At 38.6% G+C, this 1,015,180-nt stretch overlaps 2 protein-coding genes, 3 long non-coding RNA genes and 1 other non-coding gene across 55 annotated transcripts; 3 read left to right on the top strand and 3 right to left on the bottom strand.

Annotated features, from left to right (window-relative positions):
- Positions 1-43,615: 43,615 nt before the first annotated feature.
- On the bottom strand, positions 43,616-54,652 carry LOC146403603 (uncharacterized). The gene is made up of 3 exons (XM_085024913.1): positions 54,525-54,652; positions 53,225-54,433; positions 43,616-47,912 (listed from the first exon to the last, which is right to left on the bottom strand). Exons 1-2 carry the CDS (start codon positions 54,650-54,652, stop codon positions 53,578-53,580), a joined length of 984 nt encoding a protein of 327 aa, XP_084881039.1. The 3' UTR covers positions 43,616-47,912; positions 53,225-53,577.
- TMTC2 (transmembrane O-mannosyltransferase targeting cadherins 2) lies at positions 54,433-1,003,944 on the top strand. Of its 50 annotated transcripts, XR_014804568.1 has the most exons (21): positions 54,433-55,140; positions 216,514-217,084; positions 257,246-258,074; positions 281,177-281,291; positions 309,022-309,107; positions 310,214-310,398; positions 311,982-312,060; positions 331,733-331,854; positions 365,326-365,407; positions 381,984-382,098; positions 393,693-393,756; positions 504,219-504,325; positions 661,342-661,448; positions 689,414-689,521; positions 744,924-745,008; positions 828,424-828,546; positions 846,119-846,239; positions 846,313-846,464; positions 847,054-847,140; positions 888,045-888,201; positions 888,857-889,739. XR_014804568.1 is itself a non-coding variant. In XM_021093031.2 (12 exons), exons 1-12 carry the CDS (start codon positions 55,058-55,060, stop codon positions 442,165-442,167), a joined length of 2,511 nt encoding a protein of 836 aa, XP_020948690.2. In that variant the 5' UTR covers positions 54,433-55,057; the 3' UTR covers positions 442,168-444,692. The 50 variants fall into 50 exon arrangements, 1 of the variants encoding a protein (XP_020948690.2); XR_014804567.1 differs by lacking the exons at positions 846,119-846,239; positions 846,313-846,464; positions 847,054-847,140 and adding exons at positions 506,342-506,452; positions 661,763-661,891 and having other exon boundaries at positions 888,857-889,407; XR_014804549.1 differs by lacking the exons at positions 846,119-846,239; positions 846,313-846,464; positions 847,054-847,140; positions 888,045-888,201; positions 888,857-889,739 and adding exons at positions 656,419-656,509; positions 661,763-661,891; positions 896,520-898,023.
- On the bottom strand, positions 146,580-154,810 carry LOC146403602 (uncharacterized). The gene is made up of 3 exons (XR_014804587.1): positions 148,760-154,810; positions 148,287-148,447; positions 146,580-146,722 (listed from the first exon to the last, which is right to left on the bottom strand). It is a non-coding gene; the product is annotated as an uncharacterized LOC146403602 (long non-coding RNA).
- LOC146403601 (U6 spliceosomal RNA) lies at positions 360,815-360,918 on the top strand. The gene has a single exon (XR_014804722.1). It is a non-coding gene; the product is annotated as a U6 spliceosomal RNA (small nuclear RNA).
- LOC146403600 (uncharacterized) lies at positions 476,600-483,953 on the top strand. Its single transcript, XR_014804586.1, has 2 exons — positions 476,600-478,191; positions 478,234-483,953. It is a non-coding gene; the product is annotated as an uncharacterized LOC146403600 (long non-coding RNA).
- Positions 691,201-696,028, bottom strand: LOC146403599 (uncharacterized). The gene is made up of 2 exons (XR_014804585.1): positions 695,578-696,028; positions 691,201-695,525 (listed from the first exon to the last, which is right to left on the bottom strand). It is a non-coding gene; the product is annotated as an uncharacterized LOC146403599 (long non-coding RNA).
- Positions 1,003,945-1,015,180: the final 11,236 nt, after the last annotated feature.

The raw sequence follows: 1,015,180 nt of genomic DNA, 5'->3' as shown, positions 1-1,015,180 counted from the left end.
TTTTCAAAAATGATGAGGAAACACAATTTTTACCCCCAAAATGAAATCATTATAAAACAAGGATAGGAGATCCCGTCAAGGCTCAGTGGTTAACAAATCCAATTAGGAACCATGAGGTTGTGGGTTCGATCCCCGGCCTCGCTCAGTGGGTTAAGGAGCCAGTGTTGCCGTGAGCTATGGTGTAGGTCACAGACGCAGCTCAGATCCCACGTTGCTGTGGCTCTGGTGTAGCCCGGTGGCTATAGCTCCGATTAGACCCCTAGCCTGGGAACCTCCATATGCCGTGGGTACGGCCCTAGAAAAGACAATAAATAAATAAATAAGACAAGGATCATAAATACAGTATTGCTGACACAAGAGAATAAGAGAGGTAAGGGATGAATACATAAAAAGAGAATCAGCAGCAGATTTTAAATCAGAATTAAATACTTAATTCAGACTATTACTACTAGAAACTTTTTAAGATTGCTATAGACTATTCCCAACATTTGTATCTTATGATAGTTTCCTTATAGAAATTAATACTCAAGGTGCTTTAAGAGAATTCCATACACTGAAGCAATTTACCAACATGGGAGAAAATGATCCACCCAGGGTTGGTATGGATTTAAACATGTTTAAGTTTGACGAAGTACTTGCCTTGCCTTGAGAGGGCTCTTGTTGATGACTAGACATAGTCTACCCAGTGTGCTGGGGTGTATCTCTTATTTTGAACAGGCCATAATTTTTGAGACACTACTTACCTTCACAGGTTACAGGAAGAAGTGGAACAGAAATAACTATAGGGTGTATATAACCTGCAAGTCTTCCTCAGACAAACCTCAGATGTGCAGAATTTTCATTAGAATCACATGCGATAACTGATGGCCAGGTGGTCCTTGATCACGATTTCTATAACATTCTGGGTTTCCAGAAACTCAGCCAATTACTGTGGTCTCCATCCTGCGAGGACCCATTCTCAGCATAACACCTGAGGGATTTCTCTATTGATAAACCAAACATCACCATTGGCAAATCAAACCCCTTGGTTTTAGGTAAGAGGAAGAAATAAAAATATTTCTTCCGCTCTCTCCCTAGGGGGTTACTGCTTTCTCTCTAGGGTATCCACTAATTTATAGAAAGAACCCACAAATCTGATTTTCCTAGGGCTATAATATAGAGCTCCAGCAGTAGTTGGGTAGACAGCCATTATACTAAGTTTCCCTTCTCCCTTCTTTCACAGACATAGTTACCAAGGTAACCTTTTTTTCCTTTCCTTCTCCAGAATGTCAAGGGCAATCTGAAGATCAAATTCCCTTATACTGAAAACTTCTGTTAAAACACGCGCGCACACACACACGAAATAATATTTGATGAATGAACATCCCCATAACAAAGAGTGTAAACTTTCTTCATACTCATTTGTATGAAGTTTTAGCTGCTTGTAAAAAAGAGACCGGGTTTGACATGAAATCTCAGTCCTTGAAACCTACGGGCTCAAGGCAAGTATCAGAAACTTGCCAGAAACTGGTTTTTTCAAAGGCGGGCTTTGTTAATGTCTCACTGTAGCCCATCTCCCAGGCTGCTGCATATATGAATCAGCTCCCCGTCCTTACAAACGTCAGAGGAGGGAAGTGCCCAGTGGGGAAGAATGGCACTGGCTCCAAGACGTAGCATTCCAGAGCTCTAAAGTGTGCTTGAGACTTCAGTTAAAGGTTCCTACCCGCAGGTGGATTTCTTCCAAGTGTTACCCTTTGGGCCCTTGCTCTTTCATGATCCAGGAAAACGACCCACCATCTACAGGGCTTTGTTTTCCGGGTGTGTTGTGAGACGATGGAATAATGAAGAGCAAACTCAGCTGGTGCCAAGAGCTCTGTCACACAAGCCTGGCATCTGGGAGTCTGGTGTTTTTACTCATAGCAGCTGTGTGAGTTTGGAAAGACATTCCAGTTTGCAGATCCATTAACCCCTGCTTAGGGCCACATTTCAGTATGAACATTTTTTAAGGGATAAATAAGTGTTGAATCCTGTTGAACCCAAGCCCAGACTGTGCTAAAAGAGAATTGCACTAAATAATCTTCGCTATCTCAAAGACTCATGTGCTTCGAAGCTCACATTTTGAGAGGTGTTGGCAGTTATCTCGATAATGTAGTTAGAGTGGCTTTTGAATGCTGTGTTTTGTTCTTGTGACATGTTTGGAGAAGATATTTAAATAGCGCCTTCACTTAGGATGTGCCTGATCATTACATGAATAACTAGTTTTCTAGATCCTGTGAGCTATGATACGAAGAATGTACCTCATTAATTCATTCAACAAGGTATTTGCTGAGCACCTACCAAGCTGAGCACATGATGAGGCACCTTGGACTGGGCAGTAGACAAATCAAAGTCCCTACTGTCCTGTCATTGCTCTCAAACCAGAAGTGCCCCTTCTACAGTTGTTACAATCATGGGTGTACGAAAAAATAGAAACTGGGACTCTTAAAATATTACTTAAGTCCTTGAATTCCTTGGACGCAGTCTACGAGTCCAGCCAGCCTACCATTCCAGACTACTATCCCAGTCTTCCAGTCAATCTGGGAATTTCGTTAGAAAAAGTAAATTGCTCATGTTTAAAAAACTCTTAGATTTTCACACTCACTCCTCCTTACCTTTGGAATATTGTCACTCCTGCCTCTAATTTTCAAGAGCTACTCATCCATCAAGGGTCTGCTCCGAACTCCCCACTCTGTGCCCACCATCCAGACTCCTGAAGCTAAAATGCGTTCTTCTTCCCCTGAGGCCTTGGAGCATCTTCTCTGGATATGGTCTAGTGACATTACACACGACCTATCACCCTTCCCTCCTTCCTATCCTCCCAAACATCCAACAGACACCACATACACATGATCACTGAGACTCAGTGGGTCCAAAGAATTCAAGGACTTAAGGAGTGTTTTAAGAGTCCCATTTCTTTTGGTAGACATAATCTGTAGATTGCAGCCTAGTTCCTAGACTACCTAATTATTCTAATAATTTTAATTAGATTGACATTTTGTGCCATGGTTAGAGCAAGGTTTGGGGCCATCAATGACCTGTGCTTTCCCACTATCAGTCAGGATGAATCAGGGAAGCAGAGCCCACATCAGGTTGTTTGAAAGTGGTTGTTGGAAGAGTTAAAAAGTCTGCAGGGCATAGTGAGGCAATCCTGAAAACAGCAACAGCAGGAAGTCCAAGGAAGGAGGTAGGATTAACCAAACCTAAGAGTCAGTGCCTCCTCATGAGAACTAGACCTCGACAGAGGCTGTCCAGCAGGAGCTTGTACTGCTGAAGGGGTAGCTGTCTGGTGGGAGTGGAAAATATGGAGCAGGGGCATGTATTGCTGGAGAAGCTACTGAAGTAGAGAAGTCAGGGGAAAAAATACCCTGACTGCTTTGTCCCACAGTCCAGTCTCCGGCCAGGGCCGCCCACTGGTAGAGAGTAGCCAGAAGCAGCCAGAAAGGGAATCTGAGAAATAAGGATCCATTATCTGCAATACAGAGCAAGGCAAAGGAAGGCTGGGTGATGGTTTTGCGAAGTTAGATCATTAGCACAGCCTGCTCAAACTCTTACTGCGTATGCCATCTTCAGCCGATAGCTAATTGTTTAGTTTATCAAGAGTTTATCTTCAATTAGAAACCCAATTTGGTTATAAGATCTTAGAACACAGACCATTTTTGAGCTATTGGTGAGCTAGTCTCACAAATCATGCAATATAGGGTGGGTTATTTCTACTATTCCTCCCTCTTTTCCTTTCTAAAATATTTTTAAAAAACTCTGATTGGAGTATAGGACACTGACAATGTTGTGTTTCAGGTGTACAGCAAAGTAAATCATATATATATATATATATCTCCTTCCTTTTTTAGACACTTTTCCCACATAGGTTATTATAGAATATTGAGTAGAGTTCCCTGCGCTGTACAACAGGTCCTCATTAGTTATCTACGTTATATAGAGCAGTGTGTATACGTTAATCCCGAGCTTCTGATCTATCCCTTCCCCCACGTTTCCCCTTTAGTAACCACAAATTCGATTTCAAGATCTGCGGGTCTCTTTCTATTCTGTAGATAAATCATTTGTATCATTTTAAAAATTACATTCTGCGTATAAATGATATCGTATGATATTTGTCTTTCTCTGCTCCATCTTTTTCAAGGTTTTCTGCAATTTGATTTTCTCTCTTCTAGGTGTCTTCTTGTCTTGAGTTACTTGCTGTGGCCGTGCATACAAGTCTTACTGTGGTCAGACATCAAAGTTTGCGTTTTCTTCTCCTTTCCCTGTCAAACTTCATCTGAGGGCACTTGATAAGCTACCATACAGAAAAACATAAATAGCTAAGTGTTGGTAGTAAGCCTTCTTGGGAGTTCCCATCATGGCTCAGCAGTAACAAACCTGACTAGCATCCATGAGGACATGGGTTTGATCCCTGGCCTTGCTCAGTGGATCAAGGTTCCAGCATGGCTGTGAGCTGTGGTGCAGGTCACTGATGTGGCTTGGATCCTGCTTTACTGTGGCTGTGGTGTGGGCCAGCAGGGGAAAAAAAAGCCTTCTAGATTGCCTTCAATGATGCACACCTGCTGGAGTTCACACTCTTCTGTGCATTTGCTTTGAATCAGAGTTGAAAGCGGAAGTGATTGTGTGTCACTTCCAGGGTTAAGTCATAAATGGTAATGCAACCTCATCTTGACCTCTTGGATTACTTGCTTAGTGGATGCCAACTGTCATACTGTCAGGCACTCCAACAGCCTCATGGCCCAAATGGAGAGGGGCTGAGGCCAACAGCCTGTACCAACTTTCCAGCACTGCGTTAAATCACCTTGAGTAAATTCTCCAGCCGGGTCATGCTTTCGGATGACTGAATAAGCACCAGCAGAAATCTGATTGTAACCCTGAGAAGTCACATGTGAGAAATACCAAGCTGGGTCCTTCCCAAATTTCTAGTCCTGAGATTTTATAAGTATAATAATGTTTAGGGATAATTTGTTCTGCGGCGTTAGATGGCTGGTGACTTTGTTGCTATTTTCTTGATAGTTCTTCAAAGATAAGTTTGTAAAATTGATGCCTTAATAATGCTGCTATTCCCCCATCTCACAGTACATTGCAAGTTGCACTCTGAATTTCTCCCAAACAAATTGTATTCTTCCTTATAATAAACTTGGGAGTTAGGTGTGGAAATTTTGAAAATTAACTTTATCTTGTATTTGAGGGAGCTGCCACTCAGAGCTTTAAAACTTGCCCAAGTTTCCTCAGCTGGTTTGTAACAAGTCCTGAAACCAAACCTGTCTTCCAATCCTCCTATTGCACATTTCTGAGGATTTTCAGCGCTACAGCAAGGCGAATATAGACACTTGGGGTTGGGGCTGTCTGATGATCCTACAAGTTTCGCATGTGTGGACCTGCATGGTTCACCTTTGCAAGAATCGAGAGAGACAGTACAACGTGCTGCCATGGAGCTGACCTATGGTGGCCAGCTAGGTAGGAGTGAGCTCTGGCTGTCACTACACACAACAGCTCTTGTTCACTCTCCTGTCTGCTAATACCTTCCAGCCCCCCAAATCTAGGCATCTCGAAAATCTAGTTGCAGCTTTTCTTTTCCAAGGATTTGGTTAAGATTATAGACATATGTGCGTGGAACGTCCAGGCTCTGTGCTACAATGTGTTTCTCATTTGTGATTTTACTGAAGACTTCTAATATCTAGACGAGTCCCATAGGCTCCAAGACACTTAACACCAAGGCCTGTTTGATAAAGAAGACATTCTTTTTCTCTGACAGGCCTCAGTAAATGCACACACCAAGATTTTTTGCTGGTTATTCATTTGTTTCATAAACATGAAGATTCGCAGTCCCTGCAATACATTTAGTTTCACTCTCCTACCTTAAGTAACTAAGGTCATGATTTGTTCCATTGGGGCACTTCGGTCAAAAGCGCATTTGCCACTCGGTTGTGAAGTCCAGTACGAAAGACACAATTATACTCTACTGTCTGTTCTCCCAATATCCGAATGTTTTTATTTATAGGAAATCAGATTTGAATAAATATCAAGGATAGCATTTAGGGAGAAAAGTCATGAAAGGATAGCTTGAAAGAATTACTTTTGAAAGAACAAGGCTTGGCTCAATCCCTTGGGAATGTCAGTCTCACTTCTTTGCCTAGAACAGTGACCAGTCACCTTGCCCACTCTTGGAGTCCCCTGGGGAAGCCAGTGTCAATCCTTGATCTGGGTCTTACCTCAAATCAATTGAATTTCTTCAGAGTCTTTGGGATGGAGCTCAAGCATGGGTATATTTAAGCAGTTGTCTAGTTATTTCCAGTATATAACCAGGGTAGAGGGCACTAGCCATGTGTATGGTCTGGGGGTGGACTGAAGACAACAGAGACTTCCCATTTTCCTGCCAACCAGCTTGCCTTCTCATGACTGTCTGCCTTGGTAGCAAGAGGCCCCAGAGTTGGAAATACCCAGGTCGGCCTCCTGGGTGTGCTTTATGCCTGGCCCAGTACTGGGTGAGAGACCAGAGGTTTATGGCTTCTACCTTTTGCCCCGACAAAGCTTGATCTTGAGGACCTGAAATAAACAGACTTCGAGATAGTTCTCCAGCAAAGATGTGCTGATTTAGCCTCAGCACAAATTTGCAATTTGGAGTCTCCGACCATAGTCAGCCACATGCAATTCCCCCCCATCCCAAGGGCAAGAGAAGGAGAAAACTTTTATAGGAGGGAAAGGGAAGGTGAGGGACTGTAGCAAAGAGTCCATGGCAAAAAAAATTAAAAATAAAATAAAATAAAAAATAAATTAAAAAAAAAGAGAGTCCATGGCTTTCCATTGGCTGAGCTCTTGCTGGGAAAGAAGTCTTTCTTCTTCTTGTTGGGGGTGCTATCCTCACAGGCTATAAGAGCTAGCACTTTGGGTCTCCCGACTGTATTTAATTGAAGTTTCTATGTATTATTATTATTTTTTTACAGTCCTAAATTTTAAGGACACTGTACAAATTTTACAGGCTCTCGTCGCCTTCATTTACCCCCAGCTGAGTGGATAAAGTTACTGATATCTTACGTAACCAGCTGAGGGCAGTGGCAATACCAGCTCTGGCCTGTTAGTTGTAGCCCCATTTTTGAAGTAATTGTGTTTAATGCTGCCCTTGTTTTAATAACAGGCAAGATACTATTATAAATGAGGTTCAGTGTTGCTTTAAAATGACTCCCACGTGCATGCTCTTGCCTCATCCTACTCACTTAATCCTGGCAGACACTTCTGTGCCTGTATGGGTCACTTATAGAAACTCCACATTCTCCTAAGATTTCCTGTCCAGTGAGAAAGGCTTTAGGGTCCTTTTCCTCATCATCACATGTGTTATCAATGGGTTCACAGATGGGTCGTCATCCCCTGTGACTTTAAACTCTAAATGGACTGATCTGTTTTTCATAACTCTTTGTATTTGAATGACTATATAGTAATCTGCCCCTAATGGATGTTTAACAGGTGCATAAAATAAATGCATGCAAATGTCCTCTGCCTAATTTCCCCTTGTAGATGGGCAGTTTTTCTCCATTAGGAAAGGGAAAGCCTGGTTACAGAACAGCAAGACCGTGGAACAGATCCTTTTCTGCATTGTGTCATTTTCCAGAATTTAGGAGAAATAACAGTATAAATCCTCGAACATTAAAATTATATTAGCTTCACCTTCTAAATAAGCCAAGGCATGAGAATGATAGAACCTTAAATGCAGCTGCCTTGGGAGTGCTATATTTAAAAGGTGGACAGAAGTAGTTAACCTCAGCTTGTATGTCAGATTCCTTGGGCTAATATCTTTTCATGGCTATACTCATTTTGTTTTCTGACTCATGGACGCTGGAGACATAGTAAAATTAGAAATCTAAATTGTAAATGTATTTAAATATGTCTGCTTCCTCTAACACATTAAATCTTTTGAGATTCAAATCCAGGCACATGTTTTAGGATAGTCAGGATAAACAAAAGTACAACTAGGGATCAAGTGCGATTTCTTATCTTATTCATAGTTTCCCTTTAACACATTAAATTGAACATCTCAGCAAATAATTATCCATTGCTTTATTTGCCATGCCCACTCCAATCTCACTCTATCTGTTTAACAAACATAATAGAAAATTGATTTTTCTCTTTTTTATGAAAAAAAAAAAGGATCAATAGAGATTAAGTACAGGCTAAAAAGATTGAATAACGGGATTTGACTCAGAAGAAACACTAGCTACTGAGAGAAGGAGAGTTACACAGAGAGTGGTATAGTCTGATAATGGTATCCCCCAGCCCCTCATAGCTTGGTAATAATGATATTCTTACTTAAATTCTCAACTAGAAGAAAATAACAAATGAAAAACAACTATATGCTTATGCATTATGGTTAATGGAATTATTTCTGTGTTCCTGTTTATGGCAAGCTCCTTTTTTTCCTGATACTAATCCTTTTATTCCAAATTCCTACAGAGAAATACACATGCACATGGACACACACACACACACAAACATACACACATATATATATTTCTTTGCACATCAAAAATTGGTGGAAAGAGGGCATGGTTTTAAGACTCATTGTTCTATGAAAAAGCTTTTTAACATAATCAGTGGACTTTCTCATGCCTGGTTAAATATCATGCGGTCGTTTCTGTTTTAAAGAGAGAATCACACATGCCCCATTTTAAAATTCTGTTTCACTTAGTTACACAAATTTATTGAGCAGTTTATTGAGGGATTGGAGAAAGTAATATCGCCCCTCCTCCCGTAAATTCTATAGAGAAAGACAATAGCAAGTAATCAAATTTATAAGTGAGAAAAAAATTATAAACGAGATAACATCACATGGTGGTAGGAACCACGACTAAAATAAAAGCAGGGAGTGATGGACGGGAGATGCTATTTTAGATAAGGGGGGGGGAGGAAAGTCCTTCTCAAGAAGGAGACATTGGGCTGAAACTAGATAGTTGCGAAGGAACTGGCCTGGCCAAACGGCAGAAGCAGCTTGCTTGCTTTCGAGCATGGGAACAGCAAAGGTAAGGGCCAGCAGGGGGCTGGCCGGTTTGCCACAGTCTTTCTGAATTCCCCTCCGAATTGGAAGAGAAACGACTGCTGCAGTCATCAAAGCATGACTCACCTACTAGGTCCGTCAGTACCCATCCTGAGAACAGTGATGATTTGCATCTAATTGGCCACTTCAATTTTCCTACCCTTCCATTCAGCAGACAATTTGAAATTGTGTGTCCCGCAAAATCTCCCTGACAAATGTAGGGTATAGATGAGGGGACGTTTCTGAATTTTCATGCAAGTCATTCATGGCCCAAATCACAATCTTTTTTTTTTTTCCCCTAATAAAATAATATAATCATTTCACTGCACTGGCTGAGGGCCTTTCAGGACTCGGTTCATCCTACAATTGCCCATTTCAACAAGATTTGGCGGTCCACCTTTTGCAAACACCCATTTTGTCAGGAAAACGGTGCCAAATCCACGGCATCAAACAACACAGCCATGACAGTCATGGACAGGGGACCATACCCCAAACCACTGCTAATAGGTTCTTGGTGTTGCTGTTAGAATTTTTCTTAAGAAAGATCACTTTCCAACATGAAAGCCAGAGAGCATACCTCATTAACAAGAATGAGAGACTCGTTTGTTTTTAGTTCAAAGTGACAAGAGAATGCCTTTCAAGAAGGGAGGAAATGCTGATGACATTGTAGGCAAAGCTGTCTCCACAGGAAAAGGGAAAACAAGGAAGAAGGAAGAATTAAAAATTTTAAGGCAGTTTCTGCGATTAACTCCTTATTGTTTGCACTCCTTCGACAGTGTTATGAATGTAAAAAATTATACTGTAGTCTTATTTCATCATAAGTGTGTTGTGACACATAAATAATGAAAAGTGTTAGTGAGCCATTTCCTAAAACATGAGAGCATCTGTATTTATACCTCCGTGATTCTGAATGGTTCAATGAATGGAAAGGCTTGAAGCGGCACCTGTAAAGCTATAGATGTATTACTTTCGAGGGCACATTCTTACTTGGTGCAATGAATAGCAAAGTTCTTCCATGCAGAGGTTATACAAAGGTCCGCAGCTGAGGAGTGTTTGCCATTAAGAGCACTGATGATGTGAAAAGTATCATAGAGCGCTTATAAAAATGCAATATTCTGAAATGCCTACAATATCTCCTTTAAAATCTTTAAACAAATTTGGTTTTGCATTTGGATACTTGTAGGGTCATATAAAAATAAACTCCAGTGCCCATATTTCATAATTCTGAATCTCACCAATGTGAAAATGTCAAACACCACCAATAGATTGAGTGGTCATATTTCCAGAACTAGAATTAGGACAAGTATGACTCTAGGTCATAAATATTGGAATTTTGAGGACTTTAAAAATAACTTCTAAGGGTTATAGGTCTGGCGATTAATCAAAACTATTCAGCAACCCCAGGACATGCAACAGACCAAAAGCAGTTGAGGGTGGAGGGGCTGACCCTCCACACAGTCAAAGTTTGAGTATAACTTACAACTGGTCCTTTGCATCTGATGTCCCCACCAGCCAAGGATGAAACCAACCAGACTGAGTAGCCGTGTGGTATTTTCCTTTTTCTTTTCTTTTCTTTTTGTGGCTGCAGGTGCACCATATGGAAGTTCTCACGCCAGGGATTGAATTGGAGCTGCCACTGAGGTCTACACCACAGCCAGGGCAACATTGGATCTGAGCTGCACCTGAGACCCACGCTGGAGTTTGCAGCAATGCTGGATCCTTAACCCACTGAAGGAGGCGAGGGATCAAGCCCGCATCCTCATGGATGCTGTGTTGGGTTCTTAACCTGCTGAGCCACAATGGGAATTCCAGTGTGGCATTTTCCATTGAAGAACATGTGGGTACGAGAGGGTCTGTGCAGTTCAAATCCCTATTATTCAAGAGTCAACTGTATTTTAGTTTTTAGGACTTTGACCTTCACAGTCAAATTTTCATCCTGGTTGACCTACCCTTTCACAAATTTATACTTTTCGATATTCTGATCCCACTCACTAACCTTCAACTCCTTCACTTGGTAAATTCCTCTTCATTCTTTAAGTTCCAGGTTAAATAGCAACAACTTTTATGTGTTAAAATTAGCCTGTGTCTGTTGAATGGCTACTAAGTGTCAAGTATCAGGCTTAACACTTTCCAAACATTATCTCATTTCTTATTTACAATAAATCTGTCGTATATGCCCTATAAGAAAATTCAATAAATTGTTTAATGCAAGTCCTCTCAAACTATCTGTGGTGAAGGACCATTTTATTTGTATTTCCAGCTCACCCTTGACCAAAACTCTATAAAGTATAATAAAAGTAAACCAAAACACACAATGAAAAAAGCTATAAAAATACAACCCCCAATTTATGTCTTATTAAGTTGGACAGACATACATTTTCTCCATCACTCTGCTCTAAAAGTTGCAGAATCGAGGTTTCTGGGCTTTCTCCGCGCTGACAGAGAACACGCTTCTTGGAACGGCCCTGAGGCATAGACATCAGAGCAGCACACGGTGCAGCGGTGTTGGAAAGGAGAGATCAAGATTCTTTTGACTCCAACGTTCTGTTCTGAACGCCCAAGCAACAGGACTTCCTTCCACACCTCAGAAATATGGGCCAAACTGCCCATCTGGGCAAAAGCCGCCGAGAGAAATGCTTTTCTCAGACATCACTGCACACGAAGGCTTATCTCATTTCCTGCCCCCATGCTGACCTTTCTCTGTGTGGAGGTCACTGGAAATGTTCATTAAGGAATTATTAAGGAAACCCACCCACAAGGGTGTGGTCCTATAACTCAAAAAAAAAAAAAAAAATAGAGCACGGTCCTGTAGCCGAGTTCTCCAATCTTAGATAAGCCACAAATGAAGCATCAAGATCTTCTATCGGAGCATCCTCTGGAGTCAGCTGTCTGCCGCTGCGTGTTCCACGCCCCCCGTGACCTCACTCACAGGTTTCCTGGAAACAGTTGCCTGAAGCCGATCACCCACACCTCTCTGAACCTCGGCCTCATCCATCGCCCGGGGGAGGTGTTAAAAATGAACACGTCTCCCAGGGACAGCCAAATCCACAGAGGCCAGGTGCTGCTAAAAGGTCCCCAGTGGATGTTTCCAAACAGAATAAATGGCTTAGATCTCAAACAACTGCCTTCAAGTAATGTCTTCAGGATACCGCGAGGGATCTGGTTTTCAAAATTTCATCACTCAAAAGCCTCTGCGGTGTGTGGGTCTTTTCCCCCAAAACGAATGGGTGATTTACCTCAAAGGCAGATACAAGGGCTCATAATTTAGAAGAGAGAAATGTGTGATGCTGTTTACTTTTTTTTTCTTGATCTCATGAACAGTTAACAGTAGTCCTGTTTCAGCCAGAGTCATATTAATTCAGAATGTAATACATACAGACTGTTTATTTCAGACTCTAACAACTTGCTTCCTTCCTTTGAAACAGCCAAAACCTAAGGTCAACACTGAAGTAAATCTCTCATACATTGAAATGCATGGTGGGGGAGTCACTGTAATTTAACACGACTGAATACGAGCACAGGTAGCAGAAACGGAAGGTGAATAGACGCACCTAATTTGATGTGAGTTGCCTAATCTGGCGATGCACTGGCCCTGAGCACAGGCACTGACTACTGCACCAACCTGCACAATCCACCTCTGGACACGGAGACCGACACTTCAAAGAGAAGACCAACGCGGGGCGGCAACCTCCCCAGGGATGACGTGTTTATAAACCGTGGTGGAAGAAGTCAGCTTCAGAAAGACCTATGCTGGCCGCAAATGATGCTCTTGGTGGTCTCTAGACCTGGGTAATATTTAAACATGAGATGCCAGGAGTTCCCATCACGGCTCAGGGGTGAACGAATCCAACTAGGAACCATGAGATTGCAGGTTCGATCCCTGGCCTTGCTCCATGGGTTAAGGATCCGGCGTTGCCATGAGCTGTGGTGTAGGTTGCAGACGTGGCGTAGGCCTGCGGCTACAGCGCCAATTCGGCCCCTAGCCTCGGAACCTCCATATGCTGTGGGAGTGGCCCTAGGAATGGCAAAAAGACAAAAAAAAAAAAAAGAGAGATACCATGTTCACTTACAGAGACCACCAACATAATAATTTTGAATGTTCTAGTATGTTCTCCATTATTGTTATTGTAATTGTGTACATGTTCTGCCAGCTGAGAGGGGTTCTGGACGTGGCACCCTGGCATATCGAAATTTTTAGATGAACAAGTTTGAGCAAACAGGAGAAGCAGGAAGGTCAGTGTGAGCTTTGTCGCTACTTCTCCCCTGAAACAGGTCATGAGCGGGTCTTCCAGGTGAGAGAGGGGCTCTTCCTATATCCTTGGAGGAAGGCAGCATCCTTAGCTCCAAAACAAAGGGACTCTGAGAAGAATCTGAACAAACATGCCCTTACTAAGCATCTCCAATTTTCTATACTTTCTTCAAGCTCTAAGCTATCATATCCCTCGATGACTGCCCTCTTTTAATCAAACCTAGCAGAAGCACACCTGCCTAACTGTTTTGGTGGGTCTTCGTTGCCTGTGAAGTCCCCTGTGTCCCATAAAACATACAATTATTTTATACTCTTCTCCTGTTAATCTGTCTTTGTCAGTTTAATTCGCACACCCAGCCAGAGACCTTGAGTAAGTTGAAGAAATGTTTCCTTTCCTACACCTGATTATACCCAAGATCTTTGTCTAAGCTTGGCTTTGCCTTTTTTGTCTTCAGATAAGTACCCCGTGAGACCTAAATAATTCCCTCTATCTACTATGAAGTCATCTCTCAGTGACCTGGGGTGTATTTTCCAAATTGAGGATTCTATACGCTTTTCTTTTTATTTTCTCCTTGTGTCCTTTCCCAGCCCAATAATTAATTGATAGTTTCAAAGAGCCAGTGGAAAGTGGGGGGAAAACTGAAATCAATTCTACTGCTTATTAGAAATTCTCATAAAGTTACAATGGAAACCAATAGCTAAAATGAGATTTTTCTCTGCACTGCCTCTCTGTCATTAGCATAGAGTTAAGAGTTATCTGAACACTGATAAGCCAGCCAGTAATTTAGAATTGTCCTGAGGCCATTTTCAATTTTCTGGTTCCTTTCCTTGTAAGTAATTTTCTTCTCTATAGATGCACTTATTTAGCTCGCATTTATCTCACATTTACTCCTCTTTCGGGAAAGTGGATCTTCAGTCTTGTGTAGCAACGATTTTCAGTGTTTCTTTTAAGGTTTTTATCAAGACCTTAAAAAAAACTTACATCTTATCTTGTATTACTTTTTAGTTGTAAATAACAGATCTCATTTTGGGCTAGTTAAGGTACAAAGCTTGACTTTTTGAAAAGATACTTAGGTATCTCTCAAAATAAAAATAACTAAAACAAGATGGCCCCAGTATGACTGGGAGATAAAAATAAAGACTCTCCTGTAACTTCTCTCTCTCTCTCTTTATTTGTATTTTTTGTTTGTTTGTTTGTTTTTTTGCTTTTAGCTGAATGTTGGCCTTGTGTTTTCAGACTTTCTCGCTGGAGAAGGAACATGGCTGCAGTGACTTTGGGGTTACACACTTTTTAGATTCCGTGACCACAGAGGAAAGGGAAATTTCTCCATAGGACATATTGGGGTAATCTGAGGAGGGTGACTTTCTGGTTTAGGCTGATGCAGCATCGCATTCCCAGCCTTGTTACTAGGCTGATGTTATTGTGGCAGTTTCTTTGTATGCATATTAGTGTTTTTTTTTTTAAATACTCCTTTTTTAAAATTCATGAAGAAGCTTTATTTATTTGTTTTTCTTCCAGTTTTATTGAGATATAACTGACACACAGCACTGTATAAATTTAAGGGGTGCAGCACAATGATTTGACTTACATCATAGAACAGTCATCACAAGTTTAGTGAACATCCATCTTTTCACATAGAGATGAAATGAAAGAGGAAAAACATGTTTTCCTTGTGATGAGAACTCAAGGTCGATGCTCTTAACAACCTTCATATATAGTATATGCAGCAGTATTAACCACATTTATCCTGTTGAACATCCTGAATGCCGATTCATTTTATGACTGGAGTTTTTCATCTGCGACCCCCCATCTCTGGCAACCACAAATCTGATCGTTGTTTTCCCTATGTGTTGATTGGTTGGTTGGTGTTTGAAGAGTAATTGACTTACATCCCTGTGTTAATTCATGTTACACAACTTAGTGATTTGGTCCTTCTATGCAACTCAAAACGTTTGCCATGATAAGTCTAACTTCAATATTTTGCCATACAAAATTCTTCATAGTTATTCACTCTGTTCCCCACACTGTACCTTTCATAACTGTGACTCATTATTTGGCAACTGGAATTTCGTACCTCCAACCTCCCGCACCTGTTTCTCTCCTCCCCTGTCCCCTCTAGCAGCTACCTGTTTGTTCTCTGTGAGTGTGTTTCTGCTTAGTTATACTGGTTCATTTTTTTTTAGATCCCACATCTAAGTCATAATGTACAGTATTAGTCCTCTGTCTGACCTAATTTCATTTAGCATAATACCTTCTAGATCTATCCATCTATCCAAATGGTAAGATTTCATTCTTTTTTTTAATGACTTACATTCCATTTTATTTATATATATATATGTGTATATATATATATTAAACCTGTTCATCTATTGATGGGCACGTGGGTTACATCCATATCTTGCTTATTATACATAATCAGTGAATATTGGGGTATGCATTTTTTTCTAATTATGTTTTTGTTTTCTTTGCATCAATATCCAAGGGTGAAATTTCTGGATCCTGTGGTATTCTATTTTTAATTTTTTGAGAAACTTCCATACTATTAGCCACAGTGGCTGCACCAATTCACATTCCCACTAACAGTGAAGAGGGTTCTTTCTTCTCTACATCCTTGCAAACATTTGTGATTTGTTGTCACTTTGAATAACACCATTCTAACAGGTGTGAAGTGATATCTCATTGTGATTTTGATTTGCACTTCTCTGATGATTAGTGCTGTTGAGCAACATTTTGTGTGCCTATTGGCCATTTGTATGTCTTCTTTGGAAAAATGTATATTCGGATCCTCTATCCACTTTTTAAATTGGTTTTTCTTTTTTGATGTTGAGTTGTATGAGGTCTTTATATGTTTTTGATATTAACCTCTTATTAGTTATATTGTTCACAAATATCTTCTTCCACTCAGAAGGTGGCCTTTTTGTTTTGTTGATAGTTTCCATCACTGTGCAAAAGCTTTTTAGTTTGATGGGGTCCCATTAGTTTATTTTTGTTTTGTTGCTCTTGACTAAAGAGACATTTCCAAAAAAGATATTAAGGCAGATGTCAGGGAGTGCTTCCTATACTTTCTTCTAGAAGTTTTATGGTTTCATGTCTTACGTTTAAGTCTTTACTAGATTTTGAATTTACTTTTGTGCATAGTGTGAGAAAGTAATCCAGTTTGATGCTTTTTCAGTTAGCTGTCCAGCTTTCCCAACCCCATTTATTGAAGAAGCTGTCTTTTCTGCATTGCTTATTCTTGCTTCCTTTGTCATTGACCACATAAGCATGGGCTCATGTCTGGACTCTCTATTCTGTTCCATTGATTTTTGTGTGTGTGCCAATACCGTAGTGTTTTGATTACTATAGCTTTGCAGTATAGCATGAAATCAGCAATCAATATATCTCCGGTTTTTTGTTCTTTCTCAATATTGTTTTGGCTATTCAGAGCCTTTTGTGTGTTCAAACATATTTTATAATTATTTGTTCTAGTTCTGTTTAAAAGAAAATTGCCATTGGCATTTTGATAGAGATTACATTGAATCTGTAGATTGCCTTGTGGATTATGGCCATTTAAACAATGTTAATTCTTTCAGTCTATGGACATTGTATATCTTTCCATCTGTTTGTACCATTTTCATTATCTTTCATAAGTGTCTTATAGTTTTCCAAGTGCAGGTCTTTTACCTCCTAGTTAGATTTATACATACATATTTTATTGTATTTGATGCAATTATAAATGGGTTTGCTTTCTTAATATTCTGATAGTTCATTGTTAGTGTATAAAAAGGCAACATATATCTGTTTATTAATTTTATATCCTACAGCTTACTGAATTCATTGATGAGCTCTAGTGGTTTATTGGTGGCATCTTGAGAATTCTATATGTAGCGTCACGTCATCTGTAAACAGTGAGAGGTTTTTTTAAATTTTTTATTATTTCCCCAATACAACTTTTTTTTCTACTGTACAGCTTGGTGACCCAGTTTTACTTCTTTCTTTCCATTTATATTCCTTTCATTTCTTTTTCTTGTCTTATTGCTATGACTAGGACTTCCAACATTATGTTAAGTAATAGTGCCAACAGGGGGCATCTTTGTCTTCTTTTGAACTTTAAAGAAAATGTTTTTAGCTTTTCACTATTGAGCATAATGTTAGCTGTGGCTTTGTCATATATGACCTTCATTATATTGAGGCTCATTACCTCTATACCCACTTGTTGAAACTTTTTAATCACAAAAAATGTTGAATGTTGTCAAAAAGCTTTTTATGGAGTTCCCGTCGTGGTGCAGTGGTTGGTGAATCCGACTAGGAACCATGGGGTTGCAGGTTCAGTCCCTGCCCTTGCTCAGTGGGTTAACGATCCGGCGTTGCCGTGAGCTGTGATGTGGGTTTGCGGACGTGGCTCGGATCCCGCGTTGCTGTGGCTCTGGCGTAGGCCGGTGGCTACAGCTCCAATTAGACCCCTAGCCTGGGAACCTCCATATGCTGTTGGAGCGGCCCAAGAAGTAGCGAAAAGACAAAAAAAAAAAAAAAAAAAAAAAAAAGCTTTTTATGTGTTTATTAAGATGATCATATGATTTGCATTCTTCTGTTTATTAATATGTATATTACATTGATTGATTAATGGTTATTAAACTTTCCTTGCATCCATGGGACAGATCTCGCTTGATACATAGTATGTTGTCCTTTTAATGTATCATTGAATTTGGTTTGCTAATATATTGTTGAGGGTTTTTGTATTTCTGTTTATCAGTGATATTGGCCCATAATTTGTGTGTGTGTGTGTGTGTTATCTTTGTCTCAGGCTGATGCTGGCCTTGTAGAATGAGTGCAAAAGTATTCCTTCCTCTGCAATTTTTTGGAATTCTTAGCGAAGGATCAGTAATAACTCTTCTCTAAATGTTTGGTAGAATTTACATGTGAAGCCATATAGTCCTGGACTTTGAGGACTTTTGGGAATTGTTTTATTACTGATTTGATTTCATTAATGGTAACGGGTCTGTTTATATTTTCTATTTCTTTCTAGCTCAGTCTTGGGAGATTGTACATTTCTAGGAGTTTGTCCATTTCTTCTATATTGTCCATCTTATTTGTGTATAATTGTTCATAGTAATCTCTTATAATCGTTTGTATTTCTGTGGTGTTGCTTATAACTTCTCCCTTATCACTTCTGATTTTATTCATTTATCTTGATGATTCTGGCTAAGGGTTTATCAATTTCAGGTTTTTTTGTTGTTGTTTTTTGTTTTTGTTTTGTTTGGTTTGTTTTTTTTTTTTTTTTTTTTTGTCTTTTCCAGGGCTGCACCCATGGCATATGGAGGTTCCCAGGTTAGGGGTCCAATTGGAGTCACAGCAATGTGGGATCTGAGCCACATCTGTGACCTACACCACAGCTCACAGCAACACCGAATCCTTAACCCACAGAGTAAGGCCAAGGATCAAACCCACAACCTCATGGTTCCTCATAGTCAGATTCATTAACCATTGAGCCACAGTGGGAACTCCATCAATTTTGTTTACCTTGTAAAAGAACCAGCTCTTAGTTTCATTAATTTTTTCTCATTTTTTTAAATTTCAATTTTATTTATTTCTGCTCTAGTCTTTGTAATTACTTTCCTTCTACTGACTGGGTTTTGTCTTTTCTTTTTCTAGTTCTTTTAGTTTTAAGTTTAGATTGTTTATTTGAGATTTTTCTTCTTTTCTGAGGTGGGCTTATATTGCTATAGACTTCCTTCTTAGAACTTCTTTTGTTGAATCCCAAAGATTTTTAATCATGTGTTTTCATTTTCATTTATCACTACATATTTATTGATTTCCTCTTTGATTTCTTCAGTGATCTATTGGTTGTTTAGTAGCATATTGTTAGGCCTCCATGTGTTTATGTTTTTTGAATTTGTTTTCTTATAGTTGATTTCTGGTCTTATAGCATTGTGGTTGAAAAAGTTGCTTGGTAGGATTTTAATGTTTTTAAATTTACTAAAGCTTGTTTTGTGGCCTAGTGTGTGAGCTATCCTGAGAATGTTCCATGTGCATTTGAAAAAAAAAAAAAGTGTGCATTCTACTGCTTTGGGATGGAATTTTATATGTGGTCTAATAGGGTCTAATATGTCATTTAAGGCCAGTGTTTCTTTATTGATTTTCTGTCATTCTGTCTGGATGATCCGTCCATTGATATGAGTGGGCTATTCAAGTCCTCTACTGTTTTTGTGTTATTATTGTGTTATTATTTTTCTCTCAGTTTATCAATATTAATCTCTTTTCTCCCACAAACCAAATAATGATAATTTTAACTATGGCAATAATTTCATATGATATAATGAAGTAATATATTAGATCTAACTAATGGAAAACTTATTGTGTGTTATTTCTATGATAAATGACATGTAATAACCACTTTTAATTCTCAAGTGACTATGAGATTGGCCTCATGAGATGGAAGTAACAATTTTCCACTAATAATGGATAGTTAAACCATGGCTTTACTACTGAAACTTAATCATTGTTGATGTCTCAGACCTGAACAAATGATCAGATGATTTTTTATATATAGACAGTGCCAGGGTTTTTTGGCTTTTGTTTCATGATTTGTGCCAGGTTTTTAGCTTTTATTACATTATATGTCTACATTGGCGAAGACCTGGCTAGTCACCAAATCTAATCTCTCCTCTTTGTGGACTCACATGCAGCTAGACTACATTTCTAAGTATTCTTGTACACTGAAGCTAAGTGATTAAGTTTTAATACATGGTAAGAAATATGTGTGTCTTCTAGACCCTACCCAAAAACCTTCCCCATGTGCATGTTGCTCCAAGCTCTTTCCTCTTCTGCCGGTTGTATGGACACAGTGACAAGGCTTAGGAAAAGGGGGGCCAGAGAAGGATAGAGCCCCAAGGAGAGTTACACTGGCTACTTGAGCAGCTTCCATGGACTGTAACACGAGATTTCAAAATCTATTTGGTACCACAGGCTACTCTACTCTAACTAATTGAGCATATTAGAGACTTTACTTTGTATTTTATAATTAATTTAATAAAAATATGCATGTTTTTTCTTGTCACTAGCAATAAATAAGTAATAATACAGACTTAATTAATTAAAAGAAATAGGATTGTTTCTGGCTGACTGACTGATTTAGAGCAGTTGTCCTCCACAAGCAGGGAAAAATCTTTTTAACAGACTTAGCTGTTGTTCAGCCAGCTAGGCTTTTAGAGAAACTTTCTGCTCTAGAAATGAAGATATTCCTTTATGTAGCAGCCTATCATTTCATAAGCATCAATTCTTACCCTTAAAATATGTTTTGGGAAGGAGCTCAGTCATATTTTAAATTTCTTCTCAAGAGCCGTATTATTAGCCCCCATTTCACAAATGAGTACACTGCATTCATTTTCCATTTGTGCTGTAAAAAAAAAAAAAAAAAAAAAAAAAAATTGACCCACGTTCAGTGGCTTTAAAAGAGCAGAAATGTATGATTTTACAGTTCTGTAGGTCATCTGTCTGCTATGGGTTTCACTGGACCAAATCAAGGTATCTACAGGCCAGCATTCCTTTCTAAAGGCTCCAGGAGAGACTCTGTTTTCTTTTCTTTTCCAGCTTCTAGAGGCTGCTCACACTCCTTGTCTCATCCATCTCCTCCTCCATTTTCAGAGCCAGTAATAGCAGCTTTGGGATCCTTCTTGCACAGAACCACTCTGCCTTCCTTTCCTGCCCTCTTCTACTTTTAAGAAAACTTGTGATTACATTGGGCCTTCATTGAGAATCCAGGATAATCTCCCTATTTTGGTGTCAACTGGTTAGCAAATTTAATTCCATCGACAAACTTAATTACCCTTTTCCATGTCACCTAACATATTCGCAGGTTCCAAGGAATTGGACTTGGATGTCTTTGGGGAGCTATTACTCTGCCTACCACCGCCGAAACAGAGGCTTATGAATGTCAAGTTGGCACTATCAGTGTTTAGATTCATTCCATGACCCTATTTGTATCTTTGCTACCTATCCTGTCACTTTTTATTGCTGATTTAATTCATTCTTCTATCTCTTTTCACTATGATAAATCTGGGTTGGTGAAGAATTCATTCTTTTAAAAGGATTTGAATTTTTACTATAGTCTTCCTGTGTAGCTAACCTACCTTTGTGACCCAGATTTGATTAGTACACAGATACTGTCAACACATTCCTCTAAGCTTGCAGAATTTTGACATTTGAAGTGCCTCTTTCTTGCAGTAAAAGAAAGGTCTCCATTCCTAAGAGGGGTACTTTTCTCCACACAACAAAAATAGAAAATATGTGCCTGTGTCCATACTGAGTCCCAGACCCACTCTCTGTTCTGGTCTCTCATGCATTGTTTGCACAAGAGGCTGGCCCCTATGGACTACAAATCCCAGGTCTGCTTACATCTGGCTTATGAATGGATTCAACCAATGGGAGATAAGGATGGAAAGAGAGAAGAGCTTAGAGATTTTTACCCTGCACCTTTCCTGCTTTGGCATTATGTCTACATAGGGCTGATTCCACATTCCTCTTCAACCATGACTTCCCCTGGGAGGTCCCTGGTCCATAGCTCCACCTCTCCCCTTTGATGCTAAGGGTAGTAACGTCTCCCAGTGATACTGGTCTCTGGAGCGTCACCTCCCTTGTTTGTTTCCTTCATTTGCCCATCTATACTCTATGAGAAAAGTTCCAACAAGTCTCTCCATTTGAATCCAGTCCTGTTTGCTCCTGGAACTCTGACTCAATAGCCCCAGGCAAATTTTTTAAAGAGTATTTTTATCTTTTATTAAAGTTAAGACAAATTGATCTTCAGATCAATGGAGCTGAAAGTTCTGCTTTAATGATAATATAAAAATGACCATGAGGAAAGGAAAGGAGGTAATCAGTAGGATTTCTCTGCATGCTCTCTCTCTGTGTGTTTTGGCTCTCACCCTCATATTGTATCATTTTCTCATAGAAATCAGAGCTACCAATATGTTCATTATTCAATATTCAGTTGGAATAAAACAGTGGTTTTATTACACTGATGGAATGTTGGAGTTTACAGCTACGTAGGAGGATGTGGAGGGAGACAGTCCTCAAATAATCACAGAAATATAAACAGACAAACCGTCTTACCTGTTATAAGAGAAACAGAGGGCACCGTGAGCATGGAGGTAGGGGTGCTACTGACCTTGGAAGGGGGTCAGTGGAAGCTTCCACATGAAATGATGTATGTGCTGAGGTTTGAAGGAAGGGAGCAGGGGCTCAGTGAAGTGGGAATAGGGAGAGCATGCAGTGTGGTTAGATGGAAGTCTTAAGCCAAGCACAAAATGGACAGAGGCCCCAAGGAGACATAGAACTTCACGGTTTTTTTATTTTTATTTTTTTGATCTTTTTGTCTTTGTAGGGCCACACCCATGGCATATGGAGGTTCCCAGCCTAGGGGTCCAATCAGAGCTGTAGCTGCCAGCCTACGCCAGAGCCACAGCAGTGCAGGATCCGAGCCACATCTGTGACCTACCACACAATTCATGGCAACGCCAGATCCCTAACCCACTGAGTGAGGCCAAGGATTGAACCTGCCTCCTGATGGATAGTAGTTGGGTTTGGTAACTTCTGAGCCACAACGGGAGCTCCTAAAGCTTTCAAATGGAGTTTGCTTTGCAGTGGATTTTAATTTTGAGATGTCATGGGCTTTTGAGAATCTGATGAAACAGTAGACTCTTGACTCAGAAGAAAGTGAATATGCCCACATTTGAAATTTTGTGATCAAATTCTTGAGTCTCAGGGTTCCCCTGAAGTCCATCATCCAGCCATAAATTCTCTAGAGATAGAAGATTAAGTCCTCTTGCTCTAAAGGAACATAGAATGAGTGCTTTGCTATTTTTGCCTTAAATTTTAATGATACAACAGACCGCTTTGATTTTGGATACATTAGGCATATTTTCTTAAGGAGTTGAATTCCTGGTATTTTACATATGTTTTGTTTCAAACTCATGACTTGTAATGATTACTTATTTTGATAATTTTCATGACATCGAGCTTCTCCAAAAAATGACAAAATGGAAAATCAAAGTAGTTTTAAAGGAGAAAAAAAACAAACCTGGATTTCACAAAAACTCTCTCTAGAGAATAACTTCCAACCTGATAAATTTTCCCTTTGGCAACCAAATTACTTGTTCCTTATGCACAAACGTATTTATTTGATTTTTTCCTTATTCTTTATCCCCAGAGGAGTGCACTGAAACTAAGCTGAACACAAAGTATGAGAAATCTTTTCTAAACCTTTATCTAAAACACAGCAGACTATAAACATCGTAATATAAAACATGCAAAATTAATGTCTCTGCTTTTCCAATAATTTTTTAATACCAACAGTTCTTCCTTTTGTCCTTACTGAGACAGCAAATCCACTGGTTTTAATTGTCATTCTTAGTTTTTGACATCCCATTTCATAGCATTATATTGAATGTATGTTGGCTCTCCAGCTGCACTGTTGCTATAGATATAGAAGATTCTTCAAGATATGCATGTAGTCAGAAATGCTTTATTATTCAGGGTCAGACCTATTCTGGCCACTGGTCCCAGGCCCCTGAATAAAGGGAAATTCTATCACCATGACCTATGCCTGGTGCACAGTAGGCTCTCAGTACGTAATTGCTGCCACTGATAAAGCTAAGGGTGACTTTGTGTTGGTAGGAAATCTAACTCAGAATCACAGCAATAACCCTGCTCTCTCACAGTGGGAAGGGGAGCATTCTGAGAAGCATCGGGTTGGTGAGACTGGCAAGCTTTGTAAGAATACTTCCTTAGAGAGATAGCCTTGTGTATGAAATGGAAATGAAGACCGCAGGATTTCCCAGGCTCACCCTGTGCAAAAGGGAGGGGAGGGGCTCTCAGATCTGGCCAGCAGAGAGCTCGGGAGAACAGCAAGGGGGAGAGAGAGTCATGGGGCCAAAGAGAAAGCACAGCAAGCTGAATGTCATGCTCTTGACCACAGGCAAAGAATGTGGCAGTGTTTAATTTTCCCGCCTAAATATGATAACCCAAATGGAAGGACAGGTAGAAGACTGCTAAATCGCTCCACAAGTTCAATTTTGCTTAAAGGCGTGCTTGGGGAATAATATAAGAAGAGTATAAACAATATTGTTTCATTTTTTGGAAGGGATTTTGAGTCTTCAAGACAAGTGCAGCATTCATGCAAATGCCTGTGGTAAGAATCAAACACAGAGCCTGCAGTGTTCTCCTGTGTGGTTAGCTTTGAGGGTTATGGCAAGGTGGTCCCCCAAATTTGAATACAGGAGAATTTGGGGACCAACACATGGTAGATTAAAGCAGAGATATGCAAAGTCACCTAAAGAGATCTACTACTTCAAGGAACAGGTGGCATTTGAGGGAGAAGGATGGGGGCAGATACCTGCAAGAAATGGTGACCTTATTTTTAACAACTTTGGGGGGGCTAAGACCACAGAAATTAATTTTCTCCACATTCTGAAGGCTAGAAGTTCAAAATCCAGGTGTTAGCAGGACCGGTTCATAAAATCTGCTCTATGCCTTTCTCCTGGCTCTGGAGGGTTGCCGGCAAACCCTGGCTGACAGCTCCGTGATCCCAGTATCTCCTTCTGTCATCACGTGGCCGTCTTGCTTCTGCGCATGGCCTCTCTCTCACCTGTCTCTCTGTTTCTTTTCTCCTATGAAGACACCAGTTATTTCAGGTAAGGAGCCCACCCTACTTTACGATGATCTTATATTAACTATTACATCTGCAATGACTCTCTTTCCAAACAAGGTCACATTCTGAGGTGTGACACGAAAACATATACAACTTGATGGGAGGGGGGTAGGCACTATTCAATCCAATGTACCTTCTCTGACTCTCAATTTAAAATAGGCTCTAGTGTATATACATACATATATAGCTGTATTTATAAACATACTCCTAGGTCAGTTATTATTGGCCAGTGATGAGCAAGGCACTTCCTAAGACCGCATTTCATTGGTTGTGCTCAGTCCTGGGCACATCATCCATGAGAGAGAATGTGACTGAACCAGGATGCGAGGGGTTATGAAGATTTTACGAATAGCACGACATGAGTAGTAACCCACGTTGCTCCACTGTAGAAGAGAAGGTTTGGGAAGCCATCACATCCCCGTGCAGAAGGGCTCTCCCTTCAGAGGACAGGTAGTAAGGAAGATTGGATTGTAAGTTACACAGATCAAAAGTATGTTCTCTCGGAGTTCCCCTCATGGCGCAGCAGAAATGAATCCGACGAGGAACCAGGAGGTTGCAGGTTCGATCCCTGGTCTTGCTCAGTGGGTTAAGGATCTGGCGTGGCTGTGAGCTGTGGCGTAGGTCGCAGACGCATCTCAGATCCCACGTTGCTGTGGCTGTGGTGTAGGCTGACAGTTATAGCTCCAATTTGACCCCTAGACTGGGAACCTCCATATACCTCGGGTGCGGCCCTAAAAAAGCAAAATAAAGAAAGAAAGAAAGTATGTTCTCCTATATGTGATTAGCATGGTCCTGCCTTTTGGTGGGGGTGGGTTTTTTTTTTTTTCTCCTTTTACATTATACCAGATTCAGCTTCCGTCTCTCAAAGGACAGGAGACTTGAAAGTATTTATTGGCTTTAAATACTAACATAACTACAAAAAGACTAGGTTAGGCTATGAAGCCCCTGAGTAGACTTAGGAGTATAGAAAAAGAGGGGTAAAAAAAAGAAAAGAAAAAGAAGTATAGACAGAGAGAGAACCCTATGTTCACAATGGCTAAAATTTGTTAAGTACTCTTGGTTATCACAGCCAGTCCATTATTTAAGTACCAAATTGTTCCTATTTTATGGGTGAAAAGACAGAGGCTTAGTGCAGTTAAATAACTTGCCCAGTCCACATGGTGAAGCCTGAGTTCTAATCCAGAGAGTTTGCCTTTGGGGCCCATTAGCAGGGCCTTCTGGACAAGGAGAAAATCTTTCTGACTTCAGGTGTTCTGTTCTTCATGCCTATCTGTGGTTGGGGGAAGAGAGGTGCACCTGGCAATCTCATCTTGGTGCTGCCAGCATATATTCCACTCATCATTCCCTCGCCTCCCAGTTTTGCCAACTTTATTATTTTCAATTTTTAAAATTCTATTGTACTTTAAAATTTTCAAAAGCTTCACATACCTTATTTCATATAATTCCATAATAACTCTTTTTTTCCTCCTGTGCCTACCTTACCCCCTTGCCTCTCCCCGCTGGTAATCACTAGTTTGTTCTCTATGTCTGTGAGTTTGCTTCTTTTTTTTTTTTCCACTCGTGTATTTCTTAGATTCCACATATAAGTGATATCATACAGTATTTGTCTTTCTCTGTATGACTTATTTCACTTAGCATAATGCCCTCTAAATCCATCCATGTTGCCACAAACGGCAAAGTCTCATTCTTTTTTACGGCTGAACATTGTCTCCCCAAGTATATATCACATCTTCTTTATCCATTCATCTGTCAGTGGATGCTTTGGCTGCTTTCATATCTTGCCTATTGTGAATAATGCTGCTACCAATATTGGCATGCATGTATCTTTTTGAATTAGTGTCGTGGTGTTTCGTTTTGTTTTGTTGATATATACCTAGGAGTAAGATTGCTGGGTCAAATGGTAGTTCCATTTCTACTCATCATTTTTTATTTACTAATTTGACAAATACTATTGAAAACAGTGTAAATCATTGGGATACGCAATCATGAATAAAAACAGACACAGTACTTTCCATCATGGAGCTGAGAGATATAAAATGGCAGTGGTGACAGATGTTGCGAGGAAGGTAAATGAGGCCAGAAGAGGCTAGACCAGAGCAATTTCTTCAGGTCGGTGAGGCCAGCGAAGCATTCCTTGAGGATGCTCTGTTTGAGCCAAGATCTGAAAGACGTGCAGCAGTGACTCCATGAAGAAGGGATGGGTACACCAGCGTGCTAGAGAAGAGGAGCACTATGTGTTGTGCTGCTGGGCTCGAGGAAGTACAGCGCATATGAGACCCTGAAACACGAGGGTGGCCAGAGCTGTGGGGGTGGGGCAGGGGGGGAAGATGACGTCGGAGAGGGGCACAGAGACCAGGCAGGCCCTCACCCGGATTAGGGAGATTTGTATTATTTATCCCAATAGCAGTGGAAATCATTGCTGGAGGGGGATGTGGTGGTGATACATTTTTAAAATAAACCATTATAGTTATTGCATCGAGGATGAATTGGAGAGTGGAAGTGTGGAGATCAGTTGGAGGCTGCTGTCATTGGCCAGGTGAGGGTAATTGGGAAACACTTCTGTGGGTGGCAGTGGATTGAAGTGCAGAGGTCGATGAGTTTTTTGCTTTTGTTTTTAGAAGTCAGCATCAGCAGGACTCTGAAAAGAATCAGCTATGAGGGGTGCTCAGGGAAGGGATCTTGCCAAGGATGACTCCTAAGACTGCCTGTGCTGCCAGATAAATGCAATGCCATTCGCTGAGGCAGAATACTAGGGTAAATGGCTTTGAGGGGGAACGTCATGAGTTGTTTGGGGGCTGTGCTTATTTTGAGATGCCTTGGAGGCCATCAAGTGGAAATATCCAGCAGGCAGTCAGATAGGGGAGGTAGAACTCAGGGGAGAGGTTGAGGTCAGGAGATACACATTTGTGAGTCATCTGCCTCAATTCCATGATGTAAGTTCTGTGTGCAGGTGAGACAGCCCGGGAAACAGATATAGCATGAGAAGAGGGCCAAGGTGGACAGCGGGAGAATGTTCAGCATTTATTCCAACCCCACATCCCTGGTTCCTGCCTTCCAAAGAAGCTTCAGAGTCAAGGTGAGATGACTCCAGGGAGAGAGAGCCCTCATCCTGGGGAGATCAAGTGTCCCTGCTCCCATGCTAGCCCTTCTGCAAAATAAATTTCCATGTTTTGCTGAGACATAGATGCTCATGTACAGGTGCATATGAAGAGAGAATGTGCAGATCAAGCAAATGAGACCATTCTATCTGCATTTGGAAGCAGTAAAGTGGAACTTTGCTGCTGGCTCACTTGCATGCCTCTTGGATACGGCAAGTCAGCCTCTTAGAACCCACAGGATGGAGTCCCAGAACGTTGTCACTCTCAGAGGGACACATCTGGCCAAGCTCTCCCTGCTATAGACCTCACTTTTGGCCCCCATAATATTTAGTTATCTTCACATCCCAACTTTCAGTCTCTATGGATCCCCAAGCAAGATCCTGCTCTCTAGAGATGCTGCTGAGACCTAGACCTTGAGGAAGGCGGAAATGCTTGGGAAAAACCATTATGTGACGCTCTAGGGAAGCAACACGAAGTATGAATGAGTGATTGCCTGGCAGTAAAGACCCAGTTTAAGGTAGAGATGTGAATTTGTAGAAAACCTGGGCTGCTCTATTACGTGACGTTCTTCCTCAAAAGCAAGAAGGCAAGTGATCATTTCTCACTGTGTTTCTCTAGATGTTCTTTTTAAGAGAAGAGCAGTTCATAGTCAGACACATCGAAGGGATCCCTGTCAAAAGAATCATTGTTTCCAGGAGGGAAGACAATGGGCACATCTCTTGTATTTTGCTTTATCCTTTTATTGCCAAAGGTATGTTGTTTAAAAAGGCTCTTTCCTAATTTTGGTCTTTAGTAAATGAATGTATGTTCACCTCTCCATAATTATGTCCCCATTTGACATATTTTGCTTTTAGACCCCTTGTTTTGCCATCACGTAATCAAATTATGTCTTACAAATAAAAGTATAAATAGAAACAAACGTAGGCAAGTTACTTAACCTCTTTGTACTTCAATGTTCTCAGCTCTCAGACAAGGACAATAATATTTACAGACTAGGGAAAACAATTTTCTCCCGATTTTCTCTCTCTCCTCACATTTTTGCCTCAAAATAGAAGCTTCTCCCTCTCAGAGGTTGGATTCAAGCTTTCTGCTCTTCCTCCCACTTTTCTCATTAGCTTTTCCCCATGGGATAAAGAGCAAATACCTATGGCCTTTCTCTCTCTGCCTCTCTGTTTTGGTTAGAATAAGGCTAGCTGCAATAACAAACAACCCTTAATGTGTATTGTGACTCAATTTTAATAAAGTTTTATTTCTCTTTCTGTAGCAGTCCCAGGTTGCAAGGGGTTCGGGGGATGCATTTCCAACATATTGTGATTCAGAGGCTAAGGATCCTTTCATCTGTGGTTCTACTGTCCCCTAGCCTTGTAGTTGTCTGCATCCCACTGAAAGAAAGGGAAAGACAGGAAGGAGGGCCAAAACACCTTCTTAGAAGCCTTGGTTCAAAAGGGCACACCCCAGAGATTTGGGTAAAAATCCAATCATCACTGGGGTTTTCGGCCTTTTGGCTTCTTTGTGCTTAATGGGGTTTGTGGCAGGTTAATTATTCTCCAGGATGCTTTGGAAGCCCAGATTCACGAAGTGCGGGTCCAGAGAGCTACATCTACGTTGATGTATGAAGAGCTCTCTACTGGCTTCAGTGCTAAGTTCTCCAGTTCAACTTCACAACGTGCTGATTAAGTGCGCTCTCCTGAAGCCACAGCTTCAGGATTCAAATACTGGTCTGATACATCCTGTACATCCCTGTTTCATTCCTTTGTAAAGTGTCCCCCCCCCCCTCCTTCATTTCTCCTGTAAAATGGGGGTAAAAACAGAGCGTACCTCAAAGCATTATTAGGAGATTAGTTTAATTAGTCACTGCAAAGCTCTTAATAAATGCTCAATAAAAACGAGTAATTTTTATCACTAGTGAGAAAAAGGTCTTGTCTCTCTGTGACTGCTGTCTATAATTTCCAAATTGGATTAAGCGCAAAAGGAATAGAACCACATCATTGATCATCTAACTTTTCCCCCCCTGGTCTTTTTAGGGCCGCACCCGTGGCATATGGAGGGTCCCGGGCTAGGGGTCGAATCGGAGCTACAGCTGCCCGCCTATGCCACAGCCACAGCAACGCCAGATCTGACCCGCTTTTGAAACCTACACCACAGCTCACGGCAACGCCGGATCCTTAACCCACTGAGCAAGGCCAGGGATCATATCCGCAACTTCATGGTTCCTAGTCGGATTCATTTCCACTGCACCACAACGGCAACTCGGATCATCTAACATTTTTTAAAAATTTATTGGCGGATAGTTGATATACAATGTTGCATTAGCTGTAGGCTTACAGCAAAGTGAATGAGTTATACAAGCACATAAATCCATTCTTTTTTGATCATCTAACACTTACCTTCAAGTATACCTGGGACTGGGCCTGGTATATGCTAGACATGATAAAAACAGAAAATATCACAGATTTTCTAGTTTTCATCCTCAATTTGGAGCCTTGAGTTTTTGTTTGTGTTTTGAGTCATAACACACACTGTCATACTATTCCCATTTGTAGTCTGTAAGTTGCACTATCAGACTCTTAGATTTGTAAATGTAAATTTAATGTGCATAGATTCTCCACAGATGGCTCTTTGCTTGGTTTCTGTTTATTTCTTAATTGATGTTCACCTCTGCTTGTAGATTCTCTCTGGTGTCTTTAGTAGCCTGAAATCACTAAACCTGATTTTTTTTTTATTGAAATATAGTTGATTGACAATGTTGTATTAGTTTCTGATATACAGTAAAGTTATTCATATGTGTATATATATATATTCATTTTCATATTCTTTTGCATTACAGTTTATGATTGCCTCTTGAATTAATTTCCCTGTACTATATAATAGGATCTTGTTGTTGATCCACTCTGTAGGTAATAGATTGCGTCTGTGAATATGGCTTTTAAAGCTCTTCTTACTCTGCTAAGGATGAACACTACTTAAATCTTCCAGGGAAGCTATTACTTTTTTCTGTGTGAACCCTTCTGATGTTCCAAAGTTCCTAATCTCCCCCTACTTAGAATCAGATTCCTATTATTCTATACACAGCTTCTCTATTGCTGATTTCCTGGGAATCGTTCCGTCAGCCCATTGCTAACTAATTGCCACCAAACATTGATCCCCTTGGATGTGTAACCTGTGGAGCTATCATGTTCTAGAACGATCTAAGTGTCTTAGCTTTGGACAGTGCTTCCAACTTCACAAAGTAGTTTATCATCTCTGAAGTCATTTAATAGTCAAATAAACTCTGTGAGCAAGTACTTCAATTTCTGGATAAGCACACGAGGGATCTAAGAGGCTAAGCAACTTCATCAAAATCATGAGCTTTGCCGGAGCTAAGGCAGCAAATGTGAGAGTTCTAATCCCATGTTAGACAGTTTTTTCCATTTCAATGCACTCCCTTTGAAATTGGTAAACATGCAGTTTCAGGTTTCAGCTCTGCTATTTTATCTTTTCTGCCCCGTCGTTTCTTTAACTCTCAGATGGTCTCTCAAGATTTCTGTGAGGTTGGCCCCAGCAAGCATTCAGTCACTGCATTAAAAGAAAGAGAAAGAAAACAGAAGTGGGACAGTCTAAGTCCTCAGAGAGAGCAATCCAGAGAGAGAAACATCAATTATGAGATTTGTGTTTTGTTCTTTCTATTTTCTATCCCTTCTCACCATTTGAGAAGTGATTCAGGGTCTCTGGGCTCCCTTGACTTAAGAGGAGTTTCGGGGAGCATGGCTAAAACAAAAGCATCTGGCGACAGCTCCTCCTTCCTGTCTAAGAAGCTGTTGCTAAGATTAAAGTCTTATGGGATTAGCAGGGATTCTCAGCAATTTTCAGCCCCCTCCCTTGTAGTACCTAAAGGAAGTGACAAAATCTTTAAAAAAAATGTTTTTAAAAAGCACTGTAGATTCTGGAAGTCTGAACATGTGACTCTGAGATGTGGGCATCAATGAGATTCTTAGGTTCCAAGCAGAGCAGAAAGGCTACCAGACTTCAAGGGCTCCTAGGGCTTAGGCGATGAGAATTACCTGCAGGTTGAACATGAAGGGCTTTCCTTCCATTTCAGTCAGAAACATGGGCCACGTGATCCTCTGGGAGGAAAGCAAGCAGTTGGCCACCAAATGGTTGTGTTTTAATCTCCAAACAGCTCAGTGCCCTGGGACTCCCGTCGGGTCTATTCTTCGTCTGAGTTAGTTACATAATGCAGTGTTTCTTACATGCCTCACGTGGAGGACTAAGAATCACCCACCAAAATAACATTAGAGGGAGAAGGAAGCGTGATTTATGCCTAATGGGATGGACCATCGGAAGAGGAGAGAGAGAGGTCTGAGGGCTGCCCCTGAGAGCAGAAAGAACGCCAAAATACGACTGAAACGTAAGAGGAGTGAGCACTTAAATGCCAAAGGGCAAAAGTCATACATTTCCATTAATCCTTTTAATTCTCCTGAGCGGGGTGAGGCCACCATAACTTCTGCATAATAGTCACCCAGCGGCCAACTATGGACCAAGTGCCTATGTTCGTAGAGGCTTGGCTTAAGCAGTGCCCTCCATGGCAAACTACCAGAGAGGCAATGCTAGCCACCTCACTGTTGCCTCCCTTGACGAGAGGACCCATGCTGCCTCATACTCATCTTTATACCCCTAGCATCGTGTCAGTGGAAAGCACTCACATTTCCCTGAGCACATGATGGGCTGAATTATCTAATGAATGCCACTTCATACGAGATCATTGGGACATCTGCAGATACTTCATTGCATGTTAAACGGTGGTCCAGTTACGTCCACCAAGATTTGTGTAACAGAACTAAAATGAGCCGAACCTCCCAATAGCATTTTCCGTCTGTGATAATTTTACCTTTCTGATGTTGTATCTTACTCATTCTAATTGGTGAGTTGTCTGCTAATTGCCTACTAATCCCAATTTGGAGAATATGGATTAACACTTTTTAAAATGTTTTTGTAATGATTTTTACTTTTTTCCATTTGTAATGATTTTTTTCCATTATAGTTGATTTACAGTGTTCTGTCAATGTCTACTGTACAACAAAGTGACCCAGTCATATATATATATTTATATATAATATATATGTACATATTCTTTTTCTCACATTATCCTCCATTCATGTTCCATCACAAGTGACTAGATACAGTTCCCTGTGCTACACGGCAGGGCTCATTGCTTATCCCCTCCAAATGTGATAGTTTGCATCTACTAACCCCAAACTCCCAGTCCATCCTACTCCCTCCCCCTCCGCCTTGGCAACCACACTCTCATACTGAGTGAAGTACGTCGGAAAGAGAAAGACAAATATCACACGATATCACTTGTATCTGGAATCTAATATGCAGCACAAATGAACACTTCCACAGAAAAGAAACTCATGGACGTGGAGAACAGACTTGCAGATTAACATTTATTTTCTTTAAAACAGTCAGCAGGACATGGACCACATAATCACTCTCCATCTGTCTCTTGAGGATCACATACAAAATAACAAATGTCCTTCAAGCCGTAGTTCTTTTATGTGCATCTGGCGGTGGAGAAAAGGAATGCATTGCCCTCTGGTTTGTGGTTCTATTTTAGTAACTGAAAAAAATAAAAATAGGAAGACTGTGTATAAATAAGTAACTGTAGCATATTTATCTCCACTGTTGCTACTCATCACTTTCTAATAGTTAATGATTTAACACATGCTATTAAGTTGGACTTTATCATACATGCCAAGTTTTTTTTTTTTTTTTTTTTTTTAGAAAAAAAAATCAATGCTTAAAGTGGTACGTTATTTTAAACTGCCTCATGTAGAGATAAATGCAGGGAAAAGGTGCAATAATTGAGTCCAGCAAGCACTTGCTTATGCAACCCCGGGGTGCCAGCACTATTTTGGGAATTTGCCTTTATCCACAATAAGAGAAGCAAATTTCTGTGTTCTTTTTTCAGTCTTGTTGGATATGTGTGGCGCTCTGAATTTTTATAAAAATCTTTATGCTCAGTGTAGAAGGTCAAAAAACGTGCATACTTAAATGTGGTCAGAACATGTTTCTTATTTGTTCTCTGTCTGGAAATGGAAAACTAGACAAGTCATTTTCTTATTTAAAGAAAAAACATAAAGATTATATTATCATCAAAATACCTATTAGGAAACAAAATTTTTGGTATTCGTAAAGTCAGAAACTCTGTATTCTGTAAACCAGCATCATGCTAACAAGAAGGTGTTTAAGGTACAGCTCTCATGGTGCAGCATCAGTCATTGCGTAATTATTGAAAAAAGCCAGTCTGATTATTCTGATGAAAAACGTCTATGAGATCTTGAAGTCTCCAAATAAGTATAACCAAGGTATCTCTTGAAAGTGGATAAACCAGTTGTGGTCACGTGAAGGAATATATTCAAAGAAGTGAAGAGCAGTTGGAAATACCTCCAGATCATTGTTTTACGTATTTATTTATTTATTCGGCAAATCCTTGACTTCTCCACGGACATTGTAGAGGCCAGTCCCTGCTCTCTTGATCACAGCGTCTCACACATCAGGTGCAACTGTTTTAACAGACACATCCACACACCCCTGCCTGACAGGAAGTGCCTTAGGACGGTGAATGTAATTGAAGTGGCAGAATTTAGAGAGACAGCACGCCACTGACCAACTGGGAATGGGGCCAGAATATTGCAGGTAGCACTTCTTTTTAGAGAAGTCACCAGCTCCTCAACTGGAATCCTCTTTGAGGCAGCCCCCTGTCTCTCTGCATGATGATTCATCATGGTTTAAGATATCACGATGTATGAATGCTATCTTCTGAAAACGAATGTTTTGCATACAGCCATTTCCTAAGTGAGAAAACCAGATGTACCCAGGATACGCAGGGAAAGATAAGTGACAAAACAGATAAAATCGTTGGCTTATAATATGGTGAAAGATTAAATAAAATATTTTTATTTGACACATTAAAATATGTTAAAACAGATCACTTGGTAATGGAACACCCTACAACCCCCCTCCAGTGATGCGCATTCACGGAGCAGGTGTGATGCAGGGGACTGGAGCGCGGAGGGAATGAAGCTGTCTTTCAACGTTTTTACCTCAAGGGAAATCTTACAGAACGGACGGCAGAGAAGGATACTGAGCCAACAGATGACAAGAGGACTTGCTCCGTTCGCTGGAAAAGCGGATGATAAGAAACAGATTTCAGCTCTTCCTTAAGTGTTCTCTCTCCTGGACAACAAAGCTGCCAAGAAATGAGGCTGCACAGATTATGACACACACACAAGCCCTGCACCTGCATCATATCCTGACACGTCACAGTATGTCTTTGATTCAAGTACAGGAGACCTACCCATGAAGCAGAATCATCTTTTCACGCAAAATACTGTGTTCTGGACAAGAATCGAGCCAAACAAATGCATGTTCCTGTGGCATTCTTTAGAAAGCAGTTCAAAAGACCTCTTAACCTCCGTAATCAGAGGTTCATATAAACACTCCTCTCAAAAGGAAGATCCCACTTCACCTCCACCAAGAAAAATAGACAAAACCAACAACCAAAGCTGTGAGAAATGAAGGGCAAATCTCTGTTACTTTATTTTAAGTAATGTTATTTTTCAATTCTCATGATATAAAATGGAATGCAGACCTGCCTCTGAAATTTGCAGAGCCCAAAGCAGGAGTATAAATGGAGTACGAGCACATACGCTCTACCTTTTAAGTTAAGCAAACAGTTTTTCCACTGTGACAAATAGACTTTCACAACAACGAAACTGGAAAATATGTGTAAAGTTACGCTTTTGCACATGACTGAAATGTGGCAAAATATCAGAGCTGAATGAATGTAATAATTATTGCTCATATGGGAGGTTCAGTTGATAGGCTAATGAGGTCTTGATAAGCCACAAAATAAACAACCATAATATACACATTTACTGTATGTATTCTATAAATTGATTTTCCTGCATTCATGTTTCATCTCACAAACTTGTGTTTTTGAAATCAAGATTTTTACATAATTTTTCTGATAAAAGTAATGATGTGAAGAACTAAATATGTAATTATGTTCAAAGTGTATGAAATTTGAATGTACTGTCATCAGAATCATACATTTATGCTGGAGTTCCCATTGCGGCTCAGTGGTAATGAGCCCAACTAGCATCCATGAGGATGTGCGCTAGATCTCTGGTTTCGCTCAGTGGGTTAAGGATCTGGCGTTGCCATGAGCCCTGGTGTAGGTCCCAGACACAGCTTGGGTCCTGTGTTGCTGTGGCTGTAGCTAGGCTGGCAGTTGTGGCTCCAGTTGGACCCCTAGCCTTCCATATGCTGCAGGTGCGGCCCTAACAAGAAAAAATATATATACGTAAATTTATGTACATATATATGTCAATTTATGTGAAAAAATAAATTACTTTGTTTTAGTAAATTATATTTCTTCTAAAATATTCATAGGGTTAAAATACAATCTGTAATTAGTAAATAAATATTTTAAATCAAAATTATTTAAAGAAATCTCTTGCCATACTTTTATCAAAAGAAACCAATTAATAATCCTGCCATCCAAGGTCCATGTGGTTACTCAAGTAAAGAATCAGTATCACAATTTATTACTAGACTTCAGCTATAAATTTATAATAAATGCATTTTTAAGATACTTCACAACATTCTTTAGCTGACATGTGCAATCTTTGAGAATATCATACTAAATTTGTGAAAACGGACAAAATGACGAAAGGAACTGTATAAAGCAGCGAGGTATACTGGGACCTAAGCAGCCCAACAAGACTGAGGGAGGTGAAAAAGCTATTACTATGAAACAAAAAACCTCCCCAGCTGTTGGGGACTCAGGGACACAAGCGGACTCCTTTGTCCAACATGTAGAGTCAGAAGATGTTTAATGAACTTGGGCTTGATTCCAGCAGGTATGGCTCTCGAAGGAGACTCAGTCTGCTGAGTGGGAATACAGCCAAGGGAGTCCATAGGCATCAGCCTGTGCTAGGAGTCAAGAGGCGGATGGAACTGGAACCCTGGCTTCACATGATATATAGCAGAACCTCCTTGAGTAATGGGAGGGTCCGGGTAACGGAGCTCAAGCCCCCATCAACAAGCCCGTCAAACCTAGGCAAGATGTTAGGGCTGCAGCCAAGCAGGCTTGGTTATGGGGAAATTCTACATCCATCTGGGTTTTGAAATGATGAGAGAAAGCCAAAACAGATGTCTGGATATATACACAGAGTCAACCAACACAACCAGGGTGTGGGGAAAAGCATGGATGGGGTAGGCAAACGGCGGGGATGAAACGGGAAGCATGTGGTCCCCTCCCACTGCTGACGGCGCAGATGTATTTTCGGCCATAGTTTCTGGTTTTGGTTGAGGATGAATCTGAATAGAAAGGACATTTGTGATTATCATTGAGCAGAGCTCAAGATGACATGGGCTGAATAATTTTAAAATAGTGCCACGGGGTGGAATAGTGTTTTTAAAAGTGCATATGTGAGATCGTTGGGAAAATTATTTATTTGGGTTTTCATCTGTAGGTTGATATATTGATAAAGTTTAACTCTGATGACATTTTGACCTGATGTTTATGGGTAAGTTTCATATTAAAATGTTATGTAAGTTTTCATCAATTTACTTTAAGTGGATTTGTATTATAAAATCAACTGTGTAAAGTCTTTATTTTATATCTTAAGACTCTTTAAACTGCTTTTATTTTATTTTATTTTATTTTATTTTATTCCCTTTGAGTCAATCTGGGGCCTCGTGATTCTGCAATTCCCTTAACCTGGATAGTTTTTTGACAATGTTGACTGGCTGAAATTGTGTACTGCAGTTTAGTACCAAGTATAAAAACATATCCCTGTTATGAAACTAAGCTGATCCATGGGTCAGCTCTGTCTGCGAACATGAAAATTTCTGAACACAAGATCTTGAAGGAAAGACGAGGCATATTCTTTCAAGTCCTGAAAAGTAATTCTAGATGGCTTTATATTCTAAAGATGGCTTTCAATGCTGTCGGTAGTACTGAGGCTGCATGAGATTTCAAAGAAAAGAGCTTTGGACTTGAGACTTGGATTTCAAGGGTCTGGCAAGGAAGTGGAGTATTTGCTTGTTCTTACTGACTTTTACATTCCAGAGTCTTTTTCTTCCTATGATATGAGAAGCACAATCAAGGAGCAAAGTAGCCACTTAGGGGGCCTGCACTTTAATAATAGCGACAATTAGTTGATCATAGGAAGTGGGAACTATTTTTATTGGTGTTTTTCCTAAAAAGGTCCAATCTTAAATAATATGGTAGCTCCACTGACTGATCTGAGGTAGGAAACAGCCTCTCCTAAAAAAATCGCTTTTGTGGAAGACTTCTTTTGCTAATATTCAGGCAAGCACTTTGATTTTAGCTCTAGTTTCATATGATTTCCTGGTTACATGCTTTAGAAAAATAGCCAGTAAATCAGTCTTCCTTTAAGTACATAATCTATTTTGCTGAAAATATTCTACCGACACTCAGCTTATCAAAATAAGTGTCGGTATTACCAAGATATGCTGTAATGTGTATTTGAAGAATATATTTAGTGGTCTAACTTTAAAAAACATACAGGAGTTCCCGTCATGGCTCAGTGGAAAAGATTCTGATTAGGAACCATGAGACTGCAGGTTCAATCCCTGGCCTCACTCAGTGGAAAAGATTCTGATTAGGAACCATGAGATTGCAGGTTCGATCCCTGGCCTCGTTCAGTGGAAAAGATTCTGATTAGGAACCACGAGATTGCAGGTTCGATCCCTGGCCTCGCTCAGTGGGGAAAGGGTCCCTCGTTGCCGAGAGCTGTGGTGTAGGTCGCAGGCGCTGCTCAGATCCCGCGTTCCTCTGGCTGTGGTGTAGGCCGGCGGCTACAGCTCTGATTAGACCCCTAGCCTGGGAACCTCCATATGCCATGGGTGCTGCCCTAAAAAGCAAAAGACAAAAACAAAACAAAACAAAACAACAACAAAAACAAAAACCCCAAAAACATACACAAATGAATAGTAATTCTTAATTCCAATAATATCTGACAATATGAAAGGTGATTAAAAGAGGTGCTCTGCAAATATCCATTTTCACTTAAAGTTGATTTCCCAACATCGCACTTTTTTTTAAGTGGTAAAAAAAATAATAACATGAAATTTACCCTCCTAACTACCTTTTTGAGTGTGCAGTGCAGCATTGTTAACTCGATGCACCTTGCAGGAGGGCAGATTTTTAGCACGTTGTTTTCACCTTTCCCGACCGAAACTCTACACCATTGAAAAGGACCTCCCTGTCGCCCCCTCCCCTCAGCCCCCTGGCAACCACTCCCAGCAGGTTTAATGAATGGTCCTTTAATGTTGTTATTATTATTATTATTTTGCTTTTTTTAGGGCCACACCCAGGGCATATGGAAGTTCCCAGGCTAGGGGTCAATTGGAGCTACAGGTGCTCATAGCCACAGCAACTTGGGGTCCACGCCACGTCTACACCACGCCACACCACAGCTGACCACAATGCCGGATCCCCAACCCACTGAGCAAGGCCAGGGATTGAACCCTCATCCTTATGGATCCTAGGCAGGTTCATTACTGCTGAGCCACGACAGGGACTCCTGATCCTTTGTTTAATAATATACATTTCTAGAATTTTTCAATATATCTTTACATATCATTAAGAATTTTTTGTTTGTTTGTTTTGAGTTACTTTTACTGAGTAATTATTTCCAGAAGTTTTGAGCACTTTCCAAGGATAGACAGCCACTGTTTACTTGTTATCTGGTGTTTCTGTTATAAAAAATACTTTCAAGAGATAATTTTAGTAAGATGAAGAGATGGGAAATGTAATTAGTACATCTTTGTGTATACATTGTATTCTGTAATCTCTACATCTGGCCTCAAGATAAAAGGCTTATATTTTCTCTATCTACAAAATAGTTTAAGAAGGTATTTCTTCTTTTTTTTTGTCTTTTTGCCTTTTCTTGAGCTGCTCCTGCGGCATATGGAGGTTCCCAGGCTAGGGGTCGAATCGGAGCTGTAGTCGCCAGTCTACACCAGAGCCACAGCAACGCGGGATCCAAACCACATCTGCAACCTACACCACAGCTCACGGCAACGCCAGATCCTTAACCCACTGAGCAAGGCCAGGGATCGAACCCGCAACCTCATGGTTCCTAGTCTGAGTCGTGAACCACTGAGCCGTGGCGGGAACTCCAAGAAGGTATTTCTTGATGTCTCTCTGTGCAGTGGCATATCCCTTGCTTGGCTCTCAATACTAGATTGGGATATAAAACTTCCAATGAAGTTAGTCCATTCTCTGCCCGAATTTTGGCTTCCTTAAAAATTTTTCTCTCCTAGTTTTTTTTTTTTTGGGGGGGGGGAGATATAAATGACATATACACACAGAGCACTGTGTAAGTTTAAGGTGTACAACATAATGATTTGTCTTACGTGAATGATGAGATGATTATCACAAGTTTAGTCAACATCCATCATCGCATATAGATACCAAATTAAAGAAATAGAAAAAAAATTTCCTTGTGATGAGAGCTCTTAGGATTTACTCTCCTAACAACTTTCATAGATAATACAGAGCAGTGTTAATTATAGTTATCGTGTTGCCCATTAAATCCTTACTACTCATTTATTCTATAACTGAAAATTTGTACCTTTTGAACTGCCTGCATCCAGTTCCTCCTCTGATAGCCAGAAATCTGATCTATTCTGTGAGTTATTTGTTTTTGAAGTATAATTTATCTGTGTTAGTTCCTGTTACATAACAGAGTGATTCAATATTGCCCTGTATTTCAAAATGATCACCACAGTAAGTCTAGTTATTGTCTGTCACTGTACAAAGATATTACAAGATTCTTGATTATATTCTCTGCACTCTGCATTTCATACCCATGACTCATTTATTTTGCAGCTGAAATTTTGTACCTCTTAATCTCCATCACCTATTTCTCTCTTCTTCCCACCCCTCTCCCCTCTGGTAACTAACTGCCTGTTTGTTCTCTGAATCTATTCCTCCGTGTCTGCTTTATTACGTTTGTTCATTTGTTTTGTTTTTTGGTTTCACACATAAGTGAAATCATACTGTATTTGTCTTTCTCTGCCTGACTCATTTCACTTAGCTTAATACCCTCTAGGTCCATTCGTATTGTTGCAAATGGCAAGATTTTATTCTTTTGATGGCTGAGTAATATTCCCTCATGTATAATATATTAATACATAATACATTGCTATATATATGTATCACATCTTCTTTATCCATTCATATATTGACAGGCACTTAAGTTGCTTCCATAACTTGGCTAATGTAAATAATGCTTCAGGGAACATCGTGGTGCATATATCTTTTCTAATTAGTGGGTTTTTTTGTTTGTTTGTTGCTGTTTTGTTTTGTTTTAGCTGAACCCATGGCATGTGGAAGTTCCTGGGTGAGGGCTTGAACCCATGACACAGTTGTGACCTGTGCCACAGCTGTAGCAACACCAGGTCCTTAACCCACTGTGCCATAAGAGAACTTCTCTAATAAATGTTTTTGTTTTCTTTGGATAAATATCCAGGAATGGAATTGCTGGATGGTATGGTGGTTCTATTTTTAGTTCTTGAGGAATTTCCTTAGTGTCTTCCATAGTGGCTGGACCAATTCACATTCCCACCAACAATGCAAAGGTTTTTTCTTCACATCCTCCTTGCCAGCACTGGTTATTTGTTGTCTCTTTGATAATGCCGTTCTGACAGGTGTGAGGTGATAGCTCACTGTGTTTTGGTTTGCATCTCCCTGATGATTAGTGATGCTGAAAGTGCCTGTTGGCCCCCTGTGTATATTCTCTGGAAAAAATGTCTGCTCTGATCCTCTGCCCCTTTTTAACTGAGTTGTTTGGATATTTTGGTGTTGAGTTGTATGGGTTCTTTGTGCTTTTTGGATATCAGCTGCTTATTGGATATATCATTTGCAAGGATAAATCTTAGCTTCTCAGTGTATTATCTGCAGGAATTCACTCTCACTCGTATTTCCATTTTTTATACTCCATATTCTTCATATCCCACCAAAAGTCCAATAGCTATTTGGACTTGCCTTCATTTCTGTTTATGCAAAACCTGCACGTGGTTGCGTTTGCATGGCCCATGAGTCTGACTCCTTGGATTCCCTTATTTGACAAAAATCTCAGCAGAGCGAAGAAGACACTTTGAAGTCTTCACAAACATTGTCCTGCATCATCTTACAAAGGGCTTAAAGAAAGAGAGAGTCTGAGTCACTTCCTTCTGAGGATGGTTCCCAGTATTGCTAAAGAGATGGGCATTGTTTAAGATTCTAAATAAAATAAAGGCTTTTGGAAGAAGACAGAAATTGTTTAGAATCCTGGGTGGTCATTTAGTAGTTGTGCCATCTAGCCCAAGTTACTTACTATCTTTGACCTTCAGTTTTGTCCTTTGTGAAAAGACCATAATCATGCCCAACTGGTCAGCCATGGTGAGAACTGCTACATAGTATATGACAATGGCTGGCGTGGTGCCTATAGGTAGTAGATGCTCCACGGATATAAATACTTTTTTTCCTCTGTTCCTACCTCAGAAACCCTATTTAATTTGGGTAAGAGAGACAGTAGCGGGACGGGGAGCAGGCATTAGGAAACACAGTGTATTCCAAACAAGGTGGAGGCATCCATGAGGGCAATCCCAGTGCTCCAATGGAATTAGCACCTGTACCCAGAGCCAGATTAAAAGATGGGCCAGCCAGGCAGATGCCCACTACTCTGAGCCATTAAGGATACAAAGATCACAACGGAAGTAAATGGGAAATATGGGGCATATTTGACCCCTTTTGTAACTGGCAAGCTAGAAAGATGGTCAATCCCTTGAAATGCCACTCAAAAATCCCTCAGATCAGTATCCGTCTATCTCCACCAGGTATTTTTGTGGCCTGCTTCTATAAGGAGGGGGCCTGATGCAGTAGCCCCGAGACTGAGACCTGTATTTCCTCTCAGCTGAAAGGTTAAAACTGACTACAGAACCTGACAGGTGCTGTTTGCTGAGAACCAGTGATTTCCAACTCAAGTTTAAACCCAGTAAGATGTTTCCAAAGAACTGGTTCTGGAACCTCACAAAAGTACAACTGATGATAGAACAGGAACTACAGAAAAAAAGGGAAATGGTTTGCTGGCATGAATGCATGAGAGGGGGCAGGGGAGGGAAGAGTGGATTTAAACACTAGTTACAAGTTTGTTTAAAAAAACCAAACTTGTAACTGTATCCTTCCAATCACTTAGCTCTTGCGGATGGGATGCTGGTGAGGAGTGCCAGCCAGTGACAGCCCAGAGGTGCGTGATAATCCCAGCGAGGTTAAAGTGCTGCTTCACTTTCAAAGCATAGAATTCTTTTTTTTTTTTTTATTTTGGACGTAAAGATAGTAAAGTATGTTGAGCCAGTGTTTAATGGATATTGATTAGGAGTGGTACCTGCATATCTTCACTATACCCTGCCCATTTTACTAACTGGTATGCAGGCCATAAATGTTAATCTACGTCTCATTCAGAGAAACACACTCAGGAAACATAACAATTACATTTACGTACCACATGCACATAATGACACACATAATGCACATAATGACATACATAAATTTACGTAATAAATAAAGTGAGAAGGGGAAGAAAACAAGAGCCCAATTATAAGAGCTTATAATAGCAAGTGGAAATACAGTTAAAAATGCAATTAAAGAGAAGTAGGAACAACGTTGAAAAAGAAGAGTTGTCAGAAGTACACCGTCCACCTTCAAGACTTGTAAAGATTCTGTAATCAAAACAGTTTGACATTGGTATCAAAGTAGACAAGAGGATCAATGGACAAACAGACCTACGTATCTGTCAATTAAGAAAGGCACAAAGGCAATTTAGTGAGGAAAACAGACTTTTTAACAAACTGTGCTGGTACAACTGGATATCCAAGGGTCCAAAGCCACCACAACAAACACAGTTAAACCTACCTCATCTCACATAAAGACTAGTCAAAAGGGATCATTAATCTAACTCTAAAACCCCAAAGTACAATACTTCTAGAGAGAAAAACAGGAATTAATCTTTATGACCTCAAATTAGGAAAATATTTCCTGGATCCAACACCCAAAACAAGACCAAAAAAAAAAAAAAAGAGATAAATTCAATTCAATCAAAATTAATAATTTCGGCTCTTTGAAAGACATAATTAAGAGAATGAAAAGATGATGAGCCACAGGCTGAGAAAATGTTGCAAATTACTTATATTTATGTATTTATAAGGACATATTTTGAATAAAGAACTCTCAAAATCCAATAAGAAGAAAGGAAACAATGTAATTTGTCTTACTGGACAAAAAAAGGGGGGGGGCAGAGAGATTTGAAATATATACATAAAAAAAAGGCAGAGAGATTTGAAGCCCTGCTCACATGAAGGAGTCCTTGTGAGAAGGAAGGGGGCAGCCTCTAAAAGCTGATAGAGCCAAGGAAATGGGGGCCTCAGTTTTACAATTGCAAAGAATTGAAGAATGAGTTTGGAAGTGGGCTCCTCTCCAGCAACCTCAGATGAGAGCCCAGCTGTCTAAACCCCTTAATTCTCTACAAGTGAGACCTTGAACTGAGAACCCAAATGGAGCAGTGCTGGACTTCTGCCTGTAAAACTGCGAGCTAATACATTTGTGTTGCTTAAGCAGCTAACAACAATAAAGAAGAAGAGGAAGAAAGAGAAGGAGGAGGAGAAGAGGAGGAGGAGGAAAAAATAACTTGAACAGACATATCCCCAAAGATGTATGGGTTGAAAGATAAATCTGACTAGGAACTATGAGGTTTTGGGTTTGATCCCTGGCCTCGCTCAGTGGGCTAAAGATCCTGCTTGCTGTGCCTGTGGTGTAGGCCAGTAGCTGTAGCTCCAGTTAGACCCCTAGCCTGGGAACCTCCATATACCATGGGTGTGGCCCTAAAAAAAAAAAAGCATATGAAAAGATGCTCAGCATCATTCGTATTAGGGAAATGCCAATTAAAACTATAATGAGATACTCCTGCTCACTTGGTTGCCTAAAATTGAACAGACTGATCCTATGGAGTGTTGGCAAGGTGTAGAGTAAATGGAACTCTTCCAAGCAGCTTATGAGGATGAAAACTCTTATAACTACCTTGGGAAAAGTCTGGAAGTTTCTTAAAATATTAAATACTACCTATCAAATGACTCAACCATCCCACTGCTAGGTATCTACCTGAGAGACATGAAAGCTTATGTCCAAAAAAAAGCTTCTCATAAGTGCTCATTGCAGCTTTGCTTGTAGACCCCAAACTGGAAAGAAGTCAGATGTTCATCAACAGGTCTATGGATAAACCAACTGTGGCATAACCATACAAATAGAATATTCCTTGGAGATAAAAAGAACACCCAAAACCATGGAAGAATTTCAAAATAAGTACACTTCATCAAAGAAGGCAGGCCTCAACCCTGAAAATGTATGTAGTGTTATTTCCATTTACGTAAAATTCTAAAAAAATCACAGTCCATCTATACTGATAGGAAACAGATTAGTAGTTGCCTGCATCCCGTGTTTGCAGTGTACATCAACAGAGACACTTGGCCAAAATTATCGGAGGTCGTGGACCATGACCTTCCAGCTGAGCACTGGCATGTGATGTGATAACTTCAGGGAGTAGGTGTTGTAGAGGAACGAGAGGCTCTGGATCCACTGGTGCTTAGTTTGGAATTGATGAATTCAATGGCTTTATCATTTGTCCATTTCTGTCCAAGGACTGACTCTCTGGAACTGACTGCCAAGAAAATAAATGTCTAGCTTCAAATCTACCCGTGCAGACAACCTGTTTTCTTATTAGTTTGTATATTTCAGGGCAAGATCTTCACACGTGAGAAGGTGACTGTTGTTTTGGGCATTGAAATTGAAATCATTTTTGCAGAAGCAAAATATGCAAAAATGAAAGAATAGATTGAAAAGGGGAAAAAAGTAAAGAGCATTTGGAAAGAAAAATACAGGATGGTATTATACATGTAAAGATGTTTGGCCATAAATATGCCATTCATTTGTAAATACTAAATAAAGTATTTATTAGCATGATACTTATTCAAATGGGCAAAGTAGTTAAATCTGTTGCGTAAGTTTTAAATGCATTGGCATTTATTATTATTATTGCTTTTTTTGGGAGGGGGCATACCTGTGGCAAATGGAAGTTCCCAGGCTAGGGGTTGAATTGGAGCTACAGCTGCTGGCCTATGCCACAGTCACAGCAGGGTCTGAGCCACGGCTGCTACCTACACCACAGCTCACAGCAATGCCAGATCCTTAACCCATTGAGAGAGGCCAGGGATAGAGCCGGCATCTTCATGGATGCCAGTTGGGTTTGTAACCTTCTGAGACACAACGGGAACTTCCCGTTCATTTATTATTAGATGTCTAGGCCAAACTGCAAATAGACCTTCTAGTCACTTCATAGGAATAATTAGTGGCTTAAACATGCTTTTTGAGGTGCAAATTTCTAGGGGGGTTGTGTTTTGAACATAATGATTTTGTCACTTTTATAAATGCTCGATTCGTTTTTCCAAATTTTAGTTTACATGAATATTTCATTATTTTGTTGGTGTTTGGCTTAGGCTCATCTCAGTTTTTTCTCATAGATGGTGTGGATTATGTTAGGGAAAATGTATATGCATGTTTGAATGCATTTATTCTTAAAAATACATGGTGTGAGTATATTTTATGGGGGAGGGTTATAGGTTAGAGTGTAGTCTTTGCAGGTGTCTATATCAGATTTGGGGAAAATCAGGCAAAATTTAAGTAGGCAAAGAAAGACTCCCACAGTATTTATCCTGCATCTCCTGAGGGACTGCAGTAAAGGAAGTATATGAATTTAATCAAAGCACGTTGGCTGGAGCCAGGAATTCCTTTTCCTGAAGTAGATTCTTTGGGGATGTGCCCTTTTATCTATTTGTTTGTTTTAAAATTAAAAAAAATTTTTTTTTGGTTGCACCCACAGCCTATGGAAGTTCCCAGGCCAGGAATCAAGTCCAAGCCGCAGCTGCGGTTGTGGCAACACCAGATTCTTAACCTACTGCACCGAGCTGGGGATTGAATTTGTGCCTCCAGCAACAATCCGAGCCGCTGCAATCAGATCCTTAACCCACTGTGCAGACACTCCCAGGATATGGCTTTTACATGGAAAGAAACATTACCAAATTCAGGTTTGGCTGCTTGCTGCTCAAAAGCCAATAATCAAGGAGTTCCCGTTGTGGCTCAGCTGAAAGGACCCTGACTAGTATCAATGAGGACGCAGGTTCGATCCCTGGCCTCGCTCAGTGGGATAAGGATCTGGTGTTGCCCTGAGCTTTGGCGTAGGACACAGACTTGACTCAGATCCCGAGTTGCTGTGACTGTGGTGTAGGCCGGTGACTACAGCTCCAATTTGAGCCCTTGCCTGGGAACCTCCATATGTCATGGGTGAGGGCTTAAAAAAATACAAAAACAAAACAAAAACAAAACAAACCAATAATCAAGAGGCGAGTGGCAATGAGAAGGAAAGCTGCTTCAATCAGAAAAGCTGGCAATCTGGGGAGAAGATGGCTCCCTGTCCAGAGACCACTTCTGAAGATTCAGCTCAGCTCTGACAGTTTTTAAAGGGGAAAAAAGTTGACGGAAGACTCCCAGGGAATCGTCAGGGCAGGAGGCTGGGTTCTGCATCTTGCTCCGTTGCCTGCAGGGTGGCAGACTCTCTCCTCAGAGGTTATCTTGCCTGTGTGCTCTGCCTACAGGATTGCTGAGGGGCCTGTTGAGGGTACAGAGCTAGTCATTCTTTAATTCTGTGATTCTTCCTTCTTCTTTTAATCTAGGAAAAGAATCAGCAGGTCAGGCAAGGCATGGGTGCATCCAGGAGAGCATAAGTCAGGAGTTAGGTTAAATTGCCTGGCTCATTCCTATAATTAGGTGTCTTCAAGGTTAGAGGGGAACAGAAACCAGCAAACAGGAAAGAGAGAAAAGAGCTGCTTTCCGAAGGAGCAGTAAGACTCTACAGGTAGTGGTTAACCTAGACTTTGGGGGTTAAAAGACATGGATTCAGATGTCAGGCCCAACATTTAGAGGCTGTAAGACTACTGACAATTTCCTAAGTGTCTCTGAGCCCCCTTTCCTCATCTGTAAAATATGGGAGTAATAGGACCGTCTCCCAGGGGTATCGAGACGATTAAATAGGATCATGCACATAGATTGTGCTCCCTAAAATGCCCAATATCTAAAAAGTGTTCAAGAGCTAGTAGCTATTTCAGAAATAAAAGCGGGTCACAGGTGGTGTGGTGCAGATCTGAGCAGGAGGTTCTGATCCAAAGCTGTGACCACAGGTGGAATAAGCGCCTGGCTTTTAGGTGAACTCATGGTGTTGTCTAATGTAGTAACCAGTAGCCAAGGTCCTGATTTAAATTTAAATGAATGAAACAACACCTAAAATTCAGCCGTATTTTAAGTGCGCAGGAGACACACGTAGCTGATGGCTCCCACATGGGGGAGCATAGGTGTAAGGCCACCTTTGCAGAAAGTTCCAGGGGACAATGCTGGCATCCGAGGGGACAATGCTGACATCTGAGGGGACAATGCTGGCATCCGAGGGGACAGTGCTGGCATCCGAGGGGACAATGCTGGCATCTGAGGGTCCACGCTGGGCTAACATCAACATGAACAACTAGTAAACTGACTTCAGGTGCACATCAGAACTCACCCTCTTTCTATGGTTTATCTTTTATTTTACAGAATCTGAGGCACAGCAAAACTCTGCTGCTCCAAATTCTGTGCCATTTTCAAGAGGTTAGGATACTTTGGATCACCGTTTAGACCAGCGCAGGTGAAAGCATTTAGAGAGAGTCTATGAAGGAGCTTGTCCTTGCTTTTCTTGATTGAGTTTCTGAATTCTATCCTTAGCCTCAACATCTCTGCAATCATCCATATCTGGTTATTAACACGTTATTTCTACCCTCCTCCTCCTCCTCCGCCCCCACATCCTCTGCCTTGGAAGTTGGGAGATGGAGAGATTCTTAAAGAGGTTTTTGTTTTAGTAGCGGCTGGTACTTAACAGCCCTGGGTTTGGGACAGAGGTGACAGGATCCCTTTGCATGGCTGCATTGTCCTGATTATATTCCTAATGGATCACAGGTTTGGGGATACAATGATGTTAGATTTGCAGTGTTTACAGGGCAGCATTTTAAGGTACCGGGAAGCATCTAAAGGTGACATGTGTAGCCAGTGCCGTTACTGTCATTCGTTAACCCAGCAGCCTGGGCGCCTCTTTCAGCTCCCTGACCCACGTTTCTTCCACACTCTGCTGTTTTTCTCCTGCGGGGTTACTTCCTGAGCAAAGCCCAGAGCTTATGAGTCCCCCAGCCGAGACCTCCCTTAACAGGCAGCTTCACCTGCTGGGCTGGTGTTTTTCTGCTTCCTAGTCAATCTGGTAAGATTTTGAGCAGGAGGTTCCTGGGTACCTTTTCACAGAACATCTGGGAGATGGTAATTCCGTTGGCCTGGTACAGTTTGAAAACTGAGGGTGCAAGGAAGAGGTGCAAATCTTCTGTTCATAAATAACCCAATCTGTGGGCACTTTAAAAGGCATTCTAGGCAGCAGGAGAATTTATGTGCCCCATTTCACCCTTGGCACACTTTCCAAATGAATCGTTCAAAGAGAAGTTATATTAGGACAACTAGAAATGACAACCAAGACCAGATGTGGATTTTTAGTTAATATTTATGCAACACCCAAAGGGAAGATGGTATTGCACAATAAACTAAAAATATCGTAGGCAAATACGGAAAGCTTTACCCTGAGGAACTGGCACTGCGAAGGTATGAATTATCCGACAAAGGGTTGGGAATGCAGAACAAATGCGGGGGAGGTCGGGCAACGATAAAAAATAATTCACGGAGGAAGTGGCGAGGTAGCAGATGTGCAGGATCTACGTGGGGAAAATAAGGGCTTCGCCCTTTTTTGGCCAGTCTTGTGTCTAAGGTGGAAAACGCAAGCCAAACAGCCTAATTTTCTTCATCGGTGGAGAGCAGCAGTCGCTTTAAATAGAACGTACGTCTATATTCAGAGCCCAGGCGGCCAGCTCACCGTGGGGAGGACACCGTAGTAAATTACAAGGCAGTGGCTTCAGATTTGAAAAGATGTCCAGGCGCAGTGATGACATCTTTACATCTTCAGTCTGATCCCCTCTGCCCCCACTCCCAAGTGGTTCCAGGAAGGTGGAAAACACGGGCAGGGCTGCTTCTCAGCCCGTGGAGAGCCGTCTGGAAGAGACCAGGGCTTCATGCCCTGGAAGACTGTTGAGGCCCGTGTTAAATTATAGTAGGAAAATGTGTTAAAAGCAACTAGATTTCTCAAACCCAGCTGGATTTTCAGCCTTCCATTCATCAGGGATGGCAAGACGTGCCACTTTGTGGCATTTCTCACAGTCTCCCGGGCTTCTAATTCAGAGGAGGTGGGGGTGAGGAGAAAGGGAGGGGGTGGGGGAAGAACTTGAGAAAATGGTTCTTTAAAACGGTTGGAGCCTTGAAAATGGAGGTAGCTCTGGAAAATGCTTACAAGCTTTTAGCTGGCTGAACCCCAACCTCTCGAATACTTTTATGCCTCTGAGTCCTCTTAATTATGGAAGAGAGCTGTCTGTGACTCCCACGACCACTGCTTTCCTGCAGAGTCCATGCATTCTTAAGAAGTTTTGACTTGCTTCCTCGCTCTCTTTGGTTAATTTTTCACTACCTTTATTTCATTTTTTTTATTATTTTCTTTTTAAGGCCACATGTGTGGCATATGGAAATTCTCGGGTCAGGGGTGGAATCAGAGCTATGGCTGCCAGCCTAAGCCACAGCCACAGCAATGTGGGATCCTTAACCCACTGAGCGAGGCCAGGGGTCAAACCTGTATTCTCATGGATGCTGGTCGGGTTCATTACTGCTGAGCCACAGTGGGAACTCTCTCTTCACTATCCTTAACATCGACAAATCACTTTATCCTAGTCATTGGTGATGAAACTTTATGGATTTTCAGTTGTTACACAATTTCTGCTGAGCACAATTATTCGTTCAGTCCCTGTCAACTTTTTTTTCCTTCTACCTGTGTCGGGAGCCATGTTTCTACCATCTTTTCTTAGCCTCTTTGCTTCTACTTTCTATGCTGAAATCTTCATCTTGTCCTGCTTTACTTTACCCCATCTTCCTGCTTGAAAAACAGTCTCAGTGCTGGTGAATGACTTAAGCTTAAGAACAAAGACCTAAAGGCACACGTTATTCATAGGGTCAGCTGAGGACAGAATGCGTCAGTTGATCTAGGCACACCGCACCTGTGCAGACTGGCACGCCGTTGGCACAGCATGATATGTCCTCTTATTCTTAAGAGGAAGAGGAACCTCGTGGCCCCAGGGGGTTTATGAGTGGTTGTTAGCAGGGTTTGCATCAGCAAGGAGAACGAGGTGCAAACCTAGGCACGCAGGGTTGCTGAAGATAGGCATGCCTTTTGCAGAAGCACAATGGTGAGCCCCTAGATGCCAAGCATAGGAAGCCCAACTTCCTCAAATGCTAATGATTGTTAAATGCCTAAAGGTCAGAATAAAAGCTTAGCCATCTACCAGCTATGTGATTTTTAAAATAATAAAAAAATTATATCTTGCACCTACAGCCCCCTCCTCACTTGACATAATCCTAAGGTGCACAGTCAAAGCAGAGTGGTTTCTTGAGGCCACCCTCTTGGTCCCTGAGACCTTGGGTCCCCCAGTTTCCACCTTTGATTGAGATAAATGTCTTTACATCTTGTTTTATGTTAACTTTTTTCTTGAGTTTCTCAGCACCCATTCTTCAGCCCTCACCTGCTGAGCTGGTCTCAGCATACCTGTCCAGATGTTTACAGGTGTGGGGTATCATATGGAAAACCATCCTGATAAGTTCCCCACCCTCTTGGAGCTGCTATTCTGGTGGTGATGGTAGATTCTAAGGCAGACTATTAGGAAAATAATGCGGCCTGATGGGCTAGAGATTGCTGGGAAGGGAGGCTCCTTTATAAAGTGTGGGCTGGGGAAGTTTTCTAGGTGATGGCATTTGAACTAAGGTATGAATGCTGAGAAGGAGCTGGAGAAGGTAGGGTGAGAAAGCATTTTGTGCAGGGGTGGGGGTGGGTGGGGTGGGGGAGTGTAAATTCTGGAGGAGCAGATGTCTGTCTTGCTGGAGAACAGTGAGATGGGAGAGAGGCAGTCAGGGCCAAAGGAAGGGTGGCCGTGTAAGGATTTGAGTATAGTCAAATTATTTGATAATAATCGAGGTATAACAGGATGGCACTGAACATTTTTTAGCAGGGATATTGTAGGGTTTCTAAAGAATCTGTCTAAGACCTTAAGTTATGACTGGGGAAGGGTGGAAATTGCAAGAGAAGCCTAGAAACCCCTTAGAGGGCTTCCGCTTTAGTCCACACAGGAGACAGGAGTAGCTTGGACTCAGATTGGAGCAGTGTGGATGAGATGGGTTAGTTTTGGAGGTAAACATCTAGGTTTTAGTTAACAACCTAAAGGGTAAGGTGAAGTTGAAGATAATAATAAAAATAGCAGCACCTAACGCTTCTGTTGCCATGAGGACCCTTCTGGGTGCTTTACGTATGTTAGCTACTTTCATCCTCGTAATAACAGCATGCGTAGATAGGTATTGTCAGCATCCCTGTTTTATAGGTGAGAAAACTGAGGTGCAAAAAGGTTAAGTGACTGGCAGCAGAGTGGGGACTCAAAGTCAGGAACGGGATTCTAGAGAGGGTCCCTTCCTCCAGTGTCTTAGGATCCAGGATCAAGATGTAAGTGCAGTGGAGGGAAACGGGAACTTGGGCTGGTTGACAGGATTTTAAAAACGTTTTTGACAGTGAGCAGAGGTTATGCAGTTTAAAAAAGCCAAAGATCAGCCCTGCCTTTAATGATACAATTTCTTCGTATGTGCGTTTCTGTTTGTTTTTCCCAGGGCACAAAACTGGGCCACAGTGCAATGGTACAATAAATATTCATCATTTCATCTGCACACATAGATGTCCTTGTGAAACCAGGACAAGGTGGAGCTTTGTTTTGCAGACACCCAGATCACGGGATTTGCTTTTCAGCCACTGCCACACATCCAGGGGACTCAATTTCTTACCGCCGATTTGGAGAGTTTGCTAGTTACGGGCTGCCTCTGGAGCAGTGACAGCTGTGTTTTGGGGGAGTCGGCGCCCTCGCAGGTCTGTTTTCCATGCATCGCGGGTTCCAGGCAGCAGGGGGCGCTGCAGTAGTGTTCATCGTGGTCCAAGGGATCCACAGGTCCAGCCAGAAGGCGGCCGCGCCGGGAGGTGTGGCAGGCAGCCCACGGTCCTCTTTGGTCTTGCAACTTTAGGACCCAGGGCCCGTTCCACACAGACCATTCTTCTACTCATTTCATCATGCTGGACGCCTTCCATCTAGTCCTGAGTCCAGGCGGCAAGGAAAGGGCATTAAGTTCCCACCTTCTCGGGTTCAAGGAGAGCGCAGTACGGGGCTGCAGAGGCGTTTCTTCTCTGTGTTCTCGGGGTTAACCTGACAATCCCCTCGAAACCGCAGGAAGCCCTCGCAACTGTGGGGTGCGTTTTGCGTGTGCGCGCGAGTCTGTCTTTCCTCTCTGGGGGTCCTTTCTTTTCCACCTGCCTGCGGGAACAATTCCCTCCCCAGACGTCTTTCCGTTGACCTTCGGGACAACGGTAGGCTCGGAGGTGAAATTTCTCGCTCCTGAGATGCCCTCCAGCTCTCCGCCCCCACCCCCACCCCATTTCGGCTCCCGCACAGTGAGGGTGTGTTGGTGGCAACCGAGGTTAGAGCACTCGCCAAACCTGTTCTTCCTCTCCCGGGCTCCAGAAGTCTCCCCGGCGGACCGGACTTACGCCTGGCAGAGCTTGGCACACACAGAGCTGGGGTTGAGATTCGGCGGGTGCCAGGCGCCGCCAGGCAGCGGCAGGGCGAGCGAGCGACGGCGTCCTCCTCGGTCTCTCGTCTGCTCTGGCGCCCCCGCCCAGGGCGCCCTCCAGCTGCCGCTCGGCGTTGTTTGCCAGCGGTTGCCCTTGGGTCCCCGGGGCTGCCCAGAGTGAAATCTAAGGTGAACGCCACAAGGGGAGGGCGGGCGATGGGGAGGAGGAGCCTCCGGCCGCGGCGGGGGTGGGGCGGGGGAGGTGGGAGGAGCCTCCAGCCCAGGGGGTGATGTGGGCGGAACCCTGTGGGCGGAGCTGGGTGGAGACCGCGGCTGAACGAACCCGGGATGGAGGGTTGGCCACGCAGGCGCGGGGGGCAGCGCCGAGAACCCCACGCGGGAGCTTCGGGAGTCTCCAGCCACCCCTTCTCACTTCACTGGAGAAGGGGCTGCGGCCGGGAGGGACCTATTAAAGAGTGAATGAGCTGCAGCCGCCGTGGCGGCCAGAGTCTGCCCAAGCGGCCCCGGAGCTGTGCGCCCGGGAGGCGGCGAGGGGAGGCGGTTCGCCTTGTCCCTCCCACCCGCCCTTCTCGCGCTCTCTTCCTCCAGCAGGTCCCAGAGCCCGGCTCGGTCCGGTCCCTCTGCCCCCATCCCGCACTCTTCCACCTCCTCCGAGACCCAGTCCTCACCTAGGGCGCCCCGCACGGCCATGGGTTAGGGCGGGGGCGCGAGCCGCGCAAAGGACCAGCCCTGTGCATCCGCCGGGGGGCGCGGAGCCCGAACGCCGCTCGCCGCTCGCCGGCGCCAGGCATGGGGAGCGCGGCGTGAGCCCGCACCCGGGGAAGACGGAGGAGCTGCGGAGACGGGCGCGAGGAGGAGGAGGAGCAGGAGAGCGGTGGATCGGAAGGACCCGAGGGAGGAAGGGAGGGACTGCAAGCGAGGGAAAAGTGAAGCTGGGAGGAGAAGGCGGCGGAAGGTGGGGATTGATGCTTCTGTTTTTTGTTGCCGCTGCTGCCCTCGCGCTGGGAGCCGAGCCGGAGGGAAGGCAGTGGAGAGATGATTGCAGAGTTGGTGAGCAGCGCTCTGGGGCTCGCCTTGTATCTCAACACCCTGAGTGCGGATTTCTGCTATGATGACAGGTAAGGGGGTGAGAGCGACTCCGCGGAGGCTCTGAAGCTGCCCGCTTGAAGGCTCGGAGTGGGTTTTGGAGGAACTAGTGCAGCACCTGAAGGTTTGGGAGACGCGTAAACACCCACACCTCCAGCAAACCCTGGGGACGCGGGCGCCCTGGGCGGGCTCAGGGAGTTTGGGTTCCTAGGTTGCCGCACGGGAGGTTCCTCTCCCGTGCTTCCCGGCTGGTGGCAGGCGCTTAAGTTTCTTAGCGGAAATCGCAGCAATTGGGGAAACTGTTTAATGAACTATTTAAAAAAAAATTCGTAGATGTTCCTTGGTGCAACAAAAGCACCTTGAGCGATTTTACGTCCGTCCTGGAAGGAAGCTGTTTCCCGCCCCCTAATAGATCTTCACTGTAACGTTTCCTTTTATTGATGGGACGCTTTTATTTACCGAGGTTAAAACACGCTTGACAGTTGCCAAAATAGTGGAGAGCTCGCCCTCTGCTTCAACTTTCCCTTTTGACGTAGGGTGTACTTTACTTTGAGCCAGGATACTGCTGCTGCTCGTCTCTCCGGCTCCCCTGCCTCCCTCACCAATCGATGGAGTAGCCCTTGCTAAAAGCCTGGGCTTTCATTTCTGCTGGGGAGTTTTACACGAGACCTTAGCGATTCTTTTGTGCTAATTGGGGAAGAAGACGCCCCTAGAGACTCCAGTTGTCTTCTGCATTTGGGTTAGTTTGGGTGGCTAATGAGACCTGAACTGTGTTGTCAGAGAAACTGAATCGATTTCTGGAAAATGTCAACCGTGGTGCTCCTGCCTCTACCTATTTAAACGTTGTTAGTGTTTAGACACTGACGAAAAGCTCCAAGAGCCATTAGGGAAAATTCCGATTTGTGCCTTTCCGGTGACTTAAGCTGATTATAATTAAAACAGATGCATAATTAAAATATATTAGGGAGAACAGCATGCCTGGCTAAACTTATTAACCGTCCTGGGGTGTTTCATGCTTCATTGAAATTAAACCATCCAAAAAGTGAGCACAGATTTACTTTGACAGCTTTTCAGCAGCCTCTCTGGGCGACGGAAAGTGAATGGATCCCCAGGGTCAGGGCAAGGCAGTGAGTGAACTTAAGCAAATCGGTTGATGGTGAGGGGAGATGAAGGCAGACTCTTCTCCTGCTGGTGATCACCCACAGTCTGTATCCCCTGATGGGCTCACTCTCCAGCTAAAAGCGTGTCCGTGGATGTATGCCTTAAGTCAGCGGGGCTTGCTGTACTCCCACACGTCTGGGAGGAAATCCCCTGATAGTAGGGCAAGAACATCCAGCACATCCTTCTTCGTGCATTTTATGTAGTGTCTGTCAGAGACCAGCTGATAGGATAGCCACCGTTCTACATAAACTCTTCCTCAACTTTTAAGCAGTGTCCAGATTTCAGCAGTTACGTTACAGGCTGAGAAATAAATGGTCTGTATGTAAGTGTGGCGAGCTGCTTCTGTTTCCTCCAATTTTGTGTAACTGTGCACCTGCTATTCCTAGGGCATTGGCAGAAAAAGCTCTTGCTTCCAAAGATGGGTGACTATTCACTAAAGTGAACTTGGGGAAGATTCTGGGCAGTTACTGCCTCTGTTGGAGACAGTGTGAAGAGTAAGCCTTTAAACCAATAATTTAGAGCTTATAAAAAAGTAACTTACTGTAGTATTGGAACTATGGTAGAAGCATTCCTGGGGTAGCACTTCTTTGTTGCTGTCCAGTTCTTTAAAAGGCACATGTCAGAAGAAACTCTCCTAAAGATTAAAGCTGGAACCAAACTGTATTTGCATGTACTTTTTTTTATAGTCTTAAAACTTATTTACTTTAATCATCATGCAGAATTGTTGGTGGTGTAACTCGGGCCAAGTGGTGTGAGTGTAATAAGTTAGTTGTGCTTTGATGGTTGGCAGTTATTATAAGTTTTTTTATCTGCTGTATAGATTGAATGGAGTGTCAGAATGCCTGACTTGTATGCCTAGATATGTGGGATGAATTTAATATGATGATGTTCCCATATCATCTCCTTGATAGCATGCTCGATATATGATATACAGACAACATATATGGGTAGGATTTTGAAGGCCTGTGCATAGAAATTATACCTCGCCATAACTTGAAAAGTGTATTTTACTCTACTTTTCTTAGCAGAATTGCACATACAATTACATACTCTTGTGAGTATGGAATCTTATCAAACTTGATTTTCAGGCATCCCCAAAATTGTGAAATGGGTATTCATAGGAGCATGGAGCCTATTTGCTGTCTGCACAGCATGTTTAGGTGATTGTGTCAAGGTACACTGGAAATTGTGACGTTCAGATAAGACTTGCTGTCTCACCGTTTGGAATTCTCTAGAGTGAGAAGGGAGAAAAGAGCTGGGGAGTCGGGTGGAAACTGGATGATGCTGATAATGTGTTTATTTCTGCCACTCCATTTCAAAGCACCCAGACTCAAGTGTAAAAGTGTGATTAAACTACATCTGTGGATTCTGCTCCCCCCACTCCCCTGTCCAGGAGCTTTGGTGAAATATGCTTCTAGAAGGAGAAGACAGGGCTGGAAGTGAAAGAGCAACTCAGGGAAGGAGATGGTTCTTACGCTTGACTTGCTTAACTAAATCAAGACTGCACTTTAGCTGGAGAATCTGGCATTTACTCTAAGAGGGCTTTCTCTTGCTTTAGCTTAAACATTATTGCTGTGGTACTTCTCCAAGTTATCATTTCTTTTAAATATAGTGATCAAGTTGACTTTATAAACTATATATGTAATTACTTTCAGTGTTTGATGTTGCTTGGTTGAGATTAAATGGTAATGCGAAACTTTCTTACAGCAAAATCCATTTCCCTATGGTAAAACATGATATTTTACAAGTGTTTCTGTGCTCAACTTAAGAATATGGCTATGATGTGATGAAGCAAACACTAGAAGAGTAGAATTCACCATATCTAATGCAAAAGCATATAGGGTTTCAGCTTCTTCCTCTTTCCCCTTGCCTTCAGTCCAGTAATGACTGAATTGAATCTTAAACTGTGGTTAGAGTAACATTGGAATTATAAATATGTAGCTTGTGGCAAATTTTAAGTCATGTTGCATGAGACTTCCTGAAGGACCATCTAATTTTCTGGAGAGATTTGGTGTTGAGGTCAGTGGAAAAAACTTGCTGACCCCAGATTCTCTGCCCTCTATCATACTTGTTGAGGATAATAACATTGCATCATTGTCCCTTCATCCTCTTTAAATGTCCTGTTAGGCTTTGCTGAGTCAGTTTACTTCAGAGCAACAAAAGTAAACACAAACTGTTGTTTCATAGTCTGATTCAATCTCGTCCATATCATCTAATAGATCGCATGCTCTTTATGACAGATAACAGAGAAGGAGATAATGCAATGAGTGCATCTTTTTTATGCTTGTGTGAGTAAAATTAGGCCTTGGTTAAAAAGAAAAAAAAGACAATTTGAGTTTTTGAAATTTGGAAGTGGACTGGTGGCTGCTTTGAAAATTGTTTTCCTGACTGCCCGTTTTGCAGTTATTAAATCCAATCATAATCAGTATTAACATAGCGTTAGTTAGGTGTCTTAGTTAGTGGTATGCAGTAATTATGTGAAACTTGGAGAAGCAAGGCCACAGCAGAAATCTCTGCTCTTGAAATCAAAACCACTCCAAGCTCTTGTTAATAACGCTTCTAACTTAGTTACTTGTTTAGGTATGAATGTAAATCTCAGTTTTTATAGAGACACTCGTTGAGATTTTTTCCCCCTGAAAGTCATAAAGATTTTGATTAACAGTGTTTGAAATGAAGGACTAGAGGAGTTAAGGCATGTTGACAAGTTTTTTTAAAAAGACTTTTTTTTTTTTTTTTTTTTTAAAGGTATTGAAAGTACCTTTTACTTGGTCTTTTCTTCTTGTCGTTCTGAGTTTTTGACCTGGCGTATGATTCCCTCGTGGTATGATCAGTCCCTCTAACTTCTCTCTGAAAAGTTCTCTCTGATAGACTTGGACCAATCTGGGATTGTTATCTTAAAATTCTAGTATGTTCCACCACTGAAGCCATGTCTGGTGTTTAGTAAAAGCCTGTTTAGGAAGAATTATGTTAAAATCAAAGCAAATAAGGGAGAGGTTTGCTCTGCATTAAAGTTTGTCTTGTCAGGTCTTTGTTGGAAGAAGCCAGTGTATCGAAGAGCAGTCGTTTACTCTGCGTCCTTTCCCAGTTGATCATGCACTGAAAAAAAGGCCAGTGGATACAGTTGATAGTTTGCGAAATATTTCAGAGGGCATTTTATTTTCTAGCCAAGTTTTGATGGTGTAATCCAAGCTATGCGGAGCAGGTTCATTTTGCTCTTTGAACAAGTACTTCTCTTAGCGGTAAATGGAAATTAAAATTAGATGAAGCTGTGTGGACCACTTTGCCTTCACCCCCATGGAGCCTGTCACATGGGATTTATCCTAGCAAATGACCCAAATACACGCACTGAGCGGACGTGTACAAATGCCATAGGGAAAATTGCTTGCCAGCCATCTGTCTCTTAGTTGTTTTCTCAGATAAGTATGCTGCATTTGAGGGAAGGAAAGCTGAGTTATTGCATATTATTAATTTCCGTCATCTCATCAACTGCACTTAGTTTTTCAGAGCTTATGTGCCCCTACAGTCACACTGAATCCCCTGCTGCTGTACTTCTGAAATAGAGACAGCATTTTGGACTCCAGCATTTCGGAGCAGTTTGTCTTCCTAATCTCTTTGTTGCTGTTCGGTGCCCTAAAAGCACTTGTTTAAAATGCCCTTAATGGTGCAGCTGTTTATCATAGGCGAGGGGTGTATTTTCGCTAACACAGGCACCTTCATAAAATTGAGAAAGGACAAAGTTTACCCTTAGGGGACTCTGATAAATCTGTGGCTGACACACCTCCCTTGTTATAACTTCATTAATTCTCACCCACCATGCTTTTAACACAGTGACATTCATCTTTTAGAGTTTGATTCTCTCTTAGAAGCCAAGTTATATGAGCTTGGGCTACTTACGTTAATGGTTTCACAAAAGTGACAAGTGTGGCAGCCTCACTGGAAAGGACCAGCCCTGGGGTCCTGAGTCTAAGTTCTTCCCTCCTCTGCATAGCTGTCCTCATTGAGAGCCTCGTTGAAAAAAAGTGGAGAGGCCTGTCCCTGGGAGCTACATACCTTCCTTTTTCCGTGGGATGAAAAAGGCATACGCTTTAGAATAATTACAGGGGTAATTATGCACCACTCTAGAGGTTTCTGTGAGGATTTGATTCGTATGGGCTTTTGAGGAGTAAGGACCACCTTCATTCATTCACTGATCGTGAATTCCTGACATAGGCTTCCTGTCAATTTGGTGCATCACACAAACAGCAGCTCTTCACCCTTGGCAGTAAGTAGCACCGCCTGTCTGTCCCTTCCCGCCTGGACTTTACCAAGCCCTTGAAAGTGTTTGAGTCTGGGCGTCTGATGACAGACTTAGAAAAATACGGAGTTTGCCCTGCGGCAGAATTTCACTTAACATTAACTCTTGTTTATTTTGATTGATACTCGTGCTTTAAAATGTGGATTGGGATTTTCTTGGCTTCTTTCCCGTAACATCTCTGCAGAGGATCCATGGCGGATAGTTTGAAGTGGACTTATTCTTTTTTTTTGTCTTTTTAGGGCAGCACCCATGGCATATGGAGGTTCCCAGGCTAGGGGTCCAATGAGAGCTACAGCTTCGGGCCTACGCCACAGCCACAGCAATGCCAGATCCGAGGCACGTCTGCAGCCTGCCACAGCTCACGGCAATGCCAGATCCTTAACCCACTGAGTGGGACCAGGCATCGAACCCGCATCCTCATGGTTCCTAGTCAGATTCGTTTCCGCTGTGCCCCGACGGGAACTCATGGGCTTATTCTTGGTCTGATGTTTATTAGCACTTTTTTCCTACCTGTGGGAGCTTTAGAATACCTTTCCCAAATGGCTCCTTCCTGATTGTCCAGGTCAGTTGTTGCCTTGGAAGTCTGCAGCAGCTGAACTCTCTGAGCTAACTAGATTCGCCTGGACTGGTCATAGGGTTTGAAGACTTTTGCCTCAGAGATTATTTTGGCTGTATTTTCTAGGCAGTTAATTCCAGCAAGATGCAGCACTATCAAATTTCTATTGATCTCTTTTCCTCCTCTGACAGTTTGGCTCTGCAGCTACATTTGTCAGTTTCTCTGGTGTTCAGGGTTTCTTAGAATGGAAAGCACAGATGTTTGTTTCCGTCTCTTAGAAACTTTTGGGGATTACGGTTTTGGGTTCAGCTGTGACCCTTTTTCTTTACAGGTAAATGGGAAAGAATTGAGTAAGCCAATCTACTCAGGAGAAATTGGGAGGAAGTGGCAACACTGACATGATTTGTTTTCAGGATTCTACCTTCAAAGTTGCTATCATGGTTTTCGAGTAATTTCTTTTATTTCAGGGCATTTCAGAAGACACGGTTCATTTTGAGCACCTGGAAATGATTGTTTTAAAGATGAGATGGAGAGAGATTTTTGACTTGCTGATGTCGACCGTGTTAATTTGGAAGAGATTAGAATTGACCATTCTGACTCCACCCTTGGATTCCATTTTATTGTGGAAATAAATGAAATTACATGTACATTGACTTATTTCAAGGCTGTACACATGCCACATTGCTTGGGGGCAGTGCTACTGTATCCGTGTTAAATGTACCTTAGTATGTGGCGGAGGAGATGCTATTTGCTTATGATAATTTTGTGTGAGCTTCTGTTTCTTGATTTCTATGCTGGGCGTTTGTGATATCAGAGTGAGGCGGTGTGGAGAGTGTGGCACAGCATGTAGTTATGGTCAAGGAGGCTGCCTAAATTACGTGATCTGTCAAATGAAACACACATGAGTGCTCTTGGAATAGCAGCTGCGTGGTAGAGGTTGTGGCCGAATGAAATGTTTCTGTCCCTTTGCCTTTAATGAGAACCCTTTATTTCTGTAGGATTTGTTATAATAAATGTGGAATGATTCCTCTGGAGCCTCACGTGTAGAAAAAAAAAAAAAAAAGCAAGTTCGCTCTGGGCTTCTGATTATGGTGTAATTAGGCAAAACCATATAAAAGTATGGCCATGGGGTAAAGGAATTGACTGATAGGCGAAACTGAAAAATTCGCAAGTTTTGGTGATGAAAGGGCGTTTTTTCCGCATTGTTATTCCAGAGATGATCGAGTTCCTTAAAAGTAGAAAAAATTCAACTGTCCTAGCCTAGACATTCTCACTTGGCATCATTTCGGGGTATTTTAACTTCAAAGGATGTGTTATTTGCTGAAGAGGGGCGGCGGGGGCCCAGTGTGGCTCTTGACATTCTGAACGGAGCCCAGGACGGCGCCGAGGTTCTTGCAACAGCCGTGTTTCCAGGTTGTTGAAAAATCCAGTGGGGAGAATGGCAACCCCTAGAACCCTGCATGCCTGGAATTCTTTGGGTATTCATTTTAAATGCAGTTCACAAGTTTGCTTTTTACAAAATAAGGTTTTTTTTTTTAATTTTTTAAGAAAGAGGAATAAAGCTAGGGAAATTTTTACAGCTGGGTCTTATTAAGTGTTGTGTTCTTTTTTCAGTTGCTTACAAATATGCGATAGAGACGGAAAGGGTATAGACCATAGCCTTGCGTTTTGTTTTTGCTTTAATCTCTCAGTGGGGGTGTATGTCCATATTTAGGCTATTATTATCAAGCGTGTTATTCTTGAACATCTATTATGAATCCAAAATTATTGAACAGCAGATCAGTGCAAAGCACTTGGGGAAAAGTAAACATCTTGTTTTTGTTTGTTTCCAATTTGTTTCACGTCTCCCCTGCCTCTTTTATAGTATAGGTATCTCTTGGACTAAAAACGAGAGTCAGAGAGGTGGGTTTGATCCCTGGCCTTGCTCCGTGGGTTAAGGATCTGGCGTTGCTGTGAGCTGTGGCGTAGGCTGCAGATGTGGCTCAGATGTCGCGTGGCTGTGGCTGTGGCATCAGCTGGCAGGTGCAGCTCTGATTCAACCCATTCACCATACAGAAGTTAGCCAGGGACTTCCATATGTGGTGGGTACAGCCCTAAAAAAAAAAAAAAAAAAAAAGACTCCATATCAGTAGTCTTAACTCTTTACAGGGTATGTTGAGGTGACATTCCTGCAAATTGTGTCCTCCAGAGGGGGTGCCTTAGGTGGTGACTGTGGGGATGGCTTTCTCGGGGCTTGACTACAGTTTGAAGGGGACACGGCATTGCAGAGCCACTTGGGAGAAGAGGTTCTTGGAGTAGGGCTCGCAGCTGTGATAGTCGCCTGGGAACCATTCTCATTGTTTATCAACTGTCTTTTATCTGCTTCTGCCCCCCTTGCTTCAGGTTTTTAAGGGTATTGTAAACACGGAACCTGCCGTCTTGGGTTGTAAAGCATGTCTTAAGGGAGAAACACGTGGGTCCACATATTTGGTCGAATGCCCTCCTTTTAGAATCGGGATGCCCCTCTCCTCTTCCAAATAATCACCTGCAAGACTGCGCTCCCAAAGCAATTGAAAAGAGCTCATTTGACAAAGCAAGCGGCTGATGACAAATTTTCCGACTCCAAATGTTCAGGAGAAAAGTTCTCCGATGATGAAGAAGTTTAATCAGGCAAAAGGACATTTTTATTTGCAGAAATAGGCCCTTTAGAGGGAGGCAATTATTTATAGCTAATGTGAAAAACTGGTATACCTGAATTCATTTGGTAAACTGCATTTAAAATAGGAAGGTTGTTGTTATTCCACTGAACAAAAAATGGTGCTGAGTGGTGTCACTGAATTTATATTAAAGCAGGAAGGGTTTACGCGTTAACCCACTCTTGCAGGGCTATGTACTGACTCAACCAAAGAAAATGAATTCGAGATCTGAACAAAAATCCCTTGTAAAGATACCCGTGCCCAGCCTGAAATGAACAACGGTACTTTGCCACAGGTGTCTCTTCTTCTATTGTCGACATCCTGTTAACATGCTCTCTTTAGGTTTGCTTCCTCCGCCTCTATATTTTTAAGAGTCTTTGTACTTTTTCTTTTAAAAACAGGGGTGCTTTTGCTTTCATTCCATGTTAAACAGAAAGTGAAATTGCACGGTTGTAAGACCTTTTGTATGTCATCAACATGAAATAAACCACTTCTGTGAGAAAGTTTTTAGCAGCTCCTTTGAAATGCAGTCCCCATCGGACACTGAGGATGCCTGCGGCAGCCCCGGGACCTTTAGACCTGGTCCCCTCGTAACTACTCCCCCCCCCCCCACCTTTATCCCTTCTCATGGACAATTACCTTTTTAAAAAGCCTTCAAAATGCACTTTTTTCTTTTTCTTTTTGGCTTCTTTAGGGCCTCAACCACAGCATATGGAAGTTCCCAGGGTAGGGGGTCAAATCCCAGCTGCAGCTGCCAGTCTACACGACAGCCACAGCCACGCGAGATCCGAGCCGGGCCTTCCGTCTGTGCCACAGCTCCCAGCAACACTGCATCCCCTACCCACTGAGCTGGGCCAGGGATCCAACCTGAACCATCGTGGAGACCGGTTGGATTCGTTTCCGCTGTGCCGCAACAAGAACTTCTACCAAAAATGCGATTTGAATTCTCAGTTTCTCTGAGTCAGATGAATTTCTTTCTACCTCTCCTAAAGGGACACTTTCTGAGCTGGACCTCTTGTTGGGTCTCTTTTCAGCTCTCTGTTGTATGTGTATATATATATGTGTATAAATATATATATATTTATTTCTAGCTCAGTGGTTCCCAAACTTCAGTTTACCTACACATCACCTGAGCTTGTTGAGATGCAGCTTCTGCCCGGACTGGGTCTAATAAGCCTCCCGTTTCTGTCATTGCCAGTTGTAATAGTGCTGCAGGTTCATGGAACGTACACTTAGTAGCTCAGTGTGTTTTACAGACCTTTGGAAAAGACTGCCTAAATTTCTAGATTAAAAAAGATTTAGGATAATCTTTCATATCTCAGAAGCATATGACTTTAGCCATTTTATTTAATCTCTCCCTGTTTTGTTTTCATACTTGTTCAATCATGACATCTTTAAATGGATCCTAAGCGTTTAAAATAATGTGTATACTTTGGAAAGGTAGAGAGCCTGCTAAAATCTGGGAGATGATCTCTATTGAAATAATCTGTCACCATCTTGTCTTGCAATATCATCTTCTCTGTAACATCACTGTGGAGACAGGTGTTGAAATCTGATTTTGACAAATGAATTGATAGGTGGTTGCCTTAGGCTTCTGACTTGAGTAGATACTGATGCCTAGACTGAGTCTGTAGTGAGTGACTTTGGTAGGATGGAAGAGGATGTTACACAGGGAACTGTGGACGTCCCAGTAAGGGACCCTAAGATAGGGAAACCTGTGGAGGGTTGGGAGATGCCTGTAAGGTGGTAAGTGCTCAAGAAAGGCCCCTGGATGAGGCAGGCTTGGAGTTCCCATCATGGCTCAGTGGTGAACGAATCCAACTAGGAACCATGAGGTGGTGGGTTCGATCCCTGGCCTTGCTCAGTGGGTTAAGGATCTGGCGTTGCTGTGTCTGTGGCGTAGGCCGGCGGCTGTAGCTCTAATTAGACCCCTAGGCTGGGAACCTTCATTTGCCACAAGTGTGGCCTTAGAAAAGAACAGAAAAAAAAAAAAAAAAGAATGAGGCAGCCTTGCTTGCCTGGTGGAGGCCTTAGATATGCCTCAGGTCATTGATTGGGGGATGGGGTGAGGCCTGCTTTCAGGTTCAGATCTAGGGCAGGAGTTGAAGGACCGCGGTTGTGCTGATTTGAAGAAGCACCGTGACACTCCTAGTGTGACCTTATAGAGTCAGATACTCTCTAACTGGATACCGAGGAGGAGCTACTGCTCTAAGCAAGAGGAAGAGGTGGTCTTTTCCCACCCCACGCCCCTTGGATGATAAAACTGTAGCCCAGCTAATCCTGGGGGCAGAGCCTCCGAGAGCTTGCCTCTCTCACAAGCGTCCTATTAATAAATCTATTTCTTGCCTGTCACTTTGTGTCTTGCTGAATTCCATCTGTGCGAAGGCATAAAAAACCTCGGTAAGTCCAGACACCGGGTGCGTGGTTCTAATTTAAAAACTGTGGGTTCAAGCCCAAAACTGGGTTCTGGCTGGGTGCAGGGCGTTAGTGCTGTCAGTGTCACCCTGATGAGTCTGTACTTTTGTTGAGCAGTGCCTTGTGAGGTCACTTGGCTTACACTGCACAACGACTGTAGACTTGAGGCAGGCGGCAACATACAGGGGTTTAGGCAGCCGAGAGTAGGAAAGATCCACATTTATTAATGGTATCCGGACACGGGGTGATGCCACAGAGTGAAGGCGTATCTACATGGTGTTACACATGCTTGGGCCCTTATGATTTTTTTTTTTTTTTTTAACCTAATACACTAAACCTTAGCCTTTGGGCACTTTGGGGGATTTCTGTATAGGTACCCATCTGAAGTTTGACATTCCTATTTGGTAGAAATCTTTTTAAAGAACTTATTCTCAAGTGAGTTATAATTGCGTCTTGATGTTGAAAATGCTGTCGCCTATTCTGTAGACAGTGTTGTGAATGACGATGGGGCCAGGATAAAAGAGTAGAGTTTTACTAAAAACTGCAAAGACCTGCTGTACAGCAGAGCGTGGCCTCTTCAGTACTGCGTGATAACCTCCATGGGAAAAGAACTCGAAAAGGAATGGACGTGTGCACAGGTACACCTGATTTGCTTTGGTGTCCCCCTAACACAATTCTGTAAGTCAACTTCAGTAAAATTTATTCAAAAAAAAAAAAAAAAAGAGTAGCAATTTAGTCCTGGCCTTAAAACTTTATTAACTAGTGTTTGAGGTACTACGCTCCTAAAACTTGGTCTTACAATTCGTCAGAAAATGCAGATGCTGATAACAGCTGCTGACCCCAGAGTGAGGACCCACTGAAACAGTCTGAAGGATGTTTTCTGTGTGTTTTACGAGCGGCATGATGGCCCTTGGGAGGAGCGGGTGTTGGACCAGAGGGGGGACGACTGGGTTGTCCTCGTTTGTCCCCGCTCCCTCGCTTCTCCCCTGGGAACAGGGCTGTGCTCTCCTCCAGGTCCTGGCTCACTTTTTCACTTGGAGTCAGTAGTTGACACCGCGCCTGCTGTGCCAGCCTCTCTTGCCATCCCTGTGCCCCATCACCGCCTCTGATCTCTGGCCACCCTCATGTCCCCACAGAAGCGAGGTTTGCTCTTCTCTTTTCTGTTGCTTTTCCTATGTTTCTGGTCTCTGTGCGTGAAGGCTTATTTTGAGTAGACGTTCCTTCTGCTCAGGGTAAAAGGACCAATTACAGGGCATCCAGCGTGAATCGTCTTTGGTCCTCTGGTTCTGCTTGGCAGGGCGTGTGGCTACTGGCTTCTCATGATCTCTCTCTTCAGCGTAACGTTTGCTTTTTGGAGCATGTTCAGGTGGAGAGTGGCCCCGGCAGCCTGGTGATTAGGAAGGATATGTGTCCTTCACGGGCGTGTTTGTGTTAATCCGTGGTGTATTGAGAATTTGCACGCAGCATGCTCAGGACATGCACTAGATGGGGACGTGTAATGGCTAAACCTGGTGATACATTTTTTAACGAATTAGAAAATGTTTCTTTCATTTAGACCTTTCCAAGCAACAGGGTGGCCAAGTGTAAAAAGACCACAAGAATTTTGGAATCAGATTACTTAGGGATCTAATCGCAGAACTATTACTTGCTAATTGCGTAATTTTGATTTCATTACGAAAACTTTTGGCGTCTGTTCCCTGTTCTGTAGACTGAGGGTAGTAATACCTGCTTGAGAGAATTGTTGGGATAATTTAATGTTTTATAAAGGGTTTGGTACAGTGGTGTCTAGAATACTTATTAAGTATTTCTCTTGATTAATAAATTATTAACTCTAGAGCTGATAGTTTGAGATTACTATATAATAACATCTAAAAATATTGTAGGGTATTTAGGGATTTTTTTTTTCTTTAAAGCCAATCTTTAGGAGTTCCCGTGGTGGCTCAGTGGTTAACGAATCCGACTAGGAACCATGAGGTTGCGGCTTTGATCCCTAGCCTTGCTCAGTGGGTTAAGGATCCAGCGTGGCTGTGAGCTGTGGTGCAGGTTGCAGACACAGCTCGGATCCCGCGTTGCTGTGGTTCTGGTGTAGGCTGGTGGCTACAGGTCCGATTCAACCCCTAGCCTGGGAACCTCCATATGCCATGGGAGCGGCCCAAGAAATGGCAAAAAGACAAAATAAGTAAATACATAAATAAGTAAATAAATAAAGCCAATATTTAAAATTTAAACTTCTTTAGTGCAGAGTTGGTGGCATAGGGGTGAGCATAGCTGCCTTCCAAAATTTAAGTTTATTTCTAGTAACATTTCACTTGGTATTTCAGATGGATCGAGTGTTTTTTGAAAGGGTTCATTGAACTATATTAAATAACTACTAATTAAAAAATTTAATTTTCATCTTGGGTTATAAGTTTGGAGAAATGACGTTGAAATGTAACCATTTTATACATGCATATGTATGCACACACACACACACACACATTTTGCCCATAAAATGTCTGTGGTATATACGCAATTAAAAGTACACACAAAACCCAGAACTTGGATGTCTTCCACGTGTGTCAGCACAAGTGACTTTCTTCTTTAGACTAGATGATCCTGTGTGTAGAAGTGTATAGAAATTATGATTTCTGAGCATCTGATGAGAATCGTTCCACTCCGTGATGTGTATCTTATATTTTTAAGGAAAATCGTTACTTAAGATATTTCTTATTAGTTTTAATATGGAAAAATCTTAATGAAAATACGGAGTTGGTTTTCAGTTATCTTGTGAAATATTATGTTGATTTAAGAGTTAACCCAAACCCCGGGAATGCTTTTCCCATGTCTTTAATTTATAGTGAGTAAAGGTGAATGGAAAACCTCTGTTTGGGGATGCTTCCCTTGGTTCTGGGAAGCTTGTTATCTTTCACTACCTTGCTCCCTCACCAGGACCTGCAGTTCACATTAATTTATTTATGGGTAGTTCTGCATTTAGGAATATCGATCTCAGAGTTCCCATTGCGGCTCAGAGGATTAAGAACCCAACATAGTGCCTGTGAGGATGTGGGTTCGATCCCTGGCCTCGCTCAGTGAGTGAAGGATCCGGCTGTTGCTGCAAGGTGCAGCATAGGTTGCAGATGTGGCTTGGATCCACTGTTGCTGTGGTGGTGGCAGAGGCCTCAGCTGTGGCTCCCATTCGACCCCAATAATAAATTTATTATTTAATTTATTAAATGCCACAGGTGCAGCTGTGCAAAGAGAAAGCGAACAAACAAACAGCATCTCTCTCTCTTTCTTGAGTAAAACAGATCTTTCCGACGGGCGTGTGCACACTGCACACATGGAATGACAGGCCGAGGGGGACCTGCTGTGTAGCACAGGGGACTCTACCCGCTAGTCTGTAATCATCTCTCACGGGAAAAGAATCTGAGGAAGAGCAGATATGAGTATACCTGTACCTGAATCACTTTGTCGTACAGCAGGCGTGATCACAATATGGTAAATGAACGTCACTTCGATAACATTTTAAAAAAACGAAAAAAACCTTTCCGATGTTGACGTAACATGTGACACTTACATTCCTTGCTTTGCCTCCCCCCGCCCCCAGCAAAAGACATCCTCTCCCCTCCGGGTCCGCGTAAGCTCGGCGCGTGGATGGCGTGTGGACCGTTTCCCACACTGATAACAGTTTTCTTTGAAAGTCAGGGCAGGGCTCTAAGGAATGATTCCCCAGCGTCCCTTTCAGCCTAAAACAAGAGCACCATTTTAGGATTTAGGGTTTGGGTTCAGCTGCCTAAGAAATACCCTTGAAACTGGCTATCTGGGGGCCACTGCTAATGTTTTCAGTGAAACACTGGCTCTTTTTTTGCGACACATACAGTGGAAAATGAGGCACATTAATAGAGCAAACCATATCGTCAAAGATGGCTTTATCTCTGCCATAATCATCATTTTATGTCTTACGTGTTACCTTCTTCGCAGTTGGAAGGTTTCCTCTGTTCCCATTGATAACTAAATGCTCGCAGCAAGTGACAAGCCCCTAAAAAGGAGAGCGCTTTCAGTTCTCGTTGGCCAGCAGCCTAGTTTTCTCCAGCGCACATCTGTTCCTTGGAACATTTTTAGAATATTCAGGTGAACATTCACCCAGTACTTTAATAAACCAGATTCTGTTACTGACGGGTTAAAAAAAAATCCATCCGTCATCCTGTTTTAATTTATTAAAGGGAAACGACAAATGGTTTCTGCAGCATGGCTCTCCCCTCTCCAGGATTAATTTCAATTGGTACAAGACACCCGGCATTCAGGACCTTCTTAAACATAGAGTTTTAGGAGGGAAGAAAAGAGTGCCCGCTGGATTTTTCCAGGGCGAGGGGTTGGATGGGAAGGACAAGGGGTCTGGTATGAAGGACAAGGTCAAGTATGACGTCCTTGTGGGTGAACTTTGGTAACATTGACAGAAGTTGACTTCAAGAGGGATTTTGCCTCTTTCCTGCTTCTGATACAGTGCTTCCCTTTTATGGTGTCAGAAAGGATCCGTAGGGAGAAATTGGCATGAGCTCTCTTGGTGAGGGGAAGACAGAGGCCCTGCCCTGGAAGATGGGCCGTGTGGATGGGAGCCTTTGTGGCCTGAAACTAGAGCAGCCAATGACTGTCAGCTTCTTGAGGTGGAATCAAGACAGATGGTTAGCATGGCCATCGGAATTCATCTGTGTTTGTGAAAAGCAGATCTTTGGGGCTTTACCAAATGCTGGGACATATCTTGATTGCCTGCTGAACTTTGGGTGTCTTTTATGAAGTAGCTTGTTTGCATTTTTTTTAAAGGCAGTTATCATCATAAATACTCATATGTTCATCTTTGTATACTTCGAATTTGAATCCTGAGAATTTCTTATTTGGGGGAGGGGTTTGGGTTTATTTTTCAAACTAATGCCTGAAAGAATTAGTAAATTTAGTGTCAAATTGGACAGTTTATTGGTAGGCCACAAACCTTGTCGGTATAAGGTAGACCATAAATGGTATTAAAATTGTTTCTGATACTAAGAATACTCTTAAGTTTAAATTTTCACTTTTATTTCTTTTTGTGTCATAGTTATTTATGAAAACTGGTTGAAAATGAAGTTCAAAGATTTCCTGTAAAACATAAGATATGGTAGGAATGTTATTTACTTTAAACTTTTTCTCTAAGCCCGAATAAAAACTTAAACACAAACCAGAACTTAGCCTGAATGTTTTTTCTTTAAGCGTCATTGGGGATCTTTATAAAAATAGAGTAAATGCTTTGCATGCAGCTTACCTACTGCGTTTGAAGAAAATCTTTTGTGTCTGTCTGTAAGCTATTTGTGTGTTCAGAAAGAGTTTACCAGAATAGACTGAAATTTGTAGAAAGAGGCCACAGTGATACTGTAGCTATAACTTTATTGGAAACTCGAATGTATTCCCTCGCAGTCTTGAGTAAATGAAAGCTAATGAATGATTTCTTTTGTGAAATACTGGTTTTCCTTCCCTTAGAGGAGATTCTTTGTATCTTAAGGATTTTTTTTTTTTCCTCAAGAAAATCGCATCCCTTGCTGCTGACTTCTGTTCTGTATCAGCCTTGGTTTGAGAAAAAGGAGGAGATGAATCGAAATTAAGAAAGTGATGAAAATGAAAAGGCTGTAATTTCCTTATACACATGTCAACCGAAAGATTTAAGGATATTCAGTAATAAGCTTGTAAATTGTTTTGTGTATTCTGAGCCCTTACCTCAGAGACCTGAGACAGCTGCTGCGATGGAGAAGCGATGGAAAGAAAGAAAAAGTAAGGGTCTGTTTAGCCTGATTTCTGTGAATTAGAGTATGAAAATATGCTAATTCTATTCAGGGCTTGGGAGAAAGATTTGAATGTGGTTTATTTTAAATTCAGGAAATCCGCTTGAATAGACATTGGCCCTTGATTTAAAAGTGTTAAGTCATTCTTATCTAGGAGGGTGCTGTCTCCCAAGAAAGCATCTGTGTGGGATGCATTCAGCTCCTGTCATCCCTGTATTCCTTTTGCAAACATTGGTGACTGCTTAGCTGTGTCAGGAACCATGTGCCCTGGTGGGGACACCAGCCCAGAGGAAGACGCAGTCTGTAATCTCCGGGATCTCAGACTCTTGTGGGGAGACCAAGCCAACAGTTTCTCTCACGGGGAGACATGCTTATGATGCTAAGGGTGTAGCGAAGAGGGGGCGCCTGACCCAGGCGGGATGGGAGGGCGCCGGAGGCCCTTGAGAGAACGGACTCCTGACTCCTGAAGGTCACATAAGAACTCATTGGGTAGCGAGGACAGAGAGGGAGGGTTATTTGGAAAAAAAAGCATGCTTGGGAAGAAAAAGACAGGGTGTCCAAGGAGCAGGGCGTAGAGCTAGGACCTGGGGGAGGGGGGGGGGAGAGACGACAGGCAAGGGGGGTGGGAGGGGCCTTGTGTTCTGTGATGAGGTTTGGAGAACTGTCACAAGGCTCATGAAATCCAAAGCAGAGGGACTGGAAGGGTGTCTGTGGCCGGATTGTATGGGCGGCTTCGTGTTCTGGGTGGTGGTGAGGGTTACAGCACGGGAGGGACAGCGGGGCAGGGGACATTCGAGGGCATTAACCAGGGAAAAGGCTGAAAGATGGTGGCCCGCCCTTGCTGCTGAGCTGAGTGTGGAGGGTGGGAGGAGAGAGACTTTTCTCCGGCTTCTGTCGCGAACAGGTGGGTGAAACAGGAAGCGCACCCACCCGCAGGGAAGTGGGCAGGAAAGCTGGTGGAGGGATGGCTGTGCCTGCTTGCCTCAGCGACGGAGGGGAGTGGGGAGCTGGCAGAGCGTGGCTCTGGCAGGGGTGCTTGGGCGTTTGATGTGCCTGCCTGGCTGCGTTGAATTGCTGCCAGATCGGGATAGTCACTGGGCCTTGACTGCGGCGAGCATGTCGCTGCTGATTTTTATAAAAAGAGCTCTTCGTTTGGAGTCCTGAAAGCCCAGTTCAGGAAAGGAACCACCTCTCGCTTGTCTGAACCTAGGAGCCCCAGTGAGGCCACGAGGGCTTCGTTTTTCTCTCCATCCCTTGGTCTGGCCACCTGGGTCCTTGTGGCCAGGATGCCCTCCCTCTCGGCTGTCCCAGAAACGCTCCAGGGGGCCCTTTGGTGATCTTGACTCAGGTTACACGCTCAGACGTGATGCTGCTGGCCTGGCATTGGAGGGGAAAGGAGGCAGCCTTGCCTGTCCCGCACCATTCCCCATGCAGGGCAAGAGGACAGGAAAGAGGGACTCTTAGGACGGGAGAAGAGGGGGAGACCACAGGTGTCCATGAAACCCGTGGTGTCCACTTCCGGTCTCTTAATACCCTTGACCATTTGTGTAGTGCTCTTTGGTGCCAACGCAATCGTAAATGCAATCTCAGAAGTCATGTCTCGTTATGAGGTGGCCACACGTAAAAGGTGCACATTTGTTTGGAGGGGTGTGTGTGTGTGTGTGTGTGTGTGTGTATTTTGGATTATCATCTAAGTTGAGAGTAGGCTGTACAGCCTGTGGGGCCACATCCACCCTGTAGCCTGTTTTTTCATCCGGCCACATCACATCCGTTTGTGTCCGTGTCCTCTGCAGCTGCCTGCTCTCTCAGTGGCAGAGTTGCGTCCTTCCAGTGGGGACCTGGGGGCTCGCAAAGCCTCAACTGGTTTCTCTGTGGCCTTTAACTGAACAAAGTTTGCCACCCCCTGAGCCACACGGAAACACATACGTTTAAAACTCTTCCAGTGCTGATCTCTTACTGGTCCCTGAGAGCACATCTGGGCATTCTCAGGGGTTCTCTGACATTTGATGGAAAACACGGGTCGAAGATACACGTGTTCGGAGTTGCAACTCAAGGTCCGACTTGCAGATGTAACAGTTTACTGACTTCCTTTTCTCCTGGATGATGCTACAGGGAGCCCTCGCCAGTGGTTTCCTTAGAACTTGGCAAACACGTGGTCTTTTTGTCTAGAAAAGCAGTGAGTGACTAGAAGGCATGGACACCGCACCCCTGCAAGCATTTTTGGGGGTCGTATCTGGTCTCTGGATCCTGAGCGCCTGGGGGGAACAGTGGGTTTTCGGTGCAAAAGCACGTCTTTGTGGGCCTCCCGTCCCTGCCCCACGGCCCCGCGGGAAGCGCCTGCTGCTGCTTCTCCAAGTGGCCGCCTCCGGGATGCTCTTTGAGCTGTTTGTGACCCTGGCCCCCCTGCCTCTGTAGCCACAAGCCTGTGTTTCCCAGCAGTTGTTGCCCAGCTGTCTGCTGCTTTGTTGCGCTGTTTCAGGCTCTGCTTCGTCGCGCTCTCCAAGTGCTTTCTTGACCCCCCCCTGGGTCTGGGCCTGGCTTTAGCTCAGCCCTAAGCAGCTGCTTGGTATTCTTCTGGTATCCATTTATTTGGGGGTTGGCCCAGGGCCCTGATGTTCTGTGATGGAGGTTTTTGACACCTGCAAAGTGACTCTGCATCACTGCTTGGGTGTTGACAACCTCATATGGATGCTTTTTTGTTCTTTGGGCTCCCCAGGAGGCACCCTTGATAAAATGTGCTCAGTAATGCGCTTCTGTGATAGGAGGTTTCTTCTTGCTGGCGAGGAAAAAGGCTGGATGCTTCGGCTTTGAGCTGGATTGCCATCCTCCGTGTCTTTCGGAGTTTCCACTTGTCCGATGATTGTGGTTTGGATGTGGTTGTCCTCGGGTGGAAAAACTTGGTGTCAGCACCCGGATTGCCTCCTGCAGGGTTATGTCTGATTCTTATATTTTTCAGGAATGTGGTTAACTTGTGGGACCAGGAGTGTGTACGTTGTACAAAATAGTCATACCTGGCTTTTCAAAATTTGTACACCAAAGGTTGGTGTGCAGATTTAAAATAATACGTGGATGACTGCTTGATGACTGGAAAATGCTGCCTTTTGATAGTAGTTTCAGTAGGGAATTTTAATTATAACTAATTATGTCCACATCTGAAAATAAACTTTGGGCACCTGGTAAATAAATGGAATATCTTTTGGCCAACATCTCCCGGTTCTGCTTAAAAATAATATCAGAAAACCCTGCTAATTTGATTTGCAATAAGGACATATTAAAGATTTTCAATTCCTAAGCCAGGTAGTAAACAGTTTCTATGAAAGCAGATGTTTAGGGAGAAAGGTTTTGACTTGGAGCTAGTGAAATCAATTTAAAAAATTAAGCTAGAAGAGACATATTAAATCAAACATATATTGTAATATTTATTTACAGGGTATCATAATATTCTGAGTTTGGGCAAGTCCAATCCTAATGTTAAATTTTATGGGGAGACATGAAATATATATGCATGTATACACAGTTCTCTACTTGCCACAAGCCAAAGAAGAAACAATCAATTTACAAACAACACAGAGGAAGTAAATTTGTTGGCAGCCGTTTGAGGCCTGTTGTAATTCTGTACTTTTTTTCACTCTGCAGTTGGTGAATTGCTGAGGTTGCTCTGAGCCAAAGATACGGTGATATGTGAACGTGTCCAGGCAGCCCTTACATTATGTAAGGCTTGGGGGTATTTTGCTATCAGTGAAATACTTTTTGGGAGTAAGAGGAAAATGTGTACTGTTGAAATCACATCCGTAAAATCAGTGTTCCTGTCGAAGTTACCCTCCCCACTCGCATTGCAGACGGAAAGGCTTGGCTTGGCCCTGTGTGATCAGTGGAGACCTAGGTCCCCTCTGGCAGGGGTTCGGGTCGATTCCAGACATCTTACTGGATCCGCGCTATTCACATTGACGGTTTTGCGCTATCGTCAAGGAGCACGTGGCTTCCAACTTGGAGGCCCTGTTTCCTCCCACCACCAAGTTCAAAGTACATTCCACTCTCCCGTTGGGTTGCTCCTCGTTTGATCCAGCTTCTTTTGCTTGGGTGTTTGCTTTTGCAAGGATGCTTCTTTCTCTTCTGGGCGGCCCAGGATTTCTGTCGCATGTCCTTTCCAGCTCATCTATGGTGTACCTAAATCAAGATTTGAACAAATCAGGATCATTCTGGACAGAATACATGAATCATGCACGAAAAAAGAGCCGTGTTTAGAAGTTGTGTGTTTGGATTCTCCAGGGGAATAAGACATGGAGAAAATGGGCTAAAGGTTTCTGTTAATAAGGAGAAGAAGAATCAAGTGTGATGGGTGATCGACTGAGGGGAGGCCTTGAGGTTATTCTTCGCTGTTTGACCCCCTGGCAGCGTTACAGCGGGCACGTCAGGGACTTGTCTGAACCTGGGTTTGCTCATCTCTGAAGAGGATGGTCATTCCTGATCTCACAGGACTGTTATGAGCATGAAATCCAGTTCGGCTTCATACACTCTATTTTCCATGTAATCCATCAGGCAGTAAATTGGTGGAATGGCCTGCGGATGGTGCATCGTGGGTTCGTGGAGGAAATGTCAGGTTGTTAGGATATGACAAAACCCTCAGATCTGCGGCTGCAGAGTGTGGCTGGCGTGTGTCCTCGGCGTGGATGGTGGTAGATGGAGACAAGCAAGCTGTCCCGGGGGATGCTCCTTGGCCTGGCGCATCCTGGGGGCAAGAAGAGGTGGTCTGGCTTGATGTCGTGGGGTTCAAAGATGGACCGATGAGTGACACTTCTGTCGTAGTGGTCTGAGGATAGACGCAAGGTCCAGGGAGATGGTGCTGTAACTCCTGGCTCCACATCTTCTGGGGCCGTGAGTCCTTTTGAGAAGAAAGTAAGCTCTGATTTTGCGAGGTGGGTGGAAAGTGGCATCGTACTGGCAGGGGCGAAGCTTTAGAGCGTGAAGCGATATGGGATAGAAATGGTATTTGGAAAAACTTCATAAATGTATTTAGGCATGGGAGTTCCCTGGTAGCTCAGTGGATTAAAGATCTGGCGTTGTCACTGCTGCGGCTTAGGTTACTGCTGTGGTATGATTTTAATCCTTGGCTCAGGAACTTCTGTATGCTGTGAGTATGGCAAAAAAAAAAAAAAAAAAAAAAAAAAAAAAAAATTAGGTATGAAGTAGATTTTATATATATATATATATATATTTTTTTTTTTTTTTAACCTGTGCCTGAGGCCTGCAGACATTCTGGAGCTAGGGATCGAACCTGTACCACAGCAGCAACCTGAGCCACAACAGTGACAACACGGGATCCTTAACCTGCTGAGCCACCAGGCACCTTCTATTATATCTTTCTAATAACTGAAGTGTGTGTAAAATATCATAGCAAGTTCTTTGCATATTTCATCTCAGTTAATCCTCTCAACGCACTAAAGCAGTTGTTATGAACATGGGAACAGACTCTGAAGACACTTGCCTGAAGTCATTGGCTATTAAATGTGGTGAATCAGACTGGAAACCACATATAGTCTGTCTCTGGAGCCCAGGCTCCTGACCTTCTCTATGAAAGCGTCAGAATACATGAGTCCAGGAGATCTGGAGTTGAATCCTGTTTCTTCCCACTAACTGTGTGAGATGGGACAATTTACTCAAAGGAGTATTTATTTTGTTATTACCCCATAATACAATGGACAGAGGGACAGAGAGGTGAATTTGAGTGAATTTTCCTTTTCTTCCCACTAACTGTGTGAGATGGGAGAATTTACTCAAAGGAGTATTTACAGCAGCCTTTCTGTGCGTGTGTATCATAGTTCTCTTTGTTCATCTGATGGAAAACCTATGGCTAGCATCCTGAAAATTGGATTAAGCGCATATAACAAAACATATAGAAGCCAGAAAATTGAAATACGTTTATCAAAATACTAAAACCTTAAGTTAGGAAGTTCCCACCATGGCACAGCAGGTTCAGGATCTGGCATTGTCTCTGTGGCAGTGAGGGTTCAACCCCCAGTCTGGCACGGGGGGGGGGGTAAGGATTTGGCATTGCTGCAGCTGTGGCATAGGTTGCAGCTTTGGCTCAGATGTAGTCCTTGGCCTAGGAACTTCCATATGCCACGGGTGCAGCTGAAAAAGAAAAAAATAAATAAATCAACAAAACCTTAAGTTATTGTGTCGTTAAATATATCTTTCTCTGTTAATCCATTTAATAACACAGCTGAGCCATGGATCCATTGATTGACATGATGTCAAAGGCATGATGAGTGTAAGTGAGTTTCTGAGAAATTTTCAACTGTACTGTGATAGAAAAACATCTGTGATTCCTCCTGGTGATGAAGTCACTGCCATGGTTTGTAAAAAGCAGTGCTGTTTTTTTAGGACTAGTGAATGCTAAGATGCACTTTTTTTTCCATCCAAGTTCCTGGACTCCTTAAGTTCTCTCTGTGCATTGCAAGATGAGAACCCCTGGTAGGGCAGGAAGACATTTACTGAGATGCTATGACGGAACATTGCAGAAAATAAAGCTCACCAGGAGAATAGAGGGCTCTAAGATTTCTTGGGCTTTCCCCTTTGAAACCCGAAGAGGTTGTGTGGAGGCAGTAGCTTGAAGCCTGGGTGTGAGACATGGAAATTCGTAATGAGAATCCACCATCCACTTCCCGTTAAAACCCCAAAGCTTGTAGTTATCCGCTAAAGGGTCACGTAGGCTAACAGAATGTCGTGATTTTGTTTTGTTTTGGATTTTGATCAGTAATTATATAAATTCAGGGGATTTAGCCCTAAGTAGCTTATATTGGTCAGAAAATCTGTTCGCCTTGACTTTTATTAATAAAACAGAGCAATGCCTTGTGAAAAGACAGGCACAGCAGCTCTTGGAAAGCCAGGCCTTGGAATGAGTGTGGGTGGAGAAAATACTGGAAACTGCTGATGTGGATAATCTCTAATACCTCTTTTAACTCTGATTCTTTCACCCACATGTCCTGATATTTATGGCGTATTGAAATAAGTCGAGTTTTCCGTGGATTCTGATGAAAGAAAAGGAAAAAAAACGAAAACAGATGGAGAACCTGAAAAGTAACTCTTGGTTGATTGACAGGGAATGTGGAGCCTGCTTTAGAAAGGAAATGAAATGTTGTCTCCGGCAGATGGAAGTGTGTAAATTTCCCTTCCACTTCGGAGCTCGCATCACGGGGAGCGGTCGTGTTTCCGAATCGGAAGAACAGAAGGAAAAACTCTACAAGTGTCCTCACAGGTGGTGGGGAAAGAGAGGGTTCGCCTTGTTTCAAGGCTCGCGCCCCGAAGAAGAGGCTCCGCTCGGAGATGCGGGCCCTGCCCTTCTTCCTCCGTCTGCCCTGGCGTCATTGTCCTCAGGGCGGGCCCTTCACCTTTATCATCCATTCTCCCTCCTGCCTTCCTGTCCTCTCTCTCCTTCCTCTCCTGTTTCCTCTCTCTGCTTCTCCTCCCTCCCGCATGCACCCCCCTCTCTCCTCCATACGTGCCCCGATCCCGCTCTCCGTCAAGGTCAAGTGATGCTGAACTCGGGCTCCAGAAGAGACACTGCATGGAGCTGATGGCACTGGGAGAGCTTCTTTTTGGGTGTGAACCTCATTCTGCTTTGCACAGAGAAGGCACCTCCAAATTCATGCTTGGTGATTCAGTGTCATGACAAAGTGACACTGGAGCTGAGATGTGGGGTAGGCACATGGCAGTCTGGGGCAGGGTGTGTGTGTGTGTGAGTGAATTGTCTACTTTCCTTGAAGCTCACATATTGAGAAAACTGCAGGTTGTTCAGAATGACCAGTGCCAAGCGTGTATTCACGAGACTGGCCCGAGACAGAAACCCAGAAGGGTGTAGAAGTCAGTTTGGGGTGGGCCTTGGGTGTCTGCTAAGGAGCTAAGCTGAAAGCTAGGGAGGCCCTCGCAGGAGAGAGAGGAAAAATCAGACTTGCATGTTAAGAGAGAATCTGGGCCACACGTCGGATGGATTGGGGGAAAACCCAATCCGATGAAGGCCAAGGGAACAGGTAGGCAGCTTTTGCACTAAAAGAGGGGGAAAAAAATTGAGAGCTGCACCTGCAGCTGCGGGAATGAAGAGAAAGAGGCAAATTCAAGAGAGTACAGAGGATTTTAGAACTCGCTGACTGGATGTGACTGTGGGTAAGACAGAGTTTAAGAATTTGTGGAAGTCTTTGATAAGTGACTGGGTATTCAGTGTTCTCTGTCTGAAGGGACCTAGGAGGAGAGCAGTTTTGAGGGGAGAGTGTGTTTTTGGACATGTTGAATTTGAGCCTCTGCTAACATCGAAACTATTGGGGTTACAAGCAAACCGTGGCAGGGTATTAACCATCCGTGTATGGTGCCCTTGGCCTGTGCCAGCCAGGGTTCTAGGCACTTTGCATGGATGATCTCATTTATTCCTTGGAATAGCTCCGTGAGGGGCTGGTACGATTATTATGAGGAAAAGGAGGCAGAGCAACGTTGTGACGTTACATGTTTAGAAAGTGGTAGAATATCGCATGATTCCATTTATGTAAAATGCCCAGAAAAGGCAGATTTCTATAGAAAAGAGAAAATAGATGAGTGGTTTCCTGAGCGTGGGAATGGGATGAGTGCAGATGAACCCCAGGGATCTTCAGGTTGTGAAAATATTCTGACACTGATTTATCCGGATGCCTGCACCTCTCCGTGAATTTACCAAAACATCCCTGACGTGCACCCTTGCAACGGTTGCATGTTATGATATAAAGGAAAACTCAGCGAGGGTGTAAAAGAAGTGTTTGGAGGTGGGATTATTACAGGTATTTTATTTTAGCGGTTGTTTCACTGCGTTGTAATAGAAAAGCTCTCTTACAGGTACCCAGGCATGTCAAGAGTGCTTCAGAGCGGTGCCTTGCAAATTGGACCCGTGCATTAAAAAAAGGGTGTTATTGGGTTTTCTTTTTATGCCAGTCTTTCAGCTGTTGCCGGCTTACTGTCTGTGAAGCTGGCTCCCGCTGCCTCTTGTAACGTGGGGTTCCTGATCCCCTTTGCGCAGAGGTGCAAGAGGGCGCTCTGATTCCTCCGTCACTTTCCTCTGTATTCAGGAATTGCGTTGGGACTAGGAATTTTTTTTTTTAAGATAATTAAAGCGTTATTAGAGCTGGCATTCTAAAAGGAGCTATCCAAAGTGACTCAGTGGGACTTTGTTTTCTCTCAGAAAAAGGGAGGATCTTTTTAGGGCTGCTCCTCTGTTTATTGGTCTTTATAGAAAGTTCTTCTGTTATGACAGCCCATGAGCAGGGTTCCTTGTGACCCCATTAGCGATGATACCTCTAGAAACTAGATAATGACCACAGAAGCAATTACTTCCTCCTCTCCTCCACCCTCCTCCTCCCAAATCTTGTCACATTGTCAGCCGAGTTTTATCTTCGTCCATATGAAATAATGTAAACTAAGTTATTCAACATTATGTAAAATTTAACAGAAGAGGCGTTAAAAGATGTTTTGATTCTTTTTATTTGGAAAACAGTGTTTAAATCATTTTTTCCTCTTCTTTTTGGTCAAAGGAATCCAATTTTTTTTTTTTTTTTTTTTTTTTTTTTTTTTTTTTTTTTTTGGCTGTGCCCACAGCATGTGAAAATTCCTGGTCCAGGGATAGAACTTTCACCACAGCAGCAACCCAGGTCTCACTACCGTGACAACGCCAGATCCTTAACTTACTGAACCACGCCAAATGAACTCCACATTAATCCAATTTTGAATGCTGCGGTCTTTTCTGGCAAATCTTTGACAAATTTGGTACATCTTTGGGCAAAATGTCACCTTTTTTTTTTTTTGCTGCACCCTTGGCACGTGGTAGTTCCCAGGTTGGGGAGAGACAATGCTGGGTCCTTAACCTGTTGTGCCATAGCAGGTACTCTGAAAATGCCAACTTTTTACTACATTTTATTATATAATATGTAAACTTTGTGTTCTAAGGAGCAAGCTTTTGCTTCTAATCATCTGCTCTCATTTGTGCCATCAGAGAATAGCACACATTGTTGGTGGTAGAATTAAAACTGATAACGCTGCTGTTATCAGAATCAGTGGACACTTGTCAAGAGCTGGTGGTGCCTTCGTATTTGGATCATTTTGAATATTTGGTAGATTGTTTCTGTGAGTGCCAGTTAAATGGGGAGGTAGGCACTTGTCAGAGCCTGGATGTATCGCCAAATCTAAGTAGTGTGTCTGTAGGGTGAGCACATTGGTGCCACATGTCACATCATTCATGAAATAGAAAATGATGAGGCTTATACATAAAGCCAAGGCTTAGGTCTTGAACTACCTACGAGCTTTGCCGCTGCTTCTGTACAAGCATTACTCTTTACACGCTTTGTTGAGAGACAGGGAAGGGAACGTATGTATAGAGAAGCTATTATGTATCTGGTCTTGCAACACAAATATCTTCATGTTCAAAGCATCACTCATCTGAGGGCGGAAGGTAAAAGTGTGCTTTGGAATGTTGGGCTGTTTGTTTCCATAAGGAATTTATCACCTCGACCCTGGTATGCCTGAAAGTTGAGGTCCTTTAAATAATTCTGTGATAAAATTCTTCACCACATCATGAACCTGCTCCCAAGACAAATTTATTATCTGCTGCTTTTAAGAGGAATAGATGAAGGGCATTTTTTATTTCGTGTACTTTAAGAGGCTTATTTGAAACACCTAAATCGAAAACCTAAAAAATCAGCTGTTAACAAAAAAAGGAAACAATTGGAAAATACAAAGCAGGAAATGAACTACGCAAAATACAATCTCCAAGGGACCTCTGCTAATTATCCAGAGGGCATTGGTTCAGGAAATGATTTAGCACTGACAATATCATCAAGCATTTGGTAAATTTTTGAAGTTGTAAACTAGTATTTTGTTTATTCTGAATTGTATTACAAAAAATAGAGAGCAAAGGAAAACAGAACAAAGTGAAGCAAAAAAACAGTTGGTAGCCAACATCTAAAAATTAGGACATTTTACTCCCTGGTTCATATTCACAGCTTTCTTAATTTAAAAAAATATTAGACAGAATTAGACAACAGTGGGCTTATATTCCTGCATGGAACCAATTAGCAGGAGCAAAAGAGTGGCTGCCCCCTTATTACCGGTTTTATAGATGAGACAATTTCAGATACACTGTTAGGCAGTATCCCCAAGGAGACAAAACTGCTTGTTGTGGAGTTCAGTTTCAAACTTCAGCTAATCCAATTAACAACCAAAAAAAAGCTTCTCCTCTTTCTTGTTGTAGAGTATTGTGGAGGTTGCAGAACAAAATGGAAATATTCCCTACACGTGGAAATGCTTTAAATCTATGAAATATGAACTTTACCAGTATATCCCAACAGTAAACCTGTAAATCCAGCCTTAATTTGCAGGCTTCAGAACAGGAAAGTCTGTGCATAATTTACCCATGGTCACAAGTCTACTAAGTGACTGTGCTGGATTCAAACCCTGGTCCGCTGGACACTGGTGCTGGAGTTCTTGGAATGCCATGAAGGTCAAGAGTTGGCCAACAGTCTGAATATTCAGCCTGAACTCAGAAAGTGTATAATTCTTTTTTGTGTTTTCTCTTGCTTTTTACAGCCACACCTGAGGTATATGGACGTTCCCAGCCTAGAGGGCAAATTGGAGGTGCAGCTGCAGCAACGCAGGATCGGAACTCACTTACACCGGGAGCTTGCTGCAACGCTGGATCCTTAACCCACTGAGCAAGGTCAGGAATCAAACCTGCATCCTCAGGGAGACCATGTCGGATTCCTAACCCATTGAGCCACAGCGGGAACTCCAAGAAAATGCGTAATTCGTAAGTGTACAGTGAACCACGGGGCAGTGCCATTTTGTCTGTCAAGAGTGGTCAAAGCCAGCAATGTCATGTGGTTCAGGGAACACTTCTAAAGTATTTTTGAAATGTTTTTATGTTTATAGAGATTTAATCTTTCGTAGGAAAATGGAAATAGGAAGTTTGGGACCATTTTATTAAGATCCAAATAGGGACTTCCCTGATAGCTCAGTGGGTTAGTATCTGATGCCATTACTGCTATGGCTCAAGTCATTGCTCTGGCATCGGTTCGATCCCTGACCTGGGAGCTTTTACATGCAGTGGGCTTGCCCCCCCCCCCAAAAAAAAGAAGTTGTGGATCCAAATAAACATAGAGGTCTAGGATTTAGATCTGCAAGTATCACATTTATACTTCTTATGGGTTCTGGAAAGCTTAACCTGTTGATTATAAGTAAGAAATAGTTCTTTTCTAACTTAGCATATATATTCAGAATATTGAGGGCTTACTGCATTTGGAGTAATGTGAACCTTCACTACATTTCAATTATATTTGAAATAAGCCTGAATCATGAAATGCAGTAACAAGATACATAAGCAAAGACTGAAAATAAAGAAACTATTGACTTACGAAGTTTTAATAGCTATCTCTCTATTTTATAGGTAGAAGACTTTCAGGAAATATATTTAAAGAATGTATGAAACTGTCATGTAACACAGGTGCAACAACATTGGGTGAATACTTTTTCCCTCTTTTATGCCTAAATTACTCATGTTGTAATTTCCTTTGGGTGTGATAGAGAGAATGTGCTTCTGTCTCCTTGAATCATGATTTCATAATGTGGGAGAAAGAACGCAGCTTTGGTATCCGGTGCCCCCGGGTCTGTGTTCTGGATCCACAGTGTTTCTGTGTGACTGTGGCAAGTTACGCATATTCTCTTAGACTCTCATTTAACTGCAGAATGAAAAGGACACTATCTGATGTTAAAGTTTGAGATGAAGTCTATGAGGTTCTTGGCAAGTAATGCATGCTACGTAAACGGTAGATTTTATTATTATTTTTGTTGTTTATTGAAAGATTTTCTAAATAAAATAGTTATGATTAAATTGATTTGAAGTTTGGTGATGAGTTCAGCTGATCTCTAAAACTTCATACTTTCTGTATTTTCCTTTTTGTCTTGTTTTTTTTTTTAAAAAAAAACAGGGACTAATAGCTTTATTGAAGTATACTTCATGTGTCATACAGTTCACCCATTTAAACTGTTCCAATTCAGTGGCTTTTTCATTTACATATATTAATAAAAAAAGTATATATTTAAGGTGTACAATATGATGACTTGATATCCATATACGTAGTGAAAAAATTGCTCTAGTCCAGGCCTACTAACATATCTCCTCAGTTACCGTTTTTCCTGTGATGTGTGCACTTGAAATCTGCTCCTTTAGCATCTATCCAGTGTTCAGTACAGTATTAAGTACAGTCATCATGCCTGTACGTTTGGTATCTATGCTTCTTTGTCCTACTTTTTTTTTTTTTTGTCTTTTTGCCTTTTCTAGGGCCCTTCCCGTGGCATGTGGGGGTTCCCAGGCTAGGGGCCTAATCGGAGCTGTAGCTGCCAGCCTTCACCACAGCCATAGCCACGCCAGACCCTTAACCCACTGAGCAAGGCCAGGGATCGAACCCGAGACCTCATGGTTCCTAGTCGGATTCATTAACCACTGAGCCACGACGGGAACTCCCTGTCCTACTTTTAACTGCAGCTTTGTTCCCTTTTCCCAGCAACACCCCATTTTCTCCATCCCAAAGCCCTCTGGCTACCACCATTCTACTTCTGTTTCTGTGGTTCGCTGTTTTTCCTTTTTTTTGGCTGTACCTGTGGCATGTGGAAATTTCCGGGCCAGCAATAGAACCTGTGCTGCAGTTGCAGCTTGTGTCACAGCTGTGGCAACACTGGATCCTTTAACCTGCTGCACCACCAAGAAACTTCTGATTTTTTAATTTTTACATTCCATGTAAAAGCAAGATTATACCATATCTGTCTCTCTCTAGCTTGTTTCATTTAGCCTCATGTTCTCAAGGTCCATCCATGCTATTGCAAAAGGTAGAGTTTCTTCCTTTCTCATGGCTGAATAATATTTTATCTAGATAGATATTTTTTTCTTTATCCGTTCATCTGTTGGAGAGCATTTAGGTTGTTTCTGTATCTCGGCTACTGTGAATAAAGCTGTAAGGAACGGGAGTGCAGATATCTCTTTGATATCTTGGTTTTATATTTCTTGGGTATATACCCAGAAGTGGGGTTTTAATATGTTAGCGGATCTGTGCACCTGTCACCATAATGATTAGAACATTTGAATAATCATTTCAAAAAAGAAACTCTGTATCCTTTAGCTCTTATCCCCTCTACCCTCAGCTGTTGCCAGTTCGGGACTAGTTACATAAATGAAATTATATAATATGTCATTTTTTTGTGACGAGCTTCTTCCACTTAGCAAAATGTTTTCAAGGTTTATCTTTTCGTAGCAGGTGCTAATGCTTCATTCCTTAAGGCCAACTCATCCTTTCAGTGTATGGATTCCATTGCACGTGTCTGCCAAATTGGTTCAGCCATACATCGACTGATGGACGTTTGGGTTGTTTCCACTCTTTGGTTACCGTGAAGGGTGCTGCTATGAATACCCCTTTACAGGTTTTTGTTTGATTACCTATTTTCAGTTCTTTGGGGTGTATTCCCAGGAGTGGACTTGCTGGTAGTACAATAACTCTGTGTTTAACCAGTTGAGAAACTGCTCCACTGCTTGCCTAAGTGGTTGCACGGTTTTGCATTCCTGCCCGCGGTCTCTGTGTTCCATTTTCTCCAATCCTAGTCAATTACTTGCTACTATCTGTCTTTTTCATGCCTGTCATGCTGGTGAGTGTAAAATGATTATCTTGTGGGTTTGACTTGCATTTTCTCGATGACTAGTGCTGTTGAGCGTCTTTTCATATGTCTCATCATTTAATTATGACTTGCGAATATGGCAGATATGTAATTTTTGTCTTCCTTATCGTGTCCAACTCCTCATGGTTGAGGTAGAGGTTGGAGAAGGAGGAAAGATTTACTTGGATCTAACAAGCTCAGCCAGGGATAATTTAATAAATGTTTCTTACCTCTGCTAGATTTTAGCTTGTAAGTAGATCAGGAAGGGAAAGCAAGAATAGGGCTAATTGCTCATCAGGAGAGGAGTTACAAATATAAGTGGTTCTGATACGCATTTAAATTAGATTACATTTAATGAGAGGTTTTCTAAATGGAGTTAATTTGAAAGGACACACAAGTCATTGGGTTTAATCTGTGTACCTTCCAGTAAAATCACTAAAACCCCCCCTCCCCTCTCCAGTTTCTGGTAAATAAAAATTACTCTTCAGAGGAGCATTTTCCTTGCTCGTTTCCCATGCTTTCTGGGAGTGGCAGCTTCTGGGTGGGTGCACTAGTACCTGCCACCCAGTGAGGCAAAGAGCTCACGCTTGCCCAGTTTCATCTGAACCAGAAAACATGGGCGTTTGGACAAAGGAGCAAGGAAAGTTTCAAACAAAAAGATTTCAACTTGCTCTCACCCTCATAATAGCTTACATTGTGTTTTTGGTGTCTTTTTTTCTTTGCTGAATTGCACAAATTCTATTTTGGTAGTCTTAGTATTAGCATTAAAAAAAATTGAGAAATAAGCCCCCTTTTTTGTAGTTTCCTCCCGAACAGGGACTGTGCCTGCAGTTACGCAGTGAACCTATTGTCAAAAAAAGACTCTCTGCATCCAACAGTTGACTATGAGTAATTTCTAAAAATAGTGACGAGGGCAACTGATCGATTTTAGCAAACTCCTTGAAAAACATTCCAAGTTAATTTTGGTGAGAGAAGACAGAAATAGAGATTAAAGTATGCGAGCTATTTAAACATTAATGGAAAAGTCAATGCCTTGCTCTGACTAAATTTCTGAATTTTCTGTGATGACCATTTATGTAGGATGTACTATATATATATGTGTGTGTGTATATGTGTGTGTGTGTATATATATATATATATATATGTATTTTTTTTTTTTTTGGTCTTTTTGACTTTTTCTAGGGCCACTTCCCATGGCACATGGAAGTTCCCAGGCTAGGGGTCCAATCGGAGCTGTAGCCGCCGGCCTACACCAGAGTCACAGCAACTCAGGATCCAAGCCGCGTCTGCGACCTACACCACAGCTCACAGTAACGCCGGATCCTTAACCTACTGAACAAGGCCAGGGATCGAACCCACAACCTCATGTTTCTCAGTCGGATTCATTAACCACTGAGCCACGACGGGAACTCCTGGATGTAATATCTTTTCAAAGAGCTTTCCCATCCACTTGTGTTTGTTGTGTTTGACTCCTTGTGAGAACTGGGTGGTATACACAGGACAAGGCCTTTTATCCTTGCTTTGGAGATGAGGAAGTTGAGGTTCAAGATGGTGATGAGCTCCCACATCTGTCTTCTGGCTCTCAGTGGAGCAAGGATTTGAATTTAGATCCTCTGACCTCATCAGCGCTTTTTTTCCACCCATTTTGTGGCTGTTCTCACTTTTGCTGCGTTGCCTCTGGAAGAACTATAAGGTTTTTTTCTTTGTGTATTTTGCAAATTGTTCACCAGCTCTCCCACTTGTGCCATTACAAAGACTCTCCTAATGAATTATGCATCAGCATTGGACTTAGAAAATCAAAGGACTTGGATTTAAGTGATAGTCTTACATGGAAACGTATGACTTCTTACCTGCTTTCGTGTTCCCCTAAAATTGTTTGTGAAAGAATGATTTAAATACTAATGGGAAACCTCACATAATGTTGGCACCTCAAGAATATGTGACTAACTAAGCTGTGGCATAGAAATGGTTTCAAGAAAAATTAACGTTAGTGACGTTAAAAAAGTTATATTCTAGTTCTTTCTCTCTGATGTCATTGAGTGTCAGTAAAGAAACAAAGCAGATTTTGACCAGAAACCTTCACTTTCTGCCTCTTGTTATAAGCATTCAGATTTGACGTGCCCTATCTAGCTCATCTGTTAGGCTATAGATTTTTCTTGGCAAGTGTTTGTTCATTGTACCTTCGTCATGCCTAACACAGAGCCAGACACGTCGCGGGCACCCACTAAATCCATGCTGAATGAATGAATTGGGAATCAGTTGTTTATCATCTGTTGTGGGTGAACTACACAGCCATAGAACCGAAGAGGAATTTATGACTATAAAAATTATTAGACCTCAAGTCTTATAATTTGGTACAAGAGGGGCTTTGAAGCTGAGACTCACTGGTGCAGTTAACCTCCTCAGAAGCAGCAATCTGCTCCTAAGGACAAAGCTTGAGGCATGGAGGTTTCCATTTGTTTCAGCTTAGGAACTCTCACTGCCGTTTCCTGCTCCCTATTAGCTGTGGTTGTGCAAGGCCTTTGAGACCTGGGATCTAATAGGGGCTTTTCTGCACCATCAGACCACAGCGTGGGCTGGAGCACCTTACCCAGCATCCCGGGACTCCTGAAGACAAACTGGCCTGCTCAGGGCCCTGGCAAGCAGAGAGTGGGCTTTCTTGTAGGTAACCACTCGAGTGCTAGCTTTTGTCACATACAGCCCTGGATATAGACTCTGGGTTTGTTGTGAGAATTTATTGTTCTTGGAGTTCCCCACGTGGCTCAGCAGTTAATGAACCCGACTAGGATCCATGAGGATGTGGGATGGATCCCTGGCTTTGCTCAGTGGGTTAAAGATCTGGCGTGGCCATGAGCTGTGGTGTAGGTCTCAGGTGCGGCTCGTGTCTGTCCCGCATTGCTGTGGCTCTGGCGTAGGCTGGGAACTTCCCATGTGCCACGGGTGTGGCCCTAATAAGCAAAAAAAAATTGTTGCTGCTGTGGCTTGCGTTCGATCTCTGGCCTGGGAACTTCCACATGCTGAGAGTGTGACCAAAAAAGAAAAAAAAAAAAATATATATATATATATAAAGAATCTGTCCTTACCTTAATGAGGACTGAAGGGAGGTTGACTGTTTGGTCCAAGCCTCTCATCTGTCAGTCTGGAGCAGGAGGACCATAACAATTATGCTGCTTATTAGACTTGACGGAGATAAAATTGTTGGATGGAGTCTTGGAAAGAGACGGATAATCCGTTGTCAGGCTTATATTCCACCATAAATCCTTTGGAGGTAAACTGGTGCGACTCTCTGAGAACACATGGCCGTTATTGAGTGATGTTATTGTCTCACATTTTGCTGCTTGCAGATAGCAGTATCCTTTTGCACTTCCCTAGGAAAAATATTGAGTGACTTTGTGACCTTGGTGATTTTCATGCGTGTACAAAAAACACCTCTTTGTTCTCGGTCTTGAGACATGATCCATGCAAACTGTAGAGCCTCGGGAAAGGCAAAGTAATTATAAACTAATTGCCTCCCATTTTTGAGAGCTCTTCCTATTAATTATCCAAAATTTCACAGTGTTCTTTTCCAGGGATAGATGAGCAGAAAGGGAAGTGATAAAGTAGATACAGAGCAAGGGGCCTTTTTCTTTAAAAAAAACAAACAAAAAGACCTAAATAAAATCTCTCTTTTAAAAGCCATCAGTAGAAAATATTTTTGGAATATATCCAGGTTTGGAAGTGGAGTTAGAGGGGAGTATTTTTTCAGAAGACCTTGCTAGTCTATGTATTCAGACTAAGTTTTCTTTTGGCTAGTTGCATCTCTAGACTTTTTTTTAAAATTTTCTGTCAGCTTCTAATACCTGGAGGTGTTTTCATTAAGTGCACATTTATTTGTTCTGAATATAAATTTTCTTTTGAACAGGTGGCTTTAGAAAATTAAAACTGTGATTGCATTTTTGGGACACGTGGTTCACAGGATTCGTCAAGAAAAATCGTTCTGGGTCTCTTGGCTCTTGAGGGGAAGTGGTTCTCAGTTGTTAACAGCACACAGATTGAGATTAAAAACGCAGGGAAAGGAATTCCTGTTGTGGCTCAGCAGGTTAAGAACCTGACTGGTAGCCATGAGGTTGCAGGTTCGATCCCTGCCCTTGTTCAGTGGGTTAAGGATCCGGCATTGCTGTGCGCTGCAGCGTAGGTCACAGAGGTGACTGCGGTCCCACAGTTGCTGTGGCTGAGGTGTAGGCCGGCAGTGGCAGCTCCGACTCGGCCCCTGGCCTGGGAACTCCCATGTGTCACAGATGCGGCCCTAAAAGAAAAGAAGAAGAATGGAAGGAAAAAACAAACAGGAGAGGCCATAGATGACTGAATAGTGTGTGTGAAGCATCCCTGGCAGATGGTGATAATGAATGGTAATGCTACTGCGATTTTTTCTAGCAAAAAAGCATTCTTTGGCTTTTTCATACGTGCTGGGGATGGGCCTAGCACTTTCAGTAGACTTCCTCTTGGGCCCGGCTGGACGATTCTGTTGTTACCGGTATTATACAGACAAGGACACTGAAGTCCCTGGATGTCATGTAATTTGCCCAAGGTCACGTAGCCAGGAGAGTTGCAAAGGCAGGGTTTGGGCTCAAGTAGTATCCTTTAAACCATTTCTGTCACCTTTGAATTGCTCTGCATCCTTAGGAAGAGTCCTTTTTCTCGACTGATAAGCAGTTTGAGATCTGTTGAGAAATACGGATGTTTTCTTTGTTTGCCTTCTAATTCTGATCTTTTGCATTGGCTTTCTTAAAATAATAAAAAAGAATACTCGTGGCATTTGTTTTATTTTTTTTCCCCAATCATAACGCTCATTGTAAAAGAAAATTAGAGGATTTCAACTGTAATTCTTCCACCTCAAGCCTATCCTCATTCTTCACCCTTTGTTGTATTATTTTAATCCTTTCCAGGTGTGTATCGATTTATTTCTTCTACTGAGACTGAACAACACTGCTCTTTGCATTCTGTTGCGCCATCGAATTTTCCAATTTGTTTTTCTTTTATTGGTGTGAATGAACCCTCTCCAGAGATGCCTGTCTCATTCTCAACACAGGGGATACGCAACTTGAGAAACCTAATTTTAATTCAAGCCTTTACCCAGAAATCTGAGGAGTGGGGGGAAGACCACTGCATAACTTAGCTCCACTTGAAAGCACATCCGTGGCAGGATATTCCGACGACTTAAAATAAAAAAAAAAGCAGCAGCAGAAGAAAGACAGAAAAAACAAAATGGCAGAATGGAATATTCAATTGCCACACAAGTTGTAGCTACCCAGCACTTTCTTGTCTCTTTATTTCGGTGTCTCCCTTGTCTTGAGGTAGAGTTTTGCGAGCCTCAATCAAGAATGTAGAATACCTCACATAACGCCAGAGCCACAGCTAAGGATATGGGCTTTGTTTTCTTCTTGACTCTTGGTGGTACCGGGCAGGTGCCAGCCCTGGGAACACACCCATTGGAATAGCTGGAAATACCAGGCTTTCGGGTCCCCTCACGGCTCCCCGCCTCCCTTCGCTCACTGGAGAGCCTGGTTCTCTGCTGGCCTCTGGCTGTGAGGAGTTTGGTCCCTTTAAGTCCTATTCGGTTTTTCAGTTGTGACCCCTGGAGCCTGTTAAGCAGGAGGCACATTCTTCCTTAAGTCTGGTTTCGAGATTATTTAACTTCCTTAATTTTTATAAGAAGTTTTTTTTTTTTTTTTTATGAAAGTAATCCTTCCAATTTGAAAAGTCCAAGATATTGTAAGACATGTAATGAAAAACAGACCTTGCCTCACCCCCTCCCTCCCTCAGCCTGTGTTTCCCCGCGAGCATCCGCATGCGGGTCTCTGAGCTGTTCTCCTGGGTGAGCATCCGTGCAGTGGAAGAAGGAGACGGGGGTCCCCCAAACCACGTATCCGTTATGTGCCCCCGGAAAGACGTGGTGCTGGGTGCCCAGCCCACGACTCTGCCCGTTTTGAACAACACTGACTGTAGCAAAGTCAGGTTTTCTGCTCGGCAGGACATGTTCTTGACTCTTGCCATTTCTCTTCAACCCCTGCCACCTGCAGAGATGGACAGCGTGACATCTTGTTTTGTACAGTTTTATGTCTCTCACATCCGTATTCTTCAGTGAAGCCATTAGTTTAAGAGTGAGCTGATTGCGAGTTCCTGCTATCACGCAGCGGGGTAGGAACCTGATGCAGTGGCTGGGATCCCTGCAGAGGCATGGGTTCGATCCCTGGCCTGGTACAGGGGGTTAAAGGATCCAGGGTTGTTGCAGCTGCAGCTTGGGTTCAATCCCTAGCCTGGGAATTTCCATAAGCCAACGGGGGTGGCCATGAAAAAATTTTGAAAACTGATCTGGTTATGAGAGAAAAGAAGTGGAGCCATTCTGAAAGGAAGCTGTGGCCATAGGTTGGAGTCCTTTCCTCATCATAGCCACCCTCTCCCTTAGAATTCTAACGGGCACCCTTGCAGAGTGAGATCTGCTTGGAAATCATGGGATAAAATCTCCTAGGGTGGTAAAGTGAAGAAGGGCAGCCTGCAGATACCTCTTGCCTCTCCAAGGGTAGAAGTTTTCCTGGTTAATGTGTTTGCACCTGGAAAGCTGTTGCACACAGAGTAGCGAGGCAGCTATTTCTAGTAGCTTGTGCAGACGCCGACATCTTCAGAAACGTAATTATTTTAAGTGCATCTGTAGCAATGTAAGGTGCACATGTGTTTGTTATTACAGTTGGTGCAGTTAGAGTCAAGTGCCAGAGTTACCAGTGTTTATATATTCAACAGATGAAAAAAAAAATCTAGCCCATATTGGCTGCTGCCTTTACAAATGGGCATTGTTTCCGTGTTTGCAAAGCACAGGACTTGGTAGTTGTCACCACTTAAATTTGCTGTGTAATGTGTAGCACAGAAGATTGTGCTGGGCAATCGAACGGTTATCGTTGCACGGAGCACACGTGACTTTGTAGGTTGCCAACGTGGGGCTCCAGCATGTCTGGCTCTGTGGTGGTAAGACTTGGCATGCAGGCGTTCAGGGTTTTTTCTCATCTTTTAAAGAAAGAAAATTACATGTTAGCGGGTACAGTAATATTTTCAGTAAGGAGAAATAACATGCTGTCAGGACATAATTTGTGAGGCGTATTTAGTAGGTCGTATACAAATTTTACAACAGTGGGGATTTTGGGCTAACAATTTTATAGCTGTTTGCTCTTGACACCATGGTAGGTATCAGATGCCTCTATGGAAATATGTGGTACACATATTCATTTTTTACTTATCGATTTGTTGAACGTTGCAGGCTTGCGCTCTAAAGAATAGGCTTTATTTTTGGCAACGCCAAGAGAAAGAACAAGTGCGGGATTTAGCACAAGTCATGTCTTAGCCATACAGCTCAGGTATGGTGCGTGTACGGTCATGAGACTGCTGTGTATTCAGGAGCTTGTAAGCCAAGTAAGTGTTTAGCTGGCAAGGTTCTGTTTTCTAAGGACTGGTGTGTGTAATCAATGACTTAAATGGCTCGGCTGTAGTTCTGGGTCATGCGAACATATGCAAAAACAGCACAGAGCCGACTCCTGATTCATAGGAAGTTTATCTAATTTGTGAGTCTGGAGGGCTTTCTCTTACTCCTTGCTCCTTGCCTCTCCCCCTTCCCCTCTTATTTTCCTGTCAACTAGGAGATAAAGCTTAGAAGAAGTTTGGATAGGAGAACAATGGAAATTTCTTTGGTAGCGATGGTGGCTGGTGTTTTTGGAAGCTAGGAATTGTTTTGTTTTGTTTTGTGGGTGTTAGATTTTAGCATTCATTTTTTATGTATTTGAAGATTATTCAGCCTTCTTTTCCAAAGGCAATTTTAAGTTGATGCTGGCTGTGTCATACTGGTTATGGAAGTTTGAAATTCTCTATTATGCTTTGCAGTTGATGATTATATAGAGTCTTGTCAGAGTAAATGTCTCAGTGCGGCTTTTAAAAATATTTATTCTGGCTGCTGTTTTTATTGAAGGACAGCTATAACCTCTTGGCGTTTTGGTTTTCTCTCTCTCTTTTTTTTTCTTTTTTTTTTTTTTTTTTTTTTTTCTTTTCTTTTTACAGCTGCACATGCAGCATGTGGAAGTTCCTGGGTTGCAGCTGTGGCCTACCCCACAGTCACGGCAACACCAGATCTGACCTGTGTCCCAGCTTGCCGGATCCTTAACCCACTGGGTGATGCAGGGAGTCAAACCCGTGTCCTCATGGAGTTTTTAACTCCCTGAGCCACAATGAGAGCTCGCATTTTGGTTCTCTTGAACAATTCAACATGGTAGTTGTACCAGACAGATGAGGTCCAATGTAGGTTTCCAGCTGTGTGAAAACATGTTTTATCCGTATTTCTGTAGGTCACACAATTAGATAATTTTACAGTTCTAATTTGGAACATTCCAGCACATACCTAAAACACTGTTAGCTGGAGCTTAGGATATGATAAAACATAGATTCCTCTTGGGTGCCATCCAAATAGGGCTAATTGCCCTCAGAGGACTTTGTAAGGGAATTTCAAAGCGTGCGTATTCAGACCAGCAATGTTGTGAGATGTTAGTGGGCTGTATGTACATAATTATAACAATGAAAGGCTTTGACTAATATATTAAAAAAACCTTAAGACTTTTTAATATTTCTCTCTCTCTCTCTCTCTTTTTTATTTTTTTTTGTATTTTAGGGCCTCACCCACCGCATATGGGGGTTCTCAGGCTACGGCTGGAAGTGGAGCTGTAGCTGCCAGCCTCTATCACAGCAACGTGGGGCCCATGTCGCGTCTGTGACCTGCACCACCGCTCACCCCAGTACCAGATCCTTAACCCACTGAGCAAGGCCAGGGATTGAACCTGCGTCCTCATGGTTGCCTGTCAGATTTGTTTCTGCTGAGCCATGATGGGAACTCCAAAACTTTTTTTGATTTTAGTTTTTCCTAGCATTTTTAAAATTTTCTTCATGAGACTTGCCATGGGTGAAGCGGTTTCCCTAGTCATCACATTTACGTAACACAGTTCAGAAAGCAAGGTGAATAACAGAAACATGGTTGAGAAAGAGAGAATACTGGAAAATATTTATTTTAAGCCTGCTGAATTATAGTGAACTCATTCCTGTAGGGTCAGGGCAGCATATGCGTTTAACGATTCCAAAAATCATCACACATTTTACTGCTGTTTTAATTCAATAAGCATATATGGACTGCAGTTCACCCCTAGGTATAAGTCCAGAAAAAATCATCAAAGCACTTATTAGAAAAGATACATGCAGTGTTCATAGGAGCTTTTTTACAATTGCCAAGATATGGGAGCAACCTAAATGTCTCTCAACAGATGAATGGATAAATATGTGCTATATACTGGTACACACACACAATGGAATACTGCTCAGCCATAAAAATGAATGAAATTTTGCCATTTGAAACAACATGGATGGACTTGGAGAGCATTATGCTAAGTGTACGAAGTCAGAAAAAGGTAAATACTGTACGATATCATTTATATGCAGAATCTAAAAAATATAACAAGCTAGTAAATATAACAAAAAAGAAGCAGACTCACAGATACAGAGCACAAACTAGTGGTTACGTGTTGTGGGAGGAGAGGTACAAACTGGGTATACGTTAGACTACAACTTAGGATGTATTTGCAACATGGGAGATACAGCCAATATTTTGTAATAGCTGTAAATGGAGCATAACCTTTAAAAATTATATAAAAATAAATGAGATTTCACACATTAAAAAGTGGAACATATATTGAGTTTCTACTGTGTTACTAGGTATCATGATAAATTTTTTTAAAAAAATTTCCATAAGCACAACGTTTATTTTATTCATTTAAAAATTAAAGCCTTTGTAAGTACACCTTTAGCAGACCCTGGATCACTCTCCTGTGTCCAAAACAGCACTCCAGGAAGAGGTGTCCAGCCCAGATAACTGAAATAAGTACCCAGTGTGCCTGCCAGCTCCCTTGTTGTGCAGAATTTAGGGTTATAGATGCAAATCAACATTAAGCAGCTAATTCAGTGATTTGAGTTTTTCTCTTGTGTGTGTCTATGGGTTTACCTTCCTAAGAACTGCTTATGGGCAGTCTAAGTGATTAGTTTTACTTTTTTTTTTTCCTATAAATTACATACCTTTGAATATACCTCTCTTAGAAAATAGGAATTTATTTTAAATTGAAGTAAAGTTGATGGATAGTATTATATTAGTTTCAGGTGTACAACGTGGTATTTACGCTATGAGATGATGCCCGCAGTGTGTCTGGTGACTGTCTGTCCCCATGCAAAGCCATGACGGTGTTACTGACCGTAGTCCTTATGCTGTGTCTCACACCCCCAGGACGTGCCTCACACCCCCAGGACTTACGTACTTGTTCACTGGCTGTCTACACCTTTAATCCCCTTTACTTCTTTCACTTCCCCCACCCTCCTCTCCTCTCTGGCAACCACAGCTTGCTCTCTGTATCTATGAGTCTTTTTGTTTTGTTTGATTGATGTTTTTTAGATTCCATAAATGAGACATCATATAGTATTTGTCTTTCTCTGACTTATTTCACTTGGCAAAATACCCTCTGGATTCATCCATGTTGAAAATGGCTGAGTAATATTCCACTGTTTCTGTGTGTGTGTGTGAGTTTGTGTGTGTGTGTGTGTGTAAAACATCATCGTCATTCATCTATCTGTGGACACGTAGGTGGCTTCCATATTTTGGCTGTTGCAAATAAGGCTGCGGTGGACATGGGGTGTGCATATATCTTTTTGAATTAGTGGTTTTTTTTTTTTGGTCAGGGAAAAATACTCAGAAGTGGCATTGTTGGATCCTATGATCGTTCTATTTTTATAGTGGCTGTGTCAATTTACACTCTCCCCAGCAGTGCACGATGAGAAGGGAAGCGTAGTTTCGCAGGAAGTTTTTGCGGAGATTCTGATTTGGGGTGTTACACTGATGGTAGCAAAGAACCTGGAAGGCAGGGCCGTTGGAGTAGAGAGGAGTCAGGAACTTGGAGACCTTAGGGGTCTTTTCTCCGTCTCCTCTGTGGGGACACCGTGCAAAAGCCACTTTGGTTCTAAACTGATGCAGTTCTTCCTAGATTATAAAATGAAGCTGAGATTACGTCCAAGTAAATAGCCCTGAGTTTATATAGTTGCAGAACTGGTCTCTGAAATGTTTGTTCTTCATTTGCATGACGGGGTAGAGAATGGCAGTTAAGCTGCAGTACTGATTGACGGCTCAGGCTAGACGGAAGTTGCTTGCTTCCCACCATTGCTTGCAATCCCTTACATCTTTCTGAGACATTTGTGTGTGAATGCGTTCAGCTCATCGGCATCAACTGTGTGCCTCCGATGGGTCCGGCCTTGGGTGAGTCACACCGGAGCGTGTGGGTTAATCCCGAGGCCTTGATAATAAGGAGCTCAGATGAACACATAATCGTCATGCTTTATGGTATTATGATGATGTTAGGCAGAGGTTGAAGTATAGGTCTTTTTATTGCTCTGTAAACAGTAAGTATAAGTTGGAGCAGGTCTGGCTGTGTTCTTTGCTCAGGGTCTAACAAGGGCAACGCCTAGGAATCTGTTGGGCTTTTCTCTGAAGGCTCTGGGAAGGATCTGCCTCCAGGCTCATTCAAGTTATTGTCTACGTCCTGTGTCTTGTGGTTGTGGGTCCGAGGTTCCCGTTTCCTGGCTGGCTGTCCCCTGGGACAGTGCTCTTCAGAGCCATCAGTGGTGTGTTAAGTCCTTGTGTTTGGAATCTCAGAGTGCTCTTGTGTCACCAGCCAGAGACAACTCTTTGCTTTGAAGTGAGGGCTCTTGTGATGGTTACTAGTCAAACTCATACCATCACCCTTTTGCTGTGATCATAGCGGTGATACAGGGGGAAAGATTGTGCAGGTCATATCTTTTTTTCTCTTTTTGGAGGAGTGGGTATTTGCATTGTACTTTATTTTTATTCAAGTATAGTTGATTTATAATATTTCTTTAAGTTTTGTTGTGAAGGTCACCTTGATATGCGGCCGACCACTCTCCTTACTGGAAACAGAAGAGGACACCAAAATCCACCTAGAGACGTTGAAGAAAGGCTGCTTGGGGTTTATGATTGTTGCGCCGGAGGGACATGTACGTGGGTTAAAGTCCAGGTCTCTGCTTATTGGCTTGGTCATTATCATCCAACAAATATTGACTGAGGGCCTCTGTTAGGAGCAAGTCACTGTCAGAGACTCCTTTGCCTCACTCATGAAATGGGAAGAGTCATGTCTACCGGAAGGGTTCTTGTGAGAATTAGAGGTAATATAAATAAAGGACCTGACAAAGAGAGGTGCTCAGAAATGCAGCCATCAAGAGAGTATATTGGAAAGAGTCTGAGATTTGTTGCAGGTGGCAAGGACATATTGACATAGGTTAATTCACACATTTTAGCCTTTATTTCATAGGTACTTGTCGAATAATAAACAGCAGGCTGAGACGAGGAGGAAGTGAGGGAGATACTTGCCTCTAGCACAAAATTTTAGGAGGAAGGATTAGTGCCAAAAACTCAGGAATAAGATAAATTATATACTAATGTAATATTTGAAAAATCAAATTAATGCCCCTAATCTATAATGAACTAAATATCAAAATAAAGGCAGAATCAGTAACCACTTGTGCTGAGTCAAGTTTTGGTCTGAGGCAAAAGAAAACGTCAGTAATACTGTTAGGGAACCAAACCCAGGTCCAGGAGCCCACATCTGGTAAAGCCAACCTGTTGACACCAGGTTGTGTAAAGGGAAGTGCAGCATTTATTGTAAGAGAGCCAACAGGGAGTGTGGGCAGCTAATTCTCAAAAGACCTGAACTCCCTGGTGGATTTCAGGCAGGAAAACATTTTTAAAGGCAAGGTGAGCGAGGGGTGTCACAGGGTGTGTAATCAGCTTCTGTGCAGTTCTCTGGTTGGTGGAAGCGGGGGCTGTAACACAATGGTTTCGCAGGGGTTAACATTACCAATTCTTAGGCTCCAGTGCATCTAGGGGCTACGTGCACCTGGTCATCATATAGGTAACTTCTTCCACTTGGTAAGGCTTTCAAGTATCTGTAAAGCAACTCAGGAGTGTGTATCAGACACTGTTGCATGTGTACTTCAGGGAGGAACTTAAGATTCTGTGATTGCCGGAAGCCGGAAGCCGATTTACTATTTAAATTGTTACCAGTTCTCCCAGCTTAACTGTTACTTTTGTCACTGCCCATTCACATCCTTTCTGCCATTAATTAAAGAGCCAGGCATTTGTGACTCACAGGAGGCCTGGGAGACTATAGCTTTTCTACAAATAAGATGCAGGCAGAGGACATGGAGGGGTTGGGTTGGGGATCTGTCCTGGGAAGACCCCATTGAATCCTGACTGGCTACAGTACTGATCCTGTGTTTATTGAAACGTATTTTTGCATGAAATTGATTTTTTTTAAATATTGTATTTTTTTTTATCTTGATTACTGAGTTTTCAATTTTGCCCCTGAGGTGAAAGGCTTTCATACGTAACTCTAGACCAGGGTCTGCTCACCCTTTTCTTTTCCATTGAGGTACCTTGGAAGTGAGCAGTAGAGTATAAACAGTAAGTAAATCCTACTAAAAATTTAGTCAAAGTGCAACTTCATTTTGAATATTGTTTTGACGACATTTAAATACTATTTTAAGTTGGCATTCTCCTCGCCAGTTCCTCCATATCCTCATTTATTAAAATATTGTCAACAGTTGTCAGGGTGAGGAACTTATCTTTTTACAAAAATGTCTTATGCCTAAAGAACAGAATTTCTTTTTGTGCTGGAGTCACTCTGCATATCTTCTGGTATCAATAAAGTACCATTGGCATATTCATATAGTACAAAGTACCCGTTTTGACTTCTTTGTTTAGCTTCTCTTTGATTTCAGTAGCTTTATAATTGTTATTCGTTCCAGCTCTTGCATTCTATTATGGGTGCTTTCCAGTAATGTAAAGGTGAGGGCAACTGCACCGTGATGTCAGCATGACTTTTTCATTTCGGATCTTTAGTCCATTGTGTTTTCCTGCCCCAGCCTTGTCTGAAACGGCTAACATCTCCTATGGTCTGGGCATTATTCCCAAGATGGATATTTAGTCCCGTGATTGCTCTATTTATTGCGAGGACTTTAACACTTCTGAGAAGTACAAACCAAGATTGCCACTTGCTATTTTGAATGTATTCCAAACAATAGGTGTTACCTAAGAATAGATCGTTGGAAAAGGAACATATTGGTTGCTTCTGGCTAATCCCACCTGAAAGGAAGTCTTTAACTTCAGTGAATGTATGTCCCATTATACAGTTTTTAAGATATAGTAGGAAGGCTTAGTCATCTCCCTTTTACCTTACAGATGAACAAATACTCCACTTTTTTTACGCTAATGAGACATTTTAAAATCATATGAAATGTAAGCAACTGCAGATTAGTTAGAATTTCAGCCATTAAAAATAAAATGTCTAATGGGAAGTAACATTGATTGATCCATTTAGAAATTGTGCTGAATGGTTATACGCATTGAATTACTTTCAACGGAATAGTCTTAACGTGGTTTTTTTTTTTTTAATTTTTTTTTAAATGTCAGGTCTGACTGACACTACCGGGAGAGTTAATAATTAAAATGGTTGTGTGCAACTCTCTTTGGAAATGAACTTGAATTTACACTCAAAGCGTCCACACTGGGAAACTAGGCAGTTCTGTTTACTGCTTTAAAGCAACCACTCTGTGGGAAACTTTTAAAAATAGCCACATGATTAATATATTTATTTAAAATGGCAGGCAACTCTGCCTACCCCAGGAAGGGAGCAGGAAATAGGTGCCACTGTAAGCAACATAAGAGGCTTGTTTCTAGGTTTTGTTTATACACATATTGTAAGTAGCTCAGGAAATAAAAATGGATACATAGTCAGACATTAAAGATTACAAAAACACAGATCTTTTCAACTACAGATTTTATTGTTTGTAAAGAAATTTGAGGTTGATTTAGATCTGTAAGGCTCAAGCCTCCTGAGAGTAAGCCACAGCCACCCTATGGAGCTTTTTGTGTCATTTTAAAGAGGGAATATTTACTCCAAATACCAATGCCCAGAGGGAGACAATTCCCTGATGACCTTCAAAAGATCACTTTCAAAAGAAAGCTTTTTAGGCAGTGATGTGGAATAATAAATATATGTTGGGAGAAGGGAAGAAAGTCCATTGGTGTGGAAAGCAAGCTTTCAATTCTCACCTCTCCCAAGAGTAATTTACAGGAGACATTGAATTGCTCTGGCGTTTTTCTTTTTGCCTCCCTTAGAAATTTCAACTTAAATGAAATAGTGTAAGTCATTGGATCTCGTGTAATTAAGTTTTCTTCTTTTCTCCCCCTTTGCAAATTTACAAAGGACAAGTGGCAGAAATGACTGTGTTCCCTTAAATTAATACGCTAGGGACAGACCTGTATTATCTTCAGTGGATAAACAGGAGTGTCTTCTTTATTTGTAATGCCACGTCTTTCCCAGTGGCAAGTTGTTGGAGGAGCTGATTTTTATTCTGTGGTTTTAGCTGCTTTGTCAGACTTCTATCTTTCGGTTAGTTTATGAAGGTCTTTCTTGTGATTTTGATTGAGTAAAGTGATCTATTGCCTTTTGACTTTTATGATCACATTCTGAGTGACAGAGGCATTTGCATTCCAAGGGAATGCACTAAGAATTGTTAATACTTATTTTTTTCCTCTTATATCGATGTTATCAGTGGGTTGGGCTGTTGTGTTCATTTTGGTTTCATAATGTTTTTCAAATTTTAATGCTGTGTGCATTTTATTTAAGACCTGGGAATATTTTCCTCTGACTTACTTGGAATAAATTGTCTATTGACCTAGTAGGAGAGCTCAAGAGTTGAATATGCTTTCATTTATATGGAGTGAGAATTCCAGACCATTTACCACCAAATATTTAAACATTTTGAGGCTATCGTAGCAGAGCAGAACCAACTATTATTGTGAGTTATTTTTATGTCAGTGGTAGCTCTTTTTCTTTCTTTCTCTTTGGCCAGGCCTGCAGCATGTGGAAGTTCCTGGGCCAGGGATAGAACCCACAGCAGCCATCAGGGACGCTGCAGTGACAGTGCCAAATCCTTAACCTGCCATGCCACCAGGGAACTCCAGTGGTAGCTGTTTTGATCAGTGATGAAAAAAAATGAGTGAAATGAGCCTGCTCTTTAATTAGAAATGCTGCATGGGAAGTTGCTTGATAAATGCTTGTTGTATGAATGAATATGGAAGTGATTGTGAGAATCACAGTGGCCCGTGTCTTAAACAGCGTCACGTATGTGTTGGACACTTGAGTAAGACACATCTCTGCTCTGTGAGTGCTCAGATTCCCCACCCTCTTTGTAGGTAGGTGTGGCCAAATGACTGAGTTCCAGCCAATCAGCTGTGAGTAGAAGAGATGTGTGCAACTCCCATAGGCATCATTCCCTTCCTCTTTCCTGCTGGCTGGGATGGAGGGCCAAGATGGGTCAAAAGTAGCTCTATTCTATTTTACGAGTAGAATAGAGCAGGGCAACAAGATCAGGCTCTTTCTGGATCCCATGTTATCAGGGACCTGTCATTCGTGGCACTGGACTATGTATTTCTGTAGACAGAATGAAATTCCATCTTATTTGTGTCACTGTTATTTTGTAATTTCAGTTTAGTTTTGTTCAACTTCATGCTTTGTTACATCTAATGAGACAAAATTTTTAATCATGGGTTAGGAAGCCAGGTAGGCTAAGTGAGTGGAATAATGGATGAAAGGGCCATCTGTTAGGAATAGCTGGGGTGTAATTAAGGCATAAGTCCAGGGTTGTCTATCTTTATGTGGATGGGAGATGCTTGTTAGGAATCCAGGAAAACTGACTCAGGAAAACAGAGAGGTGTATTGGAGAGAGGACCAGAGTTAGCTTTACAATGCATCGTACAATCAGTATTGTTGCTTAGGGTGCATTGAACCCTTAAACTCTGAGAGTGTGATTGATACAAAGATGCAGTGGCACATGGATGGCCAGTTGCCTTGTAAACCATGTCCTGGGTAATTAGTACACTGAACATGTCCAAGTCATGGGAGAGAATCATAATGCAAATTTAAACTGTGCTTCCTGCCATCCATTTGAAATCTATTCGGGGGGAAGTTATCAATCAAAATTCTAGCAAGTCCTCTGACTTGTCTGCTGCCAGAGAGCCTTAATAGCACCTTTAAATTGTAATGATAGTCTCATTTGGGGAATAAATCCTCTGCCTCTGCTGGACTTTGCTGTAGAAGGGAGTGTGCATGCTGGAAAGGGGGAGCAGTATGCTGGGCCTTCATTCACTGAATTCGGCTCCTTCTAGCCTGGGGATACAGCAGGTAACAAAACTGGAGAGCAACTCCTTGGAACATGCTTCTTGCTTCCTGTTTCTTCTCCTGTCTTTTGTCAGATTCTTCTGAAATATAAAAATAGTGTGAAGGGTCCACAGGCAAGTTCATTTTTGTGTGTTTCGGATTCACACTGGCTTTGCATATTCAAGACCTAGCTGATACTCAGAGCAGACGCATTTTCTCATGGGTGTGCCTCTGAATCCACCAGAGCCTTTCTTGCTGGGACCCGCTGACCATAGCTCCTCTGGAGTGTTCTGTGTTTTCCTCTGATTGACACTTTCCCTTCAGTTCTTGTTTTTTGTTTGTTGGTTGCTTGGTTGTTTTTTTTTGTTTGTTTGTTTGTTTTGTTTTGTTTTGTCTTTTTAGGGCCACAGCCGTAGCATATGGAAGTTCCCAGGCTCGGATGGAATTGGAGCTGTAGCTGCTCGCCTACACCACAGGCACAGTGTCTGTACCACAGATCTGAGCCGTGTCTCCAACCTACACCACAGCTCATGGCAACGCTGGATCCTTAATCCACTGAGCAAGGCCAGGGATCGAACCCGCATCCTCACGGTTACTTGTCGGGCTCAGTACTGCTGAACCACCACAGGAGCCCCTCAGTTCTTATTTTTTGATGGTAGAGTCACTGTGTCTATTGGTGACTCTACCATGTGGCCTTCTTGGGAAGAATTCAGAACAGCTCCAAGCTGGCCCTTCCTTCTGCCAGACCCGCTGCTCATCCATGGGGAACCCTCGCCCATCTTCGACCTCCCCTTGCAAAGAGAAGCCATCAGGTGCTTCCCAGATACAGAATTGTCATGCTGCCCCAGGCCACCTGATGCTTCTCGGGTTAGGGACACCAGTAAATGGTGACTTCCAGCCCTGGGACAACACAGCAAGCTTGGAACATGTCCTTGATGTTTCTCTTTCTCAAGGGGAAGGAAGTAGCTCTCCACCCCCCAACCCCCTTTCTTACCCAACACTTTTGTGTCACTCCATCAGCCGGGGGTCACATACGTCTGTGGTGCCTGCTTTGAAATTTGCATTTCGGTTGATACCTCTGTGTGTATCTGATATTTATCATCTGAGGCTTTGACTAAACTCTGATTTTAATACCCAGTTACATGTGCTTTTGAAAAGCTGTTTATTTGTATTTACTCTCAAGAGGGCTTGCCGTTAGTATTGATTTTTTTTTTTTTTTTTTTTAATTTCAATGCATGGCCAACTCAGTCTTGGTCCAAAAGTGCAGAGTGCAGAGAAAGGGAAAGCTTTTTTATTACTCTGTTAACAGATCTGGCTTCTCTTGCTTCCTGGATAGTAGTGGAAGGGAAGCACTCCATAATCAGGTAGAAGAAACTCGTTCCTACGCAATTAAATCGTACCTTTAGGTAAAATGGGAGACTCAAGGGTTTGCCGTCCTCTCTGCTCCCGTTCAAGAAGTCAGGCAGGAATATGGGAGAGAAAGAGGGACACTGGGTCGAGGGGGAGATGGGGGGCCTTAGGCTGGTAGGGAGCCCTCGGAATCCTCATCTATTCATGTGATTAGAACAAGGGATTGCTAAGATGTGAGCAGCTCTGTCTTTTTATTCAGAGAATTGAGACTCATCTCTTTGTCTGGATCCCAGTACTGTTCTTCTAGTTTATATATATTTCTTAGCATTTGCATTTCCTTTCCTGAGTCCCATAAATTCTGGGTCCATCCTAGGTCATTCTAGGTCATTCTAGGTGGTGGCCATTCTAGGTCATCACGAACCTAGTGTGACCAAAGATGACTGTCATTCCCCCAAGTGTCATCCCTTCTAAAGTGCATCCCTTCCCCGCTGGGTGCAGGACCACTGTCCTTGACTTTCGTGTACTCTTTTGTGTTCGGCATCCTTAGGGCCCAACTCCTTCAAGATAAGCAGAAGCAGGCTTTCACTTATTTCCTTCTGGAGACGTGCCCTATGTCCTGCCATCTTCCTTCGTGTCTTAAGCCTAAATGACACAGGGATGTCTTTTAAAAATATTGTGGTATCTATAATATTTATGTTACAAGCCATCACCGTGTGGTAGATTGGAACAGGAAGGAAGCAGGTAATCCAAAATGAGAAGTCAGTTTAGTACCAGCTGTCTTCTAAAGCAGATGACTTTCCCCTCCATCCTGCACACTCTCCATTTCCTAGATCCAGTCCTTTTTTTATTAGTGCCCCTTCGTCCTCCATATCCAGATCACGCGGTCGCCTTCCCTCTGGTATTTATCCACTTCAGTGTATTGCGATTGCTTCATATTATAGACAGTTTCCCTTCTGTAACCACTTTGGTTCTGTCTATACCTTTTCACCATCTTTATTATGAAATTTCTCTTGCAGCTTCTGACAGTTGCTGGGTGGTGTTCGGCTGGTCCCTTGTTTACTGAGCCTTGGTTTTTACCCCTTGGTAAATAAGGATCGTAACCCCTGCTTTATACAGTTATTGGAGGATTAAATGAAAAAACGGTTATATAGCCTTTTGCACTGCACTGGCTAAGGACAGTCAGGCACTCGTTAAATTTTATTATTCGTTTTTATATTTCCCAGCACAAGCCTTCTCTTTTTGCCGGAGTGGTGGTGGTAGCCTCTTAAGACATTCCCTGTCCCATTTTGATGTTCAGAATTCATTGCAAGTCTTGTTTGTTTTGCTGGTACCTTTTTGTTAGAATTATTTCCCAGTAATCTGCCTTTTCTTTTAAGCACCTTAACACTATAGAAAACACAACTCTCGGGAGTTCCCTGGTAGCTTAGTGGGTTAAGGATCCAGCGTTTTCACTGCTGTGGCACGGGTTGGATCCCTTAGTGCAATGTATTGTGATTTATGTGTTTAATTATATATTGCATTTTGCTGTACAGCAGAAATTGGCACAACACAGTAAATCAATTACACTTTAAATTTTTTTTTTTGGTCTTTTTGTCTTTTTAGGGCTGCACCCTCAGCATGTGGAGGTTCCCAGGCTAGGGGTCTAATTAGAGGTATAGCCACAGCAATGCCAGATCCAAGCTGCGTCTGCGACCTGCTCCACAGCTCACAGCAACGCCGGATCCTTAACCTGCTGAGCGAGGCCAGGGATCGAACCCGCAACCTCATGGTTCCTAGTCGGATTCGTTCACTGCTCAGCCATGATGGGAACTCCCATAATCTTCTTTATGGAATATCTATGAAAAGTAGTTAGCGTTTGTGTACTTGAGATAAATATTAGCAAATATTATGACAACCTTGTGAAATTTGAACTTTTAGTCCTCGCAGCAAAGGGAGTCAGAGTTAAGTACTGGTTCACTTTGAAATGCTTTTGTTTGCCAATAACAGGAAACCCGCCTCTGGAGACTTGAAACAAATAAGGGTTTATTTCTCTCAAGTAACAAGAAGGTGGGAGGCCAGCAGTCTGGGGCTGCTCCACACCACACACCAGGACCTGCCTCTCTCCTCCACCCTCCTTGGCCTTTTGCTTTGGGATCTCATGCACCTCGCTTCCTACCTGCGTGATGGTTGTTGCCCTTTGAGAGTCAGGTGCATGTTCTGGGCAGAGAGAAGTGGAGGAAGCAAAGTGTAGGAAGGGGCACATCCGCCAAGGCTTTCAGGTAGTTTTTACTTATAGAGACAACATAAACTGGGCACTTCCCGTCGTGGCGCAGTGGTTAACGAATCTGACTGGGAACGGTGAGGTTGTAGGTTCGATCCCTGGCCTCGCTCAGTGGGTTAAGGATCCAGTGTTGCCGTGAGCTGTGGTGTAGACTGCAGACACGGCTTGGATCCTGCGTTGCTGTGGCTCTGGTGTAGGCCGGTGGCTACAGCTCCTATTAGACCCCTAGCCTGGGAACCTCCGTATGCCGCGGAAGTGACCCTAGAAATGGCAAAAAGACAAAAAAAAAAAAAAAAAAAGGCAACAGAAACTGTTATGGAGCTTTTGCCTGCAAACCTCGCTTGCATCTCCTTGCATAGAATAGTGCCACATGGTGACTGAGCCTGCTCTGGAGGGTGGCTGGGAGCAGGGGGCTGCTGGGGCTTAGGGCAGACCCTGACAGTAGCCCACCTAAATATTAAGCAGCAGCTTGAATAGTGGCCTTCCCAAATGAAGCTCCACTTGAAAGTGCCCTGTACTAGATATCTCTCAGAAAAGATAACTTTTCAGGCTAAAATAACTACTAATTTAACTTTCTGAAGGGACCTTTACATTTTTTTTTTGATGGGGGGGGTAGTTTTCCTGCTTATTGATTTTCCTTTTGTTCTCAAAGACTGTCTCCAAATGTTATTACCATCTCAGGTTGGGATGGGAGAAATACTCAAAATATAAATCTGGTTTTATTGCTGGGAGGAAAAAAAAAAAACAGCATAAAGTTATCAGTGAGCATCTTGAAAGACACAGTAGGGATTTATTTTCCCTGCTGTTCGTGTGTGTGCCCTTTAATTTTCTCATTCCTCAAGCAGAGCTCAGGCAACCCCGAATGAAAGCAGTATGTTCCGTGCAGCACCCGACGATGAAATCTTACCTGGCTGCTCTAGAGATGGACAGATAACAGTTGTTGCAGAAAACCCTTTGTGGTACCTGAAAAGCTGGCTGTCACCAAGAAGGCTCTCACTCCCCTGGGTTACAAGATAAAGTTAAATGAGATCAGCTGAGGTCCTTTGCAGGTAGTAACCCCTTTCATAGTATTGGATATGTGGTGACTGCACAGAAATCGCATGTCCTAAGTGACGTTTCATTATCCACGGGAGCCTCTTGTAAATACCACCGCGTTGTGATGTATGTTTAGCTCGTTTCCTGTCCTTTTAAAGCTGCACTTCAAGAGCTCAAAATGCTTATTACCAGTAAACATTGTGCATTAGCACACAAGAGCCCAGTGAAGACACCACTTAGCCTTTGGTAATGGACAAATAGGTGAGCGTGGAAGATGGGAATTAATTATCTTTATGCAGATGTCCCATCGGCCTGCAAAAGAACAGGATTGTTTATGCTTGGGAAAAAAATATCATTTCATTTTTATGAAGGTGCAAGGCAGGCAAATAGCTGCTCACGTACGAGCTATTTGAATTGATGTTAATTCAGGGCCTTGTTCTGTGCATCGAGGAATATACACCTCCCTGCTTTTTTAAATTCAAGAAACACCACACAAGGCTCCAGCCTTCTGAATTAGGACCTGTGGCTGGATGATTTGTTTCTTTTGTTCTGCTCTTTGCACGGGCAGTGTCTTTGCTTGTGGGCACCATTGAAGGTGCTGATCTCAGATTGCAATGCTTGTGGCCTTGGCTGGAGAGAGCATCCTTTGCCTGTCTTGCTGTGCTACTGAAAGCAGTGTGGTGTATGTGTAAACATTTTTATTTAAGAGGTCTTTTATATTAAAAGTTTCTTCAAGTGATACGAAGAGCTTTTGTAGCTGTTAGAAAAAAGAGGAGACACTGGAGTTTTTGAAATCACTAAGAGCTGTAATGTGCATTTAAAAAATTCTGTTTCCTCACTTGCTTAGTTGTTTGGCTTATGGTTCATATCTGGCATTTTTGTATTGAAATGACTAAGACGGTCAACATTTTATCCATCTGCCTAATAAAGTACCTGCTTTGAGGTGGGCCCATCACAGTTGTATTGCATCTCCAGGGCCAGGGCTCGATTAATGGCAGCATTTGGCACCATGTGTGCTTTTGTCTAGTGGGTAGCGTTGTGTTGAATTGAGCAGATATGTATGTTAGCACTTATATGTATAAAGGAGGTACACAAATGACTGTGGCTTCCAGGTTTGTGAAGACACACACACACACACACACACACACACACCCCCACACACACCCACACAACCAGGTTGTAGGTGGAATTTGAACGATGGCTCCCCTAAGTTCCCACCCCTAGGCGAATCCATCCGACATGAATCCAGGCACTGCTGCGAAGGGATTTTGCAGATATAATTCAAGTCCCAAATCAGTTGACCTTAAGATACTGAGATTGTCCAGATGGGTCTGACCCTACAAGGTGAGTCCTTTTAAAAGCAGAGAGTTTGCCCTGGTGGTGGCCGAGGGGGGAGTCAGAGAGATTCAAAGCTTGAGAGGGCATCTCCTCCCCTGGCCATGTGAAGGGCCATGTGAGAAGAGAGGTGGATGCCTCTAGAGGTTGAGAACAGCTCCCTGCGGACGGCCAGCAAGGAACTGGTCAGTCTTAGAACAGCCAAGAAGCAGCATTTGTCTAACAACCTGAAGCAGCACAGAAGCGAAGTGTTGCCTCGAACCTCCAGTTGAGGCCAATGCAGCTACCACCTTGAGACTCTGTAAGCAGAGAGCCTAGCTGGATCATGCTAAGTGGCTGACCGACAGAGTTGTGAGCTAATACAGGGGTCCTGTGGCAAGCCTCTGCATTTGATCATTTATTATGCGAGGACAGGAAACCAATACGCACACGCAGAGATACAGGGTGGTCCTTCCCTGGATGCCAGGAGATGTTACAGATAGTGAGTTTGTTTCAGTTTTCAGGATGTCCAAAAAAAAGTCGGATAACAGTATCAGCGTTTAAGATTTACCGTAGGTATTCTGATTGTACACATGAGAAAACAGAGTCCAGACAAGTTATGATTTTGTCCAAGGTTTTCGAGCCGGCTAATGGCCGAGCTGGGATGGGATCTCATATCCTAATTACAGATTCAATGCTGTTTCCATTGTATCTCACTGCGGTGCATAATGATTTCTAGCTTTAAAATGGAACCAAAGCGGAAAGCCAGATAATGGCAATTACTCTGTCATAATGCCAAGTGTAAGGAAGGAAGGGGATAGGACAAAAGGGTAATTTCAGGAAGAGATTATTATTTTTTTCCCTAAAGAGTCTAAAGCAGGGAATAAAAGGTGGTGTGCATGCTGTGACTGATTCGTAAGCTGGCATAAACACTTGGACGCATCCAGGAGCGTGCCGTCCCTTTCCGAGTTGACCCATGGCTGAGTTCTCCCAGGGGGTCCGCTGGGTTTTGATGTCTTTACTGGAACAACTTTTTTGGCTGTGAACACACTGAGCATTTTTTTTGGAGCATCTGCGGTGATAGCAGCTCTTTTACCCTTGAGGATTTATTTGATGCTGTTTCCAAAAACTTTTGTAAGGTTCCAATATGACAAATTGGACTTGGTCATCAGGCTGAAAAATCTAATAAAAGTCAGTCTAGGTAATAGGTAAGAAAATTGGTTTGGATCATGTGAAAAGAAAATACTGCTGTCATGTATGCACTTTCCTATTTGTTTCTTACATCTGACTGGCCCCAGTTTGAAGGAAAGTTTAGAAGTCAGTTTGGAACAATGAAGAAAGCCCCTGTTGCTTCTGGTACGTCTTTAAACAGAACACGTGCTTTGGAGAGTGTGGAATCCTGACTTGACAGGTTTTCGTTGCAGGATCCTAGGAGAGTTACCTTCTGCACATCCTGATGTCTGGATGTGTGAAATGGAGATGAATAGCACAAACTCTATGCCTGTGCCACAGGAGCTGCTCAATGAATGAACAAAATGATCAGGTTAAATATTAGGTGTGTAAAGTGCTTACCTGTAAACCTGAATATTATACACAGTTTCTTTTTCAAAATGTTCCTCGTAGTGGTACTTAGACTGCATGTTCAGGTTTGATGAGTCAGAGTAGCTTCTTGCTTTGGTCAAACCCAAGAAATAACATTCCCCAGTGGATTCCATTTTTTGCTGATTTCGTACCTAATCTAGATAGGTCCTTTTTGGTGGCGGCCTGGGCTCTGTCTGCTCTCCATTGGAGCTGGAGTAGGCCAGTCTCTGTTTTCGTAACCATGCCTTCCCCCTTTTCGAGGGGACCTACGTGACTGTGAAATCATCCTGGCTTCTCTTCGGTGTGCCAAACTCGTTTTAAAACATTGTGCTGTGTTGACCATGCTATAGTGTGTCAGTTTCAGAGGTACGCTATTCTGATTTGATGTGTTGGTAGGTCAATATCCTGGCCAATGGCCCATTAGCTAGCACCGTACGTAACTAGTGCTTCTTCTGGTGCTGGGGACATTTACGGTCTCCCAGATGCTTGCACCTCGGCCTTGCTCCCACGTGAGACACTGGTATTCATTCATTTGTATGGCGAGAAAATAAAGTCTCTGTTGTCCTCATCCGCCCACATTCTCGTGACAGAGATGAAGAGCCGTTCTCATCACCATCCACCTGCTCAGTCCTTCTCGCCTGAGTCTAAAAGTGTGGGCACAGCTCCACCCTGTGCACATGATGCTTTTTTGGGTGTAGCTGCTGAATTCCTGACTCTGAGGCCCAGCCTCAGTGCAGGGAACTCAGTGTCTCTGTTTCTTCGGGCCCATTCTGATGCTTGTGTGATGCTCCATCATACACTTACTTTTGTCTTCGTCCCTTTAATCACATTTGGTTCAAGTTAGGAAGGGCCTCCTCAGTGTGGAACTGGTGAAGTTCTAAAGGTCAAAGTCAATTAAATTTTTTTTTTTTTTTGGCTGCACCTGTGGCATGTGGAAGTTCCTGGGCCAGGGATTGAACCTGCACCACAGCAGCGACCCAAGCCACTACACTGACACCGCCGGATCCTTAACCCACTGCACAAGAGAGAACGCCTAAAATCATTTTTTAAACCAAGAATGATTGATGTTAAATACGTTTCGTAACCCTGACCCAGTCCAGCAGGAGTCCCTTAGACACTGCGAGCGTGATCGGGAGGAAGGGATGAGATGGCCCCTGATGTCTCTTCCTCATGTTTTGAGGGGTGACCTGACACAGCGTGGGGTTTACCATTTCTTCAAGGACTAAAAGCCCTTCCTGGCAACTGTCACTCATTCTCCCTCCCACCACCCTCCGTGAATAGAAATTACACCAGAAGTAATCACAATGTCAATTATTTTATAACAATAGTTGATATGGATAGAGTTTATTTTTTTATTTTTTTTTTTTTTTAAAGAAAAAAACCGCAGGCTAGGTGCTTGATAGGAATTAGCGCATTTAATTTTCACAACAATCCTGGGAGAGAAGTCTAGCTATCACCCGTCCTGTGGGATAATGGTGACGACTATCAGTCCTGGGACTTTATAGCTCTTGTCTTTTGAGTGGCTGCTTGTTTCTGACACCACACACAGTGCTTTGTGTTATTTTTCTAGCTCCTCACCACAGCCTTCTGAGCTTAATGTTCCCACCAGTGTAGACGCTCTCTGAGGTCAATGGCTGTTTTCTCCTTCTGGGCTGAATCCCGGGAGAGCAGCCGAGACAGGGCCTCCTGCCTGTTGGATCCCAGCAGGTAGTTCCTGCGTGAACACATTGTTGATTTTTGGATGAGGAACCGCAGAGACGTTAAATGACTGGACCAGGGTCAAGCGGTGAAGCTGGGATTTGCACTCAGGCAAGTAATGCTCCAGAGCCGGTGATTCTTACCCAAAGCTCCAGAAGGGGTTTTGGTTGTTATTAACCAGTTTTAATAACAACCATGTTAAATTCTGAGGCACACTGTTGTATAATTCCGGGTTTTGGAAATAAAAAGTAGTACAAAATTGGTTATAAACTGTTCATAAATTTATTTTGAAACTGCCATAAATCTCTTCTTAATGGAAAAGCTATAGGTTGAGAAGAGCCAACTAATCTTTTTTTTTTTTTTTGTCTTTTTGCCATTTCTTTGGCTGCTCCTGCGGCATATGGAGGTTCCCAGGCTAGGGGTCCAATCGGAGCTGTAGCCACCGGCCTACGCCAGAGCCACAGCAACGCAGGATCCGAGCTGCGTCTGCAACCTACACCACAGCTCACGGCAACGCCAGATCCTTAACCCACTGAGCAAGGCCAGGGATCGAACCCGCAACCTCATGGTTCCTAGTCAGATTCACTAACCACTGAGCCACGATGGGAACTCCTTTTTTTTTTTTTTTTTTTTTTGAGCCAACTAATCTTAAAGAAATGATGAAGAATGGGAGTATTGCTTATTTATGGGAAAATAGGAATGAACAGAAATATGTAGTGAATATATATGAATATATGAAGATTCTGTGATGCACTCAATAGCTGTTGTCTGCTTCAAGAAGGAAAAACAAATTATAGTTTCAGCAAATTTGCTAGTGTTTATTATTTTAAAATAATATGAATCATTATTAAAATAATAAGGATTTTCAATCCATATTAAAATATGGATTTGCAAAAGGTTTTTATTTTAGCTCCTACTATTAGCATTTCCTAATGCTTTTTTACCCTTTTTAAAAACATACTTGGAATTATGAACACTTACATTGTGTGGAGTGTGAAAGATTTTTTTCGATATTTATATATTTAGGGTGTTTCCAACTAAACAGTTTCATGTTAAAGGGGTGAACAGAATTCCAAGGTATTTCACAAAAGATGGCTCCCACTTCCACTGCCTCCAGAATACTGTAAGCATATACTTTATTCTAACCAATATTATTGGCTTTTGGTTTTCAAAATTATTGCAGTTTTTTTCGGGCATAAAATAACATTCCATTTTAACGTGGAGTCTGTATTTTTGGTGAAGTAAAATATTTTTCACGATGGGCATTAACTAGATAGAGTCCCCCGTGCCCTTTTTTTCATTTACTGTGAGTTCTTGCCCTCCCACCTGTTTTTTTTTTTTTTAAATTTGCGAACTGCATGTAAGAATGTCATGGCTGGGATTGTCCTGAGATACTAAGAGGTGAGCTGTTTGTTTTTTTCAAGCATAAACAACTGGGGAGGAGCTTGCTGCACTTTCGGTATGTTTTTTACTTACAGAATTCATAAAGACCAACCACCCTCCAGAAAATTAATTTTGCATCAGGGGCATACATGTCTCCATAACCTCATGTCCTTTAGTTGACATGAGTAAGCATCTAGGATGCAGAACGTTAGAGAAAATAAGCATTGCAATAGGGCGTCGCTTGAAATAGGATCACTGAACTTTATAAATAATAATCTAAAACTTCGGGGTGGGTTTAGTGATGTAGCAAGGTATATCCTTCCATCGTCTCTCTTTGAAAAGAGTATATGAAGATAAAGTTGATGTACAGCATTCCGTCAATGTCAATGTCAACGGTGCAGCAACGTGACCCCGACGACATACACCTTCTTCTCCTCGCATTCTCTTTCATTCTCTTCCATCGTGTTCTGTCCCAAGTGATTGGATACAGTTCCCTGTTCTCTCTGGCGGGACCGCCTTGCTTGTCCATATGCTCAATGTTATTCTTGGCATCTACGAACCCCAAGCTCCCTGTCCATCCCCTTCTCCCCCACTCCGCCTTGGCAACCACTCTTCTGTTCTCCATGTCTGTGGTCTCTTCTGTCTTTAGTCCTGCCTGTCACCTCTTGAGCCCACACCTTAGGGCCAGGTACCTGTTGGCTCCTGGCTGTTTTATCCCCATAAAAAGCATTCAGGCAGATATGAGATACACAGCTGGTCCCGTAAGCTGCTGATCTTCTCAATGCATCACTCTTGCCCTCCTACCCTCAGGAGCCAAGTGACGCCATGGATTAACAGTGCATAAAGTTTTTTTTTTTTTTTAAAAAAAAGCAAAATGTACCCGGAGGACATCAGTGATTGTGCAGTCTTGATATGCTCATGTTAGTGTGTGCACTGAAAGCAAAATGGTGTTTTTATTTTTAATGAAGGAAGAGCTTTTGTAAAAGCAAATAGACCAACATGTGTGAACATTCTTTAAATGATTTCCTCATTTGTGGCTTTACTGAGTGCAGGGTCAACGTTTAAAAGTAAGGACGATGTTATTATTACAAGTGTTTACGACTAGTTTTATGTCTTGGCCACTGTCTTATGTATTGAGGGACTTAGTCATTGTAACTCGGAGAACACCAACTAGGAACATTGTTGTGTACTTCTGTTTGCTGAATTGTAAAGGATCGGTACAAAAGAAAACTTCAAAAGCTCGTTTCTTTAAAGGAAGGTTTGAAAACTTTACACGTAACTTCTGAAATTTGGGTCTCTCATGTGAGACAGCCAAAGGCATAAGAAATTCTCTGGGAGACTCGGTTGATTAATGTGCAAAACTGTTGAAAGTTTCAAAGGTCTTCTCAAATGTATTCTTAGTTTTTTTGATGCCAAAGTTAATTGATTTCAAATGTCAGTCTCTGTCTTATGTCAATGAAAGTGGTTGACCCTCCTAGGAAAATACAGGTAAAAATAAGTTGTACTGTATTAATTAGAAAAGCTTGATGGAGTTTGAGCCATCAGTGAGCAGATTCTCTAGGGAGTTTTAGTAGGACATGTTTTGCCAGGCATTGGGACATTCTGGAATCCCACAGTTACATCTGTGAAAGGGACAAATGGAGATGTCACCAGAATCGGGAGATGGGAGTCCACCTGTTTTTCCAGGAGATGCCCCAAGGAAATGACATCTGCTCATGTTTCTGTTATTCTGCCTTTTGTTTATCAGAAGTAAATTGAGAGGAGATTGAGAAATTCAGGCATTTCTTAGGCAGTAACAATCAAGAGTCATTGCATTGTTTTCAGTGCTTCTCTTTTTTAGTGACTTTTGGAAATGAGTATTCTGTTACTGATTTTTCTCACCAGTAGTTCAATTCACTGAGTTAAGAACACTGTTACAAAACAAAAACTAAAACCCATGGGGTGTTGGGCTTAAGAAGTTTGTATTGTAAGAAGTGGAGAGTCCTCAATTGAAACAATAGATGGGCTTTGCTAATTTCTTTGTCGAACAGAACTTTGTAAATAAAGTATTTGGATTGTACTAGAGGCGCTTTTTACCAAGTCGCTCCGCGGAGACAGTTTGTGCAATTTGGGAATGTGAAAAAAGTGCTCCTCAGTGTATGTGGCCTGGAAATGGGGTTTTCTTTGATTTTCTCAGAGTGCAGTACATTTGTACTCATCTCCTTGTGAACAGGCATGTTTGAGGATGGGTTACATGAGCTAAAAAAGCATCTCAGAGAAAAGTCACGCGAGGCATAATTATTTTCCATGTGCTGTCTGTGTGCAGCTTTCACAAATCAAAGCTTCCTGGAAATTGAGATTACAATCAGAGTTCATCTGTGTACTATTGTATTTGGAGGGACTGCCAACATTCCAACTTGCAGTCAACGTTGAGGGAAAAATTCTTCAGATTCATCAATGTCGTAAGCAAATGTAATTTATATTCTGATTATGGAGGCGGCATTGGGCAGGTGAGTGGAGCTGCTTAGTACCTCTGTTCTTGTTCTTTTAAGGTATGGATGGAGCAGTCATTTTTTTGTGTGTGTGGTTGGTATCTGCTGTTTTTGCTTCTCCATCAATGGTTTCCCTTTTCTTCTCCTTATAGCATCTGGAATTTCTTTTGGGAAACTCTCCCCCTATATTCTGTATAGTACAGAGGGGCTATCTGCACCCCTCCACTTGCTCTGATGGACAAAGTATGAATCTCCTGCCCACAGGGACTGCTTAATGGCTAAGAAATGAATATTGATCAAGTGAGACTCAGTTCTTGGGCTTTTCCTTGGAATTCTTGGAAAGGAGACTTTAACCTTTTCCCCTGGAGTTTCTTAACATGTAATAAGCAAGATAGCCTGGTGTTGGTGGGAGCGTCCATCATTCCAGAGGGAAAGACAGAGCTTTAGTTATAAATACAGAATCCTGGAGTTCCCGTGGTGGCTCAGCGGAAGCGAATCTGACTAGCATCCGTGAGGATGCAGGTTCCATCCCTGGGCTCGCTCAGTGGGTTAAGGACCTGTCATTGCCCTGAGCTGTGGTGTAGGCCGGCAGCTACAGTTCTGATTTGACCCCTAACCTGGGAACCTCCATGTGCTGGGGGTGTAGCCCTAAAAAAAAAGACAGGAAAAAAAAAAAAAAAAAGGAAATACAGAATCCTGACAGCCAGTCTGAATATCTTATCAGTTATGTGAGCCCATGACTTCTTTTCTTTTCTTTTTCTTTTTGCTTTTTAGGGCTGCACCCATAGCGTAAGGAAGTTCCCAGGCTAGGGCTCACATCAGAGCTACACCTGCTGGCACAACCACAGCCACAACAACCAGCAACACCAGATCGCGACCATATACCATAGCTCACAGCAACGCCAGATCCTTGAGCCACTGAGCGAGGCCCGGGATCTAACCTGCATCCTCATGGTTACCAGTCAGGTTCATTAACCACTGAGCCAGAGAGGGAACTCCCTTGTCTGTCTGTCTGTCTGTCTTTCTTTTCCCTGTAAACCACTTTGAGTTGGGTTTCTGTCACTTGTAACTGAAATAGACCTAACTGATACACTCTCATTAATTTCATGTCCAGTCCACCTTCATCCTCCAAACTAACTCAGTGTGTGTTCTGTGAGCTGAAAGAAAAACAGAACCTAAAAGCTGCAAGTTATATTTTACTTGGGACTTTACTGAGAACTATAGCCTGGGAGGCAGCCTGTCAGCACTGAGGGACTGATCCAAAGAGGTGAGGGGGGAGCCGGGATATAGAGGAGTTTTTGCTGCAAAACAAACAAACAAAATACGTATCATTGAACATCAGAAGATTATTGCTAATCACAAAAAAATAGACATCTCAAGTGAATGATGCTAGTGCTTTTCTATATGCCAGAGTCTAGGCTCACTGAAATGATTCCTCGGATACGCATCGCAACTGCCTAGGGCTAGTCTCCTGTTTTTCTCCATCCTGAATTTCCCGCTGGGGGCACCGATTGCTTTTTTTCTTTTTTTAATCAGGATTTTAATTTTTCTTTAAAAATAATTTTTTTTTTTTGGTCTTTTTGCCTTTTCTGTGGCCTCACCATATGGAGGTTCCCAGGCTAGGGGTCTAATCGGAGCTGTAGCCACCGGCCGATGCCACAGCCACAGCAACGCCAGATCCGAGCCAAGTCTGCGACCTGCACCTCAGCTCAGGGCAACGCCGGATCCTTAACCCACTGAGCAAGGCCAGGGATTGAACCTGAAACCTCATGGTTCCTAGTCGGATTTGTTAACCACTGAGCCACAACGGAAACTCCAAAAATAGAATGTTTTTTAAATTACAATACAAAACATACATAACTGCTAAAGGTAAAATGGCATAAAGGAAAAAAAAAACCTCTTACCTCCCTGTTCATAGGATCCATGCTCTAGTTTTGGAGACAGTTTCAGTAGCTCATAAAATGAGTGGAGGAAGCGTTTCCTCTTTTTCTATTCTTCAAGTTAAGTTATGTAGGAATAGAATTACCTTTTCTTTGAATATGCGGTAAAATTATATCCAGAACTATATAGTCGTGGCTTTATCAGTTCCTTATGTTTTCTTTGGGTTTTCTTTTTTTCTTTTTCTTCTAACTTCTTCGGCTGGATGCTTAGTGTATTTCCTTTGTTTACTAATAAAAGTATGTAAGATGATAAAAATTTAACAACCCAGCCCCATGAGGCCCCTCCCATCTGTAGTGCTTTTCAGTTTTCCTGTGCAGGGTCATCAGAATGTTTAGGTATATGAAACACTTTCTTTTTTTCTTTCTCTTTTTAAAGGATACCCACGATCACAGGGAGGTTCCCAGGCTAGGGGTCGAATCAGAACTGCAGCTGCCAGCCTACACCACAGCCACAGAAACACCTGATCCAAGCCATGTCTAAGACCTACACCACAGGTCACGGCAACGCTGAGCAAGGCCAGGGATTGAACCCAAGTCCTCATGGGTGCTCGACAGATTCATTTCCACTGAGCCACCATGGGAACTCCATGAAACGCTTTCAAGGACAGATAAGTCCTTGATTAGCAAAGAGGCCAGCTTATTAGTCTGTGTCAAAGCGTTAGGAGAAAGCCTGCATTTTCTTTAAAAAAGAGGAGGTTGGGTGTGCTTGGGAGGATTTCACCTTCCTGCTGGGGCTGAGCTGCCTTGGCAGGTGTTACTGCTTCCAGATTTGGTCACAGCATGGGACAAAGGAATATACAGACCTCCTTCCTGCCTTTGAATAATTAGCATCAGCGTAGTATCCTGAGTAGCGATGGGATCAAAACAAACAGATAGAGAAGCTGGAGCAGTTTGTCTTTGGGGACTTACTGAGCAATGATCACTAATTCCGTTGAGTGTGGAGGCATTGGTGGATTTTGACAACAGTTTCCTTTGGCCTAAGAGCAGTTCCTTTTTTTGGAGGGAATCTGCCGCAGAGTGGAAGTGATGGCCCTACTGCTTTGTACACACAGATGGGCGGCTACCAATCCAAGTATCCCACTGTTCCAAGAGGATGCACGCCAATGGCTCTAACTGAGCCCTTTGCCTCCAGGGCCTTTTTCTTCCTGTGAAGAAAATTTGAATCATTGTGTGATCCGAAATAATAAAAATATTGCCCTTTTCGAAGCTTTATTTTTATTTTACTTAAAACCTCTTCTGTTTTTTTAGTACCTGTTCTTTTTCTAAAATGAAACCCTGATTTGCAGAGCTAAAAAGAAAATGCATGACAGACTCCACGGAGCCTCAGTTTGGGGATGGCTCACAGTATCTAGGCGCCCTTAACTTTATTTAACACAGACATGTTCCTGCAAAGTTGAAAATAAGTCGACCCCATTGTCCACATAGTAAGAACTTGCAGCTTCAGTAATTTTTCTGGGGGTCTATTAGGAATCAACTGTGAGCCTTCTCTCATGATTTTTGGAACGTGCTTAGCAGTAGTTGTCCCCGAGTATCGACTGGGGATAGGTTCTAGTATCCCTGGATGCTCAAGTCCTGTGTATAAGATGATGTAGTATTTGCATATAACCTATACACATCTTCCCAGATACTATACTTTAAATCATCTGTAGATGCTTATAACACCTAGTAGGATGTAAATCCCACATCAGTATTTGCCAGTGCGGGGCAAAAATCGAGATTTGCTTTTTGGAACTTTTTGGAATTAAATCTTTTCAATCTACAGTTGGTTGAATCCACAGATGCAGAACCTGCGGATATGGAGGGCTGATTGCATTCCTCTATTATTAGTTATGATGTGCTTTGTTCATTTTGTTCTCAGTCGAAATAAACGGTTGCTTCATTTGTATAATTGCCTTCTCTGGCAATTTGCTCATGAATAAGAACTTCTGTAAAATATTAACATTTGATTAAATGTGCTTGAATATTTACAGAGTTTTTCATATAAATTGCCTCCATATGAAGCAATGTTGCATGTAAAGCAATGTTGAGGGGCCAGTGGTTTATTAAAGTTTTCATCAGGCAGTTCATTCAAGAGCAATTTGAGGCTTCACATAGGTTAGGAAATGTAATTAATGCTTAGGAATCCAACTCATACAGTGCTTATTATTATCGTTCCTGCAGGTATGCGGTTGCTCTCAAAACCAAGAAAATATTTGCTAATGATGTGTCACATGACTTCTTGTTCATGGATTCCTCTCTCCTCAGTCCTACTGGCATCTCTCCTCTTTGTCATCAAGTTGTTAAGTCTTTTGCTACCTTCTGGGAACATCTCAGAATCACATGTGATGCAAAGTGCACACTTAAATTGCACATTCTGCAAAGAATATAATCCATGAAGTCAATGGAAATGGCTCAGTAAGATCTGACTTAACACTAAACCTGTAGACACGTGGGAGGTTGGCTTAGGCACTTACCAGATGGGATAATGACAGAAGAGGCTTCTCCAGAGAGGATGATTGAAACATCAAAGAAGTAGAGTCCTGAGAGTCTAGAAGATCAAAATTCTGCACTGTTTTGGCAGAAGTGGAGGTTTTAAGATTTCCCTGTAATGTGAAGTAAGACTTGTATGATACTGTGGTCATTTTTTTAAAAAATACAAATTTTAGTAGGGAAGCAACAAGGATATACAGTATAGCACAGGAAATTATACTCATTATCTTGAAATAATGCATAATGGAGTGTAATTTGGAAAAATACTGAATCACTATGTTGTACACCTGAAACTAACATGATATTGTAAATCAACTCTAGGTCAATAAAAAATACAAATTATGCATGATTTTATAGTTATAAAAGAATATACTAACATATAAATATTTAAGGACTTCTTCTAAACCTCTTCTGCTTTCACCAAGAAAGAAACATCTTCCAGAATTTTGTGTTGGTTATTCTGCTATTTTTTTATTTTCATTATTATTATTTCCCCACCGTACAGCATAGTGACCCAGTAACACATACATTCATGCATTCTTTTTTCTCACATTATCATGCTCCATCATAAGTGACTAGACATAGTTCCCAGTGCTACCCAGCAGGATCTCATTGCTAATCCACTCCAAAGGCGATAGTTTGCATCCATTAACCCCAAGCTCCCAATCTGTCCCACTCCCTCCTCCACCCCATCCATGATTTTCTTTTCTGTGGAAGGTTTCATTTGTGCCTTATGTTAGATTCCTGATATAAGTGATATCATATGGTATTTGTCTTTCTCTTTCTGAGTTACTTCCCTCAGGATGAGAGTCTAGTTCCATTCATGTTGCTGGAAAGGGCATTATTTTGTTCTTTTTTATGGCTGAGTAGTATTCCAGTATATATATATATATATATATATACACCACATCTTCCTCATCCAATTGTCGGCTGATGGACATTTGGGTTGTTTCCATGTCTTGGCTATTGTGAATAGAGCTGCAGTGAACATATGGGTGCATGTGTCTTTTTCAAGGAAAGTTTTGTCTGGATATATGCCCAAGAGTGGGATTGCTGAGTCATATGGTAGTTCTATATGTAGTTTTCTAAGGCACCTCCATACTGTTCTCCATAGTGGTGGTACCAGCTTACATTCCCACCAACAGGGCAGGAGGGTTCCCTTTTCTCCACACCCCCTCCAGCATTTGTTATTTGTGGACTTATGAATGATGGCGATTCTGACTGCTGTGAGGTGGTATCTCGTGGTTGTTTTGATTTGCATTTCTCTGATAATCAGGGATGTTGAGCATTGTTTCAAGTGCTTGTTGGCCATCTGTTTATCTTCCTTGGAGAAATGTCTATTCAGGTCTTTCGCCCATTTTTCGATTGGGTTGTTGGCTTTTTTGCTGTTGAGTTGTAGAAGTTGCTTGTATATTTTAGAGATTAAGCCCTTGTCAGTTGGATTATTTGAAACTATTTTCTCCCATTCTGAAAGTTGTCTTTGTGTTTTTTTTTTTGGTTTCCTTTGTTGTGCATATCTTGTCAGTTTGGTTGGGTCCCATTGGTTTATTTTTGCCTTTATTTCTGTTTCTTTGGGAGACTGACCTAAGAAAACATTTGTAAGGTGGATGTCAGAGAATGTTTTGCTTATGTTCTCTTCCAGGAGTTTGATGATGTCTTGTCTTATATTTAAACCTTTCAGCTATTTTGAGTTTATTTTTGTGCCTGGTGTGAGGGTGTGTTCTAGCTTCATTGACTTACATGCAGCTGTGCAGGTTTCGCAGCAATTCTTGCTGAAAAGACTGTCTTTTTCCCATTTTATGTTCTTGCCTCCTTTGTCAAAGATTAATTGACCACAGGTGTCTGGGTTTATTTCTGGGTTCTCTATTCTGTTCCATTGGTCTGTCTGTCTGTTTTGGTACCGGTACCACACTATCTTGATGACTATGGCTTTGTAATATTGCCTGAAGTCTGGGAGAGTTATGCCTCCTGTTTGGTTTTTGTTCCTCAGAACTGCTTTGGCAACTCTGGGTCTTTTGTTGTTCCATATAAATTTTTGGATTGTTTGTTCTAATTCTGTGAAAAATGTCATGGGTAATTTGATAGGGATTGCATCGAATCTGTAGATTGCTTTGGGTAGTATGGCCATTTTTACAATATTAATTTTTCCAACCCAGGAGCATGGAATATCTTTCCATTTCTTTACATCTTCTTTAATTTCTTTGTTTGCTTTTGTTTTTGTTTTTTTCTGTCTTTTTGCCTTTTTGAGGGCTGCTTCCCACGGCACATGGAGGTTCCCAGGCTAGGAGTCCAATCGGAGCTGTAGTCACTGGCCTACGCCAGAGCCACAGCAGCGTGGGATCCGAGCCGTGTCTGCAGCCTGCACCACAGCTCACGGCAATGCCAGATCCTTAACCCACTGAGCAAGGCCAGGGATCAAACCCGCAACCCCATGATTCCCAGTCGGATTCGTTAACCACTGAGCCATGACGGGAACTCCAATTTCTTTGATTCATGTTTTATAGTTCTCAGCATATAAGTCCTGCTATTTTTAAATGTAGTTTTTTGATTTTTTTTCTCTTTAGGGCCATACCTGCCACATATGGAAGTTCCCAGGCTAGGGGTTGAATTGGAGCTGCAGCTGCAGGCCTATGCCACAGCCACAGCAATTTGGGATCTGAGCCATGTCTCCGACTTATACACCACAGTTCATGGCAACACTGGACCCTTAACCCACTAAGTGAGGTCAGAGATTGAACCCACATCCTTATGGATACTGTGTCTGGTTCTTTATCTGCTAAGCCACAACAGGAACCCCTAAAAGCAGTTTCCGCATATATGTATGTAGCTCTTTATTTACCTTTGTCTGCTTTTGAGCTTTAGCAAGATGTTATTGGTTCTGTAATGCCCTTTGTCATTTGCTTTTAAAAAACTCCTGATGTTACAACGTTTAAAAAACCTCATCCTTGTTGTGATATGTAACTCCCTTACTGACTGATACTACTGTATAATATTTTACAGTATTACTGATAGCACCAAGTGTTGGTAACGGATCTGTGGGACCACTTATAAATTAAATGTATGAGTTTAAATGGTAGAAACCTGAAAACCTGTTTAGCATTAACTTGTTCAGCTGCTCGTATAGTTTCCTGCCTAGACACAGATCCTAGATCTAAGATGATAAATTGGAATTATAAATTTTATAAATTACCCATGACTGTGTTTACTCTCTAAGTGTAGTATAGAAGATTAGCTATGTGGCCTTTAGCTAATCCTGCGAAGAAGAAGGTAAAGCTGTGGAGTAATTCTTTCCTATTTGAGCACCAGTTTAAAATCAAAGCATATTTATTATCCATTATAGTAAAAATAGATTTGAACAGTAATAAGGAGCACTGAAGATTAAAGGAGGTTGAGTTAGTGCAGCAGCATTTGATGTAACTATAGATCCAGTAGGGCTTCCATCTCTTACACGTTTCCCGTGAACTTGATCTGAGAAGTGCAAACTCTCAGGTATCATTGTAGGAGGCAGAGAAGCCATAAGGGAAGATTCTGGATTGGGTGGCAAGAATTTGAACTGATACAAATGTTCCCCTCTCGAGCCTCTTCTGATATTAACCTCTTACCATTCATTTCATCATTGTTGAAATAGGGGTGATAATAATTAGACTTGCTTCCCTGGCTCTGTGCCAATTAAGTGAAATAGAATATGGGAAAATTCCTTTAATAATGCAGTGTTGTGTCAACTGTTGGATATGGTTGTTACTGTTACTGTTGTTTGAAGACCCTGCTTTAGGGGACCAATCCACATCACATCTTTTTTTTTTTTTTTTTTTTTTTTTGGTCTTTTTAAGGCCGCACCTGCGGCATATGGAGGTTCCCAAACTAGGGGACAAATTGAAGCTACGGCTGCTGGCCTACACCATGGGCACAGCCACGCAGGATCTGAGCTGCTTCTGTGACCTACACCACAGCTCATGGCAATGCTGGATCCTTAATCCACTGAGTGAGACCAGGGGTCGAACCTGCATCTTCATGGACACTGGTCAGATTCGTTTTTGCTGAGCCGCAACGGGCACTCCCCAGATCACATCTTTTGAGCATTTATATCGAGAGACGGTGTCTCAGTGGCATGGTGGATATTGAAACAGGTTTGTTCAAAGAATGCCTTGAACCCTGCTTAATACCTCATCTTGGTTTTATTTTGTTACATACAATGAGCAAAAAGCCGTCCTAAGATTTGAAAGTAACTTTTTCTTCTCCTTCAAATGGCTTGTTTAAAACTTAGCTTAAAAGACAGATAAGCTTCTATTGTAAACTGTGAATGCTTCTTTTGCTCTTTGTTGGAAAAAAAATCCCAAGAACGATACAAACCCGCTTTTATGGGATGAGAAGACACTGTAGCGTTGACGTCTTGATCCTGTGTGTCAGGGGCTCTCTGACGTGATTCATGGATAAACACTGAGTGCTAGCCCGAGCACTGGCAAAATTCCAGTGCTTGATTGATTTGTTATGAACTTTGATAATAATAATAAATCTTGCTCTAGGAAAAGCCATAAATGTAAAAAGTTTGAAAAACCTGGCAAATTTTTCAAGCTCTGGTAACACATAGAAGCCATGCCCTTTAATAGATGACAGCTCAAAAACGAGTTTGTAAACTCTAAATAACTTGTAAACAAAGGTAATGCTTGGATGAATTAATGACCGTGGGTTAGCAACCTGGACGTTGGTGGGTAAAGTGATTTGAGTGAATATAAGGGTGTTTGAACCTTTGGTGTTCCTCTAAGCTAATTGCAAGCAGTTGTATTTGAAGAGATTTTGGGGTCCCTCAATGACGTAGTTTTTAGAGAAGTGGATATAAAGTAACCAACTGGTGAATGATGATGCCACCGGCTTATTTCTTGTGTTTTGTCCTTCTAATTTCTTCATTATTCACATCGTTCCATGACTTCCGTCCAAAGTCAGGTCTCAGGATTAGAAAAACATATTAAGTATGTAAATTAGGGAGATGACTAATTTATATAAAGAAGATAACTGAGTTTTCTAAAATTTAAAATACGTAGCCGGCATTTTTAGGAGCTGTCATTTAGTTGAGTCTCTACACAGAGATTTGTAGCATCTTCCAAGCAAGATTTATGACAGTCATTTGGCCTTATCTTTCCATTTGCAGCCCGTGCAAAACAACCACACGAATTCAAATTTTCATATTTTCTTTTCTTTCTTTTTCTTTTCTTTTCTTTTCTTTTTGTCTTTTTAAGGCTGCACCCATGGCATATGAAGCTTCCCAGGCTAGGGGTCGAATTAGAGCTGTAGCTGCTGGCCTACACCACAGCCACAGCAACACAGGATCCCAGCCACGTCTGTGACCTACACCACAGCTCACAGCAACGCCGGATCCCTAACCCGCTGAGCAAGGCCAGGGATCGAACCCCCATCCTCGTGGATACTAGTTGGATTCGTTTTTGCTGTGCCTTAACGGGAATGTCTTCTCAGGTTTTCATTCACTGACTATATTTTCTTAGCTTTAGAAGAGTATTAAATCTACTAGAAATATTCCTCACCGGGCGTTAGCCTGCCCTTTGCCCAAGGTTTCTTTGGAGGGCCTTCTATAGCAGAATGGCAGTTCGAAGTTCCCGGTGCCCTTGTAGAAAGGGGCATCTTAGCCTGTGGACACAGTGCAGAAAACCGTTGAGGAGCTTGGGGTTTTGTCTTGGGAAGATGAGTTCCCTTTTTAAGCAGCAGTGTGACCTTGATCAAGCGTAGTCATGTCTCTGCGTCTTCCATTTGTCGCCTCTGACAGAACGGATTGTATTTTTTGCTGTACTGTTTATTTATTATTTATTAGTAATATCAAAGTTCATAACAAATCAATCAAGTACTGGACTTTTGCCAGTGCTTGAGCTACAACTCAGTGTTGACACATGAAGGTGTATAAAGGACGTGCCGATAGAAAGCGCGGACCCGGCTGCCTGGCCTGTCGTGACACTTGGTAATGGTTCATGGTTTGCTGTTGCCACTTGGTAATGGTTCATGGTTTGCTGATCCGGTGGTAGAAGCTGCAGAGCAGTGAGGGCTGGGAGAAGAATGGTGCTGGTTCAAGTAGAGGTGGCTCAGCAGGGAGACACCTGCGGTCCCCATATGATGACTTTCCCTGTGACCTTGCTATCTGTACGGGATCTCAGAAGGCTGCCTTGTCTCCCACTGCCTCCTCGAAGTTTCTGTTTTGGCCGAGATCTGAATCTCCTTACACATCGCCTCCTACTTGTGGTGTCTCTTTTCTACCCCCAGGACCCTGCTTTGCTCAAGGGATCTGGCTCCCAGAGCCCTGCTGCTGTTAGGGCGGGGCACCCAGACTTAAAGAAAGGTTTGCTCTAAGCCAGAGGGTTTACCGGACAATGCAGCAGCCACTTAAAATGACCCTTAGAAATTTTAGTCTTTAAAAGCCCTTCAGCGATCAGTGCTCTGGGAGATGTTCACGATGGCTTCTTTGTCCTCTTTGCTCAGGGACGGCTCATCTGCTGCATTGCTGGCCGTCTTCTCTCTCCTCTTCTCACTCCTTCTCCTTCTCCCACATGCTTGGGCTACTGCTGCCGAGCTAAGCGTTTTGTCCAGAAGCATCCTGGGCAGAGAACAGCAAATCCTCTTTGCTGTTTAATTGTGGTTCCTCTAAGGAGGAATCAAGTGCAGGAACGAAGTCAAAACAATGGAACCAGTGATCAGTCATAACAGCAGCCATACTCCCCAAAGGTTATCTTGCTGAGAGGAATGCCGTGGCCACCTACCCTCTTTATTTTCTTTGATAAGACTTGAGAGATTGAGTATAAGAGATGCAAAAGAAAGAATCAGTAACGAGCCCAGAATTTCTCGACTGGGAGACGAGAAGAATGCTCTGGCCTGCAGTGCAAACGGTTAACTGGTAGAGGAAACTGACGTGGTGCCATAGGCTGTCATCATCTGAATATTCGGGAACTCTCCGAGATATTTGACATTTTCATCAGGCTAGATTTAGAATGTGTAATTATCTTTGTAAGACTTTGGCTAAAAATGCAGCGACGGAAGGGCAGATAGCAGCAAATCCTATTTGCTGTTTAATTGTGGTTCCTCTAAGGAGGAAACCAAGTGCAGGATCTAAGTCAAAACAATGGAACCAGTGATCAGTCACCCGGCAGATGTTTGTCCGTTCTTCTCGGCTTAGATAAGGATCATCACAGGAGGAGGCACTGAATCAGGACCGTCTCTTTTCTTTAGGGTGTTGTTTATTTGTTGAAAAACAGGAAGCTGGGAGTAGTCAAGGGGTTGGGATTCTTCCCAGCCATGGGAATGTGTCGTCAGAGATCAGAGTACACATTGCTCTGGATGTTCCAGGAAGCCTGTAGTGCAAAGCGTGCAGCCTGGAGGCGGGAGGAGGAAGCCAGCTAACATCGGAAGCCTCCGCATCCCTGTGATGTTGGGCATGGGTGGAAGGCTGGGGCGCTTTCTGCATGGGCACTGAAAGCCCAGACGCAGAAACTTCTAAGCCATCACGAAGCAGCAAGAGGCTTTTACCTCCACAGCTGTCCCAGAGTCCTAGGCCAGCAGAGCCTGTGCCAGGACCTGAAGCTCTTTCAGCTTGGCTTGCAGTGCCAGCATCCAAAGTAAGCCTCCCTGCAAAGAATCCCGACTGGCGAGACCTAAATGATGTTGCGATCCACTGAGTTCTTGAGCATCTGGAAATGTTTTCAATTAAACGTCTTGTTCGATGATCTCTTTTTTTGAGTATTTTTTTTTTTAATAAGCAGATTCTTTCTGACTTTTCTTTTTTCTTTTTTTTGGACAAATTCCTCTTGAGCCCCAGTGATATGACCAGGAGGAGAAAATGGTGAGTTTAATGACAGGGCACCCCTTTTAGGAAGCTAACAGTCTACCTGAAAGAAGGAAGAAGGGGAGAATGTCCAACATCCTCCCTTTCGTAAACTGAATTTTAATGCATATTTATTGAGTGAATAATCAAATGCTGTGACAAAGAAAGGTACTGTGAGCATATCGGCAAAGTGTCCTTGGGCTTTTATGTTCCTTTACTGATGTTTCACTGGGTTTTGAGAGAGAGCAGAGGCAAGTATGTTTTCACTTTGCGGTCTTTGTGGGCTTTTTTTTAAATTAAAGAATTTCTTGGAGTATAGTTGATTTATCTGTAAGTTTCTGGTGTTACCGCAAAGTGAATCAGTTATACGTATAGACACATCCCTTCTTTTTCAGGTTCTTTTCCCGTATAGGTTATTACTGAACATGGAGCAGGTTTCCCTGTGCCACACAGTAGGTCCTTGTTCGTTGTCTAATACATTGTCGTGTGGATATGCTAATCCCAAACTCCTAATTTATGCTTCCTGCCCACGTTTCCCCTTTGGTAACCATACATTTGATTTCACAATCTGTGAGTCTTTTTCTCTTTTGTAAGTAAACGCATTTGTATCATTTCAAAAATTAGATTCATATGTGAGTGAGATCACATGATATCACTTATCATATGGTATATATGTCTTTCTCTGACTCACTTCATAGTATGATAATCTTTAGCTCCTTCCACATTGCTGCAAATGGCATTATTTAGTTCTGTTTTATGGCTGAGTAGTATCCCACTGTAGAAATATGTAGGTATATTTGTATATGGGTACATATATATCTCACTTCTTTATTTATTCATCTGTCCATGGACATTTAGGTTGCTCCCATGTCTTGGCTTTTGTAAATAATGCTGCAATGAGCATTTGAGAGCATGTATCTTTTTGAATTATGGTTTTCTTCAAATATATGCCCAGAAATGGGACTGCTAAATCATGCGGTAGCTCTGTTTTTAGTTTTTTAAGGAACCTCCATATTATTCTTTACAGGGGTCACTTTGCTGTCTGTAACATCTTGCGTTAAAATACACACACACACACACACACACACACACACACGCACACCCCTATTCTGTAAAAATATGTTTATAATTTTGCTTGGAGTTCCCTTTGTGGCTCTTGGTTAACGAACCCAACTAGGATCCATGAGGATGCAGGTTCGATCCCTGGCCTCGCTCACTGGGTTACGGATCCGGTGGTTGCAGACACGGCTTGGATCCTGCGTGCTGTGGCTGTGGTGTAGGCCGGCAGCTAGAGCTCTGATGTGCCCCCTAGCCTGGGAACTTCCATATGCCATGGATGCAGCCCTAAAATAGCAAAACAAAAACCAAACACACAAACACGTACAACAATAATTTTCCTATAATTAAATTAATATTGCACCTGACACTAAAACCAACTTAGGTACAGGGTGTTAATAAATTGCTAGAGTCTATATGCAAGTAGTTTATTTTTTGTTTGTTTTCATGAGTGAGGTTGGACTCTGGTTCTTTTTCTAAGCTGTATATGTCAGGATTCTGCTGGCATCGTAAAGTCATTTGGGAAGTTTTTATGTTCTCTGAAACATTTTATATGACATGACTATGTGTCCCTAGAGTTTGTGTGAATTTATTTATGAACCCCTCCTGCCTTGGTGCTCTTTAGAAGAATATATTTCATTGACAACTTTTTATTGCTTTTATGGTTATTGATCTGTTCAGTTTTATTTTTCTTCTTTAATCATTTAAAACTTTTTCTGGAGCATAATTTATGTCTTTAGAGTGTTTAAAATCTATTAGGATAAAATGGTGAATCATGTTTTTTTTATAATTTGGAACACCTTGTTGTATTTTTGCTCGTGTGCCCTTATTAATATTTTATTTTATTTATCTTTAACAGACATGACTTCTGGGTACAAATTATTTTCTCACATTCTCAAAGAGTTGTCCTCAGACCACAGGTGTCAGAGCCACTGGGGTGCTAGTTTAAAGTGGACAGTCCTGTGCAGTCGGGTCTATATGTTTTTAATAATTTCTCCAGGATTTGTCAGTGCAGTAGATTTTGAGAGATACTGGTCTAGAAGATTCTCTCCTTCATGTACTTTTGCTTTACAGCATTTGCTCATGGATATCAATGTTTTCTCTATTTTAATCAGTTTCTCACTTGAGTTTTCTGTCTGTTCAGTTTTTGGTTCTTGTTTATATTTCTCATTTGTGTAGCTGAATGCCTGTTTACCCTTTTCTGCTTTATGGTGCTTAGAAATGAAAACTCTTTGTTATTACTTTGCCTCTCATTACTACTTGGCAACAAAGCATATGTGTTCATTTTATCATTATTTTTTAATGTTCCCTGTTTTTATTTTCTGTTTTTATTGTTTAATAAAGTACTACTTAGGAGTTTCTGCTGTTGTGCAGTGGGTTAAAGAATTGGTGTTGTCTCTCCGGTGGCTCATGTGGCTGCTTAGGTACAGGTTCGATCCCTGGCACAGGAACTTCCATGTGCCATGGGTGCAGCAAAGAAAAAAAAGTACTGTTGAATTTACAAATTTTTAATTTTAATTTATACTTTTTAAAGTTGATTTACAGCTTCAATTCCTTGTGTTAAAGGAAAGGCTTCCTTTTACAAACGTACTGAATTTTTTCTGTCATAATGCAGGATTGGGTTTAAGAGTCCTCCATGATAATCAAAAGTAAACTTTTCATAGCAAATACATTTTATACTTTTTTAGCAAATATACTTTTTAAACAAATGTCTTTGTTTAAGCAACCTTATCACTTACAATATTCAGATTTTCTGTATATCCATTTCTTCCTCCTGTGTAAATGGGCAAAGAATGAGGGCTCTTAACATGTCCTATCCTGTTATGTTTCTACATTCATTTTCCTTTATTATATATATTTTACGACTTTTTTTTTTTTTTTTTACTATCTGAAACGTCTCTACTTTGCACATTTTCCATTTACAACTTAGGGGTAATGCCTACGGCGCAGATTTTCGTGATGCTCAAACGTCCTATGCAGACAGTCTGGCCAGAGTCCTTGCATTTGTGCCGCAGAACTGACCACCTGTGTCACATCTCCCCTCCCTCCCATCTTTCCCAGCCTGTACACACACACCCCTCTTTATCTTTCTGTGTGCATGCGTGTCTTTGCTTGTATTTTATCTTTGCATGCTAAGAAGCCTGTCTTTAAATACAGGTGCCTAGTTCCTTGACGGAAGTATTTGTACCTTTTTCTCTCATGTAGTTTGATGCTCTTGATGGATTTGTTTTTTTTAAGTTATTTGCAAGGACTGCATCTTTTTCCGTTCCGGTAATACCTACCTTGTTTTTAAGGAACATGCACATCTGTTTTCTATTCATTGTTAACATAAAAAAGATACAGTGGTGTCCTTTTTTAAGACGGACAGTGTTTACTCAGATGGACTGCTTTTTACCTCTCTTCTCCCTCGCTTTCTTTTTGGCGTATTATTTTTCTTTTTATGTTTTCATGTCTTTTTATTTTGTCTTTAAATATGTTTGTGTCTCTGCGTTCTCCTTTATGACGGCATTTGCCATAGCTATTTATTTTTTTCATCTTTCTCTTGGCTTTGTATGTGATGAATGCCCATTTATATACAAATATATAAGGGCCTTTGCATCTCTGTTACTTTTTTTTTTTTTCCGGTCACGAATGAACATCTCGAGTTATGCTGTTGGTTCCTTGTCTTCTGGGAAAGTTTGAAGCCAGCTTGATCTTTTCCTCCTTTGTAGTTGTAAAATTTTTTCTGTCGTGATACTTGAAGGACTCTCTTTAAGATTCTTATGCCTCGGAGGTGAATTAGGATACAGCTAGACTTTGGTCAGTTTTCATTCATTTTGCTGATACCAATCATTCCCTTGTCCTGAGTCCTTCAGTTTTGTTATCAGCCTCTGGAAGTTTCTTTCTCACACATCTTTGATATTGCCTTCCTTTTCTTTGGTCTCTTCCTTCCGAGGTTACCCATAAGTTGGTTTCTCTTCTTTCTCAGCCCTGCCCTGCTGTCCCGTCTTCTTCATCTGGTTTTTCTGTGTCTTTTCCTTGGCATGGCTGAAGTTGCTTTTCGACTGATTGCTTCTGCTGTTTACTTTATCTATGAGGATTTGCATTCTGCCGTTGAATTTTCAATTTCAGTAAAACTGTTCCCCAAAGAAACCCAACCACCTGTACATCCTGCTGCTTTCCCAGCAGTTCCTTGACCAATGCTCCCTCTACTCTCTCAGCCTGGCTCCTGGAGACCAAGGTTTCTCCAGCTGTATGGAGCATACAACTGTGCCTTTAAGCATTTGTTTCCCGAAGGAATTCTGTTTCACAAATAGGTTTTTCTGCATGGTTTATGTTTTAAAGTTACTCTGTGCATATTTTTTCCTGCTACCTTGTCTTTGTTCCCAACTACAGTTTATCTGGCTGACCTGCCTGATTTCCACCGGGCTCCTCCTCTCCGAACTTGTGCTGGGGAGCTATGGGGGAAGGTTCTAGACGTTAAAGGAGAGGCAGAGAAGACGGTGGCGTTCTACAGAGTCCAGGGGAAGCGTGTTGGGTCTGATTCTCTCCCTCTGCCATTTGATTGTGTCTGTAGCGTCAGAAGTCTGCTTTTTTTCTGGACATTTAGTGCAACATTTGACTGTGGCTCGGTCTAACCCCCTTTCTGGTCCTTTACCTCTTTATAGAAGGGACGAGCCCTGGGACTAATGTGTTTGGCTGTGTGACTAGTGGGCCTTCCGGCACAGCTGCTGTGAGTTACGCTAAGCTGTGGGTGCCCCCATCTCCCAGGGCCTGTCCACACTTCCAGGTCCCAACCCTGCAAAGTAAGATGCGTGCGTGGGGTTCTGCCAAACACGCTTTGTTTCCTTCCTACAGCATTGGGTGGTTTTTCTGGTAGCGTGGCCAGTTTTGTTTGTTTGTTTGTTTGTTTGTTTTTGCTTTAACGTCTCCTTAATTAGGTCCTGTGTCCAGGAGACCATCCTCCAAGTTTCTGACGTCTTGAGCGGGGTGCTTCCTCCGTTTATAGTTTGAATATAGGGGTTCTGCAGTTGTATATTTATTGGTCATGACTGTTGAGGTTCCGAGAGCCTAAACTGGAATTGGTTTGACTAGAGTCAGAGCCAATTGTGAGAGAGAACAGGTGCAGAGGACACTCTGCTCAACGACCGATACAGCTGTTTAGAACTTGGCATAGATGGTGGTGGCTGGAAGTACCACTCCTTTTTCCTTCAGAAGGCTTCCACCCCCAGCCACGACAAGCAGCACGGGCAGTCAGAGACCTCCTCCAGGGACGGAATCTGCCTGGCTGCTGTATGTCCTGGAGAACATCCAGATTTTACAATCTCTGCAGGCAGGTGGATCCCAGAGGGGGCCACGGAGGGACCAAGCCAGCCATGCCCAGCTCTGTCCACAGCTCACCCATCCGTCAAGTCTGCATGTTTCTGAGGCGGACCAGTTGAGGGGCCGCAAGAGTCTGGTGGTGTTCCTCTAATAGCAGCATGAGATGCAGAGGTTAAGTGCCGCCGCTAAACAGTGATGATGATAACGGAGAAGTTCCATGTGTTCAAGCCATCATCTTCCCTAGATGTTTTTGGAGCGTGAATGTGAGAAGTGATGTAAGCGTCCTTATTTTTTCATGGACCATTTGAGTTTTGTTTTCTTTTAATATAGTCCATTCGAAATCCGAAGAACCCCTGTGCCTATATTCTGACTTTTTATTGAAAAGTATATGTTATCCCAAGTATAAAATTCTACTGCCAGAGCTTAATTTTGTGTGTGGATGTGAATCCCATTAGAATTTAAGTATTCTTGAGTAATTTATTCTTACGCCCTTCATAAAATGCCCAAGTGCAAGTCAGGTTGTGACTTCTACTGGAGTTTGCCTAGGAAATAATAAACCTTCCAGTCTGTGAAATTTAGTGTCCCATTTAATACATTATGACTGTAGTAAATGGGTAGGCAATTAAATCTCTTAAACATATGCATGTGATGAATGGATTTGCTTCTCCTAGCTCTTGGCCCATTGTTTATAAGGGTGTCTGAAAGATTTAGGATTTCAGATTTTCAGATACCTATTATTTTTTTACTCTGTTATTGGATGTTGGAAGAACTGAGGGCTCTATTTTAGTTCAGCAGGATTTTTCTGTCTGTTCAAGGCTTCAAGAACTTTGTCCCAGGCAGGAGAGCCTACAAAAGAGGATGCGTTCATCTTGAAAGCAGGGTAAATAAGCACAACCACTCACCTTTACAATAGCTACCCTTGAGCCTTCCCTTGAGATAATTTTTTCATTTGTACAAGAAAAGCCAAGAGGGAGAGTGATTTGCCCCAAGGGGCTCAGTCAGAATGAGCCCATCAACTCTTCTAATCGCTCTGCCCTACTTTAGGTCTAACCTTCTTGGTTATCTAAAATTGCCATATTATTTGTTGTTTGTTATCTGTCTACTCTATCAAAACCTAAATTGTCCTGTTCACCAAAGTATTCCTGACTGGATCTACAGTAAAGAGTTTGTTGAATGCAAGAAAAAGAATTTGCCTAGAGCCTTTCCCTTAGGGCAAAGATCAGAAATCTATGGGCTGCAGGATCTTGCCGGAGGACATTTGTTTGCTGCATTCACTACCTTTTTTTGTTTTCTTTTGTGGTTTGTTTTCCTCCCTTTTAATTAAGTCCAGCATGTATAATTTTGGTTTCAAATAAACACCCGAGTTTCTGGGTTCCCTTGAAAACTTGAAAGAGCTGTCAATCCTGGTTTCCCCTCACCATGGGGCCTCACCAGCAGGACTTGGGTGATGGCTGTCACATATTAGACAGGACACCTTTCTTTTTTCCTAAAACTGCTTGGCCACTGAAGACGGAGGAGTTCAGTACCCTTGCTTTCAGACCAGTCCTTAATTTCATTATAAGTAAGAACAGATGCAGTGCCTCTGACAATAGTACAGATTGTATTGACATGGGTCAGACAAATAATTGAGTAGGACAGAGAGGTGATACATACGTAACTGATGAACAATAGAAAGTAATAAGCACTGTTTTAGTGGAATGCCATCATACTACATTTAATGTGCCTGCATTGAAATCTCTAGGGTGGTGGCAGAAGAGTGAGGCTGGAAGGGAAGAAGGTAGTTGAAGAAAAAAGTTAGGTGAGCAAGAAAGGGGAGCACGAGAGGATAAGGCAGGAAGAGTGCAGGTGCATGGGTTCCCCTGTACTGAAATCACATTTGCCCCAGAGTGAGTATCATTCCCACCGCTGGTCTTATTTACATCGCGCTTCTGCTACCGTCAGTGGATATTCAGATGCAACCATTTCTTACATCATGACCCTTAAATGTACATCTGGTACTGCATTTGGTGTTTAACGGAACAATCAGGAATGTGTTTCCAACGTGGTAGATAAACCGGCTAGACTTGACTCCGCAATTAGTGGTCTACTTTATAAAGGATTCTTAAGGGTCATCTTAATTAAACTAAGTTTTTGCCTTATCTGCTGACCCAACCCCATGCAACTTCTTTCCGTATATTTAAATTGGCCGTGGCATCCTAGAGGAAAGAGGCCTACCTTCTAGGCTGTAGGATCTGGAGGTATTTCGTAGAGGAGATGGCCTTAGAGTGGAGATTCGAAGCCACTAGGCAAACGTGCCAAGCAGAAGTCAGTCATGTTACCTAAGGAATTTTGTCCTTACTTGCTCTGGTCACATTGCCAGGGGTCCGTAAACTCTCTTGACCAGTGGTTTGTATAGGGCAGAAGTCTCCATTTCTGGAGAAAGTTCTCCTGACCATTCTCCTGTCTGCGCAGGGTAGGCATAGGAAGTAGTTCACATCACGGCAGGAGGTAGAGAGTTTTGACTTCTAAGAGCTCCTGCCATGGCTCAGCGGAAACAACTCTGTCATCTACGAGGATGCAGGTTTGATTCCCTGGCCTCGCTCAGCGGGTTAAGGGGATCCGGTGTTGCCGTGAGCAGTGGTGTAGGTCGCAGACCCAGCTCAGATCCCTCATCGCTGTGGCTGTGGTGCAGGCCAGAAACTACAGCTCCAATTTGACCACTGGCCAGGGGAACCTCCATATGCTGCGGGTGTGGCCCTAAGGAGCCAAAAAAAAAAAAAAAAAAAAAAAAAAGACTTCTGTTAACGTTAGTTAGTTAGAGTATTTTCTGCCCCAATCTCCCAGCCTCAGGTAAATTTAATTCTTTTTTTTTCCCCCTGGAATCAAGAGCTAAGCCAAACAATGCAAGTTCCCCAAGAAATTCTGGAATTTTCTTCAAGTCCTCTACTGGGTCCTTGTTTTCATTAATGATCTCTGAAATTACTCAGCTGTTGAACGTGGTGTTGGAAAGGCGAGGCTAGAGACTCTGTCTTTTCTGGGTGTAATAGAAAGAGGCAGGATAAATACTGATCCCTTTAGGAAACTGTCCTTGTGTTTCTTTATTGACAAAGGTTTGGAAGAAGGTGGGTTTTTTTGTTGCTGTTGTTGAGTTTTAAATGTGGTTTGGAATTTGAGGTATACGGCATTCATAGTTTTCCTTCATATAGTGTATATGCCACGTGGGTTTCTTGATGGGAAAAGTGACTCCAAGTGAAACTGTGATGTACGACTTTGCTGTTTGCAAACTTTCTCGCACACTCCTCTCCTCACTCGCAGTTATTCCTGAGTTAGTTATATCGGTTGTCACCAGGGACTACCAGCTTCTATGTCTTTTTGTCACTTTTAGAGTCTTGTTTCAAATTACACACAGTCAAAAGCCTGTCAGTGATTTGTTATGGCTCGACCTAACCTTCTTTTGATTGTATGGCCGTTTGTGATAAAATATCTGTTGATTTGTGATAAATAATTAATATCGTTCGGACTGTTGGAGTTTCCTAGGCAGCGGCATATGTGCTGAGAAGGAAAGAAAATTGTTCTAACGTGTAATTTTTCTGCAGTCAAATGAGGAGGGATGTTTCTTGAGCCAGAATGTTAATGCTTGGACCCAGAAGTGGCCCCCTGGAGACCTTTCTTTTTCTTTTTCCATTTTCTTAAAGCAGATGTCACCTTTGCTTCTACCCAGGCAATTTCAGAGATGAGAATTCCAGAAAAGATTTTTCTGTATCAGAATGAAATGAGCCATCCCTCGTTGAGGTAGCAGTATGTAAATGTATATATATATATATATTTTTTTTTTATGTGTAAGAACTGGACATTTTTAAGCATTGCTATTGCCCTGCCAATGGTTAGGGGGACGAGTTTTTTCATCCAGGCTGTCTTTACCTTCTTCCTCTCTTATTGGATTGAGAAATGAAGAACAATGCAGAGACACGAGGAGAACTGATTTTGTCATCAGTGTATAGATTGATGCCGCCGTTAAAAAAATTAAAAGCCGAAATCACAGCCACCTCAGAGTGATGGAAGTTGCCTTTTCTCTCCTGTAAAAACTCCCACTGAGGGCGGATAGAAGTCCTTCCACCCATCCTCCGCCCTGGGCTTCCAGCTCTTTCCTTCGGTGGCTGCCAAGCCCCAGGTCCGTGCCTTCACTCCAGGCAGTTCTGGGGTGGGGGGGGGGGACCACTTTCCTGCAGAGGCAGGACCTGGACCTTGTCCTCGTCACGTTTCCTGGGTCCCCTTTGCTAGAATCAGATCACAGGAACTGCGCCAGCTACCAGGAAGGCCGAGACAGGGCCCCCGAGCCTTCATGCCCCCGGTCCGGACTGGGGGTTCTGCTGTGAAGCACTGAGGGGGGAATTACGCCGGGCGCAGCGTGGTGCACCTGCCACAAACCCACACCTTGAGTTCTGTTCACCGTTCGCATCAATGGCGCATGGTTGCCATTGGGAAGGCTGGCACCACAGTGCCATGGGTGAGCAGGGTTTTATTTTAGGGTCGATTTGGGTCCTAATAAAAATATCACTTTCACCACAAGGAAAATATGACAGCAGACTGGCTGCTTTTTCGGGCCTGCATGAAATAAATAGAAACGGGATTCCCATGCTCAGGAGCCATGGCTGAGGGCCTGTGGGACGAAACCAAGGGACAGGTGCAAATGAGGGGAAAGTTAAGGGGGGGACGCGTCAAGGGATTTAGAGCTGATCTGAGGTCTCATGCAGGACGTGGCGTTTTGGGTAACGAACAATGGCCCCTGCACTTTTTCACAAACTCACAAAGAAAAGTATTTTTACTGGAGCATGAAAATGTTCTTGAGGCCAGCCTTCGTCGCTAGTAGCAGAAAGTGAAGTGAGAATAATTTACAGTAATGTCCCAGTGTCATGTCTCAGATGCATCCTAAAAAGTGTTGTCTAACCCTGTGACACTGTTTTATTTTCAGTAATCTGGGTATAATTTAAAATCATACCTTCATTCAGATACAAGGATTGTATCTGGTAATATATGGACAATACCTTATAAATTGTAAACTACTATATAAATCTTCATCATTCTTATTCCCATCCCTTATTTTTTGGTCAAATTTGTTAGTGTCTTTTCATTATTTTAGGTACCATTGTCTTGTTGCCCTGATATATTCTAGGTAGTTTAAAAGTAGAGGTGATATCTTCCAATGTTTCACTAGCCCACAGCCATGCTTAGAGAGCTCTGATGGGGACATTATTAAATATGAACATTCTGGAGTTCCCATTGTGGCTTAGCAGAAAAGAATCTGAGGTTGCATGTTTGATCCCTGCCCTCGCTCAGTGGGTTAAGGATCTGGCGTTGCCATGAGCTGTGGTGTAGGTTGCTGACGTGGCTCAGATCCTGTGTTGCTGTGGCTCTGGTGTAGGCCGGCAGCTGTAGCTTTAGTTAGACCCATAGTCTGAGAACTTCCATGTGCCATGCGTGCAGCCCTAAAAAGCAAAAATAAATAAATAAACATTCTAGGTATGTCTAAAGTCTTCTCTCTTCTTTAGTTTCTTCTTTCTGAAGAAGTCTGAAATAAGACTTGCTAAGTACTAAATCGGAGATTTCCTTTAAGTGTGGTGGCCAGTCATTTAGGAATTCTTGCACAGCCTGATACACAGGTGGCTCTCCAGGCAAACAGTGTGACTGAGGAGATTCCAGAGAACCTGAGCGAAGGCAGAGAAGCTGATGTCATGGCTCTGTGCACAGTGCAAGGAAGTTGGAAATGGGCACCGTTCTGGCAGATGGTATTGGTAGCGGTGGTTGCTGAGGTGGGAAAGGCTGACATACACCAGATGCTGATGGGCTTATGGTAACCCTGCCAGTGGGGAGAGGCTAAAGGATTTAGGCAGGGCGTGTCAAATATCAGATAGAATCTGTTAAATAGAATGTTCTAATGTCATCACTCGTAGAAGAGCAAATAAGAATATTTCATGTGATAAGCCTTTCAGATGTAACTCACATTTATTATAATTTAGAAATATTAAGATTCAGCGTATAGCTGCCAGAATAAGCTTATGATTAATATCCCTGTTATTCAGAAAGTGTATACTAGCAAGTATAGGTTGTATTGTGATAAAGAATAGTGAAGATATGGGAGTTCCCGTTGTGGCATATTGGCTTACGAACCTGACTAGTAGCCATGAGGATGTGGGTTTGATCCCTGGCCTTGCTCAGTGGGTTAAAGGATCCAGTGTTGCTGTGAGCTGTAGTGTGGGTCGCAAACACAGCTCGGATCAGATCTGGTGTGGCTGTGGCCGTGGCTGCGGTGTAGGCAGCAGCAGCTCTGATTCACCTCCTAGCCTGGGAGCTTTCATATGCCACAGGTGTGGCCCTAAAAAGGAAAAAAAAAAAAAAAAAAAGAATAGCAAAGATGTGATAATAGATGGAATGTTTTAGCGATTAAACAAAATAGCCATATTCTTAGGATGTAATATGTTATAGATGTAGAATTAATGGAGGCTCATCGATTAGATTTCTGCAGAGTAAGGGTTGTTCCTTCAAAGATGGATGTTTTCTGAGTTCCTGTACCATTTGTTTGTAAATATTTAATTACAGGAAAGATTATTTTGACTAATTATCTGCTCTCAGTCTTTCTGTTTCCTTTTAGCCATCCACACCCACTGTTAAGATTTTTGATGAACTGAGCAGAGCACAATATAAGCGTTTGCCAATATCGCTCCTTGAAACCTTTAAGTATTTAATGCAAAATCATTGCTGACTTGTCTGCCTTGGATCATCTTAGAGTAATATCTTGCTCTTTTTCATTAACCATATGGTTTTAACTGATCATTCTAACATCTAAGAAAAATAGGTTTCTCTCTCTTCCAAGAGCAGTAAAGTGACTTTATTTCAACTTTTCCCTTTTGTGAGAAATACAGAACGGATGGCTTGAGATAAATTTCCTAAAACATCAGGTTTGATGGCAATCACCACCTCTTTTATTGATTGTTTATGTAATGCAGATATTATTGAACACATGATATAAGTTCTATGTACTGTACTGATACTTTGGGATTTTGATGCCAGAAAAATGTTCCCGGAATCAGGGTTCTTGTTCACGCAGCCGAAGAATGAACTTTGCAGACACATGGGCAGCAAGCAGACAAAGTCTTTGTTACAGGAAAGCCAGTAGCTCCAGGACTGCTGGGAAGGAGGAGAAGAGCCCCCCCCCCCCCGACTCTCTATTGTCCTGCAGGGGTTTTTATCCCTTAAAGGTGGGGAGGATGCCAACATGAGGTCCAGAAAGACGTGTTTTCCTCCCATTGGCCTTGCCCAATTACCGAATATCAGTCCTTGTCCAAAAGGGGTCTTAGGGGTGGAAATATCCCGTTAAGTCTCATGGTTTTTCTTTGCCCCTTTCTTCCTGTAAACTGAGTCACAGGGGGTTAGGAATTACTGTCCATCTGGGTGTAGGTACCCTCTCTATAGTAAACAAGGCCTGTGGGGATGTTACTGGCTGGAGCCCTTAAGCCCAAAATGTTCATCAATCGCCATATCAAAGACGGCATCGCAGCCCATGTTCCTGCACCAGCTACCTGAGTTATTATTCTGCCTCAGTATGAATATACGGAGCACAAGCAGAAGTTCACAAAGGTTAGTGAACGGATTTCCTAACAGTCAAAGGGAATGACCACGAATGATTAGGAAATATGTTTTTTAAAAAAAGTCTCTTAGAATTATAAACCCCAAAATAGTGTGTTCCCCAGGAGAAATTTGAGCTAACGTTTTCAGTTGTGCGGTAAAAATGCATTTGTGTTCTCAGAAGTAAATCCTTAGAATGCACGGGACACAAAATGTACTTACGTATTTGAATAAAAATGTTCTATTGGAGTTCCCATCATGGCTCAGTGGTTTACGAATCCAACTAGGAACCATGAGGTTGTGGGTTTGATCCCTGGCCTTGCTCAGTGGGTTAAGGATCTGGCATTTCTGTGAGCTATGTGTGAAGGTTGCAGATGCAGCTTGGATCTGATGTGGCTGTGGCTGTGGCATAGGGCAGAGGCTACAGCTCCAATTCGACCCATAGCCTGGGAGCTTCCATATGCCACAGGTGCGGTCCTACAAAAGCCAAAAATAAAATTTACCATATTTGAAAAAAAAAATCTTCTACTGTATTTTTTTATTGCTGATTTTTCAACATATCAGGGTTTTTTGTTTTTGTTTTTATAGGGCAGACGTTATGGGCTTTCTGGCTACAAACACTTGTTCTTAAGTCGCTGTCTAGCTGGAGGTCAAGTTTCTTAATAGGGTTATGTCTCTCATTTGTCTTTGTTACAAAAACAACTTTCTATTTTAGAAAGTAGAGCTAGAATAATAAATGAATAATGAATGTTACATTTTGAGCTTGCTAAACTTCTGTTTCTTTTTGAGTTATCTTCGAAAAAATTTTGCCTTTGCAATTATATTTTCTGACCTTCAACAACCTGATTGCCGATATAAAGTCTCTTCTCAATCAGCGTAGCCTACATCTTTTTTCCAGGTTGCCTATGAACAAAAGTGGGATTAAAAAAATAAAATCAAAACAGGGCGAGGGATTATGGTAGATGATGAGATCAAAGTTCATAGGGTTCCAAATGCTGCAAATATCTCTCTCCAGTTTTCCAAATGAAATTTCTGCAGTTATCTTACAGTGATTTGAAAAAAGAAGGGTTTTATTCCTTGAAGAATGACAACACCAAGAGTCCTACTGTACATTCTGAAAAAGGGGTTCTTTGTCACATTTGAATGGCGTATGTGTGCCGAGTTTGTTCTTTATTATTTTTTTCAACGGAAAAAAAAATCAACAAGTTGGCATTTGGTTGTACAGACTTCTTCTTTGTGGTGGAAATACTGGGATGTTGTGGGAGAAAACCGCTGCCCATCTTGGCGCAGATGCTAATTGTATTCTGTAATTCTTCTTGTTGCCACTGCGATGTTCTTAGCTGCGTTTTATTTGTTCTTTCTCCCAGACTGAAGTGACTGCTAATTACATATCGTGCTGCAGCGAAGAAGTGGGCCATTTGGTATTCTTTTCTTTTGTTTTCTGTCTTTTATTCTTCCCTTTCTTTTTCTTCTTCTTTTTTTCATTTTTTTTTTTTTTTTTTTTTGTAGGAGACGAGTGAAAGGCTGATTGGGGGTTTTCTTCCTACAGTTCAGGCCCGACATCTCTGGGCTGCTTCCCTAATTTGCATGAGTACCTTGGGCATTGTCTTGTGGGACTGGGGTAGCTTGACCTCTTCTTTAGTTTGGTGACCCTTGTCATCTTGCTGTTCTTTCCTGGGGCCTGTTTAATGCTAATTAGTGCCTCGGACCAGTTGCTGTTTACAACTGTGTGCTTTAGAAAGCAGAGCTCTTTCCAAAGACCACACTGGTGGTCTTAAAACTCGACTAGTAGGATTGAAGACACCCCCCACCCCCACCCCTCCAGGAGAAAAGCCTCTTAACATTTCTATTTGTGTAGAAATTTGTAGCAATCGCATCACCAACATAAATAAACAATGAAGAACTGAAATTTTTTTTTTTTTTTTTTTTTTTTTTTTTATTGACATGTAGTTGACCTACAATGTTGTGTCAATTTAGAACTGAATTTTTGGCCTCAGTGCTTCTTAATGATGGACAGATGCTACTTCTTAGGAAACTGCTTTAATCCTTAATTCTGTCCTAAAACAATTGATGATTTCAGCCCTGCATTAACATTGTGGACTACTGTGAACACTGGTTAAAAGTATAAGAGTGCTAAAAGAGAGAGGGCAGATCCAGTGACCTTGGGTTTAGGAAATATGTCCAATATGGTCATCTATTGTTTGATGAAACTCATGGGACATAAAGAAAAAATTCCGTGGACCTCATTCTTGGTATGTGTTTGACCTTGGTAAATATAGGCCCAAGAATTTATTACTGGCTTTATTTGAAAGACACTGAATCTGCATTTCAGCTGAGAGTTCTGCAGCCTTTCTGGTGATTGGCTGGCAGAAAGATTAGGAATGTGTCACAGCCTTCTTTGACCAACACTGCCTTCTGCCATTACTGGACATGCTAAGTGGAGCCCGTGCCAGTCAAAGACTTCTCCCACCCTCCCTTCGGGAGGCTGGTTACAAAGCCACATTTTTTAAAACAGAACCTCTGTTTCAGTGTTTGGTGACATCGCTGAAGCACACTGTCTCTGGGAAGAGGAGACACTGGAAAGAAATCTGGGTCCTGTGGCCATTGATATTCTTTATCCCTTCTAGACAAACTCTAACGTAGGTGGCTCTTTAAAGAGAATTAAAGGCTTGTGAGATATATAACCAGTTAGGTGCTTTTCAGTAGCCTCTTTGTTTTTAATTTTGATAATGTTCTTAGGGTTTTTAAAAAAATGTAATTAAAGTATAGCTAATGTATAATATATATACCACATCTTTTATTATTCATCAGTCGGTGGACACTTAGGTTCTTTCCATGTCTTAGCTACTATGGATAGTGCTTCAGTGAACATTGGGGTGCATGTATCTTTTCAAATTATAGTTTTCTCTGGATAGATGCTCTGGACAGTGGTTGTACTAATTTGCACTCCCACCAACAGTGTTAGGCACTGTGTTTTTTTTGTAGACTCTTTGATGATGGCCTTTCCGACCCATGTGAGATGGTACTTTATTGTAGTTTTGATTTGCATTTCTTTAATAATTAGCAATGTGGAGCATCTTTTTATGTACCTTTTGGCCATCTGTATGTCTTCTTTGGAAAAATGTCTATTTAGATGTTCTGCCCGTTTTTTGGAGGGATAATGTGACATATTTATTGAAGTGAAATTAACAAAAATTATTGAAAGTCCCTTTTTGTACAGAAAGAGAATGTGGAGTTTAAGGTGGGGCAATGCCTCCATTCGTTCTTTCATAGGCATAATGAATCTCATGTTGACAGAATACTTGGCTTGAGAGACTTGTTTATGCAGTTTCTTTTACAATAACAATTGGGTACATTTAGAATTTTTGGTGAGACATTCCTCAATTAAGGGCAAATGAGATTGGATGCTAAATGGATTTGAGTAACTTCCTCAGCTGAGGGGAAGCTTGATAGGTACTGACAAGTAAGGCAGGTCACGTAAATAAAAGTCCTTAGATGATTCATGGCATGAGAAGATAAACCTGTTTTCTGGTTTGGGGCAGATTTTTGGCTTTTAAGTATTTTTGATAGCTCTACAAAAAAGGTGAATGTATGAGTGAGAGAGAGACAGAGAGGCAGAGGGACGGACAGACGCTCTCAGTGGTCCTCGGGCCGAGTTAAAGATTCTTTGTCCCCTCTTATCCCTCAGCTTTGTCTTCCTCGCAAGCAGGTGGATGGAGGCAGATCTTCTTTTTCGTTGGCCTTGACCTGACCCTAGGGTGTGTGTAGTGCAGCGAGTAGAATTCTGTGGAATTCTGATTGTGCATTTTCCGTAGTGGGTCATGATTTTTCTCTCTACGTAAATTCACATTCTTCTCAGTGAAGGACTGACGCTCCTGATTTTGAAGCTGGCTGGAAGGATGGTTATGTTGCTGTGACAACGTGGAGGAGCAGGGCTCCCTACCCAGTTGTCTTTTCCGGAAGAGTATGTATTCCTCGTTGTTCCCAGCACTGGAAGCATCCTCAAGGGAGTGGTTTTTGTCCAGGGACCCAAACCTCTGGTGAAGAAGTAGAGGAGCAGGCTGGGGACGAGGGTCGCATCAACCTCAGGTGGTCCCTCCCAGTTCTTAGTTTCCTCAGCTGTTAAAAACTGGGTTGGCACCCCAGCTACCTGCTCTGTCGCAGGGTTGTGAGGCGTCGGAATGAGATAAAGTTTCTAACAGGCCTCTGCAAGCTTTGGAATGGGATATACAAGGATGAGGAGAATTCTGACTACAGCCTTTTTTTTTTTTTTTTTTTTTTGGCTTTTGCCATTTCTTGGGCTGCTCCTGTGACATATGGAGGTTCCCAGGCTAGGGGTCGAATTGGAGCTGGAGCCACTGGCCTACACCACAGCCACAGCAATGCAGGATCTGAGCCACGTCTGCAACCTACCGCACAGCTCACGGCCACGCTGGATCCTTAACCCACTGAGCAAGGCCAGGGATCGAACCCTCAACTTCATGGTTCCTAGTTGGATTCGTTAACCACTGCGCCGCGACGGGAATTCCTGATTACAGCCATTTTTGACATTAATTGCCATCAGTATATATAGAGGAATATATAGAGGAGGTCTGCCTGTAGGCTCGTAATTAGTCTTCCCTTATTTTGACCAATTTGGCCTATTATTCCAGTAAAAATATTGGCGGCACATGTACACTATAAATATTTGGAAAATAACGTATATACATATAATGCCACTGGAATAAGTTTTGTATGTGACAAGTTACAAAAATGGAAGCCAAAATAAAGAGAGACGAATAGAAACCTCAGTGTATTTCTCCCGCACCCCAGGTGATTATGTGGTACCGACTTTCTTCCTTGGGAGCGTGAAATCCGCTTTCGAAGGCATTGGTGAGGGCATCGTGCCTGGGGGGTGGACTGTGCCGTGGAGAACGTGCATATTTAGAAAGTGACGGTGACCTGGTGTTCCAGCAGCACGTGGATCCCCTAGGCAGAGCTGGGTGTTGGGTCTGATGTATCGCTGTGTTCCTGTGGCTTGCAAAAATGGATGTTTCCTCCTCGCCTGCCAGAAATTAATAGAAGGCCACAACTTGATCACGCGCCCTGGTGTCTGGCTTTGCCACCAGTGGCCTAGCTGAATGGTGGAAGCAGCACTCTAGCTTTTTCTTTCTCAGATGTCTTAGGGCCACGTGCCTTCTTTCTCCTTCCAGCTCTCGGCCAAGGCTGACTTCCTCTTGGCTTCCCTCTGGAAGTTCGGAGGGGTGGAATTAGGATTGTGTAGGGTCATTCCAGGCTTCACTAGTTGGTTTTTGGTCTCTAATTTTTCCAGCAAATATTCGACTCCAGTCAACAGCAGATGAATTTCCTGGCGAACATCAGCTTTATTAGAGAATTCTGCCCCGAAGCTTCCTGAGTGTCACCCGTGTGTGTGTGTGTGTTTTGTCCCAGTCACATTAGATTTTTCAGGGAATAAGCTAGGTTATCATTTTCTGTGATACGAGGAAGTGGTTGAAGGCTGTTCCCTGGCACAGAAGGGACGATGACGCCTACCTTTCTTGTGGTTTTGGTTTCTCTGAAACAGAATATGTAGCAAGGGGAGGGTACATCAAGATAGAGGTCCGTGGGAAAGGACTCAGTTTTACTTTGCAAACTCTCCTTCGGGCCTGAAGGCAAAAACTTGAGACAGGAAAGATATAGGAAAGAAACTTCATTTTGCTTTGATTTTGATCAGAATTGGGAAACACAGTTGGAAAAGGGATTTCTCTCTCCTGTGCTTAATCCGGAGCCCCCTTCTTTCTCTTGGTATCAGCTCTTTCAATTTCTTTTTTTTTTCCCCAGTTTTCAATCTGAAACAAAAAAGCAGCAAAACAAAGCAAATCAGAGCATGTCCTCCTGCACCAGGTGTGAGAATTTTACTTTTTCGTTCCTTTCTATCATGTGACTATTAGTGGGTCTCCTGGTAGTAAGGCTCTTGATTTTCAAACAGGAAAAAACGTTAAAAAAAACAAAACGTTTTGGCTAAGAGGTTTTCCTTCCCTCCACGTGTTCAAATTCGATGAAACATATTGTGAAGGAAAGACTCTCTCCAGTATTTTGAAATGTTACTGCTTCTATTTATTATTACTGCTTCTATTTATTACTACTTCTATTTATTTATTAATCCTTTTATTAAGAAAACCTATTGAGTTTGTCCTTGTCAGTATAATTTCCGGCATGATTTGAAGCATTTGTTTTTTCTTTCTTTCTTTTTTTTTTTTTTTTTTTTTTTTGCTTCTTAGGGCCATACCCGCAGCATATGGAGGTTCCCAGGCTAGGGGTTGAATCGGAGCTGTAGCCACCGGCCTACGTCAGAGCCACAGCAACACGGGATCCGAGCCGCGTCTGCAACCTACACCACAGCTCACAGCCACGCTGGATCCTTAACCCACTGAGCAAGGTCAGGGATCGAACCCACAACCTTGTGGTTCCTAGTCGGATTTGTTTCCACTGTACCGCGACAGGAACTCCTAAAGCGTTCGTTTCTTAAAGAAGCATAAGGAATGTAACTTTTCTCTTAAGGGTGTAAGATCTCTGTGTTATTTTGCGTGGATCCTACCTAAGGATCTGCTGTTGTTTCTTGACTGTTCCTCCCTTGTCTTTGGATGCCCTTCCTTCCCTCATCTGCCACGGCCTGAACCTGTTCCTTGGAACTCAGGGAAGGTCCTGGTGGCTGAATGAGGCCCATTTCCTACCTAAGAACAAGACGTGGGGGACACAGAAGGGCTTTTGTGCCCAGGAGCCCCACAGGGTCCTGCTCGGTTACAGTTTCTGTAGATATTTGATCACACTCTGATCGGTGGAAGACCGAGTAGGAGTTTATGTTCTATTTAAGATTTAAGCAAATAGTACAATTTTGAAAGACAAGATGGCTTTTGTTTTGTATCCTCTTTGATTTTTTAGATTTTTTTTTTTTCCCCAAGTTTTGGTCACTGCAGAGATAGGTGTTTCTAAATTTTTTTCCCTGTAGAACAGTATAGAAAAGTAAGCTGCCCTGGTAACCTGATTGTTTTGCTGATGTCTTTTTCTGATTTCCTTGTGTTCTGTCTGCTGATGTTTCCTTTCCATTAAGAAGCTGTAGATCCAATCATTCTGTATGTATCCATATCCATGTGTGCAAAGTGTTAGAAAAAAGGCAAATAAGCATCTAAACTTGCATCTTCCTTCTTCAAAGGAATTACAGTCTGGTTGAGAAATTATCACATATATACCTGGAAAGGTAATTCGCTCCCCCACCCCAATTTTAATGACAATATAAGGCAATAATGGAAAGCTATCACAAAGTATAGTGCATTAGATATTGCCCAGTGACTTGGAGTGGCTCTCACAGTTCAGAAGTGGGGATTATTTATTGTTTTTATTTTATAGTGATTTTTGTCTTTTCCGTTATAGTTGGTTTACAGCGTCGTGTCAGTTTTCCACTGTACAACAAGGCGACCCGGTCACACATACATCTATTCTTTTTTTTCACGTTATCATGCTCCACCGTAAGTGAGTAGACAGAGTTCCCAGGGCTGCACAGCAGGATCTCATTGCTCATCCATTCCAAAGGCAAGAGTCTGCATCTATGAACCCCAAGCTCCCAGTCCACCCCACCCCCTCTCCCTCCCCCTTGGCAACCACAAGTCTGGTCTGCAATTCCATGATTATTTTCTTTCCTTTATTGTCATCATTTTATTCATGTTGACCCTGAGATCGATGGTACTGGATTAATTTCTCCCAATTTGTACTTTGAGGGTTATTTTCACCAGTGGATATTTCTGATGGGGAAATCGATTTTTGGCTAAGTATTTTTTTGGTGGGGGTGGGAGGGGCCGAAATAAGCCTCTGCTGGTTTTTTTTTTTTTGAAGTGGCACCAGTGATGAGTGTTGAAATGTGGACTTTGCGGACTCTTATTTATTGGGGATTCCTGGATTAGAATATTGCTTGCTACGGCTCTACTTTTAGTCTCCAGCACTGACCAAGCCTGGAATCTTTGAATAAAATATCTCAAGCCCCTGACAGCTCTTCCCGAGAGATTTTCCTCACTCTCTGTAAGGGCCTCGGAGAGGGAAGAACCCTCTTGGTGATATTACCAAGAACATTTTTACTCTTCAGTTATGCCATAGTTGATGTATGTCTATAGCGTTTTAAAATGCATTCCTCATGCATGCGTATTTCTCTTTCTTTTTTTTTTAATTTTTGGTCTCTCCTGTGGCATGTGGAGGTTCCTGGGCCAGGGATCAAACCCATACCACAACAGTGATGCTAGATCCTTAACCCACTGAGCCTCCAGGGAACTCTTCATGCATTCCTCTTTTCTTATGATCAGCTGGAGAAGATGAAAAGAGTTCCGTTTGTTGTACTTGTCTTTATCTTACTGTGGAAGCTTACATGACAATGCAGTTTATGTTTAACTGATGCTTTTCTGTTTGTTCAGGGATCTTCATCAGGCTGAGTCTTTCTAACACATGCTAAGTTTTGGTTGGGTGGTGGTCTTTCCATGTAATGATTGTACCCAGTGAAAACTGGTAAAAATCTTTCTCCTATTTATATTTTCACTATCTACTAGGCGAAGCCTTTTTATTGTTTTCTACTTCTGTTTTTGTTTTTTTTTCCCCCCTCCCAGAGTTAATTTTAGATGGTCTGGATAGGATGGGATGGCTAAGGGAAATTATTTACGAAATGTCATTGGACTTATTTTCTGAATTGAATTTCCGCTCTGTGTATAAATAGATTGTTTGCTCTTTAACTCCTTCTGCACTGGAAACGAGATACTATTAAGAAATTGTTTATAATGATGTTTCAGTTTTACTCTTAAAGGTCGAATAATGCCAAACCGATCTATATGTAAATGAATTTATATTTTTCCTTGTAATGTTAGTATTAGCTAAGCCATCTGAGACTGGTGTTTGCCAGATTTGCTTCCTAAAGTCTTTGTCTTTCACGGTTACTTTTTAACAAGTTTGACTGAAATAGGGTTGATTTACAGTGTTGTATTTGTATTGTAATTTCTGCGGGAGAGCAGAGTGATTCAGTTCATCCATCCATATACGTATTATTTTTCATATTCTTTTCCCTTATGGTTTATCACAGGATATCGAATACAGTTCACTGTGCTGTACAGTATGGCTTTGTTTTTTATCCTGCAGTTATCAGTGACCTAACTTACTTTATCATATGGGCATAGATGTGTGTGTATATAATTCTCTTGACTGAGGAAAAACAGATATTGAACGTTAAATGTCCTTAGACCAACAGTGGGCTCACCTTTTCTTTTCTCACTCCATCCTGATAAAACACACATCCTATTTCCAGAGGGTAATATGCGTTTTCCCCAAATGACATTTTGCTGGGAGATAGGAATAGATTTTCCAGTGTCCCAGAAGTGTTCCAAGGATTTCTTTGCAGAAAGTCTGTCTTGGGTTTTCCTTAAAAAAAAAAAGCCTGATCTGCTTCTATATTTTAAATATGACTTGATAAAAATTCTATTATTATAGTATTATATAACATTTTAGAAACATTTTGGGTAAAGCGATTTTTATTTTGGGAAACAGTTTGTTATAGCAATATTATTCAGGTACGAGATGACATGACAGGACTTTTTCTGACCTTCTATATATGTTTTGGAAAACTAAGTATTTTTCCACAAATTAAATGGAAATATTCAAAATTCTTACGTCATGACAGGTACCGGTAGCTACTTGCAAAGTTGAGGTTAGATGGTGCATATTTGTTGAGGACACAATTCTCATGGTTACATGTTTTGTTTTTGGTTTTTCTTCTTTTTTAAACCTGTTTATTTGGTGTAATATTAAGAAAATTTTGCCAAATCCAATGACTTCAAGCTGTGCCCAGTGTTCTCTTCTAAGAGTTATAGTTGTAGGTCTTATATTTAGGCCATGGGTTCATTTTGGTCTTTTTGTTGGTTAGTTCGTTTCTCTTTCTTTCCTTTTTTGGCCACACCTGTGGCATATGGAAGTTCCCAGGCCAGGGATAGAATCTGAGCCACAGCTGCGACCTACACCACAGCTGTGACACTGCTGGACCCTTAATGTGCTGTGCCACAGCAGGAACGCCCTCATTTTTTTTTTTTTTTAATTTTTGTGGATGGTATTACGTGAGAGTCCAATTTCATTCTTTTCTTTTTTTATTTAGCGGTGGCGTGTAGTGGCTTGATATGGTATCTCAGTTCCCAGACCAGGGATCGAACCCGGGCCACAGTGGTGAGAGCACCAAATCCTGACCATGAGACCACTGGGGAACTCCTTACCTGCTTTGTTGTCAGTAGCAAGGTTTGGTTGACTAGGAACTGCAGGAATGTGCATGGGGGGTTGCTTGGATGGGAAACCGGCAATGCCAGGCTGGCAAATGTGTCCCCTCTTCTCTTTGCAGCCTTCCCCTAACTCCTCCTACCTGTAGTTCCCCCTCTTCCCTGCTCCGATGTGTTTTGCACACATCTTTTTCCCTTTTTGCAGTTTGTTTGGTTGCAACCTTCCTCGAAAAGTTACTAGCTTAGTTTGCTTTCCTTTCTGTCCCTCGCAGCTCTCTCTTTTCATGGTCAAGAACTAATATCCCTGTCTTTTCCAGCTGGCCCTTTAGTGACTCTGGCAAAATGTGTATTATAATTATGTTTTAACATCTTACACTGCACGCACCATAAACACGGAACTGCTCTTGTGTTCTTGGCCGGTTCTGTGTCTCCTCTTTCTAGAATTCTGACGTTCTAACACCCTGCTGCTTTTCCCCTCCCTTCACTTTCAGGACCAAGGTACTCTGAACTGACTTTTAAAGGCAAACCTGTTTCCTGTTTCTCTCTGTCACCAGATGTTCCAGACGCACCGAGGGATGCTCCTTTAAGGTGATAAAGCATTTCCTTGTGCCAAACGGCTTCCTAAAATCTCTGGATGCATTCCTTGTGTCTTTTGGAAACCAGCCGCTGACATGAGAGATAAACAAAGTGAAACCCTTTGTTTAATCTTCTGAGTGGCAGGTGTAGGAAGTGGGGCTTTGCCAAGCTCTCAAGAGCAACCAAAACAGTGGGGGAAAAGTATTTCATCCTGTGGGCTCTAAGGATGCCTATGCTGAAACCCAGAAGTTGTGAATGAGAAGGAAAGATCCAGTAGGTTTAAATGTACTCTGATGGTCAAGAAACATTTGAAATAAGAAATAAACAGACACATGGACATATGGACTCTGTAAATAAATATTATTATGGTGTATTAATGGCATTAGCAACGTGAACAGGGAACAGGTTCATTCAATAAAGTAGGTCTTTCCATCCAGTTTCGACAGTATTGCCTTGAAGTGAAGCCGTGGCTGATTTAAAATTAGGTGGAAATATTGACAGAGTCAGGCTCTCTGCTAAGGTATGCAAACACCTCTGATTCTTGATCACCCCTGAAGAAACAGCCTTGATGAAAGAAGCTGGGGCATCGAACGAGATGTGAGCCGTTCCGACTGTGGAAAGAATTCTGACTGATGAGCATTTGATTCATCTGCCCTTCTGTGGTGGAAACGGCGAGTCTTGTGTGAGATCATGACCAGAATATGTCAAATAGAAGCGGTGGTGAGAGGTTGTGCTCTCAGCTTGCTTCCCGTGTTGTGTTGTCTGTGGTTTTCACGTTGAACCTGTGGGGTAGGCGAGGCAAGTGTGATTAATATTATCCTTCACTTTGCAGGGGAGGAAACTGCTCAGAAAAATGGGCCAACTGCCCAGGTCGTGCTGTCACTCAGGGCCAGAGCATCCGCCGTTCTCCTGCCAAACCTGGGGCTCTGTCACGGTCGCAGAGGGCTGGGTGGCGCTGGTAGGAATTGGCGTTCTCTCCGGCTGTAGTTTTCTCTTCTTGTTTGAAAAACTCAGGATTTGAATTTTCAGGAACGTCAAGAGTTTGTTTGGCTTTGGCTTCCAATCATCTGCTACCACTTTTGTCCCCCCGTCTTGTGAATGCTCTTTAATAGAAGGGGATGCTGACTCTGCTGAGGAGAAGTGAATTACTGGTCCAGATTCAATGTGTTTGAAAACATTTCTTCTTTTCCTTAACTTTCCTGCCTTTCTTCCTTCTTTCTTGATACTTTGGAACAAATTTTAGTAATTTCTGGGTTGCAGTAGTGCCACTTAGCCCCTGTTTAGAAGAGCTGGGTACCTGAGCTCATCCATAGCACTAGAATGACATGGGTAGGGGTTGGCATCTCCTCTGGCCTTCTGTGTTATAGGACCAGACAGACGCTCCTCCAGGATGGTATCTGTAAATCCAGCCCAAAAAGCAAATAACTTTTGGTGTCCTTTGATCTGCCCTGGGGAGGGAAGCCTCCTCAAGAGTATATGGCGTGGGAGTTCTCTGGTGGCTCAGTGGGTTAAAGATCTGGCATTTGTCACTGCTATGGCATGGGTTACTGCTATGGCACAGGTTCAATCCCTGGCCCAGGAACTTCCACATGCCACGGACATGGCAAAAAAAAATAAAAAAAAATAAAAATAAAAAAAAAAAAGAATATATGCTTTAAGCTTGAATAATAGAGTACTTCTCTTTCCCAGATTGAGCGATATTCAGTGAAAGAAGCTACTACATTATTCGATTTTTCTGATTAGAAAGCACTTTCAGGAGGAGACATATGCCTCTACTGTAGAGAGAAGCCTCAGTCCTAGAAAAGTTATCCCGCAATGGATTTACCAAACCTTCTCTCCGAAGTTAGTATTTATCAGGAAGAAAAGCTTTATATTCCTTTTTTTTCAGCCCGAGGAACATCCACTCATGTTAGTAGTGTGTCTGATTCTTATTTCTGAGAGCAGTGCCCGTCTTCAGTTAACCATGAGCTTTGGAACTTATGCTAGAAAATGTGTCTCATCTTGACTCTTTCTCCATGATTCCCACTTTATTTAGGCACTTCGATAAAGTCTGTCCCAGAGTTCCCATCGTGGCTTAGCGGAACCAAGTCTGACTAGCATCCATGAGGATGCAGGTTCCATCCCTGGCCTCACTCAGTGGGTTAAGGATCCGGCGTTGCCATGAGCTGTGGTGTAGGTTGCAGACACGACTCGGATCTGGTGTTGCTGTGACTGTGGTATAGGCCAGTGGTTACAGCTCCAGTTCAACCCCCTAGCCGGGGGACCTCCATCTGCTGCAGGTGCAGCCCTAGAAAAAGACCAAAAAAAAAAAAAAATAGTCTGTTCCCTTACTGCGTAATTCCAAATCTTGAGCATTTTAACTTTCCATGATGCGAGGTGTTTCATTTTCCTAATTAATGAAGTGGTAGGTCATGTGTGTCCTTAACTCCAAACCCTTTTGCTGTTAAATCCCCGTCAAGTTTTCATTGTTTTTCACTTTTGGGCATTGTGATAATTTCTTGTCTCTTCTTTGCTACTAGTTTTACATAAAATTCATATAAATATGTGTGTGTGTGTGTTTAAATATAAATATAAATCAACCAATCCCATGGCTGTCTTACTTAAAAACCTCTGATGATTCTCCAGATCAGTGGTTCCTAAATTACGGTCCCAAGACCAGCAGCATCAGCATCTGTGGGAACTGGTTAGAAATGTAAATTCTCAGACCCCACCCTAGACCAAGAGCATCCAAAATCTGTGTTTTATGAAGCCTTCGAGGGATTCTAGAAGTGATACACCCTGCAGTTTGGGAGCTACTGCTGTCGTAATGGGGCAAGGTCTGCCATTCTTCACAGGCATGTAGGGGCCTTGGAGAGGCTTAGGCCTCGGTGTGCCAGCTACTGCTCCAGTCTGTCCTCATCACCCACCTGCTTCAGAGGGCACTGTTCCAGACTTTCAGAACATGACGCAGGCTTCCGTGCCCTGTACTAAGCGCTTCCAATTCCATCAAGAGTGTTTTTCCTTACCCCTCTCCCTCGAGGCTTGGTGAATGCCCACAGATGCCAGGTGCAGTGAAAGAGGTATGAACAGACATGGTGTCAGATCCGTCTCCTCTCAGAGCCTTCCTGGTGGCTAGTAGGTTCAAGATCTGGCATTGTCACTGCAGCTGTTGGGTTCGCTCCTGTGGAGTGGGTTCGATCCTTGACCTGGGAACTTCCGTATGTTGCAAGTGAGGCCGAAAAGAGCCAAACCTCTCTACTGTCACTTACCAGCTGTGTGCCCACTTTTAGCCTGGCGTTTCTTATCTGAAAGTAGGGACCATGATACACTCAGCATCACTGTGAAGCCTGAACGACATGTTCTCTATAGCGTACTGATCCATCTTCTGTCGGAGTTCAGCGTTATCATTTTTCTTGAGGGGAAATCCACACGATGTGAAATTAACCATTCGAGAGTGTGCAGTTCAGGAGTTCCAGTCGTGGCTCAGTGATTAACGAATCCGACTAGGAACCATGAGGTTGCAGGATCGATCCCTGGCCTCGCTCAGGGGGTTAAGGATCTGGCATTGCCGTGAGCTGTGCTGTAGGCTGCAGACGCGGCTTGGATCCCGAGTTGCTGTGGCTCTGGTGTAGGCTGGGGGCTACAGCTCCGATTCGACCCCTAGCCTGGGAACCTCCATGTGCCGCGGGAGTGGCCCCAGAAGTGGCAAAAAGACAAAAAAAAAGAAAGAAAGAAAGTGTACAGTTCCGTAGCATTGAGTTCATTCATATTGTTGAGCAAACCGTACCCTCTGTCTATCCTCAAAACGTTTTAACGCCCCCAGGTGACCTGTACCCGTTAAACAGACACTCCCTCCTCCCCTCAGTGTCACTTTTACGTGTTCTTTTCACATGGTAGCTGGCACGTCAGGAGATCGGTATTACCGTGTTCCCGTCTTTGGCTTTCTAAGGATACAGGGCGCTTGCCATGTAGTCTGAGTACAATTTATTTTTTAATGATGGCAGATTCAAATGTGCCGAGTATCCGAATCAGACCGTAAAGTGCGGTCTGTGTTTATCAGGTGAAGTTAGTGTATGCTCTTCAGTCCTCGTAATTCCTTTGTGATTTCCAGACGTGCTTCTCTTTGCTTTGGCGGGGCGTCTTTTGACGGAATGGGTACCCACATCCGTAGTGTACACAGGCCATCTCAGTGCTTAGTTATAGGGTGGCTGTATGGGTTAATTATTCTGGATGCTTCCACGGTGTGCTCCCTCCCGGGATTTACACAGACCTGACTATCGGTATGTAAAGGACAAAACATTATTTTCTTTTTTGGGGACGCTTCTCTTTCACCTTCTAGGTCTTGGATTCTTAGGCTCTCAAAATAATCCTTCACATCGGTAATAAAAGACGTTGTGTTTTGTGTCCTGCTTTCATTTACGTGTCTCACTGATCTTTATCCCAGGATAATAAAGTGGTTGACTCAGTCTTTTAATTTTTTTTAAAAAAATTAAAACTCCTCTCTAGTTCTAAATTTAGGCAGAGATTTACTTTGAAAAGAATAACTTCTGAAAGCCGTGATTCAGTGAATGTTGATGGCGATTTCCAATGAAATGATTCAAATTCAGTTTACCCTTAATATTTTATATGCAGAGGACATGCTTTCATTCTAAAGGACCAAACGAGTGTGACTCTTGCAAAGGACACCTGATTCCCCTTTAAAAGTATTCATCATCGTAAGTTTTCATTGTAATTAAGAGCATGAGAATTTGGGTTTTTATAGGCCTTCTTCTCTCGCCCATTAGAAATGACTTAGGCAGCGGTGATAGGCTTGTGGGAGTGGGGTGGGAGGCTTTCTAGTTAGAACACTGGAGCTCATTAGCATCTTTCAACCCCTAATGCTGTTTTGTTTCAGATAGATTTATTACACTGTTTTTCTTCCCCATTCATTGCCGTGTGTGAAGGTTCCATTGGAACCAACAAAAGAGATATATAACCCCTGAACCAATTAGCATAGCTTACCACCTTCTTAATAGGCTTATCTACTGTATATGAGACTTGGGAAAAGGACTTAACTGTTATGCTTCCTTGATCTCTAGGGAACTTTTCCAGCGTCAGCTGCCTTGTCCCCACAATGTCAACTTCACGTGTTTGATTTTCAGCTTGCTGATAGAAAACCTTCTTTACAATTTGAGGGCTCCAGGGTGCCTCGTCACTCACTTGCAGCTATTCCCCTATTTGCACAGGATCTGTCTGTGTCTGAGAAGAGGGCACAGGGGCCTCAGTCCTGGGGCAGCTCTCTGCCCCCCAGCTGGCGCGTGGGACAGGGCACAGCCCTGCAATTTGTTCAGCTAGTGCTGCCTCCTGGGGCGCGCGCCTTCCCTCCAGCTCCTCCCTCTGGCCTTTGTCCTCTCTCTTTTGACTGCTTGTCATTGAGCTTTGGTTCCCCCTTTGTTCTTGAAAGGTATAAATGATGCACGTTTCCCCCTTTCCATTGCATCTACTCACACACAGAAGGGGTTTCTGTTGGGGAAAATAAATGGAGGTATTTTGTTAGTGACATTTCAGGGAACAGGCCAAGCCCTGTCCCACTTACCTAGAGAATGCGGATTCCACAGGCCTGGGGAGGACTCTCCCCCCCTGTGAATTTAGCTGTTTCACGTTTTCAGGAAAAGCATCTTACGGCTTTATTTGGTGTTATGTCAGAAGAGTTTCTTGTCTTCCTGCTTTGTTATACAGGCTCCTCTTATAAACATCTGAAAATGATACTGCAGTTACCATAGGATATGATCTTCCAGTTTGAGAAGGTGAATTTAGCCACCTCTTGACAGTGCATTTGCTAAGAGGTTAGAGCCGGAAGGCCACAGGCTTCCCTCAGTTACTCTGGTTGACGTTAGACATGCTGCCGACTTACTCTGTTAGTTTCTCCATCTGCAAAAAAATAAAAAGACAGGACTCCTGTCCTTATGGGATCGTTGTGAATGTTCACAGAAGGCTACTGGTAGCAGTCTCTGCCTTGTAGTGAGCACTCCAGAAAAGGTAGCAACGGTGGAGTGGGGATAAGACTCTTTTGAAAAAATAAAGAAGCCTAGGATCCTAAGAAATGTTAGGCAAAATGGAATCATTCGTAAGAGACTCTTGAACTGGAAGGAGGTTGAGAAAAGTACATGGTCAGGCAGTCTGTTCATTCCATCAGTTCTCTCTTTTCTAGAAAATGCACCGATACCTTGATATCCAGGTCTCATATTCGACCTTGGGCTTGTGTCTGCAGTGTCGAGGTTGGGCTGCCTTATATGAATGTTGGTTTCTGTAGGTTTACAGTTGGAGAGCTTGATTAAATGGTTTCTCCTTCTGCTTTCCCCTCTTAGGTTGTAGGTACAGGTTGTTGTGTGACTGGTGCTTTTGGCCTTTCAGAAGTAAGAAGATGTGCTAGAATACCAGCGCATTCTGAACACCAGAAACCGAAAGCACTGCCAGCCACAGAGAAGGCACCTAGTGTATCTGAGATGAGCACGAGAGGCCTGTGTGAGCCTTTCGAGTTGGCGGGTTTTAATAGGATGGGTTTGAGAGGGCGGTTTGTGGGGAGGGGAGGGCGTTTGTAGCCAAGGTGACCTGGCCAGATTCTCTGCCAGTATTTCTCTGAAAGCATTGAACACTCCAGAGGGGTAATGGTTACTAAACAGAGCTGGTTACTAAGGTATCTTGAAACAAGGCTGAAGAATGATTTTATTTGCTATGAAAAAAAAGAAGTTTTATAATAGACGGATACACCAGCCACAGGAGCTGGTGGTAAGTTGAACTCTTTGGCTTCTGGTTTTACTAATGAAAAAATTTCAGGGAAAGCTAGTGGGGTTTTTCTCTAACACATAAAATGGCCAATTCTTTCTGGTCCTTTACATGTGTTTTAGCCTCTTTTATCTTCTAATGGAAAAAATTAATAAAATTAACATCAGCCTCTTTCGGCAGTTTAGTTGATCTAAGAATAACTTTGTTGAGGTGGTTGGTTTAGAGAAAAAATATACATATTCTGCAGAGTACCTTTAGTAAAGAACTTAGTGTGAGATAACGTTAAATTTAACACGTCTTTCTGAAGGGAGGCGTCATTCTATACATCCTGAAAAACAGTATGTTACGAAGCGATGCTTGTCATCTGTGCAGCCCCTGGAAAGGAGACTTTACAAAAGCAGTGGCACAGAATTTCATGAGTCTACGTTTAGTTTAGTTGATGAGGCAAACTTAAATCCGTTGTTGTTTTTTTCAGTCATTTAGGAGGCAGACTTAATTTTCAGGACAGAAAAGTCGCCAGTCTGTTGGGGCTTAATTTGGCGTCTACATTGAACCATGATTTAGTCTCCATTCTTTATCTTTCTTTGCTAGACACCTGTTAGTGTAGCCTATGTGGATCATCCAGCAGGGTTTGCAAAAGATGACCATTTCATGAGTTAGCACCAAGGGGATGGCGCATGCAGGGGTTCGCTGAAATCTGCCAGTCCTCTGGAGCCATTGCATGTCTCAGGCAATCATTGTGGGCTCTTGGTGTGTGGCACAGGGATGTAATGCAGGCCCACAGACCTGGGCTTGCATCCTGTGCCTCCTCGTAGCCTTGTGACCTTGGGGAATGTGATTCCTCTCTGAGAACCTCCGTGTTCTTATTTGTTAGCTGTCCATCATAGTAGCTGGCACAAATAAATCACTGCGGGAAAAGAAAAAGTTCCCTCTCTTTCTCCTGTATTCGCTGGTATATTTGAAAGCACTTTGTATAATATTTAGTATCTAGCCTAATAGATGTAGGTATACACGTGTTCATTGAATTGAGCTCGTCTGTCTCTCTCCTTTTTCTTCTTAGAATCGTACTTGCGGCAAATGCAAGTTCGTAGGCTGGGGGTCAAATCCGAGAATCAGAGCTGCAGCTGCCTGCCTGTGCCACAGCCCCGGCAACACCAGATCGGAGCCACATCTGCAGCAATACTGGATCCTTAACCCACTGAGCAAGGCCAGGGATTGCATCTGCATCCCCAAGGATACGAGTCAGGTTCTTAACGGCTGAGCCACCATGGGAACTCCCTGCCTTTCCCGCGTCTCTTACCTTTTCCTCTCAGCACTGCCTCCCTCCCTCCTGTCCTCGACACGCTTAATAGAACTCCATCCCCGTATGAACTGAGAATCTGCCTTCCATTAGGCCCTCAGAGCTTTTGTTACCAGAAAGAGCAAAACAGCTTTGGAGTCACAGGACACGTGCCCTGTGGTCCTCTACTCTGCGCTGTGCTTGAGGTTTCCCTGGCCGACCTCAGGATGCCTCCTCCTCCTGCTGGTGATGCGGCCGGGTCTGGGGGTGCCCAGCTCCTCCAAGGCCTGTTGCCTCCCGAAGGACCACCTAGATCGCCTTTCGCGTTTCCTCCGAAGACCTTATCAGAGGTTGTGCGTGTCCTCCTCAGCAGCCTCTTGGACTAAATCTTGGTTGAAACTTCTGCCCAAGCCCCCTTTCTTTCCAGGCTAGTTCGGTGAAGAAGCGGAGTGACCTAAAAAATCCAGAACAAGTTATCTTGGGAGCCTGGGATGTAAGTGCAGGCTCTTCCACTTGCCAGCTGCTGGTTATGACCTTGGGCAGAGGCTCCTCAGCCTCTCTAAAGCTCCGTTTCCTCACCTGTGAAATGGGCACATCCAAGTTCCGACCTCCTAATTCTGTGAAATTCTATCTACATCATCATAGGATAGGATATAATCAGATCAAACTAAAAGTTCGCTGTAATGACAATTATTGTTTAAGTCTTATTATTAAAAGGCTAAATGCGGGTTCGTGCTATGATTTACATTAACAGGGTACCTGAAACTGACATGTTTCGTTGCCTTCCAAACTCAAACTATTTATATGATACTGTCCGTATGTTATATTGTTTTTTTATCTTCCCTGCCTTGTTTTCTGGGTTACGCATTGCCATTTTTCATAACATTATGAGTGTTCGGAAAGTGATTTTGGAGTTATTTATACCTTTGGAAAATAATTTGATGAAATACTATTTCCTGTAAAGCCTAAGTGCTCCTGTGAGGTTATGTGCTTGCTCCTAATTATAATTTCAGTAGAAAGAGTGGCGACTGTCTTCTCATTTGCTGTTTTATTCATGAAGGCAACCCTTATGCTTCTACACTATAATGACTGAGACAGTCCATCTTAGGTCCTTCAGAGAAATAGGCCTCCTTGTTAAAGTGACTAGGCTGGCCGAGTACCCACAAAAGTGACTGTGGCACACGGCTCGGTGGGCATTCAGGAACCACCAGCTGGCTTCTTCTAGTGCCCTAAGGTATGTTGCTTGCTGTGTGAAATAAGGTCTAGGGAGACAAAAAAAAAAGAGTCATGCCAAAAGCTTATGAAAAAACATACCCCAGTACCTCTATTTTCTACTTCTGTGAATTTCATGGTAAATCTCCTTTCTAAGGTAATAGGCTCCAGTGCATCAGCCCTTGAATTATCTCAACAGTGGTTTGCTGGCTTATTCATATATGTAGTTCATGTTTTTGTGTTTTGAAGGGCTTTATCTAGACAGAACCAGGACAATATTAAGTCATTTTAGGCTCAGGGGGAAGATTGGATCATGCGATTTATTTAAAATACTGTGATGCTTGTAATTCCTAGGTACTCTGGATTTGTCTAAATTTTTGTTTGCCAAGAAGTTTTTTTAAGAGTACTTCTTCTTAATATAACTAGTATAAGTGATGGAAAGTTTTGCTGCTTAGAATGCTTGTGACTAGTGAACAGCAAGGGTAAAGAAAATGTACATTGGAAACACATCCAAACAGATGATATTTGCAGGCAAAATTTTGCTTTCAAGAGCAATGATCTCTGGTTGATGCATTCTGAAAAGCCCACATAGCATTTGTAACTCGAGCAAAAAAATACATTTTTCTTTCCCTTTTCAACACGAAGTCACTCCCTTCTGCCAGCCTGTGCATCATTCTAGCAGATATTGGAGCATATGAAATATTTCCCTGGGAGAATGACTACCCGATAATTAAGTCATCTGTAGTAACTATCTATAATTTATATCATTTATAAATAACTTACTTAGACTTATTACACTCTTGATGACACTGATGAGAAATATACTCCGTGGTGGCAAATGCACTCAGTCCTGCCAGCCAGAGAGTGGGTTGGTGCAAACCAAGGGTGCAAAGCCTGCCTTGATCAGGGATCGTTTGCCTCTTTCACTTCTGACCCGCCTGCTGCAGAAGGGAGCGTGTGCCCTGCCATTTCCCAGAGGTGAGCTTAATATACTAAGAGGTGTTTCCTGGGGATACTTGCAGAGGCAGAATAACAATGGGGTCTCTCTCCTGCCCCTGTGGCCACATGTCTTACATTTTTGGAAAGAGGGAGTGTGTTAGTTTCTTAGGGCCCCCATAATGGTACCACAAGCTGGGTGATTCAGAAAAAAGATATTCAGTGCCTCCCAGTTCTGGAGCGAGGAGTCTGAATTCAGGGTATCAGCAGGGTTGGTGTCTTCTGAGGGCTGTGAGGGAAGGATGTGTTCCCTGCCTCTCCCCTCGCTTCTGGTGATGGGCCAGCAGTTTCTGGCATTCCTTGGCTTGTGGGAACAGCCCTCTGATCTCTGTCTTCATCTTCATACACGGCTTTCCGTGAGTGTCCATCTATGTCCACTTTGTCCATTTGTATAAAAGCCCCAGTCCCAGTGGATTAGGGCCCCCCAATGACCTCATTTAACTTGGTTACCTCTCTAAAGACCTACCTTCAGACTAGGTCCCATTCTGAGGCACGAGGCGTTAAAAACCCAACATGTCTTTTGTGGGAGAACACATGGCAGCCCCTAACAGGGTTCCTGCTGACCAACACCCTCAGAGTCGCTTACTGGGGTGTTGTGTCACCAAGGAGCATGAAGAGGCATCACAGCGAAGCTTCAGCCAGCACAGGAGCCTTCAGTTGGGTTTGTTTTATTGTCGCGAGTCGCAGGTCAAGACAAGTTCTCTGGCCTTTTATGAGACACACGTAGGAGTAAGTAATATGATAGTAGTGATTACTAAGGTAAATACATACAAACGAATAGAAACCAATATATATGATATTATATATACAGTAAAATATAATATAATGTAATATAATATAATATAATATAATATAATATAATATAATATAATATATAATGTTGAGAGGTATGAAGCAGAGGGGTAAAGAATTTAACCTGGCAACTATGAGCTGTGTGTGACCCTGGGCAAGCTGTTAACCTCTCTAGCTTCAATTGCTTCGTCTGTAAACGAAAAGTAGTTATAATGTCATCCTCACCAATGAAATCACATAATACTCTTAAACTAGGTGCTGTGCCTGGTCCTAGAACACACAAAGGATAGTTAATCAGAAGGTAAACAAGGAGTTCCCGTCGTGGCTCATTGGAAATGAATCTAACTAGGAACCATGAGGTTGTGGGTTCGATCCCTGGCCTCGCTCAGTGGGTTAAGGATCTGGCGTTGCCGTGAGCTGTGTTGTGGGTTGCAGACGCGGCTCGCATCCCATGTTGCTGTGGCTGTGGTGTAGGCCGGCGGCTACAGCTCCGATTTGACCCCTCGCCTGGGAACCTCCATATGCCACAGGAAGTGGCCCTAGAAAAGGCAAAAAGACAAAAAAAAAAAAAAAAAAAAAAAAAGGGCAAACAAAAAGGCCTGCCACCTCCGAGGATTCTGGGCAGCAGGCATTTCCCAGAGTGAGGAAGCATCTGGCTCTTTACCTCTCAGAGCCCCTCACCTGTGTTTCCAGCGCCGATTGGGCCACAGTTCCTGCTCCCTCAGCTGTGTGTCTGGCCCCTTCATCTCAGCACTTGGCACCCACCTGGACATCAGGCATTTTTCTTCTCTTTCAAGTCACTTCATCTGTTGTGTTTTCATAACTCATATTTTTGTCGTGAAAGCAGATTATTGGGGGGAAGGGGGAGACACGTATAAACTTCCGTGTTTACTTGAGCTTCTAAAATAGCCAGTGCTCTTTAACACCCTCCCCCAGTTTTAGCTGTTTTGGTGTTCCCACACTTGAGGCCTTAGACATGTATGATGTGTGCTCATTGATGAAATGATAAAACCATCATGTCTGCACTTTGTGCAGGCGGAGGGAGAAAACAGGGTTTGTGCTTGTTGATTTTGGATTGGTAGAATCGAATGCTATGCAAACACATTTTTCCTGTTAGCATTTACTGGGAAATATGGAATGTGTTTGTGTGTGGCTTAGAGCTGTCCCTGTTGGTTGTAGATCATTTTTAAACAACAAAGAGGGGGTTAAATCAGAAACACACGTTGGCATGCTTCAGAAGGCATATTCATGGAAGTGCTGGGTACCAGGCTGTATTTTTGTAAATTGTATGTATTTTTGTATACACTGCATGTAGTTTTTACACCTTTTTAAGAGGAGCGAGGGTTTTGAACCACTTTCAGAATATTTGATCATTTTTAAGGCTCCATGTGCGGGGGGGACATGAGTACAGCTTCCGCTGTAATATGGGACATAAGGCAGTAGGCTGAAGACCCTTGAAGAAGAAGAGCTGATTCCCATTTGGGGTAACCAAAAAAACTCGTAAAAGTTTCCTTCCGTAAAGGATGAAACTGATTTTGTGGGTTTGGTGAATAAAGTTTGGCAATGATTTGGAAAGGCAGAATGAGAATGGGTTTTTGAAGGTTAGAATGGGCAGCAAAGGGTCTGAGACCCTGTAGTGTGGAAATCAGAAGCAACCCCTTTAAGGAGGTTCTACAGTAGGAAGGCTCGTTTGAGAGTGTGGGACACTTAAGAAGTTGGTCTGATGATGGGAAGAATCCTGAAGGAACTTCTGTAGTATTCCTGTTTGATAGTCATGAAGGCCTGAATGTTGTCGAAGGAATCTGATGCTTAGAGAGAATGACAGGAGGTGTGAAATATGGTAAAAGTATCATCAGCAGGATTTCATGCAGGTTAGGATGTGAGAGGGAATGACAGTTGGCCTCCAGGGTATCTGGCAAGACTGGGTACCATTAGCAAATGTAAAAAAGACAGGAAAAAAGATGTGCCTTTTGAATATGGTGAGTTTGAATGACCAGTATGGCATGACATCCAAATAGATACACCTTGCAGGACCATTGGAAACAGGAAAGAGACTCTCTTGGTGAAACATTGGACTCATTCCCACTGACAAGATAGGACAGTTGAGTTCTGTGGGGTGGATACATTGAAGAAAACAATATAGTGAAAAGCTTTCTGGTTTGAAGGAGGCGGTGTGAAGCAGAAGAGAAGAGAGAGCAGAAAGAGGAGTACAGCTTAAGGCAATAGGAAAGGAGAAGGTTTTAGAAGAAAGTCAGTCGCCACCAGTATTAAATGTTTTTGTGGGATTAAGGAGATTGGCCACCTTTCAGAAATCAGGAAGGTGGGCCCATATCAAGGTATATGGAGGTAAGGAATCTGTAAATGTTGAAAAACAGTAACAACAAAACCCACAAAACTGCTTTTATTGACTTTTCCCCCCTAAAATATTCTAGAATTTCTTTGGTTGAAAAATCTCGGATGTGTTATTTTTGTTACTTGGAACCTATGTTTCTGAAAGATAATCTTGATGTTTATAATTAAAGACTGTAATTTCTTTGCCTCTGAGAAAGTTATGAAGCCATGACGATGAAATTTTGTTTCAATAACAAAAGGCAGGTTTTGCCTGGGACTTAATAAGTGCTTAAATAAGTATTTGTTTAATACTTTTTGTCCTGCCTTATCCCTTCATGAATATCAAAGGACTTTTGACAAAATAAGGACTCATTTGATGTGTGATGATCAAGCAATATCAATTTAAAGTCTCTATTTTTCAGAAAGAGTAAGTTATTCCAATAATGGATAATGCAATAAGACTTGGTTTTCCCAGAAATTTCTTTAAGTGGAACTTGGTTTTCATGAAAAATTCTGCATTTGAAGACACTGAAAGTTGGCACCCTTCAGAACTGTGGACGTGTAACAGGTTGACCAGATCTCCAACTTGACAAGGGACCCAGGTTAAACACAGCAAATGGCCCTTGTGTATATTTGGTTTCTCAGTATTTTATAAAGCTCTTGTCTTTTACTGCTGTCATCGATGATGCTCTATGAAATGAAAACAAATTGATTCATCAACCCTTTACTGAGGGGCTGTCTTGTGCTACTTCTTGGATTATAGAGATGAATCATATGGTTCTTATCCTTGAGGTATTGGTGGTTTCCTGAGGGAGACGGAGAAATAAACTGATGCCTGATATTCTCATCATGTGATGTGACTAAAGTCCTGTGTGGACAAGGCAAGGGCAGGGAAGAGCCAGAAGAAGTGGAACGTCTTTCATTTTGTGCCGTTGTGTTAAATACTGTCAGATAGCAGCAACCGAAGTGGTTCACACATGATAAAGGATTCAGAAAATTCTGTTTCCTTTATTCTTTCTCTCAACAGCATTTTTTAAAAGGTAAGAAGAAGTGATTCAATTAGTCCTACATGTAACACTTAAAAAGTAAATCAGGCAGTTAGGCGTTATGCCTGTGGTTTTCCATGGCAACTAGAGTGAAATTCCTCTTTACCTTGCCCACCAGGGTCAAGTAAATATTCAAATGATAGCATTTGGCATTCCTATTTATTTGATCCTTGGTATTTAGCATTCCTATTTATTAGATTTCCCTGGGAGAGAAGACTATAGAATGGTGATGAGTACACACCCTTCTTAAATCCTTGGAGGGTGTGCATGTTTTATCTTCTGTCCTTGACTTGATGACACGTAGCCCAGAACGATTTTCGTTCAAAACAGACTCTTAACATGTGTGACCGATTGAGAAGTTGTTTGAAGCAAACAGGAATGAGAGGGTAAAGAATTAATAGAAATAGTCTAGTATATAAATGTGCTGCCTCATTCAACACAGGATTTTTACACCTATGAAATGTACAAAGATGTGATTGTGCTCATTGCCCAGTGATTTTTCTCTCTAGAAAAGGTTTCATCCAGGGTTGCTTTAATTAGGTTGTTTCCACAGTGCATCGAAGTGATGGTTTCCAGGCCACTAGCTCTTTGATGGAAGACTGAGGGCCAGAGAAGCTTTCACCAGAGGGTGAGGAGTACGCGTCTCCATCGAATTGTTCATCTGGAGCAAGAAGGGAGGGTAACTCGTTCCCCTTGGCTCATTGCCGCTTGTTGGGAAAGTGTTCTTTCCTTTCCGAATCCTGTGTGAGCCCTACCTCGATGAGATAAAGTAGATGCAGTGCAGTCTAAGCTTCACCCATGACATACGACCTCAGTATATACTCAGATGCCCTAGAAGCGTAATCTGAGACAATGCCTGTTTCTGTGACTCCACGTAAATGATAGTCCATAAATCTGTTCTTGGCCCTTAGACAAATTATGTATGACCTCGGAATGTGTGGCCACATTGAAGGGGGTATAGGGAGCAACAGCATATGAGGCAAAATCCGCCTTCCCTGGAATAACCTACAAAATACCCCGGCTAATTAATGTATTCTAGGACGTCATAAATAGACCACTGACAGATGACTGGGATGATAGGTGTCGGGGTCACTTTCATACATGTATTTAAATTGAGAGTTAGAAAAAAAATAATAAATAAATAGAGATTTGGGCTACAAAGGAATTGTCCAAATTTATGTGAATATATAAATGAGAACCATGTAAAATAAGACAGAGGATTAGAAGCAGATGTATCCCGTTTATATTTGCAGCTATCTGAAAGTGAGGCCCATTCTTAACTTATGATAGGCTCTAAGAAATTCAAGTTTGGAGTTCCCGTCGTGGCGCAGTGGTTAACGAATCCGACTAGGAACCATGAGGTTGCGGGTTCGATCCCTGCCCTTGCTCAGTGGGTCAAAGTTCCGGTGTTGCCGTGAGCTGTGGTGTAGGTCACAGACGCGGCTCGGATCCTGCGTTGCTGTGGCTCTGGCGTAGGCTGGCAGCTACAGCTCCGATTCGACCCCTAGCCTGGGAACCTCCATATGCTGCAGGAGCGGCCCAAGAAATGGCAAAAAGACAAAAAAAAAAAAAAAAAAAAAAAAAAAGAAATTCAAGTTTTATTTGGTACTGTTTAATAAAGATTCGGATACATTTTAATTGGATGTAGAAATTGACATTTCAATCTTTAAAAAACAGATTGTGGCTTCTTCTCTGGGGATTAAAAAGCCATAGACACTATTATAGATTGAACTAAAACTCTATTTAAATTCCACATACCTCAGAGACGATTAAATGACCTAAACAACATGAAACTTTTTGAAATGCTTTAGAAAAAGAAGTGGATGGTAATATAATAAGGGTATGTGTATCCTTTAAATTTTTTTTTTCAGAATTTCTGATAATGCTTGCTTGAAAAATAGTTGGCGGTATAATTTTATTTCTGTATATAAGTTAATTACAATAAAATGACTTTTATTTGTACATTGCTTTGTAGCGTTAAGAGCTCTTTTATAATTATAATCTTACTTAATCTCTAAAATCCCTAGATGAGGAAGTATTGTGGTTGATTCGTAGGTAAGGAAACTGAACTAGAAGATCAGATATGCCAGTTGTCAAGCATTATACACATGACTCTTTTCATTTGTTGATTTCTTGTTTGGATACTTGCTGATCACCGTCTATATGCCAGGAGGTCCTCCGTGAGTACAGAGGCAAAGCTTGTACTGAGTCTTTTATCTAGTCGGGTGTTCTATTCTGCAATTTGCTGCGTCTCACAAAATTATAATTTAAGTAATTCCTTCTTGTCCATTTTGTTCAGCTATTATAACAAACCTTTTTACTAAGCAGAGTTACTAATTCTTATAATTTATTTTGTAATAGATATATTTTTTTCTTTTCTGTTAACTTTTTTGTGTGTAGGTTTTCTGCAATAAACTCTTTTCACATGTAAATTTGTTTTGTTTGTTTTTGCCTTTTTAAATTTTTTATTTTATTTTATTTTAGGGCTGCCCTGGAGGCATATGGGGTCGAATCAGAGCTGCAGCTGCAGCCATAGCAACGCCATATCTGAGCCACATCTACAACCTATACCACAGCTCATGGCAATGCCAGATCCTTAACCCACTGAGCAAGGCCAGGGATCGAACCTGCATCCCCACGGATACTAGTCAGATTGGTTTCCACTGAGTCATGATGGGAATTCCCCAAATGTGAATTTGTATAACTTGTATTTGTATAGAGATTACACTCCAACTTTATGTAATCTCTACCTGCGTTTGGTATTACCCACCACTTTCAAGATGTGTGTGTTTGAATTGGTTTTTTTTTTGGCCACGCTTGTGGCACATGAAAGCTCCTGGGCCAGGGATTGAACCTGAGCCAGGGCAGCAATCCAAGCCCTTGGAGGGACAACTCCAGACACCTAACACGGTGCACCACAAGAGAATGCCATGCTTTTTCACTCTGTTTAATCTATCACTCACTGATTTATTTTAATGAAGTAAAAAAAAAAAAAAAAAAAAAAAAGCATTTCAATTGACTTTCTATCCTGAGTGAAGAGAAAATGATTGATTTAAATTATTTATTTATAAATCTGCCAGTATTTAGAAATAGTAAATGGAAGCCTCCATGGTGAGAAGTAAAGGGCATTAACAGCTAGTCACCAGTAATATATAGTAGCATAGGTGATATACCTTGAGAGAAAATTCCAAATCCAGTTCAATAAATTTTTCTTGACTATCTACTCACTACCATGCTCAGTACTTTATGAGCTAAACAGAAAGAGAAAAATTATTTTGGAAGCTTGAAATTTAATTTTTTAAATTGCAGTGGTAAAAGTTTATGTGTATTTTTTCTAAAAGAGAACCATTTATAACATGACAAGTATTCTTTAATATTAAATCCTCGCTATAGGTGAAATTATTGAGTGTGTTCTGTCAGGTTTATTTGAGGTTTTCTATAGGATGCTCTCCTAAATGCATGGCTTAGCGTTTAGGAGAATGTTGATACCGTAATTTTTCTTCCTCAGTGGCTACCACATCCTACTGACTGAAACACACCAGAAATAAACTCACTTTTTGTAGTTGTCTTAGATAAGCTGTCCTTGGATCGTCTTTCAAATGCATCTTTTAGTAACAGTGAGTGTATGGAGAAAATTGATTCACAAATCCCTAAGTTTCTGGGAATTATGAAAAAAAGAGTCCATAGGAAATAAGGAATGACTTTAAAATGATGGCTGAACTGGAAATCTGCATATACGACAACTTGCCCCGTTAATGGAAAGTGTCAGCAGACTTAACTAATTCTTTTGAGTGAAAGGGGCTTGTAGAAAGACATCAGACCGATTTGAAGTGTGCATGGAGCTAAACATCAAGCAGTTCTATTAACTTAATCTATGGGCTGTTTTTCTGTATCACATGGAATAGCTTTGTCAAAGACAGTTATGATAAAATTTTGGAGGCTGTCTTTTATATGTGATACAAGGTTGTCTCTAGGCTAATTGAAATCAGTGAGCACATTAGATTATAAAACCTTGACTGGCTTGGTATCCCTCCCTTTTTTCCCTTTCTTTTATTCTTCCTTTTCTCTTTTATAAATATCTTATGAACCTGTTTTTAAAAATTGAGAATGAGGTGTTTTTTTTAATGCAAGAAATGTGACTGATCTAAAACATAAATTTTTTAGGATTAAAAGCAAATTTTAAGGAAGAGAGAAATCACTTATAACTCTATCCCTAGAATAACAATTTTTATTGTTGATTATTAGATTTAACTGGCATATATAATTTACTTGATTGCAACCACATTGTACACCCAGTTTTATTATTCTGTGGAAAGTCTTGAACAAACAGGCCAGTCCATTCTTTTATTCCATAACCTCTCTGTAATAATGTTTACTATTATCTTTTCCTTGAAATGTGTGAGAAATCAACTATATAGTACTTAGGATAATTTATATATTTAAAAACTTTCTAGCATCTCTGGCAGATGCTGTCTAGTTTCTGCTTGGATGCTCATATTTACAGAGGACTCATGACTCCGTAATAATAGGGTGATGTATTCCTGGGTATCTTTAATAGTTGTTCGATTTTTATTGAGTCAAAGGATTCTTTCCATTACCTTTTTCCTTATTAGCCTATCCTTGTGAAGCCACACAGAAGTCAGCTATTTCCTTTTACATGTAGTAATCTTTCAATAAGTTGAAGGCAATGGTCCTATCTTCACTTTAGCTTTTCCCTTTCCGTTTAAACATCCCATTTTCTTTGCTCGAAAGTTTCTTATTTGGCTTTATTTTTAAGTCCTTAGCCATTCTGGTCCCCTTTCTCTTGACATATTCCATTTAATCAGTACCAAATGTAATATGTGGCCCTATTCTGAACACTACAATGAAATTACTACTTCCCTTGATCGATCAACTTTTTTCTTTTTTTTCTTTTTTCCTTTTTCAGTTTTGTAAGCTTTGCTGGCAGCTGGGGTTATACTGTGGGGCTTGGTAAATATTTTTCCTACCTGACCTACTCTTAAGCTATGTTTCCTTCTGTTGTCTTTTTTATGTGTGGTTATGTTTTTACCATAATTTTGAGATGTAGTTTTAAGTCTGCCTGATGGATTTCATATCTATAGATTCACTATGTATGATTTCAGCAAATATTTATTTAACTCTTATGTGCCAGATATTCTAACAGGTGCTAGTAGATCATCATGATCAAGCTGTCCTACCAACTCTGTATCCCCTGATGTCACGTGGCACTGATTCTACCATCAGGGGGCATGGGGAATGATGGAGAGAATGATGGTGATGAGGCTGATTAGCAGTTATGACAAGCTATCAGGTGCTGGTACATTTAGCTCACATAACTGTCCTTAAAATACAGGTATTATTGTTATTATTCCCATTTTACAGATGAAGAGACTATGGTTTATGGAGGTAAAGTAATTTGTGGATGGTCAGCTAGTAGTTGGCAGAGCTAGCTTTAGAATCCAGATGACTGGCATGCAAAATGTATTGTGTTAACCACTCTTCTATAACTCCTTGATTCTGTCTCAGCCATTCTTGCTTTTCGGTGTGAATGACAAAGGCTTCTTGGAGGAAGTTTGCTTTTTAAAGAGGTTGTTTCTAGCATAGAAACTATCACCGGGTGAGCTGCTACAGTGGAAGGGTCCAAAGTATTTAGAGAAATCCTATTTGTCTAGTTTGGTTCTCTTGTGACATGTTGAGGACTAGGAAAGAGAGAGTGGAGTCAGATTGCTGAGGACTCTCCATGTCAAGCGCAAATAAGTCTTTTATTTATAAGTAATGGGAAATTGTAGATGGTTTTTACACCGGGATGTTCCAGTATCATCTCGTGCCTTAGCAATATAGTCATTTATTTTTTTCAGCTTTTTAGGGCAACTTTCGCGGCATATGGAGGCTCCCAGACTAGGTCGAATCGGAGTTTTAGCTGCTGGCCTACGCCACAGCCACAGCAATGCAGGATCCGAGCCATGTCTGCAACCTACACCACAGCTCACAGCAATGCCAGATCCCAACCCACTGAGCGAGGCCAGGGATTGAACCTGCGTCCTCATGGATGCTAGTCAGATTCATTAACCACTGAGCCATGATGGGAACTCTTTAGCAATATATTCTTGATGTAGCCTTTAGGGAGGATTAGAAAGGAAGCTTAGAGAAAACAATCAGATGAGAAACAAATTAGAGGCTATTTCAGTAATCAAACTAAGAAGTGGTGAGAGCCGGAATTACCAGTTATTATTGAAAGGAACAGAGGTAAAGAATAGGTACGAAAGACAGAACATTGTTTGAACTGTTTGATTTTGAAACCAAATGAATATTGGAGTAAGCAAGACGTGAAAACGAAGATGCTGATCGCAGAAGTAACGATATGTGGTTGAGGAACTGTTTTTTTTAAGCAGATGAGGAGTAGTTGACCTTTGAAAACATTGAGTTCGAAGTACTGCAGGGAAATCCAGATGGGAAGATCTAATAGGCAAGTTGAGAATCAGTGATATGGAAGAAGAGATAAAAGTGGAGCTGTTGTTAACCACAAAAATTCAACCGAATAAATTTAATGATCCAATTGGCTTTATTCAGCAGTTCCTGAATTGGGCAGCATCCCATCTAGCAGGTAGCACGATGCTCCAAGGAGCTAGCTATACAAGAGAAGGTTTTAGAGACAGAAGACAGAAGGAGGTGGAAAAAGGAAGTTTCTAACAAAAAGTGGATTGTTTCAGGTCAGGTCAGTTTCCCTTGTTTCAAGGGCTAGGGTCTGTCATGCCACTTACCTCATTAGTGCTGATCACTTAATTACAGATTGACTGGTGAAAAACGGTTGCAGGGAGTTCCTGTTGTGGTGCAGTGGTTAACGAATCCAACTAGGAACCACGGGGTTGCAGGTTTGATCCCTGGCCTTGCTCAGTGAGTTGGGGATCTGGCAGATGTGGCTTAGATCCTGCGTTGCTGTGGCATGGCGTAGGCCAGCCTCTACAGCTCTGATTAAGACCCCTAGCCTGGAAACTTCTATATGCCGTGGGTGTGGCCCTAGAAAAAGGCAAAAAGGCAAAAAGACAAGAAAAAAAAAAAGGGTTGCATTTCTGGCAGAAACTGAAACTATAATTAGATTACGTGTTGTCTTGGTTTATTGACCTGGGACTCAGCACAAGTGACTCCATTTTGGGCCTCTTATTTGTTTCTTTGTTTCTTTTTCTTTTCTCTTTTTTCCAAGGGTGGGTGGAGGAGTTACCCCTGGAGCACATGGAAGCTCCTGGGCCAGGGACGGACCTTGAGCCACAGCAGCAACCCAAGCTACTACATTGACAACACCAGATCCTTAACCTACTGTGCCGCAAGGAAACTCCATTTTTTTTTTCTTTTTTGAAATATGTAAACCACCTCTAGGTTAAAGGGGTAGCATGTGAAACAGTGTGTGAGGGCATGAGGGAGGGAGGGGACATTGCATGTCATGTCAAGTTTAGGTCAACTCCTAAACTTGAGTTGACCAGTGGGACCTTCCGAAATTAGTCTGTGACAGATAACAGCTTGGCCATTTTCTTAAGGACTTTGTATGTAATTTCAATTTAAGCTCTTCTTTCATGCATTTCCTGAATTTTATGCTTCATTCCATGAGTGGGTCAACCCCAAATACTTCATTCCAAAGACAGATGCTAATTCCATGATCTTTGCCAGAGTTTCAGATTTTACTTGAAACGTAACAACCAGATCCTGGCCTTATTTTCATTTCTTTCATCACTGGGCATAAATTCGTCATTGTTATTTTTCTGAGCCCTTCACTTTTGTAATCTGTAAATTCTGCTATCTTTTCGGATCCCATGTTCCTAATGTTGCTTTTCTAGTTAGCCTTTTGTAGCCTGCTGTCCTGTGTGTGCTTCCCCATCAGGGAGGCTGCATCTGCTGATTTCACTGAGCTTACTGTGAAGCATTGTAGTTTATGCATATGGCGAAATGTAGCTTGATTTATATTATTTGGTAATGACTTCTTTGGGATTTCCCGTGTGGTCTTCAGAGCCTTAGAAACCCATGGCCTGACATGCCTCTGGCAGCCAATCAAACTTACACTGATTAGTGGTTAGTGTATTGGAAACTATTTAAAACTTTCCTCTTTCCAATGCCGTGTTTTTACTTTTATAGTTTTAAAAGAAACAAATAAGAATTCCCTCAAGGCTTGATCTGACCTCACATTTCACATTGGAGGAGCAAGTGTAGCTCCTCTGACATTTAGGGTCAAGAATTGAATTATCTATCATCCTTGCATTTTAAAGGGGTCATAACTGTCAATCCCCATTGTGGGAAACCTGGCTTTCGAGCTGTATTGATGTTGGCACATGTTCTGTTACAGTTAAATACATTGTTGCTTACTCTATGCCAGGAAGAATCAGGGGTGAAAGTTTGGAGGTTACAGCATGTAATTCATCGCACAGTGAAGGTGTGACCCAGCAAATTTGAAGAGCCCAGTATGCTTCAGAGGGACATGTTGAATCATGCTGAGATTTAATCCTGTGCATCCCCAGGAGAGAATAATGGGCTCCATTAACTTCCATTATACACAGGATGTTTCTTCTCCGGTGCAGGGCTTGATGTTGCACTGGGAGTGGCTTAATTTGAGCAAGAGTTTTCTGCCCTTTACTTCCTTCAGGATTCTGAGACTATATTAACTTCGTCTCTCTCCCTTCAAAAAGCAGGTGGTACTTCTCTTTGCATCTCCATTACTGAACATAATACTTGATAGAGTAACATGTATTCATAATTGTATATAAGTATATGAGTGAAAAAGTCTTGTTTGAAAAGAAGCCTGCCCATTTAAAAAATGTTGTTGGGGGAGTTCCCATGGTGGTTCAGCAGTAATGAACCCACCTGGTATCCGTGAGGATGCAGGTTTGATCCCTGTGGGTTAAGGATCCAGCGTTCCTGTGAGCTGTAGTTTAGGTCACAGCTGTGGCTTGGATCTGGCGTGGCTGCGGCTGGAGCATGGGCCAGCACCTGCTGCTCCAACTTGACCCCTAGCCTGGGAACTTCCATACGCTGTGGGTGCAGCCCTAAAAAGATTTTTAAAAATGTTAAGTTGAATGTGCTAGTTATTCTTTCTCTAATCTTTCATTTTAGAAACGAACATGGAAATTTTCCACGGAGAGAACATTTTAGTTGCTCTAAAATGTGTAAACCTTAGGACATTAAGAAAACCTAAATCATTCCAAAATGACCAATGATAGCAGCAGCTCAAATTCTTTTAATGGGATTAGGGAATTTACTTGTGAAGACTGTGTTTAAAATCAAAAGGCATTCATTGAAATGAATTGTTTAAACCCATATAAATAATTGTCACAAGTCTTCTCTCTGAGGAAGCCTTGGTGACTCCATTTTGTTCCTGCTTCGTCGGAGACACCCTCCTCCACCCCCAGCTCCTTCTCCCCCTTCTCCCAGTAACAGTTGGTTTCAAATTAGCCAACCGGGAAGAATGTGCGCCCGGACCTGACCGATGGGAAGGGGGCAGATGTGCCACCTGCATTAGGGATGAATGGTGGGTTCTTCCTTCTTCGCGCGGGCTTTTTTTGAGTGCTTGTGTCCTGCTGCAGAAGTAAAGAGCCTTGTTGAGATTTCCTCGTGTTCATGTGTGTGACTTTCTGACACTGACCATCCGAGCCAGGGTCACTTTCCCCAGCAACACTCCATCCGCATCACCCTGGAATCAGGGGCTCCTTGAGTATTAATGAATTAATGCTCATTCATTCCTTGAGGGCCACAGAGTCGTGAAGAGACCACCAGGAAATCTCCAAAAAGACGCCTCATTAGATGGTGACTTGATGATGGTTTTAAAATGTCGTGGCCCCTGAGACTTGGTGTGAATTTGTTATAAGTGAGAATGTGTGTCCAGTAAAAGAGTTTTTCATCTTCCTGCATGTGTGTGAGGGTGGCTCCATTACCTCTGGGCCGCCAGGAATCTGTGGTTTTTATTTCAAGTAGCAGTAGACTGAGGATAAGACGTGTTAAAAAATGATGAAAGACTGTTTCGGGGATACAGACATTTCATGAAATGGATAGTTTCCTTTCATCGAGCTGCAGAATGTGATAGGAAATAGGTCGCTTTTATGGGATAAAGAGTCAACTACGAGAAGAGAAACATAGGAAATATCTGATTGGCTCACGACACCAAGTCCACCTGGTTTGGGGTGAGAAGGCCCAGAGTTGGCCTGGTGTTTGGGTTCTGGTGTGAGTATACTGAATTTCTGGTAAAGTGGAGCATTCGTAGGAACATGAACGTTAGCAAAGTTTGGGTCTGCGGACTTGGCATTCTGGGGAAAGTGGCTCCATCCTGGGCCTAGAGATGTATTTCTGCAGACGAGGGGACTGTTTTGGCCTTTTGTTGTGTTGAGGAATGGAAAAGGCAGGCTTGCAAGGTAGCAGTTTCCAAGTACTGGAAATATTAAGTAGAGATGGGAAAAATTAGAAGTGCAATTTTCTCTTGGAAGGAAGATTGGGTAAGATTTGTCTAGGCAAGTAACACGCTTCTGCTTATTCGACTCCACACTCTAGAACTAGTTTAGGTGGAATTGCTGAAAGAGAGCACAGGATATGAACATAGGAACACAAGTGAAAAGAACCAAGACTTTTTCTTTCTTCTGGGAAAGTCAATGTTGTGCATTCTACCTGGTGTCTAAGGGAAAGTCCTTTCCCCAGACCTGTTGTGTGTTTATTTCAGTGGTATGTGCTATTCTTTGGGGACCTGAACCTCTAGTTCAGTAAGTCCACACAATACCCTTTGGCCTATGTCATGTAGTAATTCTTGAGTGTGAGTTTCCGTGTGTAAATTGCCAAAAGGCCATCAGTGCTGTTAAAATCTATTGCCCTTGGCAAAGGGAAGAAGAATCACTGTGTGTGCGTGTGTGTGTGTGTGTGAGTGGTTACTACACTTACTTGAGTCAAGTTCTTCACCCTTCTTCGTTAGGTCCTTTGTGTCTTTGGTCATTAAATTGTCTTTCCTCAGTGAGGATGCACAGAGTGAGACCATAAAGGAAGGAATTGGCACTTAAGTTCCTCCACCGTAAGGACTCCCTTATTTCCAGATGAAGCCCAGTTGATTGGATGCCCTCGATGTCTCTCAGTGGCCTTTCGCCTTTCTGCAGCGGAGAAGATAGAAGTGAGTCCAAAATTTTCCATTATCGCAAAGGCCAAGGTCCGCATCCGGGAGCCACTGGCTTGTGCCGCAGGCCGGAGGCTGCCAGGGAGAAAAATGCAGAGAGGCAAAAGGCCACGGATTCTGGAGTTCAAAAAGGCTGATCCATTCAGGCTCCTCTGGTAGGAGGAGTGTCCATGTTACAGAAGTGTCAGTGTCTTCCCGGCAGGCTGAAGCTTGGTGGCACATGCCAGCCATTGCTGGGTGTGTAGGTGACCTTTTTGATAATAGAACAATTTAGGCCTCTAATTTCTACCTTCTCTGCCTTTGGTAACATTCTCTGTATTTTATCAGGCCGTGTATTTGACTTCTGTGTACACCTTGAAGAGGAAATAAATTGGAGCTGTGATTTCAAGATGGAAGTAAAGTTGCTGATTTTTCCCTTGTGTCTCATTGTTCAGCACTTGCATCTCCTCTTTTCTTCTGAAGATAATTTAGCATTTCTCAGACACAGAGTCTTAACTTCTGGCCTTCCCAGAACGAAATTTTAATTTTTGTTTTCCTTTATTCTAGTAATTGCCATAAAATTGCTGCCTGGCTCTTTTTTTTATTTTTTTTATTTTAAGTTAATCAGTGAAGGAAAGTAGACCTCCAAATACTTCCAGATGATGGATATTATAAAAAAGTAATTTCTTTTGTCCTTGTTCATGTTGTGGTTTTTTCTCCTCCGTGTAAGTTTTCCATAGTAAATCTTTACAAAATTAAAGCTCTTTCTCATTTACGGGAGGTCTGAAAAAAATGATGATGGCTTAACTTTGATGCTTCCATTCTTTGCAGACATATCGCAGAATTTTGGCTCACTCTCCCCATGTGCTTGGCCACAGGCTGTCCACCTGTGATCCAAAGAAAGGTGAATTGCAGGATCTTTAGGCCACTGGCCACAGTGAGGGTGGATGGGTGTGGAGAATTCCTGTTTATTTCATGTGTAAGTGTATCAAGAGAAAGGCATCTCCTGGTTTGAATGCCAACATTTTTAGGCTTCTTCGAACTCTGTAATGCTTCTTATGGCAGTGCGCCCTAAGAGCGGCTTAACAAATACGCCATGACGTGAGTGTTCTAGCATGTTCAGCCATCATTCAGTTATGCGCTCATGTTCAGCCTGTTAGAATTTTATGATGACAGGGGCTTGCCCTAAAAAGAGATGTGTTTTGAACCACATGCACTGCACACTAATTGAATTGAATAGGAAAATAGAAAGTGGATCATTTGATGGCTAAATGCGTAGCCGTAGACTTCATCTCGGATTTGAAATAGTTGCAGTGGATAAGCTGTCTTACTACTGTCATACAGTTTTATTATTTTCAATTATGCTGTATAAAGAAAATTATGGACCAAATTCATAGGAAGTGTAAAGCTCTAACTTTTTCTAAATCATACCTAAGAATTAGTTTAGTGGGCATCCTGTCATGTTTAAGCAGTGTTTCACATAGTTTTAAGGATTACTTTTGTTTCACTCTGAAGGTGAGGAAAATGCTAGAATTACAGCATTTCAATAGGACTTAGAGATGGTCCCCTCGCCCCTATTTGAACACTTTCTTTGAAAGGAAGATTACTACTTTAGGACATAATTTTTTTCAATTCTTGAACAGTTCTAATTATTAAGAATTTTTATTTCAATTCAAAGTTAATTTTCTTATTACTTTCAACATTAATTTTCTTTATATGGTGGCTCTTTGATCAGATTTCTCTCTCATTTTCTAACCATTTTATAACGTGGTTCATAGATCCTTCAGTCTTCTGGTATTCTTTTAGAATGTCTCCAGTTTATCACGGTTCCCTTTTGTTTTCTTGTATTTATTAAATGAACTGATTAAAAAGTGGTTATATAAGTGTGCATGTATACTTATTTATTTACTCATCTTTCACTTATACTCTTCTTGGGATGTAAAAAACACTGGTAAACTTAGTTTATTGTTTTATTGTTTCTTCTTAAAAGTGGTATTTTTTTTTTTTTAGTTCTTCTTTTGTCCTTATAGTAACATTATTGGCTTTTGAGATATTTTTAGTTTTTATTCTTTTTCCTCTTTAGTATTTGAATTTTTCCTTTATCACTTTCCATATGATTGATATACTGTTCTTAGTAGTGGCTAAAATTTAAGCAGTTTTATTCCCTTCCTTGAGGCTTTCTGAATTGAATTTAGCAGAGGATATAGAAGATGAAATTTATCCTGCTTAGCGCCTTTCAGAAAAGTAGGTATCACAACCCCTTTTAGATATTCATATCTTTGTTTACTAATTCTCTCAGTAAATTTTTTTCTCACTTTTTTTTTCTTCCAGTTTTATTGAGGTATAGTTGACATATAGCACTGTGTAAGTTTAAGGTATACAGCATAGTGATTTAATTTACAGACATCATAACGTTTCCATAAGTTTAGTGAGTATCCATCACTTCCTATAGACAAAATTCAAGAAATAGAAAAAATGTTTTTCCTTATGCTGAGAACTCTTCAGATTTACTCAATGTCATAGATACCGTGGAGCAGTGCTAGTTATATTTAGCATGTTGGATATTTGACCTCTCGTACTATTTATCACATAAGTGCAAGTTTGTACCTTTTGACAACTTTCATCCAGTTCTCTTCCCCATCATTCCTTGCCTCTGAAACCACAAGTCTGAGCTCTTTTCCTATGAGTTTGATATTTGGATCATCTCTGATTATGATGGTTCCTTTTGAAATGTAGTATTCAGAACTAGACACTGCTGGGAATTCCCGTTGTCGTGCCGTGGAAATGGATCAGACTGTGAGAGCCAGGGTTCAACCCCTGGCGAGCTCAGATGGTTAAAGGATCCGGCCTTGCTGTGAACTGTGGTGTACATCACAGACACGGCTGGGATCCTGCATTGCTGTGGCTGTAGTGTAGCTGGCAGCTGCAGCTCTGATTCACCCTCTAGCCTGGGCACTTCCATATGGTGCAGGTGCAGCCCTTTAAAAAAAAGAAAAAAAAAAAAGAACTGAAAACTGCTGATGATCTCATATTACTTACTGAGATATGTTATTTTTATACTATATATTCAAATTACGTGTATTACTGTGTATTATGTATACCTATATGTTTTTATGAATTCACCTCGTATTTGTATTATTTTTATAAACTGATAATATAGCTTCTTAATAACCTGTGAATAATTATCACTTTTCTTTGTCTGCTATTGTCCTTGATTTAGGTTTTATATTCAGGGACCTTAAATAGCATTTTGCTTGTTTTGATCCCTTTTACCAGCCTGTTGAAAATGTTTTGGATCCTGACAGCAGATGGGAGAGTGAGTGGCTCCTTAACTTTTGTTCCTTACTCTCTCACCCTAGTCATGGCCTTAATCTCCGCCTCCCTTCACCATTGTATTTTCCTGGAACTAAAAGACTCATGACCGGAACTGAAAACATTGTTTTAATTAAATCAGTTTGTTGTAATAGTTACTGTTGATATAGTAATAACTCTCTTTAAAAGATTGTGAAGGAAGGTATTAGCCTTATTTTGCAGGCAATGAAAAGGAGGCTTAGAAAGATTAAGTAACTTCATTGGCACATTCATTTAATCAATAATATATTCATTCAACAAGTCATTTCCCGGGTACCCCTTATGTGATAGGAACATGGAAGTTTTCAAAAAGATAAGATGCGACCTCCACCTTGCACCTCTTTCAGGGTGCTAAAATTTTCATTGGAAGTATAGGTAATACAATGGAATGTTATTCAGTGCGAAAAAGAGATGAGCTGTTGAGCCATGAAAAGATATGAAAAAATCTTAAATGCATATTCCTAAGTGAAAGAATGTAATCTGAAAAAGCTATACAATTCCAAGAATATCCTGGAAAAGCAAAACTATGGAGATCATGAAAAGATCAGTGGTTGCCAAGGGTTTGGGAGGAGGAAGGGCTGAAGAAACATACCACAAAGCATTTTTAGGACAGTGAGACTATTCCATATACTGTAATGCTGGGTGCATGGGATTTTACGTTTGTCGAAACCCACAGATTGTTTAACATCGAGACTGGAACCTTGACATGCACTGGGGACTTTAGGTGATAATGATGTGTCCGTGTACATTCGTCGATTGTAGCAAATATACCACTCTGATTCAGGATGGTGAGGGAGGCTGTGCGTGTGTGTGGCAGGGGTGAGTGGGGGGCAGCAGGTATGTGCAAACAGTGTACTTTTTGCTAAGTTGACCTGTGGATTTGAAATGACTCTTAAAAAATAGCCTCTATTTTTCCCTTTTGGTAGGGGAGGGTCTACCGGGATTATGAAGGATTTATGAAGCACCAAATTAAAACTCATTTGCACCCCTAACAAGATATGCTTTGAGTGTACAGATCTACCTAATTAGCCTGTGATACCAAGTAAAATGTTCCCGGGTAATTTTGTCATTTCCAGTGACCATCTTCCAATTCCCAGTAGCAAATGGAGCATTTGACGGTGTCACTGAAAGTGGGTGATTCTGTGCTGAAATAGTTTTGTTCAGATGCTTGTGAGTTTCTTACTGAGGTGTCCCTGTTTTGCTCTTAGTACAACGAGCACATTACAGTATGTGCTGTTTTCATTTTCTACGCGGTGGTCTCGTCATAACCAAACAACTTGGCTTTGAAAACCAACAGATCCGGGGAGCCATCCACAGTCTGGAGGCAGTGGTGGGAGAAAACATTAGAAAAAAAACAAAAAAGAGAGAGTGACGGGGGCATCCAAAAAGGCTTATGTGAGAGGATTTTAAAAGAAAGCCTAGAGGTTCCAACTTTGATTTCAGTGATCCTTTACGGAAATGAAATTAATCCGTAAGGGTTCCTTTTCTGACACATTGTTGTTTTGGGGAAATGACATATTCCAGAAACTAATTATCTTATTAATGTAACATTGGCATTTTATACTCTGAAACATTAGCAAATTGGTAAGAAATGCTTATAAAATATATTCCCTACTTACCTGCATAATGGAAGTATGTTGGATTTATCCTTTCACGTGACTCAATATTATCAATGCGAGCACTGAGTATTGTTTTTTGTTTAATATGTAGACACATCCAGGCATTCGTTATAGGCATAGGAAACATTTTTGCTGCACAAAATGGCTGTAGACTGTTTGATTTCGGTATTACAATTTTTTTTTTAAGAATTTTTTCCTTCGTAATTACGCTGCCAGCTGTTACTTCTTGCATTTTGCGTGAGTACTATACCAGGCTTTCCACATTTCCTGATTTGATAGAACCAGTTTGCTGTGGAATGAAAAATAAAAGAATTTCGTTAGTATTACTAAGGGTGAGTGGTTAACCATTAGAACAGATATTTTCCTTGGATCAAAGAGGGGTAGGTGAAAATCTACGGTGAGGCAGCAGAGGTATTTTAGGATTTTGACCCTTGGGTGTTCTAATGTGGGCCTTCCTTGGTTGTCTCCCCCGGAGGCCCCACATCGCCCTGCTCCAAGAAGGGGAAGGGGTGCTTCTTCTTTCACTCTGATGAGCTTCGTCCTGAGGAGCTTCTTGTGCCAAGGAAGACGGGGAGGCGGTTTTTATCTTTGCCCACGTTCTGGTCTTGAGTCTCTTCCGGCATTTCCGGTTTTGTCCCTCTCCTCTGTCTTTCTCTTTCCCCGTCCTTCTCCCAAAAAAGGAGAGTGAGGAAGAGTCCTGGGTAAATATGAAGTCCTAGTCTAGGGGCTGGTTGTTATTCTGTGTCCTGCATAACAGATATTCGGTCTGGATCTCATAATTTGTATTGCAGAGACGTGACCTTTAAAGAGAGCATACATAATAACTAGGCAGTAGGTGGAGTTCATTCGCAGAGCCCAAGACTTTTTGCCAGTGAGGTTTGGTGGGCACACTAGGGCAGAGTATGCCCTTGATACACTGCAAGTGTACAGTATTCATTATAATAATTTGGCTCAAGATTGCTCTGTAACTCCTCTATGAAGTCAAAGTGTCTAGCGCGTAGCAAGCACTCACGAATGTGTGAATGAAAAGAAGGGAAATGCTTGTTAGGTGTTGGGGTGAAAATCAGCTTGTATCCCATATCTTTGTGTGTATGCAGGAAAGGAGTGCTGCCAGTATTTTACATGATGACAAATATAGCATGGATGATAAAGAAATTAATAAGAATTGCATGCCTGTAACACCGCAGTGAAGCTAAATGGCCGGAGGAATCACTATTCCCTGGGATGCTCGAAATGAAGGACATTAGATCCTGTGATTTGTGGTCATTGACCTTTGCATTTGCATTTTACGTTTTCTAGCTGCCTGAGAGGGAAGCTCATTATGGGTGAGATTATTTTCAAGAAATAAGTTATTCAAAAATAGTTCAGAAGCCGGTGTGCATGTTTCATTATGCTTTAGCCCTTCCTTTGACAGAAAAGGTACGGAAATATGAACAAAAAATTTTTTCTTAAATTAATTCAAAGTTATCTGAAGTAATTGTATTTGAAAAAAAATGATTTATTAACAGCAGCAGCAATGGAAGGTATTTATAATGGGAAGAGACAGCTGGGAATGTAAAGTAAGTTGTCTTTTTCCTGCTGAACTTGAATGGGGAGCATGCCAGGCAGTCAGAGGTGTAGAGATTTGCAGCCAGTACAGGACCAAGACACCCAAGGCTGCTGTTTTTTAAGTAATTTCCATTTCGCAGTAGAACTCTTTTCAGTTCTTCGCTGCTAGTTTCTTTTGTCACCAGTGCTTCCTTTTCTGGTTTTTTTTTATGCATTTTATAGATAATTGCTTCCTTTTCTAACCCCTTCTCTTCCCAAGAGTCTATCTCTTCAACCTGGTGGGATGAAAAGAAAAGCCTATTATATGTTTTAAAAACCATCACCACCACAACAAAAGAACTCTCCCAAATAGGTGTGTGAGTGTTTACACATGCTATGTCAAAATAATTATTCAAATAATCTGGGTACCCAGAGACAGACTTAAGTTTAAGCAAGGGAAGTGTCCCTATAATAAGAAATAGTGTTTATTCTGAGGTTTTACACTGAACTTTCCCTACGGTATCTTCTGCTGGTTCACTCTGTAATTAAAAACAAAACAAAAACCCCCACCGTGTTGCTAGAGTTAACCAAGTCTCTTCAATATGCGTGAGAGTCTACACATAGATAGAAAATAACGAATTTTACATTTTGCCACAGGTTCAGAAATCTTATTTCAGATGGATGGTCGAAGTTGAGCCGAAGCAGTAGAGAATCATGCTTTGGGCACCCTTATGATACCAACTGATCTCCAAACTTCATCAAAAAAAAAAAAAAAAAAAAAGTTTACGTCCAGTCATTAATCTGTCCTGAAATATAATTTGGATGCCTTTTCATCCAGTGAAGGAAATTGGTAAATGAGTACATGCTTCATGGTGGTTTGAGCTTTGATTACAGTCCTGCATCGCTTGTACCCACTGTGAGGCAGTCCTCCTTGTTAGGAAGGTGGTAGATTACGAGGGTCAGTGTGAGGGAAGCATCTTGGGAGCGCACTGGCGGGGTTGCTGCTCTCGGACGTTAGAACCTTGGAAGACCATGCGAATGTTATCTCAGGAATGGCTTTGCTGAATATGTACTCCCCTGCTTTTTAACTTTGTGCTACGCTTTATCCTTTCACTCCACATGTCTGAAGATTTTTTTCTCGCTCCCTGCTAAGTTTTAGAGCCCAAAGTATAATTTCAATGGTCTGCTTAAAAAAGATATTTTAAATTTGGCATTCCATTGCAATCATGTGCTCACATAAAAGGACTCGCAGAGGTGGAGAGCCTCAATCATGTGCACATGTAATTATACAGCAGCATTTGCTTCAAATCATGGCACATCTTCGGTGGGAGTAGAAAGTATTTCTTAATTACTGGATAGACGGATTTTTAACTCTAGTCGAATGTAAACGGCCTTCCTGATGAGCTATTTGAAATTCTCTCTTACTGGACCCTACAACAAGCACTTCTGTTTCCTGAGCATCGGAGGATCTTTTTGGTGAACAAACCCGTAAGAAATTTTCAAGCTTAAAGTCTGAAACCCCATCTGTATTCGTGACATATTGATGCCCCCAACTGGGCCTCTTTTTCTCTGAAAATTTACTTACTAGATCAGCATATTTCATTTTAAATCTCCAGGATCCGTTGTAGGGCTGGAGAAGAGTTTAGGGCTCCCTAGTTCTCTTACTGTACGGATGCAAAGATTGGCGGGTGATGGTGCCAAGTGATTTGTGTAAAGTAATTCTTAAAATTGCTGACATTGTGACTTGAACCCAGCACTAGGTAATTTTACTGTGGTGGCATTTTAGTATAACTAGGTCTATTAATACAAATACATGGTCCAGAGGAATCTTAGTAGTAAGACGTAAAGCATCAAAGACATTGGAAGTTCCCAAATCATGATATCTTAAATAGGGAACGTAGTAAGTAAGCTGTTTGTTTTTGTAGAGAGTTAAAATCCTTAAAAGGTGTAACACCTTCTTCTTTTCTCTCTTCTGTAGGGAGGCAGGCAAGAGGAAGGGGAGTCTCATTAACGCATCACCTACCCTCTGTCAAGCAGTTGAGGAAAATGGGGCCCAAGGATTTGAGGAAATGGCCCAAATTCACTCAGTTAGGAAGGGACCAAGCTAGGATAGGTCTCATGCTTGCTGGCATTCAAACTTGTATTCCTCTTGGCAGCAAATGATACTGCTTTTAAATATAAGAGGGAAAAATATATGCAAGTTTTGCAAAGTTTGGAGATGTGATGTTTGACTAACCCAGGTTAAATTTTGTCCTTTTGTATAATGCAGAAGAGCTCAGAGATCCAGAGTGTTATGAGAAGGTAAGGAAGATTCTTACGAAGGCAAGATCACCTCGTAACCATGACCTCACTTGGCATGGTGCAAGGGTGAGCATTTCAATGCTTTCCTTTTTTGTAGGACCTGGACATACTATAGCGGGAAATCATCATTTTAAAGCAGGCACATATTGAAGCATTTACTATGAATGATAGACCTTACTAAGTTGTTTAGAGGGAAAAAAGGCAACATCAGGACGGGCTTTTTTTCCCTGTCTTTAAAATGTTTGCAATTGAATTGACATGCACTGTTAGTGCCCATAAAACCCTTGGACCATACATGGAGTGCCCACACAATTGTTTAATTAGCTCATGCACATCATGATGACAGGTGTTTCAACCTAGGGCAAAAAAAAAAAAAATTAGGTGTTGAGATAAAACAATCAAGAGACTGAAATTCAGAAAGTTGCTCTTTTCAGGGGCCGTCATTTGGTAAATGATGCACTGCTTAATATAGTGATAAAAATGCGTGTGGAAGTGTTATCATGTATTGAAAAGTGGTGGTTTTCTCAGTAATGTTCAGGGAAAAAAAAGTGGGAAAAGTAATCAAACCTTGTTACAGAACCAAATTATGGTCATGTGAGTATTTTGGTGAGTAAAGTGTTCAGGGTGCAGCCCAGAGGTGTTCTTATTGTGACAATGATGTTTTTCGGGTGGTATCAGGATTGTCCACGTAAGGCAGTATGTCTTAAACACTTAATTTCCTGGCTGTACTGTGGTTTCATCCACCGTCTTCAGTTTTTGTTGTTTTGTTTTGTTTACAATTGAGAAACCAGAGACACGATTCAGATAGATTTACAGGATCTTCACATAAATCCACAGTCAGAACCAAACTGACTTCCTGGTGTCTGAGTTATCTTCATGGTAATATTGCAGAAACATGGGGTGCTGGAAGTCAAAGCCAGCTCAAAAGCAGTTGTCTTGATCCCTTATTTATATAAAGAGAAGACCTTTTCCTGAATTGCTTGTAAGTAGCAAATCAGGATTATTTGTTTGAATTTGTTTACTGGGTTTTATTTGTTTGAATTTTGTTTTCTGGGTGATGTTTTTGTTTTTATTTAAAAGAGAATTTATGCCAAGTTTTTGGTTTTTGTGAATATTTAAAAAAATATTTTGCCAGTGAAGAGATCATTGACTTTAAGCAAAGAGGCATCAAAGCAATTCTAGCTCAGTGATAGAAATTAGTACCAATAAACATGCCATTAGCTAATTTTGGCAAATAGCACCTCTGATCCATATTAGTTTAATACATAGACAATCTTACCTTCCCTTTCAGAAATTACTGACACTTTATATATGGTTGTCATTATTATTTCATTATTCAACCTCTTAAACCTTAAAATTATATGAGTTTGTATTTGTAAAGGTAGAACAGTGCCTGGCACAAACCAGAGCTATAAAAATCTTTATTAAATAAATAAGTAATTCTGGATGTTAACTAGTCTTATTGTGATCATTTTACAATATATACAAATACTTAATCATTATATTATACACCTGAAACTAATATAATGTCTGTCAACTGTCTCTAAATAAATCAGTAAAAAGTATTAAGTATATAGGAGATGGTGAGACAATCTATACTTTCCAATTCTTTAGGGAGAGGAGATGGGAGGAAAAAAGTTTGAATCCTAATAATCTGAATTGCCAAGTTGGAAAAGTGTAATTTATAAATATTAAATGGGTGCTCTTTTATAATGTATGTAGATACCCTTTATTCTGCCATAATTCATTTAAACTCAATTTATGTCATTTGCAAGCAGAATAAAATTAGGTATCAGTGGAAATAGAGACTGTGCACATGTCAGAGCAGAATCATTACAGAGCTTTCAGGTCTGTGCATGAGCGTATTTGTAAGAGTTATTTAACAATGATGATTGTCATAATATTAATTCATGTGTCTGAGGAAGAGAGGACCAGGGTGTGTCCTGCAGTATTTGGACTCAGTGGAGATGCCAGGCTTACATGTGCATTTAAGATTGTCTCCAACTTGGCATTTGGTATCATTGGAGATTTCTTTATTCAGCCAGCATTCAGACACACAGCCGAGAGAGTGTCTGCTGTGTCAAAACCTAGGACAATTCCCCTTGCAGTCTATTTTACTGGTTCTGAGAAGTTATTGGCACACCTAACATGTTTCAGGTACTCTTCCAGGATCTAGGAACATGCTGGTATACAAACAAAGCATAATCTCTGTCCTTACAGCCCTTTCGGTCTGGTGGACGAGAGAATCAGGAAGGAAATTATTTTCATTGTGATGGGTGTTTTAAAGGTAAGACAAGGAGACCTTATCTATTAAGAAGTGTTGGGAGGGTTTCTGAAATCGACTTTGAAGGATGAAAAGGAGTTTGCAAAGTAAAGGTGGATGGTGTTAAGATGGAGAAAAAGCTTTAGAGGGTCTTTAGAAAGATACTTAGGGTGTTCAGAGCTCTGTAAGAGAAGCGATAAAATCTGATGCGGCCGCAAGGTTTGATATCAAGGGGGAACTGGCCTCAGATGTAGCTTGAAAGGTGAGCAGAAGCCTTGTAATCCTGAACTGTGTAGACAATGTTACAGGTTTTCTTATTTGTCCCAAGAGCAAGAGGTTGCATTGAAAAAATATTTTAAAGCGTAGAGTTCACCGATAAGGTTTGCAGATTTGCTGCAAAAGCAGCCTGACAGGTGTCGTCCCCACCCCACCAAGGGGAATCTTTTTGGTTTCTAAATGTTGAATGCAAGATTAGAAGATTTGAAAGAGCATTTTCACAAACTAAACCGTATTACCTCAAACTGAATTTTGTTGTGTTTTTATAATTGCACCTTTGTGTTTCTGCCCAGCACAGTAGCTTTAAAGTGTTTATCGATCGAGACTTTCCTTAGTCAATATAAATGTCTGCAGTGTAGGCGAACTAGTTGTTTAGGGCCCTAGTGATGCACATTGTGTCTTGTCCTTTAGGGTTGAGAATAGCTTTTTGGCGATACTGACACTAATTTATAAAATAGCGGGAGATAATGTGAGTAGAACATCAGATAACAGTGGTGTTTCCTAGAGATCAGTATCTCCAGTAGCTTTTTTTTCTTACCATGCCCTAATAGTACATGCAAGGTACGTATTTTGTGTCTTCAGGTTTTTTTTCCCCCCTATTTAGTGCACAAGTGAAAAGTGAAACAATAGCCTTGAGTTTTACGTGTTAAAAAACATGTCAAACAAACAAAACAACTAGAAACAGTCTGAATGTCTGTTTCAGGACTCGTCATTTATTGAAATACTCTATAGGGAGTTCCCGTCGTGGTGCAGTGGTTAACGAATCCAACTAGGAACCATGAGGTTGCGGGTTCGATCCCTGGCCTTGCTCTGTGGGTTGATGATCCGGCGTTGCCCTGAGCTGTGGTGTAGGTTGCAGAGCGGCTTGGATCCCGCGTTGCTGTGGCTCTGGCGTAGGATGGTGGCTACAGCTCCGATTCGACCCCTAGCCTGGGAACCTCCATATGCCGCGGGAGCGGCCCAAGAAATAGCAAAAAGACAAAAAAAAAAAAAAAAAAAAAAAAAAAAAAAAAAGAAGTACTCTATAGTAGTGCCAGTGAACAAGTAGTGCAAATGTGGGTAAATCTAAGAAACCTGTTGGGTGAAAATGTAAATTGCAGAATGAAACCTTTGATGTAGTTCAATAAGTTTCAAATATGCACTGAACAATACCAAATATTTTACATGGAAAATATTAAATGGTAAAAATATAAAAATACAGGCTGAAGAATCGTATCTACTTTGAGATGGTGGTAACTTCTGAAAGGGAAGGTAAAAGGTAGACCCTAATTATACCTTTTGTTTCTAAAAGAAAAGCCTAGTTGAAATAACTAGTATGAAAATGGAATATTTGTCAGCTCTGGTGGCGAGAGATATATATGAGATATCAAATAAATACGGTTCTGGTCACTTGCTTTGCTCTTGGTGGCAAATAGCAGCTACTGAAAGTGGCTTAACCTGTAATAAGGTTATTTCCTCTTTGTTTGTTGAGAAGTCTGGAGGAAGGTGGGCTCAGGGTTGGCTTGCTGACTTAACCATGATACCAAGGACTCGTAGTCTGTTCATCCTTATTGGTCAGCAGTTTCTCTCCTCATTGTAAGGTGGCCGCAGCCCCATACATCATGTTCTCATAGGAAGTCACCAAGCTGGGAAGGGGAAGGGGTGAGGCATGCTTTTCTCCCTTATCAAGGAGAAAATATTTCTCAGAAGGGTTCATTATGTCTCCTTGAGTAGAGCCTGGGTCTGGTCCTTCATAGTGCAGGGTCTGGTAGTTTGGAGGCATTTAATTCATGTTTGTTGAATGGATGGATCTTTAGTAAGGGACAGTGGGATTGTCACAGTCCTGTGAGGTTTGGGTTTGTATGTGATCTTTTTTTTTTTTTTTTTTTTTTTTTTTAGATTTTTATTTTTTTCGTTGTAGTTGACTTACAGTGTTCTGTCAATTTCCACTGTACAGCCAAGTAACCCAGTCATTATATGTTTGTGTGTGTGTGTGAGTATTCTTTTTCTACATTATCCTCCATCAAGTTCCATCACAAGTGACTAAATATAATTCCCTGTGCTATACAGCAGGATCTTATTGCTTATCCACTCCAAATGCAATAGTTTGCATCTGTTAATCCCAGACTCCCAGTCCATCCCACTCTCTCCCCCTCTCCCCCTCGACAACCACAAGTCTGTTCTCCCAAGTCTATGAGTTTCTTTTCTATGGAAAGGTTCATTTGTGCCATATATTAGATTCTAGATATAAGCGATATCATATGGTATTTTCTTTCTCTTTCTGACTTACTTCTCTCAGTATGAGAGTCTCTAGTTCCAACCATGTTGCTGCAAATGGCGTTATTTTATTCTTTTTTTATGCCGAGTAGTGTCCCATTGTGTATATATACCACATCTTCTCAATTCATTCATCCGTTGATGGACATTTTTGTTGTTTCCGTGTCTTGGCTACTGTGAACAGTGCTGCAATGGACATGTGGGTGCATCTGTCTTTACTAATGAATGTTTTGTCCAGACATAAGCCCAAGAGTGGGATTGCTGGGTCATATGGCAGTTCTATATTTACTTTTCTGAGATACTTCCGTTACTGTTTTCCATAGTGGTTGTACCAATTTACATTCCCACCAACAGTGTAGAAGTGTCCTTTCTTCTCCACACCCTCTCCAGCATTTGTTATTTGTTGACTTTTAAATGATGGCCATTCTGACAGGTGTGAGGTGGTACCTCATTGTAGTTTTGATTGGCGTGCATGGATCTTTATCCTCAGGCCAGAGTTTTTATCGATGGTACTTTTACTGAAATGCTCAGTTTAGAAATTCTAGGAGTTGACTTTTTTTTTTATTGTTATAACAGTTTTTTTTAATTTTTTTATTACTCAGTGAATTTTATTACATTTATAGCTGTGCAATGATTGTCACAATAAAATTTTATAGCATTTCCATCCCAAACCCCCAGCTCATCCTCCCACCCCCCAAACCGTCTCATTTGCAAACCGTAAGTTTTTCAAAGTCTGTGAGTCAGTATCTCTTCTGCAGAGAAGTTCATTGTGTCCTTTTTTTCAGATTCCACATGTAAGTGATAGCATTTGATGTTGGTGTCTCACTGTCTGACTAACTTCACTTAGCATGATAATTTCTGGGCCCATCCATGTTGCTGCAAATGCCGTTATTTCTTTCCTTTTAATGGCTGAGTAATATGTTCAACGTCACTCATTATTAGAGAAATGCAAATCAAACTACTGTGAGGCACCACCATACACTGGCCAGAATGGCCATCATCAAAAAGTCTACAAATAAGTGCTGGAGAGGGTGTGGAGAAAAAGGAACCCTATGACACTGTTGGTGGGATTGTAAATTGGTGCAACCACTGTGGAAAACACTATGGAGATTCCTCAGAAATTTACAAATAGAACTACCATTTGATCCAGCAATCCCACTCCTGGGCATCTATCCTGAGAAAACCATGACTCAGAAAGATACATGTACCCCAGTGTTCACTGCAGCACTATATTCAATAACCAAGACATGGAAACAACCTAAATGCCCATCGATAGAGGAGTGGATAACGATGTGGTCCATATACACATGGACTATTACAACAGTTTTATTCAAGCCCCTTTGTGTTCTGGTGGTGAGACCAGGCTGAGATGGTCATTACACTGCGATGCAATGAGAAATTTAGCCATTGAACCAACCCTGCTTGGCAACCCAAATTAATAATTTATAGCACTGGAAAAAAAAAAAAAAGAGCAAAGAATAAAACTTAAGTTTCCTTCAGTACTTTTCTATTTTTAAATCTTGTTAACAAATCACAGTAACTTCAGTCCCAAAGCAAAATGGGCATTCAAGGACACGGGGTCAGCCCCTGTGGACAGGACCCCGGAACAGGGAAGGCCTGGGGATGACAACTAGAGGCTAATTCCTGAGAAGTAAAGCCACTGTGTTGGAGTTCCCATTGTGGCTCAGCGGAAACGAATCCATGAGGATACAGGTTTGATCCCTGGCCTTGCTCAGTGGGTTAAGGATCTGGCATTGCCATGAACTGTGGTGTAGGTCGCAGACATGGCTCAGATCCTGCGTTGCTATGGCTGTGGCCTAGGCTGGCAGCTGTAGCTCCAGTTGGACCCGCCCGTAGACTGAGAACCCCCATATGCTGCAGGCATGGCCCTAAAAAGACAAAAAACAAAACAAAACATTGTGTATGTCAATTTCCACTTTACCTAGCCTTAAAAGCTCTGGTGGGGAGGAAAATCCCAAAGAAAGCTTTTCTGTCAATTAAAGAAAACCTATTGCCCCTAGAGAGTTAAAATTCTTCTTCTTTTTTTTTTTTTTTTTTTTTTTTGGTCTTTTTAGGGCTGCACCTGTGGCATATGGAGGTTGCCAGGCTAGAGGTCTAAATGAAACTGTTGCTGCCGGCCTATACCAGAGCCACAGCAAGTCCAGATCCGAGCCGCGTCTGGGACCTACACCACAGCTCCTGGCAAGGCGAGATCCTTAACCCACTGAGTGAGGCCAGGGATCGAACCGGCAAACTAATGATTCCTAGTCGCATTCATTTCTGCTGCGCCACGACGGGAAATCTGAACGTTAAACTTCTTTTCTTAACCCGCTGGAAGGTACAGATACGGTCTCAGACTAAATCTGTGTGTGTGTGTGAGCATGTGTCTGAGTGTAAGCATGAGTGTGTGTATGTGTGGGCCTGTATGTGTGTGTTCAGGGTGGGTAGTGAGGGAAATTAGAGCAGAGAGATTACAAATTCATCTCTCTTCTTTGCTACAACTGGGTACCAAGGGCAGGTAGCTGTTACAGCAAAAGGCAAAAGCTTCCAAGGCGGAGCTATCATAAGGCTTTCAACCTGCAGAGGCTGAGAGCGACATGGGTGGAAGCTGCAGCAAAGAGCAGTAATGGGCTTATTTATTTACTTTTTTAAAAATGAACCTAAAGGCAGCTGAGAGTTCATTGATCTCAAACCCATTTTTCTCCTCGATGAGCAAGTCTGTGTTCAAATATGTTGTGATGGTACAGACCCCAGAACCCCTTGTCCTTGCTTTCTGCTCCACTGCGTGCTGTGGGCCCCTTCCTGTCTCTTTTTCTGTAATTAGCCCTCCGAATCTCCTTAAGGATGGTATTAAGGAGTTTTGGTGAGGCTGAAAGTCGTGTTACGAAAAATTTTGAGATGTACAGAAGTTCTCTTTGCAGCTCTCACTGTTACTGTGCCATGACTAAAATTGTCCTCACGGTTCAATACTGTCTTTGTAATCGATGGGGAGCAGGATTGTATAGAATATTTTATCTCGTAAATACCCAACCATCACCATTGTCTCAGGCTGGATAACCAGGTTAATAACCACTTCTTCTCATGGAATCAAAACATTCCTGGTGTTTTGAACGAGGAATGTTGTCTTTATTTTTTTGTCCTGGTCATCTGGCCAAATTCATTTCCAGTGCGAGGCTAAAAAGAAAAAAAAAAAAAAAAATCCTGAAATGTGACTTCCCAAGCCGAGGTGTCACATAGCAAAATTTCTTTCCAAACTCGCTTCATCATTCCCCCCTTTTCATCATGGCCAGACCTGACTTACATTTTATTTGAGATACAGTTGCTGTTTTTAATTATGTGTGCAATTCCTTTGTAAGTGGAGCTTGTACTACAAATTTTCAGGCTGAATAAATAATATACTATGTGTTCTGTTTCAAAAGTTGTTTTATCGCCTATGGTATTTTAGTAAGTGGCTTAAAGTATTTCCATGTTTTGTCCTGAATGATAATTTGTCTTACATTATCACCTGGGATATATCTTCTCTAGTCCTAACACCATTTTTTTGCAAAGTGGTGGTGAAGTTTTCTTAAACTCTTATTAACTTATGTCTTAGCAAAAACAAACAGACAAACAAAATATATCTATCTACTGAAAGGCACAAGTCTTCACTACAAACAAATTGCATGCCCCTGGCAGCTACTAATTCAAAGCAGCTTTTGCATCCTATAAGAAAGTTTTAAAACTCTCTGAATTATAGATTTAACTTAATTTGTCCTCCAAATAAATGAAATAACTGTTTTAAAAGAAGGAAAGAGGAATGGCGGACAGAGGAGAAGGAATAGATCTGTCTTAGGAAGCCAGTGTTTTAGTTTCAGATTTGCAGTCCCCGTTCCCTGCTGCTTCCACCCCCGGTGGAAATTGAATGTCACGTTTGGGTCACGGACAAGGACGGCGCTGTCCAAGACATTAAATGCTCTCCAGGGTCTATCCGAGATGGGTTCACTCTAGCACAAAATTCAGTCTACTTGTAGTTAAACCCGACTGCTTTTTCTGTCTCTCTGTCTCTCTCTCTTTTTTTTATGGCCGCGCCCATGGCATATGGAAGTTCCTGGGCCAGGGACTGAATCCGAGCCACAGCTGGACCCTGTGCCACCCTGGCTGCTTTCTCTTAGTGGGTGGTTTCCTCCTTCCTTTTTGTCTTTCCCAAAATATCAATAAACTTGATGGAGTAGAACATACCACGCTGCCATATTTTCTAAAGTGTTTTTTAATGACAAAGTTGTTTATTTTTCGAGGTAGCAAGGTGGAAAATATTTTGTTTCCACCCCAGCGTAATAAACCAGTGACACCAGCTGGGCAAACATTTATCAACTAAAGTAGGTGCTAAAGCTGGGTGAGATGCCCCAACTGAATCTTGATCGTGTGTTAAGAGCCTTGTTTTAGTTTATGGCAGATATTTTCAGAATTACTAGTGAGGCTACAAAGCAGTGTCAACTAAAGTCAGTCAACTGAAAACTTCTCTCTTTTAAAATGTAGGTAGTCTGCGTTCTGACACGTCTCTGCTCTTTGTGGAGGGTCTTTCTCGAGCTAGTGGTGGAAGAAAAGCAGTTAGACACATCTTATTTCCTCAAAATGTTTCTTTCTTCTTGCCGTTGTTTCACGCTCACTAAATGTATGGTATATTGCCAAAGAAATCTGTAAGGAGAAAATGGAAACCCCAGGCAAATATGCCAGAGATACAGCTGTTCATCTGCTGGCTAACTGGAATATTGACAAGGTCGATAATGCATTCAAGACTTTGGAGCTCAACCTTCAGAGAAGTTAATGGCTCTGTCTTGACACTTAAGGCTGTTGTCCATTGTATCAATAATTGGTTTCCAAAAGGTGAGGAAATACAGCCAAGGAAGCAGGAAGCCTGGGAAATGTTTTTTCCACTGTCCACTCCTCAGCCTGACAAACACATCAGCAATACCACGACGGTACCAAAATATGATCGCTACCCACCAGGCCTCTTAAAATTGCTTTCCAAGGCTTAGAGATACGGTGGTTGGGTGGTGGCGGGGGAGGGGTTCCAGGTTAGAAAAGTCCATTCACTTTGATGGCTGAGAAGTTACACCAGTGTGCGGGGGACATGTGCTTCTGATTTTAGGGGGTATTCACCAAAACATTTGATTTTAATATTTATTTTAAAGGTTTCTTATTAAAAATGCGATTAGCACGGCAGATAGTCCATGGATATCACGGTTCAGAGCAAGGTAAAATACAATAAGGAAAACAAAAGAGAGGTGGTTTAAAGGAGGATATTAAGTAAATTAGTGGTACAATTAGTACGTATGTGTGACAGAAATCATGAAGGTTCTGTATACACGACTTAATGAGTGAGAAACACTGGCTTACGCGTGACTGTTCTAGAAGTGGTGTCCTTCTAAAGAGAAGATAAGGCTTCACTGAATCCCAAGATGTGGAGTGTTCCTGAAACATGCTTAGTGGAGCCCTCATCTCATATTCTATCAAGTCCATCTCGCCTGAGCTGGTGTGTTCCGTCACTAAATGTATCTAACCATTCTTCTTTCCACAATTTTTCTTTCTTTTCTTTTCTTTCCTTCCTTCCTTCCTTCCTTCCTTCCTTCCTTCTTTCTTTCTTTCTTTCTTTTTTCTTTCTTTCTTTCTTTCTTTCCTCATAATAAGTATAGATCAAGTCTAAATTCTTTGGTGTGATGATAATTTGAAGAAATTTATTCTCTGTCTTCTTAGTTACATTTTACTTGGATAAAAAGCCTGTTTTCTTCAAATTTCCCCATGATGGTTCCAAGATCCATGTCTTTATTTGCTTCTTTGAATACTTTCTGGCTTTAAGGTCTCTTCCCAAATGGTTTCTTAGTGTTAGGTGACTTGGATAATTTACTGCATCTTTCTGAAAATGAGGCCATTAGTTTAAATTTTAAAACATCCTAAATGTAGATGCTGAATTTCAATTCTTCTGTTATCAAGTCTCTTACAAAAACTAATTATAAGTATCTATCATCAGTATTATTTTTGTTGCCAGTATGTATAATAACAACAATCCACAGTGAAACTGAACTCCTTCTGGAGTTGGGACTTGAACCCGGCCTTGAACCCACCATCCCTGATTTGGAGGCGACTCGAACCCACTGTCTTTTAGTTGAAACTGCTCACCTGCTGTCAGGACTCACCGAAGCTCAGGTTCTTTTGTCTCATCACAGAAAGAATTCAGTGTGAGGCAACGTGACAGGCAAAGAATGAGTTTGTTAGGGTAGGAACCTTGTGAGAGGTGTAAGCCAGCGGCAAGGAGCTCAGCCTCAGAACAACAAAGACTGCATTTTTATAATCAAAGAAAAAGGAGGAGAGAACGCCTTCTTCCTCTTTTGGGGATAGACGTTCGTTCCTCCTTTGTATCTCCGTGGTCCAGTTAGGACCGTCCTGGAGCTATTTAAAGCATACATATATGTTAGAAAAAGTGTGGGCATATGTACCAAATATGGTAATTCATCTCAGCTTTCAGTGTAATGTCCCTTTTCATCTTATTTCTTTCCTCTGTCTTGGCTACATGTGGAAATATTGCTCCTCAAGGACCATTAACCCCTAACTTCACGTAAAAAGATTCAGACCCCGTGTCTATTGTCTTGTGTTTTGACTCTCAGGGTGTGTAGCTTGAGAGTCTGGTGCTTGGATGGGCCTGGTCTTCCTTCGTGGTAGTGGACACTGTTGCTGGGTGACTGGATTTTTGTTCCTTAAGGGGTTATTGTCTTGCAAATCTCCCCAACTCCCGTAAAATTCCCTCTTTGTCTTTAAGCCCCTAGTCCTGGTGGGATTTCTACACTAACTTTTTAATTATCCTGCTCTACTTCTATCTGTAGTAACAGGGAGAATAACTAACTGTAATACACACTTATACTAAGGTGTTTTGAGTTTATTTTATCCTCACTGTAGATACTGTAGCTTTTACTTCTGTATTATATTATTTTTATCGCTATCTGAGTTTGCACTTGATTTTTTTTCTTCTCTCCTTTGGTAGCCACATCCCACCTACTCATTGTTTTCCTTTTTTTCTAAAATCATCAAGTGTTTTCCATGCAGATGTGGCCGACTCACATCTTCCCATCCTGTAGCTCCTACCTCTGAGCCCAATCTTCTTAGGTCTAGGATCTAATCCTTATGCCTATTAAATTGAACTTTCTTTACTTGAGGTGGTCGTTGCGTTCTATCAGGATCTGTTTGGATATTGCTCACCGTTGACCTAATCATTCCTCTGCATCACATGGTATCAACACCTTCTTTAAAAAAATTAGACATTATTTCCCATCTAACTTTGTTTTCCTAATTGGGAATGTGATACATACTCAGTGTGGCCATCTTTGGCCAGATAAATCGGTTCTGTTGGGACACTAGTATTTAGCCAGTTCTCACTGCTTTAGCAATTGCACCTGGTACTTAACTCTTGCCTCCTGCCCCTCTGAGGCTTTCCTTGTCCTTGACCGTCCTTTGCCCTCACAGGAGAGCACCTTGACCTCCCCGGGGGACCAGCTCCCTAAGGTTTAGTGTTGAACATGGCAGGTGCCCTAGAAAACCCTGTCCCAACACGACCCATTCTCTATTAGTTGCTAATATTTTGAATATCATCCCTGAGTATAACATATGTCATATGTGAAATCCAGAGCCATGAACTGATCACTTACCTTAATTACAAGGTCTCACACTCTAGATTATATTTGAGGCCCAGGAGGGAATTTAGAGGTAGGTTTTTTTTTTTTTTTTTTTTTGTCTTTTTGTCTTTTTTTAGGGCCGCACCCATGGCATATGGAATTTTCCAGGCTGGGAGTCTAATCAGAGCTGTAGCTGCCAGCCTACGCCAGAGCCACAGCAACATGGGACCCATATGCTGTGGGTGTGGCCCTAAAAAGACAAAAAAAGGGAGTTCCTGTCGTGCTCAGTGGTTAGCGAATCCGACTAGGAAACATGAGGTTGCGGGTTCGGTTCCTGGCCTTGCTCAGTGGGTTAAGGATCCGGCATTGCCGTGAGCTGTGGTGTAGGTTGCAGACGCGACTTGGATACTGCGTTGCTGTGGCTGTGGTGTAGGCCAGTGGCTACAGCTCCAGTTCAACCCCTAGCCTGGAAACCTCCATATGCCACAGGAGCAGCCCAAGAAAAGGCAAAAAGACAAAAAAAAAAAAAAAAAAAAAAAAAAAAGACAAAAAGAAATTTAAATGAGAGGTTTTTCTGTGTTAACTGGGTGGGCCTGGTACAATCACAAGCGTTCATGCAATGGAAAGAGGGAGGCAGGAGAGTCAGAGTCAGAGAATCGAGGATGGAGGCAGAGGTTGTGTGATGGAATTAATTGCTGGCTTCAAAGATGGAGAAAGAGCCCATGAGTCAAGGAGTGGCTTCTATCAGCAGGAAATCTGTCCTGCTGATGTGCTGATGTCAGTCCAGTGAAAGTCCTTCTGGATTTAAGGCTCTGGAGCTGAAAGATGATAGTTTGTGATCTTGGCCCTCCGAGCATGTGGTCATGATAGCAAAGTAATAATCACCTCACCTTACGTTACAGCAATGGCAGGAAAATAACACAGGCGCTGATATCTCTAGTTGAGGTTGTACTTCACCCCTTTTTCTTTGGCCAACAGTTAAGATGATCAAGCTTCAGATCTTAGAGTGATAGGTGCAAACCAGAAGACAGAAGAAGCAAAACTGGTTTTGACGTGCCTCCCTCCCTCCGTCATTGTTGAGGTGGGAAGTCTTGGCCTTACGTGTGGTTGCTGTTCTCGCTCATCCATCTGTCTATTCAAAATTTTCTTCTGCTACGCTGCTATCATTTTTTCCCCCTTATCCCTCTTCTGATTACTTAGTTTCTAATCTGTATAAATATACATTTGTCAAAAAGGACAAAAAATAAGACTATGTGAGGTTAAAAATAAAACTCCAGTTTCACAAAAACTCTTGATGACTATTCCTGAAATCCCCACCACCGGCCCCCCAACACCCCACTGAGATGCGATTGGGACACATGTTGTCTTCTTATCTTAACAGCAGCTTTTATTCTTAATGTGAGTTATACTTGGAAGCTGGCTTGCCTTGGGGTAAACCATCTACAGAGGTCTATTTGATGGAAAATAAGTACTAAAGCCGAAGCTCAGGAAATAGGATGGATTTAAAAATTAAATGACTCGATTCAAGAAATGTACAATGGTGACTTCTCAGTAGAGTTTAAAAATGTAATTAATTTTCATCAGAGTTCAACTCTGGAAGTGGAAAAACTATAAAGAATAGTTTGGCATTATTTTAATAGTATGTTTTTGAAGTTGTTATTTAAAGACTGGCAGGCTTTTTGGTCAATAGAAAAGTCGATAAATGCAGAGCACTCTATGGTGAAATCCCTTCTGTTCCAGACAGCTTTCCAGTATGTTGTGCTAATTTAGCTTCATATAGATCTTTTAGGCAGTGCTGTTCATTGCAAAAGAAATGACGTGGGCCAAAGGGAACTGACTAAAACACAGTTGTGCTGCTTTATTATACATTGTTTTTCTTTGAGAATAACCCAAATCAATTAATTTTTTTTTTTTGTCTCTGTGTGTGTGCGTGTGTGTTTATTAATTGCAAATGAAATGGGGGCAAGGGCCTCCCCAGGGCAGACATTTCATAGCTGGAGATATTGACGTAGCAGAAGCAGCACTAGAATGCCAGTCCAAAGCTCTGATTTTTTCCTAATCCTGCTCCTTACTCACTTTGTGATATTGGATGAGAGTCTTTATTTCTTTCACTAAAAAGATGGGCCAAGCATTTGTGACATTACACGATGCATATAAAAATATGCTGAAAACCAGGAAGTTCTGGATGTACATTAAACAGTGGTGGTTCTTATAATAAATCTCATCCTCATTCTTCTTACTTCCTTTAGCCATTTTGGGCGTTTGGAGAGAAGCACAGTCTACGGCTGGTGTGACCAGTGTTGACTTGATTGTGGTGACGGTGTTGGTGTTATGGTGTCCGCATGCCTCTGGCAGCCATGGCTTGATTTTTCTGTAGTTGCATTACTCTTCTAATACCATTTTCACCCTCAAAACTACTGATGTGCCGTAATCAGTGTAACAACAGTGTTGGTCCCAGAGTAGTTGCTTGTGAGCATCATGTAGATATGGAAACTCTTGTTTGAACGTTAGGCTTTTGCTCGAGTGCACTTCCCACCATGATGATTTTCAGCATGTGGAGCCCATTAAGCCATGTTGGAGCTGGATTCACAGTTTAATGTGTTAACACTGCATCTGTTTCTACCCTGATGCTAACACCTGGATCAGTTTAGAACTTATGTAGAAGTTTAAGATGTGGTCTAGTTAATTTCTGAAACAACTATTGATCTTTCTACGTGTGAACCCCATGGTCTTTCACATTCCAGAGGAATTCGCTCCCATTTGAACATGCTGATACCTGTGTGTGCATTCAGAATAGGAAATAAAAAACACATGCCGTCCCCTCTAGGTGCTTTATTTTCACTTAAATTCAGAGGGGTGACAATGATGAGATTATTCTCTTTTTTTGCCCTTTTGAGGGGAGATGGCTGGGAAGATGCCTTGATGCTGTGCTCCTCTAACCTGTATCAGATGTTCATTAGAATGAATAGTTGATGGATGATTTTTCCTTTCTGCTTTGTCAAAATGCATGCATAACATTCATGATGCCATGAGTATGGCATTGATTCCTCTTGAGAGCCCTGAAGTGGACAGGGATTAAAAATGTAAGAAAGGTGGTTCTGTTACTGAGACGGCATGCCTTATCTCTGTGGCTGGCTAAAAGCAGAGTGCCAGTTCACTGGAGCTCTGAAAAATGACTTTTCCCGATGACCTACTGCCTTTTAAAGACCACAGAATTTGGAGTTCCTTTTTAAAGTGGTGAATGCCCTTGGAGAGTGGTAGTACAGATAGAGCCCCATTAGAAATACTGAACTTCCCTCTCGGTTGTCCTCGGAAGAGAAACCATTGGAAGGCAGGACCAGTAGGGCATTGGAATGCCTATTCTGTTACCCTCCCCAAGGCAACTTGTAGCATTAGTTTTTCCGCCACAGCATTAGAAGTTCCTGGGCCAGGGATGGAACCCATACCACAGCAGTGACCCAAAGCGTCATAGCGACAATGCTGATCCTTAACCTGCTATGCCACAGAATAATGTTAGTTTTCAATGTGAAAATCCATCTGCTATGGGTGGAGTGACTGCGATAGAGCATGTGACATCGTCTTTTATTTATTTATTTTTTTTAACAAGGGGATCACATTTCTGATCTTATACTTTTCTAGATTGTATTCCAGGCCATCTCCAAGTATGGCCTATTTACTGCCACCTGCATAGGGTGGGCTTATGGGAAGAATATAAAGAGGACTTTTGCAACTACTATGTTGACTTTGACTTTTTGTTAGCAAAGATAAAGATAGATAGATACGGATGTATACAGACACACACACACATATATACACTTGTATAATTTTAAGGGTTTATATATGTGTGTGTGTGTGTGTGTGTATACACACACATATTGTCCTGCTTTTTAGAAGTTGCTGTCTTTGAAAATGTGATGATGTATGTGTGTGCGTGGATTAGAAATGCCTGGAGTAATCCTTTTCCTACTTTGTTCAAGGAAAAAATAGGCTTTGGGAAGCTAAAAGAAGACAGTTTGCAAATCATATTATGGTTTTATTAGAACTGATCATTTATCACAAAGAAATACCCAAGCTGAGCTTCTTTGATGATATGCAGCCGCTGTCCATCTGATGAGGCTGCTTCCCAGAATATCCTCATTAGGCTGTGCGCTGTGACATAAGTTGTGTGCCGTTTTTTCTTTCTGTCATGCTTCTGGATCCTCTCGCCTAACCTCGCCGTCACCCATTCTCCAGGATGAGTTAGACTGCTGTGAACATAATTGTTCTGCTCTTAGACTGGCTCATGGGCTTCATTTAGGATGAATACAGGCATGATTTCATGTGGGTGCAGTGGGGGAGAGAGGCGCAAAGATGCTAAGAATATGCCAAGAAAAGGTAAAGGATACCAGTAACCCGATGCCCAACCGAGGCTGTGCTGTGCGGTCCAGGGAGACAAGGGAGGTGCTTCATTTGTCAGGAGTTAACCTCCTCAGGTTAATCGTTATTTTATCTTCACCAGGACGAGCAGTTTATAGATGAAATCATTGAATCATGCCGTTGGTATGTTCAAGAGGAAGCATTTGAATCGAGATTTGGCTAACTCTGAAGCGTACGCGTGTGTGCGTTTTACCTGTAGCATGGATTTTTGGAGTTGCTACAGATAAAAGGTCTAGGTGGTTTTTTTTTGTTTGTTTGTTTGTTTTTTAACAGATTGGAGTCAAAAATGAGGTCTGTTACGCTCAGATTCCTCTGATTAAATGCTATCTTCTATTCCTACACTTAGGTTCTGCTTGTTCATTTCATGACTTGTGCATTTATTTAATCAGCGTGGTTACTTGTCTGTTGAAAAAAACTCCTTTTATTTGGCAATGGACAAGGTGATAGAAATTATGTGTAGGGAAGGTGGTGTTGGTCAAGACTGAATAAAAATGGTCTGTTTTTGGGATTTCCAGTCTTATGGAGGATTTGGCAGTTTTAGATACAGAGGGCTAAAACAGACCGTTCTCATATCCAACTGTTCCAAGTTTGAGGATTTGGGGGGTCAGCAAAAGGCTAGAATATACCATGCTTAAAATTCTTAAAGGGACATGTGGGCGTTTCATAATGTGTCAATAACCTGAGATCTGAGAACGCTGGTAGTTTTCATGATTCAGCCTAAGTGCCTACCATGTGGTTTATGTAAAGGGCGACAGAGCAAAAAGTGTCAGGGCTTCCTGAAGTTTTATTTTTTGATTTTTCAAGTTTCGTCAATGAATTGGACATCTCTATTGGGAAGTACTCTATTCTGGAATGCTGATACATTTTAATGGTGGCATTAGTATCTCTTTCTCTCCTCATTCTGGGATGAAATATCTCTGGCCTTCCATGTCGACTTAAAGACTTGCGGTGGTTTGTGGACCAAATGTTGAGGCCGTTGGTATAGGCTCATCTGTGTTAGTTTTCAATTAGAGTGCTTTCCCCTTTGCCTATCTGTTTTTCATCAGGGCTCATATATTCTTGGGTCCAAAAAGCCTCTCTGATTTAGCTGTGAGGCTGATTTTATTGTGGGGATATCTGTGTATCCTGTCATCACAGACAGCCCTGGTGAAACTTCCCCTCGTGTGTGTGTGTGTGTGTGTGTGTGTATGTGCGCGCGCTCAGTATGTTTAAAGTCTGATCTTTCTCAGATGTATATGTGTGTATATAACTATTTTATAGCTGAAAAGGGATGCAGGCAGCAACATTTCTGCCAGAATATGTTTTCTATTATATTCTGTACTATGAAATTATAGGTTCGTTTTTGGCTTTCGTAAAGCTCCCTTTTTCACCCATCACTGGAGGACAACTAACACCTTCCTTTGACTCACGTTTTCCAAGACGCCTTAGTGCTCAAAGAGGACTTTGTTTTTGAAATGCAGAAATTAAAAGAATATGGCACCAAAGCATTTTTTATAGCTTTATTGAGTCTTGAGGGCAGATATATGGATTCCAGACGAAATGCAATAATAGACGAGGATTTTACTTTCAAATCGTCTTACAGACACTTCTTGGGGGAGATTTATTGCCCGTGGGCAGGAACAGAGCTGCTCCAAAGGTGAAACGGTAAGTAGTTTGGAAGGCAGTGTTCGGGGTTCTTCTCGGCCTCTCTGTAAGGATGTGCTCTTCTTAAAGACCTTAACCCATTCCCGCTTAGTTTCTGCTTTTACAGCAGTGCTGTGAGGATAAAATAAGATCCTGTGTGTGTGTGTGTGTGTGTGTGTGTGTGTGTGTGTCTGTGCTTTGTAAGCTTTGTGATCCCCATGCAAATATGAAGTAGCACTCGTGTTTTATTACGTGTCTTTTAGTGTTAATGCTCCATGGACATGCTCACAAACCCTTTTCCCCATCCCTGGTAAAGACTGTAGACAGATCCTGGCAGAACTGAGAATCAGATACCTCTTAAAATACGACGTATATGCACAAAGCAGTTCAACCCCTGTCCTCAAAAAGGAGAGCACCAGCCATCGTACTGGACAAATGCAGCTTTTGGGGGCCATCCGGTTTCCCCGGATCTCTGAAGGATAAAAGGAGAGCGTGTGCAATTGTAGGGGACAGGCGCTGTGGTAGATGGGGTGTATTGGTTTGTTAGAACAGCCGTAGCAGAATAGCGCCCGTGAGGTGGCTTGAGCCCCAGAAATGTATTTGCTTACGGCTCTGCAGGGTGAAAGTCCCAGGTCAAGTGTGTGTGGGTTTGGTTTCCCCGGAGGCCCCCTGGGCTTGTGGGCGGCCGCCTTCTTATTGGTCTGCACATGGTCCTTTCTCTGTGCGCACGTGCCTCTCACGTTGCTCTGTGTCTGAATTTACTCTTCTTCCGAGGGCACCAGTTAGCTGACATCAGGGCCCAGCCGAGAGGCCTCATGTTAACTTAACGACGAGGAACTGAGATGTGGATGCCAGGGTGGGTGGCTCTGATCTGTACCGATCCAGTTGTCCCAGGCCGGTCTCCTAACCTCCCTCTCTCTCTCTCGTCCACATCGGCTTCCTCATGGGGGGTGACAAGGATGCACAGGGGTTGTGAACGTGAACACACACGGAAAGATGTCAAGTCGTGATGCGCGTGCAAGGTGGGATTGGAACCTGAGGACGTGTAGGGATCCATCAGCAACATGTGGAAAATTTTAAGTAGAAAAGACAAAGGATCATTGCAAATGTTTGGCGAGAAGAAGTTTCTTGGCTAGGCTCTTTGGCTGAAGGAGAGGTGCGGATAAAGAAAGGTGATTTGGTTAAGACTTAATTCAGAGAGGACAGGAGTTCGGCTTAGAGATAAGCCAAACATCTGGATGATGTAGCTCCCCCCGCCTCCCCACCCCTCGCCTCTTTTCTTCATGCCTATTCGTCTCTTGGTTTAAAACAATTTCCCCCACCTTCCACGGTCTGGCAGTACTTAGTGGCTTCTCAAGCGGTGGTTACAGCCGGAAGGCCCTCTTTCTGCTTATCTTAAGTGAAGATTTTATGACCCCTCCTCAAGTTTTTTTTTTTTTTTTAATAATACTTGAGTAGTTGGGAAAACTTCCATGTATTTTAGCATATCGGTTCTAAAATTGCTACAGCACATTTATATGTGAAGGCAATTTTTTTTTTTTTTTTTGGTCTTTTCAGAACCGTACCTGAGGCATATGGACATTCCCAGGCTAGGGATCGCATTGGAGGTGTAGCTGCCGGCCTATGTTACAGCCACAGCAACTCAGGATCCAAGCTGCGTCTGCGACCTACACCACAGCTCATAGCACCTCTGATCCTTAACCCACTGAGGCCAGAGATCGAACCCACATCCTCATGGATCCTAGATAGGTTCGTTACCGTTGAGCCACAGCAGGAACTCCCAAAGGCAAGTATTTTAACTGAAAAGGTATATTTTCAGCTTGCCACGCCTCCCTTTTTAGAAGGCATTTGGATAATAATCAAGTCCCGAAGCGCAAAAATACATCATCTTTTATTCTGTAAAAGCACCTAAAACAAGACCATGCACAAAATAGGTGTTCTCGGAATCTCACGTGTGTTCTCTTTCTTGAATTCTGGTGTCTGATAGAGCCCAGTCATTTTTGAAAGCTTTGAACTTTCAAACTTTGAATTATATACCTATCATCTGACACTCATTTCTTCTCTTTAAAAAGTCAAATATTTGTAATATTTTTAAATTAAAAAAAAATTATAAGGAACCAGCCATCCTTTAAAACATCCATCGTGACGGGAACGTAGTATGAACTGTAAGAAAACCAAAAATTGTTCGTCATCTTTTTATAGAACTATGAATGTATGAAAACCTCCCAAACCGACTGAAATTCATGCAATACATTAAGGAGTGTGCTAAAGTGGTTCGTATACTTGGAGTCAACTTTAGAGAGCAAAAAAGTTTCATGATACCTCTTCTAGTGGCTACTAAGTTCAAGTCTGGAAAACTAGAAATAGAGATATATTCATTCATTAAGCTTTTACAGTGAGACTACCTCAATTTAGAGCAGTGGGAAGGAGGTGAGTGGTAAGTATGATATTTTATGTTAGGGAGGCATGATATGGAAATAGTGTCCCAATAATTGTGTGGAAAATATTAACTTGTTTTTCATCATGTAAATTGCCAGGCAATGAAAAAATTTTCAAGTTGTTATAAAGCTAATATTAAGGTAGAGGATTATTTTAATCAGGAAATGAAATGCTTGAAGTGTGGTTTTTGTGATAATCGTATGCTATGGATTTTTGCTTTAATCTTGCAAATGTTTTTCATATTAGTACTTTTTAAAAAATGTTTAGGTAGGCATTCCTGCTGTGCTGCATTGGGATTGGCAGTGTCTTGGGATTTTGGTTTGATCCCTGGCCCAGCACAGTGCGTTAAGCATCCGGCATTGCTGCAGCTTCAGCTTAGGTTGCAACGACGGCGCAGATCTGATCCCTGGCCTGGGATACCATAGGCCACGGGGTGGCCAAAAAAGAAAAAAAAAAAATTTTTTTTTTTTCTTTTTTAGGTAACTGGAATTTTATTTTTAAATCATCAGTTTTCTTTTAAATGGATGATTAATTTGTTTTCAGGGTTATTTAAAGTTTTTGTCTTGCTTATTTCCTGTAGAAACTCTGAAAAGGGCAGCACTGATTTATTTGGGAAGCTAAAGATATTTATGTAGCCAAGATTCATCCTTTTCATTGTCTCCCACCAAGACGAGAGTTTCTGGGCAAACTCTGTACTTGGGAAACTCTGAGAATGAATCAGAATCTCCACCAGCTCTGGGGCTTCGTTCAGCTGCAGCTGGGACCACATTTAATCAGAAGCTTACTTTCCTTGTTTTTGGGGGGAGCTGGAGAGGGTAGCTGTGTCAGATATGGCTCGTCAAACTCCTTCATTGCCTATAGGCAAAACTCCTACAGGGATGGAATAGGGGGTCCACCAAGAATATTCCTTTAGTTATAAGGCTGAGCATTCTTAGACCTAGGCCCTATTTCTTGGATGTCTGACAGCAGGCTCTTTGTTATTCCTGCAGCCTATTTTCATTCAGCGTCTTGTCAGCGACAATTTGAATTTTTTCAAAAGTGCCAGTTGCTTAGGAAGGGAAATCGCCCTCTCTGCCAAGGAAGGGGTTTACCGTCTAGTAGGGGGAGAACGAGATGTAAATAAGCGGGCATTCCCGTTGTGGCTCGGTGGAAACGGACCTAGTAACCATGAGGACAGGGGTTTGATCCCTGGCCCCACTCATGGGGTCAAGGATCTGGCATTGCTGTGAGCTGTGGGATAGGTCACAGATGAGGCTTGGGTCTGGTGTGCTGTGGCTCTAGGCTGGCAGCTGCAGCTCTGATTCGACCCCTAGCTGGAGGACTTCCGTATGCTGTGGGTGTGGCCCTAAATACACACACACACACACACACACAAATGGAAACAAGCAAGTGTGGGAATGTTTTATGTGTGTAGTGATCAATTCATGCCTAAAGCATGGTGTCTTCCATTTCTGTGGGGACCTAGAAAGCTAACACTGCCCCCACCAGGGCCGCACCCTACACCTGAATTTACGTGCCCCGCCTGAAATTCCTCTCGGAATCCAAAATACATTGCTTATCCCCATACTAGACAGGCTCTAGGATGTTGCAGTATTTATCTCTTTTCCCTGCCCTGGTAGCTAAGTATCTGCTTATTAGCTTCCTACATCTAATTGCGTATCCCTAAAGAGGGGCTCTAATGAAGGGATTATAGGTTAAGTGGCAAGTGTGTGCCATAGTCATTTGGGTAAGCCAGTTAACCTGATGATTTTTCTCAGTTAATTATCACTGAATGAGCAGAGCCTCGTGTGCACAGTGAGTGAACTACTTAGAGATGAAAGTGATAATGCCCTATATGCTGAAAACAGTGATTTTTCTGAAAGGTGAGTGCAGCTTATCAATACCAATCACATAATTAGAATTCGATTCCTCAAATAGACATTGAATGCCTGCTCTGTGCAAAGCTCCAAAAGATAAATAAGATGCTTTTCCATGTCTTTGGAGTTCCTAGTGTGTTGGGGAGATAAAGCAAGTTCTAATAAAGGCAGTAGCTGAATCAGACCTGAATTCACTGGGGACTTGATGTCAAGACACATGTCTCTCCATCCTAAGAAGGACAGTCAGACAAGACAGAGTAATGCCGCTGCACCTTCACTCCAGCCAAACCAAACTGTTGTATATTTTTAGATCCCACGCTCACCACCTTCTCTCCTGCCTCATGGTCTTTGAAAATACTGACCTCCCGTCGGGCCACATTCTATCTAGTTCCCGTCCTCCTCCCTTTAACTCCTCTGTGAATGTGGACACCCTTTGCTGAGTCTTTGCCTCTCCTCCTAGTCCGTTTCTCAAAGGCAGTGCATCTGTTTTGCTTACCATTCCATGTGCAGTGCCCTTGACGGAGTCTAGCCCATCACTGAATGAAAGAATGAATACATGAGTGAGCGAATACTTTTCTTAAGACAGAATCAGTCCGTTTTGTTGAGCTGTGATTTTCAACAGGGGATAGAAGAGGGAATATTAAAGTCACCTCTGCCCCAATTTCACTGCCTCTATGTCCTCCTCCTCCTTGTGACATGTCTTCCACACATCATGACACTTAAAATCCCTGATGATTGTAGTAAGAAGCCAGTGCTATGAATGGGAATATCCAAGCTCGATGTCCAAATCGAGCATATTTGCAATGATAACTAGGAAAGACTTCAGGGAGGCGGGCCTCACAAACCAGCTTTGGTGATTGAAGCATATTGGGACCGATAGAATGGGTTGAAGAACTGCAGCCCAGGCAGAGGACGGGACAAAACGGTTCCAGCAAAGGCCTAGAATCTGGGAAGTTTAGTTGGCATTAGGATGCATATGGAGACGTAATGGGAGATTGGCCTGGAAGCCAAGATGGGAATGGCTGTGCCTGGTGGCCTGGCAGGGTGTTTATTGTGGGAAGCAGTAGGGCATGATGTGAGACTCTTGAGAAGCAGAGTGATGGTAGTTCTGTTTCGGGAAGTGTCTCTATCCACAGCCTATGTCGTGGATCACCAGGGCACTGAAAGCAGACAGGATGAAGATTTAATTCAGTTTCGCCGATACGTATTCTGCGCCCAATATGAATTGGGCACTGGGAGAAAATATATCCTTTCTGTATGTCCAGCAGTAGAGGTAGGAAGTGATGGAAGCCCAGTTGAGGGCAGGAAAAGAGGGGAGTGGAGGTGGATTTAAGGGAGACTCGTCACTTGGGTTTTTTCCTCTGAGGTCCTGACCAGCTTAAAATATCCTCAGCTAATTTAAAAGGAGATACGGAGCAAAGAGAGAGCGCGCGGCCCTCCCGTACAACCACGATGTCAGTGGTGGAAGAAGGATAGTACTTAATGAGGGCCTTGTATGAAAAACCACATGGTTAGTGAGGAAAATTCTTTGAATTCAGTCTAACTAAGTCTAAGGACAACTAACAATATGCCTTGATAATTACACATTGCAATTTTACATCCACTCTTGGTTGCAGGTGGTCAAACTCAGGCAAGAGTAAAGGGCATTTATTGGCTCATTTAGTAGTGTTAGCTTCAGGTATGATGGGATCCAGCTGCACTAGGAACTGCCTCTTTGTGTCCTTGATCTGGATGTGTGTGTGTTGTCTTCCTGCCTAGGCTCTATCTTCAGCTCTTGAATAGCTCTAGGATTTCATCTTATTCTTAAAGAAGATGTCCTATCTCAGTAGATTTTTTGCGCTGTATTGACTTGGCTGACAGCTAAGTCAGTCCTTGTGGCAGGAAATGAGGATGGGGACGGATAGGCACTAACTGACCCAATCTTCTGACGACCTTTCATCAAGAGGTGAGGACCACCACCCCACTCCACGACACGGACTGAGAGTGGGTGTGGCCTGTTCGTGAAAGGAAAAGCAAGATAATATCAGCTAGAAGAAGGGCCTGGAAAAGCCAATCCATGACCCTACGCTACCTAATTTTCAAACATTTTAAGCGAACGTTGCCTCATTTGATTTTCAGCATCACAGTTTGTGAGAAATGTTGTTATCTGCCCCCCATAGATAGAGAAGCTATGCTTCAGAGGTGAAGGGGCCAAAGGTAACACACCTGTTGTTGGCGGAGGGACCAGGACGTCACCATTCAGGTGTGGCTGTCACCTGGGCAAGTGGACATGTGGGCTGGCGAGCAGCGCCCAGGCTGGAGGTGTCGCTGGAGAAAGGGTCTCTTGAGATGATGACCCGGCGTGGACGGTAGAGCAGGAGGGTCATGGGACGGAGCCAGGAGAGAGCCGTCCCCATCTGGGAGAAGGATCTGGAGGAGATGCTGGCCGAGGCCGTCGGAAAGAGGTCGTCGGAGGGAGAGGAGGGGAATGAGAAGGGCACTGCGTTAAAGACCAAAGCGAAGACTTCCTAAAGGTTTATTACTTTGTGCTGAGAGTGTCATTAAAACTTAAAGGAATTTTAGGTGAAAAACTCATAGCCTAGATTTCAGAGGCTGTAAACAGGGAGAAAGAGCATGTGTCTGCGGTGACTGGTGTCGAGGGCAATGGTAGTTATAATGATCCCCGCAGATAATGTGTGACGTCTGTCACACATAACACGCGCCTTTTGCTCACTAACTCATGTACTCCTCAGAAGGATCCTCGAAAGCAAGGATCGCTCGTAGCCTGATTTTGCAGATGAGGAAACTGAGGTATGGAGAGCTGGAGCCGCGCTCTCATAGCCTGGGCTCTGGTCCGGTTGGCTCCAGAAATGAGTTTCTTACCCACCACGTTTCACTGCCCTTCCTGGGCATCGGGCGCATGCTCTGCTGGCAGGTTGACAAAGGCCATTCTTTCTTCCTTCTGCTGCAGGACCAATGTCAATCCATCACGTTAAAGGATTTTTTTTTTGTTTTTTATTTTTATTTTTTGCTTTTTTAATGTAAAGTTTGGCCTTTCCTCACTTTTCAGTAGAACAATTTGAAAGCACTGGGGAAGAGGGTGCCCTTTGATGTTTGCAGAATCTCAGCATCCTTCGTGCCCTGAAGGACCCGTGGTCATCATTCATGTGGGCGCTGGTGACTGAAAAGGTCAGGGGACAGAAAAAAGAGCAGCCAGAGAAACACACACAAGGACAGTGGGGACGGCAGTGTTGTGTCGTTCATCAGCTTTGCAATCGCGTTGGCCTTTTTGAAAAGAAAAATCATAGGGCAGCCAAAACAAAGAGCCACACGCGAACAGAACTGAAACCAGGCGAGGCCCTCCCTCGAGACGTGAGAGACAGGGTATCTCCGCTTCCAAAGACAGTCTCGGTCCTGTGTTCCCCGGAGAATTCGGCCTCCAGTTGTTTCTCTTTCACATCTGCTGCTTCCCTGTTCTGCACCTTTCCTGGAGTGGAAACTGTCTGAATTCCTTCTTGTCTTTCTGAATGTTCATTTCCAGCTCACAGAAGAAACATCAGAGATTACATCAGCATGCAATTTTGTGTTGCGTTAAGCTGTTTCATTAGCTGAGAAATCACTGGCTTCCCTCTTTCCATTTTTGGGCTCGTGCGAAGGAAATGCAAAGAGATGAGACTGTTCTGTTTGGTGTTCACCTGGTACCTTGACTTCTTCTTTTGCTGGCTGATGATTCAGGTTCCATTAAATCCCTTTTGGTTCGTATCTTTCTTAATATAATGTGAGGGATGCGTACTGGAGCCCTTATCACTGACTTGCATGTGTGACCTGAGTTATACACTAAAGCCCGGGACAATTTAGTCTCGCTTCGTGTTCTTTTGTTTTAACATTCATTGCGTAAATAAAAAATCTGCCTGATCAGATAACGCCCATCAGAGAATTTTATCAGACCGAAGTGGCCCTTAGTGGAGTTTGTTTTGAACAGGGGTGAGGTGTTCCTTTGCTCTTTCGCTTTTGTTTTATTAAGTCTGTTTGTCGTTTCAGTTTTTTTCGACAAATGCAGATTTACGGCTGTGCCTCATCCGAGGTTTTTGTCACAGTGAAATTATGACATTGGTTAGTTTCGTTCTTGGTTTTGAAGTTCTTACTTTGTGAGAGGTAGACGTAGAGTATATTTTGTTGGCTGCTACGGGTTACTGGATTCATTGCTATGGGTGTAAGGAACTCTGGCAGCTTTTGACAGATTTTTAAGAGCAGGTTTTTTTTCCTTTCCCTCCAAAAATCTTTACAGAGTGAGTTGTGGAGCTGAACTAATAGCATGTAAAAACCTGGTTTAGGGGACATGCTTTTCTCCATCCTGTGTAGATCTGCGGCTGAAAGGGTGAAGTCCTGACCCAAACAGCATGTGCTTTCCAGCCGTTCTTGCTAAATTAGCAAAGCCTTATCCCAGAATCCTTTGCTGTGGGGCTTTCTGTTGCCCTGATTTTGGTAACATGGATGTTTCTGCATTGATATTAGAGAAACGCACCTCAATGTCTAGGTTAATGTTTAGGAGAGGCCAGTTGGCTTTTCCTTCTCAATGGCTTGAAATCAGCTTTCTCTGACAACGCTGTTTGGCAGTTTGGCAGTTTTTCATATTTCTTTAAAATTTTAATTATAAGCCATCAAGTCTTGAGCAATTACTTCTGGGTTAGTCTCTTGATGAATGTCATAACAGGGTGTTTTAATTTAATGGATCCAGAATAACATCTGTTTCTAATATTTTAAAAGCCAATTTATATGGAAATTCATTTATATACAGTAAATACACGGAGACTTGTAAAAAATCAAAATCAAAATAGAAAATCAAACCACTGTGATACAGGAGGTCTTCTGTTAACAAAAGATTTCACTAACGAGTAGACGCAGCTTGCACGAGCTAACACCCCACATACTGCAGGTTAAACAAGATAGCAATTTTTTTTCTCATAAACTCACACAGTTAGCTCAGGGCTGGTATGGTCAGCCGTGACAGGGACTCAATTTCCTTCAGTCTTATTGCTCTGCTGGACAGGACTTATATTCCTAAGGACACCTTACAGGTCAAGGCGCCTGCTGGAACTCCAGCTATGACACCTGCTCCAGCAGGAAGTGGGCAGGGGTGGAGGCAGGAATCCCTTTTAAGGGTATTTTCTAGAAGTCGTGTATAGCACTCAGCCACTGTTCCTACCTGGCCAATTATTAGTCACATGAGCATATTTAGCAGCAGGGAAAGATAGGAAATAACATTTTTTTCCAGATGACTATGTACTCAGCTAAAACCTGAAGATCTCTGAGTACGGGAAAAAGAGAGTATAGGCATTGGTTGAGAACTGTTGTCGTCCTGAGTATTTTTTAAGACATGATTTTAACAGATTTTGTTTTTTTTCTTGAGCATCCGGAAAAGTCAGCTACTTTTCATAGGTAAATAATATACGTAGAAGAACTAGCACAGTATTTGACAGAGTAGATAATCAGCTACCGTTCATGTAGGTTGGTGTGTTTTTACTCTCACCCCCAAGTATAAGTAATTTCAGAGGTGTGGATGAAGCTGCATGTAATTTGGGACTTTTCCTAAATCATAACACTGTCTTTGTAGAGTAACAGCAGTAGCTGCTAAGAGGCCCAGACGTCTTTGTACTGGATCTCCAGAACACGCATGTGCCTGGAAACCTTTGCTCTTTGCTTTCCTGCGTAGAAGAGAAGTGCACAGTTACATGTGTTAGAAAGGTGGAATGTTGGGTCCTATTCTCTTTAAATTTATTTCTAGTAGGATGGCTAGTTCTTGCTCTCAGTGTATCATCTGCACCCTTATCACCAGGGACTTTGCTTCTTAAAAATGCAAATTCTCACACCTCCTGTCTCCCTGGCCTCTGAAATCTGCAGTACTAGGGCCACGAGGGCCGTTGTTTGGTAGCTGCTTTATTAAAGCTTTAACCCCTGATAGAAACTGCATTTCTTCCTCAACGATATTTGCCCTCAACAACGAAGAAAACTTTTGAGGAAAAGAAACGGAGCCCTAATGGAGGTGCTACTGAGCACACGGGGGAAGGCCTGGCTTCAGTCTGTATGCAGCGCCTTCTCTAAGACTTTGGTGGCATTAATCTCATCTACCTGGAATCCCATCGTAGAGCCATGTGGTGACAAAGCAAGGGCATGATAAAGCTGGGAAGGAAGGTGCTATTTTAGCCGCACGGTTTAGCAACACGTATTTTTTTTTTTTCCTTTCTGTATTTTACATTTGCTTTCTTTTTTAACATTTCGTCTTCTAGCCGTGCCATCAAGACAAATCAGGACCTTCTCCCTGAAACGCCGTGGACCCACATTTTCTACAATGATTTTTGGGGGACCCTTCTAACCCACAGTGGCAGCCACAAGTCCTACAGGCCACTCTGCACTCTTTCTTTCCGCCTGAACCATGCCATCGGAGGCTTGAACCCCTGGAGCTACCATCTCGTCAATGTCCTACTGCACGCGGCCGTCACGGGTCTCTTCACCAGCTTCTCCAAGGCTCTCCTGGGGGATGGATGCTGGACCTTCCTGGCTGGCTTGATGTTTGCCTCGCACCCCATCCACACGGAGGCGGTGGCGGGCATCGTGGGCCGGGCCGACGTGGGGGCCAGTCTCTTCTTTCTCCTCTCCTTGCTCTGCTACATGAAGCACTGCTCCACGAGAGGCTCCTCGGCCAGGACCTGGGGCTGGTTCCTGGGGACCGGACTGTGTGCGGGATGCAGCATGTTGTGGAAGGAGCAGGGATTGACGGTCCTGGCGGTGTCGGCCGTGTATGACGTCTTTGTGTTTCACAGGCTGAAGGTGAGAGACGTCTTCCCCACCATTTACAAGGTAAGTGATCGTGGGTGCTCGAGGGTGTCTGCGTCCTCTCCTTGCTTCTTCCCTTTGCCCTGTTGAGAAGGCAAGTGCGTTCCCTTCAAAGAGAATTTCCACTAAGTTCCCCTCTGGTCTCCACGAGGTGGAAGGGACCTCTGCGGCCTTTCCCTGGTAACCTGGGGTTCAGTCTCGGATTTGTACATCTCGGGTTTCTTAACTCATTTTCATGATTTCCAAGGGGGTGGAGAGACAGTTCTGCCTTGTAAAGAAAAGGCACTTTGCTGTTTATTCATCGGTACTCCTTTTCGATGTCGGCCCCGATTCCCCATAATCCAATACATTGCCTCTAATACGTCTTAGAAAAAAATAACACCGCTGATACCAGAGCTAGGTTAACTCTAGAAAGAGGAAGTCCTCTGCCTTTTGCTAATAGTACTTTTCCTGAGCTGACTTTGGAAAACAGCCGTCTCTGCTGTGCGCTGGGAACTCACATTCTTACCCAGTGAGTCATATTCACCTTTTCCTCGTGGGGGGGGGGTGTCTAATAATAGAAAAGCCCAAACAGAAAGTGGTTAGTAAGGGCTTTGCCCCCAGGCCAATTCAGACCTCTGCCTCAGGGCTTCGGGGTTGTTCTTCTGTGTTCCCGCAGGGGTTTCGGATGCAGTGTTGTTTCAAGGTCACGGGAGCACTTTCGCATGCCCTGTGCTTCAGAGGACAGGGCAGTTTTCCGCTGGTGTGTTGGGGGAGGCTCGGGGGACAGATTCGTCTTGAGAACCAAGCTCCTTCCCATTGGCCCATCCTCCCTCGCGCCGAACACTTGCCCTGACTTGAAGTAGAAAGACTCAGCTTGGCCAGTGGTTGCAAACCTCAGCCGTGACTGAGGCCAGCTCTGCTATCCTTCTGGACACCGTTAAGCAAGGAATTAAACTTTTGGATACTCCCCCTGAGAAAGCTGTCAGGTGTTCTAGCTTTTACCACGTTTTTCCCTCTCAGTCCTTAATTTTACTTAAAACGGAATTAGGAAGAAAATGACATTTAAAAAATGGAGGGAAATGGAAGCATTTATGTATTCTTAAATAACTTTTTTTTTTTTAATTTTGGAGGCAGAATACTTACTGCTGTACTTCTCTTCTGCAGAAAAGCATAACCTTTTCAGTTAGAGCTCAAGGATCAAGCGCTTGAGGAAGCTCTTCTGTGATTTCAGTTAAATGCTGAAACTTTAAATGAAAACCCATGTTAGAGTTTGATGGTTTGAAAACAGCATATGGTTTGCAAGTCAGACTCTTAATTTCAAATCCGCTTTAATTATTCTTTCAAGGAATTTAAGGAGAATAATCTTTTTCTTGGGAGTTCCTGTCATGGCTCAGCGCTAACAAACGCAACTAGGATCCATGAAGATACCGGTTTGATCCCTGGCCTCAGTCACTGGGTTAAGGATCCGGTGTTGCTGTAAGCTGTGGTGTAGGTTGTAGACGTGGCTTGGATCCTGCCTGGCTGTGACTGTGGTGTGGGCTGGCAGCTGCAGCTCCAACTTGACCCCTAGCTTGGGAACTTCCCTATGCTGTGGGTGTGGCCCTAAAAAGAAAAAGAAACTTTTTTTTTTTTTTTTTTTAATTTTATGACCACATCCATAGCATTTGGAAGTTCTCAGGCCAGGGAGTGCCTTTGAGCCACAGCTGTGACTTATGCTGCAGCTGTGTCAGTACCGTATGGGTTAAAGACCCACTGAGCTGGGCTGGACTAGGGATCGAACCCACACCTCCACAGCGACCCAAGCTGCCGCAGTCGAATTCTTAACCCACAGCGCCATGTCTGTAACTCCAGGAAATGATTTTGCTATGTCAATTGAGGACGTGCTTTTAGGATCTTTGAAGTTCTTATCTGAGAAACCTTCAGTTTTCTAAGCATGTTTTTGAGGATAAAGTTGCAGACAGCTCCTTTTTCTAAATATATCTCATGCAATATTTGGGACACACTTATAATAGAAAAACTATTCTTTGTTCATTCGAAATTAAAATATAACTGGGCATCCCATATGTTATTTAGCAACCTTACTCATGTTGCTGCTGCTTCAGAAAATAAGTCCCACTGGTGTGGGGGAGGAGAACTCTTCTTCCATCTACGTTCCTTGGCTGGTCTAATAATCAAATCCCCACGACACTGATTACCAGGAGAAAACCAAGTTGAATTAGGTATATATGAGACCCCCACAAAGGCAGGAGAAGCTCCCTACCCATCAGGCAACTGAGGTTCATGAGGCCACGAACGATGGCACATTCACAGTGCCATTAGAGTGTGGGCTCTGGACCCTCAGAGAAGAGGAAGATGCAGCACAGGAAGACGGGCCGCAATGTTTGTCGTTCACCAGACATTTGCCAGGGCAGGCTGAAGAGTCTTCCTTGTGTTAAAAAAGGAAAAAGAAAATGTTATCTTTGAAAAGCTCTCTTCCTAGTACAGGCTTCCCATCTAAATTCTTTTTGGCACTTAAAGGGGAGGTAAAAACCTCTTCTTGAATCCATTGGGCTGTCTTTGTCTTCAGCTCCATGGACTCCACCTGCCAAAGTGGCACATTCTGGGGCCGTCTGCCCTGAGCCCCGTCTCGTAAAGGAATTCCTGAGAGTAGGGAATGGGAGGTCCCCACACACTATGGAAAAAGGCAATACTTTGAATGTTCAGGGTCTTGAGAAGTTTTCCAGTGGAAACTTGCCCAGGCTGTGGCAACCACAGCTTGCAGGCAAGGGGAGCCATCACGACAGCAAAACCCTTCATCGGATCGTTGCTGCCTCAACTCTTTCTTTCATCCTTAGGTGTGAGGCCAGTGGGCTTAGTGAGGACATGGGCAGGAACAGATGGCATAGCTTTGTGAGGAACCTGGAGACGGGCTCTGCCAGACCTCTTATTTCCAGCTCAGGGGTGGGGACCCAGAGGCGGGAAGGTCACCCAGAAAATGGTGGGATCACTAGAACTCGAACACGTACTTGTGACTGAGTCCTGATCTCTCTGCTACACCGTGGAGGCGTGGAGATGACGAGAGAAAGGGGTGGGATGACTCCACAGTGGAGACGAAAATAATAAGGAATTGAGTCTTAACTGGCACGGGCGGAGCATCCTTGGTCTCGTTCAGTGACCTTTTCTTCACGCGGAAACAGTTGGTTCATTTCTCCCCTAGAGATGCTGGGAAGAGGATGCGAAACCACGGGGTGTTCGTTGTGAACTGGAACCCAATATCTGGAAGGCCCTAATGTGTATTAATTGAAGGGAAAGAAGAAATAGCACTGGAAATTGTGATTCTTTTTTTCCTTTCTTTTCTTTTTGTCTTTTTTAGAGCCTCACCGGGGGCACGTGGAGGTTCCCAGGCTAGGGGTCCAATTAGAGCTGTAGCCACCAGCCTATGTCAGAGCCACAGTAAAGATCCCAGCCGCGTCTGCAACCTACACCACAGCTCATGGCAACGCCGGATCCTTAACCCACGGAGCGAGACCAGGGATCGAACCGCAACCTCATGGATCCTGGTCGGGTTTGTTAACCACTGAGCCACGGTAGGAACTCCTGGAAATTGTAATTCTTTATCTTAAGAAAGACCAAAAGGTAAACTTCTGGTAGCTTTTAAACATGTGGTGGTTTAAAAGCATATGAATTAAGAATCAACTAAAGCTGAAGCATGAATATTTAAGCACAAATTTTCATTAAGAATTTCATGGCTGTGGGGCTTATAAACATTGGCATAGATTGCATATGGAAGTTATAGAAAAATTCCATATTCTGTCTTTAAAATATATAGATTTTTATGCCTGGGGTGAGTTAGAGGAGACTGAAAAAAGTAGATTAAAAGATTTTTTTCAACTTTAAAAGAATAAGCATCTTAAATATCTTACTTATTAACTCTGCTTCATAGTTATCATAGTTTGCCAGATGAAGTAAACTTCCCTCTTCTATTAAAACATAACGTATATAAACAGAAAAATCCAGTGCACAAGTGTTTAACTCTATTATGCAAAGTAGAAAACCAGCCAAATACTCAAAAATCTAAAAACGGTGGTCCTCCTAAAGCTGGAAATTATTAAAAACAGAGAGACCAAGGCTCTCCGTTTCTATAGTTTTGTCTGTAATGTGTTTCTTTTCTTTCTTTATTTTTAGGGCCGTACCTACGGCATACGGAAGTTCCAGGCTAGCAGTCGAATTGGAGCTGCAGCTGCTGGCCTATGTCACAGCCACAGCAACGCCAGATCCAAGCTGCATCTGCAACCTCCACTGCAGCTTGGGGCAATGCCCGGTCATTAACCCACTGAATGAGGCCAGGGATCAAACCTGCCTCCTCATGGATGCTAGTTGGGTTCTTAACTTCCCTAGTTATGTTTTTCTCGTAGCAGCCCCACTCAGCTTCTCTCTTCACATTTCTTTAGAAATATCAGAGGTTTCGGTTCTGTACCTCTTAGCAGATCCTGGCCCCATCTCAAATGGATACCAGGGCCAGGCAGAAGGGTCTGTGCTAGACTAGAGATTATGCCTTCCACATAGTCTTCTCTCTACTCCATTATTGCAGTATGAAAATACAGGTTTCAGTTTGGTAGAGGTTAAGGTTTTTCTAAGACATTTTGAGTTTTCTATGATATCTCTGATTATTTCATATTGGTTACTAATTTAAAAAAAATGGGAGTTCCCTTGTGGCTCAGTGGGTTAAGGACCTGGTGGTGGTGTTGCTGTGACCCTGGTTACAGTTGTGGTATGAGTTTGATCCCTGATCTGGAAACTTCTGCATGCCACACGAGCACCCCCCCAAAAAAAAATCCCTCAGAACCCCCAAACAAATAGACCCTTGGGCCAGACAAAATCCTTGGAATGGCTAAATTTGGGCAGAACTCTGGCTGCCCATTTTTGACTTCTAAGGTTCATGCAGATGATGTCCATGTCCATATGACATGTGAGAATCTTGTAGTTCTGCAAAGGAAATGCAAAAATTTTATTTTTCTTTGATGAAGTGTGTGGAAAATAGTACGTACCCCAAATGTCATAGATATTTTATTTAGTATTTAATAACCACACACAGTGTTTATATCTGCCAGGGACTGTTGTGAGTATGCCAAAAATATTAAGACATTTAACTTGTGTCATAAATGCTCATCAAGGGAGTAATATGACATAAAATAATATGGTTGAGTATGAAATGTAGTAATATAGTTTTCAGTAGTTAGATTTGCAAGACAACAGTAAATGTGAAATCTTTGAAAGTGGGTATGAACAAATTTGGAGTTCATAAGTATTTAAAAAAAATTCTTGTTCTTCACTTCAGCATCAATTTAATGTGTTCCCTGCGCTTTTCTTGGCATCTAGTGCACCATTTGACACGTAGTAGGTCCTTCCTAAACTGCTGAATTCACACGTGTTTACGATGAACTTTTCAAATGATGTTCCTTCACCAGTAAAGTGAAATTCTATCCTCTCCCTTTCCACAGAGAGGTTTACTTTCCTGATTTGTTGGGGTCTGGAAGGTGGGTTAGCAGGGACTGGAAGAAATGCACATCAGGAACATGCTGAAAAGTAAATTTTCTTGACCTCTCACCAAATGATTATTTTAGCCTTTCTTAGCTGATTTTCACGTACGTAGTTTTATGCTGTCAAAACATAAGGGCAAGGGGAACCCCTGAAACACGCTTAAGCTAGCCTTGCAAATAAATGGTGGACTTTTATCTGCCCACAAAATATTTTACAAGTCTCCTATGACCCCAGGAGGTATATGGGTAATAAAATCAGTAAAGGCAACGTTTTTCTTACTCACCCAACATCAGTCACTGCTTGCCTAGTGGCCATTTTCTGTGCTTATTTAACATCTGTTAACTGTTTTAATGTGGAAACATCTTTTTCCCCCTTTTATTAGCCTCATAATCACTTAATTCAGTTACAGGTGGAAAAAAATTAGAAAGAAAGGAAATCAGAAAGGGAGTCTAACAGTGCTAATTTAAGTCCAAGATAATTTGGAAAAATAAAGCCCTTTTAGTTTGATCTTGGGAGGCTTTCTCTACAGGTGACTACATTTATTTTGCTGTGGGTGCTTCCAAGATGCGTATTATCTGGATGGCCTCCTTCAGATAAAATTTCGCATCTCTCGTTCATGTGAATAAGATGGAGAGGCTGTGTTTGAATGTAGAGTGACAAAGAGAGGGAACTGGGAGGCATCGCCGCGTCCGAAAACAAGGCATCTCTGAATAGGACTAACGTTGTTTCAACTGAGCGGGATGTGGTTGATGGAGGGGCCGTGGTGAAACGGAGTTTGCCCTTTCTTGGGTCTTACGGAAGCCGGGTTCCACATTTTTTGGGATGTCGTGATCGGACCCACGCTAAGCAACGGTCCCACATTTCCAAACGATTTACGGGGCGTATCTTGAGACCGTTTTCCTAGGATGGGGGCTTGTGCTCCGTCGAAGGTTTTGGGTTTGTCACCGTTGGAACACGGAAGATGTTAACCGTGGTTCTGTACGTCGCTCCCCACGTGCAAAAGAGTGAGAACATAGCCTGCAGGTGTTTGCACATGGAATCCACATGTGCTTTTGTGCTTGATCCGCTGCTCCGGATGGCATTGCCGGCATCTGTTATCGTTTCTGGCTTCGTCCCTTTTCTTGCTTAAGATGTGACCCTTGTATCCATGGCACTGCGTGAAATGGGATCTGTTTGCTGTTTCTGGGGGTCTTCTATCAGTATCCGGCCACTCTACTTCAAGTCGCACTCCGGCCTTCTGATGATTGTCCTTCCCTCGGCTTGCCTGACGCTTGCCTTTGAGGGAAGTCCAGACAGAGCCAGATCCTCCGATTCCGATTCTGATCGCAGCATTTCCTCGCATTATTGAAACGGGAGGGCTGACGGTCATGCACTTACAAATGAATTTGGATTTCCTCCCAGTCAACTTGTAGCATTTAATATTCATGACCTGTAGTACTTTAGAACTTTGAACAGCTGCCAACACCACTAACCAGATAATACCACAAATAAAGTCAAGGCTCAGAAATATTTTACAATTCAAAAAGTCAAAGATTAATAGGATATTTTCTTCCTGCAGGTTGGCTTCCTTGCTCAGCTGATTTAAGAGGATTCTGTATTCTAGTCGCAGTTGAGGTTCAAGTTGAGTCATTTAAATTTGGAGCGCTGACAACCTTTGCAAGGTTCTGGAATGCCAACTTTAGAGTGTTCGTACCTGGGCCAGAGATCCATTCTCTTTGTGCAAAAGGCACAGCAGTAGGCAGGGTGGAGATTTAAAGCTGTCCTTAAGGGCAATCGAGAGTAGTAGGAAGCGGAGAATAGTGCGGGTGAGTACAGGAGTGAAATGTAAATGGGAAAGCAGCGAGAGCTTGAAGGGGAGGCGCAGGGAGCAGAGGGCAGTTGAGAAGGAAGGGGAGGTTACTTTCAGCTGAGGGGGTCTGAAAGCACTTTCCGGAGCAGCAGTGTTGGAGCAGGGCCCTGAAGGGTTCTCTGGATACAGGTATTTATTATTGGAGAGGTGAGGTGATGTGGCGACTTCAGCAGGAGCTTTGCAGGGTGAATCTCAGAGGAAGCCACGGAGGGCCACTGAGCCGACTTTTTGGCAGGTAAAGAGAGAGCACGTGCGTTGATAGAGGGAAAGGAGTCAGGAAAGGTAGTTTGAGGACAGCTCTTGGGTCTGATGACGGAGCGGCCTTTTAAGGTGTGTTGTGAGCTCAACAATGTTGGGAACTGATGCCTGGCTTTCCAGCATCCTTGCATTTGGACTGGTCCATGAGAGAAGCCCAGGAATGTATAGGCCAGCTCTCTCGCTTCTTGGAGAACTTTGTTTTCTGTTCTTCCTGTAAACCCGAGACATGGTCCCTCGGGTGATGAAATTGGTGGAGTTTCTCACTCAGTGAGTGTGTCTCCTGTCCGTGTTTATCTCGTTCTTGAGCAGTTAAAAACAAAGCAGTTATTTTCTGAAGACTAATATTATTTCACTTTTTACTCGGGAATATTGGCAAATTATTATACACTCCTGATGAGAACAGGGAATCCTTAAGGGCTGTCTCTTGTGTCCATTCCTGCAGCGTTGCTGAATGTGGACAAATACAAAATCCCTCTTTGTTTTGTACTCTTTCCTACAGGAAGACAGAAAAATTTTCTCAAAGGGCCTTTTTTTAGGGTACAGAATAAAATATTCCATCAGCACTGAATTTCAACCAGTTAACTCAGTCCACCGTCGGTGGTGGAAATGACACGCAAATTAGACCTTGTGGTGAATAAATAATAAGGCTCATTGAAATCGTCTCTGCTCTTCTCATAACACTGTCTGGGATGCGTGTTACATCACTCGGCTCAGTTTTCTATAAGCTGCGGCCTCGGAGGAATTGAATTGACTGACAGCGATCTCATGATTATGAGGTTACTCATATTCAAGTGGGTTCCGTCAATTTCACAGAAAATGATGTGGTTTGCACAAATTTGAAATCCATTGTCATTTCCTAGAAGTCAGCTTCCTGTCTTAAATGCCTGGAACAATGGACATGCCAATTTAGGGCTGCTTTCTGAAATGAAATTTAAGCTCTAGAAAACCCGATTCCCACAGTGCACTAGAGATTCCTTAAAAGGCACGGGTAGGTGGGACACGGGGTGGATACAAGTGCCTGTGAACTCAAATACATTGATAATTAAGGTGTATATGATATGTGATACGATGGTGGCATGATGCGACAAACTGTATCTTTTACATCCAGTTTCCTACCGATTGATCACAGGATTCCTTTCGGCAACAAGGAAAACACGAAATCAAGAGGGAAGAACAGCACTTTGCCATCCAGAAGTCGGGGATTTGGTGCCAGGAAGGTCGACATGCCCTTGCTCTCAGGGTTTGCCTTTACAACTCTGCAGCACCCAGATGGCTCCTGTATGCTCTGTTGCTCTGATTATAACTCTTGCATCAAGTGAAATAGCATGAATTCAGAATTTAATACATGTTTCCTCCGTAATTATGGCCTTGATTAGTGAAGTCGGTGCTTCTGTTCCAAAGGACACGTTCTTTCTTTTTCCACATGTTTATTCATTTCGTTTCAAGAAATCAAACACAAAGACCATAATCCTGCTCTTTGGTATGATCGGGGAATTTTGCAGTGCCTACATTGGGGTATGTGGTTGTCCTTTGGCTTGTAATTAATGTTAGATTCAAAGAAAACAGCAGGGACAACAAGAGGAAAAGGAAGGACACTTCAAAACAAACAAAGGACTGTTAGTTTTTAGCATGTAAAGAAATGGAAACTAGATCTTGAGTTCCCATTCATATATTGCTAAGGATAACCGCATACCAAGTACATTTTATAGTCCTTGATTTATGCAACATCAGTTGTGACCGTTTAAAAATAAATAAATTTTATGTGTTTAAAAGCCCCAGAGAAGGGAAAAAAACCTTACTATGTTAATTTTGTGAATTTCGAGTTCTTAGACCTGTTGGCAGTACCAACCCAGTCCTTTGAGGGCATTCTATTAGTTTTCACTGTGTGAGAGCCTGAGTCTCCTCCCCTCTAAGGTTGGGTGTCTGTGTGTGATATTCTATCAGAATGAACTGCAGGACTGCATGTCTGTGTAATGTAGTTGGATTATTCCAAGGTTATGCGTGAATGACTTGAGTATAATTCCTTAACTTTTATGAATCGGAAATCTCCAAATTACATAGAATTGTTTCTCCTAATTTGAAGATGCAGGAAGCACCTGCCAGTTTACGTGTTTCATCGAGTGACGTTTCTGTCTTAAGACCTCGTGACATGGTGTGATTAAAAAGTTAAATTTATCTCATACGATATAAAAGCAAGTGGTGTTTACTTTGAAGAACCACTTGGTGATGGATTGATCTTCTTATGCACGGCCCTAAGACTGGAGCCTGCAGCTTTAGATTGAAATGATGTGACTTTGGATAAACTACTAAATGCCTTGAACATCAGTTACAGGGTCTATAAAACAGAAATGTCGTATTTGCCTGGAAAAGCTCCTGTCAGAAATGAACATCGTGCGTGTATGCTCTTCAGCCGAGTTCCTTTGCTGTCGTAGAAGTCACCACGAGCCTCAGCATTTTACTGCACGTCTGCAGCACTTCAGGAGCGGAGACCTTTCTGTCCGCTGTTTTACAGAACGTGCCGTTGGCTTAGCTGCGGCTTTCCTAATGGCATGTAGGGTGAAATGTCTCCTGTTCACCAGTCGTGACAACTCAAAGAATACGAAGAAAAAGACCTTTTTCAGGGATACTTTTTCTGAGCAACACGATTGAATCATTTATCTGTTGTTTCATTGAAAAACAAATGCGTGTACTCATGCCGTAATTTTTCTCCATTGATGATATCTTGCCATCATCTCATGCTTTGATAGCCTGATATTTTCCCCTTTGGGCTCAGGATGGTGCTGTTGCCTGTGTGTCTGAAAGTGGGGGGTGGGGGGTGGGAGGTGGGACAAGCCTGTTTCCTATATATTTCCTTTCAGTAAGGTGTATAGTAAGAAATATTCGTTCGGTAGCTGCAATAGCTGGCAGCATTCAGGTCTCATTCTTTGGAGAAAAAGGAAGCCCTGTTATCACCTAAAGGGGAACCTCCATCTCTTCCCTCCTCCTCTGCTTCTTCAGGCTGGCAGGCAATATTGCTGCAGCTGATTCCAGAATCTCATAACAAACCTTCTCAGAGAAACCTTGGGACTGGTTTTTGTTGTTGTTACTGCTGTTGTTCCACCGTTTAATTTCCCTACCTCCTAAAAAGAGCAGAGAAGGCAAAAAGTTTTGTTTTTGAAGCAATGCTTTTTTTCTGGCTGCCTTTTTTTTTTTGGTCTTTTTAGGGCCATACCTGCAGCATATGGAGCTTCCCAGACTAGGGGTCGAATCAGAGCTGTAGCCACCAGCCTATGCCACAGCCACTTGGGATCCGAGCCACGTCTGCTACCTACTATAACACAGTTCATGGCAATGCTGGATCCTTAACCCACTCACTGAGTGAGGCCAGGGATCAAACCTGTGTTCTCATGGTTACTAGTCAGATTCGTTTACTCTGAGCCACGATGGGAAGTCCCCAAAATTTTATAAAATATTTTAAGATGGCTTAATAACACTCAGATCAAATTACTTTTACAGAAACTTAAATCCTGGTAACTTGGCCCTGCTGAGAAAGATCTAAGGGTAAAATTGGTCTTGATTTCAGAAAATCCAATATTTAAAAATTGTCTTAGTTGACAGGTGATACCAGGAGTGGGTAGAGGATGGTGGCTATTTAAAGACTGGGGTTCAACATAGGTTTCCTTTAATATTTTAAACTAGAATGATCATGAGCTTCTCATGGGGAAACTGTTTGAAACCAGAGATTGTAGCCTAAAACTGGAAGTTATTAAATAAGAATATTTTTCTCTGCTTAATTTTTAGTTTGTTTTTGAGGCGTTGAGGGGGACCTGGTGTAGAGGTAGCAGCAAAGAAACTATTTTTTTTTAAATCCCTGCTGTGATTTTGATGAGGAGCTAGGTTTGGAGGTCACTGATGTACACTGAGAATCTGATACCCCACACAATATTATTAAATACTGTAAGATTTTCGTAAAAGGACAAGATTTTTGTGGCTAGAGGGGGACATGAGGAATTGTCTGTTTATCCACTTGCTGCTTCACCTCTTGTCACAGAATTTGGGGCCCACAGAAATTAGTCACAGGATTAGTTGAGAAGAGAGTTGACCCTGTACCTCTTCCTCCAGGTCCAGTGCTTCTATCCCTGTACCGATTGCATCCCTGCCTTTAATTTATAAAAAAAACCTGTTACCGTGGGAATAATTTTTTGTTTGCCACTTAAGGCTAGAGACTTGTGATGAGCCTCCCTGTACCATCCCTCAAGTGCTTCGTTAATTAAAACTCTGACCATCTCATTTCACCCAACCAGCTTCTTTCTCTTGTGCTATGTCGATAATTCCAGGGTACCTTTTTCCTTTCTTTTTTTTTTTTTTTTTTTTTTTTTTTGTAATTTTCTGTTCTGATTTGACCTGCTTGTCTGTTTTTTTTGTTTGTGTTTTTTTTTTTTTTTTGCTTTTTCTTTTTTTTTTTTAAATTTTATGGGCATGTAGTTGACTGACAGTGTTGTGTTAGTTTCAGGTGTACAGCAAGGTGAATCAGTTAGACATGTACATATATCCATTCTTTTTCAGATTCTTTTCCAATATGGGTTATTACATAGTATTGAGGAGATTTCCCTGTGCTATACAGTAGGCCCTTGTTACTTATCAATTTTATATATGCTGGTGTTTACATTAATCCCAAACTGCTAATCTGTTCCTCCCCCTAACACTTCCCCTTTGGTAACCATCAGTTTGATTTAGAAATCTTTGAGTCCATTTCTGTTTTGTGAATAAGTATCATTTTTATTAGATTCCACATATTAGTGATATCATATGATATTTGTCTCTCCCTTACTTTTTAGTACAGTAATTTCTAGATCCATTCATGTTGCTGCAAATAGCGTTATTTCTTTTTTATGTCTGAGTAATATTCCATTGTATATATGTACCATATCTTCTGTATCCATTCCTCCATAGCTTCCATGTGTTGGCCGTTGTAACTAGTGCTGCGACACGTGTGTTCTTTTTCCCTGAATGATGGCTTTCTCTGGATATATACTGGGGAACCTTTTGAAATGGAGTGGTTGATTTTTATTTTGTTGTTGTTTCCCTCTCAGGCCCCTCTTTTTCCTATTCCTGCTTCCCCAAAGTAGCTTCATTTAAGGGCTCACGTATTTGCCTGTTGCCATTCTTGGGCTCCAGCTTGATTTAAGCCCTGATTCAAATGGAACATTTTCTTTTGGAGCTGCTAGAAGCTTATCACAGAGGGACAAAAATCACGCTGTATTTTTCATCTTAATTTGGTTAATTTCCTTTAACAGTATTAGTGTTTTATAGTAGTATACCAGCATTACAGTGGGTTCTCTTTGATGATGCTGAGCCTGGATTGGTCTAGAAGTAGAGCAGTAAAAATCCTGGAGCAGCTCTTCTTTGATACCTTCTTCCTACTCTCGATGACACCACTGCACACACTGGGGGGCAAGAAAAGTTTGAGGCATTAGCAGTAGACGAGTCAGCTGGGTGTATAGTCATTAGCCCTGGTACCTGCAAATCCAGGAATGTGGCATTTGCCACCTGTGTTTTAGAGATGTCTAAAATTTCTTCTGACCATACAATATGATGTTAGCTGATTATTGTTGGGTGGCTCTTCGAATAGGTGACAGCCCTAATGTCAAAAGTGAGGCTGGTTCCAAAACTGATGGTACTTCCCAGGTAAAATTGCCAGGAAGGAGGTAATGCAGAGGTGCCCATTGAAAAACGGGCAGGCCGAGTGAGAAAAAGAGCTGAACTTAAGCTGTCAAAGCAGCAGCCTAAAGTTGCTGGTTCTTGGACAGGATAATTTGTAGTCTGTGATTCTCTTGCATTCTCCAGTATAATCTGCTCCAAGGCTGTGCGACTTGCATTTTGTTTAAAGAGGAAGCGAAATACCCCATTTGAAGTCATTAACTTTCATTTGCATATACGCAGAGCTGGTGGTAATAGTGACAACAACTGCCATTTATCAAGGCCTCTTCTCTGCTACTAGCAAAGTGTCTTCTGTGCGTTACTTTGTTTGATTCTATGAAAGTAGATATTAACCTTATTTACAGATAAGGAAATGGAGGGTTATAGAAGTGAAATAATTTGCCTGTGGAGCAGGGATTTCCAAAGCTCATGTCTTTCCATTATACTGTTTTTGTACAAGTTTGGTTGAAATGGAAGATCCAAATAAATTGATGAAAGCATCAAACGTTCTCTCATATTAACTGACTTTGGGACCAAATCTGTTTTTGTTTTTGTTTTTGTTTTTTGTCTTTTTGCCATTTCTTGAGCCGCTCCCACAGCATATGGAGGTTCCCAGGCTAGGGGTCAAATCGGAGCTGTGTAGCCGCCAGCCTACACCACAGCCACAGCAACGCGGGATCCGAGCCGCGTCTGCAACCTACACCCCAGCTCACGGCAACGCCGGATCCTCAACCCACTGAGCAAGGCCAGGGATCGAACCCGCAACGTCATGGTTCCTAGTTGGATCTGTTAACCACTGAGCCACGATGGGAACTCCTGGGACCAAATCTGTTTACCTGCAAATAACTTTTAGTGCAAATAATCTGCATTTCTACATACAATAACTAGTTCTCTGGCTGCTGAAAATACAAAGATAGATACTGTATTATCCCGGTCTTTAGAAAGTATAAGACATATATATGTACATTAATTATATCACTCTGTCTTAAGTACTAATACATTTCATATAAAGTGCACGCATGTCTGACAAATTAATTTAGCCTGGTCAGGGAAGAGTCTTGAGTGCCACAGAAGCAGTGGCATCTAAATAGCTCAGCTTATCCAAGATTTTGTTTTAACTTCTTTTTAGAATTTAAAACCATTTCATGCTTGTGCATTTAATTTGCATTCAGAGTCAACTTCAGTTTTTTTTTCTCCCTCAATGCCTGTCATATAACAAGAAGTTTGCTAGCTGCTTTATTATTTTTTTCATTTTTTGAAAAATAAGTACCTAGTGTCTTCTAGGTATGAGGCACGCTTCTAGCCATCAAGGACGAAATTGTGAAGAAAACCAGACAAAACTTCCACTCTCTTGACATTTTCTTTTCTAGTTGAACTGTCCCAGTAACCTTCTGGGATTCGTAGTTGTACCCATTTGATGAGACCTGGAGTGGATTTTGCTGAGTTGGTCAACATGCCATGAAGCTGGATTTCAAAGCTAGATCCTGTGATCATTTCCAGCGAGGATCAGCTGCGTTCCCTCCAGGAGCTATTGTGTGAAAAGTACGTGGATGTGAAGTGGGTTTTGAAACCTCCGTGAGGCCAAAGACCAGATACTGTTTGTTTGTGTGTTTGTTTGTTTTTGCATCTTCCTGTCCCGGAAGAGAAATAGGCGCTGAGATACTGGTGTTACTGAGGCCAAAGACCAGATACTGTTTGTTTGTGTGTTTGTTTGTTTTTGCATCTTCCTGTCCTGGAAGAGAAATAGGCGCTGAGATACTGGTGTTCCGGCCTTGGTCATCTCCATCACATCATACTGGCTTGCAAGGGCATGGCATGTTCACCATGACCTTGTCACACCCTGAATAGATTCAAAGAGGCCTTATACATAAATCCTTTGAGGTTGGACTAGATTAGATTTGCTTCTAATGCTCCTTACCACTTCCTTAACCCACTGAGCGATGTGTTCGATGTGTTCGTGCTACAGAGGTTGCTTCGTAGTTCAGATAAAAACCTTTTCCTGTGTGTTTTATTAAAAATGGAAAGAGCTTAGAATAACTAGCAAAGTTGTGAGCCAGTGAGTGCCCATGTGTCTTAGTGGGTCCTACCTTCCACAGGATGTCAGATCTAGTTGGATGTGGATTGTAAAGAGGGTTTGTGGAAACTGAGCTTTTCTCTATTTATATAGTAAAGTGCTCTAGTTTTCCTGATTCAAAATCCATAACCTTTGAGGCCAGATGTAATTCTGATTTAAAAAAAAAGAAAGTATCCAGAGGTAACAGGGTGCATAAATTCTGAATTGTGTAAGCCCCTAACATGGCAAAGTGAGAACCTTTTAGGGTTTCTGAAGGGAGATATCTGAATATTTATAGCAAGTGGAAGAAAGACCATGTATAGACTCATGTCACTTCAGGTCAGACTTTTTTGTATTTTTAACAGTTTTACTGAGATGTAATTCACATATCATAAAATCATTCCATTTTAATGTGTACAGTTTATGTATTGATTTTGAGTGTGTTCACATTTTTTCAGCTATCACCGTAATTTCAACTCCATATCTTGAAATTAAGGATAAGGGAGTTTGGACCTATAGTTAGTGTTTTTCTTTTTTTTTTTTTTTTTTTTTATTTAGTGTTTTTCAAAGATATAAGTTTGTTGTTGCTGTTGTTGTTTTCACCTTTTTTTTTTTTTTTTTTTTCTTTTAGGGCCACACCTATAGCATATGGAAGTTGCCAGGCAGGGGGTCGAATCAGAGCTACAGCTGCTAGCCTACACCACAGCCACAGCAATGTGGGATCCAGGGTGCCTCTGCGACCTACACCACAGCTTGTGGCAACGCCGGATCCTTAACCCTCTGAGCGAGGCCAGGGATCGAACCTGCATCCTTATGGATACTAGCTGGGTTCTTAACTGGCTGAGCCACAACAGAATTTCCTTCACTTCCCTCCCCTCACCCCCTTTTCAAGCTTAACAAGATCTATAGAGAAAAGTCCTGACCTCAATGCATGTGGTTTAGTAAACCTGGCTAAAGCCTTGCTGAGCTTCCTGCATGATTTCCCTGGTGTCTTTAATATGCTTGCCTGTCTTATTTACTCTGTATCAAATTGGTAATGGAGTTTGGGTAATCAGGGTATCTTCTTTGGGGTTATGTTTGAGTCAGCATGCTTGGATCCATATTTTTGTTAAAACTGTGATAAATTATAGGCCCCTACCTCAATACAGTTTTCTGCAGTAAGAATCTAATGTCACTATTTGACTGCTTTCTTGGCTGTGTGTTCGGTACATGCAGCCCTCAGTTCTGGAATGAATTACACTGGCCTACGGTGTAAATAGCAGTCGAGTCCTTCTTAGTCTTTTGCATGTACTTGCCTCTCGGTGTGTATTACACAGGTCTTACACATGCAGAAGTAGCTGTGTTGTATTTATATATTACTGAGTTGTTTTTAACTGGGACCAGGGGTTTTTTTCAAAATGTAAAGATGCTTGTAAAATCTAGGATACACCCAATTTCCATTCCCATACTGTTTTGAAAAAAGGAGCCTTTTTTTTTTTTTTTTTCTGTCTTTTTGCCATTTCTTGGGCCGCTCCCGTGGCATATGGAGGTTCCCAGGCTAGGAGTCCAATCAGAGCTGTAGCCACCGGCCTACGCCAGAGCCGCAGCAACGCGGGATCTGAGCCGCGTCTGCAACCCATACCACAGCTCACAGCAACACCAGATCCTTAACCCACTGAGCAAGGCCAGGGATCAAACCCACATCCTCATGGATCCTAGTCGGATTTGTTAACCACTGCGCCACAACAGGAACTCCAAAATAGAGCCGATTTTTAGACAAACTAAACATATTTAAAGATGGAACAGAATTTGGAGTATTTCCTTTTTTTTTTCATTTATTTTTTATTGTATAGTATAGTTGACTTACAATGTTGTGATAATTTCTGCTGTACAACAAAGTGATTCAGTTATGCCTGGGGTTCTTTATGCCTTTAAAGAAATGGCCATCCTAAAATATGTCCCAGCTTATTTCCTAGAGGTAGATTTACTTTTGAGCATTTTTAACAGAGGTAATAACATAAAGTTAATCGTGGGAGAATGATTCCATAAAAATTTAATATGCCATTAAGACATTTGCTGCTCTCCATCAGATTTGGATAAAGGTTGTTTGAAGCTACACCTTTGCATCCAGCTGGTGGCTTTTTTCTAAGTTAATTACACGAGAGCCTCTGAAAAATGTTAGACATTTGAGAGAAGTTGTGATTTCAGATAAAGGGAACACACTGTGAAAAGTATGGCCATGTGACATAATGACATAAATCCTGCAGTTCTAATCAGGAGGCTTGGGTTCTCACAGTTTCTGCCGCTACCTAGTTGTATAATTGTGGGCAAGTCATTTAACCTCTTCAGGGGTTATTTTCCTAATGTAGGAATTTCTGGGGACACTTCAGGAGCCAAATTATATCATACTATTTTAAATCATAATTAAACAAAATAATTTTACTGCAGATCTTTTTTTTTTTTTGGTAAATTCATAAGTTTCCTTGTCTTTGAGATAATCTGATTGGAAAGATGGAATTATTCTGCAGGTAGAAGTTCTTCATTCTTTCCCAGAACAGAAAAATATACCCCTAAATGCTTATAATAATGTTTCTCGGGGACCAAGTAATTATTGCATCGTGAAGTGGGCTCTGTGTTCTCTTTTACCGCTCAGAGGAATCTATTTGTATTACACTATCTTCATATCTCCCTTTTATCACGATGGTTTGAAGTTATCTTTTTCATTATCTTCTCAACTCAAATAGAGTTAACACTTGACTTTGAGAAATGGATTCTCCCTAGTCCATCATACTTTCTATATCTTAATTCCCTACTCTAGTCTATGTAATTGTTTCCTTATGTCATTTCATATGAACTGTGCTATCATTTTAGGCATATAATTCGAAATTGGTTTTCATCCTTTTTTTCCATGCAAGAAAAATAGCATATTTAGCTGAAACACCAAATTGAATGTGCCATTCTCTATAGGGAATTAAAAAAGAAAAAAAAATAGCATTGGCGAGTGTCAAACAGTGGTCTGGACCTGTATCCTCTATCTCAGAGGTCAAAAAACATTCAGTATCAACGGCTGGGTAGGAAATGTTTTCTGTTTGGCTGTCCAACTCTGCAGGATCACTGAAACAAGTTCTAGTAAAACGTTATCTGAAAGACAGGCGGGCACTAGGTTTGGCTCATAGCCTGTAGTTTGCTGACTCCACCTACTCTATCTCCTTAATTCACTGAATTAGGTCCTACAGACTCTCCAAAGAGCCTGTGGTGGGACAATGTCTCTCCATTAGTATCAGTCGTCTAGTTTCGTACACGTTTCATGCATTTTTACAAAGGGTGTTCACACGCATTTTTATTTTTATTTTTATCTGGATCTTTAATGCCTCTGTCAAGAGGAGATCCATCTTCGTCTTATACAATTAAGTAAATCTGGAGGGGCAGGATGCTCCCGAGATAACTCGGAGAACCCGAGAGCTCGACTCTCTTCCTGCCCTGTGTTTGATCAGAGTACCGTGAATTCCCTGAGCAGGGATTGGCAGTCCCACTTTGTGTTAGTAGGCTCTCCTTTACCCTAAATTTTGCAAGTAAAGTCAAGTCCAAATTTAGCACCATGACTAGTCTCTGGATGCCGAACTCATTCAAAACAATCATACAAAGTAAACTTTGGTAATAACTCCCCCCCAAAGGAAGCCCAAGTAAGTAGAAGGTGGTTTCCAAGAATAACCATCTCTCAAAGTTCATAGCAGCTGTAAAAACATCTTCAGTAGAAATTTAGCTTGTAATATCAGGGTACGTGAATTTTTATCCCCCCCCCTTTTTTGGAAATTATTTAGAAAGATATATTGAGGGTATTTATTTATTGCTCTTATTACAAGGGCCACACACTTTTATGGTGAAGGGGAGCTGTCACTGGAAAAAATTTGAGATATAAATACTAGCTTAATAACACTTTTTTTTTCTTGGCTATAGTTGTCATTTGGTGGTATTGGAGTGATGGTTTGTGTCTTGTTGTGTTTACCTCCTGAGTAGATATGAAGCTGTTAGCTTTGGCAGTGAATTTTTTTTTTTTTTTTTTTTTTAATATCTTGGCAGTCAGTGCGTTGGTGGTTGTGCCGTAGTTCCGTTGTGAGGTAGTGGTGAGTTTGACAATGTTATTTTTATTGTGTTAAAGCTCTCATCCTGTCTCTTTGAAAATTGGCCACTTCCTTTTGTCTGAATGAGGAGCACTTGGGGCCGTGGAATATCATTAGAATTATCAGTTGAGAATTTTAAAAGTCCAAGCTAACTAAATTTGGATAACAAAATCTGTAGCGATCCATGTGAATTTGGCCTCTATTTTCCTTTCTTTCAAACTCATCAAGCCACAATCTCCACTTGTGAATATCCTGTAAATTATTTTAATAAGTATTGTTTAATTTTTCCTTGTTCTTTTTTTTTCTTTTTAGGGCCACACCTGTGGCATATGGAGGTTCCCAGGCTAGGGGTCTAATTGAAGCTGCAGCTGCCAGTCTACACCACAGCTCACAGCAACACAGGATCCGAGCCGCACCTGCCACCTACACTACAGCTCACAGCAATGTGGGATCCTTAAGCCCCTGAGCAAGGCCAGGGATCAAACCTGCATCCTCACGGATGCTAGACAGATTAGTTAACCACTGAGCCACGGCGGGAACTCCTAATTTTTCTTTTTGAGTGCAACTTTACATTTGGCCCTTTTCAAAGTTATTTCAGATTGTTGTCAATGATTTGTAATATTTTCTTCCCTGTCTTAATGAGGCAGCTGGTTTGCATGAGGAAATAAATAAATAAAGCCTGCTGCTTTAATAGTATCCTGGTCTGTGAATTCTGATTTTACCTTTTTGTGTCTCAGTACATCTCAAATCTAGGGTTTTTTGAAGATTAAATGAGTTTATATGGAGAAATCTCTGAATGTCTAGCACACAATAAGAGTTCCACTAATGTAAGCAGTTTTTGTTTTTATCTATTTTAAGATAATCACTCTTCTCCTCAAATTAGCTAATTTTAAAATATGTGCCAGAAAAGTCCTGTTAGTGTTTGAATATATTTTTAGAAGTCAGATTGTATTAGAGAATTGCAGTAGATGTGAGTATTCTCTTAGAGTTGTCTAATGTTGCAAAGATATTAGTCCATTTTTATATTTATCAAGTGGTAAATTTTGTTACTCACTACGTATGACACGAAACTGGGAAGTGACTGAATTTTGGGGAGGGATGTTTAGAAACGAAATTAAAAGTAGCTTCCTTCCTGGGACCATCGTCTCCTGTCACTGGGAAGCGTGCAGTTCCATAGTAGTTTGTCACATCCCACAATAGCATCCTTTGGAGGAACTGACGTTGCTGTTTCCAGAGTACCCGTTCCCCGTAGCTGTGATGTCTTCCTTTTGTCCAGGGTTATACTGTTCGCAGACCTTCCCAACACCTCACTTCACTTCCTGAAGACATCAGAAAGTGAAGTGGGCATTAGGGATCTACCTTTAGAGCTGATGATGCTCAGAGGTTGTATTTACTTTGATTACTGTCATCTTGTTCAGGTTAACTTAAAAGCCTGATGATTAAACGTCTTGTCTTCCTGACTCCTTTTCTCTGTTCCTCCCTCTCCTTTCTTCTTTTCTTTCTTAAGACTATATATTCTTCTCTTATTCTTCATTGATTAAAAGGAGCCCTGAGGATGGAGTTCCTGTTTTGGCTCAGTGGAAATGAACCTGTATCCATGAGGATGCGAGTTCGATCCCTGGCTTTGCTCAGTGGGTTAAGGATCCACGTTGCTGTGAGCTGTGGTGTCGGTCGCAGGTGTGGCTCCGATCCCACATTGCTGTGGCTGTGCTGTAGACCGGAAGCTGCAGCTTCGATGCGACCCCTAGCCTGGGAACTTCCCTATGCAGCACCTGTGGCCCTAAAAAGCAAATAAAAAAGAAAAGAAAAGAAAAAAAAAAGAGTCAAGCTTCAAGCTTCAGGTGTATTTAAAAACCATTTGAAGTTTTTTTCTACAGTCCGGAGGACAGGTCTTATTAGCTACAGAGACTTATAAATGCTTTAACGTTGTTCTAACTCTGAAGTTAATCTAGTGCTCACCAGAAAGAATAAGTGACTCATTAAAGAAAGTATGGACAGTGACACAAAATGTGTCAGTTAAAGAAATGAGGAGCCACATTATCTCCATGTAGACCTCAAAAAATCATCCTCTTATCTTCATGTAGACCTCAAAAAATCCACCTCTTATCACCAGGTAGACCTCAAAAAATCCACCTCTTATCGCCACGTAGACTTCAAAAAATCCACCTCTTATCACCATGTAGACTTCAAAAAATCCACCTCTCTCTATTGTCTTTTATCGGTAAATAGACTAGAGGGCATCTATGTCCTTTAGGTACGTAGAATTATATGTTGGATGATTTGATCACTATATCAAGATTCTGGTGTATCTAAAAGTGCCCTCGTGTCTGTCCTCTGGGTTCCTTCTAGATGGTGGTCTTGCTTCCTTGTGCTTTTGTTCACTCGGTTAGCCATCTGCTCAGTCACTCACGTGCCCATTCACCCCTCTACTATTGAGTGTCTGGCCTGTGCGGGTGCTGGTGCAGGTGCAGTGTTTTCATTGAAGAAAACAGAGATGTCTTCTTGGAGCTTGTATTCCTGTGGGAGGACGGAGCCTTATTTCTGAGAAGGGTGATAATCATTAAGATTATATGTGCTCCGTATCATTTGGGCCTTAACAAAGGGAGACGTGACCTTTATGGTATATGATATAATTTGTATCACATGGGAAAGGCTGGAAAGCTTTGAGAAAGCAGGGATTGAGGTAGCCTGGAGAAACTGGAGGTGTCTTGTGGAGGAAATGGAATTTAAGCTGGAGGTGATGAGAACGTGGAAGCTAAGTGGCAACATGAGGTAGGTGGATGTAAATTTGTTTTACATGTGGAATGATGAGACTGATACCTCCTGGCGAATTTTAAAATTGTGAACAAACAGAAAAAAAGAGATCATGATTACTTAGGGAATTTTGAAGTTTATGCAACGAAGATGGACCAAATTTTGGACAGCGTTGACCACGAGGCCAAAGACACTAGAATCTAATTATTCTTGAATGATTATAGATTCCTATTGAAGAGTCGTGCTTAAAAAAGAGGAGCAGAGGGATCAAGTAGCATGCCACGAACACAAAGGCAAGTGAGATTCCTGGTTCTGACTGCCACCAAAGAGCTCTTTGTCCTTGAGGAACACATTTAAACTCAATGGACATCCGTTTCCTCACTGCACAAATAAACACAGCGAAGATAATCTCACAGTTCCGGAGAATATGGATTTCTTTTTTTAAATCAACATCATAAACAAATCATATTTTCTATATATGTGTGTATGTATCACCCACACATATATTCATTTTGCTATAGTCTTCGGTTTATCATAGAATATTGCTAATTGCTCATTGACAGTTCCCCGTGCTCTGTAGTAGGACCTTGTGGTTTAACCCCTCCTATACGTGATAGCTTACCTCTAACCCCAACCTCCCACTGCATCCCTCCCCCAGCCCCCTCCGCCTTGGCAACTGTAAGTCTATTCTCTATGCCTGTGAGTCTATTTCTGCTTTGTAGATAAGGTCATTTGTGTCATATATTAGATTCCACATATAAGTGATGTATGAGATTTGACTGTGTCTGACTTACCTCACTTAGTCTGATAATCTCTAGGTCCAGCTATATTGCTCCAGATAATGTTATTTCATTCCATTTTATGGCTGAGTGGTATTCCACTGTATATCTATACCATGTCTTATTTTGCCTTCAAATATAAATTTTTGATCTCTAGATCTCTTCTCGCCTTTACCCATCCATTTCTTTATGAGGCCTTTTCTGTGGAAGCTAATGACTTTTTATGTCAAATATCCCTTGGAGGTTGGAGAGGGTGAGAAAGATTGAGGAACTTGGCTGGTGAGGAATCGGAAATGGTGGTTGCAAAGTGGGCACTCTGTGGTTGAGGGTGGGGTAGGGCATAGGACCCTGGACTTTTAAAGGACATAACTCTGGAGTCTTAGTTCTTCTACCCCTTAGCTCTGAGCTTCTGGGCAACATATTTCATCCCTCTGAGTTCCACCTGGCCTTTTGTAAAACACAAATTCATGTAGTTTACAAACAAGGTTTTAGAAAAAATTACTTGAGATGATATACGTAAAAACATTCTGTCAAATGTTTAGTAAACCTTCGTAATTAGTCTACGCCTCCTAATAAATGATTTCCCCTGCATTCCATAGTGAAATAGAACGTCAGAATGGAGTGTTGTTTTTAGGCACTGCTGTCTTCACTAGATGCCGGGTCCTCATCTGGAAGGTATCAAGTGACTTAGCAGCTGTTTGAATTCATTAGGCAGTTACACACAATTCTCTCTTTCCTCAGCATATCTGGTCTCTCTTGGAAAAATTGAATGGAGCTTAATTTGTACTCACTTGAGCGTATCACTTGGATGACCTGCATTTGTCTAGACTGTTGAAGGAACAAGATAGGTGGGTTGATTTGAGATATGGTACAGACTGTAACCAAAATGAATTTATTACAAAATATGATCCTCACTGTACAGCTTCTGATGTGTTTAGTTGAGGAGCTGTGATGGAACTTATTCAAGAGTGGAATTTCCTGATAGTACTTAAAAAGGAATGTTTGAGTTGCCGAGGCTAAATAAAGACTCAAGCGCATCCTGTAATTTTTGTTATTTTTCTGGTTATCAAAATGTATAGCACAGTGTTAGGATTTTCCATCTTGGAGTCTGCCTTACCCCCGGCACAGGTTGCATGACTTTTCATGAGTTTGCTACACTTCTACGCGTTGCTGGTGCTCATTGCTGTATTGAAGGTGCCTAATCGGCTCCATTGTGAGGGGATGGGAATAAGGCGTGTGGTTGAACAGGGGTAGCTTCAGCATGGAGCACAAAGCCAGAGCATCCCAGGCAGGTATTTGAACCAATCCCTTCCTCTTCCCCTTTGCTTTACCCAGACTTAGCGCCAGTCACACACCTGGAAAAAAAAGTTCTTGCTTGTCTCCTAGCAGGGTTCTTAGGGCCAGGAGTCAGTCAAAATGATTGGCAGTTTCGACAGGGAGCATCCACTAAAGCACAACTGTTAAAGCAGACGGAATTCCCATAAGAGGAATGCTTTTTGGACCTAATCCAATGATAATAATCTATCAAAACAAATTGTCTGATCTTATGAGTTAACTTAAAAAGAGAAGTGGATGCAGGGTGAATTGCAGAATGTTTGCACGTGTTAAGTTCAGTTTATTTAATTTTGAATAATTAGGGAATGGCAATGATTAGTGCTAATTGGAGCTGTGTCGGGCTGAAAGAATTAACCACATACATTTTGAGGACTCGTGAGAGATTTTGCAGTAAATCTTACTTAACCCTAGGATTTTTAAAAAATTGGTATTGCTAAAAATCAAACATCTACGTCTCCATAAAAAAAGAGAAGATTTTAACCCAGTCTGAAAAGATTTGAAATATAGTACTTTAATGATGGCTACAAAGGCTGGGCATGCTTAAAAAGAAAGATTAATGGGGAGAGTTTTAATGGCCCTCAAAATAGGTATTTAATAAATGCAGGATTTTTTTTTTTTTTGGTCTTTTTGTCTTTTCAGGGCCACACCCATGGCATGTGGAGGTTCCCAGGCTAAGGGTCTAATTGGAGCTGTAGCCGCTGGCCTACGCCACAGCCACAGCAACGCCAGATCGGAGGCATGTCTGCAACCTACACCATAGCTCACGGCAACGCTGGATCCTTAACCCACTGAGCCAGTCCAGGGATCGAACCCTCAACCTCGTGGTTCCTAATTGGATTCATTTCTGCTGCTCTGTGATGGGAACTCCAGGATTTTTTTAAACTAATTTGAAGTAAGATCAGACTTTGGGGTTGTATTGAAATCTCATTCAAGTGGAGGAAAAACACTGCAGTAGCTGCATGGGTTTCACGGCTGTCAAGTTCCTTTCTGTTTTAAAATCTTGAGACGTAGACCCTGAATTTTCTGAACACTCCAGTTGACATTGATAATCTTTAAAAGTTAGTATATGGTTAAAATTTAATTTCAAATCTCCCATTAAAAGAGGGGAAAAGAGAAATCAGGTAGATATTATTTACACAAAGATTTCCTCTGTTTAGATGGGTCGCCTCTACCAATAGGCTCCCCAAACTGCATTTGGCCAAGTTGCTTCTGGCAAGAAGACACCCTTGGAGAAGCCAGCAGAACAGAACCTGAACTGAAAAAACTTTTCACTGTTTTTGTCTGTTGCCAAACATCTGGCTCCTGGCCACTTGGCAGCTCTGTCAGTCATTTCTGTATCTGCCTAACATGAAACATGCAACTAGCTTATTATTGATAAAGTAAGTATAATTTGAGGGTCACTGTTTTGAGGATTAATTTCAGTTAATAAAGGTCTGCATTTAAAACTGCTTATTTGATGGTACAAATATCTCTCTTGGAAACACTACCTCATCTGTTTATAATAAAGATTGCTTATTATTTAATAATAAAATAAAAATGGGAGGGATTCCCATTGTGGCCCAGCGAGTTAAGGACCCGACGCGGTTTCTGCGAGAATGTGGGTTTGGTCCTGGCCTCGCTCAGTGGGATGAGAATCCGGCATTCCTGCGAACCGTGGCTGTGGTATAGGTTGCAGATGTGGGTTGGTTCCAGAGGTGCCATAGCTGCAGCTCCAGTTGAACCCCTAGCCTGAGAACTTCCATGTGCTGCAGGTGTGGCCTTAAAAACAAGAAGGAAAAAAAATAGCACTGCTATTTGTAATAGGTTTGCTGTTTACTTTTCGGAAGGATTTCACTTTCAGAGTAATAAGATGCCTAGATGTGAGGCATGACTCTTCAGGAGAACTCAAATTATATTTTGCACCTTTTTCCACATCACCCATCCCTAGATTCCATTTTTGTTTTTAAGGTATTTCCCAATAACTAGCCTTAGGTCACTGCTGGTGTCACTACTTTGCTGCTCTTTCCATCTCTTCCTATATTGAAAAGAGCAAAGCCAAGAATTCACCCAAAAAAAGATTGGGAAGTAGAGCTGTATTTTTCTGCAATGGATTGTAGTAACCATAACTTCCCTTCCTATCCTGACACAACTGCAAATTGGACATGGGTGTTTGTTGGTTCTGTTTTCATTTGGGTTGGGGTAAAGGAGAGGACAGTGATGGCCCCTGCTCTGCTCACTTAGTAAACCCAGAATGTTCTATTTAGGTGTCCTTATGAAGGATTCCAGTTCTGTTTAATTCTGCTCTGATAACTAATAATGCCTAAGCATGTGCCAGAGTGTTGTCTGGGAATTTCTGAATAGTTGTAATCACCAGATATTGAGAGAAGAATTTTAAAAATTGATGCATATTTTTCCAAGTGAACATTTTCTTTCAGAAACTCTAATTACTCTGACTCCGTTTCCCAATCAAAGAAAGCAAGTGTTATTTTGTACATCAGTGGGCGAAATCCACATGAGAAGTGCATCCATAAAGGGCTACATTTTTATCTTTGCGAAAAAGTAAATAATCACGTATCCATTTTGATGTGAATTTACTATTTATGTTTAGCAAAAGACAGTGTCATTATAGAAAGGGAACACGTTTTTATATAAAGACCCTAAGCATTAAGATTATGCCTATTAACGAACACCTACCTAAAAGCTATGTCTATTTTATTTATATATCAAAAATCTTCTTTTGCTTATTGGTATCTTTTGCATCTTCCTAGGAAAACTCCCACACTCATTAAATAGCTGTCTATTATATTATCTTTGAGAGAAGACTGCTGTATCTGGGCCTCCCCACTGAGTGAAGTCTCATTATAATTTGTCTCTTTATGTTTCCATAATGCTGGGCTCACATGCTTAACTCATTAATGAGACTGGAACGCATCTCATAATGGCTGGTTTGTGGCGCTAAAGCCACACAGAGTTAAAAGAATGTTGCAGTTGAATCCATTGGCGCAGGAAATGCATTTGCAAAGCAGTTGCCCACTTGAGGAGAAATGGACAGAAAAGAGTTCCTTTTCCAAATGCAATTAATTTTGAGCCTTTTATTTGGATTTCTCCCTCTGCTAGGTGTAATCTTCAAGTACGGGGAAAGGGTTGAATCCAAACCAAACGTGTTTTCGATAGTCAAAGAGAAGTGTCCTCTTTTGTTGAAAGCATTTTTTGTTTCTTAGGTCACAAAGGATATTTTCTTCACATATTTTCTTCATAAAGGCTGGATTGTTTCATGCCTAACCTGATTTGACCATAGCTCACTGCCTAGTGGGAAGGGTTATGAACCTCCTATTTTAAGCTAAACAAGATTACTATGAAGGCTGGCATTCAGGGGCTAGCTTTTAGTGTAATGGGTTAGGGGCTGGGGCACACCCCTTGCAGTTGCACTAATTGAACTCCTTGGGTACTTCAGTTTCTAATAGTGAGCTCTAGAAGCAGCTTGCCGGGGGTACGCAAGGAATTGCGAACTGCTTGATTTCCCCATGTTAGCTTAATGAGGAAGAAGGGGTTACCATGCCAGCAAAAACACCATCGCAGTGGCTTTAGGATTGTTCTTCCCCTGATAGTTGCTTCTTCTTTGGGGGTTTCTGGTAAACGAACCAGAAGCTGTGGAGTGTCAGACAAAACTCAAACAGAAGTTGAAGTCAATCTCTCACCTCCCATAATCCACATGAGCAACCGTGGTCCTTTAAGCTGTATGTTACTTCATTCTTTTGTTCTGTCCTTGTGATTTTGAAGACCTGTAAAATGTTAATGGGCACTTAGCTTGCTGTTAATTTTCAGTCGTCAATATTTCTGGGCCCACAGCTCACAGATATTGATCTGTCAGAGCCATCTATTTCATTTCGTTTCATTTCATTTCTAGCAGCTTTAATTCTGGTAAACAACCATTCTTTAAAATAGATTTTGTTTTGTAGAACACTTTTAGGTTTTTAGAAAAATTGAGTAGAACAGAGGTCCCGTATAGTCCACAGCCAGTTTTGTCTATTGCTGACAGCTCACATTAATCTAGTATATATGTTTCAGTTAACTACCTGATGCTGATCCACGAGTATCCAAGTTCATAGTTTTTTCGCATTTCCTTCACTGCTACCGAATGCCCTTTTTCTGTTCCAGGATGCCATCTAGGGTGCACATGATGTGTATTTGTCATGTCTCCTTAGGCTTCTCGTGGTTATGATGGTTTTTTAAACTTGGCGTTGGATAACCTTGACACTTGTGAGGACTCCTAGACAGATACTTTGTAAACTTGTCTCCATTGGAACTGGCTTGATGTTTTCCTCGTGATTGGACTGGGCTTATGGGTTTTGAGAGGAAGAACACAGATGAAGTTATCACTTGATACCAGGGATGAAGGTATCACGTGCATCAACATGACTTATCACTGTTTGAGCCGGCCTTCATCCGTTGGCTGAGAGAGTGTTTTTCAGGTTTCTCCATGGTAAAGTTATTCCCTTCTGCTTTCCTTTTTTAAAATATTTTATTATGTCATTTGTTTATCAGTGTGGATATATGGCTATTTGATACTTTGTGTTATAACTCAGTACTACCTTATTTATTTTATTTTATTTTTTTATTTTATAATGGGTTTTATTTTTTCCAGTATAGCTGGTTTACAGTGTTCTGTCAATTTTCTACTATACAGCATGGTGACCCAGTCACACATACATGTATACAATCTTTTTTCTCACATTATCCTGCTCCATCATAAGTGACTGCATATAGTTTATTTGATTGTTCAAATTATTCTAGCTTTGTAAGCAGGCTTCTATGTCCTTGTGATACTTTGCCATATCCCCTGTGTGTGTGTGTGTGTGTGTGTGTGTGTGTAGGCTGAGCACTTTCTTACTTTCTAGCAAAGATGCTCCAGGCTCATCGTGAATATTTCCTGCTTCAGTCCTAAAATCAGTCCAGTTTTCCATGGAACCTTGGTTTTTTTAATTGGAAAGTGGTATTAGAAATCAAGATGTAAATACAGGTAACCCCTTTTACGGAATAAATAAACCAACATTTTAAGTAAAATTAGGAAGATTTGCTTTCAAGTATGCTTAAATGAAAGAAAAATAGATGGAAGTCTTAGGTTTCTTCTCTTTACGTCACATTTTTAAAATACTCTAAATAAAACGTCCATTTTTACTCATGTTAGCTAGTATCACATGTATGAAGAGATATTATGAGGAATTCAAATAGGCTAATAGTTGTGATTATACTTGAAATAGGAAAAAAACAAAAATGAGTTGTCTCCAGTGACTTTTTATTACCAAATCAACCCAAATAAGTTTGATTTTAGACTTTGGACAAATTATGTGTTATTCATTATATCAGCTACATGAAATATGTCAGTACTCTCCCTTGATGGAAACCGTGTTTGGTAATTTATAATCTGGTCTTAAAAAATCTACAATTTTTCATCAGTGTATTTCAGTCCACAACTGATGTTGTTAAGCTGCTGAATATTTATCTGGATATATGTAAATACTTTCTGATAGACAGCTTAACTTAGAAAGTATTATGGTATATTTTACAGTCAGCTTGAATAAATGAAAAATTCCTTATCTAAAGTGTTAAGTATCTCACTAGCACACTTTTTAAAAAATTACTTAATGAATTTTGTTACATCTATAGTTGTACAACAATCATCACAATCAAATTTTAGGGCATTTCCATCCCCAAACCCTCAGTGCCTCCCTGCACCCCCCAACCTGTCTCCTTTGGAAACCCTAAGTTTTTCAAAGTCCATGAGTCAGTATCTGTTCTGCAAAGAAGTTCATTGTGTCCTTTTTTAGATTCCATACGTAAGTGACAGCATTTGATGTTTGTGTCTCATTGGCTGACTAACTTCACTTAGCACGATAATTTCTGGGTCCATCCATGTTGCTGCAGATGCCATTATTTCTGTCCTTTTAATGGCTGAGTAATATTCCATTGTGTATATGTACCATATCTTCTTGATCCACTCCTCTGTCGATGGACATTTAGGGTGTTTCCATGTCTTGGCTGCTGTGTATAGTAGCACACTTTTTCCCCCTGAATCTTTAAGTTCTTTCCTCATGTTGACTGAATATGACCATCCACTGAACCTCTTTCTAGGTTTTAAAGTACAGACATTAAAATTCCTTTGGTTGTTAGTTGGTCCAGAAAAAAGATTCTAATGTTGTGTAGAGGGTAATGATTAATAAGGAGAGTTATTTTTCCTTTGAAAGGAAACAAAAACCCTGACAACATTGATTATGGCAAAACTTTATCACGTGACTATGTTCTAGAAAAACATGTCTCAATATACTTTTAACCATGCACACATAATCAGAGAACTCTGCTTTTATATTCCTGTTTTGGGGTGAGTCTCCAGTGCGAACTTTTCAGAAAGGAGGACAATGAGGAGAAATCTGACGCTATTGATAGAAGAGAAGCCTATGACTTCAGTGATGAGTGGTGGACACAAATGGAGGATGCTTGATTTTGTTATGTCTGGATGGCCTTTTTTCTCAGTTATTCCTATAACTTTCAGATGCTGATTTTTATCTCCGTTATTATTACAACTTTACTGTCATTGCCAAGGGCTTAATTTGGAATTAAATGAGCCTTATGCTTAAGTAATTTGTTTTCATTAGTTTGCCAAAAAGTGAGTCTCCTGATGGTTTTAATGCTCTCAAGCGGAATGTTTACATTTTTCTTTCACTGAGTCTAAAATAATCCCCTTCAGTTTCCTTGATGTCTTACAAAATCTGAGATCAGGAGACAGTATTGAGGTTGCCATGATGAATGGCAGCTCTCCTTGAATAATAGCGGGGAGAGCTGTTGTAGTTAATTTTTGCTTTTCTCTTTAATCCAAGACTCACCAGAGAAGAAAATCTTTACAGGACTTTTACTAAGAGAGCTCCCCGAATTAATATGGCAGGGTCTTCTCCTCAGCTTTGCCTTCATATTTCAGGTGATGAGTGGGAAAGATTGTGATGTTTTATGATAAATTTCTCATTGTTTGCTTATTAAGCTGTAGCTACATTCTTTTATTCCGTTTTTGTAATCCCAAGACTAGAGATAAAATTGCCAACCATGAGCTCTGTATTCATGAGTTGGTTTCCATCCCATGATTTCCTATGTTTGACAATTCCAGAAAAAATCCCTCTAAAATTTTGTGATTAAAAGTATATAATTTTTTGGAGTTTTCTTGTGGTGCAGTGAATTTGGGATCTGCATTGTCACTGCGGTGGCTTATGGTCCTGCTGTAGCAAGGGTTCCTGGTCCAGGAACTTCCATGTGCTGTGGAAGTGGTCAGAAAAAAAGAAAGAAATGTGTAATTTAAAAAAAATAAAATGGAGATTAGAGCTGATTTCCCTTTTTTGAATTAAGGTATAAGTTTTAAAAAAGGGAACATATTTGAACTTTTGGAGAAATTAGACTTTATTAAAGCAGATTTATATCATCTTGTAAATAAAAAAGTTAATTAAACCATGACAGAACCCTGTCCTTTCAATAATTGACATAAAAGGTGACTGATAAGAATTTTTGGGGGGGATGCAGTGATTTTCCCATCTCTACTTTTAGAATGAAGTTGTAGTCCAGAAATTGACATAAAGGGTGACTGATAAGAGTTTTGGGGGGATGCAGTGATTTTCCCATCTCTACTTTTAGAATGAAGTTGTAGTCCAGAAAATGTTTCCCCAGAACTGGATACAGACAAAATTGTAACGCTATAAAGGTGACAAGGCCACGCTTCTGTGTAAGATGACAGCAGAGCTGTTTTTCAGTGGCCTTGGAGTTGTGCAATATTGTTTAATTTATGAGCCTTCATAAGGGATTGGGAGTGAGGATTCATCATGACAATATTCACAGTGTGTAAGATGGTAAATATAAACAGACTTTTGGTTTGAAGGTCAGAGTTAGTTTAAGAATAACTTGTTTAGGGAGTTCCCAGTGTGGCTCATGGGTTAAGAACCTGCATAGTCTCCATGAGGATGTGGGTTCATTCCTTGGCTGCTCTCACTGGGTTAAGGAGCCAGTGCTGCTGCAAGCTGTGGCATAGGGCACAGATGTGGCTCAGATCTGGTATTGCCATGGCTGTGGCACAGGCACCAGCTGTAGGCTCTGATTCAACCCCTAGCCTGGGAATGCCCATATGTCACAGGTGCAGCTGTAGAAAAAAATTTATTTGAACACCTACAAACCTCAGAGTGTGTGTTAACTTCTCTGGATCCAAAGATGTGTCATTACTTTACTCCAGATATAAAAGGGGTAATATTTTCATAATTTTGTTTCTCAAGTAGGGTGCATTATAAAATTAAGATTTTGTAGCAAGATTAAGGTGAGGTTTACAAAATAATTATAGGCAGATTGAATGGGGACATGGAAACTTATGTTTAATTAAGAAACTTAATTATAAAATAATAGCTATAGTAAATACTAAATATAGAAGATTAATAGAAACGGACACATCGGATACTTAAGTGCTTATAACCAGAAAAAAAATTTTTTTTTTTTGCCTTTTAAGGGCCGCACCTGAGACACATGCAAGTTCCCAGGTTATGGATTGAATCAGAGCTGCTGGCCTACTCAGAGCCACAGCCACAGCAACAAGGGAACCGAGTGATGTCTGCAACCTACACCACAGCTCACAGCAATGCCAGTTCCCTGACCCACTGAGCAAGACCAGGGATCGAACCCGCATTCTCATTAATACAAGTTGGATTCATTTCTCCTGCACCACAGCGGGAACTCCCTGTAACCAGAATTTAGATTTGTTAACATTATGTGTATATCTAAAAAATTTTTTTTTTAAACCCAAGAAATAGAAGTTTAGACATGTTAGATTGTTAAACCTTTTCAGTTTTTACAGTGCCCTTGGGGGTGAGGGGTCTGTGAATAAATAGTAACTACTCAGAAGTTTCAAGCCACCTGTCTCTTATCCATCAATCCATCTTCCTGCCCTGTCCCACCCCAGAGATTTCATCATCAAATGTTTAGTGCAATTATTTCTAGAGTTCCCATCGTGGCACAGTGGTGAACAAATCTGACTAGGAACCATGAGGTTGCAGGTTTGATCCCTGGCCTTGCTCAGCAGGTTAAGGATCCGGCATTGCCTTGAGCTGTGGTGTTGGCCGCAGATGCGGCTCAGATCCTGAGTTGCTGTGGCTGTGGTGTAGGCCAGCTACAAGCTCTGATTAGACCCCTAGCCTGGGAACCTCCATATGCCTCGGGAGCAGCCCTAGAAAAGGCATAAATAAATAAATTAATTAATTAAATAAACAAAAAACTTTAGGAGGTATTTTTTCCTGAATGGCCAATATTTTGCAAAATAATTTTTCACTAGTCATGTTACTATTTAATAATTTGATTTATCTTGCTATATAACATTTTTCATGTTGATATACATGTATGCATATATATATTATCTGTATATATTATATAGAGTTTATATGAGTTATATGATTTTCCTTTTTTTTTTTTGATTTTCCTTTTTTTTTACTTACAGATTAGATCGTCTGGTCACTCCTTGATTTATTTTCATATTGCTCTATTGAAATTTTTAGCTGTTTCCTTATTTTTGCTTTTGTAAACAATACTGCATTGGATGATATTGTATTTAGATCTAAAAGAGGTTTTGTTAGAGAGTATGTAACTACATCCATTTTACCAAATATTAGGCTATTCAAATTATTAATTTTCCTAAATATTTCCAAATTTCCCACCCAAACTGTACAATTTATATTTTCCAATGTACAGTAGTTTTCTTATCAACCCAATTTCACTGACTTCTATATCTAATTCTTTTTCACGTAGAGTCATTTGAAATACATTCTTTTCACTTGGACTTTCATTTTTATTAATGAATGAGATTGAGTGTCTTTTCAAACACTTCTTGTCCTTTCTCTGAATTTCATGTCTGTACTTTAAAATCTGTATTTCTTTAGGATTATTTACCCTTTGTGGTTGTTACGTAGAAGACTCATTTTTTTTTTTTTTTTCTGGGAAGAAACCCTCCCTCTTATATCTATTGTAACAAGACTTGAATATTTCAACTCCAAAGTCTGCTTATTCCAAAGATCTCAATTCCTTTGTAGCCTGACCTTTATGTCGTTCATTTATTATGCTAAGAATTCAGTTTGTCCCAGAGCCTGAAAGAAAGCATTATTCCTATTTCATTACTGTGTATCCATTTAGAGTGAGGAAAATATGCCGTAAGCTCTGTGAAACGAGACCCAGAGGCCAACAGGATTTTTAGCACCAATCATAAGACTTTGACTCGTGCGAATCCGCCATGACCCTCAACCTTTGCTACGTTAGACTCTCCAATGGAAACGTCGGTCAGACCAGGGCATCCTTATTTTTGAAAGCTCACAATTGATAACTACTAGTTCTTTAGATTTGAACACTATCATTTAAGATGCTAAAAAGGAGAATCCTCTCCTTCCAAAGTGTTTTTCTAGGCAGCATAGAACACACAAAGCTCCGAGCAGACATAGGCTCTCACTTCTTCTTACAGGTGTGTGTCTAGGACACAGTACAAGAGTGTCTGCCACGTAAAACAGCAGATGATCTGTTGAATGAACTGATGTATGTTTTTGCTCTTTAATTGCTATCTTTTTCCAGTGCTTCCAGTCAAAGTTATACTCAGATCAAGTTTAAATTCCCCAGATTTTTGGAATGTCATCTTTGTGTGGTTTTTACTAGTTTTGACTTTCAAGTCTATGGTGGCAATTCATCAGAACTCCAATGCTTTATCTTGAAAACACTTGTGTTAAATCAATTTGCTGCACCAAGCCAAGAACCAAAAATACAGAAATACTGAGGCTACTCGTATGGCCATTGGGCTCCTAGTTGTAGCTCAGTAAAAATTTGTTAATTTCCTATAATCCACACATCAGAGCCTAGGGACTAAAATTAATAAATAAAACCTTTCCAATACCTTTTTTTTTTAACACCTTATTTTTTAAAGTCATCTCCACAGGAATAGTGAATGTGAAATAAGAGGAGATCTTGGGTTTTATCAGGATCTCATTTTTATAGGTGATAATTTTGAACTAAATCTATGAGGGGGCATTAAAGAGATTTGAAAGTTGCGATTTCACACCTTGGCTACTGCTTTTTTATACAGGAGCCCATCGGAAGGCCTTAGTAACTCTTCTGCTTTAAGCATTTTAACATCCATTTTATTTTACCTGTCAGCTCAGTTTTCCTTTAATAATGTCATTTATTTAGCACTGGCAGAATTTACCATTAAGGTAGAATTAGTGTATGAGAGTGTATCTTTAGTGTCTGTTTCTTCAGAACCTTAGTGTCTCTTGATCGTAGTTATTTTATCAGTTGTTTATATTGGAGACTGTATATGAAAATGTTTGAAAATGTTTGAAAAGTGCTTCATAAATTAATGCTGGCATTTATTATAATGCTTTTACATTTTCAGCATTTTCTCAGCACTTAGCCTTCTGTAATATTTATTGTTGAATAGTTCTCATTACATCTGTACTTTGGAGCTCAGTGTATTTAAATATTCTTCCAGCATGATTAAAACTAGAATCATTTGATCGTATCTTTAATCTTAATGTTTGATTTTGATGACAGCTGATTAAAATTTAATATGATGATGCTTTTATTAAAAATTAATGAATAAAATAGTTTTGCCTTCTGACATGTCTATTTTAGGAATAATATAGAATTATGTAATCATTAAGGCTGACTTCTTCTGGAGTTTCACGACCAGCAAAGAAAGCAATTCCATTTCCTCTCCCCGTGGTTCTCTTAACTCCTTGTTTCTCTTGCCTGATTACAGCTGTTTTTCTAATTTATGCCCTCTTCCTTCCTCTCCTCCTCTCTGCTTCCCCCACCAGAAGATACTGTAATAGAATGGCCCTAGTTACACTTAGAACAGTTAGTAAACACTTTCATGACAAAATGGACCTTTGGTGCAAATTCATAATTGAATTGATTTCCAGGATCTGCCTTCTTTGCAATACCTTGATGCTTCACCTCATTTGTTTTTGTCACAGGATGATGTTTCTCTTATGTAATCTCAAACACTAACTTAGGTGATTGATCCCGCAAGTTACTACAACTTTTAATGTATGATTTTTGTGGGGTTTTTTGTTGTTGTTGTTGTTGTTCTACAGTCAAGAAATTGTAGGACTTTTGCTGGGTAGAATTTCAGAGGAGCAAAGAAATAGTTTGCAAAAGTTACACTTTGATGATAATGAATCTTCAAACGTTGCATTTTGCTAGGACACCTGAAATTTAAAGATTGGTGATGCATGAACACGTTCCTTCCCCCCGACCATTAAAAATTCCACATAGCATTACGAGAGTGGATTTTGAGCGGAAAACTACCACACACGTTTTTAAAACACGGAGGCAGTTACTGCTGTGAATTTAGTGTTACTGTGATCTGATATTAATGAACAATTTCTCTTGGGAGCGTGTTTTTGAGTTTGAAGTACCTAAGAGGTCTGTGAGGGTGGAGATGAAGGGAAGTCGGGGTGGTGTCATTAGTATTTACTAATAATTATACGAATCATGACCCTTGCTGAGATGATTAGGTTCAGAGCAGAGATAGAGCAGATAATCCAGAATGAGATCTGTGGTTTCCAGAAATTAGTAGAGGTGGGATGAATGAGAGAGGGTCAGAGGAGCAGAGCCCAATGGAAGTTTAATGCAGCCATTGTTTTAATAGAAGTTACGTTGCTTTGCAGACTAGGGTTCTTTTCTATTCTTTTCTTTTCTTTCTTCTGAGGCATAATTGATGTTTAGCACTAAAATTAGTTTTAGATATACTGCATAATGATTTGATATGCATTTATATTATATTACAAAATGAATACCACATTAAGGTTAGTTAATATCCATCACCACAAACACAAACAGTGCTGTTTTTTTTTCCTGTAATAACATTTAAGATCTGCTCTCAGCAACTTTCAAACTTGCAGCACAATATTGTTAACTACAGTCACCAAGCTGTGCATTTTATCCCCAGGACGCATTTATCTTAAAACTGAGCCTTTATACCTTTTCACCACATTTATCCCATTACCCATTTTGTCCATCCCTCCAACTTCTGCTTCTGGCAACCACTAGTCTGTTCTCTTTATCTCTGAGTTCAGTGGCTGTTTTCATTTTTTTGTTTGTTTTATTTTGTTTTTTCAAGGTTCCGCCTATACGGGAGATCCTACAGTGTTTGTCCTTCTCTGTCTTAATTGTTTCACTTAGTGTCTTGCTTTCAGGTTCCATCTGTGTTGTTGCAAATGGCAGGATTTTCTTTTTTATGGTTGAATAATATTCCAGCATACACACATAGCACATTTTCTTTATCCACTCATCCGTCTCTTGATGGACACTTAGGTTGTTTCTATGTCTCGGCTCTTGTAAAGCTGCCGTGAACAGTGAACATGGGGGTGCAGGTGTCTTTCAAGTTAGTGACTTTGTTTTCTTTGACCAATGCCCAGAAGTAGAACTATGGGGTCTACGGTAGTTCTATTATTAGGTTTTCGAGGAACCTCCGCACTGCTTCCCATCGTACTCCACAATTTATATTCTCACCAACAGTGCCAAAGGGGTCCTTTTTCCTTCCCTTTCTTGCCAACATTTGCCATGACTTGTCTTTTTCGTGAGAGCCATCCTGACAGGTGTGAGGCGATTTCTCATTATGGTTTGGATTTGCATTTCCCTGAGGATTCTGATGCTGTGTACTTGTTCACATACCTGTTGGCCATCTGTCTAGCTTCTCTGGAAAAATGCCTGTTCAGCTCTTCTGCTCATTTTTTGAATAGATTGTTGTTGTTGTTGTTTTATTAAGTTGTATGAGTTCTTTATATATTTTGTATATTAACCCTTTACCAGATACATGACTTACAAATATTTTGTTAGTTTCCTTTGCTGTGCAGAAGCTTTTTAGTTTGATGTAGTTCCAGTTTTTATGTTTACTTTTGTTGCCTACTATGGATGATTTTTGAAACTAAGTGCTTGTCATGTTCTTTGTATGGTTCTAAGCACCTTTCTGAATGTGTTTGAGGAAGACCGTTCTCTATGGTGCCAGAATGTGCGGTGCAGTAAGAGGCCACCTTTCCAGTGAGTCGTTAAAGATGGAATGTGGTGTCCATCCTTCCCCCTCCCCCACTGCCTCTTCAGGACTTAAATTAATTGAGGTCCCTAAATTCTTACTCGGGTTGAAAGAGTTTGCCAGAAATTTCTCATTAACAGGGATGCCCTTTGGCCTTCCTCTCACAGTTTTCTGTCTTTCTCCTAAAATAATGAAGTCCATTATTTAAGTCGTTTTATTTAAAAAAAAATTATCATTGATAGGAAAATATGAGGATTCATGAGCGCTGTTATTAAAGGTTTACTGTCACTGAGGATGCAGAGTCGCAGAGGAAATCCTGTTTTATAAGTTCTGCAAGGGGGCCATTGTAGACATCCTCTATCCAAAAGTAGGTTGTTGCTGTGAAAGCTTTGTGAGTTGACATGGCATAAAGCAAAGAAGCCGTTACCTTAGGACACATGCTGCTAACGGATGCACAAAATAAATGCAGATAAAGTGCAGATGCTCACACACAGTTTAAAGCTGTGGCGACTTGATGCCTAGTGTTGCTGCCGATGAAGGCGCTTGGCGGTGCCACTCTCCCTGCTTGGGCTTCACCCTGCCTCTGCAGATGGCTCCCTGCAAAAGCAAATGCGGATCCTGTTTTCAGTTTTCATCTATTTTTGTAGAAGTGAAAATCCTCTTTGCTTTTTGTTGTTGTTTTTGCTGAGGAAAAGTACTAATTTAGGTCTTTGGTAAAATCAAGGTGGCGTAAAGTGAACTTTGGAAAAGCAGGGGATACCTGTAGCCAAATGCTATTTCCCCTTTGAGCCACCGAGCATTTTTTAGCAGACCTGCTCTTTGTGTTCCCCAGAATCTAAACTATAAAGTGAAGGAAGACATTTATTAGATGTCTACACCATCCCATATACAGTGCTAAGTACTCCCACACTGTGGTCCCATTTTCACCTGACACCAGTGCTGCGGGGGACGTGTAAACCCGTTTTGCAGAGGTTAGGAAGTGGAAGCTTTGGGTACTGGTATTTTAGAGAGGAGCATGAAAAAATGTTACTCATCAAAATTTATGTAGGGGAGTTCCTGTTGGGGCTTTTCCAACATAGCGTCCTTGAGGATGTGGGTTCCTTCCCTGGTCTAGCTCAGGTGGTTAAAGATCCCGTGTTGCCCTGGCAGGTTGAGGGGTGGGTGGAAGATGTGGCTTGGATCTGGCGTCGCTGTGGCTGTGGCATAGGCCGGCAGCAGCGGCTTCAACTCCACCCCTAGCTTAGGAACTTCCCTTAGCTGCGGGGTGGCCCGAAAAAAAGACAAGAAAAAAAAGACAAGGAAAAAGTTATGTATGGAGTAGGATTCCATAGTCAATCTTTTTAAGCTTAAAACATCCGTAAGGGAGTTCCCGTCGTGGCGCAGTGGTTAACGAATCCGACTAGGAACCATGAGGTTGCGGGTTCGATCCCTGCCCTTGCTCAGTGGGTTAACGATCCGGCATTGCCGTGAGCTGTGGTGTAGGTTGCAGACGCGGCTCAGATCCTGCGTTGCTGTGGCTCTGGCGTAGGCCGGTGGCTGCAGTTCCGATTGGACCCCTAGCCTGGGAACCTCCATATGCCGCGGGAGGGGCCCTAGAAATAGCAAAAAGACAAAACAAAACAAAACAAAAAAAAACAAAAAAACATCCGTAAGCATGTTGAAAGGAGATGGAAATGACGTCGTGTACTTGGCACAGAATGCTGTGTTTTGAATGCTCCATGTAAAGATATTTTTCATCTCGCGATGTTAAGTGTTCCCATGCTGTATCGATGATGATCTTAATTTTTTCCCCCCCTCTCTTTTGGTTTCAGAGGAAGAACTTGTCTCTTTTTCTCAGCATTAGTTTGTTAACGTTTTGGGGCACCTCCCTTTTGGGTGCCCGTTTATACTGGATGGGAAACAAACCACCAAGCTTCTCCAACTCTGACAACCCCGCCGCCGATTCGGATAGCCTCTTGGCTCGCACCCTCACCTTCTTGTACCTGCCAACCAAGAACCTTTGGCTGTTGCTCTGCCCGGACACTCTCAGTTTTGATTGGTCCATGGATGCCGTGCCTCTGCTCAAGACGGTCTGTGATTGGAGAAACCTCCACACGGTGGCCTTCTATGCTGGACTCCTCCTCCTCGCCTACTACGGTTTGAAGAGCCCAAGAGGAGACCGAGAATGCAATGGGAAATTTGCAGCAAATGGCAAGCAGAATGCAAATGGACATAGCTGCCTTTCGGATGCGGAGTACCGGAACTCAGAGATTAAGCCCAGCTTTGCATCCAAAGTAGAAAATGGCATTAAAAATACTGCATCACAGAGAACCCAGCTTCCTTCTACCGAGAACATTGTTGTTCTGTCTTTGTCTTTGCTAATAATACCTTTTGTTCCTGCCACGAACCTGTTTTTCTATGTTGGCTTTGTCATTGCAGAGCGAGTATTGTATATTCCTAGTATGGGCTTCTGCCTCCTCATTACCGTGGGTGCCAGAGCCCTTTATGTCAAAGTCCAAAAGCGGTTTCTCAAGAGCTTGATTTTTTATGCCACAGCTACGTTAATTGTTTTCTATGGACTCAAGACGGCAATCAGGAACGGAGACTGGCAGAATGAGGAAATGCTGTATAGGTCAGGGATAAAAGTAAACCCAGCCAAAGGTAATATTTTCTTTTATGCTTTTGCCGGGACAGTTTACTCTTTCTGCCTTTTTGTGTCTTTCCTTCTTGCCTTAAAACACTGTGTTTGGATCTCCTAACCCCAAACTCCCAGTAGATGCACACTTAATGCATTTGGAGTGAATAAGCAATGAGGTCCTGCTGTGTGGCACAGGGAACTACATCCAATCACTTGCGATGGAGCACGATGGAAGATACTATGAGCAAAAGAATGTGTGTGTGTGCGTGTGTGTGTATATATATGTATAACTGGGTCACTTTGCATTACAGCTGAAATTGACAGAACTTTGTAAATCAACTATAATATAAAAAAACAAACAGAAAAACAGTGTTTAGCAAGAAGAGGTTCTTTGATGCAATACTTATATCTTTTTATTTTATTTTTGTAAGAGAGGAGCAGTCCAACCATTTTAGAGACATCAAAATTCCACATTTGGAATAGGGAAGTGTTTTCCTGTGGTCCTGATTACATTTGTCCAGAGGCATTAGAGCTCCCTCCTGTTGTATAAAAATATTGACTCTCTTAAGAATTTAGCAAAAGGTTTGGTTTCCATTTTAGTATAGTGATATATTCATCATCTCTTTTCATCATGTCATAATAGAAGTCAGGTTATCCCGCTTAAGCATCCTTCAGCACTTCTGTTTTCCAAGAGTTGCTTGAGGAAACACCACGAGACGTACCCTGACATCTGCAGAAGATGTGCCAGAGGCAAGGCTACCTCTGACTCTTGGCATTGTGTCTGTAGGTGTCAGTGTGTGCTCGTGCAAGTGTGAGTCACCCTGAGCTTTGCAGAGTTGCAGTCATCTGTATTTGCCAAGCGGTTAGCACATTCTTCTTTGAGAGTCCTGAAGTCACTGAGGGAAATAAACCTTTCACTCCACAGTGAGAATATTGAGCATATTTTTCATTATCACTTTGGATTGAGAAAATTGTTTTAGCAAATCCCAGAATCTATTGCTAGAGTAGAAAGTAGCCTTGAAACCATAAATGAGTCGTCAAACGCTGTTCACAGCGATTTTTTTTCTGGTTTAGGCAATGGAATGATGGTAGAAGCTAGAGAACAGTTGAATGAAAGTAAGTGTACATTTTAAGTACAGAAATATATCATAGTAATAGTGCCAGAGTCTTGGTCTTCATAAGCTACTTTAGTGACTTATCTTTCAAATTATGGCTGCTTGCATAGCATTTGAACTGGGCTTTTTCTACGTTTCCCCACATTCAAATACTGAATGTGTGAAACTCTTCCTAATGAATGGAATGGCCTGTGATATATATCAAAATGTGTAGCCAAAGATCTAGATGCCCCAGAAACAGCTCTGGCATCCCTCTCTGACTACCAATGAAGACAAGTGTTCAGTGAGCAACTACACATTTCTTTAAGCCAAGGGACTAATTGTTGGTACTTATTATGCTGAATAGATTGTAGAGATTTTAATGGGAATAGAAACATTAAAATTGAGCTAGTACATAGTATACCAGTTCCTCAATTCTCATGGAAAAATTTTTACCATACAATTTTTGTAGGTCGTGAGTACTGAACAGTTTATTGCATATGCCTGAACCCACATCTTCCTGTAAAATTATTGCAATCAGTTCTCACAGAATGCTCTTCAGTGGTTTTCCTTTACTGCTGTGTGTAGGTATATAAAGCAAGGCCCTGTTGCCAGGTTCTTTTCCTGCTGTTTACAAGAGGTACATGGTAAGGAATTAAAAGAAAAACTCCAGCATCCTAATTTTATAGCGGGGTTGTTCTAAAGATTTACTATGCATTGGTTAAGTTGCAGGTTACACTGCAGTGACAAAGAGCCAAAGTAACCGTGGCTTAAAGAAGATAGAAGCTTTATTCTTTCGTGTAATATCTGAGCATGTGCAGTCCAGCGCTGATAAGATGGCGCCATGGGCTTTCTGGAACCCGGCTCCTTTGCTTTTGTTCCCTTGCCATCTTAGTGGTGTCACCCTCTCCAAGCGGTCCAAGATGCCTCTTTATCACATCAGCACTTCAGCTAACAGGAAGAGGGAGAGAAAGGGTCCATGGTGGGTGTACCCATGCTCCCTAAGAGCGTATCACAGGCACTGCCACACCACACTTCCTCCCAGACAATCGGCCACACCTAGCCGCAAGGAAGGCTGGGAAACTTTATCTTTATTCTGAGAAGCCTAGAACCGAGCCAACTTTTATTGCTCTAGAGGAAGGGGAGGGGAGATACTGAGATGCTAGCATAAGGAGCAGTCTCTGTCCCAGTGTAGGCAAAAGCATCTTGTAAACTCCTAGATATTCTCCAGCATTAGCTACCATACTGTTGACAGTTAAGATTCTGATTTTGCTGAAGTTCTTTTGGTGACATGGTGAAGCTGATTGATCCTTTCCGCATTCATCCATTCACTCAGGGAAACAATTATTAAGCATGTCTTTTGTTTCTGATGTATTTCCCTATCTACTTCCTAATATTTAAGAAGTGCTATAGTATTTAGGTACTCCAAATACTGTTAGTTAAGTGGACACACAGCTGACCAGCAGCACACGTCCTTTATGACGTGAAAAATCGAATTCCTGACCAACCCTTCCCCAACCTGCACCCCAGCCAGCTGCGTTACTTACAGCATTTACCATGTCAGTTGATGGCAACTCCATTTTCTCAAAAGCGCTAACTAACGCTTGGGAGTCTTCCATGCTTTGCCCTTTTTCTTTTCACCCTCCATCATTTCATCAAGCAAATCCTCTGTCTTCAAAAGGACACGCAGGACATGACCTTTTACCACCTCCACTGGTACCATCATGGACCAAGCCGCCATCATCCTTCAGCAGATTTTAAGCAAGTCTCTAAGGCGATCTCCGTGCTTCTGTTTTCTTGCCTTTTAGCATGTCTTTTAATGTTTTGTTGAGCGTCAAACGTGATGTATCAGGTAAGAGGAACTTAGATAAACAGGCTTAATGTGCGTTTTAAGGTTAATCTGGCTCTGCGTGGGGTATAGGTTCAACATTTGCTGTAGCTGGCGGTGCCAGAGGCTCATTTTTCCCTGGTGTCTTGCCAGTTTCTTGGGTCTTAAGTGTGAGAACCTGGTGGGGTCTTTGGAGGTAAAACCCACCCAAGGGAAGAGGTCTCTGACTATGATCCCCAGGAGTTTCTCACTCTCTCTTAAGCTCTTCCACATTCAGCTCCCGGCAGCTCTCCTCAAAATTGCCAGGGACTTGTTCCTGTCAGGTTCTGTTCCAGGTCATCTTATCTCTGTGTGACTGGATTTTCCTGTCTCTTCAGATTTCAGAGTGAAGGTTTGCCCTGTGCCTTCCATTCACTGATGCTTCCAAGATAAGTCTTTGCTCCCCGAGGGAGTCTCCCCTCTGTCTTCTCCACCTGCTTTGGTCCAGTGTTGCATTATCATGAAGGTGCTTCATGGAAAATGTCTACCTTTACAAAACTGCAGCGATTCCTCTGCTTCGGCCTTTCCTAGTGTTCCCTCCTCTTTCCGTGATTTGTTTCTCCCCTCACACTGAGGATCCTTTGGCATACTATATTTTCCACGTTTTCATGTTTCCTGGATGAGTGTGTTATCAGTGTGCACTAAAATGTATGGCACAAGAAGCCAGGGAGTTGTCCATTTGTTTAGTGACTACGACAGTGCCTGGTAGAAAGTATTCGGTAATGAACCCATTGGTGGAAAAATGTCAGTCATAATCCTTCTCCTTAAAGAGTTTATAGAATCTGCTTAGAGATAAGATGTACGTGCAGTAAAGGAAGTGCAAGTGCACACCAGGCTGTTGATACACCAGGGCCTGAGGAGTTTTCAGTGATAGCAGAGAGAGCGTTGAGAGTGTTGTGCCCTCCATGACTGCCTTCTATGACTTGTACTTCCGTGTGGATACAAGGCAGAACTTTTAAAATCCAGATTTCTTATTTTTTTTTATTTACATGCTAATGATATAGTTCTGGCTACAGTTCCTTCCTTAGTAATTAGGAGATTGGTAGTCATCTTCCTTAAGGTAGATTTTTCTTAGTCTGTAATGTTATTTGATCCTAGAAAAAAGATTAAAAACCCTTGGGAGTTCCTGTTGTGGTATAGTGGAAACAAACCCAACTAGTATCCATGAGGACATGGGTTGATCCCTGGCCCCATTCAGTGGGTTAAGGATCCAGCGTTGCCTTGAGCTGTGGTGTAGGTCGCAAACGTGGCTTCGATCTGGCATTGCTGTGGGTGTGGCGGAGGCTGGAAGCTGTAGTTTCAATTTGACCTCTAGCCTGGGAACTTCCATGTGCAGCAAGTGCGGCTCTGAAAAAATAAAAATGAAAACCTTTTAAAGCTAGACTTTCTGAGATTACAGTTATTCTATTAAGTTCGTTTTTCCCTCCTCTTTGGGAAGCCTTTGCAAATTTTGGAGTACTTTAACAGAATATGATTTTAAGCCACATGAAGCACTATGCATGAAAGCTGCTGCCTTTAGGAACGGGTCCTGCAGACAGCTGCCAGTCATTAACTGATTGGATGCAAATGATGAAGGGTAGATCCTGTCACAGTGACTGTGTTGCTAATTTATAGATTAAATATAGGTAACGGAAGGAGAAATGATTGCTGATTTGGACTACATAAACCGAAAGTCCTATCTCAGCATGTGGTTGATAACGTCAGGAAAATACTAGACATAGTTGGTTGCTATAGTTTGCTAATTTCACAATGACTCTTCGTGTTGATAATGTCAGGAAAATAATAGACATAGTTGATTACTATAGTTTGCTAATTTCATAATGACTCTTCGTGTTTTTGTGCTTAAGAAGGAGGAAATTTTCTCTAATGATCGCTTTAATGAGCAAGCCACATAAGAGTTGAAAGGGATTTTTTTTTTTTAAGTGTGTGTTTAAAAAATACCATGTTCTGTAGAACTATATTGATTAGTATTTGCTTGCAAAATGCTTTTCTTAATTCATTACAAAGTGGTTAAATGTATGATCACTTTTCTTCTTGGCCTCTAGCCTCATCTAAATACCCATGTGTCTTTGGCTCTTGGAGAATTTGGCATCATTGACTTCTGCCGCTGTGGCTTTCAAGGTGTGCAACACAATTTTGACTGTCTTTTTCTCATTTTCCACAGCTCTCTTTTGTGTGGTTTTGCCTCCTCCCAAAATTGATTTATTCTTCAAGTTTCTGTCCAAAGACTGCCTTCATTTTCCTTTCTTTATAGAGTCTAGAGCTCTGCCTGGTTTATAGGACAGGGTCGATTCATGTGTCCTTGAATTTCTAAGTTATTTTCTCCGTGACTTTATGTCTACATGGAATTTCTCTCCACCTGGATGATTTGTCTGCATCTCAAGCTCATCACCAGTCTTCCCTACAACCACCTACTCACTGATTTCCTTATTAGTTAAGGTCAAAGGCATAGACTAACAAAGTTATAGATAAACAGATCGGTGAGCACATATACATAAAAAAGAATGATAACATGTAGGCAAGATATCTGGTTTACTAAAAGGCATTTACTCTTTTTTTCAAGTTATACATTAACGATCAACTCAGCTCTTTAGAAGGGTAGGTGTATTAACTATCAGTTTGCTTTAGAGAGTATATGACTGTGACTTTTAATCGTTTGGAAATAGTTTCTTAAAATAATTAGGAACAGTTAGGCAGGGTTTGTCCTAGGAAGATTTCCCAAGGTAATGTTTATTTTAAAGTCTGTTTCTAATGTCTGTGTGAATGGGTAGATATAAAGGTGTATGTGTGGTGATGCTCATGTTTGAAACTCCAAAGGCGATTACTGACACCTTCCATCTTCAGCCCCTCCTTATGCAAACGACAAGTATTGCCCGTTTAGATACAGAACAGCAGACAGTAAGTAGTTCTTTCAGCCATGCAACGTTTGAGAGTTTTTCTTTTTTCCTGGATTTCTGGACAATTGATAGTTCTATTTTAACTTCACGTGGTTGCAGCGTTCAAGAAACAGCTATGTTGAAGGCATATCATTTGATGCAGGAAACAATTCAACATTTCAGTGAAATTTAAACCTCAGTCATGTGAAACTTGACTAATTCCTTGTGGATTTTATGGTCTGAATTTTTGATCACATCTCATTGACTGTATTCTTTAACTATGGGGTATTGCAATTAACCAGCTAGCTTTGAAATTGTGTAATAAATTTTATTGTATTTCTTAGATAATTTGTCATGTTACTTCTGAAGCAAGATGAAAACATTTCAAAAGAGAGTCATATTTATATAAAAAATACAATTTAGCAGTTGAGTCAGGAAGGAAAACCAGGCTAATGTTTTATAAGACTGGCTGGCCTGAGTTAAAAAGCTGTAAAACACAGATTTTTTTTTTTTTTTTGCTTATGGAGGTTACCAGGCTAGGGGTCCAATCAAGCTATAGCTGCCAGCCTACACCACAGCCACAGCAACATCAGATCCAAGCTGTGTCTGCGACCTCCACCACAGCTCTCGGCAACACTGGATCCTTAACCCACTGAGCAAGGACAAGGATCAAACCCACAACCTCGTGGTTCCAAGTCGGATTCGTTTCCACTGTGCCACCATGGGAACTCCCAGATTTTGTTTTTAACAGAGAAATGTGATAGGAGATATTGAGCTAAAAGGCCCCCCAAAAAGGCTGATGGAGAGAAAAATTAAACAAAGTGGAATCTGGCTTCTCTACGGTAAAGAAATTCTGTGCTTCTCTCAGTTTGTCTCTTCTCTTTTGAGTAGAAAAAATATGTATAAAAGAATGGGGCTGACAAGAATAAAACGAGTATGTTTCATTGGCTCAACCAACAGTTAAAGAAGTCAATATGCTGAATTGTCAAGGTCCCTGTTAAACATTTGATTCTTGTGAAAATCCACTGTTTAGTTTCTCAGTTGAGACAGAATAAGTCACAGTAGTTCAAAAGCAGGTGGTTTCCTTGCCTCTAAGAATGGAGTGAAACATAAATCTTTTCTTCATGTCCAGCTCTAACACCTACAAGTACAGTTGTGTAGGAAAAAATACCGGCCCGTAACAGACTCAGTGAAAATGATTCTGTGGTGTGTTACGGATGAAGCAGGTGACTGACTTGCTAGCTTATCTTTGAGATTATCCATAACAAAGCTTTGAGAATGTTTATGAGTTTTGAAAACCCTCAAACCTCAAATTAGTATTGCCTTAGGTTGAATGTATTTACCAGTTGTTCTATTCCAAAGGAACTGGAACTCACCTATCAGTAAAATAAGTATGAAGGTATATTATTCTGATTTCCCTATTAGTTTTTATATTTGATTCTTAAAATTCTCTAACATTTATTTGGCTGTCTTTTATTAAATACATGTGAAATATATCATTCATTGAGAAATATATACACACATATCATATATACTGCATAAAGAAAGCTATTAAAAGAAAGACCCATTTCACAGATTAAGGAACAGCTCTTACCAGTATCACGGATGCCCCCTTCACGTCTCTCCTTATTTCACAGCTTTGTTTCTTTCATTTGGGTTCTTATTTCTTACTGAAACCCCCATTACACTATCAAACCAAAGTGATGGCAGCAAGATTTTTGTTTCATTCTTGTTGAAATAGGAATGTTTTAAATGTTTCACCATTAATTATGCATATTTTATAGATTTTTCAGTAGACAGCTTTTATCAGTAGAGTTTTCTTATTTCTCATTTAAGATCTATTTTTTGGAATTAATACCGATAATGATTTAATACTGATAATAATAGGGCCCTCCCCCATTAAACCTTTTATGTTAGTGATTTATATTCATGGATTTTCTAATGTTGAACCTCCTTAGAATTCCTGGAATTAAGCCCAAGAATTACTTATAATGTATTTTCATATTTATATTCTAAATTTGGTTTTCACCCATGTTCCTGAGTGAGAGGGACCTGTCCTTTGAGGGGCCTTGATTTGTGTGGCTTCTTCCATTTGTCGTAGCTCAAATCCTAAACCCTGGTAGCTTCGTTTTGCAGCTATGTGCGGGGCGAATGCCACCTTCGGAACTGTGTAACCTTGTGCATCCCTGCTTTTGAGCAGTTTCTAGGCTTGGGATTCCCCTTCCTTTCCCACCAATTAATACATGCATTAACGAATATTTGTACTTTCCACCCAGCATTTTATGTGCCTGGGATGAGGAGGAAGTCTCTGGACCTTGAGTGTCATCCTCCTGCCAGAAAGAGGAACCTCAGCTATATCCTTAAACCTGACGTCTATGAAGGAATCGGTTAGCTCTGTCAGAAGGTATCTTTGAGAATAGAGTTGTTTGTTTAAGACGTAGCTGATGGTTTTGAAATTTAAAATTTTCCTTCAACCAAAGAGAACCGCACTGCTGAAGTAAGCTAAAACGTATGTTAGGGACTGTCTTAGGCAAAGTCGCCTTACAGGTATGTGGCTCTCATAAAATACACAAGGGTGAGAATGTGTTTGTTTTCTGCTGTAATATAAACTTACAGATAACGTCACAGAGCATCTTTTCAAGACGACAAACACGTTTTTTAGTGTTGCCTTATTACGCAGGCACACCTATTGCTGGTGACTGTGGAAGTCGAGGGAAGTTCCAGTGAAGTCTCAAGGGGTTATGGAAAAATCTGAGATGCTCTGAGTCGTATAATTATTGGAAAAGACTTGGCTATAGAGGACTGTTTCTATGTAGCTATGGGAAGGTAGCTAAAACAAAATGTCAGCTCTATTTTTATGCATATGGGTATAAATTAGAAATCTCATTCTTTTAGCTTTTATGCGTATGAGTGTTAAATTTGTTTGTAATTTAACAATATGAATCTTATCATCCAGAGGGATCTAGCAGGAACATATATATGTGTTTATTAAAAAATTAAGGATCGAGGCGTTCCCGTCGTGGCTCAGTGGTTAGCGAATCCAACTAGGAACCATGAGGTTGAGGGTTCGATCCTTGGCCTTGCTCAGTGGGTTAAGGATCCGACGTTGCCATGAGCTGTGGTGTAGATCACAGACATGACTTGGATCTGGCACTGCTGTGGCTGTGGTGTAGGCCGGCGGCTATAGCTCCCATTAGACCCCTAGCCTGGGAACCTCCATGTGCCACGGGTGCGGCCCTAAGAATACAAAAAAAAAAAAAAAAAAAAAAAAAAAAAAAATTAAGGATCGAAACTGAAAATTTTTATTTTTTTTTTGTTTGTTTGTTTTTGTTTTTTGGGGGGGCCTAGATTCCCATGCTAGGGGTCAAATCAGAGCTGTAGCTGCCGGCCTACAGCACAGCCACAGCAACGCTAGATCCTAGCTACATCTGCCGCCTACACCACAGCTCATGGCAACACCAGATTCTTAACCCACTGAGAGAGGCCAGGGATCGAACCTGTGTCCTCATGGATGCTAGTCAGTTTTGTTTCCACTGAGCCATGACGGCAACTCAGAAAGTTTTGATTTAAAAATGGTAATGCTTAACAAGTAAGAAACCACAATCTGATTTGATTAAATAATAAAGAGAAACAAACATACACACACACACACACAAATCCCTTCTTGAGGGCAGACTATAATAGAGGCTTTATGGTACCTTGTATTTAGGGTTCTAAATCCCAATAATGCCAGCTGCCACTCTGAACATGTGTTCAGTCATCTTAAAACAGCATAATTCGATTCCTTCGTGTAAAACACCATGGGATCTTATTAAAATATCAACATTTTTATCTTTGGGGGAGTTGTGTAGGCGTACATTTTAATTAGGGGAGCTTTCTCTCTAGTTATTTTAAGTTTAGAAAGAAGGAACTGGATTAGATACGAGATACAATAGCTGAGAGTCAGATTTTGACAGGAACAGATAACTGAGCTATCAATGAACTTTATTCCTTAAAATGCAGTTCTTTGCCTGGATGGCAGAGGAAACTTGCAATCTTACTATGTTTGGGGCTTGGTGTTTTACAACTGGGATTTTGTATAATAAAGAAGTGTGATCAACATTTTTTTTTTTTCTCTTCCTCTCTTCTCTTTCCTTAGGAGAAGAGGAAATTTCTCAAGTTAAATATCAAAAGAGTACCAGCAGAGACTCGATCAGAGATATTTTGCAATAATGTCTGTTTTTACTTTATAAGTTGGCTTAGTCTCTTCGGGTTTTACAGATAAGCTTTGGTGGTTTGCAGTCCTGGTGTAGAATAGCTCATTTCTCTCCTCAGTCTGTTTTCAAGTAGTCTGAGTATTTTCCAAGGATGGCTTCAAGTCATGTTCATGCTAGTGGTTAAAACTGAATGGTCTTGTCCAGATTCATGTGAGTGTTGAAAAACAGCTTTAAAGTGGAGATGAGTTTCTGGGCTTCCGTAAAAAAACATGAGCCTGTTAATTACTGATAGTGTACAAATCCATGTGTTGTGCATTTTTCTAATCTCCAATCACAATGATATATTTGAGATTATGTGTGCTCCTGGATTTCTCTTATTAGGACGTAATGGTACAGGATTGAAAGAATCTCTTTTGTTCTTACACCTGAGGACAATGGCTTTTTTTTTTTTTTTTTTTTTTACTGTTTAAGAAACTGTATTTTTATTTATTTATTTATTTATTTTACTGTTTAAGAAACTGTATTTTTATTTATTTATTTACTGTTTAAGAAACTGTATTTTTATTTTATTTCATTTTTTTTAATAATTTTTTTTTTATTTTCCCACTGTACAGCAAGGGGGTCAGGTTATCCTTACATGTATACATTACAATTACATTTTTCCTCCAAGGACAATGATTTTGAGACAGTTTTTTTGCGTGGGTGACACAGTCACTCAAGTTCTTGGTGTGCCATGCCTTTGTTCTCCGTGGTGTGATTCTGGAAGAAAGAGGCTTCTGTGGTCCTTTGCTTGGGGGCCTGCGTGCTTTAGTTATGGCTGTTGGTTCTCAGCTCCCTTTTAAATGAAGCCTGCCGTAGGTATTTACTTCTGAGGTTTTAAGTTAAAAGTGTAGGCTGGAAGAAGTATATCCTAACCCCAATCCTGATGATTTCATAGGAAAATACAGCTTCTCTATGGGTTTTCATCAGCCTGAAATGTAAATTATTGGAATGTCCACATAATTTAGGCCACATGGGTGGAATATATGGATAATGCTTCTACAACCACATATCTCGTCATAACTTCTAGCTGGTAATCTTCATTAATCACTAATATGTGTCCTGTGGTTGTGGCTGGTATAAAAGATGCCTTCATGGCCCCTGAGAATTTTCTGTGGGGATCCAATCTAGTTAAGATTAGAGCTTTAGGAAAATGGGCCAGCCCTTCTCTTTCTTCTGATGCTCAACCGATGAGACGATGTTATTTTAGGTAGTTGACCTTCTGGCTCTTCCTTTTCTTTTACCCCTCTGTGTGCTAGCTTCCGGTCACCATTTGGAAGCATGTTTTTCTGAGGTGTGTGTTTTAAGATGGTTAAATGAGTCACGGCCCTCTTTCTTCCAGTACTCTGTGTTTCGAGTGACGTCAGAATGCCTCATCCAAATGCACAGCCTTTGAAGAACCCTCATCTAGCGGTTCTGCAGCAACAAAAAAGCTGAACCTCCCTCTTTTTTTTCTCTTGCACATTGTTGGCTGAATGTACAAAAGGAAATACATTCAAATGACAGTTGCCTAAGATTTGTGCATGTAGCAAAGGTAATTGATATTTTTAGAAATTTATTGCAGTCATTTAGTAGTTGATTTTTCCTTTCTTCTCAGTAATATTTGTGATTTTGTTACTTACATAAATATTTTATTCTTGACATTTGTATTTTTCCTGATCATTTCTTACTCTGGAAAGTGCCCTTTCCTCCAGGTCTTAACTCACTTTTCCAACGTTTAACACGAGCTCCGAAGTTGAAAGTGACTGTCCAAAATTAATATATCGAAGTTAATGTAGGGTGTAAAAGGTGTTCTGATGTACTGCATTTCTGATGCACTACATTTTTATCTTAGGAGCAGATTTTTTAAAAGTAAAATGTAATCTTTATGATTTTTGTATTTTTCTTGTCTTAAAAGTGGCTTCGATAGTATTTCATGTTGCTTTGAGCTTTCTTTTTCTTGGCCTGGATTGTCTTGGAAATGAACTTCTCAATAGCATGCCCATGGGCACTGAATAGAGCAGAGGTACCCTAAAAGTGAATACCTAACCATTTATGCTGTTTATGGATGATAATCTATTAGTGACATATTACTCCTTTTCCATAATACTATACTTTGCGGAGAGTTCTACCTCTGTTATCTTGTTTAATCATCGCAGTGCGGCTGGAGTTTCACTTGGGCAAGCTTTGTTACACCTATTTTACAAATGAGAAACTAAGAGAGAGGCAAAGGCTTAGGGAGAAAAGACCATTACGGTAAGGAGGGCAGACTCTGCGGCGAGGTAGGTACGGGGCTGATCCTCGCCCAGGCCTTGGATACCGGTTCGCACAGCCTCTCTGAGCCTCTAGGGGCTCATCTGTGCAGTGAGTGTAGCAGTACCGCCGTGGGGGATGGGGGACCGACTGGGGGTCGCCTCCCCTTGCCCAGGATTTGGTCTGTAGTACATGTTGCCTTCCTTTTGCTAATGAGAAATAAAGAGTCTGGTAATTTACTTCATGCACCCAGATCTAAGTGGCGATAGAACTAGATCTAAAAGCTTAGCTTTGGGGTGTTTTGTTTTATGCTTCCACATCGCATTTCGTTTTAGTTGACCTATAGTGGGAAGCTAACCTGGGGCTGTTAGATGGTGGGGACCCACTTAAAGGGTGACAAGAGTCACTATGAGATAAAGTAGATTATGAGACCAGATTATAAAACAGCCAAAGAGGGAATTTTGTTTTTAAATCCCCCCCCGCCCCTGGAGTTGTTTAGAATACTGGAACTCTTTCCTTTTCTCAGAGTTCTTCACCATTGAGAACTGAGCCATGCGCAAATCCAGCCAAATGTGACAGAGACAAGCCATTAGAGATTCTCTGGGACACTTCTATTTCTGTTAGGAAATCCCAAACAACTCAACTTCTCTTTATAATTTGCAGTCAATCAGTGGTCCTGGCTGAATGACTTCATGGGCTAAGAGGTTGGCTAATACAGGGAATTTCTGATGAGTCTTTCCTGCATCAGTATGTGTGTCTTTTATATCAACAGGGTCACTATTTGTGGTGTATGCCAATTCTGTGTTCACCAAGTGTTTTATATGGACTGCTTTCACCAGTGTTAACAGGCAGAGAAGGTCTGTTGGTAAGATTTGAGGAGCGCCTCAAAGCTCAGGTACTTCTGAATTCTTCCCCCTCATCCAGTCCTTTTGTTGTAAACACAATTGTATTTACTATCTTCATATATAATACTGTGCATATTGCTCTTAGAAAGGGACATGGAGCTGATTTTTTTGTTTTGTTTTGATGGAGAGGCCATGGGAAAAATTCTCAGCACTGATGGGAAATGAATGAGTGAAGGCAGGCACGGGTAAGACCCAGCTTGGTGAACAGTGTGTGGTTCTAATAACAGACCCTGAACTACGGATGTGGGACTGCTCATGGCCAAAGTCAGAATATAGTAGAGAGTGCAGATGATAAAATGCTAGGGCATAACCCTAAGTAGGTTAAAACAGCAGCAACAACAAAACGGCACTGAATTGTATATGTGGAGATTGCAATTATATAATTGACAATTGTTATAGTGACTAACAATGGTGTCAAGATAATATTAACATATTATTGCAATACTAAATTTTATTTTTTGTTGTTTTTAATACTTTTTTCCCTTATTAGGAATAAATTTATTTTCAGGTCCATCTGAGTAACCAAAGGTAGGAAAACAAGAGATATAGTCGTATATTATAAAATTGCTATAATTAAGATAACAGAAAAGCATATAGTATATGTAGTCTGGTATCACACAAATCATAATTCTTAAATTATGTCTACTTTTTCCACTTAACATTTTAACGAGGCAATTTTTTTTTAATCCATTCAACATTATGTCCTTTTCTGTCCTAATCCAAGGTATAATTACTTCAGTAAAAATAAATTCTTGTAGGCTTATAAGGGCTCTTAGTTCCCTGGAGTCATATGAAGTGACTATCATATAATTCCTAAGAAGCCCTGGCTACAAATGTTGACCCCCTTACAATCTCTATTAATAGAGGGAGTGGAATGCATTCTGGACGAAAAGACAAATACAAACAAAAAGCCCATTGACACTTATCTCAAGTTTCATGCAGTTAAGTAGCTCTTTTTCCCCTCCCTCTGCTTCCTTTTTTCCCTCTTCGTTGAGGTTAGAAAGTTTAACCTCATTATCCTTTATATTTTCAAATGACAGTTCTCTAACTTAACATCTTTGGAACACATCTGAAGTCCAAGTGTCCTCTGGTGATGAAAAGCAAGGGCTTTGGAACCAAACAGACACAACGTTTCGCTCCACTGGCTTTGAAGTGTCCCTTTCTCGGAGGCACAGTGTCTTCATCCAGTACCAACTGGACGATAGCCTTTGTTAGGTGGATTAAAAGGGTTCAGATAAACATAACACGTAGCCCCCAAATAGGTCTATAATCTGAAGAAAAACAAATCTTATCAGATACACTAGGCACTCCTGAATTTATCTTCTTTTGCAGCCAGTCTGGTTTCGAGAACTGGCAAGATTTCAACATATAACCCTTTTTGGGTGGTAGCGTTCTGATTTCAAACAAGCAACTCGGGAGGAAGCAAGATTTAGGGTTTATCACCTTATTTAAAGCAATGAAATGTCTCATTTTTGCCAAATCTTTACATAGAACTTGATACAGGGAACCAAGGCATATGTTACAAGTTCGGAGGCACAGATAAATGAGAGCTGAAGGCGGAAGTCAAAGATGAGAGGTCTTGCTGACTGTGGTGGCTGTGTTCTCAGTGCACCAGTGAAACGAAGGCTGGCTTGATAACCCTGAGGCATAATTACTTGCCTGCATATTAAGTAGTTAAGATTTTAATATCAATATTAAGAGATTCATTCATCCTGTTAGCTAATTTTTCAAAGAGCAATGCAGGCCCTAATCATAAGAAAGTTATTGCAACTTTTTTATAGTAAGTGAATATAAATATCTTCAAACTTTTAGTATAAAGTAAACAATATTCTTTACATGCCTGCTTAAATCACCCTGCATTGATTTCGAAAGATAGGTCAAGAGCTATGAAATTGCAGTGGTTACTTGAGAGTACATATGCATTTCTAGGCTTAGAACTACTGCATTTGAATGAGGGCTTTGAACGAATTTTGGAGAGAATCATTGTTGTATATCACTTGTAACATTTCTCGAAGGAGTTCACCTTCAGTTTTCTCTTTAGAAGCACTTTTGCAGAATGGGAAAATTTAATTGTTTTTCTGCCTTTCAAAGAACATAAAATAAACGGTGGCAGATTGTGGACTAAGTACAAGGGGAGCTTTCTTTGCGAATTAAGGTCAAGTTTCTTCGTAAGTGGATACCTTTTAGATGCAGTTAAATATCCATGTGAAGGGCCTTTGGGATATGAGCTATTCTTGCATCTTTGCTTCCTGGTTTGTTTGTTTTTTTAATGAGAAATTTTGTTTCTTCTTGAAAATAAAATAACTTTACAGATGAGATTTCCTAAAGCTTATCTGGTGATATCCAGACATATCTGTTTACTTCTCCTTCAATTGAATCAGCATATATGCCTAGTCCTATGAAATAGGTCATGTACTTGGTAAACAAGGCTCTTTGAATAACTCTGTTCCATGGAAGACATCTTCAGGGCATTTACGAATTCTTGATAAATGTACCTAAATCCCCAGTGTCTTTGAGCAACAACCATTTGTCTACATAGGTAGAGTGTATTCTGTTTCCATTGCATTAACTAGAAAATGTGACATTGAAAATTACATTCCCAAAGACAGGTACAACACAGTACATTTTTGGCATTTATGTTTCTGTGGTATGGAAAATGCATTATGAAATATGGGTACCAGATAGCTTTAGTTTGTTGTTTCTAGAATATTTTGCTCCTAGCACTTCTGAGGGGATGATTCATTTGGATAATTTGTTTTGTTTTCATATTACACTCTAGTCCCTCAATTAAATATGTGAAAATATTGGGTACTGTAATATGTTATTCTGCTTTGTATTCGGACTCCGTATTGAGAGGGAGATTCTGACGCCTTCAGACAGATCTGGTTCTTCCGTGTCATTAGCTTGGCAATTTGGGGAGTTAGCTTGTTTTCTCATCAATCAAAGAGGTATAGTGATGTACCTGAAAGGTTATTATTTGTTTAAATAAATTCCGAACACTGGCAAGCATCAAATAAACTTTAAATAAATGAAAGTACTATTTTTAAAAAAAACCTTTTTTTTGGCTTCCCTATGGCCTGTGGAGTTCCCTGGCTACTATCAGAGCTGAGCCTCTGTTATGACCTGTGCCACTGTGCCGGGCCGGGGATCGAACCTGAGTCCTTGCACTGCAGGGATGCTGCTGATCCTGTCGTGCTGCGCTGCAGTGGGAACTCCCTATTATGACTTTGATTATCATAATATGCATATATGTTTATTCCTTCTCCACGGTCCCTTCTCCCTTCACCCTTTCTTCTCTTTTTCTCCGTCAAGGCTCATAGGGCTGCAAGCTAAGCCAATGAGTTGGAACAGTAGTCCCGCAACTAGACCCGCTTCTTACAACATTCATTTAGTCAAACAACAGCGGTAAAATGAGTTTTCTGAATATTTTGAAGCACTGTTGGGAAAAGCTCTCAAAAATTACATTGAGATTTTAAAATAAATTAATTACATGTTTTTAAACTGCAAATAAGTGCTTTATTATCTCCATAGTTTTATGTGTGCATTGGATTTATCTGGGCACAGTGTATTAAAACACAGACTTTAAAAAAAGAGATTTTTTTTTTTTTAGGCTTCATTACAATTTCTTGGAGGAATTTCAGGGATTTTATCCCAATAAAACTACTTTTAAAAGATCACTACATGAAATGAATGCATCAATAAAATATATGGGCTTAAAAATGTAAAAAATGTAAATGACATTAAATATTACTGAAAACACAAGATCTTTCAGTTCGTTGCTCCAAAGTATAATTACCAAGTGAAAATTTGAGGAAAATCTCAAACATCTGTTTCAAATTGTCTTAGTACAAGAAAAAGTTCAGTGAATGTTAAAACCCTTTATTCCTTAAGTAGGGTATAGGATAACCCCATCTCTGTTTTAAAGGAATGTAAAGTGTGACTTCAGTTTTCCTTTTTCCATACCCCCCAACTCAGTTGCAGAAGTTAGATTAACTGTAATCCTTGGTTTGTGACCAGTTTTCAGCATGATCCCTACAAATTTCCTTTTATTCATGTATTTATTCCCTTTTGCCTCTGTTCCTGACTTCATTTTTCCCTTCGCACTATAGGTAACTGCTCTAATGTACTTGACTTGTGTCCCTAGATTTAGGATATACCCTTGTAAAATACATAGCGACATTTTGAGTGGGAATGAGTTTTTAATATTTATAACTGGCGTGACACAGAATGTGTTAGGTATTTTGAATCTTTGTAGGCTTTTCAAGGTCCAGTCGTGTTACCGTATTTCCATGGAGTTTATTTTTTCTCACTGCTGAACAGTAATCCATAAAGTTTATGTCTCACATGATATGCCCATGATGGGTCAGTTGAGTACTTCTTAGTCTCAGCCAAAACTAAGAGGCTTGCATTAAACGTCCTTGTATGTGTTCTCCTAGATGAGAACTTCTCTCAGTGGCATTGTTGGTCAGGGGTTACTCATGTGGAGTCAATGGCATTTGTCGAATTGACAGAGGACTGACAGGTGGCATGACACAGCGGCTTCCCCAGGCTACACTGCCCCCCACAATGCACAGCGCCCTCCTCTCCATTCCCACCAGGACTTGGCGTTATCCAGTTTTCTATGTTTTGCCAATCTCGAATATTGTTATGATTTTCATTTCTCTATTACTGAGGAATTTGAATATCAGTGAGAGTCATTTAATTTATTACGGTATTTATTTGGGGTTCCTTTTTTGTGCATTCGTATTGACAGCCCTTGCCCATTTTCTCCCCCAGTGTTTGATTTCTTACTTTCTTGTTGCTTTGTTCAGAGTTTTTTGTATTTCTCAGTATCGTCCCTTGTTTGTGTACGTATTTGAAAGAGCGTCTGGTGTATTGTTGTGTGTTTAACTTTGTCACAGTGTCCTTCAGTAAATAGAAGTCCTTCATTTTGAGATACTCAAATTCATAATTTTTTTACCTTTTTGAGTTGTATTTGGAAGTCTTTCTAAGAAGTCTCTTTCCCTTCCACAAACAGAATCTATATATTCTTCTGTTAGTTTTACTGGTTTTTTTACCTTCTTTTTTTTTTTTTTTTTTTAATAGCAGCATGTGGAAGTTCCTGGGCCAGGGGTTGAATTGGAGCTGCAGCTGCAGGCCCGCAGCACAGCCACAGCCACACCAGCTCCGAGCCACTGTTGTGACGCCTGCCGCAGCTTGCAGCACGAGCCACCGTTGTGATGCCTGCCAAAGCTTGCAGCAGTGCTGGATCCTTGACCTACTGAGCGAGGCCAGAGATTGAATCCATATCCTCACAGACACTACGTCAGGTTCTTAACCCACTGAGCCACGACGGGAACTCTACCTTTCCATTTTCACATTTATCTTTTAAAACTCTCTGGCGTGTACCTTTGTATAAGGTGAATATGCTATAAAAGCCTAATTTCATTTTTCTCTTCTATTGTGGTTATTAGAATACATTTTTAAGTTTGTTAATAAATGATGCTAAATGTTGATTGGTCTTACATAGAATTTATAGATTAATTTTGGGAGAATTGACGTCTTTATAGTGTTAAATTGTCCTATCCATGAGCCTTGAAATATTCCTCCATATTTTTCAAGTTTTGATGTGGATACTTTGAATTCATTAGACCAGCTAAGTATAAAAATTGATCTAATATAAAGCAGTTGACTTGGTCAATATGCTCACATTTGTCAAGTCATAGGAAAAAAGAACCTAAGCTACACTGATTAATTCTATAGATTAACTGTATAGATTTGAAATAATCACATTAGCCCTTTTAATATGCACTTTTTATATTTCATTTTAATGTATTTTCCTTTAAACTATCATGTGTCTGTAAAAGCTAAATTTTAACTGGTTTCTCAAGTCAGCATTTTTCCTGCTTTTTGTTTATCAATGAACACGTTTTGTGAAAAGATTTCTATTTAGTTGACTACTTTAGAAAGTTTTAGGTTATATTCTATAGGCTACCTTTCTATTTTTAGACGTAATCTCTATGTTAGCATTGATGCAAAAACCAGTCATACTTAAGTTTAAAAGTAGGGAATAGTAACAACAATTTTACACCAAAAAAAAAAAAAAAAGATGCAAAAATTTTAGGCTTCGTTTTATCAGTTCTTACTTAAAAGCTTAAACTCTATTTTGGTAAACACAGTGCTGAAGAGCAATTATCTTAGGAAGGAGGGATTTGGAAAATAATTATAGGAGTGTCCATTGTGGCTCAGTGGAAACGAATCTGACTAGCATCCATGAGGACGCAAGTTCCATCCCTGGCCTCGCTCAGTGGGTTAAGGATCTGGCGATGCTGTGAGCTCTGGTGTAGATCACAGATGTGGCTTGGATCCCGCGTTGCTGTGGCTGTGGTGTAGACTGGAAGCTACAGCTCTGATTCAGCCCCTGGCCTGGGAACCTCCATATGCTGCAGGTGTGGCCCTAAAAAGGCAATAATCATATTCATATTCATATTCATGTTTGAATATGATAAGAGCACTTCCATCATCACCTTTCAGCCAGAGGCCGGCAGGAACACACCGGTAGTAAAGAAGGTGGCTTAATGACTCCCTGAACTGAGGGAATACTGTGCTATGGGGGTCCTGGGAAATCTCTTGATGTGTCCTGTCACTGGATTTGGATTTTGTTGGGGCTATTTGAGAGGGAGTTTAGGGAAATTGGGGAGTCCTCTAAATAGGATGCTGGGACAATTCTATGCCTGGATAAAGAAGTCATTCATTTAGCAAGAGAGTGGGAGGTTTGGTATTTTGATGGTCATACGGGGGCCTTTATCTTTTTTTGTATTTAGTAAAATTATCTTGCTTTTTCTCATCTGTCATGGTCTCAAAATAACTTTGTCTCATCTTTCCTTTCTTTCCCCCTTCCCTTCCTGGCCTCCTCCTCCTCTTATCCATAAGCCATTAAAATTATTTTTAAAACTATGTGCTTAATTTGGGACTTTTTCTTTTTGCAGTCACCCAGGACAATGACTTAATCATAAGGATATGAGAGGTTTCTGTTTGGACAAAAACCAAGAAACTTAGTATCACATTGTGGCTTTGCCACATCACTTTGCTGATGATTTTTCATTGCTCAATCGTAGTCTCACTTGTAATTTCTAAATTGTAATCTTACTTGGAAATACGCCATGTCTTTTGTTGCCTTTCCCTGTGAAAGTCACCTTGGATTCTTCTTACCTGCTTCCTTACCTGAAATCGCCAATCTTTGCAAGGCTTGCTCCTTGTCCTCGGTTTTTAGAGACCACACCCATTTCCCTACTTCTAGGACACCCCTGTATAAATCAGCCTCGTCCCTTCCATCTTTCTTTGTTCTTTATTTTTTGTAGCACTTATCACCTGAGGTCAACTCATTTATTCTACTGTGTGGCCCTCCTGTCCCCCCTCCACTTGACTCCCCATTTCAAACTAAGCTCCCCATGGGTGAGACCTCCTGTGTACGTACAGTTCTAAGTGCCAGCCCCCAGTAACATTCCTGGCACAAAATAGGTGCTTAACACATACCTGTTTAATAAACAGATACATTTATGAACAAACAAATGAAAAACTAACCAAACGAGTAAACATATATTCTAGACATGTGTCTACTGGCTGTTAACAAGAGAAACACACGTGAATTGTTTAATTGAGATATAAGTACCTGGAAAAGTGTCAAACCATTTATCTGGAAAGATGCTTTGATATTCAAAGTAATTTCTTGCCATAATGTTTTTCGGCGTTTGTGTTCTAAGACTATGGGTTAGATAGGATAGCATTTCAGTGATGTTTTCCTGATGTTTATTTTAATATTTGAATGCATTTCTCTGGAGTGATTCCAGTGTAAATGTATTTTCATTTGCTTATGCCACAGTGAAAGCAGAACTTTGGGAGGGTGAGGTGGGTTGAAAAACAGCCTGGCTATTCGACGATTCTACTGAACCCTGCTTTATTAATTCAGTGGTTGTTTGGGGGATTAATACAAAATACATATGGTGTTTTGCCTATTTATAGATGATCATAATATATTTTGTTTTATGTTTTTCCTACTTTGTATTTTTTAAACTAACTTTTATCTTTCAGTTTAAGGATTCAGTTTTCTGTTGACTCCTAATGCCAAGGCCTAACTCCTAGTGTGTGAATGTTGCAGTTTTCTATTGATTCCTAATGCCAAGGCCTGATTCTAGTGTGTGAGTGTTGGTTTGCAATGAAAGATGAAATGTGGTATGAAAATGCTGGGTGGAGCCTGGAAAAAGTTTGGAAGCAGCCAGCTCCAGATGGAAGTGCCTGCTTTAAGACTCCTGCATCACCTTGGCAAGTTCTTTACTGTCTCGGAGTCTGTCTTCTTATCCACCCAGCGTGGCTGTTATGTACCGGACTGTGCTGAGAGCTCTGTGAGACAGTACTTTTCTAGGGTGCAGTGCGGTATCTGGCCTGAAGAGGGGCTGCAGAATCTTAAGGACCTGTTTTTCTCCTCTTTCCACCAGAGGAAAAGCAGATATCTGAAGGATTATTATTCTTTTTGATAATATTAAAGGCATAAAGTGTATTATATTTAATACTGTTTCTCTAAGCAATGTTTAATATTATAAAATGCAAAAAGCATCGATTACAATGATATTAATGATAAGAGCAAATATTTATTGAGTGTTTGCTACATGGCAGGCACTGATTTATACCCCCTATGTACAGACAACAGTGCCAGAAACCTGTGAACTCAAGCATCCCCAAGGTAACTTTAAGACTACTCATTTGAAAAGGCAGCATTTTTTAAACTCCAAGGAAGCAGTTATTTCATCTGATTATCTGAGCACGTCCTAATTACCATACTGCTGTCTCCAGGCAGCCATTACCCCGCATTATGGCTCCCTCTACAAACTCATTTAACCCTCCTCGCAAACCCCAGGAGATACTGTTTCCCCCCACTTTACAGATGAGTAAAGGAAGGCACTCTGGTAAATTACAGGGCACAGAGGCAAACTTGGCATTGAAAGATTTTACACTTCTTCATGCATTAAAAATTGGTGTCTTGAAACCTTTTTCATTCTTCATATACACCTAGTAATTACCCCAATAAATAGATAGTGACACACGTGAGTCTTCTTCTCAGCCTCACCGTCTAGTTGGGCAGGGCTCATTTCCTTGTGGGAAGGAAAGAAGATGAGAGAAACACCCAAGTTTGAGGGATACGTCTGCTGGAGAGCCATGCTTTCAGGGGCGAGTGTTGGTGGGTGTCTTTTACTCTTTCCAATGTTGCGAAATCATGCTTATTTGGAGTGAAATATGAGGCATACAGAAAATACAGATTTTTAAAATGGGATTGTGTGTGAAAATGCTGTTGCCAATTGTCCCACATAAGAATGTATTAGCAGAGAACATTATACCTGAGTAAACCGTATATCCGTAACTGTTTTAGGAAGCATAGTGCTTTACTGATATGTTCTAAAGACTCTGAAGCCTCTTCATAGATTTGATGTTACTTAATCTTCCTTTTCACTCCCCCAATTCTTCTATATCATGTATCAGTCCTTTCATATATGAATGAAATCTTTGTCTATTGTAAGATGACTTCTTACAGTTTCTGACCTAGTAAGTCTATGATATTTCAGTCCATGAAGATCCCTACGGAAAACTGAGAGAGCAGGAAGTCTTTACCGGCGCTCTGGAGGAAACACGGCCGTTGGCCTTATGATGAATTGCATGTGGGTGTCAGCTTTGAGATGCAGTTATTATTTGGGGAGGCTCTCATTGTGTTTAATCCCCTCGCTTGATGAAATGTTGGCATATAAAGGAGATGCATTTTCTTTCTTAAAAATGTTTTAGGAGGTTTTCTTTTTCTCCCTGGGGTACTTCCTGATGGCCTGATGTTATGTCATGTGTTATTGGAAGGACACTCAGCCTAAATAGTGCTTCTCTCTCTCTTTGGCAGCGTGGGGTAACCTTGGAAATGTTTTGAAGAGTCAGAGCAAAATTTCCGAAGCTGAAAGCGCCTATAGAAACGCGTTGTACTATCGAAGCAACATGGCTGACATGCTTTACAATTTGTGAGTATGCATTTTGCTTCCTCTGGTTTGGTTCACCTTTGAAACACGTGGCGAGAGGGACTGTTGCTTTAACTGCTGCAGATGGAGATGATGCTAGCTGTTTTTCTGCAATAGTCTTTTCATGAATCGTGCCTCCAAGATTAGTGCATGGGTGGCATTTGTGATCTCTGTTTTGTGCCATGTCATTGATATTCATGTGTATTGATAAAATATAGCTGTATTTTTTTGAAGTACTGTGCCATATCACATAAACATTAGTCTAAAGACTTTTAGTTTTATTCTTTTTCTTAAATGGAGTTCCATTTGAATAGAGTTAAATGGGGTTTTTTAATGGAGTTCCCATTGTGGCTCAGTGGGCTAAGAATCCAACATGGGGTCAGTGAGTTAAGGATCCTACTGTTGCTGTGGCTGTGGTGTAGACCTGATACCGCAGCTCTGATTCAACCCCTAGCCCAGGAACTTCCATGTACCTCAGGTGCAGCTGCAGACGGAAAAATAAATAAATAAATTTGCACCGCTAATACTTGGTTGAGGAGTTCCTGCCGGCTCAGCCAGTTAAGGACCCAGCATGATTGGTTGCTGCTGTGGCGCGGGTTGGATCCCTGGCCCGAGAGCCTCTGCATGTTGCAGGCACCACCAAAAAAAAAAAAGAAGAAGAAAAAGAAAAAGAAAGGGAAAAACTTAGTTGGCATCATAAAGTAAGGCTGCTAAGTATGATACACTATATAGTTGGTATCTTAATTATTAATAATGATAAATTTTATCCTCTGTTAAAAAATTGCTGGTGTCAGAGTATATACAGGACATGTACTAAACCTGCGAGTTATCAAATATGGTAATTTTTCTTCTCTCCCCGTCCCTCCTTCCAAGGTTGCGATGATGAGGTTGAGGTAACGGGATAATTGAGAAATCCTGTGTATATTGGGTTAGAAAAAGCTCTGAGGGGGGAATCGGTTCTGTTCTTTGAATGGAAAGCCCCCCGAGGTACAGGTAGATGCGAGTGGATAAATAAAAGTTCATCTAAAATCCCTTTTCTGCCTCTTATATTTATAACATTCTTTTGTTTATAAGGGAAACTTAGTCTAAACTTGCTTAAACACAAAAGAGAATTTCTTCACCCTTCTCACTGAAAGTTCCTAAGATTGACTAGATGAAGGCACAATTAGATCCAGAGGTATTTTGGTTTTTTTGTTTTTGGTCTTTTTGCCTTTTCTAGGGCTGCTCCCGTGGCATGTGGAGGTTCCCAGGCTAAGGGTTGAATGGCAGCAGCAGTTGCCAGCCTACACCACAGCCACAGCAACGCCAGATCTGAGCCACGTCTGCAACCTACACCACAGCTCACGACAACGCCGGATCCTTAACCCACTGAGCAAGGCCAGGGATCGAACCCGAAACTTCATGGTTCCTAGTCGGATTCGTTAACTGCTGAGCCATGATGGGAACTCCTAGATCCAGAGTTTTTATTATTTTTTGGGTACTTGTCTCCATTTCGTGCTTTAGGTTTCCTCTGGGTTCACTCTATTCTCTGGGGCTCTTTCTGGGTTGATGATTTTTGCACCTGTATGCATACAGACTCTTGACAATCTCTGAAGGAGTTGTCTTGGTGTCTCTGTTAACCCTGGAGAAACATCTCTGATTGACCTTTCCGGGACCATACATCCTCTTTTAAATGAAACTTTGGGCTCTGTAGCCTGGACTGTAAGAGACCTCATTGGTAGTGCCTCCAGAGTTGGAAAGGAAGGGAGGAGAACCACTTTCCAGGAATAAGGGATCAGGCATTGTAAGATGCCTACTGCTTGTGTTTCATGACTGCTCTGAATATTACAGTATCAAACTAATTTTTCAACTTAATTTTTAATATGTATTTGTGTTCTCGTTACATCTAAATCTTTTGTACTGCCTAAATCTAAAAGCTCAGATATAAAAATAAATAAAAAAGGAACATCAGAAAATCCAGATTAAGAAGATGTGGTATATATACACAATGGAATACTACCCAGCCATAAAAAGAACAAAGTAGTGCCATTTGCAGCAACATGGATGGAACTAGAGACTCTCATACTAAGGGAAGTAAGTCAGAAAGAGAAAGACAAATGCCATGTGGTATCACTTATACCTGGACTCTAATATGGCACAAACGAACCTATCAATAGAAAAAAAACAAACTCATGGGTTTGGAGAAGAGACTTGTGGTTGCCAAGGGGTACAGGGGAAGGGGTAGGATGGACTGGGAGTTTGGGGTTAAAAGATGGAAACTGTTGCATTTGGAGTGGATAAGCAATGAGATCCTGCTGTACAGCACAGAGAACTATTATCCAGTCACTTGCGATGGAGCAGGATGGAGGATAATATGAGAAAAAGAATGTATTTATGTATGTGTGACTGGGTTACTTTGCTGTACAGTAGAAATGGACAGAACATGCTAAACCAACTATAATGGAAAAAATTAAAATCATTAAAAAAGAAAAGTCTAGATTTTTAAGGGAAGGCAGACAGGATGAGCTTGGTTTAACTTCCTCTTTGTCCATTTACCTTGTCTTTAACCTCCTAGACTTTAACCCTGGGTTCCCCGTCCCGTGGTCTCTTGTCTAAATTAGGTCGGCGTATGTTTTGCATTGACAGGGCAGAGTGTTCAGTTTTCTCTTTTTAACCTGGAATGTCTTCAGATGGAGCACCCCCTCTCCAGGTGACACAACCCCTGATATTCATGCTCAGCTGAGTTTTTAGTGCTTCACCATATGTATTCCATCTTTTTTCCTGAAATAATTTGAGATTGCCTCTTTCTCTTGATTGGATATATGCAGAGACTTCCACAAAGACTTTCCCTCCATTATTTATCTTCATCTAAATAGTGTGATGTTACTGTATTACTGATTCATACTATTTTTATTTCATGAGAGAGAACCTTAGCAGTTTGATAAATGTACACATTCTTTTTTTTTTTTTTTTTTTTTTGCCTCTGAAAGTAATATTGTCAGAGGGACCGCTTGCTTTGCAATATGGGATGCCACTTTGCTTCTGCTGTCTATTCTTCATACACTTTCCGGGGAGAAAGTAAGCTGAACAACCAGTATCTCTTTGAACCTGTTTTTCTTTCTCTTATCTGTAGCCACTGATTGAAAAGTTACTTATGTTCTAGTGATGCTTGTTAAGCAAGGGTTGAAAGAAAAAGAAAATGTGTCTATCCAGGCTTATTCTCTGCTGAGAAGAGAGATTTATTCAATTAAACAAATAATCTTTTCGTGTGATTTAAAAGCTGTACCTCGTAACTTCCACTGTGGATATGTATATAAACTATGAAACCATATAGATAAACCTCCTTAAACCCTAATGGAAAATGCTTGCTGGAGAGGTGGTTGTTAATACGATCAGGTTTTTTTTACTCCCTTTGTAAGAAAAGGGATATGGCATGAATGCCATGTATAGTTCCAGGTTATTCAATAGAATATTGAATATTTCATTAGGCATTAGATTTCAGAAAGCAGGTAATAAATTTAATGTGCCTTAATCAATTCTTGATTATCTTACATAACAAAAGGGATTATTTCTGCAGAGAATAGAGATTATGCCACCACAAGTTAGTTGTCATTTCTGTTCTGTAGGAATCTAATCATCTCATCTGAGAAGCTAGGAAAGGAGCAATAAAATAAACTAATACATTTAAGGGAAGTAGAAAGAAAACCGTTAATAAAGTAAAATACAGAGAAACAATGGGGAAGAATGAGTAAATATGAGAGTTTGTTCTTTAAAAAAGCAGCAATTTCTGTCAAGGGTCATGAATGAAATGGAAAATTTCAAATATACAATGTTGCAAATGAGACTGGGGCTGCAACCAGAGAGATATAAGGAAGCTTAAAATAACAAAGTGTTAATTATAGATATGAAAATCTTCCTAATATGAATACTTTTCCGGCGGCAGTGTAAGTGATGTAACAGTAACTCAGGAAAAAGTCAGCAGTCTGAATCCAAAACCTTGGAAAAATTTGAAAGCCGTATTAAAGAGTTTTTCTCCTCAAAGAACCAAGTTAAGGCATTTCCTAAGTTCTACCAAGTCTTAATCAAGTGGCGTTGCTTGCTACTGGTTGCACCTGTTTTTATGAAGCTCAGTAAAACGGATAGCAGAAGGTCTGTTTTTAACATAAAAACCAAAAGAGAATAATGCCAAAAACAACAACAGCAAAACTGAAAAAACAAAACAAAAAGCAAACATCAAGAGCAAATGACAGAATTGCAACAGGCCAATTAGATTTATGAGTATAAATGTAGGCATATCTTAAAATTAATATAGTGGATGCAGCAGCGTATTACAGATTAAAACACCAGTAAGAGAGGGGATTTATTCTAAGGTTACGATGGAGTATTCACTACCACAGTTCAGTACCCTTCAGGTTAAAAGGTCAGAAGAGGAAAAAATTGTTATCATCTCTAGAAATGTCTTCAGAGAAAAAGACTTACAAATAAACCAGGAATAAATAAATACTGTAAAGATTATCTCTCTTGGAGGTCCCGTCATGGCCCAATGGCTAACAAACCCGGCTAGTGTCCATGAGGATGCGGGTTCGATCTCTGGCCTCACTCAGTGGGTTAAGGATCAGGACGTTTCTGTGCACCGTGGTGTAGGTTGCAGATGTGGCTCGGATCCCAAGTTGTGGTGGCCGTGGCACAGGCCGGCAGCTACCTCTCTGATTTGACCCCTGGCCTAGGAACCTCCATATGCCACCAGGGTGGGCTTCAAAACACAAAAAACAAAATAAAATAAAATAAAAATAAAAATAAAGATGATCAATCTAAAGTTAATGGCAATGCCGTATTTAATATTGAAGTATGGTGGTCATCGCCACTGATCGCATCTTGAAGTAGTGGCAGTTTTTTATGGGTCAGTGTGTCTCGCATGCCTGTGGGGGTTCTAACTATATTTGTTGATTTTGTAAATGAATTATGAAATTTGTATCAGAACAGAGGAAATGCCTCTCATGACTGTAAGTGATAAGATTAGTAGTGGGCATTAGATAGCCGCATGCTTTGAATTGGGTGAGTATATTTTGGTCATCGCCACTAAACATTTCTGGGTTGTGAGCACATTCTTTTTTTTTTTTTTTTTTTTGTCTTTTTAGGGTTGCACCCACGGCATGTGGAGGTTCACAGGCTAGGGTTCGAATTGGAGCTGTAGCTACTGGGCTACACCATAGCCACAGCAACACGGGATCCAAACTATGTCTGCAAACTACACCACAGCTCATGGCAATGCCAGATCCTTAACCCACTGAGCGAGGCCAGGGATGGAACCTGCATCCTCGTGGGTGCTAGTCAGGTTCATTTCCGCTGCGCCACGACAGGAACTCCTAAGAGCATGTTCTTGAATTAGACGTCTAGAATTGTGTTTTCTTAAAGTTTCAGAAACAAACGCATTGACGTCAGGGTTGGTTCCTATATTAGTTTCCTGGGGTTGCCATAACAAAGCACCACAAATTAGGTGGCTTAAAATAAAAGAAATTCTGGAGATGAGCAGTTCAAAATCAAGGCGTCCACAGGGCATGCGCCCTCTAATACCTGTAGGGGAGTCCTTCCTTCCTTTCCTCTTTCCTGTGGTTTGAGGCGTTCTTTGGAGTTCCTTGGCGTGAAGGTGTGTGACACCAATGTCAGCCTTTGTCATTAGAGGGTGATCTCCCTGTGTGACTTTGTCTTTCCTGTGACATCTTTTTATAAGGCTATCACTCAGATTAGGGGCCTACCCTTGTCATCATATTACATCCACAGTGACCTTTTTTCCAAATTACGCCAGAATCTAAGGTATTGAGGGTTACAACGTCAACATATCTTTTTTTTTTTTTTTTTTTTTTTGAGAAATACAATTCAATTAAAACAGCCACCTCCTGGGAGCTTCCGTTTACAAAACAGAGAGCCAGATAGTGGTTTTTAATGGAGAAGTGGGGTTGAGTTAAAGACTCCTTTATGAAGCTAAATTTTTACATAGAATTTTAGCAGATTGTGTATCTCATGATGCCAAGAACTGTCTTAGGAGGAAGTAACTGAGGAGGATAGAGCAGTGGGGTGCAGAGCTGTCACCTTAGATCTAGTTCTCATGAGAAATACATTTGTTCAGGGCCAAGCTTCGAGGACCCTCGAGAGGTTGGAATAATCAGAGATGACAGGGGTGGGATGAAAGGGGTGGGACCACCTGATAAGGGGGCCGAGTCATTCCTTGAAGCCCCATTGACAACAAGGCATGAGAAGCCTATGGAAGTGAGTTCTGTAGAAATGAGGGGGAAAGTACCCCTTGACCACATGGCTTGAGTTCAGGACAGGGTTTCCTGCCAACTTCCATGGGGGGGGGGGTGTAAGGGATGGCGGGAGGTGTTCAGAGGACACCAGGTAGGCAGACTGGACTCCCTTCATAGAGAACTTAGGAGAGGCTATTATCCAGGAGGGCCAGGATGGGCTCGCCATGTCTGATTTCAAGTGAGCTGGACTAAGAGACTTGGGTGAAATTCCACTGGCTTGGGCTCAGAGCTCTGGATGCAGAACTCATCTGGCCCTTCGGTGATTGCTGGTTTGAGGTAAGACAGCTTTCAGGTGCATACCCACCTGCTCCCAGGGCAAGAGCAAGGCCGAACATTTTCTATCCTCATGACATACTTTCATTTAGTCTTAGTCGATGGTTTTACCACTTAATTTATATACCAATACGATTGTGTAGTAAAGCACTGAAGCAAAACTAAAGACTATGGAGCAAAGAATGAAAGTTATTATATGCCTTACACATCTTTTCCCTTCTCTAGTATATATCTTTTCATTTGTTTTCACAAGCATTTGTATATGTGGTTATAACATGTAGCTATGCAAGCATACTTTTCACTTTCCCCCCTTCATGTGTGAATCAGCCATGAGATTTTATTTGTGTGTGTGTGTGTGTACAGATGTCACAATTTTCACGACTCTCCCTGCTTTGGTGAACGTGAAACTGTTTCAGTTGGGGCTGTTACACAGACAGCACTAAACAATGTCCAGTGGGATGTTTTCAAAACTATGCTGCTTCGTTCTTTGTGTCCCTAATGACCAGTGGAATTTACTGTGTTTATTGGCTCTTTGTAATTTTCCAAGAAAATCATTGTTCATAGTTCTTGCCTAATTCTATAATGGGTGACATTTTTCTTGTTGATTTGTAGGGTTTAAAGTGAAAATGTGCCTCTTCCAATATCTGTTCTGCTAGTATGTTCTTTTCGTTTTTGCTTATATTTTTACTTTTCTTATGGTAATCTTTATGGTACATAACTTGAATTTTTACCTAGAAAAAAAAATCTACAGGCCCTTTCCTTTAAAGTTTCTGTATTTTATGTCTCTATGAAGACCATCATAGGTTGATATTTAAAAAGTTATTGTAGATTTTCCCATCATGGTTCAGTGGTGAATGAACCCGACTAGTATCCATGAGGACGTGGGTTCGATCCCTGGCCTCGCTCAGTAGGTTAAGGATCTGGCATTGCCATGAGCTGTGGTGTAGGTGGCAGATGCGGCTTGGATCTGGCGTTGCTGTGGCTGTGGTGTAGGCCAGCAGCTATAGCGCTGATTTGACCCCTCGCCTGGGAACTTCCAAATGCTGCAGGTGCAGCCCTAAAAAGACCAAAAAAAAAAAAAAAAAAAAGCGTGATTCCAAGTTTTTGTTGTTGCTCTTTCATATATCTTATTTTTAGTTGAAAGTTCTTTCTTGGAGTTTTCCCAAATAGGTTACATTCTTACTCACTGGGAGGCCTCTCCACATACTGCTTGCTTTGTCTGCACCATTCTCTACCGTCTCCTCCTCTTAGGACTTCTTTATACCCCACTCCCCATCCTTTTCGCCTGGCCTGAGAGTGGTACATACCTATACACTTCCTGGGAGGATTTCCTTATCCCTTTGCCGTTTCAGAGTCGGAACATAGATGCCCTGCCCAAATGTCACCATAGCAACTAATACTTGGCTCTTTGTAGTGTGGATCATATTTACATTTGTGATACCATGTTCCCCTTAATTGCAGTGTCGTCTTGTTAAGGCTGCGTTATTTAGGTCCCATCCTATCTCCAGTACCAAGCACAGGGCCACACACATGAGCTTTAAATCATGTCTATCCTAATTAATAAGCTCATAAGTGAGTTAAACTATGGATGTGCTGAATCATAAGCTGAGGAGTGAATTAATAAACGATTAAATGAGCTGATGAATGGATATACTAAGGAATGAAAATAAGTCAACGAATTTCAAGTTTGCTGAACAACAATCCCGTCCTGCTATTACAACTAGCCAGTCCATTACTTTCCCAGCTCATGTGACTGGCCATGTTCATATATTCGACTCTTCATGCTGATTGATGCCACAGCTTTTTCCATTATATGTGTCTACGAAGCTGTCCCCAAAAAATGTAAGTGTGGCAAACTTCCCTCACGGGGAGCGTGGTAATTTTATCCGTACTGATGTGGGATAAGGATTCTGGAATATATCATCTGGTGTCAAGACTGAGTGCTTTCTGGAGTTCCCGTCGTGGCGCAGTGGTTAACGAATCCGACTAGGAACCATGAGGTTGCGGGTTCGATCCCTGCCCTTGCTCAGTGGGTTAACGATCCGGCGTTGCCGTGAGCTGTGGTGTAGGTTGCAGACGCGGCTCGGATCCCGCGTTGCTGTGGCTCTGGCGTAGGCCGGTGGCTACAGCTCCGATTCAACCCCTAGCCTGGGAACCTCCATATGCGGCGGGAGCGGCCCAAGAAATAGCAACAACAACAAACAACAACAACAAACAAACAAAAAAAAGACAAACAAACAAACAAAAAAAAGACTGAGTGCTTTCTCTTTTCCTTTCTCCCACCAACCCTGAAATATTTTCTTTATTGCAAACATATTGAAAACAAACTGTTTTTCAGAATTAGTAAGAGAAAATAATGGATATATTACATAACTAGGTCACCAGCCAAGGGATGTTTCAACACAACAAGTTCTGATATTTTCATTTGTTAATAAGAAAGAAATTACTCAATCTTGAAGCATATACTTCTATTCTGATTTATTAAAACCGTGATAATGTTTCAAGGTTCTTGCAATAGTTATAGTACCTTTAAAATCCTACCTGATACAACAGATTTGGGTTTATAGAAACACATTATTTAAATTTGTCTTGTAGTAATTTTCAGTTCTCATTTGTAGACTTACTGTAATATTCACCATCTCTACGGGACGAATAAATCAACTAATGATTTAAAGTAAAGCCTTTATTGAGAATATTTTCAAAAGTAAAAATTAGTGATTATTTGAAACTAGGGCAACCTGAACCTGCCCAATGATTTCATCTACCATTTATATGCATTTGTGCGTGTAAATTCTTGAGTATATTCTAGCCTTAAATTATCCATTCTTGAGTTTTGGCCCTGATATACTACACGTAAAAGATTTGGCCAAGTCTATCTTGTCAAGACGCCAGAAGAGATTAAGGCAAGAAAATTAATATCTGATGACCTGGGCGTCTGCAGGATGGTGAAGAGGAAGCCAGAAAGGATTTACTGGAGAAGCTAAATTATAGTACATCCAGGTCGGTTACAAAAGAAGAGGGCGCACGATGAAAGATTTTTATTGTGTGTTCTAGAGTGTAAAGCGTCATATGCGATTCTTAGTTCAAATTACAGATTGTATGTAACTTCAAAGCTCATTTTACCACATTCGAAATATTGGGTAAATTTTTGCAAGTGGTCTGAGGGAGGAAGGAATCAGTTCAAGTGCCTAGGGCGTTGGATCCCAGTGGATCTGCTTACGTAACCAAAACACACAGAGGATGCAAAAGTTCCATGGTGCTAGTAGTATTTGCATGGGATTTCCACCGCTGTATTGCCGCAGATGCTGGAAAGCCTCGGGTTCTAGTCACGTCTACATGGGAACCGTAAGTTTGTTTGGTAGGCACGTCTATCCATGTGTTAACAACACTGCGTTTGTAAGAGCACTGGGGTAAAGAGTATTGGGTGACTGAATTTACAATGACATTAGTCTAAGACAGGCTGATGTTATGGAATCTCTTGGCTGAAGCTCTTCTTACTTCGGAACGTACTAGAATAAGCACTATTGGCATTTCCCTCTGTAAATCCCCACTTACAGACCTTCCTTCTCAGTCACACCACTGGTCTTCTATGCACTTTTACATTTTGTACTCAGTTGTTCAGTTAATATAGTAGATAGGTGACCTCTTCAAACCTGCTATGACCAATAATTGTTTGGTTAATACTGTTTTAGGAGTTCCCACTGCAGCTCAGCGGTTAACGAATCTGACTAGCATCCATGAGGACACAGGTTTGATCCCTGGCCTTGCTCACTGGGTCAAGGATCTGGCATTGCCGTGAGCTATGGTGTAGGTTGCAGATGTGGCTCAGATCCTGCGTTGCTGTGGCTGTGGTGTAGGCTAGCAGCTACAGTTCTGATTTGATCTCTAGCCTGTGAACCTCCATATGCCACAGGTGTGACCCTAAAAAGCAAAAAAAAAAAAAAAAAAGAAAAAGAAAAGAGAGAAAAATACTGGTTATATTTTTGAGTACATCCATAGGTATGATCACATTTGCCAACTTGTGTATTGGGAATAAGCACCATTAATTCGGTCCGCAAACATTAGTGCCTTCAGAGTGATAGGCGTTACATCAGATGATGGGAATCAGTTGACGAAGAGGGTATAGTTTCTGCCCTCGAGTAGCGTGAGGTTTGGATTTAAACATATGTTAAGTAATAAAGTAACATTTCTTTTAAGAGAGAGGCTGATATTAATTATGAGAAGGCAGATAGAGACTTTGCTCAGCCTGGAGAAAAATAAAGAATAATAAAGAGAACAGTAAGAGGAGTCACACTAGAAAGACAAATGAACAAGGTGGCTTGGGGAAAAAATTGTACTGTTTTGGCGCCGTAAGTTTCAGATGGCTCTTGAGCATTCTCTAGGCCAATAGAATGTGTGTCCTGCTCATGGGAGCATTCCGAGGTAGAGAGTGTAGATATTAGAGCAATTATCTAAGTCTGTAGTTGAAATCGAGTATAAATGTTGTGTATGTGTGGGGTGTGTGTGTGTGTGCTCGTGATACGTACAAGGATCAATGAAAGAAGGACCCTGAATGGAATCCTGAGAGATACCTATATGGAGGAACTTAGCAGAGAAAGTGAACCAAGAAATGTGCTGAAGGAGAAGGACAGAAGCCTGAGGTCTTTGCTGCTCTCGAGGCTGACGGGTGGGACAGTGACTGGGAGAAGATGATTAAAGGTCACGTACTTACAGAGAAGTTAAGTATTTCTATGAGGCTTATGTCCCAATGGGGGGAAAAGAATAGCAGCATCAATCATGGGTCTAGGAACTTTGAAATGTTATTGACGTCTCTAGAATATAGTGGAGAATAACATTTTGCCATCACAAAGCTACAGATGAACTAGAGAATAATTTTATCCTAGGAAATGCGTGGACACAGTGACCAAAGGAGACTAGAAACTCCTCGGGGGTTAGGGGTGCACATGACTTTGGTCTTTGTTGCCAGCACATAGTGAAGTCCTTGACACCTCCTTGGTACTAACAAAAGCTCTTGGATAGAACTGAATTAAACCACTTACGATTTCACCCTCATTTCTTTGATAACGATGGAAACTGCACAGTGTGGTATTGGTATCTAGGATTGCTTCCTGGAATTAACTGTTAAACCTTGCCCTCCCCACTGCAACCCAAAGGAAAATTGAGGGAAATCAGAATCCTTTTAAAAATTGGAGGCTGGCAAGAGGAAGAAAGAGATTCTATCCTTCCTCTGCTTGTTTGTATTATAGGTTTTCTATTACAAACGTAGTTTTAAAGTGGCACTGTGTGGTCATCCTTTTCCACGTAGAAACAGTCATTCAAAATTAACTGTGTAGACAGAGTTAAACCATTTTCCACATTGGAAAGATGATGAAAGACATTTTTCTGAAATCTCTTTAAAATGGCCTTTAATTTTAGAGTCATTTTTATCCAGAGCACTATAGGTAAATTTGAAGGCATGTGTTAGAAAGCCCATGATAGAGGTTTAACAGAAGTTCATAATTGCATTCTGTCGTAATGCCTTTTGTTTGCTTTAACTTTAAAAGTTGCTCAAATGGCCAGAAGCGTTTTTGTTGTTGTTGTTTCTAAAATTATGTTCATATGGAAAGTGCAAGCTGATATGCTGCTGAATTCCAAATAAATTAATTTCAGTTTACTCAGAAGCAGGTTTTATATTATGAAAAAAAAAAAGTGTCTTTTTTCCTCTGCTCCTGAAGAAAAATGAACAGACATAAATGTGTTGTCTGCGTAGTTCAGTCACTCCTCTGCAGATTTCCAATGACTATGACTTAAGAATTATTTCCCAGACACACCAGGAAATACAGCAATGCTGCCTTCCATTTGATTTACTTTTTCTCTTATATAAAACCTAACTGATTTTGCCTTTATGTTGGAGAAGTTGCTTAATATGTTGAAGCTGATTAAAGTGTAATTAAAGTTTGAGGGAGGCCATCTGGATATTGAGATGCTGATGCATTTTAAAAATTAATATCTTGTCATCTGCTTATTTGGCTCTTATATGTTATTCATGTAAATAATATATTAAATTATTACAATGGCTAAGTTATATCTCATATCACTCCTTCCGATGCTTTGCTCCAAAGAATTGTGTGAGGCCTCGCAGCTGCTCTGTTTAAACTGAAGCCCTTCCGCTGCTCTCACACGCCTGCTCCCCTTTTCTTCTTAGTTTTTGGCTACACTAGCCGCTTGTGGAAGGAAGTTCTGGAGCCAGAACTCAAACCCCCGCCCGGGCTGTAACCTGAGCCCCAGCATGGACAGCGCGGGGTCCTAACCCGGTTGGGCCACAAGGGAACTCGTTGTTTTCCTTAATTGCTTTGTTCGCATTACCTTTGTCCCTTTCTAGTGAACCTTATAATTTCCTGTTTAACTGTATATAGTGGTATTAAAATAAATGCACATGTATAGCTTATTTTGTATACTGCTAACCTGTAAGCTCCCTAAGGATGGGTGTGTGTGTAGATCCTTAGAGCCTCGCATTGTGCTGAGCTCAGAGTCCAAGCCTGATAACTATTGGTTGGGTACACATTTATCCACGCTGTCCTTGATTGACGTGCATCCGTTTTCCCTAAATTCCATGTGTGTGACGAGTGTGTCATGGATGATTTCAGAGACCTGCCTTCCTGCTTTTTCTCTCTTCCTTCTTCCCCGTTTACCTCTGTGGAGTCAAGAAAGATAGAAGCCCTTTTTCTGTACTCTTCCATTGCTTTCAGTTGTGGCGCCTCTGCATTGACTCTGCCCCAGGAACCCTTGTTGTTGGAGATAAATAGATGGGATTGGGTGAAAGGTAAGAGGGAAGAGTGGCTTCACGCTGCCGTTCTGATAATAAGGAGAAGGATGTGACAAAATGCTTCCCAGTCATCTGGAGAAGAATAATCAGATCCAACCTGGTCATTATAACCACATCTTATCATCAGATTCAGAAACTGACAGGCAGGCATTTTTTTAGAGAATAGAAATTCCAGTTTAGGGGAATAATCTGAGCTGTCCTGAAGTCTGAAGGAAGTATAATCTGTTTTTGTTTTTGTTTTTGTTTTTTTAACTGCACCTGTGGCATTTGGAAGTTCCCAGGCCAGGGATCGAACCTGTACCACAGCAGTGAACTGAGCTGCTGCAGTGACAACTACCAGGTCCTTAACCCACTGAGCCACAAGGGAACTCCGGGAAATCCAATATTTAACACCATCTCTATTCTATGAATAGTCTTTGTTTTGTTGGTTTTAAGGAGTGTGTGTGTGTGTGTGTGTGTGTGTGTGTGTGTGTGTGTGTGTATCCCCTATATCTTTGTTTATAGTATAAATCTTTAGGGAAAAAAAGCTCTAAATCTTTAAAGACAAGATTTAGGGGTGGGTGCCAAGCTGGGATGAGTATTCAGTTTGAAAAAGGGTGTGGAACCTTCATCACAAGCAACAAGTGATATCAAGATGAACAAGCTGGCCAGGTTCTAAATTGAGTCATGGGAAGCATGCAGGGGTGAGAAGATTCTGTTTGGCAAGGCCAGTACCTTTGTAAAATGTGAAGATGGGGTGAACAGAAAAGATAAGAAAACAAAAAGCAAGGGATGCTGCAAGTATTCACCAGTTTTCCCTTCACTGAGCGCCTCCATCCCCAACCTTCCTTCATTCCATTCTCCTCTTTTGCAGCCCCTCCAGCTCCTGTCCCTTGTCACCAGACACTAATTTGCTTCCTCTCCCCACTGCTAGAACCTGTAAATGGTGACTCCTCCCTCTCCACCCTTGAGTTGGGCAAAGGGGCATCGCTTCGCAGCACCAAAATTAAACCTGCCAGGAACATGGTTATAAATGGTGTTTTCTTTCCATTCTTCTAGTACTTCAGGGTAAGCCTGTGAGTGAATTGTTTCAAGGCTGTAAAATCTATGCTAGGCCAAAAGAGATAGGCTCAGACTTTTAATTTTTGGAACACCTCTTGCTTGTTCTTAGGTTAGGAACTGCCGGTATGACCTAACACCTATTCCTGCTGGTCTGTGAGATACACGATGCCTTTTCCCCTTTCATAATTTATTGCTTCAACAGCAGACTTTTGATAGAGCCCCGCTGTGAAGGGACAAGGAAAAACACCCACTTTGTTGAACATTTATGTTTAAAGTGAGTCCATTGCACTAAATCACTGTGTGCCCATGGGGACAGCCTTAACCCAAATTATAACCGTATCTATAATGGAATCAGGCCCTGAAGCTTTTTTTTTTTTTTTGTAATTTTTTTTTTTAGTGTGTTGATTCACAAATGTTCTTTCTTTTTTTGTTTTTCCTGGCGCCTGAACAAACTACTGGAAGTTAGATTTCCTTGCTGTGGACTTGCACAGGGCATCATACTAGATCATGGTACCCTGGTGTTACATGAAGAAAGGACAATTTTGTTTCTGCTTTTTAAATTCTCTCTCTTTTCTGCTAGTCACTGTATCTCTGTAATGGCACTTGCAAAGTATATGTTGAATGAATGAACAACTCAAGAGTCTACTTTTGCTGAGCAGGTCAGGCTTTGGCCCACACCTGTATCCCAGCTTGGGGTTCCTCCATAATGATTGTACACCGTCCAGCTGATAAATGTTCCTCCTTCAAAATATGACACAATAATTAGTCATCCATATGGCACTGCCTTTGTAAATAGCAAAAAATAAACAGCAGGTCTGTTTAAAGCAAATAGGTTTCAAGTTCAGTCATGGGTGGTTAATACCTTAAACTTGGGTTGGGTACATTTTAGTTCTTGATATGTTTTAAATCACAAGATGCTGTGAAAGGAAGAGGAAATATTTGAAAGAGATTTGACTCTGATCCCAGCAAATATGTATAGACCCACCTGAATAGTATTTGTTGGCATGGGAAAGACAGGAGTGGGAAAGAGAGAAAATTTTTGTTTTTTTTTTAAAATTAACTCTCTGCAACCTCTGCACCATGGAGGCAGCTTTGTGAAACACTAAAGAGCATGGGTTTTGGCATTAAATAGGCTGGGGTTCAAATCTCCTATTTATTGGTCCTCCGCTTGGTCACGTTTCTTAACCATATTCTGTTTTTGTTTTTTAGGGCAACCTGCGGCGTATGGAGGTTCCCAGGCCAGGGGTCCGATCGGAGCTGTAGCCACTGGCCTACACCACAGCTACAGCAACGTGGGATCCGAGCCGCATCTGCGACCTACACCACAGCTCATGGCAACGCTGGCTCCTTAACCCACTGAGCAAGCCCAGGGACCGAACCAGCATCCTCCTGGATGCTAGTTGGGCTCGTTAACTGCTGAGCCATGACGGGAACTCCTTAACCAGTATTCTTTATCTGAAAAATTGTGTTCTGTTATCACCTAGTATTGTAGCAGGACTAAATAAAAAGCCTGGACAGTTGATATAACTTTATCTAAAAGCTAAAGAGTTTGTTGATTTTTTTCTGCTTCAAACTGTTCACAGCTATGCTTTAGTGACGGTATTGCTTACCCTTGCTGGTAAACCTCTCCATTGAGAGATGTGGGTTCTGAGCACAAGAATAACTCAAGAAAAGTAACTCCTTTATGAGTCGTAGTCATCAGAGTCGCCAGAGAAACAGATCCAGTGGTATACATATACAGTAAAGAGATTTAGTATAAGGCTCTGATGCATGCAGTTGTGAAGGTTGAGAGGTCCCACGATTTGCCCTCTGCCAGCTGGAGAGGAAGGTGGGGTGGTTCAAATGTCTGGTTTAAATGCCTGGTTTAAACCCCAGTCTGGGTCTTTAAGCCTGACAGCCAGGTGGTCTGAGGGCAGATCAGTGTCCCAGCTCAAGCAGAGAGAAAGAAATCTCCCGATTCTCTTTTTTGTTCTCTTCAAGCCCTCAACAGATTGGATGAGGCCCACCCACAATGGGAGAGGCAGGTTGCTGTACTCCATCTGCTGAATACAATGCTCCTCGTCCTGAAACATCCTCACCGACACACTCAGAAATGATGTTTCACCAGTACTCTGGGCACCCTACGACCCAGTGCAGTCAACACCTCAGATTAGCTGTCAGACCAGGTGTACTGGCTATGAGGCATTTCTTGGCGAGGTTGATTGGCATGGGAGGCTGTCGTTGATCCACCTTCGAAGCAAATCCCAGATGTTTATATACTGGAGTGGTTATGTAATAACATAGAAAGCTGGAAGAGAAATTCGGTGGTAAAAAATGAAGAGCGCTGGGTATATGAGCAGGAGAGAGACGGCAGTTGCTAATCTTTAAACCAAGAACAGGCACATATTCCCAAAGGAACAACATGGGGTCTTGCAAGACGGTATGATTTGAGGCCTGGCAGCTCTGAATTTGAGTCTTATCTTTAGCCTTTCCAATCCTGTTATCCTGGGCAAGTTGTTTAACTTCTCTCTGTGATGTTTTCATGTCTCTAAAGTGAAAAGACGCATAGTATTTGAAATTGCTTATTTTAAGGGTGAGAGGAAATAATATGGAAAACACTCTCATAAAGCCATCTACTCTTCACTCTCCTTCTTCCTATGAAGCACTGTTTTCCAGCTCGGAGAATATATTCACACCTCTTATTAATGTATGACGTGTAGAGGGAAATAGAACCTTAATTATATATTCAGAAGACAGGTATTAAATGAATTATACATGTATTCATGTACAATGTAGTCTGTGAATCCCAGATCTACCAATAATTAGCTGTGTGTGTGAGTAACCATTCTGATTTGGGGGCTCCTTTATAGGTATATTGAGAGAATCACACAAGATAATAATTGTGAAGCATTTTGTTCAGGACTTGTTACAGAGTGGAAATGGACTTACATAGGATAAAGGCTTATTTAGATGTCATAGTCCAAGTTCTAACTCTTAACTTTGTAATAAATGCGGTATTTAACTGTCTTCACCTGTTTTTCAGACATGGCACTAGAGTAAGAGTACATTTCACTTTCTTTAGACCCTAAGCAAAACCTAATTTTAAAATTAAAAATTAAAAAGGTATAACTTGTTTATTTTTCCTCCTCATATTTACTGATAAAGTTTTTAGTATTGCCTTGGAAATATAAAAACAATTTTTTGATTGGCTCCTCATATTTACTGATAAAGTTTTTTTTGGTATTGCCTTGGAAATATAAAAACAATTTTTTGATTGGCTCCTCATATTCACTGATAAAGTTTTTTTTGGTATTGCCTTTGAAATATAAAAACAATTTTTGATTGGCTCCTCATATTTACTGATAAAGTTTTTAGTATTGCCTTTGAAATATAAAAACAATTTTTTGATTGGGTGCCCCATATTTGATAGGTTAAGAAAAAAATCATCTTTCGTGAAATAAGGTGTCATTATTGTATTCTATTCTGTTGTCAGAGTCTAAAAAAAATTCAATTTAGAACATATAGGCCTGTGTCAAAAGAAAGATACCAGGGAGCAGACTTAACGTGTCAGTTCTGTGACACTCAGAAGTGACACCCAAGGAAACAGTTTTCCGCTTTGGGGAGAATCGTGTAGAATAGAGCAGAATCATAAGCACATGTCTGTCTAGCTCCTGTCACATGGTTGCTGTTGTTGTCTCCATCACTCTTTCCGCTCTTCCTCATGCAGTAAAAGTACAAGACGGGCAAACAACGTACTCATTACCTTTCCTGGTAGAATTTAACCTTTTCAAGAAGTGACATTTTTATGTTGCTCATGGTACATACAGTGTATGATAACCATGTGTAACAACTTAGCAGTACTTTAAAGTAAGCATCCGATTAAATTATGATTTTTGTAGCACACATATTACTATTCTAATAAATTGAAGCATGTGTTTTAAGAAAAAAGCTGGAGTTCCTGTCGTGGCGCAGTGGTTAACGAATCTAACTAGGAACCATGAGGTTGCGGGTTCGGTCCCTGGCCTTGCTCAGTGGGTTAACGATCCGGCGTTGCCGGGAGCTGTGGTGTAGGTTGCAGACGCGGCTCGGATCCCGCGTTGCTGTGGCTCTGGCGTAGGCCGGTGGCTACAGCTCTGATTCGACCCCTAGCCTGGGAACCTCCATATGCCACGGGAGCGGTCCAAGAAATAGCAACAACAACAACAACAACAAAAGACAAAAAGACAAAAAAAAAAAAAAAAGAAAAAAGCTAATTATTTACTTTCTCTCTTCCATTCTTAGTGCTTTTCTACCCAAAACGTTCTTTATAAAAATGGTATTCTCCCTATTCAATTGTAATAGTTTAATTTTTTTAAAAAAGGAGAGAAGAAAAGTCGAGTTTATGATTTGAGGGAAAAAAAAAAACAAAAACGTGAGTAGGAGTTCCTGTTGTGGCTCAGTTGTTAACGAAAACGACTTAGAACCATGAGGTTGAGGGTTCGATCCCTGGCCTTGCTCAGTGGATTAAGGATCCGGCGTTGCCTTTGCCGTGAGCTGTGGTGTAGGTTGCAGACGTGGCTCGGATCCCATGCGTTGCTGTGGCTGTGGTGTAGGCAGGCAGCTTCAGCTCCGATTCGATCCCTAGCCTGGGAACCTCCATATGCCAAGGGTGCGGCCCTAGAAAAGGCAAAAAGACCAAAAAAAAAAATGTGAGTAGAGGAAATTCTTTCGCTTGGTCTTCAAATACAAAGTCTACTATCTGAGAGTGACCTGAAAGCAACAGAAGTGCCATGTGAGACCAGAATATTTATGTAACTTTTTCTGGAATCTCCTGTGGAGCTCAAATTCAATCACTTTTATCTCACAGAATCTGTTTTCTGAGATGAAAACCCTACCTAATTCTATTTCACTTGATAATTCCTGTGAGTTTCCTTCTTCCCAGTTATTTGGGGATTGAGAGGATTAATTAAAATACTTTTATAAAAAAATGGTACTAACGTCATTACTCTTTTGGGCAAAGAGTGATAACTCTGACCATGCTGATGTCTAGGCATTTAATTTAAGAGTTCCAATTTCATGCATCTATTACACTCTTAAATTATATAAGTTTAATTGAATATTTTAATTGCAAATTTCATACTCGGCAATTGCCTCATCTGGTTATCGCTCAAAACCAGACATCTCATATGTTGTATTCATTCAAATATAATTAAAAGAAGTTTTGCTTAAAATTCTCTGTAAGAGCCATACTTGCTATTACATATTTTATGGTCTTATGTAGTTTTTAAAAAGTGAACAAAAGGAAACAAAACAAAACAATGCATGTGCTTTTTTATCCGTAGGGAAGCGGTTGGTTGGTAAGTGATAAGAAATCGGAAATACCATTAGTTTAAACTAGTTAAAATTGTACTCTCTGCCCAGAAAAGGCCAGAGGTGTGCAGTCTCGGGGTCATAGGAAAATCTCATAAAGGGCTCAGTTACCTGGACCCCTTTCATTGTGCTCTGTGGTGTCCTCAGAACAGACCGTCCACTTGCAAGTAGAAGGCCAGAGGAACAGGTACGGGAACCTTGCTCCCTCCTCTTTATGGACTTTGCTGAGAGATGCTTGTGCCTCTCTGCATTCATCTCATTGGACGGGAATTTGGTCACATGACCAAGACTACAGTCCTGATTGACCACGATGCTTTTTAAATATTCAGTGGCTGGTGCATATCCGGTACTTAATGCCTGAGCTCTTGCAGCACTCTGAACCTTGGCATTGCTGCAATGGAGTCATCTGGCACTCACTCACTCACTTTAGGTACAGTTGCTGTTTTTGAAAAGGACTTTGAGTTCCATTCCATTTACTGCTGGTGCAGTCACTTGAGCATTTTGCCTGGTATCTGTTTGATCAAGCAATATTGGATGGCATTTATTATGAATTTGACATGCTATTAATTATCACTTCTGTTTGATAATGGAGATTAACAATTTATTTTTCTAAATATTTTTTTATAAAGATAGCCTCAAACTAAGCATAAATCTTGAAAAACCAGAAGAAATACAACTGTAATGCCATTTCACAATTAAATTATATAAAATCCCATCATTAGAGTCATTAGCTAAATTAGCAAATTCGATGAGGACGTTTAGATTAATGCAAAGTTCAGATATGATGCCAAGCCAATGATAATTAATTTCAGCCGGGAAGTTTCAAAGGCATAACTACCTTAGGAAAAAATTAAACATCTAAAACATATAATATTTTATCACTGAAGAAAGAAATATTAGTTTCCAAGTATCTACATGTATGAAAGGATATCAAACCAAATAAAATTCAGGGAAAAGAAGTCTCGATTTAAAATGAACACTATGTTTTTGTTAGTAATTGGGCCTTAGGGATTATAAATTATTTTGTGAACCATTGCCTGTAAACATTGAGCTCTCTGATTTATTTTGATGACTGAGAATTTTTGCCCGGGGAATAGCCAAACTACTTATTACTGAAACATTCTCCATAATATCTTAATTTTAAGGTGTCTTAGTTTTTCAGTTTTCAGGAGCCTTCCTACATGGATTGTCATTTAATTTTCGTGAAGCCTATCATTATTGCTGTTGGTAGATTAAAATGCCATCCTCTGTCACTTTCAATTTTCATGTGTGTGGTGGCTTGATCTGTCTGGAACTCTGGTCCCTGTTTGCTTGTTCCCTTCTCTCGGAGCCTCACCTGACCTGTGATCATGGACAGGTGTCCTTTCTGTGGCCCCAGAACCTTCATGCTTCATTACACTGTGTCCTGAAAGTTGGCTTATCTGTCTTCACCATGAGATAGCTTGTTGCAAAAATATTTGTCTTTTTTTTGGTGTGTCTTTTTGCCTTTTCTAGGGCCGCTTCCTGTGGCATATGGAGGTTCCTAGGCTAGGGGTTGAATTGGAGGTGTAGCTGCCGGCCTATGCCAGAGCCACAGCAACGCAGGATCCGAGCTGCATCTGTGACCTACACCACAGCTCACGGCAACGCCAGATCCTTAACCCACTGAGCGAGGCCAGGAACCGAACCCGCAACCTCAAGGTTCCTAGTCGGATTCGTTAACCACTGCGCCACGACGGGAACTCCCCTGTTTGGTGATCTTATTCTCAGTGTTTAGTAATTGTAGGTGTGCCACAATTTATGCCTTAATGAACTTAAAAAAAAAAAAAAAAAAGGTACTGTCCTTTAGTCTCACGCTAGTTTTAAAGGTGCAGGACTTTGAGTAAACCACGTCCTGCTTTCTTCGTGTTCTGCATAAGCATCTGCTTGGTTACTGCATTACGTGTTCTGGAAAAGCACATGTTTCTTCTGCTGATGCGCTTTATTAATACCAGCTTTTAAATATGGCAGATTTCAACCACGTGCAAACACCTTCATTTGAACCTGAGGCCCAAGAGAGCTGAACTTGAAAGTGTGTGTGTTTTGACGGTTGTGTTGCGAGGGAAACCTTCTGCAGGGAGCCGCTGCCGTTTTGTTTAGCTGCACTGACGGGATGGGGAAGGGCATGCTTTTAAAGAAAATTCAGAGGAGTTCCCGGCGTGGCGCAGTGGTTCACGAATCCGACTAGGAACCGTGAGGTGGCGGGTTCGATCCCTGGCCTCGCTCAGGGGGTGAAGGATCCGGCGTGGCTGTGAGCAGTGGTGTAGACTGGTGGCTACAGCTCCGATCGGACCCCTAGCCCCTATGCTGCAGGAGTGGCCCAAGAAAAGGCAAAAAGACAAAAAAAAAAAAAAAATTTAGAAAATTTAGTTTTTTGCCTCTTGAAATGAAACGTCAGTCAAAATCATGATAGATTAGATTTTTACAGGAAAAACAATGTGTTCCCTGTAGTTCGCCTTTTGACCTCTGTCTTCTTTACACAGTTCGTAGTTGATAAGGATCTGAGGACCTCAGGTTCTCAAGTAATGTGTCTCGGTTCGACCATGGGAAACGGAGAGTGTGAGGTCCTCACCTCAGCTTTGTTGACCTTTGGGGCTGTGTACGCCTTTGCTTTGGGGGGGGGTCTTGTTTCTTCTACCATGTTTCTGCATTTGATGACACACCTGACCGCCACCCACTAGCTGCCAAGAGCCTCCACCCAGTCGTGACAACCCCAGAGATCTCCAAACCCTGCCCAGTGTCCCCGAGGAGACAGAGTCACCCCTGCTTGAGAATCACCGTCCTTAAAAAAAAAGAAAACTGTTCCCTTTCTGTCTCCGTCAGTATGTAGAACCAGCTGAGCTTTATAAAGCTATTTACACTTCATGTTTGCCTGTAACTCTGTCCAGTCCACTGTAACCATGGGTTTGACTGGTTTCCATTTCTCAAGTGTCTAGAGTAAGGTGATTTTTTACAAAATGTGGTGTTTTAGACAAAGACAGGGTTGTTGGGGAGACTGGGGTCACGATGGGTCTCCAGAAAAAGAAATTCCACACGCTCAGGGGTAATTTCTGGAACAGGATCAAAATCAAGTTTTTTTAAAAAGCTGAAAATATTTAAGGGTGGGCATGTTTTTTGTTTTTTTTTTCCTGGAAGTCAAGTGGTCTTTTGGAATTGAAGTGTTAGAGTGGATAGTGCTTTGTATATCCAGATGTGTTTTCTTCCTTTGACTGTGACAAATATTTATTCTTTCTGCCTCCCCAATTTGTATTCTTCCCTAGTTGCTTGCTTAATTTCAGTGATTTGGGTTCCGAAAGATAAATCAGTGGGGGAGAACTATGAGACGGAAAATATTTCAGTCTATTAAAATGCACTATAATATACCCACCAACCCAGAGATTTGTAAATATCAGCCCACCGCTTATTGGCTAGAAGTCAGTGACATTTTTTTTTTTTTTTCAATTTCTCCTCCCCAACAAAACACTTTCACGTCACATTAATATATAACTCGGGTCCATTTGCTTAATTGTACATGCGCTTCACATGATACGAATAAAATGATTTATTAGATCCTGGCTTGAGGATAGATTAAAATGTGTGTGTGTGTTTTTAATATAGTCAGAAACCAGAAGATTTTGTTGACATCATCAGCATATAAACTATGTCATCAATTTTGAAGGCTGCAGAAAAGCCTTGATCTGAGGGCTCTGCTAAAATACAGATCCTCCTTTAGAACTGGACTGTTGGGCTTGGCTCTTAGCACACTTCTTGTTAGTTGCGTGTCCTTTGGTGTGTTGCTAAACTGTATCTTGCCCCAGGTTCATCATCTAGGTGATGGGGCTAGTAAGAGGAATCTACCTCCTAAGATGAATGATGCGTAATCATTAAGTTAACCTGTGTAAATATAAAGTAACATATGTAACTGTAACCTTGCAAGTGCCCAGTAAATTTAGCTGCTGTTGTTGTCATTGTTGTTATTACTGCTGTTATTATTACCCCGCAACGGTTACAACGTGGAGTTTCTAGCTTTCTTTCAAATCTTCAGTAGAATGAAGAATGGGTTCTCTAAATGTGGAAAACAGCAGTAACAGAGGCTTCTTGTGACAGTGTTGGAAGTGACCCAAGTTCATCCTGAGTTGCCAAAATGGCATTTTGATTGCCTTTCAGAGCATCAGTTCAAGTTTATACAAAATCTGGAGTGTTTTAGAGCAAAAAGAAACATAACCTAGTATGCACACATCTAGAATTATCCTCTCTCTTTCCTATTCTTTTTTCTTTTAGCAAGAGGCTGGGGTTTAGGATCAAAGAAACCGTGTTTCCAGTCCTGGCTTTGCCTTCTTATTAACCATAAGACCTAGAGCTAGTTGATAGATTCTCCGTAGACCTCTCTTTCTTCCTGTGGAACATGGGGCTGATGATAACTCCTGGCTAACTGCTGCTTCCTTGCAAGCCTCTGCCAGTGTCACTTGGACTCTGTGAACATTCCCTTGTCCATTCCTGAGCAGGCGTGATGGGTGTTCCTCTCTCTTATCACAGTAATTTTCACCACACCATTTATTTTCTCATTTGGCTCCCTCAATAGATTGTGCAGCCACAGTCAAGCGCATCGTGCATCTGTCTTGCTCACATTTGCAGCATGCATACTAGGACATAGCTGATGCTCAGTTAAATCCTTAGCAGTGAGAAACCAGTCACAGCAGCCAGCCGTCCAACGTGGGCTCATTCCGTTGCTAACTTGATTCAGATGCAGAGGATAATGCGAACTCAAAGAGCGCTTGTGATGTAATCCTGGGGGCTTGGCTATCAACCGCTCTGTGTGACTCGAAGGGGGCAGGCTGGACAGGACTGTCTAGGTGTGATTATCATGCTGTATTTTATGAGTTGGAAAATGACAGGACTGTCATCCGTCAGTACTGGGGAGCCCATGAGACTGAATACGTCACGTTCAAGGTTCATGGGCTTAGGCTCCTTGTCAAAGTGCTCATGTCCTCATGGTCTTTCTGTCCCGCCGAACAGGGTCTTTGCCCTTTAGAAATGTAATCATGCAGAGACGAATTCGTGGGTGATGGCAATTATTTAGGTGGCAGGAAAGATAAAAAGGTCTCTGCCAGAGCCACAAAAGGAAACCTTGAGGGGCCAGAGTAAGGCGTCTCGGCAAATAAGACTTGGTGGGCTTTGGAGACTTTTTTCACCCTGGGATTGTGGGGTAAATGAAAAGGGAAGAGTGATGACCAGGTTTCTGATTTTCGCAGTGGACATGAATGATGGTGCTGATGGCTGAGGAAAGGTTTTTTTTTTTTCCCCTTGTTTTTTAAATCTATTTCATTAATCTGTTTATTTAATTTTGAGTGGCAGAGACTGCTTTCAGCTTGGGGGTGTGTTGATTTTGAAATTCCGGCGAGCACCCGCAGGTTGACGTGGCTCAGTAAGTTGTCGGATTTTCAAAAGACCTGGATGGCAGAGAGAGATCCCTGTTTTAGAACTGAGAACATGAGCTGCCTGTATGCTTGTTGTCATGCGGAGACGGTATTTATCAAGAAAAAGAGAAAAAGACAAAGTCCTGTGAAGTAGCAACTTCTTTTAAAGGAATGTATGAATAAAAGATACACTTTTTTTCATTCTCTGAAGGATGGCTTCTTCCCTGGGTTTCAAAAATTGTATTAGGGAAATAACAATAAGCAAAAAAAGAAAGAAAAGAAAAGAAAAAAGAAACCTAGGGAAGACTGTTTTCTCAAAAGCCAAGGAAATGCAGAGTTTCAGAAAGGAAAATGGGTTCATTAGTCGCAAGTGCTACAGTTGAGTAGGTGGTTCATATAATCGTGCCAGTTTTGGGGTTTGATAGTTAGTGGAAATTTATTTTGACATTTCAGTGGAATTCTGGGAAAGAGCCTAAACTGGATTTAGGGGTAAATAGGATTTGAGTCTTTGAACATAATACACCACCAACCCTTCTGACTTTGGACAAAAGAAATCTGACTCAGAAGGGAAGAATGATGGGAAGAAGCAGTTAAGAGGTGGATGCAGGATTGATAAGGCGGTGGGGTTTTATCTTCCTGTCTATGCAAAGAGGCACACAAACCGTTTCGAAGTCTTAAGGAAAAGGAGATTGCAAGGGGAGAAAAGATTGAAGATACTGGAGAAAGAGGGGCTCATAGAAGGATTTTAATTCCTGATGGAATTAAAGTAGAAAGACGCTGATTAAGTGGCTTTCTCCTCTGATGACATTGGCTCTGTGCTGAAGAAGAAGCACCTCTTTATCAAAACCTCAAAGGAAAGTGGTAAAGACCATTAAAGTTGTGCATAATTGGGGGTTCCCCTTACGGCTCAGGGGAAGCAAATCTGACCAGGATCCATGAGGATGCAGGTTCAATCCCTGGCCTCACTCAGAGGGTTAAGGATCCAGCGTTGCCATGAGCTGTGGTGTAGGTCACAGGTATGGCTTGGATCCAGCGTGGCTGTGGCCGTGGTGTAGGCCGGCAGCTGCAACTCTCATTTGATCCCTAGTCCGGGAGCCTCCATAGGCCGAGGATATGGCCCTAAAAAGACCAAAAAAAAAAAAGTTGTACATCATTTCTGGAATGAGATAATATATATGAGCTTATTTAACTGGAAAGCATTTTGCCAGTATTATTTTTATAAAGACTATTAGTCCTTTTTGGGAAGTAAGTTATCAGTTTTACCTGCTTTGAAAGGCAATGAACATGTTTGCAGACGCGGCACAAATACTGTGGGAAGCTCTGTTCTTTGTTCCAGGCAGCTGAACAAAGGTAGCTGCAAAGCCTATCCATTTCATAATCAAATTGTTGCTCGAAATTTTGTATAGAAATATATACATGTCTGTGTATATGTACGTGTTAGCGTGTGTAGGTATAGTTTCATCTATTCAAATGGCTTTTTGAACACAGAAATAATGAGGTGAATATATGCTCATGACAAAAATGAGCCAACTTTAATTTCGAAATGATTTACTGCATTAGTTTTCAATCGTGCCCATTAAGTAAGCCGAGGATTGTAAAATGTGCTACAGAATGATAGGTTTTTATCCGTCGGCTTCTCGTTTGGCAAACCTTGTTTGGTGTTACCAGCCTTCCAAGGGCCTCAGGAGCTGGCAAGTGGAATCTGCAGTCTGCGGTTGATGACAGCAGTTACTCAGGTCCAAGGAAGGTGCCAAAGTCTCTAAGACACTCACTGATGGCAGGGAGCAGAGATGGCCCGGAATGCCCCCATGAGAGCTTTTAGACCTTGGTTCAGTTCCTTGACCCTGTATTTTCGTAGACGTGACTATAATGGCTTCTGCTTTAGGTCCCAAGGGCAGGGCCTGGGACTGCCGGAGGAATCCCTGTGGCCATGCGCTGCTGAGGGAGCCTCCTAAGGAGGCCCGTGGAGTCTGAGGTCTGTGGACAAAAGCTGGTCCCACAATAGTCAGTGCACTGAGATTTGCCCAGTGCTTGAAATGCAAGCTTATTTGATTAAATCCAAATAATAAGGTCATAACAAGGTCGAGCATCTTCGGTCTTTGTTCCTTGCTGGCCTCTGATTAAATTCTGACTCTATCGACCCAGGTTACTTACTTGCTGCTTTTCAAGTAGTCGCGGGCCAGTATTTCCCAAGCAATACGGCTCATGTTTAAATGTATATATATCAGGTCCTTAGACAAGTTACCTTTCTGCAGTGATACAAAAACCTGCATGCTCCAAGGAGGAATCCAGGCGGTTTTAAATTCTAGCGGGAGAGAAAAGACTGCTGGAAAGGGAAAAGTTCAGTGGCAGGTAAAGGGCTTTTTGCAAAAGACTTCCTCAAACTTTCTAATGCAGTGTCAATGCAACCGGTACCGCTCTGGTATTTTCTCTCCTGAGGAATCATTTCCTTCTACTTAGAAGTTATTTTTCTAGTACCAGGTCATTTTTATGGCCCTGTTAACCATTTCTGTTTTTGAAATATAAAATGAAAATTTGTGGTTTTAGTAATACCGTCCTATCTCCAAATGTCTGTTTTCCTCATACAGAGGGTTACTTCTCCAAGAGAACAGCAGGTTTGCAGAAGCCCTTCATTATTATAAATTGGCGATCGGGAGCAGGCCTACCCTGGCTTGTAAGTAACGCGCAGATCCTTTTAAAATATTTTTTCTTCCTTCCTCCCTCCCTCCCTCTCCCCCCCTTCCCTCTCTCTCCCGTTCTCTCTCTTTCTCTTTTTCTCCCTTTCTCTTTTTCTTTCTTTCTTTCTCTTTCTTTCTTTCTTTCTTTCTTTCTTTCTTTCTTTCTTTCTTTCTTTCTTTCTTTTTTTCTTTCTCTTTCTGTCTCCCTTCCTTCCTTCCTTCCTTCCTTTCCTTCCTTCCTCCCTCCCTCTTTCTCTTTCTTTCTTTCCTTCCTTCCTTCCTTCCTTCCTTCCTTTCCTTCCTTCCTCCCTCCCTCTTTCTTTCTTTCTTTCTTTCTTTCTTTCTTTCTTTCTTTCTTTTCTTTCTTTCCTTCTTTCTTCCTTCCTTCCTTCCTTTCCTTCCTTCCTCCCTCCCTCTTTCTTTCTTTCTTTCTTTTCTTTCTTCCTTCCTTCCTTCCTTCCTTCCTTCCTTCCTTTCCTTCTTTCCTTCCTCCCTCTTTCTTTCTTTCCTTCTTCCTTTCTTTCTTTCTTTCCTTCCTTCCTTCCTTCTTTCTTTCCTTCCTTCCGTCCTTCCTTCCATCCATCCATCCTTCCTTCCTTCCTTCTTTCTTTCTTTCCTTCCTTCCGTCCTTCCTTCCTTCCTTCCTTCCTTCCTTCGCTCCTTTCTCTTTCTCCATGAAAATGGTGACCAACAGCCTCACAGATTTACAAACACGGTACTTCTTTTTCTGAACACTTGCGAATCCGATTTTGAGCCTTTAACAGTGACAACTCTCAGTGTTAATGTTTTGTTGTCTCTTTATCATTGTCATATGCAAGATAAATATAACTTTTACTCATCGAGATTGTAAGTTCAAAATATTCTGAGCTCCTAGAAGGCAGAGACAATGACATCTGCTTTTCAGTGACACATGTGCTTCTTACCATAATGATTCTTTTGTGTATTTGTTCCCTTGGTGTGTTTTTTTTTTTTTTTTTCTTCCCTTGGTTTTCTTTTAAAATCAGCAACAGTGCAAAGAAACTAAACTGCGGTAAAGATGACTGTGTTGATTTCACAGTGACCCCCGTCTTCTCACATTCCTGTTTCCACTTCCTCCCCTCAGCTGCGTATTTAAACACCGGTATTATTCTGATGAACCAAGGAAAGACAGAAGAAGCCCGCCGCACGTTCCTCAAGTGCTCCGAGATCCCCGACGAAAATCTCAAGGACCCTCATGCCCACAAGAGCTCGGTCACCAGCTGTCTCTACAACCTGGGGAAGCTCTATCACGAGCAGGGACATTACGAGGTCAGGCCAGAGCCCTGCTGCCCCATCCCTTCCCCTGGTTCTGATCCAGCGTCCGTGTTTTCTCTCTGTGATCCCACTGCCAGGACACGGGCCATTTGAGAAGCTAATAAGTGGTTCTATTAAAAGAGTTTTACGGCGACATTCTTTTGGGGAAAAAAAAAAAATCTGTGCTCAAACAAAACAAGAGATGTCTTCACTGTGATTTACTCAGAGTAATTATGACTCCTCATGAGAGGGAAATAATATGCCTTGCTTCTCAAGCGTATTTGCTTACTACCTCTGTGATTTTATGATTCAAGACACACTATTACTGTTATCTCTAGTCAATGTTTCTGTTGTGTTTTGTTATTGGGGTTTTTTTTTTGTTTATTTGTTTGTTTTTAGGGCCGCACCTATGGCATATGGAGGTTCCCAGGCTAGGGGTCACATCGGAGCTACAGCTGCCAGCCTATTCCACAGCCATAGGAAAGCCAGATCTGAACCATGTCTGCAACCTACACCACAGCTCATGGCAATGCCAGATCCTTAACCCACTGAGCGAGACCAGGGATCGAACCTGCATCCTCATGGAGACTAGTTGGATTCATTTCCACTGCACCACAATGGGGACTCCCTCTATTCATTATTTGATGTTTAAAAAAAAAATACATTATCATACTCTGTGTATTAAGTGTTTGGATGTCAGCCCTACCCATTTTTAAAACTCTTTTTAAAAACAATAACAAAATGAAAATTAATTGTATTGCTTGCTGAACTGGGAGAGGGGAAAGTGATGGAGACAGGATCTTGTGTAGAAAGTTGGGAGGTGTGCCCAGTGCTGGCTTCCCTGTCTCTCACATGAGACCTGTCCGCACGGATTGCTTCTCTTCTGTTCAGTATTGCTTCCCCCACCCCCGGCTCAAACCACACCCCCACATGTTCTTCCATGATATATTAGGAGTGCGATATGAGGGTAAATATACAACTTTAAAAATAATTGCATTTCATGATCTCGGCAGGCTTCAGCAGCTACCGGGTTGGTTCGTTGATATACTGTTTAGATCCTGCTTGATTGCCTGACTTGAAGTAACTAAGTCTTTTAGATGGCTGTGGATGACTTCTAAATATGACCTTTTCCTAGTTATTTTTATTGCAACATCTATGTGAACTGAAAAATGTATATTAAAAGAACATAATAAGAACATTTATTTTAAAAGAGCAGAAGGAGTTCCTGCACTGGCACAATGGGTTAAGATCCAGCGTTGCTGCGGCTAAGGCATGGGTAGCAGCTATGGCTTGGACTTGATCCCTGGCCTGGGAACTTCTATATGCTGTGGGTGTGGCCAAAAAAAGAAAAAAATGTGTATATTGGAACATTCTACGCCTTGTTAAAGTAATTTTTTAGATGACCTTCTTCACTGACTGGGTGGAATATTTTTATTCATGAAATTGATATACTGTGATAGCAAAGGACAGGTCAGTTATTTTCCTCTAAAGTGCCATTTAGAAAGAGCAGTGGCAGATTTTACTTTTGGAAGGATGTTGTCATTTTATTTTCAGTGAATAGCCCTGTGCTTTATCTGTTTTTCTGTTTCTTAAATTAGGATGCCCTTAGTGTGTACAAGGAGGCAATCCAGAAAATGCCAAGGCAGTTTGCCCCACAGAGCTTGTACAACATGATGGGTAAGTAAACAGTAATTTTTTTTTTTTAATTTTAATTTTTTTTTTTTGTCTTTTTTTGCTATTTCTTGGGCCGCTCCCGCGGCACATGGAGGTTCCCAGGCTAGGGGTCAAATCGGAGCTGTAGCCACCGGCCTACGCCAGAGCCACAGCAACACGGGATCCGAGCTGCGTCTGCAACCTACACCACAGCTCCCGGCAACGCCGGATCGTTAACCCACTGAGCAAGGGCAGGGACCGAACCTGCAACCTCATGGTTCCTAGTTAGATTCGTTAACCACTGCGCCACGACGGGAACTCCTTTTTTTAATTTTTTTTGAAAAACAGTAATGTTTTAATTGATATTTCAGGGACCTGTGCAGACGCACAAACCTGTGCTTCCGTTAAGCGGGATTCTAATAATTGTTATTCCTTAGGGAATAGCCCAATTGGGCGTCCCATTCAAATTCTCCCGAAGCATGCTTATTCTACAAAGAACACATACAAGTGTTAATAGAGTGATTTTCAACCGATTGGCCAGATCCCAGATTTGCCGAAAGGAGATCATAAACCCAAGTGGACATTAAGTGTTAGCTGGACTTGAGAGATGGAAAATGATGAATTAAAGTATATGTACATTTTAATGAATTTATCAAACTTGTGACAATTTTTGATCATTTTATTTTCCTAATCGTAATAGTCTCAGAAACAAACACCTATAATATAGATATTTATAATTTCGGTGCTTATAAAAGTTGGGAATAACCGGGCCAGCCTGCATGGTTGTCATTGACAAGGGCTTGGATCTCAAGAGATTGTCTTCCGAGTATCACTTTCAAGTAAAAACAATACTGTGAAGAGTATACATACTCTACGGCAGTTATCACTCTTCCGACATTGAATAGTTAGCTTAATTCTCTTATTAGTCAGAAAGTATGTAAGCTAGGGCATGGATTTTTCTAGGTACAAGAGGTCAGGAACTAAAATTTCTAATAAAGTAAACTGCCTGTTGCCTGGAATTAATTCCTTACTACTTTATAGTGAATTGTTACCACAGCTGTTTATCATGGGCACATCTGAAAACTGCCTATTCGGTATGTGACTCTTGAAGAGCATCCTTCAAATTTAAGACGTCCCGCTGATTAACCTTGCTGCTCCCAGATAAAGGAGAGGAGAGGAACGATTGCTTTTGTACTCAAATATTTCTTTTTCTCTAAAGCACAAATTACAAACTCAGATTTTCCCTTTTCATTACACATAGTTAAGTCGTTTAATATTTTAGGCCTCTCTCATGCGTATAAACTAAATGTGACTATCTCATCTCTAGGATTATTTTCTGCTTCTGTACTCTGTGATTTGAGAAATTTCATAGTAGCTGTATGGCTTTTGAGTACACATAAAAAATTCCAAATTCTCCCAAACTCAAACCTATATGCCTGGCAAGGACATTCACTTTCTCTTTTTCTAAATGAGAACATTTTAAAATAGCTTAGAGCTAGAACAAGGCACAGGTCAGTAAATACAAAAAAAAAAAAAAAAAAAGTTGTTTAGAAGAGGTTAATATATTCATTCCTTGTCTCTGGGAGTCTGTCTCCAGTAAGCCTGGGCAGCAGTAGGGTGATTTAATGCTTGTATTAAAGAGGGCCCTGAAGTGTTTTTAGTTGCTGATTCTTTTTCTCATTGCTGTAATTACTAAAAGTTAAAATCCAGCTTTCTTAAAAAAAAATGTACTTTTACCCTTACGCTTATGAATTAAAACAGCATCTTTCACTCTCTAATGTTGTGCCATCAATCTCTCCACCCAGGTGAAATTCACACGTCTTAGAAAGTGTGTTCCTGGAGTCTGTAGATTTATCAGTTGAATTAGCTTTGCTCTGTTAGTGCTGGATGGTTATTCATGTCAAAATGGATTTTGCAAGAATTGTGTTCTCTAGTTTTATCTAAGGAGGCACAGTGGTTTTAGTTTATAGGTTTATTTTTAATACTGACGCTTGGGAGGGACTTTTTCCCCAATTTTCCTCAATTATCCTCAATGATCCAATAGGATTTCTTCCTTTAAATTAGGGAAGGACTCGGATCCCGGTAACAGATTGTACATGGCATCTTTATTGTTAATAGAAAGTGTGGTATTCACTAGAGTTAATGATTTCACAACCTTCATTCAATTGTTTTATGTAAATACCTTTGATTGAAAAGTCAGCTGGTACCTTGGGATCTGTGTCTCATATGGCTACACAGATGCTGAGCACACCCAGGCAGCAAAAGATAAGTGTGTCCCGGGGGTTATTGCTTAGTCCCTTTGTCTTATTTTCCATTATAGCAGGAGGGAGCTGCTTTGCCCCGACTCTGCAAAGCCCTCAACCAATTTGCGAGGGGAGACTCCCAATATAATTTAAAATTCCAGGCTTCTTCCGTAACTATGGTGGCTGTCTTCTGCTTAATTTTTATGTGAAGGGCTGTCCGCTGACTAGGTTTTGTCGTTTCAGTTGTTCCCGAAACTATAATTTTCTCTGAGAGTGAGTTCACCTTCTAATCAAATGGGTGAAATCCTCTGAGTGTTTGCTTTAACTTCTAATACATTTTGATTAGCCTCCCTTTGACAAGGAAAAAAATGGCCCCGGAGATAAGCTGCCCTATCAGTTCATCAGTTTCATTAGTCTGTCAGCATGTGCTGATTATCCTATCAAGTTTATCAACAGCCTTGAATGTGTTTTCTCATTCTCACATTTGCATATTATTGGTGCCCTTTAGGGACCAGTGATGGATTATAGTGTCTGACTAGATGTCGCCTGCAAGTACTCATTTTTCTCAAAGCTCATTCATTTACCCCTTCAAGATCACTCCCCCCCAAGCACTAGCGTGTATATATGCAAACGTTTTTTTCAAGCCTTTTTCCCCCTTTACTAGGAAGTTAGGAGGAATGAAGGAATATGTGTGAAAAAATACAATTGTATTTGAATATGATTAGTTTAATAATTTAATTCATTGCAACGACTTAAAAAACAAAGCTCCAGTCCTTTGCACCTGCCTTTCCTTTGAACATTTTATGAAGAAATCGTATTACTCTGTGCTTTCTGACAATAGTCGACTTATCTTAAACATCAAATTAGTCTATTGTCCCCCTTTGTGGATTAATAAAAAATAACAAGTTTAATTAATTTGCTTGCCTACTTAGATATTTCTATATTTTATCATAAGACTATTGGTTTTCATTGTGGTGGTTTGTAAGGAGACTTAAAAAACTGTTTAAAAATATGTTCTCATTATTCTCATTGATTTCATAGGATCAGGATGAGTGAGTAATACTTGAGGCGTCTCATTCCATCTAAAATTAATTAAATGACAAAGCTATATGAATATTTAAAAAGCTACTAAACAGTATTTTATAACTGCTATTTAATACAGATGAAAATTTCACCTAGGTAGCAGTTATAACTAGCACGTTATGAGAATACCTGAAATAGTAAGAGACCACTAATAAAATAATGGTTAACATTGCTCCTAGCCAGTTGTGTGACTTCATGCCTGTGGGCCCCAGTTTCCTCTTGATAGAATGGACTGCATTAAGTGGAGATTCAGGAGCGTGTGCAGCAGCCAGCCCAGGTTCACATTATGGCCTTGACACTTACTGTCTGAGCAAGCTGGGCAAACCACTTACCTGATGCCTCAGTTTCCCCCTCCATAAGGTGTCTGTCATGGTAGCGTCAATTTGAGGATTGATCGAGATGATGAAGGTAAAAGCACATGGGACTAAATTCCTAACCTAGAAAATGTTGCATAATATTACTTTCCATTGTACTCATGGTCATTTCTGAGGGCTTTCAACTCCAGAAGTCACTGAATGCATTCTCTTGACAGTTCTTTTGATATTTACCAGTGCAAGTATGATTTCTCTATAGATAGGATTTTTGACATAGTGATGGCCTTGTAGGTAGTGACCTTCCACAGGGACTCTGTTTATTTACTTCTGTCCTGTCTAGAATTGCTGTCTTTTTCTCGCAAAGTCCATTTCCTCTGTCTCTCAACAACCACAGTCAAACTCCTTCTTTTATCGTCAACTATGTTAAGCAGAAGTGAAACAGCCTACTCAGTTAATGCCCAATTAACTTAATTTCATTAATAGAATATTCCCTCTCCATTGAAATTGTTATATTTAGGTCAGCGTTTCTTCTCCTTTTCTTGCCATGACATTTTTCCCCCAGATGTAGTCATAATTATTCTTTGTTCTGACACCCACTGTAGGCCTTTATTGAATCTTAATTTCTCTTTTTGTCTTCATAAATTGCAAGTGATTTTTAGACGCATAGAATGTTAGAGATGGAGGATTTATATCTTTAAAATCCTCCTAACATTATCTTTTATATTACAAGCTAAAATTAACACCAAGAGTTAGGCTGATCTGTTTTGGATTACACAGCTTGTGTTAGAACCAGAAATGTGGTTTCCTGAGTTAAATGCAAATGCTTTTTCTATTTAGCCCTTCTGTGTTGCCCAAACTGGCACATTCTTTACTGTCAATATAGCATATCTTTACCCATGTAAAAACCAGCAGTAGCTATATCTGTGTAGATAAAGATGTGTAGATATATAGGTATAGGTATCCTTCCTTATCGAAATATATAGTAAACACCTCTTCATCTTAAAAGAATAAAATATCTACAGAATTGTAGTATCATCACAGATACATGAAATATGTAAGATATTAATTTTTTTTAGTTTAGGATAATCTTTAACCAGCCTATTTTTTTCTTCTTTCTCTGTAAATGTTTATTTTTCTTTTTATGTATATATAAGCTTTGCTTTTAAATAATTCCAAGAACCCATGAGAAACCAAATTAGACTGTAATTTTCAATGTTATCAGTTTGAGCCCTTCCAATCCCCAAGGTCATTTTAGGTCTATTTGCTATTTAAAATAAAATCATTTGGTTTTCTCAATGCAAAGTAATTGTTAGGTTTAATTATACAAGCAATTTAGGCCATTTCATCTTGGTAATATATCTTGAGAAGAAAAGGACATGATGTATTCATGGAGTAATTGAGTCTAGAGTTATTGCATTTTGTTGCAGTCTGCAAACACTCTGTTTAGAATAGCCTCTGTATGCAAAAGGAAAATTATTTTTTGGTCACACAACTTGGGTGGTGGGTAGAGAGGTGATGGTGGGATGAAATGGAAATAGACCATATGGTTTCAGCTCTTCTAGAGGCTTTCTAGATATTTCACCCTTGGTTCTAGAGCTCTTAATATCGTTCCTTAATAAGTCAATGTCTGTCAATGAAATGGATAATTGTATTACTCCAGCCTCAAGAATATTTTGTTTATAGCTCTGTAGCCTGTGTTGTGTTGACCGTACCAAATCAACCAAAATTAGCAAAAAAAAAAAAACTCAAGCTTTTTTTCCCCCAATGTGACACTAGTATCAAAATTTGCATATGTATTCATAGGTTTTTGTTCTTTAAGAAAATATGTCTGCGTTGGGTACTATGCTTTTATCTTAGGGAGAGATTACGTTCTCCTTGCAGGGAGATTCCATAATGACCATTACTATTTATTACCTTTTTTGCTTTTGTTTGGATCTAACCATTTTGCTTCTCTTATTTCTGATGATTCTTAGATTTTTTTTTTTACACACATTCCTGTTACTAATAAAATCCAAGATTATTATTGGAAAATATATTTTTCCTTCATCAGCCCTGCAACTAACAGGTCTTTTACTTACATAGGTTTAAAATTGAAAAGATGCTTTCTCCTCACATTCTCTCATAAAAGAGAAGAAATCGTTTGACTTAATTTTCAGTTTTATGAAAACAGATCTTTGATTATGAGAGGTTTTTCCAATGTCATTGAGCTCGTTAGGGAGAATGACAAAAGAACCAATGAATAGGAAACATAGTGAATTGATTAGAGTCATTTTTAGGGTAAAATGAATTATTAGAGCCGTTGTTTTTACAGTTTGTAGTTTTGAGAAAGAAACTTGTGGAATGAAAAGGTTATGTCAGAAATGGCTACCAATGATCTTTAGATTCCTTACTCTTATTTAGGTAAGAACTGGCAAAGAAGATGGCAAATGCACATCCTGAAAACATAATGTAAAAATTTTCACTTGTAAATTCATCCTAACTCTACTTAAAGGGTGTACATTCTGTGCTGAGTTCAGCTAGCAGATTGGCTGTAATAGAAGTCTGTTTTTCCCTCGGCTTTCTGTATGGCTGGTTTTTTAGCGGACTCATTTCTTTTTGTTGGATTACTCTTGTGGATATACTTGCATGTGTGTGTGTGTTTACCTCACATTGTTCCAGAAGATATTTAGAATAGAAATATTCAGAGTAAATTTTTAACAGGACACTTCACATGCTTAATCTTTTCTTCTATGACTGGTGGCTTTTAAGTGGATTGCTCAAGGCATTTAGCATGCCGACTGTGAAAAAGATGGTTTTTAAGTGTGTGAGATTTGAACTTCACATCTTTCAAGTGTGGAAGCATTAACACTCTGGTAGTGTTAAGCTTTTTATACCACCTGCTTCCCCTATTTTGAGTTCTGGTGATTTTTCTATGATTGCTTCCATTGGCACTCTTGAAAATCAGCAGTTCAGCCCTTCAAATACGGTGACTGTATAACTGGATCAACCACTGATCTGTGTACCTCCAGAAAGAATATTAACTTCTAATTTTTAAGATAAATCTATTGTCCTTTCATTTTTCCATTGTCAGAAAGGTCACGACAGGGAGAAAGGATAAGATAGTGCCAAGAGATTTTAGAAATTCACTTTGTAAGATGCTGGAGCCAATAAGATAAGGAAATCATGTGGGTTTGGCTGTGTACCTCCAAAGAGAAAAGTATATAAAATGTTTATGTAAAATTTGCACCCAAAATTTCATTTCTCAGTATAAAACTGCAGTGGTTTATGTTTTTTTTTTTTTTTTCTTTTTACCACTCACGTTTGATGTACATTCTCCAGTATGTCCTATGGTTACAGACATTAATTTTCTAGGCATTAGTCTATACACTACAAAGGCCAGCCTCCAGTTCAGCTGCATTAAATAGGTAATATATTTTGTTTAAAGTTTCAATTAAAGCCTGGGCCAGAAGATATATGGTCCCTGTGGGGAGTTTGAACACTTTCATGCCAGTTCTAGGGTTGCTTAAGGATCATGCTTAGGTCTCGATGTCACTTGCTTTCCTGGAAATACGATATGGGACAGTTGATTATATTTCACTACTATTAAAACCACACAAGCCCACCTGTTACATTAATTCATACTTTTGCCAGTTTAGTGGTAAAGGAAAAGATTGAAGCTTAAAAACTTTATTTTTAAGTTGAGTTACAAGGAAGCGAATATACTCAGATTAATACCTAATTATATCCTTATTCTCTGATTCCCAAATAGTTTCAACATGTTCTGCTTGAAAAAAAATATGTTTTCTGAGGCTTCAGTAGAAATAAATGAGGAACAAAATGTACATTTTACTCCTGTATTGGACACTATCCATGGAGGGAATCTTCGACTCAGTAGTAAATATAGGTTGGATTATTGTTAGAAAATTTAAGTGATGTGACTTTATACTCAAAAAATTAAGTTTCCAAATCTAGAATTCTTAACTGATGCCAACTTTGACAACATTGAGAGGAAACGGACAAGATCACGAGGAAGAAGAAAATCTTGTATGAAGGATATAATTTCCTGTTTTTCCTAACAGGTAGGGAAACATTTTCTACATGAAAATTTCATTTAACTCCTTGATGAACTGTTCCTTAGCTGTGATTTTATTTACATTGATAGAAGCAATTGTCATATCCAAATTTAGTACAGCATTAAAATAGAACATGCAGAGTGCTCCAGATTGCAAGTCTTTTTTTTTTGCCAACATATAAATTATGAGCCTGAGGTTTTATGAGCTGTTGTAGAAACTTATTTTAAATTTCTGATTTATCTTACTGATTAACGTTAATATAAACATTTATAGTGTAAAATAAATTATTCAGGAGTTCCCGTTGTAGCTCAGTGGTTAACGAATCCGACTAGGAACCAAGAGGTTGCGGGTTTGGTCCCTGCCCTTGCTCAGTGGGTTAATGATCCGGCGTTGCCGTGAGCTGCGGTGTAGGTTGCAGACGCGGCTCGGATCCTGCGTTGCTGTGGCTCTGGCGTAGGCCGGTGGCTACGGCTCCGATTCGACCCCTAGCCTGGGAACCTCCATATGCCGTGGGAGCGGCCCAAGAAATAGCAAAAAGACAAAAATAAATAAATAAATTATTCATTGTGTATCATAAAGACATATTGCTCAATCCAGAAATTCATATGAAGTGTATTCCTAAGACAATGTATAGAAAACACAAAATGCTTTTATTATACACCTGTGCTGTTTTCCTGCAAATATTTATATCCTATTTCTCTAAATTCTGTTATGTTCATTCATTCTTTCCAAGCTAGTACATTTACTCATTGTTTTTTCTTTCCTCTAGCGTAAACTTCAGACTTTTCTAAGCACAATTTAGGACTTGCATATTCTTCTAGTATTCCCTAAATATTTCACTTATATTAAACCATTTTATTTATTACATTCTAGTTCTTTGAGGACAGTACAGTATTTTAGGAGAAAATCATCACCTCCAACACACACACACACACACACACACACACACACACACAGTCTCACTTTCTCTTCTTTGGAAAATTCAGAATCTTATGGGGTTGGCTCCAACATTTGTTGATTGATTATTTTTAATGATTAGTTTCCTTGAAAACATAAAGGAAATTGATTATCCTGGAGACTTTTAGGATCTCTAGTTACAAGCAGAGAATATTGACACAGGCTCCTGGCTGTTTTCCAAGTTCAATTTTGATGGTACATCAATATCGCCAGTATATAATAGTAGATATTAGGAATCTTTTTAACTTTCACTGAAATTTAACTGCTTTTTTCAAGATTAGTGTTTTTACTTAATGAAACACATATTCAGTTTTTTATTTTTCCTCTGCATTTCTTCTCTCTGCTTTAAAACTGCCTTTCTGGCTTCGAGTTTGATGCTCTAGGGCTTGCTGTAGGGTTACATACTGAACCTTTCCACAACTCTCCATGTAAAATTTGGATTATATTTTATTTATTACCAGTCACTCTACCCCAAAGGAAGGAGTTAAAATTGTTAGGTCTGTTGTCAGATACTAAGGAGCTGCTTTAATTTCTGTAATTATTTTAATCTTCTCTTTGTCTTTTCCTGCTTCCTACAGTAGGTCTTAAGTATTTCCAATAATAACTAATGTGTCTAAGGCAACTGGACTGTGTTTTTTTCTTATGGTTTTTAGGGCCGCACTCATGGCATATGGAGGTTCCTAGGCTAAGAGTCGAATCTGAGCTACAGTGGCCAACCTACACCACAGCAATGCGGGATCCAAGCCGCGCCTGCAACCTACACCACAGCTCACGGCAATGCTGGATCCTCAGCCCACTGAGCAAGAACAGGGATCAAACCCACAACCTTATGGTTCCTAGTCAGATTCGTTTCCACTGTGCCACGATGGAAACTCATGGACTGTGTTAATTTTATAAGGATAAGATAAAGCTGAGGAAAGATTAGGATGGAAATACAAAAGAATAACCAAATTTGACAGCCAATAGTTATAGAAAGTTTATGACATAAATAAATAAATAAAGCTGACTCCCTAATGTTTCTGTGTTAAAGCTAACACTGTGTAAAAAGTGAGAATGAAAGAAGTTAAATTCTTGACATAATAGGATCTTGATGTTATGTGGTTCTTTTCTATAGATGCTGGAGGAGTTCCAGTCATAGCTCAGTGGTTAACGAATCTGAGTAGGAACCATGAGACTGTGGGTTCGATTCCTGGCCTCGCTCAGTGGGTTAAGGATCTGCAGTTGCCGTGAGCTGTTGTGTAGGTTGCAGACGTGGCTTGGATCCCATGCATTGCTGTGGCTGTGGTGTAGGCCGGTGGCTATAGCTCTGATTATCCCCCTAGCAGGTGCAGCCCTAGAAAAGACAAAATAATAATGATAATAATGTAGAAGCTAGAAAATAGAGTCACTTGAAAATTTTTCTTCAGTGACATACTTGGTAAAAATGTAACATCTAAATTCAAGTTGATATATAGTGTGGTCAGTTATTTATCAGATATTTATTAAGACTCTTTGGAGCCAGAGACTTCTGAATTTAGGTTGAAGAACAAATAAAGATATGAAGGGTTTTGTGTCCGGCTATACATATCTAATAATCTAGTTTAAGATCAGAAGGTCATAATTGCCGAGGTAGGTTCTATAGGTACGTTACAAAGATGGGGGTGGGTATGAGTTTGAGTAAATGAAAAAATAACTATTAACCTTAAATAGCAAAATTCTATTTTATAAAAATTCCCTTCTTAATTTGACATATGGATTATAATTTGATAGCAGTAAACATCTCTCAAAACTAATGTGTTAAAAATTTTGCGGAGTTCCCACCATGGCTCAGTGGTAATGAATCCTACTAGGATCCAAGAGGATACAGGTTTGATCACTGGCTTCCCTCAGTGGGTTAAGAATCTGGTGTTGCCATGAGCTGTGGTGTAGGTCACATACTTGACTGCATCCTGGGTTGCTGTGCTGTGGTGTAGACCGGCAGCTACAGCTCTAATTCGACCCTTAGCCTGGGAACTTCCATATGCCGCTGGTTTGGCCCTAAAAAGCAAAAAACAAGACAAAACAAAAATTTCACAAAATGATTCTAAAGTTTATGTGGTAGATTTAACAGGAAAAGAGAGCCAAGAAGGCTTAGAGAATAGTGGGTGAGACTTTCTCTATTTGATATTAAAATATTAGAAGAAGCTACAGCGCTTAGAGCCGTGTTATCTTGACCTAAGAAACAAAAACCAGATTAGTGCAGCAGAATGGATACCCTAGAAACAGATAAAATTTTACTTTTTTTTTTTTTTGTAGCTAATAAATGTGGAATTAAATATTGATGAGGGAAGGGAGTTTTTATAAAAGTTGACCTGTGACAATTGATTGAATATTTGAAAAGAATAAAATTAGATACTTGCCTCACACCATATTGCTAAATGTATTTCATATAGAATAAATAGGTAATTTTAATAATGAAACTATGTAATTCAAAGAGAATATATGTCTCTATAACAGAAAAGAATTTTTTTTTGCATGAAAGAGTGATAAATCTCCACAGGAAAAGTCAACTTGATTAGCACATATAAAGTTTAAAATATTCTGAAACCAAAAACTATTTTAATTTTTTTTGGTTTATCTTAAGGGAAAGATGAATGTCTTACTTGAAAAATGGCTTTAAGACCTACAATTGAAAGCCTATTGATGGTTAAAGTTTTGCGAAAAAAAATTTGTGAAAATGTATGCATTTTTCTTCAAGAATTCCACTGCTACTTATGTGTTCTAAGATAAAAAGAGATTTTTTTTTAAAAAAAGGTAATTACAAAAAAAGAATGATAGTTGCTCAAATAGCTAAAGTACCTGCATTAAAAATTGAGAGGAAAATTTGAGTATACAAAAAATTGAATATTGACCTTGAATGAGAACATTGAATTTTGGGGAAAATATGATATTTTTATTTAATATAGTAAGACAATAGAAGCAATCTAAATATTTAAAACTAGCAAAACATTTTACTTATAAAGTAATTGATTTTTTTTTCAACATGTAAAATAATTTCTGGTAAAACAACACAATTTTAACAATCACTACCTCTGAGAATGAAATTTATTTGATTTAATGAAAAATTTCAGACTGTCTCTAATGAATAGATGTAATGTTTGTAATTAGGTACCAAATATATAAATAAATATAATGCTTTGTTTTGTTTTTTGGTCTTTTGTCTTTTTTTTTAGGGCCGCATCCAAGGCCTATGGAGGTTCCCAGGCTAGGGGTCTAATCAGAGCTATAGCTGCCGGCCTACACCACAGCCTCAGCAACACCAGATCCAAGCTGTGTCTTCGACCTACACCACAGCTCATGGCAACGCCGGATCCTTAACCCACTGAGTGAGGTCAGGGATTGAACCTGCAACCTCAAGGTTCCTAGTCAGGTTTGTTTCCTCTGTGCCGGGATGGGAACTCCTCAATATAATGTTTTTTAAAGGAATAATCAGGACTTAATCTAGATTTAGTCAATCTTGAATTGAGTCATCTAGAAAATCCACGTATATGACAGTTCCTTTTTAAACTAAGATGTGACTGGTTTGACTGTGTGAATCACTGAACAGTGGTGAATCTCTAAATGATTACATAATTTAAGAGATTCAGGAGTTATTTACTCTTAGCCTCTCATAGTGTACATGATAAAGCTAAGGCCCTGTCAAATAACAGACTTGTCTGTAGCCACACAACTATTTAATGGAAAAGTAAGAATTAGAAACCCAACCATCAAATTACTGCTTTGGTGTATAATTTCTAATTCAGTGCTGTATCGTAATTATAAATTTTCAAAAGATAGTTGAGACAAACCACATTAATCAGTTAATTAAAATGCATTTATTTCTTTTTAAAATTTTGTGACAAGATTAGTTCCTAAGGAGAGAATTAAAAGTAATATATGAAACAGAAATAATCATAGCAACGATGGGGAAAGTGCTCATTAAAGGAAAACTGACCAGCACAGAAAAACACTAGGTATAAAAACCATCCAAACAAGCCTGATATCTTAAATGAAAAGTGAGCAATTCTTAAAAGTGGAATGATTCCCTTAGAGACCAGCCAATTCCTCCGAGTTGGAAAGCTGAGAAATTAGGCAGATTACCATAGAATGCCTGACTTTCAGGCAAAGTGTACAGGCAAAGTGTGCTGGTGTCACAGTATTTTACTAACATCAAAACTTTTGTAACTCCTCAATTTATAGTTAAGTATGTGTAATTCAATGTTGTTCACACCTTTTTCACTAATGTTTCATTGTTCACTGTGATTTTGCTCATAGACCCTTAATATCTGTTTCGTATTTACTTGATGTTTTTCTTCATTCTAAAACATGCTATCTATGAAATCACATTTTTAAACACACACATCAAGTAAAATTTACAATACTAAAATTTTAAAAAGGCTTTGTGTTATTTTAGCACATCTAAAGATCAAACTTTGGAAAATACTGAGAGGTAATATTTCTTTGTCACAAGAGTGTGAGAACCATGAAGGCAGGAGTTAATGATATCTCATTAATCTGTAGGTTGATCACCATATGCATTGTCCATGTTAGGTAACCTGAATTAATATGCAAAGTGTGTACTGAAGAATTAAAAGAAGACAGATTTAACAATTACTGTAAAAGTTGAGTTAGGGGTGATTCCTTTTGGTAAATTGGGTCAATTTTTTTTTTTTAAGTAGAGAATTTGGAATTTGGAGAAATTGCATGAAGCTGGTCAAAAGATACAAACTTCCGTTTATAAGATAAATAGTAGCCATGTAAGCTACAACATGATAACTGTGTTTAACACTGCTGTGTGATACACCTGCTTAGAGAGTAGATCCTTCAAGGTCTCAAAACAGGGAGAAAAATTGTTATTTTGTTTCTATGCGACATGATGGATGTTAACTAACCTGACTGTGGTAATCACTGCACAATACGTATAAGTCAAGTCTTTATGCTGTACCTCTTAAACTTTTGCAGTGCTGTTTGTCACTTCTAACTAAATAAAACTGAAAAAAATCAAGAATCTGACCTTCATCTTAACATAGAAATATATTATTTTGAGCGAGGGTGGAAGAAACAAAAGGTAACACTCGCAGATACGGGCAATACGTCACACTGCATGCTCTATTCTTTATCTGTAAGCTGGAGCTGTCCAGTAACTTGAAACATGAGAATCAGTGCGATATGGACTCTGAAGTCATCAATAATCCAGCCTTCTTTCCTTTAAGGAGTTAGCCTTTGCTTGGGTTATTTAGACTCACGGCTTTTTAAGGAAGAAGAGTGACTTTATTTGTTCTACATCTGAAACTGGTTTGTAGTTGCCTGAAGCCGACCTGGAGACATTCAAATCTCTTTTGTCTGTGAGTGAATCGGAAATAAATCTGGGTGATGAACCTGATCATGACATCATCACACAGCAAATCTTGGAATTCTTACGAAAGTGCTTCTATTATGTCATGTTTTTTGTAGGATGAGAAGGAAAAATAGTCATCATTGTTTCTTTCCTCTTGAGTACGGGAAATATTTTTTGCTCTTCTTGTGAGTGAGGAAGAATTACAGTACCAGAGAAGATGACCTAACCCTCTTCCCTCCACCCTGTCCCAGTCAGGTATCCCCATTCCCTTCAATAATGAGTTTACTGAGCTTTCTTTTCCTGGGGCCATTTCCTTTATGGAGTTTTTATGATTTTAATATTTTAATCAAGCTTGAAGGATTACATGTATACCATTCTCTCCTAATACTGAATCCACTGATGGCATTTTATTTTACCCTTCCTCTAATTATTTTTTATAGTATTTGGACGGAATGGGATAGTAAAAAGGAAGAAAACTCTAATCTGAGTTCAGAATCTGTCATTTGCCTGTTTTTTTTTTTGTTTGTTTGTTTTTTGTTTTTTTATCTTTATCTTTTTAGGTCCACACCCGCAGCATATGGAGGTTCCCAGGCTAGGGGTGACATCTGAGCTGTCGCTGCCAGCCTACATCACAACCACAGCAAGGCCAGATCCAACATGTGTCTGTGACCTACACCACAGCTCTTGGCAACACCGGATCCTTAAACCCACTGATCAAGGCCAGGGATTGAACCTGTGACCTCATGGATGCTAGTCTGATTCATTTCCGCTGAGCCACGACAAGAACTCCCATTTGCCTTTTTTTGAACACTGAGCAAGTTGGTTAAGCTGAGTGACCCACAGTCACTTCATTTGTAAAAACAGACCAATACTAATTACAATGTAGAGATAATGTAGAAGTATAAAGATAATATATTTAATACTTTAGTAGGTATTCAATAAGTAGTGGACTCTATATGGTAGGCAACTTGATGCAGTGGCAAAAACATAGGCTTTTGAGCCACTTAAACCTGTTAGGCTAGGATTATTTTTTTTTTATTATTTTTTTTCCACTCTACAGCACAGGGACCAAGTTACAGATACATGTATACATAATTTTTCCTCCTATTTTCATGTTGCAGTGTAAATATCTAGACATTGCTCTCAGTGCTACATAGCCCGATCTCATTGCAAATCCATTCCAAGAGCAAGAGTTTGCATCCATTAACCCCAAGCTCCTGAGCCCTCCCACTCCCTTCCCCTCCCCCTCCCCCAAGGCAACCACAAATCTATTCTCTAAGTCCATGATTTTCTTTTCTGTGGAAAGCTTCATTTGTGCCTTATATTAGATTCCTGATATAAGTGACATCATATGGTATATTTCTTTCTCTTTCTGACTCATTTCACTCAGTATGAGAGTCTCTAGTTCTATCCGTGTTGCTGCAAATGGCATTATGTCATTCTTTTTTATGGCTGAGTAGTATTCTATTGTGTATATACACCACATCTTCCTAATCCAATCATCTGTCAATGGACATATGGGTTGTTTCCATGTCTCGGCTATTGTGAATAGAGCTGCAATGAACATGCAGGTGCATGTGTCTTTTTTAAGGAAAGTTTTGTCCAGTTATGTGCCCAGGAGTGGGATTGCTGGGTCATATGGTAGTTCTATGTATAGATTTCTAAGGTACCTCCATACTGTTCTCCATAGTGGCTGTACCAGCTTACATTCCCACCAACAGTGCAGGAGGGTTCCCTTTTCTCCACACCCCCTCCAGCACTTGTTATTTGTGGCCTTGTTAATGATGTAAGGTGGTATCTCATGGTAGTTTTGATGTGCACTTCTCTAATAATCAGCAATGTTGAGCTTTTATCCATGTGCTTATTGGCCATCTGTTTATCTTCCTTGGAGAAAAGTCTTTTCAGGTCTTTTGCCCATTTTTCCATTGGGTGGTTGGCTTTTTGGCTGTTGAGTTGTATAAGTTGCTGGTATATTCTAGAGATTAAGCTCTTGTCAGTTGTATCATTCAAAACTATTTTCTCCCATTCTGTAAGTTGTCTTTTTGTTTTCTTTTTGGTTTCCTTTGCTGTGCAAAAGCTTGTCAGTTTGATGAGGTCCCATGGGTTTATTTTTGTTTTTATTTCTGTTTCTTTGGGAGACTGACCTGAGAAACCATTTGTAAGGTGGATGTCAGAGAATGTTTTGCCTGTGTCCTCTTCCAGGATTTGTTGGTGTCTTATATTTAAGTCTTTAAGCCATTTTGAGTTTATTTTTATGCATGGTGTGAGGGTGTGTTCTAGTTTCACTGATAGGCTAGGATTATTAACTGCAAGTCACTTATTCCTAAGCTTTTCTCCTCATGCATAAAATGAGTATTCTAACTGCTAGTATGAATTAGAAGGGAGAAATATGAAGCTTCTACTTTGGCAGGGCCAAAGCAAGTACTTGTTCTTGTATTGTTTGCTGCCTAAACTTTCTTCAGTTGCCTTTTAAACACATTTCAATTCATCTATGATCATTTTCTTGCATTTTTGGTTTTGCATCTTGATTTTATTAGCACTTCTATAGGCTGTTTTTGTGTTAAGGTTAACCTTACAACTAGAACACACATTATATCTACATATTCCCTCTAAAAAATTGAGCAACGTATGTAGCAGAAACATTTTTAAAGGTCAGCCATGGATTATTACTGGTCTTCTTTTTTCCTTTAATTCAATAGATAAGCCCCAGGCAAAGTGAAATGAACTTGATGGCCAGTGTTTCCCAAACTCGAAAACACTTTTCTGTGAGTGAGACAGTATAATTTTCACCTGAGCTGGAGACTTGGAAAGTTTGCGACTGTTCACTAACGACAGGTTAGCGGTGTGCTAAGGTTAGGTTGTCCAGGATCTGAATGGCAGTTTTACCACTTTGCACATTTCTAATTGTGTCTGGTTGATGTAGCCATGCCCCTTCTCAGTTGTCTCATCTGTCAAATCCAGGTAATTAAGGATGTTCCCTAATAAAAAAATATGAGATGCATATATTAAGCAATTAATATAGAGATTGGAAATAATGTATCATCTTGCAAACATAATTTAAAAAGTTGGTACAGGTTGAATGAGGGTGATGTGTTAAGACTCCTTGTGGGAGTAAAGGAGAAAATATTCTTTGTGCCCAAAGGTATAGAAATTGAGTGGGTGCAAGTAAGTCAGACATTTGCTCCCTGTAGCTTGCCATCCTAATGCGTAATAAATATTCAATAAATGTGATTGTCATCACTGTTATTACCGAGGTGTAATGAAGTTTTTGGAAGTCGTAATGAATAGTATCTAAGTAGGCGAGTTATTTCCGTTTTTCGTATACTTGCCAAGATGCATTATTGCATTATATTTCTTATTTATAGCTCTTTGATATTTCCCCATCTCACAAGTTTTATAAAGTAATAAGTTGTTTATGAGTTCTTACTGAACAAAATGGGCCAACCTACGTAGTTAGCAAATTCATAATATCTCATTTCTTTTTTTAATTAATGTAAAATTTTTATTTTAGTTGATTTACAGTGCTGTGCCAATTTCAAAATGAGTTTTAATAAAGATGGATTTCTGACTTGGAAGAAAAATACTGCACTTTCTGAAATGATTTTCAGACATCAACCCCTTACATATAAGGATGTGAATCTCAAAAGCACTGTGGAATTAAGGTTCTCCTGCACTCTCTTTCTGTACAGATAACCTCCTGGGACCATTCTACGAATTAGTGGAATTTTTTTATATAAATGAAAAGTAGGAGCCATATTAAATGCAGTGATTGCAGAACTCCTTTTCTGGCTGCACCCGTAACATGTGGAAGTTCCCAGGCCAGGGACTGAACCTGCACCACTGCAGCAATCTAAGCCGCTGCAGTGACAGCACTAGGTCTTTAATGCTGCACCACAATGGAACTCCCCTGCAGCACTTCTAAGAAGTGATCTATGAGCACTTGAAGACCCAAAGTAGAATTTCAGATTATTTCCAAACAGAATCTTTAATGCAGACCCATCTTTCAGCTCTAACTCTGAACTTAATCCATGTGTTTTTTTTTTTGCTGGCTTTAGAATCCATTTAGAGATAGTTGATTTGGTTTATCATTAATTGCTTTAAATTTTTTAATATCAGGGATTCTGCGTTCTTTCTGTTATATAAATCATGTGTGGTATTGTTTTAGTATGAGGAAACTGTTCACTTTCCCTAATGAAAATACTCTTTGCTTTATCTGGAAATATTTATTAGTTCAACATGGCAAAAAGAAAATTGTCTGACAGTGTTTCACTTATTATAAGGTATTATAATAAAAACAATGTAATTATTACAGAAACCAAAAAAAAAAATTTAAGTCCATGCCTAATCCCACTTCTCTAAGAACTGTGAATATTTTGTGCATCTTATTCTAGTCTTTGGTCTTTGCTTCAGGTATTTCTTGCATCTCACCCTGAGCATTTGATTAAATCTAACCAAATTCTTAAATGCAAACATGTTTTAAGCTTTAGGAAAAACATTTTTTTCAAGCTATCAATTTTTATGATAATATAATCTCAGGACTGGCCTCAGAACTAGAAATACCTAGACGTGTTTGAGTGACACGTTCATTTTTGTGCATGTTACATATTACTTGTCACCAATGTTTTTTACCAAGCACCCACGCAGAAGGCACTCAAAAGGTCAGGAGACACAAATCAGTTCAATTCATCAAACATATTTGTATTGACAGCACTGTGCTAATGCGAAGAGAATTTGATTAAAAGGAAGCTAGCTCTTCCTTTGAAACAAAGATGTATGATGATTGTGGCTAATACATTCAGGAAAAGCCTCGTATTACTCCTCTAAATGGAAAAAGCCATCATAACTATTATTTCAGCTATAAAAGCCTGCTTGAAAAATAGTGCAGGTTACTAGTCTGTTGCCTGGTCTCAGAAACTGAGTAGCTTCTACATTGCAGTATTTATTATAACTACAATGTTTCACTTAAATACACAAATTATCTTAAAATATGGTTATCCTATTAGGTGAATATTCCTCTATACTATAAGCATGTAACAGAGGAGGCAACTGATATACTTTTGGTTTTATTTCCAATTTTCATTCTTTTGCTTGGCTGTTCATGAAATGCTATTTGGTCAGTAAAATTTGCATAAGTTGAAGCTAATGGCTAATGGCTGAAAGGCCTTAGACTAACTTTGCACATGGTGATGGGTGAGTTAAATAACTGTCCTATATCTACTGGATTTTCCAACTGAAACTGATAAATTGTAGTTACTTATTAAAATATAAGCGCTAATAATTCCTGAAAAGAACTCACATCTGGCTCCAATGCTTAATCCCAGATATTTTTAATTTCATCCTTTTATCTGACTTTCTCAGTGTTAGGGATATACAATCCCTACTATTAAACATTTAAAGCAATTGATGATAAACCATATTCGACTCTCGCTGTCCACCTCAGAGGGTAGAAGCTTAAACTTTTTTTGTCTATGTCCTGCATGATACTCTTCAATTAGCAGTTCTTCGAGAGATAATTGAGTTTCCAAAACACAAGTTTTCTCATCTGTGAAGTGGAAAATGATGATGGCTTTTGGGGAAGCAAAGGAAACAGTGAATGCGGGTACATGCGCAGAATCTGGAAATGCATGGAGGGTGGACGTGACGATGTGAGGCTGTGGGAACTGTTCCTGCAAAGCTGTGTCCTCAGATGGATTTTCGCAATTCTCTCGCCAGGCGAAGCGTACATGCGACTAAGCAAGCTCCCCGAGGCTGAGCACTGGTACATGGAGTCGCTGAGATCCAAGACGGACCACATCCCTGCTCATCTCACCTACGGAAAACTGCTGGCACTCACAGTGAGTGATTAGCTTCCCCCCCCGCCTTGAATGTGACGTGTATCCTTGACGTAACTTAAGTGAAAGGTGTAAGTGGAGAACCCCAAAGGCATGATTGTGTGGGGCACTTGTCAAGTAACAATACGTCTATAAAGACCATGTTCTGGAAGCCAGTGTTAACCCCAGATTGGCCGTAATGTGGAATTAAGTCTGAGTCTTTCCAAATAGCCAGCTCTAGATGAGGCAGGGCGTGTGTGTCCATCGTACCACCTAGAATCTTCTACGAAATGGAAATCATTCTGTAAGAGGGGGAGAGCCGTCCTTTGGCCACCATCCATGTGACAGGCTCTTCTGGCCATAGTTCTGTGAAAGCAGTGTTAGTTTGAAGCATAAGAAATTACTGATACTCTACCATTGTGACTTATAAAAGTTGTAATATTATGTTTTTCAAAGAGGTAGTGCTGTTTTTATTCTACAAACTAGGGAATTGGTCAAAATATTTAAGTAACTTTTCCTGAGCTCACCCAGCCAATAAATGATACAATTAGCCTTCAATCCTAATCTGAATCTATTATCTGTGTTATTTTAGTTATATCCCTTAAACTTTCTCCAATATTAATAAAAGCAAATGAATGCTAACAAAGCATAGAGCAAAGGGTCAGGAAAGTGATTCCTAAATGAATTCATGGAAAGGTATCTTATAATTGTTTAAAAGGAAGAATAGTTTTGTTTCCCACAGAAAATGATAGGCTAAACACTTAAAAGTTTTATGTATCCATTTTAACATGCCACTAAAAGCTATTAAATAGATTATATGGGTCGACTATGTGAGCAGAAAATATCTCACTTAAAAACAGCTAGATATGCTTAATAAAATATAACAGAAATGCTGCTAATATGTACCTGAGCTCAAACAGTAGTGAGAGAATTTCCCTGGGGGTGGAAAAGAAGCAATAACTAAACAGCAGAACAGTAAACAGACCGCTGATCCCGAAGCTGGTTTGGGGTAGATTATCAGTTGTAACAACCTGTGGGAAGGGTTTGTGGTTTGTTTGTTTGTTTTCGTTCTTGCTAGAATAAAAGACAAAACTTTGGCCCAACAGAAGGCCAGGAATTAGATGTCTGAATAAGGCAGGAAAGTTCATATCAACAGTGAAAGAATAATGTAGAAAAATTCACATACTGGTTCAAGAGGGCAGCATGAAGCTTTGCCTTTCTCAGCGTGGAATCTGAAATCTTTGCAGAGAAGTTGGCACCATCGCCCTCTCTTTACCAGGCTTTGGGTTTTGAATTTACTTTACTTGAATGATCAGGGAATTCCTAGGGCAAGAAATTGGTCAGTCCCCTAAAAACTCTTCCTGAAGACGTGACGGAGCATGTCCTTTGAAAGAACACGGTTAAATCTAGAAGGAGTTACTGAGTGAGATGCGCGAAGAATGGGGAACAAAGAAATGGTGATTATGTAGGTAATTTACTGAATAAAATATGAAGAAGGAATAACCTCACGAGAACAATCATAATGGAAGGGGAAGTGAAATTTAAGTGGATTTTTGGAAGTCAGAAAGTCGAAAGAGGTGTTACAACTCCTCGGTCAAAGGAGAGCAAACCACCATCTGAAGGGACTTTGGAACAGAATCGCAATGTGAAGAAATCGGGGGATTCAAGACTTCGAGGCACCTGGCATGGAAGACGATGAGCTGAGAAGTGTGAACAGTTCTGATCTACGTACGGGACAGTCAGGCCTCTCCCCAGGTGCCCAGTGCTAGCAAGCAGGCACTCCCTTCCAGGTCAGGGGAAAGGAGGCTCACAGGGGTGGAGCACTGGAATAAGAGAGCTCCATGACTGGGGGCAGAGGGGAGCTGGGGCACCATCACACGTGGGATGCAGGGGGTGCTGAAGAGAGTTCTGACTGAGTGTCCTCCAGGAGAATACTCAGACTGTGAATGCCGCTCCCCAAACACCACGGGCAGAACACAGCAATGTAGTGTTTATACCGCCTCAGCAACACACCCTCTCCCCTCCTCCCGTAGACATGGTGGAATTCTCATCGGGAGAAACTGTATCACTGTAGCAAAAAGATTTTCATAGACTACATTTGGAGGTCCCTAGAAATGACTAGCTTCTCAACATACAAAAGTGAACCTTTCCAGGCTAGAAAGTACATTTATGCCTAAGGAATTCAATCTGCTTTAATGAACTCCCCTTTTAAATAACAGTGGATGACCAAGGATCTACAGTCATGTGGGGACAGCCTCAAATATACAAGACTGGAACTGGAATAAATGATTAGCAGAAAGACTGGAGGAAAGAGGAAGGGAAAAAAAAAAAAAAAAAACAGATGACCTTAGAGATTTGTTCACATAGCATTTTGTAGCAATTAAAAAATGATGGGAAAACAGTTTTCATTTGAAGGATGGGAGAATAAAGGTGAGGAAACGTTTTTCATACACAAACCAAAAGATGAAACGAAACTGATGAAAGAAGGAATGAGAGAAATTTATATGGAGGCTCAACAGAGAAGGAACAGAGAAGGGCAAAGAATGTTACTCACTTGGAGGTTAAAAGTTGCTATTTTTAGCCATTTATAGTGTCCTAATATGTCTCGTTTCATCAGTTAGAAAAAATTGTTTTATCTTAGGAAAACCCTTTCCATTTCTTATTCTGATTGGATGCTAACTCACATAGCTTCATGTGAGAACAGAGTTCATATAAACCTCTTGCCTCTACTGACTTTGACAGGTTATTAGGGAATTCCATTGGAAACATGTTTAGTAAATTGATCAGAAAGGTCTATAAAAGTTTCAGATTTATCACCCCCCAAAAAAAGTCATTTTGAAAAGAAAAAGAAGTTGAATGTTGAAATATACCTAGACTATGACATGACTTCAGATGGAAAAACCACATGTCCTTTCTCCCCCCCTTTCTTTTTTTCAAGCCTAAATCTTTTAAGTTTCCTGTACCAAAAATATGATTTTACAGGCTGCTTTATTTTTTAGAAGGCATTTTTAAAAACAAGATTTAGCAGTTTCAATTTACTGAAACATATGGAAGGGGAGGAAAGACACAAGTATTACAATCCAGATTTTAATTCCCCCTCACCAACAGAACTTTTATAGTTTCCGACTTGCTGATTAGCTGAAATACAAACCCTATTATGGAATGGCTTGAAATCACAGTGCCAAAAACCCCACAACCATACTTAACAGTTTTTTTGAATTATGAGATTTGGCAAGTTTCTGATCCCAGTGGATTGCCTTTTGTCTAATTCTGGGTTTCTCGGCCTGGTAATATGCTATTGACTTCAGATGGAATTGGTGAGGTAGAAAATGCCACACATTGTGACTTGAATGCTTTAAATATAAAGTATTATAAAATGGAATTGGCTGTTCCTCTCAAGAGAAGAGAAGAGAAATGGAATGGTATTTTTACTATTGCATCAAAACTGACCAAAGGTAAAATATTTAAAACTGACATGCAGCTAAATGAGACTGAGAGGGTAGAGTAAGATTTCCATACAAAGAATTGTATTTTTGTAAGACATGACAGGCAAAAAATAATAATTATTGATGCTTTTACTATAGCCAGTGAAACAATTCACTCCGAACCACCTTTTTTGAACAAATTTTTCTTTAAGAATTTGTAGTATTGCTAATATTTAGAAAAGTTCAAAGAGATTTAGAGTTTCTCAGAATGCTTTGACAAATCCCATAGATCAAATCCTTTTTCATTCCTCTGACAAAAATGTCCCTTTCCTCTCTCTGCCTCATCAAATTTTATTTCCTGGTGTGATGTCTTGCCTGAGTCTTTCAAGCATTAGTTTTCGCTTGCTCTGCACTTCCATGGCACTGGTTTCAGTGTCTCTGTAATAGGACTTCTCAGATCAAATGGCAGATATGAATCTATGTCTTCTGACCCTAGACGTTGTGCAGAGACTAAGTCGTTATTTCTCTTCTCATCCCTTCGGTACATGGCATTTCACTGTCTCGGTAACTATCCCCAGGCCATCATTGTGCATCTCCCTTTTGAAGTTATATAAGGGCTGGGCAAGTCTTTTTTTCCAGTTTTATTGAGATATAACTGACAGCACTCTGTAAGTTTAAGGTAGAGGGTACCAGACTTTTTAAATATTTTTGTTTCCCTGGCCTAATTCTCGTTTCCTCATTAGCCTCTTCATTTTGCCAACACATGTACGGAGATTTATTAATCCATGCGAGGCTTTGCTCTAACTCCCAGTTATATGTACGAAATAAATGAATGAGAGAGGCATGACTATCGAGTGGACACAGTGTCACATTCCAAGGTCCTGAAAGAGGAGTGGGTACAGGAAGGGCGTACATCTCCTGAGTGCCTGTGATGGACAGGTGTTTGTTCACGAAGCTCTGTCATGAGTACTTTCCTCTTTTTATCGAGGAGGAAACTGAGCTTCAAGGATTTGAGGAGTATCCCCAAGAACAACAAACGGTAGAACTGGATACACCTTCAAGGATTTCTGAATTAAGCCTCATTTGTTTTCACTCTATGGTACATAATTTTTTGTGGCGTTTTCCTCCACTTTTATACCTGATTAAATATTGTAAAGGGAAGCTAGCATGCCTCCCTCCTCATTTTTTATAATTTATTTTTAGGCATTATGTCTAAATATTAGTTTGGTGTGAATGGGTTAAGCACATTTTTATTATTAGGCATTGTAGGTTATGAACTTAAGATTTCTGGTTTCTGGTTGGGGTCCATTACAAACCCAAATGCAAATGTTCCAGGGAACCCTAGGGAGTAGTTAGTTCTGCTTAAGGGTCACTGGTAGCCTCCGCGTTTAAATGTAGTTGGATCTGGGTGACATCTCTTTAGAATATATGGAGCTTTCATACCAGTGGCATGTCCAGTTAAAATACTGAACACAAGCTCTCTTTAAAATTGTGATTTATTCCTTGTTTGAACTTGGTTACCGAGGGCGAATGCCGTGAATTTAAAATTGGGCTGCGTTAGGAGAGAACGGAAGGAGTCACATTTCCATTATTGCAGCGTTTCAGACGGTTGTACAGTTGTTTCGAAACCTGTGTGTGTTCTCTGGTTGTGTGCACATCCTTACCTTGATTTTTTATTCTCTGCTTGGCTCTCCTTTCTTTTGGTCCTGTTCAGCTGATTTAAGCCAACTATTTTGCCATTTTTGTGAGCTAGTAAAATTAATATGGACTTAAATTGTAGTAAAAGCAACTTGGCTGTGAGCTTCTTTTCCAGATTTAGGTTAGTAAGAGAGAAGGAAGGATATGGGAGACTCTGACAGTAATTCTTGATACGGCAAACCTTTATTTTGGCTACTGAATGGAAGCACGGAGCCAGATTTCTGTGTCTAGCCAAAGTTAATTGGGCTACATAAAACTCCAGTTGTGAAAGTACTTGGAGTTCCATGGAAAAGTTCCATACCCCAGGCTGAAACGGTGTGCGTGTAGTCTCTCTGGACATGCAGGGCTGTGTGTTTCCTTGGGCCTTGGGTAATAATTACTGCTATTTAGAGTTGAGATTATGTCTCCGTTTGGTCTTCTTGAAAGTTCTTCCCACTGTACGTGTTGACTACTCTTGAGGTCCCTTTGTTTTATTTTCGTCACTGAACAGCTATGTTTCGAGCAGAGGCATGAAGGAGCAAAAACATGTCCCTGCACCTCTGGCTGAATGACCATGATGGACATTCGCTATAGAAGGTGCAAAAGTGATGTGGTGCAAAGAGAAAATGTGTATCACTTATGTCATGCGATTGAAATACGGAATGAAATATCGAAGAAAATTCAATACAGTATTCACCTAAGCATTTTATATGAAGTTGCCTCATCTAAACATTGTAGTATTTTTACTCTGAAGCATAATGAATCTGATAGTTCATTGTCTTAGAAATTGTCTCCTCACTTCAAGATGTGCATTTTGCAGAGTTCCCACTGTGGCTCAGTGGGTTAAGGACCCGACATGGTGTCTGTGAGGATGCAGGTTCAATCTTCTCAGTGGGTTAAGGATCCAGTGTTGCAACAAGTTGCAGCATAGGTCGCAGATGCCACTCAGATCCCATATTGCTGTGGTTGTCGTGTAGGTGGGTAGCAGCAGCTCTGATTCGCCCCCTAGCCTGGAAACTTCCATATGCTGCAGGAGCAGCCATTAAAATAAATAAATGCATTCTGCTCTATATAGAATCAATCGTTTAAAAAAAATTAAGGTACAATTGTAGAACGAATCTTAAAATTGCTATACTTGTTACTGCTAAGTGACTCAGGCAGGAATCTAAATATCTCCAAAGTATCCCAGATTTTATGCTGCTTTTGTATGTCAGTTACTTAAAGTCATTTTAGAGATATTTTCTTTTGCCAGATATACTCAGGAATAATAAAATCAAAATACTCAAATTCTCAGTTACTAAAGGTCACATAAAGTAATTCTAGCTGCTTTATATCTACTTATATGTGATGCTATGTTTGGAAAGAAATGCTAGCTTTTTATTTGGGAATAAGTAAGATCATACGGCTCTGAAACTAACTTAACATTTCATTGTTATTTTGTTGGTTTCTGTATTTGGTCTGTAGTTAACACTTAGCGCAATTTTAAAAGCTTCAGAAATCCCCCAGGGAGTTCCCTTCGTGGCTCAGTGGTTAACGAATCTGACTAGTATCGGTGAGCACACAGGTTCAATCCCTGGCCTTGCTCAGTGGGTTGAGGATCTGATGTTGCTTTGAGCTGTGGGGTAGGTCACAGATGTGGCTCAGATCTCATGTTGCTGTGGCTCTGGCGTAGGCCAGCAGCTGTAGCTTCGAAAAGCACCCCTAAACTGGGAACTTCCATACGCTCTAGGTGCACCCCCCCAAAAAAAAAAATCCCCCAAGACTCTGCTATCCTATGTTATTGGAGGAATGTTGATGGAGAAGTGATTGTGTCCCTTAAAAGTAGCTTGACTTTCTTGAAGGACTCAAACTGCAATCGTTTATAAAAACCCGTATTTGACATACATTTTCCGCATCTGAGCCTTGTGCCATGTTCTGTAATAAACAGTCGTGCTACCTGGACCGGTGGGGTCTTGCTTTGGCCTCAGGCAGCCCTCGGTGCCTTCCACGGAGGAGAATCCTAACCGTCATCCGCAGCAGCTTCCGCGGGGGGCACCCTGCTTAAGCCTGGCGGAAATGGCTTTGTTTCAGAAAGGACCGTTATGTAGGCACCTTCAGCTTATTTTCTTTTTAATTTTTGGGATAGGCATGGGACCCCACACCTGTGTTTACCTTTAAAAAAGGTAGCACGGATTGCCTGTTTTCAAAGGCAATTCCTCTCCTGCCAAGTGCTCGGACCAACACTTCACCAAAAAAGGTTGCCTTTCTTTCCCTGATGCGTTTGGTTATAGATATAGATGTAAGTATACATTCACACACACACACACACACACACACACACACACACACACACACACACACACACACACTCACACACACGGGCTTGTATAGAAAGGAAGCCATATCTGTTCAGAGACTTAAGAGTTTTCGTTTTTGCAATCTTATAAATAGGTTCAAGACCAACCTAGCCATGAAGCTGTTCCCAAACCCATAGCATTTTGGTTAGTTCCCCTTATATTTATCCACGTGGCATTTGAGGCTGTGAACCTCAGCATCCTGAGGCATGAAGTCCACCCAATTGTAGATTGCGTCATTAGTTTTTTCTTAAAATTAAAGTTCTTCCAAACAACAGTAAATTCTGAGTTCAACATTTTTTTTTTTTCTTCCAAGTCCTGCGCTTCTAGGACCATTTGAACTCCTCATTCATTTCTGGACACAAGTCCTTATCTGTTGTTTTCCTGTCTCACAAAGAATGAAATAGTGCACATAGGGTGGCCCCTTCCCCTGCCTCTTCAGCAATCACAACAATCACAGTACTGCCTAGATTAGCTCTTTATCACGCAGTGACCGAGGCTTTTTTGAAAATGCTATTCTAATAACTCCTCCCATAATCCCGGAATCTGGGTACTTACTCTACAGATGCGGAAGCTGGAGTTCACGGAGTTTCAGACCTGTGTCCAAAGCCTATTGCATCACACTTGGTTTTTCTGAAAGCTGTACTATTTACATCGCTCTCTAACCTTTTGTTTCTTGTGATAAAACTTGTATATATGGTGCCTTATATGCATAAAGGCCTAACTTCAAAATGCATAAAAATTTTATTTATGTATTTATTTATTTATTTTTACGGCTGCACCTGCGCCGTATGGAAATTCTTTGGCCAGAGGTCAAACTGGAGCTGCCACTGAGGCCTACACCACAGCCACGGCAACACGGGCTGGATCTGAGCCCATCCGAGACCTACACCTCAGCTTGTGGCAAAGCCAGATCCTTAACCCACTAAGCAATGCTAGGGATCAAACCCACATCTTCACAGGAACCACATTATGTCCTTAACCTACCCAGCCACAACGAGAACTTCCAAAATTTATTTTTAAAGAATATCTTCGTTCAGTTTTGAGATTTTCTTACAATACAGTTCTGAAATGAGAAAACAACCTTTGTATGTATCATTAAATTTAAAAAAAAATAGTGTAAGTAGTTCTAAAAAGGATTTAGATAGCTACATATTTGAAGTAACAAGGAAGTAGTAATAGTGAAGTGACAAGTAGAATTTGTAACGTGGATATGGCACAGATGGCATACCTAGTGGGGTATATAGTTTCCTTCGTATTTTGAATTTTGAAGGATACGTGATACTCCCAACTGAAGGAGAGGTGAGTGGCCGCTGACCTTTACCTGCTTAACTTTTAACCGGGAGACACTGAGTTGAAGCAGAGCACCTGAGCACATCCCTGCCTGCAAATTTATTTCAAAAGTCTTAAAATTGCAGGGCAAGTTTATTATTGAGTTATAATTGTTGCTATTCGTCAAAAGTGACAGGATGGAAGACGTTCTTGAACCTCTCCTATAACTCAGTGTGCCTTGTTTTTTGTTTTTGTTTTTGTCTTTTTGCCTTTTCCAGGGCCACTCCTGCAGCATATGGAGGTTCCCAGGCGAGGGGTCCAATCAGAGCTGGAGCTGCTGCCGGCCTACCCAGAGCCACAGCAACGTGGGATCTGAGCCGCGTCTGCCACCTACACCACAGCTCACAGCAACGCCGGATCCTTCACCCACTGAGCAAGGGCAGGGATCGAACCCGCAACCTCATGCTCCCTAGTCGGATTCTTTAACCACTGCGCCGTGACGGGAACACCTCAGTGTGCCTTGTAATCATGATACTTTCCGTGGAAGGTGGCAACACGTGGGAGGATTCACCCTTAAATAGAGCCCTTTGGTCCGTTTGATATTAGGGACGTTAGTCACGTGGCTTTGGGTTTAAGATGGGCACTGGCCATTGAATCATGTTTTATAATGTCCCGTAATGAAGAAATAGGTAGAAGAGCTGATAGATATAATAGTCCTTCTGGGAAGTGTTTGCCCCCTGAGAAAAGGAACTTGAAGACACTGTCTAGTGTAAAGTTTGCTCTGTTTCTCCTTTGGGGGATGGAACAATAGCTAGAAGAAGAATGGAATTTCCATCTGCTTGAATCAGAAGTTTGCTCACTTTAAGCAGAAAATTACTCATCAGGAGACTTTAGATTTAAGATATCTTTGCATATCTTAAAGGGATTACCTCAGCAGGGATACAGGATGGAGTTGAAATCTATTGCCTCCGCTCAATAGATTTTTTTCTGAAGGTGCCTATTTTCCGTCTTCCACACAGGATGCACATGCTCCCCAAGTGGCAGTTTCTTTCCCCACCCTGTTTCCACTTTGCTAATTAGTGACCAGAGACAAATTATCTTTTGTTTTCCAGTTCCTGAAGTAGAAATAGTGTTTGGTCCTTGCAGTCTTTAACACCTTTTCCTGACATACCTGTGCTTAGGCTGATACTTGGTTCTCCAGTGAGTGTCCGTCAGAGGAAGAGTCCTGGAGACTTTGTCTGAGACTCTTCCTTTGCCTGGAATACGCTCACCGTCCCATTTAGCAGTCGGAGTCATAATAAGTTTTTTGAAAAGTGTTATCTTACGAATTTGTTGTTGTTACAAATATTTCAAGCATATAGCAAAAAAGACAATATTGTGAGAGATCCCCATGCATTCTTAACTCAAAACAAAAGGTAAGATTTTGTGGCATTTGCATTAGACACTTGAGAAATGAATGTGTTAATAAACCCTTTCTTTTACAATAGTTTTAGATTGAGAGTGACTGCAAAGTTAATACAGAGAGTTCCTACACATGCATTAGTGGGGTACAGTTGTCATGCTTAATGAGGCAATATGGATATGTTGTTATTAAATAGAGTCTTTATTTTATTCAGGAATCTTCTGGCTTTCCCTTTTGTCCTTCTGTTGTTCCAGAATCCCATCTCAGACTCTGGGAGCCTGTTTAAGACAGCACATTCCGTTTAGTTGTCTTTTCTCGTTAGGCTCCTCTAGGCTATGACAGTTGCTCAGGCTCCACGTGCTTTGATGACCTTGACAATTTTGAGGAGTACTTGTCATGTATTTTGTAGAATAATCCTCCGATGGTGTTTGGGCAGTGTCTTGTCACGATGAGACGAAGGTTAAGGGTTTGGAGGAGATAAATTGCCCTGCTCATCTCGTCATATCACGATAATAGATTATCAATGTGACGGATCACCACTTATGCTACCTTTGATAACCTGGCTTGTGATGGTTCTGGTCATATTTCTCCTTTGTGTACAAAGCTTCTCTTTCCCCTGCCTTTTATATTGACGTCTTCGCATCATTACCTGGAACCTACACTTGAGGAATGGGAAGTTATGCCACCTCTCCTTTGGGACAATTTTCTCCATCATTGCGATTCTTCTGTATGGGAGCTTTATCTCTTCTCCCCAGTTATTTATTCAAAATCGTATGCATATGCGTTTGGACTCAGGGATATTTCATTTATACACTGGGTTATAACACATACTACTTTTGTGCTCAAAGTGGTTCCTATTGCCCAGTTTCAAACAGCGGGGGTTCTTGCATAGGCTTCTTGGTCCCTTTAACACTCCTCCATCAGTGTGTGTGTGTGTGTGTGTGTGTGTGTGTGTGTGTGTGTGTGTGTGTGTGTGTGTTTCCTTTGGGCACTTTCTTATTTTTTGTCACTGTAACACCCTCCAAGCTCACCGTACATATTTCCTGCCCAAGTTCTAGAATCAAACATTTTCCAAGGAACCGTGGCTCTTTTTATTGAAAATTGATTTGAAATCAAGATCCGGGTATGCTGTTTGCTACCAGGTTGCTGTTGTTTTACTTTCTCTCAGATGCCTGAAAGGCGATACATGTCTCCTAGGGGACAGGGAAAGGAGATATATGGCTGCATACTAACCAATGTATGTACACATAGCTGCAATATATATTCTGTTTGTAACTTCCTGTATATTAAATTAAATATCAGTTCATACTGATGTCTCCAACGCTAATCCATTCTCATATGTATCTTTTTGGCCTCCTCCCCTTGTTTATCAGTAACTTCTGATTCCAACAGAGAAACCTGGCTTCTACCATCTGCCGCACATTTTCTTAGTTGTTCATGTTCCAGTATTCATGTATAGGGTTGTTGTTTTCATTTGATTCTTTTATTTCTGTTTTTATTTTGTTCACACCTGTGGCACGTGGAAGTTCCCAAGCCAGGGATCAAATCTGAGACACAGCTGTGACCGGAGCCACTGCAGAGACAGCACCAGATCCTTAAACCACTGCACCACAGCAGGAACTCTGTTCGTGTATAGTTTTAGAATTGTATCCCAAGGGAAGAAGCGTCATCAACTAGAGGCCTATTCTTATGTCTAGTTTAATTTTCCGTCTGTCTTGCAGACTCCACTCATCTCCAAACTTAAATAGGTCATCACCTCACTCCCCGCCCCATTCAGTGAGCTCGTTTCACTCATTTGTAATATATTGTGGTACCTCTGTCACATTATGGATTACATCCTTGTATCCCCCGGCCCCCCAAATGTCCCTCTTTATCTGTAATACTTTTCCTTGCTCGGAAGTCTTCTTTGTCTGAAATTAGTATTCCAGCTTTCTTTTGATGAGTGTTAGCGTGATTTATCTATATGCATCCCTTTGCTTTACATATCAGAGTCTTTATATTTAAAGTGGATTTCTTGTAGACAACAGGTAGTTGGGCCTTTTATTATTATTATTATTATTCAGTCTAACATTCTCTACCTTTTAATTGGTATATTAGACTATTTATATTTAGAGTGATTATTGATATATTTGATTTAATGTCAGCCAGGATTGTATATGTTTTCTATTTGCTGCCAGAGTTTATTTCATTTTTTTCCAATCCTATATTTTTACTGTAATAAAAAAAAGTAACATAAGATTTTCCATCATAACCATTGCCAAGTAAGCAATAGAATAGTGTTAACTATGTGTACATTGTTGTGTGACGTATCTCCAGAACTTTTTCATCTTGCAAAACTGAAACTCTATACCCATTGAACAATAGCTCCTCTATCCTTCTCCTTTCAGTCCTTGGCAGCCACTATTCTATCTTCTCTTCTAAGAGTTTGACTGCTTTGTATAGTTACTTTAGGTACTTTTCCTGTTGGTGAAATGACTCAACATTTGTCTTTTGTAACTGGTTTATTTCACTTAGCATAATGTCCCCAAGATTCATCCATGTTATAGCACATAACAGAATTCCCTTCTTTTGAGGGCTGTATAATATTCCATTGTTCTACATACCACATTTTCCTTATTCATTCATTCATTATGAATGAATGGGCATTTAGGTTACTTCTACCTCTTAGCTATTGTGAATAATACTGCAATGAACATGGGTGTACAAATAGCACTTCAAGATCCTGTTTTCAGTTCTTTCAGATACATACCCCAAAGTGAGATTGCTGATCATGTGGTGTTCTATTTTTAATTTTGGGGGGAACTATTTTCCATGACACTATAGCATTTTACATTCCCACCAAGAGTATACAAGGGTTCCCCTTTCTCCATATCCTCACCAACACTTTTTATTTTCTATTGTCAGGTTTTTTTGTTTGTTTTTTTGTTGTTGTTTTTGTCTTTTTTTTTTTTTTTTTTTTTTTTTTTTTTTTTTTTTTTTAGGGCTGCACCTACTGCATGTGGAGGTTCCCAGTCTAGGGGTCGAATCAGAGCTATTGCTGCCGGCCTATGCCACAGCCACAGCAACGCTAGTTCCGAGCCGCGTCTGCAACCTACACCACAGCTCACAGCAATGCCAGATCCTTAACCCCCAGGAATCGCACCTGCAACCTCATGGCTCCTAGTCAGGTTTGTTTCTACTGTGCACGACGAGAACTCCTTGCTTTGTTTTTAATAGTAGCCATACAACAGATGTGAGGTGATATATCTTTATGATTTCAACTTCCATTTCTGCAGTAATCAGTGTTATTGAACATCTTTCCATATGCTTCTTAGATATTTGTATATCCTCTTCAGAGAAATATCTATTCAAGGTATTTAATCATTTAAAAAATCTGATTATTGTTCTGTTGATGTTTTATAGTTCTTTTATATATTCTTTTTTTTTCTAATTTTTTTACTATGGTTGATTTACAATGTCCTGCCAATTTCTGCTGCACAGCAAAGCAATCCAGTTATACATATACACATATTCTGTTTCTCAAAATATTCTCCATCATGTTCTATTACAACTGATTGTGTACAGTTTCCTGTGCTGTAGATCAGGACCTCATCACTTATCCACTCCAAATGCAATAGTTTGCAATTACTAATCCCAAACTCCCATTAGACCCCACTCCCTCCCCATCCCCCCTGACAACCACAAGTCTGTTCTCTATGTCCATGAGTTTGTTTCTATTCTGTAGATAAGTTCATTTTTGTATACACTAGATTCCAGATATAAGTGATGTCACATGGTGTTGCCTTTCTCTTTCTGACTTACGTCACTTAGCATGAGAGTCTCTAGTTCCATCCATGTTACTGCAATGGCATCATTTGGTTTTTTTATGACTAAGTAGTATTCCACTGAGTATACGTAGCAGATATTCTTTTTTATTTATAGCTATCTTTTTATTTATTTATTTTGTTGTTGTTATTTCCCCAACACAATTTACCCAACTCTTTGTCAGATAATATGGTTTGCAGACATATTTGACCCTTGAACAGTTCAGCTCTGAACTTTGGGGATCCTCTTATACACAGATACTGTTTAACTGTATTACAGTACTACATGGTCTGTGGTTGGTTGAATCTGCAGTTATGGAGGTACCTTGGATACAGAGGGAAGACCGTAAATTACATGCAGATTACCCCTGAGTTGAGTTGTTCAAACTCACCTGAAGTTTCTTCCATTCCATAAACTGCCTTTTCATTTTGTTAATTTTTTACCTTGTTGTACAGAAGGTTTAAGTTTGATGTAGTTCCATTTGTCTATTTTTACTTTTGTTGCCTGTTCTTTTGGGGTCATATCCAAGAAATTATTGTGAAATCCACTGTCATAAAGTGTTTCCCTTTTGTTTTGTTCTAGGGGTTTTATAGTTTGAGAATGTACGGTTAGTCTTTAATGCATTTTGAGTTTTGTTTGTTTGGATTTCTGTTTTTTTCTGGTGTGATATAAAGGTTCCACTTCATTGTTGTCACAAGGATATCCAGTTTTCCCAGCACCATTTGTTGAAGAGGCTATCCTTTCCCCATTGCATAGCCTTGATAATATACATAAAGGTTTATTTCTAAGCTCTCAAATTTGTTTCATTGGTCTATATGTCTGTTTTTAATGCCAGTACCACACTGTTTTGATTATTAATTATATAATTAATTATAATAGTAATAAACATTAATATGTTTTAAAATCAAGAAGTATGATGCTTCCAGCTTTGTTTTTTCTTTTTTTTTTCTCAAAATTATTTTGATTATTTGAGGTTCTTTTAGATTTTGTATGAATTTTAGGAAGTTTTTTAAAATTTCTGCAGAAAATGCCATTTGGATTTTGGTCAGAATTGCATTGAATCTGTAGACTGCATTGGATGGTTATGGACATTTTAACACTATTATCTTCCCCTTCATGAACATGGAATATCTTTTCACATGTGTCTTCTTCAATTTGTTTCATCATGTTTCTAAATTTTTCAGTGTCCAAGGCCTTCACATCCTAGATTAAATTTATTCTAAGCAATTTTTTAATCTTGTTGTAAATGGGACTTTTTTCAAAAAATTTGCTTTTCAGATTATGGATTGTTACTATAGAGAAAAGCATTGTTTTTTGTGTGGTGACTTTATATCCTTCAATTTAGCTGAATTTGTTTATTCTCACAGTTTTTTGTTGGATTCTTTGCATTTTCTACATATTATATCATGTCTGCAAACAAGGTTGGTATTCCTTCCAACTGGATGCCTTTTATTTATTTTTCTTGCCTAATTGCTCTGGTGAAGACTTCCAGGACTATGTTAAATAAAAGTGATGAGTCTTCTTCCTGATCTTAGAGGAAAACTTTCAGGTTTTAACTTTGGGGAATGATATGAGCTATGGGTTTTTCATATACAGCTTTTATTTCTTATGTTGATGTATTTCCTTCTATTACTAGTTTCTTGAGTGTTTTTATCATGAAAGGGTATTGAATTTTGTTGAATTTTCTGCATCAATTGAGATGATCATATGAATTCCCTCAGTGTTCGTTTGTCCAAAAAGTCTATATTTCGACTTCACTTTCTAAGGGTAATTTTGCTGGATATAAAATTCTATTTTTATAATTTATTTATTTTTTTCCTCTCAAAATTTTGAATGTTTTACTCTACTCTCTTCTTTCTTACTGGTTTCTGATAAGTCTAGTGTAGTTCTTAACCTTGTTTCTCCATAGATAAGATATTTTCCCCCCTTCTGACTTTGGTTTCTTTCAGTTTGGCTATATTATGCCAAGGCTTATTATTTTTGGAATTTATCTGCCCAAGTATTCTCTGAGTTTTCTGAATCTATGGCTCAATAATAATTTTGGAAAGTTTCCCATCATTATTACTTTATTTTAATTAAAAAAAAATTTTTTTTTTCTTTTTAGGGCCACCCTCGCAGCACATGGAGGTTCCCAGGCTAGGGGCCTAAACAGAGCTACAGCTGCCTGCCTATGCCACAGCCACAGCAACACAGGATCCAAGCCACATCTGTGACCTACACCACAGCTCACAGCAATGCCAGATCCTTAACCCACTGAACAAGGCCAGAGATCGAATCCACAACCTCATGGTTCCTAGTTGGATTTGTTTCCACTGCGCCACAATGGGAATGCCTCATTATTACTTAAAATATTTCTTCTGCTCTCTTCTCCTTTTTCCCCTTTTGATCATCTAGTTACTCACATGTTAAATATTTTGAAACTTTCCCGCAGTTCCTGCATGTTCTGTACATTTCATTCACTTTCTCCTTACGTTTCAGTTTAGGAAGTTTGTATTGACCTGTCTTCAAACTCATTGATTTTTTTTTTTCCCTTGGTCATGCTGAGTCTTCTGATGATCCCATCAAATGCATTCCTCATTTCTGTTATAATTTCTAGCAATTTCTTTTAATGCCTTCTTAGAACTTCCCTCCGCTTACATTACATATTTGTACTTGCATGTTGTCTACTTTTTCTGTTAGAGGCCTTAACCTATAAATCATTGTTATTTTAAGGTCTCTTTCTGAGAATTCCAACATCTGTTTCATATTTCAACATTTTAGTATGGTTCTGATGCTAACTTTGTCTTTTTGGACGGTGCTTCTCTTCCCTTTTGTTATGCCTTGTACTTTTTTGTTGGATGTTGATTATGTTGAATTCGTAGTAGGAATTTAAATTATTGGTCCTCTAATATGAGGATGTACGTTAATCCGGCTGGGAGTTCAGCATTGTTTGGTGTTTGTTGTCGCTGTTGGTGCTAGTGGCTTCGAATTTCTCTAGTGTCCTTGTTTTTGTATCCTCTCTTGGTGTTAATCTTTCCTTAATGCTCTTTCTCAGAGAGACTGTGTGTCTTGGTGGTGTTTCAGGTGTGCTTCAGTAGTCCCATGCTAGAGCCCTGTTTTGATGTTAAGGTGTGGTGGAGGGGAATGTTCTGTAATTTTTCAATTACATCTTAGACTTGATTCAGCCTGTGTCTCTGTCCCATGACCTTCACAAGGTTTTCTGCTTGTATATCTACTCCCCCTTACCCCCTGAGGTCCTCCCTAGAGGAGGACACCTCTAGCCCTTTGGCGACAGCTCTGGGAAAAGGCTCTCATAGTCTTTCACCTTGGAGAGTAAGGCCTTTGTTGCGGAGACACCGCTGGGTATATTCCACAAGGACTACTCTGCTTCCACCGCCCCTACCAGGATAGGATCTTTTGGCTCTTCCCTGTGAGACCTGGCTGGGTTCTTGGAAGTAAAGACCATGAGACAGTGGACTCTACCCCCACCCCCTCCACCACCACCAAAGACGGTGGCCTTCGGGAGTTTCTCACTCTCAACCCAGTTCACAGTCAGCCTCCAGCGGGTTATCAAAATTACCACTCCGAGTGTGCCTACTGGTTCATGGCTCCATGGGCTTCTGCAGCAGATAGGCAGTTCTTGACTAGGACTCTCTCTCTGTTCTCTTTCTTCAGCTCAGTCTGTGTCGAAATATATTGGGACTTGCAAGTGCGCGTGGGATGTGTTATATATTTTTGTTTTCCTGTGGCTGGCTCAGAGCGTACTGTATTGCATGTCGTTAATGCTCAGTAGTTATTTTCTTAGCATTTGAAAGGTACAGAAACAGATATTTAGAAAAATATATTTGATCTCATGGCTTTCTCCCCTTCCTTATTAGCATGCCATCACCTTAGAGAGGTTGCGTCTGTATGAACACTGGCTTAAGAATGCATGGCTTGTTCTACCACTTATTAGCTCAGATCTGGGTCACATTATTTCACGTCTCCGTATCTCATTCTACGTGGTGCATAGTGAAGGCAAACTTATTTCCTTCTTGATGGGGTCCAGAAGTTAAGTGAGTGTAAATGTAAAAATATTTAGAACATTCTTGCCTGGTATGTGTGTTGTAAGGACTCAAAAAATAAATGTTAGCCATTAACGGTAAGAACAATATCATGATTCTTATTCAGTAAAATCTTTATGTCCTTGGGAGGCATTGTTTATTATTTGCCCATAGCCTTCTCCTTAAACCTCATCTGCCATTATGCCCCATTAAATTAAACTTCTAATGGCTCCCTAAGTATGTTAAGAAAGAATGTTATTCATTCTTTGTCTTTCCCAAGCATGCTGCTGCCTTGACCTAGAATATCTTCTTCTTGCCTCTCCACTTGGCAAAGCCTGACCCATCCATTCAGTCTCATCTTTAACACTTCACTTCATAAAATAGTGACTGCTTCTTCCAGGCAGCCTTAGTGCCTCTCTTCCACGGTTCTTATTGCATGTGAGTATCTGTGATATCTGAATACCAATATACTATTACTTTGTGGGGTTGTTTGTTTGTTTGTTTGTTTTAGGTTGTGAGCGTGGAGACCCTGTCTCCTCATTACTGTGACTAGCTTGGTGCTTAATACATAGTTATTCAACATATGTATATTGAATATATGTAAGATTGGCCCGATTCGCATAAAAGTTTTCTGTCAGGACATAGCACTGACACATCACTACCCCTCCCCACCGGCTTAATTTTTCTGTTATCTGTGCTCTCATGAAAGTAGCTACATCATCTTCCATTACTATTAAGCTGGTTTTTTCATATCTGTCTTCCTCACCAGTTTGAGAGCAGCTCAGTCTTACTCATTTTTTTCAGGTGCCAAGAAGGGCTTGTATGGCAATAACTATTTGTTAAACAAACTATTTCAGTGTTGCAAGATGGAAGGAGGGAGTGAGAAAAAGGAACAGTAAAATGTGAAAGAATAAATGGCAAAGGAGTTTATGCAAGTAATTAGGAGAAAACATGTTTTAGGTAGTGTCAAGTAAATCAAAAATATGAGAACTTAACTTGTTGTTCTGTTGGTTAAAAATGTCAAATTCCCATCAAAAAGGAAGTGAAGGAGTTTCCATCATGGCTCGGTTTACAAACCGAACTAGCATTCATGAGGACATGGGTTTGATCCCTGGCCTCGCTCAGTGGGTTAAGGATCTGGCATTGCTGTGAGCTGTGGTGTAGGTCACAGATGCGGCTCGGATCCCATGTTGTTGTAGCTGTGGCGTCGGCCGGCAGCTACAGCTCCAATTCAGCCGTAGCCTGGGAACCTCCATATGCCGCAGGTGCAGCCCTAAAAAGAGAGCAAAAGGGGGGGATGGGGATTGAAGAGTAAATTTAAAGGGTCAAATATTTGGATAACAACATGTCAGAGTGTTCCATTTCTTTCTTCTTTTTGTCTCAGTAAAAACGATATGGTTTAATCCTACGAATAGAGAAATCCTGTTTCTTTTTGAAAGATAGAAATGAACAAACACAAAATTGAATATATTTCCTTAACTTTTTTCCATTTATTAATATAGCATGTTATGATCTTCTGGTTGCCTGTTTTGCTCTGATAGCTTTAGAGTGTAATCTCAGGACAGCCCATAATATAAATCATTCCTTTCAGAGGGAATTTGTATAATTTCATAAATAGTGATAGTGATGATAATGAATATGTATTCTTCGAACAGATACAATAAAATACATATAATCCTTTTTTTAACTATTCAAGTGTGATGTATGGCAGTCAAGAATAACATTATTTTTTATACAAACTATCATAATAGCTGTACATTTTAGCGAAAATCAGATTGATACATAAATCCGATGGGATGGAGAGCAATATGAAATATTTTCTATGAGGACTTATTAGGTTGAATTTATACAGGTAATGATTGTAAAAAGAAGCAGGCTTTCCTTTTCATGGTCTTGCTACAGATTTGCTGAACTTCTTTTGTGATGTTAGAAAGTATTAACTTTAAATCAGGGAGTTCCCTGGTGGTCTCGTGGTTAGGACTCAGCGCTTTTGCCACTCACTGCAGCCCAAGTTCAGTCCCTGGTCTGGGAGCTGAGATGCCTTATCAAGTGCCTGAATGCTGTGGCAAAACGAAACAAAGCAAAACAAACAAAAAAAAAAAACCCACAAATCTTTCAATGAACATACTATCACTTACTCATTTATTTTTTTAGAATGATTTTTTTTTTCATTTATAGCTGGTTTACTTTTGTAAATTTCTGTACACCACGGTGACTCAGTTACACATACATGTATAGATTCTTTTTTCTCACATTATCCTGCTCCATCATAAGTGACTAGACATAGTTCCCAGTGCTACACAGCAGGATCTCAATGTGAAACAAATATTGAAATAACTACCATAGTAAAGGACATTTAAGAAATCTTTTCACTCGGAGGAATTTTTCTTTTCAAAATGACATTGAGAATATCCAAATACTGAAATGAATGGATTAGCGTTACTCTTGTAAGCCACCCAAATCTAAAAGTCACTATCCCAGAAAGAATGAATATGTCCTGCTGTATAAAATCTTCTTAAAGATAATACGATTTATCTTAAATGACCCTCACTTAGGCACTTAGCTTATTTTCTTCCTGCTTGTCTAACTTCATTTGATCATTAATCTAGTAAACCTAGCAAACCCAAAACTGCCTTTCCTACTGTTTCTTATTTATTCTTTAGTACGAAAGCTATCAGGGGAAACTAATATCTTCTCTGTTTTCTATATGTCATTTTATTTTTCCCTTCACTGCCTCTTCAGCACTTCTTGTTTCATTATGATGTTTTATAAAATGAGATTTAAAATATTAATATGGTAATCTGTAGCCATTTACTTTGTTAAAGAAGTTTTGAACAAAATTGTATTTTGATTAACTCAAGTTTTACTTCTAGGAAATACCAGGTATCTGGATATTGCAATAGTGAAGAGTCAGCTGATACTCTCCTTTCTTCTTATTCTAAGACTAGTAATAGCTTGAACCATGCTAACTGCTTTGACCTGAGCTTGCCAAATCATGCCAGTTTCAAAGCAAAAATGGACCTTTTGGAAAATACCTATTTCTGAATAAGGGGAAATATAGTCTTAAACTATCACTAGGATTTGTATGGGTTTTCCAGTTTGATTGGAAGGGGTCAAGAGTACCTTTCACTGTAACTTCAGTTTTGAGCTTTGTTATTCTCCATTTTCTCTTTTCTTCCTATACTCTGAATTCAAAGACGCATTTCACCTATGATACTCTAAGACATTCCAAACAAAAGAGACAATTTGGTTGATAGCTAAGTATTTTGGCTCAAAGATTTTTTTGGGGGGGGGAGGGGAGCCAAACCTGCGGCTGTGGAAGTTCCCAGACTAAGGGTTGAATCAGAGCTGCAGCTGCCAGCCTACACCACAGCTACAGCAACACGGGATGATGCAGGCTGCATCGGCGACCTACACCACAGCTCATGGCAACACTGTATCCTCAACCCATTGAGCAAGGCCAGGGATCGAACCCACATCCTCATGGATACTAGTTGGATTTGTAACCTGCTGAGTCACAATGGGAACTCTGAATCGTAAAGTTCTTGATGGTGGGTGCGTTGCAATACTGCCACTTAAAATACATGAAAAATAATCATCTCCTTCCATGACCTACCTTTGGGTAAATGAATTTAGGGGTAAAAGCTCTAGTTGGGAAGAGAACTAATTTTTTCTTTGAGTATTCACAGTATGTTGCTGTGCATCTTTTTCAACTAGATTTCACTCCATTTAGTCCTTTTAAGATATTGCACAGTAGCTACTGCTGTTCCTATTACATAAACATCTAACAGCTACATTTGTTGAGCACTTGTTGTGTACCAGGCAGTGCTGTGAGAGCTTTAAGTGTCATGTCTCGTTATAAACTTTGTCAGAAGGTACCCTCATATCCCTGTAAGGTGCTGAATTTCTGGAGACATTAAACGACTTGCCCATTTGCCTGGCTGTTTCAGGGATTGGCTTTGAGGAGATGATCAAATTCAGACCTATCTGATGCCTTTCCTCTGGGCAGTGCTTCTCTTTTTATAACATATCTGTGCTTATTTTAAAATCAGAAGTGCTTTAAATGATTTAGTACTTTCATAGCTTATATTTCCCCCCTCGACTCCAAAGTACTCTGTCTGTGTGTTGCATGCCGTGGCACCGTAGACCCTGATGTCGGAGTGTGTTGCCTTAGGAGAACTTGAGCAGCTCCATGTGTTCCATCCAAAGGCTCCTCTGTGTGTATAGCAGTCGTGTAGAGTGTTGTCAAGTTGATGGCACAGCCCTTCTGCATCCCTCTGCATAGCTGTGGTAAAAATGCTCTTAGGCTTGAGAGTGTCAACTCAGCCCTTCTTGAATCTCATAGATAAACATAGACACCTTGGATCTCAGGTGTCAATTACACTGCAGCATGTGACCAAGCAATTTGAGAGGTGAATGTTTAATGAGTCCTTTGCAGCCTTCATGGCACATTTTTCCTACCAAGGTCAGAAGGGTCGAGGATGTTGACAGTGATAATTTAGCCCTGAGCTGAACTACTATTAAATTGTCTATCGAGAGGCGGAAAATTTCAGACTTTCCATTTTCCATCTCCATGTCACCTCTGTACTCGAGTTTTTCCCATTAGTGACCCACATTTCCTGGTGATACTACACATTTTCTCTTACTGTAAGAAAGAGAATGTTATTCTGTAATAATGCCAGTCCCCTTGTGGGTATGCTTCTCCTGAAGCACACCACACTGTTAGGACTTTGGAAGGATCCAGCGCAGTGATGTGCTTGTCATATGCATCTATACATACAAACTCCTTCTGCTGGTGATGTGCCAGTCTCTGATCATTTTCTGTGTGTGTGTGTGTGTTGTGTGTTGTGTGTGTGTCTGTGTGGATTTTCCCTCTTTGCCTGGATGAAAAAATTTCTGTAATCTTATCTGTACTATCTCTGCTCACTTCACACTCTAGAAATTAAAGTGAACGAGAGTTGCTCACTAAACAGTTCTGTTTGCAATAGAGTTTTCTTTCTTTGTTGAGTCACAGAAAACTATTACTCATGGAAGGTGGCTCAGGAACCATCAGACTGATAGAAAGTAGAAATTCGGTAACTTGAGTTGTTAAATAACATTATTTTCTCAAAAAATACGGTTTGAGTTGGTTGGTATCAGATTAACCTTTGTAAGCTGCAGGTCTTTTTTATGACATTAAAACAAGGAAAATGTTTTCCATTAGACAGATTTTCAGAATAATTTTTTTTGAATTGAGATGATCTAAAGAGAACTTTTCAGTCACCAGCTCTTGGACTGAGCAGAAAATCAGTTGTCCTGATGCTTGTTCAACTTTCCCTCCACCTGGGAGCCCGCTGAAGTCTGCCACCTCCTTGTTGAGACCTCTGCTCATTCACTCAGGCAGAGGCGATGCCTTCGTCTCTGTGTTCTCCTTATAAACCATGCATATGTTTACGAAGAGCCCTTTTCAGTATGATCTTGCAATTGGTGAGAGGCTACTTCCAGAGTCACCAGGATATTATTTGGTCTGTAAGAGCAGGAGTCATTTCGTTATCCAGTGCCTGACAGGATGCTCGACGTTGGGGAAATGCTCTCTGCATACATGATGCTCAATGGATAAAGGGGAGGGTGCGTGAGCGTGTGGGTGGACCTACTCCATAAAGTTCATCTTCAAAGACCACGCCGACGCCTGGTGGTAAATTTCTGGACCACGTTGATAGTGGAACACCACCAACTGTGAAGCCAGACTGTCTCTGTTTGAACCCCAGCTCTGCCAACTCAAGCTTCTGAACCTTGGGCCAGGTACTTAACCTCTCTGTCCCTCAGTGTCTTGTTTTGTAAAATGGCTAACAATGGTATCTCAGGTGTCGTATCAGGATTGAATGTGACAGTACCCAGAAAGGCTTGGAACAGCACCTGGCACACAGTCAGCTGCTCTTTCCATGTTTCTGTTCTTATCATATAACCCATAAAGAGAAAGCAAAATTGCAGTGTGCCAGGAAAACACACGCCTAGAAAAATCTGTTTGGGGAAGCACAGATGAATGGAAACTTAATGATGCCTGACAAGGATGCCAGGGCTGTGAAAGGATGTCTTTGTTTATGCCTTCGTCGTTAGGAGCATGGTGGGGACAGAAAGCTGAGGTCACAGCAAGACCACACTGATGCTTCTAATGGAGCTTCCTGGTCTCTTCTGCTGGGACACCACCATGTCATAAAACCATTGTTGAACTCATCTGATTTCAGTGAATACTTGGGAGAGGGAACAAGGTGACTGTACAATATTTGTCCGAACCGGTAAGGGGCTGCTGTTATTTTTACACTGGAACAGTGGACATAGAGTAGTTTCAGGCAAATCAGAGTTACTTTCAAGAGTTTACTTACAAAACCAGAAGCATGGTGTATGTACACTTTCAACAGATGTGAGGTCCGGTGCGTATAAAAACTGCTAGGATATTCTACCTATAATGGGCATCTTTACCTTGAAAGTCTTTTCAGAGAAAGATAAATGGATTATTTTTTTCCAACTTCATTTAACTTGATTGGTTAGTACACTAAATGCCAGCTGATTTTAGGTCTCAGCTGCAATCCCTCATCTCCGTGTCCACTGGCCGGATGTGGGGACAAGGGCCAATTCCTTTTCTCTGTTATGGATTGGAGAGCAGTGGAAGCAGAGGAAGATGACATGAATTAAGAGCTTAATTTTTCTTTGATCTGTTAACCAAAGATGACTTCCCTGAATGGAATTCCATTTTTTTTAAACAGAGAATCATTACCAGCAGAGTTCACTTAACCCAACGCCTTTGACTGACAACGAGAAGCATGAAGCCTTTTCACTGTAGTGGCTTTTTCTTTGTTTGCTCCCTTTCTTGGAGTCAGAATCAGACTAGAACGCTGGTTTCTGTGCCTGACGCTCGTGCTTTATTCTGTATCCTCGTTCAGTCATCAAAGAATTTTGCATCAAAATAAATTCAATAACCTTCTATATCCTTCACTGCTGAAGATTTCTACCAAAAAAAAATAAAAAATAAAAGTATACAGTTGAGGACTTATTTACATCTGGCTTTATCCTCTTGGAGAGCATTTGGATTTGAGAGCCAGTGGCACCTTGCCAGTGACAAATGGAGTCAGAGAGACACCTCCCCGTCCTCCGCTACCTTTTATGGTGTCCAGGGATTGCTTGTTCTCCTGGGGGACCCAGCTGCAAAGCAGCTGTTGCTGAGGCTCCTGCTTCTCCACTCTCACAGCCCAGCTTTCCGAACCCTTCCCATGGGCTTTCAACTTCTGCAGCACGAGTGTCAGCTCTGAGCTCTGCGAGCCAAGGCCGCCTCTGTGGGGACCAATCAGCACAGCCGTTTTCCATACTCTTGCTAAACAGTTTGGGCTGGAGTGATCCAGCGAAGTCTCAGGACAAACAAGAAGCACCCGCTGCACCAACAGCCCAGCGGAACAGTGGGAGCTGTTGCTGAGAGCTGGGATTTCGGGGGCTTTCCAATGCCCTTAATTCCCTCAATGGAGATCCACGCCAACCCCTTTGTCCCTTGAAAGTAAAGTTTCCCATTAGAAACGACTCGCTATGAACTTATGGTGCCATCTTATGGACCACAGAATGCTGATAAAAATTGTGGTTTCTTGGCGTTCCTGTCGTGGCGCAGCGGAAACGAATCCAACGAGGAACCATGAGGTTGCGGGTTCGATCCCTGGCCTTGCTCAGTGGGCTCGGATCCCACGTCCGTGTGGCTGTAGTGTAGCCTGGAGGCTGCAGCTCTGATTAGACCCCTAGCCTGGGAACCTCCATATGCCACGGGTGTGGCCCTAGGAAAGGCAAAGAGACAAAAAATAAAAATAAAATAAAAAAACTGTGGTTTCTCTCTTTCCCCTTGCGTGGGAGGTGTTGACAGGCACAGGGATGTCATTCTGGGGATCGCTCGGGCATCTACCCCCTGAAACCTGTGCCCTCTGCCACTGAGGCAGCAGCACTTTCCAATGAGACTGTGCATGTATGAAGTTCTGAATGTTTGCTTTTCCACGGTACGCAACATTTTTATGCGTTTTTGACTCTCTACTTTGTATCTGGCCCTTGGCTAAGGGTTGGCTAAACGATTCTCCTAAAAAGTGGTTTACAATTAGACGACAACAGGTGGTAATGAGAGTGTCACAACAAAAAGCAGGCATCAAGTGCTGTTAGAGCCCCCAGGAGGAAGGACTGGGGCAAAGAATCCCGGACAGGTGTCACTGGGCCATGGCCGTCATTGGAAAGTCAACTGAGGCTTCTGGAAATAGAGTTTGTGTTATTTTCTCTTTTAAGTTTCAGTTAAACTGAGGGAAAACAAACAAACAAACAAACTAGGTGTTAATTTTTATGCTCAGTTGTGATTTATGTGTTAATTTTCTTTGTTCTTTTTCAAAACACTCCTTCTGTGTGTTCTGCCCCCTGCTGCTGCCACAGTCCCGCCCCTTCTCCTCCGAGCCTGATGTATTGACCCAGAGCAGCCAGTTCCTCACCCTCACTCCTTCTGGCGTTGACACCTAGCATGACGTAGAAATCCACCTCCCTGCATTTACCTGTGATTCTGAATTTACCTGCGTCACGAAATCCCCTGGATGTTTTTCAGCAGTTGACATCAATGGACTGATATCTTGGTGCAATACTCTTTTTGAAATACTATTTTCCCTTCCCTTAGACCTTTTGCTTGAGTCTGAGGACTAAGCCACATCACATCTTAGATATTCAGAGGTCTCCAAGACACCTCCATCTCAGCATCTCTCAGAACAGAGCTGGTGACCTTCCTCCCGTCACCTGGCCTTTTTCTTTCCTCGACAGGCTCTGTCTCCGTTTCAGAATCGGAAACCCAGAGGCCCTCTTGTGACCTCCTTTCCCTGGGCACAGGCCCTCTCTCCCCCTCCAGCCTGTCAGCCTGCCTGGGTTACCTCCCACCAGTCCCCTAATCTTCTCTCCTTATCAACCCCATCACTCTCTTTGAAAAGCCTGGATTAATCTGCCTGCCTCCCTTCTGTTCCCATTACAGCTTTATCTACTCTCCCCTCAGAGTGGTATTTATAAAGCAGATAGGGACACATTCCTTCCCGGAACCTGTGAGCCCAGTAAACTCCACCCTCCTGACCTTTTCATGTGGCGTCCCGCCCTCCTCTGTCTCCTTCACCCTGGGCTCAAGCAGAGGTTTTTGCCACAGAGGTTTTTGCCTTTGCTGTGTCTCTGCTTGTTGTATCTCCTTTAACTTAATCAATTATGTGCAACTTTCAGGTGTTCAGAGCAAGCAGTGGTTCCTTTGGAAACCTTTCCTGATTACAGCAGTTGGTTCTAAGTGAAATTCACAGCCCTTCTTCTTAATATATTCATAACAGCTTTTGGACTCTTCACAAGGGCAGGGGTTTTGCTCTTATTCATTATTTTCATCCTAGCGTTTACGACGGTGCCCAGTAAATATTTGTTGAAATAAGGAAATCAGTGAATAAACGGAATTGCTAAAAGTTCATTGTTTTTATTGCAAACAGGTATTTTTCCAATTGGTTTGTGAGTCAAAAATAAATTCCGGAGTTCCCGTCGTGGCGCAGTGGTTAACGAATCCGACTAGGAACCATGAGGTTGCAGGTTCGATCCCTGCCCTTGCTTAGTGGGTTAACGATCCGGCGTTGGCGTGAGCTGTGGTGTAGGCTGCAGACGCAGCTCGGATCCCGAGTTGCTGTGGCTCTGGCGTAGGCTGGTGGCTACAGCTCCGATTCGACCCCTAGCATGGGAACGTCCACATGCCGCGGGAGCGGCCCAAAGAAATAGCAAAAAGACAAAAAAAAAAAAAAATTCCATGTATTCTACAGTTGAAAAATAGCCAATTTTGATTTTTTAATTATGTACATAATTTTAAAGTAAAATTTTAGGATACCTTTATCTGCAATTTAATTTTAAACTGGATGCAAACAAAATGTATACCTCCTTCATACAACGTCTTCAGACATTTTAATAAAATATCTGAATATTTTTCTTATAAATCGATATCATGGATGGTGAAGAGTTATGGTAAGATGCTGGTTTTTAACTTTGAGTTTAGTGTAGCAGGGCAATGTAACAGCCTAAGAAATTTGCCCAGATGGAGCTTAAGTGTGGTTGTATCCTATCAAATTAATTATCTCCCACTGAAATGTTATTACAGCCTGTGTGGATGACCTCTTTAAGCTTGAAGGGAAAACATACAAGTGAACAGATGTAGAAAGGAAGTAAAAACTTGTTATATAACAGGAAATAACCTTCAGTTATTATATTTTAGAAATTATTTATATTTATTCCTTAAAACCCAACTTTACTCATGATGTCAAAGCAGTGTAGAAAGCAACATATCATTTAATTTTTTATTAGTCCGTTATTCAAAATATTTATGAGACAAGCTACTTATTTTAAATAGTTACTTAAAATCTATTTTCCTCCTTTATTGAAAATATGATTGAAATAAAGGAGGTGTTTTGGGTTTGTTTCTGGGGTTTTGTTGTTGTTGTTTGGTTTGGTTTTGCTTTCCTCTTGGCATGCTTGCAACTTCTCTTTTCTTCTCAGGGAAGGTACCAGATAACGGGTGTTCTTTTTCCTTGCCACTGCTTTGTCTGTGGTATCCTCTCTGGCCAGTCTTTCTGAATGGGTCCTTCATACATTCATGCTCTAGCCTCTCAGTCAAATAGAACTTGGCTGTTCCACAGCACATGCACCTGCCTCCCAAGCCTTGCTCCCACAAAATCTCCCCCATGTGAATAAATGATACCTGCGTTCACTTAGGTGCCACAAGCCAACGCTGTGGCGTCATCCTTGACTCCCCTTTCTGTGTTACCCCCACCTCCAAGCCGCCAGTCCCCTCTCCTCAAGATGTTCCAGACCTGACCACATGGGACCATTTTCGCTGCTTTCACCCTCGTCTTAAGCATGGGGTATTCGTTTCTGTGTCCTCTGTAGTCATTTTTGTACCCCCAATCTAAAGGGTTTTTTGTAATAAAAAAATATATATGAGATCACATTGTACCTCTATGTAAACTCCTCCATGGGGTTCCTTCCTAGTCAGAAGAAATCACAGGGCTTGTCTCAGCATCACAGACATTAAAATTGAAATGACACAGAGAGGATTAGCATGGCCCCCATGCAGAATGACACACATTTGCGACGTGTTCCATATTTTGTGCAGCTTCAAGCGGGCTCTTCAACCCTGTACTGGGTAACACCACGGAAACGACTGAGTCAGAGCAACATGCGGCACCCAGTATTGAACCTGTGATTTTTACTACCAAAAAAACTAAATGAATTCCAGACTCCTTCCAGTATTTGCTATGCCTCATCCATCCCGGTTCCTCCTGTCTCTCACTGTCATTTCCTGTGACTCTTTGTGGAAATCACCCCACGGCCGCCTATTAGTTTTCTGACTAGGCTCGAACACGCCAAACATGCCCGATGGTTGCGTGGTTCACCCACGCCCTCTCCTTGGGTCACTTCTCCAGTGTCCCCTGAGGTCTTTCTTCTTCACTTTAGCATGAAACGTAAAATGCATATGAATGAGTGAAAATTTTTAAAAAATGAGTTAACATTACAGACCAGGGGAAAAAAAAATTAAGGGAGAACATAGGAGCAGGGGTTAAGGCACATAAGGAAATTGGCCTGATAAGGTACAGGAATTGATCCAAGAAGATTTGAGCCAGACTGTGGACTGTTTTGAAACTTACACTGATGGTTAAATAAAACGAGTAGAAACAAGGAGGCATTGAGATATTTTCAAGCAAGGGCAGAAGACAATTCCATTTAAGGATTATGCTGATGAAATGAAGTTCACTGAGTCAGGAAACGTGAAATTCAAGATGTGAGTTGGAAGGGCCTTTTATTTGGGGGTGGGGGGAATACTGGCAATGGGAGACATTGTGTAGGAAAATTGAGAAATTTTTGACCATGATGAAAAATTCTGCGAAGCATTTTTGACATTTGGTTATTAGGACCCAGCGCGTGGCATTCAAGTTGGAGGAAGAATTTTTTTTTTTTCTTTTTTTGAGGAAATAGAAGGTAGAAAATCAAAGACTGTCAGGGCTGTCTATGCTAGGTCTGAAGCCAGTTCATTCCATTTGGTGTATGGTTTTCTTTTTACTTTTTTCAAGTTTAATATAATTTGATATTTATTGTATTTCGGAGTATGCTTGATTTACAGTGTTGTGTGAGCTAGTTTAAGGTTGATAGCAAAGGGATGTGTGTATATGTATATCCACTGACTTGTGATTTTCTCAGCCATCCCTCCAAACTGGTATTATGTTTGTGTTTTCTAATTGAGGAAAAAGGGACTCAGGGATGTTACAAGAGATACTCAGAGTCGCACAGTTAAGTAAGTACAGGCAGCAAGGCTCAGCAAACACAGGCTAGTCCTTCTCTAGGCTGGTTCTCTCCACGAGAACTGGAGACATAGATTGTTAGCCCTCAGAGCTCTGCGACTGACGCCCTTGCTTACTGGGTTATTTGTTGGCTCTGTGCCTCTGCAGCTAAGCCTTGCCGGCGGGCACTCTGTGCTGTTCATGGGTGTGTGGTTATATCACCAGCACCTAGAACAGCACGAGGCAAACCAGAGCGTCTCCAACTCCCATCTCCCTCCCTTGCCTCAGCTGACCGCAGGCTCTTTCTCTTGTTGTCTCTGAACCACCCCCCGTCCAAACATCCCAGCCAGTGCACAGAATGAGTAACGGGCTTGATGTGAGGAGCTGGGATAAGCAGTGGCTCCCCCATAAGGCGCGCTTCTAGAAAATGCTGATAGAATCCAAAAGACACCACGAAAAACCTGCTGAGAAATGATTGCTTTTTTCCCACACTTTCCCAACCGCCATCCCTCTCTAACCATAATAACAAAAAGAATAAACTTGATGAACCATCACGTGACCTCCCAACCCCCCTTCCTAGGGACCCAGTCGTGTGTGTGTGTGTGTGTGTGTGTGTTTCGTTGACTCCTAACTTTATGAACTCTTGTGAGAATTTTATTTCCTTCATAATTTGGCACTTGACTCAATAGTGGTTAAAATAGAATGATGGAATAGATGATTTGATACTTCTCCCGAAAAAGGAATGTTCTGGCCTCCAGTGAGTTTGTTTTGCATCTAGGAGGTGGTGGGAGGCACTGTCTTTAATGACCTGGCTCGTGGGAGTAACTGGGACCGCTGTCCTTTGAGTTGTGATGCACTTTTTAAAGCTGCGTGCTGTCTCTCTGCCAGCGGACAACACGCAAGAATTTGACTACCTTGCTTAGCATGACATTGATAAATGAGCCACTTTCTTCTCTTCTATCCTTAAAACTGAAGCAGAAGAAAGTTCACAGACCCTTTTATGTTTTTGCATATAACGTCTGTATCGCCTCTTTACCCATCATAGTTTTCATTTTGTATCCTTCCTTTATTATCATCTTCTGAAAGTTTGTGTATTATTTTCCAGGGATGGATGATGTAAAGGCTGACCACGCTTGGAGGCTGTGTGTATAATGAAATATATTCTTTGTCATTCAGAACGCTGCCTTCTCTTGCAAACTCTGTATGCATATGCATGTTTATATCTATACCTAAAATAATAGTCAACTCCTATTGTACACTGAGAATGTGGCTATTCCTGTAATGACTACGTTGTGTGTATCCTTTCAGAGTATTCAGTAATATTACGAAATAGGCTTTCTTATCCTCTTATTTAAAAAAATAGACTTTATTTTAAGAGCAGTTTCAGGCTTACAGAAAAAGTAAGGAGAAAATACAGAACTGGCGTACGTTCTTCTACCCTCCTACACAGTTTTCCTGGTTGTATCAACGTGGACTTCTGTTATACATGTCACAGTTGATGAACCAACACATTATTATTAATTAAAGGCCATAGTCTACCTTAAGGTTCCCTCTTTGTGTTACATAGTCTATGGGTTTTGAAAAATGTGTAAGGACATGTATCTGCCGTTATAGTGTCATACAGAATAGTTTCACTGCCCTAAAAAATCCTCTGTTCTCCACCTGTCCTTTTTTTGTAATGGAGAACATTATAGCCAAAAGAGGAAATTATTTCCCAAGAGTCTCTTAGCTACATAAGTGTAAGAGCTGTTCTGCTTCCCTGAATCTGTGCTCTTCACTCATACGTTAGGCTGCCTGATACGTCTCACTTACCTAATCATTTAGGGAATCCTAACCGGGTAAGATTCTTGCTAATTCTTGCTTAACTTCATGAAAGTGTGATATGTGTAACAAGTATTTTGCCTGCGCTTCCCTTTGAAATTAAAATGCTACGAGAAGTATTGCAGGGGCTTTTAAATTTTTAATTATTGGAGAGATGACGAGCCTTGCGAATTAAAGAGCAGTTATTGACTGGAGAAGCATTAGCAAAATGTAAGAGGAAGTGAGGAGGTCTGATCTTTTGCTTATCACTGGCTGCTGGGATAACGGGTGAATAAAGGATACAGCAACAGGGGGCATTTTTAAAATGAATGATAAACAAAAAGGAGAGGCCATATGAAGAAATGAGTCAACTTGCATGAAATGTAGCATATTAGGTTAATCATACCCCTTTGTCTTTGGAAGATTTGTCTTCATCGCAGTGGTTTAAAAAATTATGTGTGAAGGGGAGAAAAAAAAACTCCTGAAGTTCACGTGGTAGGTGGTATATACATTAGAAGGAACAAGCAGATAAGATTGTTTCTCTTGACACTAGACCCAAGATTTGGACACTCCCCTGTGTCTTGCTCCCTCCCTTCTTCATTCTCACCTCTCAGGACCAGAAGGAACTGTTACAGGAAATTTCTTCTTCTGGCCGTTCTCCTACCCACCCCTTTTTGTTTACTCTGTAAGCAGTTTTGATTCAGAAGCTGTAAACACAGCAGAGCATGTATAATTTTAGACTTGGCCTGGATTATGACATTGTTTCATGAAAAACCAATTTATTGCATATAAGTGTTACCCCCTGCTTTTGGATTATTTTCTTCAGAGTATGACGGTAATATTTATAGCTAAGAAGAAGATCTCGCTTTAGATTAAATCCTGGTCTGGGAGTATTGTTGGTCTGAATGCAAGCATCAGGGATAAGCAGTAGTAGCTTGAGAGTCAGCAAAGTGTGACTCGGTTTCTTCCTATATAAAGTGATTGTTAAGACAAAGTCATCTCCAAAGCTGAAATGGTGATCATTCTTTACAAGAAAGAAGGAACGAATGAAGAAGAACCAAATCGAAGGGAGAAAATAAAATAGAAAATGAAGCTGTGTTTCCCATCATTCCTAAAAACTCTCTCATCCTTTTGGTTTCTGTGAAACCATTTTTTTTTTTTTTCTCCAGCTTTTTCTCTGGCTCTCCTGGTCTCTTCTCTTTAACATCTTTGATGAACTTAATCTCATCGTCTCTTCTCCTAATCTTGACGTTTCCCAGGATTCTGACTTCTCTCTCCATCTGTTCTCCTTGATCATCCTCATTTAGATAAAAACGGAACACCTTTTTTGGGTGACAATTAGCACGCAGACATTAGCCTACTTCCTTTGGGCCCAGGAGGGGAGGAATTCCCTCGTGATCTGATCCGCTGCTGAATCATCCGTTTTCTCTGTTTTTCAAGGGTCGTAAGAGTGAGGCTGAAAAGTTCTTCTTGAAGGCTATTGAGCTGGATCCCACCAAAGGAAACTGTTACATGCATTATGGTGAGTGGTTGACAGTTTTTTTTCCGTGTCTCCCACATTTACGATGAATGTTGATGTGAAATGTAGGTGGTGCTGGCAAAGAACATTATGAGAGGGCGTTGACTTTGCAGGTGAAGCCTCATGCTAGAGTCTGGCCGCCTTGTTCAAAGCTGTCACATTAACAAGGTCTGTACATCCTGTTTCCCTTTGGTGCTTTTCATAGGACTTCAGCGGGGAAAGGCATTTTCAGGTTGTTGTGTGTTTTGTTTTGTTTTTTCAAGCTCACTTTGGAATTTAAATGAAGTCTCATCAAGAAATCATTTTGCTCCTTGTCTGATGCATGGTATATAATTAAAATATTAGCTCTCTCTTCAGTGCAAATGATAACGTATCATTCTGAATGTATCATTTTGAAGTTTCAAGAAGGCTTACTTTTTGGCCTCAAAATCTTGCTTTCTGAGAGATATGGATATACCCTGGCCTCTAAATGCCTGAGATTGGGGTCAAGGATGAAAACTCTAAGGGCTGTGTCTCACTTGGTTCACTGGATTTATCCCTGCTTTATCTTAGCCAGTCTGGAATGAGCTTGTATAACAGCCTGTCACTCTCCACACTATCCTAAGTAGTGAGTCATTGTGTTCAGTGAGATGAGGTATGTAGCTGGTTTGGTAATAGGTAAGATGTACTAATTTCTCCCATAGTTGCATTTGGAATGACTTTCAAGGAGCCAAAAAGCATTTACTTTTGCTGATCCCTTGGAAAATTTAAAAAAAAAAAAATTTTTTTTAACCATCCTTGGCTTTGACATGTTAGTTATTATCAAGCAGTAAACTTGAAGACTGGTGGAAATAAAAAATCTTGAGGAAATAAAGTTGAAATTCCTTCTTCCATTTTCCAACTGGTAAACATAAATGGGTGACGGGCTCTCCGTGTGGAAAATGAAAATAATGGAATAGAGGATACACTCAAGCAACCACCAGTCCATTTACGGGTGTACATTGAGTGTGTATGTTTATAAACCTAGGGTTGTGATATCTTTCCAGCGTAACATAGAATGTAATTTCACACAACTTGTTGCATAACCACTCCTGACTGTGTTTCACAATGCAGTTTTACTGCCGTGTTGAGACAGAAGTCAACTAATTTAAGTTTGCTGCAGAATGTACTTTATTTTTTCCGGTTTTCATATATGAATAATTTTAAATTAGGATTTTTCTCACGCATGCTCTTTTGGGTACCCCTACTGAGCTAAAGCAGTTCTCTGACTACCTTCTCTGAGCACTAAAGAACCTCTTGTCATTTTACAAAAGAGAAATTTTTTTCTCCTATCTTGCTGTTTACGTTGCCCATACCTCCCACTAATTCTACTTCCTACCTCTTCTAAGCTTTTCCCATCATTTTATGATATGCTCTGGACTTTTCTCATTCAACTCCTTTAAACTTCATCATTACTGCATTTGAAATGCCATTGAAAAAAATCACTATTTATTAATTTTGAGTTAGCCCCCTTATTATTCTGATTTGTCGATCTTTACCCACTGCTCTCTTTTTATTTATCATTATTTTTTATATTATAACAGACTCCTGAAAAATTGTTTTTCCAGTGCTCGTCATAGGGAGTATTTCTCCTTTGAGGACTTTTTGGATTTCGTTTTAACAGAAAGGGCGACAAAGTCTTTGCTGTGTATGTTATTTGGAAAACAGTGATAGATGTTCTGTAAATGCATGTGTAAAATTGATTCTTCCTGCTACTCTGGGGTTGTTTAAACTTTTTGGCCTACATCCATTATTAGAAGTACATTTAGTTCCTAAAGGAGGAGTGGCAGCATAACTCAATATACTTTTATGAAATAGTTTCAATATTTTCTCTCCACTCTGGATTAGGGAATGGTGAGGACTCAAGATGAGGCAGCAAAAAGGAGCAGTCAAGGAAAAATAATCTACAAACAGACAGGAAACCCGTGACCAGGTGCTTGATAGTCCTGTCTGCTTGTGTTCAGGTTATTAAAAAATGTACATTTAAAGGAATATTATTGCTTTTTATTTGGGGGAAATCTGCTTCCAGCAATTAAAATTTAGAACTGAAAGTTCTTCTAAAATGATCTACTATAACCTCTGTTGCACAAGTAAGTAGACTGAAACCTAGAGAAATGAAGTTGATTTGCCCCAGTCGGTTGTAAGTAACTAAATTTTGGATCCCTCGATAACTATCATTGTTTTTTTTAATATGTTTTCATTTCTTTTCACAACATTGTCGATAGACAAGGAGATATGTTGATCAGCCATCCCTTCTGTGCACAGCTTTAAAATGTCCAATTCATATACGTCATGACTTAGCTTGAAGTTCTTAGGGACAGGTGTTTCTTAATTTTAATATGTATAAGATGTGTCTAATAGATGCAAAGCACTGTTCTATTTTCAGAGAGTGAGTCCTGCTAGCTAGGTAGGATATAAACAGGATGATGTCATTTCTAGCAGGTGATGTGGTGAACAGTGGGTCCTCCATGAAACCAAATGGTCAGGTAAAGCATCTTTGAGGAGATGACATCTGAAATCTGTAAGCTTATGCCCATCTCTTTGAAGAGCCAGATGAGTGCTCTTCAGAGAAAAGAAACCAGAAGTTCGGAGGTCACGGGCAAGCCCAAGCCTGTGGTCACAGCAGAGAAAGAAGTGACCCTTACAGGAAAGTGGGGGGTGAGACCCGAGAGGAGGCAGAACCCCTGGGACTTTGTAACCACGTAGGGAGTTTGCGTTTTATTTTCAGGGCAGGGGAGGGGACCACGTGGACAAGACAGGACTAGAGAAAGGTCCGAGGAGAGCCAGGGGAACTCTCTTGCTATCTGACAGGCAGAACTGACGGTGGCTTGGACTGGGGAGTTTTGTAGGAATGTGATTCTTTATGTTGAACTTGTACACTTTTTCTTAGAAGAGTCTAAGATAATAGAGAGGAGCTGTTTTCCGTATTTACCTCATCGTTATCCAGCACATCGCCCCATCTCAAAATGTACAGTAAATGTTGAGTCAGTTTAGTATACTCTCCATTTTAGAACTGGATGGAGCTCCCAACATTGATTCAGAGTTTTTTCATTAGAATTTTATTACTTCTTGTCCAAGAAAATGCATACCAAGATTTTTTTTTTTTTTTTTTTTTTTTTAGTCTTTTTGCCATTTCTTGGGCCACTCCTGTGGCATATGGAGGTTCCCAGGCTAGGGGTCCAATCAGAGCTGGAGCCACCAGCCCAGACCAGAGCCACAGCAACGCAGGATCTGAGGCACGTCTGCAACCTACACCACAGCTCATGGCAACGCCGGATCCCTAACCCACTGAGCAAAGCCAGGGATCGAACCCGCAACTTCATGGTTCCTAGTCGGATTCGTTAACCACTGAGCCACGACGGGAACTCCATACCACGATTCTTATATCAGTTTGTCCCTAACTTGCTGGTTATGGATATTCTTAGGGTGTTTATACCCATGGACTGAATGAATAATAGCACTCCCTCAGCTTAAAAATAAATGTTTAAGTGAAATTTTAATGTTAAATGAATGTTTATGTAATGTCAATGAAATGTAAATGAAATGTTAAATGTTGTTTTGAACCCTTTATTTTTTTTTTAAATGCTTTTGCAAATGCCAATGAAAACGCCAGAGTAGATGAATTTTATTCTGTCGGATATTCACTCTGCTGGGTGATTATGTGCTTTTTATTTGCTTGTTAATGATACAAGTGACTTGTAATATGCCATCCAGTTGGGACTAGACAGAGGAAATTATAGGAATCTATATTGGCTGCAGTGTCAATTAGGAGGCAGTATTTAAAAGTACTATTACTTATTTGTATTTTGAATCCACCAGTTTTATATCTTCGGAGAAGGGATTTCATTAGTGATTGCTTTTTTTTTTTCCCCCCTCAAATTGGCTTGTAAGAGAGAAAGCAAGGCAGGTTTATAAAACTGGTTTAATAAATTGGTTATTTATTCGACCAGCTCCGATTCGACCCCTAGCCTGGGAACCTCCATATGCCACAGGAGTGGCCCAAGAAATGGCAAAAAGACCAAAAAAAAAAAAAAAAAAAAATCTTGGTATGCATTTTCTTGGACAAGAAAATGGCCTCTGTGATACCTATAGTCTCTGGAATTAAGATTCCTCTTCTGTCAAGTGGAAGGATTGATGTGGGCTTCCAAAATGTCCCAATACTCACATTTCATGTTGTTGCTACTATACACTTAATTTCTCACTGGTCTTTCATCCAAAACTTTAAGGAATGTATAAAAGATAGGTTTCAAACTATGCTATCAGTAATACTACACTGTTGTATCATATCAAGCTGATAGTGTATTAACATGCCTATATAAAACAAAACATAAGGAGTTCTTTAGAATTTAGTTTACAAATGTCAAAGGTGAGCATTTAGTGCCTTGATATCTCATGCGGGCCTGTAATTGCATAGGATTCTCCCTGAATTTCCCTTGGGCTCCAGTAGAAAGCTTCTGCCAAAAGAATGAAAGTCAAAACAAGACTATTCATGGTAGTAAATTTGATGTAGACTGAAACAAACCAGTATAATTTGTTAATAAGATACCTATGATGTATCAGTCTGGGGCAGATGGGAAGTCATCAGATATTATGCACCAAAGCATAAAAAGTTAAAAGAGAGCCGATTGTGAGAAACGCTATTGAGACAGTTCTTTCTGCCTCTTCACCATGTGTTTCTGAAAAGGCCTTTAGCCTGTTTTCTTCGTTATTGACACTCTCTCCGAGTGACGGTGTTCAGTTCTAAGAATTCAGCTACACAGTGATGAGTCCTGATCTTCTTCCTCCAGCTGAGTCTTTCGCAAGCACCCCTCGAGATGTAGGGACATTGGAACAAAGAAGATGGACTCTGTAGACACAAACTGGTGAGGGAGGCACAAAGTATAAAAATAATGATTCAGTTGCAATTATGATTAGTTCTAAAAAGGAGCCACGGTATCAACTAGAGGGCCTTGACCGGGGTGGCTGGAGTCCGAGAGAGCTATGTGTGGTACGTGGAGGCTATATCTGAAACATAAAGAGGAGTTCGCCAGACAAAACTGTAGAAATAAGGGGATGCACTGAGCACATTAAAGCAGAGAAGGTGCTTGAGGCAGAAGGTATAGCATGTGTCTGGGGAATAGCTCAAGAACAGAACCAGGATCATAGCTAGATGCTAGAGGAGACACCTTCTGGCTCCAGAGAAGGAGGAACATCTAAATTATGAGCTGTCAGGTTATGAAATGAGTGCCCATCAAAGATTTTTCAAGTGTGAGTTTATAAGGATAGTAGGGAAAATTCAAGCATTGGGAATGGTGAGAGGGCTGGTCCAGGCAACCATGAAATCATTTCTAACACTGAGGATCAGCCATTCCATCACGCTTCCTCTTGGGCCCACAGAGAAGGGTGCACTTTTTAAAAAAACTATAATTATCTGAATTATTTTGGGGTGGGATGACTATCCACAAGTGTAGACTCCTGAAAATGCTTCACTACTCTTAGCAAACGCTTTATGATCTTACCCATTGTTTTCTGACCCTGGTCTTTTTTTGGTCATTATCAAACCCCTATGACGTAGGAATGGATTCCAATTACATTTGTTTAAGATAATGAAAAATTCAGAATTTTCAAGCGACTCTCCTGATCAGAATTTTCAGCATATGTCTGTAGTGGGAGAAGAACATGAAAATCCTATCTTTCAAGTTTTAAGGCAAAACTTTCTACCATTAATATTGTAGGCTGTTTTTCTGCAGGAAGATGTGTATATATATATATATATATATATATATATAAAACTTCATTTTAAAAAGTAGGTACTAGAGGAAACTTAAAATATTGGGTTTGATTTATTATCAATGAACGCTAAAAGAAGCAGTTTGAAGAAAATGTAATAGATGGAATTGATGAGAGGCCTGTGGTTACTTTTATTATCCATAATTAGAATAGAATATGGCAATGAACTGAGGTTAGTATGTTGTAACATTTCATTTTTAGTCACCAGAAATTATAAGACTATTTTAAAAATTAAATAATGAGCTAAATAATGGTATTTTCTGGATTAAAAATGAAAGTACATTTTTAGCCTTTGCAAAAGTTGCACTGAGATTACAGTTATGTGTAATGTTTAACACCCTAACATTTTATTAAAATATCAGTGTTTTTGTCTGTCTTTATTGCTCCGAGGACAGCCCAGGCAGGTCACAGGTATATAATTAGAATAGGATTTTTCTAAATGTTGTTCCAGACTATTTCATGTATTACCTATGATTTTTGTTTTAAATTGTGCTTAATAATTTAAACTTCATACCTATGTGCATTTTATGTAAGAGACTCTCCAGAGACTTTTAAAATTAAAACTTTCCCATGAGTAAAATTGGAAGAAACAGGGAAGGGATTATCTCAGCTTAAAAGCCACAAATAAAGGAGAAATTCAATGATTAACATGGGCCCAAAAAGGAATACAGTTAAAGGAAAAACAGTACAGTGATAGGAAATCATTTCCTTAAAAGCAGATAATTAAAGATTAGGCTACTTAAGACATGAGAAACTCTGTAAGACTGCAAAGAAAATAGAATACAAAGACCACAGGATATGAACAAACAATTCTCAGAAGAGGAAATGTAGCAAGTTTTAAAAGATGTATTTCATTAGCAATCAAAGAAATTCAAGTAACAATGAATTCCTTTCAGCAGCTGTAGCACTTATTCTCAGTAATTCCTGGTAATATAGCTTAAGAAAATATGACTTTTTTCTGTATTTAAGATTATTAAGAACGACAGTAACTGGAGCACATCATTGATGTTTATCCGAAGCAAAACTAGGAAAGCACCTAAATGCCTGAAAAAGGAAAGTAATTAAATAAATTAGGGTTATTCCTCTTGATGAAATATTATAAATCAAATTAAATTTATAGAGAAGAGTAATAACAGAGGCAACTATCTGTGTTACTGTAGATGAAGAATTACTAAAGCAAACAAAATAACGACATCGTTAAAAAAGCAAAGTAAAACAAGCAGACTGTTAAGGATGGATATTTTAGCTTTTTGGATTTTTGCAGGCAATTTTTGGGGTGTTTAACAAACAGGCTTAATGTTTTCTATTTTGTTTTCTTTAATGAGCATGTGAGTTTTAGAAGGAATAAATAACACAATGGGAAAGAACAAGTATCTTAATCAATAGTTTTGTCTGTAGAAAAGATGGGGAAATTATTATAGTCACCAAATAATTATGCAAAAATTATTTAACAGAACTCAACATGTAAAATTGAAGACATTAAAACAATTAAGAAAGGAATAAAAAGCAGGGAAAAGCATCTTGCCCCAATTGTCCAATAAATACCATATTTCCATGATGAATGCATCAACTATGTGAAAGTACAAACATTTGCTAAGGGCTTTTATGTCCTGAGAAATTCACATGTATCGTCTCATTTGATCCCCGCAAAAACACAGGGATGAGGTTACCTGACCGTCTCCGTTTCACAGGGAGGAAGGTGAGGTCACCAAGCTGTAAAGCGTTACCCAGGATTTCAGTGCCGCTTCGCAGAGAGGCAGCCTTTGAACCACAACACTCCTGACTGCTGTGTGGCACTGTCATCACCCCTCGTGTCAGCATAAGAAATGAACACAGATATTTTACATCCATGGATTCTTAAGACATAAAAGACTTGAAAGCAAGAGGGAGAAATCTTTGTGGAATTCATGCAGACATTCTGTTCTTGGTACTTTCTGATTTTTCATTTGAGAAAGAAATAGGTAAGAATTGTGTATATATATAAAATTTATTACTTTGGAGTCACTCCTTATTGGCCTTTTAAATGTCATTTCCAGTCATCTTTTATATAAAGTAATACAAAATATTACTTAAAATATAAATAAACACTTCAAATAAAATTTATATAAAATATAAACACTATATACAATTTCACGTTTCACAGTGAAACTAAAAATCTTAATATATAAATAAATATGGATGTATAATTCCTACACAGGGTAAACTTGTGTCTTATAAACATTTTCCATAAAATACATTTAAAAACCAACTCACTGTGGTGATAGCCATCAGATGTCATGCAGCCTGGCACACTGTCACACAGTTGGCCACTTGTTAGTTGTGCAGATGTCTTAACCTCTCAGTGCTCCCATTTCCCCATGTGGAAAATGCTCGCAACCCCCTGCTTCTGAGATTCCAAAGTGACACCAGGGCTGACTTCATTTACAATTTCATAAAACAAATAGCCTGTAGTAAATGCTCAGGAAATTGTAACAGTGGCTGATTATTCTTTTAGAACTATAATGGAAGCATGCTAATATCCTGCAGAATGAATTAACGGTAGAGAAAAGTTGTTGAATAAGGTATATAAATACAGAACAGAAATCTAAGGAAGAGGAGGCAGAATAAAGACCTAGGAGTTACAAACAAGAAGAAACCCTTGCCTATCAACATGCAAACAGAAAGATCAGGGAGAAAGGGAAAGACTGCTTGTAAAAAGGAGGATTAGAAATCACAAGTAATTGTCTAGAGGGAAAGAAGGAGAAGGGAGGAAGGAGAAAGACAAGTACCGTTTTGCCAGGATGAGCCATTTTGATTTAGCGATGTAATGCCCTTGGAAATTCTCCTTTGCTTTCTGCCTCTGCTGAATTAGAACAGTTGTTCTCAGAGTTCCTATACCCTCCCATGAACTTCTCCATCCCCCGTGGATGTATCGTGAGTACTTTCGAAAAGCCTGTGGAGATGGCATGGAGCTCAAAGAGACCAGTCTGAGCTCTGCTTAGAAAGAGGATGTAGACTCTCTGACCACGTTTTCCGTTCGGTTGCCACCCTCTGTAACGTAGAGGCAGATTCCGAGGGATTTCCCTGTCTGTGTTTGAGTCCTCTGTCCGCCTCATCTCCTTCCCTAACAGCTCAGCTCCGTTGTCTCTGGTTGTACGATGTCCCAGAACAAAACGAGGCTGCTTACCTCTGCCTTCGATTAGGCTGCACCCCACTCTCATGATGCCTTTCTCTGCATCTCTAGGTGATGCAACTCAGCTTGTTTGAAGTCTTAGCATGACATATTCTCCTTGATGAAGCTATTGAATCCCCGTTGAGTCTGTATGTTGCTTAAACCTTTAATGGGATTGGGTGCCCCAACCCAGTGCTCCTTTTCTGGCTCCTCCCCTCTCTCCAATCTCTTCAGCCCCTCCCTACTCTCCCCTCTCTTCCTCCTTGCCACCCCCCCCATTCCCACTCCCCATCCGACCATCTTCAGACTTCCTCAGTAGTTTTGTAGTATCTCAGAATCCTCCTGGAAAGAGTTAGGCGGAAAATAAATGGAATAAAGCAAGGCTAGCCTCCCTGCCTCCTTTCTGGGTGAGCACAGAACCCCAGTGTGCTGCTCCCCTAATGTCCTTTATACTGGACAACTTTCAGGCCACCTGTCCAATTCAGGGCAAGTTCTTGGTCTCACGCTCGCTTAGAGACAGATCCAGAGCCTTCCAGCCTCAAAGTGGATCATCCGCATTGATCTCCGGGGCTTCCTTTTCCCCAGTTCACCAGCCGACCCGTTTTCTTGACCAGTAACTGTGGTGCATTTATCCCACTGAGTCTGTCTCCGTAAACCAGAGCTTTCATTAACTCTGGCTGCCAACACTCACAAACCTAAAGCAAGAAAACTAATAGAAAGACAGGAGAGAGAGATGGGTTTGAAGAGAGAGAGCATACCTCGCTCAGACATTCAGGAAGCTTCCTTCCAGAGAAGCAAATGAGAAGATTCCCCTCTGTAATTTTATTTCTCCCAGGCATAATAAGCACACATTAACAAGTAGCAGAATTTCTTCAGTAGCTCTTCTAAATCTGGACCCTTGGATTGTCACCTACCTTATCTTACCAGGCATGTGGTATCACCCTCACCCCCAATTGAAGAAGCATCTCAAGAAGGGCCCCCTCAGCACCGCTCGACCCAGTCTTCTTGCTGCCGTTAAATGCCACCAAAACCAGTCCACCCAATTCTTCCACTGTGGCGTGTCCCTGTTCCAGTCACCTGATTTTTTGGGAAAAGCCCTCACGTATAGATAATTACTTCTGAATAGGAGTAACGTTCTCTTTCCTGATCTGGCTTCTGATTATATGACTGTAATTACTTTGTAAAAATTCAGATGATACACTTACTTGGGCCCTTTAAGTATATTTAAATTTAATTATAAGTTGGGCAAAACCAAACGGTTCACCTCCAGAAGTGATGCATTTAGCTTGTGATACCTTGCACAGCTCATTTTTCAAATTTATATCTACTTGATGGTTAAACTTCTCTCCATAATCGCTTATTTCCTCAGCTAGATGGGAGCTGTTCCAAGGATAAACGATGCATTTATCTTCTTATCCCTCATGGCAGATGTCAACAGATTTTATGTATACAAGGCACAATATATATCTTGGGTTGCATTAACCTATAATTTCTTCCTTAATCAAACTATTGAATTTATTCCGTAGTCTGATGGAATATAATTTTAGCCACCTTACGTACTTTGACCTCCTGTGGAGTTCAGATATCTTTGAAGTTGTACTTGACATCTGGATTATTTGTTGTATTCCAAGGGAAATTCAGTAAGGCCCTGTGTTGCTTACGTCCAAGAGGTACATCCGTAGAGACTTCATTTTGAGTGGCACCCTTGGGAAATGTGCAGTGCCCAGCATGTGTGACCGTTCACTGCAGCCCTGCCTAAAATCACTGTGAGGTGAGAGGATATGAATTGGCAAGTGGCTGGTGCGCTGGGCTGACTAGGGTCTAACTTGCTCTGGAAGATGAAGCAGCCGCATAGGAAGATGATTAGTTCTTTCCATCCTGTCATGGAACACATATTTATTAAATCTCTGCCAAGTGGCAGGAAGAGAGTGAGCCACAGTGCTGTCTGAGGGAAGAGCATTCCAGATGAAGGGAATGACAAGAGTCTGACGCCAGGGTCTTTGTTCCTTCAGTGTGTTCGAGGAATAGCAAGAGGCTAGTACAGACATAGTGACCAAGAGAGAGAGAGTAGTTGGAGACAAAGAAGACGAGGTCAGAGAATTCGTGTGGGGATTGACGGAGAATTCCATGCTGGTCACACCAGGCAGTTGACAGGCAGACGAGTGCAATGACTTTCACGTTCCCCGGGTCCACTGGAGAGTAATGGCATCTTACAGGGTCTCTTTGATTTGCTGCTTTGAGTATATCCTGCAGAACCAAAGGCAGAAGCACGAAGATCAGTTAGGAAGTTACTGCTATAATCCAGGGGGAGATGATGGCTTGAGCCAGGGTGGTATGAGTGGAAGGAAGACAATTCTGATAATTGATCACCCGGGGTCCTCTCCCAAGGGCAACTATTTTAATGCAAAGGCTATCTATGTTCTAGCTATTGTTTTATCAATAAGATTTTCCTTTGTCTTTGACGATTGTTTAAAGCTATGTGTGAATGATTTTTTTCTAAAGAGAACTGGATCATCATGACACTTATTACAGATTGTTTCAGCTCCTTAATTTAGTTGCATTGATCATAAGAGTGAATTTTTCATCGTAGTTAGGAAGTGACAGTCCCAACTAATCAGGAGAGTTTATATGCAGAACTTCTACAAAGCAGTATTTGAGCCCACAGCTTAAGGCCAGATTACAATTTTATGGATTTCTACCTTCCAGTAGAGCTTTTTAAATCCAGGCATTAATGAAAGGCTGATCTTCACAGGCTTGTCATATTGATATGCTGGTAAAAATCTACCAAGTAGTTTCAGTCATTCAGTGAGAGAATTGTCCAGAGAAGAAGGGCTGTATACCTCTAATGCTGAAGCATTTGAATCCAGAAGAGTCGACTGCTTTTTCTTCTTTCCCATTTTTGCCTGTAGGGAAACTTACATTCTTTGTATCTGGACCTCTAGAGAATTACTCTTTTTATATCCTCTTCAGCTTTTCCCTATTCAAATGTCTTTGTTTTTTCTTTATAACTTCTCATCTTGTTTTTTTTTTTTTTTTCCCTCCCTTTGATTAGAGACAATGAAATGAAGATGATGATAATTAACTTGGGTAAGACAAATTACAAACCAAAGAAACAATTCTCAAGTGTGCTAGCACAATACACCGAGGAGAACAAAATGTATTTTACTTGAATGTTTTTGGTTTCTTTATTTGAAATTCTATTTAATTATCAAACACAAAGAAGGTGTTTGTGTACCATAGGTGACAGAGAAAGGACTTCTCGGAGTTCTAGTCTGCAAATGAGGGATAAAACTCTTCAGTTTCCTTACTTGGAGCTTAAGAAAGTTAAACCGATATGTAGTGAATATATCTGATTCATACACATGTGTATTTCTAGCCATTCTGGTCATTATGCCTGTAATATAAGGAAGGGCATGTCACAGGCAGCTGATTCCCGGAAGAGCTCAGTGTAACTGGTATTTAATCCCAGACACAGAGTCCAGAGTATGGATGCAAAACATTTATTTTCTTGTTCCCAGAAGACAACTGATTCTCCAGTCGTGGGTGCTGGACTGGCCGCATCAGCTTCCAGGGGGAACTTTAAACATGCAGATCACAGGCTCCACCCCAGACCTAGTGTGTCTAAAAACTCCAGGTTTGTCAAGAGTGTGTCAAATCCCCTAGATGATTCTGATGTGCAGTAAAGCATGAGAACCACTGGGAAAGGCAAGCTTTCCGGTCTTAGGGAATCCACCAGAGTGGATGGATTCCTCAGACTGCTTGACCTCATCAGATTTCCTTACTTTCCTTTTCTAATGCCCATCAATCCCTGTAGTGTCCTGGCTCCATCCTGTCTCCAAGCCCCAGTAGCAGCTCCTACCCACCGAGCTTCAGGATCTGGCATCTGGCTCGTCTCCGTGGGTGCAACTATAGACCTGCACATGTTTCAGGGAAGAACAATCCTGTCTCACCTGCTAGTATCGTGCACTTCTAACCATTGTTCGGTGCCTTGTTTTATAAAACAGTTCACTTCCCGGTAGTGATCACGGCAAGAGGGCTGAGATGCACAGCCTGTCTGTCATGTGCGCTGCAGTGGGACAGCCGTATTGGGACACTTCTCACATAATCCCCCTTCTTCCAGCACGATTAATAGCCCTATTCCCTTTTACTGTTTTAAGGGCTGTGGTTTAGGTGGTACATTATATCACAGTGAATTTAAATCATAACTAGTTCTAACCCTACTGGAAAGAGATCACAGAAGGATTCGCCCAGAAAGAAATGCTGTAGGGCATAGAAAGAGAAGATGTCCCATTACAATTAGGTAGGCGAGACAGGCCTGGAGATGGGGGTGGAACAAGGCAGAGAAACCTACAGGCTGAAAGTCCAGGACAAGTAAGAATGTGAAGCAGCAGGTCATGCTAGGGAAGCAGAAGCAGCTCACCGTCCGAGCCCCTGTCTGGTGGGAGAAAAACAGAGGAAGCTGGCGGAAGAGGAGTGTTTTGAGGTAAAATCTTTCAGGAAAAAGGGCAAGTTTTGTATCTTACTGTTCCTCTGGTAACATCAGTTTAGGGTCTTTGTTTTGAATTTAGGCTCCTTGGATAATTATTTGTTTAAAAGAAACCTGGTATGTCTTTTTTTCCTTATTTCTGTTGGTTCTATATATTTGAAATGCTTCTTGCTCTGTGGGCTCTATTTCAAACAAACCATCATTGCATAACAGAGCGGAATTATAACTGGCTTTCACATTTGGTTTGGATTTTCACATTCACTTCTTAAAAAAGATACCAAATGATTCACACTCCGTAACATTTTCTGCTTTTATCAGGAAGATCACTAACACTGGACTATTGAGATAGATGGCCTGTTGAGAGCAGAATGTAGGGAATTACGCAAATACTTTACTAATATGTGGGGTTCTGGTTTTTCTGAATGCCAGCATGATGAATGAATTCTATGTTATAAGCCGATCACATGGGAATTTTTTTCTGTCACCCTTTACGATACTAAAAATTACGTGTTTCATGTAGTTTGGGGATCTTGGAAGCTGCTGCAAAGTACGTTCTATGGCAAAGCTTACCGAAGCTGTAAGGAAATGCTTTTAACTATTTGACAAACTGGGTATTTGAGTGTGTACCACTAGTTAATCTTCCTCCTTTTGTCGTGGTTGTCGTTGTGTCCAGCAGTAACAGAATCTGAAAGGCTTTGCCCTGGACCTTGCAGGTCTGTGTCCTCTGGTGGCATCAGGTATCACTGTCACACAGACGTCTTGTCACTGTCCCTCTCTCTTTCTGTGTGTGCAGTCTGGATTTCATTCCTTCCTTTAACGAGAGCTTGTGTGTGTATATCTACATATCTCCTTTGCCCTCTGCCATCTGGAATAATGAATTTTAAGAAAATACCCTTCATTATTCCATTGATCATTGCATTTTTCTAACTATAAATACAGAATACATTTCAGAATGAATTGCTATTTGGAAAGGAAAAAAAAGAACAATTAATAAATGACTGCATTATCCTTGGTTTAACTGTCACATCATTCATATATTTATTAATGCGTTTAATTCAGTAAATGTGCCTTGAAGACAGGGAGCAATACATGTTGTGTTTTAATTTTCTTTAATGTATGAAAGGATAACTAACTGAGAAATTGATGTGCCCTCGTATCCTTTCCTGAGATGTATGCAAGGAGATGCTTATTCTGAAGTATGCGCCACAGATGATGCAACTTTTGTTCTACTCTTTTAAAACCTCATGTACCTTTTTTTTTCTTTTTCTTTTTTTTCTTTTTTTGGTCATGTCCATGGCATGTGGAGGTTCTCAGGCCAGGATTCAAACCCATGCCACAGCAGTGACAATGCCAGATCCCAGATCCTTTACCTGCTCGGCCACCAGGGAACTTTGTGAAAAACCTCATATACTTTAAATTGAATCTCCTATCACCACGTTTATAGAGTTAGCATCTATGTGAATTTCATCAGTAATGCATTTTTCTATGTATAAACATAACTATTTACAACTCTGTTTTCTTCGTTTTTGACCCAACAATTTTGTTTGTTTGGGGAGATAAGAAAAGGACCAAATGTTTGGTGACAAACTAAGAAAGTACATGGAAAAGTTTTTAGAGAAACAACTGAAGGATCTCCAACTTCTGGCCTGAAAACTTTTCTCTTTTCATTTTAAAAAGTAGGATTAAAATCCTAGGCCTGGCTTTACTCACCACGCCTTACCCACTGAAGTTTAGAAATGCTTACGAACAAGTGGTGGCTGTGGTTTATTCTAAATCCTTGAAACAGAAAGTTTCCCCTGTATTTTTTAAGTCCCTTTAGGTCAAAAGACAGTCCGTACTATGTATTAGGGAGACGGTAAACAGGAGACTCTTCTCACCGCTCAGGGTGGGGATGGGGGTGGAGGAGGGGCCTGAGCATTTTTTAGGTTTTTCTGTTTCTCTGTGTGCCTTAGGACTTGCAAATCATTTTTATTACTTCATCCATATTGTTAAAGACTTGAACTTTCAGCAAACAGGAATCCCAAAGCACAAATAAGGAACTGATAGAAAACAACTCTCTAAGCCTGTCAGTTGCATGGGTGGTTCTGCATATCTGTCATCCCTTAATTTGGTTTTCACTTGATTATCTGATCAGATAAGGCTTAACAAACATTACTTCTGCTGCTAATAAATCCCTAGCTATAAAAAAAATGCAGGCTGTTCTCTCTGTTTACAGCCTTAAAACTGGATCCAAATTTTGTTATTTTCTGTGCCTTTACAATATGATTCTAGGATAACATCAGATAACAGTTCCTAAGATACACGTTTTAAAGATTTGTGTGGTTCTATCTGCATTAATTCCAACCTTGCAAAGCCGACCCGAAAGCAATCTCAAAAATCTGAAGTTGTTAATATTTCTTCTGTATTTATTAGTCTAATTAAGTTAACGCTAAACTAACTTTTCTATGTTCTTTTGAAAATTTTAGCATTACTTACATATAAGACATAAGTGTATCTCAATATGTGTAGCCCTGTTTGTGCTTATGCATCAGAGACAAAAGCTGTTTTAAAGGACCAATAATTTAAATCAACTCAGTTCCTTTGTAATATTTCTTTTGTTTCTACAAAGCAACTATCGTCTTAGGATCTCAGAGGGTTATAGCCAGTAATTAAATTTTATACTAGTGATACAGCATCATGATTACAGTGACATTTAGGTGAAACAGCTACTGTTTAAACCAGTTGGTTGGTAGCTTAATAAAATATTTTGTACCCGAGCTGAGGATTTAGCAGAACTAATATAGCGTCTTAATCCTGCAACACTTTGACCCTCAGAAAATAATCATCTTCTCAGTAGTCTTTTTTTAATATATTTTTTTTACATTTTAAAAACATTTTTACGTCTGTAATAGATCTTCAAATTTGTTTCTTTCTTGCTTCAATAGTCTATGGAGGATTTTTAAGAAAAAAATAATTGTTAATGTACCAGATGAGGTGTGTTGAGATATCCTGCACTTAAGGGAAAGGCCCATAAAATATGACACCAGTGAGCACATAACTGCACGGCGCATATACATCTTCGCTTCCTTCTTCCCTTTTTTCCCTATAGCAGCTTTTGTTGTTTCGCAAGATTATTATTCTCCGTGTTGAAGAGCACTTGTTTTCATACTTGGCAGGTCAGTTTCTTCTGGAAGAAGCTCGCCTCATCGAAGCAGCCGAGATGGCCAAAAAGGCAGCTGAACTGGACAGCACGGAGTTTGACGTGGTCTTCAATGCTGCCCACATGCTCAGGTTAGTTTTTGCTGTGTGCCTTGGGAGACCAGCACTGTAGCGTTAACTGTATTAAATGAATATGATGTAATTAAATCAGTTATACTAATTCCCCTTATTTTACCATCTTATTCCACATTCTGAAGGTGAATTAGGCTCTTTAGCCATGATAAGATCAGTCAGGACTATTTAATTCATTACAGTTGAAATGCATAGTGTGTGGGGTGTATGAGTGTTTAGGGCTCTCTGAAAATTGTTAAGGCCCTTTCTCCCTTCCCTTCAAAAATGATCATCCATAACATACAAAAGAAAATTGGAAAATTAAAATTAATAACTATCTAATGAAATGTCTCCAAAACAAATGTTATGACAATTAGTCAACTGCCTCTCAATATTTGCATTTTTATTCTAATTATCATGTAGATACATTTTATTGTGCTTTTTAGTAGAGGATTATCAAATGCAAATATACCGAAGGCCTATCAAGTTCTCACACTGGCCCTATAATTAGCACTGTTGTTATGTTTTTAGACCTTTAGTCCATCTGTTTTCAGAAAGATTAATTTGAAGACTAACTAAACAATTAAAAGGTAGATTAATTTTTTGTGCGACTATGGAGTAAAAGTGCATTAAAGGAGGATTTTTTAAGACACTCAGGTAACTTACATAGTTGTTTAAAAGGCATTATTTGTTCTATTAGCTGTATGTTTGCCCCTTCTCACACACTCTTACCTGATTTAATTCTGTTAAATCTCTGCTTAAATGCTTCACTAGGTGACGTTCACACTATGCATGGGCTCTGAGCTTGGCTTCTAGACACAAGTTTCCGCTTACATGGGTTACTTTACATGGAAAGCAAGATAACAGAGGGATTGGTGCACATTTGGAAGGTTTTAGAAAGTGGACTTTTTCTTTTCTTGTCTTGTCTTGTCTTTTCTTGTCTTGTCTTGTCTTTTCTTGTCTTGTCTTGTCTTTTTGCCATTTCTTGGGCCGCTCCCGCGGCATATGGAGGTTCCCAGGCTAGGGGTTGAATCGGAGCTGTAGCCGCCGGCCTACGCCAGAGCCCCAGCAACGCGGGATCCGAGCCGCTTCTGCAACCTACACCACAGCTCACGGCAACACCGGATCCTTAACCCAGTGAGCAAGGGCAGGGACCGAACCCGCAACCTCATGGTTCCTAGTCAGATTCGTTAACCACTGCGCCACGACGGGAACTCCTAGAACATGGACTTTTGAGAAGAGTAGAACATTATGTTTTTTTATCCTGATTTGCATAGAGTTAAGAAATAATACAGAGAGATTCCTGTACCATTTATTCAGTTATCCCAATGGTGATACCATGTACAACTCCCATACAGTATCAGGCAGTATTTTGACACTAGTGGCATCCGCTGGTTTTATTGGGTTTCCCCAGTTTTACGTGTGTGTGTCTGTGTGTATTTAGTTTTATGCGCTTTTATCACACATATAGGTTTATGTATTCATCACTCTGGTCAAAATACAGGCAGTTTCCCTCACCACAAGCATCCCTTGCATTGTCCTTGCATAACCATGTGCTCTCACCTACCCCTTTCCCAGGGAACAATAGTTAAAGCAAGTTTTATAAGCTACCTTTGGGTTTATAATTTGAGTTTATTGCTGTAACTGTATCTTAGTGGTTTCCTTCTTGGCTTTTAATAAGTTTTAAAAAAATTCAAAGTCTGTTTGAGAGGAAAGAGGATGTTGCGAGGTTTGTTTAATACCTTCACCCTACATTAGTGCTTAGGGTTCCTAAAACGGATACCTGCAAAGAAAAATCAGGATTCAGTGGACTATCAGTATATGTTTAAAATGAACTACAGTCAGTTGATAGTTTGCAGAAACTTTCACTGGGAAAATAATTTTTAAAAGACACTTTAATTTGCATGACAAGGTTAGCTGCTATGATGGGAAGAGGACTTTTTTGTTTTTCCTGAATAAAACACTATGCTTTTAGTCACAATAAACCATTTCCAAGGATGCGAACACACAAGATTCTGCAAGCTAATTCATCTTAATCATAACGATAATAGGTACTTTCATCAGCAAGGTGTTTTGCTGCATATTAAATCAGTATCTGAAATTCAAGGTCTACCCATGCAAACTTGTTAATAGAACATTACCAAAAAAAAAGTCCTTGTTAAATATATGGCTTATAACTTTTCCTTGGTTATTATCCTAGTGCTGGAAACCACTGGAACGTTTTTGTTATATATTGGTGATATGGAAATCTTTACAATTTTGTTTGTTTTTTTTTTTTCAGGGCTGCACGTGCAGCATATGGAAGTTCCTAGACTAGGGGTCGAATCAAAGCTGCAGCAGCCAGCCTCCACCACAGCTACAGCAATGCTAGATCCGAGCTGCATCTGTGACCTACACCACAGCTCAAGGCAATGCTGGAACCTTAGCCCACTGAGCCAGGCCAGAGATCGAACCTGCCTCCTCATGGATACTGTCGGGTTCATTACCCCTGAGCCACAGCAGGAACTCCTAGGATTTATTTTTCAGATCTTTAACTTTCTGCAAAATCTCTAAGTTGCCTTCAGTCAGTACCTTCCTAAATTGACGGCAAGTGTGACCACGGCAGCCTGGCCAAATCCTCTTCCCTTTGGTGGTAGTCCCTATGCATTTGATACTTATTTTTTCAGCACTGTCAAATTCAGGCATTTCTTGAAGGTTTACTGTGCAGGATGAACACCAGCCTCTTTCCTAATTAATTAGGACTTTGTTTGCTGAAAAGAAGAAGAAAGGATACTGGTTTTCCAACCCCCTGAATGGTTAGCCATCAAGATTTGGCTTCCTCCGTGTTAGAGCGAACATTTCCCCTGGGGATGCCGCATTGTTCTGAATTGCATTCGATATGAATTTTTTTTTCTTCAAGAGCTCTGTTCTTTTGTAAGATATTTAGGAAACAAAATTGGCAAAGTTTGGTGGTCCTTTGGATGTGAGGGAAAGGACAGCTGTCTTCCTCTTTGTGTCTAGTTTAGCTGGGTTAATATTTGACTTAATACCCAAAGCAGCAATTTCGAAAATTTCATAGTTTAAGGTAAGATATGGTTTGAAGCACTCATTTAACTTCCCATTCCTTGGCTAGTTCCCCATGCATGGAACCCAAAGAATCTATTAATAAGGAAAAAATTGCTCCTCAGAAAAGTGGAAAAGAAAAAGGAAAAAGTCATTCCATCTAGAAGAGACCAGATGGGAAGAGCCCATCAAGGGGCAAAATGCTTTATGTCAAGAGGCTTGAGATGTAGACATTCCGAACAGACCCATTTTAATTCTCCGTGTGGGTAAAGATCTCTTTCTGTAAAATTAGAACATTTCTCTTCCATGTTGTCCCTGTCAAGGTGATTCACAAGAACATTATGTGTTGTGGAAGTATTAACGCCATGTACCCAATATATCTGGCCTTCTGCCTTCCAGAAACATTATAGGGTTGCACTTTCCTGCCTTCATGGGTCTCATGGGGTTGTTGGACGTGTGAATCTGATGTATATCACTTTTAAGCCAACATTGTAGGAGGCGGTGCTTTTCCCTTTCTCTGACTTGAAAATTGTGCAAATAGATCCTGAAGTAAGCACAGGGAGGCAAAGCTCCCTTCTCACTTGGATTGGATAAGTCGAGTGAGTATGAAATAAATTTTGTCTTAATTCACTCAGATGTAGGATATTTATGATTACAATGTAACCTAACCTATCCTAACTGATACAGAATATATCCATGAAAATAAAATAGATAGTTGGAAAGCGGACCTGTATAACAGCAGAAAAGGTTACTAAGCAATTGATAGGATCCTTGACTTCATGACTGCAATAGAGGCAATGGAAAGTTGATAGATTCATAGTTTAAATAGATGTTAGAGATATTTTCCCAGAACTTAATGGAAAATACTGAAGACATGAAAATGAGGACTGAAAAGATAAAGGGTTGGGGGGTAGACTGAGAATAGTATATATACACTAATAATTATATATATATTTCTATAGTTATATAGAGTACACAACTGTGTGTACATGGCTGTACATGCCTGTATAGTATATATGTAGTCTTTATGCAAGATGTGATATATACTTTTGTCTGTGTATATATAAATATATGTATATAATTATATGCTGTATATATTGTATATAGTTATGTATGGCACATACATACATAATTTAATGTTTTGTTAATGTTAATATAAATAGAAAATTTATGAAGGAGAACATAGAGCAGATAAATAGCTATCAACAAATAGAGAACATTTCCAAGATAGGACAAAAGTCTTTAATAATTATATTGAAAGCAAAATTAGTGAAAATAGATCTACTCCTAAACTTGTCTTGTATGGGTCACATTTTTTAGCTGCAAACTAAATAGTCCATTCTTGTCAGTTTAAGCAGAAACAGGATTTACTGAGAATATTTTATAGCACACAGACTTGAGAGTGCTCTACACAGCCAGAAATAATCCCCAACCTGCAATTTTCCTTGGGGCTCAGCAGCTCGTACAGTCCAGTCACTGTCGCCTATGAGGAACCACGTAGAGCAAGCACCACATTCAGTAGAAGATGCTGCTTCTGGGCTCAGCTTCCTCCCCATCTGCTCACCTCTGACTTTGAGTCCCTTGAGGTTGCATCTGATTGGTGGAAACTGAGTCATGTGCTGATACTTTGGCTGGAAGAAAGTTGGAAGGTGAGGGAGTTCCTGGCCTCTGCCTTGTTGGGAAAGACAGAATCCACATTGTAGCTAATTATCAAATATATTTCCAGGAAGGGTGATCACAGATGTTGAAGGCCTTACATAATGTGAATGTTGACTACATGTGCTGACATTTTTAGTACTTCAAATAAAATGGAAAAAGTCCTAGATGTTTCCAGATGAGAGCCCTAAAAAAAGCAGATTGGTTATCATCAAAGGAAAATATCAAAGGAATTTAAAATACTCAAACTCAGTAGAGTTATGTCTACAGAGTTGTGAGAGGAAATATTGAATCAATTATTCTGTTAGAAGCATTTTGTATGAATGGATTTATTCAATGTTCTCCCAGAACTCGAAACTAGAACGTGCAGAAAGATATTTGACACCTGAGAGGAAGTCTGGAGGCACTGAAAACAAACGTAATCACAACATCCAAGGACTGTGGTATAAAGTGTTTTTTGTTTTTGTTTTTAATCCACTTACAGGGTAATGAAGGAACAGAAAAGTAGTTTTGCAAACATCTCTTTTCTGCCTGGCACCATATTTTTCGTTTTAATTGTCACTCTCTTAATTATAATTGACATATATGAAATAGACATTAACATTCCCATTGTATAGATGAAGACACTGAGGCTCAAAGAGAGTCAATATTTCCCACAGTTGGTAAGGCTGGGATTTAAGTTTAATGTGTTCTGGCCCAAGTACAATGCTGTTGTCACATTGTCTCCCTCACAGCTTTATAGCTGGTTGATTACCCAGAAGATGTGATTCTTGAATTTATTGACAGAAAAAGGGTTTATAGGGAGCACCAAGTTAGAAAATGTGTAAATCCTGAATCGCAATGTGCTTCCAATATTATTAAATCATCCCTTTGTGGTAATAGGAGAGAGAACGTCAAGTTTGTACTCACAAAGGGTTATTAAGCTTTTAGAAATACCGCCACGGTGTATTGTCTGGCACAGGACGTTCTGCTGAGATAAGCATGCAGTTACCCTTTTCTCCAGGCCTAAGGCAGTAAGGAAAGCAAAACCGCCCTGAACCAACTAGTTCCCATTGCTTCTCTAATTTCTAGAGAGGAGAGTGAATGTATGAGAAAGAATTGTCTTTCGATTTTCATTCTCAAATAATTTCACTGGCAGTGACATACAATTGAAGTTCTCAAGTGCTGAAGGAACAAAATCAGATTATTCACTCAGAGCAGATTGCGAATGTACACACACGCAGAGAAGTACATATATTGGATGTTGGAGAGGTGTGTGTGTGTGTGTGTGGGTGTGTGTGTGTGTGTGTTCGTGTGTATATATACCAAGGCCTCCCAGGTTTTGTGCTTTCTTCTTGAACACTACCCAGATGATCAAAGACCACATGAAAATTTACCAGGTTTTCCATGTATACATTGTACTTGACTGCCAACTTTTGGACGAGAGGGTCTCATTTCAACTAGGTTGTCCTGGGTGGGAGGGACTTTAAAGCAAAGGGGTGAGCAGATGAGATTGAAGGTAGGCATTTTCCTACCCGTGCTTCTCTGACATTAACGTACCTGCGACTCACCTGGGGGTCTTGTGCAATCGCGTGTTGCAATTTAGTATTTTAATGTGAGTGGTGCCTGTGGTTTTGCCCTTAGAGGGTCCCACGTGATGCTTATTATGTTGGTTCCCGAACAACTTCCACAAGCAAGTTCTAGCTTGCCTCTCCTCCTGTCATCTCTCTCAACCAAGCATGAGCGCAAGAGGTAATTTACAATATAGGAATGTTGTAGCTGACGTGGCCAATGCGTATTTCTTCCCTTGTCACTTTTCCAGTGCATTTCCTTATGTGATCTTTCTAGATATAGGCTTAACCTGTCCTTAGCAGCCTTAAAAGATTTGAAGCCATGAAGGAATGGGCTTAAACTCTTAAAGGGCATCAAGCTCCTTCTAACTTCAAGGAATCTTTTTGTAAAGCTGTACCATCACCATAGTCCTTTCCTCTGTTTTTGCTACATTTCCACTCTGCCTCTCCACCCGTTATGTTTGGTACCAAGGCAGATGTCTATAGGTCAGAAGCCGTTTTTGATGTCTTGACTGAGAAGTTTTCATTTAAGAAGACCTGATCATAAACAATGCATTCTAGCAATTTCATTACAGAGTTTTTTCTTCTTCCATTATTTTTACATATGGGTGACTCTGGTTTTGCTATTTTAAGATTTTTCCGTGCATTTTTATGTCCTTGTCTGTTTAGTTCTACTTCTCTTCCTTCTGTACATTCTATCGACTAGAATTAAGATTTAGCTCTGCGTTGAGTAACTTAAGACTAAAGTGTAAATTTAGCAAGTGGGAATTAATCCAGGAAATCTCAGCTGCTGTTTCACTCTGCTTTCAGGATACAGGAACAAACATCTCCCGAGTTTAAAAAAAAGTTTGTAAGTCATCCTTGAAAATAATCACCCAGAGTTCAATAAAATATTCTTTTGTATGGGTCAGTTATTATCCATATTAAACAATATTAATTCAAAATTGACAGCTCACAACTTTGCCATTGTAAAGAGTGTCTTCTAAATGCTACCTAAGTTTTTATTTTTTATATTTTCAGGGAAGTAATTTTAAATTTGCCAACCTTTAATTTTATAATTCTTATAGAATACATAAAAATGTAGATAACTATAAATAATTCTTTTAATCAGATTCTCCTTAAATATCTTACAGGGTATATTAAGTTCTTGTTTCATAACATAATTGACTCCCAAATTTCTTTTATATATCATTTCTTATAAGAGTATTGGGACCTAAGCCCATGTTCCAAAAGATACTTTTGTCTTAAAAAATAATGCCAGAGAGAGGAATTAGCTGTATGAAATATATTTCTATATTCGTAAGAGATGTAAGTTGTGTAGTCCCATGTGCAAAAATGGAATTCTCTAGTAATCAAATGATGACATTTGTTTGTGACTTTTGTTATTTGTATTCACTTTGAGCCTGCATTTTCACTGATGGCACAAAAGCTCAATCTAAAGACTTTAAAAATATAATCAGCCCAATCCAGTTATTTCTTTAGAATTCAAGGTTTACTTTATAGCCTAGTTTAAAATACCATCTAGCCTTTTCTACTTCCTTATCTTTCCTGGCCCCGAGAGGCCACAGAGAGTGTGTACAGGCCAAGGGCTCTGCATATATGATGGGCAGGGGGTAATGATAAGAAAGGAGCCTCCATTTGCATTTCCAGTTGATGTCTGTTGTTGACGTGGTGATTCAACCTTTATTCTCTAGATATGGGACATAGCATTGACGCAGGGTGACACTTTAGAGTAGTGGCCCATCTGGACCCAGCGTGATTTTCTAATAAGAGTACTTTTCCTTGCTCATCCTGCCATTCCTGGCTTCTGTAAGGAGTATCGAGACCAGACGCAAGGTTGTCTGCATGTGACCCTGGGTGGCAGCGCTCTTGTCAGAGACAGCTCCTTTCCCTGTTACCCACCTCCTGAGTCTTCAACTCAGACATGTGGAAATCTTACGGGTCTCCTTTCTGTCTAATTGTGATCACCTTCCACCAAAAATGGGAACTCATGAATGTAAGAAAGTACTTTCTAAGCACTGCTCTTGTGTTTTTCACTCCCTGTTTCTTTGCCTTTCCCCTGAGTTATTTCCCCTTTCTGTCTTCTTCAAAGCGGGTGAGGTATGTAGGGCAAAATGCAATAGCACATTTCACTGTTCCTGAAACTATCTTTGGGTCTGCTGGGAGGGAGAAATTCATTTCTATCAGTCTGGGAATCGGAGTTGGACAGGAAGTAAGACTTGTCATTGCAAATGTTCTCTGTATTCTCTTTTGTGCAAATCTCCTTTCTTACATTTAAATCATGTCTTTTAAACATAAGAAGAAGAAAACATGTCTCATTCCTTTCTTAGGATTTGCTGTAGGAATTGTGTGGTCAACTGCCACAAAACAACGTATCACCTGTCATTCTGCTAAATCTGATGCTTGCAAAGATACCAGCATGATCCCGTTGTTGAGCTATTTCTTTTAGTGCCCCTGATTCTTAGCTCAACCTCCTCCCAGCTCTATTACCTTTGGGAAGCTATCACCTTCTCTAAGCCTCCCTTTCATCGTCCTTGAAATGTGGTTAACAACAGACATTGACTCAGGTATTTAAATGGAGTAATCCATGAAATTTTAGAAGTGATACATAGAAAATGTACTGTCCCAGCAAAGAAATAATGAACAAAAACAAAAAATATGGTTATTCAGGAAAAGTATATTGTATCAGCTTCTTTTAATAGTTTGATCCTCATAGTCCTGGGAGCCTGAGTGTTATAATCAATCTCTCCCAATCCAGTCGTTGAGATTCTAGACAATAGTTAATAGAATCCCCTAAGGAACTAGCATAATATTGCTAATTTCCTCAGTTTTCAAATGTTTATCAGTGATTCAGTCATTTTTACAGCGAAGATTTATTAAGCATTCCCACGGTGCTTCTTGCAGAAAGGAGAAGGCAGTACAGCTTACACCACAGAGGAGACACTGGACAGCTCCTCCTGACTTCTCTGTTTGTCAAGAGTAAAACTGGGGTATAAATGAAGATTCAGTGGGTAGAGCTGACATACTCGTCTTCCTACAACTTTCCATGTGTTTCCAGAAATGCCTGCTGACTAGGAGTCAATAAAAACTGTTCAATATTAGAAGCAAAGTCTGAGCGTCAAAATTAATTTTCACAATGTTATGACAAATCTAATAAATTCTACTATCTGTATTTTTAAAATTTCACTGGAATATCATCAGTTCTACTTCTGGCTTAAGAAACGAAGTCTCCTAAACTACCTATTTCCTTTGGGGATTAAAAGACCGACAACAGTGAAGACTTGAAAAACTAATAACCTTTTTAGAGGGAAAAACTTTTTTTAAGTGCATTGATTATTCTTTGAAAGGCATTTTACCTAGTGCATTCCTTAGTTTCTCTTTTGATCCTTATCTACCTCATGAATTTGAATGTCCATAAAGATGAATATTAATGGTAGCTATACTTCCCATGTTAGATATCTCTATTGATTGATCTTGCTTCAAAGTAACTTACTTCTTTGTAGTATTAAGTTACTCTAATTTCCTACCTCCATGCCTTTTTATTTTCCTCTGGAGAAAACCCTTCCAGGGCATGACCTAATGAATTCTGGTTCAGATTTCCAAATGAATGTAAACCAAAGTGATTCTGTAATTTGGTGGAGGGAACCTTCATTAAATACCCTAGCGAGAGAATTTTTACTATTTCATACCAGACTAAAGTACTTTTCTTGACATATTGAAATGGAACTTCAACATTTACGAGAATATAAATTGCAGCCACACGTTGTAATATGTCCTGAGTCCAGGAGAGCCTTAAGTCAAGGGTTTTTACTTTCTCTGTAACCCCATTAAAAATAGCAGTGGTTTTCATTATTTTTCCTTTAAAAATTAGAAAAATATGTCCTACTCTCCAGAGAGATGTTATCTTCACTTATTCGCATAATTTATATGGTTGCATGGCCTATGTCTTCATAGTTTTTATTTGGTTTGACCAATGTGAAAATTCAATTTTGTAGGTATGGCTAGTCTGCCCTCTCTTTTAAAGAGAGGGGTGGTTTTCTAATTGAGAAAGTTGATTTCTGTTTCTCCTTTTCATTCCTGACCCCTTTGCAGTCTTTTTGTCTCAAAAGCTTCTTCACTTCACAGTTTCAAGAGAACACTCCATTTTGACTGCAAGATCCCAACATTAACCACTGTTTTTCACGTTGTAGTTGTGCTCTGCAGTCCTCTTCCAGTGGCATTTCTTCTCTACCCCACAAATATGATCATCAGATTACCCCTCAATTTGCAAGAGTTTTCTAGCTCTTATTATCTACCATCGTGGTGGGTTTTCTGAAACCAGTGGCATGATTGAAAAAACACAGCATGTTTTGATGGCTGGTTGGCTGCACTTCCTCAAAATTTGGACATTTGATTTCTTCTGTTAACCAGTTGGCCAGACCAAGAAGTTTGCCGTGAATTGCAAGAATAGACAATGCACAAACTTATAAAGTTCCCTGCGCATCCCATTTGTATAAGTCAACTATGCTGCTCGTGGTATTTGATGGTCATTAAGAAAAACTGGCTGTAGCCAGCTATTTGAAGGCTGTGGGAACTTGAGTTTATTATAGACAGAAGACATAGCTTAAATCAGCAGGAAATAAGGTAGCCCCAGAGTCTTCCTGTAAAGAAGCAGGATATCCAATAACAGTTCTTTACAGGAAAAGACAGACTAAGCATAGACCTGTTGCTTCTACCATTGTGAGCAAATTCTAGTCATCTTTCGGTCATTTGCTTAAGAATGAAGTTTCTAAGCAAGAATATCCCATTACCTGAGGCTACATCGTTTGCCTGTCCTGATGGCCGGAGAGCAAATAGAGGGAGAGGCTAGCCTCTTTTTATTTTTTTCTTTTTCAGACTACAGGTAATGGAAGGTTCCTCTCCTGAATTGGAAAGAAAGCAACTTTCTAGATGGATAGAATTTGTTTTTTAAAAACCTGTAAATGTTTACTATTTTCATAAAACAAAACCAACTGAGTAGTAATCGTGACACTTTATTTTTGACATCATATTGATGCAGGAGAATCCCAATCCCATAACATATTATCCGGATTAGCTTGGAAAAGGAAAATAACGTTTCTCATTCCTAATGTGTCAAGTGAAAATAGTAATACCTGCTGAACAGCATTAAGGGGAGATGTCATTTAAAGGCAGTGACAAGTACATTTCGGGCATTCAGTTTTATGTGATTTTTTTCTTTGCTTCATCAGCTTATTATTTGGCATGATTATAATTTTTTAAATGTTAATGTCATTTTACTGCAAAATTATTCTGTTCACCTATCTACAATTTTAAAATAAATGACAGTTTTATTTATTTATTTATGTATTTATTTATTGTCTTTAACAGACAGGCTAGCCTCAATGAAGCAGCTGAGAAGTATTATGATCTGGCAGCCAGGCTGAGGCCTAATGTAAGTACCTTCCGAATGGGAAGCATTGCTCAAAAGGATGGACTCACAGCATGAGGCTCTCCTCATGACATAGGCATAGAAGGCTGTGATACTGGGTTTTTTCGACACACAGGCTTTTGATGCTGGGCTTTTTCTTTCTGATCACTTATTTTGGTTTGGGGTTTTTGTTTTGGTTTGGTTTTTAGGGTGATACCCTGCGGCACATGGAAGTTCCCCGGCTAGGGGTCAAATGGGAGCTGCAGCTGCCAGCCTACACCACAGCCACAGGAACACAGGATCCAAGCTGCCTCTGTGACCCACACCACAGCTCATGGCAATGCCGAATCCTTAAGCCACTGAGCGGGGCCAGGGATCGAATCCACGTCCTCATGGAGACTCGTTGGGCTCCAGCCTCCACCACAGGAACTTCCTGATCACTTATTTCGAATGGGCAACCCCTTGGCTGATTCACCAATACAACCTACTGGTTTCAGGCTCCTTTCTTTTTCCAGAGGTACAAATTACTGGTTACTACCCTGTGTAAAGCCCATCAGTGTTCATCATTTGAACATAGGCTTTAGCGTGATTAAATCATTTGTATTTGGATGATCTTTAAAGCGAGTTCTGTGAAAGAATGTTTGCTGTGGTCTTACGTACCTATGAACCAGCTAACATCTCGAGTATTTTTGGATTCTTGCATGTAGTCAACCCTCAAGCTGTGTGCCTCTTTCCTTTTCTGCAATCCTCATTCCTAATATTTGTGCTTTCCAGCCTTATCCAATATGTTTTTATTAGAAGTTTTCCCTGGGTAGTCACACTTCCATAAAGTAAGATGGATATAAATTAGATCATTACTATTGAAATAGGGTAACCATTTATGAGAGAGTAAGAATCGGGTTTGTGTCGGTCTTCGAAGCACGTTTTATTCACGGTACATCACGGAATTCCAGGGCGTTGCTTTTATTCCTCATCCACACTGCTCTGCATCACTCTCCTACACTAAAATCTCTACCCTGCTCTCTAGATTTACACCGTCTATTGAGAAATGTAATTTTGAAACAGTAATGAAAGTGCGCATGTGACGTGACTGCAAATAATGGAATCAGTTCCATTTCTGTGCAGCAAGTCACCCATTGGGCAAAGGTCTGCAGAGCGCCTGCTTTGTGATAGGATGCAGAGATTTCACACCCAAAAGACCACACAGTGTAGCAGAGAAAACTTATCATCAACTAATTGAAATACAGTGTGGCAGTTCCTCTGCAGGGGTATGTACTGTCCTGGGCAGCACGAGAGGAGGATTAATGCTTCCTGAAAGCAACCTACACAAGAAGTAGCTTTTTTTTTTTTTTTTTTTTCCATGAGACTCAACCACATGTAACCTTAGCCCTGACTCTGAATGTCCCCAGTTTCATTAATTATGAGGTAAGGATTTACGAATCAGTGAGCTGTTTGCGACAGAAGAAAATAATGTAACACTTGTAAGAACAATAACCACTAAAATGTGTTAAACACTTGTTAGTGTCCAGCTTAGCACTTCGTGTGCATTCTTCTACTTTCCTCACAACAACCCGCAGATACTCCTGTGATTCCCCATTCTGGTGAAATTGAGAGATCCGAGTAACTTGCCCCTTTCACAGCTGGTGAATGGAATCACATTGTAATGCAGGCGGATGTGTCCATAAGAGAAAGCTTGATGGAACACAATACAGTTCTGTCTTAGAATATGCAAGCCGGAAGTCGGGGGGTGGGGGGGATAATAATAGTCCCTTCGTTTATTTAATCATTAAATATTTAGTGAGCACCTAGTAAGTGCCAGGCACTCTTCCAGGCACTGGATACACAGCAGTGAACAGAACTGACAAGAGTCGCTGCTCCTTAGGAGCGTACAATCTGGTGATGAAGAGATGGACGAGAAAGAGACAGATAACGCATCCATTATGCCTGTCGGCGACCAGCGCTTTGGAGAAAAATGGAGCAAGAAAAGGGAATTAGGACAATGGGGGGGGGGTGTATACAGGAGGCACAGCCTTGTAAATGCCCAAGTTGGGCATCTTTGTGAAGCTTTCCAAGAAAAAGGTTAAATTTGTGACCTTAAACTTATTATTATAAGTTCATTGAAGACAGGAGTCAGGATTTTCTGTCTGGCTTGCTTCCTTCCTTCCTTCCTTGCTTCCTCCCTCTGTTTGTTTTCTCTGTTTCTTTCTTTCTTTGTTTCTTTTACTCTCTTTCTCCCTTCCTTCTTCCTTCCCTTCTTTGTCCCATCACATTGATTAAAATAATGATACAGTGCTTTTCATATATGTAATAAATGATGATAAATTCAACTTTTACTCATTGAGAAGTGGTCCCTTGGATATCACTTTCATTTTGTTAAGTGGCTGATCATGGTTTTCTTCAGCATGTTGTAATGGGTTAATGAGAAGAAAAGCTATCTGAACTGCTGACCTGACCTAAAAAATGAAAAAGACAACGAGGCACCACAAGATTTAAACCTGACTTATGAGAATATTTATTTTAAGTGACTGGCCAAATCATAAAATCAATATTTAATCTCCAATTTGAAGCCACTTTTCTCGAAGCCCCAAAAAGTTTCTTCATAAACATGCTGCAGATTGCTTTTGAAAAATACATTTATTCAAATGATACATCCCTTATCTGGTAACAATAAATTAAGTATTTTATGGATTTAGATAGAATATGAAGTTTATATTTGACAGTAAGTATATGTTATAATTGATGGATCAACAGATTTGTCCTTTTCCTAATCTGTTGTATAAATTTTGCCTATTTATGCACAGATTATTTCCTGCACATAATCTTGCTAACTAAGACGCCACCAAGGCCATAATATTGCAATACAAACCTTGACAATAAGAGAAGTTTCTATTCTGATCTGAAGAGACCTATTTAACCAATAGTCCCATGTCATGATTTATTAGCAGTTAGCATGTGACCTAAATTAAAACATCCGTCTGACATTTATCTTGCTCACAGCTGTTTGATCCCTTTGTCATAAAAACATTGTATGTTATTTCTGTACTTTAAGTTAATAAATTTCAGTTACCTGTTTATATGAGAACATAAAAAACAGACCTCAACTCTTATTCCCTGTTTATTTAGTGTTACTATCATTTCTTCTTTTCTCGTCTGCATGGTAATCTCATCTTACTCTTATTTATCATAAAGCATTTTCTTCTCTTGTTTCGTTTCGGCTACAGCAATCAGTAGCTGTGTGTGGATGCTTCAGCTGGGTTCATGTCAGAGCATGACTATGCAAAGTAAAATTTTGATTGCCACTCTCTACTACCTCTAGTTAGCATCATGTTGAGAAGACTGTTGATTATCTGTAGGATGGATTGCTCTCTTAATAATTAATATCTATTCAGAATTCCCGTTGTGGTGCAGCAGGTTAAGAACCTAACATAGCGTCCATGAGGATGCAAGTTCAATCCCTGGGTTAAGGATCCGGCGTTGCCGCAAGCTGTGACATAGGTTGCAGATGTGGCTCAGATCCAGCGTTGCCTCGGTGGTAGCGTAGGCCTCAGCTGCAGCTCCAATTCGACCCCTAGCCCAGGAACATATGACATGTGTGCCAATGTAAAAAGAAAAAATAATAATAATACCTATTCCATTTCTTTAGTATGTTCCATGATGCATTGCTTTATTTTTTCTATTCTACAAAAGCCATGTTTTTCTGTACAATTTATTTTAAATGTATTAATTGAGTTTTTGGATTTTTTCATATACAAAGAATCCTGGTAACCAAACGGTAAAATGATGAAAGAAATTTAAAGTGACAGGCATGTATGATTTTAAATTTTAGATTCTGATATTACCTCTTCCTATCAGATTATTCAATACGTTGTCATTTACCAATGGGCACATTAAGAGCAATATGTTTATGGCAAAAAATGATACCCTTTAAGTTTTTATTTACTCAAAAAATTAAACCTCATATTATATTAAAACATATTTTCGTGATGGGCAAACTCTTTACCAAAATTGCCCTTTAAAATTTTTAAGCATTCAGTTTTCCATTTTTATAAATAAAATCGATCTTCCTGTGGAGGTTACTTTAAAAAGAAAACACTTTCTCTGTCTTTCCTCCCGCTGATGCACATCAGAAACTGCTGACTCTTAAGGACTAGCGGGAAACGTAAAGTGAAACTGTTTTGTTCATCCTCTGGGAAGTAAGCCAAATTCTGCATTAATTTATGGCTTGTTTGGTTTTTTTTAATTGAAATGTGAAGAATGGCGAATTTGCCTAGTACAAAGTCACCCAGATCTATTTGGCGTTTCGCAAACCCCAGAGTTGGAAGCAGGTCATTCCCAATGATGAAGTCTATATATTTTGTATTTTTCTGCTTGTAATTGTTTTGGGGTCTGAAGTCATTCAACTTACTTTTTATTAAGTTCTAACATTGTGTAAAACTCTACGCCAAGGGCAGTAGGCTTTCAAAGTTGAGAAAAATTAACCCTGACCCTGGGAGATGCATGACCGAATGGGAGGAAAGAGGGGAGGGAGAACCCAGGCGTCCAAATCCTCGAATTTCAGGGCAGTAAATGATCTGTGGGATTAGTGCTTTGAGCTGGAAACATGCACAAGAGAGAAAAAAATTACTTTAAGCTGGACTGATCCTTAAAACGTTGAGTCGGATCTGGCAAACTTAGAGGCTCTTGAATGACTGGATGTTTATAGGTGAAGCTTTTAACAGGAGGAGGAGGAGGAGAAAAGAGAATTCTGGCAGGTTAGGGGCAGATGCAGCAACAAGGACGTGGCCTCAGAAAGCATGAAGTCTGCCCAAGGAACAATAAGTGGATGTGGTTAATGTTGCCAGGGGTGGGGGGCAGAGGGGAAGAGCAGTGGGAGACAGAACTGGAAAATACAATAAAACCAGATGAAAGGCAATGAATATCACACTGAGAATGATCATTTGTGTTCCAGGATTGTATTAAGCAGGATGACGTAAGGAAAGGGGTGATTTAGGGTGCCCACTTATATGATGCGATGAAGATGCGATGGGAAAGTGGCGATGAAAGATGCAGACCAATAAAAGTTCATTGAAATAGTATCGGCACAACGCATGATAGTTCCTAAAGTACAGAAACACCGCGGAATGGAGAAGAATGGGTAGAAGAAGTAAGCAAGTTGTTTGATAAGATGTGAGTAGGAGGGCGTTCCCATTGTGGCTCAGTGGGCCACAAACCCAGCTCATATCCGTGAAGATGCAGGTTTGATCCCTGGCCCCACTCAGTGGATTAAGGATCCTGCGTTGCTGTGAGCTGTGGTGGAGGCCAGCAGCTGCAGCTCTGATTCATCCCTAGCCTGGAAACTTGCATATGCCACAGGTGTGGCCCTACGAAAGAAAGGAAAAAAAAAAGATATGAGTAGGAACATTCATTGACCTAATGAATGTTCCAAAATTTTGTATTCAGATAAATTGGGGGAAAAAACAACAGAAATACCCTAGACAGAAATAGGACAGAAGAGTATGATTACTTCAGGAAGGAAGTGTTATATTTGGACCGGGCAGATTCTAAATAAGAGGCAGGGTCTTCTAAGTTGCGGTGGGACATTCCTGAAGGGTGGGTGGGTGGGATAAAGGCCACCATTAAACATAGGGTGGGGGAGTCCCGGACAGGAGATGGTGTGAGAGGAGAGGATGAGGTCACCAAGATGATGGGAGAGGAGAAGAGAGCTCATGTCACAGCCCCAGCATCCCTGCACTTGGCATATAGGCTAAGGAAGGCCTAAGACAACAACAGGATGTAGGAATCAACAGTGGCGAGCCGTTGCCCTGGGTGACGGTGTAGGTAGCAGGCGGGGCTCCCATCTGCTGTGGCTGTGGCTCTGGTGTAGGCTGGCAGCTACAGCTTCGATTTGACCCTTCGCCTGGGAACTTCCATATGCCATGGGTACTGCCCTAAAATGGGGAAAAAAAAAAAAATTGCTGAGCAGTTTCAACAGCTGCTAACCAGTAGAGAAAAACAAGGGCTGAGAACATCCTTTGACTTCAGGGGATGAGGTGGCATCGGCGACCTTCACAAGTTCACTTGCATGCAAGGAATGTGGGAAGAAGTTTTTACGGGGTTAAGGAAACAGAGACTTGGGAGCAGAGTGTAAAATGCTGTCTTTAAATCAGTGTGGAGATAAATGAAGGAAGGCACTGTAGGAAAATATATATATATAAATAAATGATAAAAAAGGCAATACCAAAAAAATATTAGCTATGTATTAAATGTTAAAGAAGGGTGCATGTGTGTACACCTGTGCTTGTGTGTATGTATTTAAATGTGAGATTGAAATGTGTCCACGTAGAGGGGAGAGCAAAGAAGATATTGAAGATGATAAGGGATTATTTCTTCCCCAGGCACGAAGAAGAAAACGTAGACTATGTGAATAATAAGGAGGAAAAAAAAAGGAAATTAGAAATGGAGCTTAAGTAGTACTTCATTCATAATTATTTGGCTATCTACTGATCCTGTGGCAAAAAAAAAAAAAAAAAAAGGCAGAATTTAAAGTCAAAGGCTTGTGGATAGCTGGATGTGCTGGGCCACCCCTTAATAATGTTTGATGTAGGCCTGTAGTTTTTATACATGACAAATAAGTGCCAGTGGTGGTCCATTGTTGTGGAGATACTGGCACTAAACCCTTGTTACTTGGGGTTCATTCTCAGTTCTGAGATCACTGGTAGATTCCTTCTAGTTTTGATTCGTTCTCTGCCTTTTACAGTAGGTGTAGTCACCCTTTCTAATAGGTTAATCTTTAATGAATGTTTTCCAGGGTACCTTCATTATGTATGAATTAAAGGGGGATGTGTTCCAAGGATCAAGCTGTCCCGTAGAAATTACATCCATGCATTATACCTTTCCCGGGCACTTAGGACATGAGATATTTCAGAGCGTTATTATAAAATCAAAGCTGATGTTATCCATTTGAGCTCTTTAGCAATGATTACATGTCAAAAGATCAAATGAGAAATACGGGCTTCAAAGAAATAAGCTTACAGTAAGAGAGTGCCGCTGTGTTAGGAGCTAGAACATAGATGCTACAGTCTATAACTTTGAATTTGGACTACCCTTTTTACTGTAAATATGGTAGTGGGGTGGGGTTGGGTGCGGTGGGCTGGGGAGAGACGGCGATGCAGTAGAAACAACCAGAGTAGGATCTGGGGGAGAAAGGCTAAGAATTACCTTCTGATAAAAGAGACAGAAAATGTTCTGAGTTGCAAGATTTTGGGGGTTTTGTTTTTGTTTTTGTTTTTGTTTTTTCTGATGGGAAAGATATTCCCCAACACTAATTAGAACAAGAGACCATGAAATGAAGTTAAACAGGACAGATTCAGATTTGACCATATAAGGGATGGGGAGCAGGGGGAATTACTGAGCTTACCATCTCACTGGGGGAAAAAATGGCAGGGTTAATAATAATATGTCTGGGAAGCAGTTAAACCGCATTTCTGCTTGTAAATGGAGGAAAAACCATATGGCCTTTTCCAAAACTTTCCACAAGCTTCTGTGCTGAGGGAAGATCATGTACCATGTGTCTCTTGCCTTCCAGACCTTCATAATATATGGATCCCCGAATCACCAGATTGACTTATGAGTAGAATGCGTTTTAATATTGTACATATATTTCCCACTCTCACTCGTCATTTCAGTTTGAAATACATAGTATGTATTTTAGAGTCAGAAATGGAGTCAGTTGGCCAACCCAGAATAAAGAGGTTTCCATCACGAGAGAAATTGCCTTTGGTTTTCCCCCTGTATTTTTCTTGGTTTTATGAAAAGGGCCCAGAGATAGCATTGAAAGAAAGACAGTTGTTTATTCACACAGAGAGAAGTTAAGTCAACAAACCTCATTCTCCTTCAGATCATAAATAGGCTTAAACCTATTAATAGTATGTCCATTTATGCACAGGGCTGTAGAAATCAAATATCTAATCCCTCTCATCAAATTTCCGCCAGATAGATGTCCACTTCCCTGGGAGCTTTGGTTATGCCAGGATCAGTTTCAGCTGCATCACACCCAGATCTGTCTTCACACTCCTTTCTATTGGAGATCTTCTTTCCAAATTATGTAAATATCGCTTTACTTCCACCAAGTTACAGAGTCTTGTTTTCGGTGTATTCCTCGTTCTCTGCTTCCATTGTCATTGCTTTGTGTTATACTTCTGTTTCAAACATGTTGGATAAACCAGAAAAATACATTTCTGCAGTGGTTACTGGTTTTCCTTGGTCTGTCGTCTTGGATAACTCTTCATGCTTCGAAGACAAAGATGGCTCGTACAATCAGTCCACTTGGTTACTCAGCGTTGGTGTGGGCTAGGTGTCTCCTGATGGGATCAGCTCTTTGGGCTGAGCTCAGCGGAATGTATAGTGTTTCCATCCTTGGAGCACATGGTCATTCATCACAGTCCACACGCAGTCGTTGCTGAGCGCTGCGTTTTGAAAACGTGTCTACGCCTTGTGCGTGCCTTAGATTCACAACCAGAAAAGGACGAGGCGGGTGTGAGGCACGAGCAGGAACTTGCGTGGCTCTTGGCTGTGGAGGAAATCAGCTTGACTCCTTGAGGGTGGAGGAAGCTAAAAACCTTTGGGAAATTCTGCTTAATTTTGATCTCTGATTTCCAAGCATGTTTATTTTTACTCACATTTCTTTGGGGGGGTATCCTTTGCATGGATTTATAGCTATCATTGTTTGAATGGTGGGACCACACACTAAAATGCCTTTAGCCCCTTCTCTAGAGAAATGGGATTCCTGCTTTTTTGGGTTTTCTTTTCTTTCTTCTTCTTCTTTTTCTTTTTTTTAACGTAGCTAATCTAACCACACTGCTTAATGCTCCTACCTGGGGGTACCAACGAGAATTATTTCAATGCTTTTAAAAATAGTAAGATTTTATTCAAGTCTATTATGCTGAGTGCTGTAACTGTGGACATAGAGAGAGCTCAGCCTGGAAACAGCGGAGGCAGCTGGGAGTGGTCAGTGGAGGAGGGTGACTGGCAAGAGACCTCAAGGGTGGGGGGATTCTTTGAAAACCCATTGAGCAGAATCCTGTGGAAGGTGAGCCAGTATGATTCAATATCAAGGGTGTGGGGGGATTGTCACTAAAGTGGCTCAGCAGAATTCTTGCTACAGGTGAGCTAGGCAGGCCTTTAAAAAGGCCCAATGATGAGGCCGAGTCAAAAAGAAGGCTTAGGATTATCAGATATGTGCTACTATATATAAAACAGATACACAGCAACCTTAGTATAGCGTAGGTAACTATACTAAATATCTTATAATAGTCTATAATGGAAATAAATCTGAAAAACTACACACACACACACATATATATACACACTCAAACATGTGTATGTGTATGTATAACTGAACCACTTTGCTGTACACTTGAAACCAATACAACATTGTAAATTCATGATACTTTAATAAAAATGAAATAAAAAGAGGACTCAGAGAAGTCTGCCTCTTTTGGTCAAGGAAGAGTTTATGTCATCCTGGATGACATTGTTTTTCCAGACTGAGTTGTTAGAATGCTAAAACTTCTTATCACTAGATAACGGCAAAGTCAAGAGTTTTTCTTTATCAACTTGAAAAGAATGTGCTTAAATATATAACTGCGATTATCTTTGCTGACAAACCCTGGAAGAGAGCTGAAGAGAAGGACATATTTAAGAGGGGGGAAAAATTGTATGCAGCAAAAAGTTTCAGTCTGTCATATAATCAACTTTGATTTCCTTGGATATCAAGTGCCAACAAATGGCCAATGTACTCCGGTATTCAGAGTTTCATCAGTTATCCTAAAAACTGCATTGTGGTTACATTAAAAAATAAAACGGTAGAGAACTCAGTTTTTTAGGAAGAGGACATTTCAGTGAGACTAACTCCCATTATTCCTATGTGGTTTTCATCCCCGTTTTTATGCTGTTGCTGTGTTCACTTTCTTCAAGTGTGAGCGCTACTGAAAGCACTCCCAGAAATGCAGCTGTACAGTGTATTTATTGTGACAGAGTATGACGTCTTAGGCCATGTTGCCTTTTTGAAGAGTAAATAGCAGCTCATTGGACTGGGTGGCTGCCACGCTGCCAGCTCTGACCCTCATTCCCGGGAGCGCGGCTCACGGGGCCGTCTGTGTCTTTGGTCTTCGCTGAGGACGGCTCTTAACGGTGAGCCCAGAGCATCATGTCGCTTTGTGTCCTTTGTAGCTGTTTAACGACAGAAAGGAGATTTGAACCGTGTGTGCCAGAATCCATCCATCAGACAGAACTAAGGACCAGCTCTGTCCCAGAAAGACGTTCATGCCACTGAGAAGACATCTGAGATGGTCTTTGTCTTAAAGCAGTGGTTCTCAACCTTCTTTTCCTCACTGATCCCTTAAGGAGAATACATTTAATTTAAGAGTCTCCCCAGCAATAGAAATTAAAGTGTGAGGAGCAAGATAGCATCAGGGAGGGTGGAGGCTTGAAGAACTACAATTTTTTTGTTTGTTTGTTTGTTTGTTTTGTTTTTTTGTGTGTATGTGCTTTTTAGGGCCACACCTGCAGCACATGGAGGTTCCCAGGCTAGGCGTCAAATTGGAGCTATAGCCACTGGCCTACACCACAGCCACAGCCACTCGGGATCTGAGCCTAGTCTGTGACCTACACCACAGCTCATGGCAACAGCAGATACATGACCCCCTGAGCGAGGCCAGGACTTGAACCCGCGTCCTCATGGGTACTAATTTCCATCGGGCCACAACGGGAACTCCAAAGCACAGATCTTTGTGTCTGTCACCTAAGACTTTTTTCATACTTCCAGGAGCCCGTTTTCCTCCTCTTGGGTCCTCAAGGACCCATTGGTGGGATCCGCTGGGAGAGATGAGGTGAGGAGAGAGGACAGCTAATGAAAGCCCCATGTGCCTCTGGTCCCAGCTGCCTCACCTGTCAAATGGTCTGGGATGGCTCCTTCCCCAGGGTGTTACGTGAGGATTAAATTAGATGATATTTCCATATAATACATGTGATGGCTAAATTATATAAAAATTAAATTTTTGTGTAATAAAATGCAGTCTCCATTAAAAAAAAAAAAGAGTAAATAGCAACCGGAAGAGGGCAAGTATGGTGCCATTAAAAATTTCATGACAGGGCTTTGCAGTGACCAATCACGGAAGTGGTTTCATGTTAAAAGTACCTCCCCCAGTTTAGGAATGCTGAATGTTAAAGAAAGAAAGAAATCTGAAAATATTTGTTAGAATAATTTACCAAATAATTTCTATATAGTTACAGTACCTCTGACAATTTATAACTAAAGAAATAATTACTTAAAGTACATGTTGAACTATTCAGCTGTGTTTTTGCAAGTAGGATATGAGATAGCTCAGCAAGACAATAGAGAACACTACTGCTGCTGCTCTCAGCCCCTTTTTTTCTTATCCCTCAATCTCAGTTACTCTGTCCTTGTCTGCTTCAGTGTTTAATCATATAAAAGACAGCTGCATCTTCCCCATGGAATCTGTACTTGAACTACAGTTTATTTTTTGATTCCACCTCAAATTTTCACTAATTATTTATTTATGAATACTAATAAAAGCTACTGAAACAAATAGAAATCCTCAATACATATTAATTTAGTTTTCCTGGGAAACAAATTATTTTTCTTTACATATATAGTGCATTTTTCACCATCACTACAGAAAACCAGTAGTGGTTTTCCCTTTTCTTAACAAGGTTCAACTGTCTTTTTCCCCAAAGAGTCGTATGTTTATTAAAAGTTTTTAATCATCGCTTCTATCTGTTTCAACTGCCTGTGCTTTTCTTTGTAATTACATGTATGCTATCATGTGTATCTATCAGCAAACCAAATCTCCTCTGATAAACAGATCATAATATGCACTGGTACTTCATCAGTGATTAGATGCATTATTAAAATGATACTGGAAATTGTGGAAAAACTGTGTTTCAAAAAGTATCAATATGAAAATAGTGAAAGACCGAAGGATTTTAAAACTGTATTTCACGTAGAGAAAAGACTTGTTGCCGAGGGAAAGGGGGAGGGAGTGGGATGGACTGGAAATTCGGGGTTAGGAGATGCAAGGTATTACATTTAGAATGGACAAGCGACAACGTCCTACCGTACAGCACAGGGAACTATGTCCACTCTCCTGGGACAGACCATGATGGAAGATAATATCAGAAAGGGAATGTAATATATCTGCCTGACTGGGTCACTTTATCTATACAGGGTCACTATATATACTGGGTCACTTTAATATACAGCAGACATTGACACAACGTTGTATTTTTTAATTTAAAAATGAAAAAATTGTATTTCTGTAGGTCACTCTATGTAAAACCACAAGCCCCAGGTACATGGGTATCTGCATTTATTTATGGATTGTCTTATGGGAAAAGAGATTCTGAGGTAGAATTTATAATTTCTCACTTACATTTAGTTACTTTTCTCCACATTATAGATTTTCTTTTTGGTATGTTTTTCTTAGGCTGGCACTGAGAGCAATAGATTTCATAGGTCTGGAAGATGGGATTCTTTTGCTGCTCAAGGAAGATTATATGCTTTGATTAGGCATGGAAATCTTTGCTGGATATGTGCACCTAGGCTTATGTTTCCTTTCCTTGAGTAATATAACTTGATTATTTTGTTTTCCAGTATGCAGATTGACCCAGGGACTCCTAAGCATTTCCTGCTTGTAGGGAACTTGTATGGTGAACAGCTCGTGAATTATAAGCGCCGTGGTACCGTGTCATTGCTTGAAACCCATCACTTGCACTTGAATTTTTATAAACTGTGGTCTCCGCGTTTGGAAGTTAGGAACCTGTTTCACACACCTAACTTAGTGACGTGAAAAAAGAGAGCATTCATCTAAATGGAAATAATAATATTGAGTGGGTTAAAAGTTGATAAACAATTATTATAGGTCCATTATTTCTGCTTGTGCCTATTATGAATTATTATCCAAAAATGTCTTCATAACTTGTATAAGAATAAGTATAATATTGAGACCAGAAAAACAGCTTTTTTAAAAAAATTAAGACATGTCAGCTTGACAACATGGGCACTAGGTAAAAATTTTAATTTAAATTGGGATTGGCATATGCACCCTGTGGTATACAGAATGATTGGCCAACAGGGACCTGCTGTATCGCACAGGGACCTCTACCCAGTATTCTGTGACGGTCTATCTGGGAAAAGAATCTGAAAAAGAAGGGATGTGTGTCCATGTGTGACTGAGTCACTCTGTGGTGCAGCAGAAGTGATCACAACATTGTAAATCAACTATACCCCAATAAACTTTTTAAAAAATTTAAAAAAGTTAAGTTCTACCCCACTTTTACAGATGGGGAAACTCAGACAGGGTTGTCTTCTGGTTTCTCACAGCTAGTGGTAGAGCCGGGATAGAAATCCAAGCAGTCTGGTGTCAGAACGTATGCTCTTAACTCCCTGTGTCTTCTAGAAGATTTGCCACCCGAAATTCAATAATCATCACAAATAAAACCTCAGAAGAGACAGTTGGTTACAATGTGGTGATTCAAACTGTCTAAAATATGTGTAAGTTAATCATTGTGTGGGGAAAGCTGTTTAGCAAAATGGACAAATTCTTGAAGTTAATTCACAGACCCTTGAATGTATCCCTGTAGCCACCCCACCCCACATGGTTTATGGACCCTCGATGAAGAAACACTGGAAAAGTAAAAAGGCACAGACTTAAAAGCTGAGAAGCCGAGTGCCTGTTATATGTCAGTTTCTAAAATAGGTCCTGGGGTTGTAATGAGAAAAAAGGATGTTGTGATTCCTGAGTGGTTTATATATTTTATGAATCTTAAAAGTTTGCATCTTCCACAGCGTATACAACAATGCATGCATTCAATCATCTCCTGTGTTGTGTCTTTAAAGAATATTTAGGGACTTCAAGAAATATAGCAAAGAAATTCCTATTTTGTATTGCTTGAAAGGTATTGATTACTTTGCCCTGGACTCACTCATACAACTACAGTAAATGTGCTTCTTTTTTTCTCATAAAGGTAATTTATTTCCTTTTTTTTCTAACCTGAAGAAAGCAAAGTTATTTAGTGAAAGGTTTGCTTTAGGATTTGGAAAACCAGATGCCTTGGACAGTAGGTTCTCACTGACCTGGCAGTTTCTTTGTGAAGTTTTGGTATTTAGTGAAGTTGTGTTCTGTAAATGAAAGAACACATTGGTAAAATGATATGGGTGTACCATATCAGATTTTATTTTATTTCTACTGTATGTTTATTATGGTCTAGAGATATATTTGAGAAAGAGTTCATATAGTAAGGTCATTGTGATTTCAGGTCTAGCACAAACATGTTTAAATACACAGGAATCTAAAATTCTCCTATATGAAGAGACTTGTGGCTGCCTAATGGGAGGGGGAGGGAGTGGGAGGGATCGGGAGCTTGGGCTTATCAGACACAACTTAGAATAGATTTACAAGGAGATCCTGCTGAATAGCATTGAGAACTTTGTCTAGATACTCATGTTGCAACAGAACAAAGGGTGGGGGAAAAACTGTAATTGTAACGTGTACATGTAAGGATAACCTAACCCCCTTGCTGTACAGTGGGAAAATAAAAAAATTATTAAAAAAAAAAATCCTAAAAAAAAAAATAAAATAAAATATTCTTTAAGATTTCCAAAAAAATAAAAGTAAATAAATAAATGAAATTCTCCTATATATAAATAAAGCCATATTAACATTCTCCTGTAAAAAGTTCCTTGAAAAAGAGGGGGGAAAAAACCCCCAAAAACCCAAAAAACTCTAGGAACTGTTGTGGTTCAGTGAGTTAAGCACCCAACATAGTTAACCCGTGAGGATGTGGGTTCCATCCCTGGCCTTGTTCAGTGGGTTAAACATCTGGCATCGTCTCAAGCGGTGGCATCAGTTGCAGATGGGATGTTTGGGATTTCTCTTGCGGTGGTGTAGGATGGCAGCTGCAGCTCCAATCAACCCCAAGCCTGGGAACTTCCATATACCACAGGCATGGAGGTTAAAAAAAAAGGAAAAAAAAAAAAAAACCGCTTAGAAATATGCTAAATTGATTGTAGGTATTTCATCTGAAGTTTTATTAATGGAAAATTATAGCAAAAAGCTTTTATTGAATAATTCAGAATTGACCTTGTAGTCCTTCATATTACTTTATCCAATCCTAGTACTTCTCACACATCTACATGAAAGTTGCTGGAAATGGTGAACATATTTATATGGAAGGAACTGTAGCATAAAATATATGACTCAATTCTTATTCAAACTCGGTTTGAGTTTTCAGCTCTGCTTTAATGGAAATGTATTGCCTCCTCAAACATGAGCATGCAACAGCACTTAAAGTGTGCTAGAACATGCTAGGCTCTGGGAATAACCAAAGTTCTGCCAGGTGGGTGTTGGCAGTCGCCTCAAAACAATTCAGGATCCCTAGTAACGGTAGGAATGGTGATGATACACACCTCTTTTTTTTTTTTTTTTTTTTTTTTTTGCTTTTTAGGTCCACACCTGCAGCATAGGGACGTTCCCAGGCTGGAGCTGATGCAGAGCTACAGCTGCTGGCCTACACCACAGCTCACCGCAACACCGGATCTCCAAGCCACTTAGCGAGGCCCAGAATTGAACCTGCATCCTCATGGATACTAATCAGGTTCATTTCCACTGCACCACAGTGGGAACTCCCATAACTAAATTTTGGCAGTCAAGGGGAATAGGTTATGAGTACCTATTTTGAACTACATGTTTTCATAAAATTAGAATATAATGCCAACCGACCATTGATAGGGTGTAGATTAGGTACGGTGTAGCACCTTCAACTATATGTCACGTTTTTATTTTCACATATGTTCAGGAGGCTATATCCATCCTGTCCCACCTGATCTAGCTATATATGCTGTTTTTCCAAAAGTGTACATATTAATCATGAATGTATGTTTTGTGTACCTTAATAGCATTAAAAATTGTAATTGTTTAGAGATAAACCCTATCCCACTCAGGATACGGCAACAGTGAAAAAAAGTTCCCTACTTCCAGCATGCTGTATCAGATTTGGGTTTTGCCTTCCAAATGTATAGAAAGATGTATAGCACATAAGATTTGCCTCTTTACTGGGCATTGCTAAAAATAGCATTCTTGCATGACTTTACTGGTTTCAGAAGAGCAGTCTGTGCAGTGAACTCCCAGTGGAATCATGCCATTTTCACAAACCCTGGTAGGCAGTATGGCTTAGCTGTTTAGGGTCTGGAATCAAATGGCTTGGGTGTATTAAACTGGGCTCCACCTGCCTGTGGCTCTGAAATCTTGGGTGTGTTGCTTACCTCCCTAAGCTTCATGTGCTCGCTCGGTAAATGGAGGTGATAACTGCCCCCTCAGAGGGTTTGTTGTGGGTATTAAACGGTGCACACAGAGCAGTTTAGACTACTCTTTGATCCACAGCTCGTGCGAATTGTTTACATTGCAGGAGTTTGTCCATATATTCTTCACACAGAGAATAAGTTTTAAAGACGTCGGTTCCATTTGCCAGGTCACAGAAACAACCAACAAATCGGGGTTGCGGGTCTCAGCCTCAAGCATGCTCCTTCCTCTGGGCGTTTATAATCAGATGCCCTCTTTCCTCCACCTGCGATGCTTTTCCCCCACAGAGCAGCATGGCTGAGCTCTGGCCATCTCTTAAATATCTGCTCAAGTAGCAGCTTATGTCACTAACCTTTCCAATCCTGCTCCTTAGGAAACGCTCAGGTACCACCTTCCTCCCCTTCCGCTGTTATCCTAGCCTGCTAGTCTTTTATCCTTGGTCTTATCACCCTCTACAGCCTGTGTCTTTTCTTACGAATTTGCATCATCTGCCTCTCTTCTCCTTCGTGTGAGCCCTAGGATGGCAAGGACGTTATTTTTCTGTGCGTCGCTTTTCCCAGTACACACAGTGGTGCCTGGAAGACCGGAGGTGCTCGGTCAATATTGTGAAAGGGAGTCACTGGATGCTTCTGTCCTCGCAGGCTGTGCTGGCTCCCTGTCCTTTCAGAGTGTGGCCATCTTACAGCACTGAGTGTGCTTCTGGTGTTTCAAACATGTTGCCTGCACATGTCTTCTCCCCAGTAAAACTCAGCCTCTCAATGCAAGCCAACCGCAACGCGGGCTGCTCGGCACCCAGCTCGGCGATCTTGTACGATGCTGGAAATAAGACCAAGTGCCATGAGCCTGGCTGCCAAGAACACACTGAGAGGCTGTACTGTCGTTTACTTCAAGAGCCATCTGAGTGGCTTTTTAAGAGATGTTGAAGAATAATGTTTACTTTTCTGTGTGTGTGTGTCTTTTTTCTATTTCTTTGGGCCGCTCCCGCGGCATATGGAGGTTCCCAGGCTAGGGGTCCAGTCGGAGCTGTAGCCACAAGCCTACGCCAGAGCCACAGCAACGCGGGATCTGAGCCGCATCTGCAACCTACACCACAGCTCACGGCAACGCCGGATCCTCAACCCACTGTGCAGGGGCAGGGACCGAACCTACAACCTCACGGTTCCTAGTCGGATTCGTTAACCACTGCGCCACGACGGGAACTCCGAATAATGTTTACTTTTAACACTCACTGAATGTAGAACCTTGAAATCTTCTTTCCCTTCCCCTGACTTGGCAGCCCTCCTGGCCCCTTTGGGTCTCTCTACCAGAGTCTCAGGAGGCAGCGATTACAATGAACCCTGTCACCTTTGAAATGAGTTCATACTCGCAGGAAATTCAGAATCACTCAGATCATTGGGTCTCTTGCTAAGTGTTGGTACATTCAGATTCTGAGACTCAGCCCATGGTAAGGTGACAACAAATCTAATCACGTAAATAGACATAACCTTTGAACCAGCTGCTACAGACCTGTGTAATCCAAATAAAAGCACATTTATTATTACCGAAGAAAATCAGGATAACCCCTAAACTGTTTTGTTTACCCCGACGGCAGGCCTGCTCTGGAGGCCTCGTTTTACTCTGGAAAATGCAAACTGAATAATAAGGGAGAAGCTGATTTTATAAATCTGTTATTCAGACTTTATTGAAAATGGCCAATGTTTTTTTTAAAAATTAGTCCCTAACAGACATATCTCCCTCAATTTACCCTGTATAAGATTCCCTTTAAAAAAAAAAAAAAAAAAAAAAACGACAAATATTTCAACGCTAAAAATAGGAAGGGTTTAAAAAAAAAAAAGAAAGAAAGAAAAGTGTGTTAAAAAAAAAAGTAGAATAATATGCTACAAAGTTTTCCTTTTGGGAAAAAAAGTCAATTTTATGAAGGAAAAAAAAACTTTTGTGGTTTTTTTCCCTATGTTATTGTGTATGGATGGCCTATTTTGATATTTGGAGACACAGTAGGAGGATGACACCGTTGAAAGGGGAAAGGTTCCACAGGCCTGTGGTGTCCCCACACGGAGAGGGCAGAGACCTAATAGGAGAAGCCACAGTCCTGTGAGTCCGGGGTTTCTGTCATGCACCATTTTCATAAGCATGAGCAAAAGGCCGTAGCCTCCAAAAGAGAAAGTGCCCATATTTTAAGAAACCTGACTATGGTTGAGAAATAATTTTAAAGACAGAAATAACAAATTGGCTCAACTAGTCTGTGTGTTTTCCAGGGAGGGGTTTTTTTTTTTTCTTTTTCTTTCCAGACTCTTCCGGCATCACTGACTATCGCAGTCCTGCGCCTTTTTGAGCGAGGACGCGAGGGCCAGAGTGGGGACTGCCCTCCCTGGTCAGGACTTGGTGGTGATCTGTTTTTAATGGGGTCATGGAGTCAACACTTCCTCCCTGGAAAAGAGCACTCCACGGGCCCTCCGCAATTGGTCTTGGCTATGTCTTCTTTCATGAGTTCCATCGGTTGAGGAAAACTAAACAAAGGGAGGGAAGCCAAGGAATGGGTTGCACATTCTTTGGAAGTATGCCTTTGAGAAAAGCTCTTGGTAGAGTCAATATTTGCCCTCCTCCTCTCAACAGGTAGGTTTTACCAAGCTTTATCCTTTATCTACCCTACTTTTCTTGTCGCCATTTTATTTGCCTCAAGAACAGGGCACGGCTGTGTGTACGTGTGTATGTATTTCTGTGTGTATTTAATGGCGGTCCATACACCGTTTTCACTGGCTACACTTTCGCATCCCAGATTTCTCTTTGGGACTTCGTTTGTTGTTTGAAACCCTATGCATCAAACAATAGGAAGATGGTAATGAGTATTACTTGAATGGAGAGGGATATTCCTTATGCCTTGAAAATATTGTCCTCTGTTTTGATCAGAAATAGAGTGGCATGAAAAATAGAACTCGCAGAATGAAATGAACACTTTAGAAATGAACCATCTGTTTGAGCCCAAGTGAAAAAAGATGCTGTAAGGCCTCTTTTAACATGGCATTCCTGAACTGTTGCTAGAAACAATAAGGTAAATTTACTATCCAATTATAACTGATAAGAAAGTCAGCTTTGACATTCATTAAATAAGCCCAGGATGCTGCATTCATTCTTGGGTTCTATTGTAAGTTATCTATGGTGCTCTTACAATCAATGCTAATAAATTTTCTACCGCAGCAAAGGCAATAGGGTTATAGCTCTGTTGTTTACTACTGAGTTTTCCCCTCCTGCCATTGACCTTTGAGCCTGAAGGTTATTTTCTGAGAATAAAAATAGTGGTCTTGGCTTGGGTTATGCAGACGTTCTCAGCCCTAGCTGCATTAAAATCACCTGGGGAGCTTTTGCAACACACTGAGCCCTGGGCCTCGCCAGACACTCTGATTTTAATCGGTCAAAGAGAGAGCCCATCATCCTAGTTTTTAAAGCTCCCCAGTTGATTCTAATGTGCCATGAGGTCTGTCTGGATCCATAGTTTCAAGACTAGCATTCTGTTCCTGATTGGTTTTGCTTCCATCCAGCTGAGCCATTTACTCTGTGACCTTGACTGTGTTACTTAACCTCTCTGCCTTTGAGTTTCCTCTTCTGTCAAAAGGGGCATTAGTAGTACTTAAATCATAAAGTCGTCTTGAGGAGCCAAGGCATTTATAGATTTTAAGCATTTAAAACAGTGCCCGGAATATCATCAGTGTACACCAAAGGTTGTCATCTCATTTTTTAAAATCAAAGTGATATAATGAGTTTTTGGATTGTTTCTGTGTGCTTCCTATCACGGGTTCTTCTGAAACACCTGCTCATTGGTGCTTTCGTTTTATTGTAAAATGGAGGGAAACTTTTACTTTTATTCTGGTTCAGCCACTTAAATGTATTGCCTTGTACAAATTGACTCAAATTCCCCACTTTATCTTTGGCACAGAGTTGGTGTGAGAATTAATTGAGGAGTTCCCGTCGTGGCGCAGTGGTTAACGAATCCGACTAGGAACCATGAGGTGGCGGGTTCGATCCCTGCCCTTGCTCAGTGGGTTAACGATCCGGCGTTGCCGTGAGCTGTGGTGTAGGTTGCAGACGCGGCTCGGATCCCGTGTTGCTGTGGCCCTGGCGTAGGCCGGTGGCTACAGCTCCGATTCAACCCCTAGCCTGGGAACCTCCATATGCCGCGGGAGCGGCCCAAGAAATAGCAACAATAACAACAACAACAACAACAACAAAAAGACAATAGACAAAAGACAAAAAAAAAAAAAAAAAAAAAAAAAAAAAAAAAAAAAAGAATTAATTGAGAAACTTGAAGGGCACATCATAAGCATTCAGTGAATGTGATTATGATTATTGGATTATTGTTTTTATTAACTTTATGGGACTCTTGCTATTATTAGCTGGGGTGTCTCAGAAGATAATTAATTCGCGGTATGGCAGATTCATTTTTGTATTTTTTTATGTGCTTTTAGCCAAACCAAGTAATCACTTGGGCACAATAGGCACTCTGACACTAAATCAAACAAATAGCAATAGCTTGCTCTCTGGCCAGCGGGATGCCTCTGTAAGAAGTACGGGAACCAAAACCTAAGCCATAACATCTTTAAATTTTAAATCCTTAAAATCTTTACAGGCTCATCGTGAGAATCTCAGTTTGAAGTATCGCATGGTGGTGAGCAAAGGAAGCTCCTTTCAACTCCAAGCACTGACCAACCCTCCCCTCCCAGGTCATGACCTTTCCCTAGGCAGTGCTGACTCTTGGGGGTTTTCAGTGATGCATCATGATTTGATAAAGGCAGAATAAGGGGTTGGCTTGATAATAAAAAAAACAAAAAGGCAGATTTTCATGTTATTTTTTGTGCTCCTGTGCCTATGCTTTCGGCTTCCTACATGTTGCAGAATTCAGTGCATGTACCGCAGGATTATAGTCAACATGGCTCATGGGCTTGGGTTTGAGGGGTGATTGAGGCCAGGAAGAGAAAAAGCACCTTCCTGTCCCCCTGTTCAGTATTTTTAATACCTTCATTTCCGTACCAAGTTCTTCCTTGGTACGTGGATAGATGACACATAGTCATAATATACTATAAGATTATTATCATGGGTTAGGCGTTTTAAGTGTGGCCTTAAAATATCTAATTTTCAGAAGCAGTAGAAGGGAAAGGTTAGATGTAGATATATTTTCCTAGATTAAGTCCATGTCTTGAAAAAAAAAAAATTACTTAAATCCTTGTGTTGAGTGAAGGAGAAAAGAATGAAACCAATTACAGTTGGAGAAATCAAATGAACTATAATCACTACAGTACTTATTCAAACAGCATATCCTGCTATGAGTGTCACATCCATGCCCTTTAGCGAGAAAACTCATTTGCTGCAATTTAATATTGAAGGTTCTGTTTCCATTGTTATGCATTAAAAGTCACGCAGCTGACATATCACAAGAATCTGCAAAAAGTTAACCTCTTTGGATAAGATGGTGTTCTGACTCAGCTTTTATCTCTGAATTCCCAGAGAATGGTGCCATCACCTGCCCGGGCATTGAGCAAGAGACATAGACATTCTGCCCTTTGGCTGGGCATTCCATCTCATTTCCCAGACCTGTCTTCCCGTGTCCATCTCTGGCCATGCTACCTTTGGACAGGCCCTTAGGAGGAGCCCACCACTGCATGAGTTGTCTGCTTCCTACTTAGATTTTTTCCTGGCTTGCTGCCAAGTGATATTTCTAAAATGTAAATCTGTTCCTATGACTCTCCTGAATGAGGTTCATACTCATCAGCTTCCACCTACCCCCAAGGCTTCAAGAGTTCCTCTCTGCTCTACTCCACTGAAAGGTTGGCAGATCAACAAATACATCTGGTCATGTCACATGTGACCCAGATGCCCCAAAACCTCACAATAATGTAAGTGCCAAATAAAGTCTCATTTCCTTTCATATGTAGATTTCAAGGACTGAACTTCACTTTTCGTATAATTTTGGGGTTTCCCCCAGGGAATGGCTGCATGTTCTACAGAAGTGTCGGGGTGGCTTCCTCGTCACCACGATAAGCCTTCCTCTGTCCAAACCCACTTTGTTCTGAGGCCAGCACATCACTTGGTCCCCCCTTCCCTGCTCTTCTCCCAGAATGCTTTGCCCCAGCGTCCCTTTCTAAACTCCCTTCTGCACAGGTGAGGCTAGTATTTCGCTGTAAACATTTTACGATGCAGGCGTATAACTGAAGGTCGTTTTAAAGAAGAGTAAAACTTCCCTAACGTATGACCATCATTTTGTCAAATTCTGCCCTATTGATGAACATTTCATTGGCTTCTTTCTTCTCTCCCTCCCTAAATGCTGTGATAAACAGTGCTCCAGTGCTTCTTTTAGGTATTTCCTTCAATATTTTGACTTTACTTCCCTAAGATGAACTCCTAAAGGTATGATCACTGAGTCAAAAAGGCGAACATTTTGAGTGTTAATAATAGCTACACTGCCAGCTTATGTTCCCAAAAAGGCACAGCACTTCACATTCCTACCAGCACAGTGGCCAGATTGGAATAATGTCCATCTTTTATAATTATCATCAATCTGAGGACAGAAAATTGCTGTCCTGTTTCAGGTTGCATCTTTCTGACGACTGTTGCAGTAACACAACTTGTCGTATGTCTTATATATTAATCCCTTTTTTAAGCAGCTTCTGGGAGACTTGGCTATAACAAATCTTTTTGCCCATTTTTCCATTAGGTTTTCTTCTTATCAAGATGTCTGTCTTTCCTACTGTTACCTGTGAGTTTGCAGACACACACATAGAGGAAGGAGGGTGAAAGGATATATGTGAGAGAATGAGTGCCAGCGCATGTATTTTGGTCTGGGTGGAAAGGAGGAAGTGATGGACCGTCTTTGGAAAGCTGTATCGGGTTCCCCAGGGAGCCAGACTTCTCATCCTGAAGCATCCCTAACTGGCCTAATCCCTTCAGGGCTGCCACTAGGTTTTTGAGCTATGATCTTGCTTTCTCCCAAAGGGTATACTGTTGTCGTCTTCTCACCTGCACAGAGGCCGGGTCCACCTGCTCCCAGCCTCCAGGAGGGTCGCAGGGTAGCCTCGTTCGGTTCTGTTGTTCTGTCATCCCACTGGCATGAGCCTCTTCTGCTAATCTTCAGCTGATTAAAGGCAGCAGTCTGTTCTCATGTGTTGGAGAACAAAGGAAAGGTGAGCATAAGGATTTCCTTTTATACAAGCTACCCCCATCATTCTGCTCCCATTTCATTGGTGAGAACTTCATTACATGACCGCGCCCAGCCGTAAAAGGAAGTGGGGAATATTATATCCAACTGGCAGCCCCGTACCCAGGAAGAAGGCAAAACGAGATTGTACTGGGGGAGCAGTCAGCAGTCTTCCCATATTATTTATATTGTTTTCATCATTTACTCTTGCCTTTCTAAATATACATTTCTATTTATAATAGGTTGTTTCGCATGGTTCCAGTAAATAAAAATAGTGCCCATGTTCCTGCTATCACAATGATTAAAATAGACCTTTTATCATGGGTCCCCTCTCAGGTATCTCTTTCTATCAAATTGTATTTACTACAACTATAAAGAGACAAGCAAAGCTTGAATGTGCCTTGTATTGAGAAATAGACAAGTGGCAAAGCTAAATAAAAGTGTCACGTTCTCCCCCACTTGTAGTTATGCAAACAGCTATTGGCACCCTGGTTTGGAATTGAATGGTGGTAACGGGGAATGTTTTTAAGACAGGACGCGCTCAGTACTGAAGTATTGTTATGCTTCAGAAATCCACACACTGTTTTCTGGGAGGTATACAGGAACTCCGTTGCCTATTCAGGTCACTGTGTGTGTGCACAGGTTCCTTTATCAGAGTGGAATAGCTCAACAAGATAACGAGTAATGCAACATTCGAGAAGAAAATCCTTACAAACGTAAGATGCGTAGTTAAATTTCTTGTGATCAAGTCTGTAGGTGATCTTTTACGTATTTTTATATTTTTTTTGCCCTGACTGAACTTAATCAAAAAAGAAGGAAAGAAAAGAAAAAAGTAAAACACAACCCTCCAGACATCTCCAGACTTTTCCTTTTTCTTTGTGTTTGAGAGTTGAAACTGCCAAGTTCAGTGAAGGAAACAGGACCTCCAGTGAATTCCCAAATACATGATATAAAACAGGGAAGAAAAGGCAGTAAAATATGTTTTATAACTCTTGCTTCAGATGATTTTCCGTGTATGAAATAAGTTGTTAGCTTGTCGTTGGGTTTGTTTTTGTGAGTGTGTGGAAGGTATCAGGGATTGCAGCTGGTGAGTAGGCTTACACCTGCTGAATCTCTGCCGAGGCACCTCTTCTCCTGAAAAAGGAAGAGAGAAATTGAGGTCTTGGATGTGAACAGGGCACTAATTAGCTCCCTTAAACTAGGGCAGTAGTAAGCAGGAGAAGAAGAGGAGCCTATTTGAGAAATATTTAGGAGATCAAATGGGTAGCATTTGATGATTACTTAACAGGAACAAGGGAGCAAGGAAAAGAGAGCAGTTTGTAGCTCGGGCGGTCGAGTTGATTCTGCCACTTGTTATGCCAACAGGGAGTCTTGAAGGGTGAGGATTCTGATTGGCAAGACAACACATGGACATGGACTGCTACATGTCCTTTTTGCGTAATAGGAAACTGATTATTGGCCTGAAAATTAGGGGAGCGGCCAGGGCTAGAGATACATATTTTCAAGTTATTTTAAAAACCCGAGGAGTTTTTGGAGTCCATGGAAAGATATCAGGAGGTTTTCGTGATTCCCAAACTTGACCTATCAGTGCCAGTTAGAAGTGAGGTTTACAACAGTGACTAAGAAAAAATTCTCGAAGAGGTGGGATGATTGTGGGGGTGTGTGTCTGTGAGTGAGTGTCTGTGTCTGCATGCACATGTACGTTTAAGCTAGAGCCTAGAGTGTTGGCTGATGGATTTGATTTAAGGTGTGAGAGAGGAATGTCCACAAGACTCCACGATGTTTGGCTTGAGCAACCTGCAGGAGGAGAGAGGTGCCGTGTCCTGAGACGGGCAGCCTCCTCAAGGAGCAGGTGTACTGAGTGAGGAAGTGAATGAGTGAAAAAAACAGAGAACGAATGAGTTTCCGTAGAAGATACAGCTGTATAACTTTATCACAGTGACTTAACTAATGATAATGTGTTTCTCAGCCTTACTAGACCATAGTAATGAACAAACTAATTTACATTTAGCAGCTTCTCATTTGCATGTATGTGGCGTATTATAAAGTAATTGGCCCTGCAAGTAGGTTAAATATGCCTTCAGGAAAGCCTCTCCACAAAATTAATATGCTAACCAAGCTCTTTCTTCTTAGATATTAGAAATAGAAATTTACCCTCAGACGAGGAAGACAGCTCTAGATCTGAAGTCAGGACAGATGATTTCTTTCTGTTATAAAAATTTGACGAGTTCCCGTTGTGGTTCAGTGGGTTAGGGACCACCTTGCCTCTGTGAGGATGTGGGTTAAATCCATGGCCTTGTGGTTCAGTGGGTTAAGGATCAAGCGTTGCAGCAAGCCGTGGCCTAGGCCACGGATGCAGCTCGGATCCAGAGTTGCTGTGGCCATGGTGTAGGCCAGCCCCTGCAGCTCCAGTTTGACCTCTGGCCCAGGAACTTCCATATGCCACAGGTGGGACCATAAAAAGAAAAAAAAGAAAAAAATAGCATCATGAGCATGTATGTGATTAATGGGGAAGCCTTGTCCATGTCACAGATGCGTCCCTTTGAGCTCAGCACAAACCACGTGACGTTTATTCAGTTCAGTTTACAGGTACTTTACGGATGTGTCCAGCGTGCCATCTGTGCATCTGGGAGAGTTTACGGTTTGGGGAATGAAAGAGTGTGGTTAGGAAGAGTATGTCTTCTGCCGTGTTCAGGACGTTAACCACACCCACACCAAGGACACATGGTGTTTCCAGCAGGAGGAGCTACCAGCGAAAGGCAGCCTGGGGGGGCCCTTCATTCACGGAGCTCTCAGATGACCTCTGCCCGATGTGGCCTTGAGGCGTCCTGCCGTCACCCCTCTCCGTGCTCTCCCCTTTGCCCTCCGAGCACCCAGCCTGTTTTTCCATCAGGGTCTTAGATGTGCCCGGCTTAGACTCAGTGCAGGAATTTGAACTTCCACCTGTGCCTCCCTCGGCTGTGACTTTCCCTTCATTCATCTGCTCTCCGCTTGGCCATTGTCACCTGGGGAAGCCTCCTCTGAACTGCATGTGCTCTGTGCACTTCGCTTCCTATTTCGAGGTCACGTCACAGTTGATCTTCAGGTCGGTGTGGGATGGTTTGCTGTTTCCTTCCCTCACTAGCAGGCTTCACAAGGGCCGAGTCTCCGTAAGTTTAGTCAGCATTGCGTTTATTAGACCACCACGGTGTCCTTCTGTGGGCGCTGCTGAATGAATGTATGAAAGTAAGTGGTCTGCCTGATCGAACTAGTGACAGCTCCCACTTTTCAATTCAGGCCACTAGTCATCAAAAGGGAAATCAGGGGGAGATGAGTTTCAGTTTGCTTGTGTGTCGTGGAAAAGATACATAACGAAGCTATGTACAGCAGATTATTTTGGGGGAATCATTCTTATCAAACACACACACACGCCCTCACACATGCAAACACAAGTGGTAGCTGAGTCTATAAGATAGAAATAAATCCTTGTGAAACTATGCCTAATCCCTCTAACTGTTTCTCCAGGCTTTCTCCTTCCCCTGGGCTTAGAACTTTCTAGCTGTTTGCACATAGTATTACCACAGGGCACTTGAAGCCCACCATTTATTCTTTCATTTACCAAATATTTATGGAGTATTTATTCATAGTTGGCACTGTTCCAGGCCTTAAGAACAAACAGAAAACAAGGTAAATAAAATCCCTTCTATTTACAAAAAGGATTTTTATTCTGGTTGTAGAAAGGACATAAAAACATGAAATATTATTTAATGATGCATGTTATGAAAAACATAAAGGGTCAGCCATAAGAAAGTAAGACATAATTGGCAGGACACCTCCTGCAGTTTGAATAATCACGGTATAACGTCTCTAAGAAGTGAGATGTAATCGGGGACTGAAATGGGAATGAGCTCGTCATGTGAAAAAAGCAAACCGGAACAGCTTGGGTAAAGGCCTGAAGACAAGATGGGAAGAGGCTTGGAGCAGAAGGAAAGGCCATGTGCAGGGAGCCTCTGAGAGGCGGGGAAGGGACGAGAGCTGAGATTGCAGAGATAAGTAAGGGTAGGCAAGGATGATTTGGTTTTATTTGAAATACAGAAGAGAATCTACTGGGTACCTTAAGTGGGAATAACAAAAGTAATTTTATTTAATGTTATGAAGATGCCTGGGGTTGCTGTTTGGAGAATGAACGATAGAGACGAGCTGGAGGCAGAGAGACCGCTCATCAGCCACGGCAGGAGTCTGTGCTGTAGACGGTGATGGTCTGGTCCCTGGGAGAGATGGGAAATGGACGTATTGGCAATAGCTGCCTCCGTCCTTCCATCCCAGCACGTCTCTTGCTCATGGATGTTTCACATTAGTTACTACATTCATCCTCACTCAAGCAGCCCAGCTAGTAATTTCCGACTGACTTTCACCTTTCTTTCCTTTTTCCCTCACCCTCCACCAAGAGGTCAGCAAATCCTATCAGGTAACAATCAACATGGCTTTGCTGTAACCTCTCTTCATCTCTCCCGTCGCTGCCTTAACATAGGGTTCCATAATTCCTGGCATGAAATCGCTCTGCCTCAAGTCTCAGGTCCCTTTACGGTGATCATCCGATGAAGCATTTCTTTAAACACATTTCTTTCAATTTATGAATATTCTCTTTCACATCTCATTGCTGATTAAAAAAAAAAAAACCTTTCCCATGTTTTTTTTTTTTTTTTTGGCAGAGACAAAATCATTTTTGTAACACAAATTTGATCAGAAGCCAGAGATGTAAAAGATGAGTTTGCTTTAGTGAGATTGCCCCCACCTAACACATATGACGTAGTACCACGAGGCTACTTTTACTACCCCCCAGTCTCCCAGCATCACCGCCATCCAGGAACTCAGCATGCTCGGAAATTTCGTGTGCTTTCCGCTTTTATTCTTTGAAATTTTTCTCCTGCCCGTATATCCTGTCCTGATCTTCTCCCTAACCCTAACCCTAATCCTTGAAAGTCAGTATCAAATGCCATCTTTGTGTGTTGCAGTGTTTCTCATAGCAGAGGAAGTAAAAACAACCTGCATGCCCACTGAGACTTGTTGGGTAGGTTAGGGTATGTTATACCCCTTCAAAAAAGAAACACTTTTTGGAAGATAGGTGACTTACAAAGTTGTGTGAGTTTCAGGTGTACAGCAAAATAAATCAGTTGTACATGATTTTTCAGATTCTTTTCCATGTAGGTTTTTACACGACATTGGAGAGTTTACCCTGTGCTATATAGTAGGTCCTTGTTACCTATCTATTTTCTATATAGTAGTGTGTATATGTCTATCCCAATCTCCTAATTTATTCCTCCTTCCCCCACCACATTTCCCCTTTGATAATTGTAAATTTGGTTTCAGACTTCTGAGTCTGTTTCTGTTTCATAAGTTCTTTTGTAACATTTTTATTAGATTTGTCATATGAGTGATCTCATGTGATAATTGTCTTTTCTCTGACTTATTTTACTTACTATGATAATTTCCACCCATGTTGCTGCAAATGGCATTGCATGCTTTTTATGGCTGAGTAATATTCCATTGTATGTATGTACCATAGCTTCTTTATCCATTCCTCTGTTGATGGATATTTGGGTTGTTCCCATGTCTTGGCTATTGTACGCAGTGCTACAATGAACATTGGGGTACATGTATCTTTTCAAATTATGGTTTTTTCTGGATATGTGCTAAGGATTATTGTTATACACTTTTAAGGAATTTTAGAATAAATTAGAATATGTCATATCTTTTTAATGAATATGCTATGCTAAGAGAGAGAAATCTATTTCTATTGCTGAGAGAGAGTGATTTTTCTCCATAATCATCAGATTCTCTTAATGCCAGCATCCTTCTATACAGGTCCAATCTTTTTTTCAGGTTTTCCTACTTTGCAGAAACAATGAAGTATGATGTATCTTCCTTCCCCAACTGTTTCCCAGAGAGCTTCTAATTTCTTGATTAAAAGCTTAATTTTGTTCTTTTTTTTTTTTTTTTTTTTTTACACTGGAGGTGTTATTCTTCAGCATTTATGGTAAAGATTTATAACAGTAATGAAAATTTCCAAACTAAATAGAAACAACCCCATAGGCAGCAAGATGAGTTCAATTTAATTTTTTTTCTCTAATAAAATTCTTACTCTGCACAACATCCGTGCACTGTCCTCACTCTGGATTTTAAATGTACACTTGTGATTTAGAGCCGAAATTTAACCATATGCTGTTTGGAATTTCCTTGTGCTACTATTAATATATTTTACTTTTTCCCTCAAGTCTAAATTCCGCCATCATTAGGAAGGAAAAAGAAATCTATCTGTGTATATGCTCTATGCACAGATATTTATGTCTCATCAGGTGCCTCTTGAGAATAAGCCATATTGAGAGGTTCTCCAAGGCTGCTTCTTCAACTGAAAAATTTACAAAACAGAAAAGAAGAAAAACGCTGATTTTTCTTCCAGTTTGGGGTTACCTTACCCTTACAAATCATGGATTTTCACCCTTGATCTAGTTTTTCCTACCGAGGTGGTATCATCTGGAATTTTTCACATTACCACTGAAATATTACAGCTTTGCTTTTAGTAACATGCTGTAAAATAAGATCTAACATTTCTATAGGGTTTTATAAATTTGCAAATGGTTTGCATACCTACTTTACTATTCCTTGCAATACCTAATAAGGAAAACAACAGCTATTTTTGCAGCTTTCTTTGTTTCATTTAGGAAACCAACTGGGCAATGTTGGGTAATTTTTCCAAAGCTATATAGGTAGGAAATGCTAAAGTTAAAATTTAGGTCTTCCTACTATTAATTAAAACTGTTCCCACTTTCCATTTTGGAGATAAGAGAGAGAGAGAGAGAGACACAGAGAGTTTTGATATGTTTGTCTTGAAACATTACCTTCTCATTGGAGAGTAAATATATCAACACCTTTATATTTATAATCTCAGGTCTTTTTGTTATTTTCAGTAAGAGTGATCTGTCAGAACAAAATATGATTATATAGATCCAACAGCTCAGGGAAAACCCCCACTGTAATTCTTCTTAATCTAGATAATGTATGTGGGCTTTTCTGTATTTTACTTATCTGAAACATTTTTTTTCCCCACCGACAAATTCTAACACAAATGGCTGCCATTAAAATCATCTTTTCACTTCTAATAACTAATAAGCATTTAAGTAAGTATTACAAAACCTCTAGAACCTTCTTCCAAAAAGTAAGCGTGGCACAACCAACACATCCTAAATGCTTCTAATTGATGAACGATTATTTTCTTGTTGAATTGTTTTGCAAATTAAAATTATGTTTTATAATCTTAGTTTTCCTCGCACTTTGAGGGCTAACTAAAAACAATATTGATCACACTTTTAATCAGTCTTCAGTCAATAGAACTAAATGTATAAATTAAGTAAATTAAAATAACAGGCATTTATAAAGCATGATTGCTAGTGACATGATTTTGCACTCAAAGATTGGAGTTCCCGTCGTGGCGCAGTGGTTAACGAATCCGACTAGGAACCATGAGGTTGCGGGTTCGATCCCGATCCCTGCCCTTGCTCAGTGGGTTAACGATCCGGCGTTGCCCGGCGTTGCCCGTGAGCTGTGGTGTAGGTTGCAGACGCGGCTCGGATCCCGCGTTGCTGTGGCTCCAGCGTAGGCCGGTGGCTACAGCTCCGATTGGACCCCTAGCCTGAGAACCTCCATATGCCGCAGGAGCGGCCCAAAGAAATAGAAAAAAGACAAAAAAAAAAAAAAAGATAAAGCTTCAATACAATATTTGGTGTGATTAAATACTCTTATGCATCAGTGTTTTGCTTTTAAATAAGCATAATAACTTTTTGGTGTGTGTGTCTTTTAGGGCCACACCCGTGGCATGTTCCCAGGCTAGGGGCCTACACACAGCTCACAGCAATGCTGGATCCTTAACCCACTGAGTAAGGCCAGGGATCAAACCTGTGTCCTCATGGATACTAGTCAGATTCATTTCCACTGAGCCACAACAGGAACTCCTTAAATAAGCATTATAACTTTAAATAACCCTACTGTTTGTGAGCAGTAGGTCAATTATAAAAATATAAATTTTGTGTTTCTTCACAAAATTTATCTATAAATCAAATAGATAATGATTTATTTTCAGTTCTAAGAGTACATTAACCAATGAATAAAGACTAAATTAAGAATAATTTCATTGACCCCCAAATACTTTTGAATGTGTTTCATAAAAATCACAGAAAATTAAAGTTGGTGCACATAGATTCTCAACATCTGTCCATATGTCTGTCACTCATTTTTTCCACCTTCCAGTTAGCCTTATGCCTTTAAATTATAGTTATAGATAATGCCAACACAGTCTATCCAAATGGTTGTGACAAGCATTGTGAATCACTGCCAATGTTTACCAAAATGAAAACAGTCACTGTATCACCATCATAATAAGCTGGGATAGTAGAGTGGATAGAGAAGTGGAAATAAATTAGAGAGAATTGAGTTTGGGACCAGCAGTATTGATTACTACCTGTGTTACTTTGAACAACTTAATTCTTAGGATCCAGATCTCTCTGGTCAACCGCACGGAACGAGTGAGATCATGTAAGTGTAAGCATGGCCCCTATAATATAAATAATGGAAGACAGACTTTCAGACACATGAAGACACTAAGATTAGAAAAGATCTAGGGGCTTTGTAAACAATGCCTGTTGAACAAATAATTGCACTGGAAATGAAAATGATTTGTCATGTTTAAGGTTAACAGTGGGCTAATTCTATTTTCATTAGGGAAATTGTGTGTAGAAAGTAGGTGTCAAATTCATATTATAAAGATAACTCAAAATACTGCAGTTACCGTAAAATGTGTATGTGAGTAGCTTACATATTGACATTAGCTCCTTGCAACTGGGTGGACCTTTGCCATTTGCAGCCCTTGAGGTTACAGATATTCCTATAAGTGAGTCTACACCCAAGCTTGATTTTGGAGAGACAGGAAGAAAAGTAGGTACCTAAGTCCTTCATCCATCCTGTGAACATCAATCCTGGTAACATGGAAAGTATGCCGTATTTTACTCTTGCTATAAGTGAAACAAGGAACAAAATGTATTTGGTCACTAGTCTTAATTTTCTGCTTAATGATGAAGGGAGATAGTAGTTGAAGGAAAGCAAATTCCTTTCTTCGCTTTTTGTAGGGCTGAATTGAGGCTTCATCTTGGCAAGAAGTGGAACTGCTCTGTTGACAACGTGATACCAAACTGAAATATAGAGAAAGGGTCATGTCACAATGCAAATCAGTCCGTGTTCTTGATAGGAAAAGCACTACATCCTTCTGATAAATAAATTGTGGGTAGCGTAGTGGTTCTCAATGGTAAGCTAAACAAAGTGGAGCACTGCCAAGAGTGGATTCCAGAAGGATGTCAAAGTGTTTCATTAGCTGTCTGTACGCTTTTATTTGTTTCTGTTGCTTATCTGTGTTTGCCATGTCCTCCCTTCCCTTGAGTTTGAAAACATTTTGAAAGCAAGATCCACTTTCCTTTTAACTCCTCCCATGACTTAGAATTCTCTTCTACACAAGACGCAGGCTCCGTCACTGCAACTCTTCATTAATATGCCACCTTCAGATTTTAAAGCCAGATCTTAAAACTGTTGACATGCCATGACTTTTATCATCACAAAGACTTCAACTGTGGTCCGTACAGAAGGGCACAGAAATTCTCTCTCCTGGGAGAAGATAGAATCTATGGCTTGAGTCACCTGTGGAAGTAGGGTTCTTCTTGCTTCAAGTCCAATAGCAGCCCTGCCTTCCTGCTAATGAGCCTGTGCCATGTACCAGATTTTTCCCATCAGCATTTAAACACGATGTTATGTCTCCCCAGTGAAAAACAAAAAGCCTCTGAAGCCCTTTTCTTCCTCTAACTACCACTGCATGTCCCTCCTTCCCTTTGCAGCAAAACTTCCCACTTTCATTTGGACCCACTCCAAACAAGCTCTTTCCCCAGTGATGTCACCAAAACTGCTCTTGTCAAAGTTACTGGAACAACATACAACATCATTAAATCCATTTGTTCTTGGTTCTATTTACTTGTCCCCTTAGTCACATTTGACCCAGGTCATTACTCATTCCTCCGGGAAACACTTTCTTCGCTTGATTACCAGCACACACCCCCTCTGCTCCCTCCTAACTCTGGTCCCTCGTATCTGTCATCCCCTTGGCTGGTTCCTTCCCCACCGCCCAGTCTCTTAACCTTGAAATGCGTCTCTTTTGTTGAATTTCTTCATTCTTTGCATACTCACTCTGTGGGAGACTCCGTCTTCTCTCATGGCTTTCAATGGCCCCGATCCACGGACGACTCCTACACTTGTAGCTCAGGCTGGCATCTCCTCTTTGGACTCCAGACTAATCTGCCTAATGTCTACTTAGGACCTCCACATGCAGGGACCCCTCAAACTACCAGTCCAGAACGGAGCTCCCAGTCTTCTTCCCATACCTTCTTCTCACATGGTCCTTCCCATTGCTTTATTACGTCATTTCATTTTCAGGTTGCATAAGCCAACTTCTGCTGCAGCTGTCCTTGTCAAAGACAAGACCAACGTCACCACTGACCCAAAACACTGAACTTGACTCCTTCCTTAGTCTCCTTTCAATCCAACATTCAAAGCATAAGTCAGATTATTATTTCACTATATAATATGCCATGTATTTTACTTATTTTGCGTGTATGTCTTGCACGTAGAATATAAATTCCATGAGGCCTGGGATTGCTGTTTTGTATGCTGTTCAACCCCCAACATGGCTTGTCACTAATCAAATGAACGAATAAGTCGATGAACAAATTACATTTAAAAAGAAAGTAAAGAGGAGTTCCCTGGTGGCTCAATGGTTTAAGAATCCAGTGTTGTTCAGGTTATTGCTATCGTGAAGGTCTGATCCCAGTTCTGGGAACTTCTGCATGCTACAGGTGCAGCCAAAAAAAAAAAAAAAGAAAGTGAAGAAGATTGGCTATAATGGGTGAGATCTCTGAAGAACTCAAATTTATTTTAGAAATGATAACGATAGAAATACAGGAGAGATACTTTAACTTTTCACAGCTTACTAACATCGCCTTCCGTGACTTTCTTTTTGAAATTTTAATTATTACTTTATCATTACAGATTTTCTTTTTATATTCCCTAAACCCCATTTATTTGGTGAGAGGTACTTCGATGCACTGTTCTTGAGATGACCATGCTTCCTGACCTCCTATGGTTCTCTAGGTTCTGGAATTAAATAGATGTACAGATGTGCCACTTGCCTTCCTGCTTCTCTGCTGGAGGCTGTCTTTTCACATAGCCACTGAGCTTCCAGGACTTAATTTTCCAAGAATATTGCCTTTTATCATTACCACTTAATTTCTACTTCTCTTGACTGAAACGAAGAAGTTACCAAAGTTCTTAAACTTCTGTTTTGACCGCAGTAAATAAAAGTGTTAAATTATAGGCATTAGATCATAGCTTAATTTCTATGGGCCATTCCAAGATACTGAAATTAGATTTAGTTATTATATGTAATGGACATTAAGCATTTATGAGACAAATGGCCTTTAATTTAATTAGATAGTGAAGTATTCATAAGATACTTTGTTTTAAGAATAGCTAGTATGTAATAGCAGGAAAGAATCTTGCCTCTAATTTCTTGCATGAAAGAGTTGAGAAGATGCTCCTTTCTTGCACTTCTAGAAAAGTTTTTTTTTTGTTTTGCTTGTTCAGATACATAGGTAGAGGTGATATGTAGCCAAGTTTTTTCTGTAGTCAAACATTAAATCACTACTCAAGGTTGTTGCATTATCAATACAAAATTTGTTCTTTGAGTAGGTAAATGAATATTACTTTGTGATTTGGTAAACATATTTGACATATATCACATAATCATTATGGTTTCCTAACTCAGTATTGATGATGAGTCTAAAATAAATCAAAGTTGGCATATGAGAATTAACCACTGGAATGAATAATCGATTTTGTTCTACCTTTCTTTTCCACTCCTATCTGAGTATGGGTGAATAAGAATTCAGTAAATACATTTGGGATTAGCAGGTGCTTGGACTCTTGGGTTATGCGATTGCTTTATGTTTTAAAAATTGTCTTGGCGTATAGTTGATTTACAACATTGTGTTCATTTCAGATACACAGCAAAGTGCATCACCACACACACACACACACACACACACACACACACACACACGTGATTGTTTCTCCATACAGGTTATCGCAGAACAGTGAGCAGACGTCCCTGAGCCCTGCAGTAGATCCCTGCCATCTGTTCCACACACAGCAGTGTGTGTGTGTCAATCCCAACTCGCCCTCTACCCCGCCCCTCCCACCCCCTATTTCCCATTTGGTAACCATAAGCTTGATTTCAAAATCTGTGAGTCTATTTCTGTTTTATAAATAAGTTCATTGATAGTATTTTAAAAATTAGATTCCACATATAAGTGATGGCATATGATATTTGTCTACTTTCTCCACTTAGTGTGATAATCTTTAGCTCTATCCATGTTGCTGCAGATGGCATTATTTTGTTCTTGTTTTATGGCTGAGTAATAGTCTCAGATAGACAGACAGACAGACAGACAGACCACATCTTCTTTATCCATTCCTCTCCTGATGGACATTTAGGATGCTTCCATGTCTTGGCTTTTGTAAATAGTGCTGCAGTGAACATTGAGGTGCATGTATCTTTTCCAGTTATGATTTTGTCTGGTTACATACCCAGGAGTGGGATTGCTGGATCATATGGTAGCTCTATATTTAGTTTTTAAAGGAGCCTCCAGACTGTTTTCCATGTAGTTGCACCAGCTTACATTCCCATCAACAGTGGAGGAGGGGTCCCTTTTCTCTACACGCTCTCCAGCATCTATTGTTTGTACACTTTTTGATGATGGCCTTTCTGCCCAGTGTGAAGTGATACCTCACTGTAGTTTTGATTTGCATTTCTCTAATAACTAGTGATGCTGAGCATCTTTCATGGTGATTGCTTTGTTGCTGACTTATTAATTGCTTAGTTACTTGCTTGCTTTATATTAACAGGATAAACCAAGGAAAGGAGGTAAGAAAGTAAGTGTGCAGTATTTTCAAAAACGCAGTTGCTCCGAGAAGCGATAAGACATTGGCAGAGTAGGTCAAGCAATACAAAATCTGACAATTTTGGAAGCTGTCACGCAAGAAAATGTTCCCAAGCCAGTCTTCGATACATTGCTATCATGTGCTGACTGAATAGGCTTTAAGTTAGGAGGTGCAGTCTGAATGTGATGATTTCAGATGTGACCATTTCAGAAATAAAGGCAGAGTCTGTGATTGAATATAGAGATCTTGAGGGTGAGATGTGAGCTTAGACTATGTGAGTAGCACAAGTTCTGCCTCTCAGCCTCCCCTGATTTGCCCTGAGTGTAGATACACACAAGCTTTGTTTATTTTTACATTTTCAGCAGGTGGGACACTTTGGCAAGTGTAATGGCTTGGAGTACAGCCTGGCTTCACCTTGATTGGTGTGTCCCGATGGAATATTTTCTTAAATGATGTGTGAAGACCTTGCATCATTATTTTTCCAAGCATGTATCAACAAAGTCTTGGCCTTGTGAAAGTGCAAATAGAATGCCATGCAGCAGACGGTGTGTTTACATTTTATTTTTAGACCCTGGAAAGATTTATACTTTCTGGAGGAATTGCTTTGCTCCTGCTTGTTACGTTTGATCTGGTCATCCTAACTCAGCATCTGCAAAACTTTCCACTTGCTGTGTGCATGAAGCCTGTGGCGAATTCTCCTAGGGAAATGTATTTTTTCCTGTCCCTTCTGCGAGTGGACAGTTGCTGGCTCCTCATGTCTTGTTGAAATGTGGTTGTTCCGAATGACACTGTCGCCCTTGCATTAATCCTGCTTGTTCACTCCGGGATCCCCATCTGTTTCGCGAGAGGGAAAAAGTCTCACACATCTTTAGAGTGAGGGCCTAAGCTAAATTTCACTTTAATCCACTGTGTTGAGGTCCCGACATGCTCATTTCCATAATAAAAAACATTTCAATTAGTCCTATTCAGGAACAAATCTGTCATTTCCACAATGTGCAAACTAGGATCTCTCAGTTGACTTCCCCCAGATCAAAGTAATTTATTAACCAAAAAAAAAAAAAAGTAGAAGTCACTTAGATAAGTGGTATACATAAGTCAAAAGTAATTTTCTAAATCTGATTGTCATGGCATCTGTCAAGTCTTTCTTCCAGTATAATTTTGATTCTATCAGTGTGGTAGGTCCATACCTTTTCCTGTTTTGTTTTGCTTTTGTTTTTTGCCTTTTTAGGGCCATACCAATGGCATATGGAGGTTCCCAGGCTAGGGGTCGAATTAGAGCTGTAGGCACAGTAATGCCAGATCTGAGCTGCGTCTGTGACCACAGCTCACGGCAATGCTAGATCCTTAACCCACTGAGTGAGGCCAGGGATCAAACCTGCATTCTCGTGGATGCTAGTCAGATTTGTTTCCATCGAAACACAACAGGAGCTCCTGTATTTTTTTTTTTTAATCAGATCAATTTGCATAGCAAAAAAAAAAAAAAAAAGATTTAGCTGTCTGCTTCTATCTTCCATGAGGGGTGAGCTCTTAACTATTGTAAGTGCAAATCTCAGCTTCCAACATACCTCTGCAAATGCATTTTAATAACACCATGAGTATTCCAGGGACGTGTTTCCACTCCTTGGAATGAGCAGTCATTGTATTAGATGTATTCAAGCTCATGCTTCACACATGAGCATTTGGATGTGGCCTGTACAGCTGGAGACCCTTCTGTGTAGTGTGACAAGGACTGAGAAGGCATTCCCTGTGGTCCTCCCTCCCCTTGCTGCTAAAAAGAAAGGAATAAAGTGCAGAGTGAATGACTAGAAACAGGCAAGGAGTTTGGTTCAAAGAAAAGGGGACGAAGATTCCATGGGCTTCTGTAGCAGCTCTTCGGGAAGGGAAGACGGCGCTCGTGTTTGGAAGCGACAGAGTTTGCCTGGTGTGCAGAGCTTTCCCCCAACGTCTTTCTTTCAGTGTTTTCACCCTTCAGCACATTCTTCGTATTTGCCTTTTTCTCATCCGTGTGCACTTTAAGTCATCGTTCATTTCCTCGCATGGGTGCAAACTTATACTTGGGTTTCCTTCAACTGTTTGCATGCTTCTGGCAAATCCAGATAAACAGAGTATTGATTGCCTTTTATAAAAGCTATAAGGGAACCTTAGGTGGCCTGGGACCCAGGTTTTCCATTTGAATCATGTGAGAGACTTCCTGTGAAAGGAAGGACACAGGGACAACCTATCTTGGACGTAAGATCATCAGTGTATAATTATGCAGAAAAAGAATTTCTGAGGTCCTATTTTTAATTGAGGACCTGCGCTTAAAAGTCTGTTAGAAAGCTCCCCATCTTGCAAAGGACGGTGTTGCAGTCACTGTTTGCTACGCCCCTGACCGCAGCTGTTGGCCTTTGGATGGCCGGAGAAATAAATAGGCCTCCCCATTGGGGCAGTCACACCCATCATGGAAGTTAAATGAACATTCTTAGAACACCCACTGGGATGGGACAGATGTCGGCGAGAAGGGCTGAGCGCTCGGGAGAAAATGTGTCACTGACAAATTGAAACTATTCCCTTAATATAGCGGTATGTCTTGCTTGTCACCTATATCTGTTTTGTTTTATTCAAAGCTATTTCAAAAACACAAATACTGTGTTGAAAGTGAGAATCAGAATGAATCATTTCTATTATCTGTCAGAATCCGCCTTGCCACTGCTAGATTTCCTGTGTTGTTTTCCTTGCTGGATGTACAGTTGAGTAAATCTTTTTGCAGAGATGCTTTATTCAAAATATGACTGTAGTCAAAATATGACTGCAAAGAAATACTCGCTCTGAATTGAGAGCATTTGCATTGCTTGTTGGGAGGTGGGGTTTACCACTAACTTTTGTGGAAGATCTTTTAGCTTGTGCCTCACTATTTCACTCCTTAATAACTTTTTTTTTTTTTTTCCCGTTTTGGTTTGGTCTCAGAAGGGTTAATGTCACAGCTGTCACTACTGACATATGAATCTCCACACTAATTGAAATGCAGACCCTGCTCTGGGGGGGGGGGGGGGGCTTCTCTCCACTGCTGGCTCTGCTCTCAGCAGTTTGCTTAACGCACTTTTAAAAAGTAACAAACTGATTTTGATGTGAACCATTAATTTCAAAAGTTTATGTATCATTCTCATTTGGGAAGAATAAAAAACTTGAAGCCACCTGATAATTCCTCTTTCGCAGTAGCCTCACAGCCATAAGAAAGTAATCTCCTTTTACTCCATAGCTCAGTCTTCACATCTCCCTTGTAGACACGTCTGATTGGTTTTTGGTGAAGAAGAGTTTGTATCCATGCGTTGGACTATAAACTCCTTGAGGCTGGTAAAGCCTTCTTCTTTGCAATACCCTGTAGTTCTTCAAGCAGTGCACAGATATCACCTTCACCTACCTCAGAAGTTTCAGGAGCATAAATGATGTCATAGAATGTACCCCTCCTAATAGTTTGTGATAAATGCCAGGAATGTAATTAAAGCCAGCTAAAGCGAGATATAGACTCTCTCTCTATATATATATACGTAGAGCCCTTTTTCACCGCTCATATAGAGTATCTGGCAGCCACCATGACATATAGTAAGTGCTTAATAAATGTTTATTAAATTACATTGAGATTGGGCTAGAATTCTCTCTCCTAGGTCACCTCTTTCTGCTAAGCCATACCAATTTTTCTTCTTTCAGAAAGCATTCCCTGAGAGTGTCTTTCATATCCCAGAGCCTAGCACTGGCACTATATAAACAGTTGAAATAAATTCACTGTCTTAGCCTCCAGCACAGAAGACAGACACAACAAGTAGATATAATCCATAGCGGTAAGGATTGCAATTCATGTATGTAGACCGTCCCCACGGGAACATAGTCAAGTCAGCTATGAATAAGCGATTGTTAAGTTCATTTTTGAAATGAGCAGAAGTTTGTCAAAAAGAGAGTTGAAGAAGAGCTTTGTCAGAGGAGCCGTTTGTAAGGAATGGATGCTCAGAATAGCACGTGGCTCATGCAGAATGGAAATAGAGGGCTCACGTGGGTGCTAAGTTGTAAAGGGCTTCATAGCACAGGGCTGAAGAGTCTGCGTGCTTTGCTGAAGGCACAGACTGACCCTCCAGAACCCCAGTGTGTTTAAGAAAGACAGTCGACACAACGAGGGCACGGAAGGTGGTGCCCAGGGGAGGCCAATGGAATTTAGGAATGGGATGGGATGCTGAGCCAGGCAGTGCCAGTCGAAATGAGAGGTGGGAAAGAGAGCAAGAGCAGGAAACGTATTGCTCCCTTTAAATGTTCTTGTTGCCCCTGAGAAAAGGAACTAAGACGCAGCCAGAGAGCAAGGAGTCTGGGTAGAGAGAGAGATGCAGGCCATAACCAACAGTCTCTTCCGCACGTTCGCCAGCTAGGAGCGGCCACCGTCTCCCACAGATCATGGGCCAGGAGCCCCACACCTACTGTGACACGTTTCCGTGGTTCCTGCTGCCCCCTCGCTGTCCAGATTTCTGTCATCCCTCTCTCACTGCAGTGAAAGGGAATCCATATCAAGAATTTCCCATTTTGAGTGGAACAGATTTTTCACTTCAGAAACAGTACTTCCCTGGTTGTTCGTTTTGAGAAAGTGACTTTGAGCAGGAACGATCCGGGCCAGACCGTGCTATTTATGAGCAGGTTTCAAGTGGGAGCTCTAAGTAAGGACCTTTCAAATGTCACTTTGTGGTTGACATCCCTTGCACAGCGTATTCCGTCCAAATGCTCACGAACAGGTAGACCACTGAAGAGGAAATGCAAAAAGCAGTCAACTCAAAAGATTATCAGCCTCTCTAGTAATCAGGAGAAAAAAAAAATGAAGCACAGAATAAGATTCTCTTTTACAGCTTTCAATGTGTAAAACTTAAGAAGCCAGACAATACTGAGTGTTATTAAGGATAGGAAATAGATTGACCTCAGTTACATGTGGATGCTGATGCGTGTTGATACAACCTCACTGAAGAGCAATTTGATAACATCTGGCAAAGTTGAAAATCCCCTGCGTCCGGCAATTCCACTCTTGGAAGCTCTCCCATAAGTATATGTGGAGCTATTCACAAGAATATTAATGGCAACCTCTTTTAAAGAGTTATATGCCCATCCTTCAAAAAATGGGTGGTCATTCAATGGAATTCATGTGAAAGAACTAAATCCTCAGTAAAGATGAATCTGAAAAACAAAACGATGAGCAAAACTTTTAGGGTCCAGGTGAGTGGTGTCCTATGATGGATCATAACAAATTTGTAATATTAAAACTTATGCATGTATAAGATCATACATGTGCTGTGGGTACCCAGAAAATAAAGGCGTAAAACAAGCATTGGAATAATAAATCCCAACTTTAAGATAGTGATTTTCTTGAGAGAAAGGGGCTGAGTTCAGGAACGGGACAGTGAGCGATACTTGGGGGCTTCAGTTATCTTGACAAAGTCTTATTTGTTAGGCAGGCATACAGTTTTTGTTACATTCTCTGAATCTTTGTATTCCTAAGACATTTACAATAAAGAGAAAACCCTGCATAAGGCTTTTCTTGTGTGTTCATTCATTTAGTATATCGCCCATCAATCTTTTTGGCTATCCGTTCATTTATTATTCTTTTTTGTCAAAATAATTTTATTTGAATAATCTCAGAAAATTGATTGTGGGTTAAACCAAGTTGGGAGAAAAGAACAGTATAATCAAAAGAGAGATTTAAGGGAGATGCGGGGGTGAAGTTGCCAAGACTAAACAATTGAATGAGTGTGTGTGTGTGTGTGTGTGTGTGTGTGTGTGTGTGAAGGAAGGCAAGGAATCAAGGGTAATGTATTTAGATTTCTAGCCTGGCCTTGAACCTTGAAGCAGCCAGTGGGACAACAGAAGACGTGCCACTGGAACTGAGTGCGACACGTTGCCTAATTTTGTCTCAATCTGTGTTACACTTTTTCCCGTGAGCCTGATAGTCTTACAATCTTTAATTCAGTAATTGTTGACCAAATAGTTGCCGTGTGCCAGGCACCATAAGTATAAAGAGCTCTCAGTTTATGCATACGTACTCTTTTTTATGAGGGTGTTTCTTAAAGCTATCTGCCACTCATCTTTAACCGTCATGGCACAGTTACGGCTCCCGTAGATTACATTGGGTAAGCAATTTCAGTTGAAGGGCAGCCTTCATTACGTTATTGGGTAGCCCCTTGAAAAAAAGTGAGAATCCATTAGAAACTTTAGACCGTGAAAACTCATTTAGGGGACGTTAAAGGTGGCTGTCCTGAAATAGCGTGTTAATTGAATAATGGATGGGTCAGGGTAACATTCTTTCTTAAAAGTTATTTAGTTCTTTTAGTATTTATTGATTGATTTATTTACTCATTTATTGGTGACATGTGGAAGCTCCTGGGCCAGGGATTGAACAGCAGCGACCCGAGCCACAGCAATAATTCCGGATCCTTAACCCACTGAGCCACCAGGGAACTCCTTAAGTTATTTAGTTCTCACAACAGTACCTGTATAACCGTATGGATAATTTCGGCAGCACTTTGCATCATAAAAGGGGGGGGGACCGCAGGACCAATGGGGCACAGGGAGGCCAGTTACTGTGTGGGTTTTCACTGCCAGAGCATTCCCAGCAAATCCTTAGTTTCCTTTTTCTGGACCTCACCCAAGTCCTCTGCCAAAGGTCTGTGTTTTAGTCCTGTTCCTGGTAGACACATGAATTCCCAGTCCTAAATCCCTTTATTTCTCACTGCTCTTCCACCATAGATCTCCTTGCAAGACTAAGTAATAGGCAAAGGCTGGGGAGATAGTTTTGTTTTCTGATCCTGTGTGATCAGGCTGCCCTAAATCCAGCTGGATTCCCTGGGAGCCTCAAGAGCAGTGGATTAGAATCAGACCTTCATAATCTTGCCTTTGCTCTACCCCACCCCAGTACACATCCATTGCTTTAATTTTGCTTATTTCCTCCCAATGTTGGAGACATAAACCAAAGACCACAGCAAAGTAACAAGAAAGGCCTCATTCCGCAGAGACTTGGAAAAGACGTCATTTGTTGCCTTGGTGTAGCTGCTAGTCAGCCCCTTTGATGTAGCGCCTCTGATTCTTCAGGGAAACAAGGACGGTCTGGTTCTCCTTTTTTTCTAGTCTGTGAAGTCGGAGGCAGTGTCCTTTACGGGCGAGGCGCCGCAAGCCCCGTGTTACATGGTTGCAAGCTGCTTGGCTGCCTTTGTTAATATGCTGAAAATTTCCTCGGCTGTCTTTAATAGAAAAAGGATGTGTGTGAGGCAAGACCTCGGCAGCTGTGGCTGGGTTCTTGTTCCCCACACATGAGTCACAGCGGGCAGAGGCCATCGCATCAGGATGTAACCAAGCAGCCAGTTACCTGGTTGTCTTGCATTTCAGTTCCATGGTGAGGTAGTCTTCAGGTCTGTTTAGAAAGCTTATGCGCTCCAGTTTGGTGATGAAAAGGCTTTTCATTTCCTCCCTTTCTCTCGAACAGTATTTAGTCATTTACTGCTTCTGTGAATAAAGTTTCTTTTGCACACTGACTGCCTTCAGTAATTGCATTGCCAAGAGAAGAATTCTCCTTTCTGGAAGGACAGACGTGTGGCCTGACATACTGTGTTCTATAGGATCTTCATCCTCTCAGGAATTTGATCCTTGTTCTGTAGGAAACTCCATCTCAAAGACTGTGAATTAGATAATCTAGAACCTGGAAATGACTTCCAGAACAGTGCTTCTCAAATATTAATAAGCATGCAGAGCACCCGGGGCGATCTTGTTAAAATTTCGATTCTGATGCATTAGGCGGCCCCTGAAATTCTGCAGTTCTGTCAAGCTCCCCAGCGATGCCCATGCTAGGCCTTACAATTTTTGTAGCAAGGCTGGAAGCCTGAAGGCATTCAGCCCAGTGCACATCCACTAAGCTGTGGAGGGCAGATAGAACAGGCTTAAAAGATAAAACTTTTGGAGTTCCCGTCATGGCTCAGTGGTTGATAAGTCCGACTAGGAACCATGAGGTTGTGGGTTCGATCCCTGGCCTCGCTCAGTGGGTTAAGGATCTGGCGGTGCCGTGAGCTGTGGTGCAGACGCAGCTCAGATCTGGTGTAGGGTGGCGGTGGCGGCCGCTCTGAATGGACCCCTAGCCTGGGAACCTCCATATGCCGTAGGTGTGGCCCAAAAAAGACCAACAAAAGATAAAATTTTTGTCTTTGCAGAGAGAAAACAACCACATAAGAAGAAAGTCATCTGTATCTAACTTCATTTACAAACTTTTAACAACTAACATGAAGTTTTTTTATCAAAATAACAATATTATCAAAGCAGTTACCCAAGACAATGAGGCTCTTTACTTAATGTCACCTTTGAGCACATTGCTTTGTAAATGTCATCGGTTTCTTTTTACTCAAAGAAGCAGCTCTAGTGATGTTTTAAGCCTTACATAATGTATATCCTTAGGTTTTGAAAATTTAAGCTTTTTTACTGAAAATAAACACATTTAAACCAAAATGTTTCTTCTGAACATAGACATCTACAGCTATTTAAAAATACTGAATGATCTTAAGTCTACACATTTTTAGCTGACTTGGATTTTTACCCTCGGGACACAATTGATGAGCATAGGTGAGCTTTCAAGAGATTGGTTTTCCCACACGAACTTTAACGGCCACTTTTGATTGTCTTTGTTTGATGAGTAACATGCATTAGGATAATGCAAAATTCGAATTGTTCCCCCAAAATCATTATAATTAGCACACAGAACTCATTTTGATAACAGATTTAACTTATTAGAATAATATGAACTGTTGTTTCATCCCTTGATAGCAGAAACGTGACCTCAAAGCTTTCCAGGAAAGAACGACCCCAGGCGACAATGTAGTAACAATGGCAAAACCTATTTTTGTCGCTTGGTATGCACTTCTCCACTTGTTGTCACAGCTGTCTTTTCCAGGTTTAACCTAAGAAAGCCTGCAAACCTAGTATAGGCAGGACCTGTTCACAAATCCTCAGCCTTTGGACCCAGTGGTCATTTAAGCTTCTTGGCGTAGACAAGATTCTGCTTTGTGTGTTTGCGATGATGAGGAGACAGAAGAGGGAAAAGACAATCTCCTTCCATCCTGATTTCATCTCATCTACAGCCCTCTGAAGAAAGAATGGTTATGATCCCATTTCCAGCAGAAACTGAGGTCTCAGGGCTCCCTCACCTTGCCCAAGTACAGACCGGCCTTTGGGACCTCGGCGGCGTGACTGGCAGCCTTGAGTGTTTTTAATAATCCCCTTGGGTTGCAATTACACTTCGGTGCAGACACTGATAATAAAGCGATTCAAGAAATAACCACTACCCTACAGAGCCATCTGGTTTCTCTCAGCCCCATCCCTGGGCTTCTATTTCTGGTTCAAAAGGAATGATCTCCAGCCGGGTTCCTTCCTCCCTTCCCACTCACGGCAGCAGAAAGTCTGAACATTTTATCTACTTTGCATCTCCAGTAAGTCAGGCTGTGAACACACCTCGCCATCACTTTAGTAGCTGTTTATTGACAGTCATGCTGGGCTCCGGGAGGGGACATAATTCAGAAGAGATGTGTCCCAGCATCAAGAAACTCAGTATAATACTGAGTGGTATGACAACCAAGTTCTCTTAGGAAGACGGAGTAGGTGGTGTTATTTTGGGTTTCCAATGGAGAGCTGTTCACTGCACATGTAATTTAGAGCTATGTTTATTTAGATTCGTGTTTAAAATTAGAAACTGACCATCTGTATTTTTCTTGATAAGTATGGAGTCATCCTGACCAAAAGGTTTTTGAAGGTCAGGAATGGCTTATATTTGCAACATTATTTTTGGAAAAGAAGAAAAGATGTGGAAAAGATGGAAAATAATGCCCAGCCGTTGAGGACTTCAGAAAACGTGTGTGTCCATGCAGAGACATATTATGCAGCCACTGAAATAAAAATTATAACGTATGTATAACAACAAAAAAAAATCACAAACACGCTAGGCCTCCAGCAAAGTGAGACAAGAAAAAGTGAACTTGACATTTGCAGAGTGTTTACTATGTGCATATACTATGCTACATTTATTTTCTCCCTTCATCTACAAGATGCAAAAAAGTCGATGCTATTTCAGTACTTCATAAATGAAAGAATTGAGACACAGATAGATGAGAGAACCTCACCGAAGTCACAGCTGGTGGTTGGGCACAAAGGCCAATCCAGATCTCTTCAAACCCAAATCTGATCATCTTTTTCCAGTTGATTTACTCAGAGTTATTCAACCCTCCCCCAGCATTGTTTTTGATTTAGAAATAATCGTTTTTATAGTAAAGAGTGGAGTCATCTGAATTCAACTGAAAAAATGTTTGCATAGTGAAAACACCAGATCATAAAAGTGGTTGAATTATTTTAGGCTGTATTATAGAGTTGCCAGGACAATTAATGGGTGACACCATCTGTAACATGAAAACATAGGCTTAGCATAAACAACTTCAGTTTTATCTGATGTTTGAAATATGCATCTATGTAACTGCCAAAATATTAGCTGCTCTTTGTTAGCCAAAAAGTTTCAGGGACAAGACAAGAGCAGAACAGCACTTTTTCATAGATAAGGAGCAAAGTGTTTTTCCCTTTGGGAAAGCCTCATTGTTGTTAACCAATGTTTGAGAATTTTGGGCTGGAAACCCTGGTGTTATACTAGTGCCACACAACTTACACTCTTTTTTTTTTTCATTACCTTTCACGTGATACCTTTGTATTGCAATTGTCACACCTTAACAGAAAATTCTGAGAATTGTTTAACTACTTTTAAAGCCAGGAGTATAAAACCTCTCTTATAAAAGGTACATTTTTCTGTACTGTATTTTATCTATTTTGATCTCATTTTACTTTGCTGTATTTATTGTAAACATTGACCATTAGAAGTTTACAAGCTGTTTGACTTAAAAAATAAGGATTCCATCTCATTAAACTACTTGGGTTAAATTTGGAAAAGACTGTAGTAGTGATTGCATTTGAACTTTTTTCAGGGTTTTTCACCTGAAAACACAGGTAGAATTTTACAAGGTAGGAATTACCTTGAGGTGCAGTGGGTTAGGGATCTGGCATTGTCATGGCAACCACGTGGCTCGGGTTCCAGCCCTAGCCCAGGAACCTCTGCATGCTGTGGGCGTGATCAGAAATATTTTACCGTGTATGTTTGGTAATGTTTGCAGAAATGGCATGGACTAACACTAAGGAGAAAAAACGAAAACTGTGTAGACCTAAGTTTGTCTCCTTTGCCCACTTCCTTTTTTATTTCTTGACGTTGAGTTGGGAAAAATTCAATTTCTCCATCTCAAGTTGTCTTTAGCTTTTTTCTCAAGAAAGTAGTCTGACTCGGCTACTCGGTCTTCATATGTAACCTACGCTTTCTCATTAAAGGAAAAAAACTCTTTCTCTAACCGCCTGCCCTCTTTAAAGCACAAAGTGCACAGCGGCTCTTAGAAAATTCTTTTTCCTTCCCGATTATATTGATCTCTTTGTATAAATGGCTAAATTGCCCCCCACCCCCCGACAAAATGCCTCCAGACATAAGGGAATCATTTCCGTATGTGGATGAAAATGTTTGTCTTCCATGAAGGAACGCTTGCAATGGCCTCTTAATTGTTTTCCTCCCTCTTCTGGTTCCAGTATCCGGCGGCTCTGATGAATCTGGGAGCCATCCTGCACCTCAACGGCAGGCTCCAAAGGGCCGAGGCCAACTACCTGCGGGCCCTGCAGCTCAAGCCAGATGACGTCATCACGCAGTCCAACCTCCGCAAACTCTGGAACATCATGGAAAAGCAAGGCTTAAAGACCTCCAAGACCTGACACGGGAGGGCAGCCCCTACCTCGTCCTCTTCCATATCCTAAAGCTGGCTTCACGGACGCACAGAATTTCCCCGCGGTGCTGTGACAAGAGCTAGTTTGGACTTCACGGCCCAGGGCAGAGATCACTGAGGTTGCTGCCCCTTCTGGAAGTACCCACTTTGCTTTTGGCACAGCCACTAACACCAAAAAAGGGGAATGTTGGAAACCTCCTATAGGACATAATTGTCACCCATAGAACCGTAAACCAGAGCACTTAAAACAGCATCTTTTAGCATCTGAAATGGGGGGGGGGGCTCAGTTGCAAATGTTGTTCATTTTTGAAAGGTAACTTCGAAATTGTACTGTTCCTGAAACACTGTGAGAGGAAGACAGAGTGCCTGTGCAGCCACCGTGCACTGTCAAGGTCACGTGTTCATGGGGAGTGATTGAAAAGGGGGGTGGATCCTGGGAAGCCGCCGGTTGTCCTGACGCTGCTGTCTTCCCTCTTTGGGACAGCCTGCCTATCATTTTCTAAAACTTAGAGAACTTTTTTTTTTTTAATCGTGTGTCAGGATCTGTCAGAGTCTACCTTTGTTTCTGGACTAGTGCCCATAAGGTTTTATGATTCAGCTGTCATGGTCCTTTGGGGCATTCCTTTGCTTTTCATGTGCTGAAAAGGGTGAGCAGGTGCAAAGCAAGCCACGTTTCTCACTGGTGTTGTAGGAGGGGCTGGGGAGGCCTTATGTGTGTCAGGCAGGCATTTTTTACTCTGATGTCACCAACATGCTCCACCCCCCCAAAAAAAACAAAAATGCCTAGGAGAATCCATTGTATTAATTCTTGGGCTTTTGAAATTGCCTTTTGAAATGGCTGTTCCTGGTTACTGCTCATACTTATATAGGGAGTAAATCAAAAGGAAGCTTAAGAAAAAAAAAAAAAAAGCATTCTAGTTCCAATAACTAAACAGCATCCATTTGACAAAAGGGAAGATGCTTTCGTGCCTCCCAGATGTTGCTTGCTGGTTTAAAAATCAAGTCTTTGCAAGGGAGTGTATAATGATGGTTGCCAGTGATATTCTATTTGATTTGGTATGAAATACTAGTCACTTTCTAATAGGTACCTAAATGGCAGCGCTGATAAGATTTGAGGAATTATTTTTAATCACACTCTGTTCTTCTCAAAAGATGTAAAAATGACTCGTCATCTGCAGTAGACTGTAGCATTAGCCACGTGTTCTAGGGCTCCTGCCAAGTGCTTTTCACCGTTGAAAACTATTTTTCACTAGCAAATTCGGCATTTTATTTCATTACCTATTAGTAACCACTTCAATGATGATTTCACCAGTAGAAGACTATAAATGAAGTAGAGAGAAACATTTACTGAACATTTTTTTGACTTTCAGTCAAATGTTGCTACTAAAAATTAACTTTGTAAAAATGATAGTCCACTCTCAACTTCCTAGAGAAAGTAGCTACACAGTACCCTAAGTATTTATTTATTTATTATTCTACCATAGCAGAATAACAAAACTTGATTCATTACCAGTTCTTTGCAACTTAAAACTAGCTTTTTCTCCTGTCCTTCCACACTGTCTATATCGTCAGCATCCCCATTTAAGGGAAGCTGGACCTGCAAACACATCATATTATGTTTTCTTCGTATTTTATGTTTTGCTTCATATCTGAATACGGTGAGATAAAGAATTTAACGTAGCTTTTCTATGGCATTAGTGTTTGGGCGAGAAGGACAACATAGAGAAAGATTTGTTGATGGCATTAAAAGAAGGTCCTCTTAATATGTGTATTATTTTGTAAACATTTTACTGAAGGGCCACAAGTTAAAGTATAACTAAATCACTGTGTTTTCAGAATGGTGTTTAATGTTTCATAGCAACAGACCCGTGGTCAAACCAAAAACGTGGGTTGGAGTATATTTTTCATCTTCTAGGACCTTGGCAGTTGCAAAAAAAGTGGGGGTGGGGGGATTTAATATAAGGATATAGAGATGAATTCAATGTTTAACATTTTTATTTATTTAAATAGTTATTGACCTATGATGACTTCCTAGTCTTAACCTTGTGTCTTTATTGTTATCATTCTTCCTTTCAAACACTTGGTTCTTGATAGAGTCACTGATTGCACAGAAGCGCTTCATGTTGACCCAGTTCCCAAGTAGCATTAATAATTGGGCCTGTGTCATAAAATGCATGGATCATTAATAACTAAATGTCCCCGACACCTTTCACGACAGGGCTGGGCTTAGTAAGTGACCACGTGGGGGGGGTGGGGGGGAGGGCTGGGGGGAGGGCTCCATAGAACATGGTAAAAAAAAAAGAAGTCTCTGCTCAGGGATTTATGGTGGATTATTGCAGACAGTGCTAAAAATATAGAGCACAAGACAAGTTTACTAAATTAAAATTTTATTTTTTGAGAAACTGTTATTTGTATAAATTATCAAGATTTGTAGGCTTTCCTTTTGTAGAAATAATTGTTTTATGTGCCAGAGAATTCTGATTTTGTTTTCAACAATAAAGCATTGATAACAAATGTGTCATAAGCCTTTTAAAGTCTCCTACAGCAACAACACTTGCACTGTCTTGAGTTTTTAACAGACATGGGAGAAAGTTGGGGATTGCCAGGAACTTCCCAAAAGCCATTTTAGATATATTAACTTCATAGAGTCCCAAAGCTCTTTGTTGGTGGGTTTGTCTTGTGACCTAATCAAGTTTTCTCGTGACTTTGGAACTTTCTCCTCTGATCCATGATTTTCTTGCTAAAGAGAAGTTCGTCTCGTCACTCTTTGGAAGTAGACAAATAAAGCACTTGCACCAAGAGTCATTCTAAGAAGTTGGAGGAACGTTTGGGGAACTTTAGGAGTAGACCTTCATGGAAATTTCAAATGACCAGGAGACTTCAAATTCCAGCAGTGCTCCCGAGGGGGACTACATCGCCAATCTCTATGAAATAACTGTAAAGGCCAGTGTGCGGCCATGTGGCCGATGAAATGAGAGCCGATTCAAAGTCCTCTCTGATTGCGCCCTGCAGGAGAACCACCCAAAATGACACAGCGAGAAGGCTGAAGTCCTGGCACGCCTGTGTCTTTCTCTACCGCAAAACCAAGCACACGGAGTTAGCCCGACACTGCCACTTCAGCTTGCTCTCTCCTTACAGCCTGTGGCATTTCCAATGCTTAAGCCACCTGTTCTAGCAATTTCTTCATTAGACTGAATCGAGTTTTATGAAGTCAGAAGCAAATTGTATAGTATTGAAAATAATATTTAAGTTAAGAGAGAAATCATATTCCAAAGGTACGTACAGATGCATTGCAATGATCACAATTCTTCAATTATCCACAGAAACCCAGTTTTCCCCTTGTAATAGAGTAACCAAGCCGCAGATGAATTTCCTTTCTTTGCGCTGAAAACCTATATTATGTGAAAACTGCCATTACCAAGGTGAAAATATCAAATGAAAAGTCATTGGTGTCCAGTTCTCTCAACTTTTCAGAAAGCGATTTTGAAAACTATCAGGTTGAGCATGAGCAAGCAATGGACGTGATCTTCATTTATAGTCTGTTTTATTTCCTTCTGCTCGAGAACCACGTACCAGGTTAGAAAAACAAGTCCAAAGAGAAATACATGGTCCCTGCCTTTACTGGTTTCAGAGAATAGTGCCTCAATCCAAAATAAAATTACATGTTGATTTTAAAATAGAATCAACGATGCAATCACTTCCTATTATAAAAGTTCTTAATAACCAACATTTCTAGAGCCTTTTGTGTAACTGCCGCCAACTGGTTCTGGGAACTTGGTTAACACTTTTGGGGGCCTTATGTTCCTCGCATGAAAGCCATTGGGTTTGGTTACATATTCACTGAAGTCTTGTTTGGCTCTCACAGTCAAAATTGCTAAGATGTTATTCATGCATTGTCTTAGTTTGGGCTGCAGAACTCGGTGTCGTACAGTTGCAGGGTCTGGACGTGTAAGACGTGGCTGCCAGCGTGATCGGATGAGGACCCTCTCCGGGTTGCAAACTTCTTGGGCATCCTCACGTGGTGGAAAGGGTGAGAGAGCTCTCTGAAGCTTCTTTTTATCAAGGCATTCGTTCCATTTATGAGGGCCCTTGCCTCATGACCGAATCACCTCCTAATACCATCACCTGTGCCAATGGGTTTTCAACGCATGAGTTTTGGTGGCATGGAAGCATTCAGACCGTAGCAACCTCCTTCCTTCTTCATGATCATCTGCAGGGAGAGAGGTTAAAAATGTGATTGTGGAAGAGAGACTAGCTAGAGAAACACCACCGTGGGTGAAGAAACCCCGTCTCTGGACTCAGGTTCACGGCCTGTGTGCTCACGTGACAGGATGTGAGCACAGGACTGCGTGGGGACAGGCTTGCTGCTTGCTGTCTTTGGGACAGGGACAGGTTATTTCACACCTTTGAGCCCTGGTTTCCTTAACTGTAAACTGGAACATGTCCACAGGGTGTCTGCCTTAAAATAAAATATTAATCCTTTTAGAAAGGAATTAGGAAATATATTATCATGTTGTTATATAATAATAATTTAGCACAACAATCAAATTCTCTGTCAGTGTTCACCTTATATGCTATATTTTATGTTCCACTCAACAAAAACTCAAGGTTTCCTTAGCTGGACTCCGGAATGTATTGTATGCATGTCTTCTTGGCAGAATGGAGTTGTGATTTCCTCCAAGAACAGAACTAGAGGAGCAGGGTCTGCTAAATATGGCCATTTTCACCACACGCCATGGGAAGTGAGGAATTGGCCCTGCTTGGGCCACTTAGTAACACTTTTGTATCGCTCACCAATAAAACAAAACAAAATAAAAACGTTGTCATCTTTTTTGAACATGGTAAGTCTGATGATATCGGCAACGCTTATTATAACTGGTACAAATTAGGATCATTATGGATTAAACCTTAGCCACAAAGTGTCTCCATTTGACCTTCAATCTCTACCTTTTCGAGAAAGCCATGGTGGGAAGAGAACGGATAGACACGTGGGGAGTGGACCGTTAATTGCCATTAGCAATGATTTAAGTTCTGGTTGTAGAGGAGGAGAATTGATTAGGACAGTTTGAGACTGTCCTTTTTGATTGCTTCGTAACCTGCCGAGACTGAACCACTCACTGCACTGGTAGAAGGGGTGGAATGGAGTTTAACAAATAAGAGACTGGATAACACAACCACAGGAAAGGCTGGGAAAATCTTCAATTTGATGTCTAGACTGGCGCTAGACATCTATTCTGATCTGAAATATATTTAACTTCTCTCGTACTTTCTTGGGATTTGACAAGAATATCCCTCATTCAAGACAAAGCGATCAGCCATTCTCCAGTCAGATGGAGAGAATAGACTTCTGTATTTCAGTGAGCGCTCAAGACTCCTCGAAATCCTTTTTCTAATAATTTTCTATCGTGTCTCTTTCTATCCCAGAAGACTCGAAATAACTCCTCCGAGAACTTTAAATTAGTAACATCATTGAGTGGCTAGAAACTCTAGTGAAAGTTAACTATATATATATATATATATATTGAGAGAGAAGTCAAGCAATTCCACTTCTTTACAAAAATATTAAAAATGTCAAAAAAAATTAAATGCCTTTTCTTCAGCTGGTCACTCCTCTCAAATAGTGTAAAAGATCATTTAATACCAGAAACTCAGAATTGGTGGGGGAGGACCAGGGCAAGTATACAAGAGGAGTGGAAACAAATGATTACCTTTGATTTTAAGGTAGACCCTTTTTCGAATGAATCTCGTTTAGCAAGTAATGTCCATATCGACTCTAGCAGTCATTGGCTTTTTAATTTTGCAGACATCAGCGTATTATATTACATAAAGCCAATTAATAATCTCAAGAGGTTTTCATCCTGAATTCTTTTCTGTGTTATTTTAAATGTCATTCTGTGTAATGTCGGGGTCTTTTACTTTTCCTTTGCAATAGACTATTACTCTGGCAGTGTGCCTTTGCCTATGGTTTATGATGGTGGCTCTTTGGGAAATTTCTCTGGCATTATCATGTTTCGAAGTATCTTTTTAGATACCTGCCCTGTACCACCAAAGAGTTAGCTGTCACTACATGTGTCTTTTAAACTTTAATGGAGTGAGTTTGCACCATGTGATATAGAAGAGCACATTAGTATTGGGTTTTCTTTTATCCCATTAGGTCTATTCTCCCAAATGCTTTGCTGACTGTATTTATTTATAAAATATGAACATACCGGAAAAACATACCTCTTTCTATAAAGTGAGTCGGAATTTTATCTGTTAGTTTTTTTCTCACTCCTATTTATCAAACCAATTTTATCTGAACTTTATTCACTCCAAAATCTTGCTCTGTGAATGATGCTGAAGATAAGTTAGTCTCCTGCTATTTCTCAAGTGGCCACAAAGTGGTATGCGTAGAAATCATAGCAGCAACGTCAGGGAGCAGGAGAGACTAGATTTGACCTCAGCACTTTCAAATGAAGAAGCTATAGTTTAGAGCAGTCCAACGACATAGCAAAGCTTACACAGTCAACAGTGGATCCAGTGGAGCTGGTAAAATATTGAATCCCAGCTGCAGGTTACATCCTGTGTGGCCCAATGCCAACCATCCGGAGTTTGTGAAATCTCTCTACTTTGGAGGAGAGAGTAGATAGACACCAAGCTCATGGAAGGTTTGATCGTGGAGTCTAAATAGATTGCACATACGGGAGATATTACTACCTGAAACTCCTGTGTCACGAAATTCACTTCGGGTCCTCGATTTAAGACATGAACTCTTCATTTTAGGGTGAATTTATGAGCCTTGCCTAACTAAACACAGCTGGTGTAAGTAAAAGTGGTGCAGAGAAGCATTAGGGTCGGTGAAACCATTTCCAAAGACACGTTCCCGTCATCTGATGATACGGCTCGGTGATTTCCGACCTGGCCACGGCCTGTGTGATCTGTGTGATCCAAAGTTTATTCGTGACGACAGCAGGTTCAATGTGCAAGATTTCAGTAGATATCAACCAAATTGGATGTGATCTTTCATGATGAAATTAGCTTTTTATCTTTTATTGTACCCGAGGCTATTCTATGTAAACATTTTGGAGCATACTAGCTCGAGGGAAGCTTTTTATAGAGAATCCTTGTGCCATATGAATGGCGTGTCATTTTCTCATTGCAATGGTAAGTACATGTGCTACAAGTCTTTAGTTCTCACCGGCCAATCTGTGAGATTCCCTTTCACCGACCTTGTCCACCTTCTCGTGTTATACAGAAGCACATGCTCGCACACACAGGCCACGCACACGCTCACTCGCTATGTGGCTGGAAAGTCTACACCTAAACCAGAATTCGAACCTAAGTGTCTGCACATTTGATCCTCCAGGAGAGGACGTGGTTATGCAGACTGAGACTGACTTTGAAATGTTTTGAGTAGCAGAGGACATAAAGTGAGATCAGAGCTTTTGTCCTCGGACGAGTGATTTAAATCCAGACGAGTAAGAGTCAGGAGATGAGGGCTGGCATTTCATAACCTTGAACATCTCTTCCCACCCTCCTCTGGGCCTGTCACAATCAAGCCCAAGCCCTCCTTTATCTGGAGCATGTTCCTGTCCTCATTCTGGAAAAGAAATACCGCTCTGATAGAAGATATGACAAGTGGAGATTTGTACGTCTCCACTTCCAGGATAAGAGACATTGCCAAAATGACCTTGAAATATCTTAGTTTTGAATGTATTTCATCTCAGAGACATTAGCCAACTGATTAAGCAACACAACTTGTTTAACACGGGAAGCAACACACCCAATAATTCTGAGCACCGCTGAAAATGTGGGGACTGGAACACCCCAGTTGTATCCCCTCTGTCTTTGGTTCTTTGGCTTTAGCTCTCCAGATGATGTTGTATCCCATCCTTGGCGTTCACCTGCCTCCTTGAAACTGCAGGGCAGTGGAGTCCTTCCCGTAGATAGAATTTTGAATGAGAAGAGTGCATGATTTCATTCTTACAAGATTTTGTTCCCTTGTAATTATCTTTTTTGCATGCAGAGCATTTTAAAGTTTTCAAAAGCCTTCATATATTTTTATACTTCGCTCTTGAAAACAATTTGGCAATGTAGACAGGAGAATCGTAATTATCCTCAAATCCAAATTCTAGATGAGGACTCAGGAGCTGAGAATGGCCATATGACTCGCCCAAGATCATGCTCAGTACAAAAACAAGTCTTCTTCTAATCTTATGACTTTAATCTAAATCCTGGGCAGGCGTGGATGGGTACGGACACAGTCAATGTACCAGGGGAGTCCTGCATCTGTTTCTTATTTCCTTGGTCTCTGAGGATCCGCTGCGATTGAGGAGTGTTTCCGTTTGAAAGACTTTCACTGAAAACTGGAGACTATTTCTGGTTAAATGCCTCTGGGTGAGAGGATAGAAGTAGGGGGAGAGGATTACTCACTTATAAAAAATAATTCTGCTTTTGTCCATCCGCTGTGTTATTTTTCTTTGCCTGTCAATACGTGGGGTTTGGCCTTAATTGCTACTAATTAAAATGTCATACCTCTTGAAGCTTTCTCCTGCAATGCAGGTGTCAACTGAGCTCAGCCTGTTTGGCTTCCCATCTTCTGTGGGATGTTTGGTGCTATTCCCTAGCTTTGAGCATGTGTGCCTCTCACATCCTGAGGCTTTGAGCCTCTGCTTCCACTGTTCTCTCTTGGCTTTTTCTTCTCACTGCTCTGATGTTCAGAACAGACTCTTTTCTAATTCTCCCTAAAACCATTTGCAGTTGTGTGTGTGGCCAGTTTTAAAGGTTTTACTGGCAGATCGGTTTTAATCAAATAGCTAAAAGTGGAATATTGAACATTCTTGTTCGCCATGGTTCTCAAGGCTCCCCTGGCAAGTCGAATGTCTCTCTGGTTTTCTCTCTCCATGGATTTTTTTGCCCCCTTTTCAGGTAGTCCTCTGTCTTGCGCTCACCCCAGTCTCAAAACTCGTGACATCTGCTTGGGCAAAGGCCCCCGGGTGTCCTCTTCCTCTCAAGAAAGCTGATGATCCATATTTTTCCTAAAACATGTTTTGAAAACTGGCAACTTACAGGCTGAGTTTAGTCTCCACATATATATATTTTTTTAATTGGGAACACATATTTAGGAATCTAGAGTTTAAAAAAAAAAATGGGTTTCTGGCTTTCCTTGAAATACAGAATTATCTGGCACCTGGAGGCCATACCTCTGTGGCAGGGCTGCTCCATTCAGATAGGACTTTTCTCTCCTCTGTATAACTGTCCCCACCACTTCTGCTTTGGCCTGGCTGCTTACGGCATTCAAGTTCAAGTCTCTAGCCCTTGATCAAAGACAAGCTTAATAAGTGGCTCTGACATCTGCTGCTAGTATTTTTTTCCTCCCTTGCATGATCTTATAAATATGTATTGGAAATATTCAAAGTGGATGATGTATCTAGAATTTTTTAAATTTTTGAAAATTTCTTTAGGGCAAAATTTTTTCTTATCGTTTTTAAAATTGAGTTGTGTCTACTCTTTGGATGTTACAAATAGTGCTGCTCTGAACATGTATGTAAAAGCGCTAATGTGAACACGTTTCCAATTCTTGTGAATAGATACATAGAAGTAGAACAGTGGGGGTCATAGGATCATTATACATTTAGTTTTTCAAGCAACTGCCAAGCTGTCTTCACAGCAGTTGCTGTTTTACGGTCCCACCAGCCGTGTATGAGCGTTCCAGTTTCTCCGTATCCACACCAACCCTTGATACTTTCTTTTCTACTCTTTTCCCTTTTATTATAGTAAGCCTAGTGGTCTCTCATTGTGGTATTCATTTGTGTTTTCCTGGTGCCTACTATTATATCATTTTTAAAATTTTTAATCTTAGTAGCAATAAAGTTTGCAAATGAATTGGGGTAATGCTTGGCAATATCATGGGGTAATGCTTGGCAATATCATGAATTTTCTTTTCTCTCAATTAGCTTTAATGTTATTAACTAATTCAGAGAATGCCTGGCTTATAAAACTTAACTCTTTGTCAGGGTTTGACTTTGCAATTCCTCATGCCAGAAAGAAAGACCCCCTCCATACGCGTCATATGGCCTCAGAACCGTGATTTTTCAAACCCTTTATCTTGCAATCTTATCCATTCAACTACATTTATACAAATAGTTTTAAATGCCTCCTACTGCAGAAATTAATTTTGATGGATGGCGACCCCATCTCAAACCTACAAGGAGTATGCTGCTCAGGGAACCAAAAAAATGAGACAAATGTTTAAGAACATGCATATTCTGTTTCACCATTTCAGTTTAACTGGAAATAATAAATGAACACCAACAAAATAGTCGGTATGCAAGAATTTTGCTCTTGAATTTGGCATATTCATTGGGATTTTTAAAATATTAATAATAAATAGGAACTTTTGAATCCATAAATACCTGATATATGGAATTTGTAAAGTGATTAAGTTGGTTTACTTCATCATATTCTATACAGAAGTCTATGCCAAACCCTATTAAAAATTTCATCGGTTTAAGAATTTCTTATCTAAAAGGTCTGTTTGCCCTCTCTCTCTCCCTAATTGTCTTCAATAGAGTGAACTTGATTCATGGGCTGTTTCATTTGTCAGAATAAAGCTAGCACTTTCCTTTTCCCAGCAATGCTAGCAAATTGCTTGATTCATATCAAAAAGCTCTCATTCACACATAACCTTTGAATAAACAAGTTGTGATACTGTTGGCAACATGCTAAGAGATATTCCTGTAAGTAGGCTATAAAGGAAATTGCCGTTGTAATTAAATATATAAAGGGAGAGCCTATTTTTTGCTTGCTACAAATCCTTTTTTCTCTCTTAAGTGGAGAATGTATAATGAGATTGGGCGAAAGCAGAACACGGAATATCTTTTTCTATGCTGGGGTACAATCTGTATTTCCGTCACTACTGGAAGCCAGGAGGAAAACTGTGAAACATTTATGAAACCTAAATAGAGTTTGTAATTCATAATTTTTAGAATTAGTTCTCTTTCCTCTTCAAGTAAGGCAATAGGGAGCCATCGATCCCATGCTGATTGAAAAAGTGACCCCTCTCCAAAAAACTTTCCTAGTATTAATTACTTAAAAATCAGAGTCTGGATAATGGCTGCTTTCACTGAGCGGAGCAAAAGCCTTTATGAATAAGACAGAATTCTGATTTAAAGTGGAGAAAAGAGAAGGGAACTAAAATATATCTTCATCATATACTAAATACTTTATAGATGTCCTGTTTCATATAGAAGATTAAGCCTGCACTTTATAGCTGCCTTGTGAATTGCCTATCCAGTAGCCATTTCTCCCTTAGAATCAACTCTTAGAACACCACCTTTGCCATAGGTTTTTGCCCAGATCCAGTTGATAGGTTGATTGGTCCAAGCCAGAGGTCAGCAAATGTTGGTCTCCTGTGCCAAATCAGGCCCACCATCTGTTTCTATACAGCCTGTGAACTTAGACTGTTTTGTACGTGTGAAAATGGTTGAAAAAAATCAAAAGAATAATATTTCATAGTATGTGAGAGTTATGTCACATCTCCACGTCCATAAATAAAGTGCTGTTGGATTATAGCAGCACTCAGTTGTTTCTGGATTGTCTATGGTGGCTACCCTGGCAGGATTGAGTGATTACAGCAGAGACTGTATGGCCCGCAAAGCCTAAAATATTTACTATCGGGCCTGTTACAGAAAAAGTTTGCCGACCCCTCGTCTAAGCGAATTGTGATAGTCCTGTCTCCTGCTTTTCCAGGCTCCAGTCCAGCTGGCAGTGCCCATGTGACAATGAAATGCAAGTAGAGGTCTGCTAGGGGGAATTCTGGAAAGGCTTTCCTTTCAACAACAACAACAACAACAACAACAACAACAACAACAAAAAACGGCTGGCATCTTAACACCCCCTTCAGTTCTTGAATAGGAAAATGCAATTGGAGGTGAGAGGAGCCATCTTGCAACCAAGGGGGGGTGAATATGCAAGTCAAAGCCAACACCTTAGAGGAGAGGCAAGGACCTGAGCACCTGGTAAAATTGTGAAGCTGCTGAACCAAGGCCAGTGCCTGCTTATTGCCAGACTTCCTGTTATGTGAGAAAATTAGCCCCGTCTGTAAGGCAGTCTTCACTGGGCATTCAGTTGCTAGCTGGCAAATGCCTTCCTTACTGATAACCCTCTTTCTTTCCTTTAGGCCTAGAACCTGTTTGGTCTCAGTTGTACAAGAAGAGTTGTGAGGGCCAGGGAGCCCTTCCTGGCATTTGTTCAATCTGCAGTCAGTAGGTAGCCGCCTAATCTCCCCGGTAAAGGCGCTCTTGAGTTTGCTCTTCCTAACCACCAGTTTCCCCGGCAGCGTTACCCTGATATTTTGGGAAGTGGCTAGAGAACAGTCTGTTTCCCATTGTTCCAACAAATAGCTCACAGCGCAAGGCCGTCTACATTGGTGGTGGCGGTGGTGGTGGTGGCAGTGGAGGCATCCCCCCCAGTCCCCCAGGTTAGATGTTCCATCCTCTGCGCTCCCATAATGTTCAGGTTAGAATGGCGTCCCACCCATGACCCCGTATCGTGTACGGTATGTCAGTTACTCAGCTCTAAATGCCTTAAGGACACCATCATGTCTTCTTCTGCTCTGTCACCCTAGCCTCTAACACGGAGCTTCATGCGTTAGAGGTGATGGAGGGTGGATGGAAGGAAAGCAGGCAGCAGGGTTGTCAGATAAAAGAATGTACTGTGCAATACAGCGAATGCATTCTTTAATTTATCAGATGTTTATGGAGTATTATATGCCTCCTTCTGGCTGATGGAGGTGAAGTGATGGATAAAATCAGCATCATTATAAAACCAAGCAAGTACTGAATACTTCCCAAATACCAGATGTTATGCTAAGCACGTTGCAAGTATTGATGTATTTAATCTTAACAATAATCTAAGTGAAAATTCTGAGGAACAGAGAGGTTAAGTAACTTGCTTCCAATCTCACAGTTAAAAGTGATTAAGTTAGACCCCCTCATATCCAGGGGGTCTAGTTCCAGGATACCACTTATTTACTTGCTGCTGTACCGTCAAGCTGCTTTTCTGATGCGTGAGTGTAGGGAGTACAGTGTAAAGAAAACTACTGTCCTCAATTATGAGATTCCAAAGCAAAATAACATGAGACACAGTTTTCATGATGCAGAGCTAGGTCCAGCCCACTGAGTTTCCAATCCTGGCTGCAGCATGGACTTGCGTATATTTTATGCCTCAGTGCCTTGGTTTCCTTATTAGTAAACTGGGATTGTAGTAATATCTAACTCACAGTTTTGTTGTAGGGAACACATGAATGTATGCGTGTAAGGTACTTAAAAACAGTGCCTGGCATTGTGTGAGTATAAAATAAGGGTTGGATGTTATTGCTGCTGTAGTGGATAGTTTTGTAATTATTACTCTGTAATCATAATAACAATAGCTATTACTATTATAATACCCTCAAGGGACATGTAGTCAGACCATAAATGATCTCATAAATAATTGTATAGTGACAAGTAGTGATTAAGTGTTGAGCAGGTATATTAGAGTTCTCCAGAGAAATAGAACAAGAATGAATAGGCTATGTTGGCTCATGAGAAGAACTGGCTCAGAAGATTATGGAAGCTGAGAAGTCCCAGGATCTGTTGGAGACACAGGGGAGCTGATGGTATAGTTTCAGTCCAAGTCTGTGTTCAAGTTCAAGAGCCAGGAGTGTGAAAGGTGTAAGTTCCAGTCTGAGTCCAAGGCCAAGACCAAGACCAAAGGCAGGCGAAGACTTATGTCCCAGCTCAAAGGCAGGCCAAGAAAGCAAATTCCCCCTTACTCAGCCTTTTGTTCCATTCAGACACTCAATGGATTGGATGAAGTTCACACATATTGGGGAGCGCATTCTGTTTTACTTGGTCTGCAATTGAGATGTTAATGTCATGCAGAAACACTCTCACAGACACACAAAAAATAATGTTTCACCAAATATCCGAATACTCCATAGCCCTTTCAAGCTAACACATAATATTAACCACCACAGGTCCACCCCGTGTCAACTTGCAAGTTGACAACTTCCCATCTCCATCACCATACTTAATCGCCAAATAAAGACAAGAACAAGAATTCTACCAAACATGATGCAGTTATCCTGTGACCCACTGCAAATATAATAAGACCCCTTTCTTCCAGAAGAGAGTGAAAGTCCTTGAGTGATAACTCTTCTTGATATCCTATAACTTAAGTACTATTATGTATTAAATTAACGGTACTCAGATACTGTGTATAAAGTCAATGTGTTGTATGTTAAATGGCAAGGGAGTAAGAGAGGAAAAAATATTTGCTTCATACACACACACACATATGCACACACACATTTGTAACAAAATTAGGAGGAAATACTCCTGACAGTTACAGTTCTTGTTTTTATAACTGGTCGCATCTTGTAGCTGATATTTATACCTACCTTCTTCTACTGCCCATTCTGTATACCCTTTGCCTTCAGCAAGTATCTCAATTGGTAATTCTTTCCCTGGTGGACTGACCCAAATCGTCATTCCTAAGGCTTCTCAACTATTAGCTGTGCTAACTGGATTGGATTATTGAAGTTTTCCATTGGACTTAATCACAGGGCATGGAAATACCAAGACAGGCCCTACAGGATCTCTTTCCTATATGCCAGACACATGCTTTCTTATCTCCATTATGGAAGAATAGTCAAATTTCCCTTGCTAGTCAGGGTCAATCACCCAGCCAATACCGTAACTCTCTTCTTTGCCTGTTGATTCGGAAGTCTGAGGAATATAAAGCAGATGGTGGGGGGCAGTCTTAACTCCAGTTCGCTGGAGTTGGTGTTGTGTCTCCTGGTAAGAGCATTCATCCCTCTGGATAAGACCTCTAGGCTGGTAGAACATAAGGTCAAAGGAATAGAAACCCAAAATTTTGCCAGTGGGTCACTCGAGGTAGTAATGAGTAGTGAATTTCTCATTTTTCACCACTTAATTCCTGTACTCATGAATCCTGGCTCTTGGAGAGACAACACCATATATGAGATGCTAATATTCTGAACATAAACAGCCTTCTGAAGAACCTAGCTCCAGTCCTGCAAGGTATTGCCATCTAGCTGTCACTGCAACTAAGTCTTCAAACCAGCTGCTTCTGGATGACCAGTGAATCCCCTGAGCACAGGCCCACTGCCAAACTTCATTTGCTGAGAATTGCTTTCCTTGGTAAGAAGCAATGCAAAGCATGTCAGTAGATAAGGCAGATTTGTAAGTTCGTGGATGGTTGTTTTGGCAGAAACATTGTATGGAAAGCAAATCCATATCCAACCTAAGTGTTTCTTCCAATAAGAAAATATTGCCCCTCTTAGGATGCAGGCCATCCAGTGTAATCACCTGTCACCAGCTGATCACCCTGGGGAGTGGTGCCATCTGGGGGGCCCAGCATTGGTTTTTGTGGTTTACAGACTGGGGATTCAGCAGGGCTGCAGCCGGGTTGGCCTTGGTGAGTGGAAATCCATGTTGCTGGCCCCATGCATAACTTTTATCTTTGCCACCCTAGCCACTTGGTTCATGAGCCCATTAGGTAATGATAGGAGTGAATGGAGAAAGGGATTGATGGGTATCCATAAAAAAGATAATTTTTTCCACTTAATTATCAAAATGCTCCTTTGCTATGTTACCTTTTCCTTTAGTGAGCATTCACATGGGACACAAATATCCTTTTTTGCATACTCAAAGAGGCCTATCCAGAGTGCCTTGTCATCAGTTTTTCCCACATTTACTTGTCATCAAGTTTCCAGTCATGTTCCTTCCTGACCATCCAGCCAAACCATTGGCCGTAGTCCATGAATTGGTGTCTAACTGCACGTCTGACCAATTCTCTTTCTAAGCAAAGCGAATATGCAGGTGTACAGCCTGAAATGCAGCCCACTGGGGGAAGTTCCCTTCACCCATGTCCTTCAGAGACGCCCCAGGGTGGGGGCTGCGGTAGTGCAGCTGTCCAGGTCTGGGAGGTGCCTGCATATTGTGCAGAACCACCTGTAAGCTAGGCTTCTCTTCCTCTGTCACCTGATTCCAGGGAACTCCCTGTGAGGCCGTGGATTCAGCCTGGGAGAGAGAAGCATTGGAGCAGGAGTGGGCACCAAGGACATTTGGGAAGTAGGAGGAACCATTTAATATTCTCCCACTTCCTCTCCCCATATATTCAAGATGATTCCTGGTGCTGTGTGTTCAAGAGGTTAGCTCTGTCTACTTCACCCGCGTCAAAGTTACTGCTCATATGAGGTCTTTTTTTCCCTTTGTGGCCACATTCTTTACCTGACCTCCTGGGTTTTTAAAAATTGTGTTTTGCATCGTGTTAATGTTTATTGCATGAGACCATGTGACAGTAGAGAGACATGGATAAAACCATCCCCGCCTTGGGCAAATGTATCCGACAAATGGGGAAGAACAGTCTTGGCTTGCACAGTTCTCCATCAAGCAGAGGGCAGGATTTGGAGGCCTGGGGGCTAGGCCCAGAACAAGGAGCGGAATGGATCCTGGAGCAGGAAGGTCTAGTGGTGTGCTTCAGCGAAGGCCTGGGAAAGCTGGGAAGACCCAAACCCAGAGATTCACCCTTACTCAGCCATCAAGTCCAAGCCCTGGAGGCAGCCTCAAAGGGAAGCCTAAAGAGCCCTAATTAAGGAGTTCCCGTCATGGCTAAGTGGTTAACAAACTTGACTAGGATACACGAGGTTGCGGGTTCCATCCCTGACCTCGCTCAGTGGGCTAAGGATCTGGCGTTGTCATGAGCTGTGGCATAGGTTGCAGACGTGGCTCAGATCTGGCATTGCTATGCCTGTGGCATAGGCTGGTGGCCACACCTCCGATTCGACTCCTATCCTGGGAACCTCCACATGCTGCTGGTGCCGTCCTAAAAAAAAATAAAAATAAAAATAAAGAAGTCTTTCAAAAAAGAGCCCTAAATGAGAACCTGGATTCAGCCAAGCGGTGGGTAAAAATGCCAGAGCAAATCAAGGGGGTTCATACAATTGCTGTAAAAATTCCCACCGCTTCTTGTGCGCGTCACCTGGCTATACTTCCCTAGGATGTGCAGTGAACCAGGATGTTTTAACATGAAGAGCGAGGCGAGACACAGGGGAGAGAGGACAAGACGCATCATCCGCTATTCACAACATCATTCTTCTTAGTGCCCTAAACTACTTCATTGGACTGCGCATTTTTTATTTTTCCATAGAACTCTTTGTGCTGTCATTCAGTTGTTCTTCACCTACCCCATAAAGAATGGAGGAGATTCAAACGTTCCCATGTAATGAAAAGAAACAATACAATGGAACTAGAGGTGCATAGTTATGGGGGAAAATGAATACACATGGAAACTGAGACAAAGTAAAAAAAAATAGGAAATCGTGTTTGTGCTTAATTCCTCACTATGAAATGAAAATCTTCAAAAAAAAAAAAAAAAGCGTGACAGACGCCATCTGAATATCTTTTTTTTTTTTTCTTTGTAGGGCCACACCCACGGCATATGGAGGTTCCCTGGCTAGGGTCGCAGCAAAGCCACAGCCACAGCAATGCAGGAGCCAAGCCACATCTGCGACCTAAACCACAGCTCACAGCAACCATGGATCTTTAACCCACTGAGCAAGGCCAGGGATTGAACCTGCATCCTCATGGATACTAGTCAGGTTCGTTAACCAGTGAGCCACGATGGGAACGCCTCCTAATATCTTAATAAGGTCAAATTGAAGAGTGAATTGGGCCTTCAGCAGCCAAGATGTGTCATTCCAGCTCTGTAACCCTCTTCAAACCCAGTTAGGAGCCTTTGGGCTCAGCTTCCTCCCGCATAAAACAACATTTAACTTTTTGCTGATGAAAAGAGCCAGAAACTGCAATCTCTGGGTCTGCTGCTTGACCTTGGAAAATTTATTAAACTTTTCAGATCCTCAGTTTTTTCACCTATTAGATGGAGCTCATGTGGAATTTAGACAATATATATGATGCATTTAGTGGAATATGCCATGACACTTGAAAATTTTCTCTCACAGTAGCCGTTTAAAAACAAGGTATCTTGAGTTCCTGTTGTGGTGCAGTGGTTAATGAATCCGACTAGGAACCATGAGGTTGTGGGTTCGGTCCCTGCCCTTGCTCAGTGGGTTAAGGATCCAGCGGTGCTGTGAGCAGGTTGCAGACGCGGCTCGGATCCCGCGTTGCTGTGGCTGTGGTGTAGGCCGGTGGCTATAGCTCCTATTAGACCCCTAGCCTGGGAACCTCCATAAGCTGTGGGAGCGGCCCCAGAAAAGCCAAAAAGAAAAAATCAAATCAAATCAAATAAAGTGAGTCACACAAATTAAAAAACAAACAAACAAACAAGGTATCAAGGTGCGTGATCTTGGAGGTCTCATGTACAAAAAAACCTCAAATTCTTCGAGTGGATTCTTTATCGTATGAAATTTTAATAACCATAACTCTTTTATCAGTGTTTGCTAGAAGAATTTATCTTTGAATCATACAACCAGTTGTATTTTTGGCATAATCACAAGGGGACTCAAGCAAAGTAAATGCAAACTGACAGCAAAACTGCCCATAAAAGTTTGTAATTCCTTATAAATGAATGGGCTGCAGATGAAAAGCTTTGCCTTCGTTTCAAGGGAAACCAAGCTTGAGACAAAACCTTATAAACCAAGACAGTGCGGTGTAGAGAAGCAGCACCAAAGGGCTCCCTAGAGCTTTGTCCCATCATGTGCTTTGCAAAATACGCTAATAATCCTAACAAAGAACTAACGGGAACCTACCTTGGATCCCAAGAAATTAAGACAAAAGGGTACATTTTCCGACGAATGTCATTGAAATGTACAGGAAGAAAACAGAGCTCTTTTGCTAGGGGAGCCGCTGGTTTTGAGGGGATGGGCGGAGGCCCCCTGGTTCACAGAAGGACGCATTTGCAGTGAATGGTCCTGAGAGCTTCTTGGATGCTGCCGAAAGATGGGAAAAGGACTTGGCGATGGAAGAAAGACAGCACATAACACATAGAACGACCTCCTACGTGGTCAAAACCGTGTCGGACGCTTCCCTTTGATTTCTCAACCCTCGCACTATCCCGAAAGGGGAGTTCAGCTCTTTCTAATATTAGTAGCAGAAAACCAGGATTCTGTAAATGACACGGCTTGAGTAACTGCCCGAGATTCAGCTGCCGATAGATAAGCAGATAAACCATAATTCGGAAAGGGGTTGTCTGACTCTAAACCTTCGGCTCTTGCCCCTCGGCTGGGCTGAGGGGCGGTGTCTCTAGGGAAGCCAGCTGTAAACCTATTCCAGCTGGGCTGGACCGCTATTCATCACCACCGCAGGAGTTGCCATCGCCCTGATTGGGATACAAAGCATGTAGCTGACCAAGCACAGGGCGGAATGCACAGCTGTTCCTTTATCTCCTTGGAGGTTGCAGAGGAGGGAAGCAGCAGGGGTGGAAACAGTCCGAGGCAGGGCCCAGGGATGCCCTGTGGATGGCACTTTTACCACCCCTTTCTCTGCTTCTCTGCAGAGAGGGCAGAGGTTACCGTCAACAGCCCTGCAAAAAAATATCTTGACACAAACGGTGTTTTTATCATTCACAGAGAGCGTCCATGTATATACGGAATGTACACACATGATTTTATATATATTTATATATTATTTCTATACAAATTATCAACGTATGTGTATATACCATATGCAAATCTATAAACTAATATGTATATATTTTTCACGCCCGGTAGCTTACGTACTCATTATTCTCTTCTTCTTCATGCCGTGATTTGTGATTCGGAAGAGGATATGAAAACAGAAGGCTCTGAAGTGCAAAGTGCTAGCAAAAGTGCGAGCACGTGGCAGACACAAATACAAGCCCAGGCATCCCACCTACTTTCTGTCAACGTCTCAACACTCACGATAGGATAGATGTCTGTCTGTTTTATTATAATTTGCCAGTTTCACAGGGGAATGGCAAAGCTGGCTTCCTCTCTGAAATTAAGGTCCTTGACTTCCTCAGAAGAAACTTCTCTCTATAAAACATAATGGCACAGTAACGCGCTCCCCTGACCACGTCAAGCATCTAGGCGTACCCTCCAGTATTACCCCCTCCCCAGGCTCCCGCTGCCTTTTGCTTCCTGTGGTGTGCAAAGGAAAGATCAACAGGAACAGTAGGAGGCTGGGAGAGCAGAGGAAATAGAAGTTCAAAAGGGTCGAATGATATATCAGACCAAGTCTTTATAATGGTGAAATTTTGGTTTAGAAATCCTACCTTTTTGGAAGATACCCAGGGCGGGAGGAAGGACTCTGTTATTTAGAGACAGACTGGGAATTCTGAACAATCTCTGCTTTTTCAGCTTCTTGTCTTTGAAAGTGTGTGATCCAAAATAGTTCTTGGCGAATTGACTATCCATTGAACAAAACACATAGCTGGGAATTCCTGTCGTGGCTCAGTGGAAACGAATCTGATTGGCACCCCTGAAGACACAGGTTCGATCCCTGGCCTCACTTGGTGGGTCAGGGGGTCTGATGTTGCCATGAGCTATGGTGTAGTTTGCAGATGTGGCTCGCATCCTGTGTTGCTGTGGCTGTGGCCGAGGCCAGTGGCTACAGCTCTGATTTGACCCCTATCCTGGGAACCTCCATATGCCTCAGGTACAGTCTTAAAAAGACAAAATATAAAAGACCAAAAAAAAAAAAAAAAAGAAAAAAAAAAGGCATAGCTAACATTCTGAGTAGGTTGGAGATTATGAGAATTTTTTAGGTGAAGCCTCTGTGTTTCGTGCTAATTAGGTTTGATCACCAATATCTCGAGAGCAGTGCGCAGTATTCATGGGAGGTGGAATTAGCTTGTACCAGAAATAATTTCTGTCCACCTTGTGTTTGCTGACAACAGAAACTGTGCTGGGCAAACATAATAGGAAAATCCCTCTGGGGACTCCGGATGACTCATGCAGCAAGATGTGGGATTTGGCCATAATAATGTATTCATCTTCATTTCTTTCTTGAAGAACATCAAGCCTAAAACAAACAGGACACCCACCCCATTCATCTTAGTCACAATTCTAGAAGTGGAGAAAAGAAAACATCTCTGGCAGTGATTCTGAACTAGTACTGAAACTGAAACACGGCTTGATCTCAAATTACTTCTCTTCTATCATCTGGGGAAATGACATAACCGTATTTAACTCCTCTGAGAAGAATTGTTCAGTTCCAACCATCTGCTAAATTAAGCAGCAGTGATTATAATGAACATTTACAACAGACCTGATGCAAAAGGGGGTAATAACTTCATGCACAAAACAAAGTCCTGGGGAGGCTACTGCCATCAGCTGAAGATCACAACGAGGGGAACAGATGTTTCAGTGTCCTGGAACTCTAGGGCCAGTCAAGGTCAAAGTGCAGCAACACATGTCCTTCAAGACTTTATGTCATTTTAGGAAAAATGGTCACCAAACTCTGTCCACATTCTGCTTTTCCAGATTTTTCTTTTACTGTGTCTCAGCATATCACTCGTTTTTCTTTTTCCTCATGGTAACCTAGGTTGTGTTTCTTGCTTGTTTATTGTTGCTCTCTCTGTGCTGGTGCAAAAATCTTTAGCATGCCTTCTGACAAATGGGAGACGATGCAAACAATTTTAAAAACCTGATCTCCTAAGTACCAGTAACCCTGAAAGAAGTGTTAGGAATGAGTCTGGCAGCTTTCTTCTTTGGTTTTTGAATGTCTGTTCAATGTCCCTGAAATTATCTGGCAGTGTTTATCTATGTGTAAGGGTCCACATTTTCCATGAAACGCGTTGCCTCAAACTAGTACTACTGAGGTAAAGTAATACTTGTAATAATAATAATAAGGTTTTGGACCTTGCCTGCCCTAGAATGTTGCCTATGTCTCTTCAACCGGGGCACCTATTTTCATAGCACAGGATCACATTATTATCAGGGACGCCTTGTCAAAAAAGAAAAAAAATGTATATTTACAAGTAGCTTCAAGGTCACAGAAAATTAAATGCCGTAGAATGGAGTTCCCATCGTGGCGCAGCTGTTAACCAACCCAACCAGGATCCATGAGGATGCGTGTTCGATCCCTGGCCTTGCTCTGTAGGTTAAGGATCCGGCGTTGCCATGAGCTGTGGTGTAGGTCACAGATGTGGCTCAGATCCCTAGTTGCTGTGACTGTGGTGTAGGCCCGAGGCTACAGCTCCGATTGGACCCCTGGCCTGGGAACCTCCATATGCCACAGGTGTGGCCCTAGAAATGGCAAAAAGACAAAAACAAATAAATAAATCAGTAAAAGAAAATGCCTTAGAAGTTGTTTTCCCTCCAAATGCCGACAAAGCTAATATGGTAGAAGCGCTGAGGCATCTGGGAGAGAACTAATCCATGTTTTAGATTTTCAAAGGCGAAGTTCTAATGATGTTGCCGCCCCACAAACAGAATATGAAAGCCCGAGAAAAAGTGACCTGTCTGTCCTTCCCCACGCACCCGGCCCCTGCCACGTCTTCACTCGTGAAACGCCTTCCCTGCCCTTTACAGTCTGTGGAACAAAGTCTGCAAATGGACTAAAACACTGATGATTGTACTTGTATTTAGAGATGTGATTGACAAGGCAGATCCCAGTGAAACTACAAATAGTTTCCTCCGCTCTGATGACAGGCTCACATGGTAATTTACTAGAATTGAAAATTGTAAGATTACATAATGCAAATAACATTCAGTTTCGGAATCCTAGTGAGGTTAATCAGGACAGAGGCCCTAAAGGACCTTTCTTTCTTTTATATCATCACTACGTGAAATGGAGTGGAGTCAAGTGACGCTTTTAACAAGGCTTCCTTCTTCTTTCTGTAATTACCATGTATCTTCATGTCATCTTGCAGGGATATTGGGGTGATTCATTTCAAATAATATTGAACTCTATGGGACACGAAGACCTATGAGAAGGTGTTTGCCCATCACCCATCCTTTTCCCATCCATCCATCCGTCCATCTGGTCATCCCCTGGGCATTAATTCCCTGGGCACTTGTTTCTTAAATCGCTACCACATTCCAGGCAGATAGTGAGCAAGAAAGATATAATTTCTTCCCTCGTGTGACTTGTATTCAAAATAGAAGTGATGGAATATTGAAAAGAATGATTGCTCAGATACTTTAACTGTGTCAAGTTCAGCAAAGAGGCCACGATTTCCCTTGGCTGTCACTGTCAGGGGCGTGGGGTGCTAGGCACACGGCTCCCTAGCCTTCCCCAAGGCTCTTGTGCCCCAAGAGTGACTCTGAGGCAGAAGTCTCCAGACCCAAGAGACCACATCGGCTGGTCCAGCATGTAGTTCTGTGGTAACCAGGAAGGACAGATGCCAGAGTTTAGGTGGCCAGGAATGGCAAGAAGAGGGCAGTGCCCAGTGAAAATGCTGGCAATGTGCCAAAGCTACACGGACGACCATTATTTTTGTGGAAAGATGTAGTAGGCTTCACGAGACCATTCTGCTTGCTTAAACGACAGGTGACAAGGGTTGTTACTTTCACTTTCTGTGAGGGGATTTCGAGAAGACGGGGTTGCCTGTCAGCTGGAGAGGAGGCAATAGGTGAGATGCTGATGCTGGATCGCCTTCACCTCCACTGCAGCCACCTGGGGTTTTTTCGCCTTTTCCCTGGGGCACTGCCAGGACCTGCTTGTAGGACCACAGACTTCTATTCCTTCTGTGAGTTCTCTCCCTGCCTCTCCTGCCCTGTGGTTGCCAAGGCTGCTCTGGAAGACAGCAGTACATTGGCAAGTAAACAGGCATTTACAATGGACTTCAATGTTTATAGACTAAAATGTGCCTTTCTACCTCAGCTGTCCCAATAGTTGGGCTAAGCAGAACGAGCTCTTCAATTTTGAGGCAGTGTTTGCATTGTCTTGAAGAAGAACCAGGTTCATAGCCAAGTGGATTTTCTGGAAATGAATGCATTCAATGAATTATTTATCAAGACTCTTGGGAATATAAATGCTGCCTTGACAATAACTTTGGCTTTTGAGTGAATTATGGGTTCTACAGTACTGGCCCCAAGGAATGTCTTAGGAGGTCAGAGAAGTAATATGTTTCATAACAGCTCTGGGGTAGGAGCAGAAGGTGTGAGATTTGATGGATTTAAAGAGCTGCTTCTTCAGATGGCTTATATTTTCATTATCTAGGCCACATTTATATTCAAACATGGAATTTTGGCCATGAAATAATTAATAGAATAACTAAAACAACTAGCTAAAATATGGGGATGCCGTCAATTCAGGGATTTTTGGATCAGGTAGACAAAATAACCCCTTTTTAAAAAATAATTTTTTGAAGGGAAAGGTATTTCTATATGTTTTATTCAGCTCCGTACATATTCATGGCATAAATAAAGTATTTTCTTAGGATGTAGATAAGTCATGGCAACTGAAAACTTATAAAAGTTAAAAAGAGCTGTTTTTATTAAAAGCCAAAGATTGTTGGCAAAACTTAAATGCTCTTTGCCTTAGATCTGCCCTTATTTAAAGATCTAACACACTTCACATTTCTGTATTTTAGGTGACACTCATAGCATATACCTAGGATTTCCAGCTCTGCCACGTTGCATAGAATTATGAAATGATTTCATTTATGTAGTCTACATTTTGGGATCCAGTGACAAAATAGTCAAGTGTTGGCATGATAGGACAGCAATGAGAGTAATCATTCTTTATTTCTCTGAGTCTGCCTCTACCCGTTCTGTGATAAATTGTTACCTTCTCACAAGGGATTATAAAGTGTCGAGAGCTCCTAAGATATTCTTCCACACTGGTTACTTCTCTGATTTTCCCGGTGACCTCACCTGTCTCTCAAAAGTCTAGTGTTTGATTCCAGATCGGGCTGGTCTTGCTTGTGGCTCAGATCTGTGTGTGGCCCGTTCTTGTTCCACCTTGCGCCAGCGATCACACCAAATATGAGAAGTAGACTTAGGAGTTCCTGTCGTGGCTCGGTGGTTAGCGAATCTGACTAGTAACCAAGACGTTGCAGGTTTGATTCCAGCCTCGCCCAGTGGGTCAAGGATCCAGCATTGCTGCGAGCTGTGGTGTAGGTTGCAGATGCGGCTCAGATCCCAAGTTGCTGTGGCTCTGGTGTAGGCCGGCAGCTACAGCTCCAGTTCTACCCCTAGACTGGGAATCTCCACATGCCTTGGGAATGGCCCTAGAAAAAGGCAAAAGAGACGAAGAAAAAAAAAAAAAAAGGGGGGAAGTAGACTTAACATCAGTCTGAACCATGTGTATTTATTATGGGCCACAAGTTCTTGCTGCTTTATGCTCTCTGTATCTCACGGATCTGTGGCAGTGTGATTCCTGTTTTATTATTATTTCTTTTAAATATCATTCTCTTGCCCTAGATTTCCATACTTCTACTGAGGGTTGGGAGCGGACCTGGAGCATCCAGCACATTCTTCCTAGCACTGTCACAAATGCTTCTCTGACACTTTCATTCTCCAGGGACTCTTAATTGAACACCTATGTTCTCGATGTTGTGCCAGGTGCTGGAAATAGAGTTCTGGATGCGACAGACACAGCTTCTGTCCTAAGGGTCCCTTAGGGTCTAAGGAGGGCAATAGATGCAAACAGTAAGTCAGTCAGTAAATTATGGTCTAAAGACATAATTGAAGACGTAATTACAGTTGGAAAGGAAGTGCAAAACTAGGAAGTAAAGACTATAATGAGGGGAAATTAAATGCCCTGAGAGGGTCTGCAGAGACTTCGTGAAGATGTAATGTCTAGGCTGAGATCTGAGAGCTGAGAAGGAATTAAATAAGTGACCGTGGGCGAAACTAGAGGAAAGGCAATGGCATCTTGAGCAGAGGGGAGTGTGTGAAAACCCCGCATTCTCAGAAAGCAACTGGTCTTTGAAGAAGTCAGTTAAGAGCAATGTGCTTTCTTTAATGAGGCTGGAAAGACCAATGAAAACCAGATCAAGGCAGGCCTTGTAAGTCACAGTAAAAGGTTTGGATTTTTATTCTAAAATAATTAAAACAAACAAACAAACACTGAAAGCTTGACATTGTGTAATATTCTAAAAGTACAAAATAATTTTAAAAAGTAATACATTAGATGCCTCTATAGGCATGATCAAGTCTGTGTTTACATTTGCTTCACAGGTTTGGAAGAACCAAACCCACATGCCTTCTTCCTCCCTCCCTCCCTTTCTTTCCAGATAACCTTTATCCTAAAGGTGGAACATATCACCCCATGCATTGATGCAGTATCTAGTGAATCGCAAAAAATGCAATCCCCATGACCATGCAATTTCCCTCTAGGTATCTATTTAAAAGAGACCTCACACATATGCACAAGAGACGTTTTCAAGAAACTTAATCACAGCATCATTCGTTGCAATGAAAACATGGAGTAACAGAATAGTTCTCAGCAGAGAGATGAATAAGAAAGCCTGCTTTAGTCAGACAATGGAACCCTATTCATCAGTTGGGGAAAAAAATGCCTTGGAGCTTACGAATTCTTGAGAATAACATTTAAAAAATAAGATGTTGGGAGTTCCCGTCGTGGCGCAGTGGTTAACGAATCCGACTAGGAACCATGAGGTTGCGGGTTCGGTCCCTGCCCTTGCTCAGTGGGTTAACGATCCGGTGTTGCCGTGAGCTATGGTATAGGTGTAGGTTGCAGACATGGCTCAGATCCCGCATTGCTGTGGCTCTGGTGTAGGCCCGCGGCTACAGCTCCGATTCGACCCCTAGCCTGGGAATCTCCATATGCTGCGGGAGCGGCCCAAGAAATAGCAAAAAAAAAAGACAAAAAAAAAAAAAAAAAAAAGATGTTTAGTTAAAAATGCTAGTTCCAGAGGAATATCTAATATATAGTGCATGTATAAAAATTTAAGTACATTAATAAAACACTATTATTTTTAGAAGCAAATACATGTAGTGAAACTTTAAAAAAAAATTTAGACTTCTGGGCAGTGTACAGTAGAAATTACATTTTAAAAGCTCACTCTGGGAGTTCCCGTTGTGGCTCAGTGGTTAAGGAATCCGACTAGGAACCATGAGATTGCCAGTTCCATCCCTGGCCTTGCTCAATGGGTTAAGGATCCGGCGTTGCCGTGAGCTGTGGGGTGGGTTGCAGATGCGGCTCGGATCCAGCATTGCTGTGGCTCTGGCATAGGCCAGTAGCTACAGCTCCGATTCGACCCCTAGCCTGGGAACCTCCATATGCCGCGGGAGCGGCCCAAGAAATGGCAAAAAGACAGAAAAAAAAAAAAAAAAATAAATAAATAAATAAATAAAAGCTCAGTCTGCCCACATTTCTGAGAATGAAATCACAAGGGTAGTCCAATTAAGAAGCTATTAGAGTAGAGCAGTTGAACAATAATTGAAACTGGGGCAAAAGCAGACCGATTCTAGAGCTCTTTAGAAAGGAGAATTTTTTTGGGCCATGTGTTTGGCTCTGAGGCTGCCAAGGCTGAAAGGAGTCAAGTGAGTCTCAAGTTCCTGGCTGGATTAACGTGGTCGCTTGTGCTTCTCTTTATTGACATGAGCAATAACAATTGTGTTGACAGCTCCGGGAAGGGGTGGAGGTAATAAATCCAGTGTTTGAAAAATAAATGTGGGTTGCTTTCTGCAGCTAGAGACTTTAGCGATAGATGGGAAATGGGTCTGGTATTCAACAGCCAATTCCAAGATGGGGGTGAAACTCGGGAGTCCTCAGCCAGGACTGCGGGAGGACACTCACTTTGTCAGCGTAGGTGGACTTGATTAGATAATACACACAGGATGAGGGGAAAAGACATCCTAGGACTGAACCCTGACGGCCATTAACATGAAGTGCTGTCAGTGGAGGCGGAGGGGAAGAGGGCTTAGAAATACGGGACGGGAAAGTGGTGGGGCAAAGAACCTGGGGTCAAGAAAGCCAAGCAAGCAAGTTCTTTTCAGAAAAAGGGAACAGCTCTCCGTTTTGATTGCTGATAATACTTCAAGCAAGAGAAGGGATGAAAAGTATCTGTTGGATTTTGCTCTACAGAAGTCACTGATGGAGGTCTCGTGGTGGCTCAGTGGTAACGAACCTGACTAGTATCCATGAGGATAGGGTTCAATCCCTGGCCTCGCTCAGTGGGTTAAGGATCCAGCTTCGCCGGGAGCTGTGGTGTAGGTGGCAGACACGGCTCAGATCTGGCGTTGCTGTGGCTGTGGTGTAGGCCGACAGTTGTAGCTCCGATTTCACACCTAGCCTGGGAACCTCCGTATGTCACACGTGCAGCCCTAAAAAAAGAAAGAAGAAGTCACTGGTAATGTAAAAGTGGGCTCGATCAGAAGGGAGGTGCGGCTGAAAGCCATTGGGATGGATTAAGAAGTAAACAGAGGCGAGAAAATGGAAATAAGCAAGAGGTGGGAACACCTTGTCTGAGCAGCTTGTCTGGGAAGGACAGGGTAACCACGAATAAGAATTGGGGGTTAGCAAGCTAAGGTAAGAGGAACAACTGCTTAGCTTTTGTTCATTTGCTCCTTTAAGATGAGGCAAATCTGAAGGTCTTTAAAGGCTGCCAGGGAAGATTTGGTAAAGATGGAGAGACCAAAGATACAGGAAAAAAAGAAGAAAACCAGCGGGTGAGTGGCCCCCAAAAGGTGAAATGCAGCACATTCTGCAACAATTTATTGTGGAGTTGATTATAAAGGAAGAGGAAGAAGGATGCCATTTCTATGGAAATGGACGTAAAGCATAAAAAAAAGGACTGTGGTCGTCAGCAGGTTTACTTACCTGAGCAGCGGTGACCTGTGGGTTTTGGTACCTGACGGCTTCTTTGGTTTTTCTGAGTTGGGAGGGAAATAATTGGTGGGGAGAAAGGGTGAGGGTGGGACCGAGAGGCTCCAGGAGAGCAGCGTTTGTGACAGCTGTCGTGGAGGGTTGGGAGGAACTCTGGACAGGGAAGCAGCATAGGCTTCCTGTCACCTTGTAGTTCCAGATGGAGGTTGGAAACTGTGAATTCATGGTGGTGCTAATATGCTTGGCCCGTTCTTGTGTATGCACACTCCATCCCCTTTGGATTAATTCTTCCACAAGAGGCTACTCATTTCTTCCTACAGACAGCCTCCCCTTCCAGATGTGCAAATCGTCTGAATTTGCTGTCGCTGTAAAGCATAGGTCGGTGTGGGGAGAGCCAGGGTTCTTTTCTGCAACTATGCCCAGCATATTTGCAAGAACTCTGTCCAGTGGCGATATTCGAGGGCTTCGCTCTCTCTAAGTGTGTCACAAGTCCTCATGGATTTCCAAACTGACCGTGTTTTTAAGCCCTGGAGGAAGACTTGGATATTTTAAAAGCTCTTCATAAATGACAGAGTGAGACTAAAGTGTTCCATTTCTCAGGAACAATTTATATCATCTGTGACATAGGTTTTTATCAACTCTGGGCTGGAAACCCAGGAGCTGCGGTGCGCCTCTTAACCGTGTTTATGCTGTGCAGATTTTCATTTTTGTCATTTAGGCATCGTCTTCCTCCGGGAAAATGTCATGGGTATTCAGAAGTCTAGGAACACTGCAGAATATTCTCCTATGGTGACTGTGGTCTGATTGAGTCAGCAGCATCTTGACACACATTTGCTTTTCCATAGATTCCAAAGAACCAGTGTTTTCTTTTTTTCAAGTGACTTCATCTTCCATCATAAATGCCTCTACGCTAAGGCCTGGTGAGAGAATTCCTTGGAAACCAAAAAACATTTAGTCATTTCATGTGTATGTGGGTGTTTTTCTCTTTAATTTATGAAGTTCTTTGAGCGAGTAAATTAAAAAGTGGTGTGTTAGTATTCCCCATTTTGTTATTTTCAAGGCAAATTTATTTCATAAGCAAGTCTATAATTTAAACAGTGTCTGTGATCTTCTATGAAACTTTAATTATATCTATACCATGCAAACGGGTTGAGCCATTTTTACATGATTTTGATCAGAAGGATATGGAACAGTAGAATGATCACTCGTTGTAGAGGAAGAACACTTGGGTTCCATTTCTAACTCTGGCACCAACAAACATAATCCTGAGTAACTCTGTCTGAACTCCAGTTTACAGTTTCCCGACCTAGGAAAAGAGGAGTTTTATTAGGTGACTTAAAAAATATTTTCCAGATCTTAATCTCGATTTTAGGAGTTGACACAGCTGTTTGGCAGCACACAAAAAAAGTCTAAACATTTGTAACGTTTTAATTCTCATATGGTACAATTACAGATGTGCACGTTCAAGCCTGAGGTTTAAGCTCACAGTATTCATTCATTTATGAATCCTTTTTTTTTTTTTTTCCTTTGCTTTTTAGGTCCACACCTGTGGCATATGGAGGTTCCTAGGCTAGGGGTCGAATTGCAGCTGCAGCTGCTGGCCTATACCACAGCCACAGCAACGCAGAAACCGAGCCATATCAGCGACCTACACCACAGCTCATGGCAACGCCAGATCCTTAGCCCACTGGGCAAGGCCTAGGATCGAACCCATGTCCTCATGGATCCTAGTCAGGTTCGTTAACCACTGAGCCGAGAAGGGAACTCCTATACATACTTTTATTAAACAGTGAACCTCAGAAATTTGGGGAATAGCGATGAATATGAAATATACCAATTTTTAGACGGTTCATACTGTAGCAAGGTGGATAGTTATGTGGGCAGACTACCGGAATAAATATGGTACGTGATCTTCTGATACTGTCTGCATCTCAGCCTTCTCTTCTTAGCATGTCTCATCTCCTGTGTAGTGTCTTCGCCTGCCTATTTTCCAGCACTTCAGACTTCACCCATCTCGTGTTGATCGATGGATCCCACCATCTGCTCTCAAAACCTCCTCCTCTTAATGTTTGTAAAGGACACCACCATTCGCCAGCTTGTTCAAGTAGAAATCTAGGAGTTTTGCCTGATTTCGGCCTCTTCTTCATTATCTCTGTATCTAATCCATCAGCAAACACTGATCAACATATGTTCAGAGCTTTCCATGCCCTTGGCTACCACTCTAGTTTAAGCCACTGCCATACCTTGTCTGGACTGCTATAAGAACCTCCTTACTGCTCTCCTTACTTCCATTCTTGTCCATTCTTGTTCCATTCTCCCATTCTTAGCTAAATTATTCCCTAAAGCAGTCAAGAGCAATGGATTAAAAATATAAATTCAATCATGGCACCTACATTCTTGGAGCCTCCGTTGGGTTCCTCTTGTATCTCAAACTAAATCAAATTGGTAGGATCTGGCCCTCCTGACACCTCCAGTTTCGTCATGGTGCGTCACCCCTTGGCCGTAAAACTTGGTCACACTGGGTCGAGCTCTGAATCTTAAGGTTTCCGTTCACAGATCTTCATCTTGGAGATGAGGTCTCACCAAGAGATTGCTCATCCTCACTTCTTTTCCTATTTCATTACCATCTGCTCTTATTTTTCACAGCACTTACATTTAATTTGATTATATTTTCATTTCCGTATTTATTGTTTAACTTGCCCACCAAATGACATCTTCATTTGGATAAGAAATTTTCAGTTCACTTAACATGTAGCATGGTCCTTATGTATAGCTCATGAAATAGTATGTGAAAAGAATCAGTCCATTATAATGACTTTTTCTGTTCTGCAACCTGAAAATATCGAGGAAATGGAAACAAAAGGCAATACTTGACATTTCTTATCAATGATGGGTCCAACAATTAGCAATTGTGCAAAGATTGGCATGATTGAAAAATAATTTGAAATTTGTAGTATTATCACATTCTTCATTTTTCAAAACAACACATCTGTAAAGAAGCATAAATAGGGAAATTCCTAATTGAACTAAGTCTTACTCTATTTAACTACTTATTCAGATATCAAGTTGTGAAAAAGTTTTAATTAGTAATGTGTTTGATGACTAATAATTTTTCACACCATTCAACTTTACTCTTGTACTCTTAGCAAAACAAACAGTAATAATGTTTTTCCTTCTGATTACTTTCTCACTCCTAAAAGCCCAAGTACTAATGTGCTGATAAATTGCCATCAATTTTTATGTGAAATAATTTACTTACTTTTTGGTCTTTCCTATTACATTGTGATATTATTTATTTTTACTTAAGATCTAATATCACATCATGATGATAAATCCTACGTTTATAAATAATTAATAAATAGAAAGGAGATAAAAATAATAAAGTATTTTTCATTTATGTAGCCATTGGAAATTAATAAAAACTTGTGAATGATTCAAATTAAGTTATTTAAGAAATATGGCTATGGATAGTTCAAATTTTGTGATAAAGTGTTTATATTCTATAGTAGATAATACAGTCGATACTTAGACTCTATTAATAGGAGCTGCCTCTTTTTGTGTGTGTTATTCTCATTTCTTGGAATATGCATAGTTCTCCTTTGAAGACCCACTGTATCTCTAGAGTTTATAGTATATGAGTCTGTCACGCAGTAGGTGCCTAATAAAATTTTATTGACTTGAGTGGAATATTTCTCCAAAGGATTAAGTCCCACCATGACTATACTCTATGCCATATAAATTATCGAAACAGATCTGAATTCTATTTTGTATTATAAAAATACGACTAACATTTTTAGATATTTACAGTTAAATTTTATTTAGTTTTGGATAGTTAACACATGCACATAATATTAGGTCAAAGTACAAAAGAATATAGAGTAAAAAAAGCTATAAGAGTCCTTTACGAGAGTACTTTATCAGGTCTATATTACAAATACTTGTTTGTTAAATACTTAGTCATATTCATATTTTATATAATGAATTCATGAATGCATTCAACCATTTATTAACAACCACACAGGGTATTTCAATAAGCTGAGTTCTTTGTGATTCGAAAAGATTTTAAAGCTATACTGCTTGTCCTTGGAGAGCTTGCATTTTCAAATGTCAGAAGGGCATAAAGACCATGTCATTGCTTTTATTGGGAATTCTGTCCCTACCTCTGGGTTTCCTTTTTAAACTGAGATTAGATAGATAGACTGAAATATATACATATCTATAACCTGTATCTATACCTATAACAAAATAAATAGTAAAGTAATAGGAATTATTTTTTTATTGTTATTTCCACAATACAATTTTTTTTCCTATGGTACAGCATGGTGACCCAGTTACACATACATGTATACATTCTTTTTTCTCCCACTATCATTCTCTGTCATAAGTGGCTAGGCATAGTTCTCAGTGCTACAAAGCAGGACTAAATTATTTGTTAATGTTTTAACATTATAGGAGTTTATTGTGTAAATGTTGAAGAGAAAACATAAAAAATAGGAAAAAATATTCCTCTCCTATGCTTTTTGGGAAGTGCAACCAATGTTAATAATCTCGACACACTCTTTTTAGTCTTTTTTCTAGGCATATTTTAATGTTACGGTCATACCATAACATAAGGTTTTGTCATTTCCATTAATGTGTTATGAATATTATCAGTGCTTTTTAATAATTATAAAATATTCTATATATACTTACATCTTATTTTACTGTTATTCCATGTGGAAACATCTGGATTATTTCTACTCTGTATTAATATAAACCACACCATGACTAATATTTTGTGGTACATATCTTTGTCTGCAGTTTTTCCCCATTGGGTAAAATGACTGGACCTCACGGAGACATTTTTTATGCATTTTCAGATGTGTTGAAATAGCATTTAAAATATTCAACAACTCTTAATTACAGCTAAATTTACTATGAATACGCCAGCATATTTTCTCATAACTCCCTTTGGTTGGAATTATTATTGCTCATCCTTTAAAACCCAAGCATTGAAGAGCTCAAGTATTGCAGCCCAGGCCATGTAGATAGTTTATGCTGTCCAGGGTTTGTTTTTTTTTTTTTTTTTTTTTTTTTTTTGTCTTTTTGCCTTTTCTAGGGCTGCTCTCACAGCATATGGAGGTTCCCAGGCTAGGGGTCGAATCGGAGCTGTAGCCACCGGCCTACGCCAGAGCCACAGCAACGCAGGATCTGAGCCGCGTCTGCAACCTACACCACAGCTCACGGCAACGCCGGATCCTTAACCCACTGAGCAAGGGCAGGGACCGAACCCGCAACCTCATGGTTCCTAGTCAGATTCGTTAACCACTGCCGCCACAACGGGAACTCCCAGGGTTTGTTTTTTGTTTGTTTGTTTGTTTGTTTTTTTAACTGAATGAAATATTCTTCAAATTCCTGAATGCTTTTCAATTTTCAAAACTTTCAGACATATGATTTCATTTAATCCAATAATAACCCTTTTTCTCTCCCTCCCCCCTTCCCTCTCCCCACTGGTAACCACTAGTTTGTTCTCTAAATCTGTGAGCCTGCTTCTTTTTTGTTTTATTCACTAGTTTATTGTATTTTTTTAGATTCCACATACAAGAGATATATACTGTAGTTGTCTTTCTCTATCTGATTTATTTCACTTAGCATAATGCCCTCCAAGTCCATCCATGGTGCTGCATGTGGCATAATCTCATTCTTTTTTATGGCTTCATACTATTCCTGTGTGTGTGTGTGTGTGTGTGTGTGTGTGTGTGTGTGTGTGTGTGTATCACTTCTTTATCCATTCACCTGTTAATGAATGCTTAGATTGCTTCCACATATCTTAGCAATTGTTGATAATGCTTCTATGGACATGGGGGTGCATGTATTTTTTCGAATGAGTGTTTGGGTTTTTTTGGATTGACATTGGTGGATCGTACAGTAGTTCAGTTTTTAGTTTTTTGAGAAACCTCCATGCGCTTCTCCACAGTGGCTGCACCAATTGACATTCCTACCAATAGTCCAGGAAGTAGAAGCAGGTTTAAGTGGAGATTTTTCTGACTCTAAGGATATACAATCTGAATTGTTTTGCTTGGCTACGATGTAAAGTATCATTGATCAGGTGACCTGAAAAATGGAAATTTATCTTCTTGGGCTGGAAGCCTAAGGTTGAGGTGTTGACAGATGGCTGCCTTCTCACTGTGTCCTTACATGGTCTGTCCTCTGTGCATGCATGTCTGTGCTCTAATCTCTTCTTCTTAGAAGGACTAGTCATACTGAATTAAAGCCCATCCAACAGTACCTTATCTTAACTTGATCACCTCTTCAAAGGCCCTTTTCTAACCACAGTCATATTCTGAGGTACTGGGGTCAGAACTTCGGTATATGAATTTTGAGGTATGCATTTCAGTTCATGACACTATCCTATAATAAATACGTGTTTCCGAAAGGGATAATCTCCCTTACAGCCAATTGTAAAATGTCATTTCCTTTATGATGTATGATAAAGTATTTTTTAATTAAAAAACCTTTTGTTTTTAATATTTCTTGAACTTATAGATAAAACAATTTTACATAAAACAATAGCAACAAAGAGAAGTATAGCAGAAAGGAAGAAACAAAATTATTATTATCCATAGATGATATGACTATACCACTAGAACTACACCGCATCCAAAATTACCTGGAAAGCTCTTCAAATTTTGAGGGATTCTTTAAGAACTTGGATATAAAATAACTATTCAAAACAAGTAACTTTTCTATTATTAAATAAAAAAATGTCTTTCTAGCAACAGTAATTTCACTGTAGAAAACTTTATTATGAAATATACATATGAGACTGAACATAACCTGTACACATAAAATATAACAAAAAACAGACAGATGTACAGTCCACATCAGTTAAGAAATGGAAAAAGCACAGTTCCCCAAACATCTGTGTCCTTTCGAGCTCCAAGATGTAATCACTATTCTGATGTATTTGTCACTCCTTTCTTTTTTTAAAAAAATAGTTTTCACATGTCTGTGTATATCACTAAGCTATATATTTTGATTTTGATTTTATTAGTGCTTTATAGAAGTGTGTTAAGTCTATGCATGCTCTTCTGTGGGAAGTTTCCTCATTTGACATGTTTTTGAGATTTATCTATATTGTTTTGTATAGTTGGACTATATTCCTTTTTATTGCAGTCTGGTATTCCATGATATAAAAACACTGTAGTTTATTTATCCATTTTCTTGTCTAAGGCTATTCAGAGTTGCCACTTTTTATGTTCTAAATAACTCTTCTATCAAGATTTGTGTCCCTTAGGATACATATTCAAGAGTATTCTAGGCCAGTGGCTTTTAAAGGATACATGTTCAAGAGTATTCTAGGCCAGTGGCTTTTAAGTTGTTTTGACTCCAACCCTTGGGAAATAATTCATTTTATATTACAGTGCAGTACACATACAAACACTCACATATGCAGGTGCACATATGATGAAAACAACATTTTTACAAAATAATATTACGTGTAGTGCTCCCTGATATTTTCTATTCTATTCTGTATTTTTAAATGCTGATTGTAGACAAAAAATTTGATTTTATGGTGCCCAAATATGCTATTTCAAAGTAGTAAAGAATAATATGGAATTTTACTCTATGTTAATAATATGGAATGCTTCACACTACTCGCCAGAAGAAGGATGGCTTTAAAATTCTTCTAATATGGTAAAAACTTCCCTTAAATCCATTTTAATCATATCTATTCCTTTCTCAAAGTGCTTCTTAATCTGATAGGTGTTAATCATCCAGCCCCCTCCTCTCTAATCAGTTTTCCTGTGTCTTTCTCATCATTTCTAGAGTCGACCCACCAATATTCCTGCCCTTTCAAAATATCTGTGTGTATCTCTACTCTTTTATTGTGCAGAAAAATTTAGCCTTAGGATCCATTCACTTTGAAACAGGAGGTTTTACATAATACAATTTCCAAGATATAAGTATGTATCCATTAATAAATCCTGAAATCAAACTAGTGGGTAAAACCAGTGTTTTTCATTGGAATACAGCAGATCAGAATATAAGTAGGTTAGATGTTTGCTACAATTGTGTGTATGTGTGTGTATGCACACGTGCACTACGTTGCAATAATATATATTCATTATTTTAGGTATGTAACAAAATATTTTTTTCCATCATATTCTCCTTAATAAATAAAACAGAACAAAACAACAACAAAAAACCAAAACAACGTCTTAATTTTCTTTACACTGAATTGCACTATGTGCTCTGACAGCCTCTCCCCACTTTATCATCGAAACCCTTGGGGGTGTTTTTATATGGTGCAAACTGACCCTGGGCCTCAGACAAGCTCATCGGTGTTGGAATTGCATGGGGTCTGAGTTTCATAACTGCCAGCTTCAGCCCTTAGCTCCCCCTACGTCTTTAATAGGGATCAGATGGAATTTTTCAGAGTTACTTGATGGCAATGAAATCCAGCAGGATTTCCATCTCCCGAGAGTTGAGTTAACACAGGGTTACTTCGTCAACTTGTCCTGTCAGCCCCGTGGTCTAGTTCTGAGGGACGTGTGCTTGGGGGACCACGATGAACTTGCTTGCCTCATACTTCCCCACGTTGGAGGCAGCCTCGAGGGCCCAGCCTGGCTCCGAGGAGTCTTGGGATTGGGGTGAGAAAGCGTCCCTCCTTCCTTGGGGTCTCAGTGGTCCAGAAGCCCACCTCGGATCGCCAAGGCAGGACTACACCACCTCGCTGCTCTGGTGCTTCTTGTGATTTTCTTGTTCCTTCAGGGTACACACCTTCTGCTGTCTGTCTGTTCGTCCTGATTTGGTTTCACTGATCTCTAAGATCTGGACAGGCTCTGGGCATCCTAAGCTTTTCCAGTCCCCATGCCAGGGTGCTGATATGTGGTTGATTCTGCCTCTATCCGGGCATCTTCAGTTCCTTCAAGTGCACTCCACCTAACCTTCCAAAGCTCGCTACCAGAATCTTTTGATTCTCTATAAACACTCAGAGCAAATCTCTCCCTCATGATTACATATGCTTATAAATACAAGAATCCACACATCTCCCCATCTTTTCTTAAGCTCCTTTGAATGAAGTGAAATGGTCGTCTGTAGTCACGGAGCTTTGGGGCATTGAGTTCTCATATAATTACAGTGCAGTCCTGGCATCCTCTAAACTCCTAGGTCGTCTCTGTTATTTGTCTCGCTGGGAGGCTCAGTATGGTACACAGAGGCATGCTCTAATCATGACTGGCAAGGCAACATACCATGTATGCATGTATTTTCAGATGTCAGTGTTTTAGGTGTGTAACATTCTAAGTATAATACGTTACATTCCTAAAATAAATTTTTGTCTGAGCCCCTGTGTTTCTAGTTAGTCTGTGCCAGATAATATCTCCAGAGATTTCAATGATAAAAATGGCTCAATTATTCTGCACAATGAAAGATAACAGACACCAGCAAAGAAGGTTTTAAAATGGCAAAGAGGCTGGTGGGTCAGTGTTTTAAAAACTTCAGAATATACACTGTAGCCTCCAACCATTCCTCTTTCCAAGAGGAATTTCACTTTGGAGCAGGTGAAGCATAGCAAGCTCTGACACTTCTGCCTCAGACCTAGTAGTATGTTAGAGCCTGCACCTATTGACTCAAGAGAGCTGTTTGTGTGCATTTATTTCTAGCCCTGCCTTGAGTGACGTCATGTCATGGACAATGTCAGTGTTCAAATTGGCCCGGGTGGGAGTACTTACACCACGGAAATTGGCAGATGTATAAGACTATAGATATAGATCTAGATCTAGATATAGATATGGCTTTTTAAAACATTTACCAGCACACATCTATTTATACCTGATTTTTATTTGATTTTCTTTTCCAGGAAGCAGTATAAATAATATAATTTATATTATCATATTATCTCATATATGGAGAATTGGGGTTAAACTGTAATTTTCAATCTAGAATTTCACATGGATTCCCCTGGATTAATTTATTAGAGTAAGATTTTATAACATTGGATCCCTCTGCCTTTTCAGTGGAAATGGCTGGTTCTGAATACTTGCTTAACTCTCTCACCTGCGAAAAGCTAAAAGTGCGACTGAGGAGTTTTCCACACTCTTATTCCACATTTGATGTGATCTGTTATCACACCTCTTGTCGGTTCAATATCTACTGACTTGCCTCTCACAGTCATTATAGGAATGCAATGTTGCCTCAATTCTGAGTTGATAATTCAAACTGAGTTGCAGCTGGACATGTGTTTTAGGGCAAATATTCTAGATAGAAACCATCAAGGGTGGATCTGAATGTAACTGGACTCCCTTGGAAATCTCTGCTGTGGCCTTGAGCTGCCCTGAGACCAACTCGTACATCCAAGGAAACCATCCAGGTGAGAACGCGACTGTAAATTCATATAGTACGCACGTATACCTCCTAAACCCTGTAAGCGCTGGGAAGTGATGTAGACCTATATTAAAATATTTTTTTAAATTTTTAATTAAAAAAGGAGAAAAATGGTTTTGAGATTAGATCATTGGTTCTCATGAGAGAGTGATGTGGCTCCCTAGAAGCCAGGTAGCCATGACCAGAGACATTTTCTGGTGTCCCAATTAAGGGAAGAGTGCTGGGAGTTCCCGTTGTGGTGCAGTGGTTAATGAATCCGACTAGGAACCATGAAGTTGCAGGTTTGATCCCTGGCCTTGCTCGGTGGGTTAAGGATCTGGTGCTGCAGACACAGCTCGGATCCCACATTGCTGTGACTCTAGTGTAGGCCAACGGCTACAGCTCCGATTCGACCCCTAGCCTGGGAACCTCCATATGCTGTGAGAGCAGCCCTAGAAAAGGCAAAAAGACAAAAAAAATAAAATAAAATAAAAGGGAAGAGTGCTGTTGCCTGCAGAGTCTAGCACTGCCTGCTAAACTCAGTAGAATGCAAGGGAATGTCCCCACAATGTCAATATGCTCAAACCAAGAAACCCTGGTTTGGGTGGATAGGGGTCTTACACAATCTGTCACCTTATGAAACTTCCTATGAGATTCATTTTAATTACTTCTACTCGCCATCTTTGGCAGCTGTCACCAATCTTCAGGCTGCCCATCCCTTCCTCTCCTAAGCCACACTTAATTTTCTTATTTGGAATAATTTAGCGATGGCTTAGTCCTCTTATTTCCTCCTGTCTCCCCTGCATTCTCCAGAATTATCTTATTTGCCACTCAGCAGGGCAAAAGAGGTTCCTTAAGATCTATTCGCCTTGGAGAGAGTTAAGGCAAAGAGGTAGGGAAAGCTATAAATAATAAGTGAGGTTTTCTTTTCTCACACTTGGAAGAGCTAAGTTAACCTTAGAATGCATGGGTAATATCTCTCTTTATATTTATTTTTTTCTGTTTAAGTTTTTCACGCTTTCCACTTTGTTCTTTATTCAGGTAATTAAAAGGTAGTAACTCAGCAGGTGGATTTTTCCCAGCTGTCAGAAGTCCTGCTAAAATATGGTTTAGAACACCTTGAATCAAAAGGGACCTGACAATTAAAGTGTTTTTTTAAAAAATCGCACAATGAATGTGCTTCTTTGGAAAGTTTATTTTCCATCCATTACTATACTTTGAAGTAGAATTACTAATTGTTATTCAACTATATTTCATTACAGTTAACTGGCTTCCAACATTTGAAAATGATTTACTCCCACTACTTACAGAAGCTGCTAATAGTAGCCCCTAAATCGTAGTCTTGACAGGAGAGCTCCATGTTCTTTCCTGATTACATTGTTTTTGCAGCTCCAAATTTAACAAGGTGATTATATTCCATGAATTTTTGTACTTTGTGAAATTTTTTAGGACATGATGATGCTGAAAGGATCCCAGTTTTTAAATTGGAACCTTAAATTTTCCTCCCACCTCAAAGATAGTCCCAAATTTTACCGTTCCAAAAGAAACAGGCCCAAATGGTCTCCGGGAAAATTCATGCAGAGTTTTACAAGGGCTTTTATGTATGACCACATGAGTGGATAGAGAAGCACTTCAAAGATAAACTTGCTTCCTCTTAGACAGTGACGTCTGAAACTCATGGAAATCAAATGCCTGGTTACATACACCCAAATCACTGGAAACATTTGGCATCTTCCAAGGAAAAACAAGAGAGCGGGGACTGGAAACGGGGGCAGTTACCCTCCTTTGTTAGTAGGAACTAGTGAATCAGATTAAGCCATGGTTCTGCTACTGTGTAATCTGTCGGCAAATCATAACACTTTTTGGAACGTCTGTAAAATGGGAACGCAGTGTCCGCCATGACTCCGTCACCACGCTGTGTGGATGATTCAGGGAACTCATGACTCTCTTAATAAATATTTACTTAAATCCTAGGATGTAATGGACTCTCCAGTAGATGAAACAGATGTAGTGATGAGAAAGGAAGTCAAGGTCTTAGTTGTTTTGTTGCTTTCACTATTAAGCACTTTGGCATTGAAAGAGCAGTGTGTACTGTAGCATCTGCAGCCCCCAAGAGCTTTTTAAAAGTCCCAAATCTCAGGCCCTCTGAATCAGCGTCTGTATTTTAACAAGACCCTCAGGTGATTCACATGTATGTTAAAGTTTGATAAACATTGGTCTAGCCGATATTATGAAAATTAATTCTAAGCTTAGGAAAGTGATATGCAAATATTTTTAAAAGGCCAATTACTCCCAAAACTAAGCAAAGAGAGATACAAATTATATTTAAACTTGCAAAGGAGTATGTGCACCTGTGCTTAAGTCCAATACTTTGTGTTGAAATTATTGGTAAAAGATAAATTGTAATTATTATTTATATTATTATTAGACATCTTTATTTTAGCACTAAAGGAGTTCAAGAAAATAAATAAGATTTCTGGGGGAAACTATCCACTGACGCTCATGTGTAAGAAAACAAGAGGGAAGAAACTCTTGATTCGAATCATTTGAACTATGGAATCATCCTTACATTATCCTTGGAAAACAGTATATCATAGTACTTGCTCTTTGTGAAATCGTAAGCAAAAAACATAACTGGAAAAAATGTTTTTCCTTTTGGGAAAGAAAGTATAGTTAAAGCAGAGAATAAGAAACAAACAGATGGGTAAAAAAAAAATAACAGAGATAACTTGAGACAAGTAATGAGTCTGAAAAGGAAAGAGTAAGTTAGAAAGTATATAGTGTGTCTCCTGTGGCTACTGAGACATCGAAAAGACAAGTATATTTCAAGGCTTGATATTCAGAACAGCCACAAACTCCTGTCGGTAATTTAGCAGAGACATTATGTCAAGGACAAAATCCACACACACAAACTCATACTCATCCAAATTGCATGCAGTTGCTTATGACAAGTCCTTGTTGGCATCCTCTTATCATGGCAAACATCCCCGGTATTTCTAAACAGTGTCATGAAGGAAGAAAACAGAAAAAAGTCCTGAGCCCAGGGCACAGATCTTCTGTAGGGGAAAAAAAAGAAAAAAGAAAAAAAAAAAGAAAAAAATTGAACAAGAAACTATTGTCCATGTGCAAAAATGTTTATAAACTGTATAGACACTACACATATAAAATATATACTCTCAAGCATTATTTCCTAAAAGGTAAATAGATAGATAGATGATAGATGATAGATTAGATGATAGATAGATAGATGATAGATAAAGATGACTTTTCTGTTTACAGAGCAGTTAGCTGCAGTTTAAGGACTGAGAAGATTCCAGAATTAACCCTCCTATTATTGATTTGAAGCTTGCTAAAAGAACGCAGTACAGGAACACAGCCAAAATATTGTGCCACAGTGTAGGATCAATCATTTGCGAAATTCTGCTACTCAGGCAGTACACTGTTCATCTATGGCGTGCTTAACAGCAGAAGAGAACTGCATCCAGCTTGTCCCTCCTTGGGAAGTATTTCCCATGTGATACCCATAGAGCTTCAGGTCATCTAGTCACCAAATATTAATTGGGCCACTAATATGTACCGGTTGTGGTGAGGGGGGTAAATTTGCAATCAAATTGAATATATGAAAATGATAGTAGCAGCTGAATTAATGTTAACCTTCCACTTAGAAGCCAACCCCAGACTTATCTTAGTTCCTACACCTGGCCTCTGTAATAACCCCGTCAAAAATGTTATTGCCTAGATGTCACTAATGGAGAGAACATTGCATGACCGAGTGTTGTGTATACAGCACTTGTATAGAGTGTGGAGATGAGAGCAAACTCAAATAGAAGAGGCAACAAATGATTTAATAATATTGATGTTCAAACATTTTTTTAAGATTTTTATATTTTCTATCATAGTTGATTTTTGATTTACAATGTTCTGTCCATTTCTGCTGCACAGCAAAGTGACCCAGTCATACATACATACATATATATATATACACACACACACATATCATATATATACAATATATGTGCATATATATGTGTATATATATAGATGCATTCTTTTTCTCACATTATCCTCCATCATGTTCCATCACAAGTGACTATAGTTTACAGTGCTATACCGCAGGATCTCATTGCTTATCCACTCCAAATGCAATAGTTTGCATCTACTAACCCAAACTCCAAGTCCATCCCACTCCCTCCCCTTCCCCCTTGAAAACCACAAGTCTGTTCTCCAAATCCATGAGTTTGTTTCTTTCTTGTAGGTAGGTTCATTTGTGTCATATTAAATTCCAGGTATAAGTGATATCATATGGTATTTGTCTTTCTCTTCCTGACTTACTTCACTTAGTATGGAAGTCTCTAGTTCTATCCATGTTGCTGCAAATGGCATTACTTTGTTCTTTTTATGGCTAAGTGGTATTCCATTATATATAAATACCATATCTTTTTAATCCATTCATCTGTCATTGGACATTTAGGTTGTTTCCATGTCTTTGCTTTTGTGAATAGTGCTGCAATGAACATAAGAGTGCATGTATCTTTTTCAAGGAAAATTTTGTCCAGTATATGCCCAGGAGTGGGATTCCTGGGTCATATGGTAGTTCTATATTTAGTTTTCTGAGGTACCGCCATACTGTCTTCCATAGTGGTTGTACCACCAACATTGTAGGGGGGTTCCCTTTTCTCCACACTCTCTCCAGCATTTGTTGTTTGTTGACTTGTTAATGATGGTCATTCTGACCAGTATGAGGTCGTACCTCACTGTAGTTTTGATTTGCATTTCTCTAATAATTAGTGATGTTGAGCATTTTTTCATGTGCCTGTTGGCCACCTGTATATCTTCTTCGGAGAAATGTCTATTCAGGTCTTTTGGCCATTTTTCAATTGGGTTGTTGGTTTTTTTTGCTGTTGAGTTGTATAAGTTGTTTGTATATTTTAGAGATTAAGCCCTTGTTGGTTTTATCATTTAAAACTATTTTCTCCCATTCTGTAGGTTGTCTTCTTTTTTTTTTTAATGGTTTTCTTTGTTGTGCAAAAGCTTGTAAGTTTGATTCAGTCCCACTGGTTTATAATTTATTTATTTATTTATTTTTGGCTTTTTGGGCCACACTCTCAGCATGTGGAGGTTCCCATGCTAGGGGGCGAATCGGAGCTACAGCTTGCTGGGCTACACCACAGCCACAGCAATGCTAGATCCGAGTCGCATCAGCAACCTACACCACATCTGACGGCAACACTGGATCCTTAACCCACTGGGTAAGGCCAGGGATGGAACCCTCAACCTCGTGGTTCCTAGTCAGATTCGTTAACCATTGTGCCACGACGGGAACTCCCCCTTTGGTTTATTTTTGACCTTCAAGCGTTTTGAGGTAACAACAGTCATTACCATTAATTCCTAGAGTGATGCAAACTGCAAACTAGTTGCCTCACTGGCCCCGGAAAAAAAATTGACAAAAATAATTAAAAACACAAGTAGCATAGTGCTGGACATTTATTCATTCAATTTTTTTTTTCTATTTTAGGGCAGCATATATAGCATATGGAAGTTCCCAGGCTAGGGGTTGAATAAGAGCTACGGTTGCCAGCCTACACCACAGCTTATGGCCACACTGGTTACATAACCCACTGAGCAAGGCCAGGACTTGAATCCGCCTCTTCATGGATACTAGTCAGGTTCATCACTACTGAGCCACAGTGGAACCTATTTATTCATATTCTACATGTTTATTGAGCACATGTCATAGGACATAACCGTTCTAGCCTCTAGAGGTGGAGTAATTAACAAGAAAATTTGGTCCCGGTCTTCTTGTATCTTACCAACTAGTGAGGAGGGTAGATCAAGCAATTTTACTTAAGATGAGGCTCCAGGGTTCCAGAAATATATATAGGGCTACCCTTGTAAGAGTGTGGTGTAAAGGAAAACTTTCTTTAAAGAAGTGATAGTAAGCTTTGGAAAGAAAAGTAAAATTACATTTTATTTGTATTTAAAAAACTTTTCTGGCCTTGACTATAGCACACTGAAGTTCCCAGGCCAGAGATCAAACCTGTACCCCAGCCAGATTCTAAACCACGAGGCCATCAAGGAACTCCAGAAAATTTAAAACTATCAGTTCTGATCATCAGTTTGAAAAGTCTGATTGGAAAAAAGTCAAAAACAAAAACCAATTCTGGAACATCCAGAATTTTTTAAAATTGATTTATATTAGAAATAAAATGTAGAGACACACAGGAAACAGGAGATAGATCTGAACAAATTAGAGAAAATACCACCAAAAGATTTTATGGAGAGAGATGTTCTACCACACGACTGAAGATTCAGGAGAAGATAAAAGAAGTTACAAGAGGAGCTGTAGGTAAAGGGATAAATGGCTGAAAAATTTCCAAAGATGATGAAAGACACCGAATCCCAAATTCAGGCACTCCCCACCCCTCAAATTTCAAATAGGATAAATAAAACAAATCCATGTCTAGAACCAAGATAGTGAAAACATAGTATACCAGAGGCCAAAAACCAATCCTAAAAACAGGGAGAAAGAGAGATTACTTATAAGGGAACTACAATTAGACTGACAGGTAATTTCTTAATAACAACAAAGTGTGTCTTAGTAATGTAATCAATAAAGCCAGACACATGGTCTTCAAAATGTTAAAAGTTTCTTTGAGGAATTCTCTTTGCAGCGAATTTTTTTTTTCCAAGAAGGAAGATGAAATATAGGTGTTTTTGGAGTAAGAAACTTTTGTTTATAAGAGATCCTTACTAAAGGAATATCTGTAAGAATGTATGTCAAGAATAAGGAAGCTAATCTCAGAAGAAACACTGATAGGCAAAGAGGATTGGTGAGCAAAGAAAATGATTAAGCATGTGAGAAAATCTAAACAAATATTGTACAAAACAATAATTAGGGCACTTCATATTAAAGATCACATATCCTAAGATAACTAATATTATACATTAGAGATTTCTTTTTTTTTTTTTTTTAATTTTCCCACTGTACAGCAAGGGGGTGAGGTTATCCTTAGATGTATATATTGCAGTTACAGTTTTTTCCCCCACCCTTTCTTCTATTGCAACATGAGTATCTAGACAAAGTTCTCAATGCTATTCAGCAGGATCTCCTTGTAAATCTATTCTAGGTTGTGTCTGATAAGCCCAAGCTCCCGATCCCTCCCACTCCCTCCTCCTCCCATCAGGCAACCACAAGTCTCTTCTCCAAGTCCATGATTTTCTTTTCTGAGGAGATGTTCATTTGTGCTGGATATTAGATTCCAGTTATAAGTGATATCATATGGTATTTGTCTTTGTCTTTCTGGCTCATTTCACTCAGGATGAGATTCTCTAGTTCCATCCATGTTGCTGCAAATGGCATTATGTCATCCTTTTTTATGGCTGAGTAGTATTCCATTGTGTATATATACCACCTCTTCTGAATCCAATCATCTGTTGATGGACATGTGGGTTGTTTCCATGTCCTGGCTATTGTGAATAGTGCTGCAATGAACATGCGGGTGCATGTGTAGAGATTTCTTTTTTCTTTTGTCTTTTTTTTAGGGCGACACCCACAGCATCTGCATGTTCTCAGGCTAGGTGTCTGATTGGAGCTGTAGCCTCTGGCCTACGCCTTCATATGCATCGCCCCAGCAATGTCAGATCCAAGCCGGTCTGCAAACTACACCACAGCTCAGAGCAATGCTGGATCCTCAACCTACTGAGTGAGGCCAGGGATTGAACCCGCATCCTCACGGACGCTAGTCAGATTCGTTTCCGCTGAGCCACTTAGGGAACGCCCATTAGAGATTCCCAACGAGAGAAACTTGTGAACATGAACACGAGGAGACATTTACAGAAACGCTCAAAATAGCCTTTTGAATAATAAAATTTACACATAAGTGCTCTGAAAAAATATCAAGTAGAGGTAAAAAGAAAAAGAGTGACTTGGGGGTAGGTATTACTATTGTGGAAAGGGCTGCTTTATTTTAGGAGAAAACAGAAGCTCCTTCTGAAGAGGTAGCCCTTAGATGGTTTTAAATCTGAAAACTCAGGACTCTGAGCTTATAGTGATGCATAAGTTGCAAACTGTAAGTTTCAACAATCACCCAGTATTTCTCCTTTTTAACAACTTTAGTAGTGGATAGCAGGAGATTGGGGGGAAAAAAAGACATATTAGTCTAAATAACGGATATGGAAAATGGGACTGACAGTTGGGAATCTTGCGTTCTAGAGTAGACAAGGTATTTAATTTCTTCTGTCTTCAACTTTCTCTTTTATGAAAGACAGAGTTGGATTTGATGGTGGCTAAGATTCCTTCTAGTTCCAGAAGTTTAGGATGAAAGGAGGGCCAACTGGGGGCAGTTTTTTTTTGGGTTTTTGGTTTGTTTGTGTAAGAAAGTATCAGAGTAAATGAAATATGTATATGTATTTATAAAATTTTTTAACTAGCTTGTGGACATCTGACAATTGCTAATACCACCAGAAAATAACAATATGCCCGTTCAGATATAAAGCAATTTTTTTCTTAATACAGTAGAATTTTCATTGAAATATATTATATACTCAAATCACTGGTTCAGATATACGGTTTTCATATGCATAAGGGTTGAGATTCATTACTTGGTGGTTTTGTTAAATAAATTTTCATATTTACAATGATGTGGTCATTTGATGCAGCCATGTATTAATTTTCTCTTAAATTAGGATCTTCTTAAGGATAAAACAAAGATAACTTAGCTTCCCTCCAAATTTGGCAGTAGTTTCTCAAACTCTCACAAACCTATGGTTTTAGTACTGAATTCTGCTAAGAGGGGAAAATGAAGACAGTCTGTTTTTATTTGTAGCTTGATTGCAATGCCTTGTTTTTAGATAGAAACCGAGAGGGCTCTTTCTCCATAATTTCATAGCCAGTTTGTCTCATATAATCGCCAAAGGCAGCTTGGGTCAACTTGAAATTTACTGATTATAAGAATCATGCAGGATTCTTTGCTTCCTGTCTTCTTTGAACATTTTTGTGAGCTTGAATCTCACTTCTTAAATGTCCTGCCTTTACTGATTGTCAGTACATCACATTCAGTTAGAAAAAGTACCGAATCACCTGTAATCACCGTTTTCCTCTCTTCCCTCCTTCGTTAAACTAAGCGATGAAACCATTTGTCTCTATTATCATTTTGCCATATTGAAAAACATATTTGAAGTTGAACTTTTTAAGGAAAAGTACTTGAAACAAACACATTCTATCAAATCTCATCAGAATGTGGCTTTAAAAAATATGACTTTCTCTGTGGCTAGGGACCACTTCAAGGCTATAAATCAACACACTATATTTTATCATTTTAAATTTCAAAACTTTTTTTTCTTTTATTTAAATATGTACTTACTGTTTTCCTCTGTCTGAAGTCAATATATACTTTGTTTAAATATAGAAGTTGAACTATATTTAAGTATGACTTCAGTTACGGGAGTTAGGGTAAAAAGAAAGACCAAGCCTTGGCTACAAGTAATTAACACCCTACATTTTGGGGAAGTGAAAATGGATGATCAGGTTGAGGCTGCTGAATATATAAAAGCAAAAGTGAAGAGCTTATCTATTACTATGTTAATTAAGGAGAGTAAGATTAATATTTAATACAATAATTTTTTAAATACAATATATGTATTTAAGCCAATTCTATGTGTCAGTGAAAGATAATATGCTTCTTGTTCTGAAAGGTTGTGGGTCCCCATAGTATTTTCAAAGTGTGTTGCACTGGATATTTGTCCTCTATGACGCTCTGATGAAAGCAGGGTTTCTTGGAGTTCTCCCTGTGGGGCAGCAGGTTAAGGATCTGACTGCAGTGGCTCAGGTTGCTGCAGAGGCATGGGTTCAATCCCTGGCCTGGCACGGGGTTTGTTTAAGGATCTGGCTTTGTTGCAGCTATGTTGTAGGTCACAGCTGTGGCTTGGATTCAATCCCTGGCCCTGGAACTTCCATGTGCCATGGTTGAGGCAAAAGAAAAAGAAAAAACAAAACAAAACCCAAATCCCAAAAACAGGGTTTCTTTGTCAAGTATTTTTCATATATGAAAGACTGAAAATTTCTGCTAAAGAAAAATCTGTTTAATTTTGTTTACCTGATGGTTTCTTGCCATACTTGTCCCTGGATCTCTTTTTATTGAGTAATTTTTTTTTTTTTTCATGCTATGTCTCCTACTATTCTATGGGAAGAGAGTTTGAGAAGCACACTTTGGAGAAAATTTGAGTGGTAATAGGACAAATTGCTTATTTCTGTTTATAAAAATGGTAATGAGGAGTTCTCTTCATGGCTCAGTGGTTAACAAACCCGACTGGGATCCATGAGGATGTGGGTTTGATCCCTGGCCTTGCTCAGTGGGTTAAGGATCTGGCATTGCCGTGAGCTGTGGTGTAGGTCATAGATGTGGCTTGGATCTGGCATTGCTGTGGCTCTGGTGTAGGCCGGCAGCTGTAGCTCCGATTAGACCTCTAGGCTGGGAACCTCCATATGCACTGGGTATGGCCCTAAAATAGCAAATAAATAAATAAATAACAACAATAATGAATAATATAATCAGTAACAACACTTGACAGTTATGAAGCATTTAGGTAGGTATCAGATGCTTCTCTAAATTCTTAATGATTATGACACTTCTGTTTTTAAAACTGAGGAAATTAGACCTCAGGGCAGGAAGTCACTTGCCAAAGACTAGACAACTGCAAGAATGGACTGTAAACTTGAACCTGAGCAGGCTGGATCCAGAGTCCACATGTATCACACCTGCGTCTGAACCCCTAACTCTCAAAGCATCCGTTTACTTCCTTGATAAGAGAGAGATATAAAAAGAAATGCATCTCAATCTCCTCTTCTGTGTGTAAAACTCCACATTTGTCAGAGGAAAGCAGAAAAATAACATTTCAGCATAATTTACTGATAGCGTTTATGTACTGCCTTTTATTTATTTATTTATTTATTTATTTATTTATTTATTTATTTATTTATTTTTGTCTTTTGTCTTTTTGTTGTTGTTGTTGCTATTTCTTGGGCCGCTCCCGCGGCATATGGAGGTTCCCAGGCTAGGGGTTGAATCGGAGCCATAGCCACCGGCCTACGCCAGAGCCACAGCAACGCGGGATCCGAGCCGCGTCTGCAACCTACACCACAGCTCATGGCAACGCCGGATCGTTAACCCACTGAGCAAGGGCAGGGACCGAACCCGCAACCTCATGGTTCCTAGTCGGATTCGTTAACCACTGCGCCACTACAGGAACTCCCGCCTTTTATTTAAAATAACAAAAATGTATCTTTCCTATAGAGCTGCACTTAAAACCTGAAGTAATTGACTTCTTAGGAGCCTTTCATATTTACTGATGTTAACCTAAGGCTGTTTTGTATTCATTTTACATGTTTGGACCAATACACACAGTGTAATTCTCAATTAAACGTGTTAAACAAACTACAGTTTTATAAAATCTAGAGTTTTATTTTCAAAGAGGTAATTCTGCATCAAACAGTTAAGATTTCTTCCAATTATGAGATTCTGTGATTAATTAAGCTGACGATGAAATCCAGTCTGAATTTAAACACTCATCATGAACAGATTAAGGGTAAGTACAAAAGATACATTGTGGAAAATGTAATATTTACTCTTAAAATCATCTTAGAAGCAAATAAAACAACTGTAGCTATCTTTTATTAAGTATCTCTGAAGAAAAAGGAATTATACTAGATGCATAAGTTTTTCAATATTTCTTTGAAATGAGTATCAATATTTATAAGTATTAATGAGAAACTTAGGTTCAGAGAAATTAAATTAATTGCTCACAGTCATAGAATTATTGAGTTACAAAGCCAGAATTCCAAACTCAGAATCCTTTGATTCCAAATCCTGGTCTCTCCCATGTATCACTTCCATGTCAAACCAAATATTTCAAGAGCATAACATGGTACTTTAATCAAAAATATAGGGGCTTAAAGCATAAATATCTATTTTTATATTTTGATGCTTATTTTATTTCATACAGCTATAATATTTTATTGTTATGTAGTGGATTTAGTTATACATTTTTTAAAGCAAGTGATAATTGTCAGATTTTTATATTTTCTGTAAAATGTAACACAGTTCTCTGAAAAGGGTTTGCCTGCTTGATATCACCCACCTTGGGTACCAGAAATCTGACTGCAGTAGCCAGATAAAATCTATCTTGTAGAATAGCTATAGTAGAATTTGTAGCAAAGTTTTTATAGATAATGACTTAGCTGTAACTCAATGAAAAAAATGAAATTCAGAAACAATTTGCTAGAAGGCCTACCTGAGCTAAGAATATACCACAATTATAAGTTAGACATAAAGTACGATGCTTTTATAAACATCCTATTATGCTGTACTGAGAAGATGAGGAGACTCCTAGGTCACTGGGACAAAGAGAAAGACGATTCACATAATTTCGTGTTAGGACTCCACTATCTCTAATCAATGGCTTCTAATTTACAACTCCCTTCAATTGTCTCCTTTATAATAAAACTCTAAAACAGCCTGTCCAATTTAATTTTATTTACATGACATTGCCCTTTGGATCTTTCGCTGGGTTCTTACACTCAACGTCTTCAAAAGTGACATCGCTCATATCTCTCTTCTTTCATGAGTCCCTGATTTAGCACATCGGGATCTACCCAGTTGCTCAAGTTGGAAACTTGGGCATCAGGCTCAATTCCGCATTCTTCCCAATGCTCTGCCACCAATCTTTTCTTTCTATCCTCTAAATAGCCTTCTAATCAGCCTATCCCAATTCCCACCTCCTGAGTCTAAGCTAACACATCTCTTTCCTGGATGTTGGCTGCTTCCTAACTAGGCTCATTCTGTCACCCATGTAATCCTTTCTTCGCACTGTAGCTAGAGAGATCTTTTTAAAGTACCATTTTTATCCTCTTCCTCCTGTGCTTAAAACTCTTCAAACATCTTCACATTGCACCAAGGTTATGTCCAAATTTTAAAACATGGCCTGTAGAGCTCTGTAGAACGTGCTATCTACATCATCTTGAAACACTTTCAGTCTTCTGCCTGTTCTGTTGCAGCCTTTTTGTTCTCCTATTGCTCTTGCTCTTTCCCATATTCTCTTGCCCAAGGTCAATATGAGAGTCTGTGTCTCTTTTACATAAAAGTTCAAGTAGAATTTCCAGGGATATGTCGGCCAGGACTCATGATTCTTCTATCTTGATATTCCACCTTGCATGGTCTCAGGTTCATTGTCCATAGCGGCAACCCTTACATAGAAGCAGGATGGAAAAAAGGACAGAAGAGGCAAAGGGTCCGTTTCTCTCTGTCTTAATATTTCTAGAAGCTGCCCTGGAGGTTATCTATAACTTTTGTTAGAATTTGAGTGGATGGCCATACCTGGATGCAAGGAAGGCTGGGAAATGTAGTCTTTATTTTGAGTGTACGAGTCCAACTAAAAATTAAGATTAAATAATTTTCTTTAAAGGTCCTTTCTCCTTCTCCATGTTGTTGTATCTGAATCTGTCACCTGGAATCGATGCAATAATCTTACTGCTTCAGAAGGAAGAGAAAGATGGATATGGCGATACAACAGAAGCATTAGCCAGGGATACCCTGGCCTTCTCTTCCCCTCTGTCACCTCTGTCAAGCCACCCCCTTTGCCTGGCAATTTTTATTTACCTTTTCTGTCTCGATCTGAAGCTATTTCCTTAAGGAATCTTTCCCTGAATGCCACCCACCCACACACATTGTACACTTTCTTCCACTACCTAATTTGGGTTCCAATCCTTGTTTTTTGTTGTTGTTGGTGGTGGTGCTTTTCAGGGCCTCACCTGTGGTATATGGAAGTTCCTCCTTTTCCCAAAACCCCTAGAACTACTAATTGTATTTATTTATTTATTTATGCTATGTCCTTGGTTTTGCCTTTTCCAGAATGTCCTATAGTTGAAATCATATAGCATATAGCCTTTTCAGGTTGGCTTATTTCACTTAGTGATATGCACATAAAGTTTCTCCATGTCTTTTCATGGCTTAATAGCTTGTTTCTTTTCAACACTGAAGAATATTACATTGTCCACAGATACTGGGGTCTATTTATTCATCACCTACTGAAGGGCATCTCGGTTGCTTTCCAAGGCTTGGCAAATTATGAATAAAGCTGTTTGCCTCTATGTATCATCTTTGATGCAGTTTCTGCTAATCTTTGGCCCATTTTTAATGCAGAATATTTATTTTCTCAGTCTTCTTTAGGAATTCCTTATATATATATTTTGCACAACAGTCCTTTATCAGATGTCTTTTACAAACATATTTTCCCAGTCTGTGACTTATCTAATCTTTCTCTTGACAGTCTTTTGTCGAGCAGACATTTTTAATTGTAATGAAGTCCAGCTTATCAATTACTTCTTTCACTGATCCTGTCTTTAGTTTTGCCCTGAAAGTCATTGCCATGCTCAAGGTCATCTAGATTTTCTCCTACATCATGCTGCTAGGGGTCTAATGGTTTTCTGTTTTTCATTAGGTCACTGACCCATTTGCAGTTAACTTTTGTGAGGTGTAGAAGGTCTGGGTCTATGTTCATTTTTTTGCAGGTGGATGTCCAGTTTTCCTAGCCCCATTTGTTGAAGAGACTATCTTTGCTCCATCATCAGGTCAGCAGTCAGTTGACTATATGTGAGTCCATTTCTGAGATTTCGATTCTGTTCCATTGATTTGTCTATCCTTTCATCATACCACATGGTCTTGATGACTGTAGATTTATAGAAGTGCTGAAGTCAAGCAATGTCAGTCCTTGAATTTATTCTTCTCCTTTCATGTCGTGTTGGCTATTTAGATCTTTTACCTCTTACGTAAAGTTTAGAATCAGTTTGTTGACATCCACAAAATAACTTACTGAGATTTTGATGGATATCGTGTTGAATTTACAGATCAAGTTGGGAAGAACTGCTATCTTAATACTGAGCTTCCTATACATGACCATGAATATGTCTCCATTTACTTAATTCAGCATTTTTTAGTAGAGTTCAATTATTTTTCACATATAATCTTGTATATATTTTGTTAGATCTGATAGTATTTTTAAAATTTTAGTCATTCAATTATTTCCAAATTTTAAAAACTACCTTTCCAGCTAGAGTCTTAGCTGCATGAGATCAAACCAATGACTGCATTTATTATTTACTACTATATCTCTAGTGACACCTAAGAAATACTTATTAAATAAATAAAATAACGAATGCCATATGTGCTGAGCTATATCGTGTGCCGAATACTAGCATTTTCTCCCCAACATCCATTCTACCCCAAATGAGCAGTCTAGCCACATGGTATTAAATTACTCCTTGCTAGTGATTTTTTCCAAAAAGAATATATGGCCATTCTGTCCCATGAAATGTTGGAAGTATTGGAGGGCTCTAGGGAAAATATTTCTTACTCTTAGAAGAAACTTCTTTGTAAGCATGTTGCTGGATCTGGATCCAGCGCCTGGAAATTATGTAGCCACCTTACTATAAGCCCTAGCATGAAGAAAACACAAAGGATGGACGTACAGAAAGACTGAGAAAAAATATATACCTAGTGGATCCTGCACTGTTTCTTTTGGTTCTCTCCTGCACAGCAAAGCATTGAAGCCCTGGGCATTAGAGATGCAAGCCAACTCTCTGGTCAGGAGTATTGCATTGGGATTGAAGTGGGGCCCTCAGAACCTAAGGGAACCCCCATAAAGTGACAGTGTCACATGTTGAGAGCTACAGCTCTTGTTGGGATGCTTTAAGAGGGCATCATCCAGTCCACCAGGACAAACACACTGCTGCGTGGGTTGACTTGGAGACCGTAATCCAGGAGAACAGAGTTGCCCGGAACCCGGAACGGAAGTGTGCAGCAGATTTATTAAAGTGAAAGCACTCTCTCAGAGAGAGAGAGCGGGCCACCCTAGGAGTGGGGTCTGGCACTGCCCTACGATTGGATTCTCTTTATTTGCCAGCCTGATTTCTCCTGCCCTGGCCCTCTGTGTGTGCCCAAGGGCTGAGTGTTGATTGGTTTCTGTATGGGGCATATTTGATTTGCTGATAGGTCTCAGGCCTTGGATACCTCATTTGCATGGGGGACAGGTTATAGTAAATTCCTCGAGAGTCCCCTGATGCTCCGCCTCTGAAGGGGCGAGGCGTGACCCCCCCCCCCATATCTTTCATAGCGGGGAGTAGAAGGAGTAGGCCTGGGTGATCAAGGTGGGGGAAGGGGCGTTACAGTGCGATGGGGTGGGGTGGTGATAAGGCTCTGGTAATTCTCATCTTTGCCAGAAGCTTTGGGTTTACTCTCCTTGAAGGGGACTTGAAGCCTAACAATCCGCGAAAAATGTCATTGTGCTGTTGAGTCCAAGCGACCCGGACTCTGGTTCTCCTCTGGATTCCGCCTATGTGAGGTAATCAATGTCCTAGATGTTTAAGCTAATTTTAATCTCTAGATTATCAGAAAAATTTGCAGTCTTCTTTTTCGAGCTCGACTTAAGCTAAAAGCAGATGTCCCCCGTTGGATAGAGGTAGATCCTGACACTTCGTTGTTAACATGAAATGTTATATTCTTCTTATATCCACTCCCGAGAGGGCGCTATGTGCTTTAATTTCACCCTAGGTCATCTTTGTATGTATCTTACTGGACTACTAGGTAATTACGTAGGTATTTTTGTTTATCCAAATGTGATGTTCATATTTTTAAAAATCCAAGATATAATACTCATCACCACTTTAAATCACTGAAGCATAAAATAATGACCTCGAATTGAACCTTCATTAAAAAAAAAATCCTTATAAACATCTCCTAACATAGCCTTATCTTTTCTACTTTGAATTATCAAATTCCTCTGTACACACACACACACAAACACACACAGCCCACTCTAATCTCTCTCTTTCATAAACACTTTTAAACTCCAACAATTATCTTTGTGCTGCCTGCTTAAATTTGAAATGAAGGGAATTTGAACTGTTAAGTGGATTAAAAGGTTAATTGCCTAATCTTGGTTTCTTTCCTGAAAAGACTACTTTGACCTATACAAGTTTCCTGTCTGGAAGTTAGAAATCTTTTGAAATATGCTTAAATGAATTGGTCTTATCTCAAAGGTTAACTACTTTTACGTAACAATTCTAATGTTAGTTTCTTGGAAACTGATATTCTTCTGTCTCTTCATGCTGTTACATTGGGAAACTGATTTCTAAACAGTTTCTATTAAATATTTTTAGAAAATATTTTCGAAAATGTCATAAACATTGAATAAACTTTATTTCCTTCTTTTCAAGATGCTTTCAGTCTAAAAAGAAAATGTCAAAAATTAGAGCTATTTTGGAAATTAATCTAATTTCTATTTTTATTAAATATCTGGGATAACAAAGTGGCCCTTCAAAGGTTTTAGAAAAATATTTCGTTTGCAATATCTTGCATAACAAAAGATTTTGAAGTATCCCAATATAGTTCTCCAAAAAAGCTGGTGAAAAATTGCAATTATTTGCAGCATGCCATTAACATTTAAGCATCTCACATTCAGGAATGGGAATTTGAAACATTTCATGTCTTAAATTTCCCCAGTGTATCATTAGCTTGAATTTTCACACTTTACTTACGTGATTAAAAAAGAGCAGTATTGATTTTATTGAGCTAGTTCCTTGTATTTCATCCTAAATGATCATACATTCATTTCTACACATTTGATATCTTTGACTTAGATTCAGGGATATTTAAAATATACTGTTTCTTAGTGATATTAAAATGCTGCACTGAAGAAGTGGCATTTAAGAACTTGGCTCTTGATTCCACTCCAAGATAATTTTTAAGAACTTAGAAAAGTAGAGAAACACCTGGGGCAGGGCTGTCATAGTTAACATCCTCTTTTCATGAAGTTATTTTTCTTTCTTTTTACCAATTGGGAAGACAAAGTCCCTAGTTAAGGCATTTTAATTCTTCTTTTCTTTCTAAAATAATCATCTTCCTTTAGAAAGAGACCTAAGTCAGTGTTTAGACATTTCCACAAAGGAAAAAATCATGGAAAGAAAAGCCCTAACGGCATTGTCCTGTCTGAAAGGGAAGAAGAAAGCTAAAGGGATAGGGCCTGAAGGCATTAAGGCAGGGAAAAGGGAAACATGAAGAATCCGAGAATAAATAACACAAGGAAAATGCCTGCTTTTCTGAGGCAGGGAGTTTGCTAGGCCAGGGTAGTGATCACCAGCAGACGAAGTACTGATTAAAGAGCAGGAGCAAAGGAAGTTGACTGATGTCGGCTGGGAACAGTCATCTCCTCATGAGAACATGCATACGGCTTGTCTCTAAAGGCCAAGAAACCAACACATGACCTGGCTGGCATGGAGCACAGAGCAGAGTGGGTCAATACATCACGACAAGTCTAGGTAGAGAAGGGCTTCATTTCCGGGGTCTGTGGTTTTCTAAAAAATTATGAGATATATACAAAGACATACAAAAGAATATATTAAGGGTACAAAGCAATGTTTCTCAAACTGAGTTATGTGTTAGAATCACTTGGGAAGCGTTTGAACCCAAACACCTCAGGATAAATAAATCTGTGGCAAGGCATCAGTTTTTGTTTTTTTGTAATTGGTTTTTTAAGCTCTTTAGATGAGTCCAAACCGCAGCCTGGATTGAGAGCCACTAGCAAAAAGAATGATAAGATGAATACTCATATACCCATCATAAGCTTAAGAAATACAATGTTACCAATTTCTTTGAAAGCCTCTGTGTTTCTCTAACAGAATTACTGCCCCTCCTCTGCTTACCCCAAATCTACAGAAATACCCATATCCTACATTTTGTGTCAACCATCCCTTACTTTCCTATCCTGTATCTCTAAATATTTTAACCTTTAGCCTTCATCTTAGACCTTTTTTTAAAAAATGGAGTATATAAATATACTCTTCTAAATACAGTGTTTCACTGAATTGCATTTCCGAGATGAATCTGTTTGATGCAGGTAGTCACTATTCATTCATCTTCATTGTTGAATAGTATTGTGCTGAATGAACATAAACCACTTTACTGTAATATTTTATAGTATCTTAATATCTTCTGTAAATCTGGCCTGCACTTTTTCTCATCAATCGATCACAGGGAAATTTTATTTTATTTTATTTTATTATTTTGTTATGTAATGTTTTTTAATTTTTTTCATTATAGCTGGTTTACAGTGTTCTTATATGTGGAAGCTCATATATGGCACAAATGAACCTTTCCACAGAAAAGCAAATCATGGACTTGGAGAATAGACTTGTGGTTGCCAAGGGGGAGGGAGAGGGAGCAGAATGGATTGGGAATTTGGGGCTAATAGATGCAGACTATTGCCTTTGGAATGCATAAGGAAATTTTAAAAGGTTGTAAGTGTTGATTAGGGCAGGAGGAGTAATCAGCAAAATTAGGTGCTATAGGCATATGAGCCATCTGTTCATTCAAAAACTTAACCTGTGTCTCTGAAGACCCGCTTAAGCTTGATGTCTTTTACATCATTTGCCCTTGCTGCTTTGCATGACTGAACGACAACTTGGTAGAGCAATTAAAAAACAGTCCATGACATGTTTCAAGGTCTTTGATTCTCTCTGGTCAGATAGCCTTTTCCAGAGTAGCAATCAGAAGGGAATATGGTTTTATTGCTATTGCTTGGGGGTTTGAAATATGATCCTCCTCTTTGGGCTGCCTAAAGGCTCTGCACAGTGCCCTCTTTGCCCCAGATAGTTCAAATATCATTGGACTTGCTAAACACATTTCACTGTGGTCAGATTTAATGTAGAGTCTTCTTTTGCTTTAAGCCCCATAACTCTTAGACTTATAGTTACTTGTTTGATGGATCAGAGCAGAACACTCAAATATGACTTTTGCCTTCAAAATCCCCAAATGCCTACAAGGCATTATGACTCTTCTTCAGTGCCAAGTGGAGCTGGGTACAACAATTTTTCTTTGAAGGGGAATTCCTAGCACTCTCTAGATCACTGAATCCTAGGAAACTTCGCTGAGATGCTAGAGCTCAGAAAAACTGTAGGGTTTATTTCCTTTGGGTACTAATCATCTCTTAAGCCTCCTGCTCAGCAGAACCAATTGGCATGATGACAGCAACATAGTGAACCAGCGTGGGATGAGAAAGTGAACAAGATCGCTATGGGCTGATTATGGTAGAGAATACGAACGTTGAAATAGCTTGGAGGCAATGCAGTGAAGATGCACTATGCCCACATGTGGGGTAGGCACCTTTGGATGTCTTCCCCCACACACTGCTAACTGGCAGCCCATGCTGGATATCCCAGGAATTCTCTTCTTATAAGTTTTCTTTTGCACCTTTTACTGAGAAATCTTGACATCAAGCTGATTTTAAAGAAGAAAATCTTAAAGGAATCTGTTACTTGTCACAACACATATATTGAAAGGGATATTCATTGTTGAGAAGCAACAAATGGAAAACTGACACAGTAGGCATTAAATAGATGGAAAGCCTTAGTTGGTGTTAGCCATCCACCACACTGCTGTTAGCACAGTGGACTGTCATGAGATAGCAGTGGTGGCAAGGGTGAGGTTCACATGACTCCCGGTCACCCAGGTGCCACTGTTGAATATTTTCCCTGCTAACAAAAGATCAGTGTTGTACCTCAGTATGTCCCATCCCTCAAGGAAACCAGAGAGTTAACTGGTAGGAAATTGAGTACACCAAATCCCTTACATCTTGGAAGTCAGTGATTAGCTTTGATAGTGATTTGTCTGGAGTTGATGTGTATTCCACACACGTTCTTACTTAACTTGCATATGGAAAGACTTAGCCAGCATCCTTCTAAAAAGGTTTATCGTTGTTTGTATGAGATTAACATGCCTCATACAAAAAGAACCCCTCTAAAGCAAAGGAGTAGTAGCAACGAGCTTGAGATGCCTTGAGATCCCCTGGTACCATCACCTACCAAACCACCCAGAAACTTCTGGTCCGATAGAGCGATGGAATGGATTGTAAAGGTGCAACTTAAGGGCTGCTTTGGAGATGGCACTCTGAAGGGATAGGGCCCCATCCTTCAGGACACAGCAACCATGAATAAGTGCTCTGTCCTGGGTAGTTAGAATACAAGGAACCAAAACCAGGAACTGGAAATAGGAGTGGCCTCACCTACCATCACTCTCGATGATGCATTTGGGGATTTTATAGTTACTGAATCCCCAACTCTAAGTTTACAGAGAGCTTGGTTGCCAAGGAAGAAATGCTTTCATCAGGGAACACAGATTCCTATGAAATTTTCTTGCATAGTTTCCACCCAATCACTTTGGATTCCTCATTCCAAGAGATCAGCAGGCAAGAAAAAGAGTCACTGTATTGGCAAGAGTAATTGACAGGGGTAATTCTCATCCTTAGAAGATAGGACGTCAAAAAGAAAATATTTAGCACCCACATGATCCAGGTGTGCATCCTTTGTCATTTTTTCCTTATCCAGTTTTGATGGTGAGTGGATAAGGGCAGCTGTCTTGCCTAGAGAAAGGCTTGGTAAACAGATGCTCAGAATAAATACTTGTTACCCCACACAAAAAATACCTGAACCAATAGATATGCTACACAAGGGTGAATCTGGAATGGTTGGCAGAGAGGCAGTGCATGGGAGTTATATATCCAAGAACTGTTATAGTCATGAGGGCTGTAATAGAGCCACTAACTTTGTCCTTGCAAATTTACACAAGAAAGGAGATAAACCAGAATTCCGGAGGCTTTGTTTCCAGGTGGGTGAACTTATGTAAAGCAGGTACATCCAAGTGCACAAAGTGTGGGCTACTGGGGAGACTGGGGAATCAGCCTAAAGTGATTCCAGATGCCTCAAGCACTCCCCCAGCCATTAGGAATGTGGACTGCTGACAATTTACAGCTGAGGCCCCGCCTGGCATGGCCAGTGGCCGGAGAGCTGCTTTGCCCAAGTTTACGGCTCCTTCCCAGACGCAACTACATTTAGTGACAGGTTAACCTGGAGGTAAAAATGCCCAGCTTCCTTGCCTCAATTTGGGACATCTCTGAAGGGCCATTCCAGTTCTAGAATTTCTATAGGATTGATTAAGTCCTCTCTCACAATTACATTTGGTTCAATTTCTCCCTCTGCTCAATCATGCTTTGCTCCCTAACAATGTTTTTCTGGAGGGCTCTCGTTAATCTCCTGAATGAAAATCTTTCCATCAAAGTCTTTTCTCTGGAGCACTTGAACAAAGGCAATATCTCACAGTCTTTTGCATTTTTATATGTGTAAACATTCTCATTTCTTTTTTCTTTCCTTTCTTTCTTTTTTCCTTCCAGTTTTTTAAAATCTAATTTCAGGTTCACTGAAAAAACTAGAATCTAAGTCTAGTTCACTGTTTTCAGCTGCAGTCTGCTGTTCATCTCACCTATTGAATTCTTAGCTTCAGATATTTTCTTTTTTTTTTTTTATTTGCAGAATGTTCATTTGATTCTCTTTTACAGATTTTAATCCTCTTTTAAATTCTCCACACTTTGATCTCCTTTGCCTCTCTTTTTCTTTGCTGTTTTTAACATTAAACCCAGGTTTTTGAAAGTCCTTATTTGATAACTCCAGTATCTGATCCATCTCATCTCACCTTTTGTCATGAGAGTTGGTCATATTTTCTTGTCTCCACACTTCTGGTAAGATCCTACTGCATGTTGGACATTGTGCTGTAATTCTCAAAGCTCTACTCTTTTTTTTTTTTTTTTGCTTTTAACTCAATGAATTGTATTATATTTTTACAGTTGGACAGTGATCATCACAGCCCAATTTTACAGCATTCCCAAGGCTCTACATTTTATCTGTGTTGGTAAATAGAGTGAGGATTGGAGCACCCAAATCCAATAAGACCTTAATTAAAGGTGGAGCCAGGTTTCTGTTATGGTCAACTCAACCCAGTTGAGCAAACCCAGCCTACATCTGCATTAACCCTCCTATCGTTTCCTGTGCTCCCCCTCCACCAGCACAGGGTTTTGATTTTAAGTTGCTAAATCTCTGTTCCTCCAGTGTAGAAGACTGCGGAAAATTCAGTGATGGCCTTCAGAGACCCCAGCCAGCTCAGCTCTCCAGTTTTCCAGCTTGCATTTCTTCAAAATACAGCCAATTCCTTGAAGGTAAGACAGGCAGTATATTTCTGTTAGGTCACTTCCAAAAGACTTCTGGAGATTTCACATTTGGCCTAGTTCCTTCGCTTTCTGTAGAGCACCAAGACTTAGCCAGTGTTCTGTGAGGAGAAACAGTTGTGAGTTTGAAAACTTGCAGGTTTCCACTTTGTCACAATAGTTTTGCAGAATCATTAAAATTTGGTTAGTGCTTTCTGTAGCCTGGACTCTGACTGCTCAAGCCAGATCCTCCACATGCACCCAGAATCAGAAAATGCCTGCAGGGGAAAGAAAGACGAAAATCTTTGCTCACAAAAAAGAAGTTTTTCCCCTTCCTGGAATTTTACTTTTCTTGCTTCTGAAGTTCTCTGATGCTTTACAAATGTGATATTTATAATTTATCTGGTTTTGTCCAGCTTTGCATCAAAAGTGCTTTCCTATCCTGACCTGTTCTAAAATAGAACCCCCTTTGTCATTTGTTTTTACCCCAATCCATTATACAACGTTGATATTATTGTTCGGTGAAATCAAGCTTTCAATGATTTATTTGTATGTTTACTATTTACTGTCTCTCACAAGTCATTTTTACAACTTAGCTTTTCTTCTGGGGTCAATTTCTTTCTACTTGGAAGAACATTCCTCAGAAGTTCCTTTAATGAGCATTTGTTGGTAGCAATACTCTTAGTAAATGTTTGCATAAAAATGTCTTTAATCACCCTAGTTCTTGAAGTATGGTTCAGTTGGATATATGTTGAACATTATTTTCTCTCTTGAAAATTTAATCCAACTCTCTCTTGCCTTCTATTGTTGAGAAATACATTGTTGATCTAAATGTAAGTCTTTGTAGTGGTTTTGTTTTTCTGTCGGGCTTTTAATATCTTCTTTTTATATTTGGTGTTTTTCAGTTTTTTTGGATGGATCTGACTGTAGATTTGTTTATTGTTTTATTGTGCTTAGGATGTATTTTGCTTCCTGAATCTGGAATAGGAATCTTTTATCAATTCTGGAAATTTTTATTACGTCTGAATATTCCTTCTCCCTCTTTCTCTATGGGACTTCTACCTTCTAGAAATCCAATAAAATGTTCATTATATTGCCTCATTGCATCTTCTAAATCTTTTACTCTCATCTGTATTTTCATCTTTCCCCCCATTTCTTAAGGGATAATTTCTTCTGACATACCCATCAGCTTACTTGTTCTCTGTTTAACTATGTCTACTCTGCTGTTAATTCAAAGAGATTTAAATCCTCTATAGAGTTTCTCTTTGATTCTATTTCTCATTACTAGGGCCAACTTTTATAAACTTACTTTAGAACACTTGACTACCCTACAATTTCTTAACCTTTCTTTTGCATTTTACGTTTTTTTTCTGTGCTACCTTCTAAATACCATATTCCTATCTTTCAATTCATTTATTGTCTCCTCAGAATTTAATTAATGTCTAATTTGGAGTTTCTAAATTCAATTGTTGCACTTTTATTTCTAGAAATTACATTAGATTCTTTCCAAATCTGCATGGTAAATTTAGAAATTCTGACTGTTTAATTATAATTTTAATAAAGTACTTTATTAATAGAAACATTTCTACTATCCCTGTGAGAATTCTAGTGTTTGTAGCTTTTACATTTCTAAACTCACAGTGGTTTGTCTCCTTGTGTGTTTGATTATTTTTACTTGTAGTATAATTCTGGAATTTTGTCTTGGAGACGATCTGATCCTAGATTTAAAGTCTGTGTGCAGAGGGAAATTTCTCATTTCATCTGCAGTGTTCCTGGGGGTTTTAACAATTTGAGGCCACTGTAAACTAATTTTGTGCTTGGACTTTTTTCCACTGTATCAGTGAGTATTAATTTCAGCATTGTATGCTATTTAGGGCAGGTATTCCAGTTCTTTCTATGGAGTAACTTTTTTTCTGGTTCAATCATCTTAATAATAAAAATTATTAGGCTAAATGTGGTTAAAGATAAACGCTCAAATTTCAAAGGCTTAAGAGAAGGAGGGTTTATTTTCCACGATTTTTAACTTAGCTGTGTGGAATACATGGTCTTCAGAGAGCCACGTTTGGAGGAGGACATCATTTCTGCTCACGTCCTCCCGGCCGGATACTGTCACACAGTCTCCCCAACACTGCAAGGGAGGTTAGTAAATGGGCATCCCTTTTTGCCCAGGAAAAGGAAGTATTATGATCAAGATATAACATTGTTTCTGTCACATCCAGCAAGGGTGACAGCCTTTCTGATGTCTAGCATTATACAGAGGTCTTCATTCTGACTTCCCAACTTGAAGGGGACCTAAACTTTTTTTTTTTTTTTTTTTTTTTTTAAATACTCCCTTAACTCAGGCTTTTGGTCAGTTAAAATCACATCCTTAGGAATGCCATTTTCAGTGGTTCAGGGCTTTATGGGTTTATATGTTGTTAATAATTCTGGCTTCAGAAAATTTCCCTTATTTTTCAGCCAGCTCATCAATGAAATTTTAAAGTTTTTGTTTCCTTGTTTTTGTTTTCATTTTTTTAAAAGAGCATTCTGTGCTCTATTCGAAGGTGTCTGTACCAGAAGGATTTCTTAGGATAGCTAGTCTGACATATTGCTGAAAAATGGAAGTCAGCTTCAGTCTGTTTGAGAGATTATTCTGTTCCCAACTGATAGCCAAACACTGATTTCTCACGTGGAAGAAGAAAATGGGTGATTTCCTCATTTTGAAAGCATCTGAAAATTAGGGCTGCCAGTTGGCTGCTTCCTAGTCATACATGACTGTCTTATTTTATATTTTATGTGAGAATCCAAGTTGTTCCCAGACCAAATTATTTAATTTGTTTCCAATGGGCTGCCATTATCAAGCTTTCATTTAGACTAGTACTAGGTAATCTTTCTCATTATTTTCCTTTCAAGGTGTCCTTCAGAGACTTTCAATTTGTGGGGAAGAAAAACTGATTTGCTAACAGAAAGTATAATTGACCCTTGAACAACAGATGTTTGAACTTCATGGGACCCCTTACATGCTGATTTTTTTTCCATTGTAAAGACTATAGTGCTACAGGACCCAAGATTTGTTCAATACAAAGATACAGAGCAACTGTGAATACTGAGGGTTGACTATAAATTATATAAGATTTTTTATTGTTTAGAGGATCAGAAATCCCTAGCCCCCACATTATTCAAGGGTCAGCTATAATTCATAATCACCCACATTCCAGTTACAACTAAGTAATATAAATGACATCAAATTGAATTTATATTTAGAGTATTAGTATTTCCTTTTTAATAAAAATGTAAGTAAATTTCCCTTAAGGTAAAAACAGACTGGGAGTTCCCATCATGCTGCAGCAGAAAAGAACCTGACTAGGAACCATGAGGTTGCAGGTTCGATCTCTGGCCTCACTCAGTGGGTTAAGGATCCAGCATTGCCTTGAGCTGTGGTGTAGGTTGCAGATGTAGCTCAGATCTGGATTTGCTGTGGCTGTGGTGTAGGCTGGAAGCTGTAGCTCTGATTCTACCCCCAGCCTGGGAATCTCCATATGCTGTGGGTGTGGCCATAAAAAGCAAACAAAACAAAACACAGCACAAAAAACACTTAAGTCTTTAGATGAATGATCCAATCCAAGATTACTTTATTGTGAGTTGTTGTAGTTATAGATCATGAACCAATTTAAATATAATGTTTACTTGTAAAAAATTACTTTGTATTTTCTTCACAAAAAAGATTATGATGGCATAATTGATTTTATTTAACTCAGTGGTTTTTAATCAGGGCTATATATTTTCATACAGGGTTAAACAAATTTCTATTGCAAAAAATGGTTTAAAATTAGTATTGAAAAATTTTGCAAACTTCAATAAGTGGCAACATCAGAAGAGCTTGATTTAGGACTTTAGGTCAAAATTAACTCTCATTCAGTGTCTTGATAAAGTCCCTTGTTTTTGTTATTATAATATTTCCAAGAAAATTTCTTTTTTTTTCTTTTCTTTCTTTTTTAAATTTATTTTAATTTTTTAATAGGTATTTCCCCAATACAATTTTTATTTCTACGGTACAGCACAGTGACCCAGTTACACATACATGTATACATTCTTTTTTCGCACATTACGTGTTCCATCATAAGTGAACACGTGACTGTGACTGTGGTGTAGGCTGGAAGCTGTAGCTCTGATTCTACCTACCCCCAGCCTGGGAATCTCCATATGCCGTGGGTGTGGCCATAAAAAGCAAAAAAACAAAACAAAACAAAAACCGCTTAAGTCTTTAGGTGAGTGATCTAGTCCAAGAGTTCCAAGTGCTACACAGCAGGATCTCATTGCTAATCCATTCTGAAGGCGGTAGTTTGTATCTATTAACACCAAGCTCTCAATCCCTCCCACTCCCTCTCCCTCCCCCTTGGCAACCAGAAGTCTCTTCTCCAAGTCTGTGGAACCAAGAGAATTTCAATAAAAAAAATGCTTTTACCCCAATTTTCTTTTTCTGTTTTTATTAAACTGACTTTGAGAACTCCAGCATTAGTGGTTGCTCAACAGTAGAATCAGTACCGTATAAGGCAGACTTAAAACTTTCCCAAACTCTTTTTCTCAAATTTTATCTTTGAGATTTTCAAATGAACAGAGTGATTTTCCTTGTAACAATTGTTTTTCTGTATTGCTTCCTTAAAATGTTTTACTTCCAATTAGTAAGAAGAGTTGATTTTTTTTAGCTTAATTGGTTTGAGCTTACCTTGTTGCAGTCTCAAATTGTCATCACGACATGTGACATGTCGGTATCATTACCAATTCAGTGCTAGAAGATAATTATTACCTTTTAAATGTTTTCATTCTTGAAACTTTCCTGTTTTTAACAGGTAATATTCCCTGTTTCACTCATTTCTTCCCATGATAGTATAGATTGTTGTGTTGCATGGAGAAGACGCTGCAGTTTCTAAATAGTACCTTTAAATGCAATAAAAAAGAGAACATGTATTAGTTAAAAAAAAAATTGACTGACTAAATTTGAGAATCTAATTTATTTTGTTCAATGATTCATTCATCTAGCAGCAACCCCCCTAGTAAACAGACAGGTGCTCCAAAGAGTTTTCCAAAATGGAAGGCTTTTCTAGATAGCAAGACAATAATTTAAAAAAAAAATTGTTTCAGGCTGGGTCACCTTTTCTCAGAGGGAAGGGCAGGGAGTCTTATCATGCAGATTACCTCACTAGTGCTGAACAGGAAATTCCAGACTGATTGGTTTAAAATTCCATTCCTGGGAGAGGCTGAAACTGCTGTGTGGGTTAGTTATTAAGTCTAGGCGAAGTCTGGCAGAAGTGACTCCATTTGGGGCTTGTTGTTTGTTTTTAAAGTGGGATTTGCGTTGAAAAAGAAATCCTGTTCTGTGGCTGTTGCTCAGATTTCCTCTCAAACATCATTTTCGTTTATGCACAATTGCAGCATGGTTTCCAGCCTTCGTATATAAGTCATGGTGTGACAAAGGTGAAGGACTGCCTGCTAACACAACATAAATTGGAAATAGGTGGATATAGGAGAAGAGCATCAATTTGGGCAGCAGAGGCAGAGGAAGATAGACAATTTAAGGAAAGGATGACAACATTTGAATTGGAGAAAGATAGGTGATTTAAGGAAAGGATGACAGCATTTGAATTGGAGAAAGATCCATGGAGGCTACAGGACTTGAAATAGTCACTCTTGTTTTTTCTTCTCTATGTCAAACCCAGAGCTTCTTCTCTTACAGGTGCCTTTTTTCTTTTGTAATAGGACCATTTACTAGGTTAGGTTGAAAAGGGAAATTTTTACGCATACATCTAACACCTGGAAAAACACATCCTATAATTCAAGTAGGTAGGTTTTCACATCTTAAGAGAAATCCTGTCAGTGGATCTCATGGGGATTCTTTCACCAGTGAAATTTCTATGTACCTAATATTTTAGAGATACTTGGGTCTTCTTGGAATTTACGCATTGATCTCAAGTTAAGAATCTCTCCCTAATATGTTATAATAGTTCAGTATCAATTGAATCAAATTTCAAAGTTTTATGAAAGAAAACAGAGACTACAATGAGAGTGAATGATTCAGCCACTTGACTAGTTTCTACTATGTTTTCTGTGTATTTCTGTAGCTTCGTATTTTTTTTTTTTTTTTTTTTTTTGCTATTCAGATTTGAAGTATTATAAACTCTACTCCATGTGTAACATAGCTTTGATGAAATAAAGTATTCAGGTAACCAGGTAGATTAGTGAGATCACTGAGAATACTAAGTTGGTTGTTAAGAAGGGTTGTTAGTTTGTCATGTCCCTCTGCATTATTTCTCTTGATTCTTGCCCACATGCCTCAAAGATTTGGAGATGTGGGCAGTTTGGCAGGGGACTTTTCTGGCTGGGAAGTGCATCAGCAGTGCCAGGAAAGAGCCAGTTGTCTCATGGCCTAGGGATGGAGGCAGGCAGGCTCTCTAGGCAGGAGCATTCAGTGTAGAATGGGAGTGGCTCTGGGTCAAAGGGAATTCCTCTCAAACCAACAGCACCTTAGGTCGAAAGTTACTTTTAATGAGCCCTTCTGGTTGGGGTCCATCTCTCCCAGTGAAAAACATTCCCACTGATTGCCTTGGAGATCACAACCAACTTTGAATCAAGTTCATAGCAATGTACAGCAAATTTTATTTATACTCTCACAGAGAGAGTGGGCCATCCTGGAGTGGGGACTGGCTCTGTGTATAGCTGGATCTTTCCTTATACCCCATACAGTGGACATATTCAGGGACCTGAATTCTCCCATCCCAGGCTCACTAATTTTTTTCTGTCCCAGCCCCCCTGCATCGTGCATAAGGGCTGAGTGTTGTTTGATCTCTGTATGGAGCCACACTGTGATCCTCTGATTGATTTCATGGGGAGTGTGTTATAGGGAAGTGCTCTCCAAAAAGCATGGCTCATTTGAATAGAGCAGTGCTCTCCAAGGAGCATGCCTCTAGTATCTGTGTGTGTCCTTATTGTCTGGTCATAGGCCTCCTGTTTTTGGTCATGATGAATGGCCTGTTCTGGGTACCCGTGTATGATTCCCTAGCCTTTCCTACCTAACCAGTTGTTAGGGAGAGAGCTAAGAGAAGGTGGCTGAAGAAGTTTCCAGAGATTCAGCGTAAACAACTTTTGATGAGAACTGTGTTGATTAGTCTGCTCAGACTGCCACAGCAAAATACCACCAACTGGATGGCTTTAAAAAAGTATCCTCTCACAGTTTAGGAAGCTAGACGTCCAAGACCAAGGTCCCAGCTGCCTCACTTTTTGGCGAGGATGTTTTCCTGGCTTGCAGACAGCCTCCTTGTCACTATATCCCCAAATGGCCTTTCCTGGATGTGCTCATGGTGTCCCTTCTTATAAAGACATTGTTCCTATCGGAGCAAGACCCGCACATTACATCATTTAACCTTCGTTGCTTCCTTAGAGGCTCCATTTCTAAATGTAGCCACACTGACCACTAGGACTTCAACATATGCATTTGGGGAGGGGGGAGGAAGTCCATTAATTTCATAACACTGGGCATCTCACTGTAAGCTATAAACCAAGAAGGAGTAGTCAAACGTGTTTCTCAAATCCAGTTTCTTAGCCACCTGTGTTCAACTCATCTACCAAATCCAGGGGTTCTACTCACATATTTACTGAAATAACTTCTAGGATTTGGACAAAAATACCAGTTTTAAATAAGACAAGGTGATTAATTTATATACCAAATATTGAGAATCATAACTTTAAAAACTTAAAAAGAGTTGATACCAGAGGCAATTGGAAGCTTCCTTCAGAGAGAGTATTTTATTGAGCACTTACTAACTTCTGTGTATAAATGCAAGTGTTGACAAGGAAGAATTTTTTTTTTCCCTTCTAAGAATTAAGTTTACATGAGATGAATTAACAGGAGAAAAAAATTAATGATATCTATACAAGGGAGAGACCCAGGAAAACTGAAGAACCCCTAAAAAGACAAAAGAGGATGGGAGGGCCTGGTGTGGCTCAGCAGGTAAGAACCCAACACAGTGTCTGTGAGGATGCAGATTTGATCCCTATACTTGCTCACTGGGTTAAGGATCCAGTGTTGCTGCAAACTGTGGTGTAGGTCACAGATGCAGCTCAGATCCCATGTTACTGTCGTTGTGGAGTAGGCCGGCCACTGCAGCTCTGATTCTAACCTTAGCCTAGGAACTTCCATATGCTACAGGTATGGCCATTAAAAAAGAGAAAAATTAAATGAAGAGGCCATTGGGGGCAGTGGTTTGGGACTTCAAAGGGAAGAATCACATTTATATGGAAAAACAAATTTTTGGTAAATAATTGTTTGTTGGGCCATGAAGAGACAATAGTGGACTTTGGTCCTAAATCACGTTGAGTTTCACCACCACACCTAGCTCGTACTCTTGGCAAATCTGGTGTTAGCTTTCATCTGGAATAGGACCTTTATCCAATGAGGTAGTTAAGACAGATGTAACGAGAACAATTTACTGAGTCATCTTTTATGTATTTATTTTTGAAAATTTATTTTTATCTAAATTTTTAAAAACTGAGGTATCATGGACTTACAATATGATATTAGTTTCAGGTGTAAAACAGTGATTTGATCATTTTATAGATTACATACCATAAAAAGTTATAATATTCACTCTATTCCCTTTGATGAACATTACATCCTATGAAGTATTTACTTTATAACTAGTGGTTTGTACCTCTTAATCCCTTTCACAGTTATACCCATCCCCTAAACTAATCCCCTTTGGCAACCAGCAGTTCATTCTGTGTATTTCTATTTTCATTTGTTTCAAAGTATTTTTCAATTTTTTGATTTCTTTGTTAATTCATTTGTTTTTTAGTAGCATGTGGTTTAGTTTCAATGTGTTTGTGTTTTTTTCCCTCTTTATTCCTTTAATTGATCCCTAATTTTATGCTATCAGTTCACTAAAGATGCTTGATATGGTTTCAAACTTCTAAATTTATTGAGACTTGTTTTGTGATTTAGTATGTGATCTATCCTGGAAAATGTTCAATGTTCACTTGAAAAGAATATATATAGGAGTTCCCATCATGGATCAGTGGTAGCAGATCTGACTAGTATCCATGAGGACACAGGCTTAATCCCTGGACTTGTTCAGTGGGTTAAGGATCTGGCGTTGCCATGAGCTCTTGTGTGGGTTGCAAATGTGGCTCAGATCAGGTGTTGCTGTGGCTATGGAATAGGCTAGCATCTACAGCTTCAATTCAACCCCTAGCCTGGGAACCTCCATATGCTGCAGTTGTGGCCCTAAAAAGACACACACAGAAAAGAATATATATTGGGGATGGAATATTCTGTAGGTATCTATAAAGTTCATTTGCTCTAATGTGTCATTTAAGGCCAACGTTTCCTTATTGATTTTTCTGTCTGGATAATTTATCCATCAGTATAACAGGGGTATTAATGTCTCCTACTATTATTACATTACTGTCAATTTCTCACTTTATATTTGTTAATATTTGCTTTGTATATTTAAGTTCTCCTGTGTTAGGTGTTCATTTTCCTGGTGGCAGTCCCAGGCCTCGGATGGCTAGTGTAGGTCTCAAAGCAAAGGGTTTCTTCCTTATGGCGGATCTCCAAGCTTTTCTCCTTCTTAATGTGTCTTTTTTTTCCCTTTATATCCTTAATTGTAGAAGAGCTGTTTTGCTGGTCTTCATGTTGGTCTCAGAGTTGTTCTATATGTAGCTGTAGTTTTGGTATATTTCTGACGAGGTGAACTCAAATTCTTCCTACTCTACCATGTTGAGTCTGCCACTCCCAAATCTTCTATTTATTAAAAATAATCAGCCTAAATCATTCTTTATGCCAAGGAGACACATATTGGGGTAGCAAATTTTGCTACCCTACAGTTTCACCTCTGAAATTTCTTAGAGAAATTCAGAAGCTGAATTGGTAGATTGTTCCACCATATTGGGTCAGTAACTTAGTCCTCACAAAAGTCAGTCAAGTTAAATTCATTTCAGGAGATGCTGACGCAGTTGGGCTCTCAAAGTTAGGTCTGTAATATACAATCAGATTTTTAATAATATGCATTTCTATGGAGGTGAAAGGACAACAATAGTTAATAATTGGAATAAATTATCAACCCAGTCTCTGAATCCTGAGAGTTGCCAGTTGAAAAGATTTCTAGATGTCAGGCTTGAAACATTTTCAGATGGAGTGAGGGCAGTCAGTGACAGTCTAACAGATTTTCCTGGGTTTTGAGTGTCTCTGATGATGTCATTGATTGTTTGGGTAAACTTTCTGAGTGGCTTACATAGCAACATGCACAAATGTTGTCTAAACATGGACTTTTGTGGTGATCTCTCAAGTTTACATCAAATCATTCAGCTTCCGTTTGCAGGGCTTCAGGAAAAGGATAGCTTTTAATTTCAATCATTCTGAGTAAAATGTGGGAGAAAAATTTGAAACGGTAGTTTGGAGAGTCCTAGCCAAATATTTGAAGAAACTAGAAGAATTCATGATCCAGTCCAGTTTACAGATGGAAAAACAAAATCTCAAAGATGATTTACAGAAGTAGAATCTAATATCCACAATTGCGTATTATAGTTTCCACTGAAAGATACTTTTCTTCTCTCTAAAATCACCATTATTTTTACCAAAGATAGCCAAATTAATGCTAATTCAATTGTAAAATAAGCCTAGTTCAATAAACTTGCCCTTATTATTTACATAATTCCCATAAGAATAGTGATTGATCATATGGGCTCCCTTAAAAGTGCCTTGCTGGAATGTTCATGAGGAATCTTCAGACTGAACTTTTTAAAGCCTCTTAAGGCTAGGAAACCAAGTCAGTAACTTGACAGCACAATCATCTGTAATACCTATGGATCTGAGTGAATGCTTCTCTTTTGAGGTCACCCAAATCTCCTAAGGTTCCTGTACTTGCCAGGAAGTGTCCTTCCTTAATCATCTGGTAAGGTGCTTACACCTTCTAAGCAATATACTAGGCTGTTTTTCCAAGGAACTTTCTGGCTTCATAAAGTCAAACTTAGTTCCATAAATCCATGTTGTCCTATGTGATTCAATGCACTTTCTCAAATATGATATTGCAGTCAAAGCTTTGGTAATATAACCAATGGTTCCAATGGTGTCTTGTTACAAGGAGAACAGATTCTCAGTGAATTTATGTAAAAAAACTATATTGCCATGAATATAAGAATATGAAGAGTTGCCAAATTCTGCAGGGATCAGGTAGGGAAGAAAAGATAAATATTTCAGTTTTGCTTACAAATGTATGATTTACCAAACTGCTGTGACTTATATTTAGCATAAAGGGAAAGCTTTCTTTATATGTGGAAAACAAAGATTAAAAAGCATTAATATTTCTGAAAACATGTCATGAAAATTACAATCATATTCATCATTTCATCCAGCTCTATGTAATTAGTTCTTGCTGATCTTGGTCTTTTGTTAACAGGTTTATGAGGCCATCAGTTTTTCCAATAGAGCTCTATTTTCTTTCCAAGTTCGGTAGTATAATGTGAAAGTTATCATAAATCTGTATTTGTCAAAAATGCTTGATGAATCTTCTTGAAGATGATGCATTTTTGCAAAAGTGTCAAAACCACAATTGTCTACAAATGCAGAAAGACCTGAAATGGCACAGTAAAGATCCAATTCGTTATAATTTGCTTGACAAGGAAATTTGTTCATTTTTGTGACACATAGTATTCTAAAATAAGTGAATTATAACTGATAGGATTTTACCAGGACATTATCAGAATTTAGGAATTTCATGTAATTTCTAGAACATGTATAACTTTTACCAGTCAATATAGCCTAAGAAGGTTTATCATTGTTGATTTGACATTTCTCATGTAATTTAGTACATCAAATTGGCCTCTTTCATAAGGAGTGAAACAAATCTTTTGAGCTGTTCTTGGGTCCCTATTAAAAAATCCCTAAATTATTTCCAGGTTGGTAAGACTTCATTTAGAACTTGGTTTTGAGGAGTTTGTCAAAAATTTCAAAAAATTTTAAAACACTTATTCAAACAAGATGAAACATCACTGAAAAATAATTTAATAATCCATTTAAACAAAGGGACAAAGTGTAATACTAGTAAAAAGCCTTAAATCTTAATATTAACAGGCTTAATCCAAGTAATCAAAGACCAGATACAAACAACCCAGGAAATTAGTTTGATAAAGCATAAAATTCCTGATTTTAGGCAGACTATCCAAAGGTAAAATAAACAAAATAAAAAAACAAACTTTTACTATTTATTTTCTGAGTAGACTTTTATCTTTTTAGCCAAGAGAAAGTCAAATTCTAATTTTGAACCAGCTTACTTTGATATTAAAACTCATTTACTTAATTTAATTTCAACCTTAGCCAATTTCATCATGTATAAAAACTCTTTTCTCTGTGTCCTTTCCTATAAACCTTCAAGTTTCTAAGTCTATTTTAGGTTATCCTTTGTTCTTAATTTTTTCCCCGTTCTTGAAATAACCACCTTGGTCTAGGACAAAATCATTTTCATTTCCTTCTACAAAAATGCCTCTCTCGTCCTCATATTTTTCTTACCCCCAAATAATTTTACTCTCTTTATATACAGATATAGTAGGGGTGTGGAAAAAGAGAATAGGGAGCTTGACACTAGTGAACCATCTTGCTGCCACCGTCCATCCTGGTGAACCTAAGGTGACCCTCATGAGGGCTCTGAGAAAAGCAAAGTCATCAGGACTTGAGAAACTCGGGGCCCAGATTGTCCTTGGGATATTCAAAAATTGCTAGATTGTACTTGAGGTTAATCACTGAAGTAACAATGTAAGACATTCTGCACAGCTATACATCTTTCTGTATCCTAGTGACTAAAAGTTCATGGAGCATGTTAGGTAAGCAAGCACTGTAAGTGTATCTCCCCCTTTCTGCTGGGGTCCATGATTGGGAAGCAATTCCCCAAGGACCCACAGGTGTGACAAAGCTCTTCTCCATCTTCCTCGAGTGTCCTCTGAGGCGATTTCTGGGAATTCTGCAACAATAGGTATTCCTTACTGTTTCTAGTGATTTACTTATTCACACATATTTTAGATTTCTTAACCCTTAAAACACTTCATTTCTAGTGAAAACTAATAGGTGAACAATTATGAACTATCTTTTAAATTTGCATTCTGTGGGCTGGCAGACTTATAAAGACTTCTGAGAAATAGGTGCTTTTTCATAGAAAATTTCTTAATGTGGCATAAAACATGCTTATTAATAGACCCAAATATCTTCAATTCCTCTTGTTGCTGAAACTTGGCCTCTTTCCACCAATGCTGAATAGAAACACAGAGGCAGTGTTTTGGGTGAAAGAGGAAAAAATAGATTTTCTTGCTTTGCCAGGTAAAGGAGGCTACAGCAGGCTAATGCCTTCAAGACTCTGCCCTCCATTGGGAAGCATTTGGGGGACTTTAATAATAAAAAAAAAAAAAAAAGAAAAAAACAGGTTTTCAGATAGGACTCAAGACTGGGGCCAACAGGCATTCTTCTTTCTTTGGGGGAATCTTAGTCATCAAAACTGAGGTCGGGAAATCACGGTATGATCACGAGAGTGGTATTGTGAGTTATTGCCTCGAATAACAGTACTTGTGAAAAGGGCAGATGGATCAGAGATTAGAACAAACTGGGAAAATTCCTGGAAAACATCTTGTGCTAATAATCTTTAACCCGCAGGCCGTTGTGCTCAGGGTGCTTTATCTTTAGTTTACAGCTGATTAGGTTTAGGGTATAATTAAGCCAGGGAGAAGCACAAGGAAGGACTCTAAGCTGTTTAATTTTAAAGTATTTGTTTTGAAAAGAAGCATAAGGAATATAACTTTTCTCTTAGGTACATAAGATGCCTACATCATTGCATGTATCCCTTGAGAGGGAACCAGGATCCTGCCCCAAGGCTCTACTGTTGTTTCTTGACTGTTCCTCCCTTGTCTTTGCATCTCTTTCCTTCCCTGGTCAACAACTGTTGAACCTGTCCCTTGGAACTCAGGGAAGGACATGGAGGCTGAATGAGGCCCATTTCCTAAAAAATACTTGACTTTTAGCAGACCTAGGTAGAATAAAAAGCCTTAGGCCCTGTCAACTTAAAAAAAAAAAAGTATGACCTGAAAATTGAGAGGTAGGTTTTATTTGGGGCAGTATTAGGACTTAAGCCAGGAAGACAGCATCTCAGGGAGCCCTGAGAAACCTCTCCAAGGAGGTAAAGGGGGAGCTAGGATATACAGGAGTTTTTGCAACAGAGGGCAGGTGGCAGGAACAAAAGAGGTCTGGGCTCACTGAAACCATTCCTTTGATCTGCGCCGCAGCAGTCCAGAGCCAGTATCCTGAGTTTTTACAGCCCTCAGGGCTCACAGGCTCACCCTTGGGGGTGGTTGCTGAAGCTGGCTGCACTTGCAGATGACTGCGACTTCAGTTGTCTTGTCCACTTAACGACAGCCCCGGCAGTGGTATTTCAGAGCTATCCCAAAGAGGAAAGAGGCACTATCAGGATATATGTGATAAAGGTGAGGGGGGAGGTCCCTGTAGCCGTGCACACTTTTCACAGTTTTGCTGCTGGTCTCGTGAAGGTTAGTAGCCACAAACATTGGTCATCATGAAGGATTTTACTGTTTTTCTAGATATTTGAGGAGACGTAAGAATTGGTGCATAAGATCGTCTCCTAAAAATATCTATACTAAGACCTGTTCTATCAGTTTGTCCAGTGCACAGAGGGCTTCATTCCTGATCTCCACCCTGAGCTCTGCTCACAGGTGCTGCAGGTCAGCAGCTACAGTGGCTCATGATTAAATCCATGTGGAGGCAGATGGCAAATGGTGGCAGGTGCCAGACTCCACTTCACAGCTATAACTGAGCTAGTGCCCTGGGGGCTCCTAGGCACACAAGACTTTCTGTGTCCTCCTTTTCTTGTTTATAGGGAATAAGCCTCAGCCTTCATGACTTTCCCTGAGTTCCAAAGTATAGTTGCTAATCAGGGAAAGGAGGGGATATAGAGACCAGGGAGGAGCAGTGCAGCCTTGGGACAGGGTCCTGGGTCCTCCTCAAGGAATATGCATAATAATATCTTTGAGCTTTTCTGTAGATCTAAGACCCCCAATAAATAGAAGACCTACTTGATGAAGCATTCTTCATTCCACAAAGGAGGACCACTAGAACCAGTCCTGGGGACACGAAACACCAGCTTTGAAAGGACAATGCAAGCTTGTCTCTACACTGATCCTTTTCTACAGCTCTGATCTTTATTCTACTCCCCAAACTATAAAACCACCTCCTAACTCGTTTCAAAGAGGGTGCAGTCTCTAAGGCATTAGCCTGCTCTGGTCCCCTTTGCCTGGCAAAACAATAAAGCTATTTTTGTCTCCTTTACCCAAAACTCCATCTCTGTGTTTCAATATAGCACCAGCAGACAGAGGCTGAATTTTGGCAACACAGCCCCCAATGAGGGGTCAATCCAAGGGACTCTGGTTCTTTTGTTGATCTTTAACTCGATTAATCAGCCTAACTGCTACCCCAAGCAATGATCAAGTTTCTTACTGTAATTTTGACCTTCTGGATTTTTAAATTTCTCCAAACTAGGGCAAAAAGAGTGGACTTTTTTGGTACCTTTTAGTGTTAGGGGGCCAGCAGGGTGTCCTTTTTGCCCACCCAACCTCCAGTAGCACTGTATTAAAACTTTTGTTTCAACACCATCAGTGTCTGTTTTATCTATCCCATTTCTTATTAACCATTTAAAATTTTTCACTCTGTTTGGGTGAATCCCAAGAATCTTCCCATTTTGATTTCTTTCTTTCCCCCACATCTTTGAGTATTAACTGTATTTACCTTATTTCTTAATAAGCTTTTTTAAAATTTCCACCTTGTTGGGAAGTGTCCTTGGGTTTCTCCTTGGCCTCTTCTCATTCTTTTGTTAATTAACTAATGATTTTATTAGCATCTGTAAGATCCAAGCGGAAGCTGAGACACAAATTTGATGAGACATCCTGAACTGTTTTTTGTTTTGTTTTTTAATCAAGAGGGTTCTTAAGGCCAGATGTTTTACTTCTTTGTTTCCACTTTTTAATTTGGTCTTTGCATAGGTACAAAGAAAACAGCTGTTTGCAGAGAGCTCTCTATACGTTTACTCATTTAGAAGTTTTTCCAGTTTAAAGGATTCACTGGTCATTGATGAGTGGATTCTTAATAGTGACTCAAACTGATAAACCTTTTAATGGCTTAATAATGGTCACAAACATTATCTCCCAAGGAGAGTGCAAAAAGATGCAGCCCTCACATAGGCCAGAAAGTCCAACTCCCAAGAGTCTTCTAAGAAAGTAAAGGCCCGTGTTGCCCATATGTACTCAGAAAGCAACAGAGCTTGAGCTGACAAAGAACCCTTATGAACTGGGACTCCTTCTGACAGACTCCCCTGAGAGCTGGCATGGCTACACAATCAAACACCACTTGCTTTGTCACCTGCTTCTGACCAGCCATTGATTCCACTGATCACCAAATGCACATCAGTACACACACCTTCCAGATGGTAGAGACCGGACAGAATAATCTCACTGGTGACAAAGTCAAGTTTTCAGGATATAGAACAAGACAAAATATATGGAAGAGATAAAGAAAAATAGTGACAATCCCTGAGAAGAAAAGGAACAATAAAGCCATGAGTTACTTTATTAAACTTAGCAGAGTTGCTAAGTCCAAGGAACTAACTCCACAAATATTTTCTCCTGCTGATCTAATTTTAGAAAAAGAAAAAAAAAGGGGTCTTACCACTTTCTGACAGAACCTACAGGCAGAGATCAGGAGACAGACATGGGAAGAATTCTTACCTTCTGTCAGCTTTCGCCATTTGCCCCAGGATCTTCTAGCTACAGCAGCCTCAGGGAGAACAATGTCCAGCCTGTGAAGTTGAATCCTGCTGACTGTACCAACTGTTGAAAAAGGAGAAAGTTTCCTCTGCTTCTTTAAATCCTTACGGCTGATATCAGAATTAAATTGACATGAGATGGGTTAACAAGAAAAAATAAAAAAAGATTAAAAACATGTATACACGAGAGAGACTCAGGACGACTGAGTAACTTGCCGAGGCTAAAACCTTCACCTTAATTACCACCTTCAGATAAAGGCCAAGGAGGATGTTGTGGGTGGTGGCCTGGGACTTCAAAAGGGAGGAATAAAATTCACATGGAGGCGAAAAAGCAAATGTCCTGTAAACAAATGTTTGCGGGGCCCTGCAGAGACAATAGGAGATAGAGTGAACTCTGCTGTCTAGACCCCACCATACTTAGCCTATGTTCTTGGCAGATACTCTGATAATAACTCCATTCTGAGAAGAGGTCTTTCATGTCGATTCTTTTAGTCAGTTAAGAAGGAGGTAACATGAAAAACTTCCTGAGTTTTCTGTTTCTTAAAAATCATCAACCTAAATCACTTCGTATTTTGGGGTGGTAAATTTTGCTCCCATACACAAGCTTAATAAGTACTCTTTTTAATAAATACTTTTTTTCCACTCAAACAACCAGAATGGCATTTTTAGCCTTTGATAGTTGGCAATGGTGTCTAGCAACAAAGTTAGTTTGATCAAGAATTTTGTTATTTGGACCTATTTTAAGACAAAAAAACCCAAACAAACCAAAAAACAAAAAGCTTGTTCTTTGGTGTTGTAATTGGCACAAATTCCAAAGGAGTGATTTATTAGAATTTAGTAAAAATTAAAAAAAAAAGAAGGTAACAGGCTTTCTTATTTTGTAAAAGAATACCAATGCATGATTAAAAGACAAAACTTTCCTTTGAATTGTAAATATCTATCTCAAATTGCCATATCTTCATGTGGGGAAGATGAAGGAGAAACCTGTCTTTTATTTGGTGGATTGATTATTGCTCTGTTGGATGTCCAGGGGCAAAAATCAAGCTGAAGAAACAAGTTGCTATTTGCAAAGTGTTAAAACAACAGCCAGATTGTTTCTCCTTCACTTACTGTGCACAGTATGGGCTGGCACTGCTGCGGTAGCTTAGAAATCTCAAATGCTGTCAGGAAAAACAAACTCAGCCCTCCAGATAGCATAAAGGGGTGAAAAACAAGCGAGGAGGAAGACCAAAAATTTATCTGCAGTTAACAAAAGAATGATCTATTTGCTAACAGAGTAGTAGAAACTGCTCAGAGAGGAGTGATGGATCTCAGGAAATGCCCTTCTCCAATTTTGCCATCTTTGTTCCTGAATATAGCATAAATGTTGATTGAATTCGCACTGAATTCTTTTAAGATGTAAAACTTCTTTTATGACCCCAAAGCCTATAGAGCCAGCATAATGATATTGACTTAAAGAGTTCATATATTACATAGATGTTTATTGAAAGAGTGTCTTAGGAAATTTTGTTCAGTTAAAACTGAGCGGTGGAAAAGAGAATGAAAAAAAATTATCTTTGGTTAAACTAAACTAGTTTCAAGCTATTTATCTGGAGTATGTGCAAGGCAAACAGGATGGTCATTAGTCTTTCTCTCTCTCTTTATCCCTCTTTCTTCCTCCCTTCATAAGAAATACTAAATTTGGGGAAATTTCCTTTTAGAGTCATTGTTATATCAATCACCAGTACATATAGACAATTGTTAGCATAAACAGAAGTTTAAAATTGCTAATGATACTCTGGTGGCCACAGTGAAGGAAAAACTATTAATTTACCGAAAAATGGAGCCAGTTAGCCAGTTTTACCAAGAATGTGTGTTGTTTGACTGAAATGACTAAATGACCAGCTCTATTTTTCTGTTGTTTGGTTTTCAGCATTTCTTTATTGTCTTTTCTTATTCATTATAGGTCAGATTTTTATCATGATCATTCTCATAGCATTTTTAGGGAGGTGAGTTGGTGGCAAGAATATTCTCTTCCTCCAAGAGTGCTTGAAACTGATTTTCGCCTCTAGTGCTTTAGCATGTTATGTTGTTTAACTTAATAACTTGAGATGGGAAAGAGATTACCATTAAGACACATTAACTACTGTGAACTAGAGTTAGGCACTTGCCACCTGCTTTTACATGGAGTAAATCATGAGCCACTACACCTGCCAACCTGCAGCCCTCTCTGAGCCCTGAGCAGAACTCAGGGTGGAGACCGGGGGTGAGGCCCTCTGTGCTCTGGGAAAACTGGAAGATCAGGTCTTCAGATAGATGTTTTAGGAGATGATGTTATGTGCCCAATTCTTGCATCTTCTCATATCTAGAAAAGCACTAAAGTACTTAATGGATTCACATGATGAATACTTATAGAGACATTTCTTGATAATTGACCCTTTTGCTAAATAATTCCTCAGAAAGGAGAAGGTACCATGTTTAAAAGTTTTAGCCACAGGATGACAAAACTGGACTGTGGGATAATTGTTTATATTTAAATACCATTTAGACACTTAGAAATGGTGCTTGCGAACTCATAAAAGATGATGGAAAACGATGAAATGATTGTAAAGTTAATGAACTGGATAACAATGCAAGTTCACATGCCAATCCTGCTTGTGTTACTGCACGTATAAGATTCTAAACTTAAGGACATCGTAAAATTCATACAGATAGATTTCTATAAATAAATGCACGCCCTTCAACCCTTTTCAACTATTAAATCAATCAGGTAGCAATAAAGGGAGCCAGACCAGAGAAGGGAAGTAACTCCAATTATTTTATTATTTTAACATGTAAACTTTCTTCATTGTCTTAGCACAACTGTCTTGAGACCTGAGGTCATCAAATGTTTTTGTGTGTTCATGTTTAGTAGACTATTCCTGATTATACTTTTCATTAGTAAGTAGATGCTCAAAAAATAATTTTTGAAATAATGAGTGAATGAATGAAGCTTTCATAACCATCTAATGATAAAAATGTATACATAAGACTATCGATGTCTGATATGTATTGCATTTATTACGTATATTACCTTATATATTATATGTATGTATTTGCTAGTCTAGTAATTTGAATTGACTTTATTTGCATCTCTTTACTCACTTATATTCCTGTCATTTATAGGCACAAAATATTCCTGTCATTTATAGGCACAAAATATATGATGTACTTTTCCTCTTAAGGACTTAAATGCTCATTCTGTTCCACACTTTCCTCTACCAAGGCTCATTCCTCCATTGGTCATGTTTCCCCCTTCTCTTTCTATTGCTCCCATGCACGTTTTACCTCTTCACAGAATGCTTCTGACATCCCTTCTCCTCCTTGCCTTAGTTTCCTTTGTCCATTGAAGACACTTGGCCTATAGTTGTTTAAACTAAATGCTGCCCATTGTCCCGCATGCCTATTTTTTTTTTAGATTTACTATATTTTTAGATTAATTAAGCATTCTTTAAATATTTTTTTGAATAATTATGGAGAGATTATCATTCTTCCATCTCTCTGTAAAAACCATCCATTATTCCAGGCTAATGGTGTCCAGATCTCTCTCCTACTTTTTAAAGGTGGCTCTTTTCTAACTTCAATTATCGCCCATATACTTCAAGAATTGTTGCTACTTATATTAATTTCTCTTTTCATCCCTTCCCCTGGTTCAATATGCATGTTGCTGCCCCTCCTGATGCCTTCAGATTTTGTTATTCCATTTCCAACCATGTAAGCTATATTCTTTTACTCAGTACATGATCAGACCATAGCTTTTCATACAATCTGAAATCCCACAACTTCTAAAATTCCAAACTTCTCCGATCTCTTCCATAATTAAATCTTCCACATACTTCACCAGAATCCTACCTTTCTTATTTCATTATATCCAATCTCATTCTTAGAAACTATCTTGTTCTTTAGAACGCTCATCACTAATAAGAATCATTTGTTTGTTTGCTTAATAACTGCATTTCTCTCTCGAGAATGGAAACTCTTGGAGGATAGAAGTTTCTTCTTGTTTGAAAGAAATGCCTAATTTTTATAACAGTGCACAATGTAGAGTGGGCTTTAGATAGTATCTGTTGAATGGAGGAGCAAATAAAGTGATTCTAGTGAATCAGGGAGTTTTTTTTTTTTTTTTCCTTAGAACATTATTGTATATCAGATTAATCATGTCTTTCAACCATATATACAAGATTGTTTTAAACAATCTCAAGAGCATGCACATTTTGGGATGAATGTTTCCTTTAGAGTAAGTTTACAAATATGAACTGTAGTAAATTAGGCACATGATCTTTTATAATTGAGTGACACTCGTGTAACCCAGTCAACTTATTTTGACCGGTCTCTGTGGGAAGACTGCAAACATTAAAGAACCAAAAAAACAACACACTTAGTTCCTTGTAAACTGAAGTATGATTTGGAATGTGAATTATATGTGTTACAGAAAACTTGGGAACAAAGCCTAGATAAATAATACATGAAACTTCTTTGACACTTTACCCAGAAACAAGAGTGCACTCTAGTGCATTTTAGTTGGGGTCATCTAAATAAGTTGCTTTGTTTCTTTCCTTTTGCATATTAGGATATAATTTGACTCAAGAAAAAAAACGCATAATTCCCATTGTAAAATGAGAATGAAGCAATGATACGAGCCTTATATCAGTGTTATTACTTATTTACAAACAGTTATGTAGAATGTAATTGAGAGGAATGACATTATATTAATCTCTTTGTCCCTTCAAAAGCAAAACACTGTATCTAACATTTGGCAGGAAGTAGTGCTTATCAAATGATCAATCAGATTGATTAGGCTCTTGAGAGCTGGTATTTAATATGAATTTTTACTCATTTCTCAAAATTAGTTTTTGCTTTTTGTTTGTTCTTTGTCATCACTAAACTCACTTGTTCTGTGATAAATTATTATGTAATTATGATTAAATAATGTAGAGCTATAAATTCATAATCTGATAGGAAGAACATCTTGAAACCAGAATTTTAGGGCTAGATGGGTCATTAGAGATCATCCAGTCCAATGATTTTATTTTACAAATGGACAAAAATGTCCCTGAGAGGTAAGTTGACTTGCTTGGGGTTTTACAACTTTTTAAATTGGATTAGAATCTGGGTCACTCAGTGCTGGACTGTTTCCACTTTATTAGATTGTTGTGCTCTATAAAGCACATTCAAAGAGTAGTAAACCTATGTTGTGCAACATTCTTTATGGCAGTGATTCCAAACCTTGTTGATAACACACTCTAATGAGCAATTTTAAGAAAAATCTTCATATATCTAAAATTGTTTACATTAATAAATTATCAAAGTACCTTATATACATTTTTCCTAATAGAAATTTAAAGGCTATAAAGAGTTATATAACATTTTAAAATAATTTCATTCATTTTTATTAGAGGTACAAACCTCCTTTTCTGTTTTCATCTAATATTATTATTAATGACATTGCAGATAACACATTATATTTTAATATGCTTTATTTTTGAAAATCTTGGTTTAAATGTAATTTGGTCAGGTGATTTAAGCGTCAGGTTTTGAATTCAGTTTATTTTTCATTTTTGGTTTTAGTGGCTGTCACTGAAGTAGGATATTATTCATTTATTTATTTTTGTGTTTTTAGGGCCACATCCATGGCCCATGGAAGTTCCCAGGCTAAGGGTCTAATCAGAGCTGCAGATGCCAGCCTAGGTCACAGCCACAGCAAGGCCAGGTCCAAGCCACATCTGCAGCTCATGGCAATGCCAGATCCTTAACCCACTTAGTGAGGCCAGGGATGGAACCCGCGGTCTCATGGGTACGAGTCAGATTCACTGAGCCACAATGGGCAATCCCTGACGTAGAATATTTAAATGGAAGAAATACAGGATGTAAACTTGCATTTATAAGATGAAAAAGTTTTTGGATCTAAACTACAACATTGTGCCTATACTTAGTAACACTACATTATATAATTGAAAGTTGATTAGATGATAAATTTGTTTTCACTGTACACATGCACATGCAAAATAGTAATTACGTGAGGTGATGGAGGTGTTAACTAACCCTAATGTGGTAATCATTTCACAGTATATACATATACCAAATCATCATATCATTCATTTTAAACTTATGCAATAATATAGGCCAAATATATCTCAAAGCTCAAAAAAATTAAAAACACATAAAAATGGAAGAAATAATTCATGGCTACAGCTAATATAACATGATATTTACTTTAAACTGCATTCACTAATTATGCAAAGATGTGTTGATTGAATTCATCTTATAAATCCTAATCTCCTCTAGAAATCAACAATTTATTCTTGCAAACAAAATCTAGATTTTGAACAAACGGTGTAAACATTTAAAACTGTTTCTTGGAAAGATTGACTACAGACATAAGCTTTTCTTTTTAAATGTTGATATGTCCACATATTTGCAGCAACTGCCCATCAGGACAGATACTTGGCAATTTTTTTTTTTTCTCCAAAATGTTCTCTTCATAACATGAAGTTATTTGGGAAACCAAAGGCGGTGTTACTCATTGTTAAACTCACAAACACTCTATAAAAATATTCATTATGAATAATATATGAATTCACACTTCAAAACCCTTCTAGATAATTTCAGCTTTTGTGGCAGCTTCTTGTCTGATCTGATTAAATTATCATTATTTATCTTTCAATGTGGTTGATGAGGGGGCTCGTACTAGTGATTAGAAGAAGGATTCATTCTGCGATTCTCTATGGCTCAGTTTTACCTCTTCCTCATATCATCAATCCATGTTTTTTCACAAAAATATTCTGGAATTACATAGGCATTTAGTGAGGATTGGTTTCCTTTAAACTGGATAATGTAATACACAAATCTCCCTCTTTGTTACTTGTCCACTGAAATATGATACTATCTGTTGAAAGCAAAAAAAAAGAAAAAAAAAAGCCAGAGAGACAGCTATGTCACACTCTCCTTTGTGGAACTTCTACTCTTTCTTTGTGGTGGCAATCCTATGTGACATGAAATTTCCTGAATTACATATCTGATGTAGACTGAGTGGGACATCAATATGAAATCATGTGAATAGTTAAATACTGGAAAATGTTGGTTTTTATCCTTTGTTAATTAAAAATATAAGTAGAGATTCTAATATTTTCTCCTGTCACTCTAATAGATAATTTTGCATGCACAGGTGGGTGCCTTCACCCCCTCTTTACAGATAATTATCTTTTGTGGGACTGCTTACCTGGCTTTCCTAATCTCAAAAGTGGAATCAAGACTGTAACAGTCTTGCCAGTTGCAGCAACATGGATGCAACTAAGGTGGCCATAATTTAAAAAAAAAGAAAGAAAGGATATTACAAGTATTGGTGAGAATGTAGAGAATTTGGAACTGCCATACATTGCTAGTAGGAATATGAAATAGTGCAGTCCTTTGGGAAAACAGTTTGGCAAATCCTCAGAGAGTTAAGCATAGAGTTGTCATTTGACTTGGCAGTTCTCTAAGAGAATTGCCAACGATAGCCAAAAAATGTCATCAACCCAAATGATGAACCAATGAATGAATAAAGATAAGGTGATACATCTGTTGACAGTTGACCTTAAACAATGCAGAAGATTGATCTGCATATCACTTATAGTTGGTCCTCCACATCTGAGATTCCTCTGCATCCACAGATGCAACCAGCGATGGGCCATGTACACTATAACCTTTACTGCTGACACATGTCTGCATATAAATGGACTCACACCGTTCAACTCCATGTTGTTCATTAGTTGGCTGTCGTGGAATACTATTCAGCAATTAAAAAAATACTGATATATTCAACAACAAGATAAGCCTAGAGAATTGATGAAAACTATCACTTCTCTCTCTCTCTCTCTCTCTCTCTCTCTCTCTCTCTCTCTCTCACACACACACACACACACACACACACATACAGATACACAGAGTTTACCGCACATTTCTGGGTATTTAAAAGCCTTCTAAAACAATTCATAAAACCCTAAGGCTCACTGACCCCCAAGCTAAGAATCCCTGGTTGGCAAGATGATGAATGAAATGATTTGATTAAAAGTAATTCGGGAACCTATCTTTATAGCAGCTACAACATTTGAATGATAGTAACAACCAAAACAGCTACAAAAATAGGAAGAACAAAAGTTGACACATTGATAATTCATTATATTTTGGCTATCGTACCTTACAAGCACTTTCTCATCTAATGGCCCCTATATTTTACAGATGTCAGCTGCAGAGCACATACTTGTTTTTGTCATAGCTGCAAAGTGATGGTAATGTAATTCGCCTTACCCCACAAGTTAATTGTAAGATACACAACGTGAACGAGGCTTAGAGCATAAGTGAGGAGCTCTTGGTATCAATTCAAACCAATTCGGCTCTCAGTTAGCTTATATGACTTTGAGTAGTTGTCAAGCTTCTGAATATCAATTACTTTATAAAATGAGAACACTGTTAGGATAGATTATTCTTTTAATTTCCTTGCAATCAATTATATGTTGTTCCAATTTAAATTTGGATTTGTGTAATATAAAAATACATGATATCTAAAGTAAGGCATTATTATACAAATATGTTGTTTCCAAACCAAATGAACAGCTTTTTTAGAGGCTATTTTATGGGGGGATACTAAAAATATCACACCTGCATGGGCTCCAAAGGTCAGGACCTATTTGGCATTAGAGATAGTAAGCACTTAAGATAAGAAAGGAGCTGCTTTGTGGATCTAGTTAATTCTTCCCCAACAAATGTTTTCCCCAAGGTAGGAAACAATTAGTGCTAACCATTTGCTTAAGCACCAGAGGGACTCTGCAAGAGCATTAGCTTGAGAGAGTTTCAAAGGAAGCTCAAGTGGCTTTTGAATATATTTATAGACTAAAAGCAAACTTTAAATGGGGCGACTCCCATAAAATCTTGTTTGCTTAGTGAAAATTTGCTTCGACTGAGGCTTGTGTACCCGCCTTCGATCTGAAAGTTTCCTAAGTCCCATGTTGGGGTAGAGACAAAGTATCCAGGTGGAAAATTGGGTCCTCTCTATGGACCCAACTGGAGAAAAAGGAAAGTAGGATTAATGCTTTAAGAAGAAAATCTCTCCAAACTAAATTTATTTCCTCTGACAACTGGACAAAAGTGCTCTGGAGATCAAGTTGGACCCAATCAGGCATTTCACTACTGAGACAGCAGTTACAGGATTATAGATGGAGAGAGATGCAGTCATTAAGAAAGAAAGAAATTTGTCCAAAGAAAATATAAATGAGAACATGGGGAAGAATTTAAAGAGCTGAAGGAAAAAGAGGAAGAGAGATCAGAGACCTTGGTAGTTGTTCCTTAGGAAACCAAGGGTATCTTACATAGAGTTGAAGGAGTAGTCTAATATTATAGAAAAATTTAAGTAGAAGATGTTATGAACATAGTTGTTTTTGTTTTGTTTGTTAAAAAAAAAAAAGGTTTCTGCTTGTAATGTATTCTTGTTTTTGAAAGAAAACAACTTAAATGGAAGACCTCCTCCCTTTGCTTGATAAACTACTACTTCGAGTATTTCTTCTAGATCCAATTTCAGCTTCCCTTTCTCCCTACTTTTCCCTCTCCAGCTCCTGTAGGATTGACTACTGTCCCTTTGTGCTTCTATTATATGTAGATATTTCAACACTCTGTGTATATTTCTGGTATACCATATATCACATTGTATTCGCCATCACTTGTTTACCTAAAGTTTCTGCTAACAGAATCTGAGCACTTTGAGAGAGAATCATGCTTATTTTACTAGCACCTAGCCTGTACGTTACATTCAGCCAGTTGATCAAATGGTTTAATGAAAATTTATTAACCACAGTCTTTACATTTTAGGAACTACATTATGATTATTATTATTTGGCTGCACCCGTGGCATGTGGAAATTCCCAGGCCAGGGATCAAACCCAAGCCACAGCAGGGACAATGCCAAAGCTGTAACTGCTAGGCCGCCTGCGGACTCCTAGGAACCATGTTATTTAAAGTGACTCTGATGCAATTTTTGTTATTTCTTCAAAAAATATCTGTATGTTAATTACGAGGCTCTCAAAGCTGCAGGCCGTCTAGAATTTCATCTTTTTTGGAGGCTGATGTGGCTGCTCTGTTCTTCAAAGAGGCGGCAGAAGCTTCTATAGTCCAGAGAATAGGATGTCAAAAAGAAAGAAAGTATTTATTTCAGAATTTTGAAAAATATGAGTCACCCAAAGTAAAGAGACTTAGCAGAGTTTCAGCAGGATTAGGATGAGGATAGGCTATGAGGACAGAAGGCTATCACACAGATTTTACCTTGGGAAGACCTTAATGCTGCTGGAGCCATGTGAGTCTTAAAAGTAGGTCACCAACTGTCCTTCCCATTCTCAGTTCTCTTTGCCTGTCTTGTGCATTAAGGCCTGTGGAGATGGAAGGAAAATTTATAAATAGTCAGAGAAAGACTGTGGTTGACTTAGGTCACTGTGGTCCTCGTAGATCAGAAATAATAAAGTCAAACCATAGGAGGATAGAGGAGAATTTTTCCTTGAAAGCTTTAGTGAAAGAGAGAGGGCAGGGAGCAGAATGGTTGGGTCAAGAAAAATGATATTCTTACTCATAACTGAGAAAATATTTTCAAGTTTGAAAGTCCCATAAAGAGACCCAGTGAAAAGTGAGCAGGGAGATAATCAAAACTGAAGCTGTAGGTTATAAACTACTCTGTGAAACTGAAACCACACAAGTCAGATTGGGATTGAACCCATGGGCTGGGACTCGAACCCAGTCAAAACTCAGATTGGGACTTGAACCCACTGTTTTTTAATTAAAATCACATTCCTCATCTCGGGATTTACTGAAGTTCAGGTTTGCCTCAATGAAGAAGGAATTCAGTGAGAGGCAAAGTGATAGGCAAGGTTTCTGAGAGAGATAGATGAAGTGTGGGCCATCTCAAACAGTGAGAGGCCCCGAAATACAGGGTGGTGAGTATTTATGGGCTGGGTAATTTCATAGGCTAGTGAGTAGAAGGATTATTCCAACTATTTCAGGGAAGGGACAGGGATTTCCAGGAATTGGGCCACTGCCCCCTTTTTGGCCATTTATGCTTGGCCTTAGAACTGTCATCGTGCCCATGGGTGTGTCAGTTAGCATGCTAGTGTATTATAGTGAGTGTATAACCTTGGACCTAGTTGGTTCTAACCAGTTTTTGCTGTGCCCTCAATGGCTGTGTCATTTTTTAAAAAGGTTATGCCCTGTCCCTTTCCTATTGTTTCAAAACTATTATGAAATCCAAGATAGAAAATAAAAGAACTTTGGAACTCAATTTTTTCAGCAAAAATATTATGTATCTTCCTTGTAAGATGAAATATTCTTTTGTGGTAAGACCTATGTCAGTGCTATCAACTTCCTCGGTAGTCTGTATGACTTTCACTTGTTCATTCCTCCATTGATCTTATATTTTGAAAGGGAATTGCTGGTTTAATTACAGTTACTAATAATCATTTCTCATTGTATATTATAATAACAGATAATTACCAATCAGAGCTTCTCATGAGCAGGAAATAAGCAATACTGTATCAATTTATTAGGAATTTAGCTGAAACCAAAAAAGGAAAAGTAAATTCTGGTTAGCTTGTGCGTTATGATCTTAGATAAGCACATACTAAACTTTTAAATATTACTGAAAATAGATTATATAGGAGAGCAAAATTTGTGACCCCAAAATCTATCTTTTTGACAAGAGGATTAATTTAGTCTGATTCATTTTAAGAAACAGAAGACTCAGGAAGTTTTTCTTGCTGTTTCCCCCATAACTGCTTAAAAATAATTTTGGTAATAGACCTATCCCAGAATAGAGCTATAAAGGAGGTCTCTCCAAAGAGTATGAATTATGTGTGTGGAGATCAGAATACATTCTGTCCCATTTTCTCTGCATGGCCCCAAAATTATTTGTTTACCAAATATTTGCTTTTCCATCACCCTGTGAATTACCTTCCTCCTTTTTAAAGTCCCAAACCATTGCCCTGCCTGACATCCTCTTTTTTCTGTAGCCAAAGAGGGCCTTTAGAATGAAGGTCTTGCCATTTTAGTGACTTATGCAGTTTTCCTGGGTCTCTTTCATGTGTACACGATTGATTTTGATTTTTCCCCTGTAATGTATTTCATGTCAAACTACATCATAGACCGGACAGAACTTAAAAAGCTGGAGGATATTTTTTTTTCTCTATGACACTTAAAATAGGCATTGCTTCTTTTGCGGGGTTTATCAATAATGGCACTATTGGTGTTCCTGGCCTGATAATTATTTGTTATAGAGGGCTGTCCTGTGCAAGGTGGGATATTAAGCAGCATCGCGGGGCTCTACTCAGGAGATGTCAGTAGCGCCCTCTAGCCGTGGCAATGAAAAATAACCCCAGGCATTGCCACATATCCCTAGGGCGCAAAATTATCCCCAGTTGAGATTGGGTACAAGAGAGGTCTGTGGTCCTGGTTTGAGAACCACTCACCTAAAGGGATCAAGTAGCTAGAAACACAAATAGCACATCACACCAAGTAATGCATCTAAAGGAGAAATAGAGAAGATCGCCAGAGGGAACTATCCACTGTCTTTCACAGAAGGTCAACCTGGCTGTTAAAGACAACTGCAAAGCTGGGCTGTCACTTTTCTGGTATGCTCTGCACAGAATCAACTGAAGTAAATTCAAAGTAAGACCACAAGCATTCGAAAGGAAGGGGGATGCCTCTTTGAGAGCCTCCAAACTGATCATGTAATTCAGAAAGAAGCGATTATAAAGCAAAAAGTAGGAGGCTGTGGTGTCATCACTTCAGTTTGTTTCTAATGAATAGGAAGTGCTGTCCCTCTCAGTCTTGCAAGTTCAGAGGACTGATACGAGTTCACAAGCTTTACAGTCTTGTTAGGAACAAACTTCCAATTACCTGATGTGCTCTCCATCTGTGGAAGAAACCAAAAAAACTTTTACAATAACATGTGCTGGGAGTTTTCTTTCATTCTGTCACTATATTTGAGGGTTGGATTCGAATCAAAATCTTTCCTCTCACATGGTTCAGTTACACAATATAGGTATTGTTTACCAATTTTTAAGTCTGGCTGCAATTACAATGACTGGGCAGACTTAATTGTGGTGGTCAATGCCCAATTTTATTTTTTGCTACAGTTTTCTGCAGATTTAAAAGTTGAGGCTTGGTCTAAGAAAAGCTATAAATTAAAACTGAATTTGAAATTTTATCATAAATGCTATCATTCTATCACCTGAAGAGTGGATTACTGGGGAGTCTGGCCCCAGTTGGCTTTGAACATGGAGCACCCCATCTGTCACCATTGGGAAAACTGACTTAAATACCACATTACTTGGGACAGAGTAATTAGAAGTAACTAATTGGACTATGTGATTAAGCCATTAGTTTTTATGCTACATTGAGGGAAGCTGGTATTTTCTAAGAAGAATGAACTCAAGTTTCTGACACCATAAATTTCATATACAAAAATGAGGCAGAGAAGAATGTGGTTAGCTTGGCCCCACTAATGTCTTTTTTACTTAATAAAGGGAGAGGGCATTCTAGTGTTTTACTGGCTGAGTAGTTTACCATTAATGCTACTACTATAAAACACCATTACTACTGTTACTGCTACCACTATAATTAGTACTAGTAAGAAGAACAGCAGCAGCTTCCATCAATTTAGAAGCATCTACTCTATGCTAGTGCTTGACATTGAAAATTATTATTTCATATTTTGGAGATTAGGCCGTTTGTTGCATTGTTTGCAAACATTTTCTCCCATTCGATGAGTTGGCTATCCTTTTTAAAAATAGTTTCTTTTGCTGTGCAAATGTTTGTGAGTTTAACTAGTGTCTCAGTTTATTTTTGTCTTTATTCTCATTATTCTACGAGGTGGATCAAACAAGGTGTTTTGTGATTTATATAAAAGAGTGCTCTGATTATGTTTTCCTCTAGGAGTTTTATAGTATCTGGCCTTATATTTAGGACTTTAATCCACTTTGAGTTTATTTTTGGGTATGGTATTAGAGAATGTTCTAATTTCATTCTTTAAATGTAGCTGTTCAGTTTTCCCAGCACCATTTATTGCAGAAATTATCTTTCTTCCACTGTGTGTTCTTGCCTCCTTTGTCATAGATTAATTGAACATAGGTGCTTGGGTTAATTTCTGGGCTTTCTATCCTGTTCATTGATCTGTATTTCCATTTTTGTGCCAGTGCCGTATTGTTTTGATAACTGTAGCTTTGTAATATTGTCTGAAGTCAGGGAGCTTGAATCCTCCATTTCTGTTTTTCTTTTTCAATATTGCATTTTCTATTCAGGATCTCTTGTGTTTCCATACAAATTTTTAAAATATTCTCTTCTATTTCTGTGAAAAATGTCCTTGGTAGTTTGCTAGGGATTCCATTGAATCTGTAGATCACTTGGGTGGTATAGTCATTTTGACAATATTCATTTTTCCAATCGAAGATCATGGTATATCTTTCCATCTGTTTGTGTTATCTTTTATTTCTTAAATCAGGATCTTATAGTTTTCAGAGTATAGGTCTTTTGTCTCTTTAGGTAGGTTTATTCTTAGGTATTTTATTCTTTTTTGATGCAATTATAAATGGGATATCTGATTTCTCTTACTGATTATTCATTGTTAGTGTATAGAAATCCAATTGATTTCTGTGTATTAATTTTGTATTCTGCAACTTTGCCAAATTCAGTAATGTGTTCTAACAGTTTTCTGGTCTGTCTTTAGGACTTTCTAGGTATAGTATCATGTCACCTGTAAATAGTGATAGTTTTACTTCTTCTTTGCCAATTTGGATTCCTATTATTTCTTTATTTTTGCTGATTGCCATGGCTAGAACTTCCAAAACTGTTGAATAGTAGTGGTGAAAGTGGGTGTCATTGTCTTATTCTTGATCTTATTTGAAATGTTTTCAGTTTTTCACCATGAGAATGATGTTAGCTGTGAGCTTGTCATATATGGTCTTTATTATGTTGAGGTAGTTTCCCTCTATGCCCTCTCTCTGGAGAGTTTTTATCAGAAACAGGTGTTGGATTGTATCAAAAGCTTTTTGTGCATGTATTAAGATGATCATATGGTTTTTATTTTTCAGTTTGTTGATGTGGTGTATCACATTGATTGATTTGTGGATATTGAAAAATCTTTTCATCCCTGGGATAAATCCCACTTGATCTTGGTGTATGATCCTTTAAATATATATTTGTATTCAGTTTGCTAAAATTTTGCTGAGGATTTTTTACATCTATGTTCATCAATGATATTGGCCTATAATTTTCTTTGTTTGTGGTATCTGTGTCTGGTTTTGGTATCAGGGAGATTGTGGCCTCATACAATGAGCTTGAGACTGTTCCTTCTGCTATTTTTTGGAAGATTTTCAGAAGAATAGGTGCGTTTTCTGGTAGTGTCTGGGATTTTCTAGGTATAATATCAAGTCATCTGCAAACAGTGATAGTTTTACTTCTTTTTCAATTTGGATTCCTTTTATTTCCATTTCTTCTCTGATTGCCATGGCTAGGACTTTCAAAACTATGTTGAATAACATTGGTGAAAGTGGACAGGCTTGTCTTGTTTCTGATCTTAGCAGAAATGCTTTCAGTTTTTCACCATTTAGACAACTCATACAACTCAACAATAATAATAATAAAAAAAACCCAATTGAAAAATGGACAGAAGACCTGAATAGATATTTTTCCAAAGAAGACAAATGGATGGCGAACATGCACATGAAAAATGCTCTACTCACTAATCATTAGAGAAATGCAAATCAAAACTACCTAAACATCCATCAACAGATAAATGGATTAAGAATATGTGGTATGTATATACAATGGGTAACTACTTAGCCATAAAGAGGAACAGAATAATTCTATTTGCAGCAACATGGATGCAACTAGAGATTCTCATGGTAAATGAAGTCAGAAAGAAAAAGACAAATACCATATGATATCAGTTATATGTGGAATCTACAATTTGGCACAAATGAACCTATCTATAAAACGTAAACAGATTCATAGACATAAAGAACAGACTTGTGGTTGCCAGCGGGGAGGAAGGAAGAAGTAGTTAGATGGGGAGTTTGGGGTTGGTAGGTCAAACTATTACATTTAGAATGGATAAGAAATGAGTTCCTACTATATAGCAGAGGGCTCTATGTCCAGGCTCTTGGGATAGACCATAATGGAAGATACCATGGGAGAAACATGTATATATATGTATGACTAGGTCACTGTGCTGTATAGCAGAAATTGATTCAACACTGTAAATCAATTATATCCTAATAAAATAATTTAATAAAATACAAATAAAATAATTACCTCACATCCTCCCAACAAACTGTAAACTACTACTATCTTCAAGCTATGGAGGGAGAAATTGAATTCTGGTGAAAATTACTTTCTTCTTGAGATAGAGTCTGAATTGACAAGGTCTGATTAGTTCCAAACCCCATGGTTTTTGTTCTTTTTGTTTGCTTAAATACGGACTTTATGATCAAGTCCCCCTGGTGAAGACAAGGGAGGAGGCAAGAAGAATGGCAAAGAACTAGTCTGCCCTCCTGGCATCTCACAGAGTATCAGGAATCTTCTGCTCTCCATTCCTTCTGTCCAGGTAACTGTTTTGATTGAGGCGTTATTTTCTTTCCCTTACTTGTCTCTACTTGTCATATGCCCTTTGTCCTAAGCCCATCCATTCTGGGCAATGAGATCACACACATAATTCAACTTTGTGATGTTTTATTTAGGTTTGAGAGACCAACTCTTTGCAATCTGTTGTTCAGCTCCTGTTTATACTTAAAGACTGATATTACTTAATACATTACTGAGAAATATTGGGACTTTGTGTTCCATTCAGTTCTAAAAATGAAATTTGGAGTCCCAATGTAAAATGAAAATCATCCTTAACCTCAGTAGGTGAAAATTTCTATTTTTAAAAATAATCTTTTCCCTATAACAGCTTGGTGAGGGGGAAAAAATCATTTTAGAAGAGAATGTGAATCTTAAGTACCCCTTTTCTAATAAATGTAATCTTCTCTAAAGCAGAAAGATTATCTAAATGATAAAATCCAATTGGTACATGATTTTGGTGGAATTAGTCAAGTATAAAATCTTTTGAGATAACTGGCAATAACTCTTTGTGCTTTTTGGTACCTTGAATATACATATGCATGATCATTCTCTGACAGTTTTAAGCCAAGACCAGTTAATAATCATTTAAATTTTCAAACTCATATTTTCTTGTATCTATTTTTGTAATAGTCAATATTTCTTATTATGATAAGTGTACAACCCTGCATACACATGTACGCTTTTATATTTATTTTACTTGATTTTTGTCCTTGATAAACATAAAAGATACCACATAAATGTGGAAGGAAGAAAACACCAATAAACCATCATTTAACCATGTCGAGAAGATGGCCCTAGCTCGGTGCTGTGAACACCAGTGACTCGGTTCCTGCTCTCACGGGGCACAGGTTGGCAGAGCAGCATATGTGTGTATTTCTTCATTTGTGATTTTTCCCCTCTCTCCTTCCTGGTTTATTTATGCTTCTGGGAGTCTCTGAAAGCGCAGAGGCCTCAGAGTCAGCCTGAAATAAATTTAGCTGGTTCTGAGCTTGCTCTGAACCTCAGTTTTCCCATTTGTAAAATGGAGTGACCGTACCTTCTCTACCAGGCAGTTGTCAGATAACAGGAAATACTGTGTGTAAAGAGCACAGCATAGCGCCAGAGAGGCACTTAATATTAGCTGTTATAACGCCATCTCTGCTTCTTTCTAGCTTCTACCTCCCTGCCATTGCCTTGTGCAGCTGTAGTCTACGAAGTCTTAAGACTGTGGATTGTAGGACTATAGATCCTAGCACTGATGTCCAGGGATTCTGGATTAGGAAACAGTGGCGTGGCTCCAAGATCAGGCACAGGGAGAACAGAGGATTGCATACCTAGGGAATGAGGGTCCTCAGTACTATGGGGCACTTAGATGTACCACTTGGTGGACATGTAGTTTTCAATCGATGTTTTAAAGATAGCAGCGTGCCTTATTTTAATGCATTCTGCTTTATTGCACTTCACAGATGCTACATATTTTTTAAACAACTTGAAGGTTTTTGGGCAACGCTGCATCAAGGGAGGGTATCTGCCTCAGTTTTCCAATAGCATTTGCTCAGTTCATGTCTCTGTATGACATTTTGGTGATTCTTGCAACATTGTAAATTTTAAAATCATATTTGTTACAGTGATCTGGGATCAGTGATCTTTGATGTTATTTTTGTAATTGTTTGGTGTCACCACAAACTATGCTATATGAGTTGACACATGTGTGTGTTCCATCTGCTCCACCAGCCAGCCTTCCTAGTCTTTTTTCCTCTCCTCAGGCTTTCCTATTCCCTGAAACAAAACAATATTGAAATTAGCCCAATTAATAACTCTACAATGGCTTATAAGTGTTCAAGTGAAAAGCAGAGTCACACATTTCTCACTTTAAATCAAAAATTAGAAATGATGAAACGTAATGAAGAAGGCATGTTGAAAGCTGAGGTAGGCCAAAAGCTAGCCCTCTTGCGCCAAATAGCCAACTTGCGAATGCAAAGGAGAAGTTCTTGAAGGAAATTAAAAGCGCTATTCCAGTGAACACGCAAATGAAAAGAGAGTGATACAGCATTGTTGTTTATTTAGTTTTTTAATTTTTAAAATTTTATATATATTTTTAATTTTTTGTCTTTTTAGGGCTGCGCCAGTGGCATATGGAGGTTCCCAGGCTAGGGGTCAAATCAGAGCTGTAGCCACTGACCTATGCCACAGCCACTGCAGTGCAGGATCTGAGCCACATCTGCAACCTACACCACAGCTCATGGCAGTGCCAGATCCTTAACCCACTGAGTGAGGCCAGGCTTAGAACCTGCATCCTCATGGATGCTAGTCAGATTCCTTTCAACTGAGCCAAGGTGGAAACTCCAGAAACAGCAGTATTCTTGATATGGAGAAAATTTTAATGATGTGGACAGAAGAGCAAACCAACCTCAGTATTCCCTTAAGCCAAAGCCTAATCCCAAGCAAGGCCCAACTCTGTTCAATTCCATGAAGGCTGAGAGGGGTGAGAAAGCTGTGAGAAGTTAGCAGAGGTTGGTTCATGAAGTTTAAGAAGCCCTTTCTGTAACATCAGTGTTTAAGGTGAAGCAGCAAGTACTGATGTAAAAGCTACAGCAATTTATGAAGAAGATGTAGCTAAGATAATTCATGAAGGTGGCTACACGAAACAGCACATTTTCAGTATAAATAAAAACAGCCTTCTATTGGGAGAAAATGCCTTCTAGCCTATCATAGCTAGAGAGGAGAAGTCAATGCCTGGTTTCAAAGTTCCAAGGGGCAGGCTGATTCTCTGATTGGGAGCTAATGCAGCTGGTGACTTTAAGTTGAAGCCAGTTCTTATCTATCATCCCCTGAATCCTAAGGCTTTTAAGAATTTTGCTACATCTGTGCTCTCGAAATGGGACAATAAAATCTGAATGACAACAATCTGTTTGTAGCATGGTTGACTAAATATTTTGAGACCTACTATTCAGAAAAAAAAGATTTCTTCCAAATATTACTGCTCATTGACAATGCACATGGTCACGTAAGAGCTCTGATGGAGATGCACAATGAGATTCATGTTATATTTATGCCACACTCTGCAGCCCATGGATCAAGGAATAATTCTGACTTTCAAGTCTTGTTACTTAGGAAATACATTTTGTAAGGCTACAGCTTTATAGATAGTGATTCTCCCAATGGATTTTGCGTAGAAAATTGAAAACCTTCTGGAAAGTGTTCACTGTTCTAGATGCCATTAAGAATATTTATAATGTATGGAAAGAGGTCAGATGTCAACATTAACAGGAATTTTTTTTTAAAAAAGTTGATTCTAACCCCCAGGAATGACTGAAGGTTACAAGACCTAAGTGGAGGAAGTAACTGAAGATGTGATGGAAATAGCACTACAATTTGATGTGGAGCCTGAGAATATGATTGAATTGCTGCAACCTCATGATAAAACTTGAACAGATGGAGAGATGCTTTTAATAGATGAACAAAGAAAATGGTTTCTTGAGATGCAATCAACTCCTAGTAAAAATACTGTTAAGATTATTGAAATGACAGCAAAGGATTTAGAAAATTACATCGACTTCGTTCATAAAGAAGCAGCAGGGTTTGAGAGGATTGACTCCAATTTTGAAAGACGTTCTCCTATGTGTAAAATGCTATCAAACAGCGCTGCATGCTACAGATAAGTCGTTTGTTAAAGGAAGCGTCAATAAGTGTGTCAAAAGGCATTGCTGTCATAATTTAAGAAATTGCCACAGTCACCCCAGCCTTCAGCCCCCACCACTCTGATCAGTCAATGGGCATGAAAATCAAGGCCAGACCCTTCACTAGCAAAAGGATTAGGAATCACTGAAGATGCAGATGATGGCCAGCATTTTTTAGCAGTAAAGTATTTTTTAGTTATGTGCCTTCTTAGGATAATGCAATTACACACTTAATAGACTACAGTATAGTGTAAACATAACTTGTTTAAGTACTGGGAAACTAAGTAACTCATGTGACTCACTATGTTATGATATTTGCTTTATCATGGTAGTCTGGAGCCAAACCCACAATTTTTCTGAGGTATGCCTGCATTAATAAGTGGAAGTCATTATTAAGCAAAAGCATATGTAGCTAGTGATAAAGAAGAACCACTAATGAAAAAGAATTGGAAAAAAATCATCACGTGTAAATACCTAACACAAGTAGAACCAAAAGCTTTTCCCCAAAATTAGTTTTCTGGGTGTTGTGGTAGACAGCAGAAGACCATACATATTTGGTACATAGATTATGCTCAATATGTATTTACTAAACAAGCAACTGAACAGCAACAACAAAAAGCAGAATAAATAACGCTGCCCTTGATTAAAATTGTGAAAGCCCCTCTAGAACTAGTGCTTTATAACAAGTAGGGATTCTGATGACATTTTTGAATTTTTCTTGATATTGGTGAAGATTAGAAGTGTGTACTAATTCTGTTTAAGTTAAACCTTTTGGAAGACACTTGGTGGTTTTTTTCAGAGGTCTCAATCCAAGAGTTCAAAGCAGTAACTTTTCTGTAGAGAAAGAATTTAACTACCTTAATTAATTTTCAGAGACATATCGTACCAGATACCATATTCCAATCTACAGTGGCCGTGTTAATACTTGTATGAACTGAAAGGATTTCTTTCTATCAATACCCAGTCGTTGTTGTTTGGCAACATTAATCAGAAAAATGTGTTGCCTTGTAAAAACAAGCATTATCCACTGGTTTAGGAAGTTCTCCAGACATGATTAATTCATCAAAAGCTTTTAAAAATGTTACGTTGCTTTGTCATTCAATTTGTGACATAAATTTTCATGTCGAAATTTATTCTGGTTAAAAGTAATTTTCTCATGAAAGATAAATGAGAAATGGCCAATGGTTTCACATCCCCCATTCTCTGATCTCACTTAAGTTCAGATAATGTTGAATTAAGTGGGATAATATTTAGAAAATACAAAGCGTTTGAGCAAACACATATAAAACTAGAGACTTCTGGGGAATCTGCAGAGCATGTAGTCTAAACTGGCATTTCAGGAAGTAGAAAATTGAAGAGGAAGAGTCAATGTTTGGCTGAAGGTTGTTCGCTCTGATTGGCAAACCACTGTTTTTTTTTTTCCTACGAAATCATGTTTTATCCTGAGGGTAACTTTTCTTTCAGATAAACAAATTTATTTATACATGTTCTTAGCCTTGAGGTTGTCATATTTGTTTCTTTTTCAATTTAGTATATTTACTTTCTCCTAATTAATTAGTTGGTCTGCCTGTTTTTCCATGACTTATGAACCTCCTTACAAGAAATGTTTTAAAGAAGAAATGGAGAAATAGAGATAGGTATCAAATGTTGGCTTTTCTCCCAAAAAACTACCAATTTATTGACTCTTAGCAGTGAACAATGCTTTATTCCACCCCTAATCACTGTTACTTAGAACTTCCTCTGTTTTTCCTTGAAATGAAGTATAAAACTAATGCAGTGACAAGACAGCATTGGGTTTACGTCTCTGTGGGTGTACATTTATCTTTAAAATTCTCCCAATATTTCTTCTATACCTGAGGTTTCTTGCTTTTCTTAATGGCTATTGAATAGAAATATAAACAGTATTTTCCTATTGATTGATCAATATAAATATCTGTATTATCTTTCCATATGCAGACCCCTCCTTTAGAGAAACAGCAGGGCAAAAATATAGTAGATAAAATGACATGTGTCTAATAGCAGATGAAGTCATACAGCGGGAAATTGGGTGATAAACATTAGTAGATCCTACCTTACTTAGATAAAATTCAGCCTCCTTGTCTGTCTGCAGTGCCTGATAATTTTGTTCACAATGATAATAGATGGAAATTCAGTTTATTTTTGTTAGAAAAAAGTCACTTCTTTAACTGATGTTGTTTATGGCAAATTGCAGGAAAGCCAATAAAAAATAACAGAGAAACATTAAATTGTTCCTTGTCTTTATCACAAACAATAAAATCCCATAGCAGTAATATTTCTCTTATTCCTTACCACTGCATCTAGAGTGGTACTATTTTGACATTTTGTTTTTATTTTTATTTTTGTCGCTTTACCTTTTCTAGGGCCGCTAGAACTAGTAGAATATCTTTTTGTTTTGTTTTGTCTTCTGTCTTTTTGCCTTTTCTAGGGCCGCTCCTGTGGCATATGGAGGTTCCTAGGCTAGGGGTCGAATTGGAGCTGTAGCATCCAGTCTACACCAGAGCCACAGCAACGCGGGATCCGAGCCACATCTGTGACCTACACCACAGCTCACGGCAATGCTGGATCCTTAACCCACTGAGAGAGGTCAGGGATCGAACCTGCAACCTCATGGTTCCTAGTCGGATTCGTTAACCACTGCGCCACAACAGGAACTCCTGACATTTATTTTTTATTTTTTACTTCTATTGTTGGAAATACATTCTTCCTTTTTAAAAAGAAGTCTTTGTAATTAGTATTTGCCATTGGAACATGCTTGGCTTCAGTGTCTTCATCTAAAAAATTACAGAGTTGATATTTAGACATTTTTAAAGTCTTCCAGTACTAAAAGTCTGGTGCTATTATTTAGTCACGCAACGTGAAATAGTTCCTCCTTGTTGAAACAGATGTATATTTGTTCAGAAGTGATCACAAGTCCTACCCACAATGTACCTATTTCTTCATTCAAATTTTAGGCAATGCATACTTCTTGCCTAATAATTTGCATGTACTGGTGTAAATAAAATACAGATAAACCATTGTCCCCAGGCTACATGTGACCTGCCCCCTATTTTCGTAAATAATGCTTTTTTAGGACATAACCACATCGTGTTGGTTGCCTCAGTCTGGGGCTGCTTTCACACTACAGTGCAGTGTTGACATGTTGTAAAAGAGCCCATTGTCCACAAACCCCAAAATATTTACTATTTTACCTTTTACAGAAAAAGTTTGCAAAACAAAAATATGCTTTTATGTATGTACTCATGTTGTTGAATCTGGTGAGTATTTTTATTGATTGCACTCTAAGAATTTTTCCTGTTGCTGTTGTTCTTGGGGGGGGGGTGTATTTGGTCTTTCTGACAGTACATTGCACCTTTGTTTTGTTCATTTTTCAATATATTGTTCTGTTCCATGCTACTGTTTCAATTGATACTACATTACGTAAACAGCTGGTAACTTGTCATTTCACTTAAATGCCAGTAAAGTACAATAGTTCTATGCTATTTAAAGGTGACAGAAATAGCTTTAATAGAACCTATAGTTTTGTCTGTGAAAACACTGCCAATGGACTGAAGAGCCATTTCCAAGTTCTATGTCACTGTAGTAAGTTGTATTAGGATATTTCCTTTTTCTGACAATCGGAATATGCAGATTACAGCTTGTCATATATTAAGTTTGATATTTATAGTAGTGTTGATAGATTGAAAAGTAAATTCTTATTTGATAAAATTTTCAGACTACTCTTTTCTCTGTAAAATGACCTGTTCCTTTAAGGGTCATTTTCAGTTTTCTCTGTGATTTCGTGATTTCGTTCTGCCATATATTGTGGTGGAGAGAGGGGCGGATGAGGGAAAAAGAGAAAATTGCAGAAGCCGTAACAGTCAGAGGCACGTGAGCAAAGGGCGTTGCTTTAGTTAACATTTAGGTCTAATAGTTGCTTGAGCTTCACAGGTCACCCTCATCTCCTCAGGAAATTAGACTTCATACGATTTTTTTCAGTTGACTCTATTATATGAGAGGATGATTAATGAAGATGACATTTACCCTGATTGTTGTGCTCTTTAGAAAGATAGTTTCCATGAAAAGCTCGCATTTCCAGACTCCAGATGCAGATGGCGTTCTTTGGAGAAGAAATACGGTTGAACTCTGTTTCACTAACCACATTTCCAGGTACAGATGCCTATCATGGCTCTTCTTGTCAGACTCATCAGCAGAGAGAACATTTTCTTTGAAGTACGGTACTCATCAATTTCTGAGCACTGAATTACATGACCTTTCTCTCTCTCTCTCTTTTAAGTTCATTGAAGATGCTAACATTCTGCCTTAAACCAAATTGTTTAAAAATACTGCAGGAAACTTCTGTTGGAAAAGCTTCAGCATTTCCAATTGTGGCTTAAATTGGGGATTCAGGACGTGAATGTCTAAAAGCAGACAGGGTTTGCATCCCATAAATTTACCTTCTGGGTCTTACAAGCAGGAAGCCTACCGAACTGCTCTCATCGCTCAGGGCCTCCAATGTCCTTGTCCTTTGGAAGTGGCATTCAGCCATTTTTGCTCATCAGCATCAAACATCAAAAACCTTGGACCTGGAGATCCTGCTGTGGCACGGTGGGCTAAGAATTCGACTGCAGCAGCCCAGGCTCCTGCGGAGGCGTGGGTTCGATCCTTGCCCTGGCTCAGGGGGTTAAAGGATTTGGCATGGCCACAGCTGCTACTCCCATTCAATCCCTTGCCAAGGGTGTGGCTATAAAGTTTATGTATTTATTTACTTACTTACTTATTTGTCATCTTTTTAGGGCCTCACCCACAGCATATGGAATTTCCCAGGCTAGGGGTCGAATGGGAGTTGTAGTTACTGGTCTACACCACAGCCACAGCAGTGTGGGTTCCAAGCCACATCTGCGAACTACACCATAGCTCACACCACCACCAGATCCTTAACCCACTGAATGAGGCCAGGGATAGTTCCCAAGTCCTCATGGTTACTAGTCAGTTTTGTTAACTGCTGAGCCATGACAGGAACTCTGTGCCTATAAAATTTAATAAATAAAGGGACCCCCCAAAAGAAAAAACCTTAGCTCTGTTCTGGAGTTATTGGACACTAAATGGGCTGGAAATAGTGCAAATCTAATTGCTATCTAATTTCGTAGCTACAAAAGGCAACACTGATTTTGCACCAGGGGTCAAGGTAGTCCAGAAAAGGGGAAACTTCTCTGAATTTCTTCCTTGGAGAAGTAGATACTCTGGTTGCTGAGGCTGGAATAGATTTATTTGTTACTTAGTTATTGTTTCTCATACACATCAGCCACTATATTTGTTCTCATGGAGCTCAGAGTCTAAGTGAGCCCCTGAGCCATTGCCTGAGCTCCCATGCAGGTAGGACAGATCCCCAGGGCTGACTTGAAGACATAGACTATGACAGCCAGTGGAATCTAAAAGATAGCTTTGAGGGAACAAATCTGAAGCTGAGATTTAAGGCATCATTTCAAAAGGTCAAGGCAGAATCTAGGTATGAGCTTACAAATCCATACAAGAATTATTGGGCAGACATGAGACCCTTTAGATTGGATGCTAGGACAGCTGATATGGGCTGGGCGGGGGTTACTCAAACCTGAGCTGTCTAGGCAGAACTCACCTTCTTACTAATGAAGAATAATCCTGGGAAAGATTTTCTGAAGTAAACTGCAGGCTCAATTGTAGAAAACTTTAAGGAAACAATTTTATTACTTTTAAGTAAGTCATACTGTAGCATCTCAATTTAGGACATAAAAGTTATTGCCCAAGAGTGACCCCTTAGGAATGGCTTTAAAATAGATGCCATGGATTTGTAATTAGAACATAATGTGTTTTCATACTCTTTATTGCTTCTAACATACTTTAAAATAGTTTTTGCCTATTCAGGTAAAATGTTTTCCTTGCAGTTGAATTTAGGCTGTTGCTTAGTTAAGCCTTTTTCTGCTTTGTGGAAAATCAACTCTCTTTTAATGTGACAATTACATGGTCACAAAGCTCAGATTACTAGAGTCCAAATGAACTTTTCTTAGGAACATTTGTTTGTCACTCTACAGGAGGAGAAATGACAACTTTTTCTTTTCCATTCGACTCATTATTAGTTACATCCAGTACTTTATCTCATTGAATGAAAAATTGTAAATCAGCAAGAATCCGGGCACCCAAGTAAATTTGGGAAAATCCTACTCAGTGTTGTTGGTCTGCTGAGAATATGAAGGGATTCAAAGGAAAGACCTGCCTCCTTAAGCAGATGAATATGCTTTTTCTCTAATACAGTTTAGAATTTCTAGAACCTTAATAAATTTTGATTACAAAAGAATGTTGCCAGACACAATTAAGGTTTTTTTTTTAATCCCTTAAATTTTTCAGTTAATTGATGATGTACCTCACAGTTAAAGCTATTTGGGAAATAAGAAAACAGAGCCTTTAAGATTCTCTGACATTCTCAGACTTCAGAGGCATCTACTCTTTTGGATCTATCTATCTTATTTCAATCATAAGTCTGATTAAGGTTTCCCTTCTAACTCTAGTAAAGTAATATGCTTCTACTCACCTCTTCTTTTGGCCTTTTTATTTTTTAAATTTTTTGTTTTTTTAGAGCTGCAACTGTGGCATACGGAGGTTCCCAGACTAGGGGTTGAATTGAAGCTGTAGCTGCTGGTCTACACCGTAGCCACAGCAACACCAGATCTGAGCTGGTCTGCGAACTATACCGCAGCTCATGGCAATGCCAGATCCTTAACCCATGGGGCGAGGCCAGGGATCAAACCTGCAACCTCATGGATCCTAGTCAGATTTGTTTCCACTGAGCCACACTGGGAACTCCCTTTCGGCCTTTTGAAAAGCACTTTTGCTTGGCAACTTTATCTGTTTATAGTTCCTTTCCTTGTTTCTGATGTGACATGAAGCATTACTATTTACCCCAAGCTCTTCAATCCTTCCTCGAGGCGTCACTGTCAAAAAGATGACCTTTTGGTCTTGATTGAATAGAATGGGCTTGCTCAAATCTTCTCCACACCATACATTTACCAGTTTTTACTCCTCTTAGTCCTAAGAGAATGATCTTTTCATCCATTCCCGTCTCTTCTGTGGCTTCGACCCATTATTGACTCCTTTCCATCACATCTTCTTCATATTGACTCCTTCTCTTTAGATTCTGACCATAGCTGATTCTCTCATAGAACACAAAATTACCCAAAATAAATTAAAAAAATACCCTTGACATTCATTTATTCACAGGTTTGCTTTCCTTCTACTTCCCTCTTAAAAAGATCAGATTCGCCATTGCTGTTGCCTTACTCATTTCTCAGTGTACACTAGTCTGAATGAACATACCTTTCTGTTGGCATTGCCCTCCACGGGCAGCCACTCTGCTCTGGTAACAGCATCTAATGATATTTTCTTAAAATGTTTCCTTTTGGGATGTACAGAATTTATACTGACAACTTCTCTCAGGCAACTGCGACCTCTTTTTCTCATAGTAGTTTATTCTCAGCATCCTGGACATACTATTTTGAATCTACTCTTAGCAGTTGGTATTTCCCAGGTTTTGACTTCATTCTTCATTTCATTTTGCTTTCTAATTTCACCGCACTCATTAGTAACTCAGTGTATCACATCAGTAGCAAGCCCTCCTAATTCTACGTCTATCTTCTTTTCTTTCCATTCTTACTATCAAATCTTTAGTTGAGTTTCTCATTGCCATAAAAAACACATTTGAGTTCCTTAGCCTGTCACAAAGCTGTTCAAATCCTATTTCTAACTGACCTTTTCAGTATATTCTCCTGATGCTTTCCCCTCCATTCTTGCTGTTCAGGTCATATATCACCTCCTGCATAATAATTGAAGGAATAAAATGTTGAAAAGCTTACTCCTTTTATGTTTTTGATAATTTTGTTCCTTTTGCTTGCAGTGCCTGTCAGTCCTTCTCAGCGTGGTATTACTGCACTCACTTATAAATTCCAGTACAAGTGTCCTCTTCTTTGTGAAAATGTTCCGCTTTTCTTTTGCTCAGGCAGAAATAGTCATACCTCTCCCTGTCTCAGATGTGCCTATTTTGCTTTTAGGTAACCAAAACATAGTTCCCTCAGCTTTAATGAAGAGATTTATGGGGAAAAAAGGCAAAATGTTCTTCATATACAGTAACCATTTGTATCAGTGATCTATTGCATCATAACAAATTAGCCACAAATTAAAACAATGCAAATTTATTATATCACAATTTCTGTGAGAACAGAAACCTGGGCATGGCTTAGCTGAGTCTTCTATTTCATGGCTTCTCAAAGGCTGCAATTAAGATGTCAGCTCAGGATTTGCATGTTTATCTAAATCCTTGAATAGGGAAGAAGTCACTTCTAAATTCAGTTTCGTCTCTCAGTTCCCTGAGGGCTATTGTACTGAGGGCCTCAGTTCTTGCTGGTTATTGGGTGAAAGGTACCCTTAGTTTGTTGCTGTGCAGCCTACTGCAACATGGCAGCTTGCTTCATTAAAGCCAGCAAGAGAGAGTCTGATAGAAAGGTAGAAATTACAATTTTTTTTTAACTTAAGCATGGAAATGCCAGCCTGTTATCCTTGCTATTCTATTGGTTAGAAGAAAGTCACTAGTATGGTGCTAGAGAATGTTCTAATTTCATTCTTTTGCATGAAGCTGTCTGATTTTCCCAGCGTCACTTATTGAAGAGACTGTCTTTTCTTAATTGTATATTTTTGCCTCTTTGTTGTGGATTAGTTGACCATAGGTGCTTGGGTTTATTTCTGGGCTTTCCATCCTGTTCCATTGATCTATAGTTCTGGTTTTGTGCCAGTATCATACTGTTTTGATTATTGCAGCTTTATAGTATAGCCTGAAGTCAGAGAACCTGATTCCTCCAGTTCTACTTTTCTTTCTCAGGATTGCTTTGGCTTTTGGTGGTCTTTGGTGTTTCCAAACAGATTTTAAAATTTTTTGCTTCAGTTCTGTGAAAAATGCCCTTGGTAATTTGATAGGGATTGCATTGCATTTGTAGATTGCCTAGGGTAGTTGAGTCATTTTGACAATATTGAGTCTTCCAATTGAATATCATGGTGTATCTTTCCTTCTGTTTGTGTCATATTTGATTTCTTTCATCAGTGTCTTCAGTTTTCAGACTGCAGGTCTTTTGTCTCTTTAGGTAGGTTTATTCCAAGGTATTTCATTATTTTCGATGTGATTGTAAATGGGATGTTTTCCCTAATTTCTCTTTCTAATCTTTCATTGTTAGTATATAGAAATGCGATCAATTTCTGTGTATTAATTTTGTTTTATGCAACTTTATCATATTCATTGATGAGCTCCTAACAGTTTTCTTGTTGTCTCTTTTAGGATTTTCTAGGTACAGTATCATGTCATCTGCAAACAGTGGTAGTTTTACTTCTTCCTTTCCAACTTGGATTCCTGTTATTTCTTTACCTTTGCTGATTGTCATGGCTAAGACTTTGAAAACTATCTTGAATAGAAGTGGTGAGAGTGGACATACTTCTTTTTTTCCTGATCTTAGCAGTAGTTCTTTCATCTTTTCACTTTTAAGAATGATGTTAGCTGTGGGTTTGTCATATATGGCCTTTATTATGTTGAGGTAGGTTCCCTTTATGCCTACTTACTGGAGGGTTTTAATCAGAAAGTGGTGTTTGTTTTCATCAAAACCTTGTTCTGAATTATTGAGAGAGATCATATGGTTTTTATTCTTCAGTTTGTTAATGTGGTATATTAATACTGATTGATTTGTGGATATTGAAAAATCCTTGCATCTATGGGATAAATCTGACTTGATCATGGTATTTGATCCTTTTAATGTACTGCTGGGTTCAGTTTGCTAGATCTAATAGACATTTCTCCAAAGAAGACATAGAGATGGCCAAAAATCACATGAAAAGATGCTCAGCATCGCTAATTATTGGAGAAATGCAAATCAAAACTACTCTGAGGTACTACCTTACACAAGCCAGAATGGCCATCATCAAAAAGTTTACAAATAATAAATGCTAGAGAGGGTTTGAGGAAAAAGGTACCCTCTTACATTGTTGGTGGGAACATATATTGGTGCAAAAATTGTAGAAACAATATGGAGGTTCCTCAAAAAACTAAAAATGGAACTACCATACAATCCGGAAATTCCTGGGTATCTATCCAGAGAAAACCATAATTCAAAAAGATACATGCACCCCAATATTCACTGCAGCACTGTTTACAATAGCTAAGACATGGAAGCAACCTAAACGTACATCAACAGAGAAATGGACAAAGATCTGGTACACATATACAATGAATTAGTACTCATCCATAAAAAAAATGAAATAATGCCATTTGCAGCAACATGGATGGACCTAGAAACTATCATAAAAGTGAAGTTAGTCAGACAGTGAAAAAATCATATGATATCACCTATATGTGGACTCTAAAGAGAAGAATACAAATGAACTTACTTGTAGAATAGAGACAGACTCACAGACTTTGGAAAAACTTACAGTGTCCAGAGGGGACAGGTGGGGGTTGGGAGGGATGAACAGGGGATTTGGGATTGGCCTGTGTACACAGAGGTATGTGGAATGACTGGGCATGAGGACCTGCTATATAGCACAGAGAACTCACAGAAGTATTTTGTGATAATGTATTTGTAAAAGAATCTGGGAGAGTTTGGATCTGTGTATATGTATGACCGGGTCACTTTGTTGTAGAGCAGAAATTATCACAGCCTTGTAAATTAACTACACTTCAATAAAACTTAAAAAAAAGACAAAAAAAAAAAGAGAAAAAAAGAAAGCAAGTCACTAGGTTCAGTCAACATTCAAAAGAAGGGATTATACTTGTATGTGAGCACAGCAGATGAAGATCATTTAGTACTGTTTTAGAAGTCTGTCTACCATAGACCACCTACCATTCAACTCTCACAGCAATCCTATAAAGTCTATTGCAATAGTATCACCTCTGTTTGTCACAGAAGCTCAGCCATGAGAGGTGAAGTAACTTGCTTATTGTCACCCAGCTAATAAGGGAGAGAACTCAGATTCAAACCAAGGTGCTCCGCCTCAAGAATCCTTGTGTTTAATCACTACGTACTCCCAGGAACGGAAGAAACCACTGTAACTCTGGGAATGGTAGCAGCAACTCTGGGGAAATAGCACTCATGAAATACTCATTTCCAGTACTTCACTAATAATATTACTCAGCTTCCAACTTTCTGTCTTTATTTCACTCAGTCCCTGTTTTTGTGAGAAAGACCCTCTCTGCTTGCTAGCCACTGAGCAGCTTCCTCTAGATCTGGTCTCTGCCTTTTATATAATAATCATAGCTAAGAAAAGTACAACGAAGCTTCAGGATTTCTAGCAGAAGGGAATTTCACAGACTAGCTGAATGTGGAGTGAAAAGATAGGTCTTTTGGGTTATGCGCTTAGAGCAGAATTTATGAAATCACACTGTATAACAGTGAGTTGCTAATACTCATGTCTTCCAATGCTATTTGCACATAGGACTGACCACATCTCATTTATCTCTTGATTCCTAAATGTCCAGTACTATGAAATTCAGCTGTACTGAAATTTTCCAGGTAGGTTGATTTTCTTTACACATGCCTTTGATCCTTATGGGACCAAGAATCTTAAGAGTGAGGTGATCTGAACAGTCAGAGCAACAGTGCTACTATTGTCTTTGACAAGAACTGCAAATAAACGAAAGCATGATTTTCTTCTAGGGCCTTTCATTATATAATTTTATATAATTTGTTTTTCTAGGGCCACGCTAGCAGCGTATGGAGGTTCCCAGGCTAGGGGTTGAACCAGAGCCATAGCTGCTAGCCTGCACCACAGTCACAGCAACGTGGGATCCGAGCTGGGTTTGCAACCTACAGCACAGCTCATGGCAACACCAGATCCTTAACTCACTGAGGAAGGCCAAGGATCGAACCTGCATCCTCATGGATGCAGTGTCCTCTGAGCCATGATGGGAACTCTCAGTGTTCTTGTCTTTGATATATACTTGTGTTACTGAAACTTAATGCAGAGTTTAATCACATTCTGTGACACTGACAAGTGCTCAGAATGGAAAGTAATAGAACCAGTGTACTAATGGCATCTTGCTCTGTTTTTCCAATTTGTGGTATTGTCCCTCGAGCACCTTTGTATTTGAAATGTTTGCATAGTCTACAGCCTGTCTCCTCCTTGAAGCCTGCAGTGGCCTTTCAACATACGTTTATAAAATGTGTTTTATATATGAGCCAAAGTGATGGATATTGATGGCACTATGGATATGGCAGTGTCTGCTCCCCGGGAACTCTGTCCATTGGGAAAGGCATCTTGGTAAATAGATATAAAACTCTCAATAAATATATGGTATATTTATGGGAGAGATAATCAGAAATAATCTCTCTTCCCTTGAAGGTTTACAGTATTGGCTTGTATTACTTATAGAAATATTTGCTTTAAATTACTTGCTTAATTGTTTTTTTTTTTTTTTTAATATTTGCCTCATTTCTTGTACTAAGTAAATTCGTAAAGGAGCATGCAACTGAATAAGACTCTTTCCTTCAAATCTCAGCTTAAGGTTTTTTTTTCCAGTAAGTTTTCTCCAAGTTCTCCCTGCATATGCCTCGTGTCTCCAAAAGATCTGGCTCTATCTTCATCTGCTTCTATAGACTATAAATACTTTATTTTATTGATCCCAAATTGACATGTAGCATTATATCAGTTTCAGGTGTACAACACAAGGATTCTTTATTTGTGTATATTTAAAAACGATCACCACAATAAGTCTAGTGAATATCTGTCACCATATGTAGTTATATTTTTTTTCTTGCAGTGAGAACATTTAAGATTTATTCTCCTAGTGCCTTTCAAATATACAGTATAGCAGAATTAACTATCGTTACCGTGCTGTAAGTTACATCCACATGACCTGTTTATTTTATACCTGGAAGTCTGTGCCCCCCTCTCAGCCCTTTTGCCCATTTTCCAGCCCCTGCTTCTGGACCACTAAGCTATTCTCTGTATCTATGAACTTAGTAATTTTAAAAATTCCACATATGAATGAGGTCATGTAGTGTCTGTCTTTGTCTGTCTGACTTGATCTCACTTTTAGCGTAAAAAGACCATCCATCCACACTGTTGAGCATTACAAGGCTTTTATTCTTTTTTTTGGCTGAGTGATGTTCCTGTGTATGTGTGTGTGTGTGAGCATTTTGTGTGTATTTTCTTTATCCATTCATCTATTGATGGATACACTTAGGTTACTCTGTACGTGGGCTATTGAAAATAACTGTGACGTGAACATTGGGGTGCATATATCTTGTCTAATTCATGATTTTCTTTTCTTCCTATAAGTACCCAGCCATGGAAGCGCTGGATCCTATCAGTTCTATTTTTAATTTCTTGAAGGACCTCCATACTCTTTTCCATAGGGGCTGCACCAGTGTAAAGCTCCACCCAGACTGCAAGCATTCTCTTTTCTCTGCATCCTCACCAGAATTTGTTATGGCTTATCTTTTTGATGATGGCCATTCTAACAGGTGTGAGGTCATATCTCATTGTGGCTTTGATTTGTAGTTCCCTGGTGGTTAGTGTTGCTGAGCATCGTTTCATGTTCCTATGGGCCGTCTGTATATCTTCCTTGGGAAAATGTCTGTTCAGATTCTCTGACCATTTTTAAAGCAGATGATCTTCTCACTGTTGGTAGTGCAAGTTCTTTGTGTATTTTTGATATTAGCCCCTTATAAGATACATGATTTGAAAATATTTGCTCTCATTCCATAGATTGGCTTTGTATTTTATTGATGAGGACTATAAATTCTTTACGAAAAAATTATGTTTCTTATATCTTTTCTCTTAAGCTTTCTGGTGCTGTCGTTCTTGGCTGCTGAAAATGTGAGCCTTAGACTGGCCACACTGGCATCACCTCCAAGTTTTTTTGGAAAATAGGATCTTAAGGCCCACCTTAGGCTTATTGAATCAGAATATTAATTTTATCATTATCTTCAGGTGAGGGCACGCACATAAAATTTAACAAAGTGCTGGGGGATATAGCGTATCATGGCACAAGGTTTTAAAAATGTAGTTAAAGGGTCATCAGTATCAGAATCATTGCATTTGGGTCAGGATGATGGTTTGGTGATGGTGGTGGTGGTCGTGATTGATGGTGGTTAGTGAGCTTGTAAAAATTTGTGTTCCTTGGTCTCATTTCAGAATTTGCCAAAAATGACATTACTCATGTTTCTGTGTTTTTAACAAGTTCGTCAAGTGATTCTTATCCTTATAGAAGTCTGGAGAGATACTGGGTGAAGCACCCAAACTTTGAAGCCAGATTCTCTGAGTCTCCTTCTTTAAACTATGGGACAATGATAGGAGCAATCTCTCTGACTTTTAGAGCCGCTAGAACTGTTGCATGAGATCACATGTGTACAGTGCTTAGCACTTTGCTTGGTGCCTAGTAATCACATGGTGAGGTTAGCTGCTAATAGCTGGGACACATATTTGGTGTTCAATAAATGCCTAACTACCTCATGAAGTTGCTGGCAATGGTAGCTGCACAATAAATATTATTTTCACCTCTTTTATTTTTTCTTGTTTACTCCTTTATCCAAAATACATTTTATGATTTTTTCCCCTCAGTTTCTTCTCTGAGACTTTGCTTTTATGTATTCCCTGTGTTATCCTTTGTAGTGCTCAGTATAAACACGTTTCTTGGATAAATTTGGTAACATGATACATTTGCTGACTTGAGTCATAAGAGATCTCAGGGAGCAGCAGGGCAAAGAAAGACAGTATCGTGACCCTGAGAGAAGAAGTGTGCGGGAGACAATATGGAAATAGTGGAGAAACATGGTTTTCTAGCCAGGTTGAAGAGGTAGCCACAAATCAATAGGCTCTCAGTCAAGGTAAAGTGGACTCAGCATTTTCACAGTTACCTAGCCATGGAAACTAACAGTCTGGTCTGATGTTAAAATCTAATTTCTGTGCTTCTACGTAGATTTTTTCTAAAGTGTTTCAAAGGTCATGTAATTTAGGCCTCCAAACTTTTGTATCACTGAATGGTTAATTTTTATAAAAGTCAAGGTTTCCTGAACTTCCCACTGTGGTTCAGTGGTAATGAACCTGATTGGTATCTATGAGTATGCAGGTTCAATTCCTGGCCTCGCTCAGTGGGTTAAGGATCCAGCATTGCCATGAGCTGTGGTGTGGGTCACAGATGTGGCTCTAATCTGGCATTGCTGTGGCTGTGGTATAGGCTGTAGGCTGGCAGCTACAGCTCTGTTTGGACCCCTAGCCTGGGAATTTTCATATGCAATGGGTATGGCCCTAAAGAGACCAAAAAAAAAAAAAAAAAAAAAAAAAAGTCAAGGCTTCCAGATGGAAAGAAGTTGTGTGCCTCAGAGAAAGAAAAATGCAAGGTATTTTTTGGTAGAATTGGAAAGCAATTTTACTAGAGTAGAAGGTTCGAAGTTAGGAGTAGATTGATTTAAAATGTCAGTTTGTATCATGTCTTTATCTAAAACATTTCAATAGGTTAATCCTGCCTTTGAAAGAAAAATCTGAACTCTCCTCATTCCCAACAAGGTCTTCTGGTTGGGCTCCTTCCTACATCTCCGACCTCATGTCTTCATATCAATTCCCTAGTTCCTGCTCCAGCTAGGTCTCCTTCCCAAGCCTTGAGTACAAAATGTGGAAATCACTCAGTAAATACTTATTAAATTAACTTACTGGATGCATGAGTGCACGATGAATGGATGAATGGACAGTGTGTTAAATGAATGGAGAGTGTTTTGCTTTAATTTTCCTTAAACTTAATCTATGTCTACAGAATTGAATTTGAATAAAATTAAAAACAAAAACATGTGCCAGTGTAAATAGTGATATTGATAGAGTTGGAAAGCTTTGTCTATAAGACCGTGTCATTTTCCCTATGGAACCAAGTTCCTCTTGCATGAATCTGAGCTTCAGTTTCTCATTCTATAAAAATAAATCAACTTTATTTAATCAGTTTCCTTCCCAAAGAAACATTTGTTTATGTCAGTTATTCCTCATTATTTTAGATTGAAACTCAGCTAATTTTCATGTGTATCTAAATCTATACCTAACCACATTTTTTTCAATTGGATTTTTTTTTTTAATTTGTGTAAAAGGGGAAAATAAACCTTTTTTTCCTAACTAAATTCATGGACGATTTGAATAGACAATTGAAAAGTTATTTTACTCTTCTTTCATTATTTTTTTTTTAATTCGCCACTTTACTTTGGCAACCTCAAAATGTTTAAACATGGAGATTTAAGCTGCAAAAAAAAAAAAAAAAAAAGAAAAAGTCTGAGTTTAACTTTGAATAAATTCAGAAATATCAGTGAGGTATTTATTTTTTTAGCACAAGCAGATACTTTATCAGAGCTGAATCTTTTTGACTCATCTATCTTTTCTTCTTATCTTATAAATTAATCCTTCTAGTAGATGACTTGGCTTGGGAACAAGATAAATAAAAATCTTTTTGCTTGTTGGATCAGCTCTTTTATAGACAGATGATAATGTGAACACAACAGGACATGCTTTGCTGAAGTTTAACCTAATTGTGGTGAGTCTTCAGAACTTTATACCAAAGGCAGCTCACCCACGGCAAGGGTATTTTTACCCACAGAAAACTGTATCTACAGAAAATGTTCTTATGTCACCAAGAACTTTTTGTGCTGCTGTCCTACAGTTGGACACCACAAATACAAATTAGTGAGACTCTGTGAACCAGATGTTCTTACTCTGCGGTAATATTTAGTGGTCTGTGGATGAGTGTTTGAGAATCCTAGAAACCTCTGAAACTGTACACTAAACTTTGGCATAATTAGAATATGCATTTTCTTGGAAGGGAGTCTATAATTATTACCAAATCCTCCGATAGCTTCAATATCTCTATAATTGCTTCTGCGTCAAATGTGGTTTATTTCACTGTATCCCACACTAGGCTCTAACCATGATGAAACACAAATCTTGTTCACTGTTAAAACCCCGGTGCCAAGCTCAGTGCACAGTACTGCAAAGGGCACTCGATGTTGATGAATAAGTAAATAATGAATGTATGGCCGAGAGAACAAATAAACGGACTGTATCATCGGTCGCTAGCCTCTAGTGTCTTACTCTCATGGGGTGGCCCTTCTCTTCCGTTTTTCCTTGGTTTGGGGAGTGATTATCTTCAAATTGCTCTTGCAATAAGTGTTCCATGCCAGAGCATGGAACAGGGTGTTTATACTCCTAACATTTCTATAACAGAGCTGAGATAAGAATAATTTTTAGCATATTGTAGTCTAAACCATTTAAATTCTTGTTCTTATGAGAATTAGCAAAGTTGATAAAGTTTTCCAATGATATCTTCCCTCCAAAATTGTTGTTATTGGAGTTCCCGACGCTGCGCAGTGGTTAACGAATCCGACTAGGAACCATGAGGTTGCAGTTTCGATCCCTGCCCTTGCTCAGTGGGTTAAGGATCCGGCGTTGCCGTGAGCTGTGGTGTAGGTCACAGATGTGGCTCAGATCCCGCGTTGCTGTGGCTGTGGTGTAGGCCGGTGGCTACAGCTCCAATTCGACCCCTAGCCTGGGAACCTCCATATGCCGCGGGAGCGGCCCTAGAAAAGGCAAAACAAAAAACCAAAAAAACAAAAATTGTTGTTATATTTTTTAGCATATAACCCATCATTAAATTAATATCTTTTTTTACCATATAACCCATCATTAAATTGATATCTGATTTGTTGTTTATTGGGTCAGTTTAAGTAGTTTACACGTGGGCTAATATTCAGACTTCTGGGATGTGGTTCTCTATGATGCACTTGTAAACCGTATGATGAAAACATGTAGAGTTTAATTGTAGCAAAATATTCCTGACTTTTTCATTATTTGACTGATACTCCACAAACTTAACGAGGACTTGATAAGGGGACTAACTGGGAACCAAAGTGCATGCTTGTGTTTATCTCTATATTCAACTCAATAAATATCTGTAAAACAAGATTTGATACCAAACTGTTTGCCAGTTCAACAAAAACTTTGTAAGCCTGATGAGAGAAGGATACGTGCATGCAAGGAAAGGAAAGCATTTTGGAGTGAATCCTTCTTATTAGAATCAGGTTCATATCCCGTCTTAGAGGCATTTCAGTGGTACATCAGTTTCTTTATGGTGAAGTTGGTAACACCAATTTTTGTTTTGCCCCATTGCACTCGGCTAAAAAGATGAATCAGTCTCAGGAGCGTGCCCTGGTAAAGTACAGACACTAGGGCAACAGAGCTACATCTGCCATGTAGCTTGCCACTGATGTACTTAGGGAGGAAAAAGCAGAAATACAGATACACATTATTTACCAAGAAAGGAAGGAACCTGTGCTAAAGGATTAGATATATCCTCTCAAGCTATTTTTGGATCAGATTCAATGATGACCTTCAGCCACAGAAGATACTTTTTTCCTTTTAAAACCGCTGATGTAAGTCATGTTGGTACAGCAATTCCATTGTGTTTCCATTTATTTAAAATAACACACAAAGATATATCAACCAAGGTTGTTAAAATATGTTAAAACACCTTTCGTGAGCATAATGCCATTTCCCCCATTTGTTTCCGTTTTCCTTTCTATCAAGAGGCAATGAAACTAGAAATCTCAATCTTTGTTTTTGGAGAAAATGAGGGCTTTGAATATAGAAACCACCCTCCTAAAATTTAATATACATTAGTGGGTATGTTTTTCTTATTGTGTTGTGTGTTTTTACTTTTTTTGAAAGGAATTGTGGTGATATATGCTGATCCTTGTCATAATATGTTGGTTTAAAATCTCAATGTGAATATAAAAACTAGGTAAAAAGGGTAAGAAGATGAGGAAACTCAAAAGCGGCTCTGCTGGAGTATACAGAGTTAAAACACTGGCCCAGTACCCATGACAAAGGAGTTCACTTCAAAGGAAAATTATACTGATACACTTTACCAGCTTTGTGAGTATGAATCAACTTTGTTTTAAACTTTTCTGGAGCTCCCTGGTGGCCTCGCAGTTAAAGGATTTGGCATTGTCACTGCGGTGGCTGGGTAACTGCTATAACGCAGGTTCTCTCCCTGGCCCAGGAACTTCTGCATGCCGTGGGCATGGCCCCCAAAATAAAATAAAATTAGTATTTCAGATAGACAGGGAATTTTAGCTCAGGGAGGACTCCTAGCCCTAAACAAAAGCTTCCCTTAAATTTATGAAAGAGCAAATGTGGATCAGGAGGTGCAGTAGATAGTATTATTTTACAGGCAAGGTCACATACCTCATCAGGAACTGAACTAGAATCCTGAATTCTTGTGTGTGTGTGTCTTTTGTGTCTTTTCAGGGCTGCATCTGTGGCATATGGAAGCGCTCAGGCTAGGGGTTGAATCGGAGCTACAGCTGCTGACCTACACCACAGCCACAGAAACACAGGATCCGAGCTTCGTTTGCGACCTACACCACAGCTCATGGTAAAGCTGGATCCTTAACCCATCACAGGGATCGAACACTTGTCCTCATGCATCCTAGTCGGGTTCATTAACCAGTGAGCCACAGTGGGAATTCCCTAAAATCCTGAGTTCTTACCTCCATATATTTACCACAGTGCACTACTCTTTGTAAAAATTCTCTTCTATCTCTTTATGCCTGTGGCAAAATACAAGAAGGGGATCCTTAGGAAAGTCTTCCCCAATACAGTTGATGGTATTAGTTATCTATCATGCATAACATAGTATAATAAAACTTAGACATAATAAATATTTGTTGTGGTAGCTACATTTTTGTGGGTTGGGGTTCTGGGTGCAACCTCGTTGGGTCTTCCAAGTCAGAGGATGCCACGGGCTGCAATTTCAGTGTCAGTCAGGGGCACAGTCCTCTCAAGACTCACCTGGGGGAGGTTCGACTTGCAAGCTCACTCACACGGTTTCCAGCAGAATGGAGTTCCTCAGAGCCTGTTGCGCAGAGGCTACCTCATTCTCTGCCATATGTCCGTTCCTTGCCTTGCCACACAGCTGCTCACAACTTACTTTATCAAAGTGAGCAAGCAACAGGAGCCACAGAAAGAGTGCAAGCAAGAGAGAAGTCACTGTCTTTTACACCTAATTTTGCTGTATTCTCTCTTTATTAGAGGCAAGTCAGTAGATCCAGCACACCCATCAGGGTGTGAACACCAGGAGAAAGGGATCCCTGGGGCCATTTTTGGTGCTGCCGCCACATTGACCAAATTCCATTGCTCCATCCTCTTAGAGATCAGTGTTACTCTCTTTGTAGGACTTCAGTAATGGATTGGAGTACCAAATGAATGGAAAGATGGATTCAGGGAGAGACATGAGGGCTCTTGTTCCTATTGTCTTCATTTGTGTAATTTCTCATTGAGGTTCTCGCCTCCCTTGACTATGCATTCCATGAAGACAAATGCCTTGTCCTGCTAGTCCCTGCCCCCTTCCTCTCCCCCAACACAGATGCTATTATATCTCCAGAAAATTTGAGAGTTAATAGCACTCTTAGGAATATAATATTTTATGAATAAATGATTGGAATGTCCCCAGAAAGTATTAACCTTGAATACAGATCTCTGTTGGAGGCAGAAATCTGTATTAAATCAAAAGCCAAGATAAATAAAGGAAGTTCTACAGCCTGTTAGAGTTCTTTGGTGCCCTATTTCTTTACACACTGCACACCCCATCTAGCATCTATTCATATACCAAACATCACTATAAGTATGAAATTTATGCTTAAAGAACAAGCAGACTCAGGAGCCAAGATGGATTGTTATTTAATCACTCATTCACACACTAATCAATCAGTGCAGAGATTTTGAGGACATCATATGTTTTGAGGCTTAGTCAATGCTTTATATGGTCTGCAGTGAAGTACAAAATGTTCCCTAATGTAAAAGAACTTATTATCTAATCAGTGAATTAAGACTAGTATATTAAAAGGTAATTAATGTCATATATATATTTCAAATGTCAAATGCATAAAAGGAAAAAAAGGAGATGAAAGATGGAAGAGAATTTTTACTTGAACTCACCAAAGAAGGCTTTGTAGAGCTTCTGATAGTTCATCTGTATCTTCAGAGATGGTGAGGATTTAGATGGTTAAGGAAGGCAGGGGGCAACAGCCTTTTTTGTTCTTTAATTATTTTTAAAAAATTAAACAAAATTTTTTTTGTCTTTTTGCTATTTCTTGGGCTGCTCCTACAGCATATGGAGGTTCCCAGACTAGGGGTCGAATCGGAGCTGTAGCCACCGGCCTACGCCAGAGCCACAGCAACGCAGGATCCAAGCCGTGTCTGAAACCTACACCACAGCTCAGGGCAATGCCAGATCCTCAACCCACTGAGCAAGGGCAGGGACTGAACCCTCAACCTCATGGTTCCTAGTCGGATTCGTTAACCACTGCGCCACGACGGGAACTCCAACAAATTTTTATTGTTGCACCTGTGGCATATGGAAGTTCCCAGGCTAGGTGTTAAATCGGAGTTGCGGCTGCCAACCTACACCACAGCCACACCGGATCTAAGCCAAATCTGCAAACTATGCCTCAGCTTATGGCAACACTAGACCCGTGGAACTGAATCCTTATGGATACTATGTCAGTTCTTAACCTGCTGAGCCACAGTAGGAACTCTGCAGGAGCCTCTTTTGGAGAGAATACTATGGACAGCAAAGGGGCTGACATGTGAAACCTTGATAAGTTTTAGAGGAATAATAAGAAAAAATAATGCTTAGAGGAGATATAATAGCATTAAGTTTCTTCTTATTGGTTTTATTTAGAGAGGCAGAAACTTAATGGTTGTAATCATTTGTTCGTTTGTTTATTTTTTTGAAAACTTTTAATTCTGTCCTTTCTCTAAGATGCAGGGGATAATAAGGTCAGCCTTACATAAATTTTCCTAGAAGTCTCTAGAGCTCTAGTGTGTTTCTGAATTAAGACGATATTAAATTATTCTCTGTATCACCCCACTCAAGAGCTTTTGATTCAAAACTATTTTTTTCTTCTTTTCCTCAGATTTCAGTTATTTGAGAAAGCAGATTACAAAAAATTCAGACTGAGGTATAAATGACTGAAAATCCTAAAACTCTTTTGAAGTATTTAAATTAAAAAAAAAAAAACACACTCCAGGAAAGGGGTTATGCCATTTATTACCTTGAGAAAATGAAAGTTGACTTTGTATTCTGCAGGTCAGTAAGGAAGTCAGAGTGCCAGTGTGCACACACCTACCTCTTTCAGATTTTTATTTAGTTTCCTCAAAGGGACCTCACTGCAATTTCTACGCAGTCCACGGATCATACCAGCTCCTTTCATTTGAAACCAGCCCTGCTTCCTTTGCTGCAACTTTTCTGGGCCCCTGTCCTGACCCAGAGCCAGGACTGGACTGGCTTGTTTGTTAATGAATTGGGGAACGGTGTGTTGGAGTGATATTAGTCTGGCGGGACACACACACACACACACACACACACACACACACACACACACGATGACTTAAACAACGGGATTATTTTCCTTAGAATTCTGAGAACTGAAAGTCCAAGATCAAGTTACCAGCAGGATTGGTTTCACCTGAGGGCTTTCTCCTTTGCTTGCGGACAGGTCCCTTCTCTCCGTGTCCTCAAGTGGCCTTTCTTCCGTTTGTTTGCGTTCTTCGTATCTCTTCATCTTCTTCTGCGGATACCAGTTGTATTGGAGTAGGGTCCCACCCTTATGACTGCATTTAACCTTCAGTACTTCTTTAAAGGCCCCATCTTCAAACACAAGTCACATTGAGAGTTGGGGTTTCGACATATAAATTTGGGGAAGACATAATTCAGTCCATAATAGATGGATCCTTTTCACTAGGTAACTTCATAAGGAGAGATCTTACGGTTATTGTGTGTGCAGCCTAAAGAAGTACAGAATCAAGGCCCAAGTTTTTTGGCTGAATAAACACTTATTGAACACTCTGGGCCTTAGTGTTCAAAGGCAGGGAAGGCACTGTTACAGGCCTTGCTTCCTCCGTCTCGCAGATGAAACACAAGGTGTGATGGTTTGTTGTATGTGACGATCTGGCTGGGTCACAGCGTTTAGATGTTTGGCCAGACTTGAATCTGGCTGTTTCCGGGAGGGTGGCTATTCAAATTAGTGGAACCTGAGTAAAGCAGACTGCCCTCCATAATGGGCACAGGTCTCATTCATTTCACTGAAGGTCTTAATAGAAGAAAGATTGACATCTCACGCAAGTAGGAATTCTTCCGGCAGACAGCCTTCAGGCTTGACCAAAACACGGGCTCCTATCCAGGTCTCCAGCCTGCTGGCCAGTCTGGCACCTTTTGTACGTGCAGCCTTTATTAGCTGTATGAGCCAGTTCCTTAAAGCAAATCTCTCTTTCTGTCTGTCTCTGTCTCTCCCTCCACACACATGCACATGCGCGCACCCCCCCACCCCCTGCCCCGTTCATTCTCCTTCTCTAGAAATCCCTGAATAATACACCGGGTCCCTTTTCATAGCAGAGTGGACTCTGTCCTTCAGTCACCTGCCCTCCCCCCTGGAGGTTTCGCTTGTCCCGAGTGGGTCTCCTTTGAGATGTCGGAGCGGGGGCCAAGAGCTAGAATGTCAGTTGAATTGAACGCCGTTCAAACCACTAGCCAGAATGAGCGCGTGTGGCTTGGTTTTCATACTGTGTGGTTTGATTTTTTTGGTCAGGGATTTACATTTTTACCAAGAGCAGAATAAACAGATGATCAAACCGTCTTCTTTCTGATCTCATGGGGCTGGATGTAGGGCAGAGACTTCTCTGTGTGAGAGGCTGAGGAGATTTGCACACAGGGTCCTTGCAGCCCCACTGGAAGGGGGCTGGTATGGAGTAGCGTGCAGGGCTGGGCTGGGACTACATCCTAGGCCATGTGTGATTTTGTTTCTAGAAGTAGCAGGACGCTCTCCATCTCCAGAGAACCTTTTTCGGTAACTTGCTGGCTCATAAGGCTTCTCACCTTGCGTGAAGCAAATCAGTGAGGAGCATTAGTAACTCCTTAGTGGCATCTTGGGACACTAAAATTCAAGGAAGAAGGTGGTCTGCCATGTTTCATGCCACAGTCCTTGGTGAGAATGTCACTGCATAAGCTAACTCTCGTGTGCTCGTTCTTCGAATTCACTTCTGGGGTCCAAAAGGTTTTCCTTTTGCTCTGTGCCCAATCTCATTGTTATAAAGTGTGCAATATAAATAGGGAAAAAAGCTTCATAATCAGTATATAAATGGATGTTCTATTTTTTCATTCCTGCAACGGCAAAGTCAACCACTGGAGAACTGTGTTGACTTGAAGCAAAAATGAAAAGGGAGTTTTACAGCTCCTATTATGGTGATAATTATTTCTCTACTTGATTTGCATCTTGTACCACAGGCTCCAGGGTAATTGAAGAAATGATAAGCCCTACCTAGGGAGTGTTTAAAGGGTACAAGAGACAAAAGGCCATATTTTTATTCCTTACTCCCTTAAATGAAATATGTAAACATTATCCACCAAAATGTTCCCTTTCACTTCATCAAAATCATGACAAACATATTGCATTTTAGGATTTTAGCATTTTTAATGTATTTTTTATTACTCAGTGAATTTTATTACATTTATACTTGTACAACGACCATCACAACCAAATTTTATAGCATTTCCATCCCAAACCCCCAGCACATTCCCCCACCCCTCAACCTGTCTCATTTGGAAACCCTAAGTTTTTCAAGTCTGTGAGTCAATATCTATTCTGTAAAGAAGTTCATTGTGTCCATTTTTCATATTCCACATTTTAGTGATAGCATTTGATTTTGGTGTCTCACTGTCTGACTGACTTTACTTAACATGATAATTTCTAAGTTCATCCATGTTGCCAAAAATGCTGGTATTTCATTCCTCTTAATGGCTGAGTAATATTCCCTTGTGTATGTGTACCACATCTTCTTGATCCACTCCTCTGTCGATGGGCATTTAGGTTGTTTCCATGTCTTGGCTATTGCAAATAGTGCTGCAATGAACATGGGAGTACATGTGTCTTTTCGAGTCATGGTTTTCTCTGGATAGATGCCCAGGAGTAGGATTCTGGATCAAATGGTAATTCTATTTTTAGTTTTCTGAGGAGTCTCCATACTGTTTTCTAAAGTGGTTGCACCAATTCACAATCCCACCAACAGTGTGATAGGGTTCCCTCTTTTCCACACCCTCTCTAGCACTTGTTTGTAGACTTTTTGATGATGGCCATTCTGGCTGGTGTAAGGTGGTAGTACCTCATAGTGGTTTTGATTTGCATTTCTGGAATAATGAGTGATGTTGAACATCTTTTCATGTGTTTTTTGGCCATCTGTATGTCTTCTTTGGAGAATTGTCTATTTAGATCTTCTGCCCTTTTTTGATGGAGCTGTTCCCCCCCCCCCTTTGGTATTGAGCTGCAGAAAGTGCTTATAAATTTTGGAGATTAATCCCTTGTTAATTGATTCATTTGCAAAGATTTTCTTCCATTCTGTGGGTTGTCTTTTTGTTTTGCTTAGGGTAAGATTTTAGCATTTTATCCACCTTCTCTAGGAGGGTTGCCTTCAAAAATTTTTGAAAAGGCCTATTTTTTTTCCTTCTTGTATCCCTGAATTCTAGCTCTTGAGATCATCGTACCCAATCCTCATTTAGCTTATGAGAAAACTGATTCAGGGAGGATGGATGACTTGCTATTTATCAGTAGCTGTTTTATTTTGTTGTGTGTACGTGTATATTGGTGACTGAGATAAGGCTGTACACTTCCAGCACGATGTAGAGATGCCAGACACAGAAGCACAGTAGTATTCGCCATGCTTCCTATGACTTTCCCTCAAACTTTGCAGGCTACACATCTGCTAAAGTAAATAAAAAGTAATTGGTAGAGCCTAGTGTTGGAGATGACTACCATTCTAACTGAACTGAGGATGCAATTGAATCAAACCCAGTGGCTGGAAGGGGCATTAGAGAATATAAAGGCTGTAGTGTGCTTTTCCTTTCTTAGTGTTCTTTTGTTACTGAGGGAGTAAAAATGGTTCCAGAGCCTCCATCCTGTCTGTTCAAACTGTTATGCATGGAAATAAGAGCAGGGATTTTGGTGTCAGAACTGTTTTAATTCTCTCTCTTCTATTTTCTTTCTATATAACTTTGAAGAGGTATATCAGCTTTTGATAGAATTGCAACTACCTTACAGCAGAGATTAAATGGGGCAATGCCTATAAAGTTCTTCTAAAGATAGCTTCTCTTATCTTGTGATTACTATTGTCAACAACTATTATTATTGATTATTATCAACTTTTCTCATTTGATCTCTTTTCACATAAATTTCCATCCCCCCCATTTTTTTTGTAAAGCCTTAAATGTAGGCTTGAAGAGGGAACTGCTATGGTCAATGAAAGAGCCTGGGCATGCAGTATAGTCCAGGGATCAAAATCAGTGTTCATGAAAGAAAATGATCTCTGGTTACTTTTCCTTAGATAAATAAAAACAATAGAACCAAAAATAATGGAAGCTACTAATTATAAACTGCTTATGCTGTGCAGTATTCACTAGTAAGTGTTTTGCACATATTAGCTCTTTCAGGCATCATTTTAAATAGTATAATTTTTTTTAATTAACCCAACTTTTTGGACAAAGGCACTGAGGCTCAGAGAATTAGATAAACTGTTCGGCATGAATTCACTGGCTAATTTCCGAGTTTGGATTCAGTTAGGCCTGTTCTCAATGCTTTAAATATCCTTAATTATTATCATGTAGAATTCTACAATAGAAAGACAAGTTTGGAAGCTTATAAAGCTTAAATCATGACATAGCCAACGGCATAAAAACCACAACTTTCTATAAGTTTTGTCCATAGAACTTCTACTATTGATTTACTGGTACATTATATGTAGCATACATACAGCCAACAAAATTTTGTGTACAAAACATTTAAAATCTATCACAAACAGAAAAGAAAATGACAGCAATCAGGAGTTCCTGTTGGGCTCAGCAGTAATGAACTCAACTAGTGTCCCTGAGGATGCAGGTTCGATACCTGGCCTCGCTTAGTGGGTAAAGGATCCGGCTTTGCTGTGAGCTGTGGTGTAGGTCACAGATGCAGCTCAGATCTGGCATTGCTGTAGCTGTGAAGCTACAGCTCCAATTCAACCCCTAGCTTGGGAACAACAACAACAAAAAAGACAGCAGTCTGGAAACAGCTTAAAAATAAGCAAAAGATATTACAATAATTAGAGTTACTTCTGGCTACAAGTGCCAGAAAGTTTCAAAATAGTAAACAGATATTTATTCATTTTTCTCACATAAAGCAGTGACATGGAAATTAGTGAAGGGTATCAAGTACTTCAAAAGCTGGTGGTGATTCTACTGTCATTAGGAGTCTCTGGTCCCTTTAAGAGGTTGCTTTGCCATCCTCTATGTGTGACTCTCTGCTGTCCGAGATCACCAATTCCTACTCCAGGGGTCATATCCGTATTTAAACCTATAGGAAGGGGAAAAGGAGAAGAGATAAGCAAGCTCCCTTACTTTATGGACATCTGCTAGAAATTGTGCATGATATTCCTGTTTCCATATTCTTGGCCAGAACCTTGATCCTTGACACACCATATGCCTAACTACAAAAAGAGAGTTTTTTCTAGAGAGGTCAGCTATTGGGTGTTGCCTAGTGGACATAAAGAGATAAACAGAACTTCACCCAAGAGAAATCACAAAAGGACAACACATTTTAAAAGATGCGCCATCTCGTCACATTAGGAATTATAATTGAAAATAAGTAGACATCTTATTTCACACACATTATATGGCAAAACACTTAAAAATCTGGCGTTCATGTGGATATGCAGCAATATAAATTCTTATTACACTGCTTATGAAAGGGTGTAAGTCGGCAAAATCAACTGGTAAGCCATTTGGCAATATTTATAATAGCTAAAGGTGTACATATTCTTCAACCAAGCATTCCCATTTTTATTTATATTACCTAAAGATATCATGGTGTGTACACAAGAAAGCCTGCCTAAGAATGCCATTGCAATATGCACCATATGCATTATATATTTATATACATATAAATATATCTAATTCATTCTCCCTATAATGAAATTTAGATTATTTGTACTTATTTATACTTAATCTCTCTACATAGAGACTATACTAGTCTCTCTCTGTTTCTCTCTATGTATACATGTTATATGTGTGATGTGTTTATATAAAGAGCTGTGTATATACCTATGTTATATATATTTGATATATATATATAGAGAGAGAGACCTGTATATATGTCTGTATATGTATGTGTGTGTATGTGTGTTTGGAGAAAGACAGACAGACACTCGTATAGTCTCTGTTTAGACTAAGTAGGAATAAGTAGAAATAATCTAAATTTCATTTTCAGGAGAGTAAATAAATGTATTGTGGTATATTCATCAAATAGAATATATATGTTATTGAAAATAAATTAACTAGAGCTCCATATACCTATGAATATACCTCTCAACACTGAATGGAAAAAGGAGTTGTACAAGGATATATATATATATATATATATATATATATATATATATAATATAATTTATATCAGATTTCAAAAGATACAATAATAATAGCAATTGTTTACATACACATCACAGATATAATACAATTATTTAAAAAATGCATGAGAATGACAAATAACAAATGTAAGCTAGAGGTTGCCGCCACCCAGAAAAGCAGGGGCATGGGTTGAGAAAGAAGACGGAGTAACTTTAATTTTACTTGTAATGTTTTATTTCCCAAGCTTAGTGGTGGGGAGGATAAGACTTCATTTTATTTTCCTTCTCTTAGTTGTGACTGAACCATTGTATAATATTAAAAAGAGTTTAGGAGTTCCCGCTGTGGCACAGCAGAAACGAATCCAACTAGGAACCATGAGGTTGTGGGTTTGATCCCTGGCCTCGCTCAGTGGGTTAAGGATCCAGCATTGCCGTGAGCTCTGATGTAGGTCGCAGACATGGCTCAGATCCCGCATTGCTGTGGCTGTGGTGCAGGCTGCCAGCTACAGCTCTGATTCTACCCCTTGCCTGGGAACCTCTACATGCTGCAAGTGTGGCCTTAAAAAAACAAACGAAAAGAGTTTAAAAGAGGGTAACTTCAGGACAATCATTAGGGGGATGAGAGATGTGGGAAGGAGAGGAAAGGAATGACTAACAACCAGACGCAGAAAAAACTGTGGGGTTATGAAGAGGTGAGTTTGGGAAGAAGAGAAATAGGTCCCTTTTTTTGTTTGAGAGCCATAGATTCTTGCTTCTGCTTGTGCTTCAAATACTCAGTAAAGGGATGATTGTAACAGCTAATGCCCTTTAGGAGAATTTTAATACACAGCATTCATAAGGCAATATCCTGTAGTTAATACTTTGGTACCGCTGTGATAGCTGCTCTCCCTTCTTGGGGAGGGGGATTAGTTTTAAATGTGTAGGGTTGTTTCGTTGTTAAATTGAAGCAGGGAGGGGGAAGCACTGTCATTTAGAAGGTAAGGACCAAGGAAACTCTATGTATTATAGTTCTGCACAAAATGCAAAAACCTCCTCAGAGGTGGGGAAGGGGTGGTAGCAGTGGAGGTAGAGACACGGGTAGAACTACCTTTCATTTGATAGGAGATGTGTATGTGTGTCTGTGTGCCTGTGTGTGAATCACAAGGATTTTATCACCTCAGAACTTTGCAATCTATCAGAATGACAGAAATATAAAGGAAAAACTCCATAAACTCAAGGAAATTATTATACTTCCTTCTACACCAAAGATGTGTACAACTAAATTTTGTAGACTGATTTCACATCGAGTTTGTTCACTCTAACGTCTTGGTTTATCCCCAAAGCTTGTAGTTTCTGGAGGTAATTTTCATTCCTCCTTGTTCAAAAGAAAACAACAACAACAACAACAACAAAAAAATCAAAGAAGACTATACACATAAGCCATAGATTTATTGAAACCATGTAGCTCTGATTTTATTAACCCCTTAATGATGCTTTAAATTTTCTGCCATGCTAGCTTTTTATGTAACAAATGATCTTGTAGTACCAACATTTAGAACAAGTGTTTAAAAACTCCTTTTTGGAATAAACAAGGGATAATTTGATTTGGAAACTTTATCTCCTAAGTGTCACCTGGAAGTGAGATCTGTAAATGGTTGAAGAGTCTATTACTGATGCTAGAAAACTTTAAATCTGTGGAAAGAGCCATTTACATTCACTGTGGCTGCCACCATAGTGGCTGATTCTTAAATTATTTATGCAAAGAAGCAAATTGTTTTCTTCTTTATCTAAAATTATGCCAGTTGCATGCTTAACAAAACTAAATTTTTCACTGAAAATTCAGCATTCTTTTTCAAGCTCGTGTTTTTTATCTTGTCACTGGCTGTTGACACTGAGGAAGATGAATCATGATCACACAACACAATGCTTTACCCAGACTTTGGAGAGAGTAATAACAAGAAGCTGTAATAGCAGACTCCGTAAGCAAACTCTTACAGGTTTATACGTAGTTGGTAGGCTATTAATGTTTCTTGAAGTTATACTGCTGAATAAACAAGTTTGGGGCATGATTATTTTTGCTCGGCAGAATATATTCACAGTTAAAAAAATTGGAGGTTAAAAGACTGTCATCCAAAATCTGTTTGCTATAAAACTAATGAACTTTATGTGCCAACGAAAACTCAGACATATCAGAGTTGGGATTTGGTTTGCTAAGGAAATGGAAAGGAACATAGTCCAAGTGGTTTATAGGCAACATAAAATTGTAGAAAATTAGAATTATTTTGGACATTTATCACCTGCCCAAAGCAAACCAGTACATTGAAAACTCATATTTGCTAGGTATTATGCTCTGGGCTTTTTATATAAACTGTCTCATTTATTGTTAGAACCCATCCTTGTGGTAGGCATCATTGTCCAGAATCAGGCAGAAGTGGTAACTCAAAAATAGACCACAATTAATTGATCAAATGGATCTCTGACATTTTATTCTTGTGCAGCGGACCTCTGATATCTTGAGCTTGAGAAAATTTCATTTCTGTGGTTTTCTGCAGTACAAGAAAAGTTTAATACCTCTTATTTATTATTTATTTATTTATTTGGTATTTCTTAATATCATTAATAGGATATTAATTGGCCCCAATGAGTACTTTCTTTGGACACTCCTACTGGATGTGTGGTTTGCTCTTTACTGTCAACTGTATGATCTCTTTACAATGTAACTTTGTCTAAACTCACACCAGGAAACAAAGTTCTCTTGAGAAAACATAAACCAGATTTAGTGCATATGATTGAGCAGACCCTGCTTCGATTTCCCCTCTTGTTCTCTTCCTAGGCCAGTACCAAACTGGTTTTATTTCAGTGGCTTTCAAGTACGGATATTGCATTAAATTAATACGAACTTGGGGGAGAACTGGCTTTTTTACCAGAGACCTTCTCCTCCAAGAACCTATTTCCAATTGTTCATGTTGTATCTCATTCTTCAGTACAATTTTATAGATTGTTTTTAACTCTTGTAAGTTGGATATGTAACATCATTTTCCATTTCTAACTAGCTATCACCATTAGAAATATATTTTGTTAAGGTATATAGCATCCTTTTTATTATTAAATGTAGTGGAGTTGCTAGAGACCCATGAATATAGAAGAAGCTTTTATTGAGGGAACTAATCTAAGGTATGAGATATAAATGAAAGAATATATTTTAATAAGGAGGTTTTTGGTCAAGAGTGGTGCATATTTTCAAGAAGTGAAAGAAGTTGAGGACTTAGAAAATAGGAATAGGATTAGACATCCAGAGCGAAGTTTCCATATTGTGTCAGTTGCACATTAAAGACTTAATTGCTGTAAAGCACAGCAATATCCTGGGATAGATCATAAATACAAAAAATACAAAAAAGAACTTATATATGTGTATAAATCACTTTACTGTACAGCAGAAATTGGCACAATATTGTAAATTAACTAGAACAAATTAAAGAACAAATCATTTATTTTTCAATAAAAAATAATTCCGCAATAGAAAAAAAAGAGGTATTTTAAAAAACTCTGTAAGAAGTCTTACTAATGTGGAATGTGAAGATACAGAATGGCCCCTGGAGAGTGAACCATATCGAATTTAGGGTTTTCTTTTGGTGACATGTTTGTAGGCAGAAGGGTATGAAGAGAGAGTCTTGAAGGTAGGGATGAGAGGGAATCATTGGGGGAACAAATGCTTGAAAGGCAAATTTTTGGCACAATTTCTGTAATTAGGCTTTCTAGGTATAAAATAATTTATACTAGGTAGATCACAAAATACCACTCTTTGAGTCTTTTTTTAGGGCCTCACCCATGGCATATGGAAGTTCCCTGTTCTAGGCTAGGGGTCAAACAAGAGCACAACTGCTGGCCCACACCAGAGCCACAGCAATGCCAGAATCAAGCCATATCTGAGACTTCACCACAGCTCACGGCAACGCCCGATCCTTAACCCACTAAGCAAGGCCAGATATGGAAACTGTGTCCTCATGGATACTAGTTGGGTTCGTTACCACTGAGCCACAAAGGGAACTCCGCAATACCACTCTCTTACTGGTCCACCCTATGAGTGCTCTGACCTCAGTTTTAAACTTGATTCTTCCAGTTGGAAAATGTATCAGTCCATAGGTATCTTAGAGTCTTATAGTAGTTCATTGATTTTCTCGACATCATCGAGATTGATTTCAATGGTATTTTTCAAGAAAAAATACTCATGCAAGTAATTATTTCTCATATACAGGATGCCAAATAATACTTGGGTCCTCTTTGCATTTTCTAGTAAGTTCTTTTCATGGGGGATTTCACTTCAACCTTAGACCATCATGCTCACTTAGATGGGGCCCCCCACGTGCCAGGAAGTGTCCTGGTGCATGCATACGTACAATCTCATTTAAATTTCACAGCAGCACTGTGAGAAAGATGATATTGCTCTCCTCGTTGGATAGATGGGGAAACTGAAACACAGAAAAGTCAAGTCCCATGGCCCAGGGTTTCATAGCTAGTAAGTAGCTGAGCAGGTATCTGAATTGCTGAAGTCTGGATCCAGCCAATCTGCTTTTAACCAATACAATTATTGTCTCATGTTAACTTCTAAAATGTAGCAAAATGTAAAAGGTAAATCTAAAATGTAAAAGTGGATGGAACTAGAGACTCTAATACTGAGCGAAATAAGTTGAAAGGGAAAGGCAAATACCATATGATATCACTTATAACTGGAATCTAATATATAGCACAAATGAACCTTTCCACAGAAAAGAAAATCATGGACTTGGAGAATAGACTTGTGGCTTCCCTGGGGGGAGAGGGAGGGATCAGGAGCTTGGGGTTAAGGGATGCAAACGATTGCTCTTGGAATGGATTTACAGTAAGATCCTGCTGTGCAGCATTGAGAACTATGTCTAGATACTTACATCGCAACACGACAATGGGAGGAAAAATTATGTATACACATACGTGTAACCTGGTCCCCATGCTGTACAGTGGAAAAAAAAAGAATATGCATATGGTAAAATGGGGTAAACATATTTAGAATTCTAGGGGTAGATTGGAATTTTGTTCACTAAATACAGACTTAGTGCACCAATAGCTCTCCAGTTCATGTTTTTCTTGAAGAAAACCTGTTGATTGGAATGGTTGGCCTCACAGAGTATGATGTATTTTGACCAATGGAAAACTTATATTTACGTAGCCAAAACTCATCACAACGTTATAGCACTACAGTGTGTGGTCACTGAATAGGATGTTTCCGTATTCCAGTTTTTCTTCCTGTAAAGTTCTCCCTCTGTCGTGTCCCCGTCCTGTCCCAGCCCTTCTGAACACAGGGATGTTGATGCAACTTTCTCCAGCCAGTGGATTATGATGAAAATGACCTGTGTAAATTCCAGGCAGAAGCTTTAAGGGCCTGTGTGGAGTTTTCCATGTTTTGTTTCTCTCTGCCAAAGATCATCAATATTCTAGATAGAGACCTGAGTCCTGGAAAGAGACAACACAGAGCGGAGCCTAAAGAGTCTTTGATAAATACATAGCTCGGGTGATAAATAACCTATGGTGTCATCACTCACTGAGATGTGGGTCACTCGTTATCTAACTGATTCTAGCTGATTCTGACTAATAAAGAGTTATAATTTATTCATGTAATTGTTTCATATTAACATTACTTTTACGTTGTTACTGAGAGTTTTTCTGACAAGACTCTGACTTAGGTGATACAGTTTCTGAGTATATTGCAGGTTTTGTTCAGATCATTAAAGAGATTTTAAACCTACGACCAATATTGCTATGGCTGCACCCATGGTGTATGGAAATTGTCGGGCCTGGGATTGAATCCAAGCTGCAGCTGAGACTTACACTGTAGCTGTGGCAATGCTGGATCCTTTAACCCACTGTGCCAGGCCAGGGATCAAACTCATGCCTCCACAGTGACCAGAGCTGCTGCAGTCAGATTCTTAACCCACAGCACCACAGTGGGAACTCCTAGTGTCTTATATTCTTACTTTACAAAAAAGATTTTATACTGATCTACTTCATTTCCACATTTCCAGGATGAACTAATGTCTGAAGTGGTTATGATAAAGGGAAAAATACGTGTACATTTTAAGTTGATGTTTTGCAAATGACGGTATGAAGTAGTTTATTGCTTCTATTAAGAACTCAGGAGTTCCCGTCGTGGCGCAGTGGTTAACGAATCCGACTAGGAACCATGAGGTTGCTGGTTCAATCCCTGGCCTCGCTCAGTGGGTTAGGGATCCAGCGTTGCTGTGAGCTGTGGTGTAGGATGGCGGCTACAGCTCCGATTGGACCCCTAGCCTGGGAATCTCCACATGCCGCGGGAGCGGCCCAAGAAATAGCAAAACAAAAAAAGAAAAAAAAAAAAAAAAAAAAAAGAACTCACAGTGGCTCTACCAGAGTAGAAAGTGAAACTGGCATGTTGTTTATAGTTTATCTCAGTAAAGGCAAATTTTTTTTTTTTTTTTACCTTTTTTAGGTGGCATATGGAGGTTCCCAGGCTAGGGGTCTAATCAGAGCGGTAGCCACTGGTCTACACCAGAGCCATCGCAACGAGGGATCCGAGCTGCATCTGCGACCTACACCACAGCTCATGGCAACACCGGATCCTTAACCCACTGAGCAAGGCCAGGGATCGAACCCACAACCTCATGGTTCCTAGTCAGATTCGTTAACCACTGAGCCACGATGCGAACTCCAAGGCAATTTTTATACACTGCACAGCTCTTGACAAGAAAGCTAGAATTATCTCTGACATATGCGATGAGTTTTTCATTACATATTTTACATAAATTTATAAATATTTTAATAAAATACTTCAATATTGTAAGGCAAAAACCTAAATCTCATTAGTTAACTTTAATAAAGAAGCACTTTTAATCTGAATACTCATTATTATCCTCTGCAAACCAAAGAAGTTTAAAATAGTGATTGCTGCCCATTTAAAAGTGGAAGTTGGGACTAACATTTGTAGCCAGTTTTTATACGTTTATGGTGATGAATATTGCTCTTGCATATGATCCTCCCAGGTTCAAATGCTACGTTGATAATTTGTTTTTGATTGCTTTCTTCGTGGATTATTAATAACCTCACTCATTTGGGAATGTTCATATTTTATAACCCAGTGTAACAATATCATCTATAATGTTAAATTAGGAAAATGTTTGGATAAGATCTTATAAACATTTATGATACTCTTTTTTGATATATTCATGAGACAAAAACAATTTGTTAGCAAGCCTGCAAATGTTAAGAAAAGTTCTTAAGGATTAAAAATTAAAAATGTTTAATTCTAAATTCTTCTAGTTGCTATGTGACTATAAAATAAGCACTAACACATTGTTATTTTTTATATTTCTTTAAGAGACTTCTATAAGAAGTCTTTCTCTTCTTCTATAAGAAACTTCTATATATCCTGCTCATAGCATTTTAAACAGATGCTTAAAAAATTAAAATTGGTATTTTCTGTATGAAGCATCATATATACGAAAGTTTTCACCTATGCGCAAAGTGATTTACTGAGCCATGATCATTTTCATAAAGTAAATTAATGTATATGTGATGGGCATATGTAATAAATTGTGAGTATCATTTTTATTAGGACATTCCAAGTCATCTTTTTGTAGTTAGAGCTACCAATAAAATATTCATTGTGTATATCTGTTTCTTTCTTCCTACATACCCGCCACACACAATATTATAAGGAAAAAACTCTTCAGCTTTTAGCAAGTTGTTATTGGATGCTATTTTTTTTTACTTTATTTATTCATCAACCTATGTAACTATTTGTTCAAATATTAATTCATTTATTCATTCAATATATTTATTAAACATAGGCATTTGCTCTAAAATTTCTAAATTTTACTTGTTTTTATTTCACTAATTTTTAGGTTAAACATTTTTGTTCTTTCTGTATCTGTTCATATCTTTATCATATCTATTTTGTCTGTATCATTTTCTAAATCATTTGTACATATGAATTATAATAATTGGACTTATTAAGATAACATACTGAATTTTGATATATTTATTCTGTGTTGGGATTGGGCAAATCAGAGCTTCCTATGGGTGATTGGTTGGGGGAAATCAAAGTGAGTAAAATTTGGGGTTTTTTTGCAGAGAAAAACAAAACCTCAACATATATAGCATGAATTCACTTGTTATATGGCAGTTTCTTTGTCAGATCTTATAACTAAACTTTCATTTCTCAATTTAATCTAGTATTAAGATCTTTCACTAAAAAATATTTTAAAACTACATTCATATATGTAATAGTTCCCCAAAGACATTATATGTATATTGAGCTTTCTGCTCCAGATCTTCCTACAGATTTTGGTTTGAAATTGATGCTTTGTGAGTCCCTGAGAGCTTTTACTGACAATTTGTCTGCTATCAAGGTCATTCATTGCAGGTCACTCCCCCCACCTTTTTTGGCAGGTTTGTTATATATCACTTATTTTATAATTAATGCTTATAGAATGGATTCTTCTTTCAATAGGCAGTAAATTCAAGACATGCTTCTACTCTGAACATAATAGACAGGCTTATTAAGATGACTGAAAATATCCATAAAAAATTCAACTTTTAAACATCATTGAGGTATCTCAAATTTTCTAGGAGACAGGGCAAGAAAGGACTGAAAGAATCATAGAATTTAAAAGTTATGATTAATTGAAATTCTCCTAAGAGTCAGCAGGCCTGGGTGTCATTTATCACACTGATTCGGTATGAGGGATGTGAGACTTCAAGGTTAGGCAAGGTGAGGTGGGAATTTCAAGGGAGCAATGCTTTTTTTTATTCTCTTCTGAATGGAGGCTGACAACCCATAATAGTTGAAAGAAAAGAAAGCCAGACTTTAAAGATGCTATACTCTACTATACAAAAGCCTGTCTGTGGTTCATTACTTTTATATTCTTATCATTTTATTAAACTGCCTTTGAACCTTTATAGGAAGAAAAACGAGAACATTAGGGGAAAAAATGACTTTATCTTAAGGTCATAGTGCTTTGATAAAAGGATACATGCAAATATTTTTAATTAGACTGCCAGGCCATTTATCAAATTGAAAAGAAGATTGATGTGGTTGTTGGTGTTTTGGTTGGTCAAGGCATAACACAGCTCTCTCCGCTTGTATTTGGAGGTACCTGAGAAACAGATGTAGGAACTGTAGCTTGAAATTATATTTGGGAAAATGTGGCAGAGCTTTTATGAAAGAAGCCCTGCTATTACTTTGTGTGTGAATGTAACCTGCCAACAAAGGCATGGGCATCAATAAAAAGCCGTGGACGTCCCATCTGGGCACCTGACTGTAAAGTTTAGAGCAAGGAAAAGCCATGATGATGTGCTTTGTGCAGACAGCTTCCTCTCAGGAAGAGAAGGGAGGTGAAGGAGCACGCTGAGCTCCTTCTGAACCTGCAAAGCAGATGAGGTCTCTTCCTCCCTGCAGAAAAGTGAGCAGAAGGTAGGGCTTTAGGCCAGGAATTTTCTCCAGCAAAATCCCTCCACATGGAAACCTGGGGAGTGAAGAATGCACGTGTACCTTTAATATTTTAAAACGGCAAACTCATGAACCATTAAATCATGTGTTATACTGTTAGGTAATTAATGTCACAAGGAAGATTATTGATTTCTACCACAATAGATCTATAATTAACTTCCTTCGGTTAATGTAAAATGTGCAGCAATGTTTCAAAATAGATTTTTCGAGCTGATTTCTCTGTTTATTTTGGGGGAGAGAATAAAATGTTTTCTTTCATAATTCTAATGTAGAGGAAAAATAGACCAAAAGAGAAAATCTAAACATTTTGGGTGCTATAATTCTACCAAATACTAGTTTAAGTCTTACCATTAGACTTTATTTCCAAAGCAGCTGGACTAATCTTTGGCTGCTGTGTGTGGAATAAATGGCAGAGGAGTAGGGCCAGATGGGGAAGAGCAAGGATGTTCTGGAAGATGGGGTTCCCTGCTGCTCTAGTTCCCTTTTAGAAGAGACCCTGAAGCGAGTGGTTGGCTGAAGGCCTTAGTTGTGACCGTCATGCAGGCTCTGCCTCAGTTTTACGTGAGGTCACGCTCTTCCTGGGTTGACTCCACCCCATCAACTGCACAAGGTGGTGGTACAAGGGCCTAGGCATTGCTGCTCAGTGTGGACACCTCTACTGGGCCACCTGTGCTTTAGAGCCTCCTGTTGGGCTGGTGAAGCCTTGAGTATATCGTCAGGTAGGCAGGTCCAAGGACAACCTTTGCCGCAGGCACTTTCTGCATGTCTGATTCCCTTGCAGAGTCCACTTGCTGGAGAACCCAAACTGCAGCAGATCGGAGAAGGGAGATCCTGAAGAGGCTATTGCAACTGAGGCAAGAGGTTGTGGTCTTTTTCACGGGGTTAGTGGACGAAGAGATCTGGAGAAAAAGACCGTGGCTATATTTTGAAGGTGCAAGAGTAATTGTTAATAGGTTGATGGTGGAGTGTGATGGGAAGGTTGGAAACAAGACTGATTTCAAGTTTCTGCCTTGAAAAGTTAGGAACATGGAGTTGATTCTCCACAACACTGAAAAAAAATATCAAAAGCGCTAGTATGGTGTGCAGATGGTAATTCAACCCAGATAATAGGAATCAATAGCATTCTCCAGAAACAATCCTTTCAGTCCTGTTGCTATGGGGTAGGATATTTGTATGTTGGAGTTCATGTACTAAGGGGAGTGTTAGTATAAGGGCAATTTGATGAGAAGGAAATCTGAGAGAAGGAAAGTTGTAGGAGCAAATTCTATGAGTCGGCAAGAAGGGATGTAAATATACTGTATAAATAGACTTTGGCCTTAGGTAGGAGCAGGGATAGTTCATCCATTGTGAAGGACAAAGGCTAATTATTTCCATGCAGATAAGTTTTAGTTTTGGTGCTAGGAGAATGAGGAATTTTTTGTCTAATTCTTTCTGTTTTCCAGTGAAACATGAAGCTAGGCTTTCACTGAAAGTGAGAAAGGAGTAAAAAAGAAGAAACACAAGGTGTAAAATGCTGGTTTGTGTGTGTGTGTTTGTTTGTGTGTGTGTGTGTGTGTGTGTGTGTTGTGGATGAGAGAATTAAATGACTAAGAAAATCTGAAAGGATTGCTTGGGAGTGGTAAGATCCTGATTGATATTTCATGCCATAAAAATAAAGTAAGGGCCCAAAAAATAATAATAATAATAAAATTGAGGCCAGTCGGCAGGTCTTCTCATATGTTTTTCTGATAGCCAGTTCAGCTACTTACTTATGCATATAGATAAAATAAGTGAAGAATTACATTTATCAAGTTTGAGGTTTTGCCAGAGGAGTGTTACGCAGGAGACAAGGATAAGAGAATAGAAGTTCTTTGGAAGTTTATTGGTTAAGTGAGGAAGTGAGGGAGCTGGTGGACAGTGACAAGTGTGTAAGTCACTGGTTCAGAGCTCCCGGTGTTGCCAAATAATTGATGGAAATGGGAGTCTTAAAAGAGTGTACTGGACTTGAAAGGCAGTAGCAGTAAGTCTGTGGAAGACCACACAAGCTCCCCTTATAAAGTCAAAGGTAAATTCAAGGGTCATTAGAAACTATTTCTTTTTTTTTTCTGCTATATAGCACGGGTACCAAGTTACACTTATATGCATACATTTTTTCCACCCTTTTTTCTGTTGTGATATAAGTATCTAGACATAGTTCTCAATGCTACTCAGCAGAATCTCATTGTAAATCCATTCCAAGTTGCATCTGTTAACCCCAAGCTCCCGATCCCTCCCACTCCCTCCCTCTCTCCCTGGGCAGCCACAAGTCTATTCTCCAAGTCCATGATTTTCTTTTCTGTGGAAATGTCCATTTGTGCTGTATGTTAGATTCCAGTTATAAGTGATATCAAGTGGTATTTGTCTTTGTTTTTCTGACTTATTTCACTCAGTATGAGAGTCTGTAATTCCATCCATGTTGCTGTAAATGGCATTATATTTTTCTTTTTTATGGCTGAGTAGTATTCCATTGTGTATATATACCACATCTTCCTGCAGTTATTTAATATCAATAAATAGAAATTCTACTGGTATCAATTATTGTAAGTTCTAATGTGGTGAAGTCATAGGAATCCTTCTTTGTATGTTCAAAATATGAAGTGATGCTACTACATAAATATTTGGTGCTCACTGGTGCTGATAGTGTTACAGGCAAAGCCATCATTTGTCTATTTTGGTGCATACGATTTACTAGAAGGGGGCTGGAGATAAGACAGGACAAAAATAAAGGTTCATTATTACTATTTACTGCCTTTGGTAATCTAACAAGGTCATTTATAGGTTCTCAGTTCATCAAAACCAGCGTAATTAAAGATTACAGAAAGTGTGTCAAGACTCAGAGTTAGCAGTATTTATGTTCTCGTAGGTAGATGACTGGTGCTATTTGAGCATAATTATCAAAATTTTGGCGTATTCTTCCTAATGCTTTTAGTCATCTTCTGAACATGTACCAATTTGCAAGGTTTTGTTCAGTTTGTTTTATCAAATTGTGTTCCTAACTTGCACTTACATAATGATGCCCCTGTAGGAAGAATTTTCGGTAGTGTTTAGAATAAATAACTATAATTTAGTGCACAGGGAGAATGTTCTCAAAGGTTAAATAATTCATTTCAAGATTCACATGGGATGTAACAGAAATAAAAACTCTGTTTTGGTTCCTTATTTTACTTGCTCTTCCTTATTCCTATTTTCCCTTTGTGATTAATTTTTCTCTAGGGAAAAGTTGAAATTTGATTTACTAATATGAATGATCAGGATACCATTAGAAATCTAAACTTAAGAAATAAAATGTATGGTTCTGTTTGATTCTAGACAATGCTTTTAACATCAGTACATAGCTGAGAAACCCTGTAATGTGGAATTATTTCTGTCTCACTAATCATATAAGGTGGTTTTGCAATTATTTTTTATGAAAAGGTTCACATACACAAATCCCGATTATTTTATAATGCACTTCCATTTACATTTCACTCGGCTTCAAAAATTGTCAGCTCATGGCCATTTCTTTCTTCTATGTCATGATCAGATTTGCACTTCTTAAAAGTCACTTTTTAGTGGTAGTAACTCTGTTAGAAATGATTATTTGAAATAGAGTAAGAAACCATTTAGATTAGCGAATGTGTTAATCCAGGTAATAACTTGAAATTTAAGTAAAGGAGGGATGGGATTTAAAAAATACCTATTGAAAATAGATAGTAACTGCCTAATCTGGTCATTGGTTGAATGAATCGTATCTAAAATATTCTGATAAGGGAGATGTTTGTGTCATTTAATACTTTTCTTGTCCAGTTTAAACATTACCAATATGCTGCTAAACAATCTTGTAGTGCTGTAAAACTCTCCTTTGCAGCCATGAAAATCATGATTATATATTTATGTAATTTTCTGATTAAAATGTATTCAGATTAAAATTTCAATAAAATTTCTTGTTTTTTTTTTTTTGAGAAAGTAGAAATGTAGGCATGTACCTGATATAAAATAGAGTCTTAATAAATGTGCTTTTGGAAACAAATAAATACATTGCCCCCCCAAAAAGTTTAAAAGCAGTTATTTTCAATCTTTTTTGCTAACATCTCACCTATTTCTACAAACTGTTTGGGTATATTTATTGTAAGAATACATTAGAAGATTTTATTGCTCAATTATTCCTCAACAAAGCTTAAGAAAAAAGAATGCAATAGGATAAGACTGTGCAAGTTCAAATGATAAATTCAAGAGGGAGAAGCCCAACAATAAAAAGAAGGAAGCAAATAGATAACTCTTTGCCTTGGTTGGTTTAGTTACACTCCTGTGACAAGTCAGAGGGTTGGACTGACTCTATTATTCTACCATCCTGAAAGTGAAAGAAACTGTTTTAATTAAGTGCGGTATATTTATAGCAGTACTCTGTGACTCCGGAGGTTGAACAGTTAGCTCCCACGAAGAAAAGAGAAACATGCCTTTGATTTTTATCATTTGTATTGGAGTCCATACTGGCATTTTGAATACAGCACGCCCTGAAAAGGGACACCTCTCCTCCTCTCAACTTCTCCACTTGCAACAACATCAGGGAGGGAGAGTGAGACCCTGTGCTTTGATCATCAAAGTGTAGCATCTGCACAGAGTGAGCGCTTCCAGGAAGGGAGGTGACACTTACAAAACACCTTAGGAGAGAGAAAGTGCAAATTTATCTTTTTCACGTTGGACGTTTCTTTTTTCATCCTTTAGTTTTTTGATTAAAGTACAGTTGATTTACAATGTCGTGCCAATTAATGCCCACTGTAAGAAAAACTCTCTCTCCCTACCCTCCCCTGTTCCCACCTCAACACTGAAAAAATGTAGAACCTCTGGTAACAGGTGTAGTCACCAAATGGCCAGAAATTGGAGTGCCACCCTTTTTATACAAATCTGATTCGTATTCTTCGAACAGCAATCGACCTTATTGGTTCTCTTCTGCATGACAGCAAATAGAGCCCTAAAGTGAGACTATTGCTATTTATTATTTTAAAAAGCGTAACATCTTCTGGAAACTGTTTTCCTTTTAATGAAGTGAGTCATTAGGGCAGAGAAGCATCTCTTACTTGTCTTATGACAAGTGTACATGGTTAATTGATTTCCTCATGTGACATACGTACGTAGTATACTTTTGAAATCATGTTTTTCTTCAAACTGTGGGCAACAATTTATGTTAGACTTTAAAGTATCATGTTACGTTCTCCTTTTAAATTTAAATTGTGTTGTTTTCTGTTTTTGGGGGTTTTATTTTGTTTTTTTGCCTTTTCTAGGGCCGCGCCTGCGGCATATGGAGGTTCCCAGGCTAGGGGTCTAATCAGAGCTGTACCCACCGGCCTCCGCCAAAGCCACAGCAGTGTGGGATCTGAGCCACATCTGGGACCTACACCACAGCTCACAGCAACAGCTGATCCTTAACCCACTGAGCGACGCCAGGGATCAAATCTGCAACCTCATGGTTCCTAGTTGGATTCGTTAACCACTGAGCCGTGAGGGGAACTCCTAAATTGTGTTGAGTTTATGAGTCCCTTTACTCATGGACATGCTGCTCCCTCTGAATTGATTGTTTTGTATACTTTTTGGCATCTAGAGAAAAGCAAATCGGATAAATCATGGAAGGGATCTTTTTAAAATGGCAAAATCCCATCCAACGCAAAATCCGTCTCCAATTCCAATAAATTAGCAAAACATTAAGATTTCCTCTGTCCTTAAAAACTTTTCAAAAGTCATTAGAGTAGTGGCCATATTGCAGTGTGAGCCTTCAGTTATATTGCAAACATTAACAAAAATAGACATATGATGACAGCCTTTCTGTTTGGTTAAATATACTATTTTAATTAAGAAATCGGAGCTCCAGAAGAGATACGAGCATGTATTCATTCATTTCATTATTTGATTCAGTGTGTTTATTGTCAATAACATTCTACCTTGTGCTAAAACTTAAAGTATGGATAAGATGCATTCATACTTTATATCATTCATGTGCCATAATTAAGTCTAAAATATAATTGATTGTCATGGGACCCAAGGATTTGATTTGTTTGGTGGCTTAGAATTCCAAAAAAAAAGGAAACTAAATGACTTCAGGAAGCACTATGTCAATAAAGTTTCTGCAGTAATATGCTCAAAGTGATACGAGCACGCTACTTAAAAAGATTCCGTGAGAGTCCCTTACTCTGCTGTTCAGCAGCTGTCTTAGCACATGGCCTTTCTGTATGTACTTTCTTTGGGCAATAGTTTCATTAACTACAAGAGTGACTGACGCTCAATAAACATGTGTTAAAGGACTGAATGAAGCAGTAAATTACTATTGTCAAAACCGTAAATACTCATCAGAAAACTTTTCATCAGGCAGCATTTGTATTTTGGATGGATAGTGTGTCTTGGCCCAAATTAAAGAGCCAGCTGACAGGCTACTAATCAAACTCATAAATACACCTTTCTACTTTAAAATTCAAAATTTTTGATGTAGTGTCAGGAATACAACATGATCTATGACATTAAATGATATTAGCCACTGAATTTTAATAGTTATGTGGTCTTTTCTTATGCGTTTCTTTTGGTTGTATAATTATGTATGTGTTAGCAGTAAGGCATTTATAAGTATCCGTGATTGTTAAATATTCATCTCCTAGAAAGAATGAGAAAACAAACCTGCCTAGACTCACTCTTGGAGGCCGTAGAAAATTGCAAAGGGCGAAGAGTGACATTTATTGTGAGTACATGATGCACCGGCCAACTGTTAGAGGTGCAAGGAGCATAGAGAAACTCAATAGGTGAGTCTACTCTTTACATCATGTACTTCTGCTTCCTGAAAATAAAAAAAAGCTGGAGAATTCATTTTTTGCTTCTTAGTTTTCAGAGGCTTCGTAGACTGAAGAGAGCCGCAGAGAGTGTTTTTCCTTATTGTTTGATTATGATCAGAAATATCAACTTGGAAAAGGAGATTAAAAATGTGACTTACTCTTACATTTAGAATGGATAAGCAATGAGGTCCTACTGTACAACACAGGGAACTATAACCAATCTTTTGGGATAGAACATGATGGAAGATAGTATGAGAATAAGAATGTGTGTATATATGTGTGTGTGTGTGTGTGACTGAGAAAAGGAATATGCATATGCACACATATACACATGTATGAATGACTGGGTCACTATGCAGTATGGCAGAAATTGACACAACATTGTAAATCAACTATATTCTAATAAAGTGTAGCTTATAGTCAAAACTGTGCCAGCCTAAAATACAGTAATCCAAAGGGTATTTTTTTTTCTTTGTCTTTTTGTCTTTTTAGGGCCGCACCTGTGGCATATGGAGGTTCCCAGGCTAGGAGTCTAATCAGGGCTGTTGCTGTTGGCCTATGCCAGAGCCACACACAGCAACACGGAATCCGAGACGCGTCTGTGATCTACACCTCAGCTCACGGCAGCACTGGATCCTTAACCCACTGAGCAAGGCCTGCAACCTCATGCTTCCTAGTCGGATTTGTCTCCTCTGCACCATGACAGGAACTCCAACCAAAGGGTATTTTTGATCACCAGATAGAAGCCTACTTTAATTGTAGGCACTTGTATTCAGCAGTGTGGACAGCAAAGCCCTCGGCCTTGTGGGATGATATTCTTTTCTACTTGAGGACAAACAGAAGAGTAGAAAGAATACTGGGACAGTATTTTGGAATTGTAGTGCCTGCTCAGATACGAATTAGCTTTCTGAAACTGGCAGACATTTTGCCTTTGCCTCAGTGTCCCTAAAATATAATGAAGTTGCACTCTGTATTTCAAAATAATTTCAAGCTTAAAGAAAAGTTCTGCGAGCACTGCTGAAAACACCCCTAAAATGGTTCTTTATAAGGCAGTTTCACCCCCTGTTACAATAAGGTCTTTTTGAGCAAAAGGACACAATTCAGGATCACATGTTGAATGTGGCTGTCTTACCTAAACTGTTTCTCATTTTTTCTTTGACCTTCATGACCTTAAGATATTTGGAGATGACAGGCCAGTTATTTTGTGGAATTTGGCATTGTCTGGTGTTTACTTTCATTCAAGTTATGTTATCAATGTCATAGTCGTGATTCAGTGCTTTTTTTTTTTTTACTGCAAGACATCAGAAGGCTCTTTGGGTAGCTTTGTCCCATCCCTGGTAACCTCAGCCTTGGTCACTTGAGTAAGATGATGTCTTCTAGGTTTCTCCACTCTAAAGCTCTTCTTTTTGTCTTTTATAATTAGTATATATTTTGTGGCGAGATTCTTAACATGACATAAATATCCCACTCGTCATTCAGTTTTTATTCACTGGTTTTCTTGATGTTTTTTGTCTGAATTATTACGATTATGGTTGACAAATGATTATTTTCAAATTTCATTATTTCTTCTGTCTTCATTAATTGTCATTTTACTGTATGAACGATTTTGCTTGCTATCTACGTATATGTTCATTTCCGTGTGGCCCTTACAGATTCCTGTTTAATTCAGTGGAGTGTAATTTGCTACTATCCCTAAGTCTTTTGATATGAAATTGTTCCAGATTATGCCAGTGGAGACAAGCTAGCTTCGGTGTCTGACATGGTTCCATCATTCTTTGTGCGTTTCCATAATTTCTGGCACAACCTTTTCCAGGTTTAGTCTGTAATTTCCTTGCCTTGGCTCTGGAATTAGTTCTTTTAAGCCCTAGTAGGTTTTGGTGATGTGTGCGCTGATTGCTATGGTGGCATCACTGTTTCCAGATCCTCTCACTCTCAAGAGCTAGTGCATATATCCTCATATAGCATCTGGATTTCCCTCTTTGCATATTTACAACTTCTTTCTCTTTCAGTGGGAGAGCTCCATATGTTTGTGTATTTGTTCAGTTTCCCAATCCCAGCAGGCAGCTCTCCCACTTGGAAGTTTCCATTGCCTCCACACCCACCAGGCTTTTCGCCTTCCTTCGTTGGGACTGGCTAATTGCTCTTTATCTGAATGACTGAGGGAGGAAGAAAGAAGACAGTTTCAAACAGGGAAAACAGTGGCTACATAGATTATTTTAAAATTAGGGTAAATATATGATACTTTATTATGGTAATATGGTGATATAATATAAAATAATTGATTTTACAATAAAATGCAGAATGTATTTTGAGTTTCCATATGTGTACCTTCCACTGGTTTGTCCCTTAAAAATGTAACATTCTTCTCCAATGGCCATAGTAGTGCCTCTGGACTTCACATTTGCTGTTTACATTGTCTTTCAATCTCTGAAGGGGAAAGGAGTGAATACATGGATTTTTTTATTTCATTTGGCTAACTCCTGAGAAATATGCTGTCCAAATTTTTGAAAAAGAGCATTTTTAATTAAAACAATATGAGTAAATTAAAAATAAACTCTCTAAGGACAAAAGAATCCAGAAACTTCCAATGGTTTGTGAGGCTTTGAAAGAAGTTAAAAATGGAAATGCCCTGACATTCTTATTTTGAAAGGTTGAGCTTAAAAATAAAACTGAGAAACACAAACCTTGATTAGACATTGGACCATAACATTACAAAAATAAATAGGCTGAGAACAGATACTTCTGAAAAAGAGAGAGCAGTGCTGAGAGTGAAGCAAGATTCTCCCAAAGAAAAAGTAATGAGTAGAGGATAACTGTATTTCAGTAGGTATTTATGGTGAGATAGTACTCTGGGGGAATGGAAAGGCATATTTAGTGAGTGTTCTAACTAATCATAGAACCACAACTTGAAAAACTTAACTGCTTTGATTTTTCTCAGCTATTATTCATTCCAGCAATCTTTCTAACACCTGGAAACACACATTTTTTTACTTATATGGGCATTTTTTTCCCTGTAGATTTTCCTTGGCCATTCCTCAGTCTTCAAATTCTGGTTCTTCTTTCCTTAAACCTAGTTTTAAAATACATGGTGAGCTTCTCCAGCTGTTTCCAGGACCTCTGCTCCTGGTTTTCCCCTCGGCCATCATGAAGACGGATCACAGTCTTGCCTGCGCACTAGCTGGTGGATATCAAGTTGCCTGAATGAGAAAAGGGATTTAGTCATCAAACAGCTGTTTTTGAGCACCTACTATGTGCAACGATCCCATTTGACATCACTGCCTCATAAAACATACTTGCAGTCATGGAAAAGATTAGAAAATATGTAATACCTATCACATCTCAGAATTCTCCTTATTGGTTTGGCTATTTTAATCAGATTCTTAGTAACAGAAATAAATTCAGCTTAATTTAGAAGAGCAAGAATCCTTGCAAAAATCAGTGGAAAGTCTAGAAAACTCATTTGAGGAAATCAGCAGGAATAAGGGTGGCTCAGCAGCAGGATAAACAGCCAGAATCTGGGTAGACTGAATCTGCATAATATGTAGCTGATACAGAGAGAACCGAATTATGTAGGGAGTTAATAGTGTGGTTTTAAGCACTGAGAGTAACAGTCTCAATTTGCTTGGCATAATTGTGGTTTCAACACTGAAAGCCCCATATCCGAGGTAACTCTTTAGTCCTTAGGGTGGATGGTCACCCCTTCAGTAACATTTGGCTGAACGTCTATCCTTGTATGAGAAGGAGGTTTAAATATTTCAGTTAAAATCACAGAAAAGTATGCTTCATAATCAATATATAAAACCCTGAAATGGGGGGAGCTTCTATTAAAATAGCAATTTAGCAGATGCTTTAACCTGTCACTGTAGTTAACCTTATTGATTCATAATTCTGTGCAGCCACAATTAAATTTATGTAAAAGTTTCTCCACGTATTTCTTGATTCATATCAAACTCCCCATTCACCGAACAGTCTTCACTGGAATCTTCCTTTTGCTATAACTATTTGTTAACTCACAATATAGACATTACACTGCCTCTAATTTGCTGGTTAATGCCTTCTGACATTTAATTCTCACAACAGTTTTTGAGGTTCTGTGGTGTCAACATTTTGCAGATGAAACAATTGACTCTGAGATGTTTAGCTACTTGCTCTTGTTCACAAATCTAGTGAGCAGCAGGCCAAAAATTGAATGCATATTTATTGACTCCAGAGTACACTCTTTATCAAAATTGTCTCCTACTGGTCACTGACATTTTTTTCAACTGTATTATCACATCAGGAAGATAATAATACCCTGGAGGGGAGGTCATATTTGCTGCAAGAACTGTGTATTGAGTAGAGCCGCCATTCTCAAGCCTACAGAGCTTTTAAAAGTGTTTAAAGTAGATTTTTCCCTGCAGAAATTCTGATTTATCTCATTTGGTGTGGACCCTGATCATTTAATATGTTTTTTAAAAACCTACACCAGCTGATTTTTATGTATAGCCATACTTGAGATACCACTTCTATAACGTTTTAACCCGTATTTTCTAACCATGGGGCTGTGAACCACAGAGGTCAAGAAGCGGATCCTAGGGAAGTCAAGGTAGGCTTGAGCATCATATAGGTATCTGGATAAATTTGTGAGATGTAATTTTGATATTTAAGCTAAACCAAGATATACATAGACCAGTGTATACATAAGCTTAGATAAACTGCTGGCCCAAAGCCACATGGACAGGCAAAATCAAGCTTATTAAGTTTCTCATCTCGATAGATAGATAGATTTGAAATGCTTTAGTCAAAAAAAGATGTTAACTTGAACATTTTAGGCTCAAATTACAGTTTAAGCATATATGAATTATGGAAGATTTAAATATCACTGAACAAACAGCATTTGGTTACATCAAGGTTTTTCTGAAAAATAATCATCTTTCTTTTTGTATCAACACCAGACTGTATTTATTTCAACTGTTTTCACATCCATTCCCTTCGTCATCTACTGTTGAAATAAAAATGCACCAAACCATTGAAGCAAAGCAGCTTATCAACAAACTACCATGTTGCTCCCATAAATTAGATATCCTCCCCAAGTGAAATTGTGTTGTATCTCATAACAATCAAGCATAGTGAAAACCACATCCTTAACTTCAGTTTCCAAAGATCCAATTCCAGTTTTGAACTTTTCCCAGGTAAGAGAAAAGTAAATACAAGGAGAGCATTCCAAGTCTAGACAGCTGAGAACTGGGAGAGAATCAAAATTCCAGGCAGATAAGCAGATGATATATAGTCACTGAAATATAAAGAAAGATAAATAGCTAGAAAGGAAGCAAACATCACTTGAAGATTTGTCATAACTGGGTACCCTCTCTCCTAGGACGAGAACATTTCTGGAATCCTCTTAAGGCAGGACCTGTTTCTTAATTTAGCTGGTTTGGTTGTCAGGTTGAGTACTTGAATGTTGTGGTCTGAGAGGTAGTAGCAGGGAAGTGATTTTTGACAGCGTAATGGATGACCCCAAACCCTTTTTGATCAAATGACTTCGAAGTTAAAAATAGGGCCATTATATTCTTTTGAAACACTTAACCAACTTACACTAAATTATCTGAATAACTGTTAATGTATCCTAGCTTTTAATGGTCAAAAGAAAAAGCACATTGAATTTTTGAATGTTTTCCTTCTAGATTTTAAATAACCACATTGTACTCCGTGTTGAAAATACTCTCTAGAATAGGAGTGTATATAGTACTTTTTAGGAAAAACACAAACTCAGTGTGAGAGCAGATGTGGTACTTCAGAATAGCACCAACAGGATAATAGAGTTATTAAACTGGCCCCAAACACCAGCACATACATTAAAAAAAAAAAAAATTGACAGGAAAACGTATCTCTTGGGAATGTAGGCTAGACCATCTGTCAAAGGGAGAATTGAAACCATATTTCCATTAGAGGTGGTCATTGATCATTTGGTGAAGATTTCTGTAGACAAATTGCATAGACTATGTCATCTTCCAGTATCTTATCTTACATGTACAGACCCTAGACGTTTTTCATGGAGAGGCAATTTGGTGTTCAGAATTTGAGCGAGATTGTTAAAAACATGATTCCAGGAAAGGCACTCTGTAGACATCAGTTGGATAAAAAGTAGTTGGAACAAATAGATATCGGCTGTACGTTGGATCTGGGAACCAGTAAATCAGCGATTGAGCTCTCTAAGGCTACAGCCCAGAAGTAGCTTAGATTTTTAAAAATTTTAGAATTTTATTTATTTATTTGGTAGATAAGGGGAAAAGAAAAGAATCCTGTAAATGAATTAACTTGAAAATTGATGAATAAAGAAATCCGTATTTTTTGTGATGGGGATTCTGAGAGATAAGTATTGCTATATTAATAAAAATACTTTGAGTTGTCTAATTGCTTTTTTTTAGCTATAAGCATGCTTACAGGTAGTATTTTACAACATTATTATCCTTGAACACTGATAGTAAGTGACAGAAACAAAAATATATCCCTTCTCAGAAAATAGAATTACCTGGTAATTTCTACAGTAAGTTCAGGGTGATTGGGGAGAAAAAAATGACAGAAATCCTAGCATTGCCTGCATGTTAAATCTCCCATGTATATAGTATTCAAATCTACCTTACATTATATCTACCATAGTGTCTTCATGGTATTAACATCTTAAGTTTGTATACAGGCCAAATAAGGAATGATATTTATGTTCATCATTATTTATACATGTTACTATTTAATTTTCCCCATGGATAAATTTTATTGTCTCCCTAAGAAGATGCAAACTCCCTGAAGATGTGGATGGTATGATCTACTTCTATACAATCTCTGCATCTTTAACAGAGTGTTACACATCTAGTCAGTGTACACACTTATTTGTTAATGATCTGTCGTGTGCAAGAGGAGAATATGTGTGAAAGAGCTTAAGGGAATTTTAAGTACTCTATAAATATAAATTAGTAAACTAATTTTTGGCTCATCCCATTCATTTACCTCTTTTGCTATATATCAAATACCTCTGAGTCAGTAAAGTAAAGAGGCTGTGCCATTCTTTGGGGGCAGTACCCAAACATTTTTATTTCTTTCTCTTGCTATCAGTGTTTACAGACAACACAAAGCATTTAACAAATGTCAGTTTTTATTTGTCTTGACTAGCTGTCTCGGAAAATATTTACACAGCATTTAATGTCTGTATCCCACTGTCAGTGGACGTGTAGCACAACACATAAGAAAAACAACTTTTTACCTGAGAACGCTGTAACTTGCTAACCGCATTGATTCTCACTGAGAATGGACATGAGTCTGTTCTTTTGTGGGCCTTCAGCTTGTAAATTTATGTTATCCATGTCTTTATGTGCAGGAGCAGACAGGGATGTCTGTATTGATTTAAGTACGAGCTAAAGATTGGGAGTGGGATGAGGTCAGAAGAGGAGAAAAAGGGGCAGTTACAGCATCTCGCTGTGATTGCTGACCAGGTGCCCTCTTCTTCTGTCTGTCTTTCTGGTTTGTGACAGACAGGGCTTTAACTGCATTACAAATGATTTTTGTCTTTCCTCTAATTTTTTAAAAAATTGTATTCAATTGTTATTTCCCCAATGCATTTTTTTCTACTGTACAGCATGATGACCCAGTTACATGTACATGTACACATTCTATTTTCTCTCATTATCATGCGCCATCATAAGTAACCAGACATAGTTCCCAGTGCTACACAGCAGGATCTCATTGCTAATTCATTCCAAAGGCAATAGTCTGCATCTATTTAGCCCAAGCTCCCAATCCATTCCACTCCCTTCCCCTCCTTCTTGGCAATCACAAGTCTATTCTCCAAGTCCATGATTTTCTTTTCTGTGGAAAGGTTGATTTGTGCCATATATTAGATTCCAGATATAAGTGATATCACATGGTATTTGTCTTTCTCTTTCTGACTTACTTCACTTAGTATGAGAGTCTCTAGTTCCATCCATGTTGCTGCAAATGGTATTATTTCGTTCTTTTTTTATGGCTGAGTAGTATTCCATTGTGTATATACACTACTTCTTCCTCATTCAATCATCTGTTGAGGGACATTTGGGTTGTTTCCATGTCTTGGCTATTGTGAATAGTGCTGCAATGAATATGCGGGTGCATGTGTCTTTTTCAAGGAAAGTCTTGTCTGGATATATGTCCAAGAGTGGAATTACATGGTAGTTCTATGTATAGTTTTCTAAGGTACCTCCATACTGTTCTCCATAGTGGTTGTACAGCTTACATTCCCACCAACAGTGCAGGAGGGTTTCCTTTTCTCCACACCCCTCCAGCATTAGTTATTTATGGACTTATTAATGGTGGCCATTCTGACTGGTACCAAGGAGGTAAAAGACATATGCTGAGAACTATAAAACCTTAATCAAGGAATTAAAGAAGATGTAAAGACATGGAAAGATATTCCATGCTCCTGGGTTGGAAAAATTAATATGTTAAAAATGGCCATACCACCCAAAGCAATCTTCAGATTCAGTGCAATCTCTGTCAAATTACCCATGACATTTTTCACAGAACTAGAACAAACAATCCAAAAATTTACAAGGAACCACAAAAGACCCAGAATTGCCAAAGCAATCCTGAGGAACAAAAACCAATCAGGAGGTATAACTCTCCCAGACTTCAGGCAGTATTACAAAGCCACAGTCATCAAGATAGTGTAGTACTGGTACCAAAACAGGCAGACAGAACAATGGAACAGAATAGAGAACCCAGAAATAAACCCCGACACCTATGGTCAATTAATCTTTGACAAAGGAGGCAAGAACAGAAAATGGGAAAAAGTCTTTTCAGCAAGTATTGCTGGGAAACCTGGACAGCTACATGCAAATCAATGAAACTAGAACACACCTTCACACCATGCACAAAACTAAACTCAAAATGGCTTCAAGCATTACCAATGTTTTAAATCTTTGCTATATTAAGAAGAATCTTGGAGGTAAGTGTTTCCCACTTGACTTTCTTTGATCAGTTTTGCTGCATATATTCACCGTGTCTTCCTGCCTTGGCAAGTCCCAGTGTATTGGCTCAGGAAAGAAGAGAAGGAAAATGCATTTGGGGTCAAATACAGTGGTAGTTTAGAAACACTTGCCCACTCATTACTTTGACCTGGAGTGTCAGTGTAGGAGGTTTCAAATTATTCAAATATTTTAACTTATGCAGTTATTTTCACAAGTCCTATAATATGGGCTGTTTCCTTATTTCATTCTACATAACTTTTTAGTCACCCGCATACACATGAAGAACATGAATTTTCAATGTTTATATTTCACCAAGTATGAAAATCTAGATAATCACACTGTCAAGAACTCTTGTTACTGGCATTTTCTATTTAATTGTCAAGTAGGTCTCTTCTTCTTCATGTTTGAGAATTTATGAAATGGGCATGCTGACCTTAAAAAATTGAAAAAAAAAAAAGACTCCAATATGTATCCACTTTTCCTACATCTACTTCAGCACAATCTAACTTTAAAAATTCCTTCTAGCTCATTAACTCCTATTTCTTAACTCCTATCACTGACTTTTAAATAAAAATCTTATTTTCTAGCACATATTTCTAACATACAATAATGCCAGTATATCAAGCTTAATGTCTGTTTTAAGCTCAAGGATATGTTTTACATGGAGATCCTTTTTTCAGTCTTTGCTGAGAAGAACATCCTTATAGATTTAATGAAATCTGACTCAAAGAATAGACTCTCCCTGATGATTAGTTAGCAGCTAAGGTGAGTGAGAGTCTATCTGCAGGAAATGTAATATAAATTTCATTTACACATTCATCTAGCTGCTAAAACTATAAAGAATTATTCCAAGATAAAAACTAAGGATTCGAAATTTTTCAGGAATAACCTAACTGAAGAGAATCACTCAGTTATTCAAAAACAATATCATCCTATTTATATTTTAGAGCTCTCCTGAGTATAGTTAGTTGTAAAGAAGGAAGCCTTCAGGAAACAAAGAATTGTTATTATTCCCATTATAGAAATGCCAAACTAAAGATATAGTCCACAGTCCATCTAAACAGCATTTTGCTGAATGAACAAAGATGAGGCTGTCTCGGTATTTCTCTTTGGGAAAAGTCCTTCCCACTGCTTCGGCAAACATACCACATTTTGAAAGGCTAGATCCTGAGGATAGAATAAAGCAATAAAACATGAATGGGAAGAGCCTTTTTCTCATGCTCTTATTAACATCCATCAAATATTGAGTCTTTTTTTAATACTACTTTCAAACGGACTTCTTCCCATCAGACAAGATTGCTTATGACTTCATTCGCAAAAACAGGCTTTTGGTTTCCCCTCAATAAATGGCAGTGCATCTTTTTTTGCCAACCCATCCAACAGGTCAGTCATTTTACATCTGATATGAAATGCGTTTCCAGTCAGTGAATTCGTTTATGGGGATAAGGCAAGAGAAGAAAGTTTAAAGTAGACGGGACTAACGATATTTAATCCACTGTGTATGTTGGGCCATCCCAATGGAATAAGACACAGCTATTTCCCTTTCTAAGCCTTCCTTCATCATTTCGAATGGAGCCATGAAGTATGTTTATTATGAACTTTTGAACTGTCTGAACTTATTCTATCCACTGAAATATTGCCTTGAAAATGCTTTTTTCATCTAGTGACATGACAGCTAAAGTTGTTGTGTTCTGTATCATTCAGCTGGAAGGTATTACCCTGAGAATTACATTTACTAGCATTAGCTGGGGTTTCCTGAAAATGGTAAGCTTCTTGGTGAATAATTAATATTGGCAGAGTCATTATAAGCCTCTGTAGATAGACTCTATCGTTCTCAACTGGAGTACATCCCAAGTACAAAGCAGCTTTGATTTAATTCATTGTCCATTCCAGATTTGTTTTTCTTTTACTAGCCTGCCCTCCACTCTATGCAAGACATCATATAAATAAAATTACTGTTTCTGGCTTGGATCATCACTAGACTTGAGTTAGTGGTTGCATGAAAGGATAATTTAAACAACAGGCAGGACCACTGCCTTATATAGAAGACAGGAAGGCGCTCTATCCATGGCCATCGTTGGCAGCAATGCTATGTCCAATTAGAATGAATCATATTCACGTTATATGCAAAATATATCGTAGTAGGGTAAACGAAGAATTTGCTGTTACAGAGTCCAGAATGAAAGACAGCTTAGCTTCAAAGGTTATTAGCCTGTCCTGTGGCTTTCTGTGGGCTACAATTAAAAAAATCCTCAGGAATTATCTGCCAAGTCCTTAAAATTATTCAGACAAGTAGGCACCACAGTCTGCTTCTGTAAGTCATTACCAGGTCTGCCAGCCTTTAGAGTCAGTGAGGTCTGCTTGCTATTTAACCCAGCCATGAAAATAGTCTCTGGCCCAAGTACAGTGGCCCCAGAACAAGATAGGCAGTGGATCTTATGTTTAAAATGGGATGAGAATAAAAAAAAAATTGTTTTTTTCTTTCTCTTCTTTCCAGAACTTTTACTTTTGATTTCCTTGGTAATAAGCCTTTTTGAAAAGTCATAGCCTATTAAACTGGTGAGGCAGTTTCTTATTACAGTGTGGAACATTGGCTGGCCCTGACTGTGCCCCAAATCAAAATATATTCCCTGAAGAAGAGCACAGAGTGATGAACAGCCAGCTTGCAACCGAAACCCCCATCCTATCCTCCAGATACGCAAAATAATGATAATTTACATCTACTGCCAGCTTACTATGTATTAGGCATGGTTTAAGACCCTCCCATGTCTTAAATCCTGGCAATATCCTATAAGAGATTATTCTTCCAATTTGACAAGCCAGAGTGTGAGGCTCTGAGGTCAGTAACTTGCCTACATCACCCACTAGTCAGTGGCAGAATTTGGGTCTGAACTCAGGCATTTTGGAATCAAAAATCTGTTTTTAGCCTTAACAAAGTAAATACTATTTTATATTTAAGAGTTTATGTTTTTCCAAGCTTTGGGAGTGAAAAACTGAGATAAGAAGCACAGAGTCAAGTGTAGAGGGTTGTGGTAAATATTAGGAATTTGTGAAGGAAGATAATTGTCTACATTTCTGTTGGAATTATTCAATATGGTAGGAAGCCACTTGTCCTGCAGAGACAGGAGAATTCTAAAGAGTATTTTTGGCAAACTGTAGCTTGCCGTTTTTTGTTTTTTTTTTTAACTGTCACAATTCCTGGGCTATATAATTGATTGAAATGGGCTATTCCAAGGTACAGTTTTAAATACTATGATGAAACTCTTTGTGGTTTCAAGGAGGAATATCTCAACAGGGAGTGACTCATTCCTGATTCCTGATTTAGTAATCCCTCTACTCCCTAATCCCATCAGTGGGTTGTTTTACAATGTCTTCAAATAATGTCTCCAAAAGTTTGCCTATATGTTTCTCAAGTCAGCAGTCTTTACTTAATTTCCACAAAACGTGATTTCCAAACTTCTCCACTCTCTTCAAACTCCTGACCCCCGCCTTTAGTTTTGGAGATGGCTGTATACCCTATTTTAAGGAGAACATGATAAGGTAAAATAGCAATTTTTCTTCCCCACCACTTAAATGCAAAACACACCCGTCTTCTTCTATGTCACTCTGCTTTTCTACAACTAACACTTCCACTGTTTTCCTGGGAACCATGTGCCTTGGGGTCTTCCCTCTCTTTTTCGTTTCTTTCCTGTACTTCTTTTCCTTTGCATCAACCTGTAAATAGGACTGTTTCTTATTATGAAACTAAACAAACTAAGTGAAATAAAATATCCTTTGACCTACTCTCACATCCCTAATTCCCTCTTTGTATGAAAGAATTGTCAACTTATGGTTTAAAAAACTATGTGTTTACTGGTTTATTCTACTTGCTTTCTTGGCTTACTAACCTCTGAATGCATTTCTCTTTTAATGGCACCTGATTTCTGTCCCCCCGTGTTCCATGAATATTTCTCTTGTCAAAGTCACCTCATTCATTTTTAGAAAATGCAGCAGGTATTTATCATTTGCCTTTTGGCATCATATCCTAGTACGGAGTATGCCCTTCTCCAAGAAGCCCATCAATAGGCTCTGTGCTTCCATGACTGCACACTGGCTTGTTTCTTTCTTACTTCTTTGCTCTTACCCAGTTTCCTTACATGTTCTTCTTCCACTTGGTAATGCAATTTTTATGCTTCATTCTCTTCTCTCTTGAGGGAAAATTCCCCTGAAAGATTGCATTCCACCTCAAGATGCTAATTCCCCAACTCCATGCTAATGATTTCCAAATAAATAATTTCAACCAGATACTTCTCATCTGTATCAGATCTACTCATCCAGCTTCCTGTGGGATACTACAGGTAGTTATTCTGACTTTTCAAATTAACATACAACGAAATAAACTCGTAGTTATTCTCTGAAGCTCTCTCTTCTTTCTATGTTTTCCTTCCCAGTCAGTGGCAAACTCTTTGCTCAGTTGCCCCATCATCAGCTTTGATGCCATTCTTGACTTCCCTCTTTTTCATCCCTCACATCCATTCAATCTCTGTGTCCTGTCTATTTACTTCCTACAAATCTCTCAGCCCTGTCAGCCTTCCCCCATAGTTGCAATTCAAACAAAGGCTACTATCTATCATCTTTCACCTGGATTCAGTGAAACAGTATCTTCACTTGTTTTTCAATCTTTAATATTGTACCATCCCATTCTCTGCATCTTTCCATGCTGTTGATGAACATTCTTCAGTGGGAACCCATTGTACTTACACTAAAGTTAATGTATTAGCAGATTTTCCTGATCAAGCCCTTGCTCAGTTCTCCAGCTTTGTCTTGTGAAAGACTGAAGTGCTCTCAATTTCTCAAAGGCATCATGTTTCTTTGAACTCTGGGCTTTTCAACCATTGTTTTCTTGAACAGTCATTTCTCCAACCGTCTCTAGATTTACTTTGCAAATTCTTTGGATAAATTTTTGCTTGCGAAACTTTGCCTTAATTATTAAATCTGGATTAAGCATTGTTGCTATGGGTTTTCCATAGCATCCAAGCCTTCCCTCATCAGAGTTTTTTCTTCCCCTTAACATTGTTTATTTATAGTTATGCCATTTTAAATTACAAGCTAAATGAAGGCAGGAGACCAATTTTTTTTTTGTTGTTTTAAATTTAAGAACTTATATAGTTTCAGGCAGTCTGTACTTAACATTTACTTGTTGAACACACAACTAATAAAAGCAACTCTGTCTTTGATCTCCCGTGTTAATTTATATTTTGAATTCATTTAGTGATAATTTGCAATATGATATGTGGATTTGCACTGCAGTCATTTGAAAGTCCCCTTGATGTCCCACCATAATTCGTATGATCCTGTGATTCTAAAGTTTAAATCTCACCAGGTTGAGACAGAAATCTTTCAGAAGTCATTTAATTTGGGGTTTGGGGGCTCTCTGAAATATGTGTCTGGATCTCTGGGAGAAAGACTCTAAGACAGATGGGCTGCTAGCGATTCACTTTTTCTCTCAAGAGGAAAAAGAAAGGAGTCAGGCGACCTTGTCTAATTGTTTTGTCAGCTGGTCCTCTGGGTAAACAAACTAAAATAGTTGCTTTGGAAGAAGAAAGCTTATATCTGAGATGCCTTTTGCAGGCTATCTCTGGCAAAGAATTATCTGTAGGAGAATAGAACCCAGGATCTAGGAGGCAGGGCTCCCTGGAGAATGCCATGTAAACCCTTAACTTCTCTGAGGTATAAAATGAAGATGTGTTGTAATCGAAACACCTCAAGTTGTTTAAAGAGTCCAAGAAACTCATCTAGAGACCAAAGCTGTTCAGGGGCAAAACAAACAAAAACAAACAAACAAAACAAAAACCACACAGCTGATATAGCAAGGGAAGATCTGAGGAATTTCTTTGAGTGTCCTAAAGCTCTCACTGCTGCTTACCAGTGATCCTAGGTGGATTCAGCACTTCTTCAGACTAATTTAACAGTTTTCTGTTAATATTTACAATAAATACATGATACAGCTGGATTCATGGGTCTTCTCTCCCTTTAAATTCTTTTAGGCATAACACTTTAAAACACTTCAGTTTTCCGACTTGATTATAACATATTTGAAAGAAAATTCAAGGTAGCTTTCCAACCTACTGCTCACCTTCCCCAACAGGTTGTGCATTTTAAGCAGATATAAATTGTGTTTATAAGTTTTATTTTAAAAAACATGCATCCTTTTTCAGAGAACAATGCTAAGGACATTGGGTCATTGTTGGGCCAAGTATGAGAGTTGGATAATTTCACTGGGTACTTTAATTGGATATCTCTGTGAATAAAGACTCCATCACACATTGCACTTGGCCTTGCAGTATCAAAAAGCGAAGTATCCATTTGTTACAAATAGACTGTGGTGACATTAGCTGTTCTGGGAGTTCCTGGAAATGTGGTTATTCTATCTACCTTTTAAGGTGAACAATTGATATTTACTGCCTCAGAGGCTCTGACGAGTGGATGGAGGAAGGAATGGGAGAGGGGGAGCAGGAGCAAGTTATGAGAACAAGATGTATTGCCATGTTTGCAGCAAAGGCAGACTGAACGCAATGAGTCTCAGAAGATAGCATATAAATCAGGATATTCTGACATAATAATATAAGAGAGGTCTTTAAATGGAACTGATTTCATAGTCTTGGTGAGTCATAAAAAGTCTATTTGAAAAACTGCAATAATAATTAGACATCTGCCAAGTTTTCAGTGTTGACATTTGCTGGAGGACTAAAAACTTTTTTAAGACATTTTCTCAGCTAATCACAAAAGGTTTTTTTTATCAGAGTATTCTAGGTGAACCCTTTATTCAAAAAATATGAACACTGAGAAGGAAGAGGAAGTGCGACACAGCTCCCTCTCAGAATTTCTGCTCAGTTTTCTGCTTCAGTTTTCTGCCAGGAGAGATAAAAATGAAGTCATAATTTTAAAATAGCCAAATCGTTATCAGCACTTTCTTATATTCCTATGACAGATTCTAAAATTTTGCTTTGTTTTTTATTTTGTTTGTCTTTTTTGTCTTTTCAGAGCCGCACCCAGGGCATATGGAGGTGCCTAGGCTAGGGGTCTAATCGGAGCTGTTGCTGCCGGCCTACACCACAGCCACAGCAACACGGGTCTGAGCCACATCTGCAAGCTACCCCACAGCTCACAGCAACGCCAGATCCTTAACCCACTGAGACCAGGGATCAAACCCGCAGCCTCATGGTTCCTCATCGGATTCGTTAACTACTGCGCCACTGCGCCACGACGGGAACTCCTAAAATTTTGCTTGGTAATAGTCAAGTTGGAATTGAATCTCACAGAAATAACTTCGACGAAATTAGCAAGCAAGAGTGGAAAGAAATATACTTGTTCGGTTCAACACAACGCAGAAATATTTACTCCAAAGACCTGAAGTCTTGAAAAGTGTAAAAATTCCATTTTTGCCATCCGATCAGCAGAATTTTTTCACACATTATTCTTTTAAAAATGAATAGATTGGACTTTTCTGAATTGTACTCAAGGAAAGATCTCATGAATGGGACTCCTGTGAGGGAATTTTTTTTTTTTTCTTCCCACTCACAAGCAATTACCATTTTATTTTAGCAGCATGTTTTGATTTGTACTTATGTGTGTATACAGCATATTCAGAGATGGGGAAATATATGCCTTATGGTAGTTGAAGAAAAGCCTGTGAATTTGAGAACATTTCTTTACCTCCACCCAAAATGCTGGAGAGGTAAGTGTGTACGGCGAGCTGTTCTGGACTGTAAGCAAATCTTGAAATGCATCTGGAGCCCCGAATAGCTGGTGAAGTCCACCCTCTTTCTTTCCATGACTTTAGTCTAAAAGATGTGAGGCACGTAGTTCTCTCAAAGTTAAGCCCAAGCAGATAATAAAATGAGTGGAGAGGGCCAGGGAGCAGACAAAAATTCGGCTCCAAACAGTTTCTGAAGACTTTTCTCAGCTGTGCTGGTGGTGGACATGAAGGCGGGCAGGCCCAGGGGGTAGAACCGTCTGTTTCAAGGGCATTTGAAAATCAACTTTGATATGTGACATTTTTCAATTTTAAGTGTGGGCCGGACACATCATGAGTATATGTTATTTGTGGCCCAATATCTTCCAGCTTCCATGTCTAATACAGGAAGTCTATATTCTATGTCCCTACCAAGCTAATAAAACCTGAAATGTATAAATCAAAACTTAATTAGCTTATTTTGAAGTAATATCTTCACTGAATTGTATTTAATATTGTGTATTCAGTTTCCATTGACATTTGATACATCAAACAAGATTATGAAGAATATCCCTGAATATGCTACAAAATTTGTCAGTAAATGTGGTCTATTAGGTGTTAAATGCCACTTGTGTAAGGATTCATGAGGCAATTGTTTTCGAAGTTAGCGCCAGTGGGAGATAATGAGCACTACCTAATAATACTCTCTTTGAAGAATAAGCAAACAAACAAGGAAGTGCACAGAAACCAATTTCCATTATGGTAATTACATGAATTCAGGAGAGTGAGCATCTTATCTTTCTCAGTGTATAGAATTTTGGATTTCCTCTTTTCTCTTAAAAGCTGTATGTCTGTGTATGTACATGTGCGTATAGAGTTATGCATCTTTGTATATATACATATCGTGTATATATATTTATATATATAATTTATACGAGCGTGTGTGTGTGTTCATGTGTTTTATTTTAAGTGACTCAAACCATTCTTTGGAAAGCAGAATGGAATTTTAAGTAGAAGTTTTAAAAAATTGGTTTGGAATCTTTCTCTTAGTGTGTCTGTGAAATATTGATACTTTTATCAAAATCTTAAGACATCTGAATAAGAACCTAAATTACAAAAAATTTGGAAAGCAGCCAAATTGTTCTTTAAATGCCCTTCCTTTTCTTAACTAATCTATTCTAATTTATCAAGAGATAATAATGATTTAATATTATCCCTCTAGAAAAGGCTTATATTTTAATAAGTGTATTTATTTTACAACTTGAAGGAATATGAAATAGAGGTAGCAGTTTACAGCATTAGAGAAAATACATGAAGTATTTATAGACATATAAACACTGGTTTGACTTTGTGTTGTTACCCACATATATTTAGATAGATCAGCATAGGTTTAGGGAAGCTATATTTATTGTTGGAGATAACTACGCTGGGTAATTTTAGCCAGAAAATAAATCTCCCGAGGAAATTTGAAAATTTTAAGATTGTATTTGCTTTAAAAGGAGCCTTTTCTGTTTATTTAAATTCACCAGGTAGGAGTTCCCGCTGTGGTGCTGTGGGTTAAGAAGCTGATGGCAGCTTCTCCAGTTGCTGCTGAGGTGCAGGTTTGATCCCCAGCCCAGTGTGGTGAAATGAGTTCAAAGAAACATCAGTGCTGCAGCTCTGTAACAGGTTGCAGCTGTGGCTTGGATTCAGTCTCTGGCCTGGAATGTCCATGTACGGTGGTGGGTGTGGCCATAGAAAAGGAAGTAAGGGAGGGAGGAAGCAAAGGAGGAGAAAGGAACATTAATCAGGTAGAATTTTTTAGCAGGATCATATTTTGGGGGGGTTGATTTCATGCATGATTCCAGGGGGGCTTAAATGTTGTGTTTGGGGACAGCTGCCACATCCTTCTCATCTTCATATCCTTTGTACCCTAAAGACGATAGCAGCTTTGTTGTCTTCTTTCTATAAAGGTTATTGAACTCTATTAAATACACATTATTAAATAATTTCAAAAACATAGTGGCATAAGAAAAATTTTTGTGCATTACTCTAGTTTTTTGTGTTAAGCCCAACATAATTTTTATTGATAGACTTTCATGCCATGTTAGAAACAAAGTTTCTGAATGGTCATTGAGTAATTGCCCCCCCTTTTTTTACATTTTGATCATAAACAATGGAATTATATAAATACTGCGCTAAATTTTTATATTTAACATGACCGATGAAGTTTTAATTACTGAGATGTCCATAAATGTAATGAGAAAGCTATAAATTGATCTTGAAAAATATTAAGAAATAGCACATTTCCACACTTGGATCCAAATGCATACACTTAAAGTGCTTTTTATGTATTTTACTTATTTTTGCACATGTTTCCGTTGGAATCACACTGATCCTCTAACTTCTCAGTGATTCCAGAAGGCATATTTTCTTTCAATGATTCAGAGAAAATGCTTTCCCTAGTAATGCTAATGTAGCATGGTAAGATAGGGCTTTTTCTGTTTGTTTAAAATAATCTTTGTATTTTCCATCTAAGGTCTTATCCTTGACCTGAGTCAATAAAGGATTAAAAGATGGACTTGCCAGCCTCCCTCCCTAGTCCCTTCCCCCAGTTCTTGATCTTCTTAAATATGTTCCTGGGAAAAAAGCTCAGTAGCCCTAAGTTTGCATTACTTTTTAGAAAGTTAAAGTACATTATTTTTTTAGCTTTCCAAATGGCTTCAAATTTGTGTATTTCTGGGGAGTTTTTAGAGAGTGTATTAATGAATTCATCCCAAATGCTACTTGTAGGGCTACTGTTGAACCTCTTCTTACAATAATCTGCATTGTTCTTTTATCAGTTCATCTTTCTGTTGAGCCCTTTACTTATCTTCACACATTATTTGAAGAATATTGCACTTTCCGTTCTCTTTTTAATTCCATGTTTCTCGGCCAATTCTCGTCTAGGCTTCTGACATGTAACAAGGAACTACAGAATTGTGCAGACTAATAGCTTATGAATGACTACTATTTTCTCTTCATTCAGTTTAAAGAATATTTCTGTGGTAAAAATATGCTACTATTGTCAGAATATAATAACATATTGCCTGGGGGAAGGGAACCAAATGCACGATTTATCATTAATATCTAGGGATAATTGCCGGTTAAGTTGCGGTGGATCAAGAGTGTCCATTTTATTGTTTACGTAGAATTCTGCCTGTACAGGTCTGCTGTCTTTGTATTCAAAATGTTCACATTTCTAGGTGGTAGAGCAAAAGCGTCCGATTGTTCACTGAGGATCCATATTTTCATTTCAGCTTTACAATTATTTATATACCATCTTTGAAATCTTAAAGAAGTCACTGGCCACCACAAGTTTTTTCTTCCTTATCCATGGCAATCTTCCTTCGCAGATAGAACAGGAGATTCAAATGAGGTGATAGATGGCAAATTATTTTATAGTCTAAAACGTTGTATATAAGTATCAGGGCTTTTGCCGCTGTCGTTAATTGTTATGTATTTGACTTTCTAAACATTGTGTGAGATAATCAAGACAAATTCATTCATTTATTCAACAAATAAATTATTCACCCACAATGTTTTCAGTAGTGCTCATTCAATAGTGATTAAATTTGTCAGGAGCTTCTGCCTTCCTTGAACACCTATCCTAGTGCTAGAAATAGATATCATCTGATTAAACCAAACCTAAGTAAAGATAATTTTAATCACCTATATATGTAATGGTGGGAATAAAACAGGGTGATGTGTTCAAGATTGCTCAAGCTATGAATTCAGAATGTTCACTATGAAGAGTGGACATAAATTGAGATGTAAGTGATAAACAGAAACCAGTTACTTGAAGAACTGGAATAAGAACCATTCAACAAAGGGAGGGCCTCGAGTGATCAAGGAATTTTCAAAAAGTCCTGCGGAGCTAAACATTGTGAGCTGGGGAGGATGGAAGGAAATCTTCATGGCACCCCCAGCTCCCAAACCATCTTCAGCATCCCTGCAATGCACTCCCACTATAGCTCCTATTTTCTTCTGTAGTATCACACGTGACTGTAATTACTTGTTTAGTTGTCTGCTATTCTCATTTAACTCTGAGCTGAGCTGGGAGAAAGCCAGGGATATTTTCTCTTACTCATTATTGTCTCCCCAGCACCCAAGTGGATGCAAAATTATTTGGTGAAAATGGAAAGAAACAATTATGTGATCAGCCAATAAAATACTGTTAACATCAGCAAGGTTTATCATCTTCGGAATATTTAGTCCAGTATTTCCACTGTTTCTTCCCACCTTCACTAGGATGAAACGATGTCTGTCCTAAAGGTCTGACAAGTGTCTTCTGTTTCCTAACTTAATATAGACTGCTGAGGATGAAAAAACATTTGTTAGAGAAATGCTTGAAATAAAAGTAAAGGCCTGTACGCTTAGGGTGACACCTTGGAGAACTTCTGGGGGATAAAATAAGAGATTCATAGGATTTGTGTGAATTGACAATTATTATTAAGATTGGGTTTCTTTCATATGATATATGAATTAATTTACACAGCATCACTTTGAGGCATTTTAAGAATAAAAGCAGAGTGGTGGAGTTACTCATTTGAAAGCATAGAGCTGCCAGTTGCCTACGTAAGTTTCACACCTAGGTTTGCTAACTTGAGTACTATTTTCACCCCACTTTACCTACACTGTCCTTTGTATTTGCTTAACAGAATATGCTACCATCAAAAGGCCACATGTTTTGTGTCTTTTTGTTTAATGTCACAGATACGTAGATGTTGATTTATTCGTTTGCACCCTCTTGCTGGTTTCCCTGATTAGTTTTTAAGATGCGTGTGAAAGATGACTAGGTCCAGAGAACTTGGGAGAATTCTAGCCATAATGTAAACAAGCTTTAGTGGAGCTTAACCCTATCTTGTTTGTCTTACTAACATCAAATTCTCATTAGAGAAAATAGGGAAGACCAAAAATTTTAAGTGCGCATAAATGGAGACAAATGTTGACTTCTATAATTCTCCGAACAAATAGGACGTGGTGCTGAGTTTTTGAAAGAAATGTGGAAAGAGATATGTTACTAATTTGCTTTATTTTCTGGTTGCTACCAGGCCATCAGTTTAATGTTAATCCTTTAACAATGCACCATAAAAAGAATTATTTATATAATAAATTTATTGTTTTTAAACAATCGCCCCTCAATTGCTTTTTTGTGTGCATTCATTATAACAAATTTGAATAAGTCAGAGGTGCAACAATGAAAAATAAGTTTTTCTTGTTTCATCAACTATGGCTATTTAATTACATGGTTTTCATTTCTGCATTGTCTTTATTTATAGAAAATTCTTTCTCTGTGTAGTCAACTGGAAGAAGGAAATTTGAAAGTCTTGAAATTTGGAAAACATTGATATGGAATTAAAACTATGAAATATGATTAATATAAATTTATTTAATTGCACTTTAGAAACCAAAGTAAAAAGACATACATAGTAGCTAATAATAATGATACATATGAAATATTTTTAACAAAACATTTAAATTAACTACTACCTTTTTGGATATAGTGATTATCAAAGTAATTATAAAATAATAACAAATATGATCTTTCAAGTTTTTAGAGAAATGTACTGTAATGTTATATATAAAACATATAACAATTTGTAGTTATTGGAATTATTTTAGAGAACAAAATTACTATCAAATAACTGTGATTATAATACTATATAAAATATTTTTCTAAAAAGTTCTTCTAAAAATGCTTTCAACCCAAACCTACAAATCGCAAATAATAAGAAAGGAGGAAAGATGAAAGTCTTAAGCATCTTGCACTTGAGACAGAGAAATTATACAGTAAACATCAAAGAGACTGAAGCATACTAACTGGGAATTTTCCAATTCATAATTGCTGATTGTACTTCAAGATACATCTACAAAGTCTTTCTTCTAATTTAAGTTATAGTCACAATTATAAGCTATCTTCTTGATGATTTTGTTTAATGTTAACTACAGGAGGGGGAAAGAAAGAATGACGGGAGATTTTTCCTAACATCAAGAAAAACGTGTGCAGTAAAAGTCAGCACAGATCTTTAACTTCCTTTGCAACTAAGTGCACAGATTTTCTCCTGGTTCTGTCACAAGATGTGGATATTCTAAGTGGTATGTTCTCTATCTGATAAACAGAGATCTGTGTTTTTTTCTCATTTAGGACAGTTTAGATGAGATAGATTTATTTCTTGACCTTAGAAATCTCACCATCCAAGTTGCTGAGCTTAGCTCTCTTAAGGCTTCTTAACTGGACCCTGTTCTTGGACTTAACAGCCTTATAACTGTTAATGTTCTTATAACTATAACTGTTAATGTTCTGTTCCATTTTTTCCCTTGTCTCTGTGTCCTTGTCTTACATAAAATCACAGTTACTAGACAGAGAACTCTCTGCTAGTATTGGACCTGCAGGTCTTAAATGACTTACTGACCAAATGCACCTGGGAGGGTTAATTTTATGTGTCAACTTGTCTCCACTAAGGGATGCCCAGGTAGCTGGTGAAAGATTGTGGTGCCTCTAAGGATATTTCCCTAACAGATTTGGAATCAGTAGACTGAAAAAAGCATTGGCATCAGTAAACTGAATAAAGTATCACAATCAGTAAAGTAAATAAAGAAGGTTGCTCTCCCTGATGCAGGTAGGCATCATCCAACCCAATGAAGGCTCCAATAGAACAAAAAGATAGAGAGGCGATTTTGCCCTCCGTTTGAGCTGGAACATCCATCTTCACCTACCTTTGGACGCCAGCATTCTTGGATCTCTGGCCTTTGGGTGTGGATTGGGACTTTCCCTGTTGGCTCATGCGGCTCTCAGACCTTTGGACATGAACTGAATGACACCACCAGCTTTCCCGGTTTTTCTAGCTTGCAGACTTCAGATCCTGTGACTTCTCAGACTCTATTACTGTGTGAGCCAATTTATAGAACAAATCTCCCATTGCATGTATTCATATCTCTATGTTTATATTTATAGCTACATCTATGTAACTATCTATGTATGGATGTCCTATCTAAAGATACATCCTGTGCATCTATCCTCGCCTGTCTATGTACCTGTAGATGGATGGGTAGATGGATCCCAAGGGTTCTGATTCTCCAGAGAACTCTGACTAATAGAGCCCCCATATCTAATCCTTCCACGGAGGAAGCGAGGCAGAGGAGGCGATGTGCTGGCAAATGTTCAACACCTGTCCCTCTAAAAATCAGTGTCCTGATCTGTAGGATTTGCCAGCTTCTTTGTTGTAAATCCTCTCAGCATAGTGAATTTCCAACATCATTTAATGAAGAATTGGGGAGCGATATACAGTGGTCCTTCATTATATATCTATTTCTCTGCCATAGATGTAATAGATGTAAATAAATTCAAGACCATAGAAGATAGTAAAATGTATCAAAGTAGAGAGTGGCTATATATGCATATTTATTACCTTTATTTTTTAAATTTTGCCTGAGCCCACCCACACACAGAAGTTCCCGGGCCAGGACTGAAACTGTCACAGCAGCAACTTGAGCCCCTGCAGTGACAATACTGGATCTTTAACTTGCTGTGCCACAGGTAAATCCTTCTTACCTTTATTTTAAATACAATGGATTTAACTGTGAGTTTATATTTTTAAATTTTTAATAAGTGTTTTGTTAAACACCAGCTGGCACAATTCCTAAAATCTTATCTAACCACTCTCATAAACTGCTACAGACTGACTCCAGCATACACCTAGGAGAAGACCAAATGGCAGAGATTTTGTCAGGGAGGTTGTTGCCTCAATCTAGACTTAGACCAATGAGGTCTTGGACTGCCATGGTGACTGACACGTGGAAGTGGAGGGAAGCTCAGGAGATGATGCAAGAGAGGACCAAGAAATCATTCAAGAGAAGGGTGGTCTCTGAGAGAAAGCAAATTTCAAGACTTGGTGAAGTGTAATCCAATGCAGAAAGGAAATTTGGAATTTGGAGCAAAGTTGGAAGGTCTGTTTGGTTTGGATCAAAGTACTGTTAAATTCCTGAGTTTGATAGAATGATAACATAAAATTGAAGATAGTGGCTTAAGGAGTGAGTCACGGGTAATCATTTAACCACATTGGGAGTCAAGACTATGACAGGGAAGTTAGTGACTATAAATCTGACTTTCAGAGTAATGCATACATTTAGATTTGAATTTAAGGAAAAAGAAGAAACCAATATAGAAAGTGATCTTAAGGTACCGTTTTCATAGAGTGGTGCAACTTGCTGTGATTTGAATCTAATTTTTCATTAAGGACTCAAAAGAGAAAAATCATTGCTAAAACAAGCTCTTTTGAATGTGATGTTTTATCATTTGAAGATGCAATAACTAATAGGATTTTCTTATTAAAATGGACAAAATTAATGCCCAGAGAGATTGGAAAAGCTGGGCCAGTGAGCACACTTTTTTCCTCTTCTTCTTTTTCCTTTATACTTTAAAAATATTACTTTAGGCTCACCATGTTAAGGTGGGCTCAATTAAATTTGCTGACTGTTCATTTAAAACGTGTTCAGTATTACACTATTTCTTAAGAGAGTCCTGATATTTTAGCTGGTTTTGAGATTTAAAAGAATTAAAAAAAGAACTCAGAGCAGCAGAGTCATTTATTGGCCAGCACTTCAAAAGAAAAATGCAATTTCTTTTGATACCCTATTGTTGAAGAGCCCTGGAGACCTGGTATGTTGTGAGGTCGGCTGTCTTCTTTCAAAGACTGATGCTCCACATCTCCCATGATTGAGCAAGAAAGTGACAGCAGGCCTCTTGTAAATTTACAGGTCAAAAGAAGCTCAGTGGTGCAAATTACATTACTTTGAAGTCTACATCCATTGCTGATCCCTTTGAAAATCTAATTTTACTCAATAAATCCCTGCCACCATACAAATATTATTTTCAAGGAAAAGATGGCATGGCTTTCCATAGTGGAAAGGGGAAAATAAAGTAAGTTTGTGCTAACTTTGTTGGGACCCCTGAATAATTTATACCCAAATGAGTATATATGTATAAAGGGGGACACAGAACAGAGCAAGAAACTGTATACATTTAGAGAGTCCACTCGAATGCTGGATAGGATTCTTTACTTAGCATTTAATATCAGGAAATTACTGATTGAGTTTTTTGTTTTTTCGTTTGGATGGTTTTTAAGGATGCGCCTGTGGCACATGGAAGTTCCCAGGTTAGGGGTCAAATTGGAACTGCAGCTGCCAGACCCCACAGCAGTATGGGATCCTAGCCACATCTGTGACCTATACCATAGCTTGCAGCGACACTGGATCCTTAACCCACTGAACAAAGCCAGGGATCGAACCCTCATCCTCATGGATACTAGTCACGTTCTTAACCTGCTGACTCACAGTGGAAACTCCTGATTGAGATTTTTGTGTAAAAACAGATTCTATCTTTTCCTTTATGCAATAATTTTCTTTTTAAAATTAATTTTACTGCAGTATAGTTGATTTATAATGTGTTAATTTCTGCTGTATAGCAAAGTGACTCAATCATATATATATATACACATATCCATTCCCATATAGTTATCATAGAACACTGAGTAGACTTCTCTCTGCTATACAGCAGGTTCCTGTTGATCATGCATTTTCCCACAAGTGTGTCTTTGCTATTCCCAACCCCCCAGTAGGATCTCATTTTGTTTCCTTTTCTTCTTTTTTAAAGTTTTATTGAAGTATAGTTGATTTGCAGCGATAGTTTCTGCTGTCCAACAAAGTGATTCAGCTGTACATGTACACACATCCATTCTTTTTCAGATTCTTTTCCCACATAGGCCACCATAGAATGCTGGGTCGAGTTTCCTGTGCTATACTATATTCTTAACCTAACCTGCCCAACATTCCTGTTGTGTCCCCCGCTGCTGCTTGCAAGAACTACCAGTAGGGACTTCTGAGAGTATAGTCTACAAACTCTTGACCTCTCCCTCTCCACATCAGAAGTCAACATAGCTAATCTATATATAGATAGATCAATTATATATACATACATACATATACATACATACACACACACACACACACACACATATGTATGAACTACACTGTACCACTTTTAAATGATAATGATTGCAACAGAGCAGGTCCCCATTGACCAACTGTATTGCAATAATTTTCATTTAAAAGTTGTGCAGTACAGTTTTAACGTTTGTGTGTTTATATGTATACATACATTTAATGTGCATATATATGCACATTTTTATATGTATACATACATTTAATGTGCACACATGTATTAGTAGTAAGTGTGATGAAAAGGAAGGACCGTTATATACGTTGACTTCTGACATGGTGCGGGAGAAGTGAAGAGTTTCAAGCTATACTCTCAAAAGTCCCAACTGGTAGTTCTTGCAAGTGGCAGGAGGGGACACAGCAGGAACATCGGGTAGCTTAGGGAATATGGTAGGCAGCTTCTGAGGTGTATCCCCATACGTCTACCTTCTGATTTTCCTGTCCATGTACAGTCCCCTTACCTTGACTATGGCTGAACCTCATGACTTGTTGAGGAGTAGAATATGGCAAAAACAAAGAGATGTCACTTTAGAGACTAGGTTACAAAAAGATCCTGTCTCTGTATTATTTGCCCTTTCTTCTTATTCTCTCATTTACTTCCTCTGACATTGCCAATTGCTTCATATGAGCTGCCTTATGGAGAGGTTCATATGACAAGAATCTGAGGGTGGCCTCTGACTAACCTTGAAGTGAGCCTGGAAGCAGATCCTCTCTTTGTCAAGTCTTAAGATGACCTGTACCCTGGTTGACACCTGATGGCAGCCTGTGAGAGACCCTGAGCCAAAAGACTCACCTAAATTGCACCCAGATAACTTACACAAAGAAATTGAAAAGTACTATTTTTTTTTTTTTAGCTACTAAAGTTTGGTATAATTTGTTGCATATAAGAGATAGCTAAAACTGAGCATCACTTTTTATTTCTGTTGCATGCTTCCCATACTTACACAGTCACTTTATAATTATATGTTGAATCAAATTAAGTCCACAGAATGATTCTGTCAATCAAAGTAAAGATGGGAAGTAGATGACATCTCAATGAGTTTAACCAAGAACAATATAATCAAGGACTACTTAGGCAAGGGTGGGAAAAATTATGAGGACCAACAAGAGAAACACTAAGACACTAACCTTAGAGGGGAGCCTTTAACACCACAGACCTAAAGGATTCAGAAGAGAGAATGGTGTTATTGGAATCCAGAAAAGGACTGGGGCTGTAGAAAACTGGCCGTCTTCCAGGAGCTCCAGCCTTAGAGAGAAGCTGCTGCTAGAACCACAGAAAATCTCTGAGAGAAAAGGCAAGGGAATCAGTACATTGACTTTTTCCCTCCTGCCTTTAGCTCGTCTTTCTCCATCTCCCACTGACCAAGCCTAAGCAGAAGCCAGTGGACAAGCACCCCTAGGGGATCTAGTCCTAAGATCATTCTCTCAGGACACAGACCAGGATAGAGAAGGGTGCCTTGTGGACCTCCAGGGGGTGTGAAGAGAGACCAAACTGCACAAGGGATACTCAGGTTGGAGATTTGCTACAACCTAACAATAGGAAAATGGTGATTGGTAAAGAGTTGGCAGAGTGTATTTGAGGGAAGGTGGATGCTACTTTTACAGAAAATATTATCACTTCTTTATCCTGGGCACAAACTATGCTACTGTTCCTATGCCTATTTACAGTTAGTTATGCCAAATTACAGAGATCTGGCAATGGAAACTGAGTAAACTCAGACGCTTCCAGATCTGGCCCATATAAACCTTGTAAATACTTTGTTTTCTACTGCCCTTTCTACTTCTTGCTGTGTTGAATGATGCCCCGGAAGAATATTTTCAAATTGAACTATAGACAATGGTAGACTTCTTAAAATCATAGATCCCTGAATGACTATATGGAACAGAGCTCTCAACCAGACTACTCAGAATGATTAAGAAAGCATGGAATAGATGGTTATTTTTAGAGACATTATATTTTTGAGGCTTTTCCCCCTCTTTTAACCTAGCTTATCTTTACTAATGTGAGGAGAAAGGATAGATTTCCCTCCAGGTAAGATTGTCTCTACACCAGTAGTTACTCAGTATTAGCTAAAGTTTGAGTCAAGATCTTTCAGTTTAAAATGAGCAAACAAAGAGAATACCCAGCATGGCTGATTATATTTTTCAAAAATACCTTAAACATTTTGTACAATCTTATTAGCTCATCTTAAAATTTACCTTTAACACCTCCTTTTACATATAAGGTCTTTGATGTTCCCTCTTCTAAAGTCTGGAGAGTTCGTGACTATAATACAAATGATAGTATGTGATTCCCAAGCCTCGATTAAAAAAGGCAAAACAGTTTCTTCTTGGTTCTCTTGAGATACTCACTCTCGAAAGCCCGTCACCAAGATGTAAGGAAACAGGCTGAGAGGACTGCTCAGCTGACAATATGGGCTATTTCACATTGAAAAAAAAAGAGGAAGATTCAAAAGACAAAGCCAAAAGCCCAGCAGGTAGGCCAGGAACTTAGAGGGAAGAGTCAAGGGCTACAAAGAGCACCTCGCAGGCATTAGGAATTAGTTTAATCAAGAAATGTTCTGGATTTCAAAATAACTAAAGGGAAATGCTTGTGTCTTGTATTTTCACCCCTTTTAAATAGGAGTGTCTATAGCACTTATCTTATGAATGTCCCACCACTGCGTGTTGGGTATGTGCAGGACAGATCACTTTAGTTCAGTTTTTCAGATTGACAGAAATGGAACAAAAGAAGTTGTATCTAAGTAATCACATTTAAAAAGCCCCATATGTACTTGGACCTGATTTAGATAATAAGACCCTTAACTTGAGGTTCATGATTTGTAGATTTGAGGATTTTAGAGAGAATCAAGAGAACATTTTCCACTTGAATATATGAATTTAGGGGTGCAGTGGGCAGACAGTGGGAAATTGAATTTCTCAAAACTGGTTTCAAACATATTTCCCTTCCAGATGTTCTTAAAATGTGTCCTTAATACTCCTGCCCCATTGAGAAGTAGGGGACCTATGTTCTCTCCCCATTGGATTTGGGTGTACTTTGATTAAAACAGAAGTCACATACATGTCACTTCTGAATCTAGGTTATAAATGGAAGGAAAGTATAGTCCTCCTGGGATTGATGCTTTTAGAATTCAAACAAAATTGCCCTAGCCAGGGTTGGAGCCTTCTGCCCTCATTTCCTATTAGATATATGAGTTAACAAGCCCTCAGAAGATTTCAGCTTCCAAACATTATGTTACCTCTAGCCTTTGAGTTTTCATAGCTAAAGCACTGGATATTGTGTGTATAGGTGGGGGAGGGGGAAGAAATAAAAAAGAAAAAACCTCTCTTGGCTCTGCCTTATCTGAATGCCTGACCAATAGAATTTGTGAGCACAATATAATGGTTATTTATCCCACTAAGTCTGAGGAGGTTTATTTTGCATCTGTAGTAGCTAAAATACCCTGTTGCCATCATTCATAGACCAATAGCTCAATTCTATAAAAGACCAACTTCTTAGGTATCCAAAAGTAAAGACCTTAGAAATTTCAGCAACTTCCCAATCCTTTGGTCACTCTTAGCCATCTGTCTGCTAATGCTGGATGGCTGGATGGCTAATTACCAGGACCATCATCTCAATTACTTTACTCTTACCTCTTCTTTATTTTGTTTTATTTTTTATTTTTTTGCCTTTTTGCCATTTCTTGTGCCACTCTCTCGGCATATGGAGGTTCCCAGGCTAGGGGTCAAATCGGAGCCATAGCTGCCAGCCTACGCCAGAGCCACAGCAACACAGGATCCGAGCCATGTCTGCAACCTACACCACAGCTCACGGCAACGCCGGATCCTTAACCCACTGAGCAAGGCCAGAGATCGAACCCACAACCGCATGATTCCTAGTCGGATTCGTTAATCACTGAGCCACGACGGGAACTCTCTCTTACCTTTTCTTTAATCAATTAATTTCGTATGATTGCTTGACTTTCACAAGTATGGTGACCTTGAGTATAAAAGGTAAGTTGTGCAGCCTTGATGAAGTCCACATACCTAGAGCTTTAAAGATACCAGCCATATCCCCATACCATTACTAATCATATCTGTATGTATGTTTATATGTATGTATTTATTTATGTGTTTGAGAAAGAGAGACTCCGTTAAGGAGTGGAAGACACAGAGATGGATACATGTAATTAAAAAAATGATGAGGAACCAGAAGAGGTGCATTTTTAGTTTGCAGCTCTACCCTGAAGATATTCATAGGTACATAGAAACAGTACAGAGGTAATATAAATAGATGGGAGTGGTAAATTAAACATCTTTTTAATGATCTCCCCAACTGTGAGGCTTGTTGTGTAGCATTCTACTTGGAAAAAAACCTAGGATTCACTCCAGACAAGAAATCAACTTGTAAAAATAATGCTCTGTCTTTGAGAGCCTCTGAACAGCCTCTCCATGCAAAACTCACTGAACTATCACAGCCTCCATCGGCATAGCAGTGCTGAGGGAGGTCAAGAGGAGCCAGGGGCTCCATGTGATTGGGTTACTGCCTGCTGTCCCAGAGTAAAAGAGAGATTTTTGTAACTCTCAGAAATGCACTGGAAACTTACATTAAATTAGCTGTATAAATTACGAGTCATATCCTATTTTTCTGTTTGTTCTGTGACAGTGTTAAAAGCCATAAGATTTTTCTCTAGGTAGTAAATAAAAATAAAGAATTATGAGTGCCATTTCAAGAAGAGACTTCACTATGTTATCATTTTCCTGTGTCCTGAACAATTTATGGTTTGTATTTGCTCCTCTTTGTAGAAGAGGAGCCTTCCCTTCTTTCCTTAAGGATGCCCTCCGTTGGTTAGAACACCTGTGCCTTTTCTTGCTTTGCAGTGAGCTGTGTGAATTTCAAGGGGATGATGATATATGGGGCAAAGCCCAGTTAGATAATATTGTCTCAAGGACAAAGCTGAAGTTGCTAATTCAAAACCTGCACCGAGTATGTGTTCTCAATTACGATTCTCTGAACCAAGGGATAGGCTTTAGTCTTAGTTTTGTTTGATGCATAGGTAACCAGACATAAGAAGCTCATTTGTGTCTGTTGTACCGGGATTCAGACTTTTTCCCTTCTAGTCATTGTGCAATGGCTGAACATAATAAGCTATGCCTCATTTCATCTTCTTCTCTAGTGGGAGATCCTGCTTGAGTTGACACTGATTTAATTTACAGTATTTAAAAGGTATGTTCAAATTGTACCTGAGGGAACTCTTGCAAGAATGCTGAAGGAATGTTCCAGGCAAGTATCTCATGCTCAAGGAAGACAGAGGCAAGGTGCTCAAGCTTGCTCAGGGCACAGAGAGGGAACGACAAGGAGATGTTATCCGCTGGGACTCTTTCAGTCTCAAATATTAGAAACTCGTTTTCAGCTACTGCTCATCTCTCAGCTAGACTCGGTTGTATGCTGGCATTGACTAGTACCAGCATGTGAGAGCTAATTGTTACATTCTTAGGAATTTAGTGATCTGGTTGCCGAACTATTGGCAGCTTGGAATTGGCCATGTTTGGAGGTTTTATACCTTGGAAGTTGCCAAACATACAAATACTTTTTTCATCCTTCCATAGCAGGTTGCTAAACCTTTACTGGGATACCCGTGGTTAGATTTGACTCGCTTGCCAATTTAATTACCACCACAATGGTCATGATGATGACTTTAAAAAATCATTTTATTATTCCACAGTTTCGAAATATCTAATGACTTCTGGTTTTATTTTTATTGTAGTGTTGCCTTGTGTTGTCTGAGCTGGAACTGTGTCCCCCTGAAGTACTTTATCTATATAGTTTTGGGCTAGCATGGGCCACAAAAGAAGGTAGAAATGAAGCAGAAGCTGTTTTATGCTCAGGAGGTCAGTGTAGAGACAGGTGCTGCTGCCACAGCCTGCTGTGTTTATCCTTGTGGTATCTAACTCATCCTTGCTCATCCTTATGAAATCCAGTTGATCCTTTTACACCATAACTTTATGCCTGTTTTTTCTTCTCAAATAGTTGATATAATGACTTCAAACTCAAAGCCAGAAAAAGAAGTAGCATTGTGACAAACTGTTTAATTAGCTCGCATAATTGCATTAAGATTCCTTTTATTTTGTTATTCCTAGTGGTTCTGTTGCTGAGTCCGAGCTCATTCTGTTCCTCACAGGACAGTCCAATAAGTTGGGAGATGAGTTGTTTGGTCAAAGAATCATAGTTGAGTCTACTGGGGCAGGAAGACTTCAGCTAACATCTACATCTTAGAAGTTAGGAGGAACGTGTGCTTAATAGCTAAGAGTGACATCTTTACATCCAAATTTGGATCTATATTTTCTCTACCATGTACAGATTCTGTGACCTTAACTATTAAGTTATTTATACCCTCTATGTTTTTGTTTCCCCATCTGGACTTTAGGACTAATAAAAATACCTACATCATAGGTTTACTGTAAAGATTAAATAGATGAAAACATTTCAAGCCTCATAATAGTGCCTAACACACAATGGGCAGTCATTTTAAAGTCTGGATTAATATGCATATCTTTTTCTCCAATCAAAATACAAGTTTCTGAAGGCAGATGTTATGTATTGTCTGTGTTCTCCATACCTAACCTAGTTTTGTTTCTGTATTAACCAGGAAGATGATTATGAAAATTATATGTTTTAAAATCAACTATACTGGCTTCAGAATATAATCACTATATCATAGTTTATGATTAATTATTATACCAACAAATATTTTCACATACATCATGAAGGAACATTCTGTGCATTTGATGAAATGGTAAAGATTTTATACTATAAAATATTATTTTCTGGTATCTAAATAATAACCCTTTTCCCAAATTTTAAACATTTTAATGATTATCATTAAAAAAAGATTGATAATACCCATATCAAATTCAGAAGGTATAAAATTTCTTATAGTGAAACATCAACTTTACTCTTGTACTGGTTTCTCTGTTTTAATTTCCTTCTTCTGACTGTTCAACCGAAGTTATCTTCTGGAGGTAATCTGTGCCACACAGGAATATAAATGCAATGACAGCAAGACACAGGCTCTTGCTTTCCTAATGCAAACAGTGACCAATTGACTTAGAAGTACAACCATGAGTCGCTCATCTCATTGATGGCTCCTTAAAAGGAGGAACGTCCAAGTAAATGTATCTGGGGCTTTGCTCTGCCATAAACCATGGAAAATTAAAAACTGAAATTACCAACAAGAGCAAAAGACCAAATAGCTGTTCAACATTAAATCCATCTGCTTTCTATGTCAGCTTTTCATCTAAAGTATAGAGAATTTTTACAAGCTCTCAAAGGAACTAAGAAACCTGAGGTTTATCCACTCAGAATATTAATAATTATGCAATATCATTTGAATATTTATTTGCAATATAAATTATATGTTAAATGGAAATAATTTATATTAAAATTAAAGATAATTTTGTTAGGTTAAGTTTTTCTGTGAGACCTTCTATATATTGTGATGCGGTAACTTTATCACACCATCTGAACTGTTTTCCATATAAACCTATATTTCATAAATTTATTTTTTATTGAAAAATTATTCTTCTGACTAGAAAATTTAAATTCCCGTTTTTTAATAGATATGTGAATATGTAACAGGAATATACATGAGTGATACAACAAATGTACAGACTCCTGTTACACATTTTTAAAAACATCAATTTAGTGAATGCATTATCTGAGATGTTACTTTACTTGATGTTCAGTTGCTTGGCTTTTTTTTCATTAATCAATGAATTTATTACATTTATAGTGGTACAATGATCATCACAATACAATTTTATAGGATTTCAACCCCACAACCCCAGAGCATCCTTCCACACTGCAACCTGTCTCATTTGGAGACCCTAAGTTTTTCAAAGTCTGTGAGTCATTATCTGTTCTGCAAAGAAGTTCATTGTGTCATTTTTTCAGATTCCACATGTCAGTGAAAGCATTTGATGTTGATGTCTCATTGTCTGACTGACTTCACTCAGCATGATAATTTCTAGGTCCATCCATGTTGCTAAAAATGCCAGTATTTCATTCCTTTTAATGGCTGAGTAATATTTCCTTGTGTATATGTACCACATCTTCTTGATCCACTCCTCTGTCAATGGACATGTAGGTTGTTTCCATGTCTTGGCTCTTGAAAATAGTGCTGCAATGAACAATGGAGTATATGTATCTTTGCGAGTCATGGTTTTCTCTGGATAGATGCCCAGGAGTGGGATTGCTGGATCAAATGGTTGTTCTGTTTTTAGTTTTCTGAGGAATCTCCATACTGTTTTCCACAGTGGTTGCACCAATATACAATCCCACCAACAAGGTAATAGGGTTCCTTTTTCTCCACACCCTCTCCAGCACTTGTTTGTAGACTTTTGGATGATGGCCATTCTGACTGGTGTAAGGTGGTACCTCATGGTGGTTTTGATTTGCATTTCTCCAATGATGAGTGATATTGAACATCTTTTCATGTGTTTTTTGGCCATCTGTATGTCTTCTTTGGAGAACTGTCTGTTTAGATCTTCTGCCCATTTTTTGATGGGATTTTTTTTTTTTTTTTGGTATTGAGCTGTAGGAGGTGTTTATAAATTTTGGAGATTAATCCCTTGTCAGTTGATTCATTTGCAAAGACTTTCTCCCATTCTCTGGGTTGTCTTTTCATTTTGTTTAGGGTTCACTTTTAATTAAGTCCCATTTGTTTATTTTTGTTTTTACTGTTAGTACTCTAAGAGGTGGATCTGAGAAGATGTTGCTGTCATTTATGTCGCAGAATATTTGGTCTATGTTTTCCTCTAAGAGTTTTATAATATCTGGTCTTATATCTAGGTCTTTAATCCATTTCGAGTTTATTTTGGTGCATGGTGTTAGAGAGTGTTCTAATTTCATTCTTTTACATGTGACTGTCCAGTTTTCCCAGCACCACTTATTGAAGGGGCTGTCTTTTCTCCATTGTATATTCTTGCCTCCTTTATGATAGATTAGTCAGCTGTAGCTGCATGGATGTGATTCTGGGCTTTCTATCCTGTTCCACTAATCTATATTTCTGTCTTTGTGCCAGTACCATATGGTTTTGATGGCTGTTGCTTTGTAATATAGTCTTAGGTCAGGGAACCTGATTCCTCCAGCTCTGTTTTTCTTTTTCAGGCTGTCTTTGGCTATTCTGAGTATTTTGCACTTCCTAACAAACTTTAAAATATTTTGTTCGAGTTCTGTGAAAAATGTCCTTGGTACTTTGATAGGGATAGCATTGAATCTATAGATTGCCTAGGGTAGTATAGTCATTTTGATGATATTGACTCTTCCAATCCAAGAGCACGGTATGTCTTTCCATCTGTTTGTGTCATCTTTGATTTCTTTCATCAGTGCCTTATAGTTTTCAGAGTACAGATGAATTCTCAGAATCAGTTAGGTACTGTCTCTTTAGGTAGGTTTACTCCTAGGTATTTTATTCTTTTTGATGTGATGGTAAACAGGATTGCTTCCCTAATTTCTCTTTCTGATATTTCATTGTTAGTATATAGAAATGCAGTCGATTTCTGTGTATTAATTTTGTATCCTGCAACTTTGCCAAATTCATGGATGAGCTCTAAGAGTTTTCTGGGGTTTTTTTGATATAGGAGATTATACATATGTGAGATCGTTTTAAGTTGCTGGTCTCTTAATTTCAAGTGCATCTCCAGTGTCCTGCATTTGTACTCTCCTCTTCTCACAGTTTCTGATTTGTGTGGCATGATTGTGTGTGGATGATTTCGTATCTTTGCTGTGTATATACCTATACTGGTGAGCCTTGTCATTTGTGGCATTTTGTTTCTGGTTGCAGCCTTTTCTGCCTAGAGAAGTTCCTTCAGTATTTGTTGTCAAGCTGGTTTAGTGTTGCTGAATTCTCTTAACTTTTGCTTATCTGTGAAGCTTTTGGTTTCTTCTTCAAATCTGAATGAGAGCCTTGCTGGGTAAAGCAATCTTGGTTGGAGGTTTTTTCCTGTCATCACGTTAAGTATATCATGCCACTCCTTTATGGCCAGCAGAGTTTCTGCTGAAAAAAATCTGCCAATAACCTTATCAGGGTTCCCTTGTATGTGATTTGTTTCTCTCCCCTAATTGATTTCAGTATTTTCTCTTTGTCTTTAGTCTTGGTCAGTTTGATTAATGTGTGTCTCAGAGTATTCCTCCTTGGGTTTCTTTTATGTGGTACTCATTGAGCTTCCTGGATTTGAGTGAGTGGTTCCTTTCCCATGTTGGGGAAGATTTCGGCTATTATCTTTTGGAATATTTTTTCTGTCCCCTTCTCTCTCTCTACTCCTTCTGGCACCCCTATAATATGGATGTTGGTGCATTTAACATTGTCCCAGAGTTCTCTGAGACTCTCTTTATTTGTTTTCAATCTTTTTTCTCTTTTCTCTTCCACATCTGTGATTTCCACTAATCTGTCCTCCACCTTGCTTATTTGTTCTTCTGCCTCCTGTATTCTGCTGTTGGCTGGTTCCAATTAATATTTTATTGCAGTTATTGTATTTGCATATCTTCTTGCTTAAGTTTTATATCTTGTATCTCTTTACTCAGTGTTTCCTATAAGTTATCCATCTTTGCCTCCAGTTTATTTCCAATGTCTTGCATCATCTTCAGCATCAACAGTCTAAAGTCCCTTTCCTGGAGGCTGAGGATCTCCTGATCACTTAGCTGTTTTTCCAGGGTTTTTTTCTTTCTCCCTTATCTGAGTTATAGTTCTCTGTCTTTTCATTTTTATAGGTTTTTTGTGTGGTGACCTTTTCACAGATAATAGAATTGTATCTTGCATTACTCTGGCATCTGCTCCCCCTTGAGGCTGAAGTTGGTACAGGGGTTTGCTGTAGGCTTCCTGATGGGAGGGACTGATGCCTGCCCACTGGTAGGTGGAGCTGATTCCTAGCCCTCTGGTGTGTGTGGCTTTGTCTCTGGTTGAGATTAGAGGTGGCTTTGTGCCTGGGGGGTCTTTAGGCAGCCTGTTTACTGATGGTCACGGCTGTGATCCCACCTGAATTGTTGTTTGGCCTGGGGCTTCTTAGCACTGATGGGTGGGGCCAGATTTTCCCAAAATGGCCACCTCCAGAGAAATGCACGTTGATGACGATTCCCAAGAGCTTTGCTTCCAATGTCCTTCCCCCACAACAAGCCACATTCACCCCTGTTTTCCCAGGAGGTCCTCCAAGAACTGAAGCTTGGTCCAACCCAGATTCCCATGGAGACCCTGCTTTGCCCTGGGACCCAGTGAATGCTAAAGTCTATGTGCACCTTCCAAGAATGGGGTCTCTGCTTCCCCAGTCCCATGGAGCTCCTGTGCACAAACCTCACCAGCCTTCAATGCCAGATGCTCTCAGGGCTCTTTCTCCCAGTGACAGATTCCCACATGTTGGTGTTTGATGTGGGGCTCAGAACTCTCACTCCTGTAGGTGAGTCTCTGTGATACAGATACTTTTCCATCTGTAGGGCTTACCACCTGGGATGTGTGGGGTTGCTTATATTGTGTAATTGCCCCTACTTCCTCTTGATGTGGCCTCTTGTTCTTCTGGAGTAGGATATCCTTTCTAAGTTTCTGGTCCATTTGGTTGAAAATTGCTCAGCATTTGGTTGTAAATGCTGTTGTTTTTAGGAGAGAAGTTGAGCTCCAGTTTCTCGGCTTTTAAAATTCAGTATATCCATATTCATAATGTGACTCAAAAATCATCTAGCTATATGATTTTGGACAAGTCATCTAATTCCTGGAGATAGTCATGGTTCACCTTTACTGAATGTCTGTTATTTGCCTCTCTGTTCCAAGTGCTTCACATGTATTAAGTTTTTCTCTTTTGCCAAATGAGGAATTTGAGGCATAGAGAAATTAGTAATTGCTTAGCAGTATAGAGTTAGAAAATTATGAAACCAGGATCACTTTTCAGATTGTTGGCCTCAATAGCCTGTGGACTTAACAACTGCATTATATTGCCTCCTCGTAGTCATACAGCATACCTCTCAGAGTGAGTATAAAGATTTTTTAATTATAGTTGATTTACAATGTTCTGTTAATTTATGCTGTACAGCAAAGTAACCCAGTTGAGTATAAGAATTTTAAATGAGATAATGCACAGGGTAAACCCATTAGATAATACTTGTTTACTCCTTTTAAAATTTTTAATTATAAAATTCACATAAAATACAATCTGTCATCTAATTATTTTTAAATTTTTTTCAGAGGTAAAAATAGCCTTTTATCTTTATTATTTTTATTTTTGATTTTATTTTTCACTTTTTAAAAAGTTTTTTAATTAATATATAGCTGATTTACAATGCTGTGCTAATTTCTGCTGCACAAAAGAGTGACTCATTTATACATATATTTACATTCTTTTTTATATTCTTTTCCATATGGTCTCTCCAAGGAGATAGGATATAGTTCTGTGCTATAAGGTAGGACCTTGCTGTTCATCTCTTCCTTTTTTTCTTTTAATTTTTTATAGTTGATTTACAATATTCTGTCATTTTCTGCTATACAGCAGAGTGACCCTGTTGTACATATATATACATTCTTTTTCTCATACTATTTTCCATCATGTTCCACCACAAGTGATTGTATAGAGTTTTCTGTGCTATAGAAAAGGACCTCATTGCTTATCCATTCCAAATGCAATATTTTGCATCTATTAATCCCAAACTCCCAGTCTATCCCACTCTCTTTCCTCCCCTCTTGGCAACCACAAGTCTGTTCTCTATCTTCATGAGTTTGTTTCTGTGCTATAGATAGTTTCATTTGTTCCATATTTTAGATTTCACATATAAGTGATATCATATGGTATTTGTCTTTCTCTTTCTGACTTACTTAATTTAGTATGAAAGTTTCTAGTTCCACCCCTGTTGCTGCAAATGGCATCATTTCATTCTTTTTCTATGGCTGAGTAGTATACCATTGTGCGTGTGTGTGTGTATAAATATATATATATATAAAACTCCTCTTTGTCCATTCATCTGTTGATGGAGATTTAGGTTGTTTCCATGTTTTGGCTATTGTTAATTGTGCTGCAAAGAACATAGGGGTGCATGTATCTTTTTGAATGCAAGTTTTGTCTGGATAGATGCCCAGGAGTGGGATTGCTGGATCATGTGGTAGTTTTATATTTATCTTTCTGAGGTACCTTCATACTGTTTTCCATAGTGATTATACCAATTTACATTCCCACCAACAGTGTAGGAGGGTATCCTTTTCTCCACACCCTCTCCAGCATTTTTTTGTAGACTTACTAATGATAGCCATTCTAACCTATGTGAGATGATACCTCACTGTAATTTTGATTTGCATTTCTCTAATTATTAGTGATGTTAAGACATAATTGGCCACCCTTATGTCTTCTTTGGAGAAATGTCTATGTAGGTCTTTTGTGTATTTTTCAATTGGGTTGTTTGTTTCTCCACTGTTGAGTTGTATGAGTTAAACCTAGACACCTAGGATCAATTAACCTTCAACAAAGGAGGCAAGAATATAAAATTGGGAAAAGAAAATCTCTTCATCCAGTGGTGCTGGTAAAATTGGACAGCTGCATGTAAATCAATGAAACTGGAACACACCTTCACATCATGCACAAAATAAGCTGTAAATGGCTTAAATACTTAAATATAAGACATGACACCATAAATCTCCCAGAAGAGAACACAGGCAAAACACCCTTTGACATCCACCATACAAATGTTTTCTTAGGTCAGTCTCCCAAGGCAATAGAAATGAAAATAAAAATAAACAAATGGAACCTCATCAAACTTACAAGTTTTGCAAGTTGTAAAACCATTTAAAAAAAAAGACAGCCCTCAGAATAGGAGAAAATAGTTGCAATTGCAACTGACAAGGGCTTAATCATCCTTTCTAAATGTAATAGTTTGCATCTACTTACCTCAAACTCCCAGTCCATCCCACTCCCTCCCCCTCCCCCTTGTCAACCACAAGTCTGTTCTCGATATCCATGAGTTCTGTTTCTGTTCTAGATACATTTATTTGTGCCATATTTTAGATTACACATATAAGTAATATCATATGGTATTTGTCGTTCTCTTTCTGACTTACTTCACTTAGCACCAGAATTTCTAGTTGCATGCATGTTGTTGCTAATGGCATTATTTCATTCTTTTTTGTGGCTGAGTAGTATTCCATTTTACACATGTACCTTCTCTTCTTAATCCATTCATCTGTTGATGGACATTTAGGTTGTTTCTGTGTCTTGGCTATTGTGAATGTTGCTGCTATGAACATAATCATTTTTAAATGTACAGTTTAGGGGTATTAAGTACATACACATTGTTACGCAGTCATCATCACCATCCATTTCTAGAACTTTTTCATCTTCTAAAACTTAAATTATACCCATTTAACAGTAACTCTCCATTCCCCTCTCATTTCAGCCCCTGGAAACCATTATTATACTTTCTGTTCCTATTAATTTAACTACTCTAGATACCTCATACATGTGGAATCATATAGTATTGACCTTTTTATGACTGGCTTATTTTATTTAGCATGATTCCCCCAGGGTTCATCAATACCGTGGCATGGGTCAGAATTTATTTCTTCTTATAGCTGAATAATATATTTTATGTATATACTACACTTTTTAAATCCATTTGTCCATCCAGGAAATATTGGGTTCTTCCTCATTTTGCCTGTTGTAAATAATGTTGCTATAAATAAGGGCATACAACCATCTCTTCAAGATCCTGGAATTTCTGGATTATATGGTAATTTAATTTTTAAGGAACCACCATACTGTTTTCCACAGTGGCTAAATCATTTAACAGTTCTACCATCAATGAATAAGCATCCCAATTTCTCCATATGCTCATCAGTATTATAATTTTATGTTTCTTTTTAAATAGTATATATCCTAATGGGTATGAAGTTCTGTCTTATTGCAGTTTTGATTTGCATTTCTCTAGTGATTAGTGATATCAAACATCTTTTCATAAACTTTTTGTCAGCTCCCGTATCTTCTTTGGAGAAATGGTTATTTAAGCCCTTTCCCAATTTTTTAATTGGGTTATTTTTTGTTGTTGTTGAGTTATAGGAATTCTTTATATGTCATGGATATAAACCCTTATCACACATACAATGTGCAAATATCTTCTCCCATTACGTGGCTTACTTTCTCATTCTTTTGTGTCCTTTGATGCATGGAAGTTTAAAATGTTGATGTAGTCCAATTTATGTATTTTTGTTTCTTTTGCTTTTGGTGTCCTATCCAAGAAATTACTGTCAGATTCAGTGTTATGATTTTTTTCCCTTATGCTTTTTTAAAAATTGTTTTATAGGCTTAGCTCTTACATTTAGGTTTTTCATCCATTTGAGCTATATTTTACTTTTATTTAAAGTAAAAGTCCAACCTCATTTTTTTGCATGTAGATAACTAGTTCTTTCACATTAGTTCTTCAAAGACTGTCCTTTCCTTACTGAATGATCTTAGCATACTTGTTGAAAATCATCTCTCTCTCTGTCTCTCTCTCTCTCTCTCTCTCTCTCTCTCTCTCTCTCTCTCTATATATATATATATATATATATATATATATATATACACACATTTTTTTGAAAATGTATTTCTGGGCTCCTTATTCTCTTCTGTTGGTCTATATGTCTGTCTTTATGCTAGTATCACAATATTTTAATGACTTAAGTTTTGTAATAACTTTTGAAATCAGTAAGTGTGAGACTTTCTTTTGTTCTTTTTCAGTATTGTTTTGGCTATTCAGGATCCCTTTTAAATCCATACAAGTTTTTGGATTGAGTTTTCTATTTCTCCTAACTATGCTGCAGAGATTAAATAGGGATTGTTTTAAATCTGTTATTCACTTTGTGTAATATTGATATCAAGAATTTTGTCTTCCAATCCGTGAGCATGGATATCTTCCCAGTTCTTTAAATTCTCTCAGTGATGTTTTGTAGTTTTCAGTATACAAGTCTTTCACCTCCTTGGTTAATTTTGTTCCCAACTATTTTATTATTTTCGATGCTATTGTAAATGTATCTTCTTAATTTCTTTTTCTAATGGTTCACTCTTAGTGTATACAAATGGAATTAATTTTTGTATGTTGATTTTGTATCATTCAACTTTGTTGAATTTTTTATTAATAGTTCACAACTTTTCTTATTTTTATGCAAAATCAAAATTTAATATTTTTTCTAATTTTATGTAAGATTTCTTAAAATTGTTATTGTAATAATATTTAAACAATCATCACTGTAAATATATCTTTCACTACATCTTTAGGATAAATTTGTAGAAGTGAAGTTGTTTGAGCACATTGACTATAGTCAGAACTCCACACATGTCTAGGATTGGTTCTAGTACCTCCTCAGATACCAGCCTCTGTTGATGCTCAAGTCCCTTAAACAAAGTGGCTAATAGGGTTAGCCCTCCACATCTCCAGAGTCCACATCCATTGATACAAAAGGCCAATTGTACTGCCAAATAAATTTTCAAAAAGGTTAATTAATAAATTCTTAGAAAAATGTAAAACCACAACTTTCATACAGATACAAAATGAATACATGTTAAGTAAATTATTTTATTTATAAAAAGTGAGAGAACCAGGCAAATGCTATAACTACTTCAAAAATAATGTCAAAATAACACAAATTTGAAATTCCCATCTTGGCTGGGTGGTAACAAACCCAACTAGTATCCAGGAGGACTCAAGTTCAATCCCTGGCCTCGCTCAGTGGGTTAAGGATCATGTGTTGCTGTGAGCTGTGGTGTAGGTTGTAGATACAGCTCGGATCCTGCATTACTGTGGCTGTGGCGTAGACTAGCATCTACAGCTCTGATGCGACCCCTAGCCTGGGAACTTCCATATGCTGGGGGTGCGGCCCTAAAAAGACAAAAACAAAACAAACAAACAAAACCCAGCTGCAGTCATCAAAACAGCGTGGTACTGGTATCAAAACAGATACACAGACCAATGGAACAGAATAGAGAACCCAGAAATCAACCCTGACACCTATGGTCAATTAATCTTTGACAAGGGAGGCAAGAACATAAAATGGGAAAAAGAAAGTCTATTCAGCAAGCATTGCTGGGAAACTTGGACAGCTGCATGCAAAGCAATGAAATTAGAGCACGCCCTCACAAAATGCACAAAAATAAAATCAAAATGGCTGAAAGACTTAAATATAAGGCAGGACACCATCAAACTCCTAGAAGAAAACATAGGCAAAACACTCTCTGACATCAACATCATGAATATTTTCTCAGGTCAGTCTTCCAAAGCAATAGAAATAAGAGCAAAAATAAACCCATGGGACCTAATCAAACTGACAAGCTTTTGCACAGCAAAGGAAACCAAAAAGAAAACAAAAAGACAACTTACAGAATGGGAGAAAATAGTTTCAAATGATGCAACCGACAAGGGCTTAATCTCTAGGATATATAAGCAGCTTATACAACTCAACAGCAAGAAAGCCAATCAATCAATGGAAAAATGGGCAAAAGACCTGAATAGACTGTTCTCCAAGGAAGATGTACAGATGGCCAACAAACACATGAAAAAATGCTCAACATCGCTGATTATAAGAGAAATGCAAATCAAAACTACCACGAGATACCACCTCACACCAGTCAGAATGGCCATCATTTATAAGTCCACAAATAACAAATGTTGGAGGGAGTGTGGAGAAAAGGGAACCCTCCTGCACTGTTGGTGGAAATGTAAACTGGTAGAGCCACTGTGGAGAACAGTTTGGAGATACCTTAGAAATCTATACATAGAACTTCCATATGACCCCGCAATCCCACTCTTGGGCATCTATCCGGACAAAACTCTCCTTAAAAGAGACACATGCACCCGCATGTTCACTGCAGCACTATTCACAATAGCCAGGACATGGAAACAACCCAAATGTCCATCAACAGATGATTGGATTCGGAAGAGGTGGTATATATACACAATGGAATACTATTCAGCCATAAAAAGGAATGACATAATGCCATTTGCAGCAACTTGGATGGAACTAGAGAATCTCATCCTGAGTGAAATGAGCCAGAAAGACAAAGACAAATACCATATGATATCACTTATAACTGGAATCTAATATCCAGCACAAATGAACATCTCCTCAGAAAAGAAAATCATGGACTTGGAGAAGAGACTTGTGGCTGCCTGATGGGAGGGGGAGGGAGTGGGAGGGATCGGGAGCTTGGGCTTATCAGACACAACTTAGAATAGATTTACAAGGAGATCCTGCTGAGCAGCATTGAGAAGTATGTCTAGACACTCATACTGCAACAGAACAAAGGGTGGGGGGAAAATGTATACATGTAAGGATAACTTGATCCCCTGCTGTACAGTGGGAAAATAAAAAAATAAAAAACCCACACAAGTTTCTATGGAGTAAATAAATGCCTAACTGAATATCAAATTAAGACATGGGTTTTTCCACAGAGGGAGTTAAGGCAATTAAAATCTCTAGCAGACAGGATAGCATTTATATATCTATATTAGTTATCTACAACTTATAAAGAGTTGCAAAATAACTTCAAGACAACACATGGGGCTAGAAAATTGTAATCCATCAGACTGTGCTATAGCAGACATGGTTTTCCACTGAAATACAAAATTTTTTCTTTAATGTTCTACCAATTTATGCTTCCAATAGCAGTTTGTGTCAGGTCCTGACTCACATTCTTCTCCTGGTGTTAAATATTATCATTTAAAAAATCTGCTATATTAATAGTAGAAAATGTGTTATGTAATTATTGATTTAATTTCCATTTATTTGATGACTTATCTAGTATTTCCACTGAGATTTCTGTCATCCCACTTCTCTTCAGAAGTTACCACAGCCAATAAACCCAATAAACCCAATACCCAATAAACCCAAATACCTTTCATCTGATTCTTTTACTACGTTTTAATGGGAGCAATTAATGATTTTCATAGGAAAGAACCTTAAAATAGAAATTAAATTCTGAAACTGCTATTTCATAGCTCTTGTATCTTACTTTCTAAAGGAAAGATAATAAAAGACACAGGTTTAAAAGGGAGTATTTTTGAACAGTATGAAAAAGATTCGTTTACTTAAATGGCTGAGAATTTTTGAAAAATAAAATTAAATATTAGAAATCATAAATATAAAATATTTATTTACAACCAGTGTTTTAAAAAAAACTGTATAATACCAATTTGATTATCCTTGGTATGTATTCTCTCTTGATAATTAGGATCAATTTCCCTTTCAGATTCTACTTGATCCTGGAAAGTGTGCTCTCTGCAGAGTAAGGCAAAGAACATTGAATGTTTAATGAAGGAAAATCTTTCTAAACCCATTGTTAAGAAATGGCTGTAACAAAAGCTGCTTTTAGTACTGTGTACTCCTATTACTCTATTACATATTCTAAGTTTGTTAAAAGAGACGCGCCTTCTCTGGAATTTTAATCTTTTCTCTGCTATTTTAAAATTGTGTGACCTTTGGCTGACGTCATGGACCTTTCTCTTTATTAGTACAAATGATTGCTTTATTTCTATGCAGGACTCTTTGAGAATCAAATTAGTCAATGTATATGAAAGCATATACAGAAATGGTGCTTTAAAGAGATATGAGAAAGATTTTGACTTTTCTCAGTTTTTTTTTTTTAATTCACCTCTTTTATTTTCCCTATATGGTAGCCTATCTGGCCTGCCTTTCTCTCCCCAATGCCATTCAAGCAGTAATGAGGGAATGATGGCTTTCTCTTCACTGCTGTCATATAGGAACACTAAAGAACAAACAAAGAATTAAATTCTTGACTTTTGATCCCATCAGCGGATACTGGAATGATCTAGGAAATACCTCGTGCCAAGAGGCCTTGATATTCAATTTCATAGGGATGCCACAAACTGCTGGGAGAAGATATGGTTGTCACCCTGACTTTAATTTCAAAATTTTTATTTTAAACTTCCAGCACCAAACCCTAGAGAACCCAAAGCTTAGAGCAGACTCCATAAACTGTAGAGTGGGAAACACTTTGAGGATACAAATCCTCCCTTTTCCATTAAAAAGTAGTAAAAGAATCAGAGGAAAGGTATTTGGGTTGATTGGTTTAGGAAAGCATCTAGTGACCTATTGGATGTGGTAAATTCTGAAGAGAAGTGGGATGACAGAAATTTCAGTGGAAATACTAGCTAAGTTATGGGAACAAATTCTTTAGCACACAGACTTGTCTGGCTGCACTTGGTGTAACCTGGTCATGAGGATGTATTGATGAGATGGCCAGAATCCAGCAGGTGTGAGAGCAGCATCCCAGAGCGCACTCCATGGCTCTACCTGGGGGGGTGGGATGCCTGGATAGAAGTTCACCATGTGCTGGTTCCTGATGACTGGATCTTATGGGCTACAGCAAATGTAAATATCTTCAGTTGGGGCAGATGACTTAGCCCAACACCTAAGTTGACAAAGGTCAACTCAGCAGAGGCCAGAAATGGCAGAAAACCATCCTGGGCTAAATGTAGAGATGGTGCATGTACAAAAGGACAATAGCCAAACCATATATAAAAATGGAAATCTGACCCACTATCCCCGAGGCATCCAATTCTGGATGCCAGACATCCTCTGTAGCAATCAGACCCCAAAGGTTAAGACTTGGGTAAACTGGCTCATTGCATTAAGGACCTGACATTGTCTTTGTGAGGATACAAGTTTGGATGTGAGGATACAAGTGCCTTGGTGTAGGTCACAGATTGGCTTGGATCCGGTGTTGCTTTGGCTGTGGCATAGGCCACAGCTGCAGCTCAGATTCAATCCCTGACCCAGGAACTTCTGTATGACACAGGTGTGGCCAAAAAAAGAGGAAAAAAAGAAGACTTGGGTAAATAACTCCCAGCTTTCCTAGTTTTTGCACCCCAGTGTATCCTAATTAATCATATTGGATGCCCTGCTTCTAGTTAGCTCAACTCCACTTTCCCTGTGCCAGCACTGCCCAATCACAGCACACCTGGAACCTCCCTGCTTCCTTCTGTGAAATGTTGCAATTTCCTATCTGTCGTGGAGTGATGACGGCTGACTCCCCGCCAAATGTGAGTGATGATGGCTGACCCCCTTACTCTAGCAAGCCCTGAATAAATAGACGTTGCTTGCTCTTGTTGGGATGGTCTTCATTGATTTCCACTATGTACGTGCCTGCCCCCTCTTAATGCATGAAACTATATATAGACTTGTTCTAAACCTAGATGTCACCTAGTGAAAAGTCAAGAAGCAGCAGCAGTGGGGGCATCTTAAGTTGACTAAAAATTAATTTTGAAAAACTGAGTTTTAAACAAAATTAGACTGATATTTCTTTTCTTTTTTCTTTTTTTTGGCTTTTTAGGGCCTCACCAGTGGCATATGGAGGTTCATAGGCTAGGGGCTGGATCAGAGCTGTAGCCACTGGCCACAGCCACAGCCACCCCAGATCCAAGCCATGTTTGCAACCTACACCAAAGCTCACAGTAGACTGGTATTTCTTCGCATTTGTAATACATTTTTTAAAACCAGGCATCAGTGGAGATTAGGAGATAAGACACGTTTAGATGAAAAGAAATAGATTTTATATATTTTGAGGAAAGTTTCGGTGGTATAAAATGTAGTATGCTGCTAGAGTTCCTGCTGTGGTACAATGGGTTCAATGGATCTCTGTTGTGCTGGGATGCAGCTTCGATTCCCTGCCCTGGCACAGTGGGTTAGGATCTGAGTGGCATAGGTTGCAACTGTGGATCAGATCTGATCTGAATTGGATTCCTGATATGGGAACTCCATATGCTATCAGTTGGTCAAAAAAAAAAAGTAGTATGCTGCAGAAAATGCTCTGTTGGACATTATTGCCTTTCTCATTTATTTATACTAAACCATGAGATATAGCATCCATTCTTCATTCATTCATCAAAATTTTACTATTTTCTGGGTACCATTGATACAAAGAAGAACATAGATATCAGGTGATCCAGCATCCCTGGTGGGGACACGGGTAGGATCACTAACACACATGTAATACAGGGATGAACATGATGGTATATGCTAATAGTATTATTTATGTCAGCAGTTGCTTACCCCAGACCTCAGAGCTGTTAGAAGACATGCGAAAGTCCCCCTGTTCAAAGGGACCACAGTAGCTCTGCCCTTAAATTTCCAGGCAGCTCCACTATTTAAAGCTTTTAGAAAACCAACATTTTTTTCAAGAAACTATCTCAGTAGGTACCAGTGCCACAGAATATATGATATTTTTGGTTACAAATATCTAATCAGAATAACAGCACTTGAGTTGTCAGTCAATTGAACTTGCAGTCTTTTTGGCAGTGAATTTAAGATGAAAAGCAATTTAAGGAGTTATATTATTTCCCTACTGTATTTAATCAAAGGTAGCAGTCTACAATAATTGGGAAACAGAGATGTAATTTACATAAAAGCTACATGCTTTTTTTAAAAAAGCAGATGTTTTTAATGTGCAATTTATTTCCTATACAGCAGTGAGAAATTTAAATTTAAGATTTGGAGATTATACTTCTTCTTACCCCTAACTCAATTGCATTTCACAGGTGCTTTGAATTGCCTTTCTCTTAAAACACTTTTATTTTTTTCTTGACTCCCTCTGTGTCTTTCCCGATGACGTCATTTTTTAGGATGGAAAATTCTGAAAAGATAGGAGATGGCAATATAAGTATCACATCAAGTAGGAATTTGAGAAACAATGGTTAAAATAATATAAAACTCTGGAAGTTCCTGTCATGGCTCCGTGGAAACGAACCTGACTAGTATCCTTCAGGACGCAGGTTCAATCCCTGGCCTTGCACAGTGGGTTAAGGATCCAGCGTTGCCATGAACTGTGGTATAGGTTGCAGTTGCAGCTTAGATGCAGCATTGCTGTGGCTGTGGTATAGCTCAGGTTTGACGCCTAGCCTGGGAACCTCCATATGCTGTGGGTGAGGTCCTAAAAAAAAATACAAACAAAATTTATAAAACTCTGTATGTTTAAATGTATTTCAGCTGTTTGGGCATGTAATATATACCAAGCACTATGCCAGATCCTGAGAGAGGATAAGTTTGGATGACGCAGCCCCTATTCCCAAGGAGGTCATAGAGGTAGAGGAGAGAAAAAAGTTCATTGCTTTTACTTATATCTTTCTTAATTTCTTTTAAAGTTTTGCACATATTTCATTAGATTTTTAAGTTCTTTGTGACTTTCAATGCTATTGTAAAAAGTTATCATTCAGAGTTCCCGTCATGGCGCAGCAGAAATGATCCAACTAGGAACCAGGAGGTTGCGGGTTTGATCCCTGGGCTCGCTCAGTGGGTCAGGGATCTGGCGTTGCCATGAGCTGTGGAGTGGGTTGCAGATGCGGCTTGGATCCTGTGTTTCTGTGGCTGTGGTGTAGGCTAGCAGCTGTAGTTCCGATTCAACCCATAGCCTGGGAACTTCCAATGCTATGGGTGTGGCCCTAAAAAGCAAAAACAAAACAAAATAAAAAAACCACCTTTATTATTAATTATATAGAGTCTTTTGAAATATAGTAGATTTCTATAGATTCTTTTGCATCATGTTATCTGTGAATAATGACATTTTATTTCTTTCTGATCCTGTCTTTTATTTCTTTTATGGTCCTATTACACTGGTTAGGAATTTAATATCAAATGAAACTGATAGTGGCTGACATCTTTACTCTCAAGGGAACGTTTGCAATATTTTACCTTTGAGCATAAGTTTCTCATAGTTGTTTTTTTCTTTTTGTGGGCACTGTTTATGCTATAAGAACAATTGTTCTTTTCCCAAGCTTGGAACAGTCTAGATATTTTCAGTAGAAAGGACTCTAATAGTGTTCTTACAAAACACTATACTTAAGTAATACTGTGTGCTGCAAAACTGCTGAAGGTATTGGAGGCTAACACTGAAGGTATTAATTTCCAGAACACACTGCAGTGTCTCTGATACAGGCATCAGGATGCTGATGCTACACCACCATAAACCACTCCCTAGCACTTCCTACCTTATTTATAGGGGAACCTGCAGCAAGATGACGGTTTCTGCCTCAGTTTTGCCTTTCTGTAAATGTTCCCTGAGTACTTCTAATTGGCAGAAGCAAATCTACATTGAAATCCCAGGCTGTAAGTAGAGGTAAAAATGCCAGATTCTGCAGCATAGAAAACAAGTAGAGGGAAGGGAAATGTCCCATTGACTAATGGACAATAGCTAGCACAGTCTATTCCTTGGACTTTCCAGTGTTCATCCCCCATACCTCTTTATCTACTCAAAATCTTCCAGAGGGAAAAAAGCAATAATTAAGTGCTCTTGACTAGCACGATGTAGCTTTCCTTTGTACAAAGGAAGATACTTTCACCTTTTCCTACACAGAGCACACCAGTCATTGAATCTGAGGAATGGCCATTATCCTTGTAGTTTGTTTCCTTAACTTGGTATATTTAATAAAAGTAAATTATAAATTTAAATAGCATCAGAATAACTAAGACAACGTACGTGCATGTGGAAGAACATGTCATATGAGTGAAAATGTAGATAGTTAACTTCCATCCTCATTTTTTAACTAGTCATGAGGCCATAGTTGGTTTCTATAACTTTCTCACTCCAGGCACTCTTTGTTAGCTAATAACTTAGATACTTGGGTTATTTTTTTTGGTGTCGAAACACATGTCTTCATTCCTTAGGGATTTGAGTGTTTGAGATCTGTATTGCATTGCCATAGTTTCGTGTTAATATTTAATACCTGTCATGGCAAGTTCAGGAAGTGTCAGACAGAAACTGCCCTTCCTTCACCCCTCATTTGTGGCAATAATATGATTTCTTTAAGATATTCAGAACCGAATTCACCAGACACTAAAGTCATGTCCTTTTTCTGGTCGTGGATTTATTGGCATGTGGATCCAAAAACGACCTGGTAACACTCTCAAATTCCAGTTCTGTGGAATAACTGTTCTGTCTCCAGGAGGAAGTTAGGTTTCTAAAACCTAAGAAGTAACCAGCCAGAGTCCTGTGGATAGGAAGCAAAATTGTTTACTAGCCTTATTGAGTACAATAGTGAGAAGTAGAATTGTTTTATCTCTTAATTCAAAGTTCCACATATTCTTGTTATTTCAGTAACTCCATCGTAAGTTGATAACTGACTCAGAGAAAATTTCATCATGTAGGAAAACATCCAGCCACATAAGGTGATATCTCCCAGTTGCTATAACTGAGTCATCAAGACCTTGAACTCCAGCTGCTTTAGAGTATTGAGGTATACGCTAACACCAGGGCATTCATTAGACTACGGGAATAGTTGTGCTGTCTAATAAGTCCCAAAGTCAGATGCAGTATTCTGTAGAATACCATAAAGATGAGTAAGGGATTATAAAGTTCTCAGTTGTTGATAGTTGCAAAAGCATGACAGGTCTGCTAGGTTGGAATATTTCTGTTTCAATAAGGACAAATTTCTAAGTTTCCTGTTTTTCCCAAGCCTGGACTATATCAGCTCTGCCATAATACCTAGGGTACTTTCTGATCATTAGGTCCAGTGAGCATGATATTATCAATTTGGCCAATCAGCAAGATGATAATGGCGTCTGTAAACCAAATTATGACAGAGTTTAAGAGAGTAGATATAGTCCTGAGATAAGACAGTAGAAACGAAGTGTGGTCCTTTCCAGGTTAAAGTAAACTGATTCTGAGAGTCTTCATTATTGAGATAGGGAATTTAAAAGTTGTTTTCTGATTGTAGCTGTAAACCAGGTTCCAAAGGATGTTTTGATTGAAGAGAGTATACCTGGAATCGTGGCACCTGAAACTGGAGTCACTAAATAGTTAAGATTGTGAAAATTGATTGTAATTCTCAAAGACCCATTCATCCTCAGATAGGACAAACAAGTGAGTTTAAGAAGGATATGCTAGAAATCATTTGCGTCTTCGAAGTCATTCTTAGTGACACTCTGATTTCCATTGAAGATCCTATATGTGTGTATGTGTGTGCATATACACACATTTTTACATACACACATTTTTGTAGGAAGGATGTTTCTCTGGACTCAAATGTGGCTCTTTCTGATTTTATGATCATGTCGGCCTCAGTCTCATGGATCAGAGAATCAATATGGTAGATGCTCCAACTGCTGAGCAAAGCTATCCCAACCTTACCACCAGGTATTGGGAAAAACTATGGGGTAGTTTTTCAAAATAAGTTAATGTCTTACTGATTATGAAGATAAATTAGTTTCAAAAGTGCATCAATCATCTGACCCACGTAAGTTGCAACCCATGAGTGCCTCATTATTTGTGGTGGAGTTTCCACATTCTCTTTTTCCAATGCTGGACTCGCTTGTATTTAAGGGCAATGTGCAATAATCTGTAAAAAAGATTTGGATAAAGGGCTGTGTTTCTTCATTGTGTGAAATCAAACAAGGCCTTCTTTTCTTTTCCTTTTTTTTTTTTTTCCTTGTCCTTTTAGGACCACACCCTCGGCATATGGAGGTTCCCAGGCTAGGGGTGAAATCAGAGCTGTAGCCGCAGGCCTACACCACAGCCACAGCAACCGCAGGATCCAAGCCGCATCTGCAACCTGCACCACAGCTCACGGCAACACCGGATCCTTAACCCTCTGAGCGAGGCCAGGGATTGAACCTGCGTCCTCATGGATACTAGTCAGGTTCGTTAACCACTGAGCCACGATGGGAACTCCAGGCCGTATTTTGTTAAACTTAGTCTTTTTGTCTTTGCGTCTATTTGTTCAGATCATAGAGTCCTCCCCTCCCCTTCCTATTTCAGTCTTAGGAATTCTGTTTTGGTTTCCCATTATTGCACGACACATTGCCACCAACTTATCCAGTTAAAACTACTCATGTCTATTATCTTACTGTTTCCATAGGTTAGGGCTTCAGCCAAGGTTTATTTCTGTATGCTACTCAGGGACTCACAGGGCTGCCATAAAGGTGTCATCAGGCTGCACTCTCATCTCCAGGCTCAGCTGGGACAGAATTCACTTGCAAACTCATTCAAATTGTTGGAAGAATTCACTTCCTTGTAGCTGTATGATTGAGGGTCCCAGATTTTTTATTTCTGCCTATCAGCTGGAGGTGCCCTTCATTCCTAGAGGAATCCTGCAGTTTCTTGACTCACAGACGTCTCCAACCTGACCATTTACTTCATCAAAGACCACATAGAAAGCCCATATCCTCTCTTCTGGCAAGATATAGTGTTTATAATATGAAAGTGACTGACCAAAACCTTAGCAATATAATGTATAAACACCAAAACAACATCTATTACCTTTGCTGTGTTGTGTCAGTTGGATGCAAGTCATAGATGCCATCCGTACTCAAGGGGAAAATATTATATGAAGATATGAACACCAGGAGGTGGAAATCATTAGGGTTACCTCTGGGTCTGTCTAACACAGATCTCATGTCGAATTAGCCATCACCAAAATTAGTGCAGGTCCCATCTATTTCATGATTGCTCCGTAAAGACAGAATGGACCCCCTCTCAGTTAATAGGTAGGATGTTGAGTATGATGACAGGAAGTTCTCTTCTGCACAGGACAGCTGACTCTGCTGTTCTCAAGCATTGTGGTGCTTCCCTCACCTGTTGTCTCTCGGTGCTTTGATAAGGGAAGTGTCTAAGCCGTCTAGGGATACATGACCAGATCTTAGGTGGTAAATCCATGTAAATAATCCCGTCTTACCAAGTCTTTGAATTCTTCCATCTACCTTTTACCAAAGAAGTTCTAGAACCTCAATTTTTTTAAAAAAAAATTTATTGGAATATAGATGACTTACAAAGCTGTGTTAATTTCAGGCATACAGCAAAGTAAATCAGTTATACGTATGCATATACCCATCTGTGTTCAGATTCTTTCCCCCTGTAGGTTACCACACAGTACTGAGTAAATTTTCCTGTGCTACATAGCAAGTTCCCATTACCCATCTATTCTACACATAGTCGTGTGTATAAACCAATCCCAATGACCTAATTTATCCCTCCCCCATTTCCCATTTGGTAAATATCAGTTTGGTTTTGAAATCTTTGAGTCTGTTTCTATTTTGTAAATTCTATAAGGTCATAATCTGTTAGATTCCATGTGTTAAAAGATCTTTGTATTTTTCTCTTTTTTTAATTCAATTAGTATGAGAATTTCTAGGTCTATCCATGTTACTGCAAATGGCATTATTTTATCTTTTTTATGAATAACATTCCATTGTATAAATGTGCCACATCTTTATCTAATCTTCCATTGATGGATTTTAGGTTGCTTCCATAGTGCTGCAGTGAACATTGGGTTGCATGTATTTTTTTGAATCACAGTTTCCTCTGGATAGGTGCCCAGGAGTGGGATTGCTAGAACATAGGGTAGTTTTTTATTTAGTTTTTTAAGGAACCTCCATACAGTTCTCCACAGTGGTTGCACCAGCTTACATTCCCACCAACAGTGTAGGAAGATTCCCTTTCATCCACACCCTTCCAGCACTTATTGTTTATAGACTTTTCGATGGTAGCCATTATGACTGATATGAGGTAATACCTCATGCAGTTTTTGCATTTCTCTAATAATTGGTAATGCTGAGCAACTTTTTATGTGCTTTTTCGCCATCTGTCTGTTTTCTTTAGAGAAATGTCTGTTTAGATCTTCTGACCATATTTTTAATTGGGTTGCTCGTATATATATATATATATATATATATATATATATATATATATATATAAAGCAGTATGAAATTGTATATTTTGGTTTGTTGCTTCATTTGCAAAGATTTTTTTCCCATTCTCTGCAAAAGCTTCACTGTGCAAAAGCTTTTAAGTTTAATTGGGTACCATTTGTTTATTTTTGTTTGTATATTCATTACTCTAGGAGGTGGATAAAAAAAAGATAGTGTTGCGATTTTTGTTAAAGGATGTTCTGCCTATGTTTTCCTATAGGAGTTTTATAGTGTTTGGTCTACCATTTAGGTCTTTAATCTATCTTGAGTTTATTTCCCATTTGGTATAGAACCTCAATTATTAAGTTTAGGCCATAGTTGTGTTCAAGTTTCATGCAGTCAACTGAACAAATATCGGCAGTATGCTCAGCTGCTGTAGCTAACACATTCAATGCAGAATTCCTAATAAGTACAACTATAGAAAACCTTGTCCAGATCTAAATTTATGTTCTACATTCCCTGGACTAGAATCTTTTGAATCTACTTCCACATATTTTATCCAAGCTTCTACTGATGAATATTAGTAAAATAAAATATACCTCTTTTGGTTTATAAATTTTGGGACAAAATTTGGCTCTAGGCTGAGCCAAGTACTCTAATAGTTGCATAGTAAATATATGTTACATATACATATACACACATATACATATACACACATATATAATATATAATAGCAGTATTTGTCGACAGTGACATTGTGTAACAGAGAGGGAGTGAGGCCAGTGAATTGACAAAACCCAAGTAAGTGAAGTTTTCTTTTGCTAAAGAGCTCAGTGAAGTTCTGAGAAGAGGAATAAGTATGCAGTGTTTTCCTTATTTTTCAGGCATGGGAATCTGTTTTTCCCTGACCAATTTATAAAACTTTGGAAATAACAAAGTAGTGAAAAGAGAAGAACTTTAGGTGGAATTAGACCCATAATTTAGTCTTGCTAAATATCCGGTTTGGGATAAGTCACTTTACATCACTGTGCTTTGTTGTTTTTTTTTTTTGTCGAGAAATTGAAGAGTGCAGATACATGGATTCAAAGTGTCTACTCACTCAAAGACACATAATTAGAATGTTTCTTAAAGCAGTCACAAAATTATTCATGAGACTTTTTGATTTTAATCTATAGAAAGACTTTTTTTCAGTTAAATATTTTAATAAGAAGTGAAGAAAGATAGAAAATCTGATAATTTTGTTAAGTTTTGTAATATATGTAAGAGACAGGAAAACCTTTCCACATTTGGGGATAATTCAATTACAAACAACTGAGGGCAAGCAAAAATCCAAACCCTATTTTTTTCTCAAGCCTTTCTTGGCTTAATATTTGACCTGTTTATACTCTTATACAATTTAATCCATATGGTAGAATCAAATACTTAAAATCAGTAAAATGATTTGTAAGAACTGTTTGAAGTCCTAAAGCTCTTTGAGTACTCTTTAATCAGTTAAAATGTCCTTTCCATTAGCTGCTGAAGAGTGTGTTTCTGTCAAAATTAAATCAACATATTTCCAGTCACTTGGCTTAGGAAATAAGATTCTGAAGTGATTAGGAGTAGTCTCTTATAAGTTACTTTCTTTCCCTTGCTTGTTAACCAGAGTAGGCATTTCTTTTTATAAACTGCTCAGTGAAACTAGCAGTAAAACCCTTCTCTGATTAATCTAGAACGAGAGAGTCTCCAGCTTGTTAAAGCACATAGAGAGTGCTGACATAATAGACTACCACTAAAGATAAGAAAGGTGAGCGCTAAAGAACGTAGATGAGATTTCAGGTCACATAGATAGTGTGTCAGGAAGGTAAAACTTGAATCTAAGTCTTTTTACCGTGGTTGTGTAAATGCTACCTATGACAAATAATTTCCTGGCTATTAAAATATCCTTCTTTTCTCTAGGACTTCTTTTTCATGTTTAATTGAATACGAGAGATTTCAACACGGAATTTTTCTTACGTTTATTTGTATTTTAAGCTAAGTGCCATGGTAGTGTTTAATAAGAGCTTTTCACTTTTTACATCAGCTTAAGTCATGCGTTCGCACATTTTTACGCACAAATCCAGTGTCTGGAGTAGCCTCCTTCCAGTCACTTAAACTTTGCATTGTCTACATATGTGATGACAGGAATGGTGAAGACATGTTTACTATACCTGATGAAATCCTGGATTCTTATTACAACTTTGGTTCATATTTGGTATGACCCAAGGGAAAAGAATGATGAGCGCCCTGAGTTTTGACAAAGCTTGACCTCTTCTGTGAAGCACAATCGTGGAAATGAAAAGGCTTGCCAAGTAGGAGTGGTTGTTGCCAACTCCCTGATGTTTATAAAACACCTATCACAGAGCTAGGATTAATTCAGGAAAGGAAACTACTCTAACTGATTCCATTAACATAGACAAAAAGTAGACTGAAGACGTTGCTTAACCTCCAAAGGAGGACCTTGCAGCTTTAGGATGTTCTTATAAAATTTTTCTTTAAGTAACTCCATATTTGGTTCTACTCATAATACATTCTTTTTTTGTAACGTCTTTGTAAATGAGCAAATTCAACCTAAGAGGCATACAATGGTTTGCATTTGATCCAGTCTGTTCAACAAACAAGCCATTTGATAGGGAACCAAACATTTTAAGAGATATGCTTTCTGATTTTATTGGGAGTCAGAATTGGATGATCCAGAGGAAGCATAACTCTATAAAGATCCTTCCTTGAAACTGCCTTTTCTCATCTAGTGAGAGGAGGTGTCAGCCCAGGGCAAATGTAATTTTGTGAGTATTAGGACCAAGAATAGAACATGGGTAGTTGTATTTTCCATTTATCTTTGGGACTGAATTTGGGCAGAAAAACATGCGGCACCTAGTTGAGAATATGCACTTACCCAAGCCACACTGTTTTCTTAAGTCTGCTGTGTCATTTTCAAAAGTGATAGTTTAAGTAACCTAAAGTATAATTTCGAAAGTCTAAACACAATCTAAGGTATTTGTTAGACTGCAGATTCTTGAAATATGTGACCTGTCTATTTAATCAGAATCTATGGAGTCCAAACCCTAGAATTTGCATATGTAAAAAGGACTCTTGGTTTTATTGAACAGATTTTTCTTGACTTATGATGGGGTTATATATTTATTGCTAAACCCATTTTAGGTTGAAAATATCATAAGCCCTAAGGCATTTAATACACCTAACTTACAGAACATCAGAGCTTAGCCTAGCCCACCTTAAATGTACTCGAAACACTTATATTAGCCTATAGTTGGGCAAAATTATCTAACACAAAACTCATGTAATAATGAAGTATTGGCCATTTATTGAATACTCTACTGGAAGTAAAAAACGGAATGGTTGTGTAGGTACAGAATGGTGGTAAATGTGTCTATTTTTGACCATCCTGATCACATGGCTGATGGGAGGCTATACCTCACTGCCTCTGTCCAGCATCATGGGGGAGTAAGTACCACATTTTGCAAGCATGGGAAAAGACTGAAATTCCGAATTCAAGTACAATATTCACTGAATTATTGCATATTGATTTTGCAGCACCCTAAAGCTGGAAATCATAAGTTGAACCATCATAAATCAAGGACTATCTGCACTTAGTAAAATTTGTGAACAAAGCCTATTCTGGCATGCTTTTCAGAAGAGCTTTTCAAAACCTGACCCCCTTGCTGTACAGTGGGAAAATAAAAAAAATTATAAAAAAAAAACAACAAAAAAAACCAAAAGTCCCTCCCTTTCTTTAAGAAATTACTACTTTTCTTAGATCATATATTTCTCCTAAATATATTCTCCTTCTAGACTGTGGTCATTTTGGCCTCAAGGAAAAGTAATTCCCACATCTCGCCTGATGTGTTGAATAGTGATAATGCTATTGATGACGACTATGAATACTCCATGTAAAAATCTTCCTGACATTATTTTCCTTCTTTTCTGGAATTTTTATCCATAGAAAGGCAGTGATAAAGATGAAATATGACAATTTGACCAACCAACAGTGCTTTTTAAAAATTTATTTCAAATAAAAATAAATATTAGAATCACCATCATAGTAACAGTTTATAAGACAACACCTTTTAATATTAGATTTAGAACTAGTTTGTTTTTCAATAGGTTTTTAGCTTTTTTTTAAAATTAAGGTAGAAAAACTCCACAAGATTAAAACTTGAGTCTAAAGTTTGCACTGCTCTTTGGATGAATGCACCTCTGTTGAGGAGTATGCTACTTATGAGAAAGAAAACATTATATTTGAATTTTGGCAAATTAATGTGAATTCCAGTATGTTCAAGCTTAACTACAGATAGCTTGGATTTTTTTGAGATTAAACTTTGTTTCTATCTGCAGATTCTGAGAACTTTCTCTGAGCTAAGAGACTCAGATAAAGAAAGCTAGAGAGAGGGGATGGGGAGAAACAAAGACATATACTGTGTGGCTTGAGTATGCAATACTAAAGTGTTAATAAGAAGACATTTGTCTCAGGACTGGTGGGCGAGGATTCATCCTAAAGTAAATTCTGCAAGTTTTGATTCTCCGCTCTTCATACCAGATCTGATAGCAAAAACTATCTTTTTAACTGTCATCACCAATTGGCTGTGGAACCAAAATAAATGGAACTGCCGGATCATTGTTCATTATATCCCAAAATAGCATAGCTTCATTACCAGGGGTACAGCATAAAAATACAGAGTTCTAGGGCATTCCAATTGTGGCACGGTACAAATGAATCCAACTCGTATCCATGAGGATATGGGTTCAAGCCCTGGCCTTGCTCAGTGGGTTAAGAATCTGGTGTTGCCGTGAGCTGTGGTGTAGGTCACAGATGTGGCTTGGATCCTGCGATGCTGTGGCTGCGGCATAGGTCAGCAGTTTAAGCTCCAATTCAACCCCTACCCTGGTAACTTCCATATGCTGTACCTGTGGCCCTTAAAAAAAAAAAAAGAAGCACCCCCCCCCCACAAAAAAAAACCTACAGATGTCTAGATTGCTCCCCTTCGGATTCTAATTCACCTTGTCCATGATGGGACTTTAGGAAATTAGGATTTTTTTTTCAATTGTGTAACTTTGGAAAATACTGTCCTAGTCTTTTATTCTTTGTCAAAATTGCCTTTTTTTTAAAGTAAGGTTATTCTTTAGAATTAACTAATTCTTATAATTCTTATTTCAGCTTTTTCTACTTGAGGTTACTGAGCTAGTTTGCTGTCAGGTGAAAATCAGGAGGTCTTGTTCTATTTCTGTTTCTGCCCCTTAATATAAATTAAGGAAAATCATAGAGTTGACTTCCATTTCCTTAATTTTATTCTTCAAATATTGCTTTATTGTTGCTTAGGTGCTGGACATGTATCAAAGGAAGGAATTAAGGAAAATGACCTCTTAGGTCTTTTTAGGTCTAAGATTATATTATAAAACTTTTTTTTTCTAGACTCAATTCTTAGACATAATGATTTTCAGCTTGTCTCTTAAATTGGCCCTTTATTCCATAACGTACTCTTGGCTTTGGACGTATGATTTATTTCATTGATCTTACGTCTAAATAGTGCAGTAACCTTAAGTAGAGATGCAGTTTACCTTTTGCATTATAAACTCTTTGTGTATCACAAAGTCCCTGGCTAGCTACAACAGTTTTAAGAAACCAACATTTTGACAAAATGTTCTTTAGTGGCTAGAGGGATTCTCAGGTATAATCCAGTTTCTGCCAGTGAGAGAATAAAGAGTAAAATGTGGGGTCACAGAATTTTACAGCCCAGTCTTTGAAGGACAGCCTTTGGAGTCACAAAATTTTATAGCCCAGTCTTGGTGTACATTTTCATCATTTAAAGTAAAGCACAATTTAAAACTGTGGCACAATGGGAGAGGCCATGTCTCTGGAGTACTGGGATGCAGGTTTGATCACTGCCCCCGCACAGTGGGTTAAGGATCAGCAGGTTGCTGCAGCTGTAGAGCTGTGGTATGGTGTAGCTCACAAGTATGGTTTGGATTAGATCTCTGGCCTGGGAACTCCATATGCTGTGGGGTGGCCAAAAAAGAAAAAAAAAAAGGCGACTTGGTCTTAAGATTTGGCCATCTTGGAAGTGACAATAAAGGAATCATCAACATACCACATCTTCAAAAGTTTGCTTCGTTAAGCAGCAATCCTCTGATGTGTTTATCAGCAAGAAAATAAAATGCTTTTTGATTCTCGAGTTTGATTTCTTATTCTACAATCTTCCTGATTCAACCTACCCTAGGATATATTATGAGTGTCTTCTCTGTGCCAGAAGAGCTGGGGCAGGAGAGAGAAAAGCACAGATGTCGTCCACCTCAAATCCACCATTCTGGTGGGGAAATCAGGCGATACATTAAAAACTCAGGAAATTATATAGCAAATTATAGGGTATACAGTGCGTTAAAGATAAACAAAAGAGGAGGTAGGGGTGCTTGGAGGTAGTTAGGTGAAGGACTAGTGGCCTTGGATGGTCTCACCAAAACAAACAAACAAACAAACACACAAAAAAACAACTCCCCTCAGCAAAGATTTGAAGAAGTTGAGGGTTTGCGCTCCAGGGATACCTGTGGCAAGAATGTCCCAGGTGGAGGGAAGAACAGGTGCAAAGTCCTGGGGTGGGAGTGTACTTGGCAAGTTCTTAGAACCTCTAGGATTGCAGTGGGACTGCAAGAGCCAAAGCAAGGGGCGTGTTTAGGATACAAGGTCACAGAACTGATGGGGCCAGATCATGCAGGATATTGTAGGGTATGTGTGATTTTGATATTTACTGTGAGGGACCTGGAAACCCACTGGAGGGTCTGGTGCAGCTCTGAGTGAAGCTCGCTAGTCAGGTAACAAGGTGGCCAGGCCGAGCCTATTTCCTCGTTCTCCAGTGCTGCTTTGCCCCAGTCTCTGTTCCCCATGACCCTGATGTGCCTTTGGGTAAAATGCGAAGCTGGCTAATGACACACCTTAGCAGAATAGTTTTAGTCATGTCATAATGATGAAGTCATGTGACTGTGGTGAAACTGGTGGCATTAATAAATCAGAGATTTTCATTTGCATAAGCAACCAGTAATGCACTATACACATAGGTATGTTTATACACCTTTGAATCTATTTTTATTTTAATGGATCTATTAGGTTGCCACAAATAAAGATGTACATTTTTGTACTTATATTTTGGTTGTGTTTGGTTGAATTTGGGATGAGGAAATGAGAGGATAAAACAAAGAAATGAAAACCTCCAAGATTTATATTTAAAATAAAAATGCTTGCATTGTATAATGTTTTAAATGTTAGATATCTAAATATTTTAGTAACTATTAGGTTCGGTTTTGAAAGTTGTTTAAACATAATATGTTAATGATAGGTAGGTAATTCAATCAGATTGATTTAGAGAATTTTTCATCTTAAATGCTAGTAAAAATTTAAGAAGATATTTCATGACATCCATGGGATTCAAACTAAAAATAAAAAATTAACATTCATATACAATTGAAGTTTTTTCTTTTATTTGAAAAATACTTGAACCACTACTTTCTTCAATTCTTAATAAGCATTTGCAAAGGCATATTAAATCTAACATAAGCTACTGGATATATTTTAAAATCTGTTGAGCAATAAAACTTTAATGTATTTTCCAACATGAAAAGCTAATCTTATTTCTATATAAAATTTAATACCAAGGATTTTTAGATTGCACAAAATGGAATCATTTCATTACCCAGTTTCTTTCATTTTTTAGGAAAATCTTATGTAGGTTTGAATAATGGCTTGTTTAATTAAGAAAAAACTTTTTTTGTAAAAACATGTCTTTATTTATGAGCCATTGTATGTACTAAAACATATAATAAGGTATATGATACTATTTTTAAATGAAAGCAACATCCAGGGAAACTTAGAAAGTTTATAGGCTTCATTTACATTGTTTAGTTTTACGGAATATTTTTTCTTTCATCTTTTTTTCCCTATTGACATTAACCCCTCTTGTTTTCAGCTTAATCTCTTTCATCCATTTGTATACCAAAACTAAATATAGGGCGTATAAATTAGTATAGCCTATCAGTAAAGTAAACTGATTAAACTATATGTACCAAGAGATTGTCATTTTCAAGGAGTACATCTTGTTGCACAAATATTGTTTGATTCCACCATATGTTGTTTTAAATGCAAAGCACATTTTCCTGTCTGATATTTCCTAATCATACTACAACAAAGTCAAATGCTTCCAATTTTTATAGACTTCAGAGAATGTTGTTCAGAAACACACAGTAATTTATTTTTACATTATTTTGCAGTATAGCAAGATTACCTCACCATTGTTAACAGATGTTTTTGTCTCCACAACAGTTTGCTGTTGTGTCATCAAACACAAAAATGCAGAGAACTGTAATAAGAAATGCATATTGTTTTCTCTTATACCATTTATCACAATCAATATAGTATTAGAGCAATGCTAATATGCCATGGTCCTTTGAGGCCGAGAGTGTTTGTAGTGTAGCAGTGCTGCTCTGAGCTGGTGCCAGGACACATTCATGGAAACACTTAACGATAATACTGCTTCAGTAGAGGCAGTAATGGTATAAACAGGGCAAAGGAAATACCAGGATTGCAACAGATGCAATTGATTATATGCCTTGGGGAATATTCCACTCATTTATTTTAAGTCCTGTCCGTGTAAGTCAAAAGACTGTGATGTCAGGAAGACAAATCACAGACATCGTAATGTGCTATGACAGTGCTCCTGCTCTCCTGACACAGAGGATCAGCCTTTGGACACGAGCAGCTGTCTTGCACCGCTCTTGCACTGTCAATGGTGGAAAATAATCTGACTTAAGCACCTGAATCACTGTGAGCTGGGATACATACGGCGTGCTCCCGAAGTAAAAGGTGATATGACTGCTTTAGGTAACGGTAACTTATGTATTTGAACTCAGCCTTAAATCGCTCATGAAAAAAACCTTAATAATTTTCAGTAATAGCCATAGTTGTATCTACACCAGAGCCACCAATTTTAGCCACCCAAATAGTCAACTATGGAAAATAACTCTAGCATCAGCATTTCAAGAGATGTATTCTCCCGAAAAAAAATGTTTTCTATAGGGGAGAAGTTGCTTTGTGAAGGCCAAGTGTCTTTTCCTTACTCTTTTCAAGTCCATTGAGTGTTTCTGGAGTGAAAAAAATCCTCTTCTTTTGTCAGATGGCGCCAGACTCAGAAAGCTCTGAAACACTTCTCTAATATGATACAGGGGCAGCACAGAAATTAGGGAACACAACATTTCCTTTTATCTCTTACTGTCCAAAGATCCATCCTACCTTGGGTTCACCTTGAAAGTAAGAAAATGACCAAGCAGTTCTTTGAAAGTTGGGACTTCAAGGGAATTTCTGAGCATTTTAATAGATGGAGGAATTGAAAGTCTTATAATTAATGCTAATGGGTGGCCTCACTCCTATGAAATTACACATTACATGCACATTAATTACAATTAGCATTCCTTCACTGAATAGCAAAGGAAATCATAATGATTTGTTACTTATTCTTCAATGCTGTCACATGGTCTTTTGTAAAGAATGGGCTTAACTTGCTCAGCAGATAATAAAGAGATGCTAAATGTCAGTATTATGACTCCTTTCAAAAGATAGTTCATAAATAAGCAAGTAGTGTGTGATTTAGCTTCAACTCTGCTCCTTTAAAAAAAAATAAATATGGCAATTTAAATTGTGACTTTGAAAAGAAACCTATTGTTTTCTATAAAGTGGAAAATACAATGCCTTCATACTTTTATTATTACCCTTATATTACATTTGATCAAAAAACACAGCATAAGCTCTCATTCACTCATGCAACCATTTGGGAATTATGGAGATAAAGATTTGGAATTTTTCATATGTGTTACAAATAATCTTCTCATGGGCAACACTATTGATATTTACATTACATTTTTGTAAGTTATGAGTCATCGTCTATAAATCCAGATGGGCAAGAAGTGTCATACACAGATGCGTGTGCTCATATAAACATATGATTAAGTTGAACTTGGAACGTATAGGAAGTAAAGTAGCAGTCAGTTGACTGTTGGGGGCACCTCCTCTTGTTGGTGTTACGCGAAAACCTGGCAAACAGAGGTAGGTGGTCCTCTAGCTTTCAGTTTATCCGTAACTGCTGATACACTGTTGTGGGAATTTGGGGGTAATCATCTCAGGGGCGTGTTGCTTTTGTTTTCAACGTGGGGACAGGTCTCTTTTCCAAGTCTGTAATTCCACGTGGAAGGTCCAGCTTCCCCAAAGGCAACCCCCGGTTGGAAATCCTGCCACATCGTAGGATGCGGCCAGGGACAGTAAATGTGTCCCCAACAATCTCAGGATCCAGTGACTTCCATGACCCTTAGTTGTGAAGACTCAGCATTTTCCCTTGTACTTTTGCTTTTTGTTTGTTCCTAACCTTGTCAAAAATATTCTTCCTCTTTCTCCTATCATTACCCTCTCATCCTTGAAATTTAATTTTCAAAATGCAAAAGCCGAGAAGGGCATCTGCAGGCAATTGATGCTTTAAGCCTGGTAACCACAAGCGTCTTTTGAGATAAAGGGACAAAAAGATCTGGATACTTTATGGGAATATGGGCTTGGAAAAATTCAGTGAGGATAGGATACAAATTAATAGCTCAATAAATCACCTTGCCCCGTTGCTTGAAAATTCCAGGAGTTTTGACTGTATCAGTACCCATAGTTTGGTTTGGGACTATAAATTCAAAGGAAGAAATAGAACACACATGAAGGGGATAATTTCTGATCCAGGAGTTTTGCGTCTGATTCACAGAAAAACTTCAGCAAGCCAGGTGAACCACATCAGAGATGCTGGTTGTATTATTTCTAGTAGGTACATATGTCTAAGTGAGTTGTACCTTTCAATAATACTGATTTTATCAGCCAGTTAATGGTGATGAATCCACATGTTATGAAATCTAGGTAGTCCTCCATCCACCTTGCATTGTACTCAGACAGCTGTTAAAAAAATTCCTCCTTTGAAACAAATTTAGTTTCACAAAGCACGTAAAGATTAGTTGCCAGCTTGCTCTTACCTGACTTATACCGCCATTCACCCTTGTGGCACAATGTTCATAACACATTTTCACTTCTTAAAATAAAAATATTCAAAGCACAAGATTGAGGCTAGACATTGGGGATTAGAAAAAATGACTGCCTGAGAGTTCTGTCAGTTCAGTGGAGTTGTGCTCAGTGGCAGTGATCGCTAACTGGGTGAGGCTTGTTATGTCCCAAGATGGTTTTAAGGGCTTTATAGGTATTAACTATTTCAGTCTTTCCCCAACTCACAATGAGGCTGCTACGTTATTATTCACACTGCACAGGTAAGAGAACTGAGGTGGAGACTCTCAGTGACTGTCCAAGTTCACCGAGCAGAGAGGAAGTTAATTGGGATGTGAGCTGAGCAGCTTGATTGCTGAATCATTCATCTTACCCACGCCATTCAACAGCATCCTTTCTTAGGGTGGAAAGAGGATACCATCCCCTTTATCCCCATCTTTCCTCAACCCAGCTCATAGAAAATGTGTACATAAACTTCTGTTTCAAAAAAACCTAAATTGGTAAGTTTATGCTTACCAAGGAAAACAGCATGTGAAAACATTTACAAGTAATTTCCGTCTGGTGCTTCAATATTCTATACATCTGCTAGCTAATATGTAATTATATTACGTAAAATTAAGATCGTAAGTAAGCACAATATTGAGGTCCACTTTTTCATTTAACTTGATATCATGAATTTTCTACCTGCAAAATCCTTCAAGTATCAGCTTGTGTTGTAACATGATTTATATGAAGTCTGAGATCGTTTCCATCTTTTCACAATTCTAGCTAAAAATAGTAAAAAACAGTCTTACATTCTTCTGATCGTTATCCTGAAACACACGTTCTAAAGGGAATCTATGGAATAAAATCATATAAACACTTATAAAATTTCAAAATACTTTGCCAGATGGTCTCCCAAGGTAGTCTTACTGTATAGGCCCACCGATAGCACACGGTGACCTTTGCAACCTGAGTTCTGCAGCACTAGGTAACTCATTCCCATGTCTTTGTTCCTAGTCAGGGAAAAACGGTTATAGGGTTGTTTTAATTTATCCTGTGAATGTCTATTTTTCTTGACATAGGAGGTAAACATATTTTTCTTATATGTATCCAAGTACAATTTCCATAGTGAGAATAAACAACCTTTGGCTCTTCCATATGTTAGAAATATTTTTTCCTAGATTGTTGTTTGTATTTATTTGACTTAACATGATTTTTAAATAGAAGTTTAAAAATATTGTTTAAAAATATCAAAATTTGCCTTTGTGGTTTCTTTCTTTATTTTCATGTTGAGAGTACTTACCATTATTTTAATACTGGAGAAATAATTAACTTACTATCTTCTCTAGTTATTTTTGGTTTGATCATTTATGTTTTCATGGCGTAGTTGACCTAGAACTTACTCTGGCAAAATTAATACTGAACTAATTTGTTTATAGTGATATCTCAGTAATATTGAACTTTCTCATCATCAGTTTATCAATGATTTCTTTTGTTTCTAAGTTTTCTTTGTTTCGGTTATATGAAGTCCATAATTTCTTTTAAATTTTATTTTAAGATATGATGTATCTTGGATGCTGTTTTGATGAAGTCTATGGGTTTCCCCAGTTTTTATTTTATTCTAAAATATAAGGAAGATATGAGTGATTACGTATACTTGGCCAGCTTATTGAAATCCCTGATGAATGTTATTAGCCTTTTTACTCTGCTTTTGTATGTTGTATAAGCTCAAGGTTATATAAAAAAATGATCACAACCATCTAAAAAACCAATTGTATCTTCTTTCTAATCATTGTATATCATTGTTTAGTTTTATACCAGATATAGCGCATATATATATATATATATCTTACATAGTGCTAAAACAGGTATTATTTTCTTGTTTTTTTTTTAAATTTTGATTCACTTTTAAACAGAATATTGGCTTCTATTGAGCTAATTTACTCAAAAATATTTATTAAGCGCCTAATATGGGGCCAGTACCCTTGGAGATCCTACAGGTAAAGGGAGCAAATAGGATATATAAGTAGATTTATCAAGTTAGTCAATGATAAATGTTGGTAAAAATGGAGTGAGATGTTTGGGTGGATTGATTTTAGATACAGGAGAGTCAGGGAAGAACTCACTAAAAAAATAGTTTTTGACCGAAGACCTTAAGGATGTGAAGAAGTAAGTTCTGGGCAAAGATTACTCCTGGAAGAGGAAACAGAACGTAGCAGTCCTGAGACAGGAGTTTGTCTGGTCTATTTAAAGACGAATGTATCGTCAAAGATCCGAGGCTAATGAGGCACCAGACCATTTAGTCTTAGACTTTGTAATAAACACTTTGTTTTTTGAATGAGGCAGGGAGTCGTTAAGAAGGGTTTCTTCAGAGAACTTGACTAATAAGAGGTTTTGTTTTTTTTTTAATTAGGAAGAGTTATTGAATCAACTTTAAAGTGAAAGATTTTATTAAGAAAATTTGCACAAAAGGGTCAAGCATTTTCTACATCTATCTTAGAGTAAAAGCAAAAATGAAGTTCAATCTTTAAGTAGGCTATTTCACCACAACAAAGGGCATTGCACTTTAGGGAAAACAACAGTATATTCACCTTAGGGATTATTATGAGATTTAGATGAAATAGCATGTAAAATATTCAGCTGATTATTTGGCAAACTGATAGCAAACATCTGAACACTTTACTGTAACATTATTAAAGTTATTTAAATATGTTGTTATGCAGCAAGAGTACTGACATAAGAATATATACAATATACGTAATAAACAAATTTGACTGTAATAATGAAATTAAACTTTAGCAATCATGTCATACATACTATTCCTTTAAATTTCCAGTCATAGAATTTTAGGATTTTTCTATATAAATTTACTTCGGTCTCACAGAAAACCTGACTATGCTTGGGTATAGATCCTAGGTACTTTTTTTTTTTTTCAATAAAAATTTTAAGAGCAATTTTAGGTTCACAGCAAAATTTATGAAAAAGTAGAAAGATTTCCTTTATACCACCTACCCCTGCACATACATAGCCTCCCCCATTTATCAGCATCCCTCGCCAGAATGATATATTTGTTATAACTGATGAACCTACAATGACACATTATTACCATTCAAAGTCCATAGCTTACATTAGGATTCATTCTTAGTTGTGTATTACCTTGTATGTGTTTGGACAAATGTGATGACATGTATCCATCATTACAGTGTCATAGAGAGTTAATTTAACTGCCGCCTAAATCCTCTGTTTTCCACCTCTTCATCCTTCCTCCTTCCTTAACCCCTGGCAATCACCAATCTCTTGACTGTGTCCACAGCGTTGCCTTTTCCGGAATGTCATGTAGTTGAAATCACACAGTGTGTATGTATCCTTCTCACATTGATTTCCTTCACTTAGTAAAATATGCATTTAAATTTCCTCCATGTCTTTTCATGGCTTGATAGCTCAGCTTTTTTGCTTCTTTTTTTTTTTTCCTTTTACTTAGCATTAAGTAATACTTCATTATCTGGATGGACCACGGTTTATTTTGCTGTCCACCTGCTGAAGAACATCTTGGTTGCTTCCAGGTTTGAGTAGTTACCAATAAGGCTGCTGTAAACATGTGTGTGCAGGTTTTTGTGTGGACGTAAGTTTCCAACTCTTTGGGTAAATACCAAGAAGCACTATGGCTGGACAGTGTGGTTAAGAGTGTTATTTTTGAAAGAAACTGATAAACTGTCTTTCAAAATATTTGTGTATTTCGCAGGCCCACCAGCAATGAGTGCGCGTTTCAGGTGCTCCACGTCCTCTCCAGCGTTTGGTGGTGTCAGTGTTCTGGAGTTTCACTCTTCTAATAGGTGTGTGGGGATCTCTCACTGTTGTTTAAACTGGGTTTTTCCTTGGTGGCATATGATGTAGAACATTTTTCCATGTGCTTATCTACCATCTGTCTTTCTTCTCTGGCAAGATGTCTCTTAAGGTCTTTGGCTAAATTTTCAACCAGTTGTTTTTCTTATTGCTGAGTTTTAAGAGTTCTTTGTATATTGTGATCTTTTGCTAGTACCTTCTCACAGTTTGTGGCTTGCTTTTTCATTCTCTTGAAAGTATCCTTCACAGGAGTTTCCGTCCTGGCTCAGTGGTTAACGAATCTGACTAGGAACCATGGGGTTGTGGGTTCGATCCCTGGCCACGCTCAGTGGGTTAAGGATTTGGCGTTGCTGTGAGCTGTGGTGTAGGTCACAGATGTGGCTCGGATCCTGTGTCGCTGGGGCTGTGGTGTAGGTCAGCAGCTACAGCTCCAATTAGACCCCTAGCCTGGGAGCCTCCATATGCTGCAGGTGCGGCTCTAGAAAAGACAAAAAAAGACAAAAAAAAAAAAAAAAGTATCCTTCACAAAGCAGAATTTTTTTAATCGTAATGAAATCTTTCTTTCATGGGTTATGCCTTTAGTGTTGTATCTTAAAGTCATTGCTGATCCCAAGTTCATCCATATTTTCTTTTATGTTATGTTGCAGGAGTCTTATAATTTTGCTTTTTTTTTTTTTTTTTTGTTAGAGCTGTACTTGCAGCATATCGAAATTCCTGGGTTAGGGGTTGAATCAGAGCTGCAGCTGCTGGCCTATGCCACAGCCACAGCAGTGCTGGATCCAAGCCACATCTGTGACACTTGCTGCAGCTTGCGGCAATGGGATCCTTAAGCCACTGAGTGAGGCTGGGGATCAAACCCACGTCCTCATGGACATTTTATTGGGTTTTTAACCTGCTAGGCCACAATGGGAACCCCTATAATTTTGCTTTTTACATTTAGGTCTATCATCCATTTTGAATTAATTTTTGTGAAGGATGTAAGGCTTGTATCTACATTTATTGTTTTGCATATGGATATCCAGTCAGCCAGTACCATTTACTGAGAAGACTGTCTTATCTTTTCTTCATTGTATCATCTTTGCTCCTTTGTCAAAAAGTAGTTGACTATATTTATGAGGTCTATTTCTGGATTCTCTATTTTATTCCATTATCTATTTGTTGCCTTTTTTTTTTTTTTTTTTTTTTTTGGTCTTTTTTGGCTGCATTCTTGGCACATGTTCTCAGGCTAAGGGTCAAATTGGAGCTGTAGCTGCTGGCCTAAGCCAGAGCCATAGCAGGATCCAAGCTGCATCTGTGACCTACACCATAGCTCATGGCAATGCCAGATACTTACCCCCCTGAGTGAGAGCAGGGATCGGACCTGCATCCTCATGGATACTAGTCAGGTTCATTACCACTGAGCCATGACAGGAACGCCCTCTTTTTTTTTTTTTTTTTTTTTTTTTTTTTTTTTTTTTTTTGCCAATACCGCACTTCCCTGATTACTGTAGTTTTATATAAGTCTTGAAGTCGGACACTGCCAGAAGTCCAGCTTAGTTCTTCTTCTTCAATATTGTTCTCGCCACTCTGTGTAATTCTAGGTACTTTTAAATACTAGCATGTGGGTAGGGAATCTAGTCTTTAGCACTAAAAAATGTACATGATAAAACAGAGATATACTACCTCGTTGTTTTTGAAATATGCCCTTACCTCGTAAAGTATGGATCAAGGAAGAGAATATAGAAAGCTTTTCTGTTTTGAACAGATGGAATTATGCCAAATTTTTTGTGTCTCCTAGAGATGAGAAGAAAGGAAAGATAATAATAAATGCGTGTGTGTGTGTGTGTGTGTGTGTGTGTGTGTGTGAGAGAAGGTGTAAAATCATCTGGGCATTAAATAATCTCTGCCTTTATTGTATGCCAATGCAAATGCATAGGCTACACTGCAACCAACTTAACAGAGAAACACTTCCGGATTAGTTGGGATAAATAATCTGTAATACTCACTTCTAAAATATTACATTGGCAGTTTCCTTTTGTATAACATTCTACTTAGTGGTGCCAAAGTCATCCGGGATCATTGGTTTGAAAAGATGGCTGTTCATTTTCTGAGGTTCTTCCTTTGACCTGGCTTTGATTTTAAAGTCCATTACCTTTCAGACATTCTGACTGAGTTACCTACTTTCTCAAACAAAAAACAAACAAAAAAAAGTAAGAGATGTTTGGGGTTTTTTTAGCATTTATGGAACATAAAATATGATAAGGGCTATCTGCATTATCTGCTCTCTAACTGGAAGGGCTTATGCTGAAAGATAGTTTAAGCTGAAAGTGACTAGAGGGCTTTGTTTCTTATTCTCTTATCTTATCACAGATAAGAAATATCTTTAGTTATGCAGGTGTCCAGCAGTTTCTCACAGTGTTCCCACAAAGGAAAAAGATCTGAGATAAATAATGGTCTCCCTGTTAAGTCTAAAAGGATAAAGAAATAGTTTTTTTCCAGCTGCAAAAATATTAAGGAGGAAATAAAGGATCATCAGAAACAAAAGAACATTCAATAAAATTGTATTTATTTAAATACTCAAGCATTTCAAATACTAATTTGATGTGCTCTTGTTAATTCAAGGTGACCAGCTCCATATATGAAAATGGAGCTCTTATAACGTGGTCACCGAGCTGTGCTTTAATATTAATGGAAGTTGGCGTCTTGTGAAATTCTTTTGCTCTTTGCTTTTTGAATAGTTTGAGGTTATTTCCTTAGGACCATTTAAAGTTGTGGACTTAAAAGTGTGTAAACCATTTTATTTACAATTCAATCCTATCAACTAAAAAACTTTCTATGATACATGTTCACTGACTGCATTTTTCCCTTTTCACTTTATTTACCAAGGAGCTAAAATAGAAAAGTGAAGCTCAGTTTTATGTACCTTGTCATGGATTATATTTTGGAATTCTTTTTAAATCTTGATTCTAACAGTTTTTTTGGTTTTGATTCTTTATTTCTGTTTTCTTGTGTGTTAGGTGTCCCAAATTTATGTATGTAAGCAAAGGTTGTACATAAGCAAATTGATGAATAAATGTGTGCCAGAATTTTCTAACTTCTTTAGAAACTTTTCAAAATGTTTGGTGCTCTTACTCAGTCAATCATCTAGCACATAAAATTGAACTCACTGGAGACAGACTAACAATTAGTCAGGATTCTGAACAAAACATTACATTAGAGTAGTTTATCTGTCAAGTCAAAGCTGAAGTGTATCAACACTTCAAAATCGGCTCACAAAGCAGTTATAATTTGATATAACCACTCATTTGAAAAGTTTTTTTTAGAATTACATTTCCCAGTAAGCTGGTGTATGATAAGGAACATAATAATGATTTCCCACAAATTGATGCTTGCAGGTGTAAAACACAACCTCTGAATTTTTGATAATAAAAGAATACCTTTATAAATGGTTTTTCATATTATTTGAACATCAAAACTTGTACATATTTTAATAATTTCCAAAAAACCACTATTTTCCCTTATAAAACTGAACTCTTTACATGATCTTTGAAGAACTTTATCGGAGTAATATGTCCAGTTTAAAATCATACGTTTTAGGAAATGAGAAAAAAGAGCTAGAGAGCATTTAATATAACTGGAGGGGTGCGGAAATTGTTTTTAGGGTAACAATCTAAAGAAGTTGTCATTATTGATTCTGGAAGGATAAATCAAAATAACTGCCTTTGAATTTAAAAAAAAGCTCTTTATAAGGTGACATCCTCTTCCCTACATGTTCTGTATCTACGTGGGTGTGGACTGATGAAAAAAAATGGATTTTATTTGTTGTAAAGGAAGAATTCACACATAGGGAAAATGTCTTTGCTGGTACAGTGGATCAAATACTAAGAGAGGTTACCAAGGGTTGTTAGGTTGCTATGAATTCTTTTTTTTTTTCCCCTGTCTTATGTCTTTTTTGGGCTGCACCCATGGCAAATGGAGGTTCCCAGGCTAGGGGTCTAATTGGAGCTGCAGCTGCCAGCCTACACCACAGCCACAGCAACATCAGATACAAGCTGTGTCTGAGACCTACACCACAGGTCACGGACAGCAACGCCAGATCCTTGACCCACTGAGCGAGGCCAAGGATCAAACTCACGTCCTCATGGATGCTAGTCAGGTTTGTTAATCACTGAGCCATGATGGGAACTCTGATTGCTGTGAATTCTTAATCCCCAGGGAATCACTAAATCTTTATAAACAACTATGCAATTCAAATGAGTTAGTGGTGCTTGGTGCTGAATCTTTGGAAGAGATGAAAGTTGTGCTGTTTTTCTAATTTATGGTTCAGTGATTTTATTGAACCAGATAGAGCATCTCAAATAGATACAGTTACTGCTCCCTAAATGAGGCACAGAGACAGACAGTGTTTCTAAAAATTTTATTTATTACACAATCATCTGATATATTTTTTAAAAATTATATTTGCCTTCCTATGGGCTCCTATACCATGCCGCACACACATCTATTGACGTATTTAATACGTTACATTGGGTTCTATATTTCTTTCACAAGACAGTAATTTTTTGAAGTTAAGATCATGGTGAAAATTATTTGCATTCATAGAACTTAGCACAGTGTTGAACTTGAGGCCTGCAATTAAATGTGGTAGGTGAAAGGAAAAGAGGAAGAAGGCAAATAGGGAGGAAGAAATTTCTGGCTCAGGTCCTAAAAAGCTGATCCTGTAATTTTGGCTTGTAGCCATAAGGTGGCGGACGTGTGCCACCATGAAGAAATCCATTTGTTTCCTTTGATTCACTCACTTACGTTATACACTATTAGGAGATTTTCTTTTCTTTTCCTCCAGGGCCATGATCTTTTGGGAGTTTTGATGACTAGAGAAGATAGTGAATAATCTGAAAAACACCTCATATCATATATATTTGTCAACTGAACACCTGAAATTTTAGCAAGGTAAAAGCATATTGATGCCGAAATGGAATATTATCTGACAAATTTTCTTACTCTCAGAGCTCTAATTTGAAGTTAATCTAATAAAGTATTCCAATTTAGCTGAAAATATTTCTGTACTTTCAGCATGTCTCTGCTTTAAAATTTATGCATATTTTCTTTTGGTGGGAGGCAGAAAAAAGCCCATTTTTTAAAAAACTAGCTGCATTCATTGTGGTCCTGTAAGATATCACTTCATGTATATTATTTATTTTTTCTCTTGCTTTTAAATTTATAATATATATAAAAAATTAAAAATTAAAAATTAATTTTTAAAGGTGAGGAAAAGTAACCAAATACTTAAAGAATTTGCACAATGTTCTGCATAAATTTATGGGAAGAACCAGGGCTTGGAGCATAGTGCGTGGTTTTCATAGCTTTGGGCCCACCCATTCGAATTTACCCATGTAAGATATTTTTAAAATTCTTATTTGTTGATACCACAGATTTCATTTCTCTTTCAATTCACAGTCAATGTTGAAATGATCCAGCTGAGGATGTATCTATCAGAATTCTTATCACAATGTATTGCAATCATTCACTTACTTATCTGCTTAATAAAAAAGATTGAATTTTCCAAGGGCAAAGTTCAGTCTTCTGTCTTTCTATTCCCAGTTCCTGGTAAAGAGTATAATAAGTAGAAAACACTCCATATACATGTTAAATAATTTAGCAAATAAAGGTTCTTTTATCAAAGCCTAGGTGTTTTTCCTCCTGACCCTCCCTCCATCCAAAGATTCAGAAATACTTTTCTTAAAGTGGTAATATATTTGCAGCAGATAAAGGTGGTTCCAAAGCTCACTTTCTCCTGTAACTTCATCTGTGTTTAGGTGTCAGGATGCTGTGTGTTTCAGGGGAGAGGGAATCAGGCAAGGTAATTCAGTCCTCTTGTCAGTGGTTGAGTCAGGAGTATGTAAGCCATACAGTGCAAAACAAGGGAAAGTCTGAACGGACTTTACTGCGAGAGTTTTTCTTGCCTTTAAAAAGCAAAGTAAGGAAAAGGTTTGTGTGCTGCTGCTGCTGCATGTTTCAGTGTGAGGATATGATTGTCCGGATCTGCCTCTGTCATTTTAAAGACAAAAACCAAAATAAAGAGAATGGCAGGAAAGACAGGTGGGAGAACTTTACAGTTTATCTTTCTGAAGTAATAGCTTGTGAGAGCTCCTAATCCCTTCTAGCCAGATAGATGATTCAATCAGAGCATTACCTTATCTACCATGCGTTCACCGCAGTTTATTATAAATTTTCCTGTACAATCAAATGTGGGCACAAGAGAGACAGGGAACTTTCCTCCCCTTCACTGGCAAATAGCCAGAAACTTCTGCAACAGTTAGGGAAGGATCAGATGCCACTCCTTGGAGCAGATTTTTCAGTTGTTCCATTCAGGTCCAGAAGAAGCTTTAAAGAATTACTCACTACCTATGTTAGGACAAGAGAGTGGCACACAATCTCCGGTGTACTGGTAAAAATGTAATGACTGGTTTCCCTAAAACAAAACAGTGCATATTGATGAATTTATTATAAATTCTGCAGATATCAAAGATGTATAGCAAACAGTTTACAAATAGTGATAAAGTATATGATCCTCTTTACTGTGACTTGTGTAGCCAATTGATTCCCACATAACACACCATTTAGTTTTTGTCAAACTTGTGTGTCCACAGGCAAGCTAGAGTTGCAACAGATGAATGATTGTCATTCCAACATGACTTTTGGTCGATATTTTCATTTGCATTACGAATAAGACAAAATGAGGCTACAAAGACATATGTTGGCATTTCACTCAATTGCTAGTGACATGACCAACATCTTTGCTGAGTCAGATAATGGTTTTCAAATACTAGAAGAATATTTTCTCAATATTGTGTGCTGTTCACAATGGAACAGATACAGCCATGAAGTTTACTCTGCAATGTTAACATTTTCTCCATCCCTTAAGTCTGGACAATTAATAAAGCAATCAATCAAGACTTGGTTTTTAGGGTTTCCCAATTACTCTGGTGAAAATATTCTTGCAATGGCTGACTTTAAGCCACTGACATGATGACAAAGAGCCAGAATTGGGAAGAGGTGTTTAGAGCATACTATATTTTTCTGACATAAATAATATCAGAAGCAAAGATAATTGTAAGATATATTAAAACAATTAGGAAGTGACAAGGTTTCAACATTTAATACATATAAAATTTACTGAATTGTTAATTTATGATTTAATTTTTAACAATAGCTTCTAACAACCAGCTTGCAAAATTCCTGGAAATTAAATGATCATTCCTTGTGAGCTGGTATGGGCCAGCTCAAACACACTGCTGCACCATATGTTTCATCACAGAAATAAGCGATTCATTTTCCTGGTTCAGTTTAGCTAGATTTGAGTAACAAATTACTTAGACCCTCCTGTTGCTATCAGATGTATTTGTTTTTTAGGCAAGTAATGCTACTGGCAGACTATTTTTTCCCTTTCAAGAGTTAATGCCAGTATACACCAGATAAAGTAGTTGAGAATCAAAATCTAATTAACTGTTCATGAGTACCACAATTCCAAATTTACCCCTAAAATTTAGCTATTATGACTTCTATGATAAGTAACGATTGAAGTCCCTTTCAAAGAATATATGTCAATCAAGTCCTGGTAATTGGGCATTTGTTATTTTGAGGGTTAAAATTTGAAAATTATTTTTGTGCGATTATGAAATAAATATAGGACTGACTTTAATTATGTTATTGTAAGCCCAAAACATCATATAAATTTTTTGTTTGCAGATCAAGTCTGGCCTTTTTGTTAAATCTGATGAATATATCAGGTGATTTTATTTTTATTCAGTCCAGATAAACGTAGTGACAAATATAGCCTTGACTTTTCAGATTTATTTAAATCATACAGGAACAAAATTAAGGGGTTGGAAAGTGATATCAACAGTTTTACAATACTGTTCTATAATTTGTCCTCTTCCAGTCTAGATTCAGAAATAACATTCTGTTATACTCCTATTCCTGTAGAGAATTCCTGATATTTATAAAACATTCCTTATTGGGGATGTTTTCTCAAAGTCTTGATTGCATGCACCATTTCATTTGTTTTGTTTCAAAATAAATCAATGGAAAGAAAAGAAACTACAGAAATAATCTTTCCCTCTTTAAATTTCATATTAAATAAAGGATGATTTATTTTTGAACCTGAACAACCAGCTGGTATAAAAGAAAGGATACATAAATTTGGCATTAGATGAAACAATATCTAATTCTGTTCCAAGCTTTTGAAAAACACATGGGAATTAAGTGTCATTGAAACTGAACCCTCTCTTATCTCAGTAGGGTCAGGAAACAGAAAAATAAATCTTTTTCCATTGCTCTAGACTAGGATCTAGCTGAATTTTGCCCACTCTGACTTACTGACTTGTGTTTACAGATATATTACAGTTGAATGCATGAGCAACTACCTATATGGGTTTTAAATAGGAGAAGAAATAATTTGGCTATACTGCCACAGAATGTGTTCCAATCGTTATAGACATAATACTATTATTCTTGGTCAATTTGACAAAAGTATCTAGGCAGGTTAAGAACAACCTCATCTATTAATTAATTATTCACAAAATTGAGAAAAATGGGGCTTATTATTCTGACCTCTATATTTAAACTCAGCTTTTCATTTTTTTGGTATTCGCAAAGACTTAACTTGGGAAATTATTTTTAATGTTAATTTTTACACATATTTTCTTTACTTTGTCTTCATAAATATTTACAACAAATCTCTGTTACTAAGATTTTTTTTCTGCTTCTGTATCTCCACTAAAATCCTTGTGAAATAGATATTTTATCAGTAATAATTTATAAATATCTCAATTTGAGAAATTTTTGAATACAAGCACAATTCAAAAGTTGTATTTTTCAGTATTTCTACTGGTTATTAACACTTAATGAACATGCTGATTTTTTTCCAGAAAATGTATTAATTTTAAAGCCCTTTTCCCCTAAATGATTCCTTTAGAATGTGTTTTGATGAAGAGAATATACATCACAGGCCTATTTCATTTGTCAAACCTATGATGTATTATGTGCATATAAATTTTGATACTTTCCAAGGCATTTAAAAAGAAAATTTTATTTGCCAATACTGATTATTTGCCACATAATATGACAATGGAATCTGGTATACTGGAAAATCCTTCAAGTGCCCAGCATAAAGGAGAAAGACATTTGTAGGAAAAAATTATGGAAAGTTTTTTTTTTTTTCTCTTACAGATAAGTTAATACAAAATAAGCCAAAAGCAGACCTGATGGCTTAGGGAAACACTCCAAGATATTAGGTTACAGAACCTGCCAAGCTGCCTTTCTCCTTTCCTCTCATTAAAAAGCCAGAAGACCATAAAAATTGCCAGATTTTATTTAACCCCTTTTTTTGGGTCTTTTCAAAATAACAGCTGTCAATTTCTCCTCTCACTCTGCAGCAGAGTCGTAATGATGAAGAACAGAGATATGGAATCTGTGATGATTAATTTTGCGTGTCAACCTGACTGAGCTAAGGGATGCCCAGATTGCGGGTGAAACAGCGTTTCTGGATATGCCTACGAGGGCGTTTCTAGGAGAGATTCACATTTGAATCAGTAGACTTGGTAAAGAAGAGCCACCCTCACCAGTGTGGGTGGGCATCTCAGTTTGTTGAGGGCCCAAATAGAACAAAAAGGGGGAGAAAGGGTGAATTATTTGTTTCTCTTCTTAAGCTGGGACACCTGTCTTCTCTTACTCTTGGACAGTGGAGCTCTTGGTTTTTGGCCATCAGACTCTGGTACTTTCACTGGAGCCCTTTTTGTTCTCAAGCCTTCAGTCTTGGACCAGGAGTTATACCATCAGCTCGCCTCGTTCTCAGGCCTTCTGATTCAAACTGAATTACATTATCCACTCACCTGGTTCTCTGTCTCTCAGAGAGCAGTTGGAACCCCTTAGCCTCCATAACCATGTGAGCCTGTTCCTATAGTAAATCTCTCCTCAGAGATCGCCACATATCCTATTGGTTCTGTTTCTCTGGAGATCCTGATGAATGCAGATACAGACGGCCTGATTTCACATGTTTACATGTTTGTTTAGGTTTATATATTTGTAATTGCTATACATTTATATAGTGATTACTAGGCGCCAGGCAATGTATTAAGCACATTTACAAACATTAACTCATTTGGTCCTTGCAGAACAGAGTCAGTATTGAAAGCTCGACAGTTTATCTCAGAGCCTGTGCCCTCAACATATTTTCAGGTCTAAGATGTTGGGCAGGTGCTGAAATTTCTGTAAAATGCAGTTAAAAATGGTATCTTTCTAATATGTTTTTGAAGAACAAACAAGTTACTGTATGTTAAGCACATAGAGCAGTGCCTGGCCCTTCGTAAGTAGTAAGTGTCAGCATTTCATCATTCCTACCTGACACCCCCCCCCCCACTCTTCCACTCTTCCTCCATTCTGCATCAGAATGGTGACCTGATTACTCTTTGGCTTTTATTTTTTAGGAGCTGCGCTAGCAGCAGCATATGGAAGTTCCCAGGCTGGGGATCCAATCAGAGCTGCACCTGCCAGCTTATGCCACAGCCACAGCAATGTGGAATCTGAGCCACATCTGCAACCTGCACTGTAGGTCATGGCAACACCGGATCCTTAACCCACTGAGGGAGGCCAGGGATTGAACCCACGTCCTCATGAATACTAGGTGGGTTCATTACTGCTGAGCTACGACGGGAACTCTGTCTCTCTCTCACTATTATCAACATTTCTCTTTCTTTTCTGTACATGTTTTTTGTTTTTGTCTTTTCTAAGACCTATTGGCTCTCAAAGTGAAACATTCAGACTCCCTGAGCAAGAGAGACTCCCTGATTTCATGGATCAACGTCAATCTATGTAAGATTGCTAGCTTTAGAGTCAGTTTCTGAGTAATCTATATAGACTGCGAGCTTTTTAGTCTGATACCTAACCCTGGCCACATGATCTGGGGTGAGGATGGCAGAGTCATTAAACACCTTTTCTTGAGATAGGAACAAATGCTTAATATATTCCACTGTTATTGACTATGGAGATATGATGGATGCTACATTTTTATGCCAGACTTAAATTCCTTTCATTACAAATATGCTTTATTCATCAATTTAACTAATTGTGTAGCTTGTTTGAGATCTGGCCAAAGCATGCTCAGCCAGTAACCCTCTGATCTACCTCAATATGTAATTTCCTCATTTTTCCAGACTGCTTTGGCTTATGCACAAGGAAGCAAGCCTGATATCATTTTAGATTAGATTACTGGTTTTTTTAATTGAATAATTTTGTTTATTTGTATTAGGAATGTAGAAAGAAACTTCTTACACTGTTCAAATATTATTTTTCATTTGCATGCATGAGCCATGTTACCTAAACTAATATGAGAGTTTATAAGTAGAGCAGAGCCTTTTCTGAGACAAAGCTGTCATTCAGAGTTAGGAGTGGGTGATAACATGGTAGGAACAATAGTCTCCAGGCTTTTGTTTGGATGCATTGATTTGAGACAGAGAAAGAAAACATGAAGATGGAGACTGAGGTAGGGGGTATTTTCTGTGACAACTCCGAGGTCTGGGTGAGAGACTCATTAAAGCAACGATTTCAAGCAGAAACTGAAGATGCTTTTATAAGGGATTCTCTGAGGCGGAGACACAAACTGTATGGGCTTGATGGGCAGGTAATGAGAGAGAAAACAGCTTCAAAAAATTGAATGTTCTCCTCATCTGTAGACAACAGGGCAGTCTTGGCCCAGGAACGGTGAAAATTCACTCGGTTCCATACTTGTCACCTTTTTCTTTGGAATCTCTGGGGAGAAATGGGAGACATAGCCATAGTTATTCCAGCATATAGCAGTGGTGGGAGCTGTGGGGAGTCAGCATCTTCAAGGGGTGGACATTAATGAAGAGATTTATGTAGTACACGCAAGGTGCTCAAACATAATGTCTGGAATAAATGCTGAACTGAGCAAAGTAGTGTCCGTGAACACATCTGAGTTACCCCAAGAATGGGGAGGTGCAATAATATAGGGATGGGACTGCAGATCAGAGACTAGATGGGGGGCAGAAACATAAAATTGAATTTGAGTTATGATTTTTTATGTGACTTATGTTGAATCCAAAATGTGGTTGAACCTGAGAAAAATATTAGTTACATATTGATGTCAAACAAGGTATTTCTTAATCAGGGTATTTCCTTCACTGAGAAAAATGTAATTGTACAAAAGGGAGAGATTATAAACTCAAAAAGAGGGCATAAATGGAAACAATGAAATAAATTAGGCAGCTGGGGAATATGTAAGGCAACTATTTAATTTTAATTACATAGAAGGCCCCTGTTGGATTTTTCTTTCCTCAATATTGAATGGATTTATAAATCATATAATCAACTTTTCAAGCTTCCTTTTGATATTTTTTGTTTATAATATACAGAGTAAAAAGTTAATCCATATATTTAACCTTTATTAAATACCTAAATATCTGGTTAAAAAAAAAGTTAAACCAAGTGTAAGCTTTTGTATCATAAGGATTATTATTGACACTTTTTTGCATGTTTTGACTTAGATCCCTTGCAGTATAGAAAAAAAGAAACAATATTTGATGCGTGCCTCCACTTCTGGTATGCTCCGAGAGTCACTCTACTTGTTTCATTTAATGAGTTAAGATGTCCAAGACTTATTCTCATTCTCCCTGTAGCTATGACTCTTGGAATTTTAGAATAATACAAATTAAGCAGAGACTAGGTGGGTGGAGGCAAGTTTGATTTGATGACCATAATACACTGACAATGATGCTGATGATGAAGCCATATTTTGTACAGTGCCCCATAGAAGTTAGAGTGTCTTGATGTTTTTCAGTTTCCTCTCAGTTCCTCTTCTTTCTATAATAGCCACTAGAGTCACCAGAAAGGGTGAAGGTAAAGGAAACATTTTAGGAATTTATTTCAAATTTCACATTGTATCTTAATCAGTTTGAGATCTTTTCTTTTCCAGGGGCCTTGTTCATTTTTTTCATTTTCCAAACATTATGTGACTTGGTATCCTATGCCCTATGCCATGCCCCTATAATATGAAACACATGGAAAAATCATTCTTTACCTCTTTTGATAACTTATGGCTTTATCCCTACAATATGTAAGCCAGACAGACCACAGTTTGGAGATAAGGTAACAGTTCTGGGAGCTTTAAACAAATTACAGTGTCCTAGGCACAACCTAGATCACCTGAGATTAGGAAGTTAGCTAGTCTAAAGTTAGTCTGAGATCAATGAGCCACAAGTTAGAGACCCACTCAGCTATGGAACCATGCTCTTCTGGAGTCCTTGAAGGTACCACTTTGATTCTTGGTTTATCTCTGATTCTATAGCTGACCAACTCTTCTTCTGATTCAGGCAGACTGTGTTTAGATATGGTAATAGACTCTCTGACTTGTAAGTTATTCAGAATTCTTAAGATGACTTGGTATATATATATATGTCCTGATTTTATCATGAATTGATTTATAGACTTATTTTAAGATGGACATCTTGTTTTCTTTTGGGATAGTTGTTGGGGGGAGACAGGGTGTATTTATTTCATCACTTGTAGAAAAATATAGAATGATAATAACAAAGGTACAATAACACAGGCATTATTTTCAAGTAACTAATATTAACATAGTACCTAGAACATTTTAGGCTCTCATGAAATTTTAATTCCTTTACCTCTTTGCTGTAGAATTGGTTGAATAGACTTTAGGAAGAAACAAATATGCCTGATATTTATCTCCATAAAATAATCTTTGTACATTACCATAAAAATACTTGACATTTGCAATATCACAGGGAAATATTAGGTTTTCCTAGACTTTCAAAAATTGTCTAGTTTGTGCAAACAGGGCAGAGAATTTGAGTCAGGTTACTTATGAGCTCTTTAGCAGGCCATCCTCGAAGACTTGGACCTGCAGAAACAGCTCTGCTACCTGGGAGGGTGACTCTGCAGATACTAGTCTCCATCGCAGAAGGGAAACTGGGATCCATTTTCTCACTAATGAGGGCTTTCGTATCCTGTCATTGTTCTCCTGACTTTCAGGATTTTAATTTTCTTTTCATTCTCTTGGATAATGTAGTCTAATAGAAAGTTTTATTAATAAATTGGGGAATTAGGTAGAAAAAAGTAAGATATTGAATTGTTTGAAAATTCTCTAAAGTTTATGGAAAATCTCCTACACAGTTTAGACAGTTCAAAAGCTATTGACGCTTTCCATTCAATTTTCAAAACTTCTACACAGGGGGTATTTTTATTTTTCTATTTAATAGACTTCATAGTTTATCTTCAAAGAAGGTTGGCTTTGAGGCACTTTATGCTGCTGCTTTGGAAGAATCCTTTTATATGTGTTGACTTTGATGTTTAATTATTACAAAACAATCAAATACGATTAAATTGTGTTGATGATTTCTTGAATTGTTTATCTGCTACTTTCATTACAGTTCATTTTAGTCCAATTATCATATATCCATATTTAGTTATGCTTTTTTATGCTGTTACTGTTATGAATGAGGTATATTTTATCACTTAATTGGAAAAGATGTAGGGTGCTTTTAATGTCTTTTAAAATTCTTAATTTTAATTAGTCAAATATATGAAGAATGCAAGAGTTATGCTAGTCAGGTTAATTTTAATGCTGTCAATTATCAGAGAACTCATTTCATCCTAGGTTAAATAACATTTCTTTTAGCTGAAAAACCCAAAGCTATTCTCATTTTGAGCAAGGCTTGATCTGGTGTCTAGTGATGTCACTGAGGAGCACATTTCTTTCTGTCACTCTGTCTTTCGTGGATTCAAATTCATTGTAAGATTGTCTCCAAGATGGCTATCAGCTACTCCTGGGGCTACACGATTCCGTAAGCATGTCCATCAGCATTCTCTGTGATTGCTTAAGAATCACTATGAATGTCCAATTTAGGTCACATGTCTCATCTAAGTCAATCGTCATGTATTTAGATATGAAATACACTGATTGGTTTGCATAGATTGCAAGATATACCCTGGTTCCAATGATGGAATCAGCTTCTGGGGAACCTGATTGTTCATGGAATTAGTGATCCATTGCTCTATTTCAAAATACATCAAAACTTAGTGTCTTGAAACAACAACATTTATAATTTCACGATTTCTATGAGTCAGGAATATGGGCTTGTCTTAGCTGGGTTCTCTATTTCAGGACCTCTCACAAGCTGGAATCCAGGTGTCATCAGGGACTGTGGTCATCTCAGAGCTCAACTAGGAAAATATATGCTTCCAAGCTGTATGGCTGTTGGCAGAAGTCAGTTCCTTGTGCGTTATTGTTTGGAAGGACTCAGATGCTTGCTAGCCATTGGCTGCAGGCATCTCTCAGCTCCTCACACATGGGCCTCTCTAACACGACAGCTTGTTTCATTGAAGCTGCAAATCAAGAAGGCAATAAAGGATGCTAGCAAGAAGGCAGTCATAGGATTTTTACAACCTAATAACAGAAGTGTCATGCTAACACTTTGGTCATGTTCTCTTTATTAGAAGCAAGTTACTAGGACTAGCACATATGCACAGGGAGAACATACCCAAAGCCATGAATATCAAGAGGCAGGGATCATTGCTAACCATGTCAGAAGCTGCATCCCATACTCCCTAAGTTCACTATGTTTAGATCTTAGCTCTTTTACAGATGATCAACAAATAATTTTTGCATTCTATCCACTCATGGACTCAGTTGTGTATACTTGAATAAAAATCTCAGTTATATGATTCTTTTTAAAGTAAAAATATTTATGTCTTTTCTGTCAGGCATTGCATTTTTTAAACAGATCTATTTCAACAAGAAGAAAAAGTAACCATCAAATTACAGAAGGTAATAGTCTTGGAAAATGGATTTTATTTAGTTCAGTAGTGTCTAAATTTTAAATTGCTAATTGTAAGTAACTAGAGGCCTTTTAACTTATATCTCAGGCAATATCCTAAAAAATGGACATGTTATTTTAATCACTTTAGTGCATCCAAATTATAGTAAAATAAATGATTGATCTGTGAAGGAAAGTAACCCTGACAGCTCTGTCATCTTTGATCTGAAGCCCATTCTGGCAATAGAGGTAAAAAAAGATTTCTTCCTTAGTGTCTGCTTATTACCAGTAGTTGAAGTTTAAAGTCTGCCTCTCTCTTAAAGGAGCGAAGTGGAATATTTGAATTATATAAACCTCCAGCCCGTATCAAAGGAAATACTGTAATGATTTTATAAATAAATAAAACCATGTGTTGATTCTGGCTTTCTGAGTCACCGTGTTCTCTGACTTTTCCTGGGACTGATTTTCAGTGAGGATACTGAGGTATATGAACCACTCAAATTATAGACAAAACAACTCACTCTTGTAGTAGAGTTCAGAACCACTCTGTTGGAGGTTTAGAAATGGCTTCTTAGAGATACAGCTGAGGATGAAGCCATTGACCTGAATGTTATCAGCTCTAACACCAGTTTTAGCTCTGATTTCCACTGTGACCTCTTTGCTTATACATTTTCTCATTGATAAGAGGAAGATGCTAAAGCATCAATCTCTGCCTCCTCCCAAAGCCTGACTTAAACTCTTCTGAATCAAATATAAGTGTTTCATATGAATTATTATCCCATTCCCTTTAATGCAGTACTGAGATTCACTGGTACCTTCCCCCACCCCAGTTTAAGTGCTACCTGAATTTGATGCATTGATATTAAGTTTTTATGTAGATGAAAATTTCAACATCAAAATTGCTTGTTACTTTTAGTAATATTTACTAAATATTTATTTATTTATTTATTTTTGTCTTTTATCTTTTTAGGGCCACACCCAAGGCATATGGAGGTTCCCAGGCTCGGGGTCGAATTGGAGCTACTGCTGCTGGTCTACGCCACAGCCACAGCAACGCCAGACCCGAGCCATGTCTGTGACCTACACCACAGCTCACGGCAACACCAAATCCTCAACCTACTGAGCGAGGCCAGGGATGGAGCCAGCAACCTCATGGTTCCTCGTCAGATTTGTTTCCGCTGTGCCAAGATGGGAACTCCTTACTAAACATTTAATTATGTATCATTGTTTTTCAAATTCAGTATATTGACTTATAGTCCAGTGATGAAGGAAAAAAATTAAGAAATAAAGGGAATTCAAAGAAGTTAGTCTTAGGTTTATGAGAAGGATAGAAATAAGGACTCATAGGAGGGAAATTTTTTATGCTTAGAGCTGTGAAGGAAGGCTTCAAAACACAAGTCACATTTGATGCACAACTCGAAAGGTAGTAAAATGATGGATTTTAAAATGTGGAGATTATGGGTCAGAACCCATTCCTTAAGAGGGAAGAAGAGGAGGAAAATATGGATGGCAGAAATGTATAAGCAGGGTACACAACCAACCATCTCCATTTGACTTGCTGTGCACAGAAGGTGTATACAAGAAAGTCCTAAATGTTTGGTTTTTTTTTTTGTTTGTTTGTTTGTTTGTTTGTTTTTTTATAAGGCACTTCTTGCCTATATCACACCCACTCCAATGCCTTGTTTCAGTACCTTTTTTATTTTATTTTTTTTCTTTTTCGGCCACCCAGTGGCATATGGAGCTCCTGGGCCGGGGATCAGATCCGAGCCGCAGTTGTGGCAATGCTGGATCCTTAACCCACTGTGCCAGGTCGGGGATTGAACCTGCAACTCAGCGCTCCCAAGAGGCCACTGATCCCACTGTGCCGCCGCAGGAACTCCAGTCCTAAATGTTGAAGTTACTAAGTGGGCTTGGGATCAGATTCCGGAGAAATCTAAAGGCAAGATGCAGGAGTTTCCATGATATTTTGTTAGATGAGGAGAGTTATTATGGGTTCTGAGTGACACAGCTAAAAGGGGAGAGGCAGAGTTAAGAAGCTGGTGTCATGGCCATAAGTGGGCTACTGTACTAGGTATGATTTTCCATACACACAGCTGCTCAGTTTAAAAAATGGAATGACTGGCCCTGAAAATAACTTCCAGCCTTAAGTAGCTGACCTCATTTGAAATTATTTTCTCATTAAATTTGTGTCTAAGAGGTCAATGTCAGCTTTCAAGCTATAGTTTTTCCTTTTGGGAAAACTCAGTTTTTTGAAACAAAAATTATTTTTTTTGTTGGTTTTATATATCTTCCTTATTCTTGCTATAGGACTTTTTTGTTGTTCAAATAAGATCTCTTGTTCTTTCAGCCAAAGAAGATTTTCTTTTCTTTATTTCCTCCAATCAGGCAGTAAATTTATAATCCTGTGTTTGTGACATCGTGTCTGTTTCCATGGGAATGGACGTCATGGAGCATATTTAGCCCTGTGGACTTGATCCAGCTAAAAATATTTGCAAGCGTCTGAAATGTGAGGCAGTATAAACCATGGATGTTGGCTCTGCCTTGGTGTTGATGTCTTCATTGAAAATGTCAGCTGTCTATGAAAGTCAGAAAGCAATTAAAATGGCACAGAAGGGGACAACCCTGCAGAGGTGGCTTCACTGCCACCTGAACTATGTTGTTTGAAGGATGTTTAGGAAGGTTTGTGTGTTACTGACCACAACCAAGTGAGAAGATCCTTCAAGATCTCTGTTTAATAAGAATGATTTTAACTGAAGTGAAAAAAAAGAAGTAAAGAATACTAGCACGGAGAAGATGTAGCATTTACCTTCTATTAAGAAACTATTGCCTTTAAATTCTTGTTCAAGTACACGCAAAACTACATAGAGACAGGGTTGCCCTGTTGACCAAGAATAACATTCTCTAACATGTAGTGCTAGTTTGACAGCCAAATTAACTCCTACAAACTAATTTTTTGGTGTTATGGAATATTTACCTGATATACAAAACTTTGAACAAGAATTGTATTTTGATACTTTTATATTTACTTCAGTAATTATCCTCAAGACTATCACTGGTGATTTTTTAATTAGTTTTTCCCAGATTTATTGAGATAGAAGTGGCATACAACATTGAGGAGGGTGAAGGTGTGTAATGTGATAACCTGATAAACTTTTTGAGAAGTGGTAACCACAGTAGTGTTGGTTAGCACCTCCATCACCTTACATAAGGTGTAAGGTGTCATTTGGCTTTTTTGTGGGAAGGACATTTAAGACCTATTCTTTTAGTAATTTTCAAGCATATAATACAGTATTTTTTAGCTATCGTCACCATGCTGTACCTTAGATTCCCCAGAATATATTCATATTCTTCTTATAACTGGAAGTTTTCACCCTTTGACTCATGTCTCCTCATTTCCTCTACTCTCAGTCCCTGGCACTTACCATTCTATTCTCTATGAGTTTGTTTTTCTCAGATTTCACATATAATATTAGTCTTTCCTCTGTCTTCTTTCTCCCATTATGCCTTTTAAATTATGTCATTTGTTTCTTTTCATGTGCAAAAACTTTTAAATTTGATAAGTTCCCATTTGTTGGCTTTTGTTCTGTTGCTTGAGCTTTTGGTATCATATCCAAAACTATAGCCAAGATCTATATCAAGAAAATTTTCCCTACATTTTCTCTAGGAGTTTTATGGATATGGGTTTTATGTTTAAGTCTTTAATCCATTTTGAGTTAATTTTTGCGGATGATGTTAATTAAGATTAGAGTCCAATTCATTCTCTGGGTGAGATTATCCATTTCCCCAGGAAAATTTATTGTAGAGATATCCCTTCCCCTTTGAGTATTCTTGGCTCCTTTGTCAAAATAAGTTGACCGTATATGGGAGAATTTTTTTTTTTTGGACTATTGATTCTGTTCCATTGATTTGTGTTTCTATTTTTATAATAGTGTTATGTTGTTTTGATTATTACAGCTTTGTGGTATAGTTTGAAATTTAGGGATTATGATGCCTCAACCTTTGTTCTTTTTCAGGATTGCTTTGGCTTTGGGGGGTCTTTTTGGTTCTATATCAATTTTAGGATTATTTTTTTCTGTTTCTGTGGAAAAACATCATTAGGATTTTAATAAAGATTGCATTGAATCTCTATATAGCTTTGGGTGGTATAGATATTTTAGAAATACTAGTTTTTCTGATCCTGATTTTTTACATCCTTGGTTAAATGTATTCCTTAAGTATTTTATTATTTTTTAATGCTATTGTGAGTGGGATTTTTATTTTTTTTCATATATTTTGTTGTTAATGTATACAAATGAAATTTATTTCTGTATGTTGCTCTTGTATCCTGCAACTTTACTGAATTTGTTGATTAATTATAACAGTTTTTTTGGTGGAGTCTTTAGGATTTTCTATACTTAAAGTTAATCATAAGCAAACAGATACATTTAATTTTTGCTTTATTCATTTAGTTGTGTTTTATTTCTATTTCCTGCCTAGTTGCTCTGGCTAGGACTTGTAGTATTATGTTAAATGGTAGTGGTGAGAATTGGCACTCTTGTCTTGCTCCCATTCTTATAGGAGGCATCTTAAACCTTTCATCATTAAGTATGGTGTTAGTTGTGGACTTGTCTTATATGGCTTTTATAATGTTGAGGTACCAAATTTATTGAGAATTATTTTTTTTTTGGCTTTTTTGTCTTTTTAAGGCCACACCCACGGCCTATGGATGTTCCCAGGCTAGGGGCTAATCGGAGCTGTAGCCACCGGCCTACGCCACAGCCACAGCAATGTGGGATCCGAGCTGCATCTGCAGCCTACACCACAGCTCACAGCAATGCTGGATCCTTAACCCACTGATGGTGGCCAGGGATCAAACCCACAACCTCATGGTTCCTGGTCAGATTCGTTAACCACTGAGCCATAATGGGAACTCTGAGAATTCTTAATCAACAAAGGATATAGAATTTTTTTCAAATACTTTTCTGCATCTTTTGAGACAATAATATGATTTTAATTTTTGTTTCTGTTAATGTGGTACATCACATTTATTCATATTTGTATGTTGAACTATCCTTATATCCCAGGAATGAATCCTCCTTGGTCATGGTATATGACCCTTTTAATGTGCTGTTGAATTTGCTTGGCTAATATTTTGTTGAAATTTTTACATCTATAATCATTAAGCATTTTAACTTGTAGTTCTTCTCTTATAGTGTCCTTATCTGTCTTTGGTATCAGGGTAATGCTGGCCTTGTAAAATCAGTTGAGAAGTATTCCCTCCTCATCTATTTTTTGGAAGCATTTGAGAAGGATTAGCCTTATTTTTTAACTGTTTGGTAGAATTCACCAAGAGAACCATTTAGTCCTGGAGCTTTCTTTGTTGGAAGATATTTGATTATAGATTCAATCTTCGTGCTTGTTCATGGTCTTTTTGGATTTTATATTTCTTCATGGTTCAGTCTTGGTAGGTTGTTTGTTTCTAGGAATTTATTCATTTCTTCTAGGATATTCAATTTGCTGCCTCTTAATTTTTCATTATAGCCTCTTATGATCCTTTGTGTTTCTTTGGCATATCATAATGTCATTTCCTTCATTTCTTATTTTATTTGAGCCTTCTTTTTTTTCTCAGTAATGATTTCTAGCTAAATTTTGTCAAATTGGTTTATCTTTTAAAAAATCAGGGTGTTCACCCTGTAGCACAATGGTTTAAGAATCCAACTGCAGTTCTCAGGTACTATAGAGGCACAGACTTGATCCCCAGCCCACTGCACTGGGTTAAAGGATACAGCATTGCTGTAGCTGCAGTACAGGTCACAGCCGCAGCTCAGATTCAATCCTAGGTCTGGGAATTTCCATGTGCCACAGGTGCAGTCATTTAAAAACATCAGCTCTTAGTCATTTAAAAACATCATCACTAATCTATTGTTTTTCTGTTCTCAATTTCATGTATTTCTGATCTGATACAACTTTGGGCATAGTTCTTAATTTTCTAGTTCCTTGAGGTACAGTTAGGTTGCTTGTTTTAAAATCTTTTTTTTTCTTTTTTTTGTCTTAATGAAGACAATTTTCCCTGAAAACTGTCCTCTTAAAACTGCTGTTACAGCAACACATAAGTTTTGATATGCTTTGTTTTCATTTTTGTTTTTTTCAAGTTATTTAAAATGTTTCCTTTGATTCTTCTTTGACCCAACAAACTAGTTGTTTAGAAGTGCATATTTAATTTCCACATATTTGTGAATTTCCAGATTCCTCCTCTTATTAATTTCTAGATTCATACTATTGTGATCAGAAATTATACATAGTATGATTTCAGTCTTCTTAAACCACAAAACTAAGACTTGTTTTGTGACCTATCATATGATCTATCCTGTAGGATGTTCAGTGTGCACTGGAGAAGAATGTACATTCTGCTATAGGATGGAATGCTCTGCTATAGGATGGAATGCTGAATGCTATTAGGTTCATTTGATCTAAAATATTGTTCCAGTCCAATATTTCTTTATTGATTTTTTTGTCTGTATGATATATCCATTATTGAAAGTGGGATGTAGTAAACTCTACCATTGTTTATTTCTCCCTTCATATCTGTTAATATTTGCTTAATATTTGTGGGTATTTGATATTTGCTGCATATATATTTATAATTGTTATATTCTCTTGGTAAACTGATGTTATATTCTCTTGGTAAGCTGATTATATAATGACCTTCTTTGTTTCTTATTACAGCTTTTGGCTTAAAGACAATTTTATCTGATGTAACTATAGCTACCATGCTGTCTTTTCATCTCCACTTGCATGGCATGTTTTTTGTTTTTGTTTTTTTGTTTTTTAACCTCTGTTCACTTTGAATCCTATGTGTATCTTTAAAGCTAAAGTGAGTCTTGCAGGCAGGACATATTTGGATTCTTTAAAAAATTTCATCAAGCCACTCTTTGTTTTTTGATTGGATAACTTAACCATATACATCTGGAGTAATTTTGTTAAGTAAAAACTTACTAATGTAATCTCAGTGTTTTCTTGCTGTTTTGTAGTTCCTTTGTTCCTTTCTTGCTGCTTTCCTTTGTGAATTGATGATTTTCTGTAGTAATACACTTAGATTCCTTTCTCTTTACCTTTTGTGTATCTATTTTAGGTTTTTGCCTTGTGGTTACCATGAGGCTTACATAAAACATTTCATAATTATAATAGTCTTTTGATTTTGATAACCACTTAATTTTGCATGCAAGTGTTTATCCTTTTAGTTTTCCATCATATAGTTTTAATGTCACAATCTATTTTTATATTGTGTATTTATTAACAAATTATTGTAACCATAGTTATTTTTAATACTTTTGTCCTTGAGCTTTTATACTAGAGAATATGTGTTTAATATACCACTATGTTACACTATTAGAGTATTCTAAATGTGACTATATGCTCACTAGCTGTCTGTCAAATTTTGCTGTCATTGCTATTGGGAGTGAGCACAAGGAACTGACTACAGGATGGGGGTATATGTAGGTAAGATGTATAGAGTACTGAGGTTACCCATTGGTTGGTTGAGGGATCCATGGGTGAATCATCCCCAGTGGCTCATGGGCAGGCTTCTTGATAGAGTCTGTAGGTTTTAAAGTAGGCTCCATGCCACTTTAAAACCTTCTGAAAGTCCTGTCTGCTGCTCTTAGCCTCTTCTCACTCCCCAGTTATTTAAGTCATGGATGAAGTGAGAGAAAAATGGCCTTCTTTGGCAGCACCCTGTACAGCAGAGGAAACCAGGTACTCACACACTTTTACTTTTCTCTGCAGAAGAAATCACCAGGCTGAAAAATTCTCTCTTGGCATTGAGCAGTACCATCTTGGTGGAGGGGATAATACAGATAAAGTCAAAATGTTCCTCTTACCCACTCTAATATATCCAAACTTGAATTTTTTTTTTTAATTCCTCTAATGGTTCCTGGAATTTGATCCACTGGAAATCTGTACTTCCACAAAAGCTCTTTTGTCTGTGAGTGGTGGTCTAACACAGTGTTTGTCAAGGGCTCCTAGACTGTGGCTAAGAAGGGCTGGAGACAGTTCATGAGACACTGTGGGGTCCACAGCTAGGACTGAGGGTGGTATACCTGTTACCCAGTGCATGGATGGGCAAGATTGCTTCTGGGTTCTATGCCATATGGTGCTGAATCCTATAGCTCTCACAAAGGTACTTTTGTCTGCAGATGGATGCTGAATTATTGTTGGGTAAGGGATACAATGAGGTATGTTTTATTTGGACATGTTGCTATCAATCCAGGGAGCTGTATGATTCTGGATTTTTAAAAAGAGATGTGAAAAGATCATTTAAGGACGGTTGCAACTTTACCATGAAATGAAGAACTGTTTCATCTGTTAGCACTTAATCAGTGAATATCTGTGATTCACTGTTTCGCATAGATTTTCCTTGTTTTCTTGTAGTTATATCTTGAATTGGCTCTGGAAAATATCCTGCTCATCTAGTCAGTCATGTTCTTTGAGTAAGATTGTGTCCATCCTCAGATCCTATTGAGGGCTCTCAATGGTTAATCCAGACATATTACCTAATGATTGCTTTATGGATAGTATGACATTTTGACAAATATTCACACTGTCATACTCACATGCAAGGATTCCTCTCCATACCAATGATGTTCACTGTGGTCACATGACATATTTTCGCCAGTGCCAATGGAATGTGAAGAGTGATGGTCTATGCCACATCCAAGAAATCACTTTAAATGTGATTTTCCTTTCTGTCAGAGAATGTGTATATCAGTCAGGACTCGAAAGAATATAAAACTATGAGTTTTATAGGATGAAGTACTTATTTTAAGAATTAGAACTTACATATGGAAAGACATGCGGAAGTTGAAGTTATAGGCAAATATTTTGAGTATCAGAGAAGTCATTAATGAATCTCAGAAGTTAAGCACATCCAGCCACAGAAGGGGAGGTTGTGGTGAGGTCTTTTTCCATATGCATCCACAATCAAACCTTTACTGGTGTGTGTGAAACCACTATTGGTCAACAAGATAACATTAAACAATGACAATTAAATGCAGAACAAAATGAGCAAGGCTAAATTACCCAGTCTATTTAGAATGATTTTCTGTATTGAATCCATGAACTATACTTCCTCATCTATTTATCATGGTATGATACTGTGACGTTCTTCGGAGAGTAATGGCCACTGTTTTACTTCTGACTTCAGACATAAAGCAAAATCTTCTTAAACTCTAATATGAAGCTTTAGAGGGAAATAGGTTCTAGAAAACAGTTCTCAGCTTAACAGATGCATAGTACACGACATTGCAATGGGTATTTCCCATCTTGGGACTACTCCTTCAACCTGGATCAGAATAAAGAATACATGGCATGGGACAACAGCTGAAACAGAGCTTTAGCCCAACCATCAGCTCTTATATAATACAAACAAAAAAGTATTTGTACTAAGCCACTGAGATGTTGGAATTGTTTGTGATTATAGTACACTTAATTCATAGGGAAACTGATACTGGAGTGAGGGGCCGCCGAATCCCAAAGCCAAAAATATGTATCATTTATTTTGTTGTCGGTTAGGGAGAAAACAAATCTGGAAAAAATAGCAACCTGTGTTTTCAATATTTCATAAAATGCACAATGGATAACTTAGAGAACAAATAATGACATAATAAAATTGTCCTGGCCACTCCACAAATGCAAGGGAAAAAACAGACATAAAGAGACGTAAAGGTTAGAATGGAAGAATTGAAACTCTATATGAATAGACAACATGTATGTAGAATATCACAAGGCATTTCCAAATATTACTGGAATTAAGTCAATTTAGCAAACCCACAGGATGGGTCAGTTAAAAAAATAGTATTTTTCAATACTGCAATTAAAATAGAAAGTCAAATAAAAATAGAGAAAAAATTCTAATAAAATTAAAAGATATAAAATTATATGGTTATCAACCAATGGAAAAATTGGCGAAAGACCTGAATAGACTGTTCTCCAAGGAAGATATACAGATGGCCAGCAAACACATGAAAAAATGCTCAACATAGCTGATTATAAGAGAAATGCAAATCAAAACTACCATGAGATACCACCTCACACCAGTCAGAATGGCCATCATTCATAAGTCCACAAATAACAAGTGCTGGAGGGGCTGTGGAGAAAAGGGAACCCTCCTGCACTGCTGGTGGGAATGTAAACTGGTACAGCCACTATGGAGAACAGTTTGGAGATACCTTAGAAATCTATACATAGAACTTCCATGTGACCCCACAATCCCACTCTTGGGCATCTATCCGGACAAAACTCTCCTTAAAAGAGACACATGCACCCGCGTGTTCATTGCAGCACTATTCACAATAGCCAGGACATGGAAACAACCCAAATGTCCATCGACAGATGATTGGATTCAGAAGAGGTGGTATATATACACAATGGAATACTACTCAGCCATAAAAAGGAATGACATAATGCCATTTGCAGCAACTTGGATGGAACTAGAGAATCTCATCCTGAGTGAAATGAGCCAGAAAGACAAAGACAAATACCATATGATATCACTTATAACTGGAATCTAATATCCAGCACAAATGAACATCTCCTCAGAAAAGAAAATCATGGACTTGGAGAAGAGACTTGTGGCTGCCTGATGGGAGGGGGAGGGAGTGGGAGGCATCGGGAGCTTGGGCTTATCAGACACAACTTAGAATAGATTTACAAGGAGATCCGCTGAGCAGCATTGAGAACTATGTCTAGATACTCATATTGCAACAGAACAAAGGGTGGGGGGTAAAAAAAATGTATGCATGTAAGGATAACTTGATCCCCTTGCTGTACAGTGGGAAAAAATAAATTAAAAATAAATTAAAAAATTAATTAATGGTCAAAAATAAAAATAAATAAATAAAATTATAAGGTTAAACAGATGTTCCAGACCTGTGAACTGAAAACTACTAAACATTGTTGTGAGAAATGAAAAACAGCACACATAAATGAAAGGAGGCCAAATTCATAGACTGGAAATCTCAACATTATCAATTCACCTGAAGAGTCAAAGGAATAACAATGAATAATCCAGCAGAAAATTTTGTCTTTTTGGTAGAAATTTGAATAATAATTTTAAATTTACATGAAAATGCTGATGACCTAGAAGAGCTAAAATAATTTTTACCAAAAAAAAAAAAATGAAGTAGTTTTCTGCTTGATAAATAAATTGGTGGGATAGGAGAGACTCCAGATGTAGGCCACATATGCTATATTAGCTGATTTTCAATAATGTTACCAGGTTAGGTCTTTGTGAGATATGATAATTTTCAATAAGTGGTGCTAAGACAATTGGATATCTGCATTTAAGAAAAAAAACAATATTTTACACAGAGTACATCACTGTGAGTTATAGACATAAATGTAAAAAAAGAAAAAATGTCTACAAAAATGGTAGAGATTCTTGATAACCTTGGGGCAAGCATATTTCTTTAGTTGCATAAAGCAATAAACATTCAAAGAAATGATAAATTACGCTTTGACAAAATTAAACGTCTATTCTTCAAAAACACTGTTCTACTTATAGTATTCTCTTTATGTTGTTTATAATATAGATTGTATTATATCTATTATTTGTATAGCCAAAACTTAAAACAGTATAAAATTTATTCCGCAAAAGAATTTCTAAACAAGTTGTATGACATTCATACAGTGGAATGCCGCTCAGCAGCAATAAGGGGTGAACAATTGAAACAACATAGTGATATGCAACAACATGGATAAACCTTTAAAACACACTTCAGGGCAGAAGCTAGACCCAAAGCACACATACTGTATGATGAGGGTTGGCAAAATTTCTCTGTAAAGATCGGAAATACTGTAGTTTTTCAGAGCCATGTGGTCTCTATCACAACTACTCAGCTCTGCCACTGTGGCATGAAATCAGTGACAGAGAAGATGCATGAGTTTGTTTACATGGAGTTCTAAAACAGATCAAACATCTATAATGATAGAATTCAAAATAGAAGTAGCCTAAGATACAGGTAGGATGGCAAAGTCATTGCTAAGGAGCAGGAGGGAATTTTCTGGTGTGAAGTAAATGTTCTATATTTTTATTGGAGTGGTGGTTATGCAGAGCTTACATTTGTCAAAACTTAAGAACTCATTTTATGTAGAAATAAGAGCATCTGCACAGGTGTGGAGACAAGAAATGACAAGGAGAGTGCAATTTTAATGTTCTTAGGTTTAATTTCAGACTTCTGGTTTATTTAGGGCTGTAGGTGGTTGTTAAATTAGGACTCATTCCCAGGCAAGGATGGAATCTCAACAGGACTTGCAAAAGAAGAAGGAGGGTAATCCAAAACATGTTTTATAATCCTTACTTCCTCACCTACACCAAGTATATTAAAGAGTTGGCATAGAAATGTCAAAATTTGGGAGGGATTACTATGCGAAGAGTCACTAGAGTTCTGTTGACCCCTTCCCGGGACTTGAAGAGGCCATTTCCTTCTTATGTAAGCCTAGAAGGCCTTCAAGGAGACAAACTGAAGAGTTTCACCTGTGCCTTCAGTTGGCTGAATGAATATGGTTTCACATCTGCCCCTGAGAAAATTAAGAGGCAAGAAACCGTGGCCTGTGGCTCAGGACTGACACTCATAATAGAGACAGAATAGCTTTTGGAATACACTTCCAGGCCAAGAATGATCCATTTTCCAGGAAAAAAAAAATATGCTTTGGTTCAAGAGGAATGAGGTGACCCCCAAATAAAATCGTTTTTATAGAGTTTCTTGAACAAAGGACATTCGACCATAGGATGAAGAGCCTTGGCTAAGGCAACTGCTAGTGAGAGTCCCCAGCAATGGAAGTGCTCTGAAAAACCCATAAGGAAGTTCCTGTAAAATGGATAATGTCTTTGTATTGGCAAGCCTAAGGGTAACCAATACCAAATTATGTCTGTGCCAGTCCTTTTCCCCTTTGCTCCTTTCTTGTCCTTTGCTCCTCTTTCTTCCCATTTCAATTCTGAAGACCTAGACACAGCCCATGGGGTGTGGAAGCAAAAAGAAGACTCTCAGATGGAAAAAAAAAAGAAGAAACTGAATGACATCACCTTTTCCATTGTGGCATCTGGCCTGAAAGCAGCCCCATTTTGAAAATTCGAGATATTTAGGCTGCAGACATTTTAAAAAAATTATTGCATATATGAATTTGTGAGTCTCTTGCAAAAACTTTGCCCATTTCCAAGGATCTCTGGCTTCTTTGAAGAATCTGGATTTTAGTTTAACCCAAAGGGTTGACTTTCTAGTCATTTCTTAAATAACCCAGAATGCTTTAAGTGCTCTTGCCTCTTCAGCCTTATCTCCTACTCTACCCTGTCATTTCTTGGATAGATTAGAATCATTTAACCCCTCCTATAGCTCTAGTCTTCTCTCTTGCTCTTCTGTTAAATGCACCTTCAGATCACATTAGCATTTCTTTGCTCTTCCCTGGATTCATCTTTTACTTTTTTTTTTTTTTTGACCTTTTGTCATTACTTTTAAGGCCCTGGTGATGTACTTTCCTCCCATCTCTACCTTATGAGACCCGACCCATCTTTCAAATGTTACTTCCTTTATAAATGATTTTCTCACTCAGAATTTCTCTCTCTCCTACAACATATTATGGCTTATAGTATTTAACATGTTATCTGTGATAGTATAACTATTTTGGCATTGCTTTTTTTATTTATAATCAACAAACTAACATATGCATGGTCTGTCTTAAAAATTCCAACAATGAAATAGTAAAAACTATAAATCTACCTTCACGTGGTTACTCACTCTCTTCCCTGTTTCCACTCTACAGTGTAATATTTTGGAAACTTTTATGTTGTTTCTGTAGGTTCCATATTTGTTAAATAGTCCCACATAGTTACACGGTTCATAGGATTAATTGAGATAATCTATAGAAAATACTTAACAGCACCTGGCAAATAGTGATTACTCAATATGAGTTATCTTCTTTATTATGCTTACATTATTGTTAACATCCTTTCAGATTTTTCCTATGCACATTGTATTTCCTTTTGAAAATGGCAGTACACAGACAGCCTATATATTTCATAGGCATATTTCCCATCCCATGTCGAAGGTTCTTATACTTTTTTTTTTCCTGTTTAAATATTTCTGAAGAGATTTAGCATAAATCTGCTATGTCAAAAGTTTTAAATGTTTGAGATTTTGATACTACTTTGAAACATTACCTTACTGTATCTTATTTCACCATACTTCTACCAGCATTGGGTACTGGTTTGTTTTTTTTGGGGGGGGATCAATTGGATGCAAAAATGATAACCCCTTATTATTTCAATTTACAATTCTTTGATTATTGGCAAGGCTAAGGATCTTCAAATATATTGGGTTTCTGTATATTTCCTTTTCTGTTAATTGCTTTTCTACTTAATTTCCCCAATTTTAAATAGGGTTGTGGTCTTTTCCTTGTGTCTGGAGTACTGCCCCACATTATCTAATATGGTTATGCATTGGCATACTCTTATTAAATTTTATAAAAAAATCTCCTTTGGATTTTTAAATTTCTATTTTTATTTTTGGTCTTTTTAGGGCTGCACCCATGGCATATGGAGGTTCCCAGGCTAGGTGTCAAATCCAAGCTTCAGCTGCTGGCCTATGCCACAGCCACAACAATGTAGGGATCCAAGCCATGTCTGTGACCTACAACATAGCTCATGGTAATGCCAGATCCTTAACCCACTGAGTGAGGCCAGGGATCAAACCTGTGTCCTCATGGATGCTAGTCACATTCACCAACTGCTGAGCCACAACCAGATTTTTTTTTATAATTATATACATAAAATGAGGAGAATTAACTTTTTTTATAATATTTTCTTGCTATCCAGATTCAGAGATTCTGAATTACTCAAATCTATTACTTAATACAATGCCATTGAATATTGTCTGGTATTCATGTTTACTTTAAATTGTGAAGTGATATATGTCCTAACATATGCATTTGTGTGTGTGTGTGTGTGTGTGTGCATACACATGTGTGTGAGAGAGAGGGTGTGTGCGTATTACTTCTAATTGGGAAAGTTCAGTTATTTGAGCTGTCCTCTTCTTTTGTTCGAAGGGGAAGACAATGAGAAGATAATTAAATTTTAAGTGCTGGGAACAATGATGTTTTAGGGTTCATAGCTTTCCCTCCAAAACAAGAATGAGGGGGAATATAAATTTGGTATGTATGACTGTGAGAGAACTTTATTGGTATAACAGTTTTAACTTTGGCATGATCTTAAAAAAATATATGGTTATTCCTTAGGCATCTGCATGATTTGTTATACTAGCAAGGCTCAGTGCATCAATATGGCTGTGTACTGTAGAAATGTAAAATTCTAAAATCTCATTTTTTATTTCCATTGTTTATGTCTGTAACAAACTTACGATTAAATTGAATAAATGTGATAATGTTCTGTATATAAAAACTACTTCAACTAACTCTGCCACATTAGGAAAGCACAAATATCATTTTAGTGACAACTGCACAATTTGAAGTCTCCTCTAAGTTTTAATGCCTACTTGGGGAAGCAATTATAATGGTAATAGTTAGCTGTTTCTTACCTTTTTTGTAGAAGGTGAATGGTCTAATCTCAGGATATGACATAAATGACTTTGAATTGACAACAGGAGGAATCTTACCAATAAAAGAGCGATTCTCATTGAGGGGCTACTGACAAAAGCGCTTGAAAATATACTCTTTAGAAGCACAAGTTTTCTTTGATTAATTTTATTGGGATCCCTATAAACCAAACAACTAGAACAGAAGGGTAAATCTTTGCGTTTAAATTCACAATTTGGGTATGTTTCTTAACTGTCCCTTCTTTTTCAGATCACCAGCTTTAATAAAGCTCGCATAGTTTCAGTACGGAAAATTTCATAAATAAATAGAAGCTACATCATACTAACCTAGAGTCTGGAATGATTTAAAATATTTCCTTTGATATGATTCCCAAATTCTACATAAAAGTAAAGTAATAACACAGAAATAAAGCATAAAGTGGCATGTCTAGAACTTTTATAACTAGCGTGACTTTAAGCAAAATGAGTAAGAGAACAAAGATTTAATGACTTGGTTTTTCTCTCTTTTTTTCTTTTGGAAAGGCTGGTGTTCTATGGGGAAACTAGAACAATCCACAGTGCAAAATAAAATTTGGGGGAGTATGGAAATTGATTTTTTCATCGTAAAGATTCATAGGTACTCTGAGATGGATTTTTTTTTAAATTTTTATTTATTTGTCAAAGCAGTTTAGAAAGAGTTAGCTAGGCCTGTGCTAAAAAAAAAAAAAGCATAGAAGAGGAACAATTCTGAATATAATAATAATAACAATAAATATTATTAAATGAAATATAAAGTATATTCTTCAGCTGAATGTGAAGCTGCAGGAAAATATTGTTACAAGCTGTGATAGAACAAAACTTTGTCAAATAACTTTCTTTCCCTGGGTGTAAAAGTTATTTCATTTTAATGGAACAGATTGCGTATTTGAGGAGGAGGAGCTGGCAATTGGTAGTCCCAAAGAGAGTGAAATAAAAAATCAAATTGATTTTGTGTTATAAGGTATTATTGATTTTTATTTTTGTAATAAGTTTATCTTCTTATATGTCTTTTTGGGGGGGGGTCATTTCTAACAAAATTTTGTTGTTTTGGCATGTGTAAACCTAAGGATTTATTTACCCCTTGGAATGATCAAATTAAAATTTTTGGGTAGTGCTCTTTTCTCAAGAAGCCATTTTCTCAATCAGTTATTTCTGTTGCTTCGAAAACACTACCTATATAAGTATCTTTTAAACTTGAGCATAAATCAGAATCATCTGGAGAGCTTGTTATACCACAGAAGGCAGGGACTCTACCCCAGCAGTAAGTGATTTAGTAGTTGAGGGGCGAGCCCAGAGATTTGCATATTTAACAGTTCTCAGGTGATTCTGGTGGAGTAGCTTTGTGAACCATTGGTTTATCTACCTTATTTGAATTCCAGTGTCTGCTTTCCCCTCCTCTTCAAACCTGAAGGTGCCTGGTTCTGAAGCTAGAGGTTTGAAATTTCTTCATGTTTTTCATCTTCAGGACCAAGAAAAGCTAAGCAGGCGGTGTATGATAATCCAGTCTTCAGGAAGTCAGCATTAAGCCGACCATATTTCTAAGCTTGGCTGTGCTCGTGCTCCCCTTCTCAAGGTAACTTTAATATTCTTAATTTCTCTCAAATGTTCTGGGTTTTTTCCTTTACGGTCTTTTTAATGTTCATATTTTGTTCCAAGTAATAGCCTCCTAATATATCGTGCCTCCATTCTCTTCTAAGAGATTTTGTGTTTTACCCAGATAATTTTCCACAACACTGCTTTGCCTAAACCACTCCTCCCTGAGTGATTAAGTGAAATAGACGGATGTTTAAAAATGCTAACGCATCCTTTATATCGCCGTTAAACTGAAAATCCTGCGATTGCTCCCAGTGCCTGGACATATTTCCCAGCTATTGGTGTATAAGCTAGGAAGGTGATATATTTTCCCAGAGTGAACCCACTCCTTTACTGTCTCTTGGGTCTTGTTGTGATTGTTGCTCAGATTGTCTCCCCCATCCCCATGTCCATGTCAAGGAATTTAGATGATTTACTTGTTGATATGGGAACTAAGATTTGGAAATGTAGGTTAAAAACAAACCTACTTTGCCTTTGCATAATTCCCTCCTTCTCTAAAGAGGCTGGGTTTTTGTTCTTTTCTGGACATATTTCTAAATCATTGTATACCATCTTCCTGCTGCATGAGGTGCACTCTTGAATTTCATTCCTTAATTTAACCAAGTTCTGTCCTTTCTTTAAACTACTGCACAATCCTCTACCCTGTCGTCCCTGTAGAGTTTTTCCTTAGCTTCTCCAAGCTCCCAAATTGCCTCCCTCGACAGCTCTTTTGTGCTCTTTTCATGTACTCCTTTAGGACTTAGCCTCTTAAATGTTTCATTCAGTTCTCTATATCCAGTCAATTAAAACTTTGCACCATGTAAGAGCTTCTGTGGCTATAAGTGGCACTGGGGTGTTTTTACAAATAGTGTTTGGTAATGTTTTTTAAAATATTCTGTAAAAATATAACAGCAATGCTTTGGCATCCTATTGAAACACAAAATGCGAAGCAAAATTTCGGGCTTTTGTGTTTGGAGTTCTGAGTTGATGCTGTGGTACTTTTGAAAAAGGAGGAGACTAAGAGAATAGCCTGTGCCAATTTGCGTGTGTGTGTCCAGAAGATTGGGTTCATGTTGATGCAGTTTGATTACCCTGGTATCTGGATACCAAGCTGGTGGTAAGGGACACAAGCCTGATGTATTAAACAAACTTGGTCATGATTTTCTCTGGCTAATTTTACAGGCATTACAAGTCATGAACATACCCTTTGAAATTTCTTGTAATGCAGTGAATAGTTTTATCTAATATGTGCCTATGGTTTCTTATTTTATCTCATGACTTTGGGTTGGGGAACTACTGACTATATTATTTTAAATAGCTATGTATCAGTTTTATTACTTACATTCTTAAATATTCACGTATCATTAGAACACTAAAAAAACCCTCATATTTAGTTAAAAGTTACTCATGAGTTTATATAAGATCTTAGTGAAATCTGCTTTTCATCCTCAGTTTTTTCAGTCTTTTATGTTTCTTTCAAGGGTCGAGTTCTCTATTAGTATTTTTCACTACAAAATTCCTCTTTCAATTTTTTTTTTTGAGTGGTAAGAATGAGTTGGTTAAGTATGGATGATTATTTTACTCCCTTTGCCTCATTAACATGGAATGAGAATCAGGAGGAGAACCCAATGAGAAACATGTTGGGAAGAGCCCTAATAGCATATATTGGGAGCCATCTGTGTTGGTAGAAGGTTGAACTAATTTGATTCATTAAATCAGTTGGTGAATAAGGAAGCAAATTTCAGAAAGGGTTGGTTTATGTAGTTTTTCTTCATAGTTAAACTTAAGTACAAGGCCACAAAAGTTCAATTGCTATGAATGTAGCACATTCAGGAATATAAGAATGACTGCATTTAGGGATTTTCTTTGTCAAGAGGAATAAGAGAATCAGTTGTTAGCTCTCCCCTCCTTCCCTCCTCCCACATTCAGCATTGGGTGCCATTTTGGCACTAAACCATTATGATCCGTCTCAATTACTGGCCTGATTCTCATTTTCTCCAAATCTTGAATATTGTAAAGGAGTATGTGTCATTCTTAATTGGAGCTCTTAGTCCCAAAAGGAAAGAAGAAAATGATAAGAATAGTATTGCCAAATTTACCTCACAACTTAGTGTTTTAGAATCTCCTCTAAGTCCGTGTAAGCTGGGAATATCTCACCAGTAAGAAACTCTACAATATTGCATTTCCTTAGCTAATAAATAGAAATATGTAGAGGTTTTATCATTCCATTGTTTCATATGTGTGAATATCTAAGTAGGCTTACAGGTCATTGTTACTTTTTTAATCAGTGTGTTCCTTAAGCACAGCCTACCCCATTCACTATGGCTATAACTTCTTGATAAAACTTGGTAGACACTCTATAAAAAGAGTACCCAACACATGGCCAATATTCATGGACTTAATTTTTATGAAGCATCTTTTATGCAATTCTGGCATCTTCAAGCTCAGCTTACTAGATTTGCTGATACTTGCAAGGATGTATTTGTTCAAGTTCAAACAAGGTTGCAGTTACTCATTTTTCACAAACCCTTTCTAAGTAATTCCCTACCCAAGCCTTCTTGGTGTTTACAATAGGCTGCAGTCTTCCTTGCATGAAAAAAATATAGGGCATGGGAAAAACCAGAGGAAAACTCTGAAAAAGTATAGGGAAGGGGGAAAAGGGTGGGTTATAGGGTTACAAGACTATTTATTTAAAAGAGAGTAAATTGATGATTGACCCGGCATAAGGTTTGGCTTAGTAGCTTAATCATGGGGATGCATTTTCCAAGCCTTAATGAATCCTATTTCTTGCTTGGATCCATAGTTCTTTTACCTTCTACACTTTGTCTCTTTTCCCTCTGTATTTGTCTGCCCAAGCTGTGATAAAATGTTGTAGACTGGCTGGTGTGGAAAAACAAAAACAAAAACGTATGCTTACTTTCTCATGGTTTTGAGAGATAGAAGTTTATGATAAAGCTTGTGTCTCCCTTGGTTTCTGGTGAAGCTTTCTTCCTGACTTGGAGAGGGCCAGCATCTTTTGTGTCCTATATGGCCCTTGCTTGATGTGTCTGCATGGATATAGAGAGAAAGATCTCTGGTGTCTCTACTTACAAGGACACTAATCCTGTTAGATCAGGGCCCCACCTTTATAACTTCATTTAACTTTAATTATCTTCCTAAAGATACAATTTCTAAATACAGATACATTGTAGGTTAGGGCTTCACCAGGTAAATATTGGGGGGAACAAAACCTTCAGTCTATATGCCCTTTTATTTCCCTTCCTCACATAATAGGTCTGTCATTTCATGCTTTGTGACTACCTAACTTCCCTTTGTGGCTTCATGTAGTATATTGCTTTCTTCCTTCTGGTTTTTCGATAGTGAATTCTACCAGGCTGCATCTCACATTGTAAATGTAGGGGTGCTGCTTAAGATGATACCTGCAACACCGTTAATATTCTTAGGAGCCTACTCTCACTTCTTAAAGAATCTCTTTTGTTTTTCCTAGTCTCTATTTTATTGTGCTTGGAGAGAAAACTTTCTATGGGTGTGGTTTAAAAAAAAAAAAAGATGGGTACTTCTCCTCCCTAAGATGTCTTGGTCTTAATCCCAAGAACCCGTGAATATATTATGTTACATGGCAGTAGGGAATTAAATTACAGACAAAACCAAGGTTTTTTTTTTTTTATCCAGCTTTTTTATCCAGTAAAATTAGATTATTCTGAATTTTTTGGCTAGGACCACTGTAATCAAAAGATCCCTTTAAAGTGTTAGAGGGAGGCAGAAGAGAAGTTTAGAATCCCAGATGTGAAGATGTTCTAATGCTGAACCTGAAGGTGGTTGAAGGCGTCACAGAAGGGTAGGCAACCTCCAGAAGCTAAAAAAAGGGCAAGGAAATTGATTGTCTTCAATGCCTCCAAAAGAACACAGCCCTGTTGAGACACTGGTTCTAGCCCAGTGAAGCCCATTTCAGACTTTAAACCTTAATCCCTTACTTAAATGGGATTATAAGTAAGTTTGTTGTCACTTTTTTTTACACAAACAGAAGGAAGTGAACACATCGGGAAGCCCAGAAAGCCGATAATAGATATGGTTGCTAAATGATCAAGTCCCTGGCTTACTATGAATCTGGATGGGAGCAGCTTCTTAATCTCTAATTGCTTAACACAGAACTTCCCCCAAACACCTGTCTCTTGAGAGCCATATCCCGTCATAGAAGGTAACCAGTGTTATTGTCAAGTCTTAATCCTGGTTGTCGGCTATCTCTAGTGGCCAGTAGAATCTCCTTTATGCTTCCCAGAAGCACCTGGCTGTTTGGTGTAATACATGCCATACCTGGAATGCTTGGTTTAGTTGAGAATTTCTCATGTATGGTTCTGGGATCATCCTCATGAGGATAACTTGGAATACTACCCAAAAGTTGCTGAATCAGTGTCTCTGGGGTTGGGACTCTAGAGTCAACATATTTAATGTTCAAATGACGTGAATATCTGCTAATGTTTGAGGTCAGTTATTCTAACTTAAAACAGTAATTATGAGAATAGTTTTCACAAACCTCTGAGATGGAAAAGACTTTCACAAATAAAATAATTCTATGTGTAGCTGTACCTAGAAATGAAATGTTTATTTCTGATTTCCAAATGATTGTAAAACTAGTAACCATATGTCTCTGAGAAACTCTGTCAAGCTTATATCTTTTTACAATAACTTAAAACATTACATGCCCAAAGCAGTTTGCCTTTTTGGCATTTTTAGGAAAGCCGACAGTTTTCACATTTGCCTTGAAGTTCTTGTACTTTCATTCTTTGCTTGTTTCATATTATGTCATTACTATACTACTTCCTACTACTCCAGAGTATAGGCTCTGAAGTATAATGTGAATCTCAATATCCACTGCCTATTTTTATAAATAAAGTTTTATTGAAATAGAGCTATGGTGAGTCATTTATGTACTGCCTTTGGTTGCTTTATTGCTATAACCACAGAACTGAATAGTTGTGACAGGGACTTTATGCCTACAAATTCTAAAATATTTCCTATCTGGCCTTTTCACAGAAAGTTTGCCAAATCCTGCCTTAGCCTGTTAGTAATTCAGCTTTTTGAATTTTATTAGCTAATTTTTTTTGTACCCAAAAGTATGATATGTTTTGTTTTCTTGGCTATAAAGGATGACAGTATTTTATATTTAAAAATTCTAGGATTTTAAGGTAGTTCCACAAAATAAACTTTAAATCAGAGCAGAGAATTTTGAGCTCTGCCATTTACTAGCTGTTTGGCATTCAAAGTCTCTGAACATCATTTCTCTCATCTGTGGCTCATTAAACGTGTTCAGGCATATAAAACGTTTAGTACATTACCTTTGCACGTGACTTTTGTGACCTTGTTAAATTATCATTTTTAATGTAAAGCCCAGGGGTCTTGGATGGTGAGCTTCGGTTTAACAGAAGATCCCAAGGGAATTGAGATAGGTTTATTAACTCCCAGGGGAGGTGCATAGCATAACTCAGGGGGCTGTGCAGGGAGGTCAAGGCGTGATGGAGACAGAAAGATGGTGGGACCTGGGGCACATGCCTTTATTAAGGTCCATGGCTGGAATGCTTTGGGGTTCCTAGACTAAGTCCAGATAATCAGTTCAAACCAAAAAGAGTAGAGATTTGACAAGCTTCTTGAGTGCCTTATTTAAGGCGCACAAAAGGGAGGCTCTGGGATGTGGGGAAACTGCTTATTGCCACTGATGGAGTCATATTAAAAATTTACTTTTACTTGTGGCTCTTCAGGGAGGGGCTAGTGTCAATTCAAGACCCCTGCAGGCTACTTGGCCACAAAAAATGGAGCTGAGGTAGCAAGATTATGGAGAAGCTTAGGTAAACCCTCAACTTTTACTTGCCTTATTTGTAATGATTTGTTGTGTGATAATGAAAATGAGGTGTATAACAAATGTGACAAGCCTATTTTAAGATGATAGTTTTCTTTATACTTACTTTGGTTTCATTTTTATGCAATGTATTTGCTTCATCACAGACATACTAAGAGCTTAGGCCCTGATGTCAGTTCTACTAGATGGCTTCAAACTTAAACAAATTGGTGACTTCTTTCAAGCCTTAATTATAGGATGGAGATCTTCTAGAGTGGAGATCTTCTAGAATATTCCTAACAGGGTTTCATGGTTTTTTTTTTTTTTTTCATGAAAAATTGATAGTGCTTAGCACAGTACTGAATAATTGGAAGTTAATATGTAACCAATAATTACTGTTTTTTTCTGGGAGTTCTCATCATGGCACATCGGAAACAAATCTGACTAGTATCCATCAGGATGCAGGTGCAATCCCTGGCTTCGCTCAGTGGGTTGGGGATCCAGTGTGGCCAAGAGCTGTGGTATAGGTCGCAGACCTGGCTCAGGACTGGGTTGCTGTGGCTGTGGTGTAGACTAACAACTATAGCTCCAATTTGACCCCTAGCCTGGGAACTTCCATATGCTGTGGGTACAGCCCTAAAAAGAAAAAAAAAAAAAAGAAGAAGAAGAAAAAGTTACTGTTTTTTCTAACCATTATAAGAACTTTTTATTAAACAAATATTTATTGAAGGTTTATTATTGGTGAGACTGAACTATTGGTCAGAAAATGTGTGTCTTGGGAATAGCACAATGAACAAGATGCAGTCTTTATTTTCAATGAGCTCACAATGTAGTAAGGCAAGTGTGTGTGTAATTAGTCGCCCTGTGTTGCGACAAGTGCTATGCATAATAAAGGCATCTGAGAATCACAGTTGAGGTCCAATGCATGGAATTTAATTCTGCTTGTTTTGGAGATAGTCAAAGGAGATTTCCAGAGATGAACTGGCTCCAAAACTTGAATTGCAAGTAAAAGTCTAGCAGTAGTTGGATATTTAGGAAAGGAACAGTTTCATTTGTGGCAATAGTATATCCAAAGCTTAGAAAGAGAGCAACATCCTAAAATCAAGAAAATGCAAGGCCTTTAGGTTGGATGTAGGGTAAGTGACAACTGGGGAGACTTGGGAATTGAAGCTGGGTATGGGAGGTGAGGCCAGCTCAGGGAAAACGTCTCAAAATTTGCTCACAAGAGTTTAGATTTTATACTGTACATGATGAGCTATATTGGAAGGTCTTAAAGTTTGGTTGTTGAATTTTACATTAAAGTGTTCTGAACAAGAGTTTCAGAATTGCGTTTTTGAGTTGTTCATGGTAATAACAACTGCCGCAACAGGAGCCTGAAATTTACAATCTAGTTTCTAAATAAGCATTATTTCCCTATTTGAAAGGGAGGTTCAGATAAGTCAAAGGTCCATTGTAATACAAATAAGTGAAAGAGTAAGAATGCATAATTAGTTTATTTTCAACTTGTCGTTTCAACTTCACATTCTCCTATAAGAATACTCTGTCCGCAGTTTGTAGGATATGAAAGAGATGAGATGGGGATGCATGGGGATGAGTAGGACTGTGAAGACACTGTTTGACATCACGAGAAAGAACAAAGGCATCTCCTCCCGCCCCCCTCGTGGTTTGTTTGTTTTTTTCTTGTCCTCTGCTTCCTTCCTGGAAGAGTCAGTTCCGCATCCAAAGAGATGGAGCCAGGACGGAGGAATGTGGTGATACATGACGAATCCAGAGCTGAAGCACTCCATGGAGATGCGAGGTCACAGGCCTGGAGAAAAAGGACAGGGAGCCACATGGGGCTGCTGAGAGGTAGCAACGGGAGGGTACAGTTCATGTGTTGGAAGACGGGTTACATGAAACAAATAAGTAAGTTGAGAAACTGTGTACACTGAGTCCAGTTTCTCTGACCTGGAAGATAGAACATAATCATGGGTGTGAGGAAGACATGAATAAACTCTGTTGTTAGATGGTGTGAGGCCTCAGGGTCAACTCCGACGATGAATGTGTATCACATATGAACTATTACATAGATACATAGATGCAACACACATTTTTCCTAGTTCTGAGGATGCTTGGGAACGAGGATGCCTCAGGAGCAATGAGTGCCCCACGTACCCAGGATTTCCTTTCTAAATATCATCCTCTCTCAAACGAAAAATGGCTGGCTACAGATTGGGGCAGAGAAGGTCCAAGATAAACCTTAAAATAATCCTATTCAATAAAAATAAGTCCTCAAAAATAATGAAGATGTTATAAAAGGATAAAATAACCAGTTTGAAGGAACTCCCAGTGGATATAGGGGGACTTGTGTATAAAAATAATGATAATAATTAATTATTGATTTAATATAAAATATATTATTGTTAATATATGTTAATAGGAAAGCAAGTAGGTAAATGGCAGAGGAATGGAAATCTGTTCCTCAGAGTTCTAATAAATGTTGGAAATAGAGAATCACCATTTGATAGCCATCAGATGAGGTTGGTTCAGTTGACAGTTGTCCATGAATGCTAAGGCTGGTAGGTAGAATTTGAGGAACTGGCTATTGATGTAATCTTGGAATGTCTCTTCAGGTGGAGAGAGCCATTAGACACCACCAAGACCACGCCATCTACATGGATATCACTAGTGTTTGGACAGGTTGACAGTGTACATTCCTCGATAGGTTGCGCCATAAAGAAGGCAGCATCATTTCTGTGGTTTTCCTGCCAAGAATGCATAGTCCAAATCTGGTCATGTTGACTCTTTAGATGGCCCCAGACTAGAAAACATCCTACAAAATATAAGATCTGTTCTCTTCAAAACTATAGGAACATGAAAAACTGAGAAGGACTCAATACTTCTTCTAAATGAGGGAGTCTATAATACACAATTATAAGCATATTTCTAAGATATTAGACTGGAAAGGAAAGAGACATTGTGAGCTGTTTTGTCTACTTCTGGGGAAAAGCATACCCCATAATGTAGTGGCATAGAGTAATAGATATATCTCATGGTTTTCTGAGGTAAGGAATTTTCGGCCACGCTTACCTGAATAATTCTTCTGGGCAAAGTGTTATTGAATATTGTCAGGCGAGTAGAAATGGAGGGTCCAGTACAGCCTCAATCACATTTCTGGAGATTTGGCAGGGATGGTTGGAAGATTGTGCTCAGTGAGGTTTTACACAGGGACTGTTTACCTGTGGCCACTCAATAGTAGTCTTGGACACAGATTTTTATGTGGCAGCTCAGGACACGAGGCATAGTATTGGTAAGCAGTCATTAATGTAAGCCCTTATTCAAGGGTAGAGGGATTAAACAATGCATTTTGTGTGTGTGTGTGTGTGTGTGTGTGTGTGTGTGTGTGTGTGTGTGTATTCCTATGACATATGGAAGTTCCCAAGCTAAGGGTTGAATAGGAGCTGTAGCCACTGGCCTACACCACAGCCACAGCAACTCCAGCTCTGAGCCACATCTGCATGGCCATGCTGGATTCTTAACCCACTGAGCAAGGCCAGAGATCAAACACATGTCCTCATGGATGCTAGTTGGGTTCGTTACCGCTAGCCATGACAGGAACTCCAAACACATCTTGATAGGAGAAATAACAGGATTTTTTCAGTCATCTTTGATCCACCATAGTGGACAGAAAGCAGGTTTGGGATGGGGTCTTGAGAGAGTGGTGATGTTATCAATGTTAAATAACTGATAGTAGTTTATGTAGGGATCCGTTCTAGTTTATGTAGGGATACGTTCTAGTTTTAAAGAAATAAACACTGGAGTGTTTGAAGTATTTAAGGATAATGGGCTATTACATCTTTTACTTAATCTCAGTAAGTTCTGAAAAGGACTTTGATACATATATGTGTATATTCATAGGCATATATACACATTGTCTACGTGTATATACATATATGAAAATATATGAGGGGGACACAGTGGGGAAGTATGTAAAATGTTAACAATTGAGTATTCTAGTTGAAGAGGATATAGGAGTTTTGGCTACCTTTCTATATGTTTAAAATAATTTCAAAATATAAAACAAATTTAAGCAAGGGGGAAATGATGAGAGTCTAAAGTAAGGCAGCTACAATGAACATTAAGAGAAGAGGAGGAACTGATGATAAATAAGATTTTAATGGCCAAATGGATGTTGGATTGAGAGAGATGGGTTGCTTGGAACACTGTCATAAGCACAGAAGTTCCATTGGCTGCTCATTTACAGAGAGAAGCAAACAAGCAAAGCTTGCCAATAATGCTTTGCTCTAACATTCTGCTTTGTCCTTTAATGATCAACCTGGAAAACAAACGATCAGCCAAGTTTAATTTTACAAAGCGTTGAGACCATTTAAACAGTCAGATTTACTTAAAATGTATAATGGATTCCTTCATTTAGAACAAAATCTGTGGCTCTTTTTTATTTGATGGAAAAATTCTTCTGCATAAGCATATTCCAAATGGATGAATAGACTAAGTGTGAGTAATGTGGTTTAGTTTGTGCAGAGTACACACTTTCAAAAGAGAAGAAATTCTTTCATAATAAATGTGTATCTTAAAGTGCATTTTAGGATTAAAAAATCTTATTTATTACATAAATGCAGTATAGAATGAGTGTGTGGAAGATTCCATATGACCTATTTGAATGTCAAAAACAAAAAATAGAAAGCATAAGGTTTAGAGCCAGGAACTTGAGGACAATTTCAAATATGTGAATAAATAAAACCATTTTTAAGGTATGATATGTGGTATAAATCTTCCCTCACAGTGTTTTGAAGCCTTAAATAACCCAATCGTTTTCAGTATTTCTGCTCAGGATATAATGTTGACATGTACTGAATGGGGTTCTGACATTTTGCTGGAACTTGATAAGAAGAGAGCTCTTGCTGTGTGGATAGGAAACACTAGTTCATAAAAAAAAATGAGAAATCAGAAGTCAAATATTTTTTAAGGGAAGTTCTTAGCAGCTTCATTAACTGTAGTCATTTCTACTCTGAACTTGTCACATGACAGATGTGTAACTTTATTTTCACAGGTCAAAAAATAGGAATTCATCATTTAATTTTCCTGAGTCAGGAGAGTTGTACACAACAAAAACAACAAAAAATGGCAAATTTTTTCTAAATGGGAATTATAATGTGACGTCATTTCAGCTGCTTCATAAAGCACCTAACCTACATCCCACGGCAACAGTAAATTGAGCTAGTGATATAACATGCTTCTCCGGTATGTGTGTGCCCACGTGTGCACTCCAGTCTGCATAGTGGCAGACAAAAATAGATGTATAGACAAGATGGGAATGGACTGAAGGTGAAGAAAGGTAACTTTGAGGATTAGAAAATCTCTCCAGAGAGTTTAGTTCTGAGTTCATCTTACTTTGCATAGGTATGTGTGCCTATGTATATTTTTGTTAAAACCCTAAGATTTCTCATATCAATATTAGTATTTGGTTTCTTAATTGATGGAGTTACCTAGTAAGCTCTTAAATATAGAATATTAGATAATCATGTCTGTATTAGTTAGCCATCACGGTATACCAAATCACCTCAAAAGCGAGCAGCTTAACACAGCAAACACTTATGTCTCCCAGTTTCTCGAGTCAGGAATCTCCTCACAGCCTAGCTGCGTGCCTTTGACTCCGAGTGTCTCGCATGCTTGCAGTGGAAGGGATGGACTGGGGCTACAGATGCTCGAGTAGGGGACATGCACGCTCACTCACACGGCAGTTGTCAGGCCTCAGGTCTGACCGGTTGTTGGTAGGAGACCTCAGTTTTTTGCTGTGGAGTCTTCTGTATGGAGTTAGTAACAACATGGCAGTTGGTTTCCTTTCAGAGTGAGGTTTAGGTGTGTGAGAGGGAGCAACAGGGACCCAAATCCAAGTTTTTTGGTAATCTAATCTTAGAATTGACATCGAATCACTTTTGCAGTATTATTTGTTAGAAGTAGGTCCCTCGGACCAGTAGTCACTGAAAAAGTTGACGGTACGCAAGGACACGAATACCAGGAGGTGAGAATCACTGGGAACCAACCACCATAATGGTAAAAGTTCTGTCACTCCTGTATCATGTTTTGTTTTTTTTTTTCCCTGTACAACTTTTTACTATTCTCTGGCCTATTGCCAAACTAGGCCAGCAACTTTCCTTCCTGCTTCTCTTCTCTTCTCTCTTTTTTTTTTTCCAAGCTTTTCCTATTCCCACAATTTGCTTTAAATCAGTAGTCAACAAACTGAGAATTCTGGAGAGGTGTATACCCAGTTTCTACATCAACTTCTTTCTGTTCTTTTCCCTAAAATCATTCACCTTAGATATTCCTGGGCTCGTAATGGCACTTTCTCTTTACAAAAAAAGAAATAATAAGATTGTAAAATAATCTCAATCCTCTGACCACCCATTTTGTTGCTTCTTAATCTTGCTCCTATATGTAAAATCCTCTGGAGTACCAACAAATGGGAAGTATCTTTTAATGGTTGATCAAAGCATCCTAAAGCCTGAATACTTGCCCATTTTTCCTTTGCTTGTGTTGATTTCTTTTTCAAAATGAAGTATGATTTTTACAAATCGGATGTTTTGGTCTTTTGAAATACTCCAAATTCAGATAACACGGTTGTGTACAGCCTTGAACATAAGGGCAGCTCTCTTCTTAGTAATTTGTCTCCTTACCCTCACCTTCGCTCACATTCACACCATTTTTAAAAATGCTTGTTTTTTTCACGAGGGAAGAGTTCTTGGGAACAAAAATTACTAACAGCTAAAAGTGGCAATTTTAAGTACTTAAAAACATAAACAGTTCTTCTCAGCTCTTCCAGACCCTCTTCTCTGGATTGTGTAACTGGTTGGAAATAAACAGCCACAAAATGCTGAAGCAGAATAGGTTCGCTTTTTAAAAAAAGCAGCACCAAAGTGTTTTCTGGGGTTAGAGAAATGACCCAGTTACATTGGAGCTACAAAAACGATCCAGGTATGTTGGGTACGTTTCACAGATAAAACTTAGATAAATTATTTCTTCAAGACTTTTATTTTAAAAAGGTAGCAAAAACTGATCTTTATCAAATCATACGGGATATGTCCCAAAGTCAAATTTCACCTTATTTCTTTCTATAAAATGCTTAATATTTTATACTTTAACAAATGTCTCTATCAAAAAAATTTGTAGCTGCTAGACACAACATTCACATTATGCTTTTTTCTTTGCTTAAAGACAGAATAATGTAGAAAAGTTGAACCTACTAGACATACACAGAACATTTCGCAGGACAGCAAAGGAGTGCATGTTCTTAAGCGCACGTGGAACTTTCTCTAGGCTAGATGACCTATTAGCTCACACACACACAAAAGTCTTAACAAAGTTAGGATTTTAAGGTTGAAGACTGAAATCATATCAAGTGTCTTTTCTGACCACAGTGCAGTGAAACTAGATATCAATAGCCAAAGGAAAGTGGAAATTTCACAAATATGTGAAAATTTAACTCACCTTTGAACAACCATTGTGTTAAAGAAGACACACAGAAAAGAAATGAGAAAATAACATGAGGGAAACTAAATGAAAATACAATAAAAAAATAAAGAAAAAGTTGAGGAAAGTGTTTGATAAATGCCTCCTTAAAAAAATACCTTAATCAAGCAACCTAATGTTATACCCCAAGGAACTTGAAAAAAAAAAACAAAACAAAAACAAAAACTAAATCTAAACTTATCAGGAGGAAGGAAATAAGGAAATAAATATGAGAGCAAAATTAAACAAATAGAAAAGTTAGGAAAAATAAGTTAGATTTTCAAAATGAAACAAATTGACAAATCACTAGCTAAATCATCAAAATATCATAGATGACCACTATGAACAATTAGATGGCACAAATTAGGTCTCCTAGAAGAAATGGATAGAATTCCTAGAAATATACAACCTACAAAGATTAAGTCATCAAGAAATAGAAAGTACGAATAGACTTAAAAATAGGTGGTATAGCGAATAAATCATATATCAAGTCCTCCCAACAAAGAATAGCCTAGGGCTATATGGCTTCACTGGTGAATTCTATCAAACATTTAAAAGAAGAATTGATGCCAATCTTCAAATTCTTCCAAAAAACTGTTCCAAACTCTTTTTATAAGGCCAACATTACCCTAATATCAAGCCAGACAAAGATAGCCCGAGAAAGTAACAGGCCCATTTCCCTGAGGAACATGGATGTAAAAATTCATCACACACCATGACCATGTGGAATTTACCCCTGGGATGCAAAATTGTTTCAATATATAAAAATCTATTAATATAGTATACCATTCTAACAAAATAAGGAACTAGGTCAAATTTCAGTAGATGTAGAAAAAGCATTTGACAAAATTTAACTCTTTTCATGATAAAAATTCTCAAACCAGGAATAGAAGGATATTACCTCAACATAATGAAGACTATATATGAAAACTTGACTGCTTATGTTAAACTCAGTGGTGAAAATCTAAGACACTCTGTTTTAAAATCAGAAACAAGACAAGAATGCCTACTCTCATCCCTTCTATTCAACACAGGATTAGAAGTCATAGCTGGAGCAACTAGACAAGAAAGAGAAAAGGCATCCAAATTGGAAAGGAATAAATAAAATAATCTCTGTTTGCCAATGACATGCTCTTAAATATAGAAAGCTCTAAAAACTCCTTAAAAAAGAAACCATTAGCACTAATAACAAAAGTTGCAGGACACAAAATCAACATACACAACGCAGTTGCAATTCTCTACACTAACATTGAACTATTTGAAAAGGATGTTAGGAAAATAATACCATTTTTACTAGCACCAAAAAGACTAAAATTCTAAGGAATAAACTTAACCAGGGAGATGACATTTACATTTATCTATATATAACATTGATGAAAGAAATTGAAGACAAAAATGGAAAGACGTCCTGTGCTTATGAATTGGAAGATTTAATATTTTAAAAATGTCCACTACTCAAAGTGATCTATGAATTTAATGCTGCCTCTATCAAAATTCCAATGACATTTTTTTGAAGATGAGCAATTCAGAGATTTACATAGAACCAGAAAAGATCATAAATAGACGAATCAATCTTAAAGAAGAACAAAGCCGGAAGCATCCTGCTGCCTGATTTTAAACTATATTACACAGCTATAGTAATCAAAACAGTGTAACACTGTATGAGACATATGGATAAAAGAGGTAGAATGGAGCTCAGAAATAAAGCATATAAAGTCAACTCATCTTCAACAAGAGTTCCAAGAAACAATGGAAGAAGGGATATCTCATCGATGAACAGCAAAACTGGAAAATAATATGCAAAAGAATGAAATTGGGCTCTTATAGCATATACAACTCAAAATGGATCAAAGACTTGAATGTAAGACTATAAAACTTCTAAAAGAAAATATAGTGGAAAAGCTTCCATATTTTGGTGTTGAGAATTATTTCATGGTTATGACACCTAAAGCACAGGCTACAAAAACAAAGATAGGCAATCAGGACCATATTAAATTAAAATGTTTCTTTACATCCAAGGAAACAGCAGCATAAAAAGGCAACTTATGGAATGGAAGAAAATATTCTCAACCATATATAGGGGTTAATATCCAACATATACAAAGAAATCTGACAATAGGGAAAAATTTAACAAATAATTAAAAATTGTCCTATGGATCTGACTATACGTTTCTCCAGAGAAAACATACAGATATCCTAAAGGTATGTGAAAAAAAAATGCTCAATGTCACTAGTCATCAGGGAAATGCAAATTCTTACCGCAACGAGATATCTCCTCATCCCTGTTAGGATGGCTATTACAAAAAAAAGTGTGTTGATGAAGATGTGGAAAAACTGCAGCACATGTACACTGTTAGTGGCAATTCAAAACAGTGTCGCTGCTATAGAAAACAGTATAGATCCTCACTAAAGTAAAAATAGAATTTTCACATGGAACTGGAAATCCTACCTCTAGGTATTTATCCAAAAGAATTGAAATCAGAATCCCTAAAAAGATACTGGTACTGCCATGTTCATTGCAGCACTGTTCACACTAGCCAAGAGGTAGAATCGACCTAGATGTACATAAACAGATTAATGGATAAAGAAAATGTGGTATGTGCATTAATGGAATATCATTTTGCCTTAAAGAAGGAATTCCAACTTATGGTACAACATTGGTGATCCTTGAACATTACACTAAGTGAAATAAGTCATAGAAAAACAAATACCTCAAAATTCCATCTATATGAGATAGACATAATAGTCAAATTGATAAAACCCAAGAGTGAAATGGTGGTTTCCAGGGGCTGAGAAAAGGGGGAAATGAGTTACTTATCAAGGGGCATAAAGTTACAGTTAAGCAAGATAAATTCTAGAGCTCTATGTACAACATAGCATGCATGGTTAAAACTAATGCATTGTACACAACTTTGAGACAGTAGACCTCATCTTGTGTTATTACCACAATAAAATAAAATGAAAACTAGAAAATTACAATCATTATGTAGAATGAAATTGATAATAATTTGTTCTTGGCTCTTATTTAATCACCCATAAAAGCTGAATTCGGAAGTTCCCATTGTTGCCCAGTGGTAACAAGCTTGACTAGTGTCCATAAGGATGCAGGTTTGATCCCTGGACTTGGCTCAGTGTGTTGAGAATCCAGTGTTGTGATGAGCTGTGGTGTAAGCCACGGATGCAGCTCCGATCCTTCATTGCTGTGGCTGTGGCATAGTCTGACAGCTGTAGCTATGATTCACCCCCTAGCCAGGGATCTTCCATATGCTGCACGTGTGGCCCTAAAAAGAAAGGGGAAAAAATGCTTAACTCAAAGTTTGAGGAGTATACGCATGTGGAAACAATTGTCTACCCCAAAGGAATTCCTCAGCTTATAAATAACTTTTAATATTATCTACTCATTGTGTTGATTTATTGTAAAATAATAAGAAACCACACACTAATATATTAGTTTTCTAAACTGTAAAAATAAATTAACTCTATTAGATTTGTAACACCACTTTGATATAATGCCTTTTAGTAATATATTTTACCTAGCTGACTGCCTCTAATTATTTTGGTGCATTTCATAAAATTCATTAAACTAGAACTGAAAAATAAAGTTAGCATATTTTTTCTGACATTAAGATATGACCGATTTTACAATTTGGACAGCTTTTGCCAACTAGATTATACAGTAAATATTTTTTTAAGTGAACTAAATATGAAGAGGAAAGGTTTTGATTAAAGTATAGTTGAGTTGTATTGAACATAAGACATACAACGTCTGTTACTCTCTCCGTTGTAAGTTTATCAGGGGTAAGTTGGATTTATCATGTTGCTATATTAAATGCTTAGTGTGTTATCGAGTACAGATTTTATTCTGTGGTGGATTTGTAATTTGATGCATTGTGGTTGGAGAACATAAAATGCATTGTGTCGATTCTTTTAAATTTATTGAGGCGTGTTTTCTGGTCTAGCATATGATCTATCCTGGAGAATGTTCCTTGTTTTCTTGAAGAATGTGTACTCTCACATCTTTAGGTAGAGCGTTCTATAAATGTCTGTTAGAACTAGTTTATTTACACTGTTCAGGTTTTCACTTATTTCTTGTCTATTCTTGTAAAATATTGAAAATGAGGGCTAGTGAGATGTTTATTGTTGAATTATCCATTTCTCACATCAGTTATATTTGTTTTTGCTTTATATTTTGTGACTCCATTGTTAGGTGCATGTTTGTAACAGCATATTTTCCTGGTAGACTGATACTATGATCAGTATAAAATGTTCTTCTTTGAATATAACAATTTTTATCTTAATGGCTATTTTGCCTGACATTAACAAATAGAACCTCATTTGCTATTTATTTTCTGCATGTCTTCTGTCTTTTCACCTCTCTCAATTCCTGCTTTTGTTTGTGTTAAATAGATATTTTCTGGTGTGTCTTTGAAATATACAAGGGATTTATTTCTCTCTCTCTTTTTGGTTTCTTGTTGCCTTGGGAGAGATAGTTAGCATATTAATCTAGTTTGGATTAATACTAATTTATTTTCAATAATTCAGAAAAACTTAGCTCTTACTCCTTATTTCATTGTTCAGTTCAAATGAATTGCATCATTAAAATTTAGAAATTCATCAAAAATTTTAGAACTATTTATTTAGGCAGTTATCTATTAAAATACAGAGAAAGATATAATCAAAATATATTTATACTGATTGTCATAATGTCTATGCTTTTCCTTTTACTAGTACTCAATCTCTTTGGATTTGACTTACTTTCAAATGTCCTTTTGTTTCTGCATGAAGGCCTTCCTTTAATGCTTCTTATCGGGCCCATTTGCTAGCATGAGTACTCATTTTTCTGAGAGTGTATTAATTTCTGCTTCATTTTTGAAGAATTTAGCTGTATATGGAATTATTGATTCACAGTTTTTCTTCCAAAACTACTATCCCATTGTCCCCTTGGTTGAATGGTTTCTGATGAAAAGTAAGCAGTTAATCTTATTGAGGATAACTTGTGTCTGATAAATCATTATTCTCTTGCCGATTTCAAGACTCTCCATTGGTCTTTGATTTTGCCAGTATGCATACGATGTGTCTATGTGTGCTTCTCTTTTATTTTGTTGGTTTTATTGAATGAGTAGACTAAGTTTATGAAGTCTTTAACTATTCTTTCTTCAAATATTTTTTCTACTTTTTTTGCCTTCTGTGGTTCTCACCAGGTGTATGTTGGTTTACTTGGTGGTATTTTATAAGATTTACTTGATGGCATCTTACAAGATGGTGAGGCTCTGTATATTTTTCTTCGTTATTCTTTGATTCTGTTCCTCAGACTAAAAAATCTAAATTGACCTCTGAAATTTCAAAGATTCTGTTTCTTACAAATTGAAGTCTTTTGTTGAGCCTCTTCAGTGAACTTTTAGTTATTGTACTTGCTACTCCAGAATTTCTATTTTGTCTTTTTAGTAACTTATATAACTATTTATTGATATTAATAGTCTCTGTTTGATAAGACATCATGACCTTATTTTCCTTTAATTCTTTAGATATTTGTTAAAAAATTTATCCAGGAGTTCCCGTCGTGGCGCAGTGGTTGATGAATCCGACTAGGAACCATGAGGTTGCGGGTTTGGTCCCTGCCCTTGCTCAGTGGGTTGACGATCCGGCGTTGCCGTGAGCTGTGGTGTAGGTTGCAGATGCGGCTCGGATCCCGCGTTGCTGTGGCTCTGGCGTAGGCTGGTGGCTACAGCTCCGATTCAACCCCTAGCCTGGGAACCTCCATATGCCGCGGGAGCGGCCCAAGAAATAGCAACAACAACAACAACAAAAGACAAAAAGACAAAAGACAAAAAAAAAAAATTTATCCATGATAATAATAGCCGATAATAGTCACTGTCTACTAATTCCAATATTGGTCCTTCCCTCTGGGGCTACTTCCCCTTACCCCTGTGCATGTGGCATACTTTCCTTTTTGTTTGCATGTCCCATATGTTTTGGTTGAAACTGGGCATTTTTGTTTTTTGTTTCTTATTTTATTTTACTTAATTTTTTAAAATTTTAATTTTTTTTCCCACTCTACAGCATGGGGACCAAGTTACATTTGCATGTATACATTTTTTTCCCACCCTTTGTTCTGTTGCAATATAAGTATCTAGACATAGTTCTCAATGCTTTATTTATTATTTGTTTATTCATTTATTTTTTAATTTTAATTTTCTTTTCAAAACTGGGCATTTTTGAAATGCATCAACTCTGGTATGCAATTTCTCCACTCTCTAACAGTTGTTGTTGTTGTTGTTTTTCTTATAGCTGTTCATTGTTAAGTAACATTCCTAGACTAGTTCTGTAGCTTCTGTATTCCTTATGGTATGTGTACATTGAGTTTTATACTAGGGTTTTGCTTTTAAGTTCTAGTTTTTATTTTAAGCCTGCTTTCTAAACACCTAGGTCATTATAATCTAACAGTCTGTCAATGATCAGTCAGATTTCCTCAAATGCCTTATTTGTATGTTTTCCACTCTTTGCCAAGGAGATCTCTGTAAATTTTACCTCAAACTTCTCACATTTTACAGGACAACCTTAGCTTTTCACAATGGTTGTATAGGTTTCAATGTCAACTAATAAGTGAGCAGTCAGTGCCTTCTTCATTCCTTGGTCTCTAGTGGACATGTGTATATCCTTTTGAAACTCCAGAAAAGGTCTTGGATATTTCCAAAGTTCCGTAGTTGTGTAGTTCTCCAGGATTTCCTTTAAAATTCCCAGCAAGATTCCTTTTGCCCCATCTGAAGTAGCAGCCTTAGGGAGCTAGGTAGTTACCAGGAGTTCTGTAATAGCCTGAAGGTTGCCTTACCTCTTCCTATGAATGGATGAATGAGTGAATGGTATGAATGAAATTGCCACTATCTACTTAGAATTATCTGTGCTACTTTTTCTGTCTATGAGAGTTGGTAATTAATAGTTTATATGTTCCTTTCACATACATTAAGTTCATGGAATACTAACGCTGTCATTGAAGCAATTCAATACCAAGACTGCTAAGTACTATTCTCAGGGACTTGACAGATGAATGAAGAATAAAATTTATTCAAGAACAGTTAAGTATGTAGGATATATTCAGCACAGTGGTTGTCAAAAATGTATAAATTACACACACACACATATATATATGTATATAAAATTTAGTGAACATTGTTTTTATTGTATTATTTTAATATTAATTGACTCCAAATTAGTCTTCATTCATCTATCCCACAACCTTATAATCAGTAATGAATAGATAAGGAATGGACAGAATTGATAGGAAATGTCAATGCTTTAACTTATAATTACTGCTCTTAGGAAGGTTGACATTTAGAGTCATGAATTATTTTATTCACTATGCTTAAAGGTATAACTTTAGAGATCTATAGTGTTCTTCTAGAATATAAGCTCCATTGTGCAGAGACTTGTCGGTCTTTTTCACCAGTGCCTCCAATATGTTCTAGCAGAGTTGGTGCTTGATGTATGTTTCATCCAATAAATGAATTCTGTATTAAAGCTGTATGTCTTAAGCAGAATCAGTGATCATTTTTTCCCCTCAAATAAGAACTTCTAAAATACAGAGTAAATCAGAATAATATAGACCTCTGCTGAAGACCTCCTTCTAAGAATACTTGTCACAACTTATTGTGAATCAGTTCTTTCTTTTCCTGCCTATACTTTGCAGTGGTTATTAATCTTTTTTTAATATAAAGACCATTTTGAGATTTCAGTGATATATATGAAATGTATCCTGAGTGGAAAGAGGAATACATTTCTTTATCCATATATCATCACAATTTTTATAGTGATTTTTATTATCCTTCATAGCTGGTTTACAGTGTTCTGTCAATTTTCTACTGTATAGCAAAGTGACCCAGTCACGCACACACATATATACATTTTTCCCCCATTATACTTTTTTTTACTGTTATTTCCCACAACACACTTTTTTTCCCCACTGTATGGGGACCCAGTTACACATACATGTACACATAATTTTTTCTCCCATTGCTGTGCTCCGGTGTAAATATCTAGACGTAGTTCTCAATGCTACACAGCAGGCTCTCTTTGCTAATCCACTCCAAAAGCAATACTTTGCATCCATTAACCCCAAGCTCCCAAACCACCCCACTCCCTCCCCCTCCTCCCAGGCAACCACAAGTCTGTTCTGCAAATCCATGATTTTCTTTTCTGTGGGAAGTTTCATTTGTGCTGTATATTAGATACCAGATGTGAATGATATCATATGATAATTGTCTTTCTCTTTCTGACTTACTTCACTCGGTATGAGAGTCTCTAGTGCTGCAAATGGCATTATTTCATTCTTTTTATGGCTGAGTATTATTCCATTGTGTATATATACCACATCTTCCTAATCTCAATCATCTAGCAATGGACATTTGGGTTGTTTCCATGTCTTGGCTATTGTGAATAGTGCTGCAACGAATATGCAGGTGCATGTGTCTTTTTCAAGGAAAGTTTTGTCCAGATAAATGCCCAAGAGTGGGATTGCTGGGTCATATGGTAGTTCTATATTTACTTTTCTGAGGTTCCTGTTTTCCATAGTGGTTGTGCCAATTTACATTCCTACCAACAGTGGAGAAGGGTTCCCTTTACTCCACACCCTTTCCAGCATTTGTTATTTATAGACTTATTAATGACAGCCATCCTGACTGGTGTGAGTGTGGTACCTCATGGTAGTTTTAATTTGCATTTCTCTAATAATCAATCATGTTGAGCATTTTTTCACGTACTTGTTGGCCATTGATATCTTCTTTGGAGAAATATCCATTTAGGTCTTTTGCCCATTTTTCCGTGGAGTTGTTGGCTTTTTTGCTGTTGAGTTGTATAAGTTGTTTGTATATTTTAGATATTAAGCCCTTGTCAGTTGCATTGCTTGAAACTAACTTCTCCCATTCTGTAAGTTCTTTTTTTTTTTTTTATGGTTTCTTTTGCTGTGCAAAAGCTTGTCAGTTTGATTAGGTTCCATTTGTTTATTTTTGCTTTTATTTCTGTTGTCTTGGGAGACTTGACCTGAGAAAACATTTGTAAGGTTGATATCAAAGACACACAATCTTTTTTAGTTTTGTTTTGTTTTTTGTCTTTTCTAGAGCCACACCCATGGTGTGTGGAGGTTCCTAGGCTAGGGGTCTAATTGGAGCTGTAGCTACCGGCCTACACCACAGCCACAGCAACGCCCGATCCAAGCCATGTCTGCAACCTATACCACAGTTCACAGCAATGCTGGATCCTTAACCCACAATCTTTTTTAATAGTTTTTTTTGATGAGGGGTGAGGGCACTAGCTCAATAATCCATTGAGACAGTACAGTTGACCCTTGAACTGTATGGGTTTGAACTGTAAGGGTTCACTTTTACACAGTTCTTTTTTCAAGACTAAATATGGTAGTCCTACACAATCCGTGGTTGGTTGAATCCATGGATATGGAACCACAGGTATGGAGGAACTACATATATGGAGGACTGAATATAGATTATATGTGGATTTTTGACTGTGCAAAGGGTTGGTGCACTTAACTACCTCATTTTTCAAAGGTCAAACTTTTGCTATAGTAATAGAAGTTGCAAAATCATTAAAAGAAGCCAGACCTGGGAGTTCCCTGGTGGTTCAGTGGTTAGGACTCAGCACTTTCACCACTGCAGTCCAGGTTCAATCTCTGGTCTGGGAACTGAGATCCCATACTAAGACCAAGAAAAAATAAATGAAAAACAAAACAAAAAACAACAAAGCCCATCTCTTGGTCACATTTATGTTCAGCACTTAAAAATGTGTCACAGCTCTTGTTTGTGTGCCTTTTCACTCTGGGATTCAGTATGAAAGGGCAGTCTTCTTTCTATGACATGCTGCGCATGTGGTAGATTGAAAATAGCGTATACTTGCAAATACTATAGATCATATTCATTTCTTGACAGAAGCAAGTCATGTGGGCAAGTTTTATTTTGTTAATAGAAGAGGGAAGTACAATTTTCCCATGAGAAGGGATCCCACTAGGTGCACAGCAAGTCTGATTTTGGCAATCCTCAGAAAGGGAGGGGGAGCAATAGCAGAGATTATGGCAAAGCCTCTCTATGGTCCCAGAGTAGAAACTAAACTATTGTTTTCCCTTTATGTATTATTCAGGGTTCTGCAGAGAAACAGAACCAGTAGGGTGTGTGTAGGAGAGTTTGCTCCTGTGTGTTTGTTTTAAGGAACTGACTCTTGTTATTATACAGGCGGGCATGTCCAAAATCTACTATTCAAGTTCAAAGGTCATAAGGCTGAAGGCCTAAGGAAGAGGGTTGATTGCAATTCAGGTTCAAAGGCCATTTACTGGCAGAATTTTCTCTTTCTAGGGGGGAGATGTCAATCTTTTTGTTCTATTCAGGTCTTCAACCGATTGGATGATGCCAACCCATATTATGGAGGGCAATCTGCTTTATTCAAAATCCACTGATTTAAATGATAATCTCATTTAAACACATGCTTACATAAATATCCAGAATAATAGTTGACCATATAGCTGGGCGCCATGGCCCAAACAAGTTGACATATAAAATTCGGTATCATACTATACATGGAGTTATCCTAGCACAAAATTATATTGAGCATAAATCCCTCTTCCCAAAAGATTTTTTGAATATTCCTATCAGTTGTGACATGATGTTTTGTACTGGAAGAGAATCGAAATATATGAGATAGTCCTTTCTTTTTCATACAGGAAGAGCCTCTAGTGTTTTGTTTCTTGCTACATTCCTGGTACTTAGAACAGTTCTTTGTGACATAGAACATGCTTATAAAAATTTGGTTAATGAATAAAAATTAAGAAAATTGTATGGAATAGTCCAAGAAGACAGGGAACTATAAAAGAAGCTAGGCTATATTAAGTGCCCAAATCAAAAGTGAACCATATTTTTAAGGAGAGCTAAAAAAATACTATTATATAGAGTTGGAGAGACTAGTAATACTGGAGATATCCTGAGTGACATTTAGTTAGAAGTTGAATCAGGTAAAGAAGAGAAGCGAGGGAATATTAAGTGCTATGTGCTTAAGAAAGCAGGTACAAGGGTACTCACTATGGTGCTATTGACAAGTATTTTCAAATGACTAAATGCCCAACAATAAGAGACTGCATAAAACTGTGAAATATCCATTTTATGGATTATGATGTAAGAGTTGAAAAAGGTAGCATAATAGATATCTAAGGCATTGTAACACTTGCTCTTATTTTCTTAAACCTATCTATACAACTACACTATGTATTTTCTATGGGTGAATATATGGGTGTAAAAGCACAAAAATACAGAAGAGTATCTATGTAAAAATGGTTACATCTGAGGAGTGGAACTGACAATGATGTGAAGGGGATTTTAGCTTTTTATGTTAACATTTCAGATTTTTGTAAGAATTATATATTGTATAATTAAAAGGATACTTATGCAGAGGAAAACTGGTCACTGGAAAAGTTAAAAAAATAATATTAAAGTAGTATGACCCTTATAAAAAGAGGATAAGAAAACGAATTTAAATATCTCAGGCAGTTATTAGAGGCAGTCTTTATTATCACTTCGTATTGAGTGATGTTAAAAAAATGCCATGTGAAAGGACAATTAAGGAATCAAAACTGAAGAAATCAAAACAAATGTCACATAGCAGAAAGGATTGGAAGGAAAGAAATGGTAAATTATTGGCAAATTCAAATGTGAATTTCTCTGTTCTAATTGGGCAGAGTTATTGGCTAGTGCAGTCAAGGTGGCTTGGAAAGAGGAATGGTATTTGAGACTATTCATGCTAAGTCAAGGAACTACAGATGGCCTTTTATTGGCACGTATAATTGAAAAATCACACAAAGAGATTTAATTATGAGAGGAAAAAGAGATATTCATTCTATCGTCTGGCAGGTTTTGACCTTGAAAGAACGGCTATGACTCATGAAACAACTTCAACTCTTGCGAATATGCTAAGTGCAATGTTTTAAATATACAGTATGTTATTCTTAAGCGTAATGTAAGTTAGTAATAGTATGTTCAAAGCTACCAGATGAAAAACACCTATAGTAAAATCTAGTTTCCTAGAAGAGTTAAGCATTTATTACATGGCATATATAATATAATGAAATAAAATGCCATAGCTCCCCCTTCCCTTTGATTGCTGTTTTTAATGGAGAGTGTTATACTCACGTGATTTAAGCAGGAGACTAGAGAGGTAATCAGGGTATTTTAATGGAATCACAAAATCTCAGAATCACAAAAGCGATTTAACGTACTTTGCTGCTCCTTTGCCCTCTCTCATTCCCAGTTTCTCAATCTCCTAGGACACTTTAAATTTATCTGCACTATCTACTTGAATACCTCTAGTCTTGGGGAATTCATTCTCAGTAGTGATAGTTCTATCTTTGAGTCCTGTCTTTGAATAATATATGTTGACATGAGCATTTGATTTAGTTAGTTCTCTCATGCCTTAGCTTTGACTGAGGAAATTATGGGGTGATTTTACTTTTCTTCCTTGGAATGTCTTTTTATAAGGTTTATGTGAATAATATATAACATAGTGATATATAAATATAATATTGCTCTCTATTGACATTTTCAACGTAAATAATTCTCTAGGACTAGGTGTGTTTTTTCTAGTGTAAAGTTTGGAGCAAATATAGCAGTAGAATGGCTGATAAAAGGTAAAAATTCTGAAAACATAAATAAATATGACCTTCTGGGAGGAAGTAAACCTGGTTTTTGTAAAAGAAAATCATGCTTGACTACTATAGGTCTTGGAGTGGGTAACTACAATAAGGAATTAATGAGGCTAGGGAATATGTGTTATTTAGACTTCATTTAGATTTTGGCAAAGTTCCCCATCAAAGACTATTTCCTAAGAATGTGAATTGCGGTGAAATTGAGGTGGGTCCATGGGAGCGTTGTTCAGTCATGGATAAAGAATTAGCTTAGTGACAGAAACAAGGATGAATAGGAAATTCCCTACAAGGGTAAGAATAAATGGTAGAGTCCTCCTCCGATGCTGCTGGACCCATATTTACTTAACCTAATCTAGGAAAAGGGCAAAGGGCAAGCTGCAGATACGCCCAATCTTCATTTGTTCTGGACTTGCTCTGCATAACAGAATGCCCTTTAGGTGGGTATACAGCTGCAGAGAGAGCTCCTGAGGCAGGGCTATAGAGAGATGTTTTGTACGGATTTGCATATGTGCAGGGTTAAGAGAAAACAAGATGAATTCTGCATATATTGACAAGAGAGTGGGCCACAAATGTATGTTCTGATGTAGGAATGGGGTTGAAACTCCTCCTTGTAGAAACCAAGACATTCTTCTATAATCAATGTGGTCAGCATAACTATGGGCAACTGAGAGAGGATAATAGAAAGAAAAGAAGAGGTGTCTAGAGTCATCTCTAATAAACTCACTGCTGTAATTAGCATAGGTAGAGAGAGTATGTTGAGTAGCAATTTTATCCAGACTGCTTATGGGGCTGGAAACTAGAGATATTAAAGATTTGATCTTTCGTGTTTTTATGTCGCAAAGGAAAAACATGTCTTTTACTAAACTTCCCTTAGTACAGGTGTTAGAGACATAAGGAGAACCGTTTTAAAAAATTACTTGGAGGAGTTCCCATCATGGCTCAGTGGTTAACGAATTCAACTAGGAAATGTGAGGTTGCGGGTTCAATCCCTGGCCTTGCTGAGTGGGTTAAGAATCCGGTGTTGCCATGAGCTGTGGTGTAAGTGGAAGATGCGACTTGGATCTTGAGTTGCTGTGGCTGTGGTGTAGGAGGCCTACAGCTCTGATGAGATCCCTAGCCTGGGAACCTTTATATGCTGTGGGTGCAGCCCTAGAAAAGACAAAAAAAAAATTTCTTGGAGGGAGTTCCCATTGTAGAGCAGCAGAAGCGAATCCCAACTAGAAACCATGAGGTTGCAGGTTTGATCCCTGGCCTTGCTCAGTGGGTTAAGGATCCAGCGTTGCCATGAGCTGTGGTGCAGGTTGTGGACGCGGCTTGGATCTGGCATTGCTATGGCTGTGGCCTAGGCCAGCAGCTGTAGCTCTGATTAGACCCCTGGCCCCTGGCCTGGGAACCTCCATATACTGTGGGTGTGGCCCTAAAAAGACCAAAAAAAAAAAAAAAAAAATTTAAAAACCTACTTGGAAGCTGCCAAGAGAGGAAGCCTGGTAAGTTTCTAAATTAAAACAAGGAGTTTTGCAGTAGCCTCCATGTGAGAAAATTATGGGAATTTCATGTATGTTACCACCTGCGTATAATATCAGACTTTCAGGGTGAGAAGATATTAGCCTGACCTCATTTTGCATTCAGAAAAATTAATGTTATGCTTTTAAAGCTTCAGCTGACTGTTGGTGTAGAAGAGTATAGTCGTGGAGTTCCCACTCTGGCACCAAATCTAACAGTATAAAGGGCATGGTTTACCTGAAGGCTATTAGATGTTTGCACTAGGCAGGTTTGAAGATATAACAAGAACAGAATCTACTGGATGAGGAAAGGGTTTAAGGTCTAGGAAATGAGGGGCATTTACAGTATAATTCTCCTGTGAAGAGTTCAGTATTTTCTTTTTTTTTTATTTTCCCACTGTACAGCAAGGGGGTCAGGTTATCCTTACATGTATACATTGCAATTACAGTTTTTCCCCCACCCTTTCTTCTGTTGCAACATGAGTATCTAGACATAGTTCTCAATGCTATTCAGCAGGATCTCCTTGTAAATCTATCCTAGGTTGTGTCTGATGAGCCCAAGCTCCCGATCCCTCCCACTCCCTCCCAGAGTTCAGTATTTTCGAACACCTTTCCTTTGGACCAAGGCAAACTAGAGTATCAAGTCTACCACTTTGCCCTTTTTAAGGACTGTGTAGTAGTTTTGTGGCAGGGGTGAAAAATGTGTCCTGCTCTATCCTAACCCCTCAGAAGCAGAAGCAGAAGCACCGTATTGGTGATCACTATCTGTGTTGGTTGAGGCTCCATACTGTGGCCAATAAATAAATGAAGACCCTAAGGTAGAAGTGAATTATGTTTGCCACATATGCCAGTGATGGATGACACTTTTAAAAGCAGGGGAAAAGCTGATATTTGAATTTAAAATAGCACTCATTTATTTATTATTCAAATACTTACTGAATGCTTATTATATACCAGACATTGTTCTAGGCCCAGGGGATTCAGTGTGAACAACACAGACAGGAGCCTTCCTTTAGCAACTTAAGTTACAGTGCTGTCGAAATAGCTCAATAGTATTTGCAAAAATGGGTGTTTTCAAAACATCTTTTTAAGAGTGATCTTCAAGGAAGGTGCAGAAAACAGGATAAAGTTTTCTCCTGGGTCAGTCAGAAGTTTCCTGGGACGCACAAGACCCAGTGTTATGTTATACCTGGGAAACAGAAAATAAATTTCACTGAGGATTTACTGACTAGGAGAACAACAAATGTATGTACATGACTCAGTGCATTTTAATGGTTTATGTACCGAGGTAGAAACATACCCAGAATGTAATGGGGCACAAAAGCAGATGACTTTACAGAACAGGTTGGATTTTTATAAAGTTGTTTCATAGAAAGGATGACACTTGAACTGCAAATATGAACAAAGAGAAAAGGAAGCAGTGAAAATAAAGTACAAAAAATGAAACAAGTAGCATATTACCTTCTCTTACTTTGGCACCTATACTACTCTTCTTTGACTTTTGTTGTCATTCTCTGCGCTATAGCTAGAGCACATTTCTTCCCCAAATGCAAATATGATGATGTGGATGGCTTCCTTTAGCTTTAGGATAAAGCCCCAATTGCTTATGATGCTTTCAGAGACCCATAAGGTTATGTGAAGTATGCAGTTTAAGGTATTTATGTATCTATATTGTACATCATAGACTTTACCCCAACTCTTGAGTAAAGTCTTTACTCAGTCTCTAGGTGGAGAAATGCTAATTCATGACATATAACTATATAGTAGTCACATAAAGTGAAAACTCCAAGTAAAAATTTTCCCCAAAACCTAAACAATGGGGCAGATTTACATTTTAAGCTTTAATTATCCAGATAATTACTTCCGTTTGCCACTTCATTCTGGAAACTTTTATGCACAGCATTGGTTTGATTTTTTTGTTAATTTACTTGCCATTTTTTCCACTTGGTTGGATTCCATTCCCTAAATTAGACTGGCCACTAAATGTTCCCCTCCAATTATCATTCTGAATGGGGCATTAAATGTTTTCTTGACCTGATACTGTTCATTCTATGGGTATAGCTTTTTTTAAAAGATTTTTAAGGCAGTTTATCTGATCATTGCATACTTCTTGATGGGTTTTGTTAGATAAACACAAGATTTATTTTCTTAAGGCAGTTTTCTAGTCTGTTTTCCTTTTATGAGATCAGTAACATTCCTGTATATTTTTGCATACATCTTGAGATTTTTCTTACTGTTTAGGATTAGTCCATGTTTGGAAACTTGTGACCTCTGACTCTGTTACCATTTTGGAAAGAATTGTTCAAATCCTTCAACCACAAGGGCAGACTATCCAAGAAAAAGAAAACATACACAAGCTGTAAGAAAAATAAGTCCCCAATCGACTCTTTTTTTTTGCCACAGTTACTAAAACGCCTGAGCATCTACCTTAATGTGAACTCTACTGAAGAAAAATAGCTCACGTAAAGGTATATCTTTATGAGAGACTTTGTGATATGACCATTAAAATCATTCACAGTTGGAAAGAATCTTATATTTTAAAATCAGTATTTAAGTGTGTGTGTGTAGTTTACTAAATATTAGAGAAAACAACATGTTCTAAATATACCTGTAAATATAGGGATTTTTTTATTCATTGCTCATTAGAGGGAAAATTTAGACTCATGCATGCACAGTGCCCTTTGAAATTACTGAGAGCTTTACCTAAGCATCTCAGGATAGAATATTTCATTAAATTTGCATTATTTATAAGTCAAGGATTTAAATTATATGGAATGATCTTTATGTAAGCCGAACCATTGCTACATCGCCCTTTGGTATATACATATTAATTTTACCCTCCCCCATCTCTCCATTTGTTAATATAGGTTTAAGTAACTTTTTGGTAGGAAGCACCAAAATTGTATTGAATTACTAAAAACTAGTGAATTACTGAAAAATAGTGTTTAATTCATTTTATGCCAGGAACTATCATAGCAGGGTTGGGCTTTATAAGTTCTGAAAAGAAAGCATAATTTTACCCTGTTTATTCTTTTTCTTTGCTATTTATGTCTCCTCTTAATTAATACACAACTTAAAAATACTTAGCTCTCTTACACTGATATGTCTTTGAACAGGTATGTAATGAATATTTTTACCTTAAAACAGAGAAGAGTCACAAGATGTTGCATGGAATTTCGAATACAAGTCTTTTTCTTCTGTGTTAGCTTTCTGTGCTACATAAGTTATTACAAATATGGTGACTTAGGATCACACACATTCATTATCTTATAATTGCTGTGGGTCAGCAGCTTGGGCTTGGCTTAGCTGGTTCTCATTTGGAGGATCTACTGAGAAAGAACCAGCTTCCCAGTTCCTTTAGGTTGTTGGCAAAATGCATTTCCTTGTGACCATAAGATTCATGTTAACTTTTTTTTTTTTTTTTCAAAACCAGTGATAGAGACAGAGAAGGGAGCTTCTGAGTGAGTTGACTAGCAAGACTGAATTTAAATAATAACAGACATGACTTTCCATCCCCTTTCCTATATAGGGTAACACAATCACGCAAGTGACATTCCATCCCATTTACCGTATTCTGTCGGTTAGAAGCAAATCATACTCAAGCGAAAGAACTAGGCATGGAATCATGGGGACCTCATTAAAATCTGTCCTCCACAACACTTCAATTATATATCAACTATATCACAGTAAGAAAAATTAAAATATTTTATACCGATGCATTGACATCTTTCCTCATTTCTGCTTCAGTTTGTCAAAATAGTATGATCTATACACCATTAATTTCTGAGTAGGGAAATAGTAAATTATATTAGATCTTACTCCTTCTTCTATAGGTGATTGATTTCACCTTGACTGAGGCTAGAAAAAAATAGTACTTCCATGTTTTGTTGCTTCTATTATTTTATTTTTAAATATAATCTTATTATAAATTCAAATATATGTTTATGGTAGAATATTTAAACAGTACAGATGAGTATAAAATAAAAAAATAGGCCATTAAATATAGAAATCATGAAAGTAAGCACTATTCATTATTTCAGCAATTTTCTATACAAGTCTACATAAATATATACATATATTTTTAAATTTTTAAAGTGGTACTATGGTATACTTTTGTTTCTAGAAGTTTATTATATCCTGTGTATATGTCTATCTACATAAATATTTATAGCTGTATCTTATTATCTTTAATAGCTGTTTAGATCTGCATTTAAGTATGTGTCATAATTGTCATAGTTAAAATTCTCTACAGAGATAATTTTTTCCATTTGTGTGCTAAAATACTATGTTTTATTGGGCTTATTTTGGTTGTAAAATATTATAAAGACCCGATTAAAATTGGCTTAAACAAAAAGGAAATTTATTTTCCATAAAAGCTCAAAAAAAAAAATAAGAAATACAACTGACTTTGAGTTTGACTGGCTCCACAGCCTCAGTTAATGTCATCTGTAACTGGTTTTCTCCAACTTTCAGCTTACCTCCCCTCTGGCTTGATCCTCTCATTAGACTGGCTCTCCTCTCAAGATGGCAGAATGGCTGCCAACAGCTCCATGCTCAGAGCCTTGTCCCAGGAAACCAGCAGAAAAGAAACAATGTCTTCTGTTTGCTTAAGCAACAGTGTTAGGAATTACTCTCTTTGGGTCTTAATTCATTACTAAGTCTTTCTCTTGATCACTTGCTGGGTTCGTGGAAAGTAATTCTCATTCAATTTTGGATCACATGCTGCTTATAGAATACCAACCTTACTGAAAGAAAAAACAAAACAAAACTAAGATGGTAGCTGGAACAGGGAAAATGCTTACAAGTTCCTTGTGTACATATTTTGTAAAATTGTGTATTTTTCTATTTGCTAAGTAAATTATTAGAAGTACAAATGCTGGGTAAATGAATATATGCCTCTTAACTTTTCCTGGCTATTTCCAAATTTTCCTCCACAATGAATACCACAGTTTATACTTCAGCCAGTAATGCACACTTGTGCCCACTGCAGGTTTCATCATAATTAATAACCCTTTTCAACCAAATATGTGACACATTGGGATTGCATTGTTGTTTTAACAGGTATTTAATAATGACCATGAGCAAGCAAGGTGTTTTTTCCCTATTTATCATGTATATTTCCTTCACTGTGACTTCCCCCATATATGGTTTTCTAATTGTGCCAGAGCAAATGACATAATGGAAGTGCTAAAAATAAACTTAAATATATCCAAACTTTATTTAATATGAAGATACCTCTACCCATGCAAGGGTGAGATTATAGCTTGGTAATCAGATGAGACAGAGGGGCAATAGGAAGGAAGCAAGTTATTTCCAGGGTATTTTATTTAAAAAAATGACATCTAACTCCTATGACTATATTACTTTATCAAATAAGGAAAACTAAGGATTAAAATGGAGCATGTGGTGTTACAGCCTGAACAGAACTGATGAGTCACTAAGAGGCTTGATGTAAGCTTTTCAGGGCATAGCAAGGGGTGAATATAGCAAATGTTTTCAGAAGCTCAGAGGAAGACAGGTCAAGCAGTGGACAAAAAGCTGAGGGTTCAGGCCCTTTTGAAGACTGGAAACCGTGAGACCTATTTTAGGATAGGAGATGGTCAAAAAACTTCAAAGTAAATACAGAAGAAAACAAAGAGTAAAAAAAAAAAAACCCTTGTGATCTAAAGCCTAAAACATTGTTTTGCAGAGTTCAAGCATACAGAGGTCAGGAGAAGTGTTGCGATTTCGACAGTAACAACATAGAATTTTGCCCAAGTTTTGCAGGCCTTTAAACTATAATATTGGGGTCTATGAAAGATCAGATGTGGTCTAAAAGCCTACAATGAAAGCCCCTGATGCTATAGAAAATGAAGAAGCCTCCTATTAAAAGATAAGGTTTTTTAAAGACAAAAATGGGGAATAAAGAGAAAATGATGTGCAAATGGATCTGGTGACTCATGGCTAAAATATTTAAGTTGAGTAAGTGAATTTAGGATTAAAAACAAGAGCACAGTTATATAATACATTATATAATTCTTTACGCATGTGTGTGTGATCATCAGTGAACAATTAATACACAGTTAAAGCAATCACACATTTTCCCCCATGGTCTAAGGAGAAACAAATCCATATATATCTTATGTGAGTTTTTAAACCCATTCAAAAATAATTTCTTGATTCAATAATTGTTTATTGCATATCTGTGTGCTGGATATTGCATTTGTCACTGAGTTTACAATGACATAAAAAGCATATACACATACCCTGCTTAATAGAGTTCTTAGCCCTCTAGAGGACACTGACTAAACTAAAGCAAAATCAAACAAACCCCAAAATGAGGAATTTCAAATTGTGAAACCCTATGAAAAAAATTAACGCAAATTGAACATTGATGCCACAGTACCAGAGCCAGTTCTCTGTGCAAATTCATTAATCTAGTTAGTAATCTACAAGGTGGGTACTATTGTTATTTGCGCTCTAAAAATGAGGAAACAGAGGTCCCACGAAGGTGAACTGAGTTGGCCAGTGTTCTTGAGCAGGAAAAGTTAAAGCTGTGATGTGAGCTCAGGGAGAGCCTTTGGTTCTTCATGTTGTAGCTTATCTGACCAGAGAATGTTGGAAGGGACCCATGACATGGACACAGTGGTTAGGAAAGCTCTCATTGATAAAGTGACATTTAAATAGAAACTTGGAAGGATGTGACAGAGTCAAACATGTTTGGAACGTAGAGAACAACAGCATTTTGAGGTATGAAAAATAGGAACCATGTCCCTAAGTAAGGAGGAAAAGTAACATCTTCTAGGAGATGAAGTTATGCTAATGGTAATTAAGACGATACATAAAATTGGAGACATAGTCAAGAGTCAGACCTTTCAAAGACTGGTAGGAAGTACAATGGGAACATGTTCAAGGATTTTGCAAAGAGGCCTGACCTGATCTGGTTCATGTTTGTTTGTTTATTTTGTATTTTTAGGGCTGCACCTTTGGCATATGGAGGTTCCCAGGCTAGGGGTTGAATCGGAGCTGTAGATGCCAGCCTGCCGCACAGCTCACGGCAACAGCAAATCCTTAACCCACTGAGTAAAGCCAGGATCGAACCTGTGTCCTCACGGATGCCAGTCAGATTTGTTTCCTCTGAGCCAATGGGAACCCCTGGGTCATGTTTAATAGGCTGCTGTGTAACAGCAGGATGGAGGAAGAACACAGGAAAAGCAGACACACCAGTGAGAAGGCTGTTCTAGTAGCCCCTGGAAGGGGTTTCAACAAAGGTGGTAGATTAGCTGAAGAAAAGCAGACATAATCAACATATATTTTTGAAGCATAAATCATGGGATGTGCTGATAGACTGAATGTGATTGGTAAGGAAAAGGAAGGAATTTAGCATTACTTCTAGTTTTCTGGTATTATCACATATGTGACATCACTTTCAGAAATTCAGACATGATGGTAATCTATATGCTTAGAAAAAACTGGGAGAGAACAATTTGCAGAAGAGTTACGTTTGGGACTTAATGCCCTATGGAATACTTAGTTAAATATACTATATAGAAAGTTGGATATAAGTGTCTGGAGTTAAGAAGTTTTAGTAATAGATGCAGTTTTAGATGTGTCAGTGAAAGGACAGTGTTTAAAAAACTGTGGGAACTGGTAGAAGGCTCAATACCAAATACAGAGAAACTCAATACCAAATACAGAGAAACTCAACTCCTAGAAGATGTTACTTTTCCTCCCTACATGATAGAGAAAGAATAACCAGTAAAGTAGAGCCCCCTCTTAAAATAATAAGAAAATATAACACAGAAAAGAAAAGACTGTTTCAAGGAGTAGGAGCAGACAGTTCTGAGACATCAAATACGTTGAGAACACAATCCATACATGTTCTTGATACTTAAGCAGCATCTATCTTATAGTGACCCTTTCTGTCCATAAATTGTAAACCAATAAGCACCAAATTAGGGCAGGTCCTTGAGTTCATATGCTTTGATTTGTTTAAGAGCCAGGTGATTGTCATCTGATATGTTTCATTTCTTCCTCCTGTAATTCACTGTAATGTTTCCCTCCCCCCAAAGTCAACACAAAAGCAAAAACACAAAACTGTGAATCATTTGTGATCAATGTAAGCTAATGCTATCAAACTATCTGTCAGTGACTAATGAGTCCAAGAGAGCAAATATTTGGGACACTTTTAAGAAATGGTCAAGGAATTGGCATAGAGACTGAGGACTCAGGTTCAAGAATGATACTGATGGAATCAAACAAAAAACAGCCAGCACTTTCTGAGCTAATTGTTTAGAGCTAGATTTTTGCTCCAGCTGCTATAAATTGAAAGATGGATGATGTGAGAATTTGTAATTTGTAATTTAAAACTTCATGAACCATGAAACTTTTGGAGGCTTTGGTCAGTCAGTTCATTTACTAGAAATGATGAGACCACCGTAATCCATAAACTGTCTTTTTTTTTCCCCACCACTATGGCAATGAAACAGAAGGGAAAAATATGCAAATTGCTCATTTATGGTTTTTTTTTTTTTAATTTTGCTTTCCTAAATTACTTCTAAGCTTGCTGAGTCGGATTTCTGTAACATCTTTAATTATGATGAAGTCGTGGCTTAAAAAAAGAAAAGTTGTTTAGTTGGAACTTCATAACTGGCAATGAAACATTTAACCAAAGTGCCAGCTCTTAAGTTTGTTATATGTTGTTTTTTGTTTGGTCTATGGGAACAGCATCATGGAGACGTGCAGAATTTGATATTGGGATCTTAAAATGTCAGTACAGAGATTTGTAGAATCCAAATAAAGTCAAGCGTTATATAAAACAGCTACAATTGTTAAACATGAACAAAATGCTGAATGTATTTAAGTAATATAATACATCGTAATATAATAAATCAGGAAATAGTAGAACAGCAATGGATTATAAATAATCTCTTTTAATGAGAGAGATTATTGATTTGTGATGCAAAATCAGCCATTTATGAAGTATCTAGTTATTGAATGAAGAGATTTCATGTCTGTCAAGTGAGGAAAACCAAAGAGAAATTCTTTTGAAAAACCAGGAATTGACTAGCACAATGACACATGTGGCCTTCAAACATTTTCGGTAATGAATTTTTTATAGCAGCCTCACAAATATTAATGAAGAATTAGTACTCCAGAAAATGTTCTCGCACTACTATTTGAAATAATTGATTTTTAATAAATTATCATACATAAAAAATAAGGACTAAGATTCTGGGAAGAAATGATTAGTCGATAAACCCTATTGTTTCAGTAGGGGCTGTAGTAAAATTGAAGAAAGAACTGCTTCTGCTTCAGATTTCTGATTCAAAATTTGCCTTCCAAAGGTGAACCAAAATAAGGTTCCAAGGCTGTGGATGAAAATTACATTTTGATCTTTTTGTTCAATCTTTTGAGATTAAAGATGCTATAAATTCCCTGTAATTCCTCCTATTTAAGCAGAATGCTTTTTTTCATTCCAAGATGATTCATACCGTGCTGATTTTTGAAACTTTAATCCTATTTCCAAGGAGAGTCACAATATCCTGATGCCTTGGTCTAATTTGCTGCAGATGATTAAGGCACAATTCAAGGCTCAGAGGAACTTGGGGGATTCTTTTCCTCCCTCTTCTCTCCCTCCCCGCCTTCTTTTAAACAGAGTATATAGAACCTACAGCTGACATCAGAATTATCTTGAGAAGATATTTTGGTACTTCTAATTACATATTGTTATAAAGGCAGATTTGATTTTTTAAAAAAGAAATTAAGTTTAAGACGCGCATGAATTGCCTTAGAGGACTGATAAGAGTTGTGTTTATCCTTGTTTTTTATTTATTTTTTAAGGTCTTTAATTAACATTCTTTCTCTAAAAGATAAACTTGTCTCTTTGACGTCTGATATTTCTTAAATATATTTCCTCTGCCAGTACCCTCCTAAGTTGCTGATATGGGGAGCATTCACAAGAGGTGATCTTGTAGTGACCAAAGTATGAAACTGGGGGGATCATCTTCTCCTCTTGGCAAAAGGCTTTTGCTTCAGAGCTTAAGCTCTGTTCCGGAAGTCATTGGATTGTAAAGATAAATACAGATACAGTCAAGAGTAACAGTATTTCAAATTTATATCTAGTAAGGGTTTGTAATCTAAGTGTTTTTTTTTTTTTTTTTTTTTTTTTAGAAAATGCACGTGAAAATTACATGTATTCAAAGCTTCTTTTAAGAACTAGTTTTTTCATTTTTAAAATTTTATTGAAGTATAATTGTTTTACGATGTTGTGATAATTTCTGTTGTACAGCAAAATGACTCATTTATGCATGTATATATATATCCGTTGATTTTCAGATTGTTTTCCCACGTAGGTTATTATCACACAATACTGGGTAGGGTTCTCTGTGCTATACAGCAGGTCCCCTTTGGCCAGTTGTTCCGCATTCCTCAGTGTGCATATGCCAATCCCAAACCCCGAGTCCATCCCTCCCCCCAACACCGGTCCCCTTTGGTTTATGTGAGCCCATAAGTTTCTTCCTGTGAGTCAGTTCTGTTCTACAAATAAATTCATTTGTATCCCGTTTTTTTAGATTGTGTATATAAGTGATATCATAGGATATTGTCTTATTCTGTCTGACTTCCTTCACTTAGTGTGATAATCTCTAGGTCCATCCATATTGCTGCAAGTGGCATTATTTCACTCTTTTTTATGGTTGGGTAATACTCTGTTTTATATGTATATACTATATCTTCTTTATTCATTCCTCTGTTGATGGTCATTCAGGTTTCTTGCATGTCTTGACGCTTGTAAATAGTGCTGCAATGAACACTGGGGTGTATGTACCGGTTTGAATGAGGGTTCAAGAATTAGTTATTTCCTGCTCCTTTTTGTGTCTCATAGGAAAGTTTACCATGATTCTGAGTTTGTTAATAAGTGATACATCTTAAATATGTTCGATTCCTTCACTTCATACTGAATTTTTGATCTATTTTTTATTTTTTTGTACTATCTCAATGGTTCATTTTATTCCCCTAATTTATTCATCTTTTAGTTTACGTGAGCCCTTGTACAGTGAGAATATAAAGCTGCCTTGTCATTTACTTCACCTTTAGGGTCATCATAAAATTAAATAACAACTTATATGTATATAAATATGACCCAGGTACATGTAAAAAAAACCTTAACATTATGAGTTACAATAAACAGATGACACAATTTTATCTTAATGAAAATTAAGAGCTTTTAAATATGCTTATTTTACACTCTATTTAGAAAAGACAGAAAATGATCCCTGGTTGTCCATAATTCAAAACCAGTAATTAAGAATAATTTAAAGCACACTTGACTTGAAAAACATCATGAATGTAGAGCATGGTAAATTATTTGGGATATAAAGATCTTCTGAAATACATGGGTTTAATAGTTTCAAATTCATGTTTATTTTAATCCAAAGTGCCATTAAGTATAATTTTATAATAAAAACAAAATTATTGTAAAATACACAAACACATTTACTCTCAAGATTTAATGCCTAATAATTGGCACAAATATATATTTATAATTTGGCAAAATGAAATTATATACTAGGTATATTTCTAATGCTGATTTTTTTAATGGATTCTGAGGTAATTACCTTGAAAAAGATACTTGTTTGTAAAACAGTGATTATTTTTAAGTAACTTGGATAGAAGCCAAAATGAATTTTAAAATCCTATAGATAATAATAAAGATTTTAAATTATGTAAAACCTTGTTCTTTTAAAAGACCCACAACCAAAACAAACTATTTGTGCATTTGGTTAATCAAATATAAAAGGAATGAAAAACCTTAGGAATGAGAAGAAAAACATAACTCCCAAACATAGAAGAGATGAAAAGAATTAGAAGAGGCTACTACAGACAAATCTGTTTTATCACCTAAAGGAAATGGATGATTGCCCAGCAAATAAAAAAGGGTTTAAATTATCCAAGAAGATGTAGAACACTTCAGTAAATAAATTAACTTGGAAGATAATGGAAAAGTGACTCAGGATCAACCACCAAAATGACGAAGCAGGGAGTTTCCTGGTGGCCTACTGGGTTAAGGCTCCAGTGTTTTCCCTTCTGTGGCTCGGGTTGGATCCCTGGCCCAATTAACTTCCACATGCCATGGGTGCAGCCAATAATAACAATAATAATAACTATTACTATTATTATTATTATAACTAAGAAGTTTCACTGCTGAGTTTTACCTGACATTAAATGATAAAAAAAAAAAGTTGAGTTACATGTATACGTTTATGAAATAAAAGTCAACCAATAAAATAAAATAAAATTAACTGTCAGAATTTCTTAAGCTGTAGTTTGCCATCAAAACAGAATTGTATTATAGACTATAACTTGTGAAAGGCAAAGTCACTTGTAAGTAAAGATAATGACATTTCTGAAGGGAGAAAATATATTGCTGATTTTTTTTCTGTGCAAAAAACAAACCTCTGGCCTAAAAATTATGAATTATATGAATATCTTCGTAGTGCATTTTGATTTGCAAATGAAGGCAAAAAAGCCTTCATTTTCTTTTGGAGGCTGTGTCGTTATGAAATAAGTATAAGGAAAATATTAAGTGAATTAAGAAAGCAAGCAATAAATTCATTTTATTTACTATTAAGATATTTACATGATGTGTAATGGTTTGATTCTGCCTCCTGAGAACTAACAGTATTATAATTTAGACAAAATAAATTTTTCCAACACTTTGTACATTTTTTTCTTCATAATTTTATCATCCAGTTGAGAAGATTACTCCAACTGGCATTTGATTAGGATAAAGTACTGGATAACTCCCCAGATTTAATATTTTCTCAGTAGCGGTAATACTTTCATTTTTGCATTTCTATGAAATTTACTGTAATACTTTTATATCTTAATAGCTAATTATTTTAAAATAGCATTGCATGCCAGCATTGATATAAGAACTTCTTTACCTATATTAATTCATTAAATTCTTACAGAGTTGTATGAATTGTTGCCTTTTTAACAGATAAGGAAATCAAAGACAAAAAAGTGAAATAATTTGCTAGTAAATGACAAAACTGGAATTAACACCCAGACAGCTCTGGGCCTTAGTCTTATACCATCACTTGTCAAAAGGATGATGAAATTGCATAAATTATTTAAATATACACTTCTCTGAAATATGGTCATAGCATTTGTATTAAGACGTTGATTGAAAAAAGAATACCCATTGACAACTTCAGGTGTTTGACTTATAAAAGTCAGAATTCTGTTTTTTTTTTTTTTTTTTCAAGGAATTTAAAGCATTAGATTATAATGTTAAAAAGTGGGAATCTGAACAAGAGACATATGGTTTGAATGTACAAAAAAGTCAAGGGCTGCTTATAGACCCATATTTTAGGACTCTGTAAGAATGATAAAAAGTTCTAAAAGTTTTCAAGCCAACAGATTAATTAAATTCAGATCTCTAGTCACTGAACATTTGAATACAGCCTTTTTAACAATGCCATTTTTAAGTTGGGTTGCTGCATAAAAATAAGACTTTTTACACATTTCAACTAGATCTTTTTTCCTTCTAAGGTTTTAAATCTCTTTCCATCCATCTCTCAGCCACAGATCATCTTACAGATGAATTCTAGTATATCATAAGAAACAATGAATAATAATTGTCATCATCCTTTTGCTGTAATTACAGAGTATGTTTCCTCTGAATGTGTGTGTGTGTATATGAGAGAGAGATGTATAGCATAATAAAAAAGTAAGTATCTAAAGGAAAAATAAATTAGCTATGACTTACAAAAAAGTCTTCATATTTTATAAAACAAGTAGAAAAACAATAATCCACAGCAGAATTCCTGTTAAAGTCACAAGTATTATTTAAGGAAGAAGCTTGAGGTACTCTTCCAAAGTGGCAGCTATGGTTAGTTGATTTGGAATTTTCTGTGACAATCCTAAAAGGGGCTAAGGTGATAGAATAGGAACAAAGAAATTGAATGTCACATCATTGAAAGCTAAGAGAGCACTATGACACCCCACCACCCAGGTGGGAAGGGCAAGTGTCACTTGGGACAGGGATGGCCATTATCAAGTGTGAAGTAGCTGCAATATTACCCCTGTTTTCTTTCTTGCAAATAACTGGTCTGTTACAATCACATGTAACTGTTGCAGGGAGGAAGTTGAGAGTGCCTTTGAAGAGAATTAAGAAAATACATTCTTTTCCTCATTGGGGAGGAAGTGAAAAACAGTCAGAGGACAGATTCAAAGTAAGTTTAAAATTTATCAGAATGAATAAATTAGGATAAACAGATTGGAAAAAAAGCATAAACTTTAATGATTCTCAGGAAAGGGCATGAGGAAAAAGGATTCTTAGTTCTCCCATTACAGATGGGACATAGACATCTTTAATTTCTTTTTTTAATTTTTATTTTTTATTACATTTTCTTTTTTTTTCCCCACTGTACAGCATGGGGACCCAGTTACACATACATGTATACATAATTTTTTCTCCCATTGTTGTGTTGCATTGTAGACATCTTTATATATATATATATATATATTTTTTTTTTTTTTTTTTTTTATTTTCCCACTGTACAGCAAGGGGGTCAGGTTATCCTTACATGTATACATTACAATTACAGTTTTTCCCCCACCCTTTCTTCTGTTGCAACATGAGTATCTAGACATAGTTCTCAATGCTATTCAGCAGAATCTCCTTGTAAATCTATTCTAAGTTGTGTCTGATAAGCCCAAGCTCCCGATCCCTCCCACTCCCTCCCCCTCCCATCAGGCAGCCACAAGTCTCTTCTCCAAGTCCATGATTTTCTTTTCTGAGGAGATGTTCATTTGTGCTGGATATTAGATTCCAGTTATAAGTGATATCATATGGTATTTGTCTTTGTCTTTCTGGCTCATTTCACTCAGGATGAGATTCTCTAGTTCCATCCATGTTGCTGCAAATGGCATTATGTCATTCTTTTTTATGGCTGAGTAGTATTCCATTGTGTATATATACCACCTCTTCCGAATCCAATCATCTGTCGATGGACATTTGGGTTGTTTCCATGTCCTGGCTATTGTGAATAGTGCTGCAATGAACATGCGGGTGCATGTGTAGACATCTTTTTAATGAAAGAATATGTGTTCTATTTTACACTTGAAGGAGAAGAATGATTTTATAGGAGTAGGCTGACTTGGGAACATTGGTGTGAAATTACACGTTATAACTTTCTCTTTTAACCACAATTTTATATTTGTTTAAAATATCATACCCATGGAGTGCTAGTTGTGGCACAGCAGAAACGAATCTGACTCTTGTCCATGAGGACGCAGTTTCAATACCTGGCCTCGCTCAATGGATTAAGGATCCAGCATTGGTGTGAGTTGTGGTGGCAGATGCAGCTCAGATCTGGCATTGCTGTGGCTGTGGTGTAGGCCACTGGCTACAGATATGATTCAACACCTAGCCTGGAAACCTCTATATGCCATGGGTGTGGCTCCTAAAATAAAATAAAATTAAATATCATACCCAAACAGACTGATCTGGTGATGTTCAGTCTGAACTGATTATCTGTACACTTTACAGCTTTAAAATCAGTTTGCAATATCTGAGTACCCATACTGACAATTAGAACTTAAAAGTGTTAGACAGGTGATCTGGCCTCTCCCCCCGCCACCCCTTGCATTCACCTAGTACCTTCCTCCCGCTGGACGTTTTTTTCCAAGCTCGTTTGCCACAGCACTTCTGATGGGTTGCCATCCCATGGATACGTTCTTCAACTGTACCTTCTACATGGAAACCTCAAATCCTACCTCCTTGGGGAGACCTGCCCTGACCAGCCAATCTAAATAGAGCTGCATTCTGCCTACCTAGTCATCTGGGCCCTCTCCATTACATAACTCTGTTTTATCACCATCTGAAATTACCTTAATATTTAACTTGCTAATTGCTTATCTCTCAGTGCTAGCCTAAAGTCTCCTTCATGGCACAGGACTCTAAACTGTGCTGGTCAGGGCGGTATCTCCAGCACCTGAAATTGTGACATGTAAAAAAATTTGTGAAATGAATATATAAATCAAGGTATATGTTATTCAACAAAGGGAATATAAATTTTTTTTTTTTGGTCTTTTCTAGGGCCACTCCTGCAGCATGTGGAGGTTCCCAGGCTAGGGGTCTGATCAGAGCTGCAGCCACCGGCCTACACCACAGACCCAGCAACGCAGGATCCGAGCCGCGTCTGCAACCTACACCACAGCTCACGGCAACGCCGGATCCTTAACCCACTGAGTGAGGCCAGGGATCGAACCTGCAACCTCATGGTTCCTAGTCAGATTCATTAACCACTGCGCCACGATGGGAACTCTGAATATAAATTTATAACTGTGTGTATAGAAAGTAACATATATGTAAAGGCAAATGTAAATTGTATGCTTACATAATATAAAAATATCATTACAATCATATTTATACCATGACTTGCTTCAAAATTTCTTCAAAACTGTTTTAAAAGTATGTAGTAGTTGGATTACATATGTTTATCATAATTTTCAAATTAGAGAAGTGTGGAATAATATTTAATGTCTTTCTGCCCCCCCCCCCAAATGTCTATGCCCTAATCACTGCAGCCTGTGAGTGTCATGTTTCATGTAAAAAGGGACTTTTGAAAATGTAAGGTGTAATTAAGGTTATGAACCTTAAAGTTGGAAAATAATTCTGGATTATGTGGGTGTGCCTGCCTTAATCACATGAGCCTTAAAATCAGATAATTTTCTCTTAAGAGCTCTCGGTAATCATTTTAGTGCCTTACATCTCTGATGTCATTAACATGGCCCTTGTATGGCTATGGTCACAGTAAAGTATAGAAATTCCTGCTCTCTGGGAAGTAGGATGATGGAAGTAGGAAGTAGGAGGATCTGGAAAATATAACTTGTATTCCTATACATAATGCCAAGGGGCATATACCCTCTTTATAGGTTTGTTGAGGGTAACGACTGAGGCAGTACATGAACCTTTAGCCAAAAAAGTAAAATCTCAGTTAACTATTAAAATAAAAGCATGAGTTCCCACTGTGGCTCAGCAGGTTAAGAACCCAACTAGCAACCATAAGATGTGGGTTTGATCCCTGGCCCCTCTCAGTGCATTAAGGATCCGGCATTGCTGCAAGCTGCAGTGGCTTGGATCTGACATTGCTGTGACTGTGGTGTAGGCTAGCAGCTGCAGCTCCAATTTGACCCCTAGCCTGGGAACCTCCATATGCTACAAGTGTGGCCCTAAAAAGGAAAAAAAAAAAAAAAAAAAAGCAGAAATCTTCTCTGGCTGGAGTCAGAGGTATGTGCTAGAATAGAAGGCAAGAAAAATACTGCAGAAGGGGAAGTAAAATTCCTAGTGAGAAGGATTCAATGCACCACTGCTGGTTTTGAGATAGAGGGGACCAAATGCAAGGACCAGGGAGAGGCCCCTGGGGATAAAGACAGCACATAGCTGCTAGTAAGCCAGGAAACAGAGACCTTTTTCCTAAAAAAGTGCAAGGAACAGAAATCTGCCAACAAACGAAAAGAACTTTGAAGTGCCCCTAGTAATCTGCTTCTATAACGGACCACAATCTTGCCAACATTTTGATTTGGTTCTTATGAGACCTGGACAAGAAGAACCATCTGAGCCATACTGTACCAGACTTCTGACTTGGGGGAACTGTGAGATAATAAACGGATGTTTTTTAAGTTGCTGTGTTGATGATAATTTGCTATGGCCACAGAGAACTAGTACAATGTTTAGTGATAATAATCATAAGAATGGCAAGTGGCATGGCATTCTTCCTGTGTATGAGAAACTTTGCTAAAGATTTCAGGCATTTGCTAAGCATTTCATTTAATTTTTATAATAATTCACGAGATCGTGTACTTGACCCATTTTAATAAGTCGTTTTACTCCCAAACTCTTGACATAGAGAAGCACCCTCTTTACTCCCACGGAGGAGGGCCTTTGGCAATGATGTTAGTGTTTTACGACCTCATTGCTTTGGCCTAAAGTGGACAAACGGTGAATCCTTGGCCTAAGATGTGTCGAATGGATTCTATCCCCTTAAGTTGGAAATTGCAGTTGAGAAATGTTACTTTCTTGAACATGGTGTGAAATATCAAACTGTGGAGTGGCATTTACATGTAAAGATGGAATAGGGAAGATATACAGAAATAAGAGATATTTTCAAAGTGGCCCATTAGATTTTTAGGTGACTTTTCCTGATGATTTTAGGTATTTTCAAGGTGACCTCTTAGATTTTAGATGACTTTTCCTTTTCTACTGCTTCTTAAAACCCAGCTATTTTCCTGAACTACCACTTTGTTATAGAAAGTTTATTCACTTAGCTTAGTCTAGTTTCAGTTGAGTTTTGCTACTCTCAAACAAAAGAATGTTAATGAAAGCAGGTAATGGTACTGCTTTGTTTTGTTTTTGTTTTGTTTTGTTTTTTTTCATTTAAAGAGATGTTGGGTTCATTTGTGTAGGCTGACTGAATGTAACAGATACCTTGAGGTTCAAAGACAAGGCACTCAAGGCAAAGATAAAGTGATGGCCTTGGTCTGAGGAAGACTCTTCTCCTTGTGGTGATTCAAGGAACCAGGCTTGTTCCAGTGTTTCACCACCCTCTTTATTGTCATCTGAATCTATATGTCAGTCTGTATTGAAAAAGGAGGATGGAGGTTGAGTACTGGCATCTCAAAATCCTTAGCCCTAAAGGAGCGTCTGTTGCATTTCTGTTCATGTTCGATTGGCAACAACTGGTCAGATAGCCACAATTAACTGCCAGGACTGTTGATAGATGTAGTCTAGCCAGGAACCGAGAAGTGAGGGTCATTGTGGTGGTCAGCTGGCAGCCCCTGCCAGCAGATGTTCAGTCACTTGTTCAATATCATACGACTGATGCTGGCAGATGTGGGGACTGGAATACATCTCTGGCTCAGGAAGTCTCGATTCCAACCAATTTTCTCTGCTTCATTTTTGTTTTACCAGATGGCTTCCATTTGTTTAATTAGTTGATTTAAAATTCTACTCAACCTGTTAGCTAACCAGCTCACATGTTCTATCTTTGAAAATTTACTTTTAATTTAGATAATATCAGAGAAAAGAAACTTAGTATACTCACAGAGAGTCGGTGAGAAATTGCAAAAGAACAGCTGAGCCCTCAATTAGGCTACTCACTGCAAAGCTCAGACATATGACCACCTGCTAGACTATTAATGACAAATGGTAGCCAAAAAGTTTGAAACCCTGTAACCTTTCATGAGTGTTTCTGAGAATTTAATACCATGAAGTCATTTGTTTTCAACTTCATTAGCACAAGACAATTGGTCGTTGGTAATCAACTTAATTTGAAGTAATTGACTTAAAATACAAACACTCTAAATATAGTCTAGCATTCTTGATTCTCTTCTGCTATTTTTGAAGACTTCCTTAGTGATGTATTGGTGGAATATCCAAGATCCAGGTCTGGCACTGATCCTGCAGGTATGGGTCTTGGGTTGAGCATATAGCGAGAATAGATTTGGCAATGTGGATAGCCTATTAAAAAATGGAAGTTTTCTTTCAGACACAGACATTCTGTTAGGGGTAGGTCAGGTGGATCCCACAATCTACAAGCCACTCATGTTTATACTTCAGGTAAAATAACTGACAACGTGGTTCCAAGTTGAAGAAGTGGATTATGAAGAAAATGATCATAGGTAATCTAGGTTAGGTGTGTTGGACCTGGTGTTTTCCGCTCACTCCGCCACTAGTGCACAATTCTGCACTCAGTAATGATACTCTGGTAGATTTCAACTGGCTGAGGTAGGAGTAGTTATAGAAATTGGTATGTGCTATGAGTAATGATGTGATTATGGAGGCTAAGTTCCATAGTCTGTCCTCTGCTAGCTGGAGGCCTGTGAAAGTTTGTGGTGCAGTTCTAGTCAAGACGCAAAGGCCCGAGACCAGGAGGGCCAAGTCTACAGACAGACGATGATGATGTCCCAGTTCAAACAGGGAGCACGTTCACCCTTCTCCTGTTTCTTGTCCTCTTCAGGACCTCCGTGAATTGGAGGGTGCCCAGCCAGATTGGTGAGGGTGTCCTTTATTCAGCTGACCAATTCAAATGCTAATCTCTTCTGGAAACATCCTGACAGACACACCCAGAAACTATATTTTATCAGGTATCTGAGATTCCTTGGCCCAGTTGTCACATAAAATTAATTACTCCTGTATATCACTGGCAATACCTATAATCCAGGTAGACTAACAGAAATCACCTGAGAAGGTTTCCTTCACATGATACTGTTACTGCTCTGGGTCAGGTTCAGAAGCAGACTTTCTGAAATTGGAGGAGGGGCCTTACAAAAGCAAGTAACTCTCAGTTAGCAGGCTACTAGAATGAGAACTGACAGTGAGTATGGATGGCATTAGCAATTTTCATATAACAACTGGATAAGGATGTTTTGAACCCCAGAGGCAGAATGGAGAGCCACAGTGTAGGTGGCTGACAGAAGGTAATATATATGGGTGGTCTCTACAGATATCCCAGAGCTTGTGTTAATCCATTATCCCAGGGGAATGATGATTTGATACTAAATTCTACTTTATGTAAAACTTAGAAAACAAGGGGAGAAGTAAATATACCTGCAATAGTGGCATGAAATGAAAGCCTTGTCCCAAGTACAGAGTTAGCAGGAAAACCTTTGAGCTGAGTAAGCACCATCTCCATTAATTTTGGGGGGCTGTTCCATGATACACAGAAATAACCTTGCCATGAGTGAGATAAAAGCTGTCAGTCCTGGAATTCCCATCGTGGCACAGTGGTTAACAAATCCAACTAGGAACCATGAGGATGTGGGTCCGATCCCTGGCCTTATTCAGAGGGTTAAGGATCCAGCATTGCCGTGAGCTGTGGTATAGGTTGCAGACACGGCTCGGATCCCGTGTTGCTGTGTCTGTGGTATAGGCCGGCAGCTACAGCTCCAATTGGACCCCTAGCCTGGGAACCTCCATGTGCCCCGGGAGCGGCCCAAGAAAATGGCAAAAAAAAAAAAAAAAAAAAAAAAAAAAGCTGTCAGTTCTGTCTGTTTTGGTCTATTTTGCTATCTTCTTAGTTGATTTACACATCTGCTCACCTTTCATTGCAGAAAGTCCTAGTTGAATCCTGAATTACTTCATAGGAATAACAGTACCTCTAAGCTAGAATTAAATACATCTCCCCTGCTTCTTTAGCACTAGATGCATAGAGGAATAATGCATAGGGATAGAGATCAACTTGACATACTTCTCGTGATAGGAACAATGACCAACTGTGAATAGGATCTATGGGATGTTGAAACCGTCATTAAAACTGTTTAAACCCATTAGACATGGGTTCTTTAGGAAGGCTGTACCAAAAAAGTAGTTTCTGTGCAATTTACTATCTACCTTGTGTGCTAGCCTGAAATAAAGTTTGTTGGACGCCAGTCTGGGGTCCAGTAAAAAGTGACCTAATGCATCTTGTAAAAAGGAGAGAGCCTCAAGAGTTCCCATTGTGGCACAGAGGAAACAACTAGTATCCATGAAAATGTGGGTTCAATCCCTGGACTCTCTCAGCGGGTTGGAGGTTTGGTGTTGCTATGAGCTGTGGTGTAGGTCATAGATGTGGCTCAGATCCCAAGTTGCTGTGACTGTGGTGAAGACCTGTGGCTAACAGCTCCAATTCGACCCCTAGCCTGGGAACTTCCATATACTGTGGGTGTGTCCTTGAAAATGCAAAAGAAAAAAAAAAATAGGAGAGAGCCTCAAGACAGGTATTTTGGAGGAATCAGAAAACACTTTGTCCTACTGATAAATGCATCTCAGCATCAGGATGCCTATTTCCTCATTTACTGGAAGAAACTGTAATCAAAAGCTGGAATCGTTCTCAGGAAATCCTAGCCCAGCATCAGGTCAGGGACCTTTTGAACTGTGATCCAACCTATTTTACTGAGGTGTACTTGAGTGCTAGGTCAAGGCCAAACACATCAAGAAACAAGTAAGTCGGTGACTGTGGAAGAATTCTTAAATGCCTTCAGATGGGCTTTTTGGTGAGTAGGGAGCTGGAGGGCAGTTCCAGCTAATTTCTTCACTACTTCCCAGAATGCTAAGGGGAAAAAATACAACTTTATAACCTGAAACATCTATGGAATCTGGATAAGGATTCAGATGTTTTCTGGATCAGTTCCAGGTTCAAGCTTTTCCTTGTAAGTTGCTCTAAGCGTAATTAGAGTATGATTGCTCCCACTCTCCCCATGTCTTTGTTTAGTTATTAAAGCTGATCAAGGAAGGGAAGGAAGCAGAAGCTGAAGGCAAGCTAAGAGAGAGTAAAGATATATTCCCTGGAAGGGCATGTGGGAATGACATTGGCCAAGATCTAAAGTTACTAGTGCCAATGAGACTATATCAAAACATACATAAGTTTCAGTGGTAGCAGTGCATGTCATCAGATAGCCCAGGGGAGATGCTTGAGGCATACCACCTTGATGAGTTATCACAGACACAGTGCAAGCAGTATCACAACTGGGGAGAAACTGCGGTCTCAGAGAACAGTATTAGTTCTTTCAAAAACATTAGAGACATCTCCAGATTAGACTTTGGTTTTATTTTGCTTTGCTTTCTTTCTTTTTCTCTCTTTATGCTGAGATCCTGGAATCCATCCATATCTAAGTAACAGTAACATTTAATTGGAATTTCCTTAGCGGATAACAGCAGCCTTCAGCAGGTAGATACTGCCACACTTATATGTCCAGACTTGGAAAAAGTTCAGATGTGTAGACACTTCCTGATTGCAATGAATTCCAACATTATTTCCTAAGTGCTTGTTCAACTCTGTCAACAGCAAGAAGCTATCCAATGACTGGATGTCCTTTCTTTCCACATTGTGTGTATTAATGCAAGAGAGCAGAACAGATAAACTGGTCATTATCTCCTCATTCACTCTGTTCATGGGTGGTATCTCAAGTGCTCTGTATATAAAAGCTTAAAAACTGATTTCAGAAGCCTCTTCAGTATGTTCAGGGTGGAAGGGAAAATCTATGGAAGAAACTCCAAGCCAGAAGAAAAGGCTTGTCTTTCCTTGGGGAAATATAGGATAGAGGTGAATAAACTTACGAAATTTGGGGAGAAACCGGGATATTGCATTGTCTGAAACCAAGAAGGTGTAGAAACACATTGAAAATTTTCAATTTAGCTGTGAAATCTCCATTGGTAGTAAAACAGGAAAAAGAATCAGGCAAAACAGAGTTGCATTAAAATGAATGAACACATCATACCCAGCATATGGAAGTTCCTGGGACCTAGGGGTTGAATTGGAGCTGCAACTGCCTGCCTACACCATGGCTGTAACAACACCAGATTCAAGCAGCACACATCCACAACCTACACCACACCTCGTGACAATACTGGATCCTTAACCCACTGAGCGAGGCCAGGGATCAAATCTGAATCCTCACGGACACTGCATTGGGTTCCTAACCCACTGAGCTGCAACAGGAAGCCCATGCTTTGAACTCTTTACTTGGAAATCAGTAGCCAGTGATGGATTTAAATGGATTTCAGCAGCTACCCAATGGCTAATGAGTACTAGCAAGCAAACAAAAATCTCTACTACCACTGCCAGCAGGGCTTCATCATATTTATTAATCTAAATTTTATTTTTAATATTGAGGTATGAATTTTTGAAGTTTTATTTAAGTAACACGTATTCGGTAGGATACCAAAACAGAGCAAACCTGTTATGAGTGCTAGCTTCCTTAGGGTATATAGATTTATGATGTCTAGATTTAGTTATAGATTATTCCATACTTCCATGAAATTTAGAGTTGATGGTATCTAAACGCACGAAAATATATATCATCATGACTTGAACTCCACCCACGAATTACAGATAGTTCAAACATTTGTGGGGTGGTTAGTGGCTACTAAGGGAGCTTTGAGGATTATAACATATTTCACAATTATGAAAAGAAAGGAATTACTGTAGTCAAGCCCTGCTGAACTTTTTGAGACTTGGGAATGGATGGAAGAAGATACTTAAAAGCATTTAAAGTATGGAAAAATTGGTGTTACTGTTATGACTCAGTAAGTTGAGAACCCAATATCGTGTCCTTGAGGATGTGGGTTTGATCCCTGGCCTTGCCCTGTGGGTTGAGGATCCAGCATTGCCACAGTTTTGGTGTAGGTCGCAGATGTGGCTTGGATCCAGCATTGCTGTGACTGTGGCATAGGCCAGCAGCTGTAGCTCAGATTTGACCCCTAGCCTGGGAACTTACATAGCTTCTGCCCAGAGAAGATTAATGATTCCCTAGAAATAATAAAAGATTCAATGGTTGCATAAAAATTTAAGCACAAACATACATATAAAACAGATAATAAGGAACATATATTTCTTGTTTCAGTATTCAGTTTCTTGACCTGAAGGGAACGGTAAGATAGTACAGGGAGGTGGGTTAAAAACAAGACCTCTGGGATCGTACAGATTGAATTTGTATATTGGTACTGTTATCCCTTTACCCCTTTGTGCCCCAGTTTCTTTTCAAGTGAATAATGAAGAAATTGTACCTGAGAAAGTTCCTGTGAGGATTAGCATGCTTCCTAGCTCTTATACATGCTAGTTTTATTTTAAAGAAAGAATTCATATTACACTTTGATCAGTGGTTGGTCCTCTTACTGCTTTCTAGTTAAAATCATGTTTCAAAATTCTGATATTTAAAAATGTCTCTCAAACTTATAGTTGTCCCTTCAGGAGCCAAATTATATTTCTCAATAAGCATTATTTATTGATTTACCAATTTTTTAATGATTTTTATTTTTTTCATTATAGCTGGTTACAGTATTATGTCAATTTTCTTCTGTGCAGCAAGGTGACACAGTCACACATACATATATTCATTCTTTTTCTCACATTATCCTCCATCATGCTCCATCACAAGTGACTAGATATAGTTCCAGTGCTATACAGCAGGATCTCATTTCTTATCCATTCCAAAGGCAATAGTTTGCATCTATTAACCCGAGATTCCCAGTCCATCCCACTCCCTCTCCCTCTCCCTTGGCAACCACAAGTCTGTTTTCCAAGTACATGGTTTTCTTTTCTGTGGAAAGGTTCAATTGTACCATGTATTATATTCCAGGTATGTGATATCATATGGTATTCATCTTTCTGTTTCTGACTTACTTCACTTAATACAAGTGTCTGTAGTTCCATCCATGTTGCTGCAAATGGCATTATTTTACACCACATCTTCTTAATCCAGTCATCTGTTGATGGACATATAGGTTGTGTATATACACCACATCTTCTTAATCCAATCATCTGTTTATGGACATATAGGTTGTTTCCATGACTTGGCTATTGTGAATAGTGCTGCAATGAACATGCGGGTGCACGTATCTTTTTCAAGTTAAGTTTTATGCAGATATATGCCTAAGAGTGGGATTGCTGGGTCATATGGTAGTATTTAGTTTTCTGAGGTACCTCCATACTGTTTTCCATAGTGGTTTTACCAATTTACATTCCTACCAACAGTGTAGGAGTGTTCCCTTTTCTCCACACCCTCTCCAGCATTTATTATTTGTGGACTTATTAATGATGGCAATTCTGACTGGCGTGAGGTGGTACCTGATAGTAGTTTTGACTGGTGTGATGTGGTACCTCATAGTAGTTTTGATTTGTGTTTCTCTAATAATTAGTGATGTTGGACACAATGTTTAAAGTCTAATTTGCATTGGTTATCTTTTGTTTTCTTTGAAAGACTTTCTTCCCTCCAATACGTTTTATAAAATATGGACTTCCTGTTCTTTACGTGTTAACTACAGAAACAATTTCTCTTTGGTGACTCATTATCTATTATAGAAGGATAAAGGGAAAACTTTTACTTTTGTTCCATTTGTCAAGGAAAAGATGCTTGTTTTGAGACTCAGAGCAGAATATGTATCTCTTATGGAGCAACATCAGTATACTTTCAAGGGTACCAGTTTGAATGTTCCCTGCTTGGAATGTTATAGTTTTAAGTATACAGTTGTCCCTCAGTATCCAAGGGGGATTTGTTCCAGGACCACCCTCAGATATTAAAATCCAGGGATACTCAAGTGCCTTATATAAAAAGATGCATTTGCATTAAGCTATACTCATCTTCCCACATACTTTAAATGATGATTAGGTTGCTTATGATACCTAGCACAATGTAAATGCTATGTAGATAGTCATAGGTACCTGGCTAATTCAAATTTTGATTTTTTTTTAAACTTCCTGGATTTTTCTGAGTATTCACATTCTGTGTTTGGTTGCATCCACATATGTGAAACCCATGGATAGAGAGGGCTGACTGTATTAAGATTGCTATTAGGTGTATTGTCCTATGAACACCAAGAAACACCAAGGTTTCAATTAGTTAAGATCTTAGTAACAGTCTACATAGTAGGCATTCAAAGTAAAATGCTCCAGGATAAAAGAAGGGAATATAAGTGAATGAAGTCAGCAAAAAACATTATTTTTCCTCTTTACTGTAAGAAAAAAAAAGTGTGACTATGATGGTAGATGGCAATTTATACTCACTGAACAAATTGGAACAGCTACTTTAGGACTGGCCAGCAAAACCTCCTTAGTTGGAAAAGTAATGAAATTGTTTCTTGGAAGAAAATGTGACTAGCATTGCCAGACTTTCATTGTTTTCAGAATGAGGCAAACAAGCAAAAGCAAAAAAAGAATATTTGTCTTTGTCTAACTTATTTCACTAAGTGTAATACTCCCTAGATCCACCCACATTGTTGCAAATGGCAGAATTTCTCCCTTTTTTATGACTGAGTAATATTCCACTGTATGTATACCACATCTTCTTCACCTACTCATCTATTAAGGAGCACTATGAATACATATGCGATGGCTTGAAGTTGCAGATCTCTTAATTTCAAATGTACTTTAAAAACCCAAATATTTTATGTGCTTATTGATATTTTGTCCACTTATTCTATCATTTAATGAGAGGTGGTAATTGATGTCTTTAACTCTAATTCAGATTTTTTTTTTCTCCTTGCTGTTTTAGTTTTTGCTTCATGCATTTCAAAGCTCTGTTATTGGGTGCATAAATATTTAACATTGTTATGTTATTTTGATGAATTGACTCCTTTATCATTATGAAATGACTTTCCTTTCCCTGGTGATATTCTTAGCTCCGATCTACTTGACTGTTAACACTGCAAGTGCATTAAGATGCTACCTGGATTATTTTTATCATGTTATATCTTTATCCATTCTCAAACCTGTTACTCATATGTGTTTTTATATTAAAAGAGGATTTCTCACAGTCTGAGCTTGCTCTTTTATTCAGTTTGACACTTTGTTTTATTTAAAAGTGTTTGAACCAAATACATTAATATGATAATATTATGGTTATTTTTAATAACATTTTTAGTTAACCCACAAAATCCAAAATATTGTCTGTTTAAAATGTAATCTATATTAGAATCATGAATAAGGTAGGTTTGATTTTCCTTCATAATTACCTTCAAAGTCCAGTATTTCATAGATGTATTACATGTAATTGGGAAACTAATTTAATCAAGTATAACAGATTTTATATAATTTTTAAGAGAAGTTTCAGAAAATCAAGTTGCCCAAACCCACTAAAAAACTTCTAACTCAGTCACGTATTATGTTTTAAAATTTATTTTAATTTTTAAATAAAAACTGTCCATATTTAAGGTTTACAACATGATAATTTGATGTCTAAATACATTCATATAGGGAAATTATCACCGCAGTCAAACTAATTAACATATCTTTTCCTCACATAGTTACATGTAGTTGTGTATATGTAATGAGAATACCTGAAATCATCTCTCAGCAGATTTCCATTATGCAGCACAGTATTATTAACTAGTTATGATGTTGTGTTTTAGGTATCTAGAATTCTTCATCCTACGTGACTGAAAAATTTGCACACTTGACCAACATCCCTCCACTTCCCCCACCTCCTTATTCCTTGTAAGTACCATTCTCTTTGCTTCTACATATTTGGCTTTTTTAGATTTTACACATGAGTGTGATCCTGCTTTTATTTTTCTCTGTATGAATTATTTCACTTAAGATAATGTCTTTCAGATTCATTCATGTTTTTGCAAATAGCAGGATTGTCTTTTGTGAGTTTGAATATACATACCATGATTTTGTATTCATTCATCTATCAGCAGATACTTAGGTTGATTCTATATCTTGGCTTTTGTGAAGAATGCTGCACTGAATATGGGAATGACTCTTCAAGAGAGATTGCTTCACTATACAGTCATTCTACTTTTAGCTTATTGAAGAAACTCTATACTATTTTTCATAATGTCTATACCAATCTACCTACCCAACAAGAGTGCACAATAGTTCCATATTCAACAACACTTGAATTCTTTTTAATAGGCATTCTGACGGGCATGAGGTTATCTTAGCTCATTGTGTTTTTGATTTGCTTTTCTCAGATGACTAGTGACATTGAACATTTTTGTCATATACCTGCTGGCCATTTGTCTTCTTCAGAGAAATGTGTTTTCAGATCCTTTGCTCATTTTTAAAATCAAATTTGTTGTTTTTTTGTTTTTGTTTTTGTTTGTTTGTTTGTTTGCTACTGAGTTGCATGTGTTCTTTATATATTTTAGATTATTAATCCCTTAGCAGCTAAATTAATGGCAAATATTTTCTCCCATATTGTATGTTGCTTTTTCACTCTGTTGAGTATATTCTTTGCTGTGCAAAAGCTTTTTAGTTTGATATAGTCCCATTTGTTTGTTTTTGCTTTTTTTGCCTGTTCTTTTTATGTCATATTTTAAAAATTACTGCCAAAGACAATGTCTAAGAGATTTTTTCTCTATTTTTTATGGATTTTTAAAGCTTCAGGTCCTATGTTTAAGTCTTTAATTTATTTTGAATTGATTCTTGATGAGGATTTAACATAAGGATCTGTGTTTATTCTTTTGCATGTGGTTATCCAGTTTTCCCAGCAATATTTAAAGTGACTCTCCTTTCTCCATTGTGTATTCTTGACACCCTTGTCAGAAATTAGTTGAATGAATATGCGTGGCTTTATTTCTGGGCTCTCCATTCTGTTCCATTTGTTTATATGCCTCTATCAAGGCCGGTAACATATTATTTTGATTACTATTGTTTGTAATCTAACTTGAAATCAAGAATTTGATGCCTCAAGATTACTTTGACCAAGCGTCTTTTGTGGTTTTATACATATTTTAGAATTAAAAAAAAAATCTGTGAAAATGCCATTGGAACTTTTATAGGAATTGTGTTGTACTCTGAATCACTTTGGGTGATATACACGTTTTAATAATATCAATTTTTCCAATCCATGAACATGAAATATCTTTCCATTTATTTGTATCTTTTTTCAATTTTTTTCACCAGTGTTTTATAGTTCTCAGTGTAGATTTTCACTTCTTTTGTTGAATTTGTTCTTTTTGATAATACCATAAAGTGTGATAGTTTCTTGATTTCATTTTTGGATAATCATTGTTGGTGTAGAAAATGCAATTAATTTTTGCATGTTGATTTTATATTCTGTAACTTAATTAGTTTGTTTATTCTAAGAGCCTTTTTTGTGTGTGGCATCTTTAGATTTTTCTACACATAGAATCATGTCATTTGCAAACAGAGAATCTGCTTTTTTTCTGAATTGGACGCCTTCTATTTCTTTTTTCTTCCTTTCTTTTTTTTTTTTTTTTTTTTTTTGGCTGCACCCATGGCACAGGGAAGTTCCCAGGCCAGGGATCAAAACCACACCTCAGCAGCAAGCTGAGCTGCCACAGAGACAAAGCCAGATCTGCCTTAACCGGTTGTGCTATAGCAGGAACTCATTTTTCTTATATGACTGCTCTTGTTAGGACTTTGAGTAGTCTGTTGAAGAAAGGTGGCAGGACTAGGCATCCTTGCCTTATACCAGGTGTTAGAGGAAAAGCCCCGTTTGTTCCCCACTGGTTCTGCACTGGTTGTGATTTTAGCTGCGAGGTTTTCATAACATGGTCTTTACTGTGACGTTTCCTTCATCCTTACTCTTTGGGAATTTTTACTCATGAATGGATGCTGAACTTTATCAGATTCTTTCTCCTGTATCTAAGGAAAGGTTAATGTGGTTTTTATTTTTCATTCTGTTAATAGGTTGTATCACATTGATTGATTTTGTCTATGTTAGCCTAACCTTGAGTCCCAGGGGTAAATCCCAATTGCGAATAATCTTTGTAATGTAAAATCTTTCTGATGTGTTGTTGAATTCAGTTTGTTACTATCTTGCTGAGAATTTTTGCATCTGTGTTCATCAGAGACATTACCTTGTAATTTTCTTTTCTTGTGGTGTCTGTCTGGCTTGGGTCTCAGGGTAAAGCTGGCTTCATACAGTGAGTTGGAAATATTCCCTCTATTTCTTGTTTATCTCTCACTGCTTTAAAGCTTTTTCTGTCTTTATTTTTCAAAAGTATGGTTATAATGTGTTTAGTGTGGATTTATTTTGGTTTATCCTGCTTGGGATTTGTTCAGGTTTTTGAATCTGTAGACCCACATTTTTTTTTTTTTTTTTTGGCCAAATGTACAAAGTTTTGTCATTATTTTTGAATATTTTTCTAAGCCTTCCTACTCTTACTCTTTTTGTTAACCTGATATCACAAATGTAGGATCTCTTCTTTGAATTCCACAGGTCCGTAATGTTCTGTATCTATATTATTTCTGCTGTTGCTCATGTTGGATAATTTCTATTCTATCTTCAAAATCACTGATTCTTTATCCTCTCTATTCTTTTGTTAATCTCCCCCACTGAGTTTTTGTTTTTGTGTTTTCCACTTCTAAACTATTTACTTTTTTAACATCTACTTTTCTTCTCTTTTTTGCTGACATTTTTTTATTGGTAAATTTCTATTTTTTTATTTGCTCCTAAGCATGTTTTCGTTTGGTCACTGAAGCATTTGTATGATGGCTGTTTTAAATCTTTTTTAGATAATTCTAAATTATCCGTCATTGGTTTTGGCATCTATTGATTTGTGTTTTGTTTGTTTGTTTTTAATTCAAGTGGAAATTTCACTGCTTTTTGGTATGACAAATGATTTTCAATTGAAATCTGAATGTTTTGTATCTAATGAGTATCTGGATCTCATTTAAATTCTGCATTTTAGTTCACTTTCTCTATCCTCACTTCAGCAGGCAAGAGGGCATCACCTCATTATACAAGGTAAGACCAAAGTGAAGGTTCCCCACACAACCTCTTGACACAAAGGGAAATGTTTCCTAATTTTTACTGCTGGGAAGTTGGAGTTCTAGTTCCCCTCTGGGCCCCCATTGATATCACCCTGTCTAGAGAGAGGAGTTTCTTATTACTGCTCCTCTGGTGGTTTTCACTGATACCACTTGGGGTGGAAGTTTTACCCTTTCTAGATGTTAAAAAAAAAATCCTGGCTTCCTATTTGGGTCCTCTGACACCACTCTGACAGTGGTAGGGGGACTGCCATGACTCATTACATCCCAGCTAGGTTAGAGGTCTAAACTGCACTCTGCCTTTCCTGAGGTTAATGATATGCAACCACAGGTTGTTTTGGTTTTTGTTTTTTGGGGTTGGGGGAGCTTTTTTTTTTGGTATTTTAGTCCTGTTTGGCTGGAATAAAGCAATTATTGTTTAAAACTTTTCTGTCTTACTAGGCTGTCCCTTTTCTCTGTTTTATCGTTAGAACACACAGGCTTCCCTTGAAGCTATGGGTGAGTGTATGCAGGTGTGTTTGTAAGCACATTTAAGTATCTTTGTCACTTGATGTCCAATGTCTTTAAAATCAGGGCTTTCTATATTTTGGCTGATTTTTATATGGTTTTGGGCTGGAGGGTAATTCCAGTCCTTGATTGTCTATATTAGCCAGAAACATAAATCCCATCTTACTTTTTTTTTTTTTCTTTTTTGTCTTTTTGCCATTTCTCCATGGTATATGGAGGTTCCCAGGCTAGGGGTCCAACTGGAGCTGTAGCCACCGGCCTACACCAGAGCCACAGCAACGCGGGATCCCAGCCGTGTCTGCAACCTATACCACAGCTCACGGCAATGCCGGATCCTTAACCCACTGAGCAAGGCCAGGGATCGAACCCACAACCTCATGGTTCCTAGTCAGATTCGTCAACCACTGTGCTACGACAGGAACTCCAAATCCCATCTTACTTTTAAAAAGACAATTTTCTATACAAATGTCTTTTCTGTGCATTGCTGGCTTCTGTAGCTCTAAGTTTGTGATGTTATAAGGTAAAACGAAGGCCCAGGGAATTTTATTCCTTGGCTATTTCCCTAGCCAGTCTGACTTTTCTCTACCTTCTAAGTCCTTTTATATTTGTTTATTTTATAAGTATTCAGTTTTTAGTTGTACTTAGCAAAGGAATAAAGAAAAGTACTTCTGCTATTTTTTTTCTGGAGGAAGAAATCCATTTTTTTTTTCTTTTAGGTAAATTTACAAAATGAAAAAAAAAAGTGTGTGTTTACCAACATACTATTTCTAGTGCTCCTCAGATATTGTTGAGATAGAGACCTTGTGAATTTCACTTTGTCGGATGTTGGTATTTTTTATACTCATAAAAGTATTCTTGAGCTGTGTACTGGCATAAAGTTGAGTTACTTGTAAAATCGATATGTTTAGATTTTGCTTCTAAGATTTATTAGGTAAAACTAGAGCAGTGTTTAATCTTTGGCTAATTATGTATTTTCCACACCTCGTTTCTGACTTATCTCTGAGATCACATTGTCCCATGTCACTTGACGTCAAATGTGAAAATACTGTTCCCTATATTTTGCTTGTTTTTCATACAGTTTTAGACAGGAGGATAAATTAAAGCCCCGAAATTCCAAATTGGCCAGAAGGATAAATCCCACCTTATTTAAAATGCAAATATTCTTTCTCCTTAACCTGACACTTTGTGGGGCAGTGACTATTTTTTTATAAATTGTCTTGCATATAGTTTAGACAAATTATTAGCATTTTTTTGTTGAATCTGAATATGGGAAATATTTATTGGCCATTCCACAGAATAATTTTTAAATAATGCTGTATCAAAATGTTAAAGTTCTACATCTAAATGTTGGTTCTTTATTGTTAACCTTCCCTCTTGCTAAGATGGTTTTATATTACTTGAATATAAACATGTTTTCAGAGTTTATTATGCTCAAAGTAGAAAATACGATGCAGAATTTCAAAAATAATGAAGAAACTGTTTTCAACGATCCTTAAGGCAATTACATATCTGTCATCCCTCATAAATCTTTGAGAATTCACCCTTATGTGCCTTTTTCAAGTTTATTTTTAGCCTTTTTTTTTTTTGGTAAAAAATAAGAATGTGGCTTTATCCTGTAAGCTTGTAACATTTGATTATTAGGATTTAAGTTTGAGATTTATCCCTATTACTTTTCTAAGTATGACAGTTCTTTATTTTTTCTCTTCCTTTTTTTCCTTCCTTCCTCCCTTCTTTTCCTTTTTCTTCCCCTTAATTCCCCCCACTACTAATTTGTAGGGTCTCTTTGAATGCACATATTCTATAATTCTCAGAAATCTGAAAAACTTGTTTTAAAACTAACAGTTTATTTATCATGATCCTGAAAATAGGACTTAAAATTTGTTAACTTCCAGAAAATTAACACTGGAAAAATAGTTTTTTTCTCCCAAATTAAACATGCCTTCTTTGTAACATAAATCAGAGTATATGCAATTTCACATTTTAGTTTTAAAACAATTTTGTAACATATTCTTAGCACACCCTTATGATATGGGTCGTTGACTATTTCACTTTTAAAGGTGAGGAAACTAAGGCTTAAAGAAGTTCGGGCAAGTTTGGCTCTAGCTCAAAAATTCATCCTTAGCTGCCTGCTGAATAATACTATTTCTGGTTTAGGCAAGTAGTTATAAAACCAAGGATTCAACTGGCTTTTCTTTCAAAGATAAGTATGGGCAGGATGGACAGAATTAAATAATTGGTTGAGAAGTAAAAGTAGAAGGAAGAGGTGGAGGAAAATCACAGAACTACTGACACACACTCTCTTTCTTCCCGAAGAAAATTTCTGAAAGGAGATGCATATTCATGAGAGATGGAGCAACATGGGAAAGGCTATTCATTGGTTGACCTTCTATGTTATTATCCAAACTTGAGCACTTTTGATAGTGAAAGGGATGTGATTAATATTTATTCTTGCATACATTATGATTCTCTCAGTTAACTCAAAGTGTACAGTGACCACTAACAACAACCAGAAAGGGTTTGATCTTAGTGAATAAAAGAGGTAGAATTTGGTGTCACTAAGAGGTTTCGCTCATCATCTTTCAAAGGGGATTCCTCTGTTGTTAGGAGATTTAGGTTTAAATAATGTGGGGTAGCCAAGATGAAATTCCTCCTTTTAATAAAAAAACAATTATAGAGCACTTATCACTGGGAAGTCAGTGGAAAGACATGGGTTAATTGCTACAGTGTGCTCCAGTTATAAGAAGACCAAAGAGTGATCAAGGATTTTTTAAATTATGGGGGCAATGATGACATATGAGGTGCTGATCAAATTATTTCATAAATCATTCATGAGAAAAGCTATATTTGCCTCCTGATTTTCACTGCTTGACTTTATGTGTCAATCACATTAATTGGAAATTTGTCAGGTTCTTTTCTCTCTCTTTTCACCTTATATACAATCTCTTTTAGGGGAGAAGAAAATCTACTTCCTGTGAATGTCACAGCAGTTAATGAGTGAGTTAATGAGTGAATGTCAAAAGAATTAATGGCAGCCAATATTATGCTATAAGGGTAGAACAACGGGTAATTAGTCAATGCTATAACCATTATTTTTCCTCTTTTAGAAAGTTACTCCCAGGTTAGAGATTGGTCATGTTCAAATATATGGTATTTTCCAGTGTCTCCTAATTGCTATATCACCATTCATAAGGAATCCTTAGCCCTTTCAAATGTTTGTTTTTAAATGGAATTTGTAAAACACCACCCTAAAGACAGGAATGGAAGCAATATCCTTATATATTTTAAATATAAATCCAGACCAAGTTCAATGTACAACCACTTTACTCCACTTTATCATAAAAATATATAGATGTACTTGAAGGTATTATTCTGCATCAAATAGTGTGGAATTATGTTTACAAAAAAAAAAAGGATGATGAATCAAGCTTTTCTGAAGACAGCCAATCTGAAACTTTTAAACCTCAAACATCTGCTTTTTCTTAATAATAGGGTTTGGTAATTGATTAGCCAGATAATCACCTCAACTCTCTGTTTAGTTTAGAACTATTTTTATGAAGCCTCAATGTTGAAGAATCTGTACGCTTCACTTAAAACTAGAACACACTGAACAATGTATTAAAGTACTAATCAAGATCATGGGCACCGTTACACTCACTTTTGTCAAATATAAAAAGACCTTAAAAATGTTTCAACTGTTGGAATCATCAGTCAGGTTTCCCCCAATTTTTTCTTTTTTTTTATTACTCAATGAATTTATTACATCTATAGTTGTACAATGATCATCACAATCCTATTTTATAGGATTTCCATCCCACAACCCCAGCGCATCCCCCACTCCCCAAATTGTCTCCTTTGGAAACAATAAGTTTTTCAAAGTCTGTGAGTCAATATCTGTTCTGCAAAGAAGTTCATTGTGTCCTTTTTTCAGATTCCACATGTCAGTGAAAGCATTTGATGTTGATGTCTCATTGTCTGACTGACTTCACTCAGCATGATAATTTCCAAGTCCATCCATGTTGGTAAAAGTGCTGGTATTTCATTCCTTTTAATGGCTGAGTAATACCACATCTTCTGGATCCACTCCTCTGTCGATGGGCATTTAGGTTGATTCCATGTCTTGGCTATTGCAAGAGTGCTGCAGTGAGCACTGGAGTACATGTGTCTTTTTGAGTCACAGTTTTCTCTGAATAGATGCCTGGGAGTGGGATTGCTGGATCAAATGGTAGTTCTATTTTTAGTTTTCTAAGGAATCTCCATACTGTTTTCCACAGTGGTTGGAACAGGGTTCCTTTTCCTCCACACCCTCTCCAGCACTAATTGTTCATGGGCTTTTTGATGATGGCCATTCTGGCTGGTGTAAGGTGGTACCTCATAGTGGTTTTGATTTGCATTTCTCTAATAACGAGTGATGTTGAACATACTTTCATGTGTTTTTTGGCCATTCATATGTCTTCTTAGGAGAACTGTCTGTTGAGATTGTCTGCCCATTTTTTGATGGAGTTGTTGTTTTTTTTGGTAAAGAGCAGTAGGAGGTGTTTATAAATTTTGGAGATTAATCCCTTGTCAGTCAATTCATTTGCAAAGATTTTTTTCCCATTCTGTTGATTTGTTTAGGGTTTCTTTTGCTGCACTGAAACTTTTAAGTTTAATTAAGTCCCATTTGTTTATTTTTGTTTTTACTGTCATTACTCTAAGAGGTGGATCTGAGAAGATGTTGCTGTCGTTTATGTCAGAGAGTGTTTGGCCTATGTTTTCCTCTAAAAGTTTTATAGTATCTAGTCTTATATCTAAGTCTTTAATACATTTTGATTTTATTTTTGTGTATGTGTTAGGAAGTGTTCTAATTTCATTCTTTTCCATGTGGCTGTCCAGTTTTCCCAGCACCATTTATTGAACAGGCTCTCTTTTCTCCAGGTATATTCTTGCCTCCTTTGTCATAGATTAGTTGGCTGTAGGTGCATGGGTTTAATTCTGGGCTTTCTATCCTGTTCCCCTGATCTATATTTCTGTCTTTGTGCCAGTACCATATGGTTTTGAGGATTGTTGCTTTGTAGTATAGTCTGAGGTCAGGGAGCCCGATTCCTCCAGCTCCATTTTTCTTTTTCAGGATGTCTTTGGCTATTCTGGGTCTTTTGTGCTTCCAAACAAACTTTAAAATATTTTGTTTGAGTTCTGTGAAAAATGTCCTTGGTAATTTGTTAGGGATAGCATTGAATCTGTAGATTGGCTTGGGTAGTATAGTCATTTTGATAATATTAACTCTTCCAATCCAAGAGTATGGTATGTCTTTCCATCTCTTTGTGTCATCTTTGATTCCTTTCATCAGTGTCTTATAGTTTTCAGAGTACAGGTCTTTGGTCTCTTTAGGTAGGTTTACTCCTAGGTATTTTATTCTTTTGGATGTGATGGTAAATGGGATTGCTTCCCTAATTTCTCTTTCTGATCTTTCATTGTTAGTGTATAGAAATGCTGATGATTTCTGTGTATTAATTTTGTATCCTGCGACTTTGCCAAATTCATGGATTTTCTCTAACAGTTTTATGGTAGAGTCTTTAGGATTCTCTAGGTATAGTATCATGTCATCTGCAAATAGTAATAGTTGTACTTCTTCCTTTCCAATTTGGATTCCTTTTATTTCTTTTACTTTTCTGATTGCTGTGGCTAGGACTTCCAAAACTGTTGAACAGCAGTGATGAGAACAGACATCCTCGTCTTGTTCCTGATCTCAGCAGGGATTCTTTCAGATTTTCACCATTGAGAATGATGTTCACTGTGGGTTTGTCATATATGGCCTTTATTATGTTGAGGTAATTTCCTTCTATGCCCACTTTCTGAAGGGTTTTTCTCAGAAATTGGTATTGGATTTTGTCAAAGGCCTTTTCTGCATCTATTGAGAGGATCACGTGGTTTTTATTCTTCAGTTTGTTAATGGGGTGTATAACACTGATGGATTTGTGGATATTGAAGAACCCTTGCATCCCTGGGATAAATCCCACTGGATCATGAGGTAAAATCCTTTTAATGGATCATTGGATTCAGTTTACTAGTATTTTGTTGAGGATTTTTCATCTCTGTTCATTAGTGAAATTGGCCTGTAATTTTCTTTTTTTGTGGTGTCTTTGTCTGGTTTTGGTATCAGGGTGATGGTGACCTCATAGAATGAGTTTGGGAGTGTCCCTTCCTCTGCAATTTTTTGAAAGAGTTTCAGAAGGAGAAGTGTTAGTTCTTCTCTAAATGTTTGATAGAATTCGCCTGTGAAGCCATCTGGTCCTAGACTTTTGTTTTTTTTTTGTTTGTTTGTTTGGTTTTTTTTTTTTTTTTTTGTCTTTTTGCCATTGTTTGAGCCGCTCCCACAGCATATGGAGGTTCCAAAGCTAGGGGTCTAATCAGAGCTGTAGCTGCCAGCCTATGCCAGAGCCACAGCAATGTGGGATCCAAGCTGCGTCTGCAACCTACACCACAGCTCACAGCAATGCTGGATCGTTAACCCACTAAGCAAGGGCAGGGATCGAACCCACAACCTCAGGGTTCCTAGTCAGATTCATTAACCACTGGGCCATGACGGGAACTCCTGGTTTTAAGTTTTTTAATCACAGTTTCAATTTCAGTACTTGTGATTAGTCTGTTCATCTTTTCTATTTCATCTTGGTTTAGTCTTGGAAGACTGTACTTTTCTAAGAATTTGTCCATTTCTTCTAGGTTTTCTGTTGTATTGGCATATAGTTGCATATAGTAGTATCATACGATCCTTTTTATTTCTGTGATGTTTGTTGTTACTTCTTTTTCGTTTCTAATTTTATTGATTTGAGTCCTCTTTTTTTTTTTTTTTGATAAGTCTGGCTAAGGTTTATCAATTTTGTTGATCTTTTCAAAGAACCAGCTTTTTGTTTCATTGATCTTTTCTATGGTTATCTTCATTTCTATTCATTTCTGTTTCATTGCTTTCTGCTCTGATCTTTATGATTTCTTTCCTTCTACCAACTTTAGGTCTTATCTGTTCTTCTCTCTCTAGATGCTTTAGATGTAAAATTAGCTTGTTTTTTTGAGCTTTTTCTTGTTTCCTGAGGTGGGCTTGTATTGCTATAGACTTTCCTCTTAGAATGGCTTTTGCTGCATCCCATTGCTTTTGGAGTGTCATATCTTTGTTGTCATTTGCTTCTAGGTATCTTTTAATTTCCTCTTTGATTTCTTCTGTGATCCATTGGTTGTTTAGTAACATGTTGTTTAGTCTCCATGTGTTTGTGCTTTTTGCATTTTTTTGTTGTTGTTGTTGATTTCCAGTTGTATAGTGTTGTGGTCGGAAAAGATGCTTGATATGGTTTCAATTTTCTTAAAGTTACCAAGGTTTGATTTGTAGCCCAGGATGCGATCAATCTTAAAGAATGTCCCATGTGCACTTGAGAAGAATGTGTATTCTGTTGCTTTTGGATAGAATGTCCTATAAGTCCATCTCGTCTAATGCTTCATTCAGGGCCTCTGTTTCCTTACTGATTTTCTGTCTGGATGATCTGGCCATTGCTGTAAATGGGGTATTAAAGTCCCCCGCTACTATTGTGTTATTGTCAATTTCTCCTATTAAGGTTGTTAGCAGTTGCCTTATATACTGTGGTGAACCTATATTGAGTGCATAGATATTTAAAAGTGTTATTTCTTCTTCTTGGATTGATCCTTTGGTCATTATGTGGTGTGCTTCCTTGTCTCTTAAAATATTCTTCATTTTAAAGTCTATTTTGCCTGTTATGAGTATTGCTACTCCAGCTTTCTTTTGATTCCCATTTGCATGGAATATTTTCTTCCATCCTCTCACTTTCAATTTGTATGTGTCCCTAGAAGTGAAATTGTTCTCTTGAAGACAGCATATATATGGGTCTTGTTTTTGTATCCATTCAGCCAGTCTATGTCTTTTGGTTGGGGCGTTTTAGTCCATTAACATTTAAGGTAGTTACTGATACGTATGTTCTTATTGCCATTTTATTACTTGCTTTGGATTTGTTTTTGTTATTTTTTTTTCTTCCCTCCTTCTCTTGTTCTATCCTCTTGTGCTTTGATGACTATCAATAGCATTGTATTTGAGTTGTTTTTTTTTTTGTTTGGGTATCAATGGTATATTTTTGGTTTGCAGTTATTCCGAAGTTTTGATATGAGTCTATATATATACGAGATTGTTTTAAGCTGTTGGTCTCTTAATTGCAAGTGCATCTCCAGTGTCCTGCATTTGTACTCTCCTCCTCCCACAATTTCTGATTTTGGTGGCATAATTGTGCATGGATGATTTGGTGTCTTTACTGTGTATATACCTTTACTGGTGAACCTTGTCATTTGTGGCATTTTTGTTTCATGTTGCAGCCTTTTCTTTTCTGCCTAGAGATATTCCTTTAATATTTGTGCTAAAGCTAGTTTAGTGTTGTTGAATTCCCTTAGGTTTTGCTTCTCCGTGAAGCTTTTGATTTCTCATTCAAATCTGAGTGAGAGCCTTGCTGGGTAAAGTAATCTTGGGTGGAGGGTTTTTTCCTTTCATCACATAAAGTATATCATGCCACTCCCTTCTGGCCAGCAGAGTTTCTGCTAAAAATCTGCCGATAATCTTATCGGGGTTCCCGTGTATGTTATTTGTTTCTTTTCCCTAGCTGCTTTCAAGATTTTCTCTTTGTCTTTAATTTTGGTCAGTTTGATTAATACGTGTCTCAGGGTGTTCCTCCTTGGGTTTCTTTTATATGATCCTCATTGCACTTCCTGGATTTGAGTGAGTGGTTCCTTTCCCATGTTAGGGAAGATTTCAGCTATTATTTCTTGGAATATTTTTTATGTCCCCTTCTCTCTCTCTCTTCTGCTTCTGGCACCCCTATAATAAGGATGTTGGTGTGTTTCACATTGTCCCAGAGTTCTCTGAGACTCTCTTCATTTGTTTTCAATCTTTTTTCTCTTTTCTCTTCCACATCCGTAATTTCCACTAATCTGTCCTCCACCTTGCTTATTTGTTCTTCTGCCTCTTGTATTCTGCTGTTAGCTACTTCTAGTGAATTTTTTATTTCAGTTATTGTATTTTGCATCTCTTCTTGTTTAAGTTTTATATCTTGTATCTCTTTGGTCAGTGTTTCCTGTAAGTTATCCATCTTTGCCTCCAGTTTATTTCCAATGTCTTGCATTATCTTTAGCATCAACAGTCTAAAGTCTTTTTCCTGGAGGCTGAGGATCTCCTGATCTCTTAGCTTATTTTCTGGGGTTTTTTCTTTCTCCTTCATCTGAGTTATAGTTCTCTGTCTTCTCATTTTTATAGGTTTTTGGTGTGGTGACCCTTTTAGAGATAATAGAGTTGTAGCCTCTCTTACTCTGGCATCTGCCCCCCCCCCCTTGAGGCTGAAGTTGGTACAGGGGTTTGCTGTAGGCTTCCTGATGGGAGGGGCTGATGCCTGCCCGCTGGTAGGTAGAGCTGATTCCTATACCTCTGGTGTGTGTGGCTTTGTCTCTGGTTGAGATTAGAGGTGGCTTTGTGCCTGGGGAGTCTTTAGGCAGCCTGTTTACTGATAGGTGGGTCTGTGATCTTACCTGGACTGTTGTTTGACCTGGGGCTTCTCAGTGCTGATGGGCGGGGCCAGATCTTCCCAAAATGGCCACCTCTAGAGCAAGTCATGCTGATGAAGTTTCCTAAGAGCTTTGCTTCCAATGTCCTTCCCCCACAAGAAGCCATATTCACCCCTGCTTTCCCAGGAGGTCCTCCAAGAATTGCAGTCAGGTTTGACCCACATTCCCATGGAGACTTAGCTTTGCCCTGGGACCCATGTGAAAGTGTGTGTGCACCTTTTAAGAATGTGGTCTCTGCTTCCCCTAGTCCCATGGAGCTCCTGCACACAAGCCCCACTGGCCTTCAATGGCAGATGCTCTGGGGGCTCTTTCTCACAGTGCCAGATTCCCACACTTGGGAGTTTGATTAGGGGCTCAGAACTCTCACTCCTGTAGGTGTGTCTCTGTAATACAGTTACTTTCCAGTCTGTGGGGCTTCCTATCCTGGAGATAAGGGTTGTTTATATTGTGTAATCACCTCTGCTACCTCTTGATATGGCCTCCTCTTTGTTTTCTGGAGTAGGATATCTTTTTGAAAGTTTTTGTTCCATTTGGTTGATGATTGCTCAGTATTTGGTTGTAAATTTTGTTGTTTTTAGGAGAGAAGTTGAGCTCCAGTCCTTTATTCCACCATCTTAATTCCCCCCAAAATTTTGGTTATTAAGCACTTATGCATGTATGTACATGTGTACACACACACACATACACACACATAGAGCTTGAAGTAGCAGATAGATGAAAAGCCTTTAGGAAAAAAGTTTTAAATACTCCAAGGAGCTATTGTTGTAAATAAAGCTAATTCTTGTTTCCAGAATATCAAATAGGCAAAGACTTAGGGGGAAAATGGAAATAAGCTTTAAAAAAAGCACTTTGGATGAATTATGTTTGAAGTAGCATTATATTTTTCTCATTAACTATAATCTTATTTTCTTTGTGTTTCAAATTCTTTAAGTTTTAGGTACCCCAAACTACTATAAACCTGCATGACATTTCCATAACAGTTGTCTATTTTTATCTAAAAATTCACCTCAAGGAGTTCACGTTGTGGCTCAGCAGGTTAAGAACATGACAAACTGTCCATGAGGATGTGTGGGTTCAATTCCTGGCCTTGCTCAGTGGGCTAAGGATCCAACATTGTCAGAAGCTGCAGCGTAGGTCACAGATATGGCTCAGATCCAGTTCTGCTATGGCTGTGGCATAGGCCTGAAGTTGTGGCTCCAATTCGATTAGAACCCTAGCCCAGGCATTTCCATATGCTGCAGGTACAGCTGTTAAAATATTCACCTCAAATTTTATGTTTTAAAAGAGTGTTGACCTATTATTTCTTCCTATTACTTGGGATGAATTAGTTTCCTCTCTTGGTTTTCCTCTAAGCTCAATAATAAGGCCATGTTCAGCTGAGGGTCGACTGGGCTACAAGGTACAGTATGTCCTACCTCAGAGTCTGGTAGTTGGTACTGCCTGAAAACTGGGGCACCTCAGTTCTTCTCCATAAAGCCTCTAATCCAGTAAAGTAGATGGTCCTTCTTCAAAGCATGGTAGTTTTAAAATTCCAGAATAGCAAAAGCAATAGCTTACAAAGTGTCTTAAAAATCTAGTCTTGGAAATCATAGAATGTCACTTCTGCTGCATTTTTTTTTTTTTTTTTTTTTTTGGCAAAAGTAAGCCACAAGGCTAGTAAAAATGTCAAGTTGGAAAATAGACTCTACCTCTTGTTTGAAGGAACTGCAAAGAATTTGTGGTGCTATTTAAGATATCCAATATGGTACATTTAGATAGGTATAACCCACAGGTTAAAATTCTTTGAGGTCTTCGGTAATTTTGAAAGGTATCAGGCATCCTGAGGACAAAAAGTAAGGGAATTTTTACCCTAGATCCAGTGACACAAAATACACAGATACTAGTTCTAGCCATTGCTAGGCTAAGATATCTCTAGACAGGTTTAGAACTGATACTGTTTACATAATATGTTCAGGAGTATTTATGTATAACCTACATTTTAATTTTATAGGCAATCTGTTTATCATTTTTATTGGTAATAGTTTATGTAAATAAAGCTGGGCATTTATATCGTGATCGTATTGTTTTGATTGCCGGCGTCCTCCATCTATTGTGCAAAGTAACTCCATCTTGGAAGAAACTTACTCCAAACAGAAAATCAGATCCAACAGGTTTATCTCTGTATTGTAATACCAAGGTTGTTGGGGTAGAAAAATGTTACATAGAACACGGTGCTTTTCATTTGGATTTTTCATAGTTCAGCTGCTCAGAGACTGATTTTTAGATCTTAGAGGTTAAGAAGAGGCTTTAAGTAAAAGCTGAAAGAAATTTTCCATAACATTTTAGTAAATATTTAGAAGCATGGTGCAGAACCCGAGATAGAGGGACAAAGGTAGATGGGGAAATAAACGCTGTCGCTTATTGGGTGATCTGGAACAATTTACTCAATGACTTTAGTCTCAGCGTTTAATTTTTAAGTAATGAACATTAGATGAGATGACCTGGCAGAGTGCCTATCACATCGTAAGCACTGAAGTAGGAATACCTCTTACTAAGTATTGCTTTAGGATTTGTCACAGGGTGTAACACTAATGGGCATTCTCTAATTTTTTCTTTTCGACCCAGCACCAGAACAGATGGTACCTGATAGGTTTGGTACTGCCTATGGGGAGTCATAGGTGCATCTAAGGGTAATTGATAATAGAACTGGCTTTGATGATCAGTGGACTTAAAGGCATATAAAGGACATAATGGTGCCTAGAACAGGTTAATAGGGTCGAGTGAGAATGGTACTACCTGAAGGCTTTACAGTGTTGGCAGAGAAATTCTGGGTATAAAGTTCCAAAATTGGTTCAAGAGATGACCTCATCTCTCTCTTGAGGATTCATAATTCTCCAGAGTGTGAGCTTGAGGGGACTAGGGAACTGCACCATTGCATATGGAGGGAGCAAACAATGAACAGAGCTTATTACTGGTAATGAATCCCCATATTAATTCTTGAGCTTGTGTGGCTTGAGGCAAGAGTTAAGTAATTGGTACATGATTGGTCATGATGCACTTAAAATTGTCTTCTTAATTAAACTTTGAGAAAGAGTTATCTTATAGATGTAAGTTTCTGAAATGAAGATATGCAGAGAAAACATCAAAATAGACTTAGGTTCTATAAATGTTCCAGCACATCACAACTTTGTACTCACAAAATTGAGATGCCCAGAGTCCCTCTATTCAGAAATATTGAACTGTGGAAAGTTTTGCTTGTTTCATTGACTGGAAGGCAAGTTTCTTCACTTTCACTCAGCCCAGCTAATACAGAAAATCACAATATTGCCACAGAGTAATGATTTCAAGTACAATTGCTTCTCCTAGGTGGTAGTCTCTGGAGAAAACCATGAAAGTAGATTACTTGTAAAAGCACCATTCTAAATGTACACCTTGGTGAAATAAATGTGTGTCACTAGTAAAAGATAATTTCTGTCATTTAGTTTTCCTTTCATTGAGTTATAGCTTCGAGTTATCTATATACCACACATGTAATCCTTTACACCGATACTCTACAGATGCATATGCCAACACAATCCAGAATATCAAAATAATTAGTGGCACTATTATTAACAAAAATAATAACTGTAAGTATATTGTTTTGAAAATAATGTTTAAGCAGGACTAGCAGAATTCTTTCAAAGTGAATACAGATTGTGACCATTTAAGTTTTGAACAATCACAGCAAATTCTGAGTCATGATTTTCATGTTAAGGCAAGCCCTTGTTTTTTTGAAGATATTTAAAGGTATTTTGTTTCTTAATTTCAGAATAATCCTTTTAGGAGTTCCCGTCGTGGCTCAGCGGTTAACAAACTTGACTGGCATCCATGAGGTCTCAGGTTCTATACCTGGCCTCACTCAGTAGGTTCAGGATGTGGCTTTGTCATGAACTGCAGTGTAGTTCGCAGATGCAACTCGGATTGCACGTTGCTGTGGCTGTGGCATAGGCTGGCGGCTAGAGCTCAGATTGGACCCCTGGTCTGGGAACCTCCATATGCCACAGGTGTGGCCCTAAAAAGAGAGAAAGACACACGCACACACACAACCCCAAAAGGAAAAAAAAAAAACAATGCTTTTAGAAAAAAACTATGAATCTTCTTTCCCAGTAAAAAGGGAGACTTAGAGAAATAACTTGATCATGTTCACATGTTTATATATATGTAAAACTCTGTTTAATATAACACTATTATTTATATATATATATATTAATTTATCTATGGCTACACCTGCAGCATATGGAAGTTCTCAGGAGGTCAGAGATTTAATTTGATCTGCAGCTGCAACCTATGCCTCAGCTACAGCAATGCCAGACTCATTGTGCCTGGCTGGGTGGAACCCACACCTCTGCACCTGCCCAGCCACTGCAGTTACAATGTTTTATTTTAAATTTGTAGGCAATTTGTTTTACATTTTTATTTGTGAATAATTAATGTAAATAATGCTGGTCATTTATGTTGTAACTGCATTGTTTTGATTGCCATCATCTCTCCCTCTATTGAGCAGAGTAACTCCATCCTAATTTTAACTTGGGGTCTAAATATCATATTTTCCATGGTACTTGCTCCCTGGTGATGGCAATGGTTTGAGAGGTGGCCATTAATCCAAGCCCAGCCACTCATGTCTCTTCACTGAGGTAGTTCCTACTTTTGATGGAAGAAGAGCTTTTTCAGTTCTATCACCAAGCTGTGAAAATTTGAGCCCAGTAGTTGTTGATGCCGTGCCCCTGATTGGCAGAAAAATGTATCTTAAGAGCAAAAGAGAATTAAGCTGAGACATCCCTGATGGTTCCAAGACAGGAGGCCTGCAAAATTGTTCCAGGCCTCCTGTCTTGCCAAGAATCTAATATTGCTGACATCACAACCAAGTCATTTACATGCTACATACAATTTTACTTTGATATATACAAAAATTTAAAATATAAGTGTTTGAAATTCTCGATCTTTCCAGCATTGTTTGAGGAATGATCCCTATGCCAATGGTTTGTCATCTTTTTTCATGTATTCAAGTCAACTGTATAAATACTCTAGACCTTCTATTCAGACACCAAAGTGGGTTTGGTGATGTAGTTTAAGCTAAAGGGAAGACCACTGTTAAAGGATCATCCTAGGGCACAGACTGAATCATATCATTCTCTTCCACTAGAAAATGATTATAGCGGACACAGCCCCCGTATGAGGTGTATAAGGACATCATGACACTAATTTTGGAAGAAAACATCAGGACTAGGTGCTGGGAATTTGAGGAAGTCAATGAGTGGAAATAAATTGAAGCTGATGTATATGTGCAGATCTCAGACTTGAAAAATCAGGGCAAAACACGTCTTATTCTCTGTATATTTTCAGGCCTGGGTTTTTTTTTTACCGTATTTTCCAAAGACAGTCTACTGATACTTTGCTTTATCTTCTTTGAAGAAAGAACTGAGTGATTTAACTTTGGTGGTTGAGTCACTTGACTCTTTTGAATTTTTCAATAGAATTAAAATCCAAAATTTTTAAATTTTAAAAATCAAGATTTTAAAAACTACTTTGCCATTGGTGATTTCACTATAGCATTTATGACTATAAGAATAGGTAACACCTTTGCATCACATTGTATGATTTTATTGCATAAAGTAATTTTATTACATGATTTTCGACTGATTTAACCTTTTCGTAAGTCATGAAATTACCTCATCTCCAATTTTCCTGTTTTAAAAGTGAGTACAGTGATTAGTTGAGACACAGGGATTTAGAACAACACATTTAAAAGAAAATGAGAATTCTGATATACAGCCACATGTTCTACAAATACTCTGAGTGCTATTTATGGAGGTTGATAAATCCATGATTAGAAACACCTGTGATAGTATGGTGGCCTCTTATTTGATTTTGATATTAAGAACTGAGGGGTAAACCATGCATCAAAAAGAATTACTGTATAGTATGATGTTCTCCTATCCCAATTTTGTGTTGTTATTGCTAACAGTATGTTAAAGCGATAAACGTGCTATGTGTAGATGCCTCTTTTTTTTCTCTCCTAGTAAATGTTGTAGTTTTAGAGAGATCAGGATCTACTCTTCTAAAAATCTCTCACTAATTCACACATTCACTCATTCATTTGTTAATGCTTTCATTTATTCCTTTTTTTCCAAGAGATATTTATTTAGTTCCTTTATGTATCAACTCCTGGGCTGGTCTCTAAATCAGTGCTTTAGATTCTGCATCTGAATAAAATATACATATATGTGCATGTATTAACATATATGCACTGCTAACTGGTGCTCAGGTAAATCTACAATACAGTTATTTTGAAATTTTTAAATTGTTCTTAACTGAACATAAGAATGAAAAATGACTTCTGTAAAAGACCATTTTCTTTATCCTTAGGATCAGAGAAAATCCTTTTTTTGCCTTTAAATATCACAAATTGTTTCAGCATGCTAACATTTTTATGAAATTCACGGTTAAGTGCAAGGCGAAAAACCCTATAGGAAGATAGAGTTTTGTTACCTTGGAATCTATAATTTATAATCAGTTTTTCTTGTAAGTGAATGTTCTACATATCTTTAGCAATATACTATTTTGTGGCCCTTTACATATGATGAGTACAAAAGATTCTGTATCAGAATAGGTGGAAAATTGTACATGAGAACACCCCGTTCCACCGAGTTACATATGTCAACCCAATACAAGTTGAAGTTGACCACTAAACCTGAGGATTCATATAAAATTATGATCACACACACTTGGTTGGTACCAGATGTGTAGGTATTCAAAGGGTTCTGACTCAGGGAAAATAAAAGATAATAAAATGATTTTTAGCACATGTACATCAGAGAGCATTCTAAGTTAATGTTTCTGAAGTTAACCCTCTCTGGGTGACCAGAGGCTGTGGGGAATCACGTTAGCAGCAAAGTGAAGCAATTTACCTACATTATGATAAATCAACATTTTAGCAATTGTTCTTTATTTTCATAATAGCTTCTAAATGGAGCCACTTACTTGTGTCAATGGCCAAGGCCTTCAGAGTAGCAAAGAAGGATTACAGCTTCCTGGGATAATTTTCAGAGTTCAACTTTTATATCAATACAACAAATTGAACTGAATCTGTTGACAAGTTAAGAAGAATGATGGCTTTGGGGAATGTCAGATTTGTTGTGGAGTAGGAATATGCCTGTGATTTTCTCTGCCTTAGAGGGCTTCAGTGATCCAGAATAAAAGCCATTAAACCTGCAACAGTCAGGCAGCCAAAGTTACTCACATAAAAACACAATACTTTGCTGGATGTTGAGAAAAAGTGACTCACATTTTTTCCTATTAAGTTGATAATGAAAAACTGGAAACATAGTACGTTTTTCTTTTGTTAAAAATATTTATAGGTAAACTGGCTTTACCTATACATGTCATTTTTGTTCCCTTTATTAAAAATAGCTTAGTTACTCTTTTACCTTGATGAAAATAGAGTTTAGTCAATTATTTAAATGGTTAAGTAATTCTTTTGATAAATACTCCCTGACAGCTTATTATGTGTAAGGCACAGTGTTATATTCTGGGGAGGGGTGCAGATAGGTTGGTAAGCTTGGATCTTGCCTTAAGGAGAGATTTATTTTCTTGGTGAATTAACCAATATCACCTCATCTCTGAAAATATACTGATTTATGTCTGGGATGTACTATTTGCCCTCAGTGACTCTTAAATATACATGCCCTTTTTGCTCTTGCTAATTGAATTATATGCTTACTAAAAATCAGTTATATATGTTCCAAAATTAGCTGTATTTGCTTTAGTATTATGGTAATTGAATTTAGAATTACATTGTGTTTTAGGTCCCAAAGATTGCTCTCAACTCGGGTGATTTGCTAGGACACAGTATACGTTGTAATCAGAGCCCAGATTTATTCCAGGGAAGGAGACAAAGCAGAGTTAGCAAATAGAAAAAGTGTATGCTGCAGAGGTCGGAGGAGCCCAGGCACAAATTTCCGAGTCCTTTCCCAGTGGAATCACACAGGATACACCTAATTCCTCTAGCAACTAGCTGTGGCAACCTATGTAAAGTGTTGTCTGCCAGGGAAGCCCACACGAGCATAGGAGTCTAGGGTATTTGAGTCAGTCACAGAGGCATCCTCTGCTTAGCACACATCAAAATTCCAGACTCTCAGAAGGAGAGCAGGGCTTCCCCATAAACTATATTGTTTGTACAAACAGTTTAGGGGCAGAGAGCCACTTTTCCTATTTCGAGACAACTTTATACCAATGTAGAGAACTGTTTCTCTGTCAAGTTTCCTAACACCAGTCAGGGGCCAATTTTGTAAACAGAGCTTTCCAAGGAGAACAGTCTCAGGCTATTGCCAGAACTTGGCCTCTTCTCTCTGGTGCCGAATAGAAATGCAGAGACAGAGTTTTGGGCAAAGGAGAAAACATAGCTTTATTACTTTGCCAGGCAAAGGAGGATCACAGTAGGCTAATGCCTCAAAGACTCTGCCTACCTTAGGAGGGATTGGGAGGTGGTTTTATAGTTTGGGGAAATGGGGTTGCAGATAAGGATCAGAGTAGAGGCAAGTTTGTGTTGTTTTCAAAGCTGGTGTTCAGCGGTCTGGTGGTCTTCTTTCTGGAATAAAGAATGCTTTATTAACATCTTGCATTTGTTGGGGGTTTAGTTCTATGGAATAACTCAAAGATATTGTTACTCCTTGAGGAGCGACCAGGACCCTGCCCCAGAGCTGCACTGTTGTTTCCAGAAGGCTCCTCTCTGGTCTCTGCATCCCCTCCCTTCCCTGATTAGCAACTCTTTGAACCTGCCCTTGGGAACTCAGGGAAGGTCATGAAAGCTGACGTTTATTGCCTAAAAACAAGGAATGGGGGACACAGAAAGGCTTGTGTGCCCAGGAGCCCACGGGGCCCTGCTTGGTTTCAAGGCCAGCTGTGTTGTCTTTGCTGCATATTCCTATGGCAATGAAATATGAGTGCAGAGAAAGAGAGATGAAGAGATAGTGTGTCTGTGAAAGCTAAGCTCAATATTTTGAAGTGATTTAATAAAGGAAAATTTTTTAAAAATTGCAGTTGAATTGGATAAATGCTAGATCACTGTTTATTCAACTTCAATGTTTACAAGGCTCACTTGGAGATTTTTTTTTAAAGTGTGGATTCATATGAAATTAATTCTGATAAAGATCATGAGATTCTGTACTTCTAAGGAGTTCCAACGTAGGATGCTGAAGATGCTGGCTTATACTTTGAACAGCAAGATTCTGAAAAGACTAAAACAAAGAAATAAAATAATGTTCAAGGGTTTTACCTTGAGATTTATGTACAGGTATCTTTAAGTTGCTGCTCAATATTCACTAAAATTGAGATCAGTATGCAAAACATTATGAGCATGGTTAGGAGAGAGCATTATGCAAAAATCTAATCAACAGATCCACACTCAAAGGTCTTGGCCCTACATTGAAATATTCATGGATGTACAATTATGTATTTTAATTTTAATATAAAATATGTGCATCTCATTGTTAACAATTCCTCATTTTTATAGACTTTTTGAATTATTTAACTGATTTCTGAACAGTTGTATTGAATAGCAGGGCTTCTAGGGAATGACATAGAGATAAAAACTCATAGACAAAAAGATATAAAGACAGAAGATGGAGAAATTATTCCAGTTGATACAGTTCCAGTTTCCTTGGTCCCCTGCCTCTCCGTAGCAAAGCACTGAAACAGCAGGTGTTTCACAAATTTATTAAAGTGAAAGTACATTTCCAGAGAGGGAGAGAGTGCTCACAGGCACACAGATTAAAAAGAGGGCCCAGCTCCCTCGGCAATAGTCTTTATAGGCCACAATGCGGACCTGAGTGAGGACTCAGTTTGGTCTTCTGATTGGTCTTGGACAGGACACCTTATTTGCACGGGGAACAGGTTATGGTAGAGGCTGGGTGGGGAATGGGAGATACTCCTCTAGCAGGAAGTGAGCAGCCCAGCCTGGTCAGGGTGGGGGAAGGGGCATTACAGTGAGACATGGTCAGAGGCTTTTAGGTTTATTCTCCTTGAAGGGGACTTGAAGCGAATAGCGCAACTACAAATGTTCTTTGTAAAGCATGTGGCCTTTAACCTGGGAGGCCTGGAAAGATAAGTAGATGTTGATAAGCAATGTCAGAAGTAATGAGAAATGATGACAGGATCTTTTCTTAGAGAATTAGGATTTATGGAATAATGTAGTTAAGTCTTGAAGGTAGATTGATTGGTTCCAGATTGTAGAGTTTGGATAGACAGAATCAAAGTATGAATTAATAACAAAAATGATGACTCACTATGAAAACCCTCCAAAGACTTTTCCTAACACAAAGTTTGAAATCCCAAATCTTGATAAGGCCATTAATAGATGACCTACCTGATCTGGATGCTGGATACCTCTCTTGATAGCCACCCTGGCCTTCTTTATATTCTTGAATACGTCAAACATATTACCACTATAAGGCTTTTGTATCTGCTATCATCTCTGTCTGGTAGAGTCTTTTCTCAAATATTCTCTTGGCTTTCTCTCTCCCTGTTTGATTTTTACTTTGTTCAATTCTCCTTGGTCAAAGGAGTCATCTTAGATAGATAGCCCCATCTAAAATAGCACCTACCCATCACAGTCTATCCCCTAATTCTGCCTTAGCTTTTCTGCATAGCAATAATAGTAACCTGAAATTATTTTTACATTTGTGTTTTGTCTATAACTGCCACTGAAATGTTACCTGAGTTTACTGAAATACCTCTGGAGCCTAGAATAGTGAATGAAAGATAATAGGCACTCAATAAATATTAGATGAATCAACAAGTATCAAATGTATTAGGTATTGAGTTTTTTCTTATGTCAGAGCTGATTTAATGTGATATGATAAAAAGTCCTATGAAATAGATGGTTTTAGTTATGGAAGCATCCCCCCAGACCTAGGATAATTCTTGATGTACAATAGGTGTTCAATAAATATTAGATGAAAGTATAGGATTCCTAACTTGTTATGCATTGAATTTTTCATTCCCCTGTCATAGCTAATTTTACGCAATAAAATGTGGCCATGTGTTCCAGAGGCTTATAAATATCTCCAGTGATATGCTCAGGCTTTGTATCTCGGGTTGTTGAACTGTTTCTTGGAGTGCTGCGTAGTCCAACAGGAAGATGTGAAAGATACTGGATGTGCTTAAAAGTAAGAAGGTAAAATCAGGGAATAAAGAGGGAGGTTACATTTAAGAGACCCATGTGAAGAATAAATATGAATTTTGAGTGTTTGTGTGGTATGTATACCTATAGACACCCTATTTATATCACTCTTAAAACATTAACATATGTACCAGATATTCCCTTGGGCAGCCTTTAGATTCCCTAGGTATTGGTTTTAGGTAGCATCATAAAAGCCCATAATTGCTGTTAGAAAGAGGCACTTCAGGTTGAAGAGATAAATTAAAAATCTAAAGATACTGCAGTTGATGCACCTGTGGGTAGCAGAAGATGGCTAATAAGCTTCCTTTGGCCTCTAGCTTGCGTGGGGGATGATCTGATGTGAAGATGAATGCTCTTTCACTTTAATTCTGGGCTCAATTACGTAATTTACTTTGGCCTATAGAATGAGGCAGAAGGTGTGCGTCTCCAAGCCCAGGCCTCAAGAAGCCGTAGCTATGTCCACTTGCCCTCCTTAGCTGTGCTACTGAACTAAAGAGAACAGGTTAGACACACCTACTAATCCCAGGAGGAGACTGAGAGGCACGCAGAGCAAAGCAAACCCCAGATGTATGAATGAATAAGCAGCCAGATTCAATACAGCGCAGCTGAATTTCACAGATGTGAGAAATACACATTTACTGTTTTAAGTCATTGAGATCTGGGTGATCGATTATGCTGCAAAAGCCAGTTGATACAGGCAGCATACCAACCGAGTATTTCTCTTTGTGTTGACTCTCTTCTTCCCTTCATATTTACTGTACTTTGTCTGTTTCTTCAGCATTATTTACACAACTTCCTTCACAAGTTCGATTTTACATTCATACCACAACCGCCTTAAATTTGGCTATTTTCTACGTTTCAAGCCTTAATTTCCCCTTTTGCCTCTTTCTTATGCTATTTTAAAAAATGCAAAGAGGATATATCATAAAAAAGTGTTACATTCTAAAAAAAATAAAATCAAAGGAATTCTCAAATAAACCAAAAATAATGTTGTTCTACGGTGCTCTTTTAAAATTTTTAATACACTATTATCAGTTGCATTGTGTTCCCTAAAATCTATTTGTTGACATCTTCATCTCTAGGATCTCAGAACATGAATTTATTTGGAAATAGGGTCATTGCAGATATAATTAATTACATTGAATAAGGTTATCCTGGAGTAGGAAGGACCCCCACCCAATAGGACTGAAGTCCTTCTGAAAAGGGGAAATTTGGATACAGACGTGCGCACAGGGAGAACACCATGCGAGGACTGGAGTGATGCCACCCCACACCCAGGAATTCCCATAAGCTACAAGGGAGGCCTGGAGCCCATTCCTCCCTACATCCTCAGAGGGCTCATGGCCGTCCTGATGCCTTAATTTTGTCTCCGGTTTTCAGAGCTGTGAAATAATCAATTTCCATTGTTCTAAGACACCCAGCTTGTTACAGCACTCTAGTAACGTAACATATTTGCTACTATGCATATTCATCTTTAGGAAAGACGTATACGACATTCCAACTTGATTTCACCAGTTCCTGCCCCCCTCACACGTGTTCTCTTATTACTGTCTTAGGAGAAGTGTTAAACAGAACTCAAGGTTCAGCAAATAGTGACTGGAAACACAGATCTCTTTTTCCAAGGCTTCCTAGCGAATATTGGCTTGATAATATATGAATTTCCTGTGACAATATTTGGGGGGTAGCTGATGCAACACATGATTCTAAAATTAAGATTAAAGAGTGGGTAGTTGTGAAGTGTTCTTCCAAAACCCTTTCAGTCCTATGTATGTGTCATTCTTCTACCTTTTATAAAAATATAGCATTATTCACATTCAGTGCCTTTAACACATAAATCAAAAGTCCAAAATCTTTCACATAGTTGTTTTTTTTTTTTTCTCACGGCACTCTCAGAAAAGGAAATCATCTTTTACTTGAGCAAAATTTCCCAACATCATTTCCCATTGATGCTTTGGTCCATGTCACTTATTAGGAACAAGAAAATAGATGTGACACTTGGCCTCTCCATAAAGGGAGAATTTTGTTAGCTTTACCACTGCTGGGCTGGAAATGAATTTTAGAGGAAAAGTGGGATAGAATCCCCTGCAGTGCATTTTCTGTAACTTTTACTCTCTATCATCAAACATGAAACCTACACTGATAGATCACCCAGAATGTGTATTGTCCTTTGTGTTTAATAGCATCCAACATCAGTATGACCAACAACTGACAATCGTTTTAAGTTTCTAAACAGAAAATGTTGATATAACACTAATATATTCTTCTTGAGCAAGCAGTGTTTGAAGCTGGTGGTAAATTACGATGCTTGCTATTCAGTTGTCCATGAGACTGTGATTCTCAAGGGCTTAGGCAGCTTCTTACACATCTCATATATCCTTGTAGCCCCACTACAGAGGGAATGAATTCAATGATAGCTTTCAAAGCTTGTTTCAAGGTCTTGCATATTTTTATTTTGAGGATTTCACATGTGTTATTTAGGAAGAATAATGTCTGAAGGCAAGGTGAAATAATTTTAAAAGTATGTAAAGTAAGTTGGTAGCACAGTCTTAGGGAAAGATAAATGGATTCCAAATTAGGAATCCAATCTTGACCCTGGGTTACTCTGAACATCTTACCTAATCTCTGAGGCTTGGTTTCTTATGTATAAAAGAAGAGGATTGGACAAGATAATTTCCAGCTGTAAAATGGTACGGCTTGAGCCTAAGTAGAGCCTGTGGTTAAGTCTGAGGGGTGTCTGAATATAGCTAGTGAAGAGGTCACCCAGGCCCACCTAGGATATTTCATGGGCTGATTAGGAGGAATATGGTGCGTCCTTTATGGAGAATATAGGACCTTAGGGGGAAAATAGTCAGTGGTCAGGGCGCTGTCTGGTTCTCAGCTCAGTGGAATGAACTGGTGTTAAATGCTCCATGAGTGGCACAGAAGGCAGAACTTGGAAAACGGTGACTTCAGAAAGGGTTGCAATATTTCTTTCATCCTTAGAAGACATTCGTCATCACAAGCACTATCAAAAACGAGTTTTCACAGAAAACAGCGTGAAAGGATGTACCACATTAAATCTACATATCGATGCCGTAGACATCCTGATTTCAGAGTCGTAAAATATGGAGGAATCTTGTGACTTAGACTGAAAGAAACGAGGCTTTTGAGATATGGAGCCCAGGCTGGGCCATATCACTATTTAAAATTGTAGAAGTGTCAAGTAGATATCATCTCTGTCATATTTAAATGCCATGATAACCAGTACCTTTTATATCTTTTCCATAGTTCGATCTTTAGTGCCTGGAGCAGTGCTTGGCACATAGAAGACACTCAACATGGCTTCTTTAATTGAATAAATCAATTCATGACGAAAATGTCTGCCACTTATTTGGAGGGAACAGAGTCCCCATTTTACATGGAAAACAGTATAGCACCTGAACAGTACTGACTGAAGGGAACCCAGTACTGCTTTGGCAGCTTCAGGGTTTAGCTTTGGGGAATTAATGTCCTAAGCAAGAAGGCTGTCATTGTAAATGGCATCTGTAACTTTCCAACAGTGTGCAGCTTCCACCTCAAACAGTTTTATAGGAAGACAAAAGCAACATTGTTTATGAGCCCATGGAAGTCACCACCATATATAACCAGACACCACAGTAGGAAGCTGGAATTCCTGCAGCGGGCAACTAAATAGAGCAAGCCAGTAATATTTGGTTTATGACTCTGAATGTGATTTCCCTGGGGAAATCTAGGTTAAAATTCAACTATTTCATTTATTCAGCATTTATTGAGTATGTACAATAACTTGCTAAGTACTAAGAATGCAAAACAAGCAAGACATAATATCTGTTTATTCTGTTTCACTTGCTCCTTCCAAAAGCTCACCGTTTTGAGGGAAGGCAAATTATTTTTATAATACTTAAAATCAATATGTTAAATACATTACAAACAATGTTTTATAGAACCATAGAAAGGGAAGGGCTTTATCTCATATGTTTTAGGAAACAAAAGGCAAAGAAAAATCGGCCAACTTGTTTCTTAAAAAATGTTTATTACCTTCCAAAAGTTGTCTGACTCCACAATATATAAGAAAACTGACTAGAGAAGTTGAAGATCTCTAGGGAAAGCATGGTATTGCTATTACATGTAACTGTAAACAAAGTCAGTTTTTTTAATTGACAAGAGAAATATGTGGACATAATTATAAAAAGAACCTGAAACTTCAGAGGCAAACACTCTTCAGCAGAGGCACATGAGCCAAAGCTTCTGTGCAATCATCAAAAGCAAGGCGGGCATATTGATCATAGATCCGGGCAAAGCTTTCATTCAAAAAGATACATGCCGTATGCTCATTTCAGCACTATTCGCAATAGCCAAGACATGGAAACAACCTAAATGTCCATCAACAGATGAATGGATTCAGCAGATGTGGTGCATATACACAATGGAATACTACTCAGTCAAAAAAAGAACAAAATAATGCCATTTGCAGCAGCATGAATACAACTAGAGATTTTCATACTAAGTGAAGTAAATCAGAAAGAGAAAGGCAAATAGTTTATGATATCACTTATATGTGGAACCTAAAATATGGAGCAGATGAACCTAACTACAGAACAGAAATAGACTCACATACGTAGAGAAGAGACTTGTGGTTGCTCAGGGGGAAGGAGGCAGGGAGTAGGATGGACTGGGAGTTTGGAATTAGTAAATGCAAATTATTACATTTGGAATGGATAAGGAATGAGGTCCTACTGTATATCACAGGGAACTATCCAATCACTTGTGGTAGAACATGATGGAATATGAGGAAAAGAAGGTACATATGTGCATGACTGGGTCACTTTACTGTACCACAGAAATTGACAGAACATTGTAAATCAACTGTAATAAATTTTTTTAGAAGAATACAAAAAAGGGGAAATAATTGTTAAAAAAAATAAAAAGAACTGCTACAATATGTGAAGGATCCCATAGGTGCACAGTTACTGAGAACCAACCTGCTATGGGTAAGAAAAAAAATAGAAATTTGAGTGGACAAGGTACATGCAAATGTTAATCACTTCCACTAATAATTACTTCATTTTGGTAGAAAAATACTGCAGACTTGCTTTAAGGAACTATTGAATTTTAAAAGAAAAAATACTTTATGCCTGTTTCCTAAATGTGGTAGAAAGGGCAATACTCTATATCCCTTTAGTTGATAGGATTTAGAGGTTGTTTCGGGTTCTAAAATCACTTACTTCCATCTGCGCTGAGTAAAGGAAAGAGATGTCAAAACAGATAAATCATGATGAGCTTAAATGTTGAGAATGGTGATGGGGTGAATGAAGGACAACATAATGGACTAAACTCTGGAAAATTTCTATATGATGAGAGTGCTCATTATGGAAAGCCATTAAATGGCACAGCAATCACTTATAATAGGTGTCTCTACCTGGGAAAACCTGAAACCAGCCAACAGTCATGTTGAAGAAGAATGAAATACAGAGAATGATCTGCTATTCTGTGTAGTCCTCCTGCCCTGTTGTCATATTTCTCCCGTAGAGTACAGCGTTAACTAGCAGATTTCTTTGCATAAGGTTAAATTTTCAGTAATACAAGTAATCATCTCTTAAAATTTCTACAAATTGTAATAAATACTCATTTTACTGTCAAAGGTGAAAGGAGAGGAAATAGGACAGGGAAGAGAAGAAACCTACTGCTCTATCTCACAACTTTCATCTCTCTAATTTGGAAACTTTCTGCGCAGATATATTAAAATGTTGTGACTATATAAGCATGTTTTGTGCATCCTGCCCTCCTATGTCCAAATATGTAATTAAGTAAAGTTTACCCCAAGGATCAGCCTAGCCATATTCTTTGGTTCTCTCTCTCATACACGATTGGATATGCTCAACCCTCTCTATTTGTAAACTAGTTGAAGGGTTGGCTTCATAATTTGTGTAGTCCAATGCAAAATTAAAAAGGAGAACCTGTATTTAAAAAGGAGGAGGGCATACCTTTAAACATAGCAGAACATTAAACTTTTTAAACTTTTCTTCTACAGTTTCTCTCTTGACTTGCCATTGTGTTTTGTATTGGTTAGTTAATGTCATTATAAGTAAAAAAGATTAGATTTTTAATTATTAGCATGACTTTCACTGCTCATAATTATATTACAGAATGCTTGCTTATAATGCAAATGTAAGAACATTTAACTTGTATGTAGGACCACTAAACGAATGCAATCCATATTTCATAGAAATAGAAATGTTGCACAAAATTCGTTCTCAATATTTTGGTAAGCATATATTCTACCAACATACTACTTTTAGCTCTCTGGTGAGTAAGCAAGTAAAAAGATTCTTTAGGTTGCTCTATATTTCTTTCTTTTCTTTTCTTTCTTTCTTTTTTTTTTTTTTTTTTTTTTTTTTTGGTCTTTTTAGGCCTGCACCTGCAACACATGGAGGTTTCCAGGATATAGGTTGCATTGGAGCCATAGCCACAGCAATGTCGGAACTGAGCCACATCTGCAACCTACACCACCACCATGCACTGAACCTGCATCCTCATGGATGCCAGTCAGATTCGTTTCTGCTGAGCTATGATAGGAACTCCTCCCTTTTTTTTCTTTGTCATCATTTTCAGTGTAAATGTTTACCTAGTAAAAGGAAATTATGCAAATGTAAATGGATATGGCAGTATTTCTTGGTTGTTGATGTTTTTTAGAACATCATTGCCTTCTGTCTCTATTTGAAGCAAGTTCTGGTTCCAACAGTAAGTGTAAACTCTTGGGGCTGACATGATCTCATATTCAGTTGTAAATATGACACAGGTATCTTGTGCTAATTTTGCCTCATGGAACTCCCATTCATTGTATGTCCCTCAGAATTCTGTGCTCAGGGAGTATTGCAAATGCTGCATAGAACAGTGTGACCAGGAACAGTGATGGGCATGCGCATTATGCATATCTTTTCTGATAACATGCATGCTCCATCGTCCCATCAGTCTTCATTAGCAGAACACAAGTTCAAAGATAAAATTACTGGGAATCTGAAGGCAACAACAGGGCATTAAACCAAGTCCCTTAGAACTCCTTGTTATTGCCCTGATCTCTCCCTCCGAAGCCAGCCCTGACTCAGTGTGTATATTATTTTGACCCAAGCCTCTGTTTTTATCTTGAGCCCACATCAGTCATACCTTGTCTTAATTGTTATTATAATGTATATAATCTTAACATTGTATTGTGTATATCTTTAAGGAAGAGGGTGGATATGCAGCCATTGTTCTCTGAATCGTATACCGTATAATAAAATTCAATCACATGTTAATACTGTCCAATACTTATAACTATTGGAGTTGTAAATAACTCCACTGACTCGTTCAATAAGATGTAAGCTTCAGAATAACGATCACAAGGGACTGCAGCCCACCTGATAAGTGTACCAGCTATGCCCAACCTGTCCAACAGGTGAACTTTAGGGCATAGGAAAAGTCCCAGTGTGGGTAACAGGATGTGTTCTGTCTTTGACTATTTGAACGGAGCCAGCTTTCACACATTTGCCGCAGGGACCTTATGGGTACCCACCTCTCTCTCTAGCTGAACCACGTTTTCTGCTATCTTTTTGTTGTTGTTCATGTTGTCCTGGTTCTTTTCTATCCCAGTATTTTCTTTTCTCTTGCAGCTGTTATTTGTGTCCATCTCTCCTTCTTTTATGATCATAAAGACTTTCTATTGCCGGTTACGATGGCCCTTATTCGTTGAGGCTCTAAATGATCTGTTTGCATGTTCCAGCAGATTTTCAAGAGAGTATGGTGAGAATATGATTTAACTATATGTCTGGAGAGGCTGAAGAAATGGAGTTAAGTGATATCAAGCATTGAGGATAATAAAAACAGTGAGATGAGGAATCACCATGAAGTTGGTGATCAGAATCTGTAACATCAAAGACTTGGTTAAGAGAAAGACAAGATGCTATGCCCAAAAGAGGAAAATAAGTTTGAGATTACAGAGCTTGTAGTGAAGACGAGGTTGAAGATGTATGACAATGTGGGTGGGTTGGCTGGCCTGGATTGAAAGGTTAAGGCTAAGGAGAATAAAGAACTTTTATTGTGTTTGATTATTAGAGCATAGAGAATGCTTGTCTGAGGTTTGAATAATCACTGCAAGGTTCTTTAAATCTTGAAATGTTTTTCTTCAGGCATTCGAAAGGTAATTTTGTGCTTAAAAGCCACCCCATTAAGGGAGCTATTATCTTACCTTCTCAATGCCCTAATCACTCATAAATTGAATTAAAAGCACTGGATGCCAGATTTTCTGTTGGATTAATCATAATTATCCAGCAAATAGTTTTCAGAAATCATTAGGCTGCAAAAATAGTATTTGGTTCGTACAGTTTTCTTTAATCTCATCCACATTTATCAATCAGCTGTGCCCCCTCCTGACCCCCTTTTGTATTTTAGAGCAACTGTGTATAATTAGACGATGGAACAAGGGCATCATGCAGCATCCTCTGTGCCCGTGTCTCAATGTCATCATCGGAACGGTTTGAAAGTGTAAAATAGTCACTCAAATCCTGTTCAAATTTTAAGGTTTTAAAAAAGTTTTCATTTTCTTGGTTGTTCTAATAAATAAGTTCTTTTTCATATGGGCTTTCTCTAGAAATTTTCTACAGAGACTAATCAGAAAGTAAATACTATGAATGGAGTAGCTTGTCTTACTGGTCTGGCGCTATTTCATTAGCAACACTAATTTCTTTGGCGGATTCTTTTTTTCCCCTGAAGGATCAACTCAAAAAATAAAGATGTTTGCCAGATATATTTTAGAAGTTAATATACAATTTTATTCTAGTGAGTTCCATAGAAAATGCATATTCTTACAAGTTAGATTCACTACATACTGAATGGAGGAATGTTATTTTAAACAGCAGCGCTATATCTGTGGCACTAACAATTTTATTCTATGGGCATATTTAAGAAGTGACATTAAAACTGTTTTCAAAATTTTAATCTTTTATATTTTTAGTACCTTAAAGACAATATATGTCCCCTTAAACTATTTCATTTCAACTTTGCAACAACCCTAAAATATAGATATTGTTTTCAATCCTAGAAGAATGAACTGCTTATAGTGAAATAACTTCATTTAAAATAGTTTTTTAGTTTTTAAGTTTTATTGAAGTATAGTTGATTTACAATGTTGTGATAATTTTTTTTTTTGCTATACAACAAAGTGATTCAGTTATGCATATACACACATCGATTCTTTTTCAGATTCTTTCCCCAAATAGATTATCACAGAATATTGTGTATAGTTTCCCTGTGCTATAAGCAGGTCCCCACTGGCCAGTCATTCCATATACCACACACAGTGTGCATATGCCAGTTACAAACCGCCAGTCGATCCTTTCCTGCCACCTGTCCACTTGGTAACCATAAGTTTGTTTTCAAAGTTTGTGAATCTGTTTCTGTTCTGAAAACATGTTCATTTGTAAATAGCTTAAAACAGACTGAAATATTTTATTCATTAAATTAATTTGTGTGGAAGGGGTACTATACTGTGGATATAAATTTAGGATTTAGCAGGATTGAGATGTTGTAAAATCATGAGACAGGAGAAGCCCAAAAATTACATCCAGGAGAATTCCAAAATTTAGAATTTGAGGCGATAAGGAGAATCCAGCAGAGTACACTTTTAAAGACTCTCAATGAAATAAGAGTTGAACCCAGAGGGCTCACTCAAGGGACTGCTGTGAGGAGACTGTGATCAACTGTGTCAAACGCTGCTGCCAAGACAGATATGAAAATGACCCATAGAACAGCCAGAACACTGAGCCACAGTGGAGAGAACTCCAACCTTGTCAACTCCTGTTTCAGTGGAAGAGCAAAGACGAAAGCCGTACTGAATTCAAGAGGGAGTAAGAGAAGAGCAGAGATTATAAAAGCCTTTAAATTAGTCTTTGCTAAAAGGGGATCACAGATACTGAATATTGTCTGTAGGAATATGAACATCACAGGAGGGCCTTTGTTTCACGTTGAGAGGGGAGATGTTTCAGAATGTTTATCTGACGGAAATGATTCCAGACAGAGGGATTCATTTATGATTGAGAGAGGGGATGAGTAGGATGAGGATGGGGAAGCAAAATGTAATGATGTGTCATAGGTACTCATGTTTGTAGAATCTAGTGGTCCCCTTGGTTTCCTGGGCTCATCCCTGAGATGATGGAAGTGACGTCACATGGGCAAGTGTGTTCCGGAAAGCAGAAACGGCACAATTCCCAGTAGACTATATGCAGTAGACCGCAATCGTATTCCAAAGTGACATTGACATTTTGCCACACAGATAAGCATGAGGAAGCAGGACTACCTGGTGTGTGTGTACTTTTTTTTTTTTTTTTTTTTTGCTTTTTTTTAGGGCCGCACTCACGGCGTGTGGAGGTTCAGATCCGAGCCACAGCTGCAACTTACACCACAGCTCATGGCAATGCCGGATCCTTAACCCACTGAGCGAGGCCAGGGGTGAAACCTGCAACCACGTGGCTCCTAGTCGGATTTGTTTCTGCTGAGCAATGACAGGAACTCCTCCTACCTGGTATATTTCAAGTCATCTGTGTCTGCAGCCCTCTATCTTCTAGACCTTTCCTGAGTGACAGTGGAGCTCAGGAGTCTTTGTGGGCAGGTGTGTTCTTTGCCTAGAAGTGAGGTAATATATTTTCTTATTATTCTAAGACAACTGATGTAGAAACTGGGTATACACCTTATCCTTTCCTTCTCTTAGAATGCAACTAGTCCCTTGAAGGCAATTAAAGCAGGAAAAAAAACACAAAGAGTTAAATTCTATTTACCCATCCTGGCTGAATATTTATACTTTGCCCTATTTTTATGCTGTCCATGTACAACAGGAGGTTCTAGATGCTTTGCTGGGTGACCGATAGAATATTCTCAAGCCAGATGAACCGTAATGTACCTAAATATATTTAGTATCATCTGAAACATCATTAGCCATCCAGGTATAATGACGAAGAAGAGGAAGAATGGGGAGAAGATAAAAGAGGAGGAATGGAGGACAAGGAAGAGGAAAAAGGAAGAGGAGGTAGAGAGGAAGGAAAGGGGAATAAAGGGAGGAAATGTCCAAAGCTCAGCAAAACCTCTTGTCCTCCAAGGAGCCTCTGGTAAGGAACCAGAGGGAACACTTAGAGCACATATATTGAGACTGCGACATCTATAGAAAAGGAGAAACTCACTTTTCCCTTGCTCAGGTTTTCTTCTCTTCAAGGAGCACCAGGGCTTGTATGAGGGAGGGTCTGGTGAACCCCCGATCAAAGCTACTGACAGAGGTTAAATGCCTTAGGTCAGAGAGTAATCTTGTCCAGAAGGAGCAAGACTCTGCTTACAAGATAGGATAGGTAGTAATTCCAGGCTTCCCCATCTGAAAACATTTTAGGCGGGATAGCCTATTAGGCTGTGATTTCATGCAGCTGGCGTGTCACATTTGGGCAGGCAGGCTTGGCAAGGGAAGGGAAGGGACGTTCTGTGTTTATATCAGAAACCAGGTGTACAAAAGAGGAGTATTCTTTTCGTTTTGGTTTTGTTTATGAGGAGGATAGAATATGGCTTTGCAACCAAGAAATTAGAACAGTGGGGGATGGAGTTAGCGACACTAGGAAGTGAGGGTCAAAAGGCTTAGTGCCAGAATGAAGATGCCTAGGAAAGGAGAAGGAAGAGGACACTAGCCTAGTGAAGCTGAGGAAGGGTGGATAAGCACGGTGACAGTGACACCAGCTGACGTAATGAAAGCTTATGATGTGGGTTTGCGTGTGTTATTGTGATCTTTGCAAAAACTGAATGAGGAAGATACTGTGATTCCTGTTGTGTAGAGAAAATGATCAGGGTTGAGAGAGGCTGAGTATTTTGTGTAAGGTTAAATTGCTCTTGACAGCTCTGGCCCTCAGGTGATTGTCTAATTCCAAATCTGTGATCTGAATCACCACTTTCCACACTGGAAGGCAGGAAAACCGTGAGAGCGTGAACATAAATAGCAAAATGACTAACTCCGGTGTGGGGGGAGGGTAAGAGAGGATGAGAAGAGGGACCGAGTTGATTGTTTTTATTGCCATAGTGATTCATGGACCTTTTGCAGATGACTGACTTCATATCACATATAAGGTTTCTTTGAGTACGTGTCTGCAAGTATTCTTTATGCATACAAAATAGCCAGTAATCCTTCCAAGAAAGCTTGAGCTATAAATCTAAAAATTCTTCAACTAAACCTATTCTTATTTCTCTAAACATAAATTAGTGGCCTGCCACAGCTGACATCTGTAGAAAATCACTGGGACAAACTGTCTCTTCCTCATTATGATTTGGTAGTATTTGTAACTTTTCATAACACATTGGGGAAATATGTCTTCCACATGGCATATTTTTCCTTTTTCCTTTGATGCTTATTTTTATAGCAGATTGTTTTGCTCTTCACCTAACCCATTGTTCTCTTCCTTCGTTTTTTCTTCCAAATAAACACTACTGCTTTTCTGAAGTAGTATTTTCAAATCTAAAATTAACTTCCCATGTGCCTTGGGACACCTTTTAAAAATGTACCTCCTTTAAGATATTTTCTTTGGATGCATGTGTCGTCAGTTTCTATTTATCTTTCTCTCACTAAGATGGACAGAAGAATTTGTGTTGATCGTAGTCAAATGTTTAGGTGATTTAAAATAAAACAAAACAAAAATAATACAGAAGCATCTGGAAAAGTTGGATTAGCGAAAAGGATAATAGCCTGGGTAAACTATTATGAGATAAAAGCATACTTTCTCCTAGTAAAATTTCTGTGGAATCACACAGAATGAAAAACAGGATGCAGTTCACCCTTGAACAAAGTGGGTGTTAGGGACGCTGACCCTCCCCACAGTCAGGTGAAAATCTGAGTAGAACTTGTACTTGGCCTTCCTCATGCATGGTCTTTGCACTTCTGTGGTTCCACCCGATGGAGTCAACCAACTGTGGACCATGTGGAACTGCAGTATTCACTATTGAAAAAATTCACTTCTAAGTGGACTCACATAGTTTTATAACCCAGGTTCAAGGGTCAACGGTATTTCTTTTGAAATTTTGAAGTATAGCAGAGCCACCTTTGAAAACATAATTTGAAAATAATGCCAAAAATAGGCTTCAAATCATTCATTTAGCCTCAACTTTTTTTTTAATCAGCACCACAATTGTGATGTTTTATTGTCATTTTAAAAGCAGAGTAAATCATTGCAGTGACCTCATTTCTAATTGTATGCAAAAATAATAAGTGATATTTTACCCTCCACTGCTGCCTAGTAGAACCTCATGTCCTTAAACACTTCGATACGTTTTACCATTTTGTGAGCTGTGTCCTGCTAGTTATTCATCGTGCAGTGCTTCCTGAGAACAGTGAACATTTATTTCTACTTTACTGTTATTTACCTACTCATTGGCTAGAATATCTGAAAGGTAAGTAGGTATTCAGAATATGTATAGGATGAATTAATGAATGTGAGGCATTATTTGAGAAAATTATACACATAAATACAGTAGCTCTGAGGGCAAATAAATATAAGATAAAAACCCTCAAGCTGCGGGCTTGAAATATATGCTTATGTTTCTCACAGAAGTTTATAGCTTAACAGGAAATGAAGTTTCTGGTATGAATTACCTTGTGTTTACTTTACAATACAAAGCCTCACTAAATCTTCTAAAAGATGTATTTAAAACATTTGATTCAGGACCAATATTTTATGATACTTTCAGTTTGAAGATAGTTTATGAAATTAAGGTTGAGATTTCTAATTGCATGTATTTCTACTTCTAATAATCACCATTTAAAAATAATTTTAATGCAGCATTTCTGGGAGTTCTCTTGCATTCACAGAAATTGAACTATCTGTCCTTCTAGTTCTTTCTGCACATTTATTATTATTATTTGAAGAAATGTCAAGTTTTATCTACATATTCCTGTGATTAATCCATGATAGTTATTGTAATTTATTTTGTGTCTTGTTTAATAAATATAAACAAGTATGCTTAAGAAACACACTTCAGGAGTTCCCGTGGTGGCTCAGCAGTTAATGAACCTGACCAGGATCCATGGGGATGCAGGTTCAATCCCTGGCCTTGCTCAGTGGGTTAGGGATCCTGCGTTGCCATGAGCAGTGGTATAGGTTGCAGACGCAGCTTGGATCTGGTGTTGCTGTGGCTGTGGCATAGGCTGGCAGCTGTAGCTCTGATTCAACCCCTAGCCTGGGAACCTCCATGTATGGTGAGTGCGGCCCTAAAAAGCAAAGAGAGAAAGAGAGAAAGAAAGAGAAAGAAAGAAACACACTTCATGATGTAATCAAGACATCACATAATGAATTATCTCTGTCTTCTACCATCCCTCTAGGCTTTTTCCAGTGCACTAAACTTCTCTTCCTCTGAAAGAAAACTCCATTAAATCTATGAGTTTTCTGCCTAGACCTTAGTCCCTCTCAATTGCATATAGTCTCAACTCAGAAATTATAGTGTTCAATACCTGTTATTAATAACTTAATTTTCATGCGTTAAATCTTTTCTCCTTCTACCATTACACCCCCTCTAGTTGAGGGGTCTATTTCAGACTGGAAATTAGTGGGGAAAAGGGAAGAGGGATGGACAGTGAGATGAGGTTTCACCTCCTTCTAACAACTGCTTTTCGATCTCAGCAAGGGAGAGGAAGGTTTGGTCAAGGTTTGGTCCAGGGCGAGAACAAGAATAGCTTTCAGTTGGTGTGGTCTTGTAATAAGCCATGTTTGGCCCTGTGGCTTGCAAGATGGGACATGTGTTTGGGTTCCTCCAAGGCTGGTTCTTAGTCCCTCTTTTCTGTGGAGGAATTATCTCTATTAAAAAGGATCCTTAGATGACTTCTTCAGCCCTTGAGTATCTGCTGCTACAACTCTGGCCTCTTTCTCCAGACACCGTTGGTGCCTCCAAACAGCCTTACAGGGAAGGACCCGAGGTGGAGCCCTGCCACTCTTTTCCTGGTATGGACTTCACTGGTCTTCAGGAAATGCTTTTTGTGGATGGCATGGCCAACTGCTACTCTGAAGTGCACGTTGATCCTTCCACTGTTGTACTCTCCTGGCTTCATCATCTACGCCAAGAGAGAACAGATCTCTCATTGGCAGCAGCCAGATCCAATTTATAGTTGAGATCTCTCAGACTTGATCCAAGTGCCAGCCCTCTCTTTATCCAACAATCTCGGCATAGTTTGAAAGAAATTTTCCTAGGTACAAAAGTTGAAGCCCCATCTGCTCTTATTATGCTCTGGGTAAAAAATAGGACCACACTTTTCAGCAGCCCTCCGTTTTTCTGTCTTTAATAAATATCTTTCATCTGCTTCAGGGCTCCCAAGGACCATGGAACTGGTTCCCTCGTATTCCTATTCTACATTCCCTTTGGGTGGGAGGTAAGGTGAGTCTGACCCATAGTCATTATTAGCCTCAAGTGAAACAGAGACAGGACTAGGTACATTCTAACATCCTATTGCACAAATCTTTGAAGATAAGAGGAATGACACACAACTAGGTTGAACCTTATAAAAGTGCTGACGCTGGATTATTTTGATTTATACAAACAGTAATTTCATCAATTGAATATACTATTTTAAATGTGCTGTTGCATAATTTATTAAATAGCAAGGGTCTATCATTCCTTATTTGAAATCTTTGGGCTCACATGGGTTTCAGAGAATTCATAGGATTTTCCGATTTTCGATTTAGATTTTTTAATGTCATTCAAATCTATATATTATGTATCTTCCCTGTAGGTCTGGATTATGAAGCTCTCTGATTTATGTATTGGGAGTATTTTTGGTTATGGAAAAATCTGCTTTATATAGAATGACTACTGTGGTTTCAGGTTCAGAATTTGCATTTCCTAGAGAAATTTAGGACACCTGGTGAGAAGTCTGGGAAATCTGTGAACTGTAGGTAGGGGATACACCATATTCTGCCCAAGGTGTCTTTAAAATTCAACAATATGACACCACCATAAGACCTCCATCATGACTTCATTTTACGCTGCCTTGATAGCTGATTCCACCCTTTAATATATAAACACACTGGTTCATAAAATCATAATAAATTGAATACATTATACTTTTGAGGCTTAGTATTGAAGATAAAATGAAACAAGCAGGGATAGTTCATATTTCTCAATTTGCCCTTCATTCATTTGCTGCTAGGAATTTGATCAACATACAATAGTTCAAAGTAGTTGAATTTTCAGCTATTATACCTCGGTTTTGCTATGGTTTCTTCTTTTCCTATCCTAGTTTAGACTATCAAATTTTCTGTAAGAGCACACACAGAAAATATATTAAGTCATGAGTGATAAGAATATTTTGCTAAGTATTTTCTACCTACATGTGATACTTAAGGCTTTGATTTTAGAAAATGACCCCAAGAGTTCTCTTGTGATGCAGTCCATTAAGGATCCAGCATTGTCACTGCAGAGGCTCAGGTCACTGCTGCATGGCGTGGGTTCGATCCCTGACTCTGGAACTTCCACATGTCCTCGGCATTGCCAAAAAAAAAGAAAAGAGAAAAAAGAAAATGACCCCTACCTCTATCTAAAATAAGAAGTGGCCTCACAGTGACAGGCCACTTAAGTGTGATATAATGGATTCATGGGATTTGAATGGCAGTTCTTTGTTAAGTGTATATAATCAGCTGCTGCTCACAGGCTTATGACTCCTCCTTCTAGGTGTGCTGAAACAAAAACATCCATTCAACAACGTATCATTCCACTTGACATTTGCAGTATCTCACTTACCCTGCTTTCTTTATGCTTTCTGTAAATGGAAACTGTATAAACTTTGAGAATTGTTTAATATAAGAGCAGGTATGATACGAACAAAAGAAAACTGTCATCGAGCATTCACTAAGCCATGTCCACGTGTCTGCCGCTATTAGTTACGCCACCTCAGGCAAATCTCACTTCAAGTCTTTGTGCCTTTTTTTTCCTGAAAATGGAGCTAACTGAAAGCAATAGGAATGACTTACATTTGTATGGTATTTTGATTCTAAGAAGTCTATTCAGTAAACCTCATTTGATTCTCATAATACCCCTATAAAAAAATAGCTCAGATAGAAGTATCCATATTTGACAGATAAAGAAGCTGATATGCAAATAGGTGAGGTATCTTGCCTAAGCCACCAAGCCCACCTGAATAGTCCTTTCAATAATTTGTCATTTCTGAATTTGTATATATAATCTAGATTTTAGACTCCAAATACATTTGCTTCCCCCTCACATCACCCCTCTCCAGCTATATCAGGTTTTTTTTTTCCAAACTTCAGTCAAATAGCATTGCAAATTAGTGCTTTTTGTCTGTATTCCAAGTATTCTATCTTAAATATATTTGACTCCCTTTTAACCTAAATAAATTTATATAAAGTAAAATTATATATAGTTTTTTTGCAAATGGATAATCAGTAGCATTTACCATATATGGGAAGTGTCTGTAGAACACACACATAAAACAAAACAAGACTAAATAAATGTCATTAAATTCTGGTATAAAGATCTCAGCCCACGGTTTGCTGTTAAGGGAGATAAAGAGGTTGAAGACATACTGACATCAAACTGAGAACTTTCCCTACTGTAATCAAATGCTTTGAAAAAGGACAATTTTCTTCCTGTGTGATTCAGTGTTCATTAAGGCCATGCCTGTATGCCACCTGGAATCAGTTGGTGTGCCACCACTGGGTGTTTGTCCTGCAATGCGGAGAACACTGTACTGTGCCTCACCTGGCATGACCTCCTCTTCAGGTTAGAGTAATTTCATATAAGACATTTGAAAGCACTTCAACAATATTAGCAGTGGTTGCCATTTGGTGTTGGATACTGTGCTATGACATTTAATATGTTCGATTGCCATATAATACCTACAATCTTGTGATGTAGGTATTAGAATCCATATTATAGTCCTGAAGAAACTAAAGCTAAAGAGATTTATTTATTAGGGGTTAAATACTTAGTAAATGGAAGAAGGGCTGGGGACTGAACTCTGGTTTGGATAATTCTAGAGAGTGTGCATGTGAACATAATGCCATGTATGCAATTCACAATGAATATTCCATGAAAACTAATAAACATACTGTGCTGTTTCCATGTTGGTTTTTTATCACTTATGCATTAGGAAAGCTACATGAATTTCTTTAATCTTTTCTAATTTTGTTCTATAAATTACAACACTGTATTTCTTTTATGTAGTTTTTCAGTGATACACACACACATAGGAAAGTGCTCCAATCATAAACATACACAGGTGGAAAGAATTTTACTAACTGAACACAGAATTGAGAAGGACTCAGATCAAGAAACAGGCGATCAGTAGCACCCTAGAAACTTCCTCCCAGCTCCCTCTAGTTCCTACCTTCCATGTGAGTAACTCATATGTTGACCTAGAAGTAACTCAGATGTTGACATCTCAGGCTAGTTTTGCCTGTTTTTAATTTCATAACAGAATCATGCATTAGATAATATAGTTCTCTTTAGTCCTGGCTTCCTTCCCTCGACAGAACATTTGTGAAATTCACCTTGCCGTGCAGGTAGTGTTTGCCCATTTTACTGTTGGTGGACATTTGGCTAGTTTGCAGTTTTTTACCCACCACCAATACTATTGCTCTGAATATTCTTGTACTTATCTCTTGTGATAATAGGCATGCATTTCTTTTCTGGTGAATATCCAGGGGTTCTATTGTGGGGTCAAAGGAGATGCATTTACTCTACAATTTAAGGGAAACATTGCTTTATTTCATCTTCTTGTCCTCTGCCAACCAACAATAATTTGTCCTTCGGAACTATATTCTCGGCTCCTTTTGGAGAAAGATCAATCATCAGTATGTAGTCATTTTAATGCAATATTTCAAGTTTTCCTACTCTAGAAGTAGAAGGAGTCTTCAGAGGCTTCTTTTTTCTTTTGTTTTGTTTTGGCCATGTCCATGGCATGTGAAAGTCCCTGGGCCAGGGATCAAACCTGCACCACAGCAGTGATCCAAGCCACTGCAGTGACAATGCTGGATCCTTAACCTGCTGTCCCATAGGATAATTCCTTTAAGGATTCTCTTACTAGGACATAACTAGAATTCTCCTTTCTCTAGGAAAAATATGGAGGTCTATAGTCTAATCTTATTCAATCAAATTCTTCCTTTTCTTTTCTATTTTATTTATATATTTATTTTGGTGGGGTGAGGGGTATGGATTTGAAACTGGGGCAAAGTGATTCAAAACAGAACAAATAATTGGCATTTGACCCTAATAGCAGCAGTGGTGACTTGGAAAGTCTGGTAAGATTTGTGCTTGCCTGTTCCTTGTCAGTTTCAAGCCTGGTTGTTTACCTTCCCCTAATATTGTGAGCTCTTATACCTTCTCCTAACACAGTCCTTTTTTGTTTTGTTTTGTTTTTTTTCATTAGAATGACCATGGTGGTTTCTGTTGCTTGCAAACCAAAGAAATCTGTGTCACATATAAGCTCATATACTGCACATTAGTAACAACTTTTACTGTGCTATAAATAATATTCCACTTTTGCATGTTGAGTGTGATGGATTTCAGAATAAACTTGGCAGCTACATACAGATGAAAACATCCATAAACAATATGTACTTAAGATTTCTGGACCTAGTGGAAATGCTTCCTACAAATGAGGCCTAGGGAAAAATGTTAAAGATTACAGCCCTATTTCTAAGCCACATGGGAGAAGTGGGTAATCAAAGAGAGGGAATTTGGTGGTACAGGAAATTTTGTCTTCCCTGGGTTAGGTTTACTGACTGTAATCATAATTATGTTATTTCTAATGTTATATTTCAGATTAGGTGAATTAAATGGTACTGTTTACAGGATCTTTTTTTTTTTTTAATTAGGAGTGATAGAAAAGATAAATAAGGGTCATTTGTCATGAATTTAACAGCTTGGGAAACATTTCTTCCAAGTATGCTGAGACATATTTTACATGTCCAAATGATATTATATTTGCTTCAGGATTTGCTATTGTGTATTTCACTTAGTTCGTAAATTTTAACCTGTCAGCTAAAATTTGGGGTTGACTCTTATTTCCATTTCAACTGCATGCAAAGAGGCATTGTGAGACTGATGATTTTATGTTACAGCTGTTTGTAAACTTGAGCTTCTTTGGAGTGTGCACTTTTGGAGTTGGGTAAAGGTTGCTTCAATTCGTAAGTGTTGAATATCCGATATCAGGACTAAACTAAAAGGGAACTTCAGATCACATTTCCACAGATTATATAAGCAGAGATGGTGGCCGCTGGAGACATCTTAGCCTCGGCGGTTTCTCGGCTGAACCATCATGCCATCAACTGTCACCATTCTCCTGCCCTGAGTTTCCCGATCCATCTCCGCTCACAAAGGAAATGGTTTAGTTGAGAAATCCCGGGGAGACATTTTTAGAAAAGTTTTGTCCTGGGGCTGTTATCCTAGCCCTGGAGTTCTGGGCCAGGAGGATAAATCAAAGTTTGGCTATAGAAGGTAACTTAGACAACTGCTGAAAACATAGCACTGGAGAGACAGACCGCTCAAGTCCAAATTCTGATATCATTTATTAGCTGTGTGTTCTTAAGCAACTTACTTAGCCCATTACAATTCAGTTCCCGGTCAGTAAAATGGGGACTAGAGTAGCATCTGCTATGCTGTGATAGATTAAGTGAGAAAATATCTGTATAACACTCAATAGGAGTTACACTGACTTTTAATCATTATTACAGGTTCCTCCCTTGTAGTCTAGAGAGGCCTCAAATATGGACTATGGATTACAAAATGTGGAACCTCAAAAATCAGACAAGATCTTCTTGGTTATTCTTTCATAAAGCCAGTTAAACAATCTTTAATACACTTATCACAATGTTTATTTTTTTTTGTCTCTTTGCCATTTCTTGGGCTGCTCCCGCAGCATATGGAGGTTCCCAGGCTCGGGGTCTAATCGGAGCTGTAGCCATTGGCCTACGCCAGAACCACAGCAATGCCAGATCTGAGTTGTGTCTGTGACCTACACCACAGCTCATGGCAATGGCAGATCCTTTACCCACTGAGCAAGGCCAGGGATTGAACCTGCAACCTCACGGTTCCTAATCGGATTTGTTAACCACTGAGCCATGACGGGAACTCCACTTATCACAATATTTATAATGCTGTGAGGATTGTTTTGATGTCTGTTCCCTAAGATTTAAGTTTTATTAGGGCAAAGATTATGTGTGTTTTTTTTAAATTACTGTATTCTTAATACTTAGGCAAATACCTGGAATATATCAAGGGCCAAGTAAACATTTAATACATCTATACCTCCCATAGATGTATTAAAAGGCCATGGAAATGAAAGAAGATTCATTCTCTTGCATATCAGACTCTAATTTTTTTCACCTTGTATCCTCAGTGCCTATAACTGATCCTTAAATCATGCGATTGAGTGAATATTAAATTTAATGATAAGAAACTGCAAATATGCAGCCCCTGCCCTACAAAAATGACAGTTTCATCTAACTCAATGTAATATTTGTTGAAGAGATTAGTAAATAAATATTTCAATCCTAGAGTAATTCTCCTTTAAGGCTTTAATTTTAAAGACATATTTATGTGTATTTGTGTATCTTAATTGTGGATCACAAGCAATTGGGATCTATACCATAAACATTACAGACTGCCATCCCATTCTTGTCATCTTAAAATTTCTAGTACTAAATATTGAAACTTGAAATTAAAAAAAATTTTTTTACTATAGTTGATTTACCATGTTCTGTCAATTTCTGTTATACAGCAAAGTGACCCAGTCATATATACATATACAGCAGGATCTCATTGCTTATCCACTCTAAATGCAATAGCTTGCATCTACCAACCCCAAACCCCCAGTCCATCCCACTCCCTCCCCCTCCTCTTTGCAACCACACATCTGTTCTCCATGTTCATGAGTTTGTTTCTTGTGTATAAATAGGTTCATTTGTGACATGAATTAGATTCCGGGCATGTGGTATCATATGTTATTTGTCTTTCTCTTTCTGACTTACTTCACTTAGCATGAGAGTCTCTTGTTCCATCCATGTTGCTGTAAATGGCATTACTTTGTTCTTTTTTACGGTTGAGTAGTATTCCACTGTGTATATATACCACATCTTCTTAATCCATTCATCTGTCAGTGAACATTTAGGTTGTTTCCATACCTTGGCTATTGTGAATAGTGCTGCAATGAACATAGGAGTGCATGAAAGTTTTGTCCAGATATATGCCCTGGAGTGGTGTTGCTGGGTCATATGGTAGTTGTATGTTTAGTTTTCTGAGGTGTTTCCCTACTGTTTTCCATAGTAGTTGTACAAATTTACATTCCCACCAATAGTGTAGGAGGGTACCCTTTTCTCCACACCCTTTCCAGAATTTGTTATTTTTTGACTTGTTAATTACGGTAATTCTGACCAATGTGAGATGGTACCTCATTACAGTTTTGATTTGTATTTCTCTAATAATTAGTGCTGTTGAGCATTTTTTCCTGTGCTGCTTGGCCATCTGTATATCTTCTTTGGAGAAATATCTATTCAGGTCTTCTTCCCATTTTCAGTTGAATTATTAGGTTTTTTTTTGCTGCTGAGTTGCATAAGTTGTTTGTATATTTTAGAGATTAAGCCCTCGTCCATTGCATCATTTGAAACAAACTTCGTATTTTAGATAAAGCCTTCTCAATTCTTCAGACATTTACCAAATATGGGAACTACTAATTTAAAATGAAGCCTCCTTAAAGTGGTCTTCTTAAAGAGAATTTACCTCTATTATTATTTTACTTCAGGTTAAAATATTTGGTAACAGATCATCTAACTCATGGAGATTTGCATAGCAATGCCTGAAGAGTTTTGTTTTGTTTTGTTTCTTTGTAGATTTAGGATTTTGTTGAAGGTGACAAAAAGATTTGTTGGCAATGACTGAACACATTAAGAAATGAGAACAAAGCATTTCTACTCAGATATCATGATAAACAACTGTGCATCTCTAAACTAAGTTTCTGATATCAACTTCTAGTGGCCTCTCAGCTGAAAAGTGCTTTATAATTTTGTCTTTTTAGAGCTGTACCCATAGCATATGGTGGAAGTTCCTAGGCTAGAGGTCAAATCGGAGCTGTAGCTGCTGGCCTGCACCACAGCCACAGCAACACTGTGGTTACACCAGATTACACCACATTTCCCTGCAGCACTGGATCCTTAACCCACTGAGCAGGGCCATGGATCAAACATGCATCCTCATAGTTACTATTTGGGCTCATTATCGCTGAACCACAATGGGAACTCCTGAAAAGTACTTTATAATTATTAACCTTGGAACTAATGGACTGGTCCCTCTTCTGGTATGGTTGAGTTTATTCTTCGCAGTCCTACCTCTTTCCTCATCTAATTCTCACAACTAGAATTTTCTGGGCTAGGATATCTGCTTTTGAATTTGATCTACTATTAATAATCCTATTTAAATTTTGTATTATTCCTTTTTTTTTTTTTTGTCTTTTTAGTGCCGCACCCATGGCATGTGGAGGTTCCCAGGTTAGGGTCCAATCAGAGCTGTAGCTGCTGGCCTACACCAGAGCCATGGCCATGTGGCATCCGAGCCGTGTCTGTGACCTACACCACAGCTCATGGCAACACTAGATCCTTAACCCACTGAGCGAGGTCAGGGATCGAACCAGCAACCTCATGGTTCCTGTCGGATTCGTTTCCGCTGCACCATGATGGGAAGGCCTTTGCATTATTCTTACGTGGTTGTTGAAAGCACATTAGTAAAGTAAATTATTTGTGATTTGTATGGAAGGCTTTGTGTCTTTCCTATCAATATGTATGTCACAAAGGCTGGGAGCTTGTTTTTTAAAATGCTTACATTTATATGTATTTTTTAATTAATGGCAATGGCTGTGGCTTCCTGGATATATATCTGTCTCTCTCCTTAACATGAATATGCATGTCTGGGTTCTTTCTTCTCACTAACAGACAACTTTATTTCTTTATACTTTGGCCATGGTGAGTGAGAAGAAACACTTGTTCAGCTGGAATTCAGAATCAGGTTCTCTGATTCTAAATTCCAATTTTATTTTTTGGAATTGCATACATATTCCAAGCTTATTAAGAACAGCCAAGTACATTTAAAATAGGTGCCAGGCAAAAGAGTTCTTATTAAACGCCAAGTAAAGTGTCTGGTTTGTGTTTTAATACTAATGTTTGGGAGGTAATCATGGAAGTCTGGTGAACATTTAGCAATTTTCGAAGAACTTTGTTCCAGCTAGGTCGTATGTGAAGACCTGGTCTATTCTAAAATCTTTCTAGGCAGTTATCTCCATAACTTAGTCTTGTGTTGAACTATTATTATCAAAACATTTCACTATATGACTAAGTATCTTGCGCTACTCCTTAATCCTAGATCTCGCTCTGTCTACTTTGGGAACAATTATTCATGATTCTCTGATGTATTAAGAAATCTTTCTAATGTCTCAAACTCCTATTCAAGATCTTTGCTCTGAGTCCTTCCTAACCCTCGTTTATGTAATTTAAAGAGCTTCACTTTCCACCCGCACTGCTATTCTACTGTAAAACACCTCTGTAACTCATTAGCTTTAATGGCTAAATCACACACCATTGATTTATATTTATTTAGCATGTTAATCTGCATGACCCTCAGTACTTCAGTTTCATTTTGGGGAGACTTATGACACACTGTGCTTAATTATGTGCTTGAACATTGTACTTGATACTCATTCAATTTCATTTCTGCCATCTACGTGTATCTTGTTTGCTAATTCAATTAAAGAAAAAAAATGCCCACCTCTTCACACTATAATTTACCTTTTTGTGAAGGTATTAAATCTTAGTGTAAAATATATGGTGAATTTTATTTTTGCTTTTCTCTCTTAACACTTAGGTTACTTTTTGACCCTCAAATTTATAAATATGCAAACAGTTTTAAAATTTAGAGACAAGCATCAGTGAGTCGTGTATACATCAAGTGGATATGCTAGTTTTAAAAAAAATTTTCCAGTAATATGCTCACTTAAACATGAAAAAAATGGGTCCATTTATTACCCCCTTATTACCTTGTTCTGACTGAATGTCTCAAATCTATTCAGTGAGATAGTGTTGTCAAACTTTAGTAAGAGTGTCAATAGAAACATATTTTGCAAGACTGCATCTTTAATAAACTACACCTATTCTATTTGTTTTACTTCTAGCTTAGACTTTAACTGAAGCCACGTAACATGATTTAACTGCTCATACTAGATTTTAGGAACTAGTTAGTTGCTTGAGAATAACTGCTCTCTCACAAAATGATTTTGAAAAAGAAAATGAAGTCCATTTTAATAGAAAAATCTTCTTGATTTTAATCACATGAATTATTCACTATATTCAATTAAGAGCATTAGAGACATGTAGAAGAATAAAATATATATAAAAGAGAAAAGAATTCTCTAAAAATAAAATTACATGAAGAAACAAATTAATGTAGATGCTGACATTAGTTTGAATTTAGTTATTATCCTCTCTCTCTGACTGAATTTTCCAAAGAGCATCAATTAAATTATGCTAAGTATGTCATATTAACTTATCAGAATAAATACACAAACTTGTAATGAAACATATAAACATAACCAGAAATATTGTGACAGACAGATAAAGTTGCTGGATTTAAGATGCACAAAGATCTGGCAAATGGCAGGTAGTAATTTTTGATTTTCAAGTAAATATTCAGGAGATGAAGGAAAGTAGGGAAGTCCTAGGAGGGTAACTGAATAAAGAGAAGTTGGCAAATCTGTGAAGTCTAGGGATGTAAGCAGAAATCAGAATCTGAGGATCAGACATTCAGGACCTAATATCAGAACCAAGTAACACTGGCAAGTTCTAATCCTCACAATCCTGATTGTTTTCAAACCTTGCCTACCGGATATGTTCAACAAAATAATTTATAGTGAGAAGAAAGTCAATTTCCTGAAATATTTTGCCTTTTGTTAAGTCGGGGACAAAGTAGTCAGGACTTTCTGAAATTTATGTGTAGTAACACCCGACACCTTTTTGAGAACATGTTGGGGACCAGATGCTGTACGTAGGTACCTTACATGCATTATATCCCTTAATCCTTTTTTATATCATGGGAATTCTCTCTGTTATTCAGATGAAGAAACAGATGCCCAGAGAGGTTAAATCATTTGTTTAAAGTCACAAAACTAATAATGAAATCTGGATTTGATGTCAGGCAGTTTGATTCAAAACTATAATGAAGTACTATTCTAGAACAAGGGCAGGTGAGGCCCTGGGTGAATGTGATTATATATGAATGGGATTCATCATTTTTGAACATCATGTTAAAGTAGTGAGACTAAAACTCAACAGCTCCTATACAGTTAATAATAAAAATACTAAACATTCTACTTAACTCAAGCCATCAAGGATGCACTATTTATGAAACATGAAAATAGGCATTAGAATATTCAACAAAATGAGAAGTTTTAATTGCTGAATTTTGTCTTAGGTTTATCGAAATTTATTGGTTTTATCATCATTTGTTCATTCAACACAATTATTTTGCTCTCACTCTGTACCAAGTATTACATAGGGACAGAGGGATTAGCAATTAGAGGAACAATGCATTACTAATATCTTGCTAGAAAGTCCATTGGTAGAGACAGTCAATAAAAAAGCAAATACATAAGTATATACCATTCTACTTGGAAATAAGCAAATGAAGAAAAATAAGGCAGATTAAAAGTAGAGAATGAAAAGGAAGGGTGATTTTAGAAGGGATGTTCATGAAAGCATTGTCTGGGGAGGTCAACTTGACAAAAGACCTGAATAAAGTGAAGGAACAAGTCTTCTCAAAGTACGGAGGACAGGATTTAAGGAAGAGGAAATAATATAAATATGTTGAGTTCAGAGGACAGGGAAGGAGCATTAGGAGATGAGCTTAAAGAGGCAGGTAAGAGGATGATTATGGAGCAGCTACTAGATCATGATGTAAGGTGTCCATGTGAACCAGATGCGAAGCCATTGGTGGTTTTATGAGAAATGTCATGTTTCTAAAAAATTCAAATCACTCCGGCTCCTATGGAGAATAATGCTTTAGAATAAGGTGCTAACAGGAGGGGTAAAAAAGTGAAGGACTCAGGTTCAGATATATTCTAAAGGCTGAGCACAACGTAATTGTTCATCATTTAGGATTTGGATTTGGAACGTTAAAAAGAATAGTCCAGAGTTTTTGGCCAGAGCAACTGGTGGCACCAGGTCTGAAGGGATAGAAACAGTCCAACTCCTATTTTAGACACATTGGATATGAGACGTCTCTGAAAGAGCCAAGTGAAGAAGATAGATTTGACAGTTGGATGAATAGTCAAGGAGATAGTGAGAATGTTCTAAGGTGAGGACGTAGTTTTAAGAGTTAGCAAATTATAGCCATGTGTCCAGAGCCCTAAAACTGGATGGCACTACGTAGGGAGTGAGAATGGAAAGAGAAAGCAGACACACATTGAGTTCTAGGTCATTCTGGTACTTGGTCGTCAGGAAGAAGACAACAAGGCAGAAAATGAGTCTGAACAGAAGTAATAAAATCAAAACTTGGATTGTGTAGTGTCTTGGAATTGAAGAGAAGAACATGTTTCAGGAAGGGAATGTCTAGTCAAATTCTGCTGAGATTAAGTAAAATTAAAAACCAACTATAGACCACATACCCATAGAATTTACCAGCAAGAAGATTATTATTATCCTTGCGTAAACCAATTTCAAAGGAATGATTGTGATCAAAGCCCTGAGAGATCAAATGGAGGCAGCAAACACAAATAAAACCTTTGAGGAATTTTGCCAAGATGCAAGCAGAGAATTTAAATAGTAACTAAATGGCGCATCGGGTATAGTTTTCTCTTTTCTTTAGTGAATGTTATTATAGAATGTTAGTATGTAAATAGAACCAATCTAATAATCTGAGAAAAAATAAACTTATGTTTGAAAGAGAAGTGGTAACTGAAGGAACAATGTCTTTGAGATGGAGAGAAGATTGAAATGCACATAAATGAATGGATTGACCTTAAGTTGATACAGAGACTTTTCATCTATTGTAAGAGAATGAAACTTGAGCATTCATAGATAAACACAGGCATGACAGCAGATGAGGTGAGAAGAGTAGAACTGCTGTTTTTGTTGCTTCAGTTGCTCAGTGAAAAATGAGTGTAGTTATCATCTGAGAGTGAGGAGGAGGTGTCAGTGCCGGAAATTCGAGGAGAGGCAAGACAGTATGAAATAAACTTCTTTGTGAATGGGAGAGTGGACTCTCCGGGGACGTGTAATAGAATCCGTAGAAAGATGGATGTGCAATTCACATGTCATTTGACCTACTGAGGAATGGAAAAAAGTGAAGCTTGTTTGTGAGATAGTGTTTGCATACTCCAAAAATCATAATAAAATTTATACTCTTTTGTAAATGGCTCTTTATTGGGATATTCTGTATTAATATGATTTTAAAAAAATCTAGTCAGTAACTCAATTCTGAATAATTTTTACTGAAATAAGAAAGGCTTAGAGAATTAATGTACCAAGTCGTCTTTATGTACAGGACCCCACAAAATGTAAATGCACATGAAGTCAATGAAGTACGAGATGATATAACAAGTTTCTCTAATTTTGAGACAGTGGTTTAGTCAATATCTTATCAGTGCATAATGATTCTTAGAATTGATTTGATTTCTCCTGCTCAATTTTACCTTAGTGATCTTTATAAATTAGCCTTTGGCCTTGCATATAGCTTTTATGCATTTATAAGGTCCAAAAGCTGTACATTTAAAAAAAAAATTGTAATTCAATTTTCACTCTAAAATACATTTTCATATATGGAAATACTAAATCATTGATGAAATATTAAGTTACAGGCGTTTGAAGAAAAGTTTATGGTGGTATCACTTATTTTACCTACATTTGTGTATGCACATGAGCATATAATTGGTATGTTTTACAGAAACTAAATTCATTGAACTTGATTATTTTGGAAAAAGACTCTGAACATTCCCTCAATACTAAACAAAATAGTTTAATATCAGATGTAAATGCACATTTATTGTAATTTCCTAAAAGGCATGTACTTTCACCAAAATAATTTTAAATATTTAAGAATCATAAAAAATTTTTAGCACTAATTTGTTCTTGTGATTTAAAGCATATTTTTATACAAATGACATATCTGATTTTTTTTTCTTGGTCTTTTTAGAGCCACACAAAGGGCATTTGGAAGTTTCCAGGCAAGGGGTTGAATTGGAGCTGTAGCTGCTGGCCTACACTACAGCAATGCCAGATCCAAGCCGCATGTGCAACCAACACCGCAGCTCACAGCAATACCAGATCCTTAATCACTGAGGGAGGCCAGGGATTGAACATGCATCCTCACAGATAGCAACTGGGTTCGTTACCACTGAGCCACAGTGGGAACTCCATATCAGATATTTTTATATGACTGCTTTCCTAGCAATCATATGATTGAATATAGTTTATCAAGTAAGCAAATCTTAACATTGTCAACCAGTACTTTGTGAATCCCTTTTGACTTCAAAAATAAATTATAAGATGATTTCTTGATTATATATATATATTTAATATAAACACACACATATATGCACAAATATTTCTGATATTATCAATTGTAGTCTCACATACATGGAAATGTGAACCCCCAAATAGGAAATATATGCAGAATCTGGTTGAAAAGTATTAGTTGTAGAAGCCTAGGTTTCCTTTCTATGACAGTTTTCGCATCCTTTTTGATCCTAATTTGGTTGTATTATCTGCTATTGCTTGCTTCTCCGAGCTTCTTAGTATTAATGGGTTAGGTGTTCGAATCACAGAATGTTAACAGTTGAAGGACAAATAGAATCTACTTTTCAGAGGAGGAAACTGTAGCCCAGATTGAGTGAGAATTATTCAAGGACCACAGAACTAGCAAAGGGCAGATTCTGAACTTGAGTTTTCCGACGTCAAAGCTTTTACCCTTTTCATGTTGAGCTGGAGTGGGCCTCGAAGGATGGGAAGGGGTCCCTGAAGGAGCCTGCTCCAAAGAAAGTTCGTCTAGGTGAGGAAAGCCAGAGTGTTGTAACATACTCGCTGCAAGGAAGAAAACAAAATAAAATGCATTGTCACTTGAAGTTTGGAGCGAAAAAAAATATGGATAACTTTAAAAGAACATCATATAAGACTGCTAGTACATCAATCCATAGTGTTTATTTTGAGAAGTTGGTGACATTTAGAAATAAGTGAGGGTTCCAGCCACTTTCAGTAGGTGGTCAGCTTGACATTTCTATATAATGACTCTCCGAGCTCATAAAAGTTGTCTATTCCTGCTGGTTCCATTTTCATTTTATCCTTTATGTTCATTTAATGTAACAATTTAGTAAATCAGAGTATATAGGCAAATGTTGGAAGTCAAGTGTTTACATACACTGAAATTTTTTAAGCCTGGATTACATTTTATATAACAGATGGGAGAAGTTTGAGTAATTTCACTGGAATTCTGTAGCCTTAGTTTAAAAAAAAATTTATATTTTGTGACATTTAAATATTCAGTGTATGTCTAATAAAACAAATCATCTCTCTAAGTAAGCTCCACAATTATTATCAAAACAGATTCATGTGGTTTGGCAACTAGCAAATAACATGGACATCTGTTACTGGGGAAATAAATTAAACCAAAATAAATTGAACCATAGTGAATGTTGCTATAATTTGGTAATTGATTGATATCCTAAACTACAAATTTGGTTTAGCTGGGCCTCTGTAATATGTCCTATTTAAAGCATGTCACACTACCCACAGACCTGTTTCAAAGATTCTCCAAATTTCTCAAACCCCAAAACACAAATCCACCATTCTCCCAATACTATCTTCTCATAAATTGTCTAGTCTCATATTTATGTGAATACTGTTGGAGTCTAGTTAGCTCCCTCCTTTTTCTTATTTGTTCCTTGCTGTTTTAATTCCCCTTGATTCCCTTCCACCTCTGAAGAAGCACTCCTACTTCCCCTATGTGACTTGGCATATAGCTTTGCTCTGATTACATTGTCCCTCCTAAGATCTTTTTTTATCAAACTCCTTCTTTTGTAAAAGTGGGATAGACTTCAACACTGCTCCTGTTTGAGGGCAGGGGGGACCCTGGTACTGGCTCTGCTTATCCTCATCCAAGTCCAGGGGCATGCAAAGATTTGTCCTTCCCTCAACCTTCAAGTGACTCTCTGGTTTTCCAGGACCTTATCCTATTTGGAGAGCATGTGAATGTCTTAGGGCATTAAATGTCAGCTTGCTCATTGGGAATACTTGTGGTGCGAATCTACCTTGCCAAAGATGGGTAGGTATCTGCAGAGGCTACTTTCCCCTTCCCACCTGAGTTATAAAGGACTGCTTACATAGCTCCTCAGCACAGGCAATGGCCCCCTCTTACTGGGGCTGGTGTAGACAGTACTTGCTCTTGGAGGAAGTGGAAATTTCCTAACAAGAATAGTCTACTTAGGCTGCAGAAGCTTTCCCTGCTTCTGCCTTTTGGGTTTTTCTGACTTTTCAGCCAGAACTAACACTATCAAAGGATGATTATAAAATATTGCTCTCCAGCTACCTTTTAAAATTATGTTTATGAATAAAGTTAATGCTATGTTCCTTCAGAGCTTTTTGGTCCTTGATCCTTATCCTGTTTTTCCTTCTTGACTATCTCTCCTTTTGTAAATCAAAAGCATGTCCATCAATGAAATGAGTTGCACAAGGCGATTTGAAAGGCAAAGATGTCTACTGCGTTTTCCTTTTCTTTTTAATCCTAATTCTCTCTAAAGTACTTGTAGTTGATTGGAAGAAAGTCATGCACAAGAATTTGTGTAAGGGAAAAGCAAGTTAAACTATTTTAAAATTCTATGTATCTAAAATTGCATGTGTACCATTTTTATTGAAATCTTTATTTTTTCATGCTCTCAATGTTCCTTCTGAAATGCCCCAACAACAACAATGATGATGACAAAGAAAAGTCCTTAAACTTTTTAATCAATAAAAGTATCAACCTATTTCATTCCTTTCCTATTTCCAGCCTGCTTCTCTATTCCAAATATCTTGAAAAGTAAAGTCTTATTTCTGGCTTAGTCTTCTGTTCTCTTACATACAACTGCATGTTCCTAGAAAACTCCCTTTTTGTTTCTTACTGTAGATATTTTAAGTAGATGATGATTTAAATAGTACCAACATGATAATGTGTTTGACTTTTTTTTTTTTTCAAATTATTCTACTGACATTCCTGCAAGGTAACATTCACCTCCAAATCCATCCATACTGAAGTGTTTTCTATGCAAATGATGTATTTCTCCTTCTAGTCAAGGTTAATTTCTATACTTATCCTCTGGTTCCCATGACCAGTAGCCTTTCCTATCCATCTCCAAGACATTCCTGCATCAATTGATTCCTTTTTGTTCTTACATCTTCAAGGTCTCTGCCCCTCTCTACCAGCTCAATAGTTTTGTCTCCTCTTCTGTTTGTTTAGTTTGACCCCTAAGTAATATTGTCCCCCAAATTCCTCCTTTCATCTCTTTTTTAATCTTGTTTTTTTCAGTTTGTTTATGGGCTTACATTTAGGAGTTCCGTCGTGGCTCAGCGGTTAATGAATCTGACTAGCATCCATGAGGACGCAGGTTTGATCCCTGGCCTTGCTTAGTGGGTTAAGGATCTGGCATTGCCGTGAGCTGTGGTGGAGGTTGAAGATGCGGCTTGGATCCAGCATTGCAGTGGCTGTGGTGTAGGCTGGCAGCTAGAGCTCTGATTAGACCCCTAGCCTGGGAACCTCTATATGCTGCGGGTAGATGCGGTCCTAGAAAAAGACAAAAGACAAAACAACATCAACAACAAAAAACCGTAACATTTTAATGACCTTATGCATAGATGATCACCCTCAAATCTAAGTCTAAAGTGACACTGTTTAGTATGATTTTACTACTTTAGCGGTAATATTAAAGCAGTAGTGATACTAAAGTAGCTTAAAATGTTACGAAGAGATCAAAAAGAAAGTACCACAAAACCCACACATTTTATTTGCTCCCTTGGAGCAAAACAATTTGCTAGATGAGGCAGTCAGTAAAACAGTATTTTAATTTTGCATTTATGTTTTTGTATCGCTAGTTTGAAAATAAAGCATGCATTAATGCTGGACTTCAGTCTGACTTAGAAATACGTTATGTTACATAGTTTTTGAGTTTCACTTAAGCACAGCATGGAAGTTTTTTATTAACATTTACTTGCTGTGAATGAGTTAGACCTTTCTAAATATTAAAGCGCAAGTGATTTCTCTGAAATACTATTTTTAGGATAGCACTTGAATTTGCGCTATTTTTTGACCTTCTCTTTCTTTTTATACAATGCTAAATATCTTGTTAGATTTATAAAACTTTTCTTACGTGTAGAACCATTTTAACGAACTTCATTAGCATTTCCGAATCAGGCACCGGCATAGGAAAAAATCGAGCTTCATCTCTTTTCTCTTCTCCCAAGAAGAAATAAATTGTATCCTTCCTACTATTAAAGAAGTGTTGTCTTTTTCAAGCAATGAGTAAAGCGGACATATTTCTGATTTCCATAATGCTATCCATAGCCTAAATTAATTATGATTTTAGCAGTATCACAACTATTACGTTAATCCTTTCATTAGGTAAAGATACTGAAATTAATGGAGATAAACAGATAAGACGGGACACACTTCAGTGGAATTTAAAGGCACATGGAGAGGGATGTAAAATAGAAAGACGAGAGAATCCAAGTTAATGCTTGGCTTTGTCAAGTCTACCACCTTGCCCAAAGTCACACATTAGGGATGTAAAATTAAAAGACGAGAGAATCCGAGTTAATGCTCGGCTTTGTCAAGTCTACCATCTTGCCCAAAGTCACACATTAAAAAAATCTCCATTTACTTCTCTTAAAATTAGCAATAATGTTTGGTAAGTATTTCAAGAAAGAATAATTTCTAACCAGTATGAAGTAGGTTAAGGTATTATGGAACATCGTATCTTTAGACTAGACTCAGCTTGCTTAATTTCCTCTAAGGAAAGGAAAAGTTACTCAAAGTCGTATCTCTAGACATGTAAGACGTTAGTTAATGTCAAGAGTTTTACCACACAGAGCCAACAATTTTCTCAATAGAATTACACATTATGCTATGTGCTCTTCAAAAAAGGAGGGATGGTAAGAATCAAACTGTTTCAGAGTTCATATTTCTTAGTCTTCTTAATTCCTAGCAGTGTTTACTTAGAATCTATAGTTTACTTTGCTTTGTTTCCCCACGTATTATTCCTAGAAGGAACACACAAAGCCATAAGCATAAATGAAATTATAAAACTGTATTTACACTTGGGGGAAGTGGAGAGGTAAAATCAAAACAATGAAATAAACAATGACGTCGCATGAAGACACTGGTCCTGCTGCAGAAGACAGCATTCATTTCTCAAAGAACCAACAAAAGAACATGTGGCAGGACGTGAATGGCAGGAACATTGAGACAGTTCGGGTAAATCAACTGAAAGTTTGAATGCTTCAAAGTGCATGTTTTAAATGTAGCCATTTCTTAAAAAAAAAAAAAAAATCAGAATTCTTTTTGGGAGTTCCATTGTGGCTCAGTGGAAATGAACCCTTCTAGTATTCATGAGGATGCGGGTTTGATTTCTGGCCTCAGTGGGCTAAGGATTCGGTGTTGCTGTGAGCTCTTCGCTCTGTGACTTTCCCTCCATCATACCTCACCCAGTATAATGCCTGCAGACTAGCCACAGGCTTATTGGAATCCGGTTAAGGGGAAGTTGAGTAAACCAATGTGCTTTGGGTTGAGCAGGATATAGCTGAATGGTTCATGGTACCTTTGGTGTCCAGTCAAATAATAGCTAGCTATGCCAGTGAGCTGTTGCTGAATAGCTTTCAGGAATGTTTTTTTCACTTTTAAAAATTGTATTGAAGTATAGTAGATTTTTACAATGTTCTGATATTTTCTGCTGTACAACAAAGTGATTCAGTTACACATGGACACACACCCATCAGGAATACTGCTGCCCAGGATACCAATCTACCAGGGCAAACTGGCAGGGCTAGAGATGATACCGTGAACTCATTCTACGTCTCTCAGTGTCAAAAAATGTTATAGTAGAGGAAATACAAAATTTGAAATGTGTAATGGCAAAAGTTAGTTTGTAAAAATACCTAATCATAGAACATATATATTACATGGAGAGATTTTGCGCCTTGTGTCTTGTTAAACCTATCAACATTTTAATCCATTCCCTAATATTTATAGAAATAGTACAAAATAATTTTCCTAGAAAGCTGAAATTTATTTATTTATTTATTTTTGTCCTTTTGCCATTTCTTGGGCCACTCCCACAGCATATGGAGGTTCCCAGGCTAGGGGTCTAATTGGATCTGTAGCCACCGGCCTACACCAGAGCCACAGCAACGCAGGGTCCGAGCCACATCTGCGACCTACACCACAGCTCACGGCAACGCCAGATCCTTAACCTGCTGAGCAAGGCCAGGGATCAAACCCGTAACCTCATGGTTCCTAGTCGGATTTGTTAAGCACTGAGCCACGACAGGAACTCCAAGCTGAATTTTAATTTTATTTTTCAGTATAGTTCTCCAAATTATATCACCTTAATCCCTCAATTTATATCTCCAATCCCTCTTTAAGTACCACCCAAGCAGTCATTTATACCTTAGTTCATTGGTTCTCAATGTTCACAATACATTAAGGCCACCTAGGGAGTTTAAAAAAAAAATTCAAGGCCCAGGTAATATCTCAGACCAATTAAAACATAATCCCTGGGGGTAAGAACAATACAACAGTACTTTTTAAAGGTTAATCCAACATGCAGGGAGATCGAGAAACAAATGTTTTTGGATTTGGGGTGAAAATAGAGAATGGTTCCCTGAGGGGGAAAAAAGCACTCAGGGGAAAATAAGACCAAAAAAACCCCAAAATTGTAGAGAACTGAAGGAGCTGTAAGATGAGACCTTGCTTTGAAATAGCTAGTGCAGTGAATGAGGGCAGAAAGGTGAATTCTGGCCCTGTCATTTTATTAGTTGCATGAGCTCAGAGAAGCCATTCAATTCTGTGCAATCTCAAGATCCTTCCTTATAACAAGGGTGTGGTAGGTACCCTCTGGCTGTCATGAAGCTAGAGACAACAAATGTAAAATAACCGCTGATTAAAATTAACAGTATCATGATTATTCATTTTAAAGACAGAGCACATAGTGGTTGCTTCAAGGGGTTGTAACAGTTAATGGCATACAACTGTGTAACACTCTCTAGGGTGGAATTCTCTGAGCTCTCTGAGGGGCTGACCACTTCTGCCTTCTTCATTGCTAGAATCACAGCTCCCAATAAATAGCCTGATACAGACCATAACTTAAAAATATGATTCAATGGCAGACAGAGAAAAACACATACTGCATGATATCACATATATGTGGAATCTTATAAACAATTGAGTGAATATGAAAAAAAGAAACAGACTCACAGATAGAACAAACTAGTGATTACCAGTACGGAGAGGGAAGGAGGGAGGGGAAGGAGAAAGTTGTAGAGGATTAAGAGGCACACACTAGTATATATAAAATAAATAAGCTACAAGGGTATGTGGTATAAGAACACAGAGGATATAGCCAATATTTTTATAATAACTATAGATAGAATATCTTTAAAAATTGCAAATCACTGTGTTGTACATCAGAAACTTATATAACATTGTGCATCAACTGTACCCCAATAAAAAAGAATCACAAAACACTAAATGCATGTGTAAATTTACATGTCGTGTAACTTAATCTCATTGGTCTAAAAGAGAAGAATGACTCCAGGTTATGGGTTGTTTTTTTGTTTTTGTATGTGCTCACCTACAATCTCTTACTTGAATAGAAAATTAGTAACAATAATAGTTTACTGTATGTTAGGTACTGTTACAAGGACTTTATAAAGTTCGTACTTATAATCCCACAAATTAGGTATTATCATTATTTCCATTTTCCAGATAAGAAAGACAAAGAATAGAAAGGTTAAGGCGTAGGTCTGAGTCACGCAGCTAGAACAGCTGTTGAGTTGGGATCTGAATTTATGTAAATAGACTTGAGAAAAACTGTCTTGTTAATCTTCCTGCTGCAATCATCACTTTGCTGGTGTGAAAACAGCCATTGCTATGAACTACTTGATGTCCTTGAAACAACTGTTAGTTTCTTTTTGTCAATGTTCCAAACAAGTTATCCTCTAGGCTTCTTGGGAACTAGTCATAATTCTGAGGGGAAAGAATACATTGTGTAAAAGAGATTTAATCATCATATTTACTTTGGTTGGAAAAACAATTTTTACTTTGTGACAATGATGTTATTAATTTTTATTGGGCTTAGACAAAAACACATGGACTCAAATCAATACAGCTATTATTGCTGTTAATTTCACATATTCCGGTGGAAGCAATGATAAAATGTAAAATCTTCCTCCTTAGTTTTATTTCACAGTTCATCAGGGAATTAACTGTCTGATTGTTTTATTTCACAGTTCACCCAGAGAGTTAACAGTCATATTTAAGAGTCATTATATTGGAACGTTAGGTTTTACTTATTTTTAAAAAAATAATTATTAAAGTATTCACTAAAGAAAAGCATACAGAGTTTGATCTTCTCCTAAACAGTAGTTCATGGGAAGGTGTATACCATGGATTATGCAATTCCATTTTCTTTAAAACTCTTTAGAAGATAAAAATCAGGTCAAGATAAAACTCTGTACAACCACAGAACTCAAGAAAATATCAGATGTATTTCTAACCTTTAATTTATGAGAAAAACCTTTTCCAAATCTGAAGTTATTTTCAGATGAATAATTATAAAGGTTGATTGCCTTTTACATTGCAGGTATTCTCTTTTTGTTACTCTATTTGTAATAATTTTTAACTGGGATATAAGTCTATTTTAGTGTTATTAGTTTTGGGTTGTATGGATATAGGCAAATAAAACGATTATAGAATTGCAAAAGCATTTTCATGTATTTCAGCAGAACACAATTGGAGTTCCAGGAAAATGCTAAGGAAATAGTTGCTCATTCCTAATAATATAAATATGTTTAAGATGGATGGATGGTTTTGGTGAAGGGCCACTGGCCTATGTAAGATTTGGAGGAATAAAATGGCAATCTCCTTCCAACAGCAGATGTTTCTCTACTAATAGTGAAACAAAACATTTCCCTTGGAAACATCTGTCAGAGTAATATCTCTATAATTGAAATGAACATTGAGGATATTAGAATATGCCAATTAAAAACCCACTCATTAACTCAAAAATGCTATTACAAAGATAGACTTTGTGGTAAATTTCAACTATAAATCTCGGTTAATGATATCTACCATGAAATGTGTAGAGTTTGCATCACACTGTATGCACAAAGCTACTTTTATGTGATATTTAATTTGAAATGCTGAATATATCTGTTTATGGATTCTGTTTGTGTGCCTTGCCAAGCAACATGGCTAGTCTCTTGTTTCACATAGTTTTGATTTAATCCAACAATAAGCTACATCATGTATGAAGAAAGTGTGGGAGAAGTATTTGATACTGGGCAAAGCAGGATTTAAAATTCAGTCCTATGTAGGTCTAACATGAGGCTAGATCTCCACAGAGGCTCAAACTAGAAGAAATTAAATTTTATTTCCCCAAACCCCTGAAGTTTTCCTAGAAGTCACATTAAATGATGGACAAAACTAAAGAAAGGAATTTGGGTCTCTTCAACCAGTTCAGTGTGTTGACCTCATCCATCCTATTGGCAGAAAGAGTTAATATGATTTATATTTACAAAGATGAGTTTAATCTCATATACTTAGGAATTAGATCTACTCCTTCCCCCAAAGTACCAAAGCATTCTAAGACGTTGTTTACTCTTTGGCTTTTTCATGGGCACAGTTTTTCAAAATACCCATCTATCGCCAAGTTTTCATGGTCACTTTTATTCTGCTGCTTAGGTTTACATCACAATTCTTCACCTCTTAGCAAATGTGGCAGAGATTCTGTGTGTTTATCTTTTACTCCTAAGCACACACGTAGACTATATTTTCTAGCCTCCTTATAATTTTATACAGTGGAGTGTGGACAAGAGTGATTAATGCATGTCACTTCACATCCCAGCTTCCAAAAATCATTCATGCCCCATACTTGACTTTCCTAATTTTTATTTGCCAAGTGGATGGAGATACTGGATATGGTCTGAGCAACAAGATATAAAGTGCCTGCCCCCTGAAAAATCTGAAGGGGTTGCCAGCAAAACTATCCACACTTATTATTAAGAAGTTGCTAAGATTTTCAGATTTGTTATTACAGCAACTAGCAGTATTTTTTTTTTAAGCACACTCTTAGGATAATTACAGATTATCTGCTCAGTACAAATGATCTGTTTAATGTAATGTCATTTAAATGTTTTTTTTTTTTTTTTTTTTTTTTTTTTTTTTGTCTTTTGAGGGCCACAGCCATGGCACATGGAAGTTCCCAGGCTAGGGGTCAAATCGGAGCTGTAGCTGCTGGCCTATGCCACAGCCACAGCAACGCCGGGTCCTTAACCCACTGAACGAGGCCAGGGATCGAACCCACGTCCTCATGGACGCTAGTCAGGTTCATTAACCCCTGAGCCATGACAGGAACTCCCATTTAAAAGACTAACGTCTTAAAACAGAATCTTAATATTCCCCTTAAAGCAGTTCTTTGCAACATTTCTGTTTTTCTCTTAACATCATAATTCTATGAGTTAGTTGTCAAAAAAGAAAATATGATACAATCTCTCTGGTTTGGGATTTTGGTGAGACAGAGAACAGCGGCATTTCAAAATCTGACCACAGGAGAATTAACTCTTCTACAGATACTGGATACATTCAGTTGTTAAATTTTAGTAGATATGATTTGGCAGCAAAATCAAAGTCCTTACAGCATATTTATACTATATCACTTTAGAACTTGAAAAGGCAGCTAGCTAAGGCTGTAGCAGGCTCCTCTATATTCCAGCATAATATAGTTTGAAATCTTTGAGATTTTTATATTAGTTCATGCTCATCAGAATTCATTAGAATAATTTATTAGCATCATCATGAAAACTATCCAAATGCTCATTTCCTGAGTTGAAGGCAGTGATCACTCATCTGGTTACCACTGGGTAGTAAGATATGTAAGAAAAACCTCTCATCACATATGAGTCATGCCGTCTCCGCACATGCAGATGATATACGTAATTCTTTCTCTGTCTCTTGAAAATTATCAAAGGAATAGCTCCAGACAAGCTTATTACAAAGGCCTGGTAAGTTTCTACCACTGTGGCAGGACTGGCAGCTGGGCTACAGTCGTTAGAATGCCAAATCCCAGACATGGCATGATTAAATCCAGTGTCTAATCATTTTGTTATAGTAAATTCACAAAGCAGTCTGATTACAGCATGCCCCGTCTTCATAGTGGCACACGTGTTACACATTTGCTATGAAATTACGAGTGTGAATTTGTAACCAAAATGTATTATTTACAAAAGAATTTTTTCCTCTTCAATTTGTTTTTAAAAACTGATTTACATACTCCATTAGTCCTGTTGGTAAAAACCAGGATGTTAATTGGAATTTTCACGATTTTACTATTAGTTTTTTGCTTTCTTATTTAGCAGTAATTTTATGTTTTCTGGGGTTTTCTTCATGGTTACTGTAAATTTTTTCTATCTTAGATACAAAAACCAGCTGTTTAAAATTATAACGTTCAAAGAACATTTAGGACAAATATTCATTAATTAATTTTCTCAAATACAAACATTAGAGTTGTTGAATGTGGATATATTAACAAGTTTACAAAAATAGATTTTGGGGCTTTAGGCTATAATAGAAGAAATATTTAGAGTTACAAGCTATTGTAATATCTTGGCAAAGGAGTTATATAGAAACATTTTAAGAAAGTATATTAAATCAAATCACTTTATTTGTTTCTGCATACTGCATCAGTGTGCAATAGAACACCATTTATTAAACTCTCTTGACAATATGTAATACATTAAATAGGTCATTAAAGTTTGGCTATGGATCTACTATGTTTTCTAGTGTTTTGTTATGAATAATGGTATATTTGCTATAAATACTCTCTTCTAGCCCTTTTCTACATAAAAACCATACATCTAAAATTTGACTCTTTTTCCCTTGAGGAAACTTTCTTTCTCTCTTTTACCTTTGTATTAAAATGTTACCCGTGTTGGGTGATTGGTAGAAAATCTCTGTAAATTTTTGGAGTTCACCGAGAGATGATTGGGAAAGAAAATCTGGGATCCTGTTGATCCAGCAGTTTATCAAGCTCGCCAAACACATGTTTGTGAACATAGTTACACGTGCGAACACATGCCGACAAATATTTCTGAGTGCTTACTCAAATCCTATCATTTAGTTTCTCTCAGTGAACATCCATTTTGATAGCAAAAAAAGTTCAGTATCTCCCTGATTCCCTGCAAAATCTTTCCCTCCTTTCCTCTGGATTGTGTTGTCTTCAGAACTATCCTCTCTTTTAAATCATGAACTCCTCCCAGTTTTGCTCACCAGTCTTGTCTTTTCCCTAAGCGCCAGCAGGATATATCCAAGTGTACTTGTCATCTCTGCTTGAACAAACTCAGCATGCCAAAATTAACCTCAATGTCCCCCTCCAAGCCTCCAGCTGCAAACTGGTTCCCATCTCAATAAAAGGCCCTCTCAGGTATGCAGTATTCAAACACCTGGAATGCATCCCTGTATCCTTGTTCGATCACATGTCATGTCCAATCCATTCATAAATTCTATTGATTTCACCTTTAAGGGTCATCCATTCTTTTTATCTCATCTGCTGCCACTCTCATCCAAATTAATAAGATTTCTAAGTTGTCTTGCCTGTTTTCTTGTCTTGCCCCACTTATAGCCTATTCACACAGCAGCTGAGTAAATTATGCCAATTCTCCCACTGAAAAATTCCAATGAGTTCACATAATATTTGGAGGAAAATATGATTTCCTGGTGACATCCTCAAAGCCCTACATGGTTCAACCTTTCCCTCCACCAGAGTGAACCATTTGAATAAACATCAGGAAAGGAACTCCAGATACAGCCCTAGCTTTTTCACTGTCTCTCTCATAATTAACTCTACTGACTTGTTTCTAGCTCACTCCTCTGACCTAGACTAATTAGCTTTTGTATGTGAAGAGTTACTTTGCTAAACATCATCTGCAGCAGAAATTCTTAAACTTTGACATGCATCAGAATCACCTGGAGAGCTTATTAAAACAGAAATGGCAGGACCTCAACCCCAGAGTTTCTAATTTAGTAGGTCTAGGGTTTGGCTAGAAATTTTGCACTCCTAACTATCCCTCAAGTATTATTGATTTCTGCTAGTCTGGGGACCACACTTTGAGAATTACTTCTCTCTAGAATGTCTGGATGATGGTCATCTCCTTTTGTTGTGGCTATCTTCCAGAGGGACATTGGGAAACTGGAGCAGAAGTTTCCTACAGAACAGGTTAAGGAGTGGGTACGCGCGGCCCTCTTAGCTGTGTATACTAGCTGTTGTTGTCCATGCATGTGGGTTGGAAAATGAATTTTCCAGATTCAAAACAAGGTGAAGAAAAGACAAGTGTATTGAGGCAAGAGACACTTTAAAACAGTGGGCCAACTTCCTGATAATCAGGGAGAGCTGATCCCAAGTGCATGGTCATGTCTGTTTTTATATCCCAGAGACAAAGAAGAGAAAGCAGAAGTCTTACCATACACCTGTTGGGCTGCTGATTGGTTGGGGAAGGATGGATTCTTCCAATACACTTGCTGGTTGGCTGGGGAAAGACAGGGCCTTCTGATACACTTGCTGGTTGATTGGGGGTGTGTGTTGCCCCTACAGGGGTGGGGTGAGGAGTGGGAAACACACGTTTCCCAGTAAAGGGCAAGAAGGAGCAGTCCAGGTTGCTCAAAGAGGTGGGGTGATATTACAATGAGATGGGCAGGGTGATGATAAGGATCTGGTAATTCTTTCCTTGGCCAGAGGCTTTGAGTTCTATCTCCTTGGAAAGGCCTTGAAATCCTGTACTAGGTGGACTAGTGAGCAGCTGTCAGAGAAATTGTCCTAAAGAGTTTTCTAGGAGTATTTCAAACTTAAAATCTGACCGAATGAGAAAGCAGAGGCAGGAGTAAAAGAGGCATAGATGGTGATAAATATGAAAATAGATGAGAGAGAAGGACAGGAAGGAGGAAGAAAAGGAGGAAGAAGGGGCAGGGGTTTGGAATAATTGAAATGTTGACATATGTAGAGATTCTGAAAGTGTACAGAATGCCTAAAATGCCTGAAGGAACCAGCTGAAACTTATTTGGAAAAGGTGTTTATAGTAAATTTCTCTATGGTCTTTATGGATTCAGGTTTAGAGAGAATTACAGTTGATCTTTGAACAATGACAGCATTAGGCGTGCTGACCCCCCACCTCATTTGCCGTCGAAAATCCATACATGCGTAACTTTTCAGTGGCCCTCTGTGTCTGTGATTCTGCCTTTGCTGATTCAACCAACCTTGGATCAGGTAGTACTGTAGAATGTATTTAGTGAAAAATTGGCAAACAAGTGGACCCGCACAGTTCAAACCTGTGTTGTTCAAGTGTCAACTGTATTGAGGGCATGAGAGGGACTAAAGAAACAGACACAAAGGAGAAATCTTCTATCTCCATTGCTTTATAGGCCTTTGTATAATAGACAGATTCTTATAACCAAAATCTGTATTAGTTCTCTGGGTTTGTCTTAATAAAGTGCCATTAACTTGGTGGCTAAAACAACAGAAATCTATTCTATTATTGTTCTAGAGGCTAGAAGCTCCAGTTCATCATGGGTTCAAGGATATGCTCTCTGAAGGCTCTAGGGGTGGCTCCTATATTGATGGCTCCTAGTTTCTAGGTTGCCTGCATTCTTTGGCACCGTCAATTTGCAGTCACATCATCTGGATCTCCACCTCTACCCTATATTATCCATTTTTCATGCCCCCACCCCCCTTGTCTTCTATTGGTGTTAAATCAAAAAGCAAACTATTTTGGTAAACTTTCTTAGGTGGAGAAGGACCTAGCTGGATCTCCCTTTTCTTTTGGCTGTGCCCCTCCTCCCCCAAAGACTTGCTCTTAACAAATAATCATTTGTGATTTATTTGTTAATATCCTTATGTTGTCTCTTGTATCTGCTCTCTGTTCTTCATTCCTTCATTAATCTAAAAGTGGAGGATTTCAATTCTCTGTTACAGTTCTTTACTAAAGCAAAAGTCTCAACTTTTAACTAATAAACTAGTGGACTTTCATGGGAATGTGTAAGCTCATCCCATCCCAGTGATTAAAAGAAACAGTCAAAAATTTATGTATATTTAATGCTTGCTCCATATTTGTTAGGGTATTAAGTGTTTTAAATGTTAACAACCTGACTTAATTTGTCTTTCTGAAATAGTGCCTCCCCGACCCCAGCTTTTTCATTCTAATCCCAGGGTGGTAACAGCAGCATTGAAGGATGAGAAAATCAGTTCATTAGTCAACAAATGCAATGGGCAAGATATCATTCAAATACAATTCTGCATCTGTAGATACTTTTCTTTTCTTTTTCTTCCCTTTTGCTTTTTAGGGCCGCACCTATGGCATATGCAAGTTACCAGGCTGGGGTTGAATTGGAGCTGCAGCTGCCGGTTTACATCATAGCTACAGCAATGCCGGATCCAAGCCGTGTCTGCAGCCTACACCTCAGCTCACGGCCACACCAGATCCTTAACCCACTGAACATGGCCAGGGATCAAACCCGCATCCTCATGGATCCTGGCTGGGTTTGTTAACTGCTGAGCCACGAAGGGGGCTCCCTCCAGATAGTTTTCATTCTCTAAATAACACAGTAGAGGTGGTTGTCTACTTTTCTTTATTGCCTGCCTTGTTTATGACTTTTATTTGCATTCTCTTTATGTTTTCTAACTCATTAAATAATGAATGAGAGGAATATTTTAGAATTTTTATTTTGCCAAAAATATGACTTAATTTATAAATTTTGACTATGCATATGTATAACTGTGTGTTAAGACATATCACCTATAGAAATTTCTGAGTTTAATGAAATTATATTGGGCAAAAGAGTCATTTTTAATATGAGGCTTTTATCATTATAGTAATAAAATCATTTGTAATATAGGCTATTTTAAATGATTCCTGGTTTCTGTCAAATGTCATTGATTTTTTTTATTTGATGAAAATATTTTCAATTTTGCAGAAGTTTTTGCAGCTAGAGCCATTTGAACGCCATACCCTGCCTCTCATATGTCAAAGCTCTTTATAGCTGTATATAGTATGACAGGTTTATTGGAGAGTCTGAGCTTTGTGAGGTACATACTTTAAAAGGATTTATATTTTTCTCTATAATCATTGCTCCTATCTGTGTGATGCCAAATCTTCCTTCCCTTCTAGGTAGCGGATCTCTTAATGATGTCTTGGGCAGATTCTATAGTTTTCTCTAAGTTATTAAAAAGTCTACTCTAGTTTATAACTCAAATCTCGTATCCTCTCCCCATCACAATCTATGCCTGGTTTGGGGCCAAAGGTCTTGGAGTAGGGAGGAAGTGTTGTCTACGCTCTCATTTCCTTCCTATTACTGAAAGTCAAAGGGAGGTTTAGGGTAGGTCTCTTTAGGATATCTCAACACCTTCTCTCTAGCTGCTCTAAAAAGATGTAGAGTTAAGGGACAAAAGTCCCTTTACTGTCAACTACCTTACTTCCCTGGTTAAGGCTGATAGGTCATCAAAATCCTGGATGACAGATGTCTAACTCTTGGCTGTTTCTCCTGAAACATGTGGATAAGTTCCTTGGAGATCCCGTTAGGAACATGCCTCATTTGTTATTATTTATATTCACTTGGGGAGTTCCTGTTGTGGTGCAACAGAAATGAATCTGACTAGTAACCATGAGGTTGTGGGTTCGATCCCTGGCTTCCTTCAGGGGGTTAAGGATCTGGCATTGCCATGAGCTGTGGTGTAGGTCTCAGACTCTGCTTGGATCCTGTGTTGCTATGGCTGTGGTGTAGGCTGGCAGCTGTGGTTATGATTCAACCCCTAGCCTGGGAATTTCCATATGCTGTGGGTGCAGCCCTAAAATCATATAAATAAAGAAACGAACAAACAAATAAATAAATTCACTTAACACTTAAATAGCTGTTACTCTGTCTTATACACTGTTCTTCATGGTTTACAAATATTGAGTCATTTAACTATCTGGAGAAACTGAACCACAGTGAAACTGAGTAACTTGTGCAGGAGCACATGTTTAGTAATTGGCTAACTTGGGATTTGAACCTTGGCAGTCTGGCTCCATTGCTCTTAACGACTATGTTAGACTGCCTTCATGTGGTTGTGCCTGACTTAAGGAAACAGTTTGTAGGAAATTGGTAATAATGGTCTGGGGCCAAAGGTTTTCTATAACTTCATAGGTTTTGGAGTAGTTGATGCGTATTTTTTTATTTTTGCATTATGAGTATAGATGAGATCTCTGAAGGGGAGGACCCAACTGGGGAAAACAATAGTATCTAAACACATGAAAGCCTCAAGGAAGAAGAGGTTAAAGAACCGGGGCAATCGGAAGATTTAATGTCTACAGTAAAGCCAATAGCTGGATGTCATTCCAACATCACTCTAAGTGGCTGTTTCTTATTCATCCAGAGAAGAGGCTAAACACTTGCATGGGAGGATGTTGGAAAAGGATAATATCTTGCTTTGTCTAATCCTGAGCAAAACAAAAGTCTTGGAGTTAAAGGAAAAAACAAAAACAAAAAACTACCTCCATAGAACATTGTTTATGGAAAGTAAGTCAAAGAAGTATTTCTCTCAGACTCAAGAAGTTTAATCAACTAATATAACTAGGAAAAAATATATATACTGAGGAAATGTCTTGGGAATTTATTTTTCTTCTCATCACTTTTTCAGTAAAATGATAGTATTTTTTTTTTTTTTAATGTATTGGCATCCTAAACAAGTAACTGTTTGCCTGGCCTGAGTCTACACTGAAACCTGAAATCCCTGAAGCCAAAGATTGGAGGGTTTCAGATGAAAATGAACAGCTGCAAAATGTTCAATATGTCCAGTGGATTAGGAAATTAGGTTCTGTAATTAGGTCATTCTGGTTTTACAAAAGCAAATTAGGGTCATTCATTTCACAGCTGAACCATAGGCCTATGTTAAAATTTGACATTTCAATATTTGATCTTTTGAATTTTTTAATAATGTATGATATAAAATGCAGTTCCAAATTTACTTGTATATTGATGGGTTAGCCAGTTTTCCCAAAAATTTTCCTAATTTGTGATCCAAACATGTTCATATATAAAAATATCATGAGGAGTTCCCGTCATGGCTCAGTGGTTAATGAATCTGACTAGGAAACATGAGGATGCGGGTTTGATCCCTGGCCTTGCTCAGTGGGTTAAGGATCTGGCATTGCCGTGAGCTGTGGTGTAGGTCGCAGACGTGGCTCGGATCCCGTGTTGCTGTGGCTCTGGTGTGGGCTGGTGGCTGCAGCTCCGATTGGACCCCTAGCCTGGGAACCTCCATATGCCGCAGGAGCAGCCCAAGAAATGGCAAAAAGACAAAAAAAAAAAAGATAAAAATATCAGGTATATGTGTGTATTTCTATGTTTTCTTCTACTTCTATATGGTTAATGTACTATCTTGTTTAAATTATGAAAATTTTATGTTATATTCTATCTTAGTGGATTAATGGCCTTCATTGACCTTTATTTATTTTTTATTTTTTAATTTTTTGTCTTTTTGCCTTTCCTAGTGCCACTCCCAAAGCATGTGGAGGTCCCCAGGCTAGGGGTCCAATCGGAACTGTAGACGCCCGCCTATGCCACAGCCACAGCAACGTGGGATCTGAGTTGCGTCTGCAATCTACACCACAGCTCACAGCAATGCCGGATCCTTAACCCACTGAGCAAGGCCAGGGATTGAACCTGCAACCTCATGGTTCCTAGTCAGAATCGTTAACCACTGAGCCACGACGGGAACTCCTATTGACCTTTTTTAAAATAAATTTCCTGGTTATTCATATTTATTTTTCATCTAAGATTTAGAATAACCTGTTTAGTTAGAAAAATTTTTTTAATTGACATCATGTTATCTTATAACCTGAGTTTTCTTCCTTCATAAGTGTTTTAAAATTTCTAGTCGAAGATCTTATTTATTTATTTCTAGTTAAGTTTATTTGTAGATATCATATTTTTTTTATACCCTTTTAAGTGGGGTCTTCTGTTACAGCTTTATTATGTCATTTTTACTAATTGCTGCTGGTAGTTGTTAATTTAATTGCTGATATTTTTACATACATAACAAAAATAATTGTCCAATATAGTTCAAACTATCGTATTTAAATAGCACTTTATGCGTATTGAGGTTTTATGTAATACTATGCTAAGTGGAATGAGTTCTTATAGAATAATTGTTGATTCTCTCCCATTTTATAGCTATTTAATTGTATCATCTGTAAATCGTAAGGCCACCTTATTTCCAAATTTTACGTCACCAGTTTTTTTGTGTGTGTCAAAATATTTTGGCCAGTAATTTAAGTATAATATTATGCTAATGTAATGATGGGCAGCCTTATCTTGTCTCTGACTTTGCTAGGGAAAATTTCCAGTGGTTTTCCATTAAGCTTTTTGAGCTAAGATAAACATATTTTGTCATTTTAACATGCCTATAGGAGTTCTCTTGTGATACAGTGAGTTAAGTATCCAGTGTTGTCACTGCATGGGCTTGGGTCGCCACTGTGGCATGGGTTTGATCCCTGGCCCAGGAACTTCCACATGCCACAGGCATGGCCAAAAAAACAAAGTATATAAATTATTATTTTATATTATAAATACCTATGGATAGTATGACATTTCTCCTTAGGCTTATTAATATGTTAAATTATATTAATAGTTTATAATTTTGAACAATCCTTATGTCTGGAATAAAATTTTCTTGGAAATGACATATTGCTAATATGATGATACACTAAATTCTGTTAGAAAATATTTTATAATTAATATCTCATAATTCATAAATGATATTGAACTTAGTATTTTTATGCAGTATTTGACAGGTTTTGGTACCTGTGTTATGCTTGCTTTGAAAACAAAGAATTTAGCTATTTGTTTTATTTTTTTTTAATCTATGGTGGAGAAGGGTTTAAATAACTTTGAGATGATCTATTTGTTAAGAATTTTATAAATTTTTCAGGTAAAATCATCTATGCCTAGGCTTTTACAGGGAGATTTCATTTTATCAACATTATTTCTTTTGTGGGAATTGACATATTTAAGATTTGATTGCAAATGCAGTTTCTGTTTTTCTAGAAAAATTTTCGTTTTACACAGGTTTTCTAATCTATTAATGAGAAAGATTTTTGTGGTTTTTTCCTACTTTTCTCACTTTAATTTGATGTTTTTAAATTTTAGGGATTTGTTCTCCAACTTTTTTTTCTTTTCCTTTTTTATGATTTTAGTTTTTCCATTACAGTTGGTTGACAGTGTTGTGCCAGTTTCTGCTGTACAGCAAGCAAAGTGACCCAGTCACACATACATACACACATACATTGTTTTTCTCACATTACCCCAAACTTTTCTTCATGACTTGGTCAGTAGTTTGTTGACTAGTTATTTTGAAAATTAGTTTTGAATTTTGTTGTTTGTGTTTTTTTCAGGAATTAAAATAATTCCTGTTTTTAATCATTAAAAATTACCCCCTACATTTTTCTTTTGTTTATGATGTTTTCTAACATTTTGATTCAGGTAGTTTCTTTTAACTATTTTTATTGACATAAAATTTCGGTTACGAATTACCTTAACATGGTGTTAGTTATATTCTTTTGGTTTCAATATAGAATGTCTTGATTTAAATATTTTCTAGATTTTATAATATTTTGATTGATCTGCTTCTTTCATGGAAGATTGTTTAGGAATTTTTTAATTTTGATTTGGTGGAGTATTTTGGTTTTCTGATTTTGATGTTAAAAATTTTTAGTTTCCTTTTACATTTGTCAGATAATGATACCAGTACAATATTTATATTTTGGGATCTATGGAGCTTTTTTGTAGTGGAGATTCAGGTCATATTTATTGTTTTATGAGAATGTAGGGAGTATCTTTCTATGTATAAAGCTCAATAGATGTCAGTGAGCTCTGCCACATTCATTCTATTTGTTAGCTCTTCTATCTTTACTTTTGATTATCATTCCAACTGGTATTATTTATCCATTTACCTGTCTACACTAAATAAATGAATTGTTGGAGTTCCCTTAGTGATTCAGCGGAAACAAATCCAACTAGTTCGATCCATGAGGATGTGGGTTCAATCCCTGGCTTTTCTCAGCGGATTGGGGATCTGGCGTTGCTGTGAGCTGCAGTGTAGGACACAGTCGCGGCTCGGATCTCACTGTTGCTCTGGCAGCCGCATAGGCTGGCCACTGCAGTTCTGATTGGACTCCTAGCCTGGGATCTTCTATGTGCAATGGGTGTGGCCCTAAAAAAAAAAACAAAAAAAACAGTAGTTTCCTCATACTAATCATTTTCTAATATCCCTTTTGTTCCATAGTTTTGCTTTCTGGTATTGACTTTTTCAAATGGACTATTTGCTTTTTTGCTATTGAGTTGCAGGAGTTCTTTTTTTTAATTTAATTTTTATTTTATATTGGAGTACACTTGTTACAATGTGTGTTAGTTTCTAGTGTGCAGCAAAATGACTCAGTTACACATATACATACAGTCTCTTTTTTAGATTGTTTCCCATATAGGTTACTATAGAGTATTGAATAGAGTTCCCTGTGCTATACAGTAAGTCTTCGTTAGTTATCTATTTTATGTATAGAGGTGTGTATATATTAATTCCAAACTCCTAATTTATCCCTTCCTCAATCTTTTCCCTTTGGTAACCATTAAGTTTGTTTTTGAATTCTTTGAGTCTCTGTTTTATAAAAAATTTCATTTCTAATATTTTTTGGTATTTCACATGTGATATCATATGCTATTTGTTTTTGTCTTATTTAGTTCACTTCGTATGATAATCTGTAGGTATATCCCTGTTGTGGCAAATGACATGATTTCATTCTTTCTATAGTTGAGTAATACTCCATAGCACATAAGTACCGCATCTTCTTTATCCATTCTTCTGTCAATGGAGATTTTGGTTGCTAGCGTGTATGAGTTCTTTATATAGTTTTGGTGTCAATCCATTATCAGAGAGATGGCTTGCAAATATTTTCCCCCATTTCATGGGTTGCCTTTTCATTTTGTTGATTTTTTCTTTAGTTAAGCAGAAGCTCCTCAGTTTGATATACTTCTACTTAGTTATTTTAGCTTTTATTGTCTATGCTTTTTTTAATCTAAGAAATCATTTGTAAGATTGATGTCAAGGATTTTCCCCTATGATTTCTTCTAAGATTTTTACGGTTTCATGTCTTATGGTCAAGTCTTTAATCTATATTGAGTTAATTTTTGTCAGTAGTTTATGGTAGGAGTCCAGTTTCATTCTTTTGTGTGTGAATATTTCCCCAACACTGTTTATTGATGAGACTATCTCTATTCATTGTTTTCTTGGTATCCCTGTCAAAAATTAGTTGACTGTATATGTGTAGGTTTAGTTCTCGGCTCTCCAATCTGTTCCACTTGTCTATTTGCCTGTTTTTAAGCCAATACTACGCTATTTTGAATACTACAGATTTGTTTTATAGTTCGAAATCAGGAAGTATAGTACTTTAAGCTTTGTTCTTTTTTCTTAAGATTGCTTTGGCTATTCAAGGTCTTTTGTAGTTCCATACAAGGTCTTATGTAGTTCCATAATTTTAAGGTTATTTGTTCTAATTCTATAGGGAAATGCCATTGGAATTTTGATAGGGATTGCAGTGACTCTAGATTGCTTTGAATAGTATAGAAATTTTAGTGATATTAATTTTTCCAATTCAAGTGCACAGTGTACCTTTACATTTGTGTTTTCCCTAATTTCTTTATCAATATCACATGGTTTTCAGTGTACAAGTAATTCACTTCCTTGGTTAATTTATTCTGAAGTGTTGTATTGTTTTTGATATAATTATAAATGAGATTTCTCTCATAATTCCTCTTTTAGACAGTTCACTGTATATAGAAAGGCATTTTTGTATGTTTTATATTCTGCAACTTTATTAATTTTTTATTATTTAAAAATTTTTTTGATTGAATATTTAGTTTTGTATATGTAATATTACATTATCTACAAGGAGAGTGTTTTACTTTCTTTTCGATTGGATAGATGTTTTTAATTTCTTTATTTTTTTTTTTTTTTGTCTTTTGTCTTTTGTCTTTACAGGGCTGCACACACAGCATATGGAGGTTCTCAAGTGAGGGGTCTAACTGGAGCTGTTGCTGCCAGCCTATGCCAGAGCCACAGCAATGCCAGATCTGAGCCATGTAAGCAACCACACCACAGCTCATAGCAATGCCAGATCCTTAACCCACTGAGCACGGCCAGGGATCAAACCCGCAACCTCATGGTTCCTAGTCAGATTTGTTTCTGCTGTGCCACAGTGGGAACGCCTTAATTTCTTTTTTTATGCCTTACTAGGGATAGATTTCAGTACTATGCTTATTTAAGTGCTGAGGGCAAGCACCTTATCTTGTTACTGATCTCAAGGAAAGGCTTCTAGCTTTCAGCGTTGAGTATAATATTAGCTGTAGTCTGTTATTGAGGCACATTCCTCTATAGGTGACTTTTTGAGAGTTTTTATTATTAAAGAATGTTGAATTTTATTGTTTTAAAATATTGATGGATATGGTCATATGAATTTTGATTGTTCTGTTAATGTGGTATATAACATTTAATGATTTGCATGTGTTGAACCCCTTACATCCAAGGCATATATCCCCTTTGATCGTGGTATATGATTCTTTTAAGATGACCTTGAATTCAACTTAGTAGCATTTTGTTAACAGTTTTTGTATCTCTTCATCAGAGTTATTGGCCTGTCATATTATTTCCTTGTAGTTTCCTTGTCTGTTTTGCGTATCAGTGTAAGATGACCCTACAAAATTAGTTTGCAAGTGTTTCTCTTCTATTTCTTGGAAGAATTTGAGGTGGAGTGATATTGATGCTTTAGTAAATGCTTGGTAGAATTCATGGTGAAGCCATATGGTCCTCAACTTTTGATTTTTGTTTGCTGGGAGACTTTGATAACTGATTCAGTCTCCTTACTAGTAACTGGTTTGTTCAGATCTTTCTTCCCCCATGATTCAGTTTCATAGTTTGTATATTTCTAGGATTTTATCCATTTCTTCCAGTTGTGCAAAATGCTGGAATATAATTGGTCTTAGCAGTCTCTTAGATCCTTTGTATATCTGTGGTGTCAGTTATAATGTCTTTTCTTTCTAACTTTGAGTTCTTTCTCTTTTATTCTTTGTGAATCTAGCTAAAGCTTTGCCAATTTTATCTTTTTTAAAAAAAGCTCTAGTTTCATTGATCTTTTCTGTTGTCTTTAGTCTCTATTTCATTTATTTTCACTTTGTTTTTTATTTTCTTCCTCCTACTAACTCTAGCCTTAGTTTTTTCTTCATTTTCTAGTTCCTTGAGGTGTTCCTTTAAATTAGATTATTTGAGATCTTTCTTGTTTCTTACTGCAGGTATTTATTGCTGTAAATTTCCATTTAGAATTGCTTTTACTGTGTTTCATAAGTTTTGATATGTTGTACTGTATTTTCATTTGTTCAGGATATTTTTATCCTTTGGATTTCTTCTTTGAGTGTTGGTTATTCAGTTGCATTTTGCTTAATCTCCATATATTTGTGAATTTCTCAGTCCTCTTATAATAGATTTCTATTTTATATCACTGTGATTGAAAATGATGCTTGATGTGATTTTAATCCTTTTCAATTTATTATGACTTTTGGGGGGGGGGCAATGTATGTATTTTTTCCTGAAAAAAGTTCCATATGCACTTGAGAAGAATGTGTATTCTGTTTTTTTTTTTTGGATACATTACTTTTTAGATGTCTGGTAATCCATCTTGTCTAATATGTAGTCTATGTCCACCACTTTCTTATTGTTATTCTGGCTGCCTGAATGATTATCTACTGATTAAGTGGGAATATTAAAGTCTTCTACTATTACTATATTGATGTATATTTATCCTGTAGGGCCGATAAGATTTGCTTTGAATATTTAGGTGCTTATATGCTGGGTACATAAATATTTACAAATATTATAGTGAAGTTTTTGCAGCTCCATCTACTGAGATCAACAGCAGCAAAGACGGTGGGCTCTTGCATGGTCAAGACTGAGGAGGTTCTGTGGCTTACATAAATGGCTTGTGCTATGGAGATCCTCAGAAGTTAAGGCTCCTACTGTCCTCATATTTTCCTTTTTTGCCCTTAATAAGAAATTATAACTGAAGGGTTCCTTCTCAGTGGCAGATCTGACACACTGGCATTCAGAGCAGCGGGGGGGAGGGGCAGAGATAGGGCACATGCAGAACTATAAGAGCTTCTTGGTTCTGAAGCACAGATGCACTGATGCCAGTGTCTGAAGTGAAAGAATATACCTGTCTGTGGAAGTGGGTACTGAGTCTGTGGGGCTCACAGCAGGGATTTAGGCCTGGGAGGAGGACACAGTTGCAGTGTGGGTTCTGGGATAACAGGATTCAGCAGTGACTTTGGTCTAATGGGTAGAAGGCAAGAGCAGTATATCCTGAGGATTGTGGACCACAGTCTCAACTCCGGCCTTAGTGCACAGGACACAGAGGAAGAGCAGTGCAGTTCTGGTAAGGACATGTCAAAGCCAACAATTAGAATCGTGGGACTAGGGCAAAGGGCTCCAGCAGTACAGCCTGGTGATGACAGGTCAAAGCCCTGGCTTAAGATCTGAGGGAGGGGTGCAGAGAAACACAAGTTTAGTCCTGGTAATGGCCAAAGTCACAGCTGAGACGTGGGGGCTAGGTGGAGAGCATCAGTCATGGTCTCGTAGATGATGAGGCACTATGACATCCTGATATTGAGAGCAGGGCATGGCAGCAACAAGGGCACCTGCAGGCAGCTGTCCCTACAGAGACAGCCCTAGCCTTGGGAGAAGACAAACCAGAGGGGAATCTGAGCAGCGCTGTCAGCTGGTTTAAGTGTTGCTGAAGACTGTGGGTTAGACTTGCTGGGGCTCACTTGCTCTCCTTTTCCCTAAGGAGTAAACTCCCTTTTCTGGGTTTTTGAGCTTTACAGAATTACTGGTGCTGCCACTTTGCAGTCCATAGTTTTCTTAGAGCTATTTTCATCTTTTTGTAGTTTATTTTTAAAATTGTTTTTGTGGAGGAGATGAATGTTGGAACCTCTTAGTCCTCCATGTTGCTTGATTTTGACTCTGTTTTATAACTCCAAACCCGTTTTGTTTGTTTTAAATAACATCATAAAAGACTGTACTTCTTTGCTTTATAATCTCTGAATCACTTAGTTTTATAGGTTTTCTTTTCACAAGTTGAGATTTTTCTTTTTTTAATCTCCAACCTGAAATCCCAGTTCTTCTCTCCCCTCCATCTGTACACGGACTCATGTCTCCCTCACTTCTCCCTCATCTCCCTCTGATTTTAAAGAGCTCAGATGAGCTCATTTACCTTTTTAAGGCAAATATATTTGCATTCGTTTTGTCCTACTTTTAAAAAACCTATTTTTTCCATTTTAAGGTTTTTATAAAGTGTTAATGATATTTTATCATCCAAGGGTTATAAAATTGGTTGGTAGATTAAAAAGACATTTATTTATTTATCCAGTGAACATTTACTGAATAGACACATTGTTCCCAGTATCATTACTGAACAAATGTAGAACTCCTATTCAGTGGAGCTAACTTTTTCTCTGAAGAACTAACATTAGACCAATTTGATAAGTAAAATATATAGTTAGCCAGTGGCTGATACTTGGTATGGAACAAAAATAGTGCATAAGAGAAAACCATGGAGACTCTGAATGTGTTAGTAGTTTGAATTTTAAATAGAGGGTATCCAGTTAGACCTCGTTGAATAAATGGCATCTGAGCAAACATCTGAATAATAGCTATTTGGATATGAGAGAAAGTATATTCTCAAGAGAAGGGTTCCAATAAAGTCAATTACTCTTCTGACAACTGAGGAAAGAGGATGAGGATGGGTAAAAATACACAAAGAAGTTTGAGGTAGAATATTCACACCTAGTTTTGCTAGAGAAACAGTATATGAACACATCAAATTTAGGATGGGTTGAAAACATATGGGAGTTGACAAAACAAAAGAGTCATCGTGGGAAAGAAAATGGCCACAAACTATGGATGAGCAAGACCTGTGCCCAGGAACAATTTGGGCCAAAAAGAGAATGGATGTTACTTAAGTAGAGTCATTCAACACAATTACATGATTTTTTTCTGAAATGCTTTTTGGAATGGCTGCAGCTGAGAATGGGACTGTCATTTGTTCCTTATATACTATATGCTAGTCTTTTGTAGACTGCTTTATAATATCTCAACACTAAGCAGAAATGATGAATTTTACACAAGGTAACTTAGACTCAAATAGGATAGACTATCTTATGTCAGAATGTTAGTAAACCTCTGAGCCATTATTAGAACAGAGTATTGCTCAGAAAAACAAACAAACCAAACAACAAAACAAAACAAAATCCCCAAACAAACTACACTGTGGTTGACTTTAGGTGAAGTTTTTATTTTATAAAGTGAAAATGTCAGAAAGCCATGCTGATGAAAAGTGATAATTTATACAGACGAGGCACAGAGGCAAGTGGGCAAAAGGGGCAGGCAATAGGGTACAAGCAAGAGGTTGAAAGTCATGATGAAAGAGAAACAAGACAAACTGCTTCTTTACACAAGAGATTTTGGTTGTTTTTATCATTAGAGTTTCAAATTTTATAGCGGTTAAGAACAATATATGTTTGTGAAATGATATGAGATGTTTAGGACCATGTAGCCATTTATTTTGGATTGTAGTATGAAAAAACTCATAGTTGTCATGAAATGTATTTATGGGTAATTATTCATTCTTCACTCTTTACCCATATATTTTCTAAGGTACAGCGTTAATTCATTTGTGGATTTTTTAAGACATATTACACTTGCAGATGGAAATGCTTTTAAAATTATTCATAGCAAACATTATCTCTGTGCTGCTTTCTCATGTGTTGCTATGTTGTAAATGCCATGAAAGATCTCTTGCCATGTCTATAAAGCATTTTATATGGAATTTTAAAAGTAATGCCAAATATGAGTGATACAATTGGAAAGAACTGAAGATTGTGGGAGTTTAGTATTTTGCAGTAGAAATGTGATAATATTCTAATCACTCTTTTATGAAAGCAATTTTTATTGAGATTACAAACCTGGTATCATTTGATCCACAATATTAATGACTCATCCTTGAATTTTTAGATCATTATCAGTAACTACACATATCATTTATGCAGTACAGTGCTGTTCAGTTTTCACTGCTAGATTTTTAATATTTTTATGTCAATTGAGTGGCATATCCCATTGAGATGCTTCAACAACTATCTAGACACAATATAAGTTTGATAAATAGAAATTATCTTAAATCATTTGCAATAAAATTGAACAGCTGACCTAAGGGCTTGGGTTAAGAGAGGCAAGTGAATGTATTGTATGGCATCATTTTTTATTTCTTGGGTTTGATTTTTCTCTGTGAGGTGTAATGAAATAGATTAATGGGCCCAATGCCATTACTGATTAAATGGATTTGATTTGGACCTGCAATAGGAAAGTCACAGTAGCAGTCAGCTTAGATTTAAAGCTTTGAAAGAAAAATGAAGGAAGGTTTTCAGAGAGGAAGGGAAGGACTAGGCAGTAATACAGAGGAAGACTTGTTTAAATTCAAATGGTCCATTTGATTAATGAGAGGATCATGCTGCTACATGTTGTTGATAAGCTGGCATATATAAAGTAGGTACTATTAAATTATGAAAACACCTCACATTTGGACAATTTTTTTCTTCATGTATATTTTGAATACTCACTATGTGTCAGACATTACCAAGTACTGTCATGGGTTGAATTGTAGCCCCTCCAAAAGATATACTGAAGTCAAAATCCATGGTAACTATGGAATGTGGACCTATTTAAAATAAGGTTTTTTGCATATAATCAAGTTAAGATAAGGTCATTAGGATGGGCCCTAATAGGACTAATGTTGGTCTAAAAAGAGAGAAATTTGGGCAAAGACCCAAAAAGAAGGGCATCCATGTGAAGAGAGAAACAGACAAGGAGAAAGCCATGTGGAAAAAAGAGGCAGAGATTGGAGCAATTCAGTTGCAAGCTTAGCAATGTTACGGATCAATGGCCACCACCAGAAACTAGGAGGCAAGGATTTCTCCCTTACAGGATTCAGAGGAAGCATTGCCCTGCTGACACCTTAATTTTGGCCTTCTTGTCACAAGAATGTTTGAGAGAGAAATTTATGTTCTTTTAAGCCATCCAATTTGCAGTACTTTGTTACAGCAGCCCCAGGAAACTAATATATACTTATGCATTTTAACGTTAGAACACATGTTATACATATTTTATAGGCCCTGGAGAAAGCTAAATGGTTTGATTAATTTATGAAGTAAACTGATAATATGGCATTCAGATACAATCACCACTAGTGATAAATACGAGACTCAGACACAATAAATACATTTAGGGTCTTGAAATATTGCTAAACAAAATAGACACATACCAAAAGCATTTCAATGTAAATAAGAATTTTTCTAGTTCATGACGTACTACAGAAATGATGCCATGATAATTTCTAGTGAAGAAGAGACTATATTGACCATTTCTTTGGCCATAGATGCTCCATGGGGGAAGCCGCAACTGAGCTGAGTTTAGGATACCTCGGATTTTAGCATACAAACCTGGAGCGAAGAATCTGAGGAGGGAACCATGAGAACAACCACACAGGCAAAAAGCACAGGTGACTGCACTATTAAACACCCATGCTATCCCATCTAGTCTAAATTTGTTTGGCAGTGGCAGGTGTACTAGGCAAAGTTTTAACACTGAAACCACGGTTTTCTACTCCTTTCTCATGGGTTCAGCCTCTAAGGCAGCAGGGTATCTTCAGGGAAGAAATGAAAAAAATAGAACAAAAGAAAAAAAAATGAGTCAGCTTCTTCATCTCAGAATGTCTATTTACCTACAGTGGTGACAATGTTTTAAAAAGACTGGACTTTTAATTGCAAGAAATTTGTGCTTGAGGTGAAAACGTATGTTATTCTTTCACTGCTAGAGGCTTCCATTCAAATATGAAGAGCAAGCTCCTGTTGGAATTTGAGCCAAGAATTGATATCTCGGTAGGAAAGTGAGGCTTAGACTGATTAGCTTATGGGAAGCTAAGTCTCAAAGGAATGTGACTAGACCTTAGAAACAATGTTTCTCTGGGAAGTGCCCATCCCCTGATTTTTGGACCAAGCTCCAGAGAGTGGAGGAGATGAAATAACCCCTAGATATGAGGAGAGAAGACTAATTACTTGGCTTCCCACATTATAGAAAGCAGCAAATCTTATGGAAAAACACACTTGTTTAAATGGTACCTAGGATTAGAGAGGCACTGACTGAAGGAAATTCTTAGTCACATCAGTACAATGTCACCCAGCAAAGTCATGAACTCCCAGCGTAGTGTGGGAAGATAACCAGTGTTCCTGAGCAACCAGTCTCTCAGATTGAGAATTGTTGGAAGGATCAAAGTCCCAGAAGAGGACTTATGCTGGGGACAAAGAGGGTGTGGATTATATAGTCTGACAATTCAAACGGTGGTATGGAGCCATGAACTGGGTCAGTGGAGACAAAAGAGAAGTGTAGGGCAGAGGAGTGTAAACAACATTCCCATGAGATCAGAGAAGCCAGGAACTGGCATGAGGGCCAGATGCCTCGCTTCTAATGCCAGGGTGATAGAGAGCTCCGCCCTAGATGAGTCAATGAGAAAATGAGGCGGACCACGCCTGCGTGTTGGTGTGTGCTTGGTGATGATGGTCGTGTGTGTGCGGGAGGTGGATTTCCAAGAAAGACGCGCCTTTAATACAAAAGTAATTTAAATACGATGAATTGTGATATTTAAACATTTTTGATATCCATGGAGGTGGGAACCCAATAACAGTAATTACAGTTATAAACAAATTTATATATTTATACATCTGATTTTGTGGAAGTTTAACTGCATACTTGATGTCTACTATGAAAGAAATTGACACAGAAGGTACAATAAATGAAAATATGTCCAATGTCCTATTTTAAGTCAGAGGTGACTGTGGATAAATATTCATAGTTGTTTAATTACCGTGTTAGTGCCAGATTGAGGCTAAATACTTTCATAGTAATCTTTTCTTAAAAGCTTCAGGCAACTTTATGATTATTGGTCAGATGAAAGGAACTGCACTCATTAATATTTAATAATCTGTCTGACATGATATATCAGAGTTGATAATAGAACTTGTGTTGGTCTGAGAACCAAGTTCATCACGTCCTGCTTTATTTAGTCAGAGCATATTCCATATTATTCAAACTAAATTCTCTATGTGAAAATGGCTATAGTTAGAGGAGAGTTGTTATTTTGCGTTACCTTCATTGGGGTGTTTACTGGTTTTCTATTTTGGTCACTGTGATTACATATATTTCTCCTTAGTCTGTCTTTGCTTGACCTTAGGCTTTTTCTCTTTGCCTATAAATTAGTCTAAAGCATTAGGCTCAAGAACAATGGAACCCTATGCAAGTCTCACCATTATTTTCATCATACAGCTCAGCAGGATGGGGCTGAAGAACAGGTGCTGTGGAACTTAAGGAAAAATAGTTAACATAAAACAAGACACAGAGACATTTATCTTAAGTAAAGGTGGGAGCCGGGGGACTCAAGGTCTCAGGGACCAAGAGCCCACCTCAAGAATCCACACTGCTTTTATTGTGCTCTTTAGATGAGATCAAGTGAGAAGTGGCTATGGGTGGATGATACAGGGTTTGTTACTATTATAGAAGTTCTTTTACTATTTAAAAAGCCACTTAGGTGGTAAAGGGTTAAGCTCTTACTCTGATCTCTAGGCACATAACAGTTAAGTCATTTATGCCTTTAGGTCTTTGTTCTTAAGCTTAAGTCATTTACCAGTACTGTGAAACATGTCTTGCAACAGGCAGAAAGAGCTCTCTGACAGAAGTTAAAACGTATGTTTGCCTATAGCATTTTATTGAAGCAATGCAGTTTTTTTTTCATTATAGCTGATTTACAATGTTGTGACAATTTCTTCTGTACACCAAAGTTACTCAGTCATATATATATATATATATATACATTTTAAAAAATATTTTCCATCATAGTCTATCCCAGGAGATTGGATATAGCTTCCTGTTTATTGTTTATCCACACTAAATATAATAGTTACATCTATTAACTCCAAACTCCCAGTCCATCCCACTCCCTCCCCCTTCTCCCTTGGCAACCACAAGTCTGTTTTCTATGTCTGTGAGTCTGTTTGTTTTTTAGATAAGTTTATTTGTCCCATACTTGAGATTCCACATGTAAGTGATAAAAGGCATTTGTTTTTCTCTTTCTGACTTATTTATATACTAGAGTACAAGAATCTCTAGTTGCATCTAGCTATAAGGCATTTGTTTTTCTCTTTCTGACTTACTTCATTCATATATTAGAATATAAGAATTTCTAGTTGCATGCCATGTTGCTGCAAATGGTATTATTTTGTTCTTTTTTTATGGCTGATTAGCATTCCATTGTGTATATGTACCACCTCTTCCTAATTCGTTTATCTGTTGAAGGATATTTAGGTTGCTTCTGTGTCTTGGCTATTTTGAATAGTGGTGCTCTGAACATAAGGGTGCATGTATCTTTTTGAATTATAGTTTTGTTCATATATATACCCAGGAGTGGGTGTGCTAGATCAGATGGTAGTTCTATATTTAGTTTTATGTGGAACCTCCATACTGTTTTCTCTAGTGGTTGTACCAATATACATTCCCACCAACGGTGAAGGAGGGGGTTCCCTTGTCTCCACACCCTATCCAGCATCTGTTATTTGTTGACTTGCTAATGATGGACATTCTGACCAGTGTGAGGCAATGCCTCATTGTAGTTTTGTTGATTTGTATTTTTCTAACAGTTGGTGAGGTTGAGCATCTTTTCATGTGCCTACTGGCCATCCATCCATGTGTCTTCTTTGGAAGAACGTCTAGGTATTCTGCCAATTTTTCAATTGGGTAATCTGGTTTGTTGTTGTTGAGTTGTACTAATTGTTTGTATATTTTGGCATTTAAGCCCTTGTTGGCTGCAATGTTTACAACTATTTTTTCCCATTTTCTGTAGGCTGTCTTTTCGTTTTGTTTATGGTTTCCTTTGCTATGCAAAACTTGTAGATTTGATTAGGTCAAATTTGTTTATTTTTGTTTTTATTTCTCTTGCCTTGGGAGACTGACCTAATAAAATATTTGTGTGGTTTATATCAGAGAATGTTTTGCTTATGTTCTCTTCTAGGAGTTTTATGGTATTATGTCTTAGGTTTAAGACTTTGAGCCATTTTGAGTTTATTTTTTGTGCATGGTATGAGAGTGTGTTCTAGTTTCACTGATTTATATGCAGCTGTCTAATTTTTCCAGCACTACTTTCTAAAGGAAATGTATTTTGCCTATTTTATACTCTTGCCTCCTGTATTGAAGATTAATTGACCATAGGTGACTGGGTTTATTTCTGGGCTCTATATTCGGTTCAATTGATCCATATGTCTGTTTTTTGTGACAATACCACACTGTTTTGATTACTGTAGCTCTATAATATTGTTTGAAGTCTGGAAGAGTCATGCTTCCTGCTTTCTTTTTTTCCCCCTTCAGGTTGCTTTAACAATTATGGGTCTTTTATGGTTCCATATAAATTTGGGGATTATTTGTTCTAGTATTATGAAAAATATCACACATAATGTGTTAGGGATTGCATTAAATCTGTAGATGAAGCAATCTGGTTCTTAGCTATACTCCAGTACCCAAATTTAGAGAACACATTGTCTCTGAAATGGAATTTGGTTCTGCCTATAAAAATCAATCCATTTTGGCTGCTGAGATTTATGTCAAAATTTGGCCAATTCAGGAAAACAAACAAAAGCTTTCAATGATTCTGGCAAAATCATAGATTATTTTGAGTTAAAAACAATGAACTTTCTTAATATGAGTAATTATGTGATTAGCTTAAATAAAACCCTTTAGCATTAATGTAAAAAATGGCTGAAATATCACATTCCCTAAACCATGTTTCGAATGAGTTCTTATCATTTCTTGAATATAGACACAGTTATATGTATCTATGGCATATTTCGACTATAGTTTCCAAATTCAATAGATGTGTGAGTAAAATTCAAAATATAATAAGAAACTGTAGCATTTTCTTGGGAGAAAAACACAAGATAAGTAATGACTAGCTAATGTTTAATGTTTAATTTAACTAGTTAATTACTAATAATAATATTGTTGCTATCTATGTTTTATTTTAAACAGTTTTTGTCCCTGCTTAGTATAGAACACTTTTGTAGTGGCTTATATGATTTTTTTTCTATTAAGATATACAAAATATGTGGTGGTAATTGCATAGTATAAGTTGAAAAAAAAGTACCCACAAAAGGCTAAGTCTAGCTTGCTCTGCTCATCACACCTGAAACATTGATTTGAACGCACTTTTTAAAACTTTTTTGTACCTAATTTTTCAGTCACAGTATTTCCTTTCCTCAGGTTCTACATTTAATGAATAAATATGTGGAATACATTTTTTCACATTTATATAGTCTTAGATCATATCTATTAGAATAATTCTTAAATTTTTAAACTCCTACAAAGTTATTCTTTTAAAACATTCATTTTTCCACTTAAGGTGAATATTAAAATCCAGACTTGCCTTTCAGTATTAATTCTTAAACCAGTAGGTTTTTCAAATCTTCAGGAAAGTAATTTTAATATACTTTACATGTATAAATGAAATCACACTCAAAACTCTATTCCCTCTTAAAGTCTTTAAACATTATCTAATCTTCATTCTTAGGGTTGGAATTCTGCTAGGTCTCTTGCTGGGTAAGTGGCCACAACAGGCATAGTTCCAAGGAATTTTGGTAGTTACAGGAGAGTGATATTTAATGTCAGATATGAAAAGTGAGTATATAGCAACCAGTAGTATGTGAAGCAAGTGATAAGGAATCACGTTGACCAGAAGGATTAAGAACTCAATGGAAGAGTAAGGGAAAACACCAGAACTTGACCATGAACAAGAAAAAGAGGTCAAGACTATTGGAGGATTCTGACTTTGAAGCAAAGATCTATGTCAACCAGGTAATACGGAGCTTTGGAATAGAAAAGATATTTGGAGAAAAAGAATCTCTGAAACGTTATATTGCCTTTTTTCTACAGTTATAATTACAATTCTTTTAAAACGTTAGTGTTACTAGTTTGGCTTTATGGGTCAAGATTCTGTTTTCTCAAATTAAAACTTTGGAACTGCATTTTTCCTTTGCAAAATTTTCTAGAGTTACAAAAGACAGTTATAAAATAGTAACGGAGAAGTATTTACTGCTTCACATAGGTTATCGTGAGTTGGCTTGATTAGTCTATACCCAACTATTTGAAATGAACTGAGTCAGAAAATTAGCGCATGGTTAGTAACCAGTTTGTTTTTTTGTTTGGAGAGAGAAAAATCCTCTAAGAGTCATGTATAAGTTATTTTTTGTAATTTGTAAAGCCAATAATTCTGATTCCCAAGAATTGACCTTAACATACAGAATGACAGATTGTTAAAATTGATTCAGTAGAAATTAGAAGATATGCACTGAACTGCTGATTCCAATTAAGATTTTATAACAAACCAAGCCAATGTATTTTTTGTTTTTTGTTTTTCAGGGCCACACCTGCAGCATATGTAAGTTCCCAGGCTAAGGATCCAGTTGAAGCTGCAGGTGCTGGCCTATGCCACAGCCACAGCAAAGCAGGATTTGAACTAAATCTGTGACCTACACCACAGCTCACAGCAATGCTAGATATTTAACCCACTGAGTGAAGCCAGGAATTGTACCCACATCTTCATGGATACTGACTGGGACACTAATCACACTAATATTTTTAGTGACCTCAATATATACCATATTTTGGGCTTTCATATATACTTAATTAACAGCCGAATATTCTATGTAAGCACACTAGAAAATTCCATAATAGAATTTCTCTTAAAAGTGAAAACTAGATTTTTAATTGAAAATATATTTATTTACGTGAATAACCAAAGCTATTTTATTAACTGTTAATAAAAGTAAATACACAATTAAGACATATTCCGATTCCCATAAAATACAATTTGCATCTCATCAGAAAATGTTTACTACTGGTAGTTATGACAGTTCATTTCTTCAGCAAACAGTAAATAATGGAACGTAAGCATACAGCTACCCTAGAAAGATACTTTTACTTCATTTATGAATAAGAAGGGTGCTTTCAGATCTCAGATGCAATATGGTGAAACTTATTCTTTGTTACATCCATTTACCTCATTATTCAGTATTTACTGAGTAGGATTAGGAATAGGAACCATGATGACCTATTGGTATCATGAAAGCAAACAACAGCAGGCCTTTGATTCGAAGGAGCTCTTGACATAGTAGGCTATCATGATCACTGCATTAACAGCTGTCGGACTACCTCCACATTAACAGCTAACATTTGAGTGTTAAATACTTTACATGTATTAACTCATTTGTTCCTTATAAAAATTCAAAAAGGTGACACTTTAAATATGATCTTAATTTTACCCCCCAGAAAACTGAGTGACAGAGAGAGTAAAACGTGAGCTTAAAGACACACAGCTACTGCCCGAGCTGTTATCTGAACCCAGGCAGTCTACTGCAGTACCTGTGCTCTAACCCACTCCATGAGCAAGAAAAATGCACAGACTGCTATTGGAGCATAGAGAAAATTCCTATCAATTGTATTCAAGAAAATTACAAGGGGGGGTTTAAATGTAGTTTTAAAAAAGAGTTGGGAAGAGCTCTCTGAACAGTGAGAACTGCCTGCATGATTGCGTGAGGGAAAAAGTTCACGTATTTGAGAAAGACAAGAAGGTGAGTGGGTTTGATGAGAAGAGTTCCTGTGAGGGGAAATTCAGGAAATAGAGCTAGGATTTTAGGGCAAATATCAGGACAGGAGGGACCTCGGAGGACATTCATAGAAATTTAACTTTGTTCTGGAAGCTGGGGGAAACCGTTGAAACATTTCATACTGCATATGAAGGCAGCAGGATCCTCACACCTGCCTTTTAGAAAGTTCATCCTGGAAACAGTTTGGAAGAGAACTGAAGAGTGGGTAGTTAGGATAAAAACTTGAACAAAACCCCAAGCATAAGTATGAATACGGGAAGGATAAGGAGACAAAGAGAAAGGATATCTCGTCGGATTTTAGTATTTAAAATGGCTATCATTTAATAACCACTTTATAGTAATCTCTAATCCTAAGAGGCTCTATGAGACAAGTTTTATTAGTGATATTTTATAGTGAAGTAATAAGGGCTTAGACAGGTTAGGTAGCTTACTCAGTGTTCATAGGTAGTCACTGATAGATTTGGGACTCCTATCTACGGCGTACATTCTTTCTGGTCTAACATGCTGCTTGCTTGCCATGAAAGTCTTTAAGTACAAACCTTTTCAGATGTCGAAGCAAACAGTAGAATACTAAAACAGAAGTGTGGATCTAGATTTTAAATACTCATGTTTATGACATGGTTATGAATTGTGGTATTTCACCAAAATGTGGAGCAAGAAAATCCCAAAAGGATTTTCTTAAAAGAGATATTTAGGATTGCTGCATTCATTTATTATCTCTTACTCCTCAAACCCTGATCTGGCATCAGTCATCACATCTCTACCAAAGCAGTTATTGATAAAATCATATTCCTGTCTCTAAATCCAAAGAGTTTTAATGCCCTTCTTAATCCACTTCTCAGTAACATTCAGCTCTCTTTTCCACTTTCTTGCATTGCAACATTCTCATCATTAGAATTCATTGCAATAGTGTCTTTCACTTTTGTCCTCCCTCCCTGTGTTCCTTGTCAGACTCATTACTTTAGGTCATTAAATATTGAAGTTGCTTAAGCTTAGTAGTAGAATCTCTGCTATTCTCATCTCTTATGTTCATTCACTTTTATGACTTCAATTCCTATTAGCTGCACAGAGATAACAGATGCACTTACCCAGGCCCCTTCTCTGATATCCTTTCTTGGCAAACTCAGAAGCACCTCAGATATAGGATATAAAACATAATGAACGCATAATATTCTGCCTCAGTTCTATCTCTTTCTAGCTTTCTTGATCTCTGTGAATGGCGCTGCGATCTTACTTTTACAAGCAAATAAAAGCAGTCATCTTGAACACTGCACTTTTCCTCATCTTCCGTATCTAAAGCATCACCAAGCCCTGTCAGTCACGTTTCCTAAATGTTTCCCAGCTTACTTTTCTTTTTTTCATGTGTATGACCAACACAACATTCCCTTCTGTATACACTGAAATTATGGGATTCTCAGTTGCCTGCAAACTAATTTCCCCAAACTTCTCTAAACCTTCCTTTAATCCACTCTTCATACTGCATTGCTGAGTGATCTGTCAAAATGCATTTCCTATTGTGTTCTCCCTCTGCTTAATAGCCTTTAATGATACAGGCTGCTTTCAGGATAAAGGATAGGACTCTTACTACGGCCTTCAGGAACACATGTCAGGCAATTTCTACCCTCCTATTGTGTCAGTCTTCCTCTGCTTCCTCTCACCCAGTCCCTCTGGCCTTCTTTCCACTATTCATACTCACTATTCACATATATTGCTCCTTTGGGTTTGAACACGTCTATTCCCATTCTTAACTAGGTATTTTCTAGTCATCCTACAAATTTGAGTTCATATATCAAATCTCTCTACTAAGGGCCTCAGAACCTAAATGGAAGGTCAAAAGATGTTCTTTGGCTCTTTTCATTGTTCAACTGATTAATTTAAAATAAAATGCCAGTGTATTAGATTTATGAAACACAGATTTACAGATTAAGTTTTCTTGAACACATTGTCTTTTAAAGATAGAAGAAAAAGGTTTTCTGCATTTTTTTTTTAACGAACACAAAGGTATGTGGGGTGAGAGTTTTTGTGTAAGATAGTGCATACATAACATTTTATGGGTTAAATCAGTGGCAGAAAAATATCAGAAGGCAAAGGCAGTAGAGATGAGAGCGAAGATATTTAGGGAGGATATATTTACATGTGAGGGACTTAAAAAGATCAACTAGGGCAACCAGGGAGGAAGAAGATACAAAGAGAAAATATGTTGAAGCAATGACGGGGACAATTCACTCCCATCCCAGCCAATTTAAAATAAAACATTCCAAGACTTTTGGACTAGATACACTATTTATTCCAAGTGTATTTAATCTTGATTATGTGGGAGAGCCTTTCTAGGCAATGGTTCGTTCTTGCCCTACCCTGTGACTTTGAATTGCCTAGCTAGCTTCAAGGGAATGGCATAAACTCTCTCCCATTCTTTTTATTAATTTAAATTTCCCCTATGGTTTTTATAAGCAAAAATGCTTTTCTTTGTCCGGCCAAAAATTTTTAGAAACAATAAACAGAACCAGACATCTCTTTCAAAACTCAGACAGAAAGAAAATAAACTCTTTTTGGCTGAGAACTTTTTTTTTCGGAGTGTAAGAGGGAATAAACCATGAGTACGGGATGCTTCCTGCCCCACGCAGAAAGAGATCGAAATATCAGAGATAAGTGTTTCATTCAAATGTCAACTCAGTTTTTATAATTCATGTTATCTAAATTGCATGGGTACTTTCCTGAGGAACCTTTGTTTGCGTCCCAATTAAAATAATTTTATTAATACAGCCCAAACTCAGACCTAACAACAATAGATTCTCGGTCACTAACAGATAAGCACATTTGAATTGTAATCAGAGTCTAACACCATGAACTTTGCAAGGCTCTCTCACTGATAACCCAACTGGGTTTCCTTCCAACTATGGAGAAAGTAGCTTTTGCGTTAAGAGGGCCCATATAAGGTATGCGAGACGCCAACGTGAAGCATAATCCATGTTGCTGGAGGTATCTGTTTATTTTTAGAAAACAAAACTGTATACTTATGGAAACAGACATATTACAAAGCAAAATGAAAATCCACATGCATTTTAAGACCAAATGTTGACTTGAAAAAAGTTTGATATTTGTGGTGGGTCCTGGGTTTACCTTCTAACACTCCTTTCATGTCTCAATGTCATGATAGAAAAGTTTAAGAAGCCATGAATAGGCAATGTCCAAGGTTTCTGTAAAGTTTAATATACAATTTTAAATTTTTTATTCAATTATAGTTGATGTACAATGTTTCTTCAATTTCCGTCAAAGCAGAAATTTGGTCACAGCCAAGTGACCAGATCACACAGTATATGCATCATTTAAATATTTTTAATAGAAAAATACAAAGGTAAGGGTAAATATGGCTGTGGTAATGCATACTTTCTTAATTCATGACTCCTTCCTGATACATCCACTGAGTGCCATCTCTTTCTCTTGAAAATACATATTCACATTTTGGTTCCCAAATGGCATGGCATACTGAAAGAATGCAAGATGAGATCCGATAGTTGTGGCTCCAGATCTTCATACCATTAATTAACATCTAGACTTGTTTCTTTGTCTATTAAATGGGGATCAAAATCCTGTATTTCACCTTGCGAGAACAGATGCTAAGTGAGTACAATGTAAAGCAAATGACTGTTGCTGCACAGAAGGTGTGGCCATCGTCATAAATACACATTATCTCTTTTAAGGAGATTAGAGTTGGCTGTAACTTCTTCCGCTTGGTATCCTTAGGACATAATAAAATGGTTTATGTTCAACACAGTTCTTAAATTCCATTGTCTCTACTAAGCCATTTGTTTTATTCCACTTTGCAGTGAAGATTTCTTATATAATACATACCCTTAACTTGATATGATATTCATGGGAAGAAAAGTTATGCTTTAATTGTCTTTATGTGTCCTTGTGCTTAATTAGCACACTGTTTTGTCATCCTGGGTACATGATAATTTATTGAATTTCTCTCTTCAACAGCTCTGTCTCCAATTCTCCCATTTTGGTTAATGATGGTTTTGTGACAAAAAAATCATTAACAAAAATGGAAAAAAAATTACAAGTGGAGCTGTTTGAAGAGAGAGATTCAACAATAATTCATCATTTTCCTAGGTTGATCAAAAAACAGTATGCTAAGTTGATCAAAAAACAGTATGCTAAGTATGAGAACACATTGAAAACAATTAAGGCATAACTCTTATTTCTCACCCTCTCATCCAAAATTCAGTCCAAATTTAAGCTGCATCAATTTATTTCTTAGGTCTTTCCATTTCTACTTATGCTCTCCTTTCTCCAATTTGTCACCATCCTCAGGTCTTAATATTTAATCTTTTGGTTTTAAATACAATTTGTGTGCTTCTGACTCCCAAATACACATCTGCAATAAAAGCCTCACCCCGAACTCCAGATTTAAACAAACCCAACTGCCTGTACAACTTTTATACTTGGGGGTCTAATACGTATCTCAGTTCATGACAATGGAATCCATAGCATTTATAATTATCAGACAATCTAGATAGACAGTGTAACTATTTTATTCACTTATTATTTGTATTCCTCTACTGAAACATAACTATCATGAGGTAGAGATGTCATATGTTTTATTCTTTCCTTATTGCAAAAGAACTGTTTCTGTCACAGTGTTTCACACATATGAATGAAGCAAGAAAAGAATCAATCAGTGATTTGTATACATTTTAAAAATCAATTAAATACTACTAGTTCCCCAGGACACAGAGTGTGAAATGAAGACTAATGGTTAGGAAGTTTATTGGAGATTACTCTCAAGGTAAACTCCCATGAGTCAAGGGAAGAAAGCAGCATTAGGTCAGGGCAGAAGTCAGCCTGTGATTCCAAGAAAAGCTCTGCAGCTGAGTTGGCAGTGTGGAGTGGTCCATAACTGGCGTATAGACAGGGGAAATGTTTATAACCCACTGCAAGCAAGTTCTCTTCATAGAGGTGGCACTTTTCCGACAAAAGTAATGTCTGCCGAAGTCTCAGTTACTTGCCCAGCATCAAGACAACCATAGCTTTCAGTGCTGAGAGGCCCCCGAGTCTCCACTGTGCTATTATTGTCAAGGTCAGATGATACAAATACATTATTAAAGTGTTTCAAAAGTATAAGAAGAAATTATAGGGACCTATGTGATTAAGTATATTTAGTTCACTAAGACAAGTGTTTCAACAGTATAAGAAGAAATTATAGGACCTATGTGATTAAGTATATTTAGTTCACTAAGACATTACAGAAGTAAAGATCCTCATAGAAGATAAACAAGTAGACGAGAACCTGAAAATATTCGGAATTTCAAAGGCAGATCAATGAGCAGTTTTTCAAAGCAGAGGACAGTTCATGTGCAAATTAAAGAGAGCTATCAAATCAATAACAAGCTACTGGCTGTGGAGCATTTTCAACCATTCTCTTGCACATGAATTCCACCCATACCCTGCTGCTCACATCCTATTCGTTTGAATTATATGTCATTATTCCAAGAATCTCATGGTGTTAGGGGCTAAGAATCCCATGGCTTTAGGGGCTAGTTGTTTTCAGTATACTTCTCAAGGCTGCCTTTTCTGATAATTTACAGAGAAAACGTCTTTCACTGTTTTAGAAGACTATGAATTGCCTCCCTTTAGCACTGCCTGCTCTTTTTCCTTAATACCCAAAGTTCACTGGCAAGAGCAGCAATGTGCCAAGATCAACATACGTGCTTTCCTTTCTTTCACTTAGGTATAGTCATATGACTGTTTGGGTCAATGAAGTATCTTAGAGGTTTTGAAAAAACGTTTTCCTTTTCTCACATTGAAAGCGCCCCTTTCTCTTTTTCCCGTGTAGAATGTGGGTAGGAAACAGAGGGACAGTGCCATCCTAGAACCATCAAGTAGAAAGTGTGAGCATGAAAGCCAGCACATGGATCGATTCACAACAGAAATATAGAAACAAGCCAGGTTCCTGAAGGTGATGTTAAACCACTGCAAAACCTCTAGAGGGATTGCCTCTAGATTTTTGTTATGTGAGAAAAATTAGCCTTTTTAAAATGTTACTGGGTATTCTGTGATTTGTTGCTAACCACATTCTTTTTTAATGTTTCTTTTTTTGAAGTATCATTGGTTTACAGGGTTCTGTATATGGTGTAGAGCAAAGTGATTCAGCTACACAGCTCCATTCTTTTGAAGATTCTCTTCCCATATCAATTATTGCAGAACTTTGAGTAGAATTCCCTGTGCTATACAATAGGTCCTCATTATCTATTTTACACAGAGGAGTGCAAATATGTTAATCCCAAACTCCCAATTTATCCCTTCCCCCAAACCTTTCCCCTTTGGTAACCATAAATCTGTTTTTGAAGTCTGTGAATCTGTTTCTGATTTGTTTATCATGTGTATCCTTCAGTTCATTTTGGAGTATGTTGAGCTTCTTGGATATTTATATTCATATCCTTTGTCGCATTTGCTAAGTTTTCAGCCATTCTTTCTTTTTTTATATTTATAATGATTTCTATTTTTTCCATTATAGCTGGTTTACAGTGTTCTGTCAATTTTCTACTATACAGCAAAGTGACCCAGTCACACATACATGTATACATTTTTTTTCTCACATTATCATGCTCCATCACAAGTGACCAGACGTAGTTCCCAGAGCTAAAGAGTAGGATCCAACTGCTTATCCATTCCAAAGGCAATAGTTTGCATCTATTAATTTCTTCAAAAATCCTCTCTGCCATGTTTTCTTTCTCTTTTCCTTCTGGGGCTCTCATGATAAATATGTGGTCTGCTTAATGGTATCCCACAGGTCCCTCCCTTACTGTTTACTTTCTGTTCCTCAGACAATACTTTCCATTATTCCATGAGTTTTTTTTTTTTTGCTGTCTGCTCCAATTTGCATTTGACTCTGTCTAGTGTAGTTTTTATTTCAGTTACTGTACTTTTCAGCTCCAACATTTCTTTTTGGTTCCCTTTTAGGTTTTACATCTCTCTGTGGATGCTTCCATCTTGTTCACGTGTAATTTTCTTGACTTTCTCCATGTCAAGCATGGAGCATGTTAAAGATAATTGTTGTGAAGTCTTTGACTAGTATATCTGCCATTCGGTCATTTTCATGGATAGTTTTGTTGATTTTTTTTTCCTTTGATTGGCCGTGTGTGTGTGTGTGTGTGTTGTTTTCTTTTGTTTTTGCAAGCCTTGTGATTTTTTTTGTTGTTGGACACTGAACATTTGAAATTAATATGATGCAGAGTTCCCATTGTGGCATAGTAGAAACAAATCTGGCTAGTAACCATGAGGTTGTGGGTTTGATCCCTGGCCTCACTCAGTGGGTTAAGGACCCAGCATTGCTGTGAGCTATGGTGTAGTTTACAGATGATACTCAGATCCCGTGTTGCTGTGGCTGTGGTCTAAGCCAGCAACTGCAGCTCTGTTTTGACCCCTAGACTGGGAACCTTCATATGCCATGGATGCAGCTCTAAAAAGCAAAAAAAAAAAAAAAAAAGCAAAAGAAATTAATATGATGGTGACTTTGGAAGTAAGATTCTCTTCTTTCCTAGGCATGAACAATCACTTTCTAATATTCTTGGTATAGCAATTGTTTTTGAATGTCCATGTTTTAATGTCCAGCTTCTGAAAGAAGGAAAAAGGATGCTGTAACTCTAAACCCCCTGGAAGTCACTTTAGCTGGAGGAACAGGGGCTTGCATCAATAGGGGGAGGTGCAACAATGGTACTAATCAACTCTTTTCCTGCACCTCTGTGGTTGGAGCAGGGATTCCCCGACATTTGAAGAAGAAAGTTCATTTTATTGCCCATCCTGGCTCTAGTAAGCTGTGTACAGCTCCTCCAATAACATGGTGCAAAGCTCCCTGCCATGTGACTGGGGTTGGGGGATAGATAGCTGCTACTTTGCTAAGAGCTGCCATTGATCAAAATCAATTGCATTGTACCAACCAAATATTCCCCTGGAAGTTGTAAGCCTTAAAAAGCCTCTGGAGTTTCAAATAATTTACATTATATAGATTCTGATAGTGGAATTGTCTAGATGTGGAGACAGATTCTTGGTGCCACTATTCTGCCATCATCCCAGAATCCTCTTCTGGTTATATTTCATTGACTTTGATGGTGATTCTTAGTTGGTAAGACTCATTTAAAACTAGCTTCTGAGTACCTGAAAATTCATTAATAGAATCGTTTGGTTCCTGTGGTTGCAGTTTTCAGCCATGTCTCTCATATTACATAATATTTTTTTCATTATTAAATGATCTTCTTTTAAGACCCATGGACATTACAGATTAGGCCATCTACTATTCTCGCTAAGACTTGATTCTTAACTGTTTATAAACCATGGTTGTAAAACTTGGAAACCGGATTGTGGCTTTACTCACATAAATACAGAGGGATTTATTAACCACAAATAACACTACCTTGAAACCCTGTATCACTGGGGATATCTTCTTATTAAAACAATGGTAGAAAGAAAGCTAAATCATTGCAAACTAATGCAAAACAAATACATGTGCCTCTATCTGAACTATCTCAGTTTAGAAAGGAATGAAAATACTTAAGATTGGAAGATTTTTAAGAGCTGGTTATTTTTAGTGTTTTTCCATGGATATGTACTTGGTACTGGCATTTAGGCAAGAGAGTGTTGCAATGCAAAGGATAATCCTATTTATGATAATATATTTGACATGTCACTCCAACCCCCCAAATGTCAAATATTCCCTCTGTTGCTGTGACAATCAAAAGAGTCTCCCGCATTTCCAGTCACCTCCCTTGGTTGAGGACCACTATTTGTAATGGAAGAGAATGACTGTTAGGGTAAAAAAGCTTTATTCTGGAAAAAGTTAAGTTTCCATTTGGGAGGAATTGAGGAATATAGAAAGAATAGCTAAATAGGTTTTAAAGCCAATAGATCTTATGTTAAAAAAATAAGAGATATATTCTAGGCAGTACCTGTTGTGACACAGTGGAAATGAATCCAACTAGTAACCATGAGGATGCAGGTTCCATCCCTGGCCTTGCTCAGTGGGTCAGGGATCTGGCGTTGCTGTGAGCTGTGGTATAAGTCAGAGATGTGGCTTGGACCCTGCATTGCTGTGGCTGTGGTATAGGCCTCCGCTACAGCTCTGATTAGACCTCTAGCCTGGGAACTTCCATATGCCATGAAAGTGGCCCTAAAAAGCAAAAAAAAAGAGAGATATTCTTTAAGAAATATACCTAGATGTATTCTAAAAATAATGCTAGAAGTACATTTTTCTTTTTTTGAGATTCATTTTTTTGCAGTGCTTCATTTTTATTAATGTACAATTAATTCACAATATTGTATTAGTTTCAGGTATACAACATGGTGATTGAACATTTTTATAGATTATACTCCATTTAAAGTTATTATAAAATATTGGCTGTAGCCCCTGTGATGTACAAGATATCTTTGTACCTCATCTATTTTATACAAAGTAATTTGTACCTCTTAAGCCCCTACCACTGTCTTGTACCTCCTCTCTGGTTGCTACTAATTTATTCTCTATATCTGTGAGCCTGTTTCTTTTTTGTTCCATTCAATCTTTGGCTTTATTTTTCAGATTCCACACTTAAGTGATAGCATTCAGTGTTTGTCTTTCTCTGTCTGACTTGTTTTCACTAAGTATAATTCTCCCCAGGTCCATCTATGTTGTTGTAAATGGCAAAATTTCCTCCTTTTTTGCAAATAAGTAGTGAATACACATCTTGTTTATCCATTCTTCTGCTGTAGACACAGGTTGCTTCCACATCTTGGCTTTGTAAATAATACTGTTATGAACACTGGGGTGCATGTACCTTTTTCTATGAGTATTTTCGTTTTCTTCAGATATATACCCAGGAATAGAATGGCTGGATCATCTAGTGATTCCAATTTTAGCCTTTTGAGGAAACTCCTTACTGTTTTCCATGGTGTTTGCACCAATTTACATTCTCACCAATAGTACACAAGTGTTCCCTTTTCTCCACATCTTCTCCCACATTTGTTATTTGTGGTCTTTTTGATGATAGTTTCACTGGTGTGAAGTGATATCTCACTGTGGTTTTGATTTGCATTTTTCTGATGGTTAGAAATGATCAGCATCTTTTCATGTGTCTGTTGGCCATTTGTATGTCTTTTTGGAAAAAATATCAATTGTTTCTGCCTATCTTTTAATTGGGTTTCTGCTTTTCTGCTATTAAGTTGCATGAACTGTGTATACATTTTGAAAGTAAATTTTAATGATTGCTCAGCTAGGGAAGTCGATGATAATTCAAAGATATCCAACAAAATAAGGGAGATCTCATGGGAAGCCCCTGGAATAAATAACATAAAGAAAACCAAGATCCCCCCCAAACTGACATTTACTGTGTTCAGTGGCAGGTAGAAGATTCTTAAGAAGCCAATTGAAGAACCACTATTTGAAGATTAGGACAACTATGGAATACGAATATATAAAATTTGGATAACTTAAAAAAAATACTGAAAGCATTATGGGGTAAGTTTCAAAGTGACTTGCTTATTGAAATTCAGAAGTTGCTCTTACCCTGAGGAAGTTTTTTTTTTTCAAGAAATTTGTAGAATTAGAAGTCTAAGAGCAGTTATACGACCATTATATAAAACTAAAGGGGAAACAAGCAAGACCACAATAAGAAGAAATAAATCCTGGGATATATTTTGGAATAGGAAAAGTTCCTCTTGATGGAAAAACTGCCTAGGAGAGGTAAGATATTTTTGAACTATGAGTCAAAGTTCATGGCCAGGCCAGGTGTTAGTCTTATAATACATTAGAAATGAAACACAGACATGGTAACTAAAATGCAAAGTGAACCCTTAATGGCTCATTATCCATTCTTGGGGTATAATAAGTTGTGACCTGTATTCTTCTTTGTACTTCTGACCTGGCTGTTTATTCAGAGCAGCTTAAATTTACCATTAAACTTTGTGCCCATAATATTAAATTCTGGGAAGTTAGAAAAGATTTAAAATGAATTCCATGCAAAGAAATAAATGTCTGGACCAGTATGTGGGTAGCTGGTCAATTCCCTTTACAGTGGAACTTCTAGGAGGCCCTCCAATGAACCATAAACTATATAATATGATGTAAGGATCAATAATTGAAATGGATATACAGAAAAAATATATCTTGCCTCTCCATCATATATTGGCTCAATTTGTCTGTACAAAAGCCAAATGGGACTTTGGAGACTTATAATCAATTTTAGGGAGGGTAGTCATATATCCCAGTTTGGGACTGTCTTGTCTTACGCCTGTTTCCATGTGACTTTAAAACAGCCATGTTTTACTCGTAGAAGGACCCCTCTTTGGAGGACAAGCCATACAGTTATCACACAGTTACAGAAGACTTAAAGCAAATTCCAAATCTAATTGCTTCCATGGTAGGTGGAGATTGAAATGGGAAATTTTTATTAATGGGAACGTCCTTGGGAAAAGAACTTAGGTTTAGCGAATAAATCTTGGTCTATACACATGAAAGATATGGCAGTGCACAACGGCATTTGGGAGCAATTTATACAGTTGATGTGGCTGTTACGCTCTACATTTCCTGGTGCATGTAAGGAAATTTTAATAGATGTATGAAGAAGGCCATCAAAGATAAAGCAAGTGATAGAATTACTGTGTTAATGTCCACGTCAGAGGAAAAGGTCAGGATATAAACAGACTGTCTTAATAATGTAAAGATGGTTATTTCAAAGTAAATAAGGAAAGAAAAAGTAATACTTGGGAAGTAACTCCCTCTTGGAAGGAAAAGGACAGATCAGGACAAGGCCAGGTTAATTAGGTTACTACTTAGGCCAACAGTGAAATACTGACAGTGTTTCTGTTTTCACTGGATTCTGCCAGGAATTTAAACACAGTGTGGTGAAATATCTCTGCCTTAATATGTAAGTTGTATATAATACCCACTAGGACTGAATAGTCCATCACACAATAATGGAAGGAAGCTTTCTTGGGCAACTATATCTGCTTTTCAGAAGCAAAACATCCCTCAGATGGAATAGGCATCGGATCTTACTCCTCTAGGTCCAGAAGATGGTAGGCTGGCCTTTGGACTATGGTTGCTTCTTTCAGTTTTATTAGTAGCAATATTGATATTTTGGCCTCCTTTATCCTCTGAGTTAGATCTGAGTTTAAGAAGGGAAAATGGGTGTAATTATTATACCTTATCAAATTCTAATATTTTTTTAATATACTGGTCTCTAGAATATTTTCATTTTAGCCACAATGCCTAGTTTAGATCCTGAAACACAATAATGTTTTCCAATGTTTGTTGGAAAAACACATGTAGAGTAATACATTTTAATTTAACTAAATTATTTTAATCCTTATAATAGCTTGGTAACTGAAGAATGAAAAGACCTGTTTTAACAAAAGGACAAACTGTCGCTCAAGAAGTTAAATGACTGAGAATCAAACTGATATTTGTTCCCAAATTTTATCTATCTTCCCTTTAATGAAGGGAAAACTGGATAATTATCTTGTTCAATAACCTGGCAATGGCATAGTAACTGTAGATAAACTTAACAGACAGGTGGAGGGGTGCTTTGGAAAGCCTTAAATGCCAGATTAAGAAGTTGGAAATTATGCTGCTAAATTATTGAGAGCTACTGAAAAATTTTGTGGAGAATCATGTTATTTTAGTTGTAGAGATATACAGTAAGTTAGAAGGTAGTAGAGGAAAACTTACAGACGATTAGGGAGGCCTGTGCATTAGGTTGTAGCAGCCTGAATCAGGTTCGTCATAATAGAAGTGGAAAATGACAGGAGTCTTAGAATATTTAATTTTTAATTAGGAAATTTAAAGAATTATCAATGTATTATTAATATTAGTTTAGATTTAATTATACTTCTGTTACCCCAAAAGCCCATCTAAGTAATTATACAGTCTCAGATTATTCATAATACCTAGCAGATACCAAAAAGCGATTCATTACTCACAGTAAATCTGTGAGTGAAACAATGGAGTGATGCTATTTCTCAAAGGTAAACTATGTTCTCCCATTTTATGTGATTCCAAGGTGATAGTTTAATAGCAATTTAAAATTTAAATTGTCAACCATTAATCTTCTATCTCCCTGAGGTGCCACTTTGATTTTGCTATTCCTCTGCTGGAAAGCTTTCCATGGTCCCTATTATTTTCCAGAATCCATAATTTGTTTTAATGGTGGCTTAACCACACTTTAATCCTTATCAATTCTCCTATATAAAATCTGTATAATTGAGAAAAAAGCATAAAGAATCAACATATCTTAAACTAGATTCAAATTTTATAATCCTATTTTTGTAGCTTTGCTTATAGGATTTCCATTTTCAGTCCCAGCTCTGGAATGAATCTGTTCAGGTTTAAAGCTGTGTGACCTTGGGCAAGTACCATTACTTCCTGCACCTGTATTTTGATTTCTCCTCCTCCATATCCCCCACTCACTTTCAAAGATGACGCAAATAGATGGAAAGATATACAATACTCTTGGATTAAAAGAATCAATGTCAAAATGACTAAAGTACCCAAGGAAATCTACAGATAATTCAATCCCTATTGAGCTACCAATAAAATTCTTCACAAAATTAGAATAAAACATTTTACAATTTGTATAGAAACACAACAGACCTCAAATAGCCAAAGCAATTTTGAAAAAGAGAAACAGAACTGGAGGAATCAGCCTCCCTGATTCCAATCTATATTACAAAGCTACAGTAATCAAAACAGTATGGTACTGGCACTAAAACAGAAATACAGAGCAATGGAACAGGGAAGAAAGATGAGATATAAACACCCACACCTATGGTCAACGTCTATGACAAAGAAGGCAAGAACATACAGTGGAGGAAATATAGTCTCTTCAATAAGTGGTGCTGGGAAAACTGGACAGCTACATGTAAAACAATGAAATTAGAACATTCTTTAAAACATACACAAAAATAAATTCAAAATGGAATAAGGACCTAAACAGCAATAACATCTAACTTGATCCACCTGCTAGAATAATGAAAATAAAGAAATGGGACCTACTGAACTTAAAAACTTTTGAACAGAAGAGGAAATCATAAAAAAAAACCTAAAAAATGAACCATGGAGTGTGAGAAAAATCTTTGCAAATGAAGTGACTCTCAAGGGACTAATCTCCAAAATATATGAAGATCTTATGCAGCTTTAAATTAAAAAACAAAACAAAACAAAAAACAATAAAAAAATAGACAATCTAAAAAGATATTTCTTCAAAAAAAAAAAAGAGGGCCAAAAAACAAATGAAACACCTCACTAATTATTAGAGAAATAAAATCAAAAGTACAATGAGCCAACACCACACAACAGTTAGAATGGTCATCATCAAAAAGTCTACAAACAACAAATGTCAGAGAGGGTGTGGAGAAATGCTTGAGAGGGTATAAAGAAATGAGAACCCTCCTATACTGCTGGTGGGACTCTAAATTGGTGCAACCACTATGCAGAATAAAACTAAATACAGAACTTAAAAAGTAAATATAGAACTACCCTCTGATCCTGCAATCTTGCTCCTGGGTATACATCTGGAGAAAGTCATAATTTGTAAAGTTACATATTCCAATATTCATTGTGGCATTATTTCAATAGACAAGACATGGAAGCAACCTAATTGTCCATTGACAGAGTTATAGATAAAGAAGATATATAGTACAATGGAATATTACCAAGCCATAAAAAAGAATAAAATCATGCCATTTGCAGTAGCATGGAAGGACCTAGATATTATCACACTGAGTGAAGTACATCAGACAAAGAAAGACAAATATCATATGAGATCACTTATATGTGGAATCTAAAAAAATGATATAAAACAACTTATTAAACAAAAACAGATTTCAAAACCAATCTTATGGTTACTACAGGTGAAACTGTGAGGGGGTAAGTAAGGGGAGGGTGGGAGTAATATATACACACTACTGTACAAAATAGATGATTAATGAGAACCGATCGTATAGCATAGGAAAATCTCCTTAATCATTTATAATAATCTGTATGGGCAAAAAGAATGGATATATTTGTATGTATGACTGATTCACTATGCTGTATACCTGAAACTAATACAATATTGTAAGTCAACTATAATCCAAGGAAATTAAATTTAGATAAAATCAGATACCATAATCAAGTGGAATTATTCCAAGATGTGGGGATGATTCAACATCCAAAATATCAACATGATATTCCACATCTGAAGGATAAAAATCATGATTTCCTAAGTAGATGCAGAGAAAAAGCATTTGACAAAATTCAACATTCATTTTTGATAAAAATTTTCAGCAAAGTGGGTATGGAGGGAACTTACTTCAACATAATAAAAGTTATATATGACAAGCCCACAGCTAACATCACCCTCAGTGGTGAAAAGCTAAAATCTTTTCCTCTAAAATCAGAAACAGGACAAGGCTGCCCCCTCTGTCCACTTTGAATCAACATACTTAGAAGTTCTAGCTAGAGAAATGAGGCAAGAAAAAAAAGGCAACAAAATTTAAAAGAAGTAAAACTGCCCCTATTTGTAGATGACACATTATATACAGAGATTCTAGCCAAAAAAAAAAAAGTATTAGAAAATCAATTCAGTGAAGTTCAAGTAAAAAGTCACTAGACAAAAAATATTTTGCATATCTATACACTAATAATATCAGAAAGAGAAATCACATTTACAATTGCATCACAAAGAAGGTAAATTTAGGAACAGATTTAACCAAATAGGCAACCTGGACATTGAAAACTATAAGACAGTGAAAAAAATGAAGACACATGTAAATAGAAATTTAGTCTGGGCTTATGGATTAAAAGAATTAATACTGTTAAAATGTCCATACTACCTAAAGCAATCTATACAGTTAACAGCAATTCCTATCAAAATTCCAATGACATAAAAATATTAGATAGTATGTCCTAATTTGTAGGTAAATATTAGTATTTGTTTTTATATTGCTAGTGGTATTTAATGCTTCCTACATATTTATTTGGACCTAATATTCTGATGGCATCCTCTTCTCATTTCAGAGAGGCCCTAATTAAGATACATTAACTGCTTTGAATGGTGCCTGTCATGTTGTCAGTACCCATTACAGAGACGTTTATTAGTATCAGTTGTTGTAACACAATTCTTTCTCCCCTATTTCTTCTCTTGCTGATAATTTTATTCTTCTCTTCCACCTTTACCCTCTTTCTTCTTATTATTATTAAATTAAGTAAATAATGGATTAAAATATACTCTTTTATAGCTTTAAACCATATCAAGAGAATTTTAAAACTAGGCAATATTATTTTACTTTATATATAATATATAATGTTTATATAATTATACATTATACTAAATATATCATTTTTGTATCGTGATAACTACTGCTGTATAAGCTATAATTTTGTCACTGAAGGGCTTGTAATTGCATAAGTTGATGAGGTATGCCATGAAGGTATGCCAATGTTTTTTTAACATGGAATTTTGTTCTATTATTTATTCTACTCTTTACAATGTATTATCTTTTTCTGTTTGTATGTTTTGTTTGACAATATGTGAAGAAATATCTTTTTTTCTATGTGTTAGAAGTATGGCCTTTGTGTACTTTTAGCTGTTATATTTTGAATTTGGTTTCACAGAAAATAAATATTTATGGTAGTAATATTTTAGCAATAAGCTACATATAATTTTTATCTGGATTTCTCTTTTGTAGGCAATCAGTATTTCTCGTCTGTCATTTCAGTAAAAATAAAAATGCATAATTATCTTAGACAGGTTTTTTGAAACAAAAGTATACCATATTGGAGTTTGTTCAGTCTCACTGCATAGTAGTATTTCATTGTGTGACTAGGCCATAACTTATCCATTCTTTTGTTTATAAGAAAATCAGTAGGCTTTAATTTAAAGCTGGTATCAGGTACATAAAAATTTAGCATTTAATATCCTGAGAGAAAATTCCTTTATCATTTTAAAACATCCTCTCTGTTCAAGTAAATATACTATAGCTAGTATGGTAGCAGCTATTATTAAGAAAATTTACAGAAGTCCATGCTAGTGAATAGACACTAAGGTAACTCCCAATAATTCCTGCTTACTGCTATTCATGATCTTGTATAATCTCCTCCCTTCACGTGCAATCAATGAAACATACCAAAGATGTTGGGGTGTCCCTACTGTCAATATAATATGCGTGAAATCCACATCACTAGCCAATGTGTTAGAGAGGCCCCCTTGCTGGCTTGAAGAAGCAAGCTACCATGAAGTAGAGGCCATGTTAGAATTCCCATGTCCAAGGAAACACAGATAGCCTCTTTGTGCAAGAGCATTCTCCAGTAAGAAACTGAGACCTTGGTCATGCAAACACTTGAAATAAATATTGCCAATGGCCTGAATGAGTTCTGGACCACATATTTCCACATTTGACACTGATGAAATTCCGTTCTAGCCTAAATGTGGATTATAGTATCCTGAGACCCTGAAGCCCCAGTTAAACTGTGCCCAGACTTACAGACACTGCGGATAATGAATGCATGTTGTTTCCAGCCACTAAATTTGTGGCAATTTGTTTTGTAGCAATAACTATCTGACACATTCGCCATGCCCACCATTATCCCTCAGGATTTTACAGGGCTTACACTAGTAAATTAGGAGGACTGTAATAGGGACAAGCATCCATGCATACTTTAGTGACACTTTGAAGGGTGATAAAATTAATCTCTGCCATTACACTTGAGATATAATATCACAGTTGACCCTTAAATGTAGCTATGAACTATGTAGTCCACTTATATGTGCATTTTTTTCAATAGTGAATATTATAGCACAACCCAGTCCATGGTTAGTTGAATTGGTCAATGAAGAGAAACTGAGGATATGAACAGCCAACTGTAAATTTTGTGCAGATTAACCTTTGTGCTATGTAAAGGTCAATGCTGCTTCTTACTATCTGGCAAGGAAAATGTGTGCGTTTTAGGACTTTTTGTCATGACAGCTCTTAATCCACATTCAGGATATTGAGAAAGTTCACAAGTGATATAGTCAACAAAATGAAAAGTCAACCTATTGAATAGGAGAAAGTATTTGCAAACCCTGTATCTGATAAGGAGTTAATACCCAAAGAACTGAAACAAGTTAATAGCAACAACAGCAACAACAAAAATCTAAAAAAAATGGGCAGAAGATCTGAATAGATATTCTTCCAAAGAAGAAATAAAAATGGCCAACAGGTACGTAGAAAGATATGCAATATCACCAATCCTCAGAGATTCAAACAAAACCACAATGAGCTATTACCTCATACCTGTTAGAATGGCCATTATCAAAGACAAGAAATAACAGGTATTGGTAAGAAAGTGGAGAAAGGGAAACCTCTGTGCACTGTTGGTGGGAATTTAAATTGGTGCCTCCACTATGGAAAACAATATGGAGATACTTGAAAAATAAAAATAGAACTAATGCATGACCCAGCAATTACTCTGCTGGGTATTTATACAAAAAAAAAAATGAAAAGATGAACTAAAAATATATGTATACACCCTCACGATTTCTTTTTTTTCCACCCTCACGATCTCGCACTATTATATATAGTAGCCAAGATAGAGAAATAACCAAAGTTTCTATTCATTTATCCACTGATAAATGTGTGATAAATATGTATAAATATATATATACACACACACACGCAATGAAATACTATTCAGCCGTAAAAAGGAAATCTTGCCAGTTATCACAACATGGATAGATCTTGAGGGTGTTATACCAAGTGAAATCAGTCAGACAAAAAACAGAAAAATATCTCATGATCTCACTTACATATGGAATATAAAAAAAAAAAAAAACCTGAACTCATAGATACGGAGGTTGGCAGCATGGGGGTTGAGTAAAATGGGGGAAGGGGGTCAAATGATATAAATTTCCAGCTATGAAATAAATAAATAAATCATGGAGCTGTAATGTATAGCATTGGTGACTATAGATGATTCTCAAACAACGCTGGGGTTAGAGGTGCTGAAATCCCATACAGGTGAAAATCCACATACAACTTAGAGTCAGCTCTTCATATCTGTGGCTCTCCATTTTTGATTCAACCAACCGCAGATGGCAGAGTATTGTACGATTTACTACTGAGGAAAAAACATGGATACGTGGACCTGTGCAGTTCAAAACTACGTTGTTCAAGAGTGAACTGAAGCTAATAATACTGCATATTGAATGCTGCTAAGAGAATAGATCTTAAAAGTCCTCATCAGAAGAAAAAAAATTTAACCATATATGTGGCTAGATGTCAGCTAGAGTTACTGTGGGGACCATTTTGCAGTTTTTCCAATATTAAATCCTTATGTTGTATGCCTAAAACTAATATAATGGTTTACTACCAATAATATCTCATTAATACAAAATTTTTGAAAAACTGAAAAATTAGAGGTTATCAGTGGGGGAGATCAAGATAGCACAACAGGAAACCATGGAATTCACCTCTTTCCAGGAATACATCAAGAATACATCTATAGGAGTTCCCATCATGCCTCAGCAGTAGTAAACCCGACTAGTATCCATGAAGACCTGGGTTTGATCCCTGACCTCACTCAGTGGGTTAAGGATCTAATGTTACCATGAGCTGTGGTGTAGGTCACAGATGTGACTCGAATTCTGCACTGCTGTGGCTGTGGTGTAGGCCAGTGTCTACAGCTCCAATTAAACCCGGTAGCCTGGGAACCTCCATATGTGGCAGGTGAGGCCCTAAAAAAAAAAAAAAGAAAGAAAGAAAAAAATACATCTACAAATGGAACAACCCTCATAGGACATCTACTGAACACTGGCAAAAGAATTCCAAGAATTCAAACATATGAAAGGACAAGAGGGATCTCCAGGTAACAAGGCAGTGTGATAAAGGGAAAAAAAAAAAAAAGAAAGGCAGAAGAGTTGTGGACCTGCACCTGAGGGAGGGACCTGAAGGAGAGGAGACCAACTTGGGCAGGAGAGGAGCTTTGGAGGCTCACAGGAAAGCACAACAGCTGGTCTGTGGTAGGCAAGACAGACAGAGACACATACAGATGGTCTGTGCAACCGCCCTGCATGCCCAAACTTGAGATGTGTGTCTGCTAATATGGGTGGGGGCTGAGTGTTGGAGTGTGGGGCCTGGAGAACAGAACTGGGGAGGGGCCAGCTACCTGTGTGAGACAGACTGGAGGTATGGGAGGGCAGAGTCTTGCAAACGGGAATATTTGGAGAGGGGGCCTGGGCTGCCACAGATGCTGTGGAATGACAGGGGCAGGGCCACTCTTGCAGCCTCCTTCCCCACACAGGCTCCTGCATCTGTGGGCTCTAGAGGAGGCAGCCACCTGAGTTGGACTGCTTCCCTTATCAAAACCCTGCCCCTCCCATCTGGAAAGGCATGTGGACATTCCCAATTGCAGCCCCATCTCACCTCCCCACCCACACTGATCACTGCCTGCCCCCCCATGCACCTGCTGCTTTGGGAGCAGTCACCAGTGGATTGCTCACATATAGAGGTGGGACTGTAATTACAACTGAGCCCCTGGGGCCCTGCAAGTAAGGAGGAAGAGCTGAAACCCCCCCTTCCAGCTGCATGAACTACAGATTATATCTCCTCTGCCAGCCTTTTAAATTTAGTGCTTGTGGAATGTCTGAATGAATAAGTGCTCCCACAGTTGAAAGGGTCTGGCATTAGCAGTTATGGCCTTTGTGTGTATGTACACTCAGGGTTGGACAAGCCCAAAGTCTGAGTAGCCTCCATAGCTCCCACAGTGGGCCTAGGTGCAGAAATGCTGCAGCCCTGGTTCCTGAACTTTTGAATATGTGCTGGTGGCCAGGTGAAACAATGCTGGAGAGATACCAGGGAAATTACTGACATACCCATAGTTAAGGTAGGGCTGAGAGCAGTGCCAACAAGTGTACTTTGTGAATCTACAAAGTAGGTTCAAACCTACAGAACACACTCACAGGTGAACACCTCCAGCAGAGGTATACTCAGTGGCTCCACTCCCAGTGGGAGTGCTGCAATTCTTCCTATCTTGTACAGACATATAGTTCAGAAACAGATCAGACATATGGCTCAGCAACAGATCTGGGGGCTTCTATGCAACAACTAGGGAGCAGAGCTTGCCCCTTACAGGGCAGTGACAATCACAGAGCAAATAGGAGGCCCCTCTCAATATCCAGTGCAGGCTCTGGTCACAACATCAGTCCAATCTGTCAAGGGGAGAATAGACAGCACACACTGAAGAAAGAAGTGGTAAGCATACAAATGGGAAAACTCACAAGTAAAGCCAAACAGTCAATAAAGGTAGGAAATCATCCATACATAAACATAATATCAAAGTCAGCAATCATGAGAAGAGGAGAGTACAAGTAGTTTCAAATATATTTTCAACATGCTCTAAGAGACTGGAAATTTAAAATAAATTTATATATATGTGTGTGTGTGTGTGTGTGTATAATGCTATATCAAAACCTTGTGGGAACCATAAACCAACAAACTACAATAGACACACTCATAAAAATAAAAAGCAATCCAAATATAGCTAAAGATAACAAGCAAATCACTAGAGAACAAAATGGGAAGGGAAGAAAAAAATTCTGACAATAATAAGACCAAGCAATTAAGAAAATTTCAAGTACATATATATCAATAATAACCTTGAATGTAAAGGCACTAAATGCTCTAACCAAAAGACAGAGACCAGCTGAATGCATACAAAAGCAGGACCTATATATAGGTTGTATACAAGAGATGCATTTCAGATCTAGACACACACAGACTGAAAAATGAGGGGATGGAAGAAGATATTTCATGCAAATAGAAATCAAAAGAAAGATGGAGTAGCAATACTCCTATCAGAAAAAATAGGCCTTAAAATAAAGACTGTCACAAGACACAAGGAAGAACACCACCTAATAATCAAGAGATCAATCCAAGAAAAATATATAACAATTGCAAATATATATGCACTCAACACAGGAGCACCAAAATATATTAGGCAAGTGCTAACAGACATAAATGGAGAAATTGTCAGTAACACAATAATGATGGGGGACTTTAAACCCTATCTACATCAATAGACCATCCAAATAGAAAATCAGTAAAGAAACACAGGTCTTCAATAACACATTAGACCAGATGGACTTGACATTTACAGAATGTTTTACCTGAAAGCAGCAGGACACACATTCTCCTCAAGTGCACATGGAACAAAGATCTAATGCAGCTTTAGATCAAAGAACAACCCAATCAAAAAATGGTCAGAAGATCTAAATGTGTATTTCTCCAAAAACAGACAGATGGCCAAAAAGCACATGAAAAGATGCTCAACATCGTTAATTTTTAGAGAAATGCAAATCAAAACAGGTATTGCTTCTCTCCAGGAAGAATGGCCATCATCATAAAGTCTGCTGACAATAAATGCTGGACAGGCTGTGGAGAAAACAGAATTACCATATGATCCTGCAATCCCACTCCTTGTAATATATCCAGAGAAAACCGTAATTTGAAAAGATATATGCACTCCAACATTCATTGCAGCACTATTTACAAGAGCCAAGACATGGAAGCAACCTAAATCTCCATTAGTAAGGGAATGGATAAAGAAGATGTGATGCATATATACAATGGATTATTACTCAGTTATAAAAAAGGAATGAAATAATGCATTTGCAGCAAAATGGATCGACCTAGAAACGATCATACTAAGTTAAGTATGTCAGTCAGAAAGTCAGATATCAGGACATGACTAATATGTGGAATTTAAAAAAATTCATATAAAAGAAATTATTCATAGAACAGAAATAGACTCAAAGATTTGGAAACCAAATTTATGGCTACCAAAGCTAAAATACTTGGGAAAGAAATAAATCAGGAATTTGGGATTAACATATACACACTATTATATTTAAAATAGATAACTAACAAGGACCTACTGTATAGCATGGTAGATTATTAACTCAATAATCTGTAATAACCTATATGGAAAAGAATCTGGAAAGGAATGGATATATGTACAACTGGGTTCACTTTGTTTTACACCTGAAACTAACAAAACACTGTAAGTCAACTATATTCAAATAAAGTTAAAAAAATAATCAAATAAAAAAATAGAAAAAAAATTTTCGAAATATTGCCAATTGTTAAGCTGTTGGTATCTTAAAATTGGCCTTGATGGGAGGATTTACACCATATAAATTTGCAAACATTAAAAATTAGGAGTTTTCTTTCTAGGTTAGAGAGCTAGCCTACAAGTACACCACTATCCATTCTCTTCTAGATAATTAACCAACTAACTAATTAACTAAATAAATAAAAGTCTGCTTATTTCTTGCAAGCAGTAGCCAATGAATGATCTAATTATTCTCTTTTCCACAGAGACAGTTACTCTGGTAAACTGCCAAAGTAACTTTGTGGAAATGTGAAAATAATCAGTACTATTAAAACTTGAGGGTGACACAAATAGATGGAAAGACATTCCATGCTCTTGGATTGGCAGAGTCAATATTATCAAAATGACTATACTGTCCAAGGCCATCTGCAGATTCAGTGCAATCCCTATCAAATTACAAAGGACATATTTTTCATAAACCTGGAACAAAATATTTTAATTTTGTTTGGAAGCACAAAAGACCCTGAATAGCCAAAGCCATCCTGAGAAAGAAAAATGGAGCTGGAGGAATCAGGATCCCTGACTTCAGACTATACTACAAAGCTACAGTAATCAAAACCATAAGGTACTGGCACAAAGACAGAAATAGAGATCAGTGGAACAGCATAGAAAGCTCAGAATTAAACCCACACACCTACAGTCAACTAATTTATCATAAAGGAGGCAAGAATATACAATGGAGAAAAGACAGTCCCTATGATAAGTGGTGCTGGGAAAACTGGACAGCTGCATGTAAAAGAATGAAATTAGAACACTTCCTAACACCATACACAAAAATAAATTCCAAGTGGATTAAAGACCTAATATAAGACCAGATACTATAAAACTCTTAGAGGAAAACATAGGCCAAACACTGTGACATAAACCATGGCAATATCTTCTCAGCACCACTTCCTATAGTAGTGACAATAAAAATAAAAGAAACAAGTGGGACCTAATTAAAATTAAAAGTTTCTGCACAGAAAAGGAAACCCTGAACTAAATGAAAAGACAACCCACAGAATGGGAGATAATATTTGCAAATGAAGTGACTGACAAGGGTTTGATCTCCAAAATTTATAAACACCTTCTGTGCTCCATACCCAAAAAAACAAACAATCCCATCAAAAAATGGGCCAAAGATCTCAACAGATGATTCTCCAAAGAAGACATATAGATGGCAAAAAAAACATGAAAAGATGTTCAACATCACTCATCATTAGAGAAATGCAAATCAAAACCACTATGAGGTACCACCCTTATACCAGCCAGAATGGTCAGCATCAAAAAGTCTATAAACACTATGTGCTGGAGAGGGTGTGGAGAAAAAGGAACCCTAATACACTGTTGGGGGGATTGTAAATTGGTGCAACCACTGTGGAAAACAGTATGGAGATTCCTCAGAAAACTAAAAATAGAACTACCATTTGATCCAGCAATCCCACTGCTGGGCATCTGTCTAGAGAAAACCATGACTCAAAAAGATACGCATATTCCAATGTTCATTGCAGCACTATTTTCAATAGCCAAGACATGGAATCAACCTAAATGCCCATCAACAGAGGAGTGGATAAAGAAGATGTGGTGCATCTCCAATGGAATATTACTCGGCCATTAAAAGGAAAGAAATTATGGTATTTGCAGCAACATGGATGGACCTAGAAATTATCATGTTAAGTGAAGTTAGACAGTGAAACACCAACATCATATGCTATCATTTACATGTGGAACCTAAAAAAAGGACACGATGAACTTCTTTGCAAAATAGATACTGATTCACAGACTTTTAAAAACTCATGGTTTCCAAAAGAGACAGTTTGGGGGGGTGGAGGGATGCGCTGGGATGGAAATGCTATAAAATTTGGTTGTGATGATCATTGTACAACTACGGATGTAATAAAATTCACTGAGTAATAAAAAATTTTTTAAATTTAAAAAATAGCATTTCAGTAGGTCAGGGCTTGGCTAACTGGCCTGCAGCCTTCCATTTTTCCTGTAAATAAAGTTTTATTGGCACAGGGCCACACCCATTTAAAAATAAAAGAGGAGGCGGAGCAAGATAGCAGGGGCGTAAGAGGTTGGGTTCACCTTCTGGCACAAACACATCAAAAAAACACATCTACATGTAAAGCGACTTGCAATGAACATCCACTGAATGCTGGCAGAAGAACTTAAACCTCCAAAAAGGACAAGAAATTCTTGACATAACTGGATAAAGCGAAAGAAAAAAAAAAAGAGAGAGAGAGAAAAGAAATCAAGATAGGACTAGCATTCTTGAGAGGGAGCCATGAAGGAGAAAAGGAACCCGCATCCTGGGAAGCCTCCTAACTGATGGAAAGATCAGCCGAGTCAGCAGGACCTCAAAGTCGCTGAGAAAAGCGCAGCAGCTGGACTGAGAACAGCAAAGCAGAGTGAGAGCCACCGAGATCATCTGAACCACTGGCCACTGCCCCGGACACCACAGCCTGAGATGCTTGGGCGGGGACTGGGTGCTGAGACATAGGCTCCTGAGGTCAGTCCCAGGGAGAGGACTGTTGCTGGGTGTGTGGGGACAGCCTGAGGGGCTAGGGAGCAGTGAGCCACTGGAAGGGGAGCGGTATGCCATGGGCTGGGGAGGGGAACACCACTGCAGAGGAAACCCAGGAGAAGGTCTGGACCCTCAGGAGAGGCAAGGCGCTGTTGTTGGGGGGAGAAGAGGAGGGGCAGCCACCATAGGAAATTCCCTGCACCAGAGAGTGCTCATCCTCGGGGGCTCTCAGAGGGCAGAGCAGCTCTGGTGCAGGCTATGGGCAGAGAGAAGTCTCTTGCTCGTTTAGGGGAGATTGGGCGCTTCTTATGCAGGCTACCAGTGGCCAGGCACCTCTTGTGTTGGCTAAGGGCATCAGGGGGCTAAGTGCCATGTGGTGCCTCTTGCATGATCTACACGTGGCAGGGACAGACTGCTGTGGTCATCTCAGAGGCCAGAGGTAGGCATGGCTTGCCACCCCAGGGGGCCTGTGAGTTGGCTCCACCTGCAAACCCAGTCACCTCAGGGGTTGGCCAGAAAGAAAAAAAGAGGGCACTGCAATCAAGCACCATACGCTGTTGCTCTCACTCCCCCAGGAACACACCTGCCCTGCAGTTGCCACTGCCAAACACTCTGGGTGGTGCCCAGACACTTGGTCACTGTCCCTTCCCAAGACCCTACAACTAGGAGCATCGTGGGCTAAGTGGGACAGGGTGCTTCTTGCATGGTCTGCAGGTGGTGGAGGCAAACCACTGCAGTTATCCCTGATTCCAGGTGGGCATAGCCTGCCACCACTGGGGATACCTGAACAAAAATCACTTGCAGCCCCAACCACCTCAGAGGGCACCACAGAGAAGGGCATTGTAACGGAACACCACCTGTTGATGCTCTCACTCCCCTGGGAGCACACCCTCCCAGCTGCTGCCACTGCCGAACAGTCTGGGCAGTGCCCAGATGCTTGATCACTGTGCCTTCCCAGGAACCTGCAACTAGAAGCAGCTTGTGCCACACCTCCTGTGTGGGCTAAGCAGAACAAGGTGCTTCTGGCATGGTCTACAGGAGGTAAGGTCAAACCACCGTAGTTATCTCTGGCTCCAGAGGTGGGAGTGGCTCGCCACCACTAGGGGGTCTGTGACCATGCATCTCAAGGGCACCACAGAGGACGGCACTGTGACTGCCACCTGTTGGGGCTCTGGCACCCCCGGAAACACACCCGACCTGCTGCTGCCAATGCAGTACCCACATGCCCGATCTCTGTCACTTCCCAGGATCCTGCAACTAGGAGTGGCCTTTACAACATATGTGGGCTAAGTGGGATGGCTTGCTTCATGCAAAGTCTACAGGTGGGGGGGCAAACCACCACAGTCATCACTGACTCTAGAGATGGTCATGGCCTCTTCCCAATAGGGGTCCCCGAACAGGCACCACCTGCGGTTCCAATCACCTCAGAGGAGGGCATTGCAATCAAACACTAGCTGTTGCTGCTCTCATTCCCCTGGGAACTCACGCACCCTGCTGCTGCTACTGCCAAATGCTCTGGTCACCTTGTAGATCTGCCTAGAGCTCATTACCACTTCCCAGGGCCCTGCAACTAGAAGTAGTCTGTGCCACCTTCCTGCAGGTCCTTGCTGCTGTTGAGAGCCCAATGATCAGGCACTGACTACTGGCCCTACCCACTGCCTCCTTCTCTCTGAAAACACACTTAGACTGCTGGAGATAACAGCCTGCTCACATTGAAGAAAGAGACAGCAAATATTCAAACTCCCACACCAAAAATAAATAGTAACCCCCCCCCAAATACAAAGGGGCACTCTTGCATAGAAGTAGCCTTACAAGACTACAGTTTGGCCTCCCCAAACTCACAGAAAAAGAAAAACACAAGCAAGATGAAGAAGCTCAGAAACCATTCCCAGGTAAAGGAACAGGAGAGTTCACCTAAAGCTCTCAACAATGAAACAGACCTCTGCATCTGATAGACATTGAGTTCAAAAGGGAGAGAGTGAAAATACTGAAGGAATTAAGAGAGGATATGAATACTAATGCAGATTCCTTTAGAAAGGAACTAGAAAATATAAGTAGGAGCCAAGAAAAACTAGAAAATTCATTTGCAGAGATACAAACTGAACTAAAGGCAATAAAGACCAGAATAAATAATGCAGAACAAATTAGTGATGTGGAAGATAGAATAATGGAAATCACCCAATCAGGACAGCAGACAGAAAACCAAATGAAAAAACGGGAAAGCAAAATAAGAGACCTGTGGGATAATATAAAGCGGGCCAATCTGCGCATAATAGGAATTCCAGAAGGAAAAGAAAAGGGGATTGAAAATATATTTGAAGACATTATGGCTGAAAACTTTCCAAATCTAAAGGATACTGATATCAAGATACAGGAAGCACAGAGGGCCCCAAACAAACAAGTTGAACCCAAAGAGGCCCACACCAAGACATATTATAATAAAAATGGCAAAAATTAAAGAGAGGATTCTAAAAGCAAGAGAAAAGCAAAGCATTAATTATAAAGGAACCCCCAGAAGGCTATCAGCTGATTTCTCTGCAGAAACACTACAGGCCAGAAGGGAGTGGCAAGATATATTTAAAGGGCTGAAAGGAAAAAATGTGCAACCTAGAATACTCTATCCAGGAAGAATATCATTTAAAATAGAGGGGAAATAAAAATTTTTTCCAACAAACAAAAGCTAAAAGAGTACAGCAATACTAAACCCATTCTAAAAGAAATACTGAAAGGGCTTCTCTAAATTTAAAAAAAAAAGAAAAAGAAAAAGAAAAAAAGAAGAATTAGGTTGGAGGAAACCACAATTGGAAAGCAGTCACTTAAATCAGCCAGCATACAGATCTAAACATGAAGATGTTGGGGGGGAAAAAAAAAGACATTAAAATCGTACATTGTGGAGAAGGAAAGTAAGAAAATATAGGTTCTTTTTTTTATTTTAATGATGTGTTTGAGCATATATAATATCAGGTTAAAGCAAGCAGATATAGGAAGGAGTTAACATACTTAAAAAACAGGGCAACCACAAATCAAAACTGAACATTCACAAAAAATGAAAAATACTCAAGCAAAAAAAATTTAAAAAAGACTCCTCAAGAGAATCCAACCACCCCTCCAACGGACTGGCTCCCAGATTGAAAACTGAGATAGCAGTAACAATTAGGGGATTTCATTATTTTCCACTGTAGTCAACTGTATCATCTTTCTGTTCCTATGTTCTTGATTTTTTTTTTGGTATTTTTTTCCAAATTAAGACATGCTTTTAAAAAGGTGCAGGATAGTACTAAGCTCTGTTGTTTGTCCTTTACTCAGATTCGCCAATTGTTCATATTTTGCTCTCATTGCATTTTTGTCTTTCTCTTTCTATGTGTGTGAAAAAAATTTTCTTGATTTTTGAGAGTAAGTTGCAAATAAAATAGTTACGTTAAACTGGGTGTGTTAAATATTTATTTCTTAAGAACAAGAATATTCTCTTAATAACCACTGCACAACTATCAAAATAAAAATTGACAGTAATATATAATTCTGCTATTTAATTCAGAAACCATATTCTGATTTTGTGTCTAGAATTGGTCTCAATCAGTTTTTCACAGCTGTTAAATTTCCCATCCCAGGACTGAGGCAAGAACACTCCCTGCATTTGGATATATTTTCTCCTTAGGCTCCATTTCTCTGAAAGTTTCTCAGGCTTTTGTGAATTAGACTTTCATGAAAAGTGGGTGGCAAGTATTTTGTGGACTATCCCTCAATTTGGATTTTTCTGATATTTCCTCATGATCGGACATAGATTAGGTATTTGAGACATGAATACACAGAAGAGAGACTCTTTCTCATGACATTACATCAGGAAATGGATGTTATCAATTTGCTCCAATATTGGTAATAATACATCTGTTCATGCTGTCACTACGGCATCTGCTTATGAGAGTTTCTTAGCTATACAGTTCCATTTCGCCACTTTGTTCTTAAGTAATGTCGGAAAAAATGCAACTATATATGCAATTATTCTATCCTTCATGTAACTTTTACCCTCTTAAGTATCCACTGATGATTTTCTTACAGCATCAACTTTTTCTGTTTTTTTTTTTTTTTTTATGGGCCATTGTTTCCTTTTTTTTTTTTTTTTTTTTTTTTGTCATTTTAGGGCCATACCCACAGCACATGGAGTTTCCCAGGCTAGGGGTTGATTTGGAGCTGTTGCAGACAGCCTATGCCAGAGCCACAGCAACACCAAATCTGAGCCGCGTCTACAACCTACACCACTGCTCACGGCAACACCGGATCCTTAACCCACTGAGCGAGGCTAGGGATCGAACCTGAAACCTCATGGTTCCTAGTCAGATTCTTTTCCACGTGCCACAACAGGAACTCCAGGCCATTGTTTCTTGAATGAGTTAAAATCTATTGCTATCATTATTTATTTTTTGACGTTCCACAAGTGACCAATATGAGCCGCTCAAAATAATCCCTGTGTCCTTTTGATATGTCCTATCATTCTTAGAGCATTTTATTTTCTAGCATAAAAAAAAAGTTCTGGTTTCATGTACCTTTCCTTCCTCAGCCCTAAAATCAGTCTTTTTTTCTAGGGGGCCTAAGTTCCTTTTAGTGGAGAATTATGTTTACAAACAAATATTCGACCTCTAGATTCTCACTGTTATTGATGTATAATTGCTTATAGACCTTCTCAAGAGACTAAGCAAGAACAAAAATATTATGCATCCCTCTTCCCCAGGCATAGTATTTCCATAGTGAATCCATGCTGAGACTTCCCCCAGTTATTGCTCTAGAAACAAGGAAAGGTAAGGTTGTGAGAAGACCAAGTATCATCTTTTAAGGTGCCTGCATCATTTGAGGACTTTGCATATTCTTAGTTTAGAACAAATCAGTTTCTTTGTTGCAGAAAACGCTGAAATTTGTTCATAATGATATAGAGGATTTAAAATTATCATTTTTTTCTCTCTGGGAAGAAGAGGCTCTAAAAATTTCCTACAAGTATTTGAGATCATAATTTCACAATTACTAGAAATGACAAAAGTGACTGGAAATTGTCCTATTTCACAAATTACGAAGACAAAAATTTTATTTGTCTAAGATCTTAGGAATATGAATGGTGGGATCCAAAGCAGATTACCTTGCTTGGTTTAACCATTATTTCTGTGGTATATTTTCCCTTGATAGCAGCCATTGTACATTATAGTGAATGCATGACTGTTTCAGTAAAACATTACTTTGTATTCTTTGTACATAAGCTTTTCTGCTCCAAATATTAGGTGCTTGATTGTAAAGTCACATATCCTAATTTTCACTGGAATGTGAGGTCTGCATGACACACATCATCTGGTTACAAAAGGAAAATGCAGTTGGCACGTAGGTTGCTGGTTCACAGCTGCATTGATATACATATATTATGAACGCGGAGAAGTTTTATTTTGGGGTCACTTTGGTCTCCTACATGTTTGCTGCTTTCAGCATGCACTGATTTTAATATCATCAGGCAATTTTCTACCTCCTCTACCGAAAAAGCAATGGCAATATATTTGTAGTGAAACCTCCAGAAACAGGTTTATTCTCACAACCACATATTCTCTTTCTATGGTTCCTCTATAAATCTTTGTTTTTCTTGCTTATCTAGAGCTCTCTGACACCATGCTTCAGTGACTTCTTTAGCTTTCTTCCTACTTGGTAACATTTTTGCTAGTGGCTCTCCAAGGACCAGGAGAGCATCTGGGAATCTAACCGGTCCATGGAGCAACACAAACTTTGCTTTATACCTTTTTTCTAGTAAAGATTTCTAGTAGAGAGTTAATTGACCCAGAAATATCAGACCTGGATTTTATATTTTCAAAATAAAGTGTGTGTGTGTGTGTGTGTGTGTGTGTGTGTGTGTAAGATTAAATAATTTTAACATGATTTATTGTTTTTATGTTTATATAACTTCAATGTCATATAACATTTCTAGTTCCAAGGATAACGATTTGATCATCTACATACAGCAACACAGAATATGCTGTTTAGGTTGGGGTCAGTGTATACACTGAGTTAAGCTTATAAAGAATCTGATTTTACCCACATTATGTACAATTACTTCACCCCAACTTTGCGTGTTAGAGATGTAATAGTTATCACAGAATGATAAATGGGACATTTCTTATGCTTTCTTCATAGATGGTAGGGCCCCAGCTGAAAACAGGGGCATTCTAAAGAGACCAACAAACTATAGGAGACATAATTACTTTTTAGGGTTTGTTAAGAGGCCACACAATGAGCCCTGCCACACTCAACCATTCACCGAACACTATCCCCTCCCCCTCATTCTGACAGTTCTTTGCCAGTTGCAGAGAAAAGGAGGAATGAAAGTATAACCATATTCCCGCTCCTACTTCAAATTTTTATGCCTTGGGAATATACTGTGTTACCGAGGATGGAAAACAGGATAAAGTGTGTGTATGTATGTGTGTGTGTAAATTAGAAACATGTTCTTTTACCACTAAATCCTTCAGTTTGCAGGCCTCAAGAATAGAAACCTTTTTTTTACGTAATCATTGAATAGTTATCAAGATCAGGATATTTAACATGTTATTCATTTATGGCATAATAAGATCTTCCTGGAAAGATTCACTTTTCCTATACTGAGATCAGTCTTTCTTCCAAGGGCCCTGTTTCTCTTCACTGGGAAATGACTCTCGGAAACCAAGATCTAGATTCTGGATGCACTCACTGTTACTCACTGTGCCATGGTTTTATATCCTCTCAGTGGACAAAGCTGAGGAGTATTTACCAACAATGTTCTCCTTGACTTCTCTTATTTTTTATGCATTTACTTAATTGCTCAAATCTATGTAATATACAAAAAGTAATTTGATAATTTATAACCTATGCTATTGTGAAAAACAAACTTAACTAATGAAAATTGTTTGTAGTTCCTTTTTTTTTTTTTTTGTCTTTCTGCTATTTCTTTGGGCTGCACCCGCGGCATATGGAGGTTCCCAGGCTAGGGGTCCAATCGGAGCTGTAGCCACCGGCCTACGCCATAGCCACAGCAACGTGGGATCCGAGCCGCGTCTGCAACCTACACCACAGCTCACGGCAACGCCGAATCCTTAACCCACTGAGCAAGGGCAGGGACCGAACCCGCAACCTCATGGTTCCTAGACGGATTCGTTAACCACTGCACCACGACGGGAACTCCCTGTAGTTACTTTTTATGATAAAATTTACATATAGTGATATGTTCCAATTTTTAATGTACATTTTTTTAAAAATTTTGACAAGTGCATACACCTATGTAATCCACATCTCTGTCAAGACATAGAAGATTTCCATAGCCCATAAAGTTCCCTCCATATCCTTCCCAGTTAAAGAAAAATAAATATTAGAATTTTTATTTTATTAAAATTTTAATTTTAATGCATTTTAATAACTAGAATGCCTGAACAATCATGAGATTTTTCAAAGATAAAATTTAGACGTAAGAAACTATTTTTTCATTTATTTGCTAGCACATGAGAAAAATAATTGGAAAATATTTTATGTACTACATTACTGAAGAATATGCCATTACACACATTTTGCCTTCAATAACTGTATTCTCTTTACAGATGAAACTACTGAGAATGCGATAGAATCTAAGCTTATCCCAGTTTAGAGAGTTGCTCTGTACTATCAATAGGATTAAATATTATATATTTCCACATACAACTTTAAAATTGTTTTTATAGCCTTCTTAACCAGAGGTCTAGTTAAACTTCAGTCCTAACAAACAAAACAATTCAGGTCATCAGTTCGACCTCATGATTTTCTAACAGAGTCTCTAATAAGATCTCATTCATTTTCTCACTAACATATCACTGGACACAGAGAATAAGATAAATACTTGCAGCACAATCAGCCATGACTAACAGATAACAAGAAAATCTGAAAGCAACTGGATATACATTACAAGCAGATTATATTTATTAAATATAAAATATGCCTGTGCATAAAATATTACTATAACATTGATAAGATGAAACTTGGGTTTGCTTAATGAAATAGAATATGGTTTATTACCAATTCTTCACTCTCTCTCTATAATAGAATTAATTGATGCATGTTCCTATTTGACTTTGCAGTAGGTGGCTCTCACTAGAATGGGCAAAGCAACTTTTCCAGCCCCATTTATTTTGAACCTGGCCATGTAATATGCCTTGGCCGCTGACAAGTGGACACGTGACACTGTGCCATTTCCAAACCAAGGTCTTAGGAACTACACTGTTTCAACTTCTTCCTCTTGCACTTCTACAGTCACCATGGGGAAGATATGTCTTAGGCACAAGGATGGTGGGAGACACATGGAACAGACCTCAAGTAGCACTACCCACCTGACCAACAGACCAAGGAGCAAGTGAAGTAAATTTCCCTCTAAGCCACTGAGATACTGAGGTTGTTTCATAGCACAGACAGACAAATATACAGATATTGTCTGGAAATAAGGCATGTGGTAGGAAACCAATATCTGACTTAAGAACACAAACTATTTCTTCCTATCCCTCAACAACTGTTTGGTGAGGATGGTGCACCCTCTGCAGTTATTTTCAGCTCTCATAGCAATTACTGCTTCATGGTGCAGCCTCTTCCAACTAAAAATAAGAAAAGAAAAGAAAAGAAAAAAGAAAAGAAAAGAAAGGAAAAGAAGAGAAAAGAAGAGAAAGGAAAGGAAAGGAAAAGAAAAGAAAAGACAAAAACTTCTTGGTTTGAACTGGCAACTTCTAAGTGGTAGGCTGGACCACTGAGTAGATTCACTTGTATATGTAAAAAAGAACCATCATACAAATGAAGGCTTAGATCAAGAAAATTTTCTTCACTCTTTCTGTTGGCAAACATTGAGTCTTGACTGATGAATAGTAAGGAGAAATATAACACAAAACAACATAAAACCCACTAGCAAAAGTGCTTTTGGAGGACAATGTATGAGAAAAGATGTTGAAACAAAAAAGTAAGCCAAAAGGAAAATAAAATCCTCAGAATGTAGCTACTGCTAAGTAGAAAAGAGTTCCTATTTGATGACCCCCATAGTGTAAACAAATACAGAAAAAATAAAGAAGAAATTCCAAAGAGGAAAGGGGATAACAAAAGAAATAATGTTATCAAACTGGATAAAAAGGCAACAAAAAGATACCTCTATCTACATACCTATTAAAATAAAAATTAGAGTAAATAACATTTAATGCTATGAGGATTTTTTTTCCTTTTATGGCCACACTTGTGGCATATGTAAGTTCACATATGGGATTGAATAGGAGCTGGAGCTGCTGGTCTATGCAACAGCCATGGCCATACTGGATCCAAGCTGCATCTGTGCCCTACACTGCAGCCTGTAGCCACGCCGGATCCTGAACCCACTGAGTGAACTCACAACCTCACAGACACTATGTTGAGTCCTTAAACACAGAGCCACAACAGGAACTCTTATGATGCTATTTTTGAAAGTAGGTGCCACAATTTAAAGTTTTCATATAGGAATTACCGTTGTGTCGCAGTGGAAATGAAACCGACTAGGAACCATGAGGTTGCAGGTTCGATCCCGGCCCTCACTCAGTGGGTTAAGGATCTGGCATTGCCATGAGCTGTGACATAGGCTGGCAGCTGTAGCTCTGATCTGACCCCTAGTCTGGGAACCTCCATGTGCCATGGGTGCAAAAAAAAATTGAAGTTTTCATATAATGGAGTATTTGGTTTCCAATTTTTGAAATTATAAGTAAGGATTTTCTTTAAAGAATGTTAACATTTTTACTTTAGATAATTATTTTATTCTTTATGAAGTTAAAAATATGTTGGATGCTTTTAGATGGCTATAACCTCTTATAACTGGAAAATAGTAATAGCATCCTTGAAGCTTTTTCATCTAATTATAAATAAGTTTTTAATGAACAAAGTATTTTTATTCTGAATATAATTTAGATTATATTCCAGAAACTGGATATTTTGGCCAGTGATTCTAGTTTAGAGATGCTATTTGACTTCAAAAAGTTTATGGTGTTCCTTATAACATCCTGCCTCCCTCTCGGATACTGATAAATTACTCTCTGCACTGTTCCACTAATTTCTATTCCCATAAACAATGCAAATTTGCCACGCTTTAGCCAGTACAAAAAGTTTCAACTGTTTAAACTTCAGGAATATGGTAGCATTATTATTACTTCTTTTAAGGGCCTCACCCACGGCATATGGAGGTTCCCAGGCTAGGGGTCGAATCAGAGCTACAGCTGCCGGCCTATGCCACAGCCACAAATGTGCGATTCGAGCCAGGTATGTGCCTTATACCATGGCTCACAGCAATGATGGATCCTTAACGACTGAGCAGGCCAGGGATTGAACCTGCATCCTCGTGGATTCTAGTTGAGTTCATTAATCGCGGAGCCATGATGGGAACATTGATAGCATTATAGTAATGCAGGGAGCCTTTCTCGAACTCCTGAGAATGAAAATACCTTACACCAAGGTTCATGATTATTATTTTTGAATATTAAATTTGAATATTTTTCTGTAATTGCAACTTATAATAAATAGCATTGTCAGTTATGGTAAATATGCTCAAATATAATTTGCCATCTAATTTTTCAGAGTTTTGATCACAGCCATCTAGCAGCTCTCCAATGAACTTGAAGTTGTCTTTTGTTTTCAACATTAAAATCTGATATCCATATACCGAGATTTTAAAAGATATTTTGCTGTTTTGTTCTTATAAATTATGCATACAGGGCATGGCTGTCTAGTCATGAATTACATGTGAATTTTACTTCATTTTTTCTGCTTTTTACATGAAGAAAAATAAATTATAACCTTAGTCTCTAAAGAGAGCAGAAATAAATGTTCTATTTCCTTAAAGAGTAAACTTAGTAATTTCCATTGATTTTCTTTTTTTGTTGTAAGCAATCCTATTATTTATTTGAGGAAAATAATGTTTTCCATTTGAAATAAGATTTGCTTTTGTTTTTTTAAAAAATACACTGGCAAATTAAGGAAAGTCTCAAATATCATCCTATATATGAGGTGTGGGCCTTTTATTTAGCTAGTTCTATTTTTTATACAGAGAATTATTTTGTGATTGATATTTTAGAGCTAATCAATTCCTTCTTACTTTGCGTACATTTGTACTTTTCAGTTATTTTTATTTATACCCTATTTTAAAAATTATTTTCAAAATTTATTTCAAATTCAATGACAATATACATGTCTCCCCAAAACATGCTTAGAATCTTTGCCTATAATGACCTTCTAGTTTTTCCTCTTTTAACAGAGTTTTCCTGAAATCTGGGGCTCTTCTCTTTCTTAGACACACAATTTTTTAGAGCTCAATAGAGCATGAGAAGAGTGTGCAATTTTAATAACATTTCATTTTATCTTCTTATAGATCAAGGTTAGCAGGTTTTTTTTTTTTTCTCTGTAAAGGTGCAAATAACGGATACTTTTAGCTTTGCTGGCCAGGGAGACTGTCACAATTGCTAGTTCTGCTGTTGTAAAAGAAAAGCAGTCGTATTCAATATGTAAATAAATGCGTTACTGTGTACCAGCAAAACTTTATCTATAAAAAAGGGCATGATTAGGATTTGGCCCATGAGCTGTAGTTTTCTAACCCCTGTTGTAGATAATTAATTTTCTCCTTGGTAAAGAACTGAGGAAACACATTATATAAGAGGATAATACCATGCTCTAATAATTGCAGTATTTGGTGACTTCAAGTGACTATAGCCACAATTCTTGCCCTCAAGACATATACAATATTGTTAGACAATTTTTGCAGAAAATAAAAATATGCAGTGTATTCAACCTTATCAATATGAAAAATAATATAGTTCAATTTGATCTCAGGCAGACTAGAGTTTTTTATAAAGCTAATTGGGTTCTGAAAGAGGTAAGAAAACTTCTTCATTTAGATATAGGGAGTAGGGATATGGGAGAGAAGTTATATGATAAATAGCTAAATGCACTGCTATAGACACTATTTTTCCCCTTCTCCATAAGAAGCAAGCTGAAGGTAAAAAGGTAAAGAACAGAAAGAAACTTAGTGTAAGCCTCCAACCTGCTGATCCTAGTTAGCTAATAAAGAAACATAAACACACTAAGTCTCTGAATAGAGATAGCCAGACTGGGTATCCATGTCTTATTCCTGATCTGAGAGATGCTTTTAATTTTTCACCATCGAGGATGATGTTAGCTGTGGGCTTTAAGCCGTTTTTTATATGAGATACATAATACAAAGAAATATAATGATGATGATGATAATGAGGATGAGGGGAAAATAAAATATTATTCAACCTTAATAAGGAAGTGAATCCTGCCATTTGCACCAAAATGGATGAACCTAGAGGACATTATGCTAAGTGAAATGATCAGACGAAGACACCATAATTTTAGTTATATGTAGCATCTAAAATAATCCAGTTTCTAGAAGCAGAGAATAGAATGATAGTTGCGAGGGGCTGAGGGGAAGAGGGTAGGACGTGTCAGTGGGTACAAAGTTTCAGTTATGCAAGATACATAGTTTCTGGAGAGCCACTATAAAGCACTGTGCCTATGCTAATAACAGAAATAGTGTAGTAGCAACATGGATGCAACTAGAGATTGTCATACTAAATGAGGCAGGCCAGAAAAAGAAAGACAAGTAACATATGATATCACTTTTATGTGGAATCCAACATACAACACCAAGGAATCTATGAAACAGAAACAGATCCACTGACTTGTGAGGAGAACAGACTTGTGGCTGCCCAGGCGAAGGGGATGGGGGAGGCTTGGAGTGGGAGACTGGGGTTGGCAGGTGTCAGCTACTATACACGGACAGAATAAACAACAACGTCCCACTGTACAGCACAGAGAACTCTATTCATTGTCCACGATGGAAAAGAGCATTTTTTAAAAACTGTGTATGTGTGTGTGTGTGTGTGTGTGTATACACACACATATATAATACATATATACATACAAATATATAAATTGTCACTCTGCTGTACAGCACAAATGAACACATTGTAAATCAACTATACTTCAATAAAAATAAATTAATAATAATAATACTGTATTGTACATTTGAAATCTTCTAAGAGGACAGATCTCATGTGAAGTATTCTTACCACACAGAAACAATGATGATGATGATAAAGGGAGGAGGAAAAATTTTTGGCAGGTGATAGATATGTTTATGGCCTTGACGGTGGTGATGATTTCATATACAATCCAAACTCACTGAGTTGCAGACATTAAATATATAGTTTTTACCTGGCAATTATACCTCAATAGTTAAGAACCCCTCTCATTTGGATTTGAGTAATAAGCACAAAGATTCAACATGTTATCTATTTCTACATGATAAAGAAAAAAGAGGCAGATCATAAATTACAGGTCACTGAAAAAAGACGGGAGTGGTGTTCCAGAAAGAGATGGCATTTTCAGAAAGAAATAATATCCTACATTCTTAAAAATATTGAGAACAAGATATCCCTCAATTCCATAAAATACTGCTCAGAGAAGAGTTAATCAAGTAGTAGAAGGACCTCAAAAGTGATGAGAGAGCAGAGCTCATCAAACTCTAGATTTACAACTTTGTCATTAGAGAAATCAGTGTACACAAGAAGTAAAGAGAAAAAGGTTACCTGCAAAGTCAGTTATGGATGACAGACTTGGGCAAGACAGCACAAAAGAAGATTTAAAAGATCTACAGAAATTCTCGATTAAATAACTATGAAATACACAGAAGTTCTGACACAAACATCACTGTGTTCCTGAAAAAAAAGTACTAACAGCATGGGAATAATATTTAAATTAAGAAATAGTTGTCTTGCATGAAAGAGGGCCTTCAACTGTTGTCTAAATTGAAGACAGAGCTTAGTCAGTGATAAACTGATAAAGAACAAAAAAACTTCAAAGCATACCCTGGTGAAGTTACTAAAATTCAAGTACAAAGGAAGATTTTTTTTTTAAGTCTTTTTGTCTTTTTTTGGGGGGGGGGGCGCACCTGCAGCATATGGAGGTTCCCAAGCTAGGGGTCCAATTGGAGCTATAGCTGCTGGCCAACACCAGAGGCACACAGGATTGGAGCCACATCTGTGACCTACACCACAGCTCACAACAACCCTTAACCCACTGCGCGAGGCCAGGGATCGAACCTGCATCCTCATGGATGCTAGCGGGGTTCACTAACCACTGAGCCATGATGGGAACTCCAAAAGAAGGACTCTTATAGGTATTTAGCTACATAAAAGGACTCTGATATAGGAAGAAAAAATATTGTGGCTATAGCCTTCACAAGCAATGAAAAGTGCCAGGAAATTATTTAAAATATCTGCTACAGAAGTAGTTTTCAATGTGAGGTCTGAGCTCCTTAGAGGCCTCTAAAAACTTTTTCTAAGTTCAAAACTAATTTCGCAAAAATACTATGATAGCATTTCCTCTTTTATCTTTCATTTTCTATGAATGTATAATGGAGTTTTCTAGAGATTGTATGTGTATACTGCAAGAGATAGGAGAAGCAGATATGAGATTGCAATGATTTTCTATTAAACTGAACATTTAAGAGATTTGCAAGAAGGTAAAACAATATGGTTGAAAAAGATGCTTGATGTGATTTCAGTCCCAGGTTTATTAAGACTTGGTTTGTAGTCTAACATACTGGGAGCAGTAGTCTAACACAATTGCAGTCTAACATTTATCTGAGAGAATGTTCCATGTACACTTGAGAGGGTTTTTTTTAGATGAATAACCTTGAGCTGTACATCTCAACTTTCTAAACGGGTCGTAAAGTAAGCAGTGTGCTTTGATTTTATAATTCCCAACACCACGTTTTCTGTGGCTCTACAACGGGTTCCCTTTCTCTGCAACACTATCAGAATTTCCCCTCCTCTTTTGCACCTCATTCTTCTAGAGCCTTCTAAGTGAGGGCTTCAACAAATTCATTTCCTCTTTTAGTTATGCTGCCATTTCAAATTAGAAGTACTGCAGAGATACATGCTCATGCCTCCCCCATATTATAATCTAAAATATGGACAAGAATAGTTAAAAAACTGGAGGACATATTCTGGACATTTTTAGTATATTTACTATATGTCAAGTATTCTGCTAGATACTAGGAATATAAACTAAGAGCGAGCAAAAACATAACATAAAAGAAAAAAGCACCTAACAGAGTAAGCTAAGATAAATGTTATTAGAAGCATATGTAGAAATAAGTGAAGCTTATCATTGGGAGTTTATGAGATTTCTCAGAGGACCAAAGCATGAAAGAACATGTTCGGATTTCTAACAATAATAAGAGAGCTTATTTTATCCTAAGGAAGAGAAATATTACAATTATTTTTTCAATATCTACCTTCTCCAAATAGGGATTTTTAAATACATGTCTTGGGAGTTCCCACTGTGGCTTAGCGGTAACGGAACTGACCAGTATCCATGAGGACACAGGTTCAGATCCCTGTCCTCGCTCAGTGGGTTAAGGATCCTGCATTGCCGTGAGCTGTGGTGCAGGTCACAGATGCAGCTTGGATCTGGACTTGCTGCAGCGGTTGCTTGGGCCAGCAGCTGTAGCTCTGATTGGCCCCCTAGCCTGGGAATGTACATATGTTGTGGGTGTGGCCCTAAAATAAATAAATAAATAAATTAATTAATTAAATGTCTAATATTCCAACCAAATAAACAGCCTGGTGATTAATTCCACTAGCACATGAACTATCCAAAGAATATTAGAAAAAGTAGAGCAAAACATGAGCCTCAAGAATAGCTCAATTATCTCTTCATGTTTCAGAGTCAACTTACTCTTACAGATCTAATGTTTCTGTTCCTGAGCAAGTGTTCCTGACGTTTCCTCAACTTGAATTCTCTCTTCTGCTCACTTTGTTAGAATTGACTCCAGAGTCATCTTTTCTTAATCCTCACAAACTGCTTTTTATTTTTAAATATCCCTCCCTCCTCTTATGTATATTCTCACCATGCGTTTTAAAGACAGAATAGCTAGGCTCAAATGACAGAGTTGTCAGTTGTGTGCTAGGGAAATATGGGCAAGAGTCTTCATTATTCTAAACACTCATGCTTTAGAAACACACTCCACGTGAATTTGCAGCACAGTGCACAGTACACAGTAGAGGCAAGAGTAGCCAAATCAATCAGAGATATGCAGTCTCCTCTCTCGCCCTAGGGCAAGGTGGAGAATGTTCTCTGCCTTCACAGCCCTCTCAGTCATGTGCAAGCTAACATGGGGTTGAGGGCAACGCTTGCCAGATTTTCTGGGTTCCCAACTGAAAGCCATGGGGAGAAATGCCGTCTGATTCTGCTCGCCCATGTATTCTTCCAACAATTTTTATATTACATCTGGACCTCAACTCTTGAAACTTGAGTCACAAATTTGATGCTACGAACATACACTCTGATTTTGCCATTAAAAGACTCGGGTTTAAAAAAAAAAATGGTGGTCTCAAACTGGAACAGAAGAGAGAAGGCTATCAGGTAAAACTTCACAATCTCTCTCTTTCTCAAAAGGTCATTTTCTCTCCTGAAATTTTCTTTAACTTAGATTTTTAGTAGACTCCTCCCACATTAGACACAAGTTCCATTTTAGAGTTGTTTTCAGAGAACTTTTAAACACCTTGTCACCTCCCAGAAGAAAAGCAAACTACATAGTTTGTGAGAAACATAACCTTGTATATGGTAATTTATTCAAATGCTAATTTTATTTGTGGAAGATTTTCATGTACACTGGAACCATACAATCCAGCAAATAAAAGTAAAAATTGTTTTCAATATCACATGGATTTGACCATGGGAGATGAAAATAAAATCAGCAGAAGTTTTATTAATTATTGGTGCCTAAGATGATATATGCTTCCTTTGGCTTGAAACGAGGTCGGGAAATTTGCCTTGAGACATTATCAAGTGACTTTCTGAATAAGTTATAAAAAAAAAGTGTTATTTTTCTATCAGCTTCATTTTATAATTCTATAAAAATCTATCAAGTTTTACTCATGATATTTTTAAACTTATTTAATAGTCCCAATACTATTCTATGTTAATTCCATAGTTTTACTAGCCATTGAACTTGCACTCAGAGGAGTATAATTTCCAGGGGCATATTTCATGATACCTCGTAAGTTATTTTATTATTTCAGTCTTACTTTATTGGCCTTTTTAATATATTGACTGTTTTATACTATGAGGTTCACAGCAGATCCTAAGTCCTTGAAAAGACCTTGTATTTATATTTACACTGCCTAAAACATTTTAAAGCTCTTGTAGTTCAAATGACAATGTGAAATTTCCAAGATTATTTGAGGAGGTAACTGATATTACTGCAGTGGAGAACAGTATTTGCAAACAGACATTATAGTACATTAAAACGTTACTTTAAAATTATTGTAGCACCAAATCCACAATGACTAATCTACGTTTCCAAATCAACAAAGCTCTAAAATCTAAAGGACTTTTAGTTTTTAAGTTTTAGGACTTCCCATGTGGCTCACAGCATAACTACTTGGCGTTGCTTTTTAAAATTTTTTTTTAAATTAAAAAAGATTTTTTTGTTGTTACTTTGACGCCAAAACTCTGTGAACAGCTAAATCTGACACAAATGGAAGTGAGGCTATTTATAATTTTTATTTACCCCACTTTTTCTGAATATCCACATGGTTTGCTATAGATATATTTACTAATGTGGTTAAAGAGTATTACCCTAGACTTTGCTGAGTATTACACAGTAAGTGGTATACATCTCATAATAATTTTTTAAAAGGTACAGTATAATATATGTAAAAAATAATACACAGGTGTATCAGTTTCTCAGGGCTGTCATAACAAAATACTATAGACTGAGCGGCTTTACAGCCTAAGTTTATTTTCCCACAGTTCTATAAGCTAGAAGGCCAAGCTCATGGTGTTGGCAGGTTTGGTTTTTCAGAGGCCTCTGTCCTTGACTTACAGGTGGTCGCCTTCTCGCTGTGGTCTGGTGTCTGACCCAATCTCCTCTTCTTAGAATAACATCAGATTGGATTAGTGCCCAACCTAGGGGCCTAATTTTAATTTAATTACTTCTTTAAAGGATTTACCTCCAGATACTTTCACATTCTGAGGCACTATGGATTATGGTTTCAATCTATAAATTTAGAATGGACCTTTCTCAGCCATTGTAGAGTTTGGTAAACTTTTCACATACACACACAGCACAAACACACACACAACTGCAGCACCACTCAAGGCCCTCTTGTGCTCCCTTTTGGTCACTACCCTTGCACTACCAAGGGGAATCTGTGCTGACTTCTGTTTGCATAGATTTAGTATTTTCCTCTTGCATTTTATATCAGTGGAATTATATATCTTGTGCTTTACATATTTAGCTTCTTTCAATTTAGCTTCATCCATAATGACCTGTATAGGTTAAGATAATTCATTCAAATTGAATAGCAATAAATTATGTTGACAAGTCAATTTATCTATTTTATTACTAGTGGGCATTTGGGGAGTTTCCAGTTTTGAGTTATTACGAATAACAAAGCTATGAACTTTCTTTCATCCGTCTTTCAGTGAGCACTGTCAAGTCGCAGGCTTGTTGGTCATAAGGTATGCTTATATTAAGCTTTAGCAAATCTAACATCTTGTATTTCAAAGTTGCCAGAGCAATTGGAACTACCATTTGGACAACTTCATGTATGTAACTTCTGTTCCATCAAGGCAGATACTGTAATTTAGAATCGATATAAGAAATCAAAGATAGTAAGGAAAAGCACTGGAGAGGAATGGGAGCCTCCAAATATTTATTATTTTAAGGTATGACACAGCCATCAGATAAGCATGCCAAGTAATATTGTACTAAGAAGTCAAGGATGAAAATGAACATGGCTTTGTGTCATAACCATTTTTCTTAACTGGAAGAATAAGAAATACTGATTTTAAATATCAGAGATCAGAAATAGAACTAGGAACTTCCTCATATTAGACCATGTAACAAATTACTAAGGAAAGTTCTGAAGCAATCTTTTTTCCAGGATGCAGTGACTTTAAAAATTACATTATAAAAGATTGTGATGACCCCTTATGAACTCAAATATCTTACTATCCTCTAGTCATGAAAATGAGTGTGCCTGTCACATCCCCATTTGCTCTCAATCCATCTCCTGAACTTCTCCCAATTCCTAATTCGCACTGATGGGCACTGAATCTTTCAAATTACCTTTCTAAAGACCAAGGGTATTCTAGTTGGTTTCAGCCAGTGGAAATAAAATAAGGAGTCTGGCAGATTCAAGGAAGGAAAATAACCAGCACTTTCTGCTTCTACTTCATATTTTCTAGCTCTTCTCAGCCAGCTTCTATCATAGTTCCAATTTCTACCGGTTGCACCTGACTCTGGTCACACCCTCCTCCCTTTGGTTTCTCCAAATCTAAAGTGATGCTCGTCTCCTGATGTTGGTAATTTTTGGTTGCCTTGCTAGTCCCTTGTTTGGCTTTCCAGCACTCTCATTTATTTGCAATTAATTATCTCTTTTGAACTACCTAGGCTGGGCTGTTTTGCTAATCAAACCCTTAGTAATACAGATTTAGTACCAGGAATAGTTCTACAAAAGAGGTTTTCAATATGGGATTCTGGGATTGGATTGTTCTCCTTTCCGAGCTTGATCACAGAAGAGCTTTTTTCGTACAGGAAAATGTGATGCTACTATCCATGGCTTGCAAATGCATTGAGATTATCTATATTATTGCACCTTAACACTTTTATTTATTTAAGACGAAATTCCAGTTTAGGAAAAGAGCTTTGTGATTTCAAGTATTTGCTGGCTGCTTCTAACAATCGTGAAGACCTTTAAACAAAGGCAAAGATGAGCTCATATTTTTAAACGTTTGTCTCAAAGCAGAGAAGGAGACAGTTATCATTATAACCTTAAATAAGTTGTTTTGTTGTTGTTGTTTTGTCGTTTTGTATTTTTTTGTAGCTATAAGGTAGGCATGACTCAAAGTCTGATGCACAGTCTAATTAAGATGATTGTAGAATTAAAATGGAACTCAAATGCTCCTCATGCAGTATTTTTATGTTAGGATTTTGGCATTGCCTTGGAAGGAGTGGAACCCCAAGACTGGGATGAGGAAAACTGAGAAGACAAAAGAATCTTTAAAAAGTTAAACTGTCAGAGTTCCCGTCATGGTTCAGTGGTTAACAAATCCGACTAGGAACCATGAGGTTGTGGGTTCAGTTCCTGGCCTTGCTCAGCGGGTTAAGGATCCGGCGTTGCGGTGAGCTGTGGTGCAGGTCACAGACGCAACTCGGATCCCACGTTGCTGTGGCTCTGGCGCAGGCCGGCGGCTACAGCTCCTATTCGACCCCTAGCCTGGGACCCTCCATATGCTGTGGGAGCAGCCCAAGAAAATGGCAAACAGACCAAAAAAAAAAGTTAAACTGTCAAATTTTGCTGATCTTTGCTCACTAACAGACGTACCCTTGCTCTGCTGTCTGAGAAGAACAGATTTCCCTTTCTTAAAACTCTGTAACACGTTCATCTGATATATTGTGCGTGTAAGAAAATATCTATCATGCTCAATTATTCCACCTTTTGTTGCCCAAAGTCTAGCAATTAGAAGAATGTTGGAAGAAATGTTGCTGAATGAATGACTCTGACAACTTTTCCTAGATTAGATATCAAAATGCATACATTTGGTTCAGATTTGCGGAACTGAAATGATTCATCACAGATTTGCAGAATGTATATAGAAGAAAAGCCAACTATTTCCTTGCTGAAGACACAAATTAATCTAAGAATGTGGTTTTTAAAGCTAATTAAGCACTTTACACAACAAATTTAGTTTTTTCCTTGATGTTTTACAAAAAATCTGTGCACATTTTAGGAAATTATATTTTCCTTCTGAAAGTTGAGATCATTGTTATAACCTTGGTTATATTTGTCCTACTAACTTTAATTACAATTTAGAAGAGGGAGATAAGGAAACGGGTTGAAGCATCTTTATAATGGCCCATATGATCAATGACCTTTAAGGTCTCATTTTCTGTAACGGTTCACTTTTTATATTCTGGCTGGTTCTGCTTCTATATGTCTATATTATGGTGAGAGGCACATGATTTATCTATAAATCCTGTACCCACAGAATTAATTACGTCTCTAAAATCTGTGAGGTTAGGAATTGTGGAGCTGTTTATAGTTTCTGTTTTATTTAGCATATTCCTCCAGTGTTCCATCATTATGGAACAGAGTAGGAACAAACTTTCTCATCTCAAAGTTAGGCAGGAATGTATGATGTACATGGATGATGAAAAGTCAGCAGATGCCCTCAGGAGCATCAGCCCTGGGAGGTGATTGTCAACTATCTTTTTCTCTATTGGAGTAAACAAAGATGTATAAAAAAAAATCTCTAAACCTGAACAAAATAGAGCACAGCCTTCTGTTACATATCATACCATGTTTTTGTTTAGTTTTTTTGTTTTTGTTTTTGGGTTTGTTTTTTTATTTTTTGTCTTTTTAGGGCCACACCCACAGCATATGGAAGCCCCCAGGCTAGGGGTGCAATTGGAGCTGCAGCTGCCGGACTGTACCACAGCCACAGCAACGCCAGATCTAAGCCGAATCTATGACCTACACCACAGCTGACAGTAACGGGGGATCCTTAACCCACTGAGCAAGACCAAAGATCAAACCCACATGCTCATTACTGCTGAGCCACATCAGTAATTCCTATATCATAGTTTTAAGCCTCTGAGATTTTATTTATTTTTAAATTAAAATATAGTGGATTTTCAATGTTGTATAGCCCTTTAGATTTTAGAGTTGTTAACTAGACATTAATTTTTTTGTTGATGTGATTTCTGAGAATGGGGAGTTTTTTAAATCTACTGTCTTACCCACTATAATAGTTTTCAATCCTGTTTTAACCATGGCATTTTTCTTCAAATAAAATTGCAAGCCAGATAAAAACACTTGAAACTGAGCTATTCGGGTGAAGGAGCTAAAGGGCTTGTTTGCTCAGAATTCACTGCTCTACCCATTCCCATGAGCTGAGCTGTCCAGGGACAATTTGTGGCTCCACCAAGACTCAGTTGAGCACAATTTTAAAAATTCACTTCGTTATCAGGAGATTCTGGTTTAATCCAAACTAATAATTGATGATACATATACTTTTATTCTTAATATTTCAAAAATATCTCCAGAATTCTATTTTATTACACATAAGAAAGACATACATGCTACAGCAATCATTCCTAAATCCTACCCCATGTTAATTGTGTAATAAGATTTGGAATGAAGGGTGAAAAATATTTGGTTTGATTTTATGTCTATGTGGGTGTGTACGTGTGCTTAAGAAATGCTATAGAACAGTAAAAATATATAATGAAATGGTACCTTTATGGTTTCTGATCAAATGGATTTTCTGAATCATAAAGCACTGTGAGAATATAAAGTGTTATTATTTTAATTAGGATAATGCATTTAGAGAAAACAAATGCAAGCACAATTTTTTTTAGATGATGGATTGTGAGCTCTTAGTTCTAATCCGGGAAAAGGAAAGCAAATTATTAAGCTTTTTTTCCCCTTAATGTGCATGAAAAGACTAATAAAAGTTGGGCACCCTTATAAACTGTAGGGAACTAACACAAAACATAAGCTTATCCTACTGTGAAATTATTGAGAGGCCCCATCTGCAATATTCCTTAGTGTGATTGCTAGTGAAATCAAAGATAAACTGGAGATAGAAAAAGCTCAGGAGGATGTAATTTAAATGGCCAAGATAATGGAATGCCTCCATGAAACACCAGAAGATTAGACCTCTTCAGTCTGAGAAAATGAATGTGAAGAGAGTAGTGGTTAAAATGAATAAACTAGTTTCTGAGGCCCATTCTACCTCAAGGCAGTCTTGAAGGAAATGAGAAATAATAATGGTAGGTAATTTTATTGAATACTGAAAAACTGCCAGACTCCGTTCCGAGGACTTTATACGTAAGGCTTGTTTACTTAATCCTCCAAACAACTGTATGAGAAGAGATTTTATTCTCTCTGCTTTGTAGATGAGGAAACTGAAGGCAGCCTAGTTAACATACAACATCATGCTTAAAAACTGAGCTAGCATCTGCTTTCTTATAATGCCAAATTATAGATAATCTAAGGTATGTAGATAGATAATTATCAAGATTATCAATGATTGATTATAAATTATTATCAAGGATGGTTTAAAATATGGATTCCTGGCCCCTCTCAAGCTACTTTAGTCTATCTGGGGTGAAGCCTAGAAATATGCATTTTTAAAACATCACAGGTACTAATCCAAGTGTATCCATGACCCATACTTCGAAAAATATCACATTTCTAGATAAATACTTTCTCAAAATCCATTCAATAAATAGATGTATGACCTTGGCTGAATTATTTAACCTCTTTAAAATCTTACTTTTCTAATCCACAGAAGACACATAATAATAGGAATATAATTATTTAATATATAATATCTTTAACTTTTAAAATGATTAACAAATTACACATTAAAAGTGCTAATTATGAGATAATCAATACATATTAGTTCTTATTTTTAAGCAAAGATATCTATGGCTGCTGAACGGCCATAACTGTTCTACCATGTAAAATTGCTCCTGCTTCTTACATCTGTAAAATTTTAAGTACCATAAATATTTTAGCTTCTCCGTACAAATACACTAAATTTATTGTGTCTCCACCCTCTATTTGAGTACTCTCCTGTTTGTTGTTGTTGTTTTTGTTTTATTTTATTTACCCTTTTTCTCCTGTGTAAAACTTCCCTTGACTGTTCCAGTTCACAATGATCACCAGCCAGATACCATTTAGGAAATTCTTGTTATATTAGTCAACATCTGAGTCTTGAATTCCCTAACTATTACTATCCAAGATTTATAGGAGAGTCAAACAAAGTGCTTGAAGAAGAGGCAGAAACTTCTGGAACCAGAAACATAATGAAATTCTATCTATGAAGCTCAACTGAGTTCAGTTCGCCTCTTTGACTCACTCAGAACTATCATCTCTACAACTCACCAGGCTCTATGATTTTCTATTGCTGAACAACTTTCATGTGAATTTATAGGGACGATTTATATACATTATTTTTAGTCATCAAAACTGTCACCTAAGTTAAATGCATGTACTCCCTAAAGCCCTGCCATCAAAAAAAATAGTAGTTGGAAGATATGATATTTTGAAGTCAAGTATATTTGATGACAAAGTCCACATTTTTTTTCATACTCATTCAATCATTAATCACTTAATTATTTGACTGCTTCACAAATAGCTCAGAATATAGTCATGGAACCAGGCTTCACAAATAGCTCAGAATATAGTCATGGACAGAGAAGAAAATCCCTGCCCTTATAGAGCAAACATTTTTTAAAATGTGGCCTCTCATTTCTTTGGCGTCATGGTGAACTCCTTGAGGGCAGCGGCCAAGTGACAGACCAACAGAGCCCAGCTGCAAGATTTCTCAAACAGAGCTGCCTAAAGCATATTTATTGACGTAGTAATCTTGTAGTTGATTAACGCAAAGTATAGGAACACACCACTTATTAGGCCAAATTAGTAAGTAATTAGCTTTACTCTATGCCAGAGCTTCAGAATAATCTCCTCTTCAAAACGGTGCCAAAGCAAGGCAGAATAAGTACTGCCCCACTTCCACGATAGCTTTCTATACTATTAAGGAAAGCATTTATCCCACTGCTTTACAATTATTTATTTGTCTTTATTTTTTAAATTGGAACTTAAGGTTTTGAAGGTTAGGTTCAGTTTTTTTTAAATTTATATCCATAGCAAGACACATCTGGCAAATAGCAGAAAGTCAACACAGTTCTGCTGAAATAAGGGGAAATATCACAACTAGTAATCTTATAAACGAATGGCATGTTCAAAAGGAAGAAACATACAAAAGCACATATATGAGTCAGTTTAAGTTGATCAACTCATACAACTAGGATGACAATTTCTTCCAAGACAGGAGTATAGTTGGAGGGTTTAAGTTTAAACTTCAACTCTATTTACTCCGCATTTGCTTTGAAACAAATCTAACTTCTCAAAATCTAAATTGTATTATCTATCAAACTTATATGAGATTAAATAGTTACAGACCATTTTAAAACTGAGACAATACATATGTTGTTACAGATATGTCACTGTATGTGAAAGTAACGGGATATAATAATAACTTCTCTCAGATTATCAATATACTCTTATAAAAAAGTAGCATTCCTTAGTGATTGAAATCAAATTCCAACTCTATCAATTTTCTGAGGTGTGATGTTATACATTTATTCTTATTCTCTCTAAGCTTCAATTTCTTCAACTGGAAAAAAGAAATTTTGTTACATGTATCTTCCAATGATATAATTCTTCTATAGAAGTTAAATGATAAAATGTATATCAAATTATTAGCATAGTACTTTGAATTTAAGAAGCCATAAAGAGTTCAATATCCTATTTGTTGCTATAAAAGTAAACAAACATTATTTAGCATGTTCAGATAGCACACTAAAAGGAACATGACAGGCTTTAAAAAATTTCCCCTGAATTTCCTATACTTCTAGTTTTATTTTTTCTGTGGTAAATTCTTTCATTTCTAATCTATAATAATATGTGATTACTATATAAATGTTACTCCAAAGGAACTTGATTTGCTTGTTCTGCTCAATTTAAATATTATCAGACTCCTCTTAAATACAGATATAATCAGTAACATAACTCAAATTTTAATTATTTTTCTTGTATCATGAAAACTACGTAAAAATATTTTTTCTATTTACTCATATTTAGCAACTTGATCAAAAGTGAGATCATGGCTTTGGATCCAATACTTTTCTCACTCCTAAATATGCCAGGCCGTGAAAAATCTGCATTTGGTTTTCCTTTCACATCTTGAATGTATTTCATGTATTTTTTAATGTTTTCTTATGGTGTATTTTCTCACCAACCTCCACATGCCTGATGGAAGATGTAAAAAAGCTATTCCATATGCTTGTGTAAAATGTGTTGAATGGAGAAAATTGGGCAGAAAAGTGTCTACTTATAAAAAATGAGGAGAACAATTGCATGAATTTTCCATCTGAACAGGAAAATTATATTTAATTGGTCTTTTCAGGTTTAAATTTCCAGATTCCAAATTCAGGTGATAAAATATTTAGCAAAAAATTACATAATTGGCCTTTACTATTGATTTATGAAGATAAGCATGTGTTATATGAGGTACACCTTCTAAGGTTAACTTAAAATACAGCTATGACAGATTAGGAGTCATGTAAAAAACAGGAGCAGAATTTTATCTGATTTTTAGTTTACAATGTATGCACTAAATAGCTCCCACAAAGAACTTCAAGTAGCTTAAAATACAAGAATCATATCCACTAAGTATTAGTAAGCAGACATTAATGAACTAAACCCCACACCAAATACTTTTGTTCTTAGAATTCAGACTATTCAGGACTAAATTTAGGCTCTAATCGTTCTGTACAGTACAGCTTAAAGAGAATTAAAATAATATTTTCCATAGCATATAGTTTTATTGTTGTTCCAGAACATATGAGGCCGTGCTGTAAGCTTAATAATGTGTCTCATGAATTGTATCTTAGTTGATGTTCCTCATAACCCAAGAAAAAGTATTTTTTTCCTCTTTTACAGATGAGGATACTGAGGTGGGAAGCAAGAAGGCAAGGTGTACAAGTGAATACATAACTTAGGGACCAAAGTTGGGATTTAAATTCTGATGCATCTAATTCCAATACAAAGCTTTCCCTCCTTAACATGTCCCTCTGTGATCTCTCCTGAAACACCTTTGGCAAGTTAGTACGTCCTCCAAGGAATGCACAAACACACAGAAGAAAGTCTAATAATCATTAAAAAATAATTATGATCCTTAGTGGAGTATCTATTACATTTTAAATATAACCCAAGAGTTCCTGTTGTGGCTTAGCAGTAGCAAACTGGACTAATAATCCATGAGGATGCAGGTTCGATCCCTGGCCTTGCTCAGTGGGTTAAGGATCTGGCATTGCCGTAAACTGTGGTGTAGGCTGCACACATGGCTTAGATCTGGTGTTGCTGTGGCTGTGGTGTAGGCTGGCAGCTACAGCTCCAATTTGACCCCCAGCCTGGGAACTTCCATATGCGACAGGTGCAGCCCTCAAATAAATAAATAAATCCCAAAGATCTCCATCTTAGTAAACTGATATTGGACTAAGAAGTTGTCAGAACAGTGAATGATTTATAGGTTACTTACATCGATAGTAATCCTGCCTCTTGAGGAATGATTACCCAAGTAAGCTTTGAGTACTCCCCAGTTCCCTGACTAAAATCGGGTTAATGACAAAGTACCACGTAACTCAAATTGTCTGTCTCCTGTGTAGCTTTGTCTTTACATTTTACTGAAATTAACTTCGAAATATTTAAAACAGATATTAATAATGACTGCTTATATCTACATTAAATCACAGTGGTAATATCTGAAATAATGGAATTTGGACCAGAACAGATGAAAGAGAAAGACACTTTTGATGAGATTGATAGAGGATGGATACAGAGAATAAGGAAGACGTTGTCAGGGATGACTCCTTACCTTCTGGCATGTGAAAGAAACTACGGAAATAGTGGGGGTGCTCAGGAGAAAACGGAAAGAGAATGAGGTGTGTGGCTTGAAATAACTGGGTAATAGTAATACCAAATAAGGGGTGACTCTCTCTATCCATGCTGAGAGGAACGATTAGGGCTGGAAATAAAGACAAACTTCCTCAGCCGGAGAAGTTCATGAAGAATGCATGCATCTGGCTGAGAGAGAGTGTAAAGTGAGGAGAAAGGAGACTCTAGGACTCACCCTTAAGGAACTCCAACTCCAACTGACCAGGTAGCAGAGAATAAGCCTGTGAAATACATGTCCTAGGAGATACCAGAGGTGTAGGAAGAACACCCGTGTAATTCCACCAACATGGGTGAAAAGAAATCCAAGATGAGAGAGACTATTTAAAAAGTCAAGTGCTGCTAAAAAAAATAAGTTGAAGCCTGAAATGTCCACTTTATTATAAAGAAGCGTGCATGTTTATGTTTGTTTCCAACTTGACCTACCAATGTATTTTTGCCATGTTTTGAATGTAAAAGTGTTTTGTTGATTAACTGATAAATTTCATCAACTCTTCAGCTTCTAATCATTGAGTTGCCTCAATATGGGAAAAATATTATTTCACAGAAAGTTTTTATGTAGATTTCTATGTGTGGATGTCTCTGTATGTACCTACACGTATACATTTTAGTGTTTCCACATTGCATTAGGTGAATAAAATATACACCATACCACTGAAAATAAAAATAAAACTGTAATCCGTTTCTCTGTGTTGTGGTTTTTAAGTTTGAATAAATAACATCTCTTTATTCTCCTCTTGGGTTGAGAATTAATTGTGATGTCAAGCCTAAAACTTAAAGACATTGAGATGAAAATATCAACTTTTATCAAGTAAGGCTGTTTAGAGAATTTGCTTCAAATCTATAGCAGAGAGAGCTTGCCAAAACCCAAACTACTAATAAATGTACTTGAATAGATCTGAAAAATTCAAAGCTTCCCCTGGTAAGCTTCATACTATAGGCACAACAATTTGTGAATTTTGAGGCTGGCATGAAAACGGAGGGGAAAGGGAGGTGGATTGAATGTATATAATTCCTCCTACAAAATTTAGCAGATATTATCTTTCGTTTACAGAGATGAGCATGTAAGTAATGGAGAAAGAGGCCCCGTATCGCTCTAAGCCAGGAAGTCCTTTCACTTGGAAATCTGAGTGGAGGGGAGAAGTTTCCGTACTCAATACAATCATGATAAAATATGCTTAAACTAATTTGAATAAAAAATTAATATATATGTGTGACTCTGTCAGGTATACCATAGCAAACTCCTATTCTATTAGTCCCTTATGTTACATTTTTAAAAATGGTTGAATTCTTCCATTCTAGGGGAACAAAGAATTTAGACTAGTAACAAGATAAGTAAGGCTTTTATGGATGTGCGCTTAAGTTTCAACAAGTTCATATGGGCAATGAGAAAAATAGTAGAAAGTGTGTGTGTGTATATGTATGTATATATGCATTTATTTACACATATATTTGCATATATATATTTACACATGTATATATATATGCAAGATGCAAAGACTTTAGAACGAACTGATTTGAAAATATCTTATTTTTTAATATATCTCACTTATAGCAAAAACACTGTTTACAATATATATATATCACTGTCATTTTGATGATATTTCCCAATTCCAACTGTCACTGTTAACCCAATACAGCTTATAAATTGCATACCAATCAAAAGCATCAAACATCTGGTAAACTCCTCTAATATAAAGGTATTCTCAAGGGCCAAACCAATATTTTCCATTATAACTGGTGGGTGGTTTTCACTGTATCTACTATAAAGAGAAGCCACTAGGAGTTCTTGCCTATTCTTTATACCTTGGCCTCTTTTCACTTGCCTCTGTGATTCAGGGAAATATTGTTGTTTAGAACATAATCAAAACTTGAATAATTTGTGACACACCCATGGCATGTGGAAGTTCCCGAAGCCCGGGACTGAACCCGTACCACAGTTGTGACCTGAACTACATACAGCTACAGCCATGCCAGACCTTTAACCCACTGTGCTACAAGGGAACTTCCTCAAATTTAAATTTCTAACTTATCGTGACAAAGACATTACAAAAATCATAAATTAGAGAAATGCCGAGGATAGAAATATGAGAGGGGTATAGACATGCTAATAGAAAACTCCAGGGAGTGTGGACATCTAACTGTCAAATCTGGAGACGACCCTGGCTTCCTTGCTCACTTGTTCTAAGAGGTACCTCCTTACACACGCACAGTCACTGGCAAGTCCTTGCTGCACTCTTGCGCATCACCCACTGGGGCGATTTTTTTCTTTTATGGCAACAGAGAAATGACACAGAACACTATGCAGTAATCTAGCAGTCTTGCAGACCCTTTCTTTCAATCTAACCCTCTCAATGGAAGAAGTCCAAGGACCAATCTCAAAACCGGGGAAATTGTAAAGTAACCAAGCTGATTCTAATTTTCCAACCCATGAATATGTTGGTAGGTTGTAGAGGTTCTTAGGAAAGTGTATACAATCCATGAAAAATTGAATACATCTTGTTTTCTACTACACTCACATTTTCTGGACACATAGTTAGATGGTAAAATAATACTTAGGGCATAAGAAGAGAGGAAATAAGACATTAGTGAAAATTGGGGTGAGATATAGAAGAGTTAGCAGACAGATATTAACTATGGCAATCAGAGGAAAAAACCCTGGGAATTTAGTTTTTAGTTGAATATCCAAATAAAACTATGTGTCCAGAAAATAATTAGAGTTTGCAATAAGGCTCCATCAAATCTCTATTTCTGGCCACCATATTCTATGAAAACTTGCCTGGGAAATGAGCTTACTTCAAGTCAAAAAAGACAAGGGACATATTTTAATATTTTCAGAAGTAGACCAAAACACAGGGAATTTCAGATGAATTCTTTCCCCCACACTTCCCATCCGCCCGACTCAGTCCCTTCTTTCCCCTTTAGCTGTTTGGCCATATAGAAGGCTGGAGGGTTCCTTCTTTAGCACAGGTCCTTAGTCTTCTGCCTTAAATATACTCTTTATATCCAGGCATTAGGTGATCAGGTTCGTAAGTTTTTCTTCCAGGAGACAGATTTACTCAAGCTCATATCTTGAATGAAGGAATAGAACATGGTATCATATCAGCAGCCACTGACTCAGTTCATTCAAGGTTAATTTGCTACTTTCCTGCATGACAGTAACACCATAATTTGCTTAAATTTTAGCAAATGACCGCTATTGCTAAATACAGTGAATATACTACATATGAGCTTGTTACTCTTTCCACCTTCAAACATGTACTCACTGGAAAGCTTTCAGTTAAGAAGTTCCTGCTGCGGCTCAGCAGGTTAAGTTCCCAACATAGTGTCCTTTGGACGCACATTCGATCCTGGCTTCCCTCAGTGGGTTAAGGATCTGGCGTTGCCAAGAGCTTCAGAGTAGGTTGTAGACATGGCTCAGATCTGGTGTTCCCATGGCTGCGGCATAGGCCTGCAGCTGCAGCTCTGATTTGATCCCTAGCCAGGAACTTCTATATACCATGGATATGGGCATAAAAAGAAAAAAAAAAGCATCTGTTCAATGCCAACCGTGATAGTAGGTCCTGGAGAGTCAATTGTGAATGTGACTGGCATTACCCCTCTCCAAAGGACTCCTCTGGTGAAGGAGGTAAGTTTAAAATTCTTAAGCAATAAATATAACTCAAAGTTCTAGTAAAAGTTATAAAGGAAACAAAGAAGCTGAAACAGAAGACATCTGAGACCACGGAGGACCTACTTAAGACAGAGTCATCCAACTATTTACTTGGGAGGTAAACTTTCATCTGAAAAGTGAAAGAAGAATGAAGTGTCTGGCTAAGAGTGGTGTTGGGAAAAGAGCCCTTTAGCCTGTACCCGATGTAGTCATGGGAAAGTCCTGTGTCCCATAAAGAGCCAAGAGTCGCACATGGAGAACTTTTGATGGATTTCTGACTCAAAGAGCGAGGCAAGCTTTTTCATACTGTAGACCGTTTACACTTGCAGTTTTAGATGTCTCAGACATTTCCCAGCTGACTCTTGGGCTAAAGCCTATTCCCACAAAGCTTTGTTTCCAGCTGGCTGTCAATCCAACCACCAAGAGTTTCAAACAATTCTTGCTAAGGAACTAGATAGCAATGACCTAACACTCTGGGGTAATTCTGTTTTAAAAGTGGACACAGAAAGACCATAAATCCATTAATATTCAAAGGACTGAAGTTCTAGTGGATCACCCAGCAGAAACGTGAGTTGGGTAGGTCATGCCCACCCACTGTTACAGAAGCTAGTTTGTAAATCTTTTCCTATTAGGGTCCATATGAAATTCAAACTTATACACTAAAGGAACTTGAAAACTGCCAATTACTTATACCAAAAAATGGGTTTGGTTCCAATTTGAATAAATTAACACACACACACACAAACACACATACAGTGATTAATGTTCTACCATGACCAGGTTACATTCTTACAATTGTTTCCTTGCCCCTTTAGTCAATTAAAGCTATTTTTATAATTATTAGTCATTAAGTTTGAGAACAAGTTTTTGTTATCCAAAATAATTATCCATGCTACTTCCCTGGAAAACAGTTCTATGGCTGCACTGTCCTATGGTTTTTAGGTTGAGCAGAGGACACTTTGTATAGCTCTGTCAATCTTTGACCACTGCTAAATTAGCAAACACTTTACATTAATATCCTGAATAGTTTGACACATCGCCCCATAATCACGTAATTTGTACCAATGTAATATGGCTTATGATTCAATAAGTAAACACAGATTTTTAAGGAATGTGTATACGCAGTAGCATTTTTAACTCAATAAAATGTTTTAAAACTATTTTTTTCAAACATTTGGGGTTTGGCAAAACATAAAATGCCTTGGCCAAGCACTCTTCCTCCAATTTTTAAAGCCAGTGCATTTCAAGGGAAATTTAATTCATATGTTTCTAGTATATTTACACTTAGTTTATTTAAATGGTGTTTTGTAAGAGCTTTGTGAGGTCCAAGAAGTCAATAACAAGTTTATAAAGTGTTTTAAATTTCCTTTACATTGAACCAGGTGAGCAAATTTTGTTTCAAATAATAAAAATTCATGGATTTACCTTAAAATGTGATATTCTATAACACTTACTGTATTCAAACTGTGTAAAAGTTACATATTATTCCCAAATAGGTCTCAATAATATGGCATCAGCTACCACCCAAGCATCCAGTGTAGGGCTGGTCTGGAACAAAGTTAAAGAAACTGGTTGAGATCAATCCAGGGTGTGAAACATCTGGCCTATGGCTTATTGGCCAAGCCAGCTACACAAAGGAAACTTCTCAAACACTTCTAGAAATAGCTGGCTCTACTAACCATATCCTAGTTCTTCCATTTACTAGCAGTAACTTCAGACAAGGCACTTAACTTTCCCCCAGCCACTCTCAATTTCTTTTAGCCAAAAAAAAAAAAAAAAAATGGTGATAATATATGACTAATTTCATCGGGTTCAAGTGAGGAATAAGTCAAAGAAAAGGGCAATGTTGGGTCCTGCTGAGGGGGTCTCACTGCAGCATGTGCTCAATAATAAAAATGATAGTTATGTGTGTTTGACTTAAGCCTGCCTATAAGAACTACTTCAGCAGGACTGTCTTTAGTTAGACATCCATTATCTGAAGACCATGAAAAATAATTTTTAACTGATTCTGGCTTATGTGGAAAGATGAAGAGAACAACAAAAAAGAAGTAAGAGTCAGAGCAAAAATGAGAGCTTTCTAGCTTTGTTTATAGTGTTGGTTCGTGAAAGGGACACTGGAGTGGGAAAGAGGACAAGAGTCCCCATTCTCTGTACTGCTATTAGCGGGATGATTGCAGGCAAGTTACATAAGGGCACTGGCCTCCAGCTTCAGCTGCAAAATTATGTGCCTAACGAGATGACTTCAGGTTCCTTCAAGTAGGATGGTTTTATTATTTACTTTGGCATTAAAAAAGCCTCAAAATCTACCATGAAAGTGAACTAATGATAATTTTTTTCTCTATATACTGGGTCACAGACACCATAACTTGGGTCAGCTTCAGACAGATGCCTGAGGTTGCTAGATATACTGAATATACACCAGATATGAGCCTGTTCACCTTTCTGCCTTCACACATTTATTCATTTATTCTGAATTATTACTCAATGTCAAGCACAATTCTAGGTCCTGGGGAAGCAACTGTGAAACTGACTGACATTATTCCTCTTCACTTTCTCAAAAGGATTGGGATGAAAAGTCAAAAAAATTTATCTAGGAGTTTCTGTTGTGGCTCAATGGTAGCGAACCCAACTAGGACCCATGAGGATGCGGGTTCAATCCCTGGCCTTGATCTGTGGGTTAAGGATCCAGTGTTGCCATGAGCTGTGGTGTAGGCCACACAGGCAGCTCAGATCCCATGTTGCTGTGGCTGTGGTTTAGGCTGGCAGCTGCAGCTCTGATTTGACTCCTGGCCCGCAACTTCCATATGTCGTGGGTGTGGCCCTAAAATAAAAAAAAAAATTAAAAAAAAACTTTTAAACTGATCCATATAGGCACACATGCATTATATTCATTTTTTCAAATATTGAAAATGTAGAAAGGTATACTTACACATAATTATAATTTGAAATACTGACAAGGAGCAACTTGGAATAAGTTAATTCCTATCAATCTAACTTTTAATTCAGAAACACTTCAAAAGGAAGGAATCAAGGTATTTTTGTTATCTGTAAGCCCACCAGCATTCTCAAAATGCTCTTTTACCCTATGTCTACATTTTTTGTCTTATAGTACCACTTTCGATCACATCTCCTTTATGTAATTTTGTCACTTTGAAACTGGAGAAACAGGACATTTTCTGAATTACTCTAATATCAAGCAGAAAGTTCAGACCACAGTCAAAATAAGGGTCCTAAAGCCTCTGTGGCTTATCAACCACTGCCCATCACCCATGCTATAGCAAATCACTATTCAAATTAAGAATGAATTTTAAATGCAAACAAAGAAAATCTTACATGAGCATGGAAAGCAAATTGTCAGGGATTCAAGAACAATAAATGTAGAGTTAAAATGTGACTAAAACATCTCTCTCTTATTCCAGAAATATTTCCATCTTGAACATCTGTCTTTTAGGGTCTTTCTTTTTTCTTCTGCTATTGCCAAGATAAATTCAGGAAGTGTGTGAATTCTCAGCCAGATTGAGACAGGCATGTAATTATTTTTAGATTTTAGATTGAGGAACAAATGTTATTGTTCTCTTCACAAACACCTTCCTATATTCCCCGCCTTGAACTTTCTCCTCGGGTTAATAAAATAATCCTAACCTAATGTATACAGTATGGTACTTGCCCTATATCACTTCTGTGAAAATAAATTATCTCATTGTTGCCACCTTCAAATATATCCATACTTATATATCAGTAATATAACTTTTCTCTCCCCTTTTCCTAGATATTAAGGGACATAAAATTTAAGAAACTATTTTGCTTTCCAGATGCTAACATTTTTATTGAATGGAGAATATTAGCATATATGATGTGCTGAAAGGAAGACTTCTGACAATGCAAGCAACTGGGACCCGAAGCAGAGAGATTCTTCTGGCTTTGAGGATTCTTGCATCAGTGATTCATATCATATGTGCCTCCTGAAATGTTTGCTAAAGAAGCTTTATTACCATCAGAGCCCAAGAGGAGAATTCTGACATCTCAGCTATGCTTGTTGGGATGGATGGTCCCCGACTCTCTATTCACCCAAGTACCAAAACACTGCTGGTAAGCATGAAGTTGATGGGGGTGGGGGGGTCTCTTCTGCGTCCATTGTCACCGTGGGCCCCAAATTTTCTGAGGCCAGGTCTAACAATAATTTTGAATTCTCTACTAGCTCTGCCTCTAAGTACACCAAATCCCCACTTCCTCTGGTTCAAAAAAATAGTATAAGGACCTTGGTGATGGGTAGATACTCTGTTTTCCACATTGTGTCCTCCTCTTCTTCCCATATCAATCTCTCTCTTGGCAACCTTCTCTCTATAAAATTAAAGTTTAAAAATACCACCAATATGAATGAACTGGGAAAACAAGGGAAGGCAGAAGAGGAAACTGTTATTGACATGACTGATAATCTCCCTAAAGAAATAAAATATATTCCTATACAGAACAAAAGATTGAGACAGACAAATTAAGTGACTTTCTGAAAATCCCATGTCAGTTAAGAGATAAAACAGTGCTGGTTTTGGTCAATACCACCTTCCCCAATTAAATTAGAAAGAAGTTTTACAAAATGATGAGTGCTATTCCAGTAGGGCTTGATAGAATTATTTAGGATTTAGATCAACATTTTGAAGCAGACTTAACTCACTGGAAACATTATTAAAGCAGAAAACCAAACTAGTCATATTCAAAGCAATATGATTTCTTCTGTTTCATTGATGGAGTTCATTATTTATTTTATATTCATGAATTTTTCAATTTATGTGTGTTTTGTTCTTATAGATCCATTTTTGTTTCAGAAACTAATTTATATAAACTACTATTTGGATATATAGGAAGAAAATTTGAATATTTTTTAAATATACCCAAGGCAATCTATAGATTCAATGCAATCCCTATCAAATTACCAAGGACATTTTTCACAGAACTTTAACAAAATATTTTAAAGTTTGTTTGGAAACACAAAAGACCCAGAATAGCCAAAGATATCCTGAAAAAGAAAAAATTGAGCTGAAGGCATCAGGATCCCTGATTTCAGACTATACTACAAAGCAATAATCCTCAAAACCATAGGGTACTGGCACAAAGACAGAAATATAGATCAGTGGAACAGCATAGAAAGCCCAGAATTAAAGCCCAAGCACCTACAACCAACTAATCTATGACAAAGGAGGCAAGAATATACAATGTAAAAAAAAAAAGCCTGTTCAATAAGTGGTGCTGGGAAAACTGGACAGCCACATGGAAAAGAATGAAATTAGAACACTCCCATACACCATACACAAAAATAAACTCAAAATGGATTAAGGACCTAGATGTAAGACCAGACACTATAAAACTCTTAGAGGAAAACATTGGCCAAACTCTCTCTGACATAAATGACAGCAACATCTTCTCAGATCCACCTCTTAGAGTATTGACAATAAAAACAAAAATAAACAAATGGGACTTAATTAAACTTAAAAGTTTCTGCACAGCAAAGGAAACCCTAAACAAAATGAAAAGACAACCCACAGAATGGGAGAAAATCTTTGCAAATAAATCTACTGACAAGGGATTAATCTCTAAAATTTACACCTTCTGCAGCTCCACACCAAAAAAAAAAAAAAACAAACAAACAAAAAAAAAAAAAACCATCAAAAAATAGGCAGAAGATCCAAACAGACAGTTCTCCAAAGAAGACATACAGGTGTCCAAGAAACACATGAAAAGATGTTCAACATCATTCATCACTGGAGAAATGCAAATCAAAACCACTATGAGGTACCACCTTACACCAGCCAGAATGGCCATCATCAAAAAGTCTACACACAATAAGTGCTAGACAGGGTGTGGAGAAAAAGGAACCCTAGTACACTGTTGGTGGGATTGTAAATTGGTGCAACCACTGTGGAAAACAGTATGGAGATTCCTTAGAAAACCAAAAACAGAACCACCATTTGATCCAGCAATCCCACTCCCAGGCATCTATTCAGAGAAAACTGTGACTCAAAAAGACACATGTACTCCAGTGCTCACTGCAGCACTCTTGCAATAGCCAAGACATGGAATCAACCTAAATGTCCATCAACAGAGGAGTGAATCCAAAAGATGTGGTACATATACACAAGGGAATATTACTCAGCCATTACAAGGAATGAAATACCAGCACTTTTAGCAACATGGATGGACTTGGAAATTATCATGCTGAGTGAAGTCAGTCAGACAATGAGACATCAACATCAAATGCTTTCACTGACATGTGGAATCTGAAAAAATGACACAATGAACTTCTTTGCAGAACAGATACTGACTCACAGACTTTTAAAAACTTATTGTTTCCAAAGGAGACAGTTCGGGAGTGGGGGGATGCGCTGGGGTTGTGGGATGGAAATCCTTTAAAATTGGATTATGATGATCATTGTACAACTATAAATGTAATAAATTCATTGTGGAATTTTTTTAAAAAGACACAAATTAAATACTGAGTCCTTAGCTAGCATTTAAAGCCTATCCTAATTCTCCAGCTTTTTTTTTACCCAGTATTCTCTTACACACTCAATGGGATTATTTTATGATTTTATATTATACCCTCTGCTTTACTATATCAGTATGTGACCTAACCTGTTCCTATACTTGTTACATCTCTAAGTATTAAAATTCCTTTTGACAAAAAAAGTATTTTTTAAATATAACAATGTGTTTCTAATTTTATTTTATCTGAACCTCAGGTTCATTACCTGAGGAAATTCTTTTACATAATCTTTAAGAATTCTTATCTTTAATACCTAAGAATTCTATAAAGTCTATATAATAAAATCTACACATGTAAATATATAAATACAATAATTATAATGAATATGTTACTGATTTCTTGCAAATTTCTTACAAAGTACATCTTGAAACAAAATCAAAATTTTCTACTAGAGATATAAAAATAAGGTATTTTGGAGAGAATATATCCTACTTTTCCAGAACACTTTAATTCTGAATGTAAAAGTTTATGTATCCTTTATAGCTAAACAATTTTACAATTCTTAGAATAAATTTGTGCTTTCAAAATGAATCAGATAAAGAATAAACTTGTATTAATTTAACATTATAATTAGAATAAAATCAAATGCAGCAATATAATTCATTTTTATAATATACTCTATTAATGTAAAAAAGAGTGGCCTTTTGATAGATACATTTATTTTTTGTATACTAGTGAAACACTACCTTCCGCTCTATTGTAAAATATCACTAAAATATACCCAGAAAGAAAAAAAAAATAGCAAACACATAGGTCTCTTCAATGGGAGAATTTTAAAGCTTTGCTTCAAGCACTATGTTTAAGTTTCATGTTATTACAGAACATGTCACATGCTGCATTTGAAAGCAGGAGAACAAAGAGGACCTTAACTCCACCATGGATTACTACTTTGCTTTTATATTTAGAAATTTAAAATGTACCCATACTAAGATTTCTCCCTTGGTTTTCTTTAAATATCACCAGTCACTGTTCTTTAGACCCCTATTACATTTCACACATGAAAAAGATTAATACAATGCACCACGCCATTCTTTTGTATGGTAGTCTTTCTACTTCTGTTGCCTTTATTCAAAAATCCCCAAAAAGAGTGTAAAAAAACATGGTTTTGGAAAGATTCAGGTGAAAAATTCTGTTAGTGGACTTCTGCCCAGAAATAGGAATCACTGTGACATTTCAGAAAGTAATTGCTAGTGCCTCACAAGTATCTGGTTATGAAAGATAACCCAGACGCTGGAATTTAAATTCACTTTCAGCATTCAAAGAGATACTTTTTTGTGAACTGCGCAAGTTTTCATTTGCCAATTTTTGAATCAAAGTATCTTGTAAAAATTCAATTCAATTCAATAGCTACTTATTGAATCCTGCTGTATGTCAGAGAAAGTACTGTGGATATGTAACGAAAAGAAATACACCTCTGAATTCAAAGTACTCAAAATCAAGCGCAGGAAACAGAAATGGAAGTGAGTAACAATTTCTTCTCCCTCACCTCCGTGGGTTCGCTTTCGTCTCTAGACAATAAAATGCAACACCGCAATCACTCGCTTGCTGACATTCTGTGTCGCAGTCTTCTCACATTTTGTCTTACAAAATGCTACACTTTCTAATTTATGTGATTCTATTGTCTGTTCCAAAATCTGAGCTTCTGAAGAGTGTTACAGAACTGCACACAATCCTGGAGATTCGAGGCACCCCAATCATCAATTCCCTCATACGTGGTAAGTGTGAGCATCTCTCAAGCATTTGGTTTCAAGTTTCATTAGCCAGTTGGCACTCAACTTTTTAAAAATAATTTTTAACACATAAATTTTATGTCTCTAAACAAAACTTTTATTTATTTACTTATTTATTGTCTTTTCTCCCCCCGTCCTCCTCCCCCCGCCCCCCGACCCGGGGCATATGGAGGTTCCCAGGCGAGGGGTCTAATCAGAGCTGTAGCCACCGGCCTATGCCAGAGCTGCAGCAATGCCGGATCCTTAATCCACTGAGCAAGGCCAGAGATCAAATCTGCAACCTCATGGTTCCTAGTTGGATTTGTTAACCACTGGGCCACGATGGAAACTCCTAAAACAAAACTTTTCTCATCTTCACAAATTGCCTCCCCTCTTACAACTTCTTGCCTTCTACATAACTGAAGCAATCATGGCTACCCAACTGAACTCATTTAAGTTTCTGCTCTCTACAACCATACCTGTCCTGTTTCTTCTCCAGCCATGGAAAATGGGGTACAGCTCCAGTTCTTTAAGGATATTAATTTCACCTCTACTTTTTAAATAACATACTCTCCTAATTCTCTTCAATTCTCTTCAATAGCAGCTTATATTTTTTGAGGAGAGAATCATATTTGGGTCATGATAATGTCTGAAAATAAATGTTCAAAAATTCTGCTAAAGGAGTGACTGATTTGTGTGTTTGGCACTCATTATCTATGGACTATCAAAAGAGGGTGCTTCGTAAAACTGCATATCTTTAGAAGGGGTGGAATTTCTGCTGTATATTGTACAGTAAATTAATACTACTCAGAAATAATCTGTTCCAGAAATGAAGCCATGAGGGATAAAATATAAAAATGGAAAATAAGTAGGATATATCTGGGCCTAAAAATAAGACATTTATTTTTTCTCTCTGGACTTAAACAAGACCACAAATGCAAAGTTAAAAGCAAGGGTGCTGCCACAGAAGCATGAAGTGATTCACAGAAATTTTAACCATCCTGCGGAGTAAGAGGACTAAAAAAGATCCTGGTTAGACAGGACCTAAGAGCTATACTCAATCATTAGAGCTGGGTTTGATCTCAATTCTGTTCAATAAAAGGAAGCAAAGAAAACAGCCCTCAGTGACAAGACTGTGGCTTTGTCAGCAAAGAGACCAACAATTAAACCAAAGTTGCCCGCTGTCTCAAAGACTGGGTGTGCAAGGTCCTTCATACCTGGATATCATGATAAGATTGATTAGAATTTTAAAAATATAAAGTATATAGTACTTTAAAAGATCCATGAGTTTTGGGAGGGTAAAACATAAATGAATAAGAGGTTAAAGAGAAAAATAAGACTAAAATTCTAAAATGTTTAGTGGACTAAAAATTCTTAAAATAAAAATATATGCTCTACACAAAATTTTTGAAAAGAAGGACAAAGATTTTAATTAGAAGAAACAGTAAAGATTAAATAATATGCAAAACATACTAGAAATGAAATGACAGAAAATAAACTTGCAACAATGGACAAAATTTTAAAATAAAAAGCTGCTTATTTGGGGAAAGGTAAAAATAAATTAGAGATACAAACTCACAGATTCTCCCCTCTAAAATTATAAATTACTAGAAAAAAGAGGAATGTCCAAAAGATAACACTAAAAATGAAAAGAAGGCTATTAAACAATCATAAGTGAAATATGTGTTATGTTTTCAGATAAAATACATAATTTTCTAAAAACATAAATAACCAAAGATGATTCAAAATTATACAGAAAATCTAAATAAAGCAGTAAGTATCAAAGAATAAAATCTATTTTCAAATATATTCTATGGCCCCTATTCCCTAAAACAGACCCAGTCAACTATATGAGTTTTCTATACCACCAAGGGTAAGAAAATCCATGTGTTATATACATTTTGTTTTTCCAGAGAATAGAAAAATAAGGAAAATTTAGAAGTTAAACTTTGTGATAAAATAACAGAAAAAAAAGAGAAAATATATTTGTAGAGTGATCACACTTATGAAACTATATAAAAATCTAAATAAACAAAGCAAGTATCTTTAAAATAACAGACCACAGTCAGCAATGTTAAAGGGAAGCAGCATCAGAATACTGAATAAACATTAGCATATTAAAAAGGGGAAAACCCCATCCAAAAATGCCCCCAAAAGTATTTTTGATAAAATCAAACCCTTATTCATAATTTTATTTTATTTTATTTTTTGTTTTTTTATTATTTTTAATAGTTATTTCCCTAATACATTTTTTTCTACTGTACAGCATTGTGACCCAGTTAAACATACATGTACACATTCTATTTTTTGCACATGATCACGCTCCATCATAAGTGACTAGACATAGTCCCCAGTGCTATAGAGCAGGATCTGATTGTTTATCCATTCCAAAGGCAATAATTTGTATCTGTTAACCCCAAGTTCTCCAACCACCCCACTCCCTCCTCCTCCCACTTGGCAACCACAAGTCTATTCTGCAAGTCCATGATTTTCTTTTCTGTGGAAAAGTTCATTTGTGCTGTATATTAGATTCCAGATATAAGTGATATCATATGGTATTTGTCTTTCTCTTTCTGACTTACTTCACTCAGTATGAGAGTCTCTAGTTCTATCCATTTGCTGCAAATGGCATTATTTCGTTCTGCCCCCAAAAGTGTTTTTGATAAAATCAAACCCTTTTTCATGATTTTTAAAATGTTTTTGCAAAGTAAGAATAAATGCAATGTCTATAATCTGATAAATGTATTGTTCCCAAACATAATTATTCTACTTAATGGTAAAATTTTAGAAGCTAGTTATTTAAACAAAGAATAAAGCACCTCTTCGTATACAAATTACAAGGTGAATGAAAGGTCTACAGGTGAAAAACAAAACTTTAATACAAAACAATCTAACACTTTAGAAGTGTTTCATTTAACAAAACTCAAAAAGCACAGACCATAATACAAAGGACTGATAAATGAAAGTAAATTAAATAAAAATAATATGTGATAAAAAGAAAAATCTAAGTATCTAAAAAGACTATCTACAGATTGTGGCCTATTTTCAAGATTAAAATTTAAAATATATTAAAAACTCTCTCAAATAAATAAGAGATCTGCTAACTATACAATAAAATACCACAAAAGACACAGATGAGTTAATGATCAGTTCATAGACGAGGAAATCTAAAATTCCAATCGCTATGTAAAGCGATTGAGGAGATGCTCAACCTCACTTTTAATCAGCAAAATGAAAAGTAAAAGAATATGATAGTATTAAATAACCATTTTTAAAATTAAAAAATTATATCTATTTATAAAAAAATTGTTTAGAATATGGACAAATATGAACTCTAATAAATTGCTGGTGGGGACTTAAGCAGATAATATCTATTTTAATAATAATTTAGGAGTAATGGGTAAAGTTTAAAATGTACATTCCCTGACTTAACAAATCCACTTGAAGTATAATATTTTAATAGTGCATAGTTATACCAGAACAGGCACAAAAAAGCTTATCAAAACATTTATAACAGCAAAGATAAATCAACTCACACAAAATCAATTTTAAAAATGGAAATTTTTATTTTATTTTTTGTCTTTCTAGGGCTGCACCTGTGGCATAATGAAGTTCCCAGGCTAGGGGTCAAATTAGAGCTGTAGCTGCTGGCCTACAACACAGCCACAGCAAAGCCAGATCCAAGCTGCATCTGTGACCTACACCACAGCTCATGGCAATGTAGGATCCTTAACCCACTGAATGAGGCCGGGGATCGAACCTATGTCCCCATGGATGCTAGACTAGATTCTCATACTAAGTGAAGTAGACCAGATAGAAAATGACAAATACAATATGACATCGCTGATTTGTGAAATCATGTGGCACATTTGTGGAAAATGGCATGGATGATCCTCTACAGAACAGAAACAGGTCATGGCCATGGACAGCAGACTTGTGGTTCCCAGGGGGTGGGAGTGGGATGGACAGGCAGTTTGGGGTTTTGGGGTGCAAACTGTGGTATTTGGAATTGATAGGCAATGGGGCCCTACTGTACAGCACAGGGAACTGTGTGTGATTGGGTCACTTTGATGTACAGCAGAAACTGATGAAACCATGTAAATCAAATATAATTTTTAAAAAGTGAAAAAATGGAAAATTTTAAATGTTCAACACTGTAAATGGACTAAATAATTGTCACTTATTCACACAATGGAATACCACACAGTGGCTAAAATGAATGAAACTAGACCTATGCATATTAACATGGAAAATATTTTAGGATAAAAAAATCAATTTGTAGAATTCTATAAATATAATATTTTATAATGAAAAAATTCACATTTGTTCTGCTTAAGTATCTACTTATATCTAGTCAATGTGTACAGGTGCATTAAAAAGTGAAATATTAAATTTCAGTTAGTTATCAGCTCTGGGAAAGCAAAGATGATAATGGTATGAATGGTGAAAAGTTAACCAGAGTTTCACCATCTCTGGATGGCATGCTTTACTAAAGAATAATGTTTGTACAAGATATGGAAGAATACTACTTTTGCTAAAACTTGTTGAATGATATTTTGGATTTTTTTGTTATTTTTCTAGAGTTTTCTGTTAGAAATATTCCACAATTAAAAAGAAATAAACAAAAACAATAAGCCAAGTGTCCTTAAGGTCAATTTTCTTTCTTTCTTTCTTTCTTTTTTTTTTTTTTTTTTTTTTTTTTTTTTGCTTTTTAGGGCTACACCTGTGGCATATGTAAGTTCCCAGAGTAGGGGTCTAGTCAGAACTACAGCTGCCGGCCTGCACCACAGCCACAGCAGTGTGGAATCCAAGCCACACCTGCAACCTACACCACAGCTCACAGTAACACTGGATCCTTAACCCACTAAGGGAGGCCAGGGATCAAACCCCCATTCTCATGGATACCAGTCAGATTGTTTCCCCTGAGCCACAATGCTTAACTCCCAAGGTTAATTTTCTTATTTTTGAATTTTCATTCTCCTTTACCACACTTCATGAGAAGAACATCTTTCTCAACCCAGTCATGCGCCACTTTGTCCTAAGGTTTGCTTTGGTCAATACAATGCAGACAGTAACAAGGTGCCAGTTTTGAGTAAAAGCTGTACGGACAAGGCAAGTTTCTGTGCCCCTTTTCTGTTCCTCTACTCTCCCATGAAAACATCACCTCTCAGATGGGTTCTGCATCACACTGGTCTTGAAATTAGAGGGCATATCAGAGCAGACTTACATCTGACATTGAACTTGGACAAGAGTCAGCATCTAACCCACCAGCACAGACATAAAATGTAAGCAAGAAATAAATCTACAGTTACATGAGCCACTGGAAATCAAAGGTTGTTACAGAACATTTTTGCACCCAAAGCTGTCAAAGTTCAATGTTATTATAGTATAGAATATTAATGCAAAACATCATAAAATGTATATTAGCGTATATCATCTCATATATTCAATATCAGAAACATGTTCATAAAATATACTTAATAACCTTAAAGCTGGCTCATTTTCACCACCCCCAATTCAATACACAACAAGAACACATGCATCACACAAACTTTTATAATGAATGATCAGCAAAAATTAACCCAATAGCTAACACGTAAAATTCCTAAGAAAGAATGGTATTTAAATATTTCTGAAATATAAAGCATAATACAAAATATAAAATAAGCAAAAATATAATAATATGATTTTGAATTTAGTTAGTAGTTTTAGGACCTCTTACATTTGGGTTACAATTTCTTTGGTTAATGTTCATCGGACAAAAACCACCCATATTCTCTGACATAATTTTATTTGTAGAGAAAACAGTCTCTGAAGTATAAGAATTTCTATAATAAGTGGTTATGGGAAATTTCTAAGTTACCAAGCCAAGGGCATCAACATGTAGTTTTTGTTTGTAACTACTAGAACAAGAGAAGATACTGCCTTAGAATTCTGTTTACTCTACAGTGGAGCTAAGAAGAGTGAAGAAAAAGCAAGGGTTCGGATTCCACTGAATCAATGAGTCACACAATTAAAAGAGTGGAGCCTACTAATCCACTCTACTCTGAGATATTGACAATGTGAAAAACTGTCATCCTGTCTTTGGAATTGTCAGAATTACTATTCAGATTATTCCTCCCTCTGACTTTAATTAAAACGCTAATTAAAATATTTAGCAAGGTATTTTCAAAGCTTCAAAAATTTAAGATAAAATAAAGGGTGAAAATCTTACTATAAAATTGCTCAAAGAATTAAACAGAGCATAGATGCCCACTTTTTCCCTAAAGACATTTTCCAACCATTATAATATTTATTGTAAGGATGCTTCTCTGTTCCCAAAAGTCATAGAGACAGAACCCAAAGCCCTTCCCATGGGGGCGGAGCCTAACAGGAGACATCTACATTCTTCCATCTAGAAAGCTAGGGCTTCAAAGGCTATTTGATGTTAAGTGTCAATCAAGAATAAACCCATCTCCACTCCTCCATCCCCAAGGGACTTTAAGAATAGTGATTTGACAATAGCAGAGTTGGAGTGTGTGTGTATGTAATAAATCTCAGTCTCACTATATCAACACAAACACAAAAATGCTGACTGTCACCAGGGAAAGACATCACCTCTAATCTACATCAGCACAGAATGGTTGCCAGTTTTGTATGTACATAAAACTGGAGGTAGATGGCTCGGGTACCAAAGCCAAATGTACATAAATCATACCACGGGTCCAGACGTTAGCAGTGCATGATTTACATAGAAGTGAATCCCACAACCAGCTGGATAGGATTAACAACAAGCATGGGCTCGTATAGTTAGGACCACCTTATTGTGACTCACTGAGCACATAAACCTAAAATATTCATAACTCAGTAGTACTTATTCCCAACAGAAAGATTTTTCCATTTTCACAGGAGTTTTTCAAGTATGAAGGCCAAACCAAGTCTCTTTCAAACAAAACTAAGAAAGCTGGTCACATGTGGAGGTGCACTGAAATCTACAGAATACATATTGCAAAGAGAAAGAGGTCCAAGAGGAATGGGCAGAAATAAAATAAAGAAAAGCACAGAAAGCAATAAATATGTGAATAAATGTAAATAAATACTTAATCATAATATAATATTAATGGGACTGAATGTATAGAACACAAACGTGGAACAGGAATAATTTGTCAAGAGGAAGAGAAAAGTGTTCTATGGGTCTTACATTGTCCTAGAAGGAAGCAGTGGCACTAATACAGAGTTTAGTAGTGGAAATGTATGTGTTATAATTTCCATGATAACTTCTATAGAATTAGAAAAGCATGTATTTCACAACTAGTATCAGAAAAAATATATCAGGAGATAAAATTAATACCAAAATAGGCAAAAAGAAAAAGAATTTAAGAATCAGCAGGGTGGAAATATATATAAACATGAACTAATTATATAAGCAATCACTCTAAATATAAGCCAATTAAATTCTCTACCTAAAGAGCAAAGATTTTTGGAGCAAATTTAAAAATCAAAGTATATAATGTTTTTGGAGGTGTCTAGTATTTTCTTTTGTAGTAGCATGTTATCTACAAACAGTGACAGTTTTACTTCTTTTCCAATCTGGATTCCTTTTATTTCTTTTTCTTATATGATTGTAGTAGCTAAGATTTCTAATAAGAGTTTAATACAAGTGAAAGAGTCAGCTTTCCATATTGAATATGATATTAGATGTGGGCTTCTGATATACAGACTTTATTATCTTGAGATATGTTCCCTCTAAAACTGTTTTGTTTAGTTTTTATCATGAATCGACGTTGAATTTTGGCAAAAGTTTTTTCTGCATCTAGTGAGAGGATCACATGATTTTCATTTTTCAATATGATTTTTATTCTTTGATTTTCTAATGTGGTGAATCAAGCTGATTGATTTCTAGATATTGAAACATTCTTGCGTCCCTGGGATAAATCCCACACTTGATCAGTAGGTATGAACCCTTTAATGTATCACTGAGTTATTTTTGCTAATATTTTGTTGAGAATTTTTTTTTTATCTACATTCAATTGGTAATTTTCTTTTGTGTGTGTGTGTATTTGTCTGATATTTATATCAGGGTGATAGTGATCTCAGAAAATGAATTTGGGGAGCTCCCGTCATGGCACAGTGGAAACGAATCTAACTAGGAACCATGAGGTTGTGGGTTCCATCCCTGGCCTCACTCAGTCGGTTAAGGATCCAGTATTGTGTGAGTTGTTGTGTAGGCTGCAGACATGGCTTGGCTGAGGCATTGCTGTGGCTGTGGTGTAGGCCAGCAGCTGTAGCTCCGATCCGACCCCTAGCCTGTAAACCTCCATATGCTGCAAGTGAGCCCCTAAAAAGAAATAAAGAAAAAAATAAAATGAATTTGGAAGCATTCTCTGTAACTTTGAGGAATAATTTAACAAGGATAGCTGTTAACTCTTCTCTAAATGCTGGAATTCAACTGTGAATCTGGCTGGGTTTTTTTTGGTGGGAGTTTTTAAAGTCATTGATTCAATTTTATCACTTGTAAATGATTTGTTCATATATCCTATTTCTCCCTAGTCTAGTCTTTGGAGACTATATTCTTCTAGGAATTGCTCATTCCTTCTAATTGTCCATTTTATTGGTTTGTAATTATTCATAGTAATCTCTTACAATCCTTTTTACCTTTGTTTTTTTTTAGGGCCGCACCCTCAGCACATGGAGGTTGCCAGGCTAGGAGTCAAATCGGAGCTGTAGCTACTGGCCTGCCATAGCCACAGAAATGCCAGACTGAGTCGCATTTGTAACCTACACTATAGCTCGTGGCAACACCAGATCCTTAACCTACTAAATGAGGTCAGGGATCATGGATACTAGTTGGGTTTGTTACCACTGAGCCACAACGGGAATTCCTGATCCTTTGTATTTCTGCGGCGTTTGTAACTTCTTTTTCATTTCTGATTTTATTGATTTGGGCACTTTATTTTTCTTGATGAATCTGGCTAAAGGTTTATCAATTTTGCTAATTTTTTAAAAAGAATCAGCTCTTAGTTTCATTAATTTTTTTGTCTCTATTTCTGTTTCAAGCTTTGTGATTTCTTTCCTCTACCAACTCTGGGTTTTGTTTGCTCTTATTTTTCTAGTTCCTTAAAGTGTAAGAAGAGGGTTTTGGTTTTTTTTTTTTTTTTTTGAGTTTTTTTGTTTGTTTGTTTTCTGAAGGAGGCTTGTGTCATTATAAACTTAGAATAGCTTTTGCTTTGTCGTATAGATTTTGGATCATTGTGTTTCTGTTTCCTTTTGTCTCCAGGTATGTTTTGATTTCCTCTTTGGATTTCTTAAGTGACCCATTCGTTATTTAATATCATATTGTTTAGCCTCCATGTGTTTGTTTGTTTGTTTTTGCAGATCTTTTTTTGTAGTTGATTTCTAGTCTTATAGCATGTGTTCAGAAAAGATGAATGATATGATTTCAATCTTAAATTTAATGAAATTTGTTCTGTGGCCTAGCATGTGACCTATCTAGGAGAATTACAATGTCCACGTGAAAAACTATGTATTCTGTTTTTCTGGGGGGATATATTAAGTCCATCTGGTCTAATGTGCTATTTAAGGTCAGTGGCCCATTATTGATTTTCTGTCTAGATGATCTGTCCACTGATATATGTGAGGTATTTAATTCTCCTACTATTATTGTGTTACTACTGATCTCTCCTTTTATGTCCACTAATATTTAGATATTTGGGTGCTCCTATATTGAATGCATGTATATTTACAATAGTTATATCTTCTACTTGGATTTATCACTTGATCATAATGTAACATCCTTCTTTATTTCTTGTTACATTATTTGTCTTAAAGTCTGTTTGCTCGGATAAAAGTATTGCTAACTTGGCTTTATATTCATTTCCATTTGCCAATAATACATTTTTCTATCACCTTTCAGTCTGTGTGTGTTTTTAGGTCTGAAGTGAGTCTCCTGTAAGCAGTGTATACATGAATCTTTTTTTTTTTTTACTCCTTTCAGCCACTCTGTTTCTTAATTGAAGCATTTCTCCATTTACACATAAAGTAATTATTGATAGATATGTACTAACTGCCATTTTGTTTGATTTTGGGTTGTTTTTTAGTTTTTTTGTTCTTGTTGTTCCTATCTTCTTTTACTCTCTTCTGTTGTGATTTGATGATAACCTTTAGTGTTACTTTTAGATTTTTCTTTTTGTGTGTGTATATATCTATTATTGATGTTTGGTTTGTGGTTACTATGAGGTTTCTATATTGCAATATATACATAATTCTTTTTAAGATGCTGATCTCTTAAGTTTGAACACATTTTAACAGTCCCACATTTTTACTCCCTCCTTCTAACATTTACTGTTTTAGACCTGATATTTAACATCCTTTTGTTTTGTGTATACCTTAACTTCTTATTGTGGATATAGATGATTTTATTGCTTTTTCTTTTAACCTTCCTACTAGCTTTATAAGTGAAATCTATTACCATTACTTCACATTTGACTTATCATTTTTTTCTTTTGTAATTTTCATCTTGCTGGTTGTGGATTTTTCTTTCCCATCTAGCAAAAAAGTCCCTACAAAATTTATTTTGAAGCTTGTTTTGTGATGTTGAAAAGTTAAGACTTTTGCTTGTATATAAAACTCTTGATCTCTCATTCCAATCTGAATGAAAGCTTTGCTAGGTAGAGGATTGTTGTCTGTAGGTTTTTCCCTTTCATCAATTTAAATATATTGTGCTACTCTCTTCTGGTCTGCAGAATTTCTGTTGAGAAGTCATCAAGTAGTTGCATGGGAGTTCCCTGGTCTGTAATATTGCTTTTTCCTTGCTGTTTTAAATATTCTCTCTTTATCCTTAATTTTTGCCATTAATTACACTGTGCCTTGATGTGGTCATCTTTGGGTTGATCCTGTTTAGGATTTTATATGATTTCCTGACCTGGATTTCTGTCTCCTTTCCTAGGTTATAGAAATTTTCAGTTAGTATGTCTTCAAATATGTTCTCTGCCCCTTTCTCTCTTCTCTTTCTGGACCCCTATAATATGAACTTTAGTGTGCTTCATGTTGTCCCAGAGGTTTCTTAAACTGTCCCTACTTTTTAAAATTATTTTTTGTTGTTGTTCAGCTTCAGTAATTTCCACTACTGTGCCTTGCCCTATGCTGAAATAACTCAATTAATTCAGTAAAGCTGCAGAATATAAAATTAATATACATCTATCTGTTATGTTTCTATGTAGTAACAATCAACTATCAGAAATATAAATAAATATTATAATTGTACCACAAAATAAAATATCTAAGAATAAATCTAACTAAGGATGTTAAAAGTCTAATACTTAGAAAACTAAAAGGCACTGATGAGAGAAATTAAAAACAATACAGATGGAAATATTACCATGATAGTGGATTGGGATAATCAATATTGTTAATAGGTCATACTAGCCAAGGCAATCTACATTTTCAATGAAATCCCTAGCTAAATTTGAATGGTATTTTTAACAGAACTTGAACAAATAATTCTAAAATTTGTATGGAAACACAAAAGGCACTGGATAACCAAGAAGACTTGAGAAAAAAAGAACAAAGTTGGAGGTATCAAGGTCCCTGGTTTCAAACTATAATACAATGCAATAATAATCAAAACAGTACAGCACTGGCACAAAAATAGATGCATAGATCAATAAAGCAGAATAGAGAGCCTATAAACAAACTATTACAGTAACCTATGACAAAGGAGGGAAGAATATACAATGGGGAAAAGACAGCCTCTTCAATAAACAGTGTTAGGAAAAATGATCAGTTACATGCAAAATCATCAAATGATACTGCTTTCTCACATCATATACAAAAACAACTCAAAATAGACTAAACAGTTAATTGTAAGACCTAAAACCTAACATTTCCAGAAGAAAACATAGGCAGTATCCTCTTTGACACTAACCTTAGCATGACACTGACCTTAGCAGTATTTTTTGTATCTATCTCCTTAGGCAAGGGAAACAAAACCAAAAATAAACAAATGGAACTACATCAAACTAAAAAGATTTTGCACAGTGAATAAAACTATCAACAAAATGAAACATCTGCCTACTGAATGGGAAAAAATATTTGCAAATGATGTATCTGATAAGAGGTTACTATCTAAAATATACAAAGTATTCATACAACTAGACATCAAAAAGAAAAGAAAAAAAAGAGGTAACAATCCAAGTCAAGAATGTGCAGAGGAAATGAATAGATATTTTTCCAGAGAAGACATACAAATGTCCAATAGGCATATGAAAAGATGCTCAACATCAATAATCATAAGAGAAATGGAAATTAAAACCACAACGAGTTATTACCTCCAAGCTGTGAGATAGGAAATAAGTGTTGGCAAGAATATGGAGAAAAGGGAGTGTTCATTGGTGGGAATGTAAATTGGTACCACCATTATGGAAAACAGTATGGAGATTCCTCAACAAATTAAAAATAGAACTACCATACAATCCAATGATTTCATACCTGAGATTTTATCTGAGGAAATTAAAACTTTAATTTGAAAATATATGTGTAACCCTAAGTTCACTGAAGCATTATTTACAATAGCCAAAATATGGAAGCAACCCACATACCCCACAATAGATGAGTGGATAAAGATGATGGGGTATGTGTACTCAATGGACACTTACTCAGCCATTAAGAATGAAATGCTGCCTTTCTAAAAAACAAATGAACAAACCTCACTAACCAGAAATCATAGTAATACAGAGAACAATAAGTAGTTGGGGGGGAGAGAAATAAATGAGAGAGATTAAGAGATACAAACTTTCAATTACAAAATAAATGAGTGGTGAATATGCTGTGTATCAGGAACTAAGAATGTTGTACATCACTTATACTTTAAGAACAAGTAAACCAGCAAACTCAAAGAAAAAGAGATCAGATGTGTGGTTACCAGAGGTGGGGGTTGGGTAAGATTGAATGAAGGTGGTCAAAGGAACAAACTTCCAGTTCTAAAATAAATAAGCATTAGGAATGTCATGCCTAATATAATAAATATAATTAACACAGATGAGCATTAGATATGAAAAGTTAAGAGAGTAAATCATGAGTTCTAACCATAAGGAAAAATATTTTGTTTATATGTCTTTAATGTGGTATCTGTTTGAGTTGATAGATGTTCACTAAGGTTGTTGTGGTAATCATTTCATGATGTAAGTCAGTCAAACCATGCTGTATGCCTTAAGTTTCAATGGTGCTGTGTGTCAATGCATCTCAATAATACTCCAGGAAAAAAAAAGAATAGCGTTAAAAAAAATCAATATATATAGAAAGTAAAAGAATGGAAAGAGATGAGCTGAGGAAATTCTAACCAAAAGGAAGTGCTCTGTGATTTACTGAGAGAATAGAATGTAGGACAGGCATTATCAAAGATAAAGACTTTTTTATGGTAAATAAAAATTCAATTTGTGAGAAAGATATTGCAGTATGAAATTTATATATGCACCTAATAACAGCTCTAAGTAAAAGCATTAATGATCCTTATGTATAAAAATGTTGAATAAAGTAAGTCATAGAGATAAACCCACACTATGATTCCATTTTTATAAATTAAAAAAAGACAGAAAAAACTAAATGACATTATTAAGGAGATAGAGACATAGATATAGGGATAATATATGTATATAAACATAGATATGATTATATAATACATATATGATATATAGATATATACACATAATATATATTTATATGCACATATACATTATATGTGTGTGTAGATATATGTATAGGCATCTCAGGGGATTTAAGTGAAGGGCAATATTTTCATTGTTAAATTGCTGAGTGGGGTAATAATGGTGCTTGCTTTCTATTTTTCTTTAAAGGATGTGTATACATTTGTACATTCCTATCTATTCCTATCATAGTTTTTTTAATGTGAAACTTAAGATCCTAAAAGAATAAATTTCATAGTTAAGGTAACACAGCTATTAAAACAGCAACAGTATCTGGATCCTACTGTATTATTATTTTTTTCTTTTGCAATATAAATTATTTAATCTCCTTAATAACGACTCTTATTTTCCATGTTCCTTAGTGACTTATTTATACAAAGATATAAGACATGTTTATACATACTTTATTTCTTGGAAAATACATGTAACATTTTTATTTTTTCAACTCATTTAGTAACTCAAATACTCATTCCTCAATACTACACAGTTCCCTAGTGTTATAACTTAATTTGTAATTGTCTTGGAGTATTGTCATTTTGCCTGACTTAAATCTCGCTCCCCTTCTCTGTAAAGGCAATTCTTTGTTATGGCATATTATTCCATGATTTTCAGATGAAGTTAACTCTTCTTGAGCTGCCTTATAGATGAGCAGATAACCTAGAACCTGGACCTGCTGAATGAACATACCACAGTCCCAGGGTAACACTGATTGGTTGGATTGGGCATGTGCCATACTGGAATTATTGAAAATGACACCTTCCCTCCATTCAGAATTGTGGGCGTTAAACATGACATAAGCCTGAGGGGACCAGTTGCCCTTGTCATCTCACAGCTAGAACCAGACCAAGAATGTACCCAATAGGAAGCACAATGGGATCAGATAATGAAGAACAAAAAAATAAACTTCTGATGACATCATTTTATATGTATTTATTATACTTGTTATACTGCTAGAACAAATAATGTGAGCATTAACTTCCCACTTCTGATTGTTTGAGGAAAGTTGAATTGGTTTCTGCCATCTGCGATCCAAAACTATCACTGTCTCAGTCCTTCTAAAACCTTGTATCAGGGACTGAAACTAAAAGCTAGAGGAGCCAGGCAAGCAGATGGATAAAGCAAGCCAGGTAAATAGTTGTCACCCCATTCTTCGTTTCCCAAAGTCCCTTAAAACTCCCTACTTTGCCTCTGCAAAAGAGTAATAGTATTGCTTTTAAAAATTAAGAATTTCCTTTGCCTTAGCCAAATGCTATAGGCAATAGAACACTTGACATTGATGGACCTGAAAAGTTCATATCCTGTCAGAAAGGGCAGCTACTATTAGGATATAGCAGATATTTATCTTTCAAGCATGTAGGCAGAGTGAGGATACATGTATTTTCTGATTTTTTAAGAGAAGATCGGTTTTTTTTTCATTTTGGAGAAATTCCCCAATTTTTAGTTGTGACAGTTTATTCAAGTTTGTTTTAAACAATGTGTATGCCAAACAAAACACATCTGCAGACAAGATTCATCTGGGGAGCCAGGAGATTGGAACATTTCCCTCATGTAATCACCTCGGTATGACCTTTCAGATAGTTCTCAAGAGTTCTCTCTGTTTCCTTCCTTCCCTCCCTTGCCTGCTTCCTCCCTCCTTCTTTTGCTCTCTCCTGCACCTACACATACTCATTCAGCTTGACCATGTCTAACTGGTACTTAGAAAAACTAACTTTGTTAGTGAAGTTGAATAGAAAAAAAAAATGTGTTTTTTCATGCTGTAAGGAAAAGATGTATTCATGATTTATATGGGTTCATGACTATTAATTATTAGTCTTCTTGATTTAAAAAGTAGATGGAGAATACTACTTAAGAAGTATGTTAAACAATAGAGATGCACTGTTAAATATAGAGAAACACCCTACTAGGGGTTATCTAGGTAAAAAGTTGTCATTGTATTATGTGGTCCCCCATTTTCTGGAATAGATACACACATATGCAAACACAGACATCATCACTTTTGGAATCAGAGAACAATGTATTGAGTTAGAACTAAGGAGTCTTGATTGAGGTCACAAAGGAATTACTTTGTTGAGAAATATTGATGGGGGTTCCAACAAGGTATGAATATTTTGAGATTCTATAAAGTATTTCGGCATTCCCAATATCGTACAATAGAAAAGAAAACTGGGGTAGATTTGGGAAATGGATTTTTTCAGGAGAATGTCTGAGCTCATCTTGTTGAAGATCATCAATAATGGATAAAAGGGATCCATGAGCCTGTTACTCCAGGAATATTTCAGCAGAAGTATTCTCCTCTCTTTCTCAGTGACAGATGTAAGGATTATGATTAAAATAAATATGTATAAATACATCCACTATTGTTCTATTTAAGGGTGAAGGTGAAGGACATGATCACTATAGCTATTATTATATATACATTATGCTATATATTATAAACGCTATCTATTATAAGCATTATAATATATATGCTTATATTCTATGTATTGTATCTATAGAATATATATAAATAAACCGACCTGGATTGCAAGCCATAACCCACCAGCAGAAACATTTGGACTATGATGGGGTGACTATATAAAGAAAGAAGTTACTATTAACGGAATCGGAAACACTGTGCAGGATATAACCAACCTATAAAGTCACAGTAATCTCACCCACCTTAGTGATGTACTAAGGCAATACCTCTATACCTACAGCATAGGAAGAACTTTTTTTGTATTTCATTAGCAACTGCTGAAGTACAAAGCACCACAAAACTTGGTGGCTTCATATGATATCTGTGCCAGGTTGCTTACAAGTCTATCCCATGGGTGGCAGTTCTGATCTTATCTGGGATTTTTCATGCATCTGTAGTTAGCTGTGGGACAGATATGAAATTGTGCTAATTTTGCCTGGCTTCACTCATGTATTTGGATTAAGTCTACCATTGACTGTGAAAATCAGCTCCTCTCTGTGTACTTTCTCATCTGCCAGTAGGCTAATCCAGGCTTATTCTCATAGTAAAGGGAGAAAAGCAAAGAGGAAGAACAAAAGCATATAAGGGCTCTTGAGTCTCAGGCTTTGAATTGGCATACTACCACTTTTGCCACATCCAGCTTACCTAAAGAAGTCACAGCTCAGATTCAAGGACTAAGGAAAATAAACTCAAGCTCATAATGGAAAGAACTGCAAAGTCACATTACAAAATTTAGGAATCTATAGGGAAGGTGGGAAATTCTACACCATCACTGTAATCAGTCTACTAAATTATACCCAGCAGAGATAATAGACAAAGAAGTTGTTTAAATTTTGTTTAAAAGAGAAAATGTAATCAGACTCTTCCTCCCTTTCTCCCTCATATTCCTCCTAAAATTAGTGCCTTTTACTAAACCTGCAAAATACCTACTGAGAAAAGCTTTAACTAAAATCTCCTTTTGGAAGTTCCCTGTGGCACAGTGGGCTAAGGATCCAGCCTTGTCACTGCAGCCACTCAAGTCCTGTGCTGCAGGTTCAGTCCTTGGCTTTAGAACTTCCAAATGTTGCAAGGTGTCTATTTAGGGCTGCACCTGTGGCATACAGAAGTTTCAAAGGCTAGGGGTCAAATCAGAGCTGCAACTGCCGGCCCTATGCCATAGCCATAGCCACACTAGACCTAAGCTTCATCTGTGTCCTATGCTGCAGCTGGGGCAATGCCTGCTTGATCTTTAACCCACTGAGCAAGGGCCAGGGATTGAACCTGCATCCTCACGGGTACTAGTCAGGTTCTTAACCCACTGACCCACAATGGGAACTCCAAAAACAGCTATTTTTAATGCAACATCAAGGTGAAAGTAAAGAGCAGTGGTGGATCAGTTAGGAAAAGGTGCTTCCTATGTTCTCAAAATCCAAAGGTAGCATATTGCTGATGGCAAACAGCAGCCCATAGTAAAGACAATGCCATGACGGTGGCTTTGAAGGTTTGAAAGCTTCAGAAATTCAGGTCTGTACCATAACCAAACTGGCTTCAAACATAGGAAACGGTATGCCATTGCCAGGGCACATAGCCCAAGTGCCTTTTTATGATACAGCAATCCCTGACGGATGTTCAGGGAAATACCAGGTTTCAGAGATGCATATTCCACATCAAGCTTTGTTTAAATATACAATCCCAGTATTTAATTTTCGGAGACTCTTTAAATGCTAACTTGTACTTCATTGGCTATGTTATCTCTGAATAATTGCGTTAAACGCTGTCTTTACATTTCAGGGTATCATTTATTTACTAAACATGTTTAGAAAAGTTACAGAACTATTCTGAAACTTACTTAAAACTCATCCAAGGGAATGTCATCATCATATATCCATCTTCTTTATCCTCAAACCTCAGTACCAAATTTATGCTTCCCAACCTACTCTCCTAATTCTCACTTTTCTCTCAAAGTATCAATCACTATAGTCTATCTAGGTATTTCTTTATTTTTGTTCCACTTCATCCTTTTCTCTCATTTCCAGTATCTCAAACCTCAATACAAGCCCATGTTATCTTGACCAGAATAGTTCCCCATATTTTATTTATATTTCATCCCTTCCAATTTACCTGCATTATTTTATACACATGAATTTTCAAAAACATAAATTTGAAGAGGTCATGTTACTAATTTGAATTCTTCTAATATTTCCTTTAAAAATTAGGACACCGTCATTAAGACATTGGAGGCTTTCATAGCATATTTCTAGCTCGCCTCTATATTCCATTTCCCTCCTCTTGACCTTTTTGTTTTTTCATTTCTGCCTTTTTTTTAAGGGTCCCATGTATGGCATTTGGATGTTCCCAGGCTAGGGTCCTAATAGAAGCCCCAGCTGCTGGTCTATGCCACAGCCACAGCAGTGGGATTCAACCCGTGTCTGTCACCAACACGGAAGCTCATGGCAAAGGCTGATACTTCACCTACTGAGCAAGGCTAGGGATCAAACCCTCATCCATGGATGCTAGTCAGGTTCATAACCTCCTGAACCATAATGGGTACTCCCCTCCTCTTGCTCTTTATTCTTCATCTGGATTCAAATCCTTGGAGATAAAAGAACATCTGTATCCATCATTTCCTATGCTGCTAATAATCTATGCTTTTTCTGATTAACTCTAACATATCTACCTGGCTTCACCTTTGGAGTTACCTCCACAAAGAACCTTTCCTTGACTCACTCAGTCTGGATGGATGTCTCCTACAACACTAGCCTACATGACTGAATGAATCAGCAAGAGACTATATATATTGCTGAGGAAAGGTCTCTTGTGTTTGGTGAGTATGTATAACTTTAATAAATTCATTAAACTGGTTGTCATTTCACCAACAGAAGCCAGAGACAGAATTAAGATTTCCATTATCCCATATTTTATGTTTAGTTGACTTAGAGTGTTGTGCCAATTTTTGCTGTACAGCATAGCAACCCAGTCATATATATATATACACATACATATATATTTATTCACACACACATTCTTTTTCTCATACTAAAAAAAAAGAAAAAAGAAAATAAAAATAGGAATGGTATTATTTAAAACAAAACAGACCTAATGAATAGTCACCATACCTAATGCATAAAATGTGTGACTGAATTAAAAATGAATCAAATATATATACTTTAATGCTTCAAAAATAGCAATTGTTACTCTAAGAATACTCAATTTTCAAAATGTAGAAACTAAAAAATGGATGGTTTGAGGGGAAGACAACGTAATTCTGGGTTTGATAAAGTAAAAGAGAATCAAAAACTTGGAGGAAACCCAAACCCAGTTAGTAAAATCCCATCTACTACAATGCTTTTAGTAATACCTGTGTGTCTATTTTGAATGCGTCCTTAGTTGTGTTTTATCAAGAACCTTATAGAGAGCTGCTCAATATATCCTTCTTTACTAGAAAATTATTCTTATACTGTTTAAGTAATGAGTATGATTTTTAGAACCTCCTGGATGTTATTTCTTTACTAACTTCACTATAAACAAAACTTAAACCAAATTGTCTGAGTAAGCTTATTCATTTAACAGATTGCAAAACATCTTCAAAATGGACTTTATTAATAAAAAAAGCCGTGATTAGTCATTTGAATGTGATGAAAATGAAATAAAGCCATGAAAGACATAAAATAGCCTCTTGTATTATATATTGGACATTAGGAAAACTCATCTCTGTTTACTACTTATGCTAGAATGTTATAAATTGGACCATAGCCTTAATCCATATAACATTACAATGATTTCTAGAGCAATTCAATCACAGACTAAGGGCAAATGATAGCCACTCAATTTTTCATCACTTTGGAAAGCTATAAACACATGATATTGAAAGATAAAATACTAGTGCCTATAAAATATTAATAGTTTTTCTCTATCATTAAAGTAACTTAGCCAGTCTTAGGAGATATTTCGATAGAAATCTGTTGTCATTGAAATAATAAATGGTAACTCCCTAGCTGGGAATTTTTATGTTGTTTTTCCTGTGCAGATTCTGTAATTCCTGGCAGTTTTTACTGATTTTCTTATTTTGTAAAATGTTACTTACCTATTTGCACTTTTACACAGACCAATTCTCTTGCAGTTCACATCCTTTCCCTTCCTCCCACCTATATGTGCTGCTCTCCCATCGCATTATACCCTTTTTCCATGTGCCCTCATTTCTTAAGGAATGTTAGGCAAACGCTCATGGGGGCATCGGTCCATTCTCCAAATAAAATCACAAAAGACAGAAGGACTCACATTCCCCAGAGAACTGAATACGATGCATTTTTTGTTGAAGACTTTGTAGGGGAGACTACGTGGTACAGGCACCTCTATATGATCTTGGAGCACAGCGAGTAAATGTCAGAATTGTTTCTGTAGTGGGTATTTGTGAAAACCATCTCCCTCAGGACACCCTCGGTTTATCTCTGCAGCCTTGGGTAGGTATATTTGCTGGTAGCTGAAAGTTTTGCCTACTTAAGCAAAAAGGAAATACGTAATGAAAATAAAAGACATGACAGTTAGTGCAGCTCCAGACAGGGTCTGCGGGGGTCCTGTTCCCACGTTTCAGGGCTCCTCCTGGTCTGTACTTCTCCTTGTCATGGCCATTCAGTCAGGTTGGTAGTGAGATGGCCATGACACTTCCAAGGTGAACATCTTTATTTGTCAGTGTTGACAGGAAGAGTGCGGATGCTACCTTTTTCACCTTTCCTTCTCAGAAGCATATAAACCTTTCCTAGAAGCCCTCAGCAGATTTCTCCTTAGTTCTCCTTGTTCAGGGCTGTATCATGCATATAACCTCATTGGATCTTATGATAAATATTACAGATAAAATAATCATGCCAGGATGGGCTTTGACTAATCACTGAGGATGAAATGGATATTGGGAAATTAAATTTCAACTGTTAAGCCACACTATAGCAAAATAGATTTAGTAACATTGTGAGCTAATTCAGGAGAAAAATCTTTTTTAAAGAAGTGTTTGTCTTCATTGCTTATCATTGAATTATGTCACCAAGGTCAATGCACATGTGGGTGCATCCTCGTGTTTTTCCTAAATAATTAAGAGAATGGATATTGTAAAAGAACTGAATTTTTCTTCAACATCTTTAAATAGCCAACCCATTACTGCACAGTAAGAAACCGTTAAGACACACATTTTTCACATTGAGTATTTGAGGTTTATCCTTTCAGATATCTTCCAAAGCAATGACACTTTAGTGTAAAAATAGTTTCTCTTTATAAAGATCTGAAATGATTAAATGAAGATTGAGTACATATAAAATTATGGGTGCATTCATTTTATATTCCTGTTAACGAGGTTAGGTAGGTACGTAGGGGTGACTCAAGGTCATGAAGGTGAGAGAAGGGAAAACAAGGTTACCAAGGGTAGGCTGGACACGTCCTCAGTGATGTCAATACCCTGCCTTTTCAGAAACCTCCTTAAATGGTAGACAATTTTGGACTGTTTCCTTTTTTAAAATTATAAATTTAATAATAAGCTCAAGTTTTATTCATACCTACAAGTGTCGACTAAATTTTTGATTTTACTTATTATCCTACTAGAAGAGAAGCCTACCTTTACACCCTACATAATCTTCTGAGGCTTGCTGCCTTTACTCCTGGAAGCTGGAATTGTTTCCTTGGTCACTGAAAGCTTTTCTAATATAATGCTGAAGGCCACACCATTACCACAATAATGCCCACCCATGCCTCATAACTATCTATTTCTTCAGTGCTTCCAGGCACACTGACTCTCTAAACACCATATTCACGTCAAGAACAAGAACTGTATTATATCCTTCTTCATATCCACCATGATCCCTGTTAAATTGTCTGCCCCATAGAGGATTCCCTGGAGAATAATTGCAAAGTGTATGCAGGAAGAGATACATGTTGAAAAAATAAACCCATATCATACCTAGTAGTACAGTGCTCTGGCTTTGATTCAAACAGAGCAGAAGTCTTGTCCTAAACTTCCACTTAGAATCTATGTAACTGAAAACAAGCTAATCTCATCAAGTACCAGTTCTAGAACTGCAAAATTGTCACAATAGTACCTAACAATAGATACATAGCAGTAGAATTGTTTGACAATTATGTTACATATTAAATAAAATACATTTGGAATATGCTTGACATGTAGGACATACTTAATATAGCTTATTACGCAAATCCTAAGTTGTAAAAATTTGATTAAAGTGTCTTTGAAAATAACTCTACTGTTAAAATATAAATAATTCTTTCCTCTTAAAAATCTATTTCATAGCTATGAAAATGTCCTAAGCTTTACTCTAAATTGAGAGCATACAGGGTATCAATCTTTCTATCTTCTCTCAATTCTCTTAAACCTTTCTCACTGGTCTACAAGGCAGATTTGTAGGAACTGTTTTAGCAAGTTTCTGTGTCTTTTGGTTTCAGGTTGGATTTGGCCAATAGGAAACCCTAATAGGAGCACAGGGGAAGACAGAATAAAGTGGCCAGGTTATTTTCGCCTGATCCTTCTCTGCAAGGAGCTGGCTTATTTCCTTTAACTGAGAGTCCTTGCTAACTCTGTTTACTTCCGGATTCCCCAAACCACTACCCCTACCTCTTATTCCAGTTGGACTTGGAATGATAAGAGGAGTGATGCTAAGCCCAGCACTAACCCTCATGGTGCTACTACGCGCAGACCTATATAAATAGTCCCTTTGTAAGCAAACCCTCATCAAATGAGCCTATCCTGAGTGCACCGGCTATCTCTTCTTGAGGCCTTGCTTGGTAGGGTAACTGGTACATGAACTGACCCAAGGAAACAGACACTTATAATGGCATTCTGCACCTGGATTGGTGAAAAAGTGGTAAACAAGTATTGTGATAAATTCATGTTAGTGGAGGCTGGGTAGAAAGAAAGGGCCATGAGCAGTCTGTCAAGAAGTGGCATCAGGTCCAAATAAACTATGATCTCTTGTGGCATGAGTTGAAGTGTAGGTAAAAGGGAGGGGGCTGAACAAGTCCCAATTGATACAAGCGGTAGTAGTTATGAAGACTGTGCAGTCAGTCGGCAATTTCCCACTCCTCTAGAGAGTCTATTAAAATAAGAAACAGAGAGTTGGCATGGAGCCTTTGAAGAAGCATCCTGTCTCCAGAACAGAAGCACAAATACAGCTGAAGAAGTTTAGGGTGGATTGTGATGGTGCCAGATATACAGTGGTAATTGCACAGGGCTACCAGTGGGAAGATAACAAAACCTGAGACATAGGAGGGATTTGGGGGCGTACATGGAAGAGTATGACCACCTCCAAATTCTCTGGAGCTTTTCCTGGACAAGGCAGCCCTTCTCTTCCCCAGCAAGTTGCTTTCTTATGCATAATAATTAATTCTGAGAAAGATACCTCAGAAGCTAATGCCAAGTCTCCTCAAGATCATCTCTTTCCAGAGTATTGCCTCCAGGGATATATATATATATATATATATATATATATATATATATGGGTTGGGGGGGAGGAGAAGGAGGGAGAGAGACATGGAGTCCTATTTAATTTAAACAAATACTATTTTTTTCTACTTGGAAATAGATAGCTATCTCATCAAAAATATTCTAAGCATCTGTATCTGCAGGAAACTGGGGAGTATTATGCAGCTCAATCTAAAAATGTTGGACTATATGGAAGAAGAGATACATGACTTTATCATGTATCATGATCATATATTATGACTTGGTAGGGCTGAATCATTAACTTGGTAAGCACTCACCAAGAATCTGGGTTTTAACGTGTTGTTGTAAGCACATGTGATTGATGTTACTATTAACAGTCTATTGGATTCATGATCAAAGCCTGGACTAAGCAATTACTTAACAATTAGTAAGGTTTAATCTCACAAATTCAAAAGCCCAGGACTGAGAAAGGAGTTCATAGACTGCTGAAATGGCAGCCATATAAGAGCAACTTGCTCCTCCAACCCTAAGAAGATCCAGAAAACACTTCCTTATCAAAAGCATAAAGAGATTTCAGTGAGGCGGTGTACCAGGATATCTGAAAAGCTCCGTGCTTGTTGTATTGTGCAAATGATGACAGTGAGAAATGTTTAAATGTATTGAGTTCCCCTACTCAAGAGAAAAAAGGGATCCCAGAGGGTAGCAATCAGGTGGCATTGAATGCTCAGGGATAAGATGGGTGCATGTGAATTATAAGACTCAGAAACAAAAGGGAATGAAGTTGTTTCCAAAATTCTCTGCACATTAGAATCCCCTAGAAAAGTCAAAAAAATTCTGATTTCCCAGTTCACCCTCCATACAAATTAAATTGTAATGTACATAGTGAGAGCTAGGAATTAATATTTTGAAAAAATTTCCCTGATGATTACAATGTGAAGCTAATTTTGGAAAACAATGAGTTAATCAGTTTTTTGATCCCAGGAATCTGTGGCAGGAGTCTATTGATAAGAATTCCCCTAGAATTTAAAATTAGACAGCTTGGAAGTCTATTAAGATATGATGTATATGTATTTAAAAGAAAAATTCAGAGTCTTCTGGGCTGCAGTCTACAAAGTTATCATTACTATAGTGAGAATTTACAAATTATTAATTGGAAAAAGGCCAAAAGGGGATCCAGAAATAAATGAAAATACCAAACTTGACAAAAAGCTTCAGGCCTAAAAACAGCAATAGAGCTTGAAAGGATTAAAATTGTCACAGTTATTAAGGACCAGTTGCTGGTTTACACAGCACATATTTCAAATCACGTCCAGTTCTCTTTTATTACAATACCTTTGGCTATATAGTTTTTAATTTATAATCTTATGCCATAATTAGAATTGCCATCAATAATCTTATGCCATAATTAGAACTGCAAATATGTATCATATCTTTTATATTATAATCAAGGATATTATTTAAAGTGTAGAAGTGTTACACAGCCAACTGCTCCAACAGAGTTTAGACACTGGAGAGGTCATAGGAAAGCGAAAGGAGTCCAGGAAATTTCCTGGAGAGTGTGATACAAAATTGCGAAGCTCTGTGCAGACAATGTGAGCATGCCTGCTTCTGCCTCAGCTAACCAGTGCACTATGAACTCTGTCTTCCATTTATTCTGGGGATGCAGGAACAATCAAAAACTGAGTGAACTCCCTCTTGTCCCAGGTTTTTTATTAAGATAAATTCCTAAAAAGTAAATTGCTAAGGAAGGTTTTTCTCTTGGTTAATTTCTGTTTTCAAATTTAAACATCATTTCTCTTAAAAAAAAAATAAAACCAAACCAAAACAAAACAACCCCTCCTTTCTACTAACTTAATGCAGCTTCCCCCTTTCCCTCTTTTGAATAGCCACTCTTTCAGGCCCAGTGAAGACATGCACTGAATTTCATTATTCTCCTCAATCTGCAGTCTGACTCCCATCTCCCATATGCTGCCTGAAACTGCCTTCTTGAAATCACCCCTGAGAAGTCTTTGTCAAATCAGATCATCTTTCTCATTTTCATTTTATTCCTTTCTATAATGGGATGCTGTTCCCCCAGTCTAGCAGTTTGTGCCTTCCTTTTCTCCTTGTCCTGGTGACTTTCTTCCTCTTGCCTTCCTTACTGTGGACATTTCCTCCACAGACTTCTCCGGCTTTTGCTGTTCATTCATTCTTTTATCCTCAGCTTATTCTTGTTCAAGACTCCAACATTGTAGGTGACTTTTGTACAGTTAAATGTACTTGTTACTTATTCACAACTGCAACACAGACTCTTTTACTATACTCCAAATAGCCACCACAATTTGGAGTTGGGGGTTTGCCATAGCTTCCAATTTCCTGCTCAAAACCAATGTCATGTTTGTTTTTGCCCTCTGATCAGAGGGACTCAGTTATATGACATTGTTATTTAAAATGTTCCTCTTAATCTGCCTCTTTCTTTCCATTCCCTACTACATCCCTTTCATCTCTTGCTGGGACTAATACAGTAACCACTTTACAGGTCTGCTTGTCTTCAGTCTCTCCTCACTCCTCTCCCAGAACATATGGCCACTTGATTAAACTTTTGAAAACATTGCTTTTATTAAAGTATGCCTCAGCACACAAACATGCCCTCAGGATAAAATGTGAACTCTTACGTGTGGCTTTCAAAGTCCTTCTTTATCTAACTCTCCCCACCTAGGCCCCCTCCTCCCACCAGCTGTAGCTAATCACTCTTACATACAAACATTCTATTGTCATTTTATGCTCTTTTTGCTCTTAGTATCTTTGTTCAGGTTTGGAGACTATTTCTTTGATAACTGCTCCACACACTACTGTGTCACTGCCTGCCATCCAACAATTTTAAGCTATACTTTCTCAAGATTAAGAAATAAACTACGATGAAGCCAGAAAATTGAATTCCAAAAAGATAAACGGATTATTTGGTAACAGAGGAAAATGCTCATAGTTCATAGGCAAGGTTTTGTTATAAAATTGAAAAAAATACTCCTATGTATACTCACAGAATTACAATATAACATATGGTATGATATATAGGTAGGTATCTGGACACCTAAATATTTGCAGAGCTTTCCTTTTAATACTGAGATGATGAGTGATTAATTTCATTTTGTGCTTTTCTGCAATTTCAGTTTTCATCAAAAATATTAGTATATTCATATAACCATAAAAGAAATGTGTTGGATTAATAAAAAACAGTAAACATGTACATATCACACTTCTTTGTGTTGAAATACTTCTATATTACATAAAATTTCCTTTTGGAAAGTTTTTTAAATTTCAGCTTTATTACTCATTATTTTAAATTCTATGTTTGCATTATTATCGAATCCGAGCCTCGTGGCTTTCGTCCTGAGCTTTGGTCCTGGTCCTGGTGTCGTAATCGAAATCTGGCTTTGAGGTATAGTTATTCTGTGGAATATTAGAAAAGTTTTCTGCCTTCAGCTATAAACACTCCAAGCTGATATTCTTGAGGAAGCCCTCCTTAAAATTTTTCTGCAAATGGTTTCTGGGTCTCTGAATACTAATCCTCGAACTGATCATCGAGTGCCTAGGACTCAAAAGCTATTTTTTTTTCTTTAGTGCTTACTTTGAACTTATAATAAAAAAGCCTGTTGCTACACCTTCACTAGATCTTTAAAAATCTACATTTTGTTTAATACAAAGAGCAACTGGAAAAGTAGGCCTGAAAGGCTGTACAGTTTAGTCACATAAGCAAATTTTCATTACCCATACTGTCCCAGTATATGCAATTTAGCTCATAAAGAGGCAGCAAGGAGGAGAAAGACAAATGTAGCTACGAATCCAATGAACCAAAAGAAGATAGTTGAATACATATTCTATATTCAGCTTAGGATATTTCCCCCTACTTATTATAATGGAACATTTTTCATGCTATTTAGTTTCTTTGAGAACACTGTTGGATCGAGTTATAGCCCTACAATAAAATATAAAAGTGCCACTTTCATCCTGAGTAATGCTATTTTCCAAAGTACATTCTTGATAACTGCAAAATCTATAATTCTATCCGTTCTTTCTCTTCATGCCAAGAGTCATATTTCAAAGTACCCAGATATACCAAAGCCACCTTAGATTTGGTAAAAACTAAACTGGACTCGTTACCTTCCCCACAAATTGTATGCCTTTTTGCTTTCTGTCTCTGTGAATGATGTCGGAACTGTTTCCCCAAGCTTAAAGCCTGATCTCTCCCATTTCTCCCTGAAACATGCAACGGAGTCCTATTAATCTGAGGTGGTATCTTTCAAAATTTCTTTTCTCTTGCTCAGTGGGTTAATGATCCGGCGTTGCCGTGAGCTGTGGTGTAGGTTGCAGATGCGGCTCGGATCCTGCGTTGCTGTGGCTCTGGCGTAGGCCGGTGGCTACGGCTCCGATTAGACCCCTAGCCTGGGAACCTCCATATGCCGCGGGAGCGGCCCAAAGAAATAGCAAAAAAAAAGACAAAAAAAAAAAAATTTCTTTTCTTGTTCCTACAACTACTGTTATTGCTTTATATGTCTCTTCTGTAAACTCTCAACTAGCACATGGCAACAGCTTCCTTTCTATCCCCAAGTATCTTTTATCCAGTCACTGAAAGTACCTTCATACAAAAAAGACATTTTAAAAGTCCATCTTCTGCTTAGTGTATTTCACTACCTTCCACTGATTATTAAAAGTCAAATTCCTGAACATGATATTCAGGCTTTCTACAATCTAACTTTCTATGCCAGATTTCTCATTCACCTATTTCCCTTACTGCATGAGTCAAAGCGCTCAGAGAAACCACACTTGAACCCCGAGCCAATGCCAGCACCAATTCTGACATAACATGAGTAAGTCATCTTGAATGGCCCGGCCCTGATGAAGCCACTAACTAAAAGCAGTCCAGAAGGTAGTAAAGATCTTTCTCAGCTTAAAATGGGGTTTCATCCTAATAAACTCCTCATACGTTGAGAACACTGTCAGTTGAAAATGCATTCAATACATCTAAACTACAAATATTAGAGCTTAACCTAGCCTACCTAAAATGTGCTCACGACACTTACATTAGCCTACAGCTGGGCAAAATTACCTAACACAAAGCCTCGTTTATAATAAAGTGTTAAATAACTCACGTAATGTATTAAGGATTATACTAAAAGTGAAAAGAGAATGGTGGTATGGATGAAACCATCGCCAATACTAAGTGCATCAGCTGTTCACCTCATGTTTGTTTGACTGGCTAGGAGCTGGGGCTCGTCGCTGCTCTTCAGCATCATGAGAAAATCTCTACCTCATATCACTAGTCTGGAAAAAGATCAAAATTCCAAATATCAATTATGGTTTCTACCAAATGTGTACTGTTTCCCCACCATCAAAAAATTGTAAGAAAAATTATTATAAATCAGGGACATTCTTTATATGGAACAAACAAGACTAGTCCAGCTAAGCCCAGTCAAACCCAGAGAATGATGACAGCTAATAAACGGAAGTTGTTATATTAAGTGATACACCAATAAATAGATAACTAAAATAGTTGAGAAACCAAAGAAGTTTCACTACATGCATTTATGTATAATACACTTACGTATAATGCATTTATGTTCAATTCAAGCAACCTTCCATTTTATGAGTATTCCTCACTTTATTCAAAATTCCCCCTCTAAAGATTTTTTACATTTTCCACCTCTGAACATCTAATTTTTTTTTTTTACATTTAGAACAAAGGAAATAGTTTCTATACTCTTTGACTAGAAATTCTGAAGTCTAGAACTTAAACGTGCATTATGCAATAGAACTAAGACTTGTTTTGCTAGAGAAAGCAAGTTTTCCATGCACTGTCTCATTAAATATTTATTGCTTTTACCCAGCTTCCATTTATTGAAAGAAACAAAGAAAGATAAAAAGCCATGTGAGCAAACAAAAACAGCAAATATTAACCCTGAGTCCAGGGAATACAAATTCTAGATGGGGATTCAGACAAGTTAGCAAAAATTACGGTACACTGTTAATCCAGTAGAGCTGTACACGGGGTTACTACTGGAGTAAAGTAGGCAAGTATTTCAGTTCTAAAGGGAGGAAAAGTAATAGGAACAATTTTTTTTTTTTTTTTTTTTTTTTTATGAAGAGGAAACTACTTCATCCCAGGGGACAAGGAAGAGATAGCCAGGAAGGAAAATGTGAATAAGCATAGTTCCTGACATAGGGATTAATACGTAACACCTAAAGATTCAATCTACAAAATAACGTAGTATAATTTTAACATATGCTTGGAGGATGTTCAGCCATGACAAGGGTCAGAATTACAAACAGGGAGCAGGGTGGCAAGATACTTATGCCACAAGAAGCATTAATTATGGGTTTTATCAGATTTCTAGTTGACAAAATTCTCACTGAAAATAGACTGGTAGATTGGGAAGTTGGTATAAAGGTAGCAGAAACAGAGGTTGATAATAAAAGCTGGGTAAATAACGTGGTAAAGCAAGTTAAAACAATGCAATACAGCAGTAACTAATATATGATATTATAAGTTATTAACTAAGTTACTATATATATATATATGTGTATGTGTGTATGTATGTGTGAATCCATATATACCTCCAAACAATGACACTGGTCATGGAAAGAAATGTATGCATGACATTTTTATTATAGTTAATTTACAATGTTCTGTCAATTTCTAGGTACAGCAAAGTGACCTAGTTATACATATATAGACATTCTCTCTCTCCCATTATCCTCCACCATGTTCCATCACAAATTATTAGATGTAGTTCTCTGTGCTATACAGCAGGATTTCATTGCTTATCTACTCCAAATGCGATAGTTTGCATCTACTAACCCCAAACCCCCAGTCTATCCCACTCCTTCCTCCTCCCTCTTGGCAAGGAATAAACCTGACCAAGGAGGTGAAAGACTTATATGCTGAGAACTATAAAACATTAATCAAGGAAATTAAAAAGGATTCAAAGAAATGGAAAGATAGTCCATGCTCCTGGATTGGAAGAATTAATATCGTTAAAATGCATGATGGCTTTTTGGAGCTATAATTTAAAGGGCTTTACAACTGCAATTATGAGTATAAGTTAACAATGGGTCCTAAGTTCCTGGCAGGCACAATGGAGGGAATTCTGAGGCCATTCCCTAAGAAATTGAATTTAGAAGGAGTAACTATGGTATTGGTGGAAACTGATGAGTTTGAAATGCCTATGAGATATTCGGTAGTTGTTAAAGACAGTAAGATTTCTACTGTATCACCTTGATTTTTCAATCTTTTTTTTTCTATTTCACTATCAACCAAAAAATAGATAATATTATGTAGTATGTATTAGACAAATTGTTCTGTCTAGGTTAAAAGATTAATTACACCCTTACTTTTGTCCTATAGGAGTTGTATTTCTAACCTCTCATCCATCTCCACAGTTTAAGATTATTGGAAGAAATTTCATTAGCTAGAGATAGATTGTGCTTTGCTTTCCCTTTCAGAGTGATTTATTGATAAAAGGAATACAACTAACTATATATTGCATGTATCCACGAATGCAATGGAAGCAAGTATTCAAATTAGTAGTGCAGATATTAGGGGGCAGGCAAAGGGGGCATGCCTGTCTCTCATAAACACAAAACATCTATCCAAAATTCTGTCCTTCATTTATGGACTGAATTACATTACCCTTCTCCCAAATTCCTATTTTGAGGTCTTAACCCTGGTACCTTAGATTATGACTATATTTGGGGACAGGGCCTTTAAAGTGGTAATCAAATTTGAATGAGGTCAGATGATGGGCTTTACTGCAATATTACTAATGTCTTAATAAAAAGATGAAGAGGTACCACGGATGCCCACAAAGAGGGAAAAGGCCATGCGAAGACAGAGAGGCAGATGTCTGCAAGCTGAGGAAAGAGGCCTCAGGAAAAACTAAACCTGCCACCGTCTCAGTTGGGCATCCAGACTCCAGAACTGTAAGAAAACAGATGTATGCTGTTTAAGCCACCCAGTCTCTGGTATTTTTGTTATGGCAGCCCTAGCAATTTAATACACCCTCTTTTTATTTGGAAGAAATAATTAAAAGAACATCCTGATGTTTTATTCATTGTTATCCCCCAGGAAATAAATTAATGAATGTGGCTCTCCTCAATTTCAGTATATTTATGATACTATGTTTTACTAGTAAGCTGTATCATCTGGTTGAATCAGTATTCAATGTGTTCTTTTTTTTTTTTTTTTTTTTCTGTTCCCTGTAATAACCACACATGTCTTATCCCTTAAAGATGTCTGGTCATACTTGTTCATTCAGCTTCTCAGAAAAATGAACTCAAGGTCTTTCAGATGCATTCATTCTCATTTTAAATCAACAAAAATTAGGAAACCTGCTTAGATTTCTTACTTCAAGTCAGCACTTGGAATATTGGATACTGGGAAATGGCTTGGTAAAAATACTGTATTATTTTCCATATTTGTTTGTTGACTCAGGAATTTGGAAGAAGAGGAAGAACAAGCAGAATCCAGGCTTCAACACCTTACTTCAACCCTCTAAAATAAATATTATATTTCTTATTAAAGCTATCTGCTAAAGAAGGCTTATTATAAAAACACAGCGTCCATTTTCCATGTGCTCATGAATAAGAAAACCACATGGCTAGATCGAATTTTGGGTATCTTTTGAAAATATAACTGGGAAGGGGAGTTCCAATGGTGGCTCAGTGGATTATGAACCTGACTAGTATCCATGAGGATGCAGGTTCAATCTCTGGCCTTGCTCACTGGGTTAAGGATCTGGCATTGCTGTGGGCTGTGGAAGACACAGATTGCATTCTGAGTGGCTATGGTTGTGGTGCAGGCCAGCAGCTGCAGCTCCAATTTGACCCCTAGCCTGGGAACTTCCATATGCCACAAGTGTGGCCCTAAAAAAAAAAAAAAAAAAAAAAGACAAAGCAAACAAATGAAAAATGGGGACATACTCAAAACTGAGTTGTATTAAAATGTCAAAATGATTTGTTTACCATGGCCAATTACCTGATTGCTTTGTTGACACAAAATTTTATTGTCACATTAAAGACCATACTTTTTAAAACTAAAAGTATCATAAATTATCATCCAGTATGGTCTTCAAAAGTAGGCTCTAAAACCAAAATTGATTTAACTGGAAGTTCATAGATCAAGAAATTGTTTTATGTGTCGAAGTTACTGACTCAATAAATATACTGCATTTGTATGATCAGAGAGATGTGAACTTGAAGGACTTCATTACATTGTAGGTATGTTAAAATCAGCAACAGAAAACATGGCATTATCAAGTTCTAGAATTTCTCAGCTTAAAATGTTGTTACAATTTTAATAGATCTACTGGGTGGGAAAAAAATTCACATAGAATAAAATAAGTTCAAAGTAATACAGAGTACCGAAAATATAGTAAGTTAAATTACTTCTACTTAATGTAAGGGACTGTGCTAAAGCAAGAAAGGAAAGGTAAACTTAATGTCAAGTACTTCTTTTCTTTTTTTTTTTTTTTTTCCCCAGGGCTGCACATGTGGCATAGGGCTATTCCCAGGCTAGGGGTTGAATGTGAGCTACAGCTGCTGACTATGGCACAGTCACAGCAACATGGGATCTGAGCCACGTCTATGACTTACACCACAGTTCGGCAACACCAGATCCTTAACCCAACGAACGAAGCTAAGGATCGAACCCACATCCTCATGGACACTAGTCGTATTCGTTATGGCTGAGCCACAGTGGGAACGCCAAGTATTTCATTTTTTAAAAAGTATTTCATTTAAGAATGATACTTGCATTGTTTTTAGGGTTAGTACATTTTGATTGCGTCTTTTTTAACTGAAAATGGTTAAGTGGACTTCTACAGAAAGATAGTAGATTGTGCATATGCATTTAACTCCATTCCTTGCCAAAACCCTTATCATTAAGGACAAGGAATTTGAAAAACATATTAACCCATGATGGGTAATGGAATAAACATATAATAGCAGAAAACAAACATGAAAAACAAAACAGTAATTGATCAGCAATTGGTAGAAAAAGCCTAAGAAAAGTTGAATTGTACTATAAAATACATACACTAGACTGACTAACATGAAAAAAATACATTCAGAATACCAAGTTTGTGCCAGAATGCAGAAAAATTGGAATTCATATATTGCTGTAAAACTGTATATTTCTACAAGCACTCTGGAAAGCTGTTTAATTTCTCCATTAATTCTGAACTTATGCATATCCTATTACCCAGAGATCTTACCAAGTGCATTCTCAACATTACGTGTGCACTCTGTGCACACAAATATTTGTAAGAATGTTCATAACACTGTTATTCTAACTGTTTCTATCTTCAAACAACCAAACTCCATCAATAACAGAGTAATAAATAAATTGTAGTGTTACTTTATACAATAGATTATTATGTATAATGAAAATGAATCAATCACTACATTGTACAACATGAATTAATCTCAGAAAATATTGGTTAAAAGAAGTCAGACACTCAAAAGATACTTACTGTTTAATAACATTTATATACAGTAGTCCAGAAACAGGCAGTTTTTTTTTTTATAATTTTATAAGCTGGATCAGAGATGACTTTTAAGCAAAAAGTAGGGTTTAGTGATTAAATATGAGAGGAATTCTACATTACTGGTTATATTCTATTTCTTGAGTTGAAAACATGAGTGCTGAACTTTGTGATAATAGTTTAGGTTGTACAATTACAGTTTTATCGATGTTTTTGCATAACTTCTAAAAGCTCCCGAATAATTTATTAAATAATATTAAATAGAAATGTATAGTTTTTCTTTTATCATGAGATGATTGGGGTCCACCAAATGCTGTGGATTAGATCAGGTAAATCAGAAGTACCACTGGATTTCGCAGCAAGATGAGAAGACTAATAACGTCCATAAAAAGTACAGTCCATGGTATGGTGAAAACAAAACTTTTTAGCATTTGATTCCAGCGAAAATGTAAAGTTGGAAGTGGAAATGGTAATTGCAGTTAGTTCTTTCAACAAGTTTTACCATGAAAGAGAAGGATTTGAAAAGTAAAAGTCAAGGTGAAGCATTCTAGAGCACGTTCATGAACTGAAGGGAACAGGTACTACACAAAGAGAAATAACACAAGGAGGGAGGTCATAGCTGCAGGGAAAGAGAAGGTTAAGACCAGAGGGGACCCAGACATCTGTGGACACCACCTCCAGGGGCACAGACGAGCAGGCAGAGTTTGTGTACAGACACTTGTGTGAGAGGAGACAGGGAGTTGGTTAGGTACGATTGCTTTAACTTAAGCTAAGAGGAGTGAGATTAAAAGCAGCATGAAGAGGGAAGAGAGGGGCTTTAAAATGGCCATTTGGAAAGAGGAAAAGGGAATGTGTTTCCGTCACGGCCAGTGACATAGTTTTCTTCATAACCACTAAGTAAATTCAAATCATTTTAAGTAATTTTTAGTGATTTGAGAGAACAAAAGAATGTCCTTGTCTTTTCCTAAAGAAAATTATCAGTTTATGTAGAAGTGTTTTATTCCTAAAATTAGCATCTGATTAGAAGGTAAAAAGGCTCTTCAAGCTGTTCCTTCCATTGCATTAAACAAATACCTGGAAGAAATATCAGGTTGCACCATCATCTGAGTATATAAGTATAAAATCATTTTCATGATGTTAAAAAAAAAGACATATGTTGATAAATTGCATGGAATTGGTATCACTTCACCTATGTATACATTTTATTTATTACCGTAAGTCAAATGTTAGAGTAGAACCGGAAATTTTAAAAGTTATGATTAGAAAAGAAGGGATGAACATCATCATATCCTCAGGAAGTTTTCTATCAAGTAGGAGAGACATATGTGTAGGAAATCATAGCAATTATTGCGACAATGATGGCAGTTGTAACAAAGTAATTAACTCTTTCTTGGGGCTGCTGTATAATTCAGAGGCTTGCTACAAAGACATTCTTTCCTTAGTTGACTTCTGATTAATTCATCCATTCCACATATATTTACTGAGCACCAACTACATATCAGGGATTGTTTTACATGCTGGGATAAGTGAGTGAATGAGACAGATATCATCTTGTCCTCAGGTAGTTTACATCCTAGTAATAGAGAGAGATAATAAACAAATACACACAGTATACCATCTAGAGATAAGAATTATAAAGAAGGGAATAACTGACATGATAAGTTGGAAAGGTAAAGAAACTCCTGCAGCATTTACTAGGAACTAAGAAAACCCATAGCAAAATGCAAGGAAAAGGAAGGGAAAGGAAAGAATATTAAAGATAGGATGAAATCTGTTAAATCTTTTGAATGTTGTATAAAAAGTGGATTCTACTTGGAAGGCATTGTGAAACTACTGAAGGATATCAAGCAAGGGAACGATAGGTTTTTATTTTAAAATAATCGCTTGGACAGTGGTGTGGTGTTTGAATCACAGTAGAGAGAAACTAAAATTGATGTGGGCTTTTTAGGTAAAAAAAGGAAAGACAAAAAGAGAAGGAAAGAAGGAGCAAGAGAAGGGGTAGAGGAGGAAGAGAGAGAAAGGCAGAAATAAGGGCAGAAAGAAACTGAAGAAAAAATTCAGATGAGAAAACAAAGAAACGATTTTCTTAATGAAATAAAGGGTGAATTCAAAGGGCATATTTATTTCATCATTGGCCCTAAAGCTAAGCTCTCTGCTTCTGAAACCCATCATGCCTACTCACTTTTGCATGCCCTTGGGTAATGTCTTCCTTTGTCTCAGATTATTTGTAAAATAAGGATGATAATAACAATCACGAGGTATGATCTATTAAGACTGAACTAATGAACAGTGTTTTTCTTTGAAAGCCTGGACCTGGCACATACATATTAGAAAATTAAAAAGCAGCTTCTGTTGTTGTGGGAGATATAAAGAATGACACAGAAGAATAAGTCAAAGATAACATTAAATGTCTTACTTGGTTAATTGGGCTGATGATAGTACTCCCAGTTTAGAAAGAGACTCAAAGGGGAGGCAGATTTGAAGGGAAATAATAAGGTCGTTGTTTAACATGCTGATTTTGAAGTACCTGAGGGATGTCTTATTAAGTTTGCTTATTAAGCGATTCGCTTGTCAATCAGGAGTTCAATGAGGAGGTCTGTACTGAAGATAAATATTTGTGAATCATTTCTGTGTAGGAGCAGATGAAGTCATTCATTGCAAATGCTGTCATCTAGGGAAACTATATAGATTCATTAGAGAGAGAGGTGTGCCCAATACATATGGAATGAAAGGAGAAAATCAAAAAGGCATAGTCAGATTTGAAGAGGAAATATGAAAGAAACATATTAAGGGAATAAAGATTTTCATGAATGAGAGTATTTGATATTATCAAATTCTGCCACAGAAAACAGGACAAGAACATAAAATCTCAATTCTTTCTCACTCACCACTAGCAGAGTCATCAACATCCCTGTTTCTCCTAAGGGTCTGTTCAAGAGGCTTTTTCTATCATGCTCCTCAAAATTCGTGAGCCAATTGCTCAATCTAAAAGTCACTTTTCGGAGCTCCCAGCAAGGTGCAGCAGAAGCGAATCCGACTAGGAACCATGAGGATGCAGGTTTGGTCCCTGGCCTTGCTCAGTGGGTTAAGGATCCGGCACTGCCATGAGCTGTAGAGTAGGTCGCAGACATAGCTCAGATCCCACGTTGCTGTGGCTGTGGTGTAGGCTGGTGGCTACAGCTGTGATTTGACCCCTAGCCTGGGAACTTCCATGTGCTGCAGGTGTGGCCCTAAAAAAAAAAAAAAAAAAAAAAAAAAAGACCAAAAAAAAAGTCACTTTTGCATTTTTAGGCATTTGTTACAGCAGCTCCCCACTTTCAGAAATCAAGGTTTAGTTTTTGTATATTTGGCTAATTTTAAAATCTGGTTTATTTTTGGTTTATTACTGGTTTCTGATTACTGCAATAATAACTCCCTATAAATATAGTTGCTTAGAACAAGACAGATTTATTATCTTACAGTGCTGGAGGTCTGAAGTCCGAAAGGAGCTTTGTTAGAGTAAAATTAAGAACCTGATAGGGCTGCCTTCATTTCTGGAGGCTGTAGAGGACATCTGGTTTTCTTGCTTTAAACCAGCTTCTAGAGATTGCCTGCCTGCCTTCCTTGTGGCCTCCCTCCATCTTCAAAGCTAACAATAACTAGTCAAATTTTCTTATGGTGCCATCTCCCTGGTTATAGTCCTTTTCCCCTCTTTCCCTTGGAGGGTCCTTATCATTACACTGACCCCAACCAGATAATTCAAGATCATCTCTTATTTTTAGGTAGCTGACTAGCAAACTTAATTCCATCTACAATTTTAATTCCCTCTTGCCATGTAACAGAACATACTGGCAGGTTCTATGGGTTATGATGTGGACATTTGGGGGGCCATTTTTCTACCTACCACAGTTTCATTCATGATGTAGCTGAGTGCAGTTCTAGAAATTGACTACGCCATAAGCCAGATTACATTGTCCCCAGAAATGGATGGATGGTCAAGAAGGGAAGATAATCTCACTTGTAATAAATACAGTGAATAGAAAATAAGTAAAAACATAAAAAATGGGAGAAACCAATAAAACAACTTGCTTTTTGTTGTTTGTTATTAAGATAACTGATGCTTTAAAATGTCCAGAGGGAAATACATAGAAGTTTGCTAAAGTTTTGCAAATATGAATTTTGTCAAAATTGTAAATCAGAATTTTGAAATTTTTTTAAAATCATAATGGGTATCAATATATGGATCGCAGAGGACATCAGCCAGCTTCCTTCCCTTTTTTAAGTCAGATCTCTTTGCTTCTGTGGATTAGACGTTGAAGTGGTCAAGAAATAAGCCCTGATTTATAAGGAACACAAGAGAATTAATATCATAGCACAGCAGTTAAGAGAATGGTCTCTGCATTACGATTCTTTCCAAAGTCATATCACAACACATTCACCAGAAAGAATGGTATTTCAAAGACTGATATTCCCGAGCACTGGAGTGGATGTGAAGCCACTGGAACTCTCTCACACAACTGATGATAAAGTAAATCAATACAGCCAGGCTGAAAATAAGTTGGCACTCTTTCAAACAATTTGGAAAATGCCAATTTACTGAGCAAATACAGAACCTCCAAAGAACTCTACTTCAAGGTATATTACTAATAGAAATGGTTATATATGCCAACCAAACATGTGAATGATGGTTTAACAATCTCATTTGTAATCTGGAAGCAATCCATACGTATATCTAAAGGAGAGAAATGTTGTTTTATATACTTACCAAGGAATACAATACAAAATCAGTTACTGCTATAAACAACAAGAAAGAATTTCACAAATGTAACACTGAGTGAAAGTAGCTAGATTCAAAATAATGCTCATACTACAATTTCATTTGGACAGAGCTCTAACACAAAGCAGTTGATGATTAAGTCTGGATATTGATAAACTCTGAGAAGGAGAGGAATAGTGACTGGGACGGAGTATAAGCGCTTCTCCGAAGCATTTCCTGGGAAGATATTTCTAGCATGAAACAATGCAATTACAATTTTATATTTTGTGATATGATTATACCAGTATCTTCACTTTGAAAACTGGTCAAGGTATATACTTTGGTTTGTGCAATTTTAGTATGTGCTACATGAATAAAAAAATGATATGAAATAATATGCAAATTCAGAAGCAGTGAAGACGGAAGACAGCCCAAACCGAAAATGCTCAGAGTATTTGATACGGGGGATAAATGCAAAGGCCCATTTATTTCTTCAAATTCCTAAATTTAAGACTGAAAAGAACTGGCAATAATCAAAGAACATTTTCCAAATCAATCTGTAGCTTACATACTCTATTGAAATCAGAGACGATAAATGAGAAAACCAATTTGCTTGGAAAATAAATGTTACTTTAACTTACAAACTAGGAAAATTTCAAAATGATCATTAGAATTCCAAAGAAGTTTTGATACAACTAAATATAAATTGTCATGGGCACAGATGTTACTATAGTTTACTCTATACTAACTATAATTTTAGCTTGTGATTTTTCTCCTCTTCAAGCAAAGGCTATGATCCCAAATGAAATGCCAGATGGCAAAAAGTTTGTATCACACACTCAGGAAACCAAATCCAAAAATTTTGAGGGCTGTGTTCAATAGGCTATTGTTATATTTGGCCTCGATTATTTAAATATGGAACAGGATGTAAAACTCACTTAAACAACTTACTTAAAAGTTGTCTTTTTTATTATATAATTTCTATACTTGTAATCATTTTTAAAAATTCTCCAGTTGTTTTACTTTTAATTTACCATGATTTCCATATAACCATTTATTTTATCCATTTCCCCAGACATACATGCTGGAATATTCATTGAGTTAAACTCTGGGTCATTTCATACTATCTACCTTTTGATATCAAGTAGCTCTAGCAAGTATCTGTTTTTTCATTTATGGACTTTTAGATAAATAGGATTAGGGGGATTGTTATTATTCTTTAAACTAGTTAAAGAATTAAGCAACTGAAGAATATCAAAAATTTTCTGGAATCTCTAGGTTGAGTCAGTTTTTAGCAATGCTAAATAAAAGTGATGAATTAATGTATCAATTTAAATACATCTTTCAATTTAAAATAATAAATCCCTTCCACTTCCTAGCAGGAGGGAACTAACCATTTATAGACTTTGATGACTGATAACGTGTACAAATGCAGTATGTTCAATTTGAGACCAGAGCGCTTGTTTTTATTGAAAGTGTATCACAGAAAACCATCCCAAACAACATTTTCTCCTGCGAAGTCAAAATAAAGAAATTCAGTCACAAGTGTTTTGCTTAAAAAGTCTCTTCTGTAAAAGTAAACATGGAAAGTAACAAAATGGTACAGACTAAAAACCAGTTATTATTCAGGAAACTATGATTCCTATAGACAGAAGCGTTATTGCATTTTGAAAGGAACATCACCAGAATCTCTGGGTCCTAATGCTTAATTTATCAATAATTCACCTGGGAGCTTGAATAAGGCAGCTAAAAATTTTGGCTATTTCCTCCTCTCATAGGCATTTGCATTAGATGTTAATAATCCCCATAATCCTATTTATCTAAAAGTCCAAAAATTAATATGAAAAATCAGGAAAAGTAAGCATTTGTGTATTATTTTAAGTTTATACTTTATTCTGTTTAAACACTGTAAATAAAAAGATCATTGGTTTTCAAGTGTTTTGGCACTAGATACCATTTTTCAAATGAAATCTTGGTACAGAGCAAGAAACAAAGAAAACAGGTAAAATTTGACCCTATTAAGGTGTCAGGAGGCTGTGGGTCTTGACTTTCTCTTTTGACTCCTAAATAGAACTTCACAGAATCTCTAAGGGTTTTTGAAATATAGTTAAAAAATTGGTAGTCTATGCTAGTACATATTTGAAGAAGTGAAAATATCACATGAGAAAATGCAATTTGTTATAATTGAAGTTAATTAAACTGAAATCTAATTTAGGCATCTCATTTGTGAAATTGTTAAAGAGGCTTTCTTAATATATGATGATTAATTCTGTGGTTAGTGATAAGTGAAGGATAAGAAACATATATATTATGGCTTTTAGAAATTTTGAAGTGGAAAATAGGTAATAGCATGTCATATTGCTTGTTTCCATACCACAGTCCTAGAGGCCAAAACCTGCCTGGTTAGGAGCTTTCTAGGACATTAGTCATGTTGGATTAGGGACTCATCCTCTTCCTTTATGATCTCACCTTAACTAATTTTATCTGCAACGACCCTCTTCCCAAATCAGGTCACCCTCTCACATACGTGGATTAAGACTTTAACATATGAATTTATGGGCAGGGCGCACACGATCACACTGGTGGAGTTTCAGCCAGGCATAGCTATGACAGAATTATGAGAGAAGATTTCTGAAAAAACTAAGAAGTGTTAAAACAAAAGACTCTTTTCTAAGACATTTATCTTTCTGGTAGTAACAGCCGTGTTGTTTGCAATTGCAAACCACAAGGATAATGTCCTTGGAGAAATACACTGTATTTAGCTAGTGAACAGAAAAGAAAAAGCTGAAAATGGGACTCCAAGAGGAGTGTCTAGTCCAGACTAGGAAAGTGTTCAGCACACTATGGGGGCAAGTGTTGTCATCATCTGTTACGGCCACAGGGAAAGGAAGCTGGACCACGCAAGCTCATCACTGAACAAACTCATACCAGAAGGACTTGAGAAATAAAATCACTACCTCCTGCCTGTGGGACCACAGGGGAACTCTACAGAAGACTCGATAACCTAAGACTTATCATTTAGGGAAACAGATTGTCAAGGGAAAATTTGAATTTGAGCATAGATATCTAACCAACCCAGAAAATGAAACCGGAGGGAACTTAACGCATGATAAGATATTCAAGGAACAAAAATTTGCAGTGACTGAGAGAAGCAATTCTAATAAAAATGGAGAATCTCTCATGGCAAAAGGTGAAAGACAGTTAAAATCTAGACTTGGAGAAAATATTTTAAAAACCTGAGTGTACCACAGAAATCTAGAAAAGGAGAAGTACAGAAAATACAGTCTAATCAGAACTAAGATTTAACAGCTAGAAAAAATTATGAACCTATTTCTGTTATTTATAATAAGCATACAGAAAGATCCATATAATTTAATAGTTGAAATTGCTTATTTAGTTCAGCTTGTATCCCTTGGTTATACTCATATCTTTTCTATTTCTGAGTCATTTACTATTCATTGATGATTAGTTCTTCAATACTAAGAGTTGATTATGTGTCAGTTACTCCAATAAGTGCTGAAATACAAAGATGAGGAAGAATTCCCATCCTCCAAATGTTCACAGTCTAGTAGAAAAGAGCCTCTTATGTTTTAATCTCTAAATTCTGCGACAAAGAAATAAACAAAGGGTTCCAGGAAACCTGGGAAATAGTAGCTTAAAGAGTAGATCACATTTAGTTTCTCTCTTTTAGGAAGAGTACATTTTTTAAGTCAAAAAAACCCAAATATGTTACGGATGATATACCTATGCCTGCTGATGTGATCAACAGCAAACTAAAATACCTTTGTGTGTACATCCTGTTGCTATAGCTCACAGTGTATGGATCACTTAAACAATTTATTTAAGCAAGTATACAAAAAGGCATCTAACCCAATTAGGAAGAGCAGTTTAAAAAGCACTTAGAACTAACAAGGGTGCATCTTTTCAGATGCTGTGTGACCAGTTTCATTTTCATCACTTAACTCAGGAAACAACAATTTCTCTGGGAAAATCCATCAAGGAAATATTTGTATTAATTCAGTAATTCTCTAGATAAGCCAAAAACCTATGTTCCTGTAGACTAAAGGAGGGGAACATGTAACACTGCCAATTAGATAAACTAAATGTGCTGTGACATATTCCTTAAATTCCATACTTTCTTTTATAATGAAAACACAAGAGGGGCTATTTCCTTCCTATTATCAGTAGATGGAAGTGTCTGAGAAGTCTATTAAAGATAATGCATTTGCGAGAGCTTCTAAACCCTAAATATTCCAAGAGCTTATCAGACATTCTCAGCCTAAAACTATTCCTATCTCTGCATTCATCTATAAAGTGAGAATGATAATAACAAAATGCAACACAAGCTGTTACTGTGAAAATTAAATGAAATAACATGTATAAAGTTTTAAAACACTACTTTGCACAAAGGAAGCCTAAAAAGTATTAACTTGTATTATTCTTTAAATTCTCAGATGAAAAGCCTGATTTCTTATGAGTGTAAGCTTCAAAAATATGCTAAAAGTTATAACCAGGCTAACATACATGGATTTGGAAAGCTTACTTTTAGTACAGTTAACTTATGCTTCCAAATTAATTTCATTCTGGTCATCTCGTCACAATCTGGGTATATAACGGGTGCTTAAATATTGTTTAAATATCAGTAGTCAACATAAAATATCACAGAGTTACAACCAAACGAGAAAAAAAAATGTTTGCATATAGTATATACAGGAATACCTTAGAGATACTGCATGTTTTTTTCCGTACCACTACCATAAAGTGAATATCGCAATAAAGTGGGTCACATTTTTTATTTTGGTTTCCAAATGCATATATTTATTCACATATGTATACGGTATTATATTAAATGTGCCATAGGATTACATCTTTTAAAAAACAATGTACATACCTTAATCTAAAAATGTTATTGCTAAAAAAAAAAAAAAAAAAACGCTAACCATCACGTGAGCCTTCGGGAGTAGCAACATCGAAGATCCCTGATCACCCTAACTAATGTAATAATGAAAAAGTTTGAAATATTGTGATAATTACCAAATGGTGACACAGAGACACAAAGTGAGTAAGTGCTATTGGACAAATCATGTCACTGGACTTGCTTGATGTACGATTCCCACAAACCTTCAACTTGTTAAAAAAAAAAAGCAGGATTTACAAACTCAACACAGTGAAGTACAATAAAAGGTCTGCTTGTGTAATAACATGGTTAAGCAAAAGGCAAACACGGCCACAAATTTTGACAATGGTTAATGGTAGGTCATCAACTGCCTTTCTTTAAGCCCTGACAGTGCATGAGTTTCCTCATCTGTGACACCTTCTAGCATTTACTTGTAGGAATACGCTATCGTTTAAATGAAAAGAAGGTGACCTATATATTCAATTTCAGAATCAAGGAAGTGAGTTGATTTGGTGCATATCAAGAGGGTGGGTTCTAATGTCAAAAGCTTAGGGTTAAAATTTGTCTCTGTCTTTTGGAATCTTTTAACGTCATCAAATTATTTAACCTTTCTGAAATCCAATTTTTACAGCAATAAGGAATTAATGCTAAAAGTAAAATAAGGGAAATAACACCACCTTGCTTGTAGTGTTATTTGGGAGTTGAGAGATGAAATTCAAATTAATTATCACTCAGTAAGTATTACCATTACTCACTGTTATTAAAAGTTTAAAAGAATAAGTGACAGAAATAATCATAATCTTCCCGGAGCTTATAAAAGCGTGACACAAGAGGTGTGAATTTTCCCCCCAATAATAAAACTGATCAATCTGCATAATTTAGGCAAAGTGCATAAAAGTTTTAGTACATTTCAGAGATTTAAAAATTTTTCTAATCATTTGAGCTATGAAATACAATATGAATGCATGCATACGTACTTCAAAATATGCTATTATCTATTAGGCCTTTATGAAATTTTCAAACATTCTTGGCTCCAGATAAGTTTGAAAAGGAAGAAAAGAGATGAATATTATGAAAACAAATTATATCCATGGGAAATTTTCCTAGATACGGAAGTTAATGTTTTTTGTTATGAAAACCTGAGTTATTGTATTACTCCAAGGCTTCCAGATCTTAGTTTTACATTTCATGTAAAACACAAGAGGATTCATTTCTTCTCCTACATACAAATAGTAACAAAATTATTTTTAAAAACTTTGAAACCAAAGAAAATTCAAACTAAAAGACGAAAAATATATAACCTTATACCCAAGATAAAAATATGTAATCCTATACCCAAAAGTATCACAACGAGTAAGCATTGCTCTTGATGCATTAATATGATTTTTTAATCTGGTAATTCAGAAGGAATAAAATTTTACTGCTTGAGTACTCTTGCAGTATGGTTACTCTGGTTCACAACCTAGCGTTTGAAATTTCAGACAACTCTCTGGGTTGTAAGATTTTCTTAGCATTTCCAGTGCACGAGAGCAGTACGCAATTCAGGGCTGTTGGTGCTAAGTGTGTTTTGCTTTTCCCTCCCGAGCACATAGGCAACAACACAGAGCACGTGCTCTGGCTTATATGATTCCTCACACGCAATGCACACCGTCTGGAGGAAGAAACCTGAGTATCTGCACACGTCTGGGCATGAACTACACGTCGCTGCCACCGTGATTAAGGCTTGTGTTTAGGAGGCCACGATTAGCTCTATTTACATCTTGGTGCCAGTGGGAAAATAGAAAATAAATATTTATCATTACTCCCTTGCCTTAATTTGAACAGGCTTGTTAACCAGTGTAGCAACATAACACGTAAGAGCAGTACTTATGAAAAGTTTCCTGTAAAAAATAGATGCTTTCCTTCTTTTCATTCTCTGTGGTAGAAGGTATACAAGCACACTAGATGATTTATTTTAAAAATGCTTTAAGTCCTGTTTTTATTTATATATTTTTGAGAAAAAAATAAACATGTTTTCATGATAAAAGGAGCCAACATGTTTCCTATTAAGAGCCATATAACCCTAAGACTATTCTCAATCTTAAGTAAGCTTTTCAGAAATACAAGTCTCTGTTGTTTTCTGTAATTCTATACCAGTCTAAACAAAGTGTGGGTATTTTGCTCCAAATAATTCATCTAAACTGGTATCATCAAGTGAGAACTTTTGAATCCATACATCTTACAAAATAGAGAAATGCTGAGTCTTTTTACAGCACTGTAAGTAGAATTTTAAAGGGCAATTTAAAACACTCATTCATTAACCTAAACACTCATTCATTCACTCTAAATAGAATGATTAGAATCAAAACAATTTCCCTTACCAAATATGAAGTCTTACATCTTCCCTTTCCCTGTCTCCCTCCCTCCCTCTCTTTCTTAAACACATACACATGCACAAAACCCTAAGCTACATAACTTTAGTGTAACTAACAAGAGAGTGGATAAGAGAAAAATTTTGAACAAATTCATTTCTATACTAATACCACACTTCCACCCTACCCATTTTTTCAGTATGATTAGAATAGCACTTAGCGATGACACATTATACGTAAACACAGTCCTGTTTTTTATCTACGATCAGTACTTCTAAAAATTTAATGTAAATATAAATCACTAAGAGGTTTTTTGTAAAAACGGAGATTCTGATTCAGCAAGTCTCCAGGGAGCTCCTTCCTAACAAGCTCACAATGATTCAGATGCTTGGTCAGGACTGTATTTGAATAGGAAAATTTGAAACAATTTACTTCTTCCAATATCACTCAAGGTAGGTATGACCAACATTTGCATGTTATAGGAATCTCCAACACAGACAGTTTAGGCAATTTTCCCATGGAAAAACATAAAAAACAATGAAAAATTAGCAAGGGATGTAACGTGTCTTCACATCCAGGAAGTTCATTTCTAGGCCCCTACATTTTCCATCCCAATCCTATCCTGTCTGGGAATTAATTAAGGCTAAGTGTCAGAATGTGTACACACAAGGGTAAGGCAAAGAAAATCTGAGATAGAGGAGCAAAGCGGAACTAGAGAGGAGGGAAAAGAGAGGACTGGAGAGGCAAAACCAAAGACCAAGTTTATAATAAAACATACGTGCTAATTATTTCCCTTCCACTGTAACAAACTGAAATACACAGTACAATTACCTGATAATTACATGCAGAACGATCTTGATAATCTCTGACTTTCAGAGTTCCTGTTGTGGCTCAGCGGTTAGTGAACCTGACTACCATTCATGAGGATGCGGGTTCAATCCCTGGCCTTGCTCAGTGGGTAAGGATCCGGCTTTGCCTTGAGCTATGGTGTAGGTCACAGATCCAGCTCGGATCCCACATTGCTGTGGCTCTGGCGCAGGCAGGTGGCTACCGCTCCGAATGGATCCCTAGCCTGAGAACCTCCATATGCCTCGGGTGCCACCCTAAAAAGACAAAAAGACCAAATTAAAAAAAAAACAAACAAACACTGAATTGCTTCATTTAATTAGATTTGTTCTACTTCTGTTCCCTGAGATTATTGATCGGTTATTGTATAGACTGTTTGGACTTCACCTGATCTCAAGTGAAAGAGTAACCTGGAATAAGATCACACTGAAGGAAATTTTCAAATTCTATAGTGAGGTTGACATAATCTTGTGTTGAAGTAATTTTTGGAGATAACACTCCTACTTGTTAAAAATCATTATCATCTCTCCTTCATTGATGTCACAGAGCCAATTAGATTTTAATGCTGTAAATACGTAGTTACATATTAAACTTGTTAAAAAGTGAAACAAAAGGTTGAGATGATATAGGAGTATTAGAATTACGTTTTTCATATAGCTAACAATCCTTGAGTGCTTTCTATGTGTCAGATACTATTATATACTGCATATAGAGTGGGGAAAAGAAAACAAAAACAAAACAAAAACCCTTGCCTAATGGTGCATATACTCTATTAGGAAGACAAACAACTAATACATAGGAGTAAGTGCTAGGAAGAAAAACAAATAAAGCCACAAGGTTAAAAAATGAAAGGCGAGAGAATACTGTTGTAGACACGGTGGTCAAGGAAGGCTCTCAGGAAGCAGGTGCGGGGGCAGGAGCCTGAATGAAGTAAGGGAGGAAGCCACATAACTGTCTGGACAAAAAGCATTCTGGACCCAGGGATGCAGGCGGGAGACACTGACACAAAAATGAGCTTTTACTCTTTCTGAAGACCGACAAGGTGAGCAGTGGCGTGGGGGAGACGTCAAAGGAGAGGAGAGAGGTAGAATACAAAGTGATACGGTAACTGCGAAAAAGACTGGAAAAATACCAGTCCTGAAGGGTGAGGGAACGCCACTGAGAAGGCTTCAGTCAAAGGGTAACATCAGCTACACGAATTCCAGAGTTTTAGACTCTGCTTTTGGAGAAATCCGTTAACGCAGCATACACGAAGTAATTTTGCTTTCCCCAACCATGTGGGTGTGAGACAGTAAGAGAGGTAAATTTAATCGGGTAGTATTATTTTTTATTAATCTAACCTGAAATATTTCCACCCATGTATAATATATATGTATACAGATTTGCCCATATTTATGTGTAAAGAGAGTTTATGCAGGTGCTTACTTCTGGAGAAATGCCAAAGGAAAATACTATAATTTTTTCCCATATGCATATTTTGATTTAGAAATTATTAATGTATTCATTCAATACCAGTCACTGAGCATTTTCCAAGTGCCTGGAATAGTTCTTGGTACTGGGGATTCAGCAACAAACAAAAATACAAAAATATTCACCTTTTCGTATTTTTACATTTTAACATAAAACTCAATTATGCACACTAAATTATGCAAACATTAATGAGAAAGCAACGTTGTGCAGAAAAGAGAAGGTAATAGATGTTAATAAGTGTGAGTAAAATAATATGTTAGCCAGAAAAAGGATTGGGAGGAGGGACATATTCAAAACTGATGAAAACTACGAATTACTATATTAAAAATAGAAAAACATTTAAAAAGCACAGAACTGAAAATAATTGACCAAAGGAAGTAAGGATTAAAGGAAATAGAAGAGCAGAGGTATTCAATCATACTTATTTTAAATGCATCCTGAAAGTTAATCTTTTTTTCCCCTCACTTCTGCTAATTCCTAAATACCATCTTTGTCTTCCATCAGTACTTAGAGCCAAACCACGGTATTATTCCTTTTAAAATTCCTACTAAAGTCGGAGTTCCCGTCATGGCGCAGTGGTTAATGAATCTGACTAGGAACCATGAGGTTGCAGGTTCAATACCTGGCCTTGCTCGGTGGGTTAAGGATCCAGCGTGGCCGTGAGCTGTGGTGTAGGTTGCAGAGGTGGCTCGGATCCCGCGTTGCTGTGGCTTTGGCTTAGGCCAGAGGCTACAGCTCCAATTAGACCCCTAGGCTGGAAACCTCCATTATGCCACAGGAAGCAGCCCTAGAAAAGGCAAAAAGACAAAAAAATAAAAAATAAAAAATCCTACTAAAGTGTTATTTGTGTTAAAAATCAGTGTCCCTAAAGCAAAGGTGAGATTGACAGATAGTTTTCTTCAAAGGCAATGATGTCATCTGTGAACAAAAATAGTTTTAAAACTATTTCTATCTTCCCAGACTATATAATTTCTATTTTCTTTTCTGGCCATATTCCTATAGCAAGATCTTCTAGTAGGATGTTGAAAAGGTGTGATAGGAGGAGACACTGAGAGCTCCTATTGTGGCTCAGCAGGTTATGAACGTCACCAGTATCCATGAGGGTGCAGGTTCAATCCCCGGCCTCACTCACTGGATTAAGAATCCAGCATGCTGTGAGCTGTGGTGTAGGTCACAGATGTGGCTTGGATCTGGGGTTCCTTTGGCTGTGGTGCAGGCCCGCAGCTGCAGCTTCTATTCAACCCCTAGCCCAGGAACTTTCATACGCCACAGGTGTAGGCCTAAAAAAATGAAAAGACATCTTTGAGCTTACATGATACTAGTGGGCCATGTACAAAAATAAAAGCTTTGAGTTCCTCCCCATTAAGTATGATGTTAGCTATGATATTTTTATAGTTTTTAATAAAGTTGAGACATTTCCCTGTATTCATAGTTTCCAGTTATTTATCATGAGTAAGTATTGCATTTTACTATATGTTTTTTCTTTATCTATTGGTATGATCAAGTGATTTTCCTTCTTTAGTCTGTTAATGCAATGGTAACGTTATATGATTTTCAAATGTTGAACAAGCCATGCATACCTGGGATAAGTCCCATTTGGTCAAGCTGTATAATTCTTTTTATAATTTTATGGATTCAATCTGCTAATATTTTGTTGAGTATTTTGCATGAATGTTCATGAGAAATATTCGTCTACAGCTTTCTTTCCTCATGTCTTTGGTTTTGGAATTTAGGTAGTGTTGGACTCAGAATCAGGTATTCTCTCAGCTTTGGTTGTCTGAAAGAGACTGTAGAGAATTAGTATAAATTCTTCCTTAAATGTTTGGTAGAATTCACCAGTGAACTCATTTAGGCTTGATGCTCTCTGTTCAGGAAGGTTAATAATAATTGACTCAATTTCCTTAATATATAATACTCACCTCCTCCCACAAAAACATTAAAGATATATGTACAGGTGGAACAATCCATGTGGAACCTCTACTGTATGTCAACAGAAGACATCACACTTCTGAAAAGGCAAGAAAACCCCCATGAGGCTGAGTTGGATAACGGGAAAATGAAAGAAATAACAGAAAAATGAGTGAGAGAGAAAAAGGAACCAGGATGGAACCTGCATCACGCGGGAGGGGGGAAATGTGAAGAAGAAGAAGTTCTCACATCCTGGGAAGCTCTCTGATCAGTGGAGAGATCAGTCTCAACAGCGGGGAGCTTTGGAGTCTATGACAAAGGAGGCGAGAGTATTAAGTGGAGGAAAGGCAGTGTCTTTAAATGAGTGGCACTCGGAAAACTGGAAAGTTGTATGTAAAAGAATGAAATTAGAACACTAACACTATGTGCAAAAATAAACTCAAAATGGATTAAGGACCTAAAAAGTAAGGACAGATGCTATAGAACTCCTAGAGGAAAACAGAGGGAAGATAAATTTTGGAATAAATTAGGGCAATATCATGTTTGATCCACCTCTTAACATAACAAAAAGAAAAACGAAAATAAACTATAGGGACCTAATTGATCTCGAAAGCCTTGCACAGCAAAGGAAACCATCAACAAAATGAAGAGACAACTCGCAGAATGGGAGAAAAATCTTTGCATACCAAGTGACTGACAAAGAATTAATCTCCAGAATATACAAACATCTCATGGAATATTATATCAATATTGTATGTCAAAAGATAGGCAGAATATCTATCAAAGACAGACAGATGGCCAAAAAACACTTGGAAGGATGCTCAACATTGCTAATTGTAAGAGATTGCAAACCGAAACTAAAATGAGGTATCACCTAATGCCAGTTAAAATGACTATTATCAAAAAGTCTAAAAACAGTAAATACTGGAGAGGGTGTGAAGAAAAGGGAACACTGCTACACCGTTGGTGGGAAAGTAAATTGATGCAATGATATGTGTATACATCTACATAACTGAACCATCTTTTCTGTTAGCTTAAGAGTAAGAAAGTTAAATTTTATTTCACTTTTGTACTTATTCCTTCTTCAATGTTCCTTTTCTTTAATGAGATCCACATTTTAGACCTATGCTATTTTCTTCACCTCTAAAGTACTTAAACATTTCTTACAAGACATTCTCTCAATTTTTGTTTACTGATAAAGTATTTCTTCATCACTTTTAAAGGATAATTTTGCAATGTATAGAATTCTAAGTTGGTAGTCATCTTTTTTTCTCAACATTTTAAAGGTATTGCGATACTGTCTTCTTGCTTGCATGGTTTCTGAGGAGAAACTGGATGTAATTTTTTTCTCCTACAGATAAAAGGTTCTACCTTCTGATTTCTTTTAGCATTTTTTCCTCATGTTTGATTTGCTATACTTTGAAGATGATATTACTTGGGCCTAAGTGTAAGGTTTTTTTTTGGGGGGGGGGGTGTTATTTATCTTGCTTAGTTTCTCTAAGCTTTGTGAATCTGTGCTTAGTGTTCGACTATAATTTGGGGGACATTCCCGGGCATTATTGTCTCAAATATTTCTGTTCTTTTTTCTGTTACTTCCCTTCTAGTATTCCTATTATGTGTATGTTAATTCTGTGTGTGTGTGTGTAGTACTCCATAGTACTTGGATACTCTATGCTGCTTTTTTTCAGTCTTTTCTCTTTGCTTTTCAGTTTGAGGATTCTGTTGATATACATCCTTTATTTCATAAATTCTTTCTTCATCTAGTGTCCAGTGTGCTAATGAGCTCATTAAAGACATTCTTCAGTTTTTTTAATTTCAAGCATTTTTTTTCTGTTTCTTTCATTTTCCTCTTCTTATACCAATTATCTCTCCTTGTCTTCTGTCTAAATCTATCCAAGGCACTCTTAGTATGTTAATAATAATTGTTTTAAATTCTTGGTCTGAAAAATACAACATTCCTACCATGTCTGTTATGACAGTTGCTCCATGTCTCTCAATTATGGTTTTTTTGCCTTTTGGTACATTTTGTACTTTTTTTTTTTTGATAGGTGGACATGATGTATGGTAAAAGTTGCTGTTGGAAATAAGCCTTTAATAATGTGGAAGTGAGGTGGTGGGTGAAAATGTGGTCTAGAGTCCAATGGCAGCTCTCCTTCTTTCACTGAACTCATGCTTCTGAACTATGAACTTCAAAAGCCTTTCTCAGTTTTTTCCCCCCTTAGGTAGGCAGGATGGCTGGAGTTTGCTGTTTCTCTTCTTCAGGTCACTGAGGGTCTGACAGTACCTCAGTGGTTTAGGTTCTGGTTAACTAGATTCTTTAAGGCAGGCCCTTGTTAAAAGGAACAGAGTGCTCGGAGATCTTTCAAAATGGTTCTTTTTCCATAAGGCTGGGGGCATTTTTTCCGAATATTTACAATGGGAATCAGATCTCGTAGTGGTGGATCTCAGTATACTGTGAACCCTCCATGAAGGGTTCTTCCTGGGGCTTTTGACTCTCATTGCTGCCTGTAATGAGCCTCTAGCAAATTGTCAGTTACGGTTTAGGTGTTCCTACCCTGGCACTAGTTCCCTAAGCCATTTCCAATCATAAGACCCTGCTCTGGCAATACAGATTTCCTATACATTCTTGGGGGTAGTGGTTTGCCCTGTGAATTCACTTCTCTTATGGGTCTAAGAAGAGCTGTTGATTTTCCAGTCTATTTAGCTTTTTACTGATTATGACAGATGGGTGATACCAAGGCTCTTAGAACTCAAAATTAGAAGTCTTTATTTACTCTTTCATATAGTTACATTGTTTTGTTTGAAAACTGGACCTGGAGCTTCCCATTGTGGTACAGTGGAAATGAATCTGACTGGTATCCATAAGGATGCAGGTTTGACCCCTGGGCCTTGCTCAGTGGGTCAGGGATCTGACGTTGCCATGAGCTGTGGTATAGGCTGCAGACATGGCTCAGATCCCACGTTGCTGTGGTGTAGGCTGGGAGCTGTAGCTCTGATGCAACCCCTAGCCTGGGAACTTGCACATGCCACAGATGAGACCCTTAAAAAATAAATAAAAATAAAAGTAAATAAATAAATAAAACTCGACCTAATAGCAGTTAGCTTAATGCAAACTCAATATAAGAAATAATGAGCCAGAATTAAGATGGTCGAGTAGGACATGGAGTTTACCTTTTCCCACAAATATACCCCCCTCCCCCCCAAAAAAAAACCGCTGCCTATAGAATGATACTCACAGAACATCTACTGACTGCTGGCAGAAGACCTCAGACTTCTAAAAAGGGCAAGAAACCTCCACATAACTGGGTAGGACAAAAGGAAAAAAGAGAGAGAGAGAGAAAAGAGAAAAATGAATCAGGACTGGAACAGCACTTCTGGGAACTGTGAAAGAAGAAAGAAATATGCATTCTGGGAGGTCCTCTGACTGAGGGGAGATCAGCAGGGAGGGAAGGGGAGCCTCAAAGCCTCAGAGAAAAGAACCACCACAGGTGTGAGGAGGGCAAAGCAGAGAGAGAGCTGCATATAATTGGTATCACTGCTTGGCTCACTCCAGCCTGAGACACTCTGGCAAGGACTGGGCACTGAGGCTCAGGCACTGGCGGTCAGTCCTGGGAGAAGAGTTGCGTTATCTGTGTAGAAACAGCCTTAGGGAGTGGTGTGCCACATCTAAGAGAGTGTGGGAATAAGCCTAGGCCTTCCAAAGAAGCAAGCTGGCAGTACAAAGGTAGGTAGGACTGCCATAGAAATTCTTTTCTCTGCGTGCATGTCCAGGCTCACAGGTGGCAGGGCACCTCTTGCGTAGGCTACATGGGTGAAAGCAAGCCACTGCGGCCATCTCAATCACAAGATTAAGATGCCTGGCACCCCCAGCACCCCAGGAACCAACACAGCTGCAGAGGGTCCTGTGATAGGTGATGAGAGTTGCTCGCACCTCCCTAGAAACATGTGGCCTGCCATTGCCACTGCTGCTAAGGGTCTTGCACCTAGCAACACTCACCACCCACATCCTCTGTAGGTTGCCACCACTGCCAAGGGCCTGGTTACCTAGCACCACCTGTAAGTACTACCCACTGCCCCACCTCTCTGGAAACACTCATGGGCCAAGAAGCTGCACACCCACGATTAGGGGGATAATAGCCTGCTCACAGTGAAGAAAGAGACAGTAAACATCCAAAAGCAAACCAAAAAAAGCAGCCCTCATGCCAAAAAATAGTGTACCCATCAAAGCTACCCAGGAATACTCTCAGATATAAACAGCCCTCTAAGACTTCAATAGATAATTGTTTCCCCTAAATTCACAGAGTAAGAAAAATCTAAGCAAAATGAAGAAGCACAGGAACCAACCCCAGCTCAAAGAACAGGAGAAATTCCCCGAAGGATCAAACAAAGAAGTACACTTCTTCAGTCTGTCTGACACTGAGTTCTAAAAGGAAGTAAAGAAGAGAACTTAAATAAAACACGACATGAAAAAGGAGAAATCCCAACTGATACTGCAAAATACACAAAACCAAAAGACCCCAGAGTGAAAGCAATCCTGAGGGAAAATAAAACAAGTCAGGAAGCAAAACTCTCTGATACTTCAGACAGTATTGCAAAGCTACAGTGATCAATACAGTGTGGTTCCGGTACAAAAACAGACATAGAGATCAATGGAGCAGTCTAGGGAGCCCAGAAATAATCCCAGACACTGATAATCAATTAATCTTTGGCAAGTAAGGTAAGAATATGAAATAGTAAAAAAAAAAAAAAACAATCTTCAGCAAGTGGTGTTAGGAAAACTGGACAGCTGCATGTAAATCAATAAAACCAGAACACATCCTCACGCCATGCACACGAATAACTCAAAATGGCTTAAAGTCTTAATCATAAGACAGGACACCGTAAAACTCCACGAAGAGAACATAGGCAAAACATTCTTTGACATATATTACATAAATGTTTGATTAAGACAGTCTCCCAAGGCAATAGAAATAAAAACAAAAATAAAGAAATTGGACCTGAGCAAACTTACAAGCTTTTGCACAGGAAAATAAACCATAAACAAAATGAAAATATAACCTATGGAATGGGAGAAAATAGTTACAAGCACAACCAACAAGGGCTTACTCTCCAAAAAATATATATATATATAAAAAAATCCTCATACAACTCAGCACCAAAAAAAAAAAAAAAAAAAAAAAAAAATTTGAAAAATGGGCAGAAGACCTAAACAGAAACTTCTCCAAAAGACATACAGATGGCCAGTACACACATGGAAAGATGTTCAACCTTGCTCATTATTAGAGAAACGCAAATCAAACTACAATGAGGTGCTATATCATACTGGTGAGAATAATCATCATTAGTAAGTCTACAAATAACAAATGCTGGAGAGGCTGTGGAGAAAAGGGAACCCGTCCTCACTCTTGGTGGGAATGTAAATTGGTATTAACCACTATGGAAAGCAGTATGAAGTTTCCTTGGAAAACTAAATATAGTATTACCATTAGATCTAGCAATCCCACTCCTGGGCATATACCTAGACAAAATTAGTATTCAAAAAGATACATGCACCCCTGAGTTCACGGCAGCACTATTCAAATATCCAAGACATGGAAACAACATAAATGTCCACTGCCAGATGAATGATCAAGAAGTGGTACATATATACAATGGAATACTACTCTGCCATAAAAAAAGAACAAACTAATGCCATTTTTAGCAACATGGGTGCAGCTAGAGCTTATCATACTAAGTGAAGAAAGTCAGAGAAATAGAAACATAAATACCATATGATATCACTTGTATGTGGAATCTAAGATACAGCACAAATGAACCTATCTACAAAACAGACTTACAAACATAGACGAAACTTGTGGCTGTAAAGGGGAAGAGAGGAGAGAGTGGGATAGACAGGGAGTTTTATAAAGACTATTACATTTACAATGGATAAACAATAAGGTCCTACTGCATACCACAGGGAATTATATTCAATTTCCTGGGATATACCATGATGGAAGATAATATTTTTTAAAAAAGACCAAACATGATCTGGTCACTTTGCTGTAAAGCAGAAATTGGAGCACTGTAAGTCAATTATACTTTAATTTAAAAAAGAAATTAAAAACTTCAAATGGAGCTATATATGGAAGGCAGACAACTCTTTCCAAGTAATGGTTTCTATCTTTAGAATTTCTGAAGCAAAAGGTAACTACCTGTCAGTGATCACATGAAGAGATTTCCGATATGTGAGAGTAAGGAAGAAATAGCTAAGTCGAGTGACCAAATAGTTTATCATTTAAATTGGGAAAAATAAGAAAGATTAAATGGGAAAACAATTATTATTATGGGCAATAGTTGTAAAAACAGATTGCCTCAAGCAAAAAGGAATGTACGGTCACTCCAACTTTTAAGTCTCTTTCAATTTTATAATTTAGAGATTATGACATGGTGATACATACCAACATTATTTTTAGAAATATTTAATTAGCTTTTATGGAAACGAGCTATAGCATGAATTCCTTCTTCAATGAATAGACAAGTTGTAGATTTGGCAGCAAAAAATTAATTCCTAAGATTTAAGTCAGATGCACCAAATCTATAGATCAGTTCTGGACCTCGGTCTTTCATGTCATTACCTAGGACTGAAAAGCTGATACTAGAAAATAAAATAATTAAATGAGAAACACAAAGAGCAATTTTCAAAAATTAAAACAGGACCTAGCTCCAAGTGCCATACCAGAAAATTGCATAACGTATCTAGAATTAAATTATGAAATTAGGGATCTCCCACTGTGACACAATGGGATCATGTCTTGGGAGTGCTCAGATGTGGGTTTGATTCCCAGCCCAGCACAGTGGGTTCAGGATCCAGCGTTGATGCAGATGCGGCTTAGGTCACCACTGCTTGGATCTGATCCCTGGCCTGGGAGTTCCATGCCATGGGACAGACAAAAATGAAAAAAAAAAAAAAATTGTAAAATTAGCGTAGTTATAGAAAATCCTTCTAAACATATAGGGGAAATCAAATCTGTCTAACTACGAAACTGTATGTATATACTGCACAAAGAGAAGAACTAAGGAAATAGAGGAAAAAAATGCAAAATATCGGAAGGTTCCAATCGCTTGAGATGAATTATTTCTTTGTGCTGTCAGCTAGAAAGAAAGCTCCAGGCTACCCAATTTCTTTTTGATTAATTGGTCTCAGGAAGTAATCCTGCTTACTGTTCTCATCACTTGGTAAGAGGTGTTGGCTTTTAAAGCAGAGATTCCTTTAGTCTAGTTCCAGAGCTGTCTGCATTTAAGGCAACACCTAACAGGAATGTGTACTCTTTATCGAAGCTGCTCTGAAATATCTAAAGGCAGGGCAGAGGCAGCAATGTAAAGATATCAAAAAGAAGTCATGTGTGAAAAAGGAATCCCTTTTGTACAGCTGTCCTTTTCATTTTAATCATAAAGGATAAGATAAAAAAATCAAGGCCTTTGTCTTCTAGGGTTTTAGTCCTGAGTAGCAGGAAAGAGAAAGGTTTAACCATTTTTATTCTTAGATGCTCTATATTTAAATCATTTCAAAATCTTCCACCTTGAGAAATGTTTATTTCTCAAACATTCTGAAAAATATGGCAATACATATTATAAAGTAGTGGAAACAGTGATTTCTTTTGAAATAACAGTGGGATCTAAAACAAGTAATATTTATCACAAGTATTTGCAACTAACTATAGTAATTATACAAAATGCTAGTAATCAAAGTAAGTTCACTGTCATGGTCTTTATTATAGACTAAACTTTAAAGGGTTAATTACTTTTAAAAGGCTGGTATCAACCAAATACTCCAATTTCTTTTTTAAACTTCTCTTTACCTTTTAAATTTAATTTTATTGGCGTCTAGTTGACTTAGAACATTGCATCAGTTTTAGGTTCACGGCAAAGTGAATCAGTCATAGTTATAAATATACGTTTATAAGGACAACTCTATATCCCCAATTTCTTACTAAAGAAATTCTGGTCATTTTTCATAAACTCCTTAATTCTACATCTCTTGACATTTTTTTTTTTTTTTTTTTTTTTTGGCTGTCTGAGTCCCTGGCATCCTTTTTCTGCAACTGAGGACGTTAGGCTTTTACCTGCAAGGCCAACTGCAGGCTCCCACTATGTCTTTCTAGGGCAGCGGTTATGCATCACTAATGACACTTCTTTACTAGCTCCACGGTAACCAACACCATGGTCAAGACCTTACTCTCTTCTCGGTGCCTTCACTACTCTCCTCGATGGTAGAGCTGCTAATCAACATCCCTGCCGAGGCAGAAAAATTCAAATAATTAAAACTGACAGGTTTACATGTGAATCTCTTCCGTTCTATTTTTACTTCCTAATTCATAAAGCTGAAGACAAGCACTCTCAGAGTCACATTTTTTTTTTCTAATAGACCATTCCACAATGTCAAATACTGGTCTGGACAGATTGGAAAGGGGATTGTGCAAGTGCTTTAAAGGTGGTTCTTTGCCCATGTACTTGACAGCCTCCTTGTGGAGAGTAACACACTTCACCAAGTACTTTGGGGCCTCCATTCCTTCAGCTCTTCATTCAACACGTATTTAGCACGCACAGGCATTTTAAAAATAAAACTGTGTAACATGAATTAGACTAGGCCCTGCTAATAGAGCAAAGACCAAAATACTGTGACTGCCTTCAGGAAGACGACCATTCGATAGGACACAGGAGATTAAATGGCTATATAAATAGTCACTTATTATGATGTATCAGAATAAAAAACCAGAGATGCTTCTGCAAAGTGAAAAGCTGAGGAAGTGAGGGAATGACTTAAAGTGGAAGACGGTGCTAAGCAAATGGAGAGAAGAGACTGTAGAAAAGCCTAGCAACGATTCCAGTCGGAGCTCGACGGCGAGGTGGATATCCATACCAAAGCTCAGAGGGCTGACTGGTAGGTTTACGTTGTTATTCACGCACCCCTATTACCTCTGTTATGTTTACAAATTATGACATGTTTTTAGAGCAAAGAGTCCTATGTTTTACTACATCCAACTGCATGTTTTTTCTGCTTTTTTGAACAAGGGCTTATGTAATTTTGTCCTTCTCTATGCATAGCCAGCCCTGACTCCTGAAGCTATTTAAAGAATAAACTAGGTGAAAGTAAGTATAGAGGCAGAAAGAATATCTGCACAAGCTCAATGTCGATCTTTTAACAGTCGAAATCTTTAATTTCTCCTGATTTGTCCTGCTGCCTTTCAGTGCAGATGCATATTAACCAGGCCTTTAATCAAGGTCTTTCTAGTTCTAGACCATCAGATTAAATATGCATTCAAATTTTTCAGTTGATGTATAGTCAATTATTTGCATAATAATTATTCTCCAAATTAATTAAAAATATATTTCAATATAACACTTTTTAAATAATTTTGTATAAAATACACTCTCTATACTATTCGAATTGAATACAGTTGAATCGAATTTTACGATTAAGAAGAGAAAGCGCACTGTCCTCAGGGGGTCTGCAACGGGGCACTGAACATTGTCCTTGACTTCCTGAGAGCTTACAAGGCTCCATACCACCACTACTGAGGGTTCAACAACTGGGTACCCACCATTACACCTGGCTCCCAGGGAGACTGCATGGCCTACTGCTACCACCAAAGGTTCTGTGACCATGTGCCAATCTCTGCCTCCACATCCCTCGGGGCATTGTGGGGTCTGCAGCTGCTGCTGCTGCCAGCAAGCATCCTATGACTGATGCCAACCTCTGCTCTCTTCCTCTGGAGTGTGCATGGTCCACAGCAACTACCAAGGGCCTGGGACTGAGTGTCAACCACTGGCAGCTACCAGGCTCCAGGACGGGTCCCATAAGCCACTAACACCTCCCTCATGGACTATATCCCTAGCCATGACCCAGCTCTGGGTGTGTGTGAGAGCGGCTACTACTACCTAGCATTTTAGGACCAAGCACCAGCTGACAACTGCATACCTGCTATCAAGGGGATAATGGTCAGCACACTCTGAGGAAAGAGATGATAGGCATCTGAACTAAAAATAGCCCTGCAATTAAGGAGGAAGAGCTGAAATCTCTCCTCCCAACCGCATAAATCACAGATGTACTCTTCCACTGCCAGCCTTATAAATTCAGCATTGGTGGAATAGCTAAATGGAAAACGAGTGTTCCTGCACCTGAGATGGATCTGGCTTGAGCAGCTCTGGGTTTTGTGGGCACATACACATGGGGGATGGACTAGCAGAGTCTCAGGTGCCTCCATAAATTCCACAGTGGGCCTAGAAGGACAACTGCAATCCTGAGTCTTGGCCTCAGTGGATCTGTATTGGTAACATAGTGAAAACAACTTCAGAGAGACCAGGGCCAATTACAAACATGGTTATGGTGGGGCTGAGAGCAGTGCCAACAAGTTTGTACTACGTCAGCCTATTCAAGGAGAAAAATGTGACACAATAAAGCACACTCACAGGAGAACACCTCCAACAAACGAATACCCAATGGCTCCTTCCCCAGTGGGAGTGCTGCAAACCCACCTACTTTTCACTGCAGATCAGAACCACAGCTCAGAAACATATCTGAGGTGTCCTGCTCCAACAACTGGGAGCAACCCTGCTCCCAGGGCTGTGGCAATCACAGAGAAAACAGGAGGCCCCACTCAATATCCAGAGCAGGCTTGGGCCACCACATTAAGCACACCTCCTATCAAGGCGATAAAGGCCAGCATACACTGAGGAAAGTGGTGACAGGATGCCTAAAACCATCTTAAGCCAATATCCATCCCTAAATACACCCCTTGACATAACCCTGACCACCAGAGATAAAAAGCCCAGCTCCACCCACCAGTGGGAAAGTACTAGTCACTTCAAACAGGAAACCTGCAAAAGCCCCATGCGCACCATTATGCACAAGAAGGCAGACAACAGAAACAAAGTGAGCTAAAACCCTGCAGTTTGTGGAAAGACCACAAGCACAGAAAGTTAGACAAAATGAAATGAGAGAGAAATATGTTTCAGACAAAGAAACAAGATAAAACCCACAAAAATAATTAAATTAAGAGGAAATAGGCAATCTACCTGAAAAATAATTCAAAGTAATGATAGTAAGGATGAACCAAGATCTCAGAAAAAGAACGGATGAACAGATCAAGAAGTTATAAGAAATATTTTAAAAAGAGCTGGAAATTTAAAAAACAGGAAAAGTAAGATGAATAATACTGTATCTGAAATGAAAAAATACACTAGAAGGAATTAACAGCAGAATAACTAAGGCAGAAGAATAAATTAGTGAGGTGGAAGACAGATAGTGGAAATTACTGCCATGGAAAGAATAAAGGAAAAAGAATGAAAAGAAATGAAAACAGTCTAAGAGAACTCTGAGACAACATCAAAGGTACCAATGTTCACATCATAGGTGTTCCAGAAGGAGAAGAGAGAGAGAGGAAGGGCTGGAGAAAAAAAAAAAAAAAAAAGGAAGATATTAGAACTGAAAACTTCCCTAATTTGGGAAATGAAACATTTGAATAGAAGCACAGAAAGTTGCATACAGGAAATTTGCAAGGAGAAACATGTCAAGACATATATTAATCGAATTGATAAAAGTTAAATATGAAGAAAAAAATTAAAAGCCAGGAAGGAAAAGCAACAAATAACATACAAGGGAACCCCAATAAGGTTGTCAGCTGATTTCTCAGCAGAAATTTTACAGGCCAGAAGGGAGTGGCAAGGTATAGTTAAAGTGCTGAAAGGAAAAAACCTTTAACCAAGAATATTCTACCCAGCAAGGCTTTCATTCTGATTTGACAGTAATATCAAAAGCTTTACAGACAAGCCAAAGCTAAAAGAATTCAGAAACAACAAGGTAGCTTTATAACAAAAGATAAAGAAACTTCTCTAGGCTGAAAAGAAAAAAGTCACAATTAGAAACAAGAAAATTATAAATGGGAAAGCCCACCAGTAAAAGCAAACATAAAATTAAAATAGGAAGTCATATACAGACAAATACAGCAAAACAAGCAATTGTGAGAAGAGGAAAGAATGAATGCAGAATACTGGAAAAGTATTTGAAATTAAAAACCAGCAACTTAAAACAATTTTACATATATATCAAACACTATATCAAAACAAGGGAACAAAAAAACAAAACAATAACAATTGACACTCTCATTAAAAAGAAAAAGCAATTCAAATACAACACTAATAATAGGTATCAAATGAGAAGAGAAGGGAAGAAGAAAGTCTAACAATAACTAACCCAAAACAATTAAGAAAATGGCAATAAATACATTTTGAAAATTACTGTGAATGTAAATAGATTAAATGCTCCAACCAAAAGACACAGACTGGATGAACAGATATGAAAACAAGACCTGTGTATATACTGTCTACAAGAGACCCACTTGAGACCTAGGGACATAAGCAGACTAAAAGTGGGGAGATAGAAGATGATATTCCATGCAAAAGGAAATCAAAAGAACACTGGAGTAGTAACATTCTTATTAGACAAAATAGATTTTAAAATAAAGAATGTTATAAGAGACATAAAAGGATGCTACCTAGTGATCAAGGGATCAATCCAAGAAGAAGAAAATATAACAATTAAAAAATATATACTTACCCAGAAATACATCATTCGTGCATCACCTCAATATATAAGGCAATTGCTAATAGCCATAAAAGGAGAAACTGTGAGTAACACAGTAATAACAGGGAAATTTAACACCACATTTTAGCAATGGAGAGATCATCCAGAAAGAAAATTAATAAGGAAACACAGGCATAAATCACACAATAGACCAGACAGGCATAATTGATATTGATAGAATATTTCATCCAAAAGCAGAAGAATACACTTTCTTCTCAAGTGCACATGGATATTTTCTCTAGGATAGATCACAAATCAAGTCAGTAAATTTAAGAAAATTGAATTCATATCAAGCATTTTTTTGGACCATAATGCTATGAGACTGTAAGTCAACTGTAACAAAAACACTGCAAAAAAAATGGAAACACATGGAGCCTAAACAATATGCTACTACACAACCAATGGATTGCTGAAGAAAGCAAAGAGGAAACAAAAAAAAAATACCTAGAGACAAATGACAACAAAGACACAATGGTCCAAAACCTATGGGACACAGCAAAGCATTCTCAGAGGGAAATTTATAGCAATACAAACTCCTCAGGAAACAAGAAAAATCTCAAGTAAACAACCTAACCTTACAACTAAAGAAACTAGAGAAAGAAGAACAAACAAAACTCAAAGTTAGTAGAAGGAAAGTAATCATAAAGATCAAAGCAGAAAAAAATGAGATCAAGACATTGAAAACAATGGAGAAGATCAATGAAAACAAAAAAGTTGGTTCTTTGAAAAGATCAATAAAATTGATAAATTTTAGGCAGGCTTATCAAGAAAAAAAAGGAGAGTATTTACAGCAATAAAATGAGAAATAAAAAATGAGAGGTTACAACTAACACCACAGAAATACAAAGGATCATGAGAGGATACTACAAGCATCTATATGCCAATAAAATGGACAATCTAGAAGAAATGGACAAATTCTTACAAAGGTACAACTTACTAAGACTGAACTAAAAAGAGGAAATATGAACAGACCAATCACAAGCAGTGAAATTGAAAATGTGATTTAAAAACTTTCAAAAAAAGTCCAGGTCCAAATGGCTTCACAGGTGAATTCTATTAGACATTCTAAGAAGAGTTAGTACCTATCCTTCAGAAATTCTTCCAAAAATTGCAAAGGAAGGAATACTTATAAGCTCATTCTATGAAGCCACCATCACCTGCATAATAAAACCAAATACACCACAAAAAAGAAATTTACAGGCCAATGTCACTGATGAACATAGATGGAAAAATCCTTAACAAAATAGGCAACCCAAAATCAAAAATATAGTAAAAGGATCATACACCATGATCAAATGTGATTTATCCCAGGATGCAACGATTTTTCCCTACCTGCAAATCAATCAATATGATCTATCACATCAACAAAGTGAAGAATAAAACTAAATGATCAACTCAAGAGAGGCAGAAAAACTGTTAACAAAAATCCAACACCATTTTTTTATTTTAAAAAATTTCCAGAAAGTGGTCATAGAAGAAATCTACCTTAACAAAATAACAGCCATATAAGACAAACCCACAGCTAACATCATTCTCAATGGTGAAAAACTGAAAGCATTTCTGCTAAGATCAAGAATAGGACAAGGACGTCCACTCATGACTGTTATTCAACATAGTTTTGGAAGTCCTGGCCATGGCAATCAGAGAAGAAAAAGAAATAAGTAACCCAAATTAGAAGAAAAAAAAAGTCATTGTTTGCAGATGACATGGTACTATACATAGAAAATCCTAAACATACTACCAGAAAACTACTAGAGCTTTTCAATGAATTTGGTCAAGTTGCAGGATACAGAATTAATACACAGAAATCTCTTGCAATCCTATATACCAACAATCAAACACCAGAAATAGAAATTAAGGAAACAATCACATTTACCATTACATCAAAAAGAATAAATACCTAGGAATACACCTACCTAATGAAATAGAAAACTGTACTCTGAAAACTGTAGGCACTGATCAAGGATATGGAAGATGACATAAGCAGATGTAGAGATATACCATGCCCTTGGACGGAAGAATCAACATTATCAAAATGACTATTTACTTTCTGTTCCATTTTTTTATTACTCAAATGAATTTATCACATCTGTAGTTGTATAATGATCATAACAATCTGATTTCACAGGATTTCCATCCCACAGCCCAGGCACATCCCCCCACCCCTCAAACTGTCTCCTCTGGAGACCATAAGTTTTTCAATGTCTGTGAGTCAGCATCTGTTCTGCAAAGAAGTTCAGTCTGTCCTTTTTTCAGATTCCACATGTCAGTGAAAACATTGGATGTTGGTGTCTCATTGTATGGCTGACTTCACTTAGCATGATAATTTCTAGGTCCATCCATGTTGCAAAAAATTCTGGTATTTCATTCTTTTTAATGGCTGAGTAATATTCCATTGTGTATATGTACCACATCTTCTGGATCCACTCCTCTGTCGATGGACATTTAGGTTGTTTCCATGTCTTGGCTATTGTAAATAGTGCTGCAATGAACATTGGAGTACATGTGTCTTTGCGAGTCATGGTTTTCTCTGGATAGATGCTCAGGAGTGGGATTGCTGGATCAAATGGTAGTTCTATGTTTAGTTTTCTGAGGCATCTCCATACTGCTTTCCACAGTGGTTGCACCAATTTACAATTCCACCAGCAGTGTAATGGGGTTCCTTTTTCTCCACATCCTCTCCAGCACTTATTGTTTGTAGACTTTTGGATGATGGCCATTCTGACTAGTGTAAGGTGGTACCTCAGAGTGGTTTTGATTTGCATCTCTCTAATAATGAGTGATGTTGAACATCTTTTCATGTGTTTCTTGGACATCTGTATGTCTTCTTTGGAGGATTGTCTGTTTAGATCTTCTGCCCATTTTTTGATAGGCTTGTTTGTTTTTTTGGTATGGAGCTGCAGAAGTTGTTTATAAATTTTGGAGATTAATCCCTTGTCAGTCGATTCACTTGCAAAGATTTTCTCCCATTCTGTGGGTTGTCTTTTCATTTTGTTTAGGGTTTCCTTTGCTGTGCAGAAACTTTTAAGTTTAATTAAGTCCCATTTGTTTATTTTTGTTTTTACTGTCAATACTCTAAGAGGTGGATCTGAGACGATGTTGCTGTTGTTTATGTCAGAGAGTGTTTGGCCTATGTTTTCCTCTAGGAGTTTGATAGTGGCTGGTCTTATATCTAGGTCTTTAATCCATTTGGAGTTTATTTCTGTGTATGGTGTTATGGACTGTTCTAATTTCATTCTTTTCCATGTGGCTGTCCAGTTTTCCCAGCACCACTTATTGAACAAGCTGTCCTTTCTCCATTGTATAGTCTTGCTTCCTTTGTCATAGATTAGTTGGCTGTAAGTGCATGGGTTTAATTCTGGGCTTTCTATGCTGTTCAACTAATCTATATTTCTGTCTTTGTGCCAGTACCATGCAGTCTTGACGACTGCTGCTTTGCAGTATAGTCTGAAGTCTGAGAGCCTGATTCCTCCAGCTCCATTTTTCTTTTTCAGGATGTCTTTGGCTATTCTGGGAAAATGACTATATACTATCCCAGGCAATCTATAGATACAGTGCAATCCCTATCAAACTACTCAAGGCATCTTTCACAGAACCAGAACAAAAAAAAAATCTTTAAATTTGTATGGAAACAAAAAAATCCTGAATAGTCAAGGCAGTCCTGAGAAAGAAAAAATGGATCTGGAGGAATCAGGTTCCCCATATTCAGACTTTACCACAAAACTACAGTCATCAAGACAATATGGTACCTGCACCAAAACAGAAATGTATCACTGGAATAGCACAGAAAACCCAGAAACAAACCCACACACCTACGGTCAATTAGTCTACAAAAAGGAGGCGAGACTATACAGTGGAGAAAAGATAGACTCTTCAATAAATTGTGCTGGGAACACTGGAGAGCTACATATAAAATTAGAACATTCTCCAACAGCGCACACAAAAGTAAACTCTAAGAGGATTAACGACTTAAATATAAAACCAGATACTATAAAACTCTTAGAGGAAAACATATGCACAACACTCTCTGACATAAACTGCAGCAAGATATGTCTTGATCCACTTTCTAGATAAAAATAAAAACAAAAATAAACAAATGGGACCTAACTAAGCTTAAAAGTTTTTTCACAGCAAAGGAACCGATAAACAAAATGAAAAAACAATCCATGGACTGGGGGAAAATCTTTGCAAATGAAATGACCAAGAAGGGATAATCCACAGAACATACAAATATTTCATACAGCTTTATAACAAAAAACTAATTAAAAAATGGTCAGATGATCTAAACAAGTATTTGTCCAAAGACAGATAGATGGCAAAAAACATAAGGAACTCAACATCACTAATTATTAAAGCAACAAATCAAAACTACAATGAGGTATCACTTCACACCAGTAAGAATAGCCATCTTCAAAAAGTCTACAAACAATAAATGCTGGAGCAGGTGTGGAGGAAAATGAACCCTCCTACACTGTTGGTAGGAGGTATATTGGTACAATCACTGTGGAGAACAGTATGGAGATTCCTTAAAACACTAAATATGGAACTATCATATGATTTAGCAATCCCACTCCTGGGTGTATGTCTGGAATAAACCATAATTCAAAAAGATACATGCCTCCCAGTGTTTACTGTAGTAATATTTACAATAGCCAAGACTTGGAGACAGCCTAAATATCCATCAACAAAAGGAACTGATAAAGAAGCTGTCGTACGTGGAGTTCCCAGTGTGGTGCTACAGGATCAGTGGTGCCTGGGAGTCCTGGGAACACAGGTTCAATCCCCTGCCTGGCACAGTGTGTTAAGGATCTGGCGTTGCCACAACTACAGCTTAGGTCACAACTGCAGGAACTCCAAGTGCTAGGGGTGGCCAAAAGTGGAAAAAAAAAAAAAAGATGAAGAAGAAGATACATGATGAATATTATTCAGCTATAAAAATAATGAAATAATGTCATTTGCAGCAACATGGATGGATTTAGAAATTAGCATACCAAGTGAACTAAGTCAGACTGAGAAAGACAAATATATGTTATTGCTAATATGTGGAATCTAATAAAAATGATACCAAAGAGCTTAGATCTATGGAACCAAAGATTTTTAAAACAAATTTATAGTTTCATAACCAAAGTTGAGGGGGGAGGGAGGGATAAATTAGTGTATAATGATTGATGTATACACACTATGATATATAAAATAGATAAGAAACAAGGACCTACCATACGGGACAGGGTAATCTGCTTGACAGTGTGGGGAAAGCAAAGAATCTGAAAAGGACTGGTTACTTAAGTGGCAACTCACTAGTTTAAAAGAAAAAGAACAAGAGAAAGCATATTTTAAGGGATTATGCAGGGAGATTATGACATAGAAAGAGATGCCTCATGTGTAGAATCCATTAGGCAATTTTATAAACCTATGAAGAGGGTGGAGAGGTGAATGTGAAAACTAAAAGGTGATATGACTTTAATTGATGAACACATTTGCATAAATTTAAATAATCTTTCAAGGTGAATTACTTGAGCAGTACCAGATCTATCTGACATATATTTCTATGAATCTTACCACTTTCCATAAGATGAGGAAAAAAATACCTGTTTCTAGGATTCAGAAGCCAGATATTTTGGCATCTTCCATAAATTATTTTTTTTTAAATCTTTCATAACTTTCTTCTGACTCCTCACTCTAAAGTTTAAAAAGAACTTTTAATCAAACATGCATTTGCTTTATTCCAAATCTTGTCTAAGTCTATAAACATTGAGTTACCTTAAAGAATGTTTTATTTTTCCAACAAGTATGTTTGTAATTAAAAATTGCTCTTTAGATTACAGACCACAAAGCAAGGCAGAGAATATGCAGGATATATTATAAACTGTTGTTCACAGAAAGTGTCATTCTTCTCTTCATATTCTTCAAGCCAAGTATAGCCTGCCTCTGCTTTTATGTCTCTTCAGAACAACAGAACAAGGCGGAATGACTATCTTGGTTTAGAATGTAAAGTAATGAACATTACATTAAAAATAACACACATGTAGAATACAAAGAAACAACAAAGGAAAAAATATTACAAATATGAAAATAAGAAAAAAAGCACAATACAGAAACTTGCAGTTTCTTCTTTGCTTATTCAACAATTACTGAGGAGTTCCCATTGTGGCTCAGCAGTAATGAATCCGACTAGTATCCATGAGGATGCAGGTTCAATTCCTAGCCTTGCTGAGTGAGTTAAAGGATCCGGTGCTGCCATGAGCTGTGGTGTAGGTCACATATGCAGCTTGGATCCCACATTGCTGTAGCTGTGGTAAGTCAGTGGCTACAGCTACAAGTAGATCCCTAGCCTGGGAACTTCAGTATGCCTTGGGGGTGGCCCTAAAAAGACAGAAAACAAAGAAAAATTAATTACTCAGTGCTTACACATTGCTCCTCTTTGGACAGGCACTTATGAAACATGCACAAGTAAAACACTGATCCTGCTCTAGAAGCTTCTTATCTAGTCAGAAGATTGTGTGGCAAGTCTTGTAGCAAATTTTGCTCTGTTTGTTTTTGCTTTTTAGGGATGAACCTGCAGCATATGGAAAATCCCAGGCTAGGTGTCAAATTGGAACTGCAGCTGCTGGCCTAGCCACAGCCATGGCAATGTTGGATCCAAGCTGAGTCTGTGTCCTACACCATACCTCACAGCAACACCAGAGCTCCAACTCACTGAGCAGTGTCAGGGATCCAACCCCCATCCTTCATGGATACCAGTCAGGTTCTTAATCCACTGAAACACAATGGGAACCCACTGTAGCACATTTTAAAGAGTAGAAATACCTCACGTGAAGCACTGATCTTTCAGAAGGTTTTCAATTCATCCCAACAACCATTGTTCCAGTTAAAGGGCAGAAAGTCAGTATGATTTGAAAAGAATTTACAATTTAGAGGTAATCATAATTAAATATCTTTAAAACCTGATTTATCTAAATAATCAAAATATAATTTAAAAATAATGACCTTCACTCACTTAAAGAGGTTTTTAAAAATATAAATACCAGAGTTCCCACTGAGGCTTAGCAGGCTAAGAACCTGACATCGTGTATGTAAGGATGCAGGTTCAATCCCTGGCCTCACTCAGTGGGTTAAGGATCCAGCATTGCTGTAAGCTGCAGCATAAATCACAGATGCAGCTTGGATCCAGTGATACTGTAGCTGTGGTGCAGCTAGCAGTTGCAACTCTGATTCAAACCCTAGCCTGGGAAATTCCATATGCCATAGGTATGGCCATAAAAAGAAAAATATGAAAATAAATATAAAAATTTTAGATCATGGGAATATCAATAAAGAACTACTTTTAATCTACATCCTTGATTGTAGATTAACTAGCCCTCTCTATCCTGCTATGAGAAATACTGACTATACCTTCAGTGCCTTGAGCAGACCTGTGGGGGTGGCTCTCCAGCCTGACTGCACAACTAGGCTGCCTCAGGTGACATGAATGCAATTGGCAGACTGTTGTGTGTGTTCCTCAGATTGTTTTATAGTGGGTAAACATGTTATTCTAATTCCTTAATGCAGGTAATACTATTTTAACTAAAAATGTTATTTCTATGTTAACTAAATTGAACATTTTGGAAAGGTTTAATAAAGATGAGCAAACTTAAAAATTGTTGTCTAATTACATGTGGGTGGGATAAGAGTAAAAGTATCAGGAAAAATAAAATATTTAAATAATTCCTTGGAGAAATGTCTATTCAGGTCTTTTACCCATTTTTCCATTGGGTTGTTGGTTTTTTTGCTGTTGAATTGTATAGTTGTTTGTATATTTTAGAGATTAAGCCCTTGTCAGTTGCATCTTTTGAAACTATTTTCTCCCATTCTGTAAGTTGTCTTTTTGTTTTCTTTTTGGTTTCCTTTGCTGTGCAAAAGTTTGTCAGTTTGATGAGGTCCCATTGGTTTATTTTTGCTTTTATTTCTGTTGCTTTGGGAGACTGACCTGAGAGAACATTTGTAAGGTGGATGTCAGAGAATGTTTTGCCTATGTTCTCTTCCTTGAGTTTGATGGTGTCTTTGCTTATGTTAGGTCTTTCAGCCAAAGCATGGAAACAATCCAAATGTTCATCAACAGACGACTGGATTAGGAAGATGTGGTATATATATACAATGGACTACTACTCAGCCATCAAAAGAACAAATTAATGCCATTTGCAGCAACATGGATGGAACTACAGACTCTCATACTGAGTGAAGTCAGTCAGAAAGAGAAAGACAAATACCATATGATATCACTTATAGCTAGAATCTAATATACAGCACAAATGAACCTTTCCACAGAAGAGAAAATCATGGACTTGGAGAATAGACTTGTAGTTGCCTTGGGGGAGGAGGAGGGAGTGGGATGGATTGGGAGCTTGTGGTTAAGAGATGTAAACTATTCCTTTGGGAATGAATTAGCAATGAGATCCTGCTGTTTAGCACTGAGAACTATGTCTAGTCACTTATGATGGAGTATGATAATGGGAGAAAAAAGAATGTATACATGTATGTGTAACTGGGTCACCATGCTGTACAGCAGAAAAAAAAATGTGTTGGGGAAGTAACAATAAAAATAAGTAAATAAATAAATATTCTAAAAATAAATAAATAAAATAAGTAATTCCACATCTGCTCTACACAAAGATAACATGAAAATTTGTGATTTTTTTTCCATTAAAATACTAATAAAATAATTCTGCATGCAAATCGTTTTACATTGTGTCTTAGGTTCATTGGTCTGCTGTGCCAAGTGAAAAAAGAGTGCACTGTAGTTGTAGCTTTACATATCAAAGAAAACAGAAACTTTTTAATCAAAAGACTCATTTTTTCACGTCCTGAGCACTCATAAAATAAAATGCACGTTTTTACATTTGAAGATAAAAATATATGATAGTGAATCTTCATAATCCTGTATTTTAATATTTCTAAATTAATTGATCATTAGTCCTAAAGATGCCATTCAAAATACTAGAGCTTATCAGTGAAACTTACAAAGGTTCAGGACATAACATTAATATACAGAAATTATTGCATCTATACACTAACAATAAACTATCAGAAGATAAATTAATGGAGTTCCTGCTGTGGTGCAGTGGGTTAGCAATCTGACTACAGTGGCTCAAGTCGCTGGGGAGACACGTATTTGATCCTCAGCCTGGTGCAGTGGGTTAAAGGATCTGGCATTGCTGCAGCTGCAGTGTAGGTCACAGCTGTGGCTCAGTTTCAATCCTTGGTCCAGGAACCTCCATATGCCATGGGTGCAGCCATAAAAATAAATACATAAAAAGAGAAATTAAGAAGTCAATTCCATTTACCAGTGCATCTAAAAGACTAAAATACTTAGGAATAAATCTAAGAAGGTGAAAGACCTGTAACTGCAAAACTATAAGACACTGCCTGTAAAAACAATAGAAAAAATAATAAATTGAAGACAACACATACAGATGGAAAGACAAACCATGATCATGAAGCAATATTGTTTTTAACAATATTGACCACAGTACCATAGGCAATCTATAGATTCATTGCAATCTGTATCAAAATACCAATGACATTTTTCACAAAACTAGAATCAGTAATTCTAATACTTACATGGAAATGCAAAGATCCTGAATGGTCAAAGTCATCTTGAGAAAGCAGAATAGAGCTGGATTCATGGTCTCTGACTTTAGAATATACTCCAAAGCTACAGTAATCTAAACAGCATGGTACTGGCACAAAAACAGACACATAGGATAAACTGGACAGAGTAGAAGGCCCAGAAATACAGTAATATATTTAAAGTCAATCTCTTCTATAAGCAGTTCTTGGAAAACTGGACAGATACTTGTAAAATAATGAAATTAGAACATTTTCTCACACTATATATAAAAATAAACTCAAAATGAATTAAAAAACCTAAATGTAAGAACTGAAACCATAAAACTTTCAGAAGAAAACATAGGCAGAACATTCTCTGCCACGAATCATAGCTCTCTCTCTCTCTCTCTCTCTCTCTATATATATATATATATATATATATATATATTTGATCTCTCTTAAAGCAAATAAAATAAAAGCAAAAATTTTTAAATGTGACCTAATTAAACTTAAAAAGCTTTTGTTGGAGTCCCCATTGTGATGCAGTGGAAACGAATCTGACTGGTATCCACGAGGATGAGGGTTTGATCCCTGGCTTCGCTCAGTGGGTTGGGGATCTATCATTTCCATGAGATGTGGCTTGGCTCTGGTATTGCTGTGACTGTGGTATAGGCTGGCAACTGTAGATCTGATTCAATCCCTAGCCTGGGAACTTCATATGACACAGATGTGGCCCTAAAAAGCTTTTGTCCACCAAAGGAAATGATCAACTAAATGAAAATCAACCTACTGAATGGCATAAAATATTTGCAAATGATATGATCAAGGTGTTAATATCCAAAATACATAAACACTTCGTACAACTAAATATCAAAAAACCACTCCGATTAAAACATGGGCAGAAGACCTGAATAGACATTTTTCCAAAGACATACAGATGGCTCAACAGGCATACGAAAAGATCCTCAACATAGCTAATTAAAGAAATGCAACTCAAAACCACAATGAGATGTTACCTCTCAGAATGGCTCTCATCAAAAGAGCACAAATAACAAATGTTGGTAAGGATGTAGAAAAAATGGAATATTTGCACACTGTTTGTGGGAATATAGATTGGTGCATGGAAAACAGTAGGAAGAGTCCTCAAAAGTCTAAAAATAGAATTATCATATGATTCTGCAATTCCACTCTTGGGTATCCATCCAAAGAAAACAAAAACACTATCTCAAAAAGATACATGCACCCAATTGTTCATAGCAGCATTATTTACAATAGCCAGGATAAGGAAACAACACAAGTGTTTATAAACAAATGATTGGATAAACAAAATTAATTGCATACGTACATGCAGACACACACAGGGAGAGTTTTGCCACTTGCAGCAACATAGTTGGAGATGGACTGGGATGGCATTATGCTTAGTGAAATAAGTTAGAGAAAGTCATACTATATGTTTTCACTTTTAGTAGGAATCTAAAAAATCATCAAATGAATGAATATAACGAAACACACAGATATAGAGAACAAGACTAGTGGTTACCAGTGGGCAAGAGAAGAGAGAGAGCTAAGACAGGGGTAGAAGATTAAGAAATACAAATTCCTATGTATGAAATAAATATGCTACAAAGATACACTGTACCATATAAAGAATATAGCCAATATTTTACAACTTTAAATGGAGTATAATCTATAAAAGTTTTAGATCACTATATTGCACACCTGAAACTAATATATTGTAAATAAATTATATCATAATAAAATATAGACTTTACAGTTTCTGAAAAATAGAGTAATTCATCATTTACTCATTCTGACAGCATTAGCAAAGAGTATTGTAGTAGAAATAATGATTTCGTTCTAGACTTATACACAGAGATGATATATTAATGAGAACATATATTACACTTTAAAAAAACTTTCTTGTCTAAAATATATATTATATCAAAATCTCAAAGGTAGTTTTACCTTTAATGTCTTAAAATTGAATGCCTATTACTGTTTGCACAAATATAGGAAGATGTGGATCTTCAATCATTAAAAGAAATTTTAAAATATTTTTTAAATATGTTTCCAGCTTATTATGGTAGATAATACAGGAACTGATACACATGTCAAAACCTCTCTTTGATAAAATCAAGTGTATTGGAAGTTTTCCCACCAATGTAGCATACACAATAAAAGGGAATTATTAGAACTGAATAACCAAAATTTTACAGTTTAAAAATATAATCCAAAACTAGAGTCAGCCTCTCTTAAAATTTTTGTAATAGTTGGTTATAAAGATTTAAACTACCTACTACATAGTAGGATATGCCTTTTCTCTCCCAAGAACTAGATAATTCTTATTTTGCTTTCATGTGTCCTTAGCAATTTAACACCAAATTTCTACTCATCAGATTTCTAAATTTCTGCAGCATCTCATCTCCTATAACTGTTCCCTTCTTTCTGTTCCACATAAAACTAGATACAGAGTAAGACAGTAGTTCTCATGCTGTAGCTTCCATCAGAACCACTTAGAGGTCTCCTTAAATACAGACTGCTAAGCTCTACCCACAGAGTTTCTGCTTCAGCTGGCCTAGCTTAGGTCCTGATTATTTTCATTTCTAACAGGTTTCCAGGTGATGCTGTTGTTGCTGTTCCAGGCATATATGTTGAGTGTCACTAAAATGTAGGACTTTTTCTTTGATTTCCCTGACATCGTGCACACAAAGAATTTGTTTATTTGGTGTAATCTGGTATTTGGAATTCTCCATTAAAGACGAGGACACAAGGACTTTTCATTGCATCTGAATGGATAAATGAATACTGAATCGTAATTTTCTAGATTCTAACAGATTCTTTGGCCATATTATAATGAATCTTTTTACCAGCTTCTATTCTCCCTGAGCACCAGCTTCCCTCACTCTAGCTTAGGGACCCCCTTTTCTTTTACCTTCCCCTCCTGCTGTTTGATCCAGCACCAGAGTTCCTGCTTTTACAAAGAGAACTGTTAACACCATCTACAAATCGTCTTTACAAACCATCATTTCAGGCATCCGAACTCTCCATTCAAAACAGACTTTCAAAGGATTTGGGAGCTAGGGAAGAGCCTCCGAAAAATGCTAATACCAGCTATTTTAATAACTTCTTCCCTTTTCTGTACATAAATGATGAGACCAGGTTTTGTTCATCTTTGTTTGGAATGCTAGTCTTGTAACTGATGGCTGAGACAGTAGAAAACTAGTACCTGCCTCTTCTTTCCTTGGGAACTCAGGGATGATAGGAAGTAAATAACTCCCAAGTGAATGAAAGAGAGAAATGCATTTTTTTGGACAGCTATTACAGTGGTGGCACAGCTGGTAGCAGACTCGATTCAACTGGGTCACTATGGGATTCATTAGTGCCAACACATTCATAAAAAAGGGACAGGAATAAAAACCTACAGTCAATACTGCATATGAATGAGCCAAGGGAAAAGTAACCCACAAAAACAGATGAACAACTCGCCACTGAGCTGAAGGCTGGGTAGCCAAGGCTACATGTACAAATTCACTAGGACTCTGGAGGAGACATGCTTCCCCAGACGGACTACATGGCACTTGCAGTCAACGAGAAAAGATCACACTTGGAAATTTGATGGAAACAACCCATAAGCCCAACTTCCAAGCAAAACGGCATTTTTATTTCAATTTATGAATGAGTAGGTGTACCTGGAGGTTGATTCCAATCATGTTTACAGCAATAACTTCACTTTCCTACTGAAAAATATTTTAAATAATTATATGAAGAGTTTTTACATGTTTTAAATCATACTGTAAATCTTTGGCCCAAGGCCTCTTACCTGTTTCTACCAGGATTCCTCAGGAGGAGAAGAAAGTGAACTTTCACAGCAGGAGGTATGAGGACAAAATCCACGGCAGCAGCAAGCATGATATTCTTTTGAAATGGTATAATATATCCTAAATTTGCTTTGTAAGTTGGTATTTTACTAATATATTTGTTTCAGACTTAATACCAGCTTAACCAGGAAAAGATAAAGTTTGCTCTCACTTTAATATCAACCTTGAAACTCAGTTACATTCAGACATGCCTTACTCAGTTAACTAATGGAAAGGCAATTTAAGTATTTATTGATCTTTCTTAAAGAATGCCAAAAGGATATCCTAGCCATATCATGTAAGCAAACTTGCCGAGCCGACTCACTTCTTCTCACCCTCTGTAGCTGTACCCAGAATCCTCTTCTTTCTCCAGATGTAGAAATTCACCGACGTTTAATCACACAAGGAGATTCAGCTGGTTTGCAGTGGGTCCGTGAGAGACCATAAGAAAAATGAGGTCAAGAAATGCCCCAGCCGTTTTTGTTTTCTATAATCTTCTTTGCAACGTTAATTACAGGGACAAAATCCTGTTTGAGACTGAATTTATACCTTATTTGTTACTTTCATTTCCTTGCAAGTGCAATGTTTAGATTTGGATTTACAAGTTCTTAATTTTGGCTGCCCCATGTACCAGGTGTGTGATGTTAGGTAAATCTCCAAATTTCTCAAAATTTGTTCGTTCTTATCTCAAGATGGAGCTAGTGTAACCTGACCCTCAAATTAGTTAATAAATATGAAAACTGTGAAAGATAAAATACTAGACAATTTGTTATTGTTACCTATGAATATTATATAGGAATGCAAGGGTGATCACATAAGCATAGCATATAAATTATAAATGTATTTTCTAAAATACAGTGGAGTTTAATGGGATTTTAAGAGTACAATTTATATATAAAGCAGGAAAGAGAATCTTGACATAATACATGAATAAGAATGATAATAGAATTTATGTAGTGTTGCCTGTTCAACCTGAAAAAAAACATTTTTCTATCTGAAGTTTCATAATTAAAAAGATCATTATCTTTATAGAATTAAATAAGATAAATTGAGTGTCAGAAGTCAAAATAGCTCAAGTTGAGATATTTTAAAAACACACACCGAGATCATTATTTTTAAATCAATATAATTTCAACAAATGTCTTCTATTAATGACTGCTGATTCCACCTTACCTGCTAGCTTGTTGGTAGAGAGCCATTTTTCTCCAGTGGTATCAAGCACCGGAATCACCTGGAGGGGTGGCTAAACCACAGATCTCTGAGCCCTACTGGTATTTCTAATTCAATACATCTGTGCTGAATTTTAACAAGTTTTCAAGTGGTTCTGATGCTGCTGCCTTGGGGCTACACCTTGAGGGCCACTGCTATGAAGGCCAATGGATTTACAATGATGGAGCGAAGCACAAAGGAATGGCTATAGGATGCTAGGATGAATCTCATACAAATGTGCAGCATAGCTGCCTTGAGATCTTAGAGGTATATAGTGTACGTTGCTCATTCTTCTCATCTCACAGTATGATAGGTCTGTAATATTATTCTCAAGACATATTACTGTGACCATAGAGTATTCCTTGTGAAATGGAGACTAAGTGTACTAACTGCTAAGAAGATCACTTGGGGGGCGGGGGTAAAGGCTGGTTTTGATTTGCACTCCTCTTTTTAAAATTGGTGCAGATTTATGCACCAATAACTTAGGGCTCAAGAACACTATTATTCTAAGCTTATACATGGGTGTGTTATAAGTAGGGATATAAAGTCAGCTACTGTAAGACAGAGGCCTAAAAATACATTTGGGTAAACAATAGAAGTTTGTGCCACTCTCATTTTAGAATGTAAGTGCAGGCAGGCTCTGCCTGGTGACTACTTCTGGGCCAGACAGCTCTACACAAAACATGGTTTCATCTCTGCATCAATGGTTCCAGCTACAGCTGTGGTTCCCTGGTTAGGAGAAGAGAAAAAAAGTAGAGTCAGGGCACACAACTTGCCTTTAAGTTGAAAATTGTCAATACATTGTATACATCACTTCTGTTTTTAGCCCATTAGCAAGAATTTGCTTGGGCAGACACACACCTGACTGCAAGACGCACTGAGAAATAAGCCCAGCTCAAACCCAGGGAGGCTAGGAAGTATGTGAAGAGTGAGAAGAAGGGTAGATTGTGCTACTAAAATAAAAAAAAAAAAGTGAGAATGGATTCTGGGGAACAGAGTAACAATGTCTGCTACAGGTAGGAGTATAACAGGTGAAATAAAGCAGTTCCAAATTTCATGGAAATAAAAAAACTTTGAATAGATTTAACGGATTCTTTAACGGTTTATAAAAGAGGCTACTCTCCTAAAGAGGACTGCAGTATTTTAAACTTAGCATTCCGGAGATGAATTATTGGTGCACTTTATTTTTAAAGAAAACAATTTAAAGCAGGACAAAGTAAGCTTCTTTTCTTTCCCTGGATGGTTACAGGCTTCTGCCCACAGGTATGGGTTTAGGAGGTGAAAGGCGAAAACAGTGAGTGTCAAGTATTTTCCATTTTATTTATGACAATGCAAATATCTGAAAATGAGGAGGAAATTTTGTTTTATTTCATTATGGATAATTAAAAGTTGAAATTGGGAGTTCCCGTCGTGGCGCAGTGGTTAACGAATCCGACTAGGAACCATGAAGTTGCGGGTTCGGTCCCTGCCCTTGCTCAGTGGGTTAACGATCTGGCGTTGCCATGAGCTGTGGTGTAGGTTGCAGACGCGGCTCGGATCCCGCGTTGCTGTGGCTCTGGCGTAGGCCGGTGGCTACGGCTCCGATTAGACCCCTAGCCTGGGAACCTCCATATGCCGCGGGAGCGGCCCAAGAAATGGCAACAACAACAACAACAACAACAACAACAACAAAAAAGTTGAAATTGATTTTGAAGGTCATCTTTTTCCCATTTTTATATCTTTAAATATGTGCTAGGAGACTTGGGTGAAAGGTCTAGTTCCTTCACATAAACCAGTCAGATCACCTTGATTTTTGCTTAAACAAATGTCCTGCTCAAAAGTTATTTTTATTACCTCTCTCTGTCTCAATTTGTTTCCTCATTATTTTGACACCTAGCTTTCATTCTTGATCCTCTGAAGAGATTAGAATTTTAAAGTACAATAAAGAATCTGTAGCCAATGTGTTTCACGAAATCAAGGTAAACGGGTATTTACAGGCACACTAATCTCTTTTCCACTGAGAAAACAAGGACTCGTGTAAATAAGAACGAGGGCCTAAGCTCTACAGTCTGTTCTATGGTGCACTTAGTAACAGGGGTGGGTCACGGACATCTAAGTGTGTGATTTCTTCTGAGAAAGTCACAGGACATTTATATATCGAAATGATATACTTGTCTCAACTCAACTGTTACGATTTTGTGTGATTGCAGGACACAGATCAGCTCCTTCCAGGTGTATAAACATCCTACTGTGAAATCTCACCCTTTATATAGTGCTTTAATACCTATCAACTCCAGCAACAGTGGAAGTTTTCTGTATTTTCATACAAAATTCCATGAAAAAATCTTGGTCCATAGATGTGGAAAGCTGAGGTGAAAGGTGGGACACCATGACCAGATCTGTGTCACACAATCCTCTGAACCGTGAGACAGATTGGAAGCCGTGTTGTGACATATATTTTGTCACATAAAAATCTGGAAAGCTGACTATGGCAACAGTGACAGCATGGCCCTGCCTCCGTCATTGGCAAAATTCTGCCTAAACTCCTGCAGAAACTACAGAAAACTCACCAGCAATTTCCTTTCAAATTATGGTAAAAGTTTTAAACTCCAATCCAGCAGAGTGGACATTACTTCTGCAATGATCCTGCATTTGCTTTGGGAAGAAACTTAGATAAATGGTCAACTCAAGTAAACATGTGTCACCATGAGAAAACTTAGTGGGCCAAAAATTCCTTTTCAATCTGTATATAGATATAGGTTGGAGAATGGGAAGCCAGCCACTCAGAATAAGAAGAAAGTGTTAACTTTGGTGATGTGGAAAATGTTGCTGGTGCTATGGCAAAATATCATAACCTGCACAGTATTAATTACAGCTGACATTCAAACATAGAGCATAACTGTAATGATATCACATCAAGATGAGCATCAAGCCAGGAAAGACTGTATTTAACTAATCAATAAATACCAGGTGCATGGTAGTGAAAAAGGTGAAGCAAACTTCTTCAGATTTAAGGATGAATTATTATTCATTATGATGACTGGATAATCTCACATCTAAAGGCAACAATAAATCAACTCTCTAAATTCAGAATTTGTTCTTTGAAATATCGTTGTATAATTATCTGCAAAAAGTAGTTTAATTGTAAAATGAAGAGTATTGTTCCAACTATGACTATTATGTGATTTGAAGAGTCTTTAAACAACGATTATTTTGGATAACATAAAATGCCCAAGATAACCACTGTCCACACTACAAAGGACTAAAGAGGAAATAGAGTAAAATGCAATGCTGAGATAATCAAGGGGGATTTTTAATGGTAGTGCATAAGAAAGTTACAGTATCAATATTTCTGTGTAATAGATCATCCATTTTTACATATAATTCATACCCAATTTAGAATGTAACTCAAAATCAGAAGGCACTGTGGAATATTCGCTTCCATTGTTGTTGCAACGCATGAAGGTGAAGAAGAAGAAAAGCGGGGAGTGGGAAGAAGAGACAGAAGAAATGGGCAAAAGGAGGCAATTACGGCAGAAGAGGAAGAGGAGGATAAGAAGGAGAATAAAGCATCAAACTAAAAGGAAAAGAGGACAGAGATTCGAGAAATATTGAGAGGCCCCACAGTAGCAGACGTATGAAAAAAAATTCCATTTAGAAACAAGAAGCTGTAAATGCCTAGATTTGCCTGATCCAGAGAAGTGAAACCTATTTACCAGCACACGTTGACAAGGTTGAAATAAGTTTGAATTATTACCTTGGGAAGGCAGTTTCCTTATAGAAAGAGCTCCGTATCCTATTTAGGGATCTATTATAATACAGGAATCTACCACCTGATCCAAGTATTATAAACAGTGTTTAAAATGATGATGTTGTGTAACTATAAATGTAATGAAATTCACTGAGTTAAAAAATAAAATTAAAAATAAAATTAAATTATTAACATTTAGGAGTTCCCCTTATGGCTCAGTGGTCACAAACCTGACTAGTGTCCATGAGGATATGGTTTTGATCACTGGCCGTGCTCAGTGGGTTAAAGGATCTGGCGTGGCTGGGTCGAAGATACAGCTCAGATCCCTGTGGTGCTGTGGCTGTGGTGTAGACTGGAGGCTATAGCTCTGATTTGACCCCTAGACTGGGAACTTCCATACGATGTGGGTGTGGCCCTAAAAAGACAGAAAAAAAAGAATTAAATAAAAATAAATAAAAAAATAAAATCACTAACATTTAGTGAGCATTTTTGTGTTCTTGCATCTGTAGTGAGTGCCTTAAGAGCATTACTTGTTGGGTTTCCGTAAAACCCTATGAGGTAGAGAACTGAGTAAAGGTATTACACAACGAGGCAAGGTTCCGTAAGGGTGGACCCTGACTTAACTTCTCTGAGTGATGACTGAGCTGAAATCTGCAGGTTGGTAGGAGTTAAGGAATGACAATGGTTGAACTGTTTCTGCAGACGGAAATGATACGGCACATGCAAAGGTCTGTGGCCATAGGGAGCATGCTTGCTTCAAGACACGGGAAGAAAGTGATTGACCTGAAGCAAATTTACCTAAGAAAAGAATAATGTGCGAGATTAGAAGAATTTTATTACAGGCTACTGAAATCTTAATCTTGTAACATTTTAACAAACTCTTAAAATCTTGTTATTTTATAGGAGTACAACAGAAGAAATACTCAGTTTTGTTCTAGCTCATTGTTTTTTTTTATAAGAAACATAAACTTCACAAAAATAAATCTTTCTTACAAAGATTTTTTCATAGGTTTATAACTTACTATCTCAGTGGTTATTTTTCAGTCCCTACTCTATTAAAACATGATTATTTTTGTTTTGGCTAACTCATGTGAGATTTGCCTCCCACATTTGGATCTTTGTCATCTAACCTTACTTGCTACATTGCAAAGCTGAACTTTATTCCCTTTCTCCTGTTAAGGAACTTCCTGTTCCATGAAATCATGAGCATTAATATGTCTAGCATTTATATCTAATATTCATAAAATAGCACTTACTTAGACAACAAAGGTATGTTACTAGTAAAATTATATTTGAAGAGAAATAATTATTCATCTATCATGAACTTTGAAGCTAAGTAATATATTAAAAGACAGTAATTTTAAATGGGAAACATGGCCTGAGAAAAGTAAGAGAATGAGAATGGCTGTAACAAGACTGTGGAGAATGAAGGAAATTAGCCAAGATTATAATATCAAGATCAGCAAAGGACAGAACCTCAATGATTTGTGATATAAGCAAAATTGAAACTAATGCCAAAAAATCAGATAAAGTCAGTTCATCAGTTCATTGCTTCCGCATGTAATTAATCCCACCTATAGTGTATCTTAATTCAACCAGTTCATTGAATTTTTGAGTCCTCAGTGATACCCAATGTGAACTCCAAGTGAGTTAGAAAAAGTCTTGTGAACAATGAAGAGTGAATAGTAACATAGAAAAATTGACAAACAAAAATGATTTTATTTGTTGGTATTTGGGCATGGATGGCAATAAGAGCAAATGCAAAATGGCCAGATGTTGGAGCAAAAGCTGCACACTCCTAAAAGAAGTGTGATAAAGAGAAATGGAACCCCCATCAAGTTCTGTGATTAAAAGGACAGTGGTGGTGATGGTGACTAAGAAACACTGGAGGAAAGAGAGAAGGGGGGGGGGTCTCCCTTGAAATTAACATCGGATATGTTCTTCCAGTAGATAAAATACAGTGTTATCTAACTTCAGAGAGATTAAAACATAGAGGCAATTACCTTGATCATTACTTGTCGATCAGGAATGTGCACTTTTGAAAGTGCAACCCTGGCCACTGCCACCACCAAATCCCCATTTCTCATTACCAACCATCTGCATTATCTAGTAGCCTCTCTTATAGAACACAAACCTTGAAGTTCATACGAATAAGCTGTAGCTCTTGTTAAAATGCATATTCTGACTCAGCAAGTGTGGGGAGAGGCTGAGATATGTTTCTCAGAAAAACTCCCACATTCTGCTAATTCTGTGGGTCAATGGACCACATGTGGAGTAGGACGCAATAATTCACACTCCATTTTCCAAGACAGCATCAAAATGGCATAAAACACACATATTCTATCGTCAACTCTGGGTGGGAAGGAAGTAGTTATGAGCAGAATTTTGACCAGTATCATTCAATCCTGAGGGTCAGAGTGCAGTAAAGAGGATACAGAAACAAGTGAACTGAGAAAAGCAGTTTTGCTTCTTGGCAGAATAACAACATGGACACTTTTTAAGATATGATTTTCTTTAATACTCCTTTTGGAGTGATACCTATACCAAACGTAGAAGACAGGTGAATTAAAAATTCGCCTTATTATGGTGTTACAAAATTAAAAAGTGTTAACATTTATTTATTGCTTCATGTGTGCCAGATATTAAGTTTGGTGTGCATATGAACTATCTCATTTACTCCTGACAACAACCCCCTGGGATAAATTGAATGATTATGTCACTATAATGTTGAGGAAATTAAGCTAGGAGAGGTTGGTTCACTTACCTAATGCCATACAGGAGCAGTAAATGAAATGTCTATATATCTGTATAGTCTGATACCTCATATAGATACTTAAAATAATTTCTAGGCTATTCTTGAATTAAATAGAACTAAAACACTTCTACCCATTGCAAAATAAATTCATGTTGCTTCTGGGGGAGCTAAGGCTTTGCCATGCCAAATTATTTCTTGCTAAGATAACAGTGTTTATCTGTTCCTTAGAAGAGAGCAAAACCTTAAAGGAACAGGACCCAGGGCACAGAGGCTGAAAAACTATATTGGCATTCATAGAAATTATTCTGTGTGTTTAAATACTCAAGCTTTGTTTTTCTCTTTTCTTTCTAACCTTAACTTTACTTCCTTACCATTTTTATACTTTATCTTTTTAAAAAGCTTCCTTAAGTCACTTTTGCAAAGAGATAGGATATAGTTAAACAAATGCAAAATCAAATAAATATACATTTTGCCCACATGAAATTAGCAATTTATTGTGAGAAGTAGAGGATGACAACAAAGACATTCACTAAGTTAAAAGTGTTGACGACGTCTCTTGCACTTGTTCTAGACCTGCGGTGTGCACCAGACTCTCATCAAAGAACAAAAGGGCTGACACAAGATCAAAGCTCAGATGTCAGTGAGGTTCTTTCCACATTGTCTTATTCCCTAGAACCAGATGAAATCACAGATCCATTCCTTGCTTTCGTTATTCTCTGCAGGCTGACTCTAAGCTCTGTGAGGAACAAATGTGTCATAGCCTTCTCTTGTTTCACTGCATGGCAACCAAAACAATGCTTGTAAGACCTTGCACAAGATGAAGATGGGAATAACTCTCCTGTAACCAGAGTGGTTTCTTACTCAAATATTTTGGTGCAATTCTTTTAAAAAATATATTTCTAATAGTGTTGTGTACAACAAAAATGGTTATTTCCCATTTGAATTTAAAAACCCATAAATAGGGAGATCTAGGAAAAGGATATTTTCATAACAAAGTACTTTTTCTCAATCTGATAGAGGTAGGCTTATTTCACCATTAATTTTAATTTAGGTCATTTGGGTTTACTCCATTCTGCCTTTTCAAATGTAAATCAAATACATTTAATTGATATGCTATCTTAAAATAATTGATAAATGTCCTAGTGAAGCTTTTTAAAAATATATTTGTTTGACATAACAATATTTATTAAACAGAAACTTGTATTTTAACTGCAAAAGGAAAGATGAGCATATTCCTCAACTAATTTAATTAATTTCATATTAAACTTATTAAGTTTAAATACTTTAAGGAACTCACTCTTCAAAATACTTTACTAGCGCAATGAATATTTTGTCAAAAGGGCTGTTTGCTCCCTACATGTCAATATGTTTACATACGCTGTCTTTTCCCTTACAGCCCTGTATAGCTTTAAATAAAGGAAGAATGGATTATTGGCCAATTTGTTCATGGATTGTCAGTTGTGCATTACTAATATAAAAAAGTTGAAGAAATCATTTTCAGTCAACTATTCCATTTCCTATATGCGTGCAATTCCTAAATGAATACTGAAAATAGCTAACATCATCATAATACTTAGGAAAAAAGAGATACTATTCAGCTTTCTCGTTCACCTCTTAATAGCGCACACACTACTCTAAACTTCTCTTGAATGCATGCTGAACAGCGCAGTGTAATAGATCCTGTTTTACATCTTAGGCAGGTTAATAGGTCTTCAGACTTCATTTAGCACCACATTTTCAGACCATCATAAGTTTTAAATTCACTTCCATGCTGACAGTTTAATGTTCCAATAAGCAAGGAGTTAACTTACTTTTAACTTCTAAACCTTAGGACCTCTCTCTTAGAGCTATAAAATTGACATTTCAGCATGAATTTTTTTTTCATGATGTGTCTTTCAAACGTGCACATGCTGCAATGTCTAAAACAGCTGTTCATGTTTACATTAAAGCCTTTCATGTTTTTCTTTAGGATGCCATTTGTGCAGAGAGGAAAATAAGCAAATTGATTACTTTTTTCCCATCCTTTTTTTCCCTCCCTTTCTCTTTCCTTCCATCCTGCATTTTCTCTTTTTCACTTTGATGTTTCTTTCACTTCTCTTTTCCTTCCTTCTTTTTCTTTCTCTTTCTAAAGCACTTCAAAGTAACTTTAGCAATTATTCAAGCAACATGAGGAAAGCCAGCAGTTTAAATCTGCACTCTGCCTTTAATTCCTGTCAAAGTTTCACATGCATATATCAGAAGTGAAATGTTCTACTATATATCATGCTTAACCAACTGGAGGTCAAAGACCTAAATCACCACATTCATGAAAGTAAAATGTTGTGCTTTCCAATTGCCATCACTTTGGGAGACTCTCGCTTCCACTTATCAAAGTGACCTTCAAATCCGATAATAACCACTTGGCAGTAAAATGTATTACAATTGTGACATGACAATACAAAATAAGAAATGACATGGATAAAAATAACTATTATAGTTGTAGCAAGATTTTTTTTACTCAAATAATTTTATATTAAATTTTCTGCTTGGTTGTGTTTTTCCTGATTCTCTATATTAACTTTGCCACTATATTGTTTAAATCTCTGAAGTTCTTTAAGTTCTTTTTTTTTTTTTTTTTTTTTTTTGTCTTTTGTCTTTTTGTCTGTTGTTGTTGTTGCTATTTCTTGCGCCGCTCCCGCGGCATATGGAGGTTCCCAGGCTAGGGGTCGAATCGGAGCTGTAGCCACCGGCCTACGCCAGAGCCACAGCAAGGCGGGATCCGAGCCGCGTCTGCAACCTACACCACAGCTCACGGCAACGCCGGATCGTTAACCCACTGAGCAAGGGCAGGGACCGAACCCGCAACCTCATGGTTCCTAGTCGGATTCGTTCACCACTGCGCCACGACGGGAACTCCTTAAGTTCTTAAAATAGAATCATAGATGTCTAAGGAGTCACATCTTTTGTTGAAAGATGTTCTAATAATTATTAATATTTTGCATATTATTAATGTGGAGAGGGCACCACCTATAAATTCCAGGTTAGACAATGAAATATTACATCAGTGTTCCATAGTTCTTAATTTGTTTTTTTGTTGTTGTTTTTTGTTTTTATCTTTTCTAAGGCCACACCCGCAGCATTTGGAGGTTCCCAGGCTAGGGGTCGAATCGGAGCTGTAGCCACCGGCCTACAACAACACCAGATCCGAGCCACATCTGTGACCTACACCGCAGCTCATGGTAACGCCAAATCCTTAACCCATTGAGCAAGGCCAGGGATCGAATCCGCAACGTCATGGTTCCTAGTCAGATTTGTTAACCACTGAGCCATGACAGGAACTCCATATAGCTCTTAATTTGGAACTTCCTTACAATACAATTCTAGGGTGTCAGTAAGAGGTAAAAACTAATAATTATTACCTGCCTACTATCTGCTAGAAAGATGAAAATAAATAATAATAATTCAGTTCTATAGGACAGAACTTAGCTAGGTTTTTTCCCAAGTTCTTTGCTGGGAATTTACTCAGAATAACTCAAGCTTTATTACAGAGAAACACATTCCAGAGAAAGCAGGTAACTGTCAAAATCATATAGCTAGGAAGGAGCAGAATTTGAAAGTGGGACTAGACTGCCTGTCTTCAAAATATTTCCATTGGTATGTACTTAAGGCTGGTAGAAGGGCCTAAAATCATCCAACTCTACCACTTTATTTGCAGACGAAGCCTTAAGGTGAAATAAGACTTGGCAAAGCTCAAAAAAAAAAAAAAAAAACTCTTGTTCCCGACTCTAGCCTTTCTCCTATATCACATTTACTAAGTGCTCACCACGTAATGAAAACAAGGGGTCGTGCAAAGGGCACAGTAGTTCTGAAGACACTATGCCAGAACCCAAGGAAATCACTTGGTATAAAAAAGAGTCAGTGCTGTGCTGAGAAACATATTATAAAATCGACATTATTTTTCTGTGAATGTTTTTGCTATGTAAATTACATTTATGATATTAGGCATGTGAGTAAGTAGATAGTGGGGAGAAGCTGAACAGATAGCCTAAAATATTAAGGAGAAAACAATTTCTACTTGTTTTTGCATGCAGTTTTAAAATTATCTTTTAGCTGATTTTCTGTAGTCTGCAGATCAAGTTTCAAAAATTCAATATAAAAATACACACCCATTATAAAAAAAGTCAAACCATGTAAACAGCAAATTTTGAAGCTCATTTTTGCTTTTTAACCCATTCCTATTTCCCTGGTTAACTTCTATTTACAATTTTGTATCCTTACAAAATGTTTGCTTTATATTTAGGTCAACAAATAGATATCAGTAAAATTATATTGATAAAAATCATGACACTATTTCATTGAAAGGTAAAAAAAAAAAAAATGTAGCAAAAAATATGTCCAAGAGAGGAGTCAATAGAAATGGAAAATACGACGGTAGACTTAACCCAAATATAGCAGTAATTAGATTAAATGTGAACAGAATAAATACTTTGCTATGAAGGAAAAGGGTTGTCAGACTGTGCTAAAAAACAAACTGAGTTACATGATTTTTAAAAAAGAAGTATCTATAACAAATAGTACAGAAACACTGAACATTAAAATATTTAAAATACAGATAAACTTGAAAGGTGGAGAGAAGAAATGTATTTTTGCAGATATTTTAAAAACCATTTAGAATTTTTCTTAAAGTAGAGATAAACATGTTAGAATGATTAAATTAATTTTCCAGAAAGATGTAACAAATTTAAATTTGCAGGCATCTCATAATATAGCCTCTGAAATCCAAAAACTTAGAGAAATATAAGGTATAGACAAATACAAAATCAAGGGCTCATCTTGCTCAGTAACAGAAGAAAAAATTTCATAATAGCCAAAAGAAACTTTAGGAAAAATATAGAAGGTCTGATTAACTTGATTAAAACAAAGTCTAAGGAACATACTAATAATCTTATCCCCAGCAACTGCAAAATACTATTTTTTAAGCTAACACAAAACACACTCATAAAAGTTTCATCATTCGCTAGGCTATAAAGTAAGTCTCAAAAAATTTCAAAAGATTGTGAAAGTGTACTTGTGTTTAAAATTACAATGCAATTAAGTTAGAAATATGCAATAAAATATAACTGAATATCACTATATATTTGAAAATTTATACATCTAAATAATCCATGGGTCAAAGAAGAAAGCATGAAGGAATTTTAATGAAAATGCTACATATCATATGTTGTGGGTCACATCTAAAACTGTTTAGAAGAAAAGTTATAGCTTTAAAATTAACATTGGAAGAAAATGAGGCTGAAAAGTAATAAGCAAATTAACCACCTTCAAATGTTTGAAAGCAAGCATAAAACAAACAAGCATAGATGGAAAGATATAAGAACTTAACTGCAGAAATTAATGATATAAAAAATAAGTAAAATGGAGGGATAAATAAAAAGCAAAAATGGCTTTTTTAAAGAATAGCAATATGGCACAAGCTGGGAAATTTTATTAAGAATAAAAAATAAATATTGGGGTGAAAAATGGATCATAATTACATATGGTACAGGTATTAAACAGCTAATTAAATAATAAAAAGTCTTGTTATTTCGAATACCAAGATTTGTTTTAAAATTGCAGCAATTAAGAGAATGGGATATTAATGCAGAGATTAAAAATAAACCAACCTAACATAATAGAGAAAAAATAGTTTTATATATTTGTCAATAGGTGACATGACAGAGACGGCAAAGCCGTGCAAAAAAGGCAGAATTTTCCATTAATTATGCCGATGTAGCAGAATAATGTATAGCAGTTAAAAATAACAAAAACATTCTCCATTCCTACAAAAGACCTCTGAGACATGTTATTATATCAGTAAAATGAGGTGAAGAACAGTGTGGGCGTGGTAGGCCACACTTTGATAAAAGTAGCTGAAGGACAGAATCTGTATTTCTATTTGCCTCTATATACATTAAAACTATACATAGAAGAATATACTCAAAACTCTACTTAAAAGAGACACATGCACCCACATGTTCATTGCAGCCCTATTCACAATAGCCAGGACATGGAAACAACCCAAATGTCCATCGACAGATGATTGGATTCGGAAGATGTGGTCTATATACACAATGGAATACTACTCAGCCATAAAAAGGAATGACATAATGCCATTTGCAGCAACAAGGATGGAACTAGAGACTCTCATACGGAGTGAAATGAGCCAGAAAGACAAAGACAAATACCATATGACATCACTTATAACTGGAATCTAATATCCAGCACAAATGAACATCTCCTCAGAAAAGAAAATCATGGACTTGGAGAAGAGACTTGTGGCTGCCTGATGGGAGGGGGAGGGGGAGGGAGTGGGAGGGATCGGGAGCTTGGGTTTATCAGACACAACTTAGAATAGATTTACAAGGAGATCCTGCTGAATAGCATTGAGAACTTTGTCTAGATACTCATGTTGCAACAGAAGAAAGGGTGGGGAAAAAAATGTAATTGTAATGTATACATGTAAGGATAACCTGACCCCCTTGCTGTACAGTGGGAAAATAAAAAAAATTATTAAAAAATAAAAAAACAAACAAACAAAAAAAACTATACATAGAAGAATATACATGGAACTAACATCCATATATACTTTTTGGGGTGAGGGGAAGAAGGTAGATATATGCTGAGTTGTTTTTTTTGTTTTTTTTTTCATGGTGCCCATGGCATGAAGAAATTCCTGGGCCAGGGATTGACCCATGCCACAGCAATGACCCGAGCTCCAGCCATGACAATTCTGCATCCTTAACTGCTTAGCCACCAGGGAACTCCAGAAGGCAGATATCTTTAAAAACAAATATATTAACAATAGACAACTGGGGAGTTCCATGGTAGCACAGTGGGTTAAGGATCCAGCATTGTTCCTGCTGTGGTACGGGTTCAGTCTCTGGCCTGGGAACTTTCAAAAGCCACAGGCATAGCCAGAAAAAAAAATTGGCACTGCCATATGAAGCCATCAGTATGGAGAAAGTAAAACTAGACCTTTAAATCTTAAAACTAATGTAAGCAAAACATATAAACTCTCACAAACATATAAAGAATTCTTATTTTGCATTAAAACAATTAAATAAAAATTGGGACAGTACATGTTAAGACACTTTGCAAAAGGAAAAAATTATAATAACCAATGAACTTAAAAAGGTATTCAACCTCACATGTAATAAGATAAAAAGTAAAATTTAATCAAAGCGACAGGTTATAACAAACTGGGAGAAATTAAAGTTTAAAATTAAAATGTTGACAAGGATGGGAAACAACAGAAACGTTCATGAGTAAAAATTTAGACAAGCATTTTCTTAAGAGTTTGGCATGTTCGATTAAATTTGAAAATGCACAAGTTCTGCAAGTAACCATTTCCATCTTATACATATAATGGAGAAAAACATGCCCCAGAAGTTAGGTACACAATTTAGATAACCACCACCGAGAAATGCCTATTATGGCATTCAGAAGAATATATATTTAAATAGCAAGCACTCCAAAAAGTATTTTTGGGTAAAAGTGAAAGTAAAATTTTATTAGGAATGTATTCAGTGATACTAATGTGAAAACCTGTAAAAATTCTTTGTATTTTTTAGCCATACACATGAATGTATATAAATTCACTGCTGGACCTCTTAACGTGTGTACACTGAAAAGAAGCCACAGCTATTATTATTATTAGGCTATTAGAGGTGGATTGTGAAAGGCGTGATAATTAAAATGTTCAGTTTTATTTATAATGCTTTTACAAATTTCTGGAACACTTTTCTTAAATTACTTGTACACTTAAAAAGTAGTTTCACGTTAATAACAGGAAATAATTCCAAAAAATGCTGGTTTTAACTGCCTAATATTTGGCAGCATATTTAAGATTTCATTAGGTCATTTATGCTTTTTACTTCAATTCTCATTTAAAAACAGACTAAATCACAAAATTAGACTGTAAAAAATGTTTAATTTAAAAACCTGTGAATTGCTGATTCTACTAAATTGCACTGCTTTGATGACTGAAAATGTATTTTGAAAGGAATTTTTCAGGAATAATGAAGAATATCTAGGGATTTTGACTTCAACTTTTTTATAAAAGGGTTTTCAACTAGGTCTAAAGGCCATTGAAATTCTTGTTTAAGGGAAAATTATTGCTCTCTGTTGACCAAGTACATAAGTAATTGAGAAAAAAAATAAAACTCGGCAATTAGTGACAAAATATAAATAGGAAGAGTTTGAGAGAATCAAATAAAAGCAACAATCAATTGAAGTATTAACTTCAAATAAATATTTGAAGCACATTACAAAGAAATCACTGTCTCTTTCAAAAGAAAATTTCTATTGCCTTTTTATAGTCTGCCTAACTTTTAAAAATAGCATTGTATTGAATATCTTTATGTCATAACCTGTTATGTGTTTGTTTCCTAAGAAAAACAAAAGAAAACAAACAAAAATGTCATTGTCATGAAAATTCACCTTTGTCAAAGAACAGATACTTAAGGGAAAATAATAAACTTTGCTAAAATAGCTGTACAAACTATTACCTTCTTATAGGTTAGTAAGCAGTGATCATTCTACCAGATCCTCAAGCATATTTTAATCAGTATTTTGGAAAGCTTTCTTGAAAAACTCCAATATTTTTCCTTTTAAGCATTCTACACTGCTATTTAAGCTCATAAAAGCAAAAGGAGAGCTAGTTCCTATGCTCCGGTCCTTTGTTAAAGGGAATTTAAAATTACTCTAGGGTTTAAAAAAGTAAATGAGCTTGTGAAAGGCATTCTGCAGTAGAGGAGTCTCTAATTCAAGATGCCTTAGTCTTTAATCACCTCCGACTTGCCCTTTAATTGAATTTTCAACTTCTTTTCTTTTTTCTTGGAGACTGACTTTACTTAGGTTGAAATAAACAGCATAGAGAGAGGATAATTTCATTTAGGTAGATTTCATATCTTGATGAATTATACGGGAACATTTATACTTCAGTTTTAAGTTTTAAAAGGATTTAGCAACATTTTACTTAAAATAGAGAATAACTTGTGACTCATAATGATCTTTATAAATTTATTAAGATTATTTTGTAGGCTATCCTAATTAAATCTGACAGTAATGTGAAGTGAACTTCCTTTTGAAAATATTTGCGACTGACGTATGGCAATAAAATGACTACATGGAATTCGGGGTTCAGTACTGCACCTTTTCTATTTCAGATTAGTGTTTTTTGGTGAAAGGAAAAATGATTTTGGAATAATCTTGAATAGTATTTTAACATTTCAACCTCACCAATATGTTATTAAAGAAGTCGAAAGAGATACCATATTAATGCTATTTAATAGACAAAAACTCTCCTTCTGCAGCAGTTTATGTTGTAGGATTTTAAAACAGACATGGAAAGGACCGTTGAAATATCACTGAGAGGGTGGATGATACGTTCATTCCCTGGAGATTGAGGCAATGCTGCAGACATTACAAAGCACAGAAACAGTGTGACCGTATCCACCCCCAAACCAGAGAACCTCTCCAGAGAATTCGATTATTATGTTCCAACTATTTCACCTTAAAATGAATGTGTTACTAGGAGCATACGTGATTCCAAAGGAAAAATACATATGAATGTTTTAAAAAGAGAGAGAGCGAATACAAGCTCAAAACATCTTTTCACTGGAGCTTAAGTTTGGAAAAGAGGAGCCCAAGATAATTTCTTTGGACACAGAATTAAGCAGTCATGTTGGATTGTTTTGTCAATTTATTAAAGTTTTATTACATGCCTTTATTAATAGAAGGATTCTGGACCTAGTCTTCCTGGGTTCAAAACCAAGGTTTACTATTTCCAATGTAACTGAGACCGTTATTTAAAGTTCTTAAATAAAGTTCTCTTCTTGGGAAAAATAGGGATCATATGATAACCATAGTACATACCTCCACAGATTAAATGAACCAAAATCCGTAAAGCACTGTGGGGAAGGCAACATTTACTTCTAACCTCTTAAGGCTTTTCAGATGGACCCAAGAATTAAACTGACAGAAGACAGATTAACAGAAGAAAAGCATTCACATTTATATGTTTTGGGTGATATGAGTCCTCAGAAGAAAATGAAGACCCAGACATGGCAAAATCTAAATGCTTTTACACTAGATTGACCAAAGAGAGTCAACTGTGGAAAAGTGACCAGGACACACAGGGAGGCTAAAGGAAGATGAGAATTATTTTCACAGGGTTTGTTTGTGTAGAATTCTCTTGGCTTTGACTTGCTATTGAAGAATGTTTCTTTTCCCCTGGTACAGAAAGGGCATCTTTCACAGGGAAGTTTTAACCACCTGTTTTCAGGAAGAAAAGAGATTGGAGTTTCCTTCTTTGCAGCTGCAATTTTATTAAGTGCCTTTGGCTCAAAATAATTCTTATACCAAAGTGGCATTTTTGGGGTGTGGCATATTTTGCTACCTCTCAGCACTCAGGACAGCAGCTGGTCCCTAATACATGCTCTATGAAGTTTAGTTACTATTCATTTGTAATATATTAAGAAAATCTTTGGTTTTATTTTTTGATTCTGCTATAAAATTGGAGTCATGAAATAAGATTCCATGTTGAAAAACTTTTGCAAGGAAGATCCTCAATTTGGAGAGACCTCCCTAAGAGTAACAATAATGACGACAACAAATATAAAAATGACAATCAAAGGTAGTATTAATTTTTAACTGCTAGGCACTGGGCAAGGTGTTAATTACATACATAGTTAATTCTTCTTTAAACTTTACATCTATCTCAAGAGACAGCTTTTATTATTCCTATTTTACAAAGTAAAAAAAAAAAAGGAAAACATAATCATTTTTACTAATGCGTTAAGTAGTCACACAGTTAGGAAATAGAGGTAGAGAACTTACAGGCTTTCCAGCCTTACTTCATGATTTTATGCCATTCCGCCATGGACTCTATTGCACTCATCCCCTGAATAATTCTCTGTTTATGTCTACCTTTCCATGCTACACAGTCTGACTCGAATATCCTGGATTTGTGCTACTTTTTCTGATTTCTCCATGCAGAACAAATTATATACCACTAGCTATCTGTTGGCAGTATATTACCACGATAAGTCATTTTAGAGCCCTCAGAGTTGATAGGGGCACTACTAGAGAATAGGAGTGTACATTCAGTTACTTTATATAGTGAGACATAAAGCATGCAATACATTTGTAAGATAATATGCTTGGAATGACCATAGTAAGTCAGAACAATGAATACTACAAGGGATAGAGAGGTATGTTACATTATGACAATGGAATCAATTCACCAAGAAGGCAAAATGCTCTTAAATGTGTATGTTCCTAACAACAGGACTTCGAAAGTTGTGAGGGGAACACTGGCCGCCTTAAAGGAGAGACAGGCAAATATACAGTTACAGGTGGAGATTTCAACATGTTTCACTGAAAAAAAATCACTAGAAGAAATAAACAGAAAATAATAAGGCTGTTGGAGACTGAAACATTATCAACTTGGCATTAATACATACAAAGCACCCTACCGAAGAAAAGCAGAATATGCATTCAATCTAAGTACACTGAAATGGATTATCTACCTGATAGACCATATCTGAGCCATAAAAATAAACCCAGTAATGTAAAAATAATTCAAATTACACAAATCATTCTCATCATCACCAAACTAAACTGTAAATCAGTAATGGGAAGATACCTTGAAATGTCTCAATATTTGGAAACTAAACAGCATACGTCTAAATAACTCATAAATCAAAGAGAAAATCAACATTAGTTTGAATTGAGTGAAAATAAAAGCAACATATACAAATATGCAGGTCTTATGGTTCTGGAACCCAATTCCAACCTTGGCAGGTGGGTGGAGCTATGGAAAGAGAGGTTCCCTCACACCAACAAGCAATTTTTGGATACTAGCATCCTGTCTGAGAATTCAACTCCATTCTGACACTATCTACCTGAAGGCAGCAACAGATCCCAGCCACTGGTGAAGGGTTCAGTCCTACAAAAAGGATTGACTGTAAATTTATAATCAGCTTTTCACTTGCATGGGGGGTCAGTGTTCCTAACCCCTTCAGTCCTTCAAAGGTCAACTGTAATTCAGGAATACCTACACGGAAGAAATACATTATGGTGAGGTATGAGGGAAGGGCACAGAACCACTTTTTCAACAGTTGACCAACTAGAAGCTCTCATAAACCTGTCCTTTTTCTGGGGGGGGAGGGAGGTAGTCTGCGGAGGCTTCATTACCTAGGAATGATTGATTAAATCACTGGCCATTCAGCTCTCTCCTGTATGAAGGTCAGGAGAGTAGGACTTAAGTTCCTACCCTGTAATGACTGGGTTAGTACCCTTGACAACCAGCTCCCATCCTTACCTGGAGTCCAAAACTCACCTCATTAACATTACAAAAGACATCTTTGCTGCTCTTAAAGTTTGGAAATTCCAAGGGTTTTAGGCCCTTTGTCACAGAAGAGGAATGAAGAGGAAATACATGACTTTTTATAAAGCACAATATCACTGTAGCACACAGATAAAGCAATATTTAGAAGGAAATCAGAGAAACTATGAACACCCTGGCAATAGTGAAAAAAACAGCTCACCAAAGAAGACATACGAAGAACAAATAGGCACACAGAAGGAATGGAAGGATGTTTAACATTTTTAATCACAAGATAAATGAAAACTAAAACCAGTGTGAAACCACTGTGGACACACTAGAATGGCTAAATGTAAACCCAAACTTAAATAAAATTTAATAAAATAAAAAGCAAGAAAAGCTTGGGAGTACAAATGCTGCCAAAGACATGCAATAAGTAGAAAGAACTCTCATACACCGCTGTTGAGGATGCAGTGAAAACATCCACAGAAAACCTGTAAAAGAAAGTTTATAGCAGCTTTGTTCTAAATTTCCACAAACTGGAAAGAGTTGAGATGTCCATCAGCTGGTGGATAAATAAAACATGGTGGTATATCTATACAAGTAGATTCTACCCAGGAAACACATATATGAACTACTGAAGTGTAATAACATTGATGAATCTAAAAAGCATTATTCTAAATAAGAGAAGCTAGACATACAGAAGGCCATGCACTGTTTGATTCCACTTATACAAAATGTTCAGAAACTGGATTAATGGTTGCCAGAGTCTCGGGTGGGAAGAGACAACTGACTACAAAGAGGTATGAGGGAACTTTGGAAGTGATCATTCTGATTGTAGTGATAATTTCATAACTTCATACACCTGTTAAAATTCATAGATTTGTGCATCTAAAAAGCATGAATTTTACATAAATTATATCATGATAGCCCTGATATTTAAAAGTATTAGAAAAGAGAAATATAGATTATTAAGCAGCTTTGATATATAAATATTAGAATTATTTAATAAGAGCTCATAAATATGGAGGGAGGAAAGGAAATTATCAAAGATAGAAAAAAAATAATTCCCACAACTGGAAAACATACTTCTCCACATTAAAAAGAACTGCACCTGTGCATGCACACACGTGCACACACACACACACACACGTGCAAATATAAACACAAGTTCCACACCAATGCATTCATCATGAAAACCCTGATCACGATGATTAAAGATGAGGAGTTCCCAACCGTGGCTCAGGGGTAACGACCAGACACTGTGAGCACGTGGTTGGATCCCTGGCCTTACTCAGTAGGTTAAGGATCCATCCTTACCACAGCAGCAAGCTGCAGCTTCAATTCTACCCCTAGCCTGGGAACTTCCACATGCTGTGGGTGTGGCTGTAAAAAGAAAAAAAAAAAGTATAAAGAAGAGAATCACAAAATCCTTTATTTGAAGTAAAATATAAAACCATAAACAGAATGCAAAGAATCAGACAGGGGAGTTCCCACTGATGCTCAGGGGTAACAAACCCAACTAGTATCCATGAGGATGTGGGTTCAATCCGTGGCTTCCCTCAGGATCCAGAGTTGCCATGAGCTCTGGTATAGGTCAGAGACATGGCCTGGATCCCACATTGCTGTGGCTGTGCGGTAGGCCAGCAGTTACAGCTCTGATTTGACCCCTAGCCTGGGCACTTCCACATGCAATGGGTATGGCCTAAAAAGACCAAAAACAACAACAAAAAAGAATCAGCAAGGCATTAGTCATCAGCTAAGGTGAAAACCAGTAGACAATAGAGATATACCTTCAAAATTCTGGGGGAAAATGATTTCTACTTAGATTTCTACTTAGACTTACACTGAATGTAAGGATGAAATAAGCTCTTTAAATATCATGCTATCAACAATTTACTATATATGAAACATTTCTAAGAGACTACTGGAAGATATATTTTATTATTTTAAGGGACTGTATCAATAACATGGACCTAAGCTCCAGGTATCAGGACATCTAGCATCAAAACAGTGAAGGAAATTTCTAGTATCTTGGAAATTTTGTCTACTCTTGAATTTCCTCTATCATACATTCAATTACAAAAGCTAAATAAATTATTAAAGTTTAAAATGCAACACTTTGTACAACATAAACCTTGTAGCTTATAGAAATGTTTTATAAAATATATAATTAATCTGCTTTTAAACTAAGCTTCGTAGTTTAATCTTCCTCTATTATCAGCATGCGTATTCGTCAACACACATGTGATGTGTTCAATTTCAGTTATTAGCGTTTGAGCTCTTTAATACAATTTAATAATATATAAATATGTTCTGTATTAGAAGTCTACAAGTTCATCTAAATAATTTCTTTTTCTTTAAAATAATTATAAAGTCAAGAAATGGTACCTTTTTTTTTTTTTTTGTCTTTTCTTGAGCCTCTCCCACAGGATATGGAGGTTCCCAGGCTAGGGGTCTAATCGGAGCTATAGCCACCAGCCTACACCACAGCCACAGCAACACGGGATCCGAACCGTGTCTGCAACTTACACCACAGCTCACAGCAACTCCGGATCCTTAACCCACTGAGCAAGGCCAGGGATCGAACCCACAACTTCATGGTCCCTAGTCAGATTCGTTAACCACTGAGCCACGATGGGAACTCCAAGAAATGGTATCTTCAACTGATGAGCAACACCCTCTGCTTTTTTGAAGGTTAGTTGCTATGGACACATTAAAAACAATCCGATTCATCAATGCCTTGTCAGTTTTTAATATGTGATGACAGCCTGCCAATTGACAAGAATGTAGGAAAGCATTTTCATTACTAAGTTGACATAGTAGCTTGATGAATCCTGTGGTTCAAGGTCAGTCATTTTTTTTCCTTTCAACCAGCATATTCTATTTGGAACAGAGCTTACAAGACACATTATGATAAAGGTCATTGGTTTAAAAACTCTATGCTCTTTCTGGTCTTTTGACTTTAAATGGAAAACACAAAGCACAATTTCTCACATTCAAAATCTATATTTTTAGCATATCTTTATTACTTGGTTTATGTAATTGCAAATATTTCAAAGCTATGGGAAAATCAATATCCTACTGTTCAGGTCAGGCATTGCAGAAATATTTACTTTGAGAAACATAATCAAAGTGAAATAAAAATTAACAAATGAAAGCAATTTACTATATTGAGAAAGACTAACTCTTTTTCAAAGCAGTAGGTGTATCTTAACAAAACAAGCTTGATTTCAAATCATCTTAAACTGTATTTTATATGTAAAATTATGTTATTACTGGTAAATAGGATATAAAATACCCATCATTGATTTTAAATTATACTATATTCTTTCAAGCTCCCAAATTCCACAGAATCCCATCTCTCTGATATCAATATCCAGTGCTCCTACCTTAAATTTGATTGACTTGTCTGTGTCTGCAGTTGCTCTGATGGACGTTTCCAAATAATCTCATTTTTATTAATGTCATGTGAAGTTATTTTTGTTAGCTTCTTTGTCAGAGAATGGAACACAAATCCAAAAACTCTAGGAAAATGGCTGCTTCACAATGAAAATTTTGACTCTATAAAATGTGAGAATCAGGGCAGTTATATGAGGAAGGGACTGTGAAATAAGCCCTGGGAAAATATCTTGGGAATGAGGATTCTCTGTTGGTTCCATGTTTGACTTAGGCGTCACCTAAAGGCAAACTCCTCAAGAAGAAGCCAGTGTTCAGCTGCAGAAATACGTTATTGAACAACACTCATACACATTTATGTATTTGAATAATGAGGCAAGCTATTTTAGTGGCTAGTTTCATGTTCAGGGGCACAGACTTTGGATAGAGAAGACTGAAAATTTGCCCTTATTGGCTGTATACTTTCCTACTTTGAGCTGCTGTTTCTTGTTCTGTGTGTAACTGTATTTCCCTAGAAGTTATTTTGAGGATAACCGTCAATGCTCACACACTAGACAACAGCCAGCTCTTTTTCAGACGTCCCCATTTCTTGGAGGCCATACGAAGGTCTCGAATGTGCTTGTGAAGATAATTCTTACATTCTTCTCATGATCTGATATCACTGCAAATAAAAAATGACTTTGGTGGGGCTCCAGCTGGTACCCTCTGTAGGGCAACTTGTCCCTGTCCTCTCCCATTACTCCTCATTTTATCCTCCTCTTTACAGGCTGGAAAAATCAGATCAGATGAATGGCTACCCACTGGCATCAGTCCACCTCTGGCTCTTCAATAAAACCAGACCCTGAGGCCCATCTGAGGCCAAACCAGGACCTGTATTTAGTATAAAACTAGAACAAGTTCATATTATGGAGGCTTGGGTGAAGATTAATGAGGTAATTTTATGCACAATTATTACATTTTGACTGTTCCAAACATGTAACAGGTACGTACATGCATTAACATATTTAAAACCTATACAAGGCAAAGTATGCAGAATTACTTTCCTGTTTCAGAGATGAGGCAACTAAAACATAGAGAAATTTGTCCAAATGGAAACAGACAATAACTAGATTTGGAAACTTGTCTGCTGTCATCTATAAATAAATGAATCAACGTAGCATTTTCTCTCTCTTTCTGTCTATAGTTATCTATTTTAAACTATCTTATTCAAAATCTCTAACAATGCAAATTGTGTTAGTTTTTTGTTGTCGTTTTCATATTTCCAAGAAGCTAAGAATCCAACAAATCAAATATGTTAAGATTATTCATAAATAAATATACGAAAAGCTATATTTATAACATTGTTTGGAAGGCTTTGGAAAAAGTATAAATGTCTATCACTGGGGGAATATTTATACATGATGTGGTAGATCCAAATAATGATAAAAAGGAAGAGTTGATATATCAAGATGTTCTTAACATGTGGTTTGCAGATCTTTAAGGTCTCATGATCTTTTCATAAGTTTTCAATGTTAAAATTATTTTCATGATGATAATATGTTACTTGCAGTTTTCATTGTGTTGGCATTTGTACCGATAGTTCTGAGGTGATGGTGAATATGTTAAAGTGTAACAGACTACCCTAAAGCTTAGTGACTTAATAAAGTAATTGCTTTACTTCTTACCATTCAGTGGGTCGGGAATTCACAAGTCATATGGCTGGCAGTTCTGGCTAATTTCTCATGAAACTTGGTCAAATGTTGGGCAGGGATAAGTATTACAAAGGTTTAATTTAAAGACAGGGGAGCCTCTAAAAAATTTTTCTTATTCACAGGGTTCGCAAGATGGTGCTGGCTACTGGTAGGAAACCACAGTTCCTCACCACGTCTGCCTCTCCACGGGGCTGCTCGATTGTCCTCACAACGTGGCAGCTAGCTTCCTCCAAGAGCATGGGCTAGAAACGTCAATGTCTTTTATGATCTCATACCACTTTTATAACATCCTGTTTGTCATACACTTCATCCCCATTCAGTGGGGAAAGGGACTACTCAGTGGTGTTAACAGCAGAAAATGAGAAGCATGGAGGGTCATTTTGGAGGCCGGCTACCACAGCGAGCTAAACAACTCACCCTTTAGTATGAATCAAGGCAGTGGCATCAAATAGTACCAGCAATCCCTGCATTCTTCAGCGTCTATGTATATGTTCTCCAAACATATTTTTTTAGATTTGGCTTCTTTGAACATTAAATAACTGGAGTATTGCATATATTAGTTTATGTCTTGCTTCCTTCACTTAACATCAGAGGTGCAATATTTATAAACCTATCTTCCTCTGTCTTAAAAGAAGGTGGGTCAAGTCATACTTAGTTATGTATCTCTGACCCACTCGTCTATTGTCTACTTTTAAGGACTCATGTGATTATGTTGGGTACACCTGGATAATCCAGGATAATGTCACATCTCAAGGTCCTTAAAATGAAACACACCTGCAAGTCTCCCTGGCATGTAAAGTAAAATATTCATGGTTCTAGGAAACAGGACAAAGACATTCTTGAGACGCCATTATTTTATCCACAAATTGGTCCAAAGTGGCTTATAGACGTCTATAAGACTTTCAATGAACAAAACACTAAAACCAAATACGTGAAGTTATGCAGTTTTTCAATTTATCTTAAGAGACCAACATAAATCTGGGACTGAAATTAGAGAAGAATATGAAACACAGAAAAATGTTAAACAACATTTACCTTTGCAAATGTCCTTATTATGTTATTAGCAAATCAAATCCAGCAGTAAACGAAGGGAATAATAAATCCTAATCATACCAAATTTATCTCAGTATAAAAGGACATTTAAACATTAGAAAATCTATAATTTTTCATTACTTCATATAACTTAATAGCTCAAAGGAGAAATATCTACATATGCATATAAATGTGTATGCATACATGTATTTAAATATGCATGTGTACATATATTCATTTGAATAAATACAGGATAAGAATTGAATGAAAATAATTTCAAATCCCATAAACAAAAGGCATTTTTGCAGACCAGAAACAGAATTGTTCTTTAACAATCTACTGTAGGAGGCAGGAGCACGATGGCAGAGGAGTAAGAGGTCACACTCACCTTCTCCCAAAAACGCATCCAAAAAACACGTCTACATGTAGAACAACTCACACAGAACATCCACTGAATGCTGGCAGAAGAACTTAAACCTCCAAAAAGGGCAAAAAACTCTTGCCATAACTGGGTAGAGCAAAAGAAAAAAAGAGAGAGAGAGAAAACGTATCAGGACTGGACTAGCATTCCTGAGAGGGAGCTGGGAAGGAGAAAAGGAACTCACATCCTGGGAAGCCACCTAACTGACGGAAAGATCAGCCAAGTCGGCAGGACTCAAAGTCTCCGAGAAAAGCACAGCAGCTGGGCTGAGAACAGCAAAGCAGAGTGAGAGCCACACAGGTATTGAGAACCACCAGCCTGGATACCACAGCCTGAGAGGCTCCGCTGGGGGCTGGGGGCTGAGACTTAGGCTCCGGAAGTCAGTCCTGGGGAGAGGACTGGGGATGGCTGTGTGGGGGCAGCCTGAGGGGCTCAGGAGCAGTGAGCCACTGGAAGGGGACAGTATGCTGTGGGCCGAGGAGGAGAACGCCACAGCAGAGGGAACCGAGGAGAAGGTTCGGACCAGCAGGAGAGGCAAGGCGTCATTGTTGGGGAGGGTAAGAGGATGAGGGGTGGCAGACCTCCAGGAAACTCCCCGCATCGGAGTGTGAGCATGCCCAAGGGATCTCAGAGGGAGGGGCAGCCCTGGTGCAGGTTACTGGTGGCAAAGAGCCTCTTGCTCATTTAGGGGAGAATGGGTGCTTCTTGTGCAGGCTACTGGTGGCCCCGGACCTCTTGTATGGGCTAAGGGCATCAGGGGGCTAAGTGTGATGTGCATCTTCCAAGATCTACAGGTGGCAGGGACAGACCATGGTGGTTGTCTCAGAGGCCAGAGGGAGGCGTGGCTTGCCAACCTGCAACCCCAGTCACCTCAGGGCTTGGCAAAAAAGGAAAAAGAGGGCCCTGCAACCAAGCACCATACACTGTTGGTCTCACTCCCCTGGGAACACACCACCCTGCAGCCGCCACTGTCAAACGCTCTGGGCAGCGCCCAGACACTTGGTCACTGTCCCTTCCCAAGACTCTACAACTAGAAGCAGCTGGTACAGCACCTCCTGTGTGGACTACGTGGGACAGAGTGCTTCCTGTGTGGTCAGCAGATGGTAGGGGCAAACCACCGCAGTTAACTCTGACTCCAGAGGTGAGCATGGCCCACCACCACCGGGGATACCTGAACAAAAATCACATGCAGCCCCAACCACCTCAGAAGGCACCACAGAGAAGGACATTGTGACAAAATGCCACCTGTTGTTGCTCTCACTCCCCACCTGCCCTGCTGCTACCCACTGCCAAACACTCTGGGCAGTACCCAGATGCTTGATCACTATGCCTTCCCGGGAACCTGCAACTAGAAGCAGCTTATGCAGCACCTCCTGTGGGCACCAAGCAGGATGAGGTGCTTCTTGCATGGTCTTCAGGATGCAGGGGCAAATCACCGCATTTATCTCTGGCTCCAGAGGGGGGAGTGGCTCACCACCACTAGCGGGTCCGTGAACAGACACCACTTGCAGCCACATTCATCTCAAGGGCACCACAGAGGAGGGCACTGTGACCAAACACCAACTGTTGGTGCTCTCACACCCCTGGGAACACACCGGCCCTGCTGTTGCCACTGCCAAATGCTCTGGGCAATACCCACATGTCTGATCTCTGTCACTTCCCAGAGTCCTGCAACTAGGAGGAGCCTGTACAGCACCTCCTATGTAGGCTAAGTGAGATGGGTTGCTTCATGCAAGGTCTACAGGTGGCAGGGGCAAACCACCACACTTATCACTGACCCCAGAGGTGGTCATGGCCCAGTACCACTAGGGGTCCCTGAACAGGCACCACCTGCGGTTCCAGTCACCTCGGAGGAGGGCATTGCAATCAAACACAAGCTGTTGTTTCTCTCACTCCCCTGGGAACTCACCTACCCTGCTGCTGCTACTGCCAAATGCTCTGGTCACCTTGTAGATCTGCCTAGAGCTCATCACCACTTCCCAGGGCCCTGCAACTAGCAGTGGCCTGTGCCACCTTCCTGCAGGTCCTTGCTGCTGTTGAGAGCCCAATGACCAGTCACTGACTGCTGGCCCTACCCACTGCCTCCTTCTCTCTGAAAACACACTGAGCATCCTGGGGATAATAGCCTGCTCACGCTGAAGAAAGAGACAGCAAATATTCAAATTCCCACACCAAAAATAAATAGTAACCCCCCCAAAAATACAAAGGGGTACTCTTGCATAGAAGCAGACTACAGTTTGGCTTCCCCAAACTCACAGAAAAAGAAAAACACAAGCAAGATGAAGAAGCACAGAAACCATTCCCAGGTAAAGGAACAGGAGAATTCACTTAAAGGAGTCAACAACAAAACAGACTTCTGCAGTCTGATAGACATTGAGTTCAAAAGGGAGATAGTGAAAATACTGAAGGAATCAACAGAGGCTATGAAGAGTAATGCAGATTCCTTTAGAAAGGAATGAGAAATATAAGGAGCAACCAAGAAAAATTAGAAAATTCATTTGCAGACATTCAAACTGAGCTAAGGGCAATAATGAGCAGAATGAATAATGCAGAGGAACAAAATTAGTGACATGGAAGATAGATTGATGGAAATCACCCAATCAGGACAGCAGACATAAAACCAAATGAAAAAAAAAATGAAAGCAATATAGGAGACCTAAGGGATAAAATAAAACAGGCCAATCTACACATAACAGGAATTCCAGAAGGAGAAGAAAAAGAAAAGGAGATTGAAAATGTATTAGAGAAAATTACTGCTGAAAAATTTTCCAAACTAAAGGATACTGATATTAAGGTACAAGAAGCACAGAGGGCCCCAAACAAGCTGAACTCAAACAAGCCCACACCAAGACCTACTATAATAAAAAACGGCAAAAGTTAACAAGAGGATTCTAAAGGCAGCAAGAGAAAAGCAAAACATTAATTATAAGGGAATGCTCATAAGGTGATCAGCTGATTTCCCTACAGAAACACCACAGGCCAGAAGGGAGTGGCAAGATATATTTAAAGTGCTGAAAGGAAAAAATTTGTAACCTAGAATACTCTACCCAGCAAGAATATCATTGAAAAAAGAAGGGGAAATAAAGAATTTCTCCAACAAACAAAAGCTAAAAGAGTACAGCAATACTAAACCCATTCTAAAAGAAATACTGAAAGGGCCTCTCTAAATTAAAAAAAAAAAAGTAAGAAGAATTAAGATTGAGGAAACCACAATTGGAAAGCAATCACTTAAATCAGCCAGCACACAGATCTAAACATGGAGATGGTAAAACTGTCACTGTATGCAGATGACATGATACTAAACATAGAAAACCCTAAGGACTCAACCCAAAAACTACCTGAACTGATCCAAAAATTCAGCAAAGAAGCAGGATATAAGATTAACATTCATAAATCAGTCGCATTTCTGTATACTAACAAAGAAACATAAGAAAAGGAATACAAAAATACAATACCTTTTAAAATTGCACCCCATAAAATCAAATGCTTGGGAATACATCTGACCAAGGTGGTTAAAGACTTATATGCTGAGAACTATAAAACATTCATCAAGGAAATTAAAGAAGATGTAGAGAAATGGAAAGATATTCCATGCTCCTGGGTTGGAAAAATTAATATTTTTAAAATGGCCACACTACCCAAAGAAATCTACAGATTCAATGCAATCCCTATCTAATTACCCATGACATTTTCACAGAACTAGAACAAACAATCCAAAAATTTATATGGAACCACAAAAGACCCAGAATTGCCAAAGCAATCCTGAGGAACAAAAACCAAGCAGGAGGCATAACTCTCCCAGACATAGGCAATATTACAAAGCCACAGTCATCAAGACAGTGTGATGCTGGTACCAAAACAGACAGATAGACCAAAGGAACAGAATAGAGAACCCAGAAAAAAACCCAGACACCTATGGTCAATTACTCTTTGACAAAGGAAGCAAGAACATAAAATGGGAAAAAGCGTCTTTTCAGCAAGTGTTGCTGGGAAACCTGGACAGCTGTATGCAAATCAATGAAACTAGAACACACCCACACACCATGCACAAAAATAAACTCAAAATGGCTAAAAGACTTAAATAATTAAGACAAGACATCATCAAACTCCTGGAAGAGACCATAAGGAAAACATTCCCTGACATTAACCTTATGAATATTTTCTCAGGTCAGTCTCCCAAAGCAACAGAAATAAAAGCAAAAATAAATCAATGAGACCTAATCAAACTGACAAGCTTTTGCATAGCAAACTAAAGCAAAAAGAAAACAAAAATACAAATTACAGAATGGGAGAAAATTGTTTCAAATGATGCAACTGACAAGGGCTTAATCTCTAAAATATACAAACAACTTCTACAACTCAACAGCAAAAAAGCCAACAACCCAACTGAAAAATGAGCAAAAGACCTGAATAGACATTTCTCAAAGGAAGATGTACAGATGGCCAAAAAGCACATGAAAATATGCTCAACATCTATGATTATTAGAGAAATGCAAATCGAAATTACTATGAGATACCACCTCACACCAGTCAGAATGGTCATCATTAATAAGTCCACACATAAAAAATGCTGGATGGGGTGTGGAGAAAAGGGAACCCTCCTGCACTGTTGGTGGGAATACAAGCTCATACAACCACTGTGGAAAACAGTATGGAGGTACCTTAGAAAACTATACATAGAAGTAGCATATGCCCCAGCAATCCCACTCTTTGGCATCTATCCAGACAAACCTTTCCTTGAAAATGACACATATATCCATGTGTTCAGTGCAGCACTATTCACAATAACCAAGACATGGAAACAACCCATGTGTCCATCAACAGATGACTGGATTAGGCAGATGTGGTATTTATACATAATGGAATACTACTCAGCCATCAAAAGAACAAATTAATGCCATTTGAGGCAACATGGATGGAACCAGAGACTCATACTGAGTGAAGTCAGTCAGAAAGTGAAAGCCAAACACCATATGATATCACTTACATCTGGAATCTAATATAAGGCACAAATGAACCTTTCCACAGAAAAGAAAATCATGGACTTGGAGAACAGATTTGTGGTTGCCAAAGGGGAGGGGGAGGGAGTGGGATGGATGGGGTGCTTGCGGTTAACAGATGCAGACTATTGCCTTTGGAATGGTATTAGCAATGAGATCCTGCTGTGTAGCACTGGGAACTATGTCTGGTCACTTATGATGGAGCATGAGAATGTGAGAAAAAAGAATGTATACATGTATGTATAACTGGGTCACCATGCTGTACAGTAGAAAATTGACAGAACACTGTTAACCAGCTATAATGGAAGAAAAAAATCATGATAAACAGGAAAAAAAAACCCAATCTATTGTACAACGTGCATATAGTTAACAATTTTGTACTGTACACTTAAAAATTTGTTAAGAAGGTATATTTTGTTATGTGTTTTCTACCACAATAAAAAAAATCTATGTAGTATAAAACTGTTTGCGAAATTTATTCTCAGTGGTGTAATGTCAGAAATATTCCATGAAAATGAGAAATAAATGTAATCAGTTAATTGTGATACATAATTTTATATCATAGTAGGGATTCTGTCTGATACATGACAAGAAAATAAGAGATCAAGAGCAGAAGAGACAAAGATTTCATCAGTTGTAGATAGTATGGGTTTGTTTTTTTTTTTTCCTGAAAAATACAATAATGAACTATGAATTACTAGTTCTTTTAATTAAACTTTCATCTAGGTAGACTGTAAAGGCAAAACCAATTTGACCCATATCAAGAGCATTTTAATCACTGACAATGGTATTATTTAAAATATAATAGGAAAAACTCATTCCCACAGAAAATAAAGATATCAATGTGTGCAGAAATAACAATAACTAGAATAATGCAAGATCTTTACAGTTTTCTGATCTTAAAAAAGACAAATTCAAACATATAAAGAGAAATGTCAGTTTCATGGGTAAGATGACTCATCATTTAAAGATGATGATCTTTTTCTAATTAACTGATAACAATCATCACAATTAAAAACCCAAGAATCTAAATCTAAAACGCATATAAAGTTTAATTTTTTCTATAATTGATTTCTGGGCAATTAATGCTAATCTTATTCCCTTGCTTAGGGCTTTCCTGCTACAGTATGATACTATTGGTGTATCTTCTGGCCCAGAAGTTGTAATTCTTTCCCAGAAGTAGAGGGCCATAGTTAAATGGATGCTCAGAAGCACAGATCAAACATTTTATGGTGTTATTTCAATGTTCAGGATAAAGAGGTGAAGAGAAGGAAGAGGCAGGAAAATAAGATATTACTGCAAACTTATAACTATGCCACACATTTTCTTGGTAAGACATGAATTAATGCTTACAACCCTATAGATTATGATTTGTTATCACTTTTTTTTTTTTAATTTTCCCACTGTACAGCAAGGGGGTCAGGTTATCCTTACATGTATACATTATAATTACAGTTTTTCCCCCACCCTTTCTTCTGTTGCAACATGAGTATCTAGACATAGTTCTCAATGCTATTCAGCAGGATCTCCTTGTAAATCTATTCTAAGTTGTGTCTGATAAGTTATCACTTCTTTTCATGAGAAACCCAAGGCTTGGAGAAGTTAGGCAAATCACACAAGGTCACATGCCGTGAATTGGAGTGTCAAGATTAATCTCTGTCTTGGTTTTCATTTGGTTTTTATCTGATTCCAAAGTACATGTTGTAGTAGAGTTGACTATGACAATAAATTTCACACATGATATTTGTATAAAAGAATTACATTATTTCAACCACATAACTAAAGTATTGTTGGAGAACACAAAATCAGGAGGTATGCATTATAGTGCCCACCACAAAGGAAAATATGAGATTTAAAGGTAGTCATAATAACTTAGCAATGTTACCATTAGTGGGGAGAACGTAATACCTGAAACATTAAAAAAGAAGAAAGTTTGTGAAAAGATAATGATAAAAGGTAAACTCATCACTACAAGTACATGGTAGCATAGACACTAGATTTTTGTTTATTTAAATGAAACAAATATTTCTTGTACATATAAACACAGAAAATTAAAATATATTTTACCTATGATATTCTTAAGGAAATATTAATATTCAAAATTCTCTAAAATGGCACAAGGATTTCTGTCAAATTCCACATTATAGAAAACACAAAATTTAATTTCTTTATACCATTGGAGGGAGACCTAATTTAAGACTTTAGGTTGCCTGAAAGAAATGCAGGTGAGAGCCTGCAGAAAATGGCTAACGCTCTTATACCTGAGGGGTCATTATGAATGATCATGATTGAAGATGGAAGTTACTGTGAGTTCGGTGGAACTCCTCAAAAACAAAAACAAAAAGAAATTTAAATATCGAATATTTTTTAAAAATGAAACTATGCTATTATATGTGATTATAGTGTTTTCATTAAAATATTTTCAGAGACTGATATTATCGCAATTACATAAATGCAGTTAATACATGTCTAAACAACAGAAAGCAATTTACAACTGCTTAAAAGAACTGCCTTAAATCAAATTTTGAATATGGAAATTCCATAGGCATTTATATGTATGGTCCCATAATTGATCTATGTGGCCTGTTAACTAGATTTTTCAAACAAATATCAAGATAATCATCATATAACAGTGAAACTTGACATTGTGAAACTCTGTTTTACTATATAAATCAAAGAAAGACTGGATCATTTAAAATGTTTTAACTATAAATTTAATTACCATTAAATTTTTTTTTAATTTTTTTTTGTCTTTTTTTTTTTTGCCATTTCTTGGGCTGCTCCCGCGGCATATGGAGGTTCCCTGGCTAGGGGTTGAATCGGAGTTGTAGCTGCTGGCCTATGCCAGAGTCACAGCAATGTTGGATCCAAGCTGCATCTGCGACCTACACCACAGCTCACAGCAATGCCAGATCCTTAACCCACTGAGCAAGGCCAGGGATTGAACCTGCAACCTCATAGTTCCTAGTCAGATCTGTTAACCACTGAGCCACGACGGGGAACTCCTAATTACCATTAAATGTTTTAATTACAAATTTAATTATCATTTATAAGGCATATTTGTAACTAAGGTTACATACTAAAATCATTTTTTAATTTATTGAATGATCATATTAATCTTTGGACATAGCCAAATCAACAAATCAAACTTTTTCCCTATGACTTAACTAACAGTTACATTTTTATAAGCTGATTTTTTGTGTATATACATTTCAATAGAGTTCCCATTTTCTTAATATTTTTGTAATACCAAGGTAATTTTTGAATTTAGATTTTTATATTATCTGTGCAATAGAAATGAAGACTTGCATTGCTAAATGATAATAACACTTTTTATTTTCTGCATTTTTTTCCAGAGCAACACTGAAAACTATTTTTAAGAGTATGGTCTATGTCAAATTCCCTCAGTTGACATTCCAGCTATGACAATTATAAACTCTGTGACACTGAAAAATTACTTAACTTTCCTAAGCTTTGTTTTTTCAATCTTTGAAATGGAAGATAGAGTAACATAACCCAATGGGTTTTTAACTCAATTAAGAATAAATGAGATAAATGAGATTTTACCCTCGTCCATTGATCTATATCTCCGGTTTTGTGCCAGTACCATACTACTCTGATGACGGTAGCTTTGTAGTACAGTTTGAACCCAGGGGGCTTGATTCCTCCACCTCCATTTTTCTTTCTCATCATTGCTTTGGCTATTCAGGGTCTTCTGTGTTTCCAAACAAATTTAATTTTTTTTTTCTAGTTCTGCAAAGAATGCCATTGGGACACTGATAAGGATTGCATTGAATCTGTAGATTGCCTTGGATAGTATAGTCATTACGACATTATTGATTCTTGCAATCCACAAATGTGGTATGTCTCCCCATCTGTTTGTGTCATCTTCCATTTCTTTCAACAGAGTCTTACAGTTTTCAGAGTACAGGTCTTTTGCTTCCTTAGGTAGGTTTACTCCTAAGTATTTTATTCTTTCTGTTGCAACAGTAAGTGGGATTATTTCCTTAAATTAAACCTATTTACCTAATCTATGCCAATGGAGGCATGAATACACAATGGAGAAAAGACAGTATCTTCAATAAGTGGTGCTGCAACAATTGGACATCTATATGTAAAAGAACGAAATTAGAAAACTAACACCATATACAAAAAATAAATTCAAAATGGATTAAAGACCTAAATATAAGACCAGAAAACTATAAAACTCTTAGAGGAAACATAGACAGAACAGTCTGGGACATAAACTTCAGCCATATCTTTTTGGATACACCTCCCAAAAATAAACAAATGGGACCTAATTAAAAGCTTCCGCACAGCAAAGGAAACCATTAAAAAATTTAAAAGATAACCCATAGAATGGGAGACAATCTTTGCAAATGAAGCAACTGACAAGGGGTTAATTTAGAAAATACACAAACATCTCAGACAGCTTTATATTAAAAAAAAAACAGCTCAATCAAAAAATGGTCAAAAGACCTAATTAGACATTTCGCCAAAGACAGACAGACGGCCAAAAAAAAAAAAAAAGAAAAGAAAAGAAAGATGTTCAACATTGCTAATTATTAGAGAAATGCAAATCAAAACTACAATGATGTATCACCTTATGTCAGTCAGAATGGCTATCATAAAAAACTCTACAAACAATAAAGGCTGGAGAGGGTCGGGGGAAAGGGAACCCTCTTACACTGCTAGTGGGAATGTAAATTGGCACAGCCACTATGGAAAACAGTATGGAGGTTGCTCAAAAAACTGAAAATAGAACTATTATATGATACAGCAATCTTTTTTTTTTTTTTTTTTTTTTGCCTTTTCTTGGGCCGCTCCCACAGCATCTGGAGGTTCCCAGGCTAGGGTTCCAATCGGAGCTGCAGTCGCCAGCCTGCGCCAGAGCAACGCGGGATCCAAGCCGTGTTTGCAACCTACACCACGCTCATGGCAACGCCGGATCAGCAACCCACTGAGCAACAGCAGGAATCAAACCCACAATCTCATGGTTCCTAGTCGGATTTGTTAACCACTGCACCATCACGGGAACTCCCAACAGCAATCTTATTCCTGGGCATATTCCTGGAGAAAACTCTAATTTGAAAATGTACATATACCCTAAAGTTCACTGCATCAGTATTTACAATAGCCAAGACATGGAAGCAACCTAAATGTCCACCGACAGAAGAATGAATAAAGAATATCTACTACATGTATACAATGGAATATTACTCACCCATAAAAAGGAAATAATGGCATCTGCAGCAACATGGATGGACTTAGAGATTACCATACTATGTGAAGTAAGTCAGGAAGAGATAGATAAACATCATATGACATCATTTATATGTGGAATCTAAGAAAACTATACAAATGAACTTATTTGCAGAACAGAAACAGACTCATAGACTTTGAAAACAAACTTATAGTTATCAAAGGGGATAGGATGTGGGCAGGGACGAATTGGAGGTTTGGGATCGGCCAATCTGAAAAAGAATGGAAGAGTGTATATGTTAACTGAATCACTATATTGTATAGCCAAAATTCTCACAACACTGTAAATCAACTCTACTTCAATAAAACTAAAAAAAAAATTTTTTAAATGCACAAGTGAGAAAAAAGAAATGAGATATTCACAATGTCTAGAATATGGATAATGCTCAGTAATTATTAGACTCTAATTTTTCAGTGTATATTTTTACCTTTATCAAAATGTTAAGTCCAAATTTTACTTCAATTTATTAATAAATATTGTGAACAACTCAGCTTCAATAAAAATACTCAATATTTTAGTTCTACAAATCTAATAAAGTAAGAAATTCTATTTTGAATAGCTATCACAATTCAAAGACAAAATATCACCTTTATATGTTTATTTCAATTATAAGGATGCTGAACTTTACCTTTGCTTAACCATATGGAAACATTAAAGGAAACGTGCATTTTCCTGTTTCGTTTTGTTTGTTTTTTTTCCTTAGCTTTGTGGAAAGTTCCTTAAATTTTAACAGATTTTATTCAGAGCATTCTTTTACTGAATCATATCTTATATAATTGATTTGATTAACTATTCTTTGAGATCAAATCTTTGTTTCTTCTAAAACAATTTTGTAGCAGACTTTTTTTTTTTTTTTGCATTTTGAGGTTTCCAGAAAACTTGAGCAGAAAGTACAGAGGTCCCATATAACATTCTTCCCTACCTACCTTTCCTCCTATCCTTAATATCTTACATTAGTGTGGTACATTATTTATTACTGATGAGCCAATACTGATGCAGTATTATTAACTGAAGTCCATAGTTGAAGATTCACTCTTT

Source organism: Sus scrofa, chromosome 5 (genome assembly GCF_054392235.1).
Source record: "Sus scrofa isolate SSC_HxYL_T2T_F1_AM1 chromosome 5, Sscrofa_HxYL_maternal_Yorkshire_Landrace_v2.0, whole genome shotgun sequence".
Taxonomy (NCBI): domain Eukaryota; kingdom Metazoa; phylum Chordata; class Mammalia; order Artiodactyla; family Suidae; genus Sus; species Sus scrofa.
The sequence above is the reverse complement of the archived record's forward strand: the minus strand, read 5'-3'. Positions and strand labels throughout refer to the sequence as shown.

Excerpts from the sequence above, each read along its gene's own strand:
- LOC146403603 (XM_085024913.1), bottom strand. The coding sequence starts at position 54,652 with ATGGGGGCAGAGGGACCGGACCGAGCCGGGCTCTGGGACCTGCTGGAG. Across the intron at positions 54,434-54,524 it reads CCCGGGCGCACAGCTCCGGG|TGAGAAGGGGTGGCTGGAGA; the intron begins GCCGCTTGGGCA and ends TCTCCAGTGAAG.
- TMTC2 (XM_021093031.2), top strand. The coding sequence starts at position 55,058 with ATGATTGCAGAGTTGGTGAGCAGCGCTCTGGGGCTCGCCTTGTATCTC. Across the intron at positions 312,061-331,732 it reads GAGCTTGTACAACATGATGG|GCGAAGCGTACATGCGACTA; the intron begins GTAAGTAAACAG and ends TTCTCTCGCCAG. Across the intron at positions 331,855-365,325 it reads GAAAACTGCTGGCACTCACA|GGTCGTAAGAGTGAGGCTGA; the intron begins GTGAGTGATTAG and ends CTGTTTTTCAAG.